This window comes from Schistocerca americana, chromosome 3 (genome assembly GCF_021461395.2).
Source record: "Schistocerca americana isolate TAMUIC-IGC-003095 chromosome 3, iqSchAmer2.1, whole genome shotgun sequence".
In the NCBI taxonomy this organism is placed as follows: Eukaryota; Metazoa; Arthropoda; class Insecta; order Orthoptera; family Acrididae; genus Schistocerca; species Schistocerca americana.
In genome coordinates, this window is record NC_060121.1 from 157344612 (window position 1) to 158498044 (window position 1153433).

General features: G+C 43.1%; 2 protein-coding genes, 2 long non-coding RNA genes, 1 other non-coding gene and 3 pseudogenes across 5 annotated transcripts; 4 read left to right on the top strand and 4 right to left on the bottom strand.

Moving 5' to 3' along the window:
* The first annotated feature begins 42611 nt into the window (after nucleotides 1-42611).
* On the top strand, nucleotides 42612-69794 carry LOC124607019. Its single transcript, XR_006978757.1, has 3 exons — nucleotides 42612-42696; nucleotides 52732-53078; nucleotides 69598-69794. It is a non-coding gene; the product is annotated as an uncharacterized LOC124607019 (long non-coding RNA).
* On the top strand, nucleotides 42879-43086 carry LOC124608409. The gene has a single exon (XR_006979053.1). It is a non-coding gene; the product is annotated as a small nucleolar RNA U3 (small nucleolar RNA).
* A 51078-nt stretch (nucleotides 69795-120872) lies between the features above and the next one.
* Nucleotides 120873-254359, bottom strand: LOC124605938 (E3 ubiquitin-protein ligase RNF144A). The gene is made up of 4 exons (XM_047137897.1): nucleotides 253961-254359; nucleotides 140307-140469; nucleotides 134064-134398; nucleotides 120873-121436 (listed from the first exon to the last, which is right to left on the bottom strand). The coding sequence occupies exons 1-4, from the start codon at nucleotides 254357-254359 to the stop codon at nucleotides 121188-121190; spliced, it is 1146 nt and encodes a 381-aa protein (XP_046993853.1). The 3' UTR covers nucleotides 120873-121187.
* A 105-nt stretch (nucleotides 254360-254464) lies between these two features.
* On the bottom strand, nucleotides 254465-614200 carry LOC124606632. Its single transcript, XR_006978702.1, has 3 exons — nucleotides 613791-614200; nucleotides 352009-352072; nucleotides 254465-254579 (listed from the first exon to the last, which is right to left on the bottom strand). It is a non-coding gene; the product is annotated as an uncharacterized LOC124606632 (long non-coding RNA).
* LOC124607653 lies at nucleotides 321180-321297 on the bottom strand (annotated as a pseudogene).
* Nucleotides 614201-655879: 41679 nt separating the features above from the next.
* LOC124605939 (trichohyalin-like) lies at nucleotides 655880-753533 on the top strand. The gene is made up of 3 exons (XM_047137898.1): nucleotides 655880-656033; nucleotides 748266-751982; nucleotides 752065-753533. Exons 1-3 carry the CDS (start codon nucleotides 655880-655882, stop codon nucleotides 753531-753533), a joined length of 5340 nt encoding a protein of 1779 aa, XP_046993854.1.
* Nucleotides 687206-687323, bottom strand: LOC124607883 (annotated as a pseudogene).
* Nucleotides 753534-842687: 89154 nt separating the features above from the next.
* LOC124607771 lies at nucleotides 842688-842806 on the top strand (annotated as a pseudogene).
* Nucleotides 842807-1153433: the final 310627 nt, after the last annotated feature.

The following is a 1153433-nucleotide window of genomic DNA, read 5'->3' on the forward strand; positions in this document are numbered from 1 at the left end:
CCAGATATTAGCTATAGTGTGAATTACTTGAGCAGATTCCAAAGTTGTTACAGTAGTACTCATTTTAAATATGCTTTGAGAATTTTGAAATATTTATATTTAACTAAAGATTTGAAATTAAACTATTGTAGGAATGAAGGTGCTGAGATATTAGATTGTTTTGTGGATTCAGATTGGGCAGGTGATAGTGTGGATAGAAAGTCAACTTCTGGTTATGTAATTAGATTATTTAGTAATGTTGTATTTTGGAAGTCAAGAAAACAAGCGAGTGTCACAAAGGCTTCAACTTTTGCAGAATATGTAGCATTGTCTGAAGCTGTTAGCGAGGTGAAACTTGTACATGATATTTTAGACATTTTTAATGTTAAATTTGAAAAACCTATTGTCATATATGAAGATAATTCAGGAGCATTAAATATAGCGAAGTTTGGTAATTTCACAAAGAATTCAAAATATATAGAAGTACATTACCATTTTGTGCATGAGTATTATTTACAGGGACTCATTGATATTGTTAAAGTAGATTCGAATGAAAATGTTGCAGATATATTCACAAAGTCGTTATGTAAAGAAAAATTCATTAAAATTAGGAATATGTTAAACATCGCGATATAAATGTAAGGAGGCGTGTTGGAATTGTAATACATTTATATCGGATATCGAGTATGTTCGAGAAATATCGATAGTGGTGACAGATGTTTGTGTATATATGTGTGTTGAGGCGCATTAGTCAGTCTTCGTGCGCCTATTTTAATAAAGTCAACATGTGTATATTTTAAATAAAGTGTTTTAAAAGTAAAAGTGAGAACTTGATTTGAAACAGTACCACACCAATATTTATTAACCCCTAAATACAAGATCCCACGTTATGTCGTTTTTATTATTTTGACAGCCAGCCGGGGTGGCCGAGCGGCTCTAGGCGCTACATTCTGGAACCGTGCGACCGCTACGGTCGCAGGTTCGAATCGTGCCTCGGGCATGGATGTGTGTGATGTCCTTAGGTTAGTTAGGTTTAAGTAGTTCTAAGTTATAGGGGACTGATGACCTCAGAAGTTAAGTCCCATAGTGCTCAGACCCATTTGAACCATTTTATTATTTTGACAGATCCTTAAACTCCCGAGTATACTAGGGCAACTTACGAAGCGACCTTCGAAAAAATAAAACCCCGCTTATATCCGTTTCAGTACGGATAATTACATCTTCGGCCGCTAGGGAGCACCTGGTACTGAACAAGTAGCCTGGCTGTCTTGTTTAGGTTGGGGTGGGTGCCACTAGATATCGTCTTTAACGTGTGGGGCTTTGGATACTCGACAAAAAGACGCGCCCTTTCAGAAACTCTCCTATACTGTTGTTTTGTCAGTACTTTCAAAAAAAACATTACTATAGTGATCCTGGGTTTTACATTGAATTTACAAGTTCAGAAAGAGATGAAGAATGTAATGCTACTTCATTAGAGACTGAAAGTGACGACAATTTGTAAGTGCTCACCAGTGGTACGAGGTAAATACATCCACAGTGCTCCAGCCAGCTCCTCCAAGATTTATGTTCACAGGAAACCGTTGTGAAATATATGGTGAAGCTTTATAGCTTCTGAGCAAGGTGGCACAGTTGTTAACACAATGGAATCGCACTCAATAGGATGACAGTTCAAATCCGTGTTCGGCCATACTGATTTAAGTTTTCTGTGATTTCCCTAAATTGCTTCAGACAAATGCCGGGATAGTTCCTTTGAAAGGGCATGGGCGACTCCCTTCCTCATCCTTACCTAATCCGATGACCTCGATGTTTTGTCCCCACCACCTAACAAACCAACAAACTTCATAACTACACAGAAACTAAAAGAATGACTTTAAGTTCCATGATATTTTAGTCAAAGTCCAGTGCATGATTATATTCGGGATTTTTACTATAAGTGATTCATTATTCTGAGCTTTAAAAGACTTCTTTATACATCTATATGTAATGTCATTCGTTATAGGATGTTTTTCATTAATAAAAAGAATTATTTTGTGGTACATAATTTGAAAAAAGCGTTAAGTGGTCAACAAAGTACAATGTGCCCCTTCCTCCCTCCCTCCCTCCCATCCCCCCCCCCCCCACCTCCATAACCACCATGGCCCTTGCATAGTTTGCGTGCCTCAACAATACAGATAGCCATACCGTACATGCAACCACAATGGACAGGTATCTGTAGAGAGGCCAGACTGACCAGTAGTTCTTGAAGTGAGACAGCAGCCTTTTCAATAGTTGCAGGAGTGACAGTCTGGATGATTGACTGATCAAGCTTTGTAACATTGGCCACTGTACCCTAGCTGTCCTAGTACTGTGAACAGCTGAAAGCAAGGGGAAACTAAAGCTGTGATTTTTTTGCCTGAGGGCCTGCAGGTTTACTGTATGGCTTAATGATGATGGTGCCTTCCCCATGAACCATGGACCTTGCCGTTAGTGGGGAGGCTTGCGTGCCTCAGCGATACAGATGGCCGTTCCGTAGGTGCAACCACAATGGAGGGGTATCTGTTGAGAGGCCAGACAAACGTGTGGTTCCTGAAGAGGGGCAGCAGCCTTTTCAGAAGTTGCAGGGGCAGCAGTCTGGATGATTGACTGACCTGGCCTTGCAACAATAACCAAAACGGCCTTGCTGTGCTGGTACTGCGAACGGTTGAAAGCAAGGGGAAACTACGGACGTAATTTTTCCCGAGGGCATGCAGCTTTACTGTATGGATAAATGATGATGGCGTCCTCTTGGATAAAATATTCCGGAGGTAAAATAGTCCCCCATTCGGATCTCTGGGCGGTGACTACTCAAGAGGACGTCGTTATCAGGAAAAAGAAAACTGGCATTCTACGGATCGGAGCGTGGAATGTCAGATCCCTTAACCAGGCAGGTAGGTTAGAAAATTCAAAAAGGGAAATGGATACGTTGATGTTAGATATAGTGGGAATTAGTGAAGTTCGGTGGCAGGAGGAACAAGACTATTGGTCAGGTGAATAAGGGGTTATAAATACAAAATCAAATAGGGGTAATGCAGGAGTAGGTTTAATAATGAATAAAAAAAGTAAGAGTTCGGGTAAGCTACTACAAACAGCATAGTGAACGCATTATTGTGGCCAAGATAGACATGAAGCCCATGCCTACTACAGTAGTACAAGTTTATATGCCAACTAACTCTGCAGATGATGAAGAAATTGAAGAGATAAAAGAAATTATTCAGGTAGTGAAGGGAGACGAAAATTTAATAGTCATGGGTGACTGGAATTCGAGAGTAGGAAAAGGGAGAGAAGGAAACATAGTGGGTGAATATTGATTGGGGCTAAAAAATGAAAGAGGAAGCCGCCTGGTAGGGTTTTGCACAGAGCATAACTTAATCATAGCTAACACTTGGTTAAAGAATCATGAAAGAAGGTTGTATATATGGAAGAATCCTGGAGATACCAGAAGGTATCAGATAGATTATATAATGGTAAGGCAGAGATTTAGGAAACAGGTTTTAAATTGTAAGACGTTTTCAGAGGCAGAGGTGGACTCTAACCACAATCTATTGGTTATGAACTGTAGATTAAAACTGAAGAAACTGCAAAAAGGTGGGAATTTAAGGAGATGGGACCTGGATAAACTGAAAGAACCAGAGGTTATACAGAGTTTCAGGGAGAGCATAAGGGAACAATTGACAGGAATGGGGGAAAGAAGTACAGTAGAAAAAGAATGGGTAGCTCTGAGGGATGAAGTAGTGAAGGTAGCAGAGGATCAAGTAGGTAAAAAGACAAGGACTAGTAGTACTCCTTGGGTAACAGTAGAAATATTGAACTTAATTGACGAAAGGAGAATATATAAAAATGCAGTAAATGAAGCAGGCAAAAAGGAATACAGACGTCTCAAAAATGAGATCGACAGGAAGTACAAAATGGCTAAGCAGGGATGGCTAGAGGACAAATGCAAGGATGTAGAGGCTTGTCTCACTAGGGGTAAGATAGATACTGCCTACAGGAAAAGTAAAGAGACCTTTGGAGAAAAGAGAACAACTTGTATGAATATCAAGAGCTCAGCTGGAAACCCAGTTCTAAGCAAAGAAGGAAGGGCGATGTACTTGAGGACAGTATTATGGAAATGGAAGAGGATGAAGATGACGATGAAATGGGAGATACGATACTGCGTGAAGAGTTTGACAGAGCACTGAAGGACCTGAGTCGAAACAAGGCCCCGGGAGTAGACAACATTCCATTAGAACTACTGAAGGCCTTGGGAGAGCCAGTCCTGACAAAACTCTACCATCTGGTGAGCAAGATGTATGAGACAGGTGAAATACCCTCAGACTTCAAGAAGAATATAATAATTCCAATCCCAAAGAAAGCAGGTGTTGACAGATGTGAAAATTACCGAACTATCGGTTTAATAAGTCACAGCTGCAAAATACTAACGCGAATTCTTTACAGACGAATGGAAAAACTGGTAGAAGCCGACCTCGGGAAAGTTCAGTTTGGATTCCGTAGAAATATTGGAACACGTGAGGCAATACTGACCTTACGACTTATCTTAGAAGAAAGATTAAGGAAAGGCAAACCTACGTTTCTAGCATTTGTAGACTTAGAGAAAGCTTTTGACAATGTTGACTGGAATACTCTCTTTCAAATTCTAAAGTGGCAGGGGTAAAATACAGGGAGCGAAACGCTATTTACAATTTGTATAGAAACCAGATGGCAGTTATAAGAGTGGAGGGGCATGAAAGGGAAGCAGTGGTTGGGAAGGGAGTGAGACAGGGTAATAGTCTCTCCCTGATGTTCTTCAATCTGTATATTGAGCAAGCAGTAAAGGAAACAAAAGAAAAATTCGGAGTAGGTATTAAAATCCATGGAGAAGAAATAAAAACTTTGAGGTTCGCCGATGACATTGTAATTCTGTCAGAGACAGCAAAGGACTTGGAAGAGCAGTTGAACGGAATGGGCAGTGTCTTGAAAGGAGGATATAAGATGAACATCAACAAAACCAAAACGAGATTAATGGAATGTAGTCGAATTAAGTTGGGTGATGCTGAGGGAATTAGATCAGGAAATGAGACACTTAAAGTAGTAAAGGAGTTTTGCTACTTGGGGAGCAAAATAACTGATGATGGTCGAAGTAGAGAAGATATAAAATGTAGACTGGCAATGGCAAGGAAAGCGTTTCTGAAGAAGAGAAATTTGTTAACATCGAGTATAGATTTAAGTGTCAGGAAGTCGTTTCTGAAAGTACTTGTATGGAGTGTAGCCATGTATGGAAGTGAAACATGGATGATAAATAGTTTGGACAAGAAGAGAATAGAAGCTTTCGAAATGTGGTGCTACAGAAGAATGCTGAAGATTAGATGGGTAGATCACATAACTAATGATGAGGTACTGAATAGAATTGGGGAGAAGAGGAGTTTCTGGCAGAACTTGACAAAAAGAAGGGACCGGTTAGTAGGACATGTTCTGAGGCATCAAGGGATCACAAATTTAGCATTGGAGGGCAGCGTGGAGGGTAAAAATCGTAGAGGGAGATCAAGAGATGAATACACTAAGCAGATTTAGAAGGATGTGGGTTGCAGTAAGTACTAGGAGATGAAGAAGCTTGTACAGGATAGGGTAGCATGGAAAGCTGCATCAAACCAGTCTCAGGACTGAAGACCACAACAACAACGAAGCGGGAAAGTGTGGATATCGCCGCTTACATGTCATTCGAGCTGTGAGCTGAGTTTACTGTCGCACCCATGCCCTTTTTTCTAGATGTATGCTATGGTGTCAGTGTGGGAACAGAAACTAACAAGTACACTTGCCGAAAATGTTTTTATTCTGCCAAATGAGTAATTAAACAAGTGACAAAAATGAAATCAGATCATAATGTCCATTAACCACCGATCACTATAGTTATCTTAGCATAACAGTTCCACTCGAACACCGATCCTGAAGAGTGTACACTCCTCGGTGATGTGTGTGGGAGAACAGTGGACACGTTCCAGAATGAAATGAAACTTTCTCTAACAAACGTGAGGTGACATTTATTTCATGGAGGTGATGAGGCATAGGTGGAAACAAATGCAGAGCACTGAGAAATTTTTGGTATGCCTCTGTGGGGAGCTCACATTAAGCTTGACCCGTGTCGTCTGTGGATTGAAATTACAACCTCTTGAGAAATGTGTCTGTACTGTACGGCGGCTCAGTTTGCAATGCCATTGCTTCTTTGCTGATCAGCATCCGTGCGCGCCACACGTTGCCAGAATTTTGCCTATCGGCAGGCATGGACGCTGAGGGATATCTGATGCAGCTAACTTGGGCCAGCCGTGAGTGGCTCCGGTCCATTCACGAATTCTTGCCTCACGGTTCCCAGCCAGGTCCTCTCTTGCAGAACGGAGCTCAGAAGCCGCGAGAAAGTGCAGGTATCCAGTTTGTGTGACAGATGCTCGGGGTTTGCACACATCGTTCTGAAGTCAGTGAGAGCACAATGGCGGCTGCCAGTCAGCTGTGATTGGGCGATGGGGCATGATACCAGCACGCCGCTGCACAGTGGATGTCTCCTCTTACAGCGGGCTAGTGGCAGTAGTGCCAGGCAGCACTGGCTGTGAGCTACATGAAAATACATCTGGAAAGAAACACTGATAATAAAATCTAACGAAAAATGTGTTCACGAATTTCACTGTTCAGGATTCACAGATATACTCGGTCGAAGAAGTACAGCCCTGGATTCAGTCCTTATTCGACGCTTTGGCACAGCCAAGCATCTATATCCACGCACGTATGGTGACATCGTGTGAATGTGGTTCCCAAAACTGCAACAGACAAGCCCAGTGGCGCGGAGGGAGATGTCTGGAGTTTGGCAAGAAAGGACACAGAGACCCAGTATGGAAGTTAATCTGGCCTCAACGTCTGGAACGGCGGAGGCACAGGGATGAAACGCGAGTTGGGAACAGTGACGGACTAGCAGTACTGCGGCCATAGTGGTGGCTGTTCTGTGTCAGTGCACAGCATGACGTGTGTGCAGCGCTGTAGGTCGGGGGGGGGGGGGTGGGGTGGTACAAACAGTGCTATGTCACATTGGTGCATGTGGCTGGAGGCACGACGTGTGAATGCACAGAGTTCTCCCGGTGGGGGGGGGGGGGGGGCCGATGCAGTGCATAGGAAATCACAGGAAATCCAAGAAATCACCACAGATGGCGAGAAGTTGTCCACACACAAGGTCGGCAGGTGAAGTGCCGATCTTTTCTTTCAGCATTACTTTCAGACTGAGCAGTACCAGTGAGAGAGCATCTGTCCAAGCAGAAGTGTGGAAAATTAGGGTGGCTTTTCATGTTTGATGGAGCCATTCGACTATGGCATTAGACACCAGGTGGTAGCTGGTAGTTCTGTGTAATTTCACACGTCACAGTCGGCGACTTTTGTGAAGAGAGCACAGTCAAACTGGCGGCTGCAATCCATTGTGACATGACGGGGGCAACCAAAGTTTCCCGCCCAGGTCTCGAAGGATGGGGCGACATTCTCATCGGTGATGTCGACTATGGGCGTCACCTGCAGCCATTGTGTGAAGTGGTCCACCATCATCAACAGATAAAGCTTGCCTTGAGACAGAGGGGACGGGCCCACGATGTTGACATCAATGTGTTCAAAATGATGCGTCGTATTGGGAAAGGCGCCAACAGGTGCATGGGTGTGCCTCCTGACTTTGGCATGCAGGAATGCACTGCAGGTGCATGCCCATTAGCGGCAGTCTTCCTGTAGTCCCGGCATGATGAAACGCCTGGCCATGAGGGAAGCACTGCACCTCAATTTCTTGGTAGAAACGGGCAGTGTGTGCTTGTGCCATTAACTCTCCTCCTGTGAACTTCGAGGATGTTTCCCAAGAACAGGAGACTGACAAACAACTGGGCAGCCTACGCCATGACACGTCCAGTGGCCTACAGCTCGAGCTGGTGCCCATTCCTGCCTCTACCCGTAAAATTTGGTGAGTCGGGTGTTCATGGAGAACTGCGACACATACTCCAACTGTCAGAATTGGCGCGGTATACACTTGGTATTATTGCTCTGAAATGCATGAGATAAGGGCTTGTGGCCAGTGAAAATTACGAACGGGAGAGCTTCTACCAATGTGCAGAAGTTTTTTACTCCCTTGAATGAATTCTGCAAGCAACTCATGATTGTAAGCACTCCATGCGCATCTTCCGTGAGAAGAAACAGAGTGGCTGCCAGCTGCTACTGATGCACTTCGCCTACAGCTGTCTGGTTAGCGTCCACTACCACAGCCAGTTAAGCGTTGCGCACTGGCTGAGTGAGCAACGTTGCTTCTGTGAGGCTTTATTTGGACTTAATAAAGCTTCTCTTCATTGCATCCATCCAGTTAATGGGAGTCTTTCCCATCGAGGTAGGCCCACATAGCACCGTTGTCAGGGGATCCAGCACTGTGGCGACAAAAGCAGATGGTGCTGATAAAACATTTATCACGTCAAGTTAGCGGCGTAAGTCTCTATGTGTCTGTGGGCACGTCATATTCAAGATCGCCTATACCTTGCCCGGTAGTGGCGTGGATCCAATAGGGGTGATTAAATGCTCTAGAAACTCAATTTCCATGACCCCGAATATAGTTTTTGAGGGGTTAATGACGATATCAACCTCGCTCAGGTGCCGAAAGATGGTCGTTAGGTGACAGCGGTGGAGTTCAGGTGACTTCGCATAGACGAGAATGTTGTCGAGGTACGCGAAACACCACAAAGAGTCTCGTAAGACACCATCTAGGATGTGTTGCCACGTCTGGGTGGCATTCCGAAGGCCAACCGTCATGTATAAGCTTTCAAAAAGGCTGCAGGGCACGATAATTGCATTTTTTCTGAATGTCTTTAGGTGCCATAGGAATCTGTGTGAACACCTTCATGCAGTCAAATTTGCTAATTATAAGTAAGCCTTCTAATGCGTGGCTAAAATCCTGCACGTGCACAATACTGGATATCAGTCAGTCACCGTTCATGCGTTTAAGGCACGATAGTTTCCACATGGGCGCCACGAATTATCTTTATATGGCATTTCGCGCAGGACAGAAAACAATGGGCTGCATGATGGTCGAACAACGCAGTGTTGCAACATGGCCTGGAACTTATCCTTTGCTACAGTAAGTTGCTTGGGTGTACGTCTACTTGGATGGCACGAGGTGACAGGGCCAGGCGTTGTCTCAATATGGTGGACTGTCGAATGTTTGACATTGCTATTTTCAAATCTGCTGTCGAATCAATCTGCCGAACATTCACGATGCCGGGTAATGAGTTCTAGAGGCCGAGGAAATCCGCACCCAGGACTGGTTCGTTGACATCATCCACAGTAAACGTCCAAGCGAATATGTGGCACAGTTGAATACTCAAGTTTCGGTGCTGAGTGCCATACGTTTTTATTATTGAATTGTTTGCTGCTGTAAGAGGCAGCACCTTGGCCTTCTGGCAGTCTCGTAGCATAGATCGGGGGAAAGGAGACAGATTGGAAACACATGGTTGGGTTTAAGAGTGTGGTGCTGACTACATGAAGCCATGGACCCAAGTTGTCAACAAGGCACTGTGCGAGGTAGTGGTGGCTCCACAATGGTGTGGGCCATCTTTACTTGGAATGGACTGGGTCCTCTGGTCCAACTGATTCCATCATTGACTGTAAATGATTATGTTTGGCTACTTGGAGACCACTTGCAACCATCCATGGACTTCATGTTTCCAAACAATGATGGAATTTTTATGATCCTTGCTAATGAACATCACTGAAGATGTTGGAAAGGACCACCATTGCCCTCGATGTGGCATTATGCTCGATCTACCAAACTGTGGGACACACTTAGCAGTTTTGCATGAGAGTTAGCAGCAGAAGTGTCTTCAATGTTCTGCTGTAGCTCGTTCAGTGTGTGAGGATTATTTGAGTACATCTGACCCTTAATTTGTGCGATAGGTAAAAATCACATGGAGAGAGATCAAGCGACAGAGGTGGCCAGGAGACCACACAGCCTCCGCTAATTGTCCTCTCCACAACAAGCACCTCATGCACTCATCACAAAGTTGTCTTGGCAGTGTGTGCAGTTGCTTCATCTTGCTTAAAATATCCATACAGTATTTCACCTTCTGTGAGTTGATCCACATATGGACTAAATAGTTTCTGGACATACCAGTTAGCAATAACAATTTGATGAAAGAATTTGTTACAAGGGTGTGCTTAAAGGTAATTCCTCCAAATTTTTATGTACAAACTCTTAAAGCCTTCTAAATAAATTTTATTAACATTCAACATCTTTATTCTCCATGTCCACACATTTATTTCTCAACATAGTCACCCTGGCAACAAACACATTTCGTACTATGAGAGACCAGTTCGTTGATATCGCCACTGTGGAATTTTTGACTTTGTTGACAGAGCCACAACCTCACCTCTGCTTGCACCACTTCATCACTATCAATGTAAAATCCTCGAAGATGTCCTTTCAATTTTGCAAATAGATGAACTGATAGGATCAAGTCAGGAGTGTATAGAGGATGATCGGTGATGGTGAACCCAAGGCATCTGATTGTTGCTGATATTGCAGTGCTTGTGTGTGGCCTGCCAGTGTCATGCTCCAGGAAAAGGTGCTCCATGTGTGGACGAATTCTTCAAATTCGAAACTCGATTAAAGCAGGCTGTTTCTCATGCGTCATCATTGTCTTAATCCATGCAGAATGCCATGGCTGGCAGATACACTGACGGCAGGGCACACATCGGGAGAGCGGTAGTGGTGGGGGTTATGGGCAGGCGTTGTAGGGGAAATGCCAAGTCCTGAAGAGGAAGTGCCATTCTAAACTGAAGCCTACACTCACATTTTTTGTAAATATAAAGTGGGGTCCTCCATGCCCATACTTGTATGGTGATCACCGAAAAAGATCTACCGTCACTTCTGCCTTGGTTGGTATCTAAAAAGAATTCCGCCAAAAATGCGATTTATTTTCGTTTGGCTTGTTAACAATTTGTATCTTTCAGAGAAGCGTCATGAGTGGCGAATTTTGAGTAAAACGTACATATTTATCTGGTCGCCATGTTAAAATTTGCTTCTTTTGTCAAAAAACGTCAGAGTTTACACATGTCACCACAGTAACATGTTGTGCAGATGCAGAGGCAACTGCGAGAGAATTCTGAAACAGTGATTTATTAAGTTTATTAAGTGAGGAACTGAGGATAAGTAAGGTCAGCAGCTAATGAAAAAGCATATCCTCAGCACAAAAAAACTTGTAATGTCATCCCTTGTGTTGTTCCAAAACCCACAGTAGTTCTCATTTCACCAGCTATCGATGGTCCTTAAAAACTAAATTCTTTTATGGAAAACGTCTGTAGTTAGTGGAATAGCACGGTAGATAATGAAGTTTTGCATAATAAGATTTGGCAAAATACTCTCCTCTTTGAGTGCTCTCAACTACCATAGTCACATTTCGATATCTGAAACCGTTCATGAAGTATGAGGAATGTTGTGGAGTGCTACGTCAGATAGTTTTCTCGAAATTGGTGACAGACACCTCTACCCAGGTCTAATGAAAAATTAAATATGTTAGCTAAATTGCATATGCAGCAACATGTTATGTAATATGCATCAAACGCAAAATCATAGTGACATCTATTTTTCATTGCAAACTTTTCCGAATTTCGCACAGTGTCTTACTTCCATGTAAATATCGCGATACCTATGATGGGCACATCATCATGAACCTGATATATAAAGCTATATGTAAAGCAAAAATGAGAAGTGCTTAGCTAATAATTTCTGTAAAATCGTTTGAGTAAGATTGCAAGGTGCGCGCCTCAATTCTGGCATCGCTTACTGGCTGAAAGGTGGAAAACATTTGTCGCCCTCCCATTCCAACCAAGCAAGTCAACTCACCCTGCACTTGTGGACGAAAACTGGTCACTGTGCATCGGCCCCCGTATCCTTTACGGACTATATTATGTAGACCCTGAACCTTAATGTGTTACTTTCACGACTTAATTACAATCCAATTCAATTTATTAACATCCGTTTTATCATATACATGATATAGGAATTGTCATATAGAAAGAAAGAAAGAAAGAAAGAAAGAGAGCATGACTTATATTTTTAACAATCAAAGGAAATAACATTTTGTTAGTTACACTTTACATATTTTGTCTTCTTTTTACACGAAAGATGAGAAAAAAAATTTACAAGGTTAACACAAAGAAAAATCCATTAAGGGGATTAACGTTTCCTTAATTACACTTTAATATTTTTCTTAATTAAGCTTCACATATTATGTCTTCTATTTACATGCAAGTTGGAAAAAACGAAGGATTATGAAGAAAACTCAAAAGATGAGCACTATCTGTTTAGATAGCAAAGAAATTCATCAACGTTGCAGAAACTCTGACCTAATAGTGGCCTCTTTAATTCTTTTTTAAATATATGTAAGTTTTGTATGCTTTTTTTTGGTAAGGCATTGAACATTATTTTGGGTAGATACATCACACTATTTTGGTACAGGGATTTTGAATGTATGTTTCTATGGAAATCGTGCCTGCTTCTTGTCTGATAATCATGTACTTCACTGTTCTGAGAAGATAATTCTTGATTTGACTTTAGGAAACATACTGATTCATAGATGAATAAGCCATGGAGGGTCAAAATTTTCAACTCCTTAAAGAGTCCTCTGCATGGATCTCTGTAGGTAACATCCTTCAGAATACGAATAGCTATCTTTTGGAGCTTACAACAACTTTTTGCGAAACCTGGATTCCCCCAAAATATAATACCATATCTTAGATTACTATGAATGTAAGAGTAGTAGGCACATAGAACTGTTTCAAAACTGCAGTTTTCTTTAAGTTTATAGTATAATAGTATAACAGTATTTACTAAGTTTTTTATTCACTAGTTCAACATGTTTTTCCCATCTCAAGTTATTGTCCAGCCATACATCTAAAAATTTTGTAAAAGAAGTTTGTTGTATTAGACATTTCCCAATCTCTACTCTTATGTTATCTTTACTTTGTTCCTTACGTGCCGAAAGTTCATCCAAGTGGTTTTTTTGTCATTTATTATTAAGTAATTGTCCTTGAACCATTCAGCTGCCTCATTCATTGTTGAAGCTATTTTTTCTTGTAGGTCGGCTTCACTAACTCCCTTAATAAAAAGGCTCGTATCATCTGCGAAAAGTACTGGTTCTGCTCTTGTTAGATGGTTAGGAAAATCATTAATAAAAACCAAGAAGATTAGAGGGCCTAGAACAGAACCCTGGGGTACACCACAGTTGACTTTCAGATATGTTGAGTAATATTTTGTGCCATTATGTATTATTTCAACACTTTGATATCTGTTGCACAGATACGATTGAAACCAGATGTATGCTTTTCCACATACTCCATAGCAATACAGTTTCTCTAGCAAAATATCATGGCTGAGGAGGTCACATGCCTTGGATAGATCTAAAAATATTCCACAGCTTAAGTCCTCATTGTTACTGGGCAGCCAGATCTGTTACAAAGAATTTGTTGTGAAACAATAAATGCGTTTAAAAACGATAACATTATCCACGAACAGTAAGTGTAACAGACAAAGGCACTAATTAATATTTAAAATTTGTCTACTAACATGAAAAGTAGGATAGCACAAAAAAAACACACACACGAATGATACGTTTGTACAACGTATGGCTTGTTGCTGTGAGGAGCATGAGAAAACAAACCAGGGGCCTCTTGGGTGGGGTGTCGACCGTGAAATCTGACATAAGAAGTGCTATCGAAGAACTAAAAAAGGTCACATCTCGTCACTTCGACAATCGTTTCACATTTAATGAACCGATACACCTGAAACTTACAATTTCTTGCCATACTAAAAAACCTCCACAGTAGTCGCCAAAACGCATTTAAAATATCCAAGAATGAAACACGTCGCATACCGCAAAATCTCATCCACAGGTTGAATGAAAAAATTCTAGATCTGGTGACAAAGTCGCTATGTTGGCCGCACTGATCATAGTGCTGTGCCGCGTAAAGGTGATATGAGTAATCGTAAATACATGCCAATAGATGCAACGGTGGCGGTAAGTATGTTTCCTATTTATATTTCGAAAATACTAGGAATGCTAGGAAATGAATTACGTTATTGTTGGTGCTTGCAATTCAAACAAGAAAAGTGGTTCAGAATGCTCTTGTCTCTAATTCCCTACTAGAATAGTCGCTCGTATGCATCGTGTTACATTGTTGACGGTCCGCTCCTGAAAACGTGTTTAAGTCTCGGTGTGTGGTGTAAACAGTTTGCAAACTCTGAAAATCAGTTGAGAGTGCGAGGTTCGCTATTTAGAGACTACATTCGTGAAAAACTTCTAAATGCACAAAATATCAGCCATGGGTGCATTAAAATCTGAACCTACTTTGCATAACATTAACAGACTTTTTCGCAAAATTTTTCTTTTAAATAATTTCGACACTTACTTGACACAGTGCAGCAAAGAAACAGTAAATGAGAAATGCCTTTACGATCGCTCCCAACGGCCACCATGCTGTCAACTTTGTTTGCGAGTCCAGTCGTTTTTCCGGTCCTTCATACGAATGCTTAGAGGATGAGTCATATTTGTAGGAAAGGAATGGCCACAGTTAAAAATTGTAGCCCTATTACGGTAACATTCCGTATGAATCAAACCCAGTTGCTATTCAGTTCAATTGTGCTAGTAAAGATAGGATCAAAGACAAGACATTCACATAGGGAGAATTCACCATTACATTAGTGTACCGTACATTGCTACAGAAGTTACTCGACACAAAGTACGACAAACGATGCAAAGTGCCGCAGATGTTGTATTTATAATGAGTGGATTTTGATTACATTGTGTGGCAGCTTTAACTGCCCGGAACTAGTCTCCAATGATTTTATCGTTTTATGACAGGGAAAGTAATCCTTGCCCGCAAGCTTTGGCGAACAAATTATCTGTCGAGACGAGACAACGTACGAACTTTTCTTCCTCCCCAGCATTTTAACTTTCACCCACTGATCTCTATACTGTACCATATAGGGATCACTGTTGTATGTGTAATAGCACGTACTTTATTGGTCGTTGTAACAGAGCCTATGGAGGCTCATCCATCATACATACATACATTAATCCTTCTTCCATAGATCATGAATACATTTCGTAATGACGTGGAACATGACATTTTGACATAAGTTTTCTTTAGGCCTACATAAAATAATTAGCCTAAGTAATTTTACAGTTACTACTTCAGATCTAAGAATTCAATACATGAGTAGGAGGAGCTGTCATTCAGAAATTCTGTTAATTTGCTTTTAAATGTCGGTTGGCCATCTGTCAGACTTTCAGTACTATTTGGCAAGTGACCAAAGATTTTTGTGGTAGCATAATTCACCCCTTTCTGTGCCGAAGTGAGATTTAATCCAAAATAGTAAATATCATCCTTTCTTCTAGTGTTGTAGCTATGAACTTCACAAATATTTTAGAATTGGGATGGGTTATTAATGATAAATTTCATAAGTGAATATATGTATTGCAAAGGTACTGTGAATATCCCGAGTTCCTTAAATAAATGTCTGCAAAGTGATCTTTGGTGGGCTCCAGCTATTATTCTGATTACATGCTTTTGTGCAATGAATACTTTCTCTCTTAATGACAAATTGCCCTAAAATATGATGCCATATGAAAAAAGTGAAAGAAAATAGGCATAGTAAGTTAATTTACTCATGTTTATCACCAAAATTTGCAATAACCCTAACAGCATAAGTAGCTGAGCCTGTTTCAACAGATCATCAATATGTTTCTTCCAGTTCAATTTCTCATCGATGCACACACCCAGAAATTTTGAGTATACTGCCTTAGCAACAGACTTCTGTTCATAGTCTATACTTAATCAGTGGTATTATGCAATTTACTGTGCAGAATTATAAGTCAGGAATACATTAAGGCATTAGGTACGGTACAACAGTATTTGCATTTATTAATGGTGAAAGCAAAGTTCACTATGAATAATCTTGATGATGCAGTTCAAAGCCTAAATTATGCACACTGCTTTGAAAGTGAAAGTGTAGTACGAATATTGTAACACATCCAAACATCCGCATTGGCTAAAGTGAACATATGGTGTCTGCAGCTCTGCATTGTGTGCTAAATGTTGGCATTGACAGTTCCTTGATGTTGGTCATAGGCTGGCATTGGCAGTTCTTTTGCATTGGTTGCAGCAATTGGGTGATAGTATACAGCAGCTTTTAGACAATGAGAATCTCTGAATCTAATGATTTCTTACAGCAGAAAGTTAGAATCGATTACATTTGTTTTCGATGTTAAGTGTGCCAGAATAACTTTTACTGACCTTGTAATATTGAATTTTCGCTTTTATTTTGTGAATAATAATAAAAAATAAATATAAAAAAAGACTTGGTGTGACCTGTAGCGAAGTCCAAGACCTAGGTTCATTTGGAAAGTGATAGTTTGGTTGTGAGTTAGCGAAGCGAATGAATGTGGATGGAAGAAAACTAGATATGCCAACAGATTGACATGTAGTGTAGCCCAAGGTCTAGGATGCCTTCAAATGTGACAGTCCACTTGCGAGCTGACAAAGCCAATAGCCTCAACAAGAAAATACAATTGTCTTAATAATGTAGCCCAAGATGTACATTCGTTATTGCAGTAAACTACACGTATGCCTTGTTTCCGATTTAACCTCCTGAAGTAGATGACATTAACTTTGAATTATTGATATCCTTCAGAGAACCAGCCATGACAAAAAGTACTCCAACTGGTATTGAAGATGTAGGAGACAAATGAAGTAGCTTTATACTCCAATTTACGACTTTGTTCGTGCTGCAGAATCTGTGTATTATCAATTTAAAAATGGTATCATATACTAAACCAGACACCTCAGTTTCTTTTTTCGTTTCCAGCAAGTCACATAGATTAATGTTACTGTGATCACTGACATCTGTCAGTACAGAAACCAAAAATTACTTCTTTGTAATTATGTACCCTGTTTTGAGAGGGTTTCCTCTGTTTTTTTGCAAATCCTTTTGAAGCGGCAGTATGATTCAACACCAACTCTGTACTTACACTGGATAAAATAAAAGTTTGCATGCAGAAGTAACTTGTCAACCTAAACCACAATTTCCCTGTTTACAGATCTTGTGTATGTAGGCCTACTGAGTTCATCTTTTATCATTATAGACACCAATGTGTTTTTATTAATTGATCAATTGTGTCATTTTCTCCTTCTTTACACAACTGTAAATCAAAGTTGTTAGGTTTAATTTACTGAAAGGCCTTCTTTACTCTCTTTCATAAACAATGGAAACTCCAGGTTGGAATATCAATAATGCAAGGAAAAAAATGCATGTGTGTTCCTTTTCCTTTTTCTGGCGAAGGCTGTGGCCAAAAGCTAATGTGTTGTGCCTGTCTGCAGCTTAAAGTGTCATTTTTATGGTAAGTAACAACCTATCTTTTACTTATGTTGTTGATACTCTCATAAGAGCCACTTTCCTGTACTGTTATTGTCATCTACATCTCCTTCTTCTTCTTCTTCTCGTCCAAAGATTGATTTGATGCACCTCTACATTTTAATCTATCTTCTGCTAGGCTCTTCATCTCTGCACAAATACTACCACCTGCACCTACTTGAACTTTCATACAGTATTCGAACCTTGGTCTCCTCCAGTTCTTACTTGCCACACACAGATGAATCCAGAGTGGGCCATTTTCTACTTTCTGACCTCCAGATCAATCTACTTGTATACTTTTACCTGTATACTTTTGAATTTTGTCTCATCTGTGGCAGCAATATTGCCTTCAATGCGACAGTTTCACCACTCCTGCATACTGTCACAGTTCGATCAAGTTCTGGTTAGGTGATCTGTCCCACAAATGAGGGACTGATGATCTCACTGTTTAATCCCTTAATCCCCCCTCACACCCCCAGCCAACCAGCTTACTTGTCACGCGTCCTCCAACAGTAAATTGATGATTCTTTGATGTCTCGGGGTGTGCTATCAACCAATCTCTTCTTTTAGTCAAGTTCTGCTACAAAATTCTGTTTTCCCCAGTTTATTTTAGTGCCACATCATTATTTATACAATCCTCCCTTCTACTTTTCAGCATTCTTGTGAGTACCACATTTCAGAAGCTTCCAGTCTTCTTGTCTGAACTGTTAAACAGCCTTATTTCATTCCTATACAAAGCTACTCTCCACACAGAAACCTTCAGAAACATGTACAATTTTATTTAAGTTAACAGAGTTCACTTCTTCAGAAATGATGTTCTTGCTATTGTTAGACTGCATTTTATATACCATTGGCCATTGTTATGTATTTCACTGCCCAATAAAGAAAACTCGCCTAGATTACTTTTAGTCTCTCATTTCCTAATCTAATTACCTCAGCATCACTTGATTTAATTTGGCTACATTTTATTACCCTTTATTTTACTTTTGGTGTTGGTCACGTTAAAACTTCTTTTAAGGCCACTATCCATTCCATTCATCTGCTCTTCCAAGTTCTTTGCTGTTTGGCAGTATTACATCATCATTGACAAGCCTCAAATTTTAACTTCTTTTTCTGTTAATTTCCTTTGCCTAACTTTGCCTTGGCTTCTTTCATGGTTTAGTCATTGTATAGATTGAATAATATCAGGGTTAGGCTGCAATCGTGTCTCACTTCCTTCTCAACTACTGCTTCCTTTTCATGTCCTTTCTCTTGTAACTACAGTCTGGTCTCTGTACTAGTCGTAGGCTAGATAATCTCTTGCTCCCTGTATTTTACCCTTATTTCCGTCGGAGTATACAGGGTGTACATAAAGTCCGGGTACAGTTTCAATTATTTGTTGCACAAGGACTAAACATTGTACATATGTTAATTTTAATTTTAATAACCAACAGCCTCAGTTCCAATGTTTACCTAGATTTACCAAGGTTTCAGTTGGGATAACCCAACCTTCTTCAGAATAAAAGTAACTACTGTTTGTCCATAGTAGACATCATCAAGCTAAAACTACAGATCCATAAATTATTGTCAGACTGTAAAAACTTATTTGAAACTGCCTCGGCCCCACTTTGTGACCGCGATGCGGCAGCCACGAGTACTGTACTGGAACTGACCGTAGCGTCATGAGGCCACTATGGACAAACGGTACTTACTTTTATTCTGAAGAAGGCTGGGTTGTCTCAACTGAAACCTAGGTAAACATTGCAACTGTGGCTGTTGATTATTAAAATTAATATTTATACAGTTGCTGACAGGGCCATGAAATGTTGAAAATGTTGCACAGATGTCATATGTTCTGCATTTTGAAGAGAAACTCTGAAAGTTTTATTACAAACATTTGATATGCGAACCATGAGTGACCCAGCAGACGTCAATACAGTAATCAAATTCTTGCCATACCTGTCCCAGCATGGCATCGTCGACTGGGTCAGTCGCTTCCTGTATTCTCTCCCAGAGCTCTGCTACATCACATGGTTGAGGCGGTACATACACCAGATCTTGAATGTCTCCCCACAGGAAAAAGTCACATGGAGTGAGATCTGGTGATCGGAGAGGCCATTACATGAATCAGCTGCCCCCTTCTGCTGCACTGCTCATCCGTTGATGTGGCAGCTCCGTGTTCAGGTACCCACGAACTTCACGATGAAAATGTGGAGCCCCATCCTGCTGAAAAATGAATGGAGAGTCCGATTGCATTTGAGGCATCATCTGTAGCACACTTGATATTGTCAAACTCCAACACACAGAAAGCTTGCTCCGCACCTTAAATCACCATGTTTGCGACTAGTGCTGACTATCGGCAATTTACCAAACGATGCTGTGGCAGTATACATGGAAAAAACTTTCAGGATTTATTTTCAAAATGACAGATGTATGGTATCTGTACAATGTTTGGTTCTTGTGCCATAAATAATTGAAAGTGTTCCCGGACCTTATGTACACCCTGTGTTTCAGTTAACATTATCAAAAGCTTTCTCTAAATCTACATGTTATCAGCTTTCCCAACCATCTGTAAATACTTTATGTTAATATTTTGCAGCCATGACTATATTAAACTACCTCACTGTTCATTCAAATCATTATATGCTTCTTGCAGTACGAGGATTGTTTGTGCATGATGTATATCTTGCATACCAGGTGGAGTAGTTTGGTGTGGTTGGTTCTCCCTAGGATCTCAATAATTTTGAGGTTATGTCATCTACTCCAGTTGCCTTGTTCTCATGTAGGTCTTTCAATGATCTGTCTTGCATTAGGGTAAGAAATCTCTATTTACGGATTTATTTTTTTAAGTTTTACAATCTCTCTCTCTCTCTCTCTCTCTCTCTCTCTCTCTCTCTCTCTCTCTCTCACACACACACACACACACACACACACACACACACACACAACAATTTGGGCTCAGTTTTGATTGGGGGGGACGGGGGGGGAGAGGGAGAGAGAGAGAGAGAGTGTGTGTGTGTGTGTGTGTGTGTGTGTGTGTGTGTGTGTGTGTGTGTCATCTCGTATGCTAGCAAAGTTCTCTGTTATTTTTCTGCACCCATCAATATGACTCGGCACCTCAATTATTCAGTGAGTTGTAACCTGCCTTCCTTAAATTATTTCTATTGCAACAAGGATTTCTCTTGCCATATCTAGAGCAAGTTGGACAGGTACGGTGTACTGCCTTAGGTAAATTAGGTGTTCATGTTGGGAAAAAAAATTGTGAAAGTGTTATGAGAACGATAGACTGGTACTCACCTTATAGAGGAGATGTTGAGTCACAGACAGGCACAAGAAGACGACTGCTATACAAGTGAGCATCCAGCGAAAAGGCCTTTTTCTAACATAAAAACAGCACACATTCATGCAAGCATAACTCACACATGCATGACCACTGCCAAAGTGGCCAGAGACAATGGTCATTTGTGTGTGAATTGTGCTTGCGTGAATGTGTGTTTTCTACATTAGAAAAAGGCTTTTGGCTAAAAGTTCACTTGTATAGCAGTCTTTTTGTTGTGCCTGTCTGTGACTCAACATCTCTATGTGGTAAACAGCAATATATCCTTTTTATGATATTGTCATTATTCCATCCTGGATTTTCTGCTGTTAAAGAAATTATTGTATTTTTCAGCCTCAGGTGACACAAATAGTGTCACTACCAGTTTGAACTTATTATCATCATCAGATGGTGTGTTTAAAAATAAAATAAAAAGGAAGTTAGTTATTGGGAAACTAATTTACAAATCAGAATATCTTCTATAAATAACTATGCACACTTAAATACACCCTAAGACAAAAAAATATGCACCGTGAAGGAATTATATGAATGAGATGCAAATGGGTAGATATGGTGTACATGTACAATAACCAAATTATTGCACTTTCAGAAAAATTAGGTGATTTACTCAAGAAAAAGAGCTTCACAAATTGACCAAGTCACTAACACTAGTCCACCTCTGGTACTGATGCAGGCAATTATTCAGCTTGGCATTGATTGGTAGAGTTGTTGGATGCCCTCATGAGGAATATCGTGTCAAATTCTGTCCAGCTGTTGTGTTAGATCATCAAAATCCTGAGCTGGTTGGAGGACCCTGTGCATAATGCTCCAAACGTTCTCAGTTGGGGAGAATTCCGGTAATCTTGCTGGCCAAGTTAGGATTTGGCAATGAATATGAGTAGTAGAAACTCTTGCCATGTGCGGGCGGGCATTATCTTACTGAAATGTAAACACAGCATGTTTTGCCATAAAGAACTACAGAACAGGGCATAGAATATGGCCAGTGTACTGCTTGCTGTAAGGGTGCCTCCGATGACAACTGAACTGGTCCTTCTATGGAAAGAAATGGCACACCAGATCACCATTCCTGGTTGTCAGGCCGTATGGTGGGCGACCGTCAAGTTGGTATCCCACTCCTTTCCAGGGCATCTCCAGACACGTCTTTGGACTGGACTCTCATTGACTGAAGTAGAACTGTCTTTTTCAGTGAGTCCCACTTTGAATTGGGCCCTGATGACCAGGAAAGACTAATAGTGACAGAACACCTACAAAAATGAAAACTGGGATAAATTTATTTAAGTACTGACAAGATAAGCTAGACATGCACTAGAAGCAGGATAAATTAAATATGCCTGTAGACGTAATCTGCTAGTAGCAAAGTAATTACTGGTGGTTTTAAGTGTACGCTTAAGAGCTAGAGTGAATTTACTGTAAAATAAAATTGCAATTAGACAATCATGAACCACCAGAAAAAGGAATCCCTACCAAAAAAAAAAAAAAAAAAAAAAAAAAAAAAAAAAAAAAAAAAAAAAAAAAAAAACAGAAAATACTCCAAAAAAGGCCCTGCCCTGTTATGGTTATTACTTTTTTTCATTTAACATTTTTTTTAATTAGCAAAAAGTTACAGCTCATAAAGTGCATCCAGATGACATCCCTTATGAACATAATGTCATACTTGTGATGTAAGAGTTATCAGTTTTTACTATTACATAGTTAACTGTAGCCTTAGGTTCGAACAAGCAGAGCACTGATATGTTTACATTGTGACCATCTCTCCAGGCACAGTCAGTGGAGTTAAGGTATAACATATTAAAGTAGGCCGAAATAGAGCTTAATTTTATTTGCAATTTCATGTCCTAATTAATGTCATGCTATCTCCCTCTTTTTTTTTTCAAACAGGTCTCGTGATGACTTGGTAATAAGTCAAAATTGGTAATGGTATCATTTGTGTGAGCTGAGGCCGAAATACATAACAAAAAAAAAAACTTGCAGAGAAAGTCTGCAACCAGTCATGGATGTCATAAAAAGCTTTGCAGGAGGTGGAGATAGAAAAACCATATGGTACTTATTTATAAACAAAGATCAAAAGGAAAAACAAGCTTCAGAATTGAGTGAAATGATTATTTCAGGCATGCTAATGGTTCTCCCTGTTATTTCATTTCTGTTCAGATTTTATGACAGGTATTTCCATTTATTAGGTAAGGTAAAGCTGTCATCAATCTAAAGTGTGGTTAAAATGTAAGTGCTTTACTAGGCATGGTCATATGCACTTGACTTCTTCAGACCTTTGAACCGCCTTACCCAGCCAATCACAGTGAGAGAGGGGGGGGGGGGGGCACACACAACAGTTTCACAGGGAATCCAGATCACACTATGACTTGGTACTCTTCACATATACAGATAATTGCAAGATGTGAAATAAGGAATAAATGCAAAAAAAGATACTTGAGCTGACTAAAGCTTGAATCCTGAACCTTTTTATATAAAATGTGAGACTTTGCCATTAAACCAGAATGGTATGCAATCTGATGTTTTCCCAGAGTATTTGTAACTTGTGCAATTCTCTGGTATCCATTCGGGTCACAGGAACCACCTGATGACGGCAACAAGCCTCTTTGCTGAAATACAATTAAATGCACAGCAGAGGATACCACTGATTAGTGCTGCTTCTCATTCCATTCACACATCGAGTGTGGAAAAAGAGTGTTTGCATAAATGCCTCTGTGTGTGCTGTAACTAGCCTCATGATGTCCAGGCAGTCCCAGTAGGAGCAGGTAGAGGGTTGTAACACATTATTAACCTCATCATTTAAAGTGATTCTTGAAACTTTGTAAGCAGGCTTCCACAAGATAGTATGCATCACAAATTTTGTTTTGTGCTTTCAGTAATATGTTTAGGTGTGGTAGCAAGTCAGATACCTTTTGGAAATCAGGAACCACTGCATCTACCTGACTGCCTTGAACCATTGATTTCGTGAAGTCGTGGGAAAATGGTGAGGTAGGTTTCACATGATCAATGCTTTTGGAATCCATGATAGTTGGCACTGAGGAGGTCATTTTGTTCAAGATACATCATTATCTTTGGGCTCAGGACATGTTATAAAATACAACAGAAGGCTGTCAAGAATATTGTATGGTGTATTTGTGGATCCCTTCTGCTACCCTTCCTGTAGATGGCTGTGAACTGTGCTTTCTTTCAACCACAGTGCAGAGTTTTTTGCTCGAGAGATCTATAATATACTATGGTTAAAAGAGGGACTAACTTAGCTACAAATTTAGCAAAGAAGACGATAGGTATCGTCAGGCCACGGAGCTTTGATCAGTTTTAACACTTTCATTGCTAATATCAGTGATCTAATATCTTTTCCAATCATCCGTACAATGGTACTAGAAGTAAATAGTGTCATTGCACCTGGATATTGCTGTACATAGGAACTATTGAAAATGGAATTCAGCATTTCTGGTTTTTGCTTTGCTGTCCTCAGATTCAGCATCTGTCTCGTCTGTGAGTGGTTGGACACTAACATTTTTGTCACTAACAGCCTTTATGTACGACTAGAATTTTTTGATAATATTCTGCTGTGGTAGCTATTCAAGAAGTCATTTATTTCTCTCTTGACAGCCAAATGTGTTTCATTCAGCATCACTATATCTATAGCCCTGTTCTTTGGTTTACGTCTTTTATTCAGTAGTCTATGTTTCCTTAGGAATTTCTTTACAGTGACTGTATACCATGTAGGATCCATCCCATCGTGAACTGTTTTACTAGGTAAATATCTGTCAAGTGCATGGTCAATTAATCTTTTAAACTTGAGTCACCTTCTGCATTTTGGTAACAGTTGTTGCTACAACTGCCTCTTGGTTACTTATACTAGCTTCATTGTGGATGTCCTCAAGGAGGTTCTGTCTGTCTGTTGCTATTCAAGAAGGTAGCCATGATTTAGTCAAAGAGAGAGTCCGATTTGTTGAAAAGGAGCTTAAAAGGGCTTGTTTTTCATTTTACTCTGAAAACACACATATTTAATTTTTTAATTTCATGTACATAATTTACTTAAGTGCCAGGAGTCTCCAAAGAGATGTTTGGTTGCTTTCGACACAACTCTTTTCATTTCAGCACAGAAGGAAACATGAATCTGTCAGGGAAGAAAGGGATTCGGAAGGAATTGTTTGTGGCCTGTAGTAAGGGACTACACCGAAAATGGGAAACCACAGAAAAACATTTTCAAGGTTGCCAGTGGATGGATTTGAACCACATCACATCCAGAATCCAGGGATTGCTAGCTCAGCACCTCAGCGCACAGAGCTACCCCAGCTGGTAGAGAATTTGGGAAAACTGGTTGTTGTACAATGTAAAACAAAATGCATCACAGCAAAAGATGAACTGATATTGCATGTTTTCCCATTAATTGTGTGTGGTTGGTCTCATGGCTTCAGTTATTATACACTGAGTTGATAAGTCACCAGATACCTCTTAATATCATGTCAGAACACATTTGTCTGCATAATGCAGCAACTCAACTTAGCATGGACTCAGCAATTCATAGGAAGTCCTGTGCAGAAATATTGAGCCTTGCTGCTTCTACAGTCATCCACAATTGCAAAACTGTTGCCAGTGCAGGGTTTTGTGCCCAAACTGGCATCCCGATTATGTCCCATAAATGTTCGATTGGATTCATGTCAGGTAATCTGGGTGGCTAAATCATTTTCTCGATTTGTCCAGAATGTTCTTCAATTCAATCACAAGCAATTTTGACCCAGCAACATGATGTTAGGGGACATGAAGCCCATGAATGGCTGCAAATGGTCTCCAAGTAGCGGAATATAACCATTTCCAGTCAATGGTAAGTTAAGTTGGATCAGAGGACCCATTGCATTCCACGTAATCCAAGTCCATACCATTATGGATCCATCACCAGCCTGCACAGTGCCTTGTTGACAACTTGGGTCCATGGCTTCTGGGGCTGCATCACACTCAGACCCTGCCATCTGCTTATACCAACTGAAATTGGGACTCATCTGAGCAGGCCGCAGTTATCCAGTCATCTAGGGTCCAGACGATATCGCCATGAGGCCAGGAGAGTGCAGCAAGCAATGCTGTTGGCAGATGCACTAACTTCAGTTGTCTGCTACCGTAGCCCATTAATGCAACATTTCGTCACACTGTCCTAACGGATATGTTTGTCAAATGTCCCTCATCGATTTCTGCAGTTATTTTATGCATTGTTGCTTTTCTGTTAACACTGAAAACTGTGTGGAAACACTGCTGCTTTCGGTTGTTAAGTGAATTCTGATGGCCACTGTGTTGCCCGTGTTGAGAGGTAATGCCTGTAATTTTATATTCTTGGGACAGTTTTGACACAGTCAATCTCGAAATATTGAATTACTGTACGATTTCCAAAATGAAATACCCCATGCATCTAGCTCCAACTACCTTTCTGTGTTCCAGGTTTATTAATTCCTGTCGTTCGATAATAATCTCATTGGAAGCCTTTTCACATGGATCGTGTGAGTACAGATGACAGCTCCACCAATGCACTGCCGTTTTATATCTTTTGTGTGTTTGCATATGGCTATCCCTTGGCTTCACCAATTCAATATAGTGTTACAACAGCATAAATAGATTTTCGATGAAATGGGCGGGGGGGGGGGGGGGGGGGGGGGAGTGTGGCGTGAAAAGCGCAGTTGGCTTGTACAAATTCAAGCAGCCCAATAGAAACGAACTATAGAATGTGCTGTCATCACATACCCCATCTGCTCTCCACAAATCCCTCCCCATCATTCTATACCAAAACTATTTTCTTAAATTAAGTTCTACCCAGGTGACTAGAGTGGGCCATATTTTGCCATTTGGGTTATTAATGACAGAATTTTGAGCATTTTTTTAAAGAAATGCAATCATCGCCATTTGGAGAATATTTTTGTTGATCGTTTTTCGTCCTCTTTCTTGTTACAAACTTATCCATAACTGGAAACTTTCACAACAGCGCGCAGCACAGAAACAATGAACAGCAGTATTTACATCACATGCAGCTGTAAGTAAGAACTGAACTGATTAAGAAAACAACAACTGAGCTCAAGTTAGGCAAACAGTGTACAGAGCTTGGTCTTGGCTAAAGTATGGATGGGCGATAGACAATAATGCTATTGATATCTTGATGGTTGAAATATAACTATGGCCGTGTTGACTATCAATTGCTCGTATTGCTTTTTCATTGTATGACTGTAAATCAACATGACAAATAGAACTGTAATTTCCTGTAGGAGATAGTGCGTGGGGGGTGTGGATCCCCTGGACTCCTCTTTTGGCTACTTCCTTGTGCCATTAGAATCCAGGGATGTCACAAGTTCTGGAAATCAGGGAAATATGAAAAAAAAAAACACTGGAAAAATCTCATTTTTGTCTCAGTAAATGAAATGGTTTGTTTACTGAAATGTCATGCATCATGACTGGTTGGGTGCTGCTACCACCACTTCTTGCTGCTATCCTAGCACCTGCCAACGAGAGGCAGGGAGGTGTGATCTTGCTGCTATCCTAGCACCTGCCAACAAGAGGCAGGGAGGTGTGATGAGTGGTTTGTTTGGAAATTGTTGACGGGTGAGTGAATGTGTGTGTGTGTGTGTGTGTGTGTGTGTGTGTGTGTGTGTGTGTGTGTGTGTGGGCGCGTGCTCTCTCTCTCTCTCTCTCATTTTCTGACAAAGGCTATGGCCGAAAATTTTGTTGTAAGAGTGCGATTGTCTTTTCTAAGTGCCTGTCTGCAGCTGAGCTATCATCTTTACGGTGGGTTGCTACCTATCCTCATTAGTATTGATTCTCAGAGTATTTGCGCAAGTTATCTGTTGCATGGATTGATCGATCTCATCTCATAAACATGCTGTCTCTGACATGTGAATAGCCGGCCACACAAGTGGATTCCCGCGACAGATCAAAACTGCAGGCCATTTCTGTGGGTATGTCTAACAAGGGATTGGGCCTGCTGATCTAAAGCCCATCATTTCCCACTAATGTGCAGGCCATGCCCTCCAGATCTAGTCTCACTGATTTGCCCGTGGGCTACGTCTGTCTGTGTGTGGCATAATGTGGCAGATTTTTGTGTTATCCGAGGACCAAGGTGCTACTCAGCTGGCCTGAGGCTATGGGTGATAAATTTCAGGAATTGCAACTGTCTCACTACAGTACATTGTACAGTGTGACTTTTATAGAAATTTTATTTATTGTAGTACATTTTGGCACCTCGAAAGTAGTTTACACATTAGAGTATGCACGATAAGAAGAAGAAAATAGTGGCTGTTGTTGGCAGTTTGGAGGCTAAATACTCACACATTTCTCGAAAGAAAAATCACACAATACTTGTAAAGTAACAAATATAACACTGTATATTTAAAAACAAAGATGATGTGACTTACCATACGAAAGCACTGGCAGGTCGACAGAAACACAAACAGACACATACATACACACAAAATTCAAGCTTTCGCAACGAACTGTTGCCTCATCAGGGAAGAGGGAAGGAGAGGGAAAGACGAAAGGAAGTGGGTTTTAAGGGAGAGGGTAAGGAGTCATTCCAATCCCGGGAGCGGAAAGACTTACCTTAGGGGGAAAAAAGGACAGGTATACACTCGCACACACACACATATCCATCCACACATATGCAAACACAAGCAGACATATTTAAATATGTATGTATGTGTCTGTTTGTCTTTCTATCGACCTGCCAGCGCTTTCGTATGGTAAGTCACATCATCTTTGTTTTTAAATATATTTTTCCCACGTGGAATGTTTCCCTCTATTATACAGATATAACACTATGGGTTATAACTGAAAATATCAAACATAGTAGAACCAACATTTTGTTAGTGATCACCTATAATGTTGGTTTACACGACTCTTCCCTGCCTTATACACTTCTGTCAAGAGGCGTACATTTTGTTGAGATTATTTCTGAAATCAGTGCAAAGGTAATTTAAATCTGTTATGTGCTCCAAGGAAATGCAATTTTTGTCACCAGATGTGTTTTGTTTTATGAAATAAAATAACAGTGGTCGTAATAAGAACACATATACCATTTGATTTGCCTTCTCCAAATAAAAACTGTTCATTACAAAAGCTGTTGATGTTACTACTTAAAATTTTTGGTCATACATGGGAGAAATACAGAAGTGCTTACATTTTTGTTGTTAACTTATGTCTTTACTTACCCTTGAGATCTCAAAATTTGTCAGGGAAAAATACTAAAAGTATTGGACCACGACCTTACATCCCAGAAGGTTTACCAGAAGATATATACTAAAAGTTATCTGAAAATCAGGGAATTTCACTTGGGGAAACTTGTGGCAACCCTGAGATCCAATATATTCGCATCATGAGTGGATATATAATAATATTTCGCAGGATATCTTCTCATGACTATTGTTATAAAACTGTAATTATACAAATTGATTGTTGGATGATTAGTGTCTTCTCGAGTGTTGATAATTGTTGGGGAACTTATGGACTAGCAAACTGAAGGTTTTTTTTTTCTAAAGATTTTGCTTACACGTGGTGTGAGTGGAGCTCAATAGAAAGTTCCGATTATAAGTTTATTCCCAGTCGTAGTCCTCGAGTCTCACCCAAATAATCTCGAATGCAGTTTCAATTTCTATCTTGGTGGATTTGGATTTCTTGTCTGCTGCTACAAATACAGCACCTGCATTTCCCATTAGGCAATGCTTTCGATATACGCTTATGTTTTCCTCAAAATCTCACTACTATCAATTTCGGGTTTTAATCGGCTTTCTGTGACGTTATTAGAGTGGGGAAAAAATCTTAGTTGCTTACGACACCAGCAGCTGCTGAGAAAATCTCTGAGATCTAGTTTCTAGCTGATTTCAAATAGATATGATAATAATAAAGAAAGAAAGAACTATCTTTATGAATTTCCACTTTTCCCCACATGTAGAAGAATTTGATATATTACCATAACCTGACAACAAATTACTGAAATCGATTACTGAAATTTAAATTCTAGGGATATTGGTACTAGAAAATTTAAAATGGAACTGTCATGTGAAAGAACTTCCTAAAGAAACTTGAAATGTACACATTTCATGCAGCTGAAAATAATGAGCATGCCAAGCCTTTGTGTATATGAGTGTATCCTGTGTGCAAACAAGTATCTTTTAAACTGTTCTGGACATTTACAACAAAATAAGCATATCCATAGACACAACACAAAAGCATCAGTAATATACACGTCTCCACGTAGAACAGTATTGTATCAGCAAAGTGCTTTACAAGTAACAGTTAGATTATTCAGCAGTCTCCCTAGTGAGTTAAAACTGCAGTGACATAAAAATACGTTTAAATGTAACCTTAAGCAATTTCTGATGGAACTGTGTTTTTATCCAGTAAAATAATTTTTAAGTTTTAAAAAAATTGTGTTGTAAATTATATATGTAATTACAGCTAAACTCAAATTGTATTGTTTCAGTTACTTGTAATTTATTATAGTTATTTGTAAACTGAATTGTGTCTAATTTATGGCAGTTCATTGCTAATGCTTCAACAGTTAACCACAGAAGGAGCTCGGGCGGGGGGGATGCATTTAATGAATTGTCACCTAACTAAAATTTAAGAAAAAAACTTTGTAGTTCACACTTGACCCATTTGGGGAAAACCTACAAAACACAATGACATGCAACCTAACCTGTTACAGAATCTTCTAAGTCTAAGGGTTGAACGTTCCACTCAACTTTGGAAGCAGGAGGCCACGATCTGTTCTGGGAACAGTGCCCCAGAGTCTGGACTTCATTGAAACTCTTGTGAGTAAAGCTGGTCTTCTCAATGTGCTTTGCCAGTCACTGGAATGATCAATGTATGAAACCAGTGCCCAAATGACAGGCATTGTTTCTTCCAATGTGTGCCACAATCTGCAGTTGATTACAGCCTGTTCACTCAGTGGCTGCCAGGACAATTTCTTTGGTATGTTGAATAAGCTCTTGAGGCATATGTACTGAGTGCACCTGTTGTTTCTTCCCTTGCTACGATTTCCATAAGTGGTACCATTATTCACCATAAGTTTGGACTGCTGACAATTAAGGACATTATTATGCTACAGAAATAATCATGTCAAGCGATTTAGCAGCCACTGCCTAAGACTTTCGCCAAATTGTACAGGACAAAGCCGACAGCAGGGATCGTAATTACAAATGTGCTTCTGAGCTGATTTAAACACTTTTGTACTTGGGCACCAATAGAATGCAGTATTGGAATTAAAATATTTCATAATTATGTTTCGTGTAGAATGTGCTGTGGTAGTCACACTCTGCCTCATGTCCTTGGAAACAAATGTCACTGCAAGATCCTGCTTGTAAAACTGATAAATATATATCTCCAGGCCAGATAAGGTTATGGATAATGCTGTTTTGTACAGAGATTAAGGCTGCCAATAATTTTTAGTTACCAATAAACTGATTATGTATATCTCATACTTAAAACATAAGAGTTTTATGATTATTCATTAAACTAAAAATTGCATGACAAATGAAAGAAATTAATGCAACAAGTTTGAAAGTTGTTCTGAAAATCAGTTCAGTAAAACTAAAATAAAGTATAATCAACACATTGAAAGTAAATTGTGTAAATTAACAACATTGCCATAAACCAGTTGATTTGTGGGGGGGGGGATAATCATGAACTTCAAGAACAACTCAATATCATTCCTCACATGCATCCACTCCCTTTAGCTTACCTACTTGCCTCATTCTCCCTACAACTATGTAGAGCAGAAAGGGAAAGATATTCAGTGATAGCTGCTGATAAACTTCATGATTCTTCAAGTAAATGTGAGAGGAGCATACAGCACTCTCTCTGCTCTGAACGTGTCAGTCAGCTTGTAGGACATGGGTTTGTGTACAGAAATGTAATGCAACTTACATAAAATTCATTGACCCACACCAAGATTAATCTTTTGCTGCCTTATCGTGTGGTCTGGCTACGTCCAAAATTTCCTGTATGTACCAAGCCACTCTGGTTGCAGTTCTCTCTGTCTCTGTCATTCCACTGACCATGATGCTGGCATCTGTCACAACAGTTAAAACAATCCGCTACATTAACCTTTTTTAATATCCTTCGAATTCAGAACAAAATTGTGCATCCCATTAAGTGTGAACATTGAAGTTGTCTTATTTTTCCATACAGAGAATTGTGTAAATCATTTGACCCTTATTGTGTGCACACATCTTGAAAGGGCTCGGTAGGTGGTTCCATGGACTTCGAATGTGATCATTTGCAGCAAAGACAAGGATATGGGATAGACCTTTCACAGTCTGCATTCCAGGTATGGAGGAGCAAGTATTCACACAAGTAAATTATTACTTTATCACAGTTTCTGCAGACATTTACTGCATGTGCAGTATCACAGGCCACAAAACTACCACTTCAGAAAACATTTCTACCAGTAAGCGTCAGGATGTGTTCTACGAACACCCTTCATTTCGTCAGGTTATGCCATAAATTTCTTTTCTTTCCAGTTGTATTCAGTACCTCTTCATTAGTTATTTGATATATCCATCTAGCTTTCAAATATACCCTGTAGACCATATTTTTAAAGCTTATCATATAGTCTCTTCTTGTCTGAACTATTTATCATCCACATTTCACTCCCGTACACACAGGGTTGTAATTTAACCTGAACCAAAAACACCATGAGGGTTTTAAAAAGTAAATAAATAAAATCCAACTAAATTTAATTATGAATATTTAATAACATACAAAATGTTACATAGTTAACCTTTCACAAATTAAAAAGGGCCATCATTGCTGTCTAGGGCAACTGTTACCTGTGACAGGAATTTGTTTTATTAATATTGTGTTTTAACTTTTTTTACAATATAAGAAACACTGTTAAATAATGTTTACACTTCCAGAAAAAAGATTTTAACTTTATGTTGAATTGTAATGACTGCAAATTACAATTTAGTCCTTTTTTGAAGCATTCAGCAATTGATAGCTTTTCCCTAATTTCTTTTCTCTTTTTTCTTGTTAATTACTTATTAATTTTGACCAAGCAAGTCCATAGATGTAGAAGGTTCTCTCAATGGAGGCAGTGCTTGAAGGGCAAGAAATGAGACTTTTCACAAAAGTAATAAATCCTGGTGGTAAGTTTCCTTGTTTTTGCTGTATATAGTTCCATTATCTTCCACCACTTGTTCGGATGGAACTGTTTTACGACTGCATGAAAACATAGTGGCAGGAAAATAAACAGAATCAGCAATCCTAAAGCTTGAAACACTTGGCAATCCACTCTAGATGCATCTCTGAGCCAGTATTCTGCCTTTCTTCTTCTACAGCAGTTAATGTACTTCCTCTGAATCTTAGATCTGACATATTAGCAAGGTGGTGGAAAGCCTTTACTGCTTATTACTTTGTTCCTTTCTTCCTTGTGCAGTGTCTATGCTGTCTGCTTGAAGAAAGTCCAGGTCTCTACAAACCTCTGTATGTTTTTGGAGAAGACACTGCTAATGTTTGCAGGGAGTTCTTCATTGTACTCTATTACAATTTCTTCTTAGTCATAAGAATTTACGTTTAACTATTTAATTGTAAATATGAAAAAGTCCCAAAACAATATATAACCCCACTGGGTAGGTCTGTTAAAAAAAAAAAAAAAAAAAAAAAAAAAAACCCTGGGTTTTTCTCAACCTTTGATACAGTGCTACACTCCAAGAGTCCAGACACTTACTGTCAGAAAACACTTCCTAACATTCGAATTTATGTTCAATGTTACCAAAGTTCTCTGTTGCAGAAATGCTCATAATGCTAATATCAAACAGTGGAAAATTCAGGATGGAATGTAACAATATTATAAGAAGGAAAGTTGCTACTCACCTTATGGCGGAGAGGCTGAGTTGCAGATCTGTGACTCAGCATTTCCGCTATATGCTGAGTAGCAACTTTCCTTCTCATAATATTGTCATAATTCTGATACATTATCACAATAGCTCTCTCTCTCTCTGTCTGTGTGTGTGTGTGTGTGTGTGTGTGTGTGCAGATGCCAATTCTCAGTCAATCATCGAAGCAAGTCATCAAGCTCACTGTAGTATCAATATGAGATCAGGGATTGTGGGGCCTACACTCTACCTAACACATGAACAGGAGCTGTTTTCCTACAGCTTCTGTACTACAAATTACCCACAGTGCTGAAAACAGTATAATTGTAGAAAGAAAGACAGTGAATGTAGTTTCTGAGTTTCTGTAGAATAGAGCATTTTCTACACCTTGTGGAAATTAGTACCTAACTCAAATGTTTATTGAGCAATTTATTGGTTGAGGTGGTTCATTAGAAGGGCCTCCCTGATAACGTGGCCGAAATCCTTTATATTTATGGTTACAGGAACATTAAAAGATGTTGCTGTACGCCACAACCACTGATATTGGGACACATTATGGGCGTGCATGGAATTAGATCAGAGGTCAGCTAGCAGTGCTCACATGAGTTGAGGACAAGGGAGGGGTCAGAAGGCTGTGTAACAAACAGTTTGCAATCACACAGTACACCATTTTTAGTTTCAACAAATAGATGGCAATGACTGGATAGAATGGCTCATAGATTAACAAGTTTTTGTTGGCTCATAGATTAACAAGTTTTTGTTTGCAGACAAAAACTAACAGTTAGGGATGGGAAATCTATTGTTACAGGCTGTCAAAACACACAGACAAATTCTCAAAATGTGTCTTTAGAAAAAATGAACCTTACTACATATTCTAGAGCACTGTGGGAATCACAGCATGTGGGTATTCTGAAACAACAGTGTTTTCCATTATTCTACTATGAAACATATGATAACTTCATGTTTAAATTATATTAGGCCCAGTATTAAAATTAATAGAAAGAGCTCTGCTTATCAGAAAAAGTAGTGATGTAGAATAACACTCAGTTTAGGTGACCTTCATATACAAGTGCAATATTTTACATGGAAAAAATTTTCATCGGTCTCTCTCTGAGATACCTTGTTTTATCTTCCCTTTAATGTAATGTAATTCTTGTAATTATAATTACTTGTTTATCAAAAATAGATGAATAGTAGGTAATTTACATGATAATAGCAACTTTTAATGTAAACAAATAGCTTGAGTGATATTTTTTCTGTAATATGAAGACTATTTCCTGGTACAGCTATCAGAAGCTCAAAGCTCCATGATTTCCTCTAGGAAGCCATCAATAACACTGAAAGTACACTATTAAATAATTTATGTAGAATCCAATCTACTGCAGGCTAGTCAATTTGCTGCAACTTCAGCAGCTAGTACATCAGTTTTGCTGCTTATTTTGTGAACCAGTCTCCCGTATACTCTCACCAGTTTAGATGGAGCCCATTCCAGACTCTACATCTCTGTCAATACTTCACAAACCACTGTGAAGCGCATGACAGAGGGTACCAGTTGCACTAATTATAGATCTCCTTTCTGTTCTATTCGCGTATGTAGCATGGAAAGAATGATTGCTAAAGTGCCCCTATCCATGCTGTAGCTAATCTAATGTGGTCTTCATTGTCCCTAAAGCAGAAATAAGTAGTCAGTTGTACCAGGTGTAGAAATATCAAATGCGGATTTCAGATGTAACACCAGTGCAGTTTGTGCTATCAAGATTTGACACTGCACTATTTCGTTGTGTCGTCAACAAGTGACAGATGCGCACAAGTGATAAATTGGAAAAGTTTGTGCATAGTGTTGTGATGTGTTCAATATGGCGAAATTTATACCGAACAAAGAGCAACTAATTTTTTGTTTTCATGTGAAGAAAACTGCTGCTGAATCATACTGATTACTTCAAGAAGCTTATGCTTGAACATGCTCCTTCCCAAGATACATGTGAATGATCGTTTTGGTGTTTCAAAAATGGTGACTTCGATGTTGCAAGCAAAGACCATTGAAAACTGCCAAAAAATAATTCGAAGATGTGGAATTGGAAGCATTGTTGAATGAAGATCATTCACAAACACAAAAACAACTTACCAGGTAATTGGGCATAGGTCAACAAGCTGTTTCCAATTGGCTACAACAGAGGGGAAATATTCAGAAGACCAGTAGTGGTACCACTGACTGGCAGCCAAATGGAGAAGTGCAAAAACACGAGAGATTTTGCTCACTTGGTACAAAAGAAAGTCATTTTTGCATTGCACGGCTACAATGGGATGAAAACTCTCTTTTTTTTAATTTTTTTTTAGAATCCCAAGTGCAAAAAAATCATGGGTCGACCCAGGCACAGCATCCATGTCGACCAAGAGATTGAATTGCTTTTACAGAAAGACAATGCTCTGTGTTTGGTTAGATCAGAGGGATCTGGTCTATTATGAGCTGTTAAAACCTTGGAAAATGGTTAATACTAAACATTACCAACAACACTTGACCGATTGGAACTGTTCGGTGCTTGAAAAAATGCCACAGTATCACAAGAGGTGACACAAAGTCATTTTTCTTCATGACAGTGCTCCTTCCTATACAGCAAAACTGGTTTGTGACACGTTGGAAGCACTTGGCTGGGATGTTCTACCCCATGCTGCTTACTCACCATATTTGGCTTCTTCCAATTACTGTTTGTGTTGATAGATCACAGCAAAAAGGAAAAATTTTTACTGGTGTGGTATTCACAAATTGCCTGAGAGATGGAGATAATGTATAACAAATGATGGAGTATACTTTGAGTAAAGCATTGTTTATCATTCTTCTGAGTTTAACATCTTTTAGACAAAAAAATCCACTATTCATACTTGTACATCTGGTAGTACATTCATAGATCCCTCAGTTAAACCTAGTTTTGAAAACTTCGGAGGACGCTTTCAGGGGATAGTTTGCGTCTATCGTCTGCTAGTGCAGTTTTTCCAGCATCTCCATGATGCTCTGCCATGGATGAAACAAATCTGTGACTATTTGTGCTATGTTTAATATCCCCCGTTAGTCTTATCTGCTATGTGTCCCATACATTTTAGCAGTATTCTAGGATAGGTTGTATTAGTGTTTTGTTAGGAATTTCCTGCTTTACCTACACTAAACACTATGTGATCATTTCATTTCATATCCCTACAAATTGCAAATTGTGCCCCCCCCCCCAATATTTATATGAATTGACAGATTCCAAACATGACTCATTGATACTGTTGTCATTAACATCTAGCCCACTCATGCACACTCAAGGATTTAGGGAGATGGCTGACTGGAAGTTGCAGAATTTGAAAGGCGTTGAATGATATTGGTTGGTCACTGCCAACATAAGCTAGTACACAACAAAATTTTTAGTGCATACACATCTACCAAACTGCTAATGACGTGTAATTAAGGCTTGCTGAGATTGTATTAGTAACTGAATATGAAATCATCTTATTCTTAGACATGTTAGATGCATCAGGCTCAAATGATATGGCACAACTTTTGCCTAGATCATTGTATGGGTTTGCAGCTCTACTAGATGGCAAATGCACTGTTCACTGCTAAAAGTCTGTGTACTCTGCATCTCGTCCCTTCAGCATTATTGTTGTCATTGCACCACATACTCGTCTCACAGGGAATACTGTGTGAGAAAAGCACGGAGAATTTCTTAAGACTTGTGCTCTCATTTGTGATCCATAGGTATTCAAATTTTATTCTCATTTGCCGGCCGGAGTGGCCGTGCGGCTCTAGGCGCTACAGTTTGGAGCTGAGTGACCGCTACAGTAGCAGGTTCGAATCCTGCCTTGGGCATGGATGTGTGTGATATCCTTAGGTTAGTTAGGTTTAATTAGTTCTAAGTTCTAGCCGACTGATGACCTGAGAAGTTAAGTCGCATAGTGCTCAGAGCCATTTGAACCATTTATTCTCATTGTGACTAACATTGCCTCATATAACAACATAGAACACTTTCTAAATTGCTTTATGTTCTGATGCATTCATTATATAGTTATTCATAAGGAATTGTAAATTTCATGTGATAACATTAAATATTTAGCAACGCCTATATTACAGCTATTATTTGAAGTACATTAAAGTCACATGTGAGCTTTATTTCTAAAAACTCTGAAAGAAAAATGAAAACTTCTTTTAAGTAATTGGTCTATATAACTTCAAAGGGGGAAATAACTATGGCGCCATAATTGTTTATCTTCATTCAGAACGTTATTCCTGACCAAAAATAGTGTTGAATGTGCTAGTAAGTATCTTCCAAATGCCAAACAAAGAATATAGTGTGGGTTAATGCTGGTGGATGATCAGGAGTGCCATAATCAATATATAGCAGTAACAGATTGTGTGTCAGATGGAATAATAAAGTTGAAAAATAATTTGATGTAAAAATAGCTTGTGTAGTAAAATGCAGTCAGTAACATGGAGACTGCAGATGATGTACTCTGTTTCATGCACTAAATGGTAAGCATATTAATTGTTATATTCTGAACTGCCATTTGAAGTGACTGTACACTCGCAACATGTTGTGACTTATTTTTAAAAATGCACAGCAAAAGATTTCATAAAAAAGCTGGTATGTTAACAGGTCCATCTCACCCTTACTTCATAATCTAAAATGCTGTGCTGTAAGTAATACAACCCAGTTGTGTTGCCTGTCCATTGTCTTAACTTGTGCAATTTCAAATAGTTATTCTTTTGAACCTGAACTGCAAATATAGTTCAGTGGGTTACATGCCAGTCATTCTTAGAATCAAAGATTTTATGAAAATTTTACAGTGGAAATTTATTATCTGTTATATTCCCCTATCACAAATTTAAAAAAATTTATTACAATCAACTTAAAACCATTCATAACACATCAAATGAAAGAGAACACACAAAGTTTTTCTTACAAGTTTTCAATGTGATGGCACACACTGACGCAGTAATAGAGTTCTTCCCAGACTTTAATCAACATGTTTGGAGCAACAACTGCTTCAATCCTATTTCTTAAATCGGGTAGACCAGCTGGTAGTGGATGCAGATACACACAATCCTTTATGAACCCCTAAACATAAAAATCATGGGGTCATTCCAAGTGGACATGGAGGCCAATCAAAACAAGCTCGGTGATCTGTCCTCTTGCGTCCAATCCAGCGGTTGAGTATAATGTCGTTTAACCAGTCGCTTGCTGAGATATGCTAGTTAGTTGGTGCACCATCGTTCTGCCAAATAAAATTCTGTGGTTTGGCTTCTTCCAGTTGAGGAAAAAGCCGTAGTTGTAGCACCTCAAGATAAGAAATGCATCTTAAGTTACTTCACCGAAAAAGAAAGGCCCATAAACTTTCCGCCAGGATCTGGTTCAAGAAACATTCAATTTTGGAGATCTGATGCCATGTAATTTTTGCCTTTGGGGGCTCATAATGAATTGTGTGCATGTGGCTCCACTATGAGCTGGTCTGCCTGACTTAATAAACAGTTTTGGAATAGTTTTTGCAACATTTGCTCCAGGTACACTGACCAAGTTTTGAGAAGTACTCAACGATCGGCTCAGTGTCTACAGTATGAAAAATGGTCATCAAATTGAACACTTGTAAGAAAAACTGTCCGAGTTGCACTTTCATGTACTGTATTACTTTCAATTGTAAGTTGAATGTATTAAATGGTACAGAGCTTTAAAAACCAAATATTGATTTTGGAACACGTGCCATAGTGACACAGCTAAACATTAATATTTGAGAAAATAGGATGGCTGTACCTTGGGACAAAGAAACCTTTTTGTTTGATTATGTATGCTACAGCACGTGAATATTCAAGGTAGAATGTACTGTAGTCTCAGAGAATACCTGGATAACATCTACAATGTATACAAGCCGTTAGCAGTAATATTATTCCATAGGAATACCTTGGGACAAAGAAACCTTTTTGTTTGATTATGTATGCTACTCCACGTGAATATTCAAGCTAGAATGTACTGTAGTCTCAGAGAATACCGGGATAACATCTGCAATGTGTACAAGCTGTTAGCAGTAATATTATTCCATAGGAACCTTAATCTGAACCTCAGCAGCATCTGAGGGGTTGCCGAGAACAACTATTATATTATTGGCACCAATAACATAACTGCTAAGAAATTTGTCGCTTAACGGCTCTGTTTTCCACCATGAACCTTAGAATTTTCTGTACAATAATAAACTGCTGTTGTTAAGATGCAGATTAAATGTCAGTGTTATTACAATATGGAACATTTTTCTGTCGACAAGGTCAGAATAGTGGTGTAGTAGTTTTAATGCAATGATCCTTGTGTAGATGAGATAACTCAAAAATTCCAGATTAAGGGCAAAGCATAACATTTTATTGTCATATGGTCCTAATTTTACACTGTTATTAATAACTTTTTTTAGTTACCATCATGAAAGAGAAAATTCTGAGATTTGCAATAAATCACAAAGCTTAATATCTTATGTCTAGTTCCTGCAGCATTCCTTCATTATAGTTAAGAGTTCACTGTATGAGAAGAGGAACAGAACTTTTTTTGTCACCTCAAATATTTTTTGGCATGCTCAAAATATATATAAGCCATTTTAATCCAAATGGATAGTAACAATAGGCTTATAGAATAATGGCCAGAGTTATTCTCCTGTATATCGCTTCTGCCTTGTCCCACAGTTACGCAGGGTCGGCCATGGTTAATCGGATTTGGCATGTTAGAATGTTATTCTCCTAACCCTACTAACTACACTCTTTAAAGAATCTATTCACTTATTTCAAATGAAACTATGCTGTATTTATTTGCCAAGTAGAAATTCTCAGTGAGGCAGTTTCAGACAGATGTGCATCTTGAGTAAAAATTCATTTAAAATTGCAGTGGGTTTTTTTTTCCCCCCCAGTGTCTTTAATGACACCTCAGCCAGATTCTTAAGCCATTTCGACGGAGGTCATTTCATTCATTCAATCAGAAAACCTATGTATATTTTGTAAACTGCACTTTAATATTCTTATTCAAGTTATACCATACCCCTCATTAAGCCCATGTATGGTGCAACTTTGAGATACTTGCACGTTCATTAAAAATAAAGTTGATGTAACGAAATATGCCTTATAAATAGAACTTGCTACAGAAGTTACTTCTTTACTTGTAATTAAGAGTGATTTGGAAATGTCAAGAAATACAGTTGTTATAAATGTGCTTAACAATGACACTTAGTTGAAATGAGCTAACTGCACGATTAAATGAATATCATATTACAGCCTACTACAGACCGTGTTTACGTTCATGAAGTATCTGTGGATCCCCATGAATACAAATTTTATTAGAACATAAGCACCTCACATCTACTTATAAATCCTAACTCTGCTAGGCATTGTGAGGTGCATGGCAGGGAGTACTTTCCTTTGTACAACACATCAGGATTTCTTCTCGTTTCATTCATATACGCAGAAAGAGAAGAATGACTAGTTAAATATTTCTTTGCAGGCACTAAGTAAATCTGTTTTTTGTAGACTCTGTGAGAATGATAAATGTGTCTCATGGAGAAGCTGATGAAATGAAGCTGGCACACACTTTAAGATACATGTAAACTTCCTGAGAAATTCTGGGTATGTAGGCTTAAGCAGCAAGTGAAAACTTGTACCAAGGTTAGGAATTGAACCCGGGTCTCCTGCATGCTAGTCAGCGCTTTACACAAGTGCATGGATTACTCTGGCATGCTCCCTGCTCAATCCAAATTATCACTACCGCCCCAGTTTACTTTAAATTCCCCCTTGCCGAGGCTCTCCATGTTGTGGAATAGCATCCGAGTATTGAACGTAAATAGGGGATCCAGCCCGAAAGGCAGGTGCAGTTACATATGCAAATGGAATGACTTAATGTCAGAGACTTTACAGGTCTTCCAGTGCTGAAATAAGCAGTGAAGAGAATCTAACAGCATTTTTTAATGAATTTTTCAGCATTTAACTGCACAATTTCCTTATTTTATATTACTATCATGATTTTGGTCGTAAACCGTGTACATTATAAAGGATTAAGACTGAAATCATGATAGTAACATAAAATACCATTCGAACATTATTACATGACTGTGGCCTCAAAATATGAAAAGCTTAGAACAGCATCTACCTGTTAAGTTGTTAGGTATAGTGCATTTGTCAGTAGCCACTATACTTGCAAACACTGCATCAATTCTAAAAAACGCGCACTATGCATATTAAATTGTAATAGGTATCCTTCAACACAACCCTTGTCCAAGGAAAATTAATATTGTAAAAGTATGTGTAATTTTGTATTGTAACATACTGTCCAATATCACATCTGGTACATTTGTGCCACTGCAATCAAATGGATGAAATAAACAATAGAGAGCAGTAATATATTTACAGTACGAATAACTGTTCGCTGAAGACAAGAAATACAATCATAACAACATGGGCACGCCTATCCAGTTTATAGACCCAGTTACCAAGACTGCAAACACATAAATTATTAATTGCTGTTGTAAAGGAAACAAGTTATAAGCCATCACGCATTCATATTTGTGGGCTTAGTACATAAACATTAACCCCAAAGTGAACAGAAATCGCGTCAGGTGGAGAACACACTTCAAACAAGTACATAGTCGGGAGCGTAATTTTGCAACCAGTAACACATTAACACGTTAATAAAGTTGTCAGAAAACAAATTTCCGATCGATAAAGATTCACTACACTAAAATAAGTAACTGACACACGACCTATGTGTGGTTAGAAAACTTTAAATAAATCAAAAACACTTTGGAGACGCGATTAAATAAAGAAATATTACGTATCATATCGTATCCACTAGTTTACGTGACCGCGCAAATCTTTTCTACGCGTAAATGTAACACAATTTGTTTAGCTATGTTGTTGGTATACGACTTTCGGAACGTAAAACGCACGCCAAGGACATGAGACGAGTCGTGATAGAGGATTATTGACCTTTGGACCTAGTCAGCTGTTCTCGAACGAGCCATCTAACGTAAGGAGCTGAACTACAGAGGTCTCGGCGCATCGTCTCGCCGCGCCTCGTCATAACTGGGGAACACATTTTCTGCATCAGGTATGGAATACAGGATAAAGATGCCGTTAAGAATCAGTGGTCGACTATATTTTTTACTGTAAAATATTTCAGTTGAGACGGATTTGCTCGATGTTGGACTTACAATCTGTGACGTTGATTGTTCTCGAATAGTATGCGTTCATGACGTGGCCGTAAGTATCCCAGGAAGCGGGGGTAATGTCAAGATCATACTTCACAGGATCATTTCTGTAGTATGTCTTCAATTCTCTCTAGTTCAATACTGGAGTAGACGCAACCACGATGATGAGTGGTAGCACTTTCCCTGAGCGTGAGGCATGCGGAATGGGATTCGTAGGATCTCATCTGCAATCGATGATCGTTCACCATGCCTTCCGGGGCGTGGGAAGGGAATAGTGCTTTCCGAGTGGTTTTTTTTAATGTAATGAATCATAGCTGTTGGTTTCATAGACCACTGGTTAGGTACTAGCTGTTGGTTTCATAGACTACTGGTTAGGTACTAGCTGTTGGTTTCATAGACTACTGGTTAGGTACGGATACGATAATGTATGTGTAGTTCTCGTTGGTGCCTCAGGCTCATTGCATCGAAATGTAGTTTTTCGCTTTAGAGGCCGAACTGCATATCAAGAATTTAGTTTGTCATCGGCATGATACAGTTCTTTCAATTCGGGAGTCATTAAACGATGACTACTGTAGTGTCAGACGTGTTGCACACAGTGTCATTTCATCGTCGAAGTGAACAGAGAGAGACATCAACATTTTAGCAGCTCGAATTCCAGCGATCTTCATTTCTAGACGAGAAGCGAAGAAAATGTGGGTGCGCTGTTCTTAAGACTGAGTATACGAACAGCACTGGCACAAAGACGAAAGCTGACCCAACTTATTTACTTATACGGAAGTGGAAATTACAATTACAAATAGAATTTTTTTCCGTTTGTAAGACATCTGTGATGTAATAGACAAATTAGTTTTCGGGTAGAAATAATGTTAATGTTAAAAATTCGTCTGTAATCGTCGAAGTATTATTAAATACGTATAATTTCTTATGATTACGTGCATGGAGAACGTATGTTTCTAAACATCGCAGTGACACACTCGATTTGTCGAACAGTGTCTATACTAGGGACCACAGAGATCATTTGGTACGGAAACTTCCTAGAAGAATGTGTAATTTGTAGAATTCCCATTTTCCTGCCATTACAAGATTTATAAAATTCGTGCTCTTCCAGCAGTGTATATGACTGGTTTGCAAAATCAGGTTGTCCTGAATTCATCAAAAATGCATGTCTACGCGGAATGGTGCAGTCGGTTTAACGCCTATGTTTTGGGTACCACAGGCTAGCAGAATTCAGATGTATGCTTAGGGCTTACCTTCTGACAGCTGCTATTGCTCCGTGCTAATGACGCATTTCACGGTTTTCTTGAAGATTTTGCTGATGGGACGGATACATTCATGTTCTTCGCCAGTCGCCTCATCTCAAACTAATGCTTAGCAACGACGTGGGTCGCTGCAGAGACTCCTTTATTGTTAATAGCTGCTTCACATTGCTGTATGTTGTTTACTCTAAGAGGATAAATTATCATCGAACAATTAAGCAAACTATCCAGCGATAATAGCAGAGGCTGGGACGACCGCGGCAGATGCACTCGAGGATAATGTGCATCTGGAGTTTGGAAATACTCAGAAGAAATTAAAATGGGAAGAAAACGTGGATAATTTTGTTGTAGGAGACAGAAGTGACGCTCTAGTGCACTGCAAGTTATGTGGTTGTCGCGCGTAATTTTGTAAAGCTGTCAAAGTGCTTCCACGCCACCCGCCAGAGGCGCTGCATACGTTTGTGCGCTTACTTCATTCCGTTATTAATTAGTTGCGGAGTTACATTTGATTATTGAATGTTCTAGTTGTCGGTTCTGCCCTGCTTTCATGTAAAACGCCTCGATATAGTGTTCTTCGTTAACCCCTTAACTTAAAGGTTGTCTTCAAATTATATTCCAAAAAAATGTTTTTTATTAATGAAACACATCCTATAATTAATGACATTACATATAGACGTACCATATAGGTATACCTTTTAAAGTCCAAAGCAGTGAGGTACAAAATTTTGAAGATCACCGACAATAAAATCCCTAATATACCCGTGTTCTGGACGTTGACTAAACTGTACTTGATGTCATTTTTTAGTTTCTGTGTAGCTGTGAAGTCCGTAGTCCGTTTGAAATAGCTTGATAGTAGACGTCTGTCACATGAGCTACGGTGTGGCCGCCGGCTACCGCTTGGTTATAGGTAAATGCGAACTCGCCAATTCATTTCACAAATGCTGTTGGTGTGTAGCGCGGAGCAATGTTGGGGAGATATGTCGGAAATGAGAGAGACTCTGTCGGGACGGCTAATTTTAAATGACCTACAACTGAACTGCGGTAGACGACGCGTTTTGTAGCGTTGAATTTAAACTCGTGTCCTAAGCTAACCACAACCTCGTAACGTGCAATTTATCCGAGAAAGCGGTCAACAACATACAGCAGAACCAACGTCACAATCGCCTTGTTCCCGGCGGTTAAAGCTAACCTCCACAAGCAAGCTCAAGACAGAATAACAACTTCAGTTGCATCGATAAAAGAAAATTGTAATTTCTTGCCATCATTCACTGTAGTAGCAAGCGGCGCAGGTGACGTCAGAATGAACCCAACCAGCGCTCAGTAGCCTGCATTTGCCATAATGTATTGTGTTGTAATTGCACTTACGAATGAAAACAATGTTGTTTACGGCAGTGTGAATTTTTACTAGTGTTGCAATTGAGTTCAGAGTTACTGGTGTATTGAGCGATTTTGAGAGTAAGTTTTTAATTGAAAAATAATAGTTTGCTGCACAATCGTCAATTGTGGTAATCACAGCAGACAACGAAGTGAGTTAATAAATAGGTTTCACATATTTCCTAAAAACTATGAAGCCTAACGACAATGAATAAGTGCTTGTAAATGTACATATTTGTTTTTAGTTGAAAATGCTTGTGTCTGCTCAATACGTTTTACTGATTCGCATTATGAAAGGGATTTGAAAAGTGAACTATTGAATATTCCTTCGAAATGCAAGCTGTAAACTGACGATGTTCCAACTGGTAAATCTACCATTTGGTGCTGTTTAGGTCATAGTAATGAGCGTAATAATGAGAGATATATTTGTGCACAGAAAAGGAAGCTACCAAAAGAAGTACAAGATATGTTACAAGCAAATTTATTACCAGCTAATGAAGAAATTACTACTACTACTAGATAAATAAAAATTAACATAGCTGTAAATGTGACAATGCCTGATTACGCCAACAATTAGAAATTATGGAAATAGATATAAGAGCTTTGCTAAAAGAATGTGGACTTAGAGGATCGTCTCGCTCATAGCTCAGAGTTACTGAAATTAAAACAATGTTTGAAAAGTGGTTCAGGGCTCTTTTTCTCACTGTCAACAACAATTGGTTATGAAAGAACGGTGTACTAACAGGTCATCGGAAGATATTGAAAGGCTGCGACTCTAATTGTGTGATTGCGACTTTACGTTTCTTACCTGATAAACGTTATCTTTTCTCAGAGGCGCATTGAAGTATCCTCTTCCTAGTGCAGTCACTATTAAAAATAAGGCTCAGGTAATTTAGATTTCCACTATGTTTCATGGATTTGAAGTCTCAGTGTTTTTGAAGAGTCAGTCAAAGCTACAAACAAAATTTGAAACAGACGTAGTTCGGAAGCTTTACAGTAGCATTTCACCGACCACAGCAAAAAAGCCTAACTAATATAAAGCCTAATAATAATACACTAAAACCTTGAAAATCTCGATTACATTTACACCTGCGTATGAGTTAAAAATTAATGTGCTGTTTGGCCACAAGCTTCAATGCAGCGCGATGTGGCGGGAAAGTTTCACCGCGACGTCACGACTCAATAGTCCGCCTGCACGTCCCCCTAGCGCAATTCTACACATATCACAAAGAGTTTTGCATCACCACGGTTCGCAGCACTCCTGAAGGTAGACATTGGCTGTGGATATTGTATCACAGACACAGCCCGTTTGACTGTTCAGAGATGTCACTAAACCTACCCAAGGATGTAAACAGACATGCATTAGCAGCGCCTATTAGACGGAGGGGGTCCGACAGCCGATCAGTTCCAGTCATTCCACCAGGAATGAGGTACCCGGCTAGTGTTGTCTGTGGTTCAGCCATAACTGCCAATACTGCGGTTGGATCATATCCACATTGTTACTTTGTGCCAGGAAGGGCTCTCAACAAGGGAAGTGTCCAGGGGTCTCAGAGTGAACCATAGCGATATTGTTCGGACATGGAGGAGATACAGGGAGACAGGAACTGTGTATGACACGCCTCGCTCAGGCCGCCCAAGAGCTATTACAGCTGTGGATGACCGCTACGTACGGATTATGGCTCGGAGGATCCCTGACAGCAACGCCACCATATTGAATAATGCTTTTTTTTTTCAGCTAGCGGACGTCGTGTTACGACTAAAACTGTGCGCAATAGGTTGCATGATGCTTAACTTCACTCCCAACTCCATGCAGTGCGGTACAGATGAGCCTAACAACATGCCGAATGGACCGCTCAGGATTGGCATCACGTTCTATTCACCGATGAGTGTCGCATATGCCTTCAACCAGACAATCGTCGGAGACGTGTGTGGAGCCGAACCGGTCAGGCTGAACGCCTTAGACACACTGTCCATCGAGTGCAAGAAGGCAGAGGTTCCCTGCTGTTTTGGGGTGGAATTATGTGGGGCCGACGTACGCCGCTGGTGGTCATGGAAGGCGCCGTTACGATACGTGAATGCCATCCTCCAACCAATAGTGCAACCATATTGGCGAGACATTCGTCTTCATGGACGACAAATCGTGCACATCTTGTGAATGACTTCGCTCAGGGTAACGACAATGCTCGACTAAAGTGGCCAGCATGTTCGCCAAACATGAAGCCTATCGAACACGTATGGGATAGATAGACGCCGAATAGCTGTTGAGCAGTGGGACAATCTGGGCCAACAGTGCCTTCATGAACTTGTGGAAATTATGCCACGATGAATACAGACATGCATCAGTGCAAGAGGACGTGCTACTGGGTATTAGAGGTACCGGTGTGTACAGCAATCTGGACCTTTGAAGGTCTCGCTGTTTGGTGGTACAACATGCAATGTGTGCTTTTCATGAGCAGTGAAAAGGGCGGAAGTGGTGTTTATGTTGATCTCTATTCCAATTTTTTGTACAGGTACCAGAACTCTCGGTAGTGAGGTATTGCAAAACTTTTTTGTATGTGTGTTTAAAGTTGCAGTGGCAAGAAAAGCGTTTCTGAAGAAGAGAAATTTGTTAATATCGAATATAGATTTAAAGGTTAGAAAGTGTTTTCTGAATATGTATTTGTCTAGGGTGTAGTCATGTATTTGGAAGTGTAACAGATGTTGCAAGGCTGTGAATGAGTGTCGTATAGAATAGTTTGACAAAAACTCAAGTCGCAATTAGAATTTCATCTCTATAGATGGTGAAGAGGCTAACAGCTGGGCTGTACCGAGGGTGTTGGGAGATTGGCACCCACCAAGGCAGCAAAAATTGACCGAAAAGAAAAAACAACAAAGCAAAACTGTGTAAGAACCAACTGGGAGTAGTACGTAAATTCTCCTAACCATATCTCTGCCAACGAAAAGAAGGCCTTTCCCCAGCACCCGACTGTAAACTCCCGCTGTTGCGTTTTCGCCCAAGTAGCATCGCTTCTTTAACTGACTTCCTCCGAACAGACGTCTGTCGCTTATAGACCGCTTAGCCTTATACGGTAACAGTGCGCTTGGTTCACCCAGCTGTGCCATACCACAGTCTAATACATACAGTCGCGACACACTCGCTGATTTTTGTTGTACACCGCGACAACATCGCCCCAAGCGGTGGAGAAGCTACGCCGCTGAACACGGCATTCAGTAAATGTAATCAGTATCGTTTATATTCATTTTTAACATGGTTTTTACGAAAGGCAACGTATGTAGCGCAATCAATTGCAGTAATAATAGGAAGAAGACACCACATGTGTCATTCTTCAGGTTTCCTAAGGACCCTGAGAGGTATGAAACATCACATTAGAGCGCTCTTTATTTACGACTTTTTTCTTAACTGTATTGAATTAATGAATTTATTTTTCTCTTTTAGGAGCAAGAAATGGTTAGTAAATAGTAGAAGACAGGACCTGCTGCAAAAAGATGTCCTTTATTTGCACAATAACGTGAAGTTTTGTGTGTTACACTTCGAGTCAAACCAGTTCATGAGCGCGGAAAAGAAGACATTGGTATGGGATGCAGTTCCTACGTTATTTGACGTGCCGAATAAGCCACAAATAGTGACGATGAAGAGAAAATTGTCATACAAACGTGAAAGTGTTACTGTAAAAACAATAAAACTGTCTCCTGACACAGAAGAAACAGCTACCACAAGTGTTCCAACACGAGAGACATATATAAAATCACTAACAACGGAATCTGCAACACAGACATCTTTTGAAGATGAAATGCGTGGATTACGTGAAATTATTCGCGTGTTGTAAAATCGTGTGAAATATAAAAACGTGCAAATCATTAGACTTCGTACAAAATTACTATGTGACAAGGAAAGTGCCCATCGTAAGAATAAACTGCAACCACGTCACAGGACACAAGTACAAAAGGACAACCTCATTTTAAAAAGTATCGGTTCCAAGTACTTGAAAAAAGATGCTCTCGATTTATTGATAAGCCAAATTAGTATACCATTGAATGGAAAATGTGGCGCGAGATGGAAAGATGAAACTAAATTATTTGCACTTAATTTGTTGTATTATAGTACTCAGGCATACAGTTTTTTATCACACTGTTTTAGCCTTCCATCAGTATGTACTCTACAAAGGTATGTACAATTAAATTGTATATACAATTAAATCGTGAGATAAATAATAACATATTTCATCTTTTAAAGCAGAAAGTGCAGCAGTTACCAGAAACTGATATAATTGTTAATTTGTCTATGGATGAGATGTCACTAATGGAAAATTTGATATGACAGCTCTAGGGATCATGTTTTTGGATTCGAAGACATGGGTTTCATATGTACATCTGTGCTGTGGTTGCCAATACTGCATTAGTTATAATGATCAACGGTATCTTCTCAAATTTTAAACAGCCATTAGAGTATTATTTCTCCAAAGGACCAGTAGGAGCCACCCATCTGACATGCATATTTTTTGAAGTTGTCAAAATACTCACAGAGATTGGTTTGGTTGTAAAAACATGTGTGACTGACCAAGGCTCGAATTTTGTGGAGTGGAGGCACAGTCTGGGTATCACACCAGTTAATCCATGCTTAGTACACAAAGGGAGTAAGATCTACTTTTTTTTATAACACCCCACACTTGATAAAAAGCATACATAATAATTGATTCAGGTATAGCATTATCCACGCAACAGATGAAGGATGGAGTGGCACTGCTTCATGGAAGGACATTTGTCAGTTGTACTCAGGTTGGCCTCCAAGCTCACTAAAAGAGCTGTCCAACTGCCAGTTTTTCAAAAATGAGGGTAAGCACTGCAGTTCGTGTGTTGAGTCACACAGTAGCAGCAGGCATTGAGATACTTGTTACTTGTGGCACCATATCATCAATCTGCTACTGCTGATTTTTACCAAGAAGTAAACGATATTTTTGACATATGTAATGCACATAGTGTTAAAGGGCATGTATCCTTAAGGAACTGCATTATAAGTGCCTCCTCAAGACATTTGGAAATACTAAAGACACTGAAGCCATGGATACAGTCATGGAAATTTGTAGATGTTGATGGGAAAGATTTTTCATCTATGATTAAGTGTGTTAAAGGACTTCTGGGTAACATAAGCGCTTTGAACATGTTTGTTGATAATGTTTTGGATGGAACCAAGCTATATTTATTAACACCCAAAATTAATCAAGATCCACTGGAAAACGTTTTCTCAGTGATGAGGCATAAAGGTGGTTTTTATAGCAACCCATCACCACAACAGTTTTGTGCTGCATTCAATAATTGTGCTTTAAGCAAATTAATGAACACACACAGTGTATCTACCTCCAGTTGTGAGGGGATCACCTGGGGTCAGACAATAGTGCATATGAAAGCAGCGCCAAAATTAGTTGTTTCACCACTGTTGGACATCAGTGACACGAGTTCAGTGATCAGACTACCAAATGTGGAAGTCCAAACAGACCTCAGAGAGGCAAACAGCATGAGATATGTGTATTAAAGAAACTGCTTACAATTCATGACTCTTATAAATGTAGGACAGTACTTGTAGATGGCAGCCAAGACTTAGATGCAAATGACAAAGTTTATTGTCATTTTAAAAGTTATGAAGGCAACTTTGGAAGCCTATTTATTTGTACAGAAGATGTCAAAGAATTTTTAACTCATTGTGAGACTAAGATGACTTCTACTTTTGATGAATATGCTCACATAAGTAATTGTGGTGCTTTCTTTGTGAACAATTTTCCACCTGGGTGCTGTGCTGAAACCAAGCTGCTGTTAATAAGACTGTTTGTGAAAGTGAGGCTCTTTTACATTATTAAATTCAGAAATCAAGATTTAATCTATAGGAGCAAGAGAAGAAATAAAAAAGTGGTGAAGCAGGCTCATTTGGCTTGCTAAAGTGTTAGGACTGAGTCATTCATTTAATTTTATTTTCGTTAAATGTATCAATAGGATATAATAAAGTTTTAAAACAGTCATGCTTTTTATTGAGAGAACCTGATACCACAAAGAATAAGATGGAAATTGTATTTTTGGAAGCAGGCTTCCTGCAAAGCAGAATGTAATAAAAAGTAATGTGTCACTTCATTTTTACACAAGGAAGAGCATCTATATACTTCATATATGGAATATACAGTGTGTATTCTCTTACTTTCAGTGGAATAAGTGCGATTATATGCTACTTCTTAATTATTTCCTCAAGAATATGTTGCAGCTTACGTCACTTCATTCATTAGTTTGTGCTCTGTTTACGTATATTTCACGATCATTTATGTCTCTCGCTGTTCTCCTGACACTTGTGACGCAAAAATATACTAACTATTTTGTAAACTACGCACAAAACTAATTAAAAACAAACATTATTTTTACGTCTTATCTGCCGTCAGAGGAAGGCGAGCTTTCTGGCCGCTAGGGGCGCTAGTGTCACTTGAACTGTCATATGGTAACAACTTTCACAGCAGCGAGTGTCGCGACTGTATATATTAGACTGTGTCCATACACAGTTCACTCATGTTTAACAAACGAGTTTGCTGCTGCTTCGCTGTGGCATTGTAGAATCTCAAAGGTTGCCGAGCAGGTGCTGAAACAATATGCTCCTTCACAGAAGGTTCCAGATTTCTGCCGATTAAGGACTGAAGCGAGGCACGGGAATGGAAACAAGCAAAAAATGGAGGCGATAAGTAATTAACTTGCGCACCTTCTTACGCTGCACCAGAGTCGGTTGGTACGATCTCATGAGAGACTGCGATGTAAAGCCACGTCCACACTAGGGATAGGCAAATTTTTTAAAGTATCGATATATATCATTCGACATTTACAGGGTGGACATTATTAAATGACAAACGGATTCCTGATTGGAAATAGAGGGTCTGACGAGTGAAAGTTCTGCAACCACGTGCCTTGTGCGCTGCAGGCAGTGTGATTGACGCAACGTACTGTAAGTAGGGTTGCCAACTGTCCGGTGGTTGTAGGATGGCCCAACCCAACGTCAAAACTCCTGTTTTCGGGCTCCCTTAAATTGGGCTAATTTCATATTTACTAATTTCAGTTTTAATTTTTTTTACAGAAACCAGATAATGAAGTGGAGCCAGTTAAACTTTTCAATTTAATTATTATTTGTTTTAAGTATTTTGTATCAGTTTGTGTCACAAGTTGGAAGCATTCTGAATTTGACACAACGAATTCCAACGTATTTTGATATATGTCTGCATGTTCATTTGTTCGACAAGCCATGTCAAAGGGTTCAAAAAAGGCTTTGTATTTTTGTTACAGCGCACAGAAAGACGTCTTGCCATTCATCAAGGACTTACTAGACCCAAACATTTCAAACAAATGGCTGACATTTTTTAAGAGATGCAAAGCACATAATTTGCTGAGAGTTGTTCAACAGGTACTAGCAGTGTCACCGTCCAGCTAAACATCTGGAGCAGTGAAAGAAACAGACTGAGAGTGAAAATGCTGAACTGTTTGTGAATGTGCTGAATTTGCTAAATTTGTTAAATCTGACAACGAGAAAGAACTTGTTAAAGCCGTGAACTCAGAAAAGAAGTACAACTTCAAAATATAACTAGTAAAGAAACTAGAGGCTCACAGAAATGGGTGATTTCACAGTATTAACAGTGAGTATTGTTTTAAATAAATACACGCTTCCTGTTGTAGCAGCTATAATGTATCTATTGTGTAATATGTTTTGAATAATAATAACTCATTTCTGAGTTGTCCGGATTTGGCTCCAGTTAAAGTTGGCAACCATAACTGTAACCAGATGATTAGTCCAATATTCATGTCAAGAAAAGCCGAGATGCTTTTGTGTACGGCCAGTCAGACGGAAACGGTCAAGAGGCAGAACATGGTCCTCCAGATCAGGTGTACTCACCTCTCTGCACTTTCATCTTTTTGAGAGAACCCGTGATCACACAAATTCTCAAAAAGTGCGTGAAACGTTATGTGATATGGTACTTTGCCTATAGTCCATTTCCATCTGCTCTCGTTCTCCGTTTTTCCCAACGTGAGTACCGAACCACCATTCTGCTGCCTACAGTACGCTGCATTAATCAAACAGCCTGCGACACACAAGGAATACATGTCACATGGTCGAAGGAACTTTTCATTCGTCAGCGCTTTGGCAATGATGCATTTCTGGACATATGTTCATAGGACCCTTTTTCCTCCATTTCCAGCCCCTGCATTGGTCCCTGCAGTTCGTGGGTTTTATTAACGTTTGCCCTGTATAAGTGGTATCGATATTATCGAATCAGAAATATCGATATTTCGATATAGTGGTCAATATTTACAGGAATTAAAATAAACAAAATTGGTCGAAATCACAGAGATGATTAATAAGCATTTAAAAATTGGCAGATACTTTATTATATCTGACATTAACCAATAAAAGACACACAGTGTACTATAAAATCACTTATTTAAAAGAAACTGTTTAATGAAACCAATAATCATGACCGATAGAGGTTAATAGAACTTGCTGTGCAATATGCTGCCCTGCAGACACAGTTATTTTGGAAACTCACATCAACTTGAAGTCAGTTTTTTTTCCTTTATTGTATTTCAATGCACCATATGAGGCAGCACCATAGGCGTCGCTCTTCAGGCAAGAGACAGTCATTAAGTACAGAACATGGAGACACTTAAGAAAACAACAGAAAGGATGACATAGACATATAAAAGGGGAAACATAATGGAAGATAGCGGAAAAAAGAGGTGGTGACTCTAAAATGGTGATAAAAAACTAAAAACCTAAAAAACTACACTAGCGATGGATGGTGTAGCACATAACAATCACTGACAATAACACTATTTACAAGATCAGCACACAATTAAAATCGCAGCTCAATGTCACGGGACAACAGCACCAAACACAACACTGATGTAGCACACTGATGATGATGAGCAAACTGAAAGGATCTGCCAGCGGGATGGAGACAAGGGAAGAAGGGTGGGAGGGGTGGGGGCGCGCCGAAGGGGGCTGGGGAGGGAAACAGTCCGCTCTGGAAGAAGGAGGGGAGAGGAAAAGGGGGCCCTGGGTGGGAGGGGTGGGGGACAAGGCCAGGCTACAGTTGGTAGGAAGGGTAGATGGCTGTGGAGAGGAAGAAGGAAACCAGGGAGTGGGGAGGATCAAGCTGGTGAACAGTGTAAAGGATGCAGAGATGTTGGAGGAGGTGCGGCAAGGGGATGAGATCATACAGGATTCGTGTTGGGGAAGGAAGGCAGATACAGAAGGCAAGGTGGAGCACGAAGTGTTGTAGGATTTGGAGGGTGTTATAAAAGTGGGGCAGGGGGGGGGGGGGGCAGAGATCCAGGCAAGGCTGGCATAGGAGAGGATAAGGCAGATAAGGGAGGGAGTTGTAGGTGTGGAGGATGGTGGAAGGATGCAATCCCCATAGCCAGCCAGACAGGAGTTTCAGGAAGCGGGAATGGGGTTTCTGCCGGATGATCAGGAGGTGAGGGGTCTAGATGAGGTGACAGTCAAGGGTGAGGCCAAGATATCTCAGGGTGGGGGTGAGCTGGATGGGACGACCATAAATGGTGAGGTAGAAATCATGGAGACGGGTGGTGCGGCCTATGATAATTGCCTGGGTTTTGGAGGGGTTGATATGAAGGAACTACTGGTTACACCAAGTGGTGAACTGGTCAAGGTGGGTTTGGAGGGTGCATTGGGACCTTTGAAGGGGAGGATAGAGAGCCAGGAAGGCGGTGTCATCAGCATATTGGAGGAGGTGGACAGGTGGCTTGGGCATATCTGTGGTGTATGGGAGATAGAGGAGCGGGGAGAGGACGGAGCCCTGAGGGATGCCAGCAGTGGGATAAAATATATGGGACTTGGTGTCATGGAGGGTGACAAAGGAAGGGTGGTGTGAGAGGAATGAAGGGACCAGACAGACAAAATTGATAGGCAGGGTGTAGGTCTGGAGTTTAAAGAGGAGACCGGGATGCCACGTGCGGTCGTAGGCATTTTGGAGATCAAGGGAAACAAAAATGGCGGAGCGATGGGAGTTAAGTTGGAGGGAATGAAGGTGGATGAGGTTAAGGAGCTGGTCTTCGGAGGAGAAGGAGGGTCAGAAGTCACACTGTGTGAGGGGGAGGAGGTGGTGTTGATTGAGGTGGCGATGGATACGAAGAGAGAGGATGGATTCGAAGACTTTACTGAAGATGGAAGTGAGTCAGATGGGACGGTAGGAAGAGGCGACAGAAGGAGGGGTGGTTGTTGGGTTTGAGGAATAAGAGGACGCAGGAGGTCGGGGCAGAAGCCGGTAGAGAGGGTGACGTATAAATTGTCAAGGACAGTCAGGAAGGAGAAGGGGCGTTCTCTAAGGTGGTGGTAGGTGATACAGTCGTGACCAGGGGCCATGTTGCATTTTGACCGGAGGATAAGTTTAATGTCCTGTGCTGTGGTTGGAGTGGTGATGTCAGAGAGGGGTAACTGCCCCAAGTGCTGGAGAGTGGGAGCAAGAGGAGCAACCGAGATATCGGCGAGGTCCATGACAGTGGGGGAAAGAGAATAATCAAAGTGGGGGTCATCAGGGGCGGAGAAGACCTTGGAAAGGTGGGAAGCTAAGTGGTTGACGGGAAGGGGGCAGTCGTTATGGAGAAGGGGTTAATGGGTTGCGGAATGGGAACCAGTAAGGCGATGGAAGGCTGACCCATACTTGGAGGAGTTGATAGGGAGGGTGGCGTTGAGTCGTACAGGTCTGGTGCCAGTTACAGCGTTTCCTTGCTATAATAAGGTTCCGTATGTGTTGCTGCATTTGCTGGTGGCGTTGGAATGTATCCCTGTCAGGAGTGCACAGGAAGGAGCAGTAGAGGTGGTGGAATTTGCGGAGAACGAGGACAGCCCATGGAGGAAGAGTGGGATGGTGGAGGTGGATGGTTTTAATAGGAACATGGGCCTCCACGGCATCAATAATGGCCTTCTGAATGAGGGACGAGGCATGGATGATGTCGTCAGGATGGTGATAGGTAAGAGGGTGGCTTTCGACCTGAGTGACAATGGATTCTCAGTAGGCATCCCAGTTGGTGCGACAGTAGTCATGGACTACCTCAGGAGGGGGTGCAGGGTGGGGAGCCGAAGGGGGGTGATGAGCTGATGTTATGGTGAGGATGGGGAAGTGGTCGCTACCTGTGGGGTCAAGGATGTTGATGGCGATATGCCCAAGGAGGTTGGCGGAGGCAGTGAAAAGTCAGGTGTGGTGTTGCATTTGGGACGGGTGTGCTGGGGAAGGGGAACAAGGTCACCTTGGATCGTGAGGAGGAAATGATGCCACCGCTGAAGGGTGTCGGGAGCAGCTATGGATGTTGATGTCGGCGGCACTCCCATAAGCGGAGAAGGTGCAGTCAGTGTGGGAGATGAAGTCGTAGGGAAGAGGAACAGAGGAGCGAACATAGATGATGGCACAGCTAATGGTGAGGGTGGGGAAGAAGATGCTGAGGATAAGGTGTTCAGTGGAGTCATTAGGTGGGGTTGTGGCCGAACAGGGATGTGCTTAAGGTGGCTGATGGTTACTCCACCCTGCACTCGAGGACCAGGAGCATCGGTTCGGTGGAGGTTATAGGGAGAGGTGTGTATAGTATGGTCGGGCTGGAGAAAGGTTTCATTCCGGGGGAAGGTGTTGACCAAGTGATGGGAGAGGGTGTTCATGAGTAGGTATTTGTTGGTACAGAGGGAGTGGATGTTCTGGAATAGGATGTGACACTTGTGCTGCGCGATAACGGGAAGAGAGGGGGAAGGGAAGAGGCTTAAACTAGGGTGTCGAGGCAGGTGAAGGTGAAGTGGGCTTGGCTGTGGGAGTTAGTGGCAAAGGTGTTGAGGTGAAAGATGGAGCGGGCAGTGAGGTAGATCTGGAAACGGTGAATGTTTTGGAGGACTGGTGAGAAATCGGATGATGTCTTCAGCCGTGGGGGGTGGACAGAGGGAATTGTTGGGGTGGACTGGGGGATTGAAGGGACGGACAGGGACAGTAAGCTTGGTGGGTGGCAGGAGGGGATTTAGCTTTACACTTGTGGGAGTAGGTGGGATGAGGGCCATTGCAGGTGTTACAGGAAGGAGAGGTGGTGGGGTTAGAGCAGTTTTTGATAAAATGGGAGGCCTTGCAATGGGGAAAGGTGGGGGGAGGTTTTTGGAGTTGGGGGTCAGGTGATTGTTATACATGAGCAGTGGTAGGATTGGGGATGGGATTTGGAGGATTCAGCAGGGTGGCGACGATGGAAAATCAGGCCACCCTGGGTTAGGAGGTGGTCAACGGATGGGACAGACTCTGAAAAGACCTGCATGAGATAGGTGGGACCGGAGGCATTGTGGATACAGCGGGCAAATGAATTTCCAGGTCTGGGTGTGAGTTCAGTTCCGCGATCCTCCATGATCACCAGGCTGAGCTTGGTGATGACGTTGGTGTAGGTGGGGGAGGAGGGGGGGGGGGGTGATGGGGAGGCTGGGGCTGATGAGGAAAGGAAGGGTGTCAGGGATGTCTGGGGGCTAAAAATAATGCATGGGAGTGTACGGAGGAGGTCTGTATGAAAGGAGGGGGAGGGGGACTTGATGTTGAAGTCAAACTAATTGCTGTTATTAAAATGTTTATACTTTGCACAAAGTCACAGGCACAAATGTAACAGCCTGGGGACCGTGTCCCACTATGCAAAGATACTGTGTTCAGTTCAACTGTATACAGTATATCACATTCTGATTACCAGCTGATAATAGCAGAGCACCTAAACAACTAAAGGCATAGCTGGTATGAGGGTGTCAGGTTGCATGATTCTTTGGTGAATGTTGGAGGTACTGGGTGAATGGCTTCACCATATCGTGTACAGGATGAATGGCTTTGCTGTATTGTCAATAGATGGCCACTGACTTTGCCCGTTCTTGAGAATACTGTTCGTGCCTGACACGAGACAGCAGAAGTGAAATGGCTGACAACAGAGAAGAATTGGCTTCTTGGGAGTGAAACACTTCTGATACGTGTTCTGAGCATGAGATATTGTACTTAACACAAATGTTTCAGACAACAGAGCCCATTTTCCGTTAAATACCAGTGTGGTAATGTGTGCGATTTTTGTGCAGACTGTACGTTACCTTTACACTGTGTCTGTCTTTTCTTGATCCAGGCAGTCAGAGAGCAAGAGAAATGCACATTCTGCTTCGTAGCTGGGAGCAGAAACTGATAATTTCCACCATTCTCATACAGTGCTGTCATCAAATGTATGTATTTTGCACCTTGTACCTATCAGTTTACAATGATACTATCCGCACCTCTCCCTATACCACTGATGCTCCTGGTCCTCGAGCGCAGGGTGGAGTCACCATTGGCCACCTTAAGCACATCCCTGTCAGCCACAACCCCTCCTCAATGACCCCACCGAACACCTTATCCTTAGCATCTTCTTCCCCTCCCTCACCATTACCTGAACCACCATCTATGTCCACTCCACTGCTCCTCTTTCCTATGACATCATCTCTCACATTGACCACACCTTCTCCATGTACGTGACTGTTGGCGACATAAACTCGGAAGTAACAAGCTTTTATGAATATGCAGTATAGATACATTCATGTTCAAATCTGATGTTCATTTGTAGCACTGAATATGAAATTAAATTAAACCCATTGTAAGGTATTTACTGTCAAATTGCAAAGATTGGTAGTAGTTGGAATGGGCAAGAAATCTGCTGCTGAGAACTACTGTGTCTAAGAATCAAGAAAAGACAGAAAATTAAAATATTGCTTTCGACATTCAATATTAAATAATGATTAACCAATATATCGATAATTTAAATATCGACAACCAACGCCAATGTTATATCATAGTAATATCGATGTTCTGATGTATCAATATTTTTTGCTCATCCCTGCTCCTCTTTCCTATGACATCATCTCTCACATTGACCACACCTTCTCCACGTACGTGACTGTGTGGATGCCGGTGTGGATGTCAAACCGTGTTGCGCAACAAGGAAGTGTGTATTTTATAGACTATGAATAGTCTATGGTGCATTTGGTGAGTGTGAATGGGTGGGATGTGTTCCAGGAGAAAAGCTTTCACTAACATTTCACTGGTTATGAGAGAGACGCCATTATCCAGTGGTGCCATTTCTTGCCTGCCTATTGGAATTAGCAGATGGATGGCCAGATCCTGTGCTCACATCTCTTGCCACGGTAGTGAAAGTAGCAGCTGGGTGGCCAGAAATCTTTTCAATAAGGCAATGAATGGGTCACATTTATGAAACTGCATGTCTTTGTAATCACATGTCTTAATATCCTTAAATGAAAATGCATTTTCCTGTATACAAACATTAACACTTACTTAGTGGTTAGACATGTAAAAAAATTGTCCTTCACGTGTTCTTGCTGATAAGGAAATGATTAAAATGTGTAAGTATCGTTATACAAGATTTTACATGGTTCTTATATATAAACAACTCAATGATATTTCATTAAGTTTTGGTAGTATTCAGTTGTTGTTGAGCCACTAACAAAATCCAAACTTAGATGTTATGAAACTTTCTGGTACTGTAGTAATAATAGTTACGACCTCAGAAGTATCAGGTTTATATTAATTGCAAACACTCTCAATACTGCAAGTATGCTATGAGTTAATGACATTCAGCGATAAAGCCGCTCCTTTATCATCATCCTACTTTTTATCTCACAAATGGAAATTGATAACTAATTTAGAGAGATCCGCTTCAGATGTACTAATATTTATTCAAACCACAACTGCTTTCAAGGTTTTAAAATTCCACCTTCAGGTGTATGGAATTATAGTATTTTGTAATACATAACACGAGGTCAGGCCAGTTAGTGCAAGAGTTCCAATCATTGCATATTAGCGGAAACTGTCTGCCACTGGGCGGCTGCATGGTAGAAAGCCCAGCCACTGTAGCACAACTGAAGTGGATCTCTCTGAATTGTTATGCCTCTCAGTTGCAGGTGTCATGCGTACCAGATCTGGAATGGAAATCAGATTGGTTTCACATTTCTAATTATGATTTATGTACAGAGTTTATATGTAAACAGTGCTTTGCATTGCGCGTAAGCTCATTAAGCTCCATTTAAGACTGGAGAAATTCTTTCCATGAGGACTTTGAATATTTTTATTTCATGGTGTCAGTCAAGGACACCCATACGGAAATTTCGGGGGGGGCATAGATATGGGTTCACAGAGTGTTTTTGATATTCTGGAAGATGAATGGCGACATGTAAGCAGTCATAAAAAACTTCCAGTTCCAACCCTGTTGAAATCATGCATAATACCAACTCTTTCTTGAAAGAAAAACTCCAGACTACACTGTATTTGTTCCTTTCCATGAGAGCTGTTGAGGAGGGGGAATGTGATTTTTTTTTTTTTCCCCATTGCGTCTACACCTGCATCTACATAGATACTCCACAAGCGACTGTACAGTGCGTATCGGAGGGTACCCTGTACCACTGCGTGTCATTTCCTTTCCTGTTCCACTCGCAAATAGAGCGAGAGAAAAACATGTGTCTCTATGCCCCTCATGAGCCCTAATTTCTTGTATCTTATCTTCGTGGTCCTTACACATAATGTATGTCGGCGGCAGTAGAATTGTTCGGTAGTCAGCTTCTAAATGCCACTTCTCTAAATTTTCTCTATAGTGTTTATCGAAAAGAAGTTGCCTTCCCTCCAAGGATTCCCATTTGAGATACCAAAGCATCTTCGTAACCATTGTGTGTTGTTTGAGCCTACTGGTAACAAACCAAGCAGCCCTCTTCTGAATTGCTTCGATGTCTTCCTTCAATCCAACCTGGTTTGGATCCCAGAACCTCGAGCAGTACTCAAGAATAGGTCACACCGGTGGCGTCCTTTACAAGAGACCACACTTTTCTAAAATTCTCCCAATAAATGAAAGCTCGACCATTCCCCTTCCCTACCACAGTTCTGACATGCTTGTTCTATTTCGCATTGCTTTGCAACCTTGTGCCCAGATATTTAAACGAATTGACTGTGTCAAGCAGGAAACTAGTAATACTGTATCTGAGCAGTACAAGTTTGATCTTCCTATTCATCTGCATTAACTTAAATTTTCCACATTTAGGGCTAGCTGCCATTCATCACACCAAGAATTCTTCACGCTACTCACATATCTGTAAACTTATTCCATATACTCGTACCTTCATTAACAGCCTGATAGAGGCACCATGTCAAATGCTTTCTGGAACTCTAGAGATATGGAATCTGCCTTCATCCATAGTTCTCAGTATATCCTGTGAGAAAAGGGCAACTGAGTTTTGGACGGGCAGTGCTTTCTAAAACCATACTGATTTGTGAATATAAGCTTCTCAGTCTCAAGAAAGTTTACTATATTCAAACAGAGAATATGTTCAAGGATTCTGCAGCAAACAGAAGATAGGGATATCAGTCTGTAATTTTGTGAGTCCGTTCTTTTACCTTTCTTATATTTTGGAGTCACATGTATTTTTTTGCTGGGCAAGAGATTCATGATAAATAAATTCCATCCCTGGTGATTTATTTGCTTTCAAATCCTTCTGTTGTTTCTCTAAGCCAGGTATGCTTATTACTGTGTTGTCTATATGGGAGTCTATCTGATGGTCAAATCAAATGATGGTACATATGTGCTCTTCTCCTGTGTGAACAATTTCTTGAATGTGAAATTTAAACTTCACCTGTCGTTGCGCTATCTTCAACTACCACACCAGACTTTTCAACAAGGGATTGAATGGAAGCCATAGACACGCTAAGCAATTTTACATTCGACTAGAATTTTGTCTGGTTCTCTGCCAGATCTTTTGCTGAGGGGTGACAGTGGTAATTGTACATTTTGCTCATTTTTAGAGAAACTTTCGCAGATGCATGAATCGCTACTAACCTTCGCTTGTGGTCATTTATGCGTTCCCTTTTGAACTGAGAGTGCAACAGCCCCTGCTTCCTCAGCATCAGCCGAATTTCGTTATTAAACCATGGTGGGTCTTTTCCATCCCTTATCCACTAACTAGGCACATAACTTTCCACACCACAATTTACAGTCTGCTTAAACTTTGCCTGTAATTCCTCTACATCCATCCAGTTCACTGTCTAAGTGAGATGTTAATAACTGCTTGTCTGCTCTATCTAACAGAAAACTCTCCTAGCCTTCTTGACTGATTTATTAACTTTTGTAATCATAGTCACTATAATGGCATCATGATTGCTAATCCCCATTTCTATTCTGATATTATTGATAAGGTCCAGCCTATTTGCAGCTACGTCAACGATGTTGCCATTGTGTGTGAGCTACTGAGCTAGCTGCTCAAGACAGTTTTCAGACAGCATGTTCAAAAGTATTTTGCATTACTGTCTGTCTGTATCCGCTGCAGTGAATCCATAGACATCCCTGTCAGTACTCAGCAGGTTGAAGTTGCCTCTCATCAGTATTACACAATCTGGGTACTTCCAAGCTATTGACCATAGACTTTCTTTGAATGACTGTAGAACTGTCATAGTAGCATCAGGTGGCCAGTAAAAACATCAAAAAATTAACTTTATTTCACTTCCACCTATTACATGCCACCAGATGACTTCACTGTCACACTCAACTTTGACCTCTGTAGAGACAATATTTTTTGAACACTCCCCCTCCTGTGGCCTCTTAATCTGTCTTGCCAATATACGTTCCTTGACTTGCCAAATATCTCAGAGATCTCCACTTCAGATTGCAGTTCACTCTCCGTCCCAAGAGTAATTTGAGTGCAAGAACTTTCCCAGAGGGCAGTAAATTCGGGAACTGTATTACGAATACTTTGACAGTTTACTGATAAAATTATGATAGTCGAAGTGTTTTTATTCTGAATGCCATTTGACTTTCCTTGCTCCATATTGACTGACGAGTGTTCATCAGAGCACCTCACACTACCACTTAGCCTAAAAAAAAAAATCCCCTCATGTTCACTCCACAAGTACTCTGCTACCCAAGTGGCAACTTCCTTTGTGTAGTGCCTTACAAATCCCCACACAATAACACAGGTCTAGAAATCTGCAGCAAAGACTGTCACAGAGTCAACGTAGCCCATGTCTGAGACCCTCCACTCAGCTCCAAACTAAAGGACCACGACCAACTGTGGGAATGATCCTGCAAATTGCAAGCTTCTCTTGCACCCCACACCCGAGGTCAGCAGTCTTCACCATCTCCACCAGCTGTCTGTACAAACTGAGGATCGCCTCAGAACCCATGCAACAGGCATCGTTGGTGCCGACATGAGCCACAACGTGCAGACGACTGCGCCTTGCATGCTCAATAGCCACACACAAGGCAGCCTCCACATCTTGGATGAGGCTCCCCGGCAGACATAAGAAGTACACATTGGCTTTCTTTCCAGCTGGGAACACTATCTAAGGGGCTCCAAAATGCACCAAACATTAGACTCCCAATAAATAGTGAACCCCTCCCCCAGTGTGTCTGGTCAGACACTGCTGAAGGAGCGACCATCTGTCCACTTAAAGGGTGAATGGGCGAGGCCAGGCGACCAGTCTTCACATTGGTCCTCCACCATGAGCAATGCGAATATCTTACCATCTACCACCCACCCAGCTGTGAGGCCAGATCCACCATGATAGGTGCACTAGGAGGTGCCTCAGAAGCAGAGCCCATGGGCAAAACACCTGAGGTGTCCCATGCGACGCGCCAGATTGTCCACCACTGCTATACTCCAAGGCAGCAACCTGAAGGTGACTGACCGTAGTCAAAAGCTCAGAACTGCGGCCAGCTCCTGCATCTGCACACAGTATATGCACACATAATTGTTCTTGTCATTACAGTAATCTCTCTGTTGTTTTGTGTTAATTGCACCAGTTCTTAGAGAAAACTTGTAATATAAAAGATCCAGTCATTAAGGGAGAATTTATAAATTTTGTTTTTAAGTTATTGTTTACTGTTCTGCAAAACACTGCAGTAGCCACAGTGTAGCCCCACTGTGAATACTGTTCTCAAGCACGGGGTGAGTTAGTTGCTGTTCGTAGGCAGCTAGAAAGCACCCTGACAACTGTCACACAATTGTAAGACCTACCAAGATACAGGTACCAGAGATACCAAAGGTACGTCAAGTACTACCCTCTCCCCTATGTGCTGTCGCAGCTGCAGGAGGTTCAGGATCTTTCAACATACCTGCACTTGACTATGAAAGGCAGTTCGGTAGTAGGTCTAGGGTCCTGTATAAACGAGACGAATCCTGGAGCAACTCAGGGTACTACACCCACTTCTCACCCAACAATTTCAAGGTGCTACGAGGGCTATCCACAAAGTACATTACGTTTTCGTTTGTGTCCATTAGGGGCGGCGCTAGCGTGGCCATCTTGGTGTCATGGCATTCCGCCGCTCAGTCAGCATCCTGCCGTGCTACAGAGAGGTTCGTGCTGTACTCCGTTGAGTTACTGTGACAGTTTGAAATGTCAGCATTAATTGAAAATGCCTCGAAGTGTGAAGTGCGTGCTGTAATAAGGTTTCTGACTGCAAAAAACTGTACACCGATAGAAATCTATCGGCAGCTTTGTGAAGTGTATGGGGACAACATGATCACTGAAGGTGGAGTGCATCAATGGGTCATAAAATTTAAAAATGGCCGAACTAACGTTCACGACGAAGAGCGAAGTGGAAGACCCAGCATAGTGACTGCTGAACTTGTCGAAAAAGTCAATGCCGCAGTCCATGAAAACCGTAATTTCACAATAACGGAACTCTCTATGAGTTTTCCACAAATTTCACGAAGTTTGTTGCACGAAATCATTACCGAAAAGCTTGGTTACCACAAGTTTTGTGCAAGATGGATACCAAAAATCTTGACAGAGATTCACAAAAATCAGCGAATGGCTGCAGTGTTAACGTTTTTGGATGCTTACGAGAAAGATGGCGACTCATTATTCGATCGCATCGTTACTGGTGACGAAACATGGGTTAAGCATGTGAACTGCGAGACAAAATTGCAGTCAATGCAGTGGGGGCACACAAATTCCCCCCAAAAACCCAAGAAATGCATGCAGACAAGGTCGGCAAGAAAGGTGATGGCGACTGTCTTTTGGGACAGAAAAGGTGTGTTTTCTGTGAATTTCCTGGAAAGAGGCACTACAATAAACTCTCAAAGGTATTGCCAAAATCTGCACAACCTCAGAAGAGCAATACAAAACAAGCGCAGGGGAAAGTTGGGCTCAAAGATCTTGCTGATTCACGACAGCACCCGGGCCCACACGGCAAATGCCACTCGTGAAGTTCTCAAATCTTTTAAGTGGGAGTTGTTTCCTCATCCGCCATACAGTCCCAACCTGGCACCGAGCGACTTCCACTTATTCCCAACAATGAAGAAGTGGTTGGCTATGCAGCATTTTGATGACGACGCACACCTTCAAGAAGAGGTAACCACGTGGTTGAAGGCGCAGGTGACCAAATTTTATGACGAAGGAATTTCCAAGCTCGTCCATCGCTACGATAAGTGCCTTAATTTAAATGGCAACTATGTACAAAAGTAGTATTTAAGTGTGGCTTTCATCTGTATATAATAAAAAAATTTCCAATACTTTATTTGTTTTTAATTCCAAAACGTAATGTACTTTGTGGATAGCCCTCGTATTTTGTACTGCAACTGAAACTTCACCTATTCCATCATGTGCATGCAGAATAGCTGTTGGGAAATCTGCTGCTTTCCATCTCAAGGGGAGGCAAATGCAAAAGGGCAAGTGTGCCTTAATCATCAGCAGTTGAAACATACTGGGAATAATGGTACCCCGTAGGAAAATGGCAGCAAGAAACGGTAAGGACCACCCCAAGCACTATTTATGTATTCCTGGAGACCTCATTCAATATGTTTGAGAGGCTGTCCCTGTAACTATTGAAGGAACAGGGTGCAACTAACTGTACAGAACAATGCCTTTGAGTTGCGAGATCATACTTGGCTCATTTCAGTGCCTGGCAGAAATAGTTGGGAAGACCAGTCTTGTTCAAAGCGCTTCAACAAAGATCACTATCTTTGGTATTGACCCCAGAGCTGATGATGACCCCCTGAGTCTGAGTTGAGTGGAATGCCTGAACAAGGGACAAGCTAAGTTATGACTTCCTTGACTTGAGCCATAGGTTTGAAAATTGTAGTGTCCCACTCGCTGGGCCCAGTGTGCAGTACACTGTAGAGGTGACTACCCAGATAGCTGACTGTGTGTGTGTGTGTGTGTGTGTGTGTGAGGAGTACACACAAGGTTTTTTCTTCCCCCCCCCCTCCCCCCCCCTCCCAATACCTGTAAGAGACTTTGAAGTAATAGTGTGAGATCCAAAGAAATGCCCCTGAGAGTAAGAATATTAACATCCTAGAGATCAACTGCCTAAGCATTTGCATCATTGTACATTTTTATGGGACAAAAACAAACACTCTCATAAGAGCCACTGCTTGTCTTCTTATACTATGCAGCTGCAGTTACGTGTCTAATACTTCAAGCAAGATCTGTATTATATCAACATTAAAGTTACGCAGAATTTACATCCCTGAGTACGAATACTCTGATTAACTGTTATAGTTGTCTACAATTTTGTATTCTTTACCGTTGTTTTTCATGCATGGTAACTTGTTTGGACTGTTGCACCAGAATATAAAACTCCATGTGGAAAGGCCTACAATTTACCCTAAATTCACTCATGTCACAAAGCAAGAACGCCGTTAAGGAGTATGTGTATCTAAAAAGTAAGACTCTGGGACCTCGATGGGTCCTCCACAGGATGTTCTATTATTATCAGTTTTACACAATATTCTTACCACATGCTTCTGTAAAAACTTTTTTGACCTTACCTGAATTTCACTAGAAGATTATGCTACATGACAGTAATGAGTGGAAGTATGAAAAATGTTCTAGGAATCCTGTCTACAGGCCAACACATTGAGAAAGATACCTAAGTGCAAACCAAACAGAACTGGGCCTTTTGTAACTTATCCACATGCTGATGCAACCTTAGTTCATTATCCTTCTGGGTGCCTAGAAACTTTACATATGGTGCCTTACCCACTATATATCTGTTCATCTCTACTTTTGGTACCATTAAGTCATTATGACTCATCTGGAACTGCATAAAATGACTGTTAGTAAGATTAAAGCTTAAATGACAGCTATATCTATACTCTGCAAACCACATGAGGTGCATGGCAGAGGGTACGTAACAATTATTAACCTCGTGATCCCTGTGTGAGCAATAGGTAAGGGGTTGTAGTAGGCAATATTCTAGAACTGTTTGTGCTAGTTACTTGTAAGCAATATCCTTTGTAGACTGGTTGCACTTTCCCCAGTATTCTCCCAATAAACCAAAGTATACCACCTGCTTTACTCACAAGTGAGCCTATGTGATTATTCCATTTCAAATCCCTACATAATGTTACCCACATATTTGTATGAATTGGCTTATTCCACAAGTGACTCATTGACATTATAGTCATAAGAAACTATATTTTTTTCATTTCGTGAAGTGCACAATTTTACATTTCTGAACAATTAAAGCAAGCAGCCAATCTGTGCACCACTTTGAAATCTTATTAAGACCTGAATTAATATTTATGCAGCTTCTTTCAGACAGTACTTCATAATAGATAACTGCATCACCTGCAAACGGTCTGAGGTTATTATTAATATAGACTGCAAGGCCATTGATATACACCATCAACAGCATGGATCCCAACACACTTCCCTGGGGTACACGTAAAGCTATTTCTACATCTGATGATGACTCTCCATCCAACATAACATGCTGTGTCCTCCCTACCAAAAAATTCTCAGTCCAGTCACAGATTTCACTTGATACCCCATATGATCATGTACCATTAGTACACCTCCTTAATTATTCTCTTGGCTGTGTTTGGGACATTTATCAATTTTGTAACTTAATCAAAGTTGAAGAATGCTCCTATGCCCACTTACATCATTTGTGGAGGTCAGTAGCAGAACAGGTTCAAGTGCCCAAATTAGTATTAATTAATATTTCCCTACTTCGAGTTTATTCTTATTCCTGTTTGAATCATTTGTTAATATGATCTTCTGTGTTTGGTGCTACGATATAACTCCATCCATACAAAGAGAATGCCTCTAATGTAGAGTGTCCATTCAGCCTCTTCTTCTCGGGACAATCCATTTTTGTCCTACAAAATTTTCCACTGTCCAGAAAGTTCTTTTGGGGATGTTCAAGTGTCCTGCATTTTTGTGAGTCCCCTTGGTTAAAGTATTTTACACTAGCAATTTACTGCACTACTATATAAGCTAGGAAGCAGCACTTGTACAACTTGCTCTACAATCTCTGTTTATTTACTGTTTCGCACTGTTGGTTTATATGATAAGAATATCCATTTCTGTTGTAAGCAATCTGAAGGCATTATAGAGGATACATGACAAATTTATGCAATCACTGTTTCATCATGCCAGAATGAAAGTGTAATTTTAACTGAAATATAAAAAGTGAGTTTTTTTAATCACTGATAGTGGAGAAACAATTGAATGTATGTTTCTTTTCCTCAGTGAATTCTTTGTTGTCAGATGAAGGGGAGGAGGGGGACAGAATGAAATTTGAGAAAGTGCAGGCCTTGCTCATCGTCAGAATGCACTTTACTGAGGTATCATGTGTTCATTTTTATGACAAATTGTCAGTGCACCATGTAATCGTATCATGAGAACAACATTGAGAATTTCTCAAAACTTGTGCCTTCATTTCAAATCCAACTTTATTCTAGTTTTGTACAAACACTCTCTCCTCTAAGAATGTGCAGCTTTTCTAGTGTATTACTCTATTCATAAGCTATCATACATTTTATGTAACAACAGTAACTGCTTAGGACAGTCTAGGTTACAGCTATGAACAGAAGTTTATTAAGGTCACATGTAAGCTTTATGTATTGACTATTTATTAAAATGAGTTCAGTCATTCCAGATTAGTGTTTTACATTTCTGTGTATGTTTAACCAATGCACTTGTAAATTTTTGCATAGTCGTGCTAAAAATTGCATTTACAAATAAGAACTGTGAGAAAAAATTAAACATTATGAGTAACACATGTACTCGTATATAACTTCAAAGGCAAAACAGTCATTGTACCATAATTTTTTATCTTCATGTTGAATTCTGTTTCTGAAAGTGTCAATAAGTACCATTTCAACTGTTACAGGATGCATACAGTGGCCATGGTGTACTTTGGTGTATCATGCAGCCTTGTTCAAATGGCTCTGAGCACTATGGGACTCAACTGCTGTGGTCATAAGTCCCCTCTGCAGCCTTGTTGGTACAACAGTAATGGAAGAGGGTGTGTCAGTTGCTGATCCTACACAGTCAGTGAGAAAGCAGCAGATGTGTTTCAGGGCAAGAACAAAAAAATACTCTGACATTTTTACATGAATATACCACAATCTTGGGATTTGTAATGCATGCGGAAGAAATAGTCAAGTTTTTGTAACAACCAAGATTATAAATTTAACTGCTGCTCATTTAACTTGCAGAAATTTAAGCTGTGCTATTGTGACCCAATGTTACCTTATCTTTGTAATTTGCAACATATTCCTGGAGGAGATTATGAAGAAGACGATGATATCAATTGCTGCATTAGAAATTCATTGCCTCTTTCCTCGCCTCATATTGGTTATGAGAAAGTATCTTCTCATTGGCTATGTGAAACTGACATGTTGCCAACTTATGAGCGGTTAAGCAGTAGGAAACACCACCATGACTGGTGATGTCCCTTATCTAGACACAAGTCCAATGTTATTATTGGTGTCTGAGCAATGACAAACAGTTTTAGAACATGCAGATACAGATCCTCTGTTCAATTTTTTTGTTAACCACAGTGGGATGTACATGAAAGACCAACTTGAAATTGCAAACATACGCCATGAATATTTTTCATTGGTAAGGACAGTGAAAAACACAAAATCCCACAGTATAATTTTAAAGTCAGTCCACCTGCACATAGCACATATCTAGCCCCAACAAATTACAAAGAAATAATTATCATCATCAGCTCTTTAAAATCTTCCATTTCTGCAAGGCAGTACGACCTCATTATTAATGTAATAAATATGTGTAGACAAAATGTCTCTGTACCTGTGCCTGTAGCAGTAAATAATATAACACAATTGGGCACCTTCCTTGACAGACTAAAACTAGCCCAGATAACACCAATCTTTAAAAAAGGTGACAAATCCAAAATTTTAAATTACAGATCAATCTCAGTACTTAATGTTTTCTCCAGAATAGTTGAAAAAGTTGTACATAATAGAATTATAAATTTCCCAACAAATACAGTCTGATGTTTGAATATCAAAATGTATTCCTAAAATGTAAATCAACTAGCATCACAGCTGCTCAGTTAATTAAAGTGGTAATAAATGCAATCGAGAACAAGGAAGATTTTGAAGGTATAAGTTGCCCTTGAGAAAGCTTTTGACTGTGGAAACATTATCCTATTAGGTAAGCTATGGAACACTGAACACAACAGCCACTGCTTGTGACCTAATAAATCCTACATGTCTAATTGAAAGTGATGTTCACACGTCTAAATTTACTAATACAAAATATGTGGTGCTACTGGGCTCTGTATAGGGCCCTATTGTTTCTGTTGTGTGTTAGTTATATTAAATATTGCTCTCTAAGCTCTAAAGTAGTTCTTTAAGCAGATGATAAGTCCAGTGTATGCAAAACTGAAACATTTAATGAACTAGAGGCTCATTGCAGTAACATGTCAAATCAAATTGTACAGTACTTTAATGACAGCCTCCTAAATGTAAACACCAGTAAATCTCAAGGATTTCAGCAATGTGGACTAAAAAGTAGGATTACACTGTGTGTAGGTAGTAAAGTAGTAAATAAGAGTGTAGCATAAAATTACATGGTTTATCCATTCAAACCAATCTGAAATGGGACATGTATCATGACTGTCTGTCATGTAAGTTATCTAAGAATATATTTTCCATCAGTAAGATTAGTGAGTTTTGCAAAGATGCTGTTGTCTGTAAGACTGCATATCATGCTTTATTTTTCAAGCAAAAGAACCAGAAATTTGGGGAGCACCAACCAAAGCAAAACTAAATAAGATAGTGATTTTCCAATAAAGGGCTATAACAATCATCTTTGGAGGTAAAAATAAGGAATCCTGCTGTGGCCTGTTTCCAAAAACTTCCTTATTTATAGACTACACTCCAACATATATTCTAATTAGTATTAGTAATATACGAGACTAAAGAAAATTTTACAAGGTGTACAACCTTGCTTTTGCCATTTATTCCCCAACGTTTGAGGCTTTAATGAAACAAATTGGTTACACATGTATCATTCAAAGTATTTTCCATCACTGGCCACTACTTTCTCCCATCTTTCGGGCAGTGAACAAATCCTGCATCGAAAAAATTGTTCATCTTTTGAAGCGATCCATGTATCAATCCAATTTGTGACTTCTTCATGAGATCAGAAGTGTTGGTCAGTCAGGCCATGCGCCATTGATCTAAACAGGTGATAGTCAGAGGGAGCAATGTCTGGAGAATACGGCGGGTGGGGTAGGACTTCCCATTTTAACATTTCCAAGTACATTGTGACCTCTTTTGCAATATGGGGTCGAGCATTGTTGTGTTGCAAAATCACTTTATCATACCTCTTGCTGTATTGCAGCCATTTGTCTTTTAATGGTCTGCTCAAACTCATTAATTGCATTCAATAACGAGCACCTGTGATTGTTTTACGTGGTTTTAACACCTCATAGTACACTACGCCGAGCTGGTCCCACCAAATGCAGAGCATGATCTTGGAGCCGTGAGTATTCGGTTTGGCTGTTGACGTTGAAGCATGGCCAGGATATCCCATGATTTTTTGCATTTAGGGTTATCAAAATGAAACCATTTTTCATCCCCGGTCACAATGTAATGCAAAAATCCCTTCTGATTTCGCCTCTGAGGCAAGTGTTCACAAACACACAAACACTTTTCAACGTCTCTTTGTTTCAGCTCACATGGGATCCAAGTTGTTCTTTCTGAATCATGTCCATAGCCTTGAGATGTTTTGAAATGGCTTGCTGTGTCACTCCCACTAATCGTGCCAATTCTTCTTGAGTTTGACACAAGTCTTCACTTAGCAATGTCTCCAATTTTGCATCTTCGAAAACATTCTCTCTTCCGGCAATATGCCGGTCTACAATGTTAAAATCACCGTTCTTGAAGTGTTGAAACCACTCATGACACATTCTTTCACTAATAGTGTCCTTACCATACGTACTTGAGAGCATTCAATGAGACTCAGCCGCTGTTTTCTCCATATTGAAACAAAACAGTAACACCTTCCACAAATGACGAGAATTAGGCTCTTAAACTGACAAACTGACATTTTCAATCAAGAACAACTTTATAATGCAGACACAAATCAACTAATGTTTGAATGAGGTTATGCTGACTGAGGTTCAAGCTAACTGCCTGACATCTGCGATCTGTTTCTTTCAACCGCTACTTACCGTTGTCGCCATCTATTAGCGAACGGCGGAAGCAAAGTTGTACACCTTATACATCAGCAGCCAGAGAATATCATTCAATGAAAAATGGTTCGAAATATGGAGGATTAAAATTAGTCAGTGCACCATTCAATATAGTTATGATTCTTCACACACTAAAGCGAAAGTTTCAGGTTAAGAAATTCTGTTTTACAAAACCATTTCTACACATTAGAAGAGTGTTATAGTTACATACAGAATAAGAGATGCTTCAAGAAGATATGTAAATAGCAGCAACCATTTATTTGTAATCTTATCATATGTTGGTTAATCAGTGATGTATTCAGAAGAATGTACTACCATTTTCTTTATCAAGAATTGTGATCTTGGCTGTTTTTGTACATATCCAATGAATCTTTCAATGTACAATGAAGTAAAAAAAAAAAAAAAATGTTGACACACTTTTTTTCAGTGGAAATCGAGCATGCAGAATGGAAGTGAACTGAAGAAAAAAAATGTTTTTACACAATCTGTACAAGTACCAGAGACATTTAACACAGAAAAACTCACCAAAGTTTCACAGAAGTAAAAGATTTGATGCCATAATGTCTGCTTCCACGGATACTCCACAATAGTGCAGATACCAGGGGACAAAGAAGTCCACAACTGGGTGGAGACACTTACCCCTTCCCCGTCACCCCTGGAAGCTGGAGTACACAATTTTTATTCATTACAGAATTCTCATATACCACGGATAACCATCAATTCGCTGGGATATGATAGGTTTTCTGTGTCACCTATAAAATTTAGTTCTTGAGGCATGACACATCTGAAAACTGACGAAAAAAATTCATTTATAACAAAAATTGTAAGTTTTAGTGTGTTAGCCTTCCCCTTCCGGGATAAATTTCTCCAGACACCCATGCTAGTGGATATGAGCAATGTCATGGCAGTAAGTAGTGCTCCAGTGCAGGGCCGCTATCAAGAGAGCAATGAGATAGGCCCTTGCCTACAGTGCAAGCACAGAGGGTGTACAAAAACTGACCAGGGAAAAAATGAAACAAGAGAAAGATCGTTTAAGAAAGAACCAGGAGAATAATGTTGAGTTTTCTCGATTGCTTATGATTTATACTGATTGAGGACAGGAACGAGACTGTTTTAACTGAAGTGCTTCAAAGTATTACACAGAATAATAAGTGAAATGAAAAAAATCTCACATTCATCACCCCATCTCATCAGACTTTCTAGACTTCATTATCTTGTTGGAAAATGCCTTAAATGAAAGTTCTGTTTATTATCTTGAAAAACGTTCAGCCTATTGTGGTGTCAAGTATAGCAGAGATATTGGTGCAGTAGAGCTAGTTAAACAAACTGCTGCTTTCTAGTTCCAGGAGAAAAGCTGGTTAAAAGCAGTGATATGGCTTCCAATTTAGATATACAGAGTGCGTTCCATAAGTAATGCGACCAATTTTTTTCTGACGCAACGGTACACCACAGCGTGTTGTAACCGACTGGGCTAAGTGGAGGGGGGTGATAACTTCAAAACGCTCTTTGTTTCATTCGACTCGAGCTGCCGGAGAGTCAGGGCGTGTGTTTCCGTCAACCCCGTTTTGAGTTTATGTAACACAGCACAATGGATCATTCTGTAGAGCAATAGTACGCTATCAAATTTTGCGTTAAACTTGGGAAGTCCGCCACCGAAACATTTCTATTACTTCATCATGCCTTTGGCAATGATTGCTTGTCCAAATCAAAAGCTTTCCGATGGCACAAGCGTTCATGGAGGGCCGACTAGAGATCACTGACAAACCTCGCAGTGGATGGCCATCAACCACACGAGTCAACAAAAATGTGATGCATGTGTGCAATTGTTTGAACTCTGACAGACGGCTGAGCCTTCAATTGATAGCACAAACTCTAAACATGTCCAGAAAAACCGTCAAACTCATCCCAAAAGTTTTGACCAACGAACACAAGCACATGCGAGTGCTTCGGTGCCGAGAAATGTTGGAAATGCGTGAAAATTATCCTCATTTTTTTAAAACTCGGTTATCACTGGTGATGAGTCGTGGATTTTTTAGTACAACCCTGAGACAAAAAGGCAGAGTTCAGAGTGGCACACCTCATCGTCGCCCCGTCCCAAGAAGGCATGCATGAGCAAGTCCAGGATCAAAACCATGCTCTTTGACGTCAGAGACATTGTCCACCATGAATTCGTACCTACCAGGACTACAGCGAACTCAGCTTTCTACTTGGAAGTGCTCAAAGACTGAAAAGGAGGGTCTCGCACTGCTGAAGCGACATCAAGAACACGTGGAAAGTTCACCACGACAACGTGCCGAGTCACAGCACCTTCACTGTCAACGACTTCCTGGCCAGGACCAAGACCCCATTGGTTCCCCAGCCTCCCTACAGTCCTGACCTGGCTCCTGCTGGCTTTTTTTTGTTTCCTCAGTTAAAAGGAGTCATGAATGGAAAACATTGGGGCACGATTGAAAGCATCCAGGCGCATGTTACATCAGCTCCAAACGACATTCCGGAAAAGGCACTCCGGGATGTGTTCCAGGCATGGAAACACCGCCTCTAGAAGTGTATCGATGCAAGAGGGTGGTATTTTAAAAATTTTTGATTATTTGTACGAATATATTCAATAAATGATATTTTATGAATTTGGTCACTGTACTTATGGAATGCACTTTGTATTAAAGGTTTTTACAAAGTATGGGTGTTGAGATAGTTATCCAAACATCTATATAGCTTTGATGTTGTTGGTGGTGATAATGCCAGTGACTGCAGAGTCTTGTGAGTGTCATCATCATCATCATCATCATCATCATCATTTAAGACTGATTATGCCTTTCAGCGTTCAGTCTGGAGCATAGCCCCCTTATAAAATTCCTCCATGATCCCTTATTCAGTGCTAACATTGGTGCCTCTTCTGATGTTAAGCCTATTACTTCAAAATCGTTCTTAACCGAATCCAGGTACCTTCTCCTTGGTCTACCCTGACTCCTCCTACCCTCTACTGCTGCACCCATGAGTCTCTTGGGTAACCTTGCTTCTCCCATGCGTGTAACATGACCCCACCATCTGAGCCTGTTCACCCTGCTGCTACATCTATAGAGTTCATTCCCAGTTTTTCTTTGATTTCCTCATTGTGGACACCCTCCTGCCATTGTTCCCATCTACTAGTGCCTGCAATCATCTTAGCTACTTTCATATCCGTAACCTCAACCTTATTGGTAAGGTAACCTGAATCCACCCAGTTTTCGCTCCCATACAACAAAGTTGGTCGAAAGATTGAACGGTGCACAGATAACTTAGTCTTGGTACTGACTTCCTTCTTGCAGAAGAGAGTAGATCGTAGCTGAGCACTCACTGCATTAGCTTTGCTACACCTCGCTTCCAGTTCTTTCACTATGTTGCCCTCCTGTGAGAATATGCATCCTAAGTACTTGAAACTGTGCACCTGTTCTAACTCTGTTCCTCCTATTTGGCACTCAATCCATTTATATCTCTTTCCCACTGACATTACTTTCATTTTGGAGATGCTAATCTTCATACCATAGTCCTTACATTTCTGATCTAGCTCTGAAATATTACTTTGCAAACTTTCAATCAAATCTGCCATCACAACTAAGTCACCCGCATATGCGAGACTGCTTATTTTGTGTTCACATATCTTCATCTCACCCAGCCACTCTATTGTTTTCAACATATGACCCATAAATAATATGAACAACAGTGGAGACAGGTTGCAGCCTTGTCTTACCCCTGAAACTACTCTGAACCATGAACTCAATTTAGCGTCAACTCTAACTGCTGCCTGACTATCTATGTAAAGACCTTTAATTGCTTGCAAAAGTTTGCCTCCTATTCCATAATCTCATAGAACAGACAATAACTTCCTCCTAGGAACCCGGTCATATGCCTTTTCTAGATCTATAAAGCATAGATACAATTCCCTGTTCCACTCATAGCACTTCTCCATTATTTGCTGTAAGCTAAAGATCTGGTCCTGACAACCTCTAAGAGGCATAAACCCACACTGATTTTCATCCAGTTTGTCCTCAACTAATACCCGCACTTTCCTTTCAACAATACCTGAGACGATTTTACCCACAACACTGATTAAAGAGATACCTCTGTAGTTGTTACAATCTTTTCTGTTTCCATGTTTAAAGATTGGTGTGATAACTGCTTTCGTCCAGTCTGATGGAACCTGTCCCAACTCCCACTCCATTTCAATTATCCTGTGTAGCCATTTAAGACCTGACATTCCACTGTATTTAATGAGTTCCGACTTAATTTCATCCACCCCAGCTGCTTTATTGCGCTGTAATCTATTGACCATTTTCTCCACTTCATCAAATGTGATCCTATTTCCATCATCATTCCTATCCCATTGTACTTCGAAATCTGAAACACTACTGATCATATTTTCACCTAAATTGAGGAACTCTTCAAAATATTCCCTCCACCTGGCCAAGGCATCAACAGGAATAACCAGCAGTTTTCCTGACCTGTCCAAAATACTTGTCATTTCCTTCTTACCTCCCTTTTGAAGACTGCTAATTACACTCCAGAATGGTTTTCCAGTAGCTTGACCCAAAGTCTCCAACCTGTTTCCAAAGTCTACCCAAGATTTCTTCTTGGATGCTGCAATTATCTGTTTGGCTTTGTTTCTTTCTTCAACATAACTTTCTCTGTCTACCTGAGTTCTAGTATGTAGCCATTTTTGATACGCCTTCTTTTTCCTTTTACAGGCTGCCTTAACTGTGTCATTCCACCAAGCTGTTTGCTTCATCCTACCTTTACACACTGCTGTTTCAAGACATTCTTTAGCCCTTCTAGTACTGTGTCCCTGTACCTTGTCCATTCCTTTTCCAATGACTGTAATTGACTACCTTCAACTAACTGGTACCTTTCTGAGATCACTGTTATGTACTTGTGCCCGATTCCCTATCCTGAAGTTTCTCCACTCTTATCCTCCTACATATGGACCTGACCTCCTGCACTTTCGGCCTCACAATACCAATTTCACTGCAGATTAAATAGTGATCAGTGTCATCAAAGAATACCCTGAGTACACATGTGTCCCTCACAGCCTTCCTGAGTTCCTGATCTGTTATTATATAGTCAATGACAGATCTGGTTCCCCTGCCTTCCCAGGTATACCGGTGAATGTTCTTATGTTTAAAAAAGGAGTTTGTGATTACTAAGCCCATACTGGCACAGAAATCCAAGAGTTGTTTCCCGTTCCTGTTGGTCTCCACATCCTCTCCAAATTTACCCATAACCTTTTCATACCCTTCTGTTCGATTTACAATCGTGGCATTAAAATCACCCATGAGGAGAACACTGTCCTTGTCGTTTAACAACTGTGTCATAAAAACTATCCATCTTATCTGGATCTGTCCCTTCACAATGTGAATATACTGATACAATCCTAATTTTCTTGCTAGACACTGTCAAATCTATCCACATCAGTCATTCGTTTACAGACCTTATTGTAACTACGCTGGCTTCCATTTCTTTCCTGATGTAAAGCCATACACCCCATTGTGCTATTCCTGCTTTGACTCCTGACAGGTAGACCTTGTATTCTCCCACTTCCTCTTCTTTCTCACCCCTTACCTGAATGTCACTAACAGCTAAAACGTCCAACCCCATCTTACTTGCAGCCTCTGCCAGCTCTACCTTCTTCCCAGAGTAGCCCCCATTGATAGATAAGATAAGATAATTTTACTGTCGTTGTGCCATTACAGCAATAGACAAATTTTTGCACAATAGACAAATTTTTGTACAGCACTGTCATTACATTAATAAAAAGAATAATAAAGCATTGTTGACTTACAATTCAATGTTCCAGTCAAAGAATTCTTTTAATTCATAAAAGGGGTTGGCAACAAGCCATTTATTTAATGTTTTTCCTAAATTCACACTCTGGAAGATTGTGTACTGTCTGCGGAAGCTTTTTAAATAGTTTATGGCCCACTAGCTCATAGCTATTGACTGTCTTTGCTAGTCTACATTATGATGTATATATGGAATTGTTTTTCTTTGTGTTGTGACCATGGATATTATTTCTACGTATTACTTCATGTAGGTTATTTTTTGTATAGATTAACACTTGGTATATGTACAGATTTATAATAGTCATTATTTTGAGTTCGGCGAACGAGAGCTTGCAATGTGCTTTATGCTGGGAACATGCAATGACTCTGATTGCTTTCTTCTGCAGAAGTAATATATTTTGAACATGGCTTGAGTTTCCCCAGAGAATAAGTCCATATGACACAATACTTTGGAAGAATGCTAAATACGAAGTCTTAACATAGGCAGCTGGTACATATTTTATAAGACATCTTAATAAATAAATTACTCTAGGCAGTGTGATACTAATATATTTTGTGTGTTGTTCCCAGGACAATTTATTGTCTAAGTATATCCCCAAGAACTTGACATAGCTGGGATCATTAACAGGGCTTTTGTCCCTTAGGCTAAATAATGTTTTTTGTGTCTTGTTCTCATTCAGGAGAAAACCATTTGACTTCAACCAATATTTTGCTTGGGCAAGTGTATTGTCCACAGAATCTTTTAGCTTATTCAGGTCATATTGTAGTTTAGGAAGGTTGTGTCATCTGCAAATAGGACCGTACTGGAACTTATAAAGGAGGGTAAGTCATTTATCATAACCAAAAACAAAAATGGATATTAGTAGCTCCCCATCTCGTTACCATTCATTTGTTGAGTCGTATCTTAAGAGTCCCTGGTTCGTCAATTAGAGGTGGGAGTCTGTCACCTCCAAAGATCCAAGGCATTTTGCTCTGATTGTTGCCAGCATCATATTTAAAGTACCATGTAAGCAGGTTGCTAGCCTTACTTGCCCCGGGTCCCATTGAGTTTTACCCCTAATGGTTGAGAGACTAACTGCTGGATTTGGTAGTCTTTGCCGTCTGAGCACAAAGGTGACCACAACTCAGAATATGTCCGAGATGCCCAGCCTTATTCCAAAGTAACTGGTAACCTGACTGTCAGGACCACTTACTTGGCCACTCATACATTGCCCGTGGTTCATGAACTAGGACATGACAACAGGAACCCACACCATGAACCACTCTTGTGAATGTGCTTCCAGAAAATTTAAAGATGATAAAAATACTTAGAGCTGATTGAGGATGGGAACAAGACTGTTTTAGCTAAAGTGTGTCAAAGTATTTCACAGAACAATAAGTGAAATGAAAAAAAAATCTCACATTCATCACCCCATCTAGCTAGCTTGTCGACTGAATATGAAACATTGGTGTAAACTTGATTTTGAGTGACATAATCAGTAAGTGAATTTACTTTACTCAAAGTAAGGACATGCAAATATAAAATTATAATAAAAAGAGTATTCCTGGAAATGAATCCTTCTTCAACTCTTAATTCTAGACCTTTTTTCTTTTATTTCTGATTATTAATCTATGCACTATTAATAATTTATGAGGAGCAAATAAAATCTGTTCTTTATTATATGTCAGTGAAAACAATGTACAGTAGCTGCTACAAACAATAAGATAAAGATTTTATTTTACTTTTGTTTTTTTAGGAAGTTTATGAAATTTGTCAATTATTTCCTACAATGATGCATTTAATTTGTTGTGTGCAGTGTTGTATATCAACATAGTTCATTTAAGTCTTTTTTTTTTTCAATCATGCTTTAACAAAATTATAAAATTTGCTGAAAATGCATTGAAAAAAAGGCAAAAATATAGTTATCTGGGGGGCAGATCTCTGACAGTTTTGCTAGGGGTGCAGAATCATCTTGATACTGCTCTGCTCCAGCATTGTGCCAGCATTGTAGTTGAGGCTCTGTAGTCCCTTGCATGTAGGGCATTTCGGAGGGAATGGATGTTTTCAATGAACTATTTTCTTGTGTGTTTTACTTTTATGTTACATTGTCAGCAGTAATGTTTTACTGCCTAAAAATGGCTTCCACATCATCCACATTTAGTTCAACTGCACGTTCAGAAGAATTGGAAACTATTTGAACCAAATAAATTGCCCAGAGTGTAAGTAAACACTTGTGACTTTGCTGTCAGGAAACAGCCTATGGTACATCTTGCAAGCAGAAAGTGCATTTGCGTTACAAGACTGATAAATAAGATGTGCAACACTGTTTTGAATATTTGTATTACCATAGGTATTCAACAGGAATCTTGAGTCTCATGTAATTCAGAATTATCAGTGCTAGACATCTCTTTCAAAATTAAGTTACTGCATCTGTACTCTAAATGTTAACTTCAATCAGTTTTCTTCTCCACACTCACTGAAAATTGGACACCCATATGAACTTTTCAGCTGAGAATTACTTATACAACTTATATCTGAAATACACGGTATATGTTGAAAGCAAATGTTGGTGGTTAGCTGTTCAAAACACATTTGTGTGTTTATTCTACTGTACCTGTCCAGTTAATTTCATATCTCTTTCCTTCATGGCTTTACATTTTTTAGCAGTGAATACATGTTGATCTCTGGCAAATGTATAGTTAACAGCACAAAAACTGATCCATGAATACTGCCTGAACTCTCTTCATGGATTTTGTACATCTTTCACAAGAGAAAAGTCCCTTAAAAACTTACGTAGCTCATATCATTATTTTAAGCAGGGTACACACTAAAGATTGGAAAAGAGCTCTGTGTACTTGATTCAACTCACTAGTGGTTTCTATAATGTCATCTCTGAACTTGCTGTCTCCGTGTACTTGGAGAGAACTCATTCATCTCTGCTGCTGCATTTAACTGAAAACTTGTCACTTGAGTCTGTTGTTAAGTACAAATGGACTATAGCACCATAGAAAGAAGAGTGAGTAGACAAGTTTGCAAGCACAACCAGGGACTCACTGCATTCCTGCTACAGATGCAACCATTGAACGTAACGATTATTATATACCAATACAATAACTAATTGGTTAGCAGTGAACAGTATTCTGTTTGTACTTAACTTATGTGGATGAGTATGTATGAATGAGTGTGACGCGCACACATACACAAATAAGACAGTCTCATTTCAATACTAACATCTGCCAGGAAAGCAGTACACAGCCCCAGAGAACTTCTGTTATGTGTGATGATTCATGTGACTAGTCACATCTCATCAGCTTCTTGATATGGGCTCTGTGGCATTTGTCACAGAGCAGTTTTAAACTTCCTCAGAAAATCAGGGCATAAACTATTCACATATAGTGGACATTTACTCCTTATAATGCATAACATTAGGTATTTCGTGGTACGGTGTGCACTGATCTATACTTGTGGTACTATCAATACATTGAAAAAAGTCAGTTTGGTTCCCACTGACAATGTCTACTTTGCATGCAGATACACAAATAAGTGGGTGGTACGAGGATTCTCAAGGTCTATATGCACAGAGTGAGCTGGCTTACATCACATAAAATGTTGATTTTTCAGTGGAGATTACATTTCATCATAAATATTGCAAAAACATGTTGGTATATTTTGCAATCGTTAAAAGGAGTGTCCATTGAAGAGGATCTTAACAAGATCAGCTGCATGTATGTTGACAATAAATGATGTCTAATGATCTAGGAAATAGGTCTTGTCTTAAAGTTCTTACCTTATATTTCACAGTGGAAAAAATCATCTTCCCTTTCCACTGAAAAACACCATATACACCGCCTGGAAATTTTCCCTATCCCCCTGTTGTCTACTGAAGTTTAACCCAAACCTGTGGTGTTCAAAATGAGATGTTTTATTCCTCAGAAGTTTTCTGCACACCATACACAGCTCTTACACCCCGACTGACAGATTGCAGTGATGGGGGAGCAGTGCTGCTGACATACAACACGCCAGGCATGTGGCACTAGAGAAAGAACTGCAATTAGATGGCGGCTATACCCTATCGCTCAACTTGTTGAAACGTTGACCCAAAATAATTTTAATCGGAATATACATGTCCTACATTGTGATCTTGATTAGACAAATTTCCACACTACAGTTGCGGCTTCCATATGACCATGTCCATGAATGTGGCAGTATATGTGTCACTTACAGATGCTGTCTTTGGAATGCACTGACAGGTAAGGTTTTGTAGCCAGGTTGTCATGGTATGGGATAGTTGTGTTTGCTATTTATTTTGGGACACTATGTCATTGGATGCTATTGGCCATGTGTAAATTGTTACTACAGACACAGTCGAGCAGCTTTATCGTTTTGAATAAAAGCATGCACCCCTACCTCCCTTTGAGGTATTGCATCCCTACCCCCCAATCATAATGGAACACTAAAAACAATTGTAAAAATGATGGTTTTAATCATCTGTGGAGCAGTCTTCATTTGAGAAACTTGTGCTTAGTTGCCCTGAAGAGGACAGCTGCAAAGATGCCTAAGTATCAGTTTTTTAGTTGTTTTTAGTGTTTCATTACAATACAGCCTTAACCAAAAAGGGTTTATTTCAACTGTCATTGGCCATGGACACCTATGCTGTTGGATCATCTTGATCATATTTACCAAACATGAATTGCAAAACTATGCTGGACATTTGTCTTCGAGTGACTGATTGGAAGAACAGTCCACCCAAAATGTTGATCAAAAAGAATTTGCTCATGCAATTTGTATCTTGAATATTTGTGATCATTCCATGAAGTTTGGGGATTGCAGCCAGATAATGCCGACTTCTTGCCACAATATTTCGGCTGGTAACCATTCAGCCATCTTCAGATGAGTCTTCTGCACTGGTGATTGCTGGTTCACATTGCTTCTTTAATGCTAAAAAATTGACGCAAAGACATATGCACAAAGGCAACTGGTAGATGAGCAAACTCTTTCAAGTTTTGCATGCATAATGTGATATTACGTGTACACTCTTTACTGGAATGCACATTCATAGAATTAAAATTCATTTATCAAAATTAATAAAATCAAATGTTACTAGACGTATCGTTGGTCATAAAACGCTTTCTTCCTGAAGACATTGAAGAAATCACTGGGTCCTATGCCTTATCCAGTTGAAAGGTGGTTATGAGTAATGAGATCTTGTGCTAAACATATTTCCACCTATTACTTAATAACTAAATGCCAGAAGGTCTCTTCAAGATCTCTTCACAGTGACACTGCACAAGAAATACAATGTGAAACATATAACATACTTATGAGGACTCCAACTCAGAAGAGTAATGTTTCCTCCAAGGAAAGGACCACATTATACAAAGTACGTGATGATCCTCACACTGTGGTCCTTCTAGTGGATAAAGTAAACACTGTGGTGTTACCAAGTGAGACCTATGACCAGAAGATTACAAGCTTATTGAGTGAAGATTGGAAGATAGACAAAGATGCCACTGGGAGAGTGGAAAGAAAAATGCCAGCATTGCTGAATTTTTCTTCCCTTCCCCAAGAAGTTGCAAAAAGGCTAAGACTGCACAGCTTTGCTCCATCATGGTTATATGGTCTTCTAAAAAACAAAAAGAAGGTCTACCATTACATCCTATTGTGAGCAATATCAGTGCTTCTACATATGATTTGACAAGACATCTTGCGGCTTTACTGAGACCTTTTATGGGGAAGTGCTCACATCATATTCACAACTCTGGTGACTTTATTAATAGACTGAAAGCACTTCAACTCAATGAGTCTGACTTATTAGTAGGCTTCGATGTTGTCTTCACTTTTCACTAGGATCCCTCACCTGGATTCATTGTCACTCATTAGTGGAAATTTCAAACCTGATACAACAGTGCTATTTCATCACACTCTTTCCTCAACATACTCTATTCCACAGTAAATATTTTGAGCAAATTGACGGTGTTGCCACAGGTAGTCCTCTCTCCCCGCTGGTAGCAAACTTTTTTATGGAATACTCACCATACAGTGGAGATGCTGAGCCGCGATAAACACAATAAAAAGATTCATACAATCAAAGCTTTCGGCCAATAAGGCCTTTGTTAGCAATACACACACACACACACATGTGTGCAAGTGCAACCTACACACACATCTGCAGTCTGACAGAGCTGAAACTACACTGTGAGCAGCAGCACCAGTGCATGATGGGAGTGGCAACTGGGTGGGGGTAAGGAGGAGGCTGGGGCAGGGAGGGGGAGGGATAGTATGGTGGGAGTGGTGGACAGTGAAGTTGCAGTTTAGATGGAGGGTAGGTGAGAAAGTGCGGAAGGGGAAGGGAGTAATTAGCGGAAAGGAGAGAAATAATAATAAAAGAAATTAAAAGACTGGGTGTGGCGGTGAAATGACGGCTGCGTAGTGCTGGAATGGGAACAGGAAGGGGGCTGGATGGGTGAAGACGGTGACTAACGAAGGTTGAGGCCAGGGGGGGTTACAGGAACGTAAGATGTATTGCAGGGAAAGTTCCCACCTGTGCAATTCAGAAAAGCTGATGAAGGGTATAATGTTTGGCAGCGTGTTCAGCTACAGGGAGGTCCACTTGTTTTTTGGCCACAGTTTGTCGGTGGCCATTCATGCGGACAGACAGCTTGTTGGTTGTCATGTCATGGTGGGTCTCCCACCACCTCCCAAAGTCCCACAGAGGAGCATTCCCCTTGTAACTCAGTACCATCTGGGACTGGAGCAACTGAATTACATTCTCTGCCAGGGTTTTGATTACCTCTCGCCATGCCCTGAAATAAGAAATGTTCTACCCACTATCCTTCCCATCCCTCCTACCGTGGTATTCTGCCGTCCACTGAACTTACACAATATACTCGTCCATCCTTACACAACCCTTGCTCCCAATCCCTTACCTCATGGCTCATACCCCTGTAATAGACCTAGATGCAAGACCTGTCCCATACATCCTCCTACCACCACCTACTCCAGTCCAGTCACTAACATTACCTATCACATCAAAGGCAGGGTTACCTGTGAAACCAACCAGTCATGTGATCTACAAGCTAAGCTGCAACCACTGTGCTGCATTCTATGTAGGCATGACAACACTTCACTGTCCATCACTCCCACCATACTAGCCCTCCCCCTCCCCGGCCCAGCCTCCTCCTTACCCCTACCCAGTCGCCATTTCCATCATGCACTGGTGCTGCTGCTCTCGGTGTAGTTTCAGCTCTCTGAGACTGCAGATGTGTGTGCAGGTTGCACTTGCATGAGTGTGTGTGTGCATGTGTGTATGTGTGTTTACTGCTGACAAAGGCCTTAATGGCTGAAAGCTATGATTGTATGAATCTTTTTATTGTGCCTATCGCGGCTCAGCATCTCCACTATATGGTGAGTAGCAACTTTCCTTCTCTCATATTGTTACATTCCATCCTGAATTTTCCATTGTTTGATTTTTTATGGAAGACTTTGAGGAGAGGACACTTGATTTGGCAGAAGTTAAACCAAAAGTCTTCTTGCAATATGTGGATGATACTTTTGTAATGTGGCCCCACGGTGAAGAAAAACTCCTATTGCACCTATGAATTCCATCCACAAGAATATCAAATTTATTACTGAAGTGAAGAAGGGCAGCTGTCTGCCATTTCTGGATGTCTTGGTCAGTCGTTGAACATCATTGTCACATTCGCCTTTCGCAGCCAAGTAGATCAGCCATAGCCAAGCATTGAACTCCATAGGACGTTCCAAAGCATTGAACTCAATAGGAGTTCCACGGATTATTCCGCCGCAGAAATCTTGGCCTCGATGAGATCCTTATGGGATTCAGTTACGAAGGAACTGACAGAAATATGTTTAGCACAAGATCTTATAAATTGTGACGGCAGCTTTCAACTGTATAAGACATGGGACCCAACGTATTCTTTAATTTCTTCAGAAAGAAAACATTTCATGAGTAATGACATGTATAGCAACATTTAATTTTGAAATCTGATATTAAATCCACAATTGCACATTCTGACAGAGAGTGAGCATGTAGTATCACATTACACATGAGATTTCCCACTGTAGATGGAGTAATATTCGAAGGGGGTGTTAAACTTGAAAGTGGTTGCTCATGTAGTGGCTGCCTTCATGCGTGCTTCTTCACGTCAATTTTTTAGAATGAAGGCAGTGATGTGCACCAGCAATCTACAGTGCAAACCACTCACCTGAAGATGGTTGAATGGCTGTCAGCCAAAATATCGTGGCAAGAAGTCGACATTATCCGGCTGCAATTCCAAAACCTCATGGAGTACTCTTTGTGCCGATAAAGTTTCAACACTCATATTTGTGATCAGTTTACGTAATATGATTCTTGCACCTTTTTCCACTAGTGTATGGGCCAGTCACTTTTGTAGTGAGCAACTCCAGTGTTTCCGAGCACAAGTGGGAGTATAAGGCTGAACACAAGCCTGAGCAGTTACTTGCATTGTTGCACCTTTGAGAGGCAGTTTCTGTTGTTTTGGTAATGGCTGCAGTCTTTACCAAGTGTGCAAGGTAATGCAAACAATTGGAAAGTAGAAACAAATCCGAGAAAAGAAAATAGAAACGATTTCCATAAATCGAATAAATTAAAGAATAAAATTTTGTCCATTAGTATACAGGACTGTACTTCTACCTCTGGAAAAGCTATTCCTGTGAAATAGGTACATGCTAAAACTGATATTATAAAAAGAAAATTAATTATCGGTAGAGGTTTGAGTATTGGCCAAAAGAAGATTTTCACAGTAATGGGACTTAATGTGGACATTATTATTTGCTGTTTGTGTGAGAAAATAGAACATAAGTTATTTGTCGCACCCCCCCCCCCCCCCAAGAACCATGGACCTTGCCGTTGGTGGGGAGACTTCCGTGCCTCAGCAATACAGAGAGCCGTACCATAGGTGCAACCACAACGGAGGGGTATCTGTTGAGAGGCCAGACAAACGTGTGGTTCCTGAAGAGGGGCAGCAGCCTTTTCAGTAGTTGCAGGGGCAACAGTCTGGATGATTGACTGACCTGGCCTTGTAACACTAACCAAAACAGCCTTACTGTGCTGGTACTGCAAACGGCTGAAAGCAAGGGGAAACTACAGCCGTAATTTTTCCCAAGGGCATGCAGCTTTACTGTATGGTTAAGTGATGATGGTGTCCTCTTGGTTATAATATTCCGGAGGTAAAATAGTCCCCCATTCGGATATCCGGGCGGGGACTACTCAGGAGGACGTCGCTATCGTTATCAGGAGAAAGAAAACTGGCGTCTACAGATCGGAGCGTGGAATGTCAGATCCCTTAATCGAGCAGGTAGGTTAGAAAATTTAAAAAGGGAAATGGATAGGTTAAAGTTAGATATAGTAGGAATTAGTGAAGTTCGCTGGCAGGAGGAACAAGACTTTTGGTCAGGTGAATACGGGGTTATAAATACAAAATCAAATAGGGGTAATGCAGGAGTGGGTTTAATAATGAATTAAAAAAGTAGGAGTTTGGGTAAGCTACTACAAACAGCAGAGTGAACGCCTTATTGTGGCCAAGATAGACATGAAGCCCACGCTTACTACAGTAGTACAAGTTAATATGCCAACTAGCTCTGCAGATGATGAAGAAATTGAAGAGATGAAAGAAATTATTCAGGTAGTGAAGGGAGACGAAAATTTAATAGTCATGGGTGACTGGAATTCGAGAGTAGGAAAAGGGAGAGAAGGAAACATAGTAGGTGAATATGGATTGGGGCTAAGAAATGAAAGAGGAAGCTGCCTGATAGAATTTTGCACAGAGCACAACTTAATCATAGCTAACACTTGGTTAAAGAATCATGAAAGAAGGTTGTATACATGGAGGAAGCCTGAGATACTGACAGGTTTCAGATAGATTATATAATGGTAAGACAGAGATTCAGGAACCAGGTTTTAAATCGTAAGACTTTCCAGCGGCAGATGTGGACTCTGACCACAATCTATTGGTTATGAACTGTAGATTAAAACTGAAGAAACTGCAAAAAGGTGGGAATTTAAGGAGATTGGACCTGGATAAACTGAAAGAACCAGAGGTTGTACAGAGTTTCAGGGAGAGCATAAGGGAACAATTGACAGGAATGGGGGAAAGAAATACAGTAGAAGGAGAATGGGTAGCTTTGAGAGATGAAGTAGTGAAGGCAGCAGAGGATCTAGTAGGTAAAAAGATGAGGGCTAGTAGAAATCCTTGGGTAACAGAAGAAATATTGAATTTAATTGATGAAAGGAGAAAATATAAAAATGCAGTAAATGAAGCAGGCAAAAAGGAATACAAACGTCTCAAAAATGAGATCGACAGGGAGCACAAAATGGCTAAGCAGGGATGGCTAGAGGACAAATGTAAGGATGTAGAGGCTTATCTCACTAGGGGTAAGATAGATACTGCCTACAGGAAAATTAAAGAGACCTTTGGAGAAAAGAGAACAACTTGTATGAATATCAAGAGCTCAGATGGAAACCCAGTTCTAAGCAAAGAAGGGAAAGCAGAAAGGTGGAAGGGGTATAAAGAGAGTCTATACAAGGCCAATGTACTTGAGGACAATATTATGGAAATGGAAGAGGATGTAGATGAAGATGGGAGGGGAGATACGATACTGTGTGAAGAGTTTGACAGAGCACTGAAAGACCTGAGTCGAAACAAGGCCCCGGGAGTAGACAACATTCCATTAGAACTACTGACAGCCTTGGGAGAGCCAGTCCTGACAAAACTCTGCCATCTGGTGAGCAAGATGTATGAGACAGGCGAAATACCCTCAGACTTCAAGAAGAATATAGTAATTCCAATCCCAAAGAAAGCAGTTGCTGACAGATGTGAAAATTACCGAACTATCAGTTTAATAAGTCACGGATGCAAAATGCTAACGCGAATTCTTTACAGACAAATGGAAAAACTGGTAGAAGCCGACCTCAGGGAAGATCAGTTTGGGTTCCGTAGAAATACTGGAACACGTGACGCAGTACTGACCCTACGACTTATCTTAGAAGCTAGATTAAGGAAAGGCAAACCTACGTTTCTAGCATTTGTAGACTTGGAGAAAGCTTTTGACGATGTTGACTGGAATACTCTCTTTCAAATTCTGAAGGTGGCAGGGGTAAAATACAGGGAGCGAAAGGCTATTTACAATTTGTACAGAAACCAGATGGCAGTTATAAGAGTCGAGGGACATGAAACGGAAGCAGTGGTTGGGAAGGGAGTGAGACAGGGTTGTAGCCTATCCCCGATGTTATTCAATCTGTATATTAAGCAAGCAGTGAAGGAAACAAAAGAAAAATTCAGAGTAGGTATTAAAATCCGTGGAGAAGAAATAAAAACTTTGAGGTTCGCCGATGACATTGTAATTCTGTCAGAGACAGCAAAGGACTTGGAAGAGCAGTTGAACGGAATGGGCATTGTCTTGAAAGGAGGGTATAAGATGAGCATCAACAAAAGCAAAACGAGAATAATGGAATGTAGTCGAATTAAGTCGGGTGATGCTGAGGGAATTAGATTAGGAAATGAGACACTTAAAGTAGTAAAGGAGTTTTGCTATTTGGGGAGCAAAATAACTGATGATGGTCGAAGTAGAGAGGATATCAAATGTAGACTGGCAATGGCAAGGAAAGTGTTTCTGAAGAAGAGAAATTTGTTAACATCGAGTATAGATTTAAGTGTCAGGAAGTCGTTTCTGAAAATATTTGTATGGAGTGTAGCCATGTATGGAAGTGAAACATGGACGATAAATAGTTTGGACAAGAAGAGAATAGAAGCTTTTGAAATGTGGTGCTACAGAAGAATGCTGAAGATTAGATGGGTGGATCACATAACTAATGAGGAGGTATTGAATAGAATTGGGGAGAAGAGGAGTTTGTGGCACAACTTGACATGAAGACGGGACCGGTTGTTAGGACATGTTCTGAGGCATCAAAGGATCACAAATTTAGCATTGGAGGGCAGCATGCAGGGTAAAAATCATAGAGGGAGACCAAGAGATGAACACACTAAGCAAATTCAGAAGGATGTAGGTTGCAGTAAGTACTGGGAGATGAGGAAGCTTGCACAGGATAGAGTAGCATGGAGAGCTGCATCAAACCAGTCTCAGGACTGAAGAAAACAACAACAACATCCTCTTAGTGGGTCTGTTAAAATGTTTACATATGATGACGTATTGTTACTCATACTTGCATAGCAAATGTTCTATGGAAATCCTAAACCATAGTCTAAAGGCATTTGTTACTGTTTGCGCCATGGACTTTAAAAACTGATATACAAAAGACATAAATGTTTTCTGCCTTTCATTCTATATCACTGATCTCTTTTATGCATGTTCAGTGTGAACGTTACAGAATTGGAGTCATAAGAAAGTATGTTCGATCAATAAATCTAATCTTAAAAAACTCTAACACAACTTCTTGAATATTTGCAAGTCAAATATTTCCAAAACAGGAAGTAAGTCAGTCAACATTTAGTGACCAATTGCTGACTCCCTTCCTGTTTTGTATTAAATTACAGTCGTGAGGCACCATGGTTCAAATGGGATCCAATCTGGTAAAATGTATGTTGAGTTTTGTAAAGCTATGCTAAAAATTTATTTTCCAAAACTTTCATGTGAGCTAAAAACTCAATTTTAGTAACACTTTTTGCACATAATCGATTAATTGGGATGGCCCTTGTTCCACTAACACTCTCAGTTTACATTAACATATAGGAGCTTTGTTGCAATACCACCAGTAAAATAAACCTGCTCCCAATCTGAAGATTGGAGGTGGCATGTCTTCATCATCCTCAGCCCTTTTGTAATGAATTACCCAACAAGTTGTAAGAGGACCTAAAAAGGCAGTTGAAAGAGAAGATTAAGTGAGTACTGAAGTCCAAAACTTCAAAGTCTTAAAACTTGACCACTAACCTGTCCAATTATGTTATGTCAGCATCAGATGTGTGGCTTACCACCTGTTATGACTTCCGCATAAGCATTACGATACAGAAATTGAGCCTTCACTCTGATCTGTGAAATATTTTCACTACTAATTTTGCTATGGCAGCATGTTTAGTAGAAATAGTGTGCTCACTACTAACAAGCATTTTATGCTCTTTTTGCAATATTCTGTTAAATCAAGTTAAGAGACTCTGAATTTTAAAAGGCTCTTGAAATATTGTCCTTCCATTATATCATAATAGGGAAGATGGTTTAGGCTGTTTGGATTGCTTCTTTTGCCTCTGCAACAGGAAACAAAGCAATTAATAATGATTTGCTGCCTCTCCATTGTGTGGTGTACATTGGCATAGAGAGTGTTTGGTCTATCAATGTCTCTGACAATGAGAATACAGGGTTATTACAAATGATTGAGCGTGGAGGCCATGACATGAATTGCTGATCATGATCTCCACCACGACCGATCCATCGGTTTTCCAATCTCCTGTTTAATAAATGCCGAACATCATGATGGAAGTGCGGTGGAGCACCATCCTGTTGAAAGATGAAGTCGGCGCTGTCGGTCTCCAGTTGTGGCATGAGCCAATTTTCCAGCATGTCCAGATACACGTGTCCTGTAACGTTTTTTTCGCAGAAGAAAAAGGGGCCGTAAACTTTAAACCGTGAGATTGCACAAAACACGTTAACTTTTGGTGAATTGCGAATTTGCTGCACGAATGCGTGAGGATTCTCTACCGCCCAGATTCGCACATTGTGTCTGTTCACTTCACCATTAAGAAAAAATGTTGCTTCATCACGGAAAACAAGTTTCGCACTGAACGCATCCTCTTCCATGAGCTGTTGCAACCGCGCCGAAAATTCAAAGCGTTTGACTTTGTCATCTGGTGTCAGGGCTTGTAGCAATTGTAAACGGTAAGGCTTCTGCTTTAGCCTTTTCCGTAAGATTTTCCAAACCGTCGGCTGTGGTACGTTTAGCTCCCTGCTTGCTTTATTTGTCGACTTCCACAGGCTACGCGTGAAACTTGCCCGCACGCGTTCAACCATTTCTTCGCTCACTGCAGGCCGACCCGTTGATTTCCCCTTACAGAGGCATCCAGAAGCTTTAAACTGCGCATACCATCGCCGAATGGAGTTAGCAGTTGGTGGATCTTTGTTGAACTTCGTTCTGAAGTGTCGTTGCACTGTTATGACTGACTGATGTGAGTGCATTTCAAGCACGACATACGCTTTCTCGGCTCCTGTCGCCATTTTGTCTCACTGCGCTCTCGAGCACTCTGGCGGCAGAAACCTGAAGTGCGGCTTCAGCCGAACAAAACTTCATGAGTTTTTCTATGTATCTGTAGTGTGTCGTGACCATATGTCAATGAATGGAGCTACAGTGAATTTATGAAATCGCTTCAATCATTTGTAATAGCCCTGTATAATTGTTCTGGAGTAGCCATCAATCCATGAAGTTAGAAACGCAAAGAATGTAGGGTGAAATGTTCACACTAGCAAAAATACAGTAGTGAAATATATATTTAAAAAAATATCTGCCACCATCCATGTGGTCCAGGAAATTGCTGTGTAATGAATTTACTCTGTAATCAGCTCCAATAACTTTGTATTTGGGATCTAAATCCATCTTATTTGTCACCAAATTTGTAAGACTGTTTTTGTAAGGATTTTCAACTTTGTTTTGACCAGCAGAACAGAATTAACGATTCTGCACCAGCAGCATTAAAAGTACTTGGCATCAACATTGAAAATATGAGACCTAACTATCAAATGAATAGTAACCCTTAGGTTCCCATGAAAATACCATTTATTATGACCTTAACAAATCTAGATAATTATATTTCCTTTGAGAAATGTCTTCTCCAGCTTGCTCACAGCAACGCAACCTAGCAAAGAACAGTCACTTACTTTGCCATGAGAAACGCTACTAATGAAGTATTTATGTCTACTTGTACACTCCGCAAAGCACCATGAGGTGCATAGCAGAGGATATGTCCAACTGTACCATTTACTAGGGTTTCTTCCTGCTCCATTCACATTTGAAGTGCAGGAAGAATGATTGTTTGACTGGCTCTTTGTGTGCAGTAATTATTGTAATCTTCTTCTCATGATCCCTGTGTGAGTGATATGTAGGATATTGTAGTATATTCCTAGAGTCACCATTTAAAGCCAATTCTTGAAGCTTTTTTAATAGACTTTCTCGGGGTAGTTCACATCTATCATCAAAGGTCTTCCAGTTCATTTCCTTCAGTATCTCTGTGACACTCTCCCATGGATTAAACAACCTTGTGACTATTTGTGCTGCCCTGCTCTGTGTACATTAAATATCTACTGTTAATCCTATTTAGTATGGGTCCCACACACTTGAACAATATTCTGGTTTGGGCCATATTAGTGATTTGTAAGCAGTTGCTAATTTTTGCACCACATTTAGATCTTATCAATATCTGACTGATACTGATGCAGATTCTTCCAGGTAGTACTTCATTATAGACAACTGCATCATCTGCAAAAAGCCTGATGGTACTATTAATATTGTCTGTAAGACCATTAATGTATAACATGGACAGCAAGGATCCCAACACACTTCCCTGAGGTTCATGTGAAGTTACTTCTCCTTCTGACGATGACTCTCCATCTGAGATAAAATGCAGTGTCGTCCCTACTAAAAAAACCTTAATACACTCACAAATTTCACTTGATACCCCTTATTATCAAAATTTGACAATAAACATAGATGTGGTACTGAGTCAAATGCTTTCCAGAACTCAAGAAATACTTCATCTACATGATTGTCTTGATCCAAAGCTTTCAGTATGTCACGTGAGAAAGGTGCAAGTTGGGTTTCACACGATCAGTGTTTTCGAAATCCATGCTGAGTGGCATTGGGGAGGTCATTCTATTCATGATACCTCATTATGTTCGAGTTCAGAATATCTTCTAAGATTCTACAACAAATCGATGTCAAGAATATTGGACAGTAGTTTTATGGATCACTTCTACTACCCCTCTTGTAGATGGGCATGACCTCTGATTTTTTCCCGGAACTCGGGACATTTTTTTGTTTGAGGGTTGTATGACAGACTATAGTTAGAAGAGGGGCTAACTTAGCCACAAATTCAGTATAGAATATGACAGGGATTCCATCATGCCCTGGAGCTTTGTTCAGTTTTAACGACTTCAGGTGTTTCTCAACACCACTGACACAAATACTTACTTCATTCATCTTTTCAATGGGGGCAAGGATTAAATTGGGGCAATTCTCCTGGGTTTTCCATTGTGACTGTACATTTGAAAACGGAGTTAAGCATTTCAACTTTTGCTTTGTTACCCTCAATTTCAGTTCCTGTCTCATTCACTAGGGACTGGACACTTAACTTCGGTCCCACCAACAGCCTTTACACACAGCCAGAATTTCTTTGGATTTTGTGAAATGTCATTTCACATTATTCTCCAATGGCAGTCATTGAAGGCATCATACATTGCTCTCTTGACAGCCAAATGTGTTTCATTCAGCTTCTCTCCATCTATAGCCCTATTTACATCTATTAAGCAGTAATCTCTGTTTCTTTAGAAGTTTCTTTACAGTGATTGTATACTGTGGAGTTTCTCTCCCATTATGGACTCTTCTACTGGGTACATATCTATCCAGTGTCAACTATTACAGCCAACTATTCTCTTATATGAGCCATAGTTTCTGTACATGCTCCTGCCCTGTGCTGAAATTATCTAGTTTACTGAACATATACATCTTTCTGCTTGGTTTAGCTGTCTTTTGTACTTTGGTGATCAATGTTGCCACAACTGCAATATGGTCACTGATATCCCTTTTGATGTGGACATCTTCAAAGAGGTCAGATCTATTTGTTGCCATTAGATCCAATTTGTTTCCATCAGTAAAAAGAAGGCATTTGGTACTGTTTCGCAGAATATCTCACCTGCCACCACTAACAAAACTGTAATTTTCCCAATTAATTGTTGGGATTAAAGTCTCCATCAATGATTACAGTGTGGTCGGGGAGCTTACATACAGGTCAACTTGAGTTTTCTCTAAAGTTTTTGCTAACACCAGGGGACGAGTCTGGTGGGCAATAGAATGATCCAGTTACCAATTTATGCCCATACCTGATATTGAGTCTTGCCCAAATAATCTCACGTGCAGCTTCAATATCCATCTCAGTGGATTTAAGTTTCTTGTCTACCACAACAACTACATCACCTCAATTTCCCATTTGCCCATCCTTTTGATATACACTTAAATTTTCCCCAAAAATCTTACCGCTATTAATTTCAGGTTTCAACCAGTTTTCTGCACCTAGTATTATGTGAGCTTCACTGCTTTCCATGAGCACTTCAAACATTGTCACTTTGTTGTGAGTGCTTCAGCAACTTACAATTAGGATTTTAATACTCTCACCTGTGGGAGGCATTTCTTTTGATCTTAGATTGATACTTCTGGGTTTCCTACAGCTATCGTTATTTGGACTGGTTAGAGAGTTGCCTAATCTAAAAATCCCATGTGTGCACCCCACACAAAGTCAGCTACCTGCGTAGCGGCCTCTGGCGTGTAGTGCACACATTACCTGCTTAGAGGGACCCTACAGTTCTCAACCTTATGGTGCACATCCAGGAAGTCACAGCCAAGTGTGTCACAGAACCTTCGAAGTCTGTGGTTCAAACCTTCTATTGAAATTAGTCGACAGGGCTGACTGCGGACCTCTGGTACAGAGCCGAGTGGAGGGTCTGAATCGGAGGCTCAGACGGTTCTGTGACCGTGTAGGCTGCAGATTCCTTGACTTGCGCCAAAGGGTGGTTGGGTTTCAGGTGCTGCTGAATAGGTCAAGTGTCCACTATATGCAGGAGGTGGCTACACGGGTAGCAGGGGCTGTGTGGCGTGGCCTGGGCAGGGTTTTAGGTTAGAGGGTCTCGGGAAAACACCCGAAGGGCTTCAGCCACAAAGGGTGGGCTGAACACAGGAAGAACGTAGATACAGGAACCGTTGGTATAACAGTTGTAAATTGTCGTAGCTGTGTTGGGAAAGTACCAGAGCTCCAAGCGCTAATAGAAAGCACTGATGCTCAAATCGTTATAGGCAGTGAAAGCTGGCTAAAGACGAAGATAAGCTCAGCCGAAATTTTTGTGAAGAACCTATCGGTGTTCCGAAAAGACAGGCTAACATGGTTGGCGGTGGTGTGCTTGTTGTTGTCAGAAGGGGTTTAACTTGTCACGAAATTGAAGTAGATACTTACTGTGAGTTAGTATGGGCAGAGGTCATTGTTGGCAACCGGAGTAAAATAATAATTGGATCCTTTTACCGACCTCCCAATTCAGATGATACAGTTGCTAAAAAGTTCAAAGAAAACTTGACTTTGATTTCAAACACGTACCCAACTCATACGATAATAGTTGGTGGTGACTTTAATGTACCCTCGATATGTTGGCGAAAATACATGTTTAAATCCAGAGGTACGCATAAAATATCATCCGGAATTGTGCTAAATGCATTCTCTGAAAATTATTTCGAGTAGTTAGTTCATGAGTCCACGCGAATAGCAAACGTTTGCGAAAACACGCTTGACCTCTTAGCAACAAATAATCCTGAGTTAATAACGAACATCAAAACCGATACAGGGATTCGTGAACACAGGGTTGTCGTAGCGATACTGAATATTGTAATCCCCAAATCCTCGAAAAATAAGCGAAAACTATACCTATTCAAAAAAGCAGATAAAAATTCACTTAACGCCTTCCTGAAAGACAATCTCCACTCATTCCAAATTAGTAATATAAGTGTAGACCAGATGTGGCTTAAATTCACAGAAATAGTATCGGCAGCAATTGAGAGATTTATACCAAATAAAGTAACAAACGACGGAGCTGATCCTCCTTGCTACACAAAACGGGTTAGAACACTCTTGCGGAAATAACGAAACAAACATGCCACATTTAAACAGACGCAAAATCCCCAAGATTGGCGATCCTTTACAGAAGCTCGAAATTTAGCGCTGAGTTGAATGCGAGACACCTATAACAGTTTCCACAACAAAACTGTGTCTCGAAACTTGGCAGAAAATTCCAAAGAGATTCTGATCGTATGTGAAGTATGTTAGCGGCAAGAAGCAATCAATGCCTTCTCTGCGCAATAGCAATGGAGATACTATCGAAGACAGTGCTGCCAAAGCAGAGTTACTAAACAAAGCCTTCCAAAATGCCTTCACAAAAGAAGACAAAGTAAGTATTCCAGAATTTGAATCGATAACAGCTGCCAACATGAGTAATGTAAAAGTAAATATCCTCGGAGTAGAGAAGAAATTCAAATCACTTAATAAAAGCAAGTCTTCTGGTCCAGGCTGTATACCAATTAGGTTCCTTTCGGAGTATGCTGATGCATTTGCCCCGTACTTAACAATCATATACAACCGTTCGCCCGACGAAACAAAACATCCATACCCAAAACCCGAGGTAGTGTTATAGGCCCTTTTCGGTTCCTTATCTATATAAACGATTTTGGAGACAATCGGAGCAGCCGTCTTCGGTTGTTTGCAGATGACGCTGTCGTTTATCGACTAATAAACTCATCAGAACAAACAAACTGCAAAACGATTTAGAAAAAATATCTAAATGGTGAGAAAAGTGTGAGGTCATCCACATAAGTGCTAAAAGGAAGTCGTTAAACTTCGGTTACACGATAAATCAGTCTAATCTAAAAGCCGTAAGTTCAACTAAATATTTTTTATTATATTACAATATTACATTAATATTATATTACAATTACGAGCAACTTAAACTGGAAAGAGCACATAGAAAATGTTGTGGGGAAGGCTAGCCAAAGAGTGTGTTTTATTAGCAGGACACTTGGAAAATGTAACAGACCTACTAAGGAGACTGCCTACACTACGCTTGTCCGTCCTCTTTTAGAATACTGCTGCAAGGCGTGGGATCCTTACCAGATAGGACTGACGGAGTACATCGAAAAAGCTCAAAGAAAGGCAGCAGGTTTTGTATTATCGCGAAATATGGGAGAGAGTGTCACAGAAATGATACAGGATTTGAGCTGTAAATCATTAAAAGAAAGGCGTTTTTCGTTACGACGGAATCTTCTCACCAAATTCCAGTCACCAACTTTCTCCTCCGAATGCGAAAATATATTGTTGACACCAACCTACATAGGGAGGAACAATCACCACGATAAAATAAGGGAAATCAGAGCCCGTACAGAAAGATATGGGTGTTCATTCTTTCCGCGTGCTATACGAGGTTGGAATAATAGAGAATTATGAAGGTGGTTTCATGAACCCTCTACAAGGCACCTAAATGTGATTTGCAGAGTATCCATGTAGACGTTGAACCAAAGGGGCACAATCAGTTCTCGGGACAATGCTGCTAATTGTGAGTTTCATTGAAACTGCATGCACAAGGCTGGTCTTCTCTGCCAGTCACTGGAATGACCCAAGTATGAACTCAGTGCCCAGACAACAGGCGTCATTCATTCCAACTTGTGCCACAATCTGCAGTTGGTTGCACCCTGTTCGCTCAATGGTTGCTGGAATAGCCTCTTCAACATGTTCAATGCAGACCCCAGGCATACACAAAGAGTGCACCTGGTGTCCTTCCCTGCCATTTCCCTAAGGGATACCATCATTCGCCGTATGTTTGAACTGCTGATTATTAATAGTCCCCTACCCTTTTCCATTTGCCTTCTCTTGACACTGGGCATAGTGAGTCCTACTGCCTTGGTTTCAATTTCAGTGAGAGAGAGCACCTCAGACTTGTTGGTTAGAGGGATTGGTACAACACCGAGTCGTCCGTTGGCCGTCCACCTTGCACAGGGATGCCTAGATCTACCATTGACTTGCCACTCTGAGTCAAGTGGATGAGTAATGACCAATCCTGTACTTTCTGCAAAAGGAGACAGGATTCACAGGAGAGGAGAGTACTTGAGGTACCTCTGGTACTGGTATCACAGGTACACGACTCTCAGGAGCTCTTCCAACACGTCAGTTCGCAACAGCTGTGAATCATTTGACAGTAGCCAGGATGATTTCCTGTTGCTTAAGAACATCAACCAATTCATAGCGCTTTTGAGAACTGCATTCACAGCGGGGCTGTATTTTGGCTGGCGCAATGTGTTACAAGGCGGTGAAAAAATAACTAAATTAAGCCTGCTGATTATCTCTTAATCTGTTAAGCTAAAAAGTTGCTAATTCCCTATAAGAATTGAAGCAAATACACAAAATGAGATTTCTATTAGGGCAACACAAAAAGCTGTGCTACAGATTAGTGGTTTTCTAAAATATTTTGAGGGTCAATTTAGTTATATTTCAAACTCAGAATTATTTGCGATAGATGCAGATAGTTGTAAAGGCAGCAAAAGAACTGGCAAACAATAGATTTATTTTGGATAGTGAAAACAAATTAAAGGCATTATGGTCTGTGATCAGAGCTGAAACAGGTGCCACAGCTAGTGGCCTTGATATTTCTGAAATCAAGATAGAAGACAAAAGTATTGTAAATCCTGCTCGTTTTCTCAGTTATTTAATGAATTCTTTATAAACAGAAACAAATCAAACATCAATGTAGAAAATTCCCAAGATGAGGTAAATTTCATTAATAGTGAGTAATTTGAAGGCAAACTTTTCGGTACATTTACTAAAACTACTGTAAAAGATATAGAAAATGGGATGCTATCACTAAAAAGCAAAACATCAGCAGAATGGGACGGGATACCAACAAAAGCATTAAAACTGTCTCTGAAATAATTGCACAGCTGTTATCTACAATAGTTGACCAGTCCCTTCAAGAAGGTTTGTTTCCACACACACTTAAGTACCCAGTAGCTAAACCACCATTCAAAAAAGGCACAAAAGAACATATGGAAAACCATTATCCAATCTGTCTTCTTCCATCACTATAAAAAATATTTGAAAAGTTAGTCACCAAACAAATTCAAAATTTCATAGAAAAGTAATCTCAAAAAATCAGATTGATTTTAAAAAGGCAAAACCACAGTACCTGGTATAAACCATTTTGTAGATAAAATTAGCTCCTCTCTAGAAAACTCACTGCATGCCACAGTAAATTTTTGTGACCTATCAAAGGCCTTTGATAGTGTGAACAACTCCTTGCTACTCTGTAAACTGGAAAAGTATGGCATTAGGGGCACTGTGTTACAATGGTTTGAGACTTATCAAAGCAACCAAAGACAAAGACTGGTTGTATCATCATAAAGATGAACTCGTACTTCAAAATCGAAAACCATTTCAGAAGGAGTACCCCAAGGTTCTGTTTCAGTTTTACATAAATGATCTACTACTTAATATTAAGTGTCACTCAGTTTTATTTGCACATGACACATCTACAATCATTGAAAGTAATAGTACTGACCAAATTCCCCAACTGCACTAAAAACTTTAGAAAAACTAGATACTGGCTTGATCTAAACAGGTTAAAATTAAACATGGAAAAGGACTTAGTTGGGCATTTTAAATCAAAACAAGCAAAATTAAATAATATTCAGATCAGGCACAGAAACCAGGATTTACAGGAAGCTTGCTGTGTGAAATTCCTAGGAATACAACTGGATAAAAATCTGCCATGGGGCTCACACATACAGTACCTTGCAAATAAATTAAATAGCTTAGTATTTACAATGAGGATATTGTACAATGCTACCGGAATGGACATAAGAAAAGTAGTATATCGCAGTTACTTGAGTCAGTAATAAGGTATGGAATAGTATCTTGGGGTAACTCAAACCTTATGTGTAGAATATTAAAACTTCAGAAAACTATCATCAGAAATAGGCATATTGTAGGGCAACAAAAATCATGTCACACAATCCTAAAAAATCTACTTATATTAAGTGTTCCCTCACTACACAACCATGAGCTGATTATCTTTGTAGATAGTAACCCTGATTGATTTGCAGCAAATCATTTTCACATTATTACAACACCCGAAATCAAAATAATTTTATGCTGCCCACTCACGATTTAAAGCTTTTATGCTCAAACTCCACAGTATATGGGTATGGAAATTCATAACAAAGTGAAACGAAGTGAACTGCTCAGCACGAATTTAGAAACACTGAAAAAAAACCTTATATGAGAAACTAGTGAACTAGTGCAGCAATGTTACTATTCAGCTGAAAAATTCATGAGTGATGACCTGAAAATGTGAGCAGGAGAGAGCAAGTAGTTCAGATCATTAATTTTTAAAAGTTTATTACTTTCTAAGAAAAATTATTATTTGCTTGATTAATTAATTATTGAGTACAGTATATTATATTAATGATATTACAAGAAAAACTGTGAACCAGTTTTTGTGTTTTGACAAGTCTCCCATACATTATAAGTCAATGACTTGAAATTGTACACACATCAAAAAAAGTTTTGCATCACCTAGGTTCCAAGAGTTCCAGAACCTGTACAGAAAATTGGAACAGAAATTAACATAAAAATCATTTCTGCACTTTTATGGCTCATGCAAACCACACATTGCATGTTGTACCACCATACAGCGAGACCTTTAGAGGTGGTGGTTTAGATTGCTGTACACACCAGTACCTCTAATACCCAGTAGCACATCCTCCTGCAATCATGCATGCCTGTATTCGTTGTGGCATACTATCCACAAGTTCATCAAGCCACTGTTGGTCCAGATCATCCCACTCCTAAATGGTGATTCGGCGTAGATCCCTCAGAGCGGTTGGTGGGTCACATTGTCCATAAACAGCCCTTTTCAATCTATCCCAGGCTTGTTCAATAGAGTTCATGTCTGGAGAACATGCTGGCCACTCTAGTTGAGCCATGTTGTTATCCTGAAGGAAGTCATTCACAAGATGTGCACGATGGGGTGCGAATTGTCATCCATGAAGACAAATGCCTTGCCAATATGCTGCTGATATGTTTGCACTATCAGTTAGAGGATGGCATTCACATATCATAGAGCCATTACGGTGCCTTCCATGACCACCAGCAATGTACATCGGCTCCACATAATGCCACCCCAAAACAGCAGGGAACCTCCACCTTGCTGCACTCGCTGGATAGTGTGTCTAAGGCGTTCAGCCTGACCTGTTTGCCCCCAAACACATCCCTGATGATTGTCTGGTTGAAGGCATATGCGACACTCATTGCTGAAGGGAATGTGATGCCAATCCAGAGCGGTCCATTTGGCATGTTGTTGGCCCCATCTGTACCACACTGCATGGTGTCGTGGTTACAAAGATGGACCTCGCGATGGAAAGCAGGAGTGAAGTTGCGCATCATGCAGCCTATTGCGCACAGTTTGAGTCGTGACACGACGTCCCGTGGCTGCACCAAAAGCATTACTCAACATGTCAGGGCGCTTCCAAGCCATAATCCATAGGTAGCGGTCATCCACCACAGTAGTAGCCCTTGGGCGGCCCGAGAAGAGGATGGCATTGACAGTTCCTGTCTCTCTGTATCTCCTCCATGTCCGAACAACATTGCTTTGGTTTGCTCCGAGACTCCTGGACACTTCCCTTGTTGAGAGCCCTTCCTGGCACAAAGTAACAATGCGGCCGCAATCGAACCGTAGTATTGACCGCTTAGGCATGGTTGAACTACAGACAACACGATTCGTGTACGTCCTTCCTGGTGTAATGACTGGAACTGATTGGCTATCAGACCCCCTTTGTCTAATAGGCACTGCTCATCCATGGTTCTTTACATCTTTGGGTGGGTTTAGTGACATCTCTGAACAGTCAATGTGACAGTGTCCATGATACAATATCCACAGCCAATGTCAACATTCAGGAGTTCTAGGAACCAGGGTGACTTTTTTTATGTGTGTACGTTACGAATCAATAAACTTCTATTCTATTCTATGCTCTTTTAAGGGGAAACTAGATTAACAAAAAATGTTTGTTACAATATCTGCTATAGTAACTAAATCACCATTTGTGATTTACTACACATAGCTTGTGGATTATGCAAATGACAATGGTAGATTCTGAAAATTCTCAAAAAAGCATGTTGCATTGATATACAGTGAAATTCAGGGTTGATGTATTCTTGGCAGCACTGTGAACTACAAATGGCTGGTTTATTACAAAATAAATTATGTATCCAAAACACTCCTACCGGTAATTTACAATAATGTAGTTTTGTAAGCATCTGAAAATTCTCAAAAATAATCTATTTCTCCCCCTCTCCCACAATGAACCATGAACCTTACAGTTGGTGGGGAGGCTTGCATGCCTCAGCGATGCACATAGCCGTACGTACCTAGGTACAACCACAATAGAGGGATATCTGTTGAGAGGCCAGACACACATGTGGTTCCTGAAGAGGGGTAGCAGCCTCTTCAGTAGTTTCAGGAGCAACAGTGTGATGATTGACTGATCTGGTTGTGTAACATCAATCAAAATGGGCTTGCTGTGATGGTACTGCGAATGGCTGAAAGCAAGGGGAAACTACAGCTGTAATTTTTCCCAAGGACATGCAGATTTACTGTATGGTTAGATGATGGTGTCCTCTTGGGTAAAATATTCCGGAGGTAAAATAGTCCCCCATTCGGATCTCCGGGTGGGGACTACTCAGGAGGACATCATTATCAGGTGAAACAAAACTGTCATTCTATGGATTAGAGTGTGGAATGTCAGATGTCTTAATCAGGTAGGTAGGTTAGAAAATTTAAAAGGGAAATGGGTAGGTTAAAGTTAGATAAAGTGGGAATTAGTAAAGTTTGGTGGCAGGAGAAACAGGACTTCTGGTCAAGTGAATGCAGGTTTGTATTTACAAAATCAAATAGGGGCAATGCAGGAGTAGGTCTAATAACGAGTAAGAAAAATAGGAACATGGATAAGCTACTATGAACAGCATAGTGAACGCATTATTGTAGCCAAGATAAACAGGAATTCCACACCCACCACAGTAGTGCCAGTTTACATGCCAACTAGCTCCGCAGATGAGGAGGAGATTGAGGAAATGTATGATGGCAAATAAATTATTCAGGTGGTTAAGGGAGCCGAAAATTTAATAGTCATGGTGGATTGGAATTCGACAGTAGGAAAAAAAAGAGAAGGAAAAGTAGTAGGAGAATATAGTAGTAGTAGAGGGTTTTTTGGGAGTAGGGGAATATGGACTGGCAGGAAGGAATGAAAGAGGAAGCCACCTGGCAGAATTTTGCACAGAGTTCTTAGCTAACACTTGATTTAAGACTCATGAGAGTAGGTTGTATATGTGGCAGAGATCTGGAGACACCGGAAGGTTTCAGATTGATTAGACAAAGATTCAGGAAACAGATTTTAAATTGTAAGACATTTCCAGGTGCAGATGTGGACTCTGGCCACAATTTATTGGTTATGAACTGCAGATAAAAACTGAAGAAACTGCAAAAAGGCAGGAATTTAAGGAGATGGGACCTGGATAAACTGAAAGAACCAGGTGTTGTGGAGGGTCTCAGGGGAAGCATTAGGTAATGATTGACAACAACAGGGGAAAGGAATACAATAGAAGAAGAATGGGTACCTTTGAGAGATGAAATACTGAAGGCAGTAGAGGATCAAGTAGGTAAAAAGGTGAGAGCTGCTAGAAATCCTTGGGTAGCACAAGAGATATTGAATTTAATCAAGGAAAGCATCAAATAGGTAAAAAGATGAGAGCTAGTAGAAATCCTTGGGTAACACGAGAGATACTGAATTTAATCGAGGAAAGGAGAAAATATAAAAATGCAATAAATGAAGCAGCTGAAAGGAAATACAAACATCTAAAAAATGAGATCGGCAGGAAGTGCAAAATGGCTAAGCAGGAATGCTGGAGGACAAATGTAAAGATGTTAGAAGCATATATCACTAGGGATAAGATAGATACTGCCTACATGAAAATTAAGGAGATCTTTGGAGAAAAAGAGAACCACCTGTATGAATATCGAGCAAATCTACATTAATAGCATTTGTAGACTTAGAGAAAGCTTTTGACAGTGTTGCCTGGAATACTCTCTTTCAAATTCTAAAGGTGGCATGGGTAAAACACAGGGAGCTAAAGGCTATTTCAAATTTGTACAGAAGCCAGATGGCAGTTATAAGAGTCAAGGGGCATGAAAGGGAAGTTGTGGTTGAGAAGGGAGTGAGACAGGGTTGTAGCCTGTCTCCCAAGTTATTTAGTCTATATATTGAATAAACAGTAAAGGAAACAAAAGAAAAATTTAGAGTAGAAATTACAGCCCAGAGAGAAGAAATAAAAACTTTGAAGTTTGCCGATGACATTGTAATCTGTCAGACACAGCAAAGGATTTGAAAGAGCAGTTGAACGGAATGGACAATATCTTGAAAGTCAGATATAAGATGAATGTCAAGAAAAGCAAAACAAGGATAATGGAATGCACTCCAATTAAATCAGGTGATGCTGAGGGGATTAGATTAGGAAATGAGACACTGAAAGTAGTAAATGAGTTTGCTATTTCGGAAGCAAAATAACTGATGATGGTCAAAGTAGGGAGGATATCAAATGCAGACTGGCAATGCCAAGAAAAGCGTTTCTGAAGAAGAAAAATTTGTTAACATTGTGTATAGATTTAAGTGTCAGGTGAAACTTGGACGATAAACAGTTTAGACTAGAAGAGAATAGAAGCTTTTGAAGCGTGGTGCTATAGACGAATGCTGAAGAGGAGGTACTAAATAGAACTGGGGAGAAGAGAAATTTGTAATACAACCTGACTAAAAGAAGAGATCGGTTGACACATTCTGGGGCATCAAGAGATCACCAATTTAGTACTGGAGGGAAGTGTGGGGGAGTAAAAATCATAGAGGAAGACCAAGAGATGAGTGCAGTAAGCAGATTCAGAGAGTAGGTTGCTGTAGTTACTCGGATATGAAGAGGCTTACAAAGGATAGAGTAGCATGGGAGCTGCATCAAACCAGTCTTTGACCTGAAGACCACAGCAACAACAACCTATTTCTCACATAATTGTACAATGAAATTAGAGGACGATTGTTTCGAATGAGGATAGATCTAATGTTCTCAAAAATTTTAAAAGATCACAATTAAGTTTAAACCTATAATTGACGATAACATTGCCAGTTTACTGCGACACTCGGGACTGTTAAATGTCACAAGAAAAATGGGTATTGATACAATTAGTGAAAGATAATGCAGACATGACATTATCAGTAAAATAAGTGAATCAAGAGCTTCAAATTGACACACAGATTTTGTAAACATGGTCTCACTCAAATGTAAATTCCAAAGTCAGCTTTTATGTGTAAATAAACGTGCATATTGCATGGATTTTTCACTTAGCTGACTCTGTGCACACTTCACACTGGCATGCTGAAGAAGAAGACTTCACATGTGTTTACCTCGGTGAAAATTGCTAAAATAAGCAGCAGTAACAAAGCACATCATCTGCCTGTTGCAGCTAACAATGCCGGTTGTGCACTCCTTGACTAATTCTCAATTATCACCTCCAAGTCACCCTTTCCAAACTCATTGCAAACAGTGTCTTCATTGAATTGCATTTAAACTCTAATTGCACTGTCCACTTCACTTTGCAAGAGATCCATATTGGATTTCTTATAGCCAAAGTAGCTTCCTTAATTTTATTTTTATTTTATTTTCAAATCTCAGCTTGTCATATAATCAACAGTATGGATATAGAGTAATGAGCTTTTGCCTCAGAAACCAACTTTTTTTTTGCTACCTCCCTCTGATACTTAGCCATGTAAGGTGCTCCTGCAGAAACATTCTGAAACTACTGCAACTCTCCCCAAAGCATGGCTACGGGAAATACCCTCTGGTAATGATTGCCTATTAGGCAAGATAATTATATCTGGACCAACCATGAGTGTTTTCAGTGCCCACACACTGTTGCAGTGTTTCATGTCACATCTTATTGCTCTTGAAATCCCTTTGCAAATTAACATTCAAACCAGATAATTAACTAACAAACATGAATACTCAGTACAACTTATAAACTGTTTCAAAGTAGTGGTTGCATCACCAGAAATCTCTATCATTTGGCTGCCTAAAATTCGAAGCAAATGTTGCTTACCAACAGTTCTCCAAATATGTAAATGATGGAGGAAAAAGGTATTTTGCATTCTGATTTTATTTACCAAAATTTCTTCCAGGAGACACACAACAAATGAAACACAAAAATTCCTAAATCAGTCCCCCTTTGTATTTTATGCTTTCAGATACCTAAAAATGTCAAGAGCATTAAAAGTGAAAGCATGCAAAGCAAATTGTTTTAATGGAGTTAAAGGATAATTTGAAAATGGAACTTTAGTATTTCTGCAATATCCCTAGCTATTTGATATGATTATAAAAGCTATTTCATTTGTAGACATGACAGTTTTCAAATTACTTTATATTTTTAATTATTCTGCAAGTATGAAGATATTTCATCAACCTTTAGGTTCTTTTATTTTCATTTTTTTTCAACACAATCACATAAGCATTTCACAATGTTACTGTTTTAAACCGCACAGTGGTCATCTCCAGACTAAAGGCTTTTGCTGCGAGCGGTCTGTCTTGCACTGCAGTGTCCAACCCTTGTGTTGATGTGAACACCACATTGTTTTTGTATGTATTCATTTTGGAAATGGTTAGCCGTTGCCTTCTTCAGACTTCTGAAGTGATATTCCAGACAGTTATAGGGGGCTCTACAGTTTCTTGTGGACTTCAAATTGCAGTGCAACTCAGCATTTTTCACATTAACAAACACTGTCAGAGGTGAAAGAAGAGGTAAGTAACAGATAAAAATCCTAAGGCTCATCAGGGATTGAACCCAAGACTTTTGGATCCATAGTCGGTCTCTGTAGGAATTTTTCCTTGGTCAGAGGATTAGAGATTGGAATGCGCTCAGACTTGTTAGGCTAATAAAGGAGCTTTTCGAGTGAGAAGTGGTGGTTCTAAGGTCTGGGAAGTTGACAATGGCCGAGGGAGCAGTTTGCTGACCGCATGCTCCTCTATACTACATCCAAACAACACCATTGGCCATGGATGACAAAGCACCTGGTTGGAACTGAATGGCCCAACCAGACCACTAGAGCTTCAGCCTCTAAGGCGTGGCCAGAAAGAAAGTGATATGGTGGCGCAGTTCATGCCGCACTGGTTGGCAGCGTCTTTCACCAGGCAGCAATACCACACAGGAAGGTTCCCTCAGAGTGGCTGACAATGTACATGAAAAAAATGAGTTTTCTGAATTTCTTGCTGTAAAAAATGCTGTATGTAAATGAAGCAAAACTACAGCAACTCCTGTAGCAGTTTTTCAGTAGTGTGTCTCTTCTTCTTTTAAAAAATTAAAAACCTCTTCTTTTCATTTTGTGCATTTACATCACTATGAAATACTTCTCATTCTATTGTGAAGAAACCAATAGGCAGAAGTAGTTGATTTTTGCATATCTTATAGTTTCACGTTATGCATTGATGATGAAGTACCTATTTTGAGAATGTTAATTATAGTTACTGTGATACGCACTTTGCAAGTACCATGCAGCATAAATTTTGAAGGGTTTGCAGTGAAAAATGTGGTCATTGGCTACTTTATGTTTTGTTTGTTTTAGATGATATGTTGCTGTTAACTAAATATAGCTAATATATCGAAATTGTTTTTGTAGTTGGAACAAAAGCCATATCTAAGTATAGAATGGAGAAAATAGAAGTTAAAGCACTTTATTTGGAAACTTTGGTGCCAAGCACACTGCCTGAGCATCCCAGGCCAAGTACCGCAGCCTGCAGCTCAGTCATGAACATTTTTTGAATGTACACCCACCTTTTTCAAATTAGTGATCGTGAATTATTATTGTACTTACTACTGGAACAAAAAGATGAAGAAGAACACATTTTACTGCAACAGTTATGAAATGTAAAAGCTGAAACACGTCCTATCTTTAATAATACAATGTTTGACAAAAATTTCATTTACAACACTTATTAGTTGTCATTTATTACACAAAGACAAAGTTCTGTGAGTTCCTCAGGATAAATATTTCATAGTTTAACTATTTACTACATCTGATCAAAGCTTTCAGGAAGAATTCATCAAACAGATATTTGTATCCAATCAAAATACAGGGTGATTATAATTTAAGTTAAACTTTCAAAATGCTGTAGAAATAACACCACTGGTCATTAGAATGACATCAAATTGCAACAGAATACTATCGGAGAAAGGGAGGGAGAGGGGAGAACAAATGGCAGAAGAAAAAAAAATAGTGTGAAAATTGATCAAGAGAGGGTGTTGTACATGTCAGAATGCGTAAATGAAAACACCTGTCATGCGCACCACCCATTGAAGTTGGTATAAACACGCCGGGTACATGGCTTTTCCTCCTTTCGCTTCTGCAACGTTTGCCATGACTGCCTTAATGCAGTATTGCACTCTGCTTGTAAAGCTGTATTACAATAATGATGACTGTGCACACGTTACTCTGTAGAAATTTCAGGCCCTGAAGGGTTTGAAAGAAGGCATTGGTCCAATGACTGCCGTGGGTCTGGAGAAAATGATTCGGAAAATCGGAAAGATGGGTTGTTTTGGTGTGCAAGCTGGAGAGGGAGGAAACGGACTGATTCAATGTCAGTGGAAGCAGTGGCCACAACAATGCAGGAGGAGACACGTGGTGGTGTGCATACGTGTAGTGCATGGAGAATTGCCCGAACATTGGACATACCCATGAGTGCGGTATGTAAAATCTTATGTAACATCCTTCTTTGCTATCCATTCAAAATTACCCAAGTGCACGAGTTGCTTCCTGTTGACCTGCCAGCAAGAGAGACATCTGCCTTAGAATTTCTTGCTCGCAAGGAAGTGGACAATGATTGGCCATGGAAGATTTTGTGGACACATGAATCCCACTTTCATCTGACAGGATTTGTCAACACACAGAATTGTTGAATATAGGCCGTGGAAAATGCGCACACAAATCAACCAGCACCACTTCATCACGAAAAGGTCACTGTATGGTGCGAGTTTATGGCATCACTTATCATAGGGCCATATTTTTTCAAAGAGGCAGGTGCTTCAGGTCCTGTTACCTGTACCATCACTGGTAAGTGTTATCTGTGTCTTTTGCGTGATCACATCATTCCAGCTCTCCAACAGCATGGATGTGCAGATGGGATCATTTTTATGGAAGATGGCGCATCTCCGCACATTGCAAATCTAGTTAAGCAGCTGCTGAAGTGCCTTTTCGGAAATGCTAGGATTATCAGCTGCCATTTCCCTACAGCCTGGCTGTCCCCATCACCTGATCTTAATCTGTGTGACTTCTGACTGTGGGGCTATCTGAAAGATGATGTGTTCAGTGTTTCTGATTGCAAACTTAACTGCATTGAAGGCATGCATTGTGCAACACACTCTGAATGTGACCCCGGAAACACTTCGTTAAGTTGTGGAACATGCTGTTTTTTTTATTTCAACTTGTTGCAGAAAAAGGTGGACAGCATATTGAACATGTTTTGCACCAGTCACATGGAAATTAATAATACGATTTGATTCTGATTGATACTTTTTATGCAGTTTTTGGCCTCAGGACAATTAAAAACTGATTTTCCTCATCTGATGTGACATGATCTTGCCGTAGTGGATGGGCTTACATAACGAACAGTATCAAACCTGTACACCCACGCACACTTGAGAAGTACAATTTGTTTAATGTCAAACATACACTTTAGGCATTGTTGTATGATTCATTTGTCATTTGTAGTCAACCACTGTTAAATTATAATGCTTACAGCACCCACCATCTATTGCTGCATTTTGTAATTATTTATTTTTCTTCTGCCATACATTATCCCCTTCTCCAATAGTACTCCAATGCAATTTGACATCATTCTGACCAAAGGTGTTATGTCTACAGTGGTTTGAAAGTTTAACATTAATTATAATCACCCGTGCTTTGAAAACTACAGTAGTTTATCATTTATTCAGTTGTAAATGGTGTTTTTCCGTATACCTGGAAAATACGAACAAAAGAAGAACAGTTGCATTCTCGCTTCAGGTAGAACATTCTACCATTTTTCAAAACTGTAAGCATGTTTGCATTAAAATATGGCACATTTTGCACAACATGACAAATTATCTGAACTTTGTCAACACTTATCAAGCCTGTCATAGTCCCAGAAACATTGTTTGTGGTATCTGTTGTATTTTCAGTAATGGATAGTTGCGTACACTACTACAGTATAACATTTGAGTAAATGAATACTTTTAAAGGAATGAGAACCAAGCGCCACCTCTGTGAAATTGTTTACAAGATCTATTTTCTTTTTTGTGTATCCAGACATAAATCTACATCTATACCCTGCAAACTCCGGTGAAGTGTGTGGCAGTGAGTGTGTCCTGTTGTAACAGCTGTAAGGGCTTTTTCCCATTCTATTCACATATGGAGCGCAGAAAAATGACTTGTTTCAGTGTCTCTTTCTCATGGGAACGGTACATACAGGATTGTAGTATGTTCCTTGAGCCATCGTTTGAAGCCAGTGTTGGAAACTTTGTAAGTAGGCTTTCTCAGTCTAGTTTACATGTATCTTCAAGTATCCACCAGTTCAGTTTTTTCAACATCTCAGTGACACTCTCTCACAGGTCAAAACAAAACTTGTGACCATTTGTGCTGCCCTTCTCTGTATACTTTCATTAACCCCCGTTAGTCCTGTATGGTATGCGTCCCACACACTTGAGCGAAATTCTAGGGTGAGTCAAATGAGTGATTTGTAAGCAATCGCCTCTGTAGACTGATTTCAGTTCCCCAGTATTCTACAAATAAACAATGTCTTATATCTGCCCTGCCCTCCCCATGATTGGGCTTCCGAGTATGTGATCATTCCACTACAAAGTATTACAAGCATGTATTTGTACAGCTTGGCTGATTCCTAATGTGACCAGTTGATATTGCAGTCATAAGATACTCTGTTTTATGAAGGGCACAATTTTACATTTCTGAACATTGAAAGCAAGTTACCAATGTGTCCACCACACTGTAATTTTAGCAATACCTCAACGAATATTTATGCACCTTCTTTCAGACATTACTTCACAATAGATAACTGCATGATCTGCAGAAATCTGAGGCTACTATTAATGTTGTTCATAAGGTCATAAATACACAACAAGGACAGCAAAGGTCTGAACACACTTCCTGGGGCACAACCGAATTTACGCCGACATCTCTTGATAACTCCCCAAGATAGCTTGCTGCATCTTCATTAACAAAAATTCCTCAATCCAGTTACAAATTTCACTTGATACCCCTTATCATCGCACTTTTGATAATAGGCATAGGAGTGATACTGTCTAGAGTGCTTTTTGGAAATCGAGAAATACTGCATCTACCTGACTTCCTTTATTATTACCTTTCAGTATGTTATGTGAGAAGAGTGGGAGTCAGATTTCACATGATGAGATCATTCTGTTTGAGATACCTCTATGTTTGAGCTCAGAATGTGTTCGAAGAAACAACAAATCTACATGAAGGATACTAAACAATAGTGGATCACTTCTGCTACCCTTCTTGTAGATCGGTGTGGCTTATGCTTCCTCCCAATTACTGCACACGGTTTTCTGTTAGAGGGATCTACAGCAGATTATAGTTAACAGAGAGGCTAATTAGCCACAATATGAAATTTGATAGGAATTTCATCGGGCCCTGGCACTTTGTTCAATTTTAAAGAGCAGGTAAACTCTTCACTGATTGCAAATGTTAAACATACAATTTCTCATAAGATAGGAGGTATTACTTTAAATTGTGTGTGGAATAACATCTTCTGTTGTTAGTGTTAGGAACAAGAATGGAAATAATTCATTTTGACATCAGAAATACCATGTGTTGCTAGACTATTAATTTTCGTTTGAATGCAACAATACATAATTGTCTTATATGAAGCTCCATTTTCTACGTGTTGCTTTCCGTTTTGATCACATGGTTGCTTACATACTTGCTGTAACATCTTCAGATGCTTTAAGATGTAATATACACTAAATGCTTTCCAGTACTTAAGACTGCACTGTACTTCATTTTATGTACCATATTGCATGTGCGAAAATTAAAATTTTTGCAAAAATATTTACCATTTTGAACCAGTTTTGCAGCTATATCCCTCCATGCTTCAGCCTTCTTCAAAATGTTCTTATAATCTCCATCACCTGTTCGATAAGTTTTTCTGTTTGCACGATTTCCACTGAATGCACTGCATGCTCACCGATACAACAGATCTGCCTGCCACTGCTGCTAGTTCAGTTATTGCCGTGAGAAAATGGCAAAAAACACAGCGGCAGGCTCTCACTGGTGCCGACTGCAGTGGCAAATCTGTATTTGAGACAGACTTGTGCTCATCATGCTGGCTGGGTGCTGCAACAGCAAGACCACCACCTGTGTGATCGACGTGGTGCAATAACAAGCATTTCTATGATGCGGCCTATCCCCTGCGGCTCAAGGTGGCAGACCGTGCGGGCAGATCATGTTCTGTGTGGCCAGGCCTTCAGTCAGACTATTTTACCACTGAGGCACTACTAACATTAATTGAACCTTTCACTGTAGCATCATTAAGCTCAAAAATAAGAAATTAAAATTCATGGGCATCTAAATGTAACTCACAAATTCTTATTTTTACAGTTTTACAAAAACAATTACTTATTTCTTCAGCATATGATACTTTTTAAAACAATAATACACAAATCATTGTACTCCAAACACTTGAAACCTTGTGTCCTTTCTTCTTTTTAGAACCAACTGAGTATAAGAACATGTGTAGCAATGTCTTTAAGGGTTTTGTTTTCCTTCGGGTATGGGTCGAAGTTGTTGAGCTGTCAGTCTCATAGACAATACAACAGAAGAAACACTTCCCCCCCCCCCCCCCCATCCCCCATCACCGTACTTATTAATGAGTTGTCTTATCAGTTCTAATCAGAATTCTGCTAACAAGAGCTTTGACCCCTTTTTAATTTATATACAGCATGAAAATTCAAAACAGCAAAGGCCAAGAAATGGAAAAATACTTTTTTTAACCACTTCATTGTTATGTGCAAACATTCAGCTGAATTTAGAAGCATATTTTGTCTATGGTTCTCTTTTTTTTATTATGTCTTGAACACACAATGGTTTATGACTGGTTCTCCAGGCACTCTGTTTATTTTTTGCAGTTGGTAGCACTGTGTCAGGATGAATGGTAGTCAACATGTTCGAGCCCTCTCACGACCACACCTTTTACTTTGTGACTTGTGTTTCACAGCGATTAGTTTTCCTTTTGTCCAAAAAGTGTGTAGATTATGACCTCTGTCAAGGCCGTATGTGTTGTAAGACAACAGAGTCAGAAATCCAGATGTTTTACCAAATACATCCAACCTTGTTGATCCACCTGTATAAATTATAAAACTCTAGTCTGTTTTGACATCTGCAATAACAAAAAAATTTACACAAAATCTGTTTCTCTTTGTCTTTATATACTGTTCAAAGGACAAACAACATTTGTAAAGCACTCACAACTACGCTACGCAAAGATTTTCATATGGAGAAAAATGTTGGCTAAAAACTTTTCTAATGTCGTTCAACACCATGTACATCTTATTATTTGGTTCTTGTTGATCATTATCTTAGAAATGAAGCAACCTAAGTTACAACAAATACCCATCTCTTGACTTTGTTTTGATAAAAACTAGACTTTGCTGTAATTTATAAGCAGACCAAGAGTTGTTCAGGCTGTGCTTCATCCCTACAAATTAGCATGATTACTGCTAAAAACAAATTTCTTTGTAATTTGTGCCTTTCCATTTTCGTAGTCTGGGATGATAATCTGTAGGAGTAATCAAACAATATTGAAAATATCTACTTGTCTCAGATGTAGGTTCTGGAGTGAGCAAACACTCAAAATAATCTAATATTTTAGATTCTATGTTCACACAACACAATGTGTCTTTGAAAACAGAACCTGTTTCACTAAGCTTACGAACTTCCATGTAAAATACACTGTTTACCAATGGTATATTTCTTCTGTTTGTTCTGAAAGATGGCAAGCGGCAGGCACCATTGCCAGCCTGTGAGTTGTCACATAAACTTGCATTATCAGAATGAAAAGTTTTATCATCACTTGTAAGTATGTCACTGAAACTCCGATCTTCATCTTCACTTTCCTAGATGCTAAATAACTGGTTTAACGTTGAAATTTCTCTTCTGCAAAAGCCAAGTAGGAAGAAGAAAGGTGCCATTCTGTATCTTGAAGCATGTGAACAACAATGAATGGCATAGTAGAACAATGCAATTTTTAAGCTTAGATTTGCGTAAATAGACCTAACACAGAACAACTTATCAGGACAATGCAATAATCAATTTGAAATGAACGTAGCCTAAGAAACTGAAAAGTGATTATAGCACCTGACACACAGCCATACACAGGTTGTTTCACAATTCATGTTACACTCTCCTAGGAGTTGTAGAGGGGACTTAGTAGATCAAGTTTTACATGAGAACCCATGTCGAGAAATGTCACCCAATGATACTACGGAGTGTCAATGTTATAGGTACCAGCACCTGTAAATGTATGTATATACAGGGTGACTCCACGATGACGTTACAAACTTTATATCATGATGGAGAAGGATAAGTGTATCATCATAACAAAATCACCCAATATATACATACATTTACAGGTACTGGTTCCTATAACTTTGACACTCTGTAGTGTCGTCGGATGACATTTCCGGGCATGGGTTCCTATGTAAAACTTGATCTATTAACACTAAGTCCCCTCTACAGGTTCTAGAAGTGTGTAACATGAATCGTGTAACTTCCTGTATATACAGGCATACCAGTTAAAGGGTTAAGTTTAACTGACTTTGCATCCATCTACCTGCCTGCTTCTGCAGTTCTTAACAGTGTGACTGCTTTCTAAATTTTAACCTATTGTACCAACATGTCTTTCCTCAGCGTGAATTTAAACATTCTTACTCATAGCTGCTTGTTGCAAATCACTTTCTCCTGTGCTGTTTTACTGCCTATAACACACACACTTGTTCTTGCACTCTTGATCCTACACAATTTCTAAATTTAGTTTCTCAATTTGTTCCATCTTCTACAACTCTAACACAATTTTCGCGAGGATCCTCTGCACACTTCAGACTACTAAAACTGCAACAGTAGGACAGATAGCAAAACAAATTTTACTTGCTGTGCATATATAGTGTAGTTGGAAGAACACACGATTAGATATGGAGGCGGTGAGGTACACAGTGAAAAAGTGCAGCCTCAATGGCTATAGCTTGGCTGGGCATCCACTCAAAGCGAGTATGGATGTTTGAAAATGCAATGTCATTCCATGCTGCTTTGACTCAGTGCCAGAGTTCATCAGTCAAAGTTTCCAATGAGTGGCAGTGTGTCTCAACATTACATGACCAGACGTATTCATTGGGTGACAGGTATGGAAAATATGCTGGCCAGCGCAAAACCTGAACATACACTGTCATGGCAGGTCAGGACTGCAACAGCAACATCCACTCTTGCACTGTCATGTTGAGAGGTAACGCCATGGGGACCTCAAAGTTAGGGCACAACCATTGGCCATAAAATGTCAGAAATGTAAAGTGCACCATCCAAATTACCAGTTATGCAAACCAGAGGTTATCATGTACTGTACCCAATAGAACACCATACTACTCTGTCTGGAATTGAACACTTTGCTGAATGCAGTCTGGAATAACAACACTATGAAACGAATCAATTTTTGAAAATATTATGTATTGGAGACATACAAAATCTACTCAACCAAGCAACAGCAGGAGAGCACAGATATGAAAGGTATTACATATGCAAGCTTTTGGAGCCAGTCTCTTCTTCTTCTTCTGGAAGGGAAAGGAAGAGGGATGAAGGAAAAGGACTGGTGTCTTTCTTCCTCATCTTGTCCGATATGTCTCCCCTTATCCAGAGTTCTGGGTGACTTTTCCAAACTCTACCCCTTTTCCTAAACCTTATCAGCCCTTTACCCTCACCCTTCTCCCTTCTCCTTCATCCATTATGCCAGAGGAAGGAGCCACTGGCTCTGAAATCTTGCATAAGTAATACCTTTTATATGCGTGTTCTCCTGCTGCTGCTTGGTGAGTACATTTTTTTCCCCAATAAATTATATTTTCAACAATATGAGAAAGGTAAGATTGGTACTCACCACATCTATGTGTTGAGTGGCACAGAGAGAAATTGGGAATAAAGGAGGAAAGGGATTTGAGGAGAATTACTGTGAGAAAAAGATTTGTGTCCCGTTACTGCTAGTGATCAAGTAACATCGTGACAACACTGACCATGAAGGCGTAGTAACACTATTTTGATTCCAGGGCACCTGGAGGAATTACATTTCTGTGTCAAAATCTTATTTTCCGAAAAGTGAAAATTATTAGATTTCTAAACTGATGGTGGACAGCTGATAGTTCGGATTTCCACTGAACTACCAACCTCTATGACATGAAAGAGACATAACATGTCTCTTTAACCCCTTCTTTCATTAGTAGTCCTGCACAGAAAAGGATGAAACTAATAACTTTCCAAAAGCATGATAGAATAGAAAATTCTGAAATAATAAAGTCAACCGGAGGAAAAATGAAAAGTTGGTGCCAGTCTTACTGCAGAGTTCTAATGATAAAGGTTAAATCAGTTCATGCAATATTTTCAATGCTTAGCTAAAAATATTTAATGGCATATTTTTTAAAGTCAGTACACTGCCTTTTCCAAGTGAAAAAGCTTTTTAAGTCATCCATCTGCACAGCAGAAAGAATGTATATATTGAAACACTGTTGCAGCTATTTAAAGAAGTAGGTTAATTTTATGATTATTTAGGACAAAAAAGTCAGAACATTACTAAATGTTAAAGTGCAGAATTTGTAATTTTCTTGTGCAAACCGTGTAGATATGGTTAAAACTGATTGGAGAACATCCACACAAACAAATCTGTTACAACCTGTATAATAACACAATGAAAATTACACTCATCATGACAATAAAGAAATTTCGTGGTAAGCATAACCTGGCTGCACAGGGCAGCAATTCAGTGGCGTGAGGGATAATGAAAATAGAGACAAATAATAGTATTACAATGTCTTTTGGATATCTTATTAATTATGGGGCAATTAGTAATTTTTTAAAGTGCTGCTTATGATTATTAGGCTGAATTGTCAATTACATCACATGATACTTTAGCATTACAAAGGTAGTATACAAGGGTTTTTCATTTTTATGATTAAATCTAAAGTATCTAATTGTTAGTTTAATGCACAAGTTCCTCTGTAATGTCAGATCATCTCACAGGTACGCTACAAACCGCAACTATTTTAGATTATAACACAGCCAACATCCCTGAAATAAGATTTTTTTTATTGATTCAAATTAAGTGTGCAGAGGTTCTGACAAGGTGTAAGTGCCAGACAGAAAAATCTATAATGCAACCCGTTCACTGTTAGAGAACAGATTAGTGCTTTTTCAAATTCATCTCACCTCTAGCTGTGTATCAGCTTGATAAAACATCTCTGCACAGCAAGGTACTAATTCCCTACTGCTTCTGTAATGTTTCAGTTCACACCAAAGTCCAAGCATTTGAATAATTAGATATTTCAAGAATGAATATTGTAAACTAATGGATAAACTTATTTTTTAATGTAACAGAATGATACAATAACTAAAACAAATTACATATTCTCACAAATATTTCTTTATCAGTCTCATAACACCACCATATTTTCAAATAAATGAACATATAACTCATGTACAGAATCAAAACTTCTCACAGCACAAACTTTCTTACAATAAATTACAATGCATGAAAGAAAACAGGTGTGAAAAAAGATCTTTTCAGTATTATTAATACAATAATTTCTTGGTTGTTCATACAGCCTAATCACTACAATATTTTACCTGTTTTTGGATATATTATTAAAATCATTATACAGCTCCCTCAAAACTGTGGCTTAGTATTACAGTTCTGCAAAGCCATTCCAGTACTTAAGTTCTTATTTTTAAACTGTTAATGAAGGTGACACAAAAAATAATAAATGTGCTAAATGAGGCACTAGTTGTTAATATGCACACATTGTTGCTCTGATATACCTTTGTATAATATATAATCCCAAATCATATGTTTGGTAAATATGGATACCAGTGTGTTGTTATTTCATGAACGATTCAAACGGAACAATATTTCAGTTTTTAATCTGCTTAAAAAGTAAGGAACTGTGAAAGGTCCGAGGATAATTAAGTACAAATGTTAAGTACCAATTTTTATTATTTGAAACTGGCATGCAAGACAGCTACTTCCAAAGAGAGCTGGTTAAGAAACCACCACTCTTTAAATTTTATTATAATTTTCCAATAAATGAAAGATGATTATACCAAGATAATATAACAAATGAATGTTTGACATACAGAAAAATTGTCTCGGGCAACAATGCCGAATACTTCATTTACATTGTGGCCTACTTTGTACTTTTCACTTTAGCCTACACCGTAGAAACCATATCAATTTTTTATGGTATTTAAGTCCTCAGTTCAAAAGGCAATGGAGCATAGCTAGGTCTCTGCCTATGGGATAAGCCCCCCTCCCCCCTTTCATATAATCTGATGAGGACGACAAATTATATGACAATGATGTAAAGTACACTAAAATGTAACTTGTTTACAGAAACTGAAATGTAATGACTTACAAGGGAAAATAAAAACTGTACCATCAAATGCGCCAGCCATTGTATGATTTCTTCTTTGATTTGCATAGCAAAGAAAATTATTTTGAATTAACTTTTTTCAGCAAGTTAATACACTTGTTGGTTCACTGCATAAAAAGAATGTCTTGGATAGAAGAACTGCAAGGCATTGCAAATTAGTATTCACTGCATTAATCCTACTCTTTACACTAGAGCCTCTATTAATTGCCTGTGTCCCTGTCACGTAATTGTGTGTTAATGGTTGTAGTGAGCAGATGTGTATAAAGTGATTTTGGAGGAAACAAACAGTTAAGAGGAACGTATCACCTAAACCATACAACTTGTCTCTTGCAATCTCTTCCTCAAGGATGGTAGTCATAAATGAGAACTGAAAAATGGGTATCAGTCTGTTCTGTCTTTCTTTATTTTCATAGGCACATCTCAAAGTGACAGCTTCTATAACCCTCTTGATGATATGCTATTAAAATCCTGAAAATAAACAGTGAAATATAATTGAATGTAACAATCACCCATACTTCATTAATGAAGCAAAAAAGTGAAAGTAACTCTTTATTAACTTCAGTAACCATCAACACAGATGGATATCCTTACAAATACCAAATAACTCCAAGAAAAAGATGAACATTATAGTGATTTTTTCCATTTACAAAATAGTATGCATTAGTTCAGTCATCCACAAAAGCTGGCACTAATTCAGTCCTCACAACAGCAGGGAGTTATCCCTAATGCACATTTCAGTTGAAAAACAGTCAGTCCTTCACTAAGTGCTTATGGGTACACTCACTGGCATTTTATCCTGTCACAACACTACAGAATCAGTACTTCTTTAAAAGAGTCAATATGCTAGTTGCTCAAGATGCAGATTCATCAGGCAACTCATCTTCACTGTCAAGCTTACTGCCACCACTGCAGATGCGACATTTGCAGCATACAATGCACGGTGCAGCCAGCAGCAGCAATGGTGAAGCCACAAGCAACAGGATTCCAAAGCCAGCAAATATTCCAATCACCTGGGTCCGGTGCCAGATGACAGAGGCCCGTGAATGGCCTAGTTTGTTCTTGCAAGGTCCTTTATCGTAGTGCCGTAGAAGGAAGTCATCCTGAAAGAAAAAGGAGAAATTTGCAATTTCTTATAACTGTAACAACAAAACATAGTTTAAAAAAAAAATCCTGATTTTGGATCTGTGAAATATGTGCAAAATTCTTTAAACTGTTTCATTACATTCTTTCTTATGAGAAAAAACTGTTTGTTGCGTAATTTCCAACTTTGTCAAAGTTTTCTTTGCAGATTCCTGAACTTTTATCTCAAATATATAAAATACAATTTGATCAATTAACTACAAATTTTTGATACATTAAAGATACTTTTGCAGAATCCTAGGGAAGTAAATTTGATGCAGTAATAGAGAAAGAAATGATGTCAATGGATAGGGATGGGTTGTTCACTATACTCACTCATCATTTGATACACAAACATAGTATTGTATAAGCTAACTTAATAAAATAAAATAAAAACAGTGTTATAGTTTGGCGTATGCAGATCAGCTAGTTCATGTTAAGAAGTCACTTTATTCCATTACTGTTTGCTAATACATTGTTGCTGTTTTCAGTACATAGACTGGTTTGATCCAGCTTCCATGCTATTCTATCCTGTGCGAGTCGTCCTGAATCTGCATACTGTAGAAACCTACATCCTCCTGAATCATTGTATTCATCTCTCTGCCTCCCTCCACGACTTCAACCCCGTACACTTCCCTTCAGTACTAAATTGGTGATCCCTTGACGTTTCAAAATATGTCCTATCAAGTTGTGCACAAATTTCTTCTCACATCAATTCTGTTCAGTATCTCCTCATTAGTTACATGATCAACCCTTCTAATCTTTAACGTTCTTCAGTAGCATCACATTTCGAAAGCTTCTATTTCATTTTTGTCTAAACTGTTCATTGTCCATGTTTCACTTCCATACATAGCAATGCTCCATACAGATACCTTCAGAAAAGACTTTTAACACTTAAATCTATATTCAATCTTAAGAAATTTCTCTTCTTCAGAATTGCTTTTATTGCCATTGCCAGCCTACATTTTACATCCTCTCTATTTCGGCCGACACCAGATATTTTGTTGCCCAAATAGCAAAACTCACCTACTACTTTAAGTATCTTGTTTCCTAATTTAATTCCCTTAGCATCCCCTACATTCCATAATCTTTGTTTTGCTTTTGTTGATGTTTATCTTATATTTTCCTTTCAAGTCACTGTCCGTTCCCTTCAACTGCTCTTCCAAGTTGTTTTCTGTCTCTGACAGAATTACAATGTCATTGGCAAACCTTGTTTTCATTCCTTTTCTCTGAACTTTAATTCCTACTCCAAATTTTTCTTTTGTTTCCTTTACTGCTTGCTCAATATACAGATTGAATAACATTGGGAAGAGGCTACAACCCTGTCTCACACCCTTCCCAACCACTGCTTCCCTTTCATGCCCCTCAACTCTTATAACTGCCATCTGGTTTCTGTAAAAATTGTAAATAGCCTTTCGCTCCCTGTATTTTACCCCTGCCACCTTCAGAATTTGAAAGAGAGTAATCCAGTCAACATTGTCAAAAGCTTTCTCCAAGCCTACAAATGCTATAAATGTAGATTTGCCTTTCCTTAACTTATCTTGTATGAGAAGTTGTAGGATAATCCAAAATGATCTTCCCCAAGGTCGGCTTCTACTACTTATTCACCAGATGGAAGAGTCTTGTCATGGCTGGATCTCCCAAGGCTACCAGTAGCTCTAACAGTATGTTGTCTACTCTTGGGGCAGTGCTTCAACTTCAGTCTTTAAGTGCTTTATCAAATTCTTCATGCAGTATCATATTTCCCTTCTCATCTTCCTCTATGTTCTCTTCCATTTCCATAACATTACCTGCAAGTACATCTCCCTCGTACAGACCCTCTATGTACTCCTTCCACCTTTCTACTTTCCTTCCTTTCTTTGCTTTGCTTAGGACTGGTTTTCCATCTGAGCTCTTGACACTAATACAGGTGGCTGTCTTATGCTTCTGCATCCTTACATTTGTCCTCAGCCATTCCTTGCTTAGCTATTTTGCACTTCCTGTCGATCTCATTTTTTAGACGTTTGTATTCCCTTTTGCTTGCTTCATTTATTGCAATTTTATATTTTCTCCTATCCTTGATTAAATTCAATATCTCTTGTGTTACCCAAGGATTTCTACTAGCCCTCACCTCGTTTACCTACTTGATCCTCTGCTGCCTCCACTATTTCATCTCTCAAAGCTACCCGTTCTTCTTCTACTGTATTCCTCTCCCCTGTTCTTGTCAATCATTCCCTAATGCTCCCTCTGAAACCATCTACAACCTCTGGTTCTTTCAGTTTATCCATGTCCTATTTCCTTAAATTCCTGCCTTTTTTTGCAGTTTCTTCGATTTTAACCTGCAGTTCATACCCAATAAATTGCGGTCATAGTCCACATCTGCCACTAAAAATATCTTGCAATCTAAAATCTAACATTATATAATTAATCAGAAACCTTCCAGTGTCTCCAAGTCTCTTCCACATATAAAATCCTTTTGTGTGGTTTTTAGACCAAATGTTAGCGATGATTAAACTATAGTCTGTGCAAAATTGTACCAGGTGGCTTCCTCTTTCATTCCTTCCCCCCAGTCCACATTCGCCTACTATTTTTCCTTCTCTTCCTTTTCTTACTATTGAATTCCAGCCTCCCATCACAATAAAATTGTTGTCTCCTTTAACTATCTGAATAATTTGGATGGTAAGTAGCATTCAGCTAAATCCTAATCAGTGCAACATTAACAGTCACTGCATACAGATTAGTAATCAAATGTGCATATTTTTCAGGAATACCTTGCTTATTATTAGGAATACCTAGCTTAGAGTGGTGTAACAAGCATAATATTCAAATAATATGAAACTACTTTCTAAAGAGGAGACATAGTCATACGAAGGTTAATAATTATCATAAGCACATATTAGCTTCTAAAAATATCATTGCACAAATGTTACCAACTAAATTTTAGTTTGTGAGGTGCAAAAACAGCAGTGAAATGCTTTTTATTGCATTTCAGTAAATAAGCTATTATATTTAAATACATCATTTCTTTCCCTGTGCATAAACAGGAATTAAATCTTGCACCAGCAACAACATCTATAACAATATTGCAAAGGAAATGGAACATAGAAACAAAAAGGTGCTGGTGTGCAAATTAATTATAGAAAGAGGGGAGAAACAGGTGTGGGGAGGGGTGTGAGGGGGCAGTTCCAAAAGGACTGTAATTCAAGCACCTACTCCAAGAAAAAAGGGAAGTGGACACTCACAATGAATATTCAATTGATGATACACACAAATGTGTCATTAGGCAGAGATTTTTGCATTATTATGAATAATACAAGGAAATATCAACTCTGGGGAAACTAAACAGCTTTTGTCATACAGACCTGGATTTAAAGGCAAGAAACAGAAAGTGATAAAATTGTTCTGTTGGTTGGTTGGTTGGTTGGTTTAAAAGGGGGGAAAGGGACCAAACTGCGAGGTCATCGGTCTCTTGTTCCAACTAGAACAATTACCCAAGGGAAAGAAGAAAACAAAGAAGACGTACGGAACAATAACAGGAGAAAGGAAGAACCTGAAGAACGACAGAAGGACAACAAACACTACAATGGACAAAACAAACAAAACAAGAAAATCACAGGGAGATGCAAGAAACAGGGAGAAGAGATTAAAAACAAGAAAGCAGATTACCATATCTGGCTGACCATGAGCATAAACAAGCAATAAGCCAGCCACTCTGCAACACATTAAAACCTCCGCCCTAAACGCCCTAGGGTGGAGGACACAGAGTTACAAAGGACATGCAGTAAAACTCAGATCAAATGATAAAACCCACGCTCACGAATAAAACATAAAACTAAAGCTGCTGTTGAGGCATTGTCGCCCAACACCAAAGGTAGGGTGCTGGGAAAGCTAAAAGTCCACTGCAGAGCAGCAAGAGGTAGACTGTCATTTGGGAGCCACAGCAACACTGAGGTGGGTCCTCATGATGGAGGAGGTGACCATATGTGAGCCATGTATGGCCAATGTGGAGCTGACAAAGAACAACTGATTCCCTGTGAGAAGCCCACACGGAAGACTTCCACACATTTGCAATCTCATTAATGACACACAGTTCGTTGTGCATACTGTTATGTCACTCCATCTCCTAAAGCCAAAAAACCTTGTGGCGTAAGACAGACGCAGATCAGTTTCAGGGATGCCAAATTCCAGGAATGGTCTCCGTGTAGCCTGTTTGGTCAGTCTGTCAGCAAGTTCGTTGCCTCGGGTTCTGACATGTCCTGGGGTCCACACAAACACAACGACTGGACCATTCCAGGGCAGAGATGGACTCCTGGATGTTCGCTACCAAAGGATGGCGAGGGTAACACTGCAGCCAGCAGGCTAGGAAAGCTGTTCAATATGGCACCTGTGGACATAGGCGAAGCCAACATTACCATCAGCCATCTATCCATCGATGTAAACAACTTCAGAGCCCCGGAACACGTCAAGAATCGAGAAGAAGTGACAGTGGAGAGCGCCGGGGTTAACGGAGTCCTTAGGGCCTTGCAAAAGGTCCAGACGAAGCTTCAGACGAGGTGTACACCATGGAGGGGCACGTTAATGGACCTTAAGTAGAGGTGGTAAAGGGAAGGACTCCAGTTCGGAGAGAAGGGATCGCATGCAAACCGCAATCATGAGCCCTGACCTGGCCCACCGATGTGGGAGATGAACTGCCATGGGTGGGAAAAGGAGACGGTAATTCGGACACTCAGAACTACGAATGTGTGCAACATAACTGGCGAGCAGTTATGCACGTCGGATCCGCAATGGAGGGACTCCTGCCTCCACCAGAACACTGGTCACCGGACTCATTCTAAAAGCTCCTGTCGCTAGGCGAACGCCATGGTGGTGCACTGGGTCAAGAAAACGCAATGCTGAGGGTGGCGCTAAACTGTAAACCAGACTCCCATAGTCAAGGTGGAACTGAACAAGGGCTCTGTAGAGCTGCAGCAGCATAGAGCGATCTGCACCCCAGCAATTGTTGCTCAGGCAGCAGAGAGCATTGAGGTGCTGCCATCACTCTCACTTAAGCTGATGAAGGTGAGGTAGCTAAGTCAACATGGCATCGAAAATCAGTCCTAAGTATCAATATGTCTCCACTAAAGTGAGTGGATTGTCATTAAGATAAAGTTCAGGTTCCAGATGAACAGTATGATGCCGACAGAAATGCATGACACACGACGTCGCGGCTTAAAACTGGAAGCCATGGGCTAGAGCCCATGACTGCGCCTTGTGAATGGCTCCCTGTAGGCACCGCTCAGCAATACCAGTACTGGAGGAGCAATACAACATGCAGAAGTCATCCGCATTCAGAGAAAGAGAGACCAACAGCCCTACAGCTACTGCTCAGCTGTTAACAGCCACTAAAAACAGAGATACACTCAATACGGAGCTCTGCAGAACGCCATGCTGCTGAATACAGGGGGAACTATGGGAGGCACCAACTTGAAGACAAAAAGTAAGGAGCGACAGGAAGTTTTGGATAAAAATCAGGAGTGGGCCCCAGAGACCCCACTCATACAATGTGGCAAGGATATGATGTTGCCAGGTCGTGTCATATGCTTTACGGAAGTCAAAAAAGATGGCAACCACGTGTAGGCATCTGGAAAAGGCTGTTCGTATGGCAGACTCAAGGGACACAAGATTATCAGTGGTAAAGCGACACTGGTGGAAACTGCCCTGACATGGAGCCAGTAGGCCACGAGACTCCAGGACCCAACCCAACCACCGACACACCATAGGTTCCAGCAGCTTACAGAGAATGTTGGTGAGTCTGATGGGCCGATAGCTATCCACATCAAGCACCGGGTTTGAACACTGGAACGATGGTGCTCTCCTGCCAATGAAATGGAAAGACACCATCGCACCAGATCTGGTTGAAGATGATGAGGAGATATCCCTTGTAGGCAGATGAAATGTTTACTTATCTGACTGTGGATCCGATCTGACCCAGGAGCTGTGTCGGGGCACTGTGCATCGGCGCTGAGGAGCTCCCACTCTGTAAATGGGACATTATAGGGTTCACTGTGGCTTGTAGTGAACGAGAGAACTTTCCTTTCCATCCATCATTTGAGGGTGCGAAAGGCTGGGGGATAGTTCTCTGACACAGAGGCTTGAGCATAATGCTCAGCAAACTGCTCAGAGCACGCCATTGATGTTAACGCCAGGGACACCAGTTGGGGTCTGGTACCAAAAAAATTGTCTGATCTTCGTCCAGACTTGGGAAAGTGATGTATGGCATCCACTGGTTGACACATACCTCTCCCAACACTCCTGTTTCCCTCGTTTTATAAGCAGGCGAATGTGGGCACAGAGTCGCTTAAAGGCTATTAGGTGCTCTAGGGAAAGGTGTGCTTATGTCGCTGTAGAGCTTGTTGATGCTCTTTAATTGCCTCAGTGACTTTCGGTGACCACCAAGGGACTGTCTTTCGCCGGAGGCACCCTAGAGAATGAGGGATTGCGTTTTCCGCCACAGAAATTATCGTTGTAGTGACCTGCTCAGTCACAACATCAATGGCACCAATTCAACAGTGACAGCAGAGGTGAAGGCTACCAAGTCTGCCTTGTTTATAGCTCATCTGGGTAGGCGTCCATGGGCATGACGCCGGGCGAGTGACAGGAAGATGCTGAAGTGGTCACTACCACACAGGTTGTCATGTGCTCTCCAGTGGCTAGATGGGAGAAGTCCTGGGCCGCAAATTGGTAAATCAACTACCATGAGCCACACTGAAATGTGTGGCAGCCCCAGTATTTTAAGAGGCAGAGGTCGAGTTGGGACAGAAAATTTTCGACATCTCTGCCACAGCCAGTAAGCATGGTGCTACTCCAAAAGGGGTTATGGGTGTTATTATGGAGTTGATCAATCACTGCAGCCAATACGTTCAGGGGTACCGCACCATCTGGAGGGAGATATACGTTACAGACAGTTATTTCCTGTGTCGTCCATATCCTGACAGCCACAGCTTCAAAAGGCGTTTGAAGTGGCAGAGGTTCACTACATACTGAGTTCAGGACACAAACGCAAAATCCACCTGACACACTATTATATTCGCTATGGGTCTTGTAATATCCCCTGTAGCCGCGAAGGGCAGGGGTCCGCATTGCCACCAACCTGGTTTCCTGGAGGGCAATGCAGACAGCAGATGTAAAGATTATCAGTTGCCATAGCTCAGCCAGGTGGTGGAAAAAACCACCGCAATTCCATTGGAGGATGACGTGATCATGAGACTGGGAAGGCATGGAACAGTCAATGAGGCAGTCTACGCCTCAGGGTCACCTGCTGCCTCAGACTTATTTCCTGAACAAGCTATATCCATTGTGTCTGAAGGTTTGGCGAGATCTAGGTCCTTAACAGATGCCAGAATCTTCACCTCATCCTCAGATGCAGAGCTTGTAGGCGGCGGTGGTGTGGGTGCCTTGCCAATTCCCTTGGTCTTGGGGGTCTTCTTACTGGATTTCTCTCGCTGATCCTTGGGTTTCTCTGGCTGGGAGGGCTTCACTGATTCAGTCTCCGGGTCTGATGATGATCATGAAGCCCTACAACCAGCTGGTTTTGGGCACTTCAGCCACTGGCGGGTGTCATCTTTCCCACAAGCACAAACCTGGGAAGGGAGTGACCCAATGACTCTTTCCTAGGAAGAGGAGCCGAAGAATACTTCACTTCTCTGGCTGAGAAGTGGGGAATGGTGTCCCCGATGGTAGGGGGTACAGTGCTCCTGAGGTAGGTGCTGCGGGCGCAACAGGAAGGGAAGTGCCCCCCCCGCCCCCTCAACCACCCCCAAGGGGGCAGGTGTAGTCTTCCGGCTCTGAGAGCTGACTGGAACTGATGGGGCTACAACTGTTCTCGTAGTGGTGCCATAAGCAGTCTGGTGAGCAAGGGGGAATGATGCTCTCTGCAGCTGACACAGATGGGGGCGGGGCATGTTGAGTATTGGGATGGGATGGACGTCCACAATCTTGACCTGTGATGCTGAAAGTACAGAGGGAAGACATATGGCTGAACTTCTAGCACTTAAAGCACCGCATTGGGGGACGGATATATGGCTTGACATCACAGAGGTAGACTATCACCTTGACCTTCTCAGGTAATGTGTCACCCTCGAAGGTCAAGATGAAGGCACTGGTCCAACCTGATTATCCCTCAGACCCTGATGGATGCGTCGAACGAAACGAACTCCTCGTCCTCTTAAGTTGGCATGCAGATCGTCCTCAGACTGCAAAAGAAGGTCTCTGTGGAATATACTACCCTGGACCATATTTAGGCTCTTATGAAGCATGGTGGTAATGGAAACATACACCAGCTTGTCACAAGCGAGTAATGTCCGTGACTGGGCAGAGGATGCCATTTTTATCAAGACTGACCCTGACCGCTTTTTGGACAAGCCCTCCACCTCCCCAAACTTGTCCTCTAAATGCTCTACAAAAAACTGAGGCTTCACCAAGACAAAAAAAGTCCTCATGAGTTCTTGTACATATGAAGTACAGGGGAATAAGGTTCACTGCCATCCTTAGCCTGGCATTCCTCCCTTGGTGTGGCTTGGGAGGGAATGATTCAGGATCATACTTCCTTGCATTGTATTGAGACTTGGAACACTTCAAGACTGCTGGCGTTTCATCACCAGCAAGTGATGATGTGGTATGCCTCATCACGCGCAATCCGTCCTGATGCCACCCACTCTGACCAGGGGCCGTCCCCACAGGTGCCACCCAGCTGCAGCAAAGGCCACTTGGCAGAATGGCCATGGCCATTGCCAGGAGTTCCGATGCCCAGGGCATACGTGGGGAGTTAACGGCACAGGCATCAACAGAGCGATCCCTGTGTAGTCAGGAGGCTACAACCAATAGGGTATATGCTAGCCCCACCACAATGAACTGGCTACCGTGCTGGATACGAGGTGCAAGGAATTCCATGGTCATTGTCGGCACAGAAAACGACACTGCCTAGTGGGTGGAGGAAAACACACCCAGGAAGGTGTCCTTGCTCAAGAGATGGAGGATGAGACTGCAATGCCACGATGAGAAAGTGGGCTAAAGATCTCAATATATGGTGGACACGCTGCACCATGTAAGACGCCCTTCCCCAATTGGCTTGCTCTTCAGGAAAATTTTGAAAAATGGAGGTCAAACCCTACAGGGGACCATCACATAAAGGCCGAAAGGTGTGAGACTCCTTTCAGTAGCCTCTTATGACAGGCAGGAATACCTCAGGCCCGCAGGGGGAATTGTTCTGTTCATGAAATTTACATTTAAATGATATAAGAAGGAATGAGTAAAGATAGATGATCTACATTAGATTTTGCTGTAAAAAAAGTATCATCATAATTAAAGTGACCAATGACGTAGTTGAGGTGCAATGTGGATCCACACACCTTACATCTTGAAAATATGTTGGCAAAGTGATAGTGTGAAAAGCAGTGTCACACGAAAGTGCTGGTTAGCAGTTAACTGTCGCACTTCTCAACGATAACACAAGTTTCGGGTTATTTCTCATACATGGTTCAAAGATGAGAACTCTGAATTATCATTCATAAATGGACAGATATCTGTATGGGGAGAAAATTGGCAACTCACCCTAAATAACGAAAAGTATGAGGTCATCCACACGAGTGCTACAAGGAATCCGTTAGTTACATGATAAATCAGTGAAATCTAAATGCTGTAAATTCAACTAAATAGCTAGGAATTACATTTACTAACAACTTAACTTGGAAGGAACACTTAGAAAATGTTGTGGGGAAGGCTAACCAAAGAATGCATTTTACTGGCAGGACACTTAGAAAATGTAACAGATCTACTAAGGAGACTCCTTACACTACACTTGTCTGTCCTCTTTTAGTATACTGCTGTGTGGTGTGGGATCCGTACCAGAAAGGATTGACGGAGCACATAGAAAAAGTTGAAAGGAGGACAGCACGTTTTGTATTATCGTGAAATAGGGGACAGAGAGTCACTGAAATGATACAGGATTTGGGGTGGACACATTCCAATCACCAACTTTCTCCTCTGAATGCGAAAATATTTTGTTGACACTGACCTACATAGGGAGAAATGATCACCATGATAAAATAAGTGAAATCAGAGCTTGTACGGAAAGATATAGGTGTGGCCCAGGTAAGCTAAAATGTTGGACAGACCTGCGCTAGATTAATAAAAAGTTAGGTATGATCCTGGCAGGCCAGTTATCAGATACTTAATGAGCCACATTTGAGGTGTGACAATGTGAAGGAACGCCAACTTTCGCCTGTTTATTCCAATCACAAACATGTAAAACAAAATTTGTCTCCTTCCGACTGATCTGGAATCTCGTAACTGGAATTAGGTATGTAGTTACAATACATCAACCACCTTGCTCTCAGAGAAAAACAGTGTCTGATGCTTTTGTTCTTGTAACATTAGAAAACTGAAGAAGTTTGTATATTATGTTAAAAAGTTGTGCTGTGACATCTGGGGGAGAGAGATTTTGATAGACAAGAACACTGACAATATAATATCAGTCAATATGAATTTGAGCAAAGAGTCCGTGACTGAAAACGCAGATGACAAATCAATAGACACATCTGAGGAAGACAGAGACCAACCAAATAAAGTACTGAATTGTCACGAGCAGCTAAGGTAAGATAAATGTACTGTAAATCCTGTTTTTGTTCTTACTGTAGATGTTCAGTGCGTGACAGCACTCCTGTTGTAAGAGTACATGAAGCCTTGTTAGTTTGGTTCACTGGGAAAACAGAACATGATGTTTTGAGATATGATGCAGTCCTGTAAAAACAGGCACTAAACATAACCAGCAAGCTAGCCAACAGTGATCCTAACTTCACAACAAGCTAAGGTTGGTTGGGAAGATGGAAAGCTCATCAGCTTTTAGTGACAGGTAAAATTTTTTAGAGGGATACACTGACTGCAGAATACTTAAAAAAGAATTTTAAGCTATTTCCTCCAAAAGCTAATCCACATCAGATTTATACTGCAAATGAATTTGGACTAGTTTATTGAATGCACCAGAAAGTCACTAGCTTCCAAATTATATGACTTGGCAATGTGTTACAAAAGTGCAAAGATACATTACAGTTTTGGCTTGTAGCAAATCATCATAAATTCCCTCCCCTCCTGATAGGTAAAAACATCCACAACCACTGAAACTTGTTAACTGTTCATGTTCACCAGTAGTCTACAAATAACAAAATAATGCATGACTGGACAGTCTTTCACAGAAGGCCACCTTTTTTACTGACAATGTGCAGGTACATCCAGGAGTGGAGCACCTCATCAGTGGTGACACCTGAGTGAAGTTCTTCCCTTCTAATGTTGTGTCTCTTCTGCAACCAATGGATTAAGGTGAACTTGAACTGAAGAACATAAAAAAGTATAGCAGTATACACATACTGGGGAAATTAACTGAAGAAGATGGGGAAGTTGGTGTGATTTCTGGTCCGAAATCAGTAAATATCACAGATGTGATTATTATGGTTGCACCTTCTTGGGATGAAGTTACTGAACTCTATATTCTGAAGTCATGGAAAACAGTATGGCCCCACTATATGTGAGTCAAACATTAAACAATAGTGTCATGTGTGTCTGGTTGCAGAAAGACAGTGACATGGGATACGGCCTGATGACCAATGACAAAATTTTTATTGCTGCCTGTTGTACTACAGAGAATAACTGTGATAGTGAAGTGGTCAACAAGAGTAACATTTCAGAGGAAGAAATAATGACTCAGCTGTAAAAACTAATGGTTTATCTAGAATGTCAGCCAGAAACAACTTCAGTCAAACTGATGATGGTGAAACATCTAAGCGATTGTGCTGCTCTCAAGTGCCACAGGTTTTAAACTAAAGAAGCATACTCACTATTTTAGTAAATACATGTGAGAAGACTACAGTAACTATACACGTTTTAAGTGCCAGTAAATGTTTCATGTCAGTGCCAAAATAAAAGGTTTTTTTATTGTAGTCCATATTGGTGTTTTTGCAGTTATATTCCGATTAAAATAACTTTGTGATGACAAGATTGCAGGGGAAGGGGGCAATGTCAGCAACATGCAGCCAGCTACATTATGCAAGGCTCATTTTGCATGTACCTACATAACTGGCAATAGGAGTGTATGTGTTGCTCAAGAAAGAACTACACTTGGCTGGCAGCTGACCTCTTACCACTCAACTCAATCAAAAAGTAATTTTAAAATGAGCATAGTAGAATATTTCCAGACTATCCGAGTTTTTGGTAATGCAGTATGACCTAATCTGGATAAACAAGGTTCTTGAGTAATGCTGCTCTGAAACTTTGGTTATCTATAGATTACACTATTCATTTTTCTTTGGTCAACTTTCTTCTATTCTTTGACCCACATGTTGTCTTCTGCTGTCCATCAAGCAGCTTCTTTAGAAAATGCCACTTCAAGATGTCATTTTTCTAAAGAAACCCCCAGATCTTCCAAAATTTCCTCTTTTACAGACGAGAGCACTTTGGATTTCTAAGAAGATATGGAAATTTAGTGTCATGTTCAATGACTGAGCATTAATGTTACAAAGACCGTATGTAACAGAAAGTTAGAAATATTTATTTACTTATAGTACCTTTTTAGCACACATATACTATTGTTGTGTACTTACATCAAGTGAAGCGAGGCAGTACCAACAGAAAACATGCTTGCAGCGCTTGCACATCATTTGTGCACACCCTTCATCCTTCTCTATGGGCACATTGCACATGGGGCAGCACTTGATGAGGTCAGAGTCGAATGGTATGCCTGGTGGCTCGGAGGCAGGAGCTGCCTGCTCGCATGGCACACCTGGGTGCCACGGGCGACGGCAGTTGGAACAGAAGTCATCTGCACAAGTGGGACAGTGCACGCATTGTGGCCTGCACTTCTCCGTGGGGCATACCGAGCAAACTGTCTCACAACCAGCACGGGGACACCACGTGCGTGCCACATCCAGGTCCACCTCTGGAAACAACAAAGCTGTCTCAATACCATATAACAAGAGAAGGGGCACAATTCATAAAACTATAATGTCACAGTGGTTGTCTTATTATTGTCTACCTGTTTTTATCTTCTGAGAACAGCCATCTAAAAATGTTGCTAATTATATCATAAATATGTAATGTCACAGAGATAACTATGAAATACCATTATTTCTTCTTTCAATTTATGCATTGTATATTAGCTAATACAATACTAGGGGGTAATGCCAGCACTACTGCAATACACAATACGCCAGTAGCTGCAATCTCCAAGCCACGGGGTTGGGGAGGGAGGGACACCATTACATCAACAGTGTGCATGTTAATCAGACATGCAAATATGTTATTCCCAATGGTCTATCAGAAATGATATGAAGACGCTATGTTGTGGAGGAAAAGAGTTGTCTCTCCAGCTACATCGTACAAGAATTTTTTTCCGCCAAGCAGCTACCAAAACTAACATACCTGCACACCAATTTGCAGTCATATAGCATTGTATAGCCATATGCAAATAAATTTTAGTTTCTGCTCAGGAGGAAGGGGGGGGGACTGGAGAAGAGCTGTTACACAAAAATATGAGAACAGTGGTAATGGTCACTGCTTGGGAGGGGAAGAGGGGGGACAACCTTACACCAAGGTGGTGGTTACTGTCAGGATGCACAATACTTAATTGTTCCATCTGTTTCACATTGGTAGCAATGAGGAAGTTTCAAAGTATCGTCAAAGGAGAATGAGAGTTACATGCAAAATATTGTTTTCGTGTAATTTCAGTAGTAGTCCTGAAGTGTGAATGTACAAGATTTTTCAGAACAATAAATTACATTAAGTGTCCATTTAAATGTGGTGAAAACTCTCAAAAGACATGTTGAACATTTTGGGTATACAGGACTTGGTCCTCAAATTATTTTTGTACATCTGTGTGTAATGTATGAATGTAAAAGGAGGAATTCTGTATTGTTGCTTGTTCAATTAGTATATTTCTGGCACATACAGTTACTTTGGTTTATACTAGCATATATGTGCTACTAAACATCATTCCTCATTGTATGAACAAAAGGTGGTGTAAGGAGAGGCTGCTGTGGAAAGTTGTCAAAGCTCTCACCTTATAAACAGGTCATTGTATCTACCTGTAGCTTAAATGCTGCTGCTGCTGCTGATGATGATGATGATACGAATTAGGAAGTTCACCATTTGGGTTTTTGGTGCCATGGCACAATAAATATTTCAACATAAATACTTAGTCAATGGTAACTAGGCAAAACAAAGCTATCATTTGTCTGCTTATACTTTAAATCTACATGACCACCTATGAGCTATGAAAGATCGTAACATATTTAAGTTGTATTCTTGTTTCCCTGACATGTCCTATATCCTGGAGGATCTCCTCCCTACAGAGCTAATGGTACAAAAGTACATCTAATTTAATCTAATCAACTAACAATATGTACATCAAATTAGTTGTAACAAAAAAATCATTGGGAATAATCTTGAGAACTAAGGTGATATTTTTTACAGTGGATTAGTCTTTCAATAAAAATGGGAAATCGTATACAAATCGGATTGAATGCGTATTTTAGGTAAGTATAGCATTGATGAAAGGCTACTTCACAAAATCTGTGCCTAATTTATACAAAATCATTCTTTGTATCTGGGAAAGTGCAGAAGCTTTCATAGTTCAGTTCACACCACAACACTATTCAAATAATAAATTTAGGAAAATGTAGCGATGAACCTACTAACTACAAACTCACTGTAGTGAGAGGCAGTGGAAACCATTAGAACCTGTGACATTTACAGTAAACTTATTACAGTCTCTGACAATGTTTAAATATACATGAAGAGAGATTTTCCCAAAATTGAATGATCAGAGCTACCACTCATTGCGGATATGCTGCAGTGGATGGACTGCATTATTTTCCTGTTACCAAAGATGTACCACAGGTGGTACATTCTTGGTGGACCTAAGGAAATTTAGAGCTACACACACATAGAAAGCAAACTGTGTGAGCTTACAAACAGAACATTTAAAGACTCCTTTACTCAGCGAGAGTTTCAACAAAACTGTGCTAAACAAAGTTATTGGTAGCATGCTTTTGTACAAAATGCTAATAAGAACGCACGTCCGAGAAAGAGTAATGGCTGTGAACGTTTATTAACAGTTGAGGTTATTATAGGCTGTAACTTTAAGAGTATAGCATGAAGTTTCAATGGTATGTCATCAACATCTGTATTTATGTGTGTCCTAAGATTATTTCTAAGAAAGGTACTGCACTCTGCAGCTTTGGTCCTAGTGGATTCAAATCATGCCACCTGCAGCACAATCACTTTTCCAAGCATGAACAGTGAATTCTAAGGAAAGCAGTAGTCACCAAAAATCAAAGGATTTCCCTTTAAACATATAAGGGGCATTCAAAAAGAAATGAGCCAGAGGCAAATGGCTCTGAGCACTATGGGACTTAACGTCTGAGGTCATCAGTCCCATAGAACTTAGAACTACCTAAACCTAACTAACCTAAGGACATCACACACATCCATGCCCGAGGCAGGATTCGAACCTGCGACCGTAGCGGGCACGCAGTTCCAAACTGTAGCGCTTAGAACTGTTCGGCCACCCCGGCCGGCTAGCCAGAGGCATAATTACATAAACCAGCACCTGTACGTTTGAAGTATTAACCCTGGCTGTTGAGACACTCATCCCACTGTGACACAAGGTGGTGAATGGCTGTCTCATAAAATTCCCAGGGCTGCGATGTTAACCAGTTCCACATGTACAGCTGGACGTCATCGTCCGAGGTGAATTGTTTGCCCCTCAGAGCCTTTTTAAGGGGACCAAAAACGGGTTAATTGCAAGAAGAGAAGCCTGGACTGTACGGAGGGTGGCTGAGAACCTTCCATTTGAATTTTGGAAGGAGTGCCATACTGTGTTGGCCGTATAGTGCTTTGCATTGTCGGGGAACAGCATGACCCCATGGTGAGATTTTCTGGCCGTTTTGATTTGATTACTCGCAAACCTTTACCATTCTTCATCACGCAATGCTGGCATTCACTGTTGTTTCATGCTGCAGGAAGTGACTCAAGGGGGCCATCTTGGTCCCCTAAAAAGGGTCTGAGGGGCAAACAATTCACCTCAGACGACAATGTCCAGCTGTACGTATGAACTGGTTAACATCACAGCCCCGGGAATTTTATGAGACAGCCATTCACCGCCTTGTGTCACAGTGGGACAAGTGTCTCAACAGCCAGGGTCTACTACTTCTAACGTACAGGTACTGGTTTCTGTAATTATGCCTCTGGCTCATTTCTTTTTGAACGCCCCTTATACTAGCAATGGTTCAGTCATGAGCTGGTTTGCTACAACAATCATTTCTCTTCAATTCAAGTTTGTCAAATATACATTATTTTTTCTCCATTTCATAGAAAGAAGTGCTTCATCTTTGCTAAGTTTGGACTACTAACAAATTACTACTACTACTATTACCACTAATAACTAGTACACCAACAAGCCAGATGTCAAAGCCATTTCTATGTTATCTGCTTGCCATACAAGGCATGGTCAGCACCTAACTGGCTTAGGAAAATAACTTCTGACCAAAAAGTACTTGAGGCTGTAAAAAAAAGGAGAGAGAGAGAGAGAGAGAGATTAAGCTGTGTAAATAAAACAATACACAGGCTTCAGTTTAAAGAGTCAGTACAGGGAAACTCCCAGCAGTGACCAAGTCCAACATATGTTGGATTTGGTCACAATTTGCAGTGAGCAGTAAAAAAAAAAATTTGCAGTAGAAGAAGCAATAAGAACCCCCCCCCCCCCCCCCTTAAAAAAATCATTTAATATTGTTACATGTTGATTTACACTTTAAATCTACATGACCACCTATGAGCTATGAAAGATCGTAACATATTTAAGTTGTATTCTTGTTTCCCTGACATGTCCTATATCCATAAGAAGTAAGCTTAACAATCACAGTGGAGGTCAGATAAAATTAACTGCGGCATATTATGTATTAATGAGCACTGGCTGCAAAACTCAGAAACAGACTTATGTGTACCACATGGCTACATATTAGTCACAAATTACTGTGGAACTAATATTGTGGAGTGGCAATTTACATAAAAGAAAATCTAAATTTGCAGCATGCTATAGTAGACCTAAGCGAGCATTGCACTGAAGATGCATTTGAAGCAGCAGCTGTAATATCGCACATACACAAAAAATTATCATTACTTTTGTGTACTGTATGCCAACTTCTGATGAGGAAGGTGTTATGGATAACCTGAATGCCTTAATGAAACAGATCACTAAACACAAAAACCACAAAATTTTTATTGCAGAAAAAAAAAGTTTAGAAGCACTAAATAGCTAACGTATAAATGAAAAACCTACCAGATTAGATGCATGCCTTGACAGTGTGATTAGTAATGTAATAGGGGTCAACTAGAGCATGGTGTAACTAAGCTGGAATTAGCCCGCCCGGCTACCCGCGCAGTCTGACACACTGCTTCCCGAGCGGGAAGGCATGCTGGTTCCTGGCACAAATCCGCCTGGTGGATTAGTGTCATGGTCCGGTGTGCTGGCCAGCCTGTCCTGTGGATGGTTTTTAAGGCGGTTTTCCATCCACCTCAGCGAATATGGGCTATTTTCCCTTATTCTGCCTCAGTTACACTGTGTCGGCGATTGCTGTGCAAACACCATTTTCACGTATGTGTACACTATAATTATTCTACCATGCAAACATTTGGGATTACACTCGTCTGGTACAAGACATTCCTGGGGGAGGGGGGGTTCCCACTGAGGGCTGTACCACGCAATAACCCTGGATTCGGTGTGGGGCAGCAGTGGAGCAGGTTGACTGCTGCGGCCTGTTGTTGGGTAGTGAACCATTGAGGGCTATGGTGGGAGACAGCCTCTCCTCCATTTCTAGGTCCCCAGTTTAACACAAACCCAGATACATACAAGCTGGAATTATCTGATCATGATGGGATATGGATCAGAATAGGCAGAACAAAACCTGGGAGTACTAAACAGTTAGTCACACATAGAATATTAACTGAGAGCAATAATGAGCAATTGAAATGTGAACTGAAGGTAATAGATTGGCCAAATATAATCCGTAATATAAAAATTCTTGATGAATGGTTCTCTACAATAAAAAAATGAAATAGATAGGCCTTGCCTGCTTCTCACAAATTCTATAACGAAGTCCCAAAGACAGTGAGTGAACTACCAGTGAATAGTTTTAAGCATACTATAGAAGTACAATTCAAATGTATGCCATACTACTCAACACATGAGTTACTAAACAGAGACACACACGACACACGCAGTAAGCAACCAATAACTACATTATGAAGCACCATTTGCATATATGTGTGCGACAGTAACGTGCAAGCATTTACACTTTTTTCCTACATTGTACTTATTTTAACACATAATTATATATGACACTTTTGTACAACATGTGATTAATATAACATATTACTATTATTATTAATGCTGAATTGTACCACTGTATGTATGATTACTATATTAGCACCATTGTTTTAACTTATGTATCTACCTGTCCTGTATATTTATGTAATTATTTTTTATTGTTTTATGTATTCAACATGCTGACAAAGCCAACTGTATGGAAAACATACCGAATGGCAAATAAAAATTCTATTCTATTGAATGTTTGGCCATGGTAAGGGTTTTGACTGGATACTGGTTTCTTACGCTAGCTTAACATCCAGCTGCCAGTGAGCTTATCAGGGTATGAGAACTAACGTCTTGAGAGGAACTTTAACTACAGTTCTTACTATCCCTGTCCCTACACTACCTGTCTCCAAACAGAAAAGGTGCAACAAAATGTTAATGACAAAGCATGCTGTCATTAAAATGTGCCAGGGCTTACCTCTGTTTAGGCGGAACTTCTTGTGCTTCTCTATCAAATCTGCTGTGACTAGAGTCTCCATTTCAGATATTGAGATCACGCCCTGCTTCTCACATTGGGCGTCGGGACAAGAGATCTCGTAAGCGCCTTCTTGGATTTCGAACTCCAGGTACGCCTTCATACACTGAAACAATGAGAAACGACATCACAGATTACCAAAGGATACTTGTGCGGGTTATTGTATTCTGTGCTTGAAATGTTTAGTACAACATTTCATTTCGTAAGATGCATCGTAAGATAGAATGATCAGTTCCTGTTACCATACTTCTTAATATTTCTTTCCGAGCAGGGCGATGTACTTCATATTTGGGACTGGAAACTCTACGAAGTTCAGGCCGCCGTCAGCGACCAGACGCAAATTCCCTAGCAAAACATGGCAGTCAAATAATGTGCCTCAAAGACACTCAGATAATCGGGTGGATCAGTTAACTGCTACAGAACGATATTTATGTATTACGTCGTAGTCAGATTTCCTAAAAACACCAAAAAATATTACTTGACTGCGTCCATTTCATTCACCTTACGAGTAGCCATGCTGCTCCTGACTCAAAATTCCGAGAGCATATAATTATGGTGAAATACTGAATTGGTGTCCCCGGAAGGGTGGATGAAGAGAACACGTCGCCGAGCGCCTATACGGATGCAGTTTACCATGCCCCTGGGCCACCGTTCACTTTCGTGTCTGGAGCTGTTTTCCCGGATATCTGACAATTCCCATGGTATCTAATAGGCGCTTTTATCGCCGGCACTGCGTACACAGTGTTAAAGTCCCTGTGCCCTATGGACGCACACGGAGAGAAAGTGATTAGTTGCCCCACTTCAGAGATCGCGTGCTACATCTCAATTCGAGAGGTAGCTAGGACAGCTAACTTAAGCATTGGTTTGCTTCGTAGACATGGTTCTACTGTTAAGTTCTGTGCTAATGCTTTAGCTTTCCTGTGGCTGTTAATCAGTTCCCTCAACCCTTTGACAAGTACGGAAAGGACACGGATTAATGCAGTCTGAGCGGTGATGCAAAGTGGCATAGTTGTCGTCACATTTGAAACACGTTAAAAAATAAAAATATAACTGCGTTCTTTGACGCGATTTAAAACGTAGTTTTTTTGTGAATATTCACGTTATTACTTGTGGTCTGACAGATGGTGTGCACTGAAAACTATTTTATATCGTGGGTCGGCCGGTGTGACCGAGCGGTTCTAGGCGCTTCAGTCTGGAACCGCGCGACCGCTACGGTCGCAGGTTCGAATCCTGCCTCGGGTATGGATGTGTGTGATGTCCTTAGGTTAGGTAGGTTTAAGTAGTTCTAAGTTCTAGGGAAGTGATGACCTCAGATGTTAAGTCCCATAGTGCTCAGAGCCATTTGAACCATTTTATATCGTGGGCAACTGCAGCTGTTGAAAGGCATGATGTTGGGAGCGGAGTTCTTCATAACATCAGCAGTGTATTGAGCTGAAGACGGTACAGAGATATCGAAGTTATAGCCAAAGATTTCACCTTCACCTGTCCCAGGCAGTTTTCTAAGCGTGCACGACAGAGCGAATGCAAGCATCACGTAGTCGTCGAGATCGTTATCCGAGACGGACTCGTGCCCTTGTTGAACGAATCTGGCATCGTTCTGACGTGATTTACGGAAAACGCAAACTACGTCGGATTTTCTTACAGCGGATAATCGCTCCTCTTCATAAGCGCTGCCCGAGTGTCACACTAGCCTATTTTGTCGTAGAACTCCGCGCGGCTTGCGCAATCGAGTTCTGCTGCACCCATCCGACAACATGAATAGTAAGCTTTTGGTTCGTATGTGAAAATATCTTAGCGGCGGCAACAGCTTGTGAGCGATCTGGCAGATGCTGCGGACCAGACAAGCTGGCTGCCCCAACTTAAAGGGAACGGATCGGTTCACACACACGTTAACAATGGCGTCTCAACTTCCAGGACGATGGCAATTGGCCGACAAGCGGTCTCAGATAGTGATCGACTTTCGTTGGTGTGGTTTTACGCTTGCATAACAAACAGCAGTAGGTCCCCTTCTTTTTTAATTGCAAGACGTATATTCGCTTCATATATTTCGAATATTCGTTTCAGTATTGTTGTACCGTTTTCAGTAGAGCTTATTTTCATTTAAAAAATGCCACGCATACACAAAATGCGAATCCTTAATATTATGGTATTTCCATAATCTAGACAGCACTCGTAAAAAGTCTCATGTATTCTATACATTACTTCAGTACTTTCGCGACTAAAATCCGAATACATATGCTAAACAGCATTCCTTCTGAAGAGATGACACGTTCTAACTTCGAAAATCCCAAGAGCCACGAAATACAACGTAATACTGAGAAATATTTAGGAAAAAAAAATACAAGCTCTTTAAATGGAAAAGATTGTGCTACTACTTTCCCTCATTTCATGTACACCTGTCATTATCACAAGAAAAGTAACATCAAAATACGATAGTTAACAGTAACAAAATGTCTGGACATTATAAGAACAATTGTCTCCCAAGGACGTTCTTGCTATTGAAATAACAATAAATCCTTGAAAGAGCTTTGTGTTTTTTAACGCGAAAAATAAATGATGTCTTTACCATTTATTGCTTCTCGCATTCACAAAAAATGGTTCAAATGGCTCTGAGCACTATGGGACTTAACTTCTAAGGTCATCAGTCCCCTAGAACTCAGAACTACTTAAACCTAACTAACCTAAGGACATCACACACATCCATGCCCGAGGCAGGATTCGAACCTGCGACCGTAGCGGCCGCGCGGTTCCAGACTGTAGCGCCTTTAACCGCTTGGCCACCACGGCCGGCTTCGCATTCACATGCAGCTGTTGTGTACTACGATGAATTTTTTACTCACATTTCTGAGACATCAACTTTAAAGCATTTCAGTCGAAGAAAACAATTTCTTGAAAGCATACCTGCTTATGACTGGCCCCATCTCCTTCACTAAAGATAAATAAGTAGCTGCCCTGCAGCCAATACTACACTGATAGGGTGCGGTATTCTGAATTCACAAATTTTGCTGGATGAGGTAGGCAGAATTCAGAAGGAAAAGTGACCGTAAGTAAAACTATGATCTTTAACGTATACTCGCAATAGGCATTAATTCCAATTAAAGGTTCCAAAAATTTCAATATTTAACACACAGGGTTTAAACAAAAATATGGAAACACCGCAAGGGAAGCAAGCTTGAACATAGAGATTTCAGTCAAGGCTGCAGATTGCGCTGTTGTCTTTGACCACGAACAGCACCTGTGCAATGTCCTCAATGCGTTCTGTCGGTCGTCGTCTGTGTAGTTGTCACTGCATAACGTCAGAGCTAACTGCATTCGAACGTGGAAGTGTTACGTGTGTCAAGAGGCACCGCATCGAATATTTATGCCGCATACAGGGAAAGCGGAAAAAAACATTATCCTTTAACGCCGGCACTACAGTATCAAATTTTCTTTGATAAAGTTTATTTGTCAAAATTTGATAGCGTAATAAGGAACTTTGTCAAAGTTAGGCCTTGATGAAAATTTCTTTAATCAAATCCAGAGCCTCGCCTTAAATTTTACCAAAGAAAGCTTTTGTCTTGTGTTAACTGCACGTAGAAATGTAACCGCTTGCAGCGCTACCATCGCTGTAGCTGTTTGACATTTAATGTTTATCAACACGGTTTCTAAATTTACATGGTGCGTCACATCTACAACTAAAATGCTATACACTGAAGAGTCAGATCAAGCACTGTATAATTTGCTGCATCCCACATACAAAAACAGAATACGAAGTGAGAGCTTTTTTTTAAAAAAAAAAAGTCACGGATACAATTTGCCGTGAAGTATAGCCAGTGTGTACCCCCAAGAGTAGAAAGGACAAAATCTACGATTTTGTAGAAATAAAAGTATTTCTCAATGGCTGAAGTCAGTTATTTCCCCCTCATATATTCCTCCATCAGTGCTTTATAAATACCTTCACACTCTGCTGGTATTATTTTCGTCAACGTGCACTGCGGTATTCGGGTGCTGTAACTCAAACTAGAGCAGCTTTCTCCTGTTGTAAGAAATCGCAGTGTTGCGGTAAATCTGTTTTTGCAGATAGCATTTCTGAGATGAGTGTTCTGCTTCGTAATATGAGGAGCCACTCTCTTGAGCACATACTGATATATGCTCCCGTCCATTTCCAATTAATTTTCATACGACTTTACGTCCTCGACTTGCAGCTCCCGTAACAGATTTTGTTGGATGCTTTTCGCATCTCGCCGTGAAACCCATGGCTTCACCGAACTACGTTTCCTTTTTTTTATTTTTTTATTTTTCCTCACATGTAAATACAATGCAGTTGTCGTACATGCAACTGCAGAGCACAGTAATAAGTCTTTGCAGTCCGTTCTGATGGAACTACGACGTCCAAAATCTTAGTCCAAGAAACTATGATGAATATTTGATCACATTTATTTGTCAAAGAAAATTCAATAGCGTAATACCGGTAGAATTCACAACGTGGACGACAATGTGTGTCGAGTGATGATGATTGTGACGAAACGTAAGGGGACGACAGCTGCAGAAGTAATTGCAGAACTGAATGTCGCTCTCAACGAAGCCTGTCAGAATCAACACAAGCTCCGGAAGTAGGGTATTACAGGACGAGCTGTAACTCCAAAAATGTGGATGCAAATGCCCATAAAAGGATAAAGTGGCGCCAAAGCCTTAAACCTTTGACTATGGAGCGATGGAAAATAGTCCGCATGAGTGTAGTTGCAGACTGTTTGCAGCTTCTGGTCTAGTTTACGTCGCAAGATCGACAATGATTTGGGCGGCCACGTCGTGGTATTCCATGTGTCCCATTGTTACTTAGGAAGGTCCCACTGTTACTTAGGAAGGTGCCAAGGGCAGTGTGACCATTCTGACTAATCCAGGTCCACCGCGTGGTACAATATTTGTTCCCCAATGGGATGCTGTGTTACAAGACGAAATGGTCCCCGCTCACACAGCTCGCCTGGTTTTCTGGGCCCGGGACGAATCGTTGCACCTCCCCTGGCCACCACTGTCACCAGACCTCAATATTATTCAACTTTTGTGGCTTACGTTGGAGATAACGGTGAGTGATCGCTATCCATCTCTACTATCCTCCTGAAATTGCGGCTATTTTAAGAGGAGAATGCTGCAAGACTTCCTTGGAAACCAAAAGGACCTGTATTTATCGATTCCGAGGCGACAGGAAGCTGTTTTGAATGCAAACTGTTTTCGTACACCGCATTAGGCATGATAATATGTCGTGTTTTTGGCGTGTTCCCATCTTTGTCCAGCCCCTGTATCTTTGTACTGTACCGAAGACGAGACTAGTACAGTTCTTCTGATGTACTTCGTTTGTACACTGAGGTGACAAAAGGCACGAGATACCTCCTAATAACGTGTCGGACCACCTCCTGCCCGGGGTAGAGAAGCAGCTCGACGTGGCGTGAACCCAGCAAGTCGTTGGAAGTGCCCTGCAGAAATATTAAGCCATGCTGTGTCTACAGTAGCCTGTGAGAGATTGTGTGCACGAACTGGCCTCTCGATTATGTCTCATAAGTGTTCGATGGGATTCATGTCGGGCGATTCGGATGGCCAACTCGTTCACTCGATCTGTCCAGAATGCCCTTCAACCCAATCGCGAACAACTGCGCCCCGGTGACATGGCGCATCGTTGTCTGAGAATATGCAAATGGCCTACATTTAGCCGAACGTAACCATTTCCAGCCAATGATCACTTAAACTGGACCAGCTCATTCCATGTAAACACAGCACACACGGTTATGGAGCCACCATCAGCCTTGTTGGCAATATGGGTCAATGGCTTTGTTGGATTTGCGCCATACTCGAACTCTATCATCAGCTCTTTCCCACTGATATCAGGATTCATCTGACCAGGCCACGGTTTTCCAGTCAACTAGCGGCCAACCGATATTGTCACGAGCCCAGAAGGGGCGAAATCGTGCTGATAGGACGCACTCGTGTCGATCGTCTGCTGCCGTAGCCCATTAACGCCAGATATCGCCGCACTGTCCTAATGGATACGTTCGTCGTACGTCCAACACTCATTTCTGCGGTTATTTCACGCAGTTTTGCTTGTTTGTTAGCACTGACAACTCTAGTCAAACGCCGCTGCTCTCAGTAAGTGAAGGCTGTCGGCCACTGCGTTGTCTGAGGTGAGAGGTAATGCCTGAAATTTGGTATTCTCGGACACTTTTGACACTTATCTCGGAATATTGAATCCCTCAACGATTTGAAATGTAGTGTCGCCCAGCTACTAATCCGCGTCCAAAGTCTGTTAATTCCTGCCGGGCGGCCATATACACGCCGAAAACATTTTCGAGTGAATCACCTGAGTGCAAATGACAGCTCCGCCAATACATTGCCCTTTTATACATTATGTACGCGATACTACCGCTATCTGCATATGTGCATATCCCATGACTTTTTGTCACTTCAGTGTAGATTAAAACACTCAGATGCTGTCGAGATAGCGTTTACTTTGTGGAACAAACTGATGCACGGATGAGAGAAAATCGAAGATGGCCAGACTGTAAGGCTCCCTCGGCAGTTTCATATCGTGCGCTTGTCAACACGCGTTGCCGGTAGGGAGTATGTCACATTTGTACCTCATATCTTGCGCTATTGATCGGCGATGATTGAGAGTAGCTGGAGACAACAGGGGGGAGCGGGCGGCGGCATTGTGTGCAGCAGGCGGGCTGGCTGGCTGGGTGATTACTGTGCACCGCGCTGCGGCACGGCGCCGCCGAATCAATACCAGCGGCGGGACCCGGCCCAGAGTAGACGCAGCTGCAGCGGCCGCTGCCTCCCGTCTCCACAGCTGCGTTCACACAGCTTCCGGAACGAGGAAACCGAATTTCGCTGTCGCCTTTACATGTTAGGCCCGAGTCGATTCTGCTATTTGGTCAGAATGTCAGTTTCTGAGCGTCAATTTTACACGAATCGTGTCTGGAAATCAGCTGCTCCGACCTCCTCACCACGTGTACCAGTATGAAATGAGCGTTAAGATACAAATGTGTCGATAGGGAACATTTGTTGTGAACGAGCCTTAATTTTTTTTGTTTGGTTGGTACGACATCTGTCAAAGATATTTGGTATACATCAAGTCATGGAACAAACAACATCATATGTTTTCATCGTGTTAACAATGTCGAATTTTGTACCAGAAAGTGATGATTTGCGGGAAGCACTAATTTTTTGTTTTCATTTGAAAAAAGTGCTGCAGAGTCGCATCGAATGCTTGTCGAGGCATATGGTGATCATGCTCTATCAGAAGCAACATGCAAAAGATGGTTTCAACGGTTCAGAAATCATGATTTTGATGTAAGAAATGAAGAACGTGGAAGAGCACCAAAAAAGTTCGAAGACGCCGAATTGCAACCAATATTGGATGAAGATGATACTTTGAGTCAGAAGCAAATGGCAGCAATGCTAAATGTTGCACAACAAACAATTTCTGACCGTTTGAAAGCTACGGGAAAGATCCAAAAGTGTGGAAAATGGGTGCCACATGAAAGACAGATGGAAAACCGAAAAAATATTGCTTCGAAGACATTAAAGAAAATCAATTTTGCATCGAATTGTTACTGGCGATGAAAAATGGATTTATTTTAAGAATCCTAAACGAGAAAAATCATGGGTTAATCCGGGACAATCATCAACATCGACTGCAAAACCAGATCGATTCGGCAAGAAGACAATGCTCTGTGTTTGGTGGGGTCAGAAAGGTGTGGTGTATCATGAGCTTCTAAAACCCGGTGAAACTGTCAATACTAATCGCTACAGACAACAAATAATCAATTTGAACTATGCATTGATCGAAAAAAGACCAGAATGGGCCAGAAGACATGGCAAAGTAATTTTTTTACCTGACAATGCACTTGCACACAAAGCAAAACTGGTTCAGGATACAATCAAAACACTTGGCTGGCAGCTGCTACCCCACCCGCCGTATTCACCAGACTTGGCCCCTTCCGACCACCATTTGTTTTCATCAATGGGACACGCATTGGCTGAGGAACACTTCGATTCCTACAAAGAAGTCGAAAACTGGGTGTCTGATTGGTTTGCTTCAAAAGAGGAACATTTCTACTGGCGTGGTGTCCACAAATTGCCAGAAAGGTGGTCAAAATGTATAGAAAGCAATGGTCAGTACTTTGAATAAAATGTTTTACTTTTCAATTCAAAATAAGTGTTTCATTATCACAAAAAAACGCTGATTTCATACCGGTACACTGGTGCTGGAAGTTACGAGATGCCTCCTACTATCGTGTCGGATCTCCTTTTGTCCGTTGCAGTGCAGCAACTTGACGTTGCGGGGTCTCACCAAGTCGCTGGAAGTCCCCTGCTGAAATATAGAGCCAAGCTGCCTCTATAGCCGTCCATAACTGCGAAAGTGTTGCCGATGCAGGATTTTTTGCACGAACTGACCTCTCGATAATGTGTCATAAATATTCGATGGGATTCATATCGGGCCGGATCATTCAAACGCTCTATGCAGAATGTTCCTCAAACCAATCGCAAATAACTGCGGCCCGGTGACATGGCGTCGATGTTTGAGAACATGAATGGCTGCAAATGGTCTCCATGTAGCCGTACATAGCCATTTCCAGTCAATGATTGCTCCAGTTGGATGAGAAGACCAGGCCCATTCTATGTAAACACAGCCCACACTAGCACCGTTTGGACAGTGCCTTCTTGACAACCAGGGTTCATGCCTTCGTTGGTTTTCCGCCATACTATAAAGCTACCATCAGTTCTTTCCAACTGAAATCGGGATTCATCTGACCAGGCCATGATTTTCTAGTCGAGTAGGGTCCAAGTGATGTATCAGAAGAGGCGCCGCAGGCGATGTCGCGCTGTTAGCAAAGAAACATGGGTCGGCTGCTGGTTGAGAGTGTTAATTCCCGTCGTGCGGCCACGATCACGTTGGAAACCTTTTCACGTGTATCTCCTGAGTACAAATGAAAGATATGCCTTGCGTACGCGATATTCCGTCATCTGTGTATGTGCATACCGCTATCCAATGACTCTTGTCACCTCAGTGTTCGGTTATCATAACATTCGCAGTTATCGAATAGCGTGTCCGATTTCCTGATCAGGCGGAGGACACTGTTCGAAAACATATGTTCAAAATGGTTTTCTGTTGCTGTTCAGTTCGAACACTGGTTGATGCAGCTCTCCATGCTATTCTATCAGTAACTACTTTAGCCAAAACCCAACTAAACCTTCCTAGTGTATTCAAGCCTTGATCTCCCTCTTCAATCCCCCCAGGCTGCGTACCAAATCGACAACTACTTTATCCTAGGGATGTAGCCCATCAGACAATCCCTTCTTTTAGTCAAGTGTGCAATTTAATTATTCCCCAATGTCAGTCAGTCACTGTTTCTACCCATCTCATCTTGAGCAGTCATCTGTAGCAGCAGATTTCAAAAGCTTCTATTCTCTTCTTGTCTGAATTGCTTATCGTCCACATTTCAGTTCTTTGACAAACTTCAGAAAAACTTACACTAGATGTTAAGTTTCTCTTTTTCAGAAGTTCTTTTCTCGCTCTTGCCAGTCTAAGTTTCGAACCCTCTGTAAGTCTGCCTTCATCAGTTATTTTGCTGCCCGAATAGCAAAACCTACAGACTACTTTTAATGCCCAATTCCCGCCGTTGACTTAATTTCGACTACACTTCTTTACCCTTTTTTTCGGTTCCTATGGAACCTTTGTACGATCTCTTTGTTGTATGTACGTCCGACTGTTAAAGACATTTTTGTAATGAATGGGTGGGCGCGTTAAGTTGAAATTTATGTCACTTACTGAGATTTATGATCCCTTGGCGGTATAAAACACTGAACCTTATACGTCCAAGCAATCAAAAAGGTGCGGCCGTTTAGGTCACATATTCTGATACTCGCAAACTCACTCATCAAAACATATAGGTATATAAAACCTATAGAAACGTGAAATTTGGCAAGACGCAAGGTCTCACTGTACGGGTAAAGGAAATAATCTCAAAATTGTTAATGTTTAGTATCGCACAAAACAAGATTGTTTTTTCATTTGTTACACGACGTCAACTTTGAAATTAAAACAATAAGTAGTCTGCGAATGTCTGTTTCACATACAACTCGAAATGCCATATCTACACGCAGTAGTCGCTTCTTGATATTTGGTGATGGATAAATTTCGAAAGTTGATATTTGGTGATGGATAAATTTCGAAAGTCGATATGAGCAATAACGCCATTCCTCACACGATGTCTGACTTGCCACTGCGACCCGTCAGCCTGAATGAAGAATTACTGATTATTATAATAATGGCCGCTTGCCATTATTAAACCATTCTACAAGATCTCGGAATCCCTGGGTTTGATGTCTTGCCAGTATCAATGTCGCTAACAAAGAAAAATGTCGAGATTCTCGACACCGACAATGGATTAACTTTTCCCCCCACTTCCTCCTCTACAACGTAGACGACAAACTTAAAAGTTTTCTGTTTCTTCTCCCTGAATGCCAATCCACCTTCCAAATTTCTTTGGTCATCTTTACTGCTTAAAAGTAATATTCACACCAGTCAGTTCATGCGAAACGGTAAGACCTTGTCCGTAGTGGAAAAAAGTGCAAAATGATCACTGGTAGCTATTGTACTCCAATATTTTGGAGACTTGCAATGCGTGAGAAAACTTCTGAATGAGTACTACTGTACTAAGAAGTAGTACGTTGACGATGGAATTGTACTTGTCTCTTCACATGGCAATGTCGTCATCCTCTGATCATATCTACTGTCAACGAACCAGTTGCCGGCCGGAGTGGCCGTGCGGTTCTAGGCGCTACAGTCTGGAACCGAGCGACCGCTACGGTCGCAGGTTCGAATCCTGCCTCGGGCATGGATGTGTGTGATGTCCTTAGGTTAGTTAGGTTTAAGTAGTTCTAAGTTCTAGGGGACTGATGAACTCAGAAGTTAAGTCGCATAGTGCTCAGAGCCATTTGAACCATTTTTTGAACGAACCAGTTACCACAATCGTCGTTACAGAAATAATAGCATGAAAATGAGTTCAGATTTTCCGGATTCGGTCTGTTGGCAGATTTGCGGGAATGAGGAATTTTCAATATTTTAGAGTGAAAATGAAGATTAAAGAGTACCGTCTAAGTCGATCAAGGTATCGTGTAAATTCTATCTAAGTTCAAAACGATGAAATATCGCAGAACTTGGTGATCGGAGATCAGCGAAGCCTCTTCTCTATATGCAGGATGCAATGCCGGAAGACTTTTTATCGGAATGCACGGAGACCTGCACAGGGTAGACGACTGGTTCAGTGGCTAGCAGCTGTCAATCACTAAAACAAAATCTGCACTTTCATACGCTACTTCAAGCGAGCATAGATTTCTTCCTCGCTGAAAAGACCATCTTGTAATACGCTGTCTATTCCCATTATCTGAAGCCTTCGCTGAGAAACTGTTTTCCAGTGCGGTGATAATGCAAGAAACAATATCAGCGTGATTTATCTGGGCGCACTTTTGTATTTTAAGCGGTAAATCGGCACAATCTGTCATGCGGTTTTCTTCAACGACGGATGACATTGTTATTGTATTTGGGGATCGTGTAAGGCTTTAGCCCCCTGACGACAAATGTGAAGTTGATATTAGAAGTATTTGGTTATCTGTACAGCAGAATCTTCCGATCCGATGATCCCGCATTCTTCCCGGATCTGGCTGCGCACTGTCCAAATTTCTCTAATTTGAGTGTGTGTTTCCCGCGTTTACCGTCTGAGGTGTGGTCTTGCTACTGAATGTGGCTGTAGTGATCGGTGGAACCATTCAGCGATGTACTACATTTTCTTCATCGCAAGTTTAAATCTAATGTAAACCAATGCCCATCCTCTGTTTGTCGTTAGGCGCAATATAACCTCCTGTTGTGACGCCTCTGAAAGCAGGCGCCACTTATGTTGGAATGAACGACAACGAGTCATGCTAAAGCGTTTGAAGTCTTCACTACTAGGCAAATAACCGTGCTGAATGTTTAACTCGTGCAATTCTTGTTTCAAATCTCACAGGACAGTCGTTTTCCCTGTGTCGCCAACTGTGCTCAGACGGTCTTGTCGTTTCTGTCTGCTGTGGAAATGTGCGGAGTCGCTTTGTGTACTGCAGAGAAACATAGGGGCAGAAACCCATTAAAAAGCAGCTAGAAATAGATTACTCTTAATGTCTAAGAGATGTTTTTGAAATAAAAAATAAAGGTCCGTCGCTGCTAATGTGGCAGATTTCAGATACATCTGAGGTTACCGGAGTTTGTGTCGAGTGTAGGCTCGGAAATACGTTTTTACATTACGCATATACATAGCAGATACAGGTCTTCCCATTAACGATTATGTAAATTTCGCAAGAGCGTTAGGTGAACCTATGCCGTTCTGTGGTGTTTTCGAAATCAGATTCATTCCGGTTCTCCTTAACTGGTAAATGCACGAATGTCACGCCAACAGCCGGGAACTATTGTCAGTTATGTAAACAGAGAAGCTTTCTAGTAGCCATCAGGTGAACGTTCATTACGATGAAAGCGTAATTTCACAGTTCGTGAGCAATGCAATGAGGAAATACATGTCGAACAAAAACACCCTACACTGATACAAAGTTCTGAAGTATACGGTAAGTTCACCACTAATCACAATCGGACGTTTTAGATGTGTAATAACTATCTAACATGCTGTAATAGAGGCGAAGTGACGTTTGGAACGTTCCACTTCGAAGAGCACTCTTGCTCAGCAGCAACAAAAATCAATGGGTACTTAGTAGATTATGTTTCTTTCTCTATTTATCTCTAAAAACTACATATAGCTACAGGCAGCTGTTTCTCTACAGACATCCTGGCACGTCGTGAAAATTGTTCCTTTCCCACATCATATGCGACAACAAACTATATAATTACTGACGACACACAGATATTTCAAATTACTCTAGAAATACAAGATAAGGGTTCCAGTTTCACGCATTATCTTTATCTGTAACGAAAAATGAATATTACTGGCTTAAACTTTCGAATGGAAATGTAGAATTTAACGTCCTGTCGACAGCAAAGTCACTGCGAACAGAGTACTGTCCAGGGTACGCGAAAATGGGAAAGAAATCAGCCCTAGTCTTGCTGAGGGAATTACTAGCATTTACTGATCAGTAGGAACCACGATGTCGTGTGACTAGGGTCTCCCGTCGGGTAGACCGTTCGCCGGGTGCAAGTCTTTCGATTTGACGCCACTTCGGCGACTTGCGCGTCGATGGGAATGAAATGATGATGGTTAGGACAACAAAACACCCAGTCTCTGAGCGGAGAAAATCCCCGAGCCAGCCGGGAATCGAACACAGGCCCGTAGGTTAGACATTCTGTCGCGCTGACCACTCAGCTACCGGGGGCGGACGAAACCACGATGAACTCAGCTCTAAATCTGTATTCCAACGGCCAACATACGGTGTGTGGCAGACGGTGCATCCTGTACCAGTAACATTCTACACCACCCACTATCCATTTCTATCGCGAATCATACGTGGGTAGCAAGATCGTCGGTATCCGTCTCTATGAGCCCGAACTACAGTAATTTTAGTGCGATGATCACTCCGCGAGATGTATGCTACATGAAGTAAATATGTGCTGCATTCTGGAACATTAGATCTTTGAATTTTGCGAGTAAAGCTCTCCGCGATGCATAATGTCATTCTTACAACGTCTCCCACTGCATTTGTGACGAATTGTTTAACTCTTCTTTGGAACTTTCCTACCTCTTCCTTTAAACAAACTTGGTAAGTCCTATACTGACGAGCAATCGAATGGTTACACGAAGGCGCGCTGGAAAATTATGGCTCTGAATTCTGAGTGAAAACTTTTAATTCTTTTTAAATAAAACAAACGTTATTAACATTCTACTACTTTATTCTTCATGTCTACATATTTGGAGCCCTCTGCAGCGTGCAACATGGCGCCGTGTAACGTAACTATGTCGGTGCGTAGGAAACAGCGTGTTGTTATCAGGTTTCGAATTTGAAGTGTTCAAGATGACAGGTTCACTGTCGTCTATCATCCTCCATACAGACCCGGCTTGGCCGCACCCTATGTTCATCCGTTCCCAAAACTTGAACGCCTTCGAGGACTTCACTTCGATATTGACGATGCTGTGTACTGTCTCTCGTTGAAAGAAATGTGTTCGTCGCTAGGGTGAATATGCTGAGAAAGAAATAGGCAGCAGATATGAATGAAGCTGTAAAATGTTAATAACTCTTGTTTTATTTAAGAACTTTCACATTAAAAATTTGGAAGCACTGCTTTTCAGCATGCCCTCGTAATTAAACTTTAGCTACTTGAGCCAGTGTAGACGTAAAACTATTTACCGCGTAGATACCCAACTTCATAGTAATGATGTTCAGACGGCGTCGTTAGCAGTGTCAAGCGTCCTGATTTGCTTTAAGGCGCCGGTACTGGTAGGACGACGTAGAGCTGAGACACAGGTGTGAATTACAGTTGCAGACATTCAACAGGCGTCTGGAAAACCTGAACAAGGCTCACCTGTTTTATCAAAACACAACCAATAGTGCTGCTGCTCCTCCCGATGAACGAGGTATTGAAGGCATATTGAAAGATCCTCTCTCCACATCGGAGTTGGAGAACACGATTAGAATTAGTCGACATTTGGGAATTACTTCCGGGAGAAGCCGACGGCCAACTGCATCACAAGTTGAATTTACTGATGCCCTGGCCGAGAATGTTAAACGCAATGTTCCATCTTCAAGCAGTGCACGAGCTGTATCGTATCCACGATACACCGTTCGAAAAGTGCTACGAATAATTCTGAAATGGTATCTCTAGTGCTGTTCCACGTTATCGTGAATGTGAGCTGCCAATCAGGCTTTGATCACCGCTGCAACGTTCTTCTCTGATACCATACAAGCAAAGGAAAACACACTAGGCCGTTTCTATGACAAAATGACAAATACTCACCACATCGTAAAAAAAATGATTTATTTTTACTCAAGAACCTTGTTACTCGATAACTGAATGAAATGCATTTTCCTATTTGCCTGCCACCTCGTACGATGATACCGAACTGAATCTCTGTAAAAGCGGATAGCAATGAAGTAACAAAATATTATTATCAGTAGAATGAAATACGGTACGAAACAGCTGTGTCTCATGCACGAAAACAAGAAAATGTGTGCGAAGAACAACTGAATAATCTTCCCAATCACTGCCAGAGATATTTGTTCCAGTCAAGGATGGAATTTCTCGATAGCACTGCCTTACTGCAGAAAAAAACACTATATTTGTGATTGCTAGTTTCCTTATTTTGTGGCACCCGATGACTACGATGTATTCCAGAACTACCTCATAATTCAACGACCTTAAAAATACTGAACTAGTCCTCTAGTCGCACCGTTTTGGGCACTATTCAAAAACGTTTGTTGATTTGTTTCATTTCCTGTCTTTCAACATTGTCAAATGATACCGCCTTCCAATTTTGATTCTTTAAATATTTTGCAGAGTTTACAGAATTAATGACGATTCTATTTTTCTCTCCATTACCTCATTCCTTGTATTCATTTATAATGCACAGCCCTATAACGTTACTACATGAGCAAAGAAATTTTATGGCGATTTCCCTCCTTCCCCCCCCCCCCCCCTTTCAATTTTACACTTTAGCGCAGCGTCTATTCAAAAGTGAAAGTATTTCCATACCATTAATTTTCTCGTCGCTTTTCTGCACTTTCACGCTGTTGCTTTCTCGGTGTTGTGGTCTTCAGTCCAAAGACAGGTTTGATGCAGCTCTCCATGCTGCTCTATCCTGTGTAAGCCATTTCATCTCCGAGAAACTACTGCAACCTACAGCCCTCTGAATCTGCTTACGTAATTCATCTCTTAGTCTCCCTCTAATTTTTACCCCCCCCCCCCCCCCCAAATACCCTTCCCTCCAGTACTAAATTGAAGATCCCATGATGCCTCAGAATGTGTCCTGCCAACCGATCACTTCTTTTAGTCACGTTGTACCACAAATTTCTCTTCTCCCCAATTCTATTCAGTACCTCCTCATTAATTGCGTGTGCTACCCACCTAATCTTCAGCATTCTTCTGTAGCACCAAATTTCGAAAGCTTCTGTTCTGGACTATACTGTTTATCGTCCATGTTTCAATCGTCCATGTTTCACTTCCATACATGGTTCGTTCCATCCAAATACATTCAAGAAAGGACTGCCTGGCACTTTCTTTTCTTTAGAAACGCTTTTCTTGCCATACATTTTATATCCTCCCTAATTTGATCATCATAAGTTATTTTGCTTCGCAAACAGCAAAATTCGTTTACTACTTTAAGTGTGTCATTTCCTAATCTAATTCTCTCAGCATCAACTGATTTAATTCGATTACATTCCAGCATCCTCGTTTTGCTTTTGTTTATGTTCATATTATGCCCTCCTTTCAAGGTACTGTCCATTCCGCTGCTGTCTCACAGATTAAGAAATATGTTGTGTAACCATGTTACACAGTGACCACACTGTGTAGCGCAGACTTCAAACTAGGGCAGAAAAGAAGACAATGGTACGTTCCGGAGAGTCTTTCCCATCCATGTTTAGTTCTACGAATTTACGGTACCGCGAATATGATAGAGCCGGTTTTGAGAGTGCGAAACAGCACTTCCCAGGTGAACTAGCGCGCGGTAAACTGAGGCTATGGTATGTTGTGGGTGAGGATTTCAAAAGGACGCCGCTTTATCCGTACAAACAAAAGCGAAACCGCGGGGGCATTCAGGCCTGTGGCTTTTAGTGAGGCGGCTCGCTTTGAGCGGAGTGGACCGCTGCCGTGTAAACGAGCCACCAGCGCAGCAGAACGGACGCAGGGCAGCGCGCCCGCTTTCAGAAATACTCGAAGCGGTGCAGTGCACGCTGCGCGCTGCAGAAACCGCCGTGACGCAAGCGCCGCGGTGAAAGTGCAGCGGCGCGCACTTCTGGGTTTCACTGCCGCCACACGTTACCTGCCCGGCCGCCGGATTCACCAGCGCCAACGCGCCGGCCTCATTAGGCCGAGTACGTCTGCATTGTACCCATTATCGCGTGCACATTAGGAGTTCCGGGCGCTTTAGGTACTTCGACTGGCCTCGTTCGAGAGAAGCATCACAGCCGACAAGAATGAACGAGCACGGGAAGAAGTCATTCCACAAAATATCTAGGACTATACGAGGGTAGCCTGAAAAGTTTCCGACTTCGACACAGAGATAGCAGCATTTGCTAACAGAACTTCAGGAATTTGTTTGACCATGTCTAGTAAGGCACTCACCATAATTTCAGCCACTTTGGACGCACAGTTGTTTGTTTGGCAGTCGTTTTAGTGAGTCGATGGGCGTGTTTTGTGAAAATTGACAAAAACCGACTATCGAGCTGTCATGAGATTTTTGTTTTTCAAAGGCAATACGCCTACGCAACACGAGTTGTACGCTGTTTATGGAGACTCCACACTACCATTTACTACCATGAAATTTTGGGCAGCTAAGTTTAAACATGGCCGTACCAGCTTGGGTGACGATCGTTCGGAACGCCCAAGAAGCACACCACTGACGGTAACATTGAGAAGTTCAGCAAATGTTGCTAAAGAAGCGTCGAATTAAGTTGAGAGAGACAGAGGCTATAAACAACACGTTTGTCACATATTGAATGGAAATTTAGGGGTGAGATTGATGACCGCGTGGGTGCCACAACTGCTCACTCTGCGACGTCTCACACCTCAGCGGTTGCCATGGCGAAAATTCAGAGTTGTAGTTTCAGCTGCTTGACCCCCCCCCCCCCCCCTCCTTTCTCACGAGATCTAGCCCAAGTGACATTTCCTTTGTTTCCTCGGCTACAAGCTGAGCTCAGAAGACAAAATTTTCGACGAATGAAGAGGTCACCACCTTCTTCAATAACTGTTTTGTAGAATAGGGATGGGAACATCGGTGGGAGAAATGTAGACTTTAAGGAGATTATGTTGAAAAACAAAAATAAATTTGAAAAAAAGTATTATTTCTTTGTTAGTTTCGATACTTTCCAGACTACCCTCGTACTGTACGGAACGATTTAATTTCCAAAGAGCACGTAAAAGTAATTGCAGGAAAGACAAACGCCAGACAAATTTATTAGAAGAATCCTCGGTAAGGTAGTCCAGCCACAAAGGAGGTAGCTGACAAAACCCTGGTTCAGCCAATACCCGAATTCTGCTCGTCAGTTTGGGATTCAAATCAGGTAGGGTTGATAGAGGAATCAGAGAAGATTCAAATAAGAGCAGCGCGTTTCGTTACAGGTTTATTAATTTGCGCGACAGATTCACGGACATGCTCAGCCAAGTTCAATGGCAGACACAGCACGAGGAGCATTCTATCACGGTGTAGTTTACTATTAAGATTCCGAGAGAATGCGTTCCCAAAAGATTCCCCCAATATATTGCCTCCTCCTAACCATTTGCGACTGTTACACGAAAGGGAGGCACTAACAGTTATACACAAAGTACCCTCCACCACACACTGTATGGTGGCTGCGGAGTATAGATGTACAGACTTACAGGCAGGAGTATTTATTTTTCTGTGATGCACGACAGAAATTATAAATAAATAAAGCATTAAATGAAATAAAACTTCCAAGTACGAGGCGTGTTTTTTAAGGAAGTACCGTTTTGAAATTAAAAAAAGACGTGCTAAGATATCTCAATAATTTTATTTTTACATGAAAGCCTGTACCTTAATCTACTTTTCTACATAATTTCCGTCAATATTGAGGCACTTGTCATAACGTTGTACCAGTTTTTGGATACCCTCCTCGCAGAAGTCTGCCGCCTGACTTGTTAACCACTGCATCACCACTGTTTTGACTTAAGTCATCGTCTTGAAGACGCTGACCTCCCAGGTGTTTCTTCAAGTGCAGCGACAGATGGTAGTCACTGGACCAAGATCGGGGCTGTACGGAGGATGATCTAGAGTTTCCTATAGAAAAGACGTGATGAGATCTATGGTCTGATTCGCCACATGTGGACGGGCATTGTCTTGCAGCAAAACAATGCCCTTTTTCAACTTCCATGGACTGTTTCTTTGATTCTGGTGTGACGTAGGACACCCATGTTTCATCGCCCGTAACAATTTGGCTTAAGAAATCATCACCGTCTTTGTGGTACCGCTCAAGGAAAGTCAATGCACTGTCTAAACGTTTGGTTTTGCGCACATCCGTCAACATTTTCGGTACCCAACGTGCGCACAATTTTCGGTATTTCAAGTGCTCGGTCGCAATGCCACACAAAACACTACGAGAAACATTAGGAAAGTAATCCCGCCAGGAGGAAATCGTATAGCGTCGGTTTTCTCTCACCTTATTGTCCACTTCCCGCACCAAATTTTCATTAACGACCGAAGGACGCCCACTGAGTTGTTCATCACGCACATTTATGCGCCCATTTTCAAGGGAACCTCAACAAGTGCAAAGACGGACAACCACAATTACGTTCGGCATATGCTGCCACGAAGTCAGCATTTAATTATTTTTCCTCTCTAGGAAATTTCACATGCAAACCGTTTACGAGAGTTGTAGTATGACAGCCTTTTAAAGAGCTCTCTAAAGGCATTGAAGCACAGTCTCTTTAAAACATCAACATAGTGGCGTAAATAAACAAATAAATAATCTATCCCTACAAAACATTCTGCAAAACATTTTTGCCTGTTTATTATCACCTGTCGGAAAATCTGGCGTATTTCAACTGTTCGTTAAGCACTATGGGTGTTCACTGCATCAGGGGATACTGCACATCCTGATAACGCTCATTAATAGGTACAGCAACCGAGTCACAACAGTTTGTCAACGCAGACGTTTTATTTTCATATCTAGGATTTAATGAGCGAAACGAAGGAAAAGAAGTTCAAACAGGAATAAAGATGCAGGGAAACATATGCCAATATCTGGGTTAGCAGATAACACTGCCCTCCTGACTTAGAGAGTTACGTCTTGTAAGTTACGAGAACTCTTTTGCTAGATGTACAAGTTGCTAAATAGTGAATATGCGATAGGATTGCACCAAGCCAACAAAAAATGTGATGTGTCGTGACCATTGGAATTCTGTCGCAGACTGGAACCCGATCCCGGATGTTTGCTTATAGCTGCCAACCGCGCACGCCTCAAACTTTCAATATTACTGGTGCTTGAGCTGCAAGAGGAGGTGTGTTCGGATGACTAACCTTCTTTAGACGACTGCTCGTACTAAAAAGGAGATCCTGGTTCAAATTCCGCTCTCGTCTGTCGTGATATTTCAAATTTCATACGAGTAACATCATAGTAAATGCTTTAGTTAACTCGTTTAATAGCTTTTAGACATTTCTATGAGTAAAGTAGAACTTAATGAAAGGAATCAGAAACGAAGTAACAACCTGTCGCATTTTAGGGCTAGTGAAAGAAAAAAAATAGAGGAATAGAGACACAAAAAGTGGTGAAGACGAAGAAAATATTGTAGATGGACGACGAATGAAGCCATTCCTTTCAGCCGACAGAACAACATGGATGTCATAACTCAACAGTAGGAGCTGTAAACTGATGAACTATGAATTGGAGAGGTACTGGAAAAGGGGAGAAAGACCGTGTATGGGGGAAATCTGATGAGGATTAAATGTGGCAGTATGGAGAGTAGTAGCGCAGAAAATATATATATATATATATATGGTGTTACAAAAAGGTACGGCCAAACTTTCAGAAAACATTCCTCACACACAAAAATTAAGCGTTTCCGGACACATGTCGACATAACATCTTGTCTTTATTGGTGTGTGAGGAATGTTTCCTGAAAGTTTGGCCGTACCTTTTTGTAACACCCTGTATAGCGCAATTGCAGAAGTAAATAAATTAAAACATGGTGTGGGAACACCGAGGTCAATCGATAGAAATACGGGTGGAATATTTTACGTCAAGGAGATGCTCGGCCAACTCCAGTGGCAGGCGTTGCAAATCTCGTTACGGTCTACTATTAAAGTTCCAGGAGCGTATTTTGCTAGAAGGGTCAACCAATGTATTGCTTTCTCCTACGTAAGTCTCGAGAAATGATTATGAAGATAAAATAGGAGGGGCTCGGCCGACACGGAGGCTTACCAGCAATCGTTATTCGGCGAACATACGCGATTGAACGGAAAAAGGGGGAAGAAACAATGGTACACAAAATACCCTCCGCCGTACACTGTAAGATCGCTTGCGGTGTATAGATATACGAGGGTCACTCCAAAAGAAATGCACACTTTTTTTTAAATCCGTCTTTTATCCTACATGTTTGAAAGTTTTACAGTGTGTAGATACATCCTTTAGGAACAATATTTTCATTTCTCCACATAATTTCAGTCATGTACTGTGCGGCTGCTCCCGGCGGAGGTTCAAGTCCTCCCTCTGGCGTGTGTGTGTGTGTGTGTGTGTGTGTGTGTGTGTGTGTGTGTGTGTGTGTGTGTGTTTGTCCTTACGATAATTTAGGTTAAGTAGTGTCTAAGCTCAGGGACTGATGACCTTAGCAGTTAAGTCCCATAAGATTTCACACACGTTTGAACATTTTTTCCACATAATTTCCATCCCTCTCAACTGCGTCACGCCATCTTGGAACCAGCGCCTGTATACCCGCACGGTAAAACTCTGGACCAACCTGTTGGAGCCACTGTTTGGCAGCGTGCACAAGGGAGTCATCATCTTCAAACCTTGTTCCACGAAGAGAGTCTTTCAGTTTCCCAAAGAGTCACATGGAGCCAGGTCAGGACTGTAAGGCAGGTGTTTCAGTGTTGTCCATCCGAGTATTGAGATCGCTTCCATGGTTTTTTGACTGACATGTGGCCGTGCATTGTCGTGCAACAGCAAAACATCCTGCTTTTGCCGATGTGGTCGAACACGACTCAGTCCAGCTTGAAGTTTCTTCAGTGTCACATATGGTGGTTCCACTTGGCATCATGTCCACTAGCAAGAGTCCTTCGGAATCGAAAAACACCGTAGCCATAACTTTTCCAGCAGGAGGTGTGGTTTTGATTTTTTTTTTTTTTTTCTTGGGTGAATTTGCATGATGCCACTCCATTGATTGCCTCTTTCTCTCTGGTGAAAAATGAGAGAGCCATGTTTCATCACCTGTCACAATTCTTCCAAGAAATTCATCTCCACCATTCTCGTTCTGTTCCAAAAGTTCGCTGAACACAGTTTTCCTTGTTTCTTTGAGAGCCACTGTCGACCTCCTGGGAACCCACCTGCACAAACCTTTTTTAACGCCAACACTTTCAGTATTCTGCAAACACTTCCTTCCCCTCTCCCAGCGTAGCGTGACAATTCGTTCACTGTGATGCGTCTGTCAGCAGTCTCTGCACATTGTCTGGAGTGTGCGCAGTACGAGGCCTGCCGCTGCGAGGACAACCCTCAATATTGCCGTGCCCGCTTTCATCACGTAACATGCTTGCCCACCGGCTAACTGTACTGCAATCGACAGCGGCATCTCCGTACACCTTTCTCAACCTCTTGTGGATGTTTCCCCCTGTCTCGCTTTCACAGCGCAGGAATTCTATGACAGCACGTTGCTTCTGACGAACGTCAAGTGTAGCAGCCATCTTGAAGACATACTGTGACGGCGCCACTCACGGGAACAGGTTGAACTAAGTTCGAGAACAAGCGGGAAGGATGTATCTACACGCTGTAAGACTTTCACACATGCAGAATGAAAACCGTATTTTTATAAAAATAGTGTGCATTTCTTTAGGAGTGACACTGAAGAGCTTCGTCTGGCGCTGGAAACTTCTATTAGCGTCTACTAAGTCCTTGAATAGTATGCATGTCTGCCATAAATATCAAATACACGTCCAACGAAATGCAATATTTTGTTAAGTAAACATATTGTGACAGTTGGCACTGAAGTTTGAGAATCTGCTGCTGACAGGGATTTTGCCGACAGTGTGTGACTGTGCGCAGTAGGAGCGGCCGGTAGCGCTCAAGCCATTGATTCGCGAGGGCGTTCATCCAAAAACCATACCATTTACACACAACCTACGTCAGAACAAGACTGAGTGGATTCCCACACATATGGCGAACTAGCAGAAGCTCGGGCTGGGATATCATCGCCGCTGTGAGAATGGGACGTGGTGGAAGTTCCACCCGCGCTCGCTTGGCGTATTGCAAATGTTGAGTTGCATAAAAATAAATTCCACCGGTTTCTCGGCTTCAGTTACGGTGTCGACAGCGGGACTAGTACCACGTATTATAGGAATACGGAATAAGATCTGCATGCGGCGTAAAAGAAAAAAAATTTCTCAAGGATAGTTGTGACAATCAGTCCTCCTCCACGTCAAACGCGTACACTTTCAAATTATGATTTAACAGAAATGACGTCTTCCATTCATCTGAGGACGTTAGCTGTTGCCTGGTAAACCTCACATATTGGTAATAAGAGTGGCAAATGTGCCATGGTGCACTAACATACTACTAACTTACGTCGATGTCCAATGTTAGACCAAGTTTAAAAACATCTTCAAAAACGTGGCGATACAAAACTTTAATGAGACTACAATTACAGCGGAGTGCTACAAAGGCTTTGAGAGTTAACAGAGCCTTTCGAATGGAAGAGATCTGAGAATACCACGAAATAGAAATATCTGCCTGAATACGAATCTCGATTAGTGACGCCCATGCGCCCGCGTAGATACCAACAGCGCACGCGCAGTAATCAACAATCGTGGCGGAAAGCAGCGTTACTGTTGGTGCGAGGGAATTTAATGTGGAGCAGAAAGTTTGATAATCTGAGACAACAGGCAGTATGGTACAATGCAATCAGTTTGGTTAATTTGATGAATACTCACTAATGTACCAAACTCATTACTTGCTGTCTCAATGCCATCTCACGGAAAAGTGAGCGAAATGCTGAGTTACATTGCCTGAAGCAGCGCAGGTTAAAATGGCTGTTGGTTATGCAGAAAAAAATCATCAACCGAACATTCTTCGGCGAAACTTGTGGAAACTGGGTGCCCCGCCAGCTGAAGTTTGATCACGAGTCGACATGACGGACATTCACCATCTGGGCAGTTTCGGGTCGAGACGAAGGCGATATTTCTGCTGTAATCACGTTCCATGATCTGCTGCTTATGGATGTCATCGAAATGTAACAACGTATCTGATGGCAGGAGCCTATGTCTTTCAAACCCTTTAACGTCAAGACCAAATGGGACGTCAAGACCAAATGGGAACAAATGTCCGTGGAATTCCACATGTGCACAAATTAGTTACTTAAGTTTGACTATTTTTGCACAGTAACAATATGTATTTCTTCTGTTAGCCCCACAAAGTCTAATTTTAGATGAACGCTAAACACAACAGAGATTATTTCAACTATAGAGGATCAGTCTTATAAACCAATACTCACTGCCAGTCTCTTACCACTTTGAAAGTACAGATTAACATACAATATGTTATTTGCCGAAAACCAAGCCACGCAGTTCAGCTAACCTTCTCAATCGAGGCTGCTAAATGTCGTTCACACTGGCATTCGGGTGGTAATTCTCTACATCATTTACAATAATGAAAATGCTACATACATTGCGTATCTGGAGACGTAATCTGACAGCCTGAAACAGACCCTTCCTAATCGTCGGGAATGCTGTGCCTTTGTCTTGCGAGTGTGAGACTACTATGTAGCAGGTTTTTTCACTCTGAACGCAGTGTATTGACGACAGCGCTCTGCCTTCCAAGGTGAACGATGTGGGCAGCGGCAGCGATTCCCTTGGTACTTTTCCACACGAGAAGACCACGTGATGTCCCGAATTTCACCTCTCGCTTACTTTCCTTTCCACTCTCGTCCGTAACAGCGTCGACAAAACAATACACTTACGGGGAAGACGAAACACAAAAAAATAGATTTATAGATTTTTGCGTATTCGAAATACACACTACTTTCTGCTTAAAACAGTTTTTGTTTCGTATAAAAATGACAACTTTTTCGTTAGTTATAATGGTTTTCCTGACGCTCTTTGCGATCTGACATTTAAATGTCATGCCTTTTTTGCACCATGCAGAGATAATGCACAGTTTTATTTTATTCCTTGTACTTTATTTCCTGCTTCTATTTCTAAATTAGAATGCAATGGACGTGTCCAGAAGAGAATAGGGTCCAGGTTGAGATGATTATTAAAATAAAAGTAAAAACCAGTACTGGAAGATGGTAAGAAGAGGGATGCTCAAGGTCGCGTGACAAATGTTGCAATAAATAGATCACATAATTATTATGGCTTGCCTATAAGAAGAAATATTGGGAATTTAGAAAACATGAAAAAAGCTGTAAAGGTTATCTTCTACAAGCTTTCCAGAAAAGAAAATCCTCAGCACTGTCTTGGTCCCAATGATCATGACATATGGTGCAAGTACAGAAGTTCAAGAGATAACTGAGAACATGCTTTACCTGCAGCAGTAATGAATGAATTTAAACAGTATGCTTGCAGTATGCTTAGACGGAAAAAGCAGTATTGACTGAAACTGATTTCGTGTGACGTGGGGTCGTACATTGTCAGGACTAAACAGGGCACGTAAGCATTACCCACCGAAAAGCTGCTGGTGGTCGTTCGTGAGGGGGGGGCATCCGGAAAGATCGTCGTCGTCGTCTCTTAGGACGACGCTAAACAGTGAAGATGTAATTGTATAATTTCTGTTCCAAACTGCGGAGCTTAAGTCGATTCTCTTCTGAACCATGCTGAAATTCATATACGAAAAATAATAAAGAAAGACAGCCGTTACTGTTCCGTGAGCGAAGACTTTCTGAGATAAGCAAAACAAGAAGCAATCACACAGAAAAGTGAAACGTCAAAGAAGCTTCCGCAACACTCCTTAACACGAATGACAACGTAGATGTGCGTTTTCATACTTGCAGTACATATATTTTGCCATCGTCTTCCTCGACCCTACAAATCTAAGTGATGAAGTGGTAAGACACTTTGTTAGCATTCGGGAGGGCCAGGGGCAAATCCCCGTCGGGCCATCCAAATTTTGATTTTCCGTGGTTTCCTTAAGGCTACTGATACGTTTGAGATGAGAACACAGGTATGTCGATTTTCAACCCCAAACTGAGCTTGTGCAACATCTCGTCAATGGGATGTTATACCCTATTCTCCTTTTGTTCAGAAGTTGTATCTGTTTCTCATGCGCTGCTGTGCATTGCAGAAGACAGGAATGAGTGTTAAGGGGAAACGGAGGGCAATTTTTATCCCTATTCAGTCAGTCCTATTTCACCCTTGAGTAGGGACACTGTTCAAAAGAAATGTAAGTTTAATGCAGTAAAATTTTTACTGAACGTATGTAACAATATGCCTAAATTTGCAAGTAAAATGAACAAAATACCTCTTGTGGATTTGAAGAAAATTTTATTTTTATTTTTTCTGTAACAAAATTTCACTTTTTAAAAAATTATTATAACAGAATTTGTTGGGCTGGTGAGTCTCAATTTACATGTAATAACTTATTACTATCCTGAGTAGAAACTGACCAAATTTCACATGTCTAACCCAATTGGTTAAGAAAATAATGGTACCTGAAAGTAAAAAAATATAGTTTTGAGAAAAATCTACTTAAAAGTTTGTATTGCAGTTTTAGTATATTTATTGATCAGAATTACTTATTCATGGTTCAGATGGCTCTAAGCACTATGGGACTTAACAGCTGAGGTCATCAGTCCCCTAGAACTTAGAACTACTTAAACCTAACTAACCTAAGAACAGCACACACATCCATGCCCGAGGTAGGATTCGAACCTGCGACCGTAGCGGATGTCGCTAAATAAATAAGTAATACAATAGTTGGAAAGTTTATGACTGGTAGCATAATTAAAAAAAACTTTAAATATTAAAAAACCTTAACATACAATTTAAAATATTGTTCATGTCCGGATCGGTAGTTGCTAACCGAAGGAGGTGTTGTGTTGTCCTTACATTACACTGATGAGATGACTGTGTGGACAGGTAACAAAATCCAATAAATAAAAAAAATGCAGTCAATAGAAGTTCACCTGATTCACAAAAATGATTACTTGCAAGATCCCATTTTGTCATCAAGCTTTTCAGCGATCCGTTCCAGCACTTACTGCAGTTAATAATTAACACACAATGGGGGTAAATCTATTTACTGCGCTAAAGTACAATAGCATAACACATAAGTTAGAAATACTGCATTTAAGTGAAAAGGAAATAAATACACAGGTCATTTAAGATACCTCAATATCTTAAGGCGAAACACAGTCGAAACGTTAAACTGCATTTATCCAGTTGCCATGATCTGAAAATCGTCTCCCTGCTCCACCTCTGAAATGTTATAACTTGAGTTCACACTGAGGACATTCGGAGTGGTCTTATCGAACCGCAGTAGGCATACAGTTCTTGAATACTACGCCCGCTAGTAACAATGCTTAGAGCTTTCCCTACCTGCTGAGTGGATCGACAGCGTGTAGCTCACAGCCGAAATCGTTCTTCAATTTGAATATTCGAGGAGACTTCAGCTTCGTCTTAGTTCAACTCCTAGAGTCGCGCGAGTGCTGTATTCCCCACCCCGAGGCATCGGCGAGCATTAACAAGTGAGCGCGGTCGACGGCGCTCTAATTACTGGATTTCTAAAGGCGGGCTGCACCAAACGCGGCGACTCTTTGGACGCGGAGAAGCGGGAGGAAAGGCAGGACCAGGAAGGAAACGAGATCTCAGCCGCGCCTGCAGAGGTCGCCCTGGTGAGGCTAACGAGAGGAGGGGGCAGCGGAGATCAAAACAAGCGAGCGCTTACGTCATCGGCGCTAGGCCATTGGCGCCGGCGGCCTGACGCGCTCACACTCAACGCGCTTCACAGCAAACTAATTACTGCGAGGAACAGCGCCACACTGTTTCTGGTGAGCGAGGACTGCGCAGGCAAACCGATTCTGCGAAGTCTCGACGGTGATATTAGCTCTGCAGAACGCTGTACGCTCATTCCGGAGTTAGAATGGACTGTATACGGGAAACCAAACAACATTTAAATCACGGTGCCCTGCTTGGAGGGCTGTCTTCCAGTACAAGTTCACCGTTCACAGCCGCCCTATGTGACCGTTCCATGATAAAGCCTGAACATTATGACCATCTACCTAATAGTCGGTATATCAGCCTTTGGAACGGATAACAGTGGCGACGTATCATGGCCTTGCTAGGCCTCATTCCGGCCAATTCCGGGAGGGAGCCTATGAGCTCTGACGCCACTTTCAATCACATCCCAGATGTGTTCGATCGGGTTCAGATCTTGCGAGTTGGGGGGCCAGCTCCATCAATTGGAACTAGCCGCTGCGTTCTTCGAACCACTCCATCATACTCCTGGCATTGTGACACAGAGCATTATCTTACTGAAAAATGCTACTGCCGTCGGGAAACAGGACTTTCATGAAGGAGTGTACGTGGTCTGCAACCAGTGTAGGATACTTCTTGGCCGTCCCGGTGCTTTGTTAGAGTTCCACAGTACCCATGGGTGCGCACGTGAATAGCCCCCAAAGTGTAATGGAGACGCCAACAGCTTGTCTCCGTCCCTCAGTGCAGGTGTCAAGGAGCTATTCTTCCGCAAGACGACAGATTCGCGCCCTCCCATGAAATAGGTATTGAGATCCATCAGACTATGCAACGCTCTGCCACTGCAACGATGCCGATGGTCACGTGCCCATTTCAGTCGTAGTTGCCGATGTCATGGTGTTTAACACTGGCACATGCGTCGGTCGTCGGCTGCGGAGACCCATCGTTAGGAGTGTTCGGTGCACTGTGTGTTCAGACACACTTGTACCCTGCCCAGCATTAACGTCTGATGTCACTTCCACCACAGTTCGTCGCCTGTCCTGTTTTATCAGTCTTCCCAGGCTACGAGATCCGACATCTGTAATGAGGTGTAGCTGGCCAAACCCACGACGTCCGAACGTGGTTGCACCTTAGATTCGCCAACGTGTTGAAGACACTACAGCACTCTTCGAACAGCCAACAAGTCGTGCAGGTTCCCAAATGCTCGTGCTGCGCCTCCGGGCCACCACAATCTGCGCTCAGTTAAACCAACACCACCTAGGTGGCGTTGGTTAAACTCGGATAGTTCGCGCACCTTCCCCGTTCTACAAACGGACAGCACGCTCAGTGATACTACACCACCGTGTGTGTGTCTGAGCCGGCCGGAGTGGCCGAGCGGTTCTAGGCGCTACAGCCTGGAACCACGCGACCGCTACGGTCGCAGGTTCGAATCCTGCCTCGAGCATGGAAGTGTGTGCTGTCCTTAGGTTAGTTAGGTTTAAGTAGTTCTAAGTTCTAGGGGACTGATGACCTCAGAAGTTAAGTCCAATAGTGCTCAGAGCCATTTTTTGTGTGTCTGACTAGCAACCGTTCCTCGCCAGGTGACGCTCCTATCGTCTGGACGGGTTTATATCAATAGAATGTCGGTGGTCATAATGTTCTAGCTGATCAGCAGCAGCAGTGAAATGAAGTGTAATGTGAGTGTGGAATTTTTGCCGGGATTCCCCTTCTGAGGTTATCGACCGACCCGTGCAAGTCTTTTTATTTGACGCCTCTTCGGATTTGCAAGTTACCCTTAACGAAATCCACTTATTGCTCTAGTGCTTTCCCCAGCGGCTGAATACTGAGAAACTACTTTGGTTCGTGGCTGTGTGTGCCAAGACGACAGTATTCGAGACATTAGCTGGAGCCTTAACTCTATAGCCAAACTGCTATCTTCGGCCATGTGTGATTAACCCATATCCGTTGGCACTAAATGTGTTTCTCGTATTTGAGAGATCTACAACTGTCTTCAAACAAAAAAAAATTAATTACGTAATAAAGATCTTGCAATGGTTTGGTCATACGAGACAAAAAGAAAACAAAATTCAGGTATACTGTAAAACGTTTCTTTGCTCACAGTAACAAAATTTTATATCAATCTCGATTTCTCACCTTACGTTGATTCCATTTTCAAACCCTTCTACTTTCACGATTATTTACTTCGATTTCAGAGAGCAACTTATTACCTTTCCAGCGTTTCTTCAAATAAAATTTACTGGTTTTGGTTATTGTTTATTCTAATTCGTCAGAGGGAATTGTGCAGGGCAGAAACTGATAAGCAATGTGCATACTGTTTGCATAATAATTCCCAAAACAAATATAAAAAAGTAACACAATACGAAATGTAGAAAATACGTAGTTCAAGAGCACAACTTGCACAAATATCTTCTATATCAAACAAAGCCTTCTTACCTAAAATTAAAGAGTAAATATGGCTCCCTCACTCAAAGCGGAGCGTTCAGATTTACTGTAACGAATATGCATGAAATTACTGGGAAGCTGCGGCTACGGTTTCTCACGGGACAAGTAGTCCCTACAACTTCCGGAATATCATAACAGCTCTTTATCTGAACGCAGGGCATCACAGTCTATGTAACGCAACACTTCGTTACGAAATCTGGGCGATATCGTTAGTGTCAGATGACGTTTGACATAGCAAAGTTACAACGCTGGAAGAATGTAGCGAAATGCTGGAGGTCCTGCAGAGAATCGACCATTGTTCATGGCACTGACACTTCACCAACAGAATGCGTGTAACATTTGCGCATAAATAGCCGGAAAGACCCACTGCTATTAGATTACACTGTAGTCCATGCAGCACTCGATGGACATATCATTCACTCGAATTGTCCAGAATGTTCTTTAAACCATTTGCAAACAATTGTGGCCCGGTGACACGGCGCATTGTTACCCATAGAAATTCCATCGTTGTTTGAGAACATGAAGTCCATGAACGGGGCAATGGTCTCCAAGTAGCAGAACATAAGCATATCCAGTCAATGGTCTGTTCATTTGGACTAGAGGATCCAGTTCATTCCATGTAAACAAAGCCCACACCATTAAGAAGTCACCACCAGCTTCCATAGTGCCTCGTTGACAACTCGGGTCCATGGCTTCGTGGAGTTTGCGCCAAACTCAGATATTACAATTAGCTCGTACCAACTGGAATCGGGGCTCTTCTGATCAGGCCACGGTTTACCAGTCGTCTAGTGTCCAACCGACATGGCCACGAGCCCATTAGAGTCGCAAAGGGCAACGTCGTGTCATTACCAAAGACACTCGCGTCGGTCGGTTTGCTGTCATACCCCATTAATGTCAATTTTCTCCGCACTGCCATAACGGATACGTTCTTTGTACGTTCCACACTGATTTCTGCGGTAATCTCAAGGAGTGTTCCTCGTCTGTTAGCACTGATAACTCTCCGCAAACGTCGCTGCTCTCGGTCCGTAAGTAAAGCCCGTCGGCCACTGAATTGGCCGTAGTGCGGGGTAATGCGTGAAACTGGATATTCTCGGCACACACTTGATGCTGTGGTTCGCGCAATACTGAATTCCCTAACGAAATGGAATGTGCTATGTGTCCAGCTCCAACTAACATTCCACGTTTAAGTCTGTTAATGCCCGTCGTGCGGCCTTAATCACATCGGAAACCTTTTTACAACGAGTACAAATGACAGCACCGCCAACGCACTGCCCTTTTATTCTTTGTGTACGAGATACTATCGCCGTCTGTGTATGTGAATATAGCTATCCCATGACTTTTGTCACATCAGTGCATAGTCGATATATATCACTGGAAACGGCAACAACCATAAAACATATAGGAATTTTCGTCTGGAACAACGTAACATTGAAGCACTAATAAAACTAGTTCGTAAGAAGCATGCTGTGATTCATTGGAAGTATCCTAACGAAACGTAATTCACTTATTCCGGATGAACTACTCTTGGACCGAGGGACCGATGGCCTTGGTTTTTTAATCCCTTAACGTTAAGAACGAGATTTGAAGGCAATACTGATGCAAGAGCTGAGACAAATTTACGGAGACGTGTATGGATTGGACCAGTAAGCAGGCCAGAGCAGGCGAAGGGTCTTCCAGTGCTCACCCAGCGGCGAGGAAAGCCTACCCCGCATCCGAGTCCCGCTAGCCCGATGCAGGGCGAAGACCGTTACAGAACGAAGGACGTCTTCAAGTCAGCCTATTCAGAATAATAAAAGTGAGAAGGCTAAAAATGTAATGGACATCAGTTGGGCCGTAACAAAAACAAAAGAAGAGAAATAAGCAAGGCAGTAGGTGGACATCCCCGCGGCTCTGTATGGACCGGAAGTCGCCCCACCCACGCCGTCCCACCCCTGCTCCAGAGTAGTCAACACGGAAGCTGCCAGAAATCCGGCAAAAGTGTAGTGACATTGGCGGTGAATACCTGTAATATAATCTATATTCCTTTGTTTAGTAAATAGTTCCTATGAACATAAAAAAATTGTGGTGTCAAGTACCTTACACCACGTGCTTTCAGTGCATCACTTCATTTTGTTTCTGCATGTTGCTAGTAGGTCGCAGCAGTACCAGCATCTCTTCGAGAAATAGAGGTAATTTGTTTGTTTTTAGTAATTTTGGACTTTAATGTGTTTATAATATGCTAATATACCCTGCACTATCGAATAAGTGACTGGTTTTATCGCAACTACCAGCGATATATTTTTTCGATGTAGCGCTGGGACTATATTCGCTAACTAACTGTACTTTCACATCCCAGTGGCATTGTTTCATAAATTTTAAGGCCTATAGTACTGAGTTTACACTGAGCTTACACTTAGAGATATATAAACTGATCCAGTTGATATGGGAGAAGGAGACACTGCCAGAAGAATGGAAATTGGCTATAATATGCCCAATATACAAGAAGTGAAGCAAAATGGAATGTGGTAACTACAGAGGAATCAACTTGTTGAATGCAACGTATAAGGTGCTGTCCATCATTATCCTCAGAAAATTGCAACCATTCATAGCGAACAGCATACAGGAATACCACAAGCTGGCTTTCGACCAAACCGATCGACAATAGATCACATTTTCACACTAAGACAATTGCTTGAAAAACACTGGGAATATGATAAAGATATCTACCCTTTTTTTTTGGTGGGGTTTAAGGGCGCTCAACTATTGAGGTCATTAGCGCCCAGTCACCGTTGTTAGAGCACATGGAATCTAGTAAAACTCAAGGGGAGGGGGGGGGACACCAGAAAGACCTGACAAAGATACAGATAAAATAAGTAAAAAGGTTAGATGTCTTTGGACAAGCCAGTCAAAGTTATAAAACGCACAACACGAGCAGCTGCTCGAGCGTCATCAGCTAAAATATCCGGTAAAGTAGATGGCAGGGACAGGACAATACGAGATTGACTAAAGCGGGGACACGACAATGAAACATGGCGCACTGTTAATGCCTGACCACAAGGGCACTGCGGGGCTGGGTCACCGGAGAGCAGGTAGCGGTGGCTAAACCGGCAATGCCCAATCCGCAACCTGGTCAGAAGGACCTCCTCTCGCCGAGATGGTCGGGAGGAGGTTGTCCAAGCAGTTGGGAGCGGTTTTACTGCCCGGAGCTTGTTTCCTTGGAGGGATGACCAAGCATCCCACCACAACGACACAAGCCTCTTACAAACATCCCCACGAACGTCAGATGACGGGACACAATGGGAGGCTGGCCGAGGCAGGAGGACTGCAGCCTTGGCTGCAGCATCCGCAGCCTCATTCCCAGGCACTCCTACATGTCCGGGAACCCACAGAAAGCTGACAGGAGAACCATTATCAGCGAAAGAATGGAGGGACTGCTGTATCCGTTGAATCAAGGGATGGACCGGATAGGGAGCTCCAAGGCTCTGAAGAGCACTGAGTGAGTCAGAGCAGAGTACATACGATGAATGGCGGTGGCGGCGGGCATACTGAACGGCCTGATGGAGAGCAAAAAGCTCGGCCGTAAAGCTCGAACATTGGTCGAGGAGCCGGTATTTAAAGGTGGCGGCCCCGACGACAAAGGCACAGCCGACACCATCGTCAGTTTTGGAGCCATCGGTGTAAATAAAGGTGTGACCGGCAAGTCGAGCACGAAGTTCGACAAACCGTGAGCAATACACTGCAGCCGGAGTACCCTCCTTCGGGAGTGAGCTGAGGTCGAGATAAATATGAACCGGAGCCTGGAGCCAAGGTGGTGTCGGGCTCTCACCCTCTTTGAAGGTGGTAGGGAGGGCAAAATCCAATTGTCGAAGCAGGCGACGGAAGCGGACTCCGGGGGGCAGCAGGGCAGACACATACAATCCGTACTGACGGTCGAGAGAATCGACGAAGAAGGACTGGTAAGAGGGGTGGTCGGGCATAGACAACAGCCGGCAGGCATACCGACACAGCAGTACGTCGCGCCGGTAAGTCAATGGTAATTCAGCAGCTTCAGCATAAAGACTCTCCACAGGACTAGTGTAGAAGGCTCCGGTCGCAAGACGTAACCCCCGATGGTGGATGGAGTTGAGACGGCGTAAGAGGGATGGCCGAGCAGACGAGTAGACGAAGCTCCCATAATCCAGCTTCGATCGGACTATGGACCGATACAAGCGAAGCAGGACAGTGCGATCCGCTCCCCAAGATGAACCACTAAGAACTCTGAGGACATTAAGGGAACGTGTACAACGGGCCGCCAAATAAGAGACATGCGGAGACCAACACAGTTTCCTGTCCAACGTGAGCCCTAGAAACTTAGTTGTTTGCACGAATGGGAGAACAACGGGACCGAGATGTAAGGATGGCGGAAGGAACGCTTTATATCGCCAAAAGTTGATACAAACCGTCTTCTCTTCAGAGAACCGGAAGCCATTTGCCACGCTCCATGAGTATAGGCTGTCTAGACAACGCTGAAGGCAGCGCTCCAGGAGGCATGTTCTCTGGGCACTCCAGTAGATCGCGAAGTCATCGACAAAGAGAGAGCCTGAGACATTAGGTGGAATGCAATCCATAATTGGATTGATCGCGATGGCAAAAAGGGCTACGCTCAAGACGGAGCCCTGATGCACTCCGTTCTCCTGGAGGAAGACGTCGGAAAATACGGAACCCACACGTACCCTAAACTTTCGATCCGTTAAAAAGGAATCAATAAAAAGGGGCAGGCGACCGCGTAGGCCCCCTGTGCATAGTGCGGAGGATACCTCCTCTCCAACAGGTATCATAAGCCTTCTCCAAATCGAAGAACACGGCTACCATTTCGCGCCTTCGCAAAAAGTTGTTCATGATGACTGTCGACAAGGTCACAAGGTGGTCAACAGCTGAGCGGCGGCGACGAAAGCCGCATTGGACATTTGTAAGCAGCCGTCGAGATTCAAGAATCCAAACTAACCGAACATGAACCATGCGCTCCATCACCTTACAGACACAGCTTGTAAGAGAAATGGGGCGGTAACTAGAAGGAAGGTGTCTATCCTTCCCGGGTTTTGGTATAGGAACAACGACGGCGTCACGCCAACGCATGGGGACCTGACCTTCGGTCCAGACGCGATTGTAGGTACGAAGAAAGGTGTGCCAGCATCTGAACGTGAATGGCATCTGGCCCCGGAGCAGAGGACCGGGACAGTGCAAGCGCACGTTCGAGTTCCCGCATAGTAAAGGGGGCATTATAAGTTTCCAGATTCAGTGAGTGGAAGGAAGGTCGCCGAGCCTCTTCTGCCTCTTTCCTGGGAAGGAAGGCAGGGTGGTAATGGGCGGAGCTTGAAACCTCCGCGAAAAACCGGCCGAAGGCGTTGGAGACAGCCACAGGATCAACGAGGACCTCATTACCTGAGGTCAGGCCAGGTACCGAGGAGTGGGCCTTAATGCCCGACAGCCGGCGCAGGCCACCCCATACGACAGAAGAGGGAGTAAAACTGTTAAAGGAGCTGGTGAAAGAGGCCCAACAAGCTTTTTTGCTGTCTTTGATGACTCTACGGCATTGCGCTCGGAGTCGTTTGTATCCAATACAATTCGCCAACGTAGGATGGCGGCGAAAGGTGCGTAAAGCACGTCGTCGAGCACGGATAGCGTCTCTACAAGCCTCGTTCCACCAGGGGACGGAAACGCGACGTGAAGAAGAGGTAGTACGAGGAATGGAACGTTCGGCAGCATTGATGATAACAGCCGTGAGGTATTCGACCTGACTGTCACAACTGAGAAAATCGTGGTCCGGAAAGGTCGCCAGGGAGGAGTAAAGTCCCCAGTCAGCTTTCGGTATGTTCCAGCTCGAAGGACGTGGGGATGGGGTGTGGTGCAGGAGACGAACGACACAGGGGAAGTGGTCGCTCGAATAGGTGTCAGAAAGGACATACCACTCGAACCGACGGGCAAGAGTGGTAGAACAGATCGAGAGGTCCAAGTGGGAGTAGGTATGAGTAGAGTCCGAAAGGAAAGTCGGGGCGCCAGTAATGAGGCAGACAAGATTGAGATGGTTGAAGACATCCGCCAAGAGGGAGCCTCTCTGACAGGATGCAGGAGAGCCCCAAAGGGGATGATGGGCATTGAAGTCGCCAAACAATAAAAACGGCGGGGGAAGCTGAACGATCAGGTGCATCATGTCAGCCTGACTAACAGCAGATGACGATGGAGAGTAGATGGTACAAACTGAAAAAGTAAAAGCAGAAAGAGTAATACGGACAGCTATTGCTTGGAGTGGGGTGGTCAATGGGATGGGATGGTAATAGACATTGTCCCGAACGAGCAACATGACCCCACCATGAGCTGGGATACCGTCCACAGGGGTGAGGTCATACCGCTCCGAGGTATAGTGGGTAAAGGCAATACGGTCAGTCGGGCGCAACTTGGTTTCCTGGAGACCAAGGACGAGCGGACAGTGCAGGCGGAAGAGCAGTTGTAATTCCTCCCGATTAGATCGAATACCTCTTATGTTCCAATGTAACAAGGCCATCGCTAGTCAAAAAAGAGGGGGAACGAGACGGGGGAAGAGCTGGTCACCTCGACGGCCGCGGAGGGCCAGGTTTCGAGGGAACAACGCTACAACCGGCGGGAGGCGGATCCTGTTCCATCGAGTCGTCGCCAGCTGCGGCCGCTTTCCCGGGTTGCGTAGGAGGGGCAGTATCATTCGCCGACGAGAGGCCAGCTGAGCGCCTGGCAGCAGAGCGTCCCGGCGAAACTGAGGACGGCCGGGAGCAGCAACTCACGGATGGAGCGTCAGACGAAACGCGCCGGGGTGGAGAGGGGGATAGAGACTTCTTCTTGGAGGCCTTCTTGGAAGTCCGAGGAGGCACAGGGATGGTGGGCTGGACCCGAAGAAGATCCTCACGCGCGGGGTCCGTTTTGGAACGCCGGACCTCGGAAGCTGGGGTCCAGAACGTTTCCCCGATGGACGCCTGTGAAGAGGATCGCTTCTCAGGCGGCGGGGGGTCGAGGAGGAGGAAGGGTGGCCCCTGGGGCAGAGGGGGCGGGGGCCACGGGGGAGGAGGATTTGGAAGGGAGGGATTTGGGAGGCGGAGGCAGAGACCCCGGATGGGGGGAGGAGGCGGAGGGGGGACAGGATAGGGGTGAGGATACCGCGGAAGGAGTGGACACAACTGAGGCAAACGAAGTGGTCAACGGCACGGGATGGAGGCGGTCATACTTCTTCCTGGCCTCAGAATAAGAGAGCCGATCCAAAGTTTTGAGTTCTTGTATCTTCTTCTCCTTCTGATACGCGGGGCAGTCTGAGGATCTAGGCGAGTGGATGCCAGGACAATTAACGCACCGAGGTGGTGGGGTGCATGTATGTGCCTCACGGAGAGGACGTCCACAACCGCCACAAAGGGGCTCAGCCTCACACTGTGACGACATGTGCCCAAAGCACAAACACCAAAAACAGCGCATAGGAGGCGGGACGTAAGGTCGCACGTCGCACCGGTAGCACATCACCTTTACCTTCTCCGGGAGAACGTCCCCCTCGAAGGCGAGGATAAAGGCCCCGGTGTCGATGCGACGGTCTTTGGGGCCGTGCTGGACTCGCCGGACGAAATGCACGCCTCGGCACTCCAGGTTGGCCCTGAGCTCCTCATCAGATTGCAGCAGGAGGTCACTATTAGTGCCAGATGCGGGACAATGGACACTGGGATGTCCCCTAGGCGGTCGCACGCCTGGAGCGCCGCCGACTGTGTGGCGGAGGTGGTCTTTATAAGAACGGACCCCGAACGCATTTTACTGAGAGCCTCGATTTCCCCGAAGATGTCCTCAATGTGCTGAACAAAGAACATGGGCTTGGAGGTGGCGAACGTCCCCCCATCTGTTCGAGAACAGACCAAACAGCGGGGGAAGTACTTCGCCCCAAGCCGGCAGGCCTGTCCCTCCTCCCAGGGAGTGGCCAAGGGGGAAAAGGCAGGAGAACCAGAACTAGAAACAGTACCTTTCCTTTTGAAAGACTCGGCCGCAGAGCGACCTGATACGTGTTGACGTTTCATCTGCGAAACGTCCGCCCCGATACCACCCACTCCGACCAGGGGCTCTCCCCACGGGCGCCACCCAGCCTCAGCAAGGGCCACCTGGCAGGATGACCGTTGCCGGGAGTCCTGATGCCCCAAGGAGACGGGCATCTACTCCTTGGCTGACGTGGGGAGGGTGCAGCTCAGGTATCGGCAGTATGATCCCTGTGTTGTCAGGGGGCTACAACCTAGAGGGTACATGACGACCCCACCACAACGGTCTGGCTACCGTGCTGGATTTCTGGTGCCATGGAAAGTCCATCATAATCGTAGGTGCAGATGGGGACGCACTATGGGCGTAACTTGTACAACCCATCAGGCGTTTAGGCCCAATTTGAGGAATAGTGGGTATGCAACAACGCCGGTACAATGCTGAGTGCCAAGGTCTTAGTACACTGAGGACCAGTGGTACACCACATAAGGCGTCCTTCCCCAAAAGGCTCGTACTTCTGTAGAATTTTGAAAAATGGAGGTCAAACCCCAAGGGGGGCCATCACATGGAAGGCCGAAACGGTTGAAACTCCTTTTAGTCGCCTCTTACGACAGGCAGGAATACCTCGGGCCTATTCTTACCCCAGACCCGCAGGGGGAAGATATCTACCGTCTGTTCGTCGATTTTCAATGTGCATATGACAGCATACACAGGAATAGCCTATACAATGCAATGCGGGACTTCAGAATCCCCGAGAAGCTGGTGAGAATGGTGCAAGTTTGTATTTAAGGGTCAAAGGCAGCTCTACGTTTCCGAGGCGCCACATCAGAAACATTAGAGATTGAGGCAGGCCGCAGACAAGGGGATGATCTCTCATGTGTTCTGTTCAGTGTCATCTTAGAGAAAGTAATAAAAGAGAGTGTAGGCAACAGGGGTGGGCTGGAGTAGAGATGGATGGTCACTTCAATTGTCTCACATATGCAGATGACATAGTACTATTAAGTGAATCAAAGCACGAATTGAAAGAAATTACCAGAAAATGGACAATTATGCACAGAAGGTAGGGCTCAAAGTGAATCGAGTCAAAACAGAGTTCATGCAATTAGGAAGAAGACAAGAGTAGGTAGAATTTCTTGAGATAGATGGCAAGAGGTTCGAGAGAGTAGACTAGTTCAAATACTTGGGATCTTGGTTTACCACGGACAACATAAAAATGGACATCAAGGACAGAATAGTAGTGGGAACGAAATGCAAGCATTCCCTCAGAAAGACACTTTGCTCTAAATTGATCTCAGTGAACACTAAGATGAAAATCTACAATACAGTCATATCCCCAGCAATAATGTACGGTTCAGAAACATGGAGCATGACTAAGCGAGAAAGGGAAAAACTATTAATATTTGACAGAAGCGTAATGAGGAAGATATGGTGACCAATTTTAGATAACGGAGAATGGAGGAGGAGGAAAAACCAGGAAATCTACCTTCTGATGCGACAACGAACTATCTTACAGAAGATAAAGAGCAAAAGAATACAATGGGTGGGCCACGTAGCCCGTGTGCCAGATGGAAGACAGGCGAAGATGGCACTAGCGGATAAACCAAACACCGAACGCCCCACTGGACGACCAAGGCAGCGCTGGATGGACGACCTGGCGAAGGACCTAACAGCCCAGGGAATTGGAGACACCTGGAGGAACCGGGCAAGGGAATGGAGGCAGTCTGTGGAAGACGTGCGTGGTCTGCAGGGCCTGTGATCCCTGAATATCTATCTATCTATCTAATACTGAGTTTTCTGAAAATTATATGTATTTCAGTTATTTTGTAAGAAACACTATTTACTTTAAAAATGCTCCCAAATTCTTGGCGACTCGCACCAATTTTTAAATTTAGTCCATTAATCTTATTTTGTCCCACAACAAAGCCTTGACCACCAATATAAAATTTTCATTCATAAAATCTTATCTCAGGAAAGAGGTGGAACTAGCTTAGATACCAGCACGACATAGACCTCTTCCCCAGTACTCCTTACTTTTTAGTCCATAAGAAAGCCGTAAGATCTTTTTGTAGGCAACGCATTTCCAATTACCACACTGAGAATCAGTGCTCTGGTACGGAGTATATCTACAGAAATGGTATTGGGTTGTTGCTAAGCTTCGTAACTGCCATGGCTCTGGACGTCAGATAACGGAGCACGGCACAGCACGCACGGCGCCTGATCGGTATGCCGCCCGCGACAGCCCCGGTGGAGACAGGTACGGGAGGCGGCTCCGCCGGCGTGGACTGGCCCGATGACCGAGATGGTGGCGCAGGCCACCGAACCTATTTCTCGGCCTACATTTCCAATTACAGAAGCTGAAAGTTCGCCTCACGCACACAGCCGCCATATATCCAGGAATAGCCGCTGCCAGTCACTGTCGATCTCCCCATATTCACATCCGGGCTGGGTTACGACCATTACTATAAAAGAATTTTCTCACCTGTCTTCTGTATTGCATTTTTTGTCAGTCTAGCAGAATACGGGCGGGTGTTATCGTGAAGTATCTTCACTTCATGCAGTATTACTGGTCGTCGTTCTCGGACTGTGTCTGCAAGACGTCTCAGTTGTTGACAATAAATGTCAGCAGTGATGGTTAGAACTGAGGGAAGCAATTCGTAGTACGCCACACCGTTGCTCTTCCACCAGATGCATAACATCGTTTGTGGATGCGCCGCAGGTCTTTGTACGGGGAGTTGCTGATTTGTATGGGCTCAACCACTCCTTTCTTTTCCCGATGTTAGCACTGGCACACCATTTCTCGTCACCAGTAACGATAGAGATTAGGAACGGTTTGTGTAGTTCACGAGCGAATTGATTACGAGCTTGCAGAGACGTACATACGGTCATACGTACATTTGTGATTTTCGCTTGAAGCATACGATACCCATACACTCGGCTTTTGAATCTTCCCCACTGCATGCAAATGTCGCACGATTGTGGAATTATTGCAGTTCGTCATATTTCCCAGTTTTCTAGTACAATGACGTAGAGAATTATGGATTTGTGTGTTTAAACGATCTTCATTAAATCAAGATGGTGTTCCTGAAAGTATAGTCACTGAGGTCAAAACGATCCTCCTCAAAAAGAGAAAACCATTTTCTTGCCGTACTCTGTCCGATGGCATTATCCCCACACACAGTGCATATGCTTCTGGCTGCCTCTGCTGCCGTCACCCCTCTACTGAACTCAACCAGATGAATATGCCGGAAATGCTCCGATATCTCCACTTGGAACTCCATTTTCTAGTGTCCACAGCTACATTCACTATCTACAAATGACAATATGTAAACTCAAATAGCAACAGTAAACCACAAATAAAAAAAATGACAACCGCTAAATGAACCCATAAAAACCAGAGCTACAACATGCAAAACAAAAATGCAACGAACTTGTGTACCAAAGTCACATTTGCCGGCCGTTGTGACCGAGCGGTTCTAGGCGCTTCAGTCTGGAACCGCGCTGCTGCTACGGTCGCAGGTTCGAATCCTGTCTCGGGCATGGGTGTGTACGATGTCCTTAGGTTAGTTTGGTTTAAGTAATTCTAAGTTCTAGGGGACGGGTGACGTGATGTTAAGTCCCATAGTGCCCAGAAAGTGCTCAGAACCATTTGAACCAAAGTGACATTTCCGAACACTTTCAAGTTCAGCTGCGTAAAAGTGGTTGAAATTATTGCGATAATTCATCGTGTCTGTTTTTAACTCCATTCTGAGTGTTTTATAAGCATTCAGAATTGTCAGCTTCCCTCCAAACTGATTCATTGAGTATCTGAACGCTCGTAAGCGAAGAAAAAAAAGTGACTTCCAGCGACACTGAAAACCAAAGGACTGTACAGGATAATGGGCACAAACAGTGGACAACTGGAGACTGGGAGAAGGTATGCGCAGTTTTAAAACAAATTACGGCAATTATCCAATAAAAGCAAGTTTTCTGTCGGAGAGTCTCACGCTGTGCTCAAAATGCAAAAATTTGTTCACTGTATTACTGTGCTAAAGTATCTGTTTCTGACGGTCACGACTTTTCCTACGTTCAGTTCTGTGCGCATCTCTTTATAAATTAGCGACGGATAAGAGTAGACAGTGACGGGAGGAAGCGATTCGTATACCCATAAAACACCAGGAGCAGCATTCAAACATGAGTATTTGCAACAACACATAAAGCTTTAATACTCGTCATGGTGCGTCGAGCAATAGTACAGTGAAGCAAGGTCATGAATTAGTCTTTACACAGTAACAAAAGACACGGGATACTTCCTAATATTGTGTCGTACCTCCTTTTGCCCGAAGCAGTGCAACAACTCAACGTGGAATGCAGAAATATCGAGCCATGCTGTCTATAGCCGTCCATAATTGCAAAGTGTTGTCGGTGCAGGATTTTGTGCACGAACTGACCTCTCGATTATGTCCCACGAATGTTCCGCGGGATATTGGTATCAAAATGATTTACTTGCACTGTCCATAATCTTCTTCAAATAAATCACGAACAATTGTGGCCCAGCGACATGGTGCATCTTCGTGTGGCAACATGAAGTCCATGAATGTCTGCAAATGGCCTTCAAATAGCCGAACATAGTCACTTCTAGTCAATGATCGGTTCAGTTGGACCACGGGAGCCAGTCCACATAATTATGGAGCCACCAGCAGCTTGATAACTTGATTCCTTGTCTTCGTGGGGTCTGCGTCACACTCGAACCCTACTATCAGTGCTAATCAAATGAAATCGGGACTCATCTGACCACTCCGCGGTTTTTCAGTCATCCAGGATCCAACCAATATGGTCACGAGCCCATGAAAGATGCTGTAGGCGATGTGCAGTTAGCAAAGGCACTCGCGTCGGTCGTCTGTTGCCATAGCCCATTAACGCCACATTTTGCCGCACTATCCTAGCGAATACGTTCATAGTACGCCCCACATTGATTTCTGCAGTTATTTCACGCAGTGTTCCTTGTCGGTTAGCACTGACAACTCTATGCAATCGTCGGTGCTCTCGGTTGTTAAGTGAAGGCCGAAGGTTCCTACGTCGTCTGTGGCGAAAGCTAATGCCTGAAATTTGGTATTCTCGACACACACACTTAACATTACGGATCTCTGAATACTGACCCCCCCCCCCCCCGCCCCCCAACGATTTCCGTAATGAAATGTCCATCCGTCCAGCCCCATGCGCCATTCCGCGTTCAGTGTCTTAATTCCCACCATGCAGTTGTACTACGTCGGAAACCTTTTCATATGAATCACCTAAGTAGAAATGACAGCTTCGCCATTGTACTGCGGTTTTATACCGCCATTTGTGTATGTGAATATCGCCATCCCGTGACTTCTCACCTCAGTGTAAACATGAACTTTTGTCGTGAGTAACGATTTCTAAATTGAGGTGCCATCAAGGTACGAGGTAAGACATTCTTGCCACAAGCATAAAAATGCCTCAAACGACACTCTGATTAAAATAACTTTGTGACTGGCGTTTCAGCGAGTCGAGTGATAGTCACCAGCCACCAGCGAATCGTAGTTCTCTCTCGAGCGCGACGTGCTCTCTGTTTCGCGTTTTCCAGCGTAGCTGGCCACCAATGCCACTAAAAATACAATCTGACAATCACACAGAGTTATTTTATTCGGGATACAGAGGAAAGAAATGTAGCTGAATGTATTGCTCTCTCCAGGAAATAATCATGATGTGAATCTCGTTGACTGTCAATTTAAAACTGAGAACGTTTCTACAAAATTAACAAGCAAGAGTAGATAGGTGAAATCAGTTTGTGAGATATCATGATACATTGAAATGAGAACAAAGTCTCAAGAGGACAACGTCTGAATAAAACTGCTAATAAATAAATGGAGTCATACGACGAACTAAATGCATGAATGTTCCATCTACATCTACTTAGTAACATGCAGTTCTAAAACAGAGAAATAATCTGAACATTTGACATAGTGTTACGAAACTTTCTCATTACACTACACACGCAACTGCAGCCTACGATGACGTATTCTCGAAAATCTAACGATACTATTACAGGAGAGGTGATACATATTTCTTTATGTCATTGTTTTGATTTCGTGTTTGTTTTGCTAGAAGTAGATCAACGACGGTGACAATATTTGCATCCGCCTATGAGGACACGAGGTACACAGAAACTCTTTACTTCCACAATTTTAGAAGATGAAAAATTAAGATGTAATGTCTCGTTAAGGACAAACATGGGGCACTATCTCTAAAGGAAGATTAGTGTTCAACGTGCCTTCGTCGATAATGTCATCGTCAGAGATGTCTATTCTCGCATTGGGGAACGATAGAGAGTAGGAAACCGACACCTTTCTTTTCACAGGAACCATCCCGGCGGGCCCTACCAAGTCAGATGGAATCGATTGCGACCTCGTTCAACGAATCGTGTTCCACTTGCCAGAGGCAATCAAGAAAGTTAATGAGAAACGTAGATACGAATCCAGTCTTCCGGAATACGAGTTCAGAGATTAGAGAATATCGACGGTATTCTACTCTAGGCTCACCTTACACACGTTCGAATTTGAAAAAATAAATAAATAGTGTCATAATCTGCACATCACTCAAGACCTTTCTAATCAAAGACAGATATTATGGCACGATAAATGATCCACAAGCCGTTTATAAAATGAACAAATGGAAAAAAAACACTGGTAGCAAGGAGACTGAACATCGGATTTATCAACTTTCGCATCGTAACGAAGCACGAAAATCTGGGACAAGCGTTACTCAGGACCACAAAGGTCAAGGGCGATGGAAGGTTCGCGAAAAGCTGAGGAGGAGGTGGTGGAACTGAAAGGCGGGTGGGGTTGGGGGAAGGTGTTGGCTGCAGCGTAGCACTTTCACCTGCAGGCGAGAAAGCAAGTTCGCTGAATAGATGAGCGGGCGCCTTTCTTCCAGCCGGGACGAAAGCGTGACACAGTCGGGGCGCCAGCTGGTTGAGACTTTCTTCTTCCCGCCCTCCGCCTGCTTTCTCCGATGGCCCGGGACAGGGCGGGCGCCACTCGTGTCATTCCGTGTCATCCGCAGAGGCCACACGCAAGAAGGAAACCCTAACGTCCAGTTGCTACGGGAACCGAGATGCCGCTACTTAGTCAACAACCGCACCTTGTAGAGCCGTCAACATAACGACTACGTCACTTCAACGTCACCACAAAGTACACATACGTTTAAGAACATATTGGAGAATGATACACATGGCTGAAATTGCCCTAATACCAGAGTGGGTACGCGACAAAAAAAAAAAAAAAAATCATTGCGACTGGAACATGAAGTGTTTTTACGAGGGGCGTTTGAAAAGTCCGTGCTAAGTCCACGAGATGGCACCATCGGCGTGTATCGAGGTCATGTTTAGTTAGTAGCATCTTTGGAAAGAACGCGCACCAAGTTTCAGTCATATTGGTCTATTTCTTTGTGTTTGGCATTCGCGTGAATCAAGGAAGTAGAGTGATGGTCAAAAAATGGAAGAAAAATAATTTCGTGTAGTGATTAAACATTACTTTATGAAAGGCAAAACGCCTCAGGAGACTAAAGAGAAGCTTGATGAACATTACAGTGAATCTGCACCTTCGATTAGAACAGTTTATAAGTGGTTTCAAAATTTTCGGAATGGCCATATGGGCACAAGTGATGCTAAACGTTCTGGACGCCCTGTGGAGGTTACGACTCCAGAAATCAGTGATAAAATCAACGATATATTGATGGATGACGAAGAGTTAAGGTGCGTGAGATTGCTAGTGCTGTGGGCATCTCGAATGAACGGGTACATAATATTTTGCATAATATTTGGACATGGGAAAGCTATCCGCAACATGCGTTCCGCGATTGCTCACGCTTGACCGAAAACGGGATCGTGTGAAGTGTTGCTAGGATGGTTTGCAGCTGTTCAGGAAGAATCCGCAGGATCGTAAGCGTCGTATCGTCACTGTGGATGAAACATGGATACGTTACTACACTCCTGAGACCAAACAACAATCTAACCAATGGGTTACCAAGGGTGAATCTGCACCAAAACAGGCGAAGACCATTCCTTCGGCCGGAAACGTTATGGCGACTGTCTTTTGGGATTGGCAAGGGGTAGTCCTCATCGACTGTCTGGAAAAGGGTAAAACTATATTACAGGTGCATATTACTTATCATTATTGGACCATTTGAAAACCGAGCTGCAAGAACAACGCCGGCGGTTGGACCGCAAAAAAGTCTTCCATCACGACAATGCACCAGCACATACCTCGGCAGTTGTGGTCGCAAAATTAATGGAAATAGGATTCCGACTCGTTTCACATCCCCCCTATTCTCCAGACTTGGCTCCCTCGGACTATTTGTTCCTCAATTTGAAGAAATGGCTGGCGGGACAAAGATTTTATTCAAACAAGAAGGTGATTGCAGCAACTAATAACTATTTTGCAGACTTGGACAATTCCTCTTATTCGGGAGTGATCAACAAACCAGAACAGCGTTGGGCGAAGTGTGTAAGTCTCAAAGGAGACTATGTAGAAAAATAAAAAAAAGGTTTACTCGAAACACGTAAATCGCTTTTATTTTTGCACGGACTTTTCAAACGCCCCTCGTGCACAAGTGAACACTGCTTAGAAAAGGGCAGATATAATATACGCAGCAAGTATAAGCACCTACAGTATACATCGGAGAAAAAAGGTCACAAAATTTGTTGACTTTACGTTGTGTTCTTGGAATTTCAGGGTGTGGTGTCTACATTCATATTTTTTACTATGGAGACTCGAGCTTAGGTTTTAATTACAACGAACCAATAGTCCTATCGCAAAATGAGCTATACTAATAATTTTTCTTGTGTGACTTTGCATAAGGCTATAGGGAGCAATCTGGTTTCAAGTTCAGTTTATATATATTTTTATTTTACATTGTATGGGCGTCTCTCTAGGAACTATTGATTTTAATACTACATAGCTTGAAATGTATTTGTCCACCGTTAATGAAACTTTAATTGGTAATGGAAATCTCAAGTCATGGAATTTTTCAGTCACCCTAAAAAAGTTCCTGTGATTTTTCTGAAGTAATTTTTTCTCAGCCCAGGACAAATATATAACAGAAAGCATGTATTTGTTTTGAAGGTGTCTTTCGTGGTTGTAAGAAACTGGAACCACTGTTACCGTACAGAGTGATACGGTTTTTATGAGCAGTAATAGTCAAGAGTTCGTTGTGCGTATTAGAATGCGCGAATAGCAGTGCGAAAGGCAGTGAAATTCGGTGCAGCGTTGCCGCGTACCGTTACCGACCCCGGGCGGTTGGGAAACGGAATGCCTTATTTGCTCTTGTTATCCTTCTCCATCGTGGTAGCTACATCACATAAAGATATTCCGAAGCCACCGTTGTCAGCGGGTCGTCAGTGAAGACAGTAAGAGCGGTTACAAAGGGGAATGATGAAAATACGCCACCCACGCCAAGATAAAAACAGTGTTATAGTCCAGAGCGTCCGAAAATCCAATCCGATGTTTTACTTTATGCACAATACAAAGAACTGTTCATAATATTTACATGAATAAGGCCGGTATTACACTATCAAATTTCTTTGTCAAAGATATTTGATGGTGTAATAGGGAACTTTGTCAAGTGTCGTCCAATATTTGATTAAATCTAGGGCCTCGCTGTAGATTTGATCAAAGAAGTCGCTTCTCCTCTGTTCACTGCAATGTGACATGCTACCACATGGAGCGCTAGCATCGCTACATTCTGTCGTTGTAGTGTTTTTATAAACATTGCGAGTAAACACAATTGGTGTGTGCCAACAACTACAAAATTAATAGAGATGTATGAAGCTGATGAGGCGCTGAATACAAAAATAGATTACGAAGATTGGAGACCTAACCTAACCTGACCTGACCTGACCTAACCTAACCTAACCTAACCTAACCTAACCTAACCTAATCTAATCTAATCTAATCTAACCTAACCTAACCTAACCTAACCTAACCTACCCCAACCCTCTCCTGTAGCAAGGAATCGGAGTGTTACAGTGAGCCTGTCTTCTGCAGATGTAGCAGTTCTTAAGTGAATATTGTGCTTTGGGATATGAGGATACACTTCATGGAGCACATACAGAAATTTATGCTCATCCATTCCTAAGCAATTGATGTACGACTTCACGTCCTCCACTATAAGCTCACGTAACAAGTTTTGTTGAATGCTTTTATCGTGTCGTCGTAAAACCCACGGCTTCACCCAGGTATGTTTCCTCTTTTTTCCCCCGCTTCTCTTCCGCATATGCACACAGTGCAATTGTGGTACATGCAACTGCTGCGGTTAATAACAAGTTGTTGTCAGCCGTCTTGAACTTTGACGAAAAATATGATGACAGTGTAATACCCCTTCTAGCGCTACGTCAAAGATCTTTGTCAAATATATTTGACGGAATATTTGGTCACATCTTTGATCAAATTTTTGACAACGAAATTTGATAGTGTATACCGGCCTAAGAAGTGAAATTTTTTAAAATACGTATGGGGTTTTGATGCTTGTATGTTACGACAATACAACAAGTTTAGTTGTACAGGTTAGTTTTTGGGATTCTTATTAACGTCCATTCTGTGCCTTGCGTAGAACAGATGCCGACTTCGGTGTCGCGGAGGAAGTAAAGCAGTCGCCCATTGTTCGCATCGGCAGGCACTGCCAGGAAGAGCAGCGGATGGTCATTAGGGCCAGCTTTCCTAGAAGCGCGTGCACGGTTTGAAACTTGCTTCTTGGCAAGGGCTGCCTCCTGTCGCAGCCAGCTGTTCGTAACACCTGCCAAAAGACAACCTCGCTTCGCTTCCCTCCTCCGCCACCTGCCGAGATCCGGAACTGCCTGGGCAGAATAAACCAAGGTCGAGGACGCCATAGCTTCACTTTGCTGCAAACTCCCCTCCACATAATCCAGATGCCTCCAGTCAACCTCGTTATTACACACGCTAAGACCCTGTTAGCCATTTAAAAAAAGCTCAATGGAAATGCTAGGCATCTAAATCCATAACCTTTTGTAGTAAGGTGCCCACAGCAGCTGTAAATTTCTTGAGAGTATTCGTTTTCCTGCTTACGTTGCTTTATTTCTAAGTATACACTATTCCACAATTTAGCAATTAATTAGTTTCGCCTTCTCGAGCATTATCAAGCTACAACACAGTAAAAATTATACATGTAACACGATATATTCCACACAACCTTGTGAGTGAAGCAACATATGACCGGATCTACCATCAGAGGCGTTAAGTAGATATGAAAAGAAACCGTTACTCTCTCTTATGCGGGTTTTGTTATTGTGCCAGCCTACTACACGTTAAAATACCGGGTGATCAAAAAGTCAGTATAAATTTGAAAACTTAATAAAGCACGGAATAATGCAGATAGAGAGGTAAAAATTGGCACACATGCTTGGAAAGACATGGGGTTTTATTAGAACAAAAAAAAAAAAAAAAAAAAAAACAAAGTATTGCTAGAGGCGTGAAAGATCTCTTGCGCGCGTCGTTTGGTGATGATCGTGTGCTCAGCCGCCACTTTCGTCATGCTTGGCCTCCCAGGTCCGCAGACCTCAGTCCGTGTCATTACTGGCTTTGGGGTTACCTGAAGTCGCAAGTGTATCGTGATCGACTTACATCTCTAGGGATGCTGAAAGACAACATCCGACACCAATGCCTCACCATAACTCCGGACATGCTTTACAGTGTTGTTCACAACATTATTCCTCGACTACAGCTATTGTTGAGGAATGATGGTGAACATATTGAGCATTTCCTGTAAAGAACATCATCTTTGCTTTGTCTTACTTTTATTGTGCTAATTATTGCTATTCTAATCAGATGAAGCGCCATGTGTCGGACATTTTGTGATCTTTTGTATTTTGTTGGTTCCAATAAAACTCCGTGTCATTCCAAGCATGTGTGTCAATTTGTACCTCTGTATCTACACTCCTGGAAATGGAAAAAAGAACACATTGACACCGGTGTGTCAGACCCACCATACTTGCTCCGGACACTGCGAGAGGGCTGTACAAGCAATGATCACACGCACGGCACAGCGGACACACCAGGAACCGCGGTGTTGGCCGTCGAATGGCGCCAGCTGCGCTGCATTTGTGCACCGCCACCGTCAGTGTCAGCCAGTTTGCCGTGGCATACGGAGCTCCATCGCAGTCTTTAACACTGGTAGCATGCCGCGACAGCGTGGACGTGAACCGTATGTGCAGTTGACGGACTTTGAGCGAGGGCGTATAGTGGGCATGCGGGAGGCCGGATGGACGTACCGCCGAATTGCTCAACACGTGGGGCGTGAGGTCTCCACAGTACATCGATGTTGTCGCCAGTGGTCAGCGGAAGGTGCACGTGCCCGTCGACCTGGGACCGGACCGCAGCGACGCACGGATGCACGCCAAGAGCGTAGGATCCTACGCAGTACCGTAGGGGACCGCACCGCCACTTCCCAGCAAATTAGGGACACTATTGCTCCTGGGGTATCGGCGAGGACCATTCGCAACCGTCTCCATGAAGCTGGGCTACGGTCCCGCACACCGTTAGGCCGTCTTCCGCTCACGCCCCAACATCGTGCAGCCCGCCTCCAGTGGTGTCGCGACAGGCGTGAATGGAGGGACGAATGGAAACGTGTCGTCTTCAGCGATGAGAGTCGCTTCTGCCTTGGTGCCAATGATGGTCGTATGCGTGTTTGGCGCCGTGCAGGTGAGCGCCACAATCAGGACTGCATACGACCGAGGCACACAGGGCCAACACCCGGCATCATGGTGTGGGGAGCGATCTCCTACACTGGCCGTACACCACTGGTGATCGTCGAGGGGACACTGAATAGTGCACGGTACATCCAAACCGTCATCGAACCCATCGTTCTACCATTCCTAGACCGGCAAGGGAACTTGCTGTTCCAACAGGACAATGCACGTCCGCATGTATCCCGGGCCACCCAACGTGCTCTAGAAGGTGTAAGTCAACTACCCTGGCCAGCAAGATCTCCGGATCTGTCCCCCATTGAGCATGTTTGGGACTGGATGAAGCGTCGTCTCACGCGGTCTGCACGTCCAGCACGAACGCTGGTCCAACTGAGGCGCCAGGTGGAAATGGCATGGCAAGCCGTTCCACAGGACTACATCCAGCATCTCTACGATCGTCTCCATGGGAGAATAGCAGCCTGCATTGCTGCGAAAGGTGGATATACACTGTACTAGTGCCGACATTGTGCATTCTCTGTTGCCTGTGTCTATGTGCCTGTGGTTCTGTCAGTGTGATCATGTGATGTATCTGACCCCAGGAATGTGTCAATAAAGTTTCCCCTTCCTGGGACAATGAATTCACGGTGTTCTTATTTCAATTTCCAGGAGTGTACATTATTCCATTATTTATTCAGGTTTCAAATTTATACTGACTTTTTTTATCACCCGGTACGTTACCGTAACTATTAAACTTAAAGGGCACATGTTGCTTCACCTACACTAATATGTAAATTATTATTGTGCTGTGTACATAACACAGCCACCCATACTGGCTTCACACGGGTAAGCAGTAGCTATGGCATAAATTGTATATAGACGTATAGATTCTAGTAATTTCTTGTGGCTCGAAGGCCTGATACAATACTTTCCATTGGATGCCAAATCAGCGACTTGCGTGTTCCTAATTTAGCCAGTTATCCAACTGGAGCTTGACGTGGAATCAGAATCACGCGTCGTTCCTGGCAAATCCCCACATTACTGAGAGGTGAAGGGCAGGTTAAAAAGCAGATTGAAAAATGTGGGATTCAATCTAGCGGCCTTTCAGTTTCTAGGAACCTCTGTTCCCAGTAGACCATCAAGCGCAACACAGATTTTGGTCAAACTTAGCTGCTCTCTGAAGCTGTGGTGACTAAACGCAGTATGCTTTTCCTGCCAGATATCGCCTCCTCCGTAGCTGATCACCTCGTAGCTCTCATCATTGTCACCAGATTTCACTCCACACGTCAATTAAATATGGAATGGATAACAAAACTTACACTCATCATTACTTAAAGGTAAAAAATTACACACACAAACCTCCCTCGTGAATCAGTCGATCTATTAGTGAAAAGCTTATCAAAATCGCTACAGAAGTTCCTGAGACTGGCCTAAACGCACAGACAGAAAAATTCGGTGGGGTACTTCACTTTATAGTATGTATTTTATAGATGTATCTCGATAATGCCAAAGGAGCGAAATTAGCTAATTGCTCAGTTTTGAAGCCTACGCAGAAAAATGGTTTCCCTGAAAAAATATCTCTGTTTTTGATGTACGGGGCAGCTTAGTAATGGCTGTTACGATGCGAGATATATGGTCAGTATATTTTTTCCCTCGTACTATTTATTTTAACAAACTGTAGTGAAGTTCAGAGTTTCATGAAGTTTCCTGTAACTATACTTATATTTAATATTCGTGTTTGATTATTTATGACTGTTTTTCTTCTGTTGTAGTAGTATCAGAAATCTCTTTGCTGTAATGAAGCCAAGGAACTCTGCTTTAACAGAGATCCTCGCTGTGGGAAATGGGTCCCCAGAGTAACAGTACGTAACGGGGAAGGAAACAAAACTATTTTGTAACAGAGTGGCGGAACTCACTTCTTTACTTCTCGCCGTTTGTTGAAGTATTGAGTGCGACGTTCTAGTCGTGTTACGTATATCACGAATATCCAACATCGATAAAGTTGAAACTTTCCGGCAGATTAAAACTGTGTGCCGGACCGAGATTCGAATTCGACAGAATTAAAGCTGTAAGGACGGGTCGTGTGTCGTACTTGAGTAGCTCAGATGTTAGAGCACTTCCCAGCGAAAGGCCAAGTTCCCGAGTTCGAGTCTCGCTCCGGCACACGGTTTTAATCTGCCAGAAAATTTCTTATCAGCGCACACTCCGCTGCTGAGTAAAAATCTCATTCCAGATCGATAAATAAAAATTTAAATCACGAGGTCTTGCTAACGCTGAACTGGAGGATACGAAACCGCCCGATGATTATTCAAACCACTAAGTTTAACGGAATCACAATCTGACAAGCCACATGAAGAAAATCGGGTTAACTGGGAACCGTGGTAATGAAGTTAAAAATGTAGCTCTCAAATTCGATGTTGCATGTTGGCGTTAGGAACGCTGTCTGTTTATGTTCGCTTATTCTTTTCATACTCAAGTTTTCTTTTTTAGTTACAAGTTGTCTCAGCAGTGCACCGGCAGATGACGTGAGCAGGGAGTAAAACTGTTGTTCATACACTATGACATGTACGGCAAAGCTCCTTTTAGCGATAATTTTACTTGTTTTGTTCCCTGGTGATTTTTTTATCATTCGCGATACCGTGGATATGCATTTTTTCGGAAATGCTATAATCTACCAGAAGTTCAGGCTTTGTCTTGTGATGTGGAGATACTAAACTGATCTCACATGTGACACTCATATCCTGTATGAAGTCCATAGATATAGTTAGCACTAGCAATAGCCTGAGCTGGAGAATCATTAACTAATCTCAACTTTGAAACGATCTAACATAGTTTTCGAACGTCAGGTATTGCTTTGTTTATCTAAAGTTTCTGTTTGCCATTTACGAGGCGCTTCACTGAAACGCGGAGAATGGCGCTCGAATTGAGGTTATCTTATTCGGCCTTGGTCGTACTAGAATTTTAGATTATGGCAAACAGCCCCTAACAGTCTCATTATACCAGGGTGTCTACAGTATCTTAAGAAGCAGGAGCGTATGAGACCTTCAAAGAACAATGATAGTTCGTAACTGTGCATGGATAGTTGCAGCGGTCCTTTTGGACATGTAACTAGAACGCAGCTAATCCAGTTACGATACGTGATAGTATTGCCGTGGGCGAATATTTGAAAGCTAACAGCGATAGAAAAGAACCGGCAATGTTTCTTTTGTTTAGATGTTAATTTTACTGTTTTTTTATTTTATTTTATTGTTTTTAAAGGAGATACGTCGTCTGTTGAAGCCAACGAATGTTATAGGTAGACGTTTTGCTAAAACTCCTAGACGATTATGTGCCAGAGAACTTGAGGAATTACGAGCTCTCTTTGGTTTCGTATTATAGGTGCAATTCTGTTCCATCGTTTTAGCTATTCAGACAGTATCACATTCTGTGGACAATAGGGTAAATAACATTACTCCAAGTAATACATACTTGTTACTGACATTTTAATATCGGTTCTATCAAGTTACGTCTTATGTATTCGCTTCTGTACTCATTCTTAAGTTCTATCCTTAACATATCTGCTACGCAGCTGTTACCGATACTGGGGCCGTGTCAGAGGAAGTGCTAACTCTTCTCCGACATATTAACATACTTCCTGTATTTGGTGTACCATGGTATCATTTGCGAGGGTGAAAAAATGTGCAAAATAGGGCAGCTAATGTACAAGTGAATAATTAGACTTGTTCAAACGTGTAGAGTAGTCAGAAACTCAAGTTACTACAGTCACAGCTTTGAATCAGACGTAGTGAAGTGCAAGTCGAAAGGCGGGTAAGTGATGCGTCCTGGCACTTCCATTGTGCTCTGTCTGTCCCGCATCACATACTCCAGCCGTTGCCTAAACTGGTAACTGGCAACTCTAGGGTAAGCAGTAAGCACCTCGCTGGATGATTGTCACCCACAATGAACACTACGGTTGTTAGGTACCTTCACCACATCTAAACTAAAGCTAAGTTCTACGCGCACCGGGTAGAACCAGATATGGCAGAATAATGCCATTGGCAGGTACGTCAGTTGGTTAACTGCCCATTGCCATTTCGCATCGGCACACTACTCAACTTCTTACATGTACACCTCCATATTATAAGCTGGTAGTAGGACGCAAAATTATCGTCTTCCTTCCTTCGCAGAGGATAGAAGAGTTCTAGAAGAGTTTGGAGCTTAAAATTGCTCTCGAAGGGTTCGAAAAAATGTATCAGTGCATGAAGACGACCATCTACTCTCCCTCCATTACATTCTGAATCACTTTATGCAAAAAAAGTACAAAAAGGTCATGCAATAAAACCGTGAATAGACACTAAAGGTGTTGAGAAAGCTGAAAAATATTTAACAACTGAAATAAATGTGCAAAAGAAATCAGACCTACACTTAATTCATTCTGCTTTCAAAATACTAACAAATCACATTTAGTACAAACATAAGACATGGTACACAGCATCCTCAGTTTAGCGTAAGTCCCGGTGAAAGACCACGTCGCAGAGCACATACACGCCAATTACTGAGGAAAGTCTAGCGACAAGATATTGGGTGGGGTGGGATTCGAAATCTGTATTTACACATGAAACGTTCCTCCGTACAGTTTTCTACCGTCATGGAATCAGACACGAAAAAATCTGGGATTGGTTCAACCCACTGCTGTCGGATATCGGCTTTGACGCCTGTTGTAATGAAGAAAGGAGGGAAGGAAGACTAGTGTTTAACGTCCCGTTGATAGCGAGGTCATTAGAGACAGAGCGCAAGCTCGAATTAAGGACTTATGGGGAAGGAAATCGGCAGTGCCTTTTCAAAGAAACCAACCCGGCATTTGCTTTCGGCGCTTTTATGTAAATCACGGAAAACCTAAATTAGGGTGACCAGACTGGTATTTGAACCGTCGTCCTCCCGAGTGCGAGTTCAGTGTGTTACCCAATGCTCGCACTGTCGTGACGTAATGTGGCGTCAGACGTCGTTAAGTGTGGGAACACTGACAGAACCGAACAGTGATATTTATTTTGCTTCTATCGTTTCTTTAACGTAAGCTACGGTGACCTACTGACCTAGCGTAGCCCACCGTCTAGATTAGGTCAAAGAGAGACGGTTTGGTGGCGTAGCCGACGAATGGATGCCGTAATAGTGATTATAATTCTTGTTACGTCGCGTATTTTACGAATGTTGTATTTCGAAGTTTGGTTTCTATCAACTATTTTGATAACGTCAGGGGTCAAAACAGAAGAGTGGTATCAGCAAATTCAAATTATGAAACAGAAAGCAGAGCATAGAAAAGCCGTACCCGGTACAAATCTGAGAATGCTAAAAAATTTGTTTGATGAAGTGAAACTTCGTAAACTCTTATTTAGACAGCAAATTAGTAGACAAGGGCTTTCACACCGGTAAAAGACGTGCCGTAATGATTTCAGAGTGCGGTTTCAGATCAACGCGGCAGTATGACCCCTGCCACAGGTCAGACTGTAAACAAACACAAATATCATACAGATTGTTCCTTAGGCCTGGGAAAACAGGCAGCTAATGTATTTGATGTTTAAAACTACTTCACTCTACACTAAATACTCTTAACTGCGGATTAAGTTACGCTGTCATCAGCTTGCTGTACTTAAAGGTTTCGCAACATTTAAAAGGTCTGCACATGGCAGTAAACATTTCAGGAAAGCCTCCTGTGCTAGCGCTGACTGTATAAGATAAGTGTGACCGATAGAAAAGATAATCTTTAAAATCCACAGAACGATAACAGAAACTAATCCTCCCTTTCAGCTTAGACATGATTCGGTCTCGCCGATGTCCGTCGAACATCAAATCTATGTTGGTATATGTAGGTTGCGTACGACGGCTGAAAAGATTACCGGTGATTCCGTTAAGTGCATAACCTTTGGATGATGATTCGTTTGTAGGGCGCTCAATTGCGCGGTTGACAGCGCCCGTACAAAGTCTCAATCTTTACATAGTCCAATCTCGTCACGTTCACGAATGATGATGAAGACAACATAAACACCGAATGCCCGGGCAGAGAAAAATCCCCAACCAGACCGGGAATCGAACCCGGGTCCCCGTGATCCAGAGGCAGTAACGCTGGCCACTAGACCACGAGCTGCGGACATAACCTTCGGAAACACATGCACCCGTAAGTTTATGTTGTCTGGCGTGACTCCTCAAACCGCACTATATTAGTTTTATCTCACAATGCAGTCTGAGGAATCAAATCACAGAACGTGCCTTTATTTGCACATTGTCCCCCATCTCTCTCTCTCTCTCTCTCTCTCTCTCTCTCTCTCTCTCTCTCCCCCCCCCCCCCCCCCCGAATCCTCCGTCTGATGTTGGCGTGACGACAAACCGTTCACATGACTTCACTTTTTTCCCCCCACAAAAACCCCTCATGCTTCCTCAACCAACTTCAGGGACGAAGGCACGTTAATCCTTAGTTTCCTGACACAGTTAACCAGATAGCCTGCCAGACGACAATTAATAGCTGAACAAAATTTCTCGCAAGTGTCTGTTCCGATTTGCAAATCAGTGTCTAAATCTCTAGTACCAACAACGCCAAACACTACCGAAACATCTTGTACGATGAACGGGTACGAATTTACCAATACGTAAAACGTTATACTGCTGCTAATACTCTCGTAATATTAGTCTACACAAGAAAGCTACCGATAGTCTAACTAAGTGCTTTGTATAGGAAACACAAAAATGACAACATTAGAGTTACCAAACAAGCTGCAGGAAGCACAAACTGGCACGTTGACGCAGAACGCAGATGCCACGCTCAGCCGAGGCCTTGATGCTGCATACGACTCAATACTGAAATGTCACACATGACCTACATATAATGGTAAGGAGTTCAAAGCGGCGCAATAATTCCGTAGTTTTCTCTAACACGACAAGCAGTATTTTAACACAAAAATTTCTGAGGAATGCTTAGACCGTGTGACACCAAGCACCGTCCAGAATGCCTTGGTGAAGACTGACATCTGATAGTAAGCTTTCCAGCCAGAACACCAGGCGGCGCTGGGTCTGCTGAGAAGTGATTTGTCATTTGTGACCAACACCAGCAATTGTACTGATGCTATATGCGGCCAAGTAAGGGGTGCGTGAGTAGGTGACGGGCCGCTAGTAGCAAGTAACAGGCTGGGAATTTGGGTTGGACGGGAAGTGTTCTCGGATGGCCAAACTATTGCGGCAACCGCTCGCGTTAAGCGGAAGATCTGGGTTCGATTCCCGATGCGGGAAAAATTTTCGCCTCTTACCATTCATTCATTTGCCAAAATATGGCTAACATTACTGAAAACTTTTGAATTTTTACAAATTCAAATAGATCGGAATTTTTCGTAGGGCTGATCCCAGAACTGTTCCTTCAGATTTTCGTTACTGCGCAACCCCAGTAACTTAGAATGAATGCATCTGATGTAAGTATCGGTTGCAGTCAGTCACAATCGTTTACGTGATCATGTAGGGCTGCTCGTGAGCCTCGATAAGATTTTGAACCCTGTGTCCCCTGCCTAGGCTTGTCTTCTTTCCTTGTATGCATGACGCTGAGCCTCACACATCCTAAAGGAATTTAGAAAGGATTTTAACGCCTAGTGAATACTTCCGTTTGAGATACCTTGGGCAGGAAATTATATGAAAATTTTTAATTCGGTTTGAAATGATTTACGGCAGTCATTGAAAATCGAAACCAGGACGCCTGCACGAGAATAGGAAAGCCGCTCCTTCGAACTAGAAATATCTGGCGAAGTTCACAATGTGCTTAGAGGAACTGTAGGGAACGCCGAAATACTGTAAAATTTTTCATTATTTTCAGTAATTTATATCTCTAAAGATAAAAGGTGAACATTCGAAAGTGAAATGATTCAGTAACAACATCTCTTTCTGTCTCAAAATGTTCTGATTTTAATTAAGCTGGCTTTAAGAGTGGATATAGCATAATGGACCATAAACAAGCCGTGAAATAAATTACAGAGCGGATTAATGAGTAGAAGTTATCATCTTTTCTGTGATTTATAATTTTCCAGGCGGTTTCTGACTGGATTTCACCCAAATCTGTGCTAACAGCCCCGGAGGAATTACACTGCATCAACCAGTGTTAATATGCTGAAGAATATATGCTTCATTTTTACAACTTCCGTAAGAGTTTATTAGGGTCCTAGAAAATTCGGAAATGAAAAGAGGAATCATGAAAGGATTTTTCATATAAACAAAACTAGCAAGTAGCAACTCCAGAGGAACTGAAACTTCGTGTACCTTATCTGTCGCGGATAATACTAATATCGACTCAACTATTCAGGCACGTCGCACAGTTTCACCTCCGCGGTACTTCTCTCTCCTACTTTCCAAAGTTCTCTTGCTGGACTACCACTCCTGGAAGGTATGATATCGCTGGCAACTGTATTAGCCTTAGACTAGAGATTATTTCGAGAACGAATTTCCACTCTGTAGTTGACTAAGCGCTTACATGAAACTTCGCAACAGACTAAAACCGTGTGCTGGACCAGGACTCCAATTCGGAACACTGCTTTTCGCGGGTATTTCTCACAATCAAATAGCTATCCTGTCACGCTTCACGTACCACTCTTCACACTTCAATCTGCTCTACGATATCCGTTGCCCAATGACTATCGTCCCGCAAGAGATGCGGGAGAGCTTCAATGCAGTTAGAAAAGTAGGAGAGGCGTGGTGCTGGAACAACTGAAGATTGGAAGCAAGGTTGTTAGCCACGCTTGGATAGCTCATTCCGTAAGAGCATTGCCCGCAAAGGCAAGGTTCCGGATTCGATTTCCGGCGCAGCACAGGAAGTTTCGAAACAACAGATAGTTCGCTGCAACTGTAATTGGTAGTTTTAGCATTTATGCAATTTTCAAACACTTCGAGTGCATACTAGGGGTCTAAAAGCAATAAAACTATATTAATACAGGGATCATCAGAAGCAGATAGCCAAACAGCATCATTTTTATGTGAATCTGATGTACGCTACATTGCCCTACGAGGGAAGATAACGACAAGGCACCGAATTTCATTTGTGCTTGGTAATCTTTCTGTTTTATTAATCAAAGTACAGGCCGACTGTTTCTGGTCAATGGCACTGTATAGCTATCACAAAGGTTTTCTATAAGATTGGTATGTTTTGACTCTTGTGTTTTTTAGACCCTGGTATGCAAGATGTTGTTGTTGTGGTCTTCAGTCCTGAGACTGGTTTGATGCAGCTGTCCAAGCTACTCTATCCTGTGCAAGCTGCTTCATCTCCCAGTACCTACTGCAACTTACATCCTTCTGAATCTGCTTAGTGTATTCATCTCTTGGTCACCCTCTACGATTTTTACCCTCCACACTGCCCTCCAATAGTAAATTGCTGATCCCTTGATGCCTCAGAACATGTCCTACCAGCCGATCCCTTCTTCTAGTCAAGCTGTGCCACAAACTCCTCTTCTCCCCAATCCTATTAAATACCTCCTCATTAGTTATGTGATCTACCCATCTAATCTTCAGCATTCTTCAGTAGCACCACATTTCGAAAGCTTCTATTCTCTTCTTGTCCAAACTATTTATCGTCCACGTTTCACTTCCGTACATGGCTACACTCCATACAAATACTTTCAGAAACGGCTTCCTGACGCTGAAATCTATACTCGATGTTAACAAATTCCTCTTTTTCAGAAACACTTTTCTTGCCATTGCCAGTCTACATTTTATATCCTCTCTACTTCGACCATCATCAGTTATTTTGCTCCCCAAATAGCAAAACTCCTTTACTACTTTAAGAGTCTCATTTCCTAATCTAATTCCCTCAGCATCACCCGACTTCAGTCGACTACATTCCTTTATCCTCGTTTCGCTTTTGTTGATGTTCATCTTATATCCTCCTTTCAAGACACTGTCCATTCCGTTCAACTGCTCTTCCAAGTCCTTTGCTGTCTCTGACAGAATTACAATGTCATCGGCGAACCTCAAAGTTTTTATTTCTTTTCCACGGATTTTAATACCTTCTCCGAATTTTTCTTTTGTTTCCTTTACTGCTTGCTCAGTATGCAAGATAAGGGCTTGAAAGTGGAATACATGACGAAACTGCCAAACAACGTATATGAAAAGAAGTGTTTACAAGCGGCGCATGCTAGCAAATTTTGATTTAATGTAGTTAAGACACAGACTGTTAATGTGGAAGCCACTAAAAAGCTGAGGGTTACACAGGGGGCAGTGGAGAGATGTATGATGAGAATTACTAGGAAAGGCAGCTACACAACGGAATGGGCTAGAGAACAAACTGTATTGGTAGATGCAATTATTATAGCTGCATGAAAATCAAATAGAGATGCGCAGGGCATGAATGGATTCTAGACAGACCGAGGAGCGTCTTTGTCGGATTTGAAGAGATAAGAAAAATATTCGCGACGATCTAATGGGAGTGGGATGGACGACATTAGAAAATATGCAGGAACAACATTGCTGAAGACTGACATCCGTGGGGAAGTCTACAGGAGGTCTTTATTCAGCAGTGGATGTCAAATGGTTGGTGATGTATATGGGAATATCAAAAATCTGTGGCGAATAGTCCTGATTTCAATAAAGAGTATATGGCAGTTCTAGAAGGACATTTTTAAATTCTCAGAATTACTCATTTAATTGCAATTTTTACCTAAAAGCAATATGCTTTGCACAGTCAGACCTTGCTTTCTCCGCTGTCCCCGTCTTTGTGCATGTTTCATCATAATGCTGTGAACAGTTAGCAGCAGCAGCAGCAAGCAATCTAATGTGCATTCACATTCCTCGAGTCACTTTATGGTTTGTGGCTGTGGGTACCTCTGCCACCACTCTTCTTTTCCCCTCCTCTGTTCCACTCGCGAATGATGCGCGGGGCGAACGACTGCCCATAAGCTTCAGTATGAGCTCTAACATCTCTGATTTTCATGAAATGGTCATTTCGTGAGACATTTCTGGGAGGAAGTTATATGTTTCCTGACTCTTCTTCGAACATACGCCCTCAGAATTTCAACAGTACCGCTTGCAATGGAGATCGTTGAGTATTTCCGCAACGCAATCGTACTAGATGATCCCGTGACGATACGTGCCGTTCTTCATTGAATCTTCTCCATGTCTTTTGTTAATCCTACTTGGTAAAGGTCCCAGACTGATGAAAACAATATGAGCCTTCTGAAATAATAGCATCTACAAGTGTACTAGTTCTCATGTAATCTGTTTAGTTAGTTGTTTTGGTCACAATGACTCAACCAATGCAAGAGTTAATTCTTCCTTATGGCGACAGTTTTATCATGCACCTTTAATCACAGACCGTCCAATGCCATACTTAGCGCTTTCTTGATTTTTTTGTTTGTGGTTAAATTTTGCTATGCCCTTAACAAAGCCGGTGACGTTGAATCCATCCGTCCATTTATTAACTTCTTATAAACTTCACCAACTTTTGAAGGTATATTTTGTGCAGGTGACGCTCCACTGCTTCCAAGTATCTGAAAAAGGAAGGTTTCGTCGCTTCTTTTTGATCAGCGATTAGTTTTGATAACACTGTCGTCATCTGGTCAGTGTAAGATATTCATACTGGATAATTATAAGAGCCACTGTCATCGTGAGCCATGACCTTTAAACATCACAAACAATTCTATTTGTATCAGTATAATCGTAATAGTCTATGACATTTGTAACGGGATATGATGACAATGTCTAGCCATATCAGCCAGTATGACACAATCACGCTGACCAGATGATGATAATTCTAGCGGAACTATAGGGTGAATAAAGCAAAGTCACACTGTAGATTCCGGTGGTTTGTTACCCTTTTTCAAAAACTTTGGATGAATTTCAGTAGGCAATAAACCATCCAAAACAAAGTATTTTGTGACGGTGCGGAATTATCACTTAAACGAAACACTAGTACTTTAAACCCTCGTACAAATGGCAGTACATCGTTGATGAAGCTGAACCTGGACTTCTGAGTTATTGCGTTAACGGGTAATAGTAAATCAAAACCAAATTTCACTGATATCAGCTTCATTTGGACGACCGGTTGAGAAACTTTGCCCTCGTAGTACCCTGTTAAATATTCAGGTATTTTCTTCGAAGAATTATTAATTTTATGATTAGAGATACATCTTACACTACAAAATGAAACAGTTCAGTGGTAAGGATGAGCATCTTTGTCTTTCTACTAGCTCCAACGCAAAATAAGGATATGAAGAAACACTACCGACTTCGCTTACTGGCTCTTCATCCTGTGAAGTACCACTGTTCGTAGAATCACAGGAAGAATACTTGTTTCGCTTGCATGAGACACTATGCAAGATACAGCTGCCAAGGTCTAAAGGCTGTTCCTGGGTGACGGTTTAGATCGTTTGTCACCAAGCCAATGAATAGAAAAATGTAGGTAAGAGCATACTAATTTTTGAAGTGAGATTACTCATTACTCGAAAAGCGTAACTGCAACTTAGGAAATAAAGCTAATATGTTGTTGTTGTTGTTGTTGTGGTCTTCAGTCCTGAGATTGGTTTGATGCAGCTCTCCATGCTACTACAGTAAAGCTGCATGTCCTCGGGAAAAATTACGGCTGTAGTTTCCCCTTGCTTTCCGCCGTTCGCAGTACCATCACAGCAAGGCCGTTTTGGTTAGTGTTGCAAAGCCAGATCAGTCAATCATCCAGACTGTTGCCTCTGCAACTACTTGAAAAGGCTGCTGCCCCTCTTCAGGAACCACACGTTTGTCTGGCCTCTCAACGGATACCCCTCCGTTGTGGTTGCACCTACGGTACGGCTATCTGTATCGCTGAGGCACGCAAGCCTCCCCACCAACGGCAAGGTCCATGGTTCATAGGGGGGGAGGGAAGCTAATAATAAGGTACTAATGTGGATCAGAGAGGACAGGTTGCTTCAATTACTTTCATAAGCAATAAGCCAGAGGGTCCATCGAGAGAAGACAACTTCATAGCAGACACAAGTTACGTAATGGTCGCTGCGTGGTGTAAGTTTCCGCAAGGTGATCCAAGAGGCAGCGCGTAAGTCACGCAATGTCGCCTACGCTGACCTTCCTTGCTCACTGGCGTTATACGTAATCTCAGCGCACCCGTTGAACTGCTCGACTAGCAGGAGAGTTGAAGAATTTAGGGAGATACTTTTGGCATAACCGTACAAATACCGAGAACAGTTCAAGTAGCTGCCGTTTTCTGAAATGGACAAAATAGATTTTCGCCCTGATTACTTTCTTCTTTACACTATTTAGCAGCAACATAATCCTTCTCCTGACGATTTCTTTAATATTTCCAAGTACACCCACAAATTATATACTGCAAAGTGTGTTTATTTTTGCTTGTAAAATCAGAAAAATCGTCCGTATGTGGAGAAACAGTGACGACCTTGACTTGGCTTGATATAGAAAGGAGAAGAATGCACAAGGGACAGGAAAAAATTGACAAGAGGCGCAGATTATGTAGTGCAAAAGAACCGAAAGGAAAACGTAACAAGACAGTCTGCCTAAAGCGTATAATGTTGAATGAACACCACTTCTAGTGACGGTGCAAGACGGTTATAACCAATGAAAATAATACAAATAATCTCTGTAGAGTTACGAATACGAGAAACATTACAGCAAACAAAATAATTTATCTTATCGTAAGTACATGGGCCACACATTTATCCTGTCGCTTTTAACTTTGGTTTATCTGCGATTTTCATAGCCTTTTCGAATATATCTCAATACAAAATTGTTTTCACTCAAAGACACCATAGCTCTGTAACCACTCGACAGCTGATTATTAAATATAATACAGCCACTGACGACGAACAAAATATCCGAAATCGGTAATGGCAAAGACATGGAACATTATGCATTAATTTATGGGTGATAGCTGATATACAATTGAGCACAAGGTCGAAATGGGCAGGGATGGGAAAAAAAGCGTCCGTGTCCTTATCAAAGGAACCATTCTGGTATTTGCATTAAGTGATGCGGGGAAACGACATAAAACCTAAACTTGGATTGAACCTCTTTTTTTCTCGAATACGGGTGCAGTTTTTTGCCACTGCGCCCCCTTACTTGGTGAGCGGATGAAATACCTAACAGGAAAACGTTTGTGAAAGTGTAGCCTACCTGCAAAACGAGAACAGGATAGGACAGCTTAGGAGGTAGACAACGGCGTACCTAGTGAAGCACTATGGTTTTCAAACAACCCGTCAGGTTGATGATCGCTTCACTTTATAGAATGTTAACTGCTGCCCTGATCGTCCTTTTTGTCAAGGAACCTCAAGGTGAGACATACGGGGCGCGTAGAAAACAAAGAAGGAATAATTTTCCATTCCTGACTTCATGTGCTTACGGAACAATTATTAATCACGAGTGCCCCAGGAAATCGAAACAGGACCGCTATTGTTTTCTACACCCATAAATTATCTGGTGGACAGGGTGATCAGCAATCTGCGGTTATTTGCTGATGATGCTACGGTGTACGCGAATGCGTCGAAGTTGAGTTATTGCAGGAAGATATAAGACGATTTAGACCGTAATTTCCAGCTGGTGTGACGAATGGCAGCTAGCTCTATATGTAGAAAAATGTAAGGTAATGCAGATGAGCAGGAAAAAGAAATCCGTAATGTTCGGATGCAGCATTAGTAGTGTCTTACTTGACACAGTCACATCGTTTAAATATCTGGGCGTAACGCTGCAAAGTGATACGAAATGGAACGAGCATGTGAAAACTGCGCTAGGAAAGGCGAATGGTCTGCTTCGGTTTATTGGGAAGATTTTAGGAAAATGTCGTTCATCTCTAATGGAGATCGCATATAGGTTGCTAGTGAGACCTATTCTTGGGTGCTGCTAGTGTGTTTGGGACCCGCACCAGGTCGCATCAAAGTAATACATCGAAGCAATTCAGAGGCGGGTTGCTAGATTTGTTACCAGTTGGTTTGAACAACACGAAGTGTTACGGAGATGCTTCGGAAACTCACAGGAAGCCCCCTGGAAGGAAAGCGACGTTGTTTTCGAGGAACACTATTAAGAAAATTTAGAGAATAGGTGAATGAAGCTGGCTACTACAGAACGATCCTACTGCCACCAACATACATTTCGCGTAAGGACCGCGAATGTCACATACAAGAAATTAGGGCTCATACGGAGGCATATAGACTGTCGTTTCCCCCTCGCTTTATCTGCAAGGGGTGGCACAGGAAGGAAAGGACTAGTTGTGGTACAGGATACCCTCCGCCATGCAAAGTACGGTGGCTTGCGGAATATGTATGTAGACGTAGATGTGGACACCAAGTATCCTTCGCAAAGCACTTTTGAAACGAATGCAGTACATCTTTGGGTAGACAAAATTCCACATCTGGGTAAAGGAACTTAAATTTCGTCAGAACATCGTTTACGTAGTATAGAAATATAGATAGGTACGATGCGATCTGATTATGTTCTCGAGCGCTGTACCTAGTATAATCATCTGAGCTTTCCCTTCTACTTCCATTTTCGAATTTTTACTCGTTATCATGTTTTGTTGTAGAGCAACTCTGTCGTTCAGTGATGGCATGGTACATATGATTTTGCAGAATTAGAACTCTAGTAACATACTGACGGAAGAAATCGCAACACGAAAAAATAATTAATGTACAGTAATGAAAATTAGTGAATACATTGGCCTGGGAACATATTTAAGCGATTAACATTGCAAGATCACTAAGTGCGAGATAAGCCATTACAAATGTGAAATGCTGGTACATTAATAACAGGCGTAGCCTCAAGAACGATGAAAGCAAACAAGCAAACGAACATGCTTCGTTTTGTACAGGTGCCGGAAGTCGGTTTGTGAGGTGGAGTTCCACGCTTGTTGCACTTGGTCGGTCTATACAGGGTCGGTTAATTCTGTTTATGGATGACTCTGGAGTTGTCATCCGGTGACGTCTATATGTGGTCGACTGGAGACAGATCTGGTGATCGAGCAGGTCAAGGCAACATGTCAACACACTGTAGAGCATGTTGGGTTACAACAGCGGTATGTGGGCGAGCGTTACCAGTTGTAAAACACCCCCTGGAATACTGTTTATGAATGGCAGCGCAGAAGGTCGACCCACCAGACTGGCGTACAAATCTAAAATCAGGGTGCAGAGAACAACCACGAGAGCGTTCCTGCTGTCATAGAAAGTGCACCCCAGGCCACAACTCCAGGTACACGTCCAGCGTGTCTAGCACGCAGACAGGTTGGTTGCAGGCTCTAAACTGACCTCCTTCAAACCAACACACGGTAATCACTGGCACCGAGGCAGCACATAACTGACCTCCAACCTACCCTCCAGTGAGCTCTCGGTCGACACCACGGAGGTCGCAAATGGCTGCGGTTTGGGATCAGTGGAATGCATGCTATATGGCGCCTGCTTCGGAGCTGTCCTCGAAATAATCGATTTGCAACAGGTAATTGTCACTGTGTCATTGTCGTGCCAATTGCTCCTCAAACTGCTGCTGCAAATACAGTAGTCCCGCATGGTCACGTGACCGTCCAGAGCCCGGTCTTTTTGCGACCGTACATTCCTGTAACCACAGCTGAGACCAATTATGTACAATGGCTACATTCCTGCCAAGTTTTTCTGCAGTATCGTAGAAGGAACATACGGTTTCTTGCAAGCCTATTATACGACCCCGTTCAAACTTAGTGACGTGCTGATGGCGTCTCTGTCGCCTTAAAGACATTCTTGACAAAACTCACCACGTCCAGCCTCAAAGATAGCGCGTATTTAAAGCAAACTTGATTTGTATCTTCTTAATGGCGCTTTCGTTTATGTCGTACACCTCCTTCTTGGTGTTGCGAAGTTTTTTCCCGCCAGTGTACTCCGCGAATGCCTACTTACGAAGTTACACGAACAAGTATGAAGTAATCAACTAGGCATGCAGTACAGCGCCGTACATATCGCTCATGTAGGGACAGAGAAAATGCGATTAGATTCATTATAGCGCCTGATGAGGCATTTAAGCAGTCATTTTGTCGACTCACGACGCGTGAATGACACGGTAAGAAATTCTAACATATGGTACAATAAGAGGTACCCTCCACGGTACACTAAACAATGGTTTTCACACTACAAATGTGGATCACAATTACGGTGATGGTTAATGTTGTCAATGCAAGTTGTTTGACCGATAACTCGAAGATCTGGTGGCTGACAGTTTTTGATCGATACTGCAGCGGGATTTTTGATTCTGGGTATAGTCGTTGCCATTTTTAAGATTCCTGGGGACTCTCATCGAACTGGGGTAAGAACATTGCACACCAAGTTAATCTCGTTTATCTCTTGCGAAAAATCATATCATCCGCAATCACGACCACATCCTGCTCGCAAGACATTCGCTGATGACATAGGTCCGGAGATATGGCGTTGCATTTTTAGGTTCTCTTCCCTCACGCCATCCGGTCATTGCGACAGCGATGAGCTAAGTGTGCGAAGTACAGTGTCGGCCGCAAGTAAGATGGTTTTGCAGAAGTCGTATGCTAGATTGTATCTGAATCGCAAAGGGTTGTCAAGGCTTCAGAGCGGCTTCATATTACTGCAGCAGTATTTATATACTGAAAACTCAACCTACAAGCAGATCCTTGAAATACAAAAATCTGTGTGCGTGCACCATCACCAGTGATCTGTCGAACTGATTTAGAAACAAAAGGAATGGTCTGAAACTTCCAGGCAGATTAAAATTGTGTGCCGGACAAGGAGTCTAACCTGGGACTTTTGCCTTTCCCAGGTAATCGTTATACCGACTCACATCTCCGACCTTCCAGACGTCACAGAAGTTTACCTGCATACCTTGTAGGAAGAACGGACATTACGGAAACAAGGCTTAGCCCCAGCCTGGATTGTTTCCAGAGTTAAATTTTTTCACTCGGAATGTGCGCTGATTGGGAACTTCCTGGCAGACTAAAACTTTATGCTGGACTGTGACTCGAACCTTGCCTTTCGCAGGCAAGAGCCCTACCGACCGAACTGTCCAAGCAAAACTCACGACCCGTCCTCGCAGCTTTACTTTCGCCTGTACATCACCTCAGAGCTTTAATTCCGCCAGTATCATCTCTCACTTTCAAACAACGGATATTCTGCTGAATACCTTAGGGGAGTAGCACTCCTGAAGGAAAGGATATTACGAAGACCTGGCTAGTCACAGCCTGGTGAATTGTTCCGTGAAGCCTGAAAGGTAGGAGATGATCTACTGGCAGAAATAAAGGTAAGAGGACGGGTCTTTAGTCTCGCTTGGATACCCCAGTCGATAAAACCCCTGTCCGCGAAAGGCAAAGGTCCTAGATATTAGTTCCGGTCAGGTACACAGTTTTAATCTGCCAGTTAGTTTCAAATCAGCCCACTCTCCGCTCCACAGAAAAAATATCATTCTGCAAAAATACTTGTCTGCCACTTGTTTTTCATTCCTGGTCATAGGTTCCCTTACAATCATGAGACCTTGGGGAGACAACTCGAACTTGTGAATCAGCTGCCTTTATGCTCGCTGCTATCAGTCTCTGCGTTCTGAGTAACCGACAGATTAGCGAACATTATTTTTTTCATTCTTTCCCTTTTTTTGCCTTTAAAATCCTGTGTGTCACACTGGAATGCATGGAATTCTCTACATATGAGACGTGGGCATTATTTAAGTAATGACAGATTTGATGTTGTGGCCTAAACTGTTTTAACCCTCTTCCGTGAAGATGGTCTCTGACTGAAACCGGCCGATATTTGGATTTTAAGTAAAAAATCAGCTGATGTTAAAACATGCATTTTATACAGTTCGTATTGTCTTCAGTTGTCACGTGTCCAGCGTCAGCAAGCTCTCCCAAATGCTGTCTCTCTGTAACCTTCTGTCGAAAATAATAACAAGCACCAGCCCCTTCGTGAAGAAGGACAATCATTTTCACAGGGTGTATATTGGAAGAGAAAGCCCAGTTTTAGGAATATATCCGGAAATTCTACTGATAACTCCACCATATTGAATGAAGTTAAAAGATACAAGATTTGTTTGCAGCTCGACTGACAGAAAGAAAGATACTGTAATAAATGCTTACTACACCTACTATTTGCACTACAAAGCTCTGGTCTGATGTTCACGTATTTCTTTTCTTTAAATTTTTAGCACTTGCTTAAGAAATACAGTTCTGTACCCCATTTAAGAGCTCAGGAAAACTGGTAGCCGAAAACGTGAAATAACTTTTGGTACAGCAACACATCTAACACAATATACTTGATTTGATGAATCACTTCTAAACAAAGAAAAGGGCATTTTGCTAAAGCGAAAAAAGAAGTGAATGAGTTTTCTCAGATTTTATTTTTGCACATTTACACTGTTAAGAACTGTTTCTGACAGCATTTATGGGCGAATCTTGTACAGCTAATGCGAATCTTTGTATAGAATCTGTATGCCTTGGCATTAAATTATCCATACTGTGGTTTATTTATTTATTTACTTTTTACACGGATACATACTGATGGTCAAATTGTAAGAATGTAACTGGTTTTAAAATAAAGATTTTGTTACACAACTGAGAGATTAAGCATCACGGAATTTAAAAAAAAGGTAATAGTTCAACGACGTGGCGTCAACAGCTCACAATCAGCTCTAAATCTCTCATGATACAATATCAAAAAATCCCACGACAGACTTGAGTGCACTTTTATATTCTCAATTAGTCTTAGTAAAGGTCTACATTCCTTCATGAAGGCATCAATAACCGTGGTATAACCTACCAGTGCATCTTGATTATCCCGTTTTCTTCTGCAAACTTTGGTCTTCATCTCACCACTCGAGCTACACTCCTGGAAATGGAAAGAAGAACACATTGACACCGGTGTGTCAGACCCACCATACTTGCTCCGGACACTGCGAGAGGGCTGTACAAGCAATGATCACACGCACGGCACAGCGGACACACCAGGAACCGCGGTGTTGGCCGTCGAATGGCGCTAGCTGCGCAGCATTTGTGCACCGCCGCCGTCAGTGTCAGCCAGTTTGCCGTGGCATACGGAGCTCCATCGCAGTCTTTAACACTGGTAGCATGCCGCGACAGCGTGGACGTGAACCGGATGTGCAGTTGACGGACTTTGAGCGAGGGCGTATAGTGGACATGCGGGAGGCCGGGTGGACGTACCGCCGAATTGCTCAACACGTGGGGCGTGAGGTCTCCACAGTACATCGATGTTGTCGCCAGTGGTCGGCGGAAGGTGCACGTGCCCGTCGACCTGGAACCGGACCGCAGCGAAGCACGGATGCACGCCAAGACCGTAGGATCCTACGCAGTGCCGTAGGGGACCGCACCGCCACTTCCCAGCAAATTAGGGACACTGTTGCTCCTGGGGTATCGGCGAGGACCATTCGCAACCGTCTCCATGAAGCTGGGCTACGGTCCCGCCCACTGTTAGGCCGTCTTCCGCTCACGCCCCAACATCGTGCAGCCCGCCTCCAGTGGTGTCGCGACAGGCGTGAATGGAGGGACGAATGGAGACGTGTCGTCTTCAGCGATGAGAGTCGCTTCTGCCTTGGTGCCAATGATGGTCGTATGCGTGTTTGGCGCCGTGCAGGTGAGTGCCACAATCAGGGCTGCATACGACCGAGGGACACAGGGCCAACACCCGGCATCATGGTGTGGGGAGCGATCTCCTACACTGGCCGTACACCACTGGTGATCGTCGAGGGGACACTGAATAGTGCACGGTACATCCAAACCGTCATCGAACCCATCGTTCTACCATTCCTAGACCGGCAAGGGAACTTGCTGTTCCAACAGGACAGTGCACGTCCGCATGTATCCCGTGCCACCCAACGTGCTCTAGAAGGTGTAAGTCAACTACCCTGGCCAGCAAGATCTCCGGATCTGTCCCGCATTGAGCATGTTTGGGACTGGATGAAGCGTCGTCTCACGCGGTCTGCACGTCCAGCACGAACGCTGGTCCAACTGAGGCGCCAGGTGGAAATGGCATGGCAAGCCGTTCCACAGGACTACATCCAGCATCTCTACGATCGTCTCCATGGGAGAATAGCAGCCTGCATTGCTGCGAAAGGTGGATATACACTGTACTAGTGCCGACATTGTGCATGCTCTGTTGCCTGTGTCTATGTGCCTGTGGTTCTGTCAGTGTGATCATGTGATGTATCTGACCCCAGGAATGTGTCAATAAAGTTTCCCCTTCCTGGGACAATGAATTCACGGTGTTCTTATTTCAATTTCCAGGAGTGTATAATATAACTGTGTTACGTCTGGAAGTCTTAGAGCCCATACAATGGGCCGCCACGACCAACTCAGTGATCAGGAAGCTGCGGTTGAGATCTCACACCGTTCTTGGAAGAACCATGACGTTCTCGCGAAATGCTGTTGAGCGATTTTAGAGAAACGATATTCGAAGAAGACTGTGTGACCACTATGCTGTCAATAAGAGAGATTAAGCTGAGTACGGAAACATACAGACAGTGATTTATCCCTCGTGTTATACGCGAATGAAATAGGAAAGAAAACTGATAACATTGGTACGATGTATCCTCCGGCACGCACTGTGCAATGGCTTGCAAAGTGCTTACGTAGATGCAAATGTTTCATAGAATCTGGAGGGCACCGCAAGTACATTTTGCGTTCGCATAGGGTTGTACTCAAACCACAGATGGATATTACGTGTGTTATTGGCTCAACATTCAACCAGTGCGCCACTAGCGTAAACAGTAATTTAAATGAAATGTTTCAACTGAATATCCTCCAGTGGCTCAACATAAGTTTTTTTTTTCTTTTTTCTGAAAAAGAAGGCAAGAAATTGCGTACAATTCTTCGTCTTTGAAAAACAGTTGGACATATAAACTTACAGCCGATCGCAATGTACCAAGCAATGGGTGAGAAACGAACTTTGAAATTTGTTTCTAGTGTAGCGTAAAAGCTGTCCCCCTAGATCAATGATAGTTATTACGTACTGGGAACTTCAGAAAGGAACGTGACTCTATTTGTGCATTTTCTTGTTCAAATGGCCCTCTCTGTCACCTCCCAGAATACTGACCTCTGTTCATGAGTTCCGCTTTTACAAAGAGACCTTGCGGACTACTTTGCCCTTTTCGATTTTGTTTATACTTACAGGATTGGCAGACCAGTGCCCGGTCATCATCAATTTCCTAAAGCCGTGCTACGCAATTTTTAACGTCACAAACGCAAGTCTTGCTTGGGACTGGGCGACCAGGATTCGAGAAGAGGGGAAATAGTCGGCCGGCCAAAGGGAGAGGGAGTCTTGGCCTGACCATTTCGTTGAAATTCCCTTATTAAAAAAGGTAAGGTTTGGATAAGTACTGAAATGACAAGCTCTATGAGTGTTTCACAACCTCTGACTTTATTCAGAAAACAGTTTTCACCTCCTGGTATACTTGCTCTACAGGAATTGTACCCACGAAGAGACCCAAGTCTTCACACAGTGACGGCGAATAACTAATGCCGTTCCGCCTACTTAAACTGACACTGTCATTACTAACTGAACCCGCACCCAAGACAAGGCACACGGAGGTCACTAGCTAAGCGCTAGGATTCCATCAGCTGTGCTGCAACTACTGCAGAGAAGTCTGCTTAGCCAGCTGCCGCTGGTGATACTATTACCGTCTTCTTATTCTGATTGCAAGAGAACCATTGGAGCGTCCTGCTACTAATTTTTATTCAGTTTTCCCCTTCGCCCCCGCCAGTCCCTGACACGATGTGTTGTCGAAGGACTCTCACCATCTCGTTGGCCCTAATTGGGCCTATTCTTCGGATGCTGAGTGGAGACAGAAAGGAGGCGTAGGTCGTTAAATCATGTCTTACGCCTGCTGTGGACTCTTCGCGACATATAGGTGCCGCTCTCACAGACTCTCTCCCTTTAACCCTCTCTTATCCTCGCTCCTTGTTTGTAATTACATCGCTCTTGTTTCTACAGGTTACCGTGTTATCGCAATACGTGTCCGTCGCCACCCTGGCGCCTCTGGCCAGTATTTTTCTCGATGCGTTTGGCAGCCTCTGACATTTTACGTAAACGCCCTCCAATGACTGGCTGTTGTCGCGCCTAGGCGACTAGTACCTCTTGTCTCGTAACTTCCGCTCTGTTACGTTTCGAATTCACAAGGCTTGGCAGTATTCCGTGGATGCTACAAATTCTCAAAAAAGCTCCAAAAATCTGCTTTGAAGATTACTGGGCTAGATTTTGCAGCGCTGTTAAGTACAAAATATTTCCAACCAAGAAACAAAATCGCCGGTGGCTTAATGTGTAGCGTATGACTGTCGTAATCGTAATGCTGGTGGTTCGGATCTCGCTAGTAGTAACGATATTCTTTTCAAAATCTTTTCATATTTTCGGGCCACTGTCGTGTAATAATGTTTGAATGATAAAGTGTATAACTTCTTTATTTTATATTACTATCATCATTTCGGCCTTAAGCCATATCAAGTAAAACAATGCTGAGTATTCTTAGACTTTTTTAAGTGAAGTCAAAGGATAATGGAATGTAGTCGAATTAAGTCGGGTGATGCTGAGGGAATTAGATTAGGAAATGAGACACTTTAAGTAGTAAAGGAGTTTTGCTATTTGGCGAGCAAAATAACTGATGATGGTCGAAGTAGAGAGGATATAAAATGTAGACTGGCAATGGCAAGGAAAGCGTTTCTGAAGAAGAGAAATTTGTTAACATCGAGTATAGAATTAAGTGTCAGGAAGTCGTTTCTGGAGTGTAGCCATGTATGGAAGCGAAACATGGACGATAAGTAGTTTGGACAAGAAGAGAATAGAAGCTTTCCAAATGTGGCGCTACAGAAGAATGCTGAAGATTAGATGGGTAGATCACATAACTAATGAGGAGGTATTGAATAGGACTGGGGAGTAGAGGAGTTTGTGGCACAGCTTGACGAGAAGAAGGGACCGGTTGGTAGGACATGTTCTGAGGCATCAATGGATCACAAATTTAGCATTGGAGGGCAGTGTGGAGGGTAAAAATCGTAGAGGGAGACCAAGAGATGAATACACTAAGCAGATTCAGAAGGATGTAGGTTGCAATAAGTACTGGGAGATGAAAAACCTTGCACAGGATAGAGTAGCATGGAGAGCTGCATCAAACCAGTCTCAGGACTGAAGACCACAACAACAGCAACAACAAGTGAAGTCATCGTCAAGATCTATTGAATTGGGAGTTCTAACGTGTAGATAAATACAAAACCAACGAAATGTGTGGTAGCAAACATGTTTCCCACCCATAAAACAAATGAGCCACAGAACGAACCCCAATACAGTAGTTACAATTTTGATTCATTGTGAACACTCGCATTTTCATGCGATTAGTAATTACGAATTATTCTTTTTTATTCCCATTTGTTGACAAATATGGAGTTAAAATAAAATTTAGAAAAAAGTTGCTGCTAGTAAGAGTCGAACCACTGGCATTACGATTACAAAACTTTAACGCTACGCCCTCTCTCAGATACAGACGAATGTAGTAAATAGCTGGAAGTGTTTTGTACTTAAAAACCATCGCAGACCTTCTAGTGCTCGAAGATGGTTTTTTAGAGTTTTTTGGAGAATTGTGTTGAATTTTTTTCCTTTATTGGATTTCAATTCTCCCCTCCGGTGGAAAGGGGGGGAGGGGGGTTGGCAGCAGCGTAATATGCCGCTCTACAGCCATCAGAAAACTTAAAAATATAATGGGAATATAAACAAACAAGGAAAACAGGCGATAAAACGGTGACATTGTACAAAACTGTAAAATGGCGGAAAGTTGTTGAATTTAAAATATAAAAACACTGTGGTGACGATGCGGATGAAGGTACACAAGAAGGAGAGAGGCACAATTAAAAAACACGTGAACAGTCTGGTTTCTGTTCGCACGAAATAAAAAACGCAACTAGCGACAGTATGGTGGCTGTTTGCAACACTGACAGGGAACGCACAACACGGAACACTCACTTATAACAGCACTACACAGGTGACACGGCGGAAGATGGGGCGGGGTCCCCGGACCTATGAGGGGGAAAAAGGGGGGAGGAGAGAAAAGGAAAAAAGGGGGAGCCGATGGAGGGAGGGAGGGGATATAGACAAGGGGGAGGGCTAGTTGGACGCGAGAAGGAGTGGGGAAGGCAGTGGACGGGAGATCAAAAAGGACTCAGGGGAGAGAAGGGAGGCAGAGAGAGAATAGGCAGGGAAAAAACAGGATGGAAGGGGGGAAAGAGGCAGCTCGGGGAAAGGACAGAGGAAGGTAGGGGGAGGTGAGGATCAGAGTTGATAGGAGGGATAAATGGAGGGAGAGAGGGCATCATCCGGGAGGGGGAGTCGGTGGAAGCCACCTTGGGAAAGGAGATGAAGAGTGTACAGGTGAAAGGTAGGGGGGACATAACGGTGAAGCACAGCAGAGGAGAGGAGTAACCAGAGGATGAGGGTGATCAGTGTGGCGGGAGGTGTAGAGGGTGCGGATATGTTCGAGGAAAAGGAGCAGATGGGGATAGGAATCAGGCTGTAGAGGATCCGCGTGGGGGACGGGAGGCGTATACGGAAGGCGAGGCGGAGTGCGTGGCGCGCGAGGATCTTGAGGGACTTATGGAATTTAGGGGGGAGGGGCGGGTATCCAGGTGGGACTGGCATAACAGAGGATGGGATGGATTAAGGATTTGTAGGTGTGGAAGATGGTAGAGGGGACAGAGGAGTTTGAGGAGTCAGAGGCGGTTGTGGGCTTTCGATTGGATAGAGCAGAGATGAGGGATCCAGGTGAGGTGACGGTCAATGGTGAGGCCAAGGTAGGTGAGGGTAGGGGAGAGGCGGACAGGACGGGCGCAGATGGTAAGGGAGAAACCAAGGAGCCGGAAGGAGCGAGTGGTATGACCTGCGATGATTGCCTGGGTCTTGGAAGGATTGATTTTCAGCAGCCACTGGTTACACCATGCGGCAAAAACGTCAAGGTGATTCTGGAGAAGGCGTTGGGACTGTTGAAGGGTAGGAGCGAGGGTAAGGAAGGCGGTGTCATCGGCACACTGCAGGAGACGTACTGGAGGGCGGGTTGGGCCATATCGGCCGTGTACAGGAGGTAGAGGAGAGGGGAGAGGACAGAGCCCTGGAGCACACCCGCGGAGGGGTAGAAGGTGCGGGAATCGGCGTTATGGATGGTGTCATAGGAGGGGCGGCGGGAGAGGAAGGAGGCAATCAGATGGACATAGTTGACAGGAAGAGCGTAGGTCTGGAGTTTAAACAGGAGACCGGGATACCAGACACGGTCGTAGGCCTTTTCGAGGTCGAGGGAGACAATGGCGGAGCGACGGGAGTTAAGCTGGAGGGAGAGGAGATGAGTGAGTTGTGTTGAACTATTTTAGGAATCTATGTGCGGGTGCTGACCTCGAAAACTTACAAGTACGAAAATGTCGCGAGGAAAGTCCTGCTCGAAGCTAAAAAGGCTGGGGAAGGAAGGGATTGCCCGTCTTTCGTAGCAAAACGGCCACTCATTGAGACTGGAGAGTGTACAACTGGACCAGACTGATTTCGGCGTGGTCCGCTGCGCCGCTGGAAGTGAACTAACGACCGCGCAGCAGCGACGGCGGAACTGCGTGCGGCTGGCGCTATCTCGCCACTCCTCGCGCGTGGCGGCCGGCCGGACGGACGCTGCGTCGCTGCACTGCGCTTTTGTCGCTGGGCGGACGCACTGTTTCCGCTCCGAGCGCGTTACGAGATAAACTTATATTTGGCGTCCACTCATCGCTATATCCTAACTGACGCGTGGCTTAGTTATTTAGTAACAACATGGAAACTCACGAGAGCATCAGAATGCCGTGAACCACAGCTGCGAGCTCCGTCGCAGGTTTGTCACACAAAAGTTCAACGAAATGCAATGGCACAGGCTACAAGTTTGGCGCTGTGCTTCACAGGAGCTTTACTCAGAAAATTTGAAAACCGTACGTCCCAGTACGGGCGAAGATAAATATTACTTCCATAAGCTTAAGGTGTTTTAGAGATATTAACCCCACATGAAAGAAGATAACTTGGGATACATTCTATCTTGTGTAAAGGACTACGAAGTATATATTTTCAAAAGAACACTCCAATTTTATACGGATTGAGGAAAGTGACCAAAACTGGAGCCCCATTTAGTTTCTGGTTTTGAAACAATAGATAATATGAGGGTCGAATGAAAAGTAATGCCTCCAATTTCGTTAATTGGGTTTGTAATATGAGGGTTGAATGAAAGTAATGCCTCCACCTTCGTTAATTAAGTTTGGGTGGGAATATTTTAATAAATCAAACGCAGAAATAATCCCTATAATGTGATCTTTAATTACGAATATTCACTTTTCCACGTAATCACCAGCCAACTGGATACATTTCTGCCTAAGATGAACAAGTTTTCTGAAGCCGTCACGGAAGAAGTCGACACTCTGTTTCCGCAACCACAGTCTCACAGTTCTCTCAACGTCTTTATCAGAAGCTTAATGATATCCCCGTCTTTCATTATCGGGAACAGATGGAAGTCAGACGGTGCTAAATCTGGACTGTATGGAGGATGCCGTAGGGTGGTGAGATTCAGTCTCTGCAGTTCGGCTATGGTGCCACGTGAAGTGTGTGGTTTGCCATTGTCATGCTGCGGGAAAACATTTCCCTTTTCCTTTCGGACGCTTGTTAGCCGTCGTTTCAGAGTTCGCAACGTTGTGATGTAAAGCTCTGAATTTATTGTTGTTCCACGATAAAGGAAATCAACACGGATAACACCATCTGCGTCCCAGAACACTGTGGCCATGATTTTTCCAGCTGAGGGCTGCGTCTTGAATTTCATTTTTGGGGCGAGTTTCTGTGTCGATATTCCATAGACTGCAGTTTCGTCTCCGGCTCGTAATGGTGTACCTACGTTTCGTCTCCTGTCACAATTGAATGGAGAAAGGCGTCACCTTCATTCTCGTATCGCGAGAGGAGTTCCTGACAAATTTCAAGTCTGTGCGCTTTCATTTCAGGAGTCAGCATCTGGGGTACCCATCGTGCACAGATCTTCCAATAGCCAAGCAATGCAGTAACGTGACCACATGTTCTTGTGAAATGCCGATTGTGCTTGTAATTTCTCTCTGAGTGATACGACGATCGTCCTGAATCAGTCTGTCAACATTTTGCTTGCGAAACTCGGTGGTTGCTGTCACAGGACGTCCAACTCTTTGTTCGTCACGCAGGTCAGATGTTCCCGCCTCAACATTTTTAAACTTACTCGCCCAACGACGCACAGTACTCACATCAACACAAACACCGCTGATGAATCTCCTTTGGGGTGACACCTTCTGCAGTCAAGAATTCAATGACTGCACGTTGCTTAAATCGCACTGACCGACCGTTACTTTACACTGTAACAACACAACCATTCAAGGCTAAGGCTTCTTGCCAACTGGAACTGTAGAGAAGAGGCTACGGAACAAGCCAGTACCTGCCGCATACCAATGCTGCCACCTGTTGAAGAGTTACGAAAGTGGAGGCATTACTTTTCAGTCAACCCTCGCACTAAAAAAATATATTTCAAAAGCATGTAATATTTCCTTTATAACGTTATGCACCGTTTACATTTGACTCTTAGAGAATACAATAAAAAGTTATTATGACCAAAATTATTTTCAAAAAATTAGCAAATTTGCAAAATACTTTCCAAAATCGGGCACATTGTAAAAATAATCAAAACAACACTAAACAAAACAAGAAATACACTACTGGCTATTAAAATTACTACACCACGAAGATGACGTGCTACAGACGCGAAATTTAACCGACAGGAAGAAGATGCTGTGATATGCAAATGATTAGCTTTTCAGAGCATTCACACAAGGTTGGCGCCGGTGGCGACACCTACAACGTGCTGACATGACGAAAGTTTCCAAACGATTTCTCATACACAAACAGCAGTTGACCGGCGTTGCCTGGTGAAACGTTGTTGTGATGCCTCGTGTAATGAGGAAAATGCGTACCATCACGTTTCCGACTTTGATAAAGGTCGGATTGCAGCCTATCGCGATTGCGGTTTATCGTATTGCGACACTGCTGCATGTGTTGGTCGAGATCCAATGGAATCGGTGGGTTCAGGAGGGTAATACGGAACGCCGTGCTGCATCCGAACGGCCTCGTATTACTAGCAGTCGAGATGACAGGCATCTTATCCGCATGGCTGCAACGGATCGTGCAGCCACGTCTCGATCCCTGAGTTAACAGATGGGGACGTTTGCAAGACAACAACCATCTGCACGAACAGTTCGACGACGTTTGCAGCAGCATGGACTATCAGCTCGGAGACCCTTGCCACTGAATCACACACAGGAGCGCCTGCGATGGTGTACTCAACGATGAACCTGGGTGCACGAATGGCAAAACGTCATTTTTTCGGATGAATCCAGGTTCTGCTTACACCATCAAGATGGTCGCATCCGTGTTTGGCGACATCGCGGTGAACGCACATTAGAAGCGTGTATTCGTCATCGCCATACTGGCGTATCACCTGGCGTGATGGTATGGGGTGCCATTGGTTACACGTCTCGGTCACCTCTTGTTCGCATTGACGGTACTTTGAACAGTGGACGTTACATTTCAGATGTGTTACGACTCGCGGCTCTATCCTTCATTCGATCCCTGCGAAACCCTACATTTCAGCAGGATAATGCACGACCGCATGTTGCAGGTCTTGTACGGGCCTTTCTGGATACAAAAAGTGTTCGACTGCTGCTCTGGTCAGCACATTCTCCTGATCTCTCACCAACTGAAAACGTCTGGTCAATGGTGGCCGAGCAACTGGCTCGTCACAACACGCCAGTTAGTCTCTTGATGAACTGTGGTAACGTATTGAAGCTGCATGGGCAGCTGTACCTGTACACGCCATCCAAGCTCTGTTTGACTCAATGCCCAAGCGTATCAAGGCAGTTATTACAGCCAGAGGTTGTTGTTGTGGGTACTGATTTCTCAGGATCTATGCACCCAAATTGCGTGAAAATGTAATCACACGTCAGTTCTAGTATAATATATTTGTCCAATGAATACCAGTTTATCATCTGCATTTCTTCTTGATGTAGCAATTTTAATGGCCAGTAGTGTAGGTGCATAGAAAACAAAATCCATTTTTAAAATAGGTATAATGCATGATCCAGTCACCTTAATGTCACCACCGGATATATTTAATGTGGACATGCATCAACTACTCACAGACGGCAGCACTAGCACTGGAGGCTGTACAAAGCGTAGGGAGTACTTCCGAAGCAGCTGAGTTAGTAAACTGTTTTTGGGCTGCGACGGTTGAAGTATTCCGTGTATGGCAAAATGGTGGTGTTGTCCGAAACAGGCGCCAAGGCAACTGTGGTGCACTACGGGCCACGGGTGAGTGGGGTGTGCGACGGGTGTGAAGACGTGTGCGGCTGAATAGATATACAACTGTTGAGCAACTGACGGCGCAGATGAACCAAAGGTCTACCAACAGTGTCCCCTGAACGACCGTTCAGCGAACGTGTAGGCCTCTGCAGCAGGCGCCTGCTTCATGCAACCACGCTGACTGCTGTTCATCGGCGACGAAGGCTGGAATTTGCACGATAGTACAGCAAATGGACGTCCACTGAGTGGCGACTGGTGGCCTCTGTTGAATCACGTTTTATGCTGCATAGGACAGATGGCCGTTGGCATCTAGGGCATGAAACACCCTGTAACAATCGTCGGAAGGGTCCAGGCCGGAGAAGAGAGCGTTATGGTCTGGGGAACGTTTCAGTGGCATTCCATGGGCGATCTCGTCATTCTGGAAGGAACAATGGATCAACTCAATTATGTATCCATCTTTGGGGACCTCTGCATGCAGTTTGTTTTTCCCTGGCATGACGGCATCTGCCAGCAGAGCAACTCAATGTGTCACACTGTCCGCAGTGTACGAGCGAGGTTAGAAGAACACCAGGGTTATTTCCCCAGATTTAAATCCAATCGAGAATGTGTGGGACTATCTCGATCGGAATGTACGTGCCACGGATACTCAACCGAGAAACAGCCCCCACCCAAAAGGTACGGGAGCCCTTGAGTACGGCTCCTGGGTTCAACAGAGAAACTCTGTAGCGTTCTGTAAGATGTTCACCTTTTACAGCGCGGACCGCTGCGAGACGTGTAAAGAGTCAGTGAGGTTCTGAAAGGTACCTACAGAGATGTGGAGCCATTCCCACTCCAGCGCCGTGGCCAGCTGTGCCGGGTTTCTGGCATCCCGACCGAGATGGTTCCACAGATTCTAGATGGGGTTTAAATCCGGGAGTATCCATTTCCCATCAGTTTCGTCTTTGCAAGGATGCTCAATGTTATTTTTCTTTGCCCATTGTATGGCCATTCTCCACGACTCATTACGAGTAAGCCCGAAGAAAGAAGCTTCCATAGCAATGCCATATTAAACCAGCTCTTCTTCAAGATCTTTACCCAGAATTGTGGACCACCCTCTCTTGTTTTTGTTGCTACTTCACGTGGACTGTACTTCATGTTGGACAATGTCGTAACTCTTAAATTAAATTAAATGTCGTGTGACTAGGGCCTCCCGTCGGGTAGACCGTTCGACGGGTGCAAGTCTTTCGAGTTGACGCCACTGCGCCAACTTGCGCGTCGATGGGGATGAAATGACGATGATTAAGACAACACAACACCCAGTCCCTGAGCGGAGAGGGAATCGAACCCAGACCCTTAGGATTGACATTCTGTCGCGCTGACCATTCAGCTATCGGGGGCCGACGTCGTAACTGTTGTTTTTGGAACATTAAAATGTTTACAGTCCAGCTTACATTTCAGCATCGTTTTCGTTACTTTTTGCTGAGTCCACTTTCTTTTTTCGATCTTCTCTTTCATCCTCTTTTATCCGTAAAAAAATTCCTTCGAAACAAGAGTGCGCACTGACACCGGCACACATTAAAGTTGAAAAAGTAAAAGTTTTTATTAAAGTTCAGGCAACTGAAGGAGGTCCAGTTCGCGCGACTAGAACCTACATTTTGATAACAGAACAGATTTTTAACCAAGCATCTAGATTAAATGGTTTAATGATAAACATAAACTTTAAATCCTAATATTCAAGGGGACGTATAGATTGAAAATTTCACCTGCCAATATCTAGGAGAAATAACTAAGAATGTAGCACAATGTAAAAATTACTTCCAATATCAAAACAGGTAATGGCGAACCGATAACAGGTAACAACTGAAGCAGGCGACTTGCACACCACCCTACGGAGTGGTAGAAGCCTAAACTATTATGTATACTTCGTCCCACTAGAGTTCAGGAGAATGTACAGCCAAGAGACTAGGAGGTCCGCATTAAGGGGAGGGGGAGAAGGAGGTCCATTTATGGTATTATGTTGTACTGAGGTGACAAAAGTAATGGGATACCGAAATGCACATATACAGATGACGGTAATATCGCGTACACACGGTATAAAAGGGCAGTGCACTGGCGGAGTTGTCATTTATACTCCCGCGATTCATGTGAAAAGGTTTCCGACGTGATTATGGACGCTCAACGGGAATTCACCCTGAACGCGAAGTGGTAGTTGGAGCTAGACGAGTGGGACATTCCATTTCGAATCTCGTTAGGGAGTTCAATTTTTCGAGTTCTACAGCATCAAAAGTGTGCTGAGGTTATCACATTTCAGGCATTACCTCTCACCACCGACAATTCAGTGGCCGACGGCCTTCACATAACGATCGAGAGCAGCTAGTTTTGCGTAAAGTTATCAGTGCTAACAGACAAGCAACACTGCGTGAAATAACGGCAGAAATCGATGTGAAAGATACGATGAAAGTATCCGTTAGGACGGTGCAGGGAAATCTGGCATTAATGAGCTATAGCACCAGATGACTGGATACTGGATACTGGATGCATGGTTAAATGGCTCTTATACTGGTGCGCTGCGGAAAACCTTGGTACATGCCAATGGTACGTCGAAAACCACATGTACCCCGTTAGCTAATTGGGCACGTTGGGGCAAGTGATGGTGGAATCCTTGCATGAGCGATGTTTACATGGGGCCCTGCTATGTCTGCCATCGCCTATCACTGTCGAAGAAATCACAGTCTATTACCCCGTCAAATGGACCATTCTACCGCTGTCTAAATTAATCAGATTGGTTTGAGGAACACTACACAGACACAGAGTACTTCTGTGGTCCCCAGGTCAGCTGGTATAGCTCTGAATTCTCAGCAACCAGTGTGACCATGCTCTAGCAAGCGCTCATTCCTACAGAACCTGTCTGTAGAAGTCTTTCGGCAACACTTTACATCTGTTATATATAGCATATATACCTTAATATACGATATACGATATGCCTTGACAAGGGCGTGCCTAGCCAGGGCACGGGAGGAGAACCCCTCTCACCCCCTTTCCACACACACACACACACACACATACACACACACACACACACACACACACACACACACACAATCTTTGCAAATCCAACCTGCATCCTGTCCAGACAAACTTATCAATTCAGTATCAGTTTGGATATACTACCCAAGTAGCAAGTATACTTGGATTTCTGAAATCTCAAAATTACTCCCTGATTTAACCCGAAAGTAGCACGAACGTCCTCCCTCCTATCTCTAACTCAGGTGTAGGGCACATTGTTCCACTTTATCTTATTTCCTATCTTCGAAACCAACGAGAACAGCAATAATTATTAAGACGCTGCCTGCTACTGGATGATTCGAAACAGCACCTCTATTTTCTATATCCGTCGTCAGAAGGCAACAAACAGCATTCCATTTCCGCTCAAGTTAGTTTTCTTGTCAGTGAAACTTATTCAAGCGCATTATTCAGTGTCGCGGTGGAAGACAAAGTCTGCAATTTACTATTTCCGTAACACATTTAACGTCATGAGGTGAAAATAGATGTAATGCTTACTAAGGACAGTGAGCTGGCACTTGATAAATACCCCTTAGAGTCAGGCGAGTCTGCAAAGCAATAATTATAGTTTAATTTTTACATGGCACCGTCTCACAAATAATAATGACGTAATCGTCTGGTATGCAGTCCAAGCGGTAGGCCAATTAGCAGCCGCTCCTGGGCTGGCTTGACGCCACAAGTATGTAAGCTCATGCGTCTCACTGCAGTTTATTTGCACTGTAAACATTAAGATACACCTGCGGTGCCTCATTACGTGGCAGCCACCACAGGAACAAAAATAACCACCACTTTTTATGTGCAACGCACACTCCAAACCTGATGTTTGAATTTATTAACAGTCCTATTATTAAACAGGAGTACTAAATTCTTCTATCAAGTAAAATACAACCAGGCGGAAACTTCGGCGTCTCTCGGTGGCTGAATTTATAATGTATAACATTTAGTCTGTTGAGTCTGGCAGTGTTCTGCAATTGAGATAAGACGAGAGTAACTAGGTACATGAGGTGTTGGAGGAGATCGGGTACTGACGTACGAATGCGTACAAAAAGTGCCGTTGCACAAACAAACACATTCAGTAACCTGTTGCAGTGACTATCAACACTGCTGAATGATGCAGTTTATATAAACATGACGTCGTTCGGAGCTTCACAATTTATCAGTTGCAGAAATATAATCCAGATAGCTATTTGTAACACAGTTAGTAGAACAACACGTGGTAGCTGCAGTTTATGTGCTATGGTTATTTATTTTATTAGATCCAGCTTAACAATCGCATGTTCTGGGATTTGAAGGGAAAACGGAAGTTAAGATTTAAAGTCACGTCGACAAAGAGGTCGTTAGAGCCGGGGCACAAGCGCGCAGTATGGAAAAACGGGCACGGAAAGTGGTCGTGTCCCTTTCCAATCAACCATGCACGCATTTGCCTCAAGCGATGTAAAGCAACGTGGGAAACCCAAATCTCCGTCTGAACACCATTACTCCCGAGTACGAATCCGCCGTCGTAACCACTGCGCCACCACGCACGGTCTGGCCTTTGATAACCTGTCAACCTTAGGGATTTATCCCCTACTTAGCGTTTCTTCCAGAAAAAATGATTACGTATGCGACGAATGTTAAGTCGTACGGTGTTTCTTCACATTATACGCCAGCAACATTAGAATCTCCATGAGAGTGTTCGCGAATCAAGTTGTTTAATGTAGGGTTGTTGCAACGCCAGAAACACGCGGAGAAATTTTGAGGACGTACAGAGAACCGGAGTTGGGTACAAGATCTTGGAGTCGACCCTCAACGTAAACAAATATAACGTATTGCGCATAAACGGGAGGAGTTGCCCATTATTATTTTATTACACGACTGACAAACAATCACTACAATCAGACGCAACCGTTAAATACCTAGAAGTAATGCGTCCACAGTTATTTATAGAGGTACCGCGACATAAAACATTGTGGGAAATGCACATGGCAGTTTTAAATTCATTGGCAGAACCAATGAATGTGGTAGCTTACAAAATCCCAGTTCGATGGATTTTTAAGTATCGTTCACCAACCCGAGGTCCTTATCAGATAGGACTAATAGAGAAGAGCCAAAGACGAACAGCGGGTGTCGGCATAGGTTCGTGTTGTTAGCGCAAAGAATCTCTAAAACGTTCATCAAACTCCAGTGGCAAACACTGCGAGAACTTTAGTCTGCATCAGAGATAGGTTTACTGTTAAAATTCCGAGCGTACGTGCCAGACAGTTGCTGGCAACGAACTACTTCCTTTCACAAATATCAGATCATGTTGTTGGAAACGTATAAGACTGAGCCTTACCAAGATTTGTGCTATTAGCAAGTGAAACAGGAAGGGTACCGTAAGGTGACTTGCGGGGTATATAGGTAGATACTTGGTTCTACTTAATTTGCAGAGTGTCTCGAACACTTTAACGAAGCGGGTGAGCTGGGTTACACTATGAAGGAGTGCAAGTGGGATCACCTTAAAAGCACAGTGTCTAGTAACGCAATGATGCCTTACAAACGAAGGTCCACTTGATCACTAATTAATTTTTGACTAGTCCCCTACGGTAACTTCATGCGTGCATGGAAAGCGACTCAATCTTCCTCACTCAAATACCACTAAATTATGCGACATATCACATGCCACGAATGGTTCATCGATCGGGCATAATTAGTATCTGGTATCAGTGAAACGAGAGTTGCAGATGAGGTAGCATCTCGTTCTGGGAAACTCGAAAGAGGCGCTGAAGAAAGGTAATCACCACAAAGCAACGATAACGACCAGCAGTTAGCACTCAACAATTGTATTCGGGACGACGACGGGTCGAACAAACGTCCAGTCATACAGATTAAGATTTGCCGTGATGTCCCTAATTCACTTGAGGCAAATGCCATGATGGTTCCTTTGAAAGGGCACGACCGATTTTCTTTACCATTCTTGCGCTCCATCGCTAATGACTTTTATCATCAATGGTTCATTAAATCGTGATCTTCCTCTCTTTTTCTTCCGAACGAAGCCCTGCCGTATTTTATATTGTTCTTTCTTCAACTGTAGGTGTAGATCTTACAGTCCTTGAGCATATGTCTTGTGGTGAAGAAGCCGTTGACATCTCACGTTCAAAACAGGTTACATACTGAGTAACATTGCAGCCGGTGCCGTAGACCATGCTGGATTGTGGACACAGACAGTATCTGGTTACAAAGTACCAGCACATTCTATTACCGAATGGCAGAAAATACATCGGTTGCCTTTCCAGTTGAATCTCGTGTTACCATCAATCGTAGGTCAGAACTTTAATCAGACAATGCAAACCTCTACATTGTTAGCGAAGTTACTGTTTTCTGATGTAAAGACACAAAAAAGTTACGTTGCTTCTGTGTTCACCGGTAACGCTCATTCCTCAGTTGACGGCAAGTCTTGCAGATCGTTCTCAACCCAAATGAGGCAGATTTCTGTGCTACCTGCCAATGTTCACGGTTCCACCTCCTGCAGGGGATACCCTCTAATTCACTTCCTTACGTGTGACACAGTTCACAATAACGCTATCCTGGTCGATTCTGTAGATTTTTTATGGAGATACAGTCTACATAAATTGACTACTATAATTCTACAATCACCATGTTGACTGCATTAACGCTATGGCACACTCCGGTATTTTCTCGAAACCGCATCACTGGATGCATGTAAATGAAGGTACAGTATTTATGCTGTGGAGTGATATTCCCAGTACGTACTGTTGTGACTGCACACCCTAACGTATGGCCCTGCAGATAAGGATCATCTTCATATTTGCTGATGTGACGAGGCGCTTCTGACCTTCGCTCCTCTATATGACCTTTATACTAAGTGGTTACGGGTGTCTGGCGACTCCAATGGAAAGTTTTCTGCACAGAAACATAGCTAGATTTCATCACTGGGATTTTAAGTGGCTTGTAATGTATTGCCATCGAGTGATACCTTGTGAATGTGACAATTTGTATTACCGACAGTAATGATCTTTGTGATCTTTAAATACCAGTCTATAATACACAACAAAGCATTATCTTCAGTATCTGCATGACAGAGTAATTCTTCCTCACATTGCGACAGCGAAATCAGATAAATCAGTTCTCTGGCTAGTTTGGAATTATTGCCAAATAAATATTTTACAGAAGCTGAAGTACAAAAGCATTTTAAATAGTAGCATCTCTGAATAGACACCGGTCAATGAATGGGTTGTTAACCACGCGCATGATACAGGGTGTTTATAAATGAATATCGTGGTTTTAAAGCTTTATAATATTTATTATGTTAAACGTACAGTTATAAATGATATATCAAATGAAAGAGCAACTGAAACAGTTTTCTCAAGAACCTTATAAATGTTCAATGTGAACACCATTTGTCACACGGCATATATCAAGTCTATAGCCGAGTTCTTCCCAAACGATAAATGTGTCTTCAGTGATTGTGGCAACAGCTGCTTCAATCCGGTTTCTTAATTCAGGGAGATCTGCTGGTAGCGGAGGCACGTACACGCGATCTCTGATGAAGCCCCAACGGAAAAAATCGCACGGCTTTACACGGCGTTAGGTCGGGTGAACGTGGAGGCCATGCAAAGCAAGCCCTGTCATTGGGCCCCTTGCGGCCCGCTTGGGTACAGTGAAGTTCAACCAATCTAGCGGATTTCGGCGGAAACATTGCGCGCTGCGCATGCGCACTGGTGCCAAACACAACTGTTTGATTTGCTCTTTCATATGACATATCATTTGAACCTGCAAGTTTAATGCAATAAATATTATAAAGCGTTAAAACCCCGATATTCATTTATAAACGCCCTGTGTAATTGGCAGGACAATAGTGAATTTTGGAGTTACTACAGGAGCTGAGCGCCAAGAGTCTTCGTCTCCGTTATTTTGTATGCTTTCTCCTTAGGAGCATATACAGCAAATGGTTACAGTTAAGTCTTGTTTCTAAATTTATGTTAAAAGTGCCCGACTAATTCCATCTGTTACCTCCTGAAACAATAAGTCTCCTAGTGCTGCCCTTAATTTCAAGCACATGTTTCGCTTGCTTGTGCTACGTCGCGAGTGACATGTCTCATGTGAATATGAATGCAATCGAGGAGCGCTGTGTTTACTATGATTAGAGAAACAAAATTCACATACCGCTACGTGTCATAGAGAAAACGCAACGGATACATGAAAAGTTCCACGGCCGCACCCCACCCACCAGATTTCTATGAAACACAGAGCTGGTCAAGAATCCCTCAGAATGTCGCTTCCTTTCGACTCACAGCTGCAAAAGCTACACAAAGTGAACACCACTACCGTCATCACAGAAGTCACCATCTTTATCACACCAAGAATATGTTTTTGAATTGTACCGTCTTTATTTCATCGCACCTTCTAATTGGAGAAAAAAAATGTATGCTTGCTTGCTTACAGTCCATGTCTACGGAGACACGAGAAACACCAAAAAATATGTTTGCATATCTGATATCACACTCTTTATCAGTTTACAACTGCCTATTCCGTGGCAATGCCTACATATATATTTATCAGTTTCATTTTCAATATCATCAGTGTTTCATATGAAATGGAAATAAGAAGCTGCTGTAACCTACGATTTCAAACAGCTGTGCAAACTTTATCAATTCCATACCATTTTCCATGCAGTACTTGCGGGAATTTAATCATCGCGTTATCAAAACAGCGACAACATTTTCTTTAAATACCTGATTTCCGACAGCCCTCGCCGCTTCATCTCATAGCATTATGATTCATTTTATGGCCACGAAGGAGTACTCATGCCTGTGCATTGTGTAAAGGTACATCTCATTAACACCAATAATGTGTAGGTTGGGAAATACTTGGAGTGGAAATCATTGTGCCCTCTACAAGATATTCTTGTAGCGTTCATGCTTAGAGAGGAACAAAACTTCAGTTATGAGGTAGCTTGTTTGTTGATTATTTACTTGTATTCAAAATTCGACTCTCTTCCCTCAATGTAAAGTTTGAAGTTCTTAATTGTAAAAGGATTTATACAGGGTATAACTAAATTCCCTTTACAGACTTTGAAGACAACACACACACAAATGTGGGTCCAAAATGCATGCTTTAAGAACTATGAGTACCAGTCCATCTTCGGCACTGTGAAACGCATCTCTTCTTTTGAACAACTTGCTGTAGAAGAGATGTGTTTCACACTACCGAAGATTTTAAATATACTACCAGTTTTAAAGCTATATATTAAGTATTGGTTTATTATTAGATGTTCTGTACATCAACAAGCTAGCAGCTTACCTATCCCCCTTAGGGCAAGAATTGAAAGCTCTAAAAAGTAAGCATTTTGGAGTCCACATTTACTGGACATTTTTTATCTTGTTTTGGACCGTACTACCTCCTCACAAAATATGCAAAGCAAAGAGCCTGTAGTGGAAGAGATGTTTATCACAGTGTCAAAGGTGAACAAGTGCGCAGAGCTCTTAAGGTATGGATTTTAGAACCACGTTTACTGGACGTTTTTGTCTTGTTATTGTGTAAGGAACCTGTTCTCAAACCCTGTATTTAGGGAATTTAGCTACACCTTGTATATCAAGTCGTGTTAGGAATTAAACTATCTCTACGAGCACAGAACATACCGTAGTTCTGCGGAACACACTTATATAACTAGATAATAATGTCTTCACTATTTCACGCATATTACTTAAAAAATCGCTTTCATGTAAATGGTGGCGACGTCTCTAATTCGGAGACTTCCGTGCCCACAGATGACAATATGTGACGATTCGTCTCTCTCCTTACGCGACATGAAAGTAAAAGCAACTTTAGTAATCCTAGCTGCCTCGCACAGCAGGACAGAAGTGATTAGGCTCGGCAGCAAACATAAGAGCCGTGAGGCTCACGGCGAGGACAGGCGTGCTTATCATACAGTGACCTCCAAGTGATGGCCTGGGAAGCCCAGCGAACATCAGTGCTATTAGGCTTGTTTGCCTTCAGTGGAAGGTTTGGACACGAGCGTGTCTAACCATTCTGGGAAGGCTGGCAGAAGACGAAACCACATTATTTATCCGATATAAATATTGTGCAGTTCCTCTTCAGGCGCCAATCGGACTGCAATCGAAAGGCACCTGTTTCTTCAAAACAATTTCTATTATTTACACGTAGATGACGCACAAGAAAAGGTGTCGCTTACATCAAGGAACCTAAATGTGATTTATTACGAGCTGTGTCTTGAGCGTAGTCTCGTATGGCTCGCAAACGTGGACAAGAGACGCCTGTAGGCATTTGAATACGATGCTTGAGGAGGATGGAAAATATCTCACAGACAGGAAAGCTCACAACGAAGAAATTCTTATACGACTTGGTGAAAGAAGACCTATACTGCCAACAGTATGGAAAATAAGAGCTCAATCTCTCAAGTTTTCTCGACGTGGTTGATTAATGGTGTGCTTCCGGCTGATCTGCCGAGTTATTGTTTCCATTTTATGAACAATGTTTCGACGAGCGAGCCAGCCGCCTTCTAAAAGTGCCGTGAGCTTTCTGTTACTCGGATGTGCGCCTGTGTGCTGCCTGCTGTCATCACACTGTTGCAATTAGGGCTGTCGATAAAAAATCGGTATACCGATATTTTTCTAAAAAATATCAATATACGTCGGTGATACTTTTTCCCTCGGTATATCGATATCAAAATGGCAATATCGAGTGCCGATATTTTTTTACTATTTTTTTCACAATTTTCGATAAATATTTGAAGTTTTTCTTTTAGAATCGTATTAGAACATCATTTTACTTTCACTGTGTGAAGGACTCTTAGTAATTTTTGGGCTTTCATCACATCCAGTCTTTCTCTTTGACTGTGTGAAGTAAGTATAGGTGGCACAAAAGAAGAAATCCGATTGCACTGGGCGGTGGCTGTGTGAATGGAATAACAAGATTTCCGATGTGAAGAAATAGCTCACCAGTTGCATTAAAAAACAATTTTTAACGCAACTAGTGTGCTATTTCTTCACACTGGCATTCTTCAAAAAGAATTGCGAAAATGATGAACAAAAACCTAAATGACGAGGGTGGTCTTTGCGGTGGACGGAGACGCACGAGGGGAAGTGCTGACGTAATCGGCCCTCAAGCACTACCAACAAAAACTGCAACGTTTAGCTTCGCCCAGCAATTTTGACACTACCGCTGCTAGGTCGTTGGCGTTGGAAAAAATGAAAATACACGGAAGTCGACATGAAGAGTTCCGGACAAATCCGATATGTGACGAAACCGAACGACGGACCCATCGGACACTTTTTATAATGACACATGCCGTTACTATTGTGAGCAAAGTTGTTATCGCCAAGTGTGAACGTGCATCATTTTCCTTTCAATTCTTGCCCTAAGGGGGATAGGTAAGCTGCTAGCTTGTTGATGTACAGAACATCTAATAATAAACCAATACTTAATATATAGCTTTAAAACCGGTAGTATATTTAAAATTGTGCAGCCGGTATTTTTATAGGCCGGTACGTCGATTTTTTTTCCCGTCGATACATCAATTTTCTTTATATTGAGATCCGGTAATGACATTATTTTAAATATCGATACATCAGATTCCCGATATTATTAACATTATCAACAGTCCTAGTTTGCGCACCTGGAGAAGACGGATATGTCCAACGTCGAAACATTGTTCATAAAAGGAATACAATAACTGGGCATAACACACGGAAGTACGCCATTAATTAATTGCCCATCTCTTCTGACGTAATGGTTCTTTAGTTAATGTAATGCACGGACTGGTACAAGGCAAGAGAGAAGAGGATGACATAGACGGTATCACAGACAGATCAGACATGATGTACGAGCAGGCTCATATGAGGAAGTGGAGGGACTTAGTAGTGAACGTAAAGGAGAGGAGAAGAAGAATTGCTGCCAAGTAATCTTAGGATTGAGGTATTTTCGCTTCTTGCTCTCTTCCGAGTGAACAATCCGAACACGCAGTTTAATCAAGTTTCATGAGAAACATGTACTACACAACGTAACGGTTTATTTTATTCGTAAATTTATCGAGAACAGCTGGTCGGCACAACAGCTGATTGGCACGTTGGAACTGAAAAATTGCTTTTGTTCTGTTACCATAAAAAATTTAGGTCGTCACAAGGCTTTACTGCAGTATCAAGTATCATAAGCATAACAGCTACATGATTATTCCTCTATTCTAATTTATTAGTCAATAGTTAATCGATTGTGATTAAAGATTTTTTTAGCCTCTGGATTATCCGTTTAAAAAATTAATTTTTTCGACTGAATAGGCCTGTGAAAGTGTTAAAAATTTGTCGTTAAATCAATAGTAATTTTTAGTGGTTGTATTTTCTAAATGTAATGTGTTTTTTGTGTCCACCTTTTCTTTCAATTATCTTTAAAAGCAGTTGTTAAGGAAGAAATGTTTCTGCACTCTTCGTCTCTGTTACTACCAAGCAGAATCCTTGCGTATTCGCAGCATAAAACCAGAGGTGAGCTAGCTGTAGAAGTATAAAAATCGTTCATCACAGCATAAGTGCAAAGAACAGTAGAGTATTTGTTTTATCACACACCAATGTTATTCGCTATGCCTGACTCAGAATAACTAAGTGGCTGACACCTACTAGGGCAATAATGAATCTAAGCACGAGTTTGGCTACAGCCTTAGTCATATCGCTCTGCTACCTCTCTTGTCGATTACCAATCAGCTGCCGGACGAGCCTCTTCCATGCTTTCTTGTCTGCGCGGTGTGATTCTTTTACGGAATATGTGATCGTAAAAATGTGAGAGTGATGAGACTACTAGCATGCTGCAAGGCGGCCTCAACACTACACGTTCTTGAGGAAGGTACAAATGCTCCTATCTTATGACTTTTTCTGTCCCTTCTCGCTTCTATCACTCAAGTCAATTCGAAGGTAGGAGGAGGACGGCAAGTGCCTGCAACCTAAATAAGGTCGTTCCTAATAAATCAGTGTAGTGTTCCAAGCAACTTGTGGGTTTAATACAGTTTTTGTAATATTTTGCACAGCTGATCACACGTGAATTAATACTTAGATACTTCAGGCTGATTATATCTTTCAACTGAATGTCTTCACTTGCAAATTTTTGTAGGGGTCTTCACTTGCAAATTTTTGTAGGGGTCTTAAGTAATATAACTACATTATAATCACATAAACCTTTGTCGATGTGGATAATCTTTAACCCTTGCTAAATGCCCCTCTACTCAAACGACCATCAGGGTGACTTTCTTAAAAAGAACGACAGAACGGATTCACTCACAAATTCCGCTGCGAAAATCTGACTGGAAACGCAGACTAAGGGGGAAAAAACGAAAGAATCCTGTAAAGGTCATTTTACCCTACACTAATTCCGTGAAACGAAAGGACAGAGCTCTGCAGCATTAAGGAACGTGATCAGAACTGACAACAGAAGGCACACTCCGGCAGCAACGGAAATGAGAAGTCAGAGCGATGAACTGGTGACGTATGTTATATTTAGTTCCGCTTCTACCAAGGGCAGCGGAACCGGAAAAACGAGATTGCTCGGAGCGACTTTTGACGCGCTTTGCAATACGACAAGCAAACAAAAGTATACCACTCTTACAGACAGCTCAGTGACACTTCTAGGAGCAAGACACGGAAGGAATCACCTTCCTATAGATGAACCATAGCATTCGCCTGGACGGATATACCTATGTTAGTGCGCTGCAGGAGAACCTTAGACAAGTCAGTTACTAAAGTAGCCAATTTGAGATCTGAAGAATATAACATTTGGTCCAATAGTTTAACAGGGATGCATTGTATTTGGCGATAATTCTAACGACCAAGATGCAAAATCTACCAACAAATTTCGAGTGATTCACTCATTACCCAAACGAGTTTGTAGAATGACTGCTTAAAAGATAATTATACACGTGAACTAAACCCAGTTCGAGTTTGTTTGTTGCGTTAGAGACAGTTCCTCTGACGCACTTTTAAACATGAACGAAGTTTCTTGTAACCGTTTATAACTCTCCTCAGGAGAATACCAACAAATTAGAAAAGATAAAGCATAATTTATACTACTCGGAGAAACACTTCAAGTACGCCATTCCTCAAATTTGATTTTACATGATGACGTGGTGTCAAAAAGTGTGGCCGTCCGCAGAAACTAGGATTAGATCCAAGATATCTAAGGACCGTCACGTTATTTACTTTGCAGGTAGACACACAGTGTACCAAGTTTTAGTGAGACATTTAAAAGAGAGTGAAACACGACAGAGCGTCAGAAAATATCAATATACACTCAAGATTCCAGCGGATGGCGAATGGGCAACAGAAACGAAACAGAACGATTACTATTCCCAATATACCCTCTAAGAAAGAAAAGGAAAGAAAAAAAGACTCAGCACGAAGCAATTATCCGAATCGGACGGAAATCGGTAGATGTGATGTACATGTGAAGACAAACTAATGATTACAGTTTCAGAAAAATGGATGATTTATTCACGAAAATGGAGTACGTCAATAACGCGTTGCTCCACATCTGTCCCTTACGTAAGCAGTTATTCGGTTTGGCATTGACTGATAAGAGTTGTTGGATTTTCTCCAGAGGGATACAGTGCCAAATTCTGCCCATTCAGCGCGTTAGATCGTAAAAATCCCTAACTGGTAGGAGGGACCATGCCCATCATGCTACAAACGTTCCCAATTGGGGAGAAATCCGGCGACCTAGGTGGCCAAGGTAGGGTTTGGCACGCACGAAGACAAGCAGTAGAAACTCTCGCCGTGTGCGGGAGGGCATTACGTTGCCGAAATCCAAACGTAGGATGGCTTGCCATGAAGGGGAAAAAAAGCGTCGACGTACTGCTGTGCTGTAAGGGTTCCGCAGATGACAACCAAAGGGGTCTTGCTATGAAATGAAATGCCACTCCACACCATCACTCCTGGTTTCTGGGCCGCACGGCGTATGACGATCAGGTTGGTATCCCACCGATGTCCGGCGTGTGTCCAGACAGATCTTAGGCCTGGAATCTCGCTGACTGGAGAAGAATTGTCTTCAGTGATGAGTCCCGCTTCGAACTGAGCCCCGTTGACCAGTGCATAATAATAGTCCACCACCATCTATAAAAAGGTCATTGCTGAACGTGTGGAATAAAAAACAACCCACAATCAGAATTTTCATTATCAGAAACCCAGCATTGAGGTCTAGAAAACTATCCTGGCGCCCAGCAATCAGTCTGCGAAGCAGCCACTTCAACACGCAATATGCCCAGAACAATGAATGTCAGGATTAACCATCCTAGATTCATCGCCGACTACTTAAAACTTCTTAAGGGCGATGAACAGGTTTTCATCTGCTCCGAAGACATTGGTGCACACTGAATCGAATCAGAACTTATTGGGAGCGTTGAGGAGCACTGTTGCACCGATGGGCATAGATGTCCTCTCCTCACTGTCACTGTGGCGAAGAGCAGCAAACTGTAGATTACATAACATTTGCTGTTCTCTCAGAGACAATGGAAGACCTTCACAATTTGTCTGCACAAGCATCTGACTGTATTTCAAACCTGGAGTTTGGGGTCTGAACCCGTTATGAATCAGAAATAGTATTTATCTCTGTAGAAGTGTACATTGAAGTCACAAAAGCCATGGGATACCTCCTAACATCGTGTCATACCTCCTTTTGCTCAGCGTAGTGCAGCTACTCGAGGTGGCATCGACTCAACAAGTCGTTGGAAGTCCCCTGAGCAAATACTGAGCTATGCTGCCTCTATAGCCGTCAATAATTGCGAAAGTGTTGCCGGTGCAGGATTTTGCGTACGAAGTGACCTCTCGATTATGTCTATAAATGATCGATGGGATTCACGTCGGGCGACCTCGGTAGCCAAATCGTTCGTTCGAATTGTCCAGAATATTATTCAAACCCACTGCGAACAACTGTAACATGGTGACATGGCGCATTGTCATCCATAAAAATTCCATCGTTGTTTGGGAACATGAAGTCCATGAATGGTTGCAAATAGTCTTCGAGTAGCCGAAAACACCCATTTCCAGTAAATGGTCGGTTCAGTTGGGTCACACGACTCAGTCCATTCCATGTAAGCCCAGCCCACATTGTTATGGAGCCATCACCAACTTGCACAGTGCCTTCTTGGTAACTTGGGTAGCTTCGTGCGGTCTGCGGCACACTCGAACCCTACTTTAACCAAATGAAATCGTGACTCATCTGACGGGATCACGGTTTCCCAGTCGTCTAGGGTCCAACTGATACGGTCAGAGCACAGGACTGGCGCTACAGGTGATGTGCTGTTAGCAAAGGCACTCGCGTCGGTCGTCTGCTATGATAGCCCAGTGACACTAAATTTCGCCGCACTGTCCTAGCGGATACATTCGTCGTACGTCCCACTTTGATTTATGCGATTACTTCATGCAGTGTTGTTTGTATGTGAGCTCTGGCGACTCTACGCACTGTGATATTCGCTATTTTTGGCTTAATTAAAACAGCAAATTCAGCCAGAAGGCAAATACTTGTTTATAAAGAATGATTAATATATAATAAGGCGTCGCATGGCGACGGTGGAATTTTCTAGATAATGTAATTCGTCGTCTTTGGGCGGCAATATAAACAGAAAAGTACGGATGGATATGCGATCCTTCACTATTTTGTTCGCTGGAGAACAAATGAAGCCTTGAGCGCTAAGAAGACTTGTACTGTTTTTCTGAAGTAAGACGGACGCAGATTTGTGGCAGTCTGATCTAATTTTTACTAAATGTATAAAAACGTGTATGTCTGAGTTGAGTGAAGTGTAAAGAACTGTTATAACTTACCGTGACGACGCACGAGCGACTCAAAGAAGACAATGGCTATATAAAAGAGCGCTAAATGGACATGATACGGACATAAAAATCTACCGTCATTGTTGTATTAAGCTTAAGGTACGATATATGTTTTAGTTATAATAAATATTTGTTCTGGGAATACTGAATCATTTAGCAGTGCTCATTCCTATTATCTCCTCAGTATTATTTTCATTTTAATTATGCATTTTGCTAATATTACAGACACCAAGATCAGCAGTCTAATGTGCGTGTTACATTGATAAAAAGAAAACTGTTTTATCGTCTTCTTGCATCAGCTTTAATATTGAATTTCTCTTTTGTGTGATGTTACAGTTGTTTTTGCGCCCTTAAGAACTTTCTGGTCCCTTAGGAAATTTTTTTGTCATAACAATAACTTCACTACCGGGTATGATCGTATCTACGATCATGAAGTAATTAGAAAGACGATAACGCAACTTCTTAATCAATAGCACGCTAGTTGTGACTGCCTCAAGCCACGCGAAACCGCAAGTAAAAACTATTCACATCTCATAATGCAATATTTTATGACAATGGTCAATCCATGATTCTTACGCCAATTGTGATTGATAAAACAGTTAGTTAAATCTCAATTTCCAACTTTCCATTGAATAGCAACATCACTTCTATTTTGTAACATCACAGCACTCTCGGTCGTTAGATGTAAGCCGTCAGCCAAAGTGTTGTGGACGACGGTTCAATGCCGCGTCCGGCCATCCCGATTTAGGTTTTCCGTGATTTCCCTAAATCGCTGCAGGCAAATGCCGGGATGGTTCCTTTGAAAGGACACGGCCGACTTCCTTCCCCGTCCTTCCCTAATCCGATGAGACCGATGACCTTGCTGTCCGGTCTCCTTCCCCAAACAACCCAACCCCAACTGTGTTGTGCGCGGCGACAGGTAATGCCCGAAATTTTGTATTCTCCCCGTGGGGATAGCTCCAACTGCCTTTCCGCGTTCAAAATCTGTTAATTCCTGTGGTGCGGCCATAATCACGTCGGAAATCTTTCCACCTGAATTACCTGACTATACATGATAGCTCCGCGAATGTACTGCCCTTTTATACCTCGTGTACGCGATACTATCGCCACCTGTATATGTGCATATCGCTATTCCACGACTTTTGTCACCTCAGTGTATAGGGTAAGGTGGGGTAAATCCGGCCGGGTGGGTAAACCCGACCGCCCTCTATTTGTGAGAAACGGCAAAGCGGAGCGATTTCGCATTAGTGTTACTATTTAGTACATTCGAAATAACGAAAGTGTAACCTTGACAGCTTTGCTGCATTTGACATTTAGACGCTCGAAAGACAACAAGTGTGTTTCCGATTGTTTCAATTTAATTATTGTGCACATTGCATCACTAGATTTACCTTTTAAATAAAACGATCGCAAAACAAACTGTAAGTGATTTTGTAGTGCATTTAGTGACCTATTCAGTGTATGCATCGTTCTTGTTGGAAATTTTGCCGGCCGCGGTGGTCTCGCGGTTAAGGCGCTCAGTTCGGAACCGCGCGACTGCTACGGTCATGTTCGAATCCTGCCTCGGGGATGGATGTGTGTGATGTCCTTAGGTTAGTTAGGTTTAAGTAGTTCTAAGTTCTAGGGGACTGATGACCACAGAAGTTAAGTCCCATAGTGCTCAGAGCCATTTTTTTTGTTGGAAATTTCGTGTAAATTGTTTCTATGTGTGTTAAGTGAAAAATGGTGGGGTAAATCCGACCGCATATATTTTATCGTTTATGTGTATAGAATTATTTATTCATGGAAACAAAGTGAATTTTTGTTTATTTTTAGGAAAATGGTATGAAATTACAAATGAAAAACGACAAAACTCAATCAAAACGGTATTCGCCGAGCAGTTGCTGCAATGCAAATGGGATATCTTTACGAGCTGTTGCTTGTGATTTTAACATTCCAAGATCGACATTGCTGTGGCACCGCCGTGCAATGAAATCATCTTTTTTCAATTAAAATTTACATTCTATTAACTTTCAGCACATTTAGTACTCTAAACCATGTTATTTTTTAATACATTTTGTTAATTTATGTAAAAACATAATTGCTTATAATTATTTCCCAAAATACCGTTCATTTAGAACTATTTCTGTGCAGAATCAACCAAAACAAATAGGGGGTCGGATTTACCCCAACATTTTTACAAATGCCAAAAATGGACGTTTCTTAAAATACGGATATCTCAAAAACTATTGATGGTACAACAAAAATATTTTACAAACAGTTGCTTCTTTATATTACCTATAATTTAACGTATATAACGTTAAGATCTGACCTCGGATAGGCGTTTTATAGCCACAAGAATATACTGGGTCGGATTTACCCCACCTTACCGTATGTTTGTTCTACGTAGTTGGCTAATAGATCTAGTTTTTGCTGTTATCATACAATAAATAAATAACAGGGCACTGCGACAAGACGTGACGCCGTGTAAAGCAAGATTAGGTTTCAGTGTGCCATCGACGACCAGTTTATTAGCGACGTCGCACGAGATGAGACAGAAGAACGATAGGAACTGAAATTGCTCCTGCCCTTTCGAAAGAAGCATCACGGCATTCGCCTTAAGCGTTTTGGGGACATCACGAAAAGCTATACGTGGATACAAGGAGTCCCGAATATGGGTCCAGTGTATTACCGCTACAGCACTCCGCTCGGTTTCTCGTCTAGGGCGAATCCACCTCAAGGTTACATCTTGGAGCAAGCTGTTCGCAGATGTTTACGTGCTAGGTAAGCCTAGCTCAGATATTGCAGCGGCGGATGTCGCAGGTATGAGAGGCGGCAGATCCACGGTATTACTTTAAGACGAAGGTGCGGTGGGCGTGGTTCGGATAGGAGCCACGCGCTGAATCAATAACCCATACGGCTTGGAGGGGGCCGGGGGCAACTGCCAGAAGCGAAACGGGCCGCCGCCACGTCTCCAGGAAGGAGACGTATCGAGCCCCGACGTAAAATTAGTCCGCGTGTCCGGGGGCGCCGCTGATAAATACGCCAGACGGCCTTGAGGTGCAGACTTGTTTGCTAGTCTAACCTGCAATTTGTTTAGCTTCTTTTTGTGCTCCAGACAAGTCTGCTGGCCTGATGGAGAGGGGGAGGGGAATGGGAAACGTTGTAACTTAAGATGCCCCCTCCCACGTCTAGTGATATAAAGTGTTCGGAAATTCCCGTTACAAAATTCTAAGACCTGTAGCGTGGAGTGAATACATAACATTTTGAATGGGAGCCCGTGTCTGGAAACGTCATCCAACGACACTACAGAGCGCCAACGTTACAGGCGCCGGGACCTCGTATGCATATACAGGGCGATTCCGTGATGATGTTACAAACTGTCTAGGATGATGGAGAAGGATAAATGAATTAATTTGAGGTAAGATACTTTGTACCGGAAACGAACGAGTCGAAAGTTGTAAGGGAAAACAGTTCTGACAGTGAAATACATGCACCAGTGCTGTTGTTGCTAAGAATGTAGGCTATGTAACTTTTAGAGGTGGTAGAATGAACCAAAACAAGAAAAAATGTCTAGTAAACTTGGGCTCTAAAATGCACACCTGAGAAGCTATGAGCTATGACACTGGTGGCAGATGTAGTGCATTTATGAAGTTCCTAGTTCTGTCAGTGTGCTGGTGATCCAAACAAAACATGAACAGAAAACATTTGATTGTTATTTCAAATTAACGTTTGAATTCCTTGAGTCCTTACACCAAAGCCTTGTGAAGTCTGGTACTGTATCAAGAGGCATATCGATGAAAACTGCATTTCAAAGCTAGGTATAGCAAACTTGTGTATGACTCACCAGTAGCCAAAACTCGAAGGGTGACCGTCAATCTAGTTGTTGTAAATCGGAATACAGTCTCTCACAGTAGTCATTGCTTCCACCTATTTCTTTTATGATCAATTTATAATCGTGTTTCTGTATTCTGGAAGGACTGTGTATCCACCTTCAGTTGACGTTTGGGAAGCAGTTCGCTTACTTAAAAAGGAACACAGCCACAAACATAGATTTCTCTTTTTTTATCTTAGCTCTTCTCCCTTCTAGTAGCTCGCTTTCGTCCGTTTTGTGGCAATAATGTGGCTCTTGTGAACAGTTCTGACCCGGAAATGCACTGCCGCACACACTGCCGAGAACAGTGGCTAGCAGTGATGACGGTGGCCGCAGTAACACTGCACTGGTAGGCTCATCGCTTTACGCCGTTCGTTTATTGGCGCCGCTCCACTCGGCATCAGTCTCGCAGTGTTCGTTCGGGGCATGATCATACGCAGCACCCGTAATAAAACAAAAACTGTCTAATCGTGCCTCTTCCCGCCAGTAAATCAAATTATGTGACCGAAACAACGTGAACAGGTGGTGTGACGCGTTAACAACGTATGGAACTTTTCCAGATTACAAAATTACGTATATGACGATGGAAGGCAGTGAACGAGATCCCTGGGGACGACGATGTCATGCTCTAGAGACCAATAGTCGACATGTTGCTGAAAAACTTTCGATAAAAAAGGATGAAAGTAGACTAGTGTCGCACGTCTATACTAGGTAAGAAATACTGGATGTCTTACTAGCAATAAGGACACATTAGTAGTTGTTTAAGTGTCTAATATTTTTACTCTTTATGACATGGAGAGGAATCGCAGGATTCTGAAAGTCCCTCTCGAGTCCTAATTTGTTTCCTCGTTGTTCTCGGATATCTACAACATTTTTACGCCAGATACCGGTTCTCGCGTGGCATTTGACAATAAATCCATTTGACGTGTTTATAGGATCTACTACCGACATCTTTTTTTTTTCATCTCGAAACAAGTGACACCACCTTGTCTTCCCGAGATGTCTTTCCCTGCCGGCCGCGGTGGTCTCGCGGTTCTAGGCGCTCAGTCCGGAACCGCGCGACTGCTACGGTCGCAGGTTCGAATCCTGCCTCGGGCATGGAAGTGTGTGATGTCCTTAGGTTAGTTCGCTTTAAGTAGTTCTAAGTTCTAGGGGACTGATGACCACAGCTATTAAGTCCCATAGTGCTCAGAGCCATTTTTTTTTGTCGTTCCCTTTCATATCCTACTTCCGATGCGAAGTCCACAAAGTGAAAAATGAGACTTTTCACGTCGATGCGTACCAACTTAAATAACGGCAATGTTCTACAACGAACATCGAGTGGGATGTAATTTGTGTTTGCTACGAACAAACGCTAACGAAGCCAAAAGTCTCTCTCAAGACAACGCAGACTCGACGGAGCTTTCACAGGTCGCTCCTAAAACTGAGATCGGTGAATTGCTGTGAAAACGAAGATGGATGAATTCTGAATTTCAATGTGTGTGACTAAAAAACGACGAAGGGGCGAAGCGAGTGTATTGGTGGGTGGCAGCCAATATGTGAATGTCTGGAGGAGAAAGAAAATAGGAGACGCTGGAGAAAGGCAATAGAAGCCGTGGTAATAACAGACGATATTAATGTTTTATAAGAGCATTCAAAGAACGCAGATAGAAATGCTTCAATACTTACCTGGTCACGATGCAGGCGTATGGCAATCGAGATAGCAGAGCGTGATCGTCTCACATCTGTCGTAATGACTTATCACAAGTGGATGCATCTACTTATCATGTCTCACTCGCAAAACATAATTCGCTACGCTTCTAAGAAATCTTTTTTTTATCAGCATCTCTGCAGATGACGTGATACTTTCTTCGTCCGTCAAAAAAATTGATACCGTCTAGTTGCAGTGTTTTTGATCTGTTACGGCATATACACAGCCTTTCGACTTGACGCACCTGCGGGAAACCACAATTCGAAATGGGAACCCGTTACAAGAACACAAACCTTCCAATTATATTTGACAGGCTTCACGAGCGATTTCCATATCGTCTCTTTCTCATCAACAGCCTCCTAGAAAACTGCGTGTAATAAATCAGTACATCCGACTACGAACTGTATGGCAGTGATAACGTCTTTTCTGGAAGCTTAATGCAGGCTTGACTCATTCAGTTAAGTGGTCTACATACAGAAGGGTCAAAGACAGAAATACAAAGGTCGGAGAATTTGAATTGGGCTAGTAAGTCAAAGTATAAGCACGTATCAACAAACTACTCAGACGTATACCTTTACGGTAATCAACGTGCTTCAGTCATTATGACAACATATTCGACGATAATAGGCGCTGACTGTCTTTACTGATAAGGCACATTTCGTTTACAGCGGTTTTAATGGAAACAGGTTATAATGCTCGATTTTGGTAGTTCATTACGTCAGCAGATAACGTATCGTATTAGAAATCTAAAAGTTTTCCATCCCCAGAGGATTTTTAATGGCTTTCGTCGAGAGCATCTCATCTGGCAGTACTTCGTACATACCGCATTAATTAACAAACAAAGCTCCAATGAAAAGGTAAACGCTGCCTTTCCTTATAACAACTTTACTGTACTTAACGACAAGCGTTCGCTTACACGGTGATTTAGTTAACGTTTATCACAAAACTGACGTTTGGCCGCGAAGTCAGAAGGAAGCACTGATATGAGTTCCCTGCTAGTGCAGTGGGGTGAGAGCTGTTTGTGAAGGGAACTCCGTCTCGTGTATCTCAACCGGTGAAAAGCGGTTCAACCCAGATGATTCACGCGAGACGCTGCCCTTGTGGCAGCACGGAAGGAGCAAATCTAAGGCAAAGATGCGTCACCGCTAGTTGCAACAGCTGACAACGCGAACAAATTCAAGTGTCTCTGAGCACTATGGGACTTAACAGCTGAGGTGATCAGTCCCCTAAAACTTAGAACTACTTAAACCTAACTAACCTAAGGACATCACACACATCCATGCCCGAGGCAGGATTCGAACCTGCGATCGTAGCGGTCGCGCGGTTCCAGACTGAAGCACCTAGAAACGCTCGGCCACAACGCGAACTACTTCCTCGGCAGTGGCCCTGAATGGCGGCATTTCAACCACAAGCTGCTGCAACGTATCCGAAGGTGATACTGCAAGATTAACTGCAAGTCGTTGGTGGCTCAAAAGACACCAGCATTGCCCCCAACCAAGGATTGATGTTTTCCGTAATACGAAACTATTGGAGTTGGTACGGTGTTTCTACTAACTTAAAAACATATCACCTAGGCAAAACATTTCAAGTGGTCAGTTCTTTAAACATATGGCCATCGAACAGAAAGGCACCCATATTTAATATTACCAGTGTTTCAACACACATAAAAAGTTGCTACACATGTCATATTTCTGCATGTTCAGATACGGCAATCTAAAATTGTCGTTAATATAATTCGCAACAAGTAGTTTCGTAACCGATAATGTAGCTACGCCGCTTGTGGCTGTAGCCATGAGCGGAATGACAATATTCAAAAACCACACAAAGGCTGTGGACCCAACCCTAATCAATATTTTCAAGTACAGCGGTTTTATTGTCCACGTATTGCGTTCATAAGTGGTAATTTGGAGCAAAAACTGTATCCGTTGGATCTGTAATCGTTCGATTGTTTATCGCTGTTTCTCTTTTAAGTTGTCCTCCGCAAATGATCTCTCATGACATTATCCAACCGTCTTTTTATTGAGTCTGCCATACCACCTTTAAAAATTTTACATGACATTTGGAACTTCAAAATTTTCAATTGTTAACTGAGTGGTGACCCTTAAAGAATCTAACATCCTCGCAGTTTATCTATTACAAAAGAGTACTTGTCCTAACTTACCACAGTGGGCGCAGAAAAACAATGTGAATACTTCGCTGTATAAGGGGAGGGGGAGTGGTGGTACACCATGCAGCTATTATATACATACTTATTTTGGAGTTTCAGTGTATTACAGCTCTGTTTCAATGAAACTAAATGTGAGAAATAACAACAGTGTAGCTTACTACGTCCGAACTCAAGAAGTTAAAATATTTATTAAATCCTGACGGTTTCATTCATATTCACCCTGTATAAGATCGCAGGTCCTGGCTTGCACGGTGAATTTTGCATCTTAATACACGATCGCAGCCTAACGTATCCTTCTCCAGTGTGGAGAAACGTCACGAACATTGTTACTGCCCTGTACTTCATGTTCATAGTTGCCGATGTGCGTCCTGCCAACTCCATCCACATATCCACGTTTTCCCACACAATGGCTATTTAGTAATATTGTCGCATGAAGTTTCTCTAAAACAATCTTCTTCAAAAATACAAATCGTTAAACTTTCGGTTACATTTTTAAAATTATATTCCCCTCTCATTCCTTGACAAGCCATTATTATAAAATATTTATCGAGCTTATCTGCCAATTCATTGTCCCAAAGGTCGCAGTCGCCTTTACCACATACACTATTAACAACGAGATCTTACTGACTGGCTCCTTTCGATTTTGTTCATATTACGTCAATCCTGGAAATCAATTTCCTAAAAGATTACGACGCATTTCTCAAACAACCTAAAAAAGGAGCGTCTCTGAATACGATTTTGGGGCGCCTTAAAGTACAGAATTGTCAACAGATCGACGGCTGGTAGCTGTGTGCGTAGCCTACGAATATTGTAACTGTAAAGGCGCTAGGAGTATTTTTTTTAAATTTTTACTGGTTTCTATATTTATTATCTACTTGAAATATTAATAAATAAATTAACAAATCTTCAATAGTAATTTTTAATTTTAATTATTGAGCATACACCATTGAGACTACGCACTATGAATTAAAATTTGGTACAAAAAACACGAAACATCAAACAGAAAATAAAAAAAAAGTTATATATGTATAATTGAACAATCTGGCAGTTCATATCTCTGTATAAAATTTCATTTTATTTCCACGCAATTAAATTAAAAATAGTGAGATGTAATCATTGTAAAAAATTATGATCCAACGTATGTTAAATAATACTCCCAATTGAAAATAAATATAGAACTCAAATAAAAGTAAAAAAAATGTTCCTAACACGAATTATACCATCGACTCTACTGTTGCAAGACTAACACGCTACGCACTGAGGTCTGGTGCAATAATCACATGTATGCCGCTCCATTTCTTCAATTATTTAAAGGCAACCTTCTAGAGTCTGTCTGGGAATTGCGTCGGATTACACTGTCCGTGAGGACTTCTTGTCGAAGATCTGACAATTCGTTTAGCTGTTTCTGACAACAAAGGGTCGTTATGCCGCTGCAGCATACGGTATACCAAACTCATTTATGTCGCATGCAAGTCTGATTAAAAAATAAATCTTCTCTAGGCACTCTCGGCCAAAAGGCTACATCTGGACGGCTCGAAGGAAATCAGTGAATGCGTAGGGAGCCTTCCTCTTCTATGTACAAGAAGTTGCACAGCAAGCATAAACTGAGGTAGTACGCGTGGCCCGGACGATGTGCTACGCACGCGACTTCAGCAACGCCATTTAATTACGCCGCAGTCAACATAGGAGACAAGTATCGTGGGACCCTCATAAACTTTCTACACTTACGACACTGTATAGGTAAAGGCAGCCAGCCTCGCTTGAGTTAGGGGCAGCAATAAGTCGTAACTGCTACCCCATTGATACGAACACTGTGCCTATCTGACTGCACTCAGATACACTCCAGATGCAGATCAGGCCACTCTGTCAGAAATTAAGCACAGTTAACATTCACCACTTAAACTCCTTACTGGTCCGTTTCAACGTTATTAGGACCTCAGAAAACGGAATTCCCGCGATAACAGCTTAAAGGTAGTGCGAAAGCCAAGCGTCACAAGAAATCAAACAGTATTAACTTCCACGAGCCACTCGGATTTTACGATAAGGCTGTTCACTTGAGGCATGTCTTACCTAATCTGAATGTCCGACATTGTTTGTCTTAAATAATTATCCTTATGTGGGTAAGAATATTTGACAGCTCCGGAGAAGCTCCCGAATGCTGAGGGTTTAGCCTCTATGTTTTTCCCCCTCTTCTCTTTGTCTTTTCTTTTTTTTCTCACTGCTATACGACACCATAAGGTGGAATTTCGCTCTGCGAAGTTTTCACACATGTGAAAGACGCAACGGATACTGTCATATTTCGACAATATGCTATGAAACGTAAACCAACGGGATGCGAGACAGCTTTCTCGGACACACGCGGAGTAGAGGAGGCGCCATGTGGCATCACAGCTGACAAAACCAAAGTGCTAAAACTGAATTATAAAGTACTATGAAAATATACTATACGTAGGTGCTGTGTCATATTATGCGTCATTTCAGTACAATCTATTACAACAAAATTTCGAGAAACGTGCCGTCGGTGGTTAAAAGTATAAAACCCTACAATGTGTTACTCAATTAATGTCTATGTGCATTTCCACCGATCATGTCACAGAAAACTGAGATGAATTATAAGAAAGCAAAAAAAGTATAGGAAAGTAAACAAAGTAGAAAAACAAAATTTGACAACACTTCCAGTACGTTACAATGATTTTCTGTCTAGGAAGAAATGCAGTATTTTTAAGGATTTGTCTTCAACATATTACGCGCCTTTGAATCCACAGATGCCTCCAAATGTTACTCGCGGTTTCTTCCGCACATCTTAAACAATCACTAATGAAGTTAACTTAGGTATTTCAAGTGCAATCAGTTTAATAAACAAAATCTGTGTGATAGGCGCGCCACATACAGGCGAAAACTGCGGTCAGACTTCGCTATGTCGCGAATCAAGATACCTTCCATGTCAAATATGATGACGGGTCCAGCCCAGCCCAGAAACTGTGTCACTTAGGGTATGGTGACAAAGGGGGGCATCTCTGCGCGTGCGTTAATGGACCGCATCTCGTATGATTATCAACCGAATTTCCTTCGTTCGTATCAAAGGGAAGAAAATTGCAGCCAATGTTATATGGGTACCCTCCTGACTTCTTAGCCTGGTTAATCTTCAGGCTGTCTTATCTGTGAGAGGCCATGTCTAATTATGTCGACTAAGTCGCGGAGGAGAGGACGCAACGGTCCGGACGATGGGATGTGAGTAACTTGGCTGAGATCATTATTTCTGGGGATTCACTAGTTGCCCGAGAGTCAGTTTGGTACATTCCACGGTAATGACCCAAGACGCTTGCTTGTACAACTCACTCCCCATGTTGGGCGTTCTGTAGGGAAACGGACGTTACGGACAGCATACACTGTTCAGAAGAAGTTCGCCATAGCATCCTTGGTGGTTAATAGCCGAACGAAGTGAGAGTAATTTTGATAACAAAAGTGATATGTGGGTGTGTCACTATACAACAAGGGGTACAGTTGTTTAAGCTGTTGGGCCACATGGTGACTTGTGATTCACTAGTATCTGAGGCCCAGTGTGGACACGACAAAGTCCCTTGGCAGATTACAAGACATTTAACCATAAAACTATCGGAAAATTACGCAATCCCAAGAACAAAGTAACAGTCGTTCTCCAGAAGAGTGTGGTAGAGGTTGGGCGAAAGCATCCTCGTTAGTGACTTGTCCAATGTGGTTAGAATAATGATACCAACACTAGTGTCTTCCTCAGTAGGGAGGTATGGGGGTAAGTGTTGAGGTCGTCTAAAGTGTCAGGTCACACTTGGGAGACACCAGTAACAGAGTTGCTGTCTGGGACCTAACTATGATCTTGGCCGACCTCACGCTGGTTATCTACAAAAATGTTTGTGACTACACGATCTCTGGGTAACGGGCATTTTCAGGCAGTGCGAGATGTATGGTGGAGGTAACGTGTAAGTGTCCTCGACGGTTACTCAAGTGTGGTGCGAGAAATCAAGTCAACACCAGTAGTAATGTACACTGTCGACTCACATTAATGTGACCACTGGTCAAAAGCCTGAATAACCACCTATTGTAGCGTGGGCCATTGTGAGACGTGCAGGAAAAAATGGTTCAAATGGCTTTGAGCATTATGGGACTTAACATCTATGGTCATCAGTCCCCTAGAACTTAGAACTACTTAAACCTAACTAACCTAAGAACATCACACAACACCCAGTCATCACGAGGCAGAGAAAATCCCTTACTCCGCCGGGAATCGAACCCGGGAACCCTGGCGCGGGAAGCGACGAACATGAAGAGAGCAAATGAGGATGTGCAAGGTACCGACTGGGATGTGGAGCCTTGCTGACTCTAGTATCGTGGCACGACGCGATACGTTTCTCGGATGAGGATGCATGGCGCGAACAGCCCGATCGAGGTGGTCCCAGAGATTCTCGATTGCGTTTAAAACCGGGAGTTCGGTAGCCTGGGGAAATGGTAAACTCAGCATGGTACTCTTCGAACCACGCACGTACACTGTGAGATGTATGACATGTTACACTGGCTTGCTGATAGGTGCCATCTTGCGGAGGAAAAACAAACTGCAAGTAGAGGTGGACGTGGTCCCCAAGGATGGATGCATATTTTTGTTGATCCATTGTGCCTAGCAGAATCACGAGATTACCCAGGGAACGGCACAAAACAAAACATTTCCCACATCATAGAGTTCACTCTTCCACGCTGGGACCTTCTGATGATTGTTGGGGGGCGGGGGGTGTTTTACGCCGTGCACACAAAACGCCATCTGTCTGATGGAGCATAAGACGTGATTCATCTGAAAAGGCCACCAGCCGTTACTCAATGGGGACGTCCAGTTGCGGATTGGCGTTCCAATTTCAGCCTTTGTCGCCGATGAACAGCAATCAAGATGGGTGCTTGAAGCAGGTGCCTGCTCCGGAGACCCATATGCAGCAACATTCCCTGAAAGTCGGTTGAGGAAACACCGTTGGTAGTCCGTTCGTATGGTTCGTCAGCTGCTCACTAGTTGCGCTTGAGCGTCTATTCACCAATATACATCTCCGCAGCCGTCGCTTGGCCCTGTCATCACTGGCCCTTGGTACATCATAGTTGCCTCGGCACCAGGTCTGTATAGCTCCACTTTGCCATGCACGGTATGCTTTAATCATCGCAGCACGAGAACAATCCACAAACTTAGCCATTTCGAAAATGCTTCCGCCTTAGGCCCGAAAGTCTATGATCGTGCCCTTTTGGACGTCAGATAAATCGCTATATATCTGCATTAAGACAATGACCGCACTGCTTTCTGTGTCTTCTCGGCATTCTTTACATACCCCCCACCCCCAAATTGCTAATGCTGCCGCCCGCCGTCTGTGAGTGGTTATCGCACGTTGACATTGTACATAAGCGGTGTTCAGATTAATGTAACTGGACTGTGTATTTGTGGGTGCGATGGACGAAGACTTCGGAGGGCTCGAAGGAGTCAAAACCTGTTGAGCCTATGGTTCAAATGGGTCTGAGCACTATGCGACTTAACTTCTGAGGTCATCAGTCGCCTAGAACTTAGAACTAATTAAACCTAACTAACCTAAGAACATCACACACATCCATGCCCGAGGCAGGATTCGAACCTGCGACCGTAGCGGTCGCTCGGTTCCAGACTGCAGCGCCTAGCACCGCACGGCCACTCCAGCCGGCGAGCCTATGGTAATCTAGGCACAGAGGTGGACAGGTCCGGACAACTATTTCAGCCTTCTATGGGATACAGATCGAGACAGTGATCACTGTACTGACACTGTCGCAATGTGCGTCTCGACCGAGGTAGCACCACTGCCACGACGTCGAGGAAAGGTCACAGGCGCAAGATTTTCGGTCAGTGGTTACATACGGGTAGTTTCCAGAGAGTGACTGCGCAGTTCGGTGAGCAAACACTGTCAAGGATGCGAGTGTTTGACTGGCATAATCAACAACACGATCGTCATCCTCTGACCAGCATTATAGACGAAAACATTTGTGCGCTCGAGACATTCTAGGAGGCTATCGGCGGTCGAGGGTATCAGAAAGTGCAGAACAGCTAGAAATAAGTTATGGCAGCTATCAGGCGATCATCAAAAATGACATACAGTTCCGCAAAGTGTGTTCCAGATGGTCACCCGTCTTTTGACCGAAAATCAAAAGTTGAGACGTTTGGAGGTCTGTCAGAGGCGTACAGCACGGTTTGAGGAAGAAAGTGATCCATTTTTGAGTCAGATCGTCATCTGCGACGAAACGTCGCTCCAGTCCTTCACTGCCGAATCCAAACAAGCCAGTAAGTAGTGGCGAGGAAAGAGTTGGGAGCCCCAGTGAAAGGCAAAACTCGACTGTCAGCTGGCACAGTTCTTTCAACTTTTTTTTCCAACCAGCAAGGCATTTTGCTCATTGATTTTTTTGCATGAGCAACGCACAAACAATGCTGTGTAGTTCTGCGAGCTGTTGAAGAAGGTAAGGGATGCATAACGCTGCAAAAGACGAGACTAAGCGATTCAACAGGTCGTCCCGCTCCACGACAGTGCAAGGCCGCATGCTGCAGCTCTAACGGTATCTAAACTACAGGAAATGCATTGGACTCAACTTACAGAGCGGACCTATCGCCCTATCATGGAAGTTAAAGATGACCCTCGTTTAAGTCGGCCTTCGACGTCTACCGACGAAGCTCTTCAGGAACGTCAATGAATTTGTGCTTGACATTCCGAGACATTTCAGAAGAATGTAACATTTCACTTGCATCACATCTTAAAACCTGACACAGCAACGCGGAATGCATCGTGTTGCCGCGAAGTTCGTCCCACGGCTCATGTGTCAAGACCAGAAAGATCTTCGCCTCGCATTCTATTAAGAGCTTTTGAATCGCCCAAATGAAAACGAGATTTTCCTTAAGAGAATCACAACTGGTGATGAGACATGAGTCCGCGGTTATCACGTTCGAGATTAAGGTTCAGTCTTCACAATGGGTCGGGAAAAGTTTTTCAAGACGAAAAAAAGCTCGTCAGGTCAGGTCAAAAGTCAAAGCCATCTTGATAGTCTTCTTCGACTTTGAAGGATTAGTTGATCATGAAGTCATGCCGCAGGGGAAAACTGTTAATCGATGTTACTATTGCCGGCCGGAGGGGGCGTGCGGTTCTAGGCGCTACAGTCTGGAACCGCGAGACCGCTACGGTAAGGTTCGAATCCTGCCTCGGGCATGGATGTGTGTGATGTCTTTAGGTTAGTTAGGTTTAAGTAGTTCTAAGTTCTAGGGGACTGATGACCTCAGAAGGTGAGTCCCATAGTGCTCAGAGCCATTTGAACCATGTTTGATGTTACTATCAGAATGTGTTGTGACGCCTGCGAGAAAATGTGAGAATGAAACGACCTGAGATGTGGCGAGACAATTCACGGCTCTTGCATCACGATAACACACCCGTACATTCATCCCTGTTGGTACGTGACTACTGCACAAAAAACGAAATCAATGTGCTATCTCATCATACTCTCCAGTCCTGGCCTCAGCGGACTCCGCTGCAAGCACGAAGATTTGCAACGATAGACGAAATAAAAGAAATTCGCAGATGGCGCTTGACGCGATCCAGAAAAGTGTTTCCGGAAGTGGAAACAGGGTAGGGAGCGGTGTATCAATTGTGGAGGAGAGTATTTCGAAGGAGGCCGTGCACAATAAGTAAAACGTAGGAGCGAAAAATTTTGTGGACAAAGTTCCAGAATTTTTTGAACAGACCTCGTATACTATCACACTGTAGTTGACGGCCCGACCCGCTTATCACTGTGGGGTACTCACCTCGATACAGTACTCGCAGGCGCAGTCTGCGAGCTGGACGACGTGTCGCGGCGGGACTTCCTGCAGGCAGAGCTTGCAGAGCAGGGCGGGCGCGGGCGCCGGCGGCTGCGGCACGAAGCTGGCCGTAGCCGTGTTGAGCGAGTACCTCGACGACGAGGCGAGCGAGAGCAGGGATGAGCAGCGAGAGCACAGCCCGCCTCCGCCGGCGGGCGGCGGCACGCGCAGCCGGTTGACGGGGCGCAGCGCGGGCGCCTCGGCGAGCGCCAGCACCGTCTCGCACTTGCGCATGGCCGACAGGCGCGGCGACGAGCCGCTCGTCGACTCGGTGTAGAGGCTGGCCGACGAGCCGGCGGTGGCGGCGCGGCGGCCGCTCACCAGCGAGCGCAGGCTGCTCGGCATGGCGATGGCGGCGCCGTAGCCGGCCGGCCGGCCGCCGGGGGCGCGTCGCGACGCCAGCAGGCGGCTGCTACTGCCCGCGCGCGCCGGCGCTGCGCCGGCTCGGCCCGCCGGCCACCGGCGCTGGGGCGGAGGCTGCGGCTGCGGATGCGGCGGGCTCTGCGCGCCGGCGCGGCCCGGCGGCGGCGCCGGAGACACGGCCATAGCAGCCACCGGGCTCAGCCTGCGGGCACACAAACCGCACTACGTAAGCTAACGAGCCGACGCGAACACTCTGCTATCTTTATCCGTCAGCTGCGTATGCACCGGCCAACAGTCCACTTAGTGCAGTGGTTCCCAACCTGGGAGGGGGTAAAATGAAATTTTTTCAGGGACAAAAACTAAGCTATTCGATTCTGTTTCAGCCACGAAACTAAATTAGTTTCAAAAGACTGTTACTGCTATCACACTTTTGTAAGGCTCTTTACTGTTCCTCAATTACTTCCCTTAATGCGGTAGAGGTTACAGGTTCCTCACATAGTCCACCCACTACACACAGATGTAGCGCTCCATCTCGTACAACGCTGATGACAAAAGTAATACATATACGTCACAAATCCTAAATATCTCAAGAAAATGTCTTCTCCGAGTTGTAAATTAATTAACTGACAGCACGAAACAGCAGTAACTACGTAAGGCTCTACATATTACACTACTGGCCATTAAAATTGCTACACCACGAAGATGACGTGCTACGGACGCGAAATTTAACCGACAGGAAGAAGATGTTGTCATATGCAAATGATTAGCTTTTCAGAGGATTCCCACAAGGTTGGCGCCGGTGGCGACACCTACAACGTGCTGACATGACGAAAGTTTCCAACCGATTTCTCATACACAAACAGCAGTTGACCGGCGTTGCCTGGTGACACGTTGTTGTGATGCCTCGTGTAAGGAGGAGAAATGCGTACCATCACGCTTCCGACTTTGATAAAGGTTGGATTGTAGCCCATCGCCATTGCGGTTTATCGTATCGCGACACTGCTGCTCGCGTTGATCGAGATCCAATGACTGTTAGCAGAATATGGAATCGGTGTGTAAAGGAGGGTAATATGGAACGCCGTACTGCATCCCAACGGCCTCGTATCACTAGCAGTCGAGATGACAGGCATCTTATGCGCACGGCTGTAACGGATGGTGCAGCCACGTCTCGGTCCCTGAGTCAACAGATGGGGACTTTGCAAGACAACAACCATCTGCACGAACAGTTCGACGACGTTTGCAGCAGCATGGATTATCAGCTCCGAGACCATGGCTGCGGTTATCCTTCACGCTGCATCACAGACAGCAGCGCCTGCGATCGTGTACTCAACGACGAACCTGGGTACACGAATGGCAAAACGCCATTTTTTCGGATGAATCCAGGTTCTGTTTACAGCATCACGATGGTCGCATCCGTGTTTGGCGACATCACGGTGAACGCACACTGGAAGCGTGTATTCGTCATCGCCATACTGGCGTATCACCCGGCGTGATGGTATGCGGTGCCATTGGTTACACGTCTCGGTCACCTCTTGTTCGCATTGAGGGCACTTTGAACAGTGGACGTTACATTTCAGATGTGTTACGGCCCGTGGCTCTACCCTTCATTCAATCCCTGCGAAACCATACATTTCAGCAGGATAATTCACGACCGCATGTTGCAAGTCCTGTACGGGCCTTTCTGGATACAGAAAATGTTCGACTGCTGCCCTGCCCAGCACATTCTCCTGATCTCTCACCAATTGAAAACGTCTGGTCAATGGTGGCTCAGCAACTGGCTCGTCACAATACGCCAGTCACTACTCTTGATGAACTGTGGTATCGTGTTGAAGCTGCATGGGCAGCTGTACCTCTACACGCCATCCAAGCTCTGTTTGGCTGAATGCCCAGGCGTATCAAGGCCGTTATTACGGCCAGAGGTGGTTGTTATGGGTACTGATTTCTCAGGATCTATGCACCCAAATTGCGTGAAAATGTAATCACATGTCAGTTCTAGTATAATATATTTGTTCAATGAATACCTGTGTATCATCTGCATTTCTTCTTGGTGTAGCAATTTTAATGGCCAGTAGTGTACTTTACTTCCTTTCCTCTGATGTGTTTCTTTGTACCCTGGAACAATGTTCTCCGGGCCAGTTCTATTTGTCCCGCCCTATACATTCCTAAACAGCTTATACCTTCAACCGGGTGCAATTGGTGGTTGCCTATCTAACTGCTTCCAAGGGCAACAAATATATGACGGTCATTCAGTTATTTCATGCAGGCTAATTGAGATTCCCCTACCACAACGCCTTGAAATACCACGCAAAATATTAACATATTCTCTCGCTCGTTACACACAAACTACTAGTCCTACAGAAAGGAAAACGCGTCTGAAGATCATTTTTATACGTTTCTCTGGAACAATTCGGAAACTACGGCCTCTTGTGATAGTTCGATACAGTTCCCCACAGTCGTTTAATATGAACAAAGTAAGAGCATATGGACTATCAGACCAATTATGTGATTGGATTGAAGAATTCCTAGATAACTGAACGCAGCATGTCATTCTCAATGGAGAGAAGTCTTCCGTAGTAAGAGTGATTTCAGGTGTGCCGCATGGGAGTGTCGTAGGACCGTTGCTATTCACAATATACATGAATGACCTTGTGGATGACATCGGAAGTTCACTTAGGCTTTTTGCGGATGATGCTGTGGTATATCGAGAGGTTGTAACAATGGAAAATTGTACTTAAATGCAGGAGGATCTCCAGCGAATTGACGCATGGTGCAGGGAATGGCAGTTGAATCTCAATGTAGACACGTGTAATGTGCTGTGAATACATAGAAAGAAAGATCCCTTATCATTTAGCTACAATATGACAGGTCAGCAACTGGAAGCAGTTAATTCCATAAATTATCTGGGAGTACGCATTAGGAGTGATTTAAAATGGAATGATCATATCAAGTTGATCGTCGGTAAAGCATATGCCAGATTGAGATTCATTGGAAGAATTCTAAGGAAATGCAACCCGAAAACAGGAAGTGGGTTACAGTACGCTTGTTCGCCCACTGCTTGAATATTGCTCAGCAATGTGGGATCCGTACCAGATAGGGTCCATAGAAGAGATAGAGAAGATCCAACGGAAAGAACGCATATAAACTCACGTGGAACTATTATAACAAAACGTCCATATCCATTAACGCACAATTGAGGCACTACAACACTGTCGTACTTCTGGAGGCACTGAATGCATCTGAAACAACACAAATAGGTGGGCAAACTAAAATCAAAGAAATAGATAAACAAGGAAGGAAAATTCTCAGGAAAATTTTTGGCCCGATACAAGAGCAAGGAATCTGGAAGAAGAGACCAACATCATAATTATATAAATATACAGACAAGATTACGGATACAGTAAGGAAAAGAAGAATGCAGTTCTACTGGCATATCCACAGGATGAATGAAAACAGAATTTCAAAGCGAATTCTTAAAGTCATCAACTCAGGCAGGGGAAAAACAAAATGGATAAAAGAAGTTGAAGAGGAGCTCAGACAATCACACATAACAGTAAACGATGCAGAAAATAGAACTGAATTCAGGAACATCATCAAAAAACATAACTTTGACACCACAACACAGAAGAGACCAGGGTGCAAATGGACAGCGGAGCGAAAGAAACAACACAGTGAAACAATCATCATAAAGGAATTCAAGTTCAAACGCTCTCTTTAAATGGGAATAATCGAAATAGATAAATGAATTCATCAACAGCACGAAACAGCAGTAACTACGTAAGGCTCTACATAGTATTATTGATTAATATTATTATTATCGATAATTCCAGAAATACCACCGCAATTGCTCAGGCGCTATCCACATATCTTACACAAAAAAGAAGAACACTCCACCACACACACACACACACACACACACACACACACTCACACACATACATACACGTACACACAAACTGCTTCAAGAATGTGGAATTGCTGTTGATTTAGATGCTCAACTAATTACTCAACATATCACTTAAAGCAATTTTTTACAACAAACCAGTAGATTCATGCGTTTTCAAGTTTTGTGGTTCACGTAATCGTTTGTTGCAGAACATGTCAGGTGGCAGAACTTATAGTTTAGATAGAAATTCCACATTATTTAAAGTATGGGTGGCATTTGAACAACTAATATTGAAACCCACACATGCACACCCATATCTCCTTTGATGCGGGCAACCAATGGGCACTAAAAGTTCAAGCCACAATTGCTAACACCACCATCTTACGTGTTATCAAACAACATCACAAAAGAATATAAGCTTCCATTTGTTATCCTGCCATTAGCGACACGCCCACCTAAGGGTCATTTAAAATGAGTATCAGACTCCCTATTTAGGATTTTATTTAAAGAATTAATGGCGCATTCATGTATTTCAATTCCTAAGCTATGAATAATTCAATCTGGAAATGATCATGATGTCTGGAGATTTAATCTGACAGTGAAGCAAAGTTGAGTTCTACAAATAACGTTATCCCACAATTATAGTGAAAATGCTTGTGTAAACTTGAGTGCGAAGACTGAGTTTATCGATAGACCAACGTGCAGCAACCGATGGCAAATGTACAGGGTGTTCGGAAATTCCCGTTACAAACTTCTAAGGTGTAGACGGGAGTGAGTACATAATATTTTGAATAGGAACCCATGTCGACGGTTTCAATTCATATGTGTAACGCATCCACGTCTGCTACACTAGACATTGAGGAGACCCCCGGTGGGATGGAAAGTGTGTACCAGAACATGCTTCGTAACTACAATGTCTGTAACAGAGTTGGTGGTCGCCACGTCTAGCAGCTGTTGTAATGCATCAGCACTGTTCTGTGCGAACAGGATACAGGATTCTTTTTTGTTTTGGAATAATGCACACGCGTAATGTTTAAATGTTAATACTAACAAATGTGCTTAAGTGATCAATGGACGTTTCGTTATATTTCCTTTCGAATTGTTACCTAATAACTGTCCTGAGCCACGCCTAATTCAGATTTCAAGCAGAAGTGGGTGAGTTAAACACCTGCACTTCAGAGCTCCCGTGACGCATTGACAAAGTGATTTCCAGGAGAAAGAGCACACAATATGGCAACTTGGGTGCAAAGAACACGTGACTGGTTTAATGAAACAATCTGAGCTGAGCTGTGTCTTTTTGACATTAGAAGTAAAGATTATAACAACAAGAACAAATGTGATACATCGCTGAACGTAATACTACGTATGTTAAAATGTAGGCTGCATATAACAGTGGAAGAAATAAAAATAAAAGCTATGGGTTTGCCGAGAAAGACGTGTCACTGAGGCCTAAAAGGGAAGTGGTGCCGGCAGTCTGAATGTCTACGTACCAAAAGTAAAGTTTGCCTTCACCAGTGCCATGGAATTTCAGGATAGCCGATAACTTCTCGTAAGAAGTAACTGCTTTCCAAAATCACGTCGTCCTGCTACGATAGTTTCTGCTGCACAATGCCGAGAAGTTAGCGGTAAATACCCTCAGCCATCACCAATTAATTTCGAAACGAGTATTCGTCCTCTAAAAGAAATTATTTTGGAAGAAATATGCTTTTCCTCTCCTTCCGTCTACTCATCAATTTTTTCAGCGACAATGAACGTTTCCTTCTTTCTGCGCTGTTCACTGCCACAGCGTACATGATGTCCCAGGAGAAATGGTCAATATTCAGGAATATGACTCGAACGATCACTTGAAGCAAAAAACTTCATGTGGACACACGCCCTATTCCGAAAGCTTTCCGTCAAGCGAGGTGGCGCAGTTGTTAGCGCAGTGAACTCGCTTTCGGGAGGACGACAGTTCAAACCTGCGTCCGGCTATCCAAATTTAGGTTTTCCGTGATTTCTCCAAGTCGTTCCAGGCGAATGCTGGAAAGGTACCTTTGAAATGGCACGGCTGATTTTCTTCCCCATCCTTGACACAATCCGAGCTTGTGCTCCGTCTCTAATACACCTATGTCGACGGGACGTTAAATCCAATCTTCCTTCCTTCTGAATGGTTTCTGGGATGGAACACATTTAATGTACACTGTTAATTATTTTCCGTATTATTAAATATATTGTCAGGTTCATATATGCATACATGAACCACAGTTAGTAAACATCGTAACTCTGGTAAACACTCGACAATCAGGAACTCGACCTGTCGGATGGCGCCAAAGGTATTCTTCGACAGCAGCAGGAACGTTACCATCTCAGAAGTCGTAAACACACACCTATCTGAATTTTCTTCATCAGTTTAGATGTGTGGTATTTTAGCCAGCGCGCCTACACAGATTCGGTTAAGCAATGCTTCCCTCTAATACACTCTCAGTCCCTCGCATTACTTCATTCACAACAAACCATGCACAACTGCGCATTCAACGGGCTAGTTTAATGGCAGAAAGACATTCCCAGCAAAGAGGGTGAAAGCAACTAAGCAAGTTGGACTAGAAGAAAACGTCAAAGTGGTTGGGTGTGTAAGACACATACATGCGCCCCAGAAGCCCAAAAACAAACTATTCGGAACAGGGCACACGTCCACAATGTAGTCTTCTGCCTCAAATGAGCGTTCCTGCCGTACCCCTTAATATTGACTACTATTCCTGGGACACCTTCTACTCGCATAATGCAGCGGTCGCAGACAAAGCAACAATTGCTGATTTCCTTTCAGCACTGGACAACACGTCAACTCTCCCTATCTCTGCGTGTAGTAGAATCTCTTGGCGTGCGCTCTGAGGCGTGGGTTTTGTTGCGTTCTTTAAGGAATGTGCAAACCGCCACCAAAATAAATCTCCCTCATCAGAAATATGAGTGACAGGGACTATCTTCGTGTTTGCTTGAAGGAAAATGAATGCTGCAAAAAACAGTCCCTGATATTTTAAAAGTATCCACGAGTTTGTGCCGGGCACATCATTGTACTCGGCTAACGGATTCATCCGCAAAGGAAGTTTGCAGTGTTTCACGCAGGCGTTCGGGAACTCTGGCGCGGATCGCGCTTGAACGCCAGGAATTCTGCGGTGAAAGAAATCTCTATCAGGAAAAGGCTGCGAGCGGCACAAAGCGGGCTTTTAGGGCCACGGCCCACGGCCATAACTCCGCGGCGTGCGCGGCCACAACGCTCGGTGTTCAGCGCTCACAATGGGGGCAGCCTCCACTCGCCATAAACCAGCCTTAACGGCCGCCGTCACAAATGCCAAATTTCCTCGAAAATTCTTTCATAGGCGAGGGCACCACGGTTTATACGGGCTCTGCGCTGATGCCGGAAGACGCAAACGAGCAAACAATCCGCCACCGGGTTCAGCGTTGCTGTCCCAATGAATTCATCAGAGCGATCAAAAGGAAGCAGGGATATACAAAGCGCACATCGGCAGGGTTCGAGATGGACATCGAGTCACCGCCACCTAATACAAGTTTCTGGGAAATGAAGTTGGAGACGTTTCATGCAAATGACCTAGTCCGGAGGCAGTTAAGCAGCATGTTGCTTTCAGTTTGATTGTATTGTGATCTTCCATTAAGGTTATAAGGAATTTCGGTTACTACATCAGTGTTAAATGATACAGATGAAATACGCGTCTTCATTATCGTCATTGGCATGGAAAGGCAGATGGTATATGACGTGGATGGGGGAAGATTCCGGGAGTGTTCTTCTTGAAGGAACTATACCAGCTTTCACCTTAGCCGGCCGGAGTGGCCGAGCGGTTCTAGGCGCTACAGTCTGGGACCGCGCGACCGCTACGGTCGCAGGTTCGAATCCTGCCTCGGCATGGCAGAGTCTTTCACCTTAATTAATCCAAAGAAGCCTTAAAAGTCTCTACTAAAAGTGCCACATGCAGGTTTGGATCATTTTACTCCCCAATACGAACCCAGTGTCACCCACTGCGCCACTTTCCTCGGTTTCATAGAGAAAAAGACCAAGAAGAATGTAAGTGAAAGACAAGAGGTCACACACACACACACACACACACACACACACAGACACACACACAGAGAGAGAGAGAGAGAGAGAGAGAGAGAGAGAGCTAGGCACGCGCAGTAGCGCAATACTTGTCTCTCACAAACTTTCTCAAGCTTATTACTTAGTGTTCTGATTCGTGTGAAAGATGCAACCCCTTAACATGTATGTTAAGGGGCATCAAGATGGCTCTTAACAGCCACTTCTGTTACCACTATGTATTATTTCTGTCTGTATATGGAGGCTACTCCCGGGAACTACTGTAGGAATTTTTTGCGCTAGTAGAATGATTCATGAGGTAAGTATGTGCACGTAGATTGTTAGCGCTACGCCAGACATGTCGTCCAGCTGTAGATACTTAGTGCTATCCGTGCACGGCCTGTGCAGGTCGTTAGGGTCGTAGAAGCGGAAGCCTGCTTGTATCGTGAATGTATATAACGCCCACTTAACCCTGTAACTCTGCTGCAGTAACACTTTGATTGTAGACTATAACAGTGCAGTTTCATCAGGTCTCTTAACACAACAAAAAAATAAGACGAAATTGTGCCCGTATTATTTATTTATTTTCTGTAAATTTATTTCGATTGGTGTGGTTCTAGAAATTACTAACACCCCAGACAGCGAAAATTATTTTACGGGCAGTCTTGCTTCAATCTCAAAATTAACATGCAATATTCTTCTGTGTTTCTTAAACCGGCTGGACAAATCTGTTGACCGAGACCAAACATTTTTCCCTATATGAACGGAGTTCAATTACTTTTCTGATGTGTCTCGTGTATACTACGTCCAAAAAGTAATTTATTAATCCAACGATATGTTCCTGCTACCTTTTTTGAGCAATTTATTAATTAATACAGCACTTGCCACAGAAATGTTATTAGCGGGAGATGCCTGCCTTTGGTTCAAAAACCAATCATTCAGCACGCCATACCTGATTGGCCGAAAAAATTGCGAGGTTCCTTGGAGATCGCAAAGTCGATCCGGTAGGCCTTCTCGGTGTAAGAAAGTTGTGAACTTTTTGGGGCGGAAGTGTTCGAGGTTCCTTGGAGATCTCAAAATCAATCCTGTGGGCCTCCTGGGTGTAAAAGAATCGTGAATCTTCTGGGGCGGAGGTCCTCTTAGACAGGGTTATTGACTTCTGATCGACGGACTAAGTATTACAGTATGGAATGTCTTTCCGTATGCGAGGAATTCTGACCTGTTGGTAAAAGCGAAGCTGGTGTCCCTTATTAAGACTGTTTTATAAGTCTAGCGGTGGCGTGAATTGATTAGGGTATGCCGAAAACGAGTTTCTTGTTAACCAATGGGCAGCGGGTAATTTGTCCTGCGCGCCAGACATCGTGGATTCCGGCGGCGGTAGCGAATGAACAAGGCTTGTCCGAGGACGAGGCGAAGAAACGCTTCGATGTGGAATTGGAGATTTCTCTCTATCAACATGATAATGCACCTATACACAAAGCAAGGACATTGCATTGTGGGTCGAAGGCAATTTGTGTTATTGTTGGGCTGACCTACTGAAAGCATCGACCTGGCCTCTTTTTAACTGCCTGATTCGTTTCGTGTTCCATCGTGGTTTTTCCGAAATTCATGGCCGAGTGCATTGTTGTTCAGCTCACGAAAACTAAAAGTGGTTAAGTGGAAAGAAACGCTTACATTTGTTTTACATGGGGGACCTCGCATTCAAATGAGATTGACCTTGGATGCGAGTAATAAGTTTATTGGGTATTTCTTTTTTTGGAGAAATTCGCTTCACAATTAAGTCCTACCGAGCGAAATTCACATTATTCTTAATAACTCACACCAGCACCAGCGCGTTTTCGCTTCATTACCTGGAAGAAAAAGGGCTTCCATGTCTTTACGTTCTACTTTGAAAAATTTTCAGTGCTTCAAACAAACTACCAATGCTGCAAAACTTTCTGTAAAAACAAAATATACGCTGCATTTGTCAACTTTAGGTGTTTGCTTGCTGACTTAGCTTATAGCTCTTTTTTTTTTTAATTTTATTTAACAAGATAACAGATACAGGTTTTATCCTTACAATTACCGGTTTCAGCTGGAATTCACAGTTACCTTCAAGTTTGAAACTTGTTGAGGAGCTACGCTTCATCACATCTCACATAGCCGGTTTGGCGTTCAAAATGGTCGGTCTCCTGATTCCTTCCGTGTCTGTCGCTTATCCGCGTTCCTCGAAACTGTGGGATCTCGATATTTCCCATAAAACGCAACTACAACCACGTGCGTACGAACAGCGCCAGTACTACAGATGCCATGTGACTCTACCCGTTACATTAGTGTCTTCATTTGTCGTCGACAATACCTGTAGCGTTATCTACCGGTGGTTAATCGAACGAATGAAATGAAACTCCTATTTAAAAACACATTGTTATTTTACATTTTAATAACTGAAATGTACAAACAAAAATCTAAAGAAAGGTTTTTTTTAAAAAAAAAAGAAAATAGAACGAAGACAAAAAGAAGGGAAATGGAGCTAGAGAGAGAGAGAGAGAGAGAGAGAGAGAGAGAGAGAGAGAGAGAGAGAGAGAGAGAGAGAGAGGGAGGGAGGGGGGGGGGGAGGGGTAAAACGTGTGCAAAACACTGACTAACAAGTTATTGTATTTACAGAGATGAGGAATTAGCTTACTTTTGAAAATGATGAACTGTGCCACTTTTCTGCAACTAAGAGACACGTTATTGTTTAGCTGAGTGCTTGAGGCGAGTTTAAACTATCACATGTTTCGAAAAATCACTTAGCAAAGGCTATCATCGGCAAAGGCATCAGCGTTCTAGAACGTTTTACAGACGATCTCCTGTTACGAAAGGCGGGAATTTATAAAGTTCAGTGACCCTGTGGCAAATGTTGCACTGACTTTTGAACGACGAATCGGAAGCAGTCAGCTTTCCCGGCATCCTCAGCCGAACAAATTCTCGGTGGTTGAGCATTACGAACCATTCCATGAATTATGACACCACGTCGTCACAGCAACAACTTCCTCGAACTTTGCGGTTAAAGAAATATTCAAAAAACGACTGCCAGGCCATATACTCAATGGGGGTGAGGGTTTCAATTTCGACAATACATGGAATCCGTTCATATATCTTGCACTGTCACGTCAGGAATTTTGATTCTGAATCTGCACCGAAAGACAGTTTGAATAACCAATCATATGAGGCATAACAAATACGAATTTGCACCTTCCGTCTAGAGATTTTGTTTGGACACAACGACTACTGCATGTTATATGTCACTACTTTGTTTCATCACGCACGTCTTAATGGATAAATAGGCATAAAAACTCAAAGAAAACCGATCAGAAGAATGGAAAACACAGCATACATATATAGATATGCAGAACTACAGAGACCCCGCGAAAGCTAAAAATGCTCAAGAACTAAAAAGGCCACAAATTTTCACAATAATTTCGAGACTGAAATTTTACCATCGAAGCTACAATAAACATTTGTTCCGTATAAGCGCGGCAGGTACCCCAAATTGCTCCTGAAGTTAAGATGAGTATATATCAATAACGTTCGATATGATTGTAAAAAACTGGCGGCGGAAGTAAGTGAATTCATCAAAAATGCTTGCGAAGTACCAATTTGCATTCGGACACAGTTGAGTTCCAGAGGTTTAAAACCTTACAGATAAAAACGCAATTATCCAACTGAGTTTGGAATTATCGTATGGTGTAACACATTCTGAGTTTCATGTATTTTAAAGTACTGAAACAGAGTAATATCCTATGCCAAAATGATGTATGGTGTAATGTAATATACTGTTGAACATCAGCAAGAGTGTCTACGTCGCTTTTAGAAGTACTAATCATAACAGTTGTTCACAATATCTGTGAATGTACACATGGGCGTAATGTATACGTGGGCGTGTGTACGAGATGAATCTCGTACACGGCTCTAGAGAGAGTTCAAGATGATAGCAGCTACGCAGTTCACTCTTTGCTGTAGGAGCTTAAGTATTCGATGATTAGTACCCACCGAGCAGGCACAGAGGGTATGACACTGACTCACATTATGAAGAAAAGGTATATTAAGCACCATCTGGCCACACAGGTTTTTCTGTTTAACTTTCCTATACAGATGAAGGCAAGTTTCACGACGGTTTCTTTCAAAAGTGAGCGGCTGATTTCCTTCTACAAACCGAGCTTGAACTCCACTCTAATGGTCTCCTCGTCAACAGGACGTTAAAGCCTAATCTTCATTCCTTCTTTAGAAGACCAGTAACACTAGACGCAGAACCACTCACTTTTTCATGTGCCTGGGAAAAAGGTTCTTGGGTTTTCGTAACACACGAGACAGTAAATTTACCATTTGGTTGGTGGAAACTGCCTTTTTAATCCTCGTGAAAGGTTCCTTCAATATTGCACCATCTTTTATAATGACTTCCTTAATACTATGCAGCCCTATTTCTTTCTGAAAAACTAAAGTAGAATTCCATATTTCTTTGTCAGACCTGTGGAAGGCATCCACGCCAATTTCCATTGAACTATGTAAATTGTTGATTAGCAACACGATAAGGGAAAATACTTACTGTTTGGGCATTTGTTGACAGTTGACTTGCTATATGTTACGGAGAACCTACTCGGAAATTCGTTAGCCTTCACTAACAGCAAACAAACGCTCACATAGACACACGTATTACGCTCACATGGACACACATATTACGGGTGTAAACAACATTCTCTGCTTACTGACAACGTAGGCACCAGTCGTATCTCCACTGTCTTGAGTGATGTGTAACTTGGGCACAGGGGGATGACCAAGTATAAACGTAAAAAAATACCGCGACTATTTCTGCTTCCCAAGATATCGGACGAACATGTGCAAGTCGGTTTGTTTGTTAACCTTCATAATGTGGCGTTTCTGCAGTGTGACAACTAAAGATACTATCACACAAGATATTTTTTATCTCATTAACCCATTCCCAGATGTACTCCAGCTGGCATAGAGATAACGACTTGCTGGAAAGGACCAAATGCTCAGCATTACGTAGCTCTATTTCACATAGACTTTTTTTAACAGCTCTCAGATCTGTACGATATACCAGGGCGGCTCTTTGTCAAGTGTATCGTCTTTACCACTTGCGCAGCACCATCAGTTAAAACATACTTCCAAAATAATGAGGGGGAAGTGACATCAAATATTAGAAAAAGCGACCACACAGGATGTTTCATAGGGAAACGTACCTCTAAATGTGTACCACATAGCGCCATACAAACGCATACTTTATTTCCATTGCTTCCCATGCTAGGATACAGCTAAGTGATACAGTCACGAATAATAGCGATGCAAAATATGATAAATTAACAAATGGTTATTAATGTTTTATTGTCAAGAATGAAAACGACAATTTCAATACATAGCGTAGCTTGTGTAGAGAGATGGCGCCTTATTAATCAAAGCCGACGATGCTGGGCTGGAATCGGTGCAGTTCAGTCAGCTTTTCATTTTCAGGGAAAACAGAGACTATAGCACGCGTGTAATACACAAACAGTCAAACCAAAAGATAAGCTGGCTGATTACAAAACAGATAACCCTCGATTTATAAAATAACAAATGCTTAAATACAGACAAATAATACAAATCGACACAATTATTGATTGACGGAAATATAAAAAGAACTCTCCAGTAAAAGTGACAAATTTGTATAAAAGCAGAAACGCACAATTTATGGTTGTACACGGGCATAAAATATACCACCGTAAGTGGTTCAAATGTCAAACAATGAACTTGTATTTGGACTCTTTAGTTATCTGCTGAACCGGGCAGTCTGAATTAAATTTTTTCTGGTTTCCGTAACACACGCCTGGTAGACGGTATATCCAATTCGGGATATTGGCTCATTCCTTTTTGCGTTATTAATAAAACAAAGCTAGTGAAAATATAAAATGGCTCTGCCGTCAAGGGCGAAGTATGCTAGCAACTGTTCAATGCGATTCACGGTCCCATAAATGCTAACTGTTAGTGGATGTGACAGAAATCGTTTCCTATGGTTCCCTCACGTTATCGCTACCAACGAGTATGTGTATTTTCAGACTATAAGTTAGTTGTGACTGGCAAACAACAAGCGAGAGGAACAAAAGAAGTTCATGAATTTCAAGTCGCAAAAACCGCATTTCTCATAACAAACTTGTCACTGGCTTCGGTCCCCGATAAGCATCTGTATTCTCAAATGGTTCTTAAATGCTGAAACTAGAGACTTAAAAGATAAGAATCAGACTCATGCAGTTCATCTCTAGCAGAAGTTACGTTCACGACAATCAAGCACGATGGCACAGTCAAAAAACTGCAACGTAGAATGACGTGGAATGTGATGATGGGTAACAAAACCACTGGCTTTCGTTTTTGCTGATCCTGTTAAATTGACGAGGTGATGCTTCACCCAACTCAAGTAGCAGAAAATGTCCGAGGTGCTATGTCAATTATGGTGTAGTTTATTGTCAAATTTTCGAGAGCGTGCGTTCCTAGAAGATTCAGCCAACGTATTGATACCTGCAGCGTACAGCACATCTCGCGAAAAGACAACGGCTGCAAAACTAAAGAGCGATTCGAGCTTACCGACAGTCGTCCCGAACATCAGTCGGACTGGAACAGGAAAGGGAGAAGTGGCAGTGGCCGTGGCGGCTTCCGGAGCACAGACGTAGACGTTGATATAGATATATTGTAGATGACACGCCGAGCGCCAGTAAACAGATGTGGCACACAAATCAACAAGTGCTAATAATGAAAACTGTCTCGTATCTCTCTCACTGAAGAGGTTTTAACTGCACTGAATTTCACTTTAACCTCAACGAACAGCAACAGGCAAACATTCTTCGGCTTGGACTTACATGTGTCGAAAAGCACTGAACACTCTCCGTTTTTACAAAGAATTCAAGAAATCCGATACAGGAAATAGACCGGAGAGCTTCCCTTTGCCTGGAAGTATTCACACGAAAGTATTTTCTTCCAATGCTCATAGCAAAGAAGGAATTGCACAGTGCGGATGTAGCTCCCCGCGCTCCACAGCAAGAAAACTGCCTCCCGCTGCCGCTATCGAAACAGCTCTCGACTGGCCACTGTGTCACGTGGGCGGTATTTTCCCTACTCAACAACAGCCGACCACTCAGCTAACGGCGTCTGCCTGTGACGGAGTTGCCAAACAGTTAGCAGTCCTTGGTGGGTTTGGTATCTGTGACACAGCTTCGAACGCCAGGGGATTTCGGGATTTCTCAAACAATTTTGTCCCAGCTTTTAAGTAGTGTAATATTTGCACTCTGTACGGAAAAAGGCATAGTGACGAACTGTGATTTAGGATTCCGTGGTATACCAAATGCGTTATGTCACCTGTCTGGTAACTTCAGACCTTCTCAATATGAGACAGGTAAGTATCTCGATGGGGCAGCACGAAAGCTGTTAACTAGCCAAAAGTATGAAAAATGTCGTAATACAGAAGTGCTCTGTCCGTGCGAAGTGTGACGACGTCTGCGAAGTGTGGCGCCATCCGTTACATCCACAGCTATTCTGCCTGCAACTCTATTATGTGAGCGGCATAGCGCAGTTTTCACTGCTCTTGTTATGTTACAGATATAATGATAACGCTCACCGGAAACGCGATTAATAAAGAATTATGACGATCAAGTTCTGTATACTGGTCTTAGATCTCTTAAAAGATCTTATGGTGAAACTAGTTAAGCTCTGTATGTGTCCGTCCTTTGTGACGAGATGGTAGTGGTGATTCTTGAGGATAATTGGTGTTTAAACCTGCTTAATCTCTTGCATTTCACAATCGCGATTTCGGCCTAATTTGTCATTCTCACTTAACAGCTGTAACAACATAAATTTTATGGACTAGACACTGTCGTGACGGGTGGCTCAGTACCAAGTGATCCAAACGTCCAGGCTGAGAAGCTTAGCTTGTTGCCTTGTAAGACGAGAGGAGAAGCGAACTAACCTACAAAGTGGGATGTTCCACAGCAATGAAGATGGTGAAAACCATCAATACGGCAGAGTTGGCGGATGAGAAATCCTACGAAATCCACATCGTGTCTGGCTTTTACCGAGCGGCGAAGTGCTCAGCGTCTGTTACCAGAGGTATGGCTGGAATTCTTGTTCTGGAACTACCACTCCACTCCTAAAAGTGGGCTTAGGCGCAAAACTTGAGATTATCAGGTACCATGAGCCCTGGTGGTAAACAATCCACTGCTGATAAGAGCAGTACAAGCAGACCATCGAATTCTGCAACGTCTGGACAGACACTAGAAAGAGAATCGGAGTGTCCTCTGACCTATTTAGGCCAAACGTCACGTCAAATATTTATTCGGAACATTAAATATAAATACGCTATTAAGAGCAAGGAAAGTTGCATCACCTAGAGCAAACCATAAACAAACATAAAATAAAAACACTGGTATTAAAAAAAAAAGAAAGAAAGACGAAAATTTAGTATAACTACGGAGTTTTCACAAGTAAAATGGACAAACGAACATTGAAAAGCACACCACTTTTAGGTGTCATTTTTGGAGTCAAGTGACACATACCTCCATGGCAAACACAAACCCTGTAAACAACAGACTAATGACGATCACCTCGAAATGTACAACTAAAACCTACACACTAATCAATGCAGACATGCCAATCAATGAAGAAAGTTAACCAAACGTGAAAAAGCAGAAAAATCAAAGTAAAAACTAGAAGAAACAGTGTCTAAAATTAAACAATTCCATGTCGAAATTCTGCTACGCGATTTCAGCGTACGGCTAGGCAAAGAAAGAAAACAGTGGAAAACAATTAGAAAATACCCAGCAGATAAATAGACCAACCAGAACGGACAAAGGCAAGTTGAATTCTACAGTATATTCAACCTAAAAACATACCAACACACTTCAAAACGAAACCATCAAAACAGATGGCTCCAAACAATCAAGAAAACTGCAACGAACTTGCCAGATATTTTAAAGAACTGCTCAAGTGTCCAGATCCAACACAAATATTCCCATCACAAGAACCTGAGGACACCAATCCAAGTACATTAACTGCAGATGAAAAAGAAATAGTTACACAGATCAAAAGACTCAAAAACAGTTAAGTACTAGGGAACATGGGGTCATAGCAGAAATTATCAAATTAGCAGGCTCAAACACCATAAAGGAAATCACCAAAATCATGAAAGATATTAGGCAAGCTGAATAATTCCAGAAGACTGGAAAAATGCATTGATTCACCTGCTGAACGAGAAGGGAGGCAGAACAGATGTAAGTAGCTATATGGGAGTCTCACTAATACCAGTTGCATACAAAATTCTATCTCAGTAGCCACAGAAACAACTTGAACCAAAAACTAGACAATATCGGGCAGGATTCGGGCCAGTTAGTTCGTGTCCAGAGCAGATCTTGAACCTAAAGCTAATCATTGGACATCAAAGAATTTGTAGCAAAAATTTAGTCTGCACATTTGTTGATTAAAAAAAAAAGGGCCTCTGATGCAGATAACCGCGACTCACTCTTCCAAATATTAAAAGAACAAGGTCTAGACCTGAAAACGCTTGTAATCATAAAACAGACACTGACAGATACAAGCTCCAAATTTAAACTTGTGAGAGAACTATCAGATCCAAATTTCGATAAAAACAGGAGTAATACAAGTAGATGGGTTACCCCCATTACTGTGTCCTTGAGAAAGTGATTTAAGAATATTCCAAACGGAAATCAATCCTCAAAATTGACCAACCAATCATTTTAGGGAGAGGCAAGTTATCTATCGACTTTCCAGCATTTTCAGACGATTTAGCAATATTAACTCGCGACATTTCAACAGCACAAAATGAGACTGAACTTTTGAAAAGACAGGGTACATGAGCACCAAAATTTATGGAGACAAAATATGGCATAATTAAACGAGTTACACAATTTAAATACCTCGGTGAAACCATTCAGGAAAATCGAATTATAACATACGCAAACGAAATTAGATGCCAAAAGATGTAAACTGCAAAACGATTTACCCAAAATATTAACAATATGAAACGTATCTCCCAGCACACAAAACTGGAAACCAAACAATGAAAACACTGAGGAAAAGAAATGCAAAATCATAAGAAAAATTTTAGGCTCAAAACTTGTAGGCAAACAATACAGACTCAGAAGCAATCTGGAAATAAAACAGTACACAAATATCCGTGGCGACATTACAAAATGCAGGTTCAGAATCTATGAATCTATGAACCAAGACATGTTTACAAATCAAATACGACACGATGAAATGGGCTAGCGAGAACAAACAAAAGTGGAACCCATACAATGAAAACACTGAGAAAAAGAAACGCAAAAGCGTAAGAAAAATTCTAGGCCAAAAACTTGTAGGCAAACAATACAGACTAAGAAGCAATCTGGAAATAAAACAGTACACAAATATCCATGGTGATATTACAAAATGAGGTTAAGAATCTATGAACACAAAAAAACAATGAAACAAGACATGTTTACAAAGCAAATACGACACGATGAAATGAGCTGGCGAGATCAAAACTGACCTGAAATTGGCAAGAATCATTCCAGAAGATACTCAAAACTGTGAAATATTCAGATCCAAATTTAGAAATGATAGATTGGCCAAGGAAGAAACCAAAGAAGAAGAGTGAAACAACTTGGTCTGAAGAGAGAACGCAAGCCCACAGGAAGAGAATGCAAGAAATATAGACACAAAGGAAGGCAAATGCCAACCTCTAAGTACTTTGCGTAGTCCTAATGGTCTTATTCGCAAATGATATCAATAATAATAACGACAAATTGCTAAAATAATCAGGTCAACATTCTGTTCACAAAAATGATACGTAAAAATCAAATCGTTGTTAAAGATGCACTGATGCATCGAACAGGTACCGGTATCATTCAAAATTTTACAAAACCTTTTTACGACACAATATATTCTTAAAGTTACTTTGATCTTTAAATAATATATGATATTACAGATGGTCACCTGCGAATGGGCAGAATGGCCGAAATAGCGATCATCTTTGCTGCTGTGATACGCATCTCTTCTAATCACCAAGTGCTCAAGGTACGCATTTTCACACGCATATTTATTAGATATTTTTCTCTTGTTTTGGTCCATATTATCTCTGCCCAAAATTTGGAAAGCAAAGAGCTTGCAGCAGAACAGATCCATTGTCAGAGGTATCAGAGGAATTTCGATTATAACATGTGACTCCGTCGTTTCCGGACCAGAGTCCTAGCTCAAAGTGATAAATTTACCCTTCGCCATAATCCCTGAAAGTTTGTAACATCATAACGGAATCACCCTGTATAGAGAAATTTTACCTCTACATCTGGATGATCAATTACTTTCGAGCCGTCAGTGCGTCTTCCAGTTATGTCTGGCCACTGATTTGCACGACTGTCGTGAATAAGAGGTTAATGTTGGATACTCAACGCTTGGGATGTTGGACGTAGTAGTAAGAAGCCAGTAACCAAGGAAAAGGGATTTAGTGGTTGTGCTCTTTTTCTGGTGAAGTGAGTAGCAAAATATGTGAGCGCATTTATTCCACTGTTTACGAAACATCATGGTCTCCTAGATTACAAATAACCCTAGTGATATCTCGAGAATTTAGAAAACTATGGCGTCCTGAGATCTGTAAGAAGTGGTCCTGACGTATGGGGACTTCAGTTTCACTCATATTTTACGAAATTAACTGCGAGCAGCTGACAACTTTGGACGACACAATTGGCATACTTGGGCGATATAGCCAGATCACTGTCGGATCGCCTGGTGTGGTAAAATAAAAGAATAGGAGGGCGTTGAAGCGAGGACTCGTCACTGGCGACACAGACGGTGCCGCTGGCTGGAACAGCAACAGTGAATAGAAAACAAGTGAGAGAGTGCGAAGCGCGTTACGTAAGCAGCTAAAGCCGGCTTCGGCTCAGACTCGTGGCGGAAGCCACTGAAGGCGGGGCGGTGGCCGGCATTCTCAGTCTGCACCAGCCCACCAGTGCATGTGCTGGCCAGGCTACGCAACGGGCTATTTCGAGAGCTCCGTTGGGTGTCTTCTTCCGTATTCGTGTCCACATCAAAAGCCTTTTCAGAGGGTCCCAATGGGACTCCTGCAAGCAGTGACTAGACATGACACTCTCAGTCGTCTAGTAGAACACTCCGTAACACATCGCAGGTACGGAGAATTCACAGACAACTAGGCCTTACGGACTGGCTGTCTTCGATTTTATCCTTACTTAATAGTGATGTATCTGAAAGTTGTTGCCTCGACATCAATTTCGTACACCAGTAAGATTCAGTTCTTAAAAAAAAGTCTTTAGATCAGAAGATTACCAAGCGTTATTAAATAAAATCCAGTTCCATTGTTTAATAATTCGCCCGTGGTTGAATGCGTAGCGTAGAAGCCTACAACCGCAAAAGCCTTGGTTTGAATCTCGCACTGTAGTAACTGTTTATACTTACTTAACTGGCAATCGGGGACATTGTAGATCATGTGGCGACCTTACAAACTGCCTCCGGCAGATTGTGTCCTGTGCAGCTTCAATCCAGTTTCCTGTGACTCCTAGTTATCGCACGTCCATCCGTAGTTCCCCGTCCCATCTCGTTCCTTGTCTTCCCCAGGGACATTTTTCCTCTGGCCTTCCAACTCACGCTACTTTTGATAGAGCGTCACCTATCATCCTCGCAACTCGTCGAGTCCATTGTAGTCGCTCAACTTTTAACTTTTTGCGCAATATTCCGCTGGTTCATTGTATCATACATTTCTTTATTTTTCAGTCTTCCGTACCTTTTTTCTTCCCTCACTGGCCCAAAAATCTTTCTCGTGATCTTTTTTCCAAACACCCTCATTTTTTCTCTATCGCTCGTTGTGTTACTCAATGTTTCTATGCTACATAACAGCGCTGGGGCAATTACTGTATTATATGCCTACATTTTAACATTTTTTAGATTACCTTTAATTTCATTATTGGTTTTAGACTGTTATATGATCTGGAAGCATTAGCGATTCGTTCGTTTACTTCTAGCTGGACGTTATTCCTTCGGTTGAATTGTCATCGCAAGTACTTAAAGTTCTCAACTATCTTCACGTTGTGGTGCATCCATCAACTTACTTCCGTCACTTCCGTCTTTTCTGGATTTATCCGCAAGCCCACCTTCCCTGCACTATTACTCTGGTCCTTCAATGTTTTATAGATTCTTCTCTTGACTCTCATACACTGGGTAGTTATACTTCAACTGACGGTGTTCCGAGTACTGCAGTGTACGCTGTTTATATCGCAGGACACTAAAACGTCGTAGGCATATTCATTAACCGGTGCGTTCGCAGAATATGCTGAAAAAAAGATTACTTTCTTCCGCCAGGTGAAAATATAGCGCTTTAAGCCGTTAGAATGTAGTATGAGTGAAGAAACGAGCAAACATATGATACCGGTGGTTCCGGCACGTTTATTGGGATGTAATCACGAATTCCAACATGTGCTCAATATGATTCCCTACTCAGCAATATGCTGCATCCGTACTGCAACATGGCCAACAGTTGCTCACAGCATATTCGGTATAATCAGAGTGATATGGTGTCGTATGCTATCCTTCAGATCAGGAAGAGTCTGGATACGTCCCTCATAGACACCATCTTTCAGATACCCCGACAACCAGGAGTCAATTGGATTTAGGTCGGGGGATCTGGAAGGCCACAGATCTTGAAATTGCCTAGACATGACGCAGTCGTTACCAAAGGTTTCTCGTAGCAAACCTTTTGCCTCACAAATGACTTGTGGTGTCGCTCCATCTTACTTTAAAAAATGATGTGGACACAACTGCGTTCTTGCATAGCTGGAATCACGTGTTGCAGGAGGAGGTCCTTATAATGTGCATATGTCACTGTACATCTAATAGGCCCGCGAGGTGTCATCTCCTCGAAGATAAACTGACCGAGAATGGCATTCGGCGGCACCGTGCAGGGTGAAATGTGCCTCGTCCATAAAAAGAATATTCTCTGGTCACATGTCACACATTTCCAAACGCACCGAAAAACGAAGGGCAATTTTACAGCGCAGTAGCCTGTCTTGAGACTTCATTTGGTGCGCATTCTGAATCTTGTAAGGATATCAGTGTAAAAAGAGCCGCAAAATCTTTTGATCTGTTGATAAGGGGAGAGCTCGAACACTGGCTTCAGAATCTGAGGCATGTGCTGCAGCACTCGGAACATTTGTCACTTAGCTATGACCACCCGGTACCTGCTATACCATCTGAATATGCTAACATTTGCAGATCTCCATTCAGATTGACTGCTTGTACTTTTATTTAAATTCTACATTTATTATCAAATGGAAATCTTAATTAACGATTATCCTTAGTATCAGTGTCATCATTTTATTTTTAAGTACTGCCTTCACGAAAAGAAATTTAAATGCCTTATTGTTAAATGAAAAAAAGATTTTTGCGTCAAAAATACTGTTCAATATCTGGAAGTAAATGAGCACTCTATTTTCTACTTGATGTTTTGCATTTTTGTACCAAATTTTAATTTATTTGAATACGCGCCTTTTCATGCAGCTGATAATTAAAAGCAAAAGATGAGATATTATTATAAATTACGATTTTATATTCGTTAGTTAAATTTACATTCGATAGTAAATATATAATTTATATAAAACTGAGAAAAAAGTTGCAAATGGCGAGATTCGATTAACTGACTTAAACGCTATGCAAACTACTACTAGCCACTTCGTTAAAAAAGGTCGAGATTTTCTTTGCACTCTCCGATATCTTGATACCTTCAAAACGGAGTTTTCCTTTTTCTTCGTTTTTGTCCTCCCCTTTAAGCTTTCAACTACTTAAGCTCATAGCAACTATTCAAAGCTCCGGCCGTCAATCTCAATCCCTCTCCCGCCGGAAGTTCGAGTCCTCCCTCGGGCATGGGTGTGTGTGTGTGTGTTGTTCTTAGCATAGGTTAGTTTAAGTTAACTTAAGTAGTGTGTAAGTCTAGGGACCGATGACCTAAGCAGTTTGGTTCCTTAGGAATTCACACACATTTTAACATTTTTGAATCTCAATCCGGATAAAAGTTTATCACGCTTCCTCTTTGCTTTTGCATCTAGGATCCTACTAAACAAGTCCTTCTTCAGTTTGTAGTCAGGTTTCATACGCCAGCTACTTCGTGTCATCAAACATAAAAGAATCTGTAAGTAAAATCCGGCTATCGCACTGGCCATAGCGTAAGAGCCTCCTTTCAATCCAACTATTATCATATAAGACGCCTTTACAAATATGTCTCTGGAGGCCCGTTTAGTCCAGTCATTGAAGGAAAATTACGGGAAGAAATCTTGTAGTCGCAATTTTTTGCAAAATGCTAGGAGGGAGTGTCATGAACATGCTAACAACCGGTGGGGTGGTGCGTTGGGGCGGGGGTGATTTAAAGGTCTTTTTTTATATTTTTCCCGAATAACTCGAAAATCGCGGGTCCTAGAAAAAATGTTCTCTAGTACAAAATTAAACTATATTAAATTTCCTACAAAAAAAAGGTCCTGTTTATTTTTTCTCGAGAACTAATAGTTTCCGCGATGCAGAGGATGGAAAATTATAAAAACGTTGTTCTAACGATATAAAAGTAATATTTATTTTTGAAAGAAGTGGATTAAAACAAATATAAAATATGTGTGTACCACATCGAATTGCAGCAGAACCGTATTTAGGGATAAATTATGCTTCAGGGTTGTAAGAGGCTGGAGGGAATAGATGTGTTTGGTAGAACTGCGAGAGACGTAGGTCGCCGGTTTGTGTTCGTGGACTTCCTTACTTAATAGGTCTGCAAACTGAGATTCGAGCAAATTTTTGCCCACTCTATCACAAGACGCAACTACAAGGTGTTTCACAAAGGTGTGCGGGCCCTCCACAAAGTGCCTTATTAATCACTGGCGACGCAGTGCGCGAACATGCCAGCTTAGAGTTTAATTTGCAGAAAATGCGTTAACACTATACCACTAGCTACGTATTCTAAGAGTCTACGTAAATTTCTGCACACTTTTCTATACTGATAGGGGAGATCCTCCCTAACAGGCCATGAAGGCCCAACGGTACCGACCGGCCGCCGCGCCATCCTCGGCGCACAGGCGTCACTGGATGCAGATATGGAGGGGCTTGTGGTCAGCACACCGCTCTTCCGGCCGTATTTCAGTTTCCGAGACCGGAGCCGCTACTTCTCAATCAAGTAGCTCCTCAGTGTGCCTCACAAGGGCTGAGTGCACCCCGCTTGCCAACAGCGCTCGGCAGACCGGATGGTCACCAATCCAAGTGCTAGCCCAGCCCGACAGCGCTTAACTTCGGTGATCTGACGGGAACCGGTGTTACCACGGCACGAAATTGATTCTTAATGATCATGTATGGCAGCTGTCTTCTTCAGAGAAAGGCCAACTTCGCCAATCATAAGCGCTGATCCCTTTTATGTTTACAGCCAGACTACAGCTCTCCAGCAATGCAGCTTTTCGCATTCACGTTGGCGCAGATTTTTCCGTTTATATTTGCTCGCTATTTTTTAGAGTTCTTGCTTAATTCCTTCACCATTTCATATCTCATTGCTTGTTACAAACTGCACACTGTACTCGCGTCAACCAAGAGTTGAACAAATAATGTGGACCGACAGTGTCATGCACAAACGTCGCAACACTTACCTTTAAGCCCAGAAGTATGCAAACAGTCACCCAACAACAGATTCGCTTACTTGGTAAATAAAAAGCTAGTGCACTATCCTGTATTTCATGCTGACTAGCGTAGGTTGTGGCGTAAGTTATAGCTAGCAATGCATGATTTATTACGATTCGAAAGCGCGACGTAAGATTCATTGTGTTTCGGAGAAACGTGGCCACCTAGGCATCATCGTACTGTACATTAGCGCGTTTAAAATCTTCCAACAGTGGAACAACTATAACAGTACTGGAGATTACCGACACAATCTGGAAGGACATATCCGCCACGATTCCTATCCCACGCGGTGCACGGGGGAGAGGGATTGTACATAGGGTGCTTGGCGTATTGTTGTAATAAAGAGACCTTTATTATCTCTAACGCGGAACTGCTGTAATTCTAGAAGGTGTAGTGGCAATTATCAGTTGCGTCAGTAAGTTCTTAACGACGTCAGTTTCTAACATCGGGAAAGCACCAAATTTTATCAGCGTTCCTGAATTCCTATGGTGATGATTAAGCGCGATGTATTTTTCGCTCAAGCCTGTCTTTAAAAATCGTTGTCAGAGACTGTTGAATATTTCATATCGTGAGGAAATCTCCGATAGCAGTCATACTACATCTCCGACAGCGACATTTGTTTTCCGTGCTCGTGTTATCAAGAAGTCATCAAGAGCTGTACCCATCGACTCCTACCGATGCTGTAAATTGTGCGAGCAAACCCGTCGCTAGACTGTGGTCACTGGAAACAGGTGATACTTGAACACATGTAATTTCGTCATTAAATGTATTCGAAAACCAACCATAAAAATGTGACGCACCTGCAGAAAGATCATATACCGGTTGTAACAATGGACTTTGTACGTAGTTACAAGAAACGCATAGACAGGAAAGAGTGCGGCTAGAGTGAGCCCTTCTGTGGATCTCATGAGCTTGCTCGAGATCAGTCGGTGAAAAAAGTCACTTTGGTGGATTCCTGTCCTCGTAAATATACCGATACCAACAGTACTAAGGAATTCATTTATTTACTCGTGTATACCACGACCTTCCGGAAGCATTTCTACTTCACTTGGGGAACTTGCGTGTAAGGTGTAACAAACAACTGTTGAGGAAGTAGGTGACTGTCGCTAATGTGTATGTGGAGTAGTCCCGTGTTGATGGTTATGATACTGGTGATGTTCCCGAGAGGACAGAATGTATGAAAAAAGGACAGGAAAGAAATGACAGAATTCTAAAATGATCAGGTCGACTCATTTGCGTGTTGGTCAAAAGACAGTCGACCCTTGAAAAAGACATTCTGACACACAGGCAATCTTCCACCCCAGGCTTACCAAAAGCCACACTAGGGCAAGCGGGACCTACTTAGTTAGCATTCATGAGCAACTATCTAAAAGTCACATGTCATACTGAAAAATGCAAGGCAATGCCTCGTAGGAGGAACGAACTGATAGGGTTTGTTTTGGGCCGCTCAGTGTCGACGCTGAAACAGGGTTATGTCCGACGACCGTAGAAAAGGGAAAGTTATTTGGTTAACTTCTGAGTTATGGTACAGCATGCGTTACCGACACAAGAATTTGAGTCTGAAGAACGTCTGGTGGATAGCATCTATTTGCGAACTGCCTACTGTGAAAGCAATTTCTAATGCTAAAGCTTTCCGCTCTTGTCGCTCAATGCCGTGTCAGACAATACGCTAGGCGCTCTGTTTTTATATTAAACAAATACAACTGCACTTATAAAAGACCTTACTATTACATTTATTTACCTTGATACTTTCCAACATAATTTCCATAATATCAAGGCACTTACACCATATGATCACAAGTATCTGGACAGCTGTTAGTAGACGTCAATATGGAATGTGTCCACCATCTGCCTTCATGACGGCTTGAACTCTGCTGGGAACAGTATCAATGAGGTGTCTGAATGTCTGTGTAGGAATGGCAGCCCCAAGGGCCGAAACCAGAGACAGTTTATGTTGGATGCTGGGATCTGGAGTGAAATCGACGTTCTACTTCATCCCAAAGGTGCTCAACTGTGGTCAAGTCGGAACTCTGTGTAGGTCAGTCCGTTTCAGGAATGTTAGTGTCCATAACCAATTGCTTCAGATATGCTGCTTGATGACAACTTGCATTGTCTTGCTAATAGAGAAACAATCATCAGCTCCGAACTGTGAAACGTGTTCTTATCCTATGGCATACAGCGTTTACTTAAGTGCAATAAGGGGACAACACCCTAACCACGAAAAACACCCCATAGTGTATCACCATCTCCTCCGCACAACATATGATGGAATGCAGCCTTCTCTGGGCATTCACCAAGCCACGGGTGGATGGCCACTAGGGTGGGCGGTGCAATTGTGTTGTTTGTGTGAAGAGCCAATAGTACACCACCCTGGACATCAATGGAGCAGAGGGTAAGTGTCCAGCAGCCCTCCGTTGTATCAACAAGTAAACATAATTGATTAAGTATATATTTTATGCGTGAACACACTATAACAATCGTAACGACACTCTGTGGTGGCCACGTCCTCCAGAGCGCCAGCAGAAGACGGCGATGTGGAGGCCTGAGGGAAGTGGGGTGCCTGCACTGTCTGACAGTCCGCTGTGTTGCTCGCCCTGAGAAACAATGACGGCAGCCGCTCAGCGGGGACGCTGAACTGAGGTGCATGTGGCTGTATGTGCAGTGATTTGGCGGAGCTTCGCGTCTAAGGGCAGAACGCAGCACAAGTAGCGGAATTACGCCTTATATCGCACACAGGAAGACAGTATGGCCGTACAACAAAAGTGGTTGGGAGGCTGCACCACGCCGATCTCGAAGTGGTTCTTTCTGTGTCGCTATTATGACGCTTGTCCGTCGCCTGGCCCGTGATGTAGTAACTTCCCAACGTTGTAGCGGCAGTTCTTGTTGTGTCGGCAGGTAGTCCCTGACGTAAATGCGTTTGGTCGCCTCCGGTCTGACCCACTTCCATGTCCTCGGCAACCTCGTTATTTTATTCAGTAGCGCCAAAAAATAGCACTAGCGCTACATCTTCCACCAGATTGCAATAGAGCATAGCGTCGTTCATCACTGTCGCTCTTTACACCACCTCAAGAGTCACGTAGTACTGACTACAGAAATGTGTAGCTAATGGAGAGCTGCTCGACCGTTTTAACCCATTCTTTTTAACTCCCTACACATAGTAAATGTGCTGCCCGCATCTCGTGGTCGTGCGGTAGCGTTCTCGCTTCCCACGCCCGGGTTCCCGGGTTCGATTCCCGGCGGGGTCAGGAATTTTCTCTGCCTCGTGATGGCTGGGTGTTGTGTGCTGTCCTTAGGTTAGTTAGGTTTAAGTAGTTCTAAGTTCTAGGGGACTGATGCCCATAGATGTTAAGTCCCATAGTGCTCAGAGCCATTTTTGAGTAAATGTGCTAGCTGGACCGATGGTAGCACTTTGTTCCGCTGATTTCGTGTGATTTTTTTACAATCATCCTTGATGTCTTACATCGTAGAATGCACTCCATGACTTACTGTCCCTGGTCGTAGTCAATTAGCTTTACTTTCATTCAACACAAAAACACAAACAAACTTATTCAGCACTGACTTACAATGCCGACTGGACTTAGCCACAAATTAAGGGTTGATAAACACTAAAGTGGAACGGTCTTGGGCAGTTCTCTTCCAGCAAATCTCAAGTTGGTAAGCCTTCTTCCATTAATTCTAATTCCCTTACCTTCCCAGCTCAGCTTTGACATAGCCATTTTCAGTACAGCCGAGAATAGTTTTGCGGAGATGGGGTCGCCTTGCTTGACACCCTTCATGATGGGGAATTCTTGAGCTGATTCGCCGATATTAACATGAGCTGAAGAAGTTCCGCAGATATTGCTGAGCACTTCAATGTACGCTGCTCCCACTCCTTGCTCACTCAAAGCTTGGAGGACAGCTGTGAGTCAAACGCCTGTTCAGAATCAACAAAGGCAATGCAGAGAGGCAGTTGGTATTCATTTGCTCTGCTTACCACTTCACTAACGGTCAGAATGTGGTCAAGAGTGCTAAAATTGCTTCGGAATCCTGGTTGCTCTATAGGTAGCACTGAGTCTAGGGCGGAACTAATCCGATTTAACAGAATCTTTGTGAAAATATGGTACAGAATTGAGGGCAAGCTGATAGGACAATAGTGTTAGATATTGTGAATACTTCCTTTCTTGTGTATCAATATAATCTTTGCCTTGTTCCACGATAGTGGAACTGAAGCACAGTGCAGGCAGGAAGTACATTTGCCAAGTGATTTATTGTTACCTCTCCTGCCAGTTTCAGAATGTTAACACTGAGCTCATGGTCACCCGGCACTGTGCCCTTCTTCATGCTACCTAGAGCACACTTGACTTCCGAGGGGAGTATATCTGTAACACTAGGTACATCATTTAGATAAACTCAAATTTTCCCTTGGTTTTCTATACATGCTCTGTCCGTGAAAGCGCTTGAAAGATTCTAAGTTCCACAGAAGGAATCACGATGTCGGGAGTCACTGAATTAGTTTAAGACCGGAATAATAAGTCATGTGTTCAATTAGCACTGGTCCCAATTCCATAAGTGCGAAAATAGTCAAAGTTCATTCGGTATTACAGTGGTGGAAAACTACTGAGTACAGTACACAGCGTCAGTACACAGCCTAAGTTCCATACACGAATATCCGCCTTGGTGCAGAGAGTCCACGGGAGTTCACGTCGGAGGAGGTGAAGTTCCCAGGGTGAAGGCTGGCTGCTCGCATGAAGGTCAACAGGCTGATTCCATATTCCTAGATTTCCGATCAGACGGTAACTCCCTGTAGACTGTCCACGAAGTTACGAGCATACGGAATAGGTTCCCAGATACGTCATTGGCTCCAAGACTTCTCAAGTATTAGAACCAATTGCGTTATCCTCGACGGAGAGTGTTCATCACAGGTAAGGATATCGTCAGGAGTGCCCCGGGGAAGTATGATAGGACCACTATTATTTTCTATACACATAAATGATTTGGCGGGCAGGATGTGCATCAATCTGCGGCTGTTTGCCAATGATGCTGTGGTGTACGAGATGGTGTCAAAGTTGAGTGACTGTAGGATGATACGTTTTAGCCAAAATTTCTAGTTCGTGTGATGAGTGGCAGCTGGCTCGAAATGTCGAAAAACGTAACTGAAAGCAGATAAGTAGGAAAAACAATCAGTAAGGATCGGATACAGCATTAGTAGTGTCCTGCTTGACACAGTTACGTCGTTAAAGTATCTGGGCGTAACGTTGCAAGGCCATACGAAATTGAACGAGCACGTGAGGATTGTGGTAGTGAAGGTTTGGCTTATTTGGAGAATTTAAGAAAAATGTAGTGCATTTGTAAAGGAGACTGCATATAGGGCGCTAGTGCGACCTATTCTTGAGCATTGTACGAAGTGACTGGGCTCCGCACGAAGTCGGATAAAATGAAGACATCGAAGCAGTGCAGAGGATGGCTGCTATATTTGTTACTAGTAGATTCGAACAACACGCAAGTGTTACGGAGATAATTCAGAAACTCAAATGGGAATCCCTGGAAGGAAGGCGACTTTCTTTTCGAGGAACACTATTGAGAAAATTTAGAGAACCGGCATTTGAAACTGAATGCAGGATCCTACTACCGCCAACTTATATTTCGCACGAGGACCACAAAGATAAGAGAAATTACGGCTCATACAGAGGCATACAGACATTCGTTCTTCCCTGGCTCTATCTGCGAGTGGAACAGGAAAGGAAACGACTAGCGGTAGTACAGGGCACCCTCCGGCACGCACCGTACCGTGGCTATGCGGAGTATGTATGCAGACGTAGATGTAGTGGCTTCGATATGGTATTCTCCAGATCGGGCTGCTGCCAGAACCGTGCAGTGTAGATCCTGGTAGTCGCTCTGCTTCACAATTGCTTGCATTGGCTCAGTGGGCAGAAGTGGCGGGGAGCAGCCGGGCGCCGTCATAAACACACATCCGGTAGAGTGATTTCAGCTCGATGCTTGGTTGGCCATTGATTCGCAGCTGCCTCGAGGCTGGCGCCTCTCGCGGCGAAGAGATCGATGTTCTGGACACAATCCAGCTTGTTATGGTTCATAAACCGATCCTGCCGTACTGTCACTGTCTGGGTCTGCTAAGGGAATGTCTTCTATGGAGTCGCAGCATGGGCAACTTGCGTAGCATGCCTGTAATGGGGGTAGTTGTAGACGCAGGGGAAGACCACAAACGGATCAATCCTCCTCCAACAATGGCGGTTACCGTTGAAACAACCGTTTTTCTGTTATTTCAGTTTTTTTTTTCAACGTCACTTTAACCGGATTGTTAAAATCGGTCAAAATAACCATTTTTGAAATAACCGAATTTAGGTTTTTATTCCCGTAATAAGCGTAGAAAACGAACATTGATTGAAAAATGTTGACTCCCTCAGTTTCGAGACACATAGAATCAATACTAAATTAAATGGATAAATAAAACTTACTCCATCCGCCGTTCGCTGCTTTTCTCGAAAAGTGATAACTGGTTGACTACTACAAAAAAAAACCACCAGTATTCTCTTACTGATACTAATTTTTTTGAAACTCTACTAAAAATCATATTGTGTTTGGGGACGGTACCATTATTTGCACATTATGAACAGTCGATGCTAAAGGTTGAAAACTGAGGTTGGAGCACTGTATTTTTCGTGTCAATTGGTCAGTTTTCAAGGGCTACGTGCACATATAGGCATGTTATGTAAATATAGGCAGTTCACCTGCTTTCTATTTTTATTGAGAACTATAAATAAAGTTTTTAAATGAACGTACCGCCATTTGACTATATTGTTGTTTATTTAATTAAGGTCCAGCTTTCGGCCTTTTATGCCATTTTCAAGCGATTGAATTATTAGAATACATTGCAGGACATCAAGTATCTACCTAATTTTGCTTTTGCTGCGGTTGCTCCTTCACTTTTACACTTCACAGTGACACCACCAGCCTGAGTCAGGCGACATCCAGTGTCTCGAAGCCACTCAGCTCTCCTATCCGATCCGCTATGTTCTTACATCTTCACTACTGGTAGTACAGTAGAGCTACCATCCGCCTCCTTCTACACTGGCAGATCCACTTGTCGTGGCACCTAGTAGTCTCTTCCGCATTACATAGGGGTGTCCAGATGCTTTGGTCAGGTAGTATAACAACGAACAAGCGGTCATTTTATTCTGTTCTCATCAAAATATCCTGCCTGATCTGCCAACCACAGCTGAACGGTCGTTCTGTCATAATGACGCTGACTGCTAAAATGTAGTTTCCCCCCCCCCAATGACAATACAATTCAGCAATTCATCATTTTTATTATTTTACCGCTCAGTGAAATACTAAGTGCCATCTACTCGGACGGTTTTGTTCACTTAAATCAGCATTTTCGGTAGCCATCGTAAGCACATCATCTGATAGTATGAACATAACTTCTGACAGTTTAAGCGTTGTGTAAAATTTTTCATAAAGAACATTGCGATATCTGACACTTGAGAAAACTCGTCGGATAAGGACAAGTCGAAAACTGTCTTTCATCAACTTTTGTATCAACGTTCTGCGCCATTCCTTCAGTGACGATCTACTGTCGCCGACTTCGTAATTCATTGTGTTCGTCGTGAGTACTGCGATGGTTATCCGTTATCAGTCGGCTGTCCAGTGGTTTTTTTTCATAAAATTCACTAGCATCCCAATGAATTTCGAATGATTTAATGTCTTTTGAACACAGAAGTCGAATAACTGCATCCACTTCTCATTTATTCTACAGATAAGTTACACGTTATACCAAGTATTTAGCTTAAATTCCTTGTTGTGCATGACAGAATGGGAGAAATAACGACAGTGAACTGGATGAAGGAATAAGCTACGATTCACCTGCACTGTTTTCAAGACACCACTACCAAGTTGGATCACATTGGACGTATCGGAGTTCCATCTCTGTTCGCGTACAATGCCAATTCTGTGCCTGCTGTATGAGCATATGGCACACACTTAAACAATCATTGGTAGTTTTATGCCGCCCGGGATTGGCCGAGCGGTCTGGGGCGCTGCTGTCATTGACTGTGCGGCTGGTCCTGGCGGAGGTTCGAGTCCTCCTTCAGGCATGGGTGTGTGTGTTTGTCCTTGGGGTAATTTAGGTTAAGTAGTGTGTAAGCTTAGGGACTGATGACCTTAGCAGTTAAGTTCCGTAAGATTTCACACACATTGGAACATTGGATTGGTAGTTTTATATTCCTGACATGTTCAGTCTGGGGGCAACCTGCAGTGTATGATAATTGAAGAAAATTACACAAGCAAAGATCAACTGAAGAAAACTTCACAAACCAAGCATCCTATTGCATGACTGGTTTCCACAGATATATGCTGTCATCACCGGATCTTAAAATGTTTTGCAGCATGTTGTTCATCAGTGTTGCAAGTTGCTTCACATTGCAAATTGCAGCACTGATGGACATGTTGTGGAAAATTTTGAAGCATGACAATATAGCTCTGTCGAAACTGGCCATCCAATTAAATGCTTTTTTTAGCGATCTTGGCTTGTGAAGTTTTCTCCACATATTTGGTAGCTATAGACTCTTCGTATTATAAGACACAAGACGATACAGTCAATGAAACAGCAACACTTGGAAAACACAACGTACGTAGATCATACAAAGTAAAAAGTTACGATACAGTGGGCAAATATCTGTGCTTCCTTATGTTCCACATACTATACTATAGTGGATTATTTATGGTAATTACTATTAGAGGTGAGCAGACTAAGCGACGGCGTAGTGTTCGACCATTCTCTTGCTTTCATTAGATGACAACAAAACAAAACAGTTCACTAAAGTATCTCTAATCTCCAGACGGAGACTGTCTTAACCCGACAAATTTTCTCAACTTCCCAGCACAAACTCTCATCACTGTTAAGCACACGACACAGATACACACTAGACACTTCACATCAAGGCAATGGACGGCATCGACAGACCAGCTCCATTTTGAAATCGCCCAGGAAATAAACGCGAGTTCCTACGTTATTTTCAGTGCTCAGTGTCCAAGTATGCAACTAGCTGAGTTTACGACAAACTTACTAGGTGACTCCTTTATTTACTTTGCTTTGTCTTGATTTGACCCATTAGAAATTGTTGCTGAAATCCTGCTAATGTAAAAAAGACGAGTTTCTTTATGAAACCATTTTTCTGCTATCAATCACGATTTGCTTTTTATTTGTATTTTGCAACATGCGTTTCGGCAAATGAGTATCACTTCCGAGCTCGTCGTCCGTGTGCTATACCATTTTTTTTAATGTTTTCTATGTGTGAGGAGCTGTATAGTTCTGTTCTCTTTACTGTAATATACACTACTGGCCATTAAAATTGCTACACCAATAAGAAATGCAGATGATGAAAGGGTATTCATTCGACAAATATATTATACTAGAACTGACATGTGATTACATTTTCACGCAATTTGGGTGCACAGATCCTGAGAAATCCGTACCCAGACCAACCACCTCTGGCCGTAATAACGCCCTTGATACGCCTCGGCATTGAGCCAAACAGAGCTTGGATGGCCTGTACAGGTACAGCTGCCCATGCAGCTTCAACACGATACCATAGTTCATCAAGATTAGTGACTGGGGTATTGTGACGAGCCAGTTGCTCGGCCACTATTGACCAGACGTTTTCAGTTGGTGAAAGATCTGGAGAATGTGCTGGCCAGTGCAGCAGTCGAACTTTTTCTGTATCCAGAAAGGCCCGTACAGGACCAGCAACATGCGGTCGTGCATTATCCTGCTGAAATGTAGGGTTTCGCAGAGATCGAATGAAGGGTCGAGCCACGGGTCGTAACACATCTGAAACGTAACGTCCACTGTTCAAAGTGCCGTCAATGCGAACAAGAGGTGACCGAGACGTGTAACCAGTCGGCACCCCGTACCATCACGCCGGGTGATGTGTGTTCACCGCGATGTCCCCAAACACGGATGCGACCATCATGATGCTGTAAGCAGAACCTGGATTCATCCGGAAAAATGACGTTTTACCATTCGGGCACCCAGGTTCGTCGTTGAGTACACCATCGCAGGCGCTCCTGTCTGTGATGCAGCGTCAAGCGTAACCGCAGCCACGGTCTCTGAGCTGATAGTCCATGCTGCTGCAAACGTCGTCGAACTGTTCGTGCAGATGGTTGTTGCCTTGCAAACGCCCCCATCTGTTGACTCAGGGATCAAGACGTGGCAGCACGATCCGTTACAGCCATGCGGATAAGATGCCTGTCATCTCGACTGCTAGTGATACGAGGCCGTTGGGATTCAGCACGGCGTTCCGTATTACCCTCCTGAACCCACCGATTCCATATTCTGCTAACACTCAATCACGATAGGCTACAATCAGACCTTTATCGAAGTCGGAAACGTGATGGTAAGCATTTCACCTCCTTACACGAGGCATCAAAACAACGGTTCACCAGGCAACGCCAGTCAACTACTGTTTGTGTATGAGAAATCGGTTGGAAACATTCCTCATGTCAGCACGTTGTAGGTGTCGCCACCGGCGCCAGCCTTGTGTAAATGCTTTGTAAAGGTAATCATTTGCATATCACAGCACGTTCTTCCTGTCGGTTAAATTTCGCGTCTGTAGCACGTCATCTTCGTGGTGTGGCAATTTTAATGGCCAGTAGTGTATAAAAACATGCGCAATTTTGAATTGAAAACGACTACGTTTAAAAACATCTTCATAATCGTTTATGTAGTCTCGATATTTTTATGTGTATTGTGCACAGAAATTGTGTGTAATATTTAATATGTGTGAGTTTCTGTATTCTGAACGAAGAACTAACTCTTACGTACTGCTACGTACAAACTAAGTTTCAGGAAAGCATTGAGACAAAAATGGACACTTCCATAGCTACATAAGTGTGACGGTATAGAGAGACAACAGGCTGTCCCAATCTATTTACATAGTTTCGAAGAATAACGAATCTGAAGCCATCTCTGTATTAAAGCCTTTTTGGGACCAGCTCGGAAAGAGCCAGGGACGAGCTATCTTGTTGTTTGTTCTATGACGGCTGACATTTTGACAGCTCTGAGCGCTGTTTGCTCTTCATAGCGCTGGTGTTTGACCGGTACGTGCTGCACGTGTACTCACCGCCGGACTGAAAAGAGGAACAGGTCGGGTCCTGCCAGGAAACATGACACAGAAAATGATTCACACTAAAGGCTGGAGTATTTGTGTTCCTCAGAACCTAGGTCCCCTACAAACGAGTTCAGTAAATGCTAATGTTTACCTACTAATATCACGGAAGACGATAAACTTAAGAACTTTGCACGCATTGTGAGACATTCTTGGGAGATGAGAAGAAATACACTACTGGTCATTAAAATTGCTACACCAAGAAGAAATGCAGATGATAAACGGGTATTCATTGGACAGATATACTAGAACTGACATGTGATTACATTTTCACGCAATTTGGGTAAATAGATCCTGAGAAATCAGTACCCAAAACAACCACCTCTGGCCGTAATAACGGCCTTGATACGCCTGGGCATGGAGTCAAACAGAGCTTGGATGGCGTGTACAGGTACAGCTCCCCATGCAGCTTCAGCACGATACCACAGTTCATCAAGAGTAGTGACTGGCGTATTGTGACGAGCCAGTTGCTCGGCCACCATTCACCAGACGTTTTCAGTTGGTGAGAGATCTGGAAAATGTGCTGGCCAGGGCAGCAGTGGAACATTTTCTCTACCCAGAAAGGCCCGTACAGGACCTGCAACATGAGGTCGTGCACTATCCTGCTGAAATGTAGGGTTTCGCAGAGATCGAATGAAGGGTCGAGCCACGGGTCGTAACACATCTGAAACGTAACGTCCACTGTTCAAAGTGCCGTCAGTGCGAACAAGAGGTGACCGAGACGTGTAACCAATGGCACCCCATACCATTACGCCGGGTGATACGCCAGTATGACGATGACGAATACACGCTTCCAATGTGCGTTCACCGCGATGTCGCCAAACACGGATGCGACTATCATGATGCTGTAAATAGAACCTGGATTCGTCCGGAAAAATGACGTTTTACCATTCGTGGTCCTAGGTTCGTCGTTGAGTACACCATCGCAGGCGCTCCTGTCCGTGATGGAGCGTCAAGGGTAACCGCAGCCATGGTCTCTGAGCTGATAGTCCATGATGTTGCAAACGTCGTCGAAATGTTCGTGCAAATGGTTGTTGTCTTGCAAACGTCCCCATCTGTTAACTCAGGGATCGAGACGTAGCTGCACGATCCGTTACAGCCATGCGGATAAGATGCCTGTCATCTCGACTGCTAGTGATACGAGGCCGTTGGGATCCAGCACGGCGTTCTGTGACCTTTATCAAAGTCGGAAACGTGATGGTACGCATTTCTCCTCCTTACACGAGGCACGTTTCATCAGGCAACGCCGGTCAACTGTATGAGAAATCGGTTGGAAACTTTCCTCATGTGAGAACGTTGTAGGTGTCGCCACCGGCGCCAACCTTGTGTGAATGCTCTGAAAATCTAATCATTTGCATATCACAACATCTTCTTCCTGTCGGTGAAACTTCGCGTCGGTAGCACGTCATCTTCGTGTTGTAGCAATTTTAATGGCCAGTAGTGTATAATGGTAGCCAGAACATTACTTTACCTATAGATCACCTGCAGAGAGAGTGACGCTCTAGAAAAAATATATATAACAGATTTCAGGGATGCAGAATAATCGTTCGATCGGCCCTGCCTGCAGAAAATGGAACGGCTAGGTTTTAAACCGACTCTGACAAATGGTACTTTGTCATGACCCGGCGACTGGGGACGAATGTAACGGAAACAGGGAAGGTCGTCCACGACACTCGGTTATATGAACCCATCTATCGAGCGGTGGAGGCCTGCCTGCTCTGTGAAGTTGACCAGCTGACAATGAGTGTATCCAGCCGACCGTGGAGTACATCACCTGGGGAGACAAATTTTTTGTCCCCAGCGTTCAAGCAAGCTAGTGAGGCTTTGCATCAGGTCATCTACACACATACTTCGCAAGCGCCCCCTCTCCCCCCCCCCCCCCCAAATGGTGCATGACGGCGTGTACATTGCACCATCACCAGTCATGTCCTCTCCTGTTCTACTCGCACACAGAGCACAGCGGAAAATGACTGTTTGTATGCCTCCGTTCGAGCACTAATTCCTCTTATCTTTGTGGTTCTTACGCAAATGTACTCTGGAGGCAGTACAGTCCTTCTGCAACCAGCTTCAAATGCCGCTCCTGTAAATTTTCTCAACACTGTTCCTCAAAGTCGCCTTTCCTCCAGGGTTTCTTATTTGAGTTGCCGAAGCATCACCGTAACACTTGCGTGTCGACAGAGCCTCCCGGAAACAAATCTAGCAGCCAGCCTCTGAATTGCTTCGATGTCTTCCTTTAATCCGAAAAGGTGGGGATCCGAAAGACTCGACTACTACCCAAGAATGGGTCGCAACAGTGTTCTTTACCGGGCGCCTTTTAGATGAACTACACTTTCCTAAAATTCTCCCAATAAACCGAAGTCGACCATTCGGCTTCCTTACTACCATCCTCCTTCCATTTCAAATAGTTTTGTAATGTTGCGCCTCGATGTTTAATCAATGTGACTGTGTCAATCAGCACCTTACTAATACTATATTCGAACATTACGGGGATGTTTTTCATATTCATCTGCATTAACTTGCATTTCTCCACATTTAGAGCTGGCTGCTATTCATCACACCAATTAGAAATTTTGTAAATGTCATCTTGTGCTATTGTAGAACCACTCAATGACGACGCTTTCTCGCACACCACAGTATCATTAGCGGCCAACCACAGACTGCTGTCCATCTTGTCCGCCAGATCATTTACGTATATATCACACTTCCCTGACGCACTCCTGACGATACCCTTGAGCATAACTGTTCAGCATACAATGTAAAATAGAGTGCATGAAGACTGCGTGCTGTTTCCGCCTCATGAACATTCACCGTCGAGGACAACACTCTGGGCTCTATTACATAATTATATTCCAGCCACTTACATTTCTAAGAACGTACTTCGTATGCTCCAACTTCCATTAACAGCCTGCAGTGGGGCACCGTACCAATCGCTTTCCGAAAATTTAAGCAATGCTTTCTGAATTCGTGCTGATTTGTGGGGAACAGCTTTACTGTCTCAAGGAAATTTATTACAATCTGACTGAGAACATATCCTAGAATTCTGCAGCAAACCGATGTTACGGATATTGGCCCGTAATTGTGTGGCTCCGATCCCTTACCTTTCTTATATACAGGAATCACCTGCGCTTTTATCCAGTAGCTTGGAAGTTTGCGCTCGGCGAGAGATTCGCGATATATGCTAGCTAAGTAAGGTGCCAAGGCCGTAGAGTACTCTTTGTAAAAGCGAATTGGGATTCCCTCCGGACCCGGCGACTTATTTGTTTTCAACTCTATTAGTTGCTTCTGTACACCAGGGACGTCTATTACTACGTCCTACATACGGAGTATGTGCGATGTGTCAAACACTAAAAGATGTACATTCAATGTCTACGTGGTTATCTACTCTGTCTAGCAAAAATACTCTTCTTACTTTCTTGACGGATGTATCGTTGCTATGATATAATGACCACCAATCCGGTTCTCTACATTGACATCGTTGATAAGGTTAGGCCTGTTTGTAGGTACAACGAGTAAAATATCTCCATTGCGTGTAGGTTGCCTAACTATCTGTACAAGACAGTTTTCGGAAAATATGATCACAAGTACTTCACAAGATTGCCTGTCCGTACCATCTGCAATGAACCCATAGGCGACCCAGTCTATACTCGGTAACTTAAAGTTGGCTTCAACTAATACTGCATGATCTGGGCATTTCCGCGCTGCTGAGCGTAGACTTTCTTTGAATGTGTCTAAAATTGTCAAGGAGTAATCGGGAGGCCGCTGAAAACACCCAAGAGTTTGCCCGATTTTACCTACACCTTTTATACGCGTCCAAATGACTTCACTGTCACACTCAACTCAATCGCAACAGGAGAAGATGCTGTGATATGCAAATGATTAGCTTTTCAGAGCATTCACCGGTGGCGACACCTACAACGCGCTGACATGAGGAAAGTTTCCCACCGATTTCTCATACACAAACAGCAGTTGACCGGCGTTGCCTGGTGAAACGTTGTTGTGATGCCTCGTGTAAGGAGGAGAAATGCGTACCATCACGTTTCCGACTTTGATAAAGGTCGGATTGTAGCCTATCGCTATTGCGGTTCATCGTATCGCGACATTGCTGCTCGCGTTGGTCGAGATCCAGAAAATGGAATCGGTGGGTTCAGGAGGGTAATACGGAACGCCGTGCTGGATCCCAACGGCCTCGTATCACAGCAGTGGAGATAACAGGCATCTTATCCGCATGGCTATAACGGATCGTGCAGCCACGTCTCGATCCCTGAGTCAACAGATGGGGACGTTTGCAAGACAACAACCATCTGCACGAAGAGTTCGACGACGTTTGCATCAGCATGAACTATCAGCTCGGAGACCGTGGCTGCGGTTACCCTTGACGCTGCATCACAGACAGGAGCGCCTGCGATGGTGTACTCAACGACGAACCTGAGTGCACGAATGGCAAAACGTCATTTTTTCGGATGAATCCAGGTTCTGTTTACAGCATCATGATGAGCATCATGATGGTCGCATCCGTGTTAGGCGACATCGCGTTGAACGCACAGTGGAAGCGCGTATTCGTCATCGTCATACTGGCGTATCTCCCGGCGTGATGGTATGGGGGTGTCATTGGTTACACGTCTCGGTCACCTCTTGTTCGCATTGACGGCACTTTGAACAGTGGACGTTACATTTCAGATGTGTTACGACCCGTGGCTCTACCCTTCATTCGATCCCTGAGAAACCCTACATTTCAGCAGGATAATGCACGACCGCATGTTACAGGTTTTGTACGGACCTTTCTGGATACAGAAGCTGTTCGACTGCTGACGTGGCCAGCACATTCTCCTGATCTCTCACCAATTGAAAACGTCTGGTCAATGGTGGCCGAGCAACTGGCTCGTCACAATACGCCAGTCACTACTCTTGATGAACTGTGGTATCGTGTTGAAGCTGCTTGGGCAGCTGTACCTGTACACGCCATCCAAGCTCTGACTCAATGCCCAGGCGTATAAAGGCCGTTATTAGGGGCAGAGGTGGTTGTTCTGGTTACTGATTTCTCAGGATCTATGCACCCAAATTGCGTAAAAATGTATTCACATGTGAGTTCTAGTACAATATATTTGTCCAATGAATACCCGTTTATCATCTGCATTTCTTCTTGGTGTAGCAATTTTAAAGGCCAATAGTGTACTAAATCAAATCAGTGGTGTAGGAGGCAGCCATCTAGACACATGACTGCGAAATGTAGACAGTAAAACAGTGGCAGTATTATGGTACGCTGAAAATGCATAAGGGCCTTTTAGGAACTCTGGTTATTACAGAAATCATCACGAAAGCCGCTGGCCACTTCGTGTTATTATTGACCACTTACTTCTATTCAAGGCTGATGTCTACTGCACGTCTCAAATTCTCTAACTGGTTTACGCCACAAGAACTGTAGTGATTTGGGAATATCATGGCGCCCTGTCCAACGTATGCACCAGATATTAACACTATGGAACACATCAGCACCGAGTTCAAATAAATCTTTAGTTCTCTAAACTAAATTCTTCGACTGCAAGCGGACATCCGTTAACATCTACGTGAAATCTTGTACCAAAGACTTGGATCATGCTACAATGAACTACGCCTGTTTGCATTGTCAGATGTGACCACTAAGCTATTTTGGTCTTAATGTCCCGGATAACCAGTTTCCAATGAAAAGTAAGGCAGTACATTTACCTTTTGGTACTGAAAGTACGTAATTAGATAAAGTTGTCTACGCTGTCCAATATTCTTCACATCCAGACTGGGATGTTAATGGCCGAAGAGTGCCTCCAGTTCCGGAAGCCTGCAAGGAGAACTGTAGACAATAAACTTTGTATTTATAAAACGGCTATATTTATAATTCTTTCTCAATTATCAATGTACCGTCCTTGATTTCATTTACGAAAAGTCGTCCAAAAATGTATCTTGAATGGGCTCCTCGTGAACTGGCGTTGTTTTAACATGTGGGCACTAACATACGAGTATATTTACTGCTCTGGGAAGAGCAGTGCAGATTTAGACCGACTTGTTGATGCTTAGACGAGACATTTACTTCATCGAATGTCATAGGAGAACTAACAGCTAACGCCATTGTGAGTCATTTAGTCTTTGTAGATTTGCAATAGACCTATGACACCGTTATCAAAAAATCTGGATGTTGTAGACCAGCATGACAAGCGCGCGCGTATGGCGCAATACAGTACAATAAAGCTATACAGCAATTCTACACGGATTGTACTAATGGGGTTAAAGCTCAAGAAATGTACGAGTTCACGAGACGGAGGGCACAGTGCTCTGGAATGGGACTGCCCACAGAGGATAAATCTTTGTACAGCCTTCTCTTCGCTAACAATCAGAGTATTGTAGCTAGGTATATGATCCGAAAGCTGAAGAAGGAATACGAGGAATAGGGATTGCCAATCAAGACACATAAAACTTTATATTTGGCAGAAGGAGAGTACTGAACTGACAAAAATGAAAGGATGCGATGATTTCAATGTGACTCTTTCAGACACTAGACCGTATTGCTTACATCCAATAAGAGAAGCGTAGCTGTTATAAATAACAAAACAAACAAAGGGAAAATAGCAGTAAGATAACTGAACTCCGATCTCTGGAATAGCAATCTAATAGAAAGGTCAAAGCGAATCATCTATAAATTCACCGTCGAGAGTAATGATACATAATTATGGCGCAGAGACACTGGTGCTAGATGAGAGAGAGAGAGAGAGAGAGAGAGAGAGACAAAGAGCGGGAGCGATGGAAGGGCGGGTATTAGAAATGGATTTCTGAAGTTGTGGCATTTTGAGGATGGTGAACCATGTGAAGAATAATACAACAAGAGAGATTATGGGAGCTGGTAAGACGATAGTTGGCTCAAATGGCACTGAGCACTATAGGACTTAACATCTGAGGTCATCAGTCCCTAAAAGTTAGAACTATTTAAACGTAACTAACCTAAGGACATCACACACATCCACGCCCGAGGCGGGATTCGAACCGGCGACCGTAGCGGTCGCGCGGTTCCAGCTTGCAGCGCCTAGAACAGCTCTGCCACAGCGGCCGGCAGACGATAATTGATGCAACAGATACAAAGTAATTATTGTAGCACGGTCATCTACGAAGGATTTATATGACATCCGTCACACAATTTTCCCCTAACAGAAAGAAATGAGAAGTGTAAAACAGGTGTTTTCGTTGCAAATATTAACTGGTGTTCTACTTTTCCTTTTGTTGTTATATTCCCAGTTTCATTCCTCTTCTTTTGTCCCTTACTTTAACTCGGGGCCTTAACGCTTCTTCGAATAATCACGTAGTGGAGATAACAAGAAAGTGGTGGCTTATCAGATTAAAAAGTCGAAAAAAGTGGTTGTATTTGTCGCCGCATTTAACAATCAGCTTTGCTGAAACAGCTTGCACTAGCCTACAGAGGTATGAAGAATTTATGAACATGAAATATGTGGTCAGTCTACTGAGCAGTGCGTGACATAGATGTTCACCCATCACAATGAAAAATTTCCTCTGTGGCTTTTATACATCTGTTATAATTTAGGTCACGAAATATGACGTTACTCTAGCGTATCAAACATACGGCAGTGTTCGTCAAGGTGTATATGCAAAACCGCTAAAAACATGGTGTTTACAGGTGTGTCATTCGGAGGGTGCAACTGAAACGAGTTTTCGTCTGCGATGGAGACACAGCACCCACTGTCACGTACAGCTACCCCCTGCTGCTATTCCAGCTCCTACGTGCGTAAACATGTTTGTAATGGACTTCGTAACACCGATGTCAACATCTTGATTCACATTACAAGTTTGTATTCTTCCAAAGCCAGCAGTGAAAGCAACGTTTCCTCTGAGGGAAACGCCTAACTCATGAAATGGCTAAGCAGTTTCCTCAGTCTTCATTATATTTTCTTGAATAGTGAAACAACTTTATATAACAAGTTTGTATTCTTCCAAAGCCAGCAGTGAAAGCAACGTTTCCTCTGAGGGAAACGCCTAACTCATGAAATGACTAAGCAGTTTCCTCAGTCTTCATTATATTTTCTTGAATAGTGAAACAACTTTATCCTTCGCGTCTTAAATTTCACAATCCACATGCTCCATTAGTTCGGCGTTTCGCCTTAGCTGATTGTATATGGTCTCTCCTATCTTTCTGGTCACTGACTGGAATTATAGATTTGTTTCTTACCAATCCTGTATAGTACAGAAAGTTTTTCACAGTGCTAACTGTAATACTCTCTTTAAAACCCTGAAGGTATTAGGGATAAAATACAGGTAGCAAAAGATTATCTACGACTTGAACAGAAACCACAATATCCGTTAAAAGAGTCGAAGGACATGAAAGAAAGGCAACAATTCAAAAGGGAGTGAGACAAGCTTGTAGCCTAACCCCCATGTTATTTATTGTGTACATTGAGCTAGTTAGTCAGTTAGGCGCTGCATAGATAAGTTAGACGATTCTTTTATCGAAATAATGTGGAAGGCGTCAGTTAACAGGATTTGTGTACATAAGTAGCGTAAATAGTAATGAACACAATATTCGCGCAAACAATGAAGTAAATCAAAGAGAAATCAGAAAAGATAATTAAAGTCGGAGAGGAAGAAATAGGTACTTTAACGTTGGCCAATGATAATGTAATTCTATGAGGGATGGCAAAGGACTTGGAAGAGCGGTTGACTGGAATGCGTTTCGTCTTGAACAGAGTCTGCAAGATGTATATAAACAAAAAGTAAAACAACAGTAATGAAGTGTATGTCAGGTCTTGCTCAGGGAATTAAATCAGGAAATAAGACACTAAAAGTGGTACAAGTGTTCTGCTATTTGGGTGGCAAGATAACTGATGGTGACAAAAGTGGAGACGATATAAAATGCGGAATAAGCAATAGTAAGGAAAGTTTTTCTGTAAAAGTGAAATTTGCTAATATCTAACATAAATTTAAGTATTAGAAAGCATTATCTAGAAATATTTGTCTGGTGTGTGGCCTTATATGGAAGTGAAACGTGGACGATAAGGAACAGACAAGAAGATAAAAGAAGTTTTTAAAATGGGGTGCTACAGATGAATGCCGAAGATTAGAGGAGTCTATCGAAAAGCTGACGGGACGCATCGAATTGGGGGAACCAAGAAATTTAGGGCACAATTTGGCTGAAAGAAGGAATCCGTTGATAGTATATATCATGAGACATCAATGAATCTCCAATTTGGTAACGGGAGGAAGTGGTTGGGGGAAGATGTAAAAACTGTAGAGGGATACTAAGGGTTGACAACAGTAAGCAGGTTAATGGGGATAACTGGATGTGGAGTGTAGTAGCTGTGCAGAGATGGACAGGCTTGCATAGGACAGACTAGTATGGACAGCTGCACCAAACCAAGAACTGCATATTTTTATCATTCCAGTTTTATTAAGGGATTCCCTTGTTTACTATGCTGCCCACTACTCTCCTGAGTACATCTGGTGGCGCTCTGCTGCCTCCAATTCGCATTAACACATTTCCGCCTAGCGAAACATATATGTCACATGTTATGCCATTTTTTTTCTCTTGTTGGCAACTATGCAAGTGTTTGGAATGCCTACTGTTGTAGGCCTCTCAGGTAAGAAGGCTCTATTGTTGATATTTAGGCGGCTTTCTGCCTGTAAAAAGCAGCAAGAGGACAGTATTTGGTGCTTCAATTACTGAATACCTTTTATGAATAATAGTATGTCTTGGAATAAGAAGTTTAGTATATCTTCAGTCGTCATGTATCACACAATTTTTGAAACTATTGCTTGATTATAATGTCTAAGATGCTGACATAAGTGATATAGGTTAGCCATAAAATGCGATTCATTGTTATGGTTCCTAATCTAGTTTTTGATTGTGTGTTGCAGCAAAGACAGATCTGAAACAATTATGAGATTCATTCACTCATGTGATAACGTAAAAACCTCAATGTAAATCATAAAATGTGAAAACTTCATCCTATAATAGATATGCTAAGAAAAGTGTTTTCTCTCCATTTTCAGCTTGAGCAGAACAGTCAATACAATGATTCAATCTTTCTCAGAGGCCGGTCTGTGCGTGACATCCTGGCTATTCTCGAGGCGGAGGAAGACTATGCAACAGATGTATCTATTGAGCCTCCTGACGCTAATCTGTAATCGGTTGAAGCCTCTGGCGAAGAAGATGGAGGTCAAAAGATAGATAATCTTGGACTAAGAAAACTTCGTGCTGGTGCAGAAGCGGTTTCAATCAACATAAACAGGTTACGTGGTGAACCTGACACAGATCGCACTCACGATGATAAACCAGAAAATATTAGTTCAAATGAGACAGGAAAGCTGCAGGTCTTAACAACAGTAATCTTAGATTTCCTGAGAGAAATCATAGGAAAAACAGAAGCTACTCTCTAGTTTAGTGCTTTAAAATGTATTGAAATGGTGAAATGGTTTATGTTCTCTTCAATGAATCAGCAAAATATGCTCTGTTCAGGAAAAGCCCACATCCCAAAATAACACATGAAGAGATAAAAGGTTTTCTTCGGCTATAATTCTCTATCTATCAGACGACGTTACTGGGATTAAAGGTTGGACATTAGAAATGAAATGGTGCACAACGTGATGAGAAGAGACAGATCTGAAACAATTATGAGATTCATTCACTCATCTGATAAAGTAAAAAATAAAGTAAATCATAAAATGTGAAAACTTCATCCTGTAACACATACGCTAAGAAAAGTGTTTTCTCTCCATTTTCAGCTTGAGTAAAATTTAGATTATGATGAGAACATATAAGCTATTTTGGTATGCGTGGGGCCGCGCGGGATTGGCCGAGCGGTCTCAGGCGCTGCAGTCATGCACTGTCCGGCTGGTCCCGGCGGAGGTTCGAGTCCTCCCACGGGCATGGGTGTGTGTGATTGTCCTTAGGATAATTTAGGTTAAGTAGTGTGTAATCTTAGGGACTGATGACCTTAGCAGTTAAGTCCCATAAGATTTCACACACATTTGCACTTATTTTGGTATATGTGGGTGCGACAGTTTCTGAGAGGAAAAAAAAAATGGTTCAAATGGCTCTGAGCACTATGGGACTCAACTGCTGAGGTCGTTAGTCCCCTAGAACTTAGAACTAGTTAAACCTAACCAACTTAAGGACATCACAAACATCCATGCCCGAGGCAGGATTCGAATCTGCGACCGTAGCGGTCTTGCGGTTCCAGACTGCAGCGCCTTTAACCGCACGGCCACTTCGGCCAGCTGAGAGGAAAACCCATTAGATTGCGTACAGAGCGTAGTGCCTAAACGCAAACATGGGGTATCTAGCGGATTTTCAAATACACCAAGGAAGTCGTCTCCAAAGAAATGATCTGTACATTTGGAAAATGTGCGGCACTTCCGTTTCAAATGATCTTCCTGAAAAAGTAAAAATCTGCCCTAGAGGTTTTGTTTTGGCAACCTGTTTACGTCACCAACATTACTGTTGTTGTTGTTGTGGTCATCAGTCCTGAGACTGGTTTGATGCAGCTCTCCATGCTACTCTATCCTGTACAAGCCTCTTCATCTCCCAGTACCTACCGTAACCTACATCCTTCTGAATCTGCTTAGTGTATTCATCTCTTGGTTTCCCTCTACGATTTTTACCCTCCACGCTGCCCTAAAATTGGTGATCCCTTGATGTTTCAGAATGTGCCCTACCAACCGATTCCTTCTGCTAGTCAAGTTGTGCCACAAACTTCTCTTCTCCCCAATCCTATTCAATACTTCCTCATTAGTTATGTGATCTATCCATCTAATCTTCAGCATTCTTCTGTAGCACCACATTTCAAAAGTTTCTATTCTCTTCTTGTCCAAACTATTTATCGTCCATGTTTCACTTCCATGCATGGCTACGCTCCATACAAATACTTTTAGAAATGACTTCCTGACACTTAAATCTATACTCGATGTTAACAAATTTCTCTTCTTCAGAAACGCGTTCCTTGCCATTGCCAGTCTACATTTTATATCCTCTCTACTTCGACCATCATCAGTTATTTTGCTCCACAAATAGCAAAACTCCTTTACTACTTAAAGTGTCTCATTTCCTAATCTAATTCCCTCAGCATCACCCGACTTAATTCGACTACATTCCATTATCCTCGTTTTGCTTTTGTTGATGTTCATCTTATATTACTGGTTCACCTAAAAGTACGAGATTACGGTGCAACAGGAACTGTTCGAGAGAAAAGTCTGGCTAAGGAATGTCAACTTATACTCTCTTATATGATGTCCAAAAGCGCAGCAAGGAAGGTGGAATTATTATCACCAGATGACTAGATAATTCTGCAGTAACAAACGCTTCGAGCAGCCATGGCATCAATCCAGTGAACTATTTGGGCCGATAATCCAGACAACAGAAGAAAAGAATTCTTGTACCCTGATCACACATTACTGGAGAATTCTTTGTACGCCGAACACATGTTATTGGAGAATACAACAATAGTATGGGGGGAACTGACTGAATTAACGAAAATATAGCATCATGCAGGTGAGTATCAGAGGAAAGATACGGTGGTGGCCTATTTTTACATGGCTACTGGATGTGTCGGCACATAATACACGTGGCTTTTCTACGAATACGCCACAAGTGCATGGTTTTCTATGAATACGCCACAGGTGCTACTTTGTGAATTGTTACCTGAATTTCAATGCAACTATCCCTAGAGGTTGTGGTCTCCCTGTAGATAAGTCATATCAAGGTAGAGGGCAGCATGACATCAGATACGATGAGAAAAATCACCTGGTAGCTATAGTGTCAAAGAAAAAAGAAGATGCTGCACTGCCGAAAAATGCAAAGGAATTCCCAGAACAACTGCTGCAAATGTGATGTTTGTTTATGGACAGAATGTTTCGAACCATATCAAATGTATGCTTGCAGCGCAACATTCTGAGGTAACGAATGATGAGGTGTGGGAAAAACAGAAGAGAAGATAATCGAAGTGTTTGAGATGTAGCGCTACAGAAAAGACGATGAAAATTAGGTGGACAGATAGGATAAGGAATGAAGAGGTTCTTCGCAGAATCAGCAATGTTGTTGTTGTTGTGGTCTTCAGTCCTGAGACTGGTTTGATGCAGCTCCCCATATTACTCTATCCTGTGCAAGCTTCTTCATCTCCCAGTACCTACTGCAATCTACATCCTTCTGAATCTGCTTAGTGTATTCATCTCTTGGTCTCCCTCTACGACATTTACCCTTCACGCTGCCCTCCAATACTAAATTGGTAATCCCTTGATGCCTCAGAACATGTCCTACCAACCGATCCCGTCTTCTGGTCAAGTTGTGCCACAAACTTCTCTTCTCCCCAATCCTATTAAATACCTCCTCATTAGTTATGTGATCTATCCATCTAATCTTCAGCATTCTTCTGTAGCACCACATTTCGAATGCTTCTATTCTCTTCTTGTCCAAACTATTTATCGTCCATGTTTCACTTCCATACATGGCTACACTCCATACAAATACTTTCATAAATGACTTCCTGACACTTAAATCTATACTCGATGTTAACAAATTTCTCTTCTTCAGAAAAGCTTTCCTTGCCATTGACAGTCTACATTTTATATCCTCTCTACTTCGACCATCATCAGTTATTTTGCTCCCCAAATAGCAAAACTCCTTTACTACTTTAAGTGTCTCATTTCCTAATCTAATTCCCTCAGCATCACCCGACTTAATTCGACTACATTCCATTATCCTCGTTTTGCTTTTGTTGATGTTCATCTTATATCCTCCTTTCAAGACACTGTCCATTCCATTCAACTGCTCTTCCAAGTCCTTTGCTGTCTCTGACAGAATTACAATGTCATCGGCGAACCTCAAAGTTTTTATTTCTTCTCCATGGATTTTAATACCTACACCGAATTTTTCTTTTGTTTCCTTTACTGCTTGCTCAATATACAGATTGAATAACACCGGGGAGAGGCTACAACCCTGTCTTACTCCCTTCCCAACCACTGCTTCCCTTTCATGTCCCTCGACTCTTATAACTGCCACCTGGTTTCTGTACAAATTGTAAATAGCCTTTCGCTCCCTGTATTTTGCCCCTGCCACCTTTAGAATTTGAAAGAGACTATTCCAGCCAACATTGTCAAAAGCTTTCTCTAAGTCTACAAATGCTAGAAACGTAGGTTTGCCTTTCCTTAATCTTTCTTCTAAGATAAGTCGTAAGGTCAGTATTGCCTCACGTGTTCCAACATTTCTACGGAATCCAAACTGATCTTCCCCGAGGTTGGCTTCTACTAGTTTTTCCATTCGTCTGTAAAGAATTCGTGTTAGTATTTTGCAGCTGTGACTTATTAAACTGATAGTTCGGTAATTTTCACATCTGTCAACACCTGCTATCTTTGGGATTGGAATTATTGTATTCTTCTTGAAGTCTGAGGGTATTTCGCCTGTCTCATACATCTTGCTCACCAGATGGTAGATTTTTGTCAGGACTGGCTCTCCCAAGACCGTCAGTAGTTCCAATGGAATGTTGTCTACTCCGGGGGCCTAGTTTCGACTCAGGTCTTTCAGTGCTCTGTCAAACTCTTCACGCAGTATCGTATCTCCCATTTCAACTTCATCTACATCCTCTTCCATTTCCATAATATTGTCCTCAAGTACATCGCCCTTGTATAGACCCTCTATATACTCGTTCCACCTTTCTGCTTTCCCTTCTTTGCTTAGAACTGGGTTGCCATCTGAGTTCTTGATATTCATACAAGTCGTTCTCTTATCTCCAAAGGTCTCTTTAATTTTCCTGTAGGCAGTATCTATCTTACCCCTAGTGAGATAAGCCTCTACATCCTTACATTTGTCCTCTAGCCATCCCTGCTTAGCCATTTTGCACTTCCTGTCGATCTCATTTTTGAGACGTTTGTATTCCTTTTTGCCTGCTTCATTTACTGCATTTTTATATTTTCTCCTTTCATCAATTAAATTCAATATTTCTTCTGTTACCCAAGAATTTCTACTAGCCCTCGTCTTTTTTACCTACTTGCTCCTCTGCTGCCTTCACTACTTCATCCCTCAAAGCTACCCATTCTTCTTCTACTGTATTTCTTTCCCCCATTCCTGTCAATTGCTCCCTTATGCTCTCCCGGAAACTCTGTACAACCTCTGGTTCTTTCAGTTTATCCAGGTCCCATCTCCTTAAATTCCCACCTTTTTGCAGTTTCTTCAGTTTTAATCTACAGTTCATAACCAATAGATTGTGGTCAGAGTCCACATCTGTCCCTGGAAATGTCTTACAATTTAAAACCTGGTTCCTAAATCTCTGTCTTACCATTATATAATCTATCTGATACCTTTTAGTATCTCCAGGGTTCTTCCATGTATACAACCTTCTTTCATGATTCTTAAACCATGTGTTAGCTATGATTATGTTGTGCTTTGTGCAAAATTCTACCAGGCGGCTTCCTCTTTCATTTCTTAGCCCCAGTCCATATTCACTGACTATGTTTCCTTCTCTCCCTTTTCCTACACTCGAATTCCAGTCACCCATGACTATTAAATTTTCGTCTCCCTTCACTATCTGAATAATTTCTTTTATTTCATCATACATTTCTTCAATTTCTTCGTCATCTGCAGAGCTAGTTGGCATACAAACTTGTACTACTGTAGTAGGTGTGGGCTTCGTATCTATCTTGGCCACAATAATGCGTTCACTATGCTGTTTGTAGTAGCTTACCCGCATTCCTATTTTCCTATTCATTATTAAACCTACTCCTGCATTACCCCTATTTTTGTGTTTATAACCCTGTAGTCACCTGACCAGAAGTCTTGTTCCTCCTGCCACCGAACTTCACTAATTCCCACTATATCTAACTTCAACCTATCCATTTCCCTTTTTAAATTTTCTAACCTACCTGCCCGATTAAGGGATCTGACATTCCACGCTCCGATCCGTAGAACGCCAGTTTTCTTTCTCCTGATAACGACATCCTCCTGAGTAGTCCCCGCCCGGAGATCCGAGTGGGGGACTATTTTACCTCCGGAATATTTTACCCAAGAGGACGCCATCATCATTTAATCATACAGTAAAGCTGCATGCCCTCGGGAAAAATTACGGCTGTAGCAAAGAAAGGAATAAAGGAATACGTGGAAAATACTTACAACGGAAGGGGCAAGATGGTAGCAAATGCGTTAAGACATCAGGGAATAACTTCCATGGTACTGCAATGAGTTGTAGAAGTTTGTATTGTGTCACAGTCGAGCAAGTATCGAATTATCAAATGAGACATAGTTCTGCAGAATTTGTAAATATGTGATTACTGCCAATGGTCGAATTTGGTTTATTTGGAGAATTTTAGGTAAGTGTGGTTCATCTGTAAAGGAGACCGCATATAAGACGCTAATGTGCCCCATTGTTGAGAACTGTTTGAATGTTTGGTGTCTGCACCAGGTCGGATTAAAGGAAGACATCGCTGCAATTCAGAGGTGGACTGTTAGATTTGTGACTGGTAGGATCGAATAACACGCAAGCATTACGGCGATGCTTCGGAAACCCAAATGTGAATCACTGGAGGGAAGGAGGCGCTCTTTCCGAAAAACAGTTGACAGGTGTCCTGTATAATTTTGGTATGTGAATTTTTGGTATCTGAATCGACTGTAAGCGAGCAGCGTGTGTTTAAGCTGTATCGCAGAAGTTAAGCTAACATCTTTGAGCTGCGCGAGGGCGCTGGGGAGCAGTCGAAGTTCAGCTGTGTTTGAGTAAAGCAGGCAATGTTTAGCTCAGGCAGCGAGTGGAATCGAAGTGTAACTGCGTTAGAGTTATGTTGATGACTTTAAGCAGTGTTAGTGATGAAGCTATGGCAATATTATGATTCAAATTAAAATTTATCTTTTTGTGCAATCAACATGATAACGAAATCGATTTGAGAAGGAAGAAATCTAATGTCAGGTAAACACAATAATGATGTTATTATTTTTCACTATTGCTGCGCCACTGAACTAACTTGGTTACTGAACTGACGGTTGTTAGATTTGAAAGATAGAAAAGTGTATTGTTTGGATGTTGAGAAGTTCATTAAATTTAAAATCTGCCTTTAGCACTTGTTCTCAAAGTGATGTCATTCATGCGCATATTTCATTTTCTTAACAACCTTTCTCTTACAATTCTTATTAATGGATGAACCAACCAAGTATGTTCGATTTGCAATTAACAGAGAACTCATTGCATCTCTCGAGTCTCTCTGTGCAGATGCAGTAATTTGCAGCTGTAGCATAGCGGCGTGCAAGACAGAGCAGTACTGTAACGCTTTATCCACATTTGCGCAGATTAGAGGTAAGGAGAAAACATTTTGAATGTTTTATTTACTCAACCAGGGCCAACTTCCGTTATTCAGAAACAGTTTTTGTGATCAAATTTTGCAAAACTAATTAATCTAGTTTTCATGTCCATGTTATTCGGGCAGTTTATACTGTTGAAAATTCCTGCAGTCAGATTGCTAACTTCTAAAATATGAAACGCTTCTCGTTTCATTGTGACAATTAATTATTATTATAGAGCAGCTTTGCTTTCACAATACGACAATTGCTTTATTATCGCAGCTCATACTTACAATCAGAAACAGAGTACTTTCACTATATTATTATTTAAACAAAACTTTCAGAGTATTGAGAAAATTTAGAGAACCAGCCTGCATCTGCAGCTGACTGCAGAACGATTTTACTGCCTCCAACAGACATAGCGTATAAGGTCCACGAAGATAAGATACGAGAAAGTAGGGCACATGAACAGTCGTTCTTCCATCGCGCTATCTGCGAGTGGAACAGGGAAGCAAATGACTAGTGGTGGTACAGAGCACCCTCCGCCACGTACCGTACGTTGGCTTGCGGAGTATGTATGTAGATATAGATGAAACACTGTAGGCCAAGGCAGAGAATGCTATAAACTAAACTAATTTCCGTCCTAACAGAACTCGGAAGGCCTAACGGTGCTGACCGACCACCATGTCGTCCTCAGCCTACAGGCGTCAGGGGATGCGGATAGGGAGGGGCATATGGTCAGCAGACCGCTCTCCCGGCCGTTGTGTTTTCGCTACTTCTCAACCAAGTAGCTCCTCAGTTCGCCTCACAAGGGCTGAGTGCACCCCGCTTGCCAACAGCGCTCGGCTGACCGGACTGTCGCCCATCCAAATGCTAGCCAAGCCTGACAGCGCGTAACTTCGTTGATCTGACGGAAACCGGTGTTACCACCGCGGCAAGGCCGTTGGCTGCACAGACTAGAATAGAGCGCGCAGTTAACTGAGGACACAGGGTGCAACTCCTCTTCTGAGATGAAAAGATTCTCAAAAGAGAGGAATTTGTGGCGAACCGCATCAAACCAGTCACATGAGCGATGAACCCCTCCCCATCTCCAAAAATAAGTGTGTTGTAGTCTGTCAAACGAGATTCAGTTCTACCGAATTTGTAAATACTTGAGTACTGCATTCTAGATCAAATAACAGAGGCATCCCAATTCCAAACGATGTATCAAATTACCAAACTGAATGGATAAATCCCTAAGGTTGGCAATTCGGTCTCAGCGAAAAAGAAGTTGCTTCATCTTCATTCTTAGTGAAAAATACTGGAAACGTAGCACAACCAAAAATATACAGGTCTGGCGTTATTGCCTTAGTAATAACTGCTCACAGGGGATGGACGCGATTGAGGAGCAGGGAGCCAGATCAGCTCGAGAAATACGCGGCTTTCGTATGCGGAGATAACGAGCTCACGGCGGCTCCCTTCTCGCGAAGTTAACGGTGGGGGTAGCTGGGGGTCCGCGATGCTTCGAAGGGTGCAGCAGGCAGGGACTCTCGTTGCTGGCGCTCTCGGCCTGAGAGGCCTTCTGAGGTGAGTCACACTCTTGTTGCGCCGTCTGACTCATCTGCCGCTGCGCCTATGAATTACTCATGAGCCTCGCTGGAGATACAACAGCGCTCTGCTCGCAGAGTGCTCACTTCCCACATCACCACACCTGGAGACGCATCCAATAGTCAAGCACGGCTCCTATGAGAACAAGACAGTGAACAGAAATTCCAGAAAACGGCACGAACAGAATATAAGAAATCTTTTTTCGGGTAGGTAACACAGTTGTACAAACTGTTTCAAATGACAGCATTCTACTATATGCTGGTTTGCTTGATAGCTTGGCAGCTTGTACTCACGTACGTCAATTGTCGCTGGATATTTGGGAGCAATCGGAAAACCGAGCGGGAACTTGAACTTCCCATATTCCTTCTCACAGGTGCGAATAGGACTGCGTATTGAGGGTTCCGTACCAACTTAATTATGTATATACACAGTTCATGCATTCCATGACTCGAGAAACTCGACAATTTTTGGCTGTTACCGACACTGATACTAGCAAGGTATCGGTCGCACGAATTCCAAGACTTTCGATAAAGTTTTAATTTGAAATTTGATGTCAAATAACAAATCTCAAAATAAATATTTTTTCGTTAGATATAATTATAAATTAACAATTTTCTGTTTTTTTTTTCTTTTACTTGTACTGTGATACCTTTCTTCTTGCCAACTTACATTATCCCTTAACTCACGAGGTGTGGTCTCTCAGACCGCGCGAAAACTTTCGAACTCGTTCTCCAAGGCCAGTTGTGGGGGAATGCTTCTACCCTTCCTGTACCCTCCTTAAACTGCCAAGCTCACGATGTGTTGTTGTCGGTTGCGTTATTGCCTTCTGCGTTTATTGCTGACACGTGTTGCTGATAGGTGTTGGAGTCTCGTGTTACTGATAGGTGTTGGAGTTTCCTAGACCGTGCCTCGTGAACTACGTGCCTGTTCTCTTCAGTACAGTACCCTAAAGCTCGAAATGTGTTCGTACGAATGTGTCAGCTTTAGCTTTCCCGAGTTTGATGAAATTGTTAGACGGTGTATGCAGGAAGGTGTCAGTGATATGCATGAAGAAATAAACGAAATACACAACGATTTTACATTAGCCGCCGGACGCTGTGGCCGAGCGGTTCTAGGCGCTTCAGTCCGGAACCGCGCTGCTGCTACGGTCGCATGTTCGAGTCCTGCCTCGGGCATGGATGTGTGTGATGTCCTTAGGTTAGTTAGGTTTAAGTAGTTCTAAGTCTAGGGGACTGATGACCTCCTCAGATATTAAGTCCCATAGTGCTTAGCGCCATGTGAACCATTTACATTAGCCAGTGATCACGGTTCTGCTATCAGACAACGAGTATCAAATATGTGTGTGTGTGTGTGAATTCCTAAGAGACCAAACTGCTGAGATCATTGGTCCCTAGACTTACACACTACGTAAACTAACCTTGAACTAACTAATGCCAAGAACAACTCACACCTATGCCCGAGGGAGGACTCGAACCTCTGACGGGAGGGGCCGCGCAATCCGTCGTGACATGGCACCTACAAGAGTATGATTCAGAGGCAGATTTCAGGGAAGTTGTGATGAGGATCGTTCTGTTTCTTCAATGAAATAGTTAAAGCGTCTGTTAAAATCGAACGTGTACTCATGGTGATAAGAAAAATGTAGTTCCCAGCTATGAATGTCAATTTGACAGACTTTTTTTTCCATCTACCGGTTAGAACTTTTATGCGCAAATTTTAACCTTGGAATTTAAATTTATTTGGAAATTTATTTGCTACAGAGATTATATAATTTTTCGGAATGTAAAATTCATGCTCTGACAGTCAATTTACGTGTACTATTTAAAAGAACCACACATAATTATGTGCTTTTGTGTGACAAATAGTAAAATGCTGCAGGCTTTGTTTATTGCAATAAAATAAACTAGGAGCATCTACACAACACACACGTAGTTGTAAAAATAAATGTTACGTAGCATAAACTAAAAATTTCATATGATTTTTGCCTTAAATCTCGGTTCAAACGGTCCCAGAGACCCCACCTCGTGTTATACGTTACGTACCTCGCGAGTTAAGGGTTATTCTAGGGAAAAGGGAATTAACCTATAGGTTTTGATGAGTGACTTTGCGAGTATCAAAATATGACATAAATGGCCGTATCTTTTGATTTCATTGACTTAGAAGCTTAACATTTTTACACCACCAAGGGCCAAAGACATTAATATGTGACATAAATTTCAACTTGATACATCTATGTATCTCTTTAACAATCGGGCAACAACAGAGACGGACAAAAAAGTGATACTGTAAGGGTTCCGTTTTTACCGGTTGAGATACGAAACCCTAAAAATGAACAGCTTTCTCTGTTCCTTCAAATTAGCTTTTCCTGTGCGCTCTTATGGATGCCATCAACAATGTAACGCTGATGGGATTTGATAGGTTAGTGTGGCGATGTCGTAATCTCGGAGTTTCTACTTCGTTGTACGCGATCTTTGAAACTGTATCTGTTGCTGCTGCCCAATTGACAGAGCTGGTTGAAGACGTTTATAAATTTATTCATTATCTTCGAAGGTGAATTATTCCACAAGCACACTTTGTTTTTATTTATTTATACTTCATTTTCTGCGATTAGCTTCAGGGCCCAGCACATTTCTCAAGTGTTCATTGATGTATACATGTATTTATGAACACAGACTAACGGCGATGCCAAATTTAAGCTCAGCTGTACACATGAATGAGCTCTTGAGAATGGTACTGGGATCCCGAAACCAGTCGTAAAAAATGAAATACAAATAAATAAATAAAAAAGAATAACTATGGAACTACTGTTTCCAAAACAAATTTTTTAAGACAATGTTTTCGTTGTCGCACTACGTTATCACGCGTAAGCAATTTCTTCTGCCTCTCCGCGGTTTGCTTCGTCTCGCGCAGGAGTCATCGTCAAAATTATTGTTGGCTTGCGCCTTCTTCTGTTTCCTAGGACACAGGGCTCACTTTCGTGAGCGAATGGTTAATGCCGGGTTGTCCTTCTGAAAAGGACACACTTGGTTCCCTTCCCCATTTATGTTAAATCAGAGACTGTGCTCTGTCTTTAATCACACTGTCGTCGACGTGGCGTTAAATACTTATATTTATTTCTTCTGTTTTCTCACATACTTCACAGTGGGAACCATCGCTTTACTTCGGCAGCCGCGCAAGGAAGCAAAAAGCGTTATGATTCATCACCATGATCGCAGAAGGTAAACCAAATGAATACCAACATGAAAGCTGTCTTAGTTTGAATCTTCGACACGAAACTGATAGTGTACCTTGCATTCGTTACCAGAAATAATTCATTAACCTGTGTTATAGGTGAACGCTGTCTTCGTTTGCTTCTTCGACGCGAAACTGATAGTACACCACGTATTCGTTACCAGAAGTACCTCAGTTAATCTTATCTTCAAAAGTAATCTCGCGGAATTGTCGAAACTAGGTCAGAAGCACCGGCCTTCATACCTCAGGATTGTAACGGGAGCTGTTCAAATTACAGGCTATGCAAACCAGAGGCGATCGTGTGATGTACCCAGTGGCACCCCATAACATCACGCCTGGTGCTTGCCTCGTATGACGATAACGAATACAACCTGGTAACGTTCCCCATACGGATACGTACATCGGGACACTGTACGCAAAATCGGGACGCAACTGAAAGGACGACCCAGTGACACTCCTGCGTCCAGCACTGTTGAACGTTCCACTACCTGTGCCGCGTCAAGGACAACCGCAATAATCATCGCTTTGCTGACAGTGGGTGGTGTTCACAGGTCGTCCCACTTTCCGAACTGGAACTTGTATCGCTGCAAACAATCCCATTTTCTGACTCAGGGTTCGTGACGTGGCTGTACGATCGAACCAACAATGCGTCTATCCTCTCGGGAGCTAGTGTCGTGGGACCGTTCAATACGGCCCTTCTGCACCCGCAAGACAGTCGCGGGATCCCGACTAACGCGACTAACCATATCGATTGGCCACGATCCTGACAATGTGGAATTCCCAAACGTGCTGGTAGGTGCATCTCCTTCCTATGACCTTCTCACGAACAACCAACATTCAAAGGCTATTTGTGAATCCCAAACTGCCTGCGAAATGTTTTCTTACGTGCAGATTGTAGACGGTATTATAACTACATATTTTGTGAGATCACAACGAAATGCTTATCATTTGTCTATGCAACGCTAATGTAACGTTTGTACCATCCGTCTTCATGATGTTGCAATTTTACTGGCCAGGAGTGTCCTTGCAACGGTATCTCAGCATAAAAATCATCTAATAACATATGCATTTCATTGACATTGTCGTTACAATTCTTATGCACATGTACAATGAAAGAAAGTCATCATTACGGCATGTGACGTACATTTTTGCGTACACTTGAAAATAACTTACAGCCTAAGTGGCTGATCATGGTTCGAAATAATGCACGTTTGTCAATAAATGCATCCAGGATGAAAGATGAATACGTATTCGGCTTTACACACGGTGCTCTAAGGACGATGGAAAATTTGCGCATTTAAAAACTGGGTAATTCCAGATATCACGTAGTTTCATTAACTTAATTTCAGTCACACGATACAAATTCCTATATGTCATTTGTTCGTCACTCTCGAAATCAGGAATGTGTAACCAACAGTTTTGTAGCCAACACACATGCTGTTTACATGAGATTCATTACAAAACGGAGAACTGGACCAGTTCCGTCGAGGTGATATCAAATTATCGCATAGCAATGGCTATGAGACAAAGAAACTTCCGGATACCCATGATGACCTGGAATTTTACGAGCATAACAATAAAGTTCGCGGAAAAGCTTTATATTTTTTACACATTCTACACTTCAAAGCAACCCTCTTGATCTTTCCATTCAGTTTATCTGACCTTCAGAGCGGCTTCTTGCATCTACATAGATACTCCGCAAGCCACCGTACGGTGCGCGGGGGAGGATTCTCTGTACTACTACTTACCATTTCCTTTCCTGTTCCACTCACAAATAGGGCGAGGGAAAAACGACTGTTTATAGGCCTCCCTATGAGCCCCAGTTTCTCGTATCTTATCTTCGCGGTCCTTAGGCGCAATGTATGTTGGTGGCAGTAGAATCATGTGGCAGTCAGCTTAAAATACGAGTTCTCTAAATTTTGACAGTAGTGTAGTCGCCTTCCTTCTAGGGATTCCCATTGAGTTCCCAGAGCATCTCCGTTAACACTTGAGTGTTGTTCGGTATCAAATCTAGCAGCTTAACTCTTAATTCCTTTGATGTCTTCCTTCAATCCGACCTGGTTCGGATCCCAAACATCCGAGCAGTATTCAAGACTGGGTAGCACCAGCTACCCATATGCGGTTCCTTTACAGGTGAACCACTCTTTCCTAAAATTCCTCTAACACACCGAAGTCGAACATTTGCCTTCCCTACCACAGTTCTCACAAGCTCGTTCAGCCTCATATCACTTTACATCGTTCCTCCCAGCTATATAAACGACTGGACTGTGTCAAGCAGGACATTAGTAATACTGTATCAGAACATACACGTTTGATCTTCCTTCTCATCCGCATCAACTTACATCTTTCCACATTTAGGGCTAGCTGCCATTCATCACACCAGCTGGAAATTTCGTCTAAGTCGTCTTCTATCTTCCTACAGTCACTCAACTTCGACACGTTACCGTACACCACGGCATCATCAGCAAACAACCGAAGATTGCTGCCACCCTGCCCGCCAAATCATTTATTCAACAGCGCTCCTCTCGCACTTCCTTGGGGCATTCATGACGATACCCTTGTCTCTGATGAACACTCGCCGTCGAGGACAACATAATGGGCTCTATTATTTAAGAAGTCTTCGAGTCGCTCACATATCTGTGAACATGTTCCATATGCTCGTAACTTCCATTAACAGCCTGCAATGGGCCCGTGTGAAATACTTTCCGGAAATCTAGAAATATGGAACCTGCACGTTGCCCTTCAACCATAGTTACCAGCATATCATGTGAGGAAAGGGCAAGCCGAATTTCGCACGAGTCATGCTTTCTAAAATCATGCTGATTCTTCATGGCGACATTTCCAATTTTTTGAGTTGTTCGAAACAAAAAACCACAGGTGGCCAAACCAGAGGAGTAGAGAGGGCGTTCGAGGACTGTGGTGCCCGTTCGGGCTACAAAATGCCTAATTTTTCTCTTTTCGGCTACCGAGGATTCTCCGTGAAAAGTTTTGACATTTTTATGTAAGAACGAACGCACAATCTTTCTATCAATTCCAGTGATTTCAGCGACGTTTCCTACCATGAGGCGATGATGCGAGATGGTGGTTTTTTCACCACCTGTGCTGAGTGCTCGACCCTTTATTCGCTCGTCGTCCTATGTTTAACTTCTCTTGTCTGATCTCCAACAACCACTTGGAGAACGAAGTTTTTCTCAGAAGACGCTCTCTGTAAACACGTTTCATCATTCGTTTACCACTCTTTCACAAGGAATTTCTGTACAACTTTCCGCCTCTCAAATTTTCTTCGCCAGTGTAACAAAAGATGAGTTTACGAAAACAGAAGTGCACTCGGTATGACGTTGACCAAGAAACTGACAACCGAGAAGCTTGTTCGTGAGTGAACAAGCACAGAACCGCAGTGTCAACCTTCCAGTGTTATCGCGCTCACATAGTACTCAGCTAGCCAGCTTTATTGCCATACTTCGTTTAACACATTCTGACTTTCATAGTTTGCTTACGTAAAGCTGTGCTCCCCCCTGACACTATGACTCCTCTGGGGTACTTTGTACTATAATGCAGTTTTATTGTCAGATATATTAAGTGAGACAGTCTAAGATCCAGCCACAATAGGTGATCTTGATAACTTACATACAGCAAGGAAACGCACGAGAGAGGCCCTGTTATGCAAATGATGAACGGATGATCTCATAGTAATATAGGACGTCTCATTAATCGTAAGGAATGCCGGGTTCAACAGCTTAGCAAGGAAACATTTTTCCAGCTGGTATAGTGATTACATCAGATTGCTATGAACACCTATGTAACAATGTGTTTCTTTCTCTATCCCTAGACTTTACATAGCTCTTAATGTATGACACCTGGATATATATTAACAGACGAAACTTAGTTTCAGACCTGTCTGTAGTTTTCAAGGGGATAGCGATTGTCGATCAACTCAGCAGATATCCATTTCAAGTACATTAACAGGAACGCAAGCTGTCATTAACCTCAATTGTCTTACAAATACCAATGTGGCTACCTGGGTCGAGTGCCTTCTTCTTATCCTGAAATCGCAGAGATAGTGCGATGTGAGTCTCTTACGTTCCATATACGGAACAAGTGTTGCAATTTAATGGCCAACTCTCAAGGCACTATTAAGCCATTTTCATGTGCTCTTGTCGTTTACAATCTCCTGATACTCAGCAACGCTTTACGGGAAAGGTGCGTTCTCACGAAACTACGACATTTTAGAAAAGGGACATTCTGATATAAGACTTAACTGATGGAGTCAGGGTTGCTTTCTTTCACGCAAGAACCAGGCACGCAAAAACACCGAGGTCGACCCTGGCTATTCTGGTAACGCTGAAGATAATACGCCTGACGTAAGTTATTACGATAGCTAAAAAGATGCGCGAAAGAATGAATTGAAAATATTCTGTTGGTATCTGTTGATAAATTGGAGTTGCCACATTGTTCTATACATAGTACTACGGTTTCGTTTCTTTTTCAACAGAAACCTTATTTATTGTGAGGCGACTCACTTCTACTTTATTTTTACAATGTTGTACTAACAAAACACCATTCGTTACTGGTGCGGAATTCTTCGAGTAGCGATGACGCAGAGATGATAGACATGTACTCAGGGAGTTAACAGATTTGTTGGTACGTGACTACCTTATTTTTCCATCTTTGCAACTACAAGGAAATGCGTGTTTTGTCACTAAACGTGTCTAGTTTTATTGAAATAAAACATCATCACTGGCCTGTGATGAACGATATTTACAGACTTGGCTTAATTTGTAAATATATTTCGCTACAGACTACTGATGACGTTTTATTTCAATAAAACGAAACGCGTTTTGGTATAAAAAAAATAAAAATAAAAAAACCACATATTTTCTTGTAGTTGCAAAGACGGAATTGAAATACCTTCAATAATTATAAAGGAACTATGAGCCATATGGCCACAAAAAGAAGATTTTATTGACTGCTTAAGTACTCGCAGAATCAGAAAAAATGAAACAGCCGCTCATACACACGCGGTCGAACAGACGATGTCTTTGAAAATAATATTCATTATAAGATGACACATACTATTTGTTTTGTTCTCAGTCATTAATTATCGATTAACACTACATGTCACGACACAAAAGTACAAAACTAGCAAAACAATACAAGAATTTTCGGTCGAGAAGCATTCCATTCGAAATTTAGAAGCCAAAACAAAAATCGACAACCAGAAGTATGCAACCACACACATATATACACTGTCTCTAACTGATTCTACCTCTGAATGGGCAAACACAGTAAATATATACACTGTCTGTAGCTGATTCTACCTCTGCATGGACAAACACAGTAACGGCCCATTTAAAAACCAGATCCTCGTCCGAGACAGAATTCTAACCAGCAACCTTTGCTTAATGAAATAGCATCTTTACCCTAAAACCTTGGATGGTCGAGTGCCCTCCAGGATGACTAAACAACCGTCAATAAACACACCATGAGTTGCACTAGTAAAGCATGTGGCCGACTGATACGATGTGAGCGTATAGCGTGAACTGCTGCTAGATCTCCATCGTCCACGTATTGATCACATGTGAGTTCGATCTCGAACCGTCTATAACGGCTATGCTTTCTGAAGCAACATGTGACCGAAGTGTTGTTTATGAACAGCTTCACAGTTGACTTATTTCGGAAAGGCATTTGGGTAGGCATCACGTGTCGAGGCAGCTGCTTCTGGAGCCTCGAGACCCTATGGTGATCAGCGAGATATCGCATAAGAGTCAAGTCAGGGCTACAGGTTTTATAATGAAGCATCTGGATCGAAGACTACTCAAGAAGCTACGTCATTTTTGCGGTGCAGTAATATGGCTCGTTGACATGGTGGAGCACGATCGAACGCAGGCCTTATCTTGGAAATGGATTCACAATGCATTTGCAACAGTCTAGACGTCTAAACCGCAGAATATCACATGATTTACTTTCTGGCCTTGAACCGCAACAATGTAGTAGCGATGTGATCACTTTCTGCACGTAACGTACACGTAATTCTTTTCTCCCCACGTCGTTCTATTTGCGCTTCTTCTGTGCACGTCTTTTCTGGGAAGACATAAAAAGCATGACTGTCACAGCAAGACTAGAATTGGTGCAGCCATGTTTCATCAATAGTCCACCGTGCAGAATCGAATTTGTGACAGAATTCTATACGCGGTTTTTTGTTCATTGGCTTGAAAGGGCGGCATAAAACGACTGCAGATATTTTTAACATTCACATTATTATGCGTGATCTTATAAACCGCTTCCTATCATATACAAAGAGTGGATTCAGTTTGTTTACAGGAGCTGACGTCTAAAGAGACCTTCGTCCTTCGTCTTTAGGCGAGTTCCCTCAAAAAAAAAAAAAAAAAGTTCAAATGTGTGTGAAACCTTATGGGACTTAACTGCTAAGGTCATCAGTCCCTAAGCTTACACACTACTTAACCCAAATTATCCTAAGGACAAACATACACACCCATGCCCGAACCTCCGCCGGGACGAGTTCCCTCGCCACACTGTTTTTTAGGAAGGTCCAGTCACCAAAAGTCTGCTCCAAACATTCTAAAAGTCCTACTTTAAAAACCGTAAATTATAATCTCGCGCAAACGTTCCTGTTTCGATCCATTGCTTCCTCTGTCTGATGCGTATATCAAAACAAACGAAGTGCAGATGGCCCACTCAGTGCAAGAATTACGGTCAATCAACTGATAATCAAATGCAATCGGGAATACCCGAAATGTTCAGACTCGCCCTTGTAATGCGTACATTATTTACACGGATGTGCCCTCTTTCACTATCGACACGCTTAACAGTGGACATAGTCACAAATGGATTGAAGCGACATTCGTGAACGTTGTCGATAAATATTCACTTTGAATATGTAGGCGAGGATACTGGATGGTCTTTAGGCCCTTCTCTTGCTTGACGTTTGCTCCACTGACGCGCTGTACACAGTATTTACGACTAATTCCCAGAGTTAGATGTTGTTAGTCGAGTCACACACGTTCAACAAGATGCGCCACTACCTCGCTTTGTACATGGTGTTGGTATTTTAACAGGGTAATCCTGAAACACAGCTGCCATGATCACAGCATTCACATACCAGACACTGAAATTTTTCTTTTTATTTGCTCATGTAAAAGTTCTCGTTTTCGAGAGACGTGCAATGGTTAAAAAGAATCCAAGATAAGAAATGCTGACGCTTGCGACCTTGTCCAAACAGTGACATGGTTGACAGAATGAATGCAGCAGAGCTTAACACGGCCTTGCCATGCCCATATCCGAAATTGGAATGGCAGCATCTATTGCCTTCTGTTGGCTGTCAAAAAAGTTTCTGCTTTTGACTGAGGTTTGCTACTTCTACGTTTCTTCGTCATCCATAAAACACACTGTAAAAACTTCCGCACTATCGGTTTCGCAGCACTAAACCAGACGTTTCTTCTACAGGTTGCAAACGTAGCATAAATTTAGATGGACAAGAGTCTCACTTCCGTAAGATGTCTTTCAGCTCTCATTCGCAATTTTATAGCTTTTACTGAGTAGTACTTAGAACTAAGGAGACAAAAAAAACCGCTTGTAAAAGGTCGTTCTTCACTCTAAAATCTGATTTTGCGGTGAGGAGAGGGAAAATTAACCATGATCTTTAGAATCGTTATTACAAGTTCCTTAGTTGATGCAGCGTGCCAAGAATACCAAATTTCAGGCGTTACCTCTCACCTCGGATAACGTAGAGGCCGACGGACTTCACTTAACGACCGATAGCAGCTGCGTTTGCTTAGACTTGTCAGTACTAACAGAAAAGCAACACTGCGTGAAATAACCACAGAAATCAATGTGGGATGTGGGACGAACGTATCCATTACGACAGTGCGGCGAAATTTGTCGTTAATGGACTATGGCAGCAGCAGGTGACCGACGCAAGTGCCTTTGCTAACAGCACATCATCTGCAGTGCCTCTCTTGGGCTTGTAACTACATGAGTCGGGCCCTAGAGGACTGGAAAACCGCAGCCTGGTCAGATGAGACTCCATTTCAGCTGGTAAGACCTGACGATAGGAGTCAAGTGTGGCCCAGACCCCACGAAACCATGGATCCAAGTTGTCAATGGGGCACTGTATAAGCTGGTGGTGGCTCCATAATGGTGTGGGCTGTGTTTACATGGAATGGCTTGTTCCTCTGGTCCCACTGAACCAATCACTGACTGGAAATGGTTACGTTCGGCTACTTGAAAACCATTTGCAGCCATTCATGCACTTCATGATCCTAAACAACGATGGAAGTTTTAAGGATGACAATGCGCCATATTACTAGGCCACAGTTGTTCGCAAATGGGTTTGAAGAACATTCTGGACAATTCGAGCGAATGAATTGGCCAGCCAGATCACCCGGCATTAATACCATCGAACATTTGTGGGACAATCGAGAGGTCAGTTCGTGCACAAAATCCTGCAATGGCAATACTTTCGCAATTACGGACGGCTACAGAGGCAGCATGGCTCATTATTTCTGCAGGGGGCTTCCAACAACTTGGTGAGTCCATGCCACGTCAAATTGCTGCACCACGCCGTGCAAACATGGGTCGGTCATGATATTAGGAAGACCCCGTGACTTTTTGTCCCTTCAATGCATACTTGACATTAATAAAACAGTAACCATGATGTACAAAAAAAAAAAGCACTCCGTCTTCAAGCCACGAGTCGTCTACCGGGACCATCCGACCGCCGTCTCATCCTCAGTAGAGGATGCAGATAGGAGGGGCGGGGGGGCGGGGTCAGCACACCGCTCTCTCGGTCATTATGATGATATTCTTGAACGAAGCCGCTACTATTCGGTCGAGTAACTCCTCAATTGGCATGACGAGGCTGAGTGCACCCCGAAAAACGGCAACAGCGCATGGCGGCCTGGATGGTCACCCATCCAAGTGCCGACCACGCCCGACAGCGATTAACTTCGGTGATCTCACGGGAACCGGTGTATCCACTGCGGCAAGGCCGTTGCATGATTTAATAAATAAATAAATAATAGGAGAGAGAGAGAGAGAGAGAGAGAGAGATATGATAGTACGGCATTGTTGGTCTGGGGTTGTTCGATCGTCTGGTGCCAGTCTCTTTGCGACGCCGCTTAAATGGCTGAACAGGTATTCCGTATGTTGTCTCCTTCGTTCGTCTTTTAGCAACGGCTGTAATATGTGATGCTGCTAACATAATCACAAATCCTATCACTTCCTGAGCATCAAGATAATATACTAAGATATCCAGAGGTAAATATCGGCTGCTGTAAAAAAGGAACATTGTCACTGGCTCTACTTTACTTCCTCTTTAATGGTAGAAGCAAGTGACGGACAAGCGACAGTGGCATCTAAAAACGCGCATCTTAAAATACTGGCGGGCGTGTCCTCAGCGAAGACGACATCGGTTCGAAGCCAAGGTTCTTGCGTCAGTGAGGCGATCGGCGCATGCGGCATTTCGCCCACGTACTTTGCCACGCGTATCTCGCACTGCCCCACGGCTTACAGTGAGAACTTGAGGTACGGCAGACAGCAGCTGCTGTGGGCAATCCATCATTCCATTTACGATGCTGCCACTAGTGTGCGAGTCGCCAGTAGGGTATTATAAACCCATCACTTGACCATAGGGCCTCGAGAGGATTGTTTGTGAAGTGACAATGGTTACTATCTGTAGAACGCACCTTGCTCTTACACTGCTTACTTTATCTAACTCATCTTTTCATCACAAGTTTGTCATGCAATGGATAAACTACGGAAATGACGACGCACATCAAATGCAGCGTCAACAGCATCCATGCTGCTTCAGATAAATCGAAGCATTTTTAATTCACTGATATATCCACAATTCACTGATATATCCACAGGGTGCGGCGTTTTAACCCGGACAAATGAACCTTTTTTTAAAGAAAATTAATTAAAACAAAATACAATCCCTTTTACATATAAGGAGTGGTATCTTTCAAGAGTAACATTACTCGATGTAACCCACTTCAGCCGCAATGACCGCCTCCAATCTTGTCCTGAAGCGATCGCACGCACTCTTTAAAACATATTCGCGAATGCTGTTTCGATAGCGGTGCATAGTGATGCCACATCTTATCCGGGCTAATCGGGGGCTAGAACTCCTCTACCAGAACATGTCAAAAAGATCAGAGAGCCAGTTTTTGACTTAATGGCTCGTATGAGCCGGTGCACCGTCCTGGTGAATGACTTCTTGTCTCCCCGAGGTCACAGTTACCAGCCACAGTTTCACGACATTCGTCAAAACTTGCACATAAACTTCTTTTATGACACTTCGTCCTTTATCAAAGAAATGTGGCGGCATGATATCACCATCTAGACACAATACCAACGACGTGAACCCCAGACTTCTCCTAAGCACTATACTCGGCCACAATATCGTAAACAGTTGATCTCGGGTATCCGAAGAATCGAACTATTTCAGTGGCCGAACACCCAGCACTTTCTTCGGTTGTACTCCGCACTTGTCCGTAGCATCCCGGCCATTTTGAGGTTCTCACTGTTTACCAGATGTCTATGGCTTTCAAGAACGCCAGTCGCGACCTCCGGCGGAACTACGATGTGGCGGGAAACGCAGATTAATATTTGTCCGGCTTTAAGCGCCAACCCTGTATACAGATAGAAAAAGAATAGCAACACCAAAAAATAATTTAGAACAATGAAATTTCGAAAACATTTAAGTGATTAACATTGCAAGATTACATGTTAATGTAGACGCAAGATAAGCCATTGAGAAAGTGAAATGCTGGTACATTAACAACCGTTGTAACCGCCACAATGCTGAGTGCAAGCATGCAAACGTGCATGCATTGTGTTGTACAGATGCCGGATATCAGTTTGTGGGACAGAGTTCCAAGCCTGTTACACTTGGTCGATCAATACTGGGACGGTTAATGCTGTCTATGGATGACGTTGGACTTGTCGTCCAATGTCGGTATGTGGCGAGCGTTATCCTGCTGGAATACACCCCTGGAATGCTGTTCATGAAAGGCAGCACAATAGGTCGAATCACCACATTGTAGTAAAAATTTGCATTCAGGATGCGTGGGATAATCAAGAGAGTGCTACTGCTGTCACACGAAATCGCACTCCAGACAATAACTTGAAGTGTAGGTCTAGTGTATTTAGCACGCAGACACATTGATTGCAGGCCCTCAACCGCCCTTCTTCTAACCAACACACGACCATCACTGGCACTGAGGCAGAACCTGCTTCTGTCAAAAAGTAAAACACACCTCCACCCTGCCCTCCAATGAGCTCTCGCTTGTCACCACTGATGTCGCAAATGGCGGTGATTTGGGGTCAGTGGAATGCACGCTATAGAGCGTCTGGTTCGTAGCTGTCCTTGAAGTAATCGATTTGTAACAGTCCGTTGTGCCATTGTGGTGCCAACTGCTGTTCAAATTGTTGCTGCAGATGCAGTACGATGCGTCAGAGGCATACGCCGAACACGATAGTCTTCCCTGCCTGTTTATCGCAGAAGGAACATCGAGCTTCTCGTAGCCGTAGTACACGACCTCGTTCAAACATGATAAAGTGTTGAGAACGGCGTCTTTGTCGCCTTAAAGGCATTTTGGACTAACATCAACTCACCACGCCCAGTCTCAAAGGTAACTAATGCTCATGACCGTTACAGTGTGTACTTCAGCTGAACCTGATTTGCACCCTGGCGCTACTAGCGCACTCTTTGCGACTGGCGTGAAATTGGAATAGATGTAGAAACACGCCTACCAACTTTCATTCATGTTGCAGAACTCCTTCTTGGTGTTGCGATTTTTTTCCGTTGGTGTGCATCTATATTTGGTCAACTGAGTAAAAAAAGCGGAACATATACAATTTCTTTATTTCGAGTTTCCTGTATGAGAGGTATCACAGACGATACACAGTTCCCCGCAATCTAAGAAACAGATTTGTTTACTTGTAAGAAGTGAGATCTATTTGTTCAATAATAAAACTGGTCATGTCGCGCGACTGTTGAATTTGGTGGACTCTCATTTGGAGGTTCACAATTGCAATAATTATGGAAACGATTATAGTAAAAACACAATAGGGCGTTACATATTGGTATATTCCAAGATCTAAGTCAAAATTTATGTCTTCTGGGATACGAGGGTAATTGCTTCACATTCAAATGATCAGTATTTAAGGGTTTGTTTGAGAAAGAGAATTGTAACTGATCAAGGAATGGGTCAACACACGAAGTTTTACTGAATATTTTAATCTACCTTTGCACATTCCAAAAAGGCACATAACCAAATATGTGTTAATTTAAAATTGGTAAACAGATTGGAAATGAAGGACGAAGAGAAACAATGACAAATGCTGAAAGATGTGTATGTGGAAGGCAGAGGCAGCATGAGAGAACCTCAGCTAAACTACACAACCCCAGCCATTTCCTTTCATATTGTTGTCTGTCCTTAGTAAGTATTTTTGTATTGTATTTCCAGCACACGCCAGCTATATTTCTCCAGCACCATTCCGAAGTCTTAGAAGTGCTCCTGCTTGCCACATTCGGCACCAAACACTGCTACAATCCACAAGAAAATCTTAAGGCGTTTAAATTAGATTTTATTCAAATCAGCTTCTGTTTGGGAGTACATATGATGACTGAAATAGATTCCCAACATTATTCTCAGAACAGAGACAGCTCAGACAATATACAGAATTCGCCTACAGTCTGTGCCACGCGCAAGCATTTAGGGTGGGGATTTGTCAACCTGCAAGCTACTGGTACTAGGGATAGATTGCAGCACGTAATAACTTTTGTTTCTATTTGTCCTCCCCGGTTATGATCGATGCTCAAAAGAACTCTGTAGATTTTGTTACTCTTCAGAGAGATTCTCACATCATTTAAAAACAAGTTACTTTAGGGCTATTATGCGTGAACGATTAGCTGATGGTGTTTCAGAACGGTAATTTAGTGGATCGCTGATATCGACGAGTTTTCTTCTACGACATTTGTCCTGTGGATCAAGAAATGCCAAGTCGCGTCGTGATTTGTGAGTATTCATGAACATAGCTAACTCGATGACCGAGCTGGCTCCCGGCGAAAGAAGCTAAGTGAATACCACACGCAATAAGACTATTTGAAATAAGACAATTCAGTCTTCAGCCAAATATTTCAGCGGATTTATAATTCACATTACGTAATATTGTCAAAGTGTATCACATCAGCTGTAGCCTGCTGTTATTTTTGTTGTAGACGAGTGACTGTACTAAGAGTTAGTGGGATCAAGGAGTCCAACAGTTTCAGCGATAAGCTTGCGAGATATAACGCATTACGAGTATTGAGATATTCACTGTCTGGAAAAATGGTTAGCCCGATACCATAAGATCAATTGTTCTGGATCATATCATACACATTCAACACGATTTTCGTTCTCGATTACCTTTACTACCTTTGATACAAGTACTGGTGTTGAGATACCTTGGTCTTGGGTAGTCATTACGTCAGCTGAGCTTTCCACAGTAGCTACGCAGCCTTTCAACTATAATGTTGTCCACTTCAATTCAGTGCCTCACATTTTTCGTTGCTGACATGTTTGACTTATTTTACCATTCGTTCTGGTAGAAGGTGATGTAAACTTTTAACAATCTTTCTTACCTGCCCTTCGACAGTTCTCCTCCCACTTTCATTTCAGTATTAAATACATTGGTCAACCACAGTAACACAAAGGAAACCATTATGCTCGTATTACTTGGGAATCGTTGGCTGCCGACTGCTTCTCGACCTTGGACCGTGGCCTTACGCAGCGACAAGTTTCATCCACATCAACCAACACTGGACGAGCAGTTTACTGTTTTTGTGGTATTTAGACTGGTTAGACGCAGCTCCCATGCTGGTCTGTCCTGTGCAAGAGTCTTCATCTCTGCATGACTGCTGCAATCTACATGCATCTAAAACTGCTTACCAATGTCAATTCCTTGTCTCTCTCTCTTTAGTTACCATGCTTCCCTCCATCACCAAACTGACAGTTTCTTAATGCAATCGGATGTGTCTTACCAACCGATCACTCCTTTTAGCCAAATATTTTATTTCCAGTACCACGCTTTTTCCGTGACATATTCATCGGGTGCTGATCACTCTCTACATATTAAACAATGTTAAGAGATGCATTTCTCACCGGTATACTTGTTGGGTCTAGCACACCTTTTTGATGTTTCAGCATGTGTCGATTCTTGTAATCCCCTGAATGCAATCAGTTCTTAGATTGGTGCTATGCAGAACCTCCCAACCCACAATTCTTCGGCGTGCCACGACAGGCTGTTTTAATGGTCTAACTGAGTTCTGTAATTAATATGCAACAAGGTATTTCAGAAGGCCCCAATATTCAAGAAAGGTAGTAGGAGTAACCCACTAAATTACAGGCCCATATCGTTAACGTCGATATGCAGCAGAATTTTGGAACATATATTGTGTTCGAACATTATGAATTACCCCGAAGAAACGGTCTATTGACACACAGTCAACATGGGTTTAGAAAACATCGTTCCTGTGAAGCACAACTAGCTCTTTATTCACATGAAATGTTGAGTGCTATTGACAAGGGATTCCAGATCGATTCCGTATTTCTGGATTTCTGGAAGGCTTTTGACACTGTACCACACAAGCGGCTCGTAGTAAAATTGCATGCTTATGGAATATCGTCTCAGTTATGTGACAGGATTTGTGATTTTCTGTCAGAGAGGTCAGAGTTCGTAGTAACTGACGGAACGTCATCGATTAAAATAGAAGTGATGTCTGGCGTTCCCCAAGGTAGCATTATAGGCCCTTTGCTGTTCCTTATCTATATAAACGATTTGGGAGACAATCTGAGCAGCCGTCTTCGGTTGTTTGCAGATCACGCTATCCTTTATCGACTAATAAAGTCATCAGAAGATGTAAACAAACTGCAAAACGATTTAGAGAAGATATCTGAATGGTGCAAAAAGTGGCAGTTGACCCTAAATAACGAAAAGTGTGAGGTCATCCACATGAGTGCTAGAAGGAACTCGTTAAACTTCGGTTACACGATAAATCAGTCTAATATAAAAGACGTAAATTCAACTAAATACCTAGGTATTACAATCACGAACAACTTAAATTGGGAGGAACACACAGAAAATGTTGTGGGGAATATTAACCAAAGACTGCGTTTTATTGGCAGGACACTTAGAAAATGTAATAGGCCTACTAAGGAGACTGCCTACACTACTCTTGTCGGTCCTCTTTTAGAATACTGCTGCGCAGTGTGGGATCCTTACCAGATAGGACTGACATATTACATCGAAAAAGTTCAAAGAAAGGCAGCACGTTTTGTATTATCGCGAAATATAGGAGAGAGTGTTGCAGAAATGGTACAGGATTTGGACTGGAAATCATTGAAAGAAAGGCGTTTTTCGTTGCGACGTAATCTTCTCACGAAATTCGAATCACCAACTTTCTCCTCCGAATGCGAAAATACTTTGTTGACACCGACCTACATAGGAGGAACGATTACCACGATAAAATAAGGGAAATCAGAGCTCGTACGGAAAGATATAGGTGTTCATACTTTCCGCGCGCTATACGAGATTAGAATAATAGAGAATTATGAAGATGGTTCGATGAACCCTCTGCCAGTCACTTAAATGTGATTTGCAGAGTGTCCGTGTAGATGTAGATGGAAACAGCGAAGGCAAAATGCCACGATTCCCGCACATCCTCGGATTTTCTCTTCTCAGAAATCTTTCTAAGGATCTTGTAAAGTAGGAGAAAGGTGCTGGAAGTCTGAGAGGTGAGGCGGGGCCGTCATTCGTGAGTGAATAGGTCAGCCGATAAAGGCATTGCCTGAGAAACGCAAGGGTCCATGTCTGCCGCTTTCATTATATTTTTTTAATCATAAAGCTCATGCGTAACACTTCGCTGCCGAATGGAAGATTCATTCATGTTGTATACAGAAACAACCAGTCTCGAATGCCGGGACAAAAAAGAAATTTCCCTTCAATTTAGGAAAATACAGCACAGCCGTCGAATATATCCTGCTATTCAGATCACGTACAATGGCAACAGGACAAGTACACGAATTATGTTTTGTAGGTATGTTTTAGATTAATGAACTATTTAAACCAGTTACTTCTGGTCTGTAAATGCGATGGACAGTTCAAATGGTATTACACTGAAAAGCAATTTAGAAAAGGAAGCTTTATAATCGGTTTATCATCAACTTTGCTTTAGAATCCACTGCACATCACCTGTTTCTGACAGACACTACTTGCTTCGAGGGAAACATGATGTGCAACCGCCAAACTTTTACTTGTAAAACAAACGAATGAGGCAGATATATCTGTGAGCAATGCCTCTTTAAACTGAAAAACACGGTCTGCACAGGTATCGCAGTTATACAAAATCCTTTACACCACAGCACACCGGAAAGACACATTATCTTTCGTACTGCTTCTTGTTTCGCATGCGTATTTCGACGGCATATTAGCTCCACGTTATAGTTGTATTTAGGTAATCAAATATGTTAAGTACGGACTTCTGATTGCCCTTGCATTTCGTCTACGAGAAACATTTGGTCATCCGGCGATTCGTGAAGAGGCTGGGTAAGGTAAGGGCTATTGAGTCGGCACTTGATCAACATAAAGAAAAATTAATTGTGATAGCAGCTTGTTGACCTGAGATAAGACTCGCTGAGTGGGAACGTAAACTGATAAAAACCTACAGAGATTTGGGACGGTGACAGAACAGATATAGTAGCAACACTGACACAAAAATTACGACGAAGGCAGTATGTAATTCAACTGACTCTACATGCAATATGAGATTTGCAGATATTGAGATTCTATCAAAATACCTAACTGAGCTACAAATGAAATAGTTATTTAGTTTCTTATTTGTAATATATGTAAAAGGACCAACAGCAGATGAACAGAAAACACTGATTTCAAGATTCGCAAGTTGCATTTACACTCGTAATACCATTACGTATCCGCAAACTTACGTTCTGGTTGAGAGAACAAGACAACTAGAAATAGCGATACCACCTAACCTAAAATCTGAATATGTAAAATTTAGCTGCATTTCATACACTAACTGCAAATACTATATTTTATATACATGATTTGCTAAATTCTATTATGTTTAAAGCACCCGACATTGCATTAGGAACACTACCATCTATGCTAGTTGAAGCTACTGGATGACTCCTATACGACACTACGTGTGATAGAAAAATACGTGTAACTGTAGTAGTTATTTACAGGGTTACTGTTAACTGCTGTACACAATGAGGGTTTATCTTTGAGAAATGTGCTAATGCTCTAGCGAAGCAGTGCGCCAAGTGGTAATTAATTTGAGAAATAACCTTACTGGCGAAGCTGTCGCAGTCGCGGAGAACAGTTAAAGACGTAGGACCTGAAAAAAAATCATCGCGAAATATCAGGGGACAGCACAGCAGTAGCAAAGAGTTTACATACAGCTCAGGGAAAGACGCATGAAATTATTTTCAAAAGCGAAAATAATCAATGTGAGTAGTTGCCCATGAGTTACTAAGTTGACATCAGCTAAAATCTGAATCAGTATTCCGTCCTTACATGCTACTTTCAATTCTATTTCGATAACTCAGTTTGTTTCGTAACGATCTGTGTTAAGAGTGTGCTTTAGTCAGGAAACACATAAATACTGTGACAACTGCATAGATAAATTCGTTGACAAGATTCAATAAAACGAAATAACAAACATTTAGCCAACTATGGAGATGTAACTCAACTCCAAGGGCATAGATCAGTAGAGTACGAAACATATTTTCGCTCGCGTGTTTATCTTGTTGCCGAACTGAATAAAAAAAATCTGAAATGTGTGGAACTGGCGTGAGACTTGCTGGCTTTATTTGGGAGCAGACACGTCATAATGTTTAAGCTGACGCACGTACATCTAAGATAAATTATACCCATCCGTTTCTAGTTGGTCACTGGAATACCATCAATTTTCTAGAAAAACACTGAGATTTATTTACACCTGTACAACGCGCAAGAATCCTTTGACGCGTTGTGATCTGTTATATTCTGGGTGGCCCGGTAATCTTGTATAGTCCTATACGTGTAATGCGGGCATTTGGAATACGCAGGTTCGCAAGTTGCAGTTGTACTTACCATGGCGACACGACCACCGGCAAATTCATAGAATACCGGATTACTGACAATAAATTCTTAATAAAGCAAATATTAATCATAAGGCTGTCTATGATTAAGCAAGAACGGTCTTTTACACCCTGATAACGTGGCGCAAATTTTTGTCCAAGCTCCGATTACTTTTTTCTTCTTCAGAAACTGAAGAGAGACGACAAAGTAGGGGAAAAAATTATAATTATTTTACAGCTTAGAGCGTGCAGATCAAATCAGTAGAGATGACTACTTGCTGTTTACAATCAGCTTTTATATTACGATTTCAACCATTGTAAGCCCGACCCAAAAATGTACGTTTGCAGAAGTTACTCTAACTGCGATGATGTTAATTTTTAAAACTTATTTACACAGATGCTTTATCTATTTATAGAATTTCTCATGGCATGTTACCTTGCTTCTTCAGTCTTTTTTGCCTATTCAGACCCCGATCCAAAATTTGTATGTTTTTGTAGGAACAGAAAAAATAGTCTCATATACACTCCTGGAAATTGAAATAAGAACACCGTGAATTCATTGTCCCAGGAAGGGGAAACTTTATTGACACATTCCTGGGGTCAGATACATCACATGATCACACTGACAGAACCACAGGCACATAGACACAGGCAACAGAGCATGCACAATGTCGGCACTAGTACAGTGTATATCCACCTCTCGCAGCAATGCGGGCTGCTATTCTCCCATGGAGACGATCGTAGAGATGCTGGATGTAGTCCTGTGGAACGGCTTGCCATGCCATTTCCACCTGCCGCCTCAGTTGGACCAGCGTTCGTGCTGGACATGCAGACCGCGTGAGACGACGCTTCATCCAGTCCCAAACATGCTCAATGGGGGACATATCCGGAGATCTTGTTGGCCAGGGTAGTTGACTTACACCTTCTAGAGCACGTTGGGTGGCACGGGATACATGCGGACGTGCATTGTCCTGTTGGAACAGCAAGTTCCCTTGCCGGTCTAGGAATGGTAGAACGATGGGTTCGATGACGGTTTGGATGTACCGTGCACTATTCAGTGTCCCCTCGACGATCACCAGTGGTGTACGGCCAGTGTAGGAGATCGCTCCCCACACCATGATGCCGGGTGTTGGCCCTGTGTGCCTCGGTCGTATGCAGTCCTGATTGTGGCGCTCACCTGCACGGCGCCAAACACGCAAACGACCATCATTGGCACCAAGGCAGAAGCGACTCTCATCGCTGAAGACGACACGTCTCCATTCGTCCCTCCATTCACGCCTGTCGCGACACCACTGGAGGCGGGCTGCACGATGTTGGGGCGTGTGCGGAAGACGGCCTAACGGTGTGCGGGACCGTAGCCCAGCTTCATGGAGACGGTTGAGAATGGTCCTCGCCGATACCCCAGGAGCAACAGTGTCCCTAATTTGCTGGGAAGTGGCGGTGCGGTCCCCTACGGCACTGCGTAGGATCCTACGGTCTTGGCGTGCATCCGTGCGTCGCTGCGGTCCGGTCCCAGGTCGACGGGCACGTGCACCTTCCGCCGACCACTGGCGACAACATCGATGTACTGTGGAGACCTCACGCCCCACGTGTTGAGCAATTCGGCGGTACGTCCACCCGGCCTCCCGCATGCCCACTATACGCCCTCGCTCAAAGTCCGTCAACTGCACATACGGTTCACGTCCACGCTGTCGCGGCATGCTACCAGTGTTAAAGACTGCGATGGAGATCCGTATGCCACGGCAAACTGGCTGACACTGACGGCGGCGGTGCACAAATGCTGCGCAGCTAGCGCCATTCGACGGCCAACACCGCGGTTCCTGGTGTGTCCGCTGTGCCGTGCGTGTGATCATTGCTTGTACAGCCCTCTCGCAGTGTCCGGAGCAAGTATGGTGGGTCTGACACACCGGTGTCAATGTGTTCTTCGTTCCATTTCCAGGAGTGTATTCATATGTGGTCCGTTTTTCTCCTGTACGCGTACTTTGCATCAGGATGTTAGTGGTGTGCATCCCGAGACATTTAGATAATGACAACTCCACTTACATCCACGTCAATATTCAGAAAATCATAGCTAAGTTAATCCCAGTCGGTATCTTTTACTACAACCTGGAACGAGGAAAAAGTAGATGCGAACAGATTTATTACCAAACAATCAGTTTAAAAAGACATGTTCACAAAACACTGACACGAACTACTCATAAAAGGTGGAAAAACTGCTACTCGCCGACCACAGGGAAGATTTGTTTCAGTGTCAGGAAATTCAGGAACACGAGGTGCAATAATGACTTGTATCGCAAGATGAATGAAGAAAGACAAAACAAGTTTACAGCATTTCTAGACATAGAAACCGATTTCCCAAACTTGACTGGAATACATTCTTCGAAATTCTTAATTTATTGAGGATGAAATACAGAGAGTACTTTTACAGAAACCAAATTGCTGTTACAGAAGTCGAATGACTTGACAGGGAGGCACTAATGAGAAGGAAGTGAGCAAGGCTGTAGCACATCCCTCACGTTATTCAGTCTGTACGTAGAGCTAGCTGTAAAGGAAAGCAAAGAGAACTTTAGAAAGCCAATTAAAGTTCAGACAGAAGAAATAAAAATTTTATGAATAGCGATGACGACACTCTCACACTCAGCAAAGGCCTTGCAATACCAATTGGATGAACGCATAGTGTTTTGACAGGAGGCTATAAGATGAACATTAATAAAAGTACCAATGAGTAATGCAGCATGGTCGAATTAACACTGTTGATGCCGAGGGAATTAGGCTGCGGGACGAGACATCACAAGTAGCAGACAGCAAAACGACTGACTAAGGCAGAAAACTAAACAGAATATAAAATGTAGACTAGCAACAGAAAGAAAAGCCTTTCTGAAAACAGAAATAAATGAGCATCGAATATAAATTCAAGTGTTAGGAACTCTTTTCGGAATATATTGCCAGGAGTGTTGTCTTGTATGGAAGCGAAACGTTGAGGGTAAACGAGGATACAAGAACAGAATAGAAGCTTTTAAATGTGGTGTTAAAGGACAATGTTCAAGGTTATGAGTAGATAGGATGTATCCTATATACATATTGAAGATATGGTGAACGAATCGGTGGGAAGAGGCTTTTGTGGCACAACACAGAAGAATAGTTTGTACGACACATTCTGAGGCGTCATGGTTAATTTGGTAATAGGCAGGACTGTGGTAGGGAGAGGCGGCGTTAAAATTTGTGGAGTCAAACGAAGATCTGCTTGCAGAAATCAGATCTAATTACATGTAGGTTGCAGTAGTTATGCACAGATAACACATCTATTCAGGATATACTAGTGGGAACAGTTGCATCAAACCAATGTAGTAAGGGCACACAAATTAAAAGCCAAACACAGCTCATCATCCAATATGAAGAGATACATCTTTTGTCAGCGTCAAATCGCATTAAGCCAGTGACTATGGTTAGGTGAGCGGCGTGTGTTCCTTTTGCTTCCAGTTATTTTCTTCGATAAAAACGCATTCGAAGCAATGGTCCTGGAAAGTTCCTCTCCCTACATCTTCCACGCATATACACTGATCAGCCAGAACATTATGACCACCGACCTACTATCGATAAAAACCCACATGCATGTTGCCTGAGGTATAAGTGAGCGAGCTGTCCGTGTGTAGAATGGGGCGGGCGGGCGATCTGTCCGAGTAGAACCGAGGGTAGATTATGATGGCCCGGACGCTCGGTACGAGCATTTCGGATCTCCGACACGTGAAACCACGTCTAGACGTCGTGTGGTTGGGCGGCCATCCGTCATTACAGTTGTCGGACGTCGTAGGCTGGGCAGTCTGGTAAAACAGGACAGGCGGCGAACTGTAGCAGAACTGCCAACAGACTTCAATGCTTTTATGGGAATTAGGTGACTTACGTGTGCAGACGTGGTGCAGCGGGCTACCAAGGCCTATTGTTTCCATGCCACGACGTGTCGCCGCGGGTATTCGTGCCAAAGGTAGACATACTGGCTATTAGGTAAGTGATCATAATGTTCTGGATGATCAGTGTATTTCCCTTAAGTCTGATACACGAAAGATGGACGTTTTATGAACAAGAATAAAAACACAGACAGGGTGGCCAAATAAAACGAGCCCAGAAAATATTTACAATGAGACTGGCGCGGTACTGGTCCTTATCAACGGACATCACTGAAGATGGCCACCGTTGAGGTCGATGCGGGCTGTGCTAGATTTACACGTGTAGCAGCTCTGCCTGAGGGATAGCAGCAGTAGCGTCTTCAGCGTTCTGCTGAATCTCTGCAAGTGTGTGAGGATTATTGGAGTACACCTGACCACTCAGTTTGTTCTGTAGGTAAAAATCATACGGAGAGAGATCACGTGATCGAGGAGGCCAGGAGGTTGCACAGCCATTACAAGTTCTCCTCCCCTCAGCGAACACCTCCTCACGCACTCGTCACAAGATTGCCAAGGCGGGGTGTGCAGTTGCTTCTTCTTGCTGAAAATACCCTGTGCTGATCCACATATAGATTAAACAGATTCTGAACATACCGGTTAGCATTAATAGTTTGGGGAAAGAATTTGTTACGAGGGCTTGCTGAAGAGTAATGTCTCCGAATTTTTATGTGAAAACTCTTAAAGCTATTTGAATAAAACAAATTTGATTAACATTCTACGCGTTTGTTCTTTACAGCTACTTATTTATTTCTCAAAATAGTCACCCTGACAATTAAGACATTTCTCCCACTGAGAGACCAGTTTGTTGATACAGACACAGTACAATTTTTGACTTTGTTGATGGACTCCGAACGTCACCTCTGCTTACACAGCTTCATCATCATCAAAGTGGTGTCCTTTTTTTCCCTTTATTCTATTTCAATTCCCCATCGGGGCAGGCTGGCAGCAGCATACTCACTGCTCTTCAGCCGAAAGACATAGATCACACATCAGGAGACATTAAAAAGAACATCAAGGGGAAAATACGGAGTACAGAGACATAAAAAAAGGGGGAACATTATGAAGACAATAGACAAAAAAGGTGCGACTGGAAAACGGAGATAAAAACCATTAAAAAAAGTGACGCACACAAAAAATCACACACTGGGATAGTTAAAAGAACACAAGGCGAAGCATGACCGGAGCATAAAAGTATCGACAGATGGCATAGCACATAACAATCACTGTATAAGTCCAGCACACAATTAAAATTCCAGCTCTTGACGCACAGGAGAACATCACCAAACACAACACTGACGTAACACAATGATGATGATGAGCAAACAGAGGATCTGCCAGGCACATGGAGATGAGAGAGAAGCGAAGAGGAGAGGAGAGAGGGGAAATGGCTGGGGGGGGGGCGCCGAAGAGGGCCAGGGAGGGAAGGATGTGGGAGGGAAAGAGCTGAGGATGGGGTGCAGGGACTCAGGTGGGGGGAGAGGAGGAAAATCTGCTCTGGATGAAGGAGGGGGAAGGAAGTGGGGAGTGGCCTGGGGGGGCGGGGGAGGGAACAAGGCCAGGTTACAGTTGGAAGGAAGGGTATACATCACAGCAAAGTTCATCATCCGGGAGGGGGAGGTGCTGGAAATTGCCCTGATAAAGGACAGGGAGGGTGTGGAGGTTGAAAGAGGGAGGGATACAGCGATAGAGGCACAGCAACGGGTGGGGGGTGGAGAGGAAGGAGGAAACCAGGGGTTGGGGGGGATCAAGCCTGCAGACAGTGTAAAGGATGCAGAGATGTTGGAGGAAAAGGAGGAGGTGGGGGAAGGGGGTTGAGGTCGTACAGCAGCTGTGTGGGGGAAGGAAGGCGGATACGGAAGGCGAGGCGGAGCACATGGCATTCGAAGATTTGGAGGGCCTTGTAAAAGCATGTGGGTACGGAGATCAGATCCAGGAACACTGGCGTAACAGAGGATAGGACAGATGAGGGATTTTTTGCTGTGGAGGATGGTGCAAGGATGCAATCCCCATGTCCAGCCAGACAGGCGTTTCAGGAGGCAGGAATGGGCTTTCTGCTGGATAGTCAGGAGGTGAGGGGTCCAGGTGAGGTGATGGTCAAGGGTGAGGCCAAGGTATCTCAGGGTGGAGGTGAGCGGGATGGGACGACCATAAAGGTTGACGTAGAAATTATGGAGACAGAAGGAGCGAGTGGTGCGGCTTACGACGATTGCCTGGGTTTTGGAGGGGTTAAGACGAAGGAGCCACTGGTTACACTAAGTGGAGAACTGGTTAAGATGGGTTTGGAGGGTGCGTTGGGACCACTGAAGGGTAGGATAGAGCCAGGAAGGCGGTGTCATCAGCATATTGGATTAGGTGGCCAGGTGGGGGTGGCTTGGGCATATCAGCTGTGTACAAGAGATAAAGGAGAGGGGAGAGGACACAGCCCTGGGGGACGCCAGTAGTGAGATAAAAGATACGGGAGTTGGTGTTGTGGAGGGTGACATAGGAAGGACGGTGCGAGGGGAAGGCAGCAACCATGTGGACAAAATTGATAGGCAGGGTGTAGGTTTGGAGTTTAAAGAGGGGACCAGGAAGCCATACACGGTCATAGGCATTTTGGAGGTCGAGGGAAACAAAAATGGCGGAGCGATGGGAGTTAAGCTGGAGAGAAAGAATGTGAACGACGTGAAGGAGTTTGTCTTCAGCGGAGGAGGGTCGGAAGCCACACTGGGTAAGGGGGAGGAGGTGGTGTTGATTAAGGTGCTGATGGATACGGCGGGAGAGGATGGATTCGAAGACCTTACTGAAGATGGAGGTGAGGCAGATAGGACGATAGGAAGAGGCGACATAAGGGGGTTTGTTGGGTTTGAGGAATAAAAGGACGCAGGAAGTCTTCCACAGGTCGAGGTAGAAGCCGGTAGCGAGGATGACGTCATAGAGATGGGCAAGGACAGTCAGGAAGGAGAATGGCAGTAGGTAACACAGTCGCGCCCAGGGGCCATGTTGCATTTGGACTGGAGGATAAGTTTAGTGTCGTGTGCTGTGATTGGAGTGTTGATGTTGGAGGGGGGCAACTGCCCCAAGTACTGGAGACTAGGAGCAAGTGGAGCGACCGAGGTATCGGCACGTTCCATGACGGTGGGGAAAAGAGAATAATCAAAGTGGTGATCATTAGGGATGGAGAAGACCTCGGAAAGATGGGAAGCGAAGTGGTTGGCCTTACTGAGGTTGTCAGGAAGGGGGCGGTCGTTATGGAGAAGGGGGTAGTGGGGTGCGGAATGGTAAACAGTAAGGCGATGGAAGGCGGACCAGTACTTGGAGGAGTTGATAGGGAGGGTGGCATTGAGTCGTGTGCAGGTCTGGCGCCATTAAGTCCTCGAAGGCGTTCCTTAAATTCTGCAAACAGGTGAAAATCGCATGTGGCCAAGACTATTGTCGACGGACAAACCAATGCCTCGGATTGTTGCAGATGCAGTAGCGCCCGTGTATGGTTGGGTTGGCATTGTCATGCTGAAGGAGGTGCTCCATATGTGGACGAACTCTTCGAATTAGAAGCTCGATTACAGCATGCTGTTTATCAAGCACCGACATAGTTACTTTACACACACCGTCATGTTATACGCTACAATTCAGAGCCCTCTAGCGGTATAGGGTTGCAACGTTCGTCAGGGAAGCGGGAAAGTCCACCGAGTAATATGCATGGCATGTAATAGTTGACCCGATATAGAGAACAGAATAAAAAATTACGAATGACTGTTACGCAGAACAATGCAATGTTCCTTAGAACGAGCATGCGTGTCCGAAGGAGGAGGCACTGCGGCAACTACAGCCGTTGTGAAATGTATTCGCAGTTGCCAATACGAACAGCCATCAGGTATATATGGGTATGGCGACAGTGAAAATTTGTGGCAGACTGGGACCCGCACCTGGATTACCCGCTTTTCGCAAGCGCTCAACAACCATCTGTAGTCGTTTCTGCTTCACAACCTGTACTCGTACACACACTATGTAAATCCCGTACAGGGGAGAGTTTCTTTAATTGAAAGTCGATTCGTCGCATTGGCGGGATATGCATGTCCGAATGAACATGGCATCGTTCTTAACCACACGGGCACTGCAGTATCGTATTTATTCGTCAATACCGGACTGCAAAGGTGACTTTCAATTAAAATGACCTCCCATATACGGGAATTACATAATATGTGTACGAGTACAGGTTGTGACGCAGGATTTCACCATGGGACGTGCACGGATAGCCAGAGCGGTTAAAGCCGTCGGCACACGAACCGTGCTGTCGAACGTCAACGTTGAGGGTGCCGAGTGTAACGAGCTGCTGATCACGCAGAAACGATGCGACTTGTGCACACCGTACGTGAGCCTCAACGTGGTATACGCGATCGCAACGCGCTCCAGCGGCAGTTGTCGCCTGTATCTGGCCCACAAATCACACTGTTTACGAAATGGACGGTCGCAAAATTCCTATCTTAGGTCTATTAGAACGTACTTTGAGAATTTTCAACATTGCAGCGCGTCAGAAACCATGAATAATTTAATGATTATAAAGAATCCTCCTCTATTGCAAATATCTGCAATCGAGGCGAATTCTTTATAATCATTAGAACGTAGTTTCCTCCCTTGTCCATATCCTAGTCTTATCAATATCTGTGAAAATGTTATAAGGCAAAAAGGAAAGTAGCATGTCCGCTCAAAGGACATCGGCTTATACAAGTTCCTTTACAAACAGTGGATACAAGTTTAGTTATCTACGTAAGATAAAAATTATTTCAACATTCTCACTTTTTATTAAAACCCTAAGGCCATTCTTACTTGATCACTGTTCCTAAACAGTAGCAGAATCTCTACAACATGTGAATTACGTCACTTAAAAAAGCAAAAAAGGCAAAATATCTAACTGCAAGTAGTGCAATGTGTATTGGAGATTAAGCCAATAGAATAAACTCACTTCTCAAAAAGAGCGAATATTATACTATATACTTATATTAAACTACTAAGAAAGTATTAGAACCTATTAAAAATTCGTATGTTAGAAAAAAATTATTGGGAAGTAGCGGGACGCAAACCACTACCACAACACAAACATTCTTGGGAAGATCTGACCCGACTCATTGCTCACTGCGCCGCTGCCGTTGTTCTTGTGGTGATGGTCTTCAGTCTGGGGGCTGGTTTGATGTAGCTTTCCACGAAAAGCTTCTTCATCTCCGAACAACTGCTGCAGCCTAAGTGCTTTTGAAACCCGCTACTGTATTCACATTTTGGTCTTCCTTTATAACTTTTACGCCCACACTTCCGTCCAATAGTAAACCGGTGAAGCCTTGATGACTGAGAATGTGTGCTATCAACCGATCCCTTCTTCTAGTCAGGTTGCGTCACAAATTTCTTTTCTCCCCGGTCCTATTCAGTACCTCCTCATTATTTACATGATCTGCCCATCTAATGTTCAGCATTCTTCCGTAACACCACGTTTCAAAAGCTTCTGTTCCCTTCTTGTCTGCATTTTTTATCCTTCACACTGCACTTCCAAATACATGGCTACAGTACAGACAAATACATATTCAGAAAACACTTTCTAACACTTTAATCTATATTTGATATCAACAAATTTTCTCTTCTTCAGAAACGTTTTTCTTGCCACTGCCAGTTTATATTTGATAATCTCTCTACTTTGGCCGTCAGCAGTTTTTTTGGGCCAGTTTTATTTTGCCCATCCCGTATTAAGCAAGCTGCGTAGTTCTAGTTCTATGCAGGTATTGGTTTCCACAAAATACAAATTGCACTTGCAAAGCAGTCGCACTTCTTGCTATCGAATGCTTTTTGTATGTAAAGCGATACTACCTCATGCGAAACTAACGGTATCATGCGCCTACATAAATGTAGAAATGTCTTCCATATTTCCATGCGAGTGGCAGTGTTCATTACGAACAATTACTCAATAAAAGTGACTTTCTTTGTTTTCGGCGCAGTAGGGATGCGCAGTCTCACGATGACAGCTTCCTGGCATCAGAATTCCATCTTTATGAAAACGTTAGTACTGAGAGTATTACTGAAATTGTACGAAATGGCTCATTACGAAACAGAAAAAAATATATACGACTGGAACCCAAAATATCTACACATCTCTCCTGCGTGCAGTGCCGTAGTGAAGTCCCCTGCTATGCGGATTATAATTAGGTGGCTACCCGTCATCCGTGTGGAAATGACAGTTAGGTAAGAGTGTTTGTTTTCTTTTCCCGTGGTCACCAATTTCATACTCAAATTTTTGTATACGTAGAGGCAACTGCTGGAAGCATTCGTAGCTACCGCTTCTACTCCCGCAGGAAAAAAAAAAAAAAATTACAGGATACTTGCCTTCGCGACTTGTTGCTCGTAACAGGAGAAGTGGATCGATGCATTCTATATCACGCAACAGACAATCGTCCAACGACAAACACGCTTTGTCGTTCGATCATATACAGAAACGCTGACGCACAGAAGTTTACAGAATTCTGAAAATAATGCACAAAGCTATGCCGGGACACATTTTTCTCTATAGCATGTTACTAAGAACGATTAACGGCTAGGTTACATTTTTCGCGATAAATATCGGGTAACTACCGGTGCTAATGGCGTAGCTGATAAGGACAACGCACTGCGAAAATCTTAGCTTTGCTAATGCAATTCCGCTCACTTGTAGAGCTATTGTTATTTCCTCGCGTGCTTTGCAGTTTTGCTCTTAAATTCTGTAGTCTGCGACTACCCTCTCGCTTACGTAAATGGCTGCCGTTAATTCTCTGCTGTTATCGCAATTCGCGTTTTACGTCCTAAGGTCGCCATTTCGCTTTCTTAAAGTGCTTTTGCTATATCTTTGCCAGCAGTTTCAAAACACTGCGCAATTCGTGCACCTACCGATGACAGTGCTGCTCTGAAAATAGTTTGGGACAAACATCTACCAGTTACGACAACTTTGTGCTAAAAGTAATATTAAGATACAGTAACAAACCATTTAACAATCGCTACAGGAACTAACTCGAGCCTAAACGACAAGACTGATCCGGGGAAATTAGGGAATTCCTTGTAATTTTCTCCTGATACCCACTGGCTATCAGCAGTGGCACAGTAGGACGCGCCCGTTTGTTTTTCCGACAGCTCTTCGATGTACAATTTCCTCCCTATAACACTGTACATCCCTAGGAGATATGTAACTTAAAGATTAAAAACCACACTTTTCGGTTTCCTTTGTGTTTATATCGACAAAACAGAAAGCACGTCTGAAAACTTCGGTTGGAGTATCATGCACAGCTACAAATATACTTAGCAAGGTACTGTAAAGCGCGTGGCGGAGGGTACTTCAAACCAAAATTAAGAGATTTTCCGCCCTATTTGACTCTATATACCTCTGTACGCGCCCTAAACTCTCTGCCTGACGCGCATGGTCCCTACGTGGTAAAACGATGGTGACAACAGAACTGTCGCATACTCTCCTTCGAATGCAGCTTCTTTAAATTTATCCAACAGCGTTCTCGTAAGAACAAGATCGTCAGATGTCAGCTTTCGGACCTATTCAAAAAGAACTCCAAACGGTGGAGCAATTCTCTAAAACTGGTCACACTGATATATTTTATGAGTTTTTCTTTACAGCATTAAGACTAAACTACGCCCGTACAGGTCATGAAGGCCCAACGGCACCGACCGGCGGCCGTGTCATCCTCAGACCCCAGGCGTCACTCAATGAGGATATGGAGGATATGTGGTCAGGAAGCCGCTCTCCAGGCCGTATGTCAGTTTACGAGACCGGAGCCGTTACCTGTCAATCAAGTAGCTCCTCAGTTTGTCTCACAAGGGCTAGCCCAGCCCAACAGCGCTTAACATCGGTGATCTGACGGAAACCGGTGCGACTACTGCGGCAAGGGCGTTGGCTTCTTTACAGTACTACCCGCAAATATTTAAACGTTGAGACACGCTCCATTTGTTCGCTCAAATCTTGTAATGGGATACTTCTTGCTCATTGTTATAAAACACACAACACAAAAGAATACCTTAATTCACCTTCAAGGCAATCTTCAATGGCTTTCGACAAAAAGCCAACGGGAATCGTCAGTCGTAGCTTATTTTGCAATCGACTGTAGCTTAGATGCCAAATGTTTTTGGGGGAAGGTCGAAACGCGACTTTTCTCTGTGCGGGACGACCACGATGGTTGCCTACCTTTCTCCGGATGCATCAGGACTAGTCGTCCCCTGGAAAGATGTTTTCCGTCCTTACTGCCTTTTGCTCGCTGAAAAGTTTGTGCGGCATTAATCGGATACAGATTACCTGCTTGCCCAAAGCATTTGGAACAATGGCGTTGTCATTGTCGTCAGAAGTACTAGTTCCTCGCGCATCAGTCTCAGAAAACTAGCCGACTTAGCTCCAGCACCTGTCGCACCTACTCCACGCTGTCTCTCGTTACGCTTGTGGACTCTCGACTCGAACCTGGCGCATTGCAAACGGCTGGCTGCCTTCCTTTCCGAGACAGCTTGAAACAGTCGCATTCACATTTTCCGCTCGTGGATTCTGTCCCGTACGCCTGCACCAAGATTTTCGCAGTCTGAACGAAAAAGCACGTTCCTGTGTTGCTTCTTGCCATTACGATACGAGGCTCCACAGTAGCTACGTTCCGAGAAGAATCTGTTTAGTTTATTTAGATTGTTAAACGTGGCCCGACACTTCTCGACACCTTACCCCGTGTGCATATGGCAGTGCCCATTTATAACACTTTAACACACATTAGCATGGAGATATCGGCCCTACGTTTTAGATGCACCTTGTACCTTAGGTTGTTCCCACATAAGCTAACAAAAAAACGCATTACTTACTCGATACTTAATAATGCATCTGCCTAACGTGTATCTTTATTTTGCGTACTTTAAACATTTAAATATGAGACCCGCCAGGTTAGCCGTGAGCGCTAATGCGCTGCTTCCTGGGCTCGGGTAGGTGCGCCAGCCACTGATCGAATCCGCCCGGCGGCTTAACGACGGAGGCCGGTGTTCCGGCCAGCCTGGATGTGGTTTTAGGCGGTTTTCCACATCCCCCTAGGTGATTACCGGACCGGTCCCCACGTCCCGCCTCAGTTACACGGCTCGCAGACATCTGAACACATTCGCACTATTCCATGGATTACACTAGGCACAGACAGTTGGGGTACGCTACTTCCGTCCCGGGAGGGGGGGGGGGGGGGGGGGGGGGGGGTACGGGGTGGCGTCAGGGAGGGCATCCGGCCACCCCTTCAATTAACCTTGCCAAATCCGATTAACCGGGCCGACCCTGCGTCATTGCGGGAAAAAGAAAGAAATAAAAAAAACAATTAAATATGAATTCGTACGTTTATCCATGAATACAACGTAGAAGAACGTAAAGCACGTACTAGCCTTCTACATGGTCATTTCTCAAACATCCCCTGCAAATATACCACGTTTGATACGAAAAAATTGCTAGCTTGTTTTTTTTTCTGATGCCAACGTCTAATATTTACATTTTTTTCTTGCTGCGTTGGTATACGTGTCCCTAGTTTAGGGTTACCTGTCGAACAGTTCTTGTAGATGATTCCTGGCAGATTAAAACTGTGTCCCGGACCGAGACTCGAACTCGGGACCTTTGCCTTTGCGGGCAAGTGCTCTACCAACTGAGATACCCAAGCACGACTTATGCCCCTTCCTCACAGCTTTAGTTCTGCCAGTACCTCGTTTCCTACTTTCCAAACTTCACAGAAGCTTTCCTGCGAAGATTGCAGAACTAGCACTTCTGGAAGAAAGGATATTGTAGAGACATGGCTTAGCCGCAGCCTGGGGGATGTTTCCAGAATGAGATTTTCACTCTGCAGCCGAGTGTGCGCTGATATGAAACTGATATGGTAGAGCACTTGCCCGCGGAAGGCAAAGGTCCCGAGTTCGAGTCTCGGTCCGGCACACAGTTTTACTCTGCCAGGAGGTTTCATATCAGCGCACACTCGACTACAGAATGAATATCTCATTCTAGATCTTGTAGATTTTCGAACAATTTTAAATGTTAAACATACTGAAACAAAGAACTGGCATTACATTTCGTTTTAAGAATGGAAGATACGTCTGCACCTTACTTAAATGTTGAATGTTGCTTTATTCAAGTCATCTATGAATTACACAAGCGTTGTTGATGGGTGATTCAAACGTTTTCAAGAGGGTCCTAAAAAGGAAAGATGGCAGATTAGTATTTAACGTGCCGTCGATAGCGCGGTCATTAGAGTCGGACCTCAAGCTCGAAATGCGAAACGATGGGGAAGGAACTAGCCCCTACTTTTTCAAAGGAAATATCCCGGTATTTGCCTGGATCGATCGAGGGGGATCACAGGAAACCTAAGTCTGATTGGCCGGACGCGGATTTGAACAGCTGTCCTCCCGAATACGAGTTCAGTGTGCGAAACACTGTACCACCTCGCGCGGTGAGGTTATTGGAGACAGAGAGAGGATCCTGAACAAGCTGAAGATGGTAAGTGTGTTGGACTCTTCAGTACTTCGACTATCTTTGAAAATGACGAAAAAATGAAGACAATGATAATTGACAATAGCCGAATACTCATCAGATGTTGCAATATTCTTTTCCTCATGCCGAGCAATTCTTTCCTGTGTCTTGGGCGTTAACGTGTGGTAGCAATATCTGTCCGGAAACTTGAATTCCGACAAGAAGTCATTGCCACTGGAACGTTGCCAGAAAGTGACTACACGAAATGGTGAAGAATTTGTGTAAAGTACTCGGAAGAAAAAGGCCAGACTCATTCGAAACATTTTTGTCACCCCAACTGTGTTGCTGCACACAATTCAGTTTTTTCGTGAATTTCTAACCAATATCCACAGTCTCAGACTTCGTATCGCCGAACACACAGCCCTTTGAACTGTAGTGATAGGATGTCACACCAACAATAAATAGATAGAGCTAAACACTATACAGTATCTTACATTGCAGAAGAGATGTGAAGATTGAAAAAAGTACGACTTCCAGCAACCCTTAAATATAATTTCAAACCTGTTTTTTCTCACTTACATACTTCGCGCCAAATATTTAACACATTAACCCATTTGTAAAATTATCTGTGGTGTCACCGCCAGACACCACACTTGCTAGGTAGTAGCTTTAAATCGGCCGCGGTCCATTAGTACATGTCGGACCCGCGTGTCGCCACTGTTAGTGATCGCAGACCGAGCGCCACCACACGGCAGGTCTCGAGAGACGTACTAGCACTCGCCCCAGTTGTACGGACGACGTAGCTAGCGATGCACACTGACGAAGCCTCGCTCATTTGCAGAGCAGATAGTTAGAATAGCCTTCAGCTAAGTCAATGGCTACGACCTAGCAAGGCGCCATTAGCCTTACATAGCTTGTATCTAAAGAGTCTCACTTGTATCATCAAGAGCGATGTACCAAGGATGGATTAAAGTTAAGTATTCCAGAAGCTACGTACTTTTCTTTATAGCATTCATTACGTATCCTGTTACAGGCCTATCTCTTGCCTGCGTGAGCTAAACGCGTGCCTTTCGGCTACTTCCGTGGCGTGGCTGTCTTGCTACGCCACAACATTATCAGATGTTTGAAGTTGTTTTACACCCACATGGAAGTTCAATTCTTAAGGAACCGGGTGTTTACTGGTGTTTAATGAAACCGTTAAAATGTACAAACGGATAACCAAACCGTGAATATCACTGCTCGGTACTAGTGGCTGTTCAAAGTTTTCCAACGCCGTTGCCTCGTTTAGTTTTCTGCCTCTCAAAGAAATGGACTCGGTGACTGAATAGTGTTCGCAAACTAGAAAACGAAATGTAAAGCAATCGCCTATACTCAAAAGACATCTCCTATATTTTTTCTTTTGGTCTTTTTCTCAGCGTTTATCCCGCTCTATGCCAGGTATGGTTGCCATCTTACAGCCAGTTTGCCAAGTAATTTCGCTTTCCGGTTTCCACAGCATGACTGACAGCCCACAAAAAGGGGACACCTGAATTAAACGCAAGAATTACAGCAATCTTTGGTCATATATTGTGGAGAACATCATTTAAAATGATGCCGTAGTTGGTTATAATATCGATCATTTTGCTCGCCCGATGTCGACACAGTTTCCCAAAATATACCGAGCCAGTCTGACAAACGTACTATATTTGAGGTGGTCACCAGGACCGTCAAGTAAATTACTGAATTACGTGCAATAATAATGTCTCGTACTGTAACGACAGAATAAATGGTATAGGTTGAAGAAAAAAGTTGCAGAGGTTTTAAAGAAATCTTGAAAACTAAAACGAACACCTATACAGACTTTATAGCCTTTATTATAAGATGAAGTACCAGTCGCCTAGATCACGTATGGCTGCAATTTACAATGCTCAAACTCCACTGCTCAAATGAAAATGGCTTCCAGATAGATCCGAAAAAAAGGAAATGTGCAAGTTATGATGAACTCACAATCAACAAACTTTTTTAAGTATACAGGTTAAGGTCGTTCTGAAATAAGAGCTGGAAATTTTCAAATTCCAGTGTTCGTCAAGCATTCTAAGGACGCATGACTATTATAGGTTTTCTCCCTGCAACATCCATACAAGCAAAAGTTGCCCACGAAGGATGCGATCATTTCCACACGTCTAAACATAGCTGACTGTTAAATAAAGCGAACTATTTACGTCGTCTGTTGCTTAGAATCGGTACTATACACCGCAACGTGTGCGCTACAGTGACAGAGAGGCGAAAAAAATAACGAAATAATGCATCGGAGTTCGCCCGTCTTTATAATCAAATTGGAAAATCTGTATGTCAGACAATCGCTAAGCGGGTCTAAACCTTCCATTCAATCCCTTATTGATCAGTGGTGTGGCAGTTGAAGAAACGAAAGGCGAAGTTTCAAATTTCACGTTCAAGAAATCGTTCACACAGGAGAACCGTGCAAACGCACCGTCATTTGACCATCGGGCAGAATCTCGTAAGGACGAAATAGAAATAAGCATACCTGGCGTACAGAAACAACTGAAAGATTTGAAAACAAATGAGTCACCAGGTCCAGATGGAATCTCAATTCGTCTACAAGATTGGCGCCTTGCCTAGTTTGCATTTATCGTGAATCTCTTGCCCAGAGTAAAGACCCAAACGACTGGAAGACAGCGCAGGTATATACGAACGATAAAAGAACGGACCCGCAAAATTACAGACCAATATCCTTAACTTCTGTTTGCTGCAGAATCATTGAAGATATTCTCAGTTTGAATACAATGAACTTTCTTGAGGCTAAGAAACTTATGTCCACGAATCAGTATGGTTCACAGATATGTGAGTGCCTCGGAAACTTCTTAAGTAGTAGAAATCATTGTGTTGTCCTCGACGGCGAGTGTTCATCAGAGACAAGGGTATCGTCAGGAGTGCCCCAGGGAAGTGTGATAGGACCGCTGTTGTTCTCTATATACATAAATGATTTGGCTGACAGGGTGGGTAGCAATCTGCGGTTATTTGCTGATGATGCCGCGGCATACGGTAAGGTGTCGAAGTTGGGTAACTGTAGGAAGACACAAGACGACTTAGGCAAAATTTATAGTCGGTGTGATGAATGGCAGGTAACCCTAAATGTGGAAAAATGTAAGTTAATGCGGATGAGTAGGAAGTTCAAACCAGTTATGTTCAGATACAGTATTACTAGTGTCCTGCTACACACAGTCAATTCGTTTAAATATCTGGGCATAGCGCTGCAAAGCGATAGGAAGTGGAACCGGCATTTAAGAACTGTGGTAGGGAAGCCGAATGGTCGACTTAGGTTTATTGGGAGAATTTTAGCAAAGAGTAGTTCATCTGTGAAGGAGACGGCATGTAGGACGCCGGTGCGATCGAGTGTTTGGGATCCGTACCAGGTCGGCTTGAAGAAGGACATCGAAACAATTTAGAGGGGGCTGCCAGATTTGTTACCGGAAGGTTCGAAGAACACATGTTGCGGAGATGCTTCGGGAACCCAAATGGGGATCCATGGAGGGAATGCGACGTTCTTTTCGAGGAACACTATTGAGAAAACTTAGGGAACCAGCATTTTAAGCCGATTGCCTAAAGATTCTACTGCCGCCAACATCTATCGCGCGGAAGGATCACGAAGATAAGATACGAGATATTAGGGCTCATACAGAAGTGTACAGACAGTCGTTTTCCTTCGCTCTATTTTCGAGTGGAACAGGAAGGGAAATGACAAGTAGTGGTACAGGGTACCCTCCGCCACGCACCGTACGGTGGCGTGTAGAGTATCTAGGTAGATGTAGACGAAGGTCGGACAATTGTGCGGACAGCGTCAAGTATTTTGACCAACTTGGGTATGTTCATTTCTATGGACGGTTTCTGAACCTCAGTTTGTAATTAATTTTTTTTTACACACACAAATGAGACCTGGTTGAGTACGCAGAACAACTGTTGTAAAATATTAAGGAAAATGTCTGGCGCACTATTTCCATGATGGGTATTTTTTTGACTGATCATATTACGGATATTTTGGGTAGTGTACATGTTTATTTTATCTAGGCAGGTTCGTAGAGAGAGATAATGCGATTTTGTGGCAGATTTTACACTGGTACGCTGTGAATCTGGTCGGAAATAAATTTAGGCTACCCTGACAATGTCATGCATATCTGGTGCCAACAGATCCAAATAAGGAAGTCTAATTCTCCCACTTTTGACGCAAGAAGGGGACGCCTACGAAGGGACTGTGGGCCGTTGGAATCTCTGTCAGGTTCACTGTGAAATTCGGCACTGAAGTATACCTTCTCTTAAATATATTACACCGTAGATTCTTCGAACAAAAAACTGTTCTTAGCGTTCGGAAGAATGCAGACGTCAAGAGTAACGGAAGCGATCTACAAAACTGTTGTACAGTATCACTGACCTCCATTTGACTCATAGAACATATTCTGAGCTCAGACGTTACGACGTATCTCGAACCGATTAGGCTCCGTGCCAGCTAGCACTGATTCCGAAAACAATGGTCACGCGAGAGCCAACTCGCGCTTTTCTCATATGTCGTTCTGAAAGGCATGGATCGAGTCAGTCAGGTAGCCGCAGCAACTTTTGACTTCCAATGCTTACTAACGAAACTACAATGATAGGGGGTAAAAATGAAATTTTTGGGTCGTTTGATGACTGTTTGATACGGCAGACGTGGCAGCAGTCTTCCATGAAGGGTCATCGACATACGTAGAAGTAGCTTCAGGGGTGCCTCTGAGATATATGTTGCGACCACTGTTGTTCATGTTATACAGGGTTATTCAAAAGGAAGGAACAAATTTCAGTTGTTTACTACAGGCAAACTGTGCAAGACAGAAACACATTGGACATGTCACTGGATAGGGGAAAGTTCAAAGTTTTATGTTCGCACAGACACTATACCATACACGCAACATGAGCACCATGCGTTGCTCGAGGTAGTCCATTTCATTCCACACACCAATCGACAGGTCCCTTTTTGTTGTGTCGACAGCGTCAACAATCCGATTTTTCAGATCTTGAGGAGTAGTTGCCATGGTGGGACAAAGACTAAGTCTTTTATGCGCCTCCAGAGAAAAAAACTGTGAGGATTGAGGTCTGGCGGCCTGGGAGACGAAAAGCAATGAACAACATCTTGTCCACCTCTTCCAGCCCAACGTTGTAGGGTGGTGCTGTCAACACAACGCCGCACGTCAAGGTCAAAGCGAGGCGGCACCTATCATGAATAGAAATGAAATAATTGGAATGGAATCTTCGTCAAGTTGAGGAAATAACAAGTTTTGCAGCATGTCCAGGTATGTCTATCCTGTCATAGTTTCCTTCGCAAAATATAAAGGTCCATAAACTTTGGGAACAGAAACAGCACAAAATACGCGGTCTCCTTCATATTCGACGTCTACGTCAGATATTTAAGAGCCCAAATTCTTACATTGTGGTGGTTTACATTAACCATCGATTCGTCTGAAAACATGAGTTGTTCGGAAAAAGTGTCCTCTGCCATATCCTGGAGAACTAAAAATTGAAATTTCGTACCTTCTATTATGGTTACCGGGACGCAATTGCTGCAGTAACTGCAACTTGTAAGGCTTCACATACAGGCGTCGTTTCAGAACACGCCACACTGGTTGGACTTCTAGAGGGCTCCGCGTGAACGCATCTAGCATACGCTCGACATTTCCTTCACACGAGCGTGGATCCTATGCATATGCAACCAACTTCCTAAAATTTTGTATGCCAGTCATAAATCTGCTTGTGAAAGGGAGGGGGGGGGGCGCTTCTTGCTGATTGGACAGCGGGATGCACGTTGCACATGAACAGTGGATTGAATTCGCACTACATTACAACACATAAAATGATTTCTCTCGTGGTGTAGCCGCCATATTGCCACAAACAAACAATCCTGCTGCGTCAAAACTTTGACCTTTCTCTATCTTGTGACATGCTCAATGTGTTTCTGTCTTTTATAGTTTGTAACAAACACTTGAAATCCGTTCTTTGTTCTCGAAGCACCCTGTATATTAATGATCTCAGACTTTCACTGATGATGCAGTTATGTATTACAAAGTAGTAGATGTAAATGTCGATTCTGGTAGAAGAAATTGAAGAGAAACATGACGCAATCAAATAATTTAGAAGATTAAAAAAATACCACAACGATATCCAATCAGATCTTGCTAAGATCCCCCAGAGTGGTGCAAAGACTGAAAAACTGCTTTAAATGTTCATAAATGTAAAATTCTGCAGTTCACAAAACGCAAATACGATGCATCAAATGTCTACCATTAAATGAGTCATAACTGCAATCAATCAATTCCTGTAAACACCTGGGTGTAACAATTTGAGGAGATACGAAATGGGATTATTACACAGGCTTAGTCGCAAAAAATGGTTCAAATGGCTCCGAGCACTATGGGACTTAACATCTTAGGTCATCAGTTCCCTAGAACTTAGAACTAATTAAACCTAACTAACATAAGCACATCACACACATCCATGCCCGAGGCAGGATTCGAACCTGTGACCGTAGCAGTCACGCGGTTACGGACTGAAGCGCCTAGAACCGCACGGCCACAGCGGCCGGCGTTTAGTCGCATGCATAAAGCTGTTGACAGACTTCGCTCCATGGTAAGATAGTGGAAAAACGCAGGCATTAAGCAGCACTAACGGTCACAAGTTTGCTGGACTTATGAGTGACTGTCGCAGAACTACAGTCTCTTAGCCCTGTCTTAAGAAATTGTCTTTCAATCGGACACTACACGATACTCTCTACTTTTTCAAAACGCATTGTTACGTATCCAGTAAAATAATAAATTTTTCTGCGAAATTGTGTTAAAGCACATCAAACGCTTCAAATATGATCCCTTAAACTGTCCTTTAACTGTCCAAATGCTTATTTGTAAAGTTTACTTGAGGTGTGATATGAGAAGGCTCTAATTTCAAACTGCAACAATGCTATACATGTCCAGGCCATCAACAGTGAGTGGATTACACAGAGCAATGTTACTAAGCTACGTACTGGATTTTTCTGCCTTCATGAACATCTTCCCTTAGTTGCTATAGCTGCTATTTTAATACTGAATGTGCAAAAAAAGCCCCAGAAGGCTCGAGCTGCACGGAACGCCTCAAAGCCATATCGAAAATATATGTACGTGTAGGAACTCACCATACTGATTAACGGAAGACTTAGAGATGCAGTGGCTGATAGCTGGCCGTCCTCGAGGTAGGCCCTGGGAAAGAAAAAGGTCCATTAATTTTCTGAGTGTCACAAACACATTATGTTATTACTGTATTTATTTCGAGGTGAAGTAATGGCATTGTTAATGGTTTAATAAATAAAGCGTACAGATACTTCAACACGTTAGGGCCAGCCGAAGTGGCCGTGCGGTTAAAGGCGCTGCAGTCTGGAACCGCAAGACCGCTACGGTCGCAGGTTCGAATCCTGCCTCGGGCATGGATGTTTGTGATGTCCTTAGGTTAGTTAGACTTAATCACAAATTATGTGATATTTACTTTTTTTTCTAGAAAGCTCTATCGTTGTCGGCTCACACAAAATTACGACAGCTGTTCCGAAAGTAAGATCCGATCGTTCGTGAAACGAAAACCACAGTGAAAATCAACAACAGTTAGCCATTCCTTCCAGCTACCTCTCTAAATAGTCGCTACTCCGACTTAGACATTTGTCGTGGCGTTGTACAAACTTTCCAGTACCTTCGTCACACAAAGCAGCCGCCTGTGCTTTCCGCCAATTCTCTACGCTGATCTACCTTTCGTTGTTTGTGCCAAAATGTTGTCTTCGTCGAAAGTCGTTCGTGTGAGCAGAGATGAAGGGCGCCTATTAAGGGCTGTATTGTGGGTGATCAAACACTTCCCATCGAAAAAGCTGCAGGAGTGTCTTCATTGCCCCTGCAGAATGCGGCTGAAAACTGTCTTGAAGAAAAAACGTCATTTATGTTATGTGGGCTACATAGCTTCATGCGAAATCTCTCACCAGATCCACATACTTGGCGGGAGATCACTGTTGTTTTAGGCATTTATACGTGATCACTTTGCGCTCTGAAGTGAAAAGAGTAGCGTGAAGCTATCGACAGGCGCAGTCGGTTTCCATTTCGCGCCTAATCGGACCTTACTTTCCGAATACGCCTCGTATATTCACAGCTGTTCGTTGCGCCTGGCTCGTAGATAATAAATCATGCGGCAGTGTATTCCTGGTATCATAACTGGCAGAGTCGAAAGTGAGCTACCGGTAGTGTACGCCAGCGAGAACGTGTTAAGGCTGCTGGTACATTGGTTCAATGAAACTGTAAGGTGACTGCAACGTGACTTCTCCGCTACAACTGAATGGGGGTCGCGCTGCACGCAACTCTGGCGATCGACTCAGAAGTGTTGGTTATTGTCAGTCTGCTCCAGAGAGCTCAACACTAAACTAGAGAGACTACTCAAAAGCGTCATTGCATAGAAAATCGTGACGGTGTTTGGCGGGTACGCCATATTGACGAGGACATTCAGGGTTGTTATTACTGCCTGTGCTTGCGACTTTGAAGCGATTCTTCCACCGAACTACAAGCTAAACCTAGACAGCGCCACGTAGTATGAGTCAACAAGAATTTCATTTCTCCTGTTAAGTACAAGGATTTGACGCTTGCCCGATCCATCACGGCGGCTGTGACGCATTGCGTCACGACTTGGCTTCGTATACTAGTCTCTCCAGTTTAGTGTTGAGCTTATTGGTCTGCTCCACAACGGCAACCAAGGCAGTTCGTAATCTTCTCGCTGCATATTGGTAGTTAAGTATGCTTAAAAGAAAGCGGAAATATTGAATTCGTCCATTCATTTGCGATAATGAGACACGTTCAGCTTTCGTATTAACGTAAGAACTTAAAAAGGGGAAGTTAAAGCAATATACAGGATGTCGAAGAAACTGTTCGAGAAGCTAACTGAAAATCTTAGTTTAATCATTACACAAAAAGGACACAAACCGGCGGAAAAAATCTTAGTTCAAGAAAGGCTCCTGCTTGCTTTGAGGTTTACAATTTTTAAAAATGCTTTTTGTCAATAGTGCAGAAAACAGATAGCGTAACAATTTATCATGAGACGAGTCTGTTACGGCGTAAAGTCAAGCGCCGGCATGCCAGTCGGAAACGAGAGAGGAGAGAGGGCTGTGAAGAAGACGTCAGCCAACTGCACGCTGACCCACCCCTCACCAGGATGACAACGCGACAGCAGCGGCCTCCATGCGAGGAGAACATACGCGCCGCGCCCGACTGGCCGCGACCCAGTTCAAGGATAGCATCAAGCCTAGTTATTTCGCTTCCTACTATGTAGTATTGTCTATATTGAAGAAACTTGTTTATTTTGTCTGTCGCCCTTTGCTTGCGACACATCTGTGTAAATACAAAGTTACGTATTGTAATCATTTGCTTTTCGTAATGAAACTCATTAATAGGATTTGTTTGAATTGTCTGTCTAGCGATCCGAGAAAGCAGGTTTCCTAGACAGCCCATCTTTGACGACTATGTAGGATTCAACAGAATCTATATGGTTCAAATGGCTCTGAGCACTATGGGACTCAACTGCTGAGGTCCTAAGTGCCCTAGAACTTAGAACTGCTTAAACCTAACTAACTTAAGGACATCACACACATCCATGCCCGAGGCAGGATTCGAACCTGCGACCGTAGTGGTCGCATGCTTCCAGACAGTAGCGCCTAGAACCGCTCGGCCACTCCGGCCGGCAACAGAATATATACATTTATACATTTAAACCCATTACATACGATACAGTTCTACCGTATTTCAACATCTTTTTAATATAAAGAATTAAGAGTAACGATATGACTTTTGAGAACGAAACATGAAGATTGCTAACATCACATTGCCACTAATTACCTGATGGATAATGGCAACACTGGGAGGTAGATAGGCGGTGAAATGTGGCATCATTAATCGAAGTTACTTTCGTGTGTGTTATATTGAAGAGGTGATGCATTTGGAGTCACGTGTGCGAATGGTGATGATGCTGACTGTGATGATTTGAACGACGCTTCAATACCATCACATCAATGCTAGCACTTCCAAAGTTTAGCGCGAACTACTTGGTTCCAGTCTGACGTTATTAACTATCAAATAACACAAAATGCGAGGACAGGCCCACGAGAGTCAACAGTCAAAGCAGCTGCATCGGTGTTGGTTGCTTGGGAGTGGTACACAGGTTTTTGTCGCCACTGCGTTGCAGTTGCACCAGTGGGTGAAGTGAGAGGGCTATTCGGAAAGTAAGGTCCGATGGGGTGCAAAATGGAAACCACGGCGAAAATCCGAAGCTTTGCTCAGATATGTTTCACAGTGTCTCTAGTATGCCTGTCGATTGCGTCACGTTGCTATTTTCAGTTCTGAGCGCACAGTAAGCAAGTAAAGATGCTTAGAACAATAGAGTCTCCGGCCAAGTAGGAAGGTCTGGTGTTAGATTTCGCCTGATGTCATGTAGCCCACATAACATAACTGTCATACGTTTTCTTCTGCATGACAATTCTCGGCCGCACTCTGAAGGGGCGATGTAGATGCTCCTGCAGCGTTTTCGATGGTAAGTGTTTGAACACCCACAGTAGAGACCGTAACTGACTCTCCCTGAGTTCCATCTCTGCTCACATGAACCGCTAGCCATGAAGACAACGTTCTGGCACAGACGACGACGAGCTGTAGACCAGCGTAGGGAGTGGCAGGACGCACAGGCGGCTTGCTTTTGTGACGATGGTATTGGAAAGTTGGTACAACGGCACGACAAATGTCTAAATACGAGCGGCGAGTAAGTAGAGAAGGTGTACCTAACCGTTGCAAATAAAACATTTTTGATTTTCTCACTGGTTTCCATTTTGCGACCGATCGGAGCTTACTTTCCGAATAGGCCTCGCACAATGCAGTAAAAAGTGTCAAACTCTCAAGTGACTGGTGTCCGAGGCTCATGCCACATGTGCGCAGGAGTTGTTTTGCGCCAGTTGACGAACGGCCGAAGTGTGAAACCTCACCATGTGTTTACAGCACCGTCGAAAGATTACAATTGCCACCAGATAAGCTATCGCACATTACCAGTGCAGATTAACTCTAGAGGTAATACGTTCTGTCAGAATGGAAATCACAAACGACGATGTAAGGCTGTAATTTCATGCTCACTCATAGGAAACTGCCAGTGACACACCAAACTAATGAACAACGATGCTCGCAATTTAATATTTTTTACAAAAGTCTACCAAGAGGTTTTGTTGAGATATGATTTTACTACTATTTTAATTTTTTTCATTCGTTAAAACACAGGTGGCTTCGAAACCGTCAGTGTAGTTTGTTTGCAAAGACCGTATAAAGAGACAGTGTTGCGAAAAAATTGTAATTTCAATGAAGGTTTTCATTCGATGATTATCTACAATTTTCGTAAAGTCCCGCCTCAACAAAAATACTTCAAACAGCTTTGTTCGATTTCTGATAACCAAACACCTTCAGAAATGGACCTAATCGTATAGCGCAACGCCCTAGCTTGCGGGAACTGAAGAGGGTGGGCCACACTCGGATCGAACCAGGGTCACCGATTAACAACGTTGGTTGGTGCACCGGCAATTCGGGGTGTGGGTTTTTGGCTGTTTTCCACTCGTTTTAGGCAAATGCTGGGCTGCTCCCACTTTCCGCCACGAAAATCACGATACACAAATGTTAAATGTTAAAATACGGTCACACAAAGCACAAAGTCTCTGCAATTCACACACAGGGACTACACACGACTATGGCGACAGAAGGGACATGGGCATACATTCACAAGGTTGAATGAAATAACTTTACCAAAACACGAGTACAGTGGAGCCCCGAATCTGAACGGGATAAACACTAACGAAAAGAAGAAGACTAATCACCTTCAGGAAAGGCGGTTTACGACTGGATTGCAGAATTACAGCGTTGTTGTGCGTCCGTCAGCGATGAATTCAGTGAACGTCGACCGAAATCGGTTGTTTGTCAGAGAAACATCGATGCCTCGCGCGACCTGACTGAAGAGGTTCGGCATTTGACTTAGCGTGAGACATGGCCATCCTACCTATATTGAAACCCGCAGCACATTTGATTTTGCGTGGACATTTAGCTATAGAAAAGATCTGCTCATAATGGATCCCACGCAACTAGCGTAAGGAAATGTTCAAATAATTAGAATGAGGAAATGCAAAACAGATATACAACATCCTAAAAGGACACAGAACTAGAATATAATCGTAGTCGGAAATAAAATACCAATTGGGTGTACCAAGACGAACCGAAATCGTCAAAAGTAGCTCGTTCGAGAACAACAACATAATCGTTTATTTCTTTGGTTGCATTGGGTAGGTCGCGATCACTGCTTCTGAGGATCGAAGAACAATTAAGACCGAGTGTCAGCCCAAATTAACATCATTCGCAAATGCACTAGCAGCAACAGGGAAACCCTACTTCAAACCATCAAATCCTCGGCCCCGGCATTCTGTTTCTCAGTAGAGAGCATGCGTCCCCTGTATGGTACAGCTGTGCCCACGCAAGGCAAGTGAATGTTGCGCTGAACAGAAACTGCACGACTCATCACTGTATATCCGCCATCTACAGTCACGGTTTACTGCTTAGCAAGTATTGTACCACCTGATATACGTCTGAAGTGGCTGCAGACGTTTAAAAGGAAAGGAATTTGAATTACCACGGCCATCAATCTCCAAGATCTACTTTGAAATCCACAAGTTTCTTCGGTTCAGTGTCAGCTCTACGTCCTCACGTGCCACCAGAGAACAACCGTCGGCAGCTAGATGTGAGCAACTTCAAACTTGGATGAATCCCGCTGCTTGTCTAGAGCCTAGTGGTACTTTAGACTGGTCTACCTGGACATCGTTGAACAGACTAAGATTCGGTGTTGGTAAATCCTGGGACACCCTCGTCAAATCGGGATATTCCAGACGAACACATTCGGGAGGACGACGGTTCAATCCCGCGACCGGCCATCGTGATTTAGGTTTTCCGTGATTTCTCTAAATCGTTCCAGGCAAATGCCGGGATGGTTCCTTTGAAAGGGCACGGCCGACTTCCTTCCCCGTCCTTCCCTAATCCAATGACACCGATGACCTCGCTGTTTGGTCTCTTCCCCCAAACAATCTAATCCAAATCCAGACGAACAGAACAGACAGTGGATCACTGTTCATGCTGCCCTGGGTCATGCAAATTCTTGGCGAGGAACATTTAGTTTTCTCCTCTTGTTCAGTTATATAAACTTTGTGTATTATAAATTATATAAATTGCTGTTTTAGGAGCATCCCACAATATTTCACAGTTAGGTAATGTAAAGTTTTATACGGCTTCTGATCGAGTAGATGTCTCAAGTTATAGGGAAAAAATAAGAAAACTTCGCATTATTCTGTACCGTGGGGAAAAACACGCAATTCATGTCTTATCGTCTGTATTCACTTTGTTTATAGCCTACCGACTTCTATTTGTGGCTCTGAGCACTATGGGACTTAACATCTGTGGTCATCAGTCCCCTAGAACTTAGAACTACTTAAACCTAACTAACCTAAGGACATCACACACATCCATGCCCGAGGCAGGATTCGAACCTGCGACCGTAGCGGTCACGCTGTTCCAGACTGAAGCGCCTAGAGACTTCTATTTGTCCTTACATTCTCTTATTCTACTTTCTTTAATGAGAACGTAACACTTTCGCCGCAATGGCGATTGTTCTGCACTTCTAAGCGAGCACTGCGTCTCCACTATAAAATTTCTATTTAAAAAACTCAAAAGTTCATTCTGAATGTTGGACTCACCAAGTTCGTTTTATTCAACGCAGTTCGCACCAGATATGTACGCTGGTTGAGTCACAGAACAGTCCGTAAATATTTATTCACAGTTTATCGTGCTTCATTTCTACCTGTAGCGACTTCCGCTGTAACAGTTGTGTCGAAAAAAAGATCGACAAAATTAATTTTCACGTATCTTGCATGGCACAGCACGCAATTAATTTTAGGAAAATAATTGGTCCAAATCGCACGGACTACCTTATCTTAGCTGTTCTATGTTCTCGTGGGGGATATTACTGCTCCCTTTGGTAAACAACAAATTTGTGAACATTTATTCTCATCGCCTTGAGACGCTGTTGGATCTTTCTAAACTGTGTTTTTGAGGAACCACCATCAGAGTTTAAAACATTTACCATGAATTGGTTTGTATAAATTTTGAAGGCGAATATTTAGAGAAGAGTTCGGCCCGCGGCTGTCAACGCGGACGAGAGGAAAGCAGTGGGCGGCGCGGCGGCCGCGGTCGCGAAACGAGACGTGGCAGGCAGCGCCTGCTGCCGCTGCGAGTCGTTCGCCAGGAGCAGCTCTCGCCGCGCCGCGCCGTTTTCTCCCGATTTCACCTCGGATCGCGAATGCGCCCGAGCGCCCGCCCCGCTGACGTCACGGGCCCAGCGCGGTAAACAACGGTGCCGGTGATAACGGCGCGAGTGCAGTTCTCTGACTTCACAACGCCGAGCCGTAAGCAGCTCTCGATTTACGTAACAGCAGCGGCACGCGGACTAGGCAAATTACCGATCAACGTGACGAAAATGGAAGATGGACTAGGCACACTACCGATCAACGTGACGAAAATGGAAGATGGACTAAGCAAACTACCGATCAACGTGACGAAAATGGAAGTTCGATCGCAACCGTTCAATGAAGGTGTTGTTGTTGTTCCTAATTTTTTTGTTTTTGATGTTCAATCGTCAACGAAGTCATCAGAAGACCACTACTTGCCTGTGTTTTGGTTCAAATGGCTCTAAGCACATCTGAGGTCACCAGTCCCCTAGAACTTAGAACTACTTAAACCTAACTAACGTAAGGACAGCACACGGATCCGTGCCCGAGGCAGGATAAGAACCTGCGACTGTAGATGCAACGCGGTTCCAGACTGAAGCGCCCAGAATCGCTCTGCCACAGCGGCCGGCGCCCGTGTTTTATAGTGGTGGCTCGATTCTTTGCAATGAAACATGAACTGCCGCCCAGCGTGAGGTAATTGTTTCAATTACTGCACTGATGTCCGAGTGCTAGTATTTTAAGTTTGTACGACGGCTGACCAGAAAGTAATGCACAGCATTTTTTTCTTCAACAATTCTAAATTGAACATAATGAGAATTACACACACGAAAGAATGGTGTTTTATCTACAGATCCTTCTTCTCCACATAATCTCCATCACGTCCTACGGCCTTCCTCCAAGGCCAAACAAGGGCGTGTATGCCCTGTCGGTACCAATCCTTGTCCTGGTGGCGCACCCAGTGCTTCACTGTGTGAATCACCTCCTCATCATACTCAAAATGTCTTCCACGAATGGCATCCTTTAATGGGTCAAGCAAGTGGAGGTCCGAGGGGGCTAGGTCACGTGTGACAGCCGTGGATGGTCTCCCCGACTGCTGCAAACCGTGGAGCTCCGCGGAGCCACCTCCGTGCCAAGCGACCAACTGGCTCTGTCGACAGCATATTCCCCATAGACTTTGCACAAGCGTTTGTGAATATTCCCCAGTTTCTTTCCCTGCAGTGAGAAATTCAATGACGGCACGTTGCTTGTAACGTACATCACCTACAGACGCCATTTTGAAACTGTCCTGTAGCTACGCTATGAGTCGGAAGTGACGGAAACTTGGCGCGCTAACTCAGGAGACTTCAAATAATATATACGTAATGTTTCGCATTCGTAGCATTGTTTTCGATAGAGAAAAAAATACGGTGCACTACTTTCTGGGCAACCCTCGTATATCTTACAATGGATAGCATGCACCTCCAATATCTCAAAAGATAACTGCTAGCTTAGACGCTTTGTAGCTGTAATATGTTAGCAGTGTCTACAAAATTTAATAAAGTGTCATTTGTCCATTTTTATGCGCATACTTCAGGGCACGCTATCAAAGTTACACAGAGGTCTAGATAGAAAGTACTTAACGTCCAACACATGTTTTATGTATGCGCCTGATGTACTGTTATAAATATTGCACAACAACGAACCTTTGTAAGCAAATGTAAATAATGTCAAAACATGTAACGTAGAATACGTTTCTGCAATCCCCTATTAAACTGACAGAACTGCTGAAGTACGGCTATAGTGCTAGGCACAGATTCATGCTTAACCAATTGTTTTCAACCAAAAATGTCTTTCAGTTCTTTCCTTTTAGATTTTCATGTCTGCTTTCTCTGTAAGGCGTCACATGCAGTTCTCTCTGGATGTCCAGGAAATGGGATGTGCAAAGCGGTAGGCAGCCATTAAAGTTGAATGGCTCTGTTAAAAAATTCAGCCCTGCTTGTCTCATAGCATTTCCACGGCAAGAGGACGTAATTTACATCGTCACCGGCTTTTAGGGAATCGACCTGCACGTAAAGTCTGTCCAGTAAGCTTATTATGTGCAAGTTGGTGGGGAAAGATTACTTGTGTCGAGAAGTCATCGCCAAGTGGATGCTCGTATTTTCCAGCATTTTTGGATTTTTCGAACCATGGATGCAAAACTGGGTATCTTTTACTACTTTTTCTTTTTGCACTTGCACTTTATGGGTGCATTTCACCCAGGATCCTGACCGTCATACTCTTCCATTCCCAGCATCTAGCACAGTCTATCAAAGAAAGCAAGAATAGTGTTTAACGTCACGCCGTCAACTATGTCATTAGAGGCAGGGCACAAGCGAGGGTAGGGAGAGGGTGGGGAGGGAAATCGCCTGCATCGTTTTCAATCGATCGATCCCACGACGAACATCAACACTATGACACCTATGCAAATGTGAAAAAGAGATTGTAAGAGTTCATGGAAATCGAAAACCTCACAAGCCACATTGTCATAATGTAAGTGGTAGTGACCCGGTGTGGGTTCTCCTTCTCACTTCTGCATTGTTTTGTAATTACTTTTTTGAGTCCTGAATCGTTTTACATTGCGCCACTTCGCTCGTCGTACTGACAGCATCTTCGTACCTTCAACTCCAGTTTTTCCAATTGTAAAAGATCGAATCACAGAAAGACGCAGCCCCGTCGTTATGAGCAAACGGCGCTGCAAATTGTGATCGTTATTACGTAAGCCTAAAAACACATATATTTCATGAGTTCCAAGACCGTAGACGAGAGAGTGCACACTTTTCCAATACAGAGAAAATTTGGCGTAATTAGGTAGGTGGAAAGCACAAACAAAAACGGAGGCATTGTTTGTGAGGTACTTCATTGTTTAAAAAATGTAATTCGGTGCTCGTGAGCAAAACTCGTTCCTTTGTTCGCGTGTCGTGTTGCAATGTGACCTCAAAAGGCAGCACTTACGCAACACAGTAGTTCTCTCTGCACGGTTCCACAGCATTTTCGGATGACAACAAGAAAGTCCTCGGCTTCGAAGTCGACGTTAATGATTCGTTGATGCTAAACAACAGACGAAAGGAGGGCTAGCGTTGACAAATGGCAAAAATGTCTAACACAGCACCAGGAACTTGTGCCCAAAGATTCAGTGGCCCCTGGCCACAACAACTTCCGTTCAGGAAGCGCACCGACATTCCCAAAATGGAGAGTTAGGATTACACGTTTAGTCGACGACAATGTCATTACAAGCGGAGCTCAAGATCGGACAGGGGAAGGATGTGGAGAGAAATCGGCTTTGCATTTGAAATTAATCGGTTCTAGGAAATCACTGAACATATAAATCAGGGTGGCCGGATAGAAATCTGAACAGCCGCGTTCCGGAAGACCCTAGCTAGTGAACACATCTCATGCAGACTGGTTAAACTGCTTTACGCCATGTCAATAGCGCAGAAACAAAACGTGACCTTAGCGGACAGATTATTAATCACCTCAGCAGCACACTGGTCGTTAGGATCGTTGTAGATGGTGCAGAAGTGGTACCAAGCGATTATGTGACCCTCCACTGATGACTTCAGTGATGAGACGTGTATATTCCAGTCGGTAGTATGGGATCTGCGCAGTAAGAGCTGTCGTGTTAGGACGTGCCCCTGACCTCACATTAATGTAGCTGTCAGAATTGTTGGTGTATCAAGACAGGCTGTTCAATGTACCTACAAGAAACGGTGTACAACTCGCATCTTTATAATTTATGCAGACTATGCCCCACAAATCCTTACTCTACCACTGCAAGTAAGAGATGGTTCTGAATTAAAATAAATGTCTGTAATGTTGGATATAATTTGTAAAAAGGAAATAAAACGCGAAATCTTGAGCCACATAAAGGGAGCTGGTACAGTAAACGACTGATATGAAAAGACAATTTCAAATAATATCCTGAAGCAGTACGACGCAATGTAAAAAATTGCGTCGGGCATTGCAAGATAGATAGTTCGATTTTCACTAGTAACAACTTTTTTAACTATTATAGTAAATCTGTGTTTATTATGAAATGCAAACGTTAATTAACAAATACTAAATCAGATTTTTTGATAAAAATAACATATTTCTGTTTTAAATTACTAATCATACGAATGTAACACTTACAAACACAGCTGTCTCAGAAGGCCAGACGAACAAAAAATTTTAATTTACGCTGTCAAAATTTCCAAAATTGTGAGGAGAAATGTACAGTAACGCCACTTGCACAATTTTTCAGGGCACCACTAAGCCAGTGGCGTAAGTAAACGGAAGGATATTAAAAATCTCGCGCAAAGCGAATGCGTTGGATTTGAGATGGCTTTTGAGGCCAATTTGAGGTTGTTTGCCGGCCTGATATCAAATTGTTCGTCTGGAATTGTTCCTACATCACTGCGGTACGTTTAAAAAATCGTCGTATGCACCCAGTACACAGGGTGATTGAGAACTCGAGCGATAAATTTACATACAGGGTGACAATTATTGAACTATATGAAATAAATTCGTCACGACTTCTCAACGGTTTGCCTTAGGACATTCAAACTGCATGGTCGGCCACGGGGCATGATGGGAATTAGTATGCGCATGCATGATTTGGTTTAGCAACGAAGGCCACTTTCTTGTTGATGTGTTCGTCGATAAGCAAAATTGGCGCATATGGGGTACTGGGAATCCGCATTTGGCGATTGAGAATTCTCTTCACGCTCAACGGGTGACTGTGTGGTGTGCTACGTCCAGTCAGGGAATAAACGTTCCGATATTCCTTGATGGCACGGTGACCACCGAACGGTACGGGAAGGTTTTGGATGATGATTTCTTCCCCATTATCCACAGTGATCCTGATTTCGACGTGGTTCACGCAAGACGGAGCTCAACCCATCGAAGCAGGAGAGTCTCTGGTGTCTTGGAGGAGCACTTTTGGGACTGCATTCTGGTTCTGGGGTACCCAGAGGCCACTCGCATGGCCTCGATTGGTCGCCGTATTCTCCAGATCTGAACACATGTGACTCCTTTTTGCGGGGCTATATTAAAGACAAGGGGTACAGCAGTAACCCAAAACCTCTGCTGAGCTGAAAACAGCCATTCAAGAGGTCATCGACAGCATTAATGGTCCAACATTTCAGAGGATCAAGCGGATTTCGCTATTCGTCGGCGCCACATCATTGCCAATGATGAGACATATCGAACATGTAATAACGTAAATCGGAATATCTGTAGTACGTAGTTTGTAACTAATTTACGTTTTCTTCACACAGTCCAATAATGGTCACTCCGTACATTGTTCAGGGATACCTCTTGAGTGTTTCGGTGTAAGGTACCAACCGTCTCCGGCAACTCTTTACAGAGTTTCGTTTGGTTTCTTGCCTCAGTGACCTATGTATCTGTATAGTACCGAAAATGGTGCGCCATAGTGAAACGTCGACAGTATGCTTTATGCACGTTTTTTTCCATTCGTTCACGGTAGCTGCAGTAGACAACAATAATGTCCTCATTTAACTCATTGTCCGGAAGTTGTTTGCTTTCAGTACTGCACGGTCCCCTCAAGGGTTCTGTTTTCTGGCAGTGCTTATTGTGCGTTAACAGTATTACACAATTATACTACGGACAGGTTTACTGACGAAGAGTTGGTCGACATGCATTCCGTGTATGGTTTCACCGACTGCAATGGAAGAGCGACAAACGACGCTATGCCGAACCTCTGTTAAGTCCGTCTTTATACAGGATGCCTGAGGGATTTCAGTTGTTCAGTATAAAATGTCAAATCCAGAACACCTTCAGCCGCCTACGTTTTAAATTTTATTTTAAAGATTCTGCGTTTCAGGCCCTTTGACCGACGTGTAGGAAGATTCCAACCTCATGTGCAATCTAAATAGGGGCCAGCATTCAGTAACTGGTATCCGTAGACTTCTTTTTAACAATGCCTTTATCTAGCAGTCTGCAACTGATCAATGAAGGTCGCGGCCCCTATTTAGATTGTACACGAGGCTGGAATCTTCTTGCACGTCAGTCAGGGGGCCTGAAGATGTATTGAAACGTCGAAACTGGTCGCGTAAGTACAATAGAACTTGAAATACTGACGGCTGAAGATATTTTTGATTTGACATTTTCTTTGCGGAGCTGTTCCCTCACCGACGGCATCCACATCACAGTACTTTGCATCTATCTGAGGGTTGTTGCATTACACAGTGTTGTTTGTTGCATGTTTTTGTTATTGCACGTTACAGACTTATTCGCTGTTGTGAAGGCATTTTCACAGAAACAAGGGCTCAAATCTCCCGCTTCAAGGTACGCACACAATGGAGGCAATGAGCTCTAACCTGTTTGCTCTAAGGAGCCGCTCCATGTGTCGAGCCTGCTTTTCGTTGCACAGGGTGTAAAAGAAAAAGTCGAGAGGAATTAAATCTGGCGACCATGGTGGTGAAGGAGTTTCCATCTCGCCCTATCGATCTTTCACCGTACGTTTGGTTCAGATGTTTGCGGACGTCACTTGGAAAATGAGCGGGTGTGCCATCATATTGGAATCACATTTACTGACGGAGTGAAAGTGGCAAATCCTTCGGATATTCCCCCAATAACTTCTCGTGAATCGGGTGATTTGAGAAGTGGTCCGTATTTTATACACGGTACATTTCCGGAAATGGGTTCCTTATCAGAACTTTAAGTACGAAGCCGCCTGACTGCGGCAGCCAGTCAGTCCACTCACTGTCGGAGCCACTTCGCCACGGAATGCTGCGCAGACGCCGCCTCGTTGCGGCTCTGTCTTCATCGTTCGTGCTCTAGTACAGAGAGACTTATGCTTGTGGACATCGCGAAGGCTGAACTGTATTTCTCGCTGAATCATTTGTAACGAGTCTTCTTACGTTTGGAGAAATACAAGCTAAATAAATCTTCTGTTTGTTGCGTAACTTGCTCGCTGATCATTTCTGCTCCTGTCCTGCTTTCCTACGACGACAGTTGCCACATCACACTGTAGCCCACTTCTCATTACCGCTGTGTACGAAGTATTACACACACACACACACACACACACACATTCAAACCGAATGACCTGTCTTTGGAAGGTAACAATTACGAAACATGGGATGTGCCGGCAACGAAATGTTTGTTGTTTGAATGGGCTTTGCCTACAATTTCAGAAAATCACCGTTAGATGTCAGTCAATGCGTCTTCACAGCTTCTAGTCAAGTATAAGTATAATGGCTTCCGCTTAGCAGAAGACGTTTTGTAAGCTGCAGTTGGCAAATAGTGAGTCGGCGGTTACAGTCCAGCGTGCTTTTCGTCGGCGTTTTCATACTGATTCGCCTGTACCCAAAAAGGTTCCCTCGTTTGTATCGCCAATCTCAAGAGACAGGATGGTTGTGCAAAGGTAAGAGTCCAGGTGAACCTCGTACTTTTTATGGCATGGTGAAAGGAATTCGGCAAAACGTTTGAGTGGGATCTAAGAAAGTACTCGCCGCGTAAGCAGAGAACTGGCAATGACTCATAGACTGTCTGGAGGGTTTTAAAGCGTCATTTGGTCCATAAAGTAGTCAGCTTCTCAATGACACTCTGCCTCAACGCTGGATAGGGCGCACGGGACCCCGAGACACTGCTATGCCTTCTTGGCCTCCACGACCGCCAGACATGACCCCTGCGAGTTTTTTCTCGTGGGGATACGTGAAGGAAAGTGTGTTTATCTCCCTTTACCTCGTGAGGCAGAAGAAGTGAAGAACAGAATAACAGCCGCTATAATTTCTTTAAAGGCAGATAAATTGTGTAAATTTTATGACTACTCTAGCTATCATCTAATGTTGTTCGTGCTGCTGCTGGTGGATACATAGAGCATAACACAGCAACAACTTTTTTTTTTTTGTATCAATACACACGCGGCCGAGCGATTCTAGGCGCTTCAGTCTGGAACCGCGCGACTGCTACGGTCGCAGGTTCGAATTCTGCCTCGGGCATGGATGTGTGTGACGTCCGTAGGTTAGTTAGGTTTAAGTAGTTCTAAGTTCTAGGGGGCTGATGACCTCAGAAGTTAAGTCCCATAGTGCTCAGAGCCATTTCAATACATATGCAGTTTTGAAATCGGGGCATTCTTTCTGAAACACCCTATATAATGTAACGCTAAGGGATTTCGCATTTCTCATAAAAAAACAAATCAAATTTTATTTTTTATGACGTCACTAACTTAAAGAGGATGCTATTTTTATTTAAAAATTTTATTCAGAATTTCTTAATTAACATTCTCATTAGATAATAAATACATGTCAAATAACACTAAAATAAGTTGTTGTGTTAAATGTTTGGCACATAACAGTCCATTATTGTTTTTTGTTTTCTTAAACTGCGTCATACTGCTTCAGAAGTATGAAGAAAATCGGACAAGACCAGTCCTTAAAGTCCCCTCCTTAGACAATTTTAGAGGATTATACGACAGTACGTGAGGCGGAATGATGCGGACAGGTGAACTGCGCAGTACAGCACGACACGCGCCTTTCCACTTGGTAACGACGGAGCAGGTTGCTACGTTCTCACGCGTCTCTGTTGCTGGGATCAGCGTTGTGCTCTCGGGAAGCACGAGTTCGCCTTCACGTGCATTGTGCGGCGCTAATTAACGCCACGAGCTGCTCCCGCAGTAACGGCCGCCTCAGTAACGCCGCAGCTCTCCGTTAACACCGGGACAAAAGGCGGGTCGGTTTGCGGGACATGGTTCATGCTTTTGTCGACGGCGCTCCCACAGTGACGAAGCAGCCAGCTTGTGAACCGCAACTCCACCGATTACTTCTCTATTTTCTAAACACGAAAGCATCTGCCGATGATCGAGTGACGCCGGAATTGACCTAACGAGCAAAGCCAGACGCAGTAGGTGACGTCTGCAACATACGTACTCCGCATGCGTCGTACAAATATTAGCGATTTTCTCCTGTTCCTGAACAGACGATATGTATGCCTGTCTAAACACTCTAGTATTAGTCTCACGATCCAAAAGCTACAGTGAGTGTTACACGAAGATTAATAAATATTTTGCGGGGGATAATACAGCCTAATTCGAATAAAACATGTGTCCAAATTTTATGCTTAGTCATTTTGCTCTTTCCATCAACCTCTTTTTCAGGCATATGTGTTCCCTTTCGTTTTCTTCATTTGCTGCATTTCAATATTTTCTCCTTCTGTTAACTAAATACTACATGTCCCGTGTAACCCACGGATGTATCCTGTCTTTTTGCCTATTTGATTCTCATCTGCTTTCTAACATTTCATCCCTCAAAGCCATCCACTCGTCCTGAATTGCATTCCTTTCTCTTGTTTCACTCAATCGGTCTATAATGCTCCCTCTGATGTCGTCACAACTTCTGATCCCTTCAAATTCCTTAATTTTCCACCTTTTAATCTTCACTTCATTTCTATGTCTTCTACACTAATGATAAACTAAAACCGTCTTGCCCGTCTCTTTGAACACGCTAATCTCCAAAACTACGACACGAATGGAGGATTTCCAAACCTACTACACGAATGGGGTTTTCACAGGTAACTTGAGCGTAGCTGGAGGCAACGTACAGACTTTATTTCGTAATACGCCATAGAACTATTAGATGGCGCCTTAATTTTTCTAATTTAGTGACATACGTAATTTCGGAAATTTACGTCACTTACAGAATTAACCCATAACTTCCCAGTATGTCCAGTATGACACAATTGTTGACTGGTTTTGTTTTTACTTCATTGTTGGCTTACAATTATTTTTAGCGTTGGCGGTCACATATTGTTCTCAGGGAGGTTTTGAATTTTACGTACAGTGTGTTAACACTTCATTGTTACCATTTACACTGTGATTGTGACAGCCTATGTTTCAGGGAGTGCTTTGACGTCTGCAATGGAGCATGTTGATGTAAAGTAAGTAATGTTTCGTAAAGAACTTCTTCCTTCTTGCATGTGAAACTGTTTGCAGTATATCTAAATATATTTATAGAGATTTTCATTTGAGAAAAGTTGTTATCCATCGATTCACTTTCTGTTTATGAAGTGATTATTTCAGCCGTGTCCATATGGACACGCTGGGCAGTTGCAGGGTCAAAAAGATTTCGTTTCTTTTTCTCTTTTCATATCATAAAAGAGGTCTGGCAGAATCTTTAGTGCCTGGTTTGACTGCGCAGGATGTTTTAGACACCCTGTTTGACGATTCAAATGCTCCTCAGGCTGATGGAATTTACATCACGCCCCCTGATCCAGCAGTCCTCACGGATGAGGATTCGGGTGATGAGAATGAAGGAGGAATAGCAGATAATCTCAATCCTAGACAACTCAGGGCTAAAGCTCAAATAAGATTAACAGACACACACACAGAAACAGATTTCAGAAATATAGATTACAGGAACAGAAATATGCAAAAAACCTGGGTTCATGGTGCACTAATTTCAAATTTGAAGTCTTTTCCTGATCCATGCTTTGACACGTATGTTGATAAGTCTGCAGTGGAAATTTTCGAATTATTCTTTGATGACGGTCTGATACAATTCCTAGTTGATGAGTCAAACAACTACGCACTTTTCAAGAACTTTCCAAATCCTAATATAACTTGTGAAGAAATGAGGTGTTTTCTGGGGATCCTCATTCTAAGTAGTTATAACTCTCTCCCTAACCTCCCTAGATTTCTGCACTGTAACGACAATAACAAATTTGATGAAAAGGACAAGATGTGGAAAATTAGACCCTTTATTGAAATAGTAAGAGACAAATGTAATAAGCTGTTTGTTCCTCAGCAAGATCTGTCTTACGATGAATCAATGATAAAACATTTTGGGAGACACTCTTGCAAGCAATTTATTAGGGGGAAACCAATACGATTTGGATATAAAGCATGGTGTTTATGCACTACTTCTGGATATCTGGTAAATTTTTCCTTTTATCAAGGAAAATCACCCGATTCAAATACAGTGTATGAAGCACAGTTTGGTAATGCTACTGCCCCACTCGTTCAGATGATAGATGATTTGACACTGGATGTAAAGCTACTGCAATTCCACTTTTTCTTTGACAACCTATTTACAGGTTTTTCTGTTCTGTCATACCTGAGAGAAAAGGGCTATGGAGCAACAGACACTATCAGAGAAAACAGAGTTCCCAAATCGTGCCCAATTTCCTCAAAGAAAGCGCTAGTTAAAAAGGAAAGAGAGTATTTTGAATCTTCACTTTGCAAGGATGATGGTGTTATAGTCACAAAATGGGTGGACAATTCAGTGGTTACTGTAGCTTCTACCTGTGAAGGAGTTGAACCTGTATCATTTGTAAAAAGATATTTCGCAAAGGAGAAGAAGACAGTTCAAGTACAATGCCCTCAAATTATCACAGCCTATAATAAACACATGGGAGGAGTGGATAGGATGGATGAAAACATTGCCATGTGCAGAATAAACATTCGAAACAAGAAGTGGTACTGGGCTTTACTTTCTTGGCTGATCTGTACATAATGCGTGGCAGCTGAAGAAAGGAACAGGAGCTAGGACTACTCAACTTGAATTCAGAAGAGAAATTGTACAAGTTTACCTAAAAAGATATACGAATCCCGAAAAAGGAGCAGGCAGGCCGTCTGTCAGTCCTATGTGTGGATACAAATCGCGTGTTCCAAATGATATCAGATATGGTGGTATAAAGCACTATATCAATAAAGCTGAGAAGAAGAGAAGATGTGTAGGTTTGTACTGGAAACAGAAATCATCAGCCGTTCGCTCAAAATGTGGGAAATGTGACGTAGGACTGCGTCTAGAATGCTTTGAAACGTACCATGAAAGACAGTAAAACAAATGATTGTAAATTATTTTGTGTATGGTGTTATAAATTGGTTTGTAAGAATTATTTTGTTCAAATTTTGCCTTACTTGTATTAAAAATCTGATTAATAAAACATATCTTCAAATGTATTTCAATATCACAGAAAATATTTCAAATATGCATCTGAGTGCCCAGCGTGTCCATATGGGCACGTTATGTTACAGACAAACTAAGGCAGAGAAGAGACAAATAATAACTTATATGCACTACTTAGATGCACAAGAAGTCAAAAAATTGAAAATAAATTTAAATATCCAATTTTGAAAAATTCGGGCAGTTTAGGGGTTAAGGGCCAAAATCTTTTCTTGGCAAATACAAACTAATATCGAATTTAATTGGACTGAATATATCGAGTTTCTAATTTCGCTTTGTGTGTTACAAAAAACTTAACAACACTCCTTTGCTTCTTTCGATAGGTTTTAATTATATCTTTTGCTACAAAAAACAAATTTATTTGGTTTCTTTTGTGTTTTGATTGCCAATTGATTACATTTTGGTTTCTTTTTGTTTACGAATAAAAATGTCTAGAAAACGGTCAGGTCTTTCTGGATACACCAGAGCGGCTAAAAGACTGAAGAATACGCGGTCTCAACAATCCAACAAATATAGAGAGGATGTACGTGCCGCGGCTCGAGAAGATCACGTGTTGACTTGCCCTTTGGAAACTCATTCCGAAAGAAGGTGCGGCACAACTCTTGTTGAGAGCATCATGTATTATCTCGCTCCTCAGACTCCTTCATTCACAGAGGTTTAAAGATACTTCTCTCTCAACATAACATTATAGAAGCGGATAGTTTTGAGGGAAAGTGGTGCATGCATCTGAGTTTTTATACCTCGAAGTCCATTTATTCCTAACAATTTACCATTTCGCTTTAAATGCGCACAATTCCTGGTGGCCTTATGTATGCTATGACCATAAACAAAGCACAACGGCAGGCGCTGCTTGTTGCAGGCGTGGACCTGAGTGTTAGCTGCTTTGCGCACGGCCAGCTCAACGTGGGGCTCTGCCACATTACTGATGGAAACACACTCTTCATGTACCGAATGATACTACTTTAAATGGTGTACACGAAAAAGCTTTATAAGTGAATCATAAATTACACATGTACAAAGCCTTGGGCAAATCTATAAACAAATACTTGGGCGACGTAGGGTTTCTCACCTGGAAAGCAATAAATTATGGCCAGAATCCACATGTGCCCCGGGAACAGCTTTGGGAGTAAAATCTGGTTTCGAAATATTTATTTTATCATTACATAATATGTGAAACTGCCTGGTATCTAAGGGCTCTTCCACAATATTCTTTAAACCAAGTGCTAACCGTGATCAAATTATGATCTGTGTAAAATACTACCAGGGACCTTCCTCTTTTATTTATTTCCCCCAGTCCATGACCTACTATTTTTAATTTTATTCGGTTTCTTCCATGACAAATTTTCGTTTGCCTTAACTATCTATATAATTTCGTTTATCTCATCATACATTTTTCAAACTCTTCATCGTCTCTGGAGCTAACTGACATGGTTGTTGGCTTCGTGTCTATCTTGGCTGCGATAATGTTGTCATTGTACTGTTAATAATAGTTCACCTGCATTCTTAATTTCTTATTTATTACTAGTCTCACTTCTGAATTATCCCTATATGATATCTGTCGATAACCCTATACCCACATGACCAGAAATGCAGTTCTTTGTACCACAGAACTTTACCCATTCCCAATACCGTACATATAACTGCAACTTATCCATTTATCTGTTAAAATTCTGCAACATATCTTTCTCAATTAAGGATTCTAGCATTCCTCGTTACAATTTGGCAGAGCGCTAGTTTTTTCTCTTTTTTTATGGCAACATCCTCTGAGTAATCCCAGCCCAGCGGTCGTAATGTGGAGCTATTTTACCTCCTATGTCTATCGACCTACGGTACGCCTTTCTGTGTCGCTGGGGCACACAAGTCAACACGCTGCAACAAGGTCCACGGTTTGTAGGGAGTATGGGCCCTGATATCTCTGTTATTATTCTAGATATAGCAAAGGGAGATATACGATGGTTGTAGAAATGACAGCATACCCTTTCCACTCCAATCTCGAGTGCCACTCGACATCGCGAAATTTGTTTTCCGCTCCGATGTCGAGCATCATTCGACACGACTTTTCGAAGCTCTCACACGTATTGAGTGTCTACTAGGCATCATTGCTGCAGTGTGCTGCCATCTAGGAGAACTAGTGTTAACTCGGTGTTGAACAGTAGCAGCTGTGTTAAGTCAAAGATTGTAATTATTACGTTCAAGTCCACGCGCTCGAAATGGCTAGTTCTTCACGTACAGTCCTTTCGGAGGAAGAGATTTTAGATCTTTTAGAGCAATCTCTAAGTGAAAACGAGAGTGAAAATGATTTTGATTATGATAGTGATTCATTTCAAAACAATTCGAGTGACAATGACGAAGAAAACAGTGACAATATGCATGTTTCTAGTGATTCAGCAGAGGATTCGTGGCGAATGTGGAGCGACACTGACACTGACTTCACAGATTTTCCTTTTGATGAATCAAAGTGTGGTTTTATAACAGAAAGTAGTTGTGTTCCATCATCGCCTGTCCGATTCTTTCAATTAATTTTTACAGATAACCTATTTCAACAAATAGCAGATGAAACGAGTAGGTATGCTACATCAAAAACACGTAAAGTGACACCACTTCCACAACATTCTGCATGGTGGGACTGGAGAAATGTTACCATGGAAGAAATGAAACGCTTCCATGGTGTGCTACTGAATATGGCATTACAAAAGTGTAAGAACTTGCAGCACTTTTCTTCAAGAGAATGGTTACAATCATCCAACTTCTTTCCAGACTGTTTTAGTCGCCGACGATTTATGCAAATTTTCTGGGCACTTCATGTTTCTAATCCGACGAGTGCTACACATGTCAACAGTCAGGTTCAGTCACGTCTGAGTAAAGCGACAAATGTACTGAATTACTTGTCTGGCAAGTTTCTCGAAATTTATCGACCGTATCAGTATTTAGCTGCTGATGAATCTACAGTATCGTTCAAGGGTCGTGTATTATTCAAAATGTACAATCCTCAAAAACCAACAAAATGGGGACTCTGTGTTTATGTAATTTCGAATTCATCAAATGGTTATGTCTGCAGTTTGATACCCTATTTTTGCGCTGTAACAACTGAGTCATTGATTTGTCCACACTTGAATTTTTCTGGGAGAATAGTTCTTCAGCTGCTAGCTAATATTAGAAATGCTACAGGGCAATCAGGGTATCATTAGTACACTGACCGTTTTTATACGAGTGTTGCATTAGCTGATGAGCTGTTGAAGCAGAACATGCATCTCACAGGAACGATTCAGGCCAATCGCAAAAACCTTCCAGCTGCAATCAAGAAAGGAGCTCTACGTCTAAGAAAGCACGAAATAAAATGCCTCCGCAACAATAAAATGATGGTTCTGGCATGGCAAGATAAACGAACAGTTCTCATGCTTTCTACAAAAGCCAATAACTCAGTGTCACTTATAGAAAGGAGACACAGAAAGGAAAGGGAAGAAATAAAGAAACCAAATGTGATTATTGATTATACTTCAAAGATGGGTGGATTTGATCGATCTGACCATTTTATTTCCAGTTACGGTTTTCTAATGAAAAGTCTCAAGTGGTGGCGAAAACTATACTTCTGGCTGTTGGAGGTAGGACTTGTAAACAGCTATTTACTATACAAGAACCACTGTGAGAAAAACAACTTGACAATACCGTCTCACAAAGCATTCCGTAAAAGTGTTATAAGAGGATTAGTTGCTGAAGAAAGAACTCAAGGACAGACACGAGGACGTCGTTCAACTTCTGATGACGAGGAACGCTTGAATGGAAAGTTGCACATTATCAACAAGCTTCCCGGGAACAAGCATAAGGATTGTGCAGTGTGCTCAGACAGACAAAAGAAAGGTGGCAGGCGTGAAACTGTGTATTACTGCGAAACATGCTCACGAAACCCAGCTCTCCACCCTTAAGAGTGTTTCAAAAAATACCACACAATGGTCAGTTTTGTACTGTAAAAGCTTACGTAAATATATGAATGAAAGCACACATTTTGTTTTAATGTATACCCCAATTGTTGGCCAGCGGCCACATTGTTTCCACAAAGAGATCCGCGCGCAAATCTCTGCGGTGCACTGCCGCCCAGGCGGCTGCGATATAAATAAGAGCGCGCGGACCGCACTGCCGCCCAGGCAGCGGCGATTTAAGTAAGAGCGCGCGGAGCCGCCCTGTATCTGCCTTAGGAGTGCAAAGGGTTAAGATGCTGTTTTAATTTACACTTCACTGTGCGACCAGGAGGCCATTATGTAGCACAGTTTTTTGTTAACAGCACGATTTACATCTCTAATATATATATATATATATATATATATATATATATATATATATATATATATATATATATATATATATATAGTGTGTATTTACACAGAGTGGGAGGAGGAGATAGACAGAGAGAAGAGGGAGGAGGATATGGTCTAATAGAATATTGGAATACATAAATACCCGGGCAGTACCGGGTTTCTGGTCTAGTGTATACAAAAAATAGAATGTCAGTAATATATAACACTTATTTAGTTTAGTTATGCATCGCTACACGAATGGTGCCAATTGCATTTCTCGAATACCGATTCTCTAAATTTACTCACCTGGGTTTCGCGAGAATGATGTTGCCCGTATAACAAATACTCATATTTGAGTTCTTTCCGTATTTGCTGTGATGCCTACTTGATACAGACTCCAAACGCTGGAGCAACACTGTAGACTTGGTCCCCTGTATGCGATTTCCGTTACAGATGCGCAGCACTCTCCCACAATCCTTCCAACAGCCCCAGGTCTTACATTAGCCTTACCTGCTACTGATTTTACTTGCTCGTCCCATTTTATTTCGCTTGTTTTTACTGCTCCCAAATATTTAAATGAGACGTGCTCTACATATTCACCATTTTTCTTGCAATCGGATGCCTGTCAGGTTCTTTCTCTTACTACCCTGCGTTTATCCACATTAAAAGAAAGCTGCCATTCCACGCACCATGTCTTTCTGCACTTCCTAACCACCGTTCAACGAAAACAATTTCCTGTAAAAAAATATATGTCAGCGAAAATTTGACAGTACAGCTGATTCTATATCATAAATCGCTTATTTGTATAGAGTACTAGTGCGCTTCCATCGGTTTTCGCCCGACGTTACTTTCACACGTGTTGAACATTCGCCATTCAGTATAACGCACTGGTTTCTGTTATTTGCAAACTGATCAAGCCCGCTGCATATCCGTTAAGATTATATCACATTTCTTCGTTATTAGCCGACGTGTGCTACAGTGCAGAACGTCTCTGGGAAATCAGTATGAGAGAATCTATCTGATCACCTACATGTAATGTTTGAAAGATAGCGAGTCTGAATAAAGCACACTAATGTTTCAGAAGAGTGGCTTCTTTCGGATCCCTGCTCAGGTTGTGAGACCAACGTGTGTACTCCAGGAAAGTTATAATCTTTGGGCTTAGAATCAGCTCTATGATCCTGAAACAGCACAGACGTTGGTGATATTGATCTGTAAGGCTGTGAATCTGATATTTTCCTCCCTTTGTACACAGGACTGACCTGTGCTCTTTTCCAATTAAGCGAGAGGATAGGATGCGCAAGCGATTCTTGATAAATATGATCTACGACAGAGGGTGCTTTCGCAGCAATATCCAATGTGAAATTTAATTAGAATTCCACCTAGGTCTCATACCTTGCTTGCTTATTTCCATTTCCCTCTCCCGAGTACCCGATAACAGCAATTTAGTACCACGTAAGGCTTACTGCTTAAAATGCTATCGGTGTCTGCGTTACCAAATGCGGCTATTTCCACTCAGGATTTGTAGTGTCGAGGATCAGAAGCCAATAACCGTACCAGAGAACCCCTTAAGCCAATGAGGCCACATAAAATCCACAGTACCCCATTGGCAATTATCTGCGCCTTACTGAAAACGTATCTTTTACTTTCAAATTGCTATTGATTCCTCTCCATAACTAACACGATACCATAAGCGCCTCCGCCAGAATGGATATAGTGGCTGGATTGCCTTATGCACAAGAGCTCTACATTCTAATAGTCTCAATATTATAGCTGGATGAGTGAAAATTCTTGTTGATGATATGACAACCTCATTTCTGTAAAGATTACCTATCAAAATGACCGACTTTTCCCCCTTTCAAACAACTGTCTTCTTCAGCAGAAACAGAATTTCTTCTCTTTGAATCGGGAGCGTTATACATGGGCGAGCCAATATTTTTGTACTGATGACTTTGAAATTACTTCGCTGAAATACAGTGCTTTTTTAGCTATATCTGTAAACAAACTTCCTGAATAATCTTTTATTTTTCGGAAAAAGCTTGTGACATAAATTAAACAAAACTGTTGGTTTTTATGCATGAAAAAATCTGAATGTCTTCATTAAGCCTCGCCTCAATACCGCTCAGAAAACTCGCGATACCTCCAATAACAGCTGTCCAGGGAGAAATATAGAAATTTGTGTCAGCTAAGAGATTGTCTTCGTCGGTAGTCTCAAAGGTCGCCTGACATTAGCACCTGCAACGTAGGAAATAATTTCTTCTTAGACACATGACAGCTATATTCGACGGTTAGCGACTTTTGAAGGCGTAAATGAGTACTAGCATTATTTTCATTCGACGGTCTTGCGTTAACATACCAGCCCACAAAACAATGTTACTGTTGAGTAACCAAAGCTGAGAGCTTTCCTTCATTCGGTGACCTCCAGGGGTTAACTTTACATTGGTTGCAAAATTAGCGAACCTCTTTCATCACGACATTAAAGAATAATTTGAAAAAGGCTCTACATCAGCAGCCTGGAATAGCTTAGTCTGGCACAACAAAATAGCACTTACCCTCCTTTTTTTCTTTTTATTTTTTTCCAATAGCGGATTCCGTTGTCGATGTCGTCAAAGCAAAATGAGTGTTGCAGACGATCATCTTCATGTTGTTCAAATGTAAAAAAAAAAGCCACTTGTCCGAACGGGTTCTCACGCTCCATCTTTTCTATCATCTTCATCAACAAACCAAACACATTATTTTGTGCCGCGCCCTCCCAGAATCCTACCAACAAATCTAAGCCTTTCATTCCTACTACTTGATTTTACTTCCTCGTTCTATCTGATATCGCTTGTTGGTGTGGTATCGGCCGCTATCCAGAAAGCCACGTTGTCAAATACGCGCGCCACCAGCTACGCTGCCGCGTTTTCTACAGCTGCCATAGCGGGATGAGGGCGCTGCAACGAACAATTTCGCCGCTGGCAATGAGATACAAGCATCCCTATCCGGAGCTTCAGCGACCAGTGTACTGAATTTGGAACATTCATGCACTGACCCGCATTTTGTGTGTTCGCCAGTTGAATAACATTTACAGACTTTCATAGTGGCCAGAGCTCAGCGTCTTCAGAATAGACATTGTATTGCAGAGTAACAAATGTATACATCTTTTGGTAGCTGCATATATTTCTACACTCAAATCGACTGTTAGCAACCGACGCTACAACTACAGCAACGAAGTTATGTATTATTTTTACTATTTCGTATAAGATGCAGAATAAATAATATCTGAATTCTCTGTTCATGAACAGCTCCTGCTCTTGCATCCTCTACAGAACCATAATGGATGCAAGGAATTTATAATAGTTTGTATTACGCCCAAATATTTAAATGATGCGACGTGCTCCAGATGTTCGCCACTTTTCTTGCAATCGGACGCATTACTACAGAAGTATTTGTCGTGTCGCATTACCGCGAAACTGTTTTTCGACCTAGAGCTCTGACAAGTTTTGTCAAAACCGACCAACGCAGAGGTAGAAGACGAGCAGCTTACTACATACGTGTTCTTATTCTAGGTCTAAAGGCAAAAACGATGCTTCACCTGCGCAGCCTCGCATAAAATGACATGGAGAAGTTTTTTGACCAGTGGTACCTTGTACACGACATTTTCCGAAGCGAAATTACACGTCAAACTGCTCCACCACTCCAGTTGGACTGTTCGATTTTGACGATACTTGTCATTGCGTAAGAAAACAGTTCAAGGTCTAAAACAGTCGAGCACAAACACAACACGACATACAGTGAGCTGACAAAAGTCATGGGAACCGATATGCAAACATACAGATGTTGGTATGTATGGCATACACGAGGTATAAAAGAGCAGTGCATTGGCAGAGCTGTCATTTGTACTCAGGTGCTTCATGTGAAAAGGTTTCCGACGTGATTATAGCCGCTCGACGGAAATTATCTGACTTTGAACATGGAATGGTAACTGAGAGTTAGGCGCATGGGACATTCCATTTCAGAAATCGTTACGGAATTCAATATTCCGAAATCCATAATGTCAACAGTGTGCCGAGAATACCAAATTCCAGGCATTACCTTTCCCCTCGGAAAACGTAGTGGCTGACGGCCTTCACCTAACGACCGAGAGCAGCTACGTTTGCTTAGAGTTGTCAGTGCTAACAGACAAGCAGCACTGCGTGAAATAACCGCAGAAATCAATGTGACACGTACAACGAACGTTCCCTAGGATAGCGCGGCGAAATTTGGCGTTGATGGGCTACGGCAACAAAAGACCGACGGGAGTGCCTTTGCTCACACCACATCGCCTGCAGCGCCTCTCCTGGGCTCGTGACTGTTTCGGTTAGATCCTAGGCGACTGGAAAACCCTGGCCTGGCCGGATGAGTCCAGATTAAACTTGGTAAGAGAAGATGGTAGGGTTCGTGACATAGACCCCACGAAATGGACCCAAGTTGTCAATAGGGCACTGTGCAAGCTGGTGGTGGCTCCATAATGGTGTGGGCTGTGTTTACATCGAATGGGTTGGGGTCCTCTGGTCTAACTGTTCAACTACTAAGAGACCATTTGCAGCCATTCATGGACTTCATGTTCCCAAACAACGATGTCGTGTTACCAGGCCACAATTATTCGCAATCGGTTTGAAGAACACTCTGGACAATTCGAGCGAATGATTTGGCCACCCAGATCGCCCCACATGACTCTCATCAAACATTTATGGAACATAATCGAGAGGTCCTTTCGCGCACAAAATCCTGCAACGGCAATTATGACCGGCTATAGATGGCTCAGCATTTCTGCAGAGGACTTCCAACGACCTGTTGAGTCCATGCCACGTCGAATTGTTGCACTAGGCCGGGCAAAAGGAGGTCCGACAGGATATAAGGAAGTATCCCCTGACTTTCGCCACGGTACATAACGTGCTCCCCATCGTGGTTTGCGACTGCAGTGCTCTCCTGTGGCAGTTGGCTGCATCTGCCGTACTGATCACACAGACCGTTTACGAAAATGGACGCGCGTAAAATAGCTGCATTAACTCTATTAGCGTTGACTCTGTTAGTAATCGTCGAAGAAGAGCGGAGAAAATAGCGAATAAGATTCTGGAGTCGTCGACGACTTGAACAGAGATTCGCTGATAGAGGAACCCTTCAAAATGCTTTACGACGGTGTGAGATACACACTAGTAGAAGTTATTTGTTATCTCAATTGAACCGCCATCTCGTTTTCCGTTTTAAATTGAATATAGTTAAACTACAGTGTCTCACGTCAGTTTGCATAAGGATAGTATCCATGTTGACGCTGTTCTATTGAATACCATCAATCTGAAATAACGCACTACATCACAAAGGTTTCAAGATCGGGATTCGTTTCGCATCTCCATATGAGTGTACGAGATCTTTTCGACGCTGCTCACTGTAATTGAAGAAGATCTTTACTGGCAAAATACAAACATGAGGCAGTCCATAAAGCCAAGAGACGGGTACGTATAGCTTACACAAAGTTACATAACAGCAAAAATTTTCAGTGTAGAGCTTTTGCTTGCTTTCTGTCATATCCTGGCAGTCATTTGAAGATTTCGGATCACCAAGGAAACATGCCAGTCGTTGACCAATGCAACGAAGACTGCAGCATATACATTATTTATAATAAATAACATCACCCATTGTCGATAATACTTGTATTAAATTAATAACATAGACCCAGATTCTTTTAGAAAACAAAAGATGAAAAAAACCTGAAATAAGCAGACGCGAACCCGCTACCTTTAGTTAAAATGTTTACGACGCTATCAACTACGCTATGGCTTTGAGAATCAGCAGTCCTTCCATGATATATTACTCTATAAAGGTTGTACTACAAATGTCATCATTTGACATTGCACTACGACATCAAAAACGACGCGCTTTTGATCATAATTTTCTGATAGCAGTGAAACTGTACACTTTCAAAGCACATAAGTTATAACCAGGATGAGGATTTTTAGGCGAGCACCTTTTTTCTCTGGCTAAATTAAGGCTGTTCGGAAAGATATCATAGTGTGAAACTTTGTTTCTAGTCGCGAAAATAGGCATTTTTTTCACGCATGTTTTTGCCTTTTTTGGGACTTTAATCCCTTTTTCTGCCTACCCTGCCCATCATCGCCTTTTCTTCTTTCAAACGTTATTTCAATTTATTCTATAAGATTTTTAACCAGTATAAAATATTCGACTTTCAATTAACGTCTCCTCAGCTTGATGTGTCAGTGCGAATAGTAAGCCTACCTTTTTCAGTTAATGCCGCGCGGAAGTTGAAAGCACACCTCACTTTACCGCTATAAAGTGGGTCAGTAATGCAGTTTACAATGGGCGATTCTATCCTACCGGAATCAGTAGCCTGCTATTCCTGAACGTTGAGTTTGTTACTTGACGTCTCACGCATCTACTGCCTTAGCTGTGCCCATCCACAAAACACTGTGTTACTGTAAGAGATGTCATCTGTTCGCGTGGAGGCGGAGGCTGGTCATTCAGAGACGGCAGTAACCGCAGAAAATCGAGACTGAGTTCTGCTCGAAGCTATTAGAAATCGCTGAGACTGCAGTTCCAGCATGACAGAACATTCTGGCAATTGACGCGGTGTTATAAAAGAGAGTGTGGGCAGCAAGTGAGCAAGTCGACGCAAGAGTGTTGTGTGACGGTCGCATTGAGTTAGCAAGCGAACTGGTGTCACATTAGTCGGCCGGTGTGGCCGAGCGGTTCTAGGCGCTACAGTCTGGAACCGCGCGACCGATATGGTCGCAGGTTCGAATCCTGCCTCGGGCATGGATGTGTGTGACGTCCTTAGGTTAGTTAGGTTTAAGTAGTTCTAAGTTCTAGAGGACTGATGACCTCAGAAGTCAAGTCCCTTAGTGCTCACAGCCATTTTTGGTGTCACATTACGAAACGAGTATATTACATTACTAAACGAGTGTGCTACTAGATTTTACCAAGCGGGAGGTGTACAGTGTCCAATTCATTGCTCTGGCTCAGGAATTCAAACAAGATTTCATAGACACTGATGGAACTGTTATGTGATGTACAATTTGCGATTCGGGAATTTTGTTAGACGAAAAACACCAGCGAGATCGCATCAAGCAAAACATTTCCAGCTCTGAGCATCAAATGAACGAGACTCTCCAAGCAAACAAATCGCGGCAAAAAGCTGTTTTTCAAAATTCCAAAATTTGAAGGAATTAAACACTGATTTGTGTGCAGCTCTTACACAAGCAATATTTTGAACATTTTAGTTTTTCCCTTAGCAGGGGAGAAAGTTAAGCCCATGTCGTTAAAAATGTGTGACCTCCAGAAAGCCAATGCCGGTACAGCAATGCAATCAATTCTGGACTTCTACCAAGACCTCTGGCCTACTGGTATCGAGTTCGAAAAACTTCTTATGGTTACGGATTGGGCTCCATACATGGTTTCAGCTGTTAACCAATTGAAACCTTTATTTCCTAAGTTGAAGCACGTGAAATGCTTGGCTCATGCTCTTCACAGGGTTTGTGAATCCATAAGGAACGAATACGACGTTGCAAATCAATTCCTCTCTGTTATGAAGAAGATTCTACTGAAAGCTCCAATTTGTGTTGTTGCCTAGATGGAAACCACTGGCCTGCCCCTTCGTAATTTCCCCGTCATTACTCGTTGGGGATCTGGACTGAGTGTGCTGCTATGTTGGAAAATTTTGACAAAATTAGAGAGTTTGTACTTTCTTTGCATCCAGCCGAAGCAGGTGCAATTTCTATATCACAGCAACTTCTGTTACCGGAGAAGATATATAATTTGCCGAGACAACTGTATTGTTTCCATAGTTAGAAGTACCTGACTGCAGCTATTAAACGCTTAGTAGAACAAGGTCTGGAAAAGGAAAAGCAATGTGATATTTTTACTTCTGTGAGTGAACAGTTAGATGGCTTTGCCAAACTTGAGTCTAATCTTCAGAAACATCCACACACTGAGGAATTCGCCACATCTATAGAGTGAATACAAGGTTTTCCCACTGGTTTCTGGGGATGTCGAAAGAAGTTTTAGCGTCTACATAGACATTCTATCTCCTAATAGAAACACTTACTTTTAAAAATGTAGAGATGCTTAATGTCTTGAAGTACAACCAGCTTCGTGATTCTTCCTTCTTTTGATGAATGATAAATTGATGTACTTGTTTGTAATTCAACAAACTAGACTCGAGGAAAGAGAAATCATTGTATTAGTTGAATAAACCAGCACCTTTCGTCCCTTTTTTTACCTTATGTGAGAACCTTTTTCCTTCCTTTTTTCATCTGAAATTTGCACCTAAAATACTAACCTGGTTATAACACTAACAGCAACAAATATGGGAAGCCTTTAAATACCGATATGTAGTTTCTTGTCATTTTATTATAACATATCGTACCCAAAACGACGCGTTTTCGCGAGATTGTCAATATGTTTGGGCTTTAAAACAGCTTATATTCATACTATGTACGCTATAGTAAAAAGAACCACCAAATACGTCTCCTACGTTATGCTTGCGACGTTAAACCGATGGCGTATATCACTGGCTACGGTCCTCTCCATGAGGCAAAAATCTGACATACCAGATTCTTCATTTCACGATACGCAATGTCGTAGAAGGTGAAATTTCATGTCACGAATTTACACGCAGGATGCCGAAATGGGGTCAATTAGTATGGCCCGTTGTAAGTATTAAGCCGCACGATCTCACATCAGTGTGACACGAATCTCTAGCAGACTCTGCGTCTGATAAGCCAGTTCTTCGCATGATTTGCAATAATCAGACTAATTTGATGACTAGGAGGTTGTAATAGTGCGCTGTGATGCCTCTCGCAAAATGCCTCTGACCTACATACTTATACTAATGACACACCCGAGGAAATCAGCAACTAGAAAGAAAATAAAAAGTCGCAATGCCCTCAGACCCTGACACATTAATTAGCCTTATCTTTCGCCTGTGGTATAAAATTAATCACACCGTGTTGACTGACAAGATTACATTAATTAGCAGGGTGACAGCAGAGTTACCGCGTTAAGCCAGTCTATTAACGTCCCACGGTTCCGAGGCTCAAGAGGTCTCCGTGGGTGGAGAGGCACGAGGCTGATGAGGCATTATTGAGACGGCGCTTATCACGGCAGGTGGCTTTTCCTCTCGACGTCAAGGCAAGGCCCTCCCATACGAAGTACTTGGGCAGCACTAGAGACGAACAGTAGATGCGTGTGACCTCGGATATGTGGGCGAGTAGTGAAAACACTTCACGGTTAGAGCCAACCATGAATGCTTGTGTGCGCTACATTTGCAACTTCTCTCTACAGGAGCACATCGATGCTTCATACGCTCAATTAGGTTGGCTAAGGTCACATAATTATGTGACTACCACGCGCTGTATTTACTTCATCGGCTCTTCAAGTGCACAAGCAGCCCAGTACGCCATCAGACGTTAAGTACTTGTCATCCCATAACTGCAACACAACTTCTCATGCACCTAGTACCTCAGCTGTGCCCATCCACAAAACGAAAAAAACATTTGCAAACTACTTCTCTGTTGCTTCTGTACGCCCCCCCCCCCCCCCCCCCCCCAGCCCTTGCCGGCCGCGTTTCTAGACGACGCTGTAGTCCGGAACCGCGCGATTGCAACGGTCGCAGGTTCGAATCCTGCCTCGGGCATGAATGTGTGTGATGTCCTTAGGTTAGTTAGGTTTAAGTAGTTCTAAGTTCTAGGGGGCTGATGACCTCAGATGTTAAGTCCCATAGTGCTCAGAGCCATTTGAATCATTTTGTACGCCCCTGGAACAAGCTACTCTGGACTCTGCCCTGCTGCTTTTAAGAAGAAGATGAAACACGCCTCCTGTCACTCTAAAAACGGTTCGCCAAAAGTAAACAGCATCCCCTCTGTCAAAGAGTGGCGCAAACTGTACCATCTTCTCCCATTCACGCTTCTTGATTTTCTCATTTCAAAATGAGTCACGTACTTTCTGTTTCCCTATCTCCATAATATTGCGTTTTATCACTTTTCTCTCTCTCTCTCTCTCTCTCTCTCTCTCTCCCTCTCTCTCTCTCTCTCTCTCTCTCTCTCTTCTACCTATTCTCTCATGTCCATTCCGATCATCCAGTTTTCGGTTTTCCTTGATTTCCCTAAACCTCTCCGCGCAATTTCTGGGATGATTTCTTTCGATATGACACGAGCGATCTCCATCCTATCCTTTCGTAATCCGAGCTTCTGCTCTATCTGTAGTGACCCTGCTGTCAACGGGACATTTACTCTCCCTTCCTTTTTGCTTCTTCGTGCCCATTGACGCTAGCCCTTGACAAATTATCTCCCTGTAAATTATCTCTATTGTTGTAGTCACGAAACAGCTTTTTCTTCTGTTCCTACACTACGGGTAGCTAATAAATGTTTTATAATATTGTGTAATATAAGTTACTTATGTTTATCGTAACAAATACAATGCAAAATATGTAGAATGTATGTATTTGGCTCCTCGGAACATAACCGTTACCTACTCGCCTCATAACAAACTTGCCTGCCGAATGGAGGCTCTAGGATCGGTAGACAACTATGGTGCCGTTCCAGAAGAATATAGGTCCCTCCCCGAACACAAACTTAAATCGATACTTCAAAGGGAGTCATAATTGATTAATTCCACGATAATGTTATTTAAAATATGAAACTAACGTTGAAGTATTATGAGACCGCGAAAGATTTTTTACTCAATATTGGTATTAAAACTGTCAGCAATAGACAGATTCGTTTGAACACCACAGCTACTTACTGGGCAAGGTTCTCCCTGATTTGATCACCTCCTTTCCATCGAGTTCAGCCTTCTTCTTGGTGTTACCACAATCGCCTGACTCAAACACAGGAAAATGTAAACATAATATACCGGGTGTTTATAAATTAATATCGGCGTTTTAAGACTTAGTAGTATTTAGTAAATTCAACCTACTATTATAAATAATGAATGAGCAACTCAAACAGTATTATCTGTACATCTGCGAGCATACACTCTAAAGCCTACAAACTATGGTTTACGGCCAACTTTGCAAAAGAGATGCTGTGTGACGATTTTCTGGACCTTAACGTCTTCACTGATGAACCGACTTTTCTTCTAAGTGGCAATGTGAACGCATGTAAAGTGCGCATACGAGAGTCAACAATCTCCAAGAAATGGTATAGTTGCAATGAGACTCCCCTAAATTGAATGTTTTTGTGCCCCAGCGGAATATTTGTGGGTCTTCTTTTTCCGTGAAGCAACCGTAACTGGTGTTTCTCATCTTGAAGCGCAAAAACTATGCCCCTTTCCTCAACTGGAAAAAGCTGAACCTCAGAACTTTATTTGGCAGCAAGATGGTGCGCCGCCTCACTGGACAACTCAGCATGCGACTGGTTAAACAACGTTGTACCCGAAAGCTTGACTGGCAGAAAGTGGCCGGATGACATAGTTGGTTTCGCATGGCCTCCACGTCCACCCGATCTGACGCCATGCGGTTTTTACCTTGTATTAACGATTTTGCATTATGTGTCTCCACTACCAGGTGATCCGTCCGATTTAAGAAACAGTATTGAGTCAGTTGTTGGAACAACTACTCCAGACACGCTGATCATGGGTTGGGGAGAATTCGCCCGTTGACTCGATGCGTGCCGTGCGTAGACTGGTGTTCACAGTGAACACTTGCAAGAAAAACTGTTTGAGTTGCTCTTTCATTTGATGTATTATTTATAATTGTAAGTCGAATGCAATAGATGATACAAAGCCTTAAAGTCCCAGCAATGGTTTCGAAACACTCGGTATTATTAACTGACAACCATGTTTAACGACGTACTAGTTAAATAGGTAAGGCCCTACAGGGAAACTCTCGGCTACGAACTATTTTCCTGTATCTGCCGGACACCGGGAATCCCAGCGCTGTTTAATGAAGTCGTTAAGGATAGAACAAGGCTGACCACAAGTTGTAAAGTACAGGAGAGCATTTGTTTGAGAAAAGGAAAAATTATCGAAGATAACTTGTTACGCTTTGTTGCTGTTTGGAGTTGGTATACTCTCCTGGCTCGATTCAGGAGCAACAGTACTGTTATCTGAGAGCAAGACAAAATAATGTACGTTCGCGCTGAACAAAACACGAAACTTGCACAAAGATATTATTAATAACAACTACTATAACTAAGGATTTATATACGAAAAAACAGTCGTGTCCTTTTGAAGGCGCCATCCCAGAATTTGCCTTCAGAGGTTTGGGGAAATCATAGAAAACATCGCTGAGAATGGCCGGATGGGGATTTGAACCACCGTGCTCCGGAATAAGATTCTAGTGTCTTACTACTGCACCATTTCATTCGGTACCAAACTTCAAGTTTCTGTAGTAGGCACGCTTCTTTCTTAGACGAACTTTGTGTGTGTGTGTGTGTGTGTGTGTGTGTGTGTGTGTGTGTGTGTGTGTGTGTCGCAACCAACGAGAATCTTAAACACTCGTGGCACTTAAGTCCCCAACACCGATGTTCTGTGGCGATATTTTAACTCGTGAACTGATGCAGCATACATACCATTCCCAGATTGCTGCATCACGGATTTGAACATATCGTTTAAAAGCAACTTGTCTGAGAAACAGTAAGACCAATACAAAAATGAAACACTGCATACCAGTTACAATCAGAATGGCGCTCACCCTTTCGATTTTTGGCTACCGTACTAACGATTCGCCTAGAAATTTGATGTACCTCCTTACAGCGCACGCCAACTTTTTATCGATATTCTCTTGGTAGCCATTTTCTACGCTTTCGTGGAAGGATGTAGAGAATTCACTGAAGTGTTTTGAAATAACACTCAAATATTTATGTCAATATTTTACTGTGGTTCACCAATTCAGTGACAGAACCATGAATTTAATAACTTCGTTACATCTATGACAAGTATTGTGGGACGTAAAAAGTAATGTATACAACAAAGACCGCAACGAAAAACAGACAGTTGGCAAGTTGGTGACCATGAACACGAAAAAACACATGATGAACCTCCAAACAAGTTCAGAGTCATAGGAATTTATGTAGGATAAAATTATGGCTCGCAGCACATATTCTTCCACTACGACGGTAGCAGCGAGGACATTCATTAACATTTTTATGAAATAATTTCTACTGCTTCAGCCACTTTTCACTAACATTTAGTTAGCACGATACATATCGGGTGCACACAGCCATCATCAGGTGCATTACATTTACATGTACTTGACATTAATCTGAATTGTGCTGAAGATCATTTGCTGTATGTGGCAGTAGGGTTATGTATCGAAATATAATCCTATAAAGAAATATAAATTTATTTTTGTGTGTACTATAAGTGGTTTGTATATTTGAAATTATTTCATTAGCGTATTTATTTACGTTGTTGCTGGAAATTTGGCTGTCTGGCACACAGAGCACAGTAATAAACTAACCGCAGCTTAACACTGATCAGAATTCCATTTCGGGCCTGCTGGCACAGCAACCGCCCGGAATTATTTCAGGCTGAAAAACTGTCCGAGTTACAACCCAGACTGTGTTTCAATCTGAAATTAACCTTTACATTAAGGCATTTTTACTCCCAAATGGGTATTCGATATTATTACAATTATATAAAGCAGCAACAGCCCCCACATGAACAACATGGACAAGTGGCATCAAATGGAACTACAACTACATGAAGAATTATAAATCTTCAGTCATGGCACAATACGTTGTTACAAGCTGCTAAATGATAAGCCAGAAAGTAACAATGTAAATTTCTTCAAAACCTTGTATGATATCGAATGCCTGATTAGATTTTTTAATTAGATTTACTTTCATTCCAATTGATCCGTAGTGAGGAGGTCCTCCAGGATGTAGAATATGTCAGATAAACAACAATACATGTGTGCTCCCTGCCGCCGTTGGATAAGCAGCTGCAGCAGTAAGTCGTATACTCCTAGCTCACTCATTTGTTACATAGTTTAATTCTTAATTTCTTTGCGTGTTTTTGGTACTTGCATTGTTTAATTCATAAATTTCGGGCGTATTATAGTATTTGAGAGTTGTAGCATCGCGTTTTAGTACCTGAATAGTGTAAATTCGCGTAGTCGTCTGTCTTCTTATAGTATTTGAGAGTTGTAGCATCGCGTTTTAGTACCTGAATAGTGTAAAATCGCGTAGTCTCCTTCCGCCGCCGAGCAGTGTGTCAGCAGTGCGCAAGTAGCAGCATTACTGCATTTACTAGGCAATCTTGTATTTTAATAACTGTTTAAATTTTGTGTCGGTTTGTTTGCGCTCTCTGTAGATTAAGTTCAGACGTTCTTTGCACAACAGTTTTTAGCACGGATAGGGACTGCAACTGCTGTGTTCGGATGCAGGCTGAGTTGGCATCCCTTCGCTCCCAGCGTCAGGCAGTGTTGGCTTCGGTCACACAGCTTGAGGCTGTTGCCAATGGGCATCACTGTGGGGGTCCGGATGGGGGTTTGTCGGGGACGGCCAGCTCGTCCCACGCATCCCCCGGTCGGACTACGACTGTGGTTGCCCGGGATACTGCCCGCATTGAGGCTGATCCCTCACCTGTGGTAGAGTGGGAGGTCGTCTCAAGGTGTGGCAGGGGGCGAAAGACATTCCGGAGGGCTGAACGGAAGGCCTCTCCAGTTTGTCTGACGAACCGGTTTCAGGCTCTGTCTCAGGCTGATACTGATCTTCGGCCTGACATGGCTGCTTGTCCTGTTCCAGAGGTTGCCCCTCAGTCTGCAAGATCCGGGCGGTCGCAGAGGGTGGGCTTACTGGTAGTTGGGAGCACCGTCAGGCGCGTAATGGGGCCCATTAGGGATATGGCAGCAAGAGAGGGGAAGAAAACCAATGTGCACTCCGTGTGCATACCGGGGGGAGTCATTCCAGATGTGGAAAGGGTCCTTCTGGATGCCATGAAGGGTACAGGGTGCACCCATCTGCAGGTGGTCGCTCATGTCGGCACCAATGATGTGTGTCGCTATGGATCGGAGGAAATCCTCTCTGGCTTCCGGCGGCTATCTGATTTGGTGAAGACTGCCAGTTTCGCTAGCGGGATGAAAGCAGAGCTCACCATCTGCAGCATCGTCGACAGGACTGACTGCGGACTTTTGGTACAGAGCCGAGTGGAGGGTCGGAATCAGAGGCTGAGACGGTTCTGCGACCGTGTGGGCTGCAGATTCCTCGACTTGCGCCATAGGGTGGTGGGGTTTCGGGTTCCGCTGGATAGGTCAGGAGTCCACTACACGCAACAAGCGGCTACACGAGTAGCAGGGTTTGTGTGGCGTGGGCTGGGCGGTTTTTTAGGTTAGATGGCCTTGGGCAAGTACAGAAAGGGCAACAGCCTCAACGGGTGCGGGGCAAAGTCAGGAGATGCGGGGACCAAGCAGCAATCGGTATTGTAATTGTAAACTGTCGAAGCTGCGTTGGTAAAGTACCGGAACTTCAAGCGCTGATAGAAAGCACCGAAGCCGAAATCGTTATAGGTACAGAAAACTGGCTGAAGCCAGAGATAAATTCTGCCGAAATTTTTACAAAGATACAGACGGTGTTTAGAAAGGATAGATTGCATGCAACCGGTGGTGGAGGGTTCGTCGCTGTTAGTAGTAGCTTATCCTGTAGTGAAGTAGAAGTGGATAGTTCCTGTGAATTATTATGGGTGGAGGTTACACTCAACAACCGAGCTAGGTTAATAATTGGCTCCTTTTACCGACCTCCCGACTCAGCAGCATTAGTGGCAGAACAACCGAGAGAAAATTTGGAATACATTTCACATAAATTTTCTCAGCATGGGAGGAGGAGATTTCAATTTATCAGATATAGACTGGGACACTCAGATGTTTAGGACGGGTGGTAGGGACAGAGCATCGAGTGACATTATACTGAGTGCAATATCCGAAAATTACCTCGAGCAATTAAACAGAGAACCGACTCGTGGAGATAACATCTTGGACCTACTGATAACAAACAGACCCGAACTTTTCGACTCTGTATGTGCAGAACAGGGAATCAGTGATCATAAGGCCGTTGCAGCATCCCTAAATATGGAAGTTAATAGGAATATAAAAAAAGGGAGGAAGGTTTATCTGTTCAGCAAGAGTAATAGAAGGCAGATTTCAGACTACCTAACAGATCAAAACGAAAATTTCTGTTCCGACACTGACAATGTTGAGTGTTTGTGGAAAAAGTTCAAGGCAATCGTAAAATGCGATTTAGACAGGTACGTGCCGAGTAAAACTGTGAGGGACAGGAAAAACCCACCGTGGTACAACAACAAAGTTAGAAAACTACTGCGAAAGCAAAGAGAGCTTCACTCCAAGTTTAAACGCAGCCAAAACCTCTCAGACAAACAGAAGCTAAACGATGTCAAAGTTAGGGTAAGGAGGGCTATGCGTGAAGCGTTCAGCGAATTCGAAAGTAAAATTCTATGTACCGACTTGACAGAAAATCCTAGGAAGTTCTGGTCTTACGTTAAATCAGTAAGTGGCTCGAAACAGCATATCCAGACACTCCGGGATGATGATGGCACTGAAACAGAGGATGACACGCGTAAAGCTAAAATACTAAACACCTTTTTCCAAAGCTGTTTCACAGAGGAAGACCGCACTGCAGTTCCTTCTCTAAATCCTCGCACAAACGAAAAAATGGCTGACATCGAAATAAGTGTCCAAGGAATAGAAAAGCAACTGGAATCACTCAACAGAGGAAAGTCCACTGGACCTGACGGGATACCAATTCGATTCTACACAGAGTACGCGAAAGAACTTGCCCCCCTTCTAACAGCCGTGTACCGCAAGTCTCTAGAGGAACGGAAGGTTCCAAATGATTGGAAAAGAGCACAGGTAGTCCCAGTCTTCAAGAAGGGTCGTCGAGCAGATGCGCAAAACTATAGACCTATATCTCTGACGTCGATCTGTTGTAGAATTTTAGAACATGTTTTTTGCTCGAGTATCATGACGTTTTTGGAAACCCAGAATCTACTATGTAGGAATCAACATGGATTCCGGAAACAGCGATCGTGTGAGACCCAGCTCGCTTTATTTGTTCATGAGACCCAGAAAATATTAGATACAGGCTCCCAGGTAGATGCTATTTTTCTTGACTTACGGAAGGCGTTCGATACAGTTCCGCACTGTCGCCTGATAAACAAAGTTAGAGCCTACGGAATATCAGGCCAGCTGTGTGGCTGGATTGAAGAGTTTTTAGCAAACAGAACACAGCATGTTGTTATCAATGGAGAGACGTCTACAGACGTTAAAGTAACCTCTGGCGTGCCACAGGGGAGTATATGGGACTGTTGCTTTTCACAATATATATAAATGACCTAGTAGATAGTGTCGGAAGTTCCATGCGGCTTTTCGCGGATGATGCTGTAGTATACAGAGAAGTTGCAGCATTAGAAAATTGTAGCGAAATGCAGGAAGATCTGCAGCGGATAGGCACTTGGTGCAGGGAGTGGCAACTGACCCTTAACATAGACAAATGTAATGTATTGCGAATATATAGAAAGAAGAATCCTTTATTGTATGATTATATGATAGCGGAACAAACACTGGTAGCAGTTACTTCTGTAAAATATCTGGGAGTATGCGTGCGGAACGATTTGAAGTGGAATGATCATATAAAATTAATTGTTGGTAAGGCGGGTACCAGGTTGAGATTCATTGGGAGAGTCCTTAGAAAATGTATCCATCAACAAAGGAGGTGGTTTACAAAACACTCGTTCGACCTATACTTGAGTATTGCTCATCAGTGTGGGATCCGTACCAGATCGGGTTGACTGAGGAGATAGAGAAGATCCAAAGAAGAGCGGCGCGTTTCGTTACAGGGTTATTTGGTAACCGTGATAGCGTTACGGAGATGTTTAACAAACTCAAGTGGCAGACTCTGCAAGAGAGGCGCTCTGCATCGCGGTGTAGCTTGCTCACCAGGTTTCGAGTGGGTGCGTTTCTAGATGAGATATCGAATATATTGCTTCCCCCTACTTATACCTCCCGAGGAGATCACGAATGTAAAATTAGAGAGATTAGAGCGCGCACGGAGGCTTTCAGACAGTCGTTCTTCCCGCGAACCATACGCGACTGGAACAGGAAAGGGAGGTAATGACAGTGGCACGTAAAGTGCCCTCCGCCACACACCGTTGGGTGGCTTGCGGAGTATAAATGTAGATGTAGACGTAGAAAATATTTACAACTCAAACAAATAAGCTAATGTACCATTCCACAGGTCCCAAGTGGCATGGTCGTCATTTTTTAATGAACGCCATACGAAATAACCATTTTACAAATACTAATGAACTGAATTTAAAATAAAAAGTTTTTTTATTTATTTATAATGTAATAAACGTGTAATACAACTACTAAATACTTATTTACAATGAACACATTACTGCACTAAACTGGTGCAGAAGTTAGATTGTACTAACACACACACACACACACACACACACAATTTACAATGGACACATTACTGCACTGTAATTGTGCAGAAGTTATATTCTACTTAATATAATCAATAGGTTCTACTGAGAAATTCATCAATGGAGTAGAAGGAGTTGACCACCAATAAATCCTTTAGGCTTCTCTTAAACTGAATTTCATTGGTTATTAAGCTTTTTATGGATGCTGGCAAGTAATTGAAAATGTGTGTTCCTGAATAATGCACACCTTTTTGTACAAGACTAAGTGACTTTAAATCCTTGTGGATATTATTCTTATTATTAATTGAGTTGTTGGTTTGAAAAAAAGATATATTTTTAATTACAAATTTCATTAAGGAATAATATTGGGAAGCAGTAGTTAGTATCCCTAGTATCTGCAGGATGTTCTTGAGTTCACACTACATACAACTCTTACTGCACGTTTTTGTGCCTGCGAAACTTTAGCTTGGCTTGATGAATTGCCCCAAAAAATAATCCCATATGACATTATGGAAGGAAAGTAAGCATAGTATGCCAGCTTTTTCATTTTTATATCCCCTATGTCCGACACAATTCGCATTGCAAATAGAGATTTGTTAAGACGCTTCAGCAGTTCTGTGGTTTGCTCCTCCCAGTTGAATTTATTATCAAGCTGTAATCCCAAGAATTTGACACTGTCCACTTCTTCTATCTGCTTGTCATCGTATGTTGGGCAAATACTTGTGGGACACCCCTTACAAGTTCTGAAGTACATGTAGTGTGTTTTTTCAAAGTTTAGTGACAAATAATTGGCTAGGGACCAGTGATAAATGTCCACAAATATTTTATTAGCTGACCTTTCTAAGACTACACTAGACTTGCTATTTATTGCAATGTTTGTATCATCGGCAAACAAAAAGGAAATTGACTTCTGGTAATGTTACTGATGAAAGGTCATTGATATACACAAGCAAAAGTTAGGGCCCTAAAATGTAATCTTGTGGGACCCCACATGTAATTAGTTCCCATTTGGTTGATGCCTGATAGCTTGATACATGTCTCTTTCCTAATAACACCCTTTGTTTCCTGCCAGAGATATACAGGGTTATTACAAATGATTGAAGCGATTTCACAGCTCTACAATAACTTTATTATTTGAGATATTTTCACAATGCTTTGCACACACATACAAAAACTCAAAAAGTTTTTTTAGGCATTCACAAATGTTCGATATGTGCCTCTTTAGTGATTCGGCAGACATCAAGCCGATAATAAAGTTCCTCCCACACTCGGCGCAGCATGTCCCCATCAATGAGTTCGAAAGCATCGTTGATGCGAGCTCGCAGTTCTGGCACGTTTCTTGGTAGAGGAGGTTCTAACACTGAATCTTTCACATAACCCCACAGAAAGAAATCGCATGGGGTTAAGTCGGGAGAGCGTGGAGGCCATGACATGAATTGCTGATCATGATCTCCACCACGACCGATCCATCGGTTTTCCAATCTCCTGTTTAAGAAATGCCGAACATCATGAGGGAAGTGCGGTGGAGCACCATCCTGTTGAAAGATGAAGTCGGCGCTGTCGGTCTCCAATTGTGGCATGAGCCAATTTTCCAGCATGTCCAGACACACGTGTCCTGTAACGTTTTTTTCGCAGAAAAAAAGGGGCCGTAAACTTTAAACCGTGAGATTGCACAAAACACGTTAACTTTTGGTGAATTGCGAATTTGCTACACGAATGCGTGAGGATTCTCTACCGCCCAGATTCGCACATTGTGTCTATTCACTTCATCATTAAGAAAAAATGTTGCTTCATCACTGAAAACAAGTTTCGCACTGAACGCATCCTCTTCCATGAGCTGTTGCAACCGCGCCGAAAATTCAAAGCGTTTGACTTTGTCATCGGGTGTCAGGGTTTGTAGCAATTGTAAACGGTAAGGCTTCTGCTTTAGCCTTTTCCGTAAGATTTTCCAAACCGTTGGCTGTGGTACGTTTAGCTCCCTGCTTGCTTTATTCGTCGACTTCCGTGGGCTACGCGTGAAACTTGCCCGCACGCGTTCAACCGTTTCTTCGCCCACTGCAGGCCGACCCGTTGATTTCCCCTTACAGAGGCATCCAGAAGCTTTAAACTGCGCATACCATCGCCGAATGGAGTTAGCAGTTGGTGGATCTTTGTTGAACTTCGTCCTGAAGTGTCGTTGCACTGTTATGACTGACTGATGTGAGTGCATTTCAAGCACGACATACGCTTTCTCGGCTCCTTTCGCCATTTTGTCTCACTGCGCTCTCGAGCGCTCTGGGGGCAGAAACCTGAAGTGCGGCTTCAGCCGAAGAAAACTTTATGAGTTTTTCTACGTATCTGTAGTATGTCGTGACCATATGTCAATGAATGGAGCTACAGTGAATTTATGAAATCGCTTCAATCATTTGTAATAGCCCTGTAAGTGCTGAACCATTTTGCAGCATTTCCTGTTACACTATAATATTCTAATTTACTTAAAAGGATGTTGTGATTCACACAGTCAAATGCCTTTGACAGATCACAAAATATACCAGTTGCCTGCAATTTCTTGTCTAATGAATTAAGCACGTTTTCACTGTAAGTGTAGATAGCCTTCTCAATATCAGAACCCTTCAGAAATCCGAACTGTGACTTTGACAATATGTTATTTGAGATAAGATGTCTATAAAGCCGATTGTACATAACTTTTTCTAAAATTTTTGAGAATGCTGGCAAAAGTGAAATTAGATGGAAATTTGATGCTATTTTTTATCTCCCTTCTTAAACAGTGGCTTAACTTCAGCATTCTTCAACCATTCAGGAAATATTCCACTGATAAATGACTGGTTACACAGATAGCTTAATATGTTACTTAACTCAGAATCACATTCTTTAATTAACTTTGTTGATATTTCATCATACCCACTAGATGTTTTTGATTTTAAAGATTTTATGATGGATATTATTTCTGCTGGGGTAGTGAGGGTTAAATTCATATTATGGAAGTTACTTGAAATGTCTGGTCTGAGATATTCCATAGCAGCATCTACAGAACCTGCAACCCCATCTTGTCAGTAACAGTTATAAAATGTTTGTTAAAAAGTCCTGCAACACTAAGACGTCTGTCAGCAATGTATCATTTACTCTTAATGCTATTTGTCCCTCTTCATGTCTGGTTCTACCGGTCTCCTCCTTCACTATATACCATATTGTCTTTATTTTGTTATCTGATATGACTATCATTTCCTTGTAATATATTTGCTTTGGTGTCCGTATTACAGTCTTTAATATTTTGCAGTATTTCTTGTAATGTGCTATAGCATCAACATCGGAACTGTTTAGGATTGACAGATATAGTTTTCTTTTTGTTTTACAAGATACCCCTATTCCTTCAGTAATCCATGGCTTCTTTTTAGACTTTGCTCTAACCTTGGTAAGTTTTGGGGAGCACAGTGTTCGAATAAGGTAAGCACTTCATTAGCAAAAGTGTTATATTTTCCATTCATGCCATGAGCACTGTAAACATCAATCGAGTGAATGTATCTGAGGAGTGTCCTAAAATAATCAAGTATTGGCTTATTGATTTACCCTCTTGAGCTCAGATTTAACAGATTTTATATCCTGCTCAGTATTAACATTTAACAGAAGGAACTGCATGTCATGGTCTGCGAGGCCATTGACTATTGGTTTTGTAATATAATTTTGTTCACTGGACTTATCTACAAAGATATTATCAATGGCTGTTTGTGAGCAATTGGCTACCCTAGTGGGGAACTTTACAGTGGGAATTAAGTTGAATGATAGTGTTACTAACTCAAATAATTTCTTATTGGGAGAGTCTTTAAGGAAATCTACATTGAAATCACCAGCAACCACTATTTCTTTGTTTTTGGTTGCTAAATGGGCCAGTACAGCTTCAAGGTGGTTTACGAACAGATTAAAGTTACCTGCAGGTGCTCGGTATACACTTAATATTATGAAGGATTTTTTGTGAAATTCTACTTCTGTTGCACATGCTTCCATATGCTGTTCTACGCAAAATTTATGACAGTTCCTGATGAATGTCGCAACTCCTCCTTCCTCCATTTCTGATCTACGAAAGTGAGATGTTAACCTAAACGCTGTAACACTTAAAAGTTCTATATCAGTGGTCACATGATGTTCAGAGAGGCAGATTATGTCAGCTGGGATTGAATACCCTAATTCATCTATGCAGATAATTAATTCATTAATTTTATTTCTCAGTCCTCGAATATTTTGATGCAATAAAGATAGCTGACATTTCACATTGACTGAGTTAAAATTGGGTAGAGTTAAAATATCCGCTGACTGTTGAAAATTCTTAACCAATCGCTGTTTATGCTGATGTAATAAGCGAGAATTATGTCTTTTGGTTTCTTTCTCAAACTGAAGGTTTGTCTCAGTCCTAACCTCTCTTAAAATTTGGTTTCTTTCTGTCCTTGCTACCCTAAAAAAGGGTCTTTTCTGAACACTGTAACCACTTGTTTTATACAAATATTGCCTTAATTACATCATTTAATATGTGCCATTGCATAATTATATTTATATACCAAAGGTTTCACCTTCATTAACTGAAAGTAGTTAATCTTCAGTTAACAATCTCTGGAATGATGTAAACATTTGAATATGGAAGTATCACGTTGCAATGAGTTTGTTACTGTGCTCATGCCAAACAGCCAAATGTCCAGCAAAGATGTAGATAAATACACTAATGAAATTATACAAAACGAACGACTCAACTATAGTACACACTAAAATAAATACCTTTCTCTACGGGATTATATTTCGAAACATAACCTCACTGGCACACACTGCAAATGATTCTCATCACAATTCAGGTTAATGTTATGCACTTGTAACTGAAATGTACTCGAAACTAATTGTGATAATTAAGTATTAGCAAAAAGTGAGTGAAACAGTAGAAATTATTTAATAAATTTACAATACCGTCGCAGACAGCAAATATTTCCGTACAACCTGGATATTTTTAAGCACTTTTTTCACATTAGTCTTTGTATAAATTACTTTGAGCGTCCTGAACTCCGGTCGTAAATGTACGCATCACATTTATGTAATTGATGGTTGTCTCGTTTGCACACTTCTACATTCCAGAAGACTACAAGCATATCAAGTGCTTCTACGCACGCGCGCAATCTTTAGCTCTAGTGTTGTGTGTGACTTGGTACTTCAGCGCTGTCGGCGTGAGAAAGAGGAAACGAGACCGAGTGTGAGAAGGACAGATGTAGATACAGTCCGGCCACACAAAATATTCTCCACCATTGGTGGGCAATACTGCCAACACCTTGGCAATGTGTCGGCAACTACCTGCACCAGCCTGATTCGTAAGTAATATTGTCCCGTACTGCAGGCAGAAATGCGGACGACAACAAATTTTTAGCCACACATTCTTGTAAAATACGGCCTGAATAAACGCACCTTACGGGGGAGACGCTAAGCTACAAGTTGGAAGGCATCATCTTCGTTTCACAAATGTGTGTAAAAGAGGTCTAAAGAAAATCTTCATCTAAGGTCAGCGACAAAGGAGAAAGGCGATTCGTTCTGCGAAAAGGAATTCAGGAGAAACTAATTAACATACTCACTGCAGAGAGAGAGAGCGAGAGAGAGAGATAGAGAACAGTTCCACTCAACGTGCCTCCAAACTTAATTTGTTTGATCAGTGCAGCGGAATGCCACTCTAGAGTGGGTCTGATAAGCCGCTCCCCAAAACGTAACAATTAAATCTGAATTCTTTCTATCTTTCTTCGAAGACGGACAGTTGCCTATTATATCTGGAACAGACAATACCGTTTGGCCCGAATACGTATGTTTAATTTTATTCGCAGTTTCTGTGCCAGATTGTACAAATGCATGATGCAGTGTCGCGACATCATAACCTCAGACGGCGTCCAATAACGTCATACGACCTGCCTTTTCATTTCGCCAGAGCAATAGAACTCGGCGAAGGATGACAGAAGTTGGCAACCCTGCGATCGTTACGTATAGCGTATGCATTGTGCGTCGCGTCTCAGAATGTGTGCCTTGTCAACGTACCTGGAAGCAGTTAGTCCTCATGAATCCTGACAGGCATACTATTTCACTCTATTCCAATATTTATCACAACCTGCAGCATATTTGCTACAATTTTCCGTGTTGATTTTTGCGACTGCTGTATTCATTCAGTAGTTGCCCGTGAAGCAGATCTCTCTGAATTTTTCAGTAATCTAACATATTCAGTCATGAATAACTACCAATATTTTCCTTCATTAGTAGGTTAAATGAATTCAGTCCGCCTGAAGTAACAGTGTAGTCAGTCAGGATAAAAACTGCAAACAGGGAGAGAAAATAGAAATGACGATATTCTGCGTATCTCGCGAATAGGTTACAGCATACAGTTTTATATTTTTTATGTTTGCACAATTTGTGTCGTGCTTTATGTAGGTTTCAGCGTGTATGCCTGAATTATTTTAATGTTTAATGTTAAATGAATGAAATACCAGGCAAAATATGATGAGATATAACCGAAATTATTTCGTATGTAGCATATGAATAAACTTAAAATTTTAAACATCTAAAAATTTTCTCAACATGAATATCGATAAATTGATAATCGTGTTATTGAAATTCAAAAGAAATGAATTAATGAGACGCGTAAGAAGTTAAGTCGGAATGTCTAATTAATTTACAAATATATTTACAAGCTTGATTGCTTAATGAACATAAAATGATACTACTTCAAACGTTTTCAAAACCTTAAAAAGGCATTCTGAACAGAGAACTACCAGAGTGAGTAAAAAGCCAACAACATACAGAATTTTGTGTTTGCCTTTTTTTATTGTATTTTAGAAAACTCCACTAAAATGCAAGATCTTCTCTTAAGATGAACAGTAATCACAAGTCGAAGAAGTTACCCTACAAAGGCACAGCTCACTCATGTACTGAACATTTTCAAAGCCTCTTTAGTACTCTAGTTTTATGCTTTACAAAGACCATTCAGTTCCAACGAATTGTCGATTTGTCGTGAAACGTCAGTTTTGAAAGGCCTGTGGGTGGAATTACATCATATTACTGGCTAATTGGTTAATGCCAAACGCTAATAAATTTTAAAAAAGTCACAGTACTTTCGCTTTGAACTTTTTCTGTCCTAGAGGATGATAAATTAAAAGGAAAACTTTTCCTGGGTGTTTATAATAGATAATAAAAATGAAATGAATTCTTTTGTTAAGGTATTTCAGTGGGGTAGAGAAATGATTGTAGTTATATATGTGTGCCTGTTCCATTTGCTTGAAAATATTTCGTTTAATAAAAGCAATATCAGTGATTGCAGTTTCTGTTTCCTTGTCCGTTTAAAACTTGTTTACGACTGTGGGGTCTATACGCACGCTGCACTGTCAGTACATCGCGTTTGTTGTAGCACTAAACGTTTCACTAGAGGTTGTTGCATACATCTGAATCTCTAATTATTTCCAGCCATTAGCCCATGTTGCAATACGTTAGTTTGAAGGATAATGTAAGACCGCACTTTATTGGTAACGGATAGTACCTTGCAATGTCCGCCTTCAGATATAAGTTTTGTACCACGCGAAACTCAACATTTCGTCTGCAATGCAGCAAGTTACGATACAACAATGATAGGTACGCGAAAAAAGGATCTTCAGAACGAAATATACGAACATTTTGACAGCCCGCGACCGCTAAATATATTAAGAGTATTACAACGTATTTATCAAACGACAAAAAGAATTTTTATGAACCTATAATAAACACAAGAAGAATTGTACAGAATGATGTAGGGTATAATGAAAATACTTCAATTTAATAACGATAACTTCTGAAAAGTAACCCAGGCAAAATATTTTTGATAGACGGTTAAAGTGTTATACGGCTGTATTTTGACAATACAGCACCCGACTGTCTATATGTTCCATCATTTCCGCATTCTCTATTCTGGCGTTTAATTGTCTTAATGAACAATGCGAGTTACGTCATAGTGCCTGTTTCGTCATTATTATAGACTTGTAACATTGCCCCTCGTGGTCTCGCGGTAGTGTTCTCGCTTTCTGAGCACGGGATCCCGGGTTCGATTCCCGGCGGGGTCAGGAATTTTTCCTGTCTCGAGATGACTGGGTGTTGTTGTGTCGTCTTCTTCAACATCATTCATTCCCATTACGGTCGGAGGAAGGCAACGGCAAACCACCTCCATTAGGACCTTGCCTAGTAAGGCGGTGCGGGTCTCCCGCATCGTTCCCCTACGCTCTGTAAAGAAGCATGGGACTTCATTTCCATTTCATTTTACAACATTGCAGTGGTAGTACCTAAACACAGTTTGTCTCCTGTTATTTGCGTCCGTCATCATTCTATGAGCTGCTTGTCGGTGGCGACGACATGCACTCCGCCCATCGATGCCGAACTGAACCGGTGGTCCCCGGTATACCGAAAACTCATGGACTGCCTGCACCACCAACCGTTCTACGACTGTTGCATGCTGATTGACTGTCCGAGCATTTAAATCAGCTGCTAATCTCAGCTTAGCCACCTCAGCATCATACCTATATTTGTTCTGCACTGTCCGCCTGCTTAACTGGGTGGTAACGTGCTTGCTTCCCGTGCAGCAAGCCCGGGTTCGATTCTCGGCCCGCCGGCCGGAGTGGCCGAGCGGTTCTAGGCGCTACAGTCTGGAACCGCGCGACCGCTACGGTTGCAAGTTCAAATCCTGCCTCGGGCATGGATGTGTGTGATGTCCTTAGGTTAGTTAGGTTTAGGTAATTCTAAGTTCTACGGGACTGATGACCTCAGACGTTAAGTCCCATAGTGCTCAGAACCATTTGAACCATTTGATTCGCGGCCGGGTTGGAGATTTTCTCCGTTCGTGGACTGGGCGTTGTTGTGTCATCATCATTTCATCCTCATCACCTGCCCTCAAGTCACCCAACGTGGCGTCGACTGAGACTTGCACTCGGCGGCCGAACTTCCCCGGATGGGCTCCCATCCAACAATGCAATACGCTCATTTCATTTCACTTCTTCTGCACATATCATACAATGAAGCACAAAAGAAATAGTATAGGCATGCGTATTCAAATACACAGCTATGTACACGGGCAGAATACGGCGCTGCGTCACAACGCCTATATAAGACAATAAAGTGTCTGGCGCAGTTGTTAGATCGGTTACTGCTGCCACAATGACAGATTATCAAGATTTAAGTGAGTTGGAACGTGGTGTTATAGTCGATGCACGAGCGATAGGACACAGAATCTCCGAGGTAGTGATGAAGGTAGGATTTTCTTGTACGAACATTTCACGAGTGTACCGAGAACATCAGGAATCCGGTAAAACATAAAATCTCCGACATCGATGCGACTGGAAACAGATCGTGCAACAACGAGACAGAATGTGCAACCTTTCCGCATATGGCTGCAGATTTCAATGCTGGACCATCGACAAGTGTGAGCGTGTGAACCATTCAACAAAACATCATCGATATGGGCTTTCGAAGCCTAAGGTCGACTCGTGTATCCTTGATGACTGCAAGACACTAAGCTTCACGCCTCGCCTGGGCCCTTCAACACCGACATTGGACTGCTGTTGACTGGAAACATGTTGCCTGGTTGGACCAGTCTCGTTTCAAATTTCATCGAGCGGATGGGCATTTACGGGTCTGGAGACAACCTCATAAATCCATGGATCCTGCATGCCAGCATGTGCAGTTTGAGTGATATGGGACTACTAATACGTCTAGATACGACTGTGACAGGTGACACGTACGTAAGCATCATGACTGATCATCTGCATCCATTCATGTCCACTGTGCATTTCGACGGACTTGAGCAATTCCAGCAGGAGAATGCTACACCCCACACATCCAGAACTGCTACAGAGTGGCTCCAGGAATACTCTTCTTTGTTTAAACAGTTCCGCTGGCCGCCAGACATCCCAGACATGAACATTACTGAGCGTATCTGGAATGCCATGCAACGTGCTGCTCAGAAGAGATCTTCACCCCCTCGTGCTCTTACGGATCTATGGAGAGCCCTGCACGATTCATGGTGTCAAAATAATTGTTCAAATGGCTCTAAGCACCATGGGACTTAACATCTGAGGTCATCAGTCCCCTGGACTTATAACTACTTAAACCTAACTAACCTAAGGACATCCCACACATCCATGCCCGAGGCAGGATTCGAACCTGCGACCGTAGCAGCAGCGCGGTTCCGGACTGAAGCGCCTAGAGCCGCTCGGCCACAGCGGCCAGCTTCATGGTGTCAATTCCCTCTAGCACTACTTCAGACATTAGTCGAGTCCGTGCCACGTCGTGTTGCGGCACTTCTGCGTGCTCGCGGGGGCCCGACATGATATTAGGCAGGTGTACCAGTTTCTGTGACACTTCAAAGTAGTTATTTACCGGTTACTCGAATGTTAGGAAATCGCATGGTGAGGGATCGGGACTGTATAGAGGATGTGTAAGTGAAGCTTCTGCAGCGTACTCCAAACAACCTCGGCAGCATAGGGAGGGCATTATTCTGGGACAGAATGGTGACGCTCGTCAACACTCCTGCGTGTGTAGAATTTATGGCAAGCTTCAGTTTTTGCAATGTGAACACGGACCGCTGTACGTTAACTGTCGCACCGTGTTCAAGAAAGCAATGACCACGGGGGCATTGCAGTCAATGGGAAATGTCATCGAGATCCCGGAGCTTGCATTCACGGCTTTGGATTTTTTTTTAGATGGGGCTGAATCCATGCGCTTCCATTGTTGGCCCTGACGCTTGCTCTCTGGCTGATGACGCCATGTTTCATGTCCCGCAACAATACGGGGTAGGAAACGATATTCTTCATCGTGATACCGTTCTAGCTACTACAGTGCTGTCGACGTGCTTCACCTTCTGCTTCTCCGTCAGGCTGTAGGGAACCCACTACGCACAGAATTTCCGGAATTTCTGATGCTCTGTCGTAATGGCGTGAGCGGTACCGTCACTGATGCTCAGCAAATGCCGAATGCCTTCTACCGTCGGTCATTCTAAGGACAGCGTCCACCGCTGCAATGACAAGGACACGAGGAATCTGTCTGGCCGAATGCTATCTTTCAATAACGTCCGACCTTACTGAAATCGTTGAATCAATGCAAACAAACGCGCATGTGGCACAAATGGCAGAGTGGTGAACGTTCGCGCTGTCTCTTCACGAATTCTAGCGTGCAGCACTTCCATACGCGTACCAACCCGTGTTACAAACGTCCGCGGCAAGCTCATTTGACTGATCTTTACAGTTTACTTGCTTTTATGCTTGGCGCTCATGTTTACCAAATACTGAAATACCTTATTTTTATTTTCCTCTCATCGATTTTATCATGGCTATAAAGCCAAAACAGATTATCTGTTTAAAGAAAAATACAGAAAATAAGTGACGGAGGCTGTGAATTCTACGATCTGTTTCTTTTTTCTGGTAATGGGATGTGTCAAATTATTTTTCTCTCCAACAAATAACGATCACTCGTCGTATTTTCTAGCCGTGTAGTGATGCAATTTATGTGAAATTCGATTTAAAAAATTGGAAAACTAAGACAATACTTATTCAGTTGATTAATGACATTGTATGTATATAAATTGACAAGGCCGCTTGTTTCATAGTTCATTTTATTTTGGCCAAACCAGTATCGTGTTATATGCTCATCTACAGCGTTCGTAAATTTACTATTGTGCCTTCACAGGAATTCCGTAAGTTTGTTTTGGATATATCACTTCACTTTTTAATTGTTTTTTAACCCGTCGTCGCGTTACAGATGAAATAGCGTGCTAGAAAACAAAAACAAAATATGCTACTGAAATCCCCAGTAAATTTACGACCACTGAAGATGGGCATGTGGAACCGCGCGACCGCTACGGTCGCAGGTTCGAATCCTGCCTCGGGCATGGATGTGTGTGATGTCCTTAGGTTAGTTAGGTTTAATTAGTTCTAAGTTCTAGGGGACTGACGACCTCAGAATTTATGTCCCATCGTGCTCAGAGCCATTTGAACCATTTTTTGAACTTATTCGGTACCGCAAAAGCCCTCTCGCAAAGCAGTTAATTTGAAGTTATAATAATTGCAACACGCGAAATAGTACATAAATGGACCTATGAGTTACTTGTATGCAGTAGGATACTGTATTTGAGAATGCGTCATCGCAACGCCTGCGTATTGCGTCCGATGAATCGCGCAACGTGTTCGACGCTGCTGACAACTGTGCTGCAGCAGTGCATGGAAGTCACAGACGTGACAAGTCCAAAGAAAGCCGAGCGAAAATAGCCGGGGCGCAGCCGCCGCGGTGTTTGGCCTGGCAGGGCCTGTGGGCGTGGGCGTGAACGCTGACAAGCCGCCCTAATGACCACAGGGCACACGCACCAGGTGCACTGCCAGTTCCCAACCAATCAGCGCCTTCACAACTACAGTGGAATGTCTTGCTTGCTGCGCAGTGTATGCTGCGTCCAATACTCATGGTATGACAAAAACGCGTCAGGCAGCGATTAAAACTCTACCTTTTCCTCTGGATCTTTCGTGTACACACAAAGGTACTTCCATGTTGTAGCTGAACAATTATCTTTGGGAGACTGGACGTAGAGAGAATATGGCTTCTTGAAAATTTGCAAAGCCAATGCCCAACCGCTTGAAATGAGAAATCGATGACCAGTGTGATGTCTAGATAAGCAGGACAAACAGTCAACCAAATTGGGCAGAAGATGACACAAGGAACTTTTCTTGCTGGATTCCTCACAAAGAAACAATGAGTCGTTTTCTCCCTTCGCGTACCGTGGCCTTTTTCTCGCGGCGTGTGGGATTTCGGTCAAGTGTATCTGACGAGTAGCGAATGTGTGTGTGTTTGTGTGTTACACAGGGTGACTCACCAGCCCCTACAGATGTTGTTTTATATAACCTGCAATGTTAAATCTGGCGTTCAAAAGCCACGCACGAGACTCTTACATTTTCGCTGCAAGTCACGGTTTTCCAGTTATTCAAGAAAAGTGTCCAACAAGCTACTCTCATGATAATAGAGAGCTTTCTCTTTACTCAATTCCAAATACCAATAGCGTTCCTGCATGCTCGCTTCAATACTGCACACTTCGCATTAGACTGAGTGTCAGTTTGATTTTAAGAGGCCTATTCGGAAAGTAAGGTCCGATCCATCGCAAGCCGGCCAGTGTGGGCGAGCGGTTCTAGGCGCTTCAGTCTGGAACCGCGCGACCGCTACGGTTGCAGGTTCGAATCCTGCCTCGGGCATGGATGTGTGTGATGTCCTTAGGTTAGTTAGGTTTAAGTAGTTCTAAGTTCTAGGGGACTGATGGCCTCAGCTGTTAAGTCCCATAGTGCTCAGAGCCATTTGAACCATTTTCTTGATCCATCGTAAAATGGAAACCACCGTGAAAATCAAAAAATGTTTTGTTTGCAGCAGCTAGGTACACCTTCCAGCTACTTCTCTACGCAATCGCCGCTCCGATTTAGACATTCGTAGTAGCGTTGTACCAACTTTCCAATACCCTCGTCATAGAAGGAACCCGCCTGTGTTTCCTGCCAATTCTCTACACTCGTCTACAGCTCTTTGTCTGTACCAGAACGTTGTCTTCATAGCTAGTTGTTCATGTGAGCAGAGATAAAACTCAGGGAGAGTCAATTACGGGCTCAACTGTGGGTGATCAAACACATCCCATCGAAAACGCTGCAGGAGCATCTACATCGCCCCTTCAAGAGCGCGGGCGAGAATTGTCATGCAGAAGAAAATGTATGACAGTTATGTTATGTGGGCTCCATGACATCAGGCGAAATCTAACACCAGGCCCTCATACTTGGCTGGAGACAGGACTGTTCTAAGCATCTTTACGTGCTCACTGTGCGCTCAGAACTGAGAAGTGCAACGTGACGCAATCGACGGGCATACTAGAAAGTGGTTCAAATGGCTCTGAGCACTATGGGACTTAACATCTGTGGTCATCAGTCCTCTATAACTTAGAACTACTTAAATCTAACTAACCTAAGGACATCACACACATCCATGCCCGAGAGAGGATTCGAACCTGCGACCGTAGCGGTCACGCGGTTCAAGACTGAAGCGCCTAGAACCGCACGGCCACACCGGCCGGCGGGATACTAGAGGCACTGCCCAACACATCTCTGCAAACTTCATCGGATTTTCACTGTGTTTTCCATTTCGCACCCAATCTGACCTTACTTTCCGAATAGCCCTCATATATTTGTTATCCACAAAGATAAAACACAATCCTACACTCAGTTTGTGAGTGTTAAAAGGTACAAAAGAGGTGTATAAAGCTGTGCTGGAAAGGTACTTGTGTAGGTTGTCGCCTTCTTCTAGCTCATTAGGATATGCCCAGTGCGTAGCTCATCATCGTCTGAAAAGTACTACACGAGGCGCTTTCATATATCTTTTAACCGTCCTCTCATTCGCGCTGAACACTACAGCAGATAACTGTTTATGGTGGCCACACAAAAGATATGAAGAAAATAATCCCCGTCATAAAGTCCTCGAATACGAAATTGCGTTTCATAGAACGTTCATCTTCTGGCAGGCAGTTATTAGGAAACAAAGCGTTCGTACAGCGCGACTTTGATGCACGTAATCAAAAGCGTCCATAAAAGCCGTGCAATGAAACTTGTTTACGTTTAAAATTACTTTTGAGGACAGATGTATACAAACAACTAAATTAAGGAGTTACAACATTTCGTTCTGACAAATGCTGCGAAGCGTTGTCGAATGGACTCCTCAAAGAGACTGTGAGCATTGTTGAACCATCTTGATCCACGGTCGTTCAACCGGCACCTACGACACCTCAATCAATGGTGTCGCACATGCACTCAATAAGACTGATGTTACGTGACATAAGATACCGGGAAGGGGTGGGTGTGGGTTCAGGTTTTGTACCACACAAGAACCGTCATGACTATCATGAAGTTCTTCCTCCAACCACTCTGTCTCCGCTCGGAAGCGATAGGGTGGCGCATTGTCTACTGAAAACACTGCCTGAGCCGTGCATGGCTCGCCGTCCCACCATTTGGTATTTTACACCCTGTTTTAACGTATTTCCACCTCACCATGTTGATTCAAACTACTGGCGTTACTGAGTTGCTGTTTTGCCTGACCGTCATCGGCGCTGGTAGCGCGTATCGATATATCCGCTCTGATAGGATCTTTGCTCGGCTACTATTACTTCCCGTGTTGTCATCCGCCGTGGAGTCAGTCGGTACGTGCGAGGAGCAGAGTTCACGGCGGCAGTTCGGGTCGTGAGTTGGGCCCAGTCAGTCAGTTGCAACGCATCTGGAGCGCAGCCCGGGCCAGCCAGTCGCCGGCTCGCAGCAGCAGGGAGCCCTGCGTGGACATAGCCCGCCCTACCGTTGCCGCCACGCATCACTTAAGCCGGGCCTGACTTTTGGTGGATTGTTGGTCGTTCGGTTGGTCGAGGACATCTCCGTGCGGCGTAGTCGACTGGGCCTCTGGCGGTCTCTGCGCAGTGTCGGAGTCTGGAGCTGTCCGATCGGTACGAGCATCGTCGCTCGCCGACCCAGGACGTGAAGATTGAGTGGTTTTGAGCATTACTTTGTTGGTTCCGACGTTGCTGTTGTGGAGGTTTTCCTGTGAGCAACAACGAGTGAAATGTTCGAGATGGCCGCCGTCAGGTGGAATTGATCAAATTAATTTATCTATAGTCAAGTGCACCAGCGGAATTTTCTTCCTTGTGGCCGTAGTGTTCTGGTTACCTGCCCTGCCCGCTAACGTAATTTTTAGGCAGTGTCTTTTCCTCACCGGTTGTTGCTGCTGAACATGGTGTGAAGTTTTGGCAGCTCAGTTCATATACGCGTTTGTTTAAGGATAGTGATACTTGTAACTTTTTTGGGGCCTTGAATATATTACAATTGTGAAATAAATCCGACCGCAACTCCCTTGGCCCTTTCCACAACCCTAATTACCTGTTAGCCCTGCGTGATTTAGCGGGCGTTTCACTGGCAGTAGAGCGTGGTTTGCGCTCGTGGCAAGCAAGCAAGCGGTTGGTCGGTGGAGTGTAGTTGGGCTCACCGCCTGTCTCGCCTAAGTGAAAGAGGGCAGACCGATCCTCTGGAGGCTCCTGAGTGCTGTTCCCTTAATTATTCTTTGGCAGTGTTAATGTTGTTGTAATTTATTTTAAAAGGTTTTTTGGGGCTTTACTGTATTTTATATTTTCAATTGCGCGAAGTTAATTGGGGGCCTTCAGCCCTGGAAACATTTTCTCAGAGTTTGCTTCGTCCAGACATTATTGCTTTCTGCTCTTGAAATGTTATTGTGATTTAATCTGAAAGATTTCATAAGTTATTGTGGGCCTTCCGCGGTTGGTGTTGCGAAAGGAAATTTGTAAACTTAATGTATTGTTTTACCGACTGTTGCAATATATACTACAATCACAACCCTTAATTTTCAGAATTTAACTTTGCGGTCTTCAGCCATCTTATTGCATTTGTTTATCTTTTTCTGTGCACCTTGCGGACCATCAGCCCTTTTAGCATCTTAAAACATGGTGGCCTTCTGCCTTCAGTAATCATCATAGTAAATTTGGAATTTTGCATGCTGATCTCATGTATGTAAACGATTTATCTTATTCGTAAATTTAACTGTGTCATGTCTTTTCAAAATCGAACTTATTCTAAAGCATCTGTTTGGGGCCTTCTGACGTAAAGCAAATCTAATTCTTTCAAAAGTGTATTTGTGAACTAAATGATAATAAATTACAATTGTGAAATGAATCCTACCGCAACTCCCTTGGCCATTTCCACAACCCTAATTACCTGTTAGCCCTGCGTGATTTAGCGGGCGTTTCAATGGCAGTAGAGCGCGGTTTTCGCTCGTGCTTATCAACCTAGTTGCGGTCGGCTTCACTTTTGTTTCCATTGTGTCGGTGGCGCGGTATTGCTTTGGTTGTTATTGTTTCAGGTTTTAAGATAGTGGCGGTAAGACAGCGTCCAGGGATCGGCCTGCTGAGAAGGGTCCATCTTGTTTACTATTTGGCAATAAGGCGTCAACCGACGGAGGGCAGTGTTCCAGAATTGGTGGCCCGTTTGCGTGCTGCATCCGGTTGACGTCACCTTGGCTGTGATCGGTGAGGCAGGTGCGGCAATACAGTTTCTTGGTGAGGCTCTTAAGGGCCTTCACGACACTATTGGTCTCTTAGAAGGAACCCGACCTAGTGACAGTCAGTTGGGTCGGGTCCCAGTACAGTTAGCGCATTTAACCAATCGGGTGGCCGGCTTAAGTACTTTAGATTTGAGAGAGCAGCATAGAAAATCGGCCGCTGAGTTGGGATCTCTGGTAAGCGTGTTGCAAATAAACTTAAATGTTTGGAGTTGAATGGGATGAAGTTTGAGAATGGTGACTTGCGTCATAAAGGGGAACATGGAGGCCAGCCCGGGACTGGCATGGTTCCGGCGCCCGTTGAGTTAGACGCCGCGTTTTCTAAGTTGCCGAACTCTTTGGCTGAGTTCTTTCAATGTCTGACCGAGTTTATGGTACAGGGGATTGATAAAGTAGAGAATTTTCTGTGGTTGTTGGTTGCACGCGGCCGCTTTTCGCGTCCCGCAAAGCATCGTTTTGTCATTGCTGTACCCGCTAGCTAGAGACGAGTTGAAGGGCATCCTCTCACGAGCCATGGCCGAAGGATTTTCCTTGGAACAATTAAGGGGACTTGTAATTAGTCAGCGGTTAACCACCGGGGTTCCGAAACAACTTCAGTGCCGCCACATTTGGGAAGTGCAGGGGTGATGAGCAGTTATGTCAGTATCTTGATAAGAGTCCACACATCCTCTCCGGCCTTGTTGACTGAACTACCGGAACGTGAATTAGTTTCTATCGTCCTCAGGGGAATGCGTGCGGCTGATAAGTCGCATTTTATTTTTGGTAAGCAGCCTGAAACCTAGGGAGAATTCCGTGGTGCCGTTATAGCAGCATCCGCATTACCCTTTGAGACCCACGAACGTCGGGAGGTTGCAAGGCGCGACATGGGTGTCGATTCCGGATTGCCCACATCTTTAGAAATTAGTAAAAGGGAATCCAGGCGTTGTTTCAGCTCATCTGGTACGCTCTTGTGGTCAGCCGCGCGCTTCTAGAGCTAATATATGACGCCGGGTTGCCCCACGAACCCGGGTTCGAACCTTTAGGCCTTGGTGTACCCGCGTCATCACCCCCGCAATGTCCCTTTTGCCTTATGCGTAACCACCACTACAATACTTGATTGACTCCCGAGGTCCACACCAGCAACTACTAGCATAAGAAGAAACAATATGCATGTCGTTAATCATTTTATAATTGTTTTCGTGTACAGTGACGATATCTTGCTCGATTAATTATTTAATTCTAGTGATGACCCCTATAAAACAGAACCAAAAATGAATGCCAATATTAACATCCTCAGCAAAAGAATAAGGAAGTTTATATTTTTATGTTACTTGTAGCGATAATATGTAGAGCTAATCGAGAAATAGTGGGGCGTATCGAAAATCCTCTAATAATACAACAAATTGTATGTGGCTGTGATAGCCGGCCAGAGTGGCCGAGAGGTTCTAGGCGCTACAGTCTGGAACCACGCGACCGCTACGGTCGCAGGTTCGAATCCTGCCTCGGGCCTCGATGTGTGTGATGTCCTTAGGTTAGTTGGGTTTAAGTAGTTCTAAGTTCTAGGGGACTTATGACCACAGATGTTAAGTCCCATAGTGCTCAGAGCCATTTGAACCATTTTTTTTTTTTTTTTTTGTGTGGCTGTGATATATTAAATAATACTTAACTGGCTAAATAGCTGGTACGTTACAGGCCACACAAATACAATAACAGTAATAATATGCAATGGGAAATAAGACCGAAGTTTAATGTGTAATCCGAACCAGGTTTCGTTTCCAACCAGGATTCAGTCCCACCACCTTTCGGCTTTCCCGCTGGACCACCAAACCCTAAAGACATACTGATCAAGCTTAGCTGCCTTCTGGAGTTGGGGCGGCTAAACTTTACCGTTTTTCCGCCAGATACCGTGTTCTCTGTAACTGACCAGCTCGTAACTCGCTTCATTGTCACGAAATGTCACTCCAAAGAAAAGTTAGAATGGACAGATGAAAATACATGTATTACATAGTCATCACTAATTATTGGCAATAAATTGCATACAGAAACCATACTCGCAAATCAGCCTGTCTATTAGAGGCAATCGTATCAAAATCCCTACAGTAGTTCCAGAGATCAGTTTTGGTATACAGAAAGAAACCGCAGTGGGAGACTTTAATTTATAAGGGCACAGGGTGAACCAAATTTCACGCAATTGACGCCACAGAGCGATTCCTTATATTCTAACAATACAAAAATGTGTCAAATTTTCGACTCGCGCATATTTACGGTGGAAAATGGACGTCAAAGACAGTCAATGTGGCAACACTGTAATCCCATGTACGGCATCCATCATCAATTCAAAACTGTTACTGTCTACTGCCCTGTAGGTGTAGCAGGTAGAGCACTGCACCTGAATCTTCAAGTTCCTGACTTCGATTCTGGGTGTAGGTGCATCTTTTTTTTCTAATTTTGACCTGCCCAATAATTCTGCAGTGTCAGATGTTCAAATGTGTGTGAAATCTTGTGGGACTTAACTGCTAAGGTTATCAGTCCCCAAGCTTACACACTACTTAACCTAAATTATCCTAAGGACAAACACACACACCCATGCCCGAGGGAGGACTCAAACCTCCGCCGGGACCAGCCACGCAGTCTATGACTGCAGCGCCTAAGACCGCTCGGCTAATCCCGTGCGGCAATTCTGCAGTATGCTCTGGTTCGTAAACGATACGTATTCAAAAACAACTATTTTTTAACCTTGTGCCTTATAATTATTGGTCTCGCAAGTGAGAAATGTCCATGAACTAAATAAAAATAAATTACCTGTCATTCGACGAAATTAGCTACAAACCCTATTAATGCACAGATGTTAAACATGCTTACTAGACTCGGTAAAGGCGGCCGGCTGTAATATTTTAAATGCGCTACCAGTGAGGGCACGTCTTTTACAATTGTCTTTAAAACAGATGCTCAAAGCGACCTCCAACGTCTCACTTAAGCTATTTGCTGGATCATGTATCTCTGAAATCTTCGCAGCATACTTCATCCAAAGTTAACAGAGCGGCATGCGAGCGTGCTACCAGCTCTCTTCCGTATTCGCTACCTGTGAAACAACGCGTGTGAATACTTCACTCGTCGAAGTGGACCGTTGTCCCTAAACGCACATCAGCCTTATTAATGTGGCTTTTGGTGACTGTTTTACTTAAGAAATTATGGAGATCAATTTAGAGTCTTTTAAACGGAACGTTTAAGTAGGGAGCATTCCCTGACAAATTCAACGACGCGAAGTTTTTCAGAAGAGACTGGGTGTGCTTTTGGAGTGACGGAATGAAGATCAGGACCTAAACAATGGTTCGCAAAACGGGTTGCGTAACACATGATGATAAGGCAGGAAAAAGCTGTAGAAAAAGGTAAGCTTTTTGTAGTAGCGATGTAGTTACCACGCACACAATAGTTAGTCTGAAACTAACATGCGTTTAGTGAAAAGTAAATAAATAAGCCGTATACGATGACACACAACACAACGGTATTGCAGAAGTGCAATATCTACTCGACTTAATAAGTTCCTGGAATAATTTTATTCATTTCGGCACAATAAAAGCTACGGATAGCGCAAGCAAAATCTGTGGGTTAACAATTAATTACACTTTCATCGCTATTGCTGTACATATATTCCAGTTCCGAATTATTGGTTTCGTGACCAATCAGTCACATTACACCTCTAAAAAGTAGTAGACACAAACAGTCCTATGCCATAAAAGTATGTATTATTAGAAGGAGAAAGAGAGGCATTAATAGAACCAACACTCAATTCGGTTCTACGAAGGTCATACACTTATCCTTGGATCGTTCATATGTAAGACGGTGAAATTCATAAATATTACATAAAACAAAAAGTTATCAACTGAATGACACGTACAGCAACCTACTATTATTAGTATAATACTTCTTTAATCATGTAAGCAATTAATAACCATAAGCGTGCCCTTGTCAATCAGTTTAGTATGTAGTGAAAAACTGCAACTCGCAAAACGGAATGAAACAAGTAGGCGCACGCTACAGACCTCTCCACCGCAACAGCCGCCGGACGACTGTGGCTTCTCCGCTCCCATTGCGTAAGCCGACGCGGCCGGCATTGCAGCCAAACAAAGACTGCGAATTTGTCCCGCAGTCACGCAATGACTGTCGCACGCGTCCAATACGGAGCGAAACTCGCGCCTGTTGCCAAAAAGAATCCGGAAGGCGAGGCATAGCAAGCGCTCATTTCGTGATACCTGCAGCACAGGTTCCTACCTACACATGGCCAAACAGCCGGCCGCGGTGGTCTTGCGGTTCTAGGCGCTGCAGTCCGGGACCGCGGGACTGCTACGGTCGCAGGTTCGAATCCTGCCTCGGGCATGGATGTGTGTGATGTCCATAGGTTAGGTTAGGTTAGGTTTAAGGAGTTCTAAGTTCTAGGGGACTGATGACCTAAGATGTTAAGTCCCATGGTGCTCAGAGCCATTTGAACCATTTGAACCATGGCCAAACATCCGCTATGTGGAGATCACCTGCTATAGGTACATATTAATCGCAAAGATATGCTAAGTACTGTGCTCCTCTTACCAATCACCGGGAGGCTGACTTGTATCAGATAACACATGTGAGTTGTCTGGTAACAGGTCGAAATGTATCGCTCCACATCATGCCAAATGTCTGTGGATAGTTAAAAGGTAGTGCAAATACGCTTGTGTAGTACAAGCTCGGATACAATTTGGTTTCTTTGGTCCGTTAGAGCAGCGTTCCTTAAGAACACTCAAAGACTCTGTGAAAAATACGTGCTTTTTGTGCTTTTTCCCGTAACATTCCAGATAGTAATGTAATTAAAAAGAATAAAAACTGATACCTCTACGCAGTTTTAAAAAAAGTAGTTAAACAACTTACCGTCAGTTGCACTTACTAATTTGGATAACAGGTACGAATGCGACACCGACGGCTAATAAGGCTGTATAATCAGAGACAACACTACACTGAGCGAGCGCCTGCACAAGGTATCAGTGCAGCAGGCTACCACCGACGTTCGGCTCACGGGGCACTCGCATCTGTAGAAGGCGCTGTATCGGTCTGTCGTCTATCACCAGAAACTGCAGCCACATTAAGTTTTGTCTTCGACAAAAAAAAGATGAAGCACATAGAAGGGGAACAGAAAACGAAGTGAAACTTCAAGGGTTGAGAAGGTTTCTGATGTTATTTCGGTGATTACAAAGTGACGTCAAATTTGCAAAGAACTTGGCAGTATGAGTACATTTATCAGCATGAGGTTGCAACCCCTCTGGCACGGAAGCACGCACTAATTCGGTTGCAAAGAGTATCCTACAGCCACTGTATTCTCTCCAAAGTTAAGCTGGCCCACCACAACTGTTATAAATCGTCCCTGATAACCTGGAAACGCATCGTCAAGGTTCTCGTCGACCATGTCCAACACCACAAACAAGGGAGGTTCACAGTATCGGGCACCAAGCATATAGTACGTCACAGACATCCTGCGTTCTCATATGTTATCACTCATGCGACAGTATTCTGGTGCCATTTTTCAGCATGTTAATACTCATTCACACATGGCACTTTTCTCTATGGACTGTGTGCCTGGTGTTGAGGTACTCCCATATTCAACAAGACTCCCAGATCTGTCCCTGATAGAACATGTGTGGAACCACCTCGAGTGTATCTCAACATCAGGCAGATAGTCCAAAGAGAAATGTGCCATGTGTGGATGAGTGTTATCCTGCTGAAAATGGCACCACGATACTGTCGCATGAGAGTTAACACACGAGGACGCAGGATGTCTGTGACGTAGTGTATGTTTGGCGTCCGATACTGTGAACCTCCCTTGTGGTATTGGACGTGGTCTACGAGAATCTTGACGACGGGTATGCCTGCCTTCAATCCCGTATGCAGTCCAAAATGGGCCACAGTCACATCCGAATGACTCACAAATCTGGATATTGCGCAGTTCAAACAACCGGCCAAATAGTGACCCACAATGAGGCTCTTGATAATACTGTCTCACCCGAGTACACAGCATCGCTGTATCCTTCAGCGATCATTCAACACCTCACACTATTCACGCTCCTTATATACCCTACCACGCCTGGCAACAACACTAAATACGAACAACACTAACGCACTCTTCTGGTGGCAGGTCTCTCTGTTGCAAAGAATTTCAACTCTAATTCCTTCAAAACCTGCACATGGTATTACGATTAATAACTTACACTGACATCCAACCATGTCTTCTTGGTGCTTAATTTTTGTTTGTCAGGCAGGATAGGTGTACTGTAATTGTAGAAAACATAGAAAGAATGTCACTTTCTATGTAACATTTCTGTGGCAAAAAAACTCGTTAATGGCATGTTTTGGTAACAAAATACACAACATAAACAAACCAGAGTTGCCACCACGAAAGCAGACATTCCAAATGGTTCCACTTATTGCCAAGTGAGTTCCAGAATACACCCTTGGAATCGCTCTTTCCATCAGTGTACAAAATATCTTACAAATGAATGTCGTCGTGTCCTTCTCAAGACTAAATCTATGCAAACGATTGAAGTATGATGAACGTTAATATTTTTATACAGTATTTGTATGTAAAGACCTGTTAGCACATTTTCAAATTTTGATGCGCCAGGTATATCACCCCGATAGCGATAGCGGTCTTGTACCTAAGAGTATCGATATGTTACTGTATTAGGACTTCTCTAATCGGTATGAGGGTCTGCTGCTCGTGGTCTCGCGGTAGCGTTCTCGCTTCCCGAGCACGGGGTCCCGGGTTCGAATCCCGGCGGGGTCAGGGATTTTTCCTGCCTCGAGATGACTGGATGTTGTGTCGTCATCATCATCATTCATCCCCATCACGGTCGGAGGAAGGTAATAGCAAACCACCTCCACTAGGACCTTGCCTAGTAAAGCGGTGCGCGTATCCCGCATCGTTCCCCTACGCTCTGTAAAGAAGCATGGGACTTCATCGGTATGAGAGGGAAATTCGGGATCTGGCAGAGATCACCAGTTGAAAATGACTTTTCGAAAATAAATATTTTGTGCCAACTTTGTGAACTGTTTGCTGTGCAGACTGTGGATTCTCACAAATCCGTATGACACAAAGCTGAATGTTTGGCCAACTTCAAAATAGACCCAACTGTGGTTTTAGGGTAGCGTCGCTGCCATGTAGGACAGCATTAAGCATGCTAGCGGTGTTTTAAGACATGGAGCTATTATTCGGGAGAAACGAGGACCATATGCTCGGTTGCCCATCCAGCTTCAGGTTTCTTGTGGTCATGCCAACCGCTTTAGGAAAATGCCGGGGTAGTTCCTTCCCTCTTCATTCCTCACCAATCTGACCTTGTGCTCAACCTCTAAAGACATTCTCGTTTGACGGGACGTTAACCCACAATTTTTGTTTATTTTTTGGTAAAGCGACTGTCGCGTGTTCGAGTCCTGTCTCGGGAAAAGATGTGGGTCATAATGAGCCACTATAATGGTTTCGTCCACAGTAGGTAACAAGAAATCAACATAACTGATAGTATATGCGCAATGAAAAGATATAATTAAATATTTTGGAAACGTTTGTTTCCTTAGCTCAATGGTTGCATGGCGGCAAATGAAAAGTCTACCAATTTTATTTACAGGTTAGATTTCGCCTCAACTCACCGTAACTCAAGACGTTTTACACTGAAGTGCCAAAGAAACCGGTATAGGCATGCGTATTCAAAGGCACAGATATGTAAACAGGCAGAATACGGCGATGGTGTCGGCAACGCTTATATAAGACAACAAGTGTCTAGCGCAGTTGTCACACCGGTTACTGCTGCTACAATGGCAGCTTATCAACTTTTAACTGAGTTTGGACATGGTGTTATAGTCGGCGCACGAGCTTTCGGACACACTATTTCCGAGGTAGCGATGAAGTGTGGATTTTCCCGTACGACCATTTCACGAGTGTATATCAGGAATCCGGTAAAACATCAAACCTCCGACGTCACTGCGGCCAGAAAACGATCCTGCAAGAACGGGACCAAGGACGACTGAAGAGAATCATTCAACGTTACAGAAGTGCGGCCCTTACGCAAACTGCTGCAGATTTCAGTGCTGTGCCATCGTGTCAAGAGTGCGAACCATTCAACGAAACATCACCGATATAGGCTTTCGGAGCCGAAGCTTCGCTAGTGTACCCTTGCTGACTGCACGACACAAAGCTTTACGCCTAGCCTTGGGCCGTCCGCAGCTCGTGGTCTAGTGGATAGCGTTGCTGCCTTTGGATCATAGGGTCCGGGGTTCGATTCCCGGCAAGGATGGGGATTTTTCTCTGCCCGGTGACTATGTGTTTGCATCATCATCATTATCATCATTCGTGACAGTGGCTACACTGGACTGTGCAAAAATTGGGACTTCGTACGGGCGCTGATGACCGCGAAATAGAGCGCCCCACAAACCAAACATCATCATCACCGACATTGGACTGCTGATGACTGGAAATATGTTGCCCGGTTGGACAAGTCTCGTTTCAAACTGAGTCGAGCGGATGGACGTGTACGGGTATGGAGACAACAAGGTCCCTGCATGTCAGCTGGGAACTGTTCATACTGGCGGAGGCTCTTTAATGGTGAGAGGCGTGCGCAGTTGGAGCGATATGGGACCCTGATACGTCCCGATAGCACTCTGACAGATGACACGTACGTAAGCGTCCTGTCTGATCATATGCATCCATTCATGTCCATTGTGCATTCCGACGGACGTTTGCAATTCTAGCAGGAAAATGCGACATCCCCCACACGTCCAGAATTGCTACAGAGTCGCTCCAAGAACGCTCTTCTGAGTTTGAACACTTCCGCTGGCTTTCAAACTCCCCAGACACGAAGATTATTGATCATATCTGGGATGCCTTGAACCAGTTGTTCAGAAGAGATCGCCACCCTCTCATACTATTACGAATTCATAGACAGCCCTGCAGGATTCATGGTGTCAGTTCCCTCCAGCACTACACCAGACATTAGTAGAGTCCATGCCACGTCGCGTTGCGGCACTTCTGCTTTCTCGCGGGGACCCTACACGATATTAGGCAGGTGTGCCAGTGTCTTTGGATCTCCAGTGTGTGTTAGTCTAAATACACTGTTCCACAATAGTACAACGGAAAGATCGATGGTACAACGGAAGGCGCGGACGAATGTGTCATGTTTACTGGCAGTGGTCATGCGGCATTACCAACTGAGATTTTTAAGTGGAGGTTAAGCCATCTCTGCCTGCTACTGAGACATCAACTTGAATCTGCGGTCTGACAAAAGTACCGATTTACTCGTCACTACAGTTTCTACTATCCTCTTGTAACGCTGAGCCGATAAAGAAGCGTGTGTGAGGAGTGCGTGGCTAGGTGTGCGTCTCACGTGCGTCAGCTTTGCGACATTGGAATGCGCAGCGTTAACGGTTTAGAACAATAGCAGCGCAGTTCGCTTGGTTGAGTACCCGTAACGTCCTTGGTCGCAGGCACAACGTCACAGCCCGTCAGCCCACAGCCTTGCGTGACACTGCCATCTGGGATGGACACCTCGCACGAAATGTCAGGTGGAGAGAAAAGTGAACACTGCCACTCAATGCACGTCAAAACTCGAGTATCAAATTGTTCTGTCCTAAACAACATACACTAAAGTGCTTGTGGGTGAAGTTAACGAAACCTCCAAAAAACCATCCACCGCCATTCGCTGTTTTGTGTGTGTGTGTGTGTGTGAGTGTGTCTGGTGCTAATTTTGCTTCCGCCGTTGTGCACTATAGAGGTTATGAGGTGGTAGGTTTTGTGGGTGTGAAGATATGAGCCTTTGAGGTGGTCACCAAGCCACCTTGTGTCTCTCTCATGTCAGCGTATTTTTCAAGAAAAAAATACGAAATTGTTTTGTAGTATCATCGAGTTTTTACGGATATTCTCGAATTTTAACTAATGTTTTCGAATATTCTAGACTACAATATGAGAACGGTACATACTGCACTGATCCGCACTCTTGCAAAAAATGAAATGATCTTAGGGCACTGATGGCCGGGAGGCCCCATCTGGGAAAGTGCTGCCGATGAATAGTAAGTTTTGTTTCAGGCGACGCCACATTGGCAGACTTGCGTGTCGGTGACGCTGAAATGATGATGAGGACAACACAACACCCAGTCCTCGAGCGGAGAAAATCTCCAACCCGGCCGGGTAGGTAAAAATGTTACCACTCAGCTACGCAGGCGGACCCGCAGTCTTGCAAATTCGTCTTAACCGATGAGTTGTGTGACGTAAGAAGACATAGGAACAACTCGTCGAAAAGTGTATTCGCTTATAGTAGGAAACTAAGTAAACAAATAATGGTTGTGTGAGTGAAAAATTTCAACAATAAAACCAGCGAATACAGAATGTGATGCCACAAGAAGAACACATATTTAAATCAATACACACAATGATGAATCAAGACGAAAGCGAAACGTCCAAACGTAATTCCTAAATTCACTCGATGTTTCCAACAAGCACTCCCAAAAAAGCTCCTGAACATCACCATAGAGCTGGACGGTGTGGCCGAGCGGTTCTAGGCGCTTCAGTCTGGAACCGCGTGACCACTACGGTCGCAGGTTCGAAACCTGCCTCGGGCATGGATGTGTGTGATGTCCTTAGGTTAGTTAGGTTTAAGTAGTTCAAAGCTCTAGGAGACTGATGACCTCAGATGATAAGTCCCATAGTGCTCAGAGCCATCATCATAGAAGCGGAAGTATTAACTGCAGGATAAAAAGGCAGGTCAGCTCGCATTACACGACGAATGTCACTCATTTCAACTAACTTAGTAGTCAGCTTGAAAAGTCTCCAGTTTCCGGTAAGATTAGTGTACAAGATGACTAGTTAAGCACAAGGGCAAACATTCCAGTGTTGCTGAGTGCATTTAAAAGATGCGTGTTCGTCGCACGGACTGGGAGACCATGCAAAACGGGTCCTTTTCCGCTGGTATCAACGTAAAGGCCATCAGGCAGTTTTAGAAATCAGGGTTTTTCCACTTTCACCGTGCGTCTAAGGTGGATTTTAACAGAAGAGTATAGTCGCTCTTTACACACGTATCGAAGATCCTAGCATAAGTATAGACGGTGCAAAGTAATACGTATTACATTTTTATGAGAATATCGGATTTCTACGTTTGCTAAAAGTTTGCCATCCATTATATGCATACACTAAATGTAAAACATTCGGGAGAGTATCTTGTGACAGAATGTGGAGTCTGATGAACGTTTTGAACCGAGAGACGGGACATCTCTTAAGTACTACCCGTAATCACGCAGATATATGGGGCCAAATTTCTACATACGTTGCGGTTCAAGGCGCTTTAGTCCGGAACCGCGCTGCTTCTACGGTCGCAGGTTCGAATCTGCCTCGGCCATGGATGTTTGTGATGTCCTTAGGTTAGTTAGGTTTAAGTAGCTCTAAGTCTAGGGGACTGGTGACCTCAGATGTTAAGTCCCTTAGTGCTTAGAGCCATTTGAGCCATTTTCTACATACCTTGGGTCCACCAGACTGGAACGCGCATATAACCAAGATAACCATGACAGGTACCACGAAACTCAAAACTGGTCCTTCATCATAGGCCAAGGTCCTAAATGCTCAATAAAACCGAGCTTTATCGGAAGAGGGTAAGAGCCGTGTTCGTTAGATTAATGCGTAGCACGTTGTCCCATTGATATAATGAACGGATGAATATTCTGGTAGAATCCGCGACTTACATAGATGCTGTAACATATAGCAATAAGCAGAACGTTATCATCTCTTTTCACTTTTGGGTATCTAAGTAAGTTTGATAATTTCGATGACGTGTTTATGAAGGACACGTAGTGGCCAGATTGCGTCTGAAGTGAAAGAGTTACTATTTTTATATGGTAGAGTTCACGTGGGGCAATCCAGTAGCAGACTTTTCTTCCTTGGAAAAAAGAGTGGGGTGTTCGGCTCATCTAGGCAAAGACTGATGAGATGTAAACAGAGCAATTTTAATTCGCTTATATTTGACTTCGACCATTTTACCATTAATTTAACTTTACGTAAACAAAGATTCCGTTGGCGCAGTCCATTGCACCAGATAAAATTATGCCATGTAAAATACAAAGAGGATATTTTTATGAACTTCATTATAAAACATGAAAACACAATTGTTCTCAATAATCAGTCTACAATGTACGTGATGCCAAACTGGTGTTCTACGTGTAGTTAAGTCTCGCTGGTTAATGGATGCTTTGTGGGTTACAACTTTTTTTGTTGGCGCAGTTGGAACTAAATATAGTTTAAAAGCCGGGGTAAATATTTATCAGTAATTAATTCATTAATAGTGTTGTCGTCAACATCTTGTAAAACAATACAGTTGATGAAAACTGAAAATCATCGGTATTTTTTTTCATATGAAATGTTAGATCTTTGTTGAAAACGTTGTTAATTAGTAATTTCTTTTCTCCTCTTCCAGGATTAGGTTATTAGCCCGTTCCGACCTCTGTCGTTAATTAGTCAAAGCATAAATAAAAAGTCAGACTGCGATCAAAAACAGGTCTTAGAAAGTTCGCTATAAACTCCAAACGCAAATTAACTAGCAGACGCTTGGTTATTACAAGTTTTTTAATTAATGTCGGATATTTTAACGCAGTTTTGGTAAGTAAGGAGCTATGCAATACTGTAAGTCCGGAATTGCTGCAAACAGTCTCCTCTTGACGTTAACCTACTAGCAAAAGTATCAATTCGCGAAACAAAATTGTTGTTTTATGTAAACTCCCGTGTTTATCAAAATAGTTCCAGCCAAGGGAGCATTCAGAATTAATTGACGCCGTCCATACATCAAATACAATATCGCAATCAGGTGTACTGTTGGATGTTGGCTCAACATTGCCTCTGTCGAGAGGACAATTTACTTTGTCTCTAATCAGTTTCTTAAAACACAGAATGTAGCCAGGAAGTGGTGTTGGGTTGAGAAATGTGTACAAATCAATCAGTGTCCAGTTCACATCGTGAACCATGATAACTGAAAATTTTGCACTGCTTCAGAGTAAAGGCAAGATAAGCGGAGTGGGAAAATACGTAGACAGCTGTCATCTGAAGGGACAGCTGTCGTCTGCAGGTCCAGCGATTTGAACAAATAGTACTTCACAAGTTATTCGTATAAAAGCAGACGAATCATCACCTCAGTTATGACAGCAAACACATATTCAAGAGCAACAGAATTGTACATAGCTGTCCATTTGGGGAAGTTAGCAACCTTTTCGCCTCTTTGTATGTAAGAGTTTAACGTGGTACGAAGGTGAATCGGAAAGTAACGTACAATAATTTCTCCTGGTATTGCAGTTGGAATTTTGAAGCTCCACAACGATACGGTTTGAAGTTTGCGCTACAGAAGGTATATTGTTTTCATAGGCACCTCTAGCATGATAAGCTTGAACTATGAAACAAACACGCTGCGCATGTTACTGTCGTCATCTTGTGAAGAGCAACAGTCGTCAGTTTGTGAAGAGCAACAAAGTATAGATCGATATTTCTGGGCCAAAGGGCATAGAGTGAGTGAAATTCACAGCGACATGCGTGGCGTGTATAGAGGCGAGTGTATGGATCGTAGCAATCTTTCCGGGTGGTGTGCATTCATCCAAGGGCGTGAACGTCAGTGACTCTCCACGCCCCGCGCGGCCGGAGCCGGCCGAAGTGGCCGTGCGGTTAAAGGCGCTGCAGTCTGGAACCGCAAGACCGCTACGGTCGCAGGTTCGAATCCTGCCTCGGGCATGGATGTTTGTGATGTCCTTAGGTTAGTTAGGTTTAACTAGTTCTAAGTTCTAGGGGACTAATGACCTCAGCAGTTGAGTCCCATAGTGCTCAGAGCCATTAGAGCCATTTGAACCCGCGCGGCCGGTAACAGCTGCAACCCCGCAGAATATCGGGGCCATTGTGGCAGCAATTTTAAACAATCGGCGTGTGCAGCTGCTAACCTAAGCGCAGCAGTTCAGTTTTCCTATGGTGCAGGGCGTGATAATGTTCATGAGGCGTTAAAATTTAGTGAAGTTAGTGCTCGTTGGGTGCTTCAGAACCTGACGGACAACCACAAGAGCCAGAGAATGATGATAATCTTCGATCACTTAACGCGTTACGCCGCTGAAGGGCATGACTTTCTGAAAGGAATCGTGAGAGGTAATCAGTCGTGGGCGTACCAGTACACGCCAGAAACCAAGCAGTCCTCAATGGAGTGGCAATGTCCTGGTTCCCAGTAGGAAAAAAAGTGACTCAGTGTATAGGAAAGTGCTTGTGACAGCGTTCTGGGAAATGCGTGGTGTGTTATTAGTGGACTTCGCTGAATATGAGACCACTGTTAAGTCTACATTAAAAATCGGGTGCAGTTGCGTCGTACCCTTTGTAGCAAATGCCACAACATTAATGCTGATTGTGTCAAAACTTCATTACAATGCTCACTTCCATGCTGCTACTCCTGTTGGTGAGAAAATCGCCAGATTTGGTTGGTAGGTGTTCCAGCATCCACCATACAGTCCGTACCTTGCATTGTCGGACTTTCATTTGTTTGGTCCCATGAGGAAGTTCTTAGCCGCCCAACGCTTCGCGACAGATGCGGAAGTCAACAGTCTGTAGATAGCTATACTCCAACCGAACGGACTTCTACGAACAGGGCATATTGAAACTGGTACTACTATGGCAGAAATGTGTTGAGAACGTTGGTGACTGTACAGAAAAGTAGGTAAAAGGAGTAAATTCATTTGTGATATTTTTATTTTGTTACTTATTAAACTTTTTGGTAGTAAAATTATTGTGCGTTACTTTCTGATCTTCCCTCGTACATAACCATGGTATTAGCAGACCCAGTAGTTGCAGTTGAGACGAATGAGATTTCAGAGCCAGGTATGTGGAGTACTACATAACGCAAACTACTCTTTGACAGACGCCAGACAATGGTCTTAGGACTGCTTAATGCAGCTGTAGATACTGCATAGTTAATGTCTTTATATTGGCGGGGATCAGACCACAAATACGAATGGTGAGTCTCATAATCACGGACGATGAAGTTCTGACTATATGATCCATCATGTTAAGTAAGTCTGTATTTACCAAGTTCGGTTGAAACAGCTCCAGACGTTCTGGAGTTATGCTTACTTGTAAGTGCTTTCACACTCCTGCGAATAGGGGTGCTAGTTTTATCTTCTTGCCACGGTGATTGTATATTCGAACTTAGCTATATCAGTAACAAATTTGATTGAAACTACTCGGGGGTTCTACAGCTATGCTGGAACACACACACACACACACACACACACACACACACACACTTAGTGGCTTGTAGCATTAGAGCCAGATACAAAATTGTACTTTCCTAATGAAGAGAAAAATCCGAGAATGGAGCTTTAGTAAACAGAGACGTAGGAAAAATACTACGCCATATTGGTGGGCTAGTGAAAAGGAGACAAAAACAAGTCACAAGTATGTTTGGTAGACGTAAGTCGTTATGGAAATACTGAGGCGTTGAGAGGAAGGCAGCTGTTCTTATCTCGGGAGGTTACTGTAATTTTTACGACCACTAATTTCCGATATGGAGAGAAAATATTTTCTTGTGACCGCCACAGAGATACCATAAATAACATCGCAACATCAAGAGAAAGAACAACATCAAGTTGTTTTCGTCTCTAGATAGATACACAGAACGCACCCTTTACCATCGAACTAAATTGTGTAAAATGCCTCAAATGACGAAACAGGCAGACACCGGAATGCTGACGACAGTCATCACTTATCCATCAGAGGGGCCAGAGATGGAGACAGCGTCAGGGCTAGGCGCCCGTGAGGTATTCTGGCGGACTTTTCCATTCTCCTAATGGCCTGATCCGCTGCCCGTTGTCCTTCGGCGAGCGCAACTGAAAATTCTTAGCTCTTATTCTCGGTGAACCTGTCTTATGCGATGTGTTGATTTGTACCGGGGAAGGAGGCCGAAAGAATCATGCGTTACCTGCTCAAGTCAGCACCAACAACGAATACGATATCTGCAACAATTAGATAAACGGTGTAGAAGAAAAACTGTTTATAGATATTGCTCATCCGAGTTCTCCAATAGCAAAAAGGAACAAAAATTTTATTGTTTGTGATTATTGTTTTATGAGCATTAGGCCGTGGTCCAAGGCACAGATATACGCCTTCGACCACGGCTGAATGCCCATAAAAGACAAATCAAAGGACGCAATTACCGGGCGTGAAAGTCTACATTGTATACACTACGTTGGTTTCTTCCTAGTTAATGACAGGTTTTGACACTCGAAATTTCACTACGCGAAGAAGGAATAAAGAGAATGGAAGAAAAAAGTGAAAAAAATTATGGGTGTCATATGCAGGGATGAAGTTCTAATTAGTGAATTTTTCATCTTACAGTTATGTCAGCTCATCTGTTCCCATATCTTCACTCCCTAATCATAGAAAATGCTTACTTTACAGAAACTGCTGATGGTCTACAATCGATGCTGGAGGTCCACTAAACGTAAACACACGCTACAGCAGCGGACAAAGGGAATTATTTCTGCCACTTAGATCACACCTAAAGAAGTTATTTTTTTAAGGTATGTAAAATGGTGCTTAATGATAGCACAGCTAATGTTTCGATGTCTCTGTAACGGAATGATAAATAATTACTCAGTATTTTCGGTTTGTTGCCATATGGCAACACTATAATCTTGCCAATGTAGACATAACCTTTTTCAACATGGGCGGATTCAGTACAATGCTGTTTATTACTTTTATTTTGTAGACATGGCATCAATTCCAGCTTCATGCTTCTATGGTGGCAGACATTCAGCGGCAATTAGCAATAATCCTGAAGAAAGTGATGATTCGGAATTGGGCAACACCGACAGTGAAGAAGTATTTGCAAATGATTCAGAGGATGGAAGTGCTGGACGTAATATTTCTCATGGAACTTCGGCTATAGTTGTTTCTGAGACAATGAAGGAGGACAAGAAGAAGAGGAAATGGAACAAGAAGAGGAAGAACATGACGAAAACAATGTGTTACATCAAAATGACATTGTAGCGGCAGAGAAACTAGTGCTCCAAACCCAAATAAAAGACCTAAAAATGCATGTAGTTGGAAGAAATGCCGCAAAGTACTAATTATGCCAGAATGGACTGGTACACTTGAGATCCCTTCTCATGCATGCAGTCCGAAAGAATATTTTCATATGTTTCTTGGAAGCCAAATGTTGAGGACTCAAACATACTATCCATTCAAAAAAATCCTGCAAAAGGGCTGAAACTTGACAGACAAGAATTAGAAATTTGGATAGGAATGTTGTTTTTTATGTCTGTGATTAGATTCTCTTCTACTAGAGATTACTGGAATCCTGAGACTACAGTTCCCATTGTAGCTGATAGAAACCGTTATAAATCGCTTTGAACAAAAGAAAACCAAAGAGATGTTTGTACTACCTGATGTGAATGGTTTAGTATACAACTTCGAACTGTATACTGGCAGAAATCACCACAATGAACATCTTTCTGACATAGGGGCCAGTGGAAATGTTGTGCTAAGGCTTGCTAGTGTAATACCTGATCACAAAAACTGCACAATATTTTTTGACAACTGGTTCTGAAGTTTGGATCTGCAAATGAAACTGGCAGAAAGAGGAATGTACAGCCTAGGCACTGTTCGTTACAATCGTCTAAAGGGATGTGTGTTCGACTCTGACTCTGACAAAATGAAGAGATCTGGAAGAGGTGCAACAGATGAAAGACAGTGTTCCGTGGGAAATATGCATTATTCTGCTGTAAAGTGGCATGACAACAGATTTGTAATATTACTCAGCAGTTTTATGGGAGCAAATCCAACGACTGAGGTAGAAAGATTTGACAAGAAGTTGAAGAAGTCAGCCAAGGTGTCTTGCCCCAGGGCAGTAGTAGAGTATAATCAGTTCATGGAAGGTGATCTTGCGGATTGTATAGGTTCTAGATATGTACCAGAAAAAGGTATCACAGAATATTTTTTCATATTCTAGATCTTATGGTAGTGAATGCATTGGTTCCTTTACAGAAGAGATGCACTATCAAGTGAAATGCATCGGAAAAGCCTCGCTTTAGCAGAGTTCAAGAGGTAAGAAAGCAACGAAGACCTAGAAGTAATTCCTCTGAGAGAGCCTACACGGAGAAGAAGTAGAAAGGACCATCAGCTGCGCTGCCTGAAAAAGATATGCGGCTAGATGGCATAGGACATTTAACTATTATGGATATCAAAGGAAGGTGCAAAGTTCCATCAGGCAATGGAATCGTGAGAGTGAAGTGTTTGAAATGCAAGGTGCATTTGTGTTTCACTGCAAACAAAGACCGTTTTTTTTAAATTTCACACTAAGTGACGAAATGAGGTATCGAGTTGTTGAATAATACGACAAAATATTTTTCCTGAAAACAGAAAAGTAACAGTTTTTCACCTAAGACTATTCATAAATGTATGTAGAAGCATATTTGTTTATCTTTCCTAAGTCATTCTATACATGTATGTAAATAAGTGTTGTGAGCCTTCTGGGAAGGGTGTTGACATACCCATGGTGTTGCCGTATGGCAACAAACCTAAAATATTGAATAAATCAAAATTGCAACAAAATTTCTTTGTTTAACGTATTACACAGTATTTTGTGTGTCAGACCCTACCCCCACATATGTTTTTCACTGAAATTTGTTTCCAAAAAAAAGTCATGCAATAGAGGGTTAAGATCATCTGGATTTTTGCCCTTCGGGTCCTCTACTGCATGAACGAAAGCAAGCTGACCAAAGAATGCATCTTAGGCTGTTGATTGCCCTTATTAACTAAGCTGTAGCACGTACACAACATACACGGGACAAAAAAGTCATGGTCTCGGAGAGGAGCTAGTATTTACACTAGGCTGCCTTTTATCTTGTGTTTGTACCAATGAATTTCATAAATATACATGTTGACAAGTAAAAGCTTCTTTCACGGTTGCAGAGCACTAGGGACGGGTGTTAGTTGTCTTCCACAAACATAAACTGTCTGTCAGTGTAGCATCACTGAAGTAAATTTCATATTTAGCTTCATGTGTAAAATGCATATAATTCCTCTAGCAAATATACGTTTATTGAACCAGTAGACGTCAAAGGCGTAAGGTAAGATTTAAACGTTAATTTCGAAAGAAAAATCCCGAATTTCGACTCTGGCGGTTTTAGGAATGTTACAGAAAAGTTAAGCGTGGCTGGTTGGAGATTTTAACATCTCTTCCCAAATACGAGTCCAGTGTTTTAACCACTGAGACGTTCGGTTGGCAGAAAGCGTTCAAAACAGGGGTGAAAATCTGCAGCCGAGTCATTACCCTGAGATAAGACTTCTTATGCAGTTTTAGAACACGTCACTACGTCATTTGCAAGGCATATGTAACACGCAGAGAAAAGGGGGCCGCCATGTTTGGGTTGCACTCGTGCATACAAAGGGAAGGAAGATTTTCAATTCATAGGTGCTCCTCCACGATAGTTGTCGGGGAAAAAAACTAGTGGTGAACATTGGCGACATTCAAAAATTTGAGTTATAACACTAAGGGAGCAAAGCAGCTCATTCCGGCTCGCAGGTTTGTTGTTTATACTGATACAGAAAAATGGCGATACTGACACACCGTTATTTATTTGCAGAAATGTGATGTCATTAAGTGTTTAGGACACTAAACGGAAAAGTCATCAGCGCTCTATTTGCGCAAAATTGCTCTGACATTGGTCAGATCTGCAGTCGCCATGAAAATTTGCTATTCGAATGCACCGCCGAAACAGTATGCACATTCCAGTTATACGTTTGCAGCCGAAGTCGGAGACTCATTGTCAGATTCCAGAGCCCGAGAAAGCAGTGGATATAGGCTTCCAGGTTGATGCCGTGTTCGTTAACTTCCAGAAACAGTTCGATACAGTTCCGCACTGCCTCCAAATCAACAAACACGGCAGTACGGAATATCGACTCGACAGAAATATTCTAACAAAAAGAACACAGCATACCACTCTCAATAGAGAGATGTCTTCAGGTGTGGAAGTAATTTAACGTAGATCGCTTGAGCGACGAAAGGTACCTAACGACTGGAAAAAAGCGCAGGTCATTCGCGTTACTAATAAGGGAACCTCCCCATCGCACCCCCGTCAGATGTAGTTATAAGTTGGCACAGTGAATAGGCCTTGAAAAACTGAACACAGATCAATCGAGAAAACAGGAAGAAGTTGTGTGGAACTATGAAAAAATAAGCAAAATATACAAACTGAGTAGTCCATGTGCAAGATAGGCAACATCAAGGACAATATGACCCAAGGAACGCCGTGGTCCCGTGGTTAGCGTGAGCAGCTGCGGAATGTGAGGTCCTTGGTTCAAGTCTTCCCTCGAGTGAAAATTTTACTTTATTTATTTTCGCAAAGTTATGATCTGTCCGTTCGTTCATTGACGTCTCTGTTCACTGTAATAAGTTTAGTGTCTGTGCTTTGCGACCGCACCGCAAAAGCGTCTACTAATCGCACGGTCGCACGCTTTTGCGGTGCGGTCGCAAAGCACACACACTAAACTTATTACAGTGAACACAGACGTCAATGAACGAACGGACAGATCATAAGTTTGCGAAAATAAATAAAGTAAAATTTTCACTCGAGGGAAGACTTGAACCAAGGACATCTCGTTCCGCAGCTGCTCACGGTAACCACGGGACCACGGAACTCCTCGGCTCACGCTGTCCTTGATGTTGCCTATCTTGCACATGGACTGCTCAGTTTGTATATTTTGCTTATTTCTTCATAGTTCCACACAACTTCTTCCTGTTTTCTCGATTGATCTGTGTTCAGTTTTTCAAGGCCTATCCACTGTGCCAACTTATAACTACATCTGAGGGGGGTGCGATGGGGAGGTTCCCTTGTAAGGTAGGCCGTAAGACAGATCCGCACAATCATAGACCTATGTCGTTGACGTCAATCTGTTATAGAATTATGAAACATGTATTATGCTCAGGAATTATAACGTTTTAGGAAAATTAAAATCTCCTCTATAAAAATCAACATGGATTCCGCAAAAAGAGATCCTGCGAAACTCAGCTCGCTCTGTTCCTCCATGAGATCCACTGCACAGTGGACAACGGCGCTCAGGTTGATGCCGTGTTCTTTGATTTCAGTAGGCATTTGACACCATCCCGCACTACTGTTTCGTAAGAAAATACGAGCTTACGGAGTATCGGACGAGACCTGCGACTGTATTCAAGACTTTCTTGCAGATAGAACTCAACACGTCGCTCTTAACGGAACTAAATCGACAGATGAAAAGGTAATATCCGGAGTACCACAGGGAAATGTGATAGTACCATTACTGTTCACAATATCTATAAACGATCTAGTAGAAAGCGTCGGATGCTATTTAAGGCTATGCGCAGATGATGCAGTTGTCTATACCAAAGTAGCAACGCAAGAAGATAGTAAGAATTTGCAGAACGACCTGCTGAGAATTGACGATTGGTGCAGGCTCTGTCAGTTGACCCTGAATGTAAATAAAGGTAACATATTGCGCATATATAGGAAAAGAAATCCACTACTGTACAGTTACACTGTTGATGACAAATAGCTGGAGACAGCATCTGCCATAAAATATCTAGACGTAACTGTCCAGAGCGACCTTAAGTGGAATGACCATATAAAACAGACAGTGGGAAAAGGAGACGCAAGACCCAGATTCATCGGAAGAATGTTAAGCAAATGTAACACATTTACGAAAGAAGTGGCTTATAAGGCGCTTGTTCGCCCGATTCTTGAGTATCGTTCTTTTATCTGGGATCCCTATCAGGTAGGACTGATAGACGAAATAGAGAAGATCAACGAAGAGCGGCGCGTTTCGTCACGGGATCGTTTAACTGGCGAGAGAGCGTTACGGAAATGCTAAACACACTCCACTGGCAGACATTACAAAGAGGCGTTGTGCATCACGGAGAGATGTACTATTCAAATTTCGGGACAGCACTTTCCAGGAGGAGTCAGACAACATATTACCTCCCCCCACATACATACGGTCGCAAGTTCGGATCCTGCCTCGGGCATGGATGTGTGTGATGTCCTTAGGTTAGTTCGGTTTAAGTAGTTCTAAGTCTAGTGGACTGATGACCTCAGATGTTAAGTCCCATAGTGCTTAGAGCCGTTTGACCTAAATGGATAAAACGTCAGAAGTTCCGTGAAGCTTTCCGCGGAAGGTGCTGTTGCATACAGAAAAGTCACAACACTAGACAACTGGGGCTAAATTTGCCTTTTCATCGACGTCGTACTCCGCAAGCAACTAACGGTGCGTTTGAAAGGGCACTTCTAGTGCCACTAACTTAACCCCTTTCCCTGTCCCGCATGTGAATGGCGCGCTGGCAAGAATGATTGTCGGTAAGCCTCTATATTAGCTAAAATTTCTCAAGTTTTCATGTCCTGGTCATTTCGCGAGATGTATGTGGGAGGAAGTAACATGCTGTCCGACGCTTCCCGGAAAGTGCTCTCTCACAACTTCAATATTAACCTCTCCGTGGTGCACAACGCCTCTCTTGTAACGTCTGCCACTGTTATTTGATAAGCATCTCTGTAACGCTCTCGCGCCGACTAAACTATCCGGTGACGAAACGGGTCCCTCTTCCTTGGATCCCATACTGATGAACAACAATCAAGGATTAGTTGAAGTAGCGCCTTAAAAGTCACTTCCATTGAAGATTCTTAAGATTCTTCCTGTGAATCTTCGTCTGGCACCTGCTTTTCCTGCTATTTGTTTTACGTTGTTATTCCACTGAAGTTCACTCTGGATAGTTACTCCTAGATATTTTACAGTAGATACTGTTTCCAGCAGTTTGTCATCAATAGTATAGTTATATATCACTGGATATCTTTTATTATGTATGCGCAATATGTTACATTTATTTAGATTCAGGGCTAACAGCCAGAGCCTAAACCATCCATCAATCCTCTGCAGGTCATTTTGGCAATTGTCTCCTGGCGTTCCTACTTTCAGTGTCGCCTGCGAACACTTTGAGCGACGTGTTGACTTTTATCAGTAAGGAAGTCTTGAATCCAGTCGCAAATCTGGTCCGATACTCGGTAAGCTCGTAATTTTTTCACTAAACGGCAGTACGGAGCGGTGTAAAGCGCCTTCCTGAAGTGAAGGAACACTGCATCAACCTGGGCGCCGATCCCTACAGCGCCATGGATCTCATGGAGAAAATGAGCAGGAAGAACCGCGGAGAATCGATGCTTGACTCAGGCATTGGCAATTGACCCTTAACATAAACAAATATAACGTACTGCGAATACATAGACGTTTTTTTGTATGATTACATGGCTGCAGATCACTGGAAGCTGTTACTTTCATAAAATAGGTTGGAGTATGCCATACGGCGTGATTTAAACTGGGACGACCACATAAAATAAATCGTAGGTAAGGCATACGCCGGACTAACATTCACTGGAAGAATCCTAAGGAAATGTAGTTTATCCGCAAAGAAGATGGCTAACGTATCTGTCGTTAGACTATATCGGTATTGCTCGTGATAGATGTAGTAAATAGAGAAGATAAAAAGAAGAATAGCGCGTTCCGTTTCGGGTTCATTTAGTAATCGCGAAGGCGTCGCGGAAATGCTGAGCCAACTCTAGTGGCAGATGCAGCAAGACAGGCGTTCCGCATAATCGTGTGGTTTACCGTTAAATTTCCGAAACCTTACGTTCCCACAAGGCTCGGCAAACAGACATGGTGAGTCAAATGGGGCTTTACAACTTTGGAATGATACAGAAATTGATTGAGATAAGTTACAGAATCGTTAGATGCGTCATTTTGTAGCAAACAACTTCAAATTTGATTCACATACGGCATCATTACCCCATTCCGCCACCAAGAGCGCCAGTGTAGTGCACACTGCACAGTTAAGATGGCTACTTTCACTGGTGCGGAGCGTGCTCGCTGTGTGGTTTGGTTTCATGAAACGAAATCTGCAACAACTGTTCGGCGTAAATTTCGCACCGAATACGCTAAATTTGATACAACCCCAAAGTTAACGTGTTTTGTGCCCTTAGCTAATTGAAACGGCACATATATGAAGTCTTCACGGGTTGTCAGCCGAGTAGTGTCGTCGTCTCGTAGCAACGTCTCCATCATCTTCAGGCGAGAAAGCCTGCACTCGCATGAAACGGCGCAGTTTCTCTTCATGGAAATAACTGTCACTGATATTGTGTGTCTGGATATGCTTGAAAACTTTTTAATTCCACAGGTCGATGAAGACAACCGAGATGCGATAGTTTACTACCAGCAAGACGGTGCACCACATCATTTCTTCACGGATGTTCCCAGATCGGTGGATTGGCCGTGAAAGGCCAATTGCATGACCAACTCGCTCTCCAGACTTTACCCTATTGCATTTCTTACTCTGTGGTTTCATTAAAGACCGTGTGTATGTTCCACCCCTACCAAATAATTTAGACGACCTGAAAATCGAATCTACGCTGCCATTGCACAAATTACGCCCGATTTGCTGCAAAGAGTGTAGGAAGAAATGGAAAAAGTTGATTGGGATGTCTGCCGCATCACAAATGGTACACATTGAACTAAAATGCCACAATGCGCTTTTACGTGAAAACTGAGGTTGTTTGCTGAAAGTGACAAATCTACCGATTGTGTAAGTTATCTCAATAAATTTCCATATCGTTCCAAAGTTGAAACGTCCTTTTTGACTCACTCCTTACTGCTTCCTCCTACGTATATCTCCAGAAAAAGACCCTGAATGGATAATGAGCGAGATTCGAGCCCACGCAGAGGCTTTCGAGCAATCACTCTTCCTGTGAGCCATTTTACGACTGGAACAGGAAAAGGGGGAGGCGACAGTGATACACAAAGGACGCTCTGTCACGCACTGTAAGATGTCTTGTAGAATATATTTGTATAAGTTCCAACGATTTTTCATGGACTTACTACTGTGATCAGACTTCAAGAAGAATATAATAATTCCAATCCCAAAGAAAGCAGGTGTTGACGGATGTGAAAATTACCGAACTATCAGTTTAATAAGTCACAGTTGCAAAATACTAACGCGAATTCTTTACAGACAAATGGAAAAACTGGTAAAAGCCGACCTCGGGGAAGATCACTTTGGATTCCGTAGAAATATTAGAACACATGAGGCAATACTGACCAAACGACTTATCTCAGACGAAAGATTAAGGAACGACAAACCAACATTTCTAGCATTTGTAGACTTAGAGAAATCTTTTGACTGGAATAGTCTCTTTCAAATTCTGAAGGTGGCAGGGGTAAAATACAGGGAGCGAAAGGCTATTTACAATTTGTACAGAAACCAGATGGCAGTTATAAGAGTCGAGGGACATGAAAGGGAAGCAGTGGTTAGGAAGGGAGTGAGACAGGGTTGTAGCTTCTCCCCGATGTTATTCAATCTGTATATTGAGCAAGCAGTAAAGGAAACAAAAGAAAAGTTCGGAGTAGGTATTAAAATCCATGGAGAAAAAATAAAAACTTTGAGGTTCGCCGATGACATTGTAATTCTGTCAGAGACAGCAAAGGACTTGGAAGGACAGTTGAACGGAATGGACAGTGTCTTGAAAGGAGGATATAAGATGAACATCAAAAAAAGCGAAACGAGAATAATGGAATGTAGTCGAATTAAGTCGGGTGATGCTGAGGGAATTAGAATACCAAACGAGACACTTAAATTTGTAGATGAGTTTTGCTATTTGGGGAGCAAAATAACTGATGATGGTCGAAGTAGAGAGGATATAAAATGTAGACTGGCAATGGCAAGGAAGGCGTTTCTGAAGAAGAGAAATTTGTTAACATCCAGTATTGATTTAAGTGTTAGGAAGTCGTTTCTGAAAGTATTTCTATGGAGTGTAGCCATGTGTGAAAGTTAAACATGGACGATAAATAGTTTGGACAAGAAGAGAATAGAAGCTTTCGAAATGTGGTGCTACAGAAGAATGCTGAAGATTAGATGGGTAGATCACGTAACTAATGAGGAGGTATTGATTAGGATTGGGGAGAAGAGAAGTTTGTGGCACAACTTGACTAGAAGAAGGGATCGGTTGGTGGAACATGTTCTGAGGCATCAAGGGATCACCAATGTAGTACTGGAGGGCAGCGTGGAGGGTAAAAATCGCAGAGGGGGACCAAGAGATGAATACACTAAGCAGATTCAGAAGGATGTAGGTTGCAGTAGGTACTGGGAGATGAAGAAGCTTGCACAGGATAGAGGAGTATGGAGAGCTGCATCAAACCAGTCTCTGCACTGAAGACCACAACAACTACTGTGATATATGTAATTTGTTTTGTGAAGTATTTTTGTCAGCACAGTTCATTTCAGTAACATCATTCAGTAATGCTTCATTTGCATTAAACTTAATAACAAAATAATCTAATCTTTGAACAAATTTTTCTGCAAAAAGATACGGTTGTCCTGGGAGGGAGGGGGCGGGCAGGTCGTAGTTCTGCCGCGGGCACAGATATTACCTCGGTACGGCTCTGTTTCGCAGAATCCCGCCAACGAGGCGTGGTCTGCCATCTCCTTTGCCTGCAGCTGAGACTATGCGGTTGTTCGCTTCCGTACCTCTTACGCATGTTTAGACAGGGAGGCGGCCGCTCCCGCAGCAGCGGCGGTTTCTGGAAAGCGGCGCCGGCGGCCTACTTGCCCTGCACCGGGTCGCCGGCCTAGCCCCTTTTCCGCGAACGCCGGAAGCGGTGCTGCGAGTGGCTCTTCTCGTCGTTTTCGGTAAAGTAACAAGGCAATGCGGCGGGCCCTTTGCTGAGAAAGGCGCCGTGCAGTCAAACCACTGACGCACGCTACAACGCGGAACTTAATCACAAGCGCGATGCTACGCTGACCTAAACGTTCAGAAATTTGGGCTCGTGAAGAATAGCGCCTAACATCCGCGAATGAAATAAGGAAATGAAGCTGGTGCACTCTGTATCCTCCGCCGCACACCGTTCGGTGGCTTGCGGAGTACATTTAATGTATAAATCATCACTTTCGAGCAGAGGATAACAGTGCTTCACTGCAGTTTCGGTACTGGCCTGTTCAGAAACACAGGATGAGATAAGTGGAGGCCACTCCTGCCTCTCACCACACCCTAAACAAGAAGCAAAAGTCAATTTAAACCCGTACATAAAATCGCCTTTAGTGACGATGCATACTCTCATTTAAAAGCTATCGTCAACAAGAAAATCAGTCGGATTTGTCGCAAGGACAAGACCGAGAACCTGTGAGAAATTTTAGCTTTTTGTTTGAAAGTAATGCTGGATAACAAACAGCGATGAGCGTACTCGTAGGTATGGTTGTACACTGAAGAGCCTTCCACTGGTACACCTGCCTAATATCGTGTAGGGCCCCGCAAGCACGCGGAAGTGCCGCAACACGACGCGGCATAGACTCGACTAACGTCTGAAGTAATGCTGGAGCGAATTTACACCATGAATCCTGCAGGGCTATCCATAAATCCGTACGAGTGTGAGGGGGTGGAGTTCTTCTCTGAATAGCAAATTGCAAGGTATCCCAGATATGCTCACTAATGTTCATGTCTGGGGAGTCAGGTGGCCAGCAGAAATGTTTAAACTCAGAAGAGTGTTCCTGGAGCCACTCTGTAGCAATTCTGAACGTGTTGGGTGTCGCATTGTCCTGTTGGAATTGCCCAAGTCCGTTGGAAGGCACAATGAGCACGAATGGATGCAGGTGATCAGACAGGATTCGTACGTACGTGTCACCTATCAGAGTCGTATCTAGACGTATCAGGGGTCCCATCCCATATCACTCCAACTGCACACGCCCCACACCATTACAGAGCCTCCACCAGCTTGAACAGTCTCCTGCTGGCATGCAGGGTCCATGGATTCGTGAGGTTGTCTCCATACGTCTATCCACGCGATACTATTTGAAACAAGGCTCATCCGGCCATATAACATGTTTCTAGTCATCAACAGTCCAATGTCGGTGTTGACGGGCCCAGGAGAGGAGTAAAGTTTTTTGTCATGCAGACGTCAAGGGTACACGAGTGGGCCTTCTGCTCCGAATGCCCATATCGATGATGTTTTGTTGAATGGTTCGCATGATGACACTTCTTGATGGCCAGCACCGAAATCTGCAGCAATTTGCGGAAGAGTTGCATTTCTGTCAGATTGAACGTTTCTCTTCAGTCGTCGTTGGCCTCATTCTTGCAGGATCTTTTTCCCGCCACAGCGATGTCAGAGATTTGTTACTTTACTGGATTCCTGATATTCACGGTACACCCTGTGAAATGGTCGTACAAAAAAACCTCCACTTCATCGCTATTCAGAGATGCCGTGTCCCATCGCTCTGTGCCGACTATAACACCACGTTCAAACTCACTTAAATCTTGTATCCATGCATTAAACTGGGGACCTAGAAACGACGGAGAGGCTTCGTCCCGCTCTCAGCGGTTCACAACCCCACAACAGGCCACGGCAGTCCATCCACCCCACCGACGCCCCATCGAACCCAGGGTTATTGTGCGGTTCGGTCCCCAATGGACCTTCCCCACCCGGGAACGTCTCATACCAGATGAGTGTAACCCCGAATGTTTGCATGGTAGAATAATTATGGTGCACACATACATGGAAACGTTTGCGCAGCAATCACCAACACAGTGTAACTAAGGTGGAATAAGGGAGACCAGCCCGCATTCGCCGTGGTAGATGGAAAACCTCCTTAAAAACCATCCATAAGCTGGCCAACACACCAGGCCTTGACACTAATCTGCCAGGCGAATTTGTGCCGGGGACCGGCATGGCTTTCCGATCAGGAAGCAGTGAATTAGACCGCGTGGCTAACCAGGTGGGCAACACTTAAACCTTGATAACATGCCATTGTAGCAGCAGTAACATACACCCCCCCCCCCCCACATTCTATACGTCCCTCCAGATCCTCGAGTGCCATGCACTCCGCCTTTCCTTCCGTATATGCCTTCTTTCCCCCATGCGGATCCTCTATGACCTGATTCCTTTTCCCCATCTGCTCCTTTTGCTCGAACATATCTGAGTCCTCCACACCTCCCACCGACTTGATCCCCCCAATCCCCTGGTTGCTCCTCTCCAACCCCCGCACACTGCCGTGCCTTCAAGGTTATGTCCCCCCTACCCTCCACCTCTACACCCTTCATCTTCTCTCCCACAGTGGCTTCCATCAACTCCCCCTCCAAGATATGACGCCCTCTCTCCCTCCATTTATCCCTCCTATCAACTCTGATCCTCACTTCCCCCTCCCTCCCTCTGTCCCACCTACCCTCATTTTACTCAATTCTCTGCCCAGAGTCCTTTTGCTTTCCCCTCCACTGCATTCCTCACTCCTTCTCACGTCCACCCTACCCCCTTTTGTGTGTCCTCTCCCACCATCGGGTCTTCTCTTTCTTTTTTTTTTTTTTTTTTTTTTTTTTGCTCTCCTCCCCCCTTTTCCCCCCCTCTCTGTCTGGGTCCTCCCCCTGCACCATATGCCTCTGTGTTCTATAGTGCTGTGTTTCCATGAGTGTTCAGTGTTGTGCGTCCCTTTTTTTAAGTGGTGTGAACAGCCACCATACTGCAGCTAGGTGTGTTTTTAACTGCTGTAAACAGAAACCAGACTGTCGCTGTGTTTTTCTAATTGTGCCTGTCTATTTACTATGTGTTTAATCAACACCACTGACCCTTTGTTTTTATATTTTCTACGCAACTTTTGCGTCACGTTTCAGTTTTTAACAGTCCCCGTTTTATCGCCTGCTTTTATTGTTATGATGTCTAATTCTGTTTTTTTTTTTAACTTTTCTGTCGGCTGCAGAGCGGCATATTATGCTGCTGCCAGCCCGCCCCCCTATGGGAGGGTGGAATCGAAATCCAATAAAAATAAAAAAATAAAAAAAATAAAACAAGGAAACAAACAGCAGTAACCGATCTAATCACTGCGCCAGATACTTGTTGTCTTATATAGGCTGTTTCCAGTTCCTATTTCGTATAGTATGCAAATGTTTGGTTTCAATGTGGCGGCGCACTCCACCCCACGAAAGAGAAGGAGCAGATTAGTGTTTAACGTCCCGTTGACAACGAGGTCATTAGAGGCGGAGCACAAGCTCGGATTAGGGAAGGATGGGGAAGAAAATAGGCCGTGTCCTTTCAAAGAAATCATCCCGGAATTTGCCTAGCCACGTATTTGAATCGTGGCCCTCCCGAATGCGAGTCCAGTGTGACAACCATTCCAAAAATCGATTTCCTGTGAGGTTGATTTCTCGATGCTGTAACATGACCCTGAATTACAAAGTGAAGATGACATAGTAATTTTGCCAGATATAGCAAATGACTTGGGGCGAAAGACAAGGTAGGGCAGTTTAAACGGAATGGATAGCATCTTCAAAAGAGGTTAAAAATACATATACACAGAAGCAAATAACGCATAATGGAGTGTAATTCAATTAAATCTAATGATTTTGAAGGAATCAAATAAGGAATTGAAACACTGAAAGCAGTACACGTATTCTTGTACTTGGGCTGGAAAATAGCTAATGACAGCGGAAGTAAGACTGGCAACGTGGTAACAAATACTTTTATTAGATACAGAAACGTGTTGTATCATCATCATCAGTTATCTGCTATATTAGCAGGTCCTTTGCCTCTCCATTTTCTGCGATCCATTGCTTCCTTCTTAAGGCTGCTGTACGTTGTACCGTCCATCATGTCATCCAGTATCTGGAATCTCTTCCTTCCTCGCTTCCTTTTCCCTTCTACATAACCTTCTAAAACTGTTTTTATCAGTCCGTCATTCTTTCTTAATATATGCCCAATCCAAATTCTTTTTCTTCTCTTTATTACATCTAGTAACTGTCTTTTCTCTCCCACTCTTCTCAGTACCTCTTCATTTTTTACTCTGTCCATCCAACTTATTCTTTCCATCTTCCGCTATGTCCAGATCTCAAAAGCCTCCAGCCTTTCTCTGTTTTTTTTCCTCATAGTCCATGTTTCAGCGCCATATAGAAGAACACTCCATGCAAGACATTTTATGAGTCTCTTTCTGAGTTCTCTGTCCACACCGCTGCAGAAGATTCTCCTTTTCTTATAAAACGCCTCTTTTGCCATTGCTATCCTTGTTTTAATTTCTGTGGTGCACTTCCAGTCAGTGTCTATCCTGCTTCCAAGATACTTAAAATTTTGCACCTGTTCTAGTGTTTCTCCATTCAGCACAATTTTTATTTCCTTATTTCCTCCTATTGGCAATACTTTTGTTTTATTTGTGTTAATTTTCATTCCATATTTTTTTCCGTTAGTTGCAATGGTGTCCACCAAATCCTGTAATTCTTTTGTATAACGCGTACTATAAATAGTGTAGACAAGAATAAAAGACAAACTTTTTCAATAATGATGATTTGATGTGTGGATCGAATAGCTACTGTATAGAGGTAATGAGTCGATATATAAAAAGCTTTAAGAGTTTACACATAAAAAAATTCGAAGGCGTTACTTTTCTGCACGGGTCTTCTTATTTGCGTGGCGGAAAAATTGAAACAATTCAATTCAGCGTTACCGCGAGGATGTGGAAAATCGCTTACATCCAAACCTTCAGGTGTCAGGCACTCAGGTCGGTACCAAACGTAGTATGTCGATGGAGTATCAATGACAACAACGATTAAGTTCGTGCTGTGTGCTGTCGTCCAGTAGAAAATGCGTAAACGGTAATTAAAAGTAACACCAGAACGACGGAGGACAGGAAAAACGTGTCTGTGAATCATTGCTCTGCGGAAGTCGTATGGATGGTTCGGTAAACCTGATAGCGTCATACCCAAAGGTACTGCGTTCGAACCCCACCGACGATAGTTTTTTTAACTGTTTACACGTGAAACTGTTATAAGGGAGAATATTTTAAAGGACGTTTCTGAGTTTGTAGAAATGTTCTTTTGGCAGACTGCTTTCGCTTCGTTAGGTGAAGGAGCAAACTTATACAGTACATTTGTCTCGAGACGTGTTGTGTCCTGTCGGATATGTGCGACAGAATAAACATAGAATAATCGGAACAGTGAAATAATTAAAAAGTTGCGTCACACCTGCGGAAGTATTATTAGTCTCAAGTAACACTTTCACGCATAATTAAGTAAAAAATTTTTTTTTCATCATTGGCGTTTGAACCCATCGCGCCTGGTACGATGATCTTACGCTCTACCAACTTCCCCACGTAAGCGTTATGTAGTAGTTACTCACAGTTATGCTTTTCCTGTGCTCCTTAGTTCAGGAGTTGAAGTTTTCGCCCGTTCCACTGGAAGACTGCAAATGGTACGAACTAAACCGGAGTTTTGGTTGATACTCAATCGACACATAACGAGTGGTACCGAGCTGCGTTTCTGACACCTGGACGTTTGGGTGTTAGAAATCGATCCATTCCAAACCCCGACTGTTCCCAATCATCCCGCTAGAATAAGTTGCAGGTCTCTCCCTTAGTTTCGAAAACCAGAAGGCCAACGCTCTTAAGCGTTCCAGAACTTGTGTTTCGATGCTAAGGGATCTATATTTCGCTGTAATCTCAATCTAAATACAGAAGCGCCACAGAGGAATATCAGCGGACATGTGATTACTCATTTCAACACCGGATGACGCACAAAATATAAATCATAGCGCTGGAGGCGCATCTACGTAACAACGCCATAAATTTGCGTAACGTTCTTACGCAATTACTTTCCTTTAGCAGCACGCAATCACAGCGTTGGGCACGTTGCGGACTGAGACCGTTACCCTCAACCATAGTGCGCCAGAAGTTTCTGGAATAGCTCTGGAACTTGTGACAAAATTAGCTTGCTCCATTTGTGCGACCTCATCGAAAACAAGAGATATCGTTTTCCACACGATGGAAAGTACTGTCTTTTCGTAGTGATACCACATGCTGTGTGATGTGGGCATTTAGGAAATTACTTCCCGTATACAGTCCAATCGAGAGGCATTAATGGCTCAGAGGAAGCGAGAGAAGACGAGTGTTATACGATACAGTTCCAAGCCAGCTTGTTTACGTTGTCAGACAATGTGCAGCGGGGAGAATAATACGTCGTAATAACCTGACCCATTAGCACTCATCTGAAATCGATTGGCACATCTCCGGTAGTGGTTAGGTCACATGTGAGTTTCCTTGTGCGTCTCTATGGCAGCTCCGATCTTGAAACATACTTCATATCACTTATTTCTCTGATAAGTTCACTACAAAGAGATCGGTGAGCCATATCAAAAATAGTAAAATAAAATAAATAATCATATAGATATATTTGACAATCACACATTTCTGGCACACGATATGTGAAACCCGATGTTTGCTGAAGGCTGACACAGGGAAACTGTTTGTTCAGTTACGGTAGTTGAAAGAATAAAAACGATATTTGCAGTACAATGTTTAGTATCGCTGCAATTTGAGTTTAGTAAATATTCCTCTTGCAAACCACAATTTTCTCTATTTCTCGTCCGCAAGCAGACAAATTTCAGCATCGGCAGGAAGCTCCTAATTCCTTTCTTAGGCCATCGTTAAGGTGCTAACCTACCGTGAATCTCTTCGGTAACAGCTTTCCATCTGCGATTCATATTATGCCGAAAATTTGGATCAGTGTTGGTCAAATACATCTTGTGGAATATGCTTTTGATGACGATCATAAATGAAAATGCTTTTGACGACGATCCTAAATGAAGAACGACAATTGTAGCAGCTACTTGATAAAGGACTTTTTAGTCCGGAATCGGTTATAGTGAGTCTTGAATAAATGTTTCATTCCTTAACATGTACCGAGCGAGGTGGCGCAGTGGTCAGCACACTGGACTCGCATTCGGGAGGACGACGGTTCAATCCCGTTTCCGGCCATCCTGATTTAGGTTTTCCGTGATATCCCTAAATCGCTTCAGGCAAATGCCGGGATGGTTCCTTTGAAAGGGCACGGCCGATTTCCTTCCCAATCCTTCCCTAACCCGAGCTTGCGCTCCGTCTCTAATGACCTCGTTGTCGACGGGACGTTAAACACTAACCACCACCAACCACCACCTTAACATGTAGCTTTTAAGTTTTAATCCTCACAATTTACGATTACACAGATTTCTCAAATGGTTTGTTTTTAACAAGATAGCCCCTTCCCTAACTTGCTCTTCGTATTTCTTTCAATTTGTTTCATTACACGTTACTTTATTCTTTTGTCTTTATTCTATTCATATGGGGCTACCATCGCGAAACACCAGCTTCGTTAATGTACAGTTAATTATTACACTAAGTACGCATTCTGCTACGTAAAAATCGTAGAGGGAGACCAAGAGATCAATACACTAAGCAGATTCAGAAGGACGTAGGTTGCAGTAGGTACTGGGAGATGAAGAAGCTTGCACAGGATAGAGTAGCATGGAGAGCTGCATCAAACCAGTCTCAGGACTGATGACCACAACAACAACAACGCATTCTGCAGAAGCAGTATTTCCCAAAATTATATTCGCTTATAAATCGAGTGGTTAGAACACATTATATTAAACGCTGTTCGTATAAGCTAAATAATCTAAGTAAGTGAAAGAGATGTTTGTGATAATCGGACCGTGCTTCATCACCCTCATGGCAAATAACAGTATTCTGGATGCCAGCCCGAATGAAAATACAAAATGTTACAACTGAACAACTAATGCAAAGGCCTTTGACTGCCTCATACTGACTGAAGCAACAAACAAGACCATATTTCACACAGCATAAAAATATACGGTACAATCTTTTGGTGTATATAATAATTGTGGAGAGTACCAGGACCCTACACGATGAGCTAACCATCCTTTTTTTCTCGTGGACATTTCTACCTAACCTTTCCTTCTTTCTAGGCTCTCTTATTTACAGGTTAGCGATGCGTTTACATCCTCGTCTAAGCATTGAATCTACGCCCTAAACGTGATATTAGATAAAGTATTACGACGCAATTAGCTCGAGGCATTTTCTTCTATAATACGCGTACTAGTTCACAATTTTCAGAGCAAAGAGTATATCATTCGTTGCAGTCTTATTAACGATCCTATGTGACAAATTTCGCATCACTGAAATAACTTACCAGAATAGGGATAAAAACAAGACTGACATCCCAGGGACATCCTGATTTTTGTTGTCTATGATTGTCTTCATACGTAAAACGAAATTCTTAATGGTGCCTTCCTTTCTCGTTATTGTTCAACTGAGTCAGACACATCTCTAAGGACGACAATTTCAACGGAACGTAAATCTCTCTCCTTCCTCTATTCATTAACGTCCGCACGAGGTACACGAAAAATGAATACAGCATTATAATGAGACGGTTCGTACAGAGAGAGGTAGGGTTGGTATACATTTTTCGTCGAGAATGTGTTTATTACGACTGCAAACAAAAGAAGAGCTGCTGGACCAAATACTGTAAACCAAGGCAAGTATCCTGCCAGACTCCATATTTGAAGGAAGAGCGGCTGCAACAGCGTTCTTGAACGGTAATACGTTGTCAGCATTGCACAGCTAAGGAGCTGCTACTGACAGCTTCCCGATAAATTCATGTCACTAAGCGCGTCCCTCTATATTCCTGATATTACCGCAGTCCCCAGAACATCCCAAAAAATGATCCAGGAAATTTATCTTCTTACAATCTGAATGACTCGTATCGACATGCGAAACGCAGACAGGAGTAAAAATCCACCAGAGGCATCCCTAGCACACGCGAATGTCATACGTACGTCACATAACCACGAATACAAGCACTACTCGCATCAGATTTTTCACACGATTTTTGAAATCGGCATCTAGGAGCTTCATGCCGTTCGTAAAATCAAAAGTGTCATAAAAAAGGAAGAAACGTCAGAGTAGGCATCATTGCCGCCTTCAAATGTGGTGTGGTTGTGTTCGGAAAGATAATTCATGTCTTTGCCCATTCGGAAACCCGCCATCTCCGAGGCAAAAACTGTTATTGTATAAGGAAGTGATTTTTTGGGCTACATTGCAATAGACGTTGTAACGTGGGTAGGCCACCACACACCTTAACATAGGCGATAGCCGAAGAAATATCACTACACAGACACAAACACACACACACACCCCGCCCACATTCACACACTCTGACGTTTATTCCTTTTTTGTGACACTTTTGATTTTACTTCATCATTATCAGCCTAACCAATACAAAAAAAAAAAAAGTTTAAATGGCTCTAAGCACTATGGGACATAACTGCTGAGGTCATCAGTCCCCTAGAACTTAGAACTACTTAAACCTAACTAACCTAAGGACATCACACACATTCATGCGCGAGGCAGGATTCGAACCTGCGACCGTAGCCGTCGCGCGGTTCCAGACTGTAGCGCCTAGAACCGCTCGGCCACCATAGCAGGCTCACCATTTCAACTCAAGAACTGCATTCACAACTGCAACATCACTTGGAAGGATAATTTTATTTGAGGAAGAAAAGGACCAGAATTGTTTTCTCGACGACATTCCGCGAATGTTACCAACACACTGGTGGACTATCTAATACCGCGGGGAAATATGCCACGCATATATTGTTTACCGAAAAACAAGACATGCCCCCGAATTTTGGCGTGGTACGCACCACAAACTCCTGAAGTTCTGGTGGGAATTTTCGTCTTATTCATCGTACTTCCACTGTAACGCAATACAAAAATCATACTAAATAAAGTTGTTCTATGGATTATATTTTTACTAACGACTATTTTAGTCGACTCAGATCATCATATGATCAAAATAAATTTATCAGCGTAATGGTTGCTTAAAAGAGAAGAACCTTGACGACAGACACCTTAACAGAGAGATAACCCCCCTCAGAAAGATCCACCTTGCAAATTAACTGCATGCGTCAGCACAGTAAGCGAACGCTGAATACAGCAGACGTATATCAGAATGTTCTAAACCATTGCTTGCAAAGGGACTGAAGGCCTGGCCAGGGTAGTTCATCACAGTCGTGCTCACTGTCGACCAAAATGGTTGGCGTCAACTACAACTCAAGTATCCGTAACAGGTGAAGCGTCAAGAGCTACATGTCAACAACGTAATGCCCTGCATAGCACAACAATTAAAACTTTATGGGCACTTTTATAGGACAATAATCCGTGGACTCTTGTCATTTACTCACGGTATAATGTGTCTGAAATCCATGTTTCCATGTGTCTGAATAAACTACAGGCCATTTTAATGCTTCATGTTTTCCTAAAAAATCTTGAGTACGCCTTGTCTGAAACTACGTCATCGCTTTCGCTAACCGTGAGTGCTTTAGTATATCACATTTTAAAACCAAATCCTGTAGACAGAAATATTATTCTCAAGATTTTCCTTGCTAGTTTTAAAGTGAAGTTCTATGCTACAAAACTGTTAAGTTTTCACTAAGTTCGTGTGCCACTGCATTATTGTTTAGAACGTCGTAGAAATTCCTGCTTAATAATACATCTATTCGATCATCGATGCGATTGTGCACTTCTCTTCTTTGTGGAAGATCCTGAAAAAGCACTCTTATCATCGTCCTGCCGTAAATTGTATGCCATCGACTTATTCATTTTGCCTGCATGTTCCATCACCTTCTTCGTCTTCACTGTCACCACTTCGTCCTTCTCAGCGTTAGACAATTTAACGATGTTAACAGCAAGCCGTTGTCGCTGCATTTTCTGCGATCACTTTCTATGCTTGCACTATGGGATAAAAAAGTACATTACTTTGAACTGGAACGTGGATGTACTTAACCACAGTTATTCTCTTTTCGGCTTGGTGCAAGGTTCGCTTTGTGGAGTAACAGTTGAGGATTAAGAAAATTATACCTGTAGTAACCTCTTGGAGGTTCAAGATACATTCTTTTAACACGTAAAACCTGTTCAGGAACCTTAATCCGACATAGTGATCTGCGTAGCAGATAACCTGCTCTGACCACACAAACAATATTTGAGGATGCCTACCTCTACTGCTGTGGGTTACTTTCAGATTCATATTCATCTGTCGACCGTGCTACAAAAAGAAAAGCCAACGACAGTCGTTCCACCTTCACCTTAGCTAATTCATGGAGCAAAATAAATGACAATGAGCTACCACGCGAATGGCACATAGAACTTGATTTCAGAAACCATACACATTATTTGCTTTTTAAGAATTTCCATAAATCCTGGAAGGATGTGAGAGATGTGAAAACGAAAAGGTACTTTTATTGATAGTGTTGATTTTTGTTTTTAGTTCGTTTACAAACTTTTAAAAGGAAATATATAACATAGAAATATATCTGGTTGTATGGCGTTATAAATAAGTCAGTGTGTTCGGTTTTGTTCGGGTAAGCTTATTATAAACTTTATTAGTGTATTTACCTCAACGGGGTTCACGTGTGCAGCCCTTAAAGCAAACAAACGTGCTGGGCACTCACCTGGAACACAGAAAAACAAATAGTTGATATTAGTGTCATACTTTTGACACACTATAAAGCACAAATTGGTACTATAAAGTTGATGAAGGCCTCAAAATTAAAAGAGGACATCATGTCCTGACAATAAAATGAGCGTCAATCTTTCATCTTATCCTCCATGAGCTAACCCCCTGCTCGAAACAAACCAATCTCTCTTTGTGTCTATAAATCAAGGATATTTTGCCGTTTTCGTCTCTAGTTTTTAACAATTTTCGGAAAAAAGAGTAAGGTCATGCGTCAGCATGGCTTTGGCCTTCTCAGAGACGGATTGTACGAGACCCTTCAATATGTGATGGCGATGAAGAATGATTCAGATGTCCGCAATGCTGGTGTCAACTAGATGTAATGTGATGCAATTCGTAATTGGTGTCAATGAGTATTGCTTTTTACTAGTTTACCGGTAAGTCTCCGTTACGATTTCGGTTTGAGATTTATCATTTGAACACGTCGGCAAACAAGAATGTTTCTTCATTCACACCTACAAAAATTCACTTTCAGCTTTTTCCGCAAGAGTTGAAACGACATAGACTTAAAGCTATAGCTGATACAGTGGATGCCAAATACATTACGTCTACGTGGAACACAGGCGCAGTTAAAAAGTGAATGACGAGAATGTCGGTTACTGGCAACCAGCTGGGGGAGACAACGGGGTCGGCCGGTGTGGCCGTGCGGTTAAAGGCGCTTCAGTCTGGAACCGCGTGACCGCTACGGTCGCAGGTTCGAATCCTGCCTCGGGCATGGACGTGTGTGATGTCCTTACGTTAGTTAGGTTTAATTAGTTCTAAGTTCTAGGCGACTGATGACCTCGGAAGTTAAGTCGCATAGTGCTCAGAGCCATTTGAACCATTTTTGAGACAATGGATTTGTTCGTTGGACACCTCTTGTCAGCACATGAAATTGGCACACAGTGTCATATCGATGCAGCTGAACTTTTCTGTCCCCCACACTATAAAATACAATGTTCACAAAATGTTCATAAATAAGAGCATTCTGTGATTATGTACTGGGATCAATACAGGAGGACCCGCCAGGACGTGAGCCCATTTATTTGAGTACTGCGCTGGGGTATTCCCTCCTTCAGAAATAGAAGTATGGCAGGCTCCCAGTTAATGCGGACCTGTACTGCACACACAATCGGGAAACCCATATAATCCGAAATACACGGAAACTGCTATTTACATTGTTGACGCCTGAATTCCCACTGCATTATTTTTGCGTAACTCGCTGTAAACTGATAACTTAGAAACAAAATTACATTTCAAACAGATTTTCATTTCACTTTCGGAAATTAAGTGTACAATTTTTCTGTTTCTTTTTTTCATTCGTCTTTCTTCCTGATTTGGGTTCTCATTTTCTAACAAATCAGTTAAATTTTAGTTTCTTTGCGATCTTTAGGACAACACTTTAGTGTGTCTGTATCATCTTCCAAGCACATATAGTTAACATTCATTACAATGATATCCATTTCAGAAATTATTATTGAAATCTGTCGGCGGTTAAAAAACTGCAGTCAACGGTGCTTTCCTCCTGGAGATGTTTAACGGCATGTTTTCGTATCAGCACACAATAAAAATTATGAAGGTCTTCGTCCCAGAAGAAATTCTAAATCTTTTTGTTTTACTATTGGCTTTCACAAGTTGTAAATTATCGACCTTTAGCTCCAGGGGAAACTGTTAGCAAATATACGGATAATAAATCGGCGCCGACGTGTTACATGAGTACAGGTCTGGCATTACCTGAGGTCGAATGGAAACAACCGAAAAATATTTCAGGGATGTCCGACGGTTAATTTGGAGCCGGTAGGTACCGTCTTCCGGCGGCGAAACTAGGCATAAAGGTGTATTCCATATGAAAATATTCGCTTTAATTGTAAAAGAATACCTCAATCTTCAAATGGCTCTGAGCACTATGGGACTCAACTTCTAAGGTCATCAGTCCCCTAGAACTTAGAACTACTTAAACCTAACTAACCTAAGGACAGCACACACATCCATGCCCGAGGCAGGATTCGAACCTGCAACCGTAGCGGTCGCGCGGTTCCAGACTGTAGCGCCTAGAACCGCTCGGCCACCCTGGCCGGCTCAAGCTTCGGGTTTTTTTGTTTTTTTTTTTCCCAAAAATCCCTCAACTGTACATGAACGACCCGCAAACTGCATAGTCCGCATCCGGCTAATAGCAATCTACGGGTGTTTGTTGATGACTCCGTGGACTTGAGTGACTGAAGGAAGATAAAAGACGACTTAGACAAAATTTCTAGTTCGTGTGATGAATGGAAACTAGCCCAAAATGTGGGAAAATGTAGATTAATGCGGATGACTAGAAAGATCAAACCTGTAATGTTCGGATACAGTGTTACTAGTGTCCTGCTTAACACAGTCAAGTCGTTTAACTATCTGGCGTAACGTTGCAAAGCGATATGAGATGGTAGGGAGGGCGAATGGTCGGCTTCGGTTTACTGAGAGAATTTTAGGAAAGAATGGTTCACCTGTAAAGGTGACTGCATATAGGACGCTGGTACGACCTATTCTTGGGTGCTGCTTGAGTGTTTGGGATCTACGCCAGATCAGACTGAAGGGAGACATCGAAGCAATTCAGAGGCGGGCTGCTAGTTTTGTTAACGGTAGGTTCGAACAACACGTAAGTGTTACGAAGATGCTTCGGGAACTAAAATGGGCATTCCTGGAGGGAAACGACATTCTTTTCGCAAAAGACTATTGAGAAAATTTAAAGAACCTACATTTGAAGCTGACTGCTTAACGATTTTATTGCTGCCAACATCCATTGCGGGCAATAACCACGATGATAAGATAAGAGAAATTATGGCTCATTCGGAGGCATATAGATAGTAGTTTTTCCCTCGCTCTACTTGCAAGTGGAACAGGAAAGGATATGGCAGGTGGTGGTCAATGGTACCCTCCGCCACGCACCGTACGGTGACTTGCGGAGTATCTATGTGGATTTAAATGTAGATTGGTGTATGTCCATACAAGACTGCTGGAGATCCACACAGAATCTGACAGTCAGCGTTCTAAACTATGTAACAAACAGCTAAAACGGTCACTCAAGAATCAGTACCAGGTTGCCTAGCTAACGCCTTACAGAATCAATAAAAATTTAATTTTCAGTTATTGCATATAATCACTGATCGGATTTACATGCTCTTTCATTACGAGATGTAATCTTACGTTAAAGGTTCAGCACAATCTATGTATATAAAAATCAGTTTACACATGAAAGATCATCACTTGGGCACAGCTCGATCGATTTGGCTGATTTATTTCTTTGTTGTGTTTGTAGCTGTCAGGACAATGATTGTGAAGAAGAAAATTTTTGGAAAATCCACCGGAAAAGTCGGGAATTTGGATGGTATTTCTCCGTGAAAATCTCAATGAAAGAAGTGTGATTGTCAGTTTGACAGTTTAGCTGTCACATGTTTTCATAATAAAAACAAATTCCGTATTGAACACTCATGTTTTGCAAAAAGGAATACAATTGAAAGCGATATTTCAATGTGTTATCTGTGCTGACCATAGCTTTGAAGTGTTGCAAATATTGGATTGATAACAGTTCGTAGTAATTTGGTGTGCTGCAAACATTTAATTTATCTCAGTTCGTGGTTTATTTCTTTGGAAAACATGCCACCAGTGAGGCATCGAAAGATCGGTTGTTGTACGCGCAACGCAGACCAACTACACGATCGTCGTGTCTATGAGACTGACAAAGCGCGTAAGCAGTTTTTGGAGGTAAACTGAATAAGAATTTCTCAAGCGCGGCCCATTATGACTCCAGAACGACGGATACAGCCGAGAAAGTACGTGCTAAGATGTACTGTGAAAATGTGCGTTTTTGTTTTTCTTTTCGCAGAAATTTTTAACAAAAAGCAGTAAAGTTGTGTTTATGGCTAACTCTATAGTCATATCTGTTCGTAGATTAAAACCATGCGAAATACTGTCATTAAAGCTACCATCCCCACACATGCAGCATGTGGAAATGTTTATCTCATATCCCGTGTACTAACGATTCCAAACCATTTACTCATTCATTTTGACTTCTATCCGCATCAAAGTTCCGCTTGCAGTAACAATAAATAAGGGCAGAGGGTGGGGGAGAGAAAGATGGACAGGGAAGGGGGAAGGAAATGGGTATAAAGAAGGAGAATACAGACACACAGATGAGGGAGGAGAAGATGGACAGAGAGAGAGAGAGAGAGAGAGAGAGCGCGTCACGAGATGTACAGGGAGCGGAGGAACGTTGTAACGCAGCAAGTTATTACCAGATGACATTCGTTGCAGGAAGGCACACAACCGTCTAGTACGGTGGCGACAGGATGGCTACGTTTTTCTTCGCTTTGATCACAAAACAGCTAACGCTGCCTGCCGTGAGAACAGCATCGCGTAATATTCAGTCGCTACGAAGATTCATACTCTCTACGAATCAAAATAATCCATATTAGTTATTAGCCGATTTTGTTAAAATTTGGTACACAGCCATTTGTTATTAATGGAACGATGCTGTCTAAATTTCAGACTTTTATTTATTATAGTTCTGGAGATAAAGAGAATTACCTAAAACTTCTAAAACCTGCGCTTGTTTTTTAAAACCAAGTTAGGAACAATAACAGATTGACTTTCATTATCGCTTGAAGCCATTCCTAAGTTAGCAGTGCATAAAAATCAATTAATAAGAATTTTCTTTTTAAAACTTCAGTCACTGTGCATCACATAATAGAAAAATCGGTCAAAATTATTATTTGATTATATTTTGCAGTGTGAGTGCGTGAGAATGATTGAGAGAGTGCATGTGAGACATACATTAAAAGTTAATATTTCATTTTACGTAAAACCTTGTAAAAACGAACCGTGGGGATGTTGCAACCACGATTCAGGTGACGTATGTCGTGTGCTTGCTTTTGTATAACAGCAGCCAGAATGGAAGTTCGAGACCGAATAATTTGAAGAATATGTCGCACTTCATTCATTTTTATTAAACAAAATACAAGAATTTGAAGTTTAGCTGACATTGATTACTATCAAATTAGTGATTGGATAAGGCAAGATTTGCCGCAAGAATGATCTGGAAGGAACGTTCTGATTGGTCGTTTAGTTCAACAGCCAATCAGAATTAAGCTGTTCCCGCGCGAAAAGAGGTGTGGTCATATACGAGAGAACCTCGAGAGGAGTCGCTTGCTAGCCGGTCTACGGATAACACGATGTCAGATAGTTCCTTAAAAATACTATGTAAGGTGAGGAAACAGTGAGCCAATTCCGGTTCGAACATATCGTGACTGAAGCAACTGGCGGTACTAATATTTTAATGAAAGTTTGGTGTTTCTAAATTAAATAGTTTGAGAGATATGAGCGTGTGAACTTTCTGGACGTAGTAACAACTCCGCGTGGCGTGTTTCGTGCTCGGTACGGAATATTTTGGCGAGCACCTCTTGCGAAGAAGGCCACTGAAACGACCGAATGTTTAACTCGCCGGCCGGTGTGGCCGTGCGGTTAAAGGCGCTTCAGTCTGGAACCGCGTGACCGCTACGGTCGCAGGTTCGAATCCTGCCTCGGGCATGGATGTGTGTGATGTCCTTAGGTTAGTTAGGTTTAATTAGTTCTAAGTTCTAGGCGACTGATGACCTCAGAAGTTAAGTCGCATAGTGCTCAGAACCATTTGAACCATTTTTTTTTTGTTTAACTCGCGAATCGTTGTGGATCTGTGACTGATAGAACGTGAAAATTAATCGGGTCGGACTCACTAAAATTCTGGCTGCTTTTCGGGCGAATATTTGTTATACAGACAGTGAACTTTGAATGATAACGTTTTACCACATTAAATACGGACTTGATAGCCATTTCATGTGTTTAAATATGAATAAAAAGCAGAGTTAATCTAATTCTAAACGCTTTTCTGCAAGTAGACTGAAGATCCCGAACGCCCGGTTTTTCTTTATCATGAACTTTCAGGAACTACCTTTCAACTAGAGTTACGCGGCCTCAGTGTGGTAAGTATTAGATGGTGGTTTCATCAACGCTGCTTTACACTGCCTAGCACGTATCTGCCACCACAGAGTGAAGGGACATCGGCAAGAATCCTATCGAGGTTCGAGATAGGTGGACTGAACGATAGCGTTAACAAAAACGCAGACGACCGACCCCGCGCCGCCGCAAGTTATGGACAGAGATGGAGGGGGGGGGGGGAGGAGGAGAGGGATATAGAGAGTGAGGAGGAGAAAGAGATTAGGACGTGTATACATGTTTAGCAACTGCAAACATTGGCAGTTTTGCTAGTAAGTATTAAAATTAGAAAATGTGGAAAACTTGACGCAGCATTAACTCAGGCGCGCAAATTATCCAGTTGATATTCATCTAGTGATTGAGAATGAGAGCACTTTAGTGACTTCCAACAAAGTTAAAAGACAATTTAAAACCTTTTCGAAATATTTTCTCGTTACACCTCCCCCATCAAACAGACACACACACACACACACACACAACATAATGAAACGAACTAAGTTTATCATTTACTACATTCTCGCTTTTCGTGCAGTAGAACTTCTACATCAGGCATGACGTTTATTATATGAGATTTCGATTCTGAGAGAGGGGGTATGGTTATTGGTCTACATCCGTACGTATACTACAGAAGCCACCCTAGGGTCTGCGGTGGACGTACTTCACGCAGCACTGTCCGTTAGCGCCTTTCCTATTCCACTCGAGGATAACGCATGGCTATGGCTCTTCTTCCACTGCAAAGTCTTAGAATTTTTGCAGAGAGAGAGAGAGAGAGAGAGAGAGAGAGAGAGAGAGAGAGACGAAACGTGCAACTTATTCGTGGACTCATTATCTTATTCGTGAATTTATTACTTTTTTATGATTTTTGTACTGGTCTTCAGCCTCTAATTTCCTACTTTACGGTTATTACTATTCCAGCGCTTGAACCAATAGTGCACGGGTGCTCAAACCGTCGATCGCGATTTACCGGTCGATCGCTTTATGAGTCGATCTTTAAAGCCTTTGCCCGAAATCTGTTTAAATGAGTTGTTTTTATAGCATGTGATTGTCTCGACAATGAGTGTTTCGCATTTGTAGGAGGGAAATGGGACAGCACTGTCTCCGCTTCTTTCGTGTCCAGTCAGTATTTCACCATTACATTTCCTTACAGTTGCAACAAATGAAGACAATTTTTGAAATTAGTGAGTGTAAAAACCTACCCTAACTTTGTAGCAGTGACATCGTATATGTTATCGTTTTTTACATCAACTTATTTATGTGAGGCAGCGTTTTCTACGACGGACATAGTGCAATCTAAGTGTATAAATCAACTGACTGACCCTCACCTTTCAGAGTATAATGTAGGCTCTGACAAATTATTCACCGAATTATAATAAACTTGCCAATGATGTGCAAAGCCACGTATCTGCCTAAACGTCTTTCAAAATTTATGATGATGTTTTTTTTTCACTTGTGTAATTTCTTGAATAAGGAATCGTAGGCCTACAACTTTTGATGTACAGAAAATTGCCTTCTATGTATTCTGTGTAATTAAAATAATTATTTTTGGCTACGCTGTTGTTTAGTTCTTAAACTTTTATGAACCTTTAAGTCAGTAGATCTCTAAATGGGCTAAACTGCATCTAGTACATCTCAAGGCTGAAAATGTTGAGCACCCGTGCAATAGTGTAACTGAACAGAAATGGCTCTATCCAACTACTTATGCGCCATTACGTTACAGGGCCAATGGCAGACCCTGCGCCTATAGTAGATCCCCTGCAAGTATTTCTGCATTTCACAAATGTTTTCGGAATTAGCGAATTAGCAACTTTTCTGTATACAATAGGGTCATTTGCGGATATCCCCAAGGACATTACCCTCCGATATTTGCCACCAGAGCATTTATACATATCGTGGACAGCGACGGCCCTATAATTCTCCCTGCTATGAAGTCATGAATCCAGTCACCATGGAAATTTGTGGTAAGGTACTATGGGACCAAATTGCTGAGGTCATCGGTCCCTACGCTTACACACTGAGGCGCCTGAGACCCCGCGGCTGCACCGCGCCGCCAGTCACCATGTTGGTACGGTATTCCGTAAGCTGGTATGTTCTACTAGGCGACAAGGCGTATCAGTATCGAATGCCTGCTGGAAGTCAAGGCGTAATGTATCAACCAGGATGTCACCTATCGCCTTCTGGGTCACATGGGTGAAGAGAGCGAGTTAGAACTTACCAGATGTCTGCGATCTGTGTTAATTTCTATAAATCAGATTCTCCAAAAAAAGTCATTACACACGAGCATAAAACACGTTTCGTTACTTTGTAACAGATGGACGTGTGCGATGTAAGCCTATAGTTATGTGCCTCTGTCGGACGACTCTTCCTCTATGCCCCTTACGAGTATAGGAAAGTGCGGTAATTCTTTGCGACCTCTGTTAGCAAAGTGGGCGGCTACTGGAAATGATTTAGCTTCAAAAAGCGTGTAATTGCTCGATAATTATAGTTGGGTAAGAGCTTCGCGGCGTGTATCGCAATGACAGTATCACGACCTCTCTGAGCGAAACGTTCTGTGTTGACTTTCGCGCCTGTTACCCGTGCTCGCAGAAGACCTTCGGGGACTTCCTGTACCGCGGTTCCCACACGACTCAAGGCCAATGGGTCCACAGCACTCCTGTATTCAGATCTCTGACTAAAAGGCGTAAATGCGAATATAGTTGAAATAGAAAGTGAAACTGCAGATGGTTTTTAACTACTGAAAGAATTCAGAGTGAACCGCGTAACTTGATCCAGCAAACGATTTTGTAAACGTTTATACGTAACGAAACAAAGTTTCCGACAAAGAAGCAAGTAATTTGCTGTGTTGTTAACATTTCTCAAATGTTCAAATGTGTGTGAAATCTTATGGGACTTAACTGCTAAGGTCATCAGTCCCTAAGCTAACATACTACTTAACCTAAATAATCCTAAGGACAAACACACACACCCATGCCCGAGGGAGGACTCGAATCTCCGCCGGACCATCCGCACAGTCCATGACTGCAGCGCCCAAGACCGCTCGGCTAATCCCGCGCGGCTGTTAAAATTTATAACGGTGTCTCTCGAGATATTGAAGCGCTTGTTTATTCCTTGCAACCTCTTGGAGGCAGCAAGTTCAGTGACGTAACATATGTTAAAGTTTTCAGTAAAATTTCCGCAAAAGATAACAAGAGAAACCAACATTTTGAAACGAACTGAAAAAAACTGGTCTTCAAATTCCTTGCACGAAAACAGAATACATGATCAATACAAAACACGAACGTACCTTACGGAAAAACTAAAACAGTCAACACATTTAATAATCTTGGTGAGGTAATATTCGTCAGAGCAAAGAATGTGGAAATGGCCCCCAGTTGACTAAAGATGTTTACGGTAAGAGCTCTGTTCCCTCTGAATCAAAGTTACAGCACTGTGTTATAGTAATAAAATCAAAATGTTTACACACAGACGAATGCCTGGAATTGATTAAGACAGGAAAACTAGAAAAACATGGAAAAGAAAGGCAGGAAAATCTTTCGAAAAATATTGGGGTCAATAAAACACAACGGTGAACACTGGAACAGAAGTGATCAAGATCTGTAAAAGACAAAGGAATAACTGAATACGACGATGAGAAACTTAGAATGATGTTTTACGTCCATCTGGTTCAGATCCATGAAAACAGGATATGCAAGAGCTAGTCAACAGCAAAAAATCTCCTTCATGCAGTTCAGAAGTGATCTGATAGAGATGATGATTGAAGAACAAGCACTTCTGAACAGAGATAAGTTTAGAAAGAAAGTTTCTTGATGCAGTTCAGAAATGATCTGTAAGAGATGGATTGAAGAACATGAAATTCTGAACACGGATAACTTTCGAAACAAAGTTTCATTCGTCTGAACCTTCTTTTCAATACCTTCAGCTGTTTAAGAAGTACTTGAAGTGTTCCAGTTAACGTGGTTCATCCCGCATACATTTCAAGTGAAAAATAACAGCTGAGACGGAATCCTATCCCGTTCGCTCTATGAAATAAGGCTTCACAGCACGCTAAAGATGAATACCGCAGCTTCTCTTTGTCACTAGTTTTCCCCTGCAGCCGCAAATATCACAGAGGTTTTCACACGAGGTTGCGGAATTAGCGCCTCTGAGAGAAAGAATGGCTTACGCAGGGTGAACACAAACTCCACCGACAAAAGTAGGGTGGTGCTCACGGACATTTTCTGAGCATTTTGGTACAAGGGACCTGATGTCTATGGTGGCTCGTTACAAGAGTAATTTATATAGTTTCATTTCATACTGATATTTATCTTTGTATCTGTGTTCCACTGAAAATGTCTGCACAATAGTGCAAATGTCGACAATATGCGCTGTGCGTCGTGTCATATACGGTACTTGCTGTTGACAAAAGTAATGCCCATTTTACTATTCGCCCTCTAGCTTCCATTCAGTACAGGTCAGTTCCGCTCCCAGTTTGTTTTTCCGGCAGTTATTTGTACGTTAACAGTAATACACGGCGACACAAAGATGTTACGCTGCGTTGCTCCCTCAGCACGAGAACCACGTCTCAGTATTCTTGCGTCAGAGTGTCACGTGTATTGCAAGTTTTAGTGATTGCATATTACAAGCTTTTTCACTGACGTGAAGGTATTTTCACATAAACAAGAATAACTGGAGCATCAATCCTAATAAAAAATAAAAAGATGGAGTTTATGGGCCGATTAATCATAATTACATTATTATCCAGTTAAAAGTCACGGAAAACCGTGGATCGCTATAGTGCCCCCAGAATTTTAGGAAAGTCTGGAGACACTTGTGTTCCAGCCGTTTCGAACACGCGTTATTTTAAAGCAGGGCGTAAGGATGAGCATGGGATACGGCTCCCATTTATTGTTTGTGCAGGCTAAACTGGAAGGGAGATAATTCGTCGGCGCTGGCAAGTGTTCAGCAAGACCTGCCAAGAATAAGCAAATACGGCCCGGAAGCTCCGTGGCCGGCTGCAAAGAGTAATGTAGCATTGTATTGTTAAAAAACAAATGGAAAGACTCGAAATAGTGACTGTTTCTTAGACGTTGGACTGCTGATGAGAATACGTGGACTGGACGTGGATAGTCAGCCACGATAAAAGCTTATGTATTAATTGTGTTCAAAAATGTGTAATTAACTGATTCTGGGTGCAAGGTAATGTGTGGGCTTACGTCATAATGTTAAGTTGTTTTTTTGTACAAATGGAAATAAATATGTTCTGGTGCATTGAATGATATTCCAAGAGTAGCGTATTTTTTAAATAAGAAGAGAGAGAGCGAGAGAGTGAAAATTTCCCCTTCCTAGCAGTGAAATCTTCGGAGAAGCATCCGGTGCTAGCAGAAGACATCGGCGCTGCAAGAAAGCAGAACCAGCATTCTTCAACAAGTAAGTCCACGAAAACGCTTAAGCTATATAGAGGGAGCTTAACATTACACCGAGCCACCGCATCGTTTATACCAAAACACTCAAAAAATATCACTGAACAACTTACGAAAATTTGGCTAGGGTGTTCAGGTTCGCCTTGGACGTACTCTACGTTTAGAACATGCTTCAAATTCCCGTTCGATCAACATGGTTCACGTTTTTCATGGTATTACTAAATCATTTAAGGCGAATGTTAGAGTGATCCGTCCACCGCTTAGCTAATACACTCTATTCTTCCTTCCGTCTTAGGTTAGATACTAAAATGTAGCTATGACAGAGTGATAGCCTTTGTTGACTCATTTTGTCTGAAACTGTTCTCAACTTTATTTGGAAAATTCTTCAGTGATTTGGCTTTCCACACGAACACATCTCCTCCGTATTCATTTCGGTGGATCAGGTAATTCCTTTTCCCATGTTTTCGTATTTATCTACCCTTGTTCTCACCGCCATCTTCTTGATTCTTGTACTAGTACCATAGAACAGAACTTCAACAATGTTGTGTTCAGAACCTCCGTGTAATCGTCTACAGTCATAAAAACACTTCTGTACACAATTCTTGACACAAACGTATGAAACCGAGCGTGGTGGCGCAGTGGTTAGACACTGGACTCGCATTCGGGAGGACGACGGTTCAATCCCGCGTCCGGCCATCCTGATTTAGGTTTTCCGTGATTTCCCTAAATCGCTCCAGGCAAATGCCGGGATGGTTCCTCTGAAAGGGCACGGCCGACTTCCTTCCCCATCCTTCCCTAATCCGTTGAGACCGATGACCACGCTGTCTGGTCTCCTTCCCCAAACCAACCAACCAACCAACAAACGTATGAAGTATTTGAAAAATACCGACATCAGTCCAAAACGTTTCGAGACCTGATTAATAAAAGGCAGAGAAAAGTTAAGATGGTACTTTTAGTGCTTCAAGTGTTCTACGCTGTCTCCCCTCACTTGAGTACAAAGTACAGATTGTTCAGTCAACCATATGAAACTATCAGTAAAGTAACTGGAGAAAGTCTCACAAGCCAAGATCGTCACAAAAGCATTTTGTTCTATGCAGGTTTTGACAGAGCTATGCTGTCACCATCGGATCTTATGCTTTTGAATTTTTACAACATATTATTGGTTCAAATGGCTCTGAGCACTATGGGACTCAACTGCTGAGGTCATTAGTCCCCTAGAACTTAGAACTAGTTAAACCTAACTAACCTAAGGACATCACAAACATCCATGCCCGAGGCAGGATTCGAACCTGCGACCGTAGCGGTCTTGCGGTTCCAGACTGCAGCGCCTTTAACCGCACGGCCACTTCGGCCGGCACAACATATTATTCACCAGTGCTACAAGTCGCTTCACACTGTATACATAACACTGATGGGTAATATGCCGTGAAAATTAAAAAAAGCATCACACCCGATGACGGCATCACATCTCTCTCTAAACCGGACATATAATAAATTGCAGTTTGCCTCCAGACTGACAGTGTCAGGAATATAAAGTATTAGTAAAGTGCTTTGGGATGTTCGTCAACTCACGCATCACATTCGCACATTCTTCTGTCTTGGCGAAATATGAGAGAGTCATTCTGTATTTTATCGTTTACGAGCAGGTCCTATATATAACACGAAGTCTCATCACCCGTGGTGACTCTTTCCACAAAAGAATTGGCCGCGTTTTTCATTTCAATTAAGTCCACACGTCGTTTGTTTTTTGTTCAAGAGTCAAGGTGTACGGAACGAACTTTGAACTCACTCTTTTATCTTCTTCAAAACGTCCAGGAAAATCTCTACAACACTATATTAAGAGATACTCTGTTGGTTACTCCTCTACGATATGTGACACAAAATTGACACACTACGGTGGTTCGTCCACAACACGTCTGCTCACAACTGACTGGTCGAATGCACATCTATTGTAGACAGCTGCCGCCGTAGATACTGCGCTAGCGTAACTTCTACGCCAGGAATAAAATCAGTCTCGGAACTTTTTGGCTGGACAATGGAAAACTGTTTGTCCTTAATCAACAAGAAAGGTGTATGTCTAGTGATGCAGCGTTACGCTCAACAGTGCGGTTGTTTATGCATGTAAAGAGAAAGGAAATGTCTGGGAATCGTGCTGCTGAAATGGCAATTGTGCCCGGAGTCACAGGGACAGGCAGCAAAACATCCGGTGCTGGCGCCTCTGGTGCGCACGCTTTATTGAAATACCTTGCGTAAGAACTCGCAGTATGGCATGACCAAGCTAAGCGTCCCTGGAAGGACAAATAAACATTTTAGAACCACTTGAGGTGCAATGTACGCGCTGGTTTTGTAATCTAGGCTTTTATATGTCCTCTTCCGTGGGCAAAAACATGGACTCCTAATATTTAGCGTTCCAGTTTCCACGTGATCCGAGTATATAATGGGCCTATCTCTTCCTTTCCGAAGAGTTACATGGGGCCTTGGTGTTTTCTTCGTCAAGCTACCACTTTGCTAGAATGAAAACGGCGCATTTTACCACCGCACGATAGAAAGCGCATGATACTTTGACGTAGACAGCACGTAAGGAATGCACACCGTCAGATTACCATTGTAAACGTTAACATTGATCTAACACTGCCTGCTAGTCTCAAATATTGGACTGTCGTAATGGAGAGTTAAGCATGCCCAGATTTTTTTGCAAGATCCACTGACACGACAGCTACAAACCTGGTGTTTACTTTTGTTACGACTTAATTCCCTGCCATCATTTCGATCGTGTGGAAAACCATCTCTTTAATGGCCGTCCCGTTCCGTCTTCACTTACGAGGCTACGTCGTACAGAATATTATTTTATGGGGCTCTACACCTACAACTACATGTACACATACCAAGAGACTGTATAATGCGTGGCAGTGGGTACATGTAGCAGTAGAGGCGACCTTCTGTTCTAACTCTTTTCGCATGGGGGGACGGGAAAGAAACTGTCCACAGTGTCGGCATGTGCCTTAATCTCTCTCACCTTATCCTAACGGTCCCTGTGTGACATGAATGGGGGAAGTAGCAAAAATTTTTGCACAGTCTTCCTCGAATACAAGTTCCTTAAAATTTTCCGAAATAGCATATCTCGGTAACAACGTCGCTTATCTTCCAAAGATTCTCAATCAAGTTACCTAGGCGCCTCCGGTACACTTACATACGGGCTATCCTGACCTTTAACATCGTCTCGTAATTCCTTCGTTTTCTGCTGTCATGTTAACCGCATACGGAATCGAAACGACAATCAGTAATTTAGAATTTCTCGCACTAACTTCCTGTATGCCGTATCCTTTGCAGATAAACCGCAACTTCACAGTACCCTCCTAATAATTCTGCGTCTTCCATTCGTCTTCCCCTGTAAAGATTTCTCGAGTTTGTCCCACTTACTGTTGAATGGTGATATATACAGATGAGAAGTAAAGACGGACTACTTTCTCGAATGGTGCCGAAAGGAAACAACAGATGATCTGCAATAATCGAAGAATCCATCTCCTCCAGCGAGTTGTATGATAATATTACTGAGAAATTTCTCCAACAAATTAAAAACTTTGTTAACCGAACAATCGCGAACAAGGAAAGGTTAATAACTTTGTTACGTGCCTATTAAATAGGTTCTACGTATAGAACAATTCACACCGGGCCACACGTGGCTATTCAATCGATTCCTAATAGCATCATGTCTCAGATTTCTTTAGGGACGTCGTGTAAGTGAAGAACCTGCCGCCGTAAGAATCTGGATACCCAAGAAGTAGGCTCGCATGACGTGAGTAGATTAGACACCCTTAGGTAAAAAAAAATGTCCACGAGGGTGCCCGCACACATTTACATAAGAAACCGTTCAGACATACCATTGAAGGCGCTGCAGTACTAACTCGCCTCGCTTCCCGCATTTCGACGAGAAACCACGTAACACCACATTTGTCGAACGAGTTCTGCAACAGGGAGGGAGAGAGAGAGAGAGAGAGAGAGAGAGAGAGAGAGAGGAAAGAACTGATACTGAACTAAGGCTTCACTTTTCTCTTTCAGCATCACCTGACTTCTATTTTATTTATGGCACGTACCTCACTTCCCTACAGCTTCACTTTGTGATATTTACCATTTACGACTGATGATGCTTAAAAGTAACTTAAAATATACAGTGGACTAACGCTATTATGAAAATGTTCTATATTTGAAGTTGTCATGATGTTCATCACAATTCGCGAGCTTGAATGGTGGCCGTCATTCGATGCTGTCATGGATAAAGGGAGTGATTTAATTGGATTCTCAAAGGGGACTTTCGTTAGAAATATCAGAGACGATATCTATAAGATTTGGGATGAAGGCGGTGTAATTTATGACCTCTTTACTTTTTCATTTCGTTGGGGACGTGTACCATTTTTCGACAGATGGTGTGAGCAGCAGGGTCGGATACTGGCAGCATGAGCAGTGATACACTATACGTATTTCTGACCCATATTTCCTCAAAATCTGATAAACAATATTCTTCAAAACAAGCAATTTATTGGAATATGTCTGGGTAGTCGACGAATAGAGTCGATTATGTCGCGCCTAAATATTAGGAAAACATTATTTGCCCGGATAAAAACAAATCGGTTCTAGGCGCGCAGTCCGGAACCGTGCGGCTGCTACGGTCGCAGGTTCGAATCCTGCCTCGGGCATGGATGTGTGTGATGTCCTTAGGTTAGTTAGGTTTAAGTAGTTCTAAGTTCTAGGGGACTGATGACCACAGCAGTTGAGTCCCATAGTGCTCAGAGCCATTTGAACCAAAAACAAATACGTACATTCTTTTGTTCTTTTTGTCTGTTTCATCAGGAGTATCAATAAAATGTTTACCTGATAAATCCCACTTACCATCAAACCACAACCTAACGTTGTCTGACATTCTGTGTAAATCTTCTTTCATATTATGTAATCTATGATGAGGATATGGCATTTACCATTCTACCCTAGGAACGTCTTTGACACTTTTTCTGTATTTGCAAAAATTCTTTCCAACCTAAAACTGCAGATGTTCTTCACACTGACAGCAGGAACTTTGCTTATGCAGACGACGTAGCCTTTGACATCCACGCAAAGTTTACAGATGAAAATGGGCAGGTTTCAGTGGCAGTGCTATCGCAAGTGGTGACTCAAAGCCAGCTCCAAGTAAAACAGAGGTTCATGCTTCAATCTCAGTAACAGAGAGGTCAAGAGACAACTGCAAAACTATTCTAATGGAAAACCTGCAAAATACAATCCTAGCCCACAGTACTTGGTTATGACGCCTGACAGAACTGAGATTACTGATCACATCTGATTAGCGCTGCAGCCAAAGTTCACAACAGTAATAAAATTCCCCAAAAACTGAGTGGTATCACTTGGGGATCAACAGCTTGAACAGACCGATTTCAGTATTGGCATTAGGGAACGGCACAGCAGAATATTGAGCTCCTGCGTTTCTGAACAGCAACCATACCAGCAAACTCCACACTCAACACAACAACGTTCATGATCACAGGCTGTATAAAATCTACACCGACTTACTGGCTCTCAACTCTAAGATTAATGTTTCCATCTGAACTCAGAAGGTAGGAACCTTTGTTACGTGAATGTGCCCCCCCCCCCCCCCCCCCCGCTACCCATTCGCGGCTATATCCTAAGAGCTTAACCTGACAAATCCAGACAATCAGAAATAAATATTGCGCTGAACTTCTTGATCAGGATTTCAAATGCTCCATAAACGGCAGCAAATATGGATACAGCAAGGACCACCAGGAGTGCAAGCCGACGACGACACATACACTAAACCAGGAGGCTACGATCTGCCATCCGTACGTGGATGACACCTAACAGAATTCGCACAAACCATAAAGTATGCAAGGACTTTTTCCAGAAAGAAAAAAAAAAAGTGCCCGATTCATCCTGCAGTTCCAGTAAGACATCTCAGACTATCCAAGACATCGTGCAGGAGCGTACTTCAGTATTATATCAGGGCGATGAGTTCCTCACACTGACTACATATGGTGTTGACTGATTTCACAAATTGAATATTGTCAAGTGCTTCTACAATGAATTATTGTGCCATACACAGGGTGAATCACCTGAAACTTGCACCGCAAATGTTGACAAAATGGCAAATGTTACAGACGTGCGGTTTTCACAGAACGGATTCGTAATCAGGGGCTCGTATTGTCAGCCATCAACAGATTGTAATAATACTAAAAAACTGTATTTTTTGTGCAAAGATACATTTTTTAAACGGAACAATACCTATTGACATTGATAAACCAGAAATAGGGTAAATCAAGAGTATCAGTGGTGTTTGTTGCAGGTTTCTAGTGCGAGCCGTTCACGATATGTCGAATTTTGAAAAGCACCTACACCAACGCTTACACACTGAAGAGCCAAAGAAACTGGTACACCCGCCTAATACCGCGTAGGGCCCCGCGAGCTCGCAGAAGTGCTGGAACACGAAGTGGCAAGGACTCCAATAATGCCTGAAATATTGCTGGAGGGACTTGACACCATGAATCCTGCAGGGCTGTCCATAAATAAGTAAGATTACGAGGGGATGGAGATCTCTCCTGAACAGCGCGTTGCAAGGCATTCCAGATATGGTCAATAATGTTCATGTCTGGGAAGTTTAGTGGCCAGCGGAAGTGCTTCAGTTCAGAAGTGTGTTCCTGGAGTCACTCGGTAGCAATTCTGGACGTGTTGGGTGTCGCATTGTCCTGTTGGAATTGCCCAAATCCGTCGGAATGCATAATGGACATGAATGAATGCAGGTGATCAGCCATAATGCTTACGTACGTGTCACCTGTCAAGAGTCGTATCTAGACGGATCAGGGGTCCCATATCACTCCAACTGCACACGCCCCACGCTATTACAGAGCCTCCACCAGCTTGAACAGTCCCCTGCTGACATGCAGGATCCATGGATCATGAGGTTGTCTCCATACCTGTACACGTCCATCCGATTGATACAATTTTAAACGAGACTCGTCCGACGAGGCAACATTTTTCCAGTTAGCAACAGTCTTATTTCGGTGCCGAAGGGCTCTGGCAAGGGGTAAAGCTTTGTGTCGAGCAGTCATCAGGGGTACACGAGTGGGTCTTCGGTTCCGAAAGCCCATATCGATGATGTTTTGTTGAATGGTTCCCACGCTGATGCTTGTTGATGGCCCAGCATTGAAATCTGCAGCAATTTGCGGAAGGGTTGCACCTATGTCACGTTGAATGATTCTCTTCAGTCGTCGTTGGCATCGTTCTTTCAGGATCTTTTTCCAGTCGCATCGATGTCGGAGATTTTATGTTTTACCGTATTCCTGATATTCAAGGTACACTCGTGAAATGGCGTAAGGGAAAATCCCTTCGAATATGGTGTGTCCCACCGCTCATGCGCCGACTGTAACACCACGTTCAAACTCACTTAAATCTTGAAAACCTGCATTTGTAGCAGCAGTAACTGATCTAACAACTGCGCCAGACACTTGCTGTCTTATATAGGCGTTGCCGACCGCAGCGGCGTATTCTGCCTGTTTACTTATCTCTGTATTTGAATACGTATGCCTTCCCCAGTTTCTTTGGTGCTTCAGAGTAAAACACCTATGGAAGCACACACTACAGAACAACACAACTGCAAACATTAGTTGTGGGGATTCTGACCAGTGACGAGACAATTGAACATCACAACTTGTGTTCTAAATGCCCACCGGCTGCGTCGATACACGCTTCCAACCAGGTATGGAACGACTGCTGCACAGATGCGGAGATGTCCGATCAGGTTGCAGTAAAGCGTCACTGCATATCATCAGGTGTAGTTGGTATGTCCTTATAAGACTATTTCTTCCAGGTTTCCCCACTGAAAAAGTCTACAGGCGACAAATCTAGGGAACGTCCGCCCCTGGTAGCTGAGTGGTCAGCGCGACGGAATGTAATACTTAACGGCCCGGGTTCGATTCCCGTCTGGGTCGGAGGTTTTCTCCGCTCAGGGACTGGGTGTTGTATTGTCCTTATCATCATCATTTTATCCCCATCGACACGCAAGTCGCCGAAGTGGCATAAACTCGAAAGACTTGCACCAGGTGAACGGTCTACCCGACGGGAGGCCCTAGCCACGCGGCATTTCCATCTGGGGAACGACCAAGGGCTGGACAGCCATCATGTTGGTACCACATGTTCCTCCTAGTCTGCAGAGGAAGGTCTTCTAGCATGACCTCTTAGGAGGCTGCGATATTTGTGCGTGTTCAGTGTTCCGTCTCTGAAAACCCGGCCAATTGAGCCGATGGTTCACTGTACCGCACCACACGTTTACACTCAATGGACGCTGACGTTCCACCTGACGAAGCCAACGGGTACTGTCAGCAGACCAACAGTGCGTATTTCGATGGTTTACCTCGCCATCATTGGTATAAGTGGTTTCATCACTAAACGAGATACGTGACACATCTGGAGTATCCTGTCTTAATGCGCATGTCAGAAGTTAACACGATTCTCCTTCCTTGCAGTTCTTTATGGGGGGAGAGATGACAGGGATGGAACCTATGTCGATGGAAAATGTGTGACTTGCCTGACTCAAGCCACTTTCTCGTGCGACTGCGTGGCAACGAACGTGTGGATAAACTGCAACAGTAGCAGGAACATTAATTTTCCCCTGTTCTATCTTCACTTGTTTTCTTCTATTACATTATCTGAGTGTTACATTACTACCTTCGCCGCGCGGGATTAGCGGAGCGGTCTGAGGCGCTGCAGTCATGGACTGTGCGGCTGGTGCCGGCAGAAGTTCGAGTCCTCCCTCGGGCATGGGTGTGTGTTTGTCCTTAGGATAATTTAGGTTAAGTAGTGTGTAAGCTTATGGAATGATGACCTTAGCAGTTAAGTCCCGTAAGATTTCACACACATTTGAACTATTACCTTCACGTAAATGGTTGAAAAGGGTGATAAATAACTGCCGAAATGGTTGAGTCTATCGATATATCTTATGGCATACACCATTTAAGAACGAACTGTATTCTTCCTACGCTCTCCATAGAACACGAGCATTTCGGCGTTTCCTGCATTGGTAAATCCCATCGTCCATTCACGACCTCCTGCTTGGATTGTCACCAACTGGTTAGCAAGTCACAAAGTACTCAATGAACACACAAGCACACTGTAAGCAAACATAACAATGTCAATAAGAATTGTTCCATTTAAAAAGTGTATGTTTGCACAAAAACTACACTTTGTAACAATACTTAGAATCTGTTTATTGCCTAGCAACATGATCCCCTGACTACCAATCCATTCTGTAAAAACCGCATGCCAATAGAACATTTCATTTCCGCAATATTTATTGTGCAAGTTTTAGATGATTCGCCCTATACATGAGATATTGCCCTCTATGTTTCATCCGTTCATTAGTACCACATCAATAAACCATACGATTTCAAAAAAAGTTATACACAACATTTCAGCGATCGTTAATAATTTCTACTTTCGTACGTGCAAATTTCCACTTGCTCATGTCGGTCTGCTGCCTGCAACTAGTCAATAGCGGTCGATGCCATTCGATTTACATCGATTCAAACACTCCCACGTGTCACTTAGCCGAGAGATTTGCGCATTAACACGTCTGATCTACTCAGGAACCGTATAACAGATCCGCACAACAGTCGATGAAGTCTGCCACAAATATCGAGCCATTTGGATAGTGGCGGGAAACAGGTCGAAATTTTAACTACCGGCTACACAAGTGGCTCGAGGCAGCCGTCGCCCCGGCCGCAGACGCAGTGATGACGCGACGGGGACGCTGCAGATATTAAGATAGGTTTACGAGAGAGACACGCCGGCTGCCCGTCAGCTGCCGCAGGCAGTGTACGGCCTTGAGATTTTAAATACCGACGACCACAAGGCCGCGATGGACGCGAAAATACTTGTGCCGCGGTGCTATTTACGGATGGAAAAGAACTAGCATGCTTATCTTAGCTAACGACTGGAAACGACAAAGTAGCACACCTTGTGAAAATTTTTAACAGACCTGGCTACTCCATAAAGCTACTTATTCCAACAGCCCACAGTTTCGAGATAGCAAGAAGCACATCCACGACGGTTTTACTTTACTTGTCTTACAATTGCCGCTCAAATTATGTTGTATCTGTTGCATTCTCTGAGGAATTTGCAGGATAATTAACGCGAATTAATAAATGCTGCACATCAGTTGCTACAAGGACCTTTGCTCTTCTTACATTATAACAGTTTCCCGTAGGTTGAAACTCAATTATCTTAAGCCTGATGCAAGTTTAACAGCCAATACAAGTGCTCTACTCGGTATCTTTACTTTCTTTTTCAGGAAATGAACGGTATTGGATCAAAGTTGCGCTCTGAGGAATCCGCATCTACATCAACACTCCGCAAACCTCTGCAAAAAGAATACAAAGAATACTTCCCACTGTACCACGTATTAGGGTTTCATCCCGTTGCATTCCCGTACAGAGTACAGAAAAGAATGACCGTTTAAATGCCTCTGTGTGCGCTATAATTACACTGACGGTAAAAATCGCCACCAAGAAGAAGTTGTGCGACATAACCGAAAGCCGGCCGAAGTGGCCGTGCGGTTAAAGGCGCTCCAGTCTGGAACCGCGAGACCGTTACGGTCGCAGGTTCGAATCCTGCCTCGGGCATGGATATTTGTGATGTCCTTAGGTTAGTTAGGTTTCACTAGTTCTAAGTTCTAGGGGACTAATGACCTCAGCAGTTGAGTCCCATAGTGCTCAGAGCCATTTGAACCATTTGAACCATAACCGAAAGCTGGTAAGTGTTTCTACATCTGAAAGATGATGTCTATTGTAATTTCGCATCAGTAGCATAAGAATGCAGCTAGTAGCGCCGCTATTACGATGCAAATCAGGTTTGCTTTAAATACACGCTGTAACGCCCGTGAGCGTTAGTTACCTTTGACGCCGAACATAGTGAGTTGATACACTACTGGCCATTGAAATTGCTACGCCAAGAAGAAATGCAGATGATAAACCGGTATTCACTGGAAAATATACTAGAACTGACATGTGATTACATTTTCGTGCAATTTGGGTACAGAGATCCTGAGAAATCAGTACCCTGAACAACCACCTCTGGCCGTAATAACGGCCTTGATACGCCTGGGCATTGAGTCAAACAGAGCTTGGATGGCGTGTACAGTTACAGCTGCCCATGCAGCTTCAACACGATACCACAGTTCGTCAGGAGTGGTGACTGGCGTATTGTGACGAGCCAGTTGATCGGCCACCATTGACCAGACGTTTTCAATTGGTGAGAGATCTGGAGAATGTACTGGGCAGGGCAGCAGTCGAACATTTTCTGTACCCAGAATGGCCCGTACAGGACCTGCAACATGCGGTCGTGCATTATCCTGCTGAAATGTAGGGTTTCACAGGGATCGAATGGAGGGTAGAGCCACGGGTCGTAACACATCCACTGTTCAAAGTGCCGTCAATGTGAACAAGAGGTGACCGAGACGAGTAACCAATGGCACCTCATACCATAACGGCGGGTGATCCGCCAGTATGGCGATGACGAATACACGCTTTCAATGTGCGTTCACCGCGATGTCGCTGAACACGGATGCGACCATCATGATGCTGTTAACAGAACCTGGATTCATCCGAAAAAATGACGTTTTGCCATTCGTGCACCCAGGTTCGTCGTTCAGTACACCATCGCAGGCGCTCCTGTCTGTGATGCATGCACGGGTAGCCATGGTCTCCGAGCTGATAGTCCACGCTGCTGCAAACGTCGTCGAACTGTTCGTGCAGATGGTTGTTGTCTTGAAAACGTCCCCATCTGTTGTCTCAGGGATCGAGACGTGGCTGCACGATCAGTTACAGCCATGCGGATAAGATGCCAGTCATCTCGACTGCTAGTGATACGAGGCCGTTGGGATCCAGCGTTCCGTATTACCCTCTTGAGCCCACCGATTCCATATTCTGCTAACAGTCATTGGATCTCGACCAACGCGAGCAGCAATGTCACGATACGATAAACCGCAATCGCGATAGGCTACAATCCGACCTTGATCAAAGTCGGAAAAGTGATGGTACGCCTGTCTCCTCCTTTCACGAGGCATCACAAGAACGTTTAACCAGGCAACGCCGATCAACTGCTGTTTGTGCATGAGAAATCGGTTGGAAACTTTCCTCATGTCAGCACGTTGTAAGTGTCGCCACCGGTGCCAACCTTGTGTGAATGCTCTGAAAAGCTAATCATTTGCATATCACAGCATCTTCTTGCTGTCGGTTAAATTTCGCGTCTGTAGCACGTCATCTTTGTGGTGTAGCAATTTTAATGGCCAGTAGTGTATTACTGAATAAGGCCTTCAAGGAGACAAAGACGCCATTATTGACACCTCACGGAGTGTGAAGGAGCTCGTGTAATAGGGCTAAGAGAAGCTGGATGTTCCGCCTGCCATGCTGCCGAACGTTTTTGCTAGAAATGTAGCCACTGTGCATGATTGCTGGCAGCGTGGTCACGAGAATGTATGGTCGCAAAGACAACGGGGCTCCGGACGGCCTTGTGGCACTAGCGAGAGGGAGGACCGTCGAGTTCAGCGCGTCGTCCTTCTTTTGCAGCAGCAATCTCAGCAATAGTTGACGGCACGGGCACGGTGGCACAACGAACTGTTACAAATCGGCTACTTCAAGGACAGCTTCGAGCCATACACCCTGTAGCGTGCGTGCCACTGACCCCAAAAAACCGCCATTTCCGACTTCAGTGGTGCCAAGCGAGAGTTCATTGGTGGGCGGGATGGAGGTCTGCTGTGTTTTCCGATGAAAGCTGATTCTGCCTCGGTGCCAATGATGGCCATGTGTTGGTCACGAGGAAGGCAGTTAAGGGCCTGCAGCCAACCTGCCTGCATGTTAAGTCTCACTTGACCTGCACCTAGGCTCATGGTCTGGAGTGTGATTTCGCATGGCAGCAGGAGCACTCCCGTGGTTATCCCATGCATCCTGACTGCAAATCTGTACATCAATCTCGTTATTCGCCCTGTTGTGCTGTTATTTATGAAATGCACTCCAGGGGGTGTTTTCCAAAAGGATAACGCTCACCCAGTTACCGTTGTTGTAACCCAACATGCTCTAGAGTGTACCGTGTTGCGCTGGCCTGCTCGGTTACCAGATTTGTGTCCAATCATCATCGGCCAACAACTTCAGCTTCATCCGTAAACAGCATTACCCTTCCCTGTATCGACCAATTAAGTGCAACAGGGATGCAACTCCATTCCAGAAACTGACTCCGGCACCTATACAAAACAATGCATGCACGTTTGCATGCAACAATCTGGCGGTTACATCTGTTATTAATGTATCAGCATTTCACATTTGCAATGGCTTATCTCGTACTCACATTAACCCTTGATCTTGCAATGTTACTCACTTTAATGCATTACCTAGACAAATGTATTCCCGAAATTTCATTACTCTACGTTAATAATTTTTTGGTGTTTCAATTTGTTCCCGTTACTTGCTGTCTTTCCGGTCCCTACGGGAGATGTAATACACTTCTAAATCGACATCACTACTCTGCAATTCACACCTAACAGAGCGTCCTTCGAACTATCCTCTATTTCTGTGTCGTTCCATTCTCTAAGAGGGCGTGGGGTAAATGAATAAAATCTCTCTGTACGAACTTCGATTTCTTTTATTTTATTATGATTGTCTTTTCTCCCTATGAAGACTGGTAACAATAAAATATTTTCGCATTCAGAGGGGGACGTTGATAATTGAAATTTCGTGAAGAGATATCGCTGTGATGAAAATTGCCTTTGTTTTAACGACAGCCACCCCACCTCTCTTCTGCTACTTCGCAATAATTCAAAACGAGCTGCCCTTCTTTGGCCTTTTTCGATGTCCTCCGTCAGTCCTAACTGGTAAGGATCCAATATAGCACAGCAACACTGCAGCAACGGAAGGACAAGCGTAGTGTAGGCAATCTCTTTAGAAGACCTGCTGTATCTTCTAAGTGTTCTGCCAATAAAACGCAGTCTTTGGTTTGCTTTTCTCGATAAAATATATATGTGATAGTTAATTTAAATTTTTCGTTATTCTTAGGTATTGTAGGAATTCCTAGGTATTGTAATTCCTAGGTATATAGTTGAAATGACAGCCACTACATTCGTGATTTATGGTGTAACCGAATTGTAACGTATTTTTACTTTTTTTCGTATTCATGTGAAGGGTCTCAGAGTTTTTCTTACGCAAAGCTAATTGTCACTTTTCGCACCATAAAGACATCGTCTCTACGTTCCTAGTTTGGATTCGAGAAAGGCTGAACTACTGAGAATGCTATTTATACATTCACTCGCCAAATTACAAGCCTTAAACAATAAAAAAAAGCGCCAGTTCGTATTTTTTGTGAAGTTGCCAAGGCGTCTGATTGTGTAGACAATATTACATTCTCGGAAAATCTCAATGTTCATGGAATTGATGCCTTTAGACATACGTGGTTTGAGTCATACCTAAAAGAATACAAAAAGTTATGTTAAATAATTCAAGCAGTATTAGATGGATTAAAAAATTTTAGTGGCTGGGAAGAAATAACAAAGGAAGTAGCACAGGGTTCAATGTTGGGTCCACTCCTAATACTTATATATGTCAATGACCTTTCACTTACCGTTCAGTAAGCAGAACTGGTACTTTTTGCAGACGATACCACAGTTATAATAAATATTATTAGAGAGAAAGCAAGAGAAGAGATTGTTAATAATGATTTTCAAAGAATTATTAAGTGGTTCTCTGAAAATTGTCTCTCTCTAAATTCTCAGAAAACCCACTATACTCAATTTTGTACAACAAATAGTCATATCAACAATTGCTGTTGCACATGAGCAGGAATCAGTAAATAGGGTAAAAAGCTCCAAGCTTTTGGTGTACATCTCGGTGAAAACTTGAAATGGAAAAAGCACGTTACCGAGCTGTTCACAAGTTCAGCTACTTTGTATAACTGCTAGTCTTGGAAACAAACGAATCTACCTCTTAAAATATTTTGCATATTTCCATTCAATAATGGCTTAGTAGATAATTTTGTGGGGTAACTCACCACTTACCAATAAAGTATTGATTGCACAAAAGCGAGCAGTAATGATAATGTCTAATGTTCACCCGCGGACGTAATGTAAATACCTCCACAAGGAGTTAAATATTTTAACAGTAGCGTCACATTACATATACAGGGTATTCGCTAATGAAATGTCACAAATTATATATATGAGAATAAAAAATACTGTTTTCGGTAATGTTGACAGTGACATTGATCGTGAGTAACAAGGCAGACCTTTACATGTAGTCAGCGGAACAGATATTAGAACAGAATTGTAGCCAGGTTGGGATGGTTTCACAGACAAATACAGCTACTCCGCAAAGATAAATGTACAGTAGTTGTACAGCGTGTCCACAAAAGAAAAGACTTGCCACAGTGATTCTGGGGTTTGGAGGTTAGCTTATCTCGCCACCCACACAAACGGCCGCCGACGGAAGTAGCGCCCACTCTCTTCGCAACGCAACAGATGGAGAAAGGAAAACCTCTTACCTCGTTTTATTATATGATAAAATTTAAGCCACGAAATACCTCATAACGCAGTATATGGCAAACACAAACGAATGGCAGAAGCCTTGTTAAAGGTGTCTTTGCTTGTTGAGATGCGGGGACGTCACCTGCCCTGTTTCTGTAGTTTCGGGACAATCAGTGCTTTAGGGGACAGATACGAGTGTCCATATCTCAACCACTGCTACACCTCGCACTTTGCCTACACGGAGTAGCACACGGCGAGAGAATTAAACGAGACTGGAAAGAACAAAACGAGTGACAAGTGGCAGAAATCGTGAGGAACAGAAATAGCAGCAAAGCAAACAAAAAGTTCTATAATTTTCTTTGCTTCTGTCTGCTTAGTATTACGTCACGCTAGGTTAATCACGACGTTGGCCGACAAGCCTGCTTGCTTTCGCCTCATCCAATGTAGAGAGTAGCTTCATCTGTTCCCCCCTTTTAAGTGCTTTCTGCATTCGTCAAAAGCACGTTGAAAAGTTGTTTTGGTGTTCACTGTCATTTCGACTGCTACTCTCGTTTAACAAGATTTTGAGGTAGCATACGCATAAGTAACTTGACTTTATTTCTCTCTGTGTCAGACGTTATGAATCACCTTGGGTCCACCACATACCATCGGTGCAACTCAATCAGTTATGATTTCTTGGCTGTTTAACGGTTCCTATATACTACGTGCTACCATCGATGCTAATAAGAAATATCTCTTAAATATTTCAGAACGCCAGACCAATACTTAGCGGTACTGAAGGCCTGAATGATTTTTGCACGGTATTTCGCGGTAAATGCGTACAAGATCTACAACAAAATCCTGATTAACGGGGCCAACTGAGTAATTTCTCTAGGAAGATCAAAGTGGATTTAGAAAGGATGGTCATGTAGCAGCAATATTTTTAATAGAAAACAATTCACGATAAAATGAAGAGAATTTAAGATTGAAACCCGCAGCTTTTATAGATTTTGAGAAATTATGAACAATAATGGGTAACCGCTACCCATCCCTCCTCTTAAGGATAAGCCAAATCAAAGAATTATCCAAGAACTAAATTAGATAAACAGAAAAATCTGAGCGCACAGCTATTTGGAAATGATAAAGTAATGGTACAAGGAAGTGAAGATGAAGTCCAGTTAGCAACGCATCGGCCAAACGAGACATGTACACCATATAATCTTAAAATCTCATTCCAGAAGATGCAAGTGATGGCCTAGCATATAAATACCCTGAAGGATCGAATACTATAATTAACAACAAAATAATTACACAAGTGCCCACTTTAAGTATCTGGAGTCTGGTACAAGTTATGATTAAGATAATCATAATTTAAAAATCGTTAAACTTTCTTGGAATACAATAAACACAAAAGTTAACTACGAAACAAAAACGATAGAAAATCATTTTTTAAGAAAAAAGTATTGCAACGCCATTACTGTTACATGAAAGCGAGAACTAGGTAATTAAAAAGAAAGACGAGAAAAAAATACAAGCAGCAGCGATAAGACCCTTGAAAGGTGTGAAAATCTGCTCAAGAACAGATCTAATTACAGATGAAACCGCTCGTAATTATTTTAATTAACATGCTATTCATTGGGAGATAGGTGAAGACAACAATAAACCCAAGTGAGAGGAAAGGCTAACGAAGAAAAAGGCATGCAACAAACTCAGAAAAAGCCGCGCTATAATCTCGGAACGTAGGAGGGACACAGATCGAAGCCAGAGACGAACGAGTGCAGCCAGTGTGGAGCTGCCGACACAAGAGACCTCCATATAGAGTGCCGTTATGTGTGGGAAGTATGGCAGTTGTGTCGATTGATGGTGGGGCTTATCAACCAGACTGCACCTTCGAGTGTGACACCAATGTGGACTATCCTTCCTGACCTTAAACTGCACCCAAAAACGAAGTGCAAACGCCATGACCTGGCTACTGGGACACACTGCCTACGTCATTTTTGAGTTACAACTCAGTGACGCCGTGCAGTACATGGCCTACCTGTGGAAATGTCATCAACACAACAGTGAACATTTTGCCAAAACTTTATCGGTTGCGTTATTATATGGATATCAGAGTACTTTCAACTTACAGTGAATACTTTCGCTAGAAGTATCCCTTTTGTTTCTCTTTTCTCATTAGAGTTTTCCATTTGCTCTTCGTTTCTTACATGATACACTTATTTCAATTTTTGTTTACATTTCACAACTCATACTGATTTTTTTAGAATTGCTACTAAAAAGCTCTCTGTGAATAGCTTGTCACACATTTCATTTGTTTTTGATTTAGTTCTGTTTTAAAGAATTTCGATTACGTAAAATATTGACCAGCTATTCACAATTACACTTTTCTGTTCATGTATTGTTGTAACGATGTTATGTTCATAAATAAATAAATAAAAAATTGCACGTCGCTCGCGCGCATAATTTTTGGAAGTCGGGATTGTGTTCGCGCTATCCTGACGATAATTACAACATATATATAAAAAAACAAGGCTCTAGAATTCTACTAAAACTAGTAATTTCTTCATTTCCTGTCCATATGTACAACTTTTGTGACCGCAACAACGAATAGTAAATTTTTCGTGACGGTACCTTTTCTTGCCGAAACACTATATTCTGGATGTGTTTCATTATGTTCAAGTTATATGAAATGCAAGATTGTCAGAGCACAGCACAAAGATAAGGAACAACACGGTATAGAAACCACGATAAACAAGTGGGCGGCGTCCTAGTGTGAAGGTAACCAGTCGCCCATTCACAGAGCTGCAATTTTGAAAAGTGCTGGAAGCTATGAGACTACCCTTTTTTGAGTGTGTGTTTCGATGTGTCAGATTTGAAGCTATGCTACATGGCCACGGACGCAATCGAATGTTTGTTAATAAATAAGAGCTTTGGGTCTGAGTGTTCACCTAACTGAAAATTGTAGAATCCACTAACGATTTTCGACCGTAAATCGTCGCGAGGGCTTCTAATTATCACATTGTCCTCATATCTGGCAATCGTGACAACTAGTCTCTTGCTTTGGTTGGTAGTTCCAAAACTGTTGTCTATTGACAACATGTAAAGAGGTTAGGATAACCGGCCGTGGTCAGTTACCCTAACCTCAAAACTGACGCATCTGAACACACAGGTACGTACCATACGAGGAACAGAACTCACTGAATTGTATAACTTGTCTGCCAGAAAAATAAGGTGGGGGAGGAGGTTTTGGCGACGAGAGATCGACTCAAGGTACACACCTTTTTTACTCGCATTATTGAGGACGGATTAATAAAAAGAACAGAGTAAGTTCAGATGGTGGTTTTAAGGCTTCAGGTATTCTACTCCCTTCCCGCTCGGGCCACACTTGAGTACATGCACAGAACGTTCATACAACAGTGTGAAACTTTCAGTAAAGTTCTTCATTGGTTCGTTAATCTCGCACATCTTCTTCGATCTTTGCGAAGCATCAGAGACACATCTTGCACTTTGTCGTTTTGTGGTAAGTCCGTACAGATAAACACCAAGTCTCGTCATCGGTGGTGACTTCTTCCAGAAAAGAATTGTCTGTGTTTTCAATTCAATCAAGTCGCTGCAGGCGACTACGCGTTACCGTTTTTGTTCCGGAATCAGGTGTGCGGGACAAATTTTGCACACATTTTACTCTTCTTCACAACATTGTGGAGACCGAGTGACGTGGCGCAGTGGTTAGCACACTGGACTCGCATTCGGTACGACTACGTTTCACACCCCAGCGTACGGCCACTCTGATTTAGGTTTTCCCGTGATTTCCCTAAATCGCTTCAGGCAAATGCCGGGATGGTTCCTTTGAAAGGGCATGGCCGATTTCCCTCCCCATCCTTCCATAATCCGAGCTTGTGCTCCGTCTCTAACGACCTCGCTGTCGACGGGACACTAATATCCTCCTCCATTGTGGAGACTGCCATCAACACTGGATTTAGAGATCTGTGACACAACCATGTTGACACACAACGCACACTATTTACTACTGCCTGTTCACAGCTGCCCGCACCTCGTGGTCGTGCGGTAGCGTTCTCGCTTCCCACGCCCGGGTTCGATTCCCGGTGGGGTCAGGGATTTTCTCTGCCTCGTGATGGCTGGGTGTTGTGTGCTGTCCTTAGGTTAGTTAGGTATAAGCAGTTCTAAGTTCTAGGGGACTGATGACCTAAGATGTTAAGTCCCATAGTGCTCAGAACCATTTGAACAGAACTTCCTTCAGATCAGTTGGATGGGATAAAGTCCGTGGTCTGTTCGCTTACTTTGGCACAACTTTCAAGTCCAGCTCGTATCGCATCCTCTTCATGTTCCTCTTACGTTAACGCATCCTAACTCTCACGTTATTTCTAAATGCTCCGGATGAGTGCACATACTTTCGTGTAGTCTTCTACAGTTGATTCTTTTATGCATCCTTGTGGCAGACGCCTCCAATTGTTTTGTGACTTACGCCTCAGCGTTTCCACCACAAGGTTTGTATGTTTCTTGCTAATATGTTTCGTTAAATTTTGCTCCCAATAAGTTATACTGAATTCTGTTCGCTGTGGTAGGGAGACAATCACACAACACAAAGCCAGTTTTCTTCAACGACTTGCCAACTATCTACAGTCTTAGGTTTAGTTGGCTTAATAGCCTGTAATATCGTATTATCATGTATTTTATCACTGAGAACTGATTTCCTCAATCCCAGTAATGCATATTCTTTCCGGAAAGCAAGATTGGAAGCTTCACTTTCTTGAACTGGGAAATTGAGCACTGCCATCTAGAATATTGCACCTACGCATCAGAGAGAGATATATGTAATTTCCGCCATGACATAATGAAATTTTTACAGTTCATGTCAAAAACTTTCCATAGCGGAATTGTAAGGCCTTTTCCTTTTTGCTCTGTACCCGAATTTTTTGTTCTTAATATGTCATCATTTCCTCACTAGCCGTGATTTCCTTCAATATCTCTTTCTAAGTTATGGATAAAATAAGGTAGACATTGTTTAATGCACACGGACTACATGTATCGTTCACAGAACGGTACATATAGTTGCTCTTACGGTTCGGTAGTTCGGTGCAGTACATAAATGACGTAGTACATGGTAGGATTACCGGTAATACTGACAGAATTCGTGGGGAAAGGAATATAAAAGAATGTATGAGAGAGAAATTGGGAGCCGAAAACTTCTCTTTATTTTTGTTTGTTTGTTTTGCACATAATTAGAACTGCACATCGTTCAGTGTTGGACCACTGTGTATTTTACATCCTTCCAAAATACAAATTGCATTTTATAAGTAACGAAAAGTAGTTGATTGCGTAACACCTGCGCTTTTATGTAACCAATGTAATTACTTATGATGCAAGTACAGTTTACGTGCACAAACATAAAAAATCTATATAATTATTGTTTTTATATTGCACTCGTAGGAACGTTCTTCATCACGATCAAAGGCAAGAGTTTCCTGTTATTACTGGTAAGTCCGAAAGCTGTAAGTGAATAACAGAAAGCATGCTTTATATAAGCTCGATTATGTATTGAAGCGATATATGTTTTTGTTCTGAGTCTTTTTTTTCTTTTTATAAAAAACTAGATTTTCTAGCGCTACTTGATAAACTGTACTGGGTTTTTATTTCTGCTACTACATCCCTCCGTTTCACGTTAGAAATCAACAATTATCAAATAAAGCCTGAATCAAACACTGACGTTTATCTTTGCGATAAATACTGTTCATTTTTAACTAACAGACAGGACTATAGCTGTGTAGAACAAAAATGTTTCGTAGGTTACGCAATGTTTCATACATCCTCACACAGTTCCTAGAGTTCACCACTTCCGGTTTATAGGAAATCTAGTAAGACACTGAACGTATACACAAACAAATCAATCGAAATGCGGTAACGCCCGACAAATATGCGACACACCTAACGTACAGGTAAAGCGGTTACGATCTATTGTGTGAAATGTTATGGGACTTAACTGCTAAGATCAGCAGTCCCTATTACGATCTATTGCTATCTACGTTTCCGTACTGTCATTTTCTCATTTGGAGCTACTGTGTGGAACTGTGGATGCTAGAGAATGGAGCGGCATGTGAAGAAATCACGCATTTCCAACGTATTCTTCCGTTTTGAGTTCAATATAGGGGTGACAGCAGCGGACAGCGGAGGCAACCAAAAACTTTTGCGCCATGTTTATGGTTAATGTCATTGGACGGAGCACGGCAAAAAAATGGTTTTCTCGTATTAGGGAGGATCGTTTTGACATTAATTGACTCCCCGCGTTTAGGAAGGCCTTCGGGGTTTGATGAAGATGGTTTAGACGCATTAATCCACAATGATATACACGTCAATGTACTCGAGAACTGGCAAATGTGATGAACTGTGATCATACCACCAGCGTGCGACAATTGCATGCAACGAGAAAGATTCAAAAATCGGGTTTATGGGTACCGCAGGCCTCTACACCAAAGTCACAAAAATCAGCGGACAGCCACGTGTGCATCTCTGCATGTTTGTCATCAACTGGCTCGTGAACAACACCGACCATTCCTATCCTGAATCGTTTATTGGTGACGATAAATGGTGTCTTTATGCTAACATAAGGAAAAGAAGGGAATGGGTGAGCCCAAACAAAGGTGCAACTCCACGTAGAAAGACCTGCGGTGCATCCACAAAAGATAATTTATGATTCTGGTGAAACAACGACGGTTTGGTGTACTAAGAATTCCCTGAAGTGTAACCATCACTGCTGACATTTATTGTCAACATCTGAGACGTTATCCAAAAACGACTAACAGGAAGACTCCACGATAGCGCCCGCCCGCATTCTGTTACACTGCCAAAAAACACTATACAGGAGTTGGGTTGGGAAGTCATTCAGCACCCACCTTATTCACCTGATCTTCCGCCCTCAGATTTTCATCTTTTCCACTTTCTATCGAACATTCTTCAACGAAATTCCTTTCCGCATGAAAATGCGCTCCGGACATGACGAGTTCTTCGCCTCAAAGCCACGTGATTTCTACAATCGCGGAATCCAAAAGTTCTCCTAACGTTGGCCGACTGTTTCAAGTAGTGGAGAAGAATATACACTGAAGAGACAAAGAAACTGGTACACCTGTCTAATATCGTTAGGGCCCCCGCGAGCAAGCAGAACCGCCGCAACACGACGTGGCATGGACTCGACTAATGTCTAAAGTAGTGCTGACGGGAAATGAATCCTGCAGGGCTGTCCATAAATCCACTAAGAGTACGAGGGGGTGGAGATCTCCTCTGTACAGCGCGTTGCAAGGCATCCAAGATATGATCAATAATAATCATGTCTGGGGAGTTTCGTGACAAGCGGAAGTGTTTAATCTCATAACAGTGTTTCTGAAGCCACTTTGTAGCAATTCTGGACGTGTGGGGTGTCGCAGTGTCCTGCTGGAATTGCCCAAGTCCGTCGGAATGCACAATGGACATGAATGAGTGCACGTGATTAGGCAGGATGCTTACATACGTGTCAACTGTCGGAGTCATATCTAGACGTATCAGGGATCCCATATGACTCCAACCGCACACGCCCCACACCATTACAGAGCCTCCACCAGCTTGAAAAGTCTCCTGCTAACATGCAGGGTCCATGAGTTCATGAGGTAGTCTCCACGCCCGTACACGTCCATCCGCTCGATACAATTTGAAACGAGACTCGTCCGACCAGGCAACATGTTTCTAGTCATCAACAGTCCAATGTCGTTGTTGACGTGCCCAGGCGAGGCGTAATGCTTTGTGTCGTGCAGTCATCAAGGATACACGAGTGGGTCTTCGGCTCCGAAAGCCCATATTGATGATTTTTCATCGAATGGTTCGCATACTGACACTTGCTGATGGCCCAGCATTTAAATCTGAAGCATATCGTTGAACGATTCTCTTCAGTCGTCGTTGGTCCCGTTCTCGCAGGATGTGTTTCGGCCGCAGCGATGTCGGAGATTTGATATTTTACCAGATTCCTGATATTCATGGTAGACTCGTGGAATGATCGTACGGGAATACCCCCATTTCATCGCTACCTCGGAGATGCTGTATCCTTTCGCTCGTGGGCCGACTGTAACACCACTTTCAAACTCACTTAAATCTTGATAACCTGCCATTGTAGCAGCAGTAACCGATCTCACAATTGCGCCAGCCACTTGCTGTCTTATATATGCGTTGACGACCGCAGCGGCATATTCTGCCTGTTTAATATCTCTGTATTTGAATACACTTGCCTATCCCAGTTTCTTTGGCGGTTCAGTGTATTACCTAGGGCAAAGTCTCTGTTGTGTGACTCTGTTGTGTTTATCAACCTTATGGAAATCACTACGAACTTATGCACCAACCCAGACTTCACAAGACGTAAATAAAAGTCGTTTAGCGTAATGCCGCGGTCGTTTTTAAAAAATTGTATATTTCTGCCCCAGGTGACATAAATGTTTCTTGCCGATATATTCGATTAATTATTTACGAAATAACTTCCGTTGCATCCTGGTCGCAGCGGAAGGGACACAATCACAGAATAGAAAAACAGTTTTCTTCGAAGACTTGTCAACGATGTAACACAAGACTTAGATTTAGCCCTCTTATTGATTTATAACATAGTTTGGCTGGTTTGATTTTTTCGCAAGTCATCATTACATGATCTTTCTAAAAAGACAGAAAAAAGGAGACTAAAATACCAGGAAACTAAATTACAAAACTAACTCGTGTACACAAATATGTACAACTTAACGTTAGCCTCCTTTTTACAATAATTTACTTGGCTGGTATCGCTTTCATAACAAGTCATCATCAGATGGTCTATTTAAAAAGAAAAAAATAAGGGAACACTTAAGTACTGCGAAACTAAAATACAAAACTATCTCGTGTCCACAACTATATACGATTAAATGTTCGTCTCCTTTTTACAATAATTTAGTGATATTTTACCAATGATGGCAGAAGGGCCGATTTCGTCACACTTCACGAACAGAAACCTAGTTCGGAGCTGTATCAAGCCAGGATGGAACAAACATGCTTACACACAGGAGTCACGGCGCAGAAAAGGAAGTACTTCATATTTGCATACGGCGGCAGACTCTTTAGTGGGTGTATCTCAACAGGAGACACACGCCACAAACAAGTCACGAGCGGCTGTTGCTCAAACATCCGACGCTGTCACTTTTACGTCAGCATACGACAATGGCCGCATCATTTCTTTGGCAGCTAATGTTGCGTGCAAGAAACGAGTTGTTTGACACCGATGTCTAAAATCCACTTATGAATACTCGAGTCACGGTAAATAAGAAAATAGTTGAGGAGAACTGTTTCCGACAACTGACGATATCTTACCGCTAAATGCTTGATCACAAACAATCAGAGCAAATTGAAAGTCCCGTACTATCACCGAAGAATTGCGGCTTATCGATATTTTAGCGGAAACGTACGCTTTTTCGAAGCGTATAATTTGCTAACATACACGAAAGAATATTTAAATACATTAGGGCATTAACAGGTTTATAGACGGGCTTTAGAGAACATTAAAATAATAATGGTAGAAATTTGCCTTCATACACTTTCCAGTTTGTGTCTTTATACCGTCATCCTTATACAAAAGAGATGCCAAGAAGAGGTACTACGTCTCGCTATTTCTCGAAATTTTATTCTAATACGTCACTGCCGATGGTTCACCATTTTCAGGAAATGGAAGAGCCAAATCAAATACTAAATGGTGCAACTTTTCTCCCTGCTACAGCGTATAACGACACAATATTTAAAAATATTTTCTTCTGTTGTTGGGCTCACAGTATATATGAGGTCAAAATGTAACATTTTTGAACAAATTAATTTGAAACATAAAAATTATTTAGAAAACTTCACCAGAATTTTAGAAGAAGAAAACTAATAAAAACCGCATGATACACAAAAACAAACCTTTAAGCGCAAAAACTATTAATATCTATGATACAGAGCGACCGTCTCTAACCTTCAAAGATATGATTTACTCGGTAAACGTAAAGCATAATGGGAGCGAGCACTGACATTTTACCTGTCAAAAATAATATTCTATACACACGAAATTACGTGATTCATACAACTTGTCACCAGACCAATATCCGCACCAAGATACATTACGAATGTACGAATGGCACTCCACCTTGACATAAGTAAAAAGGTGTAAAACAACTTAATATGAAACATACATAGACGTAAATACGCTATACTAATTGTAATATCAACAGGTACCCTTCACAATGGCATGCTAGCCGCAACAAGCTTGTAATGAAGAAATGCGACCAGTACAATTTACCATAGACACAATAAACTTACCGTAGACTGATTCAGGAGAAGAGTTTTTGTATATAATTTATAATTATAGTAATGATAACTGTATATATGTCTTGTTACCTGTTCCATGCTTAACTGTCGTTATAATGACATCTCCTGGTAATAATGGGAGCTACGAGCTCGTCAGCTACAGAGGAGACAGTATATGGCGGGAAACGCAGTAAACAACCTTCACAACTACGCAGAATAACGAAGCCTTGCCAGAGTCTATACATATCTTCTGCCATCACTATACAGGGTGTACTTAAAGTCTGGAAACACTTTCTCCATTATTTATTGCAGAAGAACTAAACATTGTACAGATGTCATACATGTTGCATTTTGAAGAGAAACTCTGAAAGTTTTTTTTTACAAATATTTGATACGCGAACCATGAGTGACCCGGCAGACGTCAATACGGTAATCCAATGCTTGCCATACCCGTCCCAGCATGCCATCGTCGACTGTGCCAGTCGCTTCCCGTATTCTTTCCCGGAGCTCAGTTACATCACGTGGTAGAGGCGGTACATACACCACAGGGAGTGAGATCTGGTGATTGGGGAGGCCATTTCATGAAACAGCTGTCCCCTACTGTACCATCCATCGATGTGGCAGCTCCGTGTTGAGGTACCCACGAACTTCACGATGAAAATGGAGTGGAGCCCCAGCCTGCTGAAAGACGAACGGAGAGTTCGATTGCATTTGAGGCATCAGCCATTGCTACAACATGTCCAAGTAGGAATATCCAGTGACAATGTTCTCGGCGAAGAAGAATGGCCCGTAGAGTTTTCGACGTGACAAGGCACAAGAAACCTTTATCTTTGGGGTATCACACTCAAATTCAAAGCATTCGCGTGGATGCTTTGTACCCCAGATTCGACAATTAGGCATGTTCACTTTTCCATTAGTATGGAAAGTGGCTTCGTCGCTAAAAATTAAGCGATCAACAATGCCATCCCCATCCATCAATTGTTGCAACTACGAACAAAACTGAAAATGCTTGTCTTTGTCGTCGTCATTGATTTTCTACACTAGCTCCAATTTGAATGGTTTCATAGACAGCGTCTGTCGCAGGACTTTCCACACTGTCATTGGAGCCACTTCGAGTTCACGGGATGCACGACGCACCGATTTCTTTGGACTCCTTATGAACGTCTCTTATACGCGCTCCACATTCACTTCACTCACACTGGGACGTTCCTTCTCTTTGCCGGGCACAAGCAAACCGTCGTAATGAATTTGTTGTGCCAGTGGCAAATGGCCTTCCTTGTTGGTGGCTTCTTACCGCACTTGGTTCTAAACAACGTTGAACAGCTGTAGCACACCTGTTTTTGTCGAATTCAAAACACACAGAAAGCTCGCTCCGTACCTGAACTCGCCATGTTTGCGACTAGCGCTGACTATCGGCAAATCACCGCACTACGCTGTGGCGGTATACATGAAAAAAACTTTCAGGATTTATCTTTAAAATGACATATGTATGATATCTGTACAATGTTTGGTTCTTGTGCACTAAATAACTGAAAGTGTTCCCCGACTTTATGTACACCCTGTATATTATTACGTTCCCTGCTGCGGTTTTCTGTCTGTAAGTGAAAACTGATCTCAGGAACTACCGTCGGGATTTAATGCAGTTTTCAATAACAGATAGACTGTTCACAAGGAACGTTTGTACGTACAGCTTATTATCGCTATGTCAGACAAATCGTCCCGCAATAGACAGTGCTACCCGTTCTTAGCTGGGGCAGGTCGCTATAATTTCTTAACTTGAGTTCCTAAGTGGTAGGCTTCAAATAAGATGGTTTTCCTTCAATCCAGAATGTTTACCCTGGAGGACTGTTTATAATTTCAACAAGTTGAATACGCCAGCTGGTTATATTTTCCTTAGGATCATCTCGTATAAGTCGAATAACAGTCTGGCATCCGTGAAACCCGCTCCTGTGACTGGGAAACATCTTGCATAGGTCGAACCGGCATATGTGGAGAGTAGTAAACCAGCCAAACGTAGCACGCTTCCAAACTTCCTGGAAGATTAAAACTCTGTGCGATTCCGTGTTGGACAACACGGAATCGCACAGTGCGGTTACTGGCTGAACCGTCCACGAACGGGCGAGTCAGGAACACACCTTCACAGCCTCCTAGAAGAAACGAGTGCTAGTCCAGGGTGGTATGCACGAGAGCTTCTGTGAAATAATAGGAGGAGGAGAAAAATACTGACATAACTAAAGCTGTGAGAACGGGACTGGAGTCGTGTGTGGATGGCTCAGCTGCCCGGATATTGCAAGGTTCCGGGTGAGTCCGGGTGTAACACACAGTTTTAATCTATCAGGAAGTTTCACAACAGAGCACACTACACACTACGGTGAAAAATTCGTTATGGTATTCTTTCCCTCATTTCTCCGTTTCTTTTGAAAAAGAAACTTGTGCAGATACTTTCAATTACTGATTATAGCGATATTATCCTGTAAGATCCTTCGCAGGAAGGCTCACGCCGCCTGGAACTGGTTATGAATGCCTGTGTTCGCTGTATCAGTGATATTCGACTCTTTGACCATATTTCACCATCATATACCTAACATACCCTCTGACTTCTCCACTTCCTTATCAAAGTACACCTTCCGCCATATCTCTCCTCGGCGTCAACGCTTTCCTCTGAACAATATGGCAGAAACACCTGTTCCCATACGAGCAAAGCCCTTACTGTCCCAATCCATCGTTCAGCCACTTTCTCGACGTCTTGCTCACTAGCAGGAACCCGACTCTGGAATAAATTCCCGCATTATAATAGAGAACAGGTTAATATCTCCAGCTTCAGAATATAGTTAGCCACATTTACTATAGCAACAATTATGATTACCATTGCCCCTTACGCAATCGTTAGCCTTGTACATCTTTCCAACCAGATCTTCCTCCTTTCCCAATATTCTTAGCTGGCACAGTGTCCTTAAATTTCCTATCCCCAGAACTCAGTATATCAGGAATCATCTATGTTGTACAACTATAAATTCTTTTTATACCTGCCACTATCATTATTGTCATTATCAGTGGCAGCAGCACCAGTAGTATAAGTACTGCCAGTATTAACTTTATTACTTACTCACACTGTCTCTTTAGACACTCAGATCATTTTAGTACTATTTGTCTGTCACATTAAAATAGTTATTTCGGGGTAACTATGATGTAAAAATTGTACCGTGCGTATGAAAATCATGGTCCGATGTAAGAGAGGGCCTATTGGCCCTAACCAGACCAGGTTAAATAAATTAACAGATAAAAAAATCATCCCTTTTTAGGGCAACAACTGATAGGCAACAGCCTAATGTCACTCTCGATCAAATATCGCAAAGATATGGCTCTAAAAAAGAGAAGAAACTGGTTTGTAGCACGGTGTGAGCCAACTTCATTTATTCTACGATTTATTTTTATCAATCAAAAAGATGATTTTCATTACTTCAGAATCCCTTTCATATCTCTCATTACAGAACATGATTTCTATTATCTGTCTTAATGAAATATTGCTACATAATATGTATTCAGCATTCATTGCGCCCTAAAATAGACCTCTTCTTCTAGCAGCTCTACTTCTAGAACACGCCCTCTCCATATTTTGTTATTTCAGTTCCTATAATTCGCCATTTAATTTAAAACAACGTTAAAAGTCAAGACAATAACAACATCGATGTAAGGACCATGCGTTACTACATGTATATCACAAAAAAATCTGAAAAATAAAGTACTTGCATTTGGTTGTATACTTGGAGCAGTTACAAAAGTGTTTCACTGCGGCACGAGAAAACAAACAGTAGTCGCAAAACGGCTACAACATAAACTGACATTTCAAATACAGAAAATTTACACAGATTGCAGGTCTCTCCCCAACTAAGAAATCGTACCTATCCGTACATCGTGGCCCGCATCTCGTGGTCGTGCGGTAGCGTTCTCGCTTCCCACGCCCGGGTTCCCGGGTTCGATTCCCGGCGGGGTCAGGGATTTTCTCTGCCTCGTGATGGCTGGGTGTTGTGTGCTGTCCTTAGGTTAGTTAGGTTTAAGTAGTTCTAAGTTCTAGGGGACTTATGACCACTGCAGTTGAGTCCCATAGTGCTCAGAGCCATTTGAACCATTTTTTCGTACATCGTGACTTACCCCACAGATCGCCCAAGTACAGTAAGATACTGTTACAAACATTTCTCTACTTTCTTACGATTGTTTTGCTACTCAAGACAACGTTTATCGACATGCGAATAGCGTTCAGAATAGCTTCTCAACACAGCCGAGAAGTAACGTACATCTTTAAAGGCAACGCTATTGTCAACGTAAGCTGATCCACCGCTACCGACGTGCTGGACCGCATTCGGGGGTTGGGCAAAAATATGGAAACAACACAAGGAATGCATGGTTGTACATAAACCCAAATCTAGCTAAGCCTGCAGGTTGCTCTGCTGCATTTGACCACGAACGGCACCTATGCAATATCCTCAATACGTTGCAAGTGTCATTCGTGGTTAGAAAAGTGTTCTGTTTAGTTGTGAGTGTATTACGAGCGTCGTTCAAAAAGTAATGCCCTACATTTTTTTTCTCAGAACGTATTTATTGTTAGAAGTCCGAATTTGGTGACAATATACATCAACATGCTTTGTCCATGTCCCATTTTCCTACGTAGTCTCCCTCACGTTCTATGGCCGTACGCCAACGTTGTGGAAGAGCATGTATTGCCTGCTGGTAAAAGCTTTTGCCCTGTAGGCGTAGCCTTGTTTCCACTGCATGACTGACACTCTCGTCATCTTCACAGAATGTTCCCCATAGAGAATCTTTAAACGGCCTAAAGAGATGGAAGTCCGAGGGTGTCAGGTCTTCACTGGCGATGTGTTCCCGGGTTCTCAGACTTGTGTGTGGGCGTGCATTATCGTGTTGGAGCAAGGTTTCTGCTGGAGTATTGTCCGATCGAACACGTCGGAAACGGTTCTTGAGTTTACTCAGTCTTCACATATGCCTCTGAAATGATGGTGAACCTCTTGGCACACATCCACGAGAATGACGCCATCACAATCCCAGAAGAGGGTCACCATGACTTTTCCGGCAGAGGGGGTTGTCTCGAATTTCTTCTTTTGTGGTGAATGAGGATGGTGCTACTTCATGGACTGCCATTTTGTTGCCGGTGCAAAGTGGTGCACCCAGCTTTCGTCCCCCGTAACGATCCGTCTGTCTCAAAATGCTGCAACAGTTCAGATGAAATGGCCTTTCTTTCAATCCTGGGGACCGCTGTGAGCATTCGTGGAACCCACCTTGAGCACCTCTTTGAATATCCAAGAGTCTCGATCATTGCAGACGGACTTTCAATGCTGAACGACAACTGTAGAGCCAATAACTGTCGAATTGTGATAGGCCGGTCGCCACGAATAATGGCGCCTGCACGATTCAGCATGTCTGGAACAGTGGCTGTGACAGGACGTCCCGAGCATGGCTGATCATGGAGTCCTGTTTCTGCATTTCCTGAGGTTGTAACTTCCAACGGTACTCCTATCAACTGCAACAATGCCATACACTGGACACAAACGTTTATGGATGTTCACCACGGTTTCTTTTTCTGCACACAAGAATTCAATAACAGCACGCCGCTTGTAACGTGAGTCGTATGTAGACGCCATTTTGAAGCTGTACTACGGGTTTGCCATCTGCCAGAGCGGTTCGAAACTTCACCGGCGCACAGAACAAACAAAATGTGAAGAACCAATAAGGACGTTTGTCTATGTTTATTAATGGTTTTTTAAAAAATGTGGGCAAACTGGCTGGTGTTGGTATGGTGTATGTTTCCGTAACGAAGGTAGCGGAAGTGTTTGGTATTTCAAGAGGTACCGGAAAAACATCATCCGCTAAGTCATAACGCAGACTTAGTGTGTGTTGGGTGACCGCGACAGACGGTCGCTGAAGAGGATCATAACAGAAAATACGAGTGCGACAGCTGCAAAGATCACTGCAGAACTAAATGTCGCACACGCAAACCCTGTTGTTGTTGTTGTTGTTGTTGTTGTTGTTTTCAGTCCTGAGACTGGTTTGATGCAGCTCTCCATGCTACTCTATCCTGTGCAAGTTTCTTCATCTCCCAGTACTTACTGTAACCTACATCCTTCTGAATCTGCTTGGTGTATTCATCTCTTGGTCTCTCTCTACGATTTTTACCCTCCACGCTGCCCTCCAATACTAAATTTGTGATCCCTTGATGCCTCAGAACATGTCCTACCAACCGATCCCTTCTTCTAGTCAAGTTGTGCCACAAGCTTCTCTTCTCCCCAATCCTATTCAACACCTCCTCATTAGTTATGTGATCTACCCATCTAATCTTCAGCATTCTTCTGTAGCACCACATTTCGAAAGAATCTATTCTCTTCTTGTCTAAACTATTGATCGTCCATGTTTCACTTCCATACATGGCTACACACCATACAAATACTTTCAGAAACGACTTCCTGACACTTAAATCTATACTCGATGTTAACAAATTTCTCTTCTTCAGAAACGCTTTCCTACCACCAGCAAAACAACATGAAGGGAGCTGCGTAAGCTGGGAATAACAGGGCGAGCTGAAGTTCCAAAACCACTCATCAGCAATGCAAATGGCCGTAACAGGAAAACGTAGCGACGAAGCCATAAAACCTGGACTGAATCCTGAAGATTAGATAGGTAGGTCGGATACCTAATGAGGAAATACTTAATCGAATTGGGGAGAAAAGGAATTTAGGGCACAACATTCTTAAAAGATGGAATATGTAAACAGGACACACCCTGATACATCAGTTGGGTAAAGGAGGGAAGTGCAGGAATAAAATTTGTAGTGGTTGACCAAGGCTTGAATACAGTTAGCAGGTGCAAACGGATGTACGTTGCAGTACAGGGTGGTTCAAAAAAGAAAGAACAGATTTCAAATATTTATTACAAACTATAAAAGATAGAAACACTGCATAGAGGAAGGTTCGAAGTTTTGTAACAGCTGCTCTGTTATTTTTTTGTAGCAATATGGCAACTGCAGCAAGAACCTGCCGCTGCTCAAGTTGATTTATGACTGGCATAAAAAATTCTTGAAAGCTGGTTGCATATGCAAAGGGAACAGCACTTGTAGACCACGTACGTCTGATGAAAATGCCGAGCGTATCCGAGATGCGTCCAAATGGCTCTGAGCACTATGGGACTTAACTGCTGAGGTCATCAGTCCCCTAGAACTTAGAACTACTTAAACCTAACTAACCTAAGGACATCACACACATCCATGCCCGAGGCAGGATTCGAACCTGCGACCGTAGCAGCAGCGTGGTTCCAGACTGTAGCGCCTAGAACCGCTCGGCCACTTCGGCCGGCAGATGCGTCCACACGGAGCCAAGACGGACGGGCCAGTAACTTAAACTTCCTCGAACAAAGGTGTGGCGTGTTCTGAAACGCCTGCATATGAAGCCATTGAAGTTGCAGTTACGGCAGCACTTGCGTCCCGGCGACCATAAGCAGATGGTACGAATTTTGGATTTCAGTTCTCCAGGATACGGCAGAGGACACATTTTCCGAACGACTCATCTTTTCGGACGAATCGACATTCGATCTATCGGGTGAAGTAAACCGCCGCAACGTAAGAATATCGGGTCAAAACATCCTGGCATCGTAGTCGAACATGAAAGAGACTCACCCGAAACTGAATGTTTCATGCCGTTTCCGTTCACAGAGTTTATGACCCTTCATTTTTGATACCGACAAAAATGTCATACCCAATTTTAGTGCAAAACTGGTCGTTTTCTCAACTTCAAAAAATGTTCAGATGTGTATGAAATCTTATGGGACTTAACTGCTAAGGTCATCAGTCCCTAAGCTTACACACTACTTAACTTACATTATCCTAAGGACAAACACATGCCCGAGGGAGGACTCGAACCTCCGCCGGGACCAGCCGCACAGTCCATGACTGCAGCGCCCTAGACCGCTCGGCTAATCCCGCGCGGCTTCTCAACTTCACAGAGATTCCAATGATCTCATTTTTATGCGTAAATGCACCCTACCTTACTTTCGCTTTGAGATGTGGCGTTTTAACAGCACCATCACAGAACGTTGTATTAGAAGAGGTGGACAACAAGATCTTCTTCACTGCTTTTGGCCTCCCAGGTCACCAGACCTCGCACCTTACGATTTTTATTTTCTGTGGGGTATGTAAAAGACAGAGTCTTTGTTCCAGCTCTTCAAGGGCTGAGAAATCGAGTTGTTGAATTTGTCGACGGAATAAACAGGGATCTGTTGATTCGTGTGTGGAATGAAATGGACTACAGTTTCGGAGTTTCTCGAGCAACGCATGGTGCTTATGTTGAGTGTATAGCATTGTGTCTGTGCGAACGTAAAACTCTGAACCTTCCTATACCGAATAACACGCGCAATGTGTTTCTGTCACAGTTTGTCTGTAATAAACAAATGAAATCTGTTCCTCGTTTTTGAGTCACCCTGTAGTTGTGCACAAATGAAAAGGCCCGCACTGAGCGGACTACTGAGGCAACTGCAACAAAGCAGTCTTTGAGCTGAACACCACAACAGATGCGCACTGAGGAAGTCAAGGGGTACCCATGTGCTCATATACAGACGGCGGTAGTATCATGTAGACAATGTATAAAACGGCTGTGCATTGGCGAGGCTGTCATTTGTGATCAGGTGATTCATGTGAAACGGTTTTCGACGTGATTATAGCCGCACGCCGGGAATTAAAAGGCTATGAACGCGGAATGGTAGTTGGAGCTAGAATGATGGTGTATACCGTTTCTGGAGTCGTTAGGGTGTTCAGTATTCAGAGATCGAAAGTGTCACGGGTCCACCGACAGTACCAAATTTCAGGCATTATCTCTCACCAAGAACAACGCACTGGCCGACGGCCTTCATTTAACGACCAAGAGCACCGGCGATTGCTAACAAGAAGTGAAACTGCATGAAATAACCACAGAAATCAAATGGAGAGTACGACGAACGTATCCGTATAGCAGTGGGGCGAAATTTGGCGTTAATGGGTTATAGTAGCAGACGACCGATGCGAGTTCCTTTGCTAACAGCACGACGTAACCTGCAGCGCCCCTGCTATGCTCGTGACCATATCGATTGGACCCTAGAAGACTGAAAACCGTGGAATGATCGGATGAGTTTCGATTTCAGTTGGTAAGTGCTGATGGTAAGGCTCAAGAGTGAAGCCATAGATTCAGGTTGTCAACAGGGCACTGTGCAAACTGGTGGTGGCTCCATAATGGTGCAGGCTGTGTTTACATGTATTGGACTGGCTGCTCTGGTTATATTCGGCTATTTGGAGACCATTCGCTGCCAACGACGTTGGAACTTTTATAGATGACAATGCGCCATATCACTGGGCCACAATTGTTCGCAGTTAGTTTGGAGAACATTCGGGACAATTCGAGCGTATTTTTTGGTCACCTATCGAACATTTATGGGGCATAATCGAGAGGTCTGTTTGTGCACAATATCCTGCACTGGTAACACTTTCACAGTTTTGGACGGATACGGAGGCAGTATAGCTCAATATTTCTGCACTACGCCGGGCAGATGCAGATCCGACAGGATTCTAGGGCGTATCCCATGACTTTTGTCACCTCAGTGTAGATTCCATCCAGGATTCGTGTCTACGACTTCGGAAGATTCTTGGTCATTCAGAATAGGTGGGCATCGTGTCAACAGCCTCCTAAATTACTGCCCTGATGTTTATCGCCGGTCAACCAGACACCGCGCGCGGCAAAAGGTGCGCAGGCAGCGCTGTCCTCGATGTGAGCAGTCGGTACCTCCCACGTACGCACCGCGGGACCGCAGCCTCTGGAAACCAGGCGCGGCAAGAAGGCGTTACGCAACGGAGCAAGAGCCGGGCAAATCTAGGTCGGCGCCCGGCTCCCGCGGCGCCAGGAAGTCTCGCGTCGAAAGCGCGCTCCGTCAAACATTCTGAGGACGACGCCGCCGCACAAACTTCGGAGGGCGCTCGCTGTTTATCCGCTTGCACAACGTCGGCCGCTACGTCACCGTGCTCGTTAGCGCACCGGCGTTAAGCAGGTCATCGCCAGCTAAACGTGCGAAACGATGCTGGCGCACACGCGTCAACTGTGTGGTCAAGTGCGATCACCTTGATGAGTTCGCCCAGCTTCCACGAGATGACGTGAGAATTTTCACAGGATTTGGTACGCCGTTGCTGCTTCGGCGACTAGACAAGCGAGTTCCCCGAATAGGGTCGCGTTCAGTGAGTCCTTTCAGTCCGGCTCGAAGAGAAGACTGGGATTCAGACCCACGTTGGGTCATTGTGACTCACGTTTTACTTAGTTTCCATTAATAATTTCAGACGAATGCTAAAGCGCTTCCTTAGACGTGCAGTGTTCCTCTCCTTCCCCAGTTTTTTCCATCTAAGTTACTACTCTGTAGGCCGCGCGGGATTAGCCGAGCGGTCTGAGGCTCTGCAGTCATGGAGTGTTTGGCTGGTTCCCGCAGAGGTTCGAGTCCTCCCTCGGGCATGGGTGTGTGTGTTTGTCCTTAGGATAATTTAGGATAAGTAATGTGTAAGCTTAGGGACTGACGACCTTAGCGGTTAAGTCCCATAAGATTTCACACACATTTGAACAATTTTTTTTTTTTTTTTTACTACTCTGTAGAGAAATGACCTCGGCCTCGATTGATTGCTATGTATAAGAAATACTTTTGTAAACTTTAAGGTTGGTTCAGGGACACCAAAACAATAAAAATGTCATATAAACATATGCTGTAAAATTCTTAAGCTTTCGAAATATGAGTAACGAAACATTTTGCACAGTTCTTAAGTCAAAAGCTTGTGACAAATTTTCAAAACGTCCTCCGATTATTTCTACATACACATGCACTCCAGTAAGATTAACGTCTAAACGGAAAATATACGAATCTACCATGCACCTACATTTTTAGGGCACGTCTTTTAGCTACCGTCTAGAAGGCTTTTATTCAGGACACACTCCCAGATTTTTGCTGCAGGACGTGCCGCTCCACGTAAGAGTGTATGTGATTTATGTATAGCACATTTCAATCACATTGATCGAGATGCACTGCATGATTTACCATGATAGGTACACTATATGATCAAAAGTATCCGGACACCTGTTCGGGGCGCCCTCTATCGGTAATGCTGGAATTCAATATGGGGTTGGCCCACCCTTAGACTTGATGACAGCTTCCACTCTTGCATGCATACGTTCAATCAGGTGCTGGAAGGTTTCTTGGGGAATCGCAGCCCATTGTTCACGGAGTGCTTCACTGAGGGGAGGGAGCAAGGTCAGTCGGTGAGGGCTGGCACGAAGTCGGCGTTCCAAAACATCCCAAAGGTGTTCTATAGGATTCAGGTGAGGACTTTGTGCAGGCCAGTCCGTTACAGGAATGATACTGTCGTGTAACCACTCCGCCACAGGCCGTGCATGACAACAGGTGTTCGATCGTGTTGAAAGATGCAATCGCCATCCCCGAATTGCTCTTCAACATTGGGAAGCAAGAATGTGCCCAAAACATCAATGTAAGTCTGTGCTGCGATAGTGACACACAAAACAACAAGAGCTGCAAGCCCCCTCCACGAAAAACACGACCACACTATAACGCCACTGCCTCCGGTTTTTACTGCCCTGCCATCGGATCGCCACATTGTGTACCGTGATTCATCACTCCACACAACGTTTTTCACTGTTCAATCGTCCTATGTTTACGCTCCTTACACGAAGCGAGGCGTCGTTTGGCATTTACCGGCGTGATGTGTCGCTTATGAGCAGTCGCTCGACCATGAAATCCAAGTTTTCTCACCTCCCGCCTAACTGTCATAGTACTTGTAGCGGATCCTGATGCAGTTTGGTATTACTGTGTGGTAGTCTGGATAGATGTCTGCCTATTGCATATTACGACCCTCTTCAACTGTCCGCGGCCTCTGTCAGTCAACAGACGAGGTCGGCCTGTACGCTTTTGTGCTGTACGTGTCCCTTCACGTTTCAATTATCGCATCGGAAACAGTGGACCCGGGGATTTTAGGTAAAAACCTATTTTGTTCCTGAGTTCCTATTTGCATAAAAATTTGTACTTGTGCGTTTCATGACTATTTACACCTAATAGCGTTAATTCTATAGGACCTAAAATAGCCTATTTCGACGTTAGTGCCTATTTTTGTCTATTTCGGCTTTAATATCCTAAAAAGTGCCTATTTCATCATATAAGACAGTGGCTCCAAGTATCCACAGATGGAAAAAAATATTTTCTGTCCAGCGTGCAGCAAGGTGGCGCTCATGCTTCGTATTTGCCTAACACTTCGGTCTTCTTTTTTTTTTTATCACTATCCCCGTTAAAATCAAATACTCTTTATAGGTGTTTTATTATTCATATATAAAAAATAGATTACGGATCTTTAGGTTAAAACCTATTTTTTTCCTTAAGCTCCAATTTGCATATAAGTTGGCACTTATGCGTTTCATGACTAACTAAACTGAGTACCGTTAGTTCTATAGGACCTAAAATTGCGTATTTCGACGTTGACGCCTAATTTTGCCTATTTCGGCATCAACATCCTAAAAAGTACCTATTTCGTTAATCTGACATAGAGTTCTTGTGTTTTCAAAGATTATAAAGGAAGTAAACTTAGGGCTTTTCGTCTCGTCGAAGGCGAAGGTCGTTAGAGACTGTTTACAATTCCTTTGCTTGCCTTACTACCAACAGCTCTCGGCACGGTTGAATGGTTATCCATCCAAGTACGCACCGAGTGCGACAGTGCTTAACTTCGGTGAGCGAATGGGAACCATTCAAAGATTTGAATTACACATTAGAATCGAACGTGATAGTACTCAATGCTATATTTGAAAATATTTCGTTCGTAGGATTCTAGCCAGCTGTGTATTTTCGCAAAGAAACTGTTTCATAGGCCTTAAGCTGAGCACGGATTAAAAAATCACACTATTAATCGTAGACGCCCTCTACAGCTAAATTACTGCCCTTCACGCATTTTCCCGCTCCTGTCTACAGGCAGTCCTATCAAATTACTCTGTTTCGTAAAAGGTATTATACGCGAATTTTCCGGTTCGAAAAATAATTTGTCAGTAGTGAGATGTTTTCATCTGAAGCACCGGTAGATTCCATTCGCTTGTTCAGAAGGGGCGGCCATCTGTCAGGTGCCATATGTCCAGCAACGAGTACGGTACTTCCCCTACCGCTCCCATGCACTAGTTTCTGTGTGAGAATACTACGCCATGCCGAAAACAGCTAGTTCAAAGTCTACTCATACAAGACAGTGGCTGCAAGATTTTCCGCATTATACAACAGATGGGAAAATTATTTTCTGCCAAGCATGCAACAAGGAGGTTAGTTGATGTTTTTCTTAGACTTCTTATTTTCCTGTCACTTAGGATTCTTTTTTATCGCTATCCTTTAGTGATACGAAATACTCTTTATATGCGATTCTAAACTGCATTTCCCTTTTCTCTCGTATTAGGTTTCAAGTGTTAAGAAATCTCACTTAACTCAGCATGCAGATGGAATCGCACATAAAGCTAATTTTGAACGAAAGTCAAAATTGAAGCAAACTCTTTTAACCAATAAATTTGGTGAATCCTCCGAAAAAAACAAGTTATGTAGTGATTTGTGTCATGCACTTGTGGCAGCAAACATCCCCTTTCGGAAACTAGAAAAGCCTATTTTCAAAGCTTTTCTTGAGAAGTACTGCCATCAGTCTATTTCTGCAGAGTCAACTTTACGTAAGAATTATGTGGATTCAGCTTACATTACTGCATTGCACAGAATCCGAGAAGATGTTGGAGAATCTTGTATATGGATTTCTGTGGATGAAACTACTGACAGTCTTGGCCGTTACATTACAAACCTGATTATTGGCAAGCTAGATCCAGATGCTCCATCCAGGGCTCATTTGATTTACTCAAAACAGCTTGCAAAAACAAACCAACAAACAATAGCACAGTTTGTGAACAACGGGCTTAAGGTGCTATACCCAAACGGATTGGATGAGAATAAGGTGCTTCTGGTCGTCACTGACGCTGCTGCATATATGGTAGCAGCGTTTCAACTATTAAAAGTATTCTACCCATTGATGCTGCACGCTAACTTGTGTAGTGCATGGGATCAACCGCATAGCAGACCAAGTAAGGCTACAATTTCCTACAGTAAATTAAGTAATATCTATGGTAAAGAAAATTTTTGTTAAGGCACCATCAAGAATACAGGCATTCAAAGAACAGCTTCCAGATGTCCCATTGCCGCCAGCGCCTGTTGTCACCCTCTGGGGCACGTGACTGATAGCAGCAGAATGCTATAGTACGCATATCTCAGCTGTCCAGAGGTGGTTGAAAATATACCGGAGGATGCTGCATCTGTAACTGCAGCAATGGAGTTACTCAAAGATTCTTCTTTAAAACGGGACTTATCTTACTTTAGGGCCCACTACGCATTTATGGCAAGAATATTTTCACAATTAGAAGGCTCAAGGAGACCTATCTACGACAATATTTCTTTGCTTGAAGAAGTCAAAATGAAAATTAATGAAGTGCCAGGTGAAGTAGGGGAAAAAGTACGGGCAAAAATGCAAACGGTTTTGCAGAAGAACACTGGCCTGAAGGAGTTGTGTGCAGCTGCCGACATACTTAGTGGAAAATCCAGCACTCCTGACTGCAGCATTCCTGTCCAACATGAAGTACGCCCCTGTCACATCTGTTGATGTAGAACGTTCTTTTTCAGCGTATAAATGGATTCTGACAAACAAGCGCCACAGATTTTCACTAGAAAACCTAGAAAAAGATTTTGGCTATTTACTGTGATGCCTACTATGGTTAGAATATGCGAAACTACGAATGTATTAATTAAACTATTGCCACATCTTTTTTAAGGAACTCAAAAATATTTGGAGTTATGTTCAACATTAATGTTGTAGATTGCTGTGCTCTGTAACTGTGTAAATACTCATTCTCCTTGTTTTAATGACTAATATGATGTTCATACTGTCAACACTGTGTATTTTAATTTATTTTTATTTTCTCTGCATCATTTTTATTAGATCCTATTTTAGGTTTTATATAGCCTAAATGAACTACTGAAGGAGCCTATTTTAGGTGCCTAAAACACACTTTTTTACGACCTAAAAATCTGTGGTCTACTTATAAGACATTTTTATTGTTACGGTGTGAGGAATCCTACCCGTAAGTGTGTAAATGTATTTCTATATGCAGATTCCTAGACGATCAAAAACGGCTGTGTTATTTCATAGATAGACCACACTAACATCAGAGAACACAGTTTGTATAAAGAATGGACATAGACATAGATAGAATAACAAATACGTTGAACAAAAAATGATCACCTTGATTCACTGTAGAGTGAGACCCTCTTAGTATTGGGATCTTGTATTCTGGTAACTGCTATTATCGTCATACAGGATGAAGCCGATTCCACTACAAAATTATGGAGGCAATTCAGAGGTATTTTCTGAGAATTTTGGTACAAAGGACGCACACTCCCTAGTAACCTGTTACGTAGTACCAATGTAATTATGATTTATTCGTTTGTTACTCGAATTATTTTTGTTTCTACGAAAACATCTTCATAAGAAGCCTCTTTCTGCGAAAACGCCTCCAAGATACAATAACCACAGCGCACACAACAAACACACAGTAGTACAACAGCCCTCAGATGCAAACATAGTGTGATGCAGTTGCCGTTCATGCAGGAACAGCTCAGCATAGCGTCGGGTGCCGCGCTTTCAGTGGATGAGGTCCATATCGACCAACGTTTCATCGGTAAACTTCTGTGTATCACAGTTAACGTAGAACAAATACTGTGGGAAAAACGAATCCTAGACTGAATCGAGCGTACTGAATGCAAGCTTAGAAGCAAAGAGTAAGGTTCAATTACCGTTGTCAACAGAAAGCACAGTGAGCGAATGGAATAAATTTGTTTCAAATGGTTCAAATGGCTCTGAGCACTATGGGACTCAACTGCTGTGGTCATAAGTCCCCTAGAACTTAGAACTACTTAAACCTAACTAACCTAAGGACAGCACAGAACACCCAGCCATCACGAGGCAGAGAAAATCCCTGACCCCGCCGGGAATCGAACCCGGGAACCCGGGCGTGGGAAGCGAGAACGCTACCGCACGACCACGAGATGCGGGCAAATTTGTTTCCAAAGAAGACACACATTGCGTACCGTCGGCATTTACACTGTTCTGCAGATATTTTCAGTGCAATACAAATACAAAGATAAATGGAGAGCAAAATAAAATGAAATGCGATTACTCTGTAACGAGCCACCGGAGACGACCAAAATACTGTGAAAATGTCCACGAACGTCAGGAAGTTTTCCGTGGGGTTTCTACAGGCAGAAAGCTCGTTTAAGAAGAAAAGACAATACTAAGTTGTAGTTTGAAATTAGATTGAGGTGACAAAAGTAATTGGATATCTCCTAATACCGCATCGGACCCCTTTGCCCGGCGCAGTGCAGCAACTCAACGTGGCATGGAGTCAGCAAGTCGCTGGACGTTCCCTGCAGAAATATTAGGCCATGCTGCCTCTGTAGCCGTGCATAACTGCGAAAATGTTGCCAGTGCAGAATTTTGTGCACGAAATGACCTCTCGATTATGTTCCATAAATGTTCGATGGGATTCATATTGGGTGATCTAAGTGGCCATATCATTCGCTCGAATTATCGACAATGTTCTTGAAATCAAGCGCGAACAGTTTTGGTCAGATGACATGGCGCATTGACAGCCCTAGAAATCCCATTGTAGTTTGTGAACATGAAGTCCTTGAATAGCTGCACATGGTTCCGAGCCGGCCGGGGTGGCCGTGCGGTTCTAGGCGCTACAGTCTGGAACCGCGTGACCGGTACGGTCGCAGGTTCGAATCCTGCCTCGGGCATGGATGTGTGTGATGTCCCTAGGTTAGTTAGGTTTAAGTAGTTCTAAGTTCTAGGCGGCTGATGACCTTAGAAGTTAAGTCCCTTAGTGCTCAGAGCCATTTGAACCATTTGAACGAGCAGCCGAACATAAGCATTTGCAGTCAATGATCGGGTCAGTTGGACCACACGATCCAGTTCATTCCACACAAACACAGCCCGCACCATTACGATGTTGCCGCAGCAGCTTGCACAGTGCCTTCCTGACAACTTGTGTCCATGGCTTGGTGCTCTATACACCACACTCGAACCCTACCATCAGCTCTTAACAACTGAAATCGGGCCTCATCATACCACGCTATACTTACAGTCTCTAGGGTCCAAGTGATACTGTCACGAGCCAAGGAGAGCTGCTGCAGTCGACGTTGTGCTGTTAGCAAATGCATTCGCGTCGGTTGTCTGCTATCATAGGTCATTAACGGCGAATTTCACCTCACTGTCCTAACGGATGCGTTCGTCGTACGACCCACATTAACCGGGTGATCAAAAAGTCGGTATAAATTTGAAAACTTAATAAACCACGGAATAATGTAGATAGAGAGGTAAAAATTGACCCACATGCTTGGAATGACACGGGGTTTTATTAGAACCAAAATGCACGATGGCGCTCCACCCCATATAGCCAGACGCGTGAAAGATCTCTTGCGCGCGTCGTTTGGTGATGATCGTGTTCTCAGCCGCCACTTTCGTCATGCTTGACCTCCCAGGTCCCCAGACCTCAGTCCGTACGATTATTGGCTTTGGGGTTACCTGAAGTCGCAAGTGTATCGTGATCGACCGACATCTCTAGGGATGCTGAAAGACAACATCCGACGCCAATGCCTCACCATAACTCCGGACTTGCTTTACAGTGCTGTTCACAACATTATTCCTCGACTACAGCTATTGTTGAGGAATAATGGTGGACATATTGAGCATTTCCTGTAAAGAACATCAACTTTGCTTTGTCTTACTTTGTTATGCTAATTATTGCTATTCTGATCAGATGAAGCGCCAACTGTCGGACATTTTTTGAACTTTTGTATTTTTTGGTTCTAATAAAACCCCATATCATTCCAGGAATGTGTGTCAATTTGTACCTCTCTATATACATTATTCCGTGATTTCTTCAGTTTTCAAATTTATACTGACTCTTTGATCACCCGGTATTTCTGCGACTATTTCACGCAGTGTTGCTCACCAGTAACCACTGACGGCTCTACGCAAACGCCGCTGCTTTCAGTCGTTAAATGATAGCCGTTGACCACTGAGTTGTCCTTGGTAAGAGGAAATTACTGAAATTTGGTATTCTCGGCGCACCCTTGACACTTTCGATCTCGAAATATTGAAGTCCCTAACGATTTCCGAAATGGGATGTTTAATTCGTCCAGCTCCGCAGTCGAGGTCTTAATTCTCGTCATGTGGCCATAATCTCGTCGGACGCCTTTTCACAAGAATTACCTGAGTACAAATGACAGCTCCGCCAATGCACTGCCCTTTTATACCTTATGTACGCGATACTACCGTCATCTGTATATGTGCATATCGCAATGCCATGACTGTCACCTCAATGTTAATCTCTGTTTGTAAACACGTCATTATACAATTAAGTAGGAGACGTGCAGAAGGCATGGGCTAAGACATGGAAGTACGTGACGTATCTAGAAATGATACAGATGGTTCAGACAATTCGCACTTGAGAAGAAGAGGATGCCGCCAACTAGGTAATTCGAAACTATGACATGACATGTAACACCACCTTCGATAAGAAACACGGCAGATTATGGTCAATATTGCGAAAAGATATTAGCTCGCTACGAGCTAGTCAGGGTGAAAATGATGGCGAACAAGCGTGAAAAAAAGTTTCTCATAAGATGTGGACTGAAACGTGAGAAAGTGCTTGGCGAAGCAGCTCGCCGCCAAGTGACAGATGACGTGAGGCAATGGGAAGGACGCAACGCGGGAGATAACGGCCAGGACAGCTGCCGGGGTTATCGAGACGGCAACGCGAGTCGCTGGACGGCAGGGCGGGCAGAAGGCAGTGTAGCACTACACGCTGCCCCTCGGCCTTCGGTCGCCGGTGTAGATAAAAGAGGACGGCAGCCACCAAGGCGCTGGCGCTTCACTGCGCAGTAGCGACCAGAACACGGGCTGGTTCGCGCAAAAACGGATACGCGACAGACAATTGCCGTGGCCGTCACGGTCGACACAAGGCCTGAGACAAATCTTTTGGCAAGAGCGCGGCCAACAAGACTAGTAAGAAATGCCCGCGAGGTCGTGACAAAGGAAAGTCTAAGTACTGCGCGGTGCTAAGTCACGCGACGATGCGAGATGCTGCAGCCATAATTTAACACACTGAAGGAGTAAAGAAGTCAGAAGTCCTTTCCTTAAACGACAACCCTGGCTCAGAAAAGGAACGAGTTTAGCTATTTTAAAAAAAAAAAAAAAAAAAAAAAAAAGCATGCATGCACGAATTCTCCTAATGAACAACGTGTTCTTTCAGCCACAGACGAAATGAACAATTTCATGTCCAGTGTGATTTATTAATATCACCGCACGTTAGATAAGTAGAACTGCAACTATACACTAATTAAAATAACTTTGGGACTGAAAAATTGCAGTGGCGAGGGGCAGTGTTGCCGGAGTGCACCGAGCCACGCTTTACGAGGATCCGCACATACCTACCAAAACTGGCAACATAGTGAGCATATGGCACTCGAGGTTGAACTACGATTGGTTGGCGGCTGGCCCCTACCACTCAACTCACTGAAACGTCAATCACAAAATTATTTTAACTGGAGTAATACGTAAGGTGAGACCTGAAGGTGATCTTGACTATGGAGGAAAGAATGAGCACTGTAATGCTGAACTGTTTAGGTCGTATCTCACAAGGAGAGAAGTAATATGGGATGCAGTGGAGAGAAAAAAGTTATAACAAGACAGAAATCAATGAAGACACATCGTTTACAAAGTTCCTACCAGGCTCGCTGGAAGGAATAGCTGTGATACTAAATTGCAAACAAATCTGCATATCTACATTTGCCTTACACACAATTATCAGTGCACTCAGTTCTTAGGAAGGGAGGAGGAGATCAGTGTTTAACGCCCCGTCGACAATGAGGTCAAGAGAGACTGCCGGCCGCGGTGGCCGAGGCGCTTCAAGTCAGGAACCGCGCGACTGCTACGGTCGCAGGTTCGAATCCTGCCTCGCGCATGGATGTGTGTGATGTCCTTAGGTTAGTTAGGTTTAAGTAATTCTAAGTTCTAGGGGACTGATGACCTCAGATGTTAGGTCCCATAATGTTCAGAGCCATTTGAACCATTAGAGACTGACTACAAACTCGGATTAAGCAAGGACGGGGAAGGAAATCGGCTGTGCCCTTTCCATGGAACCATCCCGGGATTTGCCTGAAATTATTTTAGGGAAATCATGAAAAACATGAGCCAGCATGACCGTACGCGGCTTTGAATCGTGGTCCTCCCGAATGCGAGTCCTTAGTTCATGGATAGTGATACTGCAAGACGATCATCGTGTGCAGTGAACAACACATACATACCATGAAATGAAATACAAATACTGACTTGACTACTGAAAATCAGGTCCGCCTGTTATGCAAACAACTACTTTTTGTATAAACTCAAACGAAATTCAACACTTCTGTGTCATCATCAGTGGATAGTTTTTCTTCTGTAAAACACGATTTAGGTGATAATTATTCTAACAAAATTATGCCTAGAAACAGTTTCTTTTCTATTGTCGTCACTAACTTAATTCCTACTACTTTACTGGATTATGCAAAACCCACAGTACATTATTTGATATTGGTACCATGCCACTTGCAGTTAAAAGACATTATTGGTGAGCCTCGTTGGCGGGTTAACAAATCTTTTTAACTATAAACCTAATTTTTTTCTGTGCGAAAATATTACGAGACTATTTTTTTTACTTTAATAAATGTAGTGGCAAGAAACGCATTTCTGCAGAAGAGCAATTTGTTAACATCGAATATATATTTAAGCGTTAGGATTTCTTTTCTGAAGTTACTTGTCTGGAGTGTAGCCGTCTATGGAAGTGAAACATGGATAATAAACAGTTCAGATAAAAAGAGAATAGAAGCTTTTGAAATGTGATGCTACAGAAGAATGCTGAAGATTAGATGGGTAGATCACGTAACTAATGAGGAAGTACTCAAAAGAATTGAGGACAAATAAATTCGTGGCACAACCTGACTAGAAGAAGGGACACATTCTGAGACATCATGGGATCACCATTTAGTACTGGAAGGAAGCAGGGAGAGTAAAACTCGTAAAGGGAGACTAACAGATGAATACAGTAAACAGATCCAGAAGGATGTTGGTTGGAGTAGTTACTCGCAGATGAAGAGACTTGCACAGGGTAGAGTAACATGGAGAACTGCATAAAACCAGTCATCGGACTGAAGACCACCACCATCACAACAACAACAGCAGATGTAGTGATTTGTTAAGTCGCCAACCACGCTCACAGTAGCATCATTTAACTGCAGTTGAGAAGCTACCATAATCCAATAATGTACAAAGCGATCTCCATAATACAATAACGTACCAAAAAAAAAGCCGGCGGCGGTGGCCGAACGGTTCTAGGCGCATCAGTACGGAACCACGTGGCTGCTACGGTCGCAGGTTCGAATCCTGCCTCGGGCATGGATGTGTGTGATGTCCTTAGGTTAGTTAGGTTTAAGTAGTTCTAAGTTTAGGGGACTGATGACTTCAGATGTTAAGTCCCATACTACTTATAGCCATTCGAACCATTTTTTTAGAAAAATAATTAAGGTTACCACAACAACAAACAAAAGCTGTGTAGGCATCAATTCGTTAGAATAATTATTACGTAAAACATGTTTATATTTTACAGAAATGACGATGGCATAAAGGTGCTCAAACACGTTGGGTTTACCAAAAAAAGGATGTTTGCATAACAGGCGGACCTGATGTCCACTAATATTGCCTCAAAACAAGTCTTCGCAAGAGCTACAAAACCAAATAATGAACAATAAGTCAATAATAACAATAAGAAATTAGGGGTATTTGGGAGAATGACAAACTAATGCACTCGAATTCACAATGAAGCCATCGCGCATAAAATGGTGTGTCAGTATTCTAAGATTAAATGTTTAATGAAAAGTCTTTGATTGATATAAGCCCAAAATTCACCATGGCTTACACTGTAGCTGATGGGTAAAGCTTGTTGGATACTACGACGTCAAGAAAGTTACAAATAAAGCAAACGATTCCTCGAGTAGCAAAATTAATATTACACATATTCATATAGACATTTATTACAAAGGAACTGATCTCAGTCTGCAACGTCTCACAATAAGAGAAGGAAAAACTGGAAAAAGAAATCCCATCTAGGCTATATTCTGTACAGCACAGAAAGGGGCTCCAGCTTCGTTCCGCTAGAGTAATCCTAATTAACGTTTAGGAAGTTACACAAGGCTCAAAAGGAGGATCAGGGTTTGATATTCCAGTTACTTGAAAGTAATTTTGTTCACAACAGAATGAGCATTCAAAACGCACGTGTTGGCGGAAAAATATCCACGTCGATGTGTGTAAATACTTCCCGTTTACGTGCAGCCCAAACATGCTTACAAGCGCCGCGCCTGGTAGCCGTGCGGTCTAAGTGCCTTTGCAACGGATCGCGCGGCTCCACACCCCCCTCCCCCCGTCGGATGTTCGAGTCCTGCCTGGGGCGTGGATGTGTGTGTTGTCCTTAGCGTAAGTTAGATTAAGAAGTGTCCTAGCTTAGAGACCGATGACCTCAGCAGTTTGGTCCCATAGGAACTTACCACTACCTACCACGCGTATAAGTTTCAAAAAGCAAAACGCGAAGTCAATCTTGACGCACTGTGGTACGCGGATACATAAAAGCCATTCAGATCCAACTGAAACTACCACTTTAAGCAGATTTTTCGTATTATAGATGTTATAAGTAGATAATCGTTCAGCACATGCGTACTGGCACAACCTTGCGGTCTGTAGGTCGATCTGTGTTCTATATCTCAATGACGCTTACCTGAAGTGCAGCATATACGCTGCTCAAAACAGTTATGGGATCAGGTGAGAGATCATATACAATATGACATATGGTAACGTATTTTATTCAGTTATCGGTTACAATTATAATTTGTGTAAGATATTTTGCTGTCGCAACTCTTTACTTGAGGTTTACATCGCGTTTACGAAGAGCAAGGTACCATGGGGCTACCATAATAGTGAAACAGTCATTCTCGTTGCCCTCTAATATGGTGTGTGATCACCTCGGACGGCCAGTAGAGTTGACACATGCGTGGCACGGACAATATGAGGTAATCAATCAGCTCCTGAGGGATATTTGGCCATTCTTCTAAGAGTGCAATATCCAACTCTGTAACCTTGTGGGAGGTGCTGGTCTGACTCCAATGTGTCTGCCAAATGCATCCCAGACATGCTCAATCGGGTTTAAGTTCGGTAAACAAGTCGGCCACTCCATTCCTTCAATTCCCTCAGTTTCAAGCATGTTGTCCACCAGTGTAGCAGCTCTGTGGAGACGAGCGTTATCGTCCATCAGAAGGAACCCATCTCCCATGGCACCAGCGTAGGGCACAACAAAAGATCGAAGGGTCTCGTCTCTACACCTCTCAGCAGTCAAAGCGCCATTCTGAACGGCGTAGAGGTCCTACGTCCGCCAATAGTGACTCCTGCCAACACCTTTCGTCCACCAGCATGATATGGTGATGTTTGCTGCGTATAAGCAGGATCGTTTCAAATGGTTCAAATGGCTCTGAGCACTATGGGACTCAACTGCTGAGGTCATTAGTCCCCTAGAACTTAGAACTAGTTAAACCTAACTAACCTAAGGACATCACAAACATCCATGCCCGAGGCAGGATTCGAACCTGCGACCATAGCGGTCTTGCGGTTCCAGACTGCAGCGCCTTTAACCGCACGGCCACTTCGGCCGGCGGATCGTTTCGAATTCCACGTTCTCTCCAGATGAGGGAACGACGATTGTTCGGCTGAACACAAAATCTTGACTCATCTGTGAACAGCACTCGGCGCCATTCGGTACGACTCACATCCTGATGTTCCTCCGCCCAGTTTCTGTGCTAAACGGTGTCGTGGTTTTAATGAGACACACGCCATAGGCCTACGTGCGTAGAGGCCACATTCCCGAAGGCGATTTCGGATTGTTTGTGTTGATATTGCGCGTACTGTTGCTGCCTGGAGGGTGCGTTGCAGTTGAGTTGCCTTTTGCTGCTGTTACCCGTGGACGACCTTGTCCTTGCCTTCTTTTAACGGTTCCTGTTGTCTCAAATCGCGTCCAGGGCCTGGAAATTACATTTTGGGACACTCCAATAGCTGCAGCCACCCACTGTGTGTCTGTCCTGCTTCCAACCATACTATGGCTCTCCATGCCATAGCTTCGGGTAAGTCACGTTGTTGTTGCATTGCACTACCTGCTCATTACACTGTCTGAACCCAACTGCTTGTGTAATTCTTTTCGTAGAGTAAACACAAGTCAACACCACACCCCTCTGCAGCAACTTTCCGTTATTACCACTGTCTTGGTGACCGTAATGTTGTTGTCTCCGCTCCGTAGAACCGACAGAAAGACATCGAACCATTTTAGTCATCTGCCGATGACAGTACTTCAGAACCTAAGATGTCTCAACTAATCCCCCAATTGTTTTGATCAGTGTATGTTGATACAATAACAGTTATAAACGCCAACAGCATACAAATCTTGTTAAATTCTAATGACTCTGAGCACTATGGGACTTACTTCTGAGGTCATCAGTCCCCTAGAACTTAGAACTACTTAAACCTATCTAACTTAAGGACATCACACACATCCGTGCCCGAGGCAGGATTCGAAACTGCGACCGTAGCGGTCGCTCGGTTCCAGACTGTAGCGCCTAGAACCACTCGGCCACCCCGGCCGGCACAAATCTTGTTAAAAATGCAGCAAATGACATTACATTGCACTGACATAAAATACACTGCCGGAAAAAAAACATTAGTACACCTGGAAACACGACGTCGATTTTGATACGACGACGGTACATGCCATCTGGGGGATAGTAGATGTACCAATAATGGTTTCAAAGTCGTCCGCCAACAGAAAGCGTAGTGACATAGCTGTCAGAGGGCCATCTGTGTCTACCCTTCAATAGGGCCAGAAGGCTCAGTGTGGTAAAGGCGTGTGAAGCAATAAGGCAACCATGCCAGGAAGACGCACTCGTGCTTCCTACAGCCAACTGGGCGAGTATGAAAGGGGACAAATTGTGCCCTTGCGAATGGTGGGATGGCACTTCCGGATAAAAATGTTCAAATGTGTGTGAAATCTTATAGGACTTAACTGCTAAGGTCATCAGTCCCTAAGCTTACACACCACTTAGCCTAAATTGTCCTAAGGACAAACACACACACCCATGCCCGAGGGAGGACTCGAACCACCGCCAGGATGAGCCGCACAGTCCATGACTGCAGCGCCCAAGACCGCTCGGCTAATCCCGCGCGGCACTTCCGGATAATTGCTACACGTGTTGGACGTGCTGCGCCAGTCGTACAACGATGCTGGTATCGGTAGTCACGTGAACATTGTCACACACGTAGATGACGAGGTCCTGGACGTCCGTGAAGCACGGACGCCCGCTAGGACTGTCGTATTGTAAGAGCAGCAGTGGCAGATGGTACGGCTACTATACCAGAAATAAGACAGCTTATGAGCCAATATGTGTAAACACGAATTGTTGCGATCCGGTTATTAGCAGTGGGAGTACTGGCACGCACACCTCTCCCCCGTCTTCCACTTAAGCCACAGCATCGACGTGCACAGCTCGACTGTGCCATCAGAGGATCACTTGGGAGAAGGCATGGCGCGCAGTGGTCGTCAGCGATGAACGCAGATTCTGTCTGCACACAAGTGATGGTCGCTTCCTCGTGCGACGCAGAGTTGGCGAGTGCTGTCTCGTAGAGTGCATTCATCCAAGACACACTGGCCCAATACCAGGTTTTATGTTCTGAGGTGTGATAAGTCATAACTGTCGTTCACCTTTGGTGAACCAGCACTCAGTATGTTCAGAATGTTGTTAGACTCATTCTTTTGCCACCCCTGCACTAGGAAGGCGATGTGTTGTTCCAACAGGATAATGCTCGTCCACACACTGCCCGTGAAATTCAACGTGCTCTGCAAGACGTGCAGCAACTTCGCTGGGCAGCACTGTCTCTGGATTTGTCTCCAATCGAGCACATGTGGGGTGCAGTAGGAAAAGAAGTGACTCGTGCGACTCGACAACCAACAACTCTTACAGATCTACGTGAACAGGTCGAGCACAACGTATACCAGGACAGTATTCACCATCTGTATGATCGACTGGATACCGGAGTCATCACCTGCTCTGCCGCACGTGAAGGCTACATGTACTAATATGGGTGTTTCAGCATGTGTACGTCAGAAACGCTTGCGCTATTCATCTGTAAATGTAGTAATTTCATGTGCTCCACATGTGCTGTTGCAACAATAAATTTCGAGTGAAATGGGGACCTCTAAAAGTATGTACTAACATTTCTCCGGCGGTGCGCATTTTTCAGAATGATTACTGTTGGTTATGAGTTAACAGGATGTGCCATTCTAAGTAAAGTCATAATAGCACAATTTAGACGTAAAAACCTACCTTAGTAAGTAAATCGATTATTGCATATGCGCCCGCACTGACCTGCAAAAGAAAATAAAGTATGCTGAATCGTCATTTTTTTTTTTGCAAGCATGGCAAAAGGAAGACAAGTGAACTGAAAAACAGCACTATGGATACCATAACGAATAATGGGTATGTTTTTGCGTCTGGAACATCTAGAGAATATAGCTACTCAACATTATTACAGAAATATAAAAATGTGTACATTGTTCACCTTGATGCAAGTCTGATAAGGAGGTGCTTTGCTAAAATACTCCAAAATGTAGTACCATGGCGCCGGCCGGAGCGGCCGAGCGGTTCTAGGCGCTTCAGTCTGCAACCGCGCGACAGCTACGGTCGCAGGTTCGAATCCTGCCTCGGGCATGGATGTGTGTGATGTCCTTAGGTTAGTTAGGTTTAATTAGTTCTGAGTTCTAGGGGACTGATGACCTTAGAAGTTGAGTCCCATAGTGCTCGGAGCCATTTGAATTTTTGTAGTACCATGGTAAGAACATTTACTTCGATAAGAAAAACATTGTTTCAACATATCGCCTATACTATTCGTCGCAATAGCGCGTCATTGGTAGGCCATTGCACAATGCATCAAACCCTGCTAGAGAATCGCAAACTTACATTCACGACTGCGGAATGGCATTAAAGCGAGGTCATCCATTAGCAACAAAGAACAGATTTCTAAGCAAAAGTCAGCAGAATGCAACTTAATCGTAACGTACCCTGCAAACTGCGCCAGAACTCAGTATATTAAACTAAACGTCTGTTGTCGTCTTAGTGACTGCTATGTGATTTAGCCCCCTACAAGGGATCTATTAACGAACATGACGCTGTAGCGTCACATAACATTAAGCCGAGGAATTTGACTCAATAAACATGCTATTTGTTAGTAAAATGACGAGTGTAACTGAATGAAGTAGCGAAAAATTACGCGTATGGAAATATCTCAGGAAATCTACAAACTATTTAACTGTGTATTATATTACATTGTGGAACCCTCATAGAGCGACGAAAGCTGTAACATTTCGTTGTATTTGGATAAAAGACCAGTGTAAGTGACACAACTCTTAAAATTTTTTATTGCTATATGGGGAACGCATTTGACATATAGACCCTACGTATATGAATATGACGGTTTAAATCTAGTACAGGAGCAGTGCCAGCCAGGGTGTCCCTCCTCTACGGTACACAGGTTGGCAACACGCCTCTTTCGCGTAGCCAACATGACATATTTTGGTAACCGTATTCATTGGAATCATACTTTCAGGCAACCAATTAGAGGCGATATATTTTGAGTGCCTTATCGAAAAAATTCGTTTTTCTTTTCCCATGCTTAGTGGTTACTTTGTGTCTTCAAACGTTTTTTAAATTCACAATGCCACTTCTTTCACATCTTTTTCTTCTTTTTCGAATGAAGATTGTGGTAACCGATTGATCTGTAGCGTAACCCAAGCTCTAGATTAGGTTGGATGATGAAAATTTGGTTGTGAGTTATCTAAGCTAGCGAGAGTCACATGGCAGTAAAGCCGTCTGTGTGTCTCTAATGAAGGCTGCAGCAACAGGCTGATCTCTTGTGGTACCCGAAGTCCAGTTTCGAAGATGCCAGCCCGGCTGTACGAAATAAATCTGCTACAATTACTAATACCACGAAAAATAGTTTCGTTATAGCTACTTAAAAAATCAATTACGGACATCGGATGACTTGTTGGCCATGACATTTTTATTGTAACGAGTAAGTACCTTATTAAGTTTTAAGATTGCAACAGCTGTAATGCACATTCCGTGGTTGTTGTTTTTCTGGATTTGGTTCAATTTCTTATCTCATAGCTCGTCTCTCTGCTCCTCTCTCATTGGATACTTAAAACTAGATTCAATACACCCCTTTGGTCACTTCAAGACCAGCACCTACACAAATCGCTCTGCAAATCAAACAGCGGCATTGCCTCTTTTGTAGATTCTTGCCGAGTTTGACATCAATGTATCATTATAAACCTATTACAGCAGTTTATTTCAGGGTCCTTTGCAGTCGATGGATGCGATTACTATAATTTCATATCCTCTTCACAATTATGACATTTGATATATCACAATTCATCTACGGGTAGTGGTCTGTAATGATCGTGAGGTATTCGTGCAACTAGTACTTCCTGTCCCTCGTATTACACGCTGGTTAAAATCCCTTCCTCTCTGTCCACAATAATGTGACAGATACTGGTCACCTCTCCTGTCGAGGCAGTACATCTCGGCAGCAGCAGAAGAATGTGCGTGAAGAAAGATGGCGTATATTATCCTTACGGGGAACTAGATCTGTAAGCTGATACAGAGAGGGTAATCTATATGGTTGCAAAAAGTTATGAGTACAGTGTGTAACGGGTATATTTGCAGATATTTCTACTGCTGACTGAGATTGGTATACTGAACAACATTACGTCGGTATTTACGTCACTTGGATAGCTATTACAAGTCGTATGTTTTTCGGTTGGGCAGTACCCTCAAGAACATGTGGTAAGAGGTTGCAATTAGTGCTTAGTTTCCCCTGGGCACTGAAGTCAGGTGTTGAAATGAGGACGCAAAACGCTTAGTCTATACTGAGAGACGTAGTCCTGTTAGTGGCGCAATTAACAACTGTACAGAGAACATCGGGTAGTAAATTACGTGTCGTGTTTATGGAAAGACTGTTCGACGCAGAGAAAAAACGAGCGACACACTCATGTGTGTACATATTAAGGTACTACATATAAAATATCTGCTCTTATAGCCGTTACACCCTATGTAACGCCTTTACTGTAATAATTCCCTAGAAAAACTGCAGGAGATTGGAAATTGTGTGGCACCTCTCATACTGACACAACCTTTAGAGCCAGAGACGTTGCACGCTCAACAAGGCATCCTTATGGAGGGAAGAGGTATTCATCTGTGCAAAAGCAATGCGTGGTTCTAAAATGGCTCTACGCACTATGGGACTTAACAGCTATGGTCATCAGTCCCCCAGAACTTAGAATTAATTAAACCTAACTAACCTAAGGACATCACACAACACCCAGTCATCACGAGGCAGAGTAAATCCCTGACCCCGCCGGGAATCGAACCCGGGAACCCGGGCGCGGGAAGCGAGAACGCTACCACATGACCACGAGCTGCGGACAATGCGTGGTTCTGTCGCGGAACATCATTCACAGTACTGCTCCACAGGCGATCAAAAGCTATTGCTCAAAAATGTTCAAATGTGTATGAAATCTTATGGAACTTAACTGCTAAGGTCATCAGTCCCTAAGCTTACACACTACTTAACCTAAATTATCCTAAGGACAAACACACACACCCATGCCCGAGGGAGGACTCGAACATCCGCCGGGATCAGCCGCACTGTTTATGACTGCAGCGCCCAAGACCGCTCGGCTAATCCCGCGCGGCTAAAAAGCTATTGCTGTGCGCCTCATTCTGCCTTCGGGCCAAGGCTACTCAGCCATCGCGTCACGCCCTGAATAGAGGTCTGATTTCCTTCCAAGAACGGAAAACCCGTAACCCTATATATATATATATATATATATATATATATATATATATATATATATATATATATATATACGAGGGCGGTTCAGAAAGTAACCTCCGATTGGTCACAGTGCGGGTTGTGGGGGGAGTAGCGACGCCATCTGTGCGTTCACGCACTCAACAGGTCAGTCGGCATCAAGCCGTGGTCGAGTGAACGTCGTACCTGCGCTAGTTTAGTTTTTGTGGCAGTTTGAAATGTGTGCTGCAATAGAAAACCCCGCCAAATGTGAAGTGCGTGCTGTCATAAGGTTTTTTACAGCCAAAGGATATTCTGCAGCAGCTATTCATAGTGAGCTTTGTGCCGTGTACGGACCAAGAGTTATGAGTGAAGGAGTTGTCTGTGAATGGGTACGTTTATTTAAAAGTGGACGAGAAAACGTTCATGATGAAGAGAGGAGTGGTAGACCATCATTGGTGACTAACGAACTCGTTCAGACGATGCAAAAGTTCGTGGAAATCGACGTTTCTCAATGTCGGAGTTGTCTACTGGTTTTCCACAGATTTCTAAGACTCTCTTGTACGAGATAGTGACAGCAAGATTGGGTTACCGCAAGTTCTGTGCACGATGGGTGCCCAAAATTCTTACCGACCACCACAAAACTCAAAGAATGGCCTCTGCGTTAGACTTTCTGTCACGTTATGAGGACGAAGGAGAACCATTGTTAAACAGAATCGTGACCGGTGACGAAACCTGGATTAAGTACGTGAACCCTGAGACAAAAGAACAATCAAAGATGTGGGCACATTCAAATTCGCCTACCAAACCAAGAAAAGCCTCGCAAGATTTTTCTGCCAGAAAACTGATGGCAACGGTGTTTTGGGATGCCAAAGGGGTGTTGTTGGTTGAATTCATGGAACGTGGTACGACCATTAATCAAGACGTGTACTGTGATACAATAAAAAAGTTACGACGGGCTATACAGAACAAACGCCGTGGTATGCTGACTTCCGGTATCGTTTTTTTGCACGATAACGCCCGTCCTCACTCTGCTCGCAGAACAACGGCCCTTCTTGAGTCCTTCAAGTGGGACGTTATCAACCATCCACCTTACAGCCCAGACCTGGCGCCAAGTGATTATCACCTCTTCATGCATTTGAAGAAATGGCTCGGGTCACAGCGGTTTGATGACGATGAAGAGCTCAAAGATGCGGTCACAGGCTGCCTCCAGGCACAAGCGGGTGATTTTTATGCAGAAGGAATTTCAAAGCTTGTGAAGAGATGGTTGCCTCAATCGCTATGGAGACTATGTAGAAAAATAGTGCAAAGATGTAGTTGTAAGATGTATATATTAAAATATTTTTATTTAACTTGGTGTATTTTTTTAAATCAACCGGAGGTTACTTTCTGAACGGCCCTCGTATATATATATATATATATATATATATATATATATAAAATTGCTCGGTGTTCATACTCTGGGGACACAATTTTTATGCTCACCGTTGAGATTATAGCTATCTTCCCCTAATCAACGTCAGACCACCTCCATTCTCACGATTCTCTCAGGCACTCTCGTTCCTTGTACCATACCGCGGACTTATCTATCACGCTGCAACACGTTATCAATCATCACTCGCAATGCTCATAAGTTTCAGTTTGATCTGAACAGAAAAGTAGCCTCGAAAACTAATATCGCGGTTTTTGAAGACCACATTTGAGGAAAAAAATTGTTTCTGATATCGGGTTGCATCAGATTAAAAACACACAAGACCCACAACTCCAACGGGAGTACAGGAATGCGGTATGCTCAGGACTATGTCCTGTTGTTGTACGACAGTTAAGACTGAAGTAAACAGTATACTATGCAACCAACAAAAATTGGGTTCCAACTGCAAATACACTACAGTCAGTGTACTATTTTTAACAAATTCGCTTCCCGAGAACGTCTCGGATTGTTTGCACAGAGTGACAACTATCGTGGCTTGTCTGGGAAACAGTAACTAAACTTAGTAACACTTTCTTAAAGGCACACATGTTGCCACTGACGAATATGTTCCTTAGGGACATGACACTTAAACCAAAATCCACCATCTATATCTAACGATACCAATATTGTAGAAGCTAGCCATATATAGCTGTAAGTAAAGTGTATGTGCGTTAAGAATCGCAGTATCATCGCGATCATAGTACCATTCTATTTGCTCCAAATTCTGGGTATGACTCCACCAGTAGAACACTACATTTAATCAAGTTCGTTATCGACAAGTGACGATATCAGTAACCGCATTAGCTGATAATACCAATACTTACGGTATAATGAAATGAACACACATGATGGGATACCATGAATTCTGTCAAAATCGTTGTTGAAATCGATTTAGACAATGACACAGGATCTGTTCACTAACCTCTTCTTGAAAACTTAGATGTGCGTCTTTGGTTAGACTGTCCTTGAACTTCAGAGTCCCGCTATCTTTAAGTATTTTTCATTTACTTCCATTATACTACAGCGTGGCGCAGATAGCAGTAAGGATAAAGGAAACGTAGTGAAGGTAGAGACACGAAGGGCTGAAATGGACCTACCATTTATTTACAATGAAAAATACAGAGAAAAATAGATCATTTTGAAAGTGACCCCTGCAACATCTACACACAGCTGTGCATGTCTAAGCATATTCAGATACACCCGGCGTTAAGTTCAGATATCAATGGCGGCAGCTTCATGGTCGATGCTGTGCTTCAGTTGCTTTATTGTATGTAGATTTGTTTCATAGACCTTGCTCGTCAAGTGTCCTCGCAGGAAAAAAAAATCACATATTGTTAGATTCGCCGAAGGTGGTGGCCATAAATGTTTGATGACAGTTCGTTCGTCAGTGAAGACATCATGGACTGCTTCCACGGATACTTTAGACGTGTGGCATGTTGCCCCATCTTCCTGGAAGAAAGAGTACTGCCTTTTCATAGAGTGAGCACAAACTGTATGAAAAATTTCCATATATGCAACCATATTGAGAGTACTGTCAAAAAATATCGGTCCAATGATGCGCATCTCTGTTAACACCGCACCAAACGTCGATTTTTTTCGCCATGGAGTGGTTGCTGACACACAGTGTTAGGATTCGCCGTTGCCCAGTACCCTATGTTCTGTGAATTCACATTACCGGCAAGATGAAACCATATTATTCAACAGCCATATCAAGTAATCTACGCGTTTCTTACTGTGTTCTTCCTGCAGTCGCTACACAGTCGTCATACAATACGGCTTCAAATTAAGACTTCTCAATACCCACTGCCAACCCCTTCTACTTCACGTGCCTTCTGAACCATTTTACGTATTTAAGCGTCTTTGTGCTCTGAATAATTCTTCGGTGAATGTCGGCAATAACTTCTGGTGTGCGAACTGAAGGAATTCTTTATGGTTTTACATTTTGCACAGATCAGTAGGTGCGCCTATTTTTATGCAGAGTCTGTACTGCTCTTTTTGAGGGTACTCCTCTATCCGGATGCTTGACCTCGAAAATTTCACGCGTTTCCTTAAATTGGTTCAAATGGCTCTGAGCACTATGGGACTTAATATCTGTAGTCACCAGTCCCCTAAAACTTAGAACTACTTAAACCTAGCTAACCTAAGGACATCACACACATCCATGCCCGAGGCAGGATTCGAACCTGCGACCGTGGCAGTCGCGCGGTTCCGGACTGAGCGCCTAGAACTGCTAGACCACCGCGGCCGGCGCGTTTCCTTAACCGAACCTTTTTTCCACATATACTTCCACATCCACAATTTCAATTCTTTCTTCTATCGAGAAAGTAATTTCGCAGATCGCAAGGAGAAACGTCTAACTTCACAGATGAAATAAAAAGAAATGTTTACAGAAGAATGCTAACAATCGATTATTGCATAAAACTGTCCACTGATGTAGCTGTTTATTTCAGAAGTCGAAATATTGCCGCATTCGAAGAGGAGGCGGGATACTTTTACTGCGCCACCTTGTATATTAGAGTGGGTCATGCAAAGTAAGTTTCTCGTAACTGTGTCAAAATCCTCAGTTGAAGGGTCGACGTCTCCACTTTCGTGGACTATGAAGTAGTGAAGTGGTTAGAACAAAGGAATCGGATTCGGGAAGAAGCGGATCTCACACCCCATCTGAGCCTTCCTGATTTAAGTTTTTCTCCGACTTCTTTAGATCGATTGCCTTTCCCATTCCTGCCACATCCGCTGACATCATCATAGGCGCAACGTTGAACTCAAATCTTCCTTTCAACCTAAGCCGTTAAATGGGTCAAATATATATTCCCATTTCTAACAAAATGAAGTGATATAACTGAATACTTCATCAGAAAGTACAGAGTTGACCAACTGCAAATACCTCGAAACACACTTGGAAAAATAAATGCTGCTCTCCTAATGCAAAGAACTACCTACTTCAAAAAGTTGATGTCCTTCAGGACGGCTCATCTGAGCTTTATTTTTGTCAGCTGATTTTTCACTATTTTTCTGGTTTTACTAGCTATACTTCCCAAAAGCGAAGGTAGTAATAAACACAGACACGGATGGGGTACCGCACTGCAAGCATTTTGATTACATTTGGATAACATAGAAATACTTATGCAGCGCCCTAGGGTGTACACACAACACAGTCCCATGCAGATCATGCGCATGTATATCCATTACCAATTATGTATGGGAGACGTGGTTTAATTTTGCAACTCCTTTCAACATCGGAATTTCCACAGAATAATTCATGCGATACGCGTAGTTACCATTCATTTATTGCATGCAGTTCTATGTATTACAAAAATAAGTACTATTAAATAACAAAATACAGGGTGAGTAAAAAGGATTTTTTTGCTTTGGAATGATACAGAAATTTTTTGAGGTAATTTACAGAATCGGTATCGTGTCATTTTGTAGCAAATAACGCCAAGTTGCTTCGTTAACGTTTTTTAAATCAAATTTCTGTCTCTTCGCTGTTATCAAGCAAAGAGAGAACTTCGTTTGTAGAAGGTGGTCGTTGTATGAGGCTAAAATGCCATCCAGCAGCTTATGTAACCTGATTCGTACTGCAGCCTGTTTCAAACGGCATCTCTCTCTCTCTCTCTCTCTCTCTCTCTCTTTCTCTTTCTCTGTGCGTGAGTGCAAGAGTATACGGTTTTCGTTTTTTTTTTCTTGTTGCTTTTTAGTCTCTTCGAGAGCCACGTCATAAGAGACGCAACAGCAGCAGTACTTAAAGTGTAATCCAAACTATAGCAATACGCGATATTTTTCGAACAAAAGCTTTTCTAGACGTAAAACTTGCCGTGCAAAAGAACACACTACGGGACTAAGTGGGTTTAGGTCTTCGGAGCTTAGAATTATCAATCATCACGATGGATAACTGACAAATCACGATGGCAGTCGCAGACTGTGCAACATAAGCTGTTTACTTGGCTTCACACATTCACTACGAAACTGAATGATGGAACAACTAACACAGAATGCGGAATCTAATGAATTAATTTCGAAAATAACTTCATATGACATACATGTGGTTTTGTGTTCCTTTCTGTCAATAACATGTGCAATGCTATTACATGATTTACAAAGACGGCATCGTAACTAGCATTCCACACAGAGCTAAATCGTTGCAAACAACACAGTAATAACAAACACATAAGGCAAAATCACAGTAGTTACGGGGACTAGCAGCAAATCCTACCTGCCTCGGTAGCTGAGGTCTCTAACGCACGCAAGTGCGAAATTAGGTAGGGAAAAAGAAGAGCCATCGTCAGTAATTTATCTATTCGCCTCCGCATCGATATCCCTACCGCACGCCTGTGCAATGGCGCTCGACCTAGCGGCAGATAGCGGGTCAGAATTCTGGTGGTGAGTAAATACGTATTATTGTGAGTAATTAGCCTGTAACGGGGTCGAGATGGCGGCGTATAGTTCCTCATAACCACACTTGCGCCAATCTTCCAATCCTTTCGACAGTGTCTCATGGAGTGAGGGCATGTGACTCCGTTGGTGGTGATCCGTCCGTCGGATGCGGACGTGAAGCTCGGCGGTTCCCTCTGTGATATTCAAGTGGATTAGGATATTTGGCAGCACAGGATTTCACCCTCTCTTCACCAATAACAACACAAAAACAACTTTACAATGCACAAGCAGTCGTCGCAGTTGTCTACACGACACGGAAATACTCTTTACATTTCATAACAGGCTGAGGAAGGCAACTGTAACCGCATCCACTTGGACCTTGGCCGGGACGACGATGTGGGACCCCGACACCTGCCCCAACACTAGTTTCCTGGGTGTGGACATAATATTTGGCCGGCAATAGGAGGAGAGATGGAAAAGCAAAATTCATTATCACCACCAGCCGCTGCGCCAATTTTCTAGGTTGAATTCCAAATATCTCCGTAGTGTCTCAGAGAGCGCGGGAATCTGACACTGTTTGAAGGTCGAAGGGTGGACGTAACGTCAGCGGTCGCTTTGTTTTCATTCGATGATGATGATTTGTTTTTGGGTCGTTCAACTGCACGGTTATCAGCGCCCGTACAAATTCCCAACCTTTGCTCAGTCCAATCTTGCCACTTTCATGAATGATGATGAAATGATGAGGACAGCACACTCAGTCATCTCGAGGCAGGTGAAACTCCCTGACCCCGCCGGGAATCGAACCCGGGACCCTGTGCTCGGGAAGCGAGATGCTGTTATTCGAGAGGAATAGGCTAAGTGTAAACGCTGGGTGTCAGGCGCTCCTCCCTTCGTCATCAACAACACAAACACGGCACTACAGCACACAAGCACCTAAACGAGACAGATTGGAGTTAAGACACCTGACACGCCAGCCGCTAAGTGTCGTCAACTAGGAATGCCTGCAGCAGGCTGTGAGCCGGATGGGTGAATAAAGTGAGTCCTGTTACAGATTGATGGGCAGGAACAAGTGTGTCGGCGGCAGAGTAGAAGCCAGACGGCAGCGGCCACCGGCGCTGGACGCAGGCCAGCCACGGCCAGCACGAGATGACGCCCTTGACCCGCGCGGCCCATACCGTCGCCGCACCACTTCCTGGAGTCGCTACCAGCCTCCACTTCCTCGGAAGCCGGACGTCACGCTATGCTCCCCGCGGCTCGCTCCTGCTAGTTTTTCCTCCATTCATTCCGCTGAACGATATACTGACCCTCCACTTTTCCTGCTGTTTAGCCCGAAGTCCTTCAGTATTTCTGCAAGTCGAATTAAACGCTGCGACTACCAGCTCAAAGTCACGTCAGCTGTAGCAAAAGGGAGAACACCAGACACAAAATGTATACGACAGGATTCGAAGTTAGTTTCTTCTCACCTTACATAGCAGAAAAGCGGTATGACTATAGCCTTACGATATATAAAGACAAGATTTCCAATTTTTACAAGCAGCCTTTTACTCACGCATTCCACTCACCTATGCTAAGCGAAATTACGAGGGGACTTCAAACGTACGTCACACTTGTTGTCCCACGCTGAGTTAATTGCGCAGCAAGAGTGGAACATTGTCAGAAGAAACCATATCTTCCGGCTTCTCCGTAGATTCAGTTTTGCTGCGGTGCCATTAACAGATGCATCACAGTCTGCCAATGAAACGGCGCGGCAGCTGGAAACCTACTCAAAAGTTGAAATAGGAGGGAGAGTGCGTTTCTTGTAGGCAAAACACATAACTCCACACAGATCACAGTGAAATTTTGGCAACATATGCACCAAACGCGTCCAAGCGTGGTGAATGGTTGCCAACAATATGACTAAGGCCACAAAGACGTGGGTGGTGAAGATCGGAAGTAAGGCTATCGACATCGACATCAGACGACAACGTCCACGCAATCAGGAACTGATCCGCAGCAATCGCAAATTTTCCAACGATGACGTTCACACAACGGTTCCGAATGGCTTCGTTATTTACTGATACTTAACAGACCGTGTTGAATAATAGTGTCATGTATCTGTGTCACTTCGAAGTGTAGAGCAGCATTCAACAATAATGTGTAACTTTCTTTTTGAAGTCCCCTCGTAGATTAATTCATTTGCACTGACTTCGTTGTCCACACAATAGTAAATCGAAGTGGTACAGACTATCAGACTGATAGCTGATGGCAATCGAGTTTACTGCTTCGACAGTTGATACTGCGGCAATGGCTCCGCAAGGACGTGTATAGTAGACCACCACTCTGAGGCTAATCAGCGTTGAAAATGGTTCAAATGGCTCTAAGCACTATGGGACTTAACATCTGAGGTCATACTTCCGTTCACGATGATGTAGCTGTCATCTCTCAGTCGAACGGGGCGTGTTTTTTTAAGTAAGTACCGTTTTCAAATTAAAAAAGACGTGCTGCTAAGATATGTCAATAATTTTATTTTTACATGAAAGCCTGTACCATAATCTACTTTTCTACGTAATGTCTGCCAATATTGAGGCACTTGTCATAACGTTGAACCATAAACCTAACTAACCTAAGGACATCACACACATCCATGCCCGAGGCAGGATTCGAACCTGCGACCGTAGCAGCAGCGCGGTTCCGGACTGAAGTGCCTAGAACCGCCCGACCACAGCGGCCGGCAATTCAGCGTTGAATGGGACTGGCGTAACTGGAGTATATTGGCGCCGAATTATTAGCTCCATATAATCGTAGACATTCTCTATGGGATTCAACCGCGAGAATTTGATAGCTGTATCATATATTAGAAGTCTGATACTGGTTTTTAAGCAGTCCTGTACCATACGAATGTTAAGGTATCTACGTTGTGATTCCATCTATGAAGATTCATGAGTCGTCACAAGCAGAACGCAACGCAACTGCTTGCGCTGTCTCGGTGATCAGAAAAGATATATTGGGGTTTAACGTCCCGCCGACATCGAGACAGATGGAAGGAACAAAAGGTCGTACCGGACAAGGGCGGGAAAGGAAATCAACTACAGCACGTTGTTTCAAAAGAAATCCTCCTACCGTTCATCTTAATCGATTAATGGGAGCCTTGGAAAATCTAAATGTGGGCGTTTGGCTGATTGGCAATGTGAATTCAACTCCTCCCAAATGAAACACCAGTGTTTAACCACTGTGTAACACTCTCTTAGTGTCTGCTAGGAAACTACGGCAACAACGCTAAACGCTGCTCTAATCTATACAGTGCGATTTTGAACAGCACGTACGAACGCTGTGAGGTCTTTCCTTGTATAAAATTGGAGAGGAAACATAACACAAACCATATCGTACAGCAATTCTCGAAAGGCCAATATGATATTACGTTTTTAGTTTTGGGCAGTGTATGGGGATAGGACGTCGACGCGCGCAAGAAACAAAGTTATATTTATGAACATAATTTTCCGCTCGCGTATCGCGACGTGATACAGAGCAGTTACATCTCCAAACCAAGGAAAGAAATGTCACGTCCACATAGCTGTTAGAGACTACGGCACTTCCTGAGCGGTACCAGTATGGAGCAGAAAATTAGCAGTCCTCTTTTTGAAAAATCCGTTCCGTGATTCATAAATTCTAAAACCAGAATCAAAATAGATGAAGGTGGAATGAGGTCTTGGGCGGGCGCGCGCGTTTGTGTGTGTGTGTGTGTGTGTGTGTGTGCGTGTGCGTGTGCGTGCGTGTGTGTGTGTGTGTGTTTACAGCCTTGCTTCTCGCAAATACATTTTAACCAACGTATCACTTCATGCTGAAGATTAGATATGCAGAACGAGGAATAATGATGAGGCACTGAATGGAACTGGGGAAAAAGAAATTTATGGTACGACTCAACTAAAATAAGGGATCGGTTGATAGGACACATCCTAAGACATGAAGGAATCGCCCACATGGTAATGGTGAGAAGCGCGGCTGCAAGAATTCTGGGGGGAGGCGAAGGCATGAATATCGCAAGCTAGTTTATATGGACGAAGGTTCAGTAGTTATTTGAAGACAAAATAAGAATAGCGTGGAGAGCTGCGTCAAAAAAGTCTTTGAACTGAAGATCACAACGATACCACTTCAACCAGTAACACACTGAAAATTACAACAGCTTTCCGTGCAAAGTGCTGCAGTCCTTTTAAAAGCCGCAAAGCGAGGTTCCCTCAAGATAAGTACAATGATTATTCGTCGTTACCTTCCATTTCTCTCTCTCCTTTGTCGAGCAAACGCAAAGATTATTTTAAACTACCTGATTTTCAAGACAAAGCATTTTTTCCTTTAGACACACGTTTCAATTTGGACTGCAAAGAAGTATGCCGTCAATGTGAACGACTACAGCATTTCATCTCCGAATACGCCAGTGGCGCTAAATCCATCCGCTTCTCTAGTAGGTGATATCTCACGACATTTTCCTCCAGTCAGTGACGCTGCCACACCGGGAGATATTCTCTCTTCCATTTCGTCTCTTAGCGCACGGTTGACTAATCAGCAGGCGGCAGGTTTCTTTTCCAAGGACATTTTTTGAGCTACCCACATAAAGAGAGCTTACCAACCTGGGAGAGTATAATAAAATTCCAGACCTTTTCAAGTATCAGACATCTACGATGTATATACGCAACTGAAGTGGCGAAACCCCTGTGCCAGGGTGGCGTAGTGGTTAGCGCATCTGCCTGCTGACAAGGGAACCTCCGCATCGCACCCCCTCAGATTTAGTTATAGCGCATCTGCCTGCTGACAAGGGAACCTCCGCATCGCACCCCCTCAGATTTAGTTATAAGTTGGCACAGTGGATAGGCCTTGAAAAACTGAACACAGATCAAGCGAGAAAACAGGAAGAAGTTGTGTGGAACTACGAAAAAAATCAGCAAAATATACAAACTGAGTAGTCCAAGCGTAACATAGGCAATATCAGGAATAACGTAAGCTGAGGAGCTCCGTGGTCCTATCGCTCACAATAAAAAATTTTACTATTCAGTTATGGAAACGCCTACGATCTTTTGACGTTTTTGCACCTGATGATGCGGCTTTAGGCCGCGAAACCGGTAGTGTTTTAATAAACATCAATTTTACCACCTGTTAGTTGAATTCTTCCTAACGCCAATTAATTTTTTGTTTGTTTGTAGATTCATCTTTATGGTGTTGTCACACTCAAAACCTCACGCTGCTAGAGGATTCCAAACAAAATAGTGCAGCCCACTGCTAAGGCGGAGTAACCAGTGTTAATTACGCTTCTGAATTTTAAGGTGAACAACACTGCAATAATCCATAGATCTGCGTATCACACATGAGGCCATCAGGAAAAAAGTTTAAAATAAGTTATGGATCAGTTTTCAATATCTTGCATATTTCTAACATAACAAGTGTCGCTATCCGCTGGATTCAGCGACTGCTCAGGCCCATTCTAAAAGCCCGTCGAACCGACGTAGAAGCGAAATTGTTGCAACTGTGTCAGGCCAACCCAGATGACTACTTCAACGAGTGCTAAGGGCTCATAGCAAACGATGTAATACTGTGGCTTTACCACTGTCGAAAAAGGTAAAGAGACAGCCAACATCTTTAACAAGGGTTTATTGAGAACATATTCTGAGTTCGAATATAATACATTTCCTAGAGACCGAAAAGATAATGCCCACAAATCAGCACGGTTTTGGAAAGCATCACTCGTGTAAAACTCATCTGGCCTTTTCCTCACATGATTTACTGTGAACTATGGATGAAGGGCAACAGGCATACACCATATTCCTAGGTTTCCAAAATGCATTTTCCACGGTGCCCCACTGCAGATTGTTAACGAACACACGAGATACGGAATATGAGTGACTCGAAGATTTCTTAAGTAACAGAACCCAGTATGTTGTCCTCGACCGCGAGTGTTCATCAGAGACAAGGGCGTCGTCAGGAATGTCCCTGGGAAGTGTGATAGGATCGCTGTTGTTCACCACACACATAAATGATTTGGTGGACAGGGCGGGCAGCAATATGTGGTTGTTTGCTGATGATACTGTGGTGTACGGCAAGGTGTCGAAGTTAAACGACTGTAGGAAGATACAAGACTACTTCGATAAAATTTCTAATTGGTCTAATGATAGTTGCTAGCACTAAATGTGGAAAAATGTAAGTTAATGCGGATGGTTGGAAAGAACAAACCTGTAATGTTGGGAAACATTATTAGTAGTGTCCTGCTTTACATAGTCAAGTAGTTTAAATATCTGAACGTGACGTTGCAAACCGATATGAAATGGAATGAGCATGTGAGAGTTGTTGTAGAGGAGGTGAATGGTCGAATTCGGTTTATTGGAAGGATGTTAGGAAAGTGTGGTTTACCTGTAAAGGAGATGGCATATAGGACCTATTCTTGAGTACTGCTCGAGCGTGTGGGATCCGTATCCGGTAGGACTGGAGGAAGACATCGAAGCAGCTCAGAGGCGGGCTGCTAGATTTGTTGCCGGAAGGTTCGAACAACACGTGTAAGTGTTACGGAGGTGCTTCGGGACCTCAAATGGGACTTCTCGGAGGGAAGACGACTTTCATTTCGAGGACCATTATTGAGAAAACTTTGGAACCAGCATTTGAAGCTGACTGGAGAATGATCCTACTGCCGCCAACATACATTTCGCAGAAGGACCACGAAGACACGGAAAATTATGGTTCTTACGGAAGCACATAGACAGTAGCTTTTTCCCTCGGTCTATCTGCGACCGGAACAGGGGAGGAAACGACTAGCAGTGGCACCAGATACCCTCCACCACGTACCATACGCTGGCTCACACAGTTTGTATGTAGGTGTGGATGTAGATGTAGATGTCGGGTAAGGTGATGCTGTGTGTTTCTTGCGACTGGCATGGAGTGGTGCAAACAGATGGCGCTCGTATGGCACGTACTATAGAAATCTCCTGTTGTGGTTACGAGAAGTTGGCTGCTTCCTTGGCCATCCTCCCTCGTATGCTGTTTACATGGTACAGAGTGAAATGGTTCAAATGGCTCTGAGCACTATGGAACCTAACTGCGGAGGTCATCAGTCCCCTAGAACGTAGAACTACTTAAACCTAACTAACCTAAGGACACCACACACATCCATGCCCGAGGCAGGATTCGAACCTGCGACCGTAGCAGTCGTGCGGTTCCAGACTGCAGTGCCTAGAACCGCTCGGCCACTTCGGCCGGCGGTACACAGTGACTTCTTGCTTCTTTCTTGGATGAAGAAACCATTGCGCAGTGATTTTCGAAGGGAAAGGTTTCCTGAACGGAAGTGCACTTCTGCAACTTCGGCAATATGAAGAGTAATTATGCAGAGAAGGTCAAACACCATCATCAGTTTCATGATCGCAGTTCGATTGTTTCGAGGTGTTAATTAACGCTGTATAACTAACCCTCTTACTTTCGGAGAACGGCCCCATGATCCTGATTCTCTCTCGTATTGGTGAATCCCCCAACCACGTGGACATAACTGAGTGCTTCCCGGAGAACCAGGCGCCTTCCTAATGTATGCTGGATTGTGAAGATTATGCCCACTGAGCCTCTTCAGATCAGTCGTAAGCTGCTCGAGCAACGCAGCAGCGGAGCGATTCCAATGCATTCCACAAGACTGAAAGGGAGGAGGGTCCTGCGGGTCACGTGCCGTGCGGTAGCTGCCTCGTGACGGCAGACAACCTTGACGTGAAGAGGATGATGATATCTCTCACCTGTACGTCCTATCTGTAGTGGCGACCACAATTAACAATTAGCCCATCGTACTAACATACGCAGCACCTTCTGACACTCACTCGCTTAAATGGGTAGTTACAACGCTATTATGGAAAAGTCTGTCCCGAGTGATTGGAATAATTGCAACAAGAGACGGCTTTGAAAAATAATCTTCAGAAAATAACGCGCACATGAAAGAAATGTAAACGTAGCTTGTTATTTCATCGTCGCCAGTTCTTGAAGAAGACTTGCCTTCAAACTACCAGCAATGCCGGCCCCTTAGGAAAGTAGCAACTAACGTGTGAGCTAGGTGCGTGCGAAAGTGGAGCAGCAAAACAAATTAATATATTTCTTGGTAGTCACTGTATCTGGCATATTAGGCTGAGTGATTGCCAGTCAAGGTTTCCTTGCAGAGCTGCCTTTAGTAATGAATGACCCGGTAATTCGTAAACTTCCTCGAACGTCGATTAGAGTTTTTGTGAGACCAAAGAAGGCTGTTGGCAAGAGGTCAGCACGATCGGGGCCCGTACCGTGGCAACTAACGTAGTGCCGGACACGTCCCCACTGCAAAGCGGCCGAACTGGTTAGCAAACACGACCTACGCTAAAGGTTCTGTTCGGAGTAACCCGTTTTCTCTTTGCAGAGGACTCGATTAATACCGTCCTAAAATAAACTGGTTTCTCGTTTCTGGCCGTACATGAACAGAAAATCGAGAACAATGGCTGACACTTATATTTATTTTTGCAGTAGTAGTGTTTAACAGAATAAACAAAAGTTCACTAAAAATAGAGTAGGAATAGACCACATGGCTACCAACAAAACGAAGTATCTCTTTAAGTTACCATCCCCTCCAAAATGCGATTACTGCACCGTTCAAGACGGCATCTTGCATTCTTTATTGGAGTATGTTAACCATACACAAAAATATAAAGGGCGAAAACACTACACGAAGAACTCGTATTGTTGACTACTTCTCATTCTAATTACTTCTACGTTCATCGAACTATCAAATCTTTATGTGTATTTATGAGTTCACCAGAACCTGCAAAAGGGATCTTAAATGGTACTTTAACGTTCAGTTTGCACTTACAACCTGAATGGTTTTTTAATGTGATCAGTTTGTGGATTAGCGTAATTTTTGAGTGATGCAGTCTTCAATGTCTTGATAATCACGGTAAGATAATGTACTGATATTAATTTCTAAAAGTTCAGTATGTTGATGTCCCGTGTATGAAGTAACGAAAATTTAATTTTTTTTCGTGCTTCTGAATTTTGTTCTTGGTTGTTTGGGCTATTGCCCTAAACATATGAAATAAAATAAATAAACTATGAGTTACTGAAATGAAAATGGCGTCAATTGTTTTGAAATGAAAACAGTGTCACAGAAAAACTGCGGAACGCACTTAGTGTGAACAGTATAAATCTATTGCGTGTTTAATTTTAAACGCAAACAAAATTTTGTTGACTGAAAGAGAAGGCCTTATCGCACAATATAGAAAATGCATGTAGGAACTAAAGTGATATTGGAAACGCTCATCCAGAATGTCAACCTTTCACGAATTGTTTGTTCCTCTATCCTTAAAACCGACACTCTGATTCCGTTTATTTTCCAATGAGAACTAAATTTCCACCGGATATCCAACACACACGTAAACAGCAATGAATGTGGAAAGCAGAACAGACGCACGCTGGTATGAGAATAATTATTGACTTAAAAAACTACCCTGGCAGGTACGGTGGCCTCCTCGGCGTAAGGCCAAAAAGAGCAGTTTACAGCACACTGCCGTTTAATCAGTACGAAATAACGCGCCAGTTCTAACTCTTAGCCCGTCTTTGCAATATCCACACAATGCTATCTAAAACTCTCTTAATCATTTAATACCAACTGCTTAATGAGTCTTTTAATGTAGGTGTTTAGGGTGTTCTGCAAACTGTTCTACTACTGACATATGCTCCTACTTATCTCTTGACGAAAATCATCTGTACACATCGCTACTTCTTTTATGACAAATATCAGTGTCAAGTCGTTTCTTCCAGTTTCATGATGGATCAATAAATAATACCCTCTCTAAAGCTGTTTATTGCGATTCCTACGGTAAAGATGTAGATTCTTTGGTTAAGGGACAAGCGATGTTCGTATCTTACATTGGCCTTTCTTAGGCCGCTCAGATTTTCATGGTTTCTTCATATCGCTTCAGCTGAATACCGAAAGGCTTTCTTCCACAAGATTATGGTTGGAGTCCTCATCTCGTCCTATCTCTAATGACTTCGCCGGGAACGGGAAGTTAATCCGTAATCTTTATCCTCGAGTTCATTTGAAACGGTGCTGTAGTCCGGTTGGGCGAAGGAGGAGGATGGAAGCAGCTTTGTTGAACCACGCTATCTCTGCCATAAGTAAATTCGGGGAACCACGGAATAGCTAAATGTAGATGCCGGTTCCCTCAGAATACGCGCTGGCTTCTGTTCAGGAAGTGGAAACCATTATGGACTGTATAAAGTTCAGTTCTGCAATTAAAGGAACATAGATCTGTACAGATGAAGACAGATGCGTGGAACGTCTACAGGAGGAGTTTCTGCAGCAGTGAATGTCAAATGGCTGTTGCTACTCTCTCTCTCTCTCTCTCTCTCTGAGTACTATGGGACTTAACATCTGTGGTCATCAGTCCCCTAGAACTTAGATCTACTTAAACCTAACTAACCTAAGGACATCACACACATCCATGCCCGAGGCAGGATTCGAACCCGCGACCGTAGCAGGCGCGCGGTTCCGGACTGAGCGCCTAGAACCGCTAGACCACCGCGGCCGGCGCTGTTGCTACTAATGATGTTTATTAATACACTACTGGCCATTAAAATTGCTACACCAAGAAGAAATGCAGATAAACGGGTATTCATTGCACAAATACATTATACTAGAACTGACATGTGATTACATTTTCACGCAATTTTGGTGCATAGATCCTGAGAAATCAGTATCCAGAACAACCACCTCTGGCCGTAACAACGGCCTTGATACGCCTGGGCGAGTCAAACAGAGCTTGGATGGCATGTACAGGTACAGCTGCCCATGCAGCTTCAACACGATACCACAGTTCATCAAGAGCAGTGACTGGCGTATTGTGACGAGCCAGTTGCTCGGCCACCATTGACCAGACGTTTTCAATTGGTGAGAGATCTGGAGAATGTGCTGGCCAGGGCAGCAGTCGATCACTTTCTGTATCCAGGGAGGCCCGTAAAGGATCTGCAACACGCGGTCGTGCATTATCCTGCTGAAATTTAGGGTTTCGGAGGGATCGAATGAAGGGTAGAGCCACAGGTCGTAACACATCTGGAATGTAACGTCCACTGTTCAAAGTGCCGTCAATGCGAAAAAGAGGTGACCGTGACGTGTAACTAGTGGCACTCCACATCATCATGCCGGGTGATACGCCAGTATGGCTATGACGAATACACGCTTCCAATGTGCATTCACCGCAAGGTCGCCAAACACGGATGCGACCATCATGATGCTGTAAACAGAACCTGCAATCATCCGAAAAAATGACGTTTTGCCATTCGTGCACCCAGGTTCGTCGTTGCGTAGACCATCGCAGGCGCAGCGTCAAGGGTCACCGCAGCCATGGTCTCCGAGCTGATAGCCCATGCTGCTGCAAAAGTCGTCGAACTGTTCCTGCAGATGGTCTGTTGACTCAGAGATCGAAACGTGGCTGCACGATCCGTTACAGCCATGCGGATAAGATGCCTGTTATCTCGACTGCTAGTAATAGGAGGCCGTTGGGATCCAGCTCGGCGTTCCGTAATACCCTCCTGAAACCACCGATTCCATATTCTGTTAACAGTCATTGGATCTCGACCAACGCGAGCAGCAATGTCGCGGTATGATAAACCGCAATCGCTATAGGCTACAATCCGACCTTTATCAAAGTCGGAGACGTGATGGTACGCATTTCTCCTCCTTACACGAGGCATCACAACAACGTTTCACCAGGCAACGCCGGTCAATTGCTGTTTGTGTACGAGAAATCGGTAGGAAACTTTCCTCATGTCAGCACGTTGTAGGTGTTGCCACCGGCGCCAACCTTGTGTGGATGCTCTGAGAAGCTAATCATTTGCATATCACAGCATCTTCCTCCTGTCGGTTAAATTTCGCGTCTGTAACACGTCATCTTCGTGGTGTAGCAATTTTAATGGCCAGTAGTGTATGTAAAGTGCCTGTGGCGTGAAGCCGAAAGTCTTGCACCCAACTGCGGACCATACAACGTACGGTATGCTAAATTGTTTGGTGACGTTCCGGCGACTGACAGCGCACTAGTTTGCGACTGAGGACCAATTCTGCGTGTCCGAGGACAGGAGAACTTCGCAGAGTTGAGATGTCACGTCAAACCGTGAGACCTTCTACGTGCGACTATGTTTGCTACGTGTCTTATCGGCTTAATGGACCATTACGAGAGGCAGGTCGTAAAGAGGTTTACGTATGTGCACGACTGGCTGACCGGGTCACCGCCTTAACGGCGCTGGCCCCACACCGTGAGGGTCCGCACGTTCAGATTACGTGGCAGCGGCTCCGCTGACGAGGCTGGGCCCGCGTCGCCCCGGTTAATTTACTGTGTCTGCTGTCTGGAAGGATGGCTCCATCGTGGCGGCCGTGAAGGCAGCATGCCGAGGTTACCGCAAGAGCGGAAATCCATCGCTAACTGCCTGCCGCTACTGCGGGAAAACATGAGATGCCCTCCATGTCTCGTCAGGCAGTGATACAAACTTGCAAAGATGACTCAGAAAAGCAAATGCGTTGAAAGCAATCATGTTCTAGAAACGAATAAGCGAAAAGTTTTGGGATATGAGACCAGACGAATCGTTGCTTCTAAGATATAATAAACCGATTTATTACAATGTAGTAGGGATGGTGGTTATCGCTGAAACAAGCGGTTTTAGGTTCTATTGTTTTCTTCCACGCTAGTTTAACCTGATTGTTACAACCGCTCAAAATAACCGATTTTCGGTGTTTTATTCCTATTATTTCCTGTAAATAAATAGAAAAAAGACTAAAAAATTTCTGCTCGTTTAGTTTCAAGACACATAGAATCAAAACATTTAATGGAATCGGTAAATAAAACAAAGTCCATCCACCGTTCGCTGCTTTTCTCGGAACCGGTAAGTGGTTGAATACTACAAAAAATTAGCGGTATTCTCCTACAGCTTCTAATTTATTGACACACTGTCAAAAATCGTATTGTAATCGGGAATTATTCCGTTATTTACGCATTGTGAACAGTTAGTGCTAAAGAGTGAACATTTTAGCACTGCTGCTATGGATAATTGATATTCCGTCTTTTTACTCGGTTTTGGCAAAAAAGAACACCTGTTATAGCAGAGACCAAAAAAATACCGAAAATACTGGTTATTCAGAACAAAAATGCCGGTATCGATTTTAACCGGTTGGTTGTTCCGATGTCTAGAATGTAATTGCTAACACTGAAGAATAGGCAAAGCGGGGCGACTGCCATAATTGTGCTTCTGAGGGACTTTCTCACTACGTGGCCGCCAGACATCCCGTTTGCTCTTCGTGTGTGTATACAATTTGTTGGAGAACCAACTCACGTTACACATCTTGGTCGTGAACTCTTGTGTTAGACATACCCTGAAAGGCAGGCTAGAAAAGCAGGGTGCCGTTTTGTGGCCAGATCGATAATTTGACGTCAATTGATTATTTTTGGGGGATAATGAGAAAGGTTTGTGAACGAGAGACCTGTCGGTACCAAAGAGAATCCCCTGGCAACCTTTCTCGCTGCCTGTGACACTGGCGTCGTTGGAACGTGTACGACAGAGATTTTTGCGAGGATGTCATAAATTGAATTGGATTTTTACTGTTGTCATCGTATGCTGATTGACGATAAACTTAAAATTTTGTATATACGTTTATAACTGTTGACTCAGTCGTTTACGAACCAGGGTTTCCGATCTTGTTGTGGTCTTCAGCATTGGTTTGATCCAATTCTTCACGCTATTCTATCCTTTGCAAGCCTCTTCACCTCTACATAATCAATTAGACCTTCGTTTATGTGAACCTTTCTCCTTGTTCGATTTTTAAGCCTCACGCTTCCCCCCCCCCCCCCCCCCCCCCCCTATCATCTTGCCGATGTGTGGTGCCTCACGATGTGTTCTCGCATCTCAGCCTATACTTTCTTGTGACCAAGTTCTGCCATAAACCTTGTTTCCTCCTCAATTCCATTCAATATATCTCCATCAGTTATTGGACCTACCCATCTAATCTTCAGCTTTATTCTGCAGTTTCATACTTCAAAACCTTTTATTCCCTTCTTATTTGAACTATTTATCCTCCAAGTCGAGCCGGCCGGTGTGGCTGTGCAGTTCTAGGCGCTTCAATCTGGAACCGCGTGACCGCTACGGTCGCAGGTTCGAATCCTGCCTCGGGCATGGATGTGTGCGATGTCCTTAGGTTAGTTAGGTTTAAGTAGTTCTAAGTTCTAGGGGACTGATGACCACAGATGTTAAGTCCCATAGTACTCAGAGCCATTTGAACCTCCAAGTCGCTCTTCCGTAACAAACTAGGTACCAGACAAATACCTTCAGAAAAGACTTGCTAACATTTAAATTTACATTCAATGTTAACAAATTTCTCTTAGCACATTGATATATACTACTAATTTCCAGGATTCTGGACGGCATGGCGCCAGAAACTGTGTGGTTTACCAAATTGAGCAATAAATTGCCGAGGACCGTCCAAGTTGTAATATTAATTTTCTTTGTCCTGTTAATCAGCGCATGGCTAACTAATTGAATGAAGTTCATCCCTGCACTAATTTAGAAGATGTGTTAAAACGGGAGTAAATAGTCATGTCGCTGTTGTAATGGATGTTACTGCTTAGCTTAGCGGATGATTTGATAATGAGCGTCGAGTCTTCAAGTAATAGAGAAAATTAAAACAGCAACTTGGACGGCTCTCTGCAATTTATTGCATAATTTGGAAACCACATACATATATTTGCCCTTTCAAACGAACGCAAAAAATTTGTATCATCACCAAGGAGAAACCCTGTATAGTCAAACATCAAGCAGATATCGTCTCACCGTTCAACCGTCACAGCCTGAAGTATCGAGATTTTTTACTGGAAATTTTTTTGTAACCAGTATCGTTCTCTTACTTGTGTGCTCCTATGTTAAGGGTTGTACTACATTACGCTGATTCCACAATGAAAATGTTTTCGAAGGGTTCAAATTAAAAGCAGTACTAAAGCACATTAGAAGTACAGGGTGTTAAAAAACTATTCAATATTTCAAGGATGATAGTATGCATCAAAACAAGACAAAATTGTCTTATGACCATGGGTCCTACAAAGCATACGTCCCGAAGACGTGTTCATAGGAGATGCTCTTGTGATGTCATCCACGGAAATGCATTATTTGTCCAACTACAGACGACTGCCCGATAATTAACGTTAATTACAATCCCTGGCATGGGATATTGGAGGCAGGAAGGCATTAGGAACATGTGGTTGTGGGTATGAGCACCGTTGTTGTATTGGTGCTCCGTGTTATTCCAGCATAAACAGCGTGCTGGGATACTGCCGTGCAGTATCGATGTAAACATTAGTTGGATCAATGGTCCGCAGTGAGTTGTTCCGTTTACGTTCGCGTACATTTCTCCTAACACCGGGAGCATACTATGATGTTTGGCCTACTTACAGGTCACATTTAAAGTACATGTTATTGTGATGTATGTGCTGCGGTACAACAAGTATTCTCTCTTGCAGTTTCTCTTACACAACTTAGCAATGGAGGCCTTTTATTCCACAGGGGTAACGGTAGACATGATTTACTGTTGTGGTTTAGCATATGAAGTTAATCTGAGAGCCCGTAACCTGTACAATGGACGATTTCCAGCACGCTGGCTACCATCTGTTATGCTATTCAGTCGACTTGGAGAAACAGGTTCCGTAGCACCCAACAAAATAGGCAATCAAAGGCCTCGTCAGTTCGCACACCTGAAATGGAGGTGTAGTGACCTGAAATGGAGGTATAGTGAACGACAATCCTATAACCAGTGTACTTAAAAAGGCAGCAGATGAAGGTGTTAGTCATCCTCTGGTCTGGGTGGTACCTAATGAGCAATTGTTGTATCTGTACCATGTTCAGCGTGACCACGCCTTTAGGACAGAAGACCATCCTACCAGTGTTGTTGTGGTGTGCGTACTGTAAGACCTTCGGTACACACACCATCAGATTATTTGACTTGTCGCTCTAACGAAGTAGGCGAGTGTCAGCAATATGTCTCGTGGTCTTATCGTCGCGTGTTTATCTTCTGCCGTTAGGTCAGACGATAGATTTGCTACTTGCACGCTTAGAGTAGCAGATTGACGGTGACCAACTTTAAACAGAACTTTATTAATTTTCACACACATTTATTAAAACAATAAAAAGCATAAACCTTACTTAACTTGATTCTGGATGCTGTTTACAATGGACAATCTGAAGTTTCTTTGGTCTTGGTACGTTAATCTTATTCTCACATATCTCTGATACTTGACAAAGTGTCTATTCATTTATCTTCATGGCTATGTACAGGAATATGATAATCTTATTAGGCGCAGACTGAAACTTGACTACAGACTAATGCAGACAAATGCAGACTAATGCAGACTGACTAATCGGAGGTCTGTACACTCGTTATAATACCTCGAGCGTTCAGGTATCACTGCGCGAGTGTGATCCGCGAGGAGAAAAGGTTCTACGTTAGCATCAATCTCATTGGCTGCGTCACATATTAATACGGGGATCGGCGGAAGCAGAATTTGGTCCGTCTCTTAAGACAGTGCCATCTCGTAGTGCGGAGACGGACGAGCGCTGCGCCTGCGCTGTTGTGCTTAGCGGGGCGCGCTCTATTGGGAAAGTTGTGTACGCGCTGACTACGCGGTACTACGTACACAACAGTTGTTCTGCCAATACTTCTTGCTGCAGTGTGGTGCACATCCACAATTTGCCTCCAAAATTTTATTTATTGATGAGGCAGGATTTACACGAGATGGCATTGTAAATTCCCATAATCAGTAAGTGTGGGCCGATGAAAATCCCCATGCGGTGAAAGAAACAAGGCATCGGGATCGATTCTCAATCAATGCATGGATAGGCGTTCTTGGATAGATTTCTAGGGCCATAAGTGCCGCCACAGAGATTAAGCGGGGCTCGTTATCACCGCTTACTGAAGAACTTACTGCCTATTTTGCTAGAGGATGTGCCATGTCAGAAAATAATACAGATAAGGTTCATACATGATGTCGCACCAGCACAGTTTCTCTGCATTGTGCGTCGTCACCTCACAATACACAATAGAGATGTGGTTCATATATGATGTCACACCAGCGCATTGTCTCTGCATTGTGCGTCGGCACCTGAGGATGACATTTGAAAAACGGTGGATTGGCCGGAGAGATCCCATACTCTGCCTGCTCGTTCCCCGGACCTAAATCCACCGAGACTTCTGGTTATGCGGATAAATGAAGCAACTGGTCTATGCCACTCCAATAAACGATGTGCAGACACTACATAAGCGTGTCTCCCCGCGCACCTCAGCACAGTCAGAACCAACCAGGGCGACTTCAAAGAGTGCGTGGTCCTTAGACCGAGACGGCCGAAGTGGCCGAGCGGTTCTAGGCGCTACAGTCTGGAACCGCGCAACCGCTGCGGTCGCAGGTTCGAATCCTGCCTCGGGCATGGATGTGTGTGATGTCCTTAGGTTAGTTAGGTTTAAGTAGTTCCAAGTTCTAGAGGACTGGTGACCTCAGAAATTAAGTCCCATAGTCCCCAGAGCCATTTGAACCATTTTAACCTTAGACCGAAGTACAGCGGCATGCATTGAAATGAAGGGACATCATGTTGAGCCCCTTCTCTGAACAACGGGTTTTATGTCAGAACGTATACTTTATAATAATCATGGTTATAATAGATTTTTTTTCTCTTGATGTGTACATTTATCCCTTGTAATATTGGGTAGGCCGCACTGAAAGAATCTTAAGTCCGTAGAATGTCTGTCAGAGCTTTTAAACATAAAATAACGGACAGAAGAAACTTCGCTCTTTTTTCCTTGAGTTCAGCACCCAGTTGCCAACGATCAAGCACAGCCACAACTCTAATTTAAGTTACGATTTAGTGTATTTAACATTTTAAGATCCTTTATTTAGCTATAGTCACTTACAATAGCCTATGAATATCTGCATAACGATATGCAATGGGAAGAAAGTGGATATAGAAACTGTGGTATAGGCGTTAGCCGCTGCGCTCTTGCATGCTGTCGACACCGGAAATATGGTCCTCGCTATCCGAGCGTCGCTGGCAACACCAATAACACGGCAATAGCAAGACAAAGAAGTTCTCCGCGCCACCGTCGGCAGCCTGTCTTGAAAAGACTCACACACGGACACGAGGTCAGTTCTACGCCAGGCTACGTTACAGCCAACATCTAGTTCACAGCACACAGCGAGAGGAGTGCCGTGTCCGGCGACAATAGAGTTACAGATGTCTATGAACTTTGTCTTGGAACAGTGCTACGAGAAAGGATTTCTACTGAAGGAACAGTGCTACAAGAAAGAGTTTCTACTAAACTGTGCTGCATTGTAGTACCAACGACAATCTATTTCACCACAAGTGTGAGATGGCTCTATCAACGTATATAAATGTATCTACGCTCTGATCCACAGATACAGCAAAGAAGAAGTTCGATTAATGTTCATTTTAGCTGTATATAATTTTTACATTTGACGCGTGCGGTAACCATTTCCTTTGTCATCTGTTTAGAATCCAGTTCACTTGTGACAACCCGTCACAACAGAAATTCTAATCCCGAAATACTGTCTGCCGAAATACGGTTCAGCTTGTCTTTTTCTGTTTGTGGGGAGACAGAAGCAATTTCGTTCTAGATGCCAAATTTCGGCGTCGTAAAGGGGAGCGCCCGGAAGCTGTGGTCTCTCTTCAACCACCAAGGATACATAAACTGGACATTCCGGTAGGATGTAGCCCATTGTATCGATGCGCTGTTTTTTTTCTGGAATCTCGATATCCAAAGGGCGAGGTACAATCAGTCTTTCTTCCTATGTACCATGCGTGAATGGGACGGGAAAGCGGGGGAGGGGAGGCTGTTAATGTAACAATAAGAGCCGTTCGCCACAAATTGTACTGAGGTGCGACTTATTTAAAATTTAAAGTCGCGCGACGTTTCGCATTTTATCCTCCGTGGATCAGCGGAATCCCACTGTCCTCGAAGTCGTTTCTGAAGAAAGTCCTCAGCGCGACGTCCAGTGCCGTAGGTGCAGCCACAAGGCAGCACGTGAGCCTTCCGGCGACCGCATGTTTGTGGGTCACCCCTGGCGCTGACGTCACTGTGCGCGCCGTGGCGCCTGAAATGTCAGCACATGCCGCGGCCACGTGTCCCTCGTGAACTCTGTAACACTGAGGACGTTTCGCGCTTTGTACGTCGTGTAGTCTGCCTTCACAACTGAGACTTCTACAAAAGAAAACAGGCAAATGTGCTCACTACCTACTGCTAGTGACCAGGCGCCACCATAAACAGTAAGTTAAGGAAAGCTGACAGGCCACGTTGCTTCACTCGAATGTGTCGTCACACCACACACCGGCCAATGCATGAATTAGCAAACAGCTCCCCGACAGCATCCCCTTTCGTCATGACTGAGTCGTAGCAAGCAAGGTAAGGGCACGCATAGCGTTCGATATACTGATTTTTTTTAGGAAGAATATAGGTAGTGGGGCTGATAGTATAGACTAATCCGAATGAAAATGAAAAGTGATCATATGACCCTGACGGCCGTGAATACCGACCTACCGAAGTTCTGCTGCCGAGATGGAAGTCTTTTCAGTTGACGCCACACTGGACGACTTGCGTGTCGATGATGATGGAATTACGACAACGTAATACCCAGTCACCGAGCGGAGAAAATCCCCGACCAGGCCGGGAATCGAAGCCGGGCCCACTGCATGGCAATCAAACGCGCTGACCATTCTGCGAAGGAGGCGGACACTAATTTGGCCAAAGCACTACAAATATTATACGTTCAGCTTTTATTGGTTACAGAGATACAATGTGTCACAGCTATAACATTCTCCGGAAGATGGATCGGCAGAAATCGCCACGTTTCTTGGCCACCAAAGTTTATTGCCATAAACGTACAAAAAGTCGGTGTACAATACTGGGTGTTTCAGGACGAACAGGAAATATTTGAGATGTTTGTGTAAACGAATTCGAATAAAATGCTACACAAAAGTGTACAATTTTTATTAATTACGGCGATACAGCTGTTATACTGTAACACGAACAAACATTCATAGATAGTGTCATGTAAAAGCAAATGATTAAGTTTTCGTAAATTCCACGTACGACTTCAAGGCCTGTTCGAATTCTTTTGACAAAACAACGTGTAGCCCTTCCGGGGCTGTCATGGCGTTCTTTAATGAGAGCAGCACTATTCATAATCGGAACGATCAATTTTGTATCCAGTGTTTCCTTTTTATTTTATCTCTGGAGTGCTTGCTCCACAATAAGGGAACAGAGAGACTGCATCTGGAACCGAAGTTCTATCCACGAGAGCTGTCGAACGCCCCCACAAAATAATGTCTACTGGGTTTTGGTACAGAGAAAGTGGAGGCCAAAAACTAGTCAACTTCTTCCTCCATATTCGCCACGGAATTTGTTATTTACAGGCTGGCATGCATTAATGTTCGAATGAAGACGAGGTCCATTTCCATGCAGTTCATGTCCTGTCGAGCTGATAAGACACACCTTGTAGCAGATGAAATAGAGGATTCTGCACGAAAGCACTGTGAGTTCGTCTGTTGAGCCCGGATGACAGTCAGTTCTACTCATGTGCGTTCCTCACGATTAACATACTCTGAATAGTTGCAGAAAATTAGTTCTAACATAGAAATAAAGTGTTTTCTGATACATGTCCGCATAAAACATTTTCTTCTACGTGGCAAAATTATGTTCCGAAATTTTTACCTTACTTTTCTGTTGCACCCTGAAGAATCTGACATCAAAATAAGGTACGAAGAAAATACGTATGTGGGTTGGATGCAGTCAAAGCTGACGCTATGTGGTTTAAAAAGCCAAATCGTTCACGATGCACATCTTCCTTATTATAGTTGACATCTTTTGCCACTTTCACTTGCAGCTACAGTGACCAGACGTCCACACACAGGTCACACAATTCCTGTAAAATTCAGGGCGGTAGTTTGTGGGCGCAGAGTTGGTGCCGATAGCGTCCCTGATCTGTCCCATGGGGTTCAGATCATGCGAATTTGGTGACAAAGACATCAACGTGAGTTAATTATCATTCTCATCAAACGACTGTAGCACGTTCTGGCCTTGTGACACGGACAGTTACCCTGCTGTAAGATGCCATAGCCGTCGGGGAAAGCATCATGTATGGAGGGATGTAGCCGTTCCGCAATAAAGTTCATGCAGTCCACAGCTGCCATGCTGCCCCCGATTTCTAGGAAAGGTGTCATGGAAGCCCAGGTGAATGTCCCCCATGGACCATCATGCCTCCGGTGGCCCGAGTCTGTGGTGCGGTGCTGGTTGCCAGAAGCCCTTCCCTGGATGACGGCGTATTCAGACACGACTATCGACCTCATGTAACAAGAAACGTGATTCACCCTACACGTTTCCATTGATCCATGGGCTAAACTCGATGATACCGTTCGCACTGCAATGGTAATTGAAGATGTTGTCGGATTATCGCCTCTTACCCTGCTGTACAAACCGGGCAAGCCTCGTAACTCCAAGTTCTGCGATGAGGCGTGGACGTACAACGCCTTGTCGCCTAGTCGCGGTTTCACAGTCTTCCACCACTTTCTACAGATGCTTAACGGCAGTAGCACGCGAACAGCCGCCCAACTTCGCCGTTTCCGAGGTGCTTGTTCCCAAAGCGTCGGACCACATTAACATGCCCTCTGTCGACGTCGCTAAGATCAGCGTATTTTCTCATTTGCGGTTCGTATCATTCGTCTCTGCTACGCTTATAAACTTACCTTTTGCTTCACACGCCACCATGCAACATTCAGTCACGCGGTGGTCTGTGGCCATGATGTTTTGGCACATCTGTGTATGAATATATGGGGTGAACATAAATAAAACCGATAACTGCAGGGGCGGATTCCTGACTGGAAATTGGGGAAAAATGTCCTGAAATGCATCGTTGCCGCGGTAGGTAGCCTTGACGAATGACAGTTCCTCTGACCATGTGCTGTGTGTTCCTCGTGTATTGCAGGCTGTGTGATTGACCAGCAGAATGGTGCGGTATGCATGTCGGGAACAAACAGAGACAATGTTTGTGTATGGCCAAGCAGACGAAAGCGGCCGAGAGGCAGACGACTATACAAAAACAATTACCCTCCTCACAGACCCCAACCACATCACACATTTCAAGCCCTTTCTGGGCGTTTATGTGATCGTGGGTCCTTTCCGAGAGAAGAAAGTACAGGGAGGTGGCGGACTGTGCGTATACCAGATTTGGAGGGCCAGTTTCGGCACGATATTGAGCGAACCCTATAACAAGCTCCAGCCAAGTGGTCCGCCAACATGGTGTAAGCCAAAGTACGATTATGTGTACCCCGCATGACAACCGATATTATCCCCATTACCTGCAACGAAATGCAAGGATTATCAACAGCCTTTTCCCTCTACGGGAAGGATTCTCTCGATGGTTTTTGCACCAGACCAACACAGACCTTTACCAGAACTGGAATCATCAATCTACATAATCGTCACCTGTGCGTTACAGACAATCCTTGGAGAATGGCTGAAACGTCTCATTCAACATCAACGTGCGGGCAGGGATTCTTGGCAGCCAAATACTTGGGCCGGTTATTATTCCATAACGCGTCGACGGTGCAAGGTACCTGGACTTCCTGTGGTATACCCTGCCTGGACTACTTCAGAATGTGGCTTTGCAAAAATGGTTCAAATGGCTCTAAGCACTATGGCACTCAACACCTGAGGTCATCAGTCCCCTAAACTTAGAACTACTTAACACCTGAGGTCATCAGTACCCTAGCCTTAGAACTACTTAAACCTAACTAACCTAAGGACATCACACACATCCATGCTCTAGGCAGTATTCGAACCTCCGACCGTAGCAGCAGCGCGGTTCCGGACTGAAGCACCTAGAATCGTGTGCCTTTGCAATACGACAGGTTATGTGGTCTGTGCATGACGGAGCACCACCCCACTCCCGCATTATAGTTTACCAACGCCTCAACATCATCTTCCCCAGACGTTGGATAGGACGCGGAGGCCCTGTAGCTTGGCCTGCTAGATCACAGGACTTAAGCCCCCTGGATTTTTCACTCTAGGGCAACTGAAAAGCGTTGTGAATGCTGGACCAGTCCCTGATGTGCAGACCCTCCTACGTTTTCGCGACGGCTGTGACGCTATTCGGGGAGGGGCTGGAACGTGCGAAAGAGAGTGACAATCCTTGATGCGACTTGTGAACGCGTGCATTGCATCCCATGGAGGCCACTTTGAACATCTGTTGTGACATGGATGTGATGCAGCTCTGTACTGTGTTCCCGGACGATTTGCTGTCTTTGCAGGCACACCGTCCATTTCCGGACACATGTTCTTTGGACTTTTTCTCCTCCATCCCAGTCAAGAACCTGTCCCTGCAATTTGTCGGTTTTACTAATGTTCTCCCTGTAGATACTGGACTGTGGCTCATTAGTGTATCACTGCAGGTTGCATTCTCCTCTCCGGCTAAAGCTGTGCCGCAGATTTCGCGGTCGGAGTACTATTTCTTTCAGCAGCAAAGATCGCAAATTACATCTTCATAAGATGCGTGCAGGTGATAATTATTGAACTATACTTAAGAAAACGTAAATTAGTTACTTACTATGGCGTGCACACACTTTATTCAACTTGTAAACAAAGGGTTCAAATGGCTCTGAGCTTTCTCTGCCTCGTGATGGCTGGGTGTTGTGTGCTGTCCTTAGGTTAGTTAGGTTTAAGTAGTTCTAAGTTCTAGGGGACTTATGACCACAGCAGTTGAGTCCCATAGTGCTCAGAGCCATTTGAACCATTTTTTTGGCTCTGAGCACTATGGGACTTAACATCTGAGGTCATCAGTCCCCTAGAACTTAGAACTACTTAAACCTAACTAACCTCAGGACATCACACACATCCATGCCCGAGGCACGATTCGAACCTGCGACCGTAGCAGTGGCGCTGTTCCGGACCGAAGAGCCTAGAACCGCTCGGCCACTGTGGCCGGCTACGCCTGCCAACATTCGCAATAATGTGGCGCAGACGAAGAGCGAAATTCAGCATGACCCGCTGAACTGTAGGAACATCAATGTTGTCGATGACCTCCTGAATGGCTGCTCAGCTCAGCAATGGTTTTGGGGTTATTGCTCTACACCTTGTCTTTAACATAGCCACACGAAAAGGAGTCACATGAGTTCAGATCCGCAGGCCGCTGTGGCAGAGCGGTTATAGGCGCTTCAGTCCGGAACCGCGCTGCTGCTACGGTCGCAGGTTCGAATCCTGCCTGGGGCATGGATGTGTGTGATGTCCTTAGGTTAGTTAGGTTTAAGTAGTTCTAAGTCTAGGGGACTGATGACCTCCGATGTTAGGTCCCATAGTGCTTAGAGCCATTTGAACCATTTTTCAGTTCAGATCCTGAAAATATATTGCGGCTAATGGAAGCCCACGCCAGTGGCCTCTGGGTACCCCCGAGCCAATATGTGGTTCCCAAAGTGCTTCTCGAGGGCATCAAACACTCTCCTGCTTCGATGGGATCGAGCTCCGTCTTGCGTGAACCACATCTTGTTCAAATCAGGGTCACTTTGGATAATGGAGATGAAATCATCTTCCAAAACCTTCACGTACCGTTCGGTAGTCACCGTGCCTCCAAGGAATATCGCTCTGATTATTCCGCGACTAGGCATTGCACACCACATAGTCACCCTTTGAGGGTGAAGAGACTTGAATGCGCCAATTTTGCTTATTGATGAACCCATCCAATCGAAAGTGGGCTTCTATGCTAAACCACACGACGATGCACATCCTGATTTCCATCATGCCCCGCGGCGAACCGTGCAGTATGAACGTCCTATCGAAAACTGTTCAGAATTTATGACGATTTTATTTCGTATAGTTCAATAATTGTACTATTTAAGAGTGTATATTTCTTATGTCTACGTAATGCTGTTGATGGCCTCCAATCGGAAGAAAACAGTGCAGACAAACAACAACTGCAGACACACAAGTGCAGAGGAAAACACGAAGAACGATAAAAAAAGCTGCAGGGTCGCCAGGTCGAGCAGGGAAAGGTCGCCCGGTCACTGGTGACATTGCCGCTGCGGTCAAGGGCGACGCGCTTCCGGCTTTCCGCTCCCGTCTCCACTGTCAATGCCTACACACACGTCTGGGAACACTGGCCACATTAAACTTGCCACGCCTCTCCCCAACCCCATTCTCCTATATTATAGTACGATCCATGAACGATGGCGGTTCGCGCATGTCGGGTCACGGACGGGGATTCCATTGTTGACAATTCCAAACGACAGTTGCGGTACGCGCATGCGCGTGCTCTCCGTTTGAAGACAGCGTATATGTCTCTTGTTAACTTATGCAGAATTTATTACTTACCACCACTATCAGCGATGACAACTCGCAACAAATGGTTCGAAATTCACTAAACAACTCGCTACGGTCACGTTTAACGCTCGTATTAGCTACGTCATTCACAGCAGAGCGCTCCTAACGTACTGAAAGCTCAGTGGCTGTCGGAGCATACGTAACATGGGTGCGCAGAACAAACCTAAACTCGACCGCCATCTTTCGTGACTCCAACTACAGGGTGTTTCAAAAAGGATTTTAGAAGTTTGAAAATTCATATAAATTAATTCATAGGACCTACAGATGTGATTGTAGTGTCAATTTGTAGGGAAATACATCAAGTTTTGTCTCGTGTGGTTCACTAGTGCCGAATCGCACCGTAAGGAGCGCTAGCGACAGTTGCGTTAAAGATGGCTGTCTTCACTGGACCCCAGCATTCTGGTTGCGTGTTTTGTTCTGAAGAATCGAAGTCGGCGACAACAGTTCAGCGTAATTTCCTTACCAAGTACGCTAAAGATCCTCCTAGTAGGCCTACAATTTATGAGTAGCATAAATGTTTTGTAGAAACAGGGTGCTCGGTAAGACATGGGAAATCATCAGGTCGTCCAAGCACATCTGACGATATCCTTGAGCGAGTGAGACAACGTTTCGTCAACAGCCCTACGAAATGGACCCGGTGTACATCTCGCGAATTGCAAATCCCACAAACAACTGTTTGGCGAGTGTTGAGAAACCGTTTGCATTTGAAACCGTACAGACTGATCGTACAAGCAATAAAAGACACTGATAAACTTGCTCGCAAGAACTTCTGTACGGATATGTTAAGGGGGTTTGGACGTCAGACGGGACGACTTGGAGCAGGAGAAACACCACAGGAATTTTCAGTTTCCACTGTCTATACTTTTAAAAATAAATTCATAAAACTTTGTCAGAATGACCAGAAAGGATTCAGGATTTACCCTTATAGTGGTGGAAGTTCAAAAATATAAGAAAATTATTTTTTTTACGTTTGTATTTCACCTTTTGATCACTTACCATTGGCTGCATTTGTTGCTATAGGTACACTTTTCTTCATAAGTAAGGGAGATTCTTCGATGACTTTTGCACAGCATACAAACCATACTTACAGGTGTATGAAACTCCAGAATTTTCCAAATCTATTAAAAACTGTGGTAATAATTGAGATAATTAACTATAAAATTTGAGTTTTTTCTAAGCATGAAGTTTAAAATGTAACAGCACATTCATTTTTTCATAAATTAAATAATTTCTAGAGTTTCATACCCCTGTAAGTATGGTTTGTATGCTGTGCAAAATTAATCGAAGAATCTCTCTTACTTATGAAGAAACGCGTACCTATAGCAACAAACGCAGCCAATAGAAGTGAAAAAATGATGAACTTTCACATGCAGAAAAAATTTATTTTGTAATTTTTTTGAACTTCCACTGCTATGATTGTGAATCCTGAATCCTTCCTGGTCATGCTGACAAAGTGTTATGAATGTATTCGTAAAAGTATAGACAGTGGAAATTAAAATGTCCTGTGGCGTCTCTCCTGCTCCAAGACGGCCCGTTTGACGTCCTACCCCCCTTAAATCGATTACATGAGGATGAACATTTCTTGGACAAAATCATCTTTCCTGACGAGTCAATTTTTCACTTAAGTGGCAAGATTAACACACATAACTGTAGAATTTGAGGCAGTGAAAATCCACATCAAACATTGCAACATATTCGTGATAGTCCTAAACTGAACGTTTTTTGTGCATTGAGCAAGGACTAACTGTACGGCCCCTTTTTTTCCGTGAGAGGACGATCAACGAGATGGTGTACCTGGATATGTTACAACAATTTTTGATACCACAGATCGATGTACGGTGACCATGAACGAAATGTTTACTTCATGCAAGATGGTACACCACCCCGCTACTGACGCCCGGGATTTTCTCAGTGACCGCTTTCCAGGTAAATGGATTGGCCGTGATGCTCCAATTGCATGGCCCCCACATTTCCGAGGCCTGATACCACTCGATTTTTTAACTGGGGATTCATCAAGGATATCGTGTTTGTACCTCCTGCGTCGGCTTCTCTACGTGAATTTACATCAAGAATTTACGCATCCACTGAGCAAGTTACACCTGCAATGCCACGGCGAGTTTGGGAAAAAAAACTGACTTCCGATGGGATGTGTGCAGGATAACCAACGGAAGGCACGTACAACATATTTACTATAAGGCAGAAACACTTGATGTGTTTCCCTACAAAATAACACTAAACTCAGCTCTGTATCTTCTTTCACTAAATTTATACGAATTTTTAAGTTGTTAAGTCGTTTTTGAAACACCCTGTACGTCTAACATCTACGGAGGATTACAGCATGCATTCTAGAGGAGGCCTTACCGGTTTTCAGTCTATTGTTACATTGTGGTACCATCCGAAAACGATAACTTACATATTATACATTACGACTAGAATCTTGTCTAGACAAGCATCGGTCTCTAGCGGATATTATCACCACTACAGACCATACTGTCGCAAGAAATAACCTCCTCCAGTATCACGCTACAAACATGAATGTGAGTTTCTGCATGCCTCATCTGAAGATGAGTCAGAAATAGATAGGAAACTAGTTAATGGAAGCAAACGGATATTTCATAAGTGACTGCTTGCAGTTATCTGTTTTTATATTCAAAAAGTGTACTTCACTCCTGGAACAGTAAAATGTGGCAGGTCAATTCGGTAACACTCGGACCATATTGACACCTGTTCGTCGTAACCATCAATGGTTCTCTTATATAAAGAAGCTAGTGACTGAAAACAGTTGTGATTCGAATGATGGTTTCTTTCTGTCCTTTCTAAGTCAACAGAAGGTTAATATTTATAAGGGTTACTCTCAGAGAGGGACCCAGTAAGCCACGTAGACACAGACAGAAAGCAAGTCCAGGTGAAGAACTAAAATTAAAGACAGCCCCAGAAGGTAGGTCTGAATACCGCAGTGCTTTACTCGACTCGACAAGGTCCTTTTTCTTTCCATCTTTCAACTGACTTAATCCAGCCCGTTGTATAAAGAGGAATAAAGTTGAACACAGACTCGCAAACACGCTGCTACTCGACATTTTTCACATTAAGAAATCATTGCCAGAAGTTAAAGAAGTAAGTGATAGAAAAAAAACCATACGACGTACTGAGGATCAAACCGCGTACATCGTCAACTGACAAATACCGATGGTGCCACGGAGGTACATTCAAGGACAGGCAGTGGGTGAAGAAAGCACGCTGTGTGACAGCGTACAGTACTTTGCTTTGTCAAGAACGACAAATTCGATGTGGTTGAAACTTCTTTCGGTATAATGAACAACTGGCAACAAAACGTTAATAACGGATACCTCACGATAGCGACTACTGTGCATCTTACCCTCCTCGTTCGTTACGCTATTTTTGGATGGCTGCCGATAACCACAGAGTGCTTACGCTTGCGGAAGCAGAGCTTGTTTACATCGCAGCTGCTCCGTCAACAAATTCCTGTACTGATGAACTGCGCGCAGGTGGATGTGTGTTTGGGATTCGTAGCTATTTACTTACAGTTTAAAATACACTACTACCGCATAATGCTACTAATCGATAACACGAGTACAGTAAATACAACAAAACTAATATCTTCAACTGAGACGCGACCAACGAATAATTTTATTTTGCTCGTGCAATCATTGTTCACAACGTAGCAGAGTTCTCATTATGTTTTTTAGCTTTTTCCACTTCTTTGAAATGTCTACAACCAAGGCATAGTTCCTTATCAACTGTGAGAAATTATTTTTCCGACAGTCGTGCACTGCACTGGGTTGCGCTTGACGGTCACTACGACTGATGATAGATCGATCACGTACAATTGGCAAACGCCACACAATAAGGAGGAGTTTTGAAAAGTGCTGCCCCCGAAAGAGGTAGCATAACTGTTCGGGTATTATTCAGTTGGTATGAAATCGCTATCTACCTAAATTTACACACACACACACACACACACACACACACACACACACACACAAAAGAAGAGACCGAGAGAGAGACAGTGTTCAACGAACAGCTGAGAGGTTTATCTGGTCAACTCAACGGCCTACACAAAAAATATATGATGCATGGCTTTGTGACTCTGCAGTGCGTCGTCTGCGCTCTGAAAATTTTAACAACTTATTAATCATTCGCCATACCTATCAACTTCACACCCGTATCACTGTGTGGGAGACAGAAAAACGGAGGGTCTACAACAGTACCGTCATAGCCTTGGCTTCCGCATTGTATTCGTAAGATGAGACTTCGGAAACTTACCTCCATCTATGCAGTTGCTTGTAAAATATAACGCCTCCTGCCCGCATCTCGTGGTCGTGCGGTAGCGTTCTCGCTTCCCACGCCCGGGTTCCCGGGTTCGATTCCCGGCGGGGTCAGGGATTTTCTCTGCCTCGTGATGGCTGGGTGTTGTGTGCTGTCCTTAGGTTAGTTAGGTTTAAGTAGTTCTAAGTTCTAGGGGACTGATGACCATAGATGTTAAGTCCCATAGTGCTCAGAGCCATTTGAACCAACCATTTTATAACGCCTCCCCCGCTGCAGCATACCTCTTTCCGTTTAGTTCCGTGATTTTATGTTGCGTTTTCAATATATTTTCCTAGTCAGGTATTCTTTACTACCGGTTAAGCTTTCACTTGATCAATTTCATCTCTGCTGGCGTCTCATATGTCTTAAAACGAATGAAAAATGCTGATGCCGATACAAGTTGTCTTCTGCTGGTGGAAAATGAGCTGAACGGACGAAGAGAGAGGGGCGTTCACGCTTTCTAACATATTTTGTTAATAAATGATGAGTTACCAAATAAAGGGTGGCGCAGATAGAAATAGCTCGAGCAAGTATAAAAGAAATCCAGTGAAATTACAGAAACGAAGAGCTAAAATGGACGTACCATTTATTTACAATGAAAAATACATTTATAGAAGAAGCTGAAAGTGAGCTCCTGCAACATCAGTTCACAGCTGTGGACATCCAGGCATATTCAGATACTCCCTGCGTTAAGTTCGGATACCAGTGGTGGGTAGTGTAAAAAATTATCGGTCCACTGATGATCATTCCCGTTAACACCGCACGAAATCCCGATTTCTTCATCATGGAGTAGTTGCTGACACAATGTTTGTGTTCCCGTTGACCAGTACCTCGTGTTCTGTGAATTCACAATACCGGAAAGATGAAACCATGCTTCATCATTCGTGATGTAATAGCAAGAGTCTAACAAATCTTAGTCACATATCTGACAGTCATCTTCCCGTAATCATTGTAAAACCGACACACGATACGACTTCAAATTAAGCCTTTTCAATATCCGCTGGCAATCCCTCCTACTTATATGCAACTGATGGACCAATTTACCTGTAGACTTCTTTGGACTCGGCGGATGTCTGCAATAACTTCTAGCGTGTGAAATGAAGGAATTCTTTGTCGTTTTACATTTTGCACAGATCCGTAGGTGCGCCAGTTTTTATACGGACTCTGTATTGTGCTCTTTGCTTTTAGTCTTCTATCCGGATATATGACTCCGAAAATTTCCCAATTTTCCTTCATCGAACCTGTTTTCACATTAGCTTCCACCATTACAATCCTTTCTTCTATCGAGAAAGTCATTTTGCAGCCCGGGAAGAGGGGCGTCTAACTTGACTGATGAAATAAACTGAAGTGCTGACAGAAGAATACTAACAATCGACATGGCGTTCGTCGATCAGTTTCTGCACCTCCTGTATGATGGCAATCAAACAGAAATGTTTCTTGTGTAATCCGGAGAAATCAGTTTCAATAACCTGTCACATCCTCAAGCTCACAGCGAGCCTTCACTTAGTCCAGGGTCTTGAGACGGTGTCGGTATAACCTCTGCGCGGAGTTGCTGTAGAAGCCCACGTCGCCGATGTGAGGCTGCGTTGCGTGGCAGCTAATACAAGCCCACGGGATTAACTTTCGCTAATGGCGCGCAGCTGATTTGGCAACGATGGCAGCCGTACCAGCATCGTGTCGCAACAACGGAATTCAACTAGCATTGCCCTCTGTAAGTACTGGACTACCTCAGCTGGCGCCCATTCTCAAATACTGGATAAGTATGGTCTGTGTAATTTGCGCGCCATGGATTACGCTGTTTGAAGGCATGTACTCAATTTCTAACTTTAATACTTGACTTATTGTGATATCATTTGAAGTAAGATTATACCTGTCAATATGTATATTATGATGACATTTTAAAATCAGGTCAATAATCATATGAAATACTGAAAATAAAATCTCCGATGCCCCTGGGAGCTGTTAGCTAGACAACCTGCAACTGAGATATTTTTAGCCGTTCAGCAATACAGATATCTACTCATACCCCTTCGAATATTTTCCCTCTATCATCAATTACAGCTTTCATCCAAGCCTCATGTTGTAATATGTGCCCAACTATTCTCCGTCTTCGATTCATTATGTTCTTTACTGTCCTTTTTTTATTCGTTAACTCGTCACAGTATGTCTTCCTTCCTCACTCGACCAAGCCACCTGATTTTCAACTGTCTCCCTAACACCAAATTTTGAAAGGCTTCTCGCCCTTTCATTTCCGCCTTTCTATACACCACATTCCGAACCTGTACAAATCTGCAGATCCTCGCCGCGCAATGATATCAAACTGGTTTGTGATTCGCGCTGTGACCATCGCTGTACGTCCTGGAACTTGAGCTGTGATTTGCTGCTTCAACGTCACTCCGGGAGTTCCATGTTTTGACTTCCCCTCGTTGCGCGGTTTCTCGCGCACGATGTGTCCACTTCTAAGTCTCCATCTACACACTTCAAACAATTATTTGCATTACCTCGGGTCCAAGAATTCCGGGACCTGTACAGAAAAATGGAATAGAGATCAATATAAACATCATTTCCGTCCTTTTTATTGCTCATAAAAACCACACTTTGCATGTTGTACCACCGTACAGCGATACTTTCAGAGGTGGTAGTCCAAACTGCTGTACAAACCGGTGCCTCTAACACCCAGTAGCACGTCCTCTTGCACTGATGCGTGCCTGGATTCGTTGTGGCATACTATCCACAAGTTCTTCATGGCACAGTTGGTCTAGATTGTCCCACTCCTCAATGGCGATTCGACGTAGATCCCTCAGAGTCGTTGGTGGGTCACGTCGTCCATAAACAGCACCTTTCAATCTATCACAGGCATGTTCGATAGGGTTCATGTCTGGAGAACATGCTGGCCACTCTAGTCGAGCGATGTCGTTATCCTGAAGGAAGTCATTCAGAAGACATGCACGGTGGGGGCGCGAATTGTCGTCCATGAAGACGAATGCCTCGCCAATATGCTGCCGATATGGTTGCACTATCGGTCGGAGGATGGCATTCACGTATTGTACAGCCGTTACGGCGCCTTCCATGACCACCAGCGGCGTACGTCGGCCCCACATAATGCCACCCCAAAACAGCAGGGAACCTACACCTTGCTGCACTCGCTGGACAGTATGTCTAAGGCGTTCAACCTGACCGGGTTGCCTCCAAACACGTGTCGGACGATTGTCTGGTTGAAGGCATATGAGACACTCATCGGTGAAGAGAACGTGATGCCAATCCTGAGCGGTCCATTCGGCATGTTGTTGGGCCCATCTGTACCGCGCTGCATGGTGGTGTTCTTGCAAAGATGGACCTCGCCATGGACGTCGGGAGTGAAGTTGCGCCATCATTCAGCCTATTGCGCGCAGTTTGTGTCGTAACACGACGTTCTGTGGCTGCACGAAAAGCATTATTCAACATGGTGGCGTTGCTGTCAGGGTTTCTTCGAGCCATAATCCGTAGGCAGAGGACATCCACTGCAGTAGTAGCCCTTGGGGGGGCCTGTCTTTCTGTATCTCCTCCATGTCTGAAAAGCATCGCTTTGGTTCACTTCGAGACGCCTGGACACTTCCCTTGTTGAGAGCCCTTCCTGGCACACAGTAACAACGCGGACGCGTTAGAACAGCGGTATTGACAGTCTAGGCATGGTTGAACTATGGACAACACGAGCCGTGTACCTCCTCCCTGGAGGAATGACTGGAACTGATCGGCTGTCGGACCCCCTCCGACTAATAGGCGCTGCTCATGCATGGTTGTTTTCATCTTCGGGCGGGTTTAGTAAGAACACTGGTCAAAGGGACTGTGTCTGAGATACAAAATCCACAGTCAACGCCTATCTTCAGGAGTTCTGGGAACCGGAGTGATGCTAAACTTTTTTTGATGCCTGCACATCCACACCCTGCAAATTACTCTGAAGTGCATGGCAGAAGGTACTTCTCATTTCTTCCCATTCCCTTCACGTATAGATCCGTGAAAAATGACTTCTTAAATGCCTTTGTGCAGGTTGTAATTGGTTTAACCTTGTCTTTGCGATCACTGTAGGAGCGATATGCAGGAGGCTGCAGTATGTTCCTAGATTCCTCACACGATACTGGTACTTGGAACTTTGTAAGTAGTCTTACGAGAGATTCTTCTCTCTACGTCAAGCATCTGCCAGCTCAGGTTGTTCTGCATTTTTAAACAGTCTTACGAGAAGCAGTTCTCTCTACGTCAAGTACCTGCCAGCTCAAGTTTTTCTGCGTTTCAGTGACGCTCTCTAATGGATTGCCCATCTTTTTATAAGTTTAATATCCCCCGATACTCCTATTTCGTATGGGTGACACACACTTGAGAAATATTTTATGATGGTGTTTTGTAAGACATTCCCTTTGTAGACTGACTGCACCACACATAGACGGCAGTGTTGGTTGTGAGCTTACGAGATAACTTCAAGGAAGAGAACTGCATGTGACGATTTTAGATATGCACTTATGTAACCCTTTTTTGGATACAAAGCTATCTGGAACTCTTGGCAAACACATCATCAAAATCTCTTAATGACGATAACATCAGGTGTAGTAAGTACTGGAAATTAGTTCCTCTGTTTGGGCTGATGTATCATCTTCTTTCTTCGATAGAATATCAGCATTAAAATTTGTAAATAGCATTAGAAGAAGTGCACATAGATAAAAACTGACGAAATGTTATCTCAGACCAGTAGGCCGACGAATCGCAGAAAGTATGTGGGTCGAATCTCCACATTTTTAACTATTCTGGTCAAATAATGACTGCTGCACGTTGCGCGCGGTTGCTCGGGGCCTATGTGCAGACTGTTTTTGTTTATTGCGAGCTGTGGAGACAATTCAATAGCGACAGCTATGAGTGACGATTTTAAGCATACTTTTTATTATCAGGACAAAAAACGCAATTCCACTTAGCCCTGGTATCAAGACATTAACTTTCTCAAATAAATACCACTCGTAAGAGCTATGCACAGTTTTTTGAAAGTGGAGTAGCTTCGATCAAATTAACGTAATCACTTAAACCTGGCGATACTTTCCCAGAACTACAAAAGCTAGAACATCAAAAATGGACATTTTGCGTATTAGTCGAACTCAGTCATAGAAACATCTACAAAAGTAATTATATTTTTTAGCATTTGCTGTTTCTCATCTCCAAGTAGAAATAAGCACAATGGTGAAAGCTATTACTGCAGTCTAGTCACAGCAAAGTCTCAAGATTAATTTATTCTTCTCTTCTCGTTCCAAACACGAAATGTACATTCTAGTAATCGTAGACTGTTGACAACAAATAATTTCTTGCCTGTTATAATGTCAAGTGTGGTCTATTGTAAAACGATAGCCAGTAAAACCGGTCGTCGCGGGGAGAAAAATTCGTATGGATTTTGCGTTTTCTAGACATGGATTGTTAACGAGTGACGTTTATTCTATCCTGCAGTGTCTAGAAACTAAGGTATATCCGCAGGAGCTCCGTTGGCTTACGATCGCGGCACTGACGTCAGTCATTAACTCACGTTTACTTGTGAACGGAGACAGGTATCAGTGTCACTACCACTTCAAAAACTTTTCTGTACTTTTAGCTATATTTCGGTCGCAATAATGTATGGACTGAAACGTATCAGAAAGTAGGCTAGCCGCTATCAAATTTTCTCACTACAAGAGTTGAAAATCATGTGTACGTGGTTGGCGAATAGCGTCGTTTCACAATGAGTGTTAGTAATTGTGAAAAGGTAAATGGTTTTTATTAGGAAGCTAAGATTCTACTCTATCAAGTGTACAAAAATCAGATTCTTTGCTGCAACTGCACAATTACCGCAACCTACATCCATCGTCCCTGCTAACCTGCTTACTATATTCAATTCTTGGACTCCCCTATAATTCAGATAATTCAGCCCCCCCACCCCGCTTCCATCAAGCTCTTTTCTTCCTTGTTCAGTTCAGTATCTCTTCATTAGATACCTGGTCTACCCATCTAATCTTCAGCCTTCTGTAACACCGCATTTCATAAGCTTCTGTTCTCTTCTTGCTTATATTTTTTATCTGTTTATTTTTGCAATATGCTCCATTACAATGTTTCTAATACTACGTGATTCTGCTAGTCTGTAAGGAACTGATCCGTACACAGTGTATGTTCCTGTGAACAGTACAGACAAAAGTGAATACCTTACAAAACATGAAGAGTTGGTTAACACCTGCAACTAATTGGACAAACTAGAAGGCATGTCCCTTCCAAATCCCTTGATCCCTTACTTTTCAGCAAACAAACTGTGTTCCGTAGAGGTTCTGGAGAGCGATAAAGGTGCTTACAACATCATGTGCAAAATTCATAGAGACATAAGTGCACAGATTAATCTCTCTTCAGGCAATGGGAAGATGACATCATATTCTTCAAACGCGGAACACAGTAGTAGTCAACTCTCATTCAAACTAATCAGTCAGTTCATTAAAAAATACACAAACGCCACTGAGCTTCGATAAATAAGCATAAAATGGGATATAAATAGGCCTGTGTTATGTCTTTAGCATGTTAGAGTAGTTATTGGCCGAAATCTTCACCGTGCCCTCCCCTTTACGAAGTGTTATGGTGTAAATGAAGCAGGCAAAAAGGAATACAAACGTCTCAAAAATGAGATCGACAGGAAGTGCAAAACAGCTAATCAGGGATGGCTAGAGGACAAGTGTAAGGATGTAGAGGCTTATCTCACTAGGGGTAAGATAGATACTGCCTACAGGAAAATTAAAGAGACCTTTGGAGATAAGAGAACGACTTGTATGAATATCAAGAGCTCAGATGGAAACCCAGTTCTAAGCAAAGAAGGGAAAGCAGAAAGGTGGAAGGAGTATATAGAGGGTCCATACAAGGGCGATGTGCTTGAGGACAATATTATGGAAATGGAAGAGGATGTAGATGAAGATGAAATGGGAGATACGATACTGCGTGAAGAGTTTGAAAGAGCACTGAAAGACCTGAGTCGAAACAAGGCCCCCGCAGTAGACAACATTCCATTGGAACTACTGACGATCTTGGGAGAGCCAGTCCTGGCAAAACTCTACCATCTGGTAAGTAAGATGTATGAAACAGGCGAAATACCCTCAGACTTCAGGAAGAAAATAATAATTCCAATCCCAAAGAAAGCAGGTGTTGACAGATGTGAAAATTACCGAACTATCAGTTTAATAAGTCACAGCTGCAAAATACTAACACGAATTCTTTACAGACGAATGGAAAAACTAGTAGAAGCCAACCTCGGAGAAGATCAGTTTGGATTCCGTAGAAACACTGGAACACGTGAGGCAATACTGACCCTACGACTTATCTTAGAAGAAAGATTAGGGAAAGACAGACCTACGTTTCTAGCATTTGTAGACTTAGAGAAAGCTTTTGACAATGTTGACTGGAATACTCTCTTTCAAATTCTAAAGGTGGCAGGAGTAAAATACAGGGAGCGAAAGGCTATTTACAATTTGTACAGAAACCAGATGGCAGTTATAAGAGTCGAGGGACATGAAAGGGAAGCAGTGGTTGGGAAGGGAGTAAGACAGGGTTGTAGCCTCTCCCCGATGTTGTTCAATCTGTATATTGAGCAAGCAGTAAAGGAAACAAAAGAAAAATTCGGAGTAGGTATTAAAATCCGTGGAGAAGAAATAAAAACTGAGGTTCGCCGATGACATTGTAATTCTGTCAGAGACAGCAAAGGACTTGGAAGAGCAGTTGAACGGAATGGACAGTGTCTTGAAAGGAGGATATAAGATGAACATCAACAAAGGCAAAACGAGGATAATGGAATGTAGTCGAATTAAATCGGATGATGCTGAGGGAATTAGATTAGGAAATGAGACACTTAAAGTAGTAAAGGAGTTTTGCTATTTGGGGAGCAAAATAACTGATGATGATCGAAGTAGAGAGGATATGAAATGTAGACTGGCAATGGCAAGGAAAGCTTTTCTGAAGAAGAGACATTTGTTAACATCGAGTATAGATTTAAGTGTCAGAAAGTCATTTCTGAAAGTATTTGTATGGAGTGTAGCCATGTATGGAAGTGAAACATGGACTATAAATAATTTGGACAAGAAGAGAATAGAAGCATTCGAAATGTGGTGCTACAGAAGAATGCTGAAGATTAGATGGGTAGATCACATAACTAATGAGGAAGTATTGAACAGGATTGGGGAGAAGAGAAGTTTGACTAGAAGACGGGATCGGTTGGTAGGACATGTTCTGAGGCATCAAGGGATCACCAATTTAGTATTGGAGGGCAGCGTGGAGGGTAAAAATCGTAGAGGGAGACCAAGAGACGAATACACTAAGCAGATTCAGAAGGATGTAGATTGCAGTAGGTACTGGGAGATGAAGAAGCTTGCACAGGATAGAGTAGCATGGAGAGCTGCATCAAACCAGTTTCAGGACTGAAGACCACAACAACAACAACATGGTGTAGAACGCAGCGGCGGTTCAGAAACAGTATGTAACAACTGTGGAAAAAATGGTTCATGTGCACCGCGTTATATTGGCGAAGGCGTGCCTGTTTCGATGCTTGGTGTCTGATTAAAAGTGAACGATGAAAAATAGCCGTTGAAATTGTAAAAGACGGATGAAGGCCATCTTAGCAACTGCCTGCGTAGAATCAAAAACAGTCTAAATTAATATAGCCTTGTCCGGTGTTACAATATTTTTCAAGTGAATGCAGCCATTGCATTTCTGCTATATGGCTGTGAGCAGACGTTGCAAGAGCGTAACAGTTACCGATTTAACTGCAAACATGATTCCCCCCCCTACATATTTCCTAGCATGTACCATACACCGCAACTTACGCTCGCATTAGACCAATGTAAGGAATAACTTGCGCGTTTGGATCACCTTGTAAAGAAAATGGCTCTGGGACTTAACATCTGTGGTCATCAGTCCCATAGAACTTAGAACTACTTAAACCTAACTAACCTAAGGACATCACACACATCCATGCCCGAGGCAGGATTCGAACCTGCGACCGTAGCGGTCACGCGGTTCCAGACTGAAGCGCCCAGAACCGCACGGCCACAACGGCCGGCCACCTTGTAAAGAATCCATCACAAGATAATACGTGGAAGTGTTGTAATGGCATGTCGATACCACACTTATGAAAAGAGCACTGCACAGCGGCCTTTAAAGTGAATGCGAAGATGAAAGTCGTGTAGTACAGAGTGTTACTAGTCTACGATAGGTGGATTTTGGTGGATACTTAAAATGATACTGTGATGTACAACAAATTCCTGCACAAAAGAGGTGTGTTCGTTTCAATGTGCAGCGCAGCCTTGAAACAGACTTTTGGGAAAATACAATACATTATTAGATGTAAGTAGACAGTTATGGGTTTCTGTACGGGCAACGAAGGCAAAAGATATCAGTCTCTACAACAGACTCCGCCAGCGGATGGTGTTATGAATGTCCATTCGTGGTGTGGATAAAAAATTATTACTCATTAGTCCAACAGACGTTAATCGAGTTGTCAGTACAAGCGAACGTTTTGTTGATTGGTGATAAACGTCGCGAAGGCACGGAAGAGAGATGGACTTCACCTGAGATAGTCTTGGTACGCTGTTAAGTGGTTGTAAGGACAACTGATTGTTCTGTGTCGTAGTAAATGGTCAAGTTACCGAGCTGTCATTCGTCAAATGCTGTTCTCTCCTCGATAATCAACCCTTCGCTGGGTTACTACTCATCTCTAATGATTTTGACTTACTTCTGCAACACCCAATAGGCAGAAACATCTTGAGAGCGTCAGAACTCCATATAATGATAATGAGGTCATACAACAGAACTAACAGCATGGCGGAATTGTGGTACATCATGGCCACTCATTTTTTAATGTGTGTTTATTTGTGTGCTTCATCACAACTTATAGCACAGCACAAAAAATACAGCAATATCAATTATTTATATAAACGACTTCTATTTAATAGATGTTTAACACATGGTATTCTGACATAGCTTTTAACCAAGTCAACTAACTGTTAATAGCTGCGCCAAATGAAAATAGTCGCAGGTCGGTAGATACGCAGGGCAGTTGACAGGGATGCGTGTGAAAGGAGCCGAGAGCTTTGGGGAAGCGCCGCTCTAAACTGAGACTTACATTTTTTCGCTCTAAACTGAGACTTACATTTTTTGTAAATAACAAATGGAGCCTCTCCACGCCAACATTTGCATGGTAACCATTCAGAATGATCTACTGTCACATCTGCTTTGGTTAGTATCTAAAAAGCATTCCACTGAAAATCTTACAAACGCTGCAATTTATTTTCGCCTGGCTTGTTAACCATTTCTAAGATCCAGAGAAAGATTATGAGTGACGAATTTTGAGTAAAAATATATTTCTCTTCTTGCCATGTTAAAATTTGCTTCTTTTGCCGAAACACAGCGTAGTTTACATAATGTCACCTCAGTAACATGTTGTGCAGAAGCAATTGTGACAGATTTGGATCAAATGGCTCTGAGCGCTATGGGACTCAACTGCTGTGGTCATCAGTCCCCTAGAACTTAGAACTACTTAAACCTAACTAACCTAAGGACATCACATACACCCATGCCCGAGGCAGGATTCGAACCTGCGACCGTGGCAACAGCGCGGCTCCGGACTGGAGCGCCTAGAACCGCACGGCCACTACGGCCGGCGTGACAGATTTCTGAAACCATGGTTTCTTAAGTTTATTAAGTGAGCAACTGAGAAAAAATGTGGTTAGTAGCTTATGAAAAGCACATCCTCTGTGCAAAAGTAAATCTGTAATATCTTCACTCATGTTGTTCGAGAACCATAGCATTTCTCGTTTAATCAGCTACCAAAGGCTCTTAAAAATTACATTCTTTCAACGAAAAATTCTGTAGTTATTGGAATAACATAGTAGATTGTATTGTATTGTATGTTAACCTGGGACAACACCCCAATGACTTCCGCAGTCCACTTCACCCCTCCACCGCCCCACACTGAACCCAGGGTTATTGTGCGGTTCGGCCCCCAGTAGATGCCCCCCCTCCCCCAAGGGAACGTCTCACACCAGACGAGTGTAACCCCTATTTTTGCGTGGTCGAGTAATGGTGGTGTAAGCGTATGTGGAGAACTTGTTTACGCAGGAATTGCCGACATAGTGTAGCTGAGGCAGAATAAAGGGAACCAACCCCCATTCGCCGAGGCAGATGGAAAACTGCCTTAAAACCATCCACAGACTGGCCGGCTCACCGGACCTCGACACAAGTGCGCCGAGCGGATTCGTGCCGGGGACCAGACGCTCCTTCCCACTCCGGAAACACAGTAGATACTGAAGTTCTGTATAATAACCATTCAGCAAAATATCCTCCTCATGAAAAGCACACCCTCAGTAGAAAAGTAAAAGTATAATGTCTTCATATACGTTGTTACAGAACCCATAGCATTTCTCGTTTAATCAGCTACCGAAGGCCCTTAAAAATTACATTCTTTCATCGAAAAATTCTGTAGTTATTGGAATAACACAGCAGATAATGAAGTTCTGCATAATAACCATTCAGCAAAATATTCACCTCTTTGCGTACTGTCATTGCCAAAATCTCATTTCATTATCTCAAACCGTATATGAAATATCAGGAATGTCGTGGATATTTCATTCTGGCTTTATTGCTGGCGCGAGTGATCACAGAATATCCTACAGAATATTAATTTTCTCGAAACTGGTGACAGAGGGAGACCTTCATAATTTTATCGAGCTTGGTGACCCAAGTCTAAAGAAACTTCCAATAAGTTAGCTAAATTTCGTAAGTGCCCTCAGATTGTGTAATATGCACGAAACGCAAAATCGCAGCGATCCCATTTTCCATCGCAAACTTTTGTGAATTTCTCAAAAGTCTCATTCAAATTCCAGTGTCACAGTAACGAATCACATTAACGAATTGATCGGCACGTCATCATGAAACCACATACACTGATGAGCCAAAGAAACTGCTACACTAGCCTAATACCGTGTAGGGCCTCCGCGAGCACCCAGAAACGCCGCAACATGACGTCGAATGGACTCGACTAATGTCTGAAGTAGTTCTGGAGGGAATTGACACCAGGAATCCAGCGGGTCTGTCCATAAATCCATAGCCGGCCGAAGTGGCCGTGCGGTTAAAGGCGCTGCAGTCTGGAACCGCAAGACCGCTACGGTCGCAGGTTCGAATCCTGCCTCGGGCATGGATGTTTGTGATGTCCTTAGGTTAGTTAGGTTTAACTAGTTCTAAGTTCTAGGGGACTAATGCCCCCAGCAGTTGAGTCCCATAGTGCTCAGAGCCATTTGAAGCATTTTTGAACCATAAATCCATAAGAGTATGAGGGAGCAGAGATTTCTTCTGAACAGCACGTTGCAAGGCATCCCAGATAAGCTCAATAATGTTCATGTCAGGAGAGTTTGGTGGCCAGAGGAGGTGTCATAACTCTGAAGAGCGCTCCTGGGGCCACTCTGTTTTTACGTGGTGCGGTGTGGTTCTGTTCTGCTGTGGAGTTGCCGTAGTCCGTCGGAATGCACAATGGACTTGAATGGCTGCAGGCGATTAGGCAGGATGCTTACATACGTATCAATTGTCAGAGTCGTATCTAGATGTGTCAGGGGTTTCATATCACTCCAGCTGCACACGCCCCACAGCATTATAGAGCCTCCACCAGCTTGAACAGTCCCCTGATCACATGCATGGTCCATGAATTCATGAGGTTGTCTCCATAACCGTACACGTCCATCCGCTCGATACAATTTGAAACGAGACTCGTCCGACTAGGCACATGTTGCCAATCATCAACAGTCCAATGTCGGCGTTGGGCAAGGCGTACAGCTTGGTGGCGGGCAGTTATCAAGGATAAACGAATGGGCCTTCGGCTCTGAAACCCTATATCGATGATGTTTCGTTGAGTGGTTCGCACGCTGAGACTTGTTGATGGCCCAGCATTGAAATCTGCAGGATTTGCGGAATGGTTGCACTTTTGTCACGTTGAATGGTTCTCTTCAGCCGCCGTTGGTGCCGATCTTGCAGGATCTTTTGCCGGCCGCAGCGATGTCGGAGATTTGATGTTTTACCGGATTCCTGATATTCACGGCACACTCGTGAATTGGTTTTACGGGAAATCCCCACTTCATCGCTATCCCGGAGACGCTGTGTCCCATCGCTCGTGCGCCGACTACAGCACCACGTTCAAATTTAAACCTGCCACTGTGGCAGCAGTAACCCATCTAACAACTACGCCACACATTTGTCTTATATTGGCGATGCCGACCGCAGCGTCGTATTCCGCCGTTATACATATATCTGCATTTGAATACGCATGCCTATACCAGTTTCTTTGGCGTTTCAGTGTATAAAGCTGTAAGTAATGCAAAAAATGAAAATTTTTTACCGAATAGTTTCTGTAACACCGTTTGAGAAAGACTGCACGTCGTGCGTCTCTATTCTGTCATCATCACAGCGCGTCGCTGACCGGCCGAAAGCGGGCAAACACTCCCCTTCCATATGAACTCGCCCAGCGCTTCGGGCCGGCCGTTGTAACCGAGCGGTTCTAGGCGCTTCAGTCTGGAACCGCGCGACCGCTAAGGTCGCAGGTTCGAATCCTCCCTCGGGCATGGATGTGTGTGATGTCCTTAGTTAGTTAGGTTTAAGTAGTTCTAAGTTCTAGGGGACTGATGACCTCAGATGTTAAGTCCCATAGTGCTCAGAGCCAGCGCTTCGGACGAATACGTCACGGTTCACAGGCCACCGTATCCTGCGCGGACTCTGCAGGGTGTCTCATTTATAACGAACACTCCGTAGAAGCAAAATAAAAAATTTATCAAGGGGATTGTAGTCTGTTCCTAGAGTCTTATTTAAAGCTGGTTCTTTAAACGTTGTTAGCAGACTTTCTCGGGACAGTTTACGTCCGTCTTACAGTCTGGCACTTCAGTTTCTTCAGCATGTCTGTAACACTGACCCACAGGTAAAACAAACCTGTGAACATTCGCGATGCCCTTCTCTGTATACGTTCAATATCCCCCATTAGTCCTATTTGGTACGGGTCCTACACAGTTTAGCAATATTCTAGAATGAATCGTACGAGTGATTTGTAAGCAATCTCCTTTGTAGACTGATTGCACTTCTCCTATATTCTACCAATACACTGAAGTATGCTTTACCAATAACAGAGTCTATATGATCATTCCACTTCATGCCCCTACAAAGTGCTACGCTCAGGTATTTGTATGAGTTGGCCGACTTCAACTGTGGTTCATTGGCATCATAGTCACAGGATACTACGTTTTTTTCATTTTTTTTTTCAGTTTGTGAAGTGCAAAATTTTACATTTCTAAACATTCAAAGCAAGTTGCAAATCCTTGCATCACTTTGAAATCTTATCAAGATCTGACTGACTATTTATGCAGCTTCTTTCAGTTATAGATAACTGCTTCATCTGTGACAAGTCTGAGGTTACTATTGATATTGCCTGAAAGATCATTAATATTCAATATGAATAGCACAGGTACCAACACATTTCCCTGGGGCACACCTGATGTTACTTCTACATCTGACGATGACTCTCCATCCATGATAACATGCTGCGTCCTCACTACCAAAAAGTCCTCAACACAGTCACAAATTTCATTTGATACCCCATATGATCGTACTTTTGATAATGAGCATAGGGTTGTGTGCTGAGTCAAACGATTTTCGGAAATCAAGAAATATAGCATCTACCTGCTTGCCTTGATCCAAAGTTATCAGTACGTCATGTGAGAAAAGTGCAAGTTGTGTTTCACATGATGGATGTTTTCGGAATCCATGCTGGTTGGGATGGAGGAGGTCATCCTATTCGAGATACCTAATTATGTTTGAGCTCAATATGTTCTAAGATTCTGCAACAAATCGATGTCAATGATATTGGGCGGCAGTTTTGTGGATCACATCTACTACTCTTGTTCTACAGGTGTGCGACTCGTGCTTTTTTCAAAGGACTGGGCACGGTTTTTAGTTCGAGGGATTTACGATAGACTGTAGTTAGGAGAGGGGATTGAGTTGGAGGTCTGTGTGACTACAATGTATGCCAACGAAGAGGAGGTAGAAACTCTGCTCATTTTGGATGGTCGAGATAAATAGGATTGAATAACCGGTGTACATTTTCCTTTTGTTTCTATTTGTTAGTTTTAACTCCAGCAAGTGGACGAGGAACGTTACCCGGGTACCTGCACAGTACTAGGCTGGTTTGATAAGTCTGGAAAATTTCCATGAAAAAACGGAACATTTTTGTTGCGCCTTCATCGTTCGTAATCTTGATTATTCACGTATAAAGATTTTCAACAATGTACAACGTAGAGTTCATTATTGACAGCCGTCTGAATTGGCCAGTGTGTCGACTGCGACTGAAAATGGAGAAAACCCGAGTTTGAAGGGTTGGACTGCCGCATAAGTCAAAAACAGGGCCGGATGATGTTCAATCTGCACCATCAATGAAGACCATTTACTTTTTAATTAATGAATTTAAACGTGGTCGGACAAGCAATACTGCCGAGAAAAAGTCGCGAGATTGCCGAGACTGTAGGCATCTCAACTGAGCGACTGCATAATATCCTGCACTTACAGCTGAAGAAGCTGTGTGCGAGACGGATGCCGCGATTGCTCACAGTCTACCAAAAGCGCATCCGGCACATTTCAACACAATGTCTGGCGATGTTTAATAGCAATCCGCAAGACATTTAGCGCTGATTTGGGACTGCCGATGAAAGCTGGATCTATCATTACACACCAGAGTCAAAACGGCAGTCAAAACAATAGACAAGGTTGGTGAAAGCCCATTTTATCACCTGGTAAAGTGATCGCCACTGTTTCTTGGGATTCCCAAGAAATAAACCTCAGAGATTAACATGGAAAAAGAAGAACCATAACTGGACCCTCTTACGCTTCATTTCTGGATCGTTCGAAACTTGCATTAGCTTAAAAAAGACCTGATAGGACCTATTTCACCGATGGGGTGAGAAAGCTGGAGGATCGCAGAACCAAGTGTATATCCTTCCGAGGAGACTAGGTCGCGAGGTAAGGTAAGTTGTTTACGAAACAAACATTTTTTCTTAGCTTTTTTTTACCAGACTTATCAAACCAACCTCGCACACTAGTACCGGAGAGCCAAAGTCAATTTTGTGTAATTTAATAATGAATGGTTCGCTGTGATACATTTTCGAACATGTCTTGAGGAGGGGAAGCGGATTACCGAATAAAAAATATAAGGTGTTATTAAAAAAAAGATGTTCTGCTGTTCGTATTTTTGTAACAAACAACGTTAACAAGAGAGGCAATCATGCTAGTTAACGTTCTCCTAGCAACTAAACAACATTTGTTAGATACATTTCTTTTCTTTCGCTTCTGAAAAAAAGTTATTTCAGGTAGTCACGATAAATGGGGCATCCTGTGTACACTAAAGCGAAAAACCACATCGCCTCAGCTATCACTTAAATGAATTAACATTCCCGTGATATATGATTTTCGTCTGGACTACATAACTGAGAGGTAACGTTGATTCTTAATGTGCTGTATGTGTTCGAGAGCCACAACACGTGCAGCTCCTAGCAGCGTTGTATAAATAACACTGCAATCTGTTAGTACTCATTATTTCAAACTGTGTGAATTATTCCTTCCCTCCTGACGTGGTGGTGCCAACTCATGTAGTTCGGTACTGCGTTCCGATTATCTCCGTCGTTAGCAGCACGTAGCAAATGAATAACACAAATACGAAGTAGTGTAGGCCTGAGCAATGACAGTTGTTGAAAATTTCGTTCTCTTGAGCAAAGGAATTACTCTGCACGCTTCTCTACCGACTCTAACCGTTTCAGATTCAGTTTCGATGCAGCTAACAGACACGGGCAATGAACAAGGACAATTTTTTGTAGCATAATGTCTTTCACAGTTCTGCAAATTTTATCTTTCTCCTCACAAAACAATCCCACAACGTCGGATTACGAGTCCTGTGTTGACCAACGCAGAACGATATCAGTGTTGGTATAGCTCTTATCTCCGCGGTGTCACCAAGCGTAATCGATTCATCGGAAATACCGAGAATTTTGTTTAAAGAGACAAGGAAGTTTCGCGTTCCGGAGATAAATGATCTGGTTAAGTCTGAAGTGCATTTTTTTTTCTTCAAAACAGGCTTAACACAGGGCAGTGAATTTGCAAAGGCGACGTGCACATCGATGATATAAGATTCGAGTCGTATTTCTATTGATGCCACATGAGTGACCGCGTTCGTAAAGAATGTAAAAGTGAAAGCTATAGCAGGGACAAACACATTTTTCGCTAGTACAACTAATAATTTGCAAACGGCCTTGTCGCAGTGGTAATACCGGGAACCCGGCAGACCACCGAAGTTAAGCGCTGTCGGGTTCGACTAGCACTTGGCTGTCTGAGCGCTGTTGGCAAGCGGGATGCACTCAGCCCTTGTGAGGCCAACTGAGGGGAGCTACTTGACTGACAAGAAGCGGCTCCGGTCACGAAAACTGACAACGGCCGGGAGTACGGTGTGCTGAATACATGCCCCTCCATATCCGGACCCAGTGACGCCTATCGGATGAGGATGTCACCGCGGTCGGTCGGTACCGCTGGGCTTTCCGAGGCCGGATGGAGAGAGAGAGAGAGAACTAAGGATTTATTACTTATGGGAAGCACCACCCACTTTCCTTCTAAACTCAAGGCGAAGACTCTGCAACAGAGACGCTCAGTAGCTCGGTACGGGCTTTTGTTGAAGTTTCGAGAACATACCTTCACAGAGGACTCAAGCAGTATATTGCTCCCTCCTACGTATATTTGTGAAGGGACCATGAGGATAAAATCAGAGACATTAGAGCCCACACAGAGGCATACCGGCAATCTTTCTTTCCACGAACAATACGAGACTGGAATAGAAAGGAGAACCGATAGTACTCAAGGTACCCTCCGCCACACACCGTCAGGTGGCTTGCGGAGTATGGATGTAGATGTAGTTGTAATAAAACAGAAACTTCAGTTTTAATAACTGCATGGTGTTCTCTCGACAAGCTGCGCTTACATCAAGCCTGTCTTCAGCAAAGCCGGCCGTGGTAGCCGAGCGGTTCTAGCCGCTACAGTCTGGAACCACAAGACCGCTACGGTCGCAGGTTCGAAACCTGCCTCGTGCGTGGATGTGTGGGATGTCCTTAAGCTAGTTAAGTTTACGTAGTTCTAAGTTCTAGGGGACTGATGACTTCAGAAGTTAAGTCCCATAGTGCTCAGTGCCATTTTTTTTTCTTCAGCAAGACAGCCAACCAGCGTAATGTTGTCAGTCTTTTGGTTACTGCAGCTGAATGAATTAGTGCACCCCAACGCTGCAACATCTGTATGTATAAATGAGAAAGATTTTAGCCCGTACTGTTCCCCATTTTAACTATAGAGGAGTCTAATGCTTTACGCCGGTTTACCCGAGAACTGAATGCTGCAACAAGCCGTTTCAGACGTTTGATATGACAAGCCTGTAATTTTCGAACAGTGACTTCAGACCAAAACTCTGATATAACGGTAGTGACATAATTGTTAGCGGACAGACATGTGTAGAATGAGTATTACCATCTCCAACAACCCTACTCGAAGAGAATTCGTTATCACACAAGAAATTTCGAATTTGTTATTTGGGATAGTAGTTCTGAATTAATAAAATGTTCACATTTTTCTTTATCGAATAATTCAGGTTGTTAAGCGAGGAACAAACTGCTTGTGATCAATGTAGTCTAGTGATCGATTTGCAAGATAGAAGACTATCTGTTTGATGTTAATAACTAATGGCAACATTTTTTTTTTTTCGTTTATTATGTATACATTTGATCCCTAGAAGAAATTTAGACTCTGAGCAAAGAACTCAAGATTTAACACTTTCAACCGTCCGTATACATGGTCTCGGGGTTAGCGTTGCTCTTTACAGGCGCGGAGGCAACGGGTTTGATTCCCTTCGACCGTTCGGACTTTCTATGATGGAAACATCTTGAACACAGTTCGCACAGTCTCGTGAGGCCATATAAGAAGCTAACTGACAAAAATAATTAACCTAACTGAAACACTAACCCCTCAAGTGGCGTCAAATGCCGGCCGCGGTGGCCGAGCGGTTCTAGGCGCTTCTGTCCGGAACCGCGCGACTGCTACGGTCGCAGGTTCGAATCCTGCCGTGGGCATGGATGTGTGTGATGTCCTTAGGTTAGTTAGGTTTAAGTAGTTCTAAGTTCTAGGGGACTGATGACCTCAGCTGTTAAGTCCCATACTGCTCAGAGTCATTTGAACCATTTTTTTGGCGTCAAATCGAAAGTTTTGGACTCGACTGGGAGCATTACGATACTTTTTTCTTTAGTTTAGACTCAGTAAACGAATCTTTAAGACGTAATCTGATCTCAAATGGCTCTGAGCACTATGGGACTTAACATCTGAGGTCATCAGTCCCCTAGACTTAGAACTACTTAAACCTAACTAAGCTTAGGACAGCACACACATCCATGCCCGAGGCAGGATTCGAACCTGCGACCGTAGCATAAGCTGATCTCAAATGAAAATGTAATAACTAATCAGAGAACAGAAGCAGTAAACGGGCTTAAACTCTTTAGAAACGCTGTCACAAAGAAAAGGGTTTGAAAAAGAAAAAAAATAAATTTTAAATTAAATACGTCCGGTCTTGTATAGAATTCTAAATAGCAAGATGAAAATACTAACTAGTAAAACAATGTACGGCGATCGCAACACCGACATTTGAGAAATGGCATCGGAACATGGGCAATTACAGCAGGCGTTGAATGTTAAATTCAAACTACACGGAAGAGATTTTTTAAAGAGTGTCGCTAAGTATATTCTTCAGGTCGCATTAATGTGACCACCTGTCAAAAGCCAGAACAAACACCTTATGCAGGGTGGACCGCTGGGAGGCGTGCAGGAAGAGAGTCTATGATGTTCTCGAAGGTACCGACAGGGATGTGGAGTTGCGTCAACTCCAGTGCCGTGGCGAACTCTGCTAGGTTTCTCGGTTGAGGATCTATGGCGCAAACAGCCCGATCGTGAATGTCCCACAGTTTCTCAACTGGGTTTAAACCCGGGCAATTTGGTGGCCAGGGGAATAAGGCAAACTCATCCTGGGGCTCTCCGAACCACGCATATACACTGCAAGCTGTGTGACACGTTGTATTGTCCTGCTTGTAGATGCCATCGTGTCGAGGAAAAACAAACTGTCTGTAGGGGTTGAAATGGTCCCCGACGATAGATGCACACTTGTGTTGACCACTGTACCTTCCAGAATGACAAGATCACTCAGGGAACGGCACGAAAACGTTTCCCAGACCATAACGCTCCCTCCTTGTTTGCTTTCACACGTTTCACACCATTCACTCCAACAGCCATCTGTCGGATGGAATGTAAAGCGTGATTCATCTGAAAAGACCACTGTCGCCATTCAGTGGAAGTCCAGTTGCGATACTTACGTGCAAATCCCATCGTTCGTCGCCGATGAAAAGCGGTCAGCATGGATGCATGAACCAGGCGCCTACATCTACATCTACATTTATACTCCGCAAGCCACGTAACGGTGTGTGTGACGGAGGGCACTCCACGTGCCACAGTCATTACCTCCCTTTCCTGTTCCAGCCGCGTATGGTTCGTGGGAAGAACGACTGTCAGAAAGCCTCCGTGCGCGCTCGAATCTCTCTAATTTTACATTCATGATCTCCTCGGGAGGTATAAGTAGGGGGAAGCAATATGTTCGATACCTCATCCAGAAACGCACCCTCTCGAAACCTGGACATCAAGCTACACCGCGATGCAGAGCGCCTCTCTTGCAGAGTCTGCCACTTGAGGTTGCTAAACACCTCCGTAACGCTATCACGCTTACCAAATAACCCTGTGACGAAACCCGCCGCTCTTCTTTGGATCTTCTCTATCTCCTCTGTCAACCCGACCTGGTACGGATCCCACACTGATGAGCAATACTCAAGTATAGGTCGAAAGAGTGTTTTGTAAGCCACCTCTTTGTTGATGGACTACATTTTCTAAGGACTCTCCCAATGAATCTCAACCTGGTACCAGCCTTACCAACAACTAATTTTATATGATCATTCAACATCAAATCGTTCCGCACGCATACTCCCAGATATTTTACAGAAGTAACTCCTACCAGTGTTTGTTCCGCTATCACATAATCATACAATAAAGGATCCTTCTTTCTTTGTATTCGCAATACATTACATTTGTCTACGTTAAGCGTCAGTTCCCAATCCCTGCACCAAGTGCAGAGATCCATACGTAGCAAGGTTCGCTGAACGACCGTTGAGGAGACACTGTTGGTAGCTCCTTGGTTCATCTAGGAGGTCAGTTGCCCAACAGCTGTACGTCTATTCGCCCGAGCTTATTTCCGCAGCCGTCATTCACCCCTACCGCCTATAGCCCTTGGTGCACCACAGCTACCTCTGTGCTGGTTTTGGATAGTGCCATTTTGCCATGGACGATATACTTGAACCACAGCGGCACGCGGAAAGTTTACAAACCTACCCGTTTCGGAAATGCTTCTACCCTTGGCCCGAAAGAAAATGGTAATGCCCTTCTGGACGTCAGCCTCCGCACAACGAGAACAACTGAACTGTTTTCCGCGTCCTCTCGTAACGCTTTATACATCTTCTACTGCTAGTGCTACCTCCTGCCGTCCGTGAGTGCTTATTCCACGTTGACGTCGAACATATGCGGTGCCTTCAAACGTTTCATGTCGTACACGCCAGCGGCCATCTGCCCGATGGGACGTAAAACGTGATTTACCCGAAAACACCACCTCTCGCCACTGAGTGGATGTCCAGTTGCAGTATTTTACTGGCACAATGGCAGACCCCACATGCGTGTTGCATTTTTACCTTTTTAGATATGGATTTCACGTATGAGATAGTTGCGCCTTTTAACTACAATGTTTGTATGAAACCATTATTAAGAACGCCCTTGCATGCTGCTTCATCGACAAAGAAATGTGTGGAATCCACGAGGCGTTTAATATCAAATCTGGCGTAGTCACTGAAGGCATATTTTTCAATATAGATGAAAATCCATAATGGTTAAATAGTCACATTCTATTCTTTTGTGAAGTCTGGTACACAATGAACACTTTTTTGTTAATTTATGTTTTGACTTGGCAGTTTTTGCTGTTTTATGTAATGTTACTCTTGTTTTTTAAACCGTTCTCTTTTTACACTCCAAAATCTTGTGAAAAACGCAATCATATGATTACTTTCTTTACAGCAATAAAAAAAGTATTTCAGTATGAATTGAAATAACGTTGCAAGAAGAGCATCAGAAAACTAAGAGAATATAAAACAGGATTTCTATCGGTAAATGTTGGTAATTCATTTAGATCTTCAACACAATAAAAAGAAAATGATCTGCATATAATCAAGCATGTTAATAGAATCATTGTTACGACACTGTTCACACATACTGAGTAATATTGTTGTTTCAAGACTTCAGCTCGTTCTCATTCAGATTGAAACGTCTGGCTTTTCACGCGAAACATCGATGCAATATACATGTTACAGTACACAATACTGACAAAATTGAAGCAAATATGAAACTCCCTGGCAGATTACAACTGTGTGCCCGACCGAGACTCGAACTCGGGACCTTTGCCTTTCGCGGGCAAATGCTCTACCATCTGAGCTACCGAAGCACGACTCACGCCCGGTCCTCACAGCTTTACTTCTGCCAGTATCTCGTCTCCTACCTTCCAAACTTTACAGAAGCTCTCCTGCGAACCTTGCAGAACTAGCACTCCTGGAAGAAAGGATACTGCGGAGACATGGCTTAGCCACAGCCTGGGGGATGTTTCCAGAATGAGAGTTCGAGTCTCGGTCGGGCACATAGTTTTAATCTGCCAGGAAGTTTCATATCAGCGCACACTCCGCTGCAGAGTGAAAATCTCATTCTGAAAATTGAAGCACACAGGAAATAGGACGGCTTCCGCGCCAAGTATAGTAAGAAGCCAGTGAATACGGAAATTAGTGCAAAAGACTAGAGTGTTGCTTGCGTACGAAAGAAATGTTACGACTTCAAATAATAGACAATATAAAGAATTATGTTGCCTACATACGGTATATGGTAACGCTGTTGCGTAATCTGACAGCACAAGATCTAAACAAAAATGCTGTGACATGAAGATTGTTGTTCGTTCCTTGACATGGCCGGTTATAAATTCACTGCCTGCAAGATTGGACCTGTTATGTTGCACGACCAAAGAATTCTGTGTTCCGTAACACGAAGCATATTCTTGTTGCACCTGATAGTGATATATCTCTACTTCAAACCGACAACTTGTACTTATTATCGTTAATTTCGTGACTTTGCCGTCATTGCTAGCAGACGCTTCACATGTTGTAATTGCTTACTTTTTTTTTTTACTGTGATGCGAGTAATGGCCAAGAGAGCTCTTATACAGGGTGGCGTGGCGCAGATGGATCGGGTGGTTTTAAAATACTTGTCAAACTGTCAATTGTAAAGGTATTGGATTGAAATAAAGTGCAAAACGTGTAGTTACAATGGAAGTTTATTAACAAAAAAATAGTAATGTTAGTTTTTAAAAATTACATCCATCAAATGCCCTCCTTCTCGAGCGACGCATTCTTGGAGTCGGTCCTTAACGTTCCGCATTGCCCGCTCAAGCACATCACCAGGAATTGATGTGATTTCGGTGTGAATTGCTGCCTTCAACTCCTGAATGGTCCGGGGTTTGTTCATGTAGACCCTTGCTTTTAAATAGCCCCATAAGAAAAAGTCACATACCGTGAGGTCCGGCGAGCGAGGGGGCCAATGGACATCTCCATTACGGGAAATCAAACGGCCAGGGAACAGAGCGCGTACAGCTTGCATTGATATCCTAGCGGTATGTGCAGTTGTCCCGTCTTGTTGGAACCAAATATTGCCCATGTCGTAATTGTTCTCTTCAAGTTGTGGGAGAAGAAAATCTTCAATCATGTTCACATAACGCTGCGAATTAACAGTAACCGCCTGCTCCCTTTCATTTTCAAAAAAGTAAGGACCAATTATCCCTACCTTAGAAACCCCACACCAAACCGTCACTTTGTCACTATGGAGAGGCCGTTGGTGTAGATCTCTTGGGTTAGTGTCGGCCCAGTAACGGCAATTTTGCTTGTTTACGTATCCGTTAATGTGAAAGTGAGCCTCGTCAGACATCATGATAATCAGGTTTACATCTTCCAATAACTCCAACATCTGTTGGCTAAACTGAAGCCTTTGAAGATGGTCTGTTGGGAGAATCTTCTGTACCAACAGGATTTTATAGGGGTGGAATTTCAGTTCTTCGTTAAGAATCCTTTGAAGGCTCCGACGTGACATTCCAAGAGCTTGAGCACGACGTCTCGTTGATCGACGTGGGCTCGCAGTGACATCGCGTCTCACACGCTCCACGTTCTCAGGCGTTGTTATTGTTGGCGGTCTAGGCGTCCATTTTGGAGCACATGAACCAGTAGTGCGGAAATTATGCACCCAACTCAATATCGTATCTCGCTTAGGAACACTACCGCGAGGTGGGATGTTGAAACGCCGGCGAAAGGCACGCGTCACAGCAACAATTGACTCGTTATTGCGTATGAACTCTTCCACTGCGAAAACACGATGCTCAACGGACCACGTAGCCATCGCGACTGACTGCCAGCCTGCAACTGAAACTTCCCGTCCCCCCCCACCACAGGACGAAGTCGCCGAACACCTGGCTCCCCCCCTCCAGACGTACAGTCCACTTCAAAACCACCCGATCCATCTGCGCCACCCTGTACTTTAATCTTGAAATAAGGCGGTTATTTCATAAATAAAACAGCCTATGCAGGAAAACGACTTCCGTCGAGAAATTCTAAACGGCTGTGGACCCTTACATAACAAAAGGCCTATTGATTATCGTGTAATGGATGGTAAAACATTGACTAGTACTACTGGTTGAAAGAAAAAGAACCTAACAGTGACCCGTAAATACCTGTCAATGACATTCCTTTCCAGACACGAAGAAAACATAAAACAATTGCAACGACGAGCGAACTAAGTTACGACATTGCACGGTCACATGCCTTCTCTTCAACCTTTTACGTCTCTCTTTTCCTGCGGCCGGTCATCCAGTATCCGCTGTTTCCGTCATTTGAACCTTATGGCCGAATGCCCTTCGCATAGTTACAATCGTCAAATAAGTGAAAGGGGAGGGGATCATGTGCGCCATCCGTGAATCGTGTGAACTCCGTTCTGCGTATTATCGTAATTAAATTGTTCGTGTTTCGTATTTTCTGAGACGGAAATTCATGGACACCCCATCAGTTGCCTAAATGAGCGTGGAAAACCGCATAAAACCGACACTCCAGGCTGGTTGGTGTACCACACCGATGGTCGTTAATCCACAGAGTGCATTGCATCTGCCAGTCTCGCAAGCTAGTTCGTCAGCGACCTATCTCTAACACGGTTTAACGACATGCTCGCTCGTACTCACAAATAGTCAAACCCGGTTACCACGTACCATATTTTCTTTACTCCACAATGGGTTTGTAATCTAGTTCACCGCCGGGCGTTACGGAAACCTGAATGCTACCGTGCTCAGGATTAGAAAGCGCCAGTGAAAGCGGTATTGAACCAGTAATTTCTGTGACCGTCCTATCCGGACGTTATCTTTCAGTAACAGACAGTACAAAGAAAACGTGTGTCGTAGTTCACATTACGGTGTTTACGCACTCTGTGCGGGGATGATTCAACGTGACAGGCCATGTACCAGTGTTTTATTTTTATTTCTTATTTCACATTTTTTCGCTGCATGTGTTAAGACGCCAGAGCACTTAGATGCTACACTGGGTAACTGAAGAGTGCAACAACAGCAGGCTGATAAAGCGAATCCCTGAGCTCACACTCGCGAGCCACGTCGCAGTCAAGAAAGAGACGACTTACGTAAGCGCCCGTTTATCGTTACCGGCGCTCTTGAAAGCGAGACGGCACCGTGAGACTGATAACGCCGAACACTTGACCACCGCAAGGCAAACAGGTACTGCACGAACCTCGCCATCAAACTGATAAGCCAGAATCCCGTGCGGGCAGCCAAGTTACGCTGACCCGGCAGCCAACAGGTTCTGCCGTCCCGGCAGCCAAAAAGGTTCTCCTATAAACGACGAAGCAAATGTAGGCACACGAAGATAGACAGTCGAGGAGAACAGCCTGCTGAGTATGCTTCGATGGTGATTATGGCATTCGTTCCATGTCTCTTTTCGAGTCAGCGGGACTGGGATGTAGAGAACAGCTGCCCTGTGGAGGTATTTACGACACCAGTCATAGAAAACGAACAAGAAAAGACACTTTCTCGGTCTGCATTGTCACCTGAAACTAAGGGCACCTTAGCAACCATACGCAAAGTTGGCTGTTATGACGTAACGTTGCGAAGCACCAAACAAATGACAGGACACAATTATGAAGTGCAAGACGACGCTTGACAGCCAATTTTTTTCTACATATTTAATACAATTTCGCACTACGTACTGCTTTACCATACTACCTTTGTTCCAATAGATTTCTATCAGAGCCCTTCATCAGTCCACTTCACGTCTGCTGATTAAACAACAATCTCGCATAAAAACGAGTGATTTCTTAGTGTTCTGATTTCTTAGTATCATCTCTTATTGTCATACAGCTTGTAACCTACTCTTATAAACACAAACGTTCTTTTGCAGTAGCGATAACCAAATGTTAGCAGCCTCAGCTGTCCGCTATGTATGATGAAACAATGAACACAACTCCGTCAGCATAATAGCGAAACTGAACTACTGAGATGTAATCAGAGTCCAAACAAAAGTTGCCAACTGTACAGCTGAGACATCAGACGATTATGCCTAACTGCCATACACACACACACACACACACACACACACACACACACACACACACACAAAAGTGTGTCACAATATGAATCTTATTTAAAACAATATACACGATTAGTAAGAACGCTAAACTCTTCGATTTGACAAGGCACACGAACAGCGTTTTAACATGGAGGGTTTCTGTCCCCTTATTTAGATATACACAACGGTAAGTGCACAGCTTAGCTAAAACCAAGCAAAAATATTAGACATAAGTATATCGTTTTGGACGCATCCGACAGTCTCTCACATTACTATCTTGACTTACTCTTCCCCTACATTTTTAAAAATATCATTTTTATTCAAGAAGACACTGGTATCACTAATACACAGTCACAGAACATGCCGTAAAAACACAAACTTACTGAAAGAGAATAAAACGCAGAAACAGTGCAAACAATCCAATTTACTTCAACTATAAGCTTCTGGCCAACAGTGGCACTGCTTCCTACCACAGTTTCTGATACAAACTGATTACGTTTAAGTACACTACTGGCCATCAAAATTGCTACACCAAGAAGAAATGTAGATGATAAACGGGTATTCATTGGACAAATATATTATACCAGAACTGACATGTGATTACATTTTTACGCAATTTGGCTGCATAGATGCTGAGAAATCAGTACCCAGAACAACCACCTCTGGACGTCATAACGGCCTTGATACGCCTGGGTATTGAGACAAACAGAGCTTGGATGGCGTCTACAGGTACATCTGCCCATTCATCTTCAACACGATACCACTGTTCATCAAGAGTAGTGACTGGCGTATTGTGACGAGCCACTTGCTTGGCCACCATTGACCAGACGTTTTCAGTTGGAGAATGTGCTGGCCAGGGCAGCAGTCGAACATTTTCTGTACCTAGAAAGGCGCGTACAGGACCTGCAACATGCGGTCGTGCATTGTCCTGCTGAAATGTAGGGTTTCGCAGGGATAGAATGAAGGGTAGAGCCCCGGGTCGTAACACATCTGAAATGTAACGTCCACTGTTCAAAGTGCCGCCAATGCGAACAAGAGGTGACCGAGACGTGTAACCAATGGCACCCCATACCATCACGCAGGGTGATACGCCAGTATGGCGATGACGAATACAAGCTTCCAATGTGCGTTCACAGCGATGTCGCCAAACACGGATGCGACCATCATGATGCTGTAAGCAGAACCTGGATTCATCCGCAAAAATGACGTTTTGCCATTCGTGCACCCAGGTTCGTCGTTGAGTACACCATCGCAGGCGCTCCTGCCTGTGATGCAGCGTCAAGTGTAACCGCAGCTATGGTCTCCGAGCTGATAGTCCGTGCTGCTGCAAACGTCGTCGAACTGTTGGTGCAGATGGTTGTTGTCTTGCAAACGTCCCCATCTGTTGACTCAGGGATCGAGACCTGGCTGCACGATCCGCTACAGCCATGCGGATGAGATGCCTGGCATCTCGATTTCTCGTGATACGAGGTCGTTGGGATCCAGCACGGCGTTCCGTATTACCCTCCTGAAGCCAACGATTCCATATTGTGCTAACAGTCATTGAATCTCGACCAACGCGAGCAGCAATGTCGCGATACGACAAACCGCAATCGCGATAGGCTACAATCCGACCTTTGTCAAAGTCAAGTCGGAAACGTGATGGTACGCATTTCTCCTCCTTACACGAGGCATCACAACAACGTTTCACCAGGCAACGCCGGTCAACTGCTGTTCGTGTATGAGAAATCGGTTGGAAACTTTCCTCATGTCAGCACGTCGTAGGTGTCGCCACCGGCGCCAACCTTGTGTGATTGCTCTGAAAAGCTAATCATTTGCATATCGCAGCATCTTCTTCCTGTCGGGTAAATTTCGCGTTTGTAGCACGTCATTTTCGTGGTGTAGCAATTTTAATAGCCAGTAGTGTAGTTCTAAGTTCTAGGAACTGATGACCTCAGATGTTAAGTCCCATAATGCTCAGAGCCATTTGAACCATTTTTTCTAAACCACACATTTGTTTCCATTAATTCAGTCAAGACAATGAAAATGAGGGAACACAGCTCAAATTGTGGGAAGAATTTGTTCGCAAATTTTCTTACTAACAAACGGCATCGACAGGCAAAATACATCCTTGTGACAGCATCTTGTTCGTTTGGATCTCTACGTGTATTCTGGTTGTCCACGACACAGGTACTAACAATTCAAGGAGACATTCCTATTTCGCACTAGTTACAACAATTTCAGGGATGAAATATGTGCGACAAGGAAATATTCAATAGGCCTCTAGCGTTCGCCACAAGGATCACTGGTGAAGTGCAGATTCAGATTTGAAGGTCCATCTGTTGCTGGAACCGTATAATGTACCTTGGAACAAGCTCCTGCAGACATGGCACGAGAATATAAAACATGCAGCCCCGTTCGCGAAAAAGCGAGTTCTGGAAGGTCGCCATCTTTTGGGACAGGAAGGGTCAAAAATGGTTCAAATGGCTCTGAGCACTATGGGACTTAACATCTGTGGTCGTTAGTCCCCTAGAACTTAGAACTACTTAAACCTAACTAACCTAAGGACATCGCACACATCCATGCCCGAGGCAGGATTCGAACCTGCGACCTTAGCGGTCGCGCGGTTCCGGACTGAGCGCCTAGAACCGCTAGACCACCGCGGCCGGCGAGGAAGGGTCAATTCCTCGTCGGCCTTCTGAGTCTAACGGATACCATTTCGTGTTCTGGAAACCTGAAAAAATCGTGTCAACTAGTTCTAAAATGATGGCGAGTTAAGCTCAAGAGAACGGACAGCCTTTCTGTTCTGCCATCGCAATCACACAGTCTCATGTACATTTACATTTTCACACTATCCATCAAGTGAAGTTAAGTTTGATTAAAAATTCAACTAACTAAAATCCTTTTTTCTGCTTTGGTGACAGTAGAAATAAATGTACGATGTTGTCTCTATTACGAGATTCGCAAGGACGGCTGTGCAAATTACCGTCCGCTCAAAGCAAATGCCGGGATGGTTCTTTGAAAGGGAATGGCCGATTTCCTTCCCCGTCCCTGCCCAGTGCGAGCTTGCACTCTGTCTCTTAATGACGTCGTTGTCATTAGAGCGTTGAAACTTGATCTTCCTTCCTTCTTCTATTACGAGATGCCTCAAAATCTTTTGGAGTGAACATAAGGCCTTTTCTGGGCGGCTTCCTACTATACGGAAGCAACTGGAGGGATTGATTGATCGTGATACCACAGTTGATCCGGAACATAATCGTTTAGATGCTACAAAGACTCACATCTCACACCACATGTGAAACATATGCAAGAAATACATTTACTAATAAAAGAAAGGCCCATAGCATAATGTTAAAAAATCACAAGTTCTCTAAGTTACGAGAAATATACAAAAGTCACGAATAAATGAAAAACGTACAGGAACGCTCTCTTAACAGAATATTGCCATCCCTTACTTGCTACACTTGGCGGGGGATAAGAAATGCATACACCCAATGCGTAAATACTTATTACTTGCACGTCATCTTATTTCAGAACTTATTGCGGATTTGATATCTTGTACACCAGAAAACAATATTTTTAACGTAAACATCTTCATTTCATGCTGTTACTACGCCTAAATTTTTGTTTTTGATTTCTAACATGAAATATCCTTGCTTTCGATGAGGTTGTCAAGATGATGGTTCCAGCAACAAAAATTCACAATTTGTTTTATTATACTTATCTGAATTCCATACTTATATAAGTAAATACTTATATACTTATATTCCATACTTATATAAGTAAATTATATAAGTAAATTAACAGCATGAAGGGCATAAGTCTCTTCTAGTGTAGCTCAGTCGTTAAGTGTCACAACACAAGTCTAAATGTTCCGGAATCACTATTCACTCGGTCTTCTGCGAAGAGCTTCTGTGAAGTTTGGAAGATAGGAGTCGAGGTACTGGCAGAATTGAAGCTGTGAGGACGGGTCGTGAGTCGTACTTGGGTAGCTCAGATGGCAGAGCACTTGCCCGCGAAAGGCAAAGGTCCCGAGTTCGAGTCTCGGTCCGGCATATGTTTTAATATGCCAGGAAGTTTCGTTTTGATTTCTGCTTTGCGGTATATTTACTCCATCGTCAAGTTTTGTTTGTAAATAATCCACTGCAATTCAAAGGGACATCGCTTTACATAATTACAACACCAGAAAAAAAACATTTTTTAGTCCCTATTAAGGTCATCTTTCAACACAAAAACAGGATGCACATTGCTGTCACGAACATTTTTGATTACTTACCCAATAACCTTAATGTCTGACAGACGGCAAAGTTAAATTACAAAATGAAGGAAAAAGTTTCTCCTTGACAACTCCTTCTATTCCGCAGAAGAATTTTTATTTTTGTAACGTGTAAAAGGTGATGGATAGGTCACCGTTGTAAATGGGCAGCATGTAGTCAAACTTACTTAATATGAATGTTTACCGCGAATGTAAAATGACTCGTTTCACGTTATTATGGTTAATCATTAAATGATCCATGGAACATGAAACTAACTGGTTTAATACAAGCAGTGAAATTAGGTCGAAATAAATCAAAAAGTGATTGAAGCAAAAAATCAGTGTGTTATTGTGTGTGTAACGTAACCTGTATGGTTTCTGCTATTTGGGAAGACGTTTTCACCACAGAGCAAAAGCAACTGCCGCACATTCTACCGGTTGGGGGCTGTCACTCTCCAGTCGTGATGCGCTGTGGTTTTCGCCGCCCCCACAGCGGACAGTAATCTGCGCAGTGCCATCACGGGAGAACGGATGTCACTTGGCGCAGGCGTGGCCTGTTCCGCCCACCTCCGCGTCCCGTTAAAAGTGCAGTGGCCGTTCACACAGCCACAACGTTAACAACAAGGCCAGATCAGCAGGAGCTGTACTTACTCATTAGTTGCCTCGCATCAGTTTGTGTGAGAGAAGAAGTCCTTTATTGAAGAATATGTCACTTTTCGTTAGTAAGGATCTTTGTAACGTTCTGGTACTGGCCATGTAACTCCCTCGCAACAAATCCGACGTCACGGACGGACGAGCAAGTATCCAATAACAGTTGTTACAGTGAGTCCTGTAAACATTCGGAGAGCAGCGACATCTCCCAATGAATCAAAGCCTGACTTTTGCCTTTACCACTGTATGATTCACATGTCTGTTCCATCTTATATTAGTCGAAACTCTTTCGCCAAAGTATTTAAACGTTATCACTGACTAAATGATTTTATATTCAATGCTATACACAGTACACATAACATGTAGTAGAAACAGTATTCTCACTCTAAATGTCGCTAAAATGGGCAGGGACATTAGCGTTTAGCGTTCGGGCGACGACGAAGTCATAGACACTGAGTACAAAACCGAACTGAAGCGTGACGGAAATGGAAACGTTCCGTGTCCTTTTATAAAAGAACAACCTCGTCATTTTCCTTAATCGATGTAGGAAGAGCTAAACGTCAATGGCTGGACTGGGCTCACTCGTTTTTTGTAATTACGGTTCTCATTAACAACGCATCTTTGGATAATATTAGCATATTTCTACCGTGTTAAAGAGCTGGTGATGATAACCGACTAAAACATTTATGTACATTGTGAACAGCTGTATGCTAATCCCATTTCTCAAAGAGCAGCCCTGTGCTATTGCTCGCCTTCAGCGATGAGTCTCATTTCAAAAAAACAAACCTAAGATTAAACCAGATTCAGTATTCGTTCCATAAACTCAATAATGAGATACTTGCAGCTGTGAAACATGCCAGAAAAATATAGACTGCACGTATCACCCAAGATTTACAGTTCAGTCCACAGCTGCTAAATGAAGCGGTCCACATGGATATGTAAGAAGTCAGAAAACTAAAACACATTTTCATTTGTAAACTAATACAGAAATTGCTACAAACATTTAAATATATGCATACAGATCATACATAAAGTTATTCGTATGTTTTGTCCATTTATGTAGATGCCTATCGGGTCAATACATAAGATGGCTCAATTCTCAAGATTAATGGTATGGATTCCTGTCGCTGTCGGAATTTCGACTCAGCCCATGTTACAGCACGCCATAGGTACATTCTGTGCAAGTTCAAAACTTCCAGCTCCTGACTGGGTTCTCCTAGTGCCCGTACACACGACTAAGTCTCCCAGAATTCACCTGCAACCAGAACGTTCAACTGTCAACAATTTACACCACTCTAACCATATGTAAGCGATAACTTAAAAAGTAAGACAACTTCAATTCTTTCTATACTCCGATCCACGAACGATGGTGGTTCGCACGGGTTGAGAAACGGGCGGGGCTGCATTTTTACCGGCTCCGAGCGACAGTTGCAATACGCGCACACACTTACTTTGCGCCTGAAGAGAGCATGTATACCGCAAATTATGTCACTCACTTGCTTGCGTAGAATTTGTCGCCTACCACCACCACCATCAGCCGTGACAACTCGCAACAAATGAAATAAAAATTTACTAAATAACCGGCTACAATCACTTTTACTGGATAAGACATTCACAGCAGAGCGCTTAGAACACCACTGAACGCTCAATGTCTGTCGGAGAATGTGTGATGTAGGTACGCACAACTAACCTGAACTCGATCGCCATCATTTGTGACTCCAGTTACAGGCAAGAAATGTAGATATGTTTGTGGCTAACAGAAAAGCAATATGGTATCGGTTACTCAACACGATTAGTGGTTGCTCGTCACACAAACGTTTCGTAAATTCGACGACTACTACAGAAACATAAATTTGAAAAGCAACAATGTCAACTGAAAGACAAAGACGTATGCGCCAGAACAACAATTAGCAACCGATGTTAAAACGAAGATAAGCCACATGAGAGATTAAAAAACTGCGACGAGAGCGTGCGCCACTGGTCAGTTCAGATATAATTCCGCGCAGATAGAGTTCACATTTAGGAATGACTTGTCAGGCAAACTGTGATTTGAGTGAGATTTCAAGCAGTATCAGCCAGTAACATTATCTGCAGTTAAAGACGTATCGTAGGTTAGTTAACATTAGGATTGCACAAGAGTCTGCCATTTCATGCTATTGCCTCATAAAATGGAAAATTTTCCCGTTTCAACTACGGTAAATTGCCACTGACCCACAACGCCATAAAAACTGCTTACCATGTGATGTTTTACAAGACATTCCGTAATGATATTAGGAACTATACATACTTCTTAATAATTCCTCAACAGCCCTCAATATGTTAGATATAGTCTTCAGTCTGTTCATAATGGATTATCGGCAATGAGTTTTTATAGGAAAAAATTATAAACTGATCACTACGCATGAAACAATCATTAGTCACTACATCAACAATTCGCTAGTAAATATCACCATCCAGTCACGCATGGTGATTTAGTTTTGTAGGAAGGTCTAGCAATAATTTTGCGTCACTTAAAAAGTAATAATCTGTTGCATTTTGACTTAACCTTCGATCTGAAATTGTTACACTAAAACAATACAACAGCTCGATCAGCTGTTTAAAAATTATTAATTTTTTTGTTCATTCAAATCCGCTTGTTACTGACATTTATGTTGTAAAATACTTTTTCTCTGAAAACAAACGAGACATGTGCATCCCAGATCTACCGTACATCTTTCCTATACAAGATTACCAAATATTTTTTATCACATGAGCAGGAGACTTAACACAGCTGATTCATCGGCACTTGCCTATAGTCTCGGAGAGCTCAACTTTCAGTTCTAACACCCGACAAGCCTCCCAATTTTCGACAAGGTACGAAAAACCGTTCGACTGGTTACTTCGCACAGAATCGTTTCGCCGGCATCTACAAAGTTGGCAACTCGACGACCCCGTGGGAGCCGGTTCCATCTCCAGTTCTCGTTTACTCTGGTCACGAAATTTCCGTCGTGTCGCCTAACAGGTCCAAGTGGTTACCAAAAATACGGAAACATGTATTTCTTTATTGTACTTGAGGTTTAGATGGCTATCTCTTATGGCTCCACAGTTCGGTCCACCTTCTGAATGGTTTACCTTCATTCCCCTACCCACAGGATTGTACAGCACGATTTGTTTACGTAATCCGTCGTCAACCATCCACTTCAAATGGATTTTCTATTCCTTATCGGTTTTTCCACGTGATCCGCAACTGTCTGTTTAATTAATGAAAAGGCAGCCCCAGTTGCTCTGTAGTTCAGTCCACTGCTGGTTTCACCCTTTTTTTGTTAAGCCATTCTCAAGCGGATAGTGGAAAAAATACGTACAGTTTTGGTAGATTTAAACCATACTTGTCTAATGACGTTCTGATAATACTGTCTTGAGACGACAATGTGATCACGAATCATATGGTTCAAATGGCTCTGAGCACTATGGAACTTAAACAGCTGAGGTCATCAGTCCCCTAGAACTTAGAACTTAAACCGAACTAACCTAAGGACATCACACACATCCATGCCCGAGGCAGGATTCGAACCTGCGACCGTAGTGGTCGCGCGGTTCCAGACCGAAGCGCCTAGAACCGCTCGGCCACCCCGGCCGGCAAGCCGGCGATCACGAATCATTAGACAAGCAAGATATTAAATCTATCAGACTTGTATGTATATTTTTTGATATCCTGTGACGATAATATTATCACATCACCAGACAAGCAAGAATTCAAATCTACCAGACTTGTACTAACATCTTCTGGATATTACTTCGCCAAAGTCCACTTGCTTAGCAAAAATGCTAAAACCGGCAGTGGACTGAATAAAGTTCTGCAGGAGCAACTGGAGCTGCCTTACCATTAATTTTCTCTTTCTGCCTATACTGCTCTACTTTTTATTACATACAATGTGTACAATCAGCCCCTGTTTTTAAATTTTCAGTCCTCTCTCTATCGACTTAAGTTGCATACCTCCTGTAATTTCTTTTATCTAACCGTATATTTTATTTTTAATTTTGACGAAGGCCCCAGTTTTTACATCCTTGTTTTAAACAATTATTTTTCAGTGTACAGTTATTTTACGACAGAGAGACTGAATTTTATTTTATGTCGTAGTTTCGCGATAGTTTAGGCACAACATGTGACGTATGTTCAAATGGTTCATTTTCAGTTTAATTAGTTGTTATAACTATAACTGTATGCACTCCTTTGCCATGATTGTCCTATGTTTTGATGTTTCAATACTGTATTCTCGTATGGGTCGAGACAATGTAAGAGTGCAAGATGCGATCTTCCGAGCTTCCAATGCGGTCATGTGATTGGGTACTGCAGGTGTTAGGATTTCAACAGGCATCAGTACGCACAAATCAGTTCAACATCGTCCCATTCATAATGATGCAGAAACATGCGGATTAATCGTATTTCAAAAGCGACCCCCGGAGATAGTCGAAATATTCAGGACGTTGTTTTTGAGAAATACCATTAATCCCCACCCTTATCAGGAGATGTTTTTCTCACGTTCATTTCGTGCCCCATCAAAAAATCCTTATCGATTTGATGTGTCATTGCGATTATTCGCGAAGAATGATTCCACGAATTCTTTTGCTATCGGGTCGCAAGATGGTGACTTCTGCAGTAAGGAAGTCAACCTGCATGAGACGTACCCATGAGATAATGTAGCATATAATAGTGACCATACATATACTAGCGATCGCCAAGTTAATGTTTACTTTCAATTAATTTGCTACGTTACTTTTTCTTCTTGTATGTTCTTTAATTGGGACGTAAAGAGCACTGTAGTTTAATTAGTTTATTTCATATGAATACAGACTCATACTGTCATCAACATACATCGATTTGAAACAATATATATAAAATAAATGAACATGCACAAATTTGTAGCTACCAACCCATTTCTGTAGCCTTCTCTCTCTCTCTCTCTCTGACACACACACACACACACACACACACACACACACACACACACACACACACACACGCTCTATACAATGTTTATCGACATGTACTCAAAAAGTAAAATTCATTTGCGTTACATGAAACTGTGCACTACAAAATAAAGAATATTTAGATAGCGTCTTTATTTTACGGCAGTCTTATAATGGGGTGCCACCAAGTCAATGCGACGTAGGAATCTCTTGTAGAAGCCGTGGTTGAACTAGACGTTTGTTATAGTGTTTTCGGATATTCTGGAGCATTGACGTTTCCCGTACCAGAGCTAGCCACCATCAATAAACCGCATGTAACACGCCAACCAAACTGGATTCCGGTACTCGCATCCCCAGCTAAAACTGGATGGGTGTCTATCGATTACCAGTCAATGCTCTTCTAGTGGCAGTTCCTGCATCTTTCACGCCTAATTCTAGCAGAGTTTCGGAATGACTGTCAAAGGCAGTTTCACTGCACACACAAATCCGAGGTTCGGTGGCAACTAGGAATAAGGCATGAGTGCCACGACTAGAGGATAAAGTGCCCCCTCTCTGTCGTGTTTAATGCAGACTTCCGTCCATCTTCCTCACTGCTCGCACGCACAGAAGACTCCTACCTGTTACGCAGTTAACGGTCAGCAAATCTGGCCATCCAGGGTTGGGTTTACCTAAACCGCATAAGGCAACTGCCGGGATGGTCAACTGCTGGTTTATTTTCCCAATCCGAGAACATGTATCGTACCTTATGGCCTTGTATCGACCGGATCTTAAACCCTATAATCATCCTTCCTTGGGTTTGTGCTACCGGCGATGCGAATTTGATAATTACGTACCACTTACGAGCCAAAGCAATTTTATTTGGATGTTCACTTCATACATATACCACGGCACTTCTTCCGCGTGCACGCGCACACACAGCGTGTACCCACGAATTTTATGTCATGTGGAAGAAAAGTATTATTTTATTACTCTCATGCTGTTCCTTTATGTGATAGAAAGGGCTGTGCCCAGAGGTAGGGACAGTACAAGGAATGGGGATTCCTATAACAGTTACACCACCTTAATTAATTTGGTATGGCGAATCCATGACAGATGTCCTTTCCCTGATTGAAAATGCACCCTAAGACACAATTTTAGCTAAGAACGCGCAACGACGACTTCCTACAAACAGAATAGGCGCAGAAATGTCTGCAGTTTTATTGATCACTTTACACATAGCTGTGGCAGTTAATCCCGCATTCTTTTCTCAGTGTAAAACGGGTTACGGCATTTCGTTGCAACAGTGCCCAGAGACGTGGTAAACTTCTTGAAAGAAATAAGTTTATTGCATCGGCCGTTTTTCATTTCCATTTTATTTTTATTTTGTATTCTACGATGTTTCGGCTGCGTAGCCACTTTCAAAGCACATTCTTAACCTATTAACTATAAATGTCTTGGTTTACCGTCAATTTTTTTCCGAGCAGTCTGTGGTTGACCAGACTTGAAAGCAGTAGCTATGATTTTCTGCTCAGTACTGAACACAGTGCTGAGCCTACGAAAGAATTACATGGCTGTAACCCAAAACATATGAAGTTAACGGGCTGAAGGTTTCGTTGAAAACGGCTACACATCCGAAAAGTCGTAGTACACAAAATAGCAATGAAATAGAAATTAAAAATAGCCGATCCACGAAACTTATTTCTTTCAATGGGGTTAAAGCATGTTATGGGCACGGTCCTTTTCTATGAAGTCCTGTTTACTTTTCTCCTCTACCACATTTCTTCAATTCGACCACTGAGGTAAAATAGGAATGATGGCCGCCACTACGGCAAAGTCAAATTATTTGTGTACACACATGACGAATGAAATATGACTGAACTATTTCTTTCAATCAGCTTCATAGGTAGTAAGCAGGTAGCATGAGCATTAGCACAGTTGTGATTACTGTGTCAGCTATTATTAATAAACCGTAGTCGGAAAGTGATTTGAACCATTCCTCGAGTATTCTCGTCTCGTTACCACCCTGAGGAGCCAAACGCGAACAAAAAAAAAAAAAAAAAATGGTTCAAATGGCTCTGAGCACTATGGGACTCAACTGCTGTGGTCATCAGTCCCCTAGAACTTAGAACTACTTAAACCTAACTAACCTAAGGACATAACACACATCCATTCCCAAAGGCAGGATTCGAACCTGCGACCGTAGCAGTCGCACGGTTCCGGACTGCGCGCCTAGAACCGCGAGACCACCGCGGCCGGCAAACGCGAACAGCTGAACACCCTGTAAAGATACGTTCTATGTTGCTGACCTGTCATTCCTCAGTTGCCAGTAACATTATGTTAAATATTTTGAGGTTATGTCTGTGTACAGCTGAACAAAACGTGTGTACACAAACTACTCATTGTGCTGGCAAACGTTTATTGGTCTGGCGGCAGAAAGCTTCGCCAACAGAAAAGAAAGCACACATGTAATTCCACATCAACACACACTGTAAGTAGCAAAACACATACGCCCTCCACGGTGAGCTAGATAAGGCGGGTCATCAGAAATATTTCCAGATCGAGTAAATAACACAGAAATGCGATATTCGCTACGTTACGGCCGACAATATGGCGAATTTATGGCGTCCAGAAGCAATGTTTAGCATTTATACGTGGCGAACAACGGCACATACTTATTTGATGAAAATATATACTTTTCTTTAGGCACTAGAATAAACTTTCGGAGAGGACTTCAAGGACATGGTCAAGTAACAGTGCCACAAACCACTCTCAAACTACAAACGGAATCTTCATAAAAATTTCGAGAAGACACGTTTGGTTGTTCAACCGTCCGAAGGCGCGAGCGACTCCCCGAATTTCCGTACATAAAAAAGCTTCTACACAACTCTTTTCATTTTCGTCGCTCCCCTGCGTGTTCTCTTTCAATACTTCCTTCCTTTCCTACCCCACTTTTAGTAATAGTTTAGTTGTTTTGGCATATGCACAGGTACGTGCCAACGGTTGAAGAGATGCAGTTCTTTTTTCCCTTAGGACACAAGTGGCAGTGGTAAACAGACCCTGTTTTTCGTAGTCTCCAAAGCAATCATACTTTCATATTAACGTGGGATTGAGTCCCTTCAGTAACATCTTTCTTTATTTCCGTTTGTTGATTCTATATGTCTATGATGTTTATATACGATGTTTGCTGTGTAACATTGTTTCAGCCTGGAACTTTCGAAATAGGCGAATTGCTCGTGCTGTTCGTTTAGAAGGTGAAACGGGCGATTTCTTCCCTCAGAAACATGTCAGGGTCACATATTATGGCTCAAAATACAAGTTTCGCGGGTACTTGTATTTAATGTGTGCATGTGCAAAAATCGTTTAAATGGCTCTGAGCACTATGGGACTTAACTGCTGAGGTCATCAGTCCCCTAGAACTTAGAACTACTTAAACCTAACTAACCTAAGGACATCACACACATCCATGCCCGAGGCAGGATTCGAACCTGCGACCGTAGCGGTCACGCGGTTCCAGACTGTAGCGCCTAGAACCGCTCGGCCACTCCAGCCGGCGTGCATGTGTACGACAAAATATATTACCAAGATGTAGTAGTGTGCAAACTGTGAAATATGGGACGCAATATGGCGGCTCAGCACTCTCAGCCCTCCAGACAACGTCGATACGGTTTTTCTTGTTTAAGAGCTTCGGCTTGCACCTCTCGAGAGGCGGAGGTCGCGGTGTACAGGTGAAGTCTGAACAACCAGCGCGTGACTCTGGGATCTCGCCCCACTCTCGCACAGTGCCGGCGAGATTACTCACGGCGCTGTTTACACGACACGTATTACTCGCAAAAGCTCTTCGAGAGTGAAAAACTCTCATGCGTACGTCGAGGCCTAGCTTAACCCATTAACTGCCATGATCCCCATTTAGGGATTTGTCTTTGTAATGGAAATTTTGTATCTGTAATTATGTTGGCAGCAACTGTTTCTATTTTATATAGTCGTCTAGACTATGCCTTGAATGTAAGTCAATTGTTGTTAAACGAGTAAACCCTAGAGGATTATTTTTGTGAAGAAGTAAAGTTTTTCAGGGTTACAAGAGTTGAACATTCTCAAAACAGCCGTTAAGTTATATTCTTATATAAATAACTTCCAGCACCTATGAACTGACGTGTTCTGTAATGGCTTTAGAAGATGTTAATCGACTGTTTATTTTCGGGACTTACTTTTTTCCCATGAGGGCTCTCTGAATTTCGATCCCCATTTGGTGCTCATGGCAGATTCCACCTAAAACAACGTTTTGCTCTTCTTTTCTCCTTGAGTACAACGAGTCGCTATAAAGCACTTTCTATAAGGGAAATGGAAGAAACTGTATATGATCCCAATACCTTGGCTTCTCCTATGATGGGATTGAAGTGAATGAGACCACTGACACTGTCGAGCTCCCTTCAGATCTGGTACATGGTATCTGACTGTGATGACGTTAGCAACAATATACTGCCAGTTACGCTTCCAGCTGGTGTGCCAGGTACCTTCAGACTAAAGAAGAAACGGAGGACGAGACAAATGCACATCATCGCAAGAAGAAAATGTTAATATCACATCTAACTGGTCAACAGAAGACATAACGTACGGTAAAACCCACCCCGATCTACCAGAAAATGAAAAGAGCGGCTGAAATTTTGTAGCAGTACTTAAAATAAAAGTCTGCAGTTGTTTGCTTTGAAGAATGTTTTGATGAACCAGTACTGAACTTGATTGCCAGTGAAAGTGTCCGATATGCTACACAGAAGAATAATCACAACTTTTTTGAGTTATCCAATAAATACATAAAAAAATTCTTAGGTTTACTGCTCTTCATTGAATACCATGGTCTCACAATTAGCCGCGCAGGATTAGCCGTGCGGTCTAGGCACTGCAGTCATGGAGTGTGCGCTGATCCCGGCGGAGGTTCGAGTCCTCCCTCGGGCATGGCTGTGTGTGTTTGTCCTTAGGATAATTTAGGTTAAGTAGTGTGTAAGCTTAGGGACTGATGACCTTAGCAGTTAAGTCCCACAAGATTTCACACACATTTGAACATTTTTGGTCTCACAATGTAACTGTTATATTAGAACGAAGATGAGGACATTGATCCATCTTCACTTCAGTGATAACACCTATTTGAACGCCGGCCGGAGTGGCCGAGCGGTTCTAGGCGCTACGGTCTGGAACAGCGCGACCGCTGCGGTCGCAGATTCGAATCCTGCCTCGGGCATGGATGTCTGTGATGTCCTTAGGTTAGTTAGGTTTAAGTAGTTCTAAGTTCTAGGGGACTGATGACCTCAGCAGTTACGTCCCATAGTGCTCAGAGCCATTTGAACCTATTTGAACACACACTTCCAGCTGACGAACGGGCATATCTTGCCCAATCACCCGCTGTTTCTGACCCAAAATGGGCAGGTACTCCATCATACACGAAAGCATCCGCTTCATATGCACCAGTTGAACTGGACATTAGACTGAACACCTGACATTTGCAAGTACAAAAATAAAAGACAATGTAAAAATGAGTGGCATGTGTCATGATCCCCATTTGGGGATCGACTAAAATATATTATTTATTTCAAGGTTATTTCATGTTTTTACTTTACATTCTTTCTCCCAGTCTCTATGTCAATCAGGCAATACAGAAATAAACCTACACTGGAAACAGAAAAATTGTCAATTTATGGGTCGATACCCTTCACAGAGTTGTGCACCCTGTACGGTATGTAGATGCGGGCAGCCCTGGGCAGCACGCAGGAACGCTTGCCCGTCAGACTCGGGCAGTGAGCGTGGAGCTATTTCTGCGGCGCCTGGTGACCTGCAGCCGCGAGCAGACCGCTGCCTGGCACGCACACGCACCGTGCTCGGGGGTGGGGAGTGGGGGAGGGGGAGGAGCCGGGAGTCGACGACCGCCACGCCACGCCGAGCCGCGCAGCCTCGCAGGTAAACAGCGAAGCGCCTGCCAGCCGCTCCCGGATGCGCCACGCTGGCAAGCACTGCTCTCACGAGTCCTACGCAAGGGCTATTGTAAGTCCAGTATTCCTACATACTGCTCATCTTCTCACGCAGGCATGATTAAAGTGACAAAAAACTGGCGTCGTCTGTGTGTAAACTATCGTGTTTACATATTCGTTTACAAACAAAACATCTTCTCGCACGCGAGCGCGCACACACGAAACTATAAACTCCGTCCGAACAGGGCCTCGGAAGACCCAACGGTACCGACCGATCGCCGCGTCATCCCAGCCGACAGGATCATTGGATGTGGCATGTGGTCAACACACCGCTCATCCGCCCGTTGACAGTTTTCGTGACCCGAGCCGCTACTTACTAATCAAATACATTCTCAATTGGTCACACAAGGACTGAATACACCCCGCTTGCCAACACGCTCGGCACAACCAGACGGTGACCCACCCAACTACTAGCCAAACCCGACAGTGGTTAGCTTCGGTGATCTAGCGGGAACCGATGTTACCACTGGAGCCAAGGCCACATAAACACACACGCGCACAAACGCACTTGGGTGCGCAGAGCGGGTGGGGAGGAGCAAAGAGTAGCAGACAAATTTTTAGTAATGTTCAAGACATAAACAAGGCAGCAGACCGCAAGTAAACAAATAGTTATTTCGGCAAAATCGTCGCAATTCGCGGTTTATTCGTCTTAAATAATTCCAAGTTCACTACTGAAGTGCTCGCCACACGTAACGCACGCAAGATGGTGAAAATTTTGACGTGTATGCGTGTTGAATTTTGGGACGTAAAGTGGAAACTCGTCTTTCAACCTGTGATTACGTGAGAGGAAAAGGAGCAATCGCCAGAGCAAGCAAAAAATTCCTGTGAGTACAATTTTGTTTATACAATAAAAATTAGAACACAACTGTTTCAGATCTATGATCAATAAATGCGCGAACTAAACTGTACATTATTCCAGAACATCCACTGACGTAGCCTTTCATACAGAAGGTGAAATGCGTCTGAGAAATTATTACAATAATGCAAAAGAAAGTGGTGTTTTGTTTGCAAGAGAATATTTATGTATCTTCTGAGGGAAAAGACCACTCCAACGAACGTCTTAACGTATATACCTACGTGTGACTACGGGCACTGGCCTTTTAACTGTTATCCTGCGACTGAGAGATTCCAGTGCGTTGACGGAAACTGGTATCCATTTTAGTGGCAACGGCAAGCTCCGTATAACTTGCGTTCCAGTAATCGGATAAGATGTTTCCCTATTGCCATCACATATCAACACGGTTGACAGTAATACAGAAGCGAAGACCAATTAACAGAACCCAACGGGTTAAAAAGAGGCTGGGCAACGATTATTAAAATAATCTGATAGAAATAGGAGAGAGGATTTATCCATACCTCACAATAAAATGTTTGGCGGGTACCGGCATCGTGTGCAATGCGTAATGTCAATGGCAGTGATAGTTCTTCGAACATTTGTGGGAGGGGTGCGTTTCACAATGTTTTGGATTAAAATAAGAAGAAAATAAAAAAAAAATGTTCATGACACTAGAAGAAGAGAGACGTTTTCAATCAAGAAAGGCTGTAAAGAGACATGGGTTCGGACCACATACCCATACAGAGAAATCTAAGCTCCTAGTGCGGACGGAATCGCAATATTTTCTGATTCTCGTCGCATACTTGGTTATTTAGTTTCTACTGTCACCCCTGTGTCGGCGCCGAAGTGAAAGCTAACGTAACTGACGTTATAACACGTCGTTACCGATCGCGTGCGTGATGGAACGCGCGCAGTCCAGAAGGGGCCACTTGGTTTGGTCTCTACAGGAGGACGAGCGTGGTTCTAACGAATCAGTTGTCCTCGAGGTAACCGCCTGCTCCTTTTCCTCCGGAGGCCACCTAAAGCTTGTCGCCTCCTATGAGAGTACAGGAATTAACCGGATGGAGCACACATGTCTTGAAACTCAGAGTTATTCGCCGGTCACCTATACCCACACACCAGCTGTATAACAGCATCGTCAAGCACTGGAAAAATGTTTTGTGCTGATTAATATAAAAGCAGAAACTAAGGTAGTATATTCCAACGCGTTATGAGCTGACTATGCTCGATGAATGGTCCAACGTTAAGGAGCGAACGTGTCATCAAGAAACGGGCATTAACTGCAATGGTGTGATTTCTTTCTCTTTTATTGGTTGGTTGGGTTGGGTTGTTTGTGGAAAGAGACCAAACTGCGAGGTTATCGGTCTCGTCGAATCAGGTAAGGACGGGGAAGGAAGTCGGCCGTGCCCTTTCAGAGGAACCACCCCGGCATTTGCCTGGAGCGATTTAGGGAAATCACGGAAAACCTAATCAGGATGGCCGGACGCGGGATTGAACCGTCATCCTCTCTCTTATTGTTTTGCCGTTATAGGATATGTCAAAGACGGTCAACTGCTTGTCTATAATTTGCTAACTGTTTTACTTTAATTCTGAACAAACACCGCTCTTCAGTTACCCTTAGTGAGAAACGTCAAATGCAGAATGTCTGTGGATCTTGTAAAATTTGTTATCTGCGTACTAGAACCTTTTATTGCTCCTTTACTGTGTGTCGGAGGCGAACATGGAGACCTAGCTCAAAAATTCTCTCTACGCCAGAGTGAAAAGTCACCTAATGTCACACTCACGCAAGGCAGTGTACTTAGACCAGCGGGTCGTTTATCTGGCGCAGTGATTAGATAAGGGTCTGGCTCCCCTCCTGGTCTCACAAGTTAGGGCGCTGTACCTTAAGCTATACGAAAAGGGCTTCCAATGGAGTGATAAGAGCACACGAATCGAAAACGATGGGTAGCATATCTTGCGGAAAGTTAGGCTGCCACAGACATACAGGATAAGCAAACTGTGTAATAGATGCCTGTTTGATATAGTTTCTCTACACTTCTAATATTAAGTACAGGACCAACGAAGGTGTCACTGAACAATGGCACTGAAAAACTGTAATAAGAATTGGAGACATAAAATCTGAAAATGAGTCCGTCACCATATTGTGCCATTATATTGATCACAGCAACTCCTACACTTCACTATCACGAGTATCGACTACTGCCATCTTAAGATCTGTTCCAAAAAACAGTGGTGTAACCAACTAAGTTCAATTAGCTGAAGCTGAATCTATAACAGGCATGGTGATACATAAGAAAAATAAAAAAAATTATTTACATGATTAACAGCCATGCATCTAATTCATACATACGATAAAATATTCTGATGTAGGTATCAACATCAAATTATACATGTAGGTACATAGTAAGCGCTGGTGATGACCTGGATGCGTCTGGTAATGATACAAATAACTGAGGCCAGCAGAGGGGGGGATACCTAGGGTACGTGAGCAGAGAGCATAGCTGGGGTACATGAGTAACCAGTATCGCAAATTTAATGGTTAGCATCTACATCTACATTTATACTCCGCAAGCCACCCAACGGTGTGTGGCGGAGGGCACTTTACGTGACACTGTCATTACTTCCCTTTCCTGTTCCAGTCGCGTATGGTTCGCGGGAAGAACGACTGCCGGAAAGCCTCCGTGCGCGCTCGAATCTCTCTAATTTTACATTCGTGATCTCCTCGGGAGGTATAAGTAGGGGGAAGCAATACATTCGATACCTCATCCAGAAACGCACCCTCTCGAAACCTGGACAACAAGCTACACCGAGAAGCGGAGCGCCTCTCTTGCAGAGTCTGCCACTTGAGTTTGCTAAACATCTCCGTAACACTATCACTCTTACCAAATAACCCTGTGACGAAACGCGCCGCTCTTCTTTGGATCTTCTCTATCTCTTCTGTCAACCCGACCTGGTACGGATCCCACACTGATGAGCAATACTCAAGTATAGGTCGAACAAGTGTTTTGTAAGCCACCTCCTTTGTTGATGGACTACATTTTCTAAGGACTCTCTCAATGAGCCTCAACCTGGTACCCGCCTTACCAACAATTAATTTTATATGATCATTCCACCCAGATATTTTACAGAAGTAACTGCTACCAGTGTTTGTTCCGCTATCATATAATCATACAATAAAGAATCCTTCTTTCTACGTATTCGCAATACATTACATTTGTCTATGTTAAGGGTCAGTTGCCACTCTCTGCACCAAGTGCCTATCCGCTGCAGATCTTCCTGCATTTCGCTGCAATTTTCTAATGCTGCAACTTCTCTGTATACTACAGCATCATCCGCGAAAAGCCGCATGGAACTTCCGACACTATCTAAAATGCAGTATGCGTAGTCATTAATTAAAATTACTTCACATGGCAAAACGAGCGCGTGACAATAAAACATGTGCTGACATACAATATGTGGAATTACATTTGCACTTAAAATCCACATAGAATGTGAAACTCCTAGCCTGGCAAAGTGAACATACAACTGTGTAAGGCCCAGCATAAAAAGTTTAAGAATAAAATCACATCTACAAAACGAAATCTTCCAGCATGACACAACAATTACACCGTAACCGTAAGTGCAAGGTAATTAACAACGAAACAGCGATTATTAATCAAAAAGTCGCTACTCGATAATACATCCGAAGAGGGATCTCAATGGCGCCGCCTCGTGGCTTTTCCGTACGAAGTTCTCGTTTCCCTGTGGCGGAACTTGAGGAAGAAGGCCCAGTCGCCTCGCCGCTGGAGGCCGCCACACGCCCAACTGCTACGGCGCTCGACGCTGCTCAGACTAGTAGGTTTCTGAATACATCAAAATAATCATTGAGGTTACACTCGTTCTGTTCATTACCCAGTAATTCCGGTTGCCGTTTTCTGTGTACATAAATCTCAATTTCCTCGAGTAGGTTCAGTATAACTGTCCCTTTAGTTCCCTATGCAACACTTTCACATTATCCTCTATGTTTCCTGCCGAAAGTTTTTCTTTATCGAAACGTGTACCGAAAGAGCTCTTATTTTGGTTAAACGTATGCTCTCTAAAAGGTGCCTTGCAATTCATTCCCGTCTGACCGATATAAAACTTGTCACTGTCTTGACAGTTGATCTTGTATACACCAGATCCTAAACGTTTCTACATCTACATCCATCCTCCACAAGCCACCTGACGGTGTGTGGCGGAGGGTACTTTAAGTACCTCTATCGGTTCTCCCTTCTATTCCAGTCTCGTATTGTTCGTGGAAAGAAAGATTGTCGGTATGCCTGTGTGTGGGCTCTAATCTCTCTGATTTTATCCTCATGGTCTCTTTGCGAGATATACGTAGGAGGGAGCAATATACTGCTTGATTCCTTGGTGAAGGCATGTCCTCGAAACTTCAACAAAAGCCCGTACCGAGCTACTGAGCGTCTCTCCTGCAGATTCTTCCACCGGAATTTATCTATCGTCTCCGTAACGCTTTCGCGATTACTAAATGATCTTGTAACGAAGCGCGCTGCTCTCCGTTGGATCTTCTGTATCTCTTCTATCAATCCTATCTGGTACGGATCCCACACTGGTGAGAAATATTCAAACAGTGGGCGAACAAGTGTACTGTAACCGACTTCCTTTGTTTTCGGATTGCATTTCCTTAGGATTCTTCCAATGAATCTCAGTGTGGCATCCGCTGTACCGTCGATCACTTTATATGATCATTCCATTTTAAATCACTCCTAATACCTACTCCCAGATAATTCACGGAATTAACTGCTTCCAGTTGCTGACCTGCTATGTTGCAGCTAAATGATAAGGGATCTTTCTTTCTATGTATTCGCAGCACATTACACTTGTCTACATTGAGATTCAATTGCCATTCCCGGCACCATGCGTCAATTCGTTGCAGACCCTCCTGCATTTCCGTACAGTTTCTCATTGTTACAACCTCTCGATATACCACAGCATCATCCGCAAAAATCCGATGTTATCCACAAGGTCGTTTATGTACATCGTGAATAGCAACGGTCCTACGACACACACCTGCGGCACACCTGAAATCACTCTTACTTCGGAAGACTTCTCTCCATTGAGAATGACATGCTGCGTTCTGTTATCTAGGAACTCTTTAATCCAATCACACAATTGGTCTGATAGTACATATGCTCTTACTTTGCTCATTAAACGACTGTGGGGAACTGTATCGAACGCCTTGTGGAAGTCAAGAAACACGGCATCTGCCTGGGAACCCGTGTCTCTGACCCTCTGAGTCTCGTGGACGAATAGCGGAAGCTGAGTTTCACACGATCGTCTTTTTCGAAACCCATGCTGTGTTGCCAACATTGTGGCGTAGCCTAGAACCAATTGTAACTTCCGTTTGAAATACGATTTTCACTTTCGTTTTTCTGTAAGCTTAATTCTGTCGGAAAATGCACTACTGTATGGCATATCAACAACTTCTTGCTCTCTGGATCTATTGTCTCCTTCCTGTCACGTATTTTTGACTTCAGTTTATTATAAAGTTTCATTGGATGACGGTCCTTGCACCCGTTTGATTTGGCCACAAGTGTAATCACATTGAATTCTACCACTTCATCGTCGTTACGGGTGAGTGATTAGTTTTAGCATCCTGTTGATCAGTGCCCATTTATACTTTTAGGGTGGCAGGATTTCACATTTATAGTCGTATCAGTAGCCGTTGTCTTCGTAAATAAGCTAAGCGTACGCCTCCTATCTCTTGCAGTTAACCCAAGATGAGTCATTACACCACTGTTTCTGATTGGAACATATCTGAAGACGGCAGTAGCAGAAACCGGCAATAGTGAAGTGCAAAAGTTTGTGTGATCAAGACAGACCTGTAAAATAAAGTGTAAGGAGAAAAATTAAGAAATATCATTTATCAAACAAAATTTTCATTTAGTCTGAAACCCAAAGACAAGATTATAATTACGTATCGTCCAACATTTGATGACAAATTTGGAGCAAGTAAGCATCTCGTGGCAGAACAGGCATCGACGCAGGTACTCGGATTGCACTTCGTCTATGTACTCGATAATCCCCTAGCCGTACATCCACCTGCCCAGCAGCCGTTGTGGCGCTGCAGAAAAGGTCAGAGGGCATTTTACTTCTTGCGCAGCTGCCGTTATCAAGAATAAACTGCTGGCATGTGCATTCAGTCACTTCAAGGACAACATTCTGTGTTTGCCACCAGCATGCACTTCGCTTACTTGTGATCGTTTTACGATCTCGTTACTGAAATGATCGATCGAATTTACGAGAATATCTTTCGAAATTTTTCCGCAACGGAGGCAGTTTGACGGCACTGTACCGCGAGGGCCGTTGTATCACTTCATGCAGTATTTGTACATGTGAAATATACTGTTTGCGCAGTACCAATATGTACGGAACAAAGTCCACAAAAATCTCGTCACTTGCGTATTTTCGGTAGAAAATGGTCGTCAAGTATCTTAATTCCATTCCGTGTACCTGTGCTGTCAAGTTAGTGAAGTTTTGCGTTAGATCACTTGAGTTCGATTCCGCGTCTATTTGTAACTTTTTAATTTTATTTTCTAATTTTAAGCAATGTGATATGTTATTTAACTTCTTAATCGTTATACAACTATTGTACGTTTTACAGAAAACACATGTAATTATTAGGTACCAGGCGGGCAAATAGGACCAACCCACCGCCGTGTCACCCTCAACCAATGGCGCCATTGGATGTGATCCGGAGGGGCACGTGATCAGCACACCGCTCTCCCGGTCGTCACCGGGTGTTTTGACCTTGGAACCGCTACTATTCGGTCTAGTAGCTCCTCAGCTGGTCTCACGATGCTGAATGCACTCCGTTCCAGAGCTCCCACCAACGAAAATTTGCCGCGCTTCCAGGAATCGAGCCCGGATCCCCCGCATGACAGCCAGCCATGCCGACTACTCAGCTACGGAGGCAGACAGTTACCTAACACAGAACAGAGGGTGCAAACGCTTTTACACTGAAGAGCCAAACAAACTGGTACACCTGCTTCATACTGTGTAGAGCCCCCGCGAGCACGCAGAAGAGCCGCAACACGACGTGGCATGGACTCGACTGATGTCTGAAGTAGTGCTAATGGGAACTGACACCATGAATCCTGCACGGCTGTCCATAAATCCGTAAGAGTACGAGGGGGTGGAGATCTCTTCCAAACAGCACGTTGCAAGGCATCCCACATAAGCTCAATTATATTCATGTCTGGGGAGTTTGGTGACCAGCGGAAGCGTTTAAACTCAGAAGGGTGTTCCTGGAGTCACTCTGTAGCAGTTCTGGAGTCACTCTGTAGCAGTTCTGGACGTGATGCGTGTAGCATTCTCCTGCTGGAATTGCCCAAGTCCGTCGGTATGCACAATGGAAATGAAAGGATGCAGGTGATCAGACAGGTGTCACCTGTCAGAGTCGTATCTAGACGTATCAGGCGTCCCATATCACTCCAGCTGCACACGTCCCACAACATTACAGTCTCCACCAGCCAGAACAGTCCCCTGTTGACATGCTGTGTCCATGGATTCATGAGGTTGTCTCCATACCTGTACACGCCTATCCTCTCACTACAATTTGAAACGAGACTTGTCCGACCAGGCAACATGTTTCCAGTCATCAGGACTGCAATGTCGGTGCTGAAGGGGCCCAGGCGCGGCGTCAAGCTTTGAGTCGTGCAATTATGAAGGGTACACGAGTGGGCCTTCGGCTCCGAAGGCATGGTTCGCACGCTGATATTTGTTGATGGCACAGTATTGAAATCTGCAGCAATTTGACTTCTGTCACGTTGAACGATTCTCTTCAGTCGTCGTTGGTCCCGTACTGACAGGATCCCTTTTCCGGCTGCAGCGATGTCGAAGATTTGATGTTTTACCGGATTCCTGATATTCACGGTATACTCGTGAAATGGTCGTACGGGAAAATCCGCACTTCATCGCTCGGAGATGCTGTGTCCTATCGCTCTCGCGCCGACTATAACACCACGTTCAAACTCACTTAAATCGTGATGATCTGGTATTGTAGCAGCAGTAACCGATCTAACAATTGCGCCAGACACTTATCTTTATATACGGCGTTGCCGACCGCAGCGCCATATTCTGCCTGTTTACGTATCTCTGTATTTGAATACGCATGCCGATACCAATTTCTTTCGCATTTCATTTCAGTGTATTATTCCTCTTCTTTAAAAGATGTTTTTTGGCATCATACGTTTACTCTCTTCTCTTCCACGTAATTTACTCCTCCACGTTTCTTGGTCAATTGTTAGCATTGCTTCCTTTTCTTCAGCTATGCCCCTTCCCCTAAAGTAAAAAAAGGCTCTATCCCTCTGCTTGTCTATCCCTGCTTCTTTTTTCCTACGTAGTTACCCGCGTGAATCCAGATTACACTCACTACTTCACCAACTAAATTGAACCTAGTTTCCGGCATACGCTCTTGTCACTGCTTCTATCGCTTAGTACAAATAGTCGTTTAAGAAAACATGTGTAGTACAGGATTATTGGGCACATCAAAATCTGACAATACTTATTGCACCTATATCCAGAATCGAACTCTAGTTTTCCAATATAAAATAATGCGCTCTGGGCAGTGTAGTTACACAACGTCGATTAAGATACTTGTACATATAGTTACAGTGTTGCCAAATCACCTTTCTCTGAAGTGCACGTTCCATAGAAAAGAGGCACGGAACGAAAGTCTGTTAGGTTTATTTTCATACTATTACTTCGCAAGAAATCGAGTTGTGGCGTCTGAGTGCGCGTATTTTGATTCGCATTGTATGTATACACTGCCTGATAAAAAAGTTGAAGCACTCGGAAGACATGGTCGGATATCAATGTAGCTAAGTACACACACACACACACACACACACACACACACACACACCATCGGTGTGTATGTATATGATAAGAGTTGCGATTCTCTGTGATAGGTATTAGCTTTGTTCGTGTTAGCGTTGTTACCAGGTCTGGTAGGGTATACGAGGGCATGAATAGCGACAGATGTTGAGTGATAACTGTGACAGACACAGATATGTCGTGTACTCATGTGAGACTGAGTATCGGCGGCTGGCAGACTTTGAACGCGCCTCATTGTGGGTGTCCATTAGGCAGTGCAATATCCATATTTGTGGGACACTCGGATGTGCCGTTGGCCCGACGTTGGAATGCATGAGAACATTAGGGCAGGCACACTCAACGTCAATGTTCCGGTCGACCTCGTCTGACCATCACATGGAGGGGCGCCATATTGCGCTCCACGCCCATCGTCACCCTTTCACATCGGTACTTGCCATCCGAGAACAAGTAATGAACGCCCTGCAATATTCTGTGCCATCCCGCACTATTGGTCGGAGCCTAGCATCGACCGGAGTGGGCAATTGATGTCACATACGTGGGCTGGCATACCGCAACATGAACGGCGGTGTTTACAGAGGTACCAAGACCGGGAAACATGGGCTACTGATAGACGGCGTAGCATTGCGTTCAGTGACGAATCGCGGTTCTGCACTACCCCAGATGACCATAGTCGGCGAGTATGGCTACATGGGTAGAGGTCCCATACTTTCAATGTTTTGAAAAGGCACAGCGATGTGACTCTTGGCGTCATGTGGAGGGCCATCGTGGATGACTTCAGATCACGGCTGGTAGAGAAGTCTGACAGCTCAACGGTAAGCCACGGGCATCCTGTGCCCTCATAAATGTTGCATCTCATGCAACAATGTGCTGGTGTCATTTTTCAACAGTTCAATGCTGGTCCACTACGAACTGTTTGCATGATGCCATCAAGATATCCAGATCTGTTCTGATAAGACATGTGCAGGACCAGCCCAAGGGTCAACTACATCTTAGTACTAGTACCCAGAATGGCAAGGACCAGTTACAACGGTTGAGGACCAGCTTATCTCAGGAGAGGATATAACGACGTTATGACACCCTTCCCAAACGAACCAGTGCCTATATCCAGGCCACATGTCATTCTGGCAAATTGGCTCAAACAGCCTAGTTCGTTGCAATTTCAACTAGATTTTGTAATCACTGAAAAAACATTACATACCCTCTCAATTTGTGAACCTCCATTAAATTTCCTCCCACCTTTTTGGATGCTTCACCTTTTAGTTGGGCAGTATGTGTGAGTGCATTATGGTTTTGAGTGCATCAGTTTAATGACACATAACATATCCAGCAGCTTTCCTGGAGATTGACATACACACGACAGTCTAAATGTGTTATGAAATAGTAGCAATGTACACAGTTTTATCCACTGCTCCCAACAAGGTAGTGGGAGACAAACACGTTAGAGGCGACTTCGATATTGATATTGAGAAGATACCGTTGCCAAGAAAAAGAGAAAAACAGGAGAAATTTAGGCAAGATATCCCTTACTTGTTACGCTGGAGTGGACTTCTGCACGACGTTCTCTTTTAGCTCAAACCTGAAAAGCTTGTAACGAGGAAGCCGCACGGGCTCATTAATTGAAGTTATTGCTCCTATATAAGTGAACTGGTAATCCGGTTTTCTACCCGAAGTCGGCGTTGGAGCGAAGCAAGTAGGCTATCCGCTACCGCGAGAACCCGCAGTCTTGGCTTACTACTACTGCGCAACACCGCAGGTACATACCCTCCAAAACCAGTTCAGCGGAGCCACTGAATGCTACCCGGTTGACGTGTCTAGCGCGAGCTGCCATGTCAGATAAAATACAGCGCACGTACATAGCTCGACAAAAACTAGGCACGACTGAAGTGTAGCAGTTGGACATTTGTCTTGATATGAAGCCACTGGGAAAGTACGATCGCACTGGCATTTACTGTAGGATACTACTAGAGTCCGGCAACAACATCTAGCTTTAGGAACTTGTATGTTACTTCCTCAGACTGGAGATGCGGAAGGTTAGATAAGAAAGCATGACTGAGACCCCGGGGTGAGATCGAACAACCTGTTGTGAGGGCAAAGGGAGAAATCATTAAAGGAATAGGCATAAGTTTTATCGTCTCTGTTTTATTTACGCCATATTTATAGGACAATAATTCTTCTTCATAACACAAGTGAACAATTCCAATGGCGCTGGTCATCAGAATCAATATTACACCCATCGGCGATACCCACATGACTCGCACTACAATGTCTGCCTGTCCTAAACATGGACACCATTCGCTGGTCATCTTCGTCGCCAATAATACTGTCATTTTTTTATCTTTGCTGATAAATATTCGCACTTTACGGAGAATGAACAACTCCCTTGTAGGAATCAACGAGGTTGCTGCAAGCACTGGTGAAGTGAAACCCAGTTTACCCTGATCGATCATGAGATCTACAGAGCAGAAAATAGCGAAGTCAGGATTGTGAAAGAGTTTCTGATATGAGTCATATTCTTTTCACTTTCTTACTAATTTGACGACTGCTGTGTTCCAGCATCTTAAAAACTTAAAAATGACTTAAAGGTCGATAAAGTGGTTGTGAAAACTATAATAAATAATGTAGTTCACGCTGAAAACGTTGTCGTTTGAAAAAGAACGCAGTATGTCGCTCTTCATAGTGTGGCATCGGCCGGGGTGAAGGTATTGTGAGTCGGTGCACTTCACAGTTGTGTGAAAGGGCCTCTGTTGTGAAGAAAAACTTCTAAAAGTCTTACTACGTTGTTGGCAGACGTTTAAGTCGTGTAGAGTGATGCAAAATTTTATTAACTTACGAAATGCATAGTAACTTACAGACAATCAACGTCTAGTGAAAGGTTTTGTAGTTTTCTATAACACAAATAAGTGCAATATAATACGCGTTAGAAATACCAATTGGACATCAAACACTGGAATGCATAACAAAATTCAAATATCCACGATTATCTTTACCGAAATCGATTTAATATGGAGCGGCCACACAAATATATCTGTTGGAAAGGAAGATGCCATACTCGGGATTCATTGTAAAGAGCCCTTACGAATTACAATTCACGCACGAAAGACGTAGTTAACAAAACAGTCTTTTGGTGGAAGTGATACAAAAGATTAAAGAAGGGCTGCGCATTCTTCAAGCCTTTCCTTTAGTCACGATGAGAGGCCACGGCGACGCTCAACCAACTGCTGTGGGAGACGTTGTGCATCGGGGATTGCCTTAATCACACAAATTTAGAGCTCACGTTCCAAATCAGTTCCTCCATCACGCATATCGCATAACGACGATGACGCTAAAATACGAGAAATTCGAGCTCATTCACAGGAACACCGGCTGTCTTTCTTCGCACGAATCGTAGTAAAGCTGTAACGGGAGTGAAGTGGATGTGGGCGTGACATGTAGCCCGGCGAATGGATGGGCGAAGAAAGTTCCTTTTTTGGATTTCAAAAAATAAGCAAATATGAAAGAGGAAAACGGATAAGTTTAGATGAAGACTGCAGTTAAAGATTACATTGCACGTCCAAGTCTGGAGAGCTGTTTTATCCAATAGCGGACATGAAACGTATGATAACTACAAAAACCTTGAGTGGAGGTCAATGGAATTTTTAACCGCTCCTCGCAAAGTAACCGTTTCCTTTCGTTGAAAGATAAGGGAGGAGGTTAGAAAAGTCTTGACTGTTTTTCCCAATACAGACCTCACTGACTTGGTAACGCCTAAATCCAGTGATCAAGGACAGAAGAAATGCAATATTTCATATCCAAGCTCATCAAAGCACTCTCTGAAATTTAGGGTCCTGTGAGGGGAACATTACCATCCTGGGAGATAATATAGCCTGCTGCGAAGAATGCCTAAGATGTTGTCGCAGTTTTATTGACGACCATTGTTTCGCATGCAGCCGTTTGCGCTTCACAGTTGAAAGCTGGCAACAGCGGTGCCAACAGCCAGGATGCTTCTATCGGCGATCCTGCTGTACACACGTCACGTCATGTGGTAGCCAACTCTGCAAAAAAGACTTGGTCCACATAACACGTTTCTATTATTCTGTAGTCTATGAGCTTGCACCGCTTGAACCATTTATTCGGTTTGCAGCTCTATCCCGGATGTTTAGTTTATGCGATTCTCGATGCAATGTTTTCGTTGCGCTGTATGCTCTACATTCATACAAAACTCAACGATCAATTTAGCTAAACTCAGCTGTCACTTACATCACAATCCGATATCACACTACTGGCCATTAAAATTGCTATGCCAAGAAGAAATGCAGATGATAAACGGGTATTCATTGGACAAATATATTGCACTAGAACTGACATGTGATTACTTTTTCACGCAATTTGGGTGCATAGATCCTGAGAAATCGGTACCCAGAGCAACCACCTCTGGCCATAATAACGGCCTTCATACGCCTGGGCATTGAGTCAAACAGAGCTTGGATGGCGCGTACAGGTACAGCTGCCCATGCAGCTTCAACACGATACCACTGTTCATCAAGAGTAGTGACTGGCGTATTCTGACGAGCCAGTTGCTCGGCCACCATTGACCTGACGTTTTCAATTGGTGACACATCTGGAGAATGTGCTAGCCAGGGCAGCAGTCGAACAATTTCTGTATCCAGAAAGGCCCGTACAGGACCTGCAACTTGGGGTCGTGCATTATCCTGCTGAAATTTAGGGTTTCGCAGGGATCGAATGAAGGGTAGAGCCACGGATCGTAGCACATCTGAAATGTAACGTTCACTGTTCAAAGTGCCGTCAATGCGAACAAGAGGTGACCGAGACGTGTAACCAATGGCACCCCGTACCATCACGCCGGGTGATACGCCAGTATGGCGATGACGAATACACGCTTCCAATGTGCGTTCACCGCGATGTCGCTCAACACGGATGCGACCATCATGATGCTGTTAACAAAACCTGGATTCATCCGAAAAAATGACGTTTTGCCATTCGTGCACCCAGGTTCGACGTTGAGTTCAGCATCGCAAGCGCTCCTGTCTGTGATGTAGCTTCAAGGGTAACCGCAGCTATGGTCTCCGAGCTGATAGTCCATGCTGCTGCAAACGTCGTCGAACTGTTCGTGCAGATGGTTGTTGTCTTGTAAACGTCCCCATCTGTTGACTCAGGGATCGAGACGTGGCTGCACGATCCGTTACAGCAATGCGGATAAAATGTCAAGATGCCTGTCATCTCAACTGCTAGTGATACGAGGCCGTTGGGATCCAGCACGGCGTTCCGTATTGCCCTCCTGAACCCACCGATTCCATATTCTGCTAACAGTCATTGGATCTCGACCAACGCAAGGAGCAATGTCGCGATACGATAAAGCGCAATCGCGATAGGCTACAATCCGACCTTTATCAAAGCCATCACAAGAACGTTTCACCAGGCAACCCCGGTCAACTGCTGTTTGTGTATGAGAAAACGGTTGGAAACTTTCTTCATGTCAGCACGTTGCAGGTGTCGCCAGCGGCGCCAACCTTGTGTGAATGCTCTGAAAAGCTAATCATTTGCATATGACAACATCTTCTTCCTGTCGGTTAAATTTCGCGTCTGTAGCACGTCATCTTAGTGGTGTAGCAATTTTAATGGCCAGTAGTGTATTAGCGCTCCTGTCTATAGCACTACATATACAGTACTTACCCTTTCACTACTCTGTTTAGCAAAGATTATAATTACTGCTACAGCAAATAAACAGACACTGAAAATTTGTCATTAGAAATCCGACGTGACTGCATAGAACACAGTAGCGTAACGAGCACAGGCACACTGCCGCTCGGAGAACTGCCAAGATGTTTCAGTACTAGCGAAAAAACAAAGTGAACGTTATTGTTTTACAGATGAGTCAGAAAAGCTGAATTGCAGAAATTTTATTTTATTACTGAACTTACGCTTCACTTACGTACTATTATAGTCATACTAAAAGTATAAGAACGTCAAAGATTTAATTTTTTACTTTCACGCCATTTCCATTACTCATCAAACTAGTGAAAAATCTGGCCCCTTAGAGATGAAAATTTCCTACATACATTAATACGGGGACACACAGGGAAGCGCGAACCAAAACTGAACGTCAAGAATAGCTACTTATGTACGGAAAATAGACAATGCCTATCCTTTGCTGCTATGTTAAAACCATTATAAGGTCAACTTTCTAAAATTCTGTAATCCTATGTGTAATGGAAGGAAGCTAACAATCTTACGAACATATGCTGTATAAGTTTTCTATTTCTCATTATTTGTGCAACGTTCAGACCCGGTAGTATTTCGCATTCCTTGTAAAATAGAATATAAATGTCAGCAAATCTAATACTGACATGTAAACGTGTTACAGTACTTTTATTCCATAGCAATTTACAAAAGAATATGCCATGCTCCGCGAATTTCATTCGTAAAATAATAGACTATTTAACCTGCAGGTCACTGAAACACTATAGGAGAATCTACAACGTATTCAATGGATAACAAAAGCGAACTTAACGTGTCATAAACCGCCAGTTCATTAACTAGTAAGTTGCTCCCTCAAACTACGATATCCTGAATAACGGAAAACTCAAGAATAAATGTTAAACGTAACACAATTACTTCGCCAGTTTCGAATTTCGTTAAAAGAAGCCACTCAAATAAATTAACCAGCTTATGTATGTTTGCCGTCAAAATACAATCAGAGCAAAAAACTATATTTCAGTTCGAAATGTATTCTGCGTGACACGTAGCTCATGCGAAAATAAAACGCGTGTGACATGATGTCCTTGACAGTGCATTGGAAATTATCACACCGAAGAAACTGAAAGGTGGGCCTAGTATGAAAGAAGATAAATACGCAAAATATTTCGCAGCTTTTGGGTTCTTTTTGATTTATGCAACAATCTCTATGCCGAAAAACTTGAACTGACAAATGCTTGAAGAACCACGTCAACTATCCCGCGAAAATCTACCTACGGAGTTCAAGATGTGTTTTAACTAAGAAATCTAGGAACATACTACGCTTGACTAGGTATCGGTCCCATTGCGAAACCCCGACAAGGTTAGATTAGCCTGATTACCGCGAGCATGCAGGATTCTTTTCCCCGCTTCAGACGCATATGGGATGAGGAGAAGCCCTACTACCAGGAACAATGGAATTACTCCCAGCCATGAGTATGGATGCAAATGTAGATGCAGCAAACATCTGTCTGGGTGAGCAGCCAGCCTACTATCGTCCAAGTCGACACCTTGCAGACACATCGTTTTAGGTGTTCGTGTTTTCACTGTCATTCACTATACATCGGAATCCTGATGCTGTACACTGAAATGTATGTAAAATAATAGAAGCGTTTACCCAAACAACTGCCAGGAAGTTTTACAAATTTACACGAACCTCGTAGCGAAAGAGAGAACACAACGAAGAAGTCGGTAGCAATACTTATGCCCGCAGCATTTTTGTCTTGCTTTCCCCCCGAATGCGTGGTTGGAGATAGCCAAATCGTGATAATACATTAATCACCATATTAATTTGATGATCATGCGTCTACAGAACACAGGGCAGGAGAGCGAATCATTTTTGAATACGTAACGCGGAAAATTTAGTTCTTATTTTATAAGCGTTTAATAAGAACAATTTCATTAAACTTAGATTGTTTCCACCACATAAAAAAAGTGCGAATTCCTCTGTCGATCTTCACATTAAACTTGTCCAGTAGTGTTATGGTGCACAACGTGATGCTGCATCCGACTAACAAATATCGACTCGTCAGAAGACTGCGTTGGGTAATGCAGACAGCAGCAGGAGTTGTCTCATGTCCTTCATCTATGTCGATTCTTTGCGTATCGTAGCAGCATAAACTGTGAGATTCTGACAATGCCGAAATGTTCTTGTGATGATGATGTACAAAACTTGAAAAATAAACTGTCAAGTTTCTTTCTCCTTCCTCGAAAGTCACGTAAAGAACGTAATAAACCAGGCAAACAATGAGGCTCTTATCGAAATAAACTTTGTGCTTTTCTTGGATGCAATTAGCCAATCCTCTATAGGCCTACTCATGAATAGCAACACTTTGCCTGGATGATGCATTATTAATCAGAATTACTTTCACAAATATTTTGATGAAGTGTTTTAATTGTCAGAATACACGACACATAATATGGCTCACTGAATCGAGCCACGTCATAATTTGTTAGTAGCTTCACAATTAATTACAAAAAATGTAGCACATGGGCAAGTTTCAGTACATGTAAGGCGTTTTTCGGGGTGGACGTGGTGGAGAGAGCCAGGAAGGCTTAGCCGCGTTCCTTTATTTGTCTGTCTTTTAATAGAAGACATGGAGGTCATCGTAAAATTACATCAAGGTAAGAGAAAAATCGATACAGATCACTCAAAAAGGTGCCGTGTACACTAAATAATGTTCTATGTACCAGAAAACTGTTCAATCAACGTCATTTACATTCACATGGGTGACTTCACCCTTGGATAAGCAGTTGAAATCTATGAACCTGCTACTGTCTGACGGAGCAGAGGCGATACATCACCACGATAAAATGTGAATACAAAGGATTAGATTCAGTTTTCAACTTTACATGTTTTCTACGATATCTGACAGGTGACGCTGATAAACTGGTTGCACTGACAGGCGCTACGAAGTACTGGACCGGTGCCAATAACAGCTGACGTTTACTTTAGGAATACTGACGAACCTTGGAACGCATATAAACCGACCACAAAAAAGTACACGAAGCCGAAGACAGGCTACAGAAATTTCTCAGGCTGATCCTGAACAGCTTTCTCAAGGTCTAGATTTCGATAGAAAAGACGCATTTGAGGCTCCGATATTTCTACACTTGCCGTAACGGAGAATGAGCAAAAAATACCGTTATTCGCTTGAGATAACAGTTACGCTTCAAACTACAAGGTCGAAAATTCCGATTTAACAATCGAAATCTTCCACAAAAATATATAAATTTCTTTGTGACTCACCTTTTCCGAACAGTCTACTTCTTATTGCTACCGCTGAATAGTTTGATCTTCCCTCCACTCTTGATAAGTTTACAATTGAACAGAGATGAACACCAAACGTTGCTCACTTTGGAAGACGTACTAATTTGAGTTTGAAATAGATTTGAAGAGAATAACTGATCACAGAACAATTCACTGGCGCTTCCAGCATCGATCACTTAACTGTTTCTTGCACTGTTTTCTTCAATGTAATGTTTTTAATGCATTGCTACGTAAAGAAAGTTTTAAATTTCTTGCAGTATCCATTCTGTGTTGCAGGAAACAATTGAATTTTAAAAGCCAAAGATTTTCACCAACGAGCCCGGCAGCACGGAAGCAATGGATCGATCCCGCAGCGACTACGTAACTCAACTGTTCGCTGCGGAAAGCGTTCTGTGAGTTTCGTTAGCAGTAGCACTCGCAGCGCGTGGTGCACGGGTGGCGAGGAGCGGAACCAGAGGCTGGGGAGTGGGGAGATGAGGGGCGGCGCGGAGGGGAGGGGAGGCTGTCTGCCTGGTGGGAGCCTGGATGCTCGCCATAGGCGTGGCTGCTTGGCTCTCCCAGTCTGCAGCCTACTATGATTCGTCACAAAAGAATATCTTTGCAAAAATGTAGGATTTCTTTTAAATTTTTTGGGTTCTTTGTAGCGTGAAACTCTTTTGCCGTCTGTTTTGAGAAGAAAGGTACTCAGTGCAGAATTTCATGCACGTCTTTATAGACGATGTCTATTTTCAACAGTTACAAAAGTACAACTTTTCTGGTGACAGTTTCAAATGATAATTACTGGCAATTATATGGCTGATTTTAAGCGATTCGCATCTGAGTAACACCGAATTTGTGGTTTTTAACAACATTGCGTTTTAAAGAGAAGTATTTGCAGTGACCTAGGGTTGCAGGAGCTGATTTGGTACATGCTACGACATTATTCGTATGCAACATTTTATTTTAAACTACCAGGCGTTTCAAAGCGAATATCGCAAATTTAAGGCTTTATAGCATTTATTATTTTCAACGTACAGTTACAAGTCATACATCAAATGAAAGAACGACCAGGCAGTTTTTGTTACAAGCGTTCATTGTGGACACCATTCCTTTATGAACCCCGAAAGTAAAAATCTCGTGGCGTCAGATCCCATGCGAAACTAGTTCTGTCATCTGGCTCCTTGCGAACAATCCAGATGTCATACACAACATGTATCAGTGAGGCAGCGCACGATCTTGCTACCAAATAAAATTCTATGATTCAACTTCTTCCAATTGAGGTAAGAGCTTTAGTTCTAGCGCATCAAGATAAGAAACACCAGTTACAGTTGCTTCAGCGAAAAGGAAAGGTCTATAAACTCTCCTCCGCGATATGGCACAAAACAATCAGTTTTAGGGAGTCTCGTTGCAACTGTAACATCTCGTGAGCATTTGCTGACCCCCGGACGCGCATATTATATGTGTTCACATTCCCAATTAGGTACAATGGCGATTCATCACTGAAGACGACACGATGCAGAAAATCTTTATCGTCATGCAGCAAGTAACATTTAGTTTGCAAAGTTGGCACATCAACCGTAGTCTGTAGGTTATAGAGCTTGTAACAATTGCAGACCATAAGGAAATCGTTGTAACCATCATCCTACAAGTCTTTACATAAGCGTCGCTGGAACTGCTAATTCACGAGTAGGCTTCCGAACAGACCTCTTGGGGCTACGCGAGAAAGACTCTTCCACTCGTTCAACACGTTCTTCAGTCACTCTAGGTCGCCCCACATTCTTCCCTTTGCGAAGACGGCCTGTGTCTTGAAACTGACCATCTGCGGATGTTGTTAGCACTTGGAGTATTATTATAGAATTTAACACGGAACGCAAGTTGCGGTGTAACAACAGATTCTCTCCTTACAAACTGTGAAACACAAATAGCATTTTGTTCACTAGTCGACATCTTTGTTCCTGGCGTTTTCTAACGGAAGACACAGGAAACGGTGCATGTTTTTGGAAAAAACGACACTTTGTTTATGGAGTGCTTGATTGATTCTCTTGTAAAACTTTTTTGTTACTTATAGACACAGTCACATGTTTATGACACAGTGCATGTGCATATGCACAGGTATGCAAACAAAACTGAGTTGCTCATTCATTTGATTTATTATATAATTATAAGTTGAATGTAACAAAAGCTAAAAAGCCTAAAAAACCGATATTGATTTTGAAACTCCCCGTATTTTTCCGTTGAAATAGTGGTTCTGATCTGTTTTCCGAGTCAAACCCGGAAACAAGAGTATTTGTGATTTTAGGAAATCTTCATATTGGCCATCTGTTCAACATCATCTTGAAGGATTGTGATTTTCTATCAAGGTATCGTCTCACGGGCCTCTGAGGCAAAACATTATTTCACGACAAGCTGGTAGGTTCTGGTATGACCGCTCCCATTATCTTTGGGATTCACATTAACCCTATTCCGCTAATTGGGACCATTGATATTTTCTCAAGGGATAAGAGATTTCAAAACAAAGGAAAAAATGCATAGGAGAGACAAATACACTTTATGATGCGGCCTTTGAGAAAGCTGTCAGTAGTGTTTTAATTGAAAAATTATTGAAGATAATCAAGTGTACAGGAAACCCTTCCCATCTCACATGAGAGATGCAGATCATGTATGAAGACTGTATGAACAAGTGACGAAAGCATGTGGTTTAACCCATACTCTTATTGACTGTCTGCATCTAATTACTATTAGCAGATGGAAATTTAAATTACAACTGGACGACCCAACACTGATTTCTAGGAACGAAAATGATAAGCAGGTAGCAGTGACTGATCGGAATAAAATGTGCCACGAATATAATCCGTAATTTTCTGTGTAGTAAGCTAACATTATGGGTTATACAGAATTGTCAGCCTCATTTTCTCTGTTGTTTCGGCAGGTATTTGTTCTCACCAAATGCGCTGAGAAGTCAGTTCCGGCGAGATCGTGTACCAGCACTCTCACCTGAAGATGGCGGACAGTTGGACCTCAGAAATATTGTGTCAAGATGACCTTATGATCCGGCTGCACACCCGAGAAGAATATTATCAATTATTACGCCGTGAAAGCCTTCGGAGTCACATCAGAAGCCTCTACGGGGAGGAGATGGTGGAACTTGTGAAGAAGTTTGATAAACTATGTAAGAAGAAAGGAAAGTTGCTGAGTGCCCTCGCATTTTTGGTGAGATGCCGCGATGGAAGAGTAATACCTAAGTTCGCTAGATTTGTGCATTTTATTGATACGAAAACGGCCAACAATATTAAGAAGCGTGCCAGTTTCGCATTAGTAAAGGAGCGTATTCGCTTCACTCACAGACAACTGGAACTCATATCCAAGGATTTACTTTTCTTGCACTTGGAGGTATCGTCCCTTCTGTCGGCAACATCCTGGGAATGGGTGGCTCAAATGGTTCAAATGGCTCTGAGCACTATGGGACTTAACATCTATGGTCATCACTCCCCTAGAACTTAGAACTACTTAAACCTAACTAACCTAAGGACAGCACACAATAGGAATGGGTGGATAGTTCTTTTTGGGCACTATCAGATTGGACGCATAGGAGCGCCGTCATGAAACAGTCTTCGAAGTTTCAAAGGCTTTGTTCTCAACCCATGATTTCTTATGACGACACTCATCGACCGACAGTGATTAACCTCACGAGTAAAGAACTGGACGAGGCCACGCTGTCAGTGTTAGAAAGGCCTGAATTTTGCCCCTACACCGAGAAATGTGCCTATCATCGAGCTTTTCTGAGGACCAAGCTGAAGAGATTAGACACGAGGTCTCACATCTCTCTCGAAAGGGCAGCAGTCCGGTCCATTAGAGAAGACGAAGATCTGATAATTCTACCAGCGCACAAAGGCAACGCAACGGTTCTTCTGTCAGGGGATGACTATCTGGGAAAGATGGATCACTTACTTGAGGACTCAGCATACCGAAGATTGCAGGACGACCCAACTGAACGGATAAAACGGAAGACGCTTTCACTTCTGAAAAAGAGTTCTTTACCTGACGATGTTCTCAAAAACCTTCGTCCTGGTGCTGCCGTTCCGCCGAGATTATACGGTCTACCCAAGATTCATAAGCAAGGGGTCCCGCTTCGTCCGATCATGAGCAATTTGGGTGCTCCTACCTACAATCTAGCCAAGTATTTAGCATATGTTCTTAGTCCTCACTTTTTTAATTTAGTTTCTCCTCAGAAATTATATTAATGAAAGTTATCTGCTTTAATAGATATTGGAACCATATTGAATAAACTTTCAGGATTCAAACTCGTGATGAACATCGCAAAAAATTAATAATCTTGTCAAATAAATTACGTAACATAATTCTTCATAAATAAATTCTCGGAACACGTATTTAAACTTTTGTAGCATCCACTAGTTTATTATCTGCCTACATATAGACGTGAACCTAAGCCTTGACAAGACAGAACTGAACATTTACAACATGATTAACTTTCTATGACGTCATTGTTGTAGAACATTACAAATTCTTAATTTTCAATTTTTAGAAGCTCGACGCAACAACTCGGTTTCAGGATCTTCTGTTGCTCTTTGGCTGTCGACCCGTGACGTATAGTGGCCAGCAATTTTCTCTCTGGTCCCGACAGCGAAGATGCTGTCTCCGTTCGTTGCGCCGCCCTCTCCGTACATGAAACATTAAAAATAAATACAAAACTTTAGACAATTCACAACTATTACAAATATTACAAAAATACATAAACAAAACAGTAAATTAACTTATATTCACCTGCAAACTGGGCTGACACTGGTGGATGGATGACGCTTCAATTTCACGTCTCACTGCAACATCCATGCCCGAGGCAGGATTCGAACCTGCGACCGTCGCGGTCGCATGAGGAAACAACCGAGCTTTGTCGCCATGTGCTGACGTCGACGTACTTTTTATTCAATGACAAATATTTTGAACAGACTGACGGGGTGGCTATGGGGAGCCCGTTGTCCCCAATAGCCGCCAATCTTTTTATGGAGGATTTTGAGGATATGGCGCTGAAGACGGCATCTTTAAAACCAACCTGTTTCTGGAGGTACGTCGGCGATATGTTTATGGTGTGGCCTCATGGGAGAGAAGCTCTTGACCGCCTCCTAGATCATTTTAATTCCCTGCATCCTAGCATCAAGTTTACCATGGAGGTGGAAAGTGATGGAAAGCTTCCGTTTCTGGATGTTCTGGTGTACAGAAAGCATGATGGGACACTGGGACACATTGTTTGTCGAAAGCCTGCGCACACGGACCGTTACCTGCATGTCATCCATCTTTCCAATGTAAGGGGGTCCTGCAGACGTTGACGAGAAGAGCTTATGCCATTTCAAACGGATAAAGCTTGACACAAGAAGTGGACCATCTCAAGGTTGTGTTCAAGCAGAATGGCTATACAGATAAACAGATCCATCGTGCTTTCCAGTTTCGACCTTCGCCTGAACCACCAGAAGATACCTGCAAATCGGTGGCTTTTCTACCTCTTGCTAGGAGTAGTTCCTCGAAAATAGGAAGAATTCTAAAAAAATATCATATCAAAAGTATTTTTCGTCGACCAGCCAAGATTAGAGCGTTTCTTGGCTCAGTTAAGGATGACTTGGGTCTGAGGAAGCCCGGTGTGTACACAAGATCCCTTTCCACTGTGGGAAGGCTTATATTGGTCAGACAATCCGGACCATTCAGGACCGATGTGTTGAGCACCAGCGGCACACACGGTTTCTTCAGCCTGAGAAATCTCCAGCAGTGGAGCACTGTCTCACCGAAGGACATAGAATGCTGTATGACGAGACGCAAATGATTGCCACTGCATCTCGCTGTTGGGGCTGTGTTTTAAAAGAATCAATAGAGATTCGATTATCTGATAATCTTATTAATAGTGACAAGTGTTACCTTTTAAGTAAGACTTGGAACCCGGTGTTATCAGGCATTAAAAAACAACGGTCTGTGTTTCGATCATCGGAATAATGTTTTATTTTTGATAGCGATATTTCGATTTTCGATTCTGGCGCTGCAGTCCGGAACCGCGGGACTGCTACGGTCGCAGGTTCGAATCCTGCCTCGGGCATGGGTGTGTGTGATGTCCTTAGGTTAGTTAGGTTTAAGTAGTTCTAAGTTCTAGGGGACTTATGACCTAACATGTTGAGTCCCATAGTGCTCAGAGCCATTTGAACCATTTTTTTGATATTTCGATTTCGCCTGTTTCCACCACTGGGGCGCCGTATGTTTACTTGCGCTAGGGGATAGTTATGGCACCTTCTCGCGCACGCGTTGTGGGCCTTCTGCGGTCTATATAGGGGCCGCCACTTGTGCTGAGAAGTCAGTTCCGGCAAGATCGTGTACCAGAACTCTCACCTGAAGATGGCGGACAGTTGGACCGCTGAAATATTGTGTCAAGATGACATTATGATCCGGCTGCACACCCGAAAAGAATATTATCAATTATTACGCCGGGAAAGCCTTCGGAGTCACATCTAAATTAGCATTATCCGCGTTATTTTCTGACTGGAATAGGAGCAGTCAGTTCCAAGGAGATGCCTCATGCACTTAAAACCACATAGAATATCCAGTTCATCTGTTCCGAACAGAACTGGAGGAATTTCTATTACGTAACCCATGCAGTGAAGAAGCAGACGTGAACCATCTACTATTTTCGTGTACCAGATACGAGACACAACAAAATTTTTTATCTGAGAACTGATTAAAGCAGAGGTTTCTCGTTCAACATCGGCTACAATCTTGCTATGGAAAAGAATGGACTTGTAGTAAATGTGATCTAATTATCTAGAGATACAATGTACATGTTGGAAAGATAATTTTTACTATAGCTATTGTCATTTATTTGTGATACAGATATTTTATGCATAAATTTATAGTAGTTTAATGTTTCAGTAATTAGTTCATGTCTTTTTTTGTATGTGGGAAGTAATTAAATGTATAGCAGACTAACTATTAACCATCATATTAAGTACATGTGATGGACGGCAGCATGGCACTGCCAAATGTCAGTAAAGAATTATATATTCCTGATGAAATTAGTGGGCAATAAATTTGACGCACTGAAAAGGGAATGCAGATTCAGTCACTGAACACTAGGCAGAAAAAGAACTGAATCTGGGCTACTCTTCATTAAATTGTACGGAAAGGTAGCTGTGGGGCAGGTACGTACCAGTACAGTCGACATTTATGTCCGATCTCATTAGGTACCCAGTCCGCAGCTCGTGGTCTCGGGGTCGCGTTCTCGCTTCGATTCCCGGCGGGGTCTAGGATTTTCACCTGCCTCGAGATGACTGGGTGTTGGTGTTGTCCTCATTATTTCATCATCATTCATGAATGTGGCGAGTTTGGACTGAGCAAAGGTTGGGAATTTGTACGGGCGCTGATAACCGCGCAGTTGAGCCCCCCACAAAGCAAACATCATCATCATCATCCTTAGGTAAACAAACACGCTCCCTCCTCTTCTTCCTCCTCCTTCCTCCCCTCCCCTGTCACCTTCTCCCACTTTTCTAGGCAGATATAAGTGGGGGAAATTAAAAAAAGGGGGCATTATCCTATTGGTTGGGGTATGATTGCAGCCTGGATGGTTAAAAAATTTCCAGTTATCTTAATGGTTATAATTTATGATCCAGTATCATAACATCCTGTCATTTTTGCCTTAACTTAAGTATTATAATTTATGACCCAGAAATGACATCATGGTTGCCCAGCAACTTTGACATTACCAAAATTGGTTCAAATGGCTCTGAGCACTATGGGACTTAACACCTTAGGTCATCAGTCCCCTAGAACTTAGAACTACTTAAACCTAACTAACCTAAGGACATCACACACATCCATGCCCGAGGCAGGATTCGAACCTGCGACCGTAGCAGCCCCACGGTTCCGGACTGCAGCGCCTAGAACCGCAAGGCCACCGCGGCCGGCTTTGACATTACAGTGGATGTGTCAAAAATACTGGGGCGTTATACTGTTGGCTAAAGTACACTGGGGCGTTATGCTGTTGGCTAAAGTACTATAATTTATGACCAGAAAATGTGCGTTATAAGTATGCTGCAGCACTATAGTAATTACAAAACCCAAGATATTATAACTTTTTGCAATGTGTTTGAACCAGTCAACAATATCTGTAACGTTAAAAATGTTTATGGCATTATTCCGACACTGCCTCACCACAACCTACTTTCAATACAGTAATAACTTTAATGAACAGATTGACAAGTTGGCTATGGGCAGTCCTCTTAGTCCTGCTGTGGCTAACTTATTTATGGAGACTTTTGAACAACGGGCGCTGCAGACTGCCAGTAAGAGACCAGCCAGGTGGTATCGCTACGTCGATGACACGTTCGTAGTATGGAGACACGGAGAAGAGGAATTGGATGCCTTCCTGACACATTTAAATAGCATTAATCCGAAAATCCAATTCACTATGGAGACGGAGAGGAATGGGCAATTGAACTTCCCTGGATGTGTCTGTGATTAAACGACGGGACGGAACGTTGGGCCATAAGGTGCATAGAAAGCCCACACACACTGATCGTTATCTACACAAAGATTCAAACCACCACCCTAGTCAAAAAAGGGGTGTAATGATAACTTTGGTAGACAGAGCGTACAAACTTTGTGAACCTGTTTATTTAAAAGATGAGATTGAACATCTACGGTCAACCTTCGTGAAGAATGGCTATTCTAGCAAGTATATAGATCGAGCACTTCGCTCTAGGCAGAGAATCAGGAGCAACGACGAACAACAGTCGCCCAAGGGCAAAGTTTTTCTTCCGCTCATTAGTAAGGTCACAGATCGCATTGAGAAAGTTTTAAGCAAGTATGAGGTGGAAACTATTTTCAGACCCACCAGTAAAATAAAAGAATATTTAAGATCGGCAAAAGATGCAGGACACTCTTTGTCTACACCGGGGTATATGAAATTCCTTGTAGTTGTGAACAGGTTTATATCGGTACAACAAAGAGAAGTGTGAACACCCGTCTTGTTGAACATAAGAGGAATTGCCGCCTGGGTCACCCGGATAAATCGGCCGTAGAGGACATGTTTACCAGGAAGGTGATCATGAAATAAAATTCAGCGAGACGAGCGTCATATCAAAATCCTTGCATTATTAGGCACGCTTGTATAGAGAGGCTATCGAGATTGATAAACACCGTAATAATTTTAACAGGAAAGATGAAGGTGTTAAATTGGATAAAATCTGGATGTCAGCGTTGCACCGCAAGCGTGACGATCGATTACTTTCAATCGAGAATGTTGGCGTAACCAGAGACAATCTCATTGCCGACGCAACGTGATCGACAGTGATGCCCTCTGTACTACCCATATAATCAGCGCTTTGTAGGGAAGCAGCCTACTAACTAGCTCTGATGTCATAAATGTTGCGCAATATTTTAAAAATCTAGTAAATAACCTGAAACGTTTCTAGCTTGTCAGGAGTAATACTAAATCAATACGTGTTGAATATCAGTTCAATAACTTTAACCATTTTCGAAATTTGGATGTTTTTCTGTAAAAATCATTGGCGCAACAGAAAAGAGCCAGAAACTTAAAAATTTATATTTAGATTCCTTTTTCATAATAATTTAGTAGAAACAGTCTTCTGGATCTCACAAATTAAAATTTTAGTTGAAATTCATGATTTTCTGGTTTTTATCTTAAAAATTAAGGAAGCAAGATAGATTAAGTAGGCGAATAAATAAGGCTAGGATGTTTAAATTTAAGTAGAAGGGAGATCCGCTATAATCATAAAGATGTGAGAAGTTTCAACTGAATAACTATAAAACTATAGTGATAGCGCATCTCCAAAGATGAAGTTCAGAGCTCGTCTACTGCGTATAGTGTAATTAAATTAATTCTCCCGCCTAAAATATTTGACTTAGCCACGTCAGACTTTTATTATGATTACTTACCTGTGTGCTGATTGCACATTTAAATTGAGAGCTTCATCGGCCATCAGCAAAGGAAGCAATGATTTATTCGATAACTTAAAGTGGTGCATTACTAGCCCAGCGGCTAGTCGGGAGAGCCGATTTGATCAGGCGTTCCCTCAGCCGTCCGCACCGCGGCTTTATATATAAGAACGCTGCGCGAGAAAAAAGGCCCCAGTGCTCTCCAGACTCTGATTAGCGCACCATCTGTGCCGGGAGTCGCCTCGCATCGGTATCATTGCTATAAACAGCCTCGGATGCCATAATATGTTACTCGGGATACGCATAACCATGAAATCGTTTTCGAGTGAAGTGTTAATTCTGGGATGACTTTAATGATCTACCTTCAGTTTGCGTATGTCGTATTTTCACGTGCCGCCACGGGACAGACATTCTACCATTATTTAGCGTGGCGTTTGATGAACATTATCATCAAATTATGGTGAGCATTCACTTAAACCTTTAATTTGAACAGTTATAGTTGCATCAGCGCATTAGACTCTGAACTGCTCTGGTAGTTGGATTGTGTGGATTCTTTTTTGGTCTGTGACTTTCAGAATATAGTGAACATTTTAGAGAGAATCGTTTTTGATTATGAATCCCAGACAACCTCCTAATTCCTCAGAGCTGTAAGCTGTAGCTATAAGTGTATTTCTCAGATGAAGTGGGCACTAGGAATTCTAATTACAGGCTTCACGTTTTGCTAATCACTTTCTGGTTGCCAATATTGTAGTTAGAGAGCCAGTGTTAAGAACGGCAAACAACAGCAATAAATAAATAATAGGAACATTTTATATAACAATAATTCCACCCGCCGCCCCACAGCTTCCTCGAGTTCTCTTCGCAGTTCGCCGCTCTACCTCCGAGGATGTCTCCCGCAGTCGGAGACGAAACGTCAGGGGAGAGTTTTATACATCGACCACGGCCTATCAGCCCGGAAGTTTTAAGTGAAGGTATGTGTCTTTATTAAAACATTACCAAACACCCCGTTCCACAGCTTCTAACCTGCTTCATGACTAAACCGCAGATTTTTAGCTCGAAAAACTGCATTTTAGGCACCTAAAATAGCTCATTTAGGCTATATAAAACATAAAATAGGCCCTAAAAAGTATTATGCAGAACAATAAAATAAAATTTAAAGTAAAAAGTGTTGACATATATGCATATTGTTATTGATTACAAACAAGGTAAATAAAAATAAGCCCAGTTGCAGAACACAATAAATATTACACTACTTTAATGTTCAAATAGACCCCAACCGTTTTTAGTTTTTCCAAGACAGACATACTGTACAGAACACGTAGCCCTAAGTTGAAATGCGTGTAATAAGTAATTTCATAAATGCTGGATAAATCAGTGGTTTCAAACATTCAGATCGTAGTCGGTTTCACAGTAAATACCTAAAACCTTTTCTAGGTTTCCTAGAAAAAAACTACAGCACTTGCTTCTCAGTAGTAATTTATATGCCGAAAAAGAACGTTTTACATAGGCACATGTTTAACAGAAATGCTGCCATCAGGGGAGTTCGATTTTCGGCTAAGTATGTACGCTGCTGGGCGCAAGTCCTTCAGGCCGATGTTATTCTACAAAATCTTTCGCATTTTTGTCCGTTCTTTTTCTCCCACTTCACTTGATTCTTCATTAATTTAATTTTAATTTTCAACTTTCTCCAGTAAAGAAACAAGTTTTCAGTATGTCATATAGTGTAGAGAATCGGGCAGCCAGTCTTATACGACTATAATTTGAACCTGTTGTTATCGGCATTTTCTTCCGTTGAACTGTTCGCGAACTGAAACTGGAAGCAGAATTCAATGTCCTGCGGGTAGATAAAAAAAAAACAAAAATCGACAAGTGCTTTGCTTTCCTGCAATGAGAGTCCATGTGTGACCAAGGAGAGAGATGAGGTTTTTTTTTACTGCAATGACTAGGCAGCCTTAACTCTACCTTTGAGTACGCTATTTTTTTTTTTCATCTGAGGTCGGTTCAAGACCTACGAATATCTTTCTTCATGGAATCAGGCAATTGGGCGGGGTTCTATTAGTTAGAGACATTCCCCCCTCCCCCCTCCAAATACCAGCTTCAGTCCTCCCCACTTTCGATTCTTATAAGTATTTCTTATCTCTCGAAAATACAAAAATTTTGTTACATTAAAGAAATAGGTATTTTGTAGGATTTTGAAGGTAAAATATACAAAAGTAGGTATTAATGTCAAAATAGGCAGTTTTGTGTGCTATAACATTGACGATCCCGTGTTTAATTAGTCACGCAACACACAAGTACAAGTTGGTTTGCAACGAGGAATTTAGGGAACGAATGGGTTTTAACCTAAAGGCCCGTGGCCTATTCATGATCGTGTCTGGCTGGGAGGGTGCCTGTCTCATCACTGTTCTCTGCCACAACCTACCTTGGGCATTGGGCCATGAACGTTTCAGCCGTCCTGTTCAGTGCTCTCACCACACACTGTCCTATGTTTACCCAGGACTGCTCGCTTATCAACACGCTGGGCATCAAGCCTCCACTGGGATACAAACTACTGAGTTATTCGTTGTACTGCTACCTGCGCAGCCTCTGGCATGCAGTCCACAGAGGCCAAAACGCTGCTGCAGCAGTGGGCAGACGAACATTCCACTGAGTCACTGCAACTGGCGCTGTTGATTCACCTTAAACAATACATCTTCACATATAAACTCCCAACGCAATCTGAATAATACAGAGCTGACATCTCCCATTTTGGCTGCTCTATCACAAATTCTTCACATCTGGATATGTGTGTGTGTGAAATCTTATGGGACTTAACTGCTAAGGTCATCAGTCCTTAAGCTTACACACTACTTAACCTAAATTATCCTAAGGACAAACACACACACCCATGTCCGAGGGAGGACTCGAACCTCCGCCGGGATCAGCCGCATAGTCCATGACTGCAGCGCCTTAGACCGCTCGGCTAATCCAGCGCGGCACATCTGGATATGATCCATGCATTCTATACAGGGTGAGTGAAAAAGGACCTAACAACTTCGAAATAATATAGAAATTACATGAATTACAGAATCGGTAGATGTGTCATTTTGTAACAAGCAACCTCAGGTTTTATTCGCATAGTGTATTAATACCCCACTCCACCACCAGGAGCGCGCGCCAGTGTAGTCCACAATCAAAGTGGCTACTTTCATTGGTGCGGAGTGTGCTCGCTGTGTGTTTTCCTTTCATGAAACGAACCCTGCAACAACTGATCGGCCCAGATTTCGTGTATATATTTCTCTCCTCCCAAACAATTTAGTCGACCTGAAAAATCGAACCTACACTGCCATTGCACAAGTTACGCCCGATTTGCCGCGAGTGTGTGAAGAAACTGATCACCGGTGGGATGTTTGCTGTTTCACAAACGGTAGTCACATCGAAACAAAATAACAGTGGACGCTTGTATTTGAAAACTGAAGTTGTTTGCCACAAGATGACACATCTACGGATTCTGTAAATTACTTCAATAAATTTCTATATTATCCCTTTTTGACACACACTGTATATTAATGAAGTCTGACAGCGATGCTGAATAATAAATACTGGAATCCTATATTCTCTTGTAAACTTCTTGTATACTATCAATCTCCCTATACAGTGTTTGGAGTCATTGTGTTAATGTATCAGCATCATGAGAAAACAGAAAATTACATTTAATTTTCCAAGCAAATCACGCGAAAAATTACACTGTGCTTCCGGGACTGCTGAAAGCATGAGTCAGGAGAACATGCACCCCATCAGAGCCGCACGTTACGATGTTGCAAAGGTTAAGCTCGTGACGAAGAAAGGGGTTTTTACACATTAATATCTGGATTTCATGCAGAATATTAACGAAACCGCATTGCCTGACTGCACTTTCCAGTAGTCTTACAGTACATGCCGTGATGGATGTGAAGTATGGGCATGTGGTGAAAGTTTGGCGGGAATTCAACATCTCTGATTTGACGGAGTATGCAAAACTTTATATGGGCAGAGACGTAAGCCTGCTTGAAAATATCATCGAGAAATTCCGGACTGTACACATGGAAACATACACGCTGGTTCGTGCCTTCTATTACACCACACCAGGTCTTTCGTGGGACACAATGTTGGAAAAGGCATGTGTCAACATTGAACTTTTGACTAATGTGAACATGTTATTTTTCAAACGTGGGGTCTGTGGGGGGGGCTTTGTCAATGTGTCAATAGGCACCCCAAGGCAAATAAACCACGAAACTGCGAAAAGTTCAATGCATCTGACGATTTGACTTACTTTCTGCAGCTGGGTGTAAACACTTACATGAGGATGCCGTGCAACAATCTACACCAGTTGGAAGATTTTGATGATTGTCCAATGAAGAAATCTTTGGATTAAGTGATTTCACAGTGGCAATGGATTCTGGTATAGGATATGTCATGGACACACACATGGCATATCCTGCTAGCTGGCATGACGCACATACCGATTTGCTGCCGTTTGGAGCGCTCAGGCTTAGCTCCATACAACGGTTCCCTCCGCAAGCTATTGACGACACTGAAGGAGAAAAAGAGATACATAACGCACATTAGAGACCTCCAGCAACGTCACAGTTCAGGAATTGAACTGGTTAGAGTCTCCTGCAAAATTTCATTCAACTAGCATCCCTTGTTGAAGGTATACCTCGATGGAAATATTGAAAAGAGGGCTTCTGCTATGTGTGACTGTGAAAAACATATTTTAACTTTACGAATAGTGAAATTTTCGCAAAAACAATGGAAAATTTGATAAGCCACCGCGAAGTTGATTTAGTTATCCGCTGGGTGGGCATTATCGTACAAGGGATTATATAGGCAGACTTAATTTTGAACTAGCCATAATTTTAAATCTAGAATTCATCATCCTGGAGATAGCTAAGATTTCTATAGAGTTCATGAAGCCTGTTTATGGCAGTAAGTGTATACTGCACCCACCCAAACTCCACATGTACCAGTTGCATTATGAATTCGTGGTTACTCATTTCGCAGATCCAGTATTACTTTGTATGGATACGGATAGTTTCATTTATTATCTGAAGGGTTGTGATTTGTATGAAGTAATAAGGTGCCATCCCAATACATTCTGCACGTTTGGATATGCAGCCGACAATCCATATGGGGTAACACTTTCAAACAATCTAGGTTTATCAGTCTAATGGAAGAAGAGCCGAATGGGTCTGATTGTGGAGTTTGTAGGCCTTAGATCAAAACAGTGCGCATACCATTAGGCGTCAGGCGCCATCTAAAGACTAGCGAAGGGTGTGCATCATGCAGCCTCCATCGGACTCGGTGTTGGTGGTTACTTGAAATGCATGCGCTGTGGTGCAGATGCTTCTCCGCATACGGCTTAAACTGCAGGATCGTGTGATACATACTGTATCGCAACTAAATGTCTGTCTGTCGCTCCATGACATCAAATGGGTAATTTATGAGAACTGAATCAGATTGTTCACTCATGTCACAGGTAGGCAGTAAATGTATCTATCGGTAAATACACTACTGGCCATTAAAATTGCTACACCAAGAAGAAATGCAGATGATTAACGGGTATTCATTGGACAAATATATTATACTAGAACTGACATGTGATTACATTTTCACGCAATTTTGGTGCATAGATCCTGAGAAATCAGTACCTAGAACAACCACCTCTGGTCGTAATAACGGCCTTAATACGCCTGGGTATTGAGTCAAACAGAGACTGGATGGCGTGTACGGGTACAGCTGCCCATGCACCTTCAACACGATACCACAGTTCATCAAGAGTAGTGACTGGCGTATTGTGACGAGCCAGTTGCTCGGCCACCATTGACAAGATGTTTTCAGTTGGTGAGAGATCGTAGAGAATGTGCTGGCCAGGACAGCAGTCGAACATTGGCCCGTACAGACCTACAACATGCGGTCGTGCATTATCCTGCTGAAAGGTAGGGTTTCGTAGGGATCGCATGAAGGGTAGAAAATGGTTCAAATGGTTCTGAGCACTATGGGACTTAACATCGGTGGTCATCAGTCCCCTAGAACTTAGAACTACTTAAACCTAACTAACCTAAGGACATTCACACACATCCATGCCCGAGGCAGGATTCGAACCTGCGACCGTGCAGTCGCGCGGTTCCGGACTGAGCGCCTTAACCGCGAGCCCACCGCGGCCGGCTGAAGGGTAGAGCCACGGGTCGTAACACATCTGAAATGTAACGTCCACTGTTCAAAGTGCCGTCAACGCGAACAACAGGTGACCGAGACGTGTTACCAATGGCACCCAATACCATCAAGTAGGGTGATACGACAGTATGGTGATGACGAATACACGCTTCCAATGTGTGTTCACCGCGATGTCCCCAAACACGGATGCGACCATCATGATGCTGTAAACAGAACCTGGATTCATCCGAAAAAATGACGTTTTGCCAATCGTGCACCCAGGTTCGTCGTTGAGTACACCATCGCAAGCGCTCTTGTCTCTGATGCAGCGTCAAGGGCTGCCGCAGCCATGGTCTCCAAACTGATAGTCCCCGCTGCTGCAAATGTCGCCCAACTGTTCGTGCAGATAGTTGTTGTCTTGAAAACGTCCCCATCTGTTGACTCAGGGGTCGAGACGTGGCTGCACGATCCGTTACAGCCATGCGGATAAGATGCCTGTCATCTCGACTCCTAGTGATACGAGGCCGTTGGGATCCAGCGCGGCGTTCCGTATTACCCTCCTGAACCCATCGATTCCATATTCTGCTAACAGCCATTGGATCTCGACCAACGCGAGCAGCAATGTCGCGATACGATAAAGCGCAATCGCGATAGGCTATAATCCGACCTTTATCAAAGTCGGAAGCGTGATGGTACGCATTTCTCCTCCTTACACGGGGCATCACAACAACGTTTCACTAGGCAACGCCGGTGAACTGCTGTTTGTGTATGAGAAATCGGTTGGAAACTTTCCTCATGTCAGCACGTTGTAGGTGTCGGCACCGGCGCCAACCTCGTGTGAATGCTCTGAAAAGCTAATCATTTGCATATCACAGCATCTTCTTCCTGTCGGTTAAATTTCGCGTCTGTAGTACGTCATCTTGGTGGTGTAGCAATTTTAATGGCCAGTAGTGTAAATGCGCTTATGTTTGTGGAATAGTATGACCCATTTGCCATAGCACAAATAAGTGTGTGAGTGAATATATGTGTCAACTGGTAGCACACTTTGTGTGCATGTGCATATACTGTATAGTTTTTTCTCCTGTTGTTAGTCATCTTAGTCAGTATCAATAGTGTCAAGCATTTCTCATTTCCCATGAAAAAATACATCTCTGTAATACTGAAACAGTGGTATGAAAGAAAACACTACATTGCAACTGCTGTTTTATAAAATAAGAAAGAATGATGGCTACTCCTTCCTACCGGTCAGGTAGGTTTCAGCACCCAGAGGCGTTTAAGTGTTGAATAGGAACGTGGACCCCACGAGGTTCTGCTGCCGGTTTCCGCGCTGTCAGCAGTCAGCGATGCGGTGTCGTCGGCAGAAAGTCAGCTTCTCTGTCAGCAATGGTGGGCGGTGAGCAGTATGAAGTTCATCAGGTGCAGACCGTTATCTCAGATACATCTTCGGCTGGTTCATAGATTCTAAAGGAGTATCTAGGACATAGAATCACTACAGAACAGTAATCATGGAATCAAGTGCTATTACTGTGAACGCTATCGATCCCAATGATCTGTTCCTTGAGTGCTGAAGAGCTCAAGTATTTAAAGGGAGCTAACACGAGGCTATGAGGCGATGTTCGGTTCATAATGGTAGCATGTGTACTTCTTATACTACCTTAAAAAGCTCTAAACTGCTGTGTAGGTTCTCTGATACCGGTCCTTATGAAACTGATATACACTCCTGGAAATGGAAAAAAGAACACATTGACACCGGTGTGTCAGACCCACCATACTTGCTCCGGACACTGCGAGAGGGCTGTACAAGCAATGATCACACGCACGGCACAGCGGACACACCAGGAACCGCGGTGTTGGCCGTCGAATGGCGCTAGCTGCGCAGCATTTGTGCACCGCCGCCGTCAGTGTCAGCCAGTTTGCCGTGGCATACGGAGCTCCATCGCAGTCTTTAACACTGGTAGCATGCCGCGACAACGTGGACGTGAACCGTATGTGCAGTTGACGGACTTTGAGCGAGGGCGTATAGTGGGCATGCGGGAGGCCGGGTGGACGTACCGCCGAATTGCTCAACACGTGGGGCGTGAGGTCTCCACAGTACATCGATGTTGTCGCCAGTGGTCGGCGGAAGGAGCACGTGCCCGTCGACCTGGGACCGGACCGCAGCGACGCACGGATGCACGCCAAGGCCGTAGGATCCTACGTAGTGCCGTAGGGGACCGCACCGCCACTTCCCAGCAAATTAGGGACACTGTTGTTCCTGGGGTATCGGCGAGGATCATTCGCAACCGTCTCCATGAAGCTGGGCTACGGTCCCGCACACCGTTAGGCCGTCTTCCGCTCACGCCCCAACATCGTGCAGCCCGCCTCCAGTGGTGTCGCGACAGGCGTGAATGGAGGGACGAATGGAGACGTGTCGTCTTCAGCGATGAGAGTCGCTTCTGCCTTAGTGCCAATGATGGTCGTATGCGTGTTTGGAGCCGTGCAGGTGAGCGCCACAATCAGGACTGCATACGACCGAGGCACACAGGGCCAACACGCGGCATCATGGTGTGGGGAGCGATCTCCTACACTGGCCGTACACCACTGGTGATCGTCGAGGGGACACTGAATAGTGCACGGTACATCCAAACCGTCATCGAACCCATCGTTCTACCATTCCTAGACCGGCAAGGGAACTTGCTGTTCCAACAGAACAATGCACGTCCGCATGTATCCCGTGCCACCCAACGTGCTCTAGAAGGTGTAAGTCAACTACCCTGGCCAGCAAGATCTCCGGATCTGTCCCCCATTGAGCATGTTTGGGACTGGATGAAGCGTCGTCTCACGCGGTCTGCACGTCCAGCACGAACGCTGGTCCAACTGAGGCGCCAGGTGGAAATGGCATGGCAAGCCGTTCCACAGGACTACATCCAGCATCTCTACGATCGTCTCCATGGGAGAGTAGCAGCCTGCATTGCTGCGAAAGGTGGATATACACTGTACTAGTGCCGACATTGTGCATGCTCTGTTGCCTGTGTCTATGTGCCTGTGGTTCTGTCAGTGTGATCATGTGATGTATCTGACCCCAGGAATGTGTCAATAAAGTTTCCCCTTCCTGGGACAATGAATTCACGGTGTTCTTATTTCAATTTCCAGGAGTGTAGTTTCCTTCGCCATCGGTTACAAGCTAACGAATGTGTGTGTCACGTTTCCGTTGGTTTTCTGTCCCGTGTTATTTTCTGATGAGCTCTTTCTCTCTCTCGGCGTGGTCTTGTATCGTGCTGAGGCGTGACCCACTTGCGACATACCGCTTATTTCCTGTTTATTCTGGGTCTGTCTCTGCCCCTGGCGTAACAGCACCTTGCTTGCGACATGGTGAATCAGTGTTTTCTAACTTCCAAACCCTTGTTATTCTGTGCGATAACAGAAGACAATATAGTACAATGATAATCGTGAATACTCGGTTCATTGAAGGTTTTTGTAAGCTAAAATGAAAATTACTTTTCTTTGTACAAGTCATTATGCCATGTTTGGTATTACACTGAAGAGCCAATGTAACTGGTACACCTGCCTAATACCGTGTAGGAACCTCGCAAACACGCAGAGGTGCCGCAGCACGACGAGACATGGATTCGACTAATGTCTGAAGTAGTGCTGGAGGTAACTGACACCATGAATTCTGCAGGGCTGTCCATAAATCCGTAAGAGTACGAGTGCGTGGAGATCTCTTCTGAACAACACTTTGCAAGGCATCCCAGATATGCTCAATAATGTTCAAATGGTTCAAATGGCTCTGAGCACTATGCGACTTAACTTTTGGGGTCATCAGTCGCCTAGAACTTAGAACTAATTAAACCTAACTAACCTAAGGACATCACACACATCCATGCCCGAGGCAGGATTCGAACCTGCGACCGTAGCGGTCGCTCGGTTCCAGACTGTAGCGCCTAGAACCGCACGGCCACCTCGGCCGGCGATAATGTTCAAGTCTGGGGAGTTTGGTGACCATCAGAAGTGTTCAAACTCAGAAGAGTGCTCCTGGAGCTACTCTGTAGCAATTCTGGACGTGTGGAGTGTCGCATTGTGCTGCTGGAATTGCCAAAGCCTGTCGGTATGCACAATGGACACGAATGCATGCAGGTGATCAGACAGGATGCTTACGTACGTGCCACCTGTCAGAGTCGTATCGAGACGTATCAGGGGTCCCATATCACTCCAACTACACACGTCCCACAACATTACAGAGCCTCCACCAGCCAGAACAGTCGCCTGCTGACATGTTGGGTCCATGGATTGATGAGGCTGCCTCCATACCCGTACACCTCCATCCCCTCGATACAATTTGAAACGAGACTCGTCCGACCAGGCAACATGTTTCCAGTCATCAGGACTCCAATGTCAGTGCTGACGAGGCCAGGCGTGGCGTCAAGCTTTGTGTCGACCAGTCATCAAGGGTACACGAGTGGGCCATCGGCTCCGAAAGCCCATATCGATGATGTATCGCTGAATGGTTCGCACGCTGACATTTATAGATGGCACAGCACTGAAATCTTCACCAATTTGCTGAAGGGTTGCACTTCTGTCATGCTGAGCGATTCTCTTCAGTCGTCGTTGGTCCCGTTCTTGAAGGATCTTCTTCCGGCCGCAGCCATATCGGAGCTTTTATGTTTTACCGGATTCCTGATATTCACGGTACACTCGTGAAATGGTCGTACGGGAAAATCCCCTCTTCATCGCTGCCTCGGAGCTGCTGTGTCCCATCTCTCGTGCGCCGCCTGTAACATCACGTTCAAACTCACTTAAATGTCGATAACCTGGCATTGTAGCAGCAGTAACAGATCTAACAACTGAACCAGACACTTGTTCTCTAATATAGGCGTTGCCAACCGCAGCGCCGTAATTTGCCTGCTTTTTGTACTTTTTTGTAGTGGACTGAGGACCTAGAAACGACGGAGACGCTTCGTCCCCGTCGTAGCCTCAGTGGTACACAACCCGCGATAGGCTATAGCAGTCCACTCACCCCACCGCCTAGGGTTATTGTGCGGTTCGACCCCCAGTGGAAACCCCGGGAACGTCTCACACCAGACGAGTGTAATTCCAAATGTTTGCGTGGTAGAATAATGGTGTATACATGTGTACGAGGAGGAAGTGTTTGCGCAGCAATCGCCGACATAGTGTAACTGAAGCGGAATAGGGGGAACCAGCCCGCATTCGCCGAGGCAGATGGAAAACCTCCTTAAAAACCATCCACAGACTGGCCGGCACACCAGACCTTGACACAAATCCGCCGGGCGGATTCGTGCCGGGGACCAGGCGCTACTTCCCGCCCGGATAGCAGTGCGTTAGAACGCACGGCTAACCGGGCGGGCATTTTGTATGTTTTCATATCTCTGTATTTGAATAAGCATGCGTAAACCAGTTTCTTTGACGCTTCTGTGTATATGGCTTAGAGATACAAGTTTGCTGAAAAATATGTGACTGCATGCAAATCTAATCATTGCATTCCGTTTATAGAGTTTTGTCTGTGAACAGAGCGATATTAGTGCTGTTTTTAACCGGCGGCTCACTGGTTCGATGTGTACGGTGAGTTTTAATCAAAGTTACAGTGTGAGTGAACTACATGAATATTAACATCTGTAAGAAGAAATGTGCGGTAGGAACGTGACCTTATTGTTTAGCACGGACTTGTTAGAAGTATTTGTGACTTTTCGGCACGAAATTAGAGTACATCTATTTTCCAAAATGTTTATCTCAGTTAGCTAGTGAACATTAGACATGATGAGTAGAACAAAACTGCAGCAGTCCAATAATTCTCAAGATCAGTTTAAGGATACGAAAACTTCAGTAAGCTTTTCTACTAATTTTCTTTATTGAAGTGAATACCAACAGCGAAAGCATAGTTAGCCTGTACGTGAGTCTGCGCTACCACAAATTGATCAGTACGTATAGATAATGCAGAACAATGTTCATAAAGTCCTAATTACATCTACATCTACATCTACGTGATTACTCTGCTACTCACAATAAAGTGCCTGGCAGAGGGTTCAATGAACCACCTTCAAGCTGTCTCTCTACCGTTCCACTCTCGAACGGCACGCGAAAAAAACGAGCACTTAAGTTTTTATCTGTGCGAGCCGTGATTTCTATTATTTTGTCGTGATGATCATTTCTCCCTATGTAGGTAGGTGCCAACAGAATGTTTTCGCAATCGGAGGAGAAAAATGGTGATTGAAATTTCATGAAAAGATGCCGTTGCAACGAAAAACGCCTTTGTTTTAATGATTGCGACTCCAATTCACGTATCATGTCTGTGACACTATACGAGCTGCCCTTCTTTGTACTTTTTCTATGTCATCCGTCAGTCCCACCTGATGCGGATCCCACACCGCACAGCAATACTCCAGAATAGGGCGGACAAGCGTGGTGTAAGCAGTCCCTTTAGTAGACCTGTTGCACCTTCTAAGTGTTCTGCCAATGAATCGCAGTCTGTGGTTTGCTCTACCCACAATATTATCTATGTGATCGTTCAAATTTAGGTTATTTGTAATTGTAATCCTTAAGTATTTACTTGAATTTACAGCCTTCAGATTAGTGTGACTTACCGCGTAATCGAAATTTAGCTGATTTTTTTTTTTTTTTTTTTTGTACTCATGTGAATAACTTTACACTTTTCCTTATTCAGGGTCAATTGCCACTTTTCGCACCATATAGATATCTTACCTTAATCATTTTCCTAGTCGTTTTCATCATCTGATGATTTTACAAGACGGTAAATGACAGCATCATCTGCAAACAACCTAAGACGGCTACTCAGATTGTCTCCTATGTCGTTAATGTAGATCAGGAACAATAGAGGGCCTGTAACATTTCCTTGGAGGAACGATGGATATTACTTCTGTTTTACCCGATGACTTTCCGTCTATTACTACGAACTGTGACCTTTCTGACAGGAACTCACGAATCCAGTCGCACAACTGAGGCGATACTCCGTAGGCACGCAGTTTGGTTAGAAGACGTTTGTGAGGAACGGTGTCGAAAGCCTTCTGGAAATCTAAAAATGTGGAATCAGTATCCATAAAGAAATACAATGAAGCGTCAAAGAAACTGGCATGGGCATGGGGATTCAAATACAGAGCTATGTAAACAGGCAGAATATGGCGCTGCGGTCGGCAACGCCAATATAAGACAACAAGTGTTTGTCGCAGTTCTTAGATCGGTTACTGCTTCTACAATGGCAGGTTATCAAAATTTAAGTGAGTTTGAACGTGGTGTTATAATCATAGCACGAGCGATGGGACACAGCATCTCCGAGGTAGCGATGAAGTGGGGATTTTGCCGTACGACCATTTCACAAGTGTACCATGAATATCAGAAATCCGGTAAAACATCAAATCTCCGACATCGCTGCAGCCGGAAGGAGACACCGCAAGAACGGTGCCAACGACGACTGAGGACAATCGTTCAACGTGCCGGAAGTGCAACCCTTCCGCGACTTGCTGCAGATTTCAACGCTGGGCCATCAACAAGTGTCAGGGTGCGAACCGTTCAACGAAACATCATTGATGTGGACTTAGGGAGCCGGAGGCCCACTCGTGTATCCTTGAGGACTGCACGACACGAAGCCTTACGCCTCGCCTGGGCCCGTCAACATCGACACTGGACTGTTGATGACTGCAAACATGTTGCCTGGTCGGACGAGTCTCGTTTCAAATTGTACCGAGCGGATGAACATGTACGGGTATGGTGACACCCTCATGAACCCCGCAGGTCAGCAGGGGACTGTCCAAGCTGGTAGACTATGTAATGGTGGGGGGAGTGTGTAGTTGGAGTGACGTGGGACCTCTGAAATGTCTAGATACGACTATGACAGGCGACACCTACGTAAGCATCCTGTCTTATCACCTGCATCCATTCGTGTCCATTGTGCATTCCGACGGACTCGGGCAATTCCATCAGGACAATGCGACACACCAAACGCTCAGAATAGCTACAGAGTGGCTCCAGGAACACTCTTCTAAAACACTTCCGCTGGCCACCAAACTTCATTGAGCAACGTGCTGTTCAGAAGAGATCCGTATCTCCCCGCACTCTTGCGTATTTATGGACAGCCCTGAAGGATTCATGGTGTCAGTTCCCTCCAGCACTACTTCAGACATTAGTTGAGTCCACGCCACTTCGTGTTGCGGGACTTCTGAGTGCTCGTGGGGGCCGTACACGATATTAGGCAGTTTCTTTGGCTCTTCAGTGTATATCGGCTGCCACGTGTATCATGTAACTGATTTAGCAGTAACACTGAATTTCCGTACTCCCTAGCGTACCAGACAACGGTCTAACGCACAGCTTTCCGAGCGGAAAGGAGAGCCGGTACCCGGCACGAATCCGCCCGGCGGATTTGCGTCGAGGTCCGGTGAGCCGGCCAGTCTGTGGATGGTTTTTATGCGGTTTTACACCTGCCTCGGCAAATGCGGGCTGGTTCTCCTTATTCCGCCTCAGCTACACTATGCCGGCGATTTCTGCGCAAACAAGTTCTCCACGTACGCGTACACCACCATTACTCTACCACGCAAACATAGGGGTTACACTCATCTGGTGTGAGACGTTCCCTGGGGGGGTCCACCGGGGGCCGAACCGTACAATAACCCTGGGTTCGGTGTGGGGTGGCGGAGGTGTGAAGTGGACTGCGGTAGTCGTTGTGGGGTTGTGGACCACTGCGGCTGCGGCAGGGACGGAGCCTCTCCGTCGTTCCTAGGTCCCCGGTTAACATAACATAACATAACACAGTTTAGGGTGAGAATGAAATAATGTTTAAGCTTTCGCTAGTCTCTGCTTCGCATTTTTGTGTAAGTGGTAGTTAACGTGCTCTTTATTTTTTCAGACAAATGGCAAGGTCCATAACACATGTATTAGTTAACGAGTTAACTTGCGGTCTGAAAAATCAGTAATTCCTACGTTGCACCCACACAACTTACGCTTATTACGCACTTCTTTGTTAAATGTTCGCTTGTAGTCATGTTTATTTGATTTAGTCACTTTCTCAGTCAGCGGATCTGGTCTGGCAGGCCCTAGTTCCATTAGAGCTAACTGTTCCTGGTAATTTTCTTTCCTGTTAACACTTAAACCAGATTCTACAGAATTCATTTTGACACTGAAAACTCAAGCCGATTCTTGCACAGTAAGCAACGAACTCCAAAAACAACCTGCTGTTTGTGGAAATGATTAAATTCAAGTAGTACCGTGTACTTAGGTGGTCACTTGACTAGAAAACAAATGTGCTGAGAACCGTAAAGACCAAAAGCCAAATGTCTTCCAGCCCACATTTAAATGAGTATCACAGAAACCCGAGAGATGGCTTTTCGTCAAATGTTCATATATGCAATGTGGGCCTACAACACAGATAAACTTGATCCATATGTTAGAAGCATGACTAAATGGTGCAGTCTCACAATCGACGATGATGTGTTTTATGGTTCTCAGCGCCTCTAATGGATTACTGTACGATAAAATCGTAAACTTAATGTACTACATCTCATTCAGAAGCCCATAAAACAAAAAGGTTTTTCTATCGGTATAATTACAATGTATACTGACATCCGATCTACTTTTGCTATATAGTGAATAAATTGGAATGTCTGAGGAATGTACTATAGTCAAGCAGGGTTTATGACAAGCGAATAGAGATAAAAGTCTGTTACTCTGTACAACAGCTGGTGGCATTGACGTAATCTTGTAGGTGAGTGGCAAGGACTAACTGTACGCACGATGAACTGTGCACATTGTTTGCCAAATCCCTATGTACGAGGTGCATTCAAGTTCTAAGGCCTCCGATTTTTTTTCTCCGGACTGGAAAGAGATAGAAACATGCGCATTGTTTTAAAATGAGGCCGCGTTCATTGTCGATACGTCCCAGAGATGGCAGCACCGTATGGCAGGTGGAATTTTACCACCAGCGGCAAGAATGAGAACTGTTTTAAATACTTAAAATGGCAACGTTTTCCTTACTTGAACAGCGTGCAATCATTCGTTTTCTGAATTTGCGTTGTGTGAAACCAATTGAAATTCATCGACAGTTGAAGGAGACATGTGGTGATGGAGTTATGGATGTGTCGAAAGTGTGTTCATGGGTGCGACAGTTTAATGAAGGCAGAACATTGTGTGACAACAAACCGAAACAACCTCGGGCTCGCACAAGTCGGTCTGACGACATGATCGAGAAAGTGGAGAGAATTGTTTTGGGGGATCGCCGAATGACTGTTGAACAGATAGCCTCCAGAGTTGGCATTTCTGTGGGTTCTGTGCACACAATCCTGCATGACGACCTGAAAATGCGAAAAGTGTCATCCAGGTGGGTGCCACGAAAGCTGACGGACGACCACATTGCTGCCCGTGTGGCGTGTTGCCAAGCAATGTTGACGCGCAATGACAGCATGAATGGGACTTTCTTTTCGTCGGTTGTGACAATGGATGAGACGTGGATACCATTTTTCAATCCAGAAACAAAGCGCCAGTCAGCTCAATGGAAGCACACAGATTCACCGCCACCAAAAAAATTTCGGGTAACCACCAGTGCTGAAAAAATGATGGTGTCCATGTTCTGGGACAGCAAGGGCGTAATCCTTACCCATTGCGTTCCAAAGGGCACTACGGTAACAGGTGCATCCTACGAAAATGTTTTGAAGAACAAATTCCTTCCTGCACTGCAACAAAAACGTCCAGGAAGGGCTGCGTGTGTGCTGTTTTACCAAGACAACGCACCCGCACATCGAGCTAACATTACGCAACAGTTTCTTCATGATAACAACTTTGAAGTGATTCCTCATGCTCCCTACTCACCTGACCTGGCTCCTAGTGACTTTTTGCTTTTTCCAACAATGAAAGACACTCTCCGTGGCTGCACATTCACCAGCCGTGCTACTATCGCCTCAGCGATTTTCCAGTGGTCAAAACAGACTCCTAAAGAAGCCTTCGCCGCTGCCATGGAATCATGGCGTCAGCGTTGTGAAAAATGTATACGTCTGCAGAGCGATTACGTCGAGAAGTAACGCCAGTTTCATCGATTTCGGGTGAGTAGTTAATTAGAAAAAAAATCGGAGGCCTTAGAACTTGAATGCACCTCGTATTTGCCCCATAAAGCAATGACGCTACGCCAGTTGCGCATTCACAAGAGCTCCTAAAAGCGTGCACAACTGGGAAGTTGTACTCTCGACCCTGATCCCAAGTTTCAGAAAATTTAGAATTATAGCAATGTAGCATAGCACGTTAGATTTAGTGCCATTTATTTCACATTGCCACATCTATATTACGTTTAATAGCATTCAAAGTAACCAATAAATCTGCAATGTGTCAAAAGTTTTCATGTTCCATTGCGCTGTTACACAACAGCCCTCACTGTACACTAGTAAATTAGTACGTGATTTGCGAATATGCAGTGTGCGCGATTTAGAGCAGCTTCGGCTTCAGCAGTGGCTCTAAACCACTGGCGTGGGCATCGACTCAGCATGAGTTTCGATGACAGATACTGATACGTCATTCTAAGCTGTTTCAACTCTGTGTCAGAGTTCAAGAATTAACGGACTAACTTTTAAGTTAATTTTGAAAAACGTTAACGATATTCCGCTAACTTTTTTTGAATCCGTTAATCAAGTACTTACTATATATGATATAAATGATGCCGTGCCGCCCACGGAAATCATGTTCTGACAAATAAAGGTCATGCAGACGTGTGGCTACGTCGGGATGTGCGCGATTGATGTTATAAACTAACGAGTGCAAGCGAGAATAACTATATATGTTGGCTGTTTATTGTTGTTTGTTTACTGAGCTCTCGTTCAATACTTCCTGTTTGTTACTGGGCTATCTGTGGAAACTAAGTCACAGAGTGGGATTCTAGCTCCACAATCGATGAAAATCCGTGGGCGCGTTTAAATGATTACGTTAATTTTGTATCGAGATTTGGAGAACAAATACATTTCGAATGTAAACTGTGCTTGCTTAAAAGATCAACAATTAGGGCTCACACTTCGAACCTTAACAATTTGAAACAACACATAATGTTGAGAGGTGGCATGAGCCCCTCTCATATTTCTATCTTACGATTTTCGTCTCTGATTGCATGCGGTGAAAAGTTGCTATTCCTTCACACGCGGACTTCCCATGCAGCGTCTCTCGTCACTCAGGTGGACCACAGGCGGGCTCTGCCGATCTTGAAAGGGTAAGCCGACGGGTGTGAGGGAGTCGAGTGAATGCTTTCCAGACGCCGACATTGTCAAAAGACACGCCTGGATGGGCCTGAAGTAGCGGCTGGGCTAGAGGTTCCGTTACTTCGAGGAAACTTAGCGAAAACACTTTCTGGCGGGCTACCAGCGAGGTGTGGGAATGACTTGTGTTCCCAAGCAGCCTTGGCGCGCAAATTCCCGCGTTTTCTGCCGTATAGTAACTGTGATTGGCTTGCTCAGGGCATAGCTCCGTGACGTAGCAAAAATCGGCGCAGAAATTGGCGCCAAGAATCTCCATTGGTGGAATGGTAGTGCTCCGGCAATAGAGTGGAATTTTCCGCCGGTTTTCGAGTTGCTGATTGGAACGTTTAACCACGGCCACTGCCGTGGGGGCGGGAATGTTCTGTGTTCGGCCTGTACGGGTGCTCTAGAGCAGTCGTCTCTCGCCTTTCGGTGGAAGTAGGTTACAAGACTGAGCTCTCGCTGCTCGGGTCAGCCTGCCTTCCGTGGGCTGTCTAATATATGAGGGCGGTTCAGAAAGTAACCTCCGATTGGTCACAGTGCGGGTTGTGGGGGGAGTAGCGACGCCATCTGTGCGTTCACGCACTCAACAGGTCAGTCGGCATCAAGCCGTGGTCGAGTGAACGTCGTACCTGCGCTAGTTTAGTTTTTGTGGCAGTTTGAAATGTGTGCTGCAATAGAAAACCCCGCCAAATGTGAAGTGCGTGCTGTCATAAGGTTTTTTACAGCCAAAGGATATTCTGCAGCAGCTATTCATCGTGAGCTTTGTGCCGTGTATGGACCAAGAGTTATGAGTGAAGGAGTTGTCCGTGAATGGGTACGTTTATTTAAAAGTGGACGAGAAAACGTTCATGATGAAGAGAGGAGTGGTAGACCATCATTGGTGACTGACGAACTCGTTCAGACAGTTGATGCAAAAGTTCGTGAAAATCGACTTTTCTCAATGTCGAGATAGTGACAGCAAGACTGGGTTACCGTAAGTTCGGTGCACGATGGGTGCCCAAAATTCTTACCGACCACCACGAAACTCAAGGAATGGCCTCTGCATTAGACTTTCTGTCACGTTATGAGGACGAAGGAGAACCATTGTTAAACAGAATCGTGACCGGTGACGAAACCTGGATTAAGTACGTGAACCCTGAGACAAAAGAACAATCAAAGATGTGGGCACATTCAAATTCGCCTACCAAACCAAGAAAAGCCTCGCAAGATTTTTCTGCCAGAAAACTGATGGCAACGGTGTTTTGGGATGCCAAAGGGGTGTTGTTGGTTGAATTCATGGAACGTGGTACGACCATTAATCAAGACGTGTACTGTGAAACAATAAAAAAGTTACGACGGGCTATACAGAACAAACGCCGTGGTATGCTGACTTCCGGTATCGTTTTTTTGCACGATAACGCCTGTCCTCACTCTGCTCGCAGAACAACGGCCCTTCTTGAGTCCTTCAAGTGGGACGTTATCAACCATCCACCTTACAGCCCAGACCTGGCGCCAAGTGATTATCACCTCTTCATGCATTTGAAGAAATGGCTCGGGTCACAGCGGTTTGATGACGACGAAGAGCTCAAAGATGCGGTCATAGGCTGGCTCCAGGCACAAGCGGGTGATTTTTATGCAGAAGGAATTTCAAAGCTTGTGAAGAGATACGATAAGTGCCTCAATCGCTATGGAGACTATGTAGAAAAATAGTGCAAAGATGTAGTTGTAAGATGTATATATTAAAATATTTTTATTTAACTTGGTGTATTTTTTTAAATCAAACGGAGGTTACTTTCTGAACGGCCCTCGTACTTTTATTTAATTGTAACTGTTTGATGAAGTTGCTGAAGTTTCGACTTCAACGTAACTTTCCAAGTACAGTTGACAATTGAGCGTTCTGTGTACAAGAGGCCTATGTTGTCTGTCTTGAGCAGTTTTGGCTAATGTTGACTGTATCGGAGTTACTGGGTGACTTCGCTTGTTAAAATCAATCATTGTACCGTCAGTGATTGTGTGGCGAGCTTTCTTTGTCTCCGTCAGAGGCGCATTTGTATTGCTAGGAAGTCTTTAGTCTGGAATAACCAGGCCAGGATAATTTGTTTTGGGCTATACTCGCGACATTATCATCACCACGACGGGCCGTCGAAGCAACCAGCCATCGCCTTCGGTACGCCAGATCGTGTTCTTGCAGTTAAGAAGACAGTTTGGTAATGTATGTCCGCAGCACCGGCAGGCAGGGATTTTCCTAGGTGATAATCAGAGCTCAGCAGAGCGCGCCTGTTCGTCTTTTTCTAACTTTGTTCTGTCTTGGGTAGCAGCAATTAATGTTGGGTTGCTGTGTGTTTTCTCTTAAGATTTGAGTTGCAAGGTATTGGCTCCACATACCACTTCGTCATAAATGTCACAATCTAGTTTAGGGACAACTTCACCTTCACAGCATTTATTTGAGTATCCAATTTGAGCCAATTTGATGTATTGTAAATGTTTCATGTGTTTTGTTTATTAGTTTGAGTTTAGTCATAATAAATCATATTGTTATTTTGGACAGAACTTTCATTCTGTTAATCGGTAGAGCAACCCTTTCATTTCTCACTACGTTACTGAAACTTTCCTTTATTTAATTAATGTCTATCAAATTAAATTATTGCAGGTGCCAAACTCTTTTCTACTCCACTTGCAGGGTCTATTACAGTCAGTTCGCGTTTCTTTTTAATCCATGTGCAACAGCAAAAGTAGGAGTTAGAATAGGGGGGGGCTTAGAGCATCATTTATACACTCCTGGAAATGGAAAAAAGAACACATTGACACCGGTGTGTCAGACCCACCATACTTGCTCCGGACACTGCGAGAGGGCTGTACAAGCAATGATCACACGCACGGCACAGCGGACACACCACGAACCGCGGTGTTGGCCGTCGAATGGCGCTAGCTGCGCAGCATTTGTGCACCGCCGCCGTCAGTGTCAGCCAGTTTGCCGTGGCGTACGGAGCTCCATCGCAGTCTTTAACACTGGTAGCATGCCGCGACAGCGTGGACGTGAACCGTATGTGCAGTTGACGGACTTTGAGCGAGGGCGTATAGTGGGCATGCAGGAGGCCGGGTGGACGTACCACCGAATTGCTCAACACGTGGGGCGTGAGGTCTCCACAGTACATCGATGTTGTCGCCAGTGGTCGGCGGAAGGTGCACGTGCCCGTCGACCTGGGACCGGACCGCAGCGACGCACGGATGCACGCCAAGACCGTAGGATCCTACGCAGTGCCGTAGGGGACCGCACCGCCACTTCCCAGCAAATTAGGGACACTGTTGCTCCTGGGGTATCGGCGAGGACCATTCGCAACCGTCTCCATGAAGCTGGGCTACGGTCCCGCACACCGTTAGGCCGTCTTCCGCTCACGCCCCAACATCGTGCAGCCCGCCTCCAGTGGTGTCGCGACAGGCGTGAATGGAGGGACGAATGGAGACGTGTCGTCTTCAGCGATGAGAGTCGCTTCTGCCTTGGTGCCAATGATGGTCGTATGCGTGTTTGGCGCCGTGCAGGTGAGCGCCACAATCAGGACTGCATACGACCGAGGCACACAGGGCCAACACCCGGCATCATGGTGTGGGGAGCGATCTCCTACACTGGCCGTACACCACTGGTGATCGTCGAGGGGACACTGAATAGTGCACGGTACATCCAAACCGTCATCGAACCCATCGTTCTACCATTCCTAGACCGGCAAGGGAACTTGCTGTTCCAACAGGACAATGCACGTCCGCATGTATCCCATGCCACCCAACGTGCTCTAGAAGGTGTAAGTCAACTACCCTGGCCAGCAAGATCTCCGGATCTGTCCCCCATTGAGCATGTTTGGGACTGGATGAAGCGTCGTCTCACGCGGTCTGCACGTCCAGCACGAACGCTGGTCCAACTGAGGCGCCAGGTGGAAATGGCATGGCAAGCCGTTCCACAGGACTACATCCAGCATCTCTACGATCGTCTCCATGGGAGAATAGCAGCCTGCATTGCTGCGAAAGGTGGATATACACTGTACTAGTGCCGACATTGTGCATGCTCTGTTGCCTGTGTCTATGTGCCTGTGGTTCTGTCAGTGTGATCATGTGATGTATCTGACCCCAGGAATGTGTCAATAAAGTTTCCCCTTCCTGGGACAATGAATTCACGGTGTTCTTATTTCAATTTCCAGGAGTGTATATTAAGATTCTAGAAGAATTTAGTGTTAAATACACTGCTAGCTCCAGCACCTCGCAAGGTGAGAACATTAACCGTGTTATGTACAGTTTGAAGAAACAGTGGAAGCAAAAAAGAAACATTAGTCTTTGGCATTCAGATATCGACAGTTGAGCCAGTAGCTGTAGTCCGATTCAAAGAATACGACAAAGCAGCGCTGGAGAGTCTTTTGTCATTGCAGCAATTGGCAGCGGTGTGTCCCAAGCTAGTGTGGAACAATTTATAACGAACGTTGCTGTTTCGAACATGATTCCTTTACATTTTATCGAATCGAAGTTATTTGAGAAACTGATAAAACCTTTAAATCTTCTGTAAAGTAACGCTTTAACGTTTAACGAAGTTTACAGTTTTAGTAATGATTAGCGAAGTTAACGTTTTGTCTAACGTTGCCCAGCTATGCCAATGACCAGATGCTTTCAGACTGTGACAGATCAGGAGAACGTACGGGCCGTGGCAACAGTGGAACACACTCTGCATCGAGGTAGATCAGGACACCTCAGGCAACATGCAGTCTAGTGTTATCTCATTTACTGATAACGTCACGGAGATTTCGAAGATAGGCCACGGCCACTGGCCTTAATGCGACATAAAAGTAGCGACTGCTGTCCAGATAACAGACCATGTGAACCGAAGATGATCTATTGCGTACCCAGTGGCATCCCATATTATCACACCAGGAACGTCTATATAGAATCATTTCGTAATACATTAGATCAGTTTTGTCTTTCCCTTCTCATTTGCCACGACGCTTGTTCGCGATGTACGTCTTCAAATTCACCCAGAAGGACTGGGTGGTAGGACTGATAATAATTGAATAATTATTATCTCACTTTTAGATGCAAGCAGCTTGAATTTTTATATAGTGCACTACTGGCCATTAAAATTGCTACACCACGAAGATGACGTGCTACAGACGCGAAATTTAACCGACAGGAAGCAGATGCTGTGTTATGCAAATGATTAGCTTTTCATAGCATTCGCACAAGGTTGGCACCGGTGGCGACACATACAACGTGCTGACATAAGGAAAGTTTCCAACCGATTTCTCATACACAAACAGCAGATGACCGGCGTAGCCTGGTGAAACGTTGTTGTGATTCCTTGTGTAAGGAGGAGAAATGTGTACCATCACGTTTCCGACTTTGATAAAGGTCGGATTGTAGCCTATCGCGATTGCGGTTACCGTATCGCGACATTGCTGCTCGCGTTGGTCGAGATCCAATGACTGTTAGCAGAATATGGAATAGGTGGGTTCAGGAGGGTAATACGGATCGCCGTGCCCGCATCTCGTGGTCGTGCGGTAGCGTTCTCGCTTCCCACGCCCGGGTTCCCGGGTTCGATTCCCGGCGGGGTCAGGGATTTTCTCTGCCTCGTGATGGCTGGGTGTTGTGTGCTGTCCTTAGGTTAGTTAGGTTTAAGTAGTTCTAAGTTCTAGGGGACTTATGACCACAGCAGTTGAGTCCCATAGTGCTCAGAGCCATTTGAACGGATCGCCGTGCTGGATCCCAACGGCCTCGTATCACTAGCAGTCGAGAGGACAGGCATCTTATCCGCATGGCTGTAACGGATCTTGCAGCCACGCCTCGATCCATGAGTCAACAGATAGGGACGTTTGCAAGACAACAACCATCTGCACGAACAGTTCGACGACGTTTGCAGCAGCATGGACTATCACCTCGGAGACCTTGGCTGCGGTTACCCTTGACGCTGCACCACAGACAGGAGCGCCTGCGATGCTGTATTCAACGACGAATCCGGGTGCACGAATGGCAAAACGTCATTTTTTCGGATGAATCCAGGCCTGCGATGGTGTATTCAACGACGAATCTGGGTGCACGAATGGCAAAACGTCATTTTTTCGGATGAATCCAGGTTCTGTTTACAGCATCATGATTGTCGTATCCGTGTTTGACGACATAGCGGTGAACGCACATTGGAAGCGTGTATTCGTCATCGCCATACTGGCGTATCACCCGGCGTGATGGTACGGGATGCCATTGCTCACACGCCTCGGTCACCTCTTGTTCGCATTGACGGCACTTTGAACAGTGGACGTTACGTTTCAGATGTGTTACGACCCGTGGCTGTACCCGTCAATCGATTCCTGCGAAACCCTACATTTCAGCAGGATAATGCACGACCGCATGTTGCAGGTTCCGTATGGGCCTTTCTGGCTACAGAAAATGTTCGACTGCTACCCTGGCCAGCACATTCTCCAGATCTCTCACCAATTGAAAACGTCTGATGAATGGTGGCCGAGCAACTGGCTCGTCACAATACGCCAGTCACTACTCTTTATGAACTGTTGTATCGCGTTGAAGCTGCATGGGCAACTGTACCTGTACACGCCATCCAAGCTCTGTTTGACTCAATGCCCAGGCGTATCAAGGCCGTTATTACGGCCAGAGGTGGTTGTCCTGGGTACTGATTTCTCAGGATCTATGCACCCAAATTGCGTGAAAATGTAATCACATGTCAGTTCCAGTATAATATATTTGTCCAATGAACACCCGTTTATCATCTGCATTTTTTCTTGGTGTAGCAATTTTAATGGCCAGTAGTGTAGATGTGGGCCTTCCTGAAATTTTGTGTGTCTGTCAGTTTTTAGGCTTGCAGGTATTTGATTAGCATTACGGAGTGAGGGTCCTGGGATTACTGTATATCAGTTTTCTTTTCTTTTCATCATTCAACATGCAGCCCACGTTTCTTCAGGATGTTTTTACCTACGTCTGGAATCTACCTGCTGGGTCTGATTCCTGTTTTGTAATATTATTTTGTAATAAAAGTTTTTGCAGGTGAGCATCGTATTTCCCTTTTGTCCATAAGTATTGCTGTGTTTTACATGTTGTAACACGCCCGGGAGTACTAATGGGTGGGGTACTTTAAACTGACTTCTCGTTTCGTGACCGTGCGCGCTGTCCACTCCACGTACCTGGTAATCCCGCGGCGGTCGCACTGTTCTGCTCCACACTGCTGCTGGCTTGCCTGGAATTATGTATCGAAATATGCAAGCGAATAAGGGGGGCCAATCAACGTTAAAACACAACACTGTTCGACGTCTGGTATGAACAACTATATTCTGAGACGATTAAAGGAAAATCGCAGGTTGCACTGTTTACATTCCAATTCAGAAGTGTTATTAGAATTAATGGATGATTAACAGTCCACAAAATATCATTTAGACGAGCGTACGCGTAACCGACACGACGCGGGTGATTGTTGATGATGCGGAAGCCGAATGATCGAAAGAAAGTTCTTACGCTCGTCACACATACAGATACCTGGTAATAATCCTCCTTGTCACTAGTAATGATATAACACTGTTCGTAAAGTTAATTTTTCATTTCTCAGTTCTAGCTTATACGAGCGTGCACGTAACCGTCGCGGCGCGGCTGATTGTTGATAATGTGGAAACGCGATGATCGAACACACGTCCTCACGCTCGTTACAAGACACTGGCACTTGAGTGCACTCTCTTATGGTAACTCATTCTTACTGATTCACATTGGTTCATTCTGCGAGACCGAACACGGCGCGGATGATCGATGCTGTGCGACACGCAACGAGAGGATACATAAATACGTTTTCGACGGCACTGCTCATTTTTTCATTACTTCTTGACACACTTTTCCTCTGAATCACTTCCGTATTTCATCACTTTACTGTAACAGCACTAGTAGCAACACTTCAGCCTGAATACTAAAAAAAAGCCTCTCACATACAGAGCTACACACTACGCAACATAACAGTTCCCGCCGGCCGAAGTGGCCGTGCGGTTAAAGGCGCTGCAGTCTGGAACCGCAAGACCGCTACGGTCGCAGGTTCGAATCCTGCCCCGGGCATGGATGTTTGTGATGTCCTTAGGTTAGTTAGGTTTAACTAGTTCTAAGTTTTAGGGGACTAATGACCTCAGCAGTTGAGTCCCATAGTGCTCAGAGCCATAACAGTTCCGTGTCCCGAGCTGGACTCTCTACAGACGCGGCTGCCCGCAAAGATACTCCACAACTAAGCCAGCGATATGACAGTGCGCTTACAGTGCGTGCTTCATAAATACTGTCATTTCAATGCAAAGTTTTCTTCCTGAGTTTCCCTGATGATGTGGACAATCATCTATTGTTTTTTTTTCTTTTTGGTAACATATTATGGCTGCTCCTGTTTATGAACAGGATACCCAACCAGTATAATTACAGGGTGATTCAAAAAGAATACCACAACTTTAAAAATATGTATTTAATGAAAGAAACATAATATAACCTTCTGTTATACATCATTACAAAGAGTATTTAAAAAGGTTTTTTTTCACTCAAAAACAGGTTCAGAGATGTTCAATATGGCCCCCTCCAGACACTCGAGCAATATCAACCCGATACTCCAACTCGTTCCACACTTTCTGTAGCATATCAGGCGTAACAGTTTGGATAGCTGCTGTTATTTCTTGTTTCAAATCATCAATGGTGGCTGGGAGAGGTGGCCGAAACACCATATCCTTAACATACCCCCATAAGAAAAAATCGCAGGGGGTAAGATCAGGGCTTCTTGGAGGCCAGTGATGAAGTGCTCTGTCACGGGCTGCCTGGCGGCCGATCCATCGCCTCGGGTAGTTGACGTTCAGGTAGTTACGGACAGATAAGTGCCAATGTGGTAGCGCTCCATCCTGCTGAAATACGAATTGTTGTGCTTCTTGTTCGAGCTGAGGGAACAGCCAATTCTCTAACATCTCCAGATACTGTAGTCCAGTTACAGTAGCACCTTCGAAGAAAAAGGGACCAAAAACTTTACTGGCTGAAATGGCACAGAAAACGTTCACCTTAGGCGAGTCACGTTCATACTAAATGAAACTTTATAGCTCCCTTAATTCGCCGACACATAGTGCTTAGCTCTGCCTTTTGTCGTTGCAGAGTTTTAAATTCCTAAAGTTGTGGTATTCTTTTTGAATCACCCTGTATTATCTACAATTTTTCCTCAAATTATTCAGTTATAATTAATTGTGGTCTGTGTGGTGAATAAGATTCTCACCTCGGCAGACACTGTTCAGTCCACTGAAACTCATACTACTTCTACTCTTCTCCTACTCACTAGTTGTGTATATCCAATAGGGATAATGGCAGAGGATTTACATGTCGAACTCTGGCTTCGGCTATGAGGCACACTGTGCATCTGGCATTGGCAGTCAGCTAGCGAAGGCGCTGAAACGAGTTCGTAATTTTTTTAAGCTCTTGCATATTTGTAATTATTATTTGTTTTGCTGAAATAGGTTTGGAAATATGTGACGTATTATCTTTAACAATAATAGAATTCTGATTTCGAAGAACTGTTCTGCATTGCTCCTTCACGCAACGGACAACTCACCTCGTCTTGCTGCTGCAAGTGCGTGATCAGCAATATATTAAAAATATTTCAAAACAGTACTGTGATCCATGCAGAGTGCAATGCATGGGCATAACAATTGTAATAACTGCTGCCATATTTTTTATGATTTGGTCAACTAACCTTAAACGGTGTAAAATATGAAAGAAACCAATGAAGACGTTAATTTACTATGAAACTTCCTGGCAGATTAAAACTGTGTGCCCGACCGAGACTCGAACTCGGGACCTTTGCTTTTCGCGGGCAAGTGCTCTACCAACTGAGCTACCGAAGCACGACTCACGCCCGGTACTCACAGCTTTAGTTCTGCCAGTACCTCGTCTCCTACCTTCCAAACTTTACAGAAGCTCTCCTGCGAACCTTGCAGAACTAGCACTCCTGAAAGAAAGGATATTGCGGAGACATGGCTTAGCCACAGCCTGGGGGATGTTTCCAGAATGAGATTTTCACTCTGCAGCGGAGTGTGCGCTGATATGAAACTTCCTGGCAGATTAAAACTGTGTGCCCGACCGAGACTCGAACTCGGGACCTTTGCCTTTCGCGGGCAAGTGCTCTACCAACTGAGCTACCGAAGCACGACTCACGCCCGGTACTCACAGCTTTAGTTCTGCCAGTACCTCGTCTCCTACCTTGCAAACTTTACAGAAGCTCTCCTGCGAACCTTGCAGAACTAGCACTCCCGAAAGAAAGGATATTGCGGAGACATGGCTTAGCCACAGCCTGGGGGATGTTTCCAGAATGAGATTTTCACTCTGCAGCGGAGTGTGTGCTGATATGAAACTTCCTGGCAGATTAAAACTGCAGTTTTAATCTGCCAGGAAGTTTCATATCAGCGCACACTCCGCTGCAGAGTGAAAATCTCATTCTGGATTAATTTACTATATTCGCAAAATAGATTATTTAAACACTGATAAACTTTAAACAGACCATAATTACTCCACAATGTCTATATTCAATAAACACGTTTCTGGCCACAACAAAGACACGAATATTACTCTCAATATATGATATAGAAATCTGAAAAAAAAAAATCCGTCCAGTGTGCAATTAAGCAAAAGCTACGTGCAACAAAAAGGCAAATTACCAAAACTCCTCCATTAATACCAAAGTCTGCTCCGGCGCTATTTGCACAATCACGGCAGGCTGCGACCTCTCAAGTCACGTCACTTCTCTTCACTGCAGGCTGAGTCTGACCACTTCCGACTTCTCTCAACAACGATACTACAGTGCCCGTGTTATCGTAGTTGATGGCATATGGAGGTTTGGGGCCTGGCCGTGAGTCGTGAACGGGTAGCCAAATGGTACAGTCGCCTTACGGCACGCTAGCGGCAAGGACGTCTTGTTTACGTCCTCGCCGCGCAGCTCGCTCGCGGATTTGTTTGCGTGATTCTGCCGTCTTCGCGCGCTATCTTTCCTTCGACAAAGAATGGCCTATGCCCACAGAAAATCGACACTGAAGATTAGCTTTGCACCTGAATATGCCCGACCAAAAGCACTGTAAATCGGACAGTTTATCAGAGATGAAGTCAAGATTGATTGCAACGAACTTGGTGGCATCTACCTGTCTATAGTGATCAGGGTGGCATGCCTGAAATTGGTTAACGAAGACATATGTGGCAGAATTCTAAGTGCAACTCGAAGTGGTCTTAAGTTCCGTCACTCTGATGGACGCATCGGTGACGTAACTGTGGAACATGCGGGACTTGGACTGCGGACGATACGTGTATTTGAACTCCCTTCCGACGTGCCTTCAGAGATAGTGGTATCTGCATTCCGCCCGTATGGCAAGGTGATTAATCATACAGCTGAAAAGTGGGGTCAGTTCACTACATACCCGGTTCTCAATGGAGTACGACAGATCTGCATAGAGCTAACCAAACATGTGCCGTCCTACTTATACAGGGTGGTCCATTGATCGTGACCGGGCCAAATATCTCATGGAATAAGCGTCAAACGAAAAAACTGCTAAGAACGAAACTTGTCTAGCTTGAAGGGGGATACCAGATGGCGCTATGGTTGGCCCGCTAGATGGTGCTGCCATAGCTCAAACGGATATCAACAACGTTTTTTAAAATAGGAAACCCCATTTTTTATTACATATTCTTGAAGTACGTAAATAAATATGAATGTTTTAGTTGGAACACTTTTTTCGCTTTGTGATATACGGCGCTGTAATAGTCACAAACATATCGCTCACAATTTTAGACGAACAGTTGGTAACAGGTAGGTTTTTTTTAAATTAAAATACAGAACGTAGGTACGTTTGAACATTTTATTTCGGTTGTTCCAATGTGATACATGTACCTTTGTGAACTTATCATTTCTGAGAACGCATGCTGTGACTACCTGTAAATCCAACATTAATGCAATAAATGCTCAAAATGATGTCCGTCAACCTCAAAGCATTTGGCAATAAGTGTAACGACATTCCTCTCAACAGCGAGTAGTTGACCTTCCGTAATGTTCGCACGTGCATTGACAATGCGCTGACGCATGTTGTCAGGCGTTGTCGGTGGATCGCGATAGCAAATATCCTTCAGCTTTTCCCACAGAAAAAATCCGGGGACGTCTGATCCTGTGAACGTGTGGGCCATGGTATGGTGCTTCGACGACCAATCCACCTGTCATGATATATGCTATTCAGCACCGCTTCAACCGCACACGAGCTATGTGCCGGACATCCATCACGTTGGAAGTACATCGCCATTCTCTCATGCAGTGAAACATCTTGTAGTAGCCGGCCGCGGTGGTCTCGCGGTTCTAGGCGCGCAGTCCGGAACCACGCCACTGCTACGGTCGCAGGTTCGAATCCTGCCTCGAGCATGGATGTGTGTGATGTCCTTAGGTTCGTTAGGTTTAAGTAGTTCTAAGTTCTAGGGGACTGATGACCACAGCTGTTAAGTCCCATAGTGCTCAGAGCCACCAGCCATCTTGTAGTAACATCGGTAGAACATTACGTAGGAAATCGGCATACATTGCACCATTTAGATTGCCATCGATAAAGTGGGGGCCAATTATCCTTCCTGCCATAATGCCGCGCCATACATTAACCCACTAAGGTCGCTGATGTTCTACTTGTTGCAGCCATCGTGGATGTGGAATAGTGCATATTATGCCGGTTTACGTTTGGCTGAACACTTCGTGTTTCCTTAAATAACGTAACTATCCGGGGAACTGCCAGGTCACTTGGATGATGTCGTCCAGGATACCGAGCAGCATGCATAGCACACGCCCGTTGGGCATTTTGATCACAATAGCCATACATCAACACGATATCGACCTTTTCCGCAATTGGTAAACGGTCCATTTTAACACGGATAATGTATCACGAAGCAAATACCGTCCGCACTGCCGGAATGTTACGTGATACCACGTTCTTATACGTTTGCGACTATCACAGCCCCATTTATCACAAAGCGAAAAAAGTGGTCCAACTAAAACATTCATATTTATTTACGTACTACACGAATATGTGATAAAAATGGGGGATCCTATTTAAAAAAACGCTGTTGATATCCGTTTGACCTATGGCAGCGCCATCTAGCGGGTCAACCGTAGCGCCATCTGGTTTCCCCCTTCAAACTAGACGAGTTTCGTTCTTAGTTTTTTCGTTTGATGCTTATTTCGTGAGATATTTGGCACGGTCGCTATCAATGGACCAGCCTGTATATTGTTGGCTGCCGTGCAATTATTATTTATGATGACCAGCCGAAGACATGCTCGGGATGTGGCAAAGACGGACACCTCTGTTCCAGCTGTCTGCGACGCAGAATCACACCGTTACCGCCTGGGGACCTGCCGGCCACGACTGCTCCGACGACGCTACCTCTGACGTTTGTCGGAGTTCTCCATAACGACCCCCGACCGCGATCACCACTGGCTCCTACTGCTGCCACATTGGCGTCTCCGGTAACGCCACAGGCTGTTGCGGAAGGACCCGTGCCTTTGTCTCCTCCTCCCGATATGTGCAATGGTGAGTAATCTCTGGGACAGTGGACGGCCATTGACTCCATGTCTGTGCCTACCGATGCTTTTGTGCCAGAACATCCGGATCCCCAGGCGTCTTCGGACACTGAAGATCACGTGCGCAACGTCGGAAACGGCGGATCGCCCCGTCTGACGCCTGCAGGACGCAGTCTCAAGACGATGAGGATCACACCTATCAAGATGTTGCCCCGATGGACGATTCCGTGGTGGAAGCACCAGTCTGCACCCCGTCGGAGGAACAACCACCTTTGCATGCACCAGGCGCTGTACCCATGGACGGTGAACAGCAGCTGAGCCAGCACCACTCTCCCATCGCCGGCGTGACGCCGCCTTCGGACTCCACAGGTACACCACTGGACGCACACCATCCACGCACCTTTGCGTGGTCTGACGATGTACACGACGAAACACCCACCGTTGAGACAGCAGCGAATGCTGCTGCTCCAACCCACGACTGCTAATCGACAGGGTTGTTGGATGAGGATGTGCAGCCTCCTGGGACAACATTCCTGTTCACTGCTGCTCTTTGTGCCTCCCAGTAGTCCTAATTCGACGACAAGCTTCCAGGATTGGCTCCATCAATGTCAACACCATTGGCACCCCTGTCAAACTAAAATTGCTCCGTGAAATGTTGAGGGCGTCGGACCTCGATGTTGCCCTTTATGCAGGAAGTTCTCCTGGCGACGTTTCCTAATGGGTTCAAGTGGCTCTGAGTACTATGCGACTTAACTTCCGAGGTCATCAATCGCCTAGAACTTAAAACTAATTAAACCTAACTAACCTAAGGACATCAAACACATCCAAGGCCGAGGCAGGATTCGAACCTGCGACCATAGGACGTTTCCTAATATCTATGGCTACCTTACGCCGTGTGCTGACGCAGGCAGTGGGACAGCTATTCTTTTAAAGGAAGCATTGAGGTGTACGACGTGATTTACCTACCGTCGGCTAGGGGTTTTGCTGTGACTTTCCACTGTGTCCGAGTCATCAAATGCTCCCTCGGGCACGGCTAAGCGACGGGAACGGTCGCGATTCTATTCAGAACAGGTCGCTCCTTTGTTTGTAGGCCACTACGACCATATTATTCTTGGCGGCGACTTCAATTGTGTGTTATCCCAGAAGGACCAACATCCCCATTTCACCACACGCCAGGAACTCAAGCTGCTCGTGCATGAACTGAACTTCACTGATACTTGGGACCGCGTGCATGGAGATCGGCCTGGATATACGTACCTCACCAGCCATTCAGCAAGTCGTCTTGACCGTGTCTACGTTTCCCAAGAACTCGTAACTGCCACGCTCGAAGCTGAGTTATGGCCTACCGCCTCCTCCGACCATATCGCCTACGTTTGCACTGATTCACTCCAGAGGCAGAAGGTGTGGCGCGGTCGAGGCCTGTGGAAGATGAACGTCGCCCATCTCAAGGATCCGGAATGCAGGCAGGCCGTAGATACGACGTGTATCAACTGTGTCAGACACCTTCCAGCGTATCCTTCAACTCTCCAGTAGTGGATCGACTGCACCAAGCCTGCTTTACGTCGTTCGATGGTGAATTACGGTCGCGACAAAATGCTGTGGCAACGACATACCATGGAATACTATTTCACAATTCTCCAGGAACTCTTAAACCATGCCCCCTCTATTCAACGACAGGTTGAAATTCATCAGATTAAGGCGAAGATAATTTCTCTTATGCGTCACCGCCTTGAAGGCACAATAGTACGCGCATGATGTCACGCTTGTGTACTAGGAGAGCCCCCGTCCATGCATCATATTATCCGAGAGAAGCTGCGGTGTCGGAGAAAGCTGGTCGACGCCCTCGACATGCCAGATGGTCGTCGACTGATGTCCCAGAATGACATCGTAAAAGCCTTTGTGGATCACTACAACCAGTTCTATGCCGCAGAGGACCAGAACATAGCAGTAACGACTGATGTCCTCCGTTCCTTGACGGGTGCCCTGGATGAGGCTGCTGCGGAGATTCTCACAGCGATAACTACGTCTGATGACGTCGCCGATGCTCTTCATAAGGGTGCGGCGAATAAAGCCCCAGGTCCAGATGGGCCCACGCTGGACTGCGATGTATGAAGAACTGATGAACCCTGACCTTCCCCTCCCACCCGAACTCGTAGAAGGCTTGATTATCCCGGTCCCCAAACCATCGGGAAGTCGGGGAGTTGGGCATTATCGGCCGCTGACCAAGTCAAATTGTGACTTCAAGAGTTTTACCCGGATTCTTGCCGCTCGCCTTCGGCGCGTCATTCCTCAAATCATCTCTCTGGATAAAACGTGTTTTGCACTCAGCTCTCTGCGATTACCGTGGCGTCATAGCACTGGCCACGACCTGCCGCCGTCGCGGTGCCCTAGTGACAGTGGACTTCGACCACGCCTTTGATAGAGTGAGTCATGCCTTTCTAGAAAACGTACTCCGATGGATGGACTTTCCCCACAGGTTTACACACATCGCCTTCCGGCTATTCCGAGGTGCAACGTCGCGAGTGCTGGTCAATGGACGTGCGGCGGGCCCTATCAGTATCATGCGGTCGGTCCGGCAAGGCTGTCCGCTGTCGATGCTGCTTTTCGCCATCGCCCTTGAGCCACTATTACACGGTTTGAGGAGCCGGCTCACAGGGATAACAATGAGGGGGCATGCGTTCATCTGCCGCGGCTATGTAGACGAGGTGGTGTTCTTGTTTCTATCGGGGGAAGAGGTGCGAGAGGCACTGGCATGGATCAACCAGTACGGGACTGCTGTGGGCAGATGTGTGAACCTGACGAAATCTAGTGCTATGTCCGTCGATAGAGGTTTTCCAGCAGAGAGTGTGGCTCCATTGCCATTAGTGGACACGCTCAAATGTTTGGGGATCACCTTCACGCGTGATATACAGCACACGATCTCATTTAACTATAAACGCCTGCTTCAAGCTATCCTCGCGTACTTTCGTGGCAACCTCCTGAGAGCATTGGACATGTCGCAAAGGGTGGATTTTGTTAACAGTCATCTAGTCTCGCGACTGCCCCATTTAGCACAGATTTTACCGACGCCAAAGGCAATGGCACACTGACTTCAGGCGGCGTTTGGCTACTTTGTAAGTGCGGGTCTTATCCTCAAAGTCCGCTACGACACACTGACACTTCCTCCTTGAGATGGCGGCCTCGTCCTTATCAATGTTCAAGAGAGAGCAGCTGCCCTTTATGTAAGTACGATGGTTAAGTCGTGGACCCGTCGCCGAACCGGATTATCGGGAAGCCTGATTGACGAACTGGCCTCTCCCTCTCAAGTGGCACCTGCTGCAGCAGTCCATATTTCTTCCTCGCTCTCGCATGTCAGGACCTTTTTCAACGAATACAGTTACATCCATGCCGACTTGCCTAGAATCCCTTCAGATCCTTGAACGCCATGCTCTCCGCCTCACCTATCACATCCGTCTCCCCTCCCCCCCCCTCCCGCGGATCCTGTACGACCTCATTCCGTTCCCCCACCTCCTCCTTTTCCTTGAACAGATATGGATCCTGTACACCTCCCGAAAACTCGATCCTCCTCACCCGCTTTTCTCCCCCATCCTCTCCCACCCCCGCCCACTGCCGCGCCTGTCTTCCCACATCCCACCCGGTCTCCATCTCTCCACCCTCCTTACCCTCTCCCAAGGTGGCTTCCGCCAGCTCCCCCTCCATGGTGATGTTCTCCTCCCCTCCATCTACCCCTCCTACCAACTTTGATCCTCCCTCCCTCTTCCTGTGTTTGCTCCTTTGGGCACCCTCCCTCCCTTCTCTCCCCCTTCACTCCCTCCTCCATATTTCCCCACTCCTCCCCCAGGCTTCCCCTCCCCTGTCCCTCTACTTCTCCTCCCATCTCCTCAGCCATTGTCATCTTTGTTCTCCCCTCCCCCCCCTTCACCCTTCTTCACCCCTTGGCAGGTCCCCAGACTCGCACACGCACCGGAGATCATCGCCTTTAGTGTCTCTTGTGTGTCGTTGTGTTTAGTGTTCAGTGTTCACGGTCACACTACATCGTTCACCAGTGCCATCGACATCTTCAGTGTTTGTGCGTCGTGTCAACAGTTTGTAGTGTGGATTGTCATCGAGTGTGAATGGCTTCATGTTTTTTTATGTTCATGTGTCTACTGTTTTTTCCCCGCCATTTTGTTCCAACTCATGTGTCTTCTCTGTTTTATCATTGTAATATCTTTGGCTGAAAAGCGGCGTATTGTGCTGCTACCAGCCTACCTGTTTTTATACGGGTATTAAAATCACAATAGAGAAAAAAAAAGACTTGCCTAGTACCAGAAACCCTACCGCACGTGATGTTTACCGGCTAATGATGAGAAATTGTACTAGGAATGTTGTGGAAAGCCGACATCCTACGATCGCAGGGCCCGAGGTTTGGCGTTCTGTCCACCGTATCCTCCTCGACACGAGAGCTCGCGCGACCTGGTATCTGGTCGTTAATGGAAAATACATGACACAACTTCGTCTACAGGCCATAAAAATTACAGATTCGCCTCTGTGTCCTCGTTGTCACACGCTTGATACAGACGAACATCGACTGATGTGTGGGTCTTCTGCAGAGGTGTGGCAGCTGATTCAGAAGATGCTTGCCTTTCTTCTACGTACTGCTCCCCATGGCATTACACCGCAATCTCTTCTGTTCCCAGATGAGACGTACTTCCCACGTACGAAGACCAACGCTGTGATCTTGATAAAAGGCCTCTCGATTTATTTGTTCCATGAAGGTGATAAGAGTGTTCCTGATTTTTTGGACGTTCTTGCAAGATCACTTTACTTTTATCGTGCACCATCCGCGATACCGTCAGTACTATGCCAACTTTTTGGGTAGTGCCTATAAAGGCACATTTGCATGCCGTGCGTGAGTTTCCTCGGAAACGCGAAATCTTAATTAAATAATTAATCTCTGACAAATAAATAAAGCCTATGGCACAGAACTGCAGCGCTATGTCGCTGATAAAACAAAATACAATTAAGACACTCTTATGTTTGATTAAGAAGGGAGAGGTCTTGCAGAACAACTGGTGCGGGAAGCACGTATATTTTATTAACTGGCACACCGCCATATTTGAAGTTATATAAGAACACTGCGAGTTGCAATCTTACTAGGCACTCGATTCTGTAAAGAATTTATATTTATATAAGTAAGTAGAATTATTTAACTGTAGGCTTATTCGTTGAATATATATGATTTAACTAACTGTGTAAACTTTTTTATGTTTAGTAGACAGTCACCTCTGTACGACGTATTGACGTGGCTGGCAAATTATTCTAATATTGAGATTTAGATTTTGAGTCCGCACCTACCGCAGCAGTCTTTGGAAACGATTTAAATACGAAGTCCGATTATTTGAATCACATTTCACGGTCAACTACGAATAACATTGCATTTACGAAAAAGCCATTGTCAAGCGTCTGATACCAAATAATTAAACGTCCACGTTCCAGATAAGCAAATATTAATTACAACCAATCACTATCATACATATACAATAATTAATATTTTATTTATTTTATATTGGCGACTGCGTGTCGGACTTGTTATTTTGTCATTTGTTACATTGTTCTCTTTGTTTCATGTGAAATATCAACTTTCTGGACCTGGACGTGAATGTACGAGTAATAATAAAAATCTGAAGATATTTTCCAATTCTAAAATTTTGCGGGAAGACGCAACGAAGCTTCCAGCAAAATAAGGTAAGACGCAGCATCTTTGCACTGGCAGGCTTGACCAGACGCATAATTCAGTGTATTAGCTCTTCGGTAGATTCTGTAGTATTTCTTGCGCGCAGCAGTTTTCAGCGATAAATTTCATTCTCAGTGCTTTTCCTTAAACAATAACTTCTGCAACAATACCAATACACGAGTGTACAATATGGCCGACTTCTGTACGATACGTTGTAACATGGCCAGCAGCCATTAAGAATAATCCGATATTCAGTTTACATTTTTAAATTAACAAACAGCCATTGTTACTACGAGCGATTCATGTTCAACTGCATTTTATTTTAAAACCAGTGTCAAACTTTATTTTCTTGAAGCATACCAAACGTGTGGCATGGTCATAACTAGAAAACAACACGACGAGAGATCATGTTCAATTGCAAACAGAACGATCAATAGATAGAACCATTACCTAAGTTGTCAGACAAGGAAATCACACCTGAACAGAAAATAAAAGAAGTATTGACTACACTGACACATCACGCAGAGATACGAAACAAACATCACACAAACATAATAAAAAGAAAACAAAAATTCAAGGTAGGAATGCTTGTACTACTTCGTACTCATCATAAATCTGTAGCACTCAAACGACGCAATGCTAAGTGGCGTCTGCTATATGAAGGACCTTATATTATTGTTAACATACCGCATCCTGGAGCGTATCTGTTACAACATCCTAGAACTAACAAAATTATTGGGCTATACGCACACCGAGATCTTAGAGCGTTTCATGCTAAATAATGTCAAAGTCATGCCCATGAAATCATTGCTAAGCAACTCGCAAAACTCTGTTTGCTACAACACAGATAATAAGTAGTATAGAAATTTTCATTTCAGCTGTACCAGTGACGCAGTTGAAGACCAGAAGAACTCTTCTTTCAACGCCGCGGCACTACCAAGAAGACTGAATATTAAGGTAAAATTTATGATTACGTAGCAGTGAATGATATATTAATTTTTCACGGAACATATGTGACTGTAGGTATCACTGACTTGGTATGACACCTGACGAACCGACAGACGTCATCTGTGAAGCGATCTTTTACTTCGAGAAATAGATTAGACGCACATCTCTCAGCAAGAAAAGCATCTACCAGTAGCCAAGGCCACACAGACACTATAAACACACTCACAAAACGCGAGGAATCTAACAGTTTTCCTTCTCTTATTATTTTGAATATTTATTGAGTAGTGAAAACGCCTGGTCTTGCCTACTGATGTAATGAATGTTGTGTCTAACCTATCTTAATTTCAGATGACATCACAAAAAACATCGATAAAATCCCAGCAAAACCGTTAAAGAGAACGTAAATATCTGCAATTCATGTAATCAAATGTGACACAATGTAATAATTTATAGCTATGTAATGATGATGTAAACATGTTTATGTGTAACTGTATTATGTTTATGCTAAGAAAATATGTGACGTGTATATGTATGATTACTTACGTTTTTTTTAAAAATGATGTATAATGTAACTGTTACTATATGAAAATTTGAACGATAACGAGTGCCAAAATGTGAAAAACTTAAAAAAAAAAAAGCGTAGTGAACCACTGTTCACGGACATTAACGTACATCACTAAGTCCGCAACTACGCAGAAACCTATGTGAAAGAAACTGTTAATGCCATTCATCATGCATCGTACCTTTGTAAACGCGATGAACGATTTCTTTGATAAGTAACTACGAACATTTAGGTGAGCTATATTCAGCAAAAAAACTGAAAATGTGAAGTGCGTAATTGGTGCATCGTCTAGTGACATTACTACAGTACCTAACTTCAAGATGTTAACTGGATTAAATGGTCACAACGTGCCTGTCCAGAAAACAACACGACGAGTGGAAGAATTTTGGTTGGAACTTCAGGGAATGGAATGTTCTCGAAATGTGACGGACACACTTACCTGGACTGTCCAAGGATCGACGCCAGCTATGTGCCGTCCGAGGTTCTGCAACCAAGCTTCCACGGAATATCGAAAACGAACTGCATATGGACCAATTACTCGACGGGTCACGTCTGATCTGTAATAAACAATTCTTTTTGTCACAACGAACTGCATCACAACGACTATAATGGAAATAGGAAATGGACATGCTTATGTATCAATTACGTTGTTATACAGCGATGTTACTGTGATCAAAAAACTTTACCACGACGACACTAACCTGTGAAAAATTATTGTGCAGCAGATGAATATGAACTGTAATAACGACACGATGTGTATAGGTCAACGCACCTGAAACAAAAGGACATTTTTCTTTGAAGCATTTCAATGCAATACTATGTAACTAAGAACATTCAACAATCTAAAGTTGTATTGTATTATAACAAATATTGTAATTTTAAAACTAAGTTACCTGTCATAGAATGTACTCTTCATATGTAATCTTGGTGGAATATTTTCTTTATGCAACGACTAAGAAACGTGAGAGCGCACGAAGAATATGAACTGCAATACTGTGCCGCGTGATCTAAATTTACGATATAAAGGCAGTGCCGGAGTCACACAGACGCTTCTGCGCATGCGCGCACTCTATTTTGCCAACATAAGAACTTTTACGGCGCACGCGCGTCATTCAAATTTTGTATATAATATACTGTATAGTGTATGTCATGTAAATAGTTGTAGATAACTTACATTTTCTTGCGCCTTTAGGTGAATTGCTCGCCTGCAGGTGTGTCCTTTCGCCTCGCAATTCAGGGGGCAATATAAAGGCACATTTGCATGCCGTGCGTGAGTTTCCTCGGAAACGCGAAATCTTAATTAAATAATTAATCTCTGACAAATAAATAAAGCCTATGGCACAGAACTGCAGCGCTATGTCGCTGATAAAACAAAATACAATTAAGACACTCTTATGTTTGATTAAGAAGGGAGAGGTCTTGCAGAACAACTGGTGCGGGAAGCACGTATATTTTATTAACTGGCACACCGCCATATTTGAAGTTATATAAGAACACTGCGAGTTGCAATCTTACTAGGCACTCGATTCTGTAAAGAATTTATATTTATATAAGTAAGTAGAATTATTTAACTGTAGGCTTATTCGTTGAATATATATGATTTAACTAACTGTGTAAACTTTTTTATGTTTAGTAGACAGTCACCTCTGTACGACGTATTAACGTGGCTGGCAAATTATTCTAATATTGAGATTTAGATTGTGAGTCCGCACCTACCGCAGCAGTCTTTGGAAACGATTTAAATACGAAGTCCGATTATTTGAATCACATTTCACGGTCAACTACGAATAACATTACATTTACGAAAAAGCCATTGTCAAGCGTCTGATACCAAATAATTAAACGTCGGCGTTCCAGATAAGCAAATATTAATTACAACCAATCACTATCATACATATACAATAATTAATATTTTATTTATTTTATATGCCTTCTTCGATCCCTCCTGCAGCTGGGGTGTCCCAGGTATGAGAAGGTGATTTCAGTGAGTTTTAGTAATACCAGAACTCGGTCCAATGTACCGGCAAAATGCTGTATTCTTCATGAAGACGTGCCTGCAACATGCCTGACTGGCTTGAGATTCAGTGTGCGTCCACCTACAAGTTGGCGGGACGCGGATGCCATTTTGTCTGTTCTGCCAGGAGGGCGTTTTCTTTAAATTCTATAATTCCCTTTTTATTTTGTTTGTTATTGATGGTAATTACACATAATTGTTTTTCACCTGGAGGGCGTCCTATGTGATCTCAACAAATATATAAAAATAAATAAATTAATTAATAAAAAATGAAAAAAGGGTAACTGCTCGTGATAAGTGGGAAATCCGGGTTCGAGTCCCAGTCTGGCATGAATTTCCACTGTCGTCATTGCCTTCTGCAGCTGATGGTAATCCTTATTCGCAACTGCGAATTCATTAGATGTGCCTCTCAGCAACTGTTCACTCGCTGCTACCCGCGATAATAATATCTCAGACTCAGAGTTTGTTTATGCACGCCACAGCAGAATCATTGGTCAACTTTCCAAAGAAGTATGAACGTCCAACTTTCATAATCCGTAGGCCGGCCGTTGTGGCCGTGCGGTTCTAGGTGCTTCAGTCTGGAACTGCGTGACAACTGCGGTCGCAGGTTCGAATCCTGCCTCGGGCATGGATGTGTATGATGTCCTTAGGTTAGTTAGGTTTAAGTAGTTCTAAGTTCTAGGGGACTGATGACCACAGATGTTAAGCCCCATAGTGCTCAGAGCCATTTTTTTTTCATAACCCTCTCCCCCCCCCCCCATCAAAATTAAGAATTTGGTGGGGTACCTCTTGACTAACACGTTGCAAGCAGCAAACGCAAAATTCGAACGTAACAATATTGAGGAAAATAGCTTCAAATACTTTACAAATGTGTAGAAAACGTAAACATAAGTATAAGATTACATGAGATCATGATATATGTACGTAATAGGAAACTGATAAGCTGTTCCTGATCTATATAAATGATCTGGGTGACAATCTGAGCAGTTCTCTTAGGTTGTTCGCAGATGATGCTGTAATTTACCGTCCAGTAAGGTCATCCGAAGACCAGTATCAGTTGCAAAGCGATTTAGAAAAGATTGCTGTATGGTGCGGCAGGTGGCAGTTGACGCTAAATAACGAAAAGTGTGAGGTGATCCACATGAGTTCCAAAAGAAATCCGTTGAAATTCGATTACTCGATAAATAGTACAACTCTCAAGGCTGTCAATTCAACTAAGTACCTGGGTGTAAAAATTACGAACAACTTCAGTTGGAAAAATCACATAGACGATATTGTGGGGAAGGCCAGCCAATGATTGCGTTTCATTGGCAGGACACTTAGAAGATGCAACAAGTCCACTAAAGAGACAGCTTACATTACACTCGTTCGTCCTCTGTTAGAATATTGCTGCGCGGTGTGGGATCCTTACCAGGTGGGATTGACGGAGGACATCGAAAGGGTGCCAAAAAGGGCAGCTCGTTTTGTATTATCACGTAATAGGGGAGAGAGTGTGGCAGATATGATACGCGAGTTGGGATGGAAGTCAGTAAAGCAAAGACGTTTTTCGTCGCGGCGAGATCTATTTACGAAATTTTAGTCACCAACTTTCTCTTCCGAATGCGAAAATATTTTGTTGAGCCCAACCTATATAGGTAGGAATGATCATCAAAATAAAATAAGAAAAATCAGAGCTCGAACAGAAAGGTTTAGGTGTTCGTTTTTCCCGCGCGCTGTTCGGGAGTGGAATGGTAGGGAGATAGTATGATTGTGGTTCGATGAACCCTCTGCCAAGCACTTAAATGTGAATTGCAGAGTAATCATGTAGATGTAGATGTAGATGTAGATGTAGATGTAGATAGTATAGTCAAGAAAAATAATACAAGTACAATCTTATGCATGAAAGCACTGACATTGATAATACGTGACAGGATAACGAAATGTTATTTATAGTTCTCCAAGAGTGTAAAAAATGTTTCAGTTGTGTGGATACAAAAGTTACACACAACTGCGAATGGTGCAAAAAGAGAGAAAATAAATATGCTAGATAAGCACTCATATCTGCACGACATTGGTGGTAGTTCATTTGACAAGGTAACAAAATGTTATTTAAAGTTCTTCAAGAGAGTAAAAATTGTGTGACAGTAGAAAACTAGACAAAGAAACACACGTTTTAGGTGCAGCAGGCTCAGGGACGACTCACACTATGTCCACTGACAAGCACACCGAAATGTTAATATATTCATTTGATGACACACAAGTTTGGTGTGTAAGCAGACTCAGGTACTAGTTACATACATTATGTCCTTTGACAACCAAACCAAAATATTTTAGTGTGTCACTCTTTTTTATATTTTGATAAAGATACTGTACAGGATCAGTAGTAATAGTATAAGGCACAAGTATGCCTTGTTGAGTACCAAAGAATTCATGAAGATAATAAAAGCATTGATGCTGTATCCCTTTGTGAAAACAGGTTATCATAATTGACATTTACGAGCCAAATGCTCATATATGACACCATAACAAAAACGAATCATAGTAAATAAATGAATAATAGTAAGTTATATACCTGAATATAAAAGTCTACATTGTGTGAATAGGAACATAACCTTAGTGCTCAGTAAGTGCCTCAAAACGTGTATGACAAGTTTCTTGAAGTACAGTTATAAATATGAAGTTTAGGTCAGCCGCATAGTGGTAAACTTGTTCAATATAAATTCATTTTCTGATGGTACAGTACACAACGTACCATAAAGTACATGTTTTGATCCAGAACATGCAAAACATTTAACAAGGAAGTGTGCAGTTAGCACAAGTTGTTATGTGGCTACAGCGTAAGAATATGTGATTTTCAGCGCGGAAGTAAATTAGTGAACTAATACATCTGTTAGAAATCGTGTACATTTGTTCGAAACCATTAAAAAGCTCGAAAACTCCCACTTGCACAAAAATGCGAAATGGAGATATGTGAAAGATTACATATTATTTCATTATTGCCCTAAACTGTAATTAATTATGTACAAAACAACAAAATTCCATTAAAAAAAATTCTTTCTTTTGTTAGATAAGTTACGCACCCTGTTATTATTATTATTATTATTATTATTATTATTATTACCGTTGTTATTGGTATTGGCAGTCGCTGTAGTTCTATAAACTTGTTGATAAGCGTAACTGTTATACAGCAGATAATTTCACATTCTCAAATTTATCTGAATCTAAAAATTTGTAAACACCCAGAATGTATACCCTCGAGCCGCCAATGTCCCTGATCATTACTCAACTGATACATCCACATATGAGTTCTTATATCCAAGTAGGTAAAAAGAAAGTGTGTCATCTGCAAGAGCTGGTGTTTCATGCACATCAAAGTTTCGTGTTTTGTGTTTTGAATGTTATAGCAGGTATGACTGGTATCTCAAAGCGTAATTCGTGTACTTTCCATAATCGTTAGCTCCTAAAATCATAACAGACCTCGTCAGTAGCAACAAAACTTCGGTAGCACTGTCTTCTTAGAAATCCTTTCATGACAACATGCATCTCTTTTGAAAATATCACTGTGACTCTATCTTTGAATAAAGTGTGCACAAACAGAACCTCAATGTACCTAGTACAGCTGTGGGTTGCTTCCTTTAAAGGGTGTGCATTCCTTACCTTGTCTTGTTCCATAAATAGCTGCAAAAAAATGCTTCCTCACTAAATCGTATATAACGCCTCGTCTAATTTCCTCAGAACAATACATTTAATTAATCTTCAGCATAATATCCTAAGAATCATAATCCACTTCACATAATAAACTATAATTGCACAATAATGTACCATAGTCGCACCATAATAAACCGTAAAAACATCCTAAAGCAAAATTCGCCATCATATTCCAGAAAATCAGATAGGTCTAAATCCCAATTTCTGTGTTGACGATAGCAATACAACTTGCAAAGTTTACCTAATTCTTTCATAATGCGCTCTGAAGGGCTTCACAATGGCATACAACGTGATATAAATGTTGGTTCAATTCTTCTAAATCTCAACGTTTTTAGCCATGTATTAGAACGAAATTGTGGGCCATTATCAGAAATTACTTTGTCAATGTAAGTAGTAGTACAGTGGGGGCGTCAGCGCAATTTTAATATCAAAATGATATGCAAACTAATTAAATTGATCAATTAATCAGCCCCACCCCCACCCACCACCGCCCTCGACCACGCCCACCCCCGTCCCTAGGTGACGTCACGTGTTTTTCTCAGCTGCAGGTGTGCCCCAGGCCCATACTCCCACTCCCTCCTCCCCCACCCCCATCCCGCCAACCAACCCTATTGGCAGGAATTTCGAATTTTGGTGTGAATTTCGAATTTTGGAGGGAATTTCGAATTTTGGCGGGAATTTCTTTGTCCCAGAGCTATGTTGACAGCCCACTCCACCCCACTCCCTGGAATTGATGGGAAATTAAAACTGGCAGTACCTTTTCGGGGACTCGAACCCTGGTCTAGGTGTACTCCCTAACACAATTAAACCACCAGAGGCCCTTTGAATTGACGGGAAATTAAAAATGGCTGTGTCCTTTCTGGGACTTGAACCCTGATTCTACTGCATGGAAAGCCCAAGTGAACCCTCTAACACATGGAAACTGTCCAGATGCGGGAGAGGAAGGTTAGGTTAGTGTACTTTATTTATTTTGGTAGGGAAACTGACACAAATATCTGTCCTAGTTACATAATTAATCACAAAGATCGGGCCTAATTACCATATGCATAGTGCTACATAGGGATGACATAAAATCGCAATACAACTCAAATACTGACGATTCCATACAACTGGTGTCATCCCACTGGGAAAAAATTTCGCAATACCACTCAAAAGTAGCGACAGACACACTCAAACTCTACCCTACACCTACTAGCTGCTGGGAAAAAGGCTGGGTTGTTAGGTACTATCTTTATTCTTTTTGGCAGGAAATACGTTCAACTGACGAGATGCTGGTGTTGGACAGAGAGGAGTTTAAAAAGTGTATTACCCGTGAGCATACAGTATCTATCATTGTTTGACATCAGAGTTTGCTACAGATGTCTGCAGCCCAGGTAATCGAAGCCAGTACAGGCTACCACAACTGATGGAAAAAAATGCGTCAAAGTTCTAATTATACTTCGTAATTGTTATGAAAAAACCAGCACTCATAATGAACAGGTCATAATGCAGCACATGTACTAGGGAAAATCGTCGTCCTAAAAGACTGCAGAGGAGGCAGTAGCTGAACATGCATTCTCCTCGACAGATGTCCACAAACTGCCGAAAATCGAGGCCCCCTTGCTTCCTTCCTCCACCCCTCCCTCCCTCCATCCACCTATGGGGTGATGGGTGGGTGGGGGGGGGGACATGCACCTTCAAACGGCCAGCTGCTCTGCTGACCACCTTGCGGCGCAGGCAGGATGCTGTCCGCCCTTTGCTGCCATCCTCTGCGGTCGCTCGCCGCACTCGGCTTTCCACCATCTGACTGCTGCCTTAAGGAGGCGGTCCTAGACAACACAAAAGAGAACGGTCCAGATCAGCACTCGGCTTTCCACTGTCTGGCCGCCATCTTAACGTGACACTCCTACACCAACAGAGTAGCGTATATTGTCAACAACAATAGGAGATTAAAGGACAGCCGCCTCAAGTGCAACTTGTTTGTCTGAAATACAGCGACAGAGCCCCCACACCCTGCCCCTTGGACAGAGAGCGGATGTGTGCGGTGACCACCATAGTAGACACGCCCCCCCCCTCCCCCCCCTCCCCCCTGAGCACTGTGGGACTTAACTTCTGAGGTCATCAGTCCCCTAGAACTACTTAAACCTAACTGACCTAAGGACATCACACACATCCATGTCCGAGGCAGGAGGCAGGATTCGAACCTGCGACTGTAGCGGTCGCGCGGTTCCAGACCGTGGCGCCTAGAACCGCTCGGCCACTCCGACCGCCCCCGCCCCCCCCCCCTTCCCCCTTGTCTGCAGCAACCCGCCGTTCGGCGATGGAAAACAACTGTGTTTGACGTCATGCATCTATAATCAAGCATCTATTAAAAAAAAGCAAAAGACATTTGCGACCTTAATAAATGTCCTCTTTCCAGGAAAATAGGTAAAGTCCATTCTCTTTTAGTTTTATGAGCAAAATCGGTATAGTTTTTACTTTCGATTGCAGTCGCATCTCATTATTTTGTGATGTTCAGCGAGGTGTACTGCCACAGATCACGAATTATCGGCCGAGACATGCCCACCCTGCATAAAACCAGGAAAAAAAAAAACTTTGACTATTTTGATGCGAGAACTACCAGTCACTGGAGAATGTCCTCATTATTTCCAAACCGTCATCAGAGTAAAGAAAAAGCGAGAATTTAATTTCCGAAGAAAAAAAACATTTATATTAAGCAATTTCTTCCCTTTTGTTGAACAAATTACACGACCTGAGAGCGTCTGTCACTTTCAGTGTATGTAAATAAACTGTCATGCACGTGTGTATTAAAAACACTTCAGGCAATATTTCACGCCATTGGCACACATGCCGAAAAAAAAAACATTCACTGTACGTTTGACAGCAAGAAGCTATAATTATAGAGAACATAGCAGTTTTGTATACTATGACAGGACCCCTTTTTCAGTGTGTTGCTGTATCATACTAGCATTTACGAAACAAATCGTGAGACTCTGTCTTGCCCTGTGTAGGTGTGTAGATTGAAATTTCATTAAAAGATATCACCAAATAAAAAAAGAAACGCTGGAAACATCCCCCAGGCTGTGGCTAAGCCATGTCTCCGCAATATCCTTTCTTTCAGGAGTGCTAGTTCTGCAAGGTTCGCAGGAGAGCTTCTGTAAAGTTTGGAAGGTAGGAGACGAGGTACTGGCAGAAGTAAAGCTGTGAGTACCGGGCGTGAGTCGTGCTTCGGTAGCTCAGTTGGTAGAGCACTTGCCCGCGAAAGGCAAAGGTCCCGAGTTCGAGTCTCGGTCGGGCACACAGTTTTAATCTGCCAGGAAGTTTCAAAGAAACGCTTGTCAAGAATCATTCCACGGTGTCGTAGTCATCTCTTCCAACCGCCAGGTGGCACTTCATTGATGTCAGTTTGATAGGTTAATTAATTAAACTGACCATGAGTCACTTTGCATGGCGAATAATAGTTTTTTTTTCAACAGTCGGATTACACTCACCAGGTAGGACAACTGGGAATCCATGGAGGGAATATGATGTTCCTTTCGAGGAACATTGTTGAGAAAAGACATTTGAAGCTGACCACATGGTGATTCTACAGCCCACAACATACATTTCGCATTAGAACTGCGCTATTAAAATGCAATCATAACTCCTATGTTACTGTCACCCTGCATAAAAAGCGGTCACGAGTCTACAGTCACACACACGACTCGCCGATAATGTTACGCTTTCAGGCAGAAACGCTGTCTGCGATTTGGAATCAAGTCTATCCATTCTACCACGTATGCAAGTTGTCTTGAAAGACGTCTTTTAATGGTTACAGCCACTGGTGAATCATATTCGTGCTCCTCTCGTATCTCGAAACGAGTCACCCTCTTTTTTTTCTAACCTGTCTGCTAAGGATTCCATACACCAAGAACTCTAGCGCTGTTTTTAGACAGTCCCTGTGCATCTTGTAACTGCTCCTACGTCTCCGCCCCGCCCTCGCTGAAGCTTAGTCCATGTGATCGTCTCAATTTAAATCTGATCTCTACGGAAGTCAGAGAGCGCTGTATCTAAGACCTTCTACATCCTGTGGGGAAACAGGACGAGCTCCGTTAATGCGACAGGAGCCCGTTTACACCACTCAGTGGAAATGGGAACATGGTGTCATAGCTCTACCAACCGTGTGCAGTGTGTAAGACCAGCGCCAAACGAAGCATTCCCCTACAACATTTGGTAGTAGGAGATAGTACGAGCAGTTGCGGTGGTGTTTCTTATTGGAAAAATTAGGAAGACTACACATCGTACATGGTATGGAGGAAGGATGAAGATTTTGTTACACATCTCCAAACTACATACAGGCCGCCTGAAGGGGGTCTGTGTCTCTCAGGGTGCATTCATGTCTATCACCCAAACATATGTGGCGATCGTATTAAATATACAGGTATTTATCCATTGGAGCAGGTGGTTCGTGATCAAAGTCGCTTCCGCAGACCGGTATAAAGTTTCATCACCTGTACTAAAGGATGACCATATCCAAAAGACTATCAATCACATGAGAGGGTTCCTGTATTTCTCCTTCATAAGAAGGTTAATGCATTGTTTTTTTTTTCGGTTTTAACACACACAATCAGTGTACACCGCCATACATTTTGTTTTTTCTACCATGACTTAGAGACCCGTGTCAGCTGCTGCGAAACCGACATCAACACGGTTTGATCCTCTGGCTCTCACAGAAAACTGAACGTCGCATGGCATAAACTATACAGCTGACACAGCATAGGCTGGTAGAAATAAAACACAGACGCAATGTTTCTCATTGACAAAAATGTGGAAGACACCGCATCATTTGGAAACAGAAAGAGTTTGCGGTGTTGTAGAGCGCATCCAACAACTATTCGGAGGTGATTACCTGTACAGTTAATCTCATCTTCCCATCGAAAGGGTAACGGATGTCTCGGTGCCGGCCACTCTGGCGCTACAGTCTGGAGCCGCGCGACCGCTACAGTCGCAGGTTCGAATCCTGCCTCGGGCATGGATGTGTGTGATGTCCTTAGGTTAGTTAGGTTTAAGTAGTTCTAAGTTCTAGGGGACAGTTGACCTCAGAAGTTAAGTCCCACAGTGCTCAGAGCCATTTGAACCATTTGATGTCTCGGTGCTCTGTTTCGACAACCGTCGTTCCTTCATTTTGCAGTCATGTACATGACTTCTGTTCCAGTGTTGACCATCGCCGGAAGGTGCTGATCGCAACAAGCGTGAGCTAGCACTAATAAAAAGAGGTACTGTTGTCTTATTGGAGGAAAAAGAAAGACATGTAGGGTATCGCAGCATATGGAAATAGGACGAGTCTGTAGCAATGAGGAACTCTTCCAAACAACTGTATTAAGGTGATGATCTTTACACTTAATCCCACGTTCCACAGCGACAGGTAGCAGATATCCAGTGTTCCGTCAAGGTTCCCTCCATCTCACCTCAACAGAGTGGTGTCAGTATATCATTATGCGGTAATCAACAACGCACCGAGTGGACGGTCGGGATTGGAAAGACGCCATTGATATGGAGGGATGTACTGTAATACACACCACAGTTGACAGCGAGATCAATTTTAGCAATTATACACAGAAGTTGGAGAGAGCAATATCCACCACATTCTGCAATCTGTGTAGAAACAGAGTGAGCTGAGTTAACGCTACAGGACCGTGTTTTGACCATTCGGTGGAAGTGCGAACATGTTTTCGTAGCTCTGCCACCCGTGTACAATGTGTAAGGTCAGCGTCAAACGAAGCCTGCTCCTGAAACACGACGACAGTACGAACAGTTGTAAGTAGGCTGTTTAGGTTTTCTTATTGGTAACGCCACCTAGCGCTCTGTATGAAAATCACTGGCTGTGCTGTGTGCAGTCTGTGGCTAGTTTGCATTGTTGTCTGCCATTGTAGTGTTGGGCAGCTGGATGTTAACAGCGCATAGCGTTCGGCAGTTGGAGGTGAGCCGCCAGCAATGGTGGATGTGGGGAGAGAGATGGCGGAGTTTTGAAATTTGTAATACTGGATATCATGAACTGCTATATACATTCCGACTTTTCAACACTATTGAGGTAAATACATTGTTTGTTCTCTATCAAAATCTTTCATTTGCTAACTATGCCTATCAGTAGTTAGTGCCTTCAGCAGGTTGAATCTTTTATTTAGCTGGCAGTAGTGGCGTTTGCTGTATTGCAGTAGTTCGAGTAACGAAGATTTTTGTGAGGTAAGTGATTTTTGAAAGGTGTAGGTTAATGTTAGTCAGGGCCATACTTTTGTAGGGATTTTTGAAAGTCAGATTGCGTTGCGCTAAAAAAATATTGTGTGTCAGTTTAAGCACAGTCACGTATATAATTTTTCAAAAGGGGACGTTTCATATGTCGACCCTTAGCCGAGGATACCTCACTGGAATCTTCTGATTTTTTCTTGTAGTTTGTGTAATTAGTGTAGATTTTGATTACTGCTAGCACGTAATTGTAGAGAGAATCTCCTTTGTAGTTGTAGTCTTTCATTGTTGTACAGTAAAACAGTTGTGGCATGCATGTAGATCTGCAGCAAGTATTTCGCAGCTGCGCTTGCAATTAACTAGATATTATTTTCAGTGCTATGTTAATGTGTTCTCTTATTTTTGCTCTTCAAATTGTGTTTTTCTGTGTTGTCGTGTGAAATATTATGACAATAATGGCGTGTGAAAAACGTAATACTAGGCTCCAAAGTAAACTGAGAATTGACAGTGAAGACGAAAGCAGTGTGTTAGCGCCACCGTGTAATGAATTAACTAATGTTCAACATAGTAATTTGGTAATTGTGCATAGGGAAATGGAGCGGGCGGCAAACAATGGCGTAGGCAGTGAAACAATTAGTGAACAGGGAAGCATTATCGATCGATCGCTCGGCAACAGCTCGCCTCAGGGATCCGAAATGACAGGACACAATTTTGCAAATACTGTAGATTCAGGTTTTGCGTCCTCACCGTTTTCTCAAGTAAGTCAAGACACATTTTCTGCTTGTCAAAATGTGAATGTTGCCGGTGCAAATGCACTGCCGAAAAGCGTAGAGGAACAGATTCCAGACACTAATGCATTGTTATTACAGCTAATGCAACAAATGGAACAAAATCAGAGACAAACACAGCAAAAGCTTCAAAAGTTAGACACAATGGAACAAAATCTTCAAAAGTTAGCCACAATGGAACAACACCAGAGACAAACACAGCAACAGTTAGACGCAATGGAACAAAATCTTCAAAAGCTAGACACCACACTTGAACAAACACGTGAAGATTTAACTACTGAGTTACATAAAATCGAATCGAAATGTCAGAAAGTCTGTAATGACGTAAAAACACAAATTTGTGAGCATTTCCAACCTATTTTTTTGCGTCATGAAAATGCATTACAGAATCATGAAGCAGTCATAAAAGAACTGCAAACTATTGTTCATGAAAATCACGACACCTTGCAAGCTAAAATTGACTCAGTTGCATCTACCGATTTGGTTATGCAACTTGCAAAAACTAAGGAAAACTTAAAGGACACAGTAGATACGATTTTAACACAAATGGACACTCTGAAACTTGGTTCAGAAAAACACACAGAGGAAATAATTTCACTAACGGATAAAGTAGCCGAACTTTCACATCAGTTCACTAACTTTTCTACAAAGGTAGATGATGATCTGAATGACACAAGACCTGTAGCCATCACTGACACAGAAGAGTATGAACAAATTACGAAATTCAAACAAATTCAGAATCAAATTAATATGCAACACAAAAGAGAAATCCGGGAAGTACAAGATCAGTTGGCACAAGTAATACAAAAATTACGTATTTCAGAGGACACTCGCGCTCCAACACGGGAAGAGGGACTTAGAAATACGGAACAACCACAAAATAATAACACAGGACACTTCGGAAATTATGAAAGAAATTGGCAAGGCACACCGAATTTTGGGATAGAACCGCCGAAACGACGTAACAATGACCGACATGTGACTCGCCGACGTGATGATTTTGACTATAAGCTGTTCATTACTACACGTAAATTCGAAACATTTAAGAATTCTGGCAACGACATTCATTCACAAGCGTGGCTCCATCAATTCTCTCATTGTTTTCCTCCCAACTGGTCATTGGAGCACAGGTTAGAATTTATGTGTTGTGTGATGTAGTTAGGTTTAAGTAGTTCTAAGTTCTAGGGGACTGATGACCATAGATGTTAAGTCCCATAGTGCTCAGAGCCATTTGAACCATTTTGAAGAATTTATGTGTGGCTACTTAGAGAATGAACCAGCTGTAAGAATGCGATCTGTCATTCACGATTGTCACAGTGAAGGAGAATTTTATCATGCCTTCCTCTCAGCATATTGGTCTCAAGCTACACAAGACCGAGTGAAACATAGCATCATAATGATGAAACGTTTCGAACAATCTGAATTTTCCAGTCTTATGAAATATTTTGAAGACATGTTGCATAAGAATCAGTATCTTTCAAACCCATACAGCCCCTCAGAACTCATCCGCATTTGTTTAATCAAATTACCTGAACATTTACGACATATTATTTTGGCAGGACGTTGCAAAGACGACATTGAAGCTTTTCAGGGACTGTTAGAAGAACTGGAAATTGACACTGACAAGCGCGGAACGCGAAAACTGGAGCACAACAATTACAGGTCACATCCGTCACAATTCCGCGATGACAGAAATAATAACTGGACACGACAAGGCTATTCTTACAACGTAAATCGTGACCAAAACAGACACCACCCATATGACAACCACTGGCAGAGTAATAGTTACAGAGAAAGATCGCATTTTCGTAGTAATAAATGTGACAGAGACAACCATAGAAACAGACAATATGGGAACCAAAATAATTATTATCAAGGGAGACAGAATAACTTCAGACGCAACGGTCCACCACGCAGTTACGATTCCGGGAGAAATTCTCCACCACATGACCGACAAGAAGAAACTATGGAATCTACCGACATGACGACAGACGATATAATCGTAACAACAGACCTGAATTGCATCAGAACTGGCGAGCTTCAAACAGGGCAGGGCCTTCTCGTCAAGGTGAATTTGTAGAAGTTAGGTCTCCTAATGCCAATAACGACGCGCGCCAACAAAGGAACAGACAATGACTCGCACCGCAGGCAGCCCCGTGCGTCGGCTGGCTCAGAGAAAAATAACATAGACGCTAACCTTGAGAAAAATTTTAGCATTCCTCACCGACGTATACCGCATGATAATTGCGTTTAAGTTGACATTCCGCATACTAGGAAGAGTAAAGGATTGCACCACATTTCACGTGTAAAACCGTTTATTGAAAGATAATCTGCTTTATAACTTAGTCTTTCCCATAAAATTTTTCACTTTACATTACTAGTATGCTTTGTCAGACTTAGAATCTGTTAACATGCAACAATGTTTGAAGTTAAATATCCAGTAAAGAACCAAGAGAACTTATTGAAACAGAAATTACAAATGCATTGTTATAGTGAACAGACGTCACAGTGTTATTGTGTGTGTACATTCTTGCTTGTTAGTTGCACGATTACGTAACGAGTATAAGGCTCACATACTTAGAACATTTATCAGTACTGCTAATGAGATTTTAATGCAACATTTTGGTTTACTTGAAAATACATTCTGGATTTAAAGTACTTTCTGTAAAATACCAGATGACACAGTGGTTAGTTTATGTGACAGCTACACGATTTTATCATGACACTACTAATGAGTGACAATTTACAATGTTGCTTTTGCGGTGTTTCTGTTTTATATCTGCACAGTTTTTCTGTATTATTCTGGAAAGTAAAACATGTTTTAGTAGTAACTTTTGTGGTGTAGCAACAATGAGACAGCCTTTTTCGTGGCACAACAATACGTTACTGTACAGTACTTTCTTCATCACGCCAATAAGCATAATAACTATGGTATCTATACGCAAAGCATTTCACTTTTGTTTATCATGAGGTAAGTACATTGACTTCTGCAGAACTTAGCTTTCGGAGGACGATAACTACGACACTTCCACAGAGATTATGTTGCAACAAGACGCACAGTTTAGCGCTACAGTACACGTATTTGAGTGATTAATTTTACACTTAAAACATTTATTTTTAAAGATTTTTGAATTACAAAGAAAGTTTTCCGTGATACATTTCATTCCATTGCTGTAATCTGTAACACCTGAGGGTATAATTACATTAATCCTCAGGGGGGTACACACTTACTTTGTGTACCATGTGTGTGGCAAGCACAAGGAGCCCTAGCTAAAATGGGATTTGCTTATACAACTTTACACATCGGTACCATATTTCTCCAACACAGAATTACACAGCTACCTGATTATTTAACAGAGAAACAAACATTTTTTTACTACATCAGTGGCACATGTTTACGCAATTACACAGTTGGGTAACTTCACACTTACGAAATTGTATGTTGTCTGTACTTTGTGAACTGTTCATATTTTTTCGGACCCATTGTGATATTATGAGAGCTTTGAATGATATATTTGGTATGGGATCACGATTTTTAAAGTACGTTTGAGGCAGATGACACTTTTGACATGAGCAGAGAACTTTTTTTTAGGTTTTGAAATTATTGGAGGAAGCTACGACGATTTTGAGAGTTGACTGAGGTGTAATGATGTTATTATTACGATGACTACGTGTATTATGCTGTTGCGGTATGTTTATGATCAATAAGCTGATGCTATATGAGTTATTTGATTATGCTATGTATCTGTTATGACGAAATATTGAAGAAGTGTCAACGAATGAGGTAAGGAATAATGAGTAGTGGTTAGGGACTCTGGTTTGTGAAAAAGGTTGTTGGAAACCAAGAATCGTACTTTAAGAGTTATGATATGTATGTAAATGCGTGAGTGTATTACAATGCCGACGAAAATTTTTTGGACACTGTTATATTAATAGGATTTTGTTTCTACGGATTTGTAACGCAAATTCTTGACCTGTGAAATATTTTTATATGAGACTGTCATTGTAGCGGAAACTGCTGTTGTAAATATTTCCGTAAGAAAGTTAAGTGACCACCTGCACATAATGCGTCGTGGGCAGCTGCGCGACAGTCGCCCGGAAAAAAGCCATTAGTGTGTGCCTTTCAGAGGCACAGGTGGAAAAAGAAATAAAAGAGGCCATTATCCTCGCTATTGACATTCCTTTGTAGAAAGCATCGCAAGTACGAGATGCTCAAACTTGAAAACATATGATTACATTGTGGAGCTCTTAATTTATGATATTTACTAAAATGCCTAATGAAACGATGAGAAACATTTCACGGCTATTGTCTTGCTAGTTGAGAGAAATGCCATATGGCTTGCTTTATGTATTTATTTACTCATTTTGTTTAATATCTAGTTTCCAACTGCACTGCAGCATTGGTTAAAATAAAATTTAATAGATGTACTAATATAGTTATTTTATGCCTACAGATCCAGTAAAAAAAAAATTATGATCTACTTCCAAGAAAACGAGGGAACATAAATAGACATTTCCCTTCACAGGAACTGCATAAATAATTTTTTTACAATTTGGTAACTTGTCTGCTAGAGTAAGTTCTCGTGATGCATCACCCTAGTGTAATATTTTTTCTGCTTGAGCTATGTCACGTTTAGATATAAGTTTTTACGTTTGCTGCTGCTGTTTGCCAGGCATAATGTTAATGAATTTGACTTTGTATTACGCTGTTCAGCCAGTTTTACTATGGATTTATTTTTCTTGTTTGCTGCACAGTGCCTTATATTATTTGTAATATTGCAATTGCTTTGCCAATTTGAATTTTTTATCATTGCTGTTTGTGTTAATTGTTTTGTGCTGCTGCATTGCCTCATTTCTTAGTTTAGCAACTGAGCTCAGTAGATTTAAGTTAGCTTAAGATGGGGGAGGCTATATAAGAGAATGCGTTGCGATGTGTCGGAAGAAATGCATTGAGAAGTTATACGAAAAAAGTATGATGAACGAAGGGAGATCTCCAAGAAAAAAAAAAAAGGTTTTGTTTGCAAAATACTGCAGTACCAAATGTTACACTGAAAACAAACCATGTCCTTTCACCCTGTGTTATTCTGCTATGTGTTTGTGTACTTTTGTATATTTGTGTTTTTCCTGTCTTCATGTGTTTAGCTAATAAGATTTATGTTGTAGAATTTTTCAAATACTATGTTATTTTCTTCATAAAGATGTTTAGACATTATTTATTCTGTTTTGTTTCAATGCTCATGTGTGAAGTTGATGTTTCGAAAGATATTCTGATCTTTTATGTGTGTACTCATGTCATAATTTCTGTAACACTGATGTATATGGTATTTCGATTCTTTTGTAAAGCTTGTATTACAAATGTTATCTGTATTGTTATGTTCTTTAATGATGTATTTTGTACCATTATAATTGTATTCTTATGTTATAAAATTGTAATTGACACCAGTTCATCAAATTAAGTAACTTGTAAGTTACATTTCAGTGTACACGTTTCTGTTGGTCATAGTATATGGAGAATATGTGAGAAGTAGGGACTGTTAGTGTTTGCACGTGTGTTAATAATTCAGCAAGGGACTGGATAACAGCATTGCTGGTTCTAAGGACAATTTCAAAAACTTTGTGAGTGCACAAGTGGTGGTTTATGGACTTGCTATATTATCCGCAAGACTCTTCAATGGTGATTGTGCACCTGCACAGTCACAACAGATGGCTGCTGGCCATCTCTACAAGGACTACAGTGGGTCTGCATCTTTGATGACCCACCAATACCATTATTTCTACAAGGACTGCAGTGGGTCTGCACCTTTGGTGGCCCACCAATACCGTAATCTCTACCAGGACTACAGTGGGTCTGCTCTGTGATGACCTACCTACCAATATTCTTCAAAACGTCGAATGGCTCTGCTGTGGGTTTGCTCTGTTATGGCCCATTATCTGTCAGCATGTCGAGAGTCAGCACTGTCTTTCCGTTGGAAGGACAACACTACTTCTTCAAGACTGTATGGAAATCCACTACTTCCATGTGCATTTTCTTCTACTGCTCAGACTTTGAGAAAAAAAAACCACTGCAATTTTGCTGTGATGGATGATCAGGACTGTCTTTATGGACTGTGAGAAAATTTTAGCTTTTGACCAAACTTGTATCAATAAGTGTGTGCATATGATTTCTTTGTTATTGTAATTGTGAAAAAAATTGTAACAAATATGTATTGGCCAGTGCCCAAAACAATTTGTAAATTTTTTTGTGGGGAGCATGGGGGCTATGTAAGTAGGCTGCTTAGGTTTTCTTATTTTTAACGCCACGTAGCGCTCTGTATGAAAATCACTGGCTGTGCTGTGTGCAGTCTGTGGCTAGTTTGCATTGTTGTCTGCCATTGTAGTGTTGGGCAGCTGGATGTTAACAGCGCATAGCGTTCGGCAGTTGGAGGTGAGCCGCCAGCAATGGTGGATGTGGGCAGAGAGATAGCGGAGTTTTGAAATTTGTAATACTGGATATCATGAACTGCTATATACATTCCGACTTTTCAACACTATTGAGGTAAATACATTGTTTGTTCTCTATCAAAATCTTTCATTTGCTAACTATGCCTATCAGTAGTTAGTGCCTTCAGTAGTTTGAATCTTTTATTTAGCTGGCAGTAGTGGCACTCGCTGTATTGCAGTAGTTCGACTAACGAAGATTTTTGTGAGGTAAGTGGTTTTTGAAAGGTATAGGTTAATGTTAGTCAGGGCCATTCTTTTGTAGGGATTTTTGAAAGTCAGATTGCGTTGCGCAAAAAAAATATTGTGTGTCAGTTTAAGCACAGTCACGTATATAATTTTTCAAAAGGGGACGTTTCAGTTACAGTGATGTTTCTTGCTGGGAAAATTCGGAAGACTCAACATCGATGCAGATCTGCGTCCTCCAGGATCCATTCACGTCTATCATCCAAGTGTTCTATCATCGTTATTCTGTACCATCCAGCAGAGAAAAATTACGAACTATAAAAGCTCCGTTAATTTCATCCGATAGGTTTTTTCCGCATCTCTCTCTTCCGATACATCGGAAATGAATACAGTCTACGTGCCGGCATCGATCATACGCTGCGATCCTATTAAATATACAGGTATTTATCCATTGTAGCAGGTGGCCAATGATCGACGTCGCTTGCACAGACCGGTGTAAAGTTTCATCGCCTGTACTGTACGAGGACCCTCTCCCACATGTTATCAGTCGCAGGAGAGGGACCCTGTTTCGTTGTTTGATACACTGCTTTTTCTGCTGTAACACGCTTTGTTCACTGCCATACATTTTTTTTTCTCCGCCACGTGTCGACGTCTGTGGCAGATTCTAAACTAACAGCCCGCATCTCGTGGTCGTGCGGTAGCGTTCTCGCTTCCCACGCCTGGGTTCCCGGGTTCGATCCCTGGCGGGATCAGGGATTTTGTCTGCCTCGTGATGGCTGGGTGTTGTGTGATTTCCTTAGGTTAGTTAGGTTTAAGTAGTTCTAAGTTCTAGGGGACTGATAACCATAGATGTTAAGTCCCATAGCGCTCAGAGCCATTTGAACCATTTCTAAACTAACATTAACATGATTGGTCCATTGTCTCCCCCAGGAAACTAGACATCGCACGGTGTAAATCACATTGTATGGCACTCAACAGCGTACCATCGATGTACTGTAATAATAACCATCATAGTGCGATCAGTTTTAGCAACTTTGCCATAATTTCAACACCGACCAGTGACACGGTAGCATGCTTACTAATTTCTATACCATCGCTAAACAGACCCTCCACTATTTTGCGAGTACCACTGTGAATGTAAATAGATGACTGTACAGTATGTTCATTCATTGTTAATTCTCGAACATATACACCAAAGTATACCAGACAGCGACCTACATATCTCTAGCACTTCAGTCATAATGCGTAACTTACAATCTTTCTCTATGTGGATGAGAGGCACAGGGAATTGTCGCATTCTTAGGACATAGTTAGAGACCGAAAGATCTCCTCGCATTGTCTTTGACCAACGCTCCGTACAGCTGACAGAAGTAGACCGCTACATTCCACGTTTCGTGTAGAGCTCCAGACGTTTCGCTGCGTTTTACGCAAATCAACTACGCTAGCAATTCTAAAGTATTGTTCTAGTGTCTGTGGTCATTACCAAGAAGGTATCGGTAAGAGAGAACATAAACACATGCACTCTTAAGGCTACAATGCTATGCACTTAAAACACGCTGTAATGTTAGATCGTTGCGGTTTCCTACCTATTAGTCGTATGGAATGCAACACTGTTACTATCCCAATGTAAGAAAGATACTTCCAGCGCATTACATACATCCCTTTGCAGGTTACTCTACTGTAAGCTATGGTGATAAACTGTAAAATGAAAAACTACTTCCTTAAAACATCCATTCCTTGTGATACACGTACAATAAAGCTTTCCAGAGGTGTATAGCCCCCGCTATATACATCTGATGACGGTTCAGAAGCCGGCCGGTGTGGCCGAGCGGTTCTAGGCGCTTCAGTCTGGAACCGAGCGACCGCTACGGTCGCAGGTTCGAATCCTGCCTCGGGTATGGATGTGTGTGATGTCCTTAGGTTAGGTAGGTTTAAGTAGTTCTAAGTTCTAGGGGACTGATGACCTCAGAAGTTAAGTCCCATTGTGCTCAGAGCCATTTTTTAACAATTCAGAAATTATACTATGCTCGCATCAGTCCTGATCTGATCTTTAGTAACGAAGAATGCCTCTTACAAGGAAGGACACAACCGCATGGCAGCGGTATTTGACACGTGAAATTACACGTCATGTCGCCACTAACTCCGTAAACAGGACATCTGTCAAGCAGATGTATACGTGAGGATTGTAGTACCTCACAAACACCTGTCGCTAACTTAATTATGAAACTGAAGACTCGATTTTATGCCCAATATGCGGCAGGCGGATGGAGTGCCTCCCATAAATCTTCGTTCGTTTAAAGGAATAAGTCGAAACAGGATGGAAGTTCTCTGATGACCGAGAGGTTTGCTGTTAACGATCGCAAGTAGACAGTGCTCTACGTCATACACAGAACACGCAGTTGTATGCGAGTCGAACGCAGGTTATGTCACGCAACTGATGCACTCCGACAAAACAACGGAAAAAACGGTTAAATGACCGACAGCGACATGCCCCTCTCTCTCCAGAATGCATCGTCAGTCTATCATTAAACCCTACCTCGTTACATCTCCATCTCACCCTATCACTCCATCCACTCTCTGTCATCCTTTAACGCATATGCAAGTAAGTTTAGAGGCAGGTGGTTCCCTTTTTTCCAGGAAAGCATCTCAGACAGCAAGAATAAAAATTGTTTGAAATCCTACGGGATAACTGCTAAGGTCATGAGTCCCTAAGCTTACGCACTACTTAACCTAAATTATCCTAAGGATGAACACACACACCCAAGCCCGAGGGAGGACTCGAACCTTCGCCGGGACCAGCCGCACAGTCCATGACTGCAGCGCCCTAGACCTCTCGCCCATTCCCGCGCGGCCAGAGACAGCAGTCAACTCGCGTGTGTCACAATTATCTCAATAGATATACAACAGAATGTTGCCTCGACCAAAAATAAAAGATTGTATCCCCGGTTCACGTTCGTTCCGTGTTTCAGAATTGCTTGTAAATGTAGCACAGCTGCCAACACCTAGGGCAAATGCATTATTTTTCTGGTCGGGCGGCGTAGTACAGTACTGTACTCGAATGCAACCAGTCACCTCCAACCGCATATTCTACAGTTGCAGCACGTTTGCTCTGTTTTATCTATGTCTGTGTCTGTACGTGTGTCGCAGAAGGCTCCCATGACGTGCTCTTCCCGCTGGTGGATTCAACTTCGAACACAGAACACATCTTCGTACGTAACGCATGATTGGGCCACCTTCGAGCCCTATCGCAAATGTGACGTGTTGTGAATCCGAATCCTGACATCGTTCCGGATATAACGTTCGGCATATCCACACTCGAATGCTAACTCGGGTCTACTATGAGACCTGGGAGCCATCCGCAACACATTCACAACAGGTGCTAGAAATCGAAAAAAAAAAACAATTCAGAGGACGCGAAATCTGAGAATTATGCTCTGAGAAGGACATAATATGCATTTCGTAAGACATGGACATTCTTCTTTAATTTCCGATCGCTTCATCGCTTTCTATATCGCAATCGCAAAGTCATTAAGGCGCTCCTTACATTACCTCCGTCCCGTCGGGCGCTTCTGCGATGCTGTCTCCAGCCCCCTCGCATCAACTAGCAGCTTGCTAGCCCATAGGCATTCGTATGGGAAAGAAAAGGGGGTCGCTACGCTTTCAACTACCTAGTTTCAACTACTTTTGAAGGTCATCCAACTACCGACTTCCACATCCGAAATACGTGCACATAGATCGTTATATACAGGTAATGTCTTAGGATTTTTGGTAGGTTAGTGAATAAAAAAAGCACTCCGTCTTCAGTCCACAAGTGGCCCAGCGGGTCCATCCGACCGTCGTGTCATCCTCACGAGGGAACCTCCCCATCGCACCCCCCTCAGATTTAGTTATAAGTTGGCACAGTGGATAGGCTTGAAAAACTGAACACAGATCATTCGAGAAAACAGGAAGAAGTTGTGTGGAACTATGAAAAAAATTAGTAAAATATACAAACTGAGTAGTCCATGCGCAAGATAAGGAACATCAAGGACACTGGCAGTCTAGGAGCGCCGTGGTCGCGTGGTTAGCGAGAGTAGCTACGGAACGAGAGGTCCTAGGTTCAAGTCTTCACTTGAGTGAAAATTTTAATGTTTTATTTTCAGTTTATGTGACAAACTCTTATGTTTTCATCACTTTTTTGGAAGTGATTATCACATGCACAAGAAAACCTAAATCGGGCAAGGTAGAAGAATCTTTCTACCCATTCGCCAAGTGTACAAGTTAGATGGGTCGACAACATATTCCTGTCATGTGACGCACATGCTGTCGCCAGTGTCGTATAGAATATATCATACGTGTTTTCCCGTGGAGGAATCGGTTGACCTATGACCTTGCGATCAAATGTTTTCGGTTCCCATTGGAGAGGCACGTCCTTTCGTCTACTAATCGCTCGGTTTTGCGGTGCGGTCGCAAAACAGACACTAAACTTATTGCAGTGAACAGAGACCAGTGACGTCAATGAACGAACGGACAGATCATAACTTTGCGAAAATAAAGAAAGTAAAATTTTCAGGTGAGGGAAGAATGGAACCAACGACCTCTCGTTCGGCAGCTACTCACGCTAACCACGGGACCACGGCGCTCCTAAACAGACAATCTCCTTGGTGTTGCCTATCTTGCGCGTGGACTACTCAGTTTGTATATTTTACTAATTTTTTTCACGGTTCCACACAACTTCGTCCTGTTTTCTCGATTGATCTGTGTTCAGTTTTTCAAGCCCTATCCACTGTGCCAACTTATAACTGAATCTGAGGGGGGTGCGATGGGGAGGTTCCCTTGTCAGTTGAGGATGCGGCTAGGAGGGGCGTGTGGTCAGCACACCGCTCTCCCGGTCGTTATGATGGTTTCCTTTGACCGGAGCCGCTACTATTCGGTCGAGTAGCTCCTCAACTGGCATCACGAGGCTGAATGCACCGCGAAAAATGGCAACAGCGCATGGCGGCCCGGATGGTCACCCATCCAAGTGCTGGCCATGCCCGACAGCGCTTCACGTCGGTGATCTCACGGGAACCGGTGTATCCACTGCGGCAAGGCCGTTGCCCGGGTTAGTGAATAAGACGGGTAAACATTCTGTTACAAAATATTTGTTAACTTTTGCATATATATTTACACGCAGAAAACAACTCTTTCCTTATTTTTGTTAGGTGTAGTTTTAATAATGTCAAATTCAATTCTTAACTTATAACTTAAATCCACATACGAATCGTCTATTTCTTACATGCAGGTCTGGCGTTCCGTCCGTACGTAGGGTAGTCCACGGTCAAGATTGCCAGGATACTAGAGAAGAACAAGATGAAAACCATCTTCCGTCCTCCACCAAAAATCAGGAATATGCTGGGCTCAGTAAAGGACAACTTGGATCTGCAGCATTTCCTGTGAATGTGGAAAACAATATACTGGACAGACCCAGCGTTGCATCACACAACGTATCTCTGAACATGTGAGAAGCGTTCGACTCGGACAAAAGGAAAAACACGCGGTAGCGGAGCACAGCCTCAGTGAAGAACACACGTTTCATTTTGCAGAAACCAACAGACTGTGTAGAGCGAATGGTCTCTGGGGCTCTATTATTAAAGATGCAGTGGGGATACGGCACAGTGGTGACCTGTTTAATCGGGGTAGTGGCTTCCAACTCTGCACCGCGTGGAACACAACAGTATCAAGACGAGAGCGCACCGATGGAGGCAGCTCGGTGACGGCGCAAGGAATAAACAGGCCGCACCGAGACGAGACGCCAGGACCTGACGCCCGCGGTTGCCCCCCACCACACCCCGCCACGCCGATTCCGCTCACGCCTGATTGGCCCGACCGGCGCCGAGGATGCAGCGAAACCAGTAGTTCAGCGGCTATAAAGATCCGGACGAGAAGTGAACCCGACACTGTGATCTATGAGCGCCTGCTAATACCCATACAGGAGCATATTACCAAAGACCAACATCTGCCGGATTTCCCATTCGGATTTCGGCAAAATCATTCTGCCCCACAACAGAACATTAGTGGTTGAAGCAGCTACAGAGGGCTTCAATCACAGAGGCTACTGTGGGATGGTGCTACTAGACGTAGACATAGCCTTCGACTCAGTATGGCATAGAGGGTTACTCTACAAGTTATACACACAAGGGTTGGATGGTTCTCTGTTAAAGTAGAAACAGCCACCTCCACCAAAAGGAGTATTCGTGCTGGGGTGCCGCAGGGATCGGTTCTGGGGCCCCTTTTGTACAGTTCGTACACTGCAGACAGAGTAACCGCTCCCCTGGTGTATACCGCACAGTATGCAGACAACACAGCCTTCTACACACGTAATGCGAACAAGGACCTGGTCATCCATACGCTACAAAGGGTTTTAGATGTCACTGAAACTTGGGCCCGTCACTGGCTCATTACCATCAACTCTGAAGAGACGTAGGCTATGCCGATCACCCGGAGGCTCGGAAGGCGCGGACCTCCTCAACGCCGCCCCCCCCCCTCCCCCCACCTCCACCTTCCTCTTCACCTAAAACGAACCCAACTCCCGTGGCACAGAACCGCCAAGTATCTTGGAGTAACCTTGGACTCTTATCTTACGTGGAAGCCCCACATGGACGAGGTCTACAGGAAGGTATGTGTCAGAATGTCCATCCTATATCCAATGCTCAACAGAACCAACTCCCTTCCCTGCTCTGTAGAAGTAAAAGTGTACCAGGCACTTATACGGCCGGTAATGGAGTATGCTTGCTCTGTCTGGGGATATGTAGCGAAGCAGCATCTGGGCAAACTCCAGAGGCTGCAAAACCGTGCCCTCAGGAGGACACTGCATCTACCTCTGGTATTTCGCACTGAGGATCTGCACGCCGCAGCTGAAATCCCCTTCCTGAAAGAGCGATTCCAAATACTGGCAAGGGCCTTCTATGAGAGCTCTCCCAGATCTGGAAATGACCTCATCCGCTCCCTGGGTCGGTATGACATGTCCCGCAACAAGCACAAACGCCCAGTGACCATCTTCGACGACTAAGTCGAAGCGAAAGTCCCTATCTCCAATTTCTAATCCTGTTACCTCCCACGTGAAGTCAATCATCTCGCCAAGCTCAGGCAAGTACCAGACACATACAGAACATTCATCACATTATGCAGACATCCAAAAATCACAGAAAATAATCACATACACGAACAAACACGCGGAGTAATAGCCAAAAGGCTACAAACTCCCCAATACACTTCCCCAAAGAGGGGAAAGCAACAGATGAGAGTGAGGAGAGACGGCAAGTAAGAAACTTGCTGAAACGTTGCAGGAGAACAACGCATTGACTCGGCTGTCGACCTGATAAGATTTTATCATCGGTATTGCAGGGATTTCACCGTACAGTTTAATACTGAAGCCACTGAAGATAATACAGTTAGTTGAACGGTGGTCTCTGAACTCCTACCGTATCCGAATCCGAGACACACATTTCATTACGGCATCTGTCTCCCCTACGTTGATAACGAGGCGACCAACAACAGAATCCACGAAACCACCCAAGAACCACATTTTTTTCTTTTCCTTTATGGCGTGCTGTTCTGCAGATCGTCAGCGCTCGGCAGTGACGTGTGACAAAGCTTCGTGCATTAGTTCCAGTGCGTCTGGCAGCTTAAATATCTTGTTATTTCTCGCGACAAATCTCTTAATATGGCTCCAGGTCAATTCTGTTGGGTTAAGACAGCAGTGTTATGTTGAAAACTGTAAGAATGTGCACAATGTGTTCAATGGCGCGAAAATTATTGTTCTCCGCGTTTCCACGATGCTGGTCCTTCAGGCTTGTGTGAGGCGTTATCTGTGGTATAGAACAATGGATATTGATGCCAAAAATTTAATTCCTAATATCTTCATAATTTAAATAATCGTTATTAACAATCTTTTATAAAATATCGACTATTAAAGATTTATTTTTTAAATGGAAACTGGAATTTTGCGTGAAATAGAAACAAAAATTCATCTTTCCTTTAAAAATGGTGATTAGATACGTATCAATTAACATATATTTAAACAATTTAATATTTAAATGATGGGGGTAGCGAAATGAATGAAAAAATATAAAAAATGAAAGAACAAAAGAAGTTTCGAACCAGCGATACACAAAACATCTGGTTACCATTTTCTAAAGCTATTGGCTACGCCACACGTACCGATAACATAAATGCCTTATTTTTTCTGGGCATGGTTTCTCCTTGGTTTCGCCACTTCTCGGAAAACTTAAAACCTAATTTTGCCTGTAAACTTTTGAAAAAAGAATTAAGAATAACCTGTTTCTCACCATTTTTAACAGTATTCGGTGCGCTTGTTTCAATACACAACAGAAGCAGCCTCAGCCATTTTAATCGTCCGTATTAACACCTTGACAATCAAAGCTAGGCAATTCCACACGATTTTTGAAACAAGAATTTCGTAGCTAAAGTATGATTAAGAAAATATTTGTTGGCTTTTAACACACTAGAATATCTTAAAGTTTCGTTTACAGGAACAAAGTAATATGTATATACACTATGTGATCAAAAGTATCGCCGGCCGGTGTGTGATGTCCTTAGGTTAGTAAGGTTTAAGTAGTTCTAAGTTCTAGGGGACTGATGAGCTCAGATGTTAAGTCCCATACTGCTCAGAGCCATTTGAACCATCAAAAGTATCCGGACACCTGGCTGAAAATGACTTACGAGTTCGTGGCGCCCTCCATCGGTAATGCCAGAATTTAGTATGGTGTTGCCCATCCTTAGCCTTGATGACAGCTTTCACTCTCGCAGGCATACGTTCGATCAGCTGCTGGAAGGTTTCTTGGGGAATGGCAGCCCGTTCTTCACGGAGTGCTGCACTGAGGAGAGGTATCGATATCGGTCGGTGAGGCCTGACGCGAAATCGGCGTTCCAAAACATCCCAAAAGTGTTCCATAGGTTTCAGGTCAGGACTGTGTGCAGGCCAGTCCATTACAGGGATGTTATTGTCATGTACCCACTCCGCCACAGGCCGTGCATTATGAACAGGTGCTCGATCGTGTTAAAAGGTGCAATCGCCATCCTCGAATTGCTCTTCAACAGTGGGAAGCAAGAAGGTGCTTAAAACATCAATGTAGGCCTGTGCTGTGATAGTTCCACGCAAAACAACAAGGGGTGCAAGTCCCCTCTATGAAAAACACTACCGCACTATAACACCATCGCCTCCGAATTTTACTGTTGGCACTACACACACTGGTAGATGACGTTCACCGGGTATTCGCCATATCCACACCCTGCCATGAGATCGCGACAATGTGTACAGTGATTGGTCACTCCACACAACGTTTTTCCACTGTTCAATCGTCCAATGTTTGCCCTCCCTACACCAAGCGAGGCGTCGTTTGTAATTTACCGGCGTGATGTGTAGCTTATGAGCAGCCGCTCGACCATGAAATCCAAGTTTTCTCACCTCCCGCCAAACTGTCATAGTACTTGCAGTGGATGCTGATGCAGTTTGGGATTCCTGTGTGATAGTCTGGATAGATGTTTGCCAATTACACATTACGACCCTCTTCAACTGTCGGCGGTCTCTGTCAGTCAACGGACGAGATCTGCCTGTACGCTTTTCTGCCGTACGTGTCCCTCCACGTTTCCACCTCACTATCACATCGGAAACAGTGGACCTAGGGATGTTTAGGAGTGTGGAAACCTGGCTTACAGACGTGACCCTATTATCTGACCACGTTCGAAGTCCGTGAGTTCCGCGGAGCGCCCCAGTCTGCTCTCTCACGATGACTAGTGACTAGTGAGGCCGCTGATATGGAGTACCTGGCAGTAGGAGGCAGCACAATGCACCTAACATGAAATGTCCATGTGTGTGTGTGTATGTTCCACATGTCATCCTAAACCACTGGTTCGATTTGAACCAAACTTGGTATACATACAACTTACTGTCAGGAGACAAACGCTGTAGGGGTAAGAACCACCTGCTTATCAAATGGTTGGGGGTGGGGGATGAAAAAGAAGTGTAGCCTGCGACACGTGGAGAGCGCTTTGCGACTTGCAACAAACTTTACACATATCTTACAAGCTTCTATGAAATTTTTTCTCACTGACAACTCCTAGAAAATGATGAATGAAAAATTGTTTATCGCTTACTACTCTTCCGCTATTCGTGAAGCAAAAGCACCACAAGATACTATGATCTGTTACTTCTTTACTACTAACTGTGTTCACGACACTTTTACAGACAATGTGCACATACTCGTGTACCACGAAATGTAAGTGCGAAGTTATATCGTTGTACGAAATATAATTCAGGAGACATGTCACAAAGATTAAGCGCAAGTGCCAAACGCTGCGTGGTACGGGCATAGGTGTGTAGCTATAAAGAAATATAACTGGGAAATGTCGCTTTTCTCCGCTAGTAACATATACAGGGTGAGTCACCCAACGTTACCGCTGGATATATTTCGTAAACCACATCAAATTCTGACGAACCGATTCCACAGACCGAACGTGAGGAGAGGAGCTAGTGTAATTGTTTAATACAAACCATACAAAAATGCACGGAAGTATGTTTTTTAACACAAACCTACGTTTTTTAAAATGGAACCACGTTAGTTTTGTTAGCACATCTGAACATATAAACAAATACGTAATCAGTGCCGTTTGTTGCATTGTAAAATGTTCATTACATCCGGAGATATTGTAACCTAAAGTTGACGCTTGAAACCTCCGACGTTCAGTTGCATGTTGTAACAAACACGGGTCACGGTCGGCGAGCAGCATCTGCAGCGACATGTTTACGATGACGTCCGTGTTTACGAGTGTGGCTGTAGTGCACTGTTGTCGTTTGGTCTAGCTGTCGCAGTGTCCGCATGTAGCGCTTCCTGCTGTTGTTATTCTGCATTCGTCTCCGCACGCAGACCAACTGTAGTACACCGTGTTACCAGACGTCTGTGATAGTGTAGTGTTGTAGGAACTGTGACCACGGTGTATTCGAACTCTGAAAAGGCGGAGATGATACTCATCTATGGCGAGTGTCGACGAAATGCAGCTGAAGCCTGCAGGGTGTATGCTGAACGGTACCCGGACAGAGAGCATCCAACGTGCCGCACATTGCAAAACATCTACCGCCAACTGTATGCAACAGGTATGGTCGTAGCACGGAAACGGGTCCGTAACAGGCCCGTCACAGGAGAAGCGGGTGCAGTTGGTGTGTTAGCTGCTGTTGCCATGAACCCACACATGAGTACACGGGACATTGCGAGAGCCGGTGGACTGAGTCAAAGTAGTGTCATGCGCATACTGCATCGTCACCGCTTTCACCCGTTTCATGTGTCGCTACATCAGCAAGTATAACTTAGATAATTTACAGAGAGTACATGACTTAGATTCCGAATAGACGCAGACAAATAGATTCTCATACAATCCTGAGCCTGCTCACACATTCAGAGACGATAATTTTAATTACAAGCACTTTCTATCCATTAGGAAATTTAAGGTATTTAAAAATGACAGAACACAGATTCACCCTTTGGATTGGATACAACAATTTAATTTTGCATTTCCACCAACTTGGCCCGTAAACACACAAACTTGAATTTATTTGCAGTTTTTTGGAAGGCGAACCGACAACTCGTATGAGACCGATCGCGAGACAATGTTATTCGGTAGAAGAATTTCAGAATGCTTTCCTGTCAGCGTATTGGTCGAAGACGACACAGCGCGGAATAAAGGATCATTTATTAGCTTACCGAATTATGTGAACTCAAATTTTCGCACTGTGACGCAATTTTTTGAACACATGGTACAGCAAAACCAGTACTTCAGTGAGCGATACAGTGAATCAGCGCTTATCCAATTATGTATTTCCAAATTACCAAGATCGTTAAGACCTTTAGCAGGACAGCAGAAAGAAAATATTTCGGCATTTAGAGATCTGCTACAGCTTTTGGAAGCTCACCAATCAGATTATTCTTTCATAAACAAAAATTTTTCACATCATAGCCAAGGCCAATAAACATATAACCACGCTATTTTAATATCAAAGGTGATAGACTATCAGTATCGTCAAAATTATCAGCAACAGCAAACACATTATGGCAACAATCGAGGTTATTCACCACAACAGCAACAAAACCAGCTGGTTAGCATACCTAACCAACAATATAATGTGCAAGGTCGACCAAGCTTTAATGTTTCGCCGCCTACACGGGTAGTGTCGGCCCCACCAAATAGTAACGCACAACAACAAGGAAATCACTACGTACAGAAAACACATCATTTCAATTCCTATCGCAACGCGCCATATAGCAATGACTATCATGACAGACGTAAAAGTAATGAGCACAATTTTCAGCGTACGTTTAATAACAGTCCGTCTTACCAGCAGCAAAATCATCCGCAACAACAGCTTATCATGAATGAACCAGACAGTAGATATCATCCCGAACCTAATACGTCAGGAAGAAATAACAGAACAGTACAAATAGTCGAGATGCCACAACATCCTCCCGAAAATAACAGCACGTCAGAAAGAATTTGACTAGATACAGTACAGATTGAATCTTCCAGCGACGCAAGCAATACCTTTGACACACAGAACCTTGTTCACGAAAATGTTATTACTTTTGACGACATCCGTGACACACTTTTTCATGAAAAACCAGTTATTCAAAAAACCATTTCCTACCTTGTCATTGATGTAAAGATTGGATCATCCACATTTTCAGCAGTAATCGATTCCGGATCACCAATGTCAGTTATAAATGAAGAAACTTTCAACGAATGTAACAAAGAGAACACGTATCCTACGTTACCATTAGGCAAAACTAAAGTAAAAGGGGCAGTTTCTGGTAAAGGAGTAGATGTAAAATTTCAGACACACTTATCATTTTGTATTGCTCAAATTTTTGGATTGTTCCTTGATTGACAACATACGTTATTTTAGGTACGAATTCTTTGGTACAACATGACGCAATTATTGACTTTCGTACAACTGGCATTAGAATTTCAGCACGCTTTATCCGCAGAAGAACAAGCTATTAATCGAACAGAGGTCATTTCAACATCGCGTAACACAAACTATCATTCCACATTGTTCACAGATTCGTACGTACACAACTACAATACACCAGACGATGCCGACTACGACGTTATGCAAATGATCTCAGAGAAAGTAAAACAGAGCAGTGCAAATACAGACGACGAACGTATTCAGCTACGCAAAAATTCTTTTAAAGCAAGCTACAGTTTTTGATAACATTCCTGGTACTATGTCCGGTTTTATGTATGAATTTCAAGTTAAACAGCATGATACATTTAAAATCAAACATTATCCCATTCCATATATTCACAGACAACAAATTAAGAAAGAATTACAAGCTATGCTAGACCAAGGAATTATTGAACCGGCAGTTAGTCCGTACATAAACCCGCTCCATATTGTTAAGAAAAAGGATGGATCACTTCGACTCGTACTTGATTCGCGTCATGTCAACGACATTATTATTAATGAAACAGATCGCCCACAGACACTAGAAGAACTTCTACAGAAATTTCATGGTACTGCTGTTTATTCCACATTAGATTTAAAATCGCGATTTTGGCAATTTCACCTCCATCCGAACGCAAATTACCATTCGGTTTAACAATTTCTTCATCAGCATTTATTCGCGGTTTGAATACTATACTTCCGACAGAACTTAAAGACAGAATCACAACGTATGGAGACGACATCCTTATTGCAGAAGCTAACTGGTCTGAACACAATTTAATTCTGGAACAACTGTTGCAAACTTTTCGTGCACAAGGACTCACAGTTAATCTTAGCAAATCGCACTTTGTCAAAACTTCTATAAAATTTCTTTGACATGTAATTTCAGCAGAAGGCATTGCGCCTGACCCGGAAAAACTTCAAGCCTTACGTGACACTACTGTTCCATCGACGAAGAAGCAACTACGCAGCTTTGTGGGATTAATTAATTTTTTCCGTAAATTTATTCATTACTCTGCTTTAGATACCCCTAGATTATGCCAATTGACGGGTAAAAACTCTATTTGGTCCTGGGATAGCACAGTCTGAATTTGTTAATTTGAAACATGCTTTGTTGAATGCACCACTTTTATCACACCCAGACCCTACTAGAAATTTTTCCATTGCCACCGACAGTTCCAACACCGCTTTAGGCGTACACATTTTTCTGGAAATTGAAGAAAACGGTACTACAGTAATTAAAATCATCGCCTTTGCAAGTCGAATTCTGTCACCTGCTGAACTCAATTATTCTGTTACAGAATTATATGTTGTATGGGCAGTTACCAGATTTTGGCATTTTCATTATGGAAGACATACTACCGTTTACACAGATCATAGATCTATACAGTTTTTACTTTCCGCTAAATTTACACATGACAGGTTAAGCAGATGGAAACTTTATTTACAGGCATTTAATTTTATAATTTTTCACATTCCCGGTACACAAAATATTGTAGCAGTCGCACTATCCCGTTCTCTCTGGAACAATTAGCAAATTTTGGCGTCATGTATATTCGACAAGTTGCATTTGAAAATTTCATTTCGTCATCATTACGAGACATGGCACAGGAGCAGAGCAGAGACAACGTATGGAAAGAAATTAAACATCTTTGGCAAGATAGGAACAACGTTACCATTAGAAACCATTATACTGTACGCAAGAACGTTCTGTTTCGCCGTTCTCACCCTGACAGCAACAACTGGTTATTATGTATTCCCGACGAACTTGTTAACAAATTAATTTGGTATACTCATTTAAGTTACGCACATTATGGAGCCAGAAAATGGTTTCTTATACTGAGACAGAATTGTTATTTTGCCAACATGGAGAAACGTATTAGACGAGTTTTAGCGTCATGCAAAATCTGCCAGAAAGCTAAATCAGACACGAATTCACACATTCCTCCGTTACATCCCATTGTACCGATTAAATTGGGACATATGGCCGCTGCAGATATTTTTGGACCGATTCCCAGATCTAATAGAGGTTTTTGTTAAATCTTTGTCGCTGTTGAACTCACTTCGAAATTTGTTACCTTTACTCTGTTACGCAAAGCTACTGCTAAATCAATTTCGAATGCATTTGTAAAACATTTTCTATTTCATGTAGGGCATGTATTGAAAGTAATTTCCGACAAGGGACCACAGTTTCGATCTGTAATATGGACACGTATGTCAAGAGCTAGAAACATTTCTCCGATCTATACATCCAGGTATCATGCTTCTTCGAACCCTTCTGAACGATTGATGAAAGAAATTGGTAAACTGTGTAGAATATACTGCCATACAAGACATACTGATTGGGACAAACACATAATTTCGTTCCAGGATGTAATTAACTCCATACCAAATGAATCTACTATGCGATCTCCGACCACTATATTGAAAAATGTTGAACCACCTAACAAAATTAAAGAATTAGTATCTTTTCCTACATCTCGTCGACGACGCCACCATGAAATAATTGACATTGCGCTCAACAACATCAAACGTGCCGCAGAGCGCCGGAGAAGACAGCAAAAACAGGTTTTTACACGCCGTGACTTCCACATAGGACAGAAGATATTAGTACGCACATGTTATTTATCCAACAGAGGGAAGAGTAGATGCAGTAAATTTGAGCTTCTATATGCAGGTGCATATAGAATTAGCAGCATTCCTCACCCCAATGTAGTACATGTCGAAACTTTGAGAACCAGAAAAAGCAATGGCAATTACCATATTTCCAATATTAAACCCTTTATTGAATGAACATACTTGATGACCTATCACACTGTAATGCCATTTCCTGATATTTATATGACCACTTATGCAATTATATCTATGTGACTACTTACTAATGATGATTATATTTTTTCTTGGCAAGTGCCCGGCGAAGTAAGGTTAGCAGGTTGCTTTTCTTGTCGTTATATGTCAGACCGTGCACATTTTCCATTTTTTTGTATATGTATGATTATTTTCCTATCGAAAGTAGAATTTTTCTCTGTATGCATTATGAAATCTTTAAGATGTAACAAACAAGCTGATTTTGACATTTTGCCTTATGATATCTCAATATCTTGACTATTCTGGATTTTTTTTGCTGTCATGCTATGCTGTATGCTTACTCATTTCACTAGAAATAAGTTTTCATTTAATGGGCATATGATTTAAATCCAAGATATTAATCCATATTACTCATTTTCAGAAATCAATACCGTGTAAAAGGAATAAATTAAACAAACCACAGTGGTTTACTATGAAATGGAAATTTCACCATCGGAATGAACGAAAAAAATGCAATACTTTGTCATGAATAGTAAATGGATCAGAATTAACTAGCATTAACAAGAATATACTATACACACTGTATGATAGCAGTCTTAAATAATTATGTTTCTTTCAGAATACGAGGCGATTGATGCAGGCTGTCAGACAGAAATACACATGTTAATTTTAGTGATGAAATTTGCTACAAGTAAGAAATTAAGTAATGAATGATAATGAATAGTTGTATGAGGAGAATGGTAACATGTACATGAATAATGAAGTGTCTATTTTTTGCAGATGATAATAAATGATATTGAGTACATGTTTCATTACCTGTTAATTCGAAGTTTACTACCTTTCAGCGTAATATACATTTTTTTCTTTCAGGTCAATAATCAATTTTGTATTTTTTCCAAGAGAAGCTTTTCATGATATTAATATGCTATAAGCACTTAATTATGAAACCTGTTCTAATACTTGCATTTTCTTTACCGAGTTGTGTCTATCATTTATGAATGTGATCACATATACTCTACTTGTTTCATAACCTTTCTACAGCTGACTCATGACGAATGACGTTGTTCATATATTTCGATGCCCCAGCAATTGACTCTCGATCCAAACGCAATGCACTGCTAGCAGAAAAAAAGTTATTACCAGTCCCAACTATTACCAGTATACAACTAAATAATGTTACCACTTTAAGATATGTTTCTAGTCCTAAATATAACGCAAATTTCTCTCATGTATTGAATCCATCATATCTGTGTATTATTGGACTACAGACCTTGAGTAATAGTTACAATGTGTTACATTTTAAATATGTCTTATGTCACTTGCATGATATCATATATAAACACTAATGGCTTGATGCCACACGCAATAACTCTAGTTTTGAATGATGATGTCTGAGTAATACTGAATAATGTTTTGTAATAATGCATAAACGCTATGCCAATGATTACTGTAATGAAATGACTTATGCATAAATGCTATGCCAATAATTACTGTAATAAGATGACTCATGAATAACTAGCCAATGAGTGCCAATAATTATTCAAATCGGTTGATACACTAGTGTAATTCTGAATGATGACTAGCATAAGACTTAATGTCCTTCACTTTCTAACCTAATTACCAGCAATTACTGCAATATCCGTATGTCCTGCCCATCCTCATGATCATAGAGCACTAAATTTGGTTTTTGCACTAATGCTACATTGATGTAAGAGTATGGATTCTATCAGAATGTGGTGTTGAGATCAAGCTGTCCATCACTCTGACCGAAGGAGATGTCATTGTGATCCTACTCCTTGGTGTACCTAATGTACTACCAAAAATGATAACATACAATATTAATACAACATTTCAGTGTCTTGGCTACACTGATAAATTATTCAGGGAAAAGAACTTCATATTGTCTCACTTGGTGTTGTGCTTCTGTAGAAAGATATGGACTTTTAGTGCAGCTACGTGCAACCCACTGTGCTACAACCATGATGCTATCCTTCCCATTCCTTTTCTAGTTCTTGTAAAATGCTAGAGACTATACAGTAACGTTATTTCATTTCCTGATGTATTCAGTTCTTGTAAAAAAAGACGCTAAAGACTTCTACAGTGCATGTGCACTTTATTTCACTCCTTGATATTTTTAATTCATGTAAAAATGCTAAAAGCTTTTACAGTGCATGTACACTTTATTTCACTCCTTGATATGTTTAATTCATACAAAAATGCTAAAAACTTCAACAGTGCGTGTGCACTTTATTTCACTCCTTGATATGTTTAATTCTTGTAAAAATGCTAAAGACTTTTACAGTGCATGTGCACTTTATTTCACTCCTTGATATGTTTAATTCATGTAGAAATGCTAAAGACTTTTACAGTGCGTGTGCAATTTATTTCATTTCTTAATGTATTCAATTCTTGTAAAAAATGCTAAAGACTTATACAGTGCATGTGCACTTTATGTCATTTGTTATTATATTTGGTACTCATTGCGTATACATTTTGTCATTTCTTGATATGTTCTGACTCAGTGCGTGTGCACTCTATTTCATTTCTTAATATGTTCTGCACTTATCAATAATGTATATACTCTGTGACTGTAGACTTAGTAACTAGATTATAGAAAAATTTGTTGCTCATCGCAAGTCCAATTGACTCACCATCGCTGCCAAATTTTTGCCCCCGCAGTGGAGGGTTATGTAAGAGGTCCATGATTAAGGAATTTGTTGCTAGCGCACTCGAGTAGATGTAATGTCGATGGATTGCTCACGCGCTGCCTGCGATATGTAATCTATAAGAGAATCTCAGGCCAGAGAGCAGCGTTGTCAGCAGTAGGAACTGTGTGACAGTAGGTGTAAGTTGTAGCTGGTAGTCTGGTGTATGGAGTTGGCTGGGCCGGTCGTGGGGAGCGATGGCGGATCCTGAGCGTTGTAGTATAAGGTAAAAGCAGCCTCGCGCATATGTAGTATTGCTATATCAAGTCCCATATAAATGTTCTTAAAAATCTCTTAATAATAATCTTTCTTAAAAAATTAACTTTTGACAATCATTCATCACAGTTTAAAGAATTTATTAATTTCTCCGAACCATGGTCATCCCGATTATTGTAAACAAAAACCAGTTGTTTCTTTTTATACATGACAAATCTATCGGTCAGCATTGCACTGGGCTGTGCCAGAAACACTTCTTATAGGAGCAGATATATACGCGTTATTCGGCGACCTTATTGAGGTAAGATTTTTCTATTTATTCAGCATGATCTTTCAGGGCCATGACACAGCACTGCTGACGTCGAAATTCACCAGTTTAGATTCACAGTCAGTTAATTATTGAAAGGTTATAAGTAAGCCACAATTTTATTAAGAGGTTAGTCACATTTTATTATTCCAAGGTTACGGAAGTAAACTGTTGGTAGGTTACGCTAAATGTGACTGTGATATAATTATATTTTTTACTGTTGGGAGGTTACAACCTTTCCGGTTCCTTGTCTGGGCAGCTTTAGAACGTTAGTGTGATACCAGTCTGTTTTACTGATCATTGTGCTGTAGCCGTCTCATTCAATTATGTGTAGCAACCGGTAAAAATGTATCGCCTTGCGTGCATGAATATAGCCTGTGTACATTCAGAAAAAATGGGCCGTTGCTTTCGTGCTATAGAACTGTACTTGTCGCATGTGGAATGGCGGAAACTGCATGCCGATCCACAAATTCGTAAATATCGCATGCGTTTTGGTGGCGTAAGGGCAGCAGACGTCCTGCGGACCCACGAAATTTATTACTTTGCGATAATGCTAGGCAAGCTCGTCTACGGACTATGGGTGTACAGGGAATTAAAGCCAAACTGCTACAGCTAAAACAAGATGGAAGTAATCCAGACACGATATCAATCACATTCTATTTTACAAGACGAATCGACTTCACTATACCATCTTATCCGCATGCGTCCGCGCAGGAAACGCGTTTGAATTGCATACCTTGCTAAAGCCGATGGTAGTGGGTCAACGTCACACCCTGACTTTTTCAGTATAATTTTTAATTTTTTTACTGAACTGTGTGGTGTATACATTCCAGCTGAAAATTTTCCTGACGCCTTTTCCCCTTTGCTGGACTGCATCGTCACCCCGAATTAAACAACTTTTTTTGAGTGATTTCCACGATTTTCAAGTGTGAAATGGAAATGCCGTGTGGTTAGGGCCCCCCGTCGGATAGACCGTTCGGTAGGTGCAGGTCTTTCTAGTTGACGCCACTTCGGCGACTTGCGTTTCGATGGGGATGAAATGATGATAAGGACAACACAACACCCAGTCCCTGATCGGAGATAATCTCCGATCCAGCCGGGAATCGAACCTGGGCCGTTAGGTATGACATTGCGTCGCACTGACCACTCAGCTACCAGGGGCGGACATTTGAAGTACGATATATATGGTGTTGTTACCGGGTCCCAACCACGCAAGTCACTTGGATTCGATGGTCTTCCTAAAGAATTTTAAGTTCATTTTTGGCCTCTCATAGGTGACACAAAAAAGTCGATGGTCAATGAAGTGATACGGGGTGTCTCGCTCCCTGCTCCTTTCAAGGAAGGTAAAACAGGCGTTCGGAAAACCACGGCTCGGCCCGATCTTGACTCACTTCGTCCAGCTGCTCTTCAAAACTTCTACTATAAAATTTTCGCTCGAGCTATAAACACTCATCCCTCTCAGTAGTCGACAAAATCATTGCCATTCACCAAACTTGTGTGCCTGCAAGCACGATACTGACTTCTATTATCGAATGTTGAGCTGTCGTTGCGGTGGTTGCAGTTGTGTCTAGACAAGACAACCTAGACAAAATGAGAGGAAGCCGAAAGGCACGCGCTAAGTTAAAGCAGGATTGCGTGAGGTCTGAAACAGGATACGTAATGAATGCTATAAAGAAAAGTACGTAGCTTCTGGAATACTTAACTTTAATCCATCCTTGTGGTACATCTGGAGATTGTGGCGATACAAGTGAGACTCTTTAGATACATGCAATGTTCCTAATGGCGCCTTGCTAGGTCGTAGCCATTGACTTAGCTGAAGGCTATTCTAACTATCTGCTCGGCTAATGAGCTATGCTTCGCCCGTGTAGTCGCTAGCAAAGTCGTCCGTACAACTGGGGCGAGTGCTAGTCCGTATCTCGAGACCTGCCTTGTGGTGGCGCTCGGTCTGCGATCACACAGTGGCGACACGCGGGTCCGACATGTACTAATGGACCGCGGCCGATTTAAAACTACCACCTAGCAAGTGTGGTGTCTGGCGGTGACACCACATTTCTCCCCCGCAAATCGGCGAACGGTCATGTTATAAGGCTTCCGCCCGCCGTGGGGAGGACCCCATGTTGACGTATGCGATGAGGTGGGGAGCCTAACAACAGGCGAGGTTGTGCCACCCGCACCCGGCCATTCGGTCCGAGGGGATCTAGGAAACGCCTGAAAACCTAGTCCAGGGTGCACGTCAACATGCGGTGGATGCGCCCGTAAAGAGACAGGAGGGGCCGAAGGGTCGACCTCCATTGCGTCGGGGTATCCGACGCGCGAAGACGCCATGTGGTCCGGAGCGGGCAAGAGTTCCAAGGCGGAGGACAGCTGTTCACGGGAAGCGATCGGCGGCGCGTGACCCAGGGAGGCGCTTGGCGGCTGCAGCGAAGCGTCCACTGCGGGCGGCGCCGGCTGGAGGACAGGCGGCGGCGGCGGAGGCGGCAGCGGCGCGTCGCAATGGGGCAAAATGGAAGGCATCGTCGGTAACACCTGGGGATGAGGCGAGCCAGTAGATGGGTCCCCAGGGCGCTGACCTGACGGCACCGTCGCTGAAAGCAGACGGGGAGCGGCAGAACCCGTGCGACGACAGAGGCGCAGCTGATTGAGATGCCGACGCACCTCACCAGAGGCCCCCAAAACCAAATACATCGCGCGGCCGAGGCAGCGAAGAATGCGCCCTGCGAGCCAACGCCGTGAACCTCGATAGTTGCGATAGAATACAACGTCGCCTGGAGCAAAAGCAGGAGTCTGCCGCTGCACAGGAACCTGATGCGGCGGATGCAGCAAAGACATCAAGGTGCGATGAGAACGACCGTGGAGCAACTCAGCCGGCGAGCGACCATCTCGGGGCTGAGAGCGATACGATGACGAAGAGAGCAACAACGCGTCCTCCCGAGAATGCGACTCTTTCAACTTCAACATCTGTGACTTGAAAGTCCGGACCAATCGTTCAGCGGCACCGTTTGACTGAGGCGAAAACGGCGCGGATGTCAGATGTTGAATACCATTTGCCTGGCAGAATGACTGAAATTCTGCGGACATGAATTGTGGGCCATTGTCGGAAACAATAGTCTGCGGAAGACCTTCAATGCAAAAGATATCAGACAACGCTTGGATGGTGGCAGTTGACGTCGTGGAAGACATCCGGACAACAAAAGGGAAATTACTGAAGGCATCTACCAGAGCCAACCATCGAGCATTCCAGAATGGACCAGCAAAATCGATGTGCAAGCGTTGCCAAGGGGAAGTGGCTTTTGGCCATGCAAAGACTTTCTGCAGCGGTGCGGATTGTTGTTCGGCACACGCCATGCAAGAAGAACACATATTCGTAATCGCAGCATCGATTCCGAACCAAGTACAGCAAGTTGTTTCGTTCGCACTATACCCCAATGTCCTTGGTAAAGAAGCCGTAAAACAGAGGACTGTAACGAACGTGGGACCACGACTCTGGACTGATCATTATCAGAACGCAACAACAAAACACCACGTCGAACAAAAAGTCTCTCCTTATGAGCAAAAAATCGGCGAACCAACGGATCCTCGATCCGAGACTTTGACAAGGGCCATTGCGTAGCAACAAAATGCAAAACGGTAGCAAGGACCGGGTCAGCAGCTGTGGCTGTAGCTACACGACGAAAATCAATCGGAAACGATTCGACCACTTCATCGGTTTCCGAATCAATGAACATGCAAGCCAGTTCGAAAGAATCGAATGCTCTATCCTCAGCAACAGGCAAACGGGACAAAGCATTGGCGTTTCCGTGCTTAGCAGTGGACCGATACAAGATATCGTAGCGGTACTGCGAGAGGAAAATAGACCAGTGAATGAATTTCTGTGCTGTACGTGGAGGTACAGGCTTGTTCGGATGAAAAAGCGACGTCAAAGGTTTGTGGTCTGTGATGATGGTAAAGTGACGACCATACAAGAAATCATGGAACTTAGTAACACCAAACACGAGAGCCAAAGCTTCTTTCTGTATCTGTGAATAATTTCTTCGCGCAGACGAGAGCAATTTGGACGCAAAGGCAATAGGGCGATCATGCGATCCATCTTTGTGCGCAAGCACAACACCGATCCCGAAATCCGATGCATCTACCATCAACAAAAGGGGTTTCTGGGGATCGAATGGCGTAAGGCAAGTATTTGAAAGCAACGCCGATTTCAACTGGCGAAAGGCACGTTCGCATTCCGTCGTCCAGACGAACGGAACACCTGTACGGCGTAAGCGATGAAGCGGAGCTGAAATGGAAGAGGCATTGCGCACATTCACTCACACCTTGTGATTCTAAATCGTGTAATGTTCTTGCGACCTCATCACGCAATGCGTGAGGAACATTGCGCGCTCTGAAAAATTTCGGTTGCGCGTTTACTTTCAGTTACAAATGTGCTACATAGTTCTTAGCGCAACCAAGGCCCGGTGCAAAAATGTCTGCAAATTCTTCACACAGACGAGAAACACTGTCTGAAGGCACAGTCTGATTCACTGATAGGACCTGATTTACTATAGACATGTTAAACAATTGAAATAAATCCAAACCAAACAAGTTCACTGCAGTAGAAGAACGAAGAACGTAAAATGACACAAGTTTTGTTTGTCCCTTGTATGTTGCAAGAAGAGTGCACTGTCCTAACACAGGGATATTCTGACCTGAATAACTATGTAACCTAACATTTGCGGCACGCAACGGGGTTTTGCCCAGTTGTTTGTACGTGTCGTGATTGATCAATGAAACAGCAGCTCCGGTATCGAGCTGGAATGCTATCACGTGGCCATGAATGTCCAAATCTACAAAAAGTTTATTGTCCTGCCGACGACAAGAGCGACTGTCTTGTGCAATTTGAACTGACACTGGTACAGCATCACTCGCTAATTGACGTGATTTCCGGCGACGTCGACGCACACTTTGTGTGGGACGAACACAGTCACTGTTAGAGACAGTGGCACTGGACGAAGTGGAATTAACTACATGAATGTCCATGGGCGAAGGTCCATGAGCCTGAGTGTCCTTGGTTCGATTCCGGCGCGAAGCAAAGGGCCTGGAATGATTAAGAGTGTCTGATCTGAGCTTTTTCTGACAAACACTTTGAACATGTCCTTTCTTATTACAGTAAAAACAAATAGCTTGGCGTGACGGGCAATGTTCACGTGAATGTCTAGTAGCACACCGCGGGCATGATTTCACTGCATTTGTGTGCTGGCGTGGCACACCTGGTTTAGAGCGTGGCGGCAGCTGCGCAGACGTGCGCGAGGGCAGTCTACCGGGCCGTGCAGCGCGCCCGGCGGGCCAGTTAATTTTACAAACGGCTGGCGAAGTTACAAATGATTCCTGAGCAAAGTCAAGCGTGTCTTGTCTATCCAATATGTCTATCACTTGTTGAAGGGAGGGATTGACGAGTTTCAAAATCTGTTCCCGTATGCGAACATCAGAAACGTTCTGTGCTATTGCATCACGTACCATAGTATCTGAATAAGGGAGTCCACATTCACACTCAAAAGCACAATCCCTTGTAAGGCCTTGCAATGTTGCAACCCACTCCCTATTAGTCTGACTGGCCGTACGTTTTGTACGAAAGAAAGTATACCTCTTTGCAACTACATTAACTGTTTCCTTGAAATAGGCGTCCAATGCCGACAAAATTTCTTCGTAGGACAGAGTTGCTACGTCGCGTTGGGGAAATAATTTCACTATCACACGGTACGTTTGCACCCCTACACACGCAATAAATGAGGCTGCCGCTCGTTACCTTGAATTCTGTAGGCGGTGAGATGAAATCCAAACTGGCGTGACCACTCCGTCCAGGTTCCCACGTCTGCTTGAAAATTACGGAATGGTGGTGCAACTGCATGTTGTGGCTGCGGTAGCGGTGAAGCGGCGGCTGCCGCATCGTTTTGCAGTGAACGTTGACCCTGGATGAGCTGTCCAAGGGCATCCAATAACGCCTGCGTCTGCTGATTCTGCAAGCGATAAAATTCGGACAGTACATCTGGCGAAGCCATGACACAAGTAAATGTAAGCAATTAGAAAGAACAAGACCCTTTCCGTTGACTCGTCGCCAAAAAATGTTGTGTCTAGACAAGACAGCCTAGACAAAATGAGAGGAAGCCGAAAGGCACGCGCTAAGTTAAAGCAGGATTGCGTGAGGTCTGAAACAGGATACGTAATGAATGCTATAAAGAAAAGTACGTAGCTTCTGGAATACTTAACTTTAATCCATCCTTGTGGTATATCTGGAGATTGTGGCGATACAAGTGAGACTCTTTAGATACGTGCAATGTTCCTAATGGCGCCTTGCTAGGTCGTAGCCATTGACTTAGCTGAAGGCTATTCTAACTATCTGCTCGGCTAATGAGCTATGCTTTGTCCGTGTAGTCGCTAGCAAAGTCGTCCGTACAACTGGGGCGAGTGCTAGTCCGTATCTCGAGACCTGCCTTGTGGTGGCGCTCGGTCTGCGATCACACAGTGGCGACACGCGGGTCCGACATGTACTAATGGACCGCGGCCGATTTAAAACTACCACCTAGCAAGTGTGGTGTCTGGCGGTGACACCACAGTTGCGGCCACTAATATCTCGGGGACCTTGCTCCTTCACGACTTCCACAAGCCATTTGACAGTGTCGGTCACAGTTTTTTAATGAGTGCGTTAACCGTTTTGAGTTTTACTCACGACGCATTCCAGGTCCTAGCCAATCTTTTCACTGGTATCCATGCCTTGAACTCGAACACCGTTCCCTTACTCTCCTTCAGCCGGCCAGGGTGGCCGAGCAGTTCTAGGTGCTACAGTCTGGAACCACGCGACCGCTACGGTCGCAGGTTCGAATCCTGCCTCGGGCATGGGTGGGTGTGTGTGACGTCCTAAGGTTAGTTAGGTTTAAGTAGTTCTAAGTTCTAGGGGACTGATGCCCTCAGTAGTTAAGTCCCATAGTGCTCAGAGCCATTTGAACCATTTATTTTTTACCCTCCTTCACCGAGTGTGTGTTTAGGAGGCCTATATTTCAGTAAAGTGTATTACATTGGACAGACATCCCCGCTTCCCGCGATGATGGCCCGCAGACTGAAACAACTGTCTTGTGAAGACACATCTTTCGGGTTCGATATGAAGTGGTGGCCAGGCCTCACGAGCATGGAGGATCAGGTCTTCCCTATATTAAAGTGACGGTATCCGTCTTGTTTGTGCGACGCACTGTCTTAACACATACACAGGCGCAGTATTCCGTACATTTCGTTTATTTTCGTGTCGCGTTCTAAGGTATCCGGTCTCTTCGTTCTGTACAAAATTGAAGCTTCTGAGTCAATGCAATTTACGAGGGTGAGTCAAATGAAAACCTCAATTTTGTAATAACAAGTCAAAATTTCGCGCCGTTATCCTTGTAAGCCGCCCCCCCCCCCATGAACCATGGACCCTGCCGTTGGTGGGGAGGCTTGCGTGCCTCAACGATACAGATAGCCGTACCGTAGGTGCAACCACAACGGAGGGGTATCTGTTGAGAGGCCAGACAAACGTGTGGTTCCTGAAGAGGGGCAGCAGCCTTTTCAGTAGTTACAGGGGCAACAGTCTGGATGATTGACTGATCTGGCCTTGTAACACTAACCAAAATGGCCTTGCTGCTCTGGTACTGCGAACGGCTGAAAGCGAGGGGAAACTACAGCCGTAATTTTTCCCGAGGGCATGCAGCTTTCTGTATGGTTAAATGATGATGGTGTCCTCTTGGGTAAAATATTCCGGAGGTAAAATAGTCCCCCATTCGGATCTCCGGGCGGGGACTACTCAAGAGGACGTTGTTATCAGGAGAAAGAAAACTGGCGTTCTACGGATCGGAGCGTGGACTGTCAGATCCCTTAATCGGGCAGGTAGGTTAGAAAATTTAAAAAGGGAAATGGATAGGTTAAAGTCAGAGATAGTGGGAATTAGTGAAGTTCGGTGGCAGGTGGAACAAGACTTCTGGTCAGGTGAATACAGGCTTATAAATACAAAATCAAATAGGGGTAATGCAGGAGTAGGTTTAATAATGAATAAAAAAATAGGAGTGCGGGTAAGCTACTACAAACAGCATAGTGAACGCATTATTGTGGCCAAGATAGATATGAAGCCCACGCCTACTACAGTAGTACAAGTTTATATGCCAACTAACTCTGCAGATGACGAAGAAACTGACGAAATGTACGATGAGATAAAAGAAATTATTCAGGTAGTGAAGGGAGACGAAAATTTAATAGTCATGGGAGACTGGAATTCGTCAGTAGGAAAAGGGAGAGAAGGAAACATAGTAGGTGAATATGGATTGGGGCTAAGAAATGAAAGAGGAAGCCGCCTGGTAGAATTCTGCGCAGAGCATAACTTAATCATAGCTAACACTTGGTTTAAGAACCATGAAAGAAGTTTATATACATGGAAGAACCCTGGAGATACTAAAAGGTATCAGACAGATTATATAATGGTAAGACAGAGATTTAGGAACCAGGTGTTAAATTGTAAGACATTTCCAGGGACAGATGTGGACTCTGACCACAATCTATTGGTTATGAACTGTAGATTAAAACTGAATAAACTGCAAAAAGGTGGGAATTTAAGGAAATGGGACCTGGATAAACTGAAAGAACCAGAGATTGTACAGAGTTTCAGGGAGAGCATAAGGGAACAATTGTCAGGAATGGGGGAAAGAAATACAGTAGAAGAAGAATGGGTAGCTTTGAGGGATGAAATACTGAAGGCAGCAGAAGATCAAATAGGTCAAAAGACGGGGGCTAGTAGAAACCCTTAGGTAAAAGAAGAAATATTGAATTTAATTGATGAAAGGAGAAAATATAAAAATGCAGTAAATGAAGCAGGCAAAAAGGAATAAAAACGTCTCAAAAATGAGATCGACAGGAAGTGCAAAATGGCTAAGCAGGGATGGCTAGAGGACAAATGTGAGGATGTAGAGGCTTATCTCACTAGGGGTAAGATAGATACGGCCTACAGGAAAATTAAAGAGACCTTTGGAGAAAGGAGAACCACTTGCATGAATATCAAGAGCTTTGATGGAAACCCAGTTCTAAGCAAAGAAGGGAAAGCAGAAAGGTGGAAGGAGTATATAGAGGGCCTATACAAGGGCGATGTACTTGAGGACAATATTATGGAAATGGAAGAGGATGTAGATGAAGATGAAATGGGAGATACGATATTGCGTGAAGAGTTTGCAGAGCACTGAAAGACCTGAGTCGAAACAAGGCCCCCGGAGTAGACAACATTCCATTGGAACTACTGACAACCTTGGGAGAGCCAGTCCTGACAAAACTCTACCATCTGGTGAGCAAGATGTATGAGACAGGCGAAATACCCTCAGACTTCAAAAAGAATATAATAATCAAAATCCCAAAGAAAGCAGGTGTTGACAGATGTGAAAATTACCGAACTATCAGTTTAATAAGTTACAGCTGCAAAATACTAACGCGAATTCTTTACAGACGAATGGAAAAACTGATAGAAGCCAACCTCGGGGAAGATCAATTTGGATTCCGTAGAAATGTTGGAACACGTAAGGGAATACTGACCCTACGACTTATCTTAGAAGAAAGATTAAGGAAAGACAGACCTACATTTCTAGCATTTGTAGACTTAGAGAAAGCTTTTGACAACGTTGATTGGAATACTCTCTTTCAAATTCTGAAGGTGGCAGGGGTAAAATACAGAGGGCGAAAGGCTATTTACAATTCATACAGAAAGCAGATGGCAGTTATAAGAGTCGAAGGACATGAAAGGGAAAGAGTGGTTGGGAAGGGAGTGAGACAGGGTTGTAGTCTCTCCCCGATGTTATTCAATCTGTATATTGAACAAGCAATAAAGGAAACAAAAGAAAAGTTCGGAGTAGGGATTAAAATCTATGGAGAAGAAATAAAAACTTTGAGGTTCGCCGATGACATTGTAATTCTGTCAGAGACAGCAAAGGACTTGGAAGAGCAGTTGAACGGAATGGACAGTCTCTTGAAAGGAGGGTATAAGATGAACATCAACAAAAGCAAAACGAGGATAATGGAATGTAGTCAAATTAAATCGGGTGATGCTGAGGGAATTATATTAGGAAATGAGACACTTAAAGTAGTAAAGGAGTTTTGCTATTTAGGGAGTAAAATAACTGATGATGGTCGAAGTAGAGAGGATATAAAATGTAGACTGGCAATGGCAAGGAAATCGTTTCTGAAGAAGAGAAATTTGTTAACATCGAGTATAGATTTAAGTGTCAGGAAGTCGTTTCTGAAAGTATTTGTATGGAGTGTAGCCATGTATGGAAGTGAAACATGGACGATAACTAGTTTGGACAAGAAGAGAATAGAAGCTTTCGAAATGTGGTGCTACAGAAGAATGCTGAAGATAAGGTGGGTTGATCACATAACTAATGAGGAGATATTGAATAGAATTGTGGAGAAGAGGAGCTTGTGGCACAACTTGACTAGAAGAAGGGATCGGTTGGTAGGACATGTTCTGTGACATCGAGGGATCACCAATTTAGTATTGGAGGACAGCGTGGAGGGTAAAAATCGTAGAGGGAGACCAAGAGATGAATACACTAAGCAGATTCAGAAAGATGTAGGCTGCAGTAAGTACTGGGAGATGAAGAAGCTTGCCCTCTAGCCGACGCTGTGAAGCTCTACGAGCGCCGCTCCACTCGCCGAGTTCATCAAGAGCAGACGGCTGGGACACTTCGCTGTAGCTTCGTTTGGAATAGAGACTTGGCACTACTTACGACGGGTCTAAGACTTCGCACCTACGTGCTCATCTGTACAAAGTTATGTATACCTCTGTATACAGGGTGGTCCATTGATAGTGACCAGGCCAAATATCACACGAAATAAGCATCAAATGAAAAAACTACAAAGAACGAAACTCATCTAGCTTCAAGGGGGAAACCAAATGGCGCTATGGTTGGCCCGCTAGATGACGCTGCCATAGGTCAAACGGGCATCAACTGCGTTTTTTTAAATAGGAACCCCCATTTTCATTACATATTCGTGTAGTACGTAAATAAATATGAATGTTTTAGTTGGACCACTTTTTCGCTTTGTGATAGATGGCGCTGTAATAGTCACAAACGTATAAGTACGTGGTATCACGTAACATTCCGCCAGTGGGCGGACGGTATTTGCTTTGTGATACATTACCCGTGTTAAAATGGCTCGTTTACCAATTGCGGAAAAGGTCGATATCGTGTTGATGTATGGCTATTGTGGTCAAAATGCCCAACGGGCGTGTCCTATGTATGCTGCACGGTATCACGGACGACATCATCCAAGTGTCCGGACCGTTCGCCGGATAGCTACGTTATTTAAGGAAACAGGAAGTGTTCAGCCACATGTGAAACGCCAACCACGACCTGAAACAAATTATGATGCCCAAGTAGGTGTTTTAGCTGCTGTCGCGGCTAATCCGCACATCAGTAGCAGACAAACTGCGCGAGAATCGGGAATCTCAAAAACGTTGGTGTTGAGAATGCTACATCAACATCGATTGCACCCGTACCATATTTCTGTGCACCAGGAATTGCATGGCGACGACTTGGAACGTCTTGTACAGTTCTGCCACTGGGCACAAGAGAAATTACGGGACGATGACAGATTTTTTGCACGCGATCTAGTTAGCGACGAAGCGTCATTGACCAACAGCACTAACGTAAACCGGCATAATATGCACTATTGGGTAACGGAAAATCCTCGATGGCTGCGACAAGTGGAACATCAGCGACCTTGGCAGGTTAATGTATGGTGCGGCATTATGGGAGGAAGGATAATTGGCCCCCATTTTATCGATGGAAATCTAAATGGTGCAATGTATGCTGATTTCCTACGTAATGTTCTACCGATGTTACTGCAAGATGTTTCACTGCATGACAGAATGGCGATGTACTTTCAACGTGCTGGATGTCCGGCACATAGCTCGCGTGCGGTTGAAGCGGTATTGAATAGCATATTTCATGACAGGTGGATTGGTCGTCGAAGCACCATACCATGGCCCGCACGTTTACCGGATCTGACGCCCCCGGATTTCTTTCTGTGGGGAAAGTTGAAGGATGTTTCCTATCGTGATCCACCGACAACGCCTCAGCGTATTGTCAATGTATGTGCGAATGTTACGGAAGGCGAACTACTCGCTATTGAGAGGAATGTCGTTACACGTGTTGCCAAATGCATTGAGGTTGACGGACATCATTTTGAGCATTTGTTGCATTAATCTGGTATTTACAGGTAATCACGCTGTAACAGCATGCGTTCTCAGAAAAGACAAGTTCACAAAGGTATATGTATCACATTGGAAGAACCGAAATAAACTGTTGAAACGTACCTATGTTCTGTACTTTAATTTAGAAAAATCTACCCGTTACCAACTTTTCGTCTAAAATTGTGAGCCATACATTTGTGACTATTAAAGCGCTATCTATCACAAAGCGAAAAAAGTGGTCCAACTAAAACATTCATATTTCTTTACGTACCACGCGAATATGTAATAAAAATGGGGGTTCCTATTTAAAGGAACGCAATTGATATCCGTTTGACCTATGGCAGCGCCATCTAGCGGGCCAACCATAGCGCCATCTGGTTTCCCCCTTCAAGCTAGACAAGTTTCGTTCTTTGTAGTTTTTTCTTTTGATGCTTATTTCTTGAGATATTTGGCCCGGTCACGATCAATGGACCACCCTGTATATTCATGTACCTGTAAACCCCTTTTACTTACTTTCAGTACCGACGTGTTTTACCTCACCTGCTCCTACTCGCTTCCTTCATTCAGCCAACCTTCAAGTTTTCAGGAGCAGACCCACGCGTTCCCTCTCCCCCCCCCCCCTTTCCATCCTGTCTTTTCCCCGCCATGCTCTCTCTGCCTCCTTTCTCTCCCCCAAGTCCTTTTGCGTTTCCTTCCTCTGCCTTTCCCCAGTCCCTCTCGCGTCTGCCTTGGCCCCCCCGCCCCCCTTTCTCTGGGTCCTTCCCCTCCGTCGGTTCCCGCCCCCCCCTTTCGTAATCCTCTCCTCCGCCCTTTTTTCCGTTCATCTGTCCAGGTCCTCGCCGCCGCCCCCCCCCCCCCCTCCCACCCCATCTGCCCTTGGCTGTGGTGTGTCATCTTCATGCTGCCTTTTTAGTGCAGTGTTTCCAGTGATTGTTAAGTGTTGTGCGTCTTTTCCGAAGTGTGGGAACGGACATCATACTGTAGCTGGGTGTGATTTTTATATCTCTTGCGAACAGAAACCAGACTGTCGCCGTGTTTTTTTTTATTGTCTGTCTACTATTTTCCCTGTCTGCTTCCTGTGTATTTTATTATCATCGCCCGCCATTTGTTTTCTGTTTTAACTTTCCACAATTTTCCGCCATTTTACAATTTACGTGACCGTTTTATCGCCTGCTTTTATTGCTTCTTATCTTATTATGTTTTAAAAATTCTGTAGGCTGAAGAGCAGCGTAATAAGCTGCTGCCAGCCCGCGCTCTTCGGGGAGAACGAAATTCAATAAATGAAAAAAAAAAAACCCCACGCGTCGTCTCGGAGTCGGGATAGAAAAGAATGTTTTATAGTTGCCAGTTTCTTAGCTGCTGACACCTTTTAAAGACGCATCTGACTACCGGAGACTTATTATCCTGTGTGTGTGTGTGTGTGGTGGGGGGGGGGGGGTCTACCGTATTGCCCCTCCGCTGTTGCTACAGCTTCCCTGTTAACATCCTGGCAAACTGTCTGGTCTCACCATAGTCTTCCTATACTACCGACAGAGACTGCTTTGTCATGGTGTAGGGTCATTCATCGTTTGATACCGACTGGCTATCGTCGTTTTCGCATAGGCCTTCGCACGACTGGTGAGTGTGAAGAATGTCATCACACTGATATCATACTTCACAGGCTTGTCTCTTGTGGAAGAAATCATTGGCTATGCATTCGTCAACAACTCACTTTTCTTTCCCGAGTGCCTGTATTTGCTTTTTCGGATGAATTCCTTATTCGTCCGGACGTATACCTTTTTCCTTAGACGAAACCGAATACGATCATCTGCCTCCTAGGTCACTACGTAGTTGAAGAAGGGAACGACATTGATCCCAATGTCTTTCACCAGCATCTGGAGACCGAGCACTGGAAGTGGCTGCGGTTCGCGTGTTATCGAGCGCTTTATGAAAATACGCATTTTCTTGTTTTAAAACGATAGGGTGTTGGTTAAGCTCCTCTGTGGTTTTACATTTCTCCCTGTTTATGGTGCCCAATCACGTGAAGCCTTCATTTTTTCACTTTTCTTCCTTATACACAAAAAATGAAAATAAAATAAAAAATAAAATAGGTAACATTAAAAAATGAACAATAAGTAGTGAGTAGTATCACGGTTACTCAGCATCTTTTTCTCTTGTTTTTGTACTAATAATTATTCGTTTTCTCATTTAGTAGCTCATATTACATGATTCTGATTGCTGTCATCTGAACGTTCATGAAGTGCCACATCAATCAGATACTAAGAAAACAAAAAAGAAAAAGAAAAAATGGGAAAAAGCAGTCAGAGCGTCTGACTGCCTTGCTCAGGTCCCAGATTCCAATTCTCGCTGGTGGAAAGACTAGGGAGGGGTCCACTGGGCCTCTTGAGGCCAGTTGAGCAGCCGCTTCAGGGAGAAGTAGCGGTTCCAAGGTCTAGGAACGTCCCTCCACATCGCATTTGAGGGACGTCATAAGACGGAGGATGACACATTGGTGTGTCGGCACTCGATGGTCCGTCAGGGCCGGAATGTGGAGCTGGTAAAGTCTCTAGTGTGACCAGCTCCGCAGTGATGCCGATGTGACAACAGACATCGAAGAAATTCGGAGACGTCCTGCTAGGTTCGTAACAGGGAGATATTGTAGTATCAACGTTCGGTACTGCACTTGTTAGAGGTTGCAGTAATCGACCGGGGTCCGTATTAGTGTCGTTAGACTCGCGAGTCACTACCAGCGCCGCTCCGCGACTTGTATCAAGTTTCTAGCGAGCTCTCGTCCACTCTTGCTCGGGACGTCAAGTACGCTACTGGCCATTAAAATTGCTACACCAAGAAGAAATGCAGATGATAAACGGGTATTCATTGGACAAATATATTATACCAGAACTGACATGTGATTACGTTTCCACGCAATTTGGGTGCACAGATCCTGAGAAATCAGTACCCAGAACAACCATCTCTGGCCGTAATAACGGCCTTGATACGCCTGGGCATTGAGTCAAACAGAGCTTGGATGGCGTGTACAGGTACAGCTGCCCATGCAGCTTTAACACGATACCACAGTTCATCAAGAGTAGTGACTGGCGTAATGTGATGAGCCAGTTGCTCGGACACCATTTACCAGGCGTTTGCAATTGGTGGGAGATTTGGAGAATGTGCTGGCCAGGGCAGCAGTCGAACATTTTCTGTATCCAGAAAGGCCCGTACAGGACCTGCAACATGCAGTCGTGCATTATCCTGCTTAAGTGTAGGGTTTTGCAGGGATCGGATGAAGGGTAGAGCCACGGGTCGCAACACATCTGAAATGTAACGTCCACTGTTCAAAGTGCCGTCAATGCGAACAAGAGGTGACCGAGACCACCCCATACCATCACGCCGGGTGATACGCCAGTATGGCGATGACGAATACACGCTTCCAATGTGCGTTCACCGCGATGTCGCCAAACACGGATGCGACCATCATGATGCTGTAAACAGAACCTGGATTCATCCGAAAAAATGACGTTTTGCCATTCGTGCACCCAGGCTCATCGTTTGAGTACACCATCGCAGGCGCTCCTGTCTGTGATGCAGCGTCAAGGGTAACCGCAGCCACGGTCTCCGAGCTGATAGTCCATGCTGCTGCAAACGACGTCGAACTGTTCGTGCAGATGGTTGTTGTCTTGCAAACGTCCCCATCTGTTGACTCAGGTATCGAGACGTGGCTGCACGATCCGTTACAGCCATGCGGATAAGATGCCTTTTATCTTGACTGCTAGTGATACGAGGCCGTTGGGATCCAGCAAGGCGTTCTGTATTACCTTCCTGAACCCACCGATTCCATATTCTTCTAACAGTCATTGGATATCGACCAACGCGAGCAGCAATGTCGCGATACGATAAACCGCAATGGCGATAGGCTACAATCCGACCTTTACCAAAGTCGGAAACGTGATTGTACGCATTTCTCCTCGTTACATGAGCCATCACAACAACGTTTCACCAGGCAACGCCCGTCAACTGCTGTTTGTGTATGAGAAATCGGTTGGAAACTTTCCTCATGTCAGCACGTTGTAGGTGTCGCCATGGGCGCCAACCTTGTGTGAATGCTCTGAAAAGCTAATCATTTGCATATCACAGCATCTTCTTCCTGTCGGTTAAATTTCGCGTCTGTAGCACGTCATCTTCGTGGTGTAGCAATTTTAATGGCCAGTAGTGTAGTAAACTAGCATAGCCTTTAGCTGATAGGAAGCAACTTATAACACGGCGCTTAGTAAAGAGCGATAGGCTACAATCCGACCTTTATCGAAGTCGGAAACGTGACTGTACGCATTGTGAGGCCTCAATAGCTATCTGTTTATAATGATATGTATGCAGCCAAGAAGACTCCTGTACAACCAGTTAAGTACAATATATATTATTTTCTACAAACGACTTCTAATTATTTTAGTCGTTGCAGATCAAGACCATGCAGCCAGCACCTTATCGATGTTACTGTCAAACCTGCTGTGATTTATATGTTTCTATTTAGCATTGGCCACCAGTCAACAATGGCGATGACTCGTTCGTCGTCATCATAACAGATATAGCCTACGCGAAAGCGTGGCAAATATGCTCGAGGAAAATAAATGGGAATGATTGGAAGAAAGACTACTTAGTTTCCGCGAAAACATTTTGGGTTAATTTGGGGAAGCTGTATTCTAAGAAGAGTGCGCGACCATCCTACACCTTGCGTGGGGATCATGAGAGAAAGGTAAAGGGAGATAATGATACGTAGAGAGATATAGACAATATCATCTCCCTCGCTCAAGTCACGAGTGGAATTTTATGGGCGGCAGGAGTGGCCGAGCGGTTCTAGGTGCTACAGTCTGGAGCCGCGTGATCGCTACGGTTGCAGGTTCGAATCCTGCCTCGGGCATGGATGTGTGTGATGTCCTTAGGTTAGTTAGGTTTAAGTAGTTCTAAGTTCTAGGGGGCTGATGACCTCAGAAGTTAAGTCCCGTAGTGCTCAGAGCCATTTGAACTAGTACTGAATTCTGATTCCACAGGATGTAACTAAATTCCATTCAGAGATGTTGAGAATTTGTTGTGCGGACCAAGATGTTTACGTTTAGCATAGGAACTCATATCCGGAACAGTATCGTCGTCCCGCTACACGCAAAATACCATCACACACGTTCGAATCTACTGCATTTTCAGTGCCGTATTACATACGTAATTCACTGATCACCCGATGTCCCACGCCCTCTACAAGTTTGTTTACATGCGTTTCAGATGAGTCCGTGATTTTCTCAGAGAGGTTTGTACCGGATACTGTATTTGCGGTACTCTACTGTAGTAATCATTTACTACTGTTCAGAATGCAAGCTGTACGTACATTTCAGTTGTAGTACGTTACTGTTAACCATCGTAAACGACGTGTTTGCGGAACACGCCGACGTGATGTCATTGTACGGCAAAGCTCGTTGGGGAGGGAAGGCTGCTCGTTAGTTGCATGCGGATCGTTTTCCGTATCGCCAGACAGCTTTGCACTCACTCTTTACCGAGGGAGGTGGCGCAGTGGTTAGCACACTGGACTCGCATTCGGGAGGACGACGGCTCACACCCGGGACGGCCATTCTGATTTAGGTTTTCCGGGATTTCGTCTGAATCACTCCACGCAGAAGTCTGGATGGTTCCTTAGAAAGGGCACGATCGACTTCCTTCCTCATCCTTCCCTAATCCGATGGGACAGATGACTTCGCTGTTTAGTCGCCTTCCCCCAAATCAACCAACTCTCTCTTTGCTACTGTGAGCCAACGGACCTCAGAGAATTGTACGAGGGGGTACCCCCCCCCCACAAAAAAAACGGTATAACATTGCTATGGGCGGAGCTTGTATAGTATGCATTTCTGCCGCTTGGCCTGTATAGATCAACTCTTTGCCAGTTCAGTGCAGCCTATTTTGTCGACCTGGCTTGTTCTGTTCATCTGTTTTGCTAGCGCTGTTTTGTCCTTTTTGCGTTTTTTACGATGGAAAGTTCAAGTGAACAACGTGCAGTTGTGAAATTTTGTTTTCTACTGGGTAAAAATGCGGCTGAAAGTGTTTTAATGTTGAAAACATCTTACCAAGATGGCGCTACGGGGAAGTGTACGAGTGGTTTTCTCGATTTAAAAAAGGCGACATGTAGACTGATGAAAAACCTCGTTCTGGACGTCCATCAACTGCCCTAATCGGCGAAAACATTGAAAACATTCGAGAGGTTGTGCTCACAGACCATTGCCCGACAACTGATCAACTGTCAGAGATTACGCAATAGCGTACGTCAAAAAAGACCACATTTATAGCAGACAGGAGACTGGTTCTTCGACTACGACAACGCCCCTGCACACACAACCATCTCTGGTAGATCGATTTTGGCTAAAAATGGCATGGTTACACTGCCCTACGCCACTTACTCGCCTAACCTGGCTCCTTATTTGCACGTATAAAAGGTGCGTGGAAGGACACCGATTTGACAACGCTGAAGACGTCAAGAAACAAGCGAAGGAGAAGCTGTCAGCCAATTCTGAGGATGACTACAAAAAATATTTCGATCAGTGGAACCGCAGGTGGGACAAATATATTACACTGAAGAGCCAAAGAAACTGGTACACCTCTCTAGTATCGTGTAGGGCCCCCGCGAGCACGCAGAAGTGCAGCAGCACGACGTGCCATGGACTCGTCTAATGTCTGAAGTAGTGCTGAAGGGACTTGACACCATGAATCCTGCAGGGCTGTCCATAAATCCGTAAGAGTACGAGCGGATGGAGATCTCTTTTGAATAGCGCGTTGCAAGGCATCTCAGATATGCTCAATAAAGTTCATGTCTGGAAAGTTTGGTGGTCAGCGGAAGTGACTAAACTCAGAAGAGTATTCCTAGAGCCACTCTGTAGCAATCCTGGACGTGTGGGGCGTCGCATTGTCTCACTCGAATTGTCCAAGTCCGTCGGAATGCATAACGGACATAATGGATGCAGGTGATCAGACAGGGTGCTTAGCTACATGTCACCTGTCAGAGTCGTATCTAGACGTATCAGGGGTCCCATATCAGTCCAGTTTCACACACCCCACTCCATTACAGAGCCTCCACCAGCTTAAAAAGTCCCTGCTGACATGCAGGGTCATGGATTCATGAAGTTCTCTCCATATCCGTACACGTCCAACCGCTCGATACAATTTGGAACGAGACTCGTCCGACCAGGCAACATGTTTCCAGTGATTAACAGTCCAACGTCGGTGTTGACGGGCCCAGGCGAGGCGTAAGACTTTGCGTTGTGCAGCCATCAAGGGTACACGATTGTGTCTTCGGCTCAGAAAGCCCATGTCGATGATGTTTCGTTGAATGGTTTGCATGCTGACACTTGTTGATGGCGCAGCATTGAAATCTGCAGCACGTTGAGCAAGGGTTGCTCTTTTATCTCGTTGAATGATTCTCTTCAATCGTCGTTTGTCCTGTCCTTGCAGGATCTTTTACCGGCCGTAGTGATGTTGGAGATTTGATGTTTTGCTGGATTCCTGATATTCACGGCACACTCGTGAAATGGTGATACGGGGAAGTCCCACTTCATCGCTATTTAGGAGATGCTGTGTCCCATCTCTCGCGCGCCGACAATAACAACGGATCAAACTCATTTAAATCTTGATAATCTGCCATTACGGGAGCATTAACCGATCTAACAACTGCGCCAGAAAATTGTTTTCTTATACAGGCGTTGCCGACCCCAACGCTGTATTCTGCCTGTTTGCATATCTCTGTATTTGAATACGAATGCCTATACCAGTTTTTTTGGCGCTTCAGTGTAGTTTTAATAGAGAGTTTTGGGAAGGGGATGAAGTGGTTACTGGAAACAACTTGAAAAATATATAGATTTTAGAAAATAATTCTGGCTTTTTGGGTACCTTCTTGTACATTCACCACGATCAGGACGACTGTTATGCTCCACGTTGGCCGCGCGCACCTGAGCTTGAAGAGGCTATACTCCACGCAATGGAAGAGCACTTGATGACGAAAACCAGAAACGTAGCAGGTGTACTGAATTTGGACCATCGAACTGTCTGGCGTGTTCTGCATGAGCAGGAGCTACCACCAGGTGGTACAGGCAATGCAGTCACAAGATCTGGCGCCGCAAGCGCATTTCTTCAGGTGGCTGTTGCAGCATTGTGTGGACAAACTGACTTCCCACTGCGGGTCCTTTTCACAGACACAGTCATGTTGATCAGTGAAGATGTTCCCAGCTACCCCGACGGTCATTAGTAGGCTGATGGAAACCCGCATGCTGTGTACCCCCATTGGATTCAGGAACGATATGGATTGAAATTTGGGCAGCGTTCTTGGATGAGCGTGTTATTGCGCTGTACCTTCTTCCATCACATCTCACGAGTGCTGTGTACTTGAGATTCCTTGACGGCATAATACATGGGCTCCTGGAAGATGTGCCACTGATTGTGCGTCAGAAGACGAGGTTCCATCACGATGGCACACCACGTCAATTTTCACGCGTGGTCCGAGATCATCTGGACCAATGATTTAGGCAACAGTGGATAGGTCGTGACGCCCGATTGCTTAGCCTACACATTCTCCTGACGTAAACCCTCTAGACTACTGCCTACGGGGTCAAATGAAACCCTTCATTTACGAGAGCCCCTGGGCGTCTCATGTTACGTCTGCAGCGTAAGCTGGAGTCCCAGAGACTGGTAATCGTGTGTACTGGAACATGCTATGATGATACGTCTGTTGACGTCGGCGGTCGTCACATCCACTTGTAAGTGGGCCCAGACGACAAGCAGAGAGCAACGTGTGTTGTTGGTATTTGGCGTGGTAGCGGGAAATTACTTTATGCAGTCCGCCACGACTTCCCCTCGTGTACCAACCTCTCCATCTCAGAGTAGCACTTGCAACCTATGCCCTCTTTCATTTGTTGGATGTATGTTAATCTCTGTCTTCCTCTACAGGTTTTGCCTTCTACAGCTCCCTCTAGTACCAGGGAACTCAATCCCTGATGTCCTAATAGATGCCCTATCATCCGGTCTCTTGTACGTGTCAGTGGTTTCCACGTATTCCTTTCCTCTCCGATTCTCACAGAACCTCCTCATTCCTTATCATATCAGTCCACCTGATTTTCAACATTCGTCTGCAGCACCACATCTCAAATGCTTCGATTCTCGTCTGTTCCGGTTTTCCCACAGTCTGTATTTCACAGCCATACAATGCTGTGCTCTAAACGAACATTCTCAGAAATTTCTTCCTCAAATTAAGGTCTATGTTTGATACTAATAGATTTCTCTTGGTCAGGAATGCCCTTTTTGACAGTGCTAGTGTAGTTTTGATGTCCTCCTTGCTCTGTCCGTCACTGGTTATTTTTCTGCCTAGCTAGTAGAATTCCTTTATTCCATCTACTTGGTGCCCATCAATTCTGATGTTAAGTGGTCCACACTACAAGCCCTCAAAGTCAGTAAAGAAAATTTAGTTACAACCTGCTTATGGACTTCAAACTGACCAAACATATAATGTATAAGCCACATAGGATTCTCAGTACATGTGATATGAGTCGAAGTCCTACTAAAGCCAAGCACTACATGTTCTCTGTAAACATTGTCCAGTGAAGTAGTAAATTATTTAAATTACAGGAGAGCCAGCCGAAGTGGCCGTGCGGTTCTAGGCGCTACAGTCTGGAGCCGAGCGACCGCTACGGTCGCAGGTTCGAATCCTGCCTCGGGCATGGATGTGTGTGATGTCCTTAGGTTAGTTAGGTTTAAGTAGTTCTAAGTTCTAGGGGACTGATGACCTCAGAAGTTAAGTCCCATAGTGCTCAGAGCAATTTGAACCATTACAGGAGAAGATGATAAGACGGGGTGCAGACTGCATCGGATTGAATAAATATGACTCGATCCCATAGTCAGCCTCTGAAAGACGAGCCATCTCTGAGCCTTTATAACACTTCGCTCCTGAACATCCAATCACATTACAGTTTATTACAAGTTTTGAATGCGGAATAATTGCAAAATAAATATGCAATTATTCACACCACACGAGTGAAACTGAGCCGTGCGTGGCTCATGTGCCCGCCACTGGGTTGAGGGATTGGGCTGCCAGTTAGTTGCAACGCGTCTGGAGCGCAGTTCAGACCTGCCAGTCGGGAGTTACAATGCGGCACTATAGTTCAATTCTTTTATCTTGGCGGCTCGCGCATGCCTGTCTAGACGCGGGAGATTGCTGCTTTGCCAGTTGCACACGACGCACGCGTCAAGAGAAGCAGCGCCATGGTATAGCATAGTTCGCAAGCTTACATTTAGGGGGGAGCGCGCAGTTCATGAAGTAAAGCCACCAAGGCCGCATTAACCCTTTCGCTGCTACAAACACGTGCTCCGTGCATTCCGCGCTGTGCGCGATTTTGTCACTGCACTGCTCGCCTGTGCAGACACATGGTGTTCCGACTGCTTTGACATTCTTATCATTCGATTCCGCAAAAACTATTTGGCCCAAAAATTTGATTTTTACACATCTTCTTGACTGATAGCTTCCCCCCATAAATGACTTAATTTTGTTTCGATGTTCAACGCAGTTATTATGCAGCATTAAATATAGTAAACCATTGCACGAAATTTTGAAGAGTTTGCAGAGGTAAAAGTCCATAGAGTATACTTTCCGTATGGTCTATTTTAGTTGCCACAATGTTGAGAATGAAATGTGGGCAAGATACCTAAATTTAATATAAAATTTACTGTATAACAATACCTCATTTAATTTAAGGACCACATAGGTGTCGTATGTAATACTGAGAAATATTCCATCTTTCGCGACTGTAACAAAAGTTTTATTTACACCAGACACGTTTGGCTTTATTTTAAAGCACTTCGATCAATCAAAAGGAAGTAGACAAAATACATTAAACAAAACTGTGGACTAACAAAAACATTAGGACTTGAATATACCGTCTATCAGTGAAGTGGTCTGAGCTATGTCAAATATAATTTTTGTGTGTGGCACACACAAACAGCATTTATTTGCTAAAACACTGATCAGCCGACACAAACGTTGAATATTGTGTTACCGCATCACAAAACTACGAAAGGTGACTTGGCAATGGAAGAGACAAAATAGTGTCCACTGAAGATGCTTCAAAAAGAGAGAAACTCGTCTGGTCTAAATAAGCCGCTTATTACAGTTGCAGAAGAGGAATATATTTCAATACCATTGGTAAAACTGCGACTGTGGAACAAAAACAAGAAAGAGAACATGAGTACCATTGTGTAAGTGCCATACCTTTCATTGAAGTGCTTTAAAATAAAGCCAAACGCGCCCGGTGTAAATAAAACTTTTATTACAGCCGCGAAAGACGGAATATTTCTCAATATTACATACGACACCTATGTGGTACTTAAATTAAATGAGATATTGTTATACAGTAAATTTTATATTAAATTTAGGTATCTTGTCCACATTTCATTCTCAACATTGTGGCAACTAAAATCGTCCATACGGAAAGTATACTCTATGAACTTTTACCTCTGCAAACTCTTCAAAATTTCGTGTAATGGTTTACTACACTTAATGCTACACAATAACTGGGTTGAACATCGAAACAAAATTTAGTCATTTATGGGGGGAAGGTATCAGTCAAGAAGATGTGTAAAAATCAAATTTTTTGGACAAATAGTTTTTTGTGAAATCGAATGATAAGTGTGTCAAAGCAGTGGGAACACCATGTGTCTGCACAGGCGAGCAGTGCAGTGATGACAAAATCGCTCACAGCCCGGAATGCGCGGAGCGCGTGTCTGCAGCAGCGAAGGGGTTAATGAAGAGACAAAGCACTAGAAATTTCAAAAAACTGCGTTCAAACGAATAAAATTCGTGAAGTAAGACACTTCGATATTGTTTTTAAATAAAGAAAATATTCTGCATTGCACAAGGTTTAAACTCATAACCTTTCGTTTTGTAGCCCAACACCTTAGCCGTTACGCTAACGTTGCTCGTCAGGTTGTCTTACCCCATGAGAACTGTAACACGTCACACAAAATACTGATAAACACTGTTGGTATGACTATGAATTACTCTCATGCTTCGTCGAAGTACAATAGGAAAAAAAAAATTACCGCTGTTCTTTATTGCGAAAAAGCGGTTCGTGAGATTGATACAAACACCTTTCCTTGCTATCTCCTGAATTAGGAGTCTTATTGCTTGTTTGGTATAAGAAATTAATAGAACATGAAGCAATTGGTATAAAGAATGCTTTTTCCAAACTTTCTATAAAAGAACGTCTGCTATCAAGACATTGCTTTTGTTCTATTACTTTATTTATGAGTGAACGTTTCTAAAACCGGAGACACTCGTCTGTGCTCTGCACTGCAGTCGAGATCTGGCAACGTCGTTCTCTGTTCATTGGCTGACTGTGTTTTTGGACGTCAGATGCGCAGAACGAACCTAAACTCGGCCGCCAACATAGATGACGCGCACTTTAGTGCAGTCGGGCTGGAGCAGCAGTGAGGTCTGCGTCGACATGGCTCGCCCGAACATTGCCGCCACGCATCATTTGAGCCGGGCCACGGTCTTGGTGAATTGTCGGTCGGTCGGTCGGTCGTCCTACCGGACGACGTGTTTTGGCTCGCTGATCGTTCTTGAGTTAGCTGTGTGTGTGTGCACTGACTCCCGATTTGTCTTCGTGCGTGTTTATTTACTGCTGAGTATCGTTTAAGTCTTCGTCCAAGTGTTTGGCTCTGAGCACTATGCGACTTAACTTCGGAGGTCAATAGTCGCATAGAACTTAGAACAAATTAAACCTAACTAACCTAAGGACATCACACACATCCATGCCCGAGGCAGGATTCGAACCTGCGACCGTAGCGGCTGCTCGGTTCCAGACTGCAGCGCCTAGAACCACACGGCCACTCCGGCCAGCGTCCAAGTGTTTGTCAAACTGTGAGTGTAGTTGGTGTCATTTTCACTGACAACTTGTTTTAAGTGATGTCGACGTACTGGCAGTGAGTCGGCCGGTTGTTGCGGACGAGGGAAGTTATCTCCGCGCGGTGCAGTCGGCTGGGGCCGCTGGCAGCCCCTGTGCAGTGTCGGAGCGTGTGCAGCTGTGCTATAGCTACGAGCTTCGTGCCCCACCGACCCAGGACGTCAACGTTGAGTAGTGCTTTCAAGTACCCAAGGTTTTGATAGCTTAATACGTATGCATATTTCATTGTGGATAATTACGTCGGTAACATTTTGGTGTTTCAGTTCTCATGTACCGGTTGGTGGGAAGCAAGTCATTGTGTCGGTCGGTCCGTGGCTGTCCCCTCGTTGGGTTCCGACAGATCAAGTATAGTTGAGTTCGCCACCTGTCTCACCTAAGTGAACGAGGGCAGACCGACCTCCCTGGAGGCCTTCTGAGTGCCACTGGTGTTTAATTATCTGTTGTCAGCTATTTTAAATTTTAGGCTCATGGTTATTTGTTTTGTTTTCTTAAAATTTTGCGAAATTAATTTCTAAATTTATCTTTTAAGCTTAAACACTGCGGCCTTCTGCCATTAAAGATTATGGTAATAGATTCTAAAATTTTGGAATTTAATTGTGGCCCTCAGTCATTTGTATTGCACTTTGCGTATGTTGTTTTTTTGAATTATTTTATTGCTATCTTAACTTGATTTTTATCTTGTTAAGATTTCTTGTTGGAAGCTTTCAGTCGTGAAAGAGTTGCATTCGGTAAAGATTCGGCTATGTGCCGCTTGGGTTGTAAAGGTTATCAAATTAAAATAAACGACAATTAGAAGCAGAATCTGACCTCAGCCCTTGGCCCTTTCCACAATCCTATTACCTGTTCTGCCCAACGGGTTTAGCAGGCTTACCACTGGCAACCCGAACTGCGACCAACTCCTCTACGACAGACAACGACCGGGAAGTAATAGCAGTCTAGCAAAGATATTAGGAGAGGTGATATATCGTTACGCGCTGCTACCGCCGCTCACGATCAAGCAAAGCAGCAAGTCAGTGACAACAGTAATTTAAATTAGCGTAGTGAGGTGGAAGTATGTTAAAAACAGGGTGTAAAATACATGATGGCGGGCACATGAGCCATGAGCCACGCACGGCTCAACCTCCCCCCCCCCCCCCCCCACCCTCAAACCAAAACCTAAGGGATTATATCCCCAAATAAACTAACTAGCACCTTCTAAAAAGGCCTAAGGCAGTTGCCGAGAAAGGCCGGAAGCGAAACACTCGTTCGGACCCCTCCCTGCAGAGTAAACATGGCTACCTGACATCCCTGCCCGAGGAAGAGACCGAGCTAAATCCGGCAAGACGACCAGTTCACAGCCATTCCTAAGCCAACAACGAAAATAGCGAGGTACCCGCTCGGACTTTAACAATGCAGAGGAAACATGCCATAGGCAAACGACATCCCTACACAGTAGAAGACACCGAGCTAAGCCTTACAAGATGATCGAAGTTGAAGGGACTATTCGAAGCTGACAACCCAAGAGCTACTAGAACCTTAAGACCAGAAGGTAATGTCTGAAGTTAACGGATTATCTGTGCCCGCACTCAATCCAGCTGACTGTCACCAGGCTGGGTTCCCTCTAGAAGACAAATAGTGTCTTGAAGGCCTTGAATAGCTTTAAAGGAAACCGAATTGCCGCTCCTGTCTCTACGGCCGACATGACGTCAAACGACTGCAGCATGGCAGCGCGCGAACGTGCTACAAACTCTGGATTAGAAATGATCTAAACATTGCTTTAAAACAACATCGGCTCAATAACTGAATTGGTCCCACCAAAATGTCCAGTATTTCAGCCGTCGCCTCGGAACCGCTTAGCTTCGATGACTGGGACAGAGCAGTGCGAAATTCAGCTCCATAGCCACATGGTGCAGTCGACCGCACGCGCCCCTGGTTGGCTGAAGGCCGAGCGGCTCACCAAACGCTACATCAACGTCTGAGGAGACAACTTAAGAGTTCGCATGAAAATGTATTTGAATTCCTAAGGGACCAACTGATGAAGTCGTCGGTTCCTAGACTGACACACTAACTAAAACTAACTTATGCTAAGAACAAGACACACGCTCCCATGCCCAAGGGAGGACTCGAACCTCCGGCGGGAGGCGGCCGGAGTTTGCATGTCTAATCGATGCTGTTTACAGTATATCTATGACGAATATTACAAAGACTATCACGTGATTAACAAAAGTCAAAGTTCTGGGTAAAACTGACGGCACATTCTAAAACACAACTTTGAATGTATGTACTAGGGCTGCTGGTATTTTTAAAAATATCGGGAATACAAAAAGCCGATTTAAAAAAAAAGTCATTTGCGGCCCTCGATACATAGAAAAAAGTATCAATATAACAATATATCGGCAGAAAAATTTTTTGACGTAATGGCCTATAAAAATATCGCCTGCACATTTGAAATATACTGGCGGTTTAAGAGCTATATATTCAAGTATTTATTATTAGATATTCTGTACATCAACAAGCTAGCAGCCTGCTTATCTCCCTTCAGCAAGAACCGAAAGGAAACGAAGCGCGTTCACGCTTGGCGATATCAACTTTGCTAACAACGGTAGCTGCATGTAAGTGGCACAATAAAATGTGTCTTACGGGTCAGTCTTGTCATTTAGATTTTTGTTCATCAGTTTCAGCAACTGTCTTCGAAGATTGCCGATGTGAAGAAGCACACTAGTTGCGTTAAAATTGTTTCTTAATGCAATTGGTGTGCTAGTTCTTCACATCGGAAATCTGGTTATTCCATTCACTGCCCCCCCTCCCCCCGCCCCCCCCCCCCCCCCAAAGTGCAATCGGACTTCTTATTTGTGCCACCTGTACTTTCTTCACACAGTGAAAGAGAAAGACTGGAGGTGACGAAAGCTCAAAAAGTAGTAAGACTCCTTCACATGGTGAAAGTAAAATTGTGTTCTGGTACAATTTGAAGAGAACAATTTTAAATGTTTATCGAAAATTTCGAAAAAAATATAATAGAAAATTAAAATGTCGGCACTCGATATTGCCATTTCGGTGTCGATATATCGGCAAATGCTGCATCACCTATATATATCGATATGCTTTGAGAAAAAAATGGCCAGTCGCTGTGGCCGAGCGGTTCTAGGCACTTCAGTCCGTAACCGCGCAACCGCTACGGTCGCATGTTCGAATCCTGCCTCGGGCATGGATGCGTGTGATGTCCTTAGGTTAGTCAGGTTTAATTAGTTCTAAGTCTAGGGGACTGATGACCTCAGATATTAAGTCCTATAGTGCTTAGAGCCCTTTGAATCATTTTTTGAGAAAAACTAGCTATATTTTTTACACATCGATATTTTTTCAACAGCCCTAGTGTGTACCACTGAACATGTCTACAAAACTAAAGTTTTCGATTTTACCATGTACGGCCATGGCAGTGAAGGAAAACGATTTAGAGCACCTAATGTTTTCACTGACTACGGCAAACATTGTTATAACGCAAACTGAACCAGTTAAAAAGGTTCTATTACCTTCTCTCCAACATAGCTGTCTCTTAAGCGCTAGTGAAACAATGGTCTTTTCTTACGAGGGACGTGCCTAAAAGAATCTGCCATCACCATAAAGATGTGAACACACAGTCGATTGTATTTTGTGTCTACAGCCACGGAAATTGTACGTAATACGTAACGCGGAACTTGTTATGTTACCTGTAACTCTATAAATGAAATGTAACCGATGAAAGTATCATTATCACTAGAAAAGAAACGAATAAAATAAGAAAACATTTCTCGAAAAACGCAGGATCTACTACTATATCGTAACAAGGATGACAAGGAACTCTCTGGAAGCGCTTGGAGTGCGTTGGTCAGTCCGCTGACACGGGAGACGTTATCAGTGGCCGGCTGTGGTTGGTGGGAGATAAGGGCTGTTGTATACTCTCAGAAGGGGACCGTCGGTGCACCACATGTCTGCTACACCTAGGCCAGATATCTGCTGACAAGCGAGGAACTGCCTTGTCGCTGAGGGCCCATTTCACGTGCCACAACGAAGTTCGTGCATTTTTACGAGAGAACAGAATTTCCCAGGATGCAACGAAAGGCATTTCCAAAACTCGAGTGATGTGAAGTATGACAGTGATCCGAAAGTACTGAGTGTTCTTTGTCCGTTTTGTGGGCTTACGCTAGCTGTTTCTGCTGTGTTTCCATCAGTTGTCCTTTCGTCATCCATCCAGAACTGTCATTTGGGTTGGAGTGCATCTTTTCAAAAGGCTGGTCCGGCAATTTACCAGTTGCGGATATTATGACGGTTCCCGTTGTAACACGCCGGATATGTACTCAGTATTGCGGTACTGAATGTCGCGACAAAACCTTTATTGCAAGTAATATTAAATTTGGACGTGGATGATAAAGCCTTAACGCGGAAGCCCATTCAAGACAATTGGCGGAGAGTAACTCTCTAGAGTCAGTCCCAGGTCTGTGTCCACCTCTGCAGGAGTAATTTTTGGCGACGTTTGCTGATGAGAGAACATCGCGAGCTTGCTCTCCGGGCTGTTTGCTTTGGAACTCTAGCAGTCAGGAGCAGAAAGTTCTCACGATGAATTCGTGCGTTGTAGTGATAGCAACTACTTGTTGGAAAAGAAAAAAAAAACTGATGAAAAACAGCGATAGTTAAACCATGATCGGATTGGAGAAGTCAATTAAGCCCAATCCAGGCATTAATTCGGGGACTTTAGCTTGAAGATGAGCAGCAGATTCCAACATTATTTCCCTTAACGAACTTAAGTGCAGTTTCTTACGGGTTGTGTTCGACGAACAGTCGTAAACAAAGACACAGAAATGAGACAAGGAATATCAGTACGGGATAGAGTTGTGGTTGTCGTAAGACTATTCTCAACAGGTAGGATTACCTGAAGTTAAAAAATAAACTTCTCCAAAGCACGTGCCAGATATTATCAACTTTACCTGTACCTGTGCTGCGTGAAGACTGCAACGCCAAACTTAATATACTCTGTCCATCATAAAAATAAAACTGATGTAAATAAACAAAAACGCAATGGTTGGTCAGAAGCCGTAGCACACATGCACTGGTGTTGTTACGCTTTTGGAAACAGGTCCTACTTGCGTTTTAGATGTGTTGTTACTAAGTTGCTTTAAATGAAACTTTAAGATATTCTAATGTATTAACAGCCATAAAAGTTTTTCTTAATGACGCTTTAGCTATGTAGTTCTTATTACAAAAATCATGTGCAGTCACAATCTCTGTACAGGGTGTACATAAAGTCCGGGAAAACTTTCAATTATTTATTGCACAAGAGCTAAACATTGTACAAATGTCATACATATTGCATTTTGAAAAGAAAATCTGAAATTTTTTTGACAAGCGTTCGATATGCGAACCATGAGTGACCCGGCAGATGTCAATAGGGTAATCGAATTCTTGCCATCCTGTCCCAGCATGGCGTCATCGACTCAGGCAGTCGATTCCCGTACTCTCTCCAAGAGCTCTGCTACATCACGTGTTAGAGACGGTACGTACACCAGATGTTTAATGTGAGTGAGATCCGATGATTAGGGAGGCCATTTCATGAAACAGCTGTCCCCTTCTGTAGCACGGCTGATCCATCGACGCAGCAGCTCCATGTTCAGGAACTCACGAACGTCATGACGAAAATGGGGTGGAGCCCCTTTCCACACTGTAATTGGAGCCATTTCGTGTTCACGGGATGCAAGACGCACCCATTTTTTTTTTCATTGAATTTCAATTCCCCGTTTGGGGCGGGCTGGCAGCAGCATATGTGCTTCTCTTCAGCCAAAAGACAATAATGATACAACAGAAGACATTTAAAATTACAAAGGAGAAAATATGGCGGACAAAAATTTAAAAAAGAGGGAACATAATGGACGAGATCAGACAAAAAGGGGGCGACTGTAAAATGGGGACAAAAACCTTAAAAAGTATTGAGCACAAAAAACCACACACTGGGACAATTAAAAGAACACAAGGCGAAGTATGGCTGGAGCATAAAAGTATCGATGGACGGCGTAGCACAGAACGAGCAACAACAGTAACACTATGTACAAGCCTACCACACAAGTAAAATCACAGCTCTCGACACAGAGGAGAACAGCACCAAACACAACACTGGTTCAAATGGCGCTGAGCACTATGGGACTCAACATCTGAGGTCATCAGTCCCCTAGAACATAGAACTACTTAAACCTAACTAACCTAAGGACATCACACACATCCATGCCCGAGGCAGGATTCGAACCTGCGACCGTAGTGGTCACGCGGTTCCAGACTGACGTGCCTAGAACCGCTCGGCCACACCGGCCGGCAAACACAACACTGATGTAGCACACTGATGACGATGAGCAAAACACAGGATCTTCCAGGGGCATGGACATGAGGGAGAAGGGAAGAAGGGAGGGAGGTGGGGTAGAGGGGGTGCGACGAGGAGGGCTGGGGAGGGAAGGACGTGGGAGAAAGAGGGGAGAGGAAAAGGGGGCCCTGGGAAGGGGTGGGAACAAGGCCAGGTTACAGTTGGAAGGAACGGTAGATGTCACAACTAAGTTCAACATCCGGGAGGGGGAGGTGCTGGAAATTTCCCTGATCAAGGAGATGGAGGGTGTGGAGGTGAGAGGGAGGGATACAGTGATAGAGGTGTGGCAACAGGCAGGAGGTGGAGAGGAAACCAGGGGGTGAGGGGGGGGGACAAGCCTGCAGACAGTGTAAAGCATGTGGAGGAGGATAAGGAGGAGGTGGGGGAAGGGATGAGGTTGTACAGGAGCTGTGTGGGGGAAGGAAGGCGGATACGGAAGGCAAGGCAGAGCACATGGCGTTCGAGGATTTGGAGGGCCTTGTAAAAGCTGGTGGGGGCGGAGATCCAGGCAACGCTGGCATAACAGAGGAATGGACGGATGAGGGATTTGTAGGTATGGAGGATGGTGGAAGGATGTAGTCCCCATGATGGCCAGACAGGAGTTTCAGGAGGCGGAGGCGGGAATGGGTTTTCTGCTGAATGGTCAGGAGGTGAGGGGTCCAGGTGAGGTGACAGTCGCGGGTGAGGCCATGGTATCTCAGGGTGGGGGTGAGCTGGATGGGATGACCATAAAGGGTGAGGTAGAAGTCATGGGGATGGAAGGAGCAGGTGGTGCGGCCTATGATGATTACCTGGGTTTTGGAGGGGTTAAGATGAAAGAACCACTGGTTACACCAAGTGGTGAACTGGTCAAGGTGGGTTTGGAGGGTGTGTTTGGACCATTGAAGGGTAGTATAGAGAGCAAGGAAGGCAGTGTCATCAGCATATTGGAGAAGGTGGACAGTTGGGGGTAGCTTGGGCATATCAGGAGTGTACAGGAGATAGAGGAGATGGGAGAGGGCAGAGCCCTGAGGGACGCCAGCAGTGGGATAAAAAACACGGGAGTTGGTGTTGTGGAGAGTGACATAGGAAGAACAGAGAGAGAGGAAGGAAGCGACCAGATGGACAAAATTGATAGGCAGGGTGTAGGTTTGGAGTTTAAAGAGGAGACCGGGATCCCATACACGGTCATAGGCATTTTGGAGGACGAAGGAAACAAAAATGGCACAGTGACGGGAGTTAAGCTGGAGGGGGAGAAGGTGAATGAGGTTAAGGAGTTGGTATTCGGCGGAGAAAGATGGTCGGAAGGCACACTGGGTAAGGGGGAGGAAGTGGTGCTGATTAAGGTGCTGATGGATACGATGGGAGAGGATGGATTCGAAGACTTTACTGAATATGGAGGTGAGGCAGGGGGGACGATAGGAAGAGGCAACGGAAGGGTGTTTGTTGGGTTTGAGGAATAAGAGGATGTGGGAAGTCGTCCACAGGTCGGTGTAGAAGCCTGTAGACAGGATGACGTTATAGAGATCAGCAAGGATGGTCAGGAAGGAGAAGGGGCTTTCTCTAAGGTGGTGGTAGGTGACACAGTCATGACCAGGGGCTGTGTTGCGTTTGGACTGGAGGGTAAATTTAATGTCTTGTGCTGTGATTTGAGTGTTGACATCGGAGGGGGGAACCTGCCCGAAGTACTGGAGAGCAGGAGCAAGTGGAGCGACTGAAGTATCGGTGTATTCCATGATGATGGGGAAAAGAGAATAATCAAAGTGGGGATCATCAGGGATGGAGAAGACCTTGGAAAGGTGGGAAGCCTTACTGAGGTTCTCAGGAAGGGGACAGTCGTTATGGAGAAGGGGGTAATTGGGTGCAGTGGGGGGCAGTCGTGATTGAGAAGGGGGTAATGGGGTGCAGAATGGGAACTAGTAAGGCTATGGAAGGCGGACCAGTACTTGGAGGAGTTGATAGGGAGGGTGGCGTTGAGTCATGTACAGGTCTGCCGCCAATCCCGGCGTTTCTTTGCACTAATAAGATTTCGTATGTGTCTCTGTATTTGCTGATGGCGTTGGAGTGTACCCCTATCACGAGTGCTCAGGAAGGAGCGATAGAGGGGGCAGGATTCGCAGAGGAGGAGGAGAGCCTGCGGAGGGAGAGTGGGATGATGGGGGTGGATGGTTTAGTAGGAACATGGACATCTCTAAAAAGGGCCATCACAGAAGTTGGGAAGGAAAACATAGGTACAAAGAAGGTAGCTGCGAAGAAACCATGGGTAACAGAAGAAATACTTCTGTTGATTGATGAAAGGAGGAAGTACAAACATGTTCCGGGAAAATCAGGAATACAGAAATACAAGTCACTGAGGAATGAAATAAATAGGAAGTGCAGGGAAGCTAAGACGAAATGGCTGCAGGAAAAATGTGAAGACATCGAAAAAGATATGATTGTCGGAAGGACAGACTCAGCATACAGGAAAGTCAAAACAACCTTTGGTGACATTAAAAGCAACGGTGGTAACATTAAGAGTGCAACGGGAATTCCACTGTTAAATGCAGAGGAGAGAGCAGATAGGTGGAAAGAATACATTGAAAGCCTCTATGAGGGTGAAGATTTGTCTGATGTGATAGAAGAAGAAACAGGAGTCGATTTAGAAGAGATAGGGGATACAGTATTAGAATCGGATTTAAAAGAGCTTTGGAGGACTAACGGTCAAATAAGGCAGAAGGGATAGATAACATTCCATCAGAATTTCTAAAATCATTGGGGGAAGTGGCAACAAAACGACTATTCACGTTGGTGTGTAGAATATGTGAGTCTGGCGATATACCATCTGACTTTCGGAAAAGCATCATCCACACAATTCCGAAGACGGCAAGAGCTGACAAGTGCGAGAATTATCGCACAATCAGCTTAACAGCTCACGCATCGAAGCTGCTTACAAGAATAATATACAGAAGAATGGAAAAGAAAATTGCTTTAGGAAAAGTAAAGGGACGAGAGAGGCAATTCTGACGTTATGGCTAATAATGGAAGCAAGGCTAAAGAAAAATCAAGACACTTTCATAGGATTTGTCGACCTGGAAAAAGCGTTCGACAATATAAAATGGTGCAAGCTGTTCGAGATTCTGAAAAAAGTAGGGGTAAGCTATAGGGAGAGACGGGTCATATACAATATGTACAACAACCAAGAGGGAATAATAAGAGTGGACGATCAAGAACGAAGTGCTCGTATTAAGAAGGGTGTAAGACAAGGCTGTAACCTTTCGCCCCTACTCTTCAATCTGTACATCGAGGAAGCAATGATGGAAATAAAAATGGTTCAAATGGCTCTGAGCACTATGGGACTTAACATCTGTGGTCATCAGTCCCCTAGAACTACTTAAACCTAACTAACCTAAAGACATCACACACATCCATGCCCGAGGCAGGATTCGAATCTGCGACCGTAGCAGTCCCGCGGTTCCGGACTGAGCGCCTAGAACCGCTAGACCACCGCGGCCGGCGATGGAAATAAAAGAAAGGTTCAAGAGTGGAATTGAAATACAAGGTGAAAGGATATCAATGATACGATTCGCTGATGACATTGCTATCCTGAGTGAAAGTGAAGAAGAATTAAATGATCTGCTGAACGGAATGAACAGTCTAATGAGTACACAGTATGGCTTGAGAGTAAATCGGAGAAAGACGAAGGTAATGAGAAGTAGTAGAAATGAGAACAGCGAGAAACTTAACATCAGGATTGATCGTCACGAAGTCAGTGAAGTTAAGGAATTCTGCTACCTAGGCAGTAAAATAACCAACGACGGACAGAGCAAGGAGGGCATCAAAAGCAGACTGGCTATGGCAAGAAAGGCATTTCTGGCCAAGAGAAGTCTACTAATATCAAATACCGGCCTTAATTTGAAGAAGAAATTTCTGAGGATATACGTCTGGAGTACAGCATTGTATGGTAGTGAAACATGGACTGTGTGAAAACCGTAACAGAAGAGAATCGAAGCATTTGAGATGTGGTGCTATAGACGAATGTTGAAAATTAGGTGGACTGATAAGGTAAGGAATGAGGAGGTTCTATGCAGAATCGGAGAGGAAAACACTGATAAGGAGAAGGGACAGGATGATAGGACATCCGCTAAGACATGAGGGAATGACTTCCATGGTACTAGAGGGAGCTGTAGAGGGCAAAAACTGTAGAGGAAGAGATTGGAATACGTCAAGCAAATAATTGAGGACGTAGGTTGCAAGTGCTACTCTGAGATGAAGAGGTTAGCACAGGAAAGGATTTCGTGGCGGGCCGCATCAAACGAATCAGCAGACTAATGACAAAAAAAAAGGGGGTCCACAGCGTCAGTAACTACCTTCTGAAGGAAGGACGAGGCATGGATGGTGTCTTCGGGATGGTGATAGGTAAGAGGGTGGCTTTTGACCTGGGTGGCAATGGATTCCCGGTAGGCATCTCAGGTGGCACGATGGTAGGCATGGACGACCTTGGGAGGGCACAGGGTGGGAAGCCGGTGAGGGGTGGTGAGCAGACATTATGGTGAGAAGGATGGGGAGGTGGTCGCTACCTGTGAGGTCAAGGATGTCAATGGCGATACGCCCAAGGAGGTTGGCGGAGGCAATGACAACATTGCGGCTGGTGTCACTTTTAGGACGGGTGTGCTGGGGACGGGGAACAAGGTCACTTTGGATTGTGGAGAGGAACTGATGCCACCGCTGAAGGGTGGCAGGGGAGCAGCTATGGATGTTGATGTTTGCAGCAGTCTCATAGGTGGAGAAGGTGCGGCCAGTGTGGGAGATGAAGGCATATAGAAGACGAGCATTGGAGTGGACATAGATGGTGGCACAGGTAATGGTGAGGGAAGGGAAGAAGACGTTGAGGATAAGGTGTTCAGTGGGGTCACTGAGGAGGGGTTGTGGCCAGGTGGGGATATGGTTAAGGTGGCCAATCGTGACTCCACCCTGGGCCTGAGTATCAGGAGCATCAGTGCGATGAAGGATATAGGGAGAGGTTCGGGTAGAATGTTGGGGCTGGAGAAAGGTTTTGTTCAAAAGGAAGGTGTCGACCTGGTGGTGGGAGAGGGTGTTCATGAGTAGGTATTTGTTGGTGCGGAAGGAGTGGATGTTCTGGAAGAGAGTGTGACACTTATGCCATTCCATGATGGGAAGAGATTGAGGGAAGAGAGAGAAGGGAAGAGGCTTAAACCAGTATGTTGAGTTGGGTGAAGGTGACGTGGGCTTGGTTGTGGGAGTAAGTGGCAAAGGTGTTCAGGTGGAAGATGGAGCGGGCAGCAAGGGAGATCTGTTGGAAGGTGTGGGGGAGCTGAAAAGTGTGAATGTTTTGGAGGACAATGGTAAGGAACCAGATGATGTCCTCAGCCGTAGGGGGTGGACAGAGGGAATTGTTGGGGTGGACAGGGGATCAACAGGACAGACAGGGACTGTAAACTCGGGAGTGGCAGGAGGGGGTTTAGCCTTACACTTGTGGGAGTAGGTGGGATGGGGGCCATTGCAGGTGTTACAGGAAGGAGGAGGAGCGAGGCTGCGGCAGTTTTTAAGAAAGTGGGAGGCCTTGCAATGGGGACATGTGGGGGGGCTTTTGAAGTTGGGTGTCAGGTGATCATTGTACATGAGGCATCACTGGCAGTGGTAGGACTGGGGAGGTAATTTGGAAGATTCAACGGGGTGGTGATGGTGATAAATCAGGGCACACTGGATGAGGAGATGGTCAATGGAGGGGCCCGACCGAAAGGACCTGCATGAGGTAGGTGGGACTGGAGGCATTTTGGATACTGCAGGCAGAGCGGATTTCCAGGTACAGGTGGGAGTTCAGTTCTGCCAACACCTGATCCTTCATGATCACTGAGCTGAGCTTGTGATCACAGCAGTGTAGGTGGGGGGGGGGGGGGGCGACTGGGAGGCTGGGGCTGATGGGGAGAGGAAGAAGAGAGGAGGGGTGTCAGGGATGCATGGGGGCCAAACACAACACGTGAGAGTTTACGGAGGAGGTCCATGTGAAAGGAGGGGGACGGGGACTTAATAAGGACTGAGTCCCTGCGGGGAATCAATTGGGAGATGTGAGCACCAGGTGGATGCTCGTATTTCTATGGTGAGGGTATGGGCACCAAAGAACTTAGTGTCTGAGATTGACAGGACAAAGGTGTGGAGAGTGGGGGCTGGGGTGTGGGTGGCTGGAAGAGGGGTGATGTCCATGGAGGCGATGGCAGGAGGGGGAGGAGATGGTGACTTTTTGTGGAAAGTGGGGGAGCAGAGTCGGCATTGACGCGCTTTTGGGGTTTATGCGAGACTGTAGGGTGGGAGGAGGGGATAGGGATGGGGAGGAGAGGGAGGTGGCGGGTGGCAGATCCTGGTGGCGTGGTGGATGCGCCAGGAGATGTAGCTGGTTCAGTGATGGCGACTGTGGCCCGGTGTGATATAATGCATGCGAGGGATGGAGATGATGAAGTGACGGGGGGATGGGGAGGTGAGAGAGGGGAAGCTGACCACCTGAGGGGTGGCAGCAGAGGCGGCAACGGAGGAGGGGGCAGAAGTGGGAGATGTTGAGGGTGTGGCGGCTGGAGGAAGGGTGTAGAGGTGGGGGTACACAGCAGGGTAGGAGATGGGGGAATGGGTGAGTGGGAGAAGGGGAAGCGAGGTATAAGGTGGGAGGCCAGGGGCGGCACTCCAGGAAGTGACAGAGGAAGAGGGGGAGGGGGAGGTGTTGATGACAGTGGAGGTGGGAAGAAGGCTCATGGTGGACGAACAGCGACGGACGCCAGCAGGAGGCGGCGGCGATGAACGGTGGCAGACGGACAGCAGGCGGCGGCGAGCCCCGAATGGTGGCAAGTGGGCAGGCATGCTTGCAGATGGACAGACGACAGCAACAGCAACAGCAGCAGGCGGCGGCGATGGCAGACGAAACACGCAGGCAGGCAGACCGACAGGCAGACAGATGGACAGACACACAAATAGCAAACGCAACAGCAACATGCTCTTCGAAAACGTAGATTTCATCCTCAGGGTAGCCCAGCATCTGCATTCTGTCGCCTTCGAAGGAGGGGATCCAACCCTCTAGATGGACGCAGCGATTTCTTTGGACTCTTATGAACGTCTCCCGTACGCGCTGCACATTTATTTCACTTACACTGGGACGTCCCTTCTCTTTGTCGGGCACAAGCAAACCGTCGTAACGAATTTGTTGTGCCAGTGGTAAATGGCCTTCCTTGTTGGTGGCTTCTTACAGTACTTGGCTCTAAACATCCGTTGAACAGCTGTAGCACATGTTTTTGTCGAACTCCAACACACAGAAAACTCGCTTCGCACCTGAACTCGGCATGTTTGCGACTAGCGCTGACTATCGGCAAAATACCAAACTACGCTTCAGGGTTTCTCTTCAAAATGACATATGTATGATATCTGTACGATGTTTGGTTCTTGTGCAATAAATAATTGAAAGTGTTTTCAGGCTTTATGTACACCCTGTACTATTGTGCTCTGATTGTCGCGCTGTTTATAACACGCAGTATGAAAATGGCTGAGGCTGCTTCCTGTTCTGTAGCGAAACAAGCATATGAAACAGGGTTAAAAAGTGTCGAGAGAAGGTTGTTCTTAATGTTTTTCATAAATTTACAGAAAAAAGTCGAAGTTTTCCGAGGGACTACATTTGATGGAGTTGAAATAGTAATGCAATTTGAATGTACAGCCGAATCGGTGGCGTAATAGGTTGATAACGGATCGCTGGTTCAAGTCTCACCCTAATCATCCTTTCTTGCGTTGAATTTGAAATACCTACATCTCGTAATTGTAAAATTCATCATCATTTTTATGAATAATGCGTATCTTCTTGCTTCTACTTACATATTGCAAGCGAAATTCCTGCTTTCATTTCAAATATAACTTCTTAATTATCGATATTTATGAAAGATTGTTAATAAAGGTTGCTTAAATTAAGAAAACATAGCAATTTAAATTTTAAGGAAAAATTTAAAAATCAAATACTCTTTATTTAGATTACGTCCATTGTTTTATACCACAGATGCAGTCTTACACGACCCAGAGTGATAGTGTCGTAGAAAAATGGAAAACAGTCGTTTTCACAGCACTGAGCACAGCATACAAATGCTGCGTTTTTACATTTGCCACTGTACCATTACAATATGAAGCCAACAGAACTGATGTGGAGCCAAGTTCAGGGATTTGCCCTTAGAAATAACAAGACTGTTAAAGCTGCCAGACGTACTGGAACTAACGCACTCAGTTTTTTGACACGTCACTGCCGAAAGCTGACGGGATATAGAACGGCACGTTATAAAAGAAGAGGAGAAAATGCGTTATCAACGTAGCAGATGACAGTTCAAGAATTGAAATGCGTTTGTCGGATTCGGATGAGGAAGGAGCTAAGAGATTGCCAGGTGACTGATTGTAAGTAATACCTCCAGTGGCTTTAGTATTCAACAGTACGGTGAAATCCCCGCAGTATGCTTTCGCATCACACATAGCTCGCTTAAGTTAGGAATTTCCTTCGCTCTTATTCACAATTAGAATACTATGTTAGGTAAGAACGAGAGCACTTTACGCTTTCCGTCTGGTCACCTAAGAAACGTGCGGTAGTTCTGCAGTTCTGCCGAATATTATTTCATTCTCTTTCAGAATTAAATGAGATCCGAAGCTATATTGTTTCTCCGCTCGTCTGAACAAATCATTGCAGGGTAGTTGGACCAGCTGGCTGGACAATGCCCCGGTAAAGCTATTGTCTCGCTTTATTGTTCAGTCTACGTGCGTGTAACGCAGCATAAAACGTATCCTTCTGATAGTGCTTGACCGTGCTGGACGCAGTTTGGCTTCCGCTCCACTTGAAACGAAATCGAATGTGATTGAAGCGAACGCGTAAGATTACTTGGCGTAATGTTTACATCAGGGTTTTTTCTTATGATGAACAGAGTACAGTGAAGAGATAACAACGAGAACCCAGGAAGTGCTCAAGTCGGCAGGCAACAGGGAACGGAGCAGGCCACGGCTGTGGGACAGTGGGGTGGAGTCTCCCGGCGCGCACGGCGAGAAATGGGCCGCCCTGTTTCGTGTGCGGTCTGCGTCTGCAGCGACGTGACGCGCAGGGGTTATCTGATATTTGGTTTGTGGGGCGCTCAACTGCGCGGTCATCAGCGCCCGTACAAAGTCCCCATTTTTGCACAGTCCATTTTTTTTTACCCAATCCAGTATAGCCACTGTCACGAATGATGATGATGATGATGATGATGATGATGATGATGATGAGGACAACACAAACACCTAGTTCCCGTGCAGAGAAAATCCCCAACCCGGCCTGGAATCGAACCTCAGACCCCATGATCAAAGCAGGGGTTGTCTGAATGTTGCTTCATTATGACCAAAAAGCCGAAATTGCCAAATAGCAAACGAAATGGTACAGCCCGTAATGGGCAATGTTTTCTTTTAAGAACTAGTTTTCATTTGAAACTGTATACCTTTACGGGTCAACCAGGAACCTAAATTGTTGCTAATCTCTGACCTTCCAGGGCTCGTAGAACAGCTTTGGCATCTACGAGTACTAGAGGGGATGGACATAAAAGCGGAAATACCCAGAACACGACACATTACCATGCTACGGTGTAGGAAAAGGGTTGGCATTCAAAACAACTTCCAGTCGTCTCGGAATAGATGTATAAAGGTGTTGTATGGAATCTTATACCATTCTTTGTGCAAAATAGTGGCAAGTCCAGGTAACAATGACGGAGGTGCATAGCGATCTCTCCAAAGTACACCATAAAGTCTCAATGATACTCAAATCTGATGAGTGTGGTGGCCGGGGAAAATGCTACATTTCATTCTCGTCCTCGTACAATCAGTCCTGGCCAATGTGCGCTGTGTGACAGGGACCGTATGGTCTTGGAACACAGCATCACCACTGGGGAACAAACACTGAACCACGGGCTGGACTTGATCAGCTAAAATGGTCACATAACCCTTGACAGTAATGCACCATTGCAGAGTGATGATGGACCTTGGAACACCACGATACGGCTGCTCTAATCGTGACCAAACCCCCACAACGTTTCACTCTTAGGATGTAATCTCTGCCAGAAGTTTGAAACTTTCGGTCCTTGGCAGTACTTTTGGGGCAGCCACCACAAATTGTATAAAGCGTGGGTAGTGACTAGGATGTAGCTATGTCTGTTGGCCGAAAAAAATTAATGACAAGAATTGCGCCAGCTAGAATGAAAAGATAACTTATCTCCATTTCTGACGAAACATACACCAGCAATACAAGTCCAGGTAATATCCAAGAGAAATCCGTGTACTGAGCCTAGTCCAATACAATAGCAAATATCACACTGCAATGGCTCTGCTATAATCTCCACGAAAGGCTAGCAATAGACAATCGACAATAGACTGTCTTGGTTTTTCTTTCTTTATTGTGATTTCATTCCCCTGCCCCATATGGGCAGGGGAGGGCTGTCAGTGGCACAATCCGCCGCTCTTCAGCCGAGTGACATAACAACTTAAAATAAGAATAAAATGTTACATACAGAAGGCGAGAAAGGGGAACTTAAAACAGAATAATGGGAGAAAATGGAGGTAAAAAATAGACTAATACGGAGACGTTCATGGAGGACAGTGAAAAGTCCCCAGAAAGTTAAAAAACACAGTTGGTAAGTCTTCAAAACTCAGAGAAGACACTGAATGGAAATGCACACATTAAAAGTCGGCCACAGTAGTAAAAACACTCTGGAACAACACACTTAAAACCCACTTGGAGCACACACGATGAAGAATAAACCTGCCAGGCAGGACCTGCCGAGGGAAAGGGCAGAGAGGATGGAAAAGGAGGGGAGAGCATGGGGCAGCAGGGGAAGCAGCGGGATGAAGAGGGAGGGCCATCAGTGGGCAGGAGAGGCAGGAGACACGTGGGGCGGGGAGGAAGAGAGAAGACAGGGCAGGAGGGAGTGCAGAGACACTGAAAGGAGGCACGAGAGATGGAGGGGGGGAAGCCGCTCAGGAGGAGGGAGGGAGAGGAGAGGGAGCCCTGGGGAGGAGGTAGCCCTGGGGAGGAGGTAGGAAGATGGGGTTAGAGTTGGTAGGAAGGGCGAAGCTCATCGTCCAGGAGGGGTAGACGGTGGAAGGTGTGTTGGGAAAGGAGGTGGAGGCTGTGGAGATGGAGAGAGGGTGGGACACAACGGTAAAGGCGCGGCAACTGGTTGGGGGTGGAGAGGAAGGGAGATACCAGGGGGTGAGGGGGATAAGGCGGTGGACAATATATAGTGTGCGGATGTGTTAAAGGAAAAGGAGAACGTGAGGGAAGGGGACAAGGTCGTAGAGGATGCGCATGGGGGACGGAAGGCAGATGGGGAAGGCGAGGCAGAGCGCATGGCATTCAAGGATTTGGAGCGCTTTATAGAACTGGGGAGGGGCGGAAATCCAAGCGACGCTGGCATAACAGAGGATGGGGTGGATCAAGGATTTGTAGGTGTGAAGGATGCAGACCCCACGTCCGGCCGGACAGGAGTTTCAGGAGGCGGAGGCGGTTGTGAGCGTTGTTTTGGATGGTAAGGAGGTGGGGAGTCCAGGTGAGGTGGCGGTCGAGTGTGAGGCCAAGATATTTGAGGGTAGAAGTGAGGTGGATAGGACGGCCATAAATGGTGAGGTAGAAATCATGGAGGCGGAAGGAGCGGGTGGTGCAGCCTATGATGATCGCCTGGGTCTTGGAGGGATTAACACGGAGGAACCACTGGTTGCACCAAGTGGTGAATTGGTCAAGGTGGGTTTGGAGGGTACATTGGGACCGTTGATGGGTAGGATAATGGGCTAGTAAGGCGGCGTCATCAGCGAACTAGAGAAGATGAACAGGAGGGGGAAGTTTGGGCACATCAGCAGTGTACAGGAGATAGAGGAGAGGGGAAAGGGCAGAACCTTGCGGTAGCTGGCAGAGGGATAGAAGGTACGGGAGTTGGAATTGTGGATAGTCACATAGGAGGGATGATGGGAGAGGAAGGAAGCAATGAGATGGATGAAGTTGATGGGGAGAGCATAGGTCTGGAGTTTGAAGAGGAGCCCGGAATGCCAGGCACGGTCATAGGCGTTCTGGAGATCAAGGGAAACAAAGATAGCGGAGTGACGGGAGTTAAGTTGGAGGGAAAGAAGATTGGTAAGGTTAAGGAGCTGGTCGTCGGTGGAGAAGGAAGGCCGGAAGCCACATTGGGCAAGAGGAAGGAGACGGTGCTGGTTAAGGTGGCGGTGAATACGGCGAGAGAGGATGGCCTCGAAGACCTTACTGAACACGGAGGTGAGGCAGATTGGACGATTGGAAGAGGTATCAGAGGGGGGTTTGTTAGGTTTAGGGAACAGCAGGACACGGGAAGTCTTCCACAGGTCGGGGTAAAATCCAATGGAGAGGAGGACATTGTACAGGGTAGCAAGGACAGACAGGAAGGATTGGGGGGGGGGGGTTCCTTGAGGTGGCGATAGGTGACGCCATCATGACCAGGGGCAGTGTTGCGTTTGGAGTGGAGGACGAGTGTGATGTCTTGTGTGGTGATGGGAGTGTTGATGTCTGAGGGGGGTAACCGATCCAAGTACTGGATGCTAGGGGCGAGTGGGGACAGAGGTGTCAGTGCGGTCAAGGACGGTGGGGAAGAGGGAGTAATCAAAATGGGGATCATCAGGAATGGAGAAGACCTCGGATAGGTGGGAAGCAAAATGGTTAGCTTTACTGAGGTTGTCAGGAAAGTGCCGATCGTCATGGAGGATGGGGTAATGTGGGGTGGGATGGCTACCAGTAAGGTGGTGGAAGGCTGACCAGTGCTTGGAGGAGTTGACAGGGAGGGTGGAGTTGAGGCATGTGCATGTCTGGCGCCAGTCCCGGCGTTTCTTTGCTGTAAGGAGGTTCCAGATATGTCGCTGTAATTGCCGGTGGCGGGTGAGAGTATCCCGGTCACGAGTGTGGAGGAAGGAGTGGTAGAGCCTGTGGGATTGTCGCAGAAGGACGGCCTGTGGAGGAAGTGTAGGGTGGTGAGGGTGGATGAGTTTGGTAGGGACATGAGCCTCCACAATGTCAGTGATGGTCTTCTGAAGGAAGGAAGAGGCATGGGTGACGTCATAGGGTAGTGAAAGGTGAGGGGGTGGCTTTCGATCTGTAAGGCAATGGATTCCCGGTAGGCATCCCAATTGGCTCAATGGTAGTCATGGACAGACTTTGGAGGGGCAGCTGGGCGGGTGGCTGCAGTGGCGGGACGGGTAGAGGAGATGGTAAGAAGGACAGGGAGATGGTCACTACCAACGGGATTGAGGACATCAATTGTGATGCGACCAAGGAGGTTGGAGGAAGTGAGGATAACATCAGGGGTGGCGTTACTTTCAGGATGGGTGTGCTGTGGGAGAGGAACAAGGTCACCATGGAGGGTGGCAAGGAACTGATGATGCCACTGCCGAAGGGTGGCAGGGTCATGGCTGTGGATTTTGAGGTCAGTGACGATCATATAGGTGGAGAAGGTACGGTCAACATGGGAATTGAAGTCAAAGGGGAGAGGAACTGCGGGGCAGATATAAATAGTGGCACAGGTGATGGTGAGGGAGGGAAAAAATAGGCTGAGGAGAAGGTGTTCGATCTGGTCATTGATGAGGGGTTGTGGCCGGACAGGGAGATGCCTGAGGTGGCCTATAGCGACCCCGCCTCAGGCTAGGGAAGGGGATTGCCAGTGTGGTGGAGGAGATAAGGGGAGGTGTGGACAACATGGTGGGGTTGGAGGAAGGTTTAATTAAAGATGGAGTCAACCTGGTGCTGGGAGAGGGTATGCATGAAGAGGTATTTGTTTGCAGGGAGGGAGAAAATGTTGAGGTAGAGGAGACTGTCGACGCGCCAGGAGGTTGGTGGTGGGAAGGGTGTGGGATGGGGAGAGAGGGGCTTAAATGAGGGTGTCTAGGTGGGTGAAGGTAAAGTGGGACTGGTTGTGGGAGTAGGTGGCATAGGTGTTTAAGTGGAAAACAGAGTGGGTGGCAAGGGAAATATGCTGGAGTGTGTGGGGGCACTGGAAGGGGTGGATATTCTGCAGGACGATGGTGAGGAACCGGATGATGTCTTCTGCTGTATGGGAAGGGCGGAGGGAATTGTTAGGGTGGATGGGTGGGTCAGTGGGGCGAACGGGGACAGTGAGTTCAGGGTTGGTGGGAGGGGGCTTGGCTTTGCATTTGGAGGAATAGGTGGCGTGAGGTTCATTGCAGGTGTTGCAGGACAGGGGGAGGCGAGGTTGGGACACTGTTTAAGGAAGTGGGAGGCTTTACAATGGGGGCAGGTGGGTGGGTTCTTGCAGTTTTGGGTGAGGTGGTCGTTGTACAGAAGACAACGCTGGCAGCGGTAGGATTGAAGAGGGGAACGGAACGGGACGGGTCAACAGGGTGGTGGCGGTTGAAAGTCAGGGCTCCCTGTGTGAGGAGGTGGTCGATGGAGGAAGCGGACTCTGTAAATATATGCATGAGGAAAGTAGGGCCAGAGGAGTTGTAAATATGGCGGGTGGAGTGGACTTCCAATGTGGGGTGGGCATTCAGTTCCGCCAACACCTCACCCTCCATGACCACAGGGCAGAGTTTTGTGATGATGGCAATGAGGTTTGGGGCTGACGAGGAGAGGAGGATGTAAGGAATGGAGTGAGGGATGCATGGGACCCAAAGGTGATGCGGGGAAGGCGCTGGAGGAGTTCAGTATGGAAGGAGGGAGAGGGAGACTTGATGAGAAGTCTCTTTGAGGGATAAGTTGGGTGATGGGTGCACTGGGGATGTACTTCCGGATTTCAAGGGTGAGGATGTGGGCATCCAGGAATTTCGGATCAGGGTTGGCTAGGACAAAGGTATACAGGGAGGGGGCTGGAGAGGAGGGAGGTGGGGTGGTATGCATAGCAGGGTCAGTGGGAGATAGGGTGGGCAGTGGCTTTTTGGATGAGAGAGTAGAGGAGAGGTCGCCACTGGGCTGTTTGGAAGATTTTTTGGCGGGTGTTGTCTGGGAGGAGGGATGAGGGACTGGATGGGAGGAGGTGGGAGGCAGGGCCCTCCTGTGAGGCACTAGCACCGGATGAGAGGGTAGGGCGCTCTGTGGCGGCGACTGTGGCATGGCAGGCGATGACTCGGGCAGGAGAAGCAGGGGTAGTTGCAGGGGGAGAGAGGGAAAGTCGTCTCGGCGGGCGACAGGAGCGGGAGGCGGGGGTGGTAGCAGGGACAGAGACAGAGGCAGGAGCAGGAGCAGGAGCAGGAGCAGCAGCAGCAGGAGGAGTGACATACAGGTGGGGATACAGTGATGGGGAGGAGACTGTGAGTAGGGGAGGTGGATGAAACGGGTTAATCCCAGAGGAAGCACTCCATTACGTTACAGTGGGGCAGGTGAAGGGGAGGTGTAGATGATGGTGGTAGTTGGGGCGTCCATGATTGCAGGCAGCAGCGAACACCGAGAGACGGTGGCAGCAGAAGAAGCAGCGAGCACTGAGAGACGACGGCGGCAGCAGAAGAAGCGGTGAGCACCGAGAGACGGCGACCAGGTGGCGGCAGAAGAAGCGGCGAGCACCGAGAGACGGCGGCATCGGCGGCGCCAGAAGAAGGGGCGAGCACCGAGAGACGGCGGCATCGGCGGCGCCAGAAGAAGGGGCGAGCACCGAGAGACGGCGTCAGCGGCGGCGCCAGAAGAAGCGGCGAGCACCGAGAGACGGCGTCAGCGGCGGCGCCAGAAGAAGCGGCGAGCACCGAGAGACGGCGTCAGCGGCGGCGCCAGAAGAAGCGGCGAGTACCGAGAGACGGCGTCAGCGGCGGCGCCAGAAGAAGTGGCGAGCACCGAGAGACGGCGTCAGCGGCGGCGCCAGAAGAAGCGGTGAGCACCGAGAGACGGCGTCAGCGGCGGCGCCAGAAGAAGTGGCGAGCACCGAGAGACGGCGTCAGCGGCGGCGCCAGAAGAAGTGGCGAGCACCGAGAGACGGCGTCAGCGGCGGCGCCAGAAGCGGCGAGCACCGAGAGACGGCGTCAGCGGCGGCGCCAGAAGAAGCGGCGAGCACCGAGAGACGGCGTCAGCGGCGGCGCCAGAAGCGGCGAGCACCGAGAGACGGCGTCAGCGGCGGCGCCGGAAGAAGCGGCGAGCACCGAGAGACGGCGTCAGCGGCGGCGCCAGAAGAAGCGGCGAGCACCGAGAGACGGCGTCAGCGGCGGCGCCAGAAGAAGCGGCGAGCACCGAGAGACGGCGTCAGCGGCGGCGCCAGAAGAAGCGGCGAGCACCGAGAGACGGCGTCAGCGGCGGCGCCAGAAGCGGCGAGTACCGAGAGATGGCGGCGGCGGCGGCAGAAGCAGCGAGCACCGAGAGACGGCGTCAGCGGCGGCGCCAGAAGAAGCGGCGAGCACCGAGAGACGGCGTCAGCGGCGGCGCCAGAAGAAGCGGCGAGCACCGAGAGACGGCGTCAGCGGCGGCGCCAGAAGCGGCGAGTACCGAGAGATGGCGGCGGCGGCGGCAGAAGCAGCGAGCACCGAGAGACGGCGTCAGCGGCGGCGCCAGAAGAAGCAGCGAGCACCGAGAGACGGCGTCAGCGGCGGCGCCAGAAGAAGCGGCGAGCACCGAGAGACGGCGTCAGCGGCGGCGCCAGAAGAAGCGGCGAGCACCGAGAGACGGCGTCAGCGGCGGCGCCAGAAGCGGCGAGTACCGAGAGACGGCGTCAGCGGCGGCGCCAAAAGAAGCGGCGAGCACCGAGAGACGGCGTCAGCGGCGGCGCCAGAAGCGGCGAGCACCGAGAGACGGCGTCAGCGGCGGCGCCAGAAGAAGCGGCGAGCACCGAGAGACGGCGTCAGCGGCGGCGCCAGAAGAAGCGGCGAGCACCGAGAGACGGCGTCAGCGGCGGCGCCAGAAGAAGCGGCGAGCACCGAGAGACGGCGTCAGCGGCGGCGCCAGAAGAAGCGGCGAGCACCGAGAGACGGCGTCAGCGGCGGCGCCAGAAGCGGCGAGTACCGAGAGATGGCGGCGGCGGCGGCAGAAGCAGCGAGCACCGAGAGACGGCGTCAGCGGCGGCGCCAGAAGAAGCGGCGAGCACCGAGAGACGGCGTCAGCGGCGGCGCCAGAAGAAGCGGCGAGCACCGAGAGACGGCGTCAGCGGCGGCGCCAGAAGCGGCGAGTACCGAGAGATGGCGGCGGCGGCGGCAGAAGCAGCGAGCACCGAGAGACGGCGTCAGCGGCGGCGCCAGAAGAAGCAGCGAGCACCGAGAGACGGCGTCAGCGGCGGCGCCAGAAGAAGCGGCGAGCACCGAGAGACGGCGTCAGCGGCGGCGCCAGAAGAAGCGGCGAGCACCGAGAGACGGCGTCAGCGGCGGCGCCAGAAGAAGCGGCGAGCACCGAGAGACGGCGTCAGCGGCGGCGCCAGAAGAAGTGGCGAGCACCGAGAGACGGCGTCAGCGGCGGCGCCAGAAGAAGTGGCGAGCACCGAGAGACGGCGTCAGCGGCGGCGCCAGAAGAAGCGGCGAGCACCGAGAGACGGCGTCAGCGGCGGCGCCAGAAGAAGTGGCGAGCACCGAGAGACGGCGTCAGCGGCGGCGCCAGAAGAAGCGGCGAGCACCGAGAGACGGCGTCAGCGGCGGCGTCAGAAGAAGCGGCGAGCACCGAGAGACGGCGTCAGCGGCGGCGCCAGAAGAAGCGGCGAGCACCGAGAGACGGCGTCAGCGGCGGCGCCAGAAGAAGCGGCGAGCACCGAGAGACGGCGTCAGCGGCGGCGCCAGAAGCGGCGAGCACCGAGAGACGGCGTCAGCGGCGGCGCCAGAAGAAGCGGCGAGCACCGAGAGACAGCGTCAGCGGCGGCGCCAGAAGAAGCGGCGAGCACCGAGAGACGGCGTCAGCGGCGGCGCCAGAAGCGGCGAGTACCGAGAGATGGCGTCAGCGGCGGCGCCAGAAGAAGCGGCGAGCACCGAGAGACGGCGTCAGCGGCGGCGCCAGAAGAAGCGGCGAGCACCGAGAGTCGGCGTCAGCGGCGGCGCCAGAAGCGGCGAGCACCGAGAGACGGCGTCAGCGGCGGCGCCAGAAGAAGTGGCGAGCACCGAGAGACGGCGTCAGCGGCGGCGCCAGAAGAAGTGGCGAGCACCGAGAGACGGCGTCAGCGGCGGCGCCAGAAGAAGCGGCGAGCACCGAGAGACGGCGTCAGCGGCGGCGCCAGAAGCGGCGAGCACCGAGAGACGGCGTCAGCGGCGGCGCCAGAAGAAGCGGCGAGCACCGAGAGACGGCGTCAGCGGCGGCGCCAGAAGAAGCGGCGAGCACCGAGAGACGGCGTCAGCGGCGGCGCCAGAAGCGGCGAGTACTGAGAGATGGCGTCAGCGGCGGCGCCAGAAGAAGCGGCGAGCACCGAGAGACGGCGTCAGCGGCGGCGCCAGAAGAAGCGGCGAGCACCGAGAGACGGTGTCAGCGGCGGCGCCAGAAGAAGCGGCGAGCACCGAGAGACGGCGTCAGCGGCGGCGCCAGAAGAAGCGGCGAGCACCGAGAGACGGCGTCAGCGGCGGCGCCAGAAGAAGCGGCGAGCACCGAGAGACGGCGTCAGCGGCGGCGCCAGAAGAAGCGGCGAGCACCGAGAGACGGCGTCAGCGGCGGCGCCAGAAGAAGCGGCGAGCACCGAGAGACGGCGTCAGCGGCGGCGGCAGAAGAAGCGGCGAGCACCGAGAGACGGCGTCAGCGGCGGCGGCAGAAGAAGCAGCGTGCACCGACAGATGGCGACCAGGCGGCGGCAGAAGAAGCGGCGAGCACCGACAGACGGCGACCAGGCGGCGGCAGAAGAAGCGGCGAGTACCGCGAGACGGCTACCAGGCGGCGGCAGAAGAAGCGGCGAGCACCGCGAGACGGCGACCAGGCGGCGGCAGAAGAAGCGGCGAGCACCGCGAGACGGCGACCAGGCGGCGGCAGAAGAAGCGGCGAGCACCGCGAGACGGCGACCAGGCGGCGGCAGAAAAAGCAGCGTGCACCGACAGGCGGCGGCAGAAGAAGCGGCGAGCACCGAGTGATGGCGGCGGCGGCAGAAGAAGCGGCGAGCACCGAGAGACGGCGACCAGGCGGTGGCAGAAAAAGCAGCGTGCACCGACAGATGGCGACCAGGCGGCGGCAGAAGAAGCGGCGAGCACCGAGAGACGGCGACCAGGCGGCGGCAGAAGAAGCGGCGAGTACCGAGTGATGGCGGGAGCGGCAGCAGAAGCGGCGAGCACCGAGAGACGGCGTCAGCGGCGGCGGCAGAAGAAGCGGTGAGCACCGAGAGACTGCGACCAGGCGGCGTCAGAAAAAGCAGCGTGCACCGACAGGCGGCGGCAGAAGAAGCGGCGAGCACCGAGAGACGGTGTCAGCGGCGGCGCCAGAAGAAGCGGCGAGCACCGAGAGACGGCGTCAGCGGCGGCGCCAGAAGAAGCGGCGAGCACCGAGAGACGGCGTCAGCGGCGGCGCCAGAAGAAGCGGCGAGCACCGAGAGACGGCGTCAGCGGCGGCGCCAGAAGAAGCGGCGAGCACCGAGAGACGGCGTCAGCGGCGGCGCCAGAAGAAGCGGCGAGCACCGAGAGACGGCGTCAGCGGCGGCGGCAGAAGAAGCGGCGAGCACCGAGAGACGGCGTCAGCGGCGGCGGCAGAAGAAGCAGCGTGCACCGACAGATGGCGACCAGGCGGCGGCAGAAGAAGCGGCGAGCACCGACAGACGGCGACCAGGCGGCGGCAGAAGAAGCGGCGAGTACCGCGAGACGGCGACCAGGCGGCGGCAGAAGAAGCGGCGAGCACCGCGAGACGGCGACCAGGCGGCGGCAGAAGAAGCGGCGAGCACCGCGAGACGGCGACCAGGCGGCGGCAGAAGAAGCGGCGAGCACCGCGAGACGGCGACCAGGCGGCGGCAGAAAAAGCAGCGTGCACCGACAGGCGGCGGCAGAAGAAGCGGCGAGCACCGAGTGATGGCGGCGGCGGCAGAAGAAGCGGCGAGCACCGAGAGACGGCGACCAGGCGGTGGCAGAAAAAGCAGCGTGCACCGACAGATGGCGACCAGGCGGCGGCAGAAGAAGCGGCGAGCACCGAGAGACGGCGACCAGGCGGCGGCAGAAGAAGCGGCGAGTACCGAGTGATGGCGGGAGCGGCAGCAGAAGCGGCGAGCACCGAGAGACGGCGTCAGCGGCGGCGCCAGAAGAAGCGGCGAGCACCGAGAGACGGCGTCAGCGGCGGCGCCAGAAGAAGCGGCGAGCACCGAGAGACGGCGTCAGCGGCGGCGGCAGAAGAAGCGGCGAGCACCGAGAGACGGCGTCAGCGGCGGCGGCAGAAGAAGCAGCGTGCACCGACAGATGGCGACCAGGCGGCGGCAGAAGAAGCGGCGAGCACCGACAGACGGCGACCAGGCGGCGGCAGAAGAAGCGGCGAGTACCGCGAGACGGCGACCAGGCGGCGGCAGAAGAAGCGGCGAGCACCGCGAGACGGCGACCAGGCGGCGGCAGAAGAAGCGGCGAGCACCGCGAGACGGCGACCAGGCGGCGGCAGAAGAAGCGGCGAGCACCGCGAGACGGCGACCAGGCGGCGGCAGAAAAAGCAGCGTGCACCGACAGGCGGCGGCAGAAGAAGCGGCGAGCACCGAGTGATGGCGGCGGCGGCAGAAGAAGCGGCGAGCACCGAGAGACGGCGACCAGGCGGTGGCAGAAAAAGCAGCGTGCACCGACAGATGGCGACCAGGCGGCGGCAGAAGAAGCGGCGAGCACCGAGAGACGGCGACCAGGCGGCGGCAGAAGAAGCGGCGAGTACCGAGTGATGGCGGGAGCGGCAGCAGAAGCGGCGAGCACCGAGAGACGGCGTCAGCGGCGGCGGCAGAAGAAGCGGTGAGCACCGAGAGACTGCGACCAGGCGGCGTCAGAAAAAGCAGCGTGCACCGACAGGCGGCGGCAGAAGAAGCGGCGATTACCGAGAGACGGCGACCAGGCGGCGGCAGAAGAAGCGGCGAGCACCGAGTGATGGCGGCGGCGGCGGCAGAAGAAGCGGCGAGCACCGAGAGACGGCGACCAGGCGGCGGCAGAAGAAGCGGCGAGCACCGAGTGATGGCGGCGGCGGCGGCGGCGGCGGCGGCAGAAGAAGCGGCGAGCACCGAGAGACGGCGACCAGGCGGAGGCAGAAGAAGCGGCGAGCACCGAGAGACGGCGACCAGGCGGCGGCAGAAGAAGCGGCGAGCACCGAGAGACGGCGTGCAGACGGGCAACAAAATGACAGGCACGGTCGGGGCTCTTCCACGTCGAAGATACACCCTGAGAGTAGCCCAGGCAGTGCGGGTCCTCGATGAGCAAGTGAGGGTATCCAACCCTCGAAGTGCTTCTCGGGGCCAGAGCTCCTCCTTATATGCAATAGGCAGAGGGTGCTGCAGACCCGAGCTCAGCCATGGCGCGACCTCTTCCGTCGATGGTAACGCCCTGAGACGCCGACGGCCGCGACGGGAACTGTGGCCAGCGATGTCACGGTCACGGCGCGCGTGCACGAGTTGGTTGGTTGGTTGGATTTGTGGATACAACAGAAGCAGTGTGAAACAAGACTCATCCGAACGAGTGACACACTTCTGTTGTGCCACAGTCCAGCCATTATTGTGCGGGCACCACGTGTTCCTGTTATGGACAGTTTCATCACTGATGAGTACGCTACTGGTCATTAAAATTGCTACACCAAGAAGAAATACAGATGATAAACGGGTATTCATTGGACAAATATATTATAGTAGAACTGACGTGATTAATTTTCACGTAATTTGGGTGCATAGATCGTGAGAAATCAGTACCCAGAACAACCACCTCTGGCCGTAATTGAGTCAGACAGAGCTTGGATGGCGTGTACAGGTACAGTTGTCCATGCAGCTTCAACACGATACAACAGTTCATCAAGAGTAGTGACTGGCGTATTGCGACGAGTCAGTTGCTCGGCCACCATTGACCAGACGTTTTCAATTGGTGAGAGATCGTGGAGAATGTGCTGGCCAGGGCAGCAATCGAACATTTTCTGTGTCCAGAAAGGCCCGTACGGGACCTGCAACATGTAGTCGTGCATTATCCTACTGAAATGTAGGGTTTCGCAGGGATCGAATGAAGGGTAGAGCCACAGGCCGTAATACATCTGAAATGTAACGTCCACTGTTGAAAGTGCCGTCAATGCGAACAAGAGGTGACCGAGACGTGTAACCAGTGGCACCCCATACCATCACGCCGGGTGATGCGCCAGTATGGCGATCACGAATACACACTTCCAATGTGCGTTCACCGCGATGTCGCCAAACACGGATGCGACGATCATGATGCTCTAAACAGAACCTGGATTCATCCGAAAAAATGAGGTTTTGCCATTCGTGCACCCAGGTTCGTCGTTGAGTACACCATCGCAGGCGCTCCTGTCTGTGATGCAGCGTCAAGGGTAACCTCAGCCATGGTCTCCGAGCCTATAGTCCATGCTGCTGCAAACGTCGTTGAAGTGTTCGTGCAGATGGTTGTCTTGCAAACGTCCCCATCTGTTGACTCAGGGATCGAGACGTGGCTGCACGATCCGTTACAGCCATGCGGATAAGGTACCTGTCATCTCAACTGCTAGTGATACGAGGCCGTTGGGATCCAGCACGGCGTTACGTATTACCATACTGAACCCACCGATTCCATATTCTACTAACAGTCATTGGATCTCGGCCAACGCGAGCAGCAACGTCGCGATACGATAAACGGCAATCGTGATAGACTACAATCCGACCTTTATCCAAGTCGGAAACGTGATGGTACGCATTTCTCCTCCTTACACGTGGCATCACGACAACGTTTCACCAGCCAACGGCGGTCAACTGCTGTTTGTGTATGAGAAATTGGTTGGAAACATTCCCCATGTCAGCACGCTGTAGGTGTCGCCACCGGTGCCAATCTTGTGTGAATGCTCTGAAAAGTTAATCATTTGCATATCACAGGATCTTGTTGCTGTCGGTTAAATTTCGCGTCTGTAGCACGTCATCTTCGTTGTGTAATAATTTTAATGGCCAGTAGTGTAGTTCTGGAATTCCAACCCGCCCCGCAGTTCTTGGCATGAAGAACTCCCTTCTTGTTGCTTTGGTGCTGTCGCGCGTGCGACCATCAGTTCTGCAGACAAATTTACAGCTGTCGTCCTCTTATTTTTCGTCACAATCCTCTTCAGTGACCGTCTGTCACGATCACTCAACACACACTTTCGTCCGCTTTGTAAATCATCTTATAATCTTTTTCATGTATGTGGTATGAATCTACGATACAGCGCTTCATGAAAAACCAAACACTTCGGTTGACTCCGTCACCGAAGCAGCCGCCACGCGAGCAACAACAGTGTGTTCACGTACGATTTCACTTGGCTTCGACTTGTGTCGCACTGCACCAGACAAGCAGCCTGTAGTGATATTGCGTGCTTATCGAATATCGTGTCAGTTATATGACTTGTTTCGTGATTTCTGTCAAATCATCGACGGAAAGTCATCGAGTAAAACAGAAGTGATATCTGGCTTTCCCTAAGGTTGTCTTATATGCCCTCTTCAGCTCCTTATGTATATACACGATTTAGGAGACAATCTGAGCAGCCGTCTTAGGTTGTTTGCAGATGATGCTGTCGTTTATCGTCTAGTAAACTGATCAGAAGATCAAAACAAACTGCAAAACGATTTATAAAAGATATCTGAATGGTGCGAAGATTGGCAGTTGACCCTAAGTGACGAAAAGTATGAGGTCATCCACACGAGCGCTGAAAGGAAACCGTTAAACTTCGGGTACACGTTAAATCAGTCAATTCTAAAGGCCGCAAATTCAACTAAATGCCTAGGAATTACAATTATGAACAACTAAAATTGGAAGGGACACACAGAAAATGATGTGCAGAAGCTTAACCAAAGACTGCGTTTCATTTGCAGGACACTTAGAAAATGTAACAGATCTACTAAAGAGACCTCTTACATTATGCTTGTCCGTCCTCTTGTAGAATACTGCTGCGCGGTATGCGATCCTTACCAGATAGGACTGATGGAGTACATCGAGAAATTTGAAAAAAAAGTAGCTCGTTCTGTATTATAGCGAAACAGGGGACAGAGTGTCACCGACATGATACAGAATTTGGGATGGGCACCATTAAAACAAAGGCGTTTGTTGTTTTGGTAGAATCCTCTCACGAAATTTCGATCACCAACTTTCTCCTCCGAACGTGAAAATATTTTGTTGACGCCTACTTACATAGGGAGAAACGATTATCATAATAAAATAAGGGACATCAGAGGTCGGACGGAAAGACGTAGGTGTTCTTTTTTACCACGTGGTCTTCGAAAATGGAACAATAGAGAATTATTGTGAAGGTGGTTCGATGACCCCCCCCTGCCAGGCACTTAAGTGTGATTTGCAGAGTATCCATGTAGATGCAGATGTAGATGTAGATGCAGACGTAATGCACTCACGGCTGCGTAGGAGTACTCTGACTACGAGCGACACTTCCAAAGTATTGAGGACATCGCACAGGCGCCATTCGTGGTAAAATGCAACAGCGCAACGCGCAGGCTTGGTTAGCATCTGTGTTTATGTCCAAGCATGCATTTCTCCCGGTGTTTACATATTTTTATCCAACTCCTCTGTTACTGAATAGGTTAAACGTTTACCCAGTCATCCGGTCTCAGCAGCATGTTGCCTTTCTCACAGCTTCCAAGAGTAACAAAACCTTGGTCTTAAGAAGGTTAAATCCTGGAGAGCAAGCCCACTGGGTGAGACGGACCATTGGCGTATTTCACAAATCCGCCGCTAGAGAGCAGCCTGCGCTACTTGTGAGAACATTCTCCTGTGAACAAACGTGGTGCAAAAGTGTAGCTGCTACTTCCATGTTAGTTCCAGAGAAAAATGACATTCTCTATTCTGGTAAGCCGAAAAATTTTATCGTATAGCTACGTAATTTTATTATATAGGCTTAGTTTGCGCAATATTGGCGCAGTATTTTTACTACGAGCTTGATAAATGTATAGGCATGAAAGTAACCTAAAATGGCCACCGAGTTCGCTACCTGCAGCAGATGTCGCGGTGGTCCATCTCTGGCATACGATAGGGAGAGATGGACCCCTTGTTTTAATGTGGGAGAGACGCAACGCAAGCATGTGCAATAATCCCACTGAAGATGGCCGCAGTCCCAGAGTATGCTTATTTGTTGGACGACATGTCTATGCCAGCATGTGGAAGAAGAGCAACTCAACATGGGCCAACCAACCACTTCAAAGCTCATCAAAGGTCCTAGTGATCACAAGCACACAGAAGGAGCGGAGTTATCCTGACATGTCAAATTCCTTCACTGACGCAAAAATCTTCCAAGATTACCACCTCAAGAATCACCATTCCTAAGCAAACACAGATAAAACTTTTGAAAGAAATATCACCTGCTCCTTCTATTGACAGAACCATGAATTTTAAGAGGAAGGCAGCAACTGGATCCAAACGGTTACTCTGCTGAAAATATCGTAACTGTAAAGAAAAAGAGGGATAAGAATAGATAGGAAACAGAAAAAGGCACAGAAATACCAGCGAAGAGAAAACTAGATCCCCCTGCGGGTTCGGGGGTTAGAATAGGCCCGCGGTATTCCTACCTGTCGTACGAGGCGACTAAAAGGAGTCTCAAACGTTTCGGCCTTATGTGATGGTCCCCTGTCGGGTTTGACCTCCATACGTCAAAATTTTTCCGAAGAGCGAGCCGATTGGGGAAGGGCGCCATACTTGGTGCATTGTGTCCATGTTGTGTTGAGAACTTTCGCCATCTTATTCGTCGTTGCATTGCAGTCCTGCCCGCTCTCCATCGTTTGGGCCTGGATGCGCTCCTGTGTGCTCTTTCTGCCAAGCACTGTGCAGGGCCATTATCTGCACTGACGACGCCCATGGACCACATGTCACCTAACATCCAGCACGGTAGCCAGTCCGTTGTGGTGGGGCCGCCATGTACCCTCTTGGTTGTAGCCCCCTGACAACACAGGGATCGATCTGCTGATGCCTGCGCCGTAAACTCCCCACGTCTGCCAAGGAGTAGATGCCCATCGCCCTGGGGCATCGGGACTCCCAGCAATGGCCATCCTGCCAGGTGGCCTTTGCTGTGGCTGGGTGGCGCCCGTGGGGAGGGCCCTTGGTCGGAGTAGGTGGCATCAGGGCGGATGACCCGCAATGAAGCGTGGTACATCATCTCTCGCTGGCGGCCAGCCGTCAGCAGTCTCTAAGCGTTCCAAAGCTCACTTTAAGGCTAATGTGTGTGACCCCAAATCGTTCCCCTCCCTGGCCACACCATTGGAGGAACGAAGGGCTATGAATGAGAGCGAACGATACTCGCCCCGGTATCTCGTCTGTACCAGAGCTGACGGGGAATCTTCTATGTCCGTGAAGCCTCAGTTCTTTGTAGAGCATTTAGAGGACAGGTTTGGGGAGGTGGAGGGCTTGTCCAAGATGCGGTCCGGATCGGTGTTGATAAAAACGGCATCCTCCGCCCAGTCGCGGGCCTTGCTCGCTTGTACTAAGCTGGGGGATGTCTCCGTCACTATCACGCCCCATAAAAGTCTGAACATGGTCCAGGGCATTATCTTTCACAGGGATCTCCTTTTACAGTCCGACGACGAGCTGCGCGCCAACTTGGAGCGCCGAGGTGTCCATTTCGTCCGGCGCGTCCACCGGGGTCCGAGGGATCGTCAGGTTGCCTCCGGTGCCTTCATCTTGGCCTTCGAGGGTGACATGTTACTTGAGAAGGTCAAGGTGATGGTGTACCGTTGTGATGTCAAGCCGTATATCCCTCCCCCGATGCGGTGCTTCAAGTGTTGGAAGTTCGTCCACATGTCTTCCCGCTGTGCTTCCGACCTCGTCTGTCGCGATTGCGGTCGACCTTCCCATCCTGATCATCCCTGTGCGCCGCCTCCAATCTGTGTGAACTGTGGTGCGCACCATCCGCCTTGCTCGCCAGACTGTCCGGTTCTGCAGAAGGAGCGGAAGATCATGGAAATAAAGACTCTCGACCGCCTGACGTACTGAGGCGAAGCGGAAATATGATCGGCTTCATCCAGTGTGCATGGCAGCTTCTTATGCCGCAACTGTCACTCCTTCTACAATTCCGTCCGCTCCAGTCAGCTTTCAGAGTCGAAGTCCCACACCTGCCCCCTTGATGGTGGGGGGCACTAAACCTCCTGTTGCTCCTGCTCCATCTACTTCAGGAGCAACACCCCCCCAACCATCGGGGACATCAGTCCCCCCTTCCCAGCCGGAGAAGCGTAAGACTTCTTCGGCTACTCTCGTAAGGAAGGGGTCCCTTGGGGACATCCCTTCGCACGTTCCGACCGGTTCCAAAGCCGACGGCCGCAAGTGGCTCAAACAACCGCCAGCCCCTGGTCGTCGGGACACACGGTCATCGTCTGTCCCTGAGACTGACCCGGTGACGCCCTCCCAGCCTGAACCACCCAAGGCGCAGCGCGAGAAGCAGAAGAAGAAGAAACTCCCCAAGGCTACCGACATTGCGGTGGCACCCATTCCACCGCTTCCTACAAGCTCTGCGTCTGAGGATGAGGTGGAGATTCTGGCGTCCGCTGAGGACATGGATCTCGCCAGTCCCTCGGATGCAGTAGATGGCTGTTGTCCAGGTGGTGACACAGTAGCAGCAGGGGCCCCGGAGGCGCAATCTGCCTCCCCAATCCCTTCACGCCTTTCCCATCCATGGCTAATACCATCCTCCAGTGGAACTGCAGTGCTTTTTTCCACCATCTAGCTGAGCTCCGCCAACTTCTCAGCCGTCATCCTTTCCTTTGCATTGCTCTGCAGGAAACTTGGTTTCGAGCAATGCGAACCCCAGCCCTCCGTGGCTCTACAAACAGCTTTAGAGGCTGTCGCTGTTCGGGTGTGGACGCCACAGACTATCACCGTCTGCAGTATTTACCTTCCACCTGATGGTGCTGTCGCGCTGCATGTACTGGCTGCTCTGATAGCCCAACTGCCGCCACCTTTTTTGCTGCTGGGCGATTTCAATGCCCACAACCCTCTATGGGGTGGGACTGTCTCCGATGATCGCGGTCGGGCCGTGGAGCATGTGTTGGCTCAGCTCGACCTTAGCCTCTTGAACACCGGTGCTCCCACGCATTTCAGTGTGGCCCATGGCTCGTTCTCGGCCATCGATCTCTCTATTTGCAGCCCTGGACTTGTCCCATCCCTCCACTGGAGAGTGCATCCTGACCTGTGTGGTAGTGACCATTTTCCCATCTATTTGTCACTGCCCCAGTGTCGTTCTTCTGGGCGCTTGCCCCGCTGGGCTCTCCACAGGGCTGACTGGCCAGCTTTTACTTCCGCTGTAACCATTGCGTCTCCCCCACAGGGTGACATTGACAAGGCGGTCCGTGTTTTCACCACGTCCATCATTTCAGCGGCCGAGGCTGCCATCCCCCGTTCCTCTGGCCTCCCTCGGCGGAAGGCTGTACCCTGGTGGTCACCGGAGATTGCTGAGGCTATTCGCGACCGTAGGCGGGCTCTCCAGCGTCATAGGCGGCACCCGTCTCTGGAGACCCTCATCGCCTTTAAGAGGCTCCGTGCCTTCGCCCGTCGTCTTATTGCACGGCGTAAGCAGCAGTGCTGGGAGAGGTACGTCTCTTCCCTGGGCTCCCGTGTCTCCTCCTCGCTCGTGTGGTCCCGGATCCGGCGGATTTCTGGATCCCAGACCCCTATGGGTGTCCCTGGGCTCTCCTTGGACGGCGCTGTCTGCACGGACGCTGCCGCCATTGCTGAACGGCTAGCCGCGCACTTTGCTCAGAGCTCTGCGACTGCATCCTATCCCCCCGCCTTTCGCTCTCTAAAGGAGCGAGCCGAGCGGACGCCGTTCTCATTCCACACGCGTCATTATGAAAAATACGATGCTCCTTTCAGTGAGAGGGAATTCCTCGCTGCCCTCGCCGATTGCCCTGATACAGCACCAGGCCCAGACTGCATCCACGCGTAGATGCTGAAGCATCTCTCCAGGGACTGCCAGAGACACATTCTCGCGATATTTAATCGCATTTGGAGCGAAGGCGTGTTCCCGTCACAATGGCGAGAGGGTGTTATTGTCCCCATCTTGAAGCCCGGTGCTGACCCACTGGCGGTGGACAGCTATCGTCCCATTACCCTCACCAACGTTTTGTGCAAATTGCTCGAACGTATGGTGGGGCGGCGTTTGTGCTGGGTCCTTGAGTTGCGCGGTCTCCTCGCTCCATCCCAGGGTGGCTTCCGTCGGGGCCGGTCAGCAGTGGACAATCTGGTGCGGCTGGAATCTGCTGTCCGTACGGCCTTTGTCCGACGTCAGCATCTCGTTGCTGTAGTTTTCGATCTGCGGAAGGCGTATGACACCACATGGAGGCATCACATCCTCGCCACGTTGCATGGGTGGGGTCTTCGTGGTCGGCTCCCGGCTTTTCTTCAAAGCTTTTTATTGCGCCGCTCTTTCCGGGTGCAAGTCGGTGCCACCTCTAGTTCCCCTTATATACAGGAAAATGGGGTCCCGCAGGGCTCGGTGTTGAGCGTCTCCTTATTTTTAGTGGCCATTAATGGTCTGGCTGCAGCAGTGGGGTCGTCGGTGTCTCCTTCTTTGTATGCCGACGACTTCTGCATCTCATTTAGCTCCACGACTACGGGCGTCGCCGAACGCAGGCTGCAAGTCGCCGTTCGCAAGGCAGCATCATGGGCTCTGACTCATGGTTTTCAGTTCTCTGCTACCAAGACTCGAGTAATGCACTTCTGCAGGCGTCGGACGGTCCACCCTCATCCTGAACTGTACCTCGACGGCCACCTGCTTGAAGTGGTGGACACTTGCCGCTTCTTGGGACTCGTATTTGATGCCCGGCTCACATGGGTTCCTCATGTTACTCAGCTAAAGCAAAAATGCTGGCAGCACCTCAACGCCCTCCACTGCCTTAGCCACACGTCTTGGGGTGCAGATCGCTGCACGCTGCTGAGATTGTACAGAGCCCTTGTGCAGTCCCGGCTTGATTATGGGAGCCTGGCCTATGGGTCTGCGTCACCCTCAGTGTTGAAGTTGTTAGACCCCATACACCACTGTGGGGTTCAGCTTGCAACTGGCGCTTTTCGCACTAGTCCCGTGGATAGTCTACTGGTGGAGGCCGGGGTTCCCCCGCTGCGGATTCGCCGCCATCGTCTGCTCGCCGACTATGCTGTCCACGTCCATTGCTCGCCAGGCCATCCCAATCGTCGCCTGCTTTTCCCTGCCATGGTCCTCCATCTGCCCGAATGGCGACCTAGGTCTGGGCTCTCCGTAGTCATTTGGACTTGCCAAGCGCGGCAAAATTTTTCTTTAATTAATAAACTTCTACAATTTACAGAATATTTAGATGTAGTACATGAATTAAATGTTGTGCACATGCACCGAGTACAAAACATTTCAGACAAAGACAAAATGTGAGTACAAAACATAGAAGCAAATCAGAAAACTGTATATACAGATAACAAAGTGCACACGCACTGAAAAAATTCTTTAGCATTTTTAGAACAAATAAACAGAACGGCAAAAAATCATGTTGAGAAGTGACATGAGTGCACATGCACTGCAGTTGAGAACATATCAGCAAATGACGAAATGTATATACAATGAGTAACAAATAACATGAGTACAAATCATATTGAAAAATGAGAAAAGTGCACAGGCACTGAAGTTCAGTAGAAAGCATATTAACACATAAGTGCACATGCACTGTAGTTCAGAACATATCATCAAAATAAAAATGTATATACAATATAAAAGACAAGAATGCACATATACTGTACTTCAGAACAAATCGAAAAAATGTCTTTAGCATTTTCACAACAAATAAACATAATGGCAAAAAAAAAATCATGTCGATAAGTGACATAAGTGTACTCGCACTGGAGTTCAGCAAATCGAAAAAAATGTATAGCCCATGAACATAAATGATGTTAGCAAAAAATGATTTTCACTATTAGGATAGGAAAGGGAAGGATTGCATCATGGTTGTAGCACTTTAGATTGCACACAGCTGTTCTGAAAGTCCATACCTTTCCACAGAAGTACAACACCAAGTGACACAATTTGAAGTTCTTTTCCCATCAGAATTTATCAGCGTAGCCAAGACACTGAACTGTCGTAGTAATATTCCATGTTTTCATTTTGGCAGTACACTAGGTACACCAAACAGTGGGACCATAATAACGTCTTCATCGCTCACGGTGGTGGACAGCATGTCGTGTCAACACCACGCTCTTACAAGGCACACCAACGTAGAATTAGTGCAAAAACCAAATATAGTGCTCCATGATCATGAGGATGGACAGGACAAATGGATATTGCAGTCATTCAGGGTGGTTAGCTCATAAGGTGAAGGACATTAAGTCACATAATAGGCTTAATTGAGAATTACAGTTGTAGTTTGTGGCATTCATAGCCCAGTTACAGAACATTTCTGTACCAAGTATGTAGTAATACAGAATAATGTTCATAAAATTAAATTATTGGCATAATGGGTAATCGTATTACAATAAACAGTGGCAGTCCTTGGCCAGTTACAAAGCATATTTAGTATGACAGACTAATGTTCATCAGAAGTCTTCATTGAAAAAAAAAGTCAATTATTGCCCTAGCATTAACATAATACATTGAGTTATACAAATTATTGGCACTCATTGGCCAGGTACCAAAACATGAAAAATCATCATTGAAAACAAGAGCTAATTAATGGCATAATTAATAAGTCATTTAGTGACATTAATTATTGGCACTCAGTGGCCAGTTATTGAACATGAAAAGTCATAATTGAAAACAGGAGCTAATTAATGGCATAATTATTAACGTAGTTCATTTAGCGACATTAATTATTGGCACTCATTGGCCAGTTACCAAAAACATGAAAGGTCATAATTCATTTAATTAGATTAATTATTGGCACTCAGTGGCCAGTAAGTATTGAATAGTATAAAACATTGTTCATCATTCAGTATTATTCAGATCATTAAGTCATTATTAAAAATCAGTTAATTACAGTCACAGCATTAACAATCATGGGCATTATAAGTAGTCTCATTACAATAAACAGTGGCAGTTATTAGCCAGTTACAAAGCATTATTTTTTTTTTTGTATCATTAAGAAGTCATTACTGAAGTGACATACTATTCAGAGCTGATCAGTATTATTCAGATTTCTCTTAAACTAGTAACATTATTTGGGACTGGTAATACATTTTGTTTTTGTGCTAGCAATGCATTGCGTCGGGTAATTATAAGGGAAAGCAAGAAGAGAAAAAAAATTGTTTCTGGTTTGTTGGTATAAATGAAAAGGTGTAACGTCATCCGTCATAAGTCAGCTGTGGCAAGATTATGAAACAAGTAGAGTATATGTAACCACATTCATAGATTTAATAAACAAATGCTTATAGCACATTAATCTCATAAATAATTTCTCCTGCAAAAAATATATAAAAATGGATTATTAAGCTGAAAAGAGAAATGCATTTTATGCTGAAAAGTAATTAATCTCATAAATAATTTCTCCTGCAAAAAATATATAAAAATGGATTATTAAGCTGAAAAGAGAAATGCATTTTATGCTGAAAAGTAGTGAACTTCGAATTAACAGGTAGTGAAATGTGTATAAAAATGTGTTCCATAGCTGTCCTTTCCAAAACCTTCAGTCATTATACTGTGCAATATAACACCTGCTGTCAAAACGAACTGCAACAAATACTTAAATAACTACATAGCCTAAATATAACTTCAACATTATCCTCATCTGCAAAGAAAACTTCATTATATATCTCATCATAACACCATTATCATCATCACCTGTAAAGAAAAACTTCATTATTCCTAGTAGCATATTCATCATCATTATTCATCAGCATTCATTATCATCTGCAAAAAATCACTTCATTACTCATTACACAACTATTCCTTATCTCTAGCATATTTCATCACTAAAACTAAGATGTGTAGTTCTGTCTGACAGCCTGCATCAATCACCTTGTATTCTGAAAGAAAAAATTAGTTAAGACTGCTATTCTACGATGAGTATAGTATATTCTTGTTAATGCTTGTTAATCCTGATCCATTTACTCTTCCTCATAAAGTTATTGCATCTTCTTTCGTTTATTCCGTAGGTGAAATTCCCATTTCTGTTGAATTTATTTCTTATACGCATCATTTCTTTCTGAAATTGATGAACAGAGATTAATGCCTTGCATTTAAATCATATACCCACTAAATAATGACTGGTTAATGGTGACACAATTAAGCATACAGCATAACATGACAGAAAACGTAATATGTCAAAAGCATAGACAGTGTTCAAAGGCAAAATGTGCAGAGTATATCACAATGCAGCAGCAAAAAAAATGTAAAACACTCACGATCTTGAGATGTCATAGGGCAACAAAAATGTCAAAGTCAACTGGTGTGTGTTATATCTTAACTATTTCACAGTGCATACAAACAAAACATGAAAACAATCGTACATACATAAGAAAGAAAAAATGTGACGTCCATTGTGTTCAGTTTGTATGTGGTGTAGTTAATAGAGGCGAGAATTAAAGACTTTAATGGAGAAAAATGTAACGAAATTAACATGTCATTAGATAACATTGCACAATTATTCATAAAATACGTGAGTGTCTCTGGAAAAAAATGTGCACAGTCAGATGTGTAACGACAAGAAAAGCGACCTGCTAACCTTACCTTGCCGGGCACTTGCCAAGAAAAAATACGATAATCATCAGTAATTAGTCATGTGAATATAATTGCATAAGTGATCATAAAGATTAGTAAATGGCATCATAGCATGTTAAATCATAAAGTGTCTTCATTCAATAAAGGGTTTAATATTTGACCAATGGTGGTTGCCTTTCGATTTTCTGGTTCTCAAAGTTTCGACGTGTACCACATTGGGATGAGGGATGCTGCGAATCCGATATGGTCCTGCATATAGAAGTTCAAATTTACTGCACTTACTTTTATTCTGCTGGATAAATAGTGTGTACGTACTAATATCTTCTGTCCAACGTGAAAGTCGCGGCGTGTACAAACCTGTTTTTCCTGTCTTCTCCGGCGCTCTGCGGCACGTTTGATGTTGTTCAGCGCAATGTCAATTATTTCGTGGTGTCTTAGTCGACGACAAGTAGGGAAGTTTACTAATTCTTTAATTTTGTTTGGTGGTTCAACGTTTTTCAGTATAACAGACGGAGATAGCATAGTGGATTCATTTGGAATGGAATTAATTACATCTTGGAATGAGAATATGTTTGTGTCCCAATCAATATGTCTTTCGTGGCAGTATATTCGACACAGCTTACCAATTTATTTCATTAATCGTTCACAGGGGTTCGAAGAAGCATAGTACTTGGATATATAAATCGGAGAAATTTATCTAGCTCGTAACATACGTGTCCATGTAGCAGAACGAAATTGTGATCCATTGTCAGAAATTACTTTCATCACATGCCCTACATGAAATAGAAAATGTTTTACAAATGCTTTCGAAACAGTTTTAGCAGTAGCTTTGCGTAACGGAGTGAAGGTAACAAATTTTGAAGTGAGCTCAACAGCGACAAATATGTAGCAAAAACCTCTGTTAGTTCTCGGAACTGGACCAAAAATGTCTACTGCGGCCATATGTCGTAATTTAACAGGTACAATGGGATATAAAGGAGGAATATGTGGTGTCTGACTTGGCTTTCTGGCAAATTTTACAAGACGCTAAAACTCGTCGTACACGTTTCTCCATGTTGGTAAAATAACAGTTCTGTCTCAGTATAAGAAAACATTTTCGTGCTCCGTAATGTGCGTAACTTAAATGAGTGTACCAGATTAATTTGTTTACCAGTTCGTCAGGAATGCATAATGACCAGTTTTTGCTGTCAGGATGAGAGCGGCGAAACAGAATGTCATTGCGTACAGTGCAATGGTTTCTAATCGTAACATTATTCCTATCTTGCCAAAGGTGTTTAATTTCTTTCCACACGTTGTCTTTATTTTGTTGTTGTGCTATGTCCTGTAATGACGTCGAAATAAAATTTTCAAATGCAACTTGTTGAATGTACATGACACTGAAATTTGCTTTGCAGAAGTTGGTTGCTACGTCTTGCTGATTGTTGCTCAGAGGACGCGATAGTGCGTCTGCTATAACATTTTGTGTGCCGGGAATGTAAAATTAAATTCCTGTAAATAAAGTTTCCATCTGCTTAATCTGTCATGAGTGAATTTAGCCGAAAGTAAAAATTGTATCGCTCTGTGGTCTGTGTAAACGGTGGTATGTCTGCCATAAAGAAAGTGCCTAAATCTCGTGAAAGCCCATATAACACATAATGTTTCCAGTTCTGTAACGGAATAATTTCGTTCAGCAGGTGACAGAATGCGACTTGCAAATGCGATGTTTTTAATTACTATTGAACCATCTTCTTCAATTTCCTGGAAAATATGTGCGCCTAAAGCGGTGTTGGAACTGTCAGTGGCAATGGAAAAATTTCTAGTAAGATCTGGGTGCGACAAAAGTGGAGCATTCAACAAAGCATGTTTCAGGTTCACAAATTCAGAATGTGCTTGCTTATCCCATGACCAAATACTGTTTTTACCTGTTAACTGGCATAATCTGGGTGTGTCTAAAGCAGAGTGATGAATAAATTTACGAAAAAAGTTAATTAAGCCCAAAAAACTGCGTAATTGTTTCTTCGTCGTAGGAACAGTAATGTCACGTAGAGCTTGAAGTTTTTCCGGATCTGGCGCAATGCCTTCTGCTGAAATTACGTGTCCAAGAAATTTTATAGAAGTTTTGCCAAAGTGCGGTTTACTGAGGTTAACTGTGAGTCCTTGTGCATGAAAAGTTTGCAACAGTCGTTCTAAAATCAGACTGTGTGCAGACCAGTTAGCTTCTGCAATAAGAATGTCATCTACGTATGTCGTAATTCAGTCTTTAAGTTCTGTCGGAAGTATTGTGTTCAAACCGCGAATAAAAGCTGCTGAAGAAATAGTTAATCCGAATGGTAATTTGCAAAATTGATAAGTCGCCAAAACAGAGAAAAGCTGTGTACTTTCTGCAATTCGGATGAAGTTGAATTTGCCAAAATCCCGATTTCAAATCTAATGTGGAATAAATAGCTGTACCGTGAAATTTCTGTAGAAGTTCCTCTAATGTCTGCGGTCGATCAGTTTCATTAATAATAATGTCATTAATGTGACGTGAATCAAGTACGAGGCGAAGTGAGCCATCTTTTTTCTTAACGATATGTAACGGGTTTATGTACGGACTAACTGCTGGTTCAATAATTCCTTGGTCAAGCATATCCTGCAACTCTTTTTTAACCTGTTCTCTGTGGATATATGGAATGGGATAATGCTTTGCTTTAAAAGTGTCGTGCTGTTTCACCTGAAATTCGTACATAAAGCCGGACATAGTACCAGGAATGTTGTCGAAAACTGGAGCTTGCTGTAAAAGAATTTTGCGTAGTTGCGTGCGTTCGTCGTCTGTATTTGCACTGCTTTGTTTAACCTTATCGGAAATCATCTGCATTACGTCGTAGTCAGTTTCGTCTGGAGTATTATAGTTGTGTACGTACGTATCAGTGAACAATGTGGAATTACAGTCAATGTTACGTGTTGCGGAAATGACCTCTGTGCGGTTAATTGTTTGCTCTTCCGCAGATAGTGAGTGCTGAAATTCTAAAGCAAGTTGTACATTTTCATCCTTTAACATTAAATAAGAATTCTGAAAATCAATGACTGCGTCGTGTTGCACCAAAAAATTCGTACCTAAAATAATGTCTGTTGTCAATAAAGGAACAATCCAAAAATTTGAGTGGAAAGTATGACCTGCAATACAAAATGATAAATGCGTCTGTAATTTAACGTCTACTCCTTTACTCGATACTGCTCCTTTCACTTTCGTTTTGCCTAATGGTAATGTGGGATAGGCACTCTCTTTGTTACACTCGTTAAAAGTTTCCTCATTTATAACTGACATAGGTGATCCGGAATCAATTACTGCTGAAAATTTCGATGAACCAATTTTAATTTCGATGACAGGATGTGAAATGGTTTTTTGAACAAATGGTCTTTCCTGCAAGAGAGTGTCTCTGATATCGTCAAAAGTAATTACATTTTCGTGAACAGCATTTTGCGTGTCTAAAGTAGTGCTTGTATTATTGGAAGATGCGACCTGTGCAGTATCTAGTCAGATTCTATCTGATGTGTTACTATTTTCAGCTGGATGTTGTGGCATTTCTACTATTTGAACAGTTCTATTACTTCTTCCAGACGTATTACGTTCTGGATGGTACCTACAGTCGGGTTCATTCATGAGAATAGGTTCTTGCGTATAATTTTGCTGTTGGTATGTCCGACTGTTGTTAGATGTACGCTGAAAATTGTCCTCATTATTTTTACGTCTGTCGTAATGGTCATTCCTATACGGTGCATTGCGATAGGAATTGAAATACTGTGTTTTCTGTACGTAGTTGTTCCTTTGCTGCCGTGCGTTACTATTTATTGGACCAGGGACTATACGTCCACGCGGCGAAATATTAAAGTTAGGTTGACCTTGTGCATTCCATTGTTGGTTAGGTATGCTAACCGGCTGACTTTCATGCTGTTGTGGTGGAAAACGTCTATTGTTACCAAAATGTGCTTCCTGTTGCTGAAAATTTTGACGATATTGATAATCAGAATTTTGTCTGCGATTTAAGTTCTGGTAGTTGTCGTTCCTAAAGCGTCTGTTACTTTTCCTATTGAAATTACGTCCCTGATCATAATTACTGTAAGTTTGTTGACCTTGGTTATTATATGGAAAGTTTTTGTTTACAAAAGAATAATCAGATTGCTGCTCTTCTAAAAGCTGCAACAGATCCCTGAACGCCGAAATATTTTCTTTTTGTTGACCCGTCAGAAGTGACACTCTTAATGACCGTGGTAATTTAGAGATGCATAATTGAATAAGTGCAGATTCACTGTACGGTTCACTTAAGTACTGGTTTTGTTGGACCATATGTTCAAAAAATTGCGTGACACTGGGAAAATTGGAGTTCTCATAATTTCGCAAACTAATTAGTTGATCTTTAATTCCGCGCTGTGTCGTCTTCGACCAGTATGCTGATAGAAAAGCATTCTGAAACTCTTCTACCGAATAGCAATGTCTCGCGATCGGTCTCATACGAGTTGCCGGTTCGCCTTCCAAAAAACTGCAAATAAATTCGAGTTTGTGCGTTACGGGCCAAGTCGGTGGAAAAGCAAAGCTAAACTGTTGTATCCAATCCAGTGGATGAATCTGTGTTCTATCATTTTTAAACACTTTAAATTTTCTCACTGACAGAAAATGTTTGTAATCGAAATTATCGCCTCTGTATGATGGAACAGGATCAGGATTGTAAGAAAATCTATTGAACTGTGATTGTTCGAAATCGAAGTCCCGTACTCTCTGTAGATTACCCAAATTACACGCGCTGCGCGAGTCTGACAAATGTTCGCAAAGTGGCGTCTGCTGTGATGTATTATTAACTGAAATATTTTTCATCTCTGTTACCTCTTGCTGTAAGCTTGACAATTTTCTACGCAAGGTGTTGTTAGAGGAATCGATCTCATTAATTGTCTGCTGTAAATTTTGAAATTCAGGTGTTTGGTTAAATGAAACCGGTGAAGTATCGTCTGATTTGCTGTCATTATTACCTTCAATGACGTCAATACGACTGGCCAGTTCATCACATTTTTCAGTCAGTATTTTTACCTGATCATCGGTTTTAGTGTCAGTGGCATTAATCTGTTTTTGCAATTTACGTGTAGTTTCATTCAGTTTTTTAATGTCAGCTTTGACGACATCAGAATCCTCTGTTAGTTCTAATTGTTCGAGTCTGTCGGTCACTGCTTGAAAATCGGTTGTGTATGTGTCTGTTTTCGATTTAAGATCCGAAATTTCGTCACGTAATTCTGTGTTCGACTGTTTGATGGTATTAATTTCGTCGGACACTGTGGCAATATTATTGTCTACATACGTTTTTGCCTTCGCAAACATTTTACGTTTGTCTTCTTGTCTCTGAGCAGTGATTGTTTCCATGACTTGACGTTTGACTTTATTTTGGTCCTGAATAAATTTGCGGAAACGCGTATCACTGTTTTGTATGTGAAGATTAAAGCGTTCGTCAATTTGAGAGTTCTGTTGGTCGAATTTCGCGTCTATCCTTTCATCCATTGCGCGCGAAAGTTCTGCTGTCATTGTTTTAAACTCGTCACGTAATTGTGTAGCCTTTTCAGAGCATTGTTTAGCGACTGTATCAATTTCCGCTCTAAGTGTTTCTGTTGCGGCTGTTTGCATTTCCCTTAATTCTTGAGCAACAGATCTAATTTCTTCGCTATTTTTCTTTGAACAAGCCTCAATTTCCTCGTGTAACTGTTCCTTAGTGTCATGACACTGCGCGGCAACGGCTCTAATTTGTTCACTAAGCTGCCTGGAACTGTTGTCTAATTTTTCATTAAGCTGTTTGGAACTGTTGTCTAATTTTTCATTAAGCTGTTTGGAACTGTTGTCTAATTTTTCATTAAGCTGTTTGTTCTGTTCACTAAGTTGTTTGTTACCCTCACTAAGGTTGTCTTGTTTTTCAATAATTTGGTTAACTCGTTGCAGCAATAGTGCCATAATTTGATCCGAGCCAAAATTAGCATTTCTATTCTCAGTGCTGTTTAGTGGTGTACCTGCAATTGTCGCGCTTCGTGTGACCATTTGGTCATTCTGCAATTTACAAAAAGGATTATCAGTTGGATGTACACTGTCAGACACTATTTCGGAATTAAATAAATCCGTCGTACTTTCAGAACACTGTCCATTTTAATTAGAAAAATTTGTCTGTACATTATTTGAATTTTCCAAACCGGGTGTATTAAGCTGGGCAGCGCTCATTACAATAGTGCGCCCCGCGTCATCAATTGCCGTCAAATCAACAGAAGACACAATCGAGTTCGTTTGTTCATCATTAAGGTCTACATCATTATTAATGGTTGGAACGCACTGATTATCAGTGACCGCAGGATTGTCACAATTACTATCGGTCACGTTGTTTAAGTCGGTAATTTCGTTCATAATACCTCGCGATACACTATTCACAGTCTTTCGCGGCATTTTTGCAATGGTCACAATTATTCACAAAACAAATAAGCACAATGCAAAAGCAACACACAAATACAACAGAGCAACGAATTGCCGTTGACCTGTAGTAAGAAAGTCACAAGATTAGTAAAAGCGTTGCGCCAAATTCTAATTATATCTAAGCAAATAAGAGCAGATATCTGACTGTTTTTCAAAAGATTCTCAACGAAATACGATCCTGGACTGGGTGTCGCCAAGTGTAACCTCCCCACCGAAATTTTAAGAGGTATTATTTTAAATGCTAATGCACATTGTGCTAAGTGTAAGCTCCCCAGAGAAATTTTGAAAGACAATATTTAATAGAAATGGGGTCAAGCGTAACCTACCTAGCAATTAAATTTAATGACAATAAAAATGCGAATCGCAATCTGACTCAAGGTGTAAGCTGTCACGAAAATAATGAAAAACAATTCAATGCTAATGAGATTTCAGTGACAATGTAAACTCAATTAAACCAAAATATCGGTCTTTGGCCCTGTGCAAAAAATCATAATTAATTTCTTACCTCATTGAAACTGCATGTCAAATTTCTGCTCTTATTATTGGCCACGGCTTGGAGGGACTGCATCGCAAGTATTATTATTATTATTATTATTATTTTTTTTTTTTTTTTTTGAAATTTAACTGAAACTTTTCTTTAAAGGAAATGGAAGGAAATCGTTCGTTCAATTAAATAGTTCTTTTGTTAAAAAATTGCTTTGAAATCAAAATTATTATTAGGGCGATTGCTGCACGAATTAGTTACAGTTAATTTACATTATTTGCTGAGCGCATTTAAAAATAATGTACCTCATCCTGAACCTTGACCAGAGTGCCATGTCGACGCCCGCCGACTCCTCACACACAACTGCACTGGGCTGCTACTATCCGACAGACTGCAGTGCGCACAGACTGCCCACTGACTACTGCTCGCAACTGTACTGCACGACTACTACTGACAGAGTACCGCTCGCAACTCTCGCGCGGTCAAGCGCAGACTAGCCACGATAAATGGCTCTCTGGTCAGAGACTCTGCAATGCCTCGCCATCGCCGCCACACAACATACGTGTTTCAATGTTGTCTATCGCTTCTATTTTGTTTGTAGGCAAGTCTTCCATAGCTCTGTCTGACTTTGGCTCTACTGCTGTATGCCCTTTATCCTCTGAATACATATTTTATCCATTGGTATTTCACGTATTCGTCCGCAGAGTAGGTTGTTTGCTGTTGACTGCTCGGATAACTTGTAATCACTACACGACCCAAAAGTGTCGCAGTAAAAGAAAATCCGTTCTCCAGAGACCGATTTTACACTCCAGCTGCATTCGTTCTCATGGCTACACTAACCTCTTTGGTGTCGAGGGGACATACAGGCAATTGATTTGGCATAATTATGCTCTTCGTTTGCTTCCCTTCACTGGCAGAGCTTGGTATAACGCTGCTGATTGCTCGGATAACCTGTAAAACAAGGGATGACATTTCTGGGTCTTCGTTTACGCTATGTCGAAGTAGTCCGAATATTGCTATTGTAGACAGCCCCGATGGGCGGGAGGGGGGGGGGGGAAGGGGGGAGGCAAGGGGGGGGGGGAAACAAGAAGAAGCGTTTGCATCCTCCCCCCTGGGACCAGAAGTACAGAGTTTCCGAGTTTTTATTCATTACACAGTTCTCGTATACTTCTGGAAGTGAGTTGCCATGATTCAGCTAAACCTCTCATTTAGCCAATCGTAGCATTATGGGGTTGATCGAGGTGAGAGAATACTATTCGTGGCATTTTAGTAGTTTTCGCGTTCCTTGCACCCCCCCCCCGCCCCCCCCCCCCCCCCCCCCCCTCCCTCAGCTAAATTTCTACAGACTCCGGCACAGTGGTCGCTATATCTTGAAAGTCAGTTTTCATCTGGACCCTTCCCCTTGTGTGATGTAATGTTCAGAAACGTCAGTGTATTTCAAAATACAAGCTATAAAGGGAGAGCTTATTATCTAACAGTAACAATGATCGCGTACATTTCTGTGCACCATTGCCGGTGCGAGATAGATGACCCGGTAGCAGATTTGAACTGCACATACTTTTAACAGACGAATCAGGTAATATCGTCGATTCGAAATTAATTTTTGAATAATTGTCGTCTTCGCGGCGATGCATTTGGATAAATGTTTCACGGATGGGCCTCTAGATGTCTCTTGACAATGACGACAAAAGAAGTAGTTGAAAGCTTGAGCTCACACACAAATCTGACACGGCAAAAAATCTGTGAAGCATTTATCCAAATTTGTTACAACAGTCACTCACAAACGGGTAGGCCGGCCGCGGTGGTCTAGCGGTTCTAGGCGCGCAGTCCGGAACCGCGCGACTGCTACGGTCGCAGGTTCGAATCCTGCCTCGGGCATGGATGTGTGTGATGTCCTTAGGTTAGTTAGGTTTAAGTAGTTCTAAGTCCTAGGGGACTGATGACCACAGATGTTAAGTCCCATAGTGCTCAGAGCCATTTGAACCATTTGAACCAAACGGGTAACACACAAGATTTTATTTTGTTTTATTTTGGTTGATGACTATGAATGCTTATGATTAGAAGTCTGAGGTATGAAGATGATCTCTCGTTATTCTTATGCAACAGCCTTGTAGAACAAATTTTCGAAGGAAACGGATGCGTAAACAGAAACCTCAAAACTGAAATGATAGCAATTATAGAACTTCTTATTTGATTGTCTTGCCTACACAATTGTTTTTACTTCATGCAGAATAGCTTTTAAGGGCAGTGAAACGTATTGCAATAAGAGACGGATCTAAGGAATCCCCTCGAAAAATGTCGAATGAAAATGGAACAGACGATTACATAGATTGTATAGAAGGCTAAGAAGTTTAAATACTTCGATGAGGATGGTATCTCCAAGGGCAGTGAGTTGGCATTGATGATGAAGATGAGTCCCATACTTCTTTACAGAGCGTAGGGGAACGACACGGTCCGCAGCTCGTGGTCGTGCGGTAGCGTTCTCGCTTCCCACGCCCGGGTTCCCGGGTTCGATTCCCGGTGGGGCTCGGGGATTTTCTCTGCCTCGTGATGACTGGGTGTTGTGTGCTGTCCTTAGGTTAGTTAGGTTTAAGTAGTTCTAAGTTCTAGGGGACTGATGACCATAGATATTAAGTCCCATCGTGCTCAGAGCCGTTTTTTGGAACGACGCGGGAGACCCGCGCCGCCTTACCAGGCAAGATCCTGGTGGAGGTGGTTTGCCAATGCCTTCCTCCGACCGCAATGGGGATGAATGATGATGATGAGGACGACACGAGCACGCCCAGTCATCTCGAGGCAGGAAAAAATTACTGAGCCGCCGGGAATCGAACCCGGGACCCCGTGCTCGGGAAGCGAGAACGCTACCGCGAGACCACGAGCTGCGGACGTGAGTTGGCACTACTTGCAGGAAAAACTGCAGGTGTCTCAATGTCCATCGACTGTTATCAGCGGAGTCACCTAAATGATTGATTTATGGAGCAGACGTTCCTAATGCTGTAGAAGTTAAACGAAGGAGATTTTGACCGTTAATTATGAGGCACTGACCTGAGAACTTTGTATAACGTTCTTTCATTAATTAAAATACGTAAGACTTTAGGAAGTAGATCTGTATGCACTTATGTTCTTATTTTTGAGTGAGTATTTCGTCCTCAAAGGTTGTAAGCGCGTTTCTGATGCAACCGATACATCGATCTTATTCTGTGTGAATGCATGTAATGGCGAATCCGTCTTCTTCTAGAAGTAACTGACGCCCTACAACCCAGCATTAGAGCCACAATGTGTCCCCTGTTCTGCGGAAACTTTGCTGGAAACTGAAAGTACGGTATCTCAGTTGTGGAAAAGATTTAGTGTAGAAAAAGGTTCCAGGGGCCTATCAGATTCATTTGTTGTCAATCGAAGACCTGCATTAGTGGATCGAAAACATCTCTATGAGAGAGCAAAAGTTAAGATTAGATGGCAATGAACGCCTCGAGAAACTGGTGAATCAACTACCCATGAACTGAAAAATGAGTTATTTGTGGCTAAGGATGGTGCAATAAAAAATTACAAGTTTCTTATAGATTTAACATAATTCAAGGAATTGATGAAGTGAAGGACAATACAAAAAAAGCACCAAATCACGAACTTTTTTGCCGGAAGAAGGACTGAGAAACTAGCTTGAACAACCATTTGAAAGACCTCAGGCTGAAAAAATTAAGCCTGGCAATAAAAACCTACAGACAGTCTAAATTTTTGTGATCATACCTGACTGTATTAAGATAAATAATTTCGGGAACCGCATTAGTTAAACGAATATTAAGACAGACAGATGATGACGAAGTGTGGAAATTAGTCGTAGTGAAGGGTGTCCGAAAAGACTTTCCCTGATTACATAAATTGATAACTCAGGCTAGAAGTGAGATACAAATATGAAACTTGTGTCGAATTGTTTACAACTATCAAAGTTTTTTTCTGTTTTAGGTTCGCATTACGTAAGTAGTGGGTGAGGTGCAGTGCCCAAGAAGCCATGTTAACCAATCAGGAGAAGGCACAGTGTGTCCTGTGGTACCATGAGACACGATCACCAACCACAGTGCAGAGACACTTCCAGACAACATTTGGAAGGAATCCACCTGATGTCAAGAGCATTAAAGCCTGGTATGAGAGGTTCAAGAACACAGGATCGGTTGCTGACCTTCCGAGGTCTGGTCGACCAAGAACCTCAGCAGACAGGGTGGAAGCTGTAAGGCAGTCTTTTCTGCGAAGTCCGAAGAAATCGGTGCGCAGGGCCTCACGTGAATTACAGATGCCAAAAAGCTCTCTCCATGACATTTTACACAAACGTTTATTGTTTCGTGCATACAAAGTGCAAATTGTTCAGGCCTTGTTGCCCAATGACAGTATACGTCGATATGACTTTGCAGTCGAAATGCTATCACGTATTGAGCACGATGATGGTTGTCTCAGACGAATTGCCTTTTCCGACGAAGCGACCTTTTTTGTCAGTGGAGTAGTGAATCGCGATAATGTGTGCATTTGGGATTCACAACCCCCTGACGAGGTCATGGAGTGCACCAGAGGCAGTCCAAAGGTGAATGTTTGGTGAGCGCTATTGCACGATCGAATTATCGGGCCATTCTTCTTCGCTGAGGCTACCACCACATCTGCAGTGTATCTGGACATGTTGCAACTGTATGCTCTTCCTCAGCTGCTTCAGTATCACCCCGATGTCTTGTTGCAGCAAGACGGTGCACCGCCTCATTGGGGTTTGGACGTCCGTGCCTATTTCGATATGACCTTTCCTGGGCGATGGATTGGTCGTGATGGGCCAACGGTTTGGCCTCCACGCTATCCTGACATAACCCCATTAGACTTCTTTTTATGGGGTTATGTCAAGGACGAGGTCTACCGAACACGTGTACCAGATCTTGAAACCCTGCGGCAACGGATAACCACAGTCGTTGAATCGATCCCTCCTGTGATGTTGGCTAATGTGTGGACGGAAACTGAATATCGCCTAGATGTGCTACGTGCTACCAAGGGTGCTCATGTGGAAGTTTACTGATGTGTGAAAAAAACTTTGATAGTTTGTAAACAATTAGACACCAGTTTCATATTTGTATCTTTCTTCTAGCCTGAGTTATCAATTTATGTAATTATGGAAAGACTTTTCGGACACCCTGTAAGGTTTTGGTGCAACCTTCATGAAATTGTGTTCATAGGGATCATTTTCACCAAGAATCTTTGAAGCTTGCTAAGTAATGTAACGGTGCTTTCTGTTTCTTGGAGCAAACATTTGAAGCTATTTAGCGAACCTAATCGTTCATGGCTGTATACTGTTACCAATATTGCGTTGCCTTTCAGGAAGGTATGCAGATTAATAGAAGTTGCAGAGAGTACTTAGGTGTATGGATTGCGAATATAAGGGACCGGAGTAGAGGGTAAATTACACAAATGTTGTGGGATAACCAAATGCTAACAGCAAGTTTCACGCACAGCGAAACTCGGCTGTTGCGGATACAGGAACAAACACAGCCTGCAACAGGTACCGTAGAGGTCAGTCAAGGTGCGCTTTGGTTATATAAAAGTGCAGGATGAGCTCATAAACTTCTATCTTTTTTTACACTTGAAAGATATTTGATGTAGATAACTAAACATACATCTTTCTGAAGTACTTTTCTTTACGGCATTCATATACTCTGGGATAAATGTGGCAGCATGTACTCCGATGTTCTGAAAACAGCCACGCCAGTGGTTTCACTCGTAAGCACCTTACGCAATATATACATAGCAAACTAGAGGAAACACTCGTCGATTTGGAATTCTGCCCAAGGAAATCATGGCCTGCATGTCACTAGTGCAGCGGCGTGAATACATTTGTGGAATCTGTAAACATTTGGTATCTTTATACAATATACACTTGCGGGATGTGCGGCATCTTTAACACATTGTAATTAACCGCGGTTAAATCAATATGCCATAGTCATCAGTAATCAGTTAGTTGTGTGCAATACGTATCAGTACAAACACCACCAGCTGTGCACATACTTACGTTTACATGGTAGCGCGCACCTGCCGACTGGATGACAGAGGCACTTCCTGAAGTGAAAAACTTTCATGCGCCTTCAGTCCTCATAATGTATCTCCAAATTTAGCTGGAATAATTTTTTGCTTATTTCTAATTACTTTAAAATGTACTAGTAACGGCAGTTGACTGTAAAAATTGCAAGATTTCTGAAGTCCGGCTTCTCTGTGCAATAATTCAATACCTCGCCTACGTAACAGTAATACCCTCTTTTTTTCTGAAAGAAATTTCCGCCATTTCACTGTTATTTGTTCGTTTGTTTTACACAAGCATGATTTCGGCTTTGCAGCCATACTCAAGTGTTTGTTGAAATGTTAAAATATGTCTGACCTGTGTGTGACATATTGACGAAAGGTCAGAAATATTTTAACATTTCAACATACACTTGAGTGTGGCTACAAAGCTGAATCATGATTGTGTAAAACAAATGAACAATGAACAGTCAAATGGCGGAATTCTCTTTCAAAAAAATTCTCTATGGCGGTGGTCCCCAACGAAGGAAAGATCATTAATACCGTATCTCCTTCAGCTGGAGTACCTCGAGGAGTCATTTTCAGATGCACCGTAAATTAAAATAATGTTCGACTAACTTAGTCGCGTACCAGCATATTTGTATTCTCATATACAATGTGGAAAGAAACTTAAAACTGCAAAAAACTGAAATAATTGTCTTAAATAGAACACAGTTGTGAAGAATCCACTTTAGATAATTATCCACTTCAACACAAAAGAATTAACGCATGAGGCTTCTTACAGGCCTTATCTCCCTCCTCTAATATACAAACAGTATCAGGAAACTCCGTACGAAGAATAAACAAAGCTTGCTCGACTAAAGGTACGAAGAATACATCTACAGACAGGCAGATGTTAATGAAGCCCTTCCAGGAATCACAAGGAGAACGCATGAAGCCTTCACAGCTAGCATAGCAAAATACCTGGTGGTTAGAACTAAAGGGCAGTCACAGAGGTTCACTACAGGCTGTAATTATCACACGGCAGCGAAACTTGGAAGAGATACTTATGAGTTAACGCGGAACCGATTTACGCTGAAAAAAGAAGTAGCTTCAATTTTGGCCACCAGGTGCAAATCTGACACTTTGAATGCAAGAAGGATGTATAGAAATGTTTCCATATGTAATGGATTAGGAACGGAACGTGGGCAGAAAAGGTTAAACGAGTGAGAAAAGCAAGCAGCAGTTCCTATGGAATCTCAGCAATGTGTTCCTGTATACTGATCTTCAGATCGAGTGGAGACCACAAGTCTCCCTGGTAGCCGGCCGCGGTGGCCAAGCGGTTCTAGGCGCTCAGTCCGGGACCACGCGACTGCTATGGCGCAGGTTCGAATCCTGCCTCGGGCACGAATGTGTGTGATGTCCTAAGGTTAGTCAGGTTTAAGTAGTTCTAAGTTCTAGGGGACTGATGACCTCAGATGTTAAGTCCCATAGTGCTCAGAGCCATTTGAACCATTTTTCTTCCTGGTAAACGCCATATTTGCACCTGGTGGCCAGAACTGAAAGTTATTGTTTTTCCACCCTAAATCGGTTCCGCAATAACACTTTAGTATGTCTACTAAGTTTCACTGCCGTACTACAGGGTGTTACAAAAACGTACGGCCAAACTTTGAGGAAATATTCTTCACACACAAAGAAAGAAAATATGTTATGTGGACATGTGTCCGGAAACGCTTACTTTCCATGTTATAGGTCATTTTATTACTTCTCTTCAAATCACATTAATGATGGAATGGAAACACACAGCAACAGAACGTACCAGCGTGACTTCAAACACTTTGTTACAGGAAATGTTCAAAATGTCCTCCGTTAGCGAGGATACATGCATCCACCCTCCGTCACATGGAATCCCTGATGCGCTGATGCAGCCCTGGAGAATGGCGTATTGTATCACAGACGTCCACAATACGAGCACGAAGAGTCCCTACATTTGGTACCGGGGTTGCGTAGACAAGAGCTTTCAAATGCCCCCATAAATGAAAGTCAAGAGGGTTGAGGTTAGGAGAGCGTGGAGGCCATGGAATTGGTCCGCGTCTACCAATCCATCGGTCACCGAATCTGTTGTTGAGAAGCGTACGAACACTTCGACTGAAATGTGCAGTAGCTCCATCGTGCATGAACCACATGTTGTGTCGTACTTGTAAAGGCACATGTTCTAGCAGCACAGGTAGAGCATCCCGTATGAAATCATGATAACGTGCTCCATTGAGCCCAATCAAGACATCACCAACAATATCTGCCCCAACGTTCACAGAAAATCTATGTTGATGACGTGATTGCACAATTGCGTGCGGATTCTCGTCAGCCCACACATGTTGATTGTGAAAATTTACAATTTGATCACGTTGGAATGAGACCTCATCCGTAAAGAGAACATTTGCACTGAAATGAGGATTGACACATTGTTGGATGAACCATTCGCAGAAATGTACCCGTGGAGGCCAATCAGCTGCTGATAGTGCCTGCACACGCTGTACATGGTACGGAAACAACTGGTTCTACCGTAGCACTCTCCATACAGTGACGTGGTCAACGTTACCTTGTACAGCAGCAACTTCTCTGACGCCTACATTAGGGCTATCGTCAACTGCACGAAGAATTTCCTCGTCATTGCAGGTGTCCTCGTCGTTCTAGGTCTTCCCCAGTCGCGAGTCATAGGCTGGAATGTTCCGTGCTCCCTAAGACGCCGATCAAATGCTTCGAACGTCTTCCTGTCGGGACACCTTCGTTCTGGAAATGTCTCGATACAAACGTACCGCGCCACGGCTATTGCCCCGTGCTAATCCATACATCAAATGGGCATCTGCCAACTCCGCATTTGCAAACATTGCACTGACTGGAAAACCACGTTCGTGATGAACACTAACCTGTCGATGCTATGTACTGATGTGCTCGATGCTAGTACTGTAGAGCAATGAGTCGCATGTCAACACAAGCACCGAAGTCAACATTACCTTCCTTCAACTGGGCCAATTGGCGGTGAATCGAGGAAGTACAGTACATCGTGAGGGCGCCACTGTGGAGCACGTGGTCCCAGCAGCCAATAGCGACAAACCCTGTAGTGAATTTAGGTGGCTGCCTCTCACTCAGCGAGGCTGTCTGGTATTCGTGTTGAGTCGGTTGATATCTCGTTTAAAGACACAGTGTTTACATTGGGGGTGCTTACTTCCCGTTTACGAGTGAACGTTATTTTGATTTCATGAGGTTATCTCTAGTGACCCCATTGCTTAATATTTTGTTGTTGATCTTGGTGTCTTGCTCGGTTGTCTGTTATCGTGCTTGTCCTTCCATTCCTGTGTGTCCGTCTTGTTTGTTCGCGGGCCGCTCCCATTTGGTCCCGCCACGTTTTCGTTAGCGGCAACGCCGCGATCATTCCTGTCGCGGTTACTACAGGGTTACTGTGCGCTTCGGCCCCCAGTGGACTCCGCCGGGAACATCTCATACCAGACGAGTGTAACCCCAAATGTTTTTGCGTGGTAGAGTAATTATGTTGTACGCGTACATGGAGACAGTGTTCGCGCAGCAATCGCCGACATAGTGTAACTAAGGCAGAATAAGGGAACCAGCCAGGATTTGCCGAGACAGATGGAAAACCACCTTAAAAACCGTCCACAGGCTGGCTTAGCACACCGGATCTTAACACTAATCCACCGGGTGGATTTGTGCCGGAGACCGACACGCCTTCCTGCCCGGAATGCAGTGCGTTAGACCGTACGGCTAACCAGGCAGGCTTTATAGCCATACTCATGTGCATACTGCAATGTTAAAATATGTGTGACCTGTGTGTGACATGTCATAGTCGACAGGTCAAACATATTTTAACATTTCAACGTGCACTTCAGTTTGACTACAAACCGAAATCATGACTGTGTAAAACAAATGAACAATTAACTGTCAAATGACGGAATTTTCTAAAAAAAATCTATATGACGGTGGTCCCCCAGGAAGGAAAGATCATTAATACTATATCTACTTCAGCTGGAGTACCACGGGGAATCACTTTCAGACGCACAGTAGATTAAAATAGTGTTGGGATCACTTAGTCGCGTACTAGCATATTTGTATTCTCATATCCAGCGTGGAAAGAGACATAAGACTGCAAACAAGATGAAATAAACCTCTTCAGCACAACACAATTGCGAAGAATCCACATCATATAATCATCCACCTGGACACAAAAGAATTTTACGCAAGCCTCCCCTCTCCACTGTAATATACAAACAATATCAGGGAACTTCTTACGAGAAACAAACAAAGCCCGCTCCACTAAAGGTAGGTAGACAGACAGATGTTAATGAAGCACGTCAACGAACCACAAGGACTATGCATGAAGGTTTAATAACTATCATAGCAAAATACTGGATTTTTATATTTAAAGTGCAGCCACTCACAGATTGTGCACTGTACTTACCGGACGGCAGCGAAACTTGGCAGAGATTCTAATTCATTGATGCGGAACTGGTTTACGCTGAAAAAAAAGAAAAAAAACTAGCTTCAGTTTTGGCCACCAAGTGCAAATCTGGATCTATGAACACAAGAAAGAGGAATAGAAATGTTTCCATATGTAACAGATTAGGAACGCAACGTGGACAGGTAAGGTGAAACAAGTGATAAAAGCATAACATTCATTGTGTTACTAATGGTCGCCTACATTGTTTGTTCAAAATGAACACTGGACGCGTCGACGAAATACTGCATCCGTGAAACGACGTTATGAGCAGTTGCTTGCAGCAGATCCTATGGAATCTGAGCAGCGTGTTCCTGTGTACTGGTCTTCTGATCAGGTAGAGACCGAACATCTCCCTGGTAAACGGCAGATTTATTTGAACCTGGTGGCCAGAAATGGAACTAATTGTTTTTCCACCTTAAATCGTTTCCTCATTAACACATTAGCATATCTACCAAATTTCGCTGCTGTACAATAATTGCAGCCCGCAGTGGATGTTCCTGAGTAACTCCTCTTTAATTATAACAACCTGGTACTATCACCTGGCCTGTCCCAAAATTCCAAGAAACTTTATTCTTATTATAAAGCTCTTAATGGTACATAAATCATTGGTTTGACAGTTCAAATGGTTCAAATGGCTCTGAGCACTATGGGACTTAACATCTGAGGTCATCAGTCCCCTAGAACTTAGAACTACTTAAACCTAACGAACCAAAGGACATCACGCACATCCATGCCCGGGGCAGGATTTGAACCTGCGACCGTAGTGGTCTCGCCGTTCCAGACTGAAGCGCCTAGAACCGCTCGGCCACTTGACAGTTCATTTCCATACCTGTGTGGTAGCTGCAGCTGACTGCCTTGCAGGGGGCCCAGGTTTGATTGCGGTTGGATTGGTGATTTTGTCTGCTCGGGGACTGGGTGTCCTGTTTTCCTCATCATCATGAACAGGCAAGTTGCCGAAGTGGCATCAAATAAAAAGACTTGCAACAGGCGGCCCAACAACTGCGGATGCTGTCTCCTGGCCAGTAATGCCGTATGATCAAATCATTTCATACTGAGACAAAGCAATTGATGACCTGAGCTGCCAGTGGGCATTGATTTAAATCAATGGAGATAGTTGAAATTTGTGCCAGATTGGGATTCGAAACTGACACACTGACCCCTACACCATCCGAACGCAGTGGCCAGCGCAAGTGTTCTCCTTACCAATGTGGTGCTACGTCAGTAATGTGTGGAAAACGGAGAATTTGGGTGTGCTGGGGTAGTCCATGCAGTTGCGATGACTGCTGTGTCTGGATGATGCGGTCGTCAACGCATATGCCTAGTAAGGAGGACACCTGAGTTCGAATCCTGGTTTGGCACAAATTTTCAACTTTTCCTATTGATATAAATCAATACCATTATTTGCCAGCCGTTGTGGCCGTGCGGTTCTAGGCCCTGCAGTCTGGAACAGCGAGACCGCTACGGTCGCAGGTTCGAATCCTGCCTCGGGCATGGATGTGTGTGATGTCCTTAGGTTAGTTAGGTTTAACTAGTTCTAAGTTCTAGGGGACTAATGACCTCAGAAGTTGAGTCCCATAGTGCTCAGAGCCATTTGAACCGTTTTGTTGTCATTATTTCCTTTGGGTCTTGATTCATAGTGGCTGCAGGATCAAACTGGTCTCTGTTCTTTTGGATATGTCCGAAAGAACAAAAACTATATATATCATTTCAAACTGGTTTGACACTTATGGATGAGAGATGAACTGTAGTTGACACCATCAGAACAAACACCAACGTGGTAAGCTGTCTTCGCTTGGTCCTTCGAAGGAATGGTGCCCCCATTCAAAAGTCGTTTTGCTACAAAGAAGAGTGACAGACACCGACGAGCCCAACCATTACGACCACTTCCACGTGAGACTGAATGTCACCTGACGTGCTGTGGTCACGGATGCGTTAAGGAAAGTATGTAGGTGGACCAGAGGCGACTGAGAATCATTGTAACTACGATACTGGCCGCAGATTGGGAAATCTACCAACGTAAGCGAGTTAGACAAAGAGCAGATTGTTACGGCCCCGCTCCTGGGAAACAGCTTCTCAGAAACGGGAAGTGTTTGAAAGCCCATTAAAACGCTATCAGGCGACAAAGTATTGGATGTCCACGTCTCATCAAGAACGTGGAGGTTGGGTGGCTTTTACCTCCTCCGTAAAACAAGGGTAGGCAGCGATTTGTGGCAGATCTGATGACAGAGTACAATGCTGATGTTTCGTAGCACACCACACCAGACAGCCGTTGTGTGTTCCCATGTTGACCTAACAGCATTCCTCAATTACGACCCAGCGGGCACATGATCGTAGAGACTGGTCCGTGAATCAATGGAAACGTGTCGCCTGCTTGGACGAATCACATTTCCTGTTACACCAGATCGAAACGTGCTCTTCTCCACTGATGCAGGCCCGTGAAGCAGTTTATACATTAGTTATCTTAAAGTAATCTTTAACTGTGAAACGGCTTAATAACTTACAGAAATGTTTGATGCAACACTGAATGCAGTATATCTACAAGTTTTACGCCCGACTAACAGTGTTAGTTCCCAATATTCCCGCTAGGTGGCATGCGTGAATGAGTTATTCCAATGTTTGTCTTATGTCATTATGGCGCAGACCGAGTACAGTGTTGTTTATGGTTTTGTGAATCCAAATCCGCTTTTCGGAGAAAATACAGGACTAAATATCGCAAGCCACCACCTCAAAGACTTACTGTTATTAATAGGTACAAACATTTCATCGAAAACAGACACAAAATCTCAAGTTGTTGGTTCAAGTTGCTCTGAGCACTATGGGACTTAACATCTTTGGTCATCAGTCACCTAGAACTTAGAACTACTTAAACCTAACTAACCTAAGGACAGCACACAACACCCAGCCATCACGAGGCAGAGAGAATCCCTGACCCCGCCGGGAATCGAACCCGGGAACCCGGGCGTGGCAAGCGAGAACGCTACCGCACGACCACGAGATGCGGGCGCAAAATCTCCAAGATTTGCGATCTTTTACAGAAACTCGAAATTTACGCGAACACCAGTGCGAGATCTTCTAATAAGAAAATCTTTTTCTAATTCTAATAAGAATTAGAAGAAGAAATACGCCGGGAAAATTTCAGAAGTCACATCAGTGCGAGATGTTTGAAATAGTTTCCACAGCGAAACTATATCTCTTAACCTGCAGAAAATCTGGTCGTATTTAAAATGTGCTAACAGCGAGACACAGTCAAAGCCTTCTCTGCGCGATAGCATTCGAATTACTATTGACGACAGTGCTGCGAAAGCAGAGTTATTAAGCACAGCCTTTCGAAATTCCTTCACCAAAGAAGACGAAGAAAATTTTCCAGAATTCTAATCAAGAACAGCTGCCAACATGAATAACTTAGAAGTAGATAACCTTGGAGTAGTCGTGCAAATAAAATCACTTAATAAAAGCAAGTCTTCTGGTCCAGACTGTATGCAAGTTAGGCTCCTTTCAGAGTATGCTGATGCAGCCGGCCAGTGAGGCCGAGCGGTTCCAGGCGCTTCAGTCTGGAACCGCGCGACCGCTACGGTCGCAGGTTCGAATCCTGCCTCGGGCATGGATGTGTGTGATGTCCTTAGGTTAGTTAGGTTCAAGTAGTTCTAAGTTCTAAGTTCTAGGGGACTGATGATCTCAGATGTTAAGTCCCATAGTGCTCAGAGCCATTTGAACCATTTTATGCGGATGCAATAGCTCCATATTTAACAATCATTTACAACCGTTCGCTCGACGAAAGATCCGTACCCAAAGACTGGAAAGTTGCACAGATCACAGCAATATTCAATAAAGGTAGTACCAGTAATCCAATAAATTACAGGTCCATATCATTTGTAAGATGGCAAGAACTATGCCCCTTACATGAAGTCATTAAAGATCACCTAACTCACGTTGAGCGAACAGTAGGGCTGAACAAAAATGACTGACAAGGCAGAATGCATCTTGTAGAGGGTATAGTATGGACGTGTTGGAATAATTAATGTCGGGTGATCGTTTTAAAGTAATTCACACGACATGAAAACTTTGTGGAAACGAGTCGATTTACTGGACTGTAGTTTACCCCAGGGAAGTATTCGAGTTGACCGTGGCCGGCTGGGGACCGGTGAAGGGAAGCGACAATACGCAGCTTATGGCGGCTCAAGCTCTGAGAAAGCGGTAACGGGGCGCGGCCTCCAGTTGCCTTAAGATGTGTCAGTGAGTGGGTGGTTGACCCCATGCTGGTGTACCGGGAAGCAGACGGAGAACTTGTACGCCTGTTGATAAATGTCCGTCGTCCCGCTTTCAGTGAAACATGCGAGAAAGCAGCGCAAAGCTACGGTGGAGCGGTCAGCAGAGGCCAAAATATGCGTGTTCGTTACTATAGCAACTTCACGCTGAATTCACGGTCCGCAGAGTCTGAAGCAAATCAGGTGAAGAGCGACAGAATGAAATACGCCGGCCTTCGATGGGAAAGTAGGACCAAGGAATCTGAAGTACTCTCCTAGGGGTCAGAATTCCGGACAAATTGGTGTTTTGTGCAGAACCTAACCTTGATGGATGGTCTGGAAGGAGCTAAATAGCGGAAGTTGAGAGGAAGGGAGATTTTGTGGGAATTTGTTCACTTCCCAGAGCAAGCATTGGTCGGCGCTGGGAAGCGACGCATAATTAACGCGACTTGCGCTGCAATTGGCGTAAGTGATTTTGCTGGAGGGGAAACCGAGGCAAAGAGCTGACTGGGAGAAAGTCCCCGTAAGGGTCTTCCGTTCCCAGCTTGCATAGAGTGTGGACGTGGCGTTCTTTGCTCAGCTTGACAGAGAGAGAGTGAGCATCTCTGCAGTTTAGAACTTAGCAAGCAGAACGATTGAGCTTGGAGATAGAAAGTTTTCGTTCAGCTGTGTACTGAGCAAGATAGCTAGAAGTGAATAGACGAGCGCAGCCTTGCAGCACCACGTGGTCGGCCGACGTCCGCATAACGACGCCGCGCCGCCACGCTGTATTCGTTGATATTGCGCTAGCTCCGGCCACTGGTTAGTTTGTAGGATCACGTTGGCAAAGTTCCCACGAGGGTTTCATGGGCCGTGTATTGTAGAATTCTTCTCGCACTTCGCAATACGCCTGGGTCAGTCGGTAGGAATTACTTTTGACTTATCGCGCTTTACTCCACGCAAACGCAATTTATTACCACTGCCTGTTAGGAGAGTCATGTAATGTGATGATTGAAGGTCGTGAGTTAAAATAAATCTGTGCTAATCGACTGCATCATTTTCAATCAAGTAGTTGAAATCCCAAGTCACTTTCTGAATTAATTTTATGTTCAACATTTGCATCTGGTGTTCAATAGCTGAATATAACATCAATGTGCACCCCTTTTTAGTTAAAAGGGATCAATTCTGAATCAATTAATGTCAGCACTGCCACCGCAGTTCAATCAGGAGTCACAGGGCCTAATTACTTTCTTGGCGTTCTCCGACATTGCGTCAGTTTTGCACACTCTGTTGATCTGTTAGTCAATTACCTGGGATGAACACACACCAAAACCAGATAAGCGACGGGTGGGGTGTTACACATACACGTCGAAATGCAACCAGGATTTTGGAACATATATTGTGTTCCAATCGTTCTTGTGAAACACAACTAGCTCTTTATACTCACGAAGTGTTGGGCTATTCACAGGGGATTTCAAATTGATTCCGTATTTCTAGATTTCCAAAAAGCTGTTGACACTGCACCACACAAGCGGCTTGTAGTGAAATTGCTTGCTTATCGGATATCGTCGCAATTATACGTCTGGATTCGTGATTTCCTGTCAGTGAGGTCACAGTTGGTAGTAATTGACGGAAAGTCATCGGGTAAAACAGAAGTGATTTCTGGCGTTCTCCAAGGTTGTGTTATAGGTCGCCTGCTGTTCCTTATCTATATACACGATTTAGGAGACAATCTGAGCAGCCGTCTTAGGTTGTTTGCAGATGATGCCGTTGTTTATCGTCTAGTAAACTGATCATAAGATCAAAACAAATTGCAAAACGATTTAGAAAAAATATCTGAATGGTGGGAAGATTGGCAATTGACCCTAAATGACGAAAAGTATGAGGTCATCCACACGAGTGCTAAAAGTAATCCGTTAAACTTCGGGTACACGATGAATCAGTCAAATCTAAAGGCCGTAAATTCAACTAAATACCTAGGAATAACAATCAAGAACAATTTAAATTGAAATTAACACACAGAAAGTGTTGTGAGGAAGGCGAACCAAAGACTGTGTTTCATAGGCAGAACACTTAGAAAATGTAACAGATCTGCTAAAGAAACAGCCTACACTAGTTCGTCCTCTTTTGGAGTACTGTTGCGCCGTCTAAGATCCTTACCAGATGGGATTAACGGAGTACTTCGTGAAAGTTGCAAGTTGTGCAGCACGTTCTGTATTATCGCTAAAAAGAGGAGAGAGGGTCATGGACATTATTCAGGATTTGAGATGGACACCATTAAAACAAAGGCGATTTTCGTTGCGGCAGAATCTTCTCACGAAGTCGCATTCACATACTTTCTCCTTCGAATGCGAAAATATGTTGGCGAGACGATCATCATAATAAAATAAGGGAAATTAGAGCTCGCACGGAAAGACATAAGTGTTCGTTTTTTTCGAGAGTGGAATAATAGAGGATTATTGTGAAAGCGGTTCGATGAACCTTCTGGAGTTCGAGAGTGGAAGAACAGAGAATTGTTGTGAAGGTGGTTCGATGAACCTTCTGCCAGTCACTGAAGTGTGATTTGCAGAGTGTTCATGTAGATCCAGATGGAGGGTTATTTTTGAATCACGAATTTATAAACACCCTGTATTATGCTGTGGGCAACAGTCACAGTCACTTGGGCTTCCATAGGCCCTATGGGAAGTTGGATGCACCATGACAACTTGCAGGTTACGTCAACGTTATTTCTGATCACCTGCATCCATTCACGCTTCATGGCTTCCCCGTTAAGCAGAACAGCATAACCGTATGACACGGCTATAATCGTGCTACGGTGATGTGGGGAGCATGGAAATCACTCACGTTGATGCTTTATTCACCACATTTGCCTCATCTGAACAGGATGAAACGCATCTGTGACATTGTCCGGCGCCAGCTCCGCGTCCACAGATCTCCGACGTAAAATGTACCAAAATTCACTACCTGTGTGTAGATGTAGACGCATGACGCCAAATACCCATCAAGGAGTTGCCCAGTCCATGCCACAGAGAATCGCTGCAGTATTGCGGTCCAGAGGTGGGTCAAAAGGGCGTTAAACAGATGCCCATAATGATTTTTTCCCTCATTATTGTATATTACATCTGGCTGTACTTCAACATATTGAGTTCGAAGATGATCAATCTGGACCGAAACTGGCTTTCCCTTGCATATCAGCATGGAGTCTGGAAACAATGATCGCAATGGAAGGATTTTGTTTTAAACAGAAAATTGTAATTTTCGTAATATTTTGGATGTAAAGCTTCAATAGCAATTGATTAATAGCGGGGAACATCTCTGACGAAGTTACGCTGCGAATGCCTGTTAGTAGAACTTCTGCTTGTAAGTAGAGCGCAGTCTTGGAGGGAGAGTGGAGCCAAGTTGAATCTTGTGATGGAGTAAGATGTGTTTAGGTCGTGCTGTGAGCCGGCAATAATTTTCTTATATTGTTCCTCGTTTATGGACAAATATTTTGTAAATTCATTCAGAAGACTTCAAAAGGTATCGCAATAGCGCATTTGCCGAGACACCAAGCGTAGTAATTGATTTGGTCACGGATTTAGAATTGGAAATTTTTATGATAGCGTAACAATGTGTGATTTTCTGATTTTTCTTCAAAGATAGATAGCATACGTGTTTGTAATAAAGTAGAGACAATTTATTCAGGTTTTTCCACTACTGATGTAAAGCGAATTTTTAATATTTCTGTTAAAATATTTTGTCTTAGTGATGTAAAGTTTTGTTAACAAATTTGCTTTATTGTTTTTCCATCCATCAGCCTTCGTCTCTTTATTTAAAGGTTCACATATGTAGTTTTGCTTTCACGTGTTTCTCAGTAATAGCGGCTTTTTAGTTGAAAATGATCACTGCGGTAATGAGATTTATTAGCACTGAGATGCTTCTATAGTTTAAAACACGCACTGCACATCGTGTTGCTAGTGGTTTGAATTTTTGTTTTATACCTAGCGTGGCAGCAGCAGCCGCAGTAATTTGGAAATAGCGCCAGCACAGGATTTATTCATTACACAGACAGTTAGCCCATTATAACTTACGTGAGATACAATTAACATTTCAACAGTGACATACTTTTCAGACAGGGCATTTTTGGTAGTTACTTATATTTCATATTTTTCTTGCAGTCAAATTGCTTGTATTCATGCTAACAGGACAGTTTTCTTATGTTTAACAGAACAGACAGTAATCTCGCGACGAACGTTGCAGTACACAGGTTAATGTTGCACTTCTGATTAACTTTCGGAGTGATGATCACTTTTCAAGAATTACGAGATTACTTACGAACTCAAATACAAGCTTAACTGTTTCTCTAACCACGAGTTCAACTTCACAGTACCACACAGACAAAATATTAGTAAATATAACTATACACTAACACACAACAAAAACAAATTAGCCACTTTCAACATGAAATAAAACTCGATCTCTCCACATACGACATCTTCAGTGCCATGGATAGAGGAGACCAGGTTCATTCTGCATTTCTAAACTTCCTTAAAGCTTTTGATTCCGGATGACATCAACACCTTATAATGAAATACTTTCCTACGGAATATCAAATCAGGCTACAAACAAGGTGGATATGTTCTGACAGCCAGGCTGCAACTTGGTATTCTGTGCAGACAGTCACAACTAGTATCAACGGTGCAAAAGAAATATCTTGCAGTTTCAATGTTAAGAGACAGGAAGTGGAACGATCACATTGGCAAAGTTGTACACAAAGCCGAAGGCAGGTTTCCATTAACTGATAAGATACTGGGAAATTAAAATTGTCCCCAAAACAGTTGTACGCCCACACAATAATACAGTTCAAGTGTGTGGGTCCAATATCAGGGCTGATTAAGAGGAGGCAAAGGACTTTGCGAATCGTCACAGGTCTGTCTGAATTGTGAGAGAGAGTAACAGAAATGCTGAGAAGTATTAATTGGTGAACACTCGGAGGAGGACGTCTCATGCCTAACGAGAACCTGAGTAGAAAAATCCATGAACCGTTCTCCAGTAAACAGTTACAAGATTTATCATGCATACAAGGTATACATCCAGCAGAGATCGTGAAGATAAAATTGTGCAAATAACATCTTGAACAGTGGTATAACCTTCTGTCAGGCACTTAACTGTGAATAACAGAGTGATCACGTGGATGTAGATGTAACGGCATTCCTTCCTCTCAGACAATAAAAAATACCCTCTCTCAAACGTTTCTTAATGGTTTGCAGATTACAGTTGTAGATTTTCATATTCCGTCAATCAACATAGATTTCTGATACCCATAGACCATAGTCATTTTATTTGATTTCTTTTAATATTTTACTGTATGAGAGTTTATTGTTTCAGCAAGAATTTTTCAAAATGTGTAAATGGATCTAATTTAGATGATACTCTTTGTTTTCTTTAACGCTCTGTTAAAACAAAACTGCACGTGTAACCTATGAATGAAAGTGTGCATGAAATTCTGCAGTGCAGGTTTTCAGAAAGTTTCAAGATATAAATTTTAGTGTTCTGGGAACTCATGTGTAATGTTACGTAGAGAAGGTAATGTGCTTTTCCCTAGAAGCAATTAACGTTGTTTTATGGTTAGGAATTATGTAGCAACCATTGCATTCTGTTTCTATGGGTAGATAACTTGGACAGTTAAAATTTTTATGTCCTATAGAACAACGGTGACATTCGTTCTCGTTTTTCGTAAGAAAACTGCCACATACCTTTTGCACGAAGCAGCTGGAACAAGAACTGAATCACAGGTTTGATTAAAATCAGACTTTCTATAATCCTGATGGAGATCTTAAACAATTAATCCACTTTCTGCTTTTGTTACAGTGTGTATCTGACGTTCATCACACTATTTTTGTTGCCATATAGTATTTAGACTTAATCACTAACCTTTACGGCGGTGGACAGAAAATATACTCAATAAATAATAATAATAAGACTGGTGCAACTATAAAATATTGCACAGTGATGGGACTGTAATGTAATAAACTTAAAAGAGCAATACACACGTACATGTGCAGTGAGTAACAGTAATACAGTATGTTTAACTGCTCCAAGCAGAGTCATGCAATGTATACATTGGCACCTACGCTTTTTTTCCAAGCTGCAATAAATGCTGAAGGTTCGTGACGTGTTTGAAAATCACGGGAAAATTTTCGTTAGAAGCTGCTATTACGACGTGACCTATTTGCCGCTTTCAACCCGAAGGCAGATTTGAACATTGCATCGCGCTACTAGACACCGTGCTGTCAGCTGAATTCTTCCGAATTTTGAAAATAAGTCGATTCTTGGGAACGAGCTTCACGGCACTAAGAAATTAAAAATTCATGTTCAGTTCTTTCCATGATTGTAGCTTCGACAAGAAATAATTAGTTTTTATGACAGAAAATTAAAGCTTTACAGGTTAAACTTCTTGAGAAAGAAAAAAATTTTAAAATCGTTTTCCAAATCCAACTGACTTTGTACGTGGTGAGATTGTGGGCAAGGACCAGTATCATTACAAATAATAACCATCTTCTGAAGCTGCAGAAATAAATATAAAATATCAGTCCCAGGGATTCCAACATTTTGGAGACTGTTTTAGTTTCGATAATATAAATGTCACCTAAGATCATGCACTAGGCAGGCGACCATTATTGCAGTGACCAGTAGTTCTCTATTTAGGCTGACTAGGTCGCAATGGTAAAAGTCAAACACCAGGCAAGGAATTACTTGATTGCTCATATGATGCGTTTTGGAATTTATCCATCATGAGAGATCCAGGAGTGCCAAGATGTATGTAAAACAAACATTCGCAACTTGTCTAAGTGCAGTAATCGCCCCTGGATATCTCATGACGGATAAATTCCAAAATGTATCATGTGAGCAATAAAGTCAGTCGTTGTCCGATGTTCGACTTTTACCATTGCGACCCGTCAGCCTGAATGCAGAACAACTGACTGTTTTAATTTCAAGTTTGACGTCACATAACAAATGCCAAAAGAACTATTTTTTCGTGTGGTATAGTGACAAATTAACAGTTTTCGGATATGTTAGTTTACTTGTACTGTGAAACCTTGCTTCTTGCTAAATTTCGTGATTCTAGGCCAGCGCGAAGTACCCTACAGTTTTTCACGAGCGAGTTTGCGAGTACCAAAAATGTGACGTAACGGGCCGTATCTTTTGACTGCATTGACGTATAAAATTCCTTTTTTTATACTGATAAGAGACCATAGGCTTTAGTATTTGGGATAAATTTCACTTTATTCGTCTACTCGTTCTTAAGAAAAAGGGACGGACAGACAAACAGACAGTCAGATAAGAAATAACTAAAACAATATTTTGTGATATAATTACAAATTTACACTTTTAGGATGTTTTCCTTTGGTTGTACTGTGAGACCTTTCTTTTTGCCAAATTTCATGATTGTAGGCTAACAGGAGGTAGCCTGTAGGTTTTGATAGGTGTGTTTCCTACTGTGAGACATGTGACACAAATGGCGTTATCTCTTGAGGGCATTGACTTAGAAGCTTCAATTTGGTACACCGTCAAGGGACGATAGACCTTAGTACGTGATATAAATTTGAGTTTGATACATGCAACAGTTTCTGAGGAAAGGTTTTTTAACAGTCGGACAGACGGACAAAAAGTGATCCTACGAGGGTTCGGTTATTACCGACTTAGGCACAGACCCTGGAAGAGTGCTCTTTGAGTGTTCAAAAGCTTCTTAGCCTAAACAGCAGAAAACAAAAAGTGCATTATTGTTTTATGTTGATATGCAATTGTAATATACTGCATAAAGCACAAGATGTCATTGGAAATTTGCTTCAAAATATCAGTGACGATTGTTTGATTAAATTTATCTACAAAAAAGGAGAACATGACGTTTCGTGCCCGGTTCCGCGACTTGAGATAGAAAGTAGAATGTGTGCCAACTTAAGACTTATAGGTGCATACTTTCGAACAAAGTAACATGAAGGCATTTCTGAAATAATGCAAAAAATAGTTTCTCCAAGCGTATGAAATATTCAAATAACTAGCAGGAATGCAGTTGGGAGACTTCTTCGACAGTCGCCCCCATTTCCTACTGCGAAGTTCATCCAACCGCCGCAGGCAACCACACATTTCTTCCCCGTGAGTGGTAAACAATGTGAAGCTTGAGTTCCCCAAATTGTCGAAGCAATCGCCCGACTGCATTCCTGCAAGTTCGTTGAATATTTCTCAAACAGGGCGTAATATTTCTGCCACATTTCTGTTGGCGGCTGGAATGCTGCCTCACGAAATACTGCCAGAAATCTTACAGTTAGGGTACAGTACTACTTCTTCTCTATTCTCCTTCGTCATTCTTGCCTTGTTCCGTTCGACTGCAGCGTCGGCAGTGTTATAATGGTCGGAGCAATGTTAGTGACAGTGTGTGGCCGGATTCCTATCCTAGCGCCAACCCTTCCTTCCCGGAATGGAATTCGTGCCTCCCATCTGTCTGCGTGTAGAGTGAAGCAAATGTTCAAGTGAGATGCTGTTTTCCAAATGTTTTCGCATCATGTATCCGAAGCAGCACGTGGGAACCATCCAGGTGTTTGCCTCGTATGATGTGGGAAACCTCCTGAAAACCTCATCCAGGCTGGCCAGCACATCGACCCTCGCCGTTAATTCGCCGAGCTCATTCGATCTGGGGCCAGCGCGTCTCCCCGAATCCCGCAAAGAGCGCATTAACGCGTTCCGTTATCCAGTTCCGCCGCAGCACTTGTTGTATAGTTGCGCATAAGGTGTACAGTACTGATTACAATTCGACACCTGCCGTGAAAAGAATAAGCTTTTGCCCTAATGCAAGGATACCAACTTTCAATTTTTCTTCTCTATCTGTTTTTTTTTTTTTTTTTTTTTTTTTTGGACCAAGTGAGTTGGTACGGGGGTTAAGACATCTGCCTTGCTGCCGAGAAAAGCGAAATTCAAATCCTCATCAGGGTTTCTTGATTTTCTTTACCGAGGTTTCCCTAAAGTGGTTCATTGAATGCTGGGATGGTTCCTTTTTACGACAGGTTTCCTTTACTACTGTTCCCTGTCAGGGTTTCTGCTCAGTCCACAGCAAAATCATCGTCTATCGACGGTAAACACTAACTTTCCTTGCTTTTTTTCTCAACGTTTTTCGTGAGGAGACTCCACCCTTGAAGCAAAATTCTGGAAAATTTACTCAAAACATTTTACTGCTGAAAATGTCCTCTTTTTTTAAAAATGTAGAAACAGTGTGGTAGTACCCTCTTGTCAGTTACTGGTTAAGATCATGTAATAGCCTCTTATTAAATACTTTGAGCGACTGTGGTTGTGTTGCTTTTATATAAATGGATGATAGATTAAACTTCCTGGCAGATTAAAACTGTGTGCCGTACTGAGACTCGAACTCGGGACCTTTGCCTTTCGCGGGCAAGTGCTCTACCATCTGAGCACGACTCACGCTCCGTCGTGCTGTGAGGACGGAGCGTGAGTCGTGCTTGGCTAGCTCAGATGGTAGAGCACTTGCCCGCGAAAGTCAAAGGTCCCGAGTTCGAGTCTCGGTCGGGCACACAGTTTTAATCTGCCAGGAAGTTTCATATCAGCGCACACTCCGCTGCAGAGTGAAAATCTCATTCTGGCATTGATAATTTGTTTGCATATTAAAGCGAAATAATGCTGCACGGATGTTCGCGGAAAGCCAGAAAAATCCTATGGCATTTTCAACAACTGTTATCGAGAAAGTACTGAACGATAATACTACCCGTTTGAAGTCAGATTAATTTTCACAACTTTTGAAGCTGATGTTCGTCTTTCACGAGGACTGGTTACGAAAAGGTGAAAGAAATGTCCCAGCTGAGTGGTTGGAAACGTACAGTATCCTACTCGCTCCCCCAACCGTGAATAAAGCATCGAATTTATCTCCTATTAAAGCTGTGATTCGACCTTATCTACACAGTAGAATAGGTCAGGCGTGATGATAGATATAAGATGGACGGGAGTAGCAGAGCTCAACTTAAATAACAGCTACCTACACACCCAATAAAATATGCAGATTTTCATAAAAGATCCACAAATACATTTAAAATGAAGTTCACACGACTAAACTAAAATCGTGGATAAAATCTTCCGCACTGACTGTTAAAATACCGTACTTCTATTAAAAAGCGACCGCCTTTCTCGCGTCGGTGGAGATGCTTCCTCAGGTTATCTGTACAAGAAATTGAAACATGAAAGAATTACACTGGTTTGTGAAAACATGTGTCCTATCATAAAGCGCCATATACCAATGAGAGTTGAGTACTCACAAGTTCGGTATTTTTTTAAACAGTCATGGCGCGGCAAAGTACGTGCTAAGAGCTAAGTCCCATCGTCCATTGTTCGAGTAACGGAGCTTATAATAAATATCATAGAATATCTTATTACGGTAATGTTTTTAGTAAGGTTGGTGACCGTCTTGTCTCTAAGCCTACAGTTATGGCCTATTTTGTCCCAAAGAAAAATAACCTAAAATTTATGCATAAGGAGCAGACAAAGAGGGATAACTTTGAATCAGCAGGTGCGTATTGTATCATATGTGACGATTGTGATTCCAGGTATATAGGCTACACAGGAAGAAGTTTTGAGATCCGTTTCAGAGAACACAGTAACAACTCGTGCCCAAGGTCAGCTTTAAGCGCCCATTTACATGAAATAGGCCATTCGTTTATTAGGTTCCATTCAAATTTGAGGGTGCTGTACTATCAATTTAAATTTTTAAATTTTAAAAATTTGTGGTAAGACCTTATGGGACCAAACTGCGTAGGTCATCGGTCCCTAAGCTTGCACACTACTTAATCTAACTTAAACTAACTTACGCTGTGGACAACACACACACCCCTGCCCGAGGGAGGACTCGAACCTCCGACGGGGGGAGCCGCGCGGACCGTGACAATGCGCCCTAGACCACGCGGCTGCTGCGCTATCAAAATAAGGCTATTACACTTAATATTTTAGAGGAAATGGTAATTTATCAGCCACTAAAAAACTTACCCGAAACTAGTCTTCACGTGCAGACCGAGCTTCACCACAAAAGTCTGTTAACCAATTTTCATTGCTAGGTGAATGGCTCCCAGCCTTTCTTAGACCGTTACCCCTGAGTGCTGTTAGACATTAACTAGTATCCCCACCCTCGCCACCCATGCCGTCTGTTGGCAACCCCTCTCCCCCACATTATACCAACTGTAGCACCTAAGTAAACTGTAGAAGGAAAGACTTTTCTTGCAACACTTTGATTTTTAAGATGATGAAAGGTGAATGATATTTAGTTTGTGTGTGTGTGTGTGTTAGAATGAATGACAAAAGAATTCGTGGCTCATCGTAAGTGATACACACAACTCCTTCTCAGATAAGAACGCTAACTATCCACAGTGTGGGTACACACTTGTTACAAAACATGCTCGCCCTGTATTACTCCTCTCCATTGCGGCAGTTGGTTGACCTGCACAGTGCAACCCCATTTTAAAATAAAAGACATTGAGATGTATGCACTATACACTTTGTACATCACTTGATTGGTGCACTCCTTACTTCGAACTGGCAGAAATTGGACGAGTTCATGTTGTTAATGCTTTGTGTCTAACAACTCTAATAATAACAATAATAATAACACTGTGTAGCGCACTATAGTAGCCATTATGTAGTCACTGCTATGTCGTGTTGTCCATTAATTCATATATCTGTTTCGAAGCGAGTAATGAGGCAATTTCTAGACTACTGCAACTACTGCCTGCGACTTGGAGGAGATATTTAGCATTTGTGACATGTATGTCTCACTCTTGTCATCAATTATGTACGGGACAAAGAGCAACATACACTGAAAGGCCAAAGAAACTGGTACACCTACCTAATCTCGTGTAGGGCCACCGCGAATACGCAGAACTGCCGCAACACGGCGTGGCATGGACTCGACTAATGTTTGAAGTAGTGCTAAAGGGAATTGACACCATGAAACCTGCAGGGCTGTCCATAAATAATGAAGTGTACGAGGGGATGCACGTTGCAAGGCGTCCCAGATATGCTCAATAATGTTCATGTCGCGATTCAGTACTACAGTCTCCAGCCGACTTCTCTCCAAGCGACTAACGCGGCTACGGTCACCGTATGGACGTTCTCCTGGGAGTCAAGTTGCTTGTTTCCGATGCGCCACTGACAGTTTACTGTAACTCTCGTACCCTCGTATTGTCGATGGAACACACAAACTGCGTCGCTATTCATTACTACAGTCTCTAGCCGACTTATCTCCGAGCGACTAACGCGGGTACAGTCACCGGATGGACGTTCTCCTGGGTGTCAACTTGCTTGTTTGGTGGTCAGTGGAAGTGTTTAACTCAGAAGAGTTTTCCTGGAGCCACTCTGTAGCAGTTCTGGACGTGTGGTGTGCCGCATTGTCCTGCTGGAATTGCCCAAGTCTGTCGGAATACGCTATGGACATGAATGGATGCAGGTGATAAGACATGGTGCTTACGTACGTGTCACACGTACGTACGAGTCGCATCTAGACATATCAGGGGGTCCCATATCATTCAACCTGCACACTCCCAACGCCATTACAGAGCCTTCACCAGTTTGAACAGTCCCCTGCTGACATGCAGGGTCCATGAATTCGTGACCTTATCTCCATACCCGTAGACGTCCATCCGCTCGATACAGTTTGAACTGAGACTCGTCCGACAAGGCAGCATGATTCCAATCATCAACAGTCCAATGTCGGTGTCGACGGGCCAATCGCGGCGTAAAGCTTTGTGTCATGCAGTCATCAAGGCTTCGATTCGGAAAACCAATATCGATGATGTTTCGTTGAATGGTTCGCACACTGACACTTGTTGATGGCCCAGCATTGAAATCTGCAGCAATTTGCGTAAGGATTGCACTTCTGTCACGTTGAAAATGGTTCAAATGGCTCTGAGCACTATGGGACTTAACTTCTGAGGTCATCAGTCCCCTAAACTTAGAACTACTTAAACCTAACTAACCTAAGGACATCACACACATCCATGCCCGAGGCAGGATTCGAACCTGCGACCGTAAGGGTCGCGCGGTTCCAGACTGTAGCGCCTAGAACCGCTCGGCGACCCCGGCCGGCTCTGTCACGTTGAACAATTCTCTTCACTCGTCGTTGGTCCCTTTCTTGTAGGATCTTTTTCCAGCAGTAGAGATGTCAGAGATTTGATTTTTACCGGATTCCTGATATTCACGGTACACTCGTGAAATGGTCGTACGGGAAAATCCCCTCTTCATCGCTACCTCGGAGATGCTGAGTCCTATCACTCGAGCGCCAACTATAACACCACTTTCAGACTCACTTAAATGTTGATAACCTGCCATTGCAGCAGCAGTAACCGATCAGACAATTGCGCCAGACACTTGTTGTCTTATATAGGCGTTGCCGACCGCAGCGCCGTATTCTGCCTGTTTACATATCTCCGTATTTGAATACGGATGCCTATACCAGTTTCTCTAGCGCTTCAGTGTATGTATGTAGTGTGTGGACTATGGAAGGAACCTCTAATCTCCGCCACGTTAATGCTACTAATTGATAAAAAGTAATTATTGAACTTCTGTGATCAACATTAGAATGTTACAAAATTGTGATAGTAGTAATGACATTTTGTAGATAATGTAGTTTTGTGATTGAAATAGAATCGAATGTTTAGGTTTTATCAATCAGTAAATGGGAACCACTGGTCTAGGTGGATAATAGTTAGCCCACCTCACTGTTGCATCCTTAAACAACACTGCTACTTTTTGTTGTGACTTTTGATTCTGTAAGACCTGGTTTTTCTTGGTGTTATTCTCAGTTTACGTAATTAGTTTAAAAAAAATTCTTTTTGTGCCCTGCAGTACTATGGATACGTTATATGTCTGCTGGTTCATAAAAATAGTGCAATACAGCATTCAGATACGTTCATGTCACTGGCTTGGTTTTTGCAGGAGTGCATTAACTTATGTTTTAAAGTTTTTAACCGTTTATAAGTATGAATGTTTAAAAAAAATTCCTAATGTGTATGTAACATGTAAGAGCGATCCCCATGTTTCTTTCTCGCAGTTAGCATCAGCTTGGTTGGAGACACTTTCTAGTGCCACCTCGTACACGTGGCTAGTAATTCCGCCCTGCACATTTCTATGGTTTCTACGCCATGGTAAAAAACATTCAAGGCTCTGTTATATTTCTCTGTTGAAGTTAAGACATGTTAATGTGGTGTTTTTAATAATTGCGATGTAGTCAGAAATTTAAACTGTTATAACCGGATTCCTATCACTTACAGGTGCGACATGACCTGAGTCAGTTTGATCACAGACAACTTATTTTAGCTCACTACTGGTTTAATCTTGACGATCAACGATGGAACTTTGCTCTTAGCACTTACTTCGCCGCGCCATGACTGTAAAAAAAAAAAAAAAAAACACAAAGAAACCTGTCAATACCGAGCCCTCATTGATATATGGTGGGACACACCTATTTTTAAATTCAATGTAATTCTTTAATGTTTCAGTTTCTTGTAAAGATCACCTGAAGATGCATCTCCATTGATGCGAAACTAAGGGTCACTTTTTTATAAAAGTATTTTAACAGGCAGTGCGGAAGATTTTATTCACCTCCTGCAATTTTGGCTGTGGTTGCTGGCCAACAAATAGTTTAAACTTTGTAAGTAGGCTGTTTAGGTTTTTTTAATGGTAACGCCACGTAGCGCTCTGTATGAAAATCACCAGGTTTTTTTAATGGTAACGCCACGTAGCGCTCTGTATGAAAATCACTGGCTGCGCTGTGTGCAGTCTGTGGCTGGGTGGCATTGTTGGAATTTGCCATTGTAGTGTTGGGCAGTTGGCTGTTAACAGCGCGTAGCGTTGCGCAGTTGGAGGTGAACCGCCAGCAGTGGTGGATGTGGGGAGAGAAATGGCGGAGTTTTGAAATTTGTAAGATTGGATGTCATGAACTGCTATATATATTATGACTTTTGAACACCATTAAGGTAAATACATTGTTTGTTCTCTATCAAAATCTTTCATTTGCTAACTATGCGTATCAGCGGTTAGTGCCTTTAGTAGCTTGAATCTTTTATTTAGCTGGCAGTAGTGGCGCTCGCTGTATTGCAGTAGTTCGAGTAACAAAGATTTTTGTGGGGTATGTGATTTGTGAAACGTATAGGTTAATGTTAGTCAGGGCCATTCTTTTGTAGGGATTTTTGAAAGTCAGATTACGTTGCGCCAAAAATATTGTGTGTCAGTTTAAGCACAGTCATGTACAACTTTTCTAAGGGGACGTTTCATATGTCGACCCTTAGCCGAGGATACCTCACTGGAATCTTCAGATTTTTTCTTGTAGTTTGTGTAATTAGTGCAGCTATTGTTTATTGCTAGCGCGTTATCATAGAGAGAATTTCCTTTGTAGTTGTAGTTTTTCATTGTTGTACAGTAAAACAGTTGTGACATGCATGTAGATTTGCACCAAGTATTTCGCAGCAGCGCTTGCAATTAAGTAGATATTATTTTCAGTGCTATGTTAATGTGTTTTCTTATTTTGCTCTTCAAATTGTGCTTTTCTGTGTTATCGTGTGAAATACGTGATAATTATGGCGTGTGAAAAACGTAACACTAGGCTCCAAAGTAAACTAAGAAATAATAGTGACGACGAGCGTAGCTTATCAGCACCACTGTGTAATGAATTAACAGACATTCACAGTAGTAATTTGGTAACTGTGCATAGGGAAATGGAGCGGGCGGCCAATAATGGCGTAGACAGTGAAACAAATAGTGAACAGGGAAGCATTATCGATCGATCGGTCGGCAACAGCTCGCCTCAGGAATCCGAAATGACAGGGCACAATCTTGCAAATACTGTAGATTCAGGTTTCGCGTCCTCACCGTTTTCTCAAATAAGTCAGGACACATTTTCTGCTTTTCAAAATGCGAATATTGCCGGTTCAAATGCACTGCCGAATAGCACTGAGGAACTTGTTTCAGACACCAGTGCATTGTTATTACAGTTAATGCAACAAATGGGACAAAGGCTACAAAAGTTAGATACAATGGAACAAAATCTTCAAAAGTTAGACACGATGGAAGAAAATCAGAGACAAACACAGCAAAAGCTTCAAAAGGTAGACACAATGGAACAAAATCTTCAAAAGTTAGACACAATGGAACAACACCAAAGACAAACACAGCAAAAGCTTCGAAAGTTACACACAATGGAACAAAATCTTCGGAAGTTAGACACCACGCTTGAACAAACACGTGAAGATTTAACTACTGAGTTACATAACATTGAATCGAAATGTCAAAAAGTCTGTAATGACGTAAAAACACAAATTTGTGAGCATTTTCAACCTATTTTTTCTCGGCATGAAAATGCATTACAGAATCACGAAGCAGCCATAAAAGAACTGCAAACTATTGTTCATGAAAATCATGAGACCTTCCAAGCTAAAATTGACTCAGTTGCATCTACCGATTCGGTTACGCAACTTGCAAAAACTCAGGAAAACTTAAAGGACACCGTAGATACGATTTCAACATAAATGGACACTCTGAAACTTGGTTCAGAAAAACACACAGAGGAAATAATTTCACTATCGGATAAAGCAGCCGAACTTTCAGATCAGTTCACTAACTTATCTACAAAGGTAGATGATGATCTGAATGACACAAGACCTGTAGCCTTCACTGACATTGAAGAGTATGAACAAATTAGAAAATTCAAACAAAATCAAAATGAAATCAATACACAGTACAAAAGAGAAATCCGGGAAGTACAAGGTCAGTTAGCACAAGTAATACAAGAATTACATATTTCAGAGGACACTCGCGCTCCAGTATGGGAAGAGGGACATAGAAATAAGGAACAACCACAAAATAGTAACACAGGACACTTCGGAAATTATGAAAGAAATTGGCAAGGCGCATCGAATTTTAAGATGGAAACGCCGAAACGAAGTAACAATGAGCGATGTGCGACTCGTCGACACGATGATTTTGACTGTAAGCTGTTCATTACTACACGTAAATTCAAAACATTTAAGAATTCTGGCAACGACATTCATCCACAAGCATGGCTCCATCAATTCTCTCATTGTTTTCCTCTCAACTGGTCGTTAGAACACAGATTAGAATTTATGTGTGGCTACTTAGAGAATGAACCAGCCGTAAGAATGCGATCGGTCATTCACGATTGTCACAGTGAGGGAGAATTTTATCATGCCTTCCTCTCAGCATATTGGTCTCAAGCTACACATGACCGAGTAAAACATAGCATCATAATGATGAAACATTTCGAACAATCTGAATTCTCCAGTCTTGTGAAATATTTTGAAGACATGTTGCACAAGAATCAGTACCTGTCAAACCAATACAGCCCCTCAGAACTCATCTGCATTTGCTTAATCAAATTGCCTGAACATTTACGACATACTATTTGGGCAAGACGTTGCAAAGACGACATTGAAGCTTTTCAGGGACTGATACAAGAACTGGAAATTCACACTGACAAGCGCGGAACGCGAAAACAGGAGCACAACAATTACAGATCACATCCGTCACAATTCCGCGATGACAGAAATAATAACTGGACACGACAAGGCTATTCTTACAACGTAAATCGTGAGCAAAACAGACGCCACCCGTATCACAACCGTTGGCACAATAATTGTTACAGAGAAAGATCGCACTTCCGTAGTAATGAATATGACAGAGATAACCACAGAAACAGACAATATGGGAACCAAAACAATTATTATCAAGGGAGACAGAATAACTTCAGATGCAACAGTTCAGCGCACAGTTACGATTCAGGGAGAAACTCTCCACCACGTGACCGACAAGAAAGAAATTATGGAATCTACCGATATGACGACAGATGATATAATCGTAACAACAGACCTGAATTGCATCATAACTGGCGGGATTCAAACAGGGCAGGGCCCTCTCGACAAGGTGAATTTCTAGAGGTTAGGTCTCCTAATCTCAATAACGACGCGCGCCAACAAAGAGACAGACAATGACTTGCACCGCAGGCAGCCACGTTCGCCGGCTGGCTCAGAGAAAAATAACATAGACGCTAACCTTGAGAAAAACTTTAGCATTCCTTACCGACGTATACCGCATGATAATTGCGTTTAAGTTGACATTCCGCATACTAGGAAGAGTAAAGGATTGCACCACATTCCACGTGTAAAACCGTTTATTGAAAGATAAACTATTTGTTAACTTAGTCTTTGCTATGAAATTTTTCACTTCACGTTATTAGTACTCTTTGTCACACTTACAAACTGTTAACATGCATATATATTTTAAAATAAACTATCCAGTCTAGAACCTAGGGAACATATTTAGACAGTAATTACGAATGCATTGTTATAGTGAACAGACGACACAGTGTTATTGTGTGTGTACGTTCTTGCTTGTTACTTGCATGATTACGTAATGACTATAAGGCTTACACACATAGAACATATACAGGTACTGCTAATGAGATTTTAATGCAACATTTTGGTTTAGTTGAAAAGGCATTCTTTATTTGAAGTACTTTCTGTGAGATTGAAGATGACTTAGTATTTGGTTTCTTTGACAGCTACACGATTATATCACGACGCTACTAATATGTGACACAATTTACATTGATGCTTTTGCGGTGTATCTGTTTTATATCTGCACAGTTTTTCTGTATTATTCTGGAAAGTAAAACATGTTTTAGTAGTAACTTTTGTGGTACAGCTACAATGTGACAGCCTTTTTCGTAGCGCAACAATACGTTACAGTATAGTACTTTCTTGATCACGGTAAGGTATGTAATAACTACAATATCTATACGCAAAGCGTTTCACTTTCATTTATGATGAGGTAAGTACATTGACTTCTGCAGAACTTAGCTTTCGGAGGACGATAACTACGACAGTTCCACACAATTATCTTACAGCAAGGCGCACATTTAGTGCTACAGGACATGCATTTGAGTGATTAATTTTGTACTTAAAACATTTATTTTTAAAGATTTTTGAATTACAAAGAAAGTTTCCCGTGATACATTTCATTTCATTTCTGTAATCTGTGACACCTGAGGGTATAATTACATTAATCCTCAGGGGGTACACGCCTACTTTGTGTACCATGTGTTTGGCAAGCACAAGGAGCCCTAGCTAATATGGTATTTGCTTATACAACTTTACACATCGGTACCATATTTCTCTAACACAGAATTACACAGGTATCAGTGACAGACGTTTACGTAATTACACAAAATGGTTCAAATGGCTCTAAGCACTACGGGACTTAACATCTGTGGTCTAGAACGTAGAACTACTTAAACCTAACTAACCTAAGGACATCACACACATCCATGCCCGAGGCAGGATTCGAACCTGCGATCGTAGCAATTGCGTGGCTCCGGACTGAGCGCCTAGAACCGCGAGACCACCGCGGCCGGCGTAATTACACAGTTGGATAAATTCACACTTATGAAATAGTATTTTGTCTGTACTTTGTGAAATGTTCATATTTTTTCGGAACCATTGTGATACTATGAGAGCTTTGATGACGTATTTGGTATGGGATCATGATTTTTAAAGTACGTTTGAGGTAGATGAAACTTTTAACATGAGCAGAGAATTTTTTTTAGGTTTTGAAACTATTGGAGGAAGCTACGACGATTTTGAGATTTGGCTGAGGTTTTATGATGTTATGATGACGATGTGTATTACGCTGTTGCGGTATGTTTATGATCAATAAGCTGATGCTATATGAGGAATTTGATTATGCTACGTATTTATTATGATGAAATATTGAAGAAGTGTCTACGAATATGTATATGTGTAATGAAGCAAGGAATAATGAGTAGTGGTTAGGGACTCTGGTTTGTGAAAAAGGATGCTGGAAACCGAGAATCGTACTTTAAGAGTTATGAAATGTGTGTATATGCGTGAATGTATCAATATGCTGGCGAAAATTTTTTGGACACTGTTATATTTACAGGATTTTGTTTCTACAGATTTGAAACGCAAATTCTCGACCTGTGAAATTTTTATATGACACTGTCATTGTAGTGCAAACTGGTGTCGTAAATATTTCTGTAAGAAAGTTAAGTGACCACCTGCACGTAATGCCTCATGGGCACCCAGCTGCGCGACAGTCGCCTGGAAAAAGCATTAGTGTGTGCCTTTCAGAGGCACAGGTGGAGAAAAAAAAAGAGGCCATTATCCTCGCTATTGACATTCCTTTGTAGAAAGCATCGCAAATATGACACGCTCAAACTTGAAAACATATGATTATACTGTGGAGCTCTTAATTTATGATATTTGCTAAAATGCCTAATCAAATGATCAGAAACATTTTACATCTATTGTCTATCTAGTTGAGAGATTGCTCATTTTGTTTAATGTCTAGTTTATATCTGCACTGCAGCATTGGGTAAAATAAAATTTAATAGATGTACTAATATAGATATTTTATGCCTACAGATCCAGTAAACAGTAATTTTATGATCTACTTCCAAAAAAACGAGGGAGCACAAAAAGACATTTCCCTTCACAGGAATTAGATACATAATTTTTGTCAATAACTGGTAACTTTTTAGTAGTGTAAGTTAAGGTGATGCATCAATCTAGTATTAAGTTGTTACATAGGTATTAATCATGGCCATTTTTACTGTAATATTTTTTCTGCTTGAGCTTTGTCATGTTTAGGTATAAGTTATTGCATTTGCTGCTGCTGTGTGCCAGGCATAGTGCTACTGAATTTCACTTTGTATTACTCTGTTAAGCCAGGTTTACTACTGCTTTATTTTTCTTTTTGCTGCACATTGGCTCATATTAGTGATAATGTTGCATTTGCTTTGCTAACTTATATATATTGCTGCTTGCTTTGCCAATTTGCATTTTTTTGTCATTGCTGTTTGTGTTAACTGTTTTGTGCTGCTGCATTGCGTCGTCCCTTAGTTTAGCATCTGAGCTCAGTAGATTTAAGTTAGCTTAAGAGGAGGTAGACTATATAAGAAACTAACTATGACGAATTGGAAGAAATGCATTGAGAAGCTGTAAGAAAATGGTTTGTCCAAAAAAGTAGTGTACAGTGGAGAAAAACTGTTTTTGAAAGAGGATGTGAGTAGAATACAGAAAGCATGCTTGGATACGATTTTTTTGGCTGGAGCAAATGTTGAAATAAGAGGGATGATCTATGGAATGAAGTTTTGGGTTGGACTGCAGTACCAAATGTTTCACTGAAAACAAACCCTGTCCTTTCCTTTTGTGTTATTCCACTATGTGTTTGTGTACCCTTGTGTATTTGTTTTCTTCCTGCCTTTGTGTACTGTTTCATAGAATCTTTTTCTCTTCTAATACTAAGCTACATTCACTATGATGAGGAATACTGTTATCCTCAAATATAATTTGCATTAATAATATGTTATTTACTTCATAAAGATGTTTAGACATTATTTATTCTGTTTTGTTTTAATGCTCATGTGTAAAGTTGATGTTTCAAAAGTTATTCTGATCTTTTATGTATGTACTTATGTAATAATTCCTGTAACACTGATGTATATGTATATTTCTATTCTTTTGTAAAGCCTGTATTACTACAAATGTTATCTGTATTGTAATGTTCTTTAATAATGTATTTTGTCCTTTTGTTATTGTATTCTCATTTTATAATATTGTAATTGACACCAGTTCATCAAATTAAGTAACTTGTAAGCATTCATTTCATTGCACACATTTCTGTTGGTCATAGTATATGCACAAAATGTGAAAAAAAGAGGACTGTTAGTGTTTGGACATTTGTTGATAATTCAGCAAGGGACTGGTTAACAGCATTGCTGGTTCTAAGGACAATTCAAAAACTTTGTGAGTTCACAAGTGGTGGTTTATGGACTTGCTATATTCTCGGCAAGACTCTTCGATGGTGATTGTGCACCCGCACAGTCGCAACAGATGGCTGTTGGCCGTCTCTACAAGGTCTACAGTGGGTCTGCACCTTTGATGACCCACAAATTCCATTATTTCTACAAGGACTGCAGTGGATCTGCACCTCTGGTGGCCCACCAATACCATACTCTCTACTAGGACTACAGTGGGTCTGCTCTGTGATGACCTACCTACCATTATACTTCAAAACTTCGACTGACTCTGCTGTGGGTTTGCTCTGTTGTGGCCCATTACCTATCTGCATGTCAAGAGTCAGCACTGTCTTTCCGTTGGATGGACAACACTACTTCTTCAAGAGTGCATGGAAATCCACTACTTCCGAGTGCATTTTCTTTTACTGCTCAGACTTTGATAAAAAAAACTGCAATTTTACTATGATGGATGATTAGGACTGTCTATATGGACTGTGAGAAAATTTTAGCTTTTGACCAACATTGTATCAATAAGTGTGTGCATTTGATTTCTTTGTTATTGTAATTATGAAAAAATTTTTCAAATCTGTATTGGCCACTGCCCAAAACAATTTATAAAATTTTTGTGGGGAGCATGGGGGCTATGTAAGTAGGCTGTTCACGTTTTTTTAATGGTAACGCCACGTAGCGCTCTGTATGAAAATCACTAGGTTTTTTTTAATGGTAACGCCACGTAGCGCTCTGTATGAAAATCACTGGCTGTGCTGTGTGCAGTCTGTGGCTGGGTGGCATTGATGGAATTTGCCATTGTAGTGTTGGGCAGTTGGCTGTTACAGAGCGTAGCGTTGTGCAGTTGGAGGTGAACCGCCAGCAGTGGTGGATGTGGGGAGAGAAATGACGGAGTTTTGAAATTTGTAAGACTGGATGTCATGAACTGCTATATATATTATGACTTTTGAACACTATTAAGGTAAATACATTGTTTGTTCTTTATAAAAATCTTTCATTTGCTAGCTATGCCTATCAGTGGTTAGTGCTTTTAGTAGTTTGAATCTTTTATTTAGCTGGCAGTAGTGGCGCTCGCTGTATTGCAGTAGTTTGAGTAACGAAGATTCTTGTGAGGTAAGTGATTTGTGAAACGTATAGGTTAATGTTAGTCAGGGCCATTCTTTTGTAGGGATTTTTGAAAGTCAGATTACGTTGCGCCAAAAATATTGTGTGTCAGTTTAAGCACAGTCATGTATAATTTTTCTAAGGGGACGTTTCAACTTAACTCAGTCCGAACGTGTCTCGGGAGATCCAAACGTACCGACCGACAGACAGCCGCTTCACCCTCGGCATCACTGCATTTGGATATGGAAGGGCATGTGCTCAGCATACCGCTTCCGTGACCGGAGCCACTACTTCTTAATCACGTAGCTCCTCAATTGGCCTCATAAGGGCTTAACTTCGGCGATGTGACGGGAACCCGTGATACGACTGTGGCAATGCCATTGGCTAAGTGCACACAACTGAAAAAGGTAAAAATCCATTGAAATAAGTCGCAAAAACTGGCTGGGTACGATATGCAATGCCTGAGAAAAACTGTGAACCACCCAGAAGACATGTTGGCATGTCAGTATAACTTCGATCACGTACACACGTAAGACGGGTGTGTAAACGTTTAGAGTTGCAATTCTGTGTGACAGGTAGAACGGTCAGCTGTGTGCATTCTTTTTTTTGTCACATGTTGAGTGATCACTATGAAGAACAGGAAGCTGTCTCGTACTCGTGTGAGACAGCGTTATCAGCACCTGACAAAATTTGAAAGGGACCTCTCTGTCGGGTTCCATTTGGCGGCTGGTCGGATCGTGCGGTATCCACATCTTTGGAATTAATCTTGCCAGAAATTGTAGCATTATTAACGAAAAAATGTGTACCTTTTCGCTATTATGTATGTTAAATCGACTGAACACTTTCGTTCATTATTTATTATAAATCAAACGAGAGACACTTGGTGTCCTTCTGTGTACCCGTTTCTTCTCTTGTGTAGAGACATGTAAGATCGCTATTTTGTCACTCTGAGTAATTTTAGAACGATAATGACGATATTTAGGTCTGAAAATGTTGACGTCTTATTGTCAAAGTGCCTTAATCGTTACTAATTATGTGTTAAGTTCCGTTTTATATTTCAACAGGCTGATAACGTTGGGAAGCGACTACTTTGGTGATGTGTCGATTACGCGCCATCAGCGCAGCGTTGTATGCGTATCAGCACGTATTCAAGCCGAACTTGCGGTCAAAACTTCTTCAAGTGCGACGTCTGATTACTCTTGCACTCGAATGCGATCAGGCGTCACATTGTACTAAACTACTGGCCATTAAAATTGTTACACCACGAAGACGACGTGCTACAGACGCGAAATTTAACCGACAGGAAGAAGATGCTGTGATACGCAAATGATTAGCTTTTCAGAGCATTCACACAAGGTTGGCGCCGGTGGCGACACCTACAACGTGCTGACATGAGGAAAGTTTCCAACCGATTTCTCATACACAAACAGCAGTTGACCGGCGTTGCCTGGTGAAACGTTGTTGTGATGCCTCGTGTAAGGAGGAGAAATGAGTATCATCACGTTTCCGACTGTGATAAAGGTCGGATTGTAGCCTATCGCGATTGTGGTTTATCGTCTCGCGACATTGCTGCTCGCGTTGGTCGAGATCCAATGACTGTTAGCAGAATATGGAATCGGTGGGTTCAGGAGGGTAATACGGAACGCCGTGCTGGATCCCAACGGCCACGTATCACTAGCAGTCGAGATGACAGGCATCTCATCCGCATGGCTGTAATGGATCGTGCAGCCACCTCTCGATCCCCGAGTCAACATATGGGGACGATTGCAAGACAACAACCATCTGCGCGAACAGTTCGACGACGTTTGGAGCAGCTTGAGCTATCGGCTCGGAGACCATGGCTGCGGTTACCCTTTACGTTGCATCACAGACAGGAGCGCCTGCGATGGTGTACTCAACGACGAACCTGGGTGCACGAATGGCAAAACGTTATTTTTTCGGATGAATCCAGGTTCTGTTTACAGCATCATGATGGTCGCATCCGTGTTTGGCGACATCGCGGTGAACGCACATTGGAAGCGTGTATTCGTCATCGCCATACTGGTGTATCACCCGACGTGATGGTATGGGGTGCCATTGGTTACACGTCTCGGTCACCTCTTGTTCGTATTGATGGCACTTCGAACAGTGGACGTTACATTTCAGATGTGTTACGACCCATGGCTCTACCCTTCATTCGATCCCTGTGAAACCCTACATTTCAGCAGGATAGTGCACGACCGCATGTTGCAGGTCCTGTACGGGCCTTTCTGGATACAGGAAATGTTCGACTGCTGCTCTGGCCAGCACGTTCTCCAGATCTCTCACCAACTGAAAACGTCTGGTCAATGGTGGCCGAGCAACTGGCTCGTCACAATACGCCAGTCACTACTCTTGATGAACTGTGGTATCGTATTGAAGCTGCATGGGTAGCTGTACCTGTACGCGCCATCCAAGGTCTGTTTGACTCATTGCCCAGGCGTATCCAGGCCGTTATTACGGCCAGAGGTGGTTCTTCTGGGTACTGATTTCTCAGGATCTATGCACCCAAATTACGTGAAAATGTAATCACATATCAGTTCTAGTATAATATATTTGTACAATGAATACCTGTTTATGACCTGCATTTCTTCAGTCTACTGTCTTACAGACAGTGGACTAACATGCCGTGAGGACATGCATTCTCGTCGCTGCTGTACAAAGCACCAGGCACTAAGACTGTTGATATTTTTAAAAATATCGTGAATTGGATATATCGCTATTTAAAAAAAAATCATTACATCCTCCCAACATATCGAGAAAAAGTGTCGATATATCGACGAGAGAAATAACGATCCATAACAATATCGGCATCACATTGTAAATCTAGAGCCCGTTTTAGAGCAGTACATTTAAATATTGATTTATTATTAGATATTCTGACATCAACAAACTAGCAGCCTGCCTATCTCCGTTAGAGCAAGAATGGAAAGAAAAGCTATGCCCATTCACGCTTGGAGAGAACCCCCTTTTTCTGTCAACACCAGCGACCTTGCAGCTGTAATGTCAAAACTGCGTGGTGGAGCTAAACGCTGCAGTTTCTGTTGGTAACACCAAGCGCCGATTACGTCAGTATTTCCAATGACACGTTTCCGCCCACCGGAAAGAACGATGGTGTCATTTAGGACTTTTTTTCAACATTTTCAACAACTGTCTTTGAAGAATGCCGATGTGATGAAATAACACTCTACTTGCGTTAAAAACTGTTTTTAATGCAACTGGTGTGCTACTTCTTCACATCAGAAATCTTGTTATTCCATTCACAGTGCCACCCCATAGTGCAGGCGGACTTCTTTTGTGCCACCTACACTAGCTTCGCACAGTCAAAGAGAAAGATTGGACGTGATGCAAGCTTTCACACAGTGAAAGTAAAATTATGTTGTATTACAATTTCGGACGAACAACAATTTCAAATTGGACCGACAATTGTGAAAAAATATAGTATAACATAAAAATATAGGCACTCGATAATGCCACATTGATATCGAGATATAGCTGGAGCAAATGTAACCGGTATATATCAATGTGTTTGAAAAGCATATCGATATATCGGTATATACACACATCAAAAAAAGTTTTGCATACCTCGGTTCCGAGAGTTATGGAACGCCTAATAAAACTGGAATAGAGATCTACATAAATATCATTTCCACCCTTTTTATTGCTCATGAAAACCACATATTGCATGTTGTACCACCATACAGCGAGACCTTCAGAAGTGGTGGTTCAGATCGTTGTACACACCGGTACCTCTAATACCAAGTAGCACATCCTCTTGCATTGATGCATGCCTGTATTCGTCGTGGAATACTATCCATAAGTTCATCAAGGGGCTGTTGGTCCAGATTGTCCCACCTCTCAACGGCGATTCGGCGTAGATCCCTCAGAGTGGCTGGTAGGTCACGTCGTACATAAACCGCCCTTTTCAATCTATCCCAAGTATGTTCAATAGGGTTCATGTCTGAAGAACATGCTGGACACTCTAGTCGAGCGGTGTTATTCTGAAGGAAATCATTCACAAGATGTGCACGATGGGAGTGCGAATTGTCGTCCATGAAGATGAATGCCTCGCCAATATGCTGCCGATATTGTTGTACTGTTGGGTGGAGGATGGCATTCACGTATCGTACAGCCGTTACGGCGTCTTCCATTGCCACCAGCGGCGCACGTCGACCCATGTAATGCCACCCCAAAACAGCAGGGAACCTCCACCTTGCTGCACTCGCTGCACAGTGTGTCTAAGGCGTTCAGCCTGACCGGGTTGCCTCCAAACACGACGATTGTCTGGTTGAAGGCATGTGCGACACTCATCAGTGAAGAGAACGTGATGCCAATCCTGAGCGGTCCATTCGGTATGTTGTTGGGCCCATCTGTACCGCGCTGCATGGTATCGCGGTTGCAAAGATGTACCCCGCCATGGGCGTCGGTAGTAAAGTTGCCCATCATGCAGCCTATTGCGCACAGTTTGAGTCGTAACAGCATGTCCTGTGGCCGCACGAAAAGCGTTATTCAACATGGTGGCGTTGCTGTCATGGTTCCTCCGAGCCATGATCCGTAGGTAGCAGTCATCCATTGCAGTAGTAGCCATTGGGCGGCCTGAGCGAGGCATGTCATCGACAGTTTCTGTCTCTCTGTATCTCCGCCAAGTCCAAACAAAATCGCTTTGGTTCACTCCGAGGCGCCTTGTTGAGAGCCCTTCCTGGCACAAAGTAACAGTGCGCACGCGATCGAACTGCGGTATTGACCGTCTAGGCATGGTTGAACTACAGACAAAACCAGCCGGTGGAATGACTGGAACTGACCGGCTGTCAGACTCCCTCCGTCTAATAGGCGCTGCTCATGCATGGTTGTTTACATCTTTGGGCCGGTTTAGTGACATCTCTGAACAGTCAAAGGGACTGTGTCTGTGAAACAATATCCACAGTCAACGTATATCTTCGGGAGTTCTGGCAACCGGGGTGATGCAAAACGTTTTTTGATGTGTGTAGATGTCTTAACAGCAGCACAACCGGCATGTCGTGATCCTTTCACATCTGCAAGTGCCATCCGAGGACAAGCAATGGACTCCCCATAACTTTCTGTGTTTCTCGCACCAGTGGTCGGGGACAAGCAGCAACCAGATTAGGGAACAGCGGTCTCATGCGTAAGCTGGCGTGAACACGACAACATGAACTTCTGCGTTTGGAGTGTTGCCGCGACCGAGAAGCACGAACTGCTGCTGATGTCGTCGCATTCCATTCAGCGATGAATCACGGCTCTGCACTGTCCCTGGATGACATCGTCTGCGAGCGTAGCACCGACCTGGAGAGAGGTCCCATTCTTCCAGTATCTTCGAGAGAAACAGCGTCATGGTGTGGTGAGCCGTCATGTATGACTTCTGGTCTCGGCTTATAGTGATTGTGGGAAATCTGACAACACAATGGTACGTTACTAACGACATGCGTCCTTGTGTGTTAGCTCCTGTGGTGCCGTTGTCGAACAGGACAATGCTCTTCGACAAATGTCACGTGTCCCTCTCAACCTTCTGCGTGGCGCTGAGGGACATCTTTGGCCAGCAAGATCCCCAGGTCCAGCGACGGATGGGGTGGTTATGTTGATATGTTGGAATGGGCGCACGACAGCGTGATCTCCAGCGCCAGCGCGAAAACAAGTATGAGACGAGCGTCGAGGAAATACCGTAACAGGAGTATAAAATAGCACGGAAAGTAACAAAACGAGGAAAGCTATGTGTGTACCTACACTGTAGCACAAATTGAAGTATCATGACAACATTAAAACATCAATTAAACAGGAAGAAAGTGGTAGAAAGAGATAAAACAATATAACAGATGGACGTGGTTGGCCGACCACAAGAGTAAAAGAACGAAATACCCAGCCACTGTGCATTGTGTAAGTAGCCTGTTTGTATGTTAGCAGCGCTATAGACAGTATTAATATCGCTGGCAGCGCTCTGTGCCATCGACAAAAGATTCTGTGGTTGGACGGACTAGCTGTTAGCGAACAGACAGTGACGGGTTGGACACGACCTCTTGGTGGAGCCTCAGTGTTGATAGGACATGCACTGTAAAATGAGGATGGATGTAGTTGCCAGTGTTTGGGTAGTGGAATTATTGACAACTATATAATTGATAATATTCTTCTCGGATATGCAGCCGGATCATAACGTCTTCATGACACAATATTTCCGCGGTCCAACTGGCCGCCATCTTCAGGTGAGAGCGCTGGTGCACAATCTCGCCGGAACTGACGTCCCAGCGCAAGCGGCAGCCACTATATGGGCCGCAGAAGACCCACAACGCGTGCGCGAGAAGGTGCCGTAGCTGCCCTCTAGCGCGGTAAACATGCCGCGCCGCCAGTGGTGGAAAGAGGCAAAATCGAGATATCGCTGTCAAAAATAAAAGAAAAAAATTTTTATTCCGACGATTGAAAAACAGACCGTTGTTTTTTAATGTCAGATAACACCGGGTCCCAAGTCTTACTTAAAAGATAATCCTTGTCTCTATTAATAAGATTGTCAGATAAACGAATCTCTATGGATTCTTTTAAAACACAGTCCCAATAGCGAGATGCAGGGCCAACCATTTGTGTCGCATCATATAGCGTTCTGTGTCCCTCGGTGAGACAGTGCTCCGCCACTGCGGATTTCTCAGGTTGAAGCAGCCGTGTGTGCCGCTGATGCTCAACACATCGGTCCTGAATGGTCCGGATTGTCTGACCAATATAAGCCTTCCCACAGTGGCAAGGGATCTTGTACACACCGGGCTTCCTCAAACCCAAGTCATCCTTAACAGAGCCAAGAAGCGCTCTAATCTTGGCTGGCGGTCGAAAAATACTTTTGATATGATATCTTTTTAAAATTCTTCCTATCTTCGAGGAAATGCTCCCAGAAAAAGGCAGAAAAGCCACCGATTTGCAGGTACCTTCTGGTGGTTCAGGCGATGGTCCAAACTGGAAAGCACGACGGATCTGTTTATCTGTATAGCCATTTTGCTTGAACACAACCTTAAGGTGGTCCAATTCTTGTGTCAAGCTTTCTCCATCTGAAATGGCACAAGCTCTTCTCTCTTTTCTTTTATTTTTGACAGCGATATCTCGATTTCGCTTCTTTCCACCATTGGCGGCGCGGCATGTTTGCTGCGCTAGAGGGCAGCTACGGCACCTTCTCGCCCACGCGTTGTGGGTCTTCTGCGTCCTATATAGGGGCCGCAGCTTGCGCTGGGAAGTCAGTTCCGGCGAGATCGTGCACCAGCGCTCTCACCTGAAGATGGCGGCCAGTTGGACCGCGGAAATATTGTGTCATGAAGACGTTATGATCCGGCTACATTCCCTAGAAGAATATTATCAATAATTACGACGGGAAAGCCTTCGTAGTCACAACTATACAATTTTTGGAACTAGGTGCCACATGGATAACGTAAAATCTTCTGAATACGTTGTTTGCTCTTCAACAAAATCTTTCTTTTGCTAACCATATGCCTCCTAGCAGTTAGAGTCTATAGTGGTCTATAATAGTTTCAATTGAAACATCCAGCCTAAATGCCAGAGTCCAGACACATCTAAAATTTTAAGACTTTAGTCACTCTCGTCTCATTGTCAGCTAAAATGATGGTCAGATCCTGGAGAAAGTGTCATCACTTCTGTTTCTATGTTGTTAATTTTTGGAACACAACCTACCACCAGCTTAGAGACAGAAGTGATGACACTTTCTGCAGGATCTGACCATCATTTTGTAGGACAATGCTCAAGCGTGTACAGTGCAAGCTGTTACCGATTTGTTTGACTGATAGGGCTGCTACGTTCTATACTACCTACAGCACTCCCATGACTTAAGCCCTAGTGAGTTCAACTCGATTTATAAACTGAAAGAAACACTTCACGGCATTCGCTTCAGAACTGCTACAAATTCGTCGGGCAATAGACCGCGCCGCTCGAACTGTCAACACAACTAGCACTGCTAAAAGTATCCTACGACTTCCACATCGTTGGCAACGGGTTATACGCAATGCTGGTGACTACTTTGAAGGTCAGTAAAACTTTGAAACACGTATCTATTTTGTACGAGATGTAAATAAATAGTTGCTACTATTAAAGTTCCAACTCTCGTACACTATAGGAAATAGCAGCTCAAATTATATGATAAAAAAGGCCACACATGTAAAGCAAATACATCTTTATGATGAAAAGGACGTGCTACGTCTATCACTCTTTGGTCGGTTTTCGTCTCTTCTTTTAGTTGTTTAACATTGGAAGTTTGTTTTCTTGGTCTTGGTTCTCTTGACCACACAACTGTTTAAGTTCTTGATTGTCTGCATATTTTTCGTAAGGTCTCGGCAGGAGCTCTGGAAATATGCACTTAAAATTAGTTTTTAGCAAAATAGTCGTGTTTACCTTACAAAAAGTTAATATTACATGACGCTTACTACTATATGCTCGATGAGGCCATAAGTCCCTGTGGTTGATACTCAGACTCGACGGCTAGCTGTAGACCAACAGAATGCTCCAAACCTTCTGATGTCCAGGCTCAGTTGTAAGTAATCGCGTATTTGAACAGCTTGTCTTCCTTCACGACCAGAGCTTCTCTGAATGGTCGAGTCTGGAAATAAGACTTCGGTGTGTAATAAGCTCTTAAGGAGGTCGAATGACTTTTCATGGCCTTGGATTAGTTCTTGCGGTCTGAAAAGCAATACATCAGTCTTTTCGTAACTCGGCAATAACTTTCTTTTTCATCAAATCAAAGTTTTTATCACATTCGATGTAAGTGTGTCCTCTTACTGGAAATACTGTTTTGACATTATCTGATCTCTTATGGTATGAAGGTGAAGGTATAAACGCTGTGTACTTGTTATTCTGTCTGGAGCACGGATCACAGAATATTACAAGAACCCTTACTTTTGGATCAAGGATTTCACTCTCATAATTGTGAAAAAACTAATAACTTGATTCGCTTCTTTATTCCATACAACTTCAGAAAATGAATAAAATATTTCATCACCGTTGGACATTCGATGAATGTTGAAACTGTAGACCGGTAAGTCGATGCATAGCAATGAAGTCCTTTTGGCAAACATGGATTTCACTTGTTATGGACTGGCAAGACAGCCAATCCACTAGGAGGAAGCCGAAAGGCACGCGTTTAAGCTCACGCAGGCTGGCGTGAGGTCTGGAACAGGACGAGGAAGTTATAGTAGCAAAGAACGTACGTAGCTGCCGGAATACTTAACTTTAATCCATAATTGGTGAACATCGCTCTTGACGGTACATGTTTTACAGCATCAATAGTAACTGCTAATGGCGCCTTGCTAGGTCGTAGCAAATGACGTAGCTGAAGGCTATGCTAACTATCGTCTCGGCAAATGAGAGCGTAATTTGTCAGTGAACCATCGCTAGCAAAGTCGGCTGTACAACTGGGGCGAGTGCTAGGAAGTCTCTCTAGACCTGCCGTGTGGCGGCGCTCGGACTGCAATCACTGATTGTGGCGACACGCGGGTCCGACGTATACTAACGGACCGCGGCCGATTTAAAGGCTACCACCTAGCAAGTGTGGTGTCTGGCGGTGACACCACATCACTCATGATATCATTTCGCTTGGTTTTAACAGTGTAAGGCAAAGAGCTATCTCTAGTTTTAGAATCGTCATATCTAGGCCTTCTAACAGCAATTAATGTCACATTAATTAAGCTAGTTACATAGGAGGTTTGATCATTCCAGTTACCTAAAAAATTAAAATCCTTGATAAGCTGTTCTCCTTGTGGGACCTGATTTATTTGAAATACTCGGACAATGAACATTTGCAGCCACTGCCTAGATCATGAGATATTGTCCTTAGGCGTAAGGTCCCTACAAAGTTTGATTAACGGAGGGCTTCTCACCAATGTGAGATGATCCACACATTTTAAAGATCCGAAGAGAACCACGCTGCTATCAAACTTCAGACCACACACTGTTACTGTAAGGAAACAACTAAGTGTGTGAGAAACGCAACCGATCACATTTGCTGTGTCCGCCCCTGGTAGCTGAGTGGTCAGCGCGACGGAATATCATACCTCACGGCCGGGTTCGATTCCTGGCTGGGTCGGAGATTTTCTCCGCTCGGAGACTGAGTGTTGTGTTGTCCTTATCTTCATCATTTAATCCCCATAGCCGAAGTGGCCTCAACTCGAAGGACTTGCACCAGGCGAATGGTCTACCCGACGGGAGGCCGTAGCCACATAGCGTTTCCATTTAGCTTTGCTGTCGCAACCCAACGGACCTAACACGTAACGGAAACAGTGGAACCAAACCTTGGACTTGCCCCATTCTTTCCATGAGAAGACCAACGTTCGGTCCGTTACCACTAAAAGTAACGTCCTTTGTATTTCGGTGACCTGACAAGTTATTCGAGACTCATTTCAACTGCCACTTAGTACAGACGGGTTGCCTTCAGCATATGCCACAAACTCATTTCCTAATTAAATGGACTTACCTCGTTTTTTACGTGGTTTCTTCTTTTACGTGCTACCATCGTAATTCCAGATGATCTGATTGTCGCATATAAGGCGCAACAATCGTTAACTGTTCCTCCGACTAACCCGTCAACCTTTATCGATCTTCTGGTGAGTGTACCACGCAACGGAAAAACATCTTGAAGGCAGAATTCGGGTCCCAGTGAGGCAGAGCTCGTGCTGTGGGGGTTATGTCGAAAGTCGGGTTCTGAAAACAGCGGATGACTGAGCCGAAGGCTCTGCTTTTCACAGCCAACCTAACTACACTCCTGGAAATTGAAATAAGAACACCGTGAATTCATTGTCCCAGGAAGGGGAAACTTTATTGACACATTCCTGGGGTCAGATACATCACATGATCACACTGACAGAACCACAGTCACATAGACACAGGCAACAGAGCATGCACAATGTCGGCACTAGTACAGTGTATATCCACCTTTCGCAGCAATGCAGGCTGCTATTCTCCCATGGAGACGATCGTAGAGATGTTGGATGTAGTCCTGTGGAACGGCTTGCCATGCCATTTCCACCTGGCGCCTCAGTTGGACCAGCGTTCGTGCTGGACGTGCAGACCGCGTGAGACGACGCTTCATTCAGTCCCAAACATGCTCAATGGGGGACAGATCCGGAGATCTTGCTGGCCAGGGTAGTTGACTTACACCTTCTAGAGCACGTTGGGTGGCACGGGATACATGCGGACGTGCATTGTCCTGTTGGAACAGCAAGTTCCCTTGCCGGTCTAGGAATGGTAGAACGATGGGTTCGATGACGGTTTGGATGTACCGTGCACTATTCAGTGTCCCCTCGACGATCACCAGTGGTGTACGGCCAGTGTAGGAGATCGCTCCCCACACCATGATGCCGGGTGTTGGCCCTGTGTGCCTCGGTCGTATGCAGTCCTGATTGTGGCGCTCACCTGCACGGCGCCTACCACGCATACGACCATCATTGGCACCAAGGCAGAAGCGACTCTCATCGCTGAAGACGACACGTCTCCATTCGTCCCTCCATTCACGCCTGTCGCGACACCACTGGAGGCGGGATGCACGATGTTGGGGCGTGAGCGGAAGACGGCCTAACGGTGTGCGGGACCGTAGCCCAGCTTCATGGAGACGGTTGCGAATGGTCCTCACCGATACCCCAGGAGCAACAGTGTCCCTAATTTGCTGGGAAGTGGCGGTGCGGTCCCCTACGGCACTGCGTAGGATCCTACGGTCTTGGCGTGCATCCGTGCGTCGCTGCGGTCCAGTCCCAGGTCGACGGGCACGTGCACCTTCCGCCGACCACTGGCGACAACATCGATGTACTGTGGAGACCTCACGCCCCACGTGTTGAGCAAATCGGCGGTACGTCCACCCGGCCTCCCGCATGCCCACTATATGCCCTCGCTCAAAGTCCGTCAACTGCACATACGGTTCACGTCCAAGCTGCGCGGCATGCTACCAGTGTTAAAAACTGCGATGGAGCTCCGTATGCCACGGCAAACTGGATGACACTGACGGCGGCGGTGCACAAATGCTGCGCAGCTAGCGCCATTGGACGGCCAACACCGCGGTTCCTGGTGTGTCCGCTGTGCCGTGCGTGTGATCATTGCTTGTACAGCCCTCTCGCAGTGTCCGGAGCAAGTATGGTGGGTCTGACACACCGGTGTCAATGTGTTCTTTTTTCCATTTCCAGGAGTGTATACCCATTTGCAGAGTTGTGGGAAGGCCGCTTAGTTACGTAAGACGGCTGTCACTGACTTTTTCTAAGTGTCGGAACTGCGCTGACACCTCTCTGATGTTTTGTGAATAGATCTGTCTACATCATTTACAACATGTGTTTATTTATAACTTCGTTTGGGCTACTCTTATCATCAGATCTGTAGCAAAGATAAAAAAGAACATAAGAACGAGAACCGCTTCTTATACAGGGTGGTCCACTGATCGTGACTGGGCCAAATATTTCACGAAATAAGCATCATACGAAAAAACTACAAAGAACGAAACTTGTCTAGCTTGAAGGAAGAAACCAGATGGCGCTATGGTTGGCCTGCTAGATGGCGCTGCCATATCTCAAACAGATATCAACTGCGTTTTTTTTACATAGGAACCCCCATTTTTAATTACATATTCGTGTAGTACGTAAGGAAATATGAATGTTTTAGTTGGACCACTTTTTTCGCTTTGTGATAGATGGCGCTGTAATAGTCACAAACATATGGCTTACAATTCTAGACGAAAAGTTGGTAACAGGTAGGTTTTTTAAATTAAAGTACAGAAGGTAGGTACGTTTGAACATTTTATTTCGGTTGTTCCAATGTGCTACATGTACCTTTGTGAACTTATCATATCTGAGAACGCATGCTGTTACAGCGCGATTACCTGTAAATACCATATTAATGCAATAAATGCTCAAAATGATGTCCGTCAACCTCAATGCATTTGGCAATACGTGTAACGACATTCCTCTCAACAGCGAGTAGTTCGCCTTCCGTAATGTTCGTACATGCATTGACAATGCGCTGACGCATGTTGTCAGGCGTTGACGGAGGATCACGGTAGCAAATATCCTTCAACTTTCCCCACAGAAAGAAATCCGAGGACGTCAGATCCGGTGAACGTGCGGGCCATGGTATGGTGCTTCGACGACCAATCCACCTGTCATGAAATATGCTATTGAATACCGCTTCAACAGCACGCGAGCTGTGTGCCGGACATCCATCATGTTGGAAGTACATCGCCATTCTGTCATGCAGTGAAACATCTTGTAGTAATATCGGTAGAACATTACGAAGGAAATCAGCGTGCATTGCACCATTTAGAATGCCATCGGTAAAATGGGGGCCAATTATCCATCCTCCCATAATGCCGCACCTTACATTAATCCGCCAAGGTCGCTGATATTCCACTTGTCGCAGCCATCGTGGATTTCCGTTGCCCATAGTGCATATTATGCCGGTTTACGTTACCGCTGTTGGTGAAGCTTCGTCGCTAAATAGAACGCGTGCAAAACATCTGTCATAGTCCCGTAATTTCTCTTGTGCCCAGTGGCAGAACTGTACACGGAGTTCAAAGTCGTCGCTATGCAATTCCTGGTGCATAGAAATATGGTACGGGTGCAATCGATGTTGATGTAGCATTCTCAACACCGACGTTTTCGAGATTCCCGATTCTCGCGCGATTTGTCTGCTACTGATGTGCGGATTAGCCGCGACAGCAGCTAAAACACCTACTTGGGCATTATCATTTGTTGTAGATCGTAGTTGACGTATCACATGTGGCAGAACACTTCCTGTTTCCTTAAATAACGTAACTATCCGGCGAACGATCCGGACACTTGGATGATGTCGTCCGGGATACCGAGCAGCACACATAGCACACGCCCGTTGGGCATTTTGATCACAATAGCCATACATCAACAAGATATCGACCTTTTCCGCAATTAGTAAACGGTCCATTTTAACACGAAGCAAATACCGCTGGCACTGGCGGAATGTTACGTGATACCACGGACGTATACGTTTGTGACTATTACAGCGCCATCTATCACAAAGCGAAAAGAGTGGTCCAACTAAAACATTCATATTTCTTTACGTACTACACGAATGTGTAATAAAAATGGGGGTCCCCATTTAAAAAAAAAAAAAAAAAACGCATTTGATATCCGTTTGACCTATGGCAGCGCCATCTAGCGGGCCAACCATAGCGCCATCTGGTTTCCCCCTTCAAGCTAGACGAGTTTCGTTCTATGTAGTTTTTTCGTTTGATGCTTATTTGGCCCGGTCGTTATCAATGGACCACCCTGCGTATTATCAGGCTACAAAAGGTGAGAAATTGAAAAGTTAAAAAGTTTAAAAATTCACTCATCAAAACTTACAATCTGTCAAAAAGAAACCCGTGCCTAATCCGGCGTCAAATGTCAACTTGGGTAAAAAAATTCAAGGATATAAGTGCTGGCCGAGAGGTGCGCAGTATGGGTAGCGTTGCTTTCAGTTTTTCTCTTTGAGAGTCCTATTATAAAATAAGGTAGTCTTTAAATTACACACATACAAAGTCAACATATAAAACTCGTTTTATGTAGTATGTAACTTTACACTGAGGTGACAAAAGTCATGGCACACCGATATGTACATATACAGACGGCGACAGTGTCACGAACATAAGGTATAAAAGGGCAGTGCATTGGCGGAGCTGTCCTTTGTACTCAGATGATCCATATGAAAGTAAGTTTTGATGAGTGAACTTTTTAACTTTTCAATTTCAGTTATGGCCGCACGACGGGAATTAACAGACTTTGAAAGCGGAATGGTAATTGGAGCTAGACGCATGGGGCATTCCGTTTCGAAAATCCCTAGCGAATCCAGTATTCCAAGATCCGCAGTGTTAAGAGCGTACAGAGAGTACCAAATTTCAGGCACTACCTCTCACCACGGACAGTACAGTGGCCGACGGCCTTCACTTAACGATCGAGATCAGCGGCGTAAAGTTATCAGTGCCAACAGACAAGCGACACTGCGTGTGATAACTGAAGAAGCCAATGCGGAACGTACGACAAGTATCCGTTAGGACATTGTGGAGAAATGTGGTGTTAATGGCAGCAGATGACAGACGCAAGTGCCTTTGCTAAGAGCCCGACTTGGCCTGCAGCGCGACTCATAGACTCGTGACATTATCAGTGGGATCCTAGGCGACTGGAAAATTGAGTCCCGATTTCAGTTGGTAAGAGCTGACAGTAGGCTTCGAGTGAGGCGCAGACCCCACGAAACGATTGACTCAGTCTGTCGACTGTGCAAGCTAGTGGTGCCTCCACAATGGTATGGTCTGTTTTTCCATGGAATGGACTGGTCCAGCTGAAGCGATCATAGACTGCAGATGGTTATGTTCGGCGTCTTGGAGACCATTTGCAGCCATTCATTACCTTCGCGTTCCCAAACAACGATGGCGTCTTAATGGATGGCAGTGCGCCATGTCACCGGGCAACAATTGCTCCCGGTTGGTTTGAAGAACGTTTTGGAGAATTCGAGCGCCCGACATGAATCCCATCGAACAACTATGGGACATAATCGGGAGGTCACTTGGTGCACAAAATCCTGCACCGGTAATACTTTCGCAAGTATGGACGGCTATAGAGGCAGCTTGGCTAAATATTTCTGCAGGGGACTTCCACGCCACCTAGAGTTGCTGCACTGCGGCTGGAAAAAGGAGGTCCGACACGACATTAGGACGTATTCCATGAAGTTTGTCAACACAGTGTATGCTTCCAGAGATCTTTTCATGACTCAAACGACTATGATGCGCATATGCAGGTCGAAGTTACGAATGCAAATTAGTTCTAAGACAGAGATTCGAACCCCGCTCTCTTGCTCACTAGGCAGATGCGATAACCACTACGCCGCCCTGGCGCAGTGGCTTTGCATAACTACCCTAGCACGCCTCCCTCCGCAAACCAATCTCCCATTCGCTCTTCACCCCACTTGGTGACCCCTCTAAACTAGAACAACGTTGCAGAGGCTCTCCAACTGTATTGGAATAGCGTATGACCATCGATGCATCACAGACGTTTGAGACTCTGAAAGTTCTCTGGAACCATATACTTTCAGCTGATTAAACCACCTACGCCTGCGTTTCGGATGGGATCCCTCGTTTCGTTCGATGCTGAGACACTACTCCAATACAGTTGGAGAGCCTGAAACGTCCCCTTTGAACAATTATACATGACTGTGCTTAAACTGACACTAATATTTTTAGCGCAACGCAATCTGACTATCAATAATCCCTACAAAAGAATGGCCCTGACTAACATTAAACTATACCTCTCACAAATCACTTACCTCACAAAAATCTTGGTTACTCGAACTACTGCAACAGCGAGCGCCACTACTGCCAGCTAAATAAAAGATTCAAACTACTGAAGGCACTAACTACTGATAGGCACAGTTAGCGAAAGAAAGATTTTGATAGAGAACAAACAATGTATTTACCTTAATATTGTTCAAAGTCATATTATACACTCCTGGAAACTGAAATAAGAACACCGTGAATTCATTGTCCCAGGAAGGGGAAACTTTATTGACACATTCCTTGGGTCAGATACATCACATGATCACTCTGACAGAACCACATGCACATAGACACAGGCAACAGAGCATGCACAATGTCGGCACTAGTACAGTGTATATCCACCTTTCGTAGCAATGCAGGCTGCTATTCTCCCATGGAGACGATCGTAGAGATGCTGGATGTAGTCCTGTGGAACGGATTGCCATGCCATTTCCACTTGGCGCCTCAGTTGGACCAGCGTTCGTGCTGGACGTGCAGACCGCGTGAGACGACGCTTCATCCAGTCCCAAACATGCTCAATGGGGGACAGATCCGGAGATCTTGCTGGCCAGGGTAGTTGACTTACACCTTCTAGAGCACGTTGGGTGGCACGGGATACATGCGGACGTGCATTGTCCTGTTGGAACAGCAAGTTCCCTTGCCGGTCTAGGAATGGTAGAACGATGGGTTCGATGACGGTTTGGATGTACCGTGCACTATTCAGTGTCCCCTCGACGATCACCAGTGGTGTACGGCCAGTGTAGGAGATCGCTCCCCACACCATGATGCCGGGTGTTGGCCCTGTGTGCCTCGGTCGTATGCAGTCCTGATTGTGGCGCTCACCTGCACGGCGCCAAACACGCATACGACCATCATTGGCACCAAGGCAGAAGTGACTCTCATCGCTGAAGACGACACGTCTCCATTCGTCCCTCCATTCACGCCTGTCGCGACACCACTGGAGGCGGGCTGCACGATGTTGGGGCGTGAGCGGAAGACGGCCTAACGGTGTGCGGGACCGTAGCCCAGCTTCATGGAGACGGTTGCGAATGGTCCTCGCCGATACCCCAGGAGCAACAGTGTCCCTAATTTGCTGGAAAGTGGCGGTGCGGTCCCCTACGGCACTGCGTAGGATCCTACGGTCTTGGCGTTCATCCGTGCGTCGCTGCGGTCCGGTCCCAGGTCGACGGGCACGTGCACCTTCCGCCGACCACTGGCGACAACATCGATGTACTGTGGAGACCTCACGCCCCACGTGTTGAGCAATTCGGCGGTACGTCCACCCGGCCTCCCGCATGCCCACTATACGCCCTCGCTCAAAGTCCGTCAACTGCACATACGGTTCACGTCCACGCTGTCGCGGCATGCTACCAGTGTTAAAGACTGCGATGGAGCTCCGTATGCCACGGCAAACTGGCTGACACTGACGGCGGCGGTGCACAAATGCTGCGCAGCTAGCGCCATTCGACAGCCAACACCGCGGTTCCTGGTGTGTCCGCTGTGCCGTGCGTGTGATCATTGCTTGTACAGCCCTCTCGCAGTGTCCGGAGCAAGTATGGTGGGTCTGACACACCGTTGTCAATGTGTTCTTTTTTCCATTTCCAGGAGTGTACTTCCATGCTTGCATAGTGTGATTAAAAGTGTTAATGTTCTTGATGAATCGCTAGTAAATAAAATAAATTCTTAAGAATATTCTTTGAAAATAAATCACGGGTCAGTTGCACATTGATAAAATTAGCTTTTCAGCTAAAGTTCACACGCGTTTGACGAAAGTATTCAATGAATCTGCTTTCCAATTATAGCTCAACAAGACCCGTACAAACCTTCATACTAAGGTAGTTTTCAGGCCTGTTCCGCAACAACACAAACGTTGCACTTGACGCGTCATGCAGTTCATAGCGCAAACGCCCGTGCCAACAACTGTCAGAAGAATTACTAGTCCAATTTTTAGAAAATATACATCTATATGCTTCTCTGCTAATCCTCGCACCACCATATTCACGTAAAAGAACTGACCTTCTTCAAAAAATCCACCGGCTCCACCTTACCCTTCCCACCACAGATTTACAGTGCTTTATTCTGGTTTCGCCTCGTTTGATCTAATCCGAGGAGCCACCGAGTGCCAGCACCTCGTCGTGTTTACGTTGGCCACGTTGACTCGTCGGCAGCGGCACTGAGGCGTAATCCTTCGAAAGGCCAGACACAACGTCCTTCGGCTTAAGCGCTAACGTAATCGATCGGAGTGGATGCAGGCATTCTCTCCCGTTCGGATTCTCATCTGACACAGTCTTTAGCCTTCGCAGAACGCATTAGGCTCTTATTACTTTTCTTCACAAACAACGAGTTGACGTGTAGCCAGCCGGGGAAGGGCGGGGGGTGTGTGCCTTGGATTGAGCTGCTGCAGCTCCAGCGAACTTGGGAACTCAAAAATACTCCTGAGTTGCTGCAGCTTTAGCGAACTGGGGGACTCAAAATACTCCTGGAGGCTTCTCCTCTCCTAGGTGAGCGTGAATTCATTTTGCACAGTAAAACTTTATCCAGCGAAACATCTTTTCGAGGATAGGAATATGTGTGAACATATTGTTCTTGAGAAAGAAGTAAAAGCAGAATAAACCATGACAGGAACGTGGTCTGAATTTAGAGCGACCCTTGCTGGTAATGTTAAACAAACGTTCAGATGTGTTCTTTCTCATACTCGTATAATAAACGTTTTCAGCTATCTACAAATTTCTTTAATTTGAGTGAATGTTCTCCTTCTCACTCTCTTTCTTACCCATTTCGCCTCCCCCAAAGATAAGCACGCACATACACACACACACAAACACACACACAAAGACTGTGCAAATTAAACAATGGTATGTTTCCTCATAATGAGTTTAAGATTAACTTTCGTTTCTTTGAATTATATGTGACGTTCATACTACCTTTTGGTAACGTTGCTGGGATGTTCTAAATATGTGAAAGATGTTTAGATAAATGTATTCATGTACAATATAATGAACGGTTTACTAGAGTTCTAAATATTACGGGCTACAAAGTAGTATTTGAATCAAGTATACGCCAGTTAGGATACTTCGAACACACACACACACACACACACACACACACACACACACACACAGAGTCACAAAGGGGAGAAAGATTCAGATCTTTCAGCTATGGAAAATACAATTCGAGCGAATACATTATAGAACATTTAAATCCCAACAGAAAAACAATCGCAACAAGAATTCAGTTTAGGTTTACAATCGCATATTTTTATTACCAACAGAACCAAGCCTTTGATCCTATTTCGTACGACAAGCTATTATGCAACATGGGCAGAATTAATAGCTTGGAAAATATTTCATATACCAGGTCTGCCCAAAAAAATTATGGAACATTTGTAATTTCGCGCCAATTGTGTGTTGGAGCGAAATGCAGTTGGCATCCCTGCACACAACTGTTTTTCATAAATAACTGCCGGAAGTTTCATTATTGTATGTCTGTTAGTTATTGTTCGCTGTTGTATTGAGCAGAACGTTTCGAGATGGCAGGGCTAGAGGAGTAACGCCTCTCCATTACATTTCACATAAAACTTAAGAAAACCTTTACAGAGACGCATCGAATGATGCGGTGATGAGTGCTTAAGACGTACTCGGTGTTGTGAATGGTTCAGACGTTTTAAAAATGTCCGGACGGAAGTCAAAGATGACCCTCGTTCAGGATGCCCTTCGACGTCCACCGACGACGCTCATGCCAGTAACGAAATTGTGCTTGTCAATCGAAGACTGACTGTCCGAGAGATTGCAGAAGAATGTAATATTTCAGTTGGATCATGTCATGAGATTGCAGAAGAATGTAATATTTCAGTTGGATCATGTCACGAAATCCTGACACAGCATCTTGGGAATGCATCGTGTTGCCGTCAAGACCGACCCAAGGCTCATGAGGAAGACCTTTGCCTCGCAATCTGTGAAGAGCTTTTGGATCGCGCAAATGACAGGGAGATGTTCCTTAACAGAATCATAAGTGGTGATGAGACGTGGATCTATGGTTATGATGTTGAGACAAAGGTTCAATCTTTACAGTTGTTCGGGAAAGGTTCTCCAAGACCAAGCTCGTCAGATAAGGTCAAATGTCAAAGCCGTGTCGATAATTTTCTTTGTCTCTGAAGCATTAGTTCAGCATGAATTCGTGCCACAGTGTGACGTCCCTTCCCTCCTTCTTCACTCGCCGGGAGGAGACGTAACTCGTAACGATGTTCGTCCCCGTCAGTATGACGTGGAACAGCACCTGTAACTCTCGTAAAACACAGCTCCTCGCGTTGTTAAGAAATATTCTATTGTTCGTCCGTAACAGTCTTATCAGTTTGTGTTAACTGATCAGTTGTTTATCTTTTATCTTATGCTCGGTTAGTTTCTTTGAACAGTAAAATCTTGGTTCCTAATCCTATCATTACGCTCGTTTCTCACATCATCCTTAGCGAGGATTAATAATTGCTGTTCGTAATTCCGTTGCTATGCCGTTGCTACGTCAAATTATTAACAACGGTCCAACGTAACTCCAGAGACCGCTTATGTTGAACTAACGTCCTTGTAACACGCCATATTGCTGATTTTTCCATTATTCACTTTTCACTGTCTCTTACTCCTATCTTCACAGTCGCTTAAAATGTTTAAAAGACTCAATCACCAACATGAACATGTTGTTGTTGTGGTCTTCAGTCCTCAGACTGGTTTGATGCAGCTCTCCATGCTATTCTATCCAGTGCAAGCTTCTTCATCTCCCAGTACCTACTGCAACATACATCCTTCTGAATCTGTTTAGTGTATTCATCTATTGGTCTCCCTATACGATTTTTACCCTCCACGCTGCCCTCCAATACTAAATTGGTGATCCCTTGATGCCTCAGAACATGTCCTACCAACCGATCCCTTCTTCTAGTCAAGTTGTGCCACAAACTTCTCTTCTCCCCAATCCTATTCAATACCTCCTCATTAGTTATGTAATCTACCCATCTAATCTTCAGCATTCTTCTGTAGCACCACATTTCGAAAGCTTCTATTCTCTTCTTGTCCAAACATGAACATACGTAATAATATTCCTTGATTCATGTAGGCGACACATCCGATTTATCTCTTGACTAATAGTTTAGTAAACTTTTTGTAATTAATTGTTTGTCCCTATCACGCACACACACCGATATGTCATTCAAGATTAACTTCTCATCAGTCTAGTAATCGTAACGTTGACAACAATTTCTGATTGAACGGTGCATTGGTTTTTCTTCATGACTTTGTATTATTGTGTCCTACTCAAGACTAGAAATAGTTTTCGTGTCACTGATCCATTACTATCAAGTTCACAACTGTTCTTCAGTACGAAGGTTAAGTCCAGTAAATCAGTATTACTCAATTAAAGTCACCGTCGCGTTGATAACGATGAAGATTACTTTATTCAGTCGAGTGAATGAGTATGGCTTTAGTCTCTCTCTCCCGAACTATCGAACTTTCACAATTGAAACAATTTAATAGCGTTTGCTTCCAGAAGACTATCGCAATAGTACTCTAGAGCGACTCAAGAGCAACTAACCAAACATTTCCATATCCGAGTTGCATTGTAGGCGCATTGAATTTCCTTTTCGATGCGGCTGCAACTCTCTTCCATGGTAAATGTTATCTTTGACCGAATTACCTCCTTGGATTTACCCTTCGTTCATATGAAGTTAAATTTATTCTATAGATGTTTAAAAGATAATGCATGACAACCCTTTCCTTTTATCTCCGCTTTTGTATGTTACTCTCAGTATTTAAGTGTTATAGTTGTTAATCAAAACATTATCAGTGTAATTAATTTTTTTTATCACCAATAGTTGTTGTGACTGTCAAGATGACTCACTTCCCTACTTTAAATTTTCACAAAGCTTGTTAATTGGCTTTTCTGTCCTTGGGGCGTTACAACAGGGACAAACCGTTAATCTTTGTGAGAAGGAAACGACCTGAAATGTGGCGAGACAATTCATGGCCCTTGCATCACGATAACGCACTAGCACATTCGTCCCTGTTGGTGCGTGACTATTGGACAAAAAACGAAATCACTGGGCTGCTTCATCCTCCATACCCTCCAAACCTGGCCTCTGAGGCCTTTTCTTGATTTCCAAAATTGAAAACCTCGTTGAAAGGACGAAGATTTGCGACGAGATAAAAGAAAATTCGCAGACCGCACTTCGCGTGATCCAGCAAGAGATGTACCAAGACCGCTCCGGTAGTAGATATGGCATTGGGAGCCCTTTATCAATTGTAGAGGAGAGTATTTCAAAGGAGACCGTGCACAATAAGTAAAAGGTAAGCGTATAAAAAAAAAATTATGGACAAGGTTCTGGAATCTGTTGAACAGATCTCGTACCTTAAGACAGACAACCCAACTTCTACACCGAGAGCGAATGATGCAAGTTGGGTTTCCCGCCTTAACGTGCGTGAAATATTTTCTGGGGGTTTCATTTTGCCAACCCTGTACAAACTCTATCAATCTGGTCACCTGTTACGTCTTGTTGAGATTTTAGCTAAAAGGCGTTATGTCATAGAATAAAACAGCCAGATTCCAATATAGTGGATGGGTCCTAAACAAATCGTACCACACTGATCGATTGGTAAGGAAAAAATAAATGAAAACTATTAAGACCTAACTTTGGGTCAGAATGAAAAACCAAGGTTGTCTGTAAACTGTAAATGTCGGCTCCACTTCGCGTGGTATTTAATGACAGAAACTTAAGTTTTTTGTACTGCGTCGCATGACTTGATGTTGGTTTCAAACCTCACCTGGCAGAGGTGTGGGTGTCCACGGTCTATATATACGCATGGTGTAAGTTTTTCTCTGACGGATAATCAGTTCTTTGACGCGGTTTTTAACAGTTGGCATTGCCACCTTCAAGAATGATATGACTGATTTCATCGACAACCCGTAGCTAATAAACTGTTGTGCACCATTCTGTTCTTTGTTCCACTAAAGGAACTTCGTCAGCTGTCTGTAAAATTTGTGCAGCTTGTCTCCCCAGAAGTGTTACGCGTATGAAACGCTTCTGTTGGTTTCCATTCATCTTATTGTTAGAATATCCAAACAGCTGACTATTGCTGAATTTCCAGCTCTCACGAATATATCCAAGTTTCGTGTCCTGTTACCACGTCATATACGGGTTTATAGCTTTCTCGGTGGAGGTTTCTGAGCATTTCCTGACAGGAGACAGTTGCGAGATTTTATAAAACTGTGCGAAATTCAACATGAACAGATCTAGTTTACAGCGATATGTTCGCGTAAAATCGAATGTGTCGTGCATGAGGAGGCCGCTCTCGCACATGTCGATCCTTTTCAGTCACATTGCGCAGAGCATCGACGTTTTCTTTTGTCTCGGAACAACAACGGATTTTGATCGACCTTCAAAATGCGTCACCAAGCACGACCATAAAGAAATTGTGCACACCAGTTATAAACAGCCTCTCTTGAAGGTGATGTATTAGCGATGGTTGAACGAAGAGATTCGAGGCGCTTTTGTTGAAATTATTGATACATTCACAATAGTGCTTGTTTAAGCATTCACTGTAAATAAAGTATTCCACCAAGCTCTGAGCTGCTACTGATATAACAATAACAAATGACAAATTTTAAGATAATGGTAATGTCACATTTAAAAGTGCCATCTAGTGTTTGCAAAAACGTAGGTCATTGTCGTATCACACATTCATTAGTTTGCAATTTAGTAGCAATAATTCTGTTCCTCGAAACTGAAAGCAGTCTTATTGTTAAAGAACGCATCTGCGCGTTTTTTGTTCGTTGTTCCTTGGTAGCCTGATGTGTTTTGAATTTATTCTGTTCGTCCTTCAAAAAAGTGATTCATTCCTCAAGTACATCGCATTTTCCCTTCGCGTGGACAGCTAGTTTGTTAGTCACATGTTCCATAGATCATTTGAACGGTTCTTTTATCGAAATTATATGGAACGAGTCAGTTTACACGAAATGTATATAAGTTTAGTGTTAACATTAATGAACAAATTAGTTTTTGGTCCCAGTCTTGCAACTACACATAAAAAAACACTTTTTTATCCTTTTTTCTTTTTTCTTTTTTCTTTTTCTTTTCTTACAGGCTACCAGTTTTTAAATAGTAATTCATCTCTGGAACAGAAGAAACTGTTCTGGAGAAATGATTTTAAGCTATATTCAAAACTTTCTTTGCTACTTGTCAGATTTTTATGTTACTGGACAAATGATCAAAAATTTTTGTTGCTGCTTGTTTATCTCCATTCTGAGCCACTGACAGCTTTGATAATGGGTAATAAAGGTCCTCGAATGCTGTTGTTGTGGACATCACTATTCTTCTCAAACTGTGATGGATTACTTTTGACGAATTTCATTGGCGAAATATGTGTTGTGACGGCGCAGTACTTAAAATGCCTAATCCCTTAAAGAGATACCTACATGACGACTGGCAAAGAATGCCACACATGATTATTTTTACGGTTTGCTTTTGTGCAATCATTACTTTTTTTCTACGTGGTGAGTTACCACAGAAAATTACTCCATAAAACATTATTGAGTGGAAATATGCAAACTACGTCAGGAATTTGATTCGTCTGTTTCCAAGACTAGCAATTATACAAGGAGCAAAAGTAGCTGGAGTTCATTGTTTGAGAAGCTAAGTAATATGCTTCTTCTAATTCAAGATTTCGCCAATATGTACTCCCAAAAATTTGGAGCTTCTTTTATTTTTGCTTGAGACGCGCTTCGCTCTACTAAATCTATCCCCAGGAGATTCGCGCCTCAGACCCCCTCTTCTCCCGAGTACCAAACCAGAGTTCTAAAGGCACCGTGATGCCTAACTGTGTCCCCAGTTGACGGTTTCCGCCTCGACTGCAGCTTAGCACTTGGTCAGCGGTGCCTGGTGCCCGCTGCTCCGACCCAGCGTATTCTGCCCGCAGCTGGCGTTTTTCTGTAGCCGAGCGCCGTTGCATCACCACTGGTAAATATTCATGGCAGCGTCTCCTCGGCGATTTTCATATCCGCTCCACACATCAGCGCCAAGAAAAGGAGCTTCCGTAACCGCTGCTCGCACGACCCTCTGGTTTTCACACAAACATCAAACAGGCACCACATTCGAAAATATGATGGTTGTCCATAAAGTAAATATTTGAAGTTGTCACTATTACCAGCGTATTTATCTGGAACGGGATCGCAACTGCTGTGTGGTATTAAAATAATAGATCGCTTTGTAACTGCCCATTTGCACGTTTTTATGGTGTTATGGTTTTTTATGGTGTCGGCCTAATAACACCATCTTCAGATATAACATTACGTCAGTGTTGCACATACACTGAAGCGCCAAAGAAACTGGTATAGGAATGCATGTTCAGATACAGAGATATGTAAACAGTCAGAATACTGCGCTGCGATCGGCAACGTCTGTATGACAATAAGTGTCTGGCGCAGTTGTTAGATCGGTTACTGCTGCTACAATGGCAGGTTATCGAGAACGGGGTGTTGTAGTCGGCGCTCGAGCGATGGGACACAACACAGCCGAGGTAGCGATGAAGTGGGGATTTTTTCAACCATTTCACGAATATACCATGAATATCAGGAATCCGGTAAAAGAGCAAATCTCAGACAGTGCTGCGGCCGAAAAATGATCCTGCAAGTACGGGACCGGCGGCGACTAAAGAGAATCGTTCAATGTGAGATAAGTGCAACCCTTCTGCAAATTGCCGCAGATTTTAATGCTGGGCCATCAACAAGTGTCAACTAGCGAACCATTCAAAGAAACATCATCGATTTGGGCTTTTGGAGCCGAAGACCCACTCGTGTACCCTTGATGACTGCACGACACAAAGCTTTACGCCTCGCCTGGGCCCGTCAACACCGACACTGGACTGTTGATGACTGGAAATTACAAATTCAGACGACGGTCGGACGAGTCTCGTTTCAAATTGTATCGAGCGGATGGACGTGCATGGGTACGGAGAGAACCTCGTGAGTTCATGGAACCTGCATGTCAGGAGGGGACTGTTCAAGCTGGTGGAGGCTCTGCAATTGTGTGGGGCGTGTGTAGGTGGCGTGGTATGAGACCCCTGATACGTCTAGATACGACTCTGACAGGTGACACGTACGTAAGCATCCTGTCTCATCACCTGCATCCATTCATGGCCTTTGTGCATTCCGACTGACTTGGGGAATTCCAGCAGGGCAATGCGACACCTCAGACGCCCACAATTGCTACACAGTGGCTCCAGGAACACTCTTCTGAGTTTAAACACTTGCGGTGTCCACCAAATTCCCCAAACATGAACATTATTGTCTATATCTGGAATGCCTTGCAAGGTGCTGTTTGGAAGAGGTCTCCACTTCCTCGAATTCTTACGGATTTATGGACAGCCCTACAGGATTCATGGTGTCAATTCCCTCCAGCACAATTTCAGACGTTAGTCTAGTCGATGGCATGTCATGATGCGGAACTTCTGCGTGCTCGCGGGGGTCCTACATGGTATTAGGCGTGTGTACCAGTTTCTTTGGCTCTTCAGTGTACATCCTGGATTCATCCGAAAAAAATGACGTTTTGCCATTCGTGCACCCAGGTTCGTCGTTGAGTTCACCATCGCAGGCGCTCCTGTCTGTGATGCAGCGCCAAGGGTAACTCCAGCCATGGTCTCCGAGCTGATAGTCCATGCTGCTGCAAACGTCGTCCAACTGTTCGCGCAGATGGTTGTTGTCTTGCAAACGTCCCCATCTGTTGACTCAGGGATCGAGACGTGGCTGCACGATCCGTTGTAGCCATGCGGATAAGATGCCTGTCATCTCGTCTGCTAGTGACACGAGGCCGTTGGGATCCAGTACGGCGTTCCGTATTACCCTCCTGAACCCACCGATTCCATATTCTGCTAACAGTCATTGGATCTCGACCGACGCGAGCAGCAATGCCGCAATACGGTAAACCGCCATCGCAGTAGGCTACAATTCGACCTTGATCAAAGTCGGAATCGTGATGGTACGCATTTCTCCTCCTTACACGAGGTATTACAACAACGTTTCACCAGTCAATGCCGGTCAACCGCTGTTTGTGTATGAGAAATCGGTTGGAAACTTTCCTCATGTCAGCACGTTGTAGATGTCGCCACTGCTCCAACCTTGTGTGAATGCTCTGAAAAGCTGATCATTTGCATATCACAGTATCGTGTTCCTGTCGGTTCAATTTTGCGTCTGTAGCACGTCATCTTCGTGGTGTAGCAATTTAAATGGCTAGTAGTGTACTATATAGCTCATTATTGCAGAGGGTTTGCAATACACTAAAAAAAAATCCGACGCACTGTGAATGGGATGTACAGGCAAGCGAATGATTACAGTTTCAGAAAAAAATGGATACTTTCTTCAAGAGAAAGAGCTTCGCTAATTGGGCAAATCAGTAACGCGTTGTTTCAGTACTGGCCATTATACAAACAGTTATTCGGCTTGGCATTGGTTGCTAGAGTTGTTGGATGTTCTCCTGAGGGATATAGTGCCCTATTCAGTCCAATGGACGCTTTAGATCGTCAAATCTCGAGCTGATCGCGGGGCCCTGCCCATAATGCTCATAACATTCTCAACTGGGGAGGGGTCAGGCGGCCTTGCTGGCCAAGGCAATGGTTCGGCAAGCACGTAGACAACCATTAGAAACTCTCACCGTGAGCGGGCGGTCATTGTCTTGCTGAAACGAAAGCCCAGGATGGCCTTGCATGAAGGATGGCTAAACGTGGCGTAGAATATAGTCGACCTACCACTATGATGTCAGGGTGCCGCGGATGACAACCAAAGACATCCCGTTATGGAATGAAATGGCACCCCGGACCGTCACTCTCGGTTGTCAGGCCGTATGGCGGCCGACAGTCAGGTTCATATCCCACTACTGTCTGTGGCATATGCAGACGCGTCTTTGCTGGCCAACGGGGCTCATTGAAGCGTGGCTCATTACTAAAGACAGTTCTACTCCAGTCAGTCAGGTAGCAGCCAGAGTTGCTTGACACTACTGCAAACGGGCTGGTTGGTGCACAGTGGTCAATGGTAGTCGGCGCAAGAGGCAACGTGAGCTCAGCTCCCTTTCTGTGAGCTCACTGAAACACCAGTTCCACGTCGTATCGATGATAATGGTGAATCTAGGGTCCTCACGTTCTGTCATCTCTCTTGGTCGACCACTTCCTTCTTGATTCTGTGTTCGGCTATGGTTCACCCATTCCAGCCAGTATCGCCGAACAGTGACATTGCTCCTGTTCAGACATTGAGCTATTCGCCGATTACTCCAATCGGCTTCTTTGAGCCCAACTACGCATCATCTCTCAAATGGTGACGACATCTGCGTGTATGGGGGTAATCCCAAAAGTAAGGTCTCCTATTTTTTTATAATTACATAGACCTGTTTATTTCTACAATGGTTCACATCAGGCAACGGCCCTGCCGAAGTAGATACACCGGTTCCCGTGAGATCACCGAAGTTAAGCACTGTCGGGCTTGGTCGGCACTTGGATGGGTGACCATCCAGGCCGCCATGAGCTGTTGACATTTTTCGGGGTGCACTCAGCCTCGTGGTGCCAATTTAGGAGCTACTCGACCGAATAGTAGCGGCTTCGGTCAAGAATACCATTATAACGACCGGGAGAGCGATGTGCTGACCCCACGCCCCTCCTAACCGCATCCTCCACTGAGGATGACACGGCGGTCGGATGGTCCCGGTAGGTCACTGGTGGCCTGAAGCTGAATCATTGCTCAACATTCCTCTTCTCCGGTTCTGAATTGCCCGTTTGAATTTTTTTAGAGTCTCACAGTACCTGTCAGTGTTAATTGTGGTCCCAGCGATTCAGCTCCGACGACGACGTGAAAGAAGAGGTTCATAACTTTCTGAACAGCATGGCGGTGAACTGGTGTGACATGGGCATACAAAAATTGCCGCAGCGTCTTGTAAATGCATCGACAGAAATGGCGATTATGTCGAAAAATAGCTAAATGTTCAAGCTGTAAGCTGATGTAAGCCATTGTAGAAATAAACAGGTCTATGTACTTCTTAAAAAAATAGGAAACCTTACTTTTGGGAGTACCCTCGTATTATTCACGCACCTGTGTGCGAGGCGTACTTACTGTGCACCTGAGTATATGGAATGAAATGCGCAAAGACTTAACGTACTGCCGGCCGCTGTGGCGGAGCAATTCTAGACGCTTCAGTCCGGAACCGCGCTGCTGCTACGGTCGCAGGTCCAAATCCTACCTCGGGCATGGATGTATGTGACGTCCTTAGGTTGTTAGGTTTAAGTAGTTCTATGTCTGCCGGCCGGTGTAGCCGTGCGGTTTAGACGCTTCAGTCTGGAACCGCACGACCGCTACAGTCGCAGGTTCGAATCCTGCCTCGGGCATGGATGTGTGTGATGTCCTTAGGTTAGTTAGGTTTAAGTAGTTCTAAGTTATAGGGGACTGATGATCTCAGATGTTAAGTCCCATAGTGCTCAGAGCCATTTTTTTAGAGTGTATAACGACACTCAAGCCTTGAAAAAAGATAAAGAAACTGTTCGGTGATCTATATATGAGGGGAGAAAATTAAGAATGTGGTTTTATGTATGCAGGAAAAGGTATCACGGGATTATAATTTGATAACTATGTGACAAAAGCATTAGCGGAATTACAGAATATGTGATTGTTTTACTGCCAAATCAGCGCTCGCAGAAACAGAAGAGATTTTCTTAGCAGTAATGAGGTCTGCAAGTCTGGCACATCTAGTCACAGGGTCTACATAATTCTAGAGCCGATGCGACATCGTTATGGACACCAGGCACTATCGTATCTGCGGTGTGAGATTTGAAGTCATGTTCGGTGTTTTAATTGCTGAATAATTATCATAATAATCTTTTCTACGTAATTTTGTCTTTATTCAGGCACCTGTTACCTACCTACGTCGTTGTTACGTCGATTATAGACCCAAACCTTCTGTGTTGGCAGCGGTGTGTAGCGCTTTGCATTGGATCTCTGACTGCGCCTTCTTTGTAAGAGACTCTGTGGCTGGTTGGACTCGTTGTTGGAAGTTAATCGCCAGTACTGTTGGACAGTTGGAAGTTAGTCGCCAGCAGTGATAGAAGTACCGTTGGGTAGCTGTGGGTAGACAGCCAGCAGTGATGGATGTTAGATGTGAGAAGTTAGCACTGATGTAGGGTTGTGGCCTGAAGAGTTAGCGTAGCCTAACGATCTGGAAGTATCCGACTTGGAGACTGAAAATTATTCATGAATTTATATGTTTGTACTGGACGTCAATGACAATTTATATTCGTATTTGAACTGGATGTCACATTATTAAGGTAAAAAAAATAGATTCTTTGGTTTGAAAAAAAAATTTTCTTTGCTAACCACACGCCTATTAGTAGTTAGTGGCTTTAGTAGTTAGAATCTTTTATTTAACTGGCAGTATTGACGCTCGCTGTATTGCAGTAGTTCGCATAATGAAGATTTTTGTATAATTGTGGTTCGATGAACCCTCTGCCAAGCACTTAAATGTGAATTACAGAGTAGTCATCTAGATGTAAGTGCTTAATGATATGTATACGTTATTGTTAAGATTTCTTTTTAGTCAGGGCCATTCTTTTAAATTAATTATTTGAAGTCAGGTTGTTTTTTTGAGCAGTCAGATTGTGTTGCGCTAGAATATTGTGGGTCAGTGTTGACATGATAAGAAAAAGTAAAGAGAAAGTAGGCTCAGTACGTTCAGTTTTACTCAGCTGTTTCAGAATGAAATAACGTAGAAGTTTCATCTTCTCAGTCATTCAGCAATTTAAGTACAGACACACACATTTAAATAAAGAATTTTCAACCTATTTTCATTAACGAGAACTATATAACTATTGTTCATGTTAATGTCAGATTCATAAAATAAAGATAAAACTCTTATCAGTTTGGCCAGAACGATTGTGTATGCATTATACTGAATTAGACATGTGATCCAGCAATCAGAATGCAAGCAAACCTAACTACGCTTCTCGGAAGTTATTGAGTTTAAGTGACGTAACTACTTCAAAACCTGCAAAAGATCATATTTAAATTCTTAGAGTTAATTTAAGCTTGATGAATTTGTTATGTGTTTAGTTCTGTCTTTGAACCTGTACTCTGTACGCTTTGCATACCGTGATTCTGCGCCATACTTGCACCATTATGCTATTTTAAAATGATCAGTCTGTTTTTGACTTTATGGATAATTTCAAACAGTGAGAATAATCAAAGATTAGGTTCACATAAACGTTACTGTGAAGCTCCAGTGGCCTTGCCGCAATGGTAGCGCCGCTTCCCGTCAGATCACCGAAGTTAAGCGCTGTCGGGCTTGACTAGCACTTGGATGGGTCACCGTCCGGGTCTACCGAGCGCTGCTGGCGAGTGGGGTGCAGTCCTTGCGAGCCCCGTTGAGGTTCAAATGGCTCTGAGCACTATGGGACTCAAATGCTGTGGTCATCAGTCCCCTAGAACTTAGAACTACTTAAACCTAACTAACCTAAGGACATCACACACATCCATGCCCGAGGCAGGATTCGAACCTGCGACTGTAGCGGTCGTTCGGTTCCAGACTGTAGCGCCTTTAACCGCTCGACCACTCCGGCCGGCCGCCCCGTTGAGGAACTGTTTCTTGAGAAGTAGCGCAACCGGTCACGAAAACTGACAGCGCCAGGGAGAGCAGTGTGCTGAGCACATGACGCTCAGTACCCACACCCGGTGCTACCTAAGGGCTGAGGATGACACGGTGGCCGGTCGGTTCCGTTGGGACTTAAAGCCCTGTTCGGAAGGTGTTTGTTTGTATCTTCATTCCATTAGTTTCAATAAACTTTTGGAGAAATACAGTACTTATTTTCTGACCACTAAATAATTTTTGCATCTGTCACGAATAACGTTTGTAACGATTGTCTTTCAGTTAACTTACTTGCAAATACATTTCCAGTACAGAACTGGTTTATTAACTGTGTTGATCTCTTCGAATGGTGACCATAGTTATTTGCAATTATCTGCGTATCTTAATTAGTCTATCCCCCCCATGAACCATTGACCTTGCCGTTGGTGGGGAGGATACGTGCCTCAGCGATACACAAAGCCGTACGGTAGGTGCAACCACAACCAAGGGGTATCTGTTGAGAGGCCAGACAAACGCGTGGTTCCTGAAGAGGGGCAGCAGCCTTTTCAGTAGCTGCAGGGGCAACAGTCTGGCCTTGTAACACTGACCAAAACGGCCTTACTGTGCTGGTACTGCGAACGGCTGAAAGCAAGGGGAAACTACGGCCGTCATTTTTCCCGAGGGCATGGAGCTTTACTGAATGGTTAAATGATGATGGCGTCCTCTTGGGTAAAACATTCCGGAGGTAAAATAGTCCCCCATTCGGATCTCCGAGCGGGGACTACTCAAGAGGACGTCGTTATCAGGAGAAAGAAAACTGGCGTTCTACGGATCGGAGCGTGGAATGTCAGATCCCTTAATCGGGCAGGTAGGTTAGAAAATTTAAAAAGGCAAATGGATAGGTTAAAGTAAGATATAGTGGGAATTAACGAAGTTCGGTGGCAGGAGGAACAAGACTTCTGGTCAGGTGAATACAGGCTTATAAATGCAAAATCAAATAGGGGCAATGCGGGAGTAGGTTTAATAATGAATAAAGAAACAGGCGTGCGGGTAAGCTACTACAAACAGCATAGTGAACCCATTATTGTGGCCAACATAGACTACAGTAGTACAAAATGGTTCAAATGGCTCTGAGCACTATGGGACTCAACTGCTGAGGTCATTAGTCCCCTAGAACTTAGAACTAGTTAAACCTAACTAACCTAAGGACATCACAAACATCCATGCCCGAGGCAGGATTCGAACCTGCGACCGTAGCGGTCTTGCGGTTCCAGACTGCAGCGCCTTTAACCGCATGGCCACTTCGGCCGGCTACAGTAGTACAAGTTTATATGTCAACTAGCTCTGCAGATGACGAGGAAACTGAAGAAATGTATGAGATAAAAGAAATTATTCAGGTAGTGAAGGGAGACGAAAATTTAATAGTCATGGGTGACTGGAATTCGATAGTAGGAAAAGGAAGAGAAGGAAACGTAGTAGGTGAATATGGACTGGGTGTAAGAAATGAAAGACGAAGCCGCCTAGTAGAATTTTGCACAGAGCATAACTTAATCATAGCTAACACTTGGTCCAAGAATCATAAAAGAAGGTTGTATACATGGAAGAAGCCTGGAGATACCGACAGGTTTCAGATAGATTATATAATGGTAAGACAGAGATTTAGAAACCAGGTTCTAAATTGTAGACATTTCCAGGGGCAGATATGGACTCTGACCACAATCTATTGGTTATGAACTGTAGACTAAAACTGAAGAAACTGCAAAAAGGTGGGAATTTAAGGAGATGGGACCTGGATAAAGTAAAAGAACCAGAGGTTGTACAGAGTTTCAGGGAGAGCATAAGGGAACAATTGACAGGAATGGGGGAAAGAAATACAGTAGAAGAAGAACGGGTAGCTTTGAGGGGTGAAGTAGTGAAGGCAGCAGAGGATAAAGTAGGCAAAAAGACGAGGGCTGCTAGAAATCCTTGGGTAACAGAAGAAATATTGAATTTAATTGATGAAAGGAGAAAATATAGAAATGCAGTAAATGAAGCAGACAAAAAGGAATACAAACGTCTTAAAAATGAGATCGACAGGAAGTGCAAAATGGCTAAGCAGGGATGGCTAGAGGATAAATGTAAGGATGTAGAGGCTTATCTCACTAGGGGTATGATAGATGCTGCCTACAGGAAAATTAAAGAGTCCTTTGGAGAAAAGAGAACCACTTGTATGAATATCAAGAGCACAGATGGAAACCCAATTTTAAGAAAAGAAGGGAAAGCAGAAAGGTGGAAGGAGTATATAGAGGGCCTATACAAGGGCGATGTACTTGAAGGCAATATTATGGAAATGGGAGAGGATGTAGATTAAGATGAAATGGGAGGTATGATACTGCGTGAAGAGTTTGACAGAGCACTGAAAGACCTAAGTCGAAACAAGGCCCCGGCAGTAGACAACATTCCATTATAACTAATGATAGCCTTGGGAGAGCCAGTCCTGACAAATGTCTATCATCTGGTGAGCGAAATGTATGAGACAGGCGAAATACCCTCAGACTTCAAGAAGAATATAATAATTCCAATCCCAAAGAAAGCAGGTGTTGGCAGATGAGAAAATTACCGAACTATCAGTTTAATAAGCCACGGCTGCAAAGTACTAACGCCAATTCTTTGCAGACGAATGGAGAAAATGGTAGAAGCCGACCTCGGGGAAGATCAGTTTGGATTCCGTAGAAATGTTGGAACACGTGGGGCAGTACTGACCCCACGGCGTATCTTAGAAAATAGATTAAGAAAAGGCAAACCTACGTTTCGAGCATTTGTAGACTTAGAGAAAGCTTTTGACAATCTTGACTGAAATACTCTCTTTCAAATTCTGAAAGTGGCAGGGGTAAAATACAGGGAGCGAAAGGCTATTTACAGTTTGAACAGAAACCAGATGGCAGTTATAAGAGTCGAGGGACATGAAAGAGAAGCAGTGGTTGGGAAGGGAGTGAGACAGGGGTGTAGCCTCTCCCCGATGTTATTCAATCTGTATATTGAGCAAGCAGTAAAGGAAACAAAAGAAAAATTCGGAGTAGGTATTAAAATCTATGGAGAAGAAATAAAAACTTTAAGGTTCGCCGATGATTTTGTAATTCTGTCAGAGACAGCGAAGGACTTGGAAGAGCAGTTGAACGGAATGGACAGTGTCTTGAAAGGAGGTTATAAGATGAACATCAACAAAAGTAAAACGAGGATAATGGAATATAGTCGAATTAAGTCGGGTGATGCTGAGGGAATTAGATTGGGAAATGAGACACTTAAAATAGTAAAGGAGTTTTGCTATTTGGGGAGCAAAATAACTGATGTTGGTCGAATTTGAGAGGATGTAAAATGTAGACTGGCAATGGCAAGGAAAGCGTTTCCGAAGAAAAGGAATTTGTTAACGTCGAGTATAGATTCAAGTGTCAGGGAGTCGTTTTTGAAAGTATTTATATGGAGTGTAGCCGTGTATGGAAGTGAAACATGGACGATAAATAGTTTGGTCAAGAAGAGAATAGAAGCTTTTGAAATGTGGTGCTGCAGAAGAATGCTGATCGGTTGGTAGGACATGTTCTGAGGCATCAAGGGATCACCAATTTAGTATTGGAGGGCAGCGTAAAAATCGTAGAGGGAGACCAAGAGATGAATACACTCCGCAGGTTCAGAAGGATGAAGGCTGCAGTACGTACTGGGAGATGAAGCAGCTTGCACAGGATAGAGTAGCATGGAGAGCTACATCAAACCAGTCTCGGGACTGAAGATCACAACAACAACAACAATTAGTCTATGTATTTCAGCTATATATTACTGCATTACTGTTATCTAAATTTCAATCTCCATGTTACTGCGACGAAAAATACCGATTTGTGTGCATCTTTCCCCTCTGAATAGGTTTCTTAACTTTTCTATCAAGCACAGACATATATGGTGAGTAGCATTGTAACTTTCCCGGATAAATAATAAAAAATATAAAATAATGATGTGTAATCTTCCCGAAACAGAAAATAAAAAATAAAAATAATTAAATCTGGATAATTAAATTCTAAGGTATGAAAACTTGTAAATCTTAATTCATGAAAAGCTGATAAATTTTGACGTAAGCAGCGGTACGCCGTGGCCCTGTGAAATCAATCTGAATCTGTCCGTGAGAAATGAACTGAAAAATTCTTACCCCGTGGTGGTGTCGCCGGATAACGCTGTCTATATATCTGCTCGTAAATGGCACAGCTTAGTGCAATGCTGGCCTATCTACTAATACTGGATAACATTTGTCTGAGATCTGAATTACGAGAAAAACTGACTTTACTTTGTGACACAGCTGCAAAGCTTGTCGTCTGATTACTAAAGAGCACATGACTATGATCTGACAAAACTTCTGGAATATTTTAATTTAGATAAATGACTGTGTCGGGATTGTCAATGACTTAAGGGGAAATTATACTTTTATAGTTGACTGGTAAAAACAATTATATTCTGAAAACTTTTTACCTTATTGATAAAGATCTACAATCTATTACACGGGAAAATTGAATATATTACAAATCTGGGTCAACTGGTGCTGACGAGTTACAAAAGAAAAGATTGAAACAAATTCATATTAACATCTCAGACAAGTGACTTAACTACGCACATGCCAATAAAAATAATAAAATTTTACAATAGATGGTGGACTTAATTACACTGTCGATATTTCATTATATTAACAATTATTCATTTGTTCATCATCATGTCATTCCATGTTATCATTTAGCTCTGCGACTAATCAGAATTATTATTCAGTTCCATACAACAAAATTTTACAATTTGTTCTGCACTGTGACTTTAACAACTACTAACTACAAACAGCTCTGTACCAGTGACAGACTACGACTACCCTGTAGCAGCGAGCGACTGCAACTGCCGCCGGCCGCGGTGGTCTAGCGGTTCTAGGCGCTCAGTCCGGAGCCGCGCGACTGCTACGGTCGCAGGTTCGAATCCTGCCTCGGGCATGGATGTGTGTGATGTCCTTAGGTTAGTTAGGTTTACGTAGTTCTAAGTTCTAGGGGACTGATGACCATAGATGTTAAGTCCCATAGTGCTCAGAGCCATTGCAACTGCCGCAGAGACTGCTCTGACCTGCGACTCTATTGCAGCTCTCTTTTAACAAGGGCAAAGATATTTTACGTTTCAGGAAGCGCCTGTGAATTGTCGTTCTAGCAAGTGAGCAATACTTCGAGATTGCATATGCTCCAGCAGGGTGGTGAACCCCTTACAGCGTACCTATTTGTAGGGAACATGTTACATTGTATATGCGGGGCACTTCCATGCTGGAAGAACACGTTTTCCTATCGTTGTTGTAATAACCACAGAATAGGCTGGTGATGCTTTGCTTGTATCCTACAATGTTCAGTGTTCCCACAACAAATGGCCAGAGTTGATCCTATATTTTTCTGCTTGATGAACTACAGCAGTTTCTTCTCACCCAGACACTGCCATGTTTGCAAACAGCCACCATTCATACCGAGGCAGAATTGTACATTGGCACAACACTCGCTCTGTAGCCAAGATTGCTAATGCATGTCTCTGCAGTGGTGGTCAACTTGAAGGCAGACAGTTCGAATCATAGTGGTGGAACAAGTTTTCACTGTCAGTATCTGGTCAGCATGGGGTGCAGAAGTGGTGTCGTAAACTTCCTGAACACCAGTTGTAACCTCCCAACAGTTTAAATAATTATAAAATTCACATTTAGTGTAACCTTCTTTCCGTAAGTTCGGAATAAAAAAATCTGTCTAACCTCCCAATGAAAATGTGACTCATATACGACCTTTCAATAATTGACTGTGAACCTAAACTGGTAAATCTGGACGCCAGCAATACTGCGTCGTGGCCCTGAAAAGTCATTCTGAATAAACTGAAAATTCTTACCCAATTAAGTCGTCGGATAACGCGTATATACGAGGGCAGTTCAATAAGTAATGCAACACTTTTTTTTTCTCGGCCAATTTTGGTTGAAAAAACCGGAAATTTCTTGTGGAATATTTTCATACATTCCCGCTTCGTCTCGTATAGTTTCATTGACTTCCGACAGGTGGCAGCGCTGTACGGAGCTGTTAAAATGGCGTCTGTAACGGATGTGCGTTGCAAACAACGGGCAGTGATCGAGTTTCTTTTGGCAGAAAACCAGGGCATCTCAGATATTCATAGGCGCTTGCAGAATGTCTACGGTGATCTGGCAGTGGACAAAAGCACGGTGAGTCGTTGGGCAAAGCGTGTGTCATCATCGCCGCAAGGTCAAGCAAGACTGTCTGATCTCCCAGGTGCGGGCCGGCCGTGCACAGCTGTGACTCCTGCAATGGCGGAGCGTGCGAACACACTCGTTCGAGATGATCGACGGATCACCATCAAACAACTCAGTGCTCAACTTGACATCTCTGTTGGTAGTGCTGTCACAATTGTCCACCAGTTGGGATATTCAAGGGTTTGTTCCCGCTGGGTCCCTCGTTGTCTAACCGAACACCATAAAGAGCAAAGGAGAACCATCTGTGCGGAATTGCTTGCTCGTCATGTGGCTGAGGGTGACAATTTCTTGTCAAAGATTGTTACAGGCGATGAAACATGGGTTAATCACTTCGAACCTGAAACAAAACGGCAATCAATGGAGTGGCGCCACACCCACTCCCCTACCAAGATAAAGTTTAAAGCCATACCCTCAGCCGGTAAAGTCATGGTTACAGTCTTCTGGGACGCTGAAGGGGTTATTCTGTTCGATGTCCTTCCCCATGGTCAAACGATCAACTCTGAAGTGTATTGTGCTGCTCTTCAGAAATTGAAGAAACGACTTCAGCGTGTTCGTAGGCACAAAAATCTGAACGAACTTCTCCTTCTTCATGACAACGCAAGACCTCACACAAGTCTTCGCACCCGAGAGGAGCTCACAAAACTTCAGTGGACTGTTCTTCCTCATGCACCCTACAGCCCCGATCTCGCACCGTCGGATTTCCATATGTTTGGCCCAATGAAGGACACAATCCGTGGGAGGCACTACGCGGATGATGAAGAAGTTATTGGTGCAGTACGACGTTGGCTCCGACATCGACCAGTGGAATGGTACCGTGCGGGCATACAGTCCCTCATTTCAAGGTGGCGTAAGGCCGTAGCATTGAATGGAGATTACGTTGAAAAATAGTGTTGTGTAGCTAAAAGATTGGGGAATAACCTGGTGTATTTCAATGCTGAATAAAACAACCCCTGTTTCAGAAAAAAAATGTGTTGCATTACTTATTGAACTGCCCTCGTATCTGCTCCTATAAAAAAAATTTCTGGTACAGCCCAGTGCAATGTTGGCCGCTAGATTTGTCATGTGTATAAAAGAAACAACTGATTTTTCGTTACGATAATTGGGATGACATTGGATAGGAGAAGTTAGTAACATCTTTAAATTCAGGTGAATAATTGTCAAAACTTATTTTTGTAAGAAAGATTATTATTAAAAGATTTTTTTAAAATTATTTACATGGGACTTGATATAACAATAGTACAAAATCAGTTGTTACAAATTACATATGCGCGCTGCTATAAATAGTAATTTTTGGTTTTACATTATACTACATCGCTCAGGCACCGGCATCGCTCTCCACGACCGGCCTAAACGCCCGACTGCGAGCTCCTACCCCTATTGCTGCCGAGACTGCTCTCTGGTCTGCGATTCTATTGTAGCTTACATATCGCAGGCAGCGCGTCAGCAATCCATCGAAGTTACATCTGCTCGAAGGCGCTAGCAATAAATTCCTTAGTCATGGACCTCTTACACAGTCTTCGCACAAATGTTGTAGATTAAATTCCATACCTTCCTACAGTGTCTCACTGAGTGAAGTTATGTGACTCTTGATAGGGATGTTAAGCTTGGTGGCGTTTTGGTGCTGAGAGGGGTTAGTCTTGTCTGGGCATCCTGCTCTCATTGTTAATTCAATATTTCACTAAATTAAAGTAGATTTTACATTAGTTTGCTCTTATTTGATATCAAGTTTGTGCAGTCCTAAAGCATCGACTGCATACCGACCAGTGCAGTACCACGAAACGGCATCAAGAATGTGCTGACCCGCGTGTCAGTGGAAAGAGGGGGCAGCGCCACACCTCCAGGAAGAGTTCAGCACCCCGTATCAACGCAAATTTAACCACTCACCCGTCGCTTGTGGGCCCAGTTCGGTCGCAGATTTCGAAAGCATCAGTAGTGAGTAATAGGAAGACGATACTTGGCTTGCATTCTTTGAGTTGCAATGGTGTGTCAAATAGTGATAGTAATTGCACCTAGGAGGCACAAGAAGCACAGGAAGCCACTTCATAACGAGAAGTTAGGTTATTGGTTAAAAACAGGAGCGAACGGGAACGCGTTATGCAGATCTTGGTGCATCTCGCGTCCATCTAGAAAAGATAACCTGAAGATGCCTAAATAAGGCGAAACGCGTCGTTGAAAAATAAAAAAAAATGCAACCAAGACTGTTTTTAACCAATACTGTTAAACACTGGTTTGCTGTTTGCCACATATGGATTGGAAGTTAGGTTATGTTTCTTCCTTTTTAGAAATAAATATCATTTTGGATTCCTTCCACTGCCCATCACAGCTTTTCTCCTTCCTTGTTTGTGTCAGTGCTGATTCCAACAGTAACTGACACAACAAGGTTAATTTAAAAACAGATTCTGAGTGATTACTAGGTAAATACGAGGACCATTCCATAAGTCACGACAACTATGGTGTATACTGCGATAATGCGACAACATGAGAATTCCACGACGTCCATTGAACCGGTACGGCAATGCGTATCTGAATGCTAACATAAAATTACGTTCCAGAACAATAAAGGTCGAAATGTAAATGCCGTGTGGCTAGGGCCTCCCGTCGGGTAGACCGTTCTCCTAGTGCAAGTCATTCGAGTTGACGCCACTTCGGCGACTTGCGTGTTGATGGGGGTTAAATGATGATGATAAGGACAACACAACACCCAGTCCCTGAGCGTAGAAAATCTCCGACCCAGCCGGGAATCGAACCCAGGCTGTTAGGTTTGATATTCCGTCGCGCTGACCACTTTTTTCTTTTTTTAATTTTTTTTATTTTTTCCTCTTTTTCCTTTTTTATTTTATTATTTTTATATGGAAAAAGGCGTCTTTCAGTTACGACAAACAAAATGAGAATATACATCCGTAGCAACAACAGAAAAAGAGTTCCTCCTAAACTATGAAATAGAATGTGAAACCAATAGTGTGATGATAGAGAATAAAGAAAGAAAATGTAACCAAATCCCGCACGCCATTCCATGTGCATGGCCCATCCACATACAGATTCCATGTTCCAATTGGTACAACATTTCGCAGCGTTTGGAGCTCCATGACGGCGGTCATCCTCTGCCCGGTATTCCCCAACTGGGAGGGGGGTTATCGAAGACACTGCGCAAATATTTCGCAAGTAGTTGTCGGTATCGGAGTGTACATTCAAGTGTGCTATGACTGTCCTGGAGAAATTGCCAGTAATCAAGTACCATCTTCTCATCATCTCGAAAGAGGTAGTATATGGACATCCCTTTAAACCATGTGAGAGCGTGAGTCTTCGCAGGTGGGAAATAAGTATCCTCCGGACAAAGGAGGAGCCGTGGCTCAATTGAGTGAGGCGCGATACGTAGGTAGCAGGCGAGGATCTTCTGCACTAGCAGCCATACCTCTAACGTCGATCCACATGTGAAACGGTGTTCGTCAGTAACCACGAGGTGGCAACATGGGCAAAGGGGGGAATCCGTCATCCCAATAGCGTGCAGCCTTTATCGTGTTACAACCTTCCCGTTCACCACCTGGTACCACGCGGCTCGTACCCGCGTGGGGAGGAACGACTCCTGGACCGCTCTCCACACTGCAGGCCATAGGGTCGTAGGGCTCTTCCTCTCCATCACATTGCGAGGGATGGACCTTAGCAGCAGCCTGTAGACCACTCAGCTACCAGAGGCGGACAAGGTCAAAATGAATCACATGCACTGGAAATCTATGTAAGTTTATTGTGCACGAGTACAAATAGAACAAAAATGAATCAAAGCTACCTACTGCACTTCAAACTAGCCCCCCAGTATATGTGCAAAGCGTTGTCGACGATAGGGAAAGCGATGAATGCCGTCGGTATTGCCACCAATGGGTGTCATCTATCACCTAAATGAGGCGAGGTCATTCGTCCTGTTTACAAAGCGCCTCCCACGCAACTGTTTCCTCAGTTGTAGAAAGAGGTCGAAGTTGCACAGACTGAGGTCTGCTGAGTAGTGTTAGTAGAGAGGATCCATCCTGTAGCACGACAATCCTGGAAGATTCAGGCTCTGATACCGAGTCATCGTCGCAGGTAATGTTTGCTGCAGCCTTTCTGAAGTATCTACTGGAATTACGGTGATGCCAAACGTTCGCAGTTGCCATGACTTATGAAATGACCTTGTACGTAGTGGGTTCTTCAATTGATTTCATCTCTTTACTTTCGTCTTGCATTCAGTAGAACATGTGAGAGTGGTGCAGTAGACAGCAGGCTAGCGCCCATCAAAAATTCTGTTGTCCCACGCCAGTGGAAAGGGACGAACTTATGACGGGCTTCCTGTTTCGGAACCTGCCGGGCTGAGAGCGTGGGACGGGGAAGAAGGCAACTTTTGGCTGGGCCACTTGACGAGGTGCTCCGCTCATGGTCTGCACAGACTCGCAAGAGGACGTATCCTCTTTAAGATAACAAGGCAGAGAAACCCTCTGGGTAACAAAACTGAGCCTTCAGCGGTGTTCAGCCGGACGAAGGGATGTCAGAAAACTTCGTTTGCTAAAAAACGTGATCCTTGGGATCATGTGAGGGAGCACAGTGTTTCAGAACAGTTGACATCCTTTCCAGAATCTCGTGAAAGCATACGGCACTTGAAGTTACTTGTTTGGTTTTTAACTTGCATTATTGCGGTGGGGAAACTCGACGCCTGCTTGAGATGTTGGAGTGTTGAGTTTCGGCAGGCGCATCGGCTTCAGATGTTCGATTTCATCTTGTGTGCTCACTACATTGGTGCGAGTTAAATATTATAGTCAGTTTTCTGGACTGGGAGCGATGACTTGCATGTGCCTTGCGACTAGTCATGGTTGGCAAAAGGGCGCACTTCTCGAGGTCAAGTGGTGATCTTTGCAGAGTTACTCATGTTTATTTCGGTGTGACAAGTCTTCCGAGAAGAGGGGGCGCGACTTTGAGGAGCATCGCGTCGTCTGCGACTGTAATCATAGAGCCACCTGTGTTTGAGAGCTGGATACGAAAAGATGAGGACGGAAATTGGCCATGTCCTTTTCAAAGGAACCGTCCGGGCATTTGCCTGGAGCGATCTGGGGAATCCTAAATGTTGATGGCTAGACGTAGAAGGGAACCGTTGTCCTCCCGAATGCGAGTCCAGTGTGCCGACCGCTGGGCCATCTCGCTCGATACCTGCGTCAGCTATGACGCGTGTATGCACCTGTATCGGACCATAGGCATCTCAGCTGGAAGGTGCAAAGTGTTGGACAGTTCTTCAGACGGGCTATCTAGCTATTCACCAGGTTGTAGCACATCTCCAAGTAAATAGAGTTGTATAAATTTTACTCCTATATACTGTCTGGGCATGTCCTCAACGTTCACTAATTCAGTTAGATTTTCAAAACACATTTTCAGCAAACCAGTACACAATGTTACAGGTTTAGTGTTTCAGGCACAATATCTGGTTTCTATTGTGTCCACTGATAATGCTTGAAAGTATTGCCTTTATCACACTATTTGTGACCGATACGTATGTGACGCTTATATGTAAAGTTTGAGTGTTTAGTTTGGTGTCTTGTCAACGTACAGTTTCTTTCGGAATTCAGGGTTTATCTTTGGCTGATTATTCAAGAGAGATTAAAGTAATATTTTAAAAGTCTTATCTTGAGTGCAAAAACTTTTACACTTCACTATTACCGGTTTCGGCTACTGCCATCTTCAGGTCATAAAATATTCTGATGTAGGTGTCAACCTCAAATTATACATGTAGGTACATAGTAAATGCTCACTTACTATGTACAGTGGCACGTAAAGTGCCCTCCGCCACACACCGTTGGGTGGCTTGCGGAGTATAAATGTAGATGCAGATGTAAATGTAGATGTAGTACCTACATGTGTAATGTGACGTTGATACTTTGTAAGAGGTCCGAGCAGATGTAATTTTATGTAAGAGGTCCGAGCAGATGTAATTTCGACGTATTGCTCGTGCACTGCCTGCAATAGGCAAGGTATAAGAGAGTCTCTGACCAGAGAGCAGTGTTGACTGCAGTACGAACTGTGTAGCAGTACGAACTGTGTAGCAGTAAGCTGCTTGTCTGCGCTAGTCTGCAGTCTGCTCTGGTATGCAATAGTGTATTATGTTGGCTGGGCCGGTCGCGGTGCAGCGATGCCGGAGCCTGAGTATTATTGTATAAGGTAAAAAGCAGCCTCGCGCATATCTAGTAATGTATCTGAACTCCCATGTAACTGTTTTAAAAAATGTCCTAATGCTAATCTTTAGACATAAAGTAATTTTCAACAAGCTTTCATTTCAATTTAAAGAATTTACTAATTTCTCCAATCCATGATCATTCCGATTGTTGCAAAAGAAAAATCAGTTGCTTCCTTTCATAAATGACAAATCTATCGGCCAGCATTGCACAGAGCTGTGCCAAAAAAATTTATTGTAAGAGCAGATATTTGGCGACTTTATTGAGGTAAGAATTTTTCCTTTTTTTATTCAGAATGATCTTACAGTGCCATGACGCAGCACTGCTGTCGTCCAAAATTTACCAGGTTACTGAATTTATTTTTTATTACGAGGTTTAAGAATTTTTCTGTTTCGAGCTTACATTAAATGAGAAACAAATTTTGTGTGGAGGTTAAATGTGAATGAATTCCTGTAGGGAGGTTATAAATGGGAACCAATTTTGTTCTGAGGTTACACAAAAAAATTAGAATCATATTCATATCATTATTATTATTATTTAAACAAATTTTGTTCTGAGGTTACACTAAAATTAGAATCATATTCATTATTATTATTTATTTAATTTTGTGTGGGGAGGTTACACTTGGCGACAACCGGCCAGGATCGTATTTCCTTTGTGAATTTCTGAGAAGTAGTCATATATCTGCTCTTCTTTACTTAAATGTAGTTTGCATCTGGCGCAACGCATTTACTAATTTGTCACTTTTCTTTCACAGATCATCGGCAATTTATTGCTCTTTGTTGTAATTGTGTTTATTCCATTTCGATTTGTCTTTGTTTCATTTTTGTGCCTGTTTTTGAATTGTGAAAAATGCCGCGAAAAACAGTTAACAGTACATCGCGATGTGCAATGAGTGAAATAGCCGACTCGAATGATTTGACCAATGATACTTGCGACACTCAGTGTAATAGTGATAATCGTCTAATTACAGATAATCAGTTCCTACCGATCACTAGTAATGATTTTGATCCTAATGATGAACAAACAAATTCAATTATGTTCACAGTAAATGTAACAATTGATGACGCGGCACGTTCCGATACAATGAACGCTGCGCAGTTTGACACACCCGGTTTGCAAAACTTGAACAGTGAACAGATAAATTTTTCTCACGAAGATGAACAATGTAGTCAAAATATGTCAGATTTATTTGATTCCGAGGTAGTGACTAACAGTGCACATCCAATTGGAGAACCTTTTCAAGAATCAGAAAATGACCGAATGGTTACACAAAACGTGACAATTGCAGGTACGACATTAAACAGCACAGAGAATAGAGTAGGTAATATTGGCATGGATCAAGTTATGGCATTATTGCTACAACTTCATGAATCAAACAAACAACTTAGTTAAAATCTCAAACAATAACTTAATGAAAATAATGAAAATCTGAAACAACAACTTAATGAAAAACTGGACAATAATTCCAAACAGTCGAATGAAAAACAAGACAACAATTACAAACAACTTAATGAACAGAACAAACAACTTAGTGAACAGATTACAGCCGTTGCCGCGCAATGTCATGATACTAAAGAACAATTACGTGAGGAAATTAAGGCTTGTGCTAGGAGCAGTAGTGAAGAAATTAGATCTGTGGCTCAAGAATTAAGTAATACACATGCAGCCACTACTAAATTACTTAGAGATGAAATTAGTGCAGCCGCTAAACAATGCTCTGAAAACGCAACACAGTTACGCGACGAGTTTAAATTAATGTCAGCAGAACTTTCACGTACACTGGATGCAAAAGTTGACACGAAATTTGACCAACAGAACAGCCAAATCTACGAACGTCTTAATCACCACCTACAAAACAGTGAAACGCGTTACCGTAAATTTATACAGGAACAGAATAAAGTAAAGCAACAAGTCATGGAAATAATTACTGCACAGAGACAGGAAGATAAGCGTAAATTGTTTACGAAAGCAAAAACATATGTAGACAGCAATATTGCTACAGTATCAGACCAAATTAATACTATCAAACAGTTGAACAGCGAATTGCATGACGAAATATCCGATCTTAAAGCAAAAACAGACACACACACAGTAGACTTTCAGACAGTGACCGACAGACTTGAACAATTAGAACTAATTCAGGATCCCGATGCCATCAAAGCAGACGTTAAAAAGTTGAACAAAACCACACGTAAAATACAAGAAAAAATTAATGCTTGCGATACTAAAAACGATGATCAGGTAAAAGCACTGACTGAAAAATATGATGAATTGGCCAGTCGTATTGACGTTATCGAAAGTAATAATGACACCAAATCGGACGATACTTCACCAGTTTCGTTTAATCAAACACCTGAATGCCAAAATTTACAGCAGACGATCAGTGAGATAGATTCATCCAATAATACATTACGTAGAAAATTGTCAACTTTACGGCAAGAAGTGACAGAGATGAAAAATGTTTCAGCCTTTAACACATCACAGCATACGCCACATTCCGAATATTTCTCACACTCACACAGCATATATAATTTAGGTAATTTACAGAGAGTACGTGAGTTAGATTCCGAACAGTCACAGACAAACAGATTATCATACAATCCTGAATCTGTTCAGACATTCCGAGACGATAATTTTGATAACAAGCAATTTTTATCCGTAAAAAATCTAAGGTATTTAAAAATGACAGAACACAAATACATCCTTTGGACTGGATACGACAATTTGTTTTTGTATTTTCATCAGCTTGGCCTGTATTGTAGAAACCAGAATTGGCATGGATACAACAATTTGCTTTTGAATTTTCACCGGCATTGCCTGTAACGCAGAAACTAAAATTTATTTGTAGCGCGTAATTGACCTCAGGGGATTCATTACACTTCGATGAATATGTGCCGTAGCGTGCACAGGGCCCCGAGCCGTAGTAGTGCTGTTTCATCTTTAGTTTTCTGCACTGCTACCTTCTCTTTTACTATCCTTTATATCTATCAAAACAGCTCTTCAACTATCGATCTACCTAGAAGTAGGAATGAGTAGTAAAGAAACCTGATATGACAAGTTTTACTGAAAGTGACAATTTTCATTAGACGCTTCAGGAACGACAACCACCAGAACTTTAATAACAGTCAAAATTTTAATTATCAGTATCGTCAAAATTATCAGCAACAGGAACCACATTTTGGTAACAATAGAGGTTTTTCCCAACAACAGCAACAAAACCAACCGGTTAGCATACCTAACTAACAATGCAGTCTGCAAGGTCAACCAAGCTTTAATGTTTCGCCGCCTACACGTATAGCGTCGGCCACACCAAATAGTAACGCACAGCAACAAGGAAATCAGTACATACAGAAAACACACCATATCAAATCATATCGCAATGCACCGTATAGAAATGACTATCATGACAGACGTAAAAATAATGAGCACAGTTTTCAGCGTAACAGTCGGTCTTACCAGCAGCAGAATCATCCGCAACAACAAATTATCATGAATGAACCAGACAGCAGATATCATCCCGAACGTAATACGTCAGGAAGAAATAACAGAACAGTACAAATAGTGTAAATGCCAGAGCATCCTTCCGAAAATAATAGCACGTCAGACAGAACGTGACTAGATACAGTACAGGTTGCATCTTCCAGCAACGCAAGCAATACTTTTGACACGCAGAATCTTGTTCACGAAAATGGTATTACTTTTACGACATCCGAGACACTCTTTTGCAGGAAAGACCAGTTATTCAAAAAACCATTTCACACTCTGTCACTGAAGTAAAGATTGGATCATCAAAATTTTCAGCAGTAATCGATTCTGGATCACCTATGTCAGTTACAAATGAGGAAACTTTCAACGAATGTAACGAAGAGAATACCTATCCTACGTTACCATTAGGCAAAACCAAAGTAAAAGGAGCAGTATCTGGTAAAGGAGTAGATGTAAAATTGCAGACAAATTTATCATTTTGTATTGCAGGTCATACATTTCACTCAAATTTTTGGATTGTTCCCTTATTGACAACAGACGTTATTTTAGCTACGAATTTTCTGGTACAACACGACGCAATTATTGAATTTTAAAACTCCTGTTTAATGTTAAAGGATGAAAATGTACAACTGGCTTTAGAATTTCAGCACTCTTTATTTGCAGAAGAACAAACAATTAATCGTACAGAGATCATTTCCGCATCACGTAACATAGACTGTCATTCCACATTGTTCACAGATACGTACGTACACACCTATAATACTCCAGACGAAGCCGACTATGACGTTATACAGATGATTTCTGATAAAGTTAAACAGAGCAGTGCAAATACAGACGACGAACGCACGCAACTACGCAAAATTCTTTTACAGCAAGCTCCAGTTTTTGACAACGTCCCTGGTACTATGTGCGGTTTTATGTATGAATTTCAAGTTAAACAGCACGACACGTTTAAAGCCAAACATTATCCCATTCCGTATATTCACAGAGAACAAGTTAAGAAAGAATTGCAAGCTATGCTTGACCAAGGAATTATTGATCCGGCAGTTAGTCCGTACATAAATCCACTCCATATTGTTAAGAAAAAGGGTGATTCACTTCGCCTCGTACTTGATTCGAGTCACATCAATGACGTTATTATTAATGAAACAGATCGCCCACAGACACTAGAAGAACTTCACAGAAATTTCATGGCACTGCTATTTATTCCACATTAGATTTGAAATCTGGATTTTGGCAAATTCAGCTCCATCCGAACTGCAGAAAGTACACGGCTTTTCTCTGTTTTGGTGACTGTTATCAATTTTGTAAATTACCTTTCGGTTTAACTGTTTCTTCAGCAGCATTTATTCGCGGATTGAATACTATACTTCCGACAGAATTAAAAGACAGAATCACAACGTATGTAGACGACATTCTTATTGCAGAAGCTAACTGGTCTGAACACAATCTGATTCTTGAACAACTGTTACGAACTTTTCGTGCACAAGGACTCACAGTTAATCTTATCAAATTGCACTTTGGCAAATCTTCAATAAAATTTCTTGGACATGTAATTTCAGCAGAAGGCATTGCGCCTGACACGGAAAAACTTCAAGCTTTACGTGACATTACTGTTCCTTCGACGAAGAAACAACTACGCAGCTTTTTGGGTTTAATTAACTTTTTCCGTAAATTTACTCATTTCTCTGCTTTAGACACTCCTAGATTATGTCAATTGACAGATAAAAACACTATTTGGTCTTGGGATAGCCAAGCACATTCTGAATTTGTCAAGCTGAAACAAGCTTTGTTGAATGCACCACTTTTATCACATCCAGATCTTACTAGAAATTTTTCCATTGCCACCGACAGTTCTAACACCGCTTTAGGCGTACACATTATTCAGGAAATTGAAGAAGATGGCTCTACAGTAATTAAAAACATCGCCTTTGCGAGTCGCATTGTGTCACCTGCTGAACGCAATTATTCTGTCACAGAACTTGAAACATTATGTGTTGTATGGGCATTTACGAGATTTCGGCACTTTCTTTATGGAAGACACACCAGCGTTTACACAGACCATAGAGCGATACAATTCTTACTTTCGGCTAAATTCACTCACGACAGATTAAGTAGATGGAAACTTTATTTACAGGAATTTAATTTTACAATTGTTCACATTCCCGGCACACAAAATATTGTAGCAGACGCACTATCCCGTTTTCTCAGCAACAATCAGCAAGACATCGCAACCAACTTCTGCCAAGCAAATTTCAGCGTCATGTATATTCAACAAGTTGCATTTGAAAATTTCATTTCGTCGTCATTACGAGACATAGTACAACAGCAGAGTAAAGACAACGTATGGAAAGAAATTAAACACCTTTGGCAAGATAGGAGTAATGTTACCATTAGAAACCATTACACTGTACGCAATAATATTCTGTTTCGCCGCTCTCACCCTGACAGCAACAATTGGTTACTATGTATTCCTGACGAGCTTGTTAACAAATTAATTTGGTATACTCATTTAAGTTACGCACATTACGGAGCCAGAAAATGTTTTCTTATACTGAGACAGAACTGGTATTTTGCCAACATGGAGTAACGTATTCGACGAGTTTTAGCGTCATGTAAAATCTGCCAGAAAGCTAAATCAGACACGACTTCACATATTCCTCCGTTACATCCCATTGTACCTGTTAAATTGAGACATATGGCCGCTGTAGACATTTTAGGTCCGATTCCCAGAACTAATAGAGGTTTTTGCTACATCTTTGTCGCTGTTGAACTCACTTCAAAATTTGTTACCTTCACTCCGTTACGCAAAGCTACTGCTAAGTCTGTTTCGAAAGCATTTATAAAACATTTTCTATTCCATGTAGGGCATGTATTGAAAGTAATTTCCAACAATGGATCACAGTTTCGGTCTGCTATATGGACACGTATGTTACGAGCTAGAAACATTTCTCCGATCTATATATCCAAGTATCATGCTTCTTCGAACCCTTGTGAACGACTAATGAAAGAAATTGGTAAACTATGTAGAATATACTGCCATAAAAAACATATTGATTGGGATACACACATACTGTCATTTCAGGATGTAATTAACTCGATACCAAATGAATCTACTATGCTATCTCCGACTGTTATAATGAAAAATGTTGAACCACCTAACAAAATTAAAGAATTAGTAACCTTTCCTACATCTCGTCGACTACGACACCATGAAATAATTGACGTTGCACTGAACAACATCAAACGTGTCGCAGAGCGCCGGAGAAGACAGCAAAAACAGGTTTGTACACGCCGTGACTTTCACATTGGACAGAAGATATTAGTACGCACACATTATTTATCCAACAGAGGAAAGAGTAGATGTAGTAAATTTGAGCTTCTATACGCAGGTCCATATCGAATTCGCAGTATTCCTCATCCCAATGTAGTACATGTCGAAACTTCGAGAACCAGAAAAAGCAAGGGCAATCACCATGTCTCCAATATTAAACCCTTTATTGAATGAACATACTTTATGATTTATCACACTGTAACGCCATTTTCTGATTTTTATATGACCAATGATGCCATTATATTTCTGTGACTACATACTGGTGATTATTATATTTTTTTCTTGGCGAGTGCCCGGCAAGGTAAGGTTAGCAGGTCGCTTTTCTTGTCGTTACACATCAGACCGTGCACATTTTTCCAGATAAACTTACATATTTTATGACCACTTAAGCAATTATATTTATGTGACTACATACTGATGATTATTATATTTTTTCTTGGCATGTGCCCGGCAAGGTAAGATTAGCAGGTCGCTTTTCTTCTCGTTACACATCAGACCGTGCACATTTTTTCAGATAAACTTACCTATTTTATGACCAATTATGCAATTCTATCTAGTGACATATTAATTTTATCAAATTCTTTCTCCATTAAAGTCTTAAACTCACGCTTCTATCAACTACACAACATACAAGCTGAACACAAAGGAAGTCATTTCTTGTCGTTATATATCAGACCGTGCACATTTTCCATTTTTCGTGTATTTATGATTGTTTTCCTGTTTTGTCTGTATGCACTATGAAATGTTTAAGATGTAACAAACACCAGTTGACTTTGACATTTTGCCTTATGATATCTCAACATCGTAACTATTTTACATTTTTTTTGCTACTGCATTATGATACTCTGTGTACATTTTTGCACCTGAACACTGTCTATGTTTTTGACATAATACGTTTTCTGTCATGCTATGCTGTATGCTTAATTATATCACTAGAACCAGTTTTTATTTAATGGGTATATGATTTAAATGCAAGATATTAATCCTTATTCATCATTTTCAGAAAGCAATAACGTGTAAAAGAAATAAATTAAACAACCCACAGTGGATTACTATGAAATGGGAATTTCACCTTCGGAATGAACGAAAGAAGATGCAATACCTCGTCATGAAGAGTAAATGGATCAGAATTAACAAACATTAACAAGAATATACTATACACATCGTATGATAGCAGTCTTAACTAATTATTTTTCTTTCAGAATACGAGGCGATTGATGCAGGTTTTCAGACAGAACTACACATCTTAGTTTTAGTGTTGAAATATGCTAGAAATAAGAAACCCTATACTATGAATAGTTGTGTGAAGTAAGTGGTAATATGAATAATGAGGTGTCTATTTTTTTGCAGATGATAATGAATGATGATGAATAGTTATATGAAGAATATGATAATACGAATAATGAAGTTTTTCTTTGCAGATGCAGTTCGCTTTGACAGTATGTCTTATATCGCATGGTATAATGACTGAATGTTTTGGAAAGGACAGCTAGAGTACATACATATTGAGTACACGTTTCATTACCTGTTAATTCGAAATTCACTACTTTTCAGCATAATATGCGTTTCTTCTTTCAGCTTAATAATTCATTTTGTATTTTTTCCAGGAGCAGCTATTCATGAAATTAATGTGCTATAAGCAGTTAGTTATTAAACCTGTTCTAGTACTTGCATTTTTTACCCACTTGTGTGTGTCATTCATGAATTTGATCACATATACTCTACTTGTTTCATAGCCTTGCTACAGCTGACTCATGACGAATGACGTTACTAATCCTTATTTGCAGCAATAAGTCAAAAGCAAATATTTCCATGCCCCAGCAATTAATTATCGATCCCAACGCAATGCATTGCTAGCACAAAAAAATGTATTACCAGTCCCAAATAATGCTACCAGTTTAAGAGAGTTCTGAGTAATACTGAATGATATTTTCTAATCACAGACCTTGAGTAATAGCTATAGTGTGTTACATTTTAAATATGTCCTATGTCACTTGAATGATGAGTTCTGAGTAATACTGAATGATGTTTTGTAACAATGTATAAATGCTATGCCAATAATTTCTGTAAATAGTATTTTTGTTATACTCTATAAATGCTATGCCAATAATTAACTCTCATTTTGAATGATGACTTATGAATAATACTGAATAATGTTTTATAAAACTGTATGAATACCTTATAACTAGCCAATGAATGCCACTGTTCCTTATATTTTAAATTTGTCTTATGTCACTTACATGCTATTATATATGAATACTCTTGTTTTGAATGATGACTTCTGATGGTTTGTAACTGGCCAATGAGTACCAATGATTACTATAACTAGATGAATTATGTAAATGGTATGCCATTAATTAACTCTTGCTTTGAATGATCATTTTTGAATAATGCATAAAATGGTTTGTAACTGGCCAATGAGTGCCAATGTTCACTGTAATCAGATGACTTATGAATAATATTCTGTAATACTTCATACATAGTACAGAAATATTTAGTAACTAGGCAATGAATGCCACCAATTACTCAAATCGGTTGATAGACTAGTGTAATTCTCAATGATGACTAGCATACGACTTAATGTCCTTCACCTTCTGACCTAATTACCAGAAATTACTGCAATATCCGTTTGTCCTGTCCATCCTCATGATGATGGAGCACTGTACTTGGTTTTTGCACTAATTCTACGTTGGTGAAAGAGTATGGATTCTGCAAGAGTGTGGTGTTGACACATCATGCTGTCCACCACCTTGAACAATGGAGATGTTATTATGGTCCCACTATTTGGTGTACCTAATGTACTACCAAAATGATAACATTGAATATTAATACGACATTTCAGTGTCTTGGTTACACTGATAAATACTTCTGGGAAGAGAAATTCAGATTGTCTCACTTGGTGTTGCGCTTCTGTAGAAAGATATGGACTTTCAGTGCAGCTACGTGCAACCTACTGTGCTACAACCATGTTGCAATCCTTCCCTTTCCTATCCTAGTTCTTGTAAAATGGTAGAAATATATACAGTGCGTGTGCACTTTATGTCATTTGATAATATGATTTGTACTCATTGTGTATACATTTTGTCATTGCTTGATATGTTCTGTACTCAGTGCATGTGCACTAATTTCATTTCATGTTCTGCACTTATATATATGTATATATTCTGTGACTGTAAGCTTAGTTAATTAAGAAAAATTTGTTGCTAATGGCAAGTCCAATTGACTCACCATCGCTGCCAAATTTTTGCCCCCCCCCCACCCCCGCAGTGGAGGGTTATGTAAGAGGTCCGAGTAGATGTAATTTTATGTAAGAGGTCCGAGCAGATGTAATTTCGCTGTATCGTTCGTGCGCTGCCTGCAATAGGCAAGGTATAAGAGAATCTCTGACCAGAGAGCAGTGTTGACTGCAGTACGAACTGTGTAGCAGTAAGTTGCTTGTCTGCGCTAGTCTGCAGTCTGCTCTGGTCTGCAATAGTGTATCATGTTGGCTGGGCCGGTCGCGGTGCAGCGATGCCGGAGCCTGAGTATTATTGTATAAGGTAAAAAGCAGCCTCGCGCATGTCTAGTAATGTATCTGAACTCCCATGTAAATGTTTTAAAAAATGTCCTAATGCTAATCTTTGTGACATAAAGTAATTTTTAACAAGCTTTCATTTCAATTCAAAGAATTTACTAATTTCTCCAATCCATGATCATTCCGACTGTTGCAAAAGAAAAATCAGTTGCTTCCTTTCATAAATGACAAATCTATCGGCCAGCATTGCACACAGCTGTGCCAAAAAAATTTATTGTAAGAGCAGATATTTGGCGACTTTATTGAGGTAAGAATTTTTCCTTTTTTATTCAGAATGATCTTACAGGGCCATGACGCAGCACTGCTGTCGTCCAAAATTTACCAGGTTACCGAATTTATTTTTTATTATGAGGTTTAAGAATTTTTCTGTTTCGAGCTTACATTAAATGAGAAACAAATTTTGTGTGGAGGTTAAATGTGAATGAATTCCTGTAGGGAGGTTATAAATAGGAACCAATTTTGTTCTGAGGTTACACAAAAAAATTAGAATCATATTCATATCATTATTATTATTATTTAAACAAATTTTGTTCTGAGGTTACACTAAAATTAGAATCATATTCATTATTATTATTTATTTAATTTTGTGTGGGGAGGTTACAACCTACATCAGAATATTTTATGACCTGAAGATGGCAGTAGCCGAAATCGGTAATAGTGAAGTGCAAAAGTGTGATCAAGACAGGCCTTTAAAATGAAGTCTCACAATATGACCACACACTCATTTTCGGACTTTATGTCTTGAGTTATTTAAAACAGTATATCATACCTGATATCTAACCTGGGGCTTTAGTTTTTATGGCTAATATACATTAGGTATGCCTCACGACATAACCTGTTGTTGCTATTCTGCTGCTACTGCTTCTGAGGTTAAGTGACCTGCTAAAATTTTCCTCAATAAGACCTTGTAGTTTTCAAGCTGACGTCTTAACTCGACGCCTCAAGCAGTTTGAGGAGTGATTTACAGTGCAAAATGTTGCTGCCAATGTTTGCAATGTTGTATAAGAGGATTTCGCGAAAGACTGCATTGCATCTTTAGGAGAACTGAGAAGGGAAAATAAAATTTTACCTTAAACGGGATCTAAGATTCAAGGCTATTACTGGAACATTTTCTTGAGTTTCAAAGTTTTGTGAAATGTGCATCTTTGGAGTTTGGAGGATGGCAGGTCCTTTCGACCCGCAGTTCTTTCACTTTATTTATTCACTCGAATTGATAACCACATGCTCTATGGTCAAGGAGGAGACGAGCACTCGGTTTTGGTGAGGCAGCCACGAAGGCGGCAGGTGAGGTGTAATCATACCACTTCTGAGAAGGGCAGTCGGGTTGGCGCTTTAGCATAGCAGAAGCCGCCACAGAGGATGCGGCGCGTGGACGGGGTGTCACTGGCCACAGGGGACCAAGAGCCAGGAGCTGGGGTAATCAGCGCATTTCCCCTGTAGCTAGAGCAAAAAGCAGTTCTCACAGCTTCTCTTGCGGAGTTACATAGGAATGCGAGAGTGGCAGTTGTCCCCCGACAAGGCGAAGCTCAGTCCACTGTTTCGACAGGGGGCGTCTAATTGTTTGTGCTTCCGCAAAGATCGCTATCACCTTGACTGGCGAAAACATTTCACGCAAGTACTGCCAATGGTTCGACACTGAGTGGCCGAAAATGTTGCAACGTTTTTTCCAAGTCACTTTGACTTTCCCAACAGCTTGGTTGCCCAAGAGCACAAAATAACAAGTGCGTTGCTTGGACCGGGGTCCATGACGTCATGAATCGTCGCAGCGGACGTCTGTCGATGTACTGGGATTGGAGAAGTAGTTTTTTCCCTTCTTATCGAGGGAGGCGGTACGACAGGCGAAGTGCTGCGCAATTGGCGCAGGAGTGTTTTCCGAGTTTTCAACCGGCGGTTTTAGTTTTCTTCGTAAAAACTCCACGCTGAATTTTCTGCGGTCTTGCAGATTGTATGAAGAGCAGGAGATTCAATGGCGAACCACGGAGGAGTGCAGACGGAATTGAGTCGCGCCCTGCGGAGGTGATTTTGCTTATTGGACTTGGAATCTGGGCGCGAGGGTGTATCTCAACGGGAGGATCTGACAGAAGTCCACCGTACAACTAGATGCCAGGGGGAAAAGGGCACTCCATCTCATGTTATCTATAAGTGTATTGTGATTATTTCGCAGCACCGGCACTAGCAGTCTTTACAGTGAATTCTCACTACGGATGTTAGATTAAGGTTAATAGTAGCTCAATGGTCAAGTGAATTGTCAAACATAATCTAAAGGTAATTTGTCATGGAAGAAGGAAGTCGGGGTATGTGGTAGTGCATGCTGGACCGTGGGGAGCAACACATATAGTATACACCACACTCCTATTTCATTTAGTGTAAAATTCGTTTCATTTGAAATCCCGAAACTCAATTTTTTTGTTTTTTCATTGTCACTCCTTTCTTATATTTATAAATTGTGGTTGTAAATAGATTGTCACTAGTCGATTACTGACGCCACATACACTGATCATCCAGAAAATTATGACCACCGACCTGCTATAGATATAAAACCGTCCAGGCGGTAGCACTGTCACCTGGTGAGGAACGGCTGGTAGCCAGACACACGCAAGGTGCATGCAGTATCAGTGAGCATACTGTTCGTGTGCAGATTGGGAAGGCTAGCGATCCATCCAAGTTTGACTGGGGGCAGATTGCGATGGTCTGCAGGCTCGGCACAAGAATTTCGGAAACTGCACGACTTGTCAGATGTTCGAGGAGTGCTGTGGAGAGTGTGTTTAAGAAGTGGCGAAATCGAGGTGAAACCACGAACAGACGTCGTGGGGTTGGGCGGCCACCCCTCACTGCAGATGTCGGACTTCGTACGCTGGGCAGACTGGTAAAACAGAACAGCAACGAACTGTGGCGGAACTAACATCAGACTTTTGTGCTGGGCAGAGAACAAGTGTGTCTGAACACACAGCGCACCGAACACTCCTAATGATGGCATCGCAGCCGACAGGCCTTGCATGTGTCAATGTTAATACCTCGACATCGGCAACTTCGATTGAAATGGGCACGTGGCCTTCGGCACTGGACGCTGTAGAGGCACAGCGTTGCATGGTCTGATGGATCCCGATACCTTCTTCATTACGATGATGGGAGGGCACGAATCCGTCATCTTCCAGGGGAATAGCCCCCTGTCACCTGTACAGCAGGACGGAGACAACCTTTACGCTCTGGGGAACATTCACGTGGGCATCCACGGGTACAGTGGAGCTCGTGCAAGGCACAGTGACGGCCAAGGAGTATAGTACACTGACTGCGACGACGTACACCACTTATGACGATCATGTTTTCGGACGGCAGTGGCATTTTTCTACAAGCCCACGAGTGTGATGGAATGGTTCGAAGAACACATTGGGTAGTTCCAATTGATGTGCTCGGTCCCCAATTCGCCAGATCTAAACCCAAACGAACACATCTGGGATGTGACTGAACGTGGCCTCAGAGCTCATCGCCTCATCCTGGGAATTAGTTGACTTGTGTGCGCAGATGTTGTGCCAACTCCCTCCAGAGAACTACCAAGGCTTCAGTGCTTTCATACCACGAAGCGTCGCCAATATTACTCGTACCAAAGATGGGCTTACCATCTATTGCGTAGCTGGTCGTAATGTTCTGGCTAATCAGTGCATGAGGCGTGTACACAGTTGGATAACAGTGTCGGCTTGGTGCGGCTTTGCAGGCGACTCGGCACCGGGCAACAGGACCCAATCGATGCGGACAGCTGAGTGGCATTACAGGCGCACGGCAGCGGCGGTTGGTACAGTAGGGCATCTGAGGCTTGTGGCCTTGCATACCTGGGAACAGTAAATGAATACGGCTTGAAAGCCAACAAATCTGAAGCACCTGTATTATTCCTCTCCCCCTTACCTCCCCCTCCCCCCGCCCCGCCCTGCTTGTGCTGAGTGATGCTGACTGATACTCCTCCCCTTCTTCACTGTCATCATACATAACAAGTTTTACTCGTTTTGCCGTTGCACTGGTTAATGGAAATGAATTAACAACTGCCATTCGATAGCAGTCCACATACTGTGTTTCTGCTAACCTGTTTCTTGTTTTAGTTTTCAGTAAGTTAGTTGATGAAGAAACATGTTCCACTGCGGCACCAGAATGAGCGAGGCTTAACGCGTTCCACATATACTTCGATAAAAGAGGAAACACTGGCTTAGAATCTCCGTATTTCATATTCTTAATCCTCTTCCAAAAGTTTTGGGTGCCACTATCAGATGGAACATCGCTAGGATTGCCACCTTTGGAAGGACAAAAGTCGAGACACTGCCACCTTTGGCAAGTTGAAAGTCGGGACGCTTTTTAAACAAGAGATGGCACTGAACACTCTTACATTAATTGTGCAGTTCTTACTAATGTTCGTCAGATTTTATCCTCACAGCAACACTGAACTACAAGTACCATACTTGAAACTTAAAATGTTTAAAAGTTGGCAGTGTTTGCCGTGTACATTGGTGAAAATCAATGTGGTTAGGGCGAGAACTTACAGACGTACTTGTTATCTGATGAAGCGGCCTCTAGACGTTTCTCCTCCTGTGGAACATGCTGACAGAACTCTGAGCATCTCAAGTTGTAGTTTATTGTAACAAGAAATTCATTTTCCACAGATTTCATCTTATGTTTGTTTTGCTCATCAGCCCACAAATTTTTCATCAGAGGAAACATTTGTTCTAAGTTTGAAGCTGCAGCTTTAGTAAAGAAACGAGGCCACTTTTGGTATGTGGGCGAACCTGAAGTTTTAAAACTCCCAGTGACGCTTCTCAACGCAGCGAATTCATTGTACAACTTCGCACCTTTTACTTTTATACTACCGTCATTTACAACATATATAAGACTATCAAAGATCATCTCATCGTTCCATGCTCATGATACCGAATTTCTTAAAAGGCGAAGGTTTCGAAATTAAACCACTTCTTTAGCTAATTTAGGCTTCTCTTATAAACGTTAGCAGCATATTTTATAAATTTGTTCTGGTCTGATTTCGTCAGTTTCTCCGAATTTTGATTCACATTAAAACAAAAAAAATTAATCTGCATTAAAGGTTTATAAAAATGTCAAGGATTTGTAGGTTTGTATTTTCCGATTTTCAAGTTACAAAATTTTCATTGTAGCAAAAGCTCAATAGTTATGTACGAACTGCATTAGAAAAGAGAAAAAAAGTCGACATTAAAGGGCTGGTATCGTTTTCTCCACGAAAGAGAAAGAATAATCGAACAGCTCTCCACGGTCTTCGCCAACACTCAAGAGCCGGCAACAAGGTGTGGGGTATGGGTAGTGCTGTCTAACGTATCAGTAAATGCTCAAGTCCGATCCTTGGTGATCTGCAGAGAAGGGAAGCACCACATACTATCACGAAAGTTAATTAACGAAAATAATAATGTCTTACTGAATAATAAGTAGTATGGCTGGCCGGACCAAACATGACAATGTGGGTATCACACAGCGCACATAGACATATTAATGAGAGTAGGGATCATCTAGTCTCTAACAGAAACAAGTGGACACTACAACAAACACATTTATTGTCGTAAAGTAAAACACATGTGTTATCCGCCGACAAGCAACCCTTTGAGCGAGAGGTCCCAAAAGACCAATGATATTTACGGCATTCCACGCCCCACGTATTGTCTGCCGTGCAACACAACATTGGCTGCTAATGGCAACAGGGGGCGAGACTGGAGATATCCGATGGTGAGCACAGCATGAGGCTAAGGAGCATGATTGCAATCCTTAGTCGACGAGTAACTCACAACAGTGCTACACTACTAATGATGCTGATACAAAGCAGAGCAATTGCAACGATAAACAGAACTAACATTGCATTATACGGGGCGTTCAAAAAGTCTCTCAGCAGTGCCGTATGATTGTTAGCCGCGCGTGCCGTATGATGGTTCGCTTTCCTGGATTTTTACAGGGAAACAATAAACGCACAACAATACTGCAGTAATATTCTGGACCAATTCATAGGGGAAAATGGTTCAAATGGCTCTGAGCACTATGCGACGTAACTTCTGTGGTCGCCTAGAACTTAGAACTAATTAAACCTAACTAACCTTAGGACATCACACACATCCATGCCCGAAGCAGGATTCGAACCTGCGACCGTAGCGGTCGCCCGGTTCCAGACTGTAGCGCCTAGAACCGCACGGCCACTCCGGCCGGCGTCGTAGGAGAACTTGTGGTAAGTGAAATACTGAGCGGTTATTTTCAACAAGATGGTGCAACCGCGCATACACTCGCGTTTCAATGTCACTGCTTACTGATGTTTTTGGAGATCACATAATTTCACAGGGACTTAGGCCTTAACGATCGCCTGACCTAACACCACCTAACTGTTTCTTCTGGGATGTATCGAAAGCAACTGTCTATAAAAACCGTCCATAATCCATCGATGCATTGAAAACTGCAATATCCACTTTCACTGCTTCTGTTACAGAAGAAATTTTACAGCTTGTGTTTGGAAACATGATTAGACGAATTGAATTATGTATTCAACAACAGGAGGGACACTTTCAACATTTAAGGTGAAAATTTGTAAGTAAAAACGAATATTCAGTGTATTTCACTGAGTTTCATTTCGGTATATTCACTGCGGCATACGGCACGTGCGGTTAACAATCATACGGCACTGCGGAGAGACTTTCTGAACACTCCGTATGCTACAACAGTTGCCGCAGATGACATTTGGTCAGAAAGGAATCCATGGAATCTCGCAGAGTGAGAAATAAGTGGCATATAAAATATTTGCGTTTCTGAAAGATGAGTCAACGGAATTTGTGGTGTCGCATATGGTAGATTGTGAGGACAATGTACACGAGGAGTACGCTGTTGACGATGTATGCTTAACAAGTGAAAGTGACACTGGAACAGGTGTCGAGCCACGTAGTTCATCGTCCTGGTCGGACAGGGAGCCACAAATCCCGTCTCTAGTGAACCATACTAAAGGACAACCGATTACCGTGATTTCGAGGGAAGCACCGGATGGTTGCACAACTTCAAACAGTGCTACAAAATCGGCAGACTAAGACAACGAAACTTCAAACAAAGAGTCAACTTGACGATGCACAGCAAACTACGGAATCGGCCCGCAAATTCGTAGATGACAAGCTAACTTATCCCAGGAAAAAAATTATTTTCATCTCCGACCAATCGGAATTTAAAGAGGAAATGCATATGAGAGGAACCCTGAAAATTTGAGGTAGAAAGACAGTTGTATCAATATCAACTAGCATCAATGCCTTAACGCATTCGTATACAATTTTGCCGATTGTTAATCCGGATGGTAAATTGGTTGAAAGTTATTTATCGTGCTGCGAGTAGTTGGAGGTGCTCTGGCACCTGTGATTCTTTCGCGTGAGCGTGAGCTTGCAGGGGCAGTAGTGAATATTTACAGCACAACAAGCAAGAGTGGGAAAATGGACGTAAGAGAACTACAACTATGGTATGAGCACTCCTTTTGGCCAATAGCTGGTGAAAACAACTTGCTTTTGCTCGATTCCTCCTCTGCGTGTAAAAATCATATTTGTTTAGAGCAAACTATACCTCCTGAGAAGTGTGTGACGTTCCAGTTCCTACCATCTGGACCCACTGGACAAATCCAGCCTCTGTATCGGTTTTTAACTCCCAAGGAGTGGTGAGAATCTTTGTGATCGCTGCTGTGCGCAATTTTTTAATCGGTGTTCATTGTGCAAGTTAACGGTTTGTGTTGGACATTTCTTGAATGTCGACGATGTCCATTTTGTGAAGTGTAATACACACATCCCATAGAAGGTCGATCTCTGCCCCTACCGGAGGCTCATTTTCTGTCGCCCTCCTGATGCACATGGAGAGTCATTGACAGCTAACATTTTTTCTGTCATAATTGTAACCACAACACTTTCAAATGAGCCTTACTGAAGATTGAAACTGCTACCTCGCACTCGAGGAGTTTCTTGTGAGAAAAAACAAATGAAAATCAAATACTTAGCGAAGGGGTTCTAAGGGTGAACTGTAACCTTGGCAAAGATGGGCGGGCACGACAGATGGAAAGTTAAGAAGATAATCCACGAAAAGACCAGTGAGTGCAAGCACGTTAGTAAATTACAGGAAGAACATGGAGATATGGGACTGAATACCAGTGAGATCGCCAAAGAACATGCTGAAAGCAAACTAGCTGGCTACGAAGTATTAAAACGGTATAGCAGGCTCCTAAAGGGAGTGAACTAATATCGCATCCCTATGTAACTGCCAATCGCAATGATGGCGCGTCTTACCAAACTCATGTGGAAGGCAGTGGTGGTAGCGGCTGGATACTTTTCCGTTATCTAAGATGAAGTCACTTCTCTCCAAGCAGTCAGAAACGCTTACTTCTCCGTCTTCTAACTTGAAGTCGTCACCCTTCTGTCATCTACTGTGGACTCAAATCTCTCCAAAAGGCTAAAGTGAAGTGTACCTGTTTCTGGACGTTCTGTAACTTATCTGATTTTTTCGCCAGAGCAGGAAGTCGCAGGTCAGGGCTGGCAAACATTGCGAGTTCCGCCCAGCAAAACTCAAGTAAACGTGTTAAACAGCTTCCCACCCTTTAGGATTTTTGTTATTTCCAACTAATAGTACTCTGGAGTGTGGAGGAAGGCAGGAGATCTCTTCCACTACATGGGATAATTTTCGAACAAACCTATGAGATGGCTGACACACAGGCACTGCCGACACACTGCATGTGTGATCTACGGGAAGTAATATAAGAACCAACCAGAACACTGGATTGTTAAAATTTCAACCTAACATTATTTCGTGGCGTCGTTCCTGAGATAATGGTCATTCACACGCTAACCTCTGGGGAGAGACACCTGTCGAGAGATAACAGGCTTCTACGAACAATGCTGTGTTTTTTTGACAGAAAGCAGGCGTCCTGTGTCCTACCTTGTGAATGTGGGATGGGGAATTCTTTATCTTTTGCTAGCCACCTCATAGGTTCCCAGCTGTGAAATCCTTTCACTGTCGTAAAAATAGAAGAGACAGAAAGCAATGAAAGGAGCAGTCACTGGAGGTTCTGAACTTTGACTGCAATTAATGTGCAGCATCCGTGATCAACTACTTGATCAAGGGAAATGAGCATAAAAATATTCTAATATGTATTGGTTGACAGTTTCATAGGAAAACAGCCACTTAACACCACCACTTGGTTGCGAATGCAATGGATGCTGACGAGGTTATGTTAAGAGTCACTTGTAGCCTAAGTTCATCAAGGACATTAACTAAAAAAGATTACCATTTTTATTTTTGATTGTGCATTTTCATCGTTGTGCTGAGTATCCTGCCATGGTTGACTATTTTCAACGCAGTGTCAATATAAATATCCTAGAAATACACATGCTCACCCATGTACAAGCCACCTTACATTCACACATCATTACTGGTGCAATCGGATCTTTATTTGAGGAAATATGTTATAATAAGAACTCCGGGAATTACAGTATTATACGTTCACACTGGTTTCTTTTATAATGTTCATGTATGAGCTCAATGTCATTATAGACTCACACACATCACTTGTCGTTAAGATCCACACATACTCAATTCAATTTTCAATAAATTACTCCAACCACACTAATCACTTTACAGCACTCAGTTTAAACCATAGCCTACCACATAATATCAAATGTCGCACAAAAGAAAGACTCTTACAGAAAACCATGGTCAATAAAAAATGTCGGACAATAAATACATAGTATTTGACTTCGAATAAAAGCATGAAATATATAAAAACAGATTTGCAGGAAATCACACCAAATAACAAAAAAGTGACGATTACAGACACGTATACAAAGCAAACAAGACATAAGCACAACAGGTCTTATTACACTAACTATTCAATGGTTCTATACTAGCACAAATTCCTAAGTTCTAAAAAGAAAAACATGTAACGAATGAAAATTACAAAACCGTCTACTTATGCTCTAGATGACCAAAATTTGGTTACTGTGATATTATGATCGGTAAATGAGTAACGTCAATTAAGACAACATCCAGAATAAGTGATACAAACATATTTTTTTCATCTCAAAATGGTAAGTTTATAATTACACAGAGATCGCACCGCTGATGGCATGCGTTAGAACTACTATGCGAATAACGAAATGAAAAATGAAACTTCTTAAGAAAAACCAAATTTGAATCACCGCTGATGGTGTGCTTTAAAATAACATAATAATATCCGTCGGGTCTAAAGGCCAGTCTTTATCAATGACCCTGAACAGTAAGGCCTACACGAAGAAAACACAACAGTCACTTCAGTATTCTGGGGCAGTACAGTGTTCACCACACGGATTGTTTCCACAGACGATTTGACACACAAGAGACGTGTAAACGAAATGTCTCGTGTTGGCAGTCTCAGTAGATATTCTCAGGCAAGCGCAACATGATTTACAAGTTCAGTTAATGTGCTGACTAGGATAGTGTTTATGCCTGTAGCCTATTCCGTACAAAACTTAGTCCTTCTCCATATCACTAACAGTATTCAGTTTCATAAAGTTCGACAATGCCATGCTCTGAGATACGACTAATCATCAATACATTTGTGAGCAACCGCAATAGTATTTATGACTCATAGGACACGATTTGAGTTTGTGGCGAGTGTCACTGAAATGTTCATTCTACCATATACACACATCGAAGAAAGATGAGATTGTCATAAGCAGTATTTCGTTGTTTGAAGTGCATAACATGAGTTCATGTTCGTTGACACATGTGTAACATCTACTGTGTGGCGTGACCTAGTAGTGTCTCAATGTTCTTGGATAGTTCCTAGCATAGATCTCCCAAACAGGTCTGCTGATGAATCAGGTCGACTAAAAGCCTGCCTGACAATTTACGCCGGCAGGGGTGGCCGAGCGGTTCTAGGCGCTACAGTCTAGAACCGCGCGACCGCTACGGTCGCAGGTTCGAGTCCTGCCTCGGGCATGGATGTGTGTGATGTCCTTAGGTTAGTTAGGTTTAAGTAGTTCTAAGTTCTAGGGGACTGATGACCTCACAAGTTACGTCTCATAGTGCTCAGACGCATTTGAACCATTTTTTTGACAATTTACGCTGCCACCCCGGGTTCGATGACCTACGTAGCGCCTCTTTGTACTCTGCCACGTAAGATTTATTATCAGCTGCAATACGTATTTTTTTGTGTCATGAGTCTTTTGAGTGGTTGGATGCGGTCCATGATAAATTACTCTAGCGTGCCAACCTTGTCATCTCAGAGTATCAATTGTAACCTGCGCCCATAATTATTTGCTGGATGTATTCCAGTCTCTGTCTTCCTCTACAGTGTTCACCCATTACAGCTTCCTTTAGTACTGGGCAAGTTATTCTCTGAAGTCCTAATAGAGATCCTATCACCGTATCCCTTCTTCTTGTCAGTGTTTTCCTTATATTCCTTTGCTCCCCGATTCTGCGCAGAACCGCCTCATTCCGCATCTTATCAGTCCACCTAATTTTCAACATCCGTTTGTAGCACCACATCTCAGATTCTTCGATTCTCTTCTGTCGCAGTTTTACCACACTCCATGTTTCACCACCATACAGTGACGTGCAACAGACGTACATTCTCAGAAATTTCCTCCTCAAATTAAGGCCTATATTTGATACTAGTAGACTACTCTTGGCCAGGAATGCCCTTTTTTGGCAGTGTTAGAGTGCTTTTTATGTCATCCTTGCTCCGTCCGTCATGGAATATTTTGGTGCCTGACCGTCAATCCTGATGTTAAGTTTTCCGCTGTTCTCATTTCTGCTACTTCTCATTACTTTCCTCTTTCTTGATTTACTACCAAGCCTTATTCTGTTCTCATTAGACTGTTCATTCCATTCAATGGATCCTGTAATTCTTCTTTACTTTCACTGCGGATAATAAAGCCATCAGTGAATCCTATCACTGATATCTTTTCACCTTAAATTTTAAACCCGCTATAGAACCTTGCTTTTTTTCGTCATTACTTCTTCGATGAATCGATTGAACTGAATGGGCGAAAGATTACATTGCTGCATCACAACCATTTGAATCTAAGCACTTCGTTCTTGGTCTTCCAGTCTTATTGTTCCCTTTTGGTTGTTGTGCATATTGTATATTACCCGTCTTTCCCTATAACTTAATAACTTACCCTTATATTTCTCAGAATTTAGAACATCTTGTACCATTTTACGTTGTCGAACGCATTCTCCTGGTCGGCAAATCGTACGAACCTGTCTTGGCATTTCTTCAGTCTTGCTTCCATTATAAACTGTAACGTCAGAATTGTGTCTCTGGTGCCTTTGCTTTTCTTAAAGCCAAAGTGATCGTCATCTAACACATCTTAAATTTTCTTTTCCATTCTTCTGTATATTATTCTTATCAGGAACTTGGATGCATGAGCTGTTAAGGCCTGGCCAGACAGAATCCGGCCTGCCGCTGAGACGGACGGCGCAGCGGCAGGCCAGGCCAGTCAGCGGCCAGGGACGCCACACAGGCAACGGCCGGCCGCAGCGGCTCTTGATGCGTCAGCTGTTACACTGTGGAAAGGGCCGAACCCCACTATTAAGCTTAAAGTGCAGAAATGAGTAAGCTCGAACTAGCGATACGAAATGTCACCAAGAAGAGGAGATGTTGGGTGCACGACATTAGTAGCAAGAGAGAAAGCTTAGGAGAATACCATCGGCTGTGTAGTATTGATCTAGAGTCTGACGAAGATGGCTTCTTCAAATATTTTCGTATGTCGCGAGAATGTTTCCGGTCTAAGGCACTGCAGTGACGGACTATGCGACTGGTCCCGGCGAAGGTTCGAGTCTTCCCTCTGGCATGGGTGAGTGTGTTTGTCCTTAGGATAATTTAGGTTAAGTAATGTGTAAGCTTAGGGACTGCTGACCTTAGCAGTTAAGTCCCATAAGATTTCACACACATTTTAACATTTTTGAGAATGTTTCGAGGAACTGCATCGCCTGATAAAAAGGTAGCACCGAGGAGTGCACAACGAACCGGAGAAAGCCAATTGATACAAGGCAGAGACTAGTCATTTGTTTGAGGTAAGTTTTACCATTTGTGGCCTCTTTGTGCTTCAAACAGAAGTCGTATAATTTATTCCATTTCAGTTTTGCAGTATCATATGAAAGGTTTGGCGGAAGAAAGTGCTATCCCACAACGTAGTTACGAGTGGAGTGATAAACTTATCTGTAGTGTCTACGAATACAGCAAACGATAGTAACATCTAGTTCCGTATGTCCCGCTAGAGAGAACTTTCTACTTAATAGATTGTTTTGTTTCATTGTATTCATAACATTGTCATTGAATTTAAACAAACATATCTTTGGTCATTAACTTATCTATTCGTTCTATCGGCATAATTGATTTTAATCTTTTCCAGATACTTGACTACAGGCGACAGTCACCAGAGCATAGCTTTTTCTTTTCGGTTAGGACGTTCAACACTCTCAGATATTGTGAAACAAGTGTGCCAGACAATAAGGGCTGTTCTACAGCCCAAGTATTTTCCTACTCCTACAACAGAGATGTGGAAGAAATCTGAAGAAGGATTTATAGAACTGGGGGTTTCCGAACTGCCTTGGAAGTACAGACGGAAAGGCTGTCAGGTTAAAATGCCCGAAGGATAGTGGATCCCAGTTCTTCTGTTGCAAACAGTTCTTTTCGCTAGTTCTCCTGGCGATCGTTGATCCATACTACCGAGTTTACAGTAGTTGATATTGGAAGATATGGACGTCACAGTGACAACACCTTTCAGCTTTCTATCAAGAGTATATCGAGGACAAATGTATTCTACCTCCAAATAAGGATCGCGTGTATCATACAAAAAGTTGTATTCTCTCACCTCCTCTACAAGTCTTTCTGTGTGCATGCACTACGAATTGTAAGACAAAAACCGCCTCACGCCGCCGCTTCCAGTGTGACAGCAGAGCAGTTGAGTGCGCCAACAGAGCCAAGCAGCCGCTCCGGCTTGCGGCGAATCTGTAATCTGTGACAACCCGGCGGCGGCCGGTGCGGCAGGCCTGTTGCCGGTGCGTCAGAGCCGCAATCTGTGTGACCGCCACCATACAATAACGAGTGATTCAACAGTGCGGCCTGCCGGCTGCGGTTCAAGGCAACAGGCCGGACGGCCAGGCCGCATTCTGTCTGGCCAGGCCTTTAAGCAGATTGTGCCGCAGTTGTCGCACGTGTCGGCACTTGTGATCTACGGAATTGTGTGGATGATGTTTCTCCGAAAGTCTGATGGTATGTCGCCAGATTCATACATTTTACATACCAATATGGATAGTCGTTTTATTGCCACTTCCCACAATGATTTTGGAAATTCTGATGGAATGTTATCTAGCTTTTATGTTTTATTTGCTCTTAAGTCTTCCAAAGGTCCTTTAAATTCTGATTCTAATACTGGATCCCTTATCCCTTCCCTATCGACACATATTTATTCTTCTACCACGTCAGCAGACAAGTCTCCCTCTCACAACCCTCCACCGTCCTCTTTCCACCTATCAGCTCTCTCCTCAGCATTTAACAGTGGAATTCGCATTGCACTCTTAATCTTACCACTATTCCTTTGATATCGCGGAAGTGTATTGGGTTAGGCGCCCATTACTCCCGTTGTACCGTTCTCATATGTTTCCTGATATAGCAAATAATTCACCTTTACTGTACTCGGAGAAAGATGAACGAGCGCACTGAACAAATAGTGAATAAGATCCTTGACTCTATGTGTAGTCTTACCTGTGGTTGAATTGCTAGGCAGTCAATTGTGCATCGCTGGAAAATTCTTATCGGAGGCATAGTAGCGAGTAATCGAGTTTTTAAGAGAAACAGATCTGTTATTTTGTGAATCGGGGAGAAACTATTTGGAATACTTTATTATGGAGATGGAAACTCATTTGTAATACTTTCTTGTTCTTTATACTGATGGAGAAGATTTTTGAAGAAATTTTAAAGGTATGTTCATAATGTCTGTAGTGAGAGAATTTTGTATTTGTCAGCGTCTGCTTACGCTCTGCTCTGTGTATCTCACTGTTTTTGGAACTTCAGCCCCTTAGGGGAGTGAAATAGGGGATAAAGATTTCTATCGAAATATTTCATTATGAAAGTATTTTTAAGCAAAATCTTTAAAAATTTATGTTTGGTTTGTCAGAAATAAAAAATACCTGTTTCACTGTTTTTTTCAAATTCAACTCCTAAGGGAGTGAAGAAGGGCTGAAAATTTTTAAGAAAATATTTCGTTATATTAAAAAGTTTTTAAAGCTAAATCTACGAAAATTGGTATTTCACTCCTCTTTGCGATGTAGAGAAATATGTATTATGAGATGAAAGTTTCTGTGGAAATATCACTACAGGAACAAAAAATGCGTGTTTAACAAGAACATAGGACCCCAGCTACCAGAATCGCTTTTTGATCAGAAGTACATTCTGAAAAGACCAGGCTCCTATGGCATTACTTTGCATGAAAAGTTTAGAACGTGTTGCAGTTTGTGAACGACATGAAAATTCGACTAAAGAAAAAAGAAATCCTGGCAGACCATACAATTTATGCGAGCGAAGCATTGGGCACTAAGCTGGTACACAAAAATTTGGTGCAGCTAATGTCGTCGCCTCATCGATTCATACAGAACATTTGGTACTGCGAAGGATATCGCGAAGAATATCTTCACTTTACATCACCACAACGTGCTTGACAACAGCTATTCTTTTTTGTTCGCCTACACCATCTTTGCCATTTCTGAATCTTGCAAACAGACTTCATTAGAACAGTCAAATGTCCATTGCATTGAATGCAATATTTGTTCTCAACAGTGAAAGCTGCAAGAGGAACTTAACTTAAGCGTCTAACATGGTAGACTGTGACATCATTGACGTTAAAGCTTTTTGACCAACGATTCTCACAGCCCTTTCTATATCTTTATTGCATTCTGCCTGTTTTCCTAAAAATGTTTTCCCTGATGTTCCTATGTGTATATCGAAATCACAGATTTTGAACACGCATTATAATCGCCCGCTTTACTTCGCGTTAACCAGCCAATTAATCTTGCATCTCGCTTCCAGTCAAGCTTGTATTGAATACTGTCATTCATTTCGTCACTGCATTGATCTTGAAAAATGTAACGTCTTTGCAAATCGCAGCTATTTGTTATTACTTGCACAGGAACAACACCATCACGTTCTATAATTTACAACTGTAAAGCCGTAATTCTGCACAAAACGATTTTTATTTTAAACTGCAATTTCCTCACAGTCGCTACTGATATGTTTCAGGAATGGGACTACAGTGCACTGCAGTTTGACATGGCAACCAAGTTAAAAGCGCGAACAGAACACCAACAATTATAGCAACAGTCGATACTTACAATGACTGTCAGAAGAACACGACTTGACGGAAGGTTGATAATGAAAATATTGCGTCATCCAAGTGAATTTCGTGCTACGGTGTGACCAATAATAACGATGCGTGATGCTGTTTTCTTGTGCTGTCATGAGTCTGCTCAGATTTTGTTACGGACAAGAAGGCTGTCAAGACATCGTGATACCTCATAAACAATTTAAGCATAAAATGGCTCTATTGGAAAACACAATAGTATCAGTATCAAAAACAGCAATTTCATTATTAGATGAAACAGCTGTTGCCCAAGTTGAAAAATCAGGAGATTTACTCGTTTTCCTTTAATGAATCAGTACGTCAGTAGACCGGTTAAAAATTCCGCATCTCTTAAAAAAGTCAGTAGGGCTGGCAATAATGTAAGAACAAGAGGACTGGTATACGCAACCAGCCGTTCTTTTCTCAACAATAGGCGACGTAATATAGTTAGGCTTTGTGTTGTATTCACTCTGGTCTGACAAAAATATAAGTGCGCCAGGGTCGTTGCAATTGTCCATAGAAATAAAAATGTAAATGTTCATTTGTTCAATACCGTGTATCTCCGAAGGTTGGTCACCGGTTGCTTTGAAATTTTAACACAACGTTGCTTTCGAATACGAGTGTGTTTTTATATTTGATTTACGTGGTGCGGTCTTTTTGACCGTACGCTTTTATCAACTGTTGCGGTTGAGCCACTTCCCTCCCATTATTGCGTCCATTGGTTCATTAGCTTCGAGCTCAGTTGTGAGCAGACCGGCAAAGTGTAAGGTGATATTCCAGAGTTTCAATAACGTGAGTGACTTCCTTGTGATCGCAATACGTTGTTTATGTATTTTTTCTGCTTTTATTCTCGTTGCGTATTATTAATCTTTTTTAATTCGTAGCATTTGACCTATGGAGGAACCTAGTAACTCCTTAGGTAGAGGCTGTGATTCAATTAGAAGACAGTGTACGAACGTTTCAGACCCTAAATTTGAGGTAACTATGTGCAGGTGGTTGGAGAAATCAGACTGTAGTGACTGTGTCGATAATCTTGAAGAAACTGAACCCATTGTGAATGAGCATGACCCTTTTTCAGAACAAAGTGGAACAGAAAATGACTGACGAAAGTAGTGATCCGTATGATGACCAACGCAAAGGCAATTCCTTCTGTGTCAAGGATCAGTACAAATGAACCAAAGCAGGTCCGATCCGAGCCGTTAGAGCTCCTCGACATAACATCATCATGAAATTTCCGCTCAGCAAGTTGACCAAAGGTGATTCAGAAGACCGATTTTCATTATGGCATCGTTGTTTTGATGATGGAGTTCTTGATCACATCTTACTATGGATAAATGTTAGATTGCGACAGGCACACTACTCTGACAAAATCAAAGCTGAACTTCACAACCTAGATGTGGATGAATTGGCTTTTTTAGGATTTCTGATATTTTCTTCTGTCTTGAAATCCAACCACGAAATCGTAAATTATGAATTTGCAACTTATGGTTCAAGTCGGGAAATCTTCAAGTACATCATGTCTAGGAACCGTTTCCTGATCTTGTTGAACTGCTTGCGGTTTGATGACTATCAAGCTAGAAAACAGAGCATCAAGGTTGACAAAAAGCCAGCAGCTTCATTTCCTATTAGAAAAATTGTGAAAAATTTCCAAAAATAATAAAATTTAAGCACATGTGCTACTGCGGATGTGCAACTAGTTTCCTTCCGTGGTAAATGCTCATCTGTGGTCAACATGCCCAAGAAGCCTGGTGAATATGGGTTCAAACTGCTGTCCTTCTGTGATGCAAAGACCATCAAGTTCTAAAATTATTGTATGGTGACTAGAAAAGGCTGTGATGGCGATACTTTACCGAACAATAGAAAGAAACTAATGACACAAACTCTATAGCTGTTGTGTACACTAATCTATGGCAGTAACTGCAACATTACTGCTGACAACTGGTTCAGCTCAATACAGGCTGTAGAAGAGTTCAGGAAGAGGGGACTGACCTTTGTTGGAACTCTAAAAAACATAAAGGAGATTCCGGAAGCATTTCAACCAAATAAGCGTAGGCCAGTTGATTTATCTTTGTATGGTTTTACGAAAGACACCACTCTGCTGCCGCATATGCCAAAGGCAAATAAAGCGGTTCTTCTTGTTTTGCCCAAGGATCATAGCCCTGCTGAGGATTTGTCTTCTCAAAGATCAGAAATCAAATCATACTACAACGCCACTACAGGAAGTGCCGATGACCTGGACAAAAAGTGCTGCATATACTCCTGCAGTCGAAGAACTCGACATTGACCGATAACACAGTAAATGTACACTGAAGCCCACTGAAGAAACTGGTATAGACATGGGTATTCAAATACAGAGATATGTAAACAAGCAGAATAGCCGGCCGGAGTGGCCGTGCGATTCTAGGCGCTACAGTCTGGAGCCGAGCGACCGCTACGGTCGCAGGTTCGAATCCTGCCTCGGGCATGGCTGTACGTGATGTCCTTAGGTTAGTTAGGTTTAATTAGTTCTGAGTTCTAGGCGACTGATGACCTCAGAAGTTAAGTCGCATAGTGCTCAGAGCCATTTGAAGCCAAGCAGAATACGGCGCTGCGGTCCGCAACGCCTAGATGAGAAAACAAATGTCTGGTGTAGTTGTTAGACCGATTACTGCTGCTACAACGGCAGGTTATCAAGATTTAAGTGAGGCTGAACCTGGTGCTATACTCGGCACACGAGCGATGAGACACAGCATTTCCGAGGGAGCGACGGAGTGGCGATTTTCCAGTACGACTATTTCGCGAGCGTACCGTGAATACCAGGAATCCGGTAAAACATTAAATCTCCGACATCGCTGCGGCCGGAAAAAGATCCAGCAAGACGGAACATTGTAGACATGGGCTTTTGCTGCCGAAGATGCACTCGTGTACCCTGGATGACTGCACGAGCCGGCCGTTGCAGTCGAGCGGTTCCAGGCGCTTCAGTCTGGAACCGCCCGACTGTTACGGTCGCAGGTTCGAATCCTGCCTCGGGCATGGATGTGTGTGATGTCCTTAGGTTAGTTAAAGTAGTTCTAAGTTCTAGGGGACTGATGACCTCAGATGTTAAGTCCCATAGTGCTCAGAGCCATTTGAACCATTTTGACTGCACGACACAAAGCTTCACGCCTCGCCTGGGCCCGTCAACACCGACATTGAACTGTTGATGCCTGGAAACATGTTGACTGGTCGGATGAGTCTCGTTTCAAATTGTATCGAGCGGATGGACGTTTACGAGTATGAAGACAATCTCATGAATCCATGGATCCTGCATGTCAGCAGGGGACTGTTTAGGATGGTGAAGGGTCTGTGATGGTGTGGAGCATGTGGAGTTGGAGCAATATGGGATCCCTGATAAATCTGTATGCGATTCTGACACGTGACACGTACGTAAGCATTCTGTCTGATCACCTGCTCCCATTCATGTCCATTGTGCATTCCAACGGACTTGAACAATTCCAGCAGGACAATACGACATCCCACACATCCAGAATTGCTACAGAGTAGCTCCAGGAACACTCTTCTGGGTTTAAACACTTCCACTGGCCACCAAACTCCACAGACAAGAAAATTATTGAGCATATCTGGGATCTCTTGCAACGTGCTGTTCCGTAGAGATCTCCACTCTCACGAATTTATAGACAGCCCTCCGGACTTAATGGTGTCAGTTCCCACCAGCACTACTTCAGACATTAATCGACTCCATGCCACGTCGTGTTGCGGCACTTCTGCGTGCCCACGTGGGCCCTACTCGGTATTAGGCATGCGTACCAGTTTCTGTGGCTCTTCAGTGTATTTGCATCAAATGAACCTCCTCGCGACAGAGGAATGTTTTCCAAAGAACTAGCCCACAGTCATGTGCTAAAACATATGCAAAATCTGGATCAGAACCGAAGACATCCGTAGGAGTTACGACTGATGACCGTCCGGCCTTTAGGCCTGTATGCTCCAACAGAAGAAGCACTGAAAGCAGATATAAGCCCTAACAAAAGGAAAACATGCAGAATCTCTCCAAATATAAGAAAAGGAAGACTTCGGATGTTTGTACATGTACGAGGTGCATTCAAGTTCTAAGGCCTCAGACTTTTTTTCTAATTAACTACTCACCTGAAATTGATGAAACTGGCGTTACTTCTCGACGTAATCGCCCTGCAGACGTACATACTTTTCACAACGCTGACGCCATGATTCCATGGCAGCGGCGAAGGCTTCTTTAGGAGTCTATTTTGACCACTGGAAAATCGCTGAGGCAATAGCAGCACGGCTGGTGAATGTGCGGCCACGGAGAGTGTCTTTCATTGTTGGAAAAAGCCAAAAGTCACTAGGAGCCAGGTCAGGTGAGTAGGGAGCATGAGGAATCACTTCAAAGTTGTTATCACGAAGAAACTGTTGCATAACGTTAGCTCGATGTGCAGGTGCATTGTCTTGGTGAAACAGCCCACGCGCAGCCATTCCCGGACGTTTTTGTTGCAGTGCAGGAAGGAATTTGTTCTTCAAAACATTTTCGTAGGATGCACCTGTTACCGTAGTGCCCTTTGGAACGCAATGGGTAAGGATTACGCCCTCGCTGTCCCAGAACATGGACACCATCATTTTTTCAGCACTGACGGTTACCCGAAATTTTTTTGGTGGCGGTGAATCTGTGTGCTTCCATGGAGCTGACTGGCGCTTTGTTTCTGGATTGAAAAATGGCATCCATGTCTCATCCATTGTCACAACCGACGAAAAGAAAGTCCCATTCATGCTGTCGTTGCGCGCCAACATTGCTTGGCAACATGCTACACGGGCAGCCATGTGGTCGTCTGTCAGCATTCGTGGCACCCACCTGGATGACGCTTTTCGCATTTTCAGGTCGTTATGTAGGGTTGTGTGCACAGAACCCACAGAAATGTCAACTCTGGAGGCGGTCTGTTCAACAGTCATTCGGCGATCCCCCAAAAAAATTCTCTCCACTTTCTCGATCATGTCGTCAGACCGGCTTGTGCAAGCCTGAGGTTGTTTTGGTTTGTTGTCACACGATGTTCTGCCTTCATTAAACTGTCGCACCCACGAACGCACTTTCGACACATTCATAACTCCATCACCACATGTCTCCTTCAACTGTCGGTGAATTTCAATTGGTTTCACACCACGCAAATTCAGAAAACGAATGATTGCATGCTGTTAAAGTAAGGAAAACGTTGCCATTTTAAGTATTTAAAACAGTTCTCATTCTCGCCGCTGGCAGTAAAATTCCTTCTGCTGTACGGTGCTGCCATCTCTGGGACATATTGACAATGAACGCGGCCTCATTTTATAACAATGCGCATGTTTCTATCTCTTTCCAGTCCGGATAAAACAAATCGGAGGTCTTAGAATTTGAATGCGCCTCGTACGAGTAACCAATATGCATGCAGTGCTATTCCTAGGTCTGCAAGCAGTGTTGTATGAACTTGTAATCTGAAGAACTCTTATTTTTCTTGTGGTTTTGTTTAAGGTTAAGAGCTTTATATTGTCTGTTCTGTTGCTTCTTCGAGAAGAAATACAAAATGTTTCAAAACATTTGTTTCATAATTAATTAATTAGCTATTAGTTTATGAAGTGTGTAGTTGTTTTGCTAAATACATCTGAAAGCCAATTTGCCAATGATTACGTAATTAATGATAATGTTTTGTATTTTCATGTTTATTTGCTTTGTATTAAAGACTCTTTCATATCAAAAACAGAAAATTTATAAGGGATTCCAACTGTAAACTTTATACACATCCACAAATAAGAGGTCAGACTAACCGCACCAAGGTGTTAGTGTCTCCATTTGCCAGCATGTCAATCAAAGGATAATACAGGAGACATGTCGTTAGGAAAATCTCATGTTCGTTTGTACAAAATAGCAGACCTCCGAACGTTCTTTACTGACTGCTTTGAAATTTTGACACAACGTTGCAGTCTAATACGCCTCTGTTTTTATAGAGGGTGACCGGGAAGTAGGCACAAATTTTAAAGTGCTGTAGAACATACAAAATTTATTGAAAATGTAATGCGTTTTTTTTTCAAACACATTAAATAACTTCTCCCATTTATGTATGAAATTTATATCCTCCATATGAGCACCTAGGGCCGCGCGGCGACGAGTAATGCGTTCGTTGAAGTTCTCGATGAGGCGTTCACAAACATCTGGTGGGATGCCGTTAATCACTCTCCGAATTTCGCCCTTCAAGCGGTGTATTGTTTGTGGTTTGCTCACGTACACTTTTGATTTCACAAATTCGCACAAAAAAAGGTCACAAGGCGTAAGATCGCATGATCTGGCAGGTCCATTCTTGTTTCCACGCAAAGAGAGAACTTTTTGAGGAAACTTTTCATTTAGCAGAGCAATCGTTTCACGGGCTGTGTGACATGTCACACCATCTTGTTGGAATCAAAATCGCCATTTTCATCAGTAAGAGGAAAAAAACCAATCAGAAAGCATGTTTCGGCAACGGTCGCCGTTCACAGTGACGGCAGCTCCATCATTTTCAAAAAAGTACTGGCCGATCACTCCTTCTGCCCAGAACCCATACCACACAGTCATGGGTTGTGGCCGGCCGGAGTGGCCGTGCGGTTCTAGGCGCTACAGTCTGGAACCGAGAGACCGCTACTGTCGCAGGTTCGAATCCTGCCTCGGGCATGGATGTGTGTGATGTCCTTAGGTTAGTTAGGTTTAATTAGTTCTAAGTTCTAGGCGACTGATGACCTCAGAAGTTAAGTCCCATAGTGCTCAGAGCCATTTGAACCATTTTTTGAACCATGGGTTGTGTATGCATCTCATTTTCCATAGTCGCTCATGGATTTTCGTTACCCCGAATTCTGCAGCTCTGCCTGTTGACGTGCACACTGAGGGGGAACTGCGCCTCATCTGAGAAAATTATTCTTTTTGTGAAGTTCTCGTTCTCCGCTTGTCGAGCCAAGACCTATGGAGCAAATCGATGTCACTTTCCATGATCTGCATGCTTCAACTCTTGTGTAAGTTGAATCTTGTACGCATGCATTTTCAGATCTTCTGAATAGATTTCATGTAGTGAACTTCGTGATAAATTCAATTACTGAGCTCGTCGGCGAACCGATTTTCTGGGGCTTACGGTCATGTTGTCACCGACGACAGCAATGTTCTTTTGTGTTCGAACAGGAAGCGGTCGTCCTGTTTTCTTAACGTTTGAAACAGAACCTGTGGTCTCAAGGTTCCGGATCACTTCCGAACTGATGATTATGTTGGATCAGCATTACGTACGAGGGTCACATGCAGTTCACGAACGGTTGCCGTGGGACTTTCACTGTTTTTGTAATAACTTTTTATCATTTGGATACGTTGCTCAGTTGCCATCCGCTCCATGACGAAAATAAACATAAAACAACAATGGTCACCACGTAAAAGCTATCAGGCTACCAATGGGAATCATCGCAGATAAACATGAAAAAAACCATGTCTGCCAACTGTCATATGACAAAATGACGCAAAATTCAAATTCTTCCTTACTTCCTGGACACATGTAATGTCTACAGGAGCGCCATGTGGTATATAAACAGATAAATAAATGAGTAAATACATAAATAAATAAAAATATAATATATACCTGGTGTTTCACCTAAAAGTGTCAGGCGCATTTACCCTAGTATGTCGGCAGGCGATGGAAAATGTAGGCTTGTTTTTTTTAAAAAAAAAAGAAAAACTTCATCGACATTTTGCGTCGGATCAAAAACGCGATACGTTCTATTTGTGTGGGTTGACACCAGCTACACACTGAAAAACGAAAGAGCAAATAACTGCTGAAACGCCAGAGGTAATGTGCCTGACTCTTAGTTGGGTTGGGTTATTTGGGGGAAGAGACCAAACAGCGAGGTCATCGGTCTCATTGGATTAGGTAAGGATGGGGAAGGAAGTCGGCCGTCCCCTTTCAAAGGAACCATCCCGGCATTTGCCTGGAGCGATTTAGGGAAATCGCGGAAAACCTAAATCAGGATGGCCGGACGCGGGATTGAACCGTCGTCTTCCCGAACGCGAGTCCAGTGTGCTAGTCACTCCGCCACCTCGCTCGGTACTCTTAGTTGTGTCATGCGCATTATATATACAGGGTATTACAAAAAGGTACGGCCAAACTTTCAGGAAATATTCCTCACACACAAATAAAGAAAAGATGTTATGTGGACATGTGTCCGGAAACGCTTAATTTCCATGTTAGAACTCATTTTAGTTTCGTCAGTATTACTGTTCTTCCTCGATTCACCGCCTGTTGGCCCAATTGAAGGAAGATAATGTTGACTTCGGTGCTTGTGTTGACATGCGACTCATTGCTCTACAGTACCAGCATCAAGCACATCTGTACGTAGCATCAACAGGTTAGTGTTCATCACGAACGTGGTTTTGCAGTCAGTGCAATGTTTACAAATGCGGAGTTGGTAGATGCCCATTTGATGTATGGATTAGCACGGGGCAATAGCCGTGGCGCAGTACGTTTGTATCGAGACAGATTTCCAGAACGAAGGTGTCCCGACAGGAAGACGTTCGAAGCAATTAATCGGCGTCTTAGGGAGCACGGAACATTCCAGCCGATGACTCACGACTGGGAACACCTAGAACGACGAGGACACCTGCAATGGGCGAGGCAATTCTTCGTGCAGTTGACGATAACCCTAATGTCAGCGTCAGAGAAGTTGCTGCTGTAGAAGGTAACGTTGACCACGTCACTGTATGGAGAGTGCTACGGGAGAACCAGTTGTTTCCGTACCATGTACAGCGTGTGAAGGCACTATCAGCAGCTGATTGGCCTCCACGGGTACACTTCTGCGAATGTTTCATCCAACAATGTGTCAGTCCTCATTTCAGTGCAAATGTTCTCTTTACGGATGAGGCTTCATTCCAACGTGATCAAATTGTAATTTTTCACAGTCAACATGTGTGGGCTGACGAGAATCCGCACGCAATTGTGCAATCACGTCATCAACGCAGATTTTCTGTGAACGTTTGGGTAGGCATTGTTGGTGATGTCTTGATCGGGCCCCATGTTCTCCCACCTACGCTCAATAGAGCACATTATCATGATTTCATACGGGATACTCTACCTGTGCTGCTAGAACATGTGCCTTTACAAGTACGACACAACATGTGGTTTATGCACGATGGAGCTCCTGCACATTTCAGTCGAAGTGTTCGTACGCTTCTCAACAACAGATTCGGTGACCGATGGATTGGTAGAGGCGGACCAATTCCATGGCCTCCACGCTCTCCTGACCTCAACCCTCTTGACTTTCATTTATGGGGGCATTTGAAAGCTCTTGTCTACGCAACCCCGGTTGCAAATGTAGAGACTCTTCGTGCTCGTATTGTGGACGGCTGTGATACAATAAGCCATTCTCCAGGGCTGCATCAGCGTATCAGGGATTCCATGCGACGGGGGGTGGATGCACGTATCCTCGCTAACGGAGAACAGTTTGAACATTTCCTGTAACAAAATGTTTGAAGTCACGCTGGTACGTTCTGTTGCTGTGTGTTTCCATTCCATGATTAATGTGATTTGAAGAGAAGTAATAAAATGAGCTCTAACGTGGAAAGTAACCGTTTCCGGACACATGTCCACATAACATATTTTCTTTCTTTGTGTGTGAGGAATGTTTCCTGAAAGTTTGGCCGTACCTTTTTGTAACACCCTGTATAAGATGCCACTTCAGATATATGTGAGAGATAATCCAACTATCACGACTGAACTCAATAGCCAATAAAGATATAATTCCAGGTTACAAAAAGCATATAAGCTCACTTGGAATCACTATAATAAGAAATCTTTTTCTGTCAATGCGAAACTAAGGCATTACAACACAGTAGTCATACCAGAAGCACATTATGCTGCAGAAACAACAGTGATTCATGGTCATACGAAGACCAGAGAGACTGAAAAGCGGGAAAGAAAAATTCTGAGGAAACTAATGGACCAGTGTTTTGGGAAAGAATTTGGACGAAGAGGCCAACTAGAGAGATTTACGAAGACATAGAAACACTAAATGACACCGTTAGAAAGAGAAAGATGAAATTTTATGGACATATCAGCAGGATGAAGAAAACCAGACTCACAAGGCAAATCTTTGAGATTCTAAACAATAGCAGAAACAAGACAAAGTGGATCACTGAAACAGAAGAAGGCCGGCCGGTGTGGCCAAGCGGTTCTAGGCGCTACAGTCTGGAACCGCGTGACCGCTGCGGTCGCAGGTTCGAATCGTGCCTCGGGCATGGATGTGTGTGATGGCCTTAAGTAGGTTAGGTTTAAATAGTTCTAAGTTCTAGTGGTCTGATGTCCTCAGAAGTTAAGTCCCATAGTGCTTAGAGCCAAACAGAAGAAGACATTAAAGAACTGGGAACCACACAAGACAACGTAACAATAGAGTACAATTTAGAAACATCATAAAGAAACACACATCTAAACAAAAACACACGCAGAACAGAACGGGAAATAGATGGTCGGAAGAACGGAAGAGAGAACACAATGAACGTGTGAAGGAAATTTGGGAAGAACGAAGAAAGGAGAAGAAATCTTGACTACTCAAGTTCAATCGCTCTCTTAAAAGGGAATAATCGAAAATAATATATATACCACATGGTCCTCAAGGTAGGTACACAGTAACGTGGGCATATTACAACACAACGTTGTGTTATAATTTCAAAGGAATCAGTGAAGAACTTCCTGAGATTTAAGATTTTGAACAGACGTACATGATATTTTTCCTAATAACGTACGACGCTCCAGCAGGTATATAGAAACACGCACGTATTCGAATGCAACTTCGTGTAAAAATTTCAGAGGAATCAGTGAAGAACTTTTGGAGACTTACGATTATGAACAAACGAACATTTACATCTATGTAAATAAAAAGGTAAATTTTTGTTATTTCAGAACCATGTCTCCGAAAGTTCTTCACCGATTCCTGACGCAAAGTTGCAGTCGAATATATGCGCCTGTGTTTATACTGGAGCACCACATACAATATACAGATATATATATATATATATATATATATATGTAATAATTATGGGGATATCTATAATTGTTGTAAATGTTCTTTGTCCAAAATCGTAAATCTTCGCTAAGTTCTTCATCGATTACTTAAAAATTTAGTATGATTCAAATACGCGCATTTTTTATGCACCTGTTTTACATATATATATAAGTATACACGTAATGCACAAAAAAGGAAACGTTATCTTCGAAATTTTGAGACAACGTAGGATTCGATTACGCGCATGTTTTTATATACCTATTTTTAACATGTATATGTAATGTAGAGGAATGGAAACATCGTTACAAAAAAATCACAAAAAGTACTCGACCGATTTGCTTCACATTTTTGCACGTTACGTAATAAAGTTTGGGCATATAGGCTACTTATTTTCAATATATATATGTATAAGACGTGATGGTCAGATAGAGGGAGAAGGACGAGGGGATGGAAAAAGAGAAGGGTAGGAGGAGACGAACAGAGACAGGGGGGAGAAGGAGATAAACGTACTGTATATCCACTTACCATTCATTTGAGGAATGTGTGCTTTCGCTTTTCTTTCTCTTCCTTTTCACTAGCCACAGCAACGAGTGGCTGGGAACGCCTAGTCATATATATTTGTATTTTCTGTTAGGAACTTATTTTTACGAGGCGCAGTGGCTGTTATTAAAGAGTATAATATTGTGTTTTAAATCAGTGATCGGTGGTTTATTTTTCGAATTAACTGATGCAGAATCAGTTGTTTATATTCAGCAGCTGTGCGCAGTCTGCTGTTTTCGCTTCGTATAATGGGGCTCTCACTCGCTTACTATTTATTGCGCAATAATATTGTGTTATTATACTGCGCGATACAGCGAGGCCAAGAACGGCATAGCCGGAGGCGTCAGTTGGAATTCTGCCTTCGTAGCGAACATGTCGGTGATCGATGACTTAGAACTAGCATGTACTGCATGTACTGCGATAGCAGTTGTTACGTGGTGCAAAAAGAAATGCAAGTGGAATCGGCTACGGCCGAAAACTTGGCTTGAGACACGCCCTACACACGGCCATGCTAACATTCTAAGAGAACTTGCAGCAGGGCCAGATGAGTATGAGAATTTTTTAAGGAGGAACGAGGAATCTTCAGTGAATCGGTGAACTTCGTTGCAACTTAGGCGCACAGAAAAGATGACATTAATAGTACATTCGTCTGATTTCACTTTCCACAACGCTGGAAGCTTTGCATAAACAAGAAAAGAGTAGAGGATCGATATAGTGCTGTTAGGCACATCTGCAATAAACAATTAATTAAAGGGTCTTGCGGAGGCTCGGGGCGCTGCAAAGTTCCACTCACCTTATGGTGAATCTCTTCTCACACGTACACCTCCGTGAAGTCACTGAAATGCAGTTCTCATCCGGAAAAAGCTAAAGAAAAACAGCTGTACGTTTCATAACCAGAAGTCGCACTAAAATTGTTTTGTCGGTGGAAGGAATAGTTAAATGAAAGTATTTATTACGATACGCTTACATACACCAGTCACTACCAAGCCATATTCTAAACTGCACTAAGTCTGAAAACTCCACACGCACATCTCCCTCACTCATTAACCGAAGCCAACTTACGACAATCCTTCACAGAAGGTCTACAAACGGTTTGTTTCTTTTAGAATTGCTCGCTCAAATGTTGCTAATGTCAGCCTCGCGTAACAAAATGTTCAGCAGTAAGCGGCACATCACACGGAATTTAGTTACTTAAATTTCATCAAAACGTTTCGAATTTCAGATTGTGCTTTAAATCGAACTTCCTTCCACACTTTACGGCCCTTCTCATTCATTTTGGTACCGAAATATCACAATATGGATAATTTTCAACGGAGCACATATCCGTAGGTCTGATCACTATGGGATCGAAGCCCCGTCTCTACTCCTCTCGTTATACAGAAGGAGTCACTATTTCCTTAAAAAACGTGCGAATATGCTAATTTATGACTGACAGAGAAAGCAACATCCAACCCGCTCAATTCCGCGGATTCAAAATTCGTCAATGAATCAGAACAGTAATTTACCATTAAGAAATTTGGAAAACCCACAAATATAAAATTAATCCGCTTTTAACAAAACCATTTTCCGAAATCATGATCTCATTTACCCAGTACCATAAACTGACGAAATAGTTTATAAAAAATTCCCCGGCACCAATGACTAACACACACGTCATTCTCGAACATTCCTCACGTGACCAATTACTTCACAGTATAGTATAACAATTTTACGGTAAAACTGTTTCACCTTCACGCCTTCTTTCACTTTCATAACGAAATACAATAATAATAGTAATTAATAAACAATCAGAAAATTAAACAAACAAAACCGAAAATTAAATTAACAATATTTTGGCTGCACCTCCAACAGTGCCCGTAGTTAGCGACCCCTATCGTTTCGCATAGAAACTACATACATTCGAGCCATCCGGCGCTTAACTGAACAAACATGATGCGAGGTGCTACGCGTCATTCTGAAAGGAACAAATAAGCAGTTAAACTGTCATTTCCCTGCATTTCAGGATTTTTGTCGTATGTTTCTAAAGCGAATTAGTGAATAATTATTAATAAGTAACTAAACGACTCCCCTGAATGAACTTCAACAGATGATTACGTTCATCTCTCTCTCCTCATATATTCGTATTGTTAGCATTCTATATAATTTACCCATAAATGCCCGTCTGCTTAGCTGCGTGGTAACGTGCTCGCCTCCCATGCAAGCGGGCCAGGGTTCGGCTCCCGGCTGGGTTGGAGATTTTCTCCGCTAAGGGACTGGGTGTTGTGTTGTCCCCATCATCATTACATTCTCATCACTGGCGCGCAAGTCGCCCAATGTGGCGTCGAATGAAATAAGACTGGCACTTAGCGGCCGAACTTCCCCGATTAGCGCCCTCCCGGCTAACGATGCCATACGCTCATTTCATTTCACCTATAAATGAAAATATTGAAAACTCTTTTTTCAAAAACTTTCTCTTCGTGTAACGTGTACTTTAGATATCGTGCCCAACTGCTGAGCAATACAGGTTTTTGGTTGACCTTGAATTGTGCTTATGAACAGTTTTATGAAACAAAACTTGAATCCAAGTTAATTATTGAATTTGAAATAATGAAAGTATATCTAATTAAATCCGAAAAGAAACTAATAGCGTACTTAGTGATAACTATTATCTGTAACTCAATACTGAAGTTCGTTATGAAAGTTTCACTTGGAATATCCACGAAATAAAATGCTCCCTGACTCGTCTGAAAATAACTGTTTAGTATTACCTACATTGTTCACTGCAAATGTATCTGTACTGTTAGCTCACAAGAATGCAAAGTTAGATCTGCCCTGAAATAGAAGTAACGTACCTGATCATTAGCATGTTGTGTTGTGTCTGGTGTACTGACATTCTTGAAAGCAAATAGAAATCATCAGATGCAGCAGCCAAAGAAAAAATAATCTGCTCACAATAAAATTTGTTTTTTGCTTGTCAGAAACAACAATCTGTAGCTTCGTGTGGCGTAAGGATCAATGCACACACGACCAGATATTCAGAACGATTAAGGAGGGTTTTACTTTAAGGAAAGTCGTTCTTGTAAAATTAAACTCTGATTACTATCAAAAATGACTGTACAGTATAAGAAGACCCTAAAAATTTCTCAATACAAAAAATACGGACATTTCAACCAATTGGGTTATTTGTGACATAATGAAAACAAAGACATCAAATTAACTCCAATCATGAATGTTATTAGTTATATGATGGACACAAATTTCTTTCAGTTAATAGTTCTGACAAACGAACATTTCATTCTTGCGCATGTATTGGTTACCTTGCAAAATGCCTCCAAAAATTTTTCTCCATCAGTAGAATCAATAACATATGTTTGCAGGCAATTTTCCATCGCCATAATGAAGTATTCCAGATAATTTCCCTCAGATTCACAAATATCAAATCTCTTTCTGTAAAATCTAAACTGCTCACTACCATGCCTCAAATAAGAATGCCCCGGCGATGCACAACAAACAGGGGAGGAAGCCAAGCACAGATAAACACAGACTCAAGTATGTTATTCACTACTCGTGCAGCGCGCTCATCATCTTTGTCCCAGGACAGTCAAGGCTAATTATTTTGGGGCCGTTTTCACAATCTCCGGTTAACAGCCGGTTAAGCGCTATTTTCGGAATAGCGCGAGAAACGCGTTGTACGAAACCGGAATAACGCCTATCCGGAGAATAAACTCGGGATAACTTAACCGGCGATTTCTAGCCGGTTAGTGAACTTAACCGGAGAATAGGTTTTCATGATGGCTGTAATAGTGACAAAAAAAATGGTTCAAAGGGCTCTGAGCACTATGCGACTTAACTTCTGAGGTCATCAGTCGCCTAGAACTTAGAACTAATTAAACCTAACTAACCTAAGGACATCACACACATCCATGCCCGAGGCAGGATTCGAACCTGCGACCGTAGCGGTCGCTCGGCTCCAGACTGTAGCGCCTAGAACCGCACGGCCACTCCGGTCGGCGTAATAGTGACAGATGCAGATAGAGATGACGATATTTTGGCTGACGTGTTCATGAGAATGAGGAAGGAGAAGAAAATGAGATGACGCCGATTCCGAATTTATATCCAGATTTCGTTAATCAAAGGCAGCAATGCTTCTTGTTTTCAATCTTGTATATGAGAAACTGGAGCACATGACGGACAGATGAGACTATTTCTCTGTTTTCTTCAATAATACTGTTTATTTATAGTAATATGTATTTGATTTCAGTACTTCGTTAATTCTGTCATGCTATTTATGTAAATTAGGCACATTAAAATGTCGATTCATTCAAAAATATTGTTGTTTATCTGGCGTCTGTTACAATTGCTGCAGTAATGGAAATCACTTTTTCGTTTTATTTAGCAGACAGTACCATGATAGACTTAAAACATATAGTATACATAAAACTGTGGTTTTTCGATTTGCTTAACAGCTGTTTTAGACAAAACATCGCTTTTCGTCTTGCAAAAGGTTTTTATGAAATAGTAGTGTCCCACTTTCAGCCTGCTACATTCCGCCAGTAACAGAAAATATTGTTCCACTCAGTTTCCTGTTGCCCCTTTCTGTAAACACCGCAGCAGTGTCAGAATAGCTTTCCGCCTTTTAGTGAAAATATTGGGATCACAGACGCATTAATGTTTCACAGCAACAACATTGTTCTCCACCTACGATTGTTTAGTGAAGCGTGTGAATTATTTGTGCTTACTCATACTGAGTTTAACGTAGTAAAGTTAAGAGGAAAGAACGTTTTTTTTCTTTCTTTAAAAAGAGGAAAGGTGATGCTTCCCCAGTATAGAACACGGCTGCTGGGTTTTTCAATTGTTAGTGTTATCCACATCACGTCTATCCACATTTATCATAAAATAGCAGGTATATATGTATACTTTAAGAGCAGAAGAGGAATATAGTTATTGAATCTGCAGAGTTGTAGCACGTAGAAGGACTGTGTGAAATGCTATGTTTCTACCTTTACTTAAATATCAAGTTACTTTTAGTGTCATCCTTTATGTCAAATTGTGGCTAGTTGAAGGTAACTTCAGATAAAATATCTTATATTTTTGTGACGTACCGTTTTTCTTAACTTCATGGTTTATTATGATCGTTTAATGTGAGAAAAAGTTTGATAGTACACTAATGTCCTAATGTCCCGAGCTCACTCAGCCACATATGTAGCAGAAAATATTATTCACTGTTATCTCGCACTGGGATAACTTTCCATCTTATAATGAATGCTTCAGAGCAACAAAATTGTCCACTGCCTAGCATTATTCCCATAAACATGTAGATTATTTGAGCTTACTCAAGCTAAGTTTAACACAGTAAAATTAACAGGAAAGTCAGTTTTTTAAAAGAAAGTTATAGCAGATAGCTGTTGTAGTTCTCAGTTATTAGTGTTATCCACATAGCTACATAATATTTATCATAAAGTAAATGTTATCTTTGTGTTATAAGAACATAGGTACTTGTCATTCAGCTAACCGGAATATTTAGTCATTGAATCTATATAATGAGAACAGAGGAAGGAGTAGCTGACAGGTTATGTTTTTAGATTTCTCTTGAACTGTCTTATGTCATTCTTTCCTTTCTTTCAGAACTGACTGCGATCCACCAATGATCCAGCTACTACTGACATTCATATATTTGGCCTCTCGTGGTTTCCTTCTGTCCACTGGAGACTTCATTGGTATTGACAAGGAGGTATCCAGCAGCATTATTAAGAGGATATGTATGACACTGGACAACATGTATGAGAGTTGTTTTAATTATTTCAGTTCTCTGATGTAATTAAATGACAATAAAACTAACCAATGTGTATAGATTAATATATTTTTATTGTGAAATCAATTGTTACAATTTTTATTTCCTGATCCTAATATTGAGCTTTATGCTTTTTTAAAAAAAACTAATACAGTTTTTCCTCCATTCCCTCGTTCCTGTCAACCTACTTTTGAAGCTGCACCATCTGCAACTCTGCTAATCCTTCTGCATTGGAGAACAGGTATGTTTATTCTGAAAACAGAACTGACAGTTCTGAGATGATTGTAGAAAAGAAGGAAGAACACAGTGAAGGTGTAACATCTTCAGTTACTTTCCCTTCCCTCCCAGATTACATGACTGATTAGATGACTGCACAAGCCACAATTATGTATGAAATTGTTACTGTTCCTCAAGCATTTAGGGCGAGATACTATAACATTAGCCTCCAGTTTGGTATGTGTCATTGATATATTTTTATTCCAACATTATAAAAAAGATAATGGTTTCTTATTCTTCATATATACCTCCAATGTAATTAATAATTGCCACATCAAAGTAACAGGATTTATACACGCCAAAGAACTGCAAAGTGGATAAATAGTGTTCAGTAATTCAGCAAAGGTATTTTCTGTAGAGTACACATTACTGCTGTAATGGATTAATCATTTTATGATGTAAATATAACAGCAAACTAGCCAGTAACATCTTTCAGAATTTTCACTCAAATCAATCTCCATGATGTCTCTGATGTCACTCTTTATTGGAGAAACTGAAAAGACCAACCATTTCACAAAGCATACCGCATTTCACATTTGCTTCTACAGTATGTGCCTACCTATAATGCACCACATAGCATGCAGCTACATTAAATGGAATACTATTGTGTGTGGAAATGTTGCATCTGAATCGAACTGACTGTGGTGTCCTCTTGTTGACAACTTTATCAAATCGTGTATTTCATTGTACACAATTCTGAACTTACATTCCAAGTATGAGTCGCCATAAATCTGTAGCCTCTGCTACCTATTCTGGTTGGATACGATACTTACGTGTTTCTTTCTTAAAAAAGAAAAAAAGTCTTAGATGTATTATAGCTGCTCTGTCGATCTATATGAAGTCGTTTGGGACTCGAAACTGTTGCATACTTTTACCCGTACTTTATTCGTAAATCTAAAATGATTTCTCACTGGTCAAACACCAGATACCTGATACTTCAACTAATTTCAAGATAGTTCTTTAGTATAAGTGCCCTACCGGCTTCTTTGAATGTTTTACACTAACATTTTCATTGAATGAGACTGCAGCAGTTTTTGTGTTTTCTGCTACACTCTTGAACTCATTTACGGTAATTACCAGCCTCAAAGTGTCCTCAAGCGAATAGTTTTGCGATCTGGAAAGCTTATCAGTCACGTTCGACAGCCTATTTCTGCAGACGACGACTAAGTAAATATGAAATGACGTACGCGAAAATACCAAGAGTGCTCTTCAGTCGTTGCCAACTTAACTGGACATGAACGCTATTCCTTGAATAAAATGGCGTCGTACAACGCGCACTCCAGGTTAACCGGTTCCTATTCCTCGGTTAGCTATCCCTTGATTTATCCCGAGATTGTACAACCGGTCCTTACAGTGACAGAAAAATATGAAAACCATGCAACATTCATATGGAATCGGTGTATTAATTTTTTATATGTCCGAAAAGACTTAGTCCTGAATGGGGAGACTTCAACAGAAACAAGCGTAACATCAGGTGTGCCCCATGGCACTGTAATAGGTCCGCTGCTTTTTCCGATTTACATAAACGATTTGGTTGATGATATTGACAGCGGCATTAGACTGTTTGTCGATGATGCTGTAGTCTGCAGGAAAGTAGTATCACACGAAAGTTGGAACAAACCAATGAGGATTTGCAGAACATAAATGCGTAGTGTAATGATGCAGTTATCTTTCAATATTAGTAAGTGTAACCTACTGAATAAACAAGGCGAAAATCCCTATTGATGTACGAGTACGAAATAAGTGCCCAGTCTTTGGAAGCGGTAACATACGTCAAGTTCAAAAATGGTTCAAATGGCTCTGAGCACTATGGGACTCAACTGCTGTGGTCATCAGTCCCGTAGAACTCAGAACTACCTAAACCTAACTAACCTAAGGACATCACACACATCCATGCCCGAGGCAGGATTCGAACCTGCGACCGTAGCAGTCGCACGGTTCCGGACTGCGCGCCTAGAACCGCGAGACCACCGCGGCCGGTTTACATACGTCAAGTATCTGGGTGTGACTGTTCGAAATGATCTGAAATGGGATGATCAGATTACACAGGTAACGGGCAAGGCGAAGTCTAGATTGCGGTTTATTGGTAGAATCCTGAAGCGATGCAGTCCTTCAACAAAGGAAATTGCTTACAATACGTTAGTTTGTTCAGTCTTAGAGTATAGTTCGTCTGTATGAGACCCTTACCAGTTGGCGCTGATTCAAGAGATTGAGAAGGTCCAAAGTAGAGCGGAAAGATTCGTGACTGGTACATTTAGCCATCGCGAGAGCGTTACAAATCTCATTGACCTTTTGAAGTGGGACACACCTGCAGATAGACGACGCACTAAACGGAAGAGGCTGCTCACTAAATTACGAAATCCGATCTTGGCCGAGGATGGAGAGCATATATTATTAACACCAACTTTCAAATCGCGTAATGATCATCATTTAAAGATAAGGGAAATAAGAGCTCGTACTGAGGCGTTCAGACAGTCGTTTTTCCCTCGCGCGATCCGCGGGTGGAACAAAGGGGGTGGGGGTATTTTACACTTTGGCGCGAATTGTGCCCTCCGCCACATACAGCTTGGTGGCTAGCGGAGTATATATGTAGATGTAGTCTCAGCAGGAACAACCACTCATACACGGTACCATATATTCCGCAAGATATAGAGCGAGTGTCAATATTTTTAAGCCTCTGCAGCCTCCATCAATGTATTGCACAAATCGTCGATACCGCTCCCAGTCGGTCAATATTATTGCTCAATACTCGGTATTGTGGATTAAATACTTTATTCTTTGAAAGCGCTATTTTCAATTCAGTTGTTATGTTAGTGGCTCACGTGCCGGAGGAACATTTTTTAATGCAGTCAGATGCTAAACGTAGGGCCCCATTTTGACTTTTTTACTGGTAATTTAAATTTGGTAGTGGTTTTATTTAGAAGCTTGGGAACTGAGGCAGTCTTCTGTAATATTTAAACGAATTGAGCCCTCATTTTGAGTAAGGGAGCCGTTACAGAGTCGCTTAGATGTCTACCATGGCGCGACTACAGACGTGCCACTGGCAACTGTTGCGTTGTTACATTGGGGGAGCGCTGTTGGACAGGTTGGTTGGTTGGTTTGGGGAAGGAGACCAGACAGCGTGGTCATCGGTCTCATCGGATTAGGGAAGGATGGGGAAGGAAGTCGGCCGTGCCCTTTGAGAGGAAATATCCCTGCATTTGCCTGGAGTGATTTAGGGAAATCACGGAAAACCTAAATCAGGATGGCCGGACGCGGGATTGAACCGTCGTCCTCCCGAATGCGAGTCCAGTGTCTAACCACTGCGCCACCCCGCTCGGTCTGTTGGACAGGCGTACGGGTACTGTGCCACGGCTTGGTTCGCCACAGCCGCCGCATGGGAACCGCACCTTTAACGCATCCATCCGACGGACGGATGACCATTAACAGCGTCACACGCCCTCAGTCCATCAGAGACTGTGGGGAGGTTTGGAATTTAGTTCAGCAGATTGGCGCAATGTTTGTTGACCAGGAGCTGTACGCCACTACTGCTCTCTCCTTGCGGGCCAAACACTGGCGACTAATTTCGTTCCATCACCAGGTTGCGAACCAACTATACTCGAGCAAATGCCATCTGACAGGCGTGCTTCAGCTACCTCTGATATTTTTCTGTAAGCTTTAGACAAAAGATGTGAAACACAACACATATTATTTCTTCGCTTTGATCAGAAAAAGAGTACACAAACATGACAGGATTATTTATAAGTTCGTTCGAGGTTACCGAAGACGACTGCGAGAAAACAACAAGAAGGAACATAAAACAGAAACAGTGGATAGAGTATCCCTGCAAGTATTTAACTCACTTTGATGAGTAACCTTGTTCTTTGGTCTCAACCTCATTTTCGTATGTAATCTCAAAACAGTGTGCTCATTAAATGAAGACCTCAGTCAAAGAAGGTCGTGTATCACAGTTTTATAATTTTTTAGGAAGTAAAAATAATTGTTGTTTCCCATTGGTACTATTTATTTACACGTTTTATTATGTATGATCAACTCAAACAGTATGTGCTATAGAAGAGCAACATGTATTTAGCATGTTTTACAATATTTCGAAAGTTATCTTGGTTTTTATGTCGTTTTCCGTGCATATCCTGTAAAAATACGTTGTGAAAGAGCGTTGTACATAAAAAATATTAATTTTCTCTTACAGTTGTAATAATAATGTAAAATGTTAACATGATATGTTATTTAACATACTAAAATAATACAATGCATTATTTAATTAACCTCAAAACTAAAAAACTAGTTCTATAGAGGAAAAGAAACAATAACAAAGAAAAAAATTAAACAGAGGAAAAATAAATTGCTCAGAAGGTAAGTCAACATAAACTTACCTGAATTGGACATAATGGTATTTATACATATCCAACAAGTCCCCCATTTTCTCTGCCGATAGAGGAAGAAGCCTTATATATAACAAAGGGAACGTCATAAGAGATTTGGGAATGTTAACTAGAGCTTGATTTCCTTTTCTGTTTTTTAGTAGAGAAAGATGTACGCAAAGGTGAGTGACATTATGACTAACAATCCGATACACTGAATTTGGATAACGTGCATTGATATTCAACCAAATAACTAGTAATTTTCAAGTTTGGGTCGCACTTCGTGATAAAAGTACTTAAACAACCTTTAAATATTAGTTACTTCCATTCGTAGGTAATCATGACATCCGACACTTCTTTTTTCCCCGATAATGCAATAGTACGGTCCCAGAGCGGAAACCTATGTCCTGAAACAATAAACTTTTGCTCTATTGTTGTAAAATATCTTGTAGTTGAACAACAGTATCATTGTCCCGTTTTTGTTTTGCCCAAAATAACGGGAAGCCCTAACAAATTATCATAGTGTATAATTTTTACGTTGTAAAGAATGTTGTATAACATTCTTGTACGTACCACATTTGATGTAGTTTCTTCAGGTACTTCTTTACCATCTGTAGAAATATATGATTTTTTAGCATCCCTCCAACATTTCATGACATTCTGCTTCTAGTTTGATGGATCTATTTTCGTTTCTTTTGTTTTTCTTTTTTTCTTTTTTTTACGATGCAATATGCTTTGGAGTGAAACTTACGTCAGCCAAATTCAGGCGTTTTCATTGACATACAACGGTATTCCAGGATGGTCAACTTCACAACTACAAATAGCTCAACTTGTAAAAAAAAACTTTATTTCAGTGAAAAATCAATATTGCCAAAAATGTGATATACAACCTTCTTTGATGGTGGTCTTCAAGTCCATATTTTCTGTAATTTTTGAAAGATTTTCCCGTTTGCCTGCTCCATTATGTGTGGAAAATTTTGCAACGGAAGTTATGTTTCAACCATACTGCCTGCAGTTCATGCAGCAATTAAAAGCGGAGAATTATGAGAATGCAGGAAGCACTTGATGACGAAGATTTCGCTTCCCACCGAGCGAGGTGGCGCAGTGGTTAGCACACTGGACTCGCATTCGGGAGGACGACGGTTCAATCCCGTCTCCAACCATCCTGATTTAGGTTTTCCGTGATTTCCCTAAATCATTTCAGGCAAATGCCGGGATGGTTCCTTTGAAAGGGCACGGCCGATTTCCTTCCCGATCCTTCCCTAACCCGAGCTTGCGCTCCGTCTCTAATGGCCTCGTTGTCGACGGGACGTTAAACAACACTAACCTAACCTAACCTAAATTTCGCTTCCAAGCTGATATTCAGTGACGAAGTAACGCTCCGTTTATGTGGAAAAGCTAAATGCCACAGTGTGAGAGCATGAGGCACTGAACACCCTCATGAAATTGTGGCTCTTGAACGAGATTCGCAGAAGGTTAATGTTTCCTGTACAGTGTCTCAGATGAAGTTGTATGGGCCGTTTTTCTTCCGTGTGAAGACTATAACGGATGCCACTTATCTTGATATGTTGCAGTTGTGGTTGTTTCCACATCTGACTGCCGGTTCCGAGAATTTCGTCTGCCAACAAGACGGGGCAGCCTCTCACTGCAGCACCGATGTTCGGCGCTACCTAAACTGCGAGCTCCCGCATCCCTGGATTGGGCGTACTGATGAAGATGATGTGCTCTGCTCGCTTGTCCTCCTAGGTTGCCTGACCTGACGCCTTGTACTTTTCCCTTCGGGAGTAGATTAAGGACCGCGTTTACATGCCTCCTCTGCCAAGAAGAATAGAATACCTCACAGAAGGCGTCAATGCTGGTGTGATAACCACTGACAACATGATGCTACATATGGTATGGAATGGACTACCGTTTGGACGTGTGTCGTGTGACAGACAGGCACTCACACACTGAGGTGACAAAATCCAGCCGGCTGGTGTGGCCGAGCGGTTGTAGGCGCTTGAGTCTACCGCTACATTCGCAGGTTCGAATCCTGCCTCGGGCATGGATGTGTGTGATGTCCTCGTCCAAGAGGCTCAGACACCTGCAGGTACCGGAGTCTCTGTATAATAGTTTCATGGACTACTGCAGAGACAGAACGGTCGTTTGGCAAATGGACAACCAGAAAGTGATTAAACGAATTACAAAAGGCTGTCCACAAGGGTCGATCTGCTGCCCCATCTTCAGGGGCATAGTTATAGAACCGCTCCTACAGTTACTAGAGGCGCACATCTTGGCAGATGGAGTTGTCGCTTATGCTGATGATCTACTCGTCGTAGTTTCAGCAAACAACCGTGCCCAGCTAGAAGAAAGAGCCAATGGAACACTTAGGACAATAACCCAATGGTGCACAGATAATAAATTAAAGATAGCAGGAAACAAAACAACGTATAAATTGCTAAAGGGTATCCTGCGCAGGAACCCAATAGTCAAAATCGGGGACACAAACATAAAAAGACTAGCAGTCACACGCTATCTAGGAGTATACATTGATGAACGATTGAACTTCCACGAACACATGCGAATATGCACAAACAAAGCAGAAAAGATACTACACAATCTGGCTAGGCTAAATTCGGAACAATTCAGACTACCCCTGTCAGAGACACGAACATACCATTGCGCTCTCTTCGAGTCAGTACTATGCTTTGCTGCCAGTACGTGGGCCCACAGGTTAAATCTCTCAACCAACAGATCCATTGTACGTCGAGGCCAAAGAAGTGTTCTACTTCGACTAACAGGGGCATTCAACACAACATCAAATGACGCAATACGTGTCGTCATGGGAATCTTCCCCATAGATGTCACCATCAGGTACCGCGCAGCAATGTACTGGCTTAAGATGGGGAGAATAGACCAGGTTCGGCAGATCACTGGTGCACCGATTGAGACAACACGCCAACTCAGAGCATGGCGAGTGGATACCTGGCAGAGCGAGTGGGCCAACAGCGATAAGGGCCGCCGTGTTTACAACTTCTTCCATGACATCCGGGAAAGACTAAAACTAAAACATATTGATCCCAGCCGCGGTATGGTACATTTCATCACAGGACATGGCCCTTATCCCACGCACCTGTACCGCGTGAGTCTGCAGCAGACTAATAGATGCACATGCGGGGAAGAAGGTTCCCCTGAACATACTGTCTTCTTCTGCGGACAACGCACGAACATAAGACACACAGTACACATAAATCGCCTGAACACACAGAACGCACTACATGCCATAATACGCGACCCGGAAAGGTGGACTGAACTCAACAAACTAACGGACGAAATCTCGAAGATCCAAGAAATAGAATACTTGCGCAACAGACCCTACTGAAGGCAAGTCGGTCCAAACAGACGTCACGATGCCCACAGGGACACAGATATGATTAGCACCACAAGTGATGAAGAAGAAACAGATACAGACCAGGGCACCAACACAGATATTGAAGCGTCCGGCGCGGATGATCCATAGTGTCAACCAAGTCAAATTCAAAGAACAGAGTGGAACAACCGACAAGAGGTGCACAAGTCACACACAATCCTAAAAACAGATTGCACCTCATATGTAAATAGTTAACAGCATCTCCATGTCTAATAAGAGCTTAACGCTAGGTACCTCTTCAAGGGACCTACGCCTTCCGTTAAGAGGCAGCGCACAGTCTGGATGGAAGGATCTTAATTGTGGTCCCTCTCTTTTGAGCCCAACCCGACGGATTCCTATGGTAGATCGGGGAAAACCACCGCTCAGGTTGTGTTGCTGGCGGGGCCGGAAGGTGCTAACTGCCACACCACGTATCATTGTAAGTCTCATTGGCTCAGCGTGAACTGTTTGTACAACCAACCTACGCAGCCTATACCTCAACCTCCACTACACTAACAACTTCTGATCTGAAGCTTAAAGTTAGGCACCTCTTCAAGGGACCTACGCCCCCCTGGTAAGAGGCGGCGCACGTCCTGGATGGAAGGATCTTAATTGTGGTTCCTCTCTTTTGAGCCCAACCCGACGGATACCTATGGTAGATCGGGGAAAACCACCGTTCAGGTCGTGTTGTCGGCGGGACCGGGAGGTGCTTGCGCCTGATGTACTCTACTAGGAGCCTTGTAGGCTCAACGCAAACCGTTAGCGTCATTACCTTATTACTTTTACCACAAGTACCCTTTCATTAGCAACTTTGAGCCAAGCACAAAATGAGTTACCTCTCTATTGTATATCGTAAATAGTTTAGCAGGCTGGACATGGAGGTCTTAGTCTTAGTTTCTAGCTTTAACGTACCCTAATCTCTTCTAGATAAGGTAGTTTTTAGGATGGTAGATGTTAAAGGCATGGTGAGCAACGGCCAGCGTCTTGAGGGTCATTCCAAGACCCGGGCCGCCGTCCACAACCAGGTGACGGGCAATACTATACCTATCCCTTCTCTATTCAGTTCTCTTCCTTCCTTCTTTCTAAATATTTAATTTCGTTTTGTTTATTAATATCTTACTTTATTTTGTATTAGTTATAAGTTTTTCTAATGCTGCACAAAAAAAAGATATCAAATGGATCCAAACAGAGCCCGCCTCCACGTGGCGGGACACGGACAACACGGTATGAGTGGGGACGGGAGCCGGTGTGGTGTTACTTTCAGTCACTCCGGACCCCGGACCCAGTCACAGCGGCTAAGTGGCAGCATACGACCCACCATAAGAAATTAGACGGTGGGTCATAAAATATAAGCAGCTAGTGAAAAAAAAAAGAAAAAAAAGTGTCCTTAGGTTAGTTAGGTTTAAGTAGTTCTAAGTTCTAGGGGACTGATGACCTCCAATGTTAAGTCCCATAGTGCTCAGAACCATTTGAACCATTTGACAAAAGCCACGGGATACCTCCTAACATCGTGTCGGACCTCCTTTTGCCCGGCGAAGTGCAGCAACTCAACGTGGTATGGGTTCAACAAGTCGTTGGAAGTCCACTGCAGAAGTACTGAGCCACACTGATTCTGAAGCTGCCCATAAAGTGTTACCAGTGCAGGATTTTATGCACGAAATGACGTCTCGATTATGTCCCATAAATGTTCCATGGGATTCATGTCAGGCTGGGTTGGTGAAATCATTCGCTCCAGTTGCCCAGAATGCTCTTCAAACCAGTCGTGAACAGTTGTGGCCTGCTGACATGACGAATTATCATCCATAAAAACACCATCGTTCTTTGGTTTCAAGTAGCCAAACATAACCATTAAATGTCAATCATCGTTTCATTTGGACCAGTCCATTCCATGTAAACACAGTCCATACAATTACGGATCCACCACCAGCTTGCATAGTGCATTGCTGACTACTTGGGTCTGTGGTTTTGTGGGGTCTCTGCCACACTTGAACCGTAACATCAGTTCTTACCATCAGAAATTGGGACTCAACTGACCAGGCTACAGTCTTCCAGTATTCTAGGGTCCAATAGAACTTGATCATGAGTCCAAAAGAGGCATTGCAGGCGATGTCGCATTGCTCGGCTGCTACTGTCAGATTTCGCCGCACTGTCGTAATGAATACGTTCATCGTACGTCCCACATTGATTTATGGGGTCATTTAACGCAGTGTTGCTTGTCTGTTAGCACTGACAACTCTACACAAATGTCACTGCTGTTGGTCGTTAAGTGAAGGCCGTTAATCACCGCATAGTACTTTGAACCGTAAAATTAATACTGGTTCACCAAAGGTTATTAATCACAATTAATACACAAAATGTAAAGTGGAAGTAGGTGCCAAGGAATAACTGGTGAAATTACACACAATTTTGAGTAACACTCTTTATTCAAATTTGGTGCAAGACTTAACGATGTTTTTTTAAAAAACCAGCAATCATTTAACGAATAAGCCACAATTTACGATAGGAAAGGACTTTTAAATTATTAAATTATAAAAAATTTCACGCCAATAAATGGCAAGTACAGGCAAGCAATTTAACTTATACAACGCGACGCTGTATAATATTTCAAGCTCAGCTAAATTACAGGTGAATTTCACACCATCAATAAATGAATACAATTTGAATATATGACTTCACTTTTGGGCAGACAAATTTCCCATCTGGTTACAACAACCGTAGCTATGGCCGCCCACAACAGCCTCACTCAGAGTCATTAAATGGCGCAGAATCTAACTTGTCTGCAACATATAAAGAGAATCCTGGTTACAAAAGTTCTCAAAACAGAAAAACCAAAACGGATGAGCCATGCACAGGGGGGGGGGGGGGGGAGGACACTTACAGTTAATAACATTAACATTTCCAAAATATATAAAAAACAAATTTTATAAATTTCTGCCAGTTAACTTACGTATAACACACACGCTCGCAAGGTATAGGACTTGCGAACTTTTATAACATTCTCCTTTCAAGGCAACAATTTCTACCCGTAATTAAATGGCAAACTTTTGCATGGCAAGAAAACACACTAATAACCAACTGCCTGTATGAAACACACAAGCACGTTGAGTAAATGGTATTGAATTGGAAAAAAAACACACAACAGTTTTTTCTGACTAGAAACAATATAAAAAAATCCACTACGGCGTACACTAACAACCTTGAATGATTATAGCCAAATATACATAAATACAAATTTACGTAAGTTACAGCTTCCAGATGAGCAGGAATTCGTTATGCAGTTCACTAGTTCTTACCACGAGGCAAAAGGAATTTTTCTTCTTTCTTAGAGTACCTTTTACACGTGACTCTGGTAATATTAGTTATGGCAGCCGAGACAGTGCTTCAGGTCTTAGTGCCTTCCATTTTAAACAGTACAGCCTTTGGTGCCTTAGACTTTCACAGACATGGCAGAGGCTAACAGTCGAATAACCCGTAGGTAAGGTGGGAGGGGAAAGAAGCAATTCAAACGACAGATTTACTCTGACCCCCCCCCCCCTTTTGTCCTCAAAAGGGGACAAACGGACCACCATTTATAATATTACCACCTTCCCGCGGGTGGGCAGGCGAGAATGAATGGCGGGAAACCCCCAAAATATACGGCTGGTATAATTAATCAGAATAAGTAAATTGAATTCAATTAAACTGCATAAAATCTGTCAACAATCAATACTCAACTTGTGGTGCATTACGACTCCCAGGACAGAACCAACGCAGCACCTCCAAATGCTCTGCCGAGCCGCCCGCTGCTAACTCTTTCAACGGCCGCAGGAAGGCGCGCCGATTTTCAAAACCTCCTCGCCGGTTGACAGCACAGGGCCGAACTGCAGATTAGGCCCCTTGCGGACCCACGCCGAGGAAGATTCCTTTCGCGACGAGCAGTTAACGCCCAATCCACGGAGCCGCTGCTCGCGTCGCTTACGCTGATGCCGCGGTCTGCGTGCTGTCCCTCTAGCACCGGCACAGAAGTCGCTTCTCATGCCCCGACTGCCAACTCTCCACGAGAGCCCATGCAGCCTCGTCTTAAACCCACGCGAGTAGCCCACTTCTCCCCTCTCCCGCTAGAGGGAGACACCGAAGCCTTCATTTGCGACAACGGCGCCACCGCCAGAAAACGGAGGGTGACTGCTTCACGCGACGCGCTGCGGCGCTCTTTTCAAAGCTACTTGGTGAGAGGTAATGCCTGAAGTTTGGTATCTTCACGATACTCTTGACACTGTCGATCTCAGAATGTTGAATTCGTGAACGATTTCTGAAATGGAATGTCCTATGCGTGTAACTCGCACTACCATAACGCGTTCAAAACCTGCAAATTCCGGTCGTGCGGTCGTAACCACGTCTGAAACCTTTTCACACGAATCACCTGAGTACGAATGACATCTCCACCAATGCACTGCCCTTTTATTCCTCGTGTACGCGATACCATCCGTGTACGTGCATATCACTGTCCCATGGGTGTTGTCACCTCAGTGTAGCAGCCCTGTAGATTACAAATAATTGGTGACAGCTCACGACATTGCCGGACTCCTTTCCGAGTCTGGCTTCAGCTCTCCAGAGGTTAAGCAAAAAACTGTTTAATTGATTCTAACAAGGGAACCTCCCCATCGCACCCCCCTCAGATTTAGTTATAAGTTGGCACAGTGGACAGGCCTTGAAAAACTGAACACAGATCAATCGAGAAAACAGGAAGAAGTTGTGTGGAACTATGAAAAAAATAAGCAAAATATACAAACTGAGCAGTACATGCGCAAGATAGCCAACATCAAGGATAGTTTACGCTCATTAGTGCCGTGGTCCCGTGGTTAGCGTGAGCAGCTGCAGAATGAGAGGTCCGTGGTTCAAGTCATCCCTCGAGTGAAAAGTTTACTTTCTTTATTTTCGCAAAGTTATGATCTGTCCGTTCGTTCATTGACGTCTCTGTTCACTGTAACAAGTTTAGTGTCTGTGTTTTGCGACCGCACCGCAAAACCGTGCGATTGGCAGACGAAAGGACGTGCCTCTCCAATGGGAACCGAAAACATTTGATCGCAAGGTCATAGGTCAACCGATTCCTCCACAGGAGCCGGCCTGTGTGGCCGTGCGGTTCTAGGCGCTTCAGTCTGGAACCGCGTGACCGCCACGGTCGCAGGTTCGAATCCTGCCTCGGGCATGGATGTGTGTGATGTCCTTAGGTTAGTTAGGTTTAATTAGTTCTAAGTTCTAGGCGACTGATGACCTCAGAAGTTAAGTCGCATAGTGCTCAGAGCCATTTGAACCATTTGAACCTCGATAGGAAAACACGTCTGATATATTCTATACGACACTGGTGACGGCATGCGCGTCACATGACAGGAATATGTTTTCGACCCACCTAACTTGTACACTTCTTCCTTCTGCCTTGCCTGATTTAGGTTTTCTTGTGGATGTGATAATCACTCACAAAAAAGTGATGAAAACATAACAGTTTGTCACATAAACTGAAAATAAAAAATTAAACTTTTCACTCGAGGGTAGACTTAAACCAATGACCTCTCGTTCCGCAGCTGCTCACGTTAACCACGGCACCACGGCGCTCCTGAGCTCACATTGTCCTTGAAGTTGCCTATCTTGCACACGAACTACTCAGTTTGTATATTTTGCTTATTTTTTTCATAGTTCCACACAACTTCTTCCTGTTTTCTCGACTGATCTGTGTTCAGTTTTTCAAGGCCTATCCACTGTGTCAACTTATAACTAAATCTGAGGGGGGTGCGATGGGGAGGTTCCCTTGTAAGCAATCCCTCGGCCAGTGCCACGCGAAGCCAACGTGGCTAACGATCATGACCGCACTTTGTTTACTGTGGAATTCGCGGAAATTCTTCGCAATGTACACAGCTCTGAGGTCACGAAATCTTGTACAAACAGCGTAAGTCTGTCAGCGTCAGAAGTCCATTGTGGCGGTACCACAGTCGTCACTAGAGTCAAGAAGACGATGTCTGTCAGTAGGAGAAGAGACGGGGGGGGGGGGGAGGGGGGGGGGAGGAGGCTGGAGAGAAGAGGAACGGCCTTCGCAGCGGCCGAGAACAAATTTCTCGCGCAGCGGACGGCTCGGCGGCCATAAACCTCGCGGACAGGTACAGCGTAAACACTTCCAAGAAGCGAATGTAAACAAGTGGCGCGGTGCTCGCAGCGCCGCCGTATGTTACGTTCGCTTTGTCCCTGGCGGGCGCGCCACTGGCTCCGCATTTGGAACTCTGCAGCGGCGCCGTTGTACAGCGTAGGCGCCAGAGAGCAGCTTAATTGCTACGGATGACGGCATCGGCTGAATTCGTTTTTCCTCTCCCGGCCTTCCCACCGAGTCCGAGATTCTCAAGAGTCTGTATTTGCAGTTTCGTGGTGTGGCTGCAGAGATAAATTACTCTCTCCTCGGCTGCAGCCTTCAGCAAATTCGCTCGTGATGGGTCTTCGGGCTGTTGTGTTTGGAAAGGCTCGCTGAGTTGACCTCTTGGCAGGGACAAAATGCACACGGACTTCTTTCTCTGTAGTCTGCGGCCTCTCGGTTCTCTCGTATTTGCTACGCCGTTCCATTTCTATTATGATTTCCAGGTCGTGGAAAGAGTGTGCAACCACAGGGGACTGGGGAATGGGGAGGGGGGAGGGGATGGAGTGAAGGGGAGGAGGGGAGCAAATGCGGGGGAGGAGGAAATCATGAGGGTCATGACCACCCTTCACCAAACAAGTTTTGTGTTAAAAGCGATTATACTTCTACATACAATAGGTTTCGAATGTCAGTGAGCACAGTGTTACGAAAACAGTCTGGAAAATGGCATGAATATCTAAAAAAAGTTCAAATTTCGTTTAACATTCTCAGTTGAGTTACTGAAGGTTAAGCCCATATGGACTGATTTGCGGCTTGACTGAAGATACTTTATGTGTTATTGCTAAAGTTGCTTTCTACCAGAACTACGGTTTGGTTTCTCTGGTACACTACATAAATGTTCAAATGTGTGTGAGTTCCTAAGGAACCAAACTGCAAATGTCATCGGCCCCTAGACTTACACACTACTTAAACTAACTTATACTAAAAACAACACGCACACCCATGCCCGACGGAGGACTCGAACCTCCGGCGGGAGGGGCCGCGTAATCCGTGACGTGGCACGTCGCGCGCACTGTATAAATGGTGCAGTAAATGTTGAGATTACCAGTAGTATTGGTAGCATTGGCAGGGAAAGAAACATACATGAATTTGTAAGAGAAGCCGACGACTTCTCTTTGTTTTTTGCCGGCCGGTGTGGCCGTGCGGTTCTAGGCGTTTCAGTCTGGAACCGCGTGACCGCTACGGTCGCAGGTTCGAATCCTGCCTCGGGCATGGATGTGTGTGATGTCCTTAGGTTAGTCAGGTTTAAGTAGTTCTAAGTTCTAGGGGACTGATGACCACAGATGTTAAGTCCCATAGTGCTCAGAGCCATTTGAACCATTTTTTTCTCTTTGTTTTCCTGTTGTTCGTTCTGCATAATTAGAATCGCACAACTTTAAGCGTTCGTGAACTGAGTGGTTCACATCCTTACGGAATACAAAATGCACTTTATAAACAACATACGTTAGTTTACCGCTTAACGTCTGCGCTTTTTTGTAAGCAATTACTTTTGATGGAAGTACAGTTTATATACACGAATTGCCAAAAGTATACGTAATTACTGTTATTTTGTACTAACCAGACCATTCTTCATCATGACCGAAGGCAAGAGTTTCCTGCCATTACCGATGAATGCGAAAATTGTTTATGAAGAAAAGAAACGTATTTTATATAAGTTCGATAAAATATTGAAGCTATATCTGATAATTTTTTTACCATTTTGTTGAGGAAATTGCATTTTCCAGCACTATATTATGAATCTGTATTATTTTCTTTATTTTTACTACAACATCCAACTGTTTCACAGTACAAATCAATAATTTTCTAATAAAACCAGAATTGAACGTTGACAGTTACAAGTTTTATAAATACTGTTTACTTTTAAATAACGATAAGAGGATAACCACATAGAAGAAAATGTTCCATAGGTTTCCCTGCTCTTATATATCCTCACTCGGCTTGTAGATGGTTCAGAGCTTCTGGTTTTACTAGAATCTAGTAGACACTGATTGCATAAATGAAGAAAGCGATCGTTATAAGGTAACGCCTGATAGGTATACACACACCTAATGTGCCGGTAATGTGGGTACGACCCTAACCGACCAAAGCTATGGGGAAATCTACTGTATCGTACTGCAGTAGCCTATCGTAGCTTCAAAACAGTAATTATTGGTCTAGTGGCAAACGTGCTACAGTGTAAAAGAGATGCCGAAATATGGAGCCCATTTGTGACTGTACTCTGTAAACCGTGTTTCGTCTCATATCACTGACAAGGGGAGGCCACGACGTCTGGAACGTGGATTTACTACAAACTTCGTACACTCGTAGTACTCCATGACGACAACAAAATGTGTAAGCAGTAGCGCGTACTTCTCAAGCGTTATTGAGGAAATCGCAAGATAATTTCGGTCATCGAATATATAACTGTGCGTGGCCATTTTAACCATGAAGTGGCTGCAGCCGTGGGGTGCTGGCACTCAGCGTGCCGGCACGGTAGCTCAGCGTGTTCGGTCAGAGGGTTACCAGCCCACTGTAATAAAAAAACTGAGTTAACCGATCAACGACGAACTTAACGGCAGTCTTGCGACGTCCGCCCCGAGCAGATTCAGCGAGCACACACGAACAAAATGAGATTTTAAAAAAAAGAAGAAAAAAGCGTGTTCGGTCAGAGCGTTAGCTACCCTTTATAATAAAAAAAAAAAACTGAGCAAACGGGTCAACGAACAAAGTGAACGTCGGACGTCCGCCCTGAACAAATTCAACGAACAAGATAGAACAAATTTTTTTTTTTTTTAAAGTAATTGGCGTTCAAGCCGCTGGATCGAGTTCCGTTCGTCAGTTTTTTTTGTTTTCAACACAGTCATTTTCTTTACTATTTATATGACAATTAATATAATGGGAAAAGTACGTGTAATCAGATGAACTTTTATTAAATTTACAATGTTATTTGGCAGTCTACTGATCTTTATCATCACAAATAATGTACTATTCATAACTATCGACTAGTAAACGACCAGACGCATAAAGTGATACTGAAAATGCATGCTTGTCCGTGATTTGAGAAATGCCTTATACCTGGAAGGAGCCCGAAACGACTTGTTACCTCCAAGTTTTGACCGGCACAGACGGCTTTCGAAAGACGTACAATTAATCGTCACTTTCGACATTACGAGAGCAAGTTGCAGGATGGTATTTTTCGTGAAAACATGGAAAACCTAAAGTTAAACGGCACCAGCTGCATTGAATAAATACTATGTTTCCGCATACGCAAGGTCTTTTGACATTTTCCGTGGAAAAACGAACCTCGTTAACATTTTCAAAAACCTCTCTTTCAGACGATAGTTTGGAAGCAAACCATGCATAACGCAGTATTTCCTTAAAAATCGGCGCTGATAATTGGTTATGCAGTATCGAGTGTATTTTAATAGCGTCTTCCGAGAAGCAATTTCTCTTTCTCTTTCGATTAAATACGAACAGTTTTGAAGACACGGACAAGCATATATTTTCAGTATCACTTCATGCGTTTGGTCGTTTACTAGTCGATGGTTATGAATATTATATTATTTGTGATAATAAAAATTAGTAGACTGCCAAATAACATTGTAAATGTAATAAAAGTTCATCCGATTACACGTATTTTTTCCATTATATCAATTGTAATATCAATAGTAACGAAGATGACTGTGTTGAAAGAAAAAAAAAAAAAAACTGACGAACGGAACTCGGTCCGGCAATCCAGCGGCTTGAACGCCAACCACTTTTTTTTTTTTTTTTTTTTTTTTTAACCATTTTGTTCTATATTGATCAGGACGGATGTCCGATGACACTTGTTCAGTTATCCGTTCGCTCAGTTTTTTTTTATTATAAAGGTAAGCTAAGGCACTGACCGAAGACGCTGAGCTACCGTGCCAGCACCCCACGGCTGTAGCCGCTTCATGGTTAAAATGGCCACGCACAGACATATATTTGACGACCGAACTTATCTTGCGATTTTCTCAGTAACGCTTGAGAGGTACGCGCTACGGCTTACACATTTTGTTGTCCTCATGGAGTACTACGAGTGTACGAAGTTTGCAGTAAATCCCCGTTCCAAACATCGTGGCCTCCGCTTGTGAGTAGACAACAGTGTTGTGACCATTGCTCATGCTGCATATGACGTGAAGCGTACCGAAGATAATTGTCTACAACTGCAGCCAAATTTTCCCCGAAAAAAGCACGTTAGTGTGTAAGTTCAGGAGATTTTGTTTGGAATACTGTCATGCACGTTGGTATAGGTGTATTTATCAATCGTCATTTTTTTTTTATTTGCGGGTCTAGATTTGTTCTTGCAGTCTCTTATTGAATGTTGCACATCTGAAGATTATAAGGATCGTTGTTCATGCGTCTGAAAACGGTTCAAATGGTTCAAATGGCTCTGAACACTATGGGACTTAACATCTTAGGTCATCAGTCCCCTAGAACTTAGAACTACTTAAACCTAACTAACCTAAGCACATCACACACATCCATGCCCGAAGCAGGATTCGAACCTGCGACCGTAGCAGACACGCGGTTCCGGACTGAAGCGCCTAGAACCGCATGGCCACCACGGCCGGCCTGAAAACGGTGCTTGAAATGGACAAAGTCCAACATTTATGACTTTTTATTCTCTTTTGATTTAATAGAGGCTTGCAGGCAGCTGGTAACATTTGCGTCATGTATGGGACAAGCGCACAGAAGAAATCGCGTCAGAAAACAGTTTTTTTTCGTTTCATCTGGATCATTTCCGCGTGATTTATTCACCACATTCAAGAGGACCAATAGGCACTGATGAACGAAGTTTTATGAAAACCTGCGACCATTTAACCTTCGTGAGATACTTTCATTCAACGGGAAATGTAGAAGGAAGATAGAAAGAATAGGTTTAAGCTTCCAATCGACTATGAGGTTATTAGAGAGGAAGCAGAAGCTACGATTGGGAAGAATGGGGAAGGGTACAGACTGTGCTAATTCAAAGGAAATGTCCCAGCATTTGCCTTGATAGATTTAAGGAAAATGGAAAACTAAAATTAGGATGACCAGAGCAGTATTCTAAGCGTCATGTTTTAACCTCACAAAAAGAAAATAATGGTTTATTGTAACAAATGTAACTTTATGATGGTGTAATGAATGTGTTTCGTATTACGAACTGCATTCCAGGAGTGTACTCATCGCAAGCTGGCATCTGCTGCAGACGAAAAATGGCCAAGGAAGCCGCGTCAGTGGTTGTTACTGTACAAGGGAGGCCGTCTGCATTCTCCTGATTTCACAAAAGCACCTCTCCAGGAGCTTGGCCGAGAATCCATCCCTACCGCACTTATTCTGATCTTCTGTCCTCAGACGTTTAAATTTCTCACTCCTTATCCAAAAACCACAAAGAATTATTTTTCTCCATAAAAAAGCACTTTAAACTTGGACTGACGACATCTTCATCTAAAAACCAGTAGTATTCAACAGGTGTGGAATCCGAAAACTGCTGAGCATCATCCCGCTGTATTACTGTCTGTGAGGGAATATAATGTTAATGATAAATTCCGAAAGGTAATGCTGAAAGGATGTAGTGGGACGCGAAATTGAAGCGTCACCCATCCACCAGTGTCAGCCCAGTTTGCAGGTGAATATAAGTTTAATTTAGTTTTGTTTATGTATTTTTGTAATATTTGTAATGGTTGTGAATTGTGTAAAGTTTTTGTATTTATTTTTTATGTTTCATGTACGGAGAGGGCGGCGCAACGAATGGAGACAGCATCTTCGCTGCCGGGACCAGAGAGAAAATTGCTGGCCACTATACGTCGCGGGTCGACAGCCAAAGAGCAACAGAAGATCCTGAAACCGAGTTGTTGCGTCGTGCTTCTAAAAATCAAATAATTGAGAATTTGTAATGTTTTGTACAACAATGATATCATAGGAAGTTTAATCTTATTGAAAATGTTAGTTTTGTCTCGTCAAGGCTCAGGTTCACGTCAATAAACTAGTGGATGCTACTAAAGTTGAAATACGTGTTCCGAGGATTTATTTATGAAGAATTATGTGAATGAATTAATATTTGACAAGATTATTGAATTTTGACAGCGTTCATCGCGACTTTGAGTCTCAAAAGTTTATTCATTGTGGTTCTAATATCGATTAAATCAGATAACGTGTATCAATATAATTTCTGAGGAGAAACAAACGACATCTAAAATTGAAAAAGTTTACGAAAACCAATTGGCCCGAGTGACGTAATTCTGTGCATACGACTCAAATGATGTTTTACAGTTTCGTTCAAGAACCATTCTGAGGCAATTTAAAAAGAATATAAATAATTTTGAAGTGGGTTGTAACTGACGTAGGTGACGAAGTCTACACATGGTCATATGTCAAATGAAAATCATTTAAACAAATCTATACGTCGTTACACTACAAGGACTATATAAAAATGATTGAGAATGTATGCAAAATCAAGTTTACTGACAATATTTATTCTCCCAAAACAAAGACAGACATAAATTATGCTACACAAGTTACGACTGAATATCGTAAGCCGGCTGGAGTGGCCGTGCCGTTCTGGGCGCTACAGTCTGGAACCGAGCGACCGCTACGGTCGCAAGTTCGAATCCTGCCTCGGCCATGGATGTGCGTGACGTCCTTAGGTTAGTTAGGTTTAATTAGTTCTAAGTTCTAGGCGACTGATGACCTCAGAAGTTAAGTCGCATAGTGCTCAGAGCCAGTTTGAATATCGTAAACAAGTAACAGGTGGTTTGAGACCACAATGGACAAGGATCCTGGGTGGCAGAAGCGAGTCAAGTACTCTGGCCCTAAAAATGTGGATAACGCAATCTGAATTGATCTGACGCTGAGTAGACTTTGATTGTTCAAGTCTACAGAAGTTTATATAGGTGCAGTTGAGAGCAAGTGGAATCTGTATGCCCTGAGAAGGCCGAAGCAGCAGTACTTTACCCTGTTTGCTTCGTGCGGCGATGTAACTTGCAGCTGGCGAGATGTATGTGGCGGAGGCGAGGCGTAAGGCGGAACCTGAGAATCGATCGCGGCCACGAATGAAATGCAGAATCTCACGGTCTAGCGGTCAGGCAGACGGATCGCAATTCACTCTCTACCAGAGCCTTGAAGTCACAGTAGATTTCAGTGTGTGACACACCAGTTCGCTGGTCGTACCAAGGACCAATTTGGCTCACTTATGCGACAGAGCACACAAGGATACCAAACGTCAAGACTGGTAAACCAAAATCGAATAAGTGTGCCCTCGGCAAACGAGTAGTCCGAGACATTTGAGGTCACACTGTCTGTGCAGTAAGAACTTCACCACAGGCTCCCCAGTCTGACTATCTGCAAGTGAAATCAGTCTCAGGACAGGTCCCAAGCACCAACCACTCACGCCAGAGCTTCGACCAGAAGATCATCTCCAGACCGAAGTCCAGAACCCGAGTGCTTCGCACCTCTCCAGATAAAAAAAAATCCGTTTTCTGCAAAGTGCATGAACGACACCGCCTTCACCCCCTCTTGAGCCAATCACAGGGCTTTAGAGGCGCTAAATCTCCCCTTCACCTCGAAAACATAAACTCATGTCGACCCAGCGCAAGAGTTAAGAAACCTGCGCCTCTGGAAAATAAAGAAACCGCCAATTACTGACTTTTTAAAGTTTTTGTGGAGGGAGAAGATAGTTTTCTCCGAAGTCGCGTCGCGTGTAATAGAGATTCTGTCTCTAAACGTTTCTCAGGCGTCGGAGTTTCTTGTACAGCCGAGGTGGCCGATGGAAGTGAGTCACAAGCCTATTTGCAGAATCGGCGAACACGAAATCTTCTTAATTTCTATTATATATGGCTCATCACACAGTGCCTGGTTTACGACACTAGTGTGTAGATGCGTCAATTCAATCTGTCGCTGCCAGTCCAGTCTTCGGCCGGGACAGTGCAGCTGTAGCAGCATTGTCCTGCTGGAGGCCTCTCTCGACTAGGGGCTGCTCTGTCTGCCCTGCACAGCTGTGGGATGGGCTCACCGCCAATTGCTTTCAACTCCCAACGTGCCGTTTCTATGAACTAAGAACCATGAAAATACTTCATGCTTTTAGCGCACTACTAGGCTCCACCAACGTCTGCTCAGGCCATTAACTTTTAGATTCTTGCTCAAGGTGCGTAAGGTTGTAACAAAATATTTAATAATTTTCTGTACACGAAAAATAGGTGAGAGTAACTTGTCCTCTCTCAACTTCTCTCTTAAGCTTTCCGTTATTTTCAATAAACCTACGAGAAATTCTATAAAAATATATACTGCTCAAATGCAAATGAGTTACAACTTACCACAATAACATTACGATGAAAGTCTAATTTAATAAAAGAAATGGTATCTGCCTGAAACTTCACACAATTTACTGACAGAAAAAAAAGTCCCACACCAAGAAGGAGTCGTGCGAGAGAAATGAAAGTTGGTAGACGTGTTTCTACATCCGAAACATGACGCCTGTTCAAATTTCGGCCCAATCGCGTGAGAGCGGTGCTAGTAGCTCCAGTATTAGAATGCAAATCAGGTTTGCTTTAAATACGCGCCGTAACGGCCGTGAGCGTTAATTACTTTTGAAATTGGACATAGTGCGTTTATGTTAGTGAACAATGCTTTTAAGATGACGAAGACGATATTATCAACAGCTCACTAAAAATGAACGAGGTCGTGTAGTAGGGCGACAAGAAGCTGGATGTTCCTTCTGAGATACTGCAGAAAGACTTAGCAGCAATGTAGCCACTGTACATGATTGCTGGTCACAGGCAGGTACTCTTCCAAGAAGACTGGACTCCAGATGGACAAATGGAACTACCGAGATGGAAGATCGTCGTGTTTGACGTATGGTTCTCGGGCATCGGAATACATCTGCAGCAGCAATTCGAGCAGAACTTGGCGCCCCAGTGACACAACGAACTGTTACAAATTGGTTACTTCGAGGATAGCTCCGAGCCAGACGCCCTGCAGCGTGCACTCAGCTGACCCCAAACCACTGCCGTATGCGACATCAGTAATGTCAAGAGCGAGTTCATTCAAGGGGAGGGTGGAATTCTGATGAAAGCTGGTTCTGCGTCAGCCCTGGTGATGACCTTGTGTTGGTTACAAGGAAGCCAGATGAACACCTGCAACATACCTGTCTGTGGTCTAAACACACTGGACCTACACCGGGAGTTGTCTGCGGTGCTATTTCGTATGACAGCAGGAGCATTTTAGCGGTTATCCCACACAACCTGACAGCAAATTTGTACGTCAATCCAGTGATTCGATGTGTTGTCCTGGCATTAATGAACAGCATTCCAGGGGTGTTTTCCAACAGGATAACGCTCGCCACATGCCGACGTCATCTGACGGCAACTCCAGCGTCATCCACAAACAGTACTAATCGTTCCTACGTCCCAGCGGACTTCATTGAAGATTTGATACAACACCTACGTTCATAGCGCTGTTACGACAACAAGTGTCACGTCTGGGCACAATTTCAGGCACTAGGCATGGAAATTAACCAACTATCAAGCACCAAGACTTGAGCAGTTGCACCCACATTATGTTGAGATCAGTCATCGTGATACCACCATTGCAACAACCGTATTCGCGGCCTTACGAAGTTTTGCGCCGAAACACGCATACGATGGAAATCTCCTACAATGGGAAGTCAACAGTGGTGTCAATAGAAAGAGTCAAGTCAGCTTACACGCCTGCTGACGGTAACGAAGAACCTCACCCAGCAAACAAGATGGCACCGAGGATATCGGAGGAAGCAGTTTCTCCAAGGCCTCCACCGTCCAGTCAGCAGACATCGCCCGAGTAAGTACCGCACACACACACACGAGCAAGTCGGCGGGTACGCTTCAAGTACCCATACGTCCCGGGTGCTCCGAACTTTCAGCAGGGAGGCTGTGTGGCGAACGACAATGATTTCGAGTGGTCGCGCTAAAAGCAGCGGAGTATGGCTGCGCACGGAACCCCTTTGGTTCCTTGATTAGTCTTAGTTTGTGTACGAGGCGTGTTTTGTAACTAAGTAACGTTTTGAAATTTAAAAAAAAGACGTGCTAAGATATCTCAATAATTTTACTTTTACATGAAAGCCTGTACCTTAATCTACGCACTGACGCCATTATAGTCTGATTCTTCCTTGTTTACATTGTGCACTGAGTGTTTAAGATGCATCCAATAATCGTGACTCCCACCGACTGTGAAGTACGGGCTGTTACAAGATTTCTTAGTGCCAAAGGCCTAAAAGCGATCGATGTTCATCGTGAGATTTGTGCCGTTTACGGAGAAAACGTTATGAGTGATGGAATGGTAAGAAAGTGGGTGAGAGCATTTAAAGATGGCCACACAAATGTGCATGATGAAGTACGGAGTGGGCGTCCTTCGGTCGTTAATGAAAGTTTGGTGCGGGAAGTGGACAATGAGGTGAGAGAAAACAGACGCTTTACGATTTCCACCTCGCGGAATGACTTTCCTAATATTTCTCGTAGTGTTTTGTATGGCATTGTGACCGAGCACTTGAATTATCGAAAATTGTGCGCACGTTGGGTACCGAAAATGTTGACGGATGTGCACAAAACGAAACGTTTAGACAGTGCATTGACTTACCTTGAGCGGTACCACAACGACGGTGATGATTTCTTAAGCCAAATTGTTACGGGCGGTCCACAGCTCGTGGTCGTGCGGTAGCGTTCTCGCTTCCCGCGGCCGGGTTCCAGGGTTCGATTCCCGGCGGGGTCAGGGATTTTCTCTGCCTCGTGATGACTGGGTGTTGTCTGATGTCCTTAGGTTAGTTAGGTTTAAGTAGTTCTAAGTTCTAGGGGACTGATGACCATAGATGTTAAGTCCCATAGTGCTCAGAGCCATTTGAACCATTTGTTACGGGCGATGAAACGTGGGTGGCCTGCGTCACGCCAGATTCAAAGCAACAGTCGATGGAAGTTGAGCAAGGGCGTCGTTTTGCTGCAAGACAATGCCCGTCCGCATGTGGCGAATCAGACCAAAGATCTCATCACATCTTTTCGATGGGAAACTCTATATTATCCTCAGTACAGCCCAGGTCTTGCGCCCAGTGACTACCATCTGTTCCTGCACTTGAAGAAACACCTGGGCGGCCAGCGTCTTCAATACGATGACGAAGTCAAAACAGTGGTGATGCAGTGGTTAACAAGTCAGGCGGCAGACTTCTATGAGGAGGGTATTCAAAAACTGGTACAACGTTATGACAAGTGCCTCAATATTCACGGAAATAATGTAGAAAAGTAGATTAAGGTACAGGCTTTCGTGTAAAAATAAAATTATTGAGATATCTTAGCACGTCTTTTTTTTAATTTCAAAGCGGTACTTACTTAAAAAACACGCCTCGTATTTGACTATTGACTGCTCTTTTCAGACACTGTCTTACTTCCAGTCATTTCCAGTGGAATAATGAGTTTTACGAACAACTTAATGGCGTAGCAATGGGTAACCCATTGGGTCCTGCAGTAGCTAATTTCTACATGGAGAAATTCGAACAGTCAGCCTTGGAAAAAGCAGATAAGAAACCATCTCGCTGGTATCGGTATGTAGACGATACATTTGTGGTCTGGCCACATGGTAGAGAAGCCTTAGGCGAATTTTTTGATTACCTTAATAATATAAATCCAAGAATCCAGTTTACCATGGAGAGAGAAAATGATAACAAAATACCGTTTTTGGATGTTTTAGTTACGAGACAGACGGATGGAAGCTTGAAACAACAGATTTTTAGAAAAATAACGCACACAGACAGATACTTACATAAAAACTCTAACCACCATCCAAAACAAAAAAGAGGTGTGATTACAAGTCTCGTTGACAGAGCCAGACGGATTTGCACGCCGGAGTATCTAGACGACGAATTAAAACATCTGAAGCACGCTTTTGAGAAAAATGGCTACTCAAAGAAAGAAGTAAGCAGAATTCTGCACCCAAACAACAAAAAGCTTAAGGACAAGTCCGAAAAACGATGGAAGAATACAGTCTCTCTCCCTTTCATAAAGAAAGTAACGGATCAGATTGGAAAGATTTTAAGTAAACATGATATTAGACCTGTTTTTAGACCAACGAAGAAAATTTGTCATGTTCTTCGGTCTGTAAAAGATAAACGCGCTCCTCTATCAGCCAGTGGCGTATATAAAATTCCGTGTACATGTGGTAAAGTTTATGTTGGAACAACAAAAAGAAGCGTAAATACACGGTTAAAAGAACACAGAAGTCTTTGCCGATTAGGAAAAACAGATAAATCGGCTGTAGCAGAACACGCTTTTCAGCCAGGAAATCATCAAGTGAAGTTTTCCGAAACAAAAATTTTATCTACGACGACGAACTATTACCCACGGCTTTGTAGAGAAGCAATTGAAATATATAAACATAGGGATAATTTTAATCGGAAAGAAGAGACCATGAAACTTAATGATATTTGGACAGTAGCACTACAGAATTGCTAGACAGTTTTATCCGTGACAAGGTTACGATCGATAGTTAAGTTTTATCTCTGACAAAGGTTATCTCTGCATATCACATGTAACTCTGGTCACGCCCACTTTCTACGATACATAAGTCGCTCTCAGACGTCCGACCCGTCAGTCGGCAAGACTCACCGGAGGAGAAACACCCCCTCTGAAGATGTCCAGCGAAGCACTGGACGAAACGTCAGGAGCTGAAGAGTTTCATGGACCACGACCTTACATCCCTCAAGGTTTACCAGAAGATAAAACACCTTATTGTTGTGCGAAGAAATTTTTCTTTAAAGTTATGTGTAGGGACAAACAACTTATATAGGAAAAAATAACGTATTAAATTGTTTAAACGCCCTGCTATCGTAGTTAAAATCAATTGCGACAAAGAAAAAACAACCGCTCATTTTGACACCACTTTTTCTTTTTACATTCGTACTTGACAGAAAATCTGTACCTCGCTTTTTAAAGAAATATGCAGCGCTTGTCCGTCCCAATGTTTATTAGATTATCGTGTAAAACTCTAAAATAAATGAGCGATAACATTTCCCTTTCATATACACAGAGGTGACAAAGGTCGTGGGACAGCGATCTGCGCACATACAGATCGCCGTAGTGTCGCATACGTAACGTAAATGGAAATGAGCATATGGCATCGTTGGCAGGGAGGCCCCTGTTCGGGGAAGATCATGTGCCAAGTGTAAGTCTTCTTTCATTCGACGCCACAATGGGCGACTTGCGCGCCGGTGGCGAGGATGAAATGATGATGAAGACAACACAACACCCAGTCCCCGTGCGGAGAAAATCTCCAATCCGGCAGATAATCGAACCCGGGCCCCTTTGCATGGGAGGCCAGTACGTTACCATCCAGCTAGCCAAGCGGACGCATACATAAGGTATAAAAGGAAAATGCATTGGTGAAGCTGTCATTTGTATTCAGGTGATTTATTTGAAAAGGTGTCCAATGTGGTTATGGCGACACGACGAGAATTAATAGCCTTTGAGCGCGGAATGACAGTTGGAGCTAGACGCATGGGACATTCCATTTCGGAAATCGTCAGGAATTCAATATTCCGAGATCCACAGTGTCAAGAGCGTACCGAGAATACAAAGTTTCAGGCAGTACCTCTCACCACAGACCAGGCAGTGGGCGATTGCGTTAGCTTACCGACCGAGACTAGCGCCCTTTGGGTAGGGTTGTCTGTGCTAACAGAGAAGCAGTACTGTGTGAAATAACCGCAGAAGTCAATGTGGAACGTACGACTAACGTATTCGTTAGGAGAGTGCGTAGAAATGTGACGTTAAAGAGCTTTGGCAGCAGGCGACTGTCGCGAGTTGCTTTGCTAACACTACGACACCACCTACAGCGCCTCTCTTGGGCTTGTGATCATATCGGTTGGACCCTGGACAATCTGGAAAATGATTCCAGATTTCACTTGGTAAGAGTTGATGGTAGGCTTCGAATATAGACCTCCCAAGACGCGATGGACCCAGGTTGTCAACAATCCACCGTCCAAGCTGGTGGGCGCTCCGTTATGGTGTAGGTCGTGTTTGCATGGAATGGACTGAATCCTCTGGTCCACGTAAACCAGTTATTGACTGGAAATGGTTATGTTCGGTTACTTGGAGGCCATCTGCAGTCATTATGAACTTCATGTTCGCGAACATGTCATCGAGAGACAATTGTTCACGGGTGGTTTGAAGAACGTCCTGGACAATTCCAGCGAATGATTTGGCCACACTGATCGTTTGACATTAACCTCAACGATCATTTATAGGACATAATCGAGATATCAGTTCAACTATAGAGGCAGCAGTATGCTGGGCAAAAAGAAGGTCCGTCACGATGTTAGGAGGTATCCCATGACTTCTGTTACGTAAGTGTATTAGTATAGATAACAATATATCTATGTTTACATAGATGGCACAAAACTGTCAGTGCTATAACATCAATTACATAAAATATTGACGTTACACACAGATCTACGACGCACACCAACGCTGAAGAACAGAGTCAGGAACTCCGTATTTTTTCGCAGCAGTCCGACAATATGGTAGGACCTCGACGAAACACATACAAACGATTTTGTCCCCAGTTCCATGGCCGCTAAACAGACATTTGAGAACGGAGGAAAACAGGCTGGTGCTTTTACTCTGTAAACGGTCCTGACACGTCGTACTCTACTGTAAGGAAAGAATAGAAGTACTCTGTAAGCACTACGGCACAAGAGGTCAAACAACAGGGCAGTCCTATGCAGGCCAGGCGACTGCAGATGAGCCCAGCCAACCTGCGAGACGATGCCCATCCGCCGTACGCTGGCCAGAGTCGCTCCCCAGCGCACTGCAGTCATTCCTGTCGGCGCACAGCCGCTGGACGAACCCTCGAAACCAGGAAAACTGAATGGGGCGAACCGTCTGGGAGATAAGGGTGCTACAGGAGAAAAGACTCCGTGGATCATAGTTGACAAGATGTCGGGAAATCACACTGACGTCATCATCGTCGACCGTCCTCTCGAGAGAGTAGCAAGAAACATATATTATTGCACAAATATTAAGGGTGATGAAATTAGTGGATATTCACCAACACCAAGCCATGAATCATTGACTACTCTAACGTCCTTCAGCAAAGCGTTGTGCACTACTGGCCATTAAAATTGCTACACCACGAAGATGACGTGCTACAGACGCGAAATTTAACCGACAGGAAGAAGGTGCTGTGATATACAAATGATTATCTTTTCAGAGCATTCACACAAGGTTGGCGCCGGTACTGACATGAGGAAAGTTTCACAACCGATTTCTCATACACAAACAGCAGTTGACCGGCGTTGCCTGGTGAAACGTCGTTGTGATACCTCGTGTGAGGAGGAGAAATGCGTACCGTCACGTTTCCGACTTTGATAAAGGTCGGATTGTAGCCTATCGCGATTGCGGTTTATCGTATCGCGACAATGCTGCTCGCGTCGGTCGAGATCCAATGCCTGTTAGCAGCAGATGGAATCGGTGGGTTCAGGAGGGTAATACGGAACGCCGTCGAGATGACAGGCATCTTATCCGCAAGGCTGTAACGGATCGTGTAGCCACGTCTCGATACCTGAGTCAACAGATGGGGACGTTTGCAAGACAACAACCATCTGCACGAACAGTCCGACGACGTTTGCAGCAGCATGGACTATCAGCTCGGAGACCATGGTTGCGGTTACCCTTGACGCTGCATCACAGACAGGAGCGCCTGCGATGGTGTACTCAACGACGAACCTGGGTGCACCAATGGCAAAACGTCATTTTTTCAGATGAATCCAGGTTCTGTTTACAGCGTCATGATGATCGCATCGGTGTTTAGCGACATCGCGGTGAACGCACATTGGAAGCGTGTATTCGTCATCGCTATACTGGCCTATCACCCGGCGTGATGGTATGGTGTGCCATTGGTTACACGTCTCGGTAACGTCTTGTTCGCACTGACGGCACTTTGAACAGTGGACGTTACATTTCAGATGTGTTACGACCCGTGGCTCTACCCTTCATTCAATCATTACGAAACGCTACATTTCATCAGGATAATGCACGGAGATTATGGAAAGGCAAACCTACGTTTCTAGCATTTGTAGACTTAGAGAAAGCTTTTGACAATGTTGACTGGAATACTCTCTTACAAATTCTGTAGGTGGCAGGGGTAAAATACACGGAACGAAAGGCTATTTACAATTTGTACAGAAACCAGACGGCAGTTATAAGAGTCGAGGGACATGAAAGGGAAGCAGTGGTTGGGAAGGGAGTGAGACAGGGTTGTAACCTCTCCCCGATGTTGTTCAATCTGTATATTGAGCAAGCAGTAAAGGAAATAAAAGAAAAATTAGGAGTAGGTATTAAATCCATGGAGAAGAAATAAAAACTTTGAGGCTCGCCGATGACATTGTAATTCTGTTAGATACAGCAAAGGAGTTGGAAGAGCAGTTGAACGGAATGGGCAGTGTCTTGAAAGGAGGATATAAGATGAACATCAACAAAAGCAAAACGAGGATAATGGAATATAGTCGAATTAAGTCTGGTGATCCTGAGGGAATTAGATTAGGAAATGAGACACTTAAAGTAGTAAAGGAGTTTTGCTATTTGGGGAGCAAAATAACTGATGATGGTTGAAGTAGAGAGGATATACAATGTAGACACACAATGGCAAGGAAAGCGTTTTTGAAGAAGAGAAATTTGTTAACATCGAGTATAGATTTAAGTGTCAGGGAGTCGTTTTTGAAACTATTTGTATGAAGAGTAACCATGTATGGAAGTGAAACATGGACGATAAATAGTTTGGACAAGAAGAGAATAGGAGTTTTCGAAATGTGGTGCTACAGAAGAATGCTGAAGATTAGATGAGTAGATCCCATAACTAATGAGGAGGTATTGAACAGAAATGGGGAGAAGAGGAGTTTGTGGCACAACTTGACAACAAGAAGGGGCCGGTTGGTAGGACATGTTCTGAGGCATCAGGGGATCACAAATTTAGCATTGGAAAGCAGCGTGGAGGGTAAAAACCGTAGAGGGAGACCAAGAGATGAATTCACTAAGCAGATACAGAAGGATGTAGGTTGCAGTAAGTACTGGGAGATGAAGAAGCTTGCACAGGATAGAGTAGCATGGAGAGCTGCATCAAACCAGTCTCAGGACTGAAGACCACGACAACAAAAATGCACGACCGCATGTTGCAGGTCCTGTACGTGTCTTTCTGGATACAGAAAATGTTCGACTGCTGCCCTGGCGAGCACATTCTCCAGATCTATCACCAATTGAAAACGTCTGGTCAATGGTGGCCGAGCAACTGGCTCGTCACAATACGCTAGTCACTACTCTTGATGAATTGTGGTATCGTGTTGAAGCTGCACGGGTAGCTGTACCTGTACACGCCATCCAAGCTCTGTTTGGCCAGAGGTGGTTGTTCTGGGTACTGATTTATCAGGATCTATGCACCCAAATTGCGTGACGAATTAATCACATGTCAGTTCTAGTAATATATATTTGTCCACTGAATACCCGTTTATCATCTGCATTTCTTCTTGGTGCACCAATTTTAATGGCCAGTAGTGTAATAGCCGGAAAATATCGATGTGATCACACTTTAGGGGTTTTGCTTATCATAGACAGATTTCACCCGAAGTATGCATCATTTACAAGTTACAATGTCGGTAAAAAACCCTTCAGATATTTCCAATTCACTCAAGATTTATTGTTGCAACAATACATAGAGTACATGAAATGATTACATATACGGATCAATAGCAGAAGCGATGCTGAGCTACTAGATATCGACCCATATTAGTACACGGTGTGACCTCCAAGGGCGGCAGTGCAGGTGATGACCCTGGCATCCAGTCGATTGTACGGATGGAGAATGCTGCCCTGCTGTACATTGTACCACGACTGCTCGAACTGTTCACCTAGTTCTGTAAGAGATGTTGGTTGATGAGCAGCACCAGTAACTTCTCGTCCCATCATATCTCGCACGTGCTCGATTGGAGGAAAGTCCGAAGATCGTGCTGGCCAGGGAAGTTGGTGCACATCTTGCAGAGCACGTTGAGTTTCACGGGCAGTGTGTGGGCGATCACTATTCTGTTGGAACAACACATCACCTTCATGTTGCAAGACAAAAGAACGGATCCAACAACATTCTGCATCTACTGAGTGCTGGCTACCGTTCCCTCCAGAAACATCAAAGGTGAACGAGAGTTGTAGTTTATCGCGCCCCAGCCCATAAGGCCTGGGGTGGAACAAGTGTGTCTTGGGCGAATGTACTCTACGGACAGCAATCACCAGATATACGTAGTGCGAGGGTGAGTCAAATGAAACCCTTGAATTTTTTAAAAATATTATTTATTGTGCAGAAGTGGCACAAAGCTGTATCACTTTCCATCATAATCTCCCCCACGCTCAATGCAAGCCCTCCAGCGTTTACAAAGTGCATACATAGCTTTAGAAAAAAATTCTTTTAGTAGTCCGCGCAACCACTCATGCACCGTGTGGCGTAACTCTTCATCAGAACGGAACTTCTTAACTCCCATTGCGTCTTTGAGTGCTCCAAACATATGGAAATCACTTGGGGCAAGGTCTGGTGAGTATGGTGGATGAGGAAGACACTCAAAATGCAGGTCTGTGATTGTTGCAACTGTTGTACGGGCAGTGTGGGGCCTTGCATTGTCATGTTGCAAAAGGACACCACGCTTTGATTTGATTGCAGGCCGCAGATGATTTTTTAGGAGATCTGTGTATGATGCACTGGTGACAGTGGTCCCTCCGGGCATGTAATGCTCCAAATTACGGCTTTTTCGCCCAAAAGAGAGTCAGCATAACCCTCCCTGCTGATGGTTCTGTTCGAAACTTCTTTGGTTTTGGTGATGAGGAATTTCGCCATTCCTTGCTCGCTCTCTTCGTTTCCGGTTGGTGGAAGTGAACCCAGGTTTCGTCCCCAGTAACGATTCTTCCAAGGAAGCCATCACTTTCTCGTCCAAAGCACCGAAGAAGTTCTTCACAAGCATCAACACGTCGTTCTCTCGTTTCAGGAGTCAGCTGCCGTGGCACCTATCTTGCAGACACTTTGTGAAAGTGGAGCACATCATGCACAATGTGGTGTGCTGACCCATGACTAATATGTAAACATGCTGCAATGTCATTCAGTGTCACTCGGTGGTTTTAATTCACTATGGCTTCAACTGCTGCAATGTTCTGTGGAGTCACAACCCGTTGTGCCTGAACTGGACGAGGAGCATCTTCCACTGGAGTCACACCATTTGCGAACTTGCTACTCCATTCGTAGACTTGCTGCTGTGACAAACATACATCACCGTACTCAACCTTCATTCATCGATGAATTTCAATAGGTTTCACACCTTCACTACGCAAAACCAAATAACAGAACGCCGTTCTTCCCTGGTGCTAGTCGCAAGTGGGGTGGCTAGGCTCTGAGAACTATGGGACTTAACATCTGTGGTCATCAGTCCCCTAGAACTTAGAACTACTTAAACCTAACTAACCTAAGAACATCACACACATCCATGCCCGAGGCAGGATTCGAACCTGCGACCGTAGCAGTTCCGCGGTTCCGGACTGAGCGCCTAGAACCGCTAGACCACCGCGGCCGGCTGGGGTGGCTATCTTTATACTGAAATTGTTACGGATGTGTTCTTCTGCACTATGCTGCCATCTACAGGCCATTCTGTACGCTGTTTGTAGCACAATTACCAACTTACAGGATAACGGCGCGGAATTTTGATTTGTTATTACAAATTTAAGTTTTTTATTTGGCTCACCCTCGTACGTGCTAACGACCATCACTTGGGTTCAGGCTGCAGGCGGAATCTGCTGTCAAGACCACGGCGCGCCATTCCATCTTCCAAGTGATCCTCTTATGGCACCAGCCGAGCCTTGCACGTCGTCTTTCCAGGTGTACCAATTCTTTTCCGGCAGTGTGTAAGCAAATAATCTGAAGTTTTCATAAATTTTTGAATTCTTTTGTGTTTCTGGGGAAAATCTTAGGTGGAAAATTTGAAATTCGTTATCGGCAGCCCGGAAAACAAATGAACAAATTTTCTGAACTACTCTAAAACCCTCAACATAAATAAAATAACCATCTTCCTGGGCCAAAATATATGAAACAGATCTGTCCACAGTCGCCATTCCAGCCAGTTGTCACCGAAATTACGCAAGTCACAGTTCAGTACGTGGTGTACTTCGTACCGATATTAACGATGTTGTGCATTGTTCCATTCGCTTACTGAGCGAAGGAGGCCAGGCTCTCGACGTGCCCTAATCTCGCTTGTCGTCTTGTCACAATCTCCAAACACTAAAACTCTGTACAAACAGGACTCGGAAGACCCTAACGGTACAGAACGGCCGCCGTGTCATCCTTAGCCCACAAGCGTCACTGGATGCGGATATGAAGGGACATGTGGTCAGCACACCGCTTTTCCGGCCTTTGTCGGTTGGAGTCAGACAAGTAGCTCCTCAATTTGTCTGACAAGGGCTGAGTGCACGCCGATTGCCAACAGCGCTCGGTAGACCGGACGGTCACCCATCCAAGTGTAGTCCAAGTCGAACAGTGCTTAACTTCGGTGTAACCACTGCAGTAAGGCCGTGGGCTTATCACGATTCCTACGCAGGACATACGATGGTGACAGCACGTTAGTTGGACAGAATTCTTCAAATGCAGCTCCTCTAAATCCTTACCTCTGTTCCTCAAGACACCATTTACATTCCCTCGAAGCCTGTTCATATATTTTTGTCATATCTCAGCTAAGATATTTAATTCAATCTTATCATTTCCACTAGTTCTCATTTCTATCCTATTCTTTTTAGTTTCTCTCAGTCCACTTCGCTCTTGGCACGCCAATGGCCTTGTCTCATCAAATAGACCGGTTTCCTTCAGATCACCGAAGTTAAGTAATCTCGCGCCTGGCCGGTACTTGGATTGGTTAACTGGTCGTGTACGTCAAGCACTGTCGGCTGCTTCCCCTTTGCCTTTGCGGCAAAGAGCAGGAGTGGTGGTGCTGTAAATTCCCTGATCACCATTCTTTTCGTCAGTTTCGTGGATTAAATCCCAAACCATTCCGCAGTGTCTCAAAAGGGCAAGTGACACCTTAACGGCCCCCTTAGTGTTATTAGCGGGGGAGTAGGTTACGTGACGTCACGCGGTCTCATCCTCCGCTTTCTCTTATCATCATGGAACCCAAACCTGACATCGCACTATACACCCAACCGTTTCAGTCATCTACAGGTGCTAGATACACTCAAGACACAAGTCTCACACTTCGAAAAGAAAAAGTGCCAGTGTGAGCGAAGGGTGACAATATCCTTTCCAGGCACGCTCCAGAACCTGTCCCTCGGTATCTCTCAGCCAACCAAGTCATTTACTTTGTAGGTTTTTACTTTTTACTGTTTATTCTCGTTCACTGGCATATAATACTACACCACAGACGAAAACACTTGTTGAATATCTTTCTTAATTCATTTTTCTATCAACAAAGCTTTTCATTTTTAAAAATCCTTTTATCTGTTCTTATATAGTTCACACAGATTCAATTTTTCATCACCAAGCTTTCTAAGCATATAAACAATTTTACTTCTTACAAGGAATTACTTTCTAATTTGTCACAACCTTCATGTTTGCTCATTCTAACCACTTTGGTATTTCCTGCATTTATCCTCTTTCTATACAATTTTCCCGATTTTTCGATCATCTCCATCTTATTGAGCCAAGACTGCTTGATCATCAGCAAACTTAATTGTCATTATCCTCCTACTGTTACCTCTCTTCATTCATCTAATGCTTTGTCTTTTATTTGTTCAGCATAAATAGCGAAAAGGGTTGGCGAAAAAAAAACTCCCCTTCCAGTTTCTGCTTTCCTCGTCGCCTTTCCCTATAGAACCTAACGCTTTGTCACAGCTGTTGAGTTAGACTTAATGATGCTTTTCAATACTCATCAAGTGATTTAAAGCTGGGATTTGTACAGGAAGGCTTCTTTTCCAATTTATCCTTTTACACATACGTCTTACTCTCGTTCGAATGAGGCTTACAAATTCGCTATTCATATTTACCGATGATACTTCAGTACGTATTGAAACAGAAAGTGGGAGGGAAATTTCGGACGCTGTAATAAACACACTAGGCAACCTAGATACATTATTTGAACAAAACGGTCTTAAACTTAGTATTTTAAAGACCCTGTTTACTCAATTTAAAACCAAACAATCAAAATTCAGTGACATCAGTACCATATATAAAATTCAAGTTATGGAAGAAGCTCAGCCCATCAAATTCTTGGGACCAAACTTGCCAATGTCTAAGTTGGCAAGCACATGTAGATTATTTAGATACTAAATTAAACAGCCTTTCTTTTGCAATGTACATACTATCTGGTGTAACAGACATACACAGCAAGAAGGTGATGTACCACATTTACTTTGAATCCATAATTAGATATGGTTTAATTTTTTGGAGTGAATTCAAGTCACATGTCTACTCAAAAAAAGAATCGTTACAAAAATGTGTGCTGCCTCTCTGAGAACATCCTGTCGCCAACTCTTCAGGAACCTAAAAATATTACCTATACCTGCATTCTACATTTTTGAAATTATCATCTATGCACACACTACTCCTGAGGTAACCAAAGAAAACCATTTCAAACATATGTACAACAGTAGACACGAACAAAATTTCATGCTTCCAACACATTGCCTAAAACCAACAGACACCAAAGTATATGGGAAAAAAGTCTACAATAAAGTCAAGAGTAGAGCTGTATGGAGCGTGAAGATAGGTTCACTGTAGTGAAAACTGTACGATCTCCTTGATGAAAAATGCTACTCTTCAACTGAGGAGTTTATGAATGATGAAATGACCATTAGAATAATGTGAATATTGAAACCTTCCCCCGCTACGGTCGCAGGTTAGAATCCTGCCTCGGGCATGGGTGTGTGTGATGTCCTTAGGTTAGTTAGGTTTAAGTAGTTCTAAGTTCTAGGGGACTGATGACCTCAGAAGTTAAGTTCCATAGTGCTCAAAGCCATTTGATTTATTTTTAAACCTTCCCGTCTCCTCTATATCTCTTTTGTTACGCAACCTTCCCTTCTACAATAACCTATGAAACCTTCGCTTAGGATTTCTATCTCTTGCTTCATAAAAACAAATGAAATCTTCCCTTTGAAATTAATTCTCTTTCTCAATCTTCGCATACAAATTTAAATGCGGCTTATTAAAAGTGATTTTCTGATTATTTCGACGAAACATAGAATGTGTCGTCGTCGTGGCCCTCAGTCGTTACCTGCAATAACCCAAAACTGTTCCTTACCTTTTTTACTGTTACTGGGTCGCCATCTGACTGCTACATCGAACTGCGACATGAATATACTTACTCTGTTTTACTATACTCTTTTAGCTGCTGGTGGGCTGTCATAATAAGTGGCTGTATTTATTACCAAAGCTGACGTTATTCTTTAATAGCAAAGCTGACGTTATTCTTTATTTAATTTGACTGAAGTTACTTAATTCATAGTTAAACTTTTTCTTGACAACAATAAAATTTTGCGAAGTTTTACGTTGATGGTTTTTGAGATGGATTATAATCAGTAATGCAATATTGCTGGCAAAAATTGATTATATTCTGAAAACGTTAATGATTTTACAAACGTTGAAATGGGACTTACTTTTTACAATAATCTTACAACTAGCACTGCGCAAATATACCTTCAGTAGTCTTGAGTTTCTAAAAAAAAATAATTCAATAATATTAGTTCCTATTATGACAATAGTTAGCTGATGTCTCTGTACATCCGTTTATAATCTCTTGTAAATCATAGCTGGTGGCTGGCAGGCACACCGCTTCTCTCAACCTCTCGCTTCAGACCTGCTATCGACTCGCTTCACATCTCGCTTACTACCGAATTCCTACGAATGCTAAAGTGCGGTCTCTCCCGCCATCAATACTTTCTGGTGCGGACAATCCCTGCTACCATTACAAAATGTATCAATGCGCGGTCTTCCCGCTCTTTTCTTAAAATGTATCCATACGCGGTCTCTCCCGCCCTTTTTAAAATTATATCAATGTCCTGCCAACAATACTTTGGTGCAGACATTCCCTGCTACCACAATTATTTCCAACATGACAAATATTAATTATTCCTACTTAATCCTATTAATGAAATATAAACATCTTTCATAAATTGTGGTTTGACAATAGACAATAGAAATATACGCGTCTTACAGTATTTAATACAATAGTGTTGTGTATGATATTGTATGTATAAAATAATGTCTGAAAATTTGGACAGAAAGTATTGTACATTGTGAAAAAGACAGATTAATAATCAGTTCAATATAAACCTGTGCTGGTAACACTATTGTTACAAAATTGTGTAACTATGTATATCATAAAACAAATATTGATGTGTCTCCTGTACAATAGGATCAGATGATTGATTGGCCACTCCATGGCGTGTTGTGTGCACCACGACCAAAATAGTGGATAGAATTGGAAGAAAAATCAGCATTGGCCGTATTTTGTTGTTTTACTGTCAGCAAAATCCTCAGTGCTGTAATATACAATTAAAATTGGTAGGCACTGGTATGAAGCTATAGCAAGCTTAGAGCGATGATCTGTAAAATGTAAGTTATGAGGGGTATACAAATACAGTACAATACAATATGCACTTCCATTCTGTCCTCTGTGAAAGTGAGAAAGAACTGTAAAACCTGTTGAACCGAATGAACAGACTAATGAGAACACATTATGAATTGAGAGTAAACTGAAAAAAACACTAAAGTAATGATAATTAGCAGAAATAAGATTAGCGATTGGAGACGATGAAGTGGACGAGCGGAAGGAATTCTGCTTCCTTGGAAACAAAGAGGATAGGCAAAGAGGTCAGTCCTGGCCTAAAGAATTGAAGTACTGTCAAACGTCGGCCATAATTTGAAGAAGAAATTTCCTAGAATTTACGTTTGCAGCACAAAATCGTATGCAAGTGAACTGAGGACTATGTAAAAACCAGAAAAGAAAATGGTAGCATTTGAATTATGGTACTGCAGAGGCATATTGAGAATAAAATGGACTGATAAGGTAATAAATGAAGAGGATCTGCGCAGAATCGGCGAGGAGGGGAACGAATGAAAAGCACTGACGACAAGAAGGCACAGGATTACAGAGCCCATGTTAAGACATCTGGCTATAGCTTCCATGGTACTCGAGGAGCTATAGAGATCAAAAACTGTAGGGGAAGACAGAAATTCAAATACATTTAACAAATAATTGAGGATGTAGGGTGCAAGTTGTACTCTGAGATAAAGAAGTTGGCACAAGAGAGAAATTCGTGACAGGCCGCATCAAATCAGTCAGAAGACAGCTGACCCAAAAAAGATACACTTACACGTATGTAGTGTCTTCGTCGATACTGTAGTGTCTTGTACCATAGGAATCAAGGGGGAGAATGTTGTTTGGTGGCTGGTATCCTCTTCCTACAACACAATTACACTCATGGATTGACAGGGTTCTTTATTTACATGAACAGGAAGCTACTTATCTTTAAGAGAGTCCATGTGTTGTGGTACAGGCTCTCCCATAATAATAGTCCACATTAGCCTCACTGCTGGTGAAGTGCACTACAAACACTGCGCCGACGGTGTGGCCGAGCAGTTCAGCGGTTCTAGGCACTTCAGTCTGGAACTTCGCGATCGCTACAGTCGCAGGTTCGAATCCTGCCTCGGGCATGGATGTGTGTGATGTCCTTAGGTTAGTTAGGTTTAAGTAGTTCTAAGTTCTAGGGGACTGATGACGTTAGATGCTAAGTCCCATAGTCCTCAGAGCCATTTGAACCATAAACACTGTTCTGGTAGCTATACACCCTCTTAACCGATGATGTGAACCGACAGGCGCTAACTAGGATAGTGATTGAGCTAGTGACTGAGACTGAGACCGCTGTCTGAGTCCCCCAATCAGCAGCGGCCATCTAAATACTTGCAATCGAGAGGGCGTTGGCGGCGTGTTGCTTGTGGTCTGTCTCTGGCCTCTCTCCTGACAGGCGCACTTGATCCAGTGCCTACTATCGATCTTCTTGCCACATCTTTGCCGCCCAGTGTGCTGGCGACAGCTTACGCCAGCACAACATATATTCAGGAACATATCACTACATATTTAGTTCATACTTCTGGTTATGACTGTGGGAGTCACCTCCTGCTTGGTTTACTGTTTTCGATACAGAATTTTGCGCTGCTGAGGGTACTATTCTATGTGAGGGGGAATGTAAAACCTTGTCTGCTCCCATCTACATCGTAAGAGGTCCGAGCAGATGTAATTTCGATGTATTGCTCATGTGCTGCCTGCGATCAAAGACCTTGCAAAAAATAACTAGACTCACTGATGGCGCTGCAGTCGCGGGATAATTTGAACCCTCGGCTGGACGCCATTATAGTGGTTGTAGTCTGATGTGTTGTGTAGTATTGTTGTTTATGAAGACCCTGAGTCAACGTTGTATATTTGTTGGAGCGTACATACAGTATTTGTTACTCGTAATTCTACTGTCTGTACGTTCCAATCAAAAGAAGTACAATGGTGAAGAGTGGTGCAGCGATTAATTGTACAAATAAATTCGAGAAAGGAACGAATATTACATTTCACAGGTATGTGGATATTTTAAGTTGTTTTGTATGTCAGTGCACTTGCTTAATAAATGCCTTTGTAACACGGTATTAGCATAATGTCTGTGCATCTATTTGCAGGTTTCCTTTCTCAAAACCACAGCTGTTACAAAAATGGTTACACGCTGTCAGGAGGAAAGATTTCCGACCGACAGAATACCATTTTATATGTTCTGATCATTTTGAAGAAAGCTGGCTGATCGGTAGTGTTTTCATGGTCTAGGTTAGGTTGAAACTTGATAATTTGGTCGTGAGTTGCCAAAGCACTATGCCATATATAACGCACCTCTCGTCATAAAATCTAAAGCAAGGTTATCAGAAAATATCTATTAATATAGTGGGCAAATCTTCGAGTATTTTGATGCATTTTGCGTGCATCTATCGTAAATGAACTACGAAGAACGCTAGGGATCCAGTACATAACTTTTAGCTACGGCAGATTCCATGTAGTACGTAAGATAAATTCATAAACAGTGACTAGTTTCTGTTTGTTCATAAATTAAAAAGTATATTGTAGTAGCGTATTTAAATGAGGCATTATGTTTGTGACCTAACTCAAGGGAAGGCATTTTATAACCAAAAGCGATGTATAAGCATTCGAACTCCGCGCGTCAGTTTACCACTCTAATGGCCGCCGCCCAGCTATTCAATTTGTCCGCTCTTCACAGTCGACCACTCGTGCGGTTGTGGGGGCCTGCCTGCGATACGCAAGGTATAAGAGTGTAAGTAGGCTGTTTAGGTTTTTTATTGGTAACGCCACCTCTGTATGAAAATCACTGGCTGTGCTGTGTGCAGTCTGTAGCTGCTTTGCATTGTTGTAATACTCGCCATTGTAGTGTTAGGCAGCTGGCTGTGAACAGCTCGTAGCGTTGCGCAGTTGGAGGTGAGCCGCCAGCAGTGGTGGATGTGGGGAGAGAGATGGCGGAGATTTGTAATTTGTCATGAACTGCTATATTTATATATGATGATATCAAGGTAAATACATTGTTTGTTCTCTACTAATATCTTTCATTTGCTAACTATCCCTATCAGTAGTTAGTGCCTTCCATAGTTTGAATCTTTTATTTAGCTGGCAGTAGTGGCGCTCGCTGTATTGCAGTAGCTTGAGCAGCGAAGATTTTTGTGACGTAAGTGATTTGTGAAAGGTATAGTTTAATGTTAGTCAGGGCCATTCTTTTGTAGGGAATTTTGAAAGTCAGATTGCGTTGCGCTAACAAAATATTGTGTGTCAGTTTAAGCACAGTCATGTATAATTGTTCAAAAGGGGACGTTTTATATGTCGACCCTTAGCCGAGGATACCTCACTGGAATCTTCTGATTTTTTCTTGTAGTTTGTGTAATTAGTGTAGAATTTGTTTATTGCTAGCGCGTAATTATAGAGAGAATTTCCTTTGTAGTCAGTAGTTTTTCATTGTTGTACAGTAAAACAGTTGTGGCATGCATGTAGATTTGCAGCAAGTTTTTCGCAGCTGCGCTTGCAATTAACTAAATATTATTTTTAGTGCTATGTTAATGTGTTCCCCTATTTTTGCTCTTCAAATTGTGCTTTTCTGTGTTGTCGTGTGAAATACTGTGACAATAATGGCGTGTGAAAAACGTAATACTAGGCTCCAAAGTAAACTGAGAAATCACAGTGAAAATGAAAGCAGTATGTTAGCGCCGCAGAGTAATGAATTAACTAATGTTCAAAGTAGTAATTTGGTAATTGCGCATAGGGACAGTGGTGTAGGCAGTGAAACAGGTAGTGAAGAGGGACGCATTATCGATCGATCGGTCGGCAACAGCTTGCCTCAGGAATCGGGAATGACAGGACACAATTTTGCAAATACTGTACACTCAGGTTTTGGGTTCTCACCGTTTTCTCAAATGATTCAAGACACATTTTCTGCTTGTCAAAATGTGAATGTTGCCGGTGCAACTTCACTGCCGAAAAGCACTGAGGAACATGTTTCAGACACCAGTGCATTGTTATTACAATTAATGCAACAAATGGGACAAAAGCTTGAAAAGTTAGACACAATGGAACAACACCAGAGACAAACACAGCAACAGTTAGACACAGTGGAACAAAATCTCAAAAAGTTAGACACAGTGGAACAAAATCTCAAAAAGTTAGACACTACACTTGAACAAACACGTGAAGATTTAACCACTGAGTTACATAACATCGAATCGAAATGTCAAAAGGGCTGTAATTTTACTGTGACGATTGATGACGACTGTCTTTATGGACTGTGAGAAAATTTTAGCTTTTGACCAACATTGTATCAATAAGTGTGTGCATTTGATTTCTTTGTTATTGTAATTATGAAAAATTTTTTTCAAATCTGTATTGGCCACTGCCCAATACAATTTGTAAAATTTTTTGTGGGGAGCATGGGGGCTATGTAAGTAGGCTGTTTAGGTTTTTTTATTGGTAACGCCACCTCTGTATGAAAATCACTGGCTGTGCTGTGTGCAGTCTGTGGCTGCTTTGCATTGTTGTAATACTCGCCATTGTAGTGTTAGGCAGCTGGCTGTGAACAGCGCGTAGCGTTGCGGAGTTGGAGGTGAGCCGCCAGCAGTGGTGGATGTGGGGGGAGAGATGGCGGAGATTTGTAATTTGTCATGAACTGCTATATTTATATATGATGATATCAAGGTAAATACATTGTTTGTTCTCTACTAATATCTTTCATTTGCTAACTATCCCTATCAGTAGTTAGTGCCTTCCATAGTTTGAATCTTTTATTTAGCTGGCAGTAGTGGCGCTCACTATATTGCAGTAGCTTGACCAGCGAAGATTTTTGTGACGTAAGTGATTTGTGAAAGGTATAGTTTAATGTTAGTCAGGGCCATTCTTTTGTAGGGAATTTTGAAAGTCAGATTGCGTTGCGCTAACAAAATATTGTGTGTCAGTTTAAGCACAGTCATGTATAGTTGTTCAAAAGGGGACGTTTTAAGAGAATCGCTGACCAGAGAGCAGTGTTGACTCAGTAGGAACTGTGTAGCTGTAGCAGTAAGTTGTTGCTAGTCTGCGCTAGTCTGCGATTGTGTGGAGTCTGCTCAGGTCTGGTGTATCGTGTTGGCTGGGCCGGTCGCGGCGCAGCGATGCCGGAGCATGAGTATTATTGTATAAGGTAAAAAGCAGCCTCGCGCATATCTAGTAATGTTATGTGAACTCCCATGTAAATCTTTTAAAAATATCCTAATAATAATCTTTGTCATATGAAGTAATTTCCAACAAGCATTCACTTCAATTTAAAGAATTTACTAATTTCTCCAATCCATTATCATTCCGATTGTTGCAAAAGAAAAATCAGTTGCTTCCTTTCATAAATGACAAATCTATCGGCCAGCATTGCACAGAGCTGTGCCGGAAAAAGGTTATTGTAAGAGCAGATAGTTGGCGACTTTATTGAGGTAAGAAGTTTAGCTTTTTTATTCAGAATGATCTTACAGGGCCATGACACAGCACTGCTGTCGTCCAAAATTTACCAGGTTACTGAATTTATTTTTTATTACGAGGTTTAGGAATTTTTCTGTTTCGAGCTTACTTAAATGAGAAAAGAATTTTGTGGGTACATTAAATGGGAAACAAATTTAGAATCATAATCATATTATTATTATTATTTATTTAATTTTTTTGTGGGGAGGTTACACTAAAATTAGAATCATAATCATATTATTATTATTATTATCGATTATTCCCAATTAAGAGAGCGTTTGACCTTGAATTCCTTTATGATGATTGTTTGTGTTTTTTCTGAGCTCAAATTTTCTTCGTGTGTTCACTGTGTTGTTTCTTTCGCTCCGCTGTCCATTTGCATCCTGGTCTCTTCTGTGTTGTGATTTCAAATTTATGTTTTTTGATGATGTTCCTGAATTCAGTTCTATTTTCTGCATCGTTTACTGTTATGTGTGCTTGTCTGAGGTCCTCTTCAACTTCTTTTATTCATTTTGTTTTTCCCCTGCCTGAGTTGATGACTTTAAGAATTCGCTTTGAAATTCTGTTTTCATTCATCCTGTGGATATGTCCGTAGAACTGCATTCTTCTTTTCCTTATTGTATCCGTAATCTTGTCTGTGTATTTATATAATTCTGATGTTGGTCTCTTCCTCCAGATTCCTTGCTCTTGTATCGGGCCAAAAATTTTCCTGAGAATTTTCCGTTCTTGTTTCTCTATTTCTTTGATTTTGGTTTGCCCACCTATTTGTGTTGTTTCAGATTCATACAGTGCCTCCGGAAGTACGACAATGTTGTAGTGCCTCAATTTTGCGTTAATGGATATGGACTTTTTGTTATAATAGTTCCACGTGAGGTTATATGCTTTCTGTAGTTTTTTTATTCTTTCCTCATTGGCCTTTAGGTTGATCCCTGATGGCTGGATGATTTCTCCCAGGTACTTAAAATGTGGTACTTGTACGATTTTCCCATGGGTTGTCACAATAGGCAATTTGTCTTGTGGCACTCTTTCTATGTACTGGGTTTTCTCATATGAGATTTGCAGGCCAGTTCTTTGTGCAATTTCGTGTAACTTCTCTATGGCGTTAGTGGCTTCTTTTCTATTATTTGTGAGGATTGCAAGGTCATCCACAAAAGCTAAACACTTCACATTGAATCTATTATCTTTTCTAATGCCAATTTGGATTCCTTTGACTTCGTTTTCCCATGTCCTGATAATTTTTTTCAAGAATGATATTAAAGAGTAATGGTGAAAGTCCGTCACCCTGTCGCACTCCAGTTTGGATTTCAAATGGTTCCGAAATATCCCCCATAAATTTAACCTTGGAGACTGTGTCAGTTAATGTTTCCCGAATGATTGCTCTTGTCTTTCTGTCAATGCTGAATTCTTCCAGCGTCTTGCAGAGCGCTATTCTGTCTATTGAGTCGTAGGCCTTTTTAAAACCTATAAAAGTAACCACTGTGTTTCGGGTGTTTCTCATCTGAAGAAACATTTTCAGATTCCAGATCTGCTCTATGCATGATCATCCCTTGCGAAAACCAGCCTGGTATTCTCCTATTTGTGGGTCAGCTTGTTCTTCTAATCTATAATCATATTATTATATATACAAATTATACATACAAATTACATATACAAATTATATATACAAATATTTTCTTATATATACAATTTTTTGTGGGGAGGTTACACTTGGCGACAACCGGCCAGGATCGTATTTCTTTGTGAATCTCTGAGAAGTAGTCATATATCTGCTCTTATTTACTTAAATGTAGTTTGCATCTGGAGCAACGCATTTACTAATTTGTCACTCTTTCTTTCACAGATCATCTGCAATTTATTGCTCTTTGTTGTAATTGTGTTTGTTCCATTTTTGCTTTGCCTTTGTTTCATTTTTGTGCTTGATTTCGATTTGTGAGAAAATGCCGCGAAAAACTGTTAACAGTACATCGCGATGTGCAATGAGTGAAATAGCGGACTCGAATAATTTGACCGATAATACTTGCGACACTCAGTGTAATAATGATAATCCCCTAATTACAGGTAATCAGTGCCTGCCGATCACTAGTAATGATTTTGATCCTAATGGTGAACAAACACATTCAGTTATGTCCACAGTAAATGCGACAAATGATGACGCGGCACATTCCGATACAATGAACGCTGCCCAGTTTGACACACCCGGTTTGCAAAATTTGGATTGTGAACAGATAAATTTTTCTCACGAAGATGAACAATGTAGTCAAAATACGTCAGATTTATTTGATTCTGAGGTAGTGACTAACAATGCACATTCAGTTGGCGAACCTGTTCAAGAATCAGAGAATGACCAAATGGTTATACAAAACGCGACAAATGCACATACACCATTACACAGCATAGAAAATAGAGTCGCTAATTTTGGCTTGGATCAAATTATGGCAGTATTGCTACAGTCTAAGAAAGAACAAGACGACAACTTCAAACAACTTAATGAAACTTTCAAGAAATCGAAGAAAGAATAAGAGAACAATTTCAAACAGTTGAATGAAAAACAAGACAACCTAAATGAACAGAACAAACAAATTAGTGAACAGATTGCAGCCATTGCCGCGCAATGTCATGAACTAAAGAACAATTACGCGAGGAAATTAAGGCTTGTGCTAGGAGCAGTAGTGAAGAAATTAGATCTGTTGCTCAAGAATTAAGGAATACGCAAGCAGCTACAACGAAATTACTTAGAGATGAAATTAGTGCAGTCGCTAAACAATGCTCTGAAAACGCAACACAGTTACGCGACGAGTTTAAATTAATGTCAGCAGAACTTTCACGTACACTGGATGCTAAAGTAGACACGAAATTTGACCAACAGAACAGCCAAATTGACGAACGTTTTAATCACCACGTACAAAACAGTGAAACGCGTTACCGTAAATTTATACAGGAAGAGAATAAAATAAAGCAACAAGTCATGGAAACAATTACTGCACAGAGACAGGACGATAAGCGTAAATTGTTTACGAAAGCAAAAACATACGTAGACAACAATATTGCTACAGTATCAGACGAAATTAATACTATCAAACAGTTGAACACCGAATTACATGATGAAATCTCTGACCTTAAAACAAAAACAGACACGCACACAGTAGACTTTCAGAGTGACCGACAGACTTGAACAATTAGAACTAATACAGGATCCCGATGCCATCAAAGCAGACGTTAAAAAATTAAACAAAATCACACGTGAAATACAAAAACAAATTAATGGTTGTGATACTAAAAACGATGATCAGGTAAAAGCACTGACTGAAAAATATGATGAATTGGCCAGTCGTGTTGACGTTATCGAAAGTAATAATGACACCAAATCAGACGATACGTCACCTGTTTCGTTTGATCAAACACCCGAATTCCAAAATTTACAGCAGACGATCAGTGAGATAGGTTCGTCCAATAATACATTACGTAGAAAATTGTCATCTTTACAGCAAGAGGTGACGGAGATGAAAAATATTTCAGCATTTAACACATCACAGCATACGCCAGTTTGCGAACATTTGTCAGACTCACACAGCCAGTACAATTTAGGTAATTTACAAAGAGTACGTGAGTTAGATTCCAAACAGTCACAGAGAAAGAGATTATCATACAATCCTGAACCTGCTAAGACATACAGAGACGATATTTTTGAATACAAGCACTTTCTATCCGTGAGAAAATTTAAGGTATTTAAAAATGACAGAACCCAGATTCACCCATTGGATTGGATACAACAATTTAGCTTTGCTTTTCCACCGACTTGGCCCGTAAACACACAAACTTGAACTTATTTGCAGTTTTTTGGAAGGCGAACCGGCAACTCGTATGAGACCGATCGCGAGACAATGCTATTAGGTAGAAGAATTTCAGAATGCTTTTCTGTCAGCGTATTGGTCGAAGACGACACAGCGCGGAATCGAGGATCAATTAATTAGTTTACCGAATTATGATAACTCAAATTTTTCCACTGCCACGCAATTTTTTGAACACATGGTCCAACAAAGCCAGTACTTAAGTGAAACATACAGTGAATCTGCATTTACTCAATTATGTATTTCTAAATTACCACGATCATTAAGAGTATCACTTTTAACGGGTCAGAAGAAAGAAAATATTTCGGCATTCAGAGATCTGTTACAGCTTTTGGAAGTTCAGCAATCAGATTATTCCTTCATAAACAAAAATTTTTCACATAATATCCAAGGTCAACAAGGATACAGCAATTACGATCAGCCACGCTATTTCAATAGCAAAGCTAATAGACGCTTAAGGAACGACAACCACCAGAACTTTAATAACAGACAAAATTTTAATTATCAGTATCGTCAACATTATCAGCAACAGGAACCACATTTTGGTAACAATAGAGGCTTTTCCCAACAACAGCAACAAAATCAGCCGGTTAGCATACCTAACCAACAATGCAGTCTGCAAGGTCAACCAAGCTTTAATGTTTCGCCGCCTACACGTATAGCGTCGGCCACACCAAATAGTAACGCACAACAACAAGGAAATCACTACGTACAGAAAACACACCATTTTAACTCATATCGCAATGCACCGTATAGAAATGACTATCATGACAGACGAAAAAGTAATGAGCATAATTTTCAGCGTACGTTTAATAACAGTCGGTCTTATCAGCAACAGAATCATCCGCAACAACAGATTATCATGAATGAACCAGACAGTCGGTATCATCCCGAACGTAATACGTCAGGAAGAAATAACAGAACAGTACAAATAGTCGAAATCCCACAGCATCCTCCCGCAAATAATAGCACGTCAGATAGAATTTGACTAGATACAGTACAGGTTGCATCTTCCAGCAACGCAAGCAATACTTTTGACACACAGAATCTTGTTCACGAAAATGTTATTACTTTTGACGACATGCGAGACACTCTTTTGCAGGAAAGACCAGTTATTCAAAAAACCATTTCCCACCCTGTCATTGAGGTAAAGATTGGATCATCCTAATTTTCAGCAGTAATCGATTCTGGATCACCTATGTCAGTTATAAATGAGGAAACTTTCAACTAATGTAACAAAGAGAATACCTGTCCTACGTTACCATTAGGCAAAACTAAAGTGAAAGGAGCAGTGTCTGGTAAAGGAGTAGATGTAAAATTAAAGACACACTTATCATTTTGTATTGCAGGTCACACATTTCACTCAAATTTTTGGATTGTTCCCTTATTGACAACAGACGTTATTTTAGGTACGAATTTTCTGGTACAACACGACGAAATTATTGACTTTGAAAACTCCTATTTAATGTTAAAGGATGAAAATGTACAACTGGCTTTAGAATTTCAGCACTGTTTATCTGCAGAAGAACAAACAATTAATCGTACAGAGGTCATTTCCGCATCACGTAACATAGACAGTCATTCCACATTGTTCACAGATACGTACGCACACAACTATAATACTCCAGACGAAGCTGACTATGACGTTATGCAAATGATTTCTGATAAAGTTAAACAGAGCAGTGCAAATACAGACGACGAACGCACGCAACTACGCAAAATTCTTTTACAGCAAGCTCCAGTTTTTGACAACGTCCCTGGTACTATGTCCGGTTTTATGTATGAATTTCAACTTAAACAGCACGACACGTTTAAAGCAAAACATTATCCGATTCCGTATATTCACAGAGAACAAGTTAAGAAAGAATTGCAAGCTATGCTTGACCAAGGAATTATTGAACCGGCAGCTAGTCCGTACATAAACCCACTCCATATTGTTAAGAAAAAGGATGGTTCACTTCGTCTCGTACTTGATCCGCGTCACATCAACGACATTATTATTAATGAAACAGATCGCCCACAGACACTAGAAGAACTTCTACAGAAATTTCATGGTACTGCTATTTATTCCACATTAGATTTGAAATCGGGATTTTGGCAAATTCAGCTCCATCCGGACTGCAGAAAGTACAGGGCTTTTCTCTGTTTTGGTGACTGTTATCAATTTTGTAAATTACCGTTCGGTTTAACTATTTCTTCAGCAGCATTTATTCGCAGTTTGAGTAGTATACTTCCGACAGAACTTAAAGACAGATTCACAACGTATGTAGACGACATTCTTATTGCAGAAGCTAACTGGTCTGAACACAATCTGATTCTTGAACAACTGTTACGAACTTTTCGTGCACAAGGACTCACAGTTTATCTCAGTAAATCGCACTTTGGCAAGACTTCTATAAAATTTCTTGGACATGTAATTTCAGCAGAAGGCATTGCGCCTGACACGGAAAAACTTCAAGCTTTACGTGACATTACTGTTCCTACGACGAAGAAACAACTACGCAGCTTTTTGGGTTTAATTAACTTTTTTCGTAAATTTATTCATTACTCTGCTTTAGACACCCCTAGATTATGTCAATTGACGGGTAAAAACAGTATTTGGTCCTGAGATAGCCAAGCACATTCTGAATTTGTCAATCTAAAAGAAGCTTTGTTGAATGCACCACTTTTATCACATCCAGATCTTACTAGAAATTTTTCCATTGCCACCGACAGTTCTAACACCGCTTTAGGCGTACACATTTTTCAGGAAATTGAAGAAGATGGTTGTACAGTAATTAAAAACATCGCCTTTGCGAGTCGCGTTCTGTCACCTGCTGAACGCAATTATTCTGTTACAGGACTTGAAACATTACGTGTTGTATGGGTATTTACGAGATTTAGGCATTTTCTTTATGGAAGACACACTACCGTTTACACAGATCATAGAGCTATACAGTTTTTACTTTCCGCTAAATTTACACACGACAGGTTAAGCAGATGGAAACTTTATTGACAGTAATTTAATTTTACAATTGTTCACATTTCCGGTGCACAAAATATTGTAGCACACGCACTATCCCGTTCTCTCAGCAACAATCAGCAAGACATCGCAACCAACTTCTGCAAAGCAAATTTCAGCGCCATGTATATTCAACAAGTTGCATTTGAAAATTTCATTTCGTCGTCATTACGAGACATAGCACAAGAGCAGAGTAAAGACAACGTATGGAAAGAAATTAAACACCTTTGGCAAGATAGGAATAATGTTACCATCAGAAACCATTACACTGTACGCAATAACATTCTGTTTCGCCACTCTCACCCTGGCAGCAAAGACTGGTTACTATGCATTCCTGACGAGCTTGTTAACAAATTAATTTGGTATACTCATTTAAGTTACGCACATTACGGAGCCAGAAAATGTTTTCTTATACTGAGACAGAACTGTTATTTTGCCAATATGTAGAGACGTATTCGACGAGTTTTAGCGTCATGTAAAATCTGCCAGAAAGCTAAGTCAGATACGACTTCACATATTCCTCCATTACAGCCCATTGTACCTGTTAAATTGAGACACATGGCCGCTGTAGACATTATTGGTCCGCTTCCCAGAACTAATAGAGGTTTTTGCTACATTTTTGTCGCTGTTGAACTCACTTCGAAATTTGTTACCTTCACTCCGTTACGCAAAGGTACTGCTAAATCTGTTTCGAATGCATTTGTAAAACATTTTTTATTCCATGTAGGGCATGTATTGAAAGTAATTTCCGACAATGGATCACAGTTTCGATCTGCTATATGGACACGTATGTTACGAGCTAGAAACATTTCTCCGATCTATATATATCCAGGTACCACGCTTCTTCGAACCCTTGTGAACGACTAATGAAAGAAATTGGTAAACTATGTAGAATATACTGCCATAAAAAACATATTGATGGGGACACACACACACTCTCATTCCAGGATGTAATTAATTCCATACCAAATGAATCTACTATGCTATCTCCGACTGTTATACTGAAAAATGTTGAACCACCTAACAAAATTAAAGAATTAGTATCCTTCCCTACATCTCATCGACTACGAAACCATGAAATAATTGACATTGCGTTGAACAACATCAAACGTGCCGCAGAGCGCCGGAGAAGACAGCAAAAACAGGTTTGTACACGCCGTGACTTTCACATTGGATAGAAGATATTAGTACGTACACACTATCTATCCAACAGAGGAAAGAAGAGATGCAGTAAATTTGAGCTTCTATACGCAGGTCCATATCGAATTCGCAGCATTCCTCACCCCCAATGTAGTACACGTCGAAACTTTGAGAACCAGAAAAAGTAAAGGCAATCACCATGTCTCCAATATTAAACCCTTTTTTGAATGAACATACTTTATGATTTATCACACTGTAATGTCATTTCCTGATTTTTATATGACCAATGATGCAATTATATTTATGTGACTAGTTACTGATGATTGTCATATTTTTGCTTGGCAAGTGTCCGGCAAGGTAAGGTTAGCAGGTCGCTTTTCTTGTCGTTACACATCAGACCGTGCACATTTTTCCAGATAAACTTACATATTTTATGACCACTTAAGCAATTATATTTATGTGACTACTTACTGATGATTATCATATTTTTCTTGGCAAGTGCCCGGCAAGGTAAGGTTAGCAGGTCGCTTTTCTTGTCGTTACGCATAAGACCGTGCACATTTTTCCAGATAAACTTACATATTTTATGACCAATTATGCAATTCTATCTAGTGACATGTTAATTTTATCAAATTCTTTCTCCATTAAAGTCTTCAACTCTCGCCTCTACCAACTACACAACATACAAGCTGAACACAAAGAAAGTCATTTCTTGTCGTTATATATCAGACCACGCACATTTTCCATTTTTCATGTATGTATGATTCTTTTCCTGTTTTGTTTGTATGCACTACGAAATCTTTAAGATATAACAAACACCAGTTGACTTTGACATTTTGCCTTATGATATCTCAACATCGTGACTATTTTACATTTTTTTTTTTTTGCTACTACATTATGATACTCTGTGTACATTTTTGCACCTGAACACTGTCTATGTTTTTGACATAATACGTTTTCTGTCATGCTATGCTATATGCTTAATTATATCACTAGAAACCAGTTTTTATTTAATGGGTATATGATTTAAATGCAAGATATTAATCCTTATTCATCATTTTCAGAAAGGAATAACGTGTAAAAGAAATAAATTAAACAAACCACAGTGGATTACTATGAAATGGGAATTTCACTTTCGGAATGAACGAAAGAAGATGCAATACCTCGTCACGAAGAGTAAATGGATCAGAATTAACAAACACTAACAAGAATATACTAAACACATCGTATGATAGCAGTGTTAACTAATTTTTTCTTTCAGAATACGAGGCGATTGATGGAGGCTGTCAGACAGAACTACACATCTTAGTTTTAGTGAAGAAATATGCTAGAAATAAGAAACTCTATACTATGAATAGTTATATGAAGTAAATGGTGATATGAATAATGAAGTGTCTTTTTTGCAGATGATAACGAATGATGATGAATAGTTATATGAAGAATATCCTAATATGAATAATGAAGTTTTTCTTTGCAGGTGATGATAGTAATGAAGTTAAGGTACTATGAATAATGAAGTTTTTCTTTGCAGATGAGAATAATGATGAAGTTTATGTATTTTCTGTTAGTTAAGAAATGCTATGTAGTTATTTAAGTATTTGTTGCAGTTCGTTTTGACAGTATGTCTTATGTTGCATGGTATAATGACTGAATGTTTTGGAAAGGACAGCTAGAGTACATACATATTGAGTACACGTTTCATGACCTTTCAATTAGAAGTTCACTACTTTTCAGCATAATATGCTTTTCTTCTTTCAGCTTAATAATCCATTTTGTATTTTTTCTAGGAGAAGCTATTCATGAAATTAAAGTGCTATAAGCAGTTAGTCATTAAACCTGTTCTAGTACTTGCATTTTTTTTACCCATTTGTGTGTGTCATTCATGAATGTGATCACATATACTCTACTTGTTTCATAACCTTGCTACAGCTGACTCATGATGAATGACGTTACCTATCCTCATTTGCAGCAATAAGTCAAAAGCAAATATTTCCATGCCCCAGCAATTAATTATCGATCCCAACGCAATGCATTGCTAGCACAAAAAAATGTATTACCAGTCCCAAATAATGCTACCAGTTTAAGAGAGTTCTGAGTAATACTGAATGATGTTTTCTAACCACAGACCTTGAGTAATAGTTACAGTGTGTTACATTTTAAATATGTCCTGTGTCACATGAATGATGAGTTCTTAGTAATAGTGAATGATATTTTGTAATAACGCATACATGCTATGCCAATAATTTCTGTAAATAATATTTTTGTTATACTCTATAAATGCTATGCTAATAATTAACTCTCATTTTGAATGATGACTTCTGATGGTTTGTAACTGGCCAATGAGTGCCAATAATTGTTTTAAATATGTCGTCTGTCACTTGAATGATGAAAAATGTTTTGTAATTCAATACTTGCTATATGTTTAGTAACTGGCCAATGAATGCCACTGTTTCTTATATTTTAAATTTGTCTTATGTCACTTACATGCTATTATATATGAATACCAGTAGCTTGATGCTACACTCCTTAGCTCCTGTTTTGAATGATGACTTCTGATGGTTTGTAACTGGCCAATGAGTGCCAATAATTACCACAATCAGATGAGTTATGAATAGACAACGGATTTTTAGGTCGTAAAAAAGTGTGTTTTAGGCACCTAAAATAGGCTCCTTCAGTAGTTCATTTAGGCTATATAAAACCTAAAATAGGCTCTAATAAAAATGATGCAGAGAAAATAAAAATAAATTAAAATAAACAGTGTTGACAGTATGAACATAATATTAGTCATTAAAACAAGGAGAATGAGTATTTACAAAGTTACAGAGCACAGCAATCTACAACATTAATGTTGAACATAACTCCAAATATTTTTGAGTTCCTTAAAAAAGATGTGGCAATAGTTTAATTAATACATTCGTAATTTCGCATATTCTGACCATAGTTGGCTTCACAGTAAATAGCCAAAATCTTTTTCTAGGCTTTCTAGTGAAAATCTGTGGCGCTTGTTTGTCAGAATCCATTTATACGCTGAAAAAGAACGTTCTACATCAACAGATGTGACAGGGGCGTACTTCATGTTGGACAGGAATGCTGCAGTCAGGAGTGCTGGATTTTCCACTAAGTATGTCGGCAGCTGCACACAACTCCTTCAGGCCAGTGTTCTTCTGCAAAACCGTTTGCATTTTTGCCCGTACTTTTTCCCCTACTTCACCTGGCACTTCATTAATTTTCATTTTGACTTCTTCAAGCAAAGAAATATTGTCGTAGATAGGTCTCCTTGAGCCTTCTAATTGTGAAAATATTCTTGCCATAAATGTGTAGTGGGCCCTAATGTAAGATAAGTCCCGTTTTAAAGAAGAATCTTTGAGTAACTCCATTGCTGCAGTTACAGATGCAGCATCCTCCGGTATATTTTCAACCACCTCTGGACAGCTGAGATATGCGTACTATAGCATTCTGCTGCTATCAGTCACGTGCCCCAGCGGGTGACAACAGGCTCTCGCGGCAATGGGACATCTGGAAGCTGTTCTTTGAATGCCTGTATTCTTGATGGTGCCTTAACAAAAATTTTCTTCACCATAGATATTACTTAATTTACTGTAGGAAATTGTAGCCTTACTTGGTCTGCTATGCGGTTGATCCCATGCACTACACAAGTTAGCGTGCAGCATCAATGTGTAGAATACTTTTAATAGTTGAAACGCTGATATTATATATGCTGCAGCATCAGGGACGGCCAGAAGCACCTTATTCTCATCCACTCCGTTTGGGTATAGCACCTTAAGCCCATTGTTCACAAACTGTGCTATTATTTGTTGGTTAGTTTTTGCAAGCTGTTTTGAATAAATCAAATGAGCCCTGGATAGAGCATCTGGATCTAGCTTGCCAATAATCAGGTTTGCAATGTAACGGCCAAGGCCGTCAGTAGTTTCATCCATAGAAATCCATATACAAGATTCTCCAACATCTTCTCGGATTGTGTGCAATGTGCAGCATTGTAAGCTGAATCCACATAATTCTGACTCTGCAGGAGTAGACTGATGGCAGTACTTCTCAAGAAAACCTCTGAAAATAGGGTTATCTAGTTTCCGAAAGGGGATGTTTGCTGCCACAAGTGAGTGACACAAATCACTGCAGAACTTGTTTTTTTCGGAGGATTCACCAGATTTATTGGTTAAAAGAGTTTTCTTCAATTTTGACTTTCGTTCAACATTAGCTTTATGGGCGATTCCATCTTCATGCTGAGTTAAGTGAGATTTCTTAACACTCGAAACCTAATACGAGAGAAAAGGGAAATGCAGTTTAGAATCGCATATAAAGAGTATTTCGTATCACTAAAGGATAGCGATAAAAAAGAATCCTAAGTGACAGGAAAATAAGAAGTCTAAGAAAAACATCAACTAACCTCCTTGTTGCATGCTTGGCAGAAAATAATTTTCCCATCTGTTGTATAATGCGGAAAATCTTGCAGCCACTGTCTTGTATGAGTAGACTTTGAACTAGCTGTTTTCGGCATGGCGTAGTATTCTCACACAGAAACTAGTGCATGGGAGCGGTAGGGGAAGTACCGTACTCGTTGCTGGACGTATGGCACCTGACAGATGGCTGCCCCTTCTGAACAAGCGAATGGAATCTACCGGTGCTTCAGATGAAAACATCTCACTACTGGCAAATTATTTCTCGAACCGGAAAATTCACGTATAATACCTTTCACGAAGCAGAGTAGTTTGATAGGACTGCCTGTAGACAGCAGCGAGAAAATGCGCGAAGGACAGTAATTTAGCTATAGAAGGCGTCTACGATTAACATTGTGATTTTTTAATCTGTGCTCAGCTTAAGGCCTATGAAACCGTTTCTTTGCGAAAATACACAGCTGGCCAGAATACTACATACGAAATATTTTCAAATATAACACTTAGTACTCCCACGTTCGATTCTAATGTGTAACTCAAATCTTTGGCCGGTTCCCATTCGCTCACCGAAGTTAAGCACTCTTGCGCTCGGCGCGTACTTGGATGGATGACCATTCAACCGTGCCGAGTGCTGTTGGTAGTAAGGCAAGCAAAGGAATTGTAAACAGTCTCTAACGACGTAAAGCCCTAAGTTTACTTCCTTTTTCTAATCTTTGAAAACACAAGAACTCTATGTCAGGTTAAAGAAATAGGTACTATTTAGGATTTTGGTGCCGAAATAGGCAAAATTAGGCGTCAACGTCGAAATACGCAATTTTAGGTCCTATAGAACTAACGGTATTCAGTTTAGTTAGTCATGAAACGCATAAGTACCAACTTATATGCTAATTGGAGCTTAGGAAAAAAAATAGGTTTTAACCTAAAGATCCGTGATCTATTTTTTACATATGAAAAATAAAACACCTATAAAGAGTATTTGGTATTAACAGTGATAGCGATATAAAAAATAAAAAAAGACCGAAGTGTTAGGCAAATACGAAGCATGAGCGCATATCAACTAGCCACCTTGCTGTGCGCTGGGCAGAAAATATTTTTTTTCCATCTGTCGCATAGTGTGGAAAAACTTGGAGCCACTGTCTTATATGATGAAATAGCCACTTTTTAGGATATTAAAGCCGAAATAGGCAAAAATAGGCACTAACGTCGAAATAGGCTTTTTTAGGTCCTATAGAATTAACGCTATTAAGTGTAAGTAGTCATGAAACGCATAAGTACCAATTTTTATGCAAATAGGAACTCAGGAACAAAATAGGTTTTTACCTAAAATCTGCGGCTAGTTATGAATAGTGTTTTGTAATATTCATAACTTGCTACATGTTTAGTAACTGGCCAATGAATGCCAATGATTAGTATAACTAGATGAATTATCTAACTGGTATGCCATTAATTAACTCTTGTTTAGAGTGATCACTTTTGAATAATGCATAAAAATGGTTTGTAACTGGCCAATGAGTGCCAATTTTCACTGTAATCAGATGACTTATGAATATTATTCTGTAATACTTCATACGTAGTACAGAAATGTTTAGTAACTAGGCAATGAGTGCCACCAATTACTCAAATCGGTTGATAGACTAGTGTAATTCTCAATGATGACTAGCATAAGACTTAATGTCCTTCACCTTCTGACCTAATTACCAGAAATTACTGCAATATCCGCTTGTCCTGTCCATCCTCATGGTCATGGAGCACTGTATTTGGTTTCTGCACTAATTCTACGTTGGTGAAAGGGTGTGGTGTTGACACATCATGGTGTCCACGACCTTGAACAATGGATATGTTATTATGGTCCCACTGTTTGGTGTACCTAATGTACTACCAAATGATAACATTGAATATTAATACGACATTTCAGTGTCTTGACTACACTGATCAATACTTCAGGGAAGAGAAATTCAGATTGTCTCACTTGGTGTTGTGCTTCTGTAGAAAGATATGGACTTTCAGTGCAGCTACGTGCAACCTACTGTGCTACAACCATGATGCAATCCTTCCCTTTCCTATCCTAGTTCTTGTAAAATGGTAAAAAAATACTACAGTGCGTGTGCACTTTATGTCATTTGTTAATATGTTTTGTACTCATTGCGTATACTAGTTCTTGTAAAATGGTAGAAATATATAAAGTGCGTGTGCACTTTATGTCATTTGTTAATATGATTTGTACTCATTGCGTATACATTTTGTCTTTGCTTGATATGTTCTGTACTACAGTGTGTATGCACTTTATGTCATTTGTTAATATGATTTGCACTCATTGCGTATCCTAGTTCTTGTAAAATGGTAAAAAGGTATACAGTGCGTATGCACTTTATGTCATTTGTTAATATGTTCTGTACTCATTGCGTATACATTTTGTGATTTCTTGATATGTTCTGTACTCAGTGCATTTGCACTCTATTTCATTTCATGTTCTGCACTTGTATGTATGTATATACTCTGTGACTGTAAACTTAGTTAATTAAGAAAAATTTGTTGCTCATGGCAAGTCCAATTGACTCACCATGGCTGCCAAATTTCCCCCCCCCCCCTCCCCCCCAGTGGAGGGATATGTAAGAGGTCTGAGCAGATGTAATTTCGATGTATTGCTCATGCGCTGCCTGCGATATGCAAGGTATAAGAGAATCGCTGACCAGAGAGCAGTGTTGACTCAGTAGGAACTGTGTAGCTGTGGCAGTAAGTTGTTGCTAGTCTGCGCTAGTCTGCGATTGTGTGGAGTCTGCTCAGGTCTGGTGTATCGTGTTGGCTGGGCCGGTCGCGGCGCCTCAGCGATGCCGGAGCCTGAGTATTATTGTATAAGGTAAAAAGCAGCCTCGCGCATATCTAGTAATGTTATGTGAACTCCCATGTAAATCTTTTAAAAATGTCCTAATAATAATCTTTGTCATATAAAGTAATTTCCAACAAGCATTCATTTCAATTTAAAGAATTTACTAATTTCTCCAATCCATGATCATTCCGATTGTTGCAAAAGAAAAATCAGTTGCTTCCTTTCATAAATGACAAATCTATCGGCCAGCATTGCACAGAGCTGTGCCGGAAAAAGGTTATTGTAAGAGCAGATAGTTGGCGACTTTATTGAGGTAAGAAGTTTAGCTTTTTTATTCAGAATGATCTTACAGGGCCATGACGCAGCACTGCTGTCGTCCAAAATTTACCAGGTTACTGAATTTATTTTTTATTACGAGGTTTAGGAATTTTTCTGTTTCGAGCTTACATTAAATGAGAAAAGAATTTTGTGGGTACATTAAATGGGAAACAAATTTTGTGTGGAGGTTAAATGTGAATGAATATCTGTAGGGAGGTTATAAATTGGAACCAATTTTGTTCTGAGGTTATACTAAAAATTAGAATCATAATCATATTATTAATATTATTGTTATTTATTTAATTTTTTTGTGGGGAGGTTACAACATCTACATCTACGTGATTGCTATTCATAATAAAGTGCCTAGCAGAGGGTTCAATGAATCACCTTCAAACTGTCTCTCTACTGTTCCACTCTCGAATGGCACGCGGGAAAAACGAGCACTTAAATTTTTCTGTGCGAGCCCAGATTTCTCTTATTTTATCGTGATGATTATTTCTCTCTATGTATGTGGGTGCCAACAGAATGTTTTCGCAATCGGAGGAGAAAACTGGTGATTGAAATTTCATGAGAAGACCCCGTTGCATCGAAAAACGCCTTTTCTTTAATGATTGCCACTCCAATTCACGTATCATGTCTGTGACACTATCTCCCCTATTTAGCGATAATACAAAACGAGCTGCCATTCTTTGTACTTTTTCGATGTCATCCGCCAGTCTCACCTGATGCAGATCCCACACCACACAACAATGCTCCAGAATAGGGCGGACAAGCGTGGTGTAAGCAGTCTCTTTAGTAGACCTGTTGCACCTTCTAAGTATTCTGCCAATCAATCGCAGTCTTTGGGTTGCTCTACCCACAATATTATCTATGTGATCATTCCAGTTTAGGTTATTTGTAACTATAATCCCTAAATATTTAGTTAAATTTACAACCTTCAGATTTGTGTCACTTATCGCCTAATCGAAATTTAGCTGATTTCTTTTAGTACTCATGTGAGTAACTTCACACTTTTCCTTATTCAGGGTCAATTGCCACTTTTCGCACCATACAGATATGTTATCTAAATCATTTTACAAGTCGTTTTGATCATCTGAAGACTTTACAAACTGCAAACAGTCTAAGACGGCTACTCAGATTGTCTCCTATTTCGTTAATATAGATCAGGAACAATAGAGGGCCTATAACACTTCCTTGGGGAACGCCTGACATGCAACTGTATGAAGTGCAGAAAATCTTACAGAATCTTAAGGTACACTTCTCTGTTTACAATTACTCAATAATGAAGTGTCATGGTTACAAACCAGAACATGTGAGAATCTAGTGGAATGGAGAAGCTGACAGAGTGGCTGAAGACGCATATGAGAGTTCTTGTTTTTCTTCTTCACTGCCAAGCTATGACTTAGGCAAAACATGTAATGCTGTTTATTATGACATTCCAGTTGCTAATCACTCCATCGTCTCCACCAAGGTCTCCGCTCTCTCTTCCTGGGAGAACCGTATAGCAGTGTTTACACGGGGACATTCAGATGCTACTCTCCGTCAATTTAATGTTACTAGTGCTCTCTGTAATGAGAAATTTGGTGATTCTGAGGAAAGTATTTTGTATAAAAAGTTGATAATGTACCATTTTATAGTCACACATCGCTACTTGGCATGGACTAGTTAATGTTTCCATTATTAGCCGTAGTTATTATTATTTATCGACAATGAAAACGAGACATATGGAAAAAAGTAAGTAACCCGTTTATTATTTCAAAAGTAATCCCCAAAACTCATTATGAATTACAGCTTTCTGGCTAAGAGGCCGTGGTCGAACTGTAGAAATTCTTCCTCCTGACGTTTCGTTGCCAACGGCGGGCATTTAAATTGGTACATTTAAACAGTATTAATGCAAAGATACAGTTTACTACAGAGACAGAGAACAATGAACAGCTTAATTTTTTAGTGTTTCAGTAATTAAACTGGCAGATAAGGTATGTAGGAAAGATGCACAAACAGGTCGTTACCTCCATAAGGATTCGAACCATCACCCCAGGAAGAAGAGAGGTGTTATTAAAACGTTGGTGGACAGGGACAATAAAATCTGCCAGCCAGTTTATTTGCGGAACTAAGTGATTTGCGAACAGCTTTTGGGAAAAATGGACACACTGATAACGAGATATATCGAATACTCCATCCCAGAAGAAAATTGTCCGAAAACATGCCGTAACAAGAACCGTCGGCTGGGAAAGTCTTTCTTCCATTAATCCACAATATTACGGACCGTAGTGGAAAAGTTCTGACCAAGTTTCGAGCTGCTGAAACAATGTTTAGACCCACCAAGCAGATCAGTGAATATTTAAGATCGGCAAAACACGCACGACATCCTTTTACAACCCCTGAAGTGTATAAAATTCCACGTACTTGTTGCAAGGTTTATACTGGAACAACGAAGAGAAATGTTAACAGCCGCCTAACCGAACACAAAAGGAACTCTAGGCTGGCACACGCCGACAGATCGGCTGTAGCGGAACATGTTTTGAAGACGGCGATCATGGAATAAAAGTTAGTGAGACAAGCGTGCTAGCTAAGACATCGAATTATTATGCAAATATGTACAGAGAAGCCATAGACATTTGTGAACAACACAAGAATTTTAACAGGAAAGAAGAAGGTTTACTGTTAGATGACATATGGCGGTCGATTTTGTACCACCGATGTGACAATCGATTTCCTTTGATGAAGAGTAATGACGTTAGCTAGAGATAGTTTTACTGTCGGTAGCACGTGACGAATGATGGCGCCATCTATGCCCTTGAAACGTTCCCTCAGAAAAATTATGAATGACTGTGCTGGTAAACTTCTACGTTATTTGATTTTCAAACAGCTGAGGAAAACTCAACGTACTCAAACAGTTTTCTCTTTGCTCATTCTGATCATCACTAAACCGACACACAATATTTTTAGCGCAACGCAATCTGACTTTCATTAATCCCTACAAAAGAATGGCCTAGACTAACAATAACCTATACCTTTCCTGAATCATTTACCTAACAAAAACCTTTGTTACTCGAACTACTGCAATACAGCGAGCGCCAATACTGCCAGCTAAATAAAAGATTCTAACTACTGAAGGCAATAACTACTGATAGTTAGGAAATGAAAAATTTTGATACAGAACAAACAATATATGTACCTTAATAATGTTCAAACGTCATCATATATCAATTCATGACATCCATCTTTACAAATTATCCTCTTATAATGACCTCTCAAAACTCTGGCATCTCTCTCTCCACATCCACCACTGCTGGCGACACCTCCAACTGCCCAACGTCACGCGCTGTTCAAATCCAACTGCCCAACACTACACAAGCGAATATTCCGACAATGAGTCCAGCCACAGACTGCACACAGCACGGTCAGTGATTTTTATACAGAGCACTACGTGGCGTTACCAACATAAAAACCTAAACAGACTACTTACACCCTCTATGTATAAACGGCACCTCCACAGCCTGGCAGACCATTTGTTGACTCATCTCGGAAGACGGTGCCTGCAGTTGGCAACGAAAAGTCACGAGGAAGAATTTCTACTGTTCGACCACGGCCTCTTAGCAAGAAAGTTTTGATTAATGAAGAAGCCGGCCGTGAAAGCCTACACGTTACGATTAATCGCCACAGCTGTTAACACAGTTTGTCCCACTGTTAGACTTGACGGTCAGTGCCTTCGCTGTAAAATGTTGCGGTTACCTACGCAACCATGTTTGTGCTTAGACGTACACCTATTCGTCTGAAGCAAATCGACGGCCATGAATGTCTTTCTTCAGGACTTCAAAAACATGGAAATCGCGCGGGCAGACATCGCGACTGTCTGGAGGATATGTGAGGACTTCCCAGCGGTACTTCTTCTGCGTAATCGATACAGACTTAGCAGCATATGAGCGAGCATTATCCGGCAACAGAACGATGCTTTCTGTCAACCCATTGCTCATTGACTTTCTGGAACACGGCGGCGCAATTAAAGCTCAGCGGTACGTGGACACTTTGCAAAAATTGAAGCGCTGCATCAAGTCCAAACGCGCAGAAATTTCGACGGACGGCACCATTCTGTTGCAGGATGCCTGCCCATATGTTGCCAAGGCAGTTTCGACTACAATACAGAAGTTACGCTGGGAAGCACTCACTGCTTTCACATCCTCCGCACAATATTCATCCCTCCGCATGCGATTTACGTATTTTTGGAGTCTTGAAGAGAGACATTAAAGAAATTCCTGGACGTCTGTTTGCTTCGGACGAAAAGGTAGGCAACCGCAAACATCTTTCCATTGACCGTCTTCTCTCACAGTGGGGTAAAAGTAAGAGGGTCGTTTCGAAAGTAATGCCTCCTTTTTTCTCTGTGTCGTTGGTGTAGTGCTAATGCTTGAACCTTCCTCGTTCATGTGCAGGTAGTTCTGTTGTTCTGCCGTAGTTGGCCCCAGAACAGGAGTATTCCAAAAGAGTCTGATATGAACACGCGTATAAAACAGCTATGTGTGATTGAATTCCTCACTGCTGAAGAAACTGCGCCGATTGAAATCAATCGACGCTTGCTAAAGGTGTGTGGAGACGATACAATAGAAGTGAGCAATGTGATGCGATGGGTGGGGCATTTTCAAGGTGGTGAAAAAGCTGTGCATGACAAGCCACGGCCCGGTCGACTCAGCACAGCTGTCATCCTTCGCAATGAACAGCGTCTCGATGAACTCATCCGCGTTGATCGGCGGATCACGAACAGAGAACTACACTCCTGGAAATTGAAATAAGAACACCGTGAATTCATTGTCCCAGGAAGGGGAAACTTTATTGACACATTCCTGGGGTCAGATACATCACATGATCACACTGACAGAACCACAGCCACATAGACACAGGCAACAGAGCATGCACAATGTCGGCACTAGTACAGTGTATATCCACCTTTCGCAGCAATGCAGGCTGCCATTCTCCCATGGAGACGATCGTAGAGATGCTGGATGTAGTCCTGTGGACGGCTTGCCATGCCATTTCCACCTGGCGCCTCAGTTGGACCAGCGTTCGTGCTGGACCTGCAGACCGCGTGAGACGACGCTTCATCCAGTCCCAAACATGCTCAATGGGGGACAGATCCGGAGATCTTGCTGGCCAGGGTAGTTGACTTACACCTTCTAGAGCACGTTGGGTGGCACGGGATACATGCGGACGTGCATTGTCCTGTTGGAACAGCAAGTTCCCTTGCCGGTCTAGGAATGGTAGAACGATGGGTTCGATGACGGTTTGGATGTACCGTGCACTATTCAGTGTCCCCTCGACGATCACCAGTGGTGTACGGCCAGTGTAGGAGATCGCTCCCCACACCATGATGCCGGGTGTTGGCCCTGTGTGCCTCGGTCGTATGCAGTCCTGATTGTGGCGCTCACCTGCACGGCGCCAAACACGCATACGACCATCATTGGCACCAAGGCAGAAGCGATTCTCATCGCTGAAGACGACACGTCTCCATTCGTCCCTCCATTCACGCCTGTCGCGACACCACTGGAGGCGGGCTGCACTACGTTGGGGCGTGAGCGGAAGACGGCCTAACGGTGTGCGGGACCGTAGCCCAGCTTCATGGAGACGGTTGCGAATGGTCCTCGCCGATACCCCAGGAGCAACAGTGTCCCTAATTTGCTGGGAAGTGGCGGTGCGGTCCCCTACGGCACTGCGTAGGATCCTACGGTCTTGGCGTGCATCCGTGCGTCGCTGCGGTCCGGTCCCTGGTCGACGGGCACGTGCACCTTCCGCCGACCACTGGCGACAACATCGATGTACTATGGAGACCTCACGCCCCACGTGTTGAGCAATTCGGCGGTACGTCCACCCGGCCTCCCGCATGCCCACTATACGCCCTCGCTCAAAGTCCGTCAACTGCACATACGGTTCACGTCGACGCTGTCGCGGCATGCTACCAGTGTTAAAGACTGCGATGGAGCTCCGTATGCCAGGCAAACCGACTGACACTGACGGCGGCGGTGCAGAAATGCTGCGCAGCTAGCGCCATTCGACGGCCAACACCGCGGTTCCTGGTGTGTCCTCTGTGCCGTGCGTGTGATCATTGCTTGTACAGCCCTCTCGCAGTGTCCGGAGCAAGTATGATGGGTCTGACACACCGGTGTCAATGTGTTCTTTTTTCCATTTCCAGGAGTGTATATGCAAAGCTGAATGTCTTGGTTATCGCAAAGGCTGTGTGAGATGGGTCCTGCAGATGCTTACAGAAGAACAAAAATCTAATGGAATGGAAATATGTCGGGACCTGACGGACCAATATGAAAGCTGAAGGTGAAGATTTTCTGAACAGCGTCGTCACCGCAGATGAGACGTGGTGTCACCACCACGAGTCAGAATCCAAAAGTCAGTCCGTGGAATGGCGACGTGCGAATTCTCTGTCAAAGAAGAAATTCAAGGCACAGCCATCCGCAGGCAAAGTGTTGTGCACAGTCTTCAGTCTGGGTGTGGTTCTTTTGGATGTCCTGAAGCCTGGAGAAACTGTCAATTCAGCACGTTACAAAACGACACTGACTAAGGTGAAAGCCCAAATTTCGAGGGTAAAGCCAAAGGAGAAGACCAACTTTCACCTGCTACATGATAACACCAGGCCCCACGCCAGTTTTGTGATTACACAAATCACTGCAAAATTCGGCTGGACCGTGTTACCATATCCACCTCACAGTCTCGATTTGGCTCCTTCAGACTTTCATCTCTTTGGGCCTCTGAAAGACGGACTACGTGTAGAACGTTTTCAAGATTCGGATGCTGTTGTCAAAGCTATAAGGAAGTTGTTAGCCTCAACCCATTTTTACAAGCGCAGCACGCAGGCTCTGGTTCATCGTTGGCAAAAGTGCATAACGAATGGTGGCGACTATGTGGAAAAACCACAGTCTGTAGCTGAAATATTGCTGTATTTAGCTGTGCTGTTGCGACTTATGTATCTCCTGTAGTTTCCATGAATTAAAATAGGAGGCATTACTTTCGGATAGAACCTCGTATTAACAGTTATGGCGATTACTTTTGGAATAATAAACAGTTTATTTACTTTTTTCCGTATGTCTCGTTTTCATTTCGCTTTTCATTCGTACAGTCTGCCTTGAAAATTTTCGCTCTTGGTATTTTACGTACGCTGCAGTTCAGGTCACACAGTTCCGCATAACAGACGTGGATAACATATACTGGTAGCATATTAACCGCAGTTCAAACAAAAAGTGCAAACAGGTTTAGTATTGTTCAGAACATGTACTGTCTTATATGATAGGGAAAAATTCACATTAAAAGGCAGTGAACTGCAAAACTGTTGGTTTCGTTCATTATGAGAGATCAAATTTTCTTCCGATTAAGTGATGGAATATATATTTAAGAACTTTTAAAGTAACGAGCAGAGATTTTTTGGGGGATTCCGATTCGCGATAATTCGTATTCAGTTTTTTAAGTGGGTAACGAGATTCTAGATCGAAGTAAAATATTCGTAGGTCATTTTGAAATAAATAAGAAGTCGTTTCTCACCAAACATGTTGTGTGAACCTTAGTTTCTGGTGTAAATATATTTTTAAATTTATTTCAAGCACGTAACAACTTCTTTTTCTGAAAAAGTTGTCAAAGTTAGTTGATAACCTTTGAAGTTTTGCACAACTGTATTTGATCTGAGATCTAAACAGCTCCCATATAGGAGTACACTGAGGTGACAAAAGTCATGGGATACCTCCCAACATTCTTTTGCTCGGCGGTATGAGGCCTTCCCTTAAACACAGCCCACACCACTATGGAGCCACCACCAGCTGACACAGTGCCTTGTTGGAAACTTAGGTCCATGACTTCGTGGGGTCTGTGCCACATTCGAACCCTACCATCAGCTCTTACGAACTGAAATTGGGACTCATCTGACCAGCCGTCGAGGCTCCAACCGACTTGGTCAGAGGCGCTGCAGGCAATGTCGTCCTATCATAAAAGGCACTGATGTCGGTCGTCTGCTTCCATAGTCCACTAACGCCAGATTTCGCCGCACTGTCCTAACGGATACATTCGTCGTAACCCCACTTTGATTTCTGCGGTTATTTCTTGCAGTGTTGCTTGTCTGTTAGTACTGAGAACTCTACGGAAACGCCGCTGCTCTTGGTCATTAAGTGAAGGCCATCGGCCATTGCGTTGTCCGTGGTAAGAGGTAATGCCTGAAGATTTGGTATTCTCAGCACACTCTTAGCACCGTTGATCTCCGAATATTGAATATCCTAACGATATCCGACATGGAACGCCCCAACTACCATTCCACGTTCAAAGTCCGTAAGTTCCCGTCGTGCGGTATTAATTATTTCGGACACCTTCTCACATGAATGACCTGAGTAGAAATGACAGCTCCGCCAATACGCTGCCATTTCATTCTTTCTGTGCGCGATACTACCACCAATTGTATGAATATCCCATGGATTTTATGATGATGATGAGGTCCCATACTCCGAGAAGCGTAGGGGACGATGCGGGAGACCCGCACCGCTGTACTAGGCAAGGTCCTAGCGGAGGTGGTTTGCCATTGCCTTCCTCCGACCGTAAGGGGCATGAATGGTGATGATGAAGACGACACAACAACACCCAGTCATCTCGAGGCAGGAAAAATCCCTGACTCCGCCAGCAATCGAACCCGGGACCCCGTGCGCGGGAAGCGAGAACGCTACCGCAAGACCACGAGCTGCGAACGCATTTTGTGACCTGAGTGTAAATGAGTCCATACATCTTCATTTCTTCGTTTTCAATTCTCGTGTCCAAACTGTAGCCCATTTTTCCCCAAAATCGTCGTCTTCTGTACCTCTGTGGATAGTAGGTCTCTTGGAATGTTAGGTCAGAATGCATATATCCGTACCCTATCTACTTTGTGTGTGTTCCTGAATGTATCTGTTTTCACTGGTTACAACGTGGTGACGAACAGGCCTTATAGCAAATACTGATGATTCATTCACTCCCGAAGACAGAATGCCCCTATCCCATCAGTCCGCGTCTAGAGTAAATTTAATGTGCAAATATGAGAACGTTTTCTAAATGTTTTTGTACCCCTTTTGTGAGTCGTGAAATGGGTACCAGCCAGGTATTCAGCTGGTGGTATGTGGGAAACCACCTAAAAGCACATCCAGGCTCGCCACTTCAACAGGCCCTATCGTTAATCCACGAGTCGGAATCTATTGATGTCAGGCTCTACTTCCTGTATCCCGGAAGCAGCGGGTTAACGCGCTCGGCTAACTGGTCGGGTACAGCAAATAGTAAATTGAGATTTTAATCTCCCTTTTTGCATGTGAGGTGTTTACAACTATCTGTGTGAGCCAGAAACAGTCCACATAATCACCATATTAGTAGAGTAAAACGTGCCAAGCAGTATACGTAATGGCAGGGGGAGGCAGTTCTTGTTCTGATAGGCACTTCTCTAAAAGACGATTAAGTTTTCGTTTTTGGAATATGAGAGTTACATTTCCACAAACATAAGACATCTGCACAGGTACGGATCATTTCTTCTGAATTAACGGAATCCAAGGTCCTTCATGAATCTAGATCGACAAGTAGTCACTTTCAGCTAATGTTATCTGGGACGAAACACTATTGGATGTATTGTAGCGTGGTTAATCGTCAGTGTTGCTGAATCTCCATCATTTCCTGGAAATGGATTTCAAGACGGACCATGAAGTGTAAGAATTTCTATAGCGTAATTCGATAGTTTTTGAACAGTATCATTTGCAGAATAAGCAAAATAATTACTACAGAATAATGTAGATAGATAGAGAATAATGTGTGACCCACAAATGAGCTAAGAAAACAATTTATATCTTTTGCGACGAAAACCCTGATGCCCAGTCCAATAGTACAGCCTGGTCTCTTTTAGACAACGTATGGTTACGACTGACTGCAGAGGGCGTGTCGCTGTGTACTCCAGCTGTGGCTCCGCCACGAATGATCTCGCCCTAGTTAACAGCTGCGTCAGTGCGGGCAACGCGCAGTGAAGGAAGAAAAAGGTTCAAATGGCTCTGAGCACTATGGGACTTAACATCTGAGGTCATCAGTCCCCTAGAACTTAGAACTACTTAAACCTAACTAACCTAAGGACATCACACACGTCCATGCCCGAGGCAGGATTAGAAACTGCGACCGTAGCGGTCGCGCGGCTCCAGACTGTAGCGCCTAGAACCGCTCGGCCACTCCGGCCGGCAGTAAAGGAAGAGTTGGGGAGGATCGACGCCAGGTTTTACGTAGTTTCCGTAAGTTCCTAAAACAAATGCTGCGATGGTTCCTTTGAAAGGTTCGGACGATTTCCTTCCCCACTGCAACCCTTTACTCCGTCACTAATGACTCCGTCGTCGACGTGACGCTAAGCTTTAATCTTCCATCCTTTTCTACCTGCAACGGCTGCACAGCAACTCCCTTTGAGGGTCTTTCTCTCGACACGTTCCTTTCCGAGCATCGTTGTTAAAAGTTATTGCAGTGGGTCAAGTCGCCTTCACCGCAAGTGTGAGAGTCATTTGAAGGTCGCCCACAGGACGAGAATGTACAGCTGCCAGTCTAGCGGTACATGTACCCAGCAGCAGTACTCGTGGTAACACACGGGTCGCGTGGGAACGAGAGAGGCAAGCGCTGCACCTAATATATGCTGTAACCTCGCTCTCCCAACGAGTACAGCAGGAGTCTAATCGTGATTAAAAATTGTCCAGGTGCGAGTAGGAGCCAGCCGCTGTGGCCGAGCGGTTCTAGCCTCTTCAATCCGGAACCGTGCTGCTGCTACGGTGGCAGGTTCGAATCTTGCCTCGGGCATGGATGTGTGTGATGTCCTTAGGTTAGTTAGGTTTAAGTAGTTCTAGGTTCTAGGGGACTGATGACCTAAGATGTTAAGTCCCATAGTTCTTGGAGCCATTTGAACCATTTGAGAGTAGGACTTGCGCACCGGGGGTTTGGTACAAGATTAATTATTAGTATGGCTTATAGTTTATCCAGCCTGAGAAGCGAGAATCTAACAATTTTTGCCTGTTATCGATATCGAAACTGGCAATATGGGAATCCCAAGACCGTATCAAAATCTCTGCAGTAATTCCCCAGACTAATCCGGACAAACAAAAATAAGCGAGCAGGGAACTTTAGTTTATATGTTTTGGTAGAGAAAATTTAATAAAACGTTTTTCATTTACTTACTAAAACATGACTGCAGTTTACATTCCATGTTTGCATGCAGTAATGTTCGTCTGTTACGCTTTTGACTGATGATGAATGCAATGTATGTTCAAATACAAAAAGATATTTTTTATGTAATACAATTAGAATTTAATAAGTTGCTTCCACCGTGAAACGTTGCTTCGTGTCTAATTTCATGAACGTAGGTCAATGAGAAGTGCCCTGTAGGCTTTGATAAGAGAGTTTGCGAGTTTCAAAATAAGTGATATAAATGGCGTTATCTTTTGATTGCATTGACTCAGAAGCTTAAAAATCTAAGGCACGATAGACCTTAACATCTGGCATAAATGTGGACATGATACCTCTTCTCATTACTGAGAAAAAGTATTCCTAACAGACGGACGGATAGACTGAGAGACTATTAACAAAAAGACAATTTTTTTTTGTTCTTGTTACATAATTACAAATCCAAAATTTTCAGAATATTTCGTTTACTTATATTGTGAAACCATGCTTCTTGCCAAGTTTCGTAATTTTAGGTCAACGGGAACCACCCTATAGGTTTTTGAGCCGTGCGTGGCTCAAGTTCCCGCCATCATGTATTTTACACCCTGTTTTTAACGTACTTCCACCTCGCTACGTTAATTTAAATTACTATCGTCACTGAGTTGTTGCCTTGCCTGAGCATAAGCGGCGCTAGTAGAGCGTATCGATATATCCCCTCTCGTAGTATCTTTGCTCGACTGTTATTACTTCCCGGTCGTTGTCGGTCATAAGGCAGTTCGTCGCGAGTTAGGGTCGCGAGTTCGGGCTGCCAGACGGAAAGCCGTTGGTCGATCGGTCGGCTGGTTGTCGGAAAAGGGGCGACAGGACGGCAGCGGCGAGAAGTTAACTGGTGCCTGCCGATTAAGGACTGCGATGAGTGTGGCTGTTTGCGAGCATGTGGGGAGGACGGAATGCTCGCTTGCTTAGGCCGGTATTACACTATCAAATTTCTTTGTCCAAGATCTTTGTCCAATATCTTTGTCAAAGATATTTGATAGTGTAATAGGGATCTTTGACAAATGTCGTCCAATATTTCATCAAATCTAGGCCGAGGCCGTATATTTGATCAAAGAGATCGCTTGTCTTCTGTTCACTGCAATGCGATATGTTACCACGCTGAGCGCCAGCATCGCTGGAGCGTTCTGTCATCTTTTGTGTTTGTAAACATGGCTGCTAAATACAATTGGTGTGTGGCGTCTACCACAAAATTAATTGAAATGTACGAAGCGGATGAGGCGCTTTACAATGTGAGGCACCCTGAATATAAAAATAGGTTAAGAAGATTGGAAAGTTATAAAAATATTGCAGAGATAATCAGCCGAGACATACGGCCAGGATGTACGGCCGAGGACATAAAGAGGAAGATAAATGGCCTCCGTACTAGCTACTCGTACGAGAAAGCAAAAGTACGTATTGACATATTCATTTATATTTATTTATGCAAGTAAAGTTTACATGTCATACAAATGATTAGCATTAATTTGTTCACTGCAGCGACTTGAAGCATACAATAATGTTTACGTAACCTACAAGTAGTTAAATTATTTTCATTATTAATATTGCAGATGAATAAAAGCAAAAGTGGAGCCAGTGCGCAGGCGGTGTATACACCACAAGTGTACTGGTTTCAATTGCTGAAATTTCTAGACCAGTCTACAGAGGCCGACAAGAGTATGTGCAATTTGGAGAGCACGGATAGTGAAGCTGGAAGTGAACGTGCCACACCGACGTTTGAGGATATGTTAGCGGTATGTACATTTGTTTACATTTTACGTTACTAAATGTGATTATCTTGCCAGGGCACCTTCCCAGCGCCATTGTAAAATGTCTTAAAGTATTCCCTAACTGCTCTCCCGTGTACTGTACGTCCAGAAGCAGCTTGGCAAGCTATTGGTTCCATTTGCTGTAGGTCCTCAGTGGTTTGTGTCTCAAAATAAGTGCAGTCTCCTACTACGGCAGACACAGTTTCCTGCCGTGTGTACAAGTGTTTTCTTCTCTCAGTTAACAAGTTGTGCAATGTGCAGGCAGCCAGTGTTATTGTGGTAACTTTTTCAGGAGGCAGATTAATGGTAGTAAGAAAAATCCTGAAACGACTTGCAAGAATGCCAAAGCTGCTCTCCACTAATCTTCTCCCTCGTGACAGTCTGTAATTGAAAACCTTTTCTTCTTTTGTGATTCCTTTTAAGGGGTATGGCTTCATAATGTTATAACTCAGAGGAAAAGCGTCATCTGCCAGTACTACCATTGGAGTTGTAATGTTTGTGTTCGCAAGCTTCCTGCCTTCAGGAATGTTGAGCATAGATCGGTCAATGAGACACTCACGTAGTTTGCTTTTTGAAAACACTCCAGCATCACCAACACGCCCATTAGTTCCTACATCTACATACAAAAATTTGTAGGAAGTATCTACCATGGCAAATAAAATGATACTATTGAAGGATTTATAATTAAAAAAGTGCGATCCACTAGCTTGTGGACATTTAATACGAATGTGCATTCCGTCCATTGCTCCTATAGTGTTATAACAGTTCCACTTCTTCTCGAAATCCTCTGCAATTTGCTCCCACTCTCCTCTGCTTGTGGGTACCTGTAAATAAATAAGATTTATGTATGTGCAAGGAAGTACGTAACTAATGGCTTTTATCTTTTATTTTATAGCATGAGATGCAAGAGCCTGTCGCATGTAGCGAGGCACAGCCACAGCCCCTGCGTCAAGAGCGGCCTCCCACTAAAAGGAGGAAAGTCACGCCAGACGTGGCAACTAACGTCATGCAGGAGGCCAGCAGGACACTTCAGGCTATGGCTGATGCTGCCAGAACCATTCCTGTCCATGATGACCGCTATAGTACCCTTGGCGCCCACATCGCAGCAGATCTGCGTGAAATGGAAAGAGTGGGCGGCAGGGAATACACCACTGCCACTATGCACAGTCTGCAGCGGACATTAATGGACAGGTGGGATTTGCTGCATGCGACGGTCCGTGCACAACCGTCCACCTCTGGATATATCCAGGTTGCCTTGCAGCAGGCTGGAATACAGGATGAAGATTCCCTTCCATAAATATATATGTGTCTATAAATTTTGTATCTCTCCAATCTTCTTAATCTATTTTTATAATCAGGGTGCCTCACATTGTAAAGTGTCTCATCCGCTTCATACATTTCAATTAATTTTGTGGTATCACACATCTCATTTGCCATGTAAATAAAATTAAATAAATAAAATAACAATTTATCTTCATGAACATAAAGTGTATCGAACAGTTATTTACCTTCAGACAATAGTCCTTTAGTGCTTTATAAATTGCTTCACACGTTTCAGGTATTATTTTACTTAATGTGCATTGTGGAATTCGAGTGCTATACTGTAAGCTAGAGTAACTTTCTCCTGTAGCAAGGAATCGTAGTGTTACAGTGAGCCTGTCTTCTGCAGATATAGCAGTTCTTAGGTGAGTATTGTGTTTTGAGATATGAGGAATCACTTCACTGAGAACATACTGAAAAGTATGCTCATCCATTCGCAAGCAATTGATGTATGACTTGACGTCTTCCACTATTAACTCACGTAACAAGTTTTGCTGAATGCTTTTTTCGTCTCGTCGTGAAACCCACGGCTTCACCCAGGTACGTTTCCTTTTTTTCCCCCGCTTCTGTATCTCATGTGCACACACAGCAATTGTGACACAAGCAGCAGCTGCTGCGGTTAATAACGATATGTTTTTGTCAGCCATCTTGAACTTTGACGAAAACTTTGATGACAGTGTAATACCCCTTCTAGCGCTACGTCAAAGATCTTGGTCAAATATATTGGACGGAATATTGGATCACATCTTTGATCAAATCTTTGACAAAGAAATTTGATAGTGTAATACCGGCCTTAGCGTGGTTCTCCATGACCAGCTGTTGTTTGTTGGGCGTAGCACTCGAGTGTAACAGGAAACTGCATTGGTGTGGTTCTCGTCACCTGGCTAAGGCCGAAATTTTCATATACTTTTATTATATTTCATGATCATTACTTATTATTATTATTATTATTACATTAGGTCTTGTTAAACTTGGTGCGATTAAATTGCAAATTTCCAACTACTGATATTGCTGGGGATATAGATTTTGAGCTGTGTTGCGTATGCACTTAAAAGAACTGTTGTAAGTGAGAAGCACACTTGAGTGTGTAATGTTTTTCAGTTCCATTGCTACGAAGTGACCATTATTTATATTGCGTGATTTGTTCGATTTTGTAGTGAGTGGAACTTCAATTTGTGTGACTGCAATGCGACATTAGTGCAGTCGGGTTGTAGCAGCAGTGAGGTCTGCGTCGACATGGCTCGCCCGACCAGTGCCGCCACGCATCACTTGGGCCGGGCCACCGTCTTGGTGGATCGGCGGTCGGTCGTCCTACCGGACGACGCGTTTTGGCTTTCCGATCGTTCATGAGTCAGCTGTGTGTGTATGTGTGTGTGTGTGCATCGACTCCCGATTTGTCTTCGTGTGTGCTTAGTTGTTGTTCCGTATCGTTCAGGTCTTCGTGTAAGTGTTTGTCAAGTTGTGCGTGTAGTTCGCCTTATTTCCTCTGACAAGTTATTTTAAATGTTGTCGGCGTACTGCCTCTGAGAGGTCGGTCGTCTCACCGGGCAACGTGTAACTGGTTCTCCGAGTGTTTCTGGGCCCCTTCAATTACCATCTTGTGGAACTTGGGTCAGTCCTTTCCTGGTGCAGGGATGTCGTTTTGCCACTGGGCGTGTTTCCTCTGCATGGTTGGGTCCGAGCCAGTATTTCCGCCGTCGTGTGTCTGGAAGTGAGTGGGAGGCGCACCAGCAGTGCAGTGGCGACGGAGCAGCAGTCGCGGTCGGACTAGCAGGCAGGCGGTCAGTTGCTGCGGACCAGAGGAGGTGGCTTCGCGTGGTGCAGTCGGCTGGGTCCGCTGCCGGTCCCTGCGCAGTGTCGGAGCGTGTGTGGAGCTGTCAGATCGCTACGAGCTTCGTGGTTCACCGACCCAGGACGTCAAAGTTGAGTAGTGGTTTCAACTACCCAAGCCACGTCCGTTCATGTTGTGGTGGTTCGCTAATGAGGTTTTCCTGTGAGCAACACCGAGTGTTTCTATTGCTGAAGCTTAGCAGCCATGCGGTACAATTAACTATATTCGTTGACTACAATTCGAGTGCACCAGCGGAATTTTCTGCCTTCTGGCCGTTAGTGTTCTGGTTACCTGCCCTGGCAACTAACGTAATTTCAGGCTGCGTCCTTTCCTCACCTGTTGTCGCTGTCCAACATGGTGTGTAATTTTGACAGCTAAACATACATCATTGTGGATAATCACGTTCGTAACCTTTTGTATTTGGGTTGTCATGTACTGATTGATGGCAAGCAAGTCGTTGTGTCGGTCGGTCCGTGGCTGTCCCCTGGTTGGGTTCCGACAGATCAAGTGTAGTTGGGCTCACCACCTGTCTCACCTAAGTGAACGAGGGCAGACCGACCTCCTTGGAAACTTCTGAGTGCCGTTGTCTTTGTTTTTCCCATCGGTGTTTAATTACGTTTTCACCTACTTAAAAATTTAAGCCTTATGATTATATTTTTTTTAATGTTGGAAAATTAATTGTGGGCTTTCAGCCTTGCAACTTTGTTCTTGTAATTATCTTTCAGGTTTAAACATTGCGGCCTTCTGCCTTTAAAAGATAATGATAATATATTTTAAAATTCTGAAATTTAATTGTGGCCTGCAGCAATTTGTATTTGCACCTTGCATATGTTTGTTCTATCTATTTTGCCTTGAGGCTTTCCATCTACCTAAGATATGTTTCTTTATTTTATTTGCTATTTTAATTGGATTTTTATTTTGTTGATTTTGAGGATTTCTTGTTTGGAAGCCTTCAGCCGTGAAAGAGTTGCATTTGGTAAAGGATCGGCTATGTGCCGCTTTGGTTGTAAATGTGTTAATTGCAATAAATTACCATTTTGAGTGAACCGGACCGACACCTTACTTGGCCCTTTCCACAATCCTAATTACCTGTTCTGCCCAGCGGCTTTAGCGAGCGTTTCAGTTTTGATGAATGAGTTTGCCAGTATCAAAATGTGACATAGGTTGTGGTATCTTCTGACTGAACTGACTTAGAAACTTTAAATTTTCACACCGCCAAGGGACTGTAGACTTTAATAAACTAGATCAATATCAGGTCGATAAGTCTACCTGTTTCTGAGAAAAAGAATTCTTAACAATCGGACTGACAGACAGATGGAGACACGGACGACAATGCGCTCCTATGAGTTCAGTTTTTACAGGCTGAGACACGGAACCCTAAAAACGTTCACAATTTGGAAGTACAAATCTGACTAAGTGTCAACGCCAGACCGTTTGCGGCGGGTCGGTTTAAAAAAATCGCTTGTCGTACTGTCCAAATTAAATGTCCACATACCTCAATACGGCTTCTGCTCGACGTCCCTTCACTCTGCAAACGTAGATATTTACTAGACGGCGGAAAAGCAACGTTGAAGGAAACGCCGCCTGGTATCTGTCCTGCGCAGTCCGCGTAAACTCTAGTAGTATTTCAGTTCCTGCAATCTCACATATATCAAGATTTCCGGTAGTAATATGGTGCATTTTTTTCTCACAGTAAATGTTCAAAAAATTTGTAGATAAGCCTTTTTATTGCTTCTAGCACACGTGGAAAAATGGGCTATCAAGTCCGCATTTACCTAACTAACGTATCTATAGTACTCTGTTCACAGTTCATACAACCAATTTCACACGCAAAGCAGCTATAAATTTACGCAAGTCCGACTCGATTGATGACACGATCTCACAGTCACAGATCTGCTACTATAAATGAGTTTCACATTCGGTCCTTTTCAGTGGGTTTCTTTAAAAGAAACTGCTCTCAAATACTCCATAGCTGAATACAGAATACGCCACAATGAATTTTAATAAAGGCCTAAAGTTGACACACGACTAACTTTCCAACAAAACACTCCCGAAACGCCGAACTTTCATCAATCTGTTCGTAACTACATCAGCGTGGCTGGTTCCGGCGGAGTTTCGAGTCCTCCCTCGGGCATGGGTGTTGTGTGTTTGTCCTGATGACAATTTAGGTTAAGAGGTTAAGTAGTGTGTAAGCTTAGGAACTGATGACCTTAGCAGTTAAGTCACACACATTTCAACTACATCAGCGTTACTCACGACACGTATTAAACTTGAGGAACTCAATATTCCTTCATTTCACACATAATGAGAATCATCGCATTTAACATGCCCTCCCACATCCGAAGCTGGCGAGCGGCTCTCCCGATGCTGCCTCACTCACTGCATATCTAACTAGCTGTGCGCGGGAACTATTTAATTCTGATTCGCTGATCACTCTGACAGACCAATCAGAATGATCCTTCGAGATCATTCTCGCAGCAAAACTCGCCTAAGCCAATCACTGTTCAGAAAGTAATTTACGTCATCAAAATGCAAATACTAACACAATGTTTAATTAAACAAAACGAAATAACATTAATCTTGAAAATAATTTAGAAAACGATTGCACTTTAAACTGATATTCTGGCTGCCTTCTTACAAAAGCAATCACCAATAAACATACGTCATCAGCAATGAGGGTAAATTATATCTTTCCCACGTTCCAATTACGTATTGTTGTACATAATATAATATTGAATTTCTTAGTATGTCCCACATACATCCTCTCACTTATTCTCACTTATTCACACAACATAATAAACAGATACTAATTTTTTCTGAATTTTTATACTACGAAATGAAGAATAATTAAAGTTTTGAAAATAAAAATCCAAACTAATTGATCTGAGATATTGAGAACTCCGTGAATGATTTCAAATGGTAACAAAAGACAAAACTGGAATCGTTCCTAACTGAATTTTTCACCCTGAGTGTCGGTTTGGTGGGTTTTAGGTAGTTTTCTGAATCTCCGAAACTATAATGTGTACGGATTTCAAATTTGGAGGAGATCTTCTTCTGAATAACAAAAACTAGTATGCCAAGTTTGAGAATAATCGGTTAATATTTAATATGTTTTATTTAGATTCGTAGGGTGTATGAATATAGGTCGTTCTAAGTGACACAGAAGCCTGTTCTCACGCTGGCTAGTAGCGACAGATGTGCTATGAGTCATGGCTAAGACACAAATCTGCAGCCTCCTGTGTGTTCACTGAGCCCCACGTCTAAGTATCCTACTGCAATAAATGTTAAGCATTTGTTATAGTTCCGTGCTGCCACCTAATCAACAAAATACGAGCGTACGGAATAACAGACCACCGGTGTCTGAAACTGAAAAGTTTCCATCAAACAGAACACAGCACGTCATTGAGATGGAGAGAAGTGTTGAGACTAAAAGTGACTTTGGGTGTACCCCAAGAGAGCTTCATACTGAGGTTGCAAAAGTCGTGGGGTACCTCCTAATATCGTATCTGCCCTCCATTTGCCGTTGCAGTGCAGCAGCCGGACGTGGCATGGACTCAACAAGCCGTTGGAAGTCACCTGCAGAAGTGCTGAGCCATGCTGCCTCTATGGCCGCCATAATTTCGAGGTGTTGCTGGTGCAGGATACTGTGCACTGACTGACCTCTCGATTACGTATCATAAATGTTAGATGGGATTCATGTCGGGCGATCTGGATGGCCAAATCTTTCACTCGTACCGTCCAGAACGTTCTTCAAATCAATCGCGAACAATTGTTGGTTGGTGGCATGGCGCATTGTCACCCATAAGAATCCCACCGTAGTTTAGGAACGTGAAGTCCATGAACGGCTGCAAATGATCTCCAGTTAGCCCAAGATAACCATTTTCAGTCAATGATCGGTTCAGTTGGACCGGAGGACCCAGTTCATTCAATGTAAACACAGCCCACACCATTATGGAGCCACAGCCAGCTTGCACAGTGCCTTGGGCTCATGGCTTTGTAGGATCTACGCCACACTCGAACCCTACCACCAGCTCTAATTAACTGAAATCGGGACTCATCAGATTGCCAGTCGAATAGGGGCCAGTTGAAATGCTCATGGGCCCAAGAGAGGCGCTGCAGTCGATGTCATGTTGTCAGCAAAGGCATTCGCGACGGTCGTCTGCCGCCGTAGCCCATTAACGCCACATTTCGCTGCACTGTCCTAACGGATACGTCCGACACTGTTTCCCGAAATTATTTCAGCGTTTCTTGTCTGTTACCACTGACAACTCCATGCAAACGCCGCTGTTCTCATTCGTTAAGTGAAGATCGTCGGCCACTGCGTTGTCCGTGGTGACAGGTAAGACCTGAACTTTGGAATTCTCGTAGCATACTTGACAGTGGGAAACTCGGAATATTGAATTCCCTTACGATTCCCGAAATGAAATGTCCCATGCGTCTAGGTCCAACTACCATTCTGCGTTCAAGGTCTGTTAATTCCCATTGTGCGACAATATACATGTCGGAAGCCTTTTCAAATTAATCACCATACTCCGTCCGAACAGGCCTTTGAAGGCCCAACGGTAGCGACCGGCCGGCGTGTCACCCTCAGCCCAGAGGCGTCACTGGATGCGGATATGGAGGGGCATGTGGTCAGCACACCGCTCTCCCGGCCGTATGTCAGTTTACGAGACCAGAGCCGCTACTTCTCAGTCAAGTAGCTCATCAGTTTGCCTCACAAAGGCTGTGTGCTCCGCCGCTGTAATGCCCTTTTATACCTCGTGTACGCAGTACTACCGCCATCTGTATATGTGCATATGCTGTGCCATGACTTTTGGTATTTCAGCGTAGATTGAAGAGTTTCAGGCAAGCAGAGCACATGTCTTTCTGAGTGGACTACAATCTTCATACGTAAAAGTTACTTTGCGTGTACCTCAAGAGAGTTTTGTGGGTCCATTACTTTTCACAACATACATAAATTTCCACGAGGCTTTTCTAGCATGAGGCTGTTTTATACAGAGAAGTGGCAACGCTATAAAGTTGTAGCGACATGCAGGATGACCCGCAGAGGATCGGGGCGTCAGTCGTGCTTGGGTAGCTCAGTTGGCAGAGCACTTGCCCGCGAAAGACGAAGGTCCCGAGTTCGAGACTCGGTGCGGCACACAGTTTTAATCTTCCAGGAAGTTTCATATCAGCGCACACTCCGCTGCAGAGTGAAAATCTCATTCAAGTGTAGTGTAAGCAGTCTCTTTGGTAGACCTGTTGCACCTTCTACGTGTTCTGCCAATGAATCGCAGTCTTTGCTTTGCTCTACCCACAATATTATCTATGTGATCGTTCCAATTTAGGTTATTTGTGATTGTAATCCCTAAGTTTTTAGTTGAATTTACAGCCCTCAGATTTGTGTGACTTATTGCGTAATCGAAATTTAGCAGATTTCTTTTAGTACTCATATGAATAACTTCACACTTTTCTTTACTCAGAGTCAATTGCCACTTTTCGCACCATACAGATATCTAATCTAAATCATTTTGCAAGTCGTTTTGATCATCTGATGACTTTACAAGACGGTAAATGACAGCATCATCTGAAAACAATCTAAGACGGCTACTCAGATTGTCTCCTATACCGTTAATATAGATCAGGAACAATAGAGGACCTATAACACTTCCTTGGGGAACGCCGGATATTACTTCTGTTTACTCGATGACTTTCCGTCTATTACTAGGAACTGTGACCGTTCTGACAGGCAATCACGAATCTAGTCGCACAACTGAGGCGATACTCCGTAGGCACGCAGTTTGATTAAAAGACCCTTGTGAGGAACGGTGTCGGAAGCCTTCTGGAAATCTAAAAATATGGAATCAATTTGACATCCCCTGTCGATAGCACTTATTTTTTCATGAGTATAAAGAGCTAGTTGTGTTTCAGAAGAACGGTATTTTCTGAATCCGTGCTGCCTATATGTCAATAAATCGTTTTCTTTGAGGTACTTCATGATGTTCGAATACAGTATATGTTTTAAAACCCTACTGCAAATCGACGTTAGTGATATAGGCCTGTAATTCAGCGGATTACTCCTACTTCCCTTTTTGGGTATTGGTGTGACTTGAGCAGTTTTCCAGTCTTTAGGTACGTATCTTTCTGTGAGCGAGTGGTTGTATATAATTGCTAAATACGGTGCTATTGTATCAGCATACTCTGAGAGGAACCTGACTGGTATACAATCGGGACCGGAAGCTTTGCTTTTATTAAGTGATTCTGCCTGTTTACATATCTATGTATTTGAATAGGCATGCCTATTCCAGTTTCTTTGGCGTTTCAATGTATTTCGATTCGTTGTTTTTCACGTAATCATTTCACATGTTTTTTGTGCTTTATACTCGGGCACTTTTATTTATGGATTTTATGTGTCTGCATTGGTTTGCGTATATGCATTTTATTTACTAGTTTTACGCACTTTTGTTTTTTCAAAATGTGTCATAAGCCCGTCTTGCGCGCCACCAGGATACTTCTCGCCGCACTACACGCGCCACCTTTACCTCAGTTTGTCACAGTAATGTTTGTGTGCGCGCCAATACAGACATTGTGCCGTCTGCGGCTCTTACCGCTATTTTTGTAACGGTCGCCCTATCTTGTACGGACACGGCGGAGCCGGCTGGTGTGCTGAAGGCAACATACAGTACGACAACCGTGGAAAAATTTTCTGTCACATATTTGTACCTTCTCGTTCTTATTCTCTTTCTCTCTTTTATCTAGGTGCAGTACGTGATTCAGATGTTTCGTTACGAACGGATTATACATCCGGTTACCTTGATGTCTATTTTACATCATATGTGGCTTTATGACTTGTGGGTCACATATCCAGCTACTTTTATGTAGGTTTTTATTACTTTTAGTTGACGTTGTCTGCGTAGCCGTGCAAGATAGGACCACGCCCTTTTCCTCCATTTGTATCTGGTTCCTTGTGTTTGTAGACTATCTGATGATGCCCCAAAAGGGTAAAATGCGTCATTGATATTAAATGATTTTATAGCCGAGACTGTTTTTGTTTCTGAAAGTAATATATTGATTTCCCCTTCGTATAGACTATCTGATGATGCCCCAAAAGGGTAAAATGCGTCATTGATATTAAATGATTTTATAGCCGAGACTGTTTTTGTTTCTGAAAGTAATATATTGATTTCCCCTTCGTATAGACTATCTGATGATGCCCCAAAAGGGTAAAATGCGTCATTGATATTAAATGATTTTACAGCCGAGACTGTTTTTGTTTCTGAAAGTAATATATTGATTTCCCCTTCGTATATCTCTCGCTAAGACCATGCAGGTAAAATCAGACACTAAAGTTTACCGGCAGTCGTTCTTCTCGCGAATTACTCGCGACTGGAACAGGAAAGGGGAAAATGGCAGTGGTATAGACAAAGTACCCTCAACCACACACCATAAGATGGTTTGCGGAGTATATGTGTAGATGTACAGGTCGATAAAAACTGCGGATGGCAATGCGAAATTCATCACCCACGGGAGATGCAAGAAGACGGAGGGAGTTCAGTTGAAAGTTTATAACGATGTCAATCTTACGGTAGTGTAGATGATGCGTACCGAGGTATCGGACTTAAGATGTAATGTACTCGTACTGACAACTCCACAGACAGTGTAAGTATTAATTAAATCGTCCGACTTAGACAGTTCTGGCTGTAATATACGCGAACGAGTAGAGTCAGGTGAAGATGAAAAAAGGAAAAGTCTGTGGCACAGGGCCGTGACCAGACTGCATGTCGTCTGCAACCTTTCTTAGCCGCGGCACTAAGTGGGGTAGACCACGACATTGGGACCACAGATTTACTTCAGACTTTGTGCACCTTTAGTAGGCCATTAAAACAACATCATCTGCAAGTGGTAAGGTGCACAACCTTGGTAATTCAAAGAAAATCGCAAGAGAAGTTTTACGAGTCTATTATGTAATTGATGTATCTGTGCGCAGGGGCTGGAAGTTAAAGTTCACGGTGGTCACGTGACAACGGCACGGTAACTCAGCGTGTTCGGCCAGAATGTTAGCTGCCCTCTGTAGTAAAAAAACTGCGTGAATGGATTAAAGATGAACTTGAACAGGTGCCATTGCACGCCCGCCTCTAACAAATGCAACGAACAACGTAATGAGAGAAAAGACAAGTGGTTAGCGTTCGAGCTACGTGAGACGAAAGTGTATGTGGTTCGACTCCCGGGTCAAACTTGATTTTTAAACTATTTTTTTATCACTGGTCATATTATTTAATTTATATGACATTTGAGAGGTAGTATAATAAAAAACATGTGTATTTGCATGAAGTTTTAGTGAATTTCATGTTATTTGACTACTTACTATTTTTAATTACATTTAATTATTAGAAGAAGCGTATTTGTAACTATCAACAAGTAAATGAAGAAACGCATGAAGTTTTCCTGAAAATGTATGCTTGTAGTGATTTGCGAAATCCCTTATATCCGCAGTTTCCTGAGGTACCCAGAACTACTTTGCAGGCCGGCCGAGGTGGCCGAGTGGTTCTAGGCGCTACAGTCTGGAACCGCGCGACCGCTACGGTCGCAGGATCGAATCATGCCTCGGGCATGGGTGTGTGTGATGTCCTTAGGTTAGTTAGGTTTAAGTGGTTCTAAGTTCTAGGGGACTGATGACCTCAGAAGCTAAGTCCCATAGTGCTCAGAGCCATTTGAACCATGTGAACTACTTTGCATCTCGATGCTTCGAGCTGCAGACACAGATGCAGGCCCCATTAGGCAGTTAACCCGCATAGCGGTGAGACGTTGCTAATGTAGCAAGAACGAATAGTAGAGGTGCATTTCTTTTGAATATCACACAATTTGCACTTGTACTACAAAAATGAAGGTTTGAGCGGGAGTCCAACCGTCACCCCATGCACGTTCATCTTACGTAGGTTGAAAGCTAACCACTTCACCACCATGAACTCTAACGTTCAGCGCCTATGCACAGATGCATCCGTTACATGTGAAACGTCCCCTTAGAAAAATTAATGAATTACTGTGCTGGTAAACCCCTTAGTTATTTGATTTTCAAACAGCTGAGCACAACTGAACGTACTCAGACATTACTCTCTTTACTTATTCTGATCAACATTAAACTGACACACAATATTTTTAGCGCAACGCAATCTGACTTTCAATAATCCCTACAAAAGAATGGACCTGACTAACAATATCCTATACCTTTCATGAATCACTTACCTCACAAAAACCTTCGTTACTCGAACTACTGCAATACAGTGAGCGCCAATATTGCCAGCTAAATAAAAGATTCTAACTACTGAAGGCACTAACTACTTCTAGGTATAGTTAGCAAATGAAAGATTTTTATAGAGAACAAATAATGTATTTACCTTAATAGTGCTCAAAAGTCATTATATATATATATATATATATATATATATATATATATATATATATATATATATCAGTTCATGACATCCAGTCTTACAAATTTACTCTCTCTAATGAACACACGTCCAGATCATCCGCTCTCAAAACTCCATCACCTCTCTCCCCACATTCACCGCTGCTGGCGGCTCACCTCCAACTGCCCAACACTACAATAGCGAATATTCCAACAATGCCAACCAGCCACAGACTGCACACAGCACAGCCAGTGATTTTCATACAGAGCGCTGCGTGACGTTAGCAATATGAAAACCTAAACAGCCTACTTACATAGCCCCCATGCTCCCCACAAAAAATTTTACAAATGGTTTTGGGCACTGGCCAATAAATATTTGTTAAAAAAATTTCATATTAACGCCAACAAATATATCAAATGCATACACTTATCGATACAATGTTGGTCAAAAGCTAAAATTAGTTCACAGTCCCGATTATTCATCACTGTATTAATTACAACTTCATGCACAAAGTCTGAGCAGTAAAAGAAAATGCACGCGGAAGTAGTGGATTTCCATGCAGTCCTGAAGAAGTAGTGTTGTCCTTCCAACAGAAAGATAATGCTGACTCTTGACATGCAGACAGGTAATGGGCCACGACAGTGCAAACCCACAGCAGTTTTGAATAATATTTGTAGGTTGGATCATCACAGAGAAGATCCACTGTAGTCCTGGTAGAGAGTATGGTATTGGTGGGCCACCAGAGGTGCAGACCCACTGCAGTCCTTGTAGAAATAATGGTATTGGTGGGCCATCAAAGGTGCAGACCCATTGTAGTCCTTGCAGAGATGGCTAGCAGCCATCTGTTGTGACTATGGCGGTGCACAATCACCATTGAAGACTCTTGCGGATAATATAGCAAGTCCATGAACCACCACTTATGCACTCACAAAAATTTTTTTTTGAAATGTACTTAGAACCAGCAGTGCTGTTAACCAGTCCCTTGCTGAATTATGAACACACGTGCAAACAATAACAGTCTCAACTTCTCACATATTGTGCATATACTATGACCAACAGAAATGTGTGCACTGAAATGAATGCTTACAAGTTACTTAATTTGATGAACCGGTGTCAATTACAATTTTAGAACATGAGAATACAATCACAAAGGTACAGAAAACATCATTAAAACATAATAATACAGATAACATTTGTAGTAGTACAGGCTTTACAAAAGAATAGAAATAAACAGATACATCAGTGTTACAGGAATTATGACATAAGTAAATAAATAAAATAATGAGAATAGTTTTCGAAACATTAATTTCACACATGAGCATTGAAAGAGAACAGAATAAATAATGCCTAAACATCTTTACAAAGTAAATAACACATTATTAGAAAAATTCTTCAACATAACTCTTATCAGATAAACACATAAAGACAGGAAGAACACAAATACACAAGGGTACACAAACACGTAGCGGAATAACACAAAAGGAAAGGACAGGATTTGTTTTACTGTAGGATTTTGCAAACAAAACTTTCGTTACTTCTTGGAGATCTCCCTTCATTAATCATTATTCCCAAAAGTCCTATCTATACCTGCTTTCTGTAATCTATTCATATCCTCTTCCAAAACAATTATTCTTCATTGTACAGTACCCTTATCTTTTAAAAAAACTTTTTTTGTATAACTTCTCAATGCATTTCTTCCAATTCATCGCAACTCATTCTCTTATATAGCCTACCCCCTCTTAAGCTAACTTAAATCTACTGAGCTCAGAAGTATAAACTAAGGGACAAGGGAATGCAGCAGCACAAAACAATTAACACAAACAGCAATGAGCAAAAAAAAAAGCAAATTGGCAAAGCTAGTAGCAATAAATATAAATTAGTAAAGCAAATGCAACATTACAACTAATATGAGCCAATGTGCAGCAACAAGAAAAATAAATCTGTAGTAAAATTGGCTTAACAGAGTAATACAAAGTGAAATTCAGTAGCACTATGCCTGGCGAACAGCAGCAGCAAATGCTATAACTTATACCTAAACATGACATAGCTCAAGCAGATAAAATAGTACACTAAAGACAACAATGCAGATAAGGGAAACGTCTATTAACATCTTAGTGTCTATGTCATTAAAGTGGTGCACCACAACAACTTATTCTACCAAAAAAATTACCAAGTAGTTGAAAAGAATATTACGTTTGCAGTTACTGTTATTAGTCCCTTCTTATTGTTCTTTCCTTTCCAAGTGCTCCTTTCTCAAAGAATGTGGATCGTAAAATTATTATTTAATAGATCTGTTGACAGAAAGTGTTCACATTAGCAAATGTATTCAGTTTTATTTTATAAAACCAATGCTGCAACACAGCTGGAAACCAGATATCAAATGAAATGATCAACTATATAAAGCAAAGCATAAAAACATTATTCAATAGCCATATGGCATTTCATAAGGCAGTAAAAAAATCTCTCAACTAGAAAGACAGTAGTCATAATTAGGCGTATAGACATAAAACATTTTTCGTCATTTCATTAGGCATTTCAGTAAATATCAGAAAGTATGAGCTCAAAACTGCAATCATATGTTTCAAGTATGAGCATGTCTTACTTGAAATGTTTTCTACAAAGAAATTTCAATAGCGAGGTTAATGGTCTCTTTTTTTTTCTCCATCTAATGGCTTTTTCTCCAGGCGACTGGCACAGCTGGGCGTCCACAACGCATTATGTCAAGATCACTTAGCTGTCTTACCGAAATATTTACGACAACAGTTTCCGTTACAGTGACAGTCTCATAGAAAAAATTTTCACAGGTCGAGAATTTGGGTTACAAATGTGTAGAAACAAAATTCTATAAATATAATAGTGTCCAAAATTTTTTTACCGTCACTGTGATACATTCACGCATTTACTCACATTTCATAACCCTTAAAGTACGATTCTTGGTTTCCAACATCCTTTTTCACAAATCAGAGTCCCTAACCACTACTCATTATTCCTTACCTTAGTATACATATACATATTCGTCGACACTTCTTCAATATTTCATCATAATAAATATGTAGCATAATCAAATTCCTCATATAGCATCAGCTTATTGATCATAAACATACCTCAACAGCATAATACACATCGTCATCGTAATAATAACATCATAGCACATCAATCAAATCTCAAAAACGTCATAGCTTTCTGCAGTAATTTCAAAACCTAAAAAAAATTCTCTGCTCATTTCAGTAGTGTCATCTACCTCAAACATACTTTAAAAATCATGATCCCATACCAAATACATCATTCAAAGCACTCATAGTATCACAATGGTTCTGAAAAAAAAGAACTGTTCACAAAGTACAGACTAAATACAATTTCGTAAGTGTGAAGTTATCCAACTGTGTAATTATGTAAACATGTGCCACTGACGTATTAAAAAAAAGTTTGCCTCTCTCTGTTAAATGATCAGACAGCTGTGTAATTATGTGTTAGAGAAATATGGTACCGATGTGTTAAGTTGCATAAGCAAATACTATATTAGCTAGGGCTCCTAGCGCTCGCTACACAATTAGTACACAAAGTAGGCGCGTACCCTCCTGAGGATTAATGTAATTATACCCTCAGGTGTTACAGATTACAGCAATGGAATGAAATGTATCACGGAAAAACTTTGTATCTTTGTAATTCAAAAATCTTTAAAAATAAATAATTTAAGTACAAAATTAATCACTCAAATACGTGTACTGTAGCGCTAAACTGTGCGTCTTGTTGTAAGATAATCTCTGTCATTACTTAAGGGTAAAAAAATGTGCCAAGTGTCGTAATTATCGTCGTCCATAAGCAAAATTCTGGAGAAGTCAATGTATTTACCTCGTAATAAACAAAACCGAAATGCTATGCGTATAGATATTGTAGTTATTACGTACATTACCGTGATCAATAAAGTACTATACTGTAATGTATTGTTGTGCTACAGAAAAGGCTGTCTCATTGTGGCTATACCACAAAAGTTACTACTAAAACATGTTTTACTTTCCAGAAGAATTCAGAAAAACTGTGCAGATATGAAACAGATACAGCGCAAAAGCAATAATATAAATTGTGTCACTCATTAGTAGCGTCGTGATATAATCGTGTAGCTGTCAAATAAACTAACCACTGTGTCATCTGGTATCTCTCAGAAAGCACTTTAAATCCATAATGCATTTTCAAGTAAACCAAAACGTTGCATTAAAATCTCATTAGCAGTACTGGTATATGTTCTAAGTATGTAAGCCTTATAGTCGTTACGTAATCGTGCAACTAACAAGCAAGAATGTACACACATAATAACGCTGTGTCGTCTGGTCACTATAACAATGCATTTGCAATTACTGTCTAAATATGTTTCCTTGGTTCTAGACTGGATAGTTAACTTCAAAACAATGTTGCATGTTAACAGTTTCTAAGTGTGACAAAGCTTACTAGTAGCGTGAAGTGAAAAATTTTATGCCAAAGACTAAGTTAAAAAGCAGATTATCTTTCAATAAACGGTTTTACATGTGAAATATGGTGTAAACCTTTTACCCTTTCTCGTGCACAAAGTTTCAACTTAAAAGCAATTATCATGTTGTATACGTCGGTAAGGAATGCTAAAATTTTTCTCAAGGTTAGCGTCTGTGTTATTTTTATCTGAGCCAGCCGGCGCACGTGGCCGCCTGCGGTGCGAGTCATTGTCTGTCTCTGTTGGCGGCCGTCGTTATTAGGATTAGGAGGTCTAACTTCTACAAATTCACCTTGTCGAGAGGACCCTGCCCTGTTTGAAGCATGCCAGTTCTGATTAAATTCTGGTCTGTTGTTAAGATTATATCGTCTGTCGTTATGTCGGTAGTTTCTGCAATTTTTTTCTCGTCGGTCACGTGGTGGAGAATTTCTCCATGAGACGTAACTGCGCGCGGAACTGTTGCGTCTGAAGTTATTCTGTCTCCCTTGATAATAATTGTTTTGGTTCCCATATTGTCTGTTTCTATGGTTATATCTGTCATATTTATTACTACGGAAATGCGATCTTTCTCTGTAACTATTATTCTGCCAACAGTTGTCACACTGATGGTGTCTGTTTTGGTCACGATTTGCGTTGTAAGAATAACCTTGTCGTGTGTCGGTCTTGTGTAGCCTGAGACCAATATGCTGAGAGGAAGGCATGATAAAATTCTCCTTCACTGTGACAATCGTGAATGATCGATCGCTTTCTTACAGCTGGTTCATTCTCTAAGTAGCCACACATAAATTCTAATCTGTGCTCCAATGACCAGTTGGGAGGAAAACAATTACGTGTGGTAATGAACAGCTTATAGTCAAAGTCATCGTGTCGGCGAGTCGCATATCGGTCATTGTTTCGTCGTGTCGGCGGTTCCATCTTAAAATTCTGTGCACCTTGCCAATTTCTTTCATAATTTCCGAAAAGCCTGTGTTATTATTTTGTGGCTTTCGGGTATTTCTAAGTCCCTCTTCCCATGTTGGAGTGTGAGTCTCCTCTGAAATATGTAATTCTTATATTACTTGTGCCAACTGATCTTGTACTTCCCGTATTTCTCTTTTGTGTTGCGTATTAATTTGATTCAGATTTTGTTTGAATTTCCTAATTTGTTCATACCCTTCTGTGTCATTAAAGACTACCGGTCTTGTGTCATTCAGAATGTCGTCTACCTTCGTAGATAAATTATTTGCTGATCCGAAAGTTCAACTACTTTCTCTGATAATGAACTAATTTCCTCCATGTGTCTTTCTGAACCAATTTTCAGAGTATCTACTGTGTCCTTTAAGTTTTCCTGAGTTTTTTCAAGTTGCGTAACCGAATCGGTAGATCCAACTGAGTCAATTTTAGCCCGCAAGGTCTCGTGATTTTCATGAACAATAGTTTGCAGTTCTTTTATGGCTGTTTCGTGATTGTGCAATGCATTTTCATGACGCGAAAAAATAGGTTGAAAATGCTCACAAATTTGTGTTTTTACGTCATTACAGACTTTTTGACATTCCGATTCGATTTTAAGCAACTCAGCAGTTAAACCTTCACGTGATTGTTCAAGCGTTTGATCCATTGAGTCTAACTTTTGAAGCTGTTGCTATGTTTGTCTCTTCTTTTGTTCCATTGTTGTGTCTAACTTTTGAAGATTTTGTTCCATTGTGTCTAACTTTTGAAGTTTTTGTCCCATTTGTTGCATTAATTGTAATAACAGTGCACTGGTGTCTGAAACACGTTCCTCAGTGCTATTCGGCAGTGCATTTGAACCGACAATATTCGCATTTTGAAAAGCAGAAAATGTGTCTTGACTTGATTGAGAAACGGGTAATGACGCAATACCTGAATCTACGGTATTTGCAAAATTGTGTCCTGTCGTTTCGAATCCCTGTGGCGAGCTGTTGCCGACCGACCGATCGACAAACTATACCCTCTTCACTAGCTGTTTCACTGTCTACGCGATTATTTATTGCCTGATCCATTCCCCTATGCACAATTACCAAATTACTTTGTTGAACATTAGCTAATTCATTACACGGTGGCGCTAAAACACTGCTTTCGTCTTCACTGTCATTTTTCAGTTTACTTTGGAGCCTAGTATTACGTTTTTCACGCACCATTATTGTCACAATATTTCACACGATAACACAGAAAAGCACAATTTGAAGAGCAAAGTGAGAAAACACATTAACATAGCATTGATCATAATATCTAATTAATTGCAAGCACAGCTGCGAAATACTTGGTGCAAATCTGCGTGCATGCCACATCTGTTTTACTGTACAACAATGAAAAACTACAACTACAAAGAAGATTCTCTCTACAATTACGCGTGAGCAATAAACAATAACTACACTAATGATACAAACTACAAGAAAAAATCTGAAGATTCCAGTGAGGTATCCTCGGCTAAGGGTCGACATATGAACCGTCCCCTTAGAAAAATTAATTTTACTGTGGCGGTAAACTCCTTACGTTATTTGATTTTCAGACAGCTGAGCAAAACTTAACGTACTCAGACATTACTCTCTTTACTTATCCTGATCAACACTAAACTGACACATAATATTTTTAGCGCAACGCAATCTAACTTTCAATAATTCCTACAAAAGAATGGCCCTGACTAACAATATCCTATACCTTTCATGAATCACTTACCTCACAAAAGTCTTCGTTACTCGAACTGCTGCAATACAGCGAGCGCTAATTAAACAATACTGCCAACTAATTAAAAGATTCAAACTACTGAAGGCACTAACTACTGATAGGTATAGTTAGCAAATGAAAGATTTTAATAGAGAACAAACAGTTTATTTACCTTAATAGTTTTCAAAAGTCATAATATATATATCAGTGCATGACATCCATTCTTACAAATTTACTCTCTCTAATGGACACACGTCCAGATCATCCGCTCTCAAAAATCCGCCATCTCTCCCCCCATATCCACCACTGCTGGCAGCTCGCCTCCAACTGCCCAACACTACAATAGCGAATATTCCAACAATGCCAACCAGCCACAGACTGCACACAGCACAACCAGTGATTTTCATACAGAGCGTTGCGTGACGGTACCAGTATAAAAACCTAAACAGCGTACTTACACCTGACAGATGCGTAAAACTTCTCTTGTGATTTTCTCTGAATTGCCAGAGTAATACACCTTACCACTTGCACATGACGCTGTTTTAATGGCCTACTAAATGTGTAAAAAAGTTCGAGGTAAATCCGTGGTCCTAACGTCGTGGGGTCTCGTTGTAAGAGGGAGAGGGAGGCAGGCCCATCGCTCCAGTTGCGTTTCACCTCAACTACATCTACTTCTACATCTACATACATACTCCGCAATCCACCATATGGTGCGTGACGGAGGGTACCTCGTACCACAACTAGCATCTTTTCTCCCTGTTCCACTCCCAAACAGAACGACGGAAAAATGACTGCTTATGTGCCTCTGTACGAGCCCTAATCTCTCTTATCTTATCTTTGTGGTCTCTTTCCGCGAAATGTAAGTTGGCGGCAGTAAAATTGTACTGCAGTCAGCCTCAAATGCTGGTTCTCTAAATTTCCTCAGTAGCGATTCACGAAAAGAACGCCTCCTTTCCTCTAGAGACTCTCACCCGAGTTCCTGAATCATTTCCGTAACACTCGCGTTATGATCAAGCCTACCAGTAACAAATCTAGCAGCCCGCCTCTGAATTGCTTCTACATCCTCCCTCGATCTGACCTGATAGGGATCCCCAAACGCTCGAGCAGTACTCAAGAATAGGTCATATTAGTGTTTTATAAGCGGTCTCCTTTACAGATGAACCACATCTTCCCAAAATTCTACCAATGAACCGAAGACGACTATCCGCGTTCCCCACAACTGCCATTACATGCTTGTCCCACTTCATATCGCTCTGCAAATGTTACGCCCAAATATTTAATCGACGTGACTGTGTCAAGCGCTACACTTCTGATAGAGCATTCAAACATTACAGGATTCTTTTTCCTATTCATCTGCATTAAATTACATTTATCTATATTTAGAGTTAGCTGCCATTCTTTACACCACTCACAAATCCTGTCCAAGTCATCTTGTATCCTCCTACAGTCACTCGACGACGACACCTTCCCGTACACCACAGCATCATCAGCAAACAGCCGCACATTGCTATCCACCCTATCCGAAAGATCATTTATGTAGATAGAAAACAACAGCGGACCTACCACACTTCCCTGGGGCACTCCAGACGATACCCTCACCTCCGATGAACACTCACCATCGAGGACAACGTATTGGATTCTATTATTTAAGAAGTCTTCGAGCCACTCACATATTTGGGAACCAATCCCATATGCTCGAGCCGACCGGTGTGGCCGAGCGGTTCTAGGCGCTTCAGTCTGGAACAGCGCACTGCTACAGCCGCAGGTTCGAATCCTGCCTCGGGCATCGATGTATGTGATGTCCTTAGGTTAGTTAGGTTTAAGTAGTTCTAGGTTCCAGGAGACTCATGACCTCAGATGTTAAGTCCCATAGTGCTCAGAGCCATCAGAGCTATATGCTCGTACCTTAGTTAGGAGTCTGCAGTGGGGCACCGAGTCAAAGGCTTTCCGGAAGTCAAGGAATATGGCATCCGTCTGATACTCTTCATCCATGGTTCGCAAGATATCATGTGAAGAAAGGGCGAGTTGCGTTTCGCAGGAGCGATGCTTTCTAAAGTCGTGCTGATGCATGGACAGCAACTTCTCTGTCTCAAGGAAATTCATTATATTCGAACTGAGAATATGTTAGAGAATCCTGGAATCCCATCAGGACCTGGCGATTCATTTATTTTCAACCCATGCAGCTGCTTCACAAGTCCATGGATGTCTATCACTACGTCCTCCATACGGGAATCTGTACGAGACTCAAACGGCGGCATGTTTGTACGATCCTCCTGCGTGAAAGATTTCTCAAATGCTAAATTTAAAATTTCAGCTTTCGTTTTGCTGTCTTCCGTTGCCAGGCCAGACTGATCAGTGAGTGACCGGATGGAAGCCTTCGACGGGAAAGATGCCCGGTACTCATTCGATAGCACGATGAGTGGACCTGGGACCGTCCTGGAGGGACTGGAATTCCCCGTAGCGGCGTTGAACCGAGAAAGTCAGGTCAAGAAATATACGGGGTGGTCCACCTGAAGTTTCGAATGAAATTATCTCGGAAACCATACATCGAGTAAAAATAGTGGGTAAGACAAGTTCGTAAGCTCAAAGGGGGACATCAAATGATGCTACAGGTGACCTCCAGCCCCCGCCCCATTGGGTGGTGCGGTGGTGGTGGGGGGGGGGGGGGGGTACTTTTAAATCTTAAATGGAAACACCCATTTTTTATTGCATATTCGTATTCTCCATAAACCAGGAGACATTTTTTTTAATCCATTGACAGATGGCGCTGAAATCGAGAAAAAAGTAAAATTGGGGAAGAACTCTGATTTATTTAGAATTATCCGAGAAAGGCGCATCAAATCGATAATAAATGTGAACCAGTTCTGTCGGTTCGCCAAATTAAGCTATTTTTGTACAAAATGTACAGCATCCTACTTTCAGCGTTACCCAGGAACAACGACATGGACGTAGTATAATGATGTTCCCATGTGGTGCTTTATTAGTGTGAGTCCCATTGCCTCTCACATGCTGGGGTGCTTCATTAGTGTGAGTCCCCTTGCCTCTCACAATTCGGGGTGCTTCATTAGTGTGAGTCCCCTTGCCTCTCACATGCTGGGGTGCTTCATTAGTGTGAGTCCCCTTGCCTCTCACAATTCGGGGTGCTTAATTAATGAAATTAGCCACGAAGAAATTGTTCAAAATTATCCCCATTTGCTTCAATGCATGAAGTCAATCGTCTGCGAAAGTTGTCCACAGTTTTGAGCAGCACATTCCATGGTATGGCTGCACACCCTCTTCGAATGCGTTGCTCCATATCGTTCCCGGTTGTGGGCTGTCTTTCATAAACAATAATTTTTAAATGACCCCACAAGAAAAAATCAGATATTAGGTCTGGTGAACGTGGAGGCCACTGAATTGGTCCGCCGCATCCTATCCGCCTACCAGGGTACCGTAAATTTAAAACGTTCTACACATTTTCAGCATACTGGGGAGCTGCTCCGTCCTATTGGAACGACATTCGTTGCCTAGTTTCTAAATCAACATCTTCCAGTAGCTACAACAAATCATCGTGGAGTTGTAAATAAGATTCCCCAATAACATTTAGGTCAAAAAAATAAGGTCCTATCAAGTAACCGTTTGTGTTGATTGTCAATGGGTCTGTGCCAGTGTGGATTGACAGGGTCCCAATAATGGGAATCTTGACGATTTAATTCGCCATTATTTTTGAATGTGGCTTCATCGGTGAACATAACGTATCTAAAAAAAATCATTGTCACCTCTTATCATTTCCAAGGCTCATTGGCAGAAATGCACACGTATTTGCATATCTTTCGGCGTTAACGTCTGTGTCAGTGTGATATGATACGCATGATATTTATGTGCCCTCAAAATCCTCAAAACAGTTGATTTCGGTATTCCAATTTGTCTCTGAACCGCACGACTACTAATTTCGGAATCCAGCTGCACACAGGCGAGAACAATAAGGGTACGAGTGTCATTTTCATCGTACTCGCGACGAGGAAGTGGACGGTGAATGTATCCGTTTCGAGCTCGTTGATTGTAATTTCGAATAATGTTTTCGCTGGGATGTCGTCTGTTTGGGAAACGATCAGCATACAACTGCGTAGCTGCAGTGTAATCGTTATGGCATTCACCCAAAATTAACATCATATCAACAATCTCTGTAGGAGGATAGTGAGCCATGTTTCGCTAAAGAATAATTTACTTTCGTCAGTTCATGTTTACGGTTCACAATCTGAGAGTGAAGTTACGTCTGATCGCATTGCACCGACCTTTATGCTGAGCCATAGTTCGCAGTTTGGGCACGGTAGCGCCACAAGTCGGATGAGTAACGCAATTGAGAAGAATTCCCTAACGAGATGTTAATACCATTCCGCCTCCCTCCACAAAAAAACCTGTGGGGGGTAGGATACATTTTGAAAAAAAAAACCTTAATTTTTCGTAATGAAAGGATTGGTGCACATTTTCTATCGATTTGATGCGACCTTCTCGGATCACTCTAAATAAATCGGAGTTCTTCCCCAATTTTAATTTTTCTAGATTTCAGCGCCATCTGTCAATGGTTTAAAACAATGTTTCAGACAAAACGTGATTAATTTTTTTATGGCGAATCCGGATCTGCTATAAAAAATTGGGAAATGGTGGTTTCCAAATAAGATTTAAAAGTTGTTTCCTCCCGATGCACCCAAGGGGACGGGGGCTCGAGGTCACCTGTAGCATCATTTGATGTCCCCCTTTGAGCTTACGAACTTGTATTACCCACTATTTTTATCCGATGTATCGGTTTCGAGATAATCTCATCCGAAACTTCACATGGACCACCCTGTATGTGTTATTTTGGTGATGTAAGATGCCGATTCTGCTTTTACTGTGATTTTCTATCATTACTGCCTTCAGCACTAGAACCACTGCTGGATAGAAATTTGATGTATAAAAAAGTGTTCTGCATTAAGAATTTTTTTTCTCCGTACTGGAATATGGTTGACAAATGGGGTTTGCTGCAATGAATAAAGCATACATTGAATTTTTATTGGTATTTTTTATTGAAAAATATTAATATCTTCACTGTGTAATTGGGAGTTTCCTTAGGCAGCTCTGAAACGAGGTAGATCGACGGTTGTTGCTGTAACTCCGGTTGTGGTTATCAGAAACACTAAACTAACGTATCACTCTGATCCCTGCAGGTGTAATTTTAGGTCCTCGTAGTGATGTGCAAAAAAAAAAAAAAAAAAAAAAAAAAAAAAAAAATATATATATATATATATATATATATATATATATATATATATATATAAAATGTACTGAATGTCAACATAAAAAATCGGCTAAGATGACGAGAAATCAGTTTGCTTCAAGGGAGACCAAAAATCATGAAACTTGTAGCGTGGGCGACGACAACCATGGCGAAAAACATGGTTTGGAGAAAAACACGTTTAAAGTTTGACAAGAAGTCATCATATAAAAAAAAAGGGACAAAGCTTGAAACTTCATCTCTATCTTCACAGAATCGGCACATTTCATCGCCGATTTTGATTTCAAGGGTATTTACCACGTGCATTAATGCAGTATGACCTACGTTAAATAGACATACGGACAAATTTAAAGCAATGTTCAAAACTTCGCTTCGCTTGCATGTTGTTTTTGGAGTGTATCTCCAAATGAGACTATTGAAACTTTCGTTCACCTTTTGAGTAAATCCACCCAAACAACGTTCGAGCAAATCAGGTTTACTCAGATCGGTACAAACTAGGGTGACGGCATCGATAACGATTTGTGGCAATCGTTCTCTAAGGCCGAGGCGTGCCGTGTAGGCTCGATTTCAACCGCTCATAGAATCGTTACTTTTTGGAGTTCTCGCATAATATTTTGGGGAATAATTCTTCAACGTATGTACGCTGAATTTCCAAAGAGGCTGGTATAACCAAGCGTATTCAAATACAGAGATATGTTAACAGGCAGAATACGGCGCTGCAGTCGGCAGTGTTTGTGTAAGACAAGTGTTTGGCGCAGTTGTTAGATCGGTTGCTGTTGCTACAATGGCAGGTTATCAAGATTTAAGTGAGTTTGAACGTGATGTTGTAGTCGGCGCACGAGCGATGGGACACACATTTCCAATGTAGCGATGAAGGGGGAATTTTCCCTTGCGACCGTTCACTGTGAATTTCCGGAATCCGGTAAAAGATCAAATCTCCGACATAGCTGCAACCGGAAAAAGATCCTGCAAGAACGGGACCAACGACGACTGAAGAGAATCGTTCAGCGTGACAGAAGTGCAATTCTCTCAAAAATTGTTACAGATTTCAATGCTGGGCCATCAACAAGTGTCAGTGTGGGAACTATTCAACGAAACTTCATCGATATGGGCTTTCGGAGCCGAAGGCCCACTCGCGTACTCTAATTTATGACTGCTCTACACAAAAACTCTCGCCCGTGCCCGTCAACACCGACATTGGGCTCTTGACGTCTGGAACATGTTGTATGGTCGGACAAGTCTCGTTTCAAATTGTGTCGAGCGGATGGACGTGTAATGGTGTGAAGTCAACCTCATGAATCAGCGGACCATGTACGTCAGCAGGGGACTGTTCATGCTGGTGGAGGCTTTGTAATAGTGTTGGGCGTGTGCAGTTGGCGTGATATGACGGGTGGTGACATGTACGAAAGCATCCTGTATGATCACCTGCATCCATTCATGTCCTTTGTGCATTCCTATGGACTTGGGAAATTCCAGCAGGACAATGCGACACCCCACACGTCCAGAATTCCTGCAGAATGGTTTCAGGAACACTCTTCTGAGTTTAAACACTTCCGCTGGCCACCAAACGTTTCAGACATGAATATAATTGACATATCTGGGATGCCTCGCAACATGCTGTTCAGAAGAAATCTTCCCCCCCCCCCCCTCCCCCCACCCCTCCCTCTCTGCAACTCTTACCGATTTATGGGCAGCCCTGCAGGATTCATGGTGTCAGTTCCCCACAGCACTACTTCAGACTTTAGTGGAATCCATGCCACGTCGTGTTGCGGCAATTCTTCGTGCTCTCAGGGGCCCTGCACGATGTTAGGCAGGTGTACCAGTTTCTTTGGGTCTTCAGTGTACCTTCGAATTCCTTAATAAAAAGAATTTCGAGTTTTTTCGACCGTCACCCTGTCGTTCCTCCTTAAGTACGGTAGCATACCCGTTTATTCACCCAAAGTCATTTTCGTACAAAGTTTGAAGGTCGCAGCAGGTGAAGGAACCACTAGGAGGACGTTGCACAGTAGGCGACAAGGCTCAGTGCTATGCTGCGGCTTCAGCAGGAGGTGTCGGCAGGCACCTGAAACAATGTAGACTGCCCAGTTGTTTCATACGTCGGTCGGTAAGTACGTGAGTGTCATCAAGGGATAGTGTATCAAGCAATGACATTAGCGCCGTGTAATATCCCTACGAGTTAGGACCTTTAAGCACAGCATCCAATGAACTGGTACAGATTAGTGCCGATAATGTTTCAGGTGCCTGCCGACACCTCCTGCTGAAGCCGCAGCGTAGCACTGAGCCTTGTCGCCTACTGTGCAACGTCCTCCTAGTGGTTCCCTCACCTGTTGCGACTTTCAAACTCTGTACGAAAATGACTTTGGGTGAATAAAGAAATGTTGTTTGCTGAGTACATGAAAAGTGAACAGCAAAAAACCGATGCCCTCTATACCGAGGCATGCTCCAAAGCTGATCAGATTTAAATAAGCCATTGTTTCAGGTGCTAGTAGCTCTGAAGAACAGCGACTTCTGCAGAAATAAGTGAACATGAAACTTCCTGGCAGATTAAAACTGTGTGCCGGACCGAAACTCGAACTCGGGGCCTTTGCCTTTCGCGAGCAAGTGCTCTACCATCTGAGCTACCGAAGCACGACTCACGCCCCGTCCTCACAGCTTTACTTCTGCCAGTACCTCGTCTCCTACCTTCCAAACTTTACAGAAGCTCTCCTGCGAACCTTGCAGAACTAGCACTCCTGAAAGAAAGGATATTGCGAAAGGCAAAGGCCCCGACTTCGAGTCTCGGTCCAGCACACAGTTTTAATCTGCCAGGAAGCTTCATATCAGCTCACTCTCCGCTACAGAGTGAAAATCTCATTCGGGTAAGTGAAAATTCCTGATGCATTTTCTCTGCTCACGTACAGGTGTTGGTTTTGCTATACTGTAGCAATCTACAGAGTTTTTCCACACGATTGGCCTGTATTAGGTTGGTGCATGAGTTCGTAAAGTTTTCGTTTTGCATGTTGGTATTCCGGTTGCTACGGTTTATTTACCCATTGTTATTTTTTATTTGTAGTTCACTGTGGCGCTGTGTACGCTAGAGTATGGAATGCCAGTAGGAGAAGTCAGAACATTTCCGACATACTCTTCCGTTTGAGTTCAATAGAGGGGTGACAGAAGCAGAGACAGCCTGAAACATTTACACCATGTATGTGGATAATGTCATTGGACAGAGCAAGGCAAGAAAACGGTTCTCTCGTTGCAAGGAGGGTCGTTTTGACATTAGTGGCTCTCTTCGTTGAGGAAGACTTTCGAGGTTTGATGAAGATCGTTTAAAGGCATTAATCTACGAAGATCCATGTCACTGTAGTTGAGAACTGGCAGATGTGATGAACTGTGATCATTCCACCGTCGTACGATATTTGCATGGAATGGGGAAGTTTCAAGTGTGTATGAGTACCGCGGTGCTCTAAGCAAAATCACAAAAATCGGCGGATGGCAATAAATGCATCTCTGCATGCTCATGTCAATTTGCTCGTGAACAACACCGACAAATCCCAACCTCCACCGTTCAGTGGTGGCGAGGAATGGTGTCTTGATGCTGACATAAGGAATAGAAAGAATGGCTGAGCCCAAACAAAGCAGCAACTCCCCGTATAAAGACATGCGTACATCCACGAAAGATGATGTTATGCATCTACTCGAACAGTGACTACCTGTTGTACAACGAATAGCTTCCCCGAGCTGTAACCACCGGGGCTGACATTTATTGTTGGCGATTGAGACGTCTTGCAGACGCAGTGCGAGAACAACGCCCAGGAAGAATGCGTGACGTGATGCCACTCCACGGAAACGCTCTCCCGCGTTCCGCTGGACTGTCAAAGAAACTATACAGGAGTCGGGTTGCTATCTCATTCCGCGTCTACCTTATCACGTTATCTGGCGCCCTTAGATTATCACCTTTTCTGCTGCCTATAGAACAGCCCATAAGGATGTTCCTTTCCGGATGGAAGTGTACTCCGAAGATGGGTCGAGGAGTTCTTCGAATCAAACCTACATCTACATCTACATCTACGTGATTACTCTGCTATTCACAATAAAGTGCCTGGCAGAGGGTTTAATAAACCACCTTCAAGCTGTCTCTCTACCGTTTCACTGTCGAACGGTACGCGGGAAAAACGAGCACTTAAATTTTTCTGTACGAGCCCTGATTTCTCTTATTTTATCGTGATGATCATTTCTCCCTATATAGGTGGGTGCCAACACAATGTTTTCGCAATCGGAGGAGAGAAGTGGTGCTTGAAATTTCATGAGAAGATCCTGTCGCAACGAAAAACGCCTTTTTTAATGATTGCCACTCCAATTCACGTATCATGTCTGTTACACTATCTCCCCTATTTCGCAATAATACAAAACGAGATGCCCTTCTTTGCACTTTTTCGATGACATCCGTCACTCTCACCTGATGCGGATCCCACACCGCACAGCTGTACTCCAGAATAGGGCGGACAAGCGTAGTGTAAGCAGTCTCTTTGGTAGACCTGTTGTACCTTATAAGTGTTCTGCCAATGTATCACAGTCTTTGGTTGGTTCTACCCACAACATTATCTATGTGATCGTTCCAATTTAGGGTATTTGTAATGCCCAAGTATTTAGTTGAATTTACAGCCTTCAGATTTGTGTGACTTATCGCGTAATCGAAATTTAGCGTATTTCTTTTAGTACCCATGTGAATAACTTCACACTTTCCTTTATTCAGGGTCAACTGCCACTTTTCGCACCATACAGATATCTTATCTAAATCATTTTGCAAGTCGTTTTGATCATCTGATGACTTTACAAGACGGTAAATGACAGGATCATCTGCAAACAATCTAAGACGGCTACTCAGATTGTCTCCTATGTTGTTAATATAGATCAGGAACAGTAGAGGGCCTATAACACTCCCTGGGGGAACGCCGGATATTGCTTCTGTTTTACTCGATGACTTTCCGTCTATTACTACGAACTGTGACCTTTCTGCCAGGAAATCACGAATACAGTGGGACTACTGAAGCGATACTCCAAAGGCAAGCAGTTTGGTTAGAAGACTCTTGTGAGGAACTGTGTCGAAAGCCTTCTGGAAATCTAAAAATATGGAATCAGTTTGACATCCCCTGTCGATAGCACTTATTACTTAATGAGTATAAAGAGCTAGTTGTGTTTCACAAGAACGATATTTTCTGAAACCGTGCTGACTATATGTCAATAAATCGTTTTCTTCGAGGTACTTCATAACGTTCGAATACAGTACATGTTCCAAAACCCTACTGCATATCGACGTTAGTGATATAGGTCTGTAATTCAGCGGATTACTCCTACTTCCCTTTTTCGGTATTGGTGTGACTTGAGCAATTTTCCAGTCTTTAGGTACGGATGTTTCTGTGAGCGAGTGGTTGTACATAATTGCTAAGTATGGAGCTATTTTATCAGCATACTCTTAGAGGAACCTGTCTGGTATAAAATCTGGACCGGAGGCCTTGCCTTTATTAAGTGATTTAAGCTGCTTCGTTACACCGAGGATATCTACTTCTATGTTTCTCATCTTGGCAGTTGTTCTTGTTTGGAATTCAGGAATATTTACTTCGTCTTCTTTGGTGAAGGAGTTTCGGAAAACCGTGTTTACTAACTCTGCTTTAGTGGCACTGACATCAGTGACTGCACCGTTGTTATCGCGCAGTGAAGGTATTGATTGCCTCTTGCCTCTGGTGTGATTTATGTATGACCAGAATCTCTTTGGTTTTTTTGCCAGATTTAGAGACAGAATTTCGTTGTGGAAATGATTAAAAGCATCTTGCATTGAAGTTCGCGCCATATTTCTAACTTCTATATAACTTTGCCACTCTTGGGGATTTTGCGTTCTTTTAAATTTGGCATGCTTTTTTCGTTGCTTCTGCAACAGCGGTCTGACCCGTTTTGTGTAACATGGGGGATCAGTACCATTACTTATTAATTTATGTGGTACATATCTCTCAATTGCTGTCGATACTATCTCTTGGAAACATTCCACAAATCTGTGTGGTTTCTACAGTCAAGGAATCGAAATTTACGCCAGGGTTGGCAGGCTGTTGTAAATGGTGAAGGAGACTATAATAGTGATGACTAAAGCCTTTGTGATGTGTATCCGTTGCGTTTATTAAACTTACTGAAAAACGTTACTAACTTATGAGCCAACTTAATACATTTTGATTGATACGAGGTGTCTGAAGCACGAATCGCGCTGTTGGCTTGTCCAGAGCGTGCAACCGATGGCCGCTGAGTTCGGGCAACGCGGGCAGGCGTGGGGCGACTCTGGTGAGGGGGCTTAGCTCACGGCCCCCCCTCCCCCATGTGCCACAGGCCGTTCGTGCTCCGCGTTAGAAGCAGCACCACGCAGCAGTCCCTGCTTCCGATGTCCCCCTCCCCCCGCATCCTGGAGGGCAGGCAATGTCTTTCTTTCCCTCGCACACGCAAACAGGTAGGGCTGCTTTTCGGTCTCCACCATAGGGCTGTTGGTAAAATATCATTATATCGATACTATTTTCCACCGATATATCAGTACCGAAACTCAATAACGAGTGCAGATATTTTTATTTTGTATTATATTTTTCTCGCAATTTTCGATACATATTTGAAGCTGTTGTTTTGAAATTGTAGTAGAACATAATTTTACTTTCACTGCTTTACTTTACTGCTTTTTGCGCTTTCATCACGTCTAGTCTTTCTCTTTGACTGTGTGAAGCAGGTATAGATGGCACGAAGAAGAAGTGCGATTCCACAGGGGGCTGGCGCTGTGTATGGAATAACAAGATATCCGATGTCAAGAAATAGTGCACCAGTTGCGCAGTTGCGTTAAAAAACAATTTTTAACGCAACTAGTGTGCTATTTCTTCACGTCAAAATTCTTACTAAACATTTGCTGAAATTGATAAAAAAGATGTAAATGACAAGATTGGTCTTTGGTGTGGGCGGAGACGTATGAGGGTAAATGCTGACGTAATCAGCACTGGTCGCTATACGAACAGAAACTGCAACGTTTAACTTCACCATGCAATTTTGACACTACAATTGCTGGGTCGCTGGAGTTTGCGGAAACAAAAAAAAAAACAAAAAAAAACAAAAAAACCAGGAAGTCGATATGAAGTGTTCCAGAAAAATCTGATACGTGACGAATCTAAACGACGGACCCATCAGACACTTTTTATTGTGCCACTTACATGCAGTTACCATTTTTACTACAGTGGTTATCGCCAAGCGTGAAGGTGCATCGTTTTCCTTTCAATTCTTGCTCTAAGAGGTTTCAGCAGGCTGCTAGTGCTAGCTTATTGGTCTACAAAATACCCTAATAATAAATCAACACTTAAATATACAGCTCTGAAATGGGCAATATATTTACAGTGTAGAGCCTATATTTTTTTGATTGGTACGTCGATACTTTTTCCATCGATAAATCGACATGCTGATAATTTTAAAAATATGACGAGTCCTACTCTGTCAATCTCTTGCTTCTGATTGAAACACCCATGAAAACGGACCAGTTAGTCGGACTCTCCAATCCTCGGACTTTACACCGTTGGATTTTTTTTCTGTAGTGAGCATTCAAGGATGGTGTCTACCAGAATGTCCCAACGTTACCAGAGGACACGCAGCAGCGCATTATCGACGGTTGTACAGTCATCACAGAGGAAGTAGCAGCATCATGTAGGGCATCCTTCATCCATAGAGTGACCTTATGAATGAATGTCAGTGGTCATCATTTTGAGCATGTGAGGCAAACGCTCTGTTTATCATGTAATGGTAGTTTTGTAAGTAGGCTGTTTATGTTTTCTTATTGGCAACGTTACGTAGCGCTCTGTATGAAAATCACTGGCTGTGCTGTGTGCAGTCTGTGGCCAGTTTGCGTTGTTGTCTGCCATTGTAGTGTTGGGCAGTTGGATGTTAACAGCGCGTAGCGCTGGGCAGTTGGAGGTGAGCCGCCAGCAGTGGTGGATGTGGGGAGAGAAATGGCGGAGTTTTGAAATTTGTAAGACTGGATGTCATGAACTGCTATATATATTATGACTTTTGATGACTATTAAGGTAAATACATTGTTTGTTCTCTATAAAAATCTTTCATTTGCTAACTATGCCTGTCAGTAGTTAGTGCCTTCCGTAGTTTGAATCTTTTATTTAGTTGGCAGTAGTGGCGCTCGCTGTATTACAGTAGTTCGAGTAACCAAGATTTTTGTGAGGTAAGTGATTTGTGAAAGGTATAGGTTAATGTTAGTCAGGGCCATTCTTTTGTAGAGATTATTGAAAGTCAGATTGTGTGTCAGTTTAAGCACAGTCTTGTACAATTGTTCAAAGGGGACATTTCATATGTCGACCCTTAGCCGAGGATACCTCACTGGAATCTTCTGATTTTTTCTTGTAGTTTGTGTAATTAGTGTAGATTTTGTTTATTGCTAGCGCGTAATTGTAGAGAGAATCAGCTTTGTAGTTGCAGTCTTTCATTGTCGTACAGTAAAACAGGTGTGGCACGCATGTAAATTTGCACCAAGTATTTCGCAGTTTGCAATTAACTAGATATTATTTTCAGTGCTATGTTAATGTGTTCTCTTATTTTCTGTGTTATCGTGTGAAATATTGTGACAATAATGGGGTGTGAAAAACGTAGCACTAGGCTCCAAAGTAAACAGAGAAATAATAGTGATGACGAGCGTAGCTTACCAGAACCGCTGTGTAATGAATTAACAGACATTCAAAGTAGTAATTTGGTAACTGTGCATAGGGAAATGGAGCGGGCGTCAAATAATGGTGTAGACAGTGAAACAGGTAGTGAACAGGGAAGCATTATCGATCGATCGGTCGGCAACAGCTCGCCTCAGGAATCGGGAATGACAGAACACAATATTGCAAATACTGTAGACTCAGGTTTTGGGTTCTCACCGTTTTCTCAAATGAGTCAAGACACATTTTCCGCTTGTCAAAATGTGAATGTTGCCGGTGCAAATTCACTGCCGAAAAGCACTCATGAACATGTTTCAGACACCAGTGCATTGTTATTACAATTAATGCAACAAATGGGACAAAAGCTTAAAAGTTAGACACAATGGAACAACACCAGAGACAAAAATAGCAACAGTTAGACGCAATGGAACAAAATCTTCACACCACGCTTGAACAAACACGTGAAGATTTAACTACTGAGTTACATAAAATCGAATCGAAATGTCAAAAAGTCTGTAACGACGTAAAAACACAAATTTGTGAGCATTTTCAACCTATTTTTTCGCGGCATGAAAATGCATTACAGAATCACGAAGCAGCCATAAAAGAACTGCAAATTATTGTTCATGAAAATCATGAGACCTTGCAAGCTAAAATTGACTCAGTTGCATCTACCGATTCGGTTAAGCAACTTGCAAAAACTCAGGAAAACTTAAAGGACACAGTAGAAAGACACATGGAGGAAATTAGTTCATTATCAGAGAAAGTAGTTGAACTTTCGGATCAGCTAAATAATTTATCTACGAAGGTAGATGATAATCTGAATGACACAAAACCGGTAGTCTTTAATGACACAGAAGAGTGCGAACAAATTAGGAAATTCAAACAAAATCAGAATCAAATTAATAGGCAACACCAAAGAGAAATCTGGGAAGTACAAGATCAGCTGACACAAGTAATACAAAAATTACATATTTCAGAGGACACTCGCGCTCCAACACGGGAAGAGGGACTTAGAAATACGGAACAACCACAAAATAATAACACAGGACACTTCGGAAATTATGAAAGAAATTGGCAAGTTACACCGAATTTTGAGATGGAACCGCCGAAACGACGTAACAATGACCTACATGTGACTCGCCGACATGATGATTTTGACTATAAGCTGTTCATTACTACATGTAAATTCAAAACATTTAAGAATTCTGGCAACGACATTCATCCACAAGCGTGGTTCCATCAGTTCTCTCATTGTTTTCCTCCCAACTGGTCATTAGAGCACAGATTAGAATTTATGTGTGGCTATTTAGAGAATGAACCAGCTGTAATAATGCGATCGGTCATTCACGATTGTCGCAGTGAAGGAGAATTTTATCATGCCTTCCTCTCAGCATATTGGTCTCAAGCTACACAAGACCGAGTAAAACATAGCATCATGATGATGAAACACTTTGAACAATCTGAATTTTCCAGTCTTGTCAAGTATTTTGAAGACATGTTGCATAAGAATCAATATCTTTCAAACCCATACAGCCATTCAGAACTCATCCGCATTTGCTTAATGAAATTGCCTGAACATTTAAGAAATATTATTTTGGCAGGACGTTGCAAATACGACATTGAAGCTTTTGAGGGACTCTTACAAGAATTAGAAATTGACTCAGACAGTTGCGGGATGCGAAAACAGGAAAACAATCACTACAGGTCACATCCATCACAATTCCGTGACGACAGAAACAATAACTGGACACGACAAGTCTATTCTTACAACGCAAATCGTGACCAAAACAGACACCACCCATATGACAACCACTGGCAGAGTAATTATAGTTACAGAGAAAGATCGCACTTCCGTAATATTGAATATGACAGAGATAACCATAGAAACAGACAATATGGAAACCAAAACAATTATTATCAAGGGAGACAGAATAACTTCAGACGCAACGGTCCACCATGCAGTTACGATTCTGGGAGAAATTCTCCACCACATGACCGACAAACAAGAAACTATGTAAACTACCGACAAAACGACAGACCTGAATTCCATCAGAACTGGCATGCTTCAAACAGGGCAGGGCCTTCTCGTCAAGGTGAATTTGTAGAAGTTAGGTCTCCTAATCCCAATAACGACGCGCGCCAACAAGGAGTTAGCAGACAATGACTCGCACCGGAGGCAGCCACGTGCGCCGGCTGGCTCAGAGAAAAATAACATAGACGCTAACATTGAGAAATATTCCAGTATTCCTGTTGAAACTCTGCGCACTAGGAAGAGTAAAGGAATGCACCACTTTTCACATGTAAAAACGTTTATTGAGAGATAATCTGTTTTTTTAACTTAATTTTTGCTACAAAATTTTTCATTTTACATTATTAGTATGCTTTGTCAGACTTAGAATCTGTTAAGATGCAACAATGTTTGAAGTTAAATATCCAGTGAAGAACCAAGAGAACTTATTTAAACAGAAATTACGAATGCAGTGTTATGGTGAACAGATGACACAGTGTTATTGTGTGTGTACATTCATGCTTGTTAGTTGCACGATTACGTAACGACTGTAAGGCTTACATACTTAGAACGCTTACCAGTACCGCTAATGAGATTTTAATGCAACATTTTGGTTTACTTGAAAATACATTCTGAATTTAAAGTACTTTCTGTGAGATACCAGATGACACAGTGGTTAGTTTATGTGACAGCTACACGATTTTATCACGATGCTATTAATGAGTGACAATTTACAATGTTGCTTTTGCAGTGTTTCTGTTTTATATCTGCACACTTTTTCTATATTATTCTGGAAAGTAAAACATGTTTTAGTAGTAACTTTTGTGGTATAGCTACAATGAGACAGCCTTTTCTGTAGCACAGCAATATGTTACAGCACAGTACTTTCTTTATCATGGCAATAAGCATAATAACTACGATATCTATACGCAAAGCATTTCACTTTTGTTTATGATGAGGTAAGTACATTGGCTTCTGCAGAACTTAGCTTTCGGAGGAAAATAACTACGACACTTCCACATAGATTATCTTACAGCAAGACACACATTTAGCGCTACGGGACACATATTTGAGTGATTAATTTTGTACTTAAATCATTTATTTTTAAAGATATTTGAAGTACAATGATACAAAGGTTTTCCGTGATACATTTCATTCCATTGCTGTAATCTGTAACACCTGAGGGTATAATTACATTAATCCTCAGGGGGGTACACGCTTACTTTGTGTACCATGTGTTTGGCAAGCACAAGGAGCCCTAGCTAATATGGTATTTGCTTATACAACTTTACGCATCGGTACCATATTTCTCTAACACACAAATTACACAGCTATCTGATCATTTAACTGAGAGAGACAAACATTTATTTTACTACATCAGTGACAGATGTTTACGTAATTACACCGTTGGATAACTTTACACTTACGAAAGTGTATATTGTCTGTACTTTGTGAACTGTTCATATTTTCTCGGAACCATTGTGATACTATGAGAGCTTTGAATGATGTATTTGGTATGGGGTCATGATATTTCAAGTATGTTGGAGGTAGATGACACTATTGAAATGAGCAGAGAATTTTTTTAATTTTTTGACATTATTGCAAAAAGCTACGCCTTTTTTGAGATTTGGCTGAGGTTTTATGATGTTATGATGACGATGTGTATTACGCTGTTGCAGTATGTTTATGATCAATAAGCTGATGCTATATGAGGAATTTGATTATGCTACGTATTTATTATGATGAAATATTGAAGAAGCGTCGACGAATACGTATATGAATAATGAGTAGTGGTTAGGGACTCTGACTTGTGTAAAAGGATGTTGGAAACCAAGAATCGTACTTTAAGAGTTATGAAATGTGTGTAAATGCATGAATGTATCACAATGCTGACGAAAACTTTTTGAACACTATTATATTCATAGGATTTTGTTTCTACACATTTGCAATGCAAATTCTCGACCTGTGAAATTTTTTATATGAGACTGTCACTGTAGCGCAAACTGCTGTTGTAAATATTTCGGTAAGGAAGCTAAGTGACCCAGGTGGCGCCCAGGTGTGCCAATCGCCTAGAGAAAAGGCCATTAGTGTGTGCCTTTCAGAGGCACAGGTAAAAAAAAAAAAACAAAGGGAGGCCATTATCCTCGCTATTGACATTTATTTGTAGAAAGCATCGCAAATACGACACACTCAAACTTGAAAACATATGATTACACTGTGGAGCTCTTAATTTATGATATTTACTGAAATGCCTAACGAAATGATGAGAAACATTTTACATTTATTGTTTTTCTAGTTAAGAGATTCTTTTGCCTTTGGAGACGCCATTTTCCTAGTGAATGACGCTTCATGCATTGCTCTATAGAGGCTATATATATTTGCTCATTTTGTTTAATATCTAGTTTCTAGTTGCACTGCAGCATTGGTTATTATAAAATTTAATAGATGTACTAATATCACTATTTTCTGTCTACAGACCCAGGAAAGAATACATTTATGATGTACTTTCTTAGAAAAGAGAGCACAAATAGACATTTCCCTTCACAGGAACTGCATAAATAATTTTTTAAACGATTTGGTAACTTGTCTGTTACAGTAACTTATCGTGATGGATCACTCTAGTATTAAGATGTGACATAGGTATTAAACATGGCCATTTTTACTGTAATATTTTTTCTGCCTGAGCTTTCTCATGTTCAGATATAAGTTATTGCATTTGCTGCGGCTGTTTGCCAGGCATAGTGCTACTAAATTTCACTTTGTATTACTCTGTTAAGCTAGTTTTACTACTGATTTATTTTTCTTGTTTTTGCACATTGGCTCATATTAGTTGTAATGTTGCATTGCTTGGTAATTTAGATTTACTGTAGCTTGCTTTGCAAATTTCCATTTTTTTTTGTCATTGCTGTTTGTGTTAATTGTTTTGTGCTGCTGCATTGCCTTGTCCCTTAGTTTAGCATCTGAGCTCAGTAGATTTAAGTTAGCTTAAGAGGGGGTAGACTAAATAAGAGAATGAGTTATGATGAATTGGAAGAAAATGGTTTGGCCAAAAAAGTAGTGTACAGTGGAGAAAAACTATTTTTGATAGAGGATGTGAACAGAATGTAGAAAGCAAGCTTGGATAGAATTTTTTTGGTGGAAACAAATGTTGAAATAAGAGGAAAGATATATGCAATGAAGTTTTGGGGTGGACTGCAGTACCAAATGCCACACTGAAAACAAACCCTGCCCTGTATTTTTGTTATTACACTATGTGAATTTGTGTTTTTCCTTTCTTAACGTGTTTAGCTAGTAAGAGTTATGCTGTAGAATTTTTCTGATAATATGTTATTTTCTTTGTAAAGATGTTTAGACATTATTTATTCTGTTTTGTTTTAATGCTCATGTGTGAAGTTGATGTTTCAAAAGTTATTCTGATCTTTTATGTATGTTCTTATGTTATAATTCTTGCAACACTGATGTACATGTTTATTTCTATTCTTTTGTAAAGCCTGTTTTACCACAAATGTTCTTTAATGATGTATTTTGTACCTTTGTTATTGTATTCTTATGTTATAAAATTGTAATTGACACCAGTTCATCAAATTAAGTAACTTGTAAGTTCCATTTCACTGCACACGTTTCTGTTGGTCGTAGTATATGGCCAATATGTGAGAAGTAGGGACTGTTAGCGTTTGCATGTGTGTTAATAATTCAGCGAGGGACTGGATAACAGCATTGCTGGTTCTAAGGACAATTCCAAAAACTTTGTGAGTGCACAAGTGGTGGTTATGGACTTGCTATATTATCCGCAAGACTCTTCAATGGTGATTGTGCACCTGCACAGTCACAACAGATGGCTGCTGGCCATCTCTACAAGGACTACAGTGGGTCTACACATTTGCTGACTCACCAAAACCGTTATTTCTACAAGGACTGCAGTGGGTCTGCGCCTCTGGTGGCCCACCAATACCATAATCTCTACCAGGACTACAGTGGGTCTGCTCTGTGATGACCTACCTACCAATACTCTTCAAAATTACGACTGACTCTGCTGTGGGTTTGCTCTGTTGTGGACCATTACTTGTCTGCATGTCAAGAGTCAGCACTGTCTTTCCGTTGGAAGGACAACACTACTTCTTCAAGATTGCATGGAAATCCACTACTTCCATGTGCATTTTCTTTTACTGCTCAGACTTTGAGAAAAAAAATAAAAACACTGCCATTTTACTGTGATGAATGATCAGGACTGTCTTTATGGACTGTGAGAAAATTTTAGCTTTTGAGCAACATTGTATCGATAAGTGTGTGCATTTGATATCTTTGTTATTGTAATTACGAAAAATTTTATCAAATCACTATTGGCCACTGCCCAAAACAGTTTGCAAAATTTTTTGTGGGGAGCATGGGGGCTATGTAAGTTGGCTGTTTATGTTTTCTTATTGGCAACGTTACATAGCGCTCTGTATGAAAATCACTGGCTGTGCTGTGTGCAGTCTGTGGCCAGTTTGCATTGTTGTCTGCCATTGTAGTGTTGGGCAGTTGGATGTTAACAGCGCGTAGCGCTGGGCAGTTGGAGGTGAGCCGCCAGCAGTGGTGGATGTGGGGAGAGAAATGGCGGAGTTTTGAAATTTGTAAGACTGGATGTCATGAACTGCTATATATATTATGACTTTTGATGACTATTAAGGTAAATACATTGTTTGTTTTCTATAAAAATCTTTCATTTGCTAACTATGCCTGTCAGTAGTTAGTGCCTTCCGTAGTTAGAATCTTTTATTTAGTTGGCAGTAGTGGCGCTTGCTGTATTGCAGTAGTTCGAGTAACCAAGATTTTTGTGAGGTAAGTGATTTGTGAAAGGTATAGGTTAATGTTAGTCAGGGCCATTCTTTTGTAGAGATTATTGAAAGTCAGATTGCGTTGCGCTAAAAAATATTGTGTGTCAGTTTAAGCACAGTCTTGTACAATTGTTCTAAGGGGACGTTTCAGTTTCATAGTAAAAGTTCCTACAAAGTACCATATTACTTCTGCGTTATTATTGGCACTGTAATACGGTACCGTACAATAAAAAGATCCAATTTCCGTACAGTGCAGTACTGTTGCATTCATTGTTTATCGGGAGTTTATAAAATGTTCAAATTCGCCTTGAAGAGATTAAATGATTTACTTAAGGAAACGCACTGAAGTGATGTTTAAATTAGAGAAGCTATGTTTTATTTACCATTTCAATTGCTACTAGTTCCTCAGATAAAATTGCAAAGTGTGATATATTTTTGAATACCTTTTGGAGAGGTTGAGTGTATGCCTGAACAAAATGAACACTGTTCCATTTGAAAATTTTAAGCTCTACTCCGTATCTCCTACATCTGTGAGGATACATAAAACGTATACCCGCAGCAAGAACTACCCAGTGATGTTAAAAAACATTGGATGAAACAGTTTTTCATGTAATGCATCAGAAAAAATTTATTTTGGGTGAGAATAATAAATGGGACACCCTGCATATTAGTACAGATACAGATAGCCGTGCTGTATGTGCAAGAGTATCTGTTGAGAGGCCAGACAAACGTGTGGTTCCTGAAGAGGGGCAGGAGCCTTTTCAGTGGTTGCAGGGACAACAGTCTGGATGATTGAGTGATCTGGCCTTGTAACATCAAACAAAACGCCTTGATGTGCTGGTACTGCCAGCGGCTGAAAGCAAGGGAAAACTACAGAGGCAATTTTTCCCGAGGGAATGCAGCTCTACTGTATTGCTAAATGATGATAGCACCCTCTTGGGTAAAATATTCCGGAGGTAAAATAGTCCCCCATTCGGATCTCCTGGAGGGGACCGCTCAGGAGGACATCGTTATCAGGAGAAACAAAACTGGCGTTCTACGGATCGGAGCGTGGAATGTCAGATCCCTTAATCGTGCAAGTAGGTTAAGAAATTTAAAAGGGCAAATGGATTAAAATCAGATTTCGTGGGAATTAGTGAAGTTCGGTGGCAGGAGGAACAGGATTTCTGGTTGGTGAATATAGAGTTAAAAATACAAAATTAAATACGGATAATGAATGATTACGTGTAATAATCAATAGAAAAGTAGGAATGTTGTTCAGATGGTTCAAATGGTCCTGAGCACTATGGGACTTGGCATCTGAGGCCATCAGTCCCCTAGAACTTAGAACTACTTTAACCTGACTAACCTAAGGACATCACACACATCCATGCTCGAGGCAGGATTCGAACCTGCGACCGTAGCGATGGCACGGTTCCAGACTGAAGCGCCTACAACCGCTCGGACACTCCGGCCGGCTAGGAATGCGGATAAACGACTACGAGTAGCATAGTCAACGCATTATTGCAACCAAGGTAGACACGAAGCCCACACCCAGCAGTACAAGTTTATACGCCATTTAGCTCCACAGATAATGAAGAGAGATTGAAGGAATGTGTGATGAGATAAAAGAAATTATTCAAATACTTAAGGGAGACGAAAATTTAACAATCATGGGGGATTGGAATTCGATAATAGGAAAAGGAAGAGAAGGAAAAATAATAAGTGAATATGGATTGGCGAAAGGAATTAAAGAGGTACTCGCCTCGTAGAATTTTGCACACGGCATAATTTAATCATGGCTAACACTTGGCTTAAGAAACAGGAAAGAAGGTTGTACTCGTATATGGGGAAGAGACCTGGAGACACCGCAAGGTTTCAGACTGATTATATAATGGTAAGGCAGAGATTTCAGAGCCAGGTATTAAATTGTAAGACATATCCAGAGGGATATGTGGACTCTGATCGCATTTTATTGGTTATAAATTACAGATCAAAACTGAAGAAACTGAAAAAAGGTAGAGATTTAAGGAGATGGTACCTGGATAAACTGAACTAACGAGAGGTTGTAGAGAATATTAGGGAACGATTGACAAGAACAGGGGGAAGGAACACAGTAGAAGAAGAATGGGTAGATTTGAGAGATGAAATAGTGAAGGCTACAGAGGATCGAGATATAAAAAGGCGAGTACGAGTAGAAATTCTTGAGTAACATAAGAGATATTGAATTTACTTGATGAAAGGAGAAAATATAAGAACGCAGTAAATGATGCAGGTGAAAAGAAACACAAATGTCTAAAAAATGAGACTGACAGGAAGTACAAAATGGCTAAGTAAGAATGGCTAGAAGACAAATGTGTATATATCACTAGGGAAAAATAGATGGCGCATGCAGGAAAATTAAAGAGCCATATGCAGAAAAGATAGGTATCTGTATAAATACCAAGAGCTCAGAAGGAAAACCAGTTCAAAATGGTTCAAATGGCTCTGAGCACTATGGGACTCAACTGCTGAGGTCAGAAGTCCCCTAGAACTTAGAACTACTTAAATCTAACCAACCTAAGGACAACACACACATCCATGCCCGAGGCAGGATTCGAACCTGCTACCGTAGCGGTCGCGCGGTTCCAGACTGTAGCGCCAGAACCGCTCGGCCACCAGCGGCCGGCAGGAAATCCAGTCTTAAGCAAAAAAAGAAAATCGGAAAGTGGAAGGAGTATATAGAGGGTCTATACAAGGGAATGTACTTGAGGGCAATGTTATGGAAATGGAAGAGGAAGTAGATGAAATGAGATAGGAGGTATGATAGTTCATGAAGAATTTCAGGGAGCACTTAAAGACCTAAGTGGAACCAAGACACCAGGAGTAGACAACATTCCGTTAGAAATACTGACAGCCTTGGGAGAGACAGCCATGACAAAACTCTTCTATCAGTTGAGCAAGACGAATGATACAAGTGAAATACACTCAGACATCAAGAACAATATAATAATTGCAATTCCAAAGAAAGTAGGTCTTGACAGGTGTGAAATTACCGTACTGCCAGTTCAATAAGCCACGGTTACAAAATACTAACACGAATTCTTTACAGAAGGATGGAAAAACTGGTAGGAGACACTACGACTTCTGATAGAATATAGGTTCAGCTTTTGACAATGTTGACTGGATTATTCTCTTCCAAATTCCAAAGATGGCATTTATAAGAGTCGAGAGGCGCGAAAGGGAAGCTGTGGTAGAGAAAGGAGTCAGACAGTGTTGTAGTCTATCCCTGATGCTATTCGATTTGTATATTGAGTAAGCAGTAAAGGAAACAAGAGAAAAATTTGGAGTAGGAATTAAGGTCCAGGGAGAAGAAATTAAAACTTTGAGGTTTGCCGATGACACTGTAATTCTGTCAGAGACAGCAAAGGACCTGGAAGAGAAGTTGAACGGAATGGGCAATGTGTTGAAGGAGGATACAAGATTAATATCAACAAAAGGAAAACGAGGATGATGGAAAGTAGTCGAATTAAATGAGGTGTTGCTCAGGGAATTAGATTAGAAAATGAGAAACTTTAAGTAGTAGGTCAGATGGTCGAAGTCCAAGGGATATAAAGTGTGGACTAGCAATGGCAAGAAAAACGTTTCGGAAGAAGAGAAAGTTGTTAACATCGAGTATAGATTTAAGTGTCAGGAAGTCTTTTCTGAAGTGAAACATGCTTGATAAACGGCCTAGATAAGAAGAGAATAGAAGTTTTTGAAATGTGGTGCTGCGGAAGAATGCTAAAGATTAGGTGGGTAGATCAAGTAACTAACGAGGAGGTTTTGGATAGTATGGGGGAGATAAGAATTCTGTGGTACAATCTGACTAGAAGAAGACATCGGTTGATAGGAGCATTCGGAGACATCAAAGGATCACCAAATTATATCTGGAGGGAAGTGCAAGGGATAAAAATCGCAGAGGGAGACCAAGAGATGAATACAGTAAGCAGATTCAGAAGGATGTAAGTGGAGTAGTTACTCGGATATGAGCTGTCTGGCACAGGATAGAATACCCTGGAGAGCTGCATCAAACCAGAATGAGATTTTCACTCTGCAGCGGAGTGTGCGCTGATATGAAACTTCCTGGCAGATTAAAACTGTGTGCCGGACCGAGACTCGAACTCGGGACCTTTGCCTCTCGCGGGCAAGTGCTCTACCATCTGACCTACCCAAGCACGACTCACGACCCGTCCTCACAGCTTTACTTCTGCCAGTACCTCGTCTCCTACCTTCAAAACCAGTCTTCGGACTGAAGTTCACAGCAACAATAGCCGAGAGACAGTTTCCTGGTCGCTCCTCCTTGACAACGCCGCAGCCCACAACGTGAAGATCATGCGCGACGTTTTGCGCAGCAAAAACAGTTCGGAACCACCCACGGTATTCGCCGGATTTGGTCGTGGCCGATTTCTGGTTGTTCCCTAAAGATGAAGTTGGAAATGAAAGGACACCATTACGATGCAGTTATGGACATCCAACGAAATTGTACTGCAGTACCAAATGCATTTTAAAAAAAGGAGTACAGTGACTGTTTCAAAACTCTTTTAAAACGATTTGGGTCTTGTATTGATTCAGTTGGAGACTATTTTGGATAGTTTGCTAAACATCTCCGTAACGCTATCACGCTTACGAAATAACCCTGTGACGAAACGCGCCGCTCGTCTTTGGATCTTCTCTATCTCCTCTGTCAACCCGACCAGGTACGGATCCCACAATGATGAGCAATACTCAAGTATAGGTCGAACAAGTGTTTTGTAAGCCACTTCCTTTGTTGATGGACTACATTTTCTAAGGACTCTCCCAATGAATCTCAACCTGGCACCCGCCTTATCAACAATTAATTTTATATGATCATTCCACTTCAAATCGTTCCGTACGCATATTCCCAGATATTTTACAGAAGTAACTGCTACCAGTGTTTGTTCCGCTATCATATAATCATACGATAAAGGATCCTTCTTTCTATGTATTCCCAATACATTGCATTCGTCTGTGTTAAGGGTCAGTTGCCACTCCCTGCACCAAGTGCCTATCCGCTGCAGATCTTCCTGCATTTTGCTGCAATTTTCTAATGCTCCAACTTCTCTGTATACTACAGCATCATCTGCGAAAAGCCTCATGGAACTTCCGACACTGTCTACTAGGCAGCAAACTGCTGAGGTCAGCGGTCCCTAGACTTACATACTATTTAAACTAACTTATGCTAAGAAAAACACACACTCCCATGCCCTAAGGAGGACTCGAACTTCCGGCGGGAGGGGCCGTGCAAACGTGACGTGGTGCCTCTAACCACGCGGCCACTCCGCGTGGCACACTGAGTACACAGTGCGAAATTTAGTACAGTAGGCTGTCAAGTCTGGTGGCAACAGCGGATCTAAGGTGGTCGGACAACGAGTCGAACTGAGCAATACTGACAGCTACGGCTATCATATTATATGCCGCATTAACTGCAGCCGGAGTTGATAATGGCAAAGCCCGCAAATGGCGGTGCGCGAATCTCTCAGCAACCTATGACCAGATGTTTTCAACGGGTACATCCAACACCATCACACCAGGAGCTAGGCCAGTACGATGATGACAAATGCAAGCTGGCAATATTTGAACCCCTCAGACTCTCCGTAACCGGATGCGTCCTTCACACCAAGATTCGTCTGTCTTTGCACCGGCTGTCTTTGCAGAGGGAAGAACAATGGACGACCAAAAGCAGCTGAAGAACTTGTTGAATAAGACCTTCAAGCATGACCACAAAATATCGGTTTGGTAAGCTAGTCGTGAATTAGTAATTCCAGTGATGGCTGTGTGGAGAGTTGCGCGGTCTAGGGCGTCTTTTCATGGTCCTCGCGGCTGCCCCCGTCGGAGGTTCGAGCCCTCCCTCGGGAATGGGTGTGTGTGTTGTCCATAGCGTAAGTTAGCTTAAGTTAGATTAAGTTGTGTGTAACCATAGGGACCGATGACCTAAGCAGTTTGGTCCCATAAGATCTTACCACAAATTTAAATTTTAATTTTTAATTCGGTGTGGAGACTTTCAAGGAGAAGCTTACTACTATGTGCTTATTGTTTACATTTGTTACGATTTCCAAAGCCTATACAGACTACAGTTTATGCGCTAAAATCGAAAACTAAACTATGCTGCTTGACGAAAATTTTCTGGATTGTGTCGTCTTCAGCGATGAGTTGACATTTCACCTCAGTGGAAAAGTGAAGACACATAGTGCGTTCATATGAGGGTGAGCAAATCCTTACTAAATGATACAGATGTTTTATGTCCCGGCGCAAAATTTATAGTGCTTTCTTTTCCAGTAAAGCAACTGTAACTTGGGTTTCTTATCGTGATGCGCTGGAACTATGGTTGTTCCGTCAGCTAAAAGTATCTGAACTACAGAACTTTATTTGGCAGCAAGATGGTGTATTGCCTCACTGGCATAACTCAATATGCAGTTGGTTAAAAGGTGTACCTGATCACTGGATTCACTGCAAGGAGCCAAATGAGAGAGCTTCTTTTGCATAGCCGCCACAAAATGGCTCTGAGCACTATGGGACTTAACATCTGTGGTCATCAGTCCCCTAGAACTTAGAACTACTTAAACCTAACTAACCTAAGGACGTCACACACATCCATGCCCGAGGCAGGATTCGAACCTGCGACCGTAGCGGTCACGCGGTTCCAGACTGAAGCGCCTAGAACCGCACGGCCACGACGGCCGGCTATGGCCGCCACATTCGTTCCATCTGATGCCATGCGATTTTTAGCTTTTGGGGCTTCATAAAGGATCATATGTATGTGCCTCCGCCACCAGCTGCTCTACTCGTGTTAAGAAACAGGACTGGAGCAGCTGTTGCAACAATTACTCCAGACACACTGGTCAAGGGTTCAGAAGAACTCTCCTGTCGACTCGATATGTGCGGTGTGACGAATTGTGCTCACAATGAAGACTGGTAAGAAACACTGTTTGAACTGGTCATTCATTTGATGTGTTATTTATAATTGTAAGTTGAATGCAATAAATGCTACAAAGCCGATATTAAATATGACACAATCTGTGTTTAAAACTTGGTGTATGTATATATGTTCCACATCTGCTCGTAAATCACGAGATCAATCTCAACCGAACTTGCTACACATGTAACTTGCTCTTTGGAAGAACCACTGTGTGTGTAACAACCACCCACATCTCACATGAGTAGGGACGGGTGTGAGAAACATACGTAGCTCACGACGAGCGAACAGCTGAGCTGTATTAATTCATTATTTGCGAGTGAGAACATCTGGCGACTTGCAGCGAACTTGATACATGATTTCAAATCTTTACGAGACCTTTCCTCGCTCAGCCCCGCCTCCCCCCCTCCCCTGCCGTAAAATGATGAAAGGGAAAAAATTTATCGGTTACAGTATTTTTGCTATTCAGGCAGGAAAATTTATCACTTCTTTACTGATAACTCTAGTCGCAACACATTTTGCCGACAATATTCTATATACTACTGAATGTACCCTGCAGAACTATATCATTGTATGACGCATAGTTCAGCAGATATGAAGTTATAACTACTGAGATGCGTGGAAAACTGCCGTATTATGCTTGAAGTTTCAATTTATTACTTCTTTACTAATAACTCTATTAGCAATACATTTCGGGAACCGTGTCGTCGTATACCATTGGATGTACGCGCAAAATTACATCATTGTTTGACACATAGCTCAGGTGATAATTATGTTGTCATGAAGACTGAGCTGTGTGTAAACGAAACTGGGGGTGGGGGACAGGGGAAGAAATACGCTAGAGATACAAGTGAAATATGTGTGATATATGAAATATGTTAAATATATGTAAAATATATATGCTGTGTGTATGTTGGCAAAGGCATAGGTAAAAACCTCCTTCTAAACCCCTGGATCGATATCAACCAAATTTGGTGCACGTATTACTTAGAGTCTAGAAACAAATTCTGTTGAGGTAAGAACGAGCAATCTTCTATTGGGGTGAAGGTGATAAGGTGGGGAGAGAGAGAGAGAGAGAGAGAGAGAGAGAGAGAGAGAGGGAGGGAGGGAGAGAGAGAGAGAGAGAGAGAGAGAGAGATAGAAGAGGGAAGGAAAAGACAGACAGACAAGAAGGGGGAAGAGACACAGACACACATACAAAGGAGGAGGAGGACATGGACAGAGAGAGGGCGAAGGAAGAGATGGACTACTAAAGCTGGAATAAATACATACCCACGCAGCACTAGATACTCAGCAAGTATCTTACAGAACTACACACACAACCGACCTACGCGTCTACCAGTGACTGAAAATCACGTGTTCTTGAAACAAAACCGTGAACGATGATGCCTTGAAAGTTTTATATTGTACTAAACATCATACATTGTGAGTGTAATCCACATATTTTCGTTACATCACTAATATTTTCAACTTTAGGCCGTCTTCAATTTGACCAAAACAGTCATAGAGCTCTTGTGACACTTTGTAGCCGCCCACAGAAAGCTTCTGTGGTAGAGGTAAGCGTGTATTAATGAAGTTTTTTAACTGGTTGTAGACTGAGGTCAGTTATGAATAAATAATCGTAATATCTGTATCGAAATGACTTTCTTTCAAACACCGAAGACTGCAAGGCTCCTATCTACCTATCTAAAAACTTGACTGACCCGCAAGGTAGAGCCGGCCTTGTAACCAAGCGGTTCTAGGCGCTGCTGCTACGGTCGCAGGTTCGAATCCTGCCTCGGGCATGGATGTGTGTGATGTCCTCAGGTTAGTTAGGTTTAAGTAGTTCTAAGTATAGGTAACTGGTGACCTACCTGTTAAGTCCCATAGTGCTAAGCCATTTGAACCATTTGAACCGCAAGGTGGTCCAACTAACACGAGACGTAGAAAATTTATTAGCTATTCTCATTTCCAAAGAACCCCGACACTATTTATTGACTTCCACTTGAGGAACATACATACATGTCATCCTACTTGGAATGAAACGTCAATAGCATTTCTTAACAAGCGTCTGAAATCACCTAAATACATTTAAATTATAACCGTCGGTATTTTCATAAATAATGACTTTGGCACAATAAGGTTTTAAAGCATTTTACCTTATATATTATTATTTAGACGTTGGAATTTTCCTTTACGTGAGCAAATACATATTCTTTATAACGTCCAAGTTCTGATTTTGTTGTGTCTAGGAATCCTGCATACTCGGTTCGCTAGACAAACAATCAAACAACTCGTATTCATAAGTTTTATTACAATCAGACAATTACAATACTTAGTGCAGTGTGATAGATGTGTCGCAAGCAAAGGGCGACATACAAATTAATCAGTCTTCTTCAGAACAGGCAAATGCAAGTCCGTGCTACGTAGAGAGTAGTAATGACCGATGCGTCGGCTAACGAAGAGGCTAACGTTGAAGCTGCTATCGAAGTGGGCTGCCACCAGTTGGGCGGGGGGCTTGTATCTTCTTCATCCAGGGGCCGCTGCTGACGCGTTGTCATCCTGGAGGGAGGTCGGTCAGCGAACGATTCGCTGATCTTTCTCACAGCCATCTCTTCTCCATTGTTCCCGACTGCCTTTACGCCGTAACAGATTTCAGTGCTGCAATCATTTGAGACTTTCTAGTATGGATGTCTCGACAACAAAAAGAGGGAGAGAGAGAGAGACAGAGAGAGAGAGAGAGAGAGAGAGAGAGAGATCGAAAATTTTGCTTATGAAAAAAAGCAGCGATACTTTGTTGGCACCAGCGATATACGGTTTCATTTCAACCATTTTCCCCAAGTAACACTGTCGTAGCACACCGTCAACATGGTTGCTGCACGTCATGTTCGTCTGGAGTATCGTGCTGTTATAGCGTTCCTGTGTTCTGGGGACAAAACACTGACAAATATTAATGGAAGTTTGGGGCTAGATGTATGGGGATGACGTTGTTGATCACAGTACAGTTCCTCGTTGGGCAAGCAGACTGCCTAGCATTAGTGGGCATGGAAACCCATTGAATTACAGACCCATATCACTGACCTCAATTTGCAGTAGGATTTTGAAGCATATACTGTACTCGAACATTATGAATCACCTTGAAGAAAATGACTTGTTGATACATAATCAACACGGATTCAGAAAAAATTCGTTCTTTATTTCCATGAAGTAATGAGTGTTGTCGACAAGGGATCTCAGATCGATTCCATATTGTTAGATTTCCAGAAGGCTTTTGATACCGTTCCTCACAAGAGACTATTAATCAAATCCTGATTTACATAAATGATCTAGGTGATAATCTGTGCAGCCCCCTTAGATTGTTTGCAGATGACGCTGTAATTTACCGTCTAGTAAAATCATCAGACGATCAATTCCAATTACAAAATGATCTTGAGAGAATTTCTGTATGGTGCGAAAAGTGGCAATTGGCACTAAACAAAGAAAAGTGCGAGGTCATCCACATGGGTACTAAAAGAAATCCAATAAATTTTGAGAGTACGATAAATCGCACAAATCTAAGGGCTATCAATTCGACTAAATACCTAGGAATTACAACTACCAGCAACTTAAATTGGAAAGACTACACAGATAATATTGTGGGGAAGGCAAAACAAAGACTGCGATTTGTTGGCAGAACACTTACAAGATGCGACAAACCCACTAAAGAGACAGCCTACATTACAGTTGTCCGTCCTCTGCTGGAATGTTGGTGCGCAGTGTGGGACCCTTACCAGGTAGGATTGACGGAGGACATCGAAAAAGTGCAAAGAAGAGCTGCTATTTTCGTGCTATCGCGCAATAGGAGTGAGAGTGTCACTGATATGATACGCGGGTTGGGGTGGCAGTCACTGAAACAGAGGCGGTTTTCTTGGCGGTGAGATCTATTTACGAAAATTCAATCACTAACTTTCTCTTTCGAATGCGAAAATATTTTTTTGACACCCACCTACGTAGGGAGAAATGATCATCATAATAAAATAAGAGAAATCAGAGCTCGAAGGGAAAGATTTAGGTGTTTTTTTTTTCCCACGCGTCATTCGAGAGTGGAATGGTAGAGAAGTAGTATGAAAATGGTTCGATGAACCCTCTTCCAGGCACTTAAGTGTGAATTGTAGAGTAACCATGTAGATGTAGATCTACATCTACATCTACATCTATACTCCGCGAGCCACCTTACGGTGTGTGGCGGAGGGTACTTATTGTACCACTATCTGATCCCCCCTTCCCTGTTCCATTCACGAATTGTGCGTGGGAAGAACGACTGCTTGTAAGTCTCCGTATTTGCTCTAATTTCTCGGATCTTTTCGTTGTGATCATTACGCGAGATACATGTGGGCGGTAGTAATATGTTGCCCATCTCTTCCCGGAATGTGTTCTCTCGTAATTTCGATAATAAACCTCTCCGTATTGCGTAACGCCTTTCTTGAAGTGTCCGCCACTGGAGCTTGTTCAGCATCTCCGTAACGCTCTCGCGCTGACTAAATGTCCCCATGACGAATCGCGCTGCTTTTCGCTGGATCATGTCTATTTCTTCTATTAATCCAACCTGGTAAGGGTCCCATACTGATGAGCAATACTCAAGAATCGGACGAACAAGCGTTTTGTAAGCTACTTCTTTCGTCGATGAGTCACATTTTCTTAGAATTCTTCCTATGAATCTCAACCTGGCGCCTGCTTTTCCCACTATTTGTTTTATGTGATCATTCCACTTCAGATCGCTCCGGATAGTAACTCCTAAGTATTTTACGGTCGTTACCGCTTCCAATGATTTACCACCTATGGCATAATCGTACTGGAATGGATTTCTGCCCCTATGTATGCGCATTATATTACATTTATCTACGTTTAGGGAAAGCTGCCAGCTGTCGCACCATGCATTAATCCTCTGCAGGTCCTCCTGGAGTACGTACGAGTCTTCTGATGTTGCTACTTTCTTTTAGACAACCGTGTCATCTGCAAATAGCCTCACGGAGCTACCGATGTTGTCAACTAAGTCATTTATGTATATTGTAAACAATAAAGGTCCTATCACGCTTCCCTGCGGTACTCCCGAAATTACCTCTACATCTGCAGATTTTGAACCGTTAAGAATGACATGTTGTGTTCTTTCTTCTAGGAAATCCTGAATCCAATCACAAACCTGGTCCGATATTCCGTAAGCTCGTATTTTTTTCACTAAACGTAAGTGCGGAACCGTATCAAATGCCTTCCTGAAGTCCAGGAATACGGCATCAATCTGCTCGCCAGTGTCTACGGCACTGTGAATTTCTTGGGCAAATAGGGCGAGCTGAGTTTCACATGATCTCTGTTTGCGGAATCCATGTTGGTTATGATGAAGGAGATTTGTATTATCTAAGAACGTCATAATACGAGAACACAAAACATGTTCCATTATTCTACAACAGATTGACGTAAGCGAAATAGGCCTATAATTATTCGCATCTGATTTATGACCCTTCTTGAAAATGGGAACGACCTGCGCTTTCTTCCAGTCGCTAGGTACTTTACGTTCTTCCAGCGATCTACGATAAATTGCTGATAGAAAGGGGGCAAGTTCTTTAGCATAATCACTGTAGAATCTTAAGGGTATCTCGTCTGGTCCGGATGCTTTTCCGCTACTAAGTGATAGCAGTTGTTTTTCAATTCCGATATCGTTTATTTCAATATTTTCCATTTTGGCGTCCGTGCGACGGCTGAAGTCAGGGACCGTGTTACGATTTTCCGCAGTGAAACAGTTTCGGAACACTGAATTCAGTATTTCTGCCTTTCTTCGGTCGTCCTCTGTTTCGGTGCCATCGTGGTCAACGAGTGACTGAATAGGGGATTTAGATCCGCTTACCGATTTTACATATGACCAAAACTTTTTAGGGTTCTTGTTTAGACTGTTTGCCAATGTTTTATGTTCGAATTCGTTGAATGCTTCTCTCATTGCTCTCTTTACGCTCTTTTTCGCTTCGTTCAGCTTTTCCTTATCAGCTATGATTCGACTACTCTTAAACCTATGATGAAGCTTTCTTTGTTTCCGTAGTACCTTTCGTACATGATTGTTATACCACGGTGGATTTTCCCCTCGCTTTGGACCTTAGTCGGTACGAACCTATCTAAGGCGTACTGGACGATGTTTCTGAATTTTTTCCATTTTTGTTCCACATCCTCTTCCTCAGAAATGAACGTTTGATGGTGGTCACTCAGATATTCTGCGATTTGTGCCCTATCACTCTTGTTAAGCAAATATATTTTCCTTCCTTTCTTGGCATTTATTATTACACTTGTAGTCATTGATGCAACCACTGACTTATGATCATTGATACCCTCTTCTACATTCACGGAGTCGAAAAGTTCCGGTCTATTTGTTGCTATGAGGTCTAAAACGTTAGCTTCACGAGTTGGTTCTCTAACTATCTGCTCGAAGTAATTCTCGGACAAGGCAGTCAGGATAATGTCACAAGAGTCTCTGTCCCTGGCTCCAGTTCTGATTGTGTGACTATCCCATTCTATACCTGGTAGATTGAAGTCTCCCCCTATTACAATAGTATGATCACGAAACTTCTTCACGACGTTCTGCAGGTTCTCTCTGAGGCGCTCAACTACTACGGTTGCTGATGCAGGTGGTCTATAGAAGCATCCGACTATCATATCTGACCCACCTTTGATACTTAACCCAGATTATTTACCATTCGCATTCGCTAATAACTTCACTGGATATTATTGAATTCTTTACTGCTATAAATACTCCTCCACCATTGGCGTTTATCCTATCCTTGCGGTATATATTCCATTCTGTGTCTAGGATTTCGTTACTGTTCACTTCCGGTTTTAACCAACTTTCCGTTCCTAATACTATATGCGCACTATTTCCTTCAATAAGAGATACTAATTCAGGAACCTTGCCCTGGATACTCCTGCAGTTTACCAATATTACGTTAACTTTTCCTGTTTTTGGTCTCTGAGGACGGACGTTCTTTATCAACGATGATAATGTCCTCTCTGGTAAGCCGTCAGGTATTTTATCGTTTCGCCCAAGGGGGGGTCCCTCTAACCTAAAAAAACCCCCGTGTGCACGTCACACGTACTCTGCTACCCTAGTAGCTGCTTCCGGTGTGTAGTGTGTAGTGCATGTAGAATATTGCGACCTGCTGCGTGCTGGCAGACCGAGCAGTGCACAGACTCCTGACGATGTGCAGCGTATTCACAGTCTGATTTTGGCTGGCAGACGCTTAACAGTGAACGAACTGTCAATTCGAGTTGGAGTAGGAGAAGGGAATGTATGCAGAAGATTGGGTGAGTTGAGAAAGTTTTGCACCAGGTGGGTTCTGAGAATGCTAACAGATGCCCAGAAAGAAACGCGCATCCTACAGCTGAGCTGAGGCACTGCGTGATTACCACCTCTTTGGTAAACTGAAGGTATCCTTCCGCGGAACGAGATTAGGAAATGGTGAGTCATTTGTGAAAGGTGACAAACAGTAGATCGTACGTGCTGGTCCTAACTTCTACTGTACAGGTATACATGCCTTACTTCCACGGTGGCTTAAAGCAGTTGTAAGGGACATAGGTAATGTGGGAAACTGTCTCTCAGGAATCTATAAATATACTTCTAAAACATCAGAGGCATGGAAAATAAATTGGCGATTAAAAACAAAAAAACATTGCGTATTTCTTTCGGAGTGGCTCCCGTAGCTACTCACCTATATATCTCTGTTCTACCGACTTCTAAGCGAAAACAAATTACCGATTTTAATTTTCGAATAACGCAAACTAATGTAGATGTTTCACCCCCTATAACCTTAATTTTTATTTAATAGCTTGAGCTTAAAGTACTGATAGATTGGTTTCATTGTAAAGAGAACGTCTGTGCTAAGTTTCATTGAAACTGCTGCGATGATTCCTAAAGCTGGTCGCTTGATGTGGGAAACTCATGCATCTGTGTTGTTGGAGATACGGTGCTACCGTCGCCTCGGCCATGGACTACACAGGAGATACTGAATTTGATTAATAAAAGGAGCGTATATAAAATGTAACAAATGAAGCAGGTGAAAATGAACCTTCTAAAAATGAGATTGACAGGGAGTGCAAAATGGCTAAGCACGAATGGATAAATGGACAAATGTAAGCATTTAGAAGCATATGGCCGGCCGATGTGGCCGAGCGGTTCTAGGCGCTACAGTCTGGAGCCGCGCGACCGCTACGGTCGCAGGTTAGAATCCTGCCTCGGCCATCGATGTGTGTGATGTCCTTAGGTTAGTTAGGTTTAAGTAGTTCTAAGTGCTTTTTAGAAGCATATGTCACTAGGTTAAAGACAGACACTGCCCATAACAAAATTCAAAAGGCATCTGGAGAAAAGAGAAGCAGCTGCATCAATACCAAGAGCTCAGATGGGACACCAGTCGTAAGCAAAGAAGGGAAACTTGGACAATGGAAGGAGTATATATAAGGTCTATACAAGCGTTAAGGACTTAGGGCAATATTATGTAAATGAAGATGAGATCGGAGATATGATAATGCGTGAAGAATTTGACAGACCACTGAAAGACCTAAGTCTAAACATGGTCCCAGGAGTAGACAACATTCCGTTAAAACTACTGATACCCTTGGGAGAGCCAGCAATGACAAAACTTCTCCGACAGGTGTGAAAATTATCGAACTATCAGTAATAACTAACGGTTGCAAAATGCTAACACGAATTCTTAACAGAAGAATGGAAAAACTGGTGGAAACTGACTTCGGGGATCGCTGTAGATTCTGGAGAAATGTAGGAACACTTTAGACACTACTGACACTACGATTTCTCATAGAAGATAGGTGAGGGAAAGTCAAACCTACATTTATAGCATTTGTAGACTCAGGGAAAGCTTTTGACAATGTTGACTGGGATACTCTCTTTCGATTTATAAAGGTGGCGTGGGTAAAATACAGGGAGCGAAAGGCTATTTTCAATTTGTGCAGTAACCAGATGGCAGTTATAAGAGTCGAGGGGCATGAGAGGGTAGCAGTGGTTGAGAAGGGGGTGAGACAGGGTTGTAGCCTATCCCAATGCTATTCAATCTCTATGTTGAGCAAGCTGTAAAGGAAACAAAAGAAAAATTTGAGGTAGGAATTAAAATCGATGGAGAAGAAATGAAAACTTTGAGGTTTAACGACGGCGTTGTAATTCTGTTGGAGACAGCAAAGGACGTGGAAGAGCAGCTGAACGGAATGGACAGTGTCATGAAAGGAGGATATAAGATGAACATCAACAAAAGCAAAATAAGGGTCAAGGAATGTAGTCGAATTAAATCAGACGATGCTGAGGGACTTAGATTAGGAAACGGTACTATAAAAGTAGCACATCAGATCTGCTACTTGGCAAGTAAAATAAAGGATATAAAATGCAGAGTGGTGATGTCAAGAACAGGTTTTCTAAGGAAGGTAGATTTGTGAACATCGAAAATAGATTTAAGTGTTAGGAAGTCTTTTTTGAAGGGATTTGTGTAGAGTGCAGCCTTGCACGGAAGTGAAACGTGGACAATAAAGACATCAGACAATACGAGATCAGAAGTTTTTGTAATGTGGTGCTACAGAAAAATGCTGCAGGTTAGATGGGTATATCATGTAACTAATGAGGAGATACTGAGCAGAACTGAGGAGAAAAGAAATTTGTGGCGTAAGTTGACTAATAATAAAGACTGGTTGAGAAAACACGTTCTGAGAGATCAAGGAATCATCAGTTTAGTATTGAAGGGACGTGTGAGAGATAAAAATTGCAGAGAGAAACAAAAAGATGAATATAAAAGCAGATTCAAATGGATGTGGGTGTTAGTAGTTATTTGGAGACTGAGAAGCATGCATAGAACAGAGTAGCGTGGAGAACTGCATCAAAGCAGTCTTGGGAATGAATATCACAACATCAACAACAACAACAGTAACAGCACATAGACACAAGAATAGTTGTCTAGGAGCGACTATCTGGAGGACTGTATCAATAGAGTCTTCTAACTGAAAACCACAGCAAGTACAACAACAAAAAGACAGCAACAACAATGGAACCATTAGAGGTGCTATACATTTGCTTGAAGTATCCCCAATGTTACTTTCTTTCCTACTGAGTATTCGCATAAGCTACTGTGATCATAAGTATGCAGTGCCTGCCGTAGCTGCAATCTGTGCCGCTTAACTACATTGCCGTTGCGGATTTTCCCACACTGCGTGAAGCAAATACCGGAGACGATCAGCATGTTTATTTTGCGCGCAAGGACACCGAGCTTCTCCGCTTGCAGCTGCAGCCATATTCTGCGAACGTTATTATGTGACTCGTAAAACTACAATGAGCTGACGAGCATTTGCTACAATGACAGCTGAATTATCGTCGTATGTCGGTGGCGGATTCATACAGTGAAGCTTACGTCGTACTAAAGTTCCCCTATCGCTTGTTATTTGCTATTAAACATGGATCCGCACCGAAGAATGGCATTGGACGTAATTTCTTGCTGTTTGTTTTGTGTGTGAATATCACTGAAATTATACCCAATTTTACAATGAAGGCCGGCCGCTGCGGCCGAGCGGTTCTAGGCGCTTCAGGCTGGAACCGCGCGACCGCTACGGTCGCAGACTCGAATCTTGCCTCGGGCATGTATGTGTGTGATGTCCTTAGGTTAGTTAGGTTTAAGTAGTTGTAAGTTCTAGGAGACTGATGACCTCAGGTGTTAAGTCCCATGGTGCTCAGAGCCATTTGAACCATTTTACAATGAAGACATAAACAACAAAGAGTTTTAGAACACAACTGCATACATCACTACATTCATCATTGTTTTATTTAAAGTCCTGATTAATGCAGTTGCATTATTCGTTCCTGTTTCCTCAACGCAGAATAAGGCCAGGACACAGGACACTGAAACAGACAAATACAAGAGTTCAGGCACATACTAACTTTCAAGTAACTTAATCTGAGGTGACAAAGTCACGGGATAGCGACAGCATATATAGAGATGGCGGTAGTGTAGCGTACACTTCATGAAAAGTAATAGCTTACATAGAATATATTCCGTACACAGCAGCCACCATTTAAAAAAATTACGATTGAAGAAAATCTCCACTGACAGGTGGTGATAGTAGAATGAAAGCAAATTATAAACGAGTACATTGTAGTACTCAGTGACACACGGTATGGAACGCTAATGGAACTATACTTACGTACAACACAAACAGAAAGAGAGAGAGAGAGAGAGAGAGAGAAAAGGACGAAGGGAGGGTAGAGACACAATGTCAACAAAGTTCGAATGCGGCGCCAGAATGAGCATGATAAATGTCGAAGATAATCACGGCCAAGAACACAACAAAACATAAATATTATGTTATTATAGGTTATGTGTTTTGAGCTGACTGCAATGTATTATAAAAGAATTACACCAGACGCGTTTCACTTTTATTTACAAAGCATCTTCTGTGATATTCTGTAAATTGGATACACACTTTGTACATTTATTTTTTGATTCTTTTAGGTTAAAAACAGCGTTCTCATAATGAAGTTGATCTGTAAGCTACTTACAGTGTTTCTTTATATAGTCTGCACCTTCCCCTCTTGCTAGCAGTGGTTGGTGTCGACAGGCTTCATTTCACATCTGCAGATTTTGGCATTCTGCGGTATTTCCTGCGCTGTACTATTTATAATTGACTTTCTTAACTGTTTCTCATTCATTACTGCCACAGTGATTGTGTGTGTTGCCAACCTATGAAACGATTTTGTGTGTGTGTGTGTGTGTGTGTGTGTGTGTGTGTGTGAGAGAGAGAGAGAGAGAGAGAGAGAGAGAGAGAGAGATAGGGAGAGAGAGTTACTGAAATTGTCTTGTATGTAGGTAGAGATGTGAGAGTTGTGGTGGTTTTTTTTTGTACAAGGGGGGGAGGGGGGGACGACAGGGTTGACCTGGACAGTGATTTTGGGACAGATCTGGGGGAGGAAATGGTAGTGATGAATGGAGCCTGTGGCTATATTTGTACTTTTAATGTTATATTAAGTGGTTAATCAGTTTGAAGAGTGTGTGGTTTGCCAAGTTGATCTGATTATTTATGAGTTGTTACTTTTCTGTTATGGTTTTTAGGATGTGGTCGTTTTCTTGTAAGGTGAGGAGGTGTTTTTGTTGTTGTTTATTCTTATGATTTCCATGCAAACACAGTGGTTCTCATGGATAAAGAGAAATACATTAGTAAGACACAAGAGTTCATCACAAAAAGTAAAATTATAAAATTAAAATCAAATCCAACAAACAGATTCCTAACGAAGCTGAGAAACACTCTTAAAGACATTGAAGACAGAATAGAGAACAATGAAACAGGAAAACTGCTACAAACAAATCCCAGGGCACCTTCCCTCCGATGCCACCCAGAGCTACACATGAAAGATCTTCCCGTCAGAGCTATTGTGAACTATAGAAACGCTCCCACTTACCTACTTGCAAGATACATATCGAAAATCTTATCAGAAAACTACAAGAAGACAGGGCTATAAAAAATACCATACAACTGATTCAGTACATAATAGACATACAAGTTCCAGACACAGCCACCCTCCTGTCATTTGATGTAGAGAATATGTATTCCAATATACCAATAACTGAAACAATAAATATTATAGAAGATAATCTTAAGACACACAGTACGCTTCCACTTGAATACTTCAAAGAAACAGTCAGGCTTCTAGAGCTAATAACAGGACAGAACTATTTTCAGTTCAATAATGAATTCTATTTACAAAGTGAAGGATTACCAGTGGGATTTCTAGTGTCCAGAACCATAACAAACATATGTATGAACCATGTAGAACAGATTAGATTTAACAAAATAGTGCTACATAGGTACAACTTCCTATACTGGATTAGATATGTGGATGATATCTTGTGCTTGATAGATGAACCAAGCATTAAATTGACCAGTTTCACACAGGCATAAATTCTGTTCATGATAAGATATATTTTACAATAGAGAAAGAGCAAAATAGACAGTTAAATTTTTTGGACATCACCATAAAGATTCAAAACAACCAACACACATTTGCCATATAGCGAAAACCGACAATAACAGACACATTTATACATGAGACATCACAACACTCCAATTCTCAAAAGCAGGCAGCACTTAGAGACTTACTCCACAGACTAAACACTGTACCATTAGGGTATATTGATAACTTTTACTTATTGTCCGTCTGAAAGCAACTGAATAAAACACAATTTTAGTGCCATACGCGTTTCGCATTTATTTTCTGCAAGGCATCATCAGTGGCAGGTTGCGTGGACAATTTCTTACCTATTACGCTCCTGTTGCATTTTTGGTGTTGTTCTTCTTATTATGAATGGCAATTTGCGGTTTTTTTCCACATTCCACAGCACTATGAACTGAACGCTTGTTTCAATGCAATGTTTTGGTTTTCTGTTGCCGAGCTAGACTGTAGCGTTTATATTTTTTTATCTTGATATATTTTGCTATCGATTAGGAACTTTTAATGTGCCAGGAAGTTTCATATCACTGCAAAATCCGCTGCAGAGTGAAAAATGTCACTCTGGAAACATCCCCCACGCTATGGCTAAGCCAAATCTCCGCAATATCTTTTCATCCAAGAGTGCTAGTTCGCAAGTTTCGCAGAAATTCTGTGGAGTTGGAAGGTAGGAGACGAGGTACTGGTGGAAGTAAAGCTGTGCAGACGAGTCGTGAGTCGTCCTTGGGTGGCTCAGTTGGTAGAGTACTTGCCTGCGATAATGCGGAGATCGCGAATTCGAGTCCCTGTCCGGCTCACAGTTTTAATGTGCCAGAAAGTTCCAATCAGCGGACACTCCACTGCAGAGTGAAAAATCTCATTCTGGATTAGTAACTTGTTTCAGCCGTAATATCTCTGCCGCCGTCACAGTTTCAGTCTCATCAAAAATGAAAGGAGGACAGATGTGGAAGCGAGGAGAAGAGCCGCACTACTCCGAGGTTAGTGTCCGTACTGGCAGGAAGCAGCATGTCACGGTTTGCTCCCGTTCTTGCCTTATACAGTACTGGCCATTAAAATTGCTACACCACGAAGATGACGCGCTACAGACGCGAAATTTAACCGACAGGAGGAAGATGCTGTGATATGCAAATTATTAGCTTTTCAGAGCATTCACACAAGGTTGGCGCCGGTGGCGACACCTACAACGTGCTGACATGAGAAAAGTTTCCAACCGATTTCTCATACACAAACAGCAGTTCACCGGCGTTGCCTGGAGAAACGTTGTTGTGATGCGTCATGTAAGGAGGAGAAATGTGTACCATCACCTTTCCGACGTTGATGGAGGTCGGATTGTAGCCTATCGCGATTCCGGTTTATCGTATCGCGACACTGCTGCTCGCGTTGGTCGCGATCCAATGACTCTTATCAGAATATGGAACCGGTGGGTTCAGGAGGTTAATACGGAACGCCGTGCTGGATCCCAACGGCCCCGTATCACTAGCAGTCGAGATGGCAGGCATCTTATCCGCATGGCTGTAACGGATCGTGCATCCACATCTCGATCCCTGAATCAACAGATGGTGACGTTTGCAAGACAACAACCATTTGCAAAAAAATGGTTCAAATGGCTCTGAGCACTATGGGACTCAACTGCTGAGGTCATTAGTCCCCTAGAACTTAGAACTAGTTAAACCTAACTAACCTAAGGACATCACAAACATCCATGCCCGAGGCAGGATTCGAACCTGCGACCGTAGCGGTCTTGCGGTTCCAGACTGCAGCGCCTTTAACCGCACGGCCACTTCGGCCGGCAACCATTTGCACAAACAGTTCGACGACGTTTGCAGCAGCATGGACTATCAGGTCGGAGACCATGGCTGCGGTTACACTTGACACTGCATCACAGACAGTATGAGACGTCCCCTTTGAACAATTATACAGGACTGTGCTTAAACTGACACACAATATTTTTAGCGCAACGCAATCTGACTATCAAACATCCCTGCAAAAGAATGGCCCTGAGTAACATTAAACTATACCTTTCAGAAATCACTTACCTCACAAAAATCTTGGTTACTCGAACTACTGCAATACAGCGAGCGCCACTACTGCCAGCTAAATAAAAGATTCAAACTACGGAAGGCACTAACTACTGATAGGGATAGTTAGCAAATGAAAGATTTTAATAGAGAACAAATAATGTATTTACCTTAATAGTCATAATATATATATCAGTTCATGACAAATTACAAAACTCCGCCATCTCTCTCCCCACATCCACCACCGCTGGTGGCTCACCTCCAACTGCGCAACGCTACGCGCTGTTCACATCCAGCTGCCGCTGCCCAACACTAGAATGACAGACAACAATGCAAACTAGACACAGACTGCACACAGCACAGCCAGTGATTTTTATACAGAGCGCTACATAACGTTGCCAATAAGAAAACATAAACAGCCTACTTACATAGCCCCCATGCTCCCCACAAAAAATTTTACAAATTGTTTTGGGCAGTGGCCAATAATGATTTGATAAAATTTAACATAATTACAATAAGAAATATATCAAATGCACACACTTATTGATACAATGTTGGTCAAAAGCTAAAATTTTCTCACAGTCTATAAAGACAGTCCTGATCATTCATCATAATAGTAATTACAGTTTTTTCTCGCAAAGTCTCATTAGTAAAAGGAATTGCACACAGAAGTAGTGGATTTCCATGCAGTCTTGAAGAAGTAGTGTTGTCCTTCCAACGGGAAGACAGCGCTGACTCTCGACATGCAGACAGGTAATGGGTCACAAACAGAGCAAACCCACAACAAAATGGTTCAAATGGCTCTGAGCACTATGGGACTCAACATCTTAGGTCATAAGTCCCCTAGAACTTAGAACTACTTAAACCTAACTAACCTAAGGACATCACACACACCCATGCCCGAGGCAGGATTCGAACCTGCGACCGTAGCAGTCTCGCGGTTCCGGACTGCAGCGCCAGAACCACTAGACCACCGCGGCCGGCAAAACCCATAACAGAGTCATTCGAAGTTTTGAAGAATATTGGTAGGTTGGTCATCACAGAGCAGACCCACTGTAGTCCTGTAGTCCTGGTAGAGATTGTGGTATTGGTTGGCCATCAAAGATGCAGACCCATTATAGTCCTTGTATAGACGGCCAGCAGCCATCTATTGCGACTGTGCAGGTGCACAATCACCATCGAAGAGTCTTGCAGAGAAGATAGCAAGTCCATAAACCACCACTCGTGCACTCACAAAAAAATTTTTTTTTGAAATGTCGTTAGATCCAGCAATGCTGTTATCCAGTCCCTTGCTGAATTTTTAACACACGTGCAAACACTATCAGTCCCTACTTCTCACATATTGTCCATATACTATGACCAACAGAAACGTGTGCAGTGAAATGTAACGCACAAGGTACTTAATTTGATGAACTGGTGTCAATTACAATTTTATAACATGAGAATACAATTACAAAGGTACAAAATACATCATTAAAGAACATAACAATACAGATAACATTTGTAGTAAAACAGGCTTTACAAAAGAATAGAAATAAATAGATACATCAGTGTTACAGGAATTATGACATAAGTAAATACATAAAAGATCAGAATAACTTTCGAAACATCAACATGAGCATTAAAACAAAACAGAATAAATAATGCTAAGCATATTTACAAGGTAAATAACATATTATTAATGCAAATTGTATTTGAGGATAACAGTATTCCTCATCATAGTGAATGTAGCTGAGTATTAGAAAAATTCTACAACCTAAATCGTATCAGATAAACACATAAAGACAGGATGAACACAAATACACAAGGGTACACAAACATATAGCGGAATAAAACAAAAGGAAAGGACAGGTTTGTTGTACTGCAGTATTTTGCAAACAAAACTTTCTTTACTTCTTGGAGATCTCCCTTCATTCATCGTTGTTTTCAGAAAGTCCTATCTATACCTGCTATCTTTATTCTATTCGTATTTCTTTCAAAATAATTATTTCTCAATGTACAATACTCATTTTGGCCCAAATCTTTTTCATATAACTTCTCAATGCATTTTTTCCCTATTGTCCATAGTCAGTTTCTTATATAGTCTACCCCCTCTTAAGCTAACTTAAATCTACTGAGCTCAGATGCTAAACTAAGGGACGAGGCAATGCAGCAGCACAAAACAATTAACACAAACAGCAATGACAAAAAAATGGAAATTTGCAAAGCAAGCTACAGTAAATCTAAATTACCAAGCAATTCACATTACAACTAATATGAGGCAATGCGCAGCAAACAAGAAAAAATAAATCTGGCTTAGCAGAGTAACACAAATTCAAATTCAGTAACACTATGCCTGGCAAACAGCAGCAGAAAATGAAATACCTAAACATGACATAGCTCAAGCAGAAAAAATAGTACACTAAAGATAACAATGCAGATAAGGGAAATGTATAATCACATCTTAATGTCTAAGTAATTAAAGTGGTGCACCACAAGAAGTTATTCTACCAAAAAAATTACCAAGCAGTTGAAAAGAAAATTCCGTATGCAATTCCTGTGAAGGGAAATGTCTTTTGGTGCTCCCTCATTTTTTTGAAAAAACATTTTTATTTACTCGATCTGTAGACAGAAAATATTTATATTAGTACATCTATAAAATTCTATTTTAACCAATGCTGCAGTGCAGCTAGAAACTAGATATTAAAGAAAATGAGCAATCTCTCAACTACAAAGACAATAGATGGAAAATGTTTCTCATCATTTCATTAGGCATTTTAGTAAACATCATAAATTAAGAGCTACACTGTGTAAGCATATGTTTTAAAGTTTGAGCGTGTCGTATTTGCGTTGCTTTCTACAAAGGCATGTCAATAGCGAGGTTAATGGTCTCTTTTTTTTCTCCGCCTAATGGCTTTTTCTCTAGGCGGCTGGCACACCTGGCCACTCACAACGCATTACATCACGGTCACTTACCTTTCTTACCGAAATATTTACGACAGCAGTTTCCGCTACAGTGACAGTCTCATATAAAAATTTCATAGGTCGAGAATTTGCGTTACAAATGTGTAGAAACAAAATTCTATAAATATAACAGTGCCCAAAAAATTTTCGCTGGCATTGTGATACATTCACGCAGGTACATACATTTCATAACTCTTAAAGTACGATCCTTGGTTTCCAACAACCTTCTTCACAAACCAGAGTCCCTAACCACTACTCATTATTCCTTACCTTATTACACATGTACATATTCGTCGACACGTCTTCAATATTTCATCATAATAACTACATGGCATAATCAGATTCCTCATATAGCATCAGCTTATTGATCATAAACATACCGCAACAGCATAATACACATAATCATCGTAATAATAACATCATAACACCTCAGTCAACTCTCAAAATCGTCGTAGCTTCCTCCAATAATTTCAAAACCTAAAAAAAAATTCTCTGCTCATGTCAAAAGTGTCATCTGCCTCAAACGTACTTTAAAAATCAAGATCCCATACCAAATATATCATTCAAAGCTCTCATAATATCACAATGGGTCCGAAAAAATATGAACAGTTTACAAAGTACAGACAAAATACAGTTTCATAAGTGTGAAGTTACCCAACTATCTAATTACGTAAACATCTGTCACTGATGTAATAAAAAAATGTTTGTTTCTCTCAGTTAAATGATCAGATAGCTATGTAATTTATGTGTTAGAGGAATATGGTACCGATGTGTAAAGTTGTATAAGCAAATACCATATTAGCTAGGGCACCTTGTGCTTGCCAAACACATGGGACACAAAGTAGGCGTGTATCCCCCTAAGGATCAATGTAATTATACCCTCAGGTGTTACAGATTACAGCAATGGAATGAAATGTATCACGGAAAAACTTCGTATCATTGTACTTCAAATATCTTTAAAAATAAATGTTTTAAGTACAAAATTAATCACTCAAATGCGTGTCCTGTAGCGCTAAATGTGCGTCTTGCTGTAAGATAATCTCTGTGGAAGTGTCGTAGTTATCGTCCTCCGAAAGCTAAGTTCTGCAGAAGTCAATGTACTTACCCCATCATAAACGAAAGTGAAATGCTTTGTGTATAGATATCGTAGTTATTACGTACATTACTGTGATCAAGAAAGTACTATACTGTAAAGTATTGTTATGCTACGAAAAAGGCCCTCACATTGTAGCTTACTACTAAAACATGTTTTGCTTTCCAGAAGAATTCAGAAAAACTGTGCGGATATAAAACAGATACACCGCAAAAACAACATTGTAAATTGTCACTCATTAGTAGCGTCGTGATATAATCGTGTATCTGTCAAAGAAACCAAATGCTAAGTCATCATTAATTCCACAGAAAGTACTTCAAATAAAGAATGTCTCTTCAAGTAAACCAAAATGTTGCATGAAAATCTCATTAGCAGTACTGGTAAATGTTCTAAGTATGTGAGCCTTATAGTCGTTACGTAATCGTGCAACTAACAAGCAAGAATGTACAAATACAACACTGTGACGTCTGTTCACTATAACAATGCATTCGTAATTTCTGTTTAAATAAGTTCTCTTGGTTCTTGACTGGATATTTAACTACAAACATTGTTGCATGGTAACAGTTTCTAAGTCTGTCAATGCATACTAGAAATGTGAAGTGAGAAGTTTTATAGCAAAGACTAAGTTAAAAAGCAAATTATCTTTCAATAAGCGGTTTTATATGTGAAATGTGGTGTAAACCTTTACTCTTCCTAGTACGCAGAGTTTCAACTTCAACGCAGTTATCATGTGGTATACGTCGGTAAAGAATACTGGAATTTTTCTCAAGGTTAGCGTCTATGTAATTTTTCTCTGAGCCAGCTGGCGCACGCGGCTGCCTGCTGTGCGAGTCATTGTCTGTCTCTTTGTTGGCGCACGTCGTTATTGTGATTAGGAGACCTAACTTCTACAAATTCACCTTGTCGAGAGTGCGCTGCTCTGTTTGAATCCCGCCAGTTCTGATGAAATTCAGGTCTGTCGTTATGATTATCTCGTCTGTCGTCATGTCGGTAGATTTCATAATTTCTTTCTTGTCGGTCATGTGGTGGAGCATTTCTTCCTGAACCATAACTGCACGCTGAACTGTTGCGTCTGAAGTTATTCTGTCTCACTTGATAATAATTGTTTTGGTTCCCATATTGTCTGTTTCTAAGGTAATCTCTGTCATATTCATTACTACGGAAATGCGATCTTTCTCTGTAACTATTATTACTCTGCCAACGGTTGTCATACGGGTGGTGTCTGTTTTGGTCACGATATGTGTTGTGAGAATAGCCTTGTCGTGTCCAGTTATTATTTCTTTCATCGCGGAATTGTGACAGATGTGATCTGTAATTGTTGTGCTCCTGTTCCACGTTCCCCGATTGTCAGTGTTAATTTCCAGTTCTTGTAACAGTCCCTGAAATGCCTCAATGTCTTCTTTGCAACGTCCTGCTAAAATAATATGTCGTAAATGTTCAGGTGATTTGATTAAGCAAATGCGGATGAGTTCTGAGGGGCTGTATGGGTTTGACAGGTACTGATTCTTGTGCAACATGTCTTCAAAATATTTCACAAGACTGGAGAATTCAGATTGTTCGAAATGTTTCATCATTATGATGCCATGTTTTACTCGGTCTTGTGTGGCTTGAGACCAATATGCTGAGAGGAAGGCATGGTAAAATTCTCCTTCACTGTGGCAATCGTGAATGACCGATCGCATTCTTACAGCTGGTTCATTCTCTAAGTAGCCACACATAAATTCTAATCTGTGTTCTAACGACCAGTTGGGAGGAAAACAATGAGAGAATTGATGGAGCCATGCTTGTGGATGAATGTCGTTGCCAGAATTCTTAAATGTTTTGAATTTACGTGTAGTAATGAACAGCTTATAGTCAAAATCGTCATGTCGGCGAGTCGCATGTCGGTCATTGTTACGTCGTGTCGGCTGTTCAATCTCAAAATTCGGTGCACATTGCCAATTTCTTTCATAACTTCCGAAATGTCCTGTGTTATTATTTTGCGGCTTTTCCGTATTTCTAAGTCCCTCTTCCCGTGTTGGAGCGCGAGTGTCCTCTGAAATACGTAATTCTTGTATTACCTGTGTCAGCTGATCTTGTACTTCCCGGATTTCTCTTTGGTTTTGCGTATTAATTTGATTCTGATTTTGTTTGAATTTCCTAATTTGTTCGCACTCTTCTGTGTCATTAAAGACTACCGGTTTTGTGTAATTCAGATTATCATCTACTTTTGTGGATAAGTTAGTGAACTGATCCGAAAGTTCGGTTACTTTCTCCGATAGTGAACACATTTCTTCAGTGTGTTTTTCTGAACCAAGTTTCAGAGTGTCCATTTGTGTTGAAATCGAATCTACTGTGTCCTTTAAGTTTTCCTGAGTTTTTGCAAGTTGCGTAACCGAATCGGTAGATGCAACTGAGTCAATTTTAGCCCACAAGGTCTCATGATTTTCATGAACAATGGTTTGCAGTTCTTTTATGGCTGCTTCGTAATTCTGTAATGCATTTTCATGCCGCGAAAAAATAGGTTGAAAATGCTCACAAATTTGTGTTTTTACGTCATTACAGACTTTTTGACATTTCGATTCGATGTTATGTAACTCAGTAGTTAAATCTTCACGTGTTTGTTCAAGCGTGGTGTGAAGATTTTGTTCCATTGCGTCTAACTGTTGCTGTGTTTGTCTCTGGTGTTGTTCCATTGTGTCTAACTTTTGAAGCTTTTGTCCCATTTGTTGCATTAATTGTAATAACAATGCACTGGTGTCTGAAACATGTTCCTCAGTGCTTTTCGGCAGTGAATTTGCACCGGCAACATTCGCATTTTGACAAGCGGAAAATGTGTCTTGACTCATTTGAGAAAACGGTGAGAACCCAAAACCTGAGTCTACAGTATTTGCAATATTGTGTTCTGTCATTCCCGATTCCTGAGGCGAGCTGTTGCCGACCGATCGATCGATAATGCTTCCCTGTTCACTAATTGTTTCACTGCCTACACCATTATTTGCAGCCCGCTCCATTTCCCTATGCACAGTTACCAAATTACTACTTTGAATGTCTGTTAATTCATTACACAGCGGTGCTGGTAAGCTACACTCGTCGTCACTATTATTTCTCAGTTTACTTTGGAGCCTAGTGTTACGTTTTTCACACGCCATTATCGTCACAATATTTCACACGATAACACAGAAAAGCACAGTTTGAAGAGCAAAAATAAGAGAACACATTAACACAACACTGAAAATAATATCTAGTTAACTGCAGCTGCGAAATACTTGGTGCACACAACTGTTTTACTGTACAACAATGAAAGACTGCAACTACAAAGGAGATTCTCTCTACACAATTACGCGCTAGCAATAAACAAAAGCTACACTAATTACACAAACTACAAGAAAAGAATCAGAAGATTCCAGTGAGGTATCCTCGGCTAAGGGTCGACATATGAAACGTCCCCTTTGAACAATTATACAGGACTGTGCTTAAACTGACACACAATATTTTTAGCGCAACGCAATCTGACTATCAAAGATCCCTGCAAAAGAATGGCCCTGAGTAACATTAAACTATACCTTTCAGAAATCACTTACCTCACAAAAATCTTGGTTACTCGAACTACTGCAATACAGCGAGCGCCACTACTGCCAGCTAAATAAAAGATTCAAACTACGGAAGGCACTAACTACTGATAGGGATAGTTAGCAAATGAAAGATTTTAATAGAGAACAAATAATGTATTTACCTTAATAGTCATAATATATATATCAGTTCATGACAAATTACAAAACTCCGCCATCTCTCTCCCCACATCCACCACCGCTGGTGGCTCACGTCCAACTGCGCAACGCTACGCGCTGTTCACATCCAGCTGCCGCTGCCCAACACTAGAATGGCAGACAACAATGCAAACTAGACACAGACTGCACACAGCACAGCCTGTGATTTTCATACAGAGCGCTACGTAACGTTGCCAATAAGAAAACATAAACAGCCTACTTACAACAGGAGCGCCTGCGATGGTGTACTCAACGACGAACCTGGGTGCACGAATGGCAAAACGTCATTTTTTCAGATGAATCCATGTTCTGTTTACAGCATCATGATGGTCGCATCCGTGTTTGGCGACATCGCGGTGAACGCACATTGGAAGCGTGTATTCGTCATCGCCGTACTGGCGTATCACCCGGCTTCATGGTATGGGGTGCCATTGTTTACACGTCTTGGTCACCTCTTGTTCGCATTGACGGCACTTTGAACAGTGGACGTGTCAGTTCAGATGTGTTACGACCCGAGGCTCTACTCTTCATTCGATCCATGCGAAACCCTACATTTCGGGAGGATAATGAACGACCGCATGTTGCAGATCCTGCACGGACCTGTCTGGATACAGAATATGTTCGACTGCTGCCCTGGCCAGCACATTCTCCAGATCTCTCACCAATTGAAAACGTCTGGTCAATGGTGGCCGAGCAACTGGATCGTCACAATACGCCAGTCACTACTCTTGATGAACTGTGGTATTGTGTTGAAGCTGCATGGGCAGTTGTACCTGTACACGCCATCCAAGCTCTGTTTGACTCAATGCTCAGGCGTATCATGATCGTTATTACGGTCAGAGATGGTTGTTCTGGGTACTGATTTCTCAGGATCTATGCACCCAAAATGGGTGAAAATGTAATCACATGTCAGTTCTAGTATAATATATTTGTCCAATGAATACCCGTTATCATCTGCATTTCTTCTTGGTGTAGCAATTTTAATGGCCAGTAGTGTATTACAGTCTGAGCAAACGACGGCCTCACCTCGCAGGCGGGTCCACATCCTCCACCAAAACAGCAGACAGTGGCACATGACGTGCGCGTGACATGCGAATTGGCGTTGTCAGAAACTCACGCTGGGGGCAGACAGTTTCATGTGGCTGCTCTAACGTCAAGTGTCCACTCAGAGGCTTTTGACAGCAAAATTACGCGAGAGCCAGTGTCGTGTTGAAGAGAGCACACAACAGCTGTTCTGTCAGAAGTGTGAAGTGGCCACGAGTGGCCCGTCCCTTCTCACAGCGAGCCACTGGTCCTTGTCGTGCGGCTCTGCCATCGGCCATGGACGCCTATGAACTGGCGTGACCCTGCCGCGATGATGCGGAGGAGTACGTTCCGTAAGGACTGGCTTGCGTGGGATGCATACCATCGGAATGGTAGTGGACAGGAGATCTTCTTCTTGGTGCGCCAGTGACAATTATTGAGACGGCATTTAGGTGAAGTGCAGCACCTCAGTGCAAGACCAAGAACCAAGTACCCGGTTTAAAAAGGGTATAAGACAGGAATGCGATGTTTCGATCCTGCTGTTCAATCTATACGACGAAGAAGCAATGACGGAAATAAAAGGATGGTTCTAGAGTGGCATCAAAAGTCAAGGTGAAGGGATATCGATGTTATGAATCAGTGATGGCACTGCTATACTCAGTGAAAGCGAAGAAGAGTTACAGGATCTGACGAAGGGAACTAACAATCTAATGAGAACAGAATACGGGCTGAGAATAAATAGAAGAATGACAAAAGTAATGAGAAGTAGCAGAAAGGAGAACCGAGATAAACAACATCAGAATTGGGGATCACGGACAAACTCAAGGAATTCTGCTTTCTAGGCAGCAAAATAACCCATGACGGAAGGAGCAAAGGGAGCATAGAAAACAGGCTAGCTCTGGCAAAAAGGGCGTTCCTGGCCAAGAGAAATCTACTAGTATCAAACATAGGCCTTAATTTGAGGAAGAAATTTTTGAGCACATGATTGTATGGTAGTGAATCATGGTTAGTGGGAAAACGAGAACGGAGAACGGAGAGAACCAACAAAGAAAATAAAAAAAAAATTAAAGATAAAGGTAAAAAACTTTGTCAAACTAAGTATATTAGCTTATCGTAACGGAACCGTGGTAATGTACCCCGAACTCAGATAAAGCCAAACGATATAATAGCAAGCTTAATTAAAAATATAAAAGAATAAAAATCACCACCTAAAAAATTTAAACCACATGTGAGATGGGGTGCTACAGAAGATGGTTGAAAATCAGGTGGAAGGAAAAAGTAAGTTATAAGGAGGTTCTCCGCAGAATCGACGAGGAAAGGAATATACGGAAAACAGTGACGAGAACAAGGCCAGGGTGACTGGATATCTGTTAAGATATCAGTGGCTAACTTCCATTGTACTGGAGGGAGCTGTAGCTTGTAAAAACTGTAGAGGAAGACAGAGACATCCAGCAAATAGCTATGGACGTAGGTTGCAAGTGCTACTCTGAGATGAAGAGGTTGACACAGGAGAGGAATTCGTTCCGGATCGCATCGAACCAGTCAGAAGTTTGATGAAAACAAAAAGGAAAAAAAAAAAACCTCAGCAACATGTACTGCTGCTGGGGTTTTATGATACCAGACCCTCTTGCATCACGATGCCAGCGGAGATGCTGTAAACGGTAGATGGCGATACAGCTGCGACCAAATGTACAGCACGATACATTTTTTCTTTTCATAATATTTTGTAACGTTGGTAAAGCATACTTTCTCAGCGTGAGCTTATTTCGATGTCTGGGGCCCCCTATTTTTTCTATCTTGTTTATTTGTCTTCCTTTATTGTGGAAGACTGCACAAAACTAATTAATTATTCAAATTTAACTAAATACAGTAGTTATTAGATGTAAACTGCATATCTCATCTGATTTCAAATTCGTTATGAATGAGACTCTGCGATCTACCTATGTAAATACTATGTATATTTAGTTTCGTTTTCTGCGGCCAGTAGTAGTGAAGAGTTGGTCATGAGTTATAGAGGACAGGTGTCGAAATGTAAATCGTCTATGATGTACCCTTGTGGTTTATGTTGTTAATGTATTAAGTAATATGAAAAATTGTTTTGTGGTTGTTTAAAAGTGCAGAATATATAACAAAGTCACTTTGAATGGTGTTTTATTTAAAAGGATTTACATTTAATACCTGTTGGCGTCGTTTTCAGAACAAGACAGAAATGCGTTATTGACGACTTACTGAATCGGAGGAATTAGGCCATAATACTGACAACAAGAAGAAGATTAACACATTGTTCTTAAACACTTAGAAGATCTGGTGATCCTCTCGGTGAAATCATACGCCGTTTATCTTAAAGACAACGAGCAGCAACAACTACTACTACTCCTATTAAGGCAACGAACAGAAAGATGAGTATTGTTTACAGTTACTCATTTTTCACAACGTTTACACTTAACGAAAATAGGTCTCGGACCGCGCCCTACAATTAACCTTAACCAGTGCCATGTCTGGCATCCACCGTCAGAACTGTGACTGTGTTGTTATTACGTCACCTAAATAACAAAATTTCAGTTATAGGCGGGACAGGGCGTCATTAGACCTGTCTTCTCTGTTCTGCCTTTGACTTTACTTGCGAAGAACTAGTTGAGATAAAGCATCTCCCGCTGCGAAGACGTCGAGCAACAAGTTCTTGCCCATGAAATGGGTTTGAGTCATCAGTGTTGACGTTTCTCCTTGCGGATTTAACTATTACTTGAGCCGTGCGTGCCTCGTGTTCCCGCCATCATGTAGTTTACACCCTGTTTTTAACGTACTTCCACCTCACTACGTTAATTTAAATTACTACTGTCACTGAGTTGCTGTTTTGCTTGACCGTGGTCGGCGCTAGCTCCCCTCTCGTAGTATCTTTGCTCGACTGCTCTTACTTCCCAATCGTTGTCTGTCGAAGGGAGTTAGGGTCGCGTGTTCGGGCTGCCAGTCAGTTGGAACGCGTCTGGAGCGCAGTCCGGACCTGCCAGTTGGGGAGTTGCAATGCGGCACTAGTGCAGTCGAGTTGGAGCAGCAGTGAGGTCTGCGTCGACATGGCTCGCCCGACCATTGGCGCCACTCATCACTTGAGCCGGGCCACGGTCTTGGTGGATCGTCGGTCGGTCGTTCTACCGGACGACGTGTTTTGGCTCGCCGATCGTTCTTGGGTCGGCTGTGTGTGTGTGTGTGTGTGTGTGTGTGTGTGTGTGTGTGTGTGTGTGTGTATGCATGCATCGATTCCGGATTTGTCTTCGGTTTGTTTAGTTACTGTTCGGTATCGTTCAGGTCTTCGTACATGTGTTTTCAGGCTACGTGTGTAGTTAGCGTTATTTCCAGTGACGACTATTTTAGATGTTGTCTGCATTGTGCGGGCAGTCGTTCGGTTGCTGCGGACCAAGGAAGATATCTCCGCACAGTGCAGTCGGCTGGGTCCGCTACCAGTTCGTGCGCAGTGTCGGAGCATGTGTGGAGCTGTCCGATCGCTACGAGCTTCGTGGTTCACCGACTCAGGACGTCTAACTTGAGTAGTGGTTTCAAGTACCCAAACCACGTCCATTCATGTTGTGTGGTTCGTTTCGGTGGTTCGCTGTAGTGGAAGATTTTCTGTGAGCAACACCGAGTGCTTCTATTGCTGAAATTTAGCCGCCAAGCGGTGGAATTAACTATATTGGTTCACTACAATTCAAGTGCTCCAGCGGAATTTTCTGCTTTGTGGTCGGTAGCGTTCCGGTTACCTGCCCTGGCCACTAACGTAATTTCAGGCAGTGTCCTTTCCTCACCTGTTGTCGCTGTCCAACACCGTGTGTAGTTTTGACAGCTTAATACATCTACGTATTTTATTGTGGATAATTACGCCCGTAACATTTTGTGTTTGAATTCTCATGTACGATTGCAGGTATGCAAGTCGTTTGTCGGTCGGTCCATGGCTGTCCCTTGGTTGGGTTCCGACGGATCAAGTGTAGTTGAGTTACCACCTACCTCACCTAAGTGAACGAAGGCAGACCGACCCCCTGGAGGCTTCTGAGTGCTGTTGTCTTTATTGTATTTCTCACTGGTGTTTAATTGTCTGTTTATAATCTATCATAGCCAATGATTTAAAAAAAAATCTTGGTTTTACTGTGTTTTATGTAAGTAAGTTTGAATTTCGGCAAGTGGATATTTGCTGTAAGGTTATTGCCATTGTGTGGTCTTTTCTTTTAGTCCGGTTTCAGCTCCTTAAAACTTAAGGCTTATGGTTATATTTTTAAAAAATTTTGGAAAATTAACTCTGGACTTTCAGCCTTGGAACCTTACTCTTAAAATTACCTTTCAAGCTTAAACATTGCGGCTTGGTACTTTATTCTTAAAATTACCTTTCAAGCTTAAACATTGCGGCTTGGTACTTTATTCTTAAAATTACCTTTAAAGCTTAAAAGTTGCGGCCTTCTGCCTTTGGAAGGTTATGGTAATTTATTTTTAAAATCTTGAAAATTTTATTGTGGGCCTTGTATTGCATCTTGTTTATGTTTGTCTAACCACCCTTGCCTTGAGGCTTTCAGCCTAGCCTGTACATATTTTAATTATTTTATTTGCTATTTTAACTGTATTTTTATCTTGTTGATTGTTAAGATTTCTTGTTTGGAGGCCTTCAGCCGTGAAAGCATTTTGAATCTCGTAGTTGTAAAGGTTCGGCTATGTGCTGCTTTGGTTGTAAATGTGTTACTAAATTACAATTTTAAGGTGAACGTGACCCCAACCTTATTTAGCCCTTTCCACAATCCTAATTATTTGTTCTGCCCAGCGGGTTTAGAGTGCGTTTGATACCCGGTGGCGCTATTGAGGCCAGAGCTGTAATCTTCCCGACTAAAGCTGCCATCAAGCATCTTGTCACCGGGCGAGTAGTAAAGGGACCACGCAGAGGGACCATATTCTCCTGCCGAATAACAAAGGCTGAGGCCAATGTGGGATTACCCCCAACTTGTGCTTCTTAGGATATTTTTCCTGCTGTGGCCTTTATTCTGACACTGACACTTTGCTTCTTGAACGTCCGACTCTCGCCGAGAGTAACCCCGAGCTACTCAAGGATAAAGCTGTGTTTTAAAGGAGCTCCCAGCCATGAAACTTTTAAACTGTAGCTGACATGCTTGTCGCGGAGGTGGAAAGCTGTGACAGCCGTTTTGCTATGATTTAGGTTCAGGCTGTTGACTTCTTAATACTCTCCCAAGTCAAGAGCAGATGAATGTTGTCTTTAGACGCCTTTAAATGTCTTTTGCTGAATCGAGAGGACCATATCCTCGGCACAAACAAATGAGGTGCAAGTTTGTTACATGGTTGGTGCTTGGAGCAAACGTTAGTGTTGGAGCAAGATCACTTCCTCAGGAAGGCCATTTTTTGTTTTCTGCCACCGTCTTTTCGTTTTTGAAAACTAACTCAGAATCTTCTGTTGCTCAGCACCTCGGCCTTAGTGTTGTACATGTTGGGGGAAATTTTCTGCCGTTCTTTTGTATCATAGGCCGCACTCAGCAGAAGGTGCAGACTGCTGGAGGAAATGCATGTTGCAACTCCCCAAACACCTGAATCAGCACCGTGAGCGAAACCCAAGCTTTTCTATTTTGGGCTTACACTGGCATAAGTCAAAGTACTCGCCAAGACGCTGCACCACAGACTCGCTGGCCAAGGAGGATCTTGAGATCGCGAAAAATGCCCTAAGACAAGAAACAAAGTGAATACCAGCAACACCAACATCCTCAAGTTAACTGAACGAATCAGGCGGAACGCCCTCAGTGCTTAGGGATTCAGCTTTGGAACCGCTTCACTACGGCTGAGTATGCCGATAGTACACTGAGGTGACAAAAGTCCTGTGATAGGGATATGCTCGTACGACAGATGGCGGTAGTGTCGCGTACACATGGTATAAAAGGGCAGTGTATGGGTGGAGCTGTCATTTGTTCTCAGGTGATTCATCTTACAAGGTGTCCAGCGTGGTTATGGCGGCAAGACGAGAATTAACAGCCTTTGACAGCGGAATGGCCGTTGGAGCTAAATGCATCGAACATCCATTTCCGAAATCGTTAGGGAATTCAATATTCCGCGATCCACAGTGTAAATGCTCTACTGAGAAAACAGCATTTCAGGTGTAGCTTGTCACCACGGACAACACAGTTGCGGACCGCCTTCCCTTAACGACAGAGAGCAGCGGCGTTTGCTTAGAGCTGTCGGTGCTAACAAGAAGCACTGCGTGAAATAACTGCTGACATCAATGTGGCGTGTACGACGAACGTATCCGTTAGGACAGTGCGGCGAAATTTGTTGTTAATGGACTATGGCAGCAGACGAGCGTGACAACTGCCTTGGGTGACAGTACATCCGCCTGCACCTCCTCTCCTGGGTTCGTGGCTATATCGGCTGGATATTGGTCAGATGAGTCCCGATTTCAGTTGATGAGATCTGATGGTAGGGTGCGAATGTGGTGCAGACCCCACGAAGCCATAGACCCAAGTTGTCAAGAAGCCACTGTGGAAGCTTATGGTGGCAACATAATAGTCTGGGCTGTGTTTACATGGAATGGAAGGGGTACTCTGGTCCAACTGAAGGGATCATTGACTGGAAATGGTTAAGTTCGACTATGTGGAGACCATCTGCAAACATTCATGTTCATACGTCATGCCACCAGGTCACAATTTTTCGCGATTGATTGGAAGAACATTCTGGACAGGGGCGAATCGTTTACCCACCCAAATCACCCGATCTGAATATCATCAAACATTTATGGGACACAATCGATTAGTCAGTTCGTGCACAAAATCCTGCATCGGCAACAGTTTCGTAATTACGGACGGCTATAGAGGCAGCTCAATATTTCTGCTTGGAACTTCCAATGACTTGTCCATTCCGTCCCACGACAAGTTGCTGTACTATGACGGGCCACTTATTTGTTTACTTTTCGTTCGATATGCCAGATGCCTTAGAGTACTATACACATTCAGATGGGAAACTTAAATAACATGCAAATGTAACAGAACATATTTCATTATAAATTTAGTTATGCATATTACAGTACTTATAAACCTATAGTGCATACATGTTGTAATCGGTCAAAAAAATGAACAATCAAACAGAAACACTTAAATTACAAATCCAAGAAATGGCACAATCTGTGAGTCTATGCATATACTCTAGTGAACCGTCCCGAAAACCATGAATTTCACACTCGATTATGTGCTGCATCGTCTGTATTTCACCGCAGTCACTGTGAGGATTGTCCACATAGACCTCTCCCCCAACCCACTTGGCCAACAGCTCGTTGTACCGTCCAGCCCAGGTTCTTCGAGGGGTGTTGAGGCCACGATAACGATCAGCCGGGTTCTTGATGAGCTGTCCATTGTTAACATTTGCTTGTTAACACAGGTATTTCCATTCTGCTATGGTGTCCCGATTGTTCGAGGAGTGGTTCCAGAAGGGATTTCTTGACTTTAATCGTATCGGGCCACACAGATCAGCGTGTATTGGGAGTGTGGTGTCGGCAGTAATTTTTTGCATTTCTCTTTGGATTGAGTGTTGCCTGTGGAGTGAGGGAGGTTCAATGTTTGCCAGCACAGACAGCCATGGGGTTGGTGTATGTCTCACTGTTCCAGTTACTGTTCGCAAGGTGTCATTTAGGCTAACATCTACTTTATTGACGTGCGAACTGTTGGCCCATACAGGCGCACAGTATTCTGCAACGCTGTAGACTAGAGCCAAGGAGGAAGCGCGAAGTGTCGTATCATTACTTCCCCAAGTAGAGCCTGCGAGTATCTGGATGATATTGACTCTGCCTCTGAGTTTTTGGCTGACATCCTGCAGGTGTTCTTTAAATGTTAGGCTGCGGTCCAGTTTAACAACCAGGTATTTTGGCGCTCTTTCTTGTCTTATATTCTCGTCTGCTATATTCATGCGCAGCTTCCTGTCTGCTTGTTTGTTATTCAGGTGCACCACTGTGCTGACTGTTTTTGACGCATTATTGTGCAGATGTCAGGTCCTGTAGTAGTTATGAAGCTGCACCAAGTCAGAACTTAGGCCTGATTCCAATTGTTCGAATGACTCGTCATGTAAAGCAATAGCCAGATCACCGGCATATACGAACTTCAGTGATTTGAGTTCCGGCATATCAGAGATACACAAATTAAACGGTAAAGGAGAGCCTTGTAGCAGTCCATTATTGAGGATTCGGCCTTTGCTTGTTTTTACGTGAAGATGTACTCTATACTTCCTTGTGGATAGCATCTTATAAAAGAACTTTGATGGCTGCTTACATTTGACTACTGTAGCAAGCTTATACAGTAATCCTTTAAGCCATACTGTGACGTATGGAGCTGAGAGATGTTAAATAGTACACCGGTCTTTTTCTTGTTCTGAAAAACACGTTCAATATGCGTGGTTAGTGCCACTACTTGATCGCAGCAGCTCCTATTCGACCTGAGACCAGCTTGCTCCACGGGTTCAAATGGCTCTGAGCACTATGGGACTTAACATCTGAGGTCATCAGTCCCCTAGAACTTAGAACTACTTAAACCTAACTAACCTAAGGACATCACACACATCCATACCCGAGACAGGATTCGACAGGATTCGAACCTGCGACTGTAGTGACTCCACGGGTATTGCTGCATCTATTAGGTGGGTCACTCTCTTTAGGGGAATTTTCTCGAGACGTTTGTACATCACACACAGCAGAGAGATAGTCTGTAGCTCTTGGGATCTCTCTCGTCCTTTCCAGACTTCAAAATAGCTATTATCTTCGACTCCTTCCATGTGTTTCGGATGTTTCCAGTCTGAAGTATGGCGGAGAAAAATTTGCAGAGCCTCGTGCGTGTTCTCGGACCTAGGTTCTTTAGAAACTCCGGTGGGATTCCATCAGGTGCGGCCGCTTTCCTTGATTTGATGTCATTTATTGCAGTTATCAACTCTTATTCAGAGATAGTGCTCACAATGTCTGGCTGTTCTGCGCAGTTCACTGCTTCAGCCTTGAGTTTTTTAAGATAATTCTTCTGTTGTGTAGGGACGTGGATCTTGGAGTTATCAAGTATAACTAAGCTTATTTTATTAGGTTTAACAGCACTCTGTTTGGAGCTAGGATGTACAGCACCCCCTAATTTTCTGAGTAGGCCCCAACTTTAACAGCTGGAATGGGTAAAGTCAAGCTGCTCAAATAGCTCATGCCAACGTTTCCTTCTTTCTTCGTCAAGAAGCTTGGTCAGTGAGTCTTCATTCTGTGGATTTCCAGTGATGTATTCCTGGGGAAGAGATTCACATTGTTTGGTAAAGCCTGGTATGTATTCTCTTCTAGCTCCATGTGGGATAGTTTCTTGGGCTGGTCGGAGCAGCAGTTTAGCAATCCGTTCATAGTTTATCGGAATTGGAGGAATTCTGGTCACAGTTTGTTCCACACGAGATTGGAATTTGCCCCATTGTGCCTTACGAAGGTTCCAGCGGGGGATTGGTGGGCTGTCTATGACTGGTACCTGCAGGACAATGTCCACAATGACTGGTGAGTGTTGGCTTCTCGGCAGGAGTGTCAAAACAGTTCGCTTTGCTTGCATTGGGATCCCGTCGTTACTGGTCGTCACAAAACAGAGACCTGGCGTAGTTGAAGTTTTCCATGCATTCGACGTAAATGTGGCCTTGTCCTAAGCATCGTATATGAGATGGATATTGTTGACATCAGCCCAATCTGCTAGGTGGACAGCTTGGTCATCACAGGAGAGGTATCCCCCTCTGAAATGGTGAGAACCGAAATCCCCAACGTACACTGCTGGGTGGCTTACATCAGGAAGAACAGGAGATGCTCAGTTTTTGGATGGAGGATTGTACACGTTGACTAACTTTAAGTCATTTACTTTTATCCCCATAGCAAAGTCTGTGGGCGTGGGAAACTCTGAAGTATTTCTCAATAGCTCATTTTTAATAAGTGATGCGATTCCATGCTTTTCATGGCCTTTGGAGACAACTGTGGTAAATCCTTGCATTTTAACTTGGTCAATTGAACTCTCATCGGTACGTGTTTCTTGAAGACCCAGTACGTCTACCTCATTTTCTTGGAGAGGATATCACCTTTGGCTTTGCTATAGACTTGAATGTTGGCTTGGCATATTCTTAGAACATGCCTAATTTTTGTTTCTTTGATGGGCCGCATTCCTCTAGCCTTCGAGTAGCGCATCTGGCAGGGCCGGGAGGTACGAGTACTTCCGACCAAAGAAAATCCGACACGATGTTAGGAGGTATCCCATGACTTTTGTCACCTCACCATATGTCATCCTACATCAAGAATGTTGACATAGTCGTCAGTAAACTGCACCTCTCACTACTGTATGTAGACAAGCCCTTTCCAGTCCACCAGATGAATCTTCAAAGCACGAAATACCTCATTTTTGAGCAATCACAAGCAAAACCGCTACCTCGACGATAGATCCTTATCTGAAGACTGCAACGTTGCAGGATCACACAACACTAAAGAAAGCAAATAGAAGAAATCTGAAGAACTATAGATCTATATCAGAGACACCGGTCTGTGGCAGGAGGTTGGAATATTTGTTGTGTTCCAACATATTGAAATACGCTGGTGTCCAAAATTAAAGCAACAAACCGAAATTTTGCAAGGTTGCATTTATTTTGCCACAAAACAGTATAATCAGATGATAGTAAACTAAAAACAATATAAAGAATACAGAAAATAAACTACTGCAACTTGCATTACGGTAGACAAAAATGTTCTTCGTTTCTTCAACGTAACAGATGTACGCACACTTTTTTATAACTGGGTAATGCGCTCAGCATGTGGTGTGACCACCTCTGGCAGTAATACAGACCTGACCATCGACGGGGCATGCTGTGAATGATGTCATCAACATCGTGTGGAGGCAATAACGCCCTTTCTTCCTGCAGCGCTGCTCGCAGGACTTGGAGAGTGGTTGGTGGATGCTCACGTGATGCAACCCGTGTCCCTAGTGCATCCCAAACGTTCTCTATGGGATTCAAATCGAGAGAGCGAGCAGACGACGACATGCATGCAGTATCATCCGTTTCCGAGAACACATCAGCCACACGTGCTCTAGCATTATTGGTCGAGCATTGTTGTCCAGAAATACAACGTCTGGGCCCACAGCACGTCGCAAAAACCGCACATGAGATCCCAAGACCTCGTCACAATCACTGACAGCAGTTAAACCTCGCCGATTCCCTGCGCACACCATTAGGGATCATCCTCTAAACCGGTCTCTTTCCACAATGGTTGGGTCACGAAATCGTGTTCCACGTTTCCTCCAGATGCGAATCCGTCGAGAATCACTGTTCAGACCAAATCGGGACTCATCTGTGTAAAGAACATTGGCCCAGGCTCCGACGGTCCAGGTGGTATGTTGGCGGCTCCATTCTAGACGCTCCCTTCTATGAAGACGCGTCAGAGGTACACATACTGTAGTTTTCCGACAGTACAGACAACTCTGATGAAGTCTTCTGTACACCGTTTGCCTCGATACAACACGTCCAGGGGATGCTGCGAGGTCAGATCTAGTTGCCGTGCAGTAGTAAGGCGGTACCGCCGTGCCCTTACAGCCAAATAACGGTTCTCTCTTTCTGACGTTACACGTGCTCGGCCCTGTCCTGATCTTCGGGATACAGTTTCGATCTCTATAAACTGTCGCTACATCTGGAAACAACAGAACGATTCGCATTAAGCCATCGGGACACATCAGTTTCCAGCTGTGTTGCTACCACCACTCTTTCCATGGACCTCCACCTCAGAGAGTGTGGTAGGCGTCATCTCTGTGCCGTACTGCACCGTCTGTGACTGGGTACGCAGCGACTGTGCATGTGGGACTACGCGACATCCGTCTGAAAGGTGCTGTGATGTCATCGTTGGCGTTGTTGTCTGTTGGCCAGAATGCCATTTTCCATGCAGGAGACGATCGTACAAACCTGTGGTGACAGTTTGTATGATTATATCGTGCGACAGGTAAAGGACGGGGAAATAGTGATTTCTTGCTTTAATTTCGGACTCCAGTGTATGTTGAAAAAATTATCTGTCGATACCTAACAGGCGCGGATTCAGGAAATATTGTTCTTTTGAGACACAACTGCCTCTCTATGTCCTCGATGTAATGAGTGCTTTCGAGGCCAAGCTCATTCCACGTTTCTAGATCTCCTGAAGGCTTCTGACACCGTTTCTCACAAGCATCTTCTAAGACAGCTGCGGGCCTATGGAGGATCGTCTCAGCTGTGCGACGGTATTTGTGATTTCCTGCCGAAAAGCTCGCATTCGCAATAATTGACGGGAAGTCATCTAACGAAACCAATCTGAGGTTCCAGAAGGAAGTGTTATTGGTTCTCTGTTGTTCTTTATCTGTATAAACAATTTAGGATTGTTTGCAGATGATGCTGTCATTAACCGTATAGTAACGTCATCAGAAGATCAAAAAGAATTACAAAATTATCTGGAACGAGATATATGCAAGGTGTGAAAAGTGACATTTACTCCTGAGTAATACAAAGTGTTAGGTCCTGAACATGAACGCTAAAAAATCTGTTGATTATCGGTTGCACGATAAATGACACAAGTTTAAACACTGTCGATTCAGCCAAATACCTGGAGATTACAATTACGAATAAACTTAAACTGGAACCATTATATAGAAAATGTTGTGGGTAAAGAGAACCGTACACTGCGTTTTATTGGCAGAATGTTCAGAAGATGCAATAAATCTGCTGAAGTTCGCCCTCTTCTCGAGAAATGCTGAGCAGTAGGAATTCTTATCTAACAGTATTGGCGAAGGACACTGACAGCGAGATAGTTCAAAGAAGAGCAGCACGTCTTATATTGCCATGAATAGTGAGAGTGAGTTGGAGTGGAAGTTGTTAAGCTAACGAGTTTTTCGTTACGGCTGGACCGATTCACCAAATTACTATCACAAGCTTTATCCAGCAAGTGCCAAAATACTTTGTTGACTCCCACCAACATAAGGAGAAATGACTATTACCATAAAATAACTCACTGCCAAATGTGCATTTTTCCCCACTGCTGTTCGAGAGAGAAATGGCAGAGAAATAATCGGCAAGTGATTCTACGAACCCTTTACCACGAAACTTAAGCGTGGATTGCACTCTAATCATTTAGATGAAGATGTAGTACAACAAGAAGTTGTTGTGCAGAGATAAAACTCTTTTTACCAAAGGGTAATACGTCATGAAGAAAACCACACAACTAGAAGACTAAGGGAAGCACGAATCAACAGTCCTATTACCCACTAAGCGATGAACTCAGCCCAGCTCATAACCAGATTTCACTTGTAGAATAATCTGAACTGATCTCGTATGGCAACTGCTCCGAGAAGGAATCAGTACCGTTTGTTTCCTAATGGCGGAGTTAGTAGTGAACAACACCCCATGACATGGCCAGAAATGGGACAACCCTGAAGGACGTCTGATGGCAACAAATGACAAGGATGCTGTAATTACTCGTACTACTGTCTACTTTGTACTATAACGAAATATTCTACTTTCACGAGAAGGAAACAAGGTGATCATAAGTACGTATGCAGCACAGACCTCTCATATTCTTGCAGTTACTTTCCCCCAGGTAACTTATGTTTATTGCCTGTGCCTTAATTGTTATGAAATGAGGTAACAGTGGGGGAGAATTGTCATCAGGAAGGAAATGCATGACAGTTACATTGCGTGGGTTACATGAAATCAGGCGAAATCTCTCAGCAGGCACTCACGCCCAGCAGGAGACACTATTTTCTAGGCTTCTTTTGGTGCTGCGCTCAGAACTGTAGCGTCCACTTCGCGCCTATAGAATCTCAATAAACGAATAGCCCTCGTATTGTTGTGATACGATTTTCCATGCTATATTTCGTCTATAATCCGAGAGAACAAGGTGCAGGAACAACAGTGGTAGGACCATTACTCATGCAGCATATGATGTGGGATGTATGTATATATACATATATATATATATATATATATATATATCTTTTCTTTTGTATTTTTCCTTTTTAACAATCTAACTTGAGTCATGTTTTAATTCATTGCTTTTCCTTACTGTAATGCCTCTTACACCTTATAAGTCCATTACATATTTTACTGATTCTGTCCCTGATTTATTTTACTTGTACATCGTACCACTAATCAGTGAAGAATATATCTACGCCTACAATCGCGACTTGCAACACAAACATTTTGTGACTGCTGTACGGCAGTTTGAACAGTAGTGTTGCTGACAAGATGACTCTTGTATATATCATTATTTATATGCATTTGATGAAGCTGGCACTGATTTAGTGTTTAGCATTTGACGATGTCACTATGGCTCCAGAATATTAGGACATGTTTTTATAAAACAGGTATTAAAAAAAACTAAACTCCGTCCGAACTGGCCATGAAGGCTCATAGGTACCGACTGGCCGCCGTGTCATCCTCAGCCCACAGGCGTCTCTGGTTGCGGATATGGAGGGGCATGTGGTCAGCACACCGCTCTCCCGGCCGTATGTCAGTTTCCGAGACCGGAGCCGCTACTTCTCAGTCAAGTAGCTCCTCCGTTTGCCTCACAAAGGCTGAGTGCACCTCGCTTGCCAACAGTGCTCTGCAGAACGGATTGTCACCAATCCAAGTGCTAGCCCAGCATAGCAGCGCTTAACTTCGGTTATCTGACGGGAACCGGTGTTACCGCTGCGGCAAGGCCGTTGGCTATAAAACAGGTATGCCTCTTCGTATTTGAAGCGCACAAATGCATATGTCTGTCAGTAATACTTTTCACTATGGTCTGTTTTATTGTTTTAAGCTATAGACACTCTGCTAATGTATTTGTGTTTTCTCCAGATTTTGCTTCAGACCTGAAGATGGTCATTATAGACCGAAACCGGTAGTCTGATGACAAAAAATTTGTGACCATTGAGGTGAAGTAAAGAAATTTACTCTGTATTCGGGTCACTCTTCAATTAGCGACTATGTCGCAGTTTGTGAAACATCAAATTTCGCTTGATGACACCTTTAAACTCAAACCAATAGGGTTCTGCTAGCCTGAAATCAAAAATCCATCTGAGCATTTTCAGACTGTTTTAAATTATGAGAGAAATTATACTGCTGATGTTAACTTCATTCTTATGTATATCTGTTGTGTTCAATAAATTAACGAACGAAAAAGCACTGCGAAATATGCGCTGTTCTACTGAAAAAGAATCACAATTTGTCGTTATAGCTTTACGAAGAAAGTGTTTTTTTAATAAAATAGAGTATCTTTAGCACAAGCGTCCTCAGACGTCAAGAATTAGGGAGACATTTACGCACTTTCAGCCTTGAAACGATCTGTGACTATGCACAGTCCACTGTCATACTGTAGTAAGACATACATGATTGCCATGAAAGTGTGGAAATGTAGCAGCGGCAGTAGGTACACAACGAGAAATAGAACACAAATCATGCAGTGCCACATTTTAGTAAACAGAATTGCATATTTACAAATAACTAAAAAAACTAAAAATTCTCTCGGTAGAAACAGAAAAATGCACTAACAAGTGTGCAGTCTGCAAGTTATTCAGTGTAGCGAGAAGACTTACGGGGGAGAAGTTTTCTTAAGATTTCGTTACTGATTGCCGTTCTGTCACAGAAGAGACAAAAATTTCGTGTTCAGCGACACTGCAACTGACAGCTTATGCAGACATCATTTTAAAGTGTGCTCATGTTAGGACTGTGATGGATAATGACTGCAGCCGTTATGGCTCCCTCATTGCCTCAGTGATGCTTAAAATAGATATTGACTGCAGCAGTTATGGCTCACTCATTGCCTCAGTGATGCATAAAATGGATAATTCTCAACGTAAAATGCGATAACAGTTGTGATATCTGCTTGTAAAGAGATTCCTGGATTCAAAAACATAAATTTATGAACTCGATGTCAGCCCCATAAGTAAGAATCATTCGGGACATTTAATCAAAATAACAAGACAATATCAGGATAACACCCAGTTACTCCAGGGTGTAAGTCCATCGTCACAAAGTTGTGAAAAATATTCTGGGATGTTGACACACCTTAAGCAAGAGGTGGTAAGAATATGCTTCTACAGTTGAGATGTTTCTTGGCTGTCCCATAATTGTGTTTCAAAGATGCAGTTTTATTTGCATTTCTGTAACTAAGGGTAACAGCTAAAATGAAATAACATCACATACCCTCTCAACCCGTGGAGCTACATTTCGTTTCCTCGACCCCTTCTCAGTGCTTCAGTCTTTTGCTCAGCAGTGTACACACATTGAAGAAAGTGTGATGTAGATTTCCTGCATCCTTTGCACTCTAGTCGCTGAAGTCAGTATTCAGATGTAAGGGAAAGGGCTTGACGCTGCAGAGTTTTTCTTCTTTGGAACTGGCTGGATGCTCTCCTCTTTCTTCTGCCTTGTGCCTCTATCTTAATTTGCTTGTAACTTACCATATTCCATTTTTAATGTCGTCCAGCTTTACAAATCTCTTTCTGCTCTCTCTTTTTTCTCTGTAGTATCTCACTTGATGGCTTCGTTGCTAACTTTTTCATCTTTCGTTCTGTCAGTCTCTCACTTTATGTAGTATTTATTTATCTACAAACACATTTCACGAGTGCCCCAGTATTTTTTTTTGAGCGATTCACTGCTCCTACCGTAATAGTAACAATTAGAGAATGTCTTAATTTTGGCGGAATTCTTATCTAATTTCCACTGATAGCTACCTTGTTGTTATGGCTATAGGAAAGTTCCTTGTACAACAGACTGCAACAATTCTTTTTCATCAAGCTGCCCTGGTACCTTCGTACACTTGTGCTGATATTCTCTTGTTACCTTCATGCTGGCTGATTCTCATTACTTCGGTCTTTCCTATACTTATCCTCAATTCACACATGGTTCCCAATTTCACTGTCCTCTCCATCATCAGATTTAGTTCTCCCTCTGATAATCTGCATACTCAGTTTTGTTTGTTGCTGATATCTGATTTATGGGCATAAGACCATGTCTAACGATTCGTCATCCAATCCTGGAGACATGACCACAGACTTTAAAGACTCAAAAAGCTGTTACAGACTCGAAACAAGCTCAGCAAGCCGAAATGTTTATATTACGCACGCAACCTTCGGTACATGACGTCATCAGGCAGCTGGCTAAGATTTCAGAGTTGCGATGTCTGCAGCACTGGATGACGAAACGTTAGGAAGAGAATTATGCCTTGGACCAACTCTTCATGCCCATGAATCAAATATCAGCAATATTGCAAATATCGGCTGTGAAAGCCTGTATTGTATGATTAACTGCCTTTATCTTTTCTCCTCTTGTTTTCTCTGATGCTTTCTGTGCTGGCTTCTCATCGAAAATATTATTGGTTCAGGCACCCGGTCACTCATTCATATCTAAGATTTTCGCGGTGGTTCCCCTAAATAGATTAGACGGAATCCAGGATGGTCCCTCTGAGGAATTTCGGAGCCGATATCCTACCCCCATCCTTATTCTACAGAGGTCATCGACGGGAATTTGGGCCTTAAGCTTCTTTTTTGACACTGTGTCGGGGTTTCTTTTGTTTAACATGTCTGGCATTTAAATAATGTTCTTTTTCTCCAAACTGTCATTTTTAAGTTCAAGAATGTAACTTATTTCTTATACGACTCACCACATAGACTTTTCTATTGCACCAGATATTTTAGTTATTCAGATAGCAAAACTAATTCTGTGTTCTTTAATGGTAACGATAGGATGAAGGCCGAAAAAACTCGAAATTCTTTTTATTACGGAATTCGAACGTATATACATTGACGAAATATGCAAAGAAATATTATGCCGAACTCCAAAAAGCAACGATTCTGTGAGCGTTTGAAGCCAAACGTACACGGCACGCCTCGGCGTTAGAGAACCGGTTCTACGCTGATGCTGCCTATTTATACCGATCTGAGGAAACCTGTCTTGCTGGACAGTTGTTTGGGCGGATTTACTCGAAACATGACCAAAAGTTTCAATAGTCTCATTTAGAGATAAGCTCCAAAAAAACAACCACCCGAAGCGAAATTGTCAACATTGCTTAAAGTTTGGCCTCGTGTGTATTCAATGTAAGCCATACTGCATTAATGCACGTGATAAATGCCCTTCAAGCCAAAAATTGGCTGTGAAATGCGCCGATTCTGTGAAGATAGATACGCCAGCGGCGATGCGCTCAGCGACGAAAAGGGCTCTGAGGGCGTAAACGAGGGCTCATCAGGTCAAAGTAGCACAAAGCGGCCATCCACTAGCCGGGGCGATAGTTACTATGCACCAGGCATCGATGATATCCCATAAGTTTCAAGCTTTATGCCTTTTCTTATATGGTAAATCATTGTCAAATTTTAAACGCTTTTTTCTCAAGACCATGTTTTTCGGCGTGGTTGTCGTCGCCCACGTTGTATCTGTCATCGGATTTTAATGATTTTTTGGTGTACCTTGAAGCGAATTCTCTTCAATTCATCGTAGTCGATTTTTTATGTTGGTATTTAGTATTTTTTCGGTCAAGAAAGAGGTCCAAAAATGGAATTTTTCAAACATCTATAATTTGGTCAAATTTTTTTTTATCTAATCCCTACCATGAACTAAAATTTCATCTGTAAGGAGCAGGGTGATATATTAATTTCATGTTTCAGATATCCATAACCGGAATTGCAGTGACAACCATCGACCTACCTCCTGTCAGAGTTGCCACGGGAAAATCCCAATTGCACAATAAAGATATTAATATTTTTCAGTAACAAAATATCAACAAAAACTTCAATGTATGCATTGCAGCAAACCTCATTTGCATACTACATTCCAGTATGGAGAAAAAAAAAATCTGAATTTGAGCAGTGTTTTCGTCCGTCCCCCTGTCGTGTAAATTGTATTCAATGTAGGCCATACTGCAACGAAAATCAGCCTCCATTGCCGAACAGTTAGCTTTGATGTCTTCACTGCGAAACGACAAACGACTCTAATTCTGTTCCCAGTATCTCCTCGGGTATTTTATCTGAGGTGGGGAGGCTTGTGGAAGGGATACACTCAGCCTCGCGTGGCCAAATGAGGAGGCTCTGTTTGAACAAAGAAAGAGCAGCATCAGGATTCATGTACTGGCTATAACGGCTGGCGGCACTGGCCTCGTGATCACCACGTGTCCCACGGTCGTTGTTCGCTCCTGGTTCTGCCTTGTCGTCAGCAATCCGTCAGTCGGAACAGGTCTATGTTCTAATCCATGAGTGATATTAACGTTCATATTTTCCTTACCAACGCAACAAATCGTCGTTCAAGAACATTTCACGAATAAGACAGAAAGATAGCAGCGGAAAAATGCTCGTATCGGAGTACAAAAATGGTTCAGATGGCTCTGAGCACTATGGGACAACATCTGAGGTCATCAGTCCCCTAGAACTTAGAACTACTTAAACCTAACCAACCTAAGGACATCACACACATCCATGCCCGAGGCAGGATTCGAACCTGCGACCGTAGCAGTCGCGCGGTTCCAAACTGAAGAGCATAGAACTGCTCGGCCACACCGGCCGGCATCGGAGTACAAAAAAGGCGAATATGGTCCTGTTTAGAAGACTCACTGCAAAGTGGGATACCAGGTGCCTCATTCTATTTTCCACAGCACCGTTAAAAATTTTCCCAAAATTTTTGGTATGCGAACGTACTCACGTTCTTTTTAACACTCACCCCCACAGGCTCCCCTAACTGTAGGTCGCTCACACCCACTAGTCCATCGCTGTAAGTGGCTCATACCCATCCACCTAACCGAAGCTAAACTAAGCTAACATAACTTAAACTGACTTCAGCCCAACTCACTGTCATTACTTCTTTGTGTCTCTGTAACTGTCACTGTCTTCTACCTCACAGCCACAGCCTCCTTCGTTCTGTTCCACTGCTACTGTCTCTCTCTTACTACTACTACCTCATCGATTCCTTCCTACTGCTGCTGTCTCTTCTCACTGTCACTACTTCTCTCTCTTCCTCGCTGTCATTATCATAGACTCTGTCTTTCATTATCACTGGCTCTCACCCGTTTCCACTTTCTCTGTCTCTTCATTCCCCTCCCAGGCATGTTTTGCTATCACTGTTTTATCACTGCCGACTATGGTTCAAATGGCTCTGAGCACTACGGGACTTAACTTCTGAGGTCATCAGTCCCCTAGAACTTAGAACTACTTAAACCTAACTAACCTAAGGACATCACACACGTCCATGCCCGATGCAGAATTCGAACCTGCGACCGTAGCGGTCGCGCAGTTCCAGACTGTAGCGCCTAGAACCGCTCATCCACCTCGGCCGGCACTGCCAACTGTGTTCCACTGCCACTGTGTCCCTCTCTTTCTCTCATACTGCTATTTTTAAAGGTGCTGAGGAAGTTAGAATGAGGCAGCTAGTACCCCACTTTTTGTTCAGAGTCTCTTAAACAGGTTCATATTCGCCTTTTATTGTACTCTGATAGAAACATTTTTCTGCTGGTTCCGTTCTTTCCCCTGCTACAGCAGGGCGTGTCGCTCATGTGAAGAGAACTTTATGCATCAGTAAAATTTTTATAGTTTACATATAAGAATCCGAAGTAACGCAGAAATAATATTTACACATCATACCAGATTTGACGTGCACAAAAATTTTGCATATGCTTCAGCACTGGGTTTTCAGAATCCTTTTGATGATAAGAGAGACGCTTTATAGCATTTTTCTCCGTGCTACGTCACTTAATAAACTACGTTTTCATCTCACATAGGATTTTACGTGCGTGTTTTGCGTGTATAAGTAGGGTAAATTTGAACATATGTATCTCGGAAACGGATGGAAATGTCTATAAAATTTTTGAAGTTGTTAGAGGTCGGGATCTTAGGAATATATTGTAAAAATTACAGACATTTTCTCTGCGTAGCCTTCTTGGAAGACGAGGCTTGATTTTGGTACTGAAAAGCTATGTTTTTGTATATTTCTCGATAATGGATAAACGTTTTTGAAAACAGGAATATGGGAATTCTAGATAAATGCCTAGAAAATACACCATCAAAATCGGGGCAGTTTGCCGCGGGTATCTATTATTTAGATCTCTCTCGCGTAGTACTGCACCTTACGTGCGTATTTTACGTGTTTAAGGACAGTATCTTTGAACATTTGTATCTCGGAAAAGTACAAAGATATTAAGAAAATTTTCATGGTGGTTCGAGATCGGGATCTTACGAATAAATTGGAAAAATTTCAGCCATTTGCTATGGCATATCCATTCTGGTTCCGTGACTCGGTTTTAGTACTCAGAAACCATGTTTTAGAGGTGCTTCCCGAAAACGGTAAGAGGTTTTTGAAAAGTGGAAGATGACACTTCTAGGTAAATGCCTAGAGAATACATCGTTAAATTTTGAGTAATTTTCTTGTGTTAGTTATTTAGATATGCGGTGCTGGTGGCGAAAAAATGGTGAAATACGCTTTTTTCGGGTTTTCTTGAGAACAGCCCATGAACTAAAAAGTGCCTTCATTAAGTCCCTTAAGTCGCACCGTAGACCAAATGTAATGCAGAAAGAACCAGTCTATTTGCTCCATTTGCCTAAACTGGAAGAAGTATGTAATATTCAGACTTTGACCCTGTGCTGGAGGATAACCACACTATGACGATCTTTCTTTTGTGTATAAAAGTGGCCTGTTGAGCAACGGATATCCAAAATACTTGACCCTACCTTTCTATTACCAACAGACCTGAGGTATGAGGACCGGAAAAGTCCAGTTTTTATGTACGGCGGTCTGAAACATATTGGCAATGAGTGATATCACATTTCTGGGACACACGAACTACTCAGGTATCAACGCACTAGATTGCCAATAGGGTTTTGCTGCGACTGTAGCTGACGTAGGAAACAGCAGACATTCTACATGTGATGCGCGTCTCATTGGGAACCCAACCGCTGCATATCGTATGAAGGTGTTTTGCGTCTCGAGGCGGACTTGACGTGAGATTAATTTGTTATTCTCCCGGGATGGAGAAACGCAACCGGGGAAACTTGTGCCGTCCGTTGGGTAACAGGGGCTTCTTCAGTAAACTGACAGTGGCCACACATCTCAACCGAGGTATATCCTTCAATGTATGAACATTAATACCAAACAGAAGTTACCGAAAAAAAATGGAGAAGAAAAGAAGACTAACAAAATTTGTAGACGGTATTAAGTTTACACGAGTTCGAATCAACATTTCGTCTCAGCATATACATTGTTTACAGTACCTGAGTTAATCTTCATCTGAACCACATTATTTTGACATTATAGTCGGGAGAACTGTTCTGCACTGTCGAGTAAGAAGTGACACACAAGGTCTTTATTCATGACGATCTTTTTCTCTCGCTTGGAAATATATCTATCAGAAACAGTTCTCTTTGCTAAAGCGCAACAATGACATCGTTTAGATGAAAATCTAACCCAAATTCCTTGGAAGACAGATTGTGGAATGTGAGATATGAAGCCTATCTATTTTTAAGTTGTTGCTGTGCTCTTCAGTCCTGAGACTGGTTTGATGCAGCTCTCCACGCTACTCTATCCTGTGCAAGCTGCTTTATCTACCAGTACCTACTGCAGCCTACATTCTTCTGAATCTGTTTAGTGCATTCATCTCTTGGGGACCCTCTACGATTTTTAACCTACGCAGTGCCATCCAATACTAAATTTGTGATCCATTGATGCCTCAGAACATGTCCTACCAACCGATCCCTTCTTCTAGTCAAGTTGTGCCACAAACTCCTCTTCTCCCCAATTCTATTCAATATCTCCTCATTAGTTATGTGATCTACCCACCTAATCTTCAGCATTCTTCTGTAGCACCACATCGAAAGCTTCTATTCTCTTCTTGTCTAAACTATTTATCATCCATGTTTCACTTCCATACATGGCTACACTCCATACAAATACTTTCAGAAACGACTTCCTGACACTTAAATCTATACTCGATCATAACAAATTTATCTTCTTCAGAAACGCTTTCCTTGCCATTGCCAGTCTACATTTTATATCCTCTCTACTTCGAACATCATCAGTTACTTTGCTCCCCAAATAGCAAAACTCCTTTACTACTTTAAGTGTCTCATTTCCTAATCTAATTCCCTCAGCATCACCCGACTTAATTCGACTACATTCCATTATCCTCGTTTTGCTTTTGTTGATGTTCATTTTATATCCGCCTTTCAAGACACTGTACATTCCGTTCAACTACTCTTCCAAGTCCTTTGCTGTCTCTGACAGAATTACAATGTCATTGGCGAACCTCAAAGTTTTTATTTCTTCTCCATGGATTCTAATACCTACTCTGAATTTTTCTTTTGTTTCCTTTACTGCTTGCTCAATATACAGGTTGAATAACATCAGGGAGAGGCTACAACCCTGTCTCACTCCCTTTCCAACCATTGCTTCTCTTTCATCCCCCTCGACTTTTATAACTGCCATCTGGTTTCTCTACAAATTGTATATAGCCTTTCGTTCCCTGTATTTTACCCCTGCCAGCTTCAGAATTTGAAAGAGAGTATTCCATTTGCATTTTGGAATTACTGGCTACTGGAATTAAGAGGTTCTCACAGACCGATAGAGTTAACGAGGTTTTCATAAATGCAAAATCAAAGACACATTTTTGAAAGTGCATGGATTTCTATCATCTGTCAATAGCTAGGTTTCTACTGTACAGATACATTTGTAGAACTTTCTGTTTCACTTCATATTATTCTTTAAGAAACCTTTTTCTTTTCCTGCAAAATTTAACAAAATGGAGTTACGAGGTTTTCTTTGTCTACCATGGACATTCAGTCATATATAACACTATGCACTTACGCAAAACCCCATGAACTTTACACCTTTAATAAACATTTAGCTGTACTACTCTATATAAGGCAAGTTGTAGTTTTACGTTTTTACCATATCTCTCGGAAAGTTCTTGACCGATTCACTTCAAAGTTTTGCACCATACTCCAAAAACGTTTGTGACGGACACAGACTACATACTTTTTAAATATATATGGTTAATAAACATTTAAGTAATACACAAAGGGGAAATGTTGTTATCAAAAGTCTCGAAAAGTTTTTGACCTTGTTATTTTCAGTTGTTACACAATACTCTTACTATCATTCAGACAGGCATAAGCTATTCACTTTTTTAGACAGGAGCTTAGAAGTGACTGCGAGAAACAAAACAGTGTTCTAAGAAAGTGTTCAGTTTCGTTTTCATTTTCACGGTATTAGACACCAGGCCATTTAAATCATTACACATTGTTTCTTCCACATATAATATTTCTCCTTATACACAATTTTAAATTAAAATTGTATACAAAACAGAATACTATTTGGTTTCATTCATTGCAGTCAATTTCAAGATGACAAAGGAATGTTATGGTTTATCGACTTATGATTAGAATACTACTACGAAAAATAAATAATCCAAAACTTTGCAGTACTCCCTGTTCACAGATTAGCTACTATCCTTACACATCCAGTAGTTAGAGAGGTCTCTCCTGTACCCCTTATTTTAATGATCCAAATCGATTTACCCATTCAGTTTATGTGATTTCATTTCCCAATAGAGGTTTCTTTAGCAATAACAATAAACTGCGCTCAAGGCCAGAGAGAGAGCGGAAGAGGAGGTTGATAGAATGAGGGAAGTGGAGAAAATGGAGAGAGAGGGGAGAAAGAGGAGATGGACAGAGAGATGAGAGAAGGAGATTAGAAAGTGTATATAATTCCCGTAGATATTTAGCAATTGCGAAACTAGTTAAGCATAAAAATATAGTTTTAAACATGAAATCAACAACATTTATACCAGAATTAATAGTGCTATCAGAAATGGATAGATGGAGAATGTCTATAGATACTATGGAATGCAAGAAAGCTGCTTAGATCTTCAGTTAAACGTATGTTTACTTTGCATTTCTCATGCAGGACAAAGATATAGCCTCTACAGTTAGAGCATTTGCACGTTGTTCTCTCCTCACTCCACACTTACCAGCTATTAAAAGGAACTAATCTTATATCCTTTGGAGGTACGATGATCCATTATATTTAAGCCTGTTGCTCTCTATTGGATGTATGCTAGCTGGTCCACCTCCCTCTTTTTTTCCAGTACCGATTGGCAAAGAGTTTGATTCAAATCAATTCTAAATCTCTTCTGGTTCATTGATGTGTCTGTTGTTCTTTTCTCAGTGAGTACACTTCTGTAGAGAATCCATGAATTTATTATATTTACATGAACCAGACAAAGAAACAAACATAAATACCATTCTTCAAACATAATCTTTATATGACACCTGCCAATGTTGCTATCTAATAAATCTACATTTCCCATATTTGAATTCTAAACAAAAACAACAGCAGGACGTGGTACGATTCTGTGTTCTCTCTTCCTTCTGTCAAACCTTTTCACTTCAGAGTTTGGCAGAAAACAAACAATACTATTGTCTTTATACAAAATAGATGAAATGTCAGTAGTGAGGCAAGAGAGTTCTGAGCCATATTGTTTGTGCAGGCTGTATACATTCAGGAGCAAGCAGACATTCAGTGGCAAATTATACCCCCCCCCCAAACCTCCTTTTAACCTATTGTTACACTAATTGATTTAAGATCCCAAGGGGATAATCTGTCATTCTGAGAACAAAAGGAGGTCCCTCAGGTGGGTAGACACAAGGTGGTAAAAAATGAGGAATGCTGTGATTCAGTCTCGAATCTTCCCCTATTCTTGCAGTATCCCTGAATTATGTTAGTAGGTGTGAGGCTGTTGCACTAATGTAAATGACTCAATGGATGGTGTATTGCAAGCGCTGTGATACTGTTAGATTGGTATTGAGGCAGTATGCTCCATTAGAAAAAAGCTGATGTGTTTTTAAAGAAACACTATACTGTCAGTGAAGACTCTGACACCATTACACTGTCGCATTTCTAGTGTAGTAATAATAGAAAGTAATGAAGGAGATTAGAAAATATACAGGGGGATATTTATGGAGAGTCATTCGATATCGATGAATTGTAGGTGCCATTCTTCTAAATTTCTTTGTTCAGTCCGTGTATACTCAGCATGATTGTGAATTTTAGCCTGAATGTCAGTGTGCTATTTTTCTTGCTGTGATAGCTCCCTACCTAGTCACTGGTGGGTAGAGGACTAGACAGCCTTCTAACTAATGGAATGGTGCTATCGGAACGAGACGGGTTTTCGAGAGAATTGGCAGGTGTCTGTGACTTGGTGGAAGAAATCTCTTTCTCGTCAAAAACAGATGGATTCAAATGATATATATTTAAGACAGGAGGATGCAGGTGGGTGACACACTGACGAAAGGGGAGTTAAGAGGTGAGATATGTTCCGCTGTTTCGAAGTGTTGAGAGGAAACATTCATATACATCTCGCAAAGTGACTGCAGTGAGAAAATTAGGGGCTAATACGAAGACTTTTACTGAGAGACAATCAGAAGGAGAATTTCCATCTTTCGTTTTCGTGATAGATTCTTCTGAGAGTTTGTGTGGCTCTAAATGGATTGACAGACATCTTAACAGATGGACTAAATTTATTTCTATATCTGTGTGTGTACTGTGCAAGCCATCATATGGGTCATGGCATAAGGTATCCTGTATGACTACTAGTCATTTCCTTTCCGATTCCACTCGCAAATAGGGCGAGAGAAGAAAAGACTATCTATATTACTCTATATGTGCCTTAATTTCATGTATCTTATATTTGTGGTCCTTGCAACAAAATGTAATTTGGTGGCAATAGAATCCTTTTGCAGTCAGCTTCAAACGTCAGTTCTCAGTAGTGTTCCAAGAAAATAATATTGCCTGGTCAATGTCAGGGGTGGAATTGCAGTTAAAACTATACATCCAAGCCAGTCCTGCTTATCTTGCAGTGTGCGATGGCCAGCAGCAGGAGTAGGTGCGAGGCTTCAGCTGACCAGTATCTGCAGCTTAGACTTGCATGACCAGTGGGTACAAAGGAAGGCTCTGGCTAGTTGACTCTTGCCTGCAGCTACGGAGGCAAGTCCCTGCAACTCGCAGCGCCAACTTGATGACTGAATAGCAAACTAGCTTGTATCCTGGTTAGGTGGCAACAGAAGTGGACACATGTATTGCATGTATTCTCCAGTTCTTGTGTGGAAATTTGAGAAGATTCAATGCGTCGAGTGTTTGTGATGTGCGATTATTGCTTCCCATGTAAACTGATCGGATGACGGTTGGGAGATCACTGTGAATGTCCCTCTGGCCTCTGGGTGTCTGGTACAGCTGGAGATAGGCGTACAACTGCCAGTGTGGCCAGTGAGGTCTTGGCTCCTGGCACTCCTGCAGCTGGCAGACAGCACATGCTTCACTATTGCAAGTGTGTGTGATCAGAAAGCTTTTTTTTAGCCAGATATGTTTAGTGTAAAGATTGTGGTGGGGGAGTGTGCTTGTGTTCCCAAATGTTGGTTTATACAAGATCTTGGATATATTTATTGCAACAATCTATTTTTGGTGGAAATCTAATTACCTGATATGCAAAATGTATGTGTGTGATTCTCAAACTTGAAGACCCCATATATGTGTTATGATGAAGAAGAATCATCGTAAGGTTGTTCTGGTTAGTGTTTTAAGCGATCTGTTTAGCTCCTGTAAACTGTTAGACAATTCATTTGATGGGATAGTGCAAGTGGACAAAGTCCAGCCATTTTTGGTATCACTGTCGTGCCAGCTTCCCCTTTGCCTTGTGGCGTCATATGAGTGGGTTTTTATCCGCTGAAATAAAGAGAACCACAGCCCAACATTTCTCACTAACTTAAGTAATTAATTTAATTAGTGGTTAACAATATATTACTCGAATTTACCAACCACTCTGTGTCTTAAGATCCTGACAGTCCAGCAGCTCAACGCAGACTGAGCTTTTAGAGGTGATAAACAGGAAGTAACCACCTTGAGAGAGCGAGAGAGAGAGAGAGAGAGAGAGAGAGAGAGAGAGAGAGAGAGAGAGAAGGAAACGAGCCTCGAATTTCCGAATCAAGGGGATGCCACCACCTGAGGAGGGTGCTTATGTAACCATGCATTACGTATTTATGACGAGTTTCTCCTGGATCTCTTTGTGTGTCATCAGCGACAGGCTAGAACAGTCCTGTAAAACTATGGGAGGAGGAGAGGGAGGGAGAAGGAGAGCTAGGAAGGAGGTAAGACTGCGTCTATTGATCCTTAGTCTTATCTGCACATCAAGGTTAACACATGTGCAGCTACCGCCACTCTATCCTAGTGAGATCTTTTGGTGGTCGATTTACGGTAGTTGTGTTATTACAAAGGTTTTTGTCGATTCCCAGTGCATGTATTGCATTATGACGAGTAGTGGCTATTTTCTCATGACAGTTTCGATATGTAATTAGAGCAGTGAAGCATTTTCCATCAGCTGTGGTATAGTGTATTGCCCTTCCTAGACTTCAGTGATAGTTTGCTGCCCTGTCCCTACTTATCATGAATCAATGAAAAAGTTTCTCAGTGACTATACACTTGCAGACTGGTAGCTTGTGCGTGCATTTCTTCCTACGTTTCAGTGGTAGTCTGCAGTCCTGTCCCTTATGAACACACACACACACACACACACACACACACACACACACACACATACCAATATATATATATATATCTGTGTGTGTGTTTGTACAGCTTCCTTAGCAGCTGTTTCACTTGTAGATCGGTAGGAGGCAATTCTTCTGGCAGCAGCTGTAGGACAGTTCTCTGCCAACTGTGAGTGACATTTGTACTACATTACACCTCAAAGTTAATATATACACACAGGCGATCGGAAAGGGAAGCGAAACCAGTTTGAAGCATCCTCATTTGAACCCCATGCACTAAGGCGAGCACCTCTGGTTCATTCTCTCTGGAGTAGTGGAATATGATGAAGTTGTCTTCTGCACTGTGGATTAACTGGCCATTCCAGAAAACACCAACAGCTCCAGCACAGGCAGCAGTCCCTATGAGTTGCAAAATGTATCCTGCTGCACCACCGCAATTTGCTGGGAAGTGATCTTATAATTAAATTTTCCTCAAGACATTTGAGTCTCATCTTCATCTATAATAATGACGAAAGCTAAGGAAATGAACTAAAATTTATGCTATGACTGGGACTTGCATGTTAGTCTCCTTCTTTATTAAACAGGAATGCTGACCACTGCTGCACTACAGCACTATGGTTAACAATGCTACAACTAAGGTACAGCGTTTTCCCATTACGTTCAGCACTGGTGTGTTAGTCCAATGCCAGAGAGCCTTGGCAATCGTGACGATCTGAGAAGGGGAAAATAAGCTGGAGATATGAATTGAAGTTGTCTTGGGGAGGGGATTGGATTTAGGTAGTCCGTGCAGCAATGTTAGCCATAGTGCTGTGGTGGTGTACAGGTCATTCCTGCCTTCTCAACAAGGAAAATGAGGTTCTGGTCCCAGCTGTGGCACAAATTTTGATTGATTTCTTCAGCTTCCACCATTATCGTTGCTGAAAAGTATTTATCCCATGAGATGTGCACACTTGCTGCTCTGCCCAGTGCCACGTGGCTCCTGCTTAGTGGATGCGGCCATGGCACACTTTGTGCTCCATGACCCAGGCAGCAGACACAAGTACAGGTGACCTAAAATGGTGGCTAATATGCTGCACTTCATTCCATTCCTTTCCTTAGTGCTTACAGTGATTACGTCATAGCAAGTGGCGGCAGGGTGGGGTGGAGTCCTGTCTCCTGCAAACTATTAAATAAAGAATATACAAATTGAAGTGAACAATACGAACCGTGACAAAATGTCAGGGCTGGTTCTCTGCATTTCCTCCTTGTCTGTAGCGCATTCCTTTTGAAATTCCCTTTTCGCGCCCTGCAGTTTCCTTACCCTAGCCAGAGGGCGCTGTGGCGTTGCTGCAGCCGACTGCCTGCCGTGTTTGCGAGAGAGCGTCTGTCTGGTTGCGGACGCCTGGGAGTCTACAGGAGGCCACGCTCTTTTGTTGATGGTTTGGCGTCACTCTTGTCAAGTGTGACGCCTCATTTGAGCCGTGATAGCAGTCAATGTTACGGTCTTGGTCCCAGGTGGATCCAAGGGGATGAGGCCTGGTTGTCCATTGAAACCCCTATCCTACAGATGTCATCGGACTTAAAGTAAGACGTTTTGACCAGTAACTGCGTCATTTGCAAGCAACTGGGGATTCCGGCGTCTGCAGTAATTTGGTGAAGATTTTTCTTTAGTCGGTGTGTAAATGAATGAACAATGAGCAATTTATTTAATGTTCGCCTTATGCTCGTGTTCTGCGTGTGCTGCTTGCGAGTGTAAACTTGACTCTCACCTTAGTCTGTTGATTTTAAGCGCATCATCAAATATTAAAGCCAAGTAGTGAGTTTCAATTAATTACTTGGATTCTTTCTTTCCTTGTCACGACATGTGTTAAATGGCAAAGTAGAATTGTAGACCATAACTTGCTATCTCATTTGCATGGCGTCAATAACAGGGCCTAACCTGTTAACTAATTAAGGCTTGTGGTGAACAAAACTATGTTGTTTTTAAAGATTATCTCAAATGTGTCAACTATTTATGTTGCGATAATCGATTTTGGGGTATGAACGGAAGTGCTAGCACGCCTGCTGTGTAAGGGAATCCTGCTAGATTTAATTGTTTTGGAAACTTTAATTGAGTGAGAAACTATAGTGCTTTAGTCCTGCCTTGGATTAAGGCTATCTTCAGGCTCTGGCATTTGTACTACAAGCTGCAATATCATCCTGTTGTTTCATGGTTGTTTTGTTCTCAAACAGTGTGTTTGCACTAAACATGCTTTCGGCTGGGCGTTTCGCCCCTCAGCATTATAATTGGGGTTCAGCTGAGTGCTCAACTATTGACTGTCCACTGTATGCCACATTGGTAATGGACGACATGTCATCAGTTGATTTCAGTGCTGTAGTTATTTGTAAATTAGTTCTGGTTCCATTACCTTCAGACCAGGGTTCTTGCTCGAGGCTTGTCTTTCAATACGCCTTTAACCTCGTTAGCGTATGTTGTGGCTAGTTTAAATTAATCACTGCTCAATAGCCCAACACAGTTTGTCAGCTGTCAGAAGCTGTGTATGTGTTATTTATTCTAGCCAATCTATAAGCATGTTATTCTTAATTTTGTTATTGTAGGTAGCCATTAAGTTGCCAGTTTTGGGGTGTTTGGATGGAGTGCAGCTCCTTTGAGTATAGCTTTGTGAATATCCAATTTAGAGTTATTCTGCAGGTTTTCAATTGTGCTTATATATATATATATATATATATATATATATATATATATATATATATATATATATATATATATATACAGGGTGGGCCATTGATCATGACCGGGCCAAATATCTCATGAAATAAGGGTCAAACTAAAAGACTACAAAGAACAAAACTTGTCTAGCTTGAAGGTGGAAACCAATGAATACCCGTTTATCATCTGCATTTCTTCTTGGTGTAGCAATTTTAATGGTCAGTAGTGTAGTCCTAAGTCTATGGGACTGATGACCTTAGATGTTAAGTCCCATAATGTTTAGAGCCCTTTGAACCATCTATTTCAGTTGTTCCCATGATTTCCTATATCTGCATATAATATTTAATTGTATAAGACTGGTTAAGCCTTTGTTGAAATATTGGAGGGAGATGCACGTGTCTCACAATATATTATTATGTCAATTGACATCGATTTGAATGTTGTATCATGAGATTTTTCCTCTCCACCACAGACTGAGCCTTTTACCTACCAATCTCCAGATGGGGAAAGGTGGGGGAGGGAGAGTGGAGAAGGGAAGGCTGGGGGATTTCCCAAAGGGAAAGGGAGTAATTAATTGAACAATTTAATAACTTAGTCAATTAATTTGATGTCAAAAGTGTGCTCATATTGAGAAGAGGGAAGGGAGGGTTGTGAATTTCCCAGAGTGGTGGAGGAGGGAAAGAGGTGGGGCAGAGGAGTTTCTCAGGACCGATTAGCCCTAGGCAGGCATACATCAACCCCCTAGGGTCAGTAGTGTAACAATAGTTTAATGGGAGAGGGAGGGGGATAATTTGCCCCAGAATGTATGCTTGCCCCCGAATTATACAATCTGCACAAACAAAATGGCTCAGAACTCCCTCTGCTCCACTACCAATGTCCCCTTGGTCAACGGTAATAATGTATTCCTCACAATACCCATGTACTTCTTTGTGCAGCTGTTTTTTATTTTAAGTTTACTGCTTGGTATTCTGTTCCTAGCTTGAATAGGTGTGTAACCAGATCTGGAACAGTATAACAGATGTCAAAATACACTCCTGGAAATGGAAAAAAGAACACATTGACACCGGTGTGTCAGACCCACCATACTTGATCCGGACACTGTGAGAGGGCTGTACAAGCAATGATCACACGCATGGCACAGCGGACACACCAGGAACCGCGGTGTTGGCTGTCGAATGGCGCTAGCTGCGCAGCATTTGTGCACCGCCGCCGTCAGTGTCAGCCAGTTTGCCGTGGCATACGGAGCTCCATCGCAGTCTTTAACACTGGTAGCATGCCGCGACAGCGTGGACGTGAACCGTATGTGCAGTTGACGGACTTTGAGCGAGGGCGTATAGTGGGCATGCGGGAGGCCGGGTGGACGTACCGCCGAATTGCTCAACACGTGGGGCGTGAGGTCTCCACAGTACATCGATGTTGTCGCCAGTGGTCGGCGTAAGGTGCACGTGCCCGTCGACCTGGGACCGGACCGCAGCGACGCACGGATGCACGCCAAGACCGTAGGATCCTACGCAGTGCCGTAGGGGACCGCACCGCCACTTCCCAGCAAATTAGGGACACTGTTGCTCCTGGGGTATCGGCGAGGACCATTCGCAACCGTCTCCATGAAGCTGGGCTACGGTCCCGCACACCGTTAGGCCGTCTTCCGCTCACGCCCCAACATCGTGCAGCCCGCCTCCAGTGGTGTCGCGACAGGTGTGAATGGAGGGACGAATGGAGACGTGTCGTCTTCAGCGATGAGAGTCGCTTCTGCCTTGGTGCCAATGATGGTCGTATGCGTGTTTGGCGCCGTGCAGGTGAGCGCCACAATCAGGACTGCATACGACCGAGGCACACAGGGCCAACACCCGGCATCATGGTGTGGGGAGCGATCTCCTACACTGGCCGTACACCACTGGTGATCGTCGAGGGGACACTGAATAGTGCACGGTACATCCAAACCGTCATCGAACCCATCGTTCTACCATTCCTAGACCGGCAAGGGAACTTGCTGTTCCAACAGGACAATGCACGTCCGCATGTATCCCGTGCCACCCAACGTGCTCTAGAAGGTGTAAGTCAACTACCCTGTCCAGCAAGATCTCCGGATCTGTCCCCCATTGAGCATGTTTGGGAGTGGATGAAGCGTCGTCTCACGCGGTCTGCACGTCCAGCACGAATGCTGGTCCAACTGAGGCGCCAGGTGGAAATGGCATGGCAAGCCGTTCCACAGGACTACATCCAGCATCTCTACGATCGTCTCCATGGGAGAATAGCAGCCTGCATTGCTGCGAAAGGTGGATATACACTGAACTAGTGCCGACATTGTGCATGCTCTGTTGCCTGTGTCTATGTGCCTGTGGTTCTGTCAGTGTGATCATGTGATGTATCTGACCCCAGGAATGTGTCAATTAAGTTTCCCCTTCCTGGGACAATGAATTCACGGTGTTCTTATTTCAATTTCCAGGAGTGTACATCTTATAGTTATGGACCTTAGCAATTTACTCTATGGGGCAAATCACATTTCCAGATGCTCCAATATCTGGTTCATTATCTAATTTGAATTTTGGGTTATTTCCTTACCCACAGTAGATTTAAATTTGGTGTGCAAAACTCATCTCTATACACAAAACTAAAAGTTTATACCCCCAATTTATGTGGTTTGTCTTTCATATACATCTTCATGTGGTGCCTCGCTTTGTTGCACAAATTTGCTCATCATCTGACAAACGCTTGCCCACTGCAATTTAAGGACATTTTTTATTCACATGATCAAATATAGGGCTAATTTTTTACAATTTGTCATAATCTCGAGTCTCAGGGATTGGTCGCTTCATATCGTCATTGAAATGGAAAGTAGTCATCAGACTCTCGATGTATCTATGACACACTGGTCAACTCCAATAACACCATTCTAGAGCTCAAGAACAGTGGTGAGAGGAGCCAAAGAGTTAATAAAGCATATGCTTATAAACTTATGAGTCTCATGAACATTGCAATTAAATGTCTGTTTAGGTTTTTCTATGTTCTGTAAAGGTTAGATTCATCTACAGTTGACGGCCGCTGTGGCCGAGCTGTTCTAGGCGCTTCAGTCCGGAACCGCGCTGGTGCTACAGTCGTAGGGTCGAATCCAGCCTCGGTCATGGTTGTGTGTCATGTCTTTGGTTTAGTTAGGTTTACGTAGTTCTAAGTCTAGGGGACGGATGAACTCAGATGTTAAGTCCCGTAGTGCTTAGAGCCATTTGAATCATCTAAAGTTTTTGCCGTTAGTTCGTCAGTAAAAAAATATTTAAAAAGACTTGTACGTCGTAAGCAGTCTAGCATGGTTGACACACAGCAGTATTTCCCTTGAATTCAAAATTTCAGTTACAAGTGTAGCACTTTGTTTTTATATATGATTCGATTTTTCTGTATCTTAGGCGTTTGCAAAAAGTTACAGTACTGGTACATCAGCAGACAAGTTCATTATCATAGTCCCCCCAAAAATTATTTGACTAATGTAAAGTCCCTATCTCAGACTGACTATTGGTATACGCAGTTTCCAGATCATTTACGTTTGTAGTAGGATCTTCATCCGAATCGTCAAAATCTAAGTCATCTTCACTGTCAGGCGGACATTCGAGGGCCATGAATTCTACATAAGTCATCACTTTACAGTGCACATTTTCAAAATACGAGAATGAATCCATTACAACACCCGAACTAGCACCAGAAACTAGAAGAAAGCAGTATGAAGGAAACACAAATTTGTTAAATGTTAGAGTGTGTGTAGGAGCATTGTCCGCCCCTGGTAGCTGAGTGGTGAGCACGACGGAATGTTATACCTAACGGCCCAGGTTCGATGCCCGGCTGGGTCGGAGATTTTCTCCGTCCAGGGACTGGGTGTTGTGTTGTTCTTATCATCATCATTTCATCCCCATCGACTCGCAAGTCGCCGAAGTGGCGTCAACTCGAAAGACTTGCACCAGGCGAATGGTCTGCCCGACCGGAGGCCCTGTCCACACGGCATTTCCATTTAGTAGGAGCATTACTACTCACTATTGCCTATAGACAAACAATTTATTAGTGGAAATACTAGCTGAACTGAGCAGTATTCTCTCCAAGGGCTGCAGAAGCACTAGATTTCTTTTACAATCACGTGTTGTTGCTTGCGACTACCAACAATCGGTATCGAAAATGGGCAATGTAGCCCAGACTGACAATGACACACAGAACAATACACATTGTCGCGTCGTGATCTCAGTAGAGCATTCCAGTGGCAGATTCTTCCCAGTTACTTTGATAAAGTATCATTGCCCGTCTGCAAGAGAGTTTCCAGTGTTGGACATCAAGGACAGCAATGAAAAGAGAAACTTTGCTTTTCACAGCTGCAAAGCAGCGCAGAGAAGGGTTGAAATGTGGCTGGTTGCAATAGACAAGCTGTCTTTGTGTAAAGTTATTTTTCGAATATAATCTCAAGATGTGTACTTTCAAATAAACGTTAGTAGTTATGTCTTGTCGATGCCAAGATCTTAAGAGAAAGCCACTTGGAGAAGCATAAGGAAAGGAACTAACTATAGTAGTTCGAAAAGAAAGATCCATTAATTCATCTGAAGCGGTTTAGGGAAAACAATACACTGATGTTCCGAAATCACCGAATGTCTTATTCAGATATCAAGTATTCTCATTACGTTAGGTCTTTGTCTCTGTCTTTTCCCCTCGTGGCACCCAGAAAAAGCACTTCTTTTGTTAAATGTCAAATTCGCGTCTATTTCACTTTCATTAGAATCATAATGAAGGTTTACACTGCCATCTGCTCTCTAATGAGGATTTTTTTTCTCATATCCCTACAACAAATTCTCCGTTGCTCGCTAAGAATGAGAGGTGGCACCACTGCCACATTTAAGTAACAATATCTTGGGTACTGGTCAGCTTTGCAAAATAAACAGCCAATTAGAGGGCGGTTCTTCATCACTGATCTCAAGATGGTTTACCGGAAACTGATAATCAAAAGTAAACAGAAAATCAGTTTGAACTCCTCGAAGATTAGTTGCTTAATTGCAGTGACTATGTCAGCTTATTACTGATATTCTAGAAATATCGTCATTGATCGATACCATGAACCTGGTCCACATACGAGGACTGTTCATAAATTAACCTCCTATTAGCTATTAAAAACAAACAAACGCTTGTTGCTTCATGGCGGAAGCGTGGTTGGAAAAGAAGACTTTTTAGATGTTGTGTCCATCACCTCTTCGTTGTGCTTGGTAGAGTGTATGCAACAAGCGACTGAAATGGACGGAGTTGTGTCTCCCGCCATATGCGGGAAATATTCTGTCACTCACTACCCGCAAGCAGTCAGTAGCCAACGCCACCGAGATTCATCGTCGATTGTGTCGTGTGTATGGGAATGGACTACGAGCGCTGATGTGAGGGGATGGTGCAGAAAAATCAAGGCTGGTCGCACAGACGTGCGCTATGAAAGTTGTCTGGGAAGGCATTCATATGTGACCGAAGAACTAGTGCAACATGTTGACAGAATTATGCATGCGAGACGTCGGCTCAAGATTTCCGAACTTTCTCTAGATGTGCCTCAGATTTCAAGGACAGCCGTCTTTAATTTTGTCACAGACAAGTTTGCGTATCAAAAGTTTGGTGCACGGGGTGCACCAAATGATCTAACTGATGCTCAGAAAACGTGAAAGAATGGGTTCATCCTAGACATTCCTCCAACGCTCACAAAGCTTAAAGAATTGGTTCGGAGTTGACAATTCTGTAGCGCTACCATGAAGATATCTGATAAACAAAATCATGACTGGGGATGAACCATGGGTTGCAGTGCGTGAACTCTGAAATTGAAGATCAATGGATGCACATGCATTTTCCCAAAAATTCAAGTACTATTGGACCGCAAAATGGTGATTACAGATTTTTGGGATCGCAAAGGAATTTTGACAACAGATTTCATGAAAGCGAAGCCTGAGAATACTGTGACAACACAGAATTGTTCCTAAACTCTTACCAAACTCTGGATGTCAATCCGGACGATGGTGGAAAGTCATCGAGTAAAAGAGAAATGATATCTGGCGTTCTCCATGGAAGAGTCCTCTGTTGTTCCTACTCTACATTTAGGTGACAGCCTGAGCAGCACTCTTAGATTGTTTGCGCATGATGCTGTCATTTACCATCTCGTACAGTCATTGGACGATCAAAGCCAATTGCAAAATGGTTTAGACAAGATACCTGTATTGTGCAACCGACCGTAAATAATGAAAAATGTGAAGTACATGCGTATTAAGAGGAATCCGCTAAGTTTCGATTACACGATATTTCAAACAAATCTAAGGGCTGTAATTTCAACTAAATACTTACGAATTGCATATAGGAATAACTTAAACTTGGACGATCACATAGGTAATGCTGTGGGGAAAGCAAACCAAAGACTGCGATTAATTTGGCCGAACACTTGGAAAATGCAACAGGTCTACTAGAGAGACGGCTTACACTTCGCCTTCCCCCGTACTGGAGTAGCTATTGGATCCATACCAGAAAGGATTGACAGAGGACGTCGAAAAACAGTTCAAAGAGGGGAAGCTCGTTTTCTTTTTTCGCGAAATAATGGAGAGAGTGCCACGGATGTGATACGCGATTTTGGGCGACAATAATTAAAACAAAGGCGTTTGTCGTTGCGGCACGATCTTCTCATGAAATTTCAATCACGAACTTTCTCGTCAGAGTGTGAAAATATTTCGTTGGCACTTACTTACACAGGGAGCAATGATCATGATAATAAGAGAAATCAGAGCTCGCACGGAAAGATTAAAGTGTTCGTTTCCCCCACGTGCTGTTGAGAGCGCAACGGTAGAGAAATTGCTTGAATGTGGTTCGATGAACCCTCTTCCAGGCCCTTGAATGTGAATCATGTAGATCTAGAAATCTGAGCTCGACTAGGTGGAGAAGTTACGTCAATATCTAAGTACATATCGTATAATAAAAAAATTATCACGTTTAGGATTCAAATGGCTCTGAGCACCATGCGACTTAACTTCTGAGGTCATCAGTCGCCTAGAACTTAGAACTAATTAAACCTAACTAACCTAAGGACATCACACACATCCATGCCCGAGGCAGGATTCGAACCTGCGACCGTAGCGGTCGCTCGGCTCCAGACTGCAGCGCCTAGAACCGTACGGCCACTCCGGCCGACTTTAGGATTCCATACCTGAGTCGGTAAGAACGAAACTCTTACATCATCTTTTTGTTGTCCGTCCGTCCGTCTGTGTGTCTGTCTGACTGTTCAATACCCTTTTTCTCTGGAAGAGATAGACGTACAAAGTTCAAATTTGTGTCATACAATAAGATTTTGGTCAACGCAAGACAGAAGAAACGACCATTAATGTCATATGCACTGAAGAGCCAAAGAAACTGATACACCTCCCTAATACCGTGTAAGGCCCCCAGAAGCACGCATAAGTGTGCTACACGAAGTACCATGGACTCGACTAACGTCTGAAGTTGTGCTGGAGAGAACTGACACCATGAATCCTGCAGGGCTGTCCATAAATCCGTAAGAGTAGGAGGGGGTGGAGATCTCTTCTGAGAACGTTGCAAGGCATCCCACCTGTCCTCAACAATGTTCGTGTCTGAAGAGTTTAGTGGGCAGCGGCAGTGTTTAAACTCAGAAGACTGTTCCAAGAGCCATTCTGTAGCAATTCTGGGAGGGTGGGGCAGCGCATTCTTCTGCTGGAATTGCCCAAGTCCGTTGGAATGCACAGTGGACATGAATGGAGCAGCTGATGAGACTGGATGCTTACATGCGTGACACCTGTCAGATTCGTATCTAGACGTATCAGGGGTCCCATATCACTCCAACTGCACACGTCCCACAACATTACAGAGCCTCCACCAGCCTGAACAGTCCCCTACTGACATGCAGGGGCCATGGATTCACGAGGTTGCCTCCATACCCGTATACGTCCATCCTCTCGATACAATTTGAAACGAGAGTAGTCCGACCAGGCAACATGTTTCCTGCCATCAACAATCCATTGTCGGTGTTGACGGGTCTAGGCGAAGCGTAAAGCTTTGTGTCGGCCAGTCATCAAGGGTACACGAGTGGGCGTTCGGCTCAGGAAGCCCACATCGACTATGTTTCGTTGAATGGTTCGCACGCTGACACTTGTGGATGGCCCATAATTCAGTTCTGCAAGTAACGATTCTCTTCAGTCGTCGTTGGTCCCATTATTGCAGGTTTTTCGACCGCAGCTATGTCGGAGATTTGATGTTTTACTGGATGCCTGATATTCGCAGTGCACTCGTGAAACAGTCGTGCGGGAAAATCCTCGCTTCATCGCTGCCTCGGAGATGCTGTGTCCCATGTCTCCTGCGCCGACTACAGCACGACGTTCAAATTCACTCACATCTTGATAACCTGCCATTGTAGCAGCAGTAACCGATCTAACAACTGCGCCAGACACTTATTGTCTTATATAGGCGTTGCCGACCGCAGTGCCGTATTCTGCTTGTTTGCGTATCTCTGTATTTTAACACGCATACCTACACCAGTTTCATTGGCGCTTTTCAGAGTATTTTGATACTTGAAAACTGACATCAAAACCTGTAGTGTGCTTCCCGCTGATCTAGAAGTATGAAATTCTCAAGAAGCAAAGTTTCACAATGCAAGTAAAGAAAAAATTCGAAAATTGTTAATTTTTAATTACATTACACGAAAAGAATATTTTTTTATCATTTTTGATCCTTCTGTCTGTCCGTCTGTTAAGACTCCTTTTTCTCTGGACCAGTTTCGCGTAACCAGTCACGTTTGTTCCTAAGGTCGGTGGTCCCTTCCCGGTGTAAAAATTTTAAGCTGGTAGGTCAATAACGTCAAAAGACAAGACATTTTGTCTCACATATATTAATAGCCGAAAACTCACTCATCAAAACCCATAAGATACGTCGCGAGTTGACGTAGAGTCATGAAATTCGGCAAGAAGCAAGGTTCCCCAGTAGAAGAAAACTAAAAATATCTGAAAACTGTTAAATTGTAGCTCCATCAAATGAAAAATATCTTTTTGCCATTAGAACATAAGATGCATTCACCATCTGACAAAAGCATAATAGACGCAGGCCGCTGTGGCCGAGCGGTTCTAGGCACTTCAGTTCGGAATCGCGCTGCTGCTACGGTTGCAGGTTCGAATCCTGCTTCGGACGTGAATGTGTGTGATGTTCTTAGGTTAGTTAGGGTTAAGTAGTTCTGAGTTGTAGGGGACTGATGACCTCAGATGTCCCATAGTACTTAGAGCCATTTGAATCATCTACAGTTTTTGCCATTAATTCGTCAGTAAAAAAATATATTAAAAAACTTGTACGTCGTAAGCAGTGTAGCATGGTTTGGCACACTGCAGTGTTTCCCTTGAATTTAAAATTTCAATTACAAACGTAGCACTTTGTTTGTCTATATATTTGAACCATTTGATTAGCGCAAGCTAGCCTAAAACGTAAGTTGTAATAATGCTTCAAAACACTGTAGAGATTTTGGCACGGCCTTAGAATTCCCGGGACCAATACCTAGCCAGTGTATCGAAAAGAGGGAAAAATCGTTGAGATTCTTGATTCCCAGGAGCGATGAACTATATATAATTTGCATGGAACCCTCAGTACGTGTGTCCTAATCACACATGGCGGTTTTTTTCTTTTTCTGATAGACAATTGGAGCTTCATTTAAGGACAGCCCTCGAATTAAGGCTTGAAGACAGCTCTTACAAGTATCTACAATTTTCTTGTACTCCTCGGTGAAGTATTGAGTTATCGAGCCTTCAGTACAGTGTCCAAAACTACCGTGAAAGCATTTTGGCACGCAGGAGAGCGCAGAAATGTTTATAGCAACTGGCATCAGGTCACAATGTACGTTGACCCGCCGTTTCCACTAAAGCCATCCACTGACGATACGTTAAGAGAGCGGTGAGGCACGAACACGCAACCCTCGCGTGTGCCGAGCTTATCTTGCCGGGCAGTGCGCGCGCCGCTTGCTGCCAGCACGCGCTTTGGTAGTGCCTGCTCGGTGCTGCAGACCGGCGCCAGTCGCCTGTCGCCAGTCGCCAGTTGGCTGGTGCAGCCAGTCCCTGCTGCGTCCAGCTTGCGCGCTGTGCTTATGCCAACAACATAAAAAGCTCGCAGCACCCCCGGCGTCTCGTGTGTCTGCAAACACGACCGCTGCACTGCGTTGCAGCGGCAGAACCCCCTCAGCAAACACGGCCGACGCATTAAAGCTCGCTGCGCTACCCTGACAGTGTGCAAACGGACGCAACACGTACGTATGCACACAAGTACACACGGAGGGTGGATCTGCTCGCGCTCTCTCCCCCTCTGCATGATGCCGGGCGATCACGTGACCGAGCTGTGCACGCCAGCTATTGCCCCGGAGCCGTATCGCGAACAACTCAGCTAACGTACCATCGCATTACTGAGCGAATAACGCAAGCCCTACTGTATCCGCTAGCTATAGCAACGTTTGCGCTTCCTACTGCGTGATAATTGCAGCGTCAGTTACAAAGAAAGCACAGAGTTTCAGTTTGACGGACCCGTCGACAACGAGGCCATTGAGCTAGGGAATTACGTCGAACGGAGAACGGTCGTGAAGGAAAGAAGCTGTGAGCTCTTAAAGGAAACATCCCAGCTTTCTCCTGAAGTAATTTAACAAAATCTCGAACAACTTAGATCAAAAAAATCTCGGAGTTGAATTTGTGAGAACATGCATCCTTTCAAACTAACTGTACCTTCGAAAAGTGAATGTTCACTGCGGTTCTATACAACGTAAATTTTTTGGTTAACAACTGCATTAGGCAATACACAGATGTATCTGTTTATTTTATTGGAGACGATCGATTTCGGTCTTACATCAGATCATGATGGCGTCCAAAGAACATCTCAGTTATGCATTTGTGTAATTCGAATAAGTGTTATCAGATGTATATTGCTCCGTCACTACCAGTGACGGTATGTACGAGGTGCGACAATAAAGTAATGAGAGTGATGCGAAAAAATGTTGCTCCCCGTTTTAGTCAAGTTTAGTGTTGTCTCCTTTAACGTAGTTCCCTTCTGACTGCACACACTTTCTCCAGCGGTTCTGCCATTGATGGTAACATTTCTGGAACTCATCTTCTGTAATATCCTCCAAGACCCTCGTCACAGCTTCTTGGACTTCTTGTGATGTTAGAAAATGGTGTCCCTTGACTGCCGTTTTGACTCCTGGAAATAGAAAAATGTCGTACAGAGCGATATCTGGTGAATAACGTGGCTGTGGTAGTACTGAAATTTGTTTTGAGGTCGAAAATTGTTGTACTGACAGAGCATCATGGGATGGCGCATTATCATGATGCAGAATCCATATATCAGCAATGTTGGCACAAACATGAGAACTCTTTTACGAAGTCTTTCTAAAATTTCTTTGTAATAATATAGGTTAACTGATTGTCCAGGGGGCACTCACACTTTATGAACAATTCCCTTGGAATCAAAGAAGCGCACAAGCATGCATTTCACTTTTCACTTTGACATGCGAGCCTCTTCTGGTCTGGGTGACACCTTTGAGCACTTTTGCGAACTTTGGCGTTTTATCTCTGGATCGTACTGAAAAAACCAACTTTCATCATCAGTGATAACACGGCTCAACAGTTCTGCATTGATTTCCGTTTGCTTTAACAGATCGGCTGCCACATTTTTCCGTGTTTCTCGCTGTTGTGGTGTGAGATTTTTGGGGACCATTTCTACACAAATCTTTTTCATACCAAGATCTTCAGTTATTATTAGACAAACCATTTCTCGATTGATGTTCAGTTCTTCTGCAATAATTTTCACGGATAATCTTCGATCAGATCGTACGAGTTCACGCACCCTGGCCAAGTTGACATCCGTCCGTGAGGTTGATGCGGTCTTCATCTTCAACATTCGTTCTGCCTTCACTAAACATTTTATGCCAACTAAAAACTTGAGCTCTTGACATAACCTCCTCTCCAAAAGCCTTCTGAAGCTTACTGTAAGTTGTCATCGCGTTTTCACCCAATTTAACACAAAAATAAATGGCATACCGTTGCGCAATATTGTGCGGTTTCATTTCCATGACGAGAGACGCAAACGCGTGTTAACTTATTACAGCACAACTCACGACTGAGCAGTTGCATCGATGTGCCGCTTGGATTAGAAGCAGCTTGTAGACCAAGGTCAAAGGTATTGTGCCTACGGCAAGCCTGCAGGGTTGCCACATCTTGCAAAGAAACTCTGTCTCATTACTTTATTGTCACACCTCGTACATATACACTGGTGCCCAAAATTAAAGCAACAACGAAAAATTTTCGAGATTGCGTTTATTTTGACACAAAACAGTATAATCAGGTGATAGTAAAATAGAAACAATGTAAAGAATACAGAAAGTAAACGACTGCAACATGCATAAAGATATTGAAAAATGTTCTTCGTTATTCTCCAACTTAACGGATTTGCACACACATCCTGTTAACTGGTTAATGTACTCAGTATGGGGTGTGACCACCACTTACAGAAATGCAGGCCTGACAACGACGGGGCATGCTGTAAATGTTGTCATCAATCTCATGTAGAGGCAATAACGCCCACCCTACAGAACTGCTCGCAGTCTTGGAGAGCGGTTGGTGGATGCTGACATGATACAAACGATCTCCCTAGTGGATCTGCTCTATGGGATTAAAATCTGGAGAGCGAGCAAGCCATGCGTGTAGTTCTTCAGTTTCCAAGAATACATCAACCACCCGTGCTGTATAAGGTTGAGCATTATCGTCCATCAGTACAAAGTCTGGGTCCACAGCACATCGCAACAACTGCACATGAGATACCAAGATCTCGTCACGATACATGACAGCAGCTAAACCTTGCCGATTCACTTGCACAATTTCATGAACAGGTGTTCGAGTACTAAACATAATCCCTGCCCACACCATTATGGATCCTCCTCGATATCGATCTCTTTCCACATTCTTTGGATTCCGAAATCGTGTTCCACGTTCCATCCAGATACGAATCACTCTCCAGACTAAATTGGGACTCATTTGTGAAAAAAAGCATTGGCGCATTGTTCGACAGTCCTGGTGGCATGTTGATGTCTCCGCTCTAGAGTTCCCTAATGTGAAGACGCGTCAGAGGAGGATATACGGCAGGTCTCTGACAGTTAAAGCCCCTTTGTCGAAGCCTCTGCACGCCATTTGCCTCGATGCAACACGTCCAGTGGATGGTGAGAGCTCGTATACCAGTTGCCGTGCAGCACTAAAGCGGTACTGTCGTGCCCTTAAAAGACAAATAATGGTCCTCTCTTCTGAAATCACACTTGGTTGGCCCCGCCCTGGACTTTGGGATACAGTTTCTGTCTCTATAAACTGTCGCCGCATTCGAGAAACAAGAGAACGATTCACAGTAAGCCATCTGGCTAAATCAGTTTGTGACTGTCCTGCTTCCTTTTTTCCTATGGCCCCTGCCTGTGACTGCGTACACAGCGGTTGTGAATGTGGATCTACCCTGCAAACACTGCCCCACTTGATAGGTGCCCTGGCGTCATTGCCGGCGTGGGTGTCTGTTGATCGGAATGCCATCTTCCGTGCAGAACACGATCGTAGCGGCATCTGTTGACAGTTTGTATGATTATCTTGTGTATTAGACTCAGGATGGGGAAACAGCACTTTGTTGCTTTGATTTTGGACCCCAGTGTGCGTTACTTGTCAGTGACACACCATGCGAAGGCTACTTTCGTCCTTACGTTTTGCCCGCCACTGTGTTTGAACGCTGAGGTCAGGCGAAGGATATACGGTAGGATGCTTAAAGACTGAAGCACGGCCAGCCGGTGTGGCCGAGCGGTTCCAGGCGCTTCAGTCTGGAACCGCGCGACCGCTACGGTCGCAGGTTCGATTCCTGCCTCGGGCATGGATGTGTGTGATGTCCTTAGGTTAGTTAGGTTTATGTAGTTCTGACTTAGGGGACTGATGACCTCAGATATTAAGTCCCATAGTGCTCAGAGCCATTTGACTGAAGCACTGGACCGTTATAAAATCAGTCGACATGGGATAGAAAATAAATATGTCACAAAGTGAAGACAGACGTCAGAATGAATGTAGGATTCCGACTCAAAGTCTGAAAACTGAGTCTGCAGTAGTCTGACACGCTGCCATAAAGCAATAACAGAATATTCTGTGTGAAGCAGCACGAAAATCACTTGCTGTCAGGCATCTCTGAATCCTCCTCTAACCTGTCTCTTGACTCACAGACTGTCCGGTTTCTCACTGACTGTCTCCAGTCTTCCCTCTGTCTCCCAACTCTGTTCTCCACGGCGTAAGACTTACCGTCGTATCGTGTTTTTCACTGGTAGCCTTAGTTTACTACCTCATACAATGAACAATCGACATTCCGTAACGATGCTTCTTCGTCTTCGTACAGGATAACAAAACATGTGATCCCCTGATGCCACAGAACATGTCCTACGAACCGATCCCCTCTTTTAGTCAAGTTGTGGCACAAGCTCATCGTCTCCCCAATTCTATTCAATACCTCTTCATTAGTTATGTGATCTACCCATCTAGTCTTCAGCATTCTTTTGTAGCACCACATTTCGAAAGCTTCTATTCTATTCTTGTCTAAACTATTTATCGTCCATGTTTCACTTCCATACATGGCTACGCTCCATACAAATACTTTCAGAAACGACTTCCTGACACTTAAATCAATACTCGATGTTAACAAATTTATCTTCTTCAGAAACGCTTTCCTTGCCATTGCCAGTTTACATTTTAAATCCTCTCTACTTCGACCGTCATCAGTTATTTTGTTCCCCAAACAGCAAAACTCCTTTACTGCTTTAAGTGTCTCATTTCCTAATCTAATTCCCTCAGCATCACCCGAGTTAACTCGACTACACTCCATTATCCTCGTTTTGCTTTTGTTGATGATCATCTTATATCCTCCTTTCAACACACTGTCCACTGCGTTCAACTGCTCTTCCAAGTTCTTTGATGTCTCTGACAGAATTACAATGTCATCGGCAAACCTCAAAGTTTTAATTTCTTCTCCATGGATTTTATTTCCTACTCCGAATTTTTCTTTTGTTTCCTTTACTGCTTGCTCAATATACAGATTGAATAGCACCGGGGAGAGGCTACAACCCTGTTTCACTCCCTTCCCAACCACTGCTTCCCTTTCATGTCCCTCGACTCTTATAACTGCCATCTGGTTTCTGTACAAATTGTAAATAGCCTTTCGCTCCCTGTATTTTATCCCTGCCACCTTCAGAATTTGAAAGTGACTATTCCAGTCAACATTGTCAAAAGCTTTCTCTAAGACTACAAATGCTAGGAACGTAGGTTTACCTTTCCTTAATCTTTCTTCTAAGATAAGTCGTAAAGTCAGTATTGCCTCACGTGTTCCAACATTTATACGGAATCCAAGTCGATCTTCCCCGAGGTCGGCTTCTACCAGTTTTTTCATTCGTCTGTAAAGAATTCGCGTTAGTATTTTGTAGCTGTGACTTATTAAACTGATAGTTCGGTAGTTTTCACATCTGTCAACACCTGCTTCCTTTGGGATTGGAATTATTATATTCTTCTTGAAGTCTGAGGGAATTTCGCCTGTTTCATTCATCTTGCTCAGCAGATGGTAGAGTTTTGCCAGGACTGGCTCTCCGAAGGCTGTCAGTAGTTCTAATCGAATGTTGTCTATTCCGGGGCCTTGTTTCGACTTAGGTGTTTCAGTGCTCTGTCAAACTCTTCACGCAGTATCACATCTCCCATTTCATCTTCATCTACATCCTCTTCCATTTCCATAATATTGTCCTCAAGAACATCGCCCCTGTATAGACCCTCCATATACTCCTTCCACCCTTCTGCTTTCCCTTCTTTGCTTAGAACTGGGTTTCCATCTGAGCACTTGATATTCGTGCAAGTGGTTCTCTTTTCTCCAAGGGTCTCTTTAATTTTTCTATAGGCAGTATCTATCTTACCCCTAGTGATATATGCCTCTACATCCTTACATTTGTCCTCTAGCCATCGCTGCTTAGCCATTTTACATTTCCTATCCAACTCATTTTTGAGACGTTTGTATTCCTTTTTGCCAGCTTCACTTATTGTTTAGTATCTACAGAAATCACGAGCGAAGTAATAGGGCTGGGCCATATAGATTTGTTTGGTGATCACCTTAGTGTGTAAACTGTACGAACTGGTATTTGGAGCTGTCCGAGGCGTGGTAGGGTTCTTTACACTCTTTGTTTTAGGGTCCAGTTATCCGTACTGTTACTTAAAAGGAGTTTACCGGTCGCGCTGAGTTACAGTGTTAAATTTTTGTATGCGACTACTACTTCTGTATGTTGGCTTCGAGCCCTGTTGGTAATTCATGAATATGATATATGAGTTGCTTTTGTTCTCCTTTCTCCTCAGCATAAATGCAGTTTCAGTTTTCCTGTCTTACTTGAAGCCATAAGGACGTTCTATTTCAGATTTTTCTTATACACTCTTAATTTAGGATCAAGCCATGTACACTGATAAAGGTTTCTGTCTGTTCATGTTACTGATTTTCGTGGTTGTCAGATTCGAGTCCGGTTTATAATTTATCAGTATTATTTGTGCTGGCTTTGGTACCCAGGCCACCGACCTAGCCGCAGTGGTAACACAGTTTCCTGTCAGAACCCCGAAGTTAACCGCTGTCGGGCTTGGTTAACACGTGGATGTGTCACCGTCCCGGTCTACCGAGTGTTATTGGCAAGCGGGGTGCACCGAGCCATCGTGAGGCAACTGAGGAGCTACTTGATTCAGAAGTAGCTGCACCAGTCGCGAAAACTGACAACGACCGGGATAGTGGCTTGCCGACCCACATGCTCTAGAATAGCGTAGCGTTCCAAAGGATTGCAAAAGGGCACAGATCATCCCCGTTTTCAAGAAGGGATGTCGAACAGATGTGCAGAACTATAGACCTATATCTCTAACGTCGATCAGTTGTAGAATTTTCGAACACGTTTTATGTTCGAGTATAATGACTTTTCTGGAGACTAGAAATCTACTCTGTAGGAATCAGCATGGGTTTCGAAAAAGACGATCGTGTGAAACCCAGCTCGCGCTATTCGTCCACGAGACTCAGAGGGCCATAGACACGGGTTCACAGGTAGATGCCGTATTTCTTGACTTCCGCAAGGCATTTGATACAGTTCCCCACAGTCGTTTAATCAACAAAGTAAGGGAATATGGACTATCAGACCAATTGTGTGATTGGATTGAAGAGTTCCTAGATAACAGAACGCAGCATATTATTCTCAATGGAGAGAAGTCTTCCGAAGTAAGAGTGATTTCAGGTGTGTCGCAGAGGAGTGTCGTAGGACCGTTGCTATTCACAATATACGTAAATGACCTTGTGGATAACATCGGAAGTTGACTGAGGCTTTTTGCGGATGATGCTGTAGTATATCGAGGGATTATAGCAATGGAAAATTGTACTGAAATGCAGGAGGATCTGCAACGAATTGATTCATGACGCAGGGAATGGCAATTGAATCTCAATGTACACAAGTGTAATGCGCCGCGAACATATAGAAAGGAAGATTCTTTATCATTTAGCTACACTATAGCAGGTCAGCAACTGCAAGCAATTAATTCCATAAATTATCTGGTAGTAGGCATTAGGTGTGATTTAAAATGGACTGATCATATAAAGTTGATCGTCGGTAAAGCAGGTGCCAGACTGAGATTCTTTGGAAGAATCCTAAGGAAATGCAGTCCGATAACAAAGGAAGTAGGTTACAGTACACTTGTTCGCCCACTGCTTGAATACTGCTCACCAGTGTGGGATTCGTACCAGATGGGGTTGACGGAAGAGATAGAGAAGATCCAACGGAGAGCAGCGCGCTTCGTTACAGGATCATTTAGTAATCGCGAAAGCGTTACGGAGATGACAGATAAACTCCAGTGGAAGACTCTGCAAGAGAGACGCTCAGTAGCTCCGTACGGGCTTTTGTTGAAGTTTCGAGAAAATACCTTCACCGAGGAGTCAAGCAGTATATTGCTCCCTCGTACGTATATCTCGCGAAGAGACCATGAGGATAAAATCAGAGAGATTAGAACCCACACAGAGGCATACCGACAATCTTTCTTTCCACGAACAATACGAGACTGGAATAGAAGGGACAACCGATAGAGGTACTCAAAGTATCCGCCGCCACACACCGTCAGGTGGCTTTCAGAGTATGGATGTAGATGTAGGTGTATCCCCATCTGGTGACGCCTAAGAGCTGCGGATCAGACGGCGGCCGATCGGCACCGTTGGGTCCTCAAGGTCTGTTTCGCATGGTGTTTTTCTTTCTTTTTTTTTTTAGCTATCTTTAAATTTACTAGTTTTACCGTTGACCATTTGCCATTTGTTGCACAGATATTTTATAGTGGCTGATTGCCTATTCTGATCTGGTAATTAAATGATTATTCATGTTGGATTTATTATTACGAAACTCTTGTTGATTGGAATGTTTTAGTTCATGATGTGCTTTACTGAATCTATGTTTCAACAGAACCATCAGAGTGCGGGCGAAACTCAGTAGTCCGATATCTCAAATGAATTTGTTCAGTCTCCAGTTCTAAAATTGTGTTGTTCATTTGCTTACATTTGTTTGAATTTCTCAGATTTTACGTGTTAAAGTAATACGTAATAGTTATTTTGAGTAACTTTGTGCTTTCTGATTCAAATGTGATATTTTCGTGACCTGGCACCGTATCACTCACAGCTCCTCGCTTGCTAAGATATTTCACTTGTACTGCACTTTCTATAAAATGCACAGTTACTACTCCTACGATTACAATGTTACATTTTTGGACTGATGAGTTATTAGACTCTATCCCCAAATATGGCCGTGCTGACGGGTTATTCTTCTACATCTCCTTCTACGTGTGTACTCCACAAGCCACAGTGCAGTGTTTGGCGGAGGATACTGAGCCATGGTAAAAAAAAAAAAAAATGCTGTTTTGAAGAGCGCGCAGCAGCGCATTGTGGGAAGCAATCGCCCTCCGTTTCTGGCGGTGGCGCCGCTGTGGCAGTCGCAGCTTTGGTGTCTGCCTCTGGTGGGAAAGCGGAAAGGTTGCCTGTTCACGTGCATTTAAGGGGCGCTATCAGCTCGGCAGTTGGTTAGTCGGGGTGAGGCTAGGTCAGTCTCGCGTCACCAGTTGCTGGTCTGTCTGTCGTTCGCATTTCTGTGGCAGTTAGTGTCTGTCTGGCGTCGGAGTGCGAGTATGTCTTTCGTTCGGATCAATCTTTAAAGCCGGATAAATGAGTCTTTCCACTCCGCCAGTAAGAGAACTCAGCGAGTGTTCGCCCGGTCGGGGCTGAGTTCCTGCATCTGAGTCTGCGCGTTAGGCCGCCAGTCTGCTCGAGTTGCTCGGGCAACTGCCATTGGCGGTTGGATCGGTCGGTTGGTCGGTCGCGCACTGAGACACGAGATGACTTGTCCGCGTTGAGCGTCGGCGCATGTGAGGTCCCCACGTGAGTCCAGTGGGCAGCGCCGTATAGAAAAGGGTAGTGGCTTCGTGGTTCACACGAGAGCAACAGGAGCGAAACCACGACATCGGGCTGGCCGTGGCGAGCTGCGACGCCGTGAGACGGGAGATCGGCGCGCCTTCCTGCGTCCGTTGAAGCGGCTGGCAGCGCACGGTTCGGGAGAGCGATTTGGTGGTGCTGCGCCAGGTCCTCGCCAGAAATCGCAGTTTATGAGAAGTTAAATGACTGGAGATATGTTGTTTCATTTACTTGTTAAATTCTACTTGTTTTGTTGGTGAGGTCACCAGCCGCTTTGTTTTGGGGTCGTCCCACCATTCTTCTTCGTTTGCCCACCTGCGGGAAGGTGGTTATTTGTGAATTGGGTGGTTCGTTTTTCCCTTGTGGAGATGGGGAGGGTTAGAGCAATCTGCGGTTCGGGTTTTTCAGTAATCTCCCTGTCAATCTGCCATACGTTAATAGCTGCCTCTGTCATGTTTGTCGGATTCGGTGTTAACGAATTTATAGAATTAAGGCGTAAAGACCGAATTCCTGAAATATGTTTTTAACTTGCCTATCACCTTGCGAGGCGGTATATGTGTAATGTAGAGCATGTTGCACATTTTATGTAAGTCTGGATTTCATGGGTTTTATTTAAACAGTAATTTTTATAAAGTTGCCACCCTTCCACCGTAAGAGTCCTTTTAAAAACAAATTGCACGTTCGGAGGAAAATAATGTCTTAGTGTGAGTGTTTGTACCATTTCCATCCCTCTTACGGGGTGCATAGTTAATGTGTTTGTGTGAGTTGTAAAAATTTTTAGTTTAAAGTAATGTGGTGTGTTGCACCAGTGTAGTTTTTCAGAGGTCGTTGTGAGCGGTCGTGACTACGGCCGTGTTGAAAGGGAGCGGCAAGCTTCTCAGCCTGAAGGCTCTTACTGTCAATATTGTTCTTTCTGCCTCTACATAAAATTGTAACTTGAAATTTTGAGGGTGCTTTTCTGTTTAAATTTTAGATCTGTTTTTGAAAAGGCTTTTAAGAATAAAATTCCCATTTGTTAAAGGTAATTTCGTTTTCATCAGTTACTCCCTGGCAACTACTTCCACGCTCACCTAGTGTGATTAAATGTGTTAATGTTCTTGATGAATCGCTAGTGAATAAAGTAAATTCTTTAAGAAAAGATTTTGAAAGTAAATTCACGATTCAGATACTTCAAAGCAATATTAACGATTCCGTCTCTTAGTTTATACTGTCAGTGGGAGAGGGAGAAATGATTGTCTGTATGCCTGTCTACGCAACCTTCGTTGCGTGAGAAGCGCGATGGAGCCAGCAGACTTGTCGCGCAGACCAGAGCCGAACACAGGCTCCAAGCTGTAGCGGGAGCTGCTGTCGCGCGGCGCTTCAGCTGTCTCGGACGAAGCACGCCCGTGTGACGTCACTGGCGAGCGCAGCCACCGTAGCCGGTGCGCTACGGACTGCTTGCAGAACAGCCCGATGTTGCAAGGGGCAGAGCTCTGTTCCGCTCTGAGCAGAGTGCAACGTAGTGTACATTATTTGCTTACAGTACTGGCCATTAAAATTGCTACACCACGAAGATGACATGCTACAGACGCGAAATTTAACCGACAGGAAGAAGATGCTGTGATATACAAATGATTAGCTTTTCAGAGCATTCACACAAGGTTGGCGCCGGTGGCGACACCTACAACGTGCTGACATGAGGAAAGTTTCCAACCGATTTCTCATACACAAACAGCAGTTCACCGGCGTTGCCTGGTGAAACGTTGTTGTGATGCCTTGTGTAAGGAGGAGAAATGCGTACCATCACGTTTCCGACTTGACTTCGATAAAGGTCGGATTGTAGCCTACCCCGATTGCGGTTTATCGTATCGCGACATTGCTGCTCGCGTTGGTCGAGATCCAATGACTGTTAGCAGAATATGGAATCGGTGGGTTCAGGAGGGTAATAGGAACGCCGTGCTGGATCCCAACGGCCTCGTACCACTAGCAGTCGAGATGACAGGCATGTTACCCGCATAGCTGCAACGGATCGTGCAGCCACGTTTCGATCCCGGAGTCAAAAGATGGTGACGTTTGCAAGACAACAACCACCTGCACGAACAGTTCGACGACGTTTGCAGCAGCATGGACTATCAGCTCGGAGAAATGCTTCAAATGGCTCTGAGCGTTATGGGACTTAACTTCTAAGGTCATGAGTCCCCTAGAACTTAGAACTACATAAACCTAACTAACCTAAGGACATCACACACATCCATGCCCGAGGCAGGATTCGAACCTGCGACCGTAGCAGTCGCGCGGTTCCGGACTGAAGCGCCTAGAACCGCTCGGCCACACCGGCCGGCATTTAACATGTGTGTGTGTATGTGTGTGCAGAGATTCATCTTAACGTTAAAATTTGTGCGCCATGGTCTGAAAGACGATTCAACCTTTTTTTAACAGAATGTTCCTGTAGTAATGAAGAATGAAAAAAAATGTAGTCTACAGTTGTGCTGTCATTCATCTGTATTTCGGCAGGATTTTAAAATCAATACACAACTAATTTTTGATATTTTACGTAATATGTACTAAGAACTCTCTGTAGCTTGAACAGAAACGAGCTGTAATCGGAGTTGTAAGACCTATAGATAGCTACAATAAAAGTGTGATTTCACTAAATTCAACTGCCATTGCAATACGCTCAGTGACCTGTTCAGTGCAGTGCTTTGATACGACAATGGATTCGAAAGGAATATCGTTTTTTTTTTCACGTATGACCACTCCTTCACTCCGCCAAAAGCTCATTTGAAAAATAGGCAGTTAACCTGTATCCCAGTATAGGAAGCCTCTGAATTGTCACATAGTTTAAGTGCTGCCCTGATATGCCAGTCATATCAGACCCACTTATAACAAGTAGTTCACTATATCTCTAATAACTCTTATATTTTGATGCTAATTCCGATGGTGATTAATTTGTTAGAGAGAAAAATTCCTTAAGCCGATATACCCATCTGCGGAGTTCGGTCTAAAAAAAGGCGCTGCAGCAACTGTAATTACTATAGAAATTTTTCCCCCTTTCCCCTTCCCACTACTTCAGCTACGAGCTTTGCCAGCCTGCCCCCCTCATACCTATTGAGACGCAGGCGATGCCTTGTGATGCCTGATCTATCGATAGACTCAACTGGCACCAGTGCAGTGTGAGCCATAGTCTCTGTCATCAACGCCTTCTCAAGCGCCATGTCAATACGGGTAACAGCCGTACTAAACTATGGCGCTGAAACAGGTGTACGAGGTGCACATTTGTGTCACAGCTCTGTGTAGCCACCACCTGCGTAATAGTCTCTCCCCCTATCAAAACTACTCCCGGCTCCACTGCACACTCGCTATGAGATCCTCTTTCGTAAAATTCCTACATAACTTCCCTATGTTATTAACTGACACAACACTGCACTAGACTTCACGATGGTGGTGAGCTGGTACTCACTCCCCAACACTTCCGGCAACTATTGACCTACACCTCTACCATGAGAACTACCTAGCACCAGCACCTACTTCTTTCTGTCTGAAGCTACAACTGACTTAGATTTCTTAACTGTTGAGGCCTGTTGCACGTTTCCTACACCTCAAACTACAAGAGATTCCTCTCCCCTAACATCTGATAGTTGTTCAAATCTATTGGTGATGCACCAAGTAAAACTGTCTAAGTATATCCTTCTCCTAGCAGCCTTCTTACCAGCTGCATCAGTTGCAAGTTCCCATTCCCCTGCGTCGTTCTGCCTCCTCCTCCTATCTAGCTTCTCCCCTGTTTTTTTCTGACCGCACCTGAAGGACACAAATGTTACACTGCGGCTCCTCTATTAACTTATTTTTGCAACACATCCTGCAGTTCCAGGAGAAGATCTGTATAAAATGCCGACTGGCTACTCCACTGCCTGCTCCTCCTCTCCCCCCCCCCCTTCCAATAAAAAGAAAATGCTTTCCGTAAATGTCATACCGTAACCCACTGCTCACGAACCAAAGACAAAGTTAGCACCTCTTACTCATAGTAAAACTTTTACAATTGAAAAAAAAGTGTTCGTCTACGTTACGTAATAAGGGAACATTCTCTTCCTACATGTCGAAACCTGCTACGAAATTTTGAAATTTTTTATACAGAAAGAATAAACTGAAAGATATGTGGAAAACTGTCAAATTCGTAGCTCGCGAGGCGGCCTAAAAAATGTGCATCCCTGCCGTATCTGTAGGAGACAGCACATGATGCTCAGTACGGTGGGCGCATATCCTCAGTCATTGGCACGTCGGTAAAGAGATAACACGGCACATCGCGATCGTAAGTTGTAACGGTAATTTCAGTTTCTGTTGGTAGTTTCTCCGAGACAGCTACAGTTACAGTTGAGCACATTCACTATTCTCTAGAATTTTCAAGTCATTAAATATAAATAACAATTAGCAGAGGTTGCTAACAGCATCTGTCTTTGTTCAGGTACTAGATTTTCACTGCAATGTGGAATCCAATCAACGGTTTTTTACCTCGCAAAGATGAAATATCAACAATGTGGTGTGCAATCGAAGTCACCTACTTACCTAGAAGACCTGCACATATCTCATTTATCAGTTAATTTCTTGGACATTCGTTCGAATGATGTAGACATTTCGTGGAAACATTATAAGAATCAGGAAATATCTGTGAATTTGGTTCGAACGATGATTGTTATGCTAATTAGAGGCCAGAACAAAAACTGAGCACCTTCGAAGCCCAAAGAAAACATCTCCAGTAACAGCTTTCTATGAAAAAGAAAAGGATGTAAATTTCTTGCTAATACGATGGCGCGCAAGGGGTGGGGGGGGGGGGGGGGGAGGAGGGAGAAATCGCTTTGACTTAAGCAGTGTGCAAAGGCGGTTTCGTAAAATATGAACATGAATTGCATAAATGGAAGAAAAATGTACACGAAGTATCAAATATGCGCCAAAATGAAACTCGCAGAAGTGTGACAGAAAAACTATTCGAAATGTTTAGAACTGCTTGTGAGAGTCAGTGTACTGCTGTCAAGAGAAATATAAATACTGGGCGTCGAATTACAAGTGAGATGAACTTACTGATTTCCAGGCATCTTCGACCTGATTGAACAGTTTCATGAAATTATGCGAAAAGGAACTCTTAACAATACGTAGTTTACCAGAAATAAACGCGTAGAACAGGTTGTTAAAAAAATTAAAAACCGACTGTATACTTGCAAAATCTTGTAATTTACGTAGCAAAACCTGAAAAAAATGGCAGAGAATAGTTTTCAGTGTTAGATCCGAAATATCTTCTTACCATTTGCGGAGAAGTACTCATTACTTTTGTTGGTCTCGTGGCCTACACATAACAACAAAGAAAAGACTGTTAATAACATTATGATTCCACGCAAAGATAATAGTGTGATTCAGTCACTCGATAAAAAAAATTTTCAACACTGCAAAGCATTTTTCAGAAAACTGTCGGACAATATAATTTCCGATAGCTCTTCGTCATTTTAGGTTTATTAGAGGAACGTTATTGTTAAAATCAGTCATTTCTGCATTGTCAGTTTGCGTCACCACATTTTATGAATGTGATCAAGTGTGCCTGATACACAGCACAATATGCAGAGCAATGCCCACGGCCATTTCTCGCTTCCTTTCAGTTTTCTATAAATGAAACTACTGATTACTGTGAAGTGCCTGAATGCAGTAATCTGCAGTGCCTAATTATGGAAAATGTTTCTTTTCATGATCCAATAGACTCTTCTAATTTTTGTGACGATTGTAGGGAATAAACATTTTTAGTAAAATACACATTATTCAAAAATTATCACGTGAACTGTGCTACAGGAATTTGTTATTGATGGAAATCGTCTGTAGTGTAGCTTCATCACTTGTGTGACAATTACATTTGAAACCTCCCCTTAGAAAAATTTATGAATGATTATGCTGATAAACCCCTTATGTTATTTGATTTTCAAACAGCTGAGCAGAACTGACTGTGCACAGACATTTCTCTCTTTACTTATTCAGATCATCAATAAACTGACACATATTTTTAGTACAACGCAATCTGACTTTCAATAAACCCTAAAAAAGAATGGCCCTGACTAACAATAACCTATACCTTTCATGAATCACTTACCTCACAAAATATTCGTTACTCGAACTACTGCAATACAGCGAGCGCCAATGCTGCCAGCTAAATAAAAGATTCTAACTGCTGAAGTCACTAACTACTGATAGGCATACTTAGCAAATGAAAGATTTTGATAGAGAACAAACAACGTATTTACCTTAATAGTGTTCAAAAGTCATATATATACACTCCTGGAAATTGAAATAAGAACACCGTGAATTCATTGTCCCAGGAAGGGGAAACTTTATTGACACATTCCTGGGGTCAGATACATCACATGATCACACTGACAGAACCACAGGCACATAGACACAGGCAACAGAGCATGCACAATGTCGGCACTAGTACAGTGTATATCCACCTTTCGCAGCAATGCAGGCAGCTATTCTCCCATGGAGACGATCGTAGAGATGCTGCATGTAGTCCTGTTAAACGGCTTGCCATGCCATTTCCACCTGGCGCCTCAGTTGGACCAGCGTTCGTGCTGGACGTGCAGACCGCGTGAGACGACGCTTCATCCAGTCCCAAACATGCTCAATGGGTGACAGATCCGGAGATCTTGCTGGCCAGGGTAGTTGACTTACACCTTCTAGAGCGCGTTGGGTGGCACGGGATACATGCGGGCATGCATTGTCCTGTTGGAACAGCAAGTTCCCTTGCCGGTCTAGGAATGGTAGAACGATGGGTTCGATGACGGTTTGGATGTACCGTTCACTATTCAGTGTCCCTCGACGATCACCAGTGGTGTACGGCCAGTGTAGGAGATCGCTCCCCACACCATGATGCCGGGTGTTGGCCCTGTGTGCCTCGGTCGTATGCAGTCCTGATTCTGGCGCTCACCTGCACGGCGCCAAACACGCATACGACCATCATTGGCACCAAGGCAGAAGCGACTCTCATCGCTGAAGACGACACGTCTCCATTCGTCCCTCCATTCACGCCTGTCGCGACACCACTGGAGGCGGGCTGCACGATGTTGGGGCGTGAGCGGAAGACGGCCTAACGGTGTGCGGGACCGTAGCCCAGCTTCATGGAGACGGTTGCGAATGGTCCTCGCCGATACCCCAGGAGCAACAGTGTCCCTAATTTGCTGGGAAGTGGCGGTGCGGTCCCCTACGGCACTGCGTAGGATCCTACGGTCTTGGCGTGCATCCGTGCGTCGCTGCGGTCCGGTCCCAGGTCGACGGGCACGTGCACCTTCCGCCGACCACTGGCGACAACATCGATGTACTGTGGAGACCTCACGCCCCACGTGTTGAGCAATTCGGCGGTACGTCCACCCGGCCTCCCGCATGCGCACTATACGCCCTCGCTCAAAGTCCGTCAACTGCACATACGGTTCACGTCCACGCTGTCGCGGCATGCTACCAGTGTTAAAGACTGCGATGGAGCTCCGTATGCCACGGCAAACTGGCTGACACTGACGGCGGCGGTGCACAAATGCTGCGCAGCTAGCGCCATTCGACGGCCAACACCGCGGTTCCTGGTGTGTCCGCTGTGCCTTGCGTGTGATCATTGCTTGTACAGCCCTCTCGCAGTGTCCGGAGCAAGTATGGTGGGTCTGACAAACCGGTGTCAATGTGTTCTTTTTTCCATTTCCAGGAGTGTATATATGGGTGTCCCAGCTATCTTGTCCACCCAAAATATCTCTGGAACAATAACAGCTATTGGAAAACGACTTTCACCGGTATCAATGTAGGGCGGGCTGGGGCCCATGAATGTACATATTTGGAAACATTCTAAAACGAAAGCATATGTGTTTTTTGACACAAACTTATGTTTTTTTAAATGGACCTCCTATATTTTTTCTTCAGCAATCCATAGCATGACAAAGCACATACACAATGGCGTTGATTGCATCGCAATATTCCCATTACATCCCGAGATATTGAGACGCGAAGTTGACGCTTGAAATACCCGACATGCGCTGCTAGCGCACGTCCTGAGGCTCAGACGTGAACCCCATGGTGCCCGTAATCGCGATGTGATTGACATGTATAATCACACCTCCATACTTATCAAGAGGTCCGAAACGAGTAATACGGTCTGCTGCCATCAACTCTCATAAGCATATAATGGTTTCCCTCCTGCACGTTTTACGTATCTACGTACACAATATGAACCACTACCGATCGGTGAACACCCGTCAGGTTGTCTTATTTATCCTGCACACCCAAAATAAGGTTTATCTAATGCGTTATATGACCCATTGTGCCTGTAGCGCAGGGCCTGGCTGTACCTAGTCAAGTGTCCAACGTAGTTCCCACTACTGCCACAGTTACCACTTCGCCTGGTTTATCATTTGCGACCCATGCAAACTCCTGTACTCCACCACCCTCCGAGCATCCCATTTGTTGTTGCTTTGGCGTGCAGTACACCGCTTGCCAGTGTAGTCGTGCATCAGAGTAATCTAGTGACGGCACGGAGGTAGTACACATTGTGAACAAACGTTGTGTTGAGGAACTTATACTGTACAGTATAATGTACACACATGAAGACATGGTAGAAATTCTGCTGATCTATGGAGAATGTACGTTGACGGGAAATACGTTATGAGATTGCTTGTTTGTTGATAGTACTGTTAGCGAACATTATGATTATTAAGTTAATATGTCTGTTTTCTACCCTACTCTACATACCTGTACTGTACCCTGTTGTAGGTGGACGAAATGCCGTTCAGGCAGAACGACTGTACAGAAGACGATTCCCTGACAAGCCATCGCCTTCGCGCTGGATGTTTGGTCGTCTCACATCTCGTCTACGTGAAACGGGAAGCTTAAATCCAAGACCTCGACATCGTCCTAGAACACGCACAGATGAACGTACTGAAGTTGCTGTGCTCGCTACCATAGCTGTGAATCCTCAAATCAGCACACGTCAAATTGAACGTGAAGTTGGTGTGTCGAAATCAAGTGCACAGCGTATTCTTAAATGTCATAAATTTCATCCTTACCATGTTCATTTACACCAGGATCTTCATGGAAATGACTTCCGCAATAGGGTAACATTTTGTCGGTGGGCTCAGCAAAAACTTCTGACTAATCTAAATTTTTTTGCAGATGTTCTCTTTACCGACGAGGCATCATTCTCCAACAAAGGAATTGTCAATATGAGGAATATGCATTATTGGTCCGCAGACAATCCAAAATGGCTCCGTCAGGTAGAGCATCAACGTCCGTGGAAAGTTAATGTTTGGTGTGGGATTATTGGAGATATCATTATCGGACCTTTCTTTATAAATGGCATCCAAAATGGCAGACAATATTCCAGATTTATACGACACAATCTTCCTGTTCTCTTGGACACCGTACCTCTGAACCGGAGAATGATAATGTGGTATCAGCATGACGGATACCCTGCACATAACGCCTTACGAGCACGACGACTTCTGAACCGTAAGTTCCCTGGTAGGTGGATTGGACGAGGTGGCCCAGTTAGGTGGCTTGCCCGATCTCCGAACCTTACACCGCTGGATTATTTTCTTTGGGGAGCAGTGAAAGATGCTGTTTACCAACATGAACCAACAACACCAGAGGACATGAAGCAACGCATTATTGATGCTTGTACAGCCATCAAAGTGGAAACAGTAGCACGAAGTAGGGCATCATTCATCCGCAGAGTGACCCTATGTATGCAAGTCAATGGGCATCACTTTGAGCATGAGATGTGAACGCCATGTTTAGTATGTAGTGCTGGTATCACAGTGGAAGTTTCTACAAAGGGCCATTTTACCCAGTGATGTTAAGAAACATTTGATTGCAACAAGTTGTCATTTAATGCATTAGATAAACATAACATTGATAATTATGTGATAATAAAACTAATTGGTTAAACTTGTTTACACTCATCTTCTGTGTCCTACCTGAACTTCCCAAATAAAAACATTTTTACCTAAACAACGGTAAAACTTTTAGTCCACTTGCCCGTTTCACTAAAACCATCAACATGAATTTTACTATTAAGAGTGAATGATTAACTTTCACTTCCGCTAGATCTACAGTAGTGTAAAGGTTTAACGCTGAACGGCATTACCTTTTTAGTAACGGATTAACGATAAGCGAAGTTAACTTTGTGAGTAACGTTGCGGTACACAGATATGTTACAGAACCGCATCACCCCTAGCCTATGGGATAAATACCTGCTGGAATGTACGACGTTAATGCAGGATGGCAGCAGACCGCATTATTCGTTTCGGACCTCTTGATAAGTATGGAAGTGTGATTACGCATGTCAATCACATCGCGATTACGGGCACCATGGGGTTCACGCCTGAGCCTCAGGACGTGCGCTAGCAGCGCATGTCGGGTGTTTCAAGCGTCAACTTCGCGTCTTGATATCTCGGGATGTAATGGGAATATTGCGATGCAATCAACGCCATTGTGTATGTGCTTTGTCATGCTATAGATTGCTGAAGAAAAAATATAGGAGGTCCATTTAAAAAAACATAAATTTGTGTTAAAAAACACATATGATTTCGTTTTAGAATGTTTCCAAATATGTACATTCATGGGCCCCAACCCTACATTGATACCGGTGAAAGTCGTTTTCCAATAGCTGTTATTGTTCCAGAGATATTTTGGGTGGACAAGATAGCTGGGACACAGTAGTTCAGCAGTTCACGGCATCCAGTCTTACAAATTTACTGTATCTGATGGACACTCGTCCAGATCATCCGCTCTCAAAACTCCGCCATCTCTCTCCCCACATCCGCCACTGCTGGCGGCTCACCTCCAACTGCGCAACACTACGCGCGGTTCACATCCAACTGCCCAACACTACAATAGCGAATATTTCAACAATGCCAACCAGCCACAAACTGCACACAGCACAGTCAGTGATTTTCATACAGAGCGCTATGTGGTGTTACCAACATAAAAACCTAAACAGCCTACTTACACATTTGCAACTGTTCAGCTCTCAGTATGATCTTCAAGTTATTCAGAAAACTAATAATTTCAGACAAATTCAGTATGGTTTAAGTACTCAAAACTCGCATGTGAGCAGTCTGAAGTTCGCGATGTGCGGCACTATATTCTCATGTCACGGGTGCGTCTGCTTACTCCCCGATCGGATTGTAGACTGGAAGGGCAGTTGTCAAACCGTTGTTGTAAGTGGTTCTTTGTGCGTCAGAAATGAGCAGCTTTAGCATAAAAAGAAGTGCGCCTTAGCAACTGCCATTTTCACAATATATTTCTTTTGGAGTATTCTTCCTGTGTAAAAAATTTCTGGGTAGGTTTCGACATGCGGGATGGGACCATTATGCCACTAAAGTAAAACAGTTTTGTTGACTACCTACAGAGATTTGAAATTTCAGTCTACAGAAAGAATGCAACTATTGATGGTATCATTACGGCACTAATATTACTACCGCAAATACTTCACACGATTAATCGAGCAGTGACCGTTAGACACTATAGACCGTCAGTACAGCTCGGGACTGCTCGATCAACAAGTACGCCGAAAGAAACTGAAGAGTCACATGACTTCACAGGATTATTTATTGAAAACGAAACATTCACACGTCCGCTGGTACACTCAGCGAAAATCCAACCCTATACAGGGAGTGAACTTATCCCAAAGTTCCACTAGAGTTATTTCACAAGAAACACAAGAAAAACCGGTTGAAAATTACTAAAATTAGCAATTCATTGCAATCCACAGTCAAGTTGATCAGTCACTTTAGCGTTCGGATCCGCTCCAATTGCTAACTTCTCGCCACGTAATTTGAGAACAACTGAGAGACTTCGATGCACGACCTACCGGTAAGCACAGTCCAGCACGATGCCAGAGTCTCATAGCACAGAAATCGTCAGAGGAACTTTATTATTATTATTATTATTATTATTATTATTATTATTTTGAGAAGAAACAACCCTGTTGATTTCTGCGCCATTAATGGCATGACGAAATATTTGAATCTGAACCATAAGCCCACTGACTGGAAGCTATATGTAGAGTCATCCAATCTTAGTCTGAAAACTGTATTACTTCACAACGGAAACCATCGTACTTCCATTCTTGTTGGTCATAGACTCCACATGCTGGAAGACTTACGCGAACATGGCAGTCCAGCTCGACTAAATCAAACACTTGTGATGACACACGAGTGGAAAATCTGTGGAGATGTGAAGGTGATCGCTGCACTCTTAGGTGTGCAATTGGGATACACTTAACACTGCTGCCTTTTATGTATGTGGCACGGTAGGGATAGGAAACCACAATATATTCGAGCAGGCTGGTCTGCGGGAAATCTTAAGTCTAGCCGAGCATCTCGTGGGCACGAAAGACATTCTTCTTCCATTTCATGCAAGCCGGCTGGAGTGTCCGAGCGGCTCTAGGGGCTAAAGTCTGGAACCGCGCGACCGCTACGGTCGCAGGTTCGAATCCTGCCTCGGGCATGGATGTGTGTGATGTCTTTAGGTTAGTTAGGTTTAAGTAGTTGTAAGTTCTAGGGGACTGATGACCTCAGAAGTTAAGTCTCATAGTGCTCAGAGCCATGTTTTTGTTAAAATAAAATACTTTCACCTAGGACAGAAAATTAGTGATATTTGTGTCTTGAAATGAAGGAACCACTAAAAAAATTTTGTTGTTGAACAGTGCTATCCGAGAGCATTACAGTTTGTGTGAACGGTGCTGTCCACGGCCAGCGCGACTTCACCTTGGACGGAGGCGGTGTGGAGCGCGTGACTCTGGCCGTTTCCGCGTAAGGAGCGGAGGCTAGTCTCGCGGTGGTGACTCACCGTCACGAGGGCCGCAGTGCTGGAGCCGGGCGCACAGGGCCTCCAGCAGCCGCCGCAGCGGTCACGCGGCCGGTGCACCGACCCAGCCAGCCAGCACTGGGCTTCCCGGCCGCCACCGCCGCCGCCCACACACCGTCACGGGACCCTCGCGCGTCCTTCACCACTGGTGAACGCACATCTACCTGTGCTGGGGGGAGGGGGGGGGGGGACACAGAGAATCTTGTGAGGTCGCATCCTGAACGGACGGGAATAAAACTTTATACACTACAAGTAGTAGTGGTACCTACACTACTGGCCATTAAAATTGCTACACCACGAAGATGACGTGCTACAGATGCTGTGATATACAAATGATTAGCTTTTCAGAGCATTCACACAAGGTTGGCGCCGGTGGCGACACCTACAACGAGCTGACATGAGGAAAGTGTCCAACCGATTTATTATACACAACCAGCAGTTGACCGGCGTTGCCTGGTGAAACGTTGTTGTAATGCCTCGTGTAATGAGGAAAATGCGTACCATCACGTTTCCGACTTTGATAATGGTCGGATTGTAGCCTATCGCGATTCCGGTTTATCGTATCGCGACATTGCTGCTTGCGTTGATCGAGAGCCAATAACTGTTAGCAGAATATGGAATCGGTGCGTTCAGGAGGGTAATACATAACGCCGTGCTGGATCCCAACGGCCTCGTATCACTAGCAGTCGAGATGACAGGCATCTTATCCGCATGGCTGTAACGGATCGTGCAGCCACGTCTCGATCCCTGAGTCAACAGATGGGGACGTTTGCAAGATAACAACCTTTTGCACGAACAGTTCGACGACGTTTGCAGCAGCATGGACAGTCAGCTCGGAGACCAAGGCTGCGGTTACCCTTGACGCTGCATCACAGACAGGAGCGCCTGCGATGGTGTACTCGACGACGAACCTGGGTGCACGAATGGCAAAACGTCATTTTTTCGCATGAATCCAGATTCTATTTACAGCATCATGGTGGTCGCATGGCGACATCGCGGTGAACGCACATTGGAAGCGTGTATTCGCCATCGCCATACTGGCGTATCACCCTGCATGATGGTATGGGGTGCCATTGGTTACACGTCTCGGTCAGCTCTTGCTCCCATTGACGGCACTGGATACAGAAAATGTTCGACTGCTGCCCTGGCCAGCACATTCTCCAGATCTCTCACCAATTGAAAACGTCTCGTCAATGGTGGCCGAGCAATTGGCTCGTCACAATACGCCAGTCACTACTCTTGAAGAAGTGTGGTATCGTGTTGAACCTGCATGGGCAGCTGTACCTGTACACCCAATCCAAGCTCTGTTTCACTCAATGCCCAGGCGTACCAAGGCCGTTATTACGGCCAGAGGTGGTTGTTCTGGGTACTGATTTCTCTGGATGTATACACCCAAACTGGGTGGAAACCTAATCACATTTCAGTTATAGTATAATATATTTGTCCAATGAATACCCGTTTATCACCCGCATTTCTTTTTCGTGTAGCAGTTTTAATGGCGATTAGTGTAGAATTACACTACCTGACAGGAGAAGTGAAGCACCGAGATGACATGTTCGGATGTCACTTTATCCTGGTACATACAGAGTAATGTGCCCCACTTTCGGATGGTAGTGGAATTTCGGATAAGTGGACAGTACTGCCGATGCGGTTCAAAATGGTTCAAATGGCTCTGAGCACTATGGGATTTAACATCTGAGGTCATCAGTCCCCCAGAACTCAGAACTACTTAAACCTGACTAACCTAAGGACATCACACACATCCATGCCCGAGGCAGCATTCGAACCTGCGACCGGAGCGGCTGCTGCCGATGCGGAAACTAGCCGAAATCGTTGTGCTTCCGCCATTTTAGTGTCCTTCTAACTGCCAAGCGCATCCGTCACCTTCTGTGCTCTCAGTTCATCTTTTTCCTTAATATCTTACAGTTCAATATAAAATTTTATAGACAAGACATAAGCATCACAGCTGCATGGTAAGTATACTAAAGAGTCAAACAAACTGGTACACATGTCTAATATCGTGTAGGGCCCCCGTGAGCACGGAGAATTGCCGCAACACGACGCGGCATGGACTCGACTAGTGTCTGAAGTAGTGCTGGAGGGGACTGACACGATGAATCCGGCAGGGCTGTCCATAAATCCGTAGGAATCCGAGGAAGGTGGAGATTTCTTCTGAACAGCGCGTTGCAAGGCATCCCAGATACTCTCAATAACGTTCATGTCTGGGGAGTTCGGTCCCCAGAACTCAGAAGAGGGTTCCTGGAGCCACTCTGTAGCAATTCTGGACGTGTGGGGTGTCGCATTGCCCTGCTAGAATTGCCCAAGTCCGTTGGAATGCACAATGGACATGAATGGATGCAGGTGATCAGATACGATGCTTACGTACGTGTCACCTGTCATAGTCGCATCTAGACGTATCAGGGATCCCGTATCACTCCAACGGCTCACGCCCCACACCATTACAGAGCCTCCACCAGCTTGAACAGTACCCTGCTGACATGCAGGGTCCACGGATTCATGAGGTTGTCTCCATACACGTACACGTCCATCTGCTCGACACAATTTGAAACGAGACTCGTCCGACCAGGCAACATGTTTCCAGTCATCAACAGTCCAATTCCGTGTCGACGGGCCCATGCGAGGCGTATAGCTTTGTGTCGTGCAATCGTCGTGGGTATACGAGTGGGCGTTCGGCTCCGAAAGTCCATATCGATAATGTTTCGTTGAATGGTTCGCACGCTGACACTTAATGCTGGCCCAGGATTGAAACCTGTAGCAGTTTGCGGAAGGGTTGCACTTCTGTCCTGTTCTTGCAGTATCTTTTACCGGCCGAAGCAATCTCGGAGATTTGATGTTACCTGATTCCTCATATTCACGGTACACTTGTGAAATGGTCTTACCTGTCATTGTAGCGGCAGTAACCGATCTAACAAATGCGCCAGACGCTTGTTGTCTTATATAGGCTTTACCGAACGCAGCTCCGTATTCTGCCTCTTTTCATATCCCTGTGTTTGAATATGCATGCCTGTACCAGTTCCTTTGGCGCTTCATTGTAGTTAGATATTTTAGTCTTAGTTATTAGTGATTTATCATATTTAATTATAGTTGTGAGTAGCTTTTAAATGTTATAATTCATTACATATTTCGGTAATTCAGCGACGTTTGTCAAATAATACAGGTGCTTAATTTCGGGTACTGCTAGGGTGCTTAATTTTGACCATCTGAGATATGAGCCGCTTTAAAGCCTTTGCTTTTTATTTCTTTTCAGGCGATAACTGGGAAGAAAAGTAAATATTGCACACAGGAAAATATGAGGGAGGCAATGGAAACCATTACAAACAGAGAAATGGGGTTCTTAAAGGCGTCCAAAGAGTGTCAAGTGCCAGAGTGTAGACTTGTAGTTTACGTAAAGACAGGAAACTTGGAAGAGAAACAAGGCTCTAGGATAGGCAGAAAATGTGCTTTAGCAAGAGGCTTCAGCTCAACACAAGCTAAAATGCAATAGGGTAATTTTAGAAGAAATAGGAAAATCTAGTTAGCGTAAAACACCAAAGCACAGAAAAGGCCAGCCAGAAGAACACAAAGGTGTTTAAAATGAGTAGGCGACAAAGAAAAACGACATGTGAGTTGCCACCTGCTGAGGGTTTCAGAAGTTCTGTTTTCCTTCTCTCGACAGATGATGAAGACAGAGCAGATGAGGGATGCTCCTATTGTTCTGTCTCATACTGGGAGACAACTCTGGAGGAGACTGTATAAGGATTTTAGGATGTTTACGTTAGGTAGATGAACTTCGTTCAGTGACTAACAAACAAGACTAAAAGTCGTGGAAATTTGAAAATTCAAAATGATAGCTACAATGTAGTTATATTACTATCGTTGTTGTGATCAAGGGAGACATCAAAAGATTACATTTTGTAATAAAAAATTTTCCTGTAAGTTTGCAATTTTAAATTTACTTATGAAACAATCGTATCCGAAATTAAGTGAGCCTTGAGCAGCGGCTGGTGAAGTATCAGTGCAGCAGTAGTGCAGTAGCGAGTCGCACATTTAGCTTTCATATTTGTTGTGTAGTTTGATTAATTTCTTTCCGAGTGTTTGTACACTTGCATTTTTAATTACATATAATCCTTGCGTATCCTCGTATTTAAGAGGAGTATTATTGCTTATTGATAGCTATAGAGTATAATTTCGCGGAGTCGTTAGTCAGTTGTTTGTTTAGGACAGTCAGTGCGCTTTTGACAGAGCTCAGTGAGCCTTGAGCAGCCGTTGGTGAAGTATCAGTGCAGTAGCGAGTCGCATATTTAGCTTTCATATTTGTTGTGTAGTTTGATTCTTAATTTCTTTCCGAGTGTTTATGCGCTTGCACATTTAATTACATAATATCCTTGCGTATTCTCGTATTTGAGAGGAGTGATATTGCTCATTTGTAGCCTTAGAGTATTAATTCGCGGAGTCGTTAGCTATTAGCAGTAGGATGGATAGGATGTGTGCGGGCGCAGGAGGACCTGGCCGAGGTTCGCGAGCTGCTGAGCGTGCGGTTGGCAACTGTCAGCCGCTCTGTCTGCCGCCTCGAGGTGCAGCGACGGGGGAGGTTCTGGCGAGTCGCTTGAGACACCCCAGGTGTCGCTTTCTGCGTCCGCTGACAGCCGCCGAGGCACCTTCTAGTGTACCCGGCGCATTGAGGCCGCCCTCACCTCAGGGAGAGTGGCGGACTGCAACGCGTTCGTGTCGCTCGAGGCGGAGGGCCAATGTGGAGGATGGCATCACCCGTTCATCCTGTCAGTGGGGCCCGAGCAGGGCCCGAGCAGGCACACGGGGGCAAAGGCTTGCTGGTTATTGGGAGATCCAACGTTAGCTGGGTGATGGAGCCCCTTAGGGAAGTAGCGTACAGGGCTGGAAAGAAATCCAACGTGCACTCGGTTTGTTTGATGGGGGCCTCATCCTAGATGTGGAGGCGGCCTTGCCTGTGGCTATCGAGCGTACGGGTTGCAGTCGTCTGCAAGTAGTTGCTCATGTCGGCGCTAATGATGCCTGTCGCTTGGGTTCTGAGGCGGTCCTCAGTTCGTACAGGCGGCTTGCGGATTTGGTGAAGACCGCTGGCTTCACACGAGGGGTGCAAGCAGAGCGCTCTGTTTGCAGCATCGTTCCCAGAGTGGATCGGAGTCCTTTGGTTTGGATCCGACTGGAGGGTCTCAACCAGAGGCTTCGTCGACTGTGTGACGGTCTTGGCTGCAGATTCCTAGACCTGCGCTATTGGGTGTGGAACTGTAGGACGCCGCTAGATAGGTCAGGGGAGCACTACACAAAGGAAGGGGCTACTAGGGTAGCAGAGTACTTGTGGATTGCACATGGGGTTTTTTTTAGGCTAGGCAGTAGTGCGAGGTGTCCTTATGAACACTCAGTCGACCTGCAGGCAGGGAAATCAGGACGCGCTCAGTATAGACACCTTAGCTATCAAGATATTAGCGGTAAATTTTCAGAGTGTTTGGAATAAAGTTCCTGAATTTACCGCCCTCCAGGAAGCGTGTGGCACGCAAATTATTCTCGGGACTGAGACCTGGCTGAACGCTGAGATAGGAAGTTCTGAAATATTTTGTGAGGGTTGGAACGTGTATCGTAAAGACAGATTAGACACCGTAGGAGGTGGTGTCTTTATTGCAGTTGACAAAAATATTGTCAACTGAGGTCGAATTAGAGTGATCGTGAAGTTACCTGGACACGTTTAACAGGGCTAGGGGAAACAGTTAATTGTGGAGTGTTATTACCGGCCATCAGGTTCCACCGTGACAGTTCTAGAATCATTCAAAGGGAGTCTACATTCTGTATCGCAGAAGTACCTGGATCATGCTATATTAGTCGGAGGCGACTTCAACCTACCTAGTATAGACTGGGATGTATATCGATTCATTACAGGTGGTACAGACAAACCGTCGTGTGAATTACCCAACGCGTAATGGAAATACTTTAGATCTGGTAGACACGAACAGACCAGACCTCATCGACGGTGTCAGTGTTGAGACAGGGATTAGTGATCATGGTGTTGTCATTATGACTATGGGTACGAAAGTTAAAAAGTCGGTCAAAAAGGTGAGGAGAGTATTCTTACTAGAAAGAGCAGATAAGCAGTTGTTAGCATCCCACTTAGTAAATGAATCGACTTCATTTACTTCCGGTACGGTGGACGTGGAATTATGGGCAAATTTTAAACACATTGTAAATCACGCATTGGACAAGTATGTGCCGAAAAAGTGGGTTACGGACGGAAAAGACCCACCGTGGTTCAACAGCGCAATTCGGAGAATGCTCGGGAAGCAAAGGCAGTTGCACTCGCGGTACAAGAAAGATCGGGAGAATGAGAACACGGAAAAGTTAGTAGAGATTCGTGCTGCTGTAAAAAGAGCGATGCGCGAAGCATTCAACCACTACCACCGTCATACCTTAGCAAAGGAGCTTGCTGAAAACCCAAGGAAATTCTGGTCTTACGTAAAATCGGTAAGCGAGTCGAAGGCTTCCATCAAGTCACTCGCTGATCAGTCTGGTCTGGCAACGGAAGACAGAAAAACGAAAGCTGAAATTTTAAATTTAGCATTTGAGAAATCTTTCACGCAGGAGGATTGTACAAACATACCGCCGTTTGTCTCGTACAGATTCCCGTATGGAGGACGTAGTGGTAGACATCCCTGGGGTTGTGAAGCAGCTGAGTGGGTTGAAAGTAAATAAATCGCCAGGTCCTGATGGGATTCCAATTCGGTTTTACAGAGAGTACTCTACTGCATTGGCTCCTTACTTAGCTTGCATTTATCGCGAATCTCTTGCCCAACGTAAAGCCCCGAGCGACTGGAAAAAAGCGCAGGTGACGCCTGTATATAAGAAGGGTAGGACGGATCCTTAAAATTACAGATCAATATCCTTAACATCGGTTTGCTGCAGGATTCTCGACCATAATCTCAGTTCGAATATAATGAATTTCCTTGAGATAGAGAAGTTGCTGTCCATGCATCAGCACGGATTTAGAAAGCATCGCTCCTGCGAAACGCAACTCACCCTTTTTTCACCTGATATCTTGCGAACCATGGATGAAGGGTATCAGACGGATGCCATATTGCTTGACTTCCTGAAAGCGTTTGACTAGGTGCCCCACTGCAGACTCCTAACTAAGGTACGAGCATATGGGATTGGTTCCCAAGTATGTTCGTGGCTCCAAGACTTCTTAAGTAATAGAACCCAGTACGTTGTCCTCGATGGCGAGTGTTCATCGGAGGTGAGGGTATCACCTGGAGTGCCCCAGGGAAGTGTGGTAGGTCCGCTGTTGTTTTCTATCTACATAAACGATCTTTTGGATAGGGTGGATAGCAATGTGCGGCTGTTTGCTGATGACCCTGTGGTGTACGGGAAGGTGTCGTCGTTGAGTGACTGTAGGAGGATACAAAATGACTTTGATAGGATTTGTGATTGGTGTAAAGAATGGCAGCTAATTCTAAATATAGATAAATGTAAATTAATGCAGATGAATAGGAAAAAGAATCCCGTAATGTTTGAATACTCCATTAGTAGTGTAGCGCTTGACACAGTCACGTCGATTAAATATTTGGGTGTAACACTGCAGAGCGATATGAAGTGGGACAAGCTTGTAATGGCAGTTGTGGGGAAGGCGGATAGTCGTCTTCGGTTCATTGGTAGAATGTTGGGAAGATGTGGTTCATCTGTAAAGGAGACCACTTATAAAACACTAATAAGACCTATTCTTGAGTACTGCTCGAGCGTTTGGGATCCCAGTGAGGTCGGATTGAGGGAGGACATAGAAGCAATTCAGAGGCGGGCTGCTAGATTTGTTACTGGTAGGTTTCATCATCGCGCTAGTGCTACGGAAATGCTTCAGGAACTAGGGTGGGAGTCTCTAGAGGAAAGGAGGCGTTCTTTTCGTGCGTCGCTACTGAGGAAATTTAGAGAACCAGCATTTGAGGCTGACTGCAGTACAATTTTACTGCCGCCAACTTACATTTCGCGGAAATACCACAAAGACAAGCGAGATTTGGGCTCTTACAGAGACATATAGGCAGTCATTTTTCCCTAGTTCTGTTTGGGAGTGGAACAGGGAGAGAAGATGCTAGTTGTGGTATGAGGTACCCTCCGCCACGCACCGTATGGTGGATTGCGGAGTATGTATGTAGATGGAGATGTAAGTACCACTACTATTTGAAATTGCGCACTGTTTTAATAGGCTCTCCAAACTGCACAAATTTCCTTGGCGTCAACTATGAAATGTAATGTATTGACTTTCGTTGTAAAAGGTTATACAGGTGGTCCACTGATCGTGACCGGGCCAAATATCTCACAAAATAAGCGTCAAACGAAAAAACTCCAAAGAACCAAACTTGTCTAGCTTGAAGGGGGAAACCATATAGCGCAATGGTTCGCCCGCTAGATGGCGCTGCGTTAGGTCAAACGGATATCAACTGCGTTTTTTAAAAATAGGAACCACCATTTTTTATTACTTATTCATGCAGTACGTAAGGAAATATGAATGATTTAGTTGGGCCACATTTTTCGCTTCGTGATAGATGGCTATGTAATAGTCACAAACATATGGCTCACAATTTTAGACGAACAGTTGGTAACAGGTAGGTTTTTTAAACTAAAATACAGAACGTAGGTACGTTTGAACGTTTTATGTCGGTTGTTCCAATGTGATACATATACCTTTGTGAACTTATCATTTCTGAGAACCCATGCTGTTACAGCGTGATTACCTGTAAATCCAACATTTATGCAACAAATGCTCAGAATGATGTCCGTCAACCTGAATGCATTTGGCAATACGTGTAACGACATTCCTCTCAACAGCGAGTAGTTCGCCTTCCGTAATGTTCGCACATGCATTGACATTGCGCTGTCGCATGTTGTCAGGCGTTGTCGGTGGATCGCGGTAGCAAATATCCTTCAACTTTCCCCACAGAAACAAATCCGAGGACGACAGATCCGGTGAACGTGCGGGCCATGGTATGGTGCTTCGACGACCAATCCCTGTCATGAAATATGCTATTCAATACCGCTTCAACCGCACATGAGCTATGTGCCGGACACCCATCATGTTGGAAGTACATCGCCATTCTGTCATGCAGTGAAACATCTTGTAGTAACATCGGTAGAACATTACGCAGGAAATCAGCACACATTGCATCATTTAGATTGCCATCCTCTCATAATGCCGCACCATACATTAACCCGCCAAGGTCGCTGATGTTCCACTTGTCGTAGCCATCGTGGATTTTCCGTTGCCCAATAGTGTATATTATGCCGGTTTACGTTACCACTGTTGGTGAATGACGCTTCGTCGCGAAATAGAACGCATGCAAAGAATCAGTCATCGTCCCGTAATTTATCTTCTGCCCAGTGGCAGAACTGTACACGACGTTCAAAGTCGTCGCCATGCAATTCCTGGTGCATAGAAATGTGGTACGGGTGCAATCGATGTTGATGTAGCATTCTCAGCACCGACGCTTTTGAGATTCCCGATTCTCGCGCTATTTGTCTGCTACTGATGTGCGGATTAGCCGCGACAGCAGCTAAAACACATACTTTGGCATCTTCATTTGTTGCAGGTCGTGTTTGCCGTTTCACATGTGGCTGAACACTTCCTGTTTCCTTAAATAACGTAACTATTCGGTGAACGGTCCGGTCACTTGGCTGATGTCGTCCAGGATACCGAACGCATGCATAGCACATACCCGTTGGGCATTTTTATCGCAATTGCCATACATCAACACGATATCGACCGTTTCTGCAATAGGTAAACGGCCCATTTTAACATGGGTAATGTATCACGCAGCAAATACCGTCTGCACTGGCGGAATGTTACGTGATACCACGTACTTATACGTTTGTGACTATTACAGCGCCATCTATCACAAAGCGCAAAATGTGGTCCACATAAAACATTCATATTTCTTTACGTACTACACGAATATGTAGTGAAAAATGGGGGTTCCTATCTAAAAAAAAAAGCAGTTGATATCTGTTTGACCTATGGCAGCGCCATCTAGCGGGCCAACCACTGCGCCATCTGGTTTCCCCCTTCAAGCTAGACTAGCTTCGTTCTTGGTAGTTTTTTAGTTTGATGCTTAATTCGTGAGATATTTGGCCTGATCACTATCAATGGACCACCCTGTATATAACCAAAATCTGTTGTTTCACATACTTCAGTCATTTTCGGGAGCTTTCAGCCGATTTTTAACCATCCATATCCTTAGATATCGTTAGCTATTCTACAATACGCCATCTTGCCCTACGTACGTTTGGCGGCTATATAAGTGATTTGAATTGCACTTCTGTGACAGGTAGAACAGCCACCACAGAGTATTAGTGTGGTTTAACGGTCTCAGGTTTGAGCAATCACTGTGAAGAAGGCGGAAATACTGCGTAGTCGTATGGGACAGCGTCATCAGCACGTGGCAGAGTTTGAAAGGGGTCATACCTCCATTTGGTCGGCTGGCCTAGTCGTACTATATCCAGATCTGTGAAGCATTACGATGTGACAGTGGCCCGATATTGGATTCCATGTGAGCATGATGACACGCACACTCCTCGTCAAGGTTGCGGTTGACGACGTCTGCTCACCACAATGGAGGATTACCATGTGCACCAAGCACGTCGTAACCAATTCATATCTGTGCCTGTCATCCGACAGCAACTAAAGGGTCCGTGACCCAATACATTCACCCACTGAGGGCTACTAACGACGTATTGTTAATATTAGAAAGACTGACGAGTAATATTGATGACCCTGAAAATATTCTCGCTATTGTCAATACATACCGAGCGTGTGAGGTCGAGAATTAACGGTTTGACGACATTCGCCACTCCGATAGTGACAGAGCTTCATGAACCAGCCACACGGCGGTAGTGTGTACTGTTCATGTATGAGCATAAAACCTACATCGACGTACATGCTACACAAGCCACCGTACGCTACCCTGTCCCACTACTTTTCTTCCCTGTTTCCCTTGCAAACAGAGTGAGGAAAAAACGACTGTCTGTATGTTTCGATATCTTGCCGTTTAAGATCCGGAAGCATCTCCATAACACTAACGTGTTGTTCGAACCTGCCGGTAACAAATCTACACTACTGGCCATTAAAATTGCTACACCACGAAGATGTGCTACAGACGCGAAATTTAATCGAAAGCAAGAAGATACTGTGATAAGCAAATGATTAGCTTTTCAGAGCATTCACACAAGGTTGGCGCCGGTGGCGACACCTACGTGCTGACAAGAGGAAACTTTCCAACCGATTTCTCATACACAAACAGCAGTTGACCGTTGTTGCCTGGTCAAACGTTGTTGTGATGCCTCGTGTAAGGAGGAGAAATGCGTACCATCACGTTTCCGACTTTGATAAAGGTCGGCTTGTAGCCTATCGCGATTGCAGTTAATCGTATCGCGACATTGCTGCTCGCCTTGGTCGAGATCCAATGACTGCTAGCAGAATATGGAATCGGTGGGTTCAGGAGGGTAATACGGAACGCCGTGCTGTATCCCAACGGCCTCGTATCACTAGCAGTCGAGATGACAGGCATCTTACCCGCATGGCTGTGACGGATCGTGCAGCCACGTCTCGATCGCTGAGTAAACAGGTGGGGACATTTGCAAGACAACAACCATCTGTACGAACAGTTCGACGACGTTTGCAGCGGCATGGACTATCAGTTCGGAGACCATGGCTGCGGTTACCCTTGACGCTGCACCACAGACAGGAACGCCTGGGATGGCGTACTCAATGACGAACCTGGGTGCACGAATGGCAAAACATGTTTTCGGATGAATCCAGATTCTGTTTACAGCATCATGATGGGCGCATCCGTGTTTGGCGACATCGCGGTGAACGCACATTGGAGGCGTGTATTCGTCATCGCCATACTGGCGTATCACCCGGCGTGATGGTATGGGGTGCCATTGGTTACACGTCTCGGTCACCTCTTGTTCGCATTGACAGCACTTTGAACAGTGGACGTTACATTTCAGATCTGTTACTACCCGTGGCTCTACCCTTCATTCGATCCCTGCGAAACCCTGCATTTCAGCAGGATAATGCACGGCCGTGTGTTGCAGGTCCTGTACGGGCCTTTCTGGATTCAGAAAATGTTCGACTGCTGCCCTGGCCAGCATATTCTCCAGATCTCTCACCAATTGAAAACGTCTGGTCAATGGTGGCCGAGCAACTGGCTCGTCACAATACGCCAGTCACTAGTCTTGATGAACTGTGGTATCGTGTTGAAGCTGCATGGGCAGCTGTACCTGTATACGCCATCCAAGCTCTGTTTGACTCAATGCCCAGGCGTATCATGGCCGTTATTACGGCCAGAGGTGGTTGTTATGGCTACTGATTTGTCAGAACCTATGCACCCAAATTGCGTGAAAATGTAATCACGTGTCAGTTCTAGTATAATATATTTGTCCAACGAATACCCGTTTACCATATGCATTTCTTCTTGCTGTAATAATTTTAATGGACAGTAGTGTGTATTGTCGGTTTCAGAGCTGTATCTTTAAGAAGGGATTTATTGTTAGACAGCAGTCTGCCTATCCCCTTCAGAGCAAAAATTGAAAGGAGAACGACGAAAGTTTGCGTTTGCCGATAACCACTTTGCTAGTAATGGTAACTGCATGTTAGTGGGGTTTTCGTCACATATCTGATGTGTTGGGAACACTTGATGTCGACTTCCCTGTTTTGTTCATTCCTGCCAACAAAAGTGCGTGGTGGAACTAAACGTTGCTGTTTCTGTTGGTAGCGCCGAGCGCTGACTACCCCAACATTTCCGCTCACCGCGAAGACCAGTCCTGTCATACAGCTTTTTGTTTAGTTTCAGCAGCTGGATTTGAAGAATACCTATGTGAAGAAATTGCACACTAGTTACGTTTCAAATTGTTTTTTAACGCAACTGGTGTGCTGTTTTTCCACATCGGAAATCTTGTTATTCCAATCACACCACCCGCTATTAGTGCATTCAGACTTCTTTTGTGCCACCTATACCTGCTTCGCTCAGTCAAAAAGTGGACGCTATGAAAGCTCAAAAAGTAGTAAGAGTCCTTCGTAGAGTGTAAGTAAAATTATATTGTACTACAATTTGAAAAGAACTTCCAATATTTACCGAAAATTGGGGAAAAATGTAGTACATAATGAGTATTTCGGCACTCGATATTGCCGTATTTGTATCGATATAGCGCTGAAAGAAATATCTCTGATATATATCGATACTTCATTAACAACCCTAATTTTAGGCCATAGCTGTTAGTGCCTAAGGTGTCCCTGACAGCACAGCGGTATGTAACGGACAGCCTGTGTCCTGGTCTATTACCTCTCACGCGACGTTATCGTGGTGCCATTCTTCAACAGGACAATGCTCGATCATATATAGCACGTGGCTCTATGAACTGTCTGCGTGATGCTGAGCTACACCCTCGGTCAGCAAGATTCCTATATCTGTCCGTGATAGGCCACGTGTGGGACGAGCTAGGACAACGCAAAGAAGTGTTTTTTTTTTTTTTTCGGTCATCAGTCTACTGACTGGTTTGATGCGGCCCGCCACGAATTCCTTTCCTGTGCTAACCTCTTCATCTCAGAGTAGCACTTGCAACCTACGTCCTCAATTATTTGCTTGACGTATTCCAATCTCTGTCTTCCTCTACAGTTTTTGCCCTCTACAGCTCCCTCTAGTACCATGGAAGTCATTTCCTCATGTCTTAGTAGATGTCCTATCATCCTGTCCCTTCTCCTTATCAGAGTTTTCCACATGTTCCTTCCCTCTCCGATTCTGCGTAGAACCTCCTCATTCCTTACCTTATCACTCCACCTAATTTTCAACATTCGTCTATAGCACCACATCTCAAATGCTTCGATTCTCTCCTGTTCCAGTTTTCCCACAGTGCATGTTTCGCTACCATACAATGCTGTATGGTACATCCTCAGACGTACATCCTCAGAAATTTCTTCCTCAAATTAAGGCCGGTATTTGATATTAGTAGACTTATCTTGGCCAGAAATGCCTTTTTTGCCATAGCGAGTCTGCTTTTGATGTCCTCCTTGCTCCGTCCGTCATTGGTTATTTTACTGCCTAGGTAGCAGAATTCCTTAACTTCATTGACTTCGTGACCATCAATCTTGATGTTAAGTTTCTCGCTATTCTCATTTCTACTACTTCTCATTACCTTCGTCTTTCTCCGATTTACTCTCAAACCATACTGTGTACTCATTAGACTGTTCATTCCGTTCAGCAGATCATTTAATTCTTCTTCACTTTCACTCAGGATAGCAATGTCATCAGCGAATCGTATCATTGATATCCTTTCACCTGGTATTTTAATTCCACTCCTGAACCTTTCTTTTATTTCCATCATTGCTTCCTCGATGTACAGATTGAAGAGTAGGGGCGAAAGGCTACAGCCTTGTCTTACACCCTTCTTAATACGAGCACTTCGTTCTTGATCGTCCACTCTTATTATTCCCTCTTGGTTGTTGTACATATTGTATATGACCCGTCTCTCCCTATAGCTTACCCCTACTTTTTTCAGAATCTCGAACAGCTTGCAGCATTTTATATTGTCGAACGCTTTTTCCAGGTCGACAAATCCTATGAAAGTGTCTTGATTTTTCTTTAGCCTTGCTTCCATTATTAGCCGTAACGTCAGAATTGCCTCTCTCGTCCCTTTACTTTTCCTAAAGCCAAACTGATCGTCACCTAGCGCATTCTCAATTTTCTTTTCCATTCTTCTGTATATTATTCTTGTAAGCAGCTTCGATGCATGAGTTGTTAAGCTGATTGTGCGATAATTCTCGCACTTGTCAGCTCTTGCCGTCTTCGGAATTGTGTGGATGATGCTTTTCCGAAAGTCAGATGGTATATCGCCAGACTCATATATTCTACACACCAAAGTGAATAGTCGTTTTGTTGCCACTTCCCCCAATGATTTTAGAAATTCTGATGGAATGTTATCTATCCCTTCTGCCTTATTTGACCGTAAGTCCTCCAAAGCTCTTTTAAATTCCGATTCGAATACTGTATCCCCTATCTCTTCTAAATCCTGTTTCTTCTTCTATCACATCAGACAAATCTTCACCCTCATAGAGGCTTTCAATGTATTCTTTCCACCTATCTGCTCTCTCCTCTGCATTTAACAGTGGAATTCCCGTTGCACTCTTAATGTTACCACCGTTGCTGTTAATGTCACCAAAGGTTGTTTTGACTTTCCTGTATGCTGAGTATTTCCTTCCGACAATCATTATCTTTTTCGACGTCTTCACATTTTTCCTGCAGCCATTTCGTCTTAGCTTCCCTGCACTTCCTATTTATTTCGTTCCTCAGCCACTTGTATTTCTGTATTCCTGATTTCCCCGGAACATGTTTGTACTTCCTCCTTTCATCAATCAACTGAAGTATTTCTTCTGTTACGCATGGTTTCTTCGCAGCTACCTTCTTTGTACCTATGTTTTCCTTCCCAACTTCTGTGATGGCCCTTTTTAGAGATGTCCATTCCTCTTCAACTGTACTGCCTGCTGCGCTATCCTTAATGCTGTATCTATAGCGTTAGAGAACTTCAAACGTATCTCGTCATTCCTTAGTACTTCCGTATCCCACTTCTTCCTGACTAATGTCTTGAACTTCAGCCTACTCTTCATCACTGCTATATTGTGATCTGAGTCTATATCTGCTCCTGGGTACGCCTTACAATCCAGTATCTGATTTCGGAATCTCTGTCTGACCATGATGTAATCTAATTGAAATCTTCCCGTATCTCCCGGCCTTTTCCAAGTATACTTCCTCCTCTTGTGATTCTTGAACAGGGTATTCGCTATTACTAGCTGAAACGTGTTGCGGAACTCTATTAGTCTTTCTCCTCTTTCATTCCTAGTCCCAAGCCCATATTCTCCTGTAACCTTTTCTTCTATTCCTTCCCCTACAACTGCATTCCAGTCACCCATGACTATTAGTTTTTCGTCCCCCTTTACATACTGAATTACCCTTTCAATATCCTCATACACTTTCTCTATCTGTTCATCTTCAGCTTGCGACGTCGGCATGTATACCTGAACTATGGTTGTCGGTGTTGGTCTGCTGTCGATTCTGATTAGAACAACCCGGTCACTGAACTGTTCACAGTAACACACCCTCTGCCCTACCTTCCTATTCATAACGAATCCTACACCTGTTATACGATTTTCTGCTGTTGATATTACCCGATACTCATCTGACCAGAAATCCTTGTCTTCCTTCCACTTCACTTCATTGACCCCTACTATATCTAGATTGAGCCTTTGCATTTCCTTTTTCAGATTTTCTAGTTTCCCTACCACGTTCAAGCTTCTGACGTTCCACGCCCCGACTCGTAGAACGTTATCCTTTCGTTGATTATTCAATCTTTTTCTCATGGTAACCTCCCCCTTGGCAGTCCCCTCCCGGAGATCCGAATGGGGGACTATTCTGGAATCTTTTGCCAATGGAGAGATCATCATGACACTTCTTCAATTACAGGCCACATGTCCTGTGGATACACGTTACGTGTCTTTAATGCAGTGGTTTCCATTGCCTTCTGCATCCTCATGTCGTTGATCATTCCTGATTCTTCCGCCTTTAGGGTCAATTTCTCACCCCTAGGACAAGAGAGTGCCCTGAACCCCTATCCGCTCCTCCGCCCTCTTTGACAAGGCCGTTGGCAGAATGAGGCTGACTTCTTGTGCCGGAAGTCTTTGCCCGCCAATGCTGATTATTTATCAAAATTTAGGCAGTGGCGAGGATCGAACCCGGGACCGAAGACGTTTTGATTATGAATCAAAGACGCTACCCGTAGACCACGGGTAAGTTAAAGAAGTGTTAATACCCGCCAAACTGAACACAAAAGGAACTGTCGTCTGGGGCACTCCGAGAAATCAGCTGTAGTGGAACATATTTTTGAAGACGGTGATCATGATATTAAGTTCAGTGGGGCAAGCGTGCTAGCTTTTTTTCTTTATTGTATTTCATCCCCCCCCCCCCCCTCTAGAGGCGGGGTGGGCTGGCAGCAGCATAATACGCCGCTCTGCAGACTACAGATAAAGTTAAAAAACATAATGAGGAGACATAACAATAAAAACAGGTGATAAAACGGTGACTGTTTAAAACTGGTACGTGGTGAAAAAGTTGTGAATAAAACATAAAAAACAGAGGTCAGTGATGCTGAGTAAATACATTTCCGAAATAGATAGGCACAATTAAGAAACACGGCGACAGTCTGGTTTCTGTTTGCGGCACTTTAAAAAGGGGACGCACAACACTAAACACTCACGGCAAGCACCGCGCTGTAGAGAAGAATGGCATATGGTTATGGGGGGTGGGAGGACCTGGACAGATGATGGGAGGGAAGGGGGAGCTGATAGAGAGGGCACAGAAAAAGGGGGGGGGAGCAGGGAAGTTGCGAGGAAGGATTGGGGAAGACAGTGAAGGGGAAAGAAAAAGGACTCGGGGGGGGGGGGGGGGGGGGGGGAGAGAATGGAATCAAGGAGTGGGTAGGTGGAGAAAAAACAGCATGCTAGCTGACATCTCATTATTATGCACGTATGTATATAGAAGCCATAGAGATTTATAAACACCACAATAATTTTAACAGAGTTGGATAAGATCTGGCGATCGACTTTGTACCAACGATGTGACAATCGATTACCTTTGATCGAGAGTAATGACGTTAGTCAGAGAGAGTTTCACTGTCGACAGCACGTGTCAAGTGGTGGCGCGTTGTAAGCGCTCTATACAGAGTGTTACAAAAAGGTACGGCCAAACTTTCAGGAAACATTCCTCACACAGAAATAAAGAAAAGATGTTATGTGGACATGTGTCCGGAAACGCTTAATTTCCTTGTTAGAGCTCATTTTAGTTTCGTCAGTATGTACTGTACTTCCTCGATTCACCGCCAGTAGCCCAATTGAAGAAGGTAATGTTGACTTCGGTGCTTGTGTTGACATGCGACTCATTGCTCTACAGTACTAGCATCAAGCACATCAGTACGTAACATCAACAGGTTAGTGTTCATCACGAACGTGGTTTTGCAGTCAGTGCAATGTTTACAAATGAGGAGTTGGCAGATGCCCATTTGATGCATGGATTAGCACGGGGCAATAGCCGTGGCGCGGTACGTTTGTATTGTGACAGAGTTCCAGAACGAAGGTGTCCCGACAGGGAGACGTTCGAAGCAATTGATCGGCGTCTTAGGGAGCAGGAAACATTCCAGCCTATGACTCGCGACTGGGGAAGCCCTAGAACGACGAGGACACCTGCAATGGACGAGGCAATTCTTCGTGCAGTTGGCAATAACCCTAATGCCAGCGTCAGAGAAGTTGCTGCTGTACAAGGTAACGTTGACCACTTCACTGTATGGAGAGTGCTACGGGAAAACCAGTTGTTTCCGTACCATGTACAGCGTGTGCAGGCACTATCAGCAGCTGATTGGCCTCCACCGGTACACTTCTGCGAATGCTTCATCCAACAGTGTGTCAATCTTCATTTCAGTGCAAGCGTTCTCTTTACGGATGAGGTTTCATTCCAACGTGATCAAATTGTAAATTTTCACAATCAACATGTGTGGGCTGACGAGAATCCGGACGCAATTGTGCAATCACGTCTTCAACAGAGATTTTCTGTGAACGTTTGGGCAGGCATTGGTTATGTCTTGATTGGGCCCCATGTTCTTCCACCTACACTCAATGGAGCACGTTATCATGATTTCATACGTTATACTCTACCTGTGCTGCTAGAACATGCGCCTTTACAAGTACGACACAACATGTGGTTCATGCACGATGGAGCTCCTGCACATTTCAGTCGAAGTGTTCAGACGCTACTCAACAACTGATTCGGTGACCGATGGATTGGTAGAGGCGGACCAATTCCATGGCCTCCACGCTCTCCTGACCTGAACCCTCTTGACTTTCATTTATGGGGGCATTTGAAAGCTCTTGTCTACGCAACCCCGGTACCAAATGTAGAGACTCTTCGTGCTCATATTGTGGACGGCTGTGATACAATACGCCATTCTCCAGGGCTGCATCAGCGCATCAGGGATTCCATGCGACGGAGGGTGGATGCACGTATCCTCGCTAAAGGAGGACATTTTGAACATTTCCTGTAACAAAGTGTTTGAAGTCACACTGGTACGTTCTGTTGCTGCGTGTTTCCATTCCACGATTAATGTGATTTGAAGAGAAGTAATAAAATGAGCTCTAACATGGAAAGTAAGCGTTTCCGGACACATGTCCACATAACATGTTTTTTTCTTTGTGTGTGAGGAATGTTTCCTGAAAGTTTGGCCGTACCTTTTTGTAACACCCTGTATAAATGGGACCTCCACGCCCAGAAGGCAGTCGTTGGCTCTTCTCGGAAGATGTTGCCCACAGTTGGTAACGAAACGTCAGGAGGAAGAATTTCTACTTTCTGACCACGGTCTCTTAGCCCGGAAGTTTTAATTAATAAAGACGCCGGCCGTGAAAGTCTAGACGTTATGATCACTGAAATATCACGTGGTCATTCAACATGTGAAGTTTCACTTCGATTCTTCCTCCTCTTATAGTTGCTTCCTTTCTTTTGTCAGGCAGTATAGATAATTAATCGTATAGAAGTAATTTCCTAACCTTTTTCTGAATCGAAAATTAGTTTTACTGAACGATTAGTAATTATCTCTAAGAAGGGGACTTCCGTTAAAGGTAAGTTTTTGAAGGAACTTGATAGCTGAAAGCTTTTGTGCGCAGATATACACCCCCATGGCGAAGCTGGGTGGTAGGAGACGTCAGTGCGTTGCAATTTAACTTACCAGGCAACGTTCTTCCAGAACTGTTGTAAAATACACTGTCACGGTTGTTCATTCGGGTGCTTTCTTTGGAAACCAAGATTTGAAGTAACATCAAAGCGAGCAGTGGGACCTCACATTTGGACCATTGTAAAGAAAGTCTACACGCATTTCTGTGATAGGTAGAGACGGGCCACATTCATCAACAGTTCAGGCGCCGTGTTGCACTAGTATTCCTGAGCGCTGAAACTTCAGAAGCTTAGGGAAGACGGCCAGTTTTCAACGAGCAAACTATTTAAGCCCCTTGTCGCTCTCTCGTCGCCCCGTTTTCATGAATAAATGTTACTACGACAGGTAGAAACTACAACCGCAACCGAAACTCGGAGTTACTGCTACTTGGGTAACGCTGCAAGCTCCGCCGCTACCATAGCATCGCTTGACGGAAACATTTTCTCTTTTTTCTTAATTTTCTCATATATCTCAGCATTTATTGGAGGAGAAACCTCGTGACGTGTCTACCGGTCTAAAACCGTGTGCAAGTTCAACATTATAAGCATACTTGTACCGCTCATTTCTGTGCTGTCACAGCAATTAAGTGAACTTCTCGTATCTGTAGCTGAGGATTTTATTCAGTAATTTTTTCTTTGGATCTATATGTGACTTTTATTTACATAGCTTTGTAATATGCCTACCTGTACTATAAATTCCTTTGAGTAGTTTCATCATAATCAGTCGTTAAGCGAGAGCCCAAGGTTAATTACGCCTGCAAGTACAGGACAGGAAGTTGTAATGTGGCTACCCATTTTAGCGAGAGAAGACAGTACCTGAGAGAAATCCATTACAAGATCACCATATACGCAATAGGAAGACAAATATTTTAAACAGATAATTTTGTTTTGTGCAGGACTGTCATGGTTAGTTTCACGGGCTCGACCTTGGGAGCAAGTTCAGTGGTGACCTTCCTTCCTGTCAGCCGTTTTTTGATGGTTACTTCGAGCAATATTGCCCAAATGCAAATCAACGACGATCAAATTTCCTGAACTGCTTAGAGATTATGACGAACAGTTTGTTCACGCCACCCAGAAAGTAATAGATACCAGCGTCCAAGTTGATGTTATGTTCCTTGACTCCCAGAAAGCGTTTGATAAGTTCTGCATTGCTGCCTGAAGAACAAAATACGAGCATGCGGAATATCAGGCCAGCTTTGTCATTGGACTGAAGAGTTTCTAGCAAACAGAACACAGTGAGTCATTCTGAACAGAGAATAATATTCAGGTGTGTAGTACCATGTATCGATACCACCCCACAGGCGTCAAAGTTGGGAGCAGAATTGCAGGTTTCCAATAGACAATGACAGCGGTGGCGCGGCACCTAGCGGAACCAATGGTGCGCACCCGCTGTGCCACGCCGCCACTGGCTCTGGGCTACAAGCGCCTTCTGCCGCCGCGTTATAGGACGGCCGGCGGCAGTCACCCAGCCCCACTCGCACTTTTATCCTCTTCGCTACGTGATGTTACTCAGATGCCACCTAATGGTGGTTCCAACACCGTCTTTCGTGCTGCATTTCAGGAGCCTCTTCTTTGTTGACATTGAGACCTGCCTGAACTCCATTTCTTGCTGTAGTATTTGTAGCGAGTCTTCGTTCACTTGGAGACATACAAACCAAGTAAATCTTCTGTTCACTGTGTTAACTCGTTCGTCAATCATTTCTACTTCTGTCCAGCTTTCGTAAGACATATATGCCGCACCACTCTGTGGCCCACATCTCACTATCACATCTCACTAACATTGTGTACGAAGTCGTACACAGCAAGATGTAACAGTCACTTGTAGTGTACAACTACAGGTGCAGCAAACCTTGCACTTTTGAGTCTGATTTCCCCAGATATTGTTCTCATGTTCCGATACAGTTCTTCCTTAGGTCTTCGCATCCACCTCTCTCCACCTCTTTTGGGACCTAGCATTTTTCTCAGTATTTTCCTCTCTTCTTTCTCTAGTTGCTCTGCCCCATTTCTTCCAAGTGTCATCGTCTCAGCAGCATATAGTACTGCATTCCTCACCGTTGCCTTGTAGTGGCTTATCTTTGCCTCTGTGGACATATTCTTTTTATTGTATATCTCTCTCGTCATGCAGAAGGCTGACCTCATCTTCTTTATCCTCTCTGTTATTCCCTCGTTTCTCCTGTTCCTTCCTGTTATCATTCTATAAGGTATTTAAATTTGCAAATGGTGGACAAATTTAAATACCTGGGAGAATGTATAACAGGAAGGAATAGGAGCAAGGAGGGAATAACAGAGGATAAAGAAGATGAGGTCAGCCTTCTGCATGACGAGAGAGATATACAATAAAAAGAATATGTCCACAGAGGCAAAGATAAGCCACTACAAGGCAACGGTGAGGAATGCAGTATTATATGCTGCTGAGACGATGACACGTGGAAGAAATGGGGCAGAACAACTAGAGAAAGAAGAGAGGAAAATACTGAGAAACATACTAGGTCCCAAAAGAGGTGGAGAGAGGTGGATGCGAAGACCTAGGGAAGAACTGTGCCGGAACATGAGAACAATATCTGGGGAAATCAGACTCAAAAGGGCAAGGTTTGTTGGACATGTAGTTAGGATGAGTGTGAACAGAATGACGAAGAGAGTGTGGGAAACAACAGGGAGGACAAGGGGAAAGACAGGAACCAAGTGGGTTGTCGAACTTCGGAAGGACTGGTTGGAATTTGGGATCAAGGTCGAAGGAAAGGAAAATTGGAGGAACAAATATACACTGACCAATATGCCAGAGATCAATGACAGAGAAGAATACAGGAAAAGATTAGAGTGTCATCAGTGGAGCCGACAGGAGAAACGGAAACGGAACTGAAGATCTCGGAAGAAGAGCAGTAGAGAAGAAGAGAGAGAATGTAGAGGTTCTGGGAGAAGAAGAGGAAAATGCAGTCCACAAAGGGGCCACCCGTGCTCCTACAGAGGCCGTAACACAAGAAGAAGAAGAACAAGAAGTGTACGTTACAACGGAGTGTCATAGGATCATCACTTTTCACAATATACAGGAGGCTTCACAATTCATGTTACACACTTCTAGAGGTTGTAGAGGGGACTTAGTAGATCAAATTTTACACAGGAACAGATGCCCAGGAACGTCATCCAACGACGCTACAGAATGTCAAAGTTATAGACGCCGGCGCCTGTAATGCATGTATATAATGCGTGATTTTGTGCTGATGTTACAAACTTTCTAAGATGATGGAGAAGGATGAATGTATGAATTTGAGGTAAGGGTCCCTGTACAGGAAACGAACTACTCGAATGTTGTGAAAACCGTTCTAATACCTCTGACAGTGGAACGCGTGTACTGGCCCTGTTGCTGTTAAGAGTGTAGGATAGACAATTTAAAGATGTGGTAGTCCGGACCAAAAGAAGAAAAAGTCTTCGGTAAACATCGGCTCTAAAATGCATAGCTGAGGATCTTTGAGCACTTGTTCATCTCCTACCCTACAATCTTAGCAACAACAGTACCGGTACATCTATTCCACTATCAGAGGTATCAGAATGGTTTTCATTTGTAGCTTTCTACTTGTTCGTTTCCTGTACAGGGACTCTTACCTCAAATTGATACATTCATCCTTCTCTATCATCTTAGAAAGTTTGTAATATAATCACAGAATCAGCCTGTATATACATACATTACAGGCGCCGGCGCCCATAACTTTGACGTTCTGTAGCGTCGTTGGATGACGTTTCTGGGCATGTGTTCCTGTGTAAAACTTGATCTACTAAGTCCTTCCTACAACGTCTAGGAGTGTATAACATGAATTGTGAAACACTCTGCTGTAAAGTATGTAAGTAGAACTGTGAACGGTTCCTAGCCAAGGCTCGACATAAGTTACGTACCAAGAATAATGTAGATGTAACCCTTGTGCGCAATTTCTGGTTAAACCACCTGACAAGGACAGTTATAAATTTAAAAATTACAGGGTCGCCACCAGCCCAAGTCCGTCCTAACAATTAAGAAAAGACCGAACTGGAAATTATCAGTTCAATTACAATACGAATAGAATTATAAGAATGCAATTTTTTTAAAGACACAAACAAGATGAACGGCATTGTATGTCTTATATCAATGAGCTTGTTTAATTAAACTGATTTTTCCTCCCATTTTTGTTCATCACAAGCTAGCAGATTAACGTAAAAAAATCAGGGAATAGAAAATTAATTTGAAAACTGGCATCAATGAGAAAGATAAAGGACGCAGAATGTATCTTTTACGTAGCACATTTATTTCATTACTGAATTTGATGCACATCCTATGAATACACATGGGTGCTGCCTGAATGAAAAATTTAACTAAATAATTCGCCAAAAAATGGTAGAAGAGTAGAAGAACGCAGTTAAAAAAGGAAAAACACACAAAAGGGAAGTGGAATACAATAATTCAATCATTCCATCTACATACCCAACCCACGACAGAAATAGTTCAGAGAGGTACCTATCACCTCATGCACTATCTTGGAAAGATATTTATCCGATTCGCAAGGTTTGTATAGTAGATATACGACATGGAATCCGCGCCTGCCGCTTACGGACGGCCGAACTTCAGCACGTCGTAAACTTGATTACGAGTTAACTGTTCAGAAATTAGACATTAAACCAGGCACAAAGGTACGAAATTTTAATGGTGAAATAGCAGAATGATTTTGTCGTCACGAAATAAAATTAACTCGGCAAGGCAGAAACACTCTCTAGGAGCTAGGAGCTGTACTCACCAACCGCTAGCTGCAGTCTCCTTTCTCCACCGAGCTTCGACTAACTACCGGTGTAACGGAAGCTACCAGAGGGGTAGGCTTCCGCCGCCAACCTGACAGACAAACCAACCTCAGACTAAAAGGCGTAAACCTCTGTCCAGGTTCTGGGATCCTAAGATGATCATCCTGTGCTACCCTCCAAACGCGAAGCAAACATCACATGCCGCTAGCAGACGACAACCAACTCAGCGTCCATCACAAAAGGAACCGGAAACCACTCGTAAAAACACTCATTCAGTCACATTCACGCAGACATAGGGTAGGGTGGGGGGAAAAACGTAATAAATACAGGTCATGATTTCCCATGGAACACAAAAAAGTCAAACATACACTACTGGCCATTAAAATTACTACACTAAGAAGAAATGCAGATGATAAAAGGGGAATCCATTGGACAAATATATTATACTGGATCTGACATGTTATTACATTTCCACGCAATTTGGGTGCATAGATCCTGACAAATCAGTACCCAGAACAACCACCTCTGGCCGTAATAACGGCCTTGATACGCCTGGGGATTGAGTCAAATAAAGCTTGCATGGCGTGTACAGGTACAGCTGCCCATGCAGCTTCAACACGATACCAAAGTTCATCAAGAGTAGTGACTGGCGTATTGTGACGAGCCAGTAGCTCGGCCACCATTGACCAGAGGTTTTCAATTGGTGAGAGATCTGGACAATGTGCTGGTCAGGGCAGCATTCGAACATTTTCTGTATCCACAACGAACCGTACAGGACCTGCAACATGCGGTCGTGCATTATCATGCTGAAATGTAGGGTTTCATAGGGATCGAATGAAGGGTACATCCACGGGTCGTAACACATCTGGAATGTAACGTCCACTGTTCAAAGTGACGTCAATGCGAACGAGAGGCGACCGAGACGTGTAACCAATGGCACCCCATACCATCACGCCAGGTGATACGCCAGTATGGCGATGACGAATACACGCTTCCAATGTGTGTTCACCGCGATGTCACCAAATACGGATGCGACCATCAAGATGCTGTAAACAGAACCTGGATTCGTCCGAAAAAATGACGTTTTGCCATTCGTGCACCCAGGTTCGTCATTGAATACACTATCGCAGGCGCTCCTGTCTGTGATGCAGCGTCAAGTGCAACCGCAGCCATGGTCGCCGTGCTGATAGTCCTTGCTGTTCGTGCAGATGATTGTTGTCTTGCAAACGTCCCCATCTGTTGACTCAGGGATCGAGACGTGGCTGCACTATCCGTTACTGTCATGCGGATAAGATGCCTGTCATCTCGACTGCTATTGATACGAGGCCGTTGGGATCCAGCACGGAGTTCCATATTACTCTCCTGAACCCACCGATTCCATATTCTGCTAAGACTCACTGGATCTCGACCAACGCGAGCAGCAATGTCACGATAGGATAAATCGCAACCGCGACAGGCTACAATCCGACCTTTATCAAAGTCATACTCGTATATCTTCCGTAAAGAACGTGAAAGTAAAATCAGTCATTCCATTTCAAATTGTGGCTTGTCAACAGCCGCTCTCCTCGCGGGTCATTCGCGACTTGAACAGGAAATGATGGCAGTGAGAGAGTGTATATGTAGACCCGCCAGGGTAGCCGAGCGCACAACGCACTGCTTCCTGGACTCGGGTAGGCGCTCCGGCCCCGGTCGAATCCGCCCGGCGGATTAACGACGAGGGCCGGTATGCCGGTAGCCTGGATGTGGTATTTAGGCGGTTTTACACATCCCGCTAGGTGAATACCGGGCTGGTCCCCACGTTCCGCCTCAGTTACACGACTTGCAGACATCTGAATACGTTCGCACTATTCCATGAATTATACTAGTCGGCGACAGCAGGGGTACACTACTTCCGTCCCAGGGGGTACAGGGTGGCGGCAGTAAGGGCATCCGGCCAGCCCCTTTCCACTAACCTTGCCAAATCCGTTCCTAATAATGCCGACCCTGCGCCAGCGCGGGATATGGCACCAGTGAAAGAAAGAAAGAGAGTGTATATGTAGATTTAGTAGATCGTTTGCTCGACCACTTAATGACATCTGGTAAACCCGGGTGCCTGGCGGTGCATCAGACAGTGCTGGAAGAAATGCAGTATTAACTGTGCTGTATGCTGAGGTTACAAAAGTCATGCGGCACCGATATACACATATACAGATGGCAGAGCTGTCATTTGTAGTCAGGTGATTCATGCAAATAGGTTTCCGACTTTATTACGGCCGCATTAACAGACTTTGAACGCGGAATGGTAGCTGGAGCTAGACACATGGGACATTCCGTTTCGGAAATCGGTAGGGAACTCACTATTCAATATAATGTCAGCAGTGTGCCGAGAATACCAAATTTCAGGGATTACTCCTCACCACGAACAACGTAGTGACTGAGGGCCTTCACCTAGTGACGGAGAGTTTTTGCATAGAATTTTCAGTGCTAATAGACAAGCAACGCTGCGTGAAATAGTCACAGAAATCAATGCAGGACGTACGACGAACGTATCCGCTAGGGCAGTGCCGCGACATTTTGGCTATGGCAGGAGACTACGGACGCAAGTGGCTTTGTTAACAGCATCACATCACCTGCAGAGCCTCTGGGCTCCTGACTATGTCGGTTGAACCCTAGGCGACGGAAAACCGTGGCCTAGTCAGATGAGTCCCAGTTTCGGTTGGTAAGAGCTGATGGTCGGGTTCGAGTGTGGCGCGGACCCCACAAAGCCGTGGACCAAATTGCCAACAAGGCACTGCGCAAGCTGGTGATGGCTTCATAATAGTGTGGGCTGTGTTTATATTGAATGAATTGGGTCCTCTGGTCAGAACTGATCACTGACAGGAAATGGTTACGTTCTGCTTCTTGGAGACCACTTACGGCCATTCTTGGACTTCATGCTACCAAACAACAATGTCACCATGCCACAATTGTTCGTTATTGGTTTGAGGAACATTCTGGACAGTTCGAGCGAATGATATGGCCACACAGATCGCGAAACGTGAGCTCGAACGAACATTCGTGGGACGTAATCGAGAGGTCAGTTTGTGCACAAAACCCTGCACCGGCAATACTATCGCATTTATGGATGGCTATAGAGGCTTCATGGCTCACTGTGTCTGGAGGGGTATCCCAACGACTCTTTGAGTCCAAGCCACGTGGAGCTGCTGAACTACGCCGGGAAAAAGTAGGTGCGACACGATGTTAGGAGGTTTTTGTCAGCTCAGTGTATATGACGCATTACCAGCTTGCTCATTCGACTTAACCAAGAAATGGCGGAAGACGGTAGCGGTGGTCACGTCTGCCGCTCACACACTGATCAAATGGAAGGGGTCACGCCATCAATAGCTTGGGAGAACGCTACTACACTGAAGCACCAAGAAACTGGTATAGGCATGTGTATTCAGATACAATGATATACAGGCACAATACGTCGCTGCGGTCGGCATCACCTATGTAAGACGACAAGTGTTTGGCAGAGTTGTCAGATCGGTTACTCCTGCTACAATAGCAGGTCGTCAAGATTTAAGTAATTTGAAAGCGGTGGTATAGTCCAGCGATGGGACACACCGTCTCCGAGGCAGCGGTGAAGTGGGGATTTTCCCGTATGACCATATCACGAGTGTACCGTGAGTATCAGGAATCCAGTAAAACATCAAATCTCCGACATCGCTGCGACCGGACAAAGATCCTGCAAGAACGAGGCCAACGACGACGGAAGAGAATGGTCCATCGTGAGTGAAGTGCAACTCTTCCCCGAATTGCTGTAGATTTCAATGCTGGGCCGTCAACAAGTGTCAGCACGCGAACCATTCAACGGAACATCATCGATATGGGCTTTCGGAGCCGAAGTCCTCTCTTGTACCCTTGATGACAGCACGACACAAAGCTTCACCCCCCGCCTGCGTCCGTCAACAGCGACATTGACCTGTCGATGATTGGAAACGTATTGACTGATCTGATGAGCCTCGTTTCAGATCGTATCGAGAGAATGGACGTGTACGGGTGTGGAGACAACCTCCTGAAACCATGGACCCTGCATATCAGCTGGAGACAGAGGAGTGTTCAGGCTGGTGGAGGCTGTGTAATGGTGTGAGGCGTGTGCAGCTGGATTGATATGGGAGCCCTGATACGTCTATATACCACTCTGACAGGTGGCACTTGCGTAACCATCCTGTCTGATCACCTGGATCCATTCGTGTGTGCTGTGGTCGAGCGGTTCTAGGCGATTCAGTCTGGAACCACGCTGCTGCTGCGGTCGCAGGTTCGAATGCTGTCTGGGGCGTGGATGTTGTGCTGTCCTTAGGTTAGTTAGGTTTAAGTAGTTCTAAGTTCTACGGGACTGATGACCTCAGTAGTTGTCCCGTAGTGCTGAGAGCCATTTGAACCATTTTGACCATTCCTGTGCATTGAGCATTCCGACGGACGTGGCCAATTCCAGCAGGCAATGCGACTCCCCACACGTCCAGAATTGCTACAGAGTGGCTCCAGGAACACTCTTCTGAGTTTAAACACTTCCGCTGGCCACCAAACTCGACAGACATGAACGTTATTGACCATATGGTTCAAATGGCTCTGAGCACTATGGGACTCAACTGCTGAGGTCATTAGTCCCCTAGAACTTAGAACTACTTAAACCTAACTAACCTAAGGACATCACAAACATCCATGCCCGAAGTAGGATTCGAACCTGCGACCGTAGCGGTCTTGCGGTTCCAGATTGCAGCGCCTTTAACCGCACGGCCACTTCGGCCGGCTATTGACCATATCTGGGATGCCTTGCAACGTGCTGTACAGAAGAGATCTCAACCCTCCTCGTACTCTTACGTGTTAATGGACAGCCCTGCAGGATTAATGGTGTCCGTTCTCTCCAGAAGTACTTCAGACATTAGTCGAGTCCATTCCACGTCGTGTTGCGGTGCTTCTACGCACTCGCGGGAGCCCCACATGATATTAGACAGATGTACCAGTTTCTTTGGCTCTTCAGTGTATTTGGTGTCCTGTATTAACTACTTCACCCTAGATGTGTCACAAATGTTCACAACGCACATATGATTTTGCAGTATGAACCTGTGAAAATAATCGTAAATATAGCTGCTACTCGATTGTTTCCTTAGGTCGGCAGCCAGAATCTCCGTGTACAGTATCCGTTATCACTTTGGCACCGACATGTATACAGTAATCACATGTCCAGGTCGTCGGTATGGAACTCAGAAATGAACAGAAAACTAAGGAGTTACTTAGTTGAGGCCGGCCGCTGTGGCCAAGCCGTTCTAGGCGCTTAAGTCCGGAACCGCGCTGCTGCTACGATCGCAGGTTCGAATCCTGCCTTGGGCATGGATGTGTGAGATGTACTGAGGTTATTGAGGTTTAAGTAGTTCTAAGTCTAGGGGACTGATGACCTCAGATGTTAAGTCCCATAGTGGTTGGTTGGTTGTTTTTGGGGAAGGAGACCAGACAGCGAGGTCATCGGTCTCATCGGATTAGGGAAGGACGGGGAAGGAAGTCGGCCGTGCCCTTTGAAAGGAACCATCCTGGCATTTGCCTGGAGCTATTTAGTGAAATCACGGAAAACCTAAATGAGGATGGCCGGACGCGGGATTGAACCGTCGTCCTCCCGAATGTGAGTCCAGTGTCTAAGCACTGCGCCACCTCGCTCGGTAAGTCCCATAGTGCTTAGAGCCATTTGAACCATTTTTTTTTTACTTAGTTGTTTAAATGTGCTAGCCCTTGACGACAGCTGAAACTGTACGAGTGGTATCAGCTATTTCGTTTACAGAGGACATTTCAAAAGCACTGGGCATAATTTGAAGTACGTATTCCCCTTATGCCGTGACAGAAGATATTAACGCAACAGTGAAAGGTATTTGACGTTCGGCGTGTAATCAGATGAGGTGCTGGCAGAGGTGTGCTTCATGGACAGCAAGGCGCACTGCAGTGCAGCGCTGGTTCGTCGTTTGTACCAGGAGAGGACCCACAGCGAAGATGTCCACGTCGAACACTATTATGTCCCCACCGTCGTCTGTGCGCTCATATAGAACTTTATATCTTCTGGTTTGGAGAGAGGAGGACCAAGATCTACAACTTCAGACGTAGAGGAGGTGATCCTGTATTCTGTGCAGTGTCCACAAGTTAATGTTCCTCATATGGCTGTTTGGAGACTGTTACCAGAGCAATGGTTAAATCCCTATCATTTTCAACCAGTGTATGCAGTGTCACTAGAAGATTACCTAGCACGAGTTCTACCAGTGTTTCTTGCAGCAATGTGCTACAAATCTGGCCATCCTGTAAGTATTGTTCACAAATGAAGCGCATTTTATACGAGATAGTATATCATACTTCCACATAGAAACCCACATGCTCTTGTTCCATCTCGTCGCCAAGGGAGATACTCCTTCAACACTCCGCGGGCCGCTATCGTTCTTGATCTGTTAGCTGGACGCCATGTATAGGGCTACTATAAATGAGTCGTTGATTTTAAAATTTATGACTGAAGCATGAGTAGAACCGTAAACTTACCAAGTCTGCATTTTGGACTCTACAGATGCTCCACGAATGCGACTCTGATCAAAGAGCACCCGTCCAAGTGGCAGACAATTTCATTTCTTAGCTTATGTACTGATATTCCCTGCTATACCCGCAGGACAGGACAGATAATTTAGTTTGTGGAAAGGGGCAAAAATGAGTGGCTGTCAGTTACACCCGAACACACTTCTTTATGCATTTGACAGACATTACAAGAGTAAATAAAACATTGAAAACAGAGCAAGTCAGACATTAATTTTAGAACTTAATCCCCGGCTAAATGCACCATTCAATCTCACTCCTTATAGGCAAAACAACTTTCATTTAAAACCGGCTGAAGGCCAATCAGTTAAGACTCAAGAACAAGATTTGAATTTTAAAAGGCAGAAGGCCTCATAACATTTCTATAAATTAGGCTAAAGGCCCAAACAATCTCACGCCTTAAGGGTAAAACAACTATAACTTGAAATCGGCTGAAGGCCAATAACTTAAGACTCAAAAACAGCAATCTGAATTTAAAAAGCAGAAGGCCTTATCTTAAAACATTTCTCTAATTACTCTGAAGGCTCTAACAATTGCACGCCTCAGGGCAAAACAACCTTAACTTAAAATCGACTAGAAGCCATACACAAACAAACAACAAGGACACATAAGAAAAGGCAGAACTTCAAACGGCGATCAGAAGTTTCCAAGGGTCGGCTTGGAATTCAAACACTAACGCTCGCTTAGGTGAGACAGACAGTTGGTCCAATAATTCTCAACCTGACGGCAACCCAACCGACAGACAGTCAACGGACCAAGCGACAGCATAACTTCCGCTTCACCCGACCAGCACACAACAGGGCGTTCAATAGAACAACGCAGAACGTATCGGCGCCCACAATGAATTTCATATTCAGCTGTCAAACTACACGCCGTGCTGGACAGCCACAACACGACAAAGAAAATACACTGCCTGAATTTACATCAACGGCCAGGGCAGGTAACCGGAACGTTAACGGCCACAAGGCAGAAGGTTCCACTGGTGCACTTCAATTAAAAAACAATCACGTTAAGTTAAACTCCACAGGAGGACGGCTAGAATTTCGCCAACTTGAAAACACACGTTGTTACTTGCGGGAATGTCCAGACAGCCCACAACGAAACTCAAACGGCACAATGTGAACCGTTGGGGCTCAACTTTTGTGTCCGGGATCGGTGAGCCATGGATCTCGTAGTAATGGGAACAGCCCCTAACACACTGACTGCGTGTGGACGCCGCCAGCGGCTCCGGCCAGACACGCCCCACGGAGGCTTCCTCGATGCTCCACGCCAACCGACCTACTGCCCGCACACGGCACGGCTCGAAACTACGTATAAGCGCGAGGCCGAAGATAGTACAAGAGAGCGAATATCGATGAACGCTGTTGCTGCGACTCACGGAGTTAAAGGATAACAGCATAATCGCGATAACCCGGAAGACTAATCACAGAATAGCACCCAAGGTTTAATGCAAAGCATAACACTAGGCAGCCATGGCTCATGTACCTGTCAATGGTCACCTCAGTGGCATATTCTCTGAGCTGTTCTAGTCTTCTTGGCTGTGGGGGTACGTAAACACGGCCCTTAATGTACTCCCAAAGGAAAAAGTCACAAGGTGTTAGATCAACCGACCTGGAGGCCAAGCGAAGACGGTCACATCATCTTTGCCACATCGCTCAACCCAGCGAAGTGGATGTCCGTCATTTAGGTAGCGACAAACATCGATGCTCCTATGAGGTGCACTCCGTCTTGTTGGAAGATAAAATCTCGGAATCGGCAGTCCGCTGCCGAAACAACCACAACTGCAACGTATGAATGTAAGACGCAACCGTCACAACCCTCTCACAGAAGAGAAACGGTCCATGCAGCTTTGTCTGTAACACTGCACAGAAAACATCCACATTCTGTGAATCTCGTTCATGCGCCACAATTTCATAAGCATGTTCTGTGCGTCATACTCTAACATTTTTTTTTTTTTTTACTGCATACGAAACTTTCCCTAACCGCCTCAACGGTTGCATCCGACACACTTGGCCGAACGGTACTTTTCTACAGAGACAATCAGTCTCGCTAAATTGTTTATACCAACGCACAGTGCTTCTGGATGCACGCTGTACTTTTGTAACAGGTAAACGTGTAGCATATTTCAATTCACAAAAAATCGTTTCTTGCCTACGGTTCTCTTCATGCATCAGTCATATTTGTACATTTAATAGGGGTACTTTGGAAGACATAGAACTTTGTAAACGAATGAATCGTTTATAGTAGCCCGTACTTGTAAAAGGACTTACGGATCAGGCGTACACAAACTTTCTGGAAAATACCATATCTCATGTTTTTCAAGACAGGTCACTGATCGTGCGTCTGCAACTTCACTTCTTGCAAGATGGAACTCTTGCACTCTTCAATCGTACCGCTGGCCGATATGTGGCTCGAATGTTTCCTGATTGACTCGCAGATAGAGTTGGCCGAGTTACTTGGTCTCCACTTTCATCCGACTTGAACACTTCTACTTGTGGGGCCTTTTAAGGTAACTGGAGTATTCATCTCTGGTGTCTGACAAGGAATACCTTCGGAACCGAACTGTGGCAGGTGGTGAGAAAATACACACTGCTTTTGAAATTTGGGATCGCGTTCGCATGGCCATGAGACTTCGATGTGAGGCCTCTGTTCGAGCATGAGACGGACTGATTAAACATCTTCTGTAAAGACGAGTACCTGACGGAATTAAAACGTCACGATGGATCTCACTGTTTTGAAGGTCATAACTCGGGAACGAAGCATTTCTGGAGATATGGTGTAATGAACCTTTTTTATTTCTTTACATATGGGTAGTACATACCTGAAATTGCGCTCACTGTTTTTGGAGCACCCTGTGTATATCAAAACAGTCCCACTAGTTTTTACTACGTATTTTATTTTCAGTGACATTATGTAGGGTAAATCAGGGTGATATGGTGAACAAAAAATTTGGGCCTCGTAGAAGGCAAGAAATTGCTTATTTAAACAAAATAAAAACACTCTCCTTTCACAAAATACATAAGTAACACATTAACAGTACCACATCCTCTTTAAGACACTACAAAAGTTAAAAAAACAATATCTATTTTTATCACACCCATGTATATGGGTGAAATGGTGAACTTATTTCCCCTGATTTTAGTCACATACGTCGCACATAGATTCATATTCTGAACAGTCATCATGCAGCCAACGTTGGCAGCAAATACATTTGATCTAATCCACATCCTTTTTAGTGCCACTGTACAGTTCACCGCACCCAACACAACAACACTCTTCATCATCCGCGTCGTCATCATCTTCTTGCAAGTGGAAATCCAGCGATGAGTCGGATTCGATGTCAGTTGTAGACGCTTTTCGTTTCTTAGGCTGCTTCTTTTTGATAATTCCTTTGGTAGTCTCTTTGGTTACGGTTATTCCTTTGGTTACGTTTTTTCCTTTGGTTACGGTTTCTCCTTTGGTCCTCTTTTTAGCATTTGCTCTACTCTTCACACTGACTCATTTTGTCGTTTTGTTTCGCAGGTTGTCGATGTTTTCTGGAGAAGTCAAAACCTCAGCTAAAGCATCCTTGCATATGCAACTTTATCTAGGATAGGTATCGGCGAAATATGGTCCAAGAGTTTGCCAAGAGTTATTTGAGACTCTTCTGTTGCCACTGTCGAGGTCATATCTGTTGCTTCTGATGAAGACTGCATATTTTCCTGTGGATTTACCGCCCGTTGCGAACAACCCAGTTGTGGAGAAGCTTGTATGTGTTAAAGTCCCTGGTCGTTATCTTCGTCCGCAGTTGCTTCTTCCGAGGGATTAGGTATCTCCTGCCAGTGCGAACAACTTGATCGAGGTGAAGTAGGTCTGTTTTCATCTCATTCGTTGTTTTCCTGATGTTGATCTGAAGCTGATTTTAAAAACGCGTATTCGGGGATGACATCAGGACTAAACGGGATGATTCCTGTGCTTCTGAACCCCGATATTGGATTCTATGTCGTAGCTGCTTGCACCCATGCCTTTGTTACCAGTCCTCCGAACACGAGTCTGGAAATTTTTCTACTTGGCTTCATTTTAATGTACGAATTGCAAGCATTGTAATAATAGGATTTCAGAGCTTCAAAAAAATGCTCTGTCTAGTGTGTGGTGTTGTTGGGTAGACAGAGCAAAATTTTGTTTTTTTTCTTCTGCAGACTCCACGGTGCTGCAATGAGAGCTATGTCCATCCAAAATAAGTACGACTGTTCCCTCACGTTTCCTCGGTGCAAAATGGTTCCTTAGCCACAGAAGAAAAATGTCAGTTGTTATGTACGCCATGAACATCGTGGAACCCGGCGACATACCGTCCTTGTACTCGGCCTTTTCATATTTACCCTTCAAAACACAAGCTGGGGGTAAAAAAAAGCCCTCTCCATTGCAGCAAGTGATTACAGGTATGGTTTCACCCTTTTCACTGAATGTTATCGCTGGAACGCTCTTAGACCCCTTTGCTGCCAACACGTAGCGTGGTCTATTATTCAGCCGAAGCCCGGACTCATCTACGATGAATAAATTTCCCGGCTTATCAAGGAGGTTATGCTCTACCAAGATGTTCTGCAAAAATGAAAAATAGTCTGAAACGTTTTTCGTATTTAAACCCCTTGACCGTGCTTGTGAAATTCCTTCCGATTTGCGGATTGAGAGTTCCGGATTTCTTTTTAAGAATAAATGTAGCCAGTCCATTCCAGCAATTTCCTTGGTTGAATTTGTGATGTTGGTTATATTTCTCAGCTAGTTTATATGCCATGGTACGTACTTCTGTCCTTGTCGGTGCAAATCCGAAGTTTTGTAATTTTCTAATATGTTTTACCAACTTTTCCTCACACTCTTGCGTTAGTACAGGCGGCCCACCTAAAGGTTTTTTCGTAAAGCACCCGTTTGCTAATCGTCTCTTCACCGTTGACCATGGAACGTAAAACTCCTTCTAGGTTTTTTTCAGGCTCATTCCATTTAGCACCGCTTTTACGGCATCATTAAGTTGCTCCTCTGTCCATTCAGCACGGCTAGATCCTTTTTTGTCTTTTGTAAAATGTAGGCATCTTTGCCTGGAACAATGGCTGTAGTTACAACATTTACTTTTTTAATCACTGACAAACCAAACTGTACTCGCAAAAAATATAATAACTAATTTTTAAATTAAAGATTGTATTGGGACGTCGGATAAAACAGAAATAACTCTCGCATGGGATAGGAAACGCTAACATTTCATGACTTGTCAAAAACCCTGGTTGGGATGTACCTAAATAAAAGCTTTACACTCCACACATAAGGAAAGTCCTTTACCGTATCACCCCTGCCCGAGTTCACAATTTCTGCCATTTGCTATGGGTGAAGCGGTGAAAAGCGCGGCAAGAAGTTCAAAACACTAGCCCCAACGATTTCTAGATTATGTAGTACATAAGAAGCATAAAAAGGCAGAATATGCCAAAAAATACCCGGCGGACTACGCTGCCTGAAGTAACATCTACAAATGCATGCAGCATGAGAATTATTTAGCATCAGAAACAGTTTTGTACAAAGTACTTACGGTTTTTAAAACGGAGCTGGTTTTCAACACGAGCACACTGCACAGATGATCAGAGAATGTTGGCATGCAGACATACAGAGACAACTGTTTAACCAGTAAAGAATTAATGCAATTCACCATTTCACCCGATTCACCATATCACCCTGACTTACCCTACTCTATTTATGAAACATCCCGTATAAATCAAAACTGTCAGTTCCATTACTCTGTACTACATATCTTATGATACGAGACGGTAACCATTCTGTTCCGAGGAGCCAAATGTCATTTCCTCGCTGCTGATGGTAAATTGGTGAAAGGTGGTCAAAGGATCTGTCGCCGTAGGAATCTGCGAAGACAAGCAAAAGATTAATTGGCCAAGTACACTTTAAATAAATATGTTGTATTCTACTTATGGGTGAAGAAATGTTGCACTGTTGAAACCTTGTGGAAGCCCAATGGCAACTGCCAACTAATGGCAGTTGATGGTTGGAGACACAACATTGTTGTTGCAGGTAGTGTGCAAAAGCTAGTTCATAGATGTTTGCCACTCATGAATCGTGTATACGATTGGAGTTAACCCCCCTCAGCGTCAGTTAAGACCTGAAGATGATGTACTGAAGCACCGAAACCTATCGCTATCGCTTGAGCCTTGTCCTGTAGTTATGCAGGGTCAGCCTTCGTTAGACGGATTTGGCATGTTAATGTTTAAGGGTTGGCCGGATGCCCTTCCTGCCGCCACACCGTACACCCCAGCATGGAAGTAGTGTACCCCAACTGTCTGCGTCGAGTCTAATCCATGGAAAAGTGCGAAAGTGTTCAGATGTCTGCGAACCGTGTAACTGAGATAGAACATGGGGACCAGGCCGGTATTCACCTAGTGGGATGTGGAAAACCTCCTAAAAACCACATACAGGCTGGCCGGCACATCGGCCCTCGTCCGCCGGGCGGATTCGATCCGGGGCCGGCGCGCTTATCCGAGTCCAGGAAGCAGCACGTTAGCACTCTCGGCTACCCTGGCGGGTCACTGAAGCACCGAAACCGATAGCCATATAATAAACAATGTCGTAAGGTCGCCTGTAGCTGTTCCATTTTATTACCTAAGCGAACGGCCGATGCCCCTCAAACCTCCAATCAGAAAGACGGACATACAAAAAGTATTTTATTTTCATTGTCACGAGAAGCTTTTTTTTATAGCTTTGTTTTTATCGACGACATCGCAAGAGTGATACCATACCGGCTTTTGTAATAATTCTATGTGCATTACTTTTGTGTTGTAACAGTTCCATGAGCATGTTAACCAGATACCGATGCACTGATTGATAGATTGTAGAATGCATCTCATGTATTCTCTCCACTACAGTAAAGATTGCGCGACGATGATATATCCGATCGAAGCTGGAGGTGAATACAGGTTTCTTCTATCAGCAGCTATTGCTCATGGCCGGCCGGGGTGGCCGAGCGGTTCTAGGCGCTACAGTCTGGAACCGCGCGACCGCTACGATCGGAGGTTCGAATCCTGCCTCGGGCGTGGATGTGTGTGATGTCTTTAGGTTAGTTAGGTTTAAGTAGTTCTAAGTTCTATGGGACTAATGACCTCAGAAGTTAGGTCCCATAGTACTCAGAGCCACTGGAACCATTTTTTTCTTGCTCATGAGTGTTATGACTTTCGTCAAATACATATTTTCCGCCAATGCTGTGACATTTTTCAAAAACTTGTCGTAAAAAAGGGCACTGTACTTCATCAAGAGTGCCTACATTCAAATCATTTGGCGGGCAACTGATAGCAGACACTTTGAAAGAACCATCGTTGCATTCACTTTAATGACTTTCGAAGATCACAAAAAAGCAAGATTTGAGTCCCTCTCCTTGCTAATACGCTAGCTCTAGTGATCAACACAAACTGATGGGATTTCATATTTTTCTACAGCATTGGCTTTACACATTACTGGCAATTAAAATTGCTGCACCAAGAAGAAATGCAGATTATAAACCGGTATCCATTGGACAAATATATTATACTAGAACTGAACTGTGATTACATTGTCACGCAATTTGGGTGCACAGATCCTGAGAAATCAGTACCCAGGACAACCACCTCTGGCCGTAATAACGGCCTTGATACGCCTGGGAATTGAGTCAAACAGAGCTTGGATGGCGTGTACAGATACAGCTGCCCATGCAGCTTCAACACGATACCACAGTTCATTAAGAGTAGTGACTGGCGTATTGTGACGAGCCAGTTGCTCGGCCAACATTGACCAGATGTTTTCAATTGGTGAGAGATCTGGAGAATGTGCTGGCCAGGGAAGCAGTCGAACATTTTCTGTATCCAGAACGGACCGTACAGGACCTGCAACATGCGGTCGTGCATTATCCTGCTTAAATGTAGGGTTTCGCAGGGATCGAATGAAGGGTAGAGCTACGGGTCGTAACACATCTGGAATGTAATGTCCACTGTTCAAAGTACCGTCAATGCGAACAAGAGGTGACCGAGACGTGTAACCAATGGCACCTCATACCAGCACGCCGGGCGATACGCCAGTAGAGCAATGACAAATACACCCTTCCAATAAGCGTCCACCGTGATGTCGCCAAACACGGATGGGACCATCATGATGCTGTAAACAGAACCTGGCTTCATCGGAAAAAATTAAAGTTTTGCCATTCGTGCACCCAGGTTCGTCGTTGAGTACATCATCGCAGGCGCCCCTGTCTGTGATGTAGCGACAAGGGTAACCGCAGCCACGGTCTGCGAGCTGATAGTCCATGCTGCTGCAAACGTCGTCGAACTGTTGGTGCAGATGGTTGTTGTCTTGCAAACGTCCCCATCAATTGACTCAGGGATCGAGACGTGGCTGCACGATCGGTTACAGCCATGTGGATAAGATGCCTGTCATATCAACTGCTAGTGATACGAGGCCGTTGGGATCCAGCACGGCGTTCCTTATTACCCTCCTGATACCCACCGATTCCATATTCTGGTAACAGTCATTGGATTTCGACCAACGCGAACAGCAATGCCGCGATACGATAAGCCGCAATCGCGATAGGCTAGAATCCGACCTTTATCAAAGTTGGAAACGTGATAGCACGCATTTCTCCTCCTTACATAAGGCATCACAACATCGTTTCACCAGACAACGCCGGGCAACTGCTGTTTGTGTATGACGAATCGGTTGGAAACTTTCCTCATGTCAGCACGTTGTAGGTGTCGCCACGGGCGCCAACCTTGTGTGCATGATCTGAAAAGCTAATCATTTGCATATAACAGCATCTTCTTCCTTCTGGTTAAATTTCGCGTCTGAAGCACGTCTTCTTCGTGGTGAAGCAATTTTAATGGCCAGTAGTGTACTTCTGCACTGAATAAATGATGTCTTGGTGGGAAGACCGTGGGCACTTCGCTCGCCTCTGCGTTCTTACCAGTTGCGTGTCTGATAGCTCAAGGCCCTCCTGAGAGAGGGTTAGATTTATGTTTAAGTCATGCTAAAGTATACGAACGTGACGTAACTATTGGTGCACAGCGTGTGAGTTAGCTCTCCAAACACGCTCTGTGTGCGTGTGCTCATGTTTACAGCTTGCGCCGTGTTAACGTAGCCAAGTAAACACGCCACCGAGAAGCGAGAGTGCTAGCACGAGTTACGAGCTGCCATTTCAAGTCCGGCAAAATTGCTATCGAAACTGAGGCAGAACAGAGAATCAAAGAATCGACAGAACTGCACTATATTACATACCGGTTATGTATGTATCACTGTTAAATATTTTAACTATCACTACGCTTTTCAGCGACGCGTTGGCATCCTAAATGTCGTATCCTTGCCCTACATTGATGCTTTGCAGCACAGTCTAACATAACAGTCGCGACAATTCCCTTGATTTTCTTGCCTACCGCGCCAGCAGCGCCCCAAGCGGCCAGTAACTTAAACTGTGAGTTCGGTGCCATCGTGAAGGCGAGGTTGTTTATTTTGATTTCTACTATTGTTTTTACAAGCGGGAGCGTTTGTAGCGCAATAAACTGCAGCAACAACAGGAAGAAGGCACAACAGCTGTCTTTTTTTAGGTTTCCTAAGGAATCTGAGAGGTATATACCATCACACTACTAAACTTTATCGTCAGAATTAACTTGCAAACTACATGTGTATTAATGATTTTAGGAGCAGAAAATGGCTAGTTAATAGCAGACGAGAAGACCTTATGGAAAAAGACCCAGTTTACCTGAACAATAATATTAGATTTTGTTCGCTACATTTCGAACAAAACCAGTTCACGAACGCAGACAATAGTAAACTCGTGTGGAAAGCAGTACCCACACTGGTTGACATCCGAAATAAGCCGCCTCAACTGACGATAAAGAAGAAACTGCCACAAAGACTCGACAATCCATCTAAAGCTGTAAAACAGTCCTACGACGCAGAAGCAGCCAGTTATTTTGTATCAGTGGCAGATTCGTGTGAATCGTCAACACAGACCTGCTTTGATGATGAAGTGGTTAGATTAAGTGCAGTTATTCGTGTCTTACAAAAGCGTAATGTTTGGTATGTATTTCATTCACTTCTGTTGTTAGTCACTTAATTTACCCTGCTTCCTTCGTGTGATGACATTATTTTGTTAGCACCTTGTTCACTGACAGTTTGTTTGAAAATGATTCAAAATTTGGTTTTGCGTGAAATGTAATGTAATCAACTCATTATAATGTTTTCAACATATTTCTCCCACTATTTGGCAGTTGATTGTCCCAGTTAGACTAATATAAAGATGAAGGTCGTACTTGTGGCAACAGGCGATGAGAATGACAAACACAGTAGGCCTACAGAACTATAAATGAAGTGTCGATCGCCTTTGAATGTAGAGCTACATGTCTGTCCTTCATACGTGTGAGTCTGTGTGTTTATATTCTTTTGATATCAGCGTGGTAAGCCGGTCGGGGTGGCCGCGCGGTTCTAGGCGCTACAGTCTGGAACCGCGCGACCGCTACGGTCGCAGGTTCGAATCCTGCCTCGGGCATGGATGCGTGTGATGTCCTTAGGTTAGTTAGGTTTAAGTAGTTCTGAGTTCTAGGGGACTGATGACCTCAGGATCATTTCAACCATTTGAACCAGCGTGGTAAGCTGCAGTTCTATCCAACGTTACAAGTGTTTCTTCACGAATGTGTTGTTTTGGTTGGTTGTTTGGGTGAAGAGACCAAACAGCGAGGTTATCGGTCTCATAGGGTTAGGGAAGGACGGGAAAGGAAGTCGGCCGTGCCCTTTCAAAGGAACCATCCCGGCATTTGCCTGGAGCGATTTAAGGAAATCACGGAAAACCTAAATCAGGATGACCGGACGCAGGATTGAACCGTCGTCCTTCCGAATGCGAGTCCAGTGTGCTAATCACTGCGCCACCTCGCTCGAATGTGTTGTAGCTTGCCACTCGATTCACGGTTTTTGTCCATACTTGCGCTTTAGAATCATTTTTAGAAACATATATGTCTTCTGATACTACAAAAACCCTTGGAGGCAAGAAAATAACTCAAATATTTCGTAAATTACGTAGGAAATGAATGCAAAACAAACATTATGCTTACGACGCGTCTGACTTTCACCTTACTCGCCGCTTAGAGCGCTAGTGTCGCCCCATATGTCAAACGGTAACAACTTTTACAGCAGTGAGTGTGGCGACTGTTATGTGAGACTGTGCTCTGCAGTTTACGACATCACAGGCACCATTTTCCACACATCGAGAACATTTCGTACTGGATAGCAGGTTACCAATAGATACCTGTAATGGAATGGCGGCTAGTATCAGCTACTTCTGTCAAAATTGATATGATTATTTTGTTCTTTGAAATGAGGTAAAATTGCCTAAAACCTTTTCTTTAACATTTAGTTTCATGCAAATGACGAAAAAAAAAGTTTCTAATCAAAACGACGCACAGTAAGAGAAGATTTCCTGAGACTTACAGTAAATGTAATTACAAGTACAACATCGTATAATTCGACTCTTATGTAATTGCATTCTTTCCCTGCCTCTCTCTCTGTCCTTTTCGAATTATTCGAGACGATAAAAATGTGTCTGGTAATATGGCCCACACAACAAAATAAAGGATTTAAAATAAAAACTGCGTTTTTGTGATTTACAAACAAATTTAATCTGTTTGTATATGAAAAGTTCAATATAATCGTAAAAGAAACTTGTAAGGTTGCGGAGGTTAGTTTTTGCTTGCTTATTCTTGGGTTGAGAACAACTGTGTGAGGTGAAATGACAAGTTTTAATGTCGCAAAATTTCTCATCAGATTACAGCTTTTCACGCAGTTTTCAACACCCCAACGTAAAAACAGCGCGATGGATAACACATCTTGCCAACATCAAAAAGTGAAATAAGTTTATACACAACAATGTTAAATATTAACTCTCTGAAAGAACATTAATCTGAAGCACAATATTATGGAAGTTTAATTGGAAGTTTCTTTACACATACGTTTATGATGTTGGTCAGTGCTACGAAAATCGTCCGATTCCGGTTCAAAGTTCAGTATTACTTAGGATGACAATCAAGTCTACGGTGGATGGTTAGTCAAGTGACAAACTTGAGCACAAGGTTACCCAAGGCCGCTCGAGTTTACAGTGGTCGCAAGCTGGTGAACCAACAAAGTTTATGCCTCTGCACACGGTATTTACTTTAAGCTGCGACGTGCTGCTGTCTGCAAGGCCGCTCTCTCCCACTGAAATTCCTACAAAACGAATCTGGCCTTTGCTGAACTTACCAGCAGAAACTTTCCCTATGTTTCTCGTTATACGGGAAAACATGTACTCAGCCCTAGTCTTATTATGTGGCGATATACACGCGCGTGGTTGGAGCAGCGTGCATATTATAGTGCCCTCTCAGTTCTCGCAGGAACGGTTATCTAATCTGGCTGGTTCGTTTCTCCACAGTTGGAGCTAAATGTTGCTACAGCTGATTTTAGCTGGAGTGCAGCCACTGTGAATGCAGTGTCCACACCAATTTCTTCTCTGCGTCGTACGGAGCATTAAGTGCTCCGTTGCTCACTTGACACCAGTTCAGAGAAGAGTCCCTTCTAAAATTTCTCTCATGTCCTACTCATGGCAGAACTGCCTCCCTCCACTTGGGTTCCTTTTTCACGTCACAGCTTTTTTCGACCAATATGAGCATTCCTCTCATTTTGTAGAAACAACCTCTACCAATCGCAACGTCCCTGCTATCAAACTGCGTCAAAACTTCAGTAGTTTTCTCCTTCCTAGTGAATTTCAGCCAATCGAACGTTTTGTGCCTGTTCCAGACGCCTAAAGTACGTTGACCTTTCCATGTGTCCCATTCGAAAATGCGTCACTTGCTTTTGTTCGTATCCCATTGGAATTTCGAAACACAGTTTTCTAAAGCTTCTTCTCTGCCCTTGTACTGATGCCCTCACTGCAGGCGGCCCTTCAGCTTGAATCACCTGGCCCGGGGTTGCTGTTCTCCTTCCAGCCACCCCTGTAAGTGGTTGCCAGCGTAGCTCCCAAACACGGCTTCGTTATGCCGTTGTGGAGCTAACTTTTCAAAACTAAAAGCGACTCAACTCGTGTTCCCTATTCTGCCTTCCACTCAAAGACATGCATTGTATAGGAATGGTGTGTTAATTACTGTCGATTGACTGCCATACCTTTTTGCATCACATATTGATAGGCAAATGTTCTCATAACTGTCGATTTACGTTAGGTGTCATTTTCACCTTCTCATTGCGATTTGTAAAGGTCTCATGTAAGGTGCGAATCTGACCATTTATTTCGCCACCTTACAAACTGAAGAAAAACTTGTAACAGAAATGTAAATTTTACTATGGTAAATAATCTTTTGGTCCTTTCACATGATGCAAGTTAGCTAATTCTCATAGTGAAAGTAAAAAACAAAACACACAACTGTTTGCATTGATAATCTACTTCATTATTTTTCAATACAACGTTGTAGTAATTATTCAGAACCTGCCTGTTATTTAATTTATGAAGTCCAATTCGCTAAGGCAAGGAATAATGGCGTACTTAAGATAAATGAAGCTGACGCAATCGCGAAAATAAGAAACCATATCAGTTATTCCTGAAACATATAATATTTTGTGCAGACTGAGATTTTCTATTCATCATCAATCTAAATGTCTAGTAGAGTTAAAGCCCGCACTGGTAGGTTTCCTCTTGAACCTTGGTATCGCGACCTAGAAACAAACAAAAAGATTTACCCACTTTTGACACTATATATCAAAACAAAGCAGAAACAGAATTCAGCTTGAGTGAAGGGGATTTCACTGTTACAATACAATTTACAGTATACTACTTAAATATTAACATTAGCATGATAATATTACTTCTTACTATCAAACATACATAACTATGCTGAAAATTACACGCTCATCACCTTAGACATTCGAAAGTAAATAAAAATTATTTGTGATACAAACTGAATATCTTCATCACCCAAATTATAGCAAATAGTTACACCTTATTCCAAGTACTGCATGTGTCATCTGTCTCACGGCACACCCGGGAAACACCATGTGGCCCATATTTCCCTTCGGCCTACAGTAATGGCCGTCCCCCAATTACATCAATAAATGAATGTTTAGTAGTTTTAGATTTTCAGGAAACATAAAATATTGTGGTATTACCAATACTTATATCTACGTGTGGCAAAAGAACCATTACATACGAGTTAAATTACTTACTACTGAAAGAAGTGTTGATTTCAGCAAAATTTTCTGCAAATATTTACAGAGTGACTCTATACGTTTTCTCTTAGCATCTCACAGTTGTCAAAGGCACTGTGAAAGTTAGGATTTACCAAAATAAATCGGTTTATGACGTTTAATAATTATGTAGACTATCTTTTGATAGTATCTGCCAGCCGGCAGTTGTGGCCGACGGTTCTAGGCACTTCAATCCGGAACCGCCCCACTGCTACGGTCGCAGGTTCGAATCCTGGCACGGAAGCTCAGCGTGTTCGGTCAGAGGACTGCTCGCCCTTTGTAATAAAGAAACTGAGTAAAGGAATGAACGATGAACTTGAACGGATGTCTTGTGACGTCCGCCCAGACCAAATGCAAGGAACAATACCGAACAAAATGAAAAAAAGAAAAAAAAATCCTGCCTTGGGCATGTATGTGTGTGATGTCCTTAGGTTAATTGGGTTTAAGTAGTTCTAAGTCCCATAGTGCTCAGAGCCATTTGAATCATTCTTCTTCTTTGATAGTTTCTGCCCACCTGCATGAAAGAAATTTTTCTTTTGTAGGGGTGACAACCGCTGATGCTGCGCAGTGATTAACGGGATATTCCTTGATACTCGTTTGTTCCGTGTATCTTCATTAGGAAGTACTTCTCTGCTTGGCCTATTTGCACGCTTTGCAGAGAGAATTTCAAAATTTTTATCAAATGAAATTGTATGGCTCCAGCAGACTGAAGCGAGGAATAAAAATTTGTACCAAGGTCGGGATTCGGAACCAGGACTACCGTAGCACATTTACGTCATAGATGTTTGAGACTTGAGAAGGTCTCTGGAACCATGTGGTTTCATGTGACTAAAAGCACCTACGCGTGGGTTTCATGCG

What these genes read in the sequence shown, in the direction of transcription:
- LOC124605938 (XM_047137897.1), bottom strand. Translation starts at nt 254,359, where the DNA reads ATGCCGAGCAGCCTGCGCTCGCTGGTGAGCGGCCGCCGCGCCGCCACC. An exon ending in CCTGCGAGTACTGTATCGAG is followed by an intron (nt 140,470 to 253,960) that starts GTGAGTACCCCA and finishes TCATTGTTTCAG; the next exon opens with TGTATGAAGGCGTACCTGGA. An exon ending in ACTGCCTCGCTTCACTTGAT is followed by an intron (nt 121,437 to 134,063) that starts GTAAGTACACAA and finishes TTTTTCTTTCAG; the next exon opens with GATGACTTCCTTCTACGGCA.
- LOC124605939 (XM_047137898.1), top strand. Translation starts at nt 655,880, where the DNA reads ATGGACGATTCCGTGGTGGAAGCACCAGTCTGCACCCCGTCGGAGGAA. An exon ending in GCCGCCTTCGGACTCCACAG is followed by an intron (nt 656,034 to 748,265) that starts GTACACCACTGG and finishes CGACGGCGGCAG; the next exon opens with CAGAAGAAGCGGTGAGCACC. An exon ending in GGCGAGCACCGAGAGACGGC is followed by an intron (nt 751,983 to 752,064) that starts GTCAGCGGCGGC and finishes GTGCACCGACAG; the next exon opens with GCGGCGGCAGAAGAAGCGGC.